Source organism: Gasterosteus aculeatus, chromosome 13 (genome assembly GCF_964276395.1).
Source record: "Gasterosteus aculeatus chromosome 13, fGasAcu3.hap1.1, whole genome shotgun sequence".
In the NCBI taxonomy this organism is placed as follows: domain Eukaryota; kingdom Metazoa; phylum Chordata; class Actinopteri; order Perciformes; family Gasterosteidae; genus Gasterosteus; species Gasterosteus aculeatus.
In genome coordinates, this window is record NC_135701.1 from 16,843,513 (window position 1) to 17,674,156 (window position 830,644).

The 830,644-nt window shown below is 44.4% G+C and overlaps 16 protein-coding genes and 2 long non-coding RNA genes across 119 annotated transcripts; 10 read left to right on the top strand and 8 right to left on the bottom strand.

Annotated features, from left to right (window-relative positions):
- Window positions 1-84,460: 84,460 nt before the first annotated feature.
- On the top strand, window positions 84,461-353,837 carry fbrsl1 (fibrosin-like 1). 36 transcript variants are annotated; one of them, XM_040194987.2, is made up of 21 exons: window positions 84,461-86,024; window positions 143,212-143,436; window positions 206,499-206,600; window positions 210,760-210,795; window positions 247,641-247,709; window positions 263,926-263,955; window positions 275,579-275,608; window positions 322,732-322,780; window positions 338,684-339,110; window positions 339,238-339,497; window positions 340,695-340,855; window positions 344,432-344,482; window positions 344,617-344,712; window positions 346,280-346,351; window positions 346,581-346,610; window positions 346,922-346,993; window positions 347,734-347,866; window positions 348,631-348,714; window positions 350,034-350,117; window positions 350,924-351,176; window positions 351,378-353,837. In XM_040194987.2, exons 1-21 carry the CDS (start codon window positions 85,719-85,721, stop codon window positions 352,675-352,677), a joined length of 3,870 nt encoding a protein of 1,289 aa, XP_040050921.2. In that variant the 5' UTR covers window positions 84,461-85,718; the 3' UTR covers window positions 352,678-353,837. The 36 variants fall into 36 exon arrangements, with proteins under 36 accessions (XP_040050921.2, XP_077943655.1, XP_040050928.2 ...); XM_078087529.1 differs by having other exon boundaries at window positions 348,631-348,708; XM_040194994.2 differs by lacking the exon at window positions 340,695-340,855 and adding an exon at window positions 341,020-341,270.
- On the bottom strand, window positions 230,919-232,748 carry LOC144386400 (uncharacterized). The gene is made up of 2 exons (XR_013452111.1): window positions 232,619-232,748; window positions 230,919-231,754 (listed from the first exon to the last, which is right to left on the bottom strand). It is a non-coding gene; the product is annotated as an uncharacterized LOC144386400 (long non-coding RNA).
- Window positions 353,838-362,924: 9,087 nt separating the features above from the next.
- chfr (checkpoint with forkhead and ring finger domains, E3 ubiquitin protein ligase) lies at window positions 362,925-373,255 on the top strand. Its single transcript, XM_040196593.2, has 18 exons — window positions 362,925-363,125; window positions 363,907-364,026; window positions 364,606-364,705; window positions 364,796-364,905; window positions 365,002-365,061; window positions 365,163-365,345; window positions 366,172-366,255; window positions 367,145-367,310; window positions 367,441-367,595; window positions 367,916-368,078; window positions 368,552-368,751; window positions 368,938-369,054; window positions 369,183-369,266; window positions 369,810-369,880; window positions 370,119-370,206; window positions 370,288-370,395; window positions 370,522-370,594; window positions 370,924-373,255. The coding sequence occupies exons 2-18, from the start codon at window positions 363,921-363,923 to the stop codon at window positions 370,964-370,966; spliced, it is 1,911 nt and encodes a 636-aa protein (XP_040052527.2). The 5' UTR covers window positions 362,925-363,125; window positions 363,907-363,920; the 3' UTR covers window positions 370,967-373,255.
- Window positions 373,256-374,253: 998 nt separating this feature from the next.
- Window positions 374,254-390,514, bottom strand: LOC120831254 (uncharacterized). 5 transcript variants are annotated; one of them, XM_040196583.2, is made up of 7 exons: window positions 390,096-390,514; window positions 382,685-383,637; window positions 380,197-380,248; window positions 379,444-379,567; window positions 378,316-378,458; window positions 375,895-376,134; window positions 374,254-375,680 (listed from the first exon to the last, which is right to left on the bottom strand). In XM_040196583.2, the coding sequence occupies exons 1-7, from the start codon at window positions 390,174-390,176 to the stop codon at window positions 375,072-375,074; spliced, it is 2,202 nt and encodes a 733-aa protein (XP_040052517.2). In that variant the 5' UTR covers window positions 390,177-390,514; the 3' UTR covers window positions 374,254-375,071. The 5 variants fall into 5 exon arrangements, with proteins under 5 accessions (XP_040052517.2, XP_040052516.2, XP_077943679.1 ...); XM_040196582.2 differs by having other exon boundaries at window positions 375,895-376,137; XM_078087553.1 differs by having other exon boundaries at window positions 390,253-390,410.
- A 1,061-nt stretch (window positions 390,515-391,575) lies between these two features.
- Window positions 391,576-405,031, top strand: golga3 (golgin A3). Of its 5 annotated transcripts, none has more exons than XM_040196562.2 (25): window positions 391,576-391,786; window positions 391,905-391,991; window positions 392,781-393,050; window positions 393,772-394,053; window positions 394,912-395,024; window positions 395,177-395,868; window positions 396,082-396,190; window positions 396,367-396,673; window positions 396,822-397,024; window positions 397,129-397,266; window positions 397,465-397,626; window positions 397,719-398,087; window positions 398,357-398,434; window positions 399,307-399,570; window positions 399,762-399,856; window positions 400,126-400,342; window positions 400,752-400,895; window positions 401,029-401,226; window positions 401,336-401,452; window positions 401,679-401,818; window positions 401,931-402,063; window positions 402,189-402,311; window positions 402,440-402,604; window positions 402,761-402,927; window positions 403,245-405,031. In XM_040196562.2, the coding sequence occupies exons 3-25, from the start codon at window positions 392,915-392,917 to the stop codon at window positions 403,423-403,425; spliced, it is 4,533 nt and encodes a 1,510-aa protein (XP_040052496.2). In that variant the 5' UTR covers window positions 391,576-391,786; window positions 391,905-391,991; window positions 392,781-392,914; the 3' UTR covers window positions 403,426-405,031. The 5 variants fall into 5 exon arrangements, with proteins under 5 accessions (XP_040052496.2, XP_040052498.2, XP_077943673.1 ...); XM_040196564.2 differs by having other exon boundaries at window positions 391,703-391,786; window positions 393,772-393,927; XM_078087547.1 differs by lacking the exon at window positions 391,576-391,786 and having other exon boundaries at window positions 391,888-391,991.
- A 62-nt stretch (window positions 405,032-405,093) lies between these two features.
- Window positions 405,094-413,779, top strand: ankle2 (ankyrin repeat and LEM domain containing 2). Of its 3 annotated transcripts, XM_078087549.1 has the most exons (14): window positions 405,179-405,211; window positions 405,685-406,296; window positions 407,227-407,718; window positions 408,462-408,656; window positions 408,987-409,171; window positions 409,450-409,638; window positions 409,749-409,871; window positions 410,245-410,308; window positions 410,640-410,819; window positions 410,920-411,022; window positions 411,322-411,512; window positions 411,637-412,492; window positions 412,618-412,749; window positions 412,965-413,779. In XM_078087549.1, exons 3-14 carry the CDS (start codon window positions 407,238-407,240, stop codon window positions 413,173-413,175), a joined length of 2,910 nt encoding a protein of 969 aa, XP_077943675.1. In that variant the 5' UTR covers window positions 405,179-405,211; window positions 405,685-406,296; window positions 407,227-407,237; the 3' UTR covers window positions 413,176-413,779. The 3 variants fall into 3 exon arrangements, with proteins under 3 accessions (XP_077943676.1, XP_077943675.1, XP_077943677.1); XM_078087550.1 differs by lacking the exon at window positions 405,685-406,296 and having other exon boundaries at window positions 405,094-405,211; XM_078087551.1 differs by lacking the exon at window positions 405,179-405,211 and having other exon boundaries at window positions 406,172-406,467.
- Window positions 413,780-414,446: 667 nt separating this feature from the next.
- pgam5 (PGAM family member 5, serine/threonine protein phosphatase, mitochondrial) lies at window positions 414,447-418,405 on the bottom strand. Of its 4 annotated transcripts, none has more exons than XM_040196607.2 (6): window positions 417,416-418,405; window positions 416,802-416,977; window positions 416,496-416,621; window positions 416,115-416,203; window positions 415,487-415,617; window positions 414,447-415,133 (listed from the first exon to the last, which is right to left on the bottom strand). In XM_040196607.2, the coding sequence occupies exons 1-6, from the start codon at window positions 417,646-417,648 to the stop codon at window positions 414,983-414,985; spliced, it is 906 nt and encodes a 301-aa protein (XP_040052541.1). In that variant the 5' UTR covers window positions 417,649-418,405; the 3' UTR covers window positions 414,447-414,982. The 4 variants fall into 4 exon arrangements, with proteins under 4 accessions (XP_040052541.1, XP_040052540.1, XP_077943685.1 ...); XM_040196606.2 differs by having other exon boundaries at window positions 415,487-415,620; XM_078087559.1 differs by having other exon boundaries at window positions 416,115-416,207; window positions 416,494-416,621.
- Window positions 418,406-418,741: 336 nt separating this feature from the next.
- zdhhc8b (zDHHC palmitoyltransferase 8b) lies at window positions 418,742-463,493 on the top strand. The gene is made up of 12 exons (XM_040196585.2): window positions 418,742-419,136; window positions 419,241-419,345; window positions 452,336-452,457; window positions 454,607-454,764; window positions 455,458-455,630; window positions 455,818-455,920; window positions 456,344-456,435; window positions 457,072-457,204; window positions 457,899-458,004; window positions 458,874-458,968; window positions 459,117-460,183; window positions 460,667-463,493. The coding sequence occupies exons 2-12, from the start codon at window positions 419,242-419,244 to the stop codon at window positions 460,797-460,799; spliced, it is 2,286 nt and encodes a 761-aa protein (XP_040052519.2). The 5' UTR covers window positions 418,742-419,136; window position 419,241; the 3' UTR covers window positions 460,800-463,493.
- Window positions 463,494-463,688: 195 nt separating this feature from the next.
- ranbp1 (RAN binding protein 1) lies at window positions 463,689-468,234 on the bottom strand. The gene is made up of 6 exons (XM_040196611.2): window positions 468,057-468,234; window positions 466,414-466,547; window positions 466,154-466,311; window positions 465,670-465,798; window positions 465,379-465,447; window positions 463,689-464,862 (listed from the first exon to the last, which is right to left on the bottom strand). Exons 1-6 carry the CDS (start codon window positions 468,069-468,071, stop codon window positions 464,717-464,719), a joined length of 651 nt encoding a protein of 216 aa, XP_040052545.1. The 5' UTR covers window positions 468,072-468,234; the 3' UTR covers window positions 463,689-464,716.
- trmt2a (tRNA methyltransferase 2A) lies at window positions 467,141-473,054 on the top strand. Of its 5 annotated transcripts, none has more exons than XM_078087557.1 (12): window positions 467,141-467,390; window positions 469,276-469,946; window positions 470,218-470,326; window positions 470,566-470,747; window positions 470,878-470,992; window positions 471,097-471,212; window positions 471,314-471,425; window positions 471,525-471,647; window positions 471,854-471,929; window positions 472,030-472,146; window positions 472,235-472,331; window positions 472,493-473,054. In XM_078087557.1, exons 2-12 carry the CDS (start codon window positions 469,282-469,284, stop codon window positions 472,647-472,649), a joined length of 1,869 nt encoding a protein of 622 aa, XP_077943683.1. In that variant the 5' UTR covers window positions 467,141-467,390; window positions 469,276-469,281; the 3' UTR covers window positions 472,650-473,054. The 5 variants fall into 5 exon arrangements, with proteins under 5 accessions (XP_077943683.1, XP_040052525.2, XP_040052523.2 ...); XM_040196591.2 differs by lacking the exon at window positions 467,141-467,390 and adding an exon at window positions 468,637-468,813; XM_078087556.1 differs by lacking the exon at window positions 467,141-467,390 and adding an exon at window positions 468,684-468,813 and having other exon boundaries at window positions 469,258-469,946.
- A 186-nt stretch (window positions 473,055-473,240) lies between these two features.
- dgcr8 (DGCR8 microprocessor complex subunit) lies at window positions 473,241-481,443 on the bottom strand. Its single transcript, XM_040196581.2, has 14 exons — window positions 481,274-481,443; window positions 479,935-480,874; window positions 478,986-479,151; window positions 478,509-478,651; window positions 477,918-478,305; window positions 477,618-477,815; window positions 477,365-477,466; window positions 477,072-477,170; window positions 476,774-476,856; window positions 476,587-476,687; window positions 476,388-476,494; window positions 476,121-476,248; window positions 475,485-475,598; window positions 473,241-475,025 (listed from the first exon to the last, which is right to left on the bottom strand). Exons 2-14 carry the CDS (start codon window positions 480,595-480,597, stop codon window positions 474,942-474,944), a joined length of 2,376 nt encoding a protein of 791 aa, XP_040052515.1. The 5' UTR covers window positions 480,598-480,874; window positions 481,274-481,443; the 3' UTR covers window positions 473,241-474,941.
- Window positions 481,444-482,386: 943 nt separating this feature from the next.
- tango2 (transport and golgi organization 2 homolog (Drosophila)) lies at window positions 482,387-495,341 on the bottom strand. Of its 4 annotated transcripts, none has more exons than XM_040196610.2 (10): window positions 495,036-495,341; window positions 494,611-494,670; window positions 494,232-494,350; window positions 490,817-490,905; window positions 489,236-489,355; window positions 488,962-489,079; window positions 484,661-484,728; window positions 484,389-484,539; window positions 483,550-483,654; window positions 482,387-483,208 (listed from the first exon to the last, which is right to left on the bottom strand). In XM_040196610.2, the coding sequence occupies exons 3-10, from the start codon at window positions 494,285-494,287 to the stop codon at window positions 483,088-483,090; spliced, it is 828 nt and encodes a 275-aa protein (XP_040052544.2). In that variant the 5' UTR covers window positions 494,288-494,350; window positions 494,611-494,670; window positions 495,036-495,341; the 3' UTR covers window positions 482,387-483,087. The 4 variants fall into 4 exon arrangements, with proteins under 4 accessions (XP_040052544.2, XP_040052542.2, XP_077943720.1 ...); XM_040196608.2 differs by having other exon boundaries at window positions 484,389-484,542; window positions 495,036-495,319; XM_078087594.1 differs by lacking the exon at window positions 494,611-494,670 and having other exon boundaries at window positions 495,036-495,168.
- arvcfb (ARVCF delta catenin family member b) lies at window positions 494,673-652,157 on the top strand. 41 transcript variants are annotated; one of them, XM_040196565.2, is made up of 22 exons: window positions 495,683-496,236; window positions 526,148-526,233; window positions 554,232-554,327; window positions 558,499-558,586; window positions 559,539-559,759; window positions 595,901-596,059; window positions 596,602-596,622; window positions 601,268-601,908; window positions 606,824-607,329; window positions 614,471-614,654; window positions 621,525-621,642; window positions 621,790-621,961; window positions 623,708-623,725; window positions 625,193-625,264; window positions 641,412-641,539; window positions 642,729-642,879; window positions 643,074-643,266; window positions 644,356-644,467; window positions 644,773-644,860; window positions 645,662-645,753; window positions 647,419-647,531; window positions 649,250-651,367. In XM_040196565.2, exons 5-21 carry the CDS (start codon window positions 559,568-559,570, stop codon window positions 647,518-647,520), a joined length of 2,949 nt encoding a protein of 982 aa, XP_040052499.1. In that variant the 5' UTR covers window positions 495,683-496,236; window positions 526,148-526,233; window positions 554,232-554,327; window positions 558,499-558,586; window positions 559,539-559,567; the 3' UTR covers window positions 647,521-647,531; window positions 649,250-651,367. The 41 variants fall into 41 exon arrangements, with proteins under 41 accessions (XP_077943710.1, XP_077943706.1, XP_077943688.1 ...); XM_078087561.1 differs by lacking the exon at window positions 495,683-496,236 and adding an exon at window positions 504,386-504,558; XM_078087562.1 differs by lacking the exons at window positions 495,683-496,236; window positions 558,499-558,586 and adding an exon at window positions 494,813-494,834.
- Window positions 652,158-652,720: 563 nt separating this feature from the next.
- txnrd2.2 (thioredoxin reductase 2, tandem duplicate 2) lies at window positions 652,721-670,389 on the top strand. Of its 2 annotated transcripts, XM_040196595.2 has the most exons (17): window positions 652,721-652,855; window positions 653,240-653,305; window positions 653,408-653,464; window positions 653,576-653,720; window positions 654,005-654,079; window positions 654,979-655,057; window positions 655,637-655,699; window positions 655,944-656,014; window positions 658,696-658,715; window positions 658,923-659,014; window positions 659,119-659,293; window positions 664,058-664,194; window positions 665,220-665,315; window positions 665,822-665,914; window positions 667,333-667,404; window positions 667,882-667,979; window positions 668,142-670,389. In XM_040196595.2, exons 1-17 carry the CDS (start codon window positions 652,780-652,782, stop codon window positions 668,263-668,265), a joined length of 1,539 nt encoding a protein of 512 aa, XP_040052529.2. In that variant the 5' UTR covers window positions 652,721-652,779; the 3' UTR covers window positions 668,266-670,389. The 2 variants fall into 2 exon arrangements, with proteins under 2 accessions (XP_040052529.2, XP_077943719.1); XM_078087593.1 differs by lacking the exons at window positions 652,721-652,855; window positions 653,240-653,305; window positions 653,408-653,464; window positions 653,576-653,720; window positions 654,005-654,079 and adding an exon at window positions 654,153-654,251 and having other exon boundaries at window positions 658,696-659,014.
- Window positions 670,390-676,139: 5,750 nt separating this feature from the next.
- On the top strand, window positions 676,140-696,550 carry gnb1l (guanine nucleotide binding protein (G protein), beta polypeptide 1-like). 5 transcript variants are annotated; one of them, XM_040196601.2, is made up of 8 exons: window positions 676,253-676,311; window positions 677,408-677,517; window positions 681,373-681,527; window positions 681,858-681,983; window positions 682,071-682,233; window positions 684,884-684,976; window positions 689,538-689,753; window positions 694,697-696,550. In XM_040196601.2, the coding sequence occupies exons 3-8, from the start codon at window positions 681,418-681,420 to the stop codon at window positions 694,973-694,975; spliced, it is 987 nt and encodes a 328-aa protein (XP_040052535.1). In that variant the 5' UTR covers window positions 676,253-676,311; window positions 677,408-677,517; window positions 681,373-681,417; the 3' UTR covers window positions 694,976-696,550. The 5 variants fall into 5 exon arrangements, with proteins under 5 accessions (XP_040052533.2, XP_040052535.1, XP_040052537.1 ...); XM_040196599.2 differs by lacking the exon at window positions 677,408-677,517 and having other exon boundaries at window positions 676,140-676,311; XM_040196603.2 differs by lacking the exon at window positions 677,408-677,517 and having other exon boundaries at window positions 676,292-676,327.
- Window positions 696,551-700,296: 3,746 nt separating this feature from the next.
- On the bottom strand, window positions 700,297-709,707 carry tbx1 (T-box transcription factor 1). Of its 2 annotated transcripts, none has more exons than XM_040196546.2 (8): window positions 708,890-709,707; window positions 707,302-707,641; window positions 705,301-705,402; window positions 704,805-704,976; window positions 703,720-703,875; window positions 702,632-702,699; window positions 702,004-702,104; window positions 700,297-701,370 (listed from the first exon to the last, which is right to left on the bottom strand). In XM_040196546.2, exons 1-8 carry the CDS (start codon window positions 709,230-709,232, stop codon window positions 700,988-700,990), a joined length of 1,665 nt encoding a protein of 554 aa, XP_040052480.1. In that variant the 5' UTR covers window positions 709,233-709,707; the 3' UTR covers window positions 700,297-700,987. The 2 variants fall into 2 exon arrangements, with proteins under 2 accessions (XP_040052480.1, XP_077943721.1); XM_078087595.1 differs by having other exon boundaries at window positions 704,753-704,976; window positions 708,890-709,691.
- Window positions 709,708-718,098: 8,391 nt separating this feature from the next.
- Window positions 718,099-719,718, bottom strand: LOC120831296 (uncharacterized). The gene is made up of 2 exons (XR_013452107.1): window positions 719,625-719,718; window positions 718,099-719,064 (listed from the first exon to the last, which is right to left on the bottom strand). It is a non-coding gene; the product is annotated as an uncharacterized LOC120831296 (long non-coding RNA).
- Window positions 719,719-720,705: 987 nt separating this feature from the next.
- On the top strand, window positions 720,706-723,646 carry LOC120831295 (E3 ubiquitin-protein ligase TRIM21). The gene is made up of 2 exons (XM_040196667.2): window positions 720,706-720,832; window positions 721,506-723,646. Exon 2 carries the CDS (start codon window positions 721,515-721,517, stop codon window positions 723,201-723,203), a length of 1,689 nt encoding a protein of 562 aa, XP_040052601.2. The 5' UTR covers window positions 720,706-720,832; window positions 721,506-721,514; the 3' UTR covers window positions 723,204-723,646.
- The last annotated feature ends 106,998 nt before the right edge of the window (window positions 723,647-830,644 follow it).

Here is an 830,644-nt window from a genome sequence, read left to right on the forward strand (position 1 = left end):
GCAGGAATACATTCAGACGCACAATGAGAGCTCAAAATACATTTTCATCAGCTCTTGTGTTTCGGTAGTGTATTTAACATACAGTATTTAACTAACCACATGCCAACTTGTGTGCCCTTGCTATTGTAATCAAATAAAGCTTATTTTTGTATGTGTAAATGAAATGGAATGAAAGTAAGACCTTGTGGTGTCTTTAAAAGTTACTTTCAGTGTAGTGTTAACTTAAAGTTGCGAGCACAAAGAAATATATGTTAGTTTCAAAAAATGTAATCATAAAAGTGTGTCCTTCCTTTGTACTGCGCATTTTCTGGAAAAATATGCGAGGTTTTCTTTTTTCCTCAGAGAATGAGTTGTTTCCACCATCTGTATTCACACATCTCATCTCATATGCATAACATTTGGATTTAAACGCAAACAACAGTATTCACTGCAAGCTGCATCAAGGTCACTGTGAGCATTGTAAAAAGAAAGAGAAAAAGGAAACTGACAGTTCGGTTTCATTAGGAACATTGGTGCTGACGTAGCTCAGCCAATTATTCATGTTTGTCCGCATCCGGCTGACATGCAAACTTGCTGTGTCGCTTTTAGAATAAGGGACCCAGTGCGAGACACTCTGTGGTCACTAATGTAGTGAGCTGTCTGCTCTACTGCCAGAGCTAAGTTCATCCATTATCACTTTGACCCGCAGGCTAACAGCTAAGCCCCAGTTCTGTCTGCCTTAACTTAGCTCATTCGCATTCCACCTACAGCCAATTCTCCCCACTGGGCTGCTGTGTGAACAGTTGATTTGCTTAATGCCTTAAATGAGTTTATATAATAACCCCGGATTGATCAAGCCACAGGCACATGTAAATATATTTTAGTTAAATATATATATAGTTGAAGCAATACTGCAAACAGCTGAATTTCTATCGTGGCGACGGCCTCTTCAACACACAATGCGCTCCTTGACCTTGGCAGACAACTGTGGCTATAAACACAATGCATCACTCAGTGGCAACCTAATAACAAATGTAAAGTGCTTTTCTCAAGTGGGGACAAGGAAAACCTTGGTGTTAATGAGACAAAGACAGAAGCAGCTTTGCTTCTGTAGACAACAACAAAACAAAGGCAGGATTTATCAGTGTATGAACTACCAAAACCCTAGAGATGTCCACATGGGACATTTAAGGAATATTTAGGATTTCATTTGTCAATATGGACATAAGTCTCCTTGCAATGTGTTTGTATAAATGGGGAAGGAGCTCTCCGGTTGCACTCAAATGTTTCTTGATTTATGGCAGAAGAAATTACATCTTGCCAGTGTACCGATGCTTGATGGGCGAATCAGTGCAGGTAATTACAAAAGACTAATGAAACAACGAGTCAAGGGAATGAATCCCTGCATCAAAAAATGTAATCAAAGATAAACGGACTATCCATATTAGTCATTATGCTGGGAAGATTATTGTCCTAAACCCCTGTGTACACCAGCAATGGACTTTTTTTTAATCAAAAGCCATTATTCTGCTGACACCTTCTACTCGTCTGCAGATTGATTGATATTCCATGCCTCATGAACTTTCCTCCAGTTTATATTTCATTTTCTTGATGAGACAACAGATTCGCTGGGGAAGAAAGGAGCTATTTAGGGTTTTAAAAAAATAATACAGAAATTAAAATGCACGCTAAAGAACAACACACACACACACACACATATCAGGAACAAATATATGGCGCTCCATACGTTAACTAAATGGTGCATTACAGTGCATTGATGGAACTGTTTGGATTTCTACACGGTCAATGCTAAACCATTTAAAGCAGAATGAGCTGTAATTAAAAGCAACAAAAGCTCATACCATATTTTGGGCTCTGGAGACAAAGAAGACCTTAATCTTCCTGGAATTATTCAACATGTTTGAGGTCCTGTCTGTAATTTCAAAAACAAATGCAAATGTAAAAATCATGCTGCTTCATTCTCAGTGAAAATACTGTTGCAACCAGTGCTGATTAGCACAGAAGGCCTGAAGACTGAACTAGCACGTCACATTTCTTTTAATACATACAATCATGCATAGAATACCTAAATTGAAAACCCAAATAGTGTAATGCCCGCTAAATAATTAGTCAAAATTCACTTTAATCCTAACAAAATAGGACATGTTTAAATGTTCACACACACACATTTTGTGTAAAATAAAAAATGAATTGCCATGAAATCACTTTGGAAATATTACTGAGAAGAATAACTTAGTAACAATATTTGCCATGGTGTGATATGTTATACAATGAGGACACGGCCACAATATTGCACAGCTATATGATAACAACAGACATTCTTAAGCTTTCATCATTAATGCTTTATTAACACAACTAACTTATGGTTAAGCTGAGGATATTTTGAAAGTTGCAGACAGAAAGCCACTAATTCATTACCATTTCTTGTCTATCTGTGGCAAAAAATAAGCAGCAGCCAACATCTAATCCAGTGCTCCAATCACAGACCTGCAGCAGTCACAGAGCTAGTGGCTAATCAGTAAAGAAAAACACACACGCACAAACAAGCCTACATGTGCATGCAAACCAGTGCTTGCATAAACAATGTGGCACACATTGATGATGGCGCTTCCTCAGTTAAAAAAAACAAAAAAACATTTGCCAATTGCTGACAGAAATTCATTCAAAGAAAAACATTGAATAATTTAATGAAACTGTTCAATGCTAAAGATATTGTAAATCATTCTGGCATATGATCTTAAGATATGCATCAAACCGAATATATTGCAATTTTGTACATAGAGTGTGCATACATTTCCTCACGTTGCTGTGATGGCTTCCATCACTGCAGCCGGTGCTCACTTCAAAAAGAACAAAATGGTTGTTGGGCGCTTGGATTAAAGGATAAAGATGGCCAGACTGGATCGGAGTGGAACAACACGCTGACCATTGTTAAGTAAACGTCACCGCCTGAAAACCTTACTCCTAAATCCGAGCATTTGCAAGCTGCCTTGGATGAAGACGCCATGTTGCAGTACATCCTCTTACTGCCACAGATAATATGCTGCTGTGAATGGGGCTGACAGAAAAGTATTTTGCCATTTACCAGGAATGAAAAAGAATAAAGTGTAGCAAACATGCATCAAAGCAGCATGTCCGGTCCCTCCCATTAAACCTTTTTTATGCTCAATTGTAATCAAAGGTAGAGGCGCATACAAGCAGCATGTCTCCCAGAGAAAATAAGCATGTGGGTCTGCTGTGGAAGAGTGCATGTGGGAGGGTGTAAAGAGGAGGGGAGGGTGGCAAATTACCGTACAGCCGCGCAATGGGTGAGGTGTGCGTGGAGAGAGGGTGAGCCACAGGGGGGTTGCTGAGGCTGGAGGTGGAGACGGGTGCAGAGGACTGCAGGTCATCGCTCGTCCTCGCGCTGCTCTCTATTCAAAATCCACTCACACACTCCGCACTCCCCGATGGCTGATTAAAGGGCAGAAAGAGAGCAGGAGACGGAGGGAAGGGGCGGCTAGGGGCCGGGTTTGTGGTGGGGCACCTGCCCCCCCCCCCCCCCGCCCCCCCTCCCCGAGGTGCCAGTCTGAATGTTATCTTTGAGCAAGAGTTGGGATGAAATAATGGTCCACAAAGTGTGTTTATGAACACATACTTGAGGCCTTGAGCCTGAAAAATACATGTTTATTTATTTATTTTTTTCTTAAGGCTATCAGTGAGTATGAATGTTTCTATTTGGCATTAACGTCATGTAGAATCACAACACACACTGAAACTAATTTTATGCGTTAGTGGCTTTGATTTGTTATTTGATGTCTTTGGAGCAGAACAAGATAGTGGTGCGTGACAGTACCCATAATGAGAATGCAGCCAGATAGTGATGCATGGTGGTAACCATGCAGCCAGTGGAGCACGGTGGAGATCCACTAGGCAGAAACCATCCCGCCTGATTCACGAGAGATTTGAGTTTGAGCATTTCACATTGCATAGAAGCAATACAAGTAGGACCTCGTAAACATACTGAAATTCTCACTCAAACAGGAGACAGAGTTGACACACACACACACACACATTTGTCATGCGCCAAGGCTGCTCATCTTCGGAGCAGGAATATATAGTTGGAAGAAAAGGTGAAACATAATGTTTAGTCAGTAAGTCCGTGCTTTTTCGCACAGAGGCACATTGTGTTCTCATCTTCTGCCCCACTCTTGTGGGGCAGAAGATGATTGTCTGCATGTGAGGTTGACTACCAGCACTCGTTCATTGCTCAAAGCCCGCCCCTCCCGTTTTAGCATGTTTATCTTCCAACTATACATTTCCGTGCCAAAGCCTGCTCAAAGGTCACGAAGACCTTTGAGGAGCTTCGACACGTGACATGTGTGTTAACTCAGTCTCACATTACTTATCCTGTTTAATGATTTTATACCGTGTTTGATTGAGAATCTTTCAAACACATACACAGACACACAAAACAATAGTTGCTATGACTACGTCCCACTGAATTTGTTGTGATTTGCAAAGACATTAGGGAATTGGGCCCTGTGTTGTCACTGAAGAATATACCAGGTATTTATGTCAGTTTATGAATTCCATGAGATTTAGAACACAGCAAACGGAGCCTTGACTAATTCTGGCCATTAATGGTAACTACATGCCAATAGGGTCATGGTGAGTCAAAAAGATGAATGGGAATGGACCCAAATGTAAGTAGACACAGGGAGCAGAAGGATGATGAATGGGGATTTTAATAAAGAAATATACAAAAAATTTAGCAAGTGATTTCTCCAATGCGTAGCTGAAAGATTCCAAACAACACAAAGTGGGACAAGGTAAAAGTATGTGTGCGGAAAGGATTTTACCAGGAACAAAGCAGACCAACCCACACTGGGTTTAAATAAGCTGGAGAGATGAAGGTGAATAGACACAGGAATAGACAGGAGAATTACAATGCATTAAATCATACAAAAAATGTGTAAAATGAAGTAAACACTGTACTGTACTGTACTGCACTGTAGAGTCAGGTAACCTTAAAATACCACTTAGCCAAAAACAAAATTGTCAAAATATAATTCATCTATACGAGAAGTGATCTACCTGCTATGACTGCAATCCTACGTCACCAGAGAAGCGACATATCTCATTTAGGCTGAAAGCGGCAGTGGTATCATATGTGAAGTGACAATTACATATATTACGTGCAGGTCGAACAGCAGGATACAGCTCGATTAAGTGACATTTTTACCTAAAATGTGCAACATTGAAAAAAAATGCCGCACACCATCCGCAGTGGTACAAAAAGTCAACTATATCAGCTCAAAACATTTGCGAGCGCAGGGTCTCAGGTGTCTCTGGTGGTAGTTTTGTCCAAAGCTGACTTCGGATGGAGAAGAACTAAACCAGCAAGGTGAGATAGAATGTCTTGATCCGAATTGCACAATGTTGTAATGTAGAAGGAGTCAATGGAACATGGGGAAAATAAAAACAGTTTTAACGTGAGTGATTTTGACGGGTAAAAAGCAAATCTATGGATATGAAGCTGTGCTCTGTGTGCAAATGTGTATCTTATGTTCACTTCGGTTCACATCCTCCAGGGCGTCCTGGCTCGGCTCTCCGACAGAGCCGTGTCTTTTTCACCCGTTTGCTAATCCTGTCTGCATCCTTGCCCTTGATGTTTCCACCCCAGCACTCTGTACTGCAAAGCAGAGAGTGCTGGCCAACTCTGATTGGTGGGGATTTTGAGTTGAGTGTTCGTGAGCCTCCTGGAGAAGAGTTAATGCGGAGCACTAAACCAGCCTGATGGTTGTGGAAGCGAGTGGCCCGAATTTCATTTCATTGATCATTTATTTTTGCGAATGTGATTTGATATGATAACGAAACACATTACCACTCATCTTTCTTCCATCCATACAAAGTGATATATTCGAAGGCCCCTGGTTATTGCACTTTGAAGTGTTTCCCTCTGGGGGAAGGATCAGGTCGGAGTGGCTTTGGCATTACTCACCAAACATCCTTCAAAAAATCTCTCGCCACTCGTGCCTTGTTCACTCCGCTAACCTTTGCGGCTCTTTCCATTAAGCTTCTATTGCACATAGCTTAACTGGCCGACTTGGTTTGGCCACTTCAGCATAGTGAAATAAGTACTGGGTGTCAGTATAAGTGATTTTATAAACATGTTGGAATAAGGCATCATATCATTTTGCCACAGACGATAAGAGGGTTAATTTACATTTAGCTAAAACCATGTAATGGAATGCAGTTACCATTACTAGTGAGCTGCAGCCCGGCCAAAAGGCGTGGCCGAGGCTGGCGCAGCAAAATGTGTGCTTTACAGCAATAGGACATACACTAAAACACTATTACACTATAATTATACTAGATGTCTGTTTTAGTTAAATAGTTTTAAAACAGCTGTTTTTTTATTTCAAGTTGCTTATGTTAGCAATTTATTTAAAAACCGCATAAATATGACTGATGTACATGCAGTTTATTCTTTCCAAAAACCAGTGCATTACATCAGAGTCTTAAAACACCAAATGAGGCCCCGTTCTTGAAAACTTTCTGTCGTGAAGTTGAACAGGATTATCCATCTTATAGGACAAACACAGACAAAACACTGCCAGGTGAGACAAAACACCAACCAATTTTTCTTTATTAAGAACCCCTCAGGCCGAAACAAAACCATTTGAGGAATTACTGCATTTTAAATGTTTACTATATTCAAGGAAATGTAATTATCTGCATTGATGGGGATTGTCTATCATTGTCCGTGATGTTGGGTGTTGCCTGGCATGTTAAATATTTTCTTTCTTTGGACCGCGAATGTTCTTGGACCTGAAAAATATGCTAACCAAAAGTGTTATCCTCACAAGCCAATTTGAGGTTGTAGATACTGTATTTGCCAGTGGTGATGCCGCACCTCCCTCACAAGGACACCAGTGTCTTCCTTGGGGGAGCTTTTGTGACAGATCTGCTCCGCCCTGTCTTCTCTATAAAGAAATAGTCAGAACATTGGGATGCAGGAACATTTTGATAGATATAGTATTTATTGCCAATCCTGTGCCCACACACACTCTGCAGCATCTATGAAATGAGTGGCCTACATTTTGGCATTAAGTGCTTGTTCTCTTTATGGATTAGGCTTGTGACATTGTACACCCCCCCTCCCCCTCCCCCCCAGTACTCTAAATCTTCTACTTTTTGCTCTTTTACATCCAACGCAAACTGCTGACACACTTGGGACACAAATAGGGGTGGATCCGGAACAAAAATCACCCTGAAGCTTCCCTGTCTTGCAAAATCGGCTTAAGCGATACGGAACTAATTATTGCTGAACCAACTCCTTTAAATTCTTAGTAAATGCAATTTTTTTTAGTGTGGCTTTTCTTTCAAAATGCCAATGTTAACATTAAAGTGTTGGAAAAATTGCAATGTGTGCAGAGAGTGTCTGTATCCTCCTACACGTGATAACCGTGCACGTCCCGTCAGCAGATAGACGATGTCTTTATGACCTCCTGGTGACCTGTAGGGCAAAACGATATGTCCCGCGGAAAAGAACATGATGGTTCTCATGTTTCAGCTATTTATTTGGTTGCTGGAGAAGAAGACCTTTAACAAGCCTTGAAGCACTGTGTTATCAATTCTGTCTCCTACTTGCAAGTATATTTAATAAATGTCCTGTTGAATGATTTTGCACCAGTGTGAAGTAAGAATTTCTCTAATGTAAAGAATTTCTGCATTATTCTGTGATAAATTCCCAGCCATGTTGGGGAGCATATTTGTGTGTTTTCTGTTGACGTGTGTTGAGCATCAACAAAACAATCCCCTGGAAGATTTGACAATCTGTGCTGAAGACAGACAGTTACTCAAATACACTTACGTTGTGTTTCTTAAGGAGATTATAATTAGTGCACCGTGGCAGGTCTCCACACACATCAGTAGTGTTGGGAGTAACACGTAACGCATTACTGTAATTCCACTACTTTTAGTGGTAACGAGCATGTAACGAAGTTTTTTTTTAAATAAATGAACGCAGTTACAATTACTGAAATTGAAATGAGTTCGTTACTCGCGTTACTCTCTTTTGTGACGCGAAGCGGAGGGCCGGCAAATAGTAAGTAAATAGCTGCCTGTCAGCACTAAATAGTTGTGGCCACCAAACGTTGTGTGTCACAGAATAGTCGCCGTACGTGCATGTAAACAGCATCGCGTCGCTCATGACAAAAGAGCGCAGGCCCGCGGATGCTGCAGGCATCAAACAACCACGGCTCCACTTTACACGGACTGCAGTGCAGCCGATAAACCGGGCGGAGCTGAATAGGTTGATTGCTCCGTATGTTGAAGATGAGATGCATCCTGTCAACTGTCGAGTCAGTTGCCATCAGGCAAATGCCTGAAACAGTTATTCTGTATTAAGTTAAGTATTAAAAAGGACTTTTGTACTCTTGCTTGATTTGAAGGCCTGTTGCGCTGTTGATTACAATAAATAGGTCTAAAAAATATGTTTATTGTGTTTGACTGTTCAGTACTATTTATATTCATTACATTTAAAAAGCAGACATAAAAGTAACTTAAAAGTTACTTTCCAGAGTAACTAATTACTTTTGATACACAGTAACTGGTAAGTAATTCAATTACCTTTAAAATAAGTAACTAGTAACTGTAACTAAATACTCATTTTCAGTAACTGGCCCACCACTGCACATCAGCTGCAACGACTGCGCTCTGCCTGCCTGTAATGTCCCCAAACAGACCCACCAACGTGACCAAGGTAGCGGATGAAACAGCTGTTGGACGCCCTCTCAAGCTGATTGAGTAAAGCTCATTATCTGCAACCGTCACAGTGAATCTATTTCATCAGTGCAACAGCTCTCTATATCAACTGTCGCAACTCATCTCACCCGATTGCGTTGCGACCAAGCTCTTTTTATCGCCTCCGCCTCTTTTAGCAGATTGACTCAACGCTCTTATGAAACCATTCTCTTCTCTGTTGTGGTCAGTGACGATTGATGGATGTAGATATAGATATAGAAAATAACACCTCAAGATTGTGACCTTTGAGGGAACAATATATACTATTCAAGGCATGAATTTAACTGAACTTATTTACGTCACAGATTCATTTTGTAATTTTGTGGAGCAGCTGCGGGAATGTTTAATTTTACCTTGAGCAATTTATTTTTTTACATATTCTATCATTTGTAATTGTATACCATTGTTTAGATAGTTAACACTGAAAGTGACATCCATTCATTGTCCATCTCCTTTTCTGGGTGTTCTGGGTTATTCCCATGATGCTTCCAAGCTACAGCTCATTAAGTCACCACTGAGATATGGGTATTCTCCTTTCATTTGGATGTGATGAAAACAACTCCACAGTAAGGCCTCAAGGACTTTATTAGATTGCTTAAACAACCAGAACTTGTTCTTCTTAATTAAAAAGAGCGGCAGATTTCCTGTGAACAATTGTCCTCTACTTGAATTCTTCCCACATGATGACAGAACATGACATTTAAAAAAGAAATTCATTAAGGCGGTTTGCATCCCTGATGTTTCCTTGCGGTCGCTTTGGGACCATATGGTGAAAGTGGGAGTGTTTGGTTAATCAACAGTTTCACTTCAAGTTGCGGCTGGTTCATCTATAGCACCTTCACACCTGCAGTGACTGCTCCCATCTGCCTGCCTGCCACTCCATCTTACTGTCATTCACAAAAAAATAAATGCTGAGGTACTTCAACTACACTCCCACGACTCCATGCAGTTCCACTGTCCACTATCTAGCCATACATTTGAAAGTGCTTACTGATTTTGCATTCATCAGTGAAAACCTCCTGCAAGAGCTCACCAAAGTGAGAAGGAGAAGCGCATATTAAAATGGTAGAGACAACAGTGCTAACAAGCTGTGATATCCGCATCTGTATGTTGAAGTTCACCCACAATTAAGTGGGCCTAATATCTGCGCGCAAATTCACCGATGTGCATTAAACCACTTTCATTAAAACACAAAGGACTATAGTAACATTCAGGAGACAGCACTCATGTCTTTTGATTTGTGTTGGTGAATGTAACTGTTTAAATGGATTAACGACCGCCTTAGCTACGAAAACTACTGAGCCGAAATGCTCCTTTAATAGCGTCATAAACAAATGATTATTGATCTGTGCACGAGAGTGCCGCCAAAACTAAAAACGGGCAGTCTTGCCCTTGATTGATTCCCTGAGTGTGAACGTTCATGTACTGCATACTTTCTCAGGACATTTGTCAATCCGAATCTGAGCTCAATGTTCACTTTTATATGGAAATTCCCCATTAGTGCTCAGAATGATGCAGAGAGGTGACTCTGATCTCCATATAGTTCACGCATCATCATTTAAAGCAGGAAAAAATATATGATAACAACACAATTAAATGATTTCCTACCTTGCATACATGTCTTTTTTGCTTGGTAGTTCAAAGCAGTGTGATGATGGATCTTATTATGAATACTAATCTACATACCTGCAACAAACTCCCAGAAAGCTGCAGAGCTGCTGAGATTCAGCTGCTTCCAATTAGGATGAAGACGTTTCGGCTTTCGGCAGTTCATAATTGTTTTTTGATGTACTTTTCTTTTCCTTTATTTGTTTTTTGCTTTTAGTTTTATGTGAAGCACATTGGATTGTTTGGTTGTTGAAATGTGCTGTAAAAAGTACCTTGTCTGGCCTTGCCTTTTTAAATTGACTCATATGTATCCGTTACTAGAAGAAGCTTAAGGATAAACAAAGGTAGCAGTATAAATAAAAGGTATTGTTGACATTCGATCACTTCTCTCAAGTTTTCAACACTCTCATCATAGCAAACAAATGGCTCATGTTTGGGACGTCATTTGAAAACATTAAGGCACTAATTACATATTTCAAAATAACCAAAATGACAACCAACAGATATTTGCAATTTTCTTTTGCAATTTCTGATCATTTCCCATAAATGTCTCCAGAAAACAAAGAACACGTTTATTTCCGGTTTACCAAATGCTTACTTTTGATGATTGGGGGCAGTCATTACTTCCTTCGCTCTCTCCTCTCTCCTTGTAGTTGAACCCTCTGTATCCCACAAAAATGAAGAGTGGAAGCATGAGGAGAGACGCAGAATAAAAAAGCAGTCAGAGTCAGATGTATTGATAGCTATAAAAAATTCCCCTGATGGGCATGCTAATGAGTTTGACTTGCCACTCAGCCGATTTCTTCCTCCATCTACATATTCATTCCATGCAAACGGTTATTCACCACGGAGGTCCCTGTGAATAAGAACACAACGCACTCTCTACGATTACGATTTGCTGTTAATGCAGGGGAACTTATGGCACGTGTTTAATGGACTCACATGTCACTTGGCATGCGGTGCTCTCTGATCAGGATGCATATCACAAAGAAGCTGGTTTGTCTTCACAGCTTCATAGCTGACAGTTCTGCCAAAACCTTGACCTGTGCAGACAACACGTTATTTCTGCTGTCCCAATCCAGATCGGTACGCCCACAGAGTTACGTAGCCCGCTGTTTGTTATTAATCACTGGTCAATCAATGTCATGTGTAAGATTTGTGACGGGTCTCTGTCTTTCTTGTAAAGCCCCCGAGCAGTAGGGAGGCCCACTGGTGGGCAGGATCAATAACCGAGGAAAGACATTGGATTTTAAGCTAAAACACCCAAGAACTAAAGAGAGAAAAGGGACAGACTTGAAATCATATCCACTGAAAGTCATGTTATTCATGGGCATGGAATAATTTTTCTACCACACGCATGGGTCTTGTCACAGTAGGCATAAAAATTTAAATTTAAATGTTAAGTGCAAGAAACAGGAAAAGGCGTAAAAAAGTGTTCTCCTCTGTAATATTACTATGCTTTCTTTTATACAAACGCATGTCTTTACAAATCCTCAAAGGCATAATATTAAGTATTTTACCTTCAATAAGTGACTTAAACTTCGAACTACAGTGCTGAATGCTCAACTCCGACTACAAAAAGATGAGTTATTGTTTATTCAATTTATCGCGGCTGCTCTCAAAGCCAGTTCACAGCTCCCAGCTTTAGCAGAGTGCAGCACTCCCCTCAGAGAGTCACGATAAGAGCTTCTTCTGTCTACCACGGTTTAGCCTTTTTTACCTTTTGGGTTACAGAGGAAGAAATTTGAGAAGGGCCAGGCATTCACTGAGTTACACACTCAGATTTAAAATCGCTACACATAAACAAATATTTGAAGGAATATTTATGCACTAAATTGTAGGAAGTTGGATTTATAATCTGATATTTTGAAACAGATACTTGGTAAACTCTGCATAGATTATGCTTTTAAAGTGACCTGATATGTCTCTTATTTTTCTCCTGCGTGATCTAGCTTGGATGTCCTTTATTGGTTAAGACACAGGTATATTCTTGCCCATCCAAGTCCCATGTTAAATAAAATACATATTTTTAATAACGTATATTAAGACCAAGCCATAACATTCATGAGACAAACACTGATTGTTTGTAGTTTAGTTTAGCATTTCTCTTCTGAAACCCTGCAGATGACAGACAGCAGACTATCCAAATGCCTCTACAGATATACTCTCAAAAGATCAATGTGCCGCCTCGGATTAGTGGTGGACTTTGGTGCGAAAATGCATTTTTTGCAGTTTAGCATCAGGATGTGTTGATCGATTTCAAATGCCAGTGTTGTCCAGGGCCGAGCTAAGGAGCAGCATGCCAAATCCAAATACCCGGATGTGTTTATTGACGAAATATTGAGCTTTAGAACAGTGGACAGAAGATTTGCAGGATGGGACATCACATATTGTTTATGTTACAAAAGCTCAGCCTCGGTCAATTTTGACTTTTGCACATCTTTTATTAATTCTAATTCTTCTCAGCAGAATGAGAGTTGAAGACAGAAAGTACTCAAACTAGCTGTTAAAAATGTCCATAAAACCATAGTTGGACGGAAAAACACTTCATGTAATCTTGGTGATAAAGGTGGATTTTGTCATTTTACCTTGTGCCATTTATGACATTTTGTTAAAAAAAATACATTGGATATGAGTGAGCTTGTGAACCAGACAAGGATTTGTATCAGTGTGAATTATGTATCAAGCTTATGAATACTATAACAAGGTGTCGGGAGAAAGACCCACTCAGAGTGAAATAAGTAACGTCAGACACTGTCCTTGTGTAAAACATCACTTTTGTAAGAAGGTTAAAATTAGAAAAATAAGATAAGCGTTCTAAATGGTCTACTTAGAGGTTACATTACATTACATGCAATTTAGCTGATGCTTTTATCCAAAGAAACTTACAATAAGTGCATTCAACCATATGGATACAAACTCAGAAGAACAAGAAACAAGAAAGTGCAATTTCCTCAAATAAGCCAATTTACAATTTGCTATTGATAAGTGGCATTATAAGTACAATTTAAGTGCTACAATTGGTTAGTCTTTTAGTCAAAGATGGGGAAATAACGCTGAAAGAATTAATAATAATCCAAACGTTGTTTGCGAGACTATGCTATTCATCCTGGAATGATTGGTGCTGTGCATCCCAATGGAAAACACCTGCCTACAGAATTGGGGGAACAACGTCCTGCATTTTCCCTGGAAATAGAGAGCGGACATAATTACAGAAATGTGGAACTTAGAATTTTGGACATTATCTTTGGATAGTCTTGCAGCTTCTTTTTGAATTATAATTGTTGGAATAAAACTCCTATGATGGTATTGGTTGTTATCCTAATTTAACGCATCATACTTTCTGTTTTATGAGGATGTCTCTCTCTCCTTCTTATTCTCTCTCTCTCTTTCTCTCTCTCTCTCTCTCTCTCCATGTGTGTGACCACCAAAGATCAGTTTTTCATTCTTCATGCAGGTGTTCCAGTCACTCAAATAAAATATACCAATGTGCTAAGATCCAATAAATCACTGGGGTAATCATAGAAAGTGATGGAATGGGGAAATCCAGGCACACATAATCAATAAAAACTGAAGAATGATTTTCTTGCTTTTGCTTTCAGGGGGAAACATTTCATTCTTGGTCCTGGGATCTATTTTGTATGTGACATGAAAAATAGATTGTTATTTCCCCTCTCATGGTGCACCATTCAGTCTTTGTGAATAAACCAGATGTGTGAAAATAAGGAACCAAAAACAGTGGCAGATAAAAGATAATGAACGTAGCTGTTCAATTCAAGTCCAATATCTTTTCTTTGTTTTAACTCTAACAGAAGTGTATTTGTCTGATGTTTGGAGACGACATGATATTAATAAGAGTGTGCAGTATGTTGGTGCATCCATCTTACTTTCATCCTGCTCCATCGTTCTCTTCCAAGTCATTTAAAAAAAGAATTGAAATAAAAAAAAAAACATGTTTATTAATCAGCCGGCTGTCAGATCTCCTCCTCAAACAAAATAAAAGACACCGCGGTATTTTTCCAAACAATTTCTCTTGGGCGGAAAAAGAAAAATGCAGCATTCAGACTTTTCCATAATGACAACTTGTACGATGACAGCTTTTAATACATACAAAAATAGCAATGCATACCTATTTTTCATGCTCTAGCAATGACTGTGATCTTCTTGGGATCGAACTTCTCATGATGCAGAATGACATGTGGATACATATTACTCTCTGGATACCCCCATGGAGATGGAACGCTTTCAGCAGCCACAGAGAGACCAGGAGTCTAGAACCCGCGGCTCCCTCAGACAGCAGCTGGGTTTGACAGGTCACTGCTACGGGGAACACGTGTCCGAGGGTGCAGGCACACATAAATAGAAAATCAATAGTATACATGTGGACACACAGAAGCGCACACATTCACACCTCTCATGTCGACAGACGTAGGTGCACACAGCTGAAGCTGAAAAACGACGTGGCCGACAGGTGTAGAGGCTGAACACTCACCTAGCCTGGTGATGTGTGGTTGTTTTTTATTTCTACCTGCCAATGGACAACATGGAACAGATGAGCTGCTAGCTAACTCTTGTGCAAATATATATGTCATCCTATTAGGAATGGAATTATGTGCTTTCTGGTTTGCGGTGATTAGTGTGCTGTGCTATTTTACTGTACTGCATGATCTTTGTGTATGCACCGTGTGAGTTAGAGGGACTGCTGTCCCCCCCTATACAGACTTCTTATTGGGCATAACAAATGACAAAGGACCTGCTGCATGCTGGGTGTGGCCGATTGGTGGATGCTAAAAAGCCAACGGCTGGCATCATACAGGAGAAAAACATGACAGGACGACAGACGGGAACGGCAGGGGCGACGTGACGTTAGCAGACCAAACGAACGGGCCTGCAACGGATACCGCAGACGCGAGCACACCTTGGCCGCACAGACTGTGAATGGACTCCTGCTGACAGACAGTTCGTAATTGGACTGCTCCTGAACTGATAGGAAGACTTGATTTTACAATATAAATTACAAGGGACCAGGGAGCCTTGTCAACAAGTCTTGGTACCACAATAGAGAGGACGGACCTTATGAGAAGAATACGATCGACAAGCTGGGCATGCCAACCTAGACAAGACCACCGCCCTCCTACATCAACGGTACTTTTGGCCTGGAATGGCTAAGGACGATGCAACCTGGGGCCAAGAGTGTTGTCAGTGCATCAGCAACATACCTGGACCTGCGGTAAAAGCACCCTGGGTGTCTATTCAGTCAACTTACCGGTTCCAGACTGTAAGGTAGATTATTTGTCACTTGGGCGATCTGATGATAGCCACACCTACATTCGGGTAAATGACTGATTTAATCTCGAAATATGCTGTAGCTGTCCCTACGAAAGCCAGATTAAGGGTCTTGTGTGAAATAACTATGCTATGTTTGTTTATGAAGTTGTTAGTTTGTAAAGTTATATATAAAGTTGTTTGTTAAGTTATTTGTCAAGTTAAATGTATTTGTAAATTTGTTTGTAAACCTTACAAACGTAACTTAATTTAACCTAACGTTAAACCATTGAATGTGCCATGAAAAGGTTTAGGTGTTTGTAAATTTGTTTGTTTGTAAAGTTGTATGTACAGTTGTTTGTATTTCTAAATTTAGAGTTGTTTGTAAATTAGTTTAAACATTTGTTTGTAAAGTTGTTTGTATTTCTACATTTAGAGTTGTTTGTAAATTTGTTTGAACATTTGTTTGTAAAGTGTGTTTGTAAAGTAGTTTGTAAAATTGTTTGTATATCTAAATTTTGAGTTGTTTGTAAAGTTTGTTTGTAAAGTTTGTAAATTTTATTGTTTGTAAGGTTGTTTGTAAATTTGTTTGTAAATTGTTTTACTGTAAAGTTGTTTATAATTTTTTTTGTAAAATTGTTTGTTTGTAAACTTTACAAACGTAACGTAAATTAACCTAACGTTAAACCATTGAATGTGCCATGAAAAAGTTGTTTGTAAAGTTGTATGTACAGTTGTTTGTAAAGTTGTTTGTATTTCTAAATTTAGAGTTGTTTGTAAATTAGTTTAAATATTTGTTTGTAAAGTTGTTTGTTTTTCAAAATATAGAGTTGTTTGTAAATTTGTTTGAACATTTGTTTGTAAAGTGTGTATGTAAAGTAGTTTGTAAATGTAATTGTTTGTAAGGTTGTTTGTAAAGTTGTTTGTAAATTGTTTTATTCTAAAGTTGTTTGTAAATGTGTTTGTAAATTTAATTTTTTGTAAGGTTGTTTGTAAAGTTGTTTGTAAAGTTGTTTGTAAAGTTGTTTGTAAAATTGTTTGTAAAATTGTTTTATTGTTTTATTGTATGTAAAGTTGTTTGTAAAAAAATTGTAAATGTGTTTGTAAACCTTACAAACGTAACTTAAATTAACGTTAAACCATTGAATGTGCCATAAAAAGGTTTAGGTGTTTGTAAATTTGTTTGTTTGTAAAGTTGTATGTACAGTTGTTTGTATTTCTAAATTTATAGTTGTTTGTAAATTTGTTTGAGCATTTGTTTGTAAAGTGTGTTTGTAAAGTAGTTTGTAAATTTGTTTGTATATTTAAATTTTGAGTTGTTTGTAAAGTTTGTTTGTAAAGTTGTTTGTAAATTTAATTGTTTGTATGGTTGTTTGTAAATGTGTTTGTAAAATCGTTTGTAAATTGTTTTATTGTAAAGTTGTTTGTAAAGTTGTTTGTTTGTAAACTTTACAAACGTAACTTAAATTAACCTAACGTTAAACCATTGAATGTGCCATGAAAAAGTTGTTTGTAAAGTTGTTTGTATTTCTAAATTTAGAGTTGTTTGTAAAGTTTGCTTGTAAAGTAATATTTATTTGTAAGTAAAGTTGTTTGTGAAGAAATTTAGTTGTTTGAAAATGTATTTCTAGATTTAGCTTTGTTTGTAAAGTTTGCTTGTAAAGTAATATTTATTTGTAAGTAAAGTTGTTTGTGAAGAAATTTAGTTGTTTGAAAATGTATTTCTAGATTTAGCTTTGTTTGTAAAAAAAATTGTAAATGTGTTTGTAAAGTTCTTTGTAAGTTTAGAGTTGTTTGTAAATGTGTTTGTAATTGTAGTTTTTTGTTTGTTAATCTGTTTGTAAAGTTTTGTGTTTGTAAAATTATTTGTTTGTGATGTTGTTTGTTTGTAAAGTTGTTTTAAAATGTATTTCTAAATGTAGTTGTTTGAACAGTTGTTTGAAAATGTATTTCTTAATTTAGTTGTTTGAAAATGTGTTTGCTTATGTGACGGAGCGTCTGTCACTGGCTGCATACGCAGCCCTCACACACAAACACACACACACACACCAAACAATTTAGAAAACGAGAAGCAGGTGTAGTGATTGCCTGCAATCACGAGCCAGAGGTTGCCAATTAGCCTGATGGGGGGGGCTTAGCATTTTTAAGAGAACCTCCTCATGGCAGGAAAGGCGGAGGATTTTTGTTTGAAGTGTGGCCTTGGCAGGTCATGGTAAAAAGCCATTGAGAGAGCGAGATGGGGACTTTTTGGTTTATTTCGTTTGTTGGTTTTCATTTTGGCCAAGTCTCCTTATTACTGTAATGTTGTTTTCACTGGTTTGCACTTTCAAAGAGGAATAATAAAAATGCACCAACTCTGCCTACGACTACGCTGTCGTTTTGTGGGATTCAGCAAGGACAGAGATTGAACCCCGTCACAGTTTATATATTTAGAGTTAAGACCTGACACCTTTTGGTATGACACTTTAGTCTGAGATCTGAAATTTCCTAAAATGAACACCATAGTGCTGAATCTATACTCAGGTACAGCTTAAACGTCAAAAACAAACAAACACACACACCTTTTAAAATGTTAAGATTTTTTTATTTTCTCCCACACCATCCCTTCTCCCCTAACCCATGAGCTCAATGTAAGCCCTTCTCCAGCATGGAGCCAAAGAGGTCATTGATGCCAAGCTGAGTCCCTTAATAACCCCACAGCTCTCTGGCCTGTTCCCAGTGCCAACCCTGCTGCAAATGACAACTAATTCCATGTTGGGTGCCGCCGAGTCATGGGGTCCATTTCCTGTTCGCCCGGACTGGTCAGATGATGGCTGTGGTGAGGAAAGTCACATAGAAAAGATCTGCGATCTCATTTATAAAATGGAGAGTGGGAAAGACACAAAAACGTGTCGGTGCACAAAAAAGCCATTTGTGCCGAAAAGAAGAAATTAAAATTTCCCAAGCAGTCCTCAGGGATACGAGCACAACGCGATCAGCAGCATATCGCACTTGCTACCTGACCACACTCAAACATAAATTATACATTTACATAACCACATGAATATTGATGGTTGCTCATCATCGATTCTAAGCAGCAGGGGTTGATAAAGCTTTTAGGTCGGGGGACCCCTGAAGTGGAAAACCTCTCAGATTGCATTTACCGCAATAAATCAATCATATTATTTTCCCTTTCTTATATTAACCGCCCTGCAGCCCCATCCATAACCTTAACTAATGATACAGGGCAGAGGTGTAGGCAGCAGGAATTCTGAGAATTAGATGTATTTTGAGATGCATTTTGAAGGACCCCATTTTAATCATAGAACTAAATAAACATTTGCCTACTGCCGTTTGTACTTCTGTATGCTGTTGGAAGTATTTGTATTCATTTTCATCTAAATACTTCATTTCAGACCCGTTTCTTAGGGAGGAACCAACACACATCATGATAGGATGAGGTAATCCATAAGGAGAACATGCAGAGATGCATGGTGTATAGATGAAATAAATGTTAAACTGTTCTGAATATGTTGCTGCTGATGCTGATTAATTGGGCTCACGGACCGACATCCAGCTCCACCAGAAACATCTCTAAAGGCACAGTAGGACACAAATGTTTCCATTTTTTTTCTATAACCTTGATTTGAACATGCAAAACCCAATCATCGATTATTTATTCATTCATCAATATATAATCCAATCACCAATGGGCCCAACATATCAGTTACTACTCAGTTCTCAGTTCAGTTCTGCGCTCCAGTGAGTGAAGATGTGATGATGAGTAGGTCCCAAAGGAGTTGGCTTACAGCTTTTCAAATTCAAAGGTTCTCCTGAATTATTTATATTTCACGACAAGCTCAAGTAAAAATAACCCTGTTGATTTGAGTGTTTATGCTAACATGCATCTATAATTAACGTTTGATATTTAAGTGAAATTAAATTATGAGAGGCATCATTTTATAATCCTACTTCGATTCACCACCTCACCACCTATTGCTATTGCAATATTATTTTTAGAATAAGAGGGAATGTGAATATGTCTGTAGAACGACGTAACAGAGAATGACGTATGTGACAATATTTCATTGAAAATGGTACTCCGACGCCCATTCATGTAAAAAGAAAATTGCAGTTTTGTTTCAAAACTGTTGAAGGTTTTGTTGATTAGGAAATGTTGCTGCCATGGGAGACGGTAGCACGTAGGTTTGTGTGTGGGTGGAACATAATTGCAGTCGACGTAAATGTAGCCTATTAGAAAAAGTTTTTTAGTAGTTATTCATTATATCGTTTATTTTATTATATATTTTCTCCAATCACCAACAAATAGGCTTCAAGAACCTAATGAATACAAATTTCACAGCCAATCAAATATTAAACCTTTTGATTAATTAATTAAGCACCACTGATATGACCATGGTCTCTCCCTTACCAAATCTAAAAAATAGTCTTTATATATAATAGTTTTATTGAGCAGTGTGCTGACTGTCTAGCTCGAGTGTGGGTGGATTTTACTCCTCCCCTTCATGGTCAGTCTGAGTCTGTAAAACCTGAAAAACAGCCTGCCTCAATTTGCTCAACACCTTTGAAATAATCCTATTAGAAGGCCTAGACATCCTGATGTCTATGTGTTCTGACAACACATGTGATATCAACAGTCGTTGCAAAATGTTGCCTCTGGGCAGCAACAACAGCTAAAAACGGGTCATTTCCCTCTCTCCACAACCCACGTGGTGATGGACAAGGCCGACATGCCTTACAGACTCTGCGGGGGCTGATGAATTCACTCTCCTCCTGCGTGTCTGCTCTGACCCCCGGCCCAGCGGGAACCACCGAGTGAAACTGTCCTTCACACATGGACACGTAGCACCGCAGCCACGACGAGTGCACCCCTGACAAGCGGAAACAAAGTTTAATTTTTAAAGGAGCAGATGTTTCTAACTTTTGCTTAACCTTCGAGAAGTTATTGTAAGATTTGTAGTTCTGGCCATGTTGAACTTGAGCACCTCTTTTCTGTTGTGTTAAGGCCGTGACTGATGAGAAGTCATGTACCTTCCTTTTGATTCCTAACGCTGAGCATTAGTCTTGAATATTTGGGTCTTTTTTGTATCTTTATTTTTCTCAATGTAGCAGCACATCAAACTTAAACTGGTAGTAAATGGTTCCCGTGTTGGGGGGATCACAGAGCAATCGTAATAGTATAATAAAATAAACTGATCAATACAATCAGGGCTTTTAAAGTGAGCAGAAGTAACACAGGACAACTACGTGCACACAGATGTGTTGGAAGCCAGTCAGCTGTCATATTCAGGTTCAAGGGCGTCTCTTCAGCTGCGACTGGCAGGTTAAACGATGCAAAGTACATCTAGTCTTTTGGGGAATCAGAACTAAAAAAGTGTTGTTTTTACCAACATGGCTTCCATGTTCACTACAACATAACTAGAATGTTTCAGCAAGTATGCTGTGTAGATTTTCATGTTTGTTTTTGTGATAGTTTGTGTCGTCAAATTGGTGAGAATTTTCAAAAGGCTATAATTTTTTGTCATTGGCTTGTGTTGTCTATTTGCATGTATCACTGGTGCAGATAACAGTGCAGTGGCAAATTACAGGTTTTCTATGATACACAGGACGAATAGATGCTGCCCCCTGCTGACCGTGCCTGACGCTTTTGTTTTATTGTTTTTTGCATTTTGCAATAGCATACTGACATAATAATGTAACCAACATGGTATCATGGGGGAACAAGTTGTGACCATACTTCAGTTCCAGTGATTTACAGATTGAGTGATTCTATAGCGGTGCACTTTTTTAATATGAGGAAGAATCATAACATTATTTCGCGCTCTGTAAAGAAATTAAGGCACATTGTGTAGAACACTGTGGTCCTGTAAAATTAAAAAGGGTGACTGTCCAATTTCAGCTGCTGCCGTTCAGACTAATTGCAAATATTTGGACAACCAAATAATTTATTTAGATTACTGTGTATTCCCTCATCTAATGATGCATCTGATGTGTATAATTGGCTAAGTACCGTTGCAGACTGACAGAATTAAGTTTGATTTGAACTTAGCACAAAGAAGGTGGATACAACAATACCTGTGTTAGGGATTGTAGATATTGGTTGATTTTCTGGTCCAAATCTGCCTCGCATACATACTCATACAGGTAGTGCATAACTGTAGTTCAGTTGATATTTAAACTAAAGCAACCTCAAACTGCAGTAATTCTGCCTTACATATGCATTGAATTAAATGAATGCACAGTATAGTGCCATAATGTCATGTGGTCTGGATGTGTGTTTTTTTCTTCATAGTTTTGTACAGATGGTACTAGTACAGAGGTGTGGGAGGGAATGAGACCATTTTTTATGTGGTCTCATTTGATGATATTGATTCATTTTTATTTGACTATTTCATTTAAAACGGGCTTGTCCTCGTTCTTGAAGCGTTAAATCGAGCTGTGGTTAGAGGGTTGTGTGGTTAAAGTACCACTAGAGGTCAGTATTTAGTAGAAAGCATTGGACTTGTCAACAACGAGTTCTAAGGTCTAAGGTTTTCTAAGGAAACGCTTTCAGTTAATCTCATACATAATGCATTTATAATAATTATATAATTAAATAATAATTTATATTAAGAGAACCCTATCTTCTCTAATGTAATTATTTTGTGATTCAGTGTGCTTCATATAATTGTGATTTATATTATTGAGTTCCAAAGAGCAACATCAATTTTATCATTTTATTGTGAACGAATCAAGCAACCAATATCAGTAATCAGGAAACATTTATTGCCAAAATATGTCAAACATACAAGGAATTTGTCTTGGCGGATGGTGCATGACAGTAGACAGTGTAACAATAGACAACAAGACAGCAGTGCACAAGTAATAAAATAAAGTAAGATGAAATGCTAATGCAATGGGTTAGTAGAATATGGATATGGGTTAGTATAAAACAAGGGAATAAAGTTAAACTAAACAATTTAAAATATTTAAAAAAGTTAAAAAATATTAAGCATAAAGTGCACTAGCGAACAAGTAACAAAGTGACGAGTGACGACAAAGTGATAAATGACAGTTAAAGTGACATGTGCAGTATGAAGGGGAGTGACCGGTGGAATGTTATACTCAGTCAGTGGGGGGCCGGGCTAGGTTGATGACCCCGACTGTCGACGGGAAGAAACTGGAGGTCTTAGTCCTGATGGACCTCAGCCTCCTGCCAGATGGAAGGGGCACAAACAGTTTATGTCCGGGGTGGGAGGGGTCGGCCGCGATCTTTTTAGCTCGCTTCAGAGACCTGGAAGCGAACAAGTCCTCCAGGGACGGCAGATTGAGACAATCACCCTCTCTGCAGAGCGGATGACACGCTGCAGCCTGCCCTTGTCCTTGGCTGTGGCTGCAGCGTACCAGACGTTGATGGAGGAGCAGAGGATGGACTCCATGATGGCCGTGTAGAAGTGGACCATCATAGTCTTTGGCAGGTTGAATTTCTTCAGCTGCCTCGGGAAGAACAACCTCTGCTGAGCCTTCTTTGTGATGGAGCTGATGTTCAGCTCCCACTTGAGGTCCTGGGTGATGATGGAGCCCAGGAAACGGAAGGAGTCCACAATAGTGACGGGGGAGTCACACAGGGTGATGGGGGAAGGTGGGGCTCTGTTCCGCCGGAAATCCACAACCATCTCCACTGTCTTTAGAGCGTTGATCTCCAGGTTGTTGTGGCTGCACCACGACACCAGATGGTCAGACTCCCACCTGTAGGCGGACTCGTCCCCACCAGAGCTCAGTCCAATGAGGGTGGTGTCATCCGCAAACTTCAGGAGCTTGACGGACTGGTGACTGGAGGTGCAGCTGTTGGTGTACAGGGAGAAGAGCAGAGGGGAAAGAACGCAGCCTTGAGGGGAACCGGTGCTGCTGGTCCGAGAGGCTGAGACATGTTTTTCCAGCTTCACGTGCTGTTTCCTGTCAGACAGGAAGTCAGTGATCCACATGCAGGTGGAGTCGGGCACGTGTAGCTGAGAGTTGGTCCCGCAGCAGAGACGGGATGATGGTGTTGAAGGCAGAGCTGAAGTCCACAAACAGGATCCTGGCGTAGGTTCCTGGGGAGTCCAGATGCTGGAGGATGTAGTGGAGGGCCATGTTGACAGCATCGTCCACAGACCTGTTGGCTCTGTAGGCGAACTATGTAGGTGGATGGTAGATGATCTCTCCTGCTCTGTTGGCCTGCCTGCATGAAAGTCTCCCAGGTGACAGCCAGCCAGAATGTGGATGGAACGTTTTCACTCCCAGCCTCATTAAACTGCTGTGGAAGTATCTGCTACATCCCCACACTCCCCTCGCACCATGTTCCTTCCACCAACCAAGCATTCATTCCAGAAATGCTTTATTCGGTTTCATACTGAACGTTGGCGAGATCTGCCTGCGCGTCTCATGTTGAATTTGAATATGTTTGACACTGCAACTGAATGATTTAGGTTTTAGATGAGATCCGGCATATGATACAGCCCATAACTCAATGTTACATTTAATAGCTGTTTGTTTTTCTCACTGGAATGTTTTTTTTTTTTTTTTGTTCTTTTTCCAAAATTGATTTAAATTCCAGTGAGGTGTGTGGATTTTGGATTTTCCCTTCGGAGAGTTCTAGTAGAGGCTCCCTCGCAATGCAAATGCCGCTGGGAACGTGGCTGGACACCAGCTGATGTGCTTCGGCTGTGTTCTGTCGCATGTGCCAACACCAACCCAAATTAACATTTTGGGATGGTGTCAATTCCCTCTCGTGCATTCTCTTCTCTGGCTGTACGTGCACGTCTGCCAGACAGGCCCACTTGCACAAAATCCCATCAGCGTCCAAAAACCGGAGAATCCAGGCAGCGATTCGATGCTACGGAGGGACCGTCTGGTGTTCAGAGTGCTTCCCTTGATATTTCAAATGAGAGTGGTTTAGTTACGTTACCGTGACACCGCAGTGCACCCTTGTGGCCTGTGACCGCGCAGTGTCCTCACATCCACGCTTCATGTTTCGCCCAAATTAGCCCCTGCAAACACACAGTGCCACATGCGGTATGTATTGCATTGGACACCACACAAACACAGAGAGAGGCTCACCCACAGCCACAGGATGTTGTTTTTTTTCCCAGTCAGTGATGATTCCCTAGAAGTTCAAAGGGCTGTGCAGCATCTGTGCAGTCAAACAGGACTTTCGAGGACATCGGGGGGGGGAAAGAACATGCCCGACTTCTTTCCGAAGCTACTTTTGCCACGCTTGAAACGCAATCATGACCACGGAGCTCGGAAGGACAAACAAGCAGCCACTCGTGAAGGCCTGGCGTGATGAGGTCGGCAGTACAATGCAGTCGGCAGCTGCGGCCCTCCTGGAGTCGAATGGTGTGCAGCAGCAGCAGCGGCAGTGGTCGAGCCAAGTCAGTGTTGTGTGTGCTGAATGGAGGGCCGAAGCATGAAACTCCAAACTGTTTCCAGCAAACACATTCACTGTTCGAATTTAAAGGTTTCGGACAAGGTCTTCATTCAACAAAAATTTCTGAATTACCCAGACTAAACACGTGACATGAAGTATGCCAATATATGTCAAATTAATTCATTTTGCCTGTCTGAAGAGACACAATTTTTCAGTAAGCATTATAATTTTATTTTATTAATATTATCATATCCATCATAGTCATGAAATGTGAAGCAAGAGGGGAAGTAGGTCAAACATACAGTAGAATATGATCAGAAACGTTTTCTTACTGCATAGGGACGAGACAAGCCACTGCTAAAACTATGTACAAGTATGTTTAAAGTGTTATTGGACTATAGTTGGGATAAAATATACTGATTCTAAAATAAGTAAAAGTTTAAGACTTTAGATGTCACTTGTCTCTCTATGAACAGTACTTTTGGTTAATAACAGGATGTGTCAGTCAGTGACTCAAGACTGAGTAAAACATTTTACAGCAACACTTAATACACTTCTTGCTAATGCTTACTTAAATTAATTGAACGTGGCGTATTTCAAACGATTTTGATTATGACGCTAATTAACGATGAATTAACAGGATCAGAACAACTCATGTTTTGTTCAAAGGGTTTCACTTTTTTTAATCTATTTGTTTCTCCCACAGTGCGTGAGCTATGACTCATCCTTTGAGCTTCCCCAAATTAACAGCAGTGGTTTACTTTAATAACATTCAATGGGAAAATTAAGTGAGGCTTATAAAAAATAATCAGCCTCATGATTATCATGTACTTTAGATTTCTTTGGCAGGAATCAGGATTCAGGAACATATTGCCAAAGTATGTTAGACATGCAACCGGTAAGTCATTGCGTCATAGTCTAATGCATCTAAAACTGAATTTGCTTACCTAAACCCACGAGATAATGTGTGCCTAATGTGTGAGAATTGTCTTGGAACACAACCTAAACCTGAAAATCTTTTAAAATATACAGCCTATGTCATTCTTTACTATTCTATCCCAGCATGTATTTCCCCTTGTATTACATTCATTCGATTCTGTTCCCCCGTATAGTGCATATTTGTCGTTGCACATTATTGCCCTTTATTCCTCTGCACATCTCTGTCACTGCAAAAAGAGAAACGAACAGCACCCATTTCAGTGTAAAGGGGCCCCAGCAAAGCAGAGCGTAAAGTCATCACAGCACCAATGACTCTGTGCCTCCCCGGCCCCCACAAGCGGGGATCGGCAGAGTGGAAAGGACAGCTCTTTTCCCAGCAACTGTAATACACCAGGGTGCGGTGAGACGCACGGCCTCCCGCAAAACACTACAGCTCCATCACTTATCCAAGAGTTCGCTGGGACGCGACGTCTCCACACGGCATGTAGACACTCTCATTCCAACCCTATAAACCCGTGGAGAGGAGTCACCGGCACACAGAGATTTACAATGGCCTGACCCAGGCCCCGGACAGTTATAGATGCCTTTACCTTTCAAGAGCAATTTCACCGCAAATGGGATTAAAACTAATAGCGTTTGACACCACCGGGTCCGGCACATTGAATCCATCAGGTTTTATCGTGCTGGCATTTCTAAAGGTTGGCCTGTGTTTCTGCAGCAAGGGGCCGAGGGATGCAGAGCTGGAAGACTGATGGAGCACCCTTGGGTCCGAGGCTTTTACAGCCAGCGGTGGAGAAGTTGCCCTTCTTCAGCTGTGGCACCTCCCAACCAGTTCCATTACAGCAATTTTTACGGACATTAAAAGGCAAACGACTACAAATCATAACACCCCAGTGAACATTCCCACTGTTTTACAGATGGGCTGTTTTTCCTCGTTGTTACACGGGTTCAGCCCCTTGGCGGACAAGGCGGTGAATATGTAAGCAGTCCTTTGAGTGGAATAATGCTCATTATCTCAGTTTGTGGGCAAAGTAACATTTTCCCTGTGTGATCTGTTTACTTCGTGAAGGTAAATTAAACCAGGGAATGATTTTCTTCCTCTTTGCCGTTTAATTTCAATTTGTATAAACAAGACTCTTCAAGGTCAGTAAATGAATCTGCCGTGTTTGGAATGTGAGTTGAGTATGTTGCCTCGGGGATCCTGCGCTATTAAAATGTGCTCATTCAGTAGCATAGTACATTACTTGACCTGAATAACAATTTCAGCGCTGCCCCACTCAATGTTGTGACTGAGTGTACTCTTCTGACTGCTCCCTTTGTTCTCTCGACAAGAAAACAAAACCATCTCCTGCTGTGATGTCGATGATAAATACTTTGTGTGCTATACAGGAGCCTGTAAAGGAAGGAATCGTTTCAGTTGAACGGGATACCGTACAAAGGATTTCCTTCATTTATGGCCATGTTTGCTGTGAAACCTAAAGTGCAATGGTCATTTTTATTAGGATGTCCCGGCTGTAAAAAGGAGCAGAAATCACCAGCTGAGATTGAAAGCCTAATGAAATTTGCATACAGCTTGAAGGCCTCCCTCGCTCTGCTTTCGGTGCTCCCATTCAAGCTTGTAAACACCACTTTTCAGAAATCATTACTTGGGCACACTAAACACTTTCCACCCCGAGAACAAAGCGCGTAGGAAAAAACGGGAATATATTAGCAGCTGAAATGAGATCATAAGCATGCATTGCGAGGCGGCTGTGAAATCACAGAGCAAGGATGAAATATCTCTGCCTGAGGAGTGTTCGGAGCAAGCAGTTAGCCACTGTGAATGATTGAACCAATATTTGGAGTCATTAGTTCTGCTGCTTTTTCTTTGAGAATGAGCAGCGTAGCAGGTCCAGGAACGACGTAAAGCACGCTGCTGCCGAAACCTCTCAACCAGTGCTTAAAAGAAATCTAAAAGTGATGAAAAACACTTTAAAACCCACTTTTGTGCATTCCAGACAGGGCTGTGGACTCAGTGAGTATAACATGTTACAGGCCACAGCAGATGCAGAGACACTTCATCACCCCAAATGCAGGACAGCAATTTCATTTATTCTAATTAGTGTAACCAAATTGTTTGCTATTTAATTGTCTGAGGTTTTGAAAGGCCTCTAAAAGCTGTACCTTTTGTGCATAGCACAGTTCAGAAACATGCATAAGAATGGTTATAGCTTCACTATTAATAGTTGTGCTTTATACTTACACAAAACACAACATCACCCATGGATCCAAGAAAAGGTGCTGGACCAGCTGGCAAATCAAATGGCCAAAATTGTTGGATGCCTTAAAATACGATCCTTTTCTTCAGTTTCTCAGCATCAGGAGTATAAACAAGGGCTTTTCTTTAAGATATGGAAATTATTAGCAGTGTGGGAGAAATAAGTCTGTGCTATAATAGTCCCCCTTGCAGACTCACACTGATCTAACAGTCACCCTTTTGTTATTTAATTGTAAGTGCCGTCAACAGGCTGTTTTGTGTTATTTCCTCTCAATTTGACTGCAAACAAACACGCTCCCAAACGTGCGAAAAACATGTTTCCATCTCGTCAGACAAGGCCTGATGGCTCCCTCATGGCTGCACACTGCACGCTCTTGGGGGATGTGTCTACTCCAACGCAGAGTTCTAACCCCGAAGCAATGACATGCGTTAAACGCAGCCCTCTGCGTCATCATGCTGCAGCTCTGCAAATACCACGCAGCTGTCTAATGGCATCTTGGCAACACTTCGGCCTAAAGATGCATAGTTGCAGTGTAAGCACCATTTACCCTGCTCTCATATGGAAAACTACGTCGGTGTTCCATCTAGCTCAGAGGAGCATTGCTGCTGGTAATTCATGCAGCACGTCTGGAACAAATGTTCTCATTCAGCTGCACCCACGGGGAGCTTTGTTTCAACACTGGTGGTATTTCACACCGGAGGATGTTGTAGGTGGTGAGGCGAACACCAGGTGGCAGTCCAAGTCTTCTTCTTCTCTTTCCCTCTCTCTCTCTCCACCTACCTCCCCAACAATGATGTAATCTTTTCAGACCATTATATCACATGGTAAAAACAGGCTTTTTGCTTCCCCGCATGAGGATACACTTTGATTTCCAGCGATTGCTGACACCATTGTTGCGGCTATCTCCTGCTCCTATGTAGTTATCTCGTATTTCTAAGAAGCCTCTATGTCTCTTTAATGAAGTCAAAGTCAAAAGAGAGCTTATATTCTGCAGAGACAAGCTTTCCCATCCGGCCACACATCCAGCGACGGTGCTCTCTGATGGATTTTAAATATGACTGTGACCTTAACAGTAATAAAAAGCAATTCTCACAGCACTAATCCTCTCCTCCGGTCTCACTGGCTCTTAACCTTTTCTGCCACCGAATAAGTGAACTGAGCTGTGAAGATGTGAGTATGCATCCCCCGCCGCCCTCCCTCCCCCCCGTCCCTGTAAAAATCAGAGCCTAATAATATTGGCTCAGTGGCGGACAGATTACGACAGGAGGAGAGCATCTGCTGGAGGGAGAAACAATATGACGGCTTCCTCCCCGGGGAGTAGTGGCTGTAAAAGACAATCAGAAAGAGACAGAGGGATGGAAACAACTAGGATTTTCTGTAGAAACGAGCATGCATTAAACCACATGTCCCAGCGGGAAGTATGTGAAGGGTGGGTTGGAGTATTTTTTCCACAGGATTGGCAGTATGTGCACTAATTTAATAATTATCCTCCCAATAAAGAGGGAATACTAATGTTTTAGTTGATGCGGCAGTGGGTCTGCAGGTAGAGCAGATCGTCCTTTAATCACAACGATACCACGAATCCTCCTTTCTGAGTACAGGAGTGTCCTTGAGCAAGGCACTGAACCCCAAATTTCTCCAAACGGGACCCAGAGTCTTGGAACACGATGAAATCAAGTAGGAACATTTACCATTTAAACTCGCTGTGCACCATAGAAAAGGTGAAAAAAAAGCTATGTTCTGCATCTTAGTTAGAGGTCAAAGGTCAGAAGGGAAATACGATTTTGTGTTTCTTGTGGCGGTAAGATGGTATGAGGCTCTAAAACCGGGTTTAATGCCACCTGGTAATGCAGAATGTGTCAGAGCCAAAGCTGTGCACTTCACACCCTAATACGATTGTCTCTGCACAGACGTAATCTGTTCAAACAGACACTTCCATTAAAAGGGACCTACGTATGAATTAAAATTAGCTAGAGAGCGTCATGTACAAGAGCATTTTGTCGTGTAACGAAATTGATGTATTGACCAGGTTAACAAATGCAGCTGCAGGTTGTTGTTTCTCATGTTACCTTTGATCAGGTGTACTGGGGTTTGTCACCTGTGAAGCTGTGAATAACGCTCCTCTTCTTTCACACTGTCGAATGAGAGATGAAGGCTGTCTGACAACTGAATGAGACCCACTTCAAATGTTTTTTTGACCAAAGACGAGGAAAAATCCAATACTGTGTAGCTCTGTGTGTGTGTGTGTGTGTGTGTGTGTGTGTGTGTGTGTGTGTGTGTGTGTGTGTGTGTGTGTGTGTGTGTGTGTGTGTGTGTGTGTGTGTGTGCGTAAGTTTATTATAATTTATCAACCATCATTTATTTTTGCTCAAAAATGCTCCTCTTTAGGTGCCAAATATGAAAAAATATGCATTATTCAACATGCAGCAGAGTATATTTTTGTTATTCAGGCTCGGGCAGAACCGAGGTTCAAATCACTGAACGACAGTTCCAATCACACACTGCCTCAAATAGAAACTTACAGTTCAGCAGCCATCAGGAGCGGCGTGCCTGTCAACAGCTCTTCATATGCACGTGGTGCATTGGGCTGCAGTAGAAGCACTACTTCTAACCTTTATAAAGGGATTAAAAAACAAAAAAAACAAAGTAGAAGAAATGAATTAAACATAGTGTTTGTCATCTTTAGTGTAAGGCTTGATTAAAAATATGAAAATCGATGTGAAGTGGCAGCTCAGAGGTGATTCCACGGTCAGGGAGCACACTAGATTATCTTTAAAGGCTTTCGCTTGTGTGAAAGAAAAAAGCCTCATTGGCAAACTGTACATGGAGTGAAATACTGTTTTATGTTAGTATCATACTACATTTTAAACCATAGTCAATATAAGGGGAATTCAGCTTTTTGTTTAAAGCTACACATAACTAAGCAAATAAAGATCTTAGTATATCTGAGTTACGGATTCAAGTCACACATTTCCCCAAAAATGTTTTAAATATGTTCAGCAGAATGTTAACAATCACAGCATTTTGGAATTGTGAAAAACCTCCCTCTTGGTACCTTTGCCTGTTCGTCGATGGCTTTCACTCTCAGCGGGACTCACCACCCACAAAGGTTAATGAGCTTAAACACAGCTCAGAGAGAGCTCATTAAACAGACCACAGAGACTGCAGAGGGGACACGAGAGGGAGGACGGCTGAGGAGGCACCAGGAATAAGTCTGCAGGTGGATTGTTTCACTCTGTTGGTGGCAGCGTTTCAGGTGGAATCGTAGATAAGTGGACAATCTCATTTTTATCTTTTATTGTTATAAAAAGCGCCAGAAAGTTGCTGACCCGTCTCATGTTAAACTTGTGGTGTGATTGGTAGTTTTAGTAGACGTCAACAAAGTACAAGCCCCATTGGCTAATTGTAGCTTGCAGATGGGATTCAACGGGATGGAACTGTTTCTTGGAAACCTTGTGCATTCGCTGAAGGCACAATTGACTTTTCTTCTTCAACCACCCCTGCTGCTGCCGCCTGCGCTCGACCACTTTCCATGCGAGGCGCATCTCATCCCCCACACGCCTAATGTGTCTATTCTGGTGTCCGTTCTGTTTTTTTCACAAGAAAAGAGGCTTTGGTGCCTAATCAATGCTGATAATCCAAAGGCATGACGGTACTCATTTTTAAACGTTACCTGCATTATTTACCTGGTCCTGCAATATTGGCTTTTTCCAGTCAAGTATTTTGCGTATTAAATTTCTTGTGCAGCAGCAGTAACAATGTTCCCACTGTAAGACAAAACTAAATCCACATCATCCTATGTCTTGAACGACTTGTTGTTTGATGTTAATCAAAAATGTTGCTTTTCTAATTCATTGATTTAAATTTAGTTGAAAACATGACGAATGAACTTAAAACTCACTACTATAAATAATACGGTATGTGTGAGAATTGTATTATCTGTTATTCTATGGCAACATGTCCAGGAAGATTACATCATGAACACCTGCGGTACTGAAAATGTGAAATATAAATGTCGAACTAGCTTTTGATTCAAATTTTGGTCTGTATCCTATTAGCAAACATGTATTTCCAGCAGTTCGCAATGACAGTGTCTGCAGCTTATGTTAGAAGCACACACTATCAACTCCCCCTGAAACATTTAAAGTGTTAGATATTGAAAAGAGTTGGGATCTAATTATTTTTTCACAGGATTTTCCGACAATCAAGAATTGCTGAGCAGACCAAACGAAAGAATGGTGAGCCTCATTTACAATAACTTGTCTCTAACCGGTTTGCTTTTGTGCTGCTGTAGAGTACATACAGAGTCCTCTGTGTAATTGCAAACGAGTGGATTCTGTTCAACTGCCTTACTGCTGGCTTCTTTTATGGATTGATGGCTCTAGTTTTATATCTTGCTCCTGCTGAAAATATCGGTGAAACTGACGTTGTGTGTGTTTGTGTTGAAGACATTAGGGACTATTGTCTATTTATTATTACTATTTCATTGTTTGCTAAATGAAAAACATGATGAGTGAAAGGACTCACTCCTAGTGATGAGTACCAAGCAACGCTCCACTTGACTTTATGGAGCTCTATGGTCACTTTTCTTTTAGTTCATTGTTTACACGCTGTCGACTATCTGCACAGCAGCAAACAAACCAATACCATTGGTTAGTTGGCGATCTAAGACGAGCATTTAACCGCTATTTTAAAAGGCATAAATATGAAACTTTTGTCCATCAGGTGGCCCCTAAGTCAAAGATGATGTTGCTCCGGACCTGCTCAATGTGTAAATGAATGCTTTGCTTAGAAGTGTGCAACGTTTTGTGACTTTTTCGCACGCCATCAAGCGACCAAGACAAATTAGTTGTTGCATTAGTTGCTGCATCCTCCACAGATCCCAAGCAATTCTTTTTTCAAATATCTCGCTGCAGTTACACCGCACTCACTGGATGCTGGATCTAAGTTGATGGATCTTTTCCGGAGCAAATGCTGTTTGAGACGTATACTGTGTGCTCCACAGGTGCTTTTTGTGGAAAGCTGTATGGATCCGAGCCCAGGATTAGCGGAAAAGAACATTGTTGGGTGATTCTCGCAAGTCTCCTAAAGGCCCTTAGCCCGATGACCCGTGTGAGGCGTCAATAAAGAATATACACCAGTTCTACCCTATGACTGACCCACATGTGCACCAGGCATGGCCATTCTTACATAGCAAATACACAGGGACACGCTGGGAACACGGACTGTGTTGGTAGAGTCAAATTTGACTGTCCTATAGGGAAAAATAGTCTCTCGTTGGGGGTTTTCTTCAGTTGCAAATGAGATATTTTCTCTCGCCGATGCTTTGACAGGAGGAAGTTCATTAATAGGATCGTTGCTGCACTCATTTGAATTCTACGAAAGTGTGAATTGATCTGAAAGAGTTCAAAGTAGCAGTTTAAAACAATGGTAAAGACGTACCATCGATCAGAGAATGTAATTCAATGTTGAATTTATGTATTTTATGGATCTTCAAATAGTCCTATTTTCCCAATATGGACTAAATGTGGGTCAAGTATTGTGTATACATACATTTTTGTTGTTGATGAGTATCTGAAATAGCTTCGCTACTCATACAAATACACCTAAAAGCTGTTAAAGGACTTTTTACCCAGCTGACCGAGACAAAATCCTTGGTGAAACAATGAACACAAACAGTTGTGTGCACACGATGACAGACAGTGACCTTCCAAGTGCAGCAGGTGAAGCTCGTCAAAGCGGGCGGCGGGGTCATGGTGTTAACTAGTCCAGGAGATAACCTGTGATGGGGTGGCTGCAGAAAGGACCTCGCCGACCCAACCAAAACAAAAGAAAGCCTTAATGGCATTCGTCAGGCACTTTCCACTTGTGTGAATGTTCACTGTGGTGAAGAGCTTCCTCGCTCAGAGATTAAAACACATTTACAAATCACAAGGAATAAAATTATCAGGCAAGTTTGATTTGGTTTTGAGTGATTAATAAAAAAAAACTGGGCGACGTGCGACTCTGTGTTACTAAGTGAATGTTGACTCTGGGGTTCTGGTACTCCCGTTGCTAACATACCGATGAAGAAATACTGATGTTAGAATTTAATTAATCTTATTTCCATATATTTGTCTCATAAATAGTGCAAGGTTACGTGACAGCTCCAGTGAAATGCAATGCCGCGGGTGGGAGACCTTTGCCAAGATCAGTGAAACTCTTGCAAGTAAAAAACTAAAAGCGTACACATGTATTAGCCATTCCTTCATCCTGAGCACAAAGAGATTTTCATGACTTCACATACCAGGCACGCTCCAAGGAGTGGAAAACAAGGAGGAGTCCAACCAGGAGGCAATCAATACCGCAGCTTTTATTTATTGGTGAGGGTTTTCTTTTTTTGGGGGGGGGGGGGTAAGGTCTTTATGGATTCATCGGCTGTTGCCACAAAGATGCGTCTCTTGTTGGTCTCCCTTAACGCACTGTGGCCAAATACAAAAAGAGGCTGATGGCAGTGAGGAAGGAGTGGGATGGAGATGAAGAGCAAGAGGACGGTGCTATGATTGAACTAAAAGCTGCAGCACTGCCCAACTCTCACACGAACATCAGCACTTATTCTGGGTTCAACTGCCAGGTGGTCCGAGAAGAGCCATATTTCAAGTTTGGACAGACTTACGATCACGACAGCCGAGGTATTTCACTCACGGGCTGAAGCTGGATGTTGACTTTGCAATAGAGGGGGCCGTTAACCATCGACATAAGGGCCACAGACTGCAAGGAATCGCTCCCTGGAAAGCCACACTTAGCTCCACTCGCCCCTTTTTTCAAGAGCAGGCTGAATTCTGTCATCTATAAATTGTCCAATAAAGGAGCTTTGTGTGTGTGTGTGTGTGTGTGTGTGTGTGTGTGTGTGTGTGTGTGTGTGTGTGCGCGTTGGAATTTACAGATACTACAAAACCATGCCTTTAACATGTAATGTAATATATTCAACTATTCATGTATTTTACTCTCATGCGTAGCAAAATACAGATGCTTTGGGCTTCCCTCAATTTAAACACACATTTCCACACATGAAGGTTGCATGTTCTTTAAACGAGAGCTCCACCTGCATTTGTCTGCCTATAGTCCGGAGAACCTGTCTGCTCTTGTTACTTACAGCACTGTCAAAGCTCCGGGGAGAGGAGAGCTGAAGGCTGGCGAGTCTCTGTGTGGATGAAAGAGCCTGTCATGAAAGCACCTAGAGAACCTCATCTATAATGAATGCAGCAAGGCGGTGAATCACCAATGCAAGTAATATTGCATCTGGTAGCACAACGTGCCTCGGCGTTCCTTTAACCGCCCTTTTCCATAATATGGATGTGGCTGAAATCTTGTTGAATGCAGTTAGTCCTTCATTCCAGGAGTATTGACTATATATTGATCATATTAATACTTACATAGATGTTAATATTTACTCAGCTGTGTATGCTGTATGTTATAAATGTCACCTATCCATGATCCTGTTGCACATGGTTTGGTCTGAAATTGAAACTGCAGCTGTGCACAGAAAACCTTTACCCTGCTACGCTGATGAGAAAGTCATGTCTCAGGGTAATTACAAAGCATGCACATTAAATATAACTCTTCTTTTAGGTATTAGCTCAATACCAATAGGCGTTTCCCCCAAGAGACACAAACTTTACTACAAGAATAACACACTAAGTGAGCAACACGCCGAATAGCAGCAGGAATTCATTCATTAGTCATGTCCCATGTCACATGTCAAAAAGCCTATTTTGTTCCTATATGCCAGAGTTTCCTGCAGTGTTTAGTCTTATAGACTCATTTGAAACAACCTAAACAGCTGTAGCTGTTTCTCTCTGTCTCTCCCCCGAGTTCATTTAATTGGTAAGATGCGTTAATGGGATCCAATCCAGTCTTTCCTTACCTGTGTTAACAATTATTTATTGATCTCCAGCGTCTACTAAACACCTTTTTTACAAACAGTTGGCGGAGAAAATAAAGACTGTGAGACTCTATTGGATTAATGTGGTACACAAAAGGAAGAAATCGGAAACTGAACCACAGACGTGACATTTGTTTCCTTCACAGGTTCTTTGGTGTGAGGGAAATCGGTACCAAAGCCATGGCTGACTAACTGTGACCTGTCCAGGCGCTTACTGGAGGTCTTACATGTCAATGTTTGTCGGCACGAGAAGACCTGAACTCATTTATGAAATGGTTGATGAAGAATTCTTAGAAAACCTTGTGTTTTGACAGTAATTCAAACCGCCATCTCAAAAAGTTTTTTTGGGGTAGGGAGTTATCTCTAATAAATCCTCTGGAAATGATATTAGTATTCATTCAGTTAAATGATAGCTAGTCTGTTTGATCAAAAACTGGTTCATATCAAAAACAGTTTGTCAAAAGATCCATTTTGAGAATAGGCTTAAGCTTTAAATAAAACGTCTTTCTCTTTAGACGTCTGTCATTTTGAATTGACAGATGTTTGACGGACGTTTTCAATCAAATGAGAAAAACTGTAGGACTTTTGTTGATTGTTCATATCTTAATCAGACACGTAATACCATCATGTCATTTAAATGTGTTGAATTAGGGCTCTTTGGATGCAGTTCTGTTTTACATTGCTAAAATGTCTTTCAGGCGTCTGTTTAACATTATTAATGCAATGTTCGGTCCGCCCACGGCTTCCGGCCTGTTTTTTATTCCAGTGTTTCTACTTAGAACTCCACCAACCTCTACCAACCAGTGTGTTTGAGGTGCATTATCTACCCTGATTTTTTTGCCACAATTCCCCCAAAAGGTTATTATTAGCCGCAAGAGGGATGATTATGAAAATATGTTATTGTAGGGCAGGAAAGCCCTGAGGACCTGTCAGTCAGGCCTGGTGCTGTGCTGGCTGGAGTGCAGCTTTGGGCCCACAGCTGTGTCATGTCTTTTGGCAGGATATGTGTGTATGTGCGCATGTTTTATTTTATCACGGTGACAGTTTCTCTTGATCGCACACATTCTTACCATTTTCTGAATTGTACACACGTGAACCCAAGTCAAAGCTCAGACGCATTCCCTGTGTCCGAGCTTCGATTGGGATTTTCGGTTGGAGTTGTTTCAGAAAGCCTAGCCAGCTGATTGGCTTCATCTGCTCTGACATCATCTCGGACTCTTAAAGAGCAACAAGCTTGCCAAGATTTTGATTGTGGCTCATGCTCAGTCTACAGTCTGCGATGTGCCAGTTTACAGCCCACAGTCAACAAACACTGGGCTTATAATGGAACAATGAGGCAGCAAAGGGCCATGTTGCCCATCTGCACACCGAGTTTAGCTTTTTGCACAGAGGCTTTAGAAGCAGAATTGATGTCATTGGTTGAGTTGAACTTCAGTGGGAGGAGTCCAAAAGTCTGGCAGCATCCTACAAATTCCATGAAAAGGCAAATGTCAACATTGTTCAGATTATCCGTCCATACTTTCAGACTTCCTTCCTCTGAGGCCCTCACTTCCAACTGAGGACGTACATCTTCGAAAACAGGCCACAGATAGTTTCCATATGTTGAATGCTGGTATTTCGAGTAGCAGGATGTTGTATGAGCGTCAACAAGTGTTCAATCCGAGTTGTTTGTATCTACACACATGCTTTGGGTGGATGCCTGTTAGCAGTGGGGTACCAGTGCAACCCACCGGCGATCTTATAGCGACAATTAAGCCATTTATTTGCTTAAAGTGAGTTTGTAAAGTCGCTACCTGTGAAACAATCCGGTCATTTATGTTGTTTTGCCTCTTTTCCCCCTTGAGGTTTATCTGTCAGCTGACGGATTGCCGATGGACTCCTAGATTGCAGTTAAATTTCACTAATTAGGTTGTTTCTGTATTAAAAATATCTTTATCTCTGAGAAATATTTGAAGAACAAGTCGGCTCTCCAAACTACGTTTGTGATTTGAAGTTATTTTTAGCTTTCCATGCTCTTAGGTTTATCTCTGAACATGTGTTTCTTTTTATAATATAACATCTTTTTTCAGTGTATCAGACATCCTCTCGTCTCCCTGCACAGAGAGATACGCTGACACATTTGTTTATATATATCAGAATAAAAGTGGCAAACTGGAAGAAACCAAATTGTGCGTAATAACTGAATGTTGGCTCGTGGCTAAAAGCTTTCACTCTTAATTGGGAAGTTGGATGATTGAGTGGATGTAATGATTTTGTTTACATCACAGTGAAGCGACAGCAGTAAAAACAATCAGTGACGCAGAGAGCAAATTTAGCTTCTTTGTGCTTCATCATTTAATTCTCCTCTGGTTTGTTGATGTTCATATTCATTATATGTCAACATGTCTGTTAGACTAACAAGACTGTTAGTCAAATCTGTCAGACAAATGAGTGGTTGATGGTGTCCCACTTGTCTTACCAGGAGAAATGTCCGTAGAAGTCATTGTTTTGCCAGACAATTGGCAAATTATACGTTTCTTTTTGCATATTTAGCTAATTACATTCGTACGAACATTCAAATCGTCTCTTTGTTTCACATTTATTCACCCGCAGTTGTAGTCTTTTAACAACGGCACCACTTACTGTATTAAAAACTTGGGGTGCTTGCAGAGGAGTTTGCGTGCGGGCCGCGTGGCTGTTGTTGTCCTTGCTGTGGCTGCTGCTTGATAATGAGCCTCTGGCAGCGAGCTGCTGTCAGTCACACAGACAAGCCTTCGCCTCATGCCATCTGGGTCCCTGCTCTGAGAGGGTAGGACAGGGACGTGCCAATGGGAGGACAGGGGATAAGGTCACACACACACACACACTGGCCCACTGACACGCTTGCTGTTTGACTGACTGCCTGTGTGACTGACTTGCCCTCGTGCTTTTCTGTTTACAGGTTGTATTTGATAGATTTAGTGAGGGTTTTTTTCCAAAAGGCCAAAGTGACTGTAAAATCAGACATTTGGTATTTTAGGGGTTTTGAGACATTCGAGATAAAGCCGTGCACGCTGTTGTATTCAAAAATGAAGAAACGCCGGACGGACAGAGGTCATGAAGGTCTGAAGAAAATCAATTGCTAGGCTCTTTGTTCAGATCAGCTGTCCGTCCATCCGTCCATTGATCTTCATCATGTCAGGGATCAACAAATTGTTGTATTCAAAAATGAAGAAACGCCGGACCATCCCTAGTGCCCGTGTGTCGCCTCCACCAGCGAAGTCCAGAACAATGGTTCCTACAGGTATTTATAACAATGTGAAAGTTGTGAAAGTTAGTGTCCACACCTCTGGGAGTGGTCTTCAGTTCAATGCAACTCGGATTTCGAATGGCCCTTATTCAATATCAGTTGTTGTATTGTAATAACATCAGTATTACATGCATGCATTCCAGTTGATTACATTACATTAAATACAATCAAAACTGTACATTGATGTTATTCTATTAAAGTTGCAGAATTACATTGTTTTTACAATATTGTCATTACTTTATTGATACACGGTTTCAGAATCATGGCTGTATTCTGGTGTACACTACATGTATTTTTATTAATTTTATGAACCGGGTCGTCAATTTGTTTCTAATATCCTACAACACGCACAATATTGCTTTCAGCTAAAAGCATGGCGGCACGCTCCTCGTGACGTGCTGATGCGCCAACAGTGGCGCATGGAGTGGGGTCGTCGTGGCGCAGGGGTAGAGCGGGTGCGCTGGGTTCAAGTCCCAGCTGCTCCATGTCCCATGACGAAGTGTCCCTGAACAAGACACCTAACTCCTAATTGCTCCCCGGGCAAAAATGTAAAAAGCCATGGGTTAAAAAAAATGTAATGTAAGTCGCTTTGGATAAAAAGCGTCAGCTAAATGACCTGTATTGTAATGAGTAGAGAGGGTGCACCTAACCGCCGGGAACCGCAAGGTTGGCGGTTTGAGCCCTGGCTTTTCCATGTCCCATGTTGACGTGTCCCTGAACAAGACACCTAACCCCTAATTGCTCCCTGGGCAAACATGTAAATACCATGGGTTAAAAAAAAAAAAGCAATGTAAGTCACTTTGGATAAAAGAGAGGAGTGTTCTATAACTAGCAGTAGTCATCATGGAGGGTAAGTAAATGTTCCATGTTTGAACATATCTGTGTTTCTTACCATCATTGTTGTGGAAATCTTTGATAATCAGACGCTATTATTACTATATTTATTAAAAGGCAATTTGTGCAAGTTTCTTAGAAGTTAGTGTCAAACAAGTATCCCTTCGCACTACTCAGTACCCTTAAAGTTATTACATTCATCACAAGAGAATGGGAATTAAGGAAATGCATCCAATAATTGTTTCACACAGGCTTCCCCAAACCCTCAAACCTAACTTTAACCCTCAGCAAGAAGAATCGATCTTACGTTATCCGCTGAATGTCAATGTGTGGTTTGGCCTGTGGGCTCCTTGAAGGTGGCACATTAAATTGCAGAGTGGGAGCAGTAGGGAACGATACAGCAAGCCGTGTCCTCTTGAATAATTAGGCTTTAAACCACTTCATCTGTGATTACCTGCTAAATGTCCTCTAATGCAAACCATATGGAGCAACAATTCCCGGAATATTTTGGGCTGCGTGTTCTCTGACAACATTCCAGAACATTGACAAAACACATTCCACGCTTCAGCCCCTTTACATTTATCAGATCATTATGCAGCCGGTCATGTGAACAGGCCTGTCCGTGTAAAAATACTGCACAGGGACCAACAAACTGACCTCAAATCTGTCAGTAAACAGGGCTCTCCCCCGAAAGCCAAACCCCCACCTCTGCTTAATTATGCATGAGGGCTGAGCAATCAGCCTCCCTGTACGCTGCTGTACAGTATATCCTACTGCTTCCATGAGCTAGCAAGCTGATTACAGAGCTTTGCAAGTCCAAGCACTTTGAATTATTTAAATCTCTGTTAAGCCTGTCGGACATATATCGATGGAAGAAATGGATTAACGGGTTGACATGTTTTTCCCCTGGCTTTGCCCCCTCCCTCCCCCCGCAAAAAAACATCACTCCCTCACCCCCCTCCCTTGCCTCTTCCTCCCAATATGACAGACACCACATGAATCATAACGCAGTGGCTTTCGAGGAAATCACAATTTTTCCAATTCCTTATTGGACCGTGTTTGACGGTGGATGTTTGCTTTTAGCCATATTGGGATTGAGATTACGCTGTAGGATTAGGGATTGTTTGTTTTTTTGTGCCTGCTTGTCAATCTGTAAAGGTCCAATGAGAGACATGAACAGGGCTTTTGTGCACCCAAAAGAGCCCACCCTGCAGAGCTGGGTCTGTCCAGGGAAATGCTTGGGTGGGCTGTGGAAAGGTGATTGATCCCCTTCTCAGACAAAAGCTTGAAGGAAATCACACAATCAATATCCTGCTGGCTGCCTCCAGTGACAATACATTAGAACAGTAGGTGTTAAGACATGAATATATAAAGGAGGGCACTCTTTTTCGGATAAGGGACGGGACGCAAAGCCCAGCGGACGCTGCATTTTGACAGACTTTAACCATCCCTCCGTCGGTCAGCACGACGTTTGCTTCAGATTTATGTCTGCAGCTGAAACATCCGTTCACAAGGGTAGAAAACACGCTGTATTTACTCCGTGGTGAATGCCGCCTCAGATTTGTATGAATGTTTCAATTAGGCTTTGTGAAAATCGATGGCGTAACACTGCCTCGTGGGTTTGCTGTGGTTGATAGCTGCAGCTTAGGTGTCACGATTGGGTGTAGAATTCGTAAATAGGTCTTTTTCCTGTCAACTGACATGAAATTAGAGTTGGTGTAATAGCACAGAGGAGCTGTCTGTCAGGTGTTAAAAAAAGAGGGAGGCAAAAAGGCCTAAAAGAGAGTGATGTGCCCATCAGGGTAGATGAGTGACAGGGGATGAGAGAAGCTCTTCAATCCACTCTTATGGTTGCCAGAGAAATACATTTATACCTCCTCAACTGCAGCAGTGCCGGAGAGAGAGCAAAGGGAAGGCTTTTTTGTGCTTTTTATGCAGTCGAGAGAAACCAGAAGTAGGGCTTGCTGTGCCGCACTTATCCTTAAGGAATTCATAATGACGATAATACCGCATGTCTGTTCAGCTGTACGACTACGCTAATCCTAAAAGTGAGATATCCCCGGTGGCAAAGGAAGTCTGGCAATCGCTGTATTCACACACACTTGCATTCAGATCTGAGACTCTACAGTTCCCTCAGTATTAGCACTCTAGTTTTTATACATATACTTATGTTCCCGTGAAATGCTGATAAAGTCAGAGCTGCAGCGGATAGACAGAGTCGTTTATGGGAAATGGGAACATACCATTTGTTGCCAGAGACACCCGCCCGCTGACATCCAGAAGCAAACACATACAGGGAACATACAGAAGTTATTTGGTCTTCCAAAATATTCCAGCATACAAATGAGGTCATTTGTCCGCCATTGTTGGCAGACTGCCCAACGCCTGTGACGGTTCTCTGTCCTTCTCTCTGCCACGGAGCGCTAACAAGTGGCAGGTGATCTGCGGCTGTTTGTAGTCGCACATCTAAATGTGAAACGAGCTAAGCCGCGGCTCGTGAAATGAGAATTGATAATAGAATGATGCTGAATGAGGGGGCCTGTCGGTACTTTGTAAGGGAGCTGACGGATTCAGTTAAGGGAGAAGGAAGGCACGGCGGATGAGTTTTGGCAGGATGAAGAATTGCTCGGCGCGGAGAGAGAGAAGCCGATGCCCCTGCAGCTACTTCTGAGTGTTGAGACGTTGGTCATGTTCTACATGGATAACTAAAGGGGTGTGAGCACATTATGGTCAGGTCTTCGTACAACAATAGGATAGGTTTATTTGTTTTGAGAATTTAATCCCGACGACCGCCTGTGTCTCAATTACTCACCGCTGTTAACTGTTTTTAAATTAAAACCAGAGAGAGACTTAATGTCACGATCCAAAGTCAAAGCCACACTGGTTTGAATTAATGCTTTGTTTTCTCCTCTTTAACGTGCAAAATGAATTCATTGATTCAAAGTCAGGGAAGAAACTACAACGGCATCATTTAGATGACCATACAAATACTTAAAATGAACTTTTAGGATAATTACACTTTACAAATGAACCCAAAAGTACACACAGGGTAAGAAACTATTACCATATGTATTGCAAACTACTATGTGAAATACTGAATCATAGCTTCAATGTACCCACCTATATGCATATGTATATTCTTCCTCCACCAGCAGCAGTTGGGAGAAACAGCTGACACAAACCACAACATGTAGAGACTATCGGCTTGTATTTAAAGGTAAGTGAACAAGATTTTGGGAGTCTTTTGGTAGGAATGATTGAGGGTATCATTATTCATTTACAAAAACTTGTCCCCCAAATGTCTCTGGAGTACCTGCTGAAATCGGGCAAACTCCAAACTAATGACGTGTACTTTATTGAGCAGAAAAGGGGAATACAGTTTTTGAAAACTTACCAAGCATGAAGTGACTAAATTATCACAGACGTTAAACATTTTCATTCGAAATCCAAAATGAACAACAATCCTGTGCCAAAACAAATAGAGCATTGAGACCACTATGATTGATTCCCTCATTATCTGCTGGTATCTTGGTTGAACTCACCAGGACAGATGACGACACTCACAACTTTCTCATGTTGCATGACGACAATGTGAAGACATCCGTGACTCATGACACGCTCTGGATATTACGACTTCCACGCTGATGTCATCTGACAGACATCGGTGGTCCAGATATTTTTGCTTTTCTTGGAGCACACCTCACAGAGCCTTTTAGTGTCAAATTAGCTGCTGTATCAAACGTTTGGAAGTGACCGGGGAATTAATTGGAAGCTTTGTGAAATCTCCCTAACTCCATTTGACAAGGGAAGAATTATTGCTCATGATAGTTGTGTGACAGGTTTTCTCCTCAATTTCAGTTTACGGGCTCCTCATCGTTTCCTTTGGCAGGAAACCCTTTGTTGAGGTCATAAAACCCACATGAATACATTGTTTGGACATTTACTGGGTATACAGGATCATAATGCAGTACTTGAGCTCATAGCAGATCAGAAATCATTTTCCTTCTTTTAGCTCTAAAACGTTTTGGAAGGGTTAGTGTGTGTGTGTGTGTGTGTGTGTGTGTGTGTGTGTGTGTGTGTGTGTGTGTGTGTGTGTGTGTGTGTGTGTGTGTGTGTTAAAAAAAACGTTATTATGAATTACATTTGTTCAGCTAAACTACTTAAAACCCAGCCCAAAGATAATGACGGAACTTCTGCCGTATTTTCACTTGTTTTAATACCGATCGAGTTATGAGCATGGAGTTTCCGTTTTAAACATTATTAAATATTTGAGTGCGTGAATATAACATACATCTCGAGTGTGAGTGTAGCAAATGATAAAAAAAAGAAAAACTAAATGATTAAGGAAGACTTTAATAATGCTTGTAAAGTGAGCCGATGGATTAATATTATAGATATAACCTATATATGAAGTGTTACCAAGATAGTTATAATGTCCGATGCGGTGACATTATCTTCCCCATCATCCATCCCTGAAGTACCTGCCCTTATCAGCCTGCTGGATACGGTGCGGCCCCCCTCTGCAGTGTCGTTACCAGCACCTTGTGAACACCCTATCAATCCACCGGGGCCACGAGGCTCTGCCTGCTAATGGCCAATGAAAGGTATAATTACAGCAGGTCAGCGGAGGCATTCATACACCGAGGAGAGAGACAGTGACAAGTTCATTTAGTTCATTAGAGCTGAAATGTGTCCGCCTCGTTAGATTGCAATTCGGCCGCGTTATCCTCGCGGTCTTCCTTTGTTTCCATCGGGCCCAGTGGGTGGCATTTGATGGCGCCACAGATTGTTGGATTATGACTGGAGAAAGGTGAGTTGACTTAATGAAAGGGAGTTTAGAGTGGACCCGAATGGAAAAGAGACTCATTTGAATCATTTTGGGAATCATGATGATACAGAGGTGATCCTTGTTTAATCTTCTACATCTCTATGAGTTTTGCCACAGCTGGATTAAGAGCATTCATATCCAGTTAATGTGTCTCACTGATGATCTCATGAAAGCTTTCAGATATGCATATAGGTCTGCGAGCACAATGTCTTCAAACAGGATTGCACATTTCCTGCAATCTCAGATGCTGTTATTGGCAGGAACACCTTGCCTCTGATGGCCCCTGCCAATAAACCTACAGCTGTATTTTTAGCTGGCTATTAATACCTCCAGCTAATTCATTTCAGCTCTCCAGGCACCTAGGATGGCCTCTCAATTATGAATGAGGGGAAAGTCATTGGATTCTCGGCGCTGAGAGGAAGCAGGCGGAAGCGACAGGATGCTCTCTGCAGACACATGACAAACAGTCAGGCCGCTGAAGGGCGGGCAGAAGAAGGAGGATAAGAGGATCTGTGGTCCTCTCATCAAAGCCTGAATTAGGTTTTTAATGACCATCACTGTAGAAAGTTAAATGGTCTCAATGCAACAGGTTGGCCTTTTAAACGTAGGACTATGGAGGGATGGTACAAGCACAGCAGGAGAGGGTAAAAACAACTTTAGGATTTTTATGGGTCTATTTAGCTTCATTGTCAACGTCAACTCTGAAGATCAGCTGTCAGCCTGTGCGAACGTACCAAAAATGTCTCGTGCTGGGAGCTAACGAAAGATTGTTCAGGCTCATAAAGGTGTTGGATTTAGATAATAGCAAATAAATGCAATCCTCGCTTACTTTTCAAATAACTAAATGTTGAAATGGAGCATAAATACATGCGGCTAAATTTACAGAAAGTCAAACTGCGAGATTAAAGGCCCTTTGCCTCGTGAACTGTAGCTGCTGTAGAGCTGCTGGTTGTCGTTACATTTAAACATCACATTGTCATATATCCAATTCATATTACGCATGCTGATGATTCTTTCCTGTCATTGTGAAACAACAAAGTAGCTTGTTGACTTCTGTCTGCTTGTGATGAATATTAAAGGCTCTAGACTTCAGAAAACACTTTTGCTTCTATATTTATTCCATAATTCACTCTCGTCTCCCCTGCTTTGTGAGGGATACAAAAGCAAGCGATTGGAGGATGGAAAGCAAACTACGGAACCACGCTGCCTCTCTCCCTCCTTGAAAACAGCGGGCTGCAGATGAACCGTGTTTCATTTTCAGAGAAGGTAAATTCCTTGGAGCAGTTTCTCAGCTGGGCTCCTCCTGGTTCACCACCAACACATTCATTACTCTTGTCAAGGGGAGCACGCGGCTAAATTGGGTTTAGCTCCTGACCTTTGGGGTTTGATTAATGGGCTCACGGTTCTGCAGCGCCATAGAAGAGGTCCAGTGAGCTTCTGGGCGCTGAAGGGTTGAAGGGACCCGGCACAAACCTATACATCCTTCTCCCACTTACTCATCCTGAACTGGAAGGGGCCGGACCGAGTCAAGGGCCACTGACCCGATCTGAAGCATCGCCTCTCCCTTTTCAATCCATCACACCGGCCAACAAGCCTTTTCTAGGATATCTATGCGTTGCTGTTTGTATTATCTGACGTGTTTCGGGATGATTATTTCCCTCAGTACATATGAGGGTTGCATCAATGGAGACATATTATTTTTACACATTGTTGGCTTGATGAACATCTGGAATAAGTTGTTAATGATGTTGTTGTTTTTTCTTGTGTTCAGTGACAAGCAAATCAGAGTTTGACTGGCTCACTAATGTGATTAGAGGAGGTCCAATTTCCAAATCAAATCCTCCTGACAGTATAAAACAGAAAAAGGCAGCGGGCCTCCTTAAATAACCTTGCTCGGCTTCAAATTGTATCTGCCACACGTGAAGGATCAGAAAACCGAGAGCCAGATAATCCGGTTTGCCTCCTCTGCCCTCCTATTATGACAAATTAAAGAGGTCTGGGAGCCGTATTTTTCCGAGCAGCAGGTTCTTAGCTCGTCATTAGCTAACAGACTGACAAACTGATTAGTATTGATCGCAGCCAAAGCCTTCTAGCAGCGTGCCGGGCCTGTGGTATTCTATAAGGACCTGCAGGAAATGTCATAACGTGTTCAGAGCAGACTAAAGGATTCCATGTGGCTTTGGGGCAAAGGTGGAAAGACAGAGGAGAGATGTCGTGGACTAACGTCTGCTTTAGCGGTATGCATGAGCGTATGAGGCTTATTGTACTAATGATATCCCTCTACGGTGAACAACAACTGCTTAGAGGTTGCTCCATTATCGGTATATTTATTTCATTTTGTCCACCATTAGTCTCTTCTTTTGACATTATGCACGGTGAAAAGAAACCATCCTTTAGAAGGCTGTGTTAGAGTGAATGGTCCAGTGAATAGCTCATTTCCACATGTATGAGAAAATGTGTGATCAGTTTACATTACATTACATCGGTTACATAGGTTACTGAGTTCTCGGACAGTAGATGCTTCCTGCAATTTCACGGAGAATTAAGCATCTCGTTTGAAAAAATGCAAAGACTCCAGGTTGTTTTTGTCTAGTCGGCGATTAGACTTGATTGAGACAAACACGCGTTCCAGTCAATAGCGAATAACAGCGGTGCTGGTTTTGTTGCAGGTGCAGCTTTCATCGAGCTGACGATGAGGTTCACTGGGCAGGTTAAAAAAATAAAAAATCGAGGGAGTCATTTTGATCCAGGTTGGGCTTTGTTTCTCTTTTTTCCCTCAGATGTTGTCATGGTAACAGCGGCAGCTGGGCATTTTAGGACGCAGTGTCTGGCCATAAAAAAACATCTCCAGGGCTTGTTTTCCATACGAGAGCCAACAATGGGAATTTGAGAAGCACACAGAAGAAAGCAAAGGACCCTGGAGTGTAGTGAGGCTAAACTAAACCATGGGTACATCCCAAGTCTCACAGTTGCGCCCACGTTTACCTCATTTGTTTTCTCTCTTCAGGCGGTTACCTGTTAACAGCGTTGAGTCTTTACACCATGTGTTATGTCTACTGGTAACAAGCACGGGACTCATTTCTATTCCCGCGGAGTAGAAATTCTTCATTATTTGCTTATTTATGTTTTGGCATTTCTGATCATGATGTCACTATTGTATAACAAAGGAAGTAATTCGGCGGTTTCTGACAGGCAGACGGACTCTCCAGCTCTCTGTGACCGTAACCATACTGATAATGTAAGTTATTGAAATAGTTATTGAATAGTTCATTAAGTTAATGAAATAACATATCAAGAAAAGATCATTCTTTATACTAAATTGAGAAAGTTGTCTGTGGTCCTTCCATTGTTCAGACCCATAATGAGTCTCATCAGCTGTGGCGTCCAATCAAATGTCCGATGAACAATGAGGGGGCGTCTCAGACGTTCAGATATGACGACGCACAACAAGCAAGCGTGTGAACTCTAAATGACAAATCATTGACTTGGGAGGAACCATATGTATGGAAAGCCATTTTCTGCCATCAGTGCAGTTTACGAGCAGCGATAATAGTGTGTGCTGCCCCGGTGGCGTATTTATGTGTGAGGGAGAGTCACACAGATAAGGGAGAAAATAATAAAAACAAGAAAGCCGACCAGTATTATAACCGATGTTAATTCTAGGCCAAGTAACGGTTTATTTTATCAAATTAACTGTCTGATTCCGAGCTCAGATATAGCAGCTGCATGTAGAAAGCACTCTTTAATTTTCATATAAATCAAAACAGTTTAGTATTATTGCCTTCTGGATCATTTTAAGGACTAATTAGCAATGCATCAAGGGAAGTCTAATTGGAATGCATATTGATTTAACATTCCCTTACATATTTTGTTTATTTGAACTAGGCTTCAAATAACTCAAATGACAATAATTCAAATGAGACACAAATGAGACTCCTTTAACAGAGTGCGGTGTTAAAATGATTTTTTGGGGTTTTATGCAGATACCCAAAGTGCGCAGAAGATGAATCATACTCACATCATGCCTAGCACCACCGTGAAGTTGACTCTTCACTCTTCTTTTACTAAAACGTCTCAACCCTTAGATGAATTGCCATGATATTTGGCACACAATCTGTACACTCATGTCTCCCTCAGGATGAATTGTAGTCACTTCGGAGAAATGTTAATGAACCAAACGTCAGGAAAAGACAAGGTTTATGACATTTTCGGATTTTTACCTCATAGCTCCTCAGTGCCTGATCATCATCTATTCCTCATCCATGAATGGAATAAGAAATATCACTTAGGTGTTACATGCAAGGCTCTTGTTAATGTTAAATTCACAATTAATTGCTTGTTTTGTGAATATTGCTCTAAATATAAATAAAAGGTGTTGCAAAAAGCAGATGGTTTTCAAGTAGGCCACTGCAGTGCAGTTTAGATGTCAAAGATTTGATTAAGAAGGGAGTAGGGCTGGCATAGTGCTATAAGGCAACCCTCCTACATCAATAATGTGTTTATCTTTGTTTTGAACTGCATTTTTGAAGAGTTTAGTCTTCCTGTCTGAACTTACGTTCAACCTTCATCAGTCTTTCAGTATGTTTTTAAAAAACTTTCAGTAACCAATCCAAAGTGCACACTCCATTGTGATTTGCATGTTGGATCTCTATAATTCCTCCTGCAGACTTGGGACAGACAGTGGGATAAGTAGATACGTCATTGTAGAAATGGTTGTTACACTCTTAGTGGAGATTATCCTTCATACATCTGACACACATAATATTATCAGTGAACTAGGCTTGGTGTAGAAGCCCCATCACCACAGCAAACACATGTAATCCTAAAACATAAAGGAAGAGTCTGGTAATCCTTATTGCAATATTTCAAATATAATGGTTATAATAATGACCTCTCTATGGCAATTAAAGAGACAATGTGGAGTTGGATGAATTGACCTAATGGGAGCATGCATATGGAATATGGGCTACTGTGTCAGAAATTAAAAGATTAAAAATGAAGCACACATTTAATAAATTCTGCGAATCAACAGACATTACTGCTATTTGTTATGTTACCTCTGACATGTGCTCATGGTGAACTAGTGCAGTTTGCTTAAGTACAAGAAAAACATCCATTAGCCCCCAACCCGCCCCACCACGCTACAGAGTTGTCAGTCAAGTGGATTGATGGAGGGACGTTGACTGTATGCACTTCACAGACAAGCTGGCATTCTGCAACAGGAAGGGAGTCAATCAAACCCGGCTTTAGTGCTCTACTCTGGCTGAAAGAGAGACTGAATGGGCAGCAGTGCAGAGTAGAAGTACCAACAGTCTGACAGAAATGAGCTCAACTGACATATAAAGAGTGCTTGCCACAGCTAGAGTGATGATCAGTATGCAAGTATTGGACATTAATTGAACATGTTATAACATGGATGGATTCTATGTTTGTGTCCTCAATTTCATAAGTGATAAATGTGTTTCTGGTTGTCTATGAAAAGCCCTTGATATCAATTTATTGAAGCAGTTTTATTTTAGTATTTTTAGTATTTTACCATTGTATTGCAGACCTGGCAGTATTAGTCATTATACCACACAGACACAATAATCCCACACATGTGTTTGATACAGTGACTGTGTTTGCCTCTGAATATTCCACTTGCAAGTCAAGCGTACTGTCCTGTATACCGATGACCAGGTAGACTATGTTCACACTTATGAATACACATAGAGCATCGGGCAATGACTGAGAGCCGGCCTTCCTGCCAGAAAAAAAAGCAGCTTCTCCGTGAATGAATGAGTGAAAATTCCCCAGAGACTTTCCAAGGTCATCCAGAGAACTCGGTCTGTCATAGCTTTAGACCCTGAGACCAGCTACTGCCTGGTGCAGATCTGTCTTCACTCCAAGCTGCTAGTAAGGCATCCTTTGTCATTTCCCCCCACCAAATAAACAAATCAAAGTTGATTCCCTCACTCATTACAACCACTGAGCCACATTTTCTCTTAGTCATGTTTCAATTCCTTTGAATACTGAGCCAGCGCTGCCCGCACCTCTTGTGTTTCCCGTAGTTGAATGTGTGTGAAGGACATACGGAGCTCCTTCCATCTGCTTCCACTTCTGACTTACTGAAAAGTACCAATCAGCGGTGAATGGGTTATTACAGTGTGGTTTGCTTTACTTCTTAAATTGTGGTTTTCAACTGAAGCCCCATAATCATGACCTGCATCCTTGTTCTTTAATCCAATCACAATAACCGTGCAGCCCCCCCCACCCCCCCCACCCCCATATTTGTCCCTCATTTCCATACACATGCCCGAAGCTCATCTCTCACTTAACAAAGGTCGTAAGAGACACTTAAGGAAGGAACGTATCGAGGAGAGAGGCGACACGGCCTCCGGCAATTAGCGAGGATCCTTCTGCTGCTCTGCGAGGGAATGTTATGACAGCGCTTGATGAGAGGTTGCCGCCGCACGCAGCTATTCGCCAGTGAGACACGTCCCTGTGGGCATGTACACCTCCAAGACGATCAACTGCGGCCTAATTCTCCTTATTCATCATCAGCACAGCAGTCGTGGGTGTGAGAGTGCGCCCTCGTCCTCGGGGGGATTAGCGGTTCGCAGCTGAAGTAATACCAAAAGCGTCCGCATCAATTAGTTCCCGCTCTCGTAGCATCGTCTCCAGCAGCTGGAATGGAGTAGTGGGTAGTTTGTGTGCATCCTTGTGTGTGTGTGTGTGTGTGTGTGTGTGCGCGTGCTTAAACACCCACCTGCCACCAGGCTCTCTCTCGGGCAAGGCCATGCTAAGGGGCGCACTGACACGCGGATACTGTGTCTGCTTTAATTCAAAACGGCAGATCGACCCAAATGGCCGTGTTTTTTTTTGGGGGGGGGAGTTTCCCCCGCGGCCTTCTTTGATGTTAATGTCCCCGTGAATTATTTATCCGTGTGTTCTCTTTGCTTTTTTTCCCCTCGCGCTCTACGAAGGAATAAATCAAAAGAGCGAAGCACACACAGAGAACAGACAGGAGGATTTATCACAGGGAGTATTGTTTACCGCGCTGACCTGCGGGCCCGGCTGTACACACATATCTGTGCTTTTCAATCAAACAACGGGCCGTTCCCACAGGGCTGCAACAGGCACATGCGGCCTTGTGCTGCTTTCTCCTTCTTATTTCTGCTTCTTTGTTTTTTGCATGTTTTATCTCATTTCCGCATTTTATTCTGAAAACACAATGTATCTATTTTGTAATGATTATGTTAAAGAGAGGCTGAGAACGATTGTGTGCAGATGTCACTTTATTTTAACAGCAGTACACCAATATACTGAAGTACGATCATAAACTGTTCTCTTTTCTTTGGTCCCTCTGGGCTTTGCAGTTAAGAGATTTACGATTTTATATTGTGAACAATGCACCTGCATAATCATCATTAACCGTCGGAGTAATGACGCTTGCGACCGAGATAAACGGCGTATTTCGTCAAAGCATTTACTCTCGGCGGTCCCAACAACGAAGCGATTGGTTTTTGTTGGCTCTACAACAATGTATCGCGACACAACATGCAGTTTTCTTGTGTAGATGGAAATCTTAAAATAAAGTACTGAATATGAGTGAATTTTCATTCAAATTCAATTTATTCAGGGAAAAAATGCAACCCAAAAAGGCCACACTTGTGTGGGTGTGTTTGCTCAAAAGCCACCCAGGACCTCCCTCAGAAGCACAGTGAGATCCACAATCCGACGATGCAACGTGGAGGACTTCAAGAGACAATCTCTGCAAAAGCTCTCTGTCCAAAACGAGTGCCAGAGTGCCAATGACCTTAAGAATAACATTACGAGTACGAGTGAACCAGTTAGATGAACAGTTCCACAGGACCACAGGAACTCTGACATTCTAGAGGTCAGCGATGGCAAGTAGGTAAAGAAAAATGTACAATCCAGGATCTCTCCAGGTCTCTCGGTTGCTCACAGAGACCACAAAGCAGCTGATGAGCCAAAGAGCTCCGCAGCATTGAGGCCTGGCAAGCTACAAGAAGCAGGCTGTCGTGGGGTCGTTCTTGTCTCATTTCCTATTTCCCGGCCCCCTGCCGTGTCAGTGGGTTAACTTCACTTCCCCCCATGTTGTGTTTTCTTCCCCCTTGCTTTGTTCCGACCTTTGTCCAATCTCCTGCACGTCCCCGGTGTCCTCAAACCATGCGTGGGGACATAGTCTTTGAGCATTAACTGTAAAATATGCACAAGTGAGATATCAGGCTGGTGGTTTCAGCGAATTTAGATTAGATGTGTATAAACAGTTCTAATGAACTGAGAAAGCTTTAAGTTTACTTTTTGAGATTATAGTAAAAAAGCTTCGGCATTGATCAGTCCCACTCTGCCGACATTCTCCAATCAGATAGTGTTGTGGAGAATATCTAAACAATCATTTCGCTACATGTTCCGCACTAAATGACGTATCTGGAACGGGGCTCCGAGGGGTGGAGAGACCCTTTTTCTGAGGCGAATTGGTTTCTGGCCGGGTTCTGCCAGCGCAGTGGAGGAGAATAGCTGCTCATCATCTCGTGTCCTGGCCTCCTTTCCACCGCTCAGGCTCAGACCGGCCGATCCCCACAGTCGAATTGGCCTACTTAAACACTTACCTTCCAGTGGTGGCCGCTGTGTGTGAGTGTGTGTGTGTGCGTGTGTGTGTGTGCGCATTGCAGCTCTAGTGGGGCGTTGCGCCATGATGGTTGATTGCTGAATGAGGCTTCTAGACATTCTGCCTTACTTCTTTATCTTCTGCAGTTTTTATGAATGTATTGAGTACATAGCATTAGTATTCTGCTTTTAATCTGTGTGTGCATGCGTTTGTGTTTCTGCCAGCTGCTGCTGAAGATCAGCCAGATCGCAGTAATTGGTTTGGCCCTTTTTGATTTTTGCTTCAGGTATTTTTAGTCACGTATCAAGCTTGTCTCCTGACATCATGGAAGTGGATCTTGAAGCTCTGCGGCAGTAAGAAAAGCTTGATGAATTCAGACGCGAGAGAATCACCACTGCTTCAGAGCTCCGTTTATTCTCCAATATCAAAGAATTCATGAGTCACCATGGAGTAATTTAAAAAAGTAAGCTTCTGGACAAAAAAAAATTTCAGATTACAGATTGAAATAAAGATGTAAATCAAACAAAATGCTCTTTATTTCAATAAAATCTTTTACAAAGTATCTGAGAAATATATTTTCTCCACTTCTCTCCCTGCATGTGTGTTTAGTGCTAATTAAACAATGTTAACCCGACAGACACGGTCTATGGAAATTGATGCAATATACACTTTACTGCATCATAATAAAAAAGGAATATTTCACATTATCAGTACTTTTTTAATAGCACAGGCTGGCAGACAGCAGAGGCAGCGGAGCAGCAATATGTTATCTGTGTTGACGTTACTTGCTGAGCTTGCATTTCTAATGCAGGCGTTATCCATAAACAAAATGACACAAAAATGAGGGCCAAACATTGGGCCTACGGCTGAAATTGGTTTTAAATAAAAGTGGATGCGGTTAACGAGAACATGCGGAGGCAGGTTTCACATTTTTCAAACACTTGTTAGGCCCCGGCTGGCGACCTTTGTCCTCGCTGGAGTCGAGGTCAAAGACCCGGCCTGGCGCCCGGGGGCCAAATTGAATTACTATGATTGCCTACTCGTTTATAATTAATTTGCAGAGGGCTTAAGGGCCTTTGTAGCTGTGAGGACTGCAGGCTTGAAGGACAAACACTAATTAAAAGTTGCCACGGATCAGGATTGTGCCACGTTGCAGGGTGACTTTTCTGTCAGAAAGAGCTGATTATGATTCTGCACCGGACCTCCACCGGGTGCAGACGGAGCTCATAATGTGTGATTACTTCCTACGGCAGGATGCTGGGAATGGGACATTTACCACTCGAGCTACTGCGTTTAACTTGAGACCATGTATTAAAGCCTTTGTGCTGCTGTAAGGAATCCAGAATGAAATAATAACGGAACTTTAAAGCGACGTCTGTCTGTCTGGCCTCATCGTGTGATATAGCGCTGGATAATGTTGCAGCCAAAGTCCCCGGAGTCAACGGTCATGGGCGGAAAGCCTTCGCGGGAGCAGCGGCGACCTGCCATCACAACTCAAATGGTGTTTGTTTCTCCATTACTAATTTATAAGTGTAACAGCGTCTGGCAAAGAGACTCTGCGGACCCGGTGAGGGTTCAAAATCACATTCTAACCGGCCCACTGTACTGAATAAACGCACATAGTGTTCTACCTAATGGAATTAAACTAGCTATTTAGACAACCACTTTTGATCACATAACTCAAAATGTATGAAGGTTAAACTATTGACAATGAGTCAAGCTATTAATACCACACAGTGAAAGTAATGACATTTTTCACTTTCAAGGGAGTGAAAAGAGAGGAAATACTAAAAAAATGCACTTCAATTTACTCTGTTAGAGAGAGCGCTTTCATTTATAATACTGGAAAGTTAACACGACTAATCATCAAGTTGGATAATGATTAGTCGTGTTTTTATCGTTATACTAGTAGAATCTGAATCGGCAATACAATCTGAAAACTAACTAACTAACTAAATGAAGTTCTACAATGTTTTCCAGTGCAGTAGAAGTACACAGTAGTAGTAGCAGGGTATCCTGTTGAGATGCATATTTCCTGAGTGCTTTCGGGACCTATTGAAAGTTATTTTGGGGTTGGAATAATAGGGTTAAAATAATAGCAACATAATGTAATAGATTTTGTCTTTGTCTCAGATTGCCTCCCGTTCCCAATGCTAAACGCTTTGAGAAGGCTGCATGATGCAGATACAGTAATGTACAGTACGTCATGGCCGGGGTATTGCTGAGGATTCAGGCGAGCACACGGTGGAGTGTGATTTTGCAGGAGCTGCTAGAAGCAATAACACAGTCCGGCCGTTGTTCAGAATAAGCGTCTTTTGAACAGGCACTGCAGCGGGGTGCCAGATTTGTCATATCCTGAATGACCGAGTGTGACAGAGATTGATGAAATGAAAGAACTCAGAATATGCGGGGGGGGGGGGGGGGGTTCTTGATGTTTGTTGTATTAATACAAAAAAACAGTGACGGATGACAAACTAAATGAAATCTCTGGGTCTCCGCTGTATATTTCCATGAATGCAGCGGAATGTCGAGGCTCGTACTGGCTGTTGATCCAGTGCAATGTTCCCATGTTTATTCTTTTTTGTGACTCAGCATCTTAGAGCTTATAAAATATAACTTAGCTTACATCCTCACCGCAGGAACAGATTGCCGAGCTAATGAAAAACTCCCACGGCAGTCTAGATTGACTTCTCCCAGGGTTTTGTGGAAGTGAAGTCCTCGATTGCTTTTCTGCCCCCGGCACTCTATCTCCTTCTTTTCTTCCACTCTGTATTTCCACCACCTCCCTCTGCTTTCACCTGTAGAGTGGTGGCTGCTGCCTCCGAGGGGGGGAAAACGCTTTATTGAACCATTTGAAGCAAAGAGGAAATTAACAACTACTGGCTGGCTGGTTTTTATTGTTTTGTTTGGAGACAAATGTGGCTATATTCTCGCTGGAGAAGGGAGGGACCGCTTCCCCTGGGCTGTGTCTCTCAATTGCTTTGAGTTTTTATACACATATTGCTTACCTTGTTCAGCTTTCTTTCAATTCCTAATTGTGGAAGTGGCTTTTTGTGAAAACCAGACATCTGGCCTTCCTTCTTGGACCATAAGAAGGTACAATTTGGTCTTGACGGGAGGTGGACGTTTCATGACATTCATGATATTGTGTTAGTAAAACATCAGTACAAGTTGTTTGTTCAGTCAGTTATCAAAACGTTGTGTTATCAGCAGGTCAGTATGGTTTACTATAGAAGTGTCCCCTTATTATTGCTATTATTATTAGTTCATTTTATTCATTGCTTTGTATTTCCTTATCCTTTTCCCTGACACACGACCCAACTTGTCTTCTGATTTTAACATTTATTCACTAAATGTGTGCACATAAGTTGTTACGCCGTTAAAATCATGTCAGCTGGTGTTATCTTGTAGTATTTTAGAATGAACCATTTTTGGCTCATAGGATACAACAGTATTGCTTGAATGTCCTTTTAATTCAAGGGCACAACATTTAAATTTGTTTGCATGAAATAAAATGTCATAACCCCCCCCCCCCCCCCCCCCCCCCACACACACACACACACACACACATGCACACACACACACACAGACACAAACAGACACACACAGCCTTGAAAACTGTTCAAAAAGGCAAATAAGAGGCAGATGGTGTAAAGAACATGGTTTCCCTTTTCGGTATTTGTATTGAGAGGCTCTAGTGGCATTGGATTAAGAAACCAGTAGCAAATAAACTAGCAATGGCTCATAAACTGCAAAAGCCCTGCAATAAATCTTATCTTCACAAGGATTAAAATGTTTCCCTTTTGTTGAAGCAGTTTAAAAGTTTTACTCTATCTTCAGTTTGGAGTCCCAGCATGACTTTTAAAAGAGACAACCAGACTTACGTTGTGTGTGATTGAATTAGCATGCATTTCTAACTTTATTTAAAAACGAAAAATGTAACAAAACAATTATAAGCTTTATTACAATAACTATACTAAATTCTTCTTCTTGTTTTATCTGAAACGTTACAGAATTGCATTGTTAAATGTATGTCTTTCAATGTGTCCACCTTCTGTTCCTGGTGAAGGAGATACCAGTGGTGCACCTGTTGTGATGTCCTTCACACATCCCTCAAAAAGGAATCCAGCAAGCCACTGGCGATTTGGTCATCCATCCTTTCCCTTCCAAATTTTCTAGGACCTCTGTGCTTATTGCCACCACAAATCCAATTCAGCCCTTCAGCTTTGACGTCTTTATGGGTCCCTCCAGTGAAAACAACATATCTTATATATATATATATATATATATCTATGTGTGTGATTTATTTTTTATTGGGTTCTTGTTTTGCTTTTTGCCATCCCTTATTTTTATACAGAACCATGCAACTCAAAGTTGCTGCCCCTTCAACCATCCTTGTTCAACCCTAGTGGTACTTTTGTTGTATTGTTTCATAATGCAAGATATTTCTATACCTCTAATATTTAGTACACCATCAGTCTGTTTCACGTAGTCCTGACAAGGAAGGTCATTTTGAATAAGATTGCAATATCTGTACTTGGACAGAAGGAGACTAGTCACACTGATGGAGGAAAACCGTTCTCTTAAATTCAATTAAATCTGGGTTGTTATTGCATGTCGCAGCTTTTGCTGTGCTGATCCAATTGTGGTGCTTCACATGCTCACAACGTACCGGCACCACAGTACCATCAGCAACACTGACAAGTTTAACAGTTGCCAGTCCGCTGTTAACATATTAATCAAAATGTTTTTCATCAGCATCCCTTATTGTCCCCAGTCATCACTGTCATCTCAACGAGAAGCGGCATCAGCCGCAGGAAGGCTTATTCGCAGCTTAATTGACTGAAACCAGTCAGATCATTTGAGTCTAACCACACGTTCTCACAATGGGGTTTTGATGGGCTCAAATCAATGGTGGGCAGGAGGAGAGTGTTGAATCTAGTCTTTATGCATCCCAGATGCTGGAGTCAGAATGAGGGGAACAGGAAGTCTATTGATCCTTCTTTGGCATTAGGCCAGACAACAGCGGGAGTCTGCATTATCAGTATACGAAAAACACATAATGACCTTCTCTAAAGGTTCCATTGAAACAGAATAATACGTTTGTATCGTCTGCAGGCTTGGTCGCCTCTAACTACCAGCTGTGAACTACATCTTGGGAACGGAAATGATTTGTGTAACTCTGGGGAAAGGAAACATTCACATTACTGTACAATGAGTGTAGACATTTATAAAGGCCATAAATTAGATCTTGTTTGTGCTCTCAAAATAGCAGGCAGATAAATGTGCGAGCACGGAGCCAAACCAGAAATGCTCTCCGGGGTGAACAATGGAGAAGACGTAAATCTGGAAATGCTTCAAAACAAAATGACTACATGGAAGTTTTCTCTCCTTTTTTGCCTTCAGACATGTGGTGTCCAGTCCGTAAAGGCAGCAGCGTCTATCTCAACAACCACCAGGGTGTATTTGCCTTTGGTCCACAGTGAGAGTATCATTCAGTTGTCCACCAATCGGGTTCCTCGAGGCTCTCCTTTCTGTCTCTTTACACATCAGCACACCGTATGTCAGCGAGGGGAACTGTTTCATTTACCAAGGGCCCTAAAACAATATTTACACAAGCAGTGTTGGAATGAAACCTTGCTAGCCCTGAGGTCATTAGTGGTAATTATCCTTTATAGACCAATGCCTTTCCCTTGCCAAACACACTTACGGGCACCGTGGCTCTTATTTGAAGTGTGCGAGCTTGATTTAAGAAAAGGGGGCCGTGTAGATACACGGATTAAGAGTCAGCGACATCCATCCAGTTACCGGCTTAGAAGGGGACAGTGTTGATGGGTGTATTCAGGCACATCAAAGCTCGGTTTTGCTAAGAATGGAGTGATACATTGTCTGAGCGATGGGATGTGACAGCCCAGATACTGGCTGTTGTCGACGTGCCTTCCATCCTGGATTACCAGTGAGTCAGGCTGCGAGGAATTTGAGTCACGGCTGCGTCTCTGGAAGCAAACCGAGCTAAAATAACTGGCACCCAGCGCCGATACAGCGTACTTCACAGTATGTTTATTTGCCTTGGGAGTAATGGGAGATGGCTCCGCTCACAGTTCATATTCTTGTAGTTTCTTGGAAAGCTTGAAAGTGAAAGTTATCTTTCCTCCTGGAATAAACCCAGAGAAAAGGACCTTTCCCTGGACACTAAACACGGATTCTTCTGGTATGGAAAAAAAAAAAGCTTTCAAACATCTGACGATATCTGAAAACAAAATCTATTTCACTCTCAAACCAGAATGTCTATCTCACAGTGGCGGTAGAGGAAAAGATCAGGGAGGTGGATGACGAGTAGCATTACTCCCATAACCATAGGTTATTCTACCAAATACCAAATATCAAATTTGTATGGCAATCCTGCTGTTAGCTGTTGACATATTCAAGTCTGGACAAAAGGGGGTGACTGACTGCCACATATGGAGCCCTTTTAGCACAGCTAGAAATACTCAACAGAAAAAATGTAACATTCAGTTTACACAGTGGGGGGCCAACAAGGCCTCCTCTGCTGGCCTACTCATAATCTGAATAAAAATGTTATTGTGGTATATATTTTCCATAAATATGTGTTTAATTTATTCCCCATAGTCCATTCCCTCCATTTACTAGGTTTTCCTTGATTCTGCTGCTTCCAGCACCAGGTTGAGATTTGGAAGACTTGACTTCATGTCAGAGCTGTCATCCAACCATATTACAGCCATTATGCGTTGGCAGGGGCCAAGAAATCGGCCCTTAGGCCTTCACAACGATACTGTGGCTTTGACCAATCGGATTTTCAGTTGTCGAACCCGGGGCCAGCTAGGAGGCACACGATAACGTCAGCACGTGCATGTCTTTCGATTGGATACGCACTAGTGAGAGGCGGAGCTATGGAGAGCGAGCAAATTGAACCCGAGAACTCTGGCGACCTGAACAAGCTCATAAATTAGAAAGATAAGGAATAACTGAAGGGCATTAACCAATTTATAAATACATGTGTATGCCTGACACTTTACACCTGCTTACATTCAGCTGTTGATCAACACCCCGCTAAAGAACATGCGGATATACCCTTTTCTTGATATCAATCCATGAGTCACTTACACTGCTTCTGTAAATCTTTATATGCAGCAAGTGTAAAGCCGTGAATTGAGAGCTGATGAATAGACAGGGAAGGCTCTTATCAGGGGCAGCTGTGAGAGTCATTTATCAGTGGAGAATAATGGAAGCAAGAGGAGATGATTGCAGCAGTCGGCCTATTGCACCATAGTATAATAAGCCTACGTATTCTCAGTGTCCTGGAATAACTCTGTATCTCCATCTTTGTCACTGCAGGCATTGTTCACGACTTGCAGAACAGGTGCCGAGAGCCAAGAATCTGCCTGAGGAAAGATGTTCTGCCAGTGTTGAGGCATTTGAAAAGGGTCATTTTACAATTGCACAATGCATTTGTTGTTGATGCCCATTGTCTCAACTCTTGGCAGGCAGTATCACAGTCAAATTCAAGTCATTTTAGTTGTGAATTACATTACTGTACGTACATGTCCTGACATTTATCTTGGTAAAACATTCTAAACTTAAAATGTCTTAATCTATTAAATGTTACCAGCAAACTACAACCACCAGGAAACTGAACATCTTGCTAGCCTGTCTATGATAGTTGCAGATATTTCGGATACGAAAATACATTTGTATAAAGTAAAAACATACACTTACTCTCATTCATGATCTACAGTAAATGTATATGTATGAACTATTGGGAAGGGGACAGAAAAGTGCTCTGAGGTGTTAGAAGGACACAATGTATAGCTGTCCCGGATGTGACTCCAAACTTTCTCCGTATTAGAGTCTGGGTGTGACAAGGCGCTTTGGAACCAAGCCCTTTATATTGATTCATGATAATTAAGGTGCATTGAGAACACTTAACATTGGTGACAGATAAAGCTTTAGAAACAGAAACATTTTGAAAGCAGGTGTGTGATTGATGAACCATGCAATAGGCTGGCTGCTTAATTCGTTCCAGTGCACCGATGTGTGCAGATGTGTCATAAGTATACAAATAGTTCAGAGACACCGTGATGATTCAATTAAACTTCCAAACAAGGTGTTTGTGTCTCTCGGACGTGCAGCACCATTGGATGCCACGCTACACTATGTACTCTATTCTATTATCCCTGCAGAGCAAAATAACTCAAGATCCCAAAGCCTCTTATCAGTGAACCAGCTGCCAGTCGAGAGTTATTGCCTAAGATGAGAATGGACACCCTCGCTGCAAAAATGACTGACACAGTTTGGTTCAAATTTGATGAATTATGGATTAGGATTTATGTGGATATACAAGTTGAATCATACCCTTATTGATAGCTATATACCCATGGGACTCATGCCCATGGGCGATCTGTGAATGAAAAGTGTGTACAAAATGCATAATCGTTATTATTATTATTAACTCAAGATGTATTGTTTCCAATGAAGCATTGATTAGATTGCAGGCTTCAAAAGACAACACAGACAAGACACTTTTGCAAAATTTTTGCAAATCATCTTTGAAGCCTTCGAGGGCATCAACACAGCCGTGTCGTATCAAGGTTGCTTACTCACAGGTCAAGAGGTCAGAGAACATTTCCAAAATAAAAAATTGTAAATATCCTTGTGTCAGGAAAGTTATAAACATGCATTTATATATATATATATAGACTTTTAGATGTGCCCATTAAAGTTTTGTATTTTCCATAATTGTTTTGTCCGCACAGCACTGTTAGATGTTTATTTTTCTCTAGTTTTAATAAACCCTCCTCTGCCATATGATTTAGTGGAGCAAACCCACCCAGACAGTCTATCTAAACACCATTAATCAAGTTGCTATGCACTAGTGAGGCAGCTATAAGTGCTCACTTAGGCGTTTTCTATAGGAGGCAAAGAGTGCCGGGAGCTGATCTTTTGTGAGGAGGAGACACAGCGGTCAGCTGTAGTCCGTCCCTATTTATGCTCACGTGCTGTTTGTGTTTTTCTGTGTTTTCATTTGCAGTCACGGACATGCACAATTATTTTTTTGCAATTAAACTGGCAAAATACACACCAAAACAACACTCATCCTCTCCTCCCTCCCCAGACATGATCACTCATGCATGGAGATAATGGCCGCTGGTTGCCGCTGTCAGGGGGGGGGGCTGCGTCTTCATTGTTGCAACCTCAGCGGCTCGTGCGCTGGGGGCCGCTTGGAGGAAGAGCCCGTCTGAAGGGTTCGGCTTTCGGGGAGAGGCGGCAGAGAACCGCTTGCCAGAGCGGCCATGTCTTCACTTTGTAATAAAACAAGAGTCATTTGTAGTGAACTGCTTGCATGGCAGGGAGACAAGGAACAGCTGTGTCCACCCACTGATATCTGGGGGCCTGTGTTCACTGTGATGCTTTTCAGTGCAAAGATCAACCAGTTGATCAATCAATTATGTGAACAGCGTTGTCAACACTGAATCATGGGCAGATGTTTAGGATTTACTCGTCCTGATGTTTCTAAGCGCAAATACCGCGGCTGCTGGCGCCCAGTTGATACGTTTTCTGTAAATATAGAAGGTGTGGTAACAAGCAATGTCACCCATTACTGTTCTGTACGAGTAATGAGCATCGATCGATCAGTAATTTTCTCAATAATTGGCAATGGTTACACCACACCCCTAAAATGTGTGTATCAGAAAGTCTGGTAAATCTGTATAGGCCAGAAACACGAATGTTGCCAGCCTGAGCTAAAACATGAAAGCCAGATCTGGACTTTCTGAAGAAGAACCCCTTTTTCAATGCAACATAACACAGTTTATTATCTAAGGATGTCAAAATAATTAGTGTGTGATCACAAGGAAGGAGCTTGTAATCGTGAGATAACAAGATAATTGAGTTGTGGGAAAAAATCTGTGAAGCAGTGACAGCTCTTTGCTTCCCACGTTTTGAAAGGTTTATTGTAGATGTAGAGACCAGAACTACGGTGAATCAAAGCTGATTTAAGGACTGTTCAGTCAACAAGTCATGTAAAACATGATGGATGTGTTTATGCCTGAATTATCAGGTATTCATTGAGAATAGACAAAGGCCCTTTTAAAAGCAAAAGCACTACTGCAGAAGTGCCCTTTGCATAAGTGTCCTTTTTAATGTAAAGTGCGATACAAATTCTAAAAGAGACCATCAATAAAACACAAAATACAGATAAAGGCCCAACTGAGAAGATTTAATGAGAAGAGAACGTGTCGCATAAATGGTATTCAAATGCATCAAGATGATAAACTGCAATGCAATGTAACTTCAGCATGTGTGAGGGGCCATGTTTTAGTTCAAAACAATACAAAAACTAGACAAAGATCTTCACACAGGCGATATTCAGCATTATCGTATACTGTTGATCATCTCATAGACCCTTCTGGGGGGGGGGGGTCAGAGGGAGAAGCGACAGGGCGAGCTGGGGCTCTGATGGAGTAGTAGATGTGCTACAGTATATTCCCCGCTATCCATCATCTCAATCCTCCTCATTATCGCTATCATCGCCACTCTGCTCTGACGGAGCCGAGGAAGATTCCTCATGTTTTTTTCCCTTAGTTGGGCTTTCAGAATGCCGCGACCGTTCTCCTACTGATCACTTGGCAGAGGAACAGAGGCCTGTGTTTTCACAGAGGTTTGGTGTCCAGCAACATCTGCCGTGGACTGAAAATCGCTCTGTGCTGTGTCCTCGGCAGCGGTGGGCTCAAATGACCTGAGGTTGATATTGAATAACTACGGCCCGAGTGTGTTCACCACTCGAGGGTCGGTAATGCCGCTGCTGATTAATTTTCTTGCCAATAAAGCCACCATCGTTTTTCCTCCGCATCAACCCAGAAGACATAGCGACTCTGTACTCGGACCATCAAACGGAGTTCTGTTTTTGTTGTTGTTTCAACGACTTCTACAGGAACTGCGTCTGGATGACTGCCGCTTCCAGCGGTACATGGTGCTAGCCGTTAGCACGTTTGATAGCTCGTATCGGGCACCGGACTTCATCGCCTTCACATCATACTTCCATGCCAAGTCTCTCAATGGGAACTCTCCCATTGAGAGACTACATATGCTTAAGCACACACACGTTATCATTGAGCAAACGTCCTTTATATTACTTAATATTTAGTAGCAGTGTGTCGTTAAACAACACAATGACCCTACACTATAATGTACTAAATTCAGTGCTGTGATGGGATGTTGTAAAAATGCACATATGGTTGTATCCTGTTTGTTAAAAGTGCGAGGTCGCGATTAAGGTACGAGGATGTATCAGCTCAGAATACCGGTGTATTGGAGGACTGAACAGGCCACCTTAATAAGAAAACACTGGCAAAGAGAAGTACTACTGACCTCCTCAGTCTCTCAAGTGGTGTCTCAATGTCACCCCCCCCCCCCCCCCACTTTTGCTCTGCAGTCTCATCTTGTCTCCTCTAAGGGCTGCGGACACACAGCACTGTATGAATAAAAGAGTGGGAGATACGGAAGAGTCTCTCTCAAACATTCCGAGGGCTTATCTTGAACCTACGAAAACTCCAGCCCACTCGGTCAATTCTTCTGTGACCAAAAAACACTCATTCATTTGCTTTAGGTCAAATATTCCTTCAGAGTTTCTACATTTCAGGCTTTTTTTTCTTATAAGACTTAATACAACACTCAAATGTGATTTGCGTGTCACAGTTCAATGTGAAAGATTAGATCTGCCGGAAGGACTTTGTCTCATTTAAATGTCTGTGTCTTGTTTGTTGCAATTCAAACACATAAGCTTAGTCACGGGAAGGACAAACCTTTAGCATTATATATATATATATATATATATATATATATATATATATATATATATATTTCTGTTTTATTTGTTTAGTTGTTGGAGGATGCCTTTACTACATATAAATATAGAATATAAAAGAAACCAGTATTAACGGCAACATCCCAAAAGACATTTACAAGACGATATATGCAAAGGGGATGCATGTGTAAGCACATTTATGTATTTAGTGGACATCCATGGCTGAGCACAAATGCATGCAGCGCATGTAGGAGATATTTACAAATGCACTTTTTTTATTATTAGCAGGGCTGCTCTTAAATAAAACAGAAGGTAAATGTTTATATTATTGTCCAGAATGCAATGAAAATGCACTGAAGTTAGGCAGCTAATAATTCATTGGGATATTAATTAAAAGATATACTGCAATACCCCGTTCAACGCCTCCACAAGTGAACGCCGTTACCAGACCTTTCCATGGGATGAACCGCGTGTGCGCTTAAGTCATCGTTTACTCTGATTAGCACCAGCTCTCGGCAGGAGCACTCTCTACATGATTTGCACTTAACAATCCGTCTCGCTCCTCGTTCCAGCCGGTTACACCGAGAGCGCGGGCGACAGGTCAGGGTGTCGTCGTGGTTTTTAATGGAGACCACGTGACCGTGACACCGCACGCACATAACACACAATTAGAGCGTCCAAAGGCATGAGTGACGACGGGCCAGTGAGTTGTTAATAAGCAGTTGAAATCCCATAGATTAAGAGTGAGGGAGCACGAGAAAAGCCTTGAGAGACACACGCATGTTTCCTCTTTGAGTGGAGGGGGCGCCGGCCGGCCAGCCAGTCAGGCTGCTTTTTAATGGATCTAACGTTTTGTACAGCTGGTACACAATGGGCCCAGTGTGGCTGTAATACGCCCACAGTGTACTATTTTTCAGCTCCAGCAGTGCTCGGTATGTGTGTACATTGGGACACTGTGTATTGCAGGATGAAAATAAGAGTATTTTTGCTCTGCGGTCATTCCTGATGCTTTTATAGATATTATGCCCACGATCCCGTTGTGGCTTAAAAAGAGCCCACACAGGGAAGTAACTCAAATGCAGCAGAAAACTGCAAGACGTGAAGTAGTTGGAGGACTTGCAATAAAAGCTCCTGCTGGATGATTCCACCGAGCGTTTTACTTGTATGTTGTTATATTTGAGGTGCTGGAACACGATCAAATGTATTTCGTACCGCAAAGGAATCGGACTGGGAGTAGGATTTTTCTTATGAAGCAAAGAGAGAAATTTGTCAAATTCGCACAGATCTTCCATAGATTTTTGCCTTGTAGGGGCACACAAGGGTTTCCTTTAGCCCTCCCTCGGTCCAGCTTAGTTCTCATTCACATTAATAATTAGTGCATTTACAAATTTTAGGACCTTATCATTTTGGTCATTCAAGAGTTGTAAATTGAAAATCTGCAGAAGGGAACAGTTATTTGGACCAATTAAAAACAAGCATTGGCATTAGGCAGTGACTAACCAATACTTTGTTGTACCACATTTTTCAACTTGGAGGGTAGATTTAAGATCTAATGAGGGATTAGAGTACATTATCAATGTGTGTATTCTATTTTGTGTGCTGTAGAGATGTCCTGATGCCTCCACACTGAGCTAATCTTATCTTTAGACATGTCAAAGTTTGGAGAGAGGATGGTGATAAAAAAATAAATGTTTCAATACGAGTCACCTTAAAGAAATACTGATGCCTACAGAGTACATTTAAAATGGATAGAATTGATAAGTCTCTCCTGAACTGCCATGACGGATATTTTTCTCTCCAGGACAAGCCATGCTCCTTCTACTTGTGTCTGTGCAGTGAAATCTGCAGTGCAGTGAAAGAACTGTCCATTCTTAAGTTTTATAAATGTTTGATGCTATGCCTTATCATGTGATTCATGCTCACAGCTTTACCTTCCTTCATTAGATGCAGGTATCTTTACCAGATGCCACAGGCATGCAGTGTGGCCGTACGCCGTTTCACTGTGACATACTGTGTGTTTAATCTTTCCCTTCAGTTATATGTGATTCAGTTACAGTTAAATGTGGCTTAGGAACAACGCCTGTCTCTTGCTTTTATTGTCGCTACTGTTCACATTTTATAATCTAAATATCTAAAACCAAAGCCTCTGATGCAGTCACAGCTTGTGTGTAAAGAGAGCAGGTTGTGAACTTTGCCCTGGGAATGACTTGGTTTCATACTTGTTTTTGCACCACAGAGCAGCTGAGTTGGCTTCACTGTAAATATTAGGAATTAATTGCCTCGGTAAAAGGCATCTGTAAACCATCTGCACTGCTGTTAATCCCTGCAAAATCGGGCCCAACAATCTCCACTTGCCTTATTCAAACTGCAGTGCACACGCTACAAATATTCATGGGTTTGCGAACGCATTTAGACACACACACACACAAAGTTTAAACTCACTGCCCAAAATCTTTGGCGGGCAACACCAGGCATTTCTGCGGTGCATTTTGGAGATATCTGCACACACAATCACAGAAGTCAGGCGTAGTGTATTTATAATGTGTGATTTAATTGACTAGATAATACAAGGGGTTGGATTTTGAGAGAGAGAGAGAGAGAGAGAGAGGGAGAGACTCAAGGTGCAAAAGTCCATTGTGTCAGCATTTTATCACAGCTGAGTAGCTGGAGGTTCAAAGGTCAATCCCATTCGGCTTTCAGCCACAGTCACCTTGCCTTACTGACAGTGCTATCTGGAGCAACATTGACTGTGTCAGCCATCAGCCAACATTGCAGAGCTCTTTATTGGTTGTTGCAGCCGCCAAACCAGCTGGGAATAAAAAGCAATGGGTTTATTGAATATGCAGCATGCTGCACTGCCAGCAATACATGTTACACAGACAAAAGCGTTTTTTATTAACTGCTTCTGCAATTTTGAGCATATATTAAACGATAATCTGTTGGTGTAAAGTAAGACTGTGAACATATTGTCACCCTCCAGATACACAAGTGAATACTTGTTTTAACAAAAACACATGTTACAAAGATGAATATACAAATGTAGCCTGTGCTTTAATCTATGAATGGTCAGCAACACACTGACAGAAATAAAGCCGTGTTAATGAAAAGCACTTTCATGAACAGTAATCCTAAACCCTGGGATTCTTAGTCTAGCTGTACTTTGAAGCCTGTAGAGAAAACAACGTGTATGTGCGCTCCACAGAACACTGCGCACGGCATGCACGCCATAATAGCCTCCGTGCACTGCCTTTTCCCTCGGGCTGAAGCGTTCGTGCTTGTCTTTTACAGGAAAGACCCTCAGAGCCACAGTCTTGCATGACGAGAAAACCCCGGAGTTGTCATGGCAGCTGAACTGAGGCGGGAAGGCACGTTATCATACGAGAGTGAGATACGCTGGGAGAGAGTGCGACGTCGTCTAATAATGTTGTTATGGTGCAACCCAAGCTGCGTCGAGTTTTTAAAGGCCTAGTATTAAATCAAATCAAGGAGCAAATTGACTTGAGACTTTTAACGGAAATTCCAAAGACACAGAGAAACACGACAGGAAGGTACCCTAGAATCTACTAAACGTTGAGGTAATTTGTTGATTTAATTGTTGTTTAGCATACCACTTTGTCCGATAATTTATTGCTTTGGCAGCACAAGCTCCTGCTTAAATATGCAGCATACTTAGATGGAATTGAAATGAACTGAACGGGGAGAGAAGCGAGAGGGAGCAGAGAGATGTGCCAGTACACTGAGACGTCTGTTATGCTGCAGGCTTGTGCAGGGGAGGGCCCGGGCTGTGAATGCAGCGGAATGACAGGCAGGGATTAGAGGGGAGGTGGTGCCATTGAAAAGCAAACTGATCCAGGGAGCCAAGCTGACACTTGAACACAGCCGGCTGACAAGACCAGCCAGCCCCGCTGCAGTCGCACAGAGGCAACTCCCCTCACACACCCCCTCCCTTCGGAGAGCACGGGGGGGGGGGGGGGGGAGGGGGGGGGGGTTGCGTTGGTTCACTAGTTGTCGCTGAGACGGATGACGCAATGAATGATTCCGAATCCAAATTAAAAAATGTAAATATTGTTGTATTACTCAGATCTCTGTAGGGACACATTTCATTTCAACAGAGTCATGTGGTTAGAAAGATCACTTGCTGATGTTGAAAACACCCAGAAATGCTGCCGTCTTTTGGAATCAGGCAAACATCTTTGTAATTATTAGATATATAGTACATGTAAAATTGTATAATAAATGCAATAGAGAGGAGGACAATGACTTCAGATTCATGTGAAAAAGTACTCACATTTGAGTTCAGTGCCCGTCTAAAATTAAATGACATACTCAACATGCTAATGTGGGTTAATGTGCTTCCTGCTGAGAGAGGATGCAGATTGCACAGTAGCCAACTGCATGAATTTGTTTGGTTTGGATTTTATCAACTAACCAATGAGGTGAATGCTAAACATACAATTTGAGAATTATTTTGAATTTAATTATGTCATTTGCATATATTGTCAAAGCGTTGATACTCATTTTGTCTTCTCTTTCTTGACCAAGCCTCGTTAACCAATCAATAACCTTTAACCCAGCAGATGAGTGCCTCGCATGCAGGGCTGCCGTGGTTTAAGAGCATAACAAGCCGCACAACTGCAACCATAACCTAATGCACTACCCGGTAAAAATCTATAATTTACCGACAGCTGCGGTGAATGCACGAAACAGGCAGGTGAGTCTCCCGTCCTCTTGAGCCAGGAGCCACGGTGTTGCATGCATTGTTTGGACTACATGCATACACTTGGGAGTCTCCAGAGCAATGAATGAGTTTAGCTGGGAGATGGTCGACCGGTTGTCGGCTGGAGGTTTGAGGAAGAGGGAGAGAGAGAGAGAGAGCTTGCTCCACGATGCGTTGGCAGTAACGTTATAAGTGCTGTGGAAGTGGTGGTGCAGTGTAGTTTGTAAGTTGCTAAATGTCCTTGAGAGCCAAGCCAAGTTCCCTCGGCTACCGGCCGGCTCAGGATCACTCGAGGTCGACTTACCTGGAAGTGGGACCAGCGATTCTCCTTCCAGTGAGTTTTTTTTTTATTAAACTGAGGCTTAAAATTTGGAATGACCTTTAACGGTTTTAGTGTTTGAACATACACATCCCTCCCAAAAGGTCATTCGGTGTGAAACGATAAGCCCATAAAGGGGGGAAAATATGTGACTATTCAAATTGGTTGACATTTATTCTTTCTTTAAAGTAAATAAAAAATTCTGCTTGAAAACAGACACAAGTCCCCCTTCAAACCGTGCAGCATATGGGTTGTAGTTGTGACAGCGCACTAGCATGTTTTCATACACATAACATTGCCTTGTCTCGGGCGTCTCTCGCTCCGATGCCGTTGCAGCTGACGGGGATCCTGCAGGCTTGTCCTCCAGCTCCAGTGTTTCATTTGTTCTTGCCTTCTACACAGATACTATGATGTGTTGGCTGCTTTTTGGCAGGTGTTTTAGGACTGCTGGCATTTTTATGCAACTCACCAAAAAAATTGAATGAAAAAGTGAATAAATCTGTCATGCTGCTGTTTTGAGTTGCCATAGACTTTGTAGAAACTTTACAATGGAGTGTGTGCGAGGTGTGCCTGAGATTAGAAATCCAAGAAAACTTTGCGTATATTATGGACAACGAGAGCTTTGGCGGGCAGTTTTGTACCATAATTACTCATGTTAAAGTAAGAAATTGATTTTTTCTATATCTGCTCCTTAAGCATCATTGCAAAGTCATAAATCACATAGATTTTTCACCTAGCAAAGGGATTTCGGAGTATTTTGTTGTGGGAGATCATCAAGAGAGGGTCTGTTGCCGTCAAAAAAAGCAATATTACACATGACAATCAATTGGACATTTTGTTATAATCTTATGCTATTATGCTACTGTGGAATTTGTAGGTTCTGCTCTACACATTTGCTGACTGAATTCTGCACCGTACCGTTCTCTCATGCGATCCATCTCTTTTCCAAAAGGGAGCTGCAGGTCGTCTGCATAGTATGTTGATAAATGGCTGCTGTGCAAGCTGTTTCAGATCTGCAAGGTCAAGGGCTGGCTGTGCCGACGCCTGTCACCCTCCGAGATAGAACAGCTGGAACATGCACCAATTCCTCCATTGCTTCTGAGTGTTCACACAGGCATAATTGCTCAGCGATATGAACTCGTGGGCCTCAGCTCTCAATTCTGACAGTATTTTAATCAGACGTAAGGCTGTTGCATTTGTGCAAATCCTCAGGAAGCTCAAAGAAGGCTCTGGTTTCAGGGACTCACGTTGATTAACAATCCTCAGACCATTATTATTAATTAATGCAAATGTAGCCAAATACAACATTCAAAAGGTGCGGAGATCTGACTTTTCGAGTCGTGGTAACAATTCTTTGACTTTGAGTATCAGCTGATAGCGACTACTGATCTGATGACAGTGTTTGGTTAATAACCTATATGCCTCAATGTGTGGCACAAGGATTGCTCTTTTACGTATAAGGTGTGAGGGATCAGGACTGAGAACAGAACAGAATAGACAAAAACTAAAAAGGTTTAGGATCTTTACTGGCAAAAAAAAACAAAAGCAGTACAGGCACAAGCGGACTTACATTACATTACAGGTCATTTAGCTGACGCTTTTATCCAAAGCGACTTACATTACAATTTAAACCCATGGCTTTTTTATATTTTTGCCCAGGGAGCAATTAGGGGTTAGGTGTCTTGCTCAGGGACACTTCGACTTGAGACATGGGGCAGCCGGGACCTGAACCACCAACCTTGCGGTTCCCAGTGCACCTGCTCTACCCCCTGTGCCACGACTTGACAGGTTGAGACGGAGAAAACAAAAAGGCCTGGCAACGAAATTAGGAGCAAAAAAAAAAAACACTATACTGGCTTGATACATGGAAAATCATGGTCGGACAGTGGATAACCTGACATGGATAGAGTGACTGATTGGGGCTTGAGTATTGGTGGAGTGATGGTTAACTGAATTCATGTGAGGGGGAACCAAGAAAAGAGGAAGTAAAGTGGTTCTTCAGGGGTAAGTGTGTGGTCACAAGAATAAAACAGGAAGTTACACATTGGCTCAATGTGGATATTGGTATATCTCTACAACATACAGTAAGAAAAGGACACCTCCAATGAGCCATCAAGTCCTGTTGGTTTAGGGAAAATGAATTTATTGACTTCAAGGCTTTCTCACTGTCAACAAAACCCAAGAGGCAGTCTGCTGGAAAATCTCGTATGTGGAGCCTGGTCGCTCCACATAATTCCCTTGTAGGGCTGCTGTCTGTGATGAGCTGTGCTCAGTGTGGTTGTGTGGCTGCAGGAAGACGTGTCATTACAGCGAGGCAGAATGATCCCCTCCGAATACTAGCCGCTCCACCTAAAACCCACTTATCAGGCTGCCGGGGGGTTTATTAATATCTATGAGTGGATTTAGTTCAAGTCTATAATATCCAAGTGGGCGTAACATGTTCTAAAGAAAAGAAAACTATGAGCTTCTACAATACTGCACATAAAGCTACTCTTGACCTTTTCATTAGATATCTGACCTCAACCAACCGCTCTGCCAATATGTAAAATGAAAAGTATGATTTGGCATCACATTTCTTTCTGAATGGAATCTCCTTATTGAGCCCTTACTTTGGCTTGGGTTCTCTACAATGGATGGACATCTGCAATTATCAGTAGTATGAGTCTTTGTCACTGGGACAATCCTCTACTATTGTTTGTGGCATCAACCAAAGTGAAAAAATGTTACGCTAACATGTGGCTTTTTATTTTGTGGCTTATACATCGGATTATGCGATGAAAGCGATTTGATAATGATTTACTGGTCTGATTTACTGGTCTAAGATGTTACGGCTTAAATAGCAATTCACTAAAAAAGAGTGAAGAGTTTGTTGACGTTTTCTGTACATACAATATATCTATAAGCATCTGTGGTTGGCTGCTAATGCTTTTTTCAATATGTATTTCATGAAGACAATCCTTCACTTTTTTTGCCTACGTTATAATTTTCATGCATACATCTTCACAATTTGTGTACCTATTCTCCATTCCATTTGCACATCACCTCTTGCCTGTTTCTGACTGACGGTCAACAGGTTTATGGTATCCATGTGATTATCGTAGGATGAAAATATGCCTGTTTAGCTGCCTCCCATCTGTTCGCACACTGTAGACTCACACATGGCGTGTTTGCGTGCAGCATTACATAACCCTGTTGCTCATGAGGCATTGCACAGACCTTGACTGGCTATTCATCCCATTTCACTGCTTTTGTGGTTTCTTTCTATTTCTATTCTTAAAATCTCCAGCGTGAAGTGCCCGAGGCTTCTTTTGGAGATGAAAATGCTGATAGATGATTGCATTGATATAAACTCTCTGTACTTTTTGGAAAGCTGACTAAGAATACTGAGGAGATTTCATTCATATAAATAAACCTGCCCACCCCCTCTCGTCTTTTTCTCTCACACGGTCCATTCCTCTTTGGAATCAATCAGTGATGTTCCCTCCACCCCCCGGCCGATGGATCTATTATTAATGAGGGCCCTCAGCACTAAACTAAATTTAGTGCATAAACTTCACTTGGAGAGCTAGATGGGGGGGGGGGGGGGATCAATAGGATGAGAGTCTCATTTAGCTCTCTAGAAATGCAGGATTTGAAAAGGCCGGCCCTGAGTGCAAATGTGCCTCCCGACGAAAAGAGAGTTCGAGAGCACGAGCAGTACAAAGAGCGAGAGGCTCTGACAATACACGGCAAATTTTACTGGGTCATTACTCTCCAATTGTTACCATGTAGCTAATCAATAAATGAGATAGGAGATCATTGATGGAGGGATGTTTTGTGTAATTAGGTTTATAGAAGCTCTGGGTTATTGCCTATTCAGCGTGCCACTTGTGCTGCATGAATCACATCTGATTCCTCAGTCACCGTGACATTGAAACCACTTGTCTTCTGTCAGACACGTCAGGGCTATGATTACTCTGTCAGAACCACCACACAGTTCAATATTTTACTGTAGACCCATTTGCATGGAAACAATCACGCATGCATACTTTTAGCGAAGATATTTGCTAATCAATGTGCACTATTACGGCACGCCAATTTTATTTGCATAGCACATTTCGGCAACAGGGCAATTCAAAGTGCTTTACATAAAACCATTAAAAACATCCAAACATTAAGCAACAGTTAAGAACGTTTGTGCAAAACTGCACACGAACACTTTCCTCAACAACCAAAGGGGATCTAAGGGTGACTGTGTTTGTGTTGGACATTACTGTGGGAGTTAAAGATTTATGCACATAATCGACTTAAAACCAATGCAATACATAATCAATACACCCTCAGAGTTTGAACAGGTTTATATAAAAGAAACAGCACAAACTAATGATTGCTATCAAAATATATGTTACCAAATACAAATAAAACAACTACTTAAAATTGGTTTTACAGATTAACCCTGAAAAAAAGCAATAAAGGAGAATGCTAAAGTCATAACATGATTGTTGGTCACATTATCCATTCATATTCTGCAATAAAAAATTTTACTAGTTGGTCAGGAAGAAAAGTCATAATCGGATAAGGATTTGAACACACTGCGAGCAGACAAGGTACACCTGCCCCAAAGGCCCTTCGCTGCTGGATTAGAACCTGGACTCTGGCTCTGCTCGGCCCGTTGAGGCCGCTGTGAGTTGAAAGCTCTCTGATGTAATCCAGCACCTGGCCTTGTGTGTAGGCGGTGAAAGGATCAAATGGATTCTAAGAGAAATTGGCCACAAGTCCAGAGAAGCCATAAAAAACTGGTGTGTTCCCTGAATTCCACCATGTTTCAACACTGTGTCGCCGATGATAATATGAGCTCCCAAATAAAACAGATGTGATGCCTGCGACCTACTACTGCCAGTCACATTCCCTCTTCTGTTGATCTTTAGACGTGACGATTCAAGCTTTAATAGTGAAATGATGCGGTGGGGGGAAAAAATCGACATGGTATTTATTTGCATTTTCCTTGATGTGACAGTGGAGATTAAATAGTCTGATCTCTTTTTGTTTTACCCAATGAATGAAACACATCTCCCACTGGGGCCCGACTCAACGGGGAGAGGGGGCCAGAAGGAGTCAGCGTTCAGTGACACGTCTCTACAGACGGGCTCACATTAAGTGACTGAAAGCCAATCTCAGCTCCTTCCTGAAGCGATGGCAGTAATTACAACGGCAAATGCATCCCTCAACCTCCTCACCGGAAGTCAATCTCAGGAAAGGGAAGTCTGGAACAAATTGTAGGACACTGAGGGAGGTAGATGAGGGGATCGAGGGATGAAGGTGGAGGAGGAAGAGGAGGACCAAAGGAATAGTTTAGTTTCCCCGGCAGTGAATAAAACAGTCACAACACAGGGGCTGATAGTGACTGAAATATCAAAGCCGGTCGTTTGCTCGGGAGGCCGGGAAGTGGCTGCCGCGCCTGTTTGATCCATCGCACAGCCGCTTGTTTTTTCTCACTAAAAGCCTCGGGGTGCCGGAGAGAAGTGAAGCGAGGTGGAGAACACATCCAATCCTCCTCTGCCTCTCTCTCTCTGTGTCAGTTTGTCTCTCTCCTCCTCGTGCCTCTCATCTCTGCAAATTGTGAAAACTCTTTTAGGCACAGCAGGAAGAGGAATCACGCATCGCTGGTACAGCATGCGCAAAATCGTTCGCTCCGTCTGTGTGTGTGTGTGTGTGTCTGTGTGTGTACCTGTTTTACGCTTGCGTTGGGATAAAAGTGTGATCCTCATCTTTCTCGCTGTATCAAAGACTCAGCAGAGCTCCTTTTTAAAGGAGGGATAAAAAGAAGAAGAAAGTGGAGTAGAAAGATTTCTCCGTCTTCTCCAGGGTTTATCTCTGGTGCTCGGAGTTGAACTGTATCTCGGGAGAGAAGAGATCAATGAGCAAAGGCCGCAGCAGGACAGCCCAGCGCTGGAAGCCCACCAAATGGAAGCATCAACAGGACAAAGCTGTGTCCTCAATCTGTTGGTCACTTCTTGTTGACTTGCTTGGAGGATTTCTTTGTCCACCAAGGAAAAGCAGCGGCTCTTTTCTGTATCCGATCAGCACGGAATGAACCAGCTTTCTAGGAAGCTCCCTCAGTAAAAGCTGTCGTTATTGATTTTCTGTCTCAGTCAGCTCATTGTACGGAAAAGAAAAGAGTCTCCCAACTTTAAGCTTTGATGAAAATAAGCCGTGTTTTTTTGGCAACGGGCTGCAATTGCTTACATGTTGTAAATTTAGCCGCTAATGCTTTAAATCAGTCAGATTTAATGAAACCCGTCCAGCTGTACGGGTTGTAAAACACAAGTAAAAACACTGAGCCTTGGGAGCTTTGGGGAGCGGGAAGTAACATTATTTCTTCATGTCTTTGTTTTCCTCTATTCATAACTGTAGAGATGAAGTAGCTGGGAGGCAACATTGCAGAGACAGAGTCTTCCTAAACAGCGACATGAAAATACACACTTTGGTGACATGCACTGAATGTGTGTTGCACATACGACGTGTCCCTTGATGTAGAAATGGAAACGGAATTACAGGACCGACAAAAGAGGTCTTGTTAGATTTAGGGCGATCGCACACACGCAATGTCTTGTTGGGTTGAAGGAACACACAATCACTTGTTGGGTTTAGGGAGCACACAGTGCCTCGTTGAACTTTGAGCACACAAGATTCCAGCTGGATTAAGAGAACATCACACGTGAGTCCCTGTTAGATGTAGGGAACACAGTTTCTTTATTTTTGCTGTTAATCATGACAATAAAATGATTGTGTGAACAGCTGAAACTAATACGCTGCCTATTGCTGAAAACTCACCATTTCAACAGCACAACAGCAGCATCCTGCAGTAACTGGAACAAGACGGAACGATTTGTTATGAAATATTTACAATACTGAGATTGTCGCGACATTATCAGCTGTTACACATTCAAGACATTCTGCGGAATGTACTTAAATGACCAAACTTTGCTTGTACATGCACCTACAGGGCTACGGTGGCCAAGCCTGGGCGGCATCAGGGTGAGATTGCGCCGATATATTGTGCACCTTGAATACTTTTCCCTCCGCAATACTGTACACGTGGAGAAGGGTTACGCAAGCCCTTTCTGAAGGGCTAGCGAGGTTGAGGTTTTTATTCACAGTAGCATCTGTCTTCCATTCACTGTTCAGCTAGAGGTGAGGCAAATTGCCACTTCAGCAGGTAGCCCACTGGTCGGCCGATACGTATTTAACAAGCCGTGTGCAGCAATCTTTAGCTTGGGCTCCTCATACTTGGTGTGGAAAATGGTTTTAGTGTGGCGTAGGAGAAGTTAAACATGCATAACAAATGGATGAAAGGTTTCGACCATCTACCTTTCCTGTATATGGTGCCGTTACTGAATGACTTTACTTTGCTCCGGGGATAAATCCAGGTTCTGTTAGAAAATGAGATTCAATCATTTGAAAAGAAGTGGCAGTTACTGCTAAAAAATGAGAGTAGAACAAAATCAGCTTAGCCTCTACAGACTGGATCCTCTATACTTTATAGGGATTAAATGACGGCCATGAAGTAATGATTTTAATCGGTGCATACAGTGCTGCAGAGGGAAATCCTTCTGTGTTGAACAATCAAGAAAGAGGCTAAACACATTTATTTGCCCAAATGTGTCTGTATCAATTTACAAAAGAAAGCGGCCTAACATAAACCCTGCTGAAACTCTCCATCTGTAACAATAAGGAATCTTCTGTCATATATAATCAGAGATATTACATTTTGGGCTACATAATTAATCAGCGAGTTGGTGAATAACTTACTATTCAAGGCATAAATTATATTTAACTAAGTCCTTACGAAGAGTGAACTCAAGTGACTGCTTATCTCACATTAAAGTAATAAGTTGGGTTCCCTCGGCATGTCTTTATTTAAGAAACCAAATGATCAAGACATTCACTCACAATGTCTCAAAGTTTATGCAAATCCCTTGGCAATACTTTTTAAATATATCTTCTGTTTTATCAGAAACATATTGTGTGAGCACAGCGAATGTGTCTCGTGTTGCATGTAAACATTGAGGAAATGCATAATGTATGTATGCAAATCCAGCTTGTGGAAATATTCCCTTACAAGCTTACAAAATACACTCCTAATTATGCAAACATTAACTTAAGACACACTTGTGTAACAAGCGTATTTATACTCCAGCATGACCTCATCTAGTGTTATTCTTGCACTACGTCTAAATGGGCGTGCAAAGGGAACCAGTTCTTCCCCATCACAACTTCACAAGTGCAAAAGGAACCTGCAAGGTCACAATATACAGACACAAAGTCTGTGTCGCTAACATGCATAAGTAAGGGCACAAAGGAAGGGAGGAAATCAGAAGCGCGTTCTCCCGTGAGCCCGGAGTAGATGCACGCATGACATGCTCCGAGTCTCTTAACATGCAAATCCAGTCCGTGTCTGTGAGTGTGTTTTATCTCGGGGGCTGCTGTTTGCTAATCAAGAGCCTTGTGAAAGCCAGGGGAGCGTTATGAGAAGCCGAGCATTATACGCCCGCTCACAGCCGCTCTATTTGAACACGCGCTCATTTTACAGCCTTTTAACTTTCAATCTGCTTATCGTTGATATTCTATTCTTCCCACTCGTACGTTGTTCAGCCAGCCTTTCAATTGCCGGTTTGATGTAAGCGCAATATCAACCCTTCAGATAATGTTTATCACTGGGGGTAAATACGAGGAGGCAAACGCAAGAAGCAATTCTTCCTCCACTGCAGACCAGCAGGACGGGCTCCTCTGTGCAGCACATCGTGCACACAGCCTTCACTGCATCCTGCCCGTCCGCCTGTTTGTTCCGCCTTCTATGTTTGCCCTCTCTGTTAACATTGTGGTCATCATGCGTAGCTGCAGATATGCGAGTAAAACGATCTCTCTCTCTCTCTCTCTCTCTCTCTCTCTCTCTCTCTCTCTCTCCGTTGCGGCCTCACTCGCTCACTTATTCACGCTTTCTCACAAGCGAGGTCCTGTGCAGGGAAGCCCTCCCCTGTGACAGTTTGTCACATCGTGTCAGCCTGTTGAGTGCCACTGAGAAAAATATCACCTCTGTTAATGTGTCTTTGTGCGACGCGGCCTTCGAGGTTGAAAAATCTGCCACTTGTGAACGGTTACAGGGTACATTACCACATGGCTGCATGTTGATGAAAGCCCGAGTGAGACCCGGGGAGGGAGGGAGAGTGGGCTTTGTGTGTGCGTGGGAGGTCTGCAGAAGTGTTTGTTTGGGGACTTGGCACAAGTGATCACCGCAGCTTCTGGGGATTTGTGGCTCGGGTGCTAATTACGGCGTGACCAGTGGCAATACTTTTGTGTCCGTCACAAGGCGCCAGAGAAAAGAGACACCTATATAATAAGAAACCCTCTAACCCTGTCATTCTTATATCATCAAAATGTTACTATGCATGAAAAGCGGGGTCGGACATTTCAACAGACCATCCACAACTGACTTTTTTTGCTTTCCTCCTCCATTGAGGCTAAACGCAGTAGAATCCCTGGCCTGCTCCGCAATGCAAATCATGCAAAACATTTTACAAGGTACCGTTTTAATAAACTTTTGTCATCCGTGTCTTTTGTGTTTACTGCACTGGTGTTTCAGGATGAAGGAACTGTGATACACGCTTACTCAATTCAGAGGGTTAGATCTTCTGTGAGCGTCTGTTAAATATGTAGCTGTAGCCACGAGACGAATAGTCTAGTTGATAGGTCTACGTCTAAACATTGCATAATCCCTAAAGGAAAAAGAAGTGCTAAAACCATAATATGTGGTTTTAAGGGTTGTCGTGTGTCCGATTGTTTCCCCCAAGTGGAGCAATATACTGGGGAAAGTAGGCTACAGCTTAACGACTGGTTTCTGAAGTGGTTGGAACATCAAACCCTTCTAAAAAGTGTGAGCGTCAAGTGGAATTATTTTTACAAATGTAATTGCATTGAAGAAATACGAGAAGGTTGGCTAGCATCAGCCAAAGTTAGAGGCCAACCCTCAACCTGGTTGTTTAACATAGCATCCCATTTAATAATGGTAAAGTAGAGCTCCATGAGTGGCCGTCCCTATCGAAGGTTGTGAGCAAAACACTAAATTACATTTGAAATCTCCAGATCAAAAAATAATCTCGTCATTATTAACAAAGATCCTGAAAAGCTCCGGCCCTTTCCTCCGTCAGGATAATCATGGTGCGAGAGAAGAGATTCATCTTGGATTAGATTTATTGTGATATGCTTTTCACCTTCCGGGGAATGAGTTAATTAAAATACGGGTTCACTCTTTCACAGGTCCATTTCAGGCTAGTCGTGGAATGACGGGGATGATGATGGTGATCGGGCATCTGTGTGTGAGTGACCTGGCTATATTGTCTACTGTAGATGCATTAGATTAAGTTGCATTGAGTGCGTTAAATGTGAATGCTCCTCCAATCCGTGGGTAAGATTGACCTTTTTTTTCTTTTCCAAGAAACATGTAAGCAGTGCATTGAAAGAGGAAGCTTCCATTATCTCTGCCACTAAATGAGTAAAGTCATCACCGGGATGAACTCAGAAAACGTCCTTCACTTTATTCTTCCACCAACCGACAAAAATCGAAGCGCAGTTCTGGAGGAATATCGACCGCCTTTGGGGTCTTTTTATGAAAAGCTGTGCTGTCACAACATCTGTTGATGTGATTTGGAGAGGCAGAGAGCGTTGTTACTTTAGCGTCTGAGAGAGGGTCCAGACACCACCACGGATCAATGAAAAGCATCATGACGTTTCGCTCAAAATGTTGAGCAATGCCCGGAACCGAAACAAGAAATTGAGAATTCTTGACCGAAGGATCTTCAGAGTAAAAACTAAATAATGGAAACAGAAAAGTGTCCCTTTATGGCTTACAATAACTTAAACGTTTTATGATGACATTTAAGTTGACATTAAACCGCATAAATTGTCGTTCCTCTGAAATAGCAGGTCACGCTGCTCATTTTTCCCTGAATGATGCATGTAATAAAAACCCTACTGCCTGTTCAAGGACTGCCGGCTTCCTCACCCACACAGCTGTGGGGCCAATCTCTCTGTTTGATTAAACTTTGCTCCACGGGGGTATGACGTATCCAAAGGCACTTAGGTTTACAACCTCCCGCATTGAATTATTGACACCTCGCTGCCCTTCCTATCAGTTTCTTGACTAATCCGCTGTTGTTGCCTCACTCATTTAAGCAGAGGACTTCTGTTTTACTTTCCGCAATAAAGCTGTGATTCATTCACGATTCAGTGGCACCTGCAGGCACAGGCCAGGGACATTTTTAGATTTCCCATGCAATATCTGCCGCGCTTATAAATAATCATCCATGTTCAACATGAAACAAACAGCTGTTGCCTTTGAAGCAAAGATGCGGCGCGCGGGCTCTGCATTAGATCGAAATAACACGGGCCGCGCAGATAGCACGCAGGAAGAGAGAGCGAGAGAGATGAAGAAAGCCTCGGCGGGGGAGGAGAGGACGAGATATGAGGGCGGCGTGCACGGAGGCTCTCAGTCAGGCAGGATGTGTAATCTCTCTGTCTCTGGAGCGAGCGGGTTAATTTTTCATGCGGTGGTTCGCGGGGCGATTCCTACAGCCCGGCCATGGTTTCCCCAGAGAGAGAAGGAGAGGAGCTTGTTGCTCCGGGGCCCCCGGCGAGTTTCTTGTTGAGTCTGCCTGTAAATTGCCACCAAACCAGTGAATTACCCCATGATGTGTCGCGGAGGAGGCCGGGAGGCCCCACAGGCAAAGGACTTACAGTATGTTTTCCCTCGCAGTGATTCTTCACTGACAGCTCGGGCAGCAAACTAAGATGTCTCATTTAGAATCCAACAACTCCATATTAAAAACAGCTGGCTGCCACCGCGGCTAGTTTCTCATGTGAGCTGCTGCTGCCTGTTTAAAAAATATTGGCACAAAATTAATGGAATAATTTGTCGGAAAAAGTGACAAATTGACAGAGTTAGCGATCATCAATCGTAATCTTGACGAATGTGTTAAAAAACACTTTAACTATGATTTTTTTGCCATATTGATGTTATTTCCATATATGTTTTAGTGAGCGAGGCTTTGGAAAAAGCTGGCATCTGACATAAAAAAAGAAAGAATAAAACATGCACGGGCACAATGATTTAATATTGATGTTCTTGTCTGGCAAAGGTTTGCAAAGCGGCACAAAATCTGCCAGTTGAGCCATGACGATACCTTAAGGCAGCTGAGAGATGGCTTCCACAATAGGCGAATGTAGTCTCGATACTGACTGTGCACAATTTATGATGTGAGACCAAGAGAATTTATTTCGTGGGGATTTGTGTCTTCCAGCTTTCTTGTGTTCTACTGTGAAATCTGGGCTTATTGATTGAGGACACACTGTGTACTTGAGGAGAATTCCTTTTTTCTTTTTTCATAAAAAAAAAAAAAGAAATGTATCGCTTAAATCAGATCCTTCACCTCTCAATCCCACGTACACGCAGCACACTCTTCGAATCGAAGGTGGAAAATCTCAACAGAAAAGAAACAAGAAGCACCCCCCCGACGCTGACGACACCGGATGATCCCTTATCGAGGTGGCAGAGGCAAAGAAAAACAATTCTGACGCGTTAAACATCATAAAAGCGTGACAGGCCGCCTCCCTTCGGCTCCCAGCGCAGCCGTGGCTCAGCGTCTCGAGGATTAATTCCCCCCCACCCGCAGCACACAGCGTTTGCATAAAAGTACTTTCGTTTTTGCATTTCGGTGCCCCGGCTCGCAGTTTCACAGAAGATTCTCCACAGGAAAGAACATTCCCACACCTGAGCCGCCTGAACACTGCCTGAACACTTCTGCCTGGCGCTCGCCGCTTTGCTTTCGCTGCTAGTAGTAGATGTTTTGTCTCCTTCTCGCACACCTTCCCGTGAGATAATTACCAGTAAGCCTGTGATATTAAGTGTTCATCATCAGTGCTTCTCTCAGTGATGAGAGGTGTTAACCGGCCGGATGTACGTAGCTCACAGGCGTCTTCTCTCATCAGACAGGACGAGCCGCTGACTCAACGGGATGAGGTTGTTTACCATGAGCGTGTCCTCGCCTCGTCCATGACTTGGATTCATCTCATCCTTGCATTGCATGTCACACTCGTCTTTTCGGTCGATTCCAATGGGTTGTCTAAATGCATGCGTTGAGGTTCTGCCACAGTACTGCAGCTTGATGATGTCAGGTGGCGTTTTAGATTCAGTGAAAGGCGTCTTGCCGGGAATTAAAATGTGGGATAAAAGATTCACACCTTGACCGAGGTGCATTTACTGCTCAGAGCGAGAGAGGAAGTTACCAAATAAACAAAGTATGATGCAAATACTCACCAGGCATTTACAAAGGAGGAACCTCTTCCCTGCCATCTGGAACTCGATTAGATGTTTTATAAATGTCCTTCGTAATTTAACGTAAAATGCAATGTTTAATTTCTTTAATCTTTCTAGGCTGAGTTTGATGTTGTGAATACGTTGTGTGTGTTACAGTGTGACAAAGAGGAAGGACGGTAGAAGAGTCATGTACAGATTGTTTCTTTCCAACTGTTTCATACATTACACTTTTATTTGCTGCCTATACAAGCTCGCATACTGTTGTTTGCAGCATGGATTGAATGTGGTGCAGTGATCCTTTGACTTTTGACCATCAACGCCAATATAATGCGTAATATAACCGTATGTTAACAAAGCATTTTAGACATTCATATGGGTTTGATTAAAAAAAGCGAAGGCGCGGCCAGAGTTGGTGTGTGTGATGTCCAACATGGACAGAATGGGGAAGATGTCAAAGCCTGATAGATGACGTCTGTGTGTGTGTGTGTGTGTGTGTGTGTGTGTGTGTGTGTGTGTGTGTGTGTGTGTGTGTGTGTGTGCCAGTGACAACAGTCCGTGGGACAATCGCGATGTGGCATCAGCTCTCGCAGACAGACAGACTCAAATAGTGCAAGAGAAGGATTTTTTCTTCTTTCTTTTTTTTTTTTTTTACACCAGTTTCCTTCCTACGCCGGAGTGCGAACCAGAGGCGGCGGAAGTACGTCATCGACGTGGGCTCTCGCCACCGCGTCTCTTAATTTCGGATTGAGGGGAGAAAGGAGAGGGATGGGGGGGGAGATTGTAATCACTCCTGTCGCTTTAAGGACACTTATCAAAGCCGTTTTATGCGAATAGAGAGAGAGAGCGAGAAAAGGAGAAAGTCCCACGAGCCCCCGGAGCAAAGTGAGCAGCGAAGTGACGGAGCGGATTTATAGGAAACTCTACGTGATCTAAACTGGAATAGACCGCTTCACCGCCTCACGGAGTTTGGGCTGCACGCACACACAACCGCGCGCGCACACACACACACACACACACACACTGGATGCTTGTCTCGTTTCGGAGGCTTTCGGAGTATTTAGCGAATATTGCGCTGAAGTAGCGTCCAGACCGCCGGAGCGGGGAGAGGAACGCGGGTGTTTCTTCGTTCTTTCCCGCGGGGAGAATTCGCTGCTTCTTCCCTCCTCGGGCGGCGAGCGGTCGATGAGGGGACCGTGCTAACGTTCGCTCTCGGGACGGATCGTATCCCGGAGCCGTTTATTTGACAGCCCCCCCCTGGATCATGGGTCGGGGGGGCGGCGGCGGTGGAAAACAACAACGGGCAGCGACATGATTTCCCTGCTTCGTCTGCGCCACGCAGCGAGGCCGGGCTCCGACCACCGCTCCTTGTTATTCCCACGCAAACAAAAAGTTACAGCGCGGCCGTGACGCCTCGCGGATTTCAACTATTTCGCCGTTTTTTCTTTTTTTTTTTTTTGCACCTGCTTCGGCGGACGCCGCGTCGACACGCCGCCGATTCGTGACGAGAATAGCGCGTGGATCCGCGTCGCGTCGCCCGAGCGGGGGGGGGCACCTGAACATTTGGGCTCATCGTAAATGGAGATCGGGGAGGTGTGTGCCCAAGGTCATTGAGTGCTACCCGGCCGTATTTTTGTGTTGTTATCGAAACGCGCACACACACACACACACACACGCAGCGCCGTCGTCTACGTTGCAGCGCAGCCTACAATTGTCAGTCCGGTGGTCGCGCGCCGTGGAGTTGTTGCGTTGCTATTTGTCTCCGGACACCGCGAGCTTCCGTCTCCCGACAGCATGGACGGCGCGTTGAAGCCGGGTCGGAGATGCCGGACCAAGCGGGAGCGGGTGCGCAGGCTGCGGGAGGCGGGAAGCAGAGACGCCCGCCGCAGCCCCGACCCCAACTCCTCCTGCTCCGACAGGGAGGGACACAGTCCGGGGAGGGACGCCGCCTCGCTGCCCGGCAAGAAGGCGCCGCGCCCCGCGGCCCCCGCCAGAGCCCCGCGTCCCCCCCGGCGGAAGAGACGCGAGTCGAGCTCGCAGGAGGAGGACATCATTGATGGATTTGCTATCGCCAGTTTCATCAGCCTGGACCGCCTGGAGGTAAGCAACGGGTTACCTGTGTGTGTGTGTGTGTGTGTGTGTGTGTGTGTGGGGGGGTCTGCAGCATTCTTCAACAGTGGAGTGGTTCTCAAAGAGGGGCTCCTTGAGCCCCCCCCCCCCCCCCCCCTAACCCCCCACTCCAGCAATGCGAGGACTAGTCCAATTCTTCTCTAATTGACTCAAGAGGATGTCAATTACACTGAATAAGGATGACTCCTAAACTTCTGATTTAGAGGAGCCCCCCCCCCCCTCCCAACACACACACACACAGATATTGGTTCAATATGTGAGCCATGTTGATTGGATTGGAATGTGTCTGTTGGGGGTCCCTGAGATGATGCTGTTGGACACGACTCTCTTTGAGCGATATTGCAAGTTGAAGGTTTTTGTGGGTGAGATGTTGGTGATGTTGAGGGAAGTTGTGATTCACTGCTCGCTGTCAGTGCACTCTTGACATTTTGCTCTTTTAATAAAGTGCCATTGATCTGTTACAGGCTGATACGGCGCGTGCTGGTAACGGCGTCTCTGTCATCACCGTTCTGTGTGTGTGTGTGTGTGTGTGTGAATGATTTTAGGAACAAAGGAGCTTCTCTTGTGATTTCCTCTTGTCTCTTTTACCTCCATTGTTTTCCAAATGACCGATAAACCATTGCTCCCAGTGGGACGTCAGGCTGACTGACAAAGCAGGCAGGTGTAGGCTGGTGCTTTTATTTCCATGGCTGGTTGTGGGAACTGTAGTACTACAGTGGTTGAAACATAAATCACTAGCTTTGATAAACGCAGCCAGCCCACTGAAGTCTGTATATTTTAAGATGATGACCTCATTTCAATGACAACCTCCCATGTGGGCTTAGCGGTATTAATCAGTCACGATTGACTCTTGCCGCCTACATAGTGCTTAGTCAGTATAATGCTCCAATACAGATTTGAAGCAAAATGACTGCATGAAACAGAAAGCAGCTGTCCCAGCCTCACACACACACACACACAGGTTCACACTTTATAGCTACTAAAGCATGTTCAACGTTACACATCAAACTCCGTACAGTAGGACGTCCCCACCCTTTATCAGCTTGGATCATCCCCCCCTGTTTAGTGTCCCGGTGAGGCTGCTCCCTTAAGATAAACTCCTAACTTTTGTTGTCAGATGTGCATCCAATTGGCGTGTCGCTTGGCGTTCGCATGGCTTTGTGCGAGTGCGCTGAGGAGATGCATTTGCGTGCGCGTCTGCCCTTTGCGCGCCGCCGCTGACACTTCTGACAGCTGCCGACCGTGAGGGGCTCCGAGGGTGTCATGGCAGCAAAGTGTCTCACTGCCAGCGTATCGTGCCGGTGTCTCCGCTTGAACGATTGTTCAATGCTGCCCCACCGACTTCGAGGAGCGCGCATTAGGGGCATTTAGAGGTACTTTATGTTGTTGCACATCTGGCCCGGCTACTGTCCCGTTGGCGGCTGCAGAGCGGGTTGCCTTTCCTAAAAGCGCTTCTCCTCTGGTGCTTTGAACGCGGTAAAACAAGCCGCCTCGTTGTGTTTGAGAGGGAAATTGAGTAAAAACAATCAACCAATTGTTGTTTTACAAATTCCAGAGCAGTCATAGTTTTCTTGCACAAATTGAACGAACACGGGGAGAACAGTGCTCAGCACAGGAGCTTATGATTCAGGGCTAAGCAAATGAGCCATGATACGGTTCTGTGTGCAACGATACTTATCCGCCAGCCAGCTACTCGTCAATAATTGGTCTGATTTGCATGCGAATGGACTGCGCTTATTAAATGATGTTGGTGGATTCTGTGCAATTACACGAGGGAACGCGCACAGGTTCCGTCACCTTTGCCCCCCTGACTTCCCTGTCGATGCAGAGTGAAACGACCATTCATGTTTCCTCTCGTTTACTGTACGCGACGGCCATAATCACATTTCTTGGCCGCCAACAAGTTGCATGGTTTTGTGTGAAATGGAGGGTTTGAACCCACTGGAAGCCTCTCATTACTGGCCGTGACTCACGCCGTCCCCTTTACCCGCCGTGTGCTTGAGCGGGGCTCATGACCTGCGCTACCTGTGCTAATTGCTCATCCATTATGAGGAGGACACAGCGGTGTTCTGACCCGCTCCGGTGAACAAGCTGGGCCTCGTCAGAACCAGGGTGTGCGCCCCCCCCCCCCGATCTCTTCCGATTGGCTGATGACCTGCATGACGGTGTTCCAGTAAACAACCAACCGGTGATTTGTTTTTTGGCGCTATGAAGAACTTGATCTTGTTTTTTTTAATCTCTATTCCACCCTTTTGCTTTCTAAATCACCTTTGGGGTTCTGTCAAACCTCATTTGATTGTCTATTTTAGTCCGTAACTGGTGCACAGCTGCTACCGTCTGTTCCGGAGAGCCGGAGGTTACGGGTTCCTCCAAGAGCACATGGACTCCAAACCAAATCCGTAGGTGGCTTGTTGTTGATTTTCCAGCTCTGCGCTGATAGGATCAAGATCCCCCGATGAAGGCTTTGGCAGTACGGTGGTCTCTCTCTGGCTCCCCCCCGAACCCGTTTCATTACAGCTCAAAGCAATTCTCCAGCCGTGGCCGCGTACGATTACGCCGGTTTTATTTCCCCCCCCCCGAAGCCCGACGTTTCTCATAGGAAAGCCGCTTACCTGCCTGTGCAAATCGACTGTACAAACACAGCCGTCACGGGCACCTTATCGTGATTGGAGAAATGTTCGGGATCATTCCGTGATGATTGAAAGGGTGTAAGCACACTTACTCAGCCAGTCGGCAAAGGAAAGCCTTGTTTGTCCAATATGAGCGTCCAGCATGCTTCTTTGTTTTGCTTTTTTTGCACAAGAATACATTTTTTCAAGTGTTAAAAAGTCGACCTGAAAATGTGAGCTTCCCACCTGACAGCAGTGCTATAAAACAATTACCCGCTGCGGCTTAAACCCCCTCCGGAGGTCTCCCCGTGGGTATCGAGCAAGTGAGCAGATAATAAAATGACACAATTATCCATCTGTCACAGTAATAATAAGATGTTTGATTTGCTCCGTTTGCACAGTGAGTGACGTCGGAGTGGCAAATCCCCACCCGATAATCCGCAATCCTTCTGTTCATCTGCTTTAACATGAATTTACAGATTTGTTTGGGGTTTTCGTTCCGCACCACGAGTTTCTAAATTCGCTCTAATGGGGATTTAGGTTTAGTTGATTTAGTGATATTACCACGGTGTCAAGGGCAGGGATCTGAGCGGCTGGGCATCCCGACAAAAAGGGTTTCATAAATAGAAGCTTTTGATGGGATCGAGAGTCGGTCTCCAGGGAAGTTTTGCAGTCATTTGAAGTCATGCTTGCTCTTTTTGTTTTTTTCATTCATGGCCCTTTTTGACTCTCATGCAATAATCATCGGCTGCCGTTAGCCACCGAGCCGCTCTGGCTAAGCAGTAAGGGGGAATTAAGAATCTATTGCCCCCCCCCCCCCTTTGATGATATAGGATCGCCGAAGGCCCCAAATGGGCCGTACCTCCTTTTATTTTGAATGAATTGCATTATAATCCTTTCAAATGTTTACAACATTAGTTTTTCTAAAATAAGTGTTACCTCACTTTTCCACTTCAGTTTATTTTTATTTCTTTCACTGAAAATAAAACCGCAATAAAATGACTTTCAGTCCCAACCTCATTGCTGATGTCTCTTGTTGGCCAGTAGTGCTTGTAAAGCCCAGGGGCAGATACGCCTCCTTATGTTTTAGTACTTTTAAACTTTTTGTGCCGTTGTCATGGCGTTTGCATCGCCTGTCACAGGCTGCAACAGACTATCATCTGATATGCGCTTTACACCAGTCACAGATGCGTCCATCCTGGCACATCCCGACCTCGTTTATCCCTCATCTTTCTCCCCTTCTTTTTCCGCCTCGCTCTGCGTCTCTCTCGCTGCCACCGCCCGAGGGAACATTTCACATTAGTTGTTAGAGAAGCTGCGAGTCGCTGCTGCTCCCCCCCTCTCCCCCCTCTCCCCCCTCTCTCCTCCGCCAGTATTTTCCCAGCTGGTACGTGGATCGGAGCCAGACACATTCCAGCTACGATTTTGTGTCTTTCTATTTCCCCAAGTGCGCGGATAAAGGCCCTCGGAAGGGTTTCTGTTATTTTCTAAAGCTTTCCCCTAAAACAGCTGTACTTGCACCACTACGCCTCAAGTACCGTCCCTTCCATCGACGGGCGTCTCACTGCCAGCAATCAGACAGCACCGTGTGTTCCTTCTTAGCACTCATCAGTACTGCTGACACGCTCTTTTGTCAAGTTGCGACACTTCCACCTACAGAGAGACGTGATGGCGTCTTCTGGCTTCAGCTAAAAATGATGCTGGGTTGAGGTGAACAGGCAAAACAAGATCCCGGGTAGTTTGTAAATCCAATCTTTTCCACGTCTTTCCCAGTGCTCCCAATTGCCGGTTGGGTAACGCTGAGCAAAGTGGTCCTGCAGCAAGACGTCCCGCTTCCGTGGCGAGGCTGCAGATTTGTTGCAGGAGCAGCAGCAGCAATCACGCTTGGTGTTTCCTCTCTACCCGCCCCGACGGTGATAGCACTGTGCATCATATGCCGCCACTGACGAACAACTCCAGCTTTAATTAACAAGGCAAAGCCCCCCCCCCCCCCCCCCCCACCTCCTCCCCCAGAGGCTCCCTGCTACTCATTGGTTGACGCATCCCACGGAGGGAGCTTTCTCAATGCCGGTGGGACGTCCCAACTCTCCCTCTGACTGTCACACACTGTAGGCGACAGCATGGCTGATAAATGCATGGTCACATTCACACGGCTTCTCTCTCCCACGCGCACACACACACACACACTGTAACAGGATTGAACCTCCACTGTGCATCTGTCCAAGCCATCAGCCAGTGACCTAAATATATCCACCCAGCGAAGGTTCCAGTGTGTTCATGCGGATTTGAAAGCATGGCAGTCACTTTGTCAGCCTCCTCTGTAACTACAAAACTACACACTTCCATTCTGCCCGGGAGGATTCGTGTGTCACAAAATGAAAGTGGAGAAAGTGCTTCGGTTCACAGATTTCTAACAAGTCAAACAAAAAAGGAGTTGGATGCCAGATTCGATGTAACGCGTGCGTACGTGTGTGTGTGTGTGTGTGTGATTGTGCGTGTGTGTGTGTGGGGCTTCAACAAACAGTTATTACTGATTCATTGACTGAAGGCTCGTTTCGTCAGACCATCAGTCACAGCAGAAGATATCCTGTTTACTGATTCATAGAACAAGTGGAAGGTTATGTTTGGTAAGGAGGAATGAGTTGCTGTTTGCTCGACAAAAAAATGACAAAGCTGTTTTAAAAAAATGATAGGAAATCCTCATACGTGAAGGGATTAGGTATCGTGTTGAACCGTTGCTGGTTACGATTGAATTCAGGAAAGACCTCACAAGTGAGTGAAAATAAAGAAGCTTCATTTATCAGAGATTCTGACCTTGCTGATTAGATCGTACGTCAGAGACAACGTCCGATAAATAACATTGGCTTTGACACTCGCGGCAGTGCGAGGACGGAGCAGATTCCAGTGACGCCATTGGTTTAAAGGTGCCCTTCACCAGCAGCAGCAGATGCTTTATCTGTGGGTCCTGGTTCTGTGTGCAGGACACGCTGCTGATACAACGCTTCCAACTGTGTTAGCGCTGTTCTGTTGACCGGTGGCTCTGACGGAGCACAGCAGTGCACATATAAAGGCGGCGAAGAAGACGTCAGCTAGCTGTTGACTATGTCGGATTTTGAATGTCAGAAAAGCACGCGTTGCAAATATTTGACGAGCAAAAAAACTACGTTGAACATGTTTGTCAGACTTCGAAGATAAATACTGTTTTAAAGCTGCAAAGTACCTTTTTAAACACCCCTGAGCTCAGATGATCCCAGTGAAATAATAGGTTTGCATAATACCTTAGAGTAGGCCTTTGAGTGACGATTAATTCAAGTAAAATAAAAGTCTTGAACTGCCTGAAGTTGGAGAAATCTGAAGTTTACGCGACGGCAGCTTTTGGTATTTGACAGTTTCCAAAGCGAACGATGCAGCGTCAGACACGCTTGAGTCCGTAACAACAATAAAATACTCAAATGCCACCAGCACCAGGCAGCAAAAAGAGACGTTTCCCTACTTCCTTCCGTTCCCGCCGGCCTTTCTGGTATCATTTTTGGAAAAGATAGCAGGATAAGTACACCGGCCCTGAAGGGTCCTTTCTGGAGCGCTTTCACTTGTCTGTTTCTGAGGTATCACTACCAGCGTCGGAATTTAGCGCCGCAACGAAACCTCAGGAGGACGAGCCTCTTTGTTTCCAGGTACAGTGACGCCCGGGGGGGCTTCCTGAAACGTGCAGACACGCACAACGCCGCTCACACGCACATTAAGTGGCACCCGAAAAGCACGCTGGCAGCTTGTCGCGGGCTCACGTGTCTGTTCCCTGGTGGCGTCCCGAGCCGACTTCCATCTTCCGGCCTCCGTGTGTTTTCCTCGCGGTGAACGACAGGATGTAATTACGCCGTGATTAAGATGCCGTCTCAGAGTTTGCTGTGGATTAGGAGCTGCGCTGCGAGAAGGTTCCCCGGTAATTATCCACATCTGATATGCCCACCCCCCCCTTCTCTTTCATAACCCTGCTCCCTTTTACTCCACTTTTAGCCTAATTTGTGTTACTTAACAATGCTAACAAAAGGTATTTCATTAAAGCATTGTGAGGAAAAAAGTTAAAAAAAGTAGTGTATTGTAAAGTATTGTTCTGTAAAGTTATTGAAAAAATGTATTTTGAGATAAGCCGTGTGGCTTTTGTTAATATATAATAGCGCACTTGGCCACTGTGTATAAATGACTAACAGAGGCAGGCTACGAAGGCTTTAGAGGAGAAATAATGAGAGCTAAATAGAGGCCACTCTTTAAGTGGCTCTTTGAGTAATCGCTGTTTTCCTTTTTCAGCCGCGTCCTTCGCTGACACAAAGCAGACGCAGAGCTCTGCTCAAACTTCACGTCGCTTCAATCCCTTTTCAACAATTTTCCTCGCACTAGAATTCGGGTTCGCAGACTTGGGAGTGTGTGTGTGTGTGTGTGTGTGTGTGTGGTAAATAGCAATTTGAACAGAGCTCTCAAGCAAAGTGAACAACTACTAACTAAACTAAGTGGTCTGCTCGGCCTTCTGATTTTTTTGTTTTGTTACGGGAAACAAATAGTTTCCAAACGCTCACCGTTCCTCTCGGGTCACTAGCAATCACTGTCTTTGACGTTGAAGAGCAAGCCAGCACACGATAAACCTCCTGTCACTACGCCCCCCCCTCCCTCCCTGCAACCAATTGTCCTCATAAAATCAAGGTTATCGCTCCTCATAGCAGGTTTCTCATTTCTAGATCCTATCTGCTGTGTGAACATTTCTTTTTCTGGAGTTAATCAACCTACAACTGTAGCTTTTTTAAAATCTTTTATCAAGTAAAAAGCCATTGTCACCCCAATCGTTTCGGAAATGCCGCTATGCATCATTCTGGTGTTTGAAAAGTGATCTCGCGTTGCTGCAACGCGGTGATCCGGCATCGGTTCGCGCTCTAGAAGGAGGGGCCTCGTGACCTGCGCGGCGTCCCGCTGCATGTTTTCTTAATGGATCGCCGTTGGTGTGAAAGCAATTAGCGTTAACGGTTGTTGACGTGCACTTCTACCACCAACACCGGCTCTGAGGGGAATAGTCTTTATGGGCCGAGTGACGCCGACAATAATTGCTCCGGCACTCGGCTCCCCGTCTGAAACGAGATACAGTGATGTGTTGGTGAGCAATTTATTACAGCTCAGTGTTTGTTGGCGGGCCGATTGTATTCACAGCGTTTAGCCTTTGTCCATGTGGCCGTGTTTTTTATATGTGGGTGCAGGAAAAGCTAAATAGGAGTTTATTTGTGATAGATTTGTGCAACAAGCTGTGGCTCCGATAACAGAGCTTAGATAAGAGGCTGCTTATGCAACGTGGAATTTCTCTCTTTACCTTTGCCGCCCGCTGTCTGGATAATATTTGGCTCCCAACTGGGATCTGAATGTCTTTGGAGCCGGTGGAGCACACGAGGATGAGGCTTACTGACTTGGCTTATTGCTCACTGACATACAGGACAAGAACCCAAGGAGAGAAAATGAAGTACGACTCCCGAAGCGCCTTCCGACCAACCGCTGAGCTTGAAATGTGTCGTAGTCATGGACTCTATGATCATGCCGTTATTATGTCCCATGTTTTCTCAGGTCAATTACAATAAGGATATTGTGAAAAAGAAACATTTCAAATGTGAACACGTCAGTGAAACATGCCTTTGACACTCTGGGTGGGATTATAGTAAGAAATCCTACTTGATCACGACTTTAACGCTTGCGGTGGGATTAGAAGTGGAGGCAGTCGGAGCAGTGATTCACCCGGGTTTCGTGGAGAGTGGGTAGTAGTTTTCATGCTGTTTTAGAGGCTTTTTCACTCTGCCAATATGAAATTATAGGGGAGACACCAAACGGTTCTGGAGTCTTAGCTGTAAACACACCGTTTTATTATTTAGGTCCCTATATCAATCACGCCTTTGCTTCAGGATGCACTTTTTGCACCTCAGTCTACTTACACTTGGTTCGCTTCTTTACAAGATAGTGTCAGTTTTTAACAGGATCCACTGTAGCCGACTCACACCCTCCTCGTTTTATGAATCCTCCCAAGCATCTATGAAAGTCAATGTTGCGTCTGTGTGCTCAGTAGAGTGAGCAGGGAGAGTGTGTTTGAAATATAATGGGATACATAATAAGGCACATGGAACGTAGCCGCTGCAGTAAAAACCAACCTGATATGGGCCCCGAAAAGCTCTGCAACCCGCAGTGAGATCCGCCAATGAAAAGCATCATGGGAGCACGTCTCCTCTGGACTCCACCGGGTTCCTTCTATTATCGGAGGTCCGCGGGTCGTTCACCCCAAGATCAACGCAGGTAAATGCATCTGCTGCCCTCCTGTAAACAGGCCACGCGGCTCCTTTCAGAAGGGGGGTCGGTGATTCTGAATCGAGGACCAGCACCTTGGAATCGGCAGGGCTTTACCCGAGGCGGGGGGGGGGGGGACCAGACCAAAATGACACGCGCACGTTTTTGCAGCCGGAGCACAAGGCCGGTTGTTGAGTCAATAAAGAAAACAGGCAGCGTGTGAGAGGGAGAGAACATAAACAGAACTACTGTTTGCATTCCCGGCCTGTCGGCTTCGTGGCACAGCAGCCGCGCGCCGTTCAAATAGCGCGCTATTCATAGCCACACGGAGGCTCCGCCGTGATCAAAAAGGGAGGGGGGGGGGTCACTGTCGAAAAAAAAAAAGCAGAAGAGGAAACCGCTTTAATGGCGTTCATTGTAATGAGGACGCAGGCGGCGGGGGGAATGTGGTTGTGTTAACAGGCGCAGTCGTGTCCGAGAATGTTCCACGCGTTTAATCGGTTAATCTCCAGATTAGCTTGGACATCTATCTGTTTTTTCACTTGGAAGAGTACTGCAGGGTAGCTCGCATACATCTTCGCTAAAGCCAATACAGATGAACATTTCTCATTCAAAATAAACACATTGTCTTTATTTGAAGACGTTTTGAAAGAGACACGGAGGGTGATAAGTGGTGAATTTTTGGTGTTTTATGGAACTACTCTTTGCTTTCACTTTATTTGATTAATGGACACCTGATGGTATTCCATAAACCACCCTGCACTGACTGCAACCAGATGCCAGTTACTCAGCCTCATGCATGTATAGTTTATAGTTTCCTTTTTACTACCTCTACCTTGTTAAGAGATGCTGATGTATTAAATTCTATGTAAAAGAGAAGCTTTCACTGAACAGTCTGGTCCTTAAAGGCCTTGGAAATTCTACCAATGTTCGTATTAAGCCCACAAGACTGAACCCCACGTCACTCTTCATGATCCCATTTAAAGAGTCCCTTTCTCCGGAGGTCGCAGCAGGTAGGCAGGACCTGCCGCTACGCCGCGAGGTGAGCATCCATCGCTTCCCCCGCCGACGCTTCTGCTATCAGCTCTAAATGAGACACTCTGTGGAAACGAATACCTTCCCTCCCTTCCAGTCAGCTTTCCCCATGGCGATCTATACGTTCTCCAAATGTGCCACTGGTGTGAAGCGTGCACTTAGTGCCGACACAAGGGGGGGGGGGGGTAGAGACTTGAAAAGCAACGGATAGAAAAGCGAGAACACGCGGTTGTTCCAGCTTCCTGCTTAATTGCTTCCTGGCACCAGTGGTGAGTTTTATCTCGCTACATAAATCCTCCTATTTTCATTTATCTGCTCCAGGTGTTGATGAAACAATTCCCCCCCGCTGGATAATCATATTTCCCCTTCCCGCCTGCCAAGATACCGAGAGGGAGATGGAAGTAACCCCCCCCCCCCACACACACACACACACACACACACACACCCCAGCCGCATATGACTCAAACTGGATGGGTGTGTGTGTGTAAATTGCTCTCCTCGCTGTTTCAATTTGCACAACAACGCACAAGAGATGGAAAACGGTCACACACACCGACAGGCCATTCTAAAGGGGGGGGGGGGTGGGTGTATAGGTGGTGCCACCCAGAAGAGAGAAACCAGTCAATTTGTCCGTCATACGTTTAACCAACCTGTCAATCACTGGCTCGGTTGGACACTATTCGGCCTGTCCGTCGAAAAAACGCTTCTTTGGTTTTTTGTTGGAGATAAATAAACCTGTTCAAAGGATCCCGATAAAATGGGCATTACTTCACTTCACTTTCTATCATTTTCTCCTCCTATGTGACGGATGTGGTGTGAAAGCTGTGGTTATGACTGGCAGGACGAGCCTTTATTTCATCTATCTGCCTGTGGTGCTGCAGTTATCAGGTCTGCAGCCTATAAACGTAACCGAGGGCCACAGACCTCCTGAGGCCTCTCCAAGCTTCTTTAGCTGCAGGCAGTAATGGTAAAAGCAACGGCAGCCTCTGTTGTGTCTGTGCTGTCGTTGGATAGAGATATACTGCTTTGGATCGATGTAAAGGTACGGCGTGCCTCCCTGAAGTGCTTTATTTATGACAAAGCGCCTCCCCGTACGATGCTTTGGAACATATTGCTGCAGCACATTGTGTTGGGATTCAACCGGCTTATTATTTTTCCTCCGCCTCAGATTGTTGACACGACGATCTAATGCCTGGAACTTTCATGGACTGGTCTAGTCTTTTAGTACCGGTTTTGTGACCAGATCCAGGACGTGAATCTCCAGCAGACAAAAAGGGGGGGGGGAGAAAGTGAGCTAATGTGTGTTTTTGGGGGTCCTTGGGCAAAACAGCCGGCATTGTTTGCAGAAGTAGAAGGCACAATGGTGTTTTTGTTCCAAACCAGCACAAGCGAGAGCTTGTCAGAGCTGAGGAAAGTGAGGGTGAAAACACGGAGGGGGAAAGAAAAGCACGTGCTCACAAAAGCGACCTGTTCGAGAGCTGCCTGTGGTTTTCTGACCGGCGAGGCACAGTGTGGGCAGTTTTGGATAACAGCGTTTTCTGTGACTTTCTAGTTTCCCTCTTTTTTTTGGTGTCTTGAACCTATCTGCAGTGCTCTCCGTAGGAAAAAGGCCCACTGATATCCATAGTTTGTGTTGATAACAACGTTGGACTTGGGTTGACCTCATGCTAAACACTGTGTTGCTGCGCTACTCAACACACCGGCTGGCTGTGAGAAGCACTTAAGCCTCGGGCAGCAGCCACGGTAAACACGTGGAGAGCACTGAAGGTTATATCTGCTCGTGAGCTGAGGCTCAGTGAAGCAATGTTTAAGTCCGGTCCGATGTTATCTCGTATAGAAGAATCATCCATGTGACCACGTCCACACAATTTAACAGCGGTATCAGTTGCCAGAAAATAAGGACATCCGAAGCCCGGATATGCATCTCTGCATTGGAACCGAAAGAAGTCTGACCGCTGCGTCCTCAACAATGAAATTGACAGGGTGGTGGTATGTGGCGCTGAATACCCCTGTGGTCGCTCCGCTCTTTCCGAGACCGTGGTAATGGGAGCCGCTGAGTACGTACGCCTGTTAATGACTTCAGCCTCGCCCGGGGTCCGTACCAGGGAAACTCTGCTTTAGGAGCAGCGTAAGTTGGTCGGCAGCTGGCGGCGCCACAGATTTCGACCGGATTGCCGGTTCTGAGATGCTGTAACAACATGGCGGTACAACACAGAGGCCGCCGCTCCCTTTTATGTTGATATGATAATAAAAGAATACACGGCGATTCTTAGTTCCAGGTGATAATGGCTTCGCTGTTGTTGGACGGATTGCATATAACCGCGTCACACTGTTTATTGAAGAGTCTCAATTTAGAAGTGATGAATTGAACATTTCTATATCGTCGTTGATAACGCTTGTCATCGACGCCGTTGGATTCAACGCCAAATTTCTGGACCTCCTTAAGGACTAGAAGAAGCTGGGCCGGCTGTCAGACGTCTGACCTTCTACAGTCAAATGAGTCTTTTTTTTTGCTCGGAGACACAACTTCTTCCACAGGGACACAAATCCAAAGCCTGCTACTCTTTGTTCTTTACCATCCACGCTGCTGATTACCGTGCACGTCTTCTGTCACCACTACCTACCTATTTGTCTCTCTAATATAAAGTCTGTCAGACAGACTGAGTCGGTAAACTTTGTTTTCAAGCTAAATTATTTCTGCTGTTACAGTTGTCACTTTCGCCCACACGTTACCCTGCAGAGCCGCCTCAGTCATGTTCCGTTCCATCTGGTATGCACAAACAGTTCACTGACTCACCGGGCAGGAATTTAGCATGGCATCCATCACCGCATCGCCTTTTCTGGGGCAATACGTAAAACACGAAACTCTGATTCAACCAAGAATCTAGTAGTACAACTGTTGTTGTCGTCAATATATGTATATATGTATTATTAATGGGACAATGGCCAAAGGTCTGGACAGGAATCCCTCCCATGGTGAAAATGCCTCCTGGTTTCTTCCCTCGCTTGTATTCGTGGTGGGTCTGAGCGGCAGCCTGTCAGAGTTAATCAGCCCACAACGACCGGCTAAAAACAGCCCTCCCGACAGCAGCGGGGTTCACACACACACACAGAAAGGAGGGCAGGCAAACGCGCCAATGTCGATGCTCATGAACTGCATGAATAAAGGAGAAAAGAAGGTCTGTAATAGAGGCTTGGTTAATGACACCTGCTAAATGTTAGCGTGCCGGCGTTGTGGTCGTGACCACGTTGCCATGGCAGTGCGGATATTTGGCTCCCAGCATCGCTGTGCAAACAGAGCTGCCGGTTTGAAGGGTAACTTCACCCTAAAGTTGTTCAGCGAAATTGTTTGTATATTACACCAGTGTCTATTTCCTCTCTGTTAGGGAGCGGCGAGAGCTTTGAAGCACATTCTATGTGATGTACTGTATGTGTACAGTGCAGAACAATAATGATCTACTGGGGAGTTACTTAGGATATTAACCTGTGCTATATTTAAAAATAAAACCTGAATAGAGGAAAAAAAAAGTGTGCATGCGTGCAGAACAAAGCCCCTCGTGGCCGTCATTAATCACACATTCACCAAAGCGGTGAGCTTTAAGTGGTTTTAAATCAGTTCTGGCCTCCGAGCGAGGAGCCACATTAGGTCCGCAGCATCTCCAGACTCACACACACACCGCGTCCTGAAGTGGCGGTCCACCGACAGTCGCTTGTACACACATAGCACAGGGAAATGGCTGAGGAGGACAAACGATAAATAACTCTATCCTGGGGCCTGTGTGTGTGTGTGTGTGTGTGTGTGTGTGTGTGTGTGTGTGTGTGTAATGGACCCTCTTGGTCAGGTCACCCTTAGCTTCAGAGAAACAACCATCCCCCACCTCCCTTCTGAAAACTCCCCGCGTTGCTGTTAATCAGCCTCTAATTGGTATGCAGGCGACTGCCCACACTCGTAGGGCCATAACGGTGGATTACAGCTACATAACAATAACAGCGGAGGAGACGCTACGAGCCAATGAAATATGCAGTCGTAGAGCCGGTAATAATGAAAACAATGATGTAAAGCATCATTACAGCACTGGTACTCCGTGGACTAAAGTGTGCACACCATAGGAATCACCGGTACCAGTATAGAAGGATGCCGTATCGGTGTAATTTGCCTTTCATCTATTTGGTCTGTAGGGTTTGATTGTGTTATGACTGTGGAATTGGTGGAAAGTGGAAACCGTTAATACAAATGGAATTACCATTGATTCTCCATATATACAGTCAGGGAGCTATTTACATCCTCTTTGAAACAAGTCATTGCTGTTTCAACAAGACAAGAATAATTGTAAATGAGCTCATTTAAAGATGATTTATAACATCAGGTTCAACCCAACAATAGCACTGCATGCATGGAGGAGTTGTTATTTCAGTTGATACCTAATAATCATAACAACTTGTGTAGCGCTTTCTTTAAAACTTTGGAGTAGTAATTTACAGAGAATGGAATGATAAAAATAAAAATCCATTAGATTCGATGAAATATTAATGATCCTTGTGGGAAAATTGGGTCATCACAGCGGCAGAGAACCGGATACGGGCGAGGACAAGGAAAATATGGAGCAATAAAGAAACGAGTAGAAATTGAATGAATCCCCCACGTTGAGATTAACGGCACGTCACAAAGTCAACAGGCACCGTGAAAAGAAAATATTGAAAAACTCAATTCATTTCAAGTCTGCCTGCATGTAAAGAATTGAAAAGCACTGAGGCGGCCCTAGTTGTTATTTAAGGGTTTCCGTGGACTGGAAGCTGCCGGGTGTGAAGTGGTAAAAAGGGTCATATTGCTTTTTGCTCTCACTGTGATTGCCTCCTCCGATATGTGGGAGATGAAGAGCTGCGCTGATAGCACGGAACAGCCCTGTGTAAATCTTTATTATCCCTGAAGGGCAATTTGCTTCACTGCAACTAGTCATTAACACACAGCGGAGACACTGCACCTCTGCAAATAAACCCAGGAGCCGGCGTGTGTTGCTTTTACGTGTGTCACAATCAGCATCTGTCATAGTTCTAGAAATGTCATATTCGTAAACTACACTTTACTCCACGCAGAACTAAGCACCTAATGTGATGACTTTGGTTAACACAAGGAAAAAGTGTTATTTTGAAACTTCCTTGTATTGGAAATATTTTGTAGATCCATTTCGAAAGGAATTGGATCCAGGTCATTCCAATGCAATGATTGGACCCCCATTGGGTCTATGTAGTTTTTCTTTAGCTTGTTCCAACTATTCAATAAAGCTTTAATATTTTCCCTGTTGAGTAAAAACATGGTTTCTACAGCAGCAGAATTCTATCAATTTGGGAAAAGATCTAAAATGCATTTAGCATCATTTTTTTTCTCATTCTCCAAACACGTTCCTAATCAATTTGTAACGTTTGAAAACCGCTTTGATACAGAATAAGGTTGTGGGATATTAGCATATCTGTCTGCGCGGCGGGAGTTGGTAGTGAACTCTGCCGCCTCTGAATGATCTCAAGCTGCTTCGTAGCAGCGGTGGTTGTCTGTGATTTAATGTTCACTCGTGGCTTTAGCGCAATTTATCATTTAAATGTCCTGTAATAGTTGCATCAGCTCATTATTTCACCTCCTTTGTGCTCTTGATGCTGTTATTGTTCTCGGGGCTGCTTTTGTTTCCCACGGTCTTGAAGCGCCGTCCGGAGTCTGCAGGGCTCGTTTGGGGAAAGAGCTCCTCTGGCCGGGGATCGGTTTCCAGACCCATGCTGGTAATGTGGCTCTGAGGTTTTAGTGGTTGGACTTGTGTCAGTCTGGTTGACTGGCAGCACTCTAGAAAGGGCTGCAAAAAGGATCCGAGGCAATACAGCAACTACAAAGCAATTATTTATAATCGGCATGCTTTGTTGAATTTTTAATCACAAAGTACCGGGCTAAAAGCCCTGTCATTTGGAATCATTCCATAACAGGGTAGAGCACATTCCCATCTAGTTTCTGCAATCTAGACTGCAGCTACTTGTTACTTTGATGCATATTTGTAATTTGGCTGCACAGATCGGCTATCTTGGTATATTTGACGCACAAATAGAAAGTAACAGAATGTTCTGGTAGGTTTCGATGAGCCAGCACATATTTTATACTGTACTTTTCCCAAATATTCGTCACATCTTTCATCACACTTGAAAGTGTAATCGCTCCCTGGTGTATTCATGTTTTTCCACCCCTGTTTTCATTTATTATTTTGCAGGTCGGGTACTAGTAGGAAGATGGATGGTTAAACAGGAACAGCAGCAGCTTGTGTTTAGACAACATTGAACATGCAAGAACTTCTGCCTCTTTTTTTTTAACGAGAATGCATTTTACATAAAAGCCTTAAAATGACAAAACCCAGTCTGGTTTTGGATGCCATTATTTTGTCAATAAAGATGCCTAAAAGATTTAGTAGATTTAACATGTAGGATGGACGCAGGTGAGTCCAATGTGTCTCTTATTAAAATGTCTGTTTCCTTCCAGGCAGTTTATTGTAGAGCGTTAAGAAATCTCCAATATCCCCCTAAAAAAGAAGGAAGAAGCACCGCCAAGGCCCGTAGATATCCTCCGGTTTTACGGCATAAATATTGTATCTGAAGGAGCCTCTGGTCGCAGCTAGAAACTCCAGTTAAAATCTTAACAAGATGTTTGATTTGACGTCTGCGTCTCTCTCTCCTTTTCCCACTTTCTCCCTCTTTCTCCTCTTACACGCACGTCTCTCGCCACCACTCTGCCGTCTTGCATTCTCGCCCCGGGCGTCCTTGTCAGTGTCAAAGTCAGCTGATGCTACGGCGAAAAGAGGCGAGGTCAATAGTTTGTCTCCCTGCCTTATAAATAACGTGACTCAGAGGCTGACAGGATGAGTTTGGACGGCATCAGCGGGGATAAAATGCCCGGAATATTTTCCTAACCACAACAACTCCGCCGCTTGACTTGTTCAATCTAGGTGACAAACGCTTGTCTGACCTTGCTGGTGTCTTTATTCTCTTCACTTTGCGTTTTTTTTCTCCTTTTCCTGAGTTTTCTTGTCTTAAGAGCCTTGTAATGGCTTTATTCTGCACATGGGTTTTGGTTTATAAAGTCAAAGTGTGTCTGTGCCTGAATGCGCTCTGTGGGCCGCTGTGGGAATTTCAACGCAGTAGGTTAACACGCACAGAGACACAGCTTTTTTGTGTGTGTGTGTGTGTGTGTGTGTTTGAAGCAGCTGCGTGTGGCCTCGTGCTGACGCGTTGACTTTTTGTGCACACACGCGTGAATGTGTCTGGAAGTGTTTGTGTTTACCGATGCCGTGGGGTGCACACGCTCCATTGGGGGCTCGAGCGTTACAATCCACTGCTAGCTGCTACGGCCGGGGCCCAGGAGAGCAGCTCAGGGGAGGGGCTGAGGCGGGAGGGGGGCGGAGGGGGGTGGAGGGAGGGTGGATTTCCTGTGTTGCCCATGCTCGGGGTGAACACCGGTGCCAAGCGTTGGGTTACAGCTCGGCGCGGCAGTGGTTGTGTGCAGCGCTGCACAATCCCAACAGCAGTAGTTCTTCTTAAACTTCATTACATCCGCTATGCGTGCACGAACGCGTGCACACAACGCGTGCACACAACGCGTGCACACAATGCGTGCACACAATGCGTGCACGAACGCGTGCACGAACGCGTGCACGAACGCGTGCACACAACGCGTGCACACAACGCGTGCACACATTATTATTAGCTGATTTGCGGAAAACAAACCATTGTAGCTCTAAAACGAAGCAAGGTGTCCCACGCTGGCCTTAATGATCTGTATTGGGGCCAATCAGGGTTTCCGATGCTTTCTCCACTGTTTTATTTTTCTTTTTTCTTTGTTTGTCCACCTCGTCCTCCTAGTTTTGCAGCAGTGCGCTTTTCTTTACCACAGCTTTTAAATCCAGGGGCAAATTCGAGTGTTTGAATGAGAAGAATACTTTTAACACACCGACTGAAGAAAAAGGATGAAATATGAGCTTTTTTCGTATCAGTTATCCTTCTAGTTTCTCTCACTAGCACAAAGCAGTGCACACGACAGTCAGTCAGGCTGCAGCTCTCTTTCAGAAGTTGTCGCCTTTCATCATGGCCGTGGCAGATCATATCAGCTGTTGCTCAGCACTAATCCTGTGAGTAACTTGATGTGTGCCGTCGGGTTTGTTTGCTCTCTGCAGAGTCTGTATTCTACCAGAGATGTTTTGTTTGGGAAGAACAGTGACACAGCAAGTGGACTAAGTCTTTCTGTTGTCCCTACAAATCCAACAGTGAGGCCCCCCCTCCCAAGCTGATGGTGCCATTTCCATTTCAGGATTCACATTCTTCCAGTTAAACTTGATAAAATATGACTAATTTGAGTTTAGAAAATTACTCATTTAGACACAGTGACCTGAACTATTTTAAATGAGAAATACTAAGAACAGTGTTATTTGAATTTAAATTTCCATCCTTATGTCAATAGAGGTAATGGAGCAGATACTCAATATCAAAGGATGGGATTATCATACTGGGGATAGGTTTCAAAAGGACTTCAAGAAGATGAAAAATCAGCAAATCCTCGAGACGAAACGAGACAATTAATAAATAAGTAATTCATTAATTCAGTAAAACAACTGGCTTGAGCTCTAAATGAATGCAATGCGGGTGGATTCAGTTGCCTAGTAGTACTATAAATGCAAATTCAAAGCACACACATGTGCAAGATCAATGCAAGAATGGGTTCCTGTTCAGAAATAAACCCATGAATACACAAACACGGGAGTTGTCACGCACACGGGAATGAACGAATAAATGTGCAAATGTGCATTTCCTCATGTGCGCACAAACTATTCAAATTCAATCATTGTCACCGGAGGGAAAAGGAGTCGGTGACAGTGGTGGTCTTATTCAGCAGCAGTTCTGTTAGGCGTATCATCACTTTCAGCCTCTGAACACCATCTCAGGGAAAGCCGCTTTGCTTGTTCTCAGGCCAGAGCTCCCAGAGCCGAGTTTGGCGACTGATTGAACATTCTCAGGCCCCCGTCCAGCCCCCGCAAATCCCCCCCCCCCCTCTCTCCCGCATTTTAGTGGCTGGGTTTAAAATGCCACTCCGGCTTCAAATTGACTCTTCAGGGTTCCTCTGCTTTTTCTCTCTTGTCATTCAGCATTAGGCCGGAGGGAGAAATGTGGGTTTCTCAGCTCGCTGCCTGGACCCTGGCAAATAGAAATGGCTTTAGAGGCGCAAAAAAAAAAAAAAAAAAGGGTGTCATCTTCACCTATTCATGCGTTGCTTAATGAAAAGCTTCACTTCTTCAGTGACGTGGCGGCAGCTCCGGCAGAGCCGGTGGCCTTTCAGCTGACAGGAGCAGCCTTCGGCTAATCACAATCCACGAATCGCTATGCAACCCCCCCCCCCCCCCCCCCCCCCCCCCCCCGATTATGGACATGGTTCTATATTTCTATGCTTGAGACTGCTGGCTCCTACTCCGGTTGCACGATTCACACAGAGCCTCATTTGATTACAGGCGCCAGAGGAGGCGGTCGGAGGCAGATCTGATGACGGTGCAGTTTAGAGGCCTGTATGGCGGTTTCCAGGACATCCGACGTAGCCTGTGTTTATGGCTCCCAGTATAATGACTGGTCCAAAGTGTGATTTAAATGGGCTAGCCCTGATCCATCTAATTGCTCCCCACTCAGTGTAATTACAACTTTGTTTTGCTTTGGACTTCAAACCGGCAGCTAACAGCAAGGCTGTTTGAACATTGTGCCATTTCTCTTTAGATGTTTCTCTGCTAGGATCCATTAAACAATATACAGTATATATACATGTATTTATTTAGTTTGCTTATTGTGTTGCCTGTTTATAACATGCAGGAAAGGGCTTAGTGTGTGAGGCTGGTGAGGCTTTATTCCTACCAAGGTTCAAAATTGTGAGAAACAGTCAACTGCTCTTTCAACTTGACAAATGCCACCTGTTGCAGAGTATTGATCACCAGCACGTGTCCTCCATCGTTGCAGAGGACTACATGTTCCGCTTCATCCGTGGGGAAGGTTCATAGTGGGAGCAGAACAAGTCCTGCATCATTCAACAGCAACTCCTTTAGCATGAGGGTCGCGTTGTGGGGCCTGAAACAATGAACATAGCTGCTAATGATGTGTCTCCAGAGCCCCGCTGTGCGCCGACGGGATTCAAGAGGGAACGGTTCAACAGGAAGTGAGACGCCGGCGCAAAGCGGTCCGTGGCTTAAATGGGAGGGGGGGGGGGGCAATGTGGAGGTGATGCTGCAAACCTCATGTTGTTATATGCAATTCCAAACAATGTATTTTTTTTAGATAGAGAAAAGCAACAAAACCTCTAATTAAGTCTGCAGATAATTTATTTTCCTGAATAACTACCGATCAAAATGCGTTGACAGGTACGTTCAACTATTTCACTGCTATTATTTCATCCTGATGTGACCTGTGAGTGACTTGTGTAGGCCTTTTGTGAGCACCCTACTCTTATCTTTTCTAAGCACATGTGCTTGTAAAAGCTCAGTGACTCTGCGTTGTGTGTGTGTGTGTGTGTGTGCGCGTGTTTACCCAGCTATGAAGGAACGCTGCGTGTGCATTGTCAGCGGCCTCCCAGGAGACCTGCTCCAGGCAGGCGGAGTGTTAGCAATAGACTGATTTACCTACATACTGCTGCCTAACTTCTCTGCTGCTCCAGTTGACTGTGTGCACACACACACACTCTCACACACATACACACCCACACACACACACACACACACACACACACACACACACACACAATCTCACACTCAACAAAACAGGTGCCAAATGCATGTAGCACCTTTTCCAGTCGCCGTCAGCCTCTGGAAACTCGGAGACACGAGGGCGAGCGTTTAGCATTTTCAAAGCACTTGAGGTGGTGTTAGTTTGCAAATAATAATTAAAAAAAGAAAAAGAAAACGGCACAATTAGAAATATTTATTTTACAGCACAACCTGTTTATACAGCAGCTCAGACAAATACCCGCCCGTTGGTCTTTTTCCATCAGTAAACATGCCGCGTATGTGTTCAGACTGGTCGTTGAGGCGCTCCCTCCCTCCCCTCTTCCTCCCCCCTTTCCCCTCTCTGGCAGAGCTGCTTTGCTACAATTGGAGTTCCTTCACTCGAGGGTGATGTTTGTTCTCAGATTAATTTAAGCCCGCTGGCTTTTGCGATGTCGTCAGATCGTTAGCGACGACTGTGTCATGTATTCACCGCCGGCTGGATAAAAACACGTCTCAATTTGTCATCGGGAGCCTGCAGCGGCTCGGAGAAAGCGGCCTTTCAAAGAGAGCGAATCAATCAGTCGGTCTTATCTTACGCTCCTTCGCTCGGAGAGTAAGAAAGAACGTGAGTGATTTGAAAGCTAGATTAAACTGATCTACCCCCAAAAAAACTTCTGCTGAACACACTCTCTATGCATGCAAAGCACGGAACCATTCAATATGAGTTTGTCATTCAGTAGTTTGCCTGAAACAACCCACATTCTGTCTAATTATAAATCGGCGGCGAAACAAGTGCAGCAGGCGCCTTCAGCCTTTGTGTTAAGCTTCACATTTGTTGAGACTTTAATGTTACATTGAACACCGGGTTCAGAATATATTAGGAGATGAAACCAGCTCACTGTCAGTAGGTCAACACAAAAGAACGGGGCCGTGGTTACGGCCTGGTGCCATTTATTCTGCATTTCTCCGGCTTATCTACAGACTGGCAGATGCTTCAGCAGTGAACTTCACAACCGGCCGTGTTTCAGCTTCCTTGGAGCGCCTGCAGCTATGTTCCTCCAGCTGAAACGGTTTTCTGTTTTGCCAAAGCACGCAGAGCACACGAGCTAAAGTGTGGATGTCAAGACCCCTTCATCTGCCAACTCCAGTATTAATAGGCTACTTGGCAGCTGACTTGTTTCAGATTATATGGGTGCACCTAGCAGGCGTCGGTTAGTTGCTAATGTTTGGAGGCGTCCCGCCAACACAGGCCTCATTTTCTGCAGTTTAAATGGAAATTTCGGTCTTTCAGAGAGAATATCGCGTTTCAGCCGTGGGAGATGGTTACAAGTGTTTTGCGATTCTGTTGCTAGAGGCGCCTAATATGGAAAAAGACGCAAAGCAACTTGTGGAAAAGGTCTGTCTCTTGGCCACCAGACCTTTTTATGTAGTCCATCTGGTACTAATTCCAATGTCCCCTTTCTGTCTCTGTGGTCCAACTCTCTGCATTTATTACACTTGATGTGTGAAGCAGTACGGCTCACGCTGGATACATCTGCTCTATATTCGTGGTCTGTTTCTTCCTCTCACCTTGTTCCCCCTCGACATCTTTACTGCGGATGCCGCTGTTATAAGACACGGCGAGCGTATTAGCCGAGAGGAGGCCGATTTGTGCTGAAGGCCAGCGGTGACTCAGGCGCTGAACGCAGCCCAACAAAGAGAGGTGAGGGCGGCAAGTTGGGCGATTTGAGTAACTAGAGAAAACAAAAAGGACGAAGGTAGAGGACGAAGCCGTGTCGAGGACAGAATTTGTCCCTTTTTTTGTAATCTGAAATCGCATATTCAGCGCTGTAAAAAGGCAAATTACGGTTGTTATTTTTCTGCAGCAGATTAAACGGTTCCCGTCCTAGTTTTAAATTGAACACCGCTGTAATTTTGTGATTTAAAAGACGACCCCCCCCCCCCCCCCCCTTCCCAAAAAAAACCAACACGTCATAAGCAATGAATCAACGTTGATGAGGATACGTTATTTAGATGCATAGAAACGTACACCATGAAATGCAGCGTACCACCCAGAGCAAGTGGTGATCTGTGAGTGCAGTGAAAGGGAGCCCTGCTGCTCGGCTGCCTGCCCCGCAGCCCAACATCTGCTGAGCGCAGGAAGCATTTGAAGGATAATTAAAAGGACTTGCTTCCAACTCATTTCCCGCCTCCCGTGGCTACGCAGCAACATGCCGCTCGTGAGCGAGAACTGCAATTATTTGTAGAATGAAGAAGAGGGCCGGAGCAATAGAGATATCAAAATGTGTGCCACAAGTGGATGTCTCCTTGTTCCAGTCATTAGCCCGTTCGATCTGTCTTTATTTTTTTGTTTTTTTGTATAAAGAGGTCAATGTCAAGGCTTTTTTTGTACGACAGCAGGAACGCTGCTCTTCTGTTTCGCTGCGTTTGACTCGGGGCTCGATTTGTGAACCCGGGCTCAGCGGTCTGTGAAGGCAGCTGAAGCTCTAGAAAGGCAGGAAGAGCACTTTAGCGGTCTTTTCAAGGCGATACTCAATAAAGCTCCCCCCTCACTTTAAAGGGTTTGTTACCAGGCGCTTCGAGACGGGGGGACAAATGACACGTCACACGTCACCTGTAATGGTCTCCGCGTTGTCCGAATGGCCGTGATGAGTGGATGTGAATACAGTGCCGGCTCGCGCTGAGATGTTAATATAGCGCGCTTCACCAAAAGCTCAGGGCCACGTCTTCCGAGTAAACCGTAATTGGAGGAGGAGGCATGAAAAACTCTGATTTCATTTTCAGCCGAAGGTTATGAAGGAGGGATACATATCACTTCCTGCAACACTTGAAAGACGAAACCCTTTATTGGAAGCTGCCCATTTTCTTGCAGTCATGCCTCTAAGAACATTTGCAGGGTCCGTCAGTTGAATATTTCCTTTCTTTCTCTTCATTTCAGCCCCTGGAGACTTGTTAACTGTTCTCTGGTCAGATTTAGGACCATCGAATTGCGCTATAATCCACCGTCCAGCCCCCGGTCCTTTTCCTGCCAAGTCATGTGCAAGCCCCAAAGAAGCAGCGCCACTTGAAAGAGAAAGCAATAATCAATTTAGCAGAGTTAGCCTCTGAAAGGCCGGTTTTGTTCTTCGGGCCTGACGATTTAGGACGGAGAGGACAGCCGCGGCGTTTGGCGTTTTAATGGTGTACACTGCGCTCTATTGTCCACCGCCTCCCGCTGCCGTTCACGAAAGACCTTTTTTTTTTTTGTGTGTTTCTGTATCAACCACAGCACGTTGGACAACTCTAAATGCACAGTCACACTAGGTCTTCAGCCTTTTTGGCTTCGCCAATGAAGTGGTTTCAAGCGCCGCTGCAGGTTAGGGCACTGAAGTGCATCGTTCAAGCGCCGCTGCTACTGGGCAGTGGGTAAGGCCTTAAGGGTGCAACGCAGCTTTTCAATTGACAGGGGACATTGTTTACCGGCTAAGGACAGTGTCTTGTGGTGTGCTGTACGAGGCTGCTTTCAAGCAAACAAAGGCGTTTCCAACCTCCGTTTGAAGCCGTTATGGCAAAAATATCATCACTTTTTTTTTCTTCTTTCTGCTGGATCACAATGTGATCTGGAAGACATTTTTTCACGGACGTTTTTAAGTTGCCTTACAGGGTAACAAAGAACCGCTGGATCTGCTGCACAGGATTTCTTAAGACTAAGAGATAAGCCACTTCTGGTTGGTTCTGTTATTTCTTCCTTCCAAAACAGTGGTCGAGGAACAGCGAGTAACGTGATATGTGGCTTCACAGAGGTGAGGGTCTGATCCGGCTCAGCTACCAACACAAATACACGCTAACGTAGTACGTTAGCATTATCCTCACTTCAGCCGCTCCATGTGTGGACAGCCCAACGGCTCAGTGTTATTTTAAATGAGCTAGCGCTTTAAGCTAACTTTCACACTGACAGGACGGACTATCAAAATGTAACTCATTAAGATTTAACTGTCTGACTGATTGTTATTGATGGAATACTGAGTTATAATTCAATTATTTGAATGTTGCACTATTTAAAATAATGTCAGTCAGTTTAGATATGAAAAAGAGTTGATAACATACTAGAAATAAATAATACAAGCTAGTTACTTTCAGTTATTTTCTTTATTTCACTCTTAATTATTCAAGGTAACGTATCATTTCTAAAATGTTATTTTACTTTTCAACCAAAATAAAATACATATTCAACCTAAAAGCTGTAACCAGCAGTTGTGCTTGATTAATGATCCAAAACATCCATTCATTAATTGTCTCCTGATTGACTGACTAATTGACTCACTGTTTCTATACTTTTGGGGGGCTGTTTTTCTAACCTTAGCACGTCCGTTGCCCATGTTGCTGTCTTCCCTCTCGCTGTGTCCACACGGGGCCGTGACGTGTTCGTCGAACCCCCGTGACCAATTGCCTCTATTTAATTACTGGGATCACACATGCTGTGTGCCTTTGGCTAGATGACACCGTCTTCCCCAGGGAGCGTGAACGGGGGGGGGGGGTCACGTAGGTCAGTGTCTCATTGAACGCCATCCACCCTCCTCCATTCCTCCAGACAATCAGCCCTGTCCCCGGGCCGCCCGGCCGAGTCTCACCCAACAAACCACCACCGCCGCCGCCTACATACCCCCCCCCTCCTTTACTCCCTTTGCCCCAGTAACACTTGCAAAGGGTTCAATTAACACGCGGCTCGATCTCCTCGCCCCGCTGCAGCCCCTGCGGGAGGTGGCTGGGATTGTGCTCCGCTGCCTCGGCGCTGAAGGTTTCCTCTTTATTGCGATGGCACGAGAATACACTCCGAAGCGAACAATGGCTCCGTTCCAGGACGTGCCGTGTACAATAAGGCTCTGCTCCGCTCGATGTGATTGGCTCGGAGGAAGCGTCTTCAGAATGCAATAATTGAGAGAGGGGGGGGGGGCGCAGTGGAAAATGTTGCAGTTCGCCAAGCATGTTTTTTTCCCCCGTAGTGCGTGTTCTTTTTTGCAAAAAATGGATTGGTTGGCCGGCCTTGCAGAAGTGATCGCTTGTTTTCAGCTGGGAGTCAAGTATTCGAATGCAATTTAATGAAAGGTTTGTCTCTTTCCCCACCTCAGCCTCGCTTCCTCTTTGCTATCTATTATTGGCAGGCTCTCTTGTTTCATTGAGCAGACTCTTCTGGAAAATCTCTTCTGACATGTAGGCGGACATGATTCCATTGAGTCATTCAGCGCAGTTCACGTCCAGGGATTTAAAAAAAAAAATATTTCCAGTTAGTTAAATGAACCCTACAAAAGCAGCTGAACCACTGCACTGCCTGCAAGTCTCTAAATGTTAAAATATAAGGCTCATTCCTTTTAACTCTAAGCCGACTGGTGATTTAGTGAAATGCATAATTAATGTTGTGTGTTGAATGGGTTAGTCGTCCCTCGTCAGGTTCAGAGGCTCAGCTGGTGCTGCTCAGTGATTCTGCTTATCCGCTACCTGCTGAGTTGACCTTTTAATAAAGCAAAGGCAGCTTTACTCCGACTGGAGGAAAATAATATCTTCTGCTCTCCCTCTTTTTATTATGACAAACCTCCTATTCGTTCTTTGGTGGGTAACAATTAAAGGGGGCATTCATTAAACCTTTCACAATTCACACCGTTTTTCACAACGTGGATTTGCAAAGAATCTGACTTGAATAAAGCTCTTTTAACTGAAAAAACAAAGAATAACAGGAAGAGACCCCCCCCACCCTCCACCCCGCTGTATAAAGCTATTGTTAGCTCAAGCTTCTCCAATAGACCTCTTCTTCATTTTAAGGTTTCATGGGTGTGGCGCTTTTTGACCAGTCCAATGTCAGCTTTTCAGTATTTTTAAAAGCATTATTCAATAGCAATACAAGTATTCTTTGTGGTGAAGAGCTGTCGGCCCATTTGGAGGTTCCAGAACTTCTCCACAGCTGGAATACGTGAGTCGTAATGGGAACTGTGGGGCTCTGCCTTTCTACTGAATGAGTCAACTGGCAACAGAAAATACTCCTATTCCGTCAGATAGAGCAGATTGTGTTTCACAGGAGCATTAACAACCCCCCCTTTCATCAATGTGAATATGTTTCTGTTATAGTGAAATGTGTTGTATCAGTTGAGTGGCACTGAAGTCGTCACATGTCATTTATCTGTTGAGCGCTTCAGCTGTGTGCAGCTCACTGTAATCTCTTGCGGTGACTAATGCTGCTGTGATGATGTACACAATCTGTTGCATTTTTCTCTTCGCTCAACTGAAATAAACAACTCTGCGGCTCGGGTTAAACGAAAGTGCTAAAAGATGTCAGCCTGAAGCAGTCATTTGTGTAATATGCTTTACTTACTCAGACATTGAGCAGACGCTTTTACCGTTTGCAATGATGGGCTCAGTGTATCGAAGGCAAACGGCCTCAGATAGAGAGCCCGAAAGCTCTTTGCTCCAGAGCTACATATATCTATAGGAATCTCTCTATCAGCCGCACGGAGCCTGATATGAGAAGTTAAAGAAAAAAAGAAAAAAGAAGACAGCTACTTGGTGGAAAGTGGGAAGTCATTTATCACGGTTGTAGCTGGTGGGGGGGAGGCGGAGAGGAGGGGGTAAGGAGTCCTCCCCGGGGACTCCTCCTGTGGCGACTCTGATCTTGTCTCGGAGCAGGCTGGGTCGGGATAATAAAACCTTTACAGCTTCAACCCAGTGAGTCACAGCGGGCCAGTCCTAATGCCTGGCGTGTCTGGGACTCGGATACTATGAGATGGAGCAGGCCGCCTCCTCCAGCCGAGCTCTAATGTCACTCACACAAATGACTGTTACCTCTTGACCCACCCATGCTGGGTTTTGTCTTCTGCACCATCAGCTAAGGGACATGTGTAAAAGAAATAGCAAGGTATATATATATATATATATATATATATATATAAGGTTTATATGTGCCTCGAGGCATTTGGCTTTGGTTGAAGGACGTGACACGTTTGCAAGGAAAAGAAGAAGTTGCAATAAAGCACCCATCTAAACTAGTACTCTAAGACAAAGAAATAGCTCCTCATCCCATAAACAATATTACAACATCGGCATAATGGCTGTTTGTTTGACTGTCTAATGACAGCTTATCACTGAGCTGGAAACGATAACAAACCCGTAATAAAGTTAAATGCAGTTTCAACCATATTCTGGCTCTTTATACCTCTTTGGCCCCGGGACAGTGAATCATCCTTTCCTACTCCCAAGGGTGCAGCCATGGAGCTGTTGTATGAACAAAACAATTGTTCTTTTATTGATTACCCAGAACTAAGTGGCTCTCGAGTGAGACTCCCGGAGCTGCAAATGCACTGAGGTCTTACTGTAGAACCTTTTCTGTACATTTCTGTGTTTTCTTCACCAATTGCTTTTCAGTGACAAATGCAATCGCTGTCTTTTTATTAAGCACAGAGGCATGTTTCCTAATTGCTGTTTTATGACCAAAGCCCAGATCGGACTTTGCATCCTCAACCTGCGTGGTTATAGCACGAGACAACCGAAAGGTTCCAGTGGATTAAAACTATGACTTTGACAATGAAAACTATGAATTGAGCTGTATGTCAACATTTTACTGACCAGTTTAGTACCAACATTTTTGCAATTTGCCAGTGAGCTGGGGATTTTAGACTATATTTATGTAATTTAACAGAAATCCTCAGTAAAACAAAAATATTTAATAAAGGTGATGTTTATTTTGAAAGACGCTTACAGGTAGATTTAGAGAACAGAATAACAAAGTGAAAAAAACATTTCACTATAACAAATAACTTGTTCACATTGATTATTTTTCTTGGTGCGACACCAAAACGTGAATGATACCTTTGTTGAAACCGCACTGGACGCTGTGTTTTTAAGGCACGTCGGTGCTGAAAGTGTTTTTGACAAGTGAGATTAATGAGCTGAGAGTTTACCCTCTCTGGCACGTTGCCATAAGAAATGCATGTACAGTATGTAGTATGAGATCTCATCTGGCTCAGTTTCCTATCGCTGTCTCTGCTGCTGATAGTCATCAGATGTGCCTGTCAGAGTCTGTCACTGTGCAGCTGTGGTGACACTAGAGAAGCTTGATGTTGCAGACTAGAGAGGATCTGAGAGTTATTTTACCTCCAGCCGTCAATACTGAAACGTTACTCAGATGAAGAAGGAAATAATGACTCATCTCAGCAAGTAAATACACAGCAAAAAGGTAAAATGTTTTCTTCCACTTGCTATGTACTGTAAGATTTTGAGCTAATATATATTCTCATGACATAAATTAGGTTTCTGTAAAATGCCCAGAAAAGACTCCAAATAACTGAATCTGTAACAGTCTGAGAGAATAGTAGCTGTGCTGCTTTGTGTGCTCTACGAGATGGCTTCCTCCCTGTACTATATTTAACGCTAACACATTAAAGTTTAACCGTGAGCCTTGATTACTTACACGGTGAAAGGCTCTCATCTCCGTTGGCAAAGATGCATCGGCCAGGATATCATGTCCCACCGTGTGAATAAGATATGATATTGCATTGGATTGTAGAAACTGACACAAAAAAAAGATGATGTGGGCAGTTTAGGGATTTGAGTCCAATTCACGAGATGACAAGAGCAACACTGCGGTGAAAGGACGGCTTAATGGAAGCATTTAGTGTATCTCAGTGTTAGGAGTATGAGCTTTGAATGCGTCGTCGCTGCTGTTTAACATCTTCTATCTCAGCACACATTGATGTATTCCACAGAGTATCACTGCATAAAAGTGAAAACATTTACGCAAATGTAAATACATTTTCCCCGCGGAGAATATAGCCGAACCCAACACGACCCCAGCGAGTATTTCTTCCTGCTGATATTTTGACTCAAAAGGTTGCAGCCTGATGTGTTCGCCTCTATCGGTGCAAATGTGTTCACACCAAACGCAGCCGTGGAAACCTGGACCTGAGCAGGATTCTGGCTGCTACCGCGACTGCTTCAGACAGAGAGAGTCTCCTCCGTCTCTGTCTGTTTGTCCCTCAGCGGCTGACGGAGAGCTACAGGAAGCCGCTGTCTGCTGCCTCGGGAGCAGCGTGAGCGATGCAGGAAGCGACCGTCGATCCCTCCTCATTTCCTCCGCTCTGTTCCTTTGGCTGCTGTTTTTTTTTTTTGGGACGCAGCTCTCCCCGAGCTGCACGCCATCAATATGCACTAATGATGGGAATTAGCTGTGAACAACTGGACACTGACATTAGGCAGATCAACAAGATGCTTGTTCCTCTTATTAATGGCACACGGCAGGCTGCCGTGGCACTGGGAGCTGCACCCTTCTCAGATTAGGACTAGATTGAATTAGCGGTGGTTTGACAAGAACGAGGAAGGCCTTCTTGCATGGTACGAGTGTACATGTGGTGAGGCAGAGATTTGAATGGCAAAGGAAACTGAACTGAACAGAGCTCAGTTTCCCATGATCCCCTTTTTGTCCTGTTAGTAACAAAGGCAGGAAACGCAAGATGTCGGTACTTTACAGCAGCAGAAAGTAGAAGCTACATCCGAAAACGTTTAAGGTCCACACATTATATATTTTTGTCTGTTGGTGTTTGACAAAACAAACCTGTCATGCACAGCTGGTTTAATGTCCCAACAGCTTTAAATAGAGTTGTCGTAAAAAATCGAAAAATGACTTGACTGATTATTCAGGCTTTTTGGGGCCAGAAGAATGAAGCTGTAAGCACAACACTGATGTATAAACTATATAAATGGATATTACAAACCTGTTAGCTTATAGTTGCTTTGCACATCCATCAGAAACAAGTCCTGTCTTTGGCTTCCTGACAAATTCAATTATATTGTACTTTTAGCTCTGTTTTGGGTCCCTACCAACTACTAGGTTTATCAGCTAAACGCACTCTGATGACTAGCTGCTGAAAATCTGTCTGGTGTTTCTCAATTTAGATATAAACAGTATTGATGTAGTATTGAGGTTGAATGACTTAATCAAGTAATACAGATGACAGGTTAACCTTTGTTTGAAAGCATAAATGACTGTATGCAAATCAGCCGGTTTTGCTTAAATCCAGAGTCAACTGAAAAGCGCGTTGTGGAGAAAGAGACGTTTCGGGTTGTGGGGATCATGTCAGCTGTCTGTCAGTCAGTAGCATCGACCCCCATGTTGACCTGTATCTGCAGAGGATGCAGCCCAAGGTATCAGTATTATTGTATCAGTTACTTCAGTAAGAGGGAAAAGGCAGACGGCCCCCAGGCAAAGCAGTACAGCAGCCTCCATGCGAGAGGTCGAACACGTACACACATTGGTGGGACCTGGTTTTCAACCTTTGACTGTTATCTCAGTTGTTTATGATAGTTTTTGTTTGTTTTCCTTTGTTCTTTCTCACGATTTTTGTTTTCTTTCTTGCTTTGCTCCATCCACACCGCCCAGATGTTGAAACTCCAGGATTGGCTTTAGCAGCTGGAAAGGATTTCATCCTCGCTAGCCACCTCCAGTATGTTCTCGAGCCGGGAAGTTACTCTCTCACAGGCACATTGAACAACTCCCTTCCACCCCACCCCCCCCTCCCCGTGATAAATATTGCAGGCTTTTGCCCGTCGAGGCCGGTACGTTGTGAGGATATTGCTCTGCTTTTAGTACCAGGAGGACTTCCGCTTCCCCGCTCTTTGAACCAGGCGGTGCAGGAGACGGGGGACCAGAGTGTAATTGCCAGGGTGGAAAGTGCTCTGTGCCAATTAGTGGCAGCCTCCCTTGAAAGAGGAGTATTGTAGGGGGGTGGGAATGACTTTCGGCAGCCATTGTTACCGCCGGCTCATCGCGCTGTCGTCGTTTTGACTTTCATTTTTAAAATTGGACACGATATCATTTCCCTCACATGCTTCAATTAAAATCTTTTGACGTCCTATTATTGATACCAGGAGGAGAACGCGTGATTTAAGAGGCAGTTTTTGTTGAACCTTTGTTGTTATCTCAGCCCTTCGTATCTATTACATCAGCACGTTGGGTTGAGTTAACATCTCAGACCCTCTTCAAAGGTGATGCAGTCCAATTTCCGGGCGTGCTCCTGTTCTGGAGAGGGCGTGTTGGTTCTCGGTGCTGCAGGAGCCTCGTGAAAGCTGCCTGAAACACATCAGTCAGATGGCCACAGAGAATAGGCACCGCAGGTCGCTCCGTAGCTCTGCCAGTTGCCGCAGAAAGGCATCGATTGCGTTGTTTCCCATGATCACATCTACACAGAGCGTGTAAAGCTTTCATGGTTGCAGGGAAATGATTCATAATTCATAATTCCAAAGCAGCGTTAGGATTTATGGGCAAAGATGGTGTGTTGTCTTTGATGTCTAAGAGATGATTGATCTGTGTATTGTGTGCATGTGTGTGTCTAGACGCTGTGGTGTTTCATGTAATTCAGACTGGCTTTGATAATTCAATGAATTATATCAAACACATCTCTACCAGAGAATCCCGTTTGTCATCCCCTGTTAAGCTCAGTGAACCCAGCAGCCGCTGACTGTGTATCAGCATCACTGGATGGAAAAAATACTTTCTCACCGCAAGGAGAACAGCATTTGTTTTTATTGTAGCACCAGGCCTTGAGATTTTGAAACCGAACATTCCTGTTGATGAATGTAGCCGCAGAGAGCGTGGGCCTTTTTTTCTTCTTCTTTTTTCTTTAAGAAGAAAAAAGGATCAAGCTCGTCGTGCTTTTCGCTGTGCGTGAATGGAGGCGGAGGAATGCACCACCTCTAGCCTGCCGCGGCCGTTGGTTACCCGGCTGGCTGAGAGAAAGGGGAATTGAAAGGTCTGTGCAGGAAGCCGACAGAAGGCAAAGGACATGGCAAGTAATTCACAGCTGTTCTGCAGGGCACTTGATCTGTTCGGGATTCGATCCGCCTCACGGCTGTGAGGATTACAACTGAATCGTCATTGTGAAAAACAATAATGCCATTCTTAGAATAGCATAACATATTGCTCTGAGTTGCACACGTCGTCATGGGGAAAGAAGAGCAGCGGCGGCGGCGGCGGCGGCATGGCCGCAGAGAGGTTTAGCGGGGTTGGGCTGACGGGGGTCCACCTGCCTTTAAAGGCTGTAGCCTCCGCTCACACTGTCGAGCTCAGGCAGGTACAGAGAGCTGATCAACCGCAGGCTGCAAAGGACGAGGGCGTGCACGCCAGCCGAGCCACGGCAAGTCTTCAAAGGGAGGATTCGTTTGAAGTCATCTGCTACAGATTTTAGGATGATTTGTTTGACTCTTTGCCTTCAGCGGGCTGCGTAGAGCCTCTGTGGGACACCAACTGCACTTCAGATTCAATTTGCCTCAATTGCATCAGTAGAGCTGTTTTCAGTGAAAAATATGTGTGGACAAAGCAGTGTCAAAATTGTTATGATTTTGTTACTTGAACATTGTATAATCATGTTTCAGAACAACAGGTGACATACGGCTTCTAAACAGACATATAATGTCATCATGGGAATTGTGAGGTTTTTTTAATGTACAATCTATAATTGTCTTATAGTTCCTCAATAATACTCAATAAACAATGCAATGAAACACCGTAGGGTTCAGGTTGTGTGTGTGTGTGTGTGTGTGTGGACCCATAGTGTGGGTCACCACCAGTCCGCCAGTCAGACGGGTCTGCGTGCAGGGACGAGGTGTGTAGCTACTCATTCAGGTCTTAGGAGCAGTGTCCAGGGCAGGATGTACATTATATAACAGGGTAAAGAGACGTATGTGCCAAAGAGGGAAATGTCCCTGCCGTCTATTGACGGATCGCTTTTGACACTGAAGAAAAGCGTGTTGGCGGTGATGTTTCAATGCTCACAGGCGATGGACAACTGTGAGAAGGAATGTCACTTATGAAGGAACATGCGGGGGAGATAATCCAGTCCCTGACGGTGTTTCTAAAGCCATGTAGACTAGATCAGTAACTGAGCTCTTTGAGAAATGCCACTTCACTATTTACTACATTCCCCAACTACGATTGCTGATTAACAATCTCGATTAAAAAAAGGAGAAAAAAACAAACCAATTAATTTGCTACTCGTTTTTTGCCAAGACGGAGGCGTTATGTGAGCTCTTAGCTGCCAGCACTGTAATTAAATCATATTAAAGCCTAAATACTGTGCTTTCTAAGTTTAATAAAGCAGCGTGTTCATGTTCTTGTCCAAGCAATGTTGACGCAACAGTGATTACAGCTCACTCTAAAAGAGCCGTGTTCCTTGTTGATTTCTCTACTTGTCGTTAAAAGCGGTGTTATTGCCTTGCTGTGGGAAGGATGTTCATTTCTCCGCGTCCTTTATGGACTAAAATGCCCGTGGCCTATTTTCAGCTAATGCACTCTCGGGTTCGGGATGCCTATTGTCTTTTTCCCGGAGACAATCTTTTTAGTTGTGCGGCCCTTTGCTCCGATTATACTGCTTCCACTCTGATCCGCCGTCATGGCAATCCGGTGTGCTTGATAACAACACAAAGGAAAGACCCACAATGCACCTCAACCTGAAAAGAGAAAACTGTTAAGGCTTGTCTACCGTGCCAGGCTCCTGAACCCATCAGTTAACACATTGGCTCCACTTCCCCTATTATGTGCCGTGATGTAAGCTGTCAGCCGTGTGCTGTTAACCGTTGGAACACGTAAGAGGCTGGCTGATGGAGGAGACGAGGATCCTAAACAGGCTGCATTATTAGGTGCACAGCTGGAAGCTCACAAGCCTACTCATTTGTAGTGCCGCAGTGGGAGCGTGAAAAACGCTGTAATCTTCTCAACTTCAATGATGTAATCAGCGGTAAAAAGCGCCGAGGGTCTGCGATGAATGAGCCGAACCGCAGCGGCGACGCAGTGCAGCCCCCCCCCCCCCCCCCCCCCGCCGAAAAAAAGAGCCGCTGATTTGGCGAAGCTGGCTTTCACCGCGGGGCACCTTGTGCTCTCTCTGCTGGTATTGTGGAGAGAATGTGAGATGTGCGTTCGGTGTTCTGCAGCCACCGGGGGACACTTAACTCGGATTAACGCTCGCATTCGGTTTAGTGTCGAGATGCAGTTCATCCGTCTCCACTTGGATATCGAACAATGTGTCCAATAGTCCGTGCGCCTTGTAAAGGCCAAAGTATATTATATGTCGGTTCATAGGCAGGCTACAGGTTTTCGAGCATTACGTGTCAGTACTCTTGACACAGTAGGTGGAGATCATTTTCTTGAGTGTGTGACACAGTACATCCTCCGCTGTCAGCGCGTTCTTTGGAGAAGCTTTTGTTGGCTGCTTGTCAGTGTTTAGACTACCTGTGATTGGCTGCTCAGGGGACCACTGAGCTGTGTGGACCAACAGCAGAGTCTCCGATTAGTAAGGGGGGGGGCGTCAGTCTGCAGGCCGATTACTGAGCTCATTAACCTGCCAGCTGCCCTGAACACACACACACACACACACGCACAAAGACATCAGGTATTCACTGTGCGCAGCATACTCTAATTCACATGAAAGTTCATTTAAGTTAAGCTACGTTATATGTTGCATGATCTAAATCAGAGGTCTTCAACAGGGGGTCCGCGTGGGTACTGCAGGGGGTCGCAAAATTTTTGGTTGATCAGACAATTTTTTTAAAACAATTTTTCCCCCACGAATGTAAATGTCTTCAGAATCAGAATTTTATTCATGTTCTTTAAATACACATAAAGATGAATCCAACATATTGAAGCGAACGGATAAATTGATGGAGAAGACGTTATCTGTCAGTGCGTAACACACACACTCCGCTCCCCTCAGCAGCCCTCAAGCTGGGCACCGGCTCACTCACTGCTCCTTTCATGCGAATACGACAGCGCAGGCACCAGCCAATCAGATCGCTTTTATGCTCACGTCTAAAGAGTGTGAAGCTCAAAAATAAAAGATGGCGGACCAAACTAAGTAGAATAGGGGGTCCCTGCTCCACCTCGCCATCAGTTTGGGGGACCTTGGCTTGAAAAACGTTGAAGACCTCTGATCTAAATCATTCTCTTTATTAGTCTTTTTATTGAATTTGCCTTTTGAAAATCATCTTTTATCCTTTATATAGCATCTAATTTTGTTTCATTCTATCCGGGGCATCTCCATAACACATTTATGTGAGAGAAGGCCACGTTCTAGAAGGCCCTGCTCCATTGGTTTAAGCTAAATGTTAACACTCTTGGTACTCAAGATACCATAAAGTCGCAAATAGAAACTTAATTAATGCAAACATAAACATTGACAAAGGTAAGGAAATAATACATGCAGGGACATCAGGTGATTCATGAGTGTAATTTAATGAGTGTAAAATACCAATAGTCACACATTTGTCAGGTGTTGCTTGCTTAGTGCCAGTGAGGATGGAAATTGACCGCTCATGTCTTCTAAAGCCACATGAAGGCGCACTGCACTGGAGCGCTTCACCGAGCCGCTGAGGCCTTTTCATGGGCTACAGTCCATTTGTGACGCTTGAGTAGTGAAGTCGAAGGCTCCCATGCTTGAAAATCAGGAATGTAAACAAAACCGCAGCAGTGGCCCGTGTAAACCCCCCCCCCCCCCCCCCCTCCCCAAAACCCCAGGCAGCACATATCTTGCATACCAGCGATGGCATATCGCTGGATTAATCTGCAGATATAATGTTACTGCTTCAATCTTCGCTTCACAGCCGCACATGTGAAAAGCATAACGTGCTCTTTGTGCCATTGTACTTACACGAGATTCTATTACAGGACGGGCCCACGTGCTTCTATTACCCACATCATTTAAATGAAATAATCCTTGACATCATCTGGTGCCAGAAAAAACATGTGCACTCATAACTGCAAAGCAAGTCATGTGTTTAATACAATCTGAGACACACGCTGAGGTTTCTGTGTAACCAGTGAGCATGACAGTAACGATGTTAACGCCGAGGCACTGTGGAGCAGTAAATACTTCCTCTCATCTAAGGTGCTTTGATGAAGGCTGACACGTACGTCTACCAAGCCACCGGGTGCTGAATTCACAAATACAAGCTCCTCTGTTGTGACTGAGGATCACTAGATTATACAGCAATTTCCATTTTGGCTCCGACTATTTCATAACTAAACACAAGCAGTGAACACATTTCCCCTCTAAGGCACCTCTTAGTAGCACAAATGCACGCCGCTCAGCGAGCTGACGTTATTATTACACCACTGTTTTGACTGCGGCGGCCCAAACTGCAGCTGCATCGCAGATGAAGAGCAGCGTCGCGATGGCCCATGCTTTCTCTCCATTAAGTCTCCGTGACAGTGGAATGCGCGGGCCGCCAAGGGTCGCAGGAGAGATAAGTGCTACTTACCATATTCGGCGTCGTTTGAACTAGGTAATTATATTCAGCCCGAGACGTTTTTTTAACTCCTCCGTCTCTCCCTCTCTCGGTTTTCTTCACAGCCGGTTAAAGCGCTGGTGTTGAGCTTTTAAACGAGGCCGCTTTTGTCCCTGGATAAAGCTTCCGGACAGCACTCATCGGCGCAGCGTAAGATCACAGCCTGCCGGAGCACCGAGCGTTGCCCCCCCCCCCCCCAATCACCGACGCCCACCGAGATGGATGGGGCCTCTCCCTTCTCTCTGCGGGGAGCCCTTCGGCTGAGGAGAGACGGCTTCTCTCTCTTTCTGCAAACCCTTCTGACTGGCAGCTTGGCAGACGGACGGAACACGGAAACACGGAGAGAAAGAGCTACTGACGGACAGATGCCTGCAACCCACACGGAGACGTGTCGGGGGCTCTTTCTGCACGCGCGCTGACGGACAGATTGGCACGCAAGGTGGAAACGGAGGCAGACAGAAAGCTGACATATGCATGCAGCACTCATGAAGACACGTTAAGGTGGTTGCGGGCGCTCGCTCGTACACACAAACACACACACTCACAGTGAAATGCTGCACTCCCACACAAAGGCGCCCGCATTCCTGACGTTTCTTTAGCACCACACGTGACTTTCATTACCTCAAGTCACCAAATTCCGAATTTGTGTCTTTGTATCTTGACTCACGTGTTTGACAGGACGGGCCCAGGAAAGCGAGAGATCGGGGATTTACAGCCAGAGAGCCATTGTTTTTTAAACATCCACAATGCGGCTCAACACTGAGACATTGATATTATTGGATATTGGATTCGGTGCTTGCTGTCAATCAACAGTTACATCCACTTATAGAGACATCACCATCTATTTCATTAGCTATTAAAACAATACGCATGTAATTTCATACACTCACTCTGTAGTATATGATGAATGTATAGCGCTTAGTGCTCCGGGGGACGGGCGCGGGCAGATGGCCTGTTATTATGCTGTCAATGATTCAGGCAGAGGCGACAAGCTATTTGTCTCCATGTTGTAATGACTCAATGTTTCGAAACAGTAATTACCTTCTTGACTCGTTGACAAATGACAAGAATAGTAGCAGACCAGCACACACACACACACACACACACACACACACACACACAGACACACACACACCCCACTGTATGCTCAAACCAAAACATGGACAGATAAATGCACACAGTTTTTTTTCGTGATAAGGTCGGGTCATGTTGACCTTTAACCCCTGCTGTCACATAACCATTGATTCTCTACTTGGACCTCATTATGCGCGGAGCAGCGTGCACCGGCCCCCCCTCCTGCCTCTCATTGATTATCTTCATCCTCGCCCATGATTGTGTTATCGCTCAGTTGGATCCCATTTAACAGCTGAGATAAACAGGCATCTACAGTATATTTACAGAGATTGCGTCACCCCTAAATATGTATTTTTGCATTTACACATATTATTTATTTTCAACATAACCTTGTTATGTGTGCACTTCTACAAATGCCTTTTATTTCTTCTTCAGGGTTGAGCTGAGACCAAATACCATTCAGTCATGCCGCTGTCTCTCAAAGTAAAGTTTAACAAGGCTCCCAGAGACTCCCAGCAATAAGCGTCTGTACACACACACGGACACTCAGAGGAAATGATAGAAAATTGTGTGTTTAACTCTCCCCCGGATGGTAACATTTAAAGGGAGTGAGTCCGGAGGACAGAGGAGGGTTTGCGTAAAGGACGGTCAGAAAGCTGCAGTGTTTTGACTGGAGGTAAATGTCACACTAATGTCAGCTGCTTCCGATCCATAAAAAGAGGAGAGGAAGGTTAAGTTGTTTTTGTCGGGCAGGTGGTTTGGCGATCGCGAATAAGCTATGTGGATACATGCGATTTATTATTTGCATTGTTCTTTGCAAACCCAGACAAATGACTTGTTGATTTGTCAACAGACTGTTGGTTTCATTTGCGGAGAATAAAGAATTTGCCTTCTTGCCGTTAGCTTTTAGGAAGTTCAGACACCCGTGCATCTTGAGTCAGAGGTGTCTAATCAATACTACATGTTTGCTCTTTTCACTGTTGGGATCTCGCCTTTCCTTCATAACATCTTCAGCTGTGTTGTTTAGTAAAAAGCCTCTGTGACACATCGTCAGTTGGACTGGATGGTGTTGTCGTTAAAAAAAGGAGCTGCCATGTTGCATTCCATTAAACGTAGGTTCTCTGTAGCCTTAATGTCGCCCTGCCAGTGAGATTATTGTGCGATTGACTTTGCTTTGCTGCCACAGTGACAAAAAGACTGCTGACGACTGAAAAGTGTTAAAAGCTTCTGGAGTTGTACAGTATTGGAGATGTTGTGACAACAGGTGTGAGCGAGTCCTCGAGCCTCCGCATCAATCCACCCTCACGCTATCGTATCATTTACCGGCTCATTTAACAGGAAAAGCAGAAAAAGAAAAGAAAACTGCCGTCTTTCTCTTAGAGTTGTACATGTGCTTTACTGATTGAGCAGGTGCTTATCGAGAGCGTATTGTAGGCATTTATTTTAGCCGTACGACAATGACAACAATCATATCACATCTGTACAGCGTTATTTGTTGTTATTTGTGTGACAGTTGTTAAAGAAAAAAATGAATACAATACTATGCATATTCATAAATCTTGTTTGATGGAAGTATTTAATGGTTCACTTTCATTTCTACGGGGGTCGTTGTGGCGCAGGGGTTAGAGAAGGTGTGCTGGGAAGCACAAGGTTGGTGGTTCGATTCCAGGCTGCCACTTGTTCCATGTCGAAGTGTCCCAAAAAGCCATGGGTTTAAAGTGTAATGTAAGTCGCTTTGGATAAAAGCGTCTGCTAAATGACATGTAATGTAATGTAATGTAATTTCTCTCAGAGAAAAGACAATTTTTATCCAGGAATCCAGCATTATCTCAAGAGTGGAAAAAGTGCTTCACATCTTCGAAAACTACAAACAACTTCTTAACTCGGTTCACTGCGCCAGGACCGGTTGGATACGGTTTGACGGATGATTTAATATACTTTTACGTTCTGTGTGGCGTAAACCCACCCGCCGTGTGTTCCCGAGCAGTCTGAAAACAAACACCGGAAGGCTCCGGTCTGCACGGAGAGCCGCAGCAGCCACATGCAGAAAAAATGACTTCTTCAAATGACGGCGCACGGGAGCCTTTCGTCTAATCTAGATCCGGCTCTGCAGCAATAGGTCTGGTCAGGGTCAGCTATACAGGTATTTATGGTACAAGCAGCAGATTGCAATGAATTGATGACTTCCTTGGCTGCGAGAGGCACTCGGGAGGGGGACAGGGGGAGAGGTGGAAGAGGAGGAGGGGGTGCGCCGAGTTGTATCGCTTCAGCAAAATGTAATAGCGATAAAATGAGGTGCTTGACGGCTGAGAAATGATCACAGGATTGGCAGCGCCGGTTTTCTAAAGGCAGTTTGAATATTAAGTCACCGGACATGAGGGGAATAGACCTTTTAAAAGCCCGTAGCCAGATGTCATTAACCAGGCCGAGGGAGGGAGACGGAGCGGACGGGGGTCGGAGCTGCTCCCCAGACAGCAAGACACACATGGTTCCCCTCATTGGCCCGTAAACATAACTACGTGCAGTATTGCTTTCTTTTTTTTATTGAGGCAGCGTAAAGTTTTGAGCAAAGAGACACAAAGCCGGGTCAGGCGAGGCCTGGGCTTGCATTGGCAGGCCCGGACGCTCTGCAGCTGCCAATTTTCCCTGTGAAAAACGTAAACAGGCAGTCAGGACCAGCGCACACTGCTGATCTACCGCTCGCTGCGCAACGCCCCTCGGAAAGACTGGGGCAGAAGGCGGCCGTGCGAGGGCTTCGGAAGGGCGAGGATGCATCTTAGACCAGCGTATTAGGTGATTGCGCCGGTATTGATGGAGAAAAGTGTATCAGCGAATGAGTGTCGGGAAGACGATTTTGGGCGGCGGGGACGTCTCACACGGGAGAAAAGACGTGGAGACGAGCTGCGCATGAGCTCTGGGGATTTGATCTCAGACTATTTTTGGGGATGCTGGAAATACCCGCATACTTGCTCTTGTGCCCAGTAAGCTTTTGATCTCAAGGATTTCTAACCCAAATCAGTCCTGAGTCCAGGTTCCTGTGTCTGTGCATACTTTATTCTCTTCTGTCCACTCGTCCCACACGCCGAGCCATCCAAACAACGATCCGTTCCATTCAGCAGATTGACCCCGGAGCGTCTCTCCCTCGGCTCCTCAAGGGTTGTGAGGCTCAATCAGCTGTCGATTCCACATCGCAGCGTGCCGCTGCTGCAGAGAGGAGCGCATCGTGTTTATCTGCAGTGACAGCTGGCTGGAGGCAGCGGGGAGGGGGGGGGGGGGGGGGGACACTGTCGCTGTGCCTAGTTTGTCTGTGATCTGGCATCTGCCCAGACACTCCACCTTTGGCTGGGCCCACTGTTGTACACCACCGCTCCGTCTTCACTCCCTCTCCCTTTCTTTTCCTTTCCTTTTAGTCCCCCCCTTTCTATCGCCGCAGTAGATTGGCGCCCTCGTACTCGGGGCAAGCCGCGCGAGTGAGCGGCTATTCATCGGCCTTGCCGCCACACGTGTTGTTAATTTCGCACGGACCCATCGAGAGCCGGCGCGTGTGATTCGAGGCGACCCGGCCTGTGCAGCCGGGCCGGCCAAATCTGTCTTTTCCCGCTCGCTGTTCGCCAAGCGCTGCTCCTTTGCCTCCAAGCAGGCAGATTTCAGGATGTCTGGCTGTGCAGGAGTGCCCATTCGCTGTGATTATTTCATCATGCTAGCAGTCGAGTTGCGATAGGAAAAAAAGAGAAAGGCGGCGAGATGAGTCACCGTTAGCCCTCTGCTCTGATTCCACTCTTCATTTTCACAGAGGGGGGGCTCCTGTAATGAAACGCTGCCCCCGCAAACAAACCTGCTCCTCTCACGCAGGGCTTCACGAGGGCTTCCTGATGAGTTGGCAGCTGTTTTGTATTTTATTTTGGTTACCATTGCCCGGGCACCGTTCCGCCGCCCCGTGTTAAAGTAGATCCTCTGCCTGCCGCGGCTGAGCAAGGGTCAACAAGGAGGAAATTTACTCTATTTGTAACCTCAAAGATTTGTTTGTCTTCAGCTGGTTTCGCTAAGCGCCAGCCGCCTGTTCACACTCCCGCCGCCGCTTTTGATGTGTGTCTTTTTGCTACTTATGCGGTGTTGTGTTGACATTTGACCAGAGTGCTTCTGTAATCTGTTTTTCTCCCCTCGCTGCCTGAGAGCAGGAGCTGTATAAACATGTCCTTCCTCCACGGGAGGCGGAGGGATCATTCCTCATTACCGGGAAGGCAGCGAGACCAGAGGCGCACAGCCACTGCTGCTGTAGGAGTGGCAGCGGCGCGGGCTCTCGTGCCGTGCATGCATGCACTTTATACGCACACAATAGGAACAAGGCGGATCACAACGGGATCCTGGGAAGAGAAACTCCACCAGCCAGATTTCATTTCTTGACGGTAAATTGTTAGTGGCACCGCAAACAATTCAGGTTTCCACCTCGGACGATTTAAGTTCATGGAGCTATTCCCATTGCAGCCTTTTGTTTCTGGTCTTGGGAGACATCTTGACTAAACCGCCTTCGCACCTCACCACACTTGCGTGGCGTAGCGGGCGAGCGGACGCGGCGGCCCATCAGCCTGGCCTCACATCGCCGCTCGTACACTGCAGCGGCTGATGAGACATCATTCAGACCCACTGGGACCCTCGCACCGGGCCCCCCGACGCTGTGCTCCCCACTAGATGACTGACAGGCTGCTTCCCACGCGGAGGCAGCTTGTGCAGGCGCCGGTTACGCAGTCAAGTGAAAGGTTTCTCCCATAGCGGAGGATAATAGGGGCCACTTCAACTAATAACTAAGTGATTCATTAAGAGTTGCTTTCATTTCCTCCGTCCACTAGCTTTTTATTCATTCCTCTGCCTCATTCATTAATTTAATTCCTCCAACATCGCTTCTCAAATGCTTTTCATTATTAGTCCACTTACATTAATACAGTTCTGCAGGGTTGTCCGTGTCTAAATGTGTCTAAACGTGTATGAGGTTTGCATTTGGAGAAATTTTGGTCTTCCAACTGTTTCAGATTCATACAAGAAGCACCCTGGAGAGCAGAATATTTTACCATTAAATACGTAGATATGTAGATTCAAGGTTCTGTGTGTGTGTGTGTGTGTGTGTGTGTGTGTGTGTGTGTGTAATAACAGCAAAACATACAGACCCTCTGGTCTCTATTAAAGATGTGCACAGATGGCACAGATCTGGGGGTATTTCCATGGTTAAACTGCGTGTGGTTTTATACTTAATGTGCCTTTATGAATATTATTAGTCAAATAATTACTCAATTCTCATCTACGTGTATGTACATGCATTACAAAATAGTCTGACACTGTATAAATAATGTAAATTGTCCCTTTTTTTGTTTATAAAATCAACACACATTATTTTATACCAATTACCTAACATTCACTCTTACAGCTTTGGTTGGGAGGCCTCATGTGAGAACTAGGTAAAAATGAAATGGAGAAAGAAAGAATTTAATAATTGAACAAAAACCTAAAATCCGAATAATACGACTATATGCAAATGTTCAGAAGTGTTAAATATATAGACTATAAGATAAGCTTGATACTGTATTATTCCAGTATTATTCCTGCCATGGGCAACATTTATATATTCAGGTAAAACAGGACCGGGTAAAATTGTTCTTTGCAAACCAAGAGAACTTGATAAACAATAAAAGAGTGAAGTGCTGTTCTGTTTATAACTTCAAAGGATACTTGTGGATCTGCTGCAGGATTAGCACCACTTTCCTGCCTTCAGTGTGACATGGCACTTTACCAAGAAAAACCATAGTGTAAGCTGTACTCCCATGTTACTGACCCCTGCAACGCCTCATCTAGCAGGACACACACATTTGAACCCCCGTTGAACCAGTGTCACGTCCTATTACAACTCGCAGCCCTTTTTCTCTCAAAGTGTGTTGGAGAGAAATAATGATGATGGTATCTATTCGGCCTTCAGTGGATGGTCATGAGAAACAGGGTGAAAGACTGCATGGGACATAGTGCTTAGCAGTTGCACTGTAGTGACCCTCCCTCCCTCCCCCGTTCCATCATCTCCAGTAATTAGTTACACGGCTCAGGAGTGAGTTGTCAGGCAGCGGATTGCCCAGTGTTCTCTTTTCTCCTGTCACCATTTTCATATCCTTCTCTTTATCTTCTTCCCGGTGAAGTGGATTGATGCCAAGACCTCAGCATAGAAATCTCTCTTATTTTCTTATTCTCTCTCTCTCTCTCTGTCTCTCTCTTCCCCTCAACATTACTCTACATGTTAAACACGGTATTAGAGTGTACTCGGCAGCGTGCAATTACACAGCAAGCACTGATACATCTAGAGTCAAACAGGCTTTTCTCTCTCCGCTCACTTGTCTGCTGCAGGGCAGTGCAGCCTGGGGGTAATTGTATTGCTGTCAGCCCTTGGTTGATGAGTTGCCAGTGTAATTGCTTTATGGTTTGACCTCATGGGCCCATGTTTTTCAAACATGGGCCCTGGTCAAGGATCTGCACTGGGCAGATGAGTGACGAGAAGGCGGCATGTGTTTGTGTGCATATGTAGTCGGTGGAAGCAGGACGGATACGTAAGTGCTCTAATGCTCTGCGTTGCCCCCTGTGTGCTGTGTTATTCTTTACTGGGTTTCAAAGTGCGGCGCTCTGCCTCCACCAGCATCTGAGCCAATTGAATTGTTAAGCATATAAAATGCACAATTTTGATCTCTTGACACTGTATTCTTTCGGTTCTCACCTTTTCTGCTGCTCTTCTGCCAAAATACACATTATATTTTACGACTAGTACATTGCCAGCTTCTAATTGTTAATGAAGAACCTTTGTACAGTCGTCAAAGCAATTTATTGTGTTGAAAACATCTTTAATCCACCACCAAATTGTTAATGGATTGCTAAATAATCTCTGCTGCTTGGCGATTTGACCAAAACCGAAATGTTTGTATCGGGTTATATATTCTCTACCGGCCAGTAGAATAAGCTTCTTACAGTTCCTTCGAGGGGTGTCCATAAACTAGCGTTAGATGATTGCATGATGTCATCCTTAGACAGGCCATTAACCGCCAGCTCGTTAGTGGTCATTAGTGAGCAAATTACCAGCAGCTGGTGGATAGGGAGAAGTCGTCATTGGTTTCCCAGTTAAACTATTACACATATCGCTTATGTTTTAAAGTTGCAAACACAGCATTGATAAATTGCTATAGAAAGTTGCCACACATTTAACATTAGCCAGCGGACGCGGGTCAACGTTAGCATACAAACTGGAGTCGTGTTTCTGGATCACCTGGTGAATGTAAGTCCAATACTTAACTTAAGTTACTTCTCTTCGCAGCTCTTTCGGTTTCCTGGGTCTTCTACACGCTCCACGTTGCTAGCCAGCTAGCCGCTAACTTTCTCTGTCAATTTTTCAGTGCTAGAGTGAAGGCGTAAATAATGCTTGTGTTTCGCTGCGCTAGTCTTTTCAACCATTAGTAATAAAAGCCTTTCGATTAGTGCAGTATCAAAAGCTCGGCATTTTGAGAATGAGGCATTGAAGCAGTTTGTCTCGTAAGCCTGCAATGCTAACATCAGCTCCCTCGGCTAATGTAACTGCATTCAGCATCACTGGGGTTTTTAGTCAGTTAAGTTAAAAAAAATAATTGAATATATAGTATTGCTTCAACTCAATCCAGTACAAACATTAGATAATACATGCACTTTATATTACAATTAACAACACAACTAACTATCCCAAGGACATAGAGCGCTTGGTTGTATTCAACCTGCTTTTCACATCGTGTATTGTTTTGGAGAGAATGAGGTCGCTGCTCCGTGTGTTTGTGTGTGTGCGGAGTGAGAGGGGGATTTGAGTGCAAGTGAAACAGGTTAACAGTGTGTTTCAAAGACAAAAAAAAAGACTTTTATGCAAGACAGCTAGGAGAAGCCAGATACTGAAGTTCTGAGATAATGGAGAAATCATTCAGCAGTGATTTGTCTGTATATGTGTGTTAAATGACAGAGAAGTATGAATAAAAATCGAGCTGGCTGTTCCTGACGCACACACAGAACAAGTTCAAATACAGCACATGCATGTGTGTGCTTGTGAGTATATGTGCAAACAGCACATCAGGCTCCTTCATTTAACAAACTGTTCAGGACTACTCAGTATTTGAGGAGCCCTCCGGGGGGGCTTCTAGCACCAACGCAAGAGCTTGTTTTTGTTGCCTCTGACACAATGGCTCATTCTCTCTGTGGCGGCTTGTTTTCCTACCTGTCAAACAAAATCACTACGATTACTGGATAGTCTGAATATTCAAACATTTGACTTCCATTCAGGTGCCGAGATGTGGGAGCGTCTTAGGAAAATGAGAATGAACTTGCAGGATATTTATTGTATCTCCAAGAGTTGACTACGTTGCCCATGTCTGCCTTCTTCTCACTAGGTTGGTGAATCTCTTGGCTGATTTTCAAGAGGACTTTGTGCAGACTCCTTTGAAAGTACTAGTGCAGTAGTAATCAGCATCTCACTGAATAGCTATGAGCAAGTGGAGCTTTCATATCGGTGATGCTCATCAACCTTCTCACTTATCTTTATAAGCAGAGACGGCTTACCCAGCTCACTGACCCAGGTTAATCAGTGAGCAAGTCAGCTTTATTTAATAGCAACCTCTATGTTAAATGACTGTATCCTATGTAGCTGAAGCTGTTTACTGCGGTTTCTTGGTATCAGATGTCTTAAGTTCACAGTCATTTTGGGGATAGTTGAATTCCATTTGTCTGCTTTGGTTTCAGGATCTTGCTATAGTCCATGCTGCATCTCTGTCACTCTATCTTGGCTAGCTGCAGCACTTAAATGGAACAGGCCGATGGTTATCTTATTTGAAACAGCTGTGGCTTCCCCACAATGGCAAACCACAATGTGTCATCTAAGAAAGGCCTACTGTTAAAATGGTTGGTATCATTTTTGTTAATGATTGAAACGGAAAATTACCTGTACAAAAAAATGTTGATTATCTCCCAACAGTTCAACAACTCAAACGTTTTATATCATGTCCAGTGTAAACGTTATGGGAAGTTCTAGTTAGCGTTTGGTCTTCTGAGGCTCTGGAGGGAGATTCTGGATTGAAAAACAATGGTGCTTTCAAGTTGCATCATAGGACAAGATCCTTTGTATTTGAACCTACAACAACTGGATTATTTTGTGAGGTAACATCTTCCCAAACAGTTGCTGTTCTGGCCACGCATTTAATGTTAAGCCAATATTAACTTTTCTATTCTGTTTATAGTTGTATGAGTAAAGGCTGGCGCATGCTTCTGCGTCTGCGTCGCTCTGAAAACGCAGAAGCATAAACTAGGCTTAAATCACAGAAATTCCTCATAAATATAATTGCTTTGAAAATACTTGCCATCGTTTGGTGGAACAATGAAGAAAGCATCTCATTGATTCTCCAACAAGAGTTGAATTCATGAGTCTCCAGGGGCCCCATTTATAAACGTTGCGTACGCACAAAAAAAGGCGTACGGCGCTCTCTACGCAATAATTGGTATTTATAAAAAGCAAACTTGACGGAAAAATGTGCGGTCCTTCACGCAAGCTCGGACCCATGCGTACGCACAAAAACGGGTGAAATGAGAACCGTCGGCAAATGCAAGAAACGCGCAAACGTGTGTGAAAGTGTGTAAAACTAGACTGTTGTGTAAAAGAAATGCCTATACTGCCTCTCATAAATAACACAAACACCCGTTTGATCGATCTGCAGCGTAAAGCAAACAGAAATACAAATTAACACATTTTCAAAAAGAAAAGTGAAATATGTTCTGCAATAATATAATATTGGCATGTTATGCAATTCATCCCCAAAACACAGCTGTTGCTTGTCAGATGCAATCAAATGGACGGTAATAAAATGCCATGATGCGTAATGACGCAAAATGGCTGATTTTGCGCTCTTAGAAGATGTGGCACATGGAAGGATTCGCGCTGTAGTGCAGCGCACCATCGGCCTGTTTAAGGGCAGATGGCGCTGCCTCGACTGCACTGGAGGGAGGTTATTGTTTACTCATGAAAGGTGTGCAAAATCGTGCTGGCATGTGCTGTGCTACACAATGTGGCACAGCTTCGAAACGTGCCTCGACCCCCTAACACCGATGGCTGTGTTGGCCCAGGACCTGTCCCCGATCCCCAATCATTGCCGCCAGTCTCTCATCAAAAGGGGACAGCTCTGGTGTCCCCTTTCCCCACCCGGGGCAGACACACCTTGGCGATGCCGCGCTAAACGCTTTTTCGCATCCACTTTGATGTCAGACCATTTTTTCTTTATTCCGGCCACGGTCCGAGGTTGTGAGGCTGCAGCGTTGCTGTGGTGCCTTTTTGGCATTAGTAATGCCCATACTGTGGCCTCCAAAAAGCATTTTACTTCTCCTTTCCACCTCGCCAATGATAATTTCGACTTCACACTGAGTGAAGTTACGTTTCTTCGTTTTCCTCTCAGTGTTTGTCATGATTTCGCAATCGATGAATATTCATTTGTGGGCATTCCACAGAATATATATGGGCAACTATGGGCGTGACATGAAGCCGCAAAGGCTGCGCTGCATTTAGAAGTGATTGTGATTTATTAAGGGAAAACTGCGTAGGACGTGCGTGCGCACGGTTTTATAAGTCTGAATATTTCTGTGCGTACGCACGTCCTACATTTCATCCGTACTCCACTTCTGGCGCAAATCCTACGCAAGGTTTTATAAATGAGGCCCCAGGTCACTGCCTATTCAACCTACAAACATGAACTTAGAAGTTTCAGAATTGCTCGGGTGGGAAAGCTAAAAAGTTTTGCATGGTGTTCATTGTATTATTTATACGAGTTTCAGATCTTTCAAGATGTTCACAATATTCCTTAAGGGGAAGACGTAGTTCATTGAGCAAGGGTTTACTCTGAGGTTGAAAACCAAATGTTGTATTTGTACTTGTAGTCTGCGCAGTTGGGAATAGGTCTTTAGAAAGATACGACTGTGAAAACAGTTTAAAGAGAATACATGAGGTTGTTGTGTTGAATGAAGGGTATAACTGTTTTGTGATTCCTCTGCTCTGTTGGCCTCCTGCTGTGTGAACAAAGCAGACTCCTGACAGCAGTTCAGCAAATTCAGCATACGTCCAAATACTTCTGCTATCTTCTCAGTTAGTCCAAAAAAAAAATTGTTTAAAAGAAAATTGTTTATGTAATCTGCGCTTTTGAAATGGCTTTGACTGTCCAACTGTGAGCGTGTTTTTTTTTGTCTTCAAATGCTGTTGAAGGAGCGTGCAATTCACGTCCCTGATGTGTTGTCGAGCGGTTTCCCCCATGAAAAACACACCCAAAGTTTGTACGGAAGTCTATTGAGCTGATTTGTTGACGGTTTGACACAGTCATTACACATTTATGGGAGTGCGTTAGTTATTGTGCACCACTAATGGGGGAACTGTTGCCGAGGCAACACTTCCTTTCTCTGGAGATTATGAGGAAAATAAAAACCTGTGGAATGACACGCGGCTGTATTTTGGGCTGCAGTGTGTGGGCTGAGCAGCAGAAAGCAGGGCGCTTCCTGTGACAAGAGGTGGGAGGTTCACAGGACATATTGGCCCCTTTAGAAAGCCTCTTTCCTGTCAGACAATCGACCTAATAGTCTCCTGAAGAGCTTGTTGGAGGCGAGACCTGTAGCATCTGGCGGAGGTTTACTTTAAACCTCAAGAATCTGACATTTTCTGTACTCCTCATATACTTACTAGTTTGTTGTTGTTTGCCCAGCAGGCGTTCAACATGTGTGCACCTTTTCAATTGGATCCGGCAGTTGCAAAGGCCCCGAAAACGTATTTGTCATTCAAAGTTTTATTCAAAATACATTTTTGGCATGACATACTGAGAAAGACAGGGCCTACAGGTGCATGCTGGGACGGCCGTGGGATTAGAGATGCATCAGCTGTGGAACGTAACACAAACACTTAAGTCTTGTCTTATGGGATGTTAAAACCACCGCCAGGCTGAGACAAGTCTCTCCTTGAGAGCAGCAGAAACAAGCTGTGAAAACTCCACTTATACATGATGACCTGCTGCGTTAATATGGCGAACTTCTTTATGCATTTATTATAAAGTATATTGACTTATAACACTACACTCTACACTGCAAGCCCACGGTGACACTTTTAAATCCCTTCAGCAAAGACGTGACCGACTGTAGAATCTGTAGCATTGTGAAGGAATCGTGAGCAAACTCCTTGTGTCTTCCATCACGTCGCCTCCTGTGTCCCGTATTCCTTTCATGTGGATAGTGTGTCCCTGCGCTTCAGTTTGTCAGAGCTGTTAAACACATTTAGAAGTTGTGCTTGTTGTTTTTGCTGCATCCCCCATGTTCTTTTCCCCCCCAGCCTCCGCTCGCCACACAGTGTCACTCTAAATCGTTGTCAAGAAAACACACTGAAAGCAACCTTCACTATTTAGGATTTACTTTACACGCGCTACACACTACTTAACCGCAGTATGCTATTTTGTTCTTGGGACGGCTGTGTGCACATAAAGAACTTTATCCTCAGCTCTACTTAGAATCATATTGCATTTGTTCAACAATTGTCTTTAGAAACCTGCATGTAAGTCGTGTTGGAAATGTCCATGGCAACAGCTTTTGAAACACTTCCCAAAACTATTTAAAAGATGCAAATGGGGGATCCCTCTCATTCCTGCCTGCTTTTTCCAATTTTGAGTGCAGCAGATATAGATTGATGTGAAAATTACGATTGCCATTTTCAGCTGCCACAGACTAATAAGCGCGACCCCTTTTCACCCGCGCCTGTCTGCAGAGAGGCCCGTTTGAGCAGTGAAGCACAACTTGCAGCCCTCATATCGCTACGGAGATGACTGAGTGATACAAAGTGTGCAGTTGAGTGCCTGATGGCAGAGGACAGCCATCAACATGTATTTCCTCACAGTATTATCCAACGTCTGAGTTGTATGATACTAGTGTAGCAGCAGGAATACTTTAAATTTAGCAGGTACATTTTTTAAATGAATGTGACCTATATAGGGGAGATATTAGACCCAATATTGCAACGATTTTACCGGCTCTGCTGTTTCCATCTGTGACCATGAAACACAAACTGTAGGAGTGGAAAAGAAAAAAGAAGTGGGAAATGCCATCCACAATTATTTTTATCATCCTTTGGGTCGGCATGTTCTAAAATTAGCCGACTGATCACTGCTCTTCAGGTGGATGGTCTTTTTATAGATGACAATGTTTAGAATAAAACATGAACTCAAAGGTCACTGAGCACAGAAGTGTTTAGCTCTTTTGAAATGAGAAGGATAATTCTTACAGACCAAAGTCTACGGAAAATATCATCAGTGTGATGGCCTTCAAGTTGATGCTTCTACCCACAAATTGTCTTGACGGTTATTCCCACACGATTCAAATTCGTTCGCGGCTGTGACACAGAAAAAGCGACGGGAACAACCGCGTGTGAAGCGGAAAGAGAAGGACGTGACAAAGCGAGGGAAGAGGTAGGTTGGCTCCCGTTAGCTGTACAAGTAAAGCAGCAAGCTGACCTGCCAGGGATTAACACCTCGTGTCTCCTGTTTACCCCCCTCCCGCTCTCCCACAACACTGCACACAGAAACACCGCCAGAAAACTAGCTTACACCACACAAAGGGATTCAGCCTGTTAACCGTAAAGCCAAGCGAACAGGAACAATACACCGCACAGATTAACAGAAGGCGAAAAGGGATGTGGTTGTTTTAATTTGCGTAGTAGCAAATGATGCAACATTGATCACTGTAGACATGTGTGCATCCTCTTGTTCACCGCCTGATAAAGCCTCCTGGCACACAATGCACGCGCTCTTCTTTCCTCGAGGCAATAACCTTCTGGTTTAAATGCTTTAGGAGTAGCACGGAAGGCGGGGAAACGAGTCCATGCTCCCAGTTAATCAAAGGCGCGTTTGATGTAGCTGACAGCAGCACCGGGTGGATGGTGTTTGCCTTTGCAGATCTTCAAATGCATGGGACTGAAAAAAAGCGCTGTGTGATTAAATCAATCCAGACTAAATCGTGACAAGACAGTGATTTATCCGACATGTCAACAGCTGCGGTGATGCGTTGAGAATTAGTCCAACAACCGAGCAATAGATTGACTCAACCCCACCTCAGCCAGAGGTGGTGTGACGGATAAGTAGCTCTCATATCGTACGGAAAATGAAAGTGGATGAACCTCCTCTTCGAATATTAACCTCCTTGACCACCTTTCACATCAGGGCCACAAGGGAATCGATTCATCACATTAACTGATACTAGACGCAGGAAGATGCCAATTAAGGTGCACGCTCACCTGAGGGGACATCAATGAATCGCTCACCATTGATTTCATCTTCCTTGAAGTGGGGTTTCTTTTAACCTTCCTCTTCTTCTAACTAACATCAGAAACATTCTATTCTGAAATCTATGTGGATGGATCCAGAACCTTCTTAATTCTTAAAAAAACAGATACCTAAGAGAGATGAAAGTGAGACTTCAGCAAGAAGAAAAGGGGAACTCGGTACGTCTAAATGTGCAAGAGGATGCATTTTGACAATATACAACTTTTTACAGAAAGCTGTAGTTTGTTAACTAACCACGGTAGGTTGCTATATTGTCCCATAATCCCTATAGTCATAAACTGATGGATAAATCTTACAGTAACTGTAGTGTTTCCATATTGGTCTAAATAGAACTAACATCGGAAACCTCAAACGTTCAATTTCCACCACATATTTTTAGTCAGATGACTGGATGACCATCAGATTTATTGTTAAAAATATCTTATTATTATAAGATTTAAATTCCCCATATAATTGAACGTGACGGTAGATTGAGTCCTTTTTTCAAATATATCCAGGCTTTGCTCGTTTTTCAACCCGTTACAGAAATATCCAGTGTAATTTTGTAGTATTCTTGAATTGAAAGTGTTGCAACATTTCCAGCCTCGTAGTTGTAGAAGTAAAGTGATGAGCGTTTAAGCGGCGCCTGTTATCTCTTTGTGGCTCTGTCGCGGTGTTCCCTGCAGGGCTCTTTGTGTTTAATGATTACTGGCCACAGAAGGAAGAGCGAGTGCTGTTGAGAAAGTGTGATGATGTGCGTCAGGCATCACCTCATCCTCTTATTTATTTATTTTTCCGCGGTCCGCACTCCCTTTTGTGAGATCTCTTTGCCTTCTGGTTCATGCGTGCCTCCCGGGGAGCCCCCGAGCCCTTTGCAAGCACTTTTAGGGTGGCTGACATTCTTCTGTGCGGAATGCGTAAACCGTCCTTTGGGAGCAGAATGTGCTTCCACGGTGGATCTCAAGGCCCCAGCATGAGCACGTAAAGCCGTGCACTTTATTGTCAGCGGGCAATGAGACCTGTGTTGGATTTGATGCACTCATACACACAGACACACACACACATGCCCCTGTCCCCATGCAGCCTGGAACAGCAACAAAGCTCTCCCATACTGTTGCCAGGGTAACGTGGTTGGGTCAAACCAGTCGAGCGTTCTCTTCTCTTCCAGGCTGTGCTCCGCACACGCACACACACTCACACCACTCACTTATCTCTGTCTGTTTTTCTCTCCATCTTTCTTTTACTCTCTCTCTCTCTCTCTCTCTGCCGTCGCTTACCCCCCGCAGCTCATCGGATCTTAAGCCACTTCCTCTCCGCTGTTTGGTCACTGTCACACATCTGCCCCCGGCTGAACAAGGTGGAATGAGGATGATTCACCGGTTTTTGGATACTTTGTCTGACTCTAGAACTATTTTGAACCAAACATCATAGGGAAAACCTGGGAGGACGAGTTTAAAGTCATGTATTTTCACCTTGTGGGTTGCAGTGACGTTGAGGGATAAGAGATAAGACCCCTCTTTGCCCGAGCATCACTATAGAGACTCCAGCCCCCCCCGCGACCCTGTATGAAGGATGAGCGGTTTGACGATGGATGGATTTCCCTCAGACAAACCTTATCAAAGCCAGAGAAGAATTGCCACCAAACATCTGAGCATTTGAATCCTAAATGCCTCTTACCGTTGACGTTTTAGATGAAATTATTCAGTTTTTTTGGAGCGAGATACGTGCATCGGCCATTGGGGGAGGGCTCTGCCCTTCTGAGTGGCTAAGGGAGCTGTTGCTCTTTTCTGAGTGATGAAAAGAGCCAGATGTCCCCCTCTGACGTTTCTCTGCCTGCACAAAAGCCTCTAGAGTAGTTTTAGTACTCTATCAACGTATCTCCTTGTTTTTACAGGACCTTTGAATAAAATTCAAAGGGTTTTTTTGCGTGTTATTTATTTCTTCACCAGTAAAATCTAAACTGATACACATCAGATCACTCTCAGGGGTTCCCCAGATACCCTGACAAAAAATAAATAGTCCATATAGACAAAAGTAGTTCCAGAGATTGTACACTTATCATTTGTAGAGCATTTTAAGAGAATAGGACAAAAAAGTTTTAACGAACTAAAAAAAAAATGCCAAGTATACATTTGCCATTCACACCGACCGCAAAGAATGTGCTTTGCGATTACGTGCATCAGTGCTTTTCTCTTTTCATATGCAAATGGTTAATGCACAGGATGATAACGCTGCTCTATTATGTGTAGAAATAATTTAATAACCATTTTATTAATGAAAAAAAAACACTTCAGGCCTTTTGCATATGGAAATGATATCGCGACTAAGACGTTTTTGGCAAGGACACTGGGATGGATTACCCTCCTTCTCGTGCAGCTATTATAGATCTATTGTTGAAGTCATGCACTGTGAATAAATGGGAATGACGCAGATAGACAATTGAAATCTGTTTATAACTAATAGAACACGCCCGACATGAGACAGCAGTGAGAGCAAATGCAAATGTGCTGAACAAAATGTAATTGCTTTGATGTGCTCCCAAATCTGGCAAACTTACACCTTTTAAAATAAATTGTTACGCATGACACACGTTTTTTACAGACTCTCATCCGTTTAACAAACCTCAACAGTCCGTTTTGGAAGTTGTTGTAAGGGATAAGGGCTGAAGGGTGCTTCTCATGTTGCTGTCTAAGATGAGATATTAAGACCACAGCTCGCACACTATCTGACAGTAAATGCAATTAAAGCCAAATCTGTCAAACTGTCAACCAATCAGTGAAGTCCTTGTGCCTCGCTGTTTCCTCTCTGTGTGAATGAAGTAGATGATTAGCACAAGGATTCCCTACAGGAGGCTAATGAAACCCCACATTTCTGCAAGTGGAGTCTTAATTGAACACACCACTCAAAAGCCGGTTTGTTCACCACGACATGTTTCTAATGCTGGCTGAGAAGACACGGACCTGAAATGTATTGATGGGCCGTCATACTGCAGCTTAAAACACCCGTATCCTCTGCGTATCCTTTCTTGTCAGTGCGTAGCCTCTTTGTCCTCTTTTAAGATGCCCCCCAGGTAACTGCTTTCATGACAGGAAATGACTGCGTTGGCCTGTGAGGGGAGAAGAGCTTTGAGCTGCTGTGTGATGTCAGTGTGACGACATTAAATCCTTCTGTCAAAGTGGTGTCAGCCTGGTGACCTTTTGTCACAGAGGAACTCTACTGCTTCCACAGCTCCTCAGAGCTAAACTGCTCAGTGTTGTCTTCATGGTCACTATTCTAAGCTTCATGCAGGGGGGTAGGTGAATAGAATTCTTCCAATTAAAACAGGTTTCATCTCAATTTTGAATTATGACCCACTCTTCAAAAGTGTCAGTCATTATTTTGCCTATTAGCTGAAAAGAAGAAAATCTAGAATAGAACAGCTTCTCCAAGCAGTACGAAAATAATAACTTCAGCTGCAAACCTGTTCAATTTAAGCTAAAATAAATAATGCAAAGACTCCCAGGAAATGAAACTTTCTATGGCCAATTTCTTGTTTTTCGCGGTGCCTGACACATGAACACCTTTTGTCACGGAAGGTGTCATTCATTAGCAGTTGTGGGTCTAATGCGCTTGCCATCTGCTACGCCCCACCCTTGGAGGCAATAATTTGATTATTCATATGGAGTGCTGAGCCGACTGCAGCGAGGCTGGGTGCTGCTGGGTGCTGCTGGCTGTGAACAGATGTTGCAACGTGAACTAGCAGCCTTCGGCCTTGAACTGCACGCAGCTTCATGGGGCAGCGTGTCGTCCTCTGCAGATCGGGTCCTCCGACCGACTTCTCCTAGGCAGCAGCAAGGCTCCAGCTCCACTCGGACCTAATGAGATCTGGAAATAATGGGCAGCAGAAGCCCGGGAGGAGGATACAATTCAATCATTAGCCGCACAAGCAGGCAGGCTGGTCGGCTGGCAGCCGTGTTTTCCACTGGCTGGCAGATGTGCATGTGCGTCAATTTGTGTACCTCTTCACCCTATCTGGTTAGCAATGTCTTTTAGCCTCTTCCCACACTGCCAGTACTGAGCTAAAGGCCTTGGCTGGCAGTAGTATTTTAAACATTAACAAAATACAAATCACCAATGTTTTTATTTCAACGCAGCGAAAGAAAAGTCAGACACAGATTCCGTCGGACTGACACTCTGCTCCGCTATAATTTTCCTGCCACGGCAGCGTAAAAATTCAATGTGAATTCAAGTCCCCTCTATGATTAACAATGGCTGAGACCGGCATTAGTCTTTAGCATACTTTAAACCTTGAATGAATAAATGCTGTTTACGTTATGGGTGTAAAAACACACTATGGGTGGTCTGAATAACGTCTCTGCTAAACTTAATTCATGTCAAGCTTGTCTTTGCAATTTACCCTTAAAACAACCATTTATTATTATTTTTATTATGGTTATGCGGCACACCTTACATTCTCTTCTTTGACACATTCATCTCCTGCCACCTATTCATCTAGATGTCTGCTCGGTTGTTGTTCAAAGAGAGCGCTGTGAAGTTATTGTCACCTGGTGTACCGTGATTTAAAGGATTTTACCGGGTCAAATTTGACCGATAATAACAAGATGCACAGCATTGTTTAGATCACATGTGATCTATGTGGGTCAACCACTCCATGCATATATATCGTGCACACATACTTTTTTAATACATTATATTCTAATTGGCTTCCATCTTCTCCTTGCAGAAGAAGACGGGACTTGTGAAGACACAAGAGAAGAAGGAGCGCTGGAAGGAGAAAAAAGTGACAAAGCGGCAGAAAAAGGAAGATGAGGAAGTGGAGGAGGAAGAAGAAAACGTCCAGCCGGTGGTGGATCCCTTGGAGAATGGCTTCCTTCATCACGCCCAGCGGGAGCAGGAGCGAATGACAGACAGGCTGCTGAAGAGGACTTACTCCAAGAAGAACAAAATGGTGAGTGTTTCCGACCCGGTAGCCTTTTCTGAGATGAAAAAAACCTTGTCACTTGACAGTATTTCAAAGGGTTTGTATGCTGAATGGACTGTTGGATGTGAATGTCTTGCTGAGAAATGAAAGAGCTGTTTCTTCTGGTACGACTTAACCTCCTTCAAAGGTGCACGGAGAAGCGGAAAAAGTCTGAGAAGGTCAAAACTGTTTGAAATATATGGGTCATCTGTATTGTATGACTTTGGCTTTTCCATGTGGGCTGTTGATCAAGGCAGCTGCTTCAGTAGCATCTTACTGCTCTGTTGTTGTGATTGGGCAGTGGTGTTATTTCCGTGGCTGTACAACACTTTCTATTCATCCAAATGGGCTTTTAAGCAGAAACAAGCTCTACGGGACATTTTCAGAAAGTGGTTGACAGCGTGAACCGAGCCGTGTGCTCGCGTCAGATGTTACTATACTTACTTTTTTTTGGAGCATGGACTTTGTACCAAAGTGCTGAGGTTGTCAGAGGAGCAACTATAATTTCGCATGAGACACTTGAGCCCCATCTATTACTTAACCGTTTTAGAAAATCGTTTTCTTCAAGTACTCACTCCCTCTGAGCATTGTCTAAAGGAGGGAATTCTAGCCCATTCACGGCTGTCAAACATGGACTTTTTTATTGGTACAGTCATTTTGCAAATGGTGTATGCAATTCATTTTTCGGGTTAAATTCTAACCCCTAACCCGTTTCCTTTGTTTTTTAAATGGAACCTTTTGACACTACTGACGTTGCCCTCCCTTAAGAAGTCCAGGTTATTTCCAGATTCTTTTTCATTTCTTTTTGTCTGCAGCAGTGTCTAGATATTGGTGATTCTCACACTGTGGTTCGTGGTGACTTTGAGCATTTCCTTCCACTTGCTGCTGTCTGAAGTGGCTTCATGTTGTGACTTTTTGAAGCTTACTCTATTGCACCTGTTCAGCTCTGCACCAGTGATGACCAATGCAGTGCCTGTTCAGAATACCTTGTATTTGACCCCTTGGCCCGTTGGGTTGATGCTGGCCGCTCTGTTGGGAACTGCTCAGACAAAACCACTTGACACTCAACATCTCGCTTCCTCTGGTGCTCTGCAGCAAATCCCAGTTCATTAAGGTGTTTGATGATATGAAAAATATAAAATTCTTACTACTTTTACTCACAGCATCCTGAAACAATGTCCCAAAACACTTAATTACAACTCAGCTGTGTAGCCTACTACTTACTGTGTACCTCTACCTCACAGGGAAACATTGACTTTATATTGAGCTTTTTCTTGTTACTTTGCAGATTATGAAGTTGTTGGGTAGAACATGGATTTAATTAGCTGGGTTTTTTTGCTGTAGGTTATGATATTCTTTTTTCAAGTTAGTATCAAGTCTTACAGCAGGGAAATTTACTTTTGGGTGAAAAGGAAACCCAAGTGGCGCAGTCAGAGACTACCAGCTGCAATATTGATGACATTCATTTCCAAATAGGCATATTACTTGCTCAGTTTGACACGGCAGCCGTGGTTAGAGTAGACAATGGATTTAATGACTGGAGATATTTTTCCGGCAATAAAGTTTTAGTTTGTCAACCTTACAAAATATGTCTGACTCCAGGGAAATACATAATAGCTTGGTGGTAACTTCATCCTGCATTCATGTAGCATTGGCCTGAACGGCATCACCAGTCAAAGGGAACTGCCAGCCGCAATCTGCCAGCAGCAGTCCTCCTTAAACTGGTATGCTTATTCATTTTATAGAATATGACACTGCTCCAAACACTCCATGGGGTCACCAGGCGACACGTACCAAGTGTGATGTAGTTCAGACGAAAGGTTCTCAAGAAATGTAACAAACAAGCAGAGATTTTCCTTACTGTGTTTTTACAGTGAAAATGTCAGTGTTTTCTCCCCAGGAACTACTATTTCTGAACTTTGGTAATGTAATCACTAGTGTAGACAAGGGGGTTGGCCAGTACTTTCACTCTTCCAGTCTATTTGCATATATATATATTTTTTCTTGCTAATGATAGCACCCGTGTTTGATGTTTGAAAAGCGTTGGTTTCATAAACAAATCGCCGGTATTCTGCTTTCAGGTGGATTTATCTTGCTATGCCATTGTTGTTTTCCTTCACGCCTGCAGAGGTGCTTTTCTGTCTGTTAATGCAGTGAGATGGCTGCCAATGTGCCAGGCTACAAGCACAGTGTCTGCCGGGCCCACAGACTCTGAGTCTGTCCCATGATAGCTCATCTATGTGTTAACAGCTTGCTTAAATGGGGCGGATGTTTTTTCTTTCATGTTCCCGTCTAAAGGCCGAGCTCCACCACAGTGCTGCTCAGGATAAGAGGAGAAATATAGTCAGGAAGCCAAACTAAATAATGAGGCTATGTAGCCCGGAGGCCTCCTCCACAGATAAAAATATCTCTCTTGGATAAGATTTCCTGAGGAAGTTAACATGGCTGAAAATGAGTTTGCCTGCGATATTTAGTTTGCTAAGAGACAATGAAAGATTATGTATTTAGCTGATGCTTTTATCCAGAGTTTAAGTGCAGTAGGCTGCAGTTATTTAACCAGATCTACATTGTAGTTCAGATAATAACCCCATAATATCTTTAAACAGCTGCTGTCATGTAAAAACCTTGTAACTTCAGCTGTGCTGACTGTCATATTGTATAGTACCTTAATCTAAAGATTTACTCCACTCCCTCCCAAGGAGATTAATATGGTAGAAAAACCCACAGGAAAACTAAAGCTAACACTTCTTCGTTTTTAAGATGTAAGATACATCTTTGTCTCAGGAATATATATTAGGGAAGTAATAAATCTGTGGGAAGAGAGTTTTATACTTATCGGTGTCGCTGTCAGTGTTTGATCTTTTGTCTTGAAATATGCTTTCTAAGTGCTGCATATTGAATAAGTAGCTACATTATACATTTATTTGTTGTTTGCTCTAAGAGCAATTTTAAGTAATGTATTACACATTAACAAATGCACTTACCTTAAGATTTTAGTTCATTTCACTGCCTTAACCTAAACCAAAGATATAATATTATAAATTGAGGAATGCAATACCAAATGTTTGTCTCAGCGGAAGTGACGAGGTAATGAAAAAACTCACTCAGCCAAGCAATCAGAATAAGATTTGATTTGATTTGATTCTAACCTTCCCCAGACTTTGTTTAATGCTACATTTCCACTGTTTTGATTACTAACAAGTATGCTTTGTGAGACAGCAACACACAAATTCAGTCACAATCACAGTGCAGATAAGCGCATTATCATGTTGCATAACTAATTCATTATGGATAAGATTATTAAAAATCAAACGGTTTATGACACCTTTGAATGAGCATTTTGAAAATAGAATAGATCCTTTCGCTTTCAGTTAAAAGTGTAATTTGTGTTTGATCAGGCCTGTCTCTTAAGACCATACCTTTCTGATATTATTTAGTATAGGATGTTATATTGTTTTAAATAAGAATCTGTTGGCCTGTGGGCCAACCTGCCCATCAAATTGTTCAACAATATTATGTAGTTATTAGCATTTTGTAATACCTTTTAATATTGTAAACGTTTAATATTTGTTGATGCCCATCAGTCCATTATTTGTTTTTTTTAATTATGCAAGGAAAAAAACCGCATTCAACTAAAACCTGTCATGGGAGTGAATGACGAATTAGCTTTTCATTGTCAATGTATGAATACAGACGAGACCTCTATTAGGTGTTTGATGGATTAATTGTAGCTCTCTCTCGTTCAGGTTTCGTATCAGAAATGGTTACCCAGTTTGCCAGAGCAGCAGATCACAGCAGCAGTCAAAATTTCAGTTTGAAGCTTCTTTTTTTTGTGACTCTCGAGTGGAGAATATAAGAGCAAGTGCTTGCACTATAACAGCTTAGGAGAGAATGATAGAGCGGGTAATATATAGTTATCTATTAATACTTTATCCTCAACGCCTGTTGTCGTGCTCTCTAAGTGTTTTTGATGGATGGAATCCTATATAAAACACACAAGGAGCCCTTTGTGGATTTTATCTGCCACAGAAAACATCCTTTGCAATAGCGGCGCCAGACTCTGACGTGTGAGTTAGTATTCACAGTTCTCTCTTTGCTGACAAGATAATTTAACAATCCCATGTAAACATTTACTCTTACTTACATCCAAGAGGACAGCCTGTAGATTATTGCATCCAACCAACACTAAACCGATGGATGTGCACGCATAGATAAACACTTTTGTTGTTGCTGTGGAAAAGCGTAGCAGAGCAGCCGCCTCGACTTCAGAACGGGCGTCTATGGCTGATGAAATGAACGGAACCCACTGGTGGGGACATATATCTTTCGGGTGCTCGCTCCTCCACAATGATCAGCTTCTCTGTCCTTCCGGCTGCCCGCTTAGTGTCCAACCTAGTTGTCCCCACCGATATATATCTTTTCTGTCTCCCGAGTCAAGGAGTCCCTTGTGTTCCACAGGCGTCCCCTGGTGTTTTTCCTCTCTTGTGATTGTCTCCCTTGTCCCTAATTGTCCCCACCTGTTAATAACCTGCGCCTTACCAATGTATTTAAGCCATGTTTGTCCCTTTTCTCGTCGTCGGTTCTTCTCAGATTGTTTGTGATCCTCCGTGTTCCTGCTACCCTGTGTGATCCTTCATGTACCTGTTTGTACCCTGGAATTTTTTTAAATAAATCTGTTTTCATTTAAATGATGGTTCTGCTTCCACTGGAAAACCTCGAAAATACATCATTGTGTTGCAAAAGACATCTACTGAAATGAGCAGGCTAACCGACTAGCCACGACCGGTCCTGTCAACTGGTACCACCGGAGGCAACGCAAAGTCACTGTAGCATCCAGACTGCCGTGTCAATAATAGATCCACATTTTGTTCATTTGATTAAATCCGAAGTGGCAGAAACAAGAAGACACCTGGTCCTCCTCGCCACCAGGGGACTATGTTGCCAGCAGAGTAGAGCAAGTCGTCTGCAAGACAGATGGACCTTTCGTTTGCGGTTATCTCAAATTCAGCCAGCGTTGATCCCTGGGGGACTGTCCTTAGTTTCCAACGGTGCAGCATACTTTGTTTTGCTTTGATACACATGTAAGCATGTGCCTGATAGGAAAAACACACAGTAACTATCTGCTCACTTCTCTTTCTACTGAAACTACTGAACGTTTATAGAACCACCAAAGACCGTTTGCAGGTCGTAATACTAGCTATAAACCAATATCCCTGTACAACCTGGACTGTCAGTACCTACTGTAAGAGATACTAAAACAGCTTGCAGGAGGCACCTACATGGTTTTGACCTTCAATATACTTCAAAAGGGAGTCATGAATAACACATAGTGCTGACTCGCTCTAACAACACACTGATGGCTTCACATCACCAGCCCTGCACATCAGTGCCTCACCCTCTGCCGTTCACACTCCCCAATAACAAGATCATATAGGAAAACATCCCCGCACACTATTCCCTTCCTATCATTCAAGCATCCTGCTGCAGCGTCCCGCTCGGCCCTGTCGTACCGCGCAAGATTACCTCCCCATCTTCATATCTATGTGTGTTTATAAGCAGCAAGCCAGCCGGAGACGGATCAGATTAGCTGGGGCATGAACAGTGCACTGGAGCATAGTTCAGGGGCAGCCTGGGAGCGGAGATAGAGGGTACCGCTACCCGTTGGCAGTGATCGGGATGACTGATAACAGCGGGGTGCTTGTTATCTGGGGAGCTGTGGCCCTGAGCCGCATCAGCTCTGCTGAGGAGACGAGAACTCCCCCGGCTCACGCTGCTACCGTCCCACTTAGCTGGAGGACAAGGTGAACCCTCTCACCCGAGTCCACACGAGCAAGTCGATTGAGCCGAGCTTTAGTATTTTTGTTTAAATGGAATAATATAGCTGGACACGTTGGAACAACTTCCTTCATCATCACAATTAAGTTGTTTAACTAGAAAAAGCATTTCCTGCTGAAAATGCGTTGGAATGCAAAAAGCTGAAAGCTGCACTGAATATTTAAAAATAGCTGAAAATACAGAAAGTTGAAGGGAATTTGAATACATTTGCTGAATATTTAAAAATAGCTGAAAATACAGAAAGTTGAAGGGAATTTGAGTACATTTGCTGAATATTTAAAAATAGCTGAAAATACAGAAAGTTGAAGGGAATTTGAATACATTTGCTGAAATAAACGATATTAGAAAAGCTGAAATTAATTTGAAATAGTTGAAAATACAGAAATGGGAGAAGCTGAAAGGAATTTCAATAGATTTGCTGAAAAAGCAGAAATGAAAACAGCTGAAATAAATGTGAAATATTGCAAAACAGAAGTTGCAGGAGCTTAAATGAATTTTAAAAAGTACAGAAATAACAAAAGCTGAGATGAATAAAAAGAGGTTTAAAATTGTTTGTAGTAATGTTAGTTGTAATTTGGGTATTAGTACTAGCAGTAGAAGTCGGTTTAGTATCAATAGCAGTAGAAACAGCTGGAATACTGATACTATTAGCCATAGTAGTATTTTTAATAACATTAGTAGTAGTTGTATTAATAGCAGTAGAAATACTAGTAGTATGGTAGTAGAAGTATCAGTTGTAGTTCTACTAGAAGTACTGGTAATATTCGTAGTGGTTATAGTAGTATTTGAAAGAGCAATGCGTATTTCAACAAAACCGCTTCATGGTTAAGGTACAGATAATCATTGAGGCTTTTAGTTTGTAATGATGGAATTGGGTGAGGGGGGGTTGGGAGACAGAATGTTTGTTATTCAAACTAAGAAGTTTTTAATTAATAGGCCTCATCACAAACATTACAGTAAAAATTCCCTCCATGGGGCTTTTATTTTGAAATTATTGGATTGGGTGGGGTGGGGGGGTGTAGATAGAGGGAGGGAGGGTGAGAGGGTGAGGAAGGGAGGGGTGGTGAGGAAGAGATAGAGGGAGAGAGAGAGAGAGGAGAAATAGACAGACATACTGACTGACTGAGTGATTAACAGTGAGAAGAGGTCAGGGTGGAGGGGGGAGGGGGGGCGAGTGTCTTTATCATATTGGTCTGTTGACAGAAAGCATAGCTGCGTCATGTGACTCCACTAATCAGGTCATAGGAGCAGCTGTGAGTCACAGACAGATCCTGCAGCGTGTGAGTGCTCGTAACCACGACAACGCCGCACCTGTGCGGCTGCAAAAGGGGAGACATGGCAGCAAGTTACACAGAATCCACACCTCAGACAAATGGGAACCAGCGAAAAACTATAACAGCTATCTAAAAAATACGGCGTTTGTATGAGACCCAAGACTCTACCGAACGCGTGGATGTGTTTTTATGTCTGTCCGGTAATAAATACGGCTCCTATGGCCGTTTACAAAACGTGTACCTTGTGGATTTTTGTGAGAAATATGTCGGCAGATTTGTATTGGAGCCTATGGGGCTTTTGGCAGAGGTTGTGTCACTCAAACACTCCTTGCGCCAAAACTAAAAAACTCTGGGATTCCATGAACACATTAATCCAATCAGCACAACCATACCCTCATTAATCTGAAGAAATGAAGCCTCTAGAGTGTATACTTTGGCTGCAAGGACAGAAGTTCCATATTTTTTTAACCAGATTCCTGCGATGCCCCACACTCTAGCCTGCGAGGTCCCGCCTCTAGCAGACGCAATACACACTCATGTAAAAGTCAGAAACGGAGCGAAGAACTAGTGAAACATAATCAGTGATTATAAAAAAAGTACAATAGATATGAAGAAGCAGTTTTTTTCATAAAATAGTTGAGACTTGTGTGAACATTTGAGAGTTGAAATGGTGTCTGTAGCTGAAAGATTTGCGAAGCTGAAAAATCTGAAAGTTGAAGAAGTTGAAGAGGATTTAAACACGATCTCCATAGGAAAACCATTAGACGAAATATTCATGATTACTGATTTATATAAATTCAAGCTTAAGAGGTAGAAAGCTGAACATACATAGCCCTCAAGCCAGAAAGGAGCTGAATATTTTAATATTTGAACGGTTTAAATAGCTGAAAATGGGAAGCAGTTGAAAGGTGGCACGGAAGAAATAGAATAAGAACTAGAAAAAGCATTTCCTGCTGAAAATGCGTTGGAATGCAAAAAGCTGAAAGCTGCACTGAATATTTAAAAATAGCTGAAAATACAGAAAGTTGAAGGGAATTTGAATACATTTGCTGAATATTTAAAAATAGCTGAAAATACAGAAAGTTGAAGGGAATTTGAGTACATTTGCTGAATATTTAAAAATAGCTGAAAATACAGAAAGTTGAAGGGAATTTGAATACATTTGCTGAAATAAACGATATTAGAAAAGCTGAAATTAATTTGAAATAGTTGAAAATACAGAAATGGGAGAAGCTGAAAGGAATTTCAATAGATTTGCTGAAAAAGCAGAAATGAAAACAGCTGAAATAAATGTGAAATATTGCAAAACAGAAGTTGCAGGAGCTTAAATGAATTTTAAAAAGTACAGAAATAACAAAAGCTGAGATGAATAAAAAGAGGTTTAAAATTGTTTGTAGTAATGTTAGTTGTAATTTGGGTATTAGTACTAGCAGTAGAAGTCGGTTTAGTATCAATAGCAGTAGAAACAGCTGGAATACTGATACTATTAGCCATAGTAGTATTTTTAATAACATTAGTAGTAGTTGTATTAATAGCAGTAGAAATACTAGTAGTATGGTAGTAGAAGTATCAGTTGTAGTTCTACTAGAAGTACTAGTAATATTCATAGTGGTTATAGTATTTGAAAGAGCAATGCGTATTTCAACGAAACCGCTTCATGGTTAAGGTACAGATAATCATTGAGGCTTTTAGTTTGTAATGATGGAATTGGGTGAGGGGGGGTTGGGAGACAGAATGTTTGTTATTCAAACTAAGAAGTTTTTAATTAATAGGCCTCATCACAAACATTACAGTAAAAATTCCCTCCATGGGGCTTTTATTTTGAAATTATTGGATTGGGTGGGGTGGGGGGGTGTAGATAGAGGGAGGGAGGGTGAGAGGGTGAGGAATGGAGGGGTGGTGAGGAAGAGATAGAGGGAGAGAGAGAGGAGGAGAAATAGACAGACATACTGACTGACTGAGTGATTAACAGTGAGAAGAGGTCAGGGTGGAGGGGGGAGGGGGGGCCAGTGTCTTTATCATATTGGTCTGTTGACAGAAAGCATAGCTGCGTCATGTGACTCCACTAATCAGGTCACAAGGAGCAGCTGTGAGTCACAGACAGATCCTGCAGCGTGTGAGTGCTCGTAACCACGACAACGCCGCACCTGTGCGGCTGCAAAAGGGGAGACATGGCAGCAAGTTACACAGAATCCACACCTCAGACAAATGGGAACCAGCGAAAAACTATAACAGCTATCTAAAAAATACGGCGTTTGTATGAGACCCAAGACTCTACCGAACGCGTGGATGTGTTTTTATGTCTGTCCGGTAATAAATACGGCTCCTATGGCCGTTTACAAAACGTGTACCTTGTGGATTTTTGTGAGAAATATGTCGGCAGATTTGTATTGGAGCCTATGGGGCTTTTGGCAGAGGTTGTGTCACTCAAACACTCCTTGCGCCAAAACTAAAAAACTCTGGGATTCCATGAACACATTAATCCAATCAGCACAACCATACCCTCATTAATCTGAAGAAATGAAGCCTCTAGAGTGTATACTTTGGCTGCAAGGACAGAAGTTCCATATTTTTTTAACCAGATTCCTGCGATGCCCCACACTCTAGCCTGCGAGGTCCCGCCTCTAGCAGACGCAATACACACTCATGTAAAAGTCAGAAACGGAGCGAAGAACTAGTGAAACATAATCAGTGATTATAAAAAAAGTACAATAGATATGAAGAAGCAGTTTTTTTCATAAAATAGTTGAGACTTGTGTGAACATTTGAGAGTTGAAATGGTGTCTGTAGCTGAAAGATTTGCGAAGCTGAAAAATCTGAAAGTTGAAGAAGTTGAAGAGGATTTAAACACGATCTCCATAGGAAAACCATTAGACGAAATATTCATGATTACTGATTTATATAAATTCAAGCTTAAGAGGTAGAAAGCTGAACATACATAGCCCTCAAGCCAGAAAGGAGCTGAATATTTTAATATTTGAACGGTTTAAATAGCTGAAAATGGGAAGCAGTTGAAAGGTGGCACGGAAGAAATAGAATAAGAATAAGTTGAAACTAGAAAATGCATTTCCTGCTGAAAATGCGTTGGAATGCAAAAAGCTGAAAGCTGAAATGAACTTTTTAAAATAGCTGAAAATACAGAAAGTTGAAGGGAATTTGAATACATTTGCTGAAATTATAGATATTAGAAAAGCTGAAATGAATTTGAAATTGCTGAAAATACAGAAATGGGAGAAGCTGAAAGGAATTTCAATAGATTTGCTGAAAAAGCAGAAATGAAAACAGCTGAAATAAATTTGAAATATTGCAAAAAAATACAGAAATGAATCGTGAAAAATTGCTGTTGATAGAGGCATAAGAATAGCTGAAATTATTTTAAAGAACTGCTGAAAATACAGGAAGTGGGGAAGCTGAATTTCAATAGATTTTCTAAAAACAGAAGTTGCAGGAGCTTAAATTTGTTTAAAATTGTTTGTAGTAATATTAGTAGTAGTATTAGTTATAATTGTGGTATTAGTAGTACTAGCAGTAATAGTAGGTTTAGTATCAATAGCAGTAGAAACAGCTGTAATACTATTAGCCATAGTCGTATTTGTAATAACATTAGTAGTAGTTGTAGTATTAATAGCAGTAGAAATACTAGTAGTATGGTAGTAGAAGTATCAGTTGTAGTACTAGAAGTACGAGTAATATTCGTAGTGGGAGACAGAATGTTTGTTATTCAAACTAAGAAGTTTTTAATTAATAGGCCTCATCACAAACATTACAGTAAAAATTCCCTCCATGTGGCTTTTATTTTGAAATTATTGGATTGGGTGGGTTGGGGGGGTGTAGATAGAGGGAGGGAGGGTGAGAGGGTGAGGAAGGGAGGGGTGGTGAGGAAGAGATAGAGGGAGAGAGAGAGGAGGAGAAATAGACAGACATACTGACTGACTGAGTGATTAACAGTAAGAAGAGGTCAGGGTGGAGGGGGGAGGGGGGGCGAGTGTCTTTATCATATTGGTCTGTTGACAGAAAGCATAGCTGCGTCATGTGACTCCACTAATCAGGTCATTGGAGCAGCTGTGAGTCACACACAGAGATACTGCAGCGTGTTTACGAGTAACCACGGCAACGGCGCACCTATTGCATTGGGTGGGGTGGGGGGGTGTAGATAGAGGGAGGGAGGGTGAGAGGGTGAGGAAGGGAATGGTGGTGAGGAAGAGAGGGAGAGGGGAGGAGAATTAGACTGACTGAGAGTGATTAACAGTAAGTAGAGGTCAGGGGGGAGGGGGGAGGGGGGGCTAGTGTCTTTATCATATTGGTCTGTTGACAGAAAGCATAGCTGCGTCATGTGACTCCACTAATCACGTCATTGGAGCAGCTGTGAGTCACACACAGAGATACTGCAGCGTGTTTACGAGTAACCACGGCAACGGCGCACCTATTGGATTGGGTGGGGTGGGGGGGTGTAGATAGAGGGAGGGAGGGTGAGAGGGTGAGGAAGGGAATGGTGGTGAGGAAGAGAGGGAGAGGGGAGGAGAATTAGACTGACTGACTGACTGAGAGTGATTAACAGTAAGTAGAGGTCAGGGTGGAGGGGGGAGGGGGGCTAGTGTCTTTATCATATTGATCTGTTGACAGAAAGCATAGCTGCGTCATGTGACTCCACTAATCAGGTCATAGGAGCGAGCAGCTGTGAGCCACAGACAGATCCTGCAGCATGTGAGTGCTCGTAACCACGACAACGCCGCACCTGTGCGGCTGCAAAAGTGCAGACACAGGACAGCGAGTTACACAGAATCCACACCTCAAACAAATGAGAACCAGCGCAAAACTATAACAGCTATCTAAAAAAATACGGCGTTTGTATGAGACCCAAGACTCTACCGAACGCGTGGATGTGTTTTTATGTCTGTCCGGTAATAAATACGGCTCCTATGGCCGTTGACAAAACGTGTACCTTGTGGATTTTTGTGAGAAATATGTCGGCAGATTTGTATTGGAGCCTATGGGGCTTTTGGCAGAGGTTGTGTCACTCAAACACTCCTTGCGCCAAAACTAAAGAACTCTGGGATTCCATGAACACATTAATCCAATCAGCACAACCATACCCTCATTAATCTGAAGAAATGAAGCCTCTAGAGTGTATACTTTGGCTGCAAGGACAGAAGTTCCATATTTTTTTTACCAGATTCCTGCGATGCCCCACACTCTAGCCCGCGAGGTCCCCCTCTAGCAGACGCAATACACACTCATGTAAAAGTCAGAAACGGAGCGAAGAACTAGTGAAACATAATCAGTGATTATGAAAAAAGTACAATAGATATCAAGAAGCAGTTTTTTTCATAAAATAGTTAAGACTTGTGTCAACATTTGAAAGTTGAAATGGTGTCTGTAGCTGAAAGATTTGCGAAGCTGAAAAATCTGAAAGTTGAAGAAGTTTAGGAGGATTTGAAGGCAAACTCCATTTGAAAACCATGTTAAAATATTAATGATTATTGATTTATATAAATTCAAGCATAAGATGTAGAAAGCTGAAAAGTCATAGCCCTCAAGCCAGAAAGGAGCTGAACATTTTAATATTTGAAGGATTTTAATAGCTGAAAATGTGAAGGAGTTGAAAGGGGGCGCGGAAGAAATAGAAGAAGTTGAAGAAACTAGAAAATGCATTTCCTGCTGAAAATGCGTTGAAATGCAAAAAGCTGAAAGCTGAAATGAATATTTAAAAATAGCTGAAAATACAGAAAGTTGAAGGGAATTTGAATACATCTGAAATGAATTTGAAATTGCTGAAAATACAGAAATGGGAGAAGCTGAAAGGAATTTCAACAGATTTGCTGAAAAATCAGAAATGAAAACAGCTGAAATAAATGTGAAATATTGCAAAAAAATAATATAGAAATGAATATTAAAACATTGCTGTTAATAGAGGCATAAGAAAAACTGAAATTATTTTAAAGAATTGCTGAAAATACAGGAAGTGGGGAAGCTGAATTCCATCAGATTTTATAAGAAGTTGCAGGAGCTTAATTGAATTTTAAACAGTACAGAAATAACAAAAGCTGAGATGAATAAAAAGAGGTTTAAAATTGTTTGTAGTAATATTAGTAGTAGTAGTTATAGTTGTAATTGTGGTATTAGTAGTACTAGCAGTAGAGCAGTAATAGTAGGTTTAGTATCAATTGCAGTAGAAACAGCTGTAATACTATTAGCCATAGTAGTATTTGTAATAACATTAGTAGTAGTTGTAGTATTAATAGCAGTAGAAATACTAGCAGTATGGTAGTAGAAGTAATCAGTTGTAGTACTAGAAGTACTAGTAATATTTGTAGTGGTTGTAGTAGTATTTGAAAGAGCAATACGTATTTCAACGAAACCGCTTCATGGTTAAGGTACAGATAATCATTGAGGCTTTAATTTTGTAATGAAGGAATTGGGTGAGGGGGGGTTGGGAGACAGAATGTTTGTTATTCAAACTAAGAAGTTTTTAATTAATAGGCCTCATCACAAACATTACAGTAAAAATTCCCTCCATGGGGCTTTTATTTTGAAATTATTGGATTGGGTGGGGTGGGTGGGTGTAGATAGAGGGAGGGAGGGTGAGAGGGTGAGGAAGGGAGGGGTGGTGAGGAAGAGATAGAGGGAGAGAGAGAGAGAGGAGAAATAGACAGACATACTGACTGACTGAGTGATTAACAGTGAGAAGAGGTCAGGGTGGAGGGGGGAGGGGGGGCGAGTGTCTTTATCATATTGGTCTGTTGACAGAAAGCATAGCTGCGTCATGTGACTCCACTAATCAGGTCACAAGGAGCAGCTGTGAGTCACACACAGATCCTGCAGCATGTGAGTGCTCGTAACCACGACAACGGCGCACCTGTGCTCATTAACGAGCTGCTGCAAAAGGCAGACCCATGGCAGCGAGTTACACAGAATCCACACCTCAAACAAATGGGAACCAGCGCAAAACTATAACAGCTATCTAAAAAATACTACGTTTGTATGAGACCCAAGACTCTACCGAACGCGTGGATGTGTTTTTATGTCTGTCCGGTAATAAATACGGCTCCTATGGCCGTTGACAAAACGTGTACCTTGTGGATTTTTGTGAGAAATATGTCGGCAGATTTGTATTGGAGCCTATGGGGCTTTTGGCAGAGGTTGTGTCACTCAAACACTCCTTGCGCCAAAACTAAAAAACTCTGGGATTCCATGAACGCATTAATCCAATCAGCACAACCATACCCTCATTAATCTGAAGAAATGAAGCCTCTAGAGTGTATACTTTGGCTGCAAGGACAGAAGTTCCATCTTTTTTAACCAGATTCCTGCGATGCCCCACACTCTAGCCCTGGAGCTCTCCACTCTAGCAGACGCAATACACACTCATGTAAAAGTCAGAAACGGAGCGAAGAACTAGTGAAACATAATCAGTGATTATGAAAAAAGTACAATAGATATCAAGAAGCAGTTTTTTTCATAAAATAGTTAAGACTTGTGTCAACATTTGAAAGTTTAAATGGTGTCTGTAGCTGAAAGATTTGCGAAGCTGAAAAATCTGAAAGTTGAAGAAGTTTAGGAGGATTTGAATACAAACTCCATTTGAAAACCATGTTAAAATATTAATGATTATTGATTAATATAAATTCAAGCATAAGAGGTAGAAAGCTGAAAAGTCATAGCCCTCAAGCCAGAAAGGAGCTGAACATTTTAATATTTGAACGGTTTTAATAGCTGAAAGTGTGAAGGAGTTGAAAGGTGCCGCGGAAGAAATAGAAGAAGTTGAAATAAAGATTCGAAGAACAATACTTGGAATGCATCGTTAATGCATTCCAACAATAAAGATTCGAAGAACAATACTTGGAATGCATCTCAATGCATTCCAACAATAAAGATTAGAAGAACAATACTTGGAATGCTTAAAGCATTCCAACTAATAAGTTGAAACTAGAAAAAGCATTTCCTGCTGAAAATGCGTTGGAATGCAAAAAGCTGAAAGCTGCACTGAATATTTAAAAATAGCTGAAAATACAGAAAGTTGAAGGGAATTTGAATACATTTGCTGAATATTTAAAAATAGCTGAAAATACAGAAAGTTGAAGGGAATTTGAGTACATTTGCTGAATATTTAAAAATAGCTGAAAATACAGAAAGTTGAAGGGAATTTGAATACATTTGCTGAAATAAACGATATTAGAAAAGCTGAAATTAATTTGAAATAGTTGAAAATACAGAAATGGGAGAAGCTGAAAGGAATTTCAATAGATTTGCTGAAAAAGCAGAAATGAAAACAGCTGAAATAAATGTGAAATATTGCAAAACAGAAGTTGCAGGAGCTTAAATGAATTTTAAAAAGTACAGAAATAACAAAAGCTGAGATGAATAAAAAGAGGTTTAAAATTGTTTGTAGTAATGTTAGTTGTAATTTGGGTATTAGTACTAGCAGTAGAAGTCGGTTTAGTATCAATAGCAGTAGAAACAGCTGGAATACTGATACTATTAGCCATAGTAGTATTTTTAATAACATTAGTAGTAGTTGTATTAATAGCAGTAGAAATACTAGTAGTATGGTAGTAGAAGTATCAGTTGTAGTTCTACTAGAAGTACTAGTAATATTCATAGTGGTTATAGTATTTGAAAGAGCAATGCGTATTTCAACGAAACCGCTTCATGGTTAAGGTACAGATAATCATTGAGGCTTTTAGTTTGTAATGATGGAATTGGGTGAGGGGGGGTTGGGAGACAGAATGTTTGTTATTCAAACTAAGAAGTTTTTAATTAATAGGCCTCATCACAAACATTACAGTAAAAATTCCCTCCATGGGGCTTTTATTTTGAAATTATTGGATTGGGTGGGGTGGGGGGGTGTAGATAGAGGGAGGGAGGGTGAGAGGGTGAGGAATGGAGGGGTGGTGAGGAAGAGATAGAGGGAGAGAGAGAGGAGGAGAAATAGACAGACATACTGACTGACTGAGTGATTAACAGTGAGAAGAGGTCAGGGTGGAGGGGGGAGGGGGGGCCAGTGTCTTTATCATATTGGTCTGTTGACAGAAAGCATAGCTGCGTCATGTGACTCCACTAATCAGGTCACAAGGAGCAGCTGTGAGTCACAGACAGATCCTGCAGCGTGTGAGTGCTCGTAACCACGACAACGCCGCACCTGTGCGGCTGCAAAAGGGGAGACATGGCAGCAAGTTACACAGAATCCACACCTCAGACAAATGGGAACCAGCGAAAAACTATAACAGCTATCTAAAAAATACGGCGTTTGTATGAGACCCAAGACTCTACCGAACGCGTGGATGTGTTTTTATGTCTGTCCGGTAATAAATACGGCTCCTATGGCCGTTTACAAAACGTGTACCTTGTGGATTTTTGTGAGAAATATGTCGGCAGATTTGTATTGGAGCCTATGGGGCTTTTGGCAGAGGTTGTGTCACTCAAACACTCCTTGCGCCAAAACTAAAAAACTCTGGGATTCCATGAACACATTAATCCAATCAGCACAACCATACCCTCATTAATCTGAAGAAATGAAGCCTCTAGAGTGTATACTTTGGCTGCAAGGACAGAAGTTCCATATTTTTTTAACCAGATTCCTGCGATGCCCCACACTCTAGCCTGCGAGGTCCCGCCTCTAGCAGACGCAATACACACTCATGTAAAAGTCAGAAACGGAGCGAAGAACTAGTGAAACATAATCAGTGATTATAAAAAAAGTACAATAGATATGAAGAAGCAGTTTTTTTCATAAAATAGTTGAGACTTGTGTGAACATTTGAGAGTTGAAATGGTGTCTGTAGCTGAAAGATTTGCGAAGCTGAAAAATCTGAAAGTTGAAGAAGTTGAAGAGGATTTAAACACGATCTCCATAGGAAAACCATTAGACGAAATATTCATGATTACTGATTTATATAAATTCAAGCTTAAGAGGTAGAAAGCTGAACATACATAGCCCTCAAGCCAGAAAGGAGCTGAATATTTTAATATTTGAACGGTTTAAATAGCTGAAAATGGGAAGCAGTTGAAAGGTGGCACGGAAGAAATAGAATAAGAACTAGAAAAGGCATTTCCTGCTGAAAATGCGTTGGAATGCAAAAAGCTGAAAGCTGCACTGAATATTTAAAAATAGCTGAAAATACAGAAAGTTGAAGGGAATTTGAATACATTTGCTGAATATTTAAAAATAGCTGAAAATACAGAAAGTTGAAGGGAATTTGAGTACATTTGCTGAATATTTGAAAATAGCTGAAAATACAGAAAGTTGAAGGGAATTTGAATACATTTGCTGAAATAAAAGATATTAGAAAAGCTGAAATTAATTTGAAATAGTTGAAAATACAGAAATGGGAGAAGCTGAAAGGAATTTCAATAGATTTGCTGAAAAAGCAGAAATGAAAACAGCTGAAATAAATGTGAAATATTGCAAAACAGAAGTTGCAGGAGCTTAAATGAATTTTAAAAAGTACAGAAATAACAAAAGCTGAGATGAATAAAAAGAGGTTTAAAATTGTTTGTAGTAATATTAGTAGTAGTATTAGTTATAATTGTGGTATTAGTAGTACTAGCAGTAATAGTAGGTTTAGTATCAATAGCAGTAGAAACAGCTGTAATACTATTAGCCATAGTCGTATTTGTAATAACATTAGTAGTAGTTGTAGTATTAATAGCAGTAGAAATACTAGTAGTATGGTAGTAGAAGTATCAGTTGTAGTACTAGAAGTACGAGTAATATTCGTAGTGGGAGACAGAATGTTTGTTATTCAAACTAAGAAGTTTTTAATTAATAGGCCTCATCACAAACATTACAGTAAAAATTCCCTCCATGTGGCTTTTATTTTGAAATTATTGGATTGGGTGGGTTGGGGGGGTGTAGATAGAGGGAGGGAGGGTGAGAGGGTGAGGAAGGGAGGGGTGGTGAGGAAGAGATAGAGGGAGAGAGAGAGGAGGAGAAATAGACAGACATACTGACTGACTGAGTGATTAACAGTAAGAAGAGGTCAGGGTGGAGGGGGGAGGGGGGGCGAGTGTCTTTATCATATTGGTCTGTTGACAGAAAGCATAGCTGCGTCATGTGACTCCACTAATCAGGTCATTGGAGCAGCTGTGAGTCACACACAGAGATACTGCAGCGTGTTTACGAGTAACCACGGCAACGGCGCACGTATTGCATTGGGTGGGGTGGGGGGGTGTAGATAGAGGGAGGGAGGGTGAGAGGGTGAGGAAGGGAATGGTGGTGAGGAAGAGAGGGAGAGGGGAGGAGAATTAGACTGACTGAGAGTGATTAACAGTAAGTAGAGGTCAGGGGGGAGGGGGGAGGGGGGAGGGGGGGCTAGTGTCTTTATCATATTGGTCTGTTGACAGAAAGCATAGCTGCGTCATGTGACTCCACTAATCACGTCATTGGAGCAGCTGTGAGTCACACACAGAGATACTGCAGCGTGTTTACGAGTAACCACGGCAACGGCGCACCTATTGGATTGGGTGGGGTGGGGGGGTGTAGATAGAGGGAGGGAGGGTGAGAGGGTGAGGAAGGGAATGGTGGTGAGGAAGAGAGGGAGAGGGGAGGAGAATTAGACTGACTGACTGACTGAGAGTGATTAACAGTAAGTAGAGGTCAGGGTGGAGGGGGGAGGGGGGAGGGGGGGCTAGTGTCTTTATCATATTGGTCTGTTGACAGAAAGCATAGCTGCGTCATGTGACTCCACTAATCAGGTCACAAGGAGCAGCTGTGAGTCACAGACAGATCCTGCAGCATGTGAGTGCTCGTAACCACGACAACGGCGCACCTGTGATCATTAACGATCTACTGCAAAAGACAGAGACATGGCAGCGAGTTACACAGAATCCACACCTCAAACAAATGGGAACCAGCGCAAAACTATAACAGCTATCTAAAAAATACGGCGTTTGTATGAGACCCAAGACTCTACCGAACGCGTGGATGTGTTTTTATGTCTGTCCGGTAATAAATACGGCTCCTATGGCCGTTTACAAAACGTGTACCTTGTGGATTTTTGTGAGAAATATGTCGGCAGATTTGTATTGGAGCCTATGGGGCTTTTGGCAGAGGTTGTGTCACTCAAACACACCTTGCGCCAAAACTAAAGAACTCTGGGATTCCATGAACACATTAATCCAATCAGCACAACCATACCCTCATTAATCTGAAGAAATGAAGCCTCTAGAGTGTATACTTTGGCTGCAAGGACAAAAGTTCCATACTTTTTTAACCAGATTTCTGCGCTGCCCCACACTCTAGCCTCGAGCTCTCCACTCTAGCAGACGCAATACACACTCATGTAAAAGTCAGAAACGGAGCGAAAAACTAGTGAAACATAATCAGTGATTATGAAAAAAGTACAATAGATATCAAGAAGCAGTTTTTTTCATAAAATAGTTGAGACTTGTGTGAACATTTGAGAGTTGAAATGGTGTCTGTAGCTGAAAGATTGGCGAAGCTGAAAAATCTGAAAGTTGAAGAAGTTGAAGAGGATTTGAAAAGCAAACTCCATTTGAAAACCATGTTAAAATATTAATGATTATTGATTTATATAAATTCAAGCTTAAGAGCTAGAAAGCTGAACATACATAGCCCTCAAGCCAGAAAGAAGCTGAATATTTTAAAATTTGAACGGTTTAAATAGCTGAAAATGGGAAGCAGTTGAAAGGGGGCGCGGAAGAAATATAATAATAATAATAATAATAAGTTGAACTAGAAAAGGCATTTCCTGCTGAAAATGCGTTGGAATGCAAAAAGCTGAAAGCTGCACTGAATATTTAAAAATAGCTGAAAATACAGAAAGTTGAAGGGAATTTGAATACATTTGCTGAATATTTAAAAATAGCTGAAAATACAGAAAGTTGAAGGGAATTTGAGTACATTTGCTGAATATTTGAAAATAGCTGAAAATACAGAAAGTTGAAGGGAATTTGAATACATTTGCTGAAATTATAGATATTAGAAAAGCTGAAATGAATTTGAAATTGCTGAAAATACAGAAATGGGAGAAGCTGAAAGGAATTTCAATAGATTTGCTGAAAAAGCAGAAATGAAAACAGCTGAAATAAATTTGAAATATTGCAAAAAAATACAGAAATGAATAGTGAAAAATTGCTGTTGATAGAGGCATAAGAATAGCTGAAATTATTTTAAAGAACTGCTGAAAATACAGGAAGTGGGGAAGCTGAATTTCAATAGATTTTCTAAAAACAGAAGTTGCAGGAGCTTAAATTTGTTTAAAATTGTTTGTAGTAATATTAGTAGTAGTATTAGTTATAATTGTGGTATTAGTAGTACTAGCAGTAATAGTAGGTTTAGTATCAATAGCAGTAGAAACAGCTGTAATACTATTAGCCATAGTCGTATTTGTAATAACATTAGTAGTAGTTGTAGTATTAATAGCAGTAGAAATACTAGTAGTATGGTAGTAGAAGTATCAGTTGTAGTACTAGAAGTACGAGTAATATTCGTAGTGGGAGACAGAATGTTTGTTATTCAAACTAAGAAGTTTTTAATTAATAGGCCTCATCACAAACATTACAGTAAAAATTCCCTCCATGTGGCTTTTATTTTGAAATTATTGGATTGGGTGGGTTGGGGGGGTGTAGATAGAGGGAGGGAGGGTGAGAGGGTGAGGAAGGGAGGGGTGGTGAGGAAGAGATAGAGGGAGAGAGAGAGGAGGAGAAATAGACAGACATACTGACTGACTGAGTGATTAACAGTGAGAAGAGGTCAGGGTGGAGGGGGGAGGGGGGGCGAGTGTCTTTATCATATTGGTCTGTTGACAGAAAGCATAGCTGCGTCATGTGACTCCACTAATCAGGTCATTGGAGCAGCTGTGAGTCACACACAGAGATACTGCAGCGTGTTTACGAGTAACCACGGCAACGGCGCACGTATTGCATTGGGTGGGGTGGGGGGGTGTAGATAGAGGGAGGGAGGGTGAGAGGGTGAGGAAGGGAATGGTGGTGAGGAAGAGAGGGAGAGGGGAGGAGAATTAGACTGACTGACTGACTGAGAGTGATTAACAGTAAGTAGAGGTCAGGGTGGAGGGGGGAGGGGGGGCTAGTGTCTTTATCATATTGGTCTGTTGACAGAAAGCATAGCTGCGTCATGTGACTCCACTAATCAGGTCACAAGGAGCAGCTGTGAGTCACAGACAGATCCTGCAGCGTGTGAGTGCTCGTAACCACGACAACGGCGCACCTGTGATCATTAACGATCTACTGCAAAAGACAGAGACATGGCAGCGAGTTACACAGAATCCACACCTCAAACAAATGGGAACCAGCGCAAAACTATAACAGCTATCTAAAAAATACGGCGTTTGTATGAGACCCAAGACTCTACCGAACGCGTGGATGTGTTTTTATGTCTGTCCGGTAATAAATACGGCTCCTATGGCCGTTTACAAAACGTGTACCTTGTGGATTTTTGTGAGAAATATGTCGGCAGATTTGTATTGGAGCCTATGGGGCTTTTGGCAGAGGTTGTGTCACTCAAACACACCTTGCGCCAAAACTAAAGAACTCTGGGATTCCATGAACACATTAATCCAATCAGCACAACCATACCCTCATTAATCTGAAGAAATGAAGCCTCTAGAGTGTATACTTTGGCTGCAAGGACAAAAGTTCCATACTTTTTTAACCAGATTTCTGCGCTGCCCCACACTCTAGCCTCGAGCTCTCCACTCTAGCAGACGCAATACACACTCATGTAAAAGTCAGAAACGGAGCGAAGAACTAGTGAAACATAATCAGTGATTATGAAAAAAGTACAATAGATATCAAGAAGCAGTTTTTTTCATAAAATAGTTGAGACTTGTGTGAACATTTGAGAGTTGAAATGGTGTCTGTAGCTGAAAGATTGGCGAAGCTGAAAAATCTGAAAGTTGAAGAAGTTGAAGAGGATTTGAAAAGCAAACTCCATTTGAAAACCATGTTAAAATATTAACGATTATTGATTTATATAAATTCAAGCTTAAGAGCTAGAAAGCTGAACATACATAGCCCTCAAGCCAGAAAGAAGCTGAATATTTTAAAATTTGAACGGTTTAAATAGCTGAAAATGGGAAGCAGTTGAAAGGGGGCGCGGAAGAAATATAATAATAATAATAATAATAAGTTGAATAAAGATTAGAAGAACAATACTTGGAATGCTTAAAGCATTCCAACTAACTAGAAAAGGCATTTCCTGCTGAAAATGCGTTGGAATGCAAAAAGCTGAAAGCTGCACTGAATATTTAAAAATAGCTGAAAATACAGAAAGTTGAAGGGAATTTGAATACATTTGCTGAAAAGCTGAAATGAATTTGAAATTGCTGAAAATACAGAAATGGGAGAAGCTGAAAGGAATTTCAATAGATTTGCTGAAAAAGCAGAAATGAAAACAGCTGAAATAAATTTGAAATATTGCAAAAAAAATACAGAAATGAATATTAAAAAATTGCTGTTGATAGAGGCATAAGAATAGCTGAAATTATTTTAAAGAACTGCTGAAAATACAGGAAGTGGGGAAGCTGAATTTCAATAGATTTTCTAAAAACAGAAGTTGCAGGAGCTTAAATTTGTTTAAAATTGTTTGTAGTAATATTAGTAGTAGTATTAGTTATAATTGTGGTATTAGTAGTACTAGCAGTATAAGCAGTAATAGTAGGTTTAGTATCAATAGCAGTAGAAACAGCTGTAATACTATTAGCCATAGTCGTATTTGTAATAACATTAGTAGTAGTTGTAGTATTAATAGCAGTAGAAATACTAGTAGTATGGTAGTAGAAGTATCAGTTGTAGTACTAGAAGTACGAGTAATATTCGTAGTGGGAGACAGAATGTTTGTTATCAAACTAAGAAGTTTTTAATTAATAGGCCTCATCACAAACATTACAGTAAAAATTCCCTCCATGTGGCTTTTATTTTGAAATTATTGGATTGGGTGGGTTGGGGGGGTGTAGATAGAGGGAGGGAGGGTGAGAGGGTGAGGAAGGGAGGGGTGGTGAGGAAGAGATAGAGGGAGAGAGAGAGGAGGAGAAATAGACAGACATACTGACTGACTGAGTGATTAACAGTAAGAAGAGGTCAGGGTGGAGGGGGGAGGGGGGGCGAGTGTCTTTATCATATTGGTCTGTTGACAGAAAGCATAGCTGCGTCATGTGACTCCACTAATCAGGTCATTGGAGCAGCTGTGAGTCACACACAGAGATACTGCAGCGTGTTTACGAGTAACCACGGCAACGGCGCACCTATTGCATTGGGTGGGGTGGGGGGGTGTAGATAGAGGGAGGGAGGGTGAGAGGGTGAGGAAGGGAATGGTGGTGAGGAAGAGAGGGAGAGGGGAGGAGAATTAGACTGACTGAGAGTGATTAACAGTAAGTAGAGGTCAGGGGGGAGGGGGGAGGGGGGGCTAGTGTCTTTATCATATTGGTCTGTTGACAGAAAGCATAGCTGCGTCATGTGACTCCACTAATCACGTCATTGGAGCAGCTGTGAGTCACACACAGAGATACTGCAGCGTGTTTACGAGTAACCACGGCAACGGCGCACCTATTGGATTGGGTGGGGTGGGGGGGTGTAGATAGAGGGAGGGAGGGTGAGAGGGTGAGGAAGGGAATGGTGGTGAGGAAGAGAGGGAGAGGGGAGGAGAATTAGACTGACTGACTGACTGAGAGTGATTAACAGTAAGTAGAGGTCAGGGTGGAGGGGGGAGGGGGGAGGGGGGGCTAGTGTCTTTATCATATTGGTCTGTTGACAGAAAGCATAGCTGCGTCATGTGACTCCACTAATCAGGTCACAAGGAGCAGCTGTGAGTCACAGACAGATCCTGCAGCATGTGAGTGCTCGTAACCACGACAACGGCGCACCTGTGATCATTAACGATCTACTGCAAAAGACAGAGACATGGCAGCAAGTTACACAGAATCCACACCTCAAACAAATGGGAACCAGCGCAAAACTATAACAGCTATCTAAAAAATACGGCGTTTGTATGAGACCCAAGACTCTACCGAACGCGTGGATGTGTTTTTATGTCTGTCCGGTAATAAATACGGCTCCTATGGCCGTTTACAAAACGTGTACCTTGTGGATTTTTGTGAGAAATATGTCGGCAGATTTGTATTGGAGCCTATGGGGCTTTTGGCAGAGGTTGTGTCACTCAAACACACCTTGCGCCAAAACTAAAGAACTCTGGGATTCCATGAACACATTAATCCAATCAGCACAACCATACCCTCATTAATCTGAAGAAATGAAGCCTCTAGAGTGTATACTTTGGCTGCAAGGACAAAAGTTCCATACTTTTTTAACCAGATTTCTGCGCTGCTTCAGCCTCTAGCCTCGAGCTCTCCACTCTAGCAGACGCAATACACACTCATGTAAAAGTCAGAAACGGAGCGAAAAACTAGTGAAACATAATCAGTGATTATGAAAAAAGTACAATAGATATCAAGAAGCAGTTTTTTTCATAAAATAGTTGAGACTTGTGTGAACATTTGAGAGTTGAAATGGTGTCTGTAGCTGAAAGATTGGCGAAGCTGAAAAATCTGAAAGTTGAAGAAGTTGAAGAGGATTTGAAAAGCAAACTCCATTTGAAAACCATGTTAAAATATTAATGATTATTGATTTATATAAATTCAAGCTTAAGAGCTAGAAAGCTGAACATACATAGCCCTCAAGCCAGAAAGAAGCTGAATATTTTAAAATTTGAACGGTTTAAATAGCTGAAAATGGGAAGCAGTTGAAAGGGGGCGCGGAAGAAATATAATAATAATAATAACTAGAAAAGGCATTTCCTGCTGAAAATGCGTTGGAATGCAAAAAGCTGAAAGCTGCACTGAATATTTAAAAATAGCTGAAAATACAGAAAGTTGAAGGGAATTTGAATACATTTGCTGAATATTTAAAAATAGCTGAAAATACAGAAAGTTGAAGGGAATTTGAATACATTTGCTGAAATAAAAGATATTAGAAAAGCTGAAATGCATTTGAAATAGTTGAAAATACAGAAATGGGAGAAGCTGAAAGGAATTTCAATAGATTTGCTGAAAAAGCAGAAATGAAAACAGCTGAAATAAATGTGAAATATTGCAAAACAGAAGTTGCAGGAGCTTAAATGAATTTTAAAAAGTACAGAAATAACAAAAGCTGAGATGAATAAAAAGAGGTTTAAAATTGTTTGTAGTAATGTTAGTTGTAATTTGGGTATTAGTACTAGCAGTAGAAGTCGGTTTAGTATCAATAGCAGTAGAAACAGCTGGAATACTGATACTATTAGCCATAGTAGTATTTTTAATAACATTAGTAGTAGTTGTATTAATAGCAGTAGAAATACTAGTAGTATGGTAGTAGAAGTATCAGTTGTAGTTCTACTAGAAGTACTAGTAATATTCGTAGTGGTTGTAGTAGTATTTGAAAGAGCAATACGTATTTCAACGAAACCGCTTCATGGTTAAGGTACAGATAATCATTGAGGCTTTTAGTTTGTAATGATGGAATTGGGTGAGGGGGGGTTGGGAGACAGAATGTTTGTTATTCAAACTAAGAAGTTTTTAATTAATAGGCCTCATCACAAACATTACAGTAAAAATTCCCTCCATGGGGCTTTTATTTTGAAATTATTGGATTGGGTGGGGTGGGGGGGTGTAGATAGAGGGAGGGAGGGTGAGAGGGTGAGGAAGGGAGGGGTGGTGAGGAAGAGATAGAGGGAGAGAGGAGGAGAAATAGACAGACATACTGACAGACTGTATGATTAACAGTGAGAAGAGGTCAGGGTGGAGGGGGGAGGGGGGGCGAGTGTCTTTATCATATTGGTCTGTTGACAGAAAGCATAGCTGCGTCATGTGACTCCACTAATCAGCTCATAGGAGCAGCTTTGAGCCACAGACAGAGATCCTGCAGCGTGTTTACGAGTAACCACGGCAACAGTGCACCTATTGGATTGGGTGGGGTGGGGGGGTGTAGATAGAGGGAGGGAGGGTGAGAGGGTGAGGAAGGGAGGGGTGGTGAGGAAGAGATAGAGGGAGAGAGGAGGAGAATTAGACAGACTGACTGACTGACTGAGTGATTAACAGTTAGTAGAGGTCAGGGTGGAGGGGGGAGGGGGGGGCGAGTGTCTTTATCATATTGGTCTGTTGACAGAAAGCATAGCTGCGTCATGTGACTCCACTAATCAGGTCACAAGGAGCAGCTGTGAGTCACAGACAGATCCTGCAGCGTGTGAGTGCTCGTAACCACGACAACGCCGCACCTGTGCTCATTAACGGCTGCAAAATGCAGAGACATGGCAGCGAGTTACACAGAATCCACACCTCACTCAAATGAGTACCAGCGCAAAACTATAACAGCTATCTAAAAAATACGGCGTTTGTATGAGACCCAAGACTCTACCGAACGCGTGGATGTGTTTTTATGTCTGTCCGGTAATAAATACGGCTCCTATGGCCGTTTACAAAACGTGTACCTTGTGGATTTTTGTGAGAAATATGTCGGCAGATTTGTATTGGAGCCTATGGGGCTTTTGGCAGAGGTTGTGTCACTCAAACACTCCTTGCGCCAAAACTAAAAAACTCTGGGATTCCATGAACACATTAATCCAATCAGCACAACCATACCCTCATTAATCTGAAGAAATGAAGCCTCTAGAGTGTATACTTTGGCTGCAAGGACAGAAGTTCCATACTTTTTTAACCAGATTTCTGCGCTGCTTCAGCCTCTAGCCCGCGAGCTCTCCACTCTAGCAGACGCAATACACACTCATGTAAAAGTCAGAAACGGAGCGAAAAACTAGTGAAACATAATCAGTGATTATGAAAAAAGTACAATAGATATCAAGAAGCAGTTTTTTTCATAAAATAGTTGAGACTTGTGTGAACATTTGAGAGTTGAAATGGTGTCTGTAGCTGAAAGATTCGCGAAGCTGAAAAATCTGAAAGTTGAAGAAGTTTAGGAGGATTTGAAAGCAAACTCCATTTGAAAACCATGTTAAAATATTAATGATTATTGATTTATATAAATTCAAGCATAAGAGGTAGAAAGCTGAAAAGTCATAGCCCTCAAGCCAGAAAGGAGCTGAACATTTTAATATTTGAACGGTTTAAATAGCTGAAAGTGTGAAGGAGTTGAAAGGTGCCGCGGAAGAAATAGAAGAAGCTGAAGAATAAAGATTCGAAGAACAATACTTGGAATGCATCGTTAATGCATTCCAACAATAAGTTGAATAAAGATTAGAAGAACAATACTTGGAATGCTTAAAGCATTCCAACTAATAAAGATTAGAAGAACAATACTTGGAATGCTTAAAGCATTCCAACTAATAAAGATTAGAAGAACAATACTTGGAATGCTTAAAGCATTCCAACTAACTAGAAAAAGCATTTCCTGCTGAAAATGCGTTGGAATGCAAAAAGCTGAAAGCTGCACTGAATATTTAAAAATAGCTGAAAATACAGAAAGTTGAAGGGAATTTGAATACATTTGCTGAATATTTAAAAATAGCTGAAAATACAGAAAGTTGAAGGGAATTTGAGTACATTTGCTGAATATTTAAAAATAGCTGAAAATACAGAAAGTTGAAGGGAATTTGAATACATTTGCTGAAATAAACGATATTAGAAAAGCTGAAATTAATTTGAAATAGTTGAAAATACAGAAATGGGAGAAGCTGAAAGGAATTTCAATAGATTTGCTGAAAAAGCAGAAATGAAAACAGCTGAAATAAATGTGAAATATTGCAAAACAGAAGTTGCAGGAGCTTAAATGAATTTTAAAAAGTACAGAAATAACAAAAGCTGAGATGAATAAAAAGAGGTTTAAAATTGTTTGTAGTAATGTTAGTTGTAATTTGGGTATTAGTACTAGCAGTAGAAGTCGGTTTAGTATCAATAGCAGTAGAAACAGCTGGAATACTGATACTATTAGCCATAGTAGTATTTTTAATAACATTAGTAGTAGTTGTATTAATAGCAGTAGAAATACTAGTAGTATGGTAGTAGAAGTATCAGTTGTAGTTCTACTAGAAGTACTGGTAATATTCGTAGTGGTTATAGTAGTATTTGAAAGAGCAATGCGTATTTCAACAAAACCGCTTCATGGTTAAGGTACAGATAATCATTGAGGCTTTTAGTTTGTAATGATGGAATTGGGTGAGGGGGGGTTGGGAGACAGAATGTTTGTTATTCAAACTAAGAAGTTTTTAATTAATAGGCCTCATCACAAACATTACAGTAAAAATTCCCTCCATGGGGCTTTTATTTTGAAATTATTGGATTGGGTGGGGTGGGGGGGTGTAGATAGAGGGAGGGAGGGTGAGAGGGTGAGGAAGGGAGGGGTGGTGAGGAAGAGATAGAGGGAGAGAGAGAGAGAGGAGAAATAGACAGACATACTGACTGACTGAGTGATTAACAGTGAGAAGAGGTCAGGGTGGAGGGGGGAGGGGGGGCGAGTGTCTTTATCATATTGGTCTGTTGACAGAAAGCATAGCTGCGTCATGTGACTCCACTAATCAGGTCATAGGAGCAGCTGTGAGTCACAGACAGATCCTGCAGCGTGTGAGTGCTCGTAACCACGACAACGCCGCACCTGTGCGGCTGCAAAAGGGGAGACATGGCAGCAAGTTACACAGAATCCACACCTCAGACAAATGGGAACCAGCGAAAAACTATAACAGCTATCTAAAAAATACGGCGTTTGTATGAGACCCAAGACTCTACCGAACGCGTGGATGTGTTTTTATGTCTGTCCGGTAATAAATACGGCTCCTATGGCCGTTTACAAAACGTGTACCTTGTGGATTTTTGTGAGAAATATGTCGGCAGATTTGTATTGGAGCCTATGGGGCTTTTGGCAGAGGTTGTGTCACTCAAACACTCCTTGCGCCAAAACTAAAAAACTCTGGGATTCCATGAACACATTAATCCAATCAGCACAACCATACCCTCATTAATCTGAAGAAATGAAGCCTCTAGAGTGTATACTTTGGCTGCAAGGACAGAAGTTCCATATTTTTTTAACCAGATTCCTGCGATGCCCCACACTCTAGCCTGCGAGGTCCCGCCTCTAGCAGACGCAATACACACTCATGTAAAAGTCAGAAACGGAGCGAAGAACTAGTGAAACATAATCAGTGATTATAAAAAAAGTACAATAGATATGAAGAAGCAGTTTTTTTCATAAAATAGTTGAGACTTGTGTGAACATTTGAGAGTTGAAATGGTGTCTGTAGCTGAAAGATTTGCGAAGCTGAAAAATCTGAAAGTTGAAGAAGTTGAAGAGGATTTAAACACGATCTCCATAGGAAAACCATTAGACGAAATATTCATGATTACTGATTTATATAAATTCAAGCTTAAGAGGTAGAAAGCTGAACATACATAGCCCTCAAGCCAGAAAGGAGCTGAATATTTTAATATTTGAACGGTTTAAATAGCTGAAAATGGGAAGCAGTTGAAAGGTGGCACGGAAGAAATAGAATAAGAATAAGTTGAAACTAGAAAAAGCATTTCCTGCTGAAAATGCGTTGGAATGCAAAAAGCTGAAAGCTGCACTGAATATTTAAAAATAGCTGAAAATACAGAAAGTTGAAGGGAATTTGAATACATTTGCTGAATATTTAAAAATAGCTGAAAATACAGAAAGTTGAAGGGAATTTGAATACATTTGCTGAAATAAAAGATATTAGAAAAGCTGAAATTAATTTGAAATAGTTGAAAATACAGAAATGGGAGAAGCTGAAAGGAATTTCAATAGATTTGCTGAAAAAGCAGAAATGAAAACAGCCGAAATAAATGTGAAATATTGCAAAACAGTATACAGAAATTAATATTAAAACATTGCTGTTAATAGAGGCATAAGAAAAGCAAATTGATTTAAAGAACTGCTGAAAATACAGGAAGTGGGGAAGCTGAAGTTCAAGGGATTTTCTAAAAACAAAACTTGCAGGAGCTTAAATTTGTTTAAAATTGTTTGTAGTAATATTAGTAGTAGTATTAGTTATAGTTGTAATTGTGGTATTAGTAGTACTGGCAGTATAAGCACTAATAGTAGGTTTAGTATCAACAGCAGTAGAAACAGCTGTAATACTATTAGCCATAGTAGTAGTTGTAGTATTAATAGCAATAGAAATCCTAGTAGTATGGTAGTAGAAGTATCAGTTTTAGTGTAGAAGTACTAGTAATATTCATAGTGGTTGTAGTAGTATTTGAAAGAGCAATACGTATTTCAACGAAACCGCTTCATGGTTAAGGTACAGATAATCATTGAGGCTTTTAGTTTGTAATGATGGAATCGGGTGAGGGGGGGTTGGGAGACAGAATGTTTGTTATTCAAACTAAGAAGTTTTTAATTAATAGGCCTCATCACAAACATTACAGTAAAAATTCCCTCCATGGGGCTTTTATTTTGAAATTATTGGATTGGGTGGGGTGGGGGGGTGTAGATAGAGGGTGAGAGGGTGAGAGGGTGAGGAAGGGAGGGGTGGTGAGGAAGAGATAGAGGGAGAGAGAGAGAGGAGGAGAAATAGACAGACATACTGACTGACTGAGTGATTAACAGTGAGAAGAGGTCAGGGTGGAGGGGGGAGGGGGGGCGAGTGTCTTTATCATATTGGTCTGTTGACAGAAAGCATAGCTGCGTCATGTGACTCCACTAATCAGGTCACAAGGAGCAGCTGTGAGCCACAGACAGATCCTGCAGCGTGTGAGTGCTCGTAACCACGACAACGCCGCACCTGTGCGGCTGCAAAAGGGGAGACATGGCAGCAAGTTACACAGAATCCACACCTCACACAAATGGGAACCAGCGCAAAACTATAACAGCTATCTAAAAAATACGGCGTTTGTATGAGACCCAAGACTCTACCGAACGCGTGGATGTGTTTTTATGTCTGTCCGGTAATAAATACGGCTCCTATGGCCGTTGACAAAACGTGTACCTTGTGGATTTTTGTGAGAAATATGTCGGCAGATTTGTATTGGAGCCTATGGGGCTTTTGGCAGAGGTTGTGTCACTCAAACACTCCTTGCGCCAAAACTAAAGAACTCTGGGATTCCATGAAAGCATTAATCCAATCAGCACAACCATGTCCTCATTAATCTGAAGAAATGAAGCCTCTAGGGTGTATACTTTGGCTGCAAGGACAGAAGTTCCATATTTTTTTAACCAGATTCCTGCGATGCCCCACACTCTAGCCTGCGAGGTCCCGCCTCTAGCAGACGCAATACACACTCATGTAAAAGTCAGAAACGGAGCGAAGAACTAGTGAAACATAATCAGTGATTATAAAAAAAGTACAATAGATATGAAGAAGCAGTTTTTTTCATAAAATAGTTGAGACTTGTGTGAACATTTGAGAGTTGAAATGGTGTCTGTAGCTGAAAGATTTGCGAAGCTGAAAAATCTGAAAGTTGAAGAAGTTGAAGAGGATTTAAACACGATCTCCATAGGAAAACCATTAGACGAAATATTCATGATTACTGATTTATATAAATTCAAGCTTAAGAGGTAGAAAGCTGAACATACATAGCCCTCAAGCCAGAAAGGAGCTGAATATTTTAATATTTGAACGGTTTAAATAGCTGAAAATGGGAAGCAGTTGAAAGGTGGCACGGAAGAAATAGAATAAGAATAAGTTGAAATAAAGATTAGAAGAACAATACTTGGAATGCTTAAAGCATTCCAACTAACTAGAAAAAGCATTTCCTGCTGAAAATGCGTTGGAATGCAAAAAGCTGAAAGCTGCACTGAATATTTAAAAATAGCTGAAAATACAGAAAGTTGAAGGGAATTTGAATACATTTGCTGAATATTTAAAAATAGCTGAAAATACAGAAAGTTGAAGGGAATTTGAATACATTTGCTGAAATAAAAGATATTAGAAAAGCTGAAATTAATTTGAAATAGTTGAAAATACAGAAATGGGAGAAGCTGAAAGGAATTTCAATAGATTTGCTGAAAAAGCAGAAATGAAAACAGCCGAAATAAATGTGAAATATTGCAAAACAGTATACAGAAATTAATATTAAAACATTGCTGTTAATAGAGGCATAAGAAAAGCAAATTGATTTAAAGAACTGCTGAAAATACAGGAAGTGGGGAAGCTGAAGTTCAAGGGATTTTCTAAAAACAAAACTTGCAGGAGCTTAAATTTGTTTAAAATTGTTTGTAGTAATATTAGTAGTAGTATTAGTTATAGTTGTAATTGTGGTATTAGTAGTACTGGCAGTATAAGCACTAATAGTAGGTTTAGTATCAACAGCAGTAGAAACAGCTGTAATACTATTAGCCATAGTAGTAGTTGTAGTATTAATAGCAATAGAAATCCTAGTAGTATGGTAGTAGAAGTATCAGTTTTAGTGTAGAAGTACTAGTAATATTCATAGTGGTTGTAGTAGTATTTGAAAGAGCAATACGTATTTCAACGAAACCGCTTCATGGTTAAGGTACAGATAATCATTGAGGCTTTTAGTTTGTAATGATGGAATCGGGTGAGGGGGGGTTGGGAGACAGAATGTTTGTTATTCAAACTAAGAAGTTTTTAATTAATAGGCCTCATCACAAACATTACAGTAAAAATTCCCTCCATGGGGCTTTTATTTTGAAATTATTGGATTGGGTGGGGTGGGGGGGTGTAGATAGAGGGTGAGAGGGTGAGAGGGTGAGGAAGGGAGGGGTGGTGAGGAAGAGATAGAGGGAGAGAGAGAGAGGAGGAGAAATAGACAGACATACTGACTGACTGAGTGATTAACAGTGAGAAGAGGTCAGGGTGGAGGGGGGAGGGGGGGCGAGTGTCTTTATCATATTGGTCTGTTGACAGAAAGCATAGCTGCGTCATGTGACTCCACTAATCAGGTCACAAGGAGCAGCTGTGAGCCACAGACAGATCCTGCAGCGTGTGAGTGCTCGTAACCACGACAACGCCGCACCTGTGCGGCTGCAAAAGGGGAGACATGGCAGCAAGTTACACAGAATCCACACCTCACACAAATGGGAACCAGCGCAAAACTATAACAGCTATCTAAAAAATACGGCGTTTGTATGAGACCCAAGACTCTACCGAACGCGTGGATGTGTTTTTATGTCTGTCCGGTAATAAATACGGCTCCTATGGCCGTTGACAAAACGTGTACCTTGTGGATTTTTGTGAGAAATATGTCGGCAGATTTGTATTGGAGCCTATGGGGCTTTTGGCAGAGGTTGTGTCACTCAAACACTCCTTGCGCCAAAACTAAAGAACTCTGGGATTCCATGAAAGCATTAATCCAATCAGCACAACCATGTCCTCATTAATCTGAAGAAATGAAGCCTCTAGGGTGTATACTTTGGCTGCAAGGACAGAAGTTCCATATTTTTTTAACCAGATTCCTGCGATGCCCCACACTCTAGCCTGCGAGGTCCCGCCTCTAGCAGACGCAATACACACTCATGTAAAAGTCAGAAACGGAGCGAAGAACTAGTGAAACATAATCAGTGATTATAAAAAAAGTACAATAGATATGAAGAAGCAGTTTTTTTCATAAAATAGTTGAGACTTGTGTGAACATTTGAGAGTTGAAATGGTGTCTGTAGCTGAAAGATTTGCGAAGCTGAAAAATCTGAAAGTTGAAGAAGTTGAAGAGGATTTAAACACGATCTCCATAGGAAAACCATTAGACGAAATATTCATGATTACTGATTTATATAAATTCAAGCTTAAGAGGTAGAAAGCTGAACATACATAGCCCTCAAGCCAGAAAGGAGCTGAATATTTTAATATTTGAACGGTTTAAATAGCTGAAAATGGGAAGCAGTTGAAAGGTGGCACGGAAGAAATAGAATAAGAATAAGTTGAAACTAGAAAAGGCATTTCCTGCTGAAAATGCGTTGGAATGCAAAAAGCTGAAAGCTGCACTGAATATTTAAAAATAGCTGAAAATACAGAAAGTTGAAGGGAATTTGAATACATTTGCTGAATATTTAAAAATAGCTGAAAATACAGAAAGTTGAAGGGAATTTGAGTACATTTGCTGAATATTTGAAAATAGCTGAAAATACAGAAAGTTGAAGGGAATTTGAATACATTTGCTGAAATAAAAGATATTAGAAAAGCTGAAATTAATTTGAAATAGTTGAAAATACAGAAATGTGAGAAGCTGAAAGGAATTTCAATAGATTTGCTGAAAAAGCAGAAATGAAAACAGCTGAAATAAATGTGAAATATTGCAAAACAGAAGTTGCAGGAGCTTAAATGAATTTTAAAAAGTACAGAAATAACAAAAGCTGAGATGAATAAAAAGAGGTTTAAAATTGTTTGTAGTAATGTTAGTTGTAATTTGGGTATTAGTACTAGCAGTAGAAGTCGGTTTAGTATCAATAGCAGTAGAAACAGCTGGAATACTGATACTATTAGCCATAGTAGTATTTTTAATAACATTAGTAGTAGTTGTATTAATAGCAGTAGAAATACTAGTAGTATGGTAGTAGAAGTATCAGTTGTAGTTCTACTAGAAGTACTAGTAATATTCGTAGTGGTTATAGTAGTATTTGAAAGAGCAATGCGTATTTCAACGAAACCACTTCATGGTTAAGGTACAGATAATCATTGAGGCTTTTAGTTTGTAATGATGGAATTGGGTGAGGGGGGGTTGGGAGACAGAATGTTTGTTATTCAAACTAAGAAGTTTTTAATTAATAGGCCTCATCACAAACATTACAGTAAAAATTCCCTCCATGGGGCTTTTATTTTGAAATTATTGGATTGGGTGGGGTGGGGGGGTGTAGATAGAGGGAGGGAGGGTGAGAGGGTGAGGAAGGGAGGGGTGGTGAGGAAGAGATAGAGGGAGAGAGAGAGGAGGAGAAATAGACAGACATACTGACTGACTGAGTGATTAACAGTGAGCAGAGGTCAGGGTGGAGGGGGAAGGGGGGGCGAGTGTCTTTATCATATTGGTCTGTTGACAGAAAGCATAGCTGCGTCATGTGACTCCACTAATCAGGTCATAGGAGCAGCTTTGAGCCACAGACAGAGATCCTGCAGCGTGTGAGCGAGTAACCACGACAACGGCGCACCTAATGGATTGGGTGGGGGGGTGTAGATAGAGGGAGGGAGGGTGAGAGGGTGAGGAAGGGAATGGTGGTGAGGAAGAGATAGAGAGGGAGAGGGGAGGAGAATTAGACAGACTGACTGACTGAGTGATTAACAGTGAGCAGAGGTCAGGGTGGAGGGGGGAGGGGGGGCCAGTGTCTTTATTATATTGGTCTGTTGACAGAAAGCATAGCTGCGTCATGTGACTCCACTAATCAGGTCACAAGGAGCAGCTGTGAGTCACAGACAGAGATCCTGCAGCATGTGAGTGCTCGTAACCACGACAACGGCGCACCTGTGATCATTAACGATCTACTGCAAAAGACAGAGACATGGCAGCAAGTTACACAGAATCCACACCTCAAACAAATGGGAACCAGCGCAAAACTATAACAGCTATCTAAAAAATACGGCGTTTGTATGAGACCCAAGACTCTACCGAACGCGTGGATGTGTTTTTATGTCTGTCCGGTAATAAATACGGCTCCTATGGCCGTTTACAAAACGTGTACCTTGTGGATTTTTGTGAGAAATATGTCGGCAGATTTGTATTGGAGCCTATGGGGCTTTTGGCAGAGGTTGTGTCACTCAAACACACCTTGCGCCAAAACTAAAGAACTCTGGGATTCCATGAACACATTAATCCAATCAGCACAACCATACCCTCATTAATCTGAAGAAATTAAGCCTCTAGAGTGTATACTTTGGCTGCAAGGACAAAAGTTCCATACTTTTTTAACCAGATTTCTGCGCTGCCCCACACTCTAGCCTCGAGCTCTCCACTCTAGCAGACGCAATACACACTCATGTAAAAGTCAGAAACGGAGCGAAAAACTAGTGAAACATAATCAGTGATTATGAAAAAAGTACAATAGATATCAAGAAGCAGTTTTTTTCATAAAATAGTTGAGACTTGTGTGAACATTTGAGAGTTGAAATGGTGTCTGTAGCTGAAAGATTGGCGAAGCTGAAAAATCTGAAAGTTGAAGAAGTTGAAGAGGATTTGAAAAGCAAACTCCATTTGAAAACCATGTTAAAATATTAATGATTATTGATTTATATAAATTCAAGCTTAAGAGCTAGAAAGCTGAACATACATAGCCCTCAAGCCAGAAAGAAGCTGAATATTTTAAAATTTGAACGGTTTAAATAGCTGAAAATGGGAAGCAGTTGAAAGGGGGCGCGGAAGAAATAGAATAATAATAATAAGTTTAATAAAGATTAGAAGAACAATACTTGGAATGCTTAAAGCATTCCAACTAATAAAGATTAGAAGAACAATACTTGGAATGCTTAAAGCATTCCAACTAATAAAGATTAGAAGAACAATACTTGGAATGCTTAAAGCATTCCAACTAATAAAGATTAGAAGAACAATACTTGGAATGCTTAAAGCATTCCAACTAATTAGTGAAACTCCAAAGTACTTCTTTCCTCCACCATTAAAGAAATATTTGTTCCCCTTATTCTTTTAGGACTAGCAACTTCCTTTCGAATCAACGATTATCTACCCATAATGTTGTCGTTTATAGAGGAACACTTGTTATGAGAGCAGCCTGAAGATGTGACATCCTTGACATAATTCTAGAGTTGAAAAGCTTGTTTGTGGTGACATCATAGTAAAGGCCTTTACTCCATTTCTCCGGTTAACACAGCAATTTAACAAAGAGCACTATTAGATGAGTAGATAATAAATACGCTGCTGTGTTGCACATTGCATGCAAGAGTTTGCGCATGTGAGAGTTGAAAGAAGGAGACGAGAGGAGGAGCATGACTCGTAAAAGACCATGACAGATCATTTAGCTAGCTGCATGTAACATCAACATGCAGCTTGTCTTTTCCACATCAAAGCATATGAACATGCTTGTGCCTGTGCAGGACAGAGATAAATGACAGAAGAGTTTTCAGAGTGATATACACACACGCAGTCTGATATTCTGATTCCTGACATTAGAAATTGATTCTGGGAATCCAAAGGAATATGAACATGGAATTTATCTGCCTTTTGAGCATATTGCACTCTTTTGTTTTATTTATATATTTATATATATATATATTATATTTGTGCATTATCATATGTCATGCAACTAACCTTTTGTCAAAGTCATATGTCTATGAAACCACTTACTACATCCCTGCTGTGCCAGGGATTTGAACCAGTAACCTGGATAGATTATCTTCACCTCTATCTTCATTATCTTCAGTTCTTTTATTTAACCTTTAAAATTGATTTAAATCTTAATGGGCAGATTAGAAAATATAAGAACATTTGATGACAAAACATATACCGTGGCAGCAAGGTCACAGATGAGAAACGGATAGAGAATAACAAAGACGGCTGATTAGATTAGAGATCAGACAGAGACTGTTGGTGCAGATGTAATGTCTCACTACAAATAATAATAATGATAATAATAATAATAAATAATGTTGGATGATAACACAGATTTTTTTTTCTTCCATTAAATGTATTAGTTGTATAGATTATTAAAAATGAGATTAGGATAATTATTTTGAAACAAATGATCAAATTGAAGTACATATCAGGTAAGAATGGTAAAATACTTTTGTCCTCCCTGAAATTAGTTTCCTACTTGTATAAATGTCGGGCTGCACGTGCCTTCCTCTCTGCGTGTTCTCAAGCCGCCTAAATGCTCCTATTTCTGCTCGGCAGACGACCTGAGCGCTGTGGATTTAGTGTGATGAGCCAAACTCGTCGCCATGGTTTTCCGCTGGGGCTGGTGGTGTTGACTTTACCCAGGATGCCCTGGGAAGGCTCGGAAAGAATGAGGGAACAGTCCCACCGGTGTTGAAACAGTGGGAGAGAGCGCAGGGTGAATATATCTGTGCTGAGGACGTTTTGGAGTTGAACTGGGTGCCAATCTGAACTGGCCCAAGATGGGGAGATTTGGAGAGTTGGTTAACGCAGAGGTAGCCGATATTAATATCAAGTTGTGACTGATTCGTCAAAATGAAAAAATGGATACATCATTGATAAGATTGACACACTTAAGATATAAATGTGTCCCACGGGAAGAAACATCAACAAACCAGAATACAATGGTAGTACTGGTCAAATTACTTCATCAGTCCGATTTATGCAACCTCCTGGAACTTTAAACTCTCTCCGGATTTCTACTGTAGATCCATCATTGTTCCAGTCCTAATAGCTACCGCCACCAGCCCCTTAAGACAAGGGGGGAGAGAGAGAGAGGCAGAAAGGCCGCGGAGGAGGAGACAGAAATAGATCTGGAAACAAAGGGAAGCGAATGACCAAGCCGGACACCCTCTGCTCCTGCTGTGCTCAGCCAGGTGAATATTGCATGGGACGGTGCGCAGTGATGAATGTCAGGCCATGTAAGGTTCTCGACCCAGTTGCTGCACTGCAGGTCTACACACTCGCAAAAAAACACACGTCCCATGACTTTTAACAAGCCACAGTCGTTGAGATACAGCCGGACTACTTCAGAGAAACCACTCCGGGGACAATTAAGTCTGGCAACATTAAATTAGCAGAGATCTAAAGTCACGCTCTGTTGGAGCCGGGGCTAGTGCATGCTGGGATTGGGCTTCACTCTTCCTGAATGTTTGCTTTCTGAAATTGCTCTAAGAGATAAAATAATTATTTTAGAGAAATTTTCAATTCAGCATTTGCATCGGGGTGCAGACTTCTTTTCAGTACAGTCCTCAGGTTTTAGACTCTGGGCAAATGTTTGTTATAATAAATTGGGCCTGGACCTGATTTTTTCGCAATTTGCTAGCTGTCTAGTGTGATCACTTTTTTAAATCTTATTTATTACATTGGGACCTCCTGGGCTACATCGTTTTCCGTCTTTGCATCTACTGGAGAATCTGCTGCTATAGCAACAGCTGCATTTCCCCTATTAGATGTTTAACTGGAACAGACAGAAGGGAGATACTTTATTACCCTTGCTTTATGATTTACAGGATCATTGTGCTTTATATGACCGTAATTGTCAGGCAGAGGTTCAGAAATGTGTGCTCCAGTGTCGGGTGTCTGGAGTTAAATTGTTCCTGCAAAAGCTTTCTGCAAAGTAGAGTATTATTGTTAAAGCTACGGTGAGGAAAATTATCACAAACAGCCGGTTATAAAGCCATGCTGAGCGTGTGTTTACTCCTGTATCATAATTGCATCCAACAAATGGTAGCACTTCTTTTTACCAGACAAACGTTCCCTGGAAACACCAAAGGGGCAGCAGGTGTCTGCAAATGTGAAAGCTTTCATAACGTGTGTTCACCATACTTTAATGGAAATAATTCTCAAAACAATTGACTATACTTTATCAAACCTCACAGGGCATTATGCCAGTTTAATGTGATATTGTTGTGTGGAAACACAACAGAGGCAATGCTGACAAGTTTGTGCGGTACAGGTAGGGCGCTACCTCCACTTGTGTTGTTCTCCACACTCGGCTCTTTACATCTTTGTCACAGTTGGGTCATTTTTTGTTAATGGTTTAATTACCACCTATGTGATTTTATTCAATTTGATTGACACATGGCTTAAAGAATATGTGCATCCTTGTGCGCTTTTGGTTTGCATGTGCAGATTATTGTGTCTGTAAGTGGTTGAAATGAAACACTTTCCTACCGAACGTTTAAGTGTCATCTTTGCTATGAGGGTCACTACATTAATGGGATCCACCCAGGCCCTTGTGAGGGGGGGGGGCTGGACATTAACTCAGACAGCTTAAATGGGATTAGCGGTGTCACTGAGACAGACGTGATCTTGGCAGCCACAGCTTTCCTTCTCTCTCTTCTCTCTCTCTGTGATACAACACTGACATCTGCTGTATTCAAGAGTTGTTGCACCCACATACGTGAGGGGGTGGTGGATGATGCTGCGTTAACCCTTTGCTAGATTGCATCACATTGTCCATTGGGGGTCACTGTTCCCATTTGGAAAAGATGGTAGGCGGCGTCGCCTCTCCTGCCATTTTGACTGCTGAATGTAAAGATCGTCAGTGTTTGTAATATTGAACCCGGGCTGGGGATCTTTTGCAGGTTTCATCAACATGTTTCCTGCAGCATCTTGTAATGGCTGCTTAATGTGGCTTTGAATATCTCAGTGAAGACATGGTCAGAGGTAATGAAATACCCAGAGCACCAAGGCTCATGTGTGGGTTATATATTCCACTGCCATCACTCATATTAGCTCATTAAAAGAGCGAGTAGCTCTGCTACACAAGGTCAAATGTATCCACGTCCACAAATCTCACTGCGTCAAATGTCCTACAATTAGCACATCACTCATATAAGGTTAACTGCTTAAAAAACATACGGTTAAAATGTTAAGAATCAACGTAACGCTTTGTACTTTTCGATAGATGTGTGATTTTAGGGATATTGTTCAGACTTTAATGCCTTTGAGCAGGCAGCATGTGTTTAGGTCCCGTTTTCCTATTTTTAAAGGCCATCCACACAGTAGCAATTGAACCAAGGGCTATAATTGTGTTTTCATGTACTATAGATCCTGTCATTAGGCCCCTGGGTCCAGAGGCAGTTATATGATGACAGCTGACAAGGGGGCGTGGCCCCTTTTGAGGAAGAGGGAGGGAGACCAGACGCACAAAAGCCACAATTACTTCCTGGACAGTCCCCAGAGCTCAGTGGTTGGAGTGTGTATGTAAAATGATGTGGGGTAGGCAATTTGCAAAACAAAGAGGAGGGGGGGGGGGGGGGATTTAAGAATGATTGCTCTTGCACAATAGCGCATGTACACCCCGAGGCGGGGGGTTGAAGTGGCAGACTGCGACACGCCTCCTAGAAGTCGCAAGGGAGCTTGATCGGGGTGTGGTGCCTGTGCTTGTGGCTGACCTCTCGTATCCCGAGCGCTAAGGGGAGGAGGTGTCCCGAAGGGAGAGGGGGGGGGACTGTCAGGACATATGGGTGTGCAACAATGTTTATATTCAGTCTGACGCCACATGTTCACAGTAGTATTATGCATCTTATTATCAGCTATCTCTAAGAAAAAAATAAAAATAAAAATCCAGGTTATATTATTCATTTTAAAATTGAACTGTTTGGTTGAGCTCCATTCAGAACCATTTTCCCTTAATTAGATAGCACACAGTGGGAAACATCATGGAGTAATTGGAAGGTGTGGCCTGTAATTGAAGTCAAAGGCTAGACTTGAGCTGTGACACTGAGCAACACACACAACAACATCCCCAATTAGCAGTGTGTCGTTGCAATACCGATTGGATAATATCTAAGCGGTGCAGTGAGCTGTGAGCACGTTCTGCATGGTCACAGGGGTGAATTACTCCGGTCGCTCTCAGTCTAATTAATGAGCCGGTAATGGTAGTATAATTGCTCTTTATAGTGGAGTCCCCTCTGACACTGACGTAGCGCAGGACTGTATTGCCAGACTCTCTTCAAAAGCCCAGGTCGGCTCCCACAGGTCTCGTCTCTGCCCAAACACCCCCCAGACCCCCTCCCCCCAAACCGCCAGACGCCGATTTCCGACACCGCTGTAGCCACAGAGGGATACATACAACTCGTACTCTCGCACATGAAATATTCAGGAGCAATTTTCCCCCACCTTTGAAATAATACCTTGAAATGTTAATGCGCTCCGACCGCTTATTTTGAGTGGACGGCATCCGGAGGTACCCGTGTTTGGACTGCAGCGGTGCACGGGGCTCCGGACGTAAACTGCTGTCGGAGTGAAAGTAATACGCTACACTGGAGAATTAACTGCAGCACTTGGGTCAAGAGGAGAATGGTATTTTTAGTACCTGGCCCCACAGCACATGCTCTAACATCATCATATGACTTGCACACACATTGATACACTCGCACTTAGACCTACATGACTTAAAAAATGCAGATCCACGTACAACGATGGGGTTGGACACACACAAATACACGTTGTGAATAGCTAACACACAGGAACACAAGACACGGCATGCACACACATGTCCCTTCTGACATTGATTTTCATTCGATTCACAATGGCTGACATGTTGACAGTTTCACCAGCGTCCTTGGTTCTAAATGTTATCAAAGGATCACACAAGCGCAGGTTTTTACAGTGACAGGCCATAATCTGATATCCGCTGCCATTAGCCTGGCCTCACCCACTAGGTGCCTCTTCAACCTGATCCTGCCAGAGACATTACGATGTTATCAGGTCCAGCGATGCCTCCATCACCTGATACACCCCGTGGATTAGTAGGGGACTTGCCCCCGGCGGTTCTGTGGTGAGGAAGTATTACAGTGTGTTTGCAGCTGACACGGATCAGTGCAAATACTAATGCTCTGAGCTAAAAAAAGTCAAAGCCAAATCAAGATAGTTTTTTTGTTTTGGGTGAGAGGCCGAGGTTTGACAGCTAGAAGAACACACAGAAAAACTGACCCCTTTTCAGATTTCCTTCCGCTTACAGATGCAGGGAGCCTTGCAGAGGGACACACACTTGGCTGCATAGTCCGTCCATGCGTGGTGCCCTTCAGACCTGACAGCCAGACATTAAATATTAGTGGCGTTTTACAGCGGGTTTGTAACATGGTTATTCGAGTCAGTTGGCCTACCTTTCTCTGTCTGTGCCCACTCAGAGTTCTGTTTTACAGCGCTAGCACAACAGGAAGGAGGCAGAGCGGCCTGTGATACAAGACCATACTACAGTATATATCAGCACATGTTGTGCATACACGTAGAAATGCACAACGGTTCCATGCAGTCCAATAATACAGTTTTGCAGTAAAAACTACATTTTAAATGGTTAACGGGTCATTTTCAGGTTACAGTTCAAAACATTGGGTCATGGTTAAATGCATAATTTTTGCTTTAGAAATATTTATTTTGCTGGTTAGCCTGGTGTTTATATTCTGCAAAATACAAAGCAGTCAGAACTTTATACGAAGAAAGTGTAAAAATGTATGTTCAGCAACCATCTTCATGAAGAGCGCGTGGTGAGCATTCAAAACACGTTGTAATTCAACCAAACAACTTGCCATAGTCTGCTAATTTATTCAAAATGCAACTGCTTGGTCTCCTTTGCAAGGTTATTTTGGTTATACAAGGACTGGAGAGCTCGTATCAACAACCCTGCTACCGCATCTACCTGTTGTACTCCCCACCAGGACTCCTCGCAGGACGCGGCTGTGAGCCTTTTCAAAGACCACAAAACACTCGTTGACTAAATTCCCCTCACGTCGTCAACAGCCCTATAAGGGGGGAGCTGGAGCACTCTTTCAGGACCAGGACGAAGTCCACGTTTGTCATCCTTATTGCTTTTCTTAATAACTCCCAGCTTATGTGTAGATTTAATGGACTTCTTTCAGTTATTCGGTGGTCAATTAATTAGGCGCTTAGAGGGCTTTGAAAGCCAAGTGATGTAAACTTGAGTCTATTTTGCAAGTTTTTCAATTAACACTAACAATGGAGCAAGAGGAAGCACCACGGGCAGGGCAAGGTGGGGGTTTTAGTTTGCTATTCAGCAAGGAACGCTTGCTTGCGTTGGCACACAACAACCTTGCCGACATGTCCGGCCTTTGGGTGGCGCAGAGGGGGTTGTTGCAGCAAGTGACAAGTGACCTCGCCAATGCCCCGCTCCCCCGCCACCTCCTGGTGGGATTGATTAAGCATAATTGGAAGGAGTCAAAAGCTGAGGCAAGTGGTGCTAAATAAATTTGGGTAGTGTTAATTGCAGATTTGACTCCGTCTGTGTGTGGCAGCGTGAGGGGTAGAGAAACACTTAGCCACCGGCTGACAATGGCGGATTAATTGGACTCCTCCAATGAATATAATTAGACTGATTGTTGAGAGAGATAAAGCAAAGGTTTTATGAGTACAGCAGCACAGTCACTGCTAAGAATATCCTCTCCCCACCCCCACCTCCTTTCCAATTCCCCGCCTGTGACAAAGTCCCCTGTACAAAGTTAATGCTCATTATTCCTCTTTTAGCTGCAAGGTAGTTAGAACTCCTGCTCCCAGGGTAGGAGTGTATCAGAGGTCCATGCTTATTGGGCCTTACAATGATTGCTTTCCTTCAGGTTCAACAGTCCAATCATCTGTTCCAGCTGCGGTGCAGTCCCTGTATCAATGGTCGTTGATGTCCTCATGCATGAACTTTTACTGGTCATAAACACAAAGATCAAGGCAATCCGGTGTCCGATGGGCAGCTCCTTTACAAATCGATGATGATGACAATTTTCGTCAGCCATCCAATTGTGGCAGAGGTTCTTTCCTGCTCCTGGTGGAAATGATCTGGGAACCCCAGAGTATTACTCTGCCCTGGTCAGGTCCATCATCATTATCAGAAGTCTTCATGAAGTCTGGAGCTAGACTGCACAGATCCCTGACAGAACCCTCTTGAATGGTGCCCGGGTCGCAAACAGAGAGGAGGCCTCCATAGACTGCTTCAGAGGTGAGGGCGAAGAGAGAAGGAAATCTGATTTTGACAAGATTCATCAGCAGAGGTTAACCACAAATGGCTGTTTGCTAGCTGCTTCTATAAATACGACATGCAGATAAGATAAAGAATATCAAATGGAGGAATCAAAGAACATGTCAGAGTCTATGCAACGCACTCCGTGGTATCACCGTTTGATAAGCCAGAAGTTGGTTTCCTGGAAGAATGAAAAGTGATGAAAGATGGTATTTAAAGTAAGTAATTCTGAAATTCTTTTGGCGGTTTAATTAATTATTACGTATTCAAAACATGTGTTCACTGTTTCAAGTGAAGTATGTGAGGTATGATTATTTTCCTTATTTATTTCCTATTGCCTTTGTTCTTTGACTTAAAATTTGCCTTGTATAATAATTTCAGCCACTTCCATTATTATCTATTAATCTATTATCTATTAAAATATATTTCATATTTGTCTTCCTGTTCAACATACACTAAATTATTGTCAATAAATGATAGCTCTGCTTAAGCTCAATCTGAAATCTGATAATTAGAAAGATATATTCCTTGAAATATCCATCCATCCATTTGTCATGTTCCGTCACCTTGTTATGAATCCGTGCTCTATCCTCCCCTTTCTGCCCAAGATGTATGACAGCACGGTTAAAACTGACCTTACGAAAAAACCTCAAGAAATCTTTAAAGAACGGCAAGCATCTGCACAAATGTTGTTTCTATGGACACCTGTCATGTGTCTGCCTAACTCTGAATGGAAAACAATGTCAGGTTTCTGACCTGAACCAAAGAATAAAAACGTCAGCGAGCTTTTTATGACTGACAAGCAGGCCGCCTGGGGGCGTTGTCTGAGTGGAGCGGGGCTGTTGTGGCCCGAGGTTTGAAGACCATGACTCCTGCACCCTGGGTGTGATGGAGAGACTTGGCCTTCCAGCAAAAAAGAGATGGAGGCCTCTCCTCAGAGCCGAGGTACCTCTGGGAGACATTTTGATGCATGATGGGTGGAATAAAATAAAGTGGGATCAACCCAACAGCAGCAGCAGTTATTGGTGTTGCAGAGTTTTTTCGCTGTAGCCCTCTGGCAACGCTCGACCTAAGGCTAGCTTTGCATTCTATCTTCTCTGCTTCACTGTGTGGATCTCCCACTGGTGCCCCGAGAGAAAACGACCCGGTTCAAGATGTTCTGACGAAATACTAGCACATTGACAGATCTGTTTAGTGTTTTCCCCTTACGACTCGTTTTAACATTGATTTTTGGTGTTTTTAATCATTGGTATTCACTTCACATCTCATAAAGCTATTATATCTGTAGGTTAATAATAGTTGCATATGTTATTATCTGCATTGCTAGTCTAGCGCCTCTGTAATCTCCTTTATGTTGACCCATCGTGTTATTGGCAGTTACTTGTGAACTCCAGGCTCTATGGTGTTGGGAGTGCACATAACTTGCGGGCTAATAGAGAGCTATTCCACCTGAGCCTTGTACCTTTCATGATAGATGCCTGTTCCCTCAGTGGCTACAGACAGGTGGGGAAATAAGGTAAAAGCAGCGGGCCAATGCCTCCTTCACTAGAGAAGGCCATCTTATCATTTTGTCCCACAAGTTGTTTTACCTTGGCCGCCAGTGGCTCCCACTTGGCCCAAGTGAGGTTGTGACTGCTAAGGGAGGGCCGAGAAGTCACGGCCACAGATTAAGTCTGCTATTTATGGCCCAACCCGCCTAACTGCAGCCCAAGAGATGGGAAATATTGCTCACTTAGCAGGATTACTGGGTGCCGTAATGCCCCAAAGGCCTGCTTTATGGCAGGCCATAAATGTTCCCAGGGAGAGGTAGCGAGAGTCGGATTGATTAGCGCTCCGGAGGAAAGTCGATCCGTTACCCACGCCCCACTGGGGCACGCTGTGATGGATGCTTCCGGAAGGTGGTGAGAGGCACTGAAAGGGAGGGGAGAGCACTTTGCTCTGCACCACGCCAGTCCTAGACATCCCCATACTGACACAAGATGGAGGGCTCTCGTTGTTTGCAGGGCCGCAGGAGGTTGTCACAGAGCTATAGTCCCACTGCGCAGCGGCCCTTTGCCCTCCCACTGGCAGACAAATGGCGAGGCGACCTTGCCACATGCTGCCATTTACCAAAGTCTCCCTTGACACTTTGCGTCCCTCAGACATCAGTCACTTCCAAAGATGGACCCCGTGTACACCCCACACCCCCTCTGGGGCCATCATTTGCTAGAGAACAGGGTCTGATATAAAAGCTACAACAGGCCCTTTTTCTACCTTTTATTGGATGCCATTACTATGTTGGATTAGGAATATGTTGCAATTTTGATTCTGATGCAGCCAGTAAAGAAATGCACTATTGGTTAAGCTTTATTCTGAAGCAGGAAAAGTTGCATGACGGTTATTATGACGTTTTTCAAGAAGCTATCTACCCTGAGATTGCGTAATACCTTTTTCGGTTTTGGATTGTCCAGTGAGAGGTAAACCTCTAAGCCTGACAATATGGGTGGGGAATATGTTTGTGCAGATTTATCTGTCTTCTGTGTATTGTTATATTTAAAACTGGATAAAAATGACCGGTTATGATACATTTTACTATTCTACTGTGTGTGTTAAGATCATTTCTGGAAGCCATCTATGCATTTTGAGAAACTCTGCACTTCAAGCTAAATGAGGACGTATTTAAGCACCATCATCCCTTCAGGTGCTGTCCCTCCTCCAGGTCTGAATTGCCATTGAAACTGCTTTGATTTATCTCTAGCGTTGCAAGAATCGCAAAGGTGACAATGTTCACAACCACTTTTCAGTTACATTTCTTTGATGTACATACATTCTGCAACTTTCCTTTTCAACCAGATTTATTTGCGGTCTTAATGGGGTAGATTATGAACCCTGGAGCCACCTTTATATTTTATTTGTCTCTTTCCTTTTTGTTAGTGTGTATGATCTTTGTTTTTCTTCTGTTCAAACTATTAAGTGGTTTGAACATAACGAATAAATTACTTTCTTATCTGGTAAAAAGCAAGATTATAATCTCAGCATGTAAAAGTGTAATATAGTGCTAAGCATCTAACAACTCAGTTAACACAGCATCCATTAAAACCCAATGCCAGATGCAATCCATTCTACAAAAAACAGCATGAAAGCTGAGTGGTGGGACATAATGTACCAGCTCTCTCCCCAGGTAGTACTGATTTCTTTCTTCATGACACTATGCTCGCCACACCACTCACCTCATCCTGCTGGCTCCCTGCTTTTCTTAAGACTCCGCGACATGCCTATTGTGTAATGTTTACATTGAAGATGGCACTTGATTCAAATAAAAGGTTAATACATTTGCCATCAATTGCTGTTTGCTTGTTTATCGATCGATAAACGATCGAATCGATTTCAAGTCACTGAATCGAATCGAATCGTTCTAAATTAACCCAGATCGTCCATGAATCGAATCGGCAACCATGAACCGCGATTCGAATCGAATCGTTGTTAAAATGAATCGTTACACCCCTTGTGTTATAATATTTCTGATGCAAAGTCCCCGTGACTTACATCTGCTATTGAATTACCACACAAGCAGGTGTTTTAGCTTTGTTTATCTCTACGCCCTTAATAGAGGGCTTTGTCTATACAAACGTTCCCTTCTACCATGGGTTGGCCCTAAACTTACATTCTTTCACATTCGTAATATAGACACATTAAATGGAAGTTCATTTAGACATATTAATTTCGCCATGTGTGGTATTCCTTTGTCTCTGAAACTCACCATGCAATACTTTGTTTGGGACTGTGCAGGGTAGGACTAGCTTTTGTATCTAAACGTGTCAAATCACAAGAGACAAGAAAAGATGCCTGTCACCCAGATAAAGCTGATTACAATGCGTATCAGATGCATGCTGATAATCATGGTCATAACACAAATGGAGCAGCAGTCAAGATAACACAAAGCTTTTCCACCATCAAACGCATACTAGGTGATGAAAAGATAGTATTTGATGGAACAAATTCCCATGGACAATTTTTTGCCTGTCATGAATTTACGAAGCTGCATGCTAGAAATATTTGGTCAACAAGCCCAGAAATCCTCTGAGTCGGCAGAGCCTGATCTTTAAAAAATCTAGGAGTAGAGTGAGTACATATTGCAAGTTTATGTTAAGAATGTCATACTAGTGTATGTGTATTTATATATTGTTGAAGATTCACTTCATCTTGTTGTTTTTTGCTTTTTGTTTTTGACTTAGTTGTGGTATTACTGTAAAAAACTAAAAGATGCCAGCTTCAGGCCTATAGAAGCCTCTTCACGCTTGCTTATGGTATAATGTATCCTTCCTCATGCACTTCACAGCTGTTGAACTACTTTTGGTGTTATGCAATGGAGTTGACATCGAGACAATTTATTTTGAGTGTCTTGATGCATATTCAATAATCCTAAACCATGAGTACTGGACCTAAGATGCCCTTGTTCATGGTCATCCGTGTGACTACTGCTGGTATTAAGCCACCAATCCAGGGTTGGTGGTGTCTGACACAGGTATTACTTGATTGTTGACAGGCTGGCCCCAAGCTGTCACTCATCAGAAAGTCAACCCAGATGAGAGGGAAGCAAGTTAGGCAAAAAAGAGACACTGGATAAAACTAGTTACAGACAAGAACTGATTGATGAATAGAGAACTTCAGTGACCATGGTGCTGTAGTTGTCCATCAAAGCTACTGTAATTATTTTGTTAATTCTAGACCAAATAGAAGCCGTTAAAATGATTTTACAATGGCACTAAATCTGATAGTTCTTGTGCAAGCACTGTACTGTATAAGACTTAAGATGCAACAATCTAACCTTTTCCGTCCTGATATGTACACCTGGGTTTTGGGTATATGCTGATACGACGACCTATCTGATACCATTGTTTAATTAATGAGCTTTATTCCTCACTGTGTGGAACTGACTTTGATCATCTACTTTGTTTGCTACCTGTTTGGAAGGCCTACAAGAGTAACTACTATCTCGCAAATCAGACAATATACACCAATTGGGGGATTTAAATGCACACGTATGTTACAATGTGTGTTTTCCAACCTGGGTACATACCAGATAGAAAGCTCTCTTGATCTTTTGCCTCTCACTGCAGTGTTGATGCTGGTAAGCAGGCGTAAGGTGCCATCGATCTGACCTAGACGACGAGTTGTTCACATCCCTGTAAAAATACACAGGGGACAGAGATGTAGAGCAATGCTCCATGTCATGTTTGCTTTTTTAACTCCCTAAGGCCTGTCCTCCCTACTCCATTTATCAGCAGTGTTTGCACAAGGGGATAATTTGTAATATTCGCTCAAGGCTTTGGAGATACAGCAGTGGGACAAAGGGTACGAAGGAGATCAACAGTTTGTTTTCTTTGCTCCAAACTGCGGTTGAAGTTTCTTTCTGCATTATTCAGTTTGGTTTATTTGGGCTGACCCTGTCAATTTCAAGAAAAATAATGCTTATGAATGAATGTCGCATGGACGCACAGCTGGTTCACTGGAAAGCAATTCATCCACAGAAGCTTCTCAAGTTGGGCATTCATAAATATTGTTACAATTCAATGCCTGTAACATTGGCTCCTCATAGCTCTAACGTTCTTCCAGAAATGACATGTTTATTACTTCCCATAAACATGTAATACAGGAAACAGCATCTAAAGTTTACATCACTGCAAACTATTATGATTTGGTCAAGATATCCAGCTCTCCATTCTTGGTTAGAGACTTTTGCCAAACTTTATAATAAGGCTTTGCTTTTACATTGAGCACTTTACGCTCTGGGGCATATGGTCACAGTGAATCCACATATTTGTCCTCTCAGTAAATGTACCCTGTTTCACAGCTCAATGCTGACTCTTTGCTTGGGCCATCCAGAATTTCGTAATGTGACTAAATGGAAAATGTGCCCTGAATTGATGTGTTCCATTACTTAGATTTGGTGTTTTATATAAATACACAGCCTAAGTATATTTTGTTTAATTAGAAATGTGGTATTTAGTTTTGGAAATACCCCCTTGTGTCTTTAATATAAATGATACGTTGTTTAAGTGAACACCGCAGGTAAAACTACATTTTAAACGATTGCACAGTCGTCCACACGTTGCCATTGTTTTTGCTAAACAGAACTGAACAGGTTGCAGAACTGTGCCCATGTGGTGTGCCAGATAACAGTCTTGTGCGTTCGGATTGCCCTGAAATGTCACAATCAAACCAACATTTTTATGCAAGGTCTCTTGCCTTGCAGCTGCTGCAGTATAAAAGGTTGGAGGAAGAATGACAAGAGATTGGAGAATGAAAAGCCTTTCCATCTATTTAAGGTCAAGTAGACGGGCGATTTGACTAAATCACCTATCTGCGTGATAATGGTTCCAGCAGAAATTCATTGAACAGCAGTGTGTGAGAGATCAGAGAGAGGTAATTCTTTAAGTGGAATCTTTTGAGAGGTGTCAACTCCACACTGCTGCTGGCCTATAGATGTATGACGTCTGGCCGCACCGTCTCCCTCCTTTTTAAAAAATGTAAAAATGCATATCATTGTGTTCTCAGCCTCAAGATCATTTCTGGGTTCTTCCAAGTGAACAAGTATCTAGAAACAAATTGGCAGCCAGTAGAATGAGTACATTTGTTTTGTATCTTGAGAAAAAATTCCAGTACAGTTTGTTTTTAAAAAGTTTTGTGTCTTTATGCATATTTAATAAACGTACATCATAAACCAGAAGTACTGGACTTAAGACACCCTTGTTCATGGTCATCCGTGTGACTACTGCTGGTATTAAGCCACCAATCCGGGGTTGGTGGCGTCTGACACAGGTATTACTTGATTGTTGACAGAGCACAGCCCCAGTAAATGTCAAGCAGAATGTCCTCGCTCCGCCCGATCCGTTCACCACTGCTTTGGTATTGATTTAAGACCAAATGTGGTCTCTTGGGGTAAGCCATAATCTGAATAAAAGATAACCGTAATTCAACAGCACCTGAACAGCCTTGGGGCAGTGCATTGGTACCTGCATCCAAGACACAATTGTCCAAAAATACTACAGTTGCAAAATGTGTATGATAAATGATAATATTGATAAAGGCTCATTTGTTTGATCCATTCTTATTTATATACATAGCTACCTTTGTTTTTACCTTGTGTAAGTCAGATCCAGCTATCAGCATGTGATTAACCTTTTAATACTCAAGGCTTGAATGTTCATCCAATTGAACAGCTGTATTCAGTTGTGTCATCGGCATAGCAGAACATGTTAACTCTGACAGGAGGTATTATGTACATTTTTACTATGAATTGGATTTTTGAACCAGGAAAAAAAACAAATAAAATTTAAAAAACAACCAAGCAAAACGGCTGTGCAGGAGGGGACAGGAAATCTCACAAATCATGAACAGAAAAGCAAAAAATGTTTTTTTATTTGAGAGTATTGAATAGTCAACCACATCAACAGTTCTGCCAGTGTAAGATACGGAAGCTCAATCAGACGCTGTATCAAGACACACATCCCAGATGTAGCTAGCAATGTTTTTCCTCTATAGTTGAAGTTTACAAAAAGGTAAAGTGTAATTCAGTTTTATGAATGAGCCCTAAAGTTTTTTTTTTTTTTTTGTCTTGTAAAAAAGAACACTCTCTCACACTTTTATTTACATGGGGAAATATCCTGCCTCTTACCTCCTTAATCATGTGTTTTGACCATTTGAGAGCTCGATTAGCAGTAGCACAACAAGAAGATCAGAACCTTTGTGGCCTTTTTGTTTGTTTGGGTTGTGGTTGGACCGTCTAGTGAACCAATCCTCCTCCAAACCTCCCTCCAGCTCTTGGGCCTTGGGCTCTTGGGCCTTTGAAGGCCAGCTGTTGAGATTCAGCAGACAGACACCTCCTCTCGGGAGCCAACATCATTAGAGCGTAGAGCAGATCCTAGCTCCTCTTCAGTTAGGAGAGAGGGAGTTAAAGAATGAGAGACAGATAGAGGGAGAAAGAATGAAGGGATGGTTTAAGCAATGCAAGGTCAAGATCGTGGCACAATTACCCTGCCAGCGCCGTGCCCTGTGAGGCCAGAGCCCCTGACTTCTCGCCTTGCCAAGGTCGCCCGGGCTGCACCTCAAGACAATTAGCTTCCCGATATCTTCCTCTCATTTCCCCGTTCACCTTCCTCGCTCTTAGAACACTCCTCCTCCTCTGCTAGGTAGTTAGTATGCTAACAGCCTGTGAATTTTTACTGATTCAACTCCACATGTATGTTTTTATCTGACCAATGCACACACACAAGCCCAAACAAAGTCCATTTTGCATTGTGTTGTTTTTGTTGCTGGAAGTGTGGGAGTGTCATTCCACATATTGTAGCGTGTGTGTGTCTGCTGCTGGAAGGGAGCCAAGCATGTACGGACAAATACACTAACGGTGAGATAGTGAGTTGGTTATATGGGTCAGGTTTGGTTTTCCTCATGTCTTTACTACTACTATGTATTTCCAGATAGTATGTGATTTGTTAAATAAAATTTGGATAGCAGTTAATGGTACTGGTTGTCAGTTTGGTTCGCAGAATGAATAAAAGATTTCAATTTCAATAAATTGAAATAACAAAACCCAAACAAACCCTTACATTTAAGAGGCCCAATGCAATCGCTTGATTAGAAATGGTTATTTGCATTTGCATCAATAGTCATTTAACACATATTTTAAGAGGAGACAAATTCTGAGGGGCCGTTGCAATTCGAATGCACATTGAATCCGCACGAAAGCTTATTAAATCACAGTTATCCCTATTAACACAATGAGCATAATCCTCTTCCACCAACGGCCTCCTCATTTTATGTAGTGTACATCGAGACAAGCGTCCCCTGTCAGATCATCTAATGTCGCGCACACCCACACACACTATATATGCAGGTACCAAGGCTCAAATCCCCGCACATAACAGGGTTTTTAGGGATCCTATAGATGCAAATGCTGCCATGTAATTGCACGAGCATCAGATCTGCGCTTTCAAGGATGGATGCTGTCATGTCAACAGCATTTCATTTCATCTGCTTTGCACCCTTTTTCCAAAACCTGATTTCCATACCAACCCAAAGCTTCAGCATCCTCTAATCTGCTCTCGTCCTTTCTTCTGCACCTCCCCCTCCTCCTCCTCCTTCTTCTTCCACCTCGATATCTTCTGGTCCAAGCAGTAGTGATGGAAATGAAAGCAGTGGCAGATTTCACAGCCAGACACTCAAAACGAGGCATCCTGCCTCGTTTCTCTCCCCTCCTCCTATCGCCTCTTCTCAACGTTTCAAATACGCTTGCCTCATAACTGACATGTGCAAACTCCTTTAAGTGTGCAGATTGCAGTCTTTTAAGTGCGACTGCATCTATCCGTCATCCGCCACCGTCATTCTTTCCTTGTCCTGTATTTTACACCTTCTGTCTTCTCACTGCTTTCCCTGACCTCCCATTACTCTCAGCCTATATATTTTTGCCTGTCAGGTGTGTGAGCTGAATGCTTTCTGGATCTGCGCTGAGATTAAAAACATTCCAAATGCAAGCCTGCATATGGAGATAGATGAAAGCCAGTGTGACGTCAGTGTGGTTCGCTACCGATCGACCAATTTGCTGCAAGTCAAAAGAGCAATGATCCTTTGCTATGGAAAAGGGACTTAGCTGTAAGGGACTGTGAGGAGGAGTACTGTGCCAAGACATTTTTGTCTGTGCTCGTTACGATGATTGGTACATTGTGCCTGCATATGTAGACCACAGGATTTTCCGTTTTAGTTCAGTAGCCCCTTCCACCTTTTAACATTGCATTTGACAATTTATGAATGTGTCTGAAAATCCCAAAGCTGCTTTTGGCTTCATCTAGAAAATAACCTTTGACATTATGGAGGAAGTGGAAAAATCTATTGTAAAAGGCTGTCAAACGTGTGTAGTTTTGTGTTAAAAATAAAAAATACACCATTGTCAAAAACACTTTTCAAAGCCAGCAAGCTCAGGTTCCTATAACTAAAACACACAAATGGAATTCAATTACACTTTACACTTTTCTTGCACATGTTGAACAGTGACAAGTGAAAGTTATTGATTGTCTCAGAGGGAAGAAACATGGCTGCCTTATTGTGTGATGGGTGATTGAGCAGATGTTGTAGCATCAAACCACATAGGAGTGAGGAGATAATGGCATTGTTCATTTATAGGTGAATTCCTGCTGATACTCTGCTGATGCAAACCAGGCCAATGGACTTTGCAGGTTGACAGCAGCAGCACCACCACACGGTCAGACTGCATGAGCTACACGGGCACGAACAGAAAGAGGTTTTAACGTGGTAACATCCAATCATATCTAACATAATATTTGACGTGCTAGTGTTTGCGCTAGTTAACATGCTAATAGCAGCTTGTAAACATAAAGCTGTTACAGCTGTACCCTGCATGGGGATACGCGTTTGGACGTTGATAGGCACGCTGTAATTACGCAAATACATTAAGCGCATGGATATTTAGACAAAATGGACAAGTTACGTCTTCAAGTATTGCAGCGCATGTATTTTCATACACCAACACAAACGCGCATATTTAAAAGCACACTGCCTGAGTACGCCAGTACACACACTTCCACTCGCCTTCCTTTCCTTCATCCAACACCTAACGCTTCCTCCAAAATTTGCTGGCGGTGTGTGCTGTGCAGGCATGAGATAACGTCCCAGAAGTTTTTCAAGGGCAGGACGGGTGCTCAGACATCAGAGGGAAGCGGCGGCGAGCCGAAGCTGATTCATTACATGTGTTGCATCTGCTTCCTATTAAAAAGCCCAGAGCGCTCTGGCTGTCTCCCCCGGACTGGCTTTCTCACTCTATGACTGCAAACTACCGGCTGACTGCTCGACTAGACCTCATCTAAAAAATAAAAAAAAATCACCTCCCTCTTTCTGTCTTTAAAGTCTGCACATCCTCTGTTGAACTGCCTCACCTCCTCACTAAGTCTTTCAGATTAGTTCTAGCAGACAGTACAGTGGGAAGTTCAACCAATCTAAGAGTCTCGTGAATCAGTTAACAATGGCCACGTATGCAATTTTTGTTCCTGTATAGAATAATATTTCAAATCTAACATTCTGTGCCAGAAAAGTCTCAAAGTGAGTTCAGTGTATAATTTAGATTTATTTTCTCGCCGGCATGGAAACCAACATAAAAACTATGACACCGTGAAAGTGGTTATTTCTGACTTGATTGTTTCATAGTAAGCTATGTTTGGGGGATGCATCCCGGATGGCAAATTGATTCGGCAGTGAAAACAGGTTGTAAAGATAGAAGCTAAGGCTGCACATCACAGTGTAAAGGTGACCCACCAAATCCACCTGGCAAAGGAGAACATCCCCCGGGCACAATATGTCACAATGACTGGATCAAAATCCACACTTCCAGTTGTTGGACCCTGGCTGCAGCTGGATTGTGTTACTACACAGTGGGACTTAGCAAAGGCCCAGTCGTCTCTATTCAGGCCTTTTCAGTTTAAGTGTCTGCAGTACATATCTAGATCAAAATTCTTCGTTGAGCCAATGAAAGGTTTCTCATTGAAAAAACATGGTTTTGTTTAGACAAACTAATGTAGGCCTTGATATGGTTTTAGTATTGGCTGTATAGGCCTGAAAACATTTGAAAAATATTGTTCAAAAAGCTTTTATGCTTGGAGCAAGGAAATCACAGCCAGTTTAAAGGCTTCGTCTTCTGCAAAAGGGAATAACTTAATAAGGAAAAGGTTACTTTCCTCAGACTCTTGTGCTGGAGCTGGTTGTTGGCCGGTCCCACATTGGTTCGTTCAAAGACAGTGCCATATTTATTAGAAAACACGGCACGATTTTACTCCGATTAAAGAGCCATTTGGTTTGAAATGAAATCGATTTGAAGAACAGTCTAATGGTAGACCGATAGGCAGATTCAGAAAGTTATTCATTGAGTTTTCTTTTTTAAATCACTTGCTCATTTCCTTTACGCCACAGTCTCATCTTCGGTATTTTAATTATGTTACGTGTTGAAGGATAGCTAGTTTTAAGGTGTGTGTGTGTTTGCACGACTTGTTAAAAGGGGCCTTTTGCAACTTGAACATCAGATTCAGCTGATAATTATTTCAGATTACATTAGAGGAAATTACAATTTTCTTAAAGTACGTGTGAGGGTGACAAAGTTATCGAGTGTAGAGAGTGCGAATGTTGCACTTGTATGTAATCCCTTTGACTGCTAATGAGATCATTTTCAGGTGTTAAAAAATTATGAAAGGTGTTACAGCAGTGGTCCCCAACCACCGGGCCGCGGACCAGTACCAGTCCACCGCCCATTTGCTACGAGGCCGCGGAGAGAGGAAAAAAAAAGTGTTTTTTTCATTTGACTTACTTTTTCTAAAAAAACTTTTTGGATGACCGGATTCTCTCCAATTACATGCTCCCAGTGTTGTTGGCAAAACCTTAAAATGGTTCCCAATAGTAGTTATTTCGTAATCGTCCCAATTTTAACTTTTTATAACCTACCTCTTAAGTTGCTCATTATTTAGTGAGCGCAGGACGCTCTTTGATATTCAACCAAAATGTGAGTTGAAGTTGGGATAATCTCTGTCAGACATTCGGTCGTTTCGCTGATCTGACCCACCAACAGACTCTTATCAGCCGATTAGAGTGTTTGCGCCAGCGTTATCTCTTCCCATTTAAGGGTTACTGAGTAAGAGTCATAACTGATAAATCCTTTCCTCACCACACTGACTCTGTGATCGTTGCTGCATACCTGCATGTTATTGTAGTTGCTGGTATGGTTGAGCACGGCATAATAAGGTCGCTGCTGTAATTTTTATTAATGGATAAAATAAATGTTTTAGTGCTTTATTTTTTTGGTGGTGGTGATTTACTTTGTAGTACATTGCATTGATTGTTCATTGCATTTTCTTCTATCCTGATTAAAGGGGACATTACCACATTACTATTGTCAAAGTGACATTGGGAGGACCACACTGAGACCACTCAACCAGTAAACTTATGATATTTAATGACATTTCAAATTCAACCACATTTATTACTATTTTTTTCTGTATTTCGTTGTTTGAATGATATGGAGCGCCAATGGTCTCCTGAAGGCTTGTGCTAATAGTATAACATTTTTTTGTTTTGGATCAATAAAAGATGCCATCATGCATAATCAAGTCTGTCATACATAAACAAGTCGATTAAAATCCAAATGGCCACAATACAACAAAGGAATTGTACTCCTCATATAGTTTTTTTTTCTTCTGTTTAGAGCTTAACACTGTAGCAGCACATTGGGGTTCATATACAGATCTATACTCCCTGTTACTTTAAAAATTCTCTTGGTGATTGAAAGGTCTGCGGAGATAATTATAGCACTGAGAGGTACAGAAGTGAACACTTGAAAATGAATGAATAAATTATTTTTCTCTCCTAATCTCCAAAAGCTTTTGCTGACCACAAAGTGCAAATGTTGCATTTCTAGTGGCACGTACCACAACGTGAAGTTGTTTTACTGCAACTTTGACTGTGCATTCTTTTATTAAAGCCAACGTGATATTTGACTTGCAAATAATCATGTTGTTGAAAAAAACCCAAGTGAATGCCGTTTGAATTTTTCTTGTTAGCATGCATAAATCTTTCACAAAATGCACACTGCTTTCAACGCTAATAGTGTACACAGAAATCAAAGCTGTGACTTTCTTGCGAAGCAGCAAGCGAGGAGGAAGATCTGCATAATGTTGGCTCTGGCAATGAAGAGCGAAACGCAGATCCACAGCAACGCTTCCTTGCTTTCCTTCCAATAACATCATTAGCATTTTGACATCATCGGCCTAATTGTTGTTGGTGGATCTGAGAGATACTTGTCTTGCAGTGGGAGCCGAAGGGGGCAGGGGGAGAGGAGGGTGGGAACCTGTGCTTATCAGTGCAGGGCAGATACTGTTCCTATGGACCCGGCTGACAGGTGTGGTTTGTGTGTGTGTGTGTGTGTGTGTGTGTGTGTTTCTATTGGTCGCGGTTGGCAGTGAACCCTCGGGACAGGTGCTGAGGGATGCCCCCCCCCTGCCTCCTCCCTTCCCTTGTTCCCTCACCCCCCCCCCCCCCCCCCCCTCCCCCAGGAGGCATATGGTGCGAGTGATTTGAGAGTCCTGGGCCCCACAGGGAGTGCTCCTCTCTCTAGTTCATCTGTTCCAGACGGGCCCCTGCGGGACGCTGCGGCTCTCCTGAGGTCCCCGTTGGCTGGGAATCAGGCCCAGTGAGCGGCGTTTTAGGTTGACTGCTTTGTTACAGCGCTGGGCGGTCGCGGTGGCCACCCCAGTCTTACACTGTGTATCATTGTACGCTTTCATTCTGTGGGCAGGACACGTGCCAAACGGCCAACAGGTCACGCCTCCTAATTTGTTTTCTCCGTAGCAAATTTATATGCAATTGTTGCGCTTAAAGTGCCGACTCGCATCGCAGTGTGATTGCCTACGATAGAAACGCCGTCTTGCTGTGATTCCGCAGTCTCATATTTGTGAACCAGCTCACAAATGTAATGTAGTTCTGAGTGCACTGGGAGAGAGAGTTATGGGGGCATTTTAGCCCTTGTATAATATGTGTACCTCTTTTATGTGGTCATTTATTATAAGGCGAGCTCCATGAATAATGTATGATTAAAAGGCTTAATGGATACACTGGGACTCGTCAAAATAAAAGCAAAAATCCATTTGCTCTCCCTGTAGTAAATCCAATAGCTTGTCCTTGGGCTAATTTCCAACTTGGGACTTAGTGGGGGAGTGAGTGCATGTCTTGATAGTGATTTCAGGGGAGGGAGGTGTTGGTTGTGCTGCAAAGTGAGAGAGCGACACAGAGAGAGAGAGAGAGCGAGAGAGAGAGAATTAAATGAGACACGGATGGGGAACAAAGCCCGGAACACCTCTTTCTCCGGATTCCTCCCCTCCTTCACGTCACTATCCCAGGACCCCTCTTTCTCTCCTTCCCTCTCTCCCGTCTCTGTCCCCCACCATCTTATGGCTCCTTCCCCGTGCCTCTGAGCAGCTGCCACTTCTGAGCCCGCAGAAAATGAAGGCAGATGAATCAATTTGGCCTGTGGCCCTAAAGTGCACTTGTCTGCACCCCAGGCTGGGCCGGGGGAGGGGGAGGGATAATGAGCCGATAGATTGAGCCGATGCTGGAACCCGGCACTGAGCGCTGAGGTGCCTTTCGCCCGCCGCACCACCGGCCCCTTTCTCTCTCTCTCTCTCTCTCTCACACTCACACACACACACACGTACATACACATAGTGTTGCTGCGTCCCAGAGCAGCGGTAGCAGCCCGTCACTGGGTTAATGGGGGTGAGGGTCCTTTGCGCCAGGCGCTTTTCAGAACAAATTAAAAGAAGGATCTGTATCTGTCGTTTTCATCCCTCCCTTTAAAGTATTGCCCCTCGTTTCCTCCTGCTCTGTGCATATCGGAGCCTGGTATCGCGAGGAGAAGAGCAGGAAGGAAGGGGGCAGGCAGGCAGGGGCCAGGGCTCCTGGGGTAATGATGATTGACACTGGGACAAGGCTAAGGCACAGCCTCCCTGAGTGCTGTTGACAGGTGACGGCAGGCTGCGGAGAGACGAGGCAGAGCGAGAGGAGCTGGAGCAAAGAGTGGAAAAGTGAGGTCAGAACTAACCGCTTCTCTTATTTAAGGAGGAGGAACGTAGGAGACCATGTCTGATTCAACCCCACCCCACCCTGTTACCCCCACAAAACCCCTGCAAGGTGAACGAGGTAGGATCAAGAGAGCAGGACAACAAATCATCCTCCGCAAGCCTCTAGCCAGCATGACGCCGGCAGGCTGCAGGTGATCATGAGTGAAAATACAAAGAAAAAGTTGGCCAGGCCGATGGCATGAACCGATGAGAGCCACGACCGTCTCCATCGATGCCCCGAGTAGCCCTTTCCAATACGCAGCCCGCCTCTCTGACTTCAACCAGGGTTAGAGTAGTATAAATGAGCAGACCCCAGTCGGCACTACTCAACTTAGGAGGAAATTAAGATGCTGGAGGGCCCTTTGAAGATAATTAAAGAGCACAGAGCGGCAGCCTCCAGAGAGGGACTGCAGACATGTTCGATACTGAGACTAATGGAGCTAATTTCCAGTACATTATTCATGTAAAACACAGGCCTTAACTTAGCCATGTTTTTCAACATCTCTGCTGTCTTTCGTCTTAAATCAAACTGCACCCCCCCCCTCCTCCTCCTCCTCCTCCCACTGACACACACACACACTCAACATGACTAGCCGCACCTCAATAACGCGCAGGTCAAACCTTTAAAGTAAACAACCTTTTTCCAACTATGATGCTTTGAAATGGTCAGGTGGCAAGTAACTGCGCTCTCAAGGCTTTCCAGAAAATCAACTCAAGCGTAGTGGAAAGGCTTTATGACTTTGAACTGTGTCACCCCTTGCAACCAATCACGTCTCAGTAGAGACTGTTAGCCCGACCCTAAAGATCACTAACTTGTCCTCTAACATTAATGAATACACAAAAAAGGAATTAAACAACACCACGTGAAAGCATTGCGGTTGGGACCCTAGGGCCAATTAAACACCTCCCCAGACAGGAAATTAGTCCCAGCCTTAATCACAGGCAGTCAGCGTTGCCAATCTTTTGTCAGAGTTGGTGAATTCCTGCCTCGATCAATTGCTCTCCTGTCCCGTTAAACAGCGGCTTGGGGAATGGTCCTTGCTCGCTTCATCATTAACCTAGGCGGCTAATTAGACACTTTGCTCTGATCAATAGCCAAGCTGATTACTGACTGGGTAATGTAGCCGTAGGAAGAGACGGAAACACTCAAGAACTTGTCAGCAACACTGATGCTGGGTAAACAAAGTAATCAACAGCTGCACTTGACGGCAACGTGACGCAGACTGTACCTTCACACTGCTGCTTCTGTGCCCGCCTGCCAAGGAGGATTGCTCTCTTTGTTCTCCCCTTGAGAGAAGGAAATCAGAAAGGCCACCATCTATTTTGAGATTCAAGGAGTGATTAGGCTGACAGGTAGTCGAGCGAGAAAGGGAGAGGCGGGTGGAGGTGGAAGTCAAACCTGATTAGGCCCACCTGCCGGGTCTCTTTCTTCCATCCCTGCACCCTGATTGCTTGGCGGCAGCGCCCGCCTACTATCCGCCACACTCACCCCACCGCACCCCCGTCCTGTCACTGTTGACCTCAGCGCGCCGCTAATGCCCCTTGGCCAATCAGCATGCTCGCCCTGGTGGAGGGAGGGTAATTAAAAGGGAATTGTGTCTACTTGGCGTGTGAGCTAGTGGGCACAAGGGTAGACAAACACACATTCTCTCTGCCACCTTGCCTCCCTCCCTCTTTCCCGGCCAGGTGGTAGCGTACAGGATCTGTCAGATTAGCTGATGACCCTTTTAATTCTAGCCCAGCCGGGGGCCATAATTGATATTTACCGGGAAAGGTTAATTGTAGCAGTGATCTGCTTAAATTACAGTGGAGATCAGGAGAAGGGGGCCAGCCTCCATGCACGGCACCAGGGGAGCTGCTACATGGAAACTGCTAGTCAAATGGATTATACCCCACGGCCATCACCCCTGTACTCCAAGGTGGGGAAGCTCCACGGAACATTGTGATTGGCTGGTGTTGTTGCAGCACATAGTCGTCATGCAGAGCTTGCCAACCTCCCACCTGGCTACGAATATGAATGATGCCAACTGTGGGTCTTGATGGCATTAAATCAACCAAGCCACCCAGGTTGATATCATGATGTGCAGAAACTGAAATACATTTATGATGCCGGTATTGAATCTTTATTTTTCTATTTTCTTTAACAGGAAACTGCACAAATCCAATGAAAACTAAATATTTAAAGAGTATTGTCCTTTCAGTTTATGCAAAATCTTAGTTTTTTTTATTGAAATCCCAGTGCAGATTTGTTACCAATACAAAGTTACCTAAGGAATGTGACTTAGCTGTGGTGGATGTCCATTTAGTATTTAGCAGTGAACCCCGATTCAACTGACTCTACCTGTTCGGGACCATTTTATTTTCTGTATTATTATATAAGCCAAGGCTAAACAGAGCTCAGTATATATTTTTATCGAGCTATGCAACACCTCTACCTGAGGGTTTTTTGCGTTGAGTACTGCTTTACATTTAGCCAAAGCACAAACTGACACCGAGCTGTGTGTCCTCACACCGTTGTGTTTTCCTCGGGTAAAGAATAGAACGTTTGGCCCATTGAACGTCAGATAAAGCCCTTGTAGTTTTGATGTATTGTTATGCATGCATGCTTCATTTAATACGTAAAATATGATTGCATCTTGACCTTTTTTTGGCTGATGTAATTATTAAATTATGAAGATTGCAAAAAAGGACGTTTGCATTTGCTTCTTGTCATACAAATCAAGAATCCGTGGAAAGGTGTGTTTGGTGGGGGTGCTTTGTTCTTGTCCCATACACGCTGCTACAGAAAAAAACGGTTAATAAAGTGAGCGGAGGATTTTTTACATGTCCCTTTTCCCGTCCTCTGCAGATCAAACCTTTTGCACTGTGTCCGGTCAAAGTCAGAGAGGACGAGATGGTGCAGGAGGTCAGCCGACCGCACAGAAGCAACTCCAAGGAGCAGCTCAGCGAGGTGAGTCCTCATACTAGACCTTTTGCCTTTTCACAGACCTCCTGAAGCTTGCCAGGCTATCCACTTTCATGGGGCGGGGCAGGAGAACCTCTGAAGTGGGATATAGAAAGCGTTCAGGCGACAACAACATTGAGGCAGAGATCACAGACAGCTCCTGCTGTTTCCCGCTATCACCTCATAAATCCCCTGTGCATTGGGGGAGAGACTGGCTGGCTGGCAGCACACAGACAGGAAATGATTAGGCCGGTCGCGCAGCATCACCTTGTTGGCCTGGCAGTATTTAAGCATGGCGCGGTTAAATGTAGACATGGCCTAACGCATTTCTGCCAGGTGTGGGCTGACCTTGCCGACCCCAGGGTGGAATGAGTTAAAGAAACCGTTCCAATTATGGCCGCGGCTGCATCCATATGCCAGCCCATTTAGAGGATGAGTAGGTGCCAAAGGAGAATGGAGGCCAGGCATTGGTTCAGCATAAGGGATGAAATAATGCAATTTAGATACAGGGAACGTAATGAGAATTTATGCAAAAATCCCAAGCGGCTCATTTTAAATGAACGTTGAAATATGCTTCCTAACTAATGCCTGTCAAGCAGACCTCCCAAACCTGAAACCAAATTCAATCAGACTGTTCATTTAGCTGACGAAAGCAGCAGGAGGAGAGTGAGTGGGAAGAGAAACGAGAGGAAAGAAAATCTGCAGCTATCTTTTCCAGCAGGGGTAAAATGAATAAAAGTAAAATATTTTAATGAACCACCGTTAATTAAATGCTTTGTTTTAAGCTATTTAGCATTCCAATTGAAAGAAAGAAAAATCACCCAGCCTATTTCTTCCCATTTGGTCCTGTTTTCTGCATGCCATGCTGCTTTATCGCGTGCACCCGCCACCCCTTCTCCCTTCTCCTGCAACTTCCCTCCTACTATTTTCTCTAGAATTTGTGTAAAAGGCTGTCTTTTAATGAAAAAGTCGGGGCGAAAAGGCGGGCTTGTCAGATAAAAGGCCGCTGCCAGTTGACAGCTCTGACAGGGATATACGACAAGCACAGAAAAGGGGAGGGGGGGGGGGGGAGGCGGAAGACGGGGGTGGAATTGGTGGTGGTGTCGGTGATGTAGGTGGGGGTGGCGCCCCTGTTGAAAATTGCACGCTGTAATCGCCGACGGTGTTAGTTGTGGCATGTCTCTCTAATCTGCTGCCAAATAAATGGTGCACAGGCGCTGATTGTTGTAACCACGGCATCCATATCTATCCATCTCTCTTCCTCTTTCCGTCTCTCTCTCTGCTGGCTGTACTCCACAGCAAAGGCCTGGACATAATACACACAGCGAGATTCCTCACCAACACCGTGCCGCTGTCACTATATTCTGTTTTAGCTCCATGAAGTCTCCGTCAACACACTGAGAGCACCGCTAATTTTTGCAAAAACGCTCCGGCGTATCAAAGCGGCTCCCCGGCTCTGAGAGCTCTTAACTAATGATGCCGCGTCTGTGCAACGAGTAAAATGGATTTCTCTTGTCTTACCGCCAAAGGAAATGGAGACAAATGCGCCATGTGGACGCGCCCGCCTGTAAAAACAGTCATGCATCAATTTGGGAGCAGGGGGTAAAAAAATAAAACGAAGGGAATGCTGTTTGTTCATTGCCATGGTTGGGTCTTTATCTGTTTATTTTGACTAGGTAATTGTGCCTGCGGTGCAGCGGGGCCCCGGCACTAAGCCACACAGGGATTAGTGAAATATGAGGTGGTGGAGGAGGTGCGTTTCACAGCATCTGCATCCTGTGAAGGAGAGGGCGGGAGCTGTGGCGCTGTCGGGGTCTCTAACACCCTCCTGTATCCACCCACTCCCACCCACATGCAGCCAAACCCATGAGCTACCTGATCCGCCACAGAAGGCCTACGTGTTCGCATCCCTTCTCTCATCATGCCCCATTGAGCTCTGATTGGTCCGCCTCCCTGGGTTTGGAGAAGATGGACTGGACCCTCCTCTCCTGTCGCCATGTTTTTCTTTTTCTATCCTTTTTTTTTGTAAGGAGAGTGGAGGAGGGGGCATGGAAATGGGGAGAGGATTAGGGGGAGGATTTAGCAACATTCTCTTTTCCAGGGCTGTTTAGTTAACCCTTAAATGCCGCCAGCATCCACCCCATCCCTCTCCCTACCATCCAACATAATCACCACACACACACACACACACACACACACACACACACGTCCTGCTCCTTCCCCCACACTCCCTCTCCAGGGCGGGTTCTTAAATCCTTTTGAAGTCCTAAGCGCGGCAGAAATCCATTGAGAGCCATGTATAATGGCTTTTAAGAGAGAGTGTTTAGCTGGATGCCGACCCTATGGCTTATGAACCGCTGGCGTTTTAATGGATCCCCCCCCCCCCTTCGCCCTTTTCCTCCCTTCACCGGCACTAAATCCAATGGATTGTCTCTCATTATCATTTAAATAAGCCTCTCTTTCTGCTCAGAACGCTCCAAGTTGAATGAACTCTACACAGTAAGGCTAATTCCAAATGGCCTTGGCCTCCCACCACCTATGCATATATGCCCTCACACACACAAACACATGATTTAAGTGCATAGGCGGAATACATTCTCACTGGAACACAAACCCTGGCCCTTTTTATATCCACCTATATTGCCTTCTTTGCAGTTTTCCTTGTCTCTGGCCTCGCTACTGAAGGGAGCATAGAGGTTGAGCAGAGCGGGAATAGCCTTTTGATTCCCGCAGAGCCTTCTTTCCGGTTCGCGGCGGGACTCCTCCCTAATCGTCACCGCAGGAGCCGTCCTGCGAATCAGAGGGGCATACAGGCGATGATGAGGGCTGAGGCCAGGAGCAGGTGTGGGAGAACGGGTGAGGGGTATTGGGATGGCGCAAAACAAGGGAGGCAGCGGCAGCGAAGGTGTGGGGGAGGTTGCTCGGATTGAAGGTGGACCTATGGGTAAAATTGGTCTAGCAGAAAAGTCCCCTCCAGAGACCGGGGGGGTGGGGAGAAATTGCCAATCTAGACAGAGGAATAAAAGAAGTGAAAAGTGGAAGTGGAGGGAGGGATTTAGAGATTGGTATTCGTGCTGGGCTCTTGACAGACAGAGCCAGAGAGAACAGAACAAAACCTAACTATTCCGTCTCCATCCTGCTCTCGGTCAGCTTTTAGAGGACTGCATTAGAAAACACAGCAGAGTTTAATGGGCCAAACCCCCTAAATGCAATGAAGAGATATTTGTCTTCAGTAAAAGGGGCTTTGGGGTAATTTGGCTTGGTTCCAGGATGTGGCAGATCTCACAAAATGAAGACAGAAACGAAAAATTGTGTGTGAGTGTGAGCTTATCGCAGTCACAATAACATGGTAGATGAATTTGTCATAAATGTTTAAGGATGATCATGACAATGTCCTTTTTTTATAAAGCATGTTAGGCATTCTGGTCATCTCTTGCCTGTTGATGCTACTCTCATTCAGTTTTGTTTGCACAACAAAAAATCATAAGCTGGAATGAGAAGAGAAGCTTCTGGTAGCAGGGTAGAGCTGCACAGCTGTTGCTCAATACATATATTTCTATTTCAAGGTGGGTTTGGGAATTTTGTCACACTAGCGCAAGTGGTGGATTGACTCTCATGTGACTATTAATGTCAGATGCCCCCCCTGCAGACACAGAAGCAAGGGGTGAAAGTTAATCCTCACCTGGGCTGCAACGCATTACCTCCTCTATCTAATAAAGCCACCGGAAGGAAGCCTGACTCATTTTGTCTACAGAAAGTCAACAGGCAAAGACTAGATTGTGACTTAAACCATAGAGTTGCTTCCCAAGGTACCCTGTGCATGCCAGAGTCTGATACACAAGTAAAGCCTGTACACTTCACCCACGGCTTAAACGGCATTTACACCCTCTTCGAATGACTTTTTCAGCATATTAATTATAAACTTACAAAATTCAACTCAAACTCATATGAAGATATTATAGTTTTTAGAGCGGGTGCTGCTCAGCTGCCCCAACTGTGGACGCCGGGAGCTACGGGAAGGATGTGTGCGGCGCGTGGTACATGGCAGGGCGGCTAAAAGGTTAACGTGAATATTGATATTAAAGCGGCGCTGCTTCATCATGTCTGTGTCAGCGAGTGAAACGCTCCTTAAAGGTCATCCCTGTTCTCCTCTCTCTCCCTACAGACTTCCATTCACTCGCTGTCAGGCCGCGGCTACTCGGTAAGTGGCATTTTCATGCTTCATAGCTTTACGGCAGAATTACAATCCCCAACGACCCGCTTTATGGCCCCGGCGCTCGACATTTTAATTATGTTAAATAGAGTAATGGAGAAATCATGATATTAGGAACATTAATTCTGGCTGACTGACTGATTAAATTGCGGTAAGGTGTCCCGCGCTACCTTGGCGAAAAGAGCCTTGTTTTATTGGCATCGATCAGCTTTCGCTGGTGCTGCAATTTGGCTGTCAGAGATTTGTGTCTTCTTCCAGTGTATGTCAACGGAGGATCCTTTTGCTCTTGTGTATGAAAATATGCCTAAAAGCATGGAAAGGCTCCCGCATCTATGCAACAAATGTAATGTCTCACCACCACAGAGATGCATGTGCACCTTCAGGAGGATGCAGAGCTGTTAAACTCGTTATTTGTTGGAAACGACTGACTGACACTGAAGTCAGTGAGATGTTTTTTCTGCAGTAGACCAAGTGTTGTTCAAGGTAAATAGGCCCAAGAGGAATACTTCGGAAAACGTCAACCCGATCCTTTCAAACATAGAAGTCCATAAATCAGAATACGACTATTTTTATCCCTGAAAGCATTTGTTGCCCCAGTGCCTTTTGGATTGGTTCATTTGTGCTCACCCCCACCCATTGTTTCAACGATGCGCTGAGTCTCAGAGTAATAGAGACAGCAGTCGTCCTTTATGTCCTTTGCTTAAAGGGGAACTAATAAGAGGAGCATTCTTTAAAGCGTGCTACTTTTAGCTGAGTGGCATATGGCAGTTGTTATTGCAGCTTGGAAGCAATCATCCCGACAAACAAAACAACTATAAATGGTTTGTCATCGTTAATCTGCCTCAAAGGACTGCAGTTAAAGCGCTGAACAAAGCTTAACTTCTAAAGACCTTGATCTCTGCGGAATCTTTTGTTTTATTTATTTTTTATTTTGTTTTAATAGAACATGTCACATTTCCTTTCCCCAGCGGCTGCATACTCACAGATGGATGAAAACAAATAGGACTTTCCAAAAAAGCTCACAGAGCCCTTTGGCTCTAGCTGTCAGTTTAAGTCGGCAGGGAACGTTATCTCGGAGAAAGATGGGAGCAGTGAGTGGGCAGAAATGGAGGGGGTGGCTTGGCGGTGGGGGTGTAAGGTCATTGGCATTTGGCATTGTGCAAGAAAAGGAAAGTCCAGTTACAAGGGCAGGAAGTTTTCACGTTGTCTGGCTCCGTTCTCTGGCTCTGCGATGGTGCAATCTGCAGCATTCTTTGCCCTCTGGGTACCTCCTGGGTGCTGAGCTCTGACTCGCAATCTGCTGTGCTGCAGGCCCCGCTTGATTTCTGGGGTCGCCTTATCTGTAAGTGCTTCGGGCTTTACAGTATGATGGTTTTCGAAGAGGGGGGGAGGGTTTGAATGGGTTGCAGGGTCAGGGGCCTCGAGGGATCTGCCACGCAGAGGCTGTTGGTATAGGCGAGGAGGAGGAGGAGGAGGAGGAGGAGGAGGAGGAGGAGGCGGCAAGTGTCTGCATGGAGCGTTATGGCTGGAGGAGGAGAGAGGCGTGGGTGGGGTGCTGTTAGTTGGGTGGGGAGGCTGTGTGAGGGTCAACGAGTCAGGGACACAGGCGTGGGCAGCGCCCCCGGCCACCCAGAGCATGGAAAGGGCTATCTCCTGGTTGGCCCCTGACACTGATCGCCGTCAACTCCTCCGCCTCGCCGCAAACTCTCACTGGTAGACGTGACGGTCGGCTGTCACGAGGCACTAGAAGGTAAAGAAAAGGCAATCTGTGTTGACAGGTTTTTGTTGCTTCTATTGGGGGGGCACCGCCTCTTGTGCGCGCCCATATGTCACCCTTCTTATGTTGCCTGCTAGGCAAGAATGTAAAGGAAAAACAGGAAAAAAAGCAATTTGAGGTCACTAGGGTGTTTTAAACAAAGAAAAGACACGTATACTATGTTAAAGTACTTATGCACACATAGTGCATTAACACGGCAGTCCGTTGGACTTTTTAGCTAGGAATGAAGTCGGTAATTGAATCCAAATGTCCAAGTATTGATCGAGGTTTCAGTTTGTATCTAGTGTCTCACAGACACTATAATGTAGTTGACACAATTCTGCAGGCTGGTGCCATTATGTGTTCAAATTAAACCGCTCACAGCTGATGATTTCAATGTCTTCATGTTTGAGGAAACTTAAATGGATGTTTTTTTTCTGCAATTTCTGCAAAAAACATAGTGGCCGTTTACACAGTATTCCTGCAATATATATATATATATATATATATATATATATATATATATATATATATATTTATTATTATTATTATTATTATTATTAATTTACTTGGCTAAGACTAACCTCCTTAATTTACTCATTCATACAAACAGGATGTTTTTATCGAGGGTGATGACATCACCCACCTCCATCTCCCAACCCCCCAACCTCCATCTCGTTTCAGGGGTGAGGGACCATTGAGTCCAGCAGCGATATGTAGCGGCAGGATTGAGACTCGCTATCTCGCTCTCTGCGGAAGACTGGATATGGAATTGTTTATCAGGGCGACTCTCCCCTGTCTGCTTTGTGCAAGCTTCATTATATCCCCGGCTATGTTTTGGAGACAATATCTGTGCCTTGCTTCCTGCGCCGCTACCTGTTTGTTGTTCCACTAGAGATTGGCCCGGGCTCTGGCGATTTATCATCCTCTCTCAGGGGCTCCTTGATAAAGAACCCAACATCCCTCTCTGCACCTGGGAGATAGAGGCTGCAAGAGACGGGGAAAATGTCAAAGGATCTCACCGCCGCTATCTGCCCGTCCTGTCGCTACCCATGGGCTGGATGTACTGTGTAGGGGAGGAGACGTTTTAGCTAAGCAAAAAAGGCGACACACATCCCTTTCCTTTTGATGAAGAGATTGAGCTTCAGTCTCCCAGCCCCCATCTTTTAAAACCACCCAAGGCCGAGCTGTGGCTCATGTTTTCACGCACGATAAAAGCACAGAGCTTTGTCTGACGGTATAATCTGACTCGTCTGTTTGGGGAGGGTTTATCTCTGAGATGTCAGGGAGTAAAACCTTAGCCGCAGTGTTTGGGTTGAGGCAGAGTGCTCGGAGCTCTCAGACACACCCATTCTTAATTTCCCCTGCTCGGGTTGTCATAATCATATTTAACGCTAAATGAGTCTGTACTCTAAACAGAGCAGTGTCAGAGTCATTTGTGCATTTTTAAATATCCTCGTTTTAATTGATTTGGCATTCACGACCTCCACATTGTGGCAAACACGCTTCCCTGTCTGAGTGACGAGGCTTTAACAAGATCTTTATCGAATACATGGATTATGTCACTTAATTATAATAGAAGCCATTAAAGCTTCACGCTTTATTAAACAAAACGACCCAGATTCTCTGGATTAAATGCTAAACACAGCAATTGAAAGGAAATTGAGTGTAAATGTTATCTTGGATTTTTTTCAGTGAGGTCGTTTTGGTCACTGCACCATTATCAGCATACAGCGCCATTGCTGCTAACCACACAGTTTATGAAATGTCTTTACAGCGTCTTTTTAATTCCCTTTGTATGTCGCTCTGTCTGCCTCTCTATCTCTCTCTCACTCTCTCGCTCTGCTTGCTTTTTGGTGGTGCGCAGGTGTCTCTACACCACCGGCTCTGCACATGGTGAAAATTAGTGAAAGAAACGGAGAAGCCAGCAGGAGTGGGTTGGGGCCCTGACATTGTCCTGGCCTCTGGGTGGGGCTCTGCCTGTCAGGGGCCTCTCTATGAGGGCTGTCCGCCTTCAAAAACCTATTTGTTTATCCCCGTGTGCGGTCCGTCTTCAGATCCCGGACACTGCAGCTCACTGCGCGCCGGGGATCAGGGCCGTTGCCGCTAGCAACAGATAAAAATTGCTGTTAACCACAGCAGGGCCCACAACACATCAATCAACAGTTCTGCAGATAAAGGCTTCGGGCTTCTGGGGCCCCGGCTGAATGGCACGGTTGAAAATCCTTTTCCAGTGGCTGAGCACACACAGCTCTGATGGCGGAGGCCTGCTATCATTCAGAGTTGAGGAGGGAAACTTCAATTTCAGCAAAGCGGCTCAGGTTTTGTTCTAATGGAGATGCATTAGAATGGCACTAGCACAAAGGGGACTCTGGGAGAGGTCATTTGAATAAAAAGGCGACACAGTGAATTAGTGTTGACCGGGCCTTCAGAAAAAAAAACAGCCCAAGCATAGTTCAGTTGTTCCAAATGAACCCTTAATTGCTTTTGCCACTTGGCTTTGCTCTTAAGGCTCTTTAAAAGCTGTGCCGTTGAGCTTCATCGTATTCCACATAGCCCGTTTGTTAGGACCGAATTGAGATCAACGATTGGAAATTGCTAGGAGCTATACTTCCGAGGGCCAAATTGGCACTAGTACAAAAAAATATTCACCAGAGGTGACTTCGATGGCTCATTCTAACCTTTTTTAATCCTGTTCCACCACACTTAAAGTCAATTTATGGTGATAACTTTAATAGCTGGTAATGAAAAAGAACAATGCTAATTTTTTCTCATATAAAATCCAGTTAATGTATTCCCAGACGATGCTCTATGCCATCACCCATGTTGGAGTTGGTCCAAATGAAACACGCGCTTGCATGAGTAAAAGCATTAGTCTTATCCCCCGAACACTAGCCTTGATTATCATCCCTCTTGCGTAGTTTGTCCTGGATACGTTCTCCCCTAACTCACATTTGCCCCACTTTAAACAAATAGTCCTATAATGTAACAATCAAACAATTCTATGAGGATTTGTTTACTGCAGGCTGTCTCCCCATTAAGTTTCACGGACACTGCAGACAGATAAAGTGCCCTTTATCATATGTTACATACACCACAATCAAGCAGCAATTACACGCTCCTTCCATTTGTAAGAGCTCCCAATGCCGACGTGGATGTTTTAATGAGGGCTGTAATGAACGCTCAGGGTGTTTGGCAAGTCTCCGAGATGTTGCCGGGGCTTTTATGGCTTCCCATTATAACGTACAATTTGCATCAGCAAATTACAATGCTCCATATCATTATCCCGCACCAAGGCCCGATCATAAATTAGAGCTCCAATTACAAACATCTATCCGCGAACGGGGAACGAACATGATGGCAGCCCACCACAAGCAGGCAGGAGGGACAGAAAGCCTCCTGTGGACTGTGGGATGAGACTTCCACAGAGGTGTGATATTCTCATAAAGCGCCCGTATGGGGAATTGATGCTTCCAAAAGGAAGAGAGTGTGGGGAAGGACGTCTGCTAGTTCTGTTTCGGCTGTTCCATATGTTTCAAATTTCACGGCGCTCCGCACATTGAACTTATTCACATTTCAATCGTCTTCCTTCTGCTAAGCACAACACCCTCTGACTTTGGTGGCTGACTGTTTAACTCTCCTCATTCGAAGCTATGTAAGCTTGTCCATTCAGCTGTGTCTCGATTCCAGCCCAGCCGTGTCTCTTTCTTTCTCCTTCTCTCTCCAATCTCCCTCTGTCTTACTCGCTCCCCCTTCTCATTCGACTTGATTATACACTGGAGGGAACATAATAACTCATAGAGATTTATCTTTCTGCAATGTATTAATTCACCGCCACAAGTGTAATATTAGTCTATGTAATTTAAAGAAGTGGGTATTGCACCATTCCCAATGTCCCCCAAGGAATATAGAGGAAGTCATTTGAGTTTGGGCAGAACCTAATGCGAAAAAAATACATATATTGCAAGAGTTTTCATATAGCAAGACTCGTCGGGGTGTTTTTTTCAGTCGTTCTCCTTCATAACACATTCCGTTTACTCTGACATGGAGAGTCGGTGGCCGCTCCTCTCCTGAGCGCGTTGAACGGTTGTTGTAAGCGAAACAAACTGCAGCGTGTACCTGTGACGGCTGCGTTGCCTGTAATCCGCGACCTGTGACCGAGTCTCGATTGGAGTGGTGGAACAAAAGGCGCACGTCGACGGGACGCTTCAGGCGCTCGGCAGAAAACCAGCTACTGATGAGACAAAAGGCCCGCGGGTCTCCCGCAAACCCACAAGAGCTCCCCAACGCCTGAAATTAAGAAGAGCCAGAGGCGGGCCCATTTCTAGAGCAAAGCTAAAGTGTTCCTTTTGCGAGGCCTCTGTGGAGTTCTAGTGTTGGATTGTAAGAGGGCAGGATACGAAACAACACGCCGCCTTTTTCAGTCACAGATTTTGAGGAAGCAGGTTTCTCATTCTTTTTTTTTCTTCTCCTTTTTCACGCCTCTCAACATTCTCTCTCTTGCTGCCACATCTTTTTAAGGGTCCCTGTAGCCTTTGTCAGATGATGTTTAATTCATATTTGGTTTTGCATTTTAACCTTGCTTATCTGTAGGATCAAACGCATCCGTCTGTGCTTTTTGGCTGCAAAGCCAGAGCATAGAGGAGGACTGCAAGCCCTTGTTGGGGGTTGAGAGGTCATGAGATGAAGAGACTTTCTTCTACATTCACAGACACCCCCTGGCAATTATTCCCGCTATCTTTAATGTTTCTATGAATCTTTTAGGGTTAAACCTCCCACCCGTCTCTTTAAATGTAATTCTACCTCAGCCGGAGTACCTTTTCTGAAACCTGTACAAAAAAGTTTTACTAAGTAGGTCATGTTCTGCCACTCGTCTTCTAATCACTCAACGAAAAGAGCACAATTTCCCTCCATCGGAGCCCATGAGCCTTGCTCCTGGGATTTCTGTGAGCAACATACACTCATTTGATTTTCTGGCATGCGTTCCCTCCGTCTCCGTTCTCTCTACCCCCTTTTTACTTACCGATTATCTGACAGTACACAAGCAACACCTACCCTGCCTCCGACTTCACTAGACACGCACATATACACACAACCCCTCCTCCTTCCCCCTAAGTCTCTCTCTCTCTCTGTCTCTGTGTCTCTCGGTGGAGAAGGTGTCTGACAGTAACAGCAGGTAAGGTATAAGATTACAGGAGAAGCAGGGGCAATTATACCTCCAGCTGATGCTGGTGTGTTTATGAGGAGAGTAACTGTTAATGACAATGTTGTGGTTTCTCCAGAGGCTGGCGTACAGCTTAGGGAAACCTGCTGTTTTTCTCTCAGCATAGCTTCCTGTTATGTTGTAGATGGGTGTTTTTTTTCTGTTTGTCTGTTTTGTTCTTTTACTTTCTCTCATGCCTCGCCGACGCTGAGAGCTTTCTGTTTGGTCTGCCGTGCCTTCGCGATGCCCCGGACATGCTGTGGTTTAACCTTTAGGGCAAGCATTGGCACCACGCTTGTACGGATTTTCTGCAATGTGCACAACCAACTCCTAGTGCTGACTGAATAGCACGGAAAAAATTGGCTTCTTAATTGTCATTTCAGCTCGGCCCGGTAACGCATACTGGTGAGTAGTATATAGCCTCTACTTTTGCGCGTGCATGTGACCTTTGACCTCAGTCACATGCCAGAGGGCGTGCAAGAGGGAACTTTTGGGGGGTAGGAGGGGTGGGGGGGTGGGCATGTGACCGCCGCCATTTTGACCGGAAAAATGCGTCATTGAACTTTTGGGGGGTAGGAGGGGTGTGGGGTGGGCATGTGACCGCCGCCATTTTGAAGTCATGCCCCGGAAATGCGTCATTTTACGAATGGATACGTAAACCATTTTTGACGATGATGTGCTTGGTTTTGATTGGAAATTTGCCATATCAGGGGGTGTTTTATGCGATGGGCGTTAGTTTTGACCGGAAACACGGGACTGTAGGAGGGGTTTCATCATATATATAGATGTGTTATTTGGCGCCTCGATCGAACTTTCCTTTTGGAATGGTTCACGCTCCAGGATTCTTAGTGAAACAGCAGAGGCCTATCCCAGTGTGGTCCCAGTGGCGTCTTCTTCTTCTTCTATTCAAAGGTATGAGAGGCCCCGCCACAAACCAGTGAGACATTGGTTCTTCTGTTCAGATTCACCAATATCAGCTTAATGCATGAACTAGGGGGCTATCTTCTTAGCCAATAGAACACAATTTGTAACCTAACAGAGGAAAGCCCTCAGCAAAACATACATCTTAAGGTTTAACGAGGAGCACATATGCCGACTTAGTGTAGCATTATGTGACACAGTACACAAGCCGGGGGCCAACCCCCAAACGTCTTCTTCTGCTTCTCTTCAATGGTATGAGAGGTCCCACCACAAACCAGTGAGACACTGGTGCTTCTGTTCAGATTCAAAAATAACAGCTTAATGCATGAATTAGGGGGCTATCTTCTTCTTAGCCAACAGGACACACATTGTAACCTAACAGAGGAAAAACCCTCAGGAAAACATACAGTTTTTAACGAGGAACAAGCGTGTCGACTTAGGGTCGCATAATGTCACTCAGCACCCAAACGGTGCTAAACCCTAAATAGCTTGAGAGCCCCACAGGGATGGAGAAAAACAGAGTCCTTATGTGGTAAACAGTGAGCAGTTTGTTTAGTTTTAATCAACATATGAACCCCCACCCCCACTGAGACCCTGGTGTGTGAAAAACAGGATCCTTACTATATAGATACAGCCACGGTTCACTTCTTGACACCCTGGCAGACTGGTGCATCCTCACATTTAAGCCATTTCCATATATATATATATATATATATATATATATACACACATACATTGGTATAAATTAAAAAATAAAAATAAAAAGCTTTAAAGATTGTACTATGTCGAGTGATTCATATTTGTTTTTATATATTTATATATATTTTTTTAATAGGTATTTATACCTTTTAGAAATAGATGACAGCGCGCATCCTATACATGGGAGTCTTGAAAAACTGGAAAAGGAGATTGCTGCACTCAGTTGTCTACCAACAACGACTACGTGCCCCAACCAGGGAGCTGGCACAGGTAGGGAAAATGACAGTATGATATAAGCTTTCTATATATTTATTATTTGACGAATCATTCAAATGATTTTATAATTCTATGCTCCCCCAGTGAAAAAAAAAAAAAAAGTACATACGGGTGTCCAGTCTGAGAGACCTTCTACAAGGTATGTGACATCATCCATATATATATATATATATATAGACATTTGTTTTATAACATGTTTTGACCATGTATGCTTGTACAGCAGGGTGCAGATTGACCGGTCTACACCAACAAAGGACACATGGTACTATCCAGAATGTTTGACTGACGAGGAAATGCTGCAGGCGGTCTGTGACTATGAAGAAGAGAGTACTACAATAGGAGCAACATCGGCAGAGTGTGTAACCCCATTTCAACAAAACAGAGCAGGTATACCCACAGAACCCACGGTGGTGATTGTGCACCCGAGGGACACAGCTAACCCCTTATATGTAGAGTTGATAAATGAAATCAGTGAACTGCGGCGTTCCAACACCGCATTAAAAGAGATAGTAACCGATCTATGTAAGAAACAAGAGGAGGCTAGACAAACACAGGACGCCAACGGCTGTTCCATAAAACAATACCTGATAGCTCAGAATGCATCCAGTGAAGCTATCATAGCTCTACTTACAAATAAATTTTATCCAAGGTGATCTACTAGGCATGGTGTCTATAAGGGGTGGTGTCTAAATAAACAATACAGACGTGTAGTATGCCTCCCCCCAGAAAATTTTTGAAGAGGGGCACGGGTGATATACATCGATCAGGGGATAACCATAATAATAATGATGATGGGTATAGGGTCCTGTTACAGAATACAGAGAAACAGCTTAAAAGCCTACGTGCACTGGTGGAGAGATCGCGCGTTGATGCTGCTGCTGCTGCTGCTGCTGCTGCTGCATACCCTGCCGAAGCTTTTCATGATGTTGACAGAATTCATTATACGGAACAACATTCATCGTATCTAGATAGCGGCTATGCAGACTTGGTCAGTGTCCTAGACCCAGGGTTTAATACCACAGGCGCAAATAGCCACGTGTTGGATCATGCAGACGGCCCACTTGTGTACACAGACAATGATGCAGGGGCTGGGGGGTGTGTGTTGGCAGAAATATGTGACGACCGGCTGAATCAGATGGGGGCAAATGGAGATGTGGAGCATGAACAGGGTGTTGGGGGTTCCGCTGAGGGTCATGAGGGAGGGTCATGGGAGCAGGCCCGAACAGAAGGGGGGCATGATGATACACTAACAGGAGGAGGGGAGATAATGAGGGGGGGTGAGACCTCCTCAGGCATAGAGGGAAGGACAGTCACCATGAGAGAGATGCCTTCATTCAATGCATTTGAGCTTAGACAAGGGGTTGATTTCAGAAACGTGGATCTTACTGACCTCGAGCAAATCCCCTACATGGTCAGAGAAATAGTGGCGGGTGTAATTGATAGAGCTGTAGAGGCCTCTCCGGCTGGTAGTGTGCTGAACGTTTTGTTACGGGGACCTTCATTGGCTAGTGACATACAAGCTGTTCTACGCGTAAACGAGTCGTACAACTCTGACTTGTTTATGGAGCAAATTGCACAAGTGATACAGAGCAATGATGAGACTATAACGGATGATGAATTGGAATTAGTGATCACCGTAGCTAAAAACAGAAACGGTGGGGGTTATCTAAAATTAGCAAATGTCCCATATGATGTGATATTATCAAAGAAGGGTCGGTTTCTGCACACCCCTGACAATACTGATAATAACCTGTGCTTTTCGCTCTGTTTAGCACATTTTAATCATCCAGACATGTCCCTGCAAGATAAAGTGAGATTTGCAACTCAACTACATAGATCGTTGGGTTTTGGACCAATGCACAAGGTCTCATTCTCCGATGTAGATGCTTTCGAAAGACATCTGGGTGTGAAAATCATAATCTTCCACCATGCAGCAGCAGGTCGTAAACGACTTCAGTGTTTCCAAACCCACGATGCGCCTCATCCCCGGACAGTCTGGTTATATCTACACAATGACCATTATCACCTGATTGAAAACCAGCAAGGCTTTTTTGGGGCAAAACAAGTATGTCAGTATTGCTACCAAGCCTATGAACATCGATTATACCACAGCTGTGAACAGCTGTGTAATGTGTGTTTTACATTAGAGTGTCGTACACAGCTGGGTAAAACACAGAAATGCGGTGATTGTAAACGCATATGTAAGTCGAAATATTGTTTTGATCAGCACAGGCGGCCAGAAAGCGTCCATGCCCTCATCCCCTGTGATGCTATGAAATACTGTGAGGCATGTGGAAAAACATACAAAGCAGGACAAAAAGCGCACAAATGCGCGCCAAAAGTCTGCGTCCACTGTGGTGAGCAACAGTTGGAGAGCAATGATAAACATGAGTGTTTTATTCAGCCTCTTGAAAAGAAAGAGCCGCAAACAACCTACATAGTATTTGACTTTGAGACAAGGTTTCATAACGGAAAACACGAGGCAAATTATGTATGTGCTATGGATTTAGAGGGAAAAAAGTTTTGTTTCAGTACTTTGAATTGTGTGGACACCTTTGTGAAGTATTACAGAAGACCTAGATACAAAGGCTACACGTTTATCGCCCACAACGCATCCGGCTTTGACAACTATATTCTGTTGGAATATTTTGTCAAACAAAAGATCACTCCGCAAGTCACCATGAGAGGGAGTCGGGTGATACTGATGTATGACAGGTCATACCGGCAGAGATGGATTGACTCATTCAGTTTCCTTCCCATGCGATTGTCAAAAACCCCCGCTGCCCTAGGGTTCAGTGATGTCGAGAAAGGCTATTTTCCCCACAAGTTCAACACCCGGGAGCATGAGTATTATGTCGGTAAATATCCTGATCCGTCCTACTACGGCTTTGACGATATGAGTGATAGCGATAAAGCGAGATTCATGGAATGGTATAATACCGTTTCAGGAGGAACATTTGACTTCCAAAAAGAAATCGGACGCTACTGTGTTAACGATGTAGAAGTGTTGCGAAAAGCCTGCAGCATCTATCGTGAGACATTCATAGAGTGCACGGAACTTGACCCCTTCTCATTTACCACCCTAGCATCGAGCTGCATGGGGGTGTTCAAAACCCTGTTTCTCCCAAAGGACACAGTTGCTCTAACGTTTGAGGGGGCATACACTGCTCAGAATAAGACGTATTCTGATGTATCGATGCAATGGCTTGAATATGTGGCCCTCACAGAGAATATTGAGATTAAACATGCTCTCAATCACGGTGAACAGATTTTTGAGCCGTTCTATGTGGATGGCTATAACTCTGTAACAAACACTTGCTATGAATTTGCGGGATGTTTTTTCCACGGATGTGTCAAATGCCACGTCCAGAGCGACATGAACCCTGTTACAAAAATCACCTACGGTAGACAATACAGGGTGTTCATGGACAAAATATATTCTCTACAAAAACAACACGGGCTGCGAGTTGTAGTGATGTGGGAGTGTGAGTGGTCGTCGTTAAAACGGACGAGCGGGGCTGTACAGGCTTTTATGGTTACTTACAAAAAGCGTGAGCGTCTAGAGCCTAGAAAGGCCCTCTTTGGGGGACGTACAAACGCTATGAAGCGGTACCACAAGATCGGTGCTGATGAAAAAATCAGGTACTACGACTTCACCAGTCTTTATCCGACGGTTCAGGCTAAAAAGCAGTATCCAGTTGGACATCCTCAGGTTATCCTGAAGGATTTTGAGTCTATTGACAAGTATTTTGGACTCATAAAGTGCACAGTGCTACCGCCCAGAGGGCTGTTTCACCCGGTCCTACCTTACAGATGTCATGACAAACTCATGTTCCCATTGTGTGGCAAATGTGCTGAGGATTTGAATCAGAGTGGCGAGTGCACTCACGGAGACAGAGACAGACTGCTGGCGGGGGTCTGGGTGTCAATTGAACTGCTGAAGGCTGTGGAAAAGGGATACAGGCTTGTGTCCATTGATGAAGTTTGGCATTTCCCCAACAAAACAGACACATTGTTCAGCGGGTATGTGAAGACATTCATGAAGTGTAAACAGGAAGCGTCAGGCTACCCTGGCCATGTTAAAACCCCCGACGACAAGGAGAAATATGTCAAAGACTATTTTGAAAAGGAAGGCATTCAATTAAACCCTGACAAAATCAGGGTCAACAAAGCCATGAGAAGCTGCAACAAACTCCTCCTAAACTCTTTGTGGGGCCGTTTTAGTATGCGCAATAATATGCCTGCATGCGAGCTGATCACAGATCCGGCTCGGTTCACACAATTGATGTTTAGTGACCACTTTGATGTGCGACAATTCTGTTTTATCTCAGATGACGTGGCTTTGGTACAGTGGCGACATGCAGACGCCCGCGGTTCCCGTATAAAAGACGTAAACGTCTTTATAGGAGCCCTGACAACTGCCCATGCCAGATTGATGCTCTACGACTTGTTAGACAAACTGCAGGAGAGGGTCTTGTACTGTGACACAGACAGCATTGTCTTTACATCGAGAGGGAGCGACTGGGTGCCGCCCCTGGGGGCATATCTTGGTGACCTGACTGATGAGTTAAACAGCGGAGACATATGCGGGCTGCCTAGTGAAGACTACATCACAGAGTTTGTATCAGGAGGACCCAAATGCTATGCCTATAACACGGTACAGGGTAAAACAGCTGTCAAATGTAAAGGCGTCACATTAAACGCTAGAAACGCCTCCGTCGTCACCCCCCAGTCACTGATTGGCCTCGTACAGGCTTATGTAACCAATCACAACACACACACTTTGACCACAGTGTCTGAAACTATCAGGCGTGATAAAAAGAAGTTCCATCTTAAAAACGAGACAGTTTTTAAGCAAGTCAGAGTGGTGTACAATAAGCGGAGGGTGTTGTCTGACTATACGACCCTTCCTTATGGATACTAACAGCGATCAGGGATTTGATGCACGACTACAACACCCCTTTAGTTTGGTAGTGAGTGGGCCTTCAAACTGTGGAAAGACTTTTTTTGTCAAGGATATTATTGCAAATGCTGAGAGGGTTATTTCACATCGTATTGACAATGTCGTCTACATTTATTCATGCTGGCAGCCTTTATATGATCAACTGCTTAAAACCAGAGACATTAACTTTGTAGAGGGCTTACCAGAGTCTCTGTGCGATGATGTTTTACTACCTCCTGCCAAAAACAATCTACTCATTATAGACGATTTAATGAATGATGCCGGGAATAATATAGAAGTTCAAAATGTTTTTACCAAATATGTACATCATAGAAATCTCAGCTGTATATATTTAGTACAAAATTTATTTATTCAGGGTAAATCTAGTCGCACTATTAGTTTAAACACCAACTATCTCATTCTGTTTAAAAACCCTAGGGATAAATATCAAATCACACTACTGGCCAGACAGATGTTTCCGGGTAATACTAAATATTTTTTAGAGGCCTTTAACGATGCGACCCAACAATCATATGGCTATCTTCTCATAGATTATAAAGCGTTGACCCCCGAACATTTAAGACTCAGAACGGCTTTGCTATCGGACCAACAGGTTGTGTATATCCCCAAAAAAACAAACAGGCGTTAATAACGCTAAAATGTCATCACGCATGCAGAGGAATTTGTCATTGTTGGAGTTGATATATAAATCTACGCCTCGTGTGCGACGTGTCATTGTTAATAACGCCAGCACGGATTTTATCGACTCTCTGTGTGAGATCGCACTCAATGTATTGAGAGGTAACATTCCTTTGACCGACAAACAATTCGCCCTCTTAAAGAAGAAGAAGAAGATTATCCGGCTGGTGGCGGATAAAAAAGTTAAACGGACCAAGAAGAAAAAGACCCTCAACCAGTCGGGGGGCTTTTTATTACCGTTATTAGGGGCTGCTATTCCATTTATAATTAGTCTTGTCAATAGGAGGGGCTAAAAATGGAGCACACCCAAAAAATGTTTCTGGTCCCCCAGCATCAGCTTGGCCTAGTAAAGCAGCAGCCTCATTATAAGCAGCAGGATCAACGAGAGTCTATAAGACAGGCGGTGCAAAATGAGCTTGATAGAGCTATGATTGACGTGTTGAATCAACCTGATACAGACATGTACGAAAAAGCCAAAAAATATTCCGTTATTTTACAAAGATACTTGGCTGTGGTGAGACAGGGAGAGCGTGAGAAGGGGGCGTTGCCTTTACCACTACCCTCCGGTGAAAGTGACACGGGCTCAAATCCTGTCGTTTCAGCAGATGACGTACCAGGAAAAGATGTGATTTTAGGCAATGTGATCAGGCACATACCTAAAAAAAGTAAAAAACATGCCGAATATATTTTGGATGCTTTGAACCACGCAAAAAACGACATATCCTGGACAGACCGAGGGGAGATCGTTGTCAACAATCAAACGATCAAAGGCACCCATCTGTATGATCTGGTGAAAAGTGTCACGTCCTCGTATAATGTTTTAGACGAATCTAGACCTATCGGTTGGAAGATATTTTTAAAAACGCTAGCTGATTTAAATATTCCCCTATCCGCTATCCCCAACACGCAGGTTAGGAGGTCTATTGCTGAATATAAGGGTGGTGATGCAGTTTATGACGGGGGTTTTAATGTTTCGGGGTCATTCAAAACAAAAACTAGGACCAGCCGATCTATAGACAGCACCCCCTTTAAGACACCTAAATCCCTAAAGACCAAATTTTTTAGGAGTGATGATTCGTGGGAAGATTTTTAAGATTTGTTTGGCTATTACTGTGTGACACATGTCTTTTTTATTTTTAAGCTTGTACTGGATGCATATTATTTTTATTTTATTTTGTATTATTATTATTTTGTTTTTAACTTTACACAAGTGTTTGTAATGCTTTTGTATTATCTGTTAGTCTGTTCTTTGTGGATGGAAAATAAAATTGGTGTTCACTGCTGAAAGTTGTCTTTATATATTTTATTCATAAAACGTCACAGGATAGTTTATCATTAGATCACACATTGTACACACGTAAAAGCATCCTCACAACACCCTGAGGGTTGGATTTTGTTAACAAAACGACAGACCATCGCATCATTATTGACTAGATTAGGTCCGTACAAAGTTAAAACTCGTGAATAAGACCAGCCTTTTTGTATATAACATAGAAAAAACACACAATGTTGGCCACAGGTTGTAGTAAAATTATTTTGAACCTGTTTCCTAGAATAAGACATAGTCGTACAGTTATAATTGAGAAAATTAACTATTTCTTTTGGAAACTGTTCATAATCAGGAGGGTTTCCAAAACTGTCAAAGAAAAAGCCATGCTTGTATTTTGTGATATAAATCGCCAACCAATGCTCTCCGGGGCTGCTGGACGGGTGCGTATTTACAATAGTCATCACCGGATACTTGCGCAAAGCCTTCATAGGCAGCTGGTCACACGCTAACACGCCCATAAAATCGACCCCCCTAACAACCCGTTTTCGAACAATACTCGTCAACTCTATGGTGTTCATGGTGTTTAAAAGTTATCCACCAAGACTTGTCGTTGGTTTGATATCTCGATAACGGAGTCAAAAACAGAATAACATATGATATTTATGGTACGAGGAAGGGCCGTTCTGAAGCGGACCTCCAGGCGCACATTCCCCGTCTTGATTAGTGACACGTTCCCCGACTGCCCGTCGTCAGGCTCCAGATTAAAACAGAACAGCGAGTAACCGTGACCAAAGTCACTCCGTGTTACAGCCAGCGATCTGTCTTTTAAATGTCGACCTGTTGTTTGAATCAGGTGGTAATATTCTCTCACGTACTGGCCGCTCTGGAAGAGTGGCTGTAGCGGTCTCGCTGGATATGCGTGGCCATCAGCGTAAATGCTTAAAAACTCGGTGTCATAGTGTTGGAAATTAAAGGGATTCCGTGTATAACTACCCGTGTATCCTTCGTTGTCAACAAACCCTAAAACAATAAACTTAGGGATCTGGCCCATGAATAGATTCTCCTGGTTGCAGACTCGGGTCCCCGCCGGAATGGAGAATGTTTTCAGCGCTACTCTGTCGATGGCATACTTGGCGTTTGTGTGTTGAAGAGCCCTGCTGTGCGCCAGTCGGACCGTCGGAGCTACGGAGACCTTTTTTACAAATACACTAGCGGCGACTATCTTGACCTTGTATTGAGCCGCTGCAGCCGCCATCAGAGAGAATTCGTCTTTTGACCGTATAAATTTCAAGGAAATATCAACGCCGTTAAGCAACAGCTTCTCTTGAAAAAACAAATCGGCATGTATTGGTACAATTAACTCCACTATACGGCTTTCAACGGTGTGTCCTCCTCGCGCGGCCAGCCCCTCGTTGTCCCCTTTAATAGACGTCTCGTCCATATGCTGCGCGGTGTCTTTACTAAACAGAGCTGTACTAAACTGCGTCTCCAGGGTGTCTTTCCCGTAATTAAGCAAACATTCGATTATGCCTCGGTATGGGTAGGTGTTTGAAGATTGTGAAATGAGCCTGTCCCCTAGCATGATATCAACCTGGGAGAATAAGGTACATCCAGGGTAATTTATGAAGCCGACATCAGCATCGGCTGCTAAATTGGACCCATCCGCATTAGTTATCTTTACACGCATATACAGAAAGGTATCGTTCAGATCCAGGTAATCTTCACCGCTGGCCGAAATATGAAACTCCAAAGGGCCTCTGTCTGTAATGGATGAGACTGGCGGGATCTCGATGAAGGAATATTTCTCTATGGACGTTTGTGTATAAGGAACAGTAAAGAGATCCAGTTCAGACTTTACACACTCCGCCGACTGATTATGGATGAGCGCCATAGTTTCTACCTCTAAAATATGTCTTTAGCCAAAATCCGGGCGCGTTTTATCTGAGAACCTCTTCGGGCTGTGCCAGATTTCTTTTTGACTCCCGCCTTGTTCCTACCATCCCTTTTACATTTTTTGGTCCCTGGCCCCGCACCGCCCCTGCCTGTGGGGGGTCTTTTCAAAGCCCTGCGGGTGTGTATTAGCATGCCGTGACCCTGCTGCTGCTCTGGTTGTTGTTGAGCCCCAGAGAACGGTCCTTTGGCTATATTTGATACAACGTCTCCGATGATGTTAGTAGCGGCTGTTTTCAAATGTGGTTTAGCCAGGCTGAACCCCCGTTTTAAAAGAGGAAGGGCCATCCTGAGCAGCCCCCGAAATATACCCCCCAAACCATTGCCATATTGTGTCTGAGATCCTATAAATCCCGGTAGTTCTCCGCCGGCTTGGTTCATATAATATGCCATATATCGGCCGTCGTCGTGTGTGTAGTGGCTATTCCTCATCTTCCACTTGTTTTCTTCTTTTCAGAAACGCTGTTTTATAGGTCTGAAATGTAGCTTCGCTATGACCTTTCCGTATAAAAAGGGTATGTATCCGTTCTGATCGTTTTTTATGGATATCTCAATATCATCAATAACGTTTTTGGAGAGAGATGTGTATTGCGGCCTGTCGTAAGTCAGAGTGGGTATGCGTCGTTGTTCGGCAGCCACATTTATACATCTTAGAAGAGGTACATGGCTGTCCCCCACTAATTGATAGTCGACAATATCGCTATATATGTAAAATGTGTAACAACCTGCATGTATATCGGCGGGATAGGGGGTGATGTGGGATCTGTCAGTAGTCGGTAGGGGAAAAGCCTCCCCATCTTTAAACCCCAATATTGTCGCGAGCCGTCCTACAAAGGTTATAGTTGAATCCTCTGTTGACCCCAGAAAGTATACGCGGTTTTTAACACTACTATAATGCATAGATACCCCCTCCAGCTGCGTGTTAGTGCTGATTCGAGCATTAAACGCTTTAACAATAGCCTGTATAGACTCATAAACCCCAATGTCCATAGTAAAGGCCGATTTAACCCTATTTTTACCATTGTACACTTTTACAACCGCATCTGTTTTCGGAAAACTGTACCACACTCTCGGATACTGGAATTCTACCAACCCCACCTCATGTGGTTCGCTCAGAACAATGGCCTTGGCTAATTTTGTCCTGTAGTTCCATATCTGATTTTTAGGATAAACCTGAGCAGACGCGTTACTAGGTAGTGTAACATAAAAACCATTCTGGGTCATCGTGCCGTGTCCTATGGTGGCCGGTTTAAGAGTGAACTCTCAAGATGCATGCATGTGTCTTTTATCAAGCATCCGTTATGTCTTTTTCTGAGACCCAGGAGTTAAACTTCTCGGGCCATCCCAACCATTTCACAAAGACCTGCTTCTTGCCTCTGGAGATTTTTCTATCCATAATTTTTTCTATTTTAAACATCTTGTTTTTACCTATAATTACTTTTTGTAACTCCGGTTCGTAAAACGTACCTTTCAACAATTCCCCTGCACAATCAGTTAGTTTATAAACCGGAGGATCTCGGGCTATACACCTTGATATTGTAAAATGCTCATCGGTGAATGTTTGTTTATAACCCTTCCTAAATCCCCCGCGGAGTTTTGATATTCTCACGGTGTCGCCCTTGTTCAATTTAAAGCATACTGGCTTCTGAGGGTACAACTTGTACAGTTGGATGAAGACCGTCTTCTCATTGTCTTTATTGACTGCTGATGGCTGCATCTTTATGGACCTGTGGTGTGAGTTATTATAGGCCTCGACAAGCTCCTGTACTACATCCACATATCTTCGTGAATTAACGGATGTTAAATATCTCCACATGCGGGTTTTAAAAGTCCTGTTAAAGCGCTCCACCACGCTGGCCTTGGTCTCGTTCGATGTTGAAAAATGCGTAATTTTATACTGTGACATTAACCGCTGAAAGTGTTTGTTATAAAACTCTGTACCTTCATCTGTTTGAAGTTTCACAGGTATGCGTCCGTCACTCAGAATGTCTTTAAAGGCTTTTGTGACTGTGAGGCCCGATTTGTTAGAAAGACATCTAACCCACGCATATTTGGAAAATACATCGATACACGTCAGTAAATACCGCACAGTATCATTTTCCTCAGCATATTCACCCATATCAACTAGATCAGCCTGAAACTGTTTGTCAATGCCGCGGACCAAAACCCTATTCCTCGGGAAATGTACGGCTGCCTTGGCGTGTAATGTGTACACGTCTTGCGCTAGTAGGTATTCGTTAACACTAGATAGTGACGGCGTCACCCCGGTACATTCTCCAACCGCATTGCGAAGTTTAGACACACTGCCTAACCCTCCCGGATGGGCTGGGTCTAGATAAATCTTCTGTAGAGTCCCTTCCATGATAATACCAAAGTATAAATGCCCGACAGTTCATTCGTTACAACATATTTTATTTCTCTTGTACAACATGTGACAAGCAGATTGATAGTATAGTAGTATTTCGCCCCACTGCAAAAGCAAAAATACATTTTCAGTTATAAAAACACTCAAGAACTTCATTCATTTTCGATTTCATTTTGTTTTTGTTTTTAGCATGTTAGATTGTTTTTACGCATCAATGTCTGTCGCATCATCATCATCATCATCATCATCATCATCATCATCGGGTACCTCCCATGCTTCATACGGGTTTGATACTTCTCCCCACAACCTGCCAAGCTTTTTCAGTTGGTTCATTTTGAGTTCATCTTCCCCGATCAGTGTATCATACATTTTCTGGATACTTTCAGCCGCATTGCCTCCAGATTTCAGCTCGTCAAGAAGTACTTCCGCACCCCCCTGGATGCGGTCTGCATCGACCTGAAGGTCATTCATATCCATAAACAGGAGGATGGCGGATATGAAGTTGTCATTCCAGAGCCTTTTCATCAGCGGATCAAAGTGTAGTTCGTAGAACCAGTCACATGGATATAAACACGGATGGTTTTTCTGACTGGGATTATTTGTTTGACAGCCGTAGCAGATCTCTATATTATATTTAACCCAGACCTTGTTCAACAGATGTAGCACCCCGATTCTAAGGTATTCTAGGAACCGTGCAGTATCCTTAAACACCTCGTGAGGTTCACAGAGCTTCTTTTCTTCTTCTTTTTCTTGTGTGGCCGTCGGTCCGGGAGGCGGAGTCTGAGGCGGGGTGTGAACCATCAGAGCTGGAGGTGAAGGAGAAGGGGGCGGGGTCCATCCCCCCTGGGTCCCTGAGATTTCAGAGACTAAACAAAAAATGTTTTTCTTTTTTTATGATTCTGCATGAATTAACATCAGTGACAGAAATATATATATACATATATATATATATATATATACACACAACATTAGCATAACCCACCTGTCATTCTTTTAGATGATTGAGGGGTGAATTATTTTCGGTCTACACATGGTAGTAGATATACCAGGTTGCACACCGCTCGGTGTATTGTCGTAAACAAGACGTTTTCTAACAGCCCCGTAAGCCTTACTGACGCTGTCTCTCTGGATAGATTTGTCAATCTGACTAAACACTTTTTGCAGAGCGGGCCAGTCACACCACTGAACAAAGAACACGAGGGGGAACCATATATTAAACTCTTCAATGGTAAGAGGGTACGGATGCTCTCTCCATCCTCGGCGGCCTCTTTGAGCTACCACATACTCTCTGTCTTCACAAACGTTTAAAAAAATGAAATCGTCAGGGCGTCTGTTGTACCGATCTGCCATGAGATGGTGTATTTTAGGCCCTGTTGTACTATACCACTGAACAGAGTATAGAGATTCTAGAAAACCTGATTGTTCAAGATCTATGCAGACAATTGATCGAAACTGCTGCCAATCTTTTACAGACATACACCCATGTCGACCCCCCACAGCAGCCTCATCATCAACTGTTTCACCAACACCCCCTCCTAGCTTGTCTTGGGCCTTGATTCTAGAAATCATAGTGACCGTGCCATCATAGTATTTAACATTATACACGTACCCATAAACACCCTCCAGCTCTAGCTCTACAGCCGGCTCTCTAGAAAGACATCCCTCACGCTTTTTCCGGCTCTGGGAAGCATCTACATCTGTATAGCATGGGCTATTTTCTGTAGACATACCTATGTCAGTCTCTGCGGCCTGCTCCATGCAATATGCAGCCTGCATTTTGCAAAGAATCCGTGTGCACAGCAATAGTAGCGGAACCAGCAACAGCAGCAACAGCAGCAGCAACAGCGGATGAGGCCAAAATGAGTGCGTTGGTGGTGGAGGTGAATAACACATCTATATATATGATGAAACCCCTCCTACAGTCCCGTGTTTCCGGTCAAAACTAACGCCCATCGCATAAAACACCCACTGATATGGCAAATTTCCAATCAAAACCAAGCACATCATCGTCAAAAATGGTTTACGTATCCATTCGTAAAATGACGCATTTCCGGGGCATGACTTCAAAATGGCGGCGGTCACATGCCCACCCCACACCCCTCCTACCCCCCAAAAGTTCAATGACGCATTTTTCCGGTCAAAATGGCGGCGGTCACATGCCCACCCCCCCACCCCTCCTACCCCCCAAAAGTTCCCTCTTGCACGCCCTCTGGCATGTGACTGAGGTCAAAGGTCACATGCACGCGCAAAAGTAGAGGCTATATACTACTCTGGTGAACACCAGTACGTGCACACAGTGATACTCTTGCACAGGATGCAACGGCGGGTCTCAGACTGGGGCTTTTGCTGCGGTTCCACTTCCCCCCTTTATGCCCTGACACACGGCAGGCAGATCTTAGCAATTTATATATAGAGGAAGAAGCTCAAGCATAGTTGCGTTGGGCTTCAAGTGTCTAGCAGTGGAGCAGTCAGAAGTCCTGCGATATACATTAGAATATTGTGTATTACATACAGTAGCATTTCTTTTCTCCCACTCTATTTTTCTGGCATTGAAAATTACATTTGCTGTGAAGTAAAAGCATGAGTCATATAAGGAAAATTAGTTTCTGAGCCAAACACGTTTATGAAAAAAATAACAGATCAGATTTGTAATCTAGAACACCTTAAAAGTTGTTATTCGCCCTCTTTGACAGTATGTAAATCCTAAAGCACTTCTGTCTGTGCCAGATGGTGCTAAGACACTATTTGTCTTTTGTTTCCTCTGAGGCTGCACCTGTTAGGACTGCGTCTACCTGTTTGACTATCCATATACACATGCTCAACAAAGTGTGTACGGTACACTACTTGTCAAGATCCTTTAGATTAAAGTACAACATCTATATAAATGCAATGCTATTTTTATTGTTTTATTGGATTTACTCCTGCATGTTACTTATTGATGCTGAATCAGTTCACACTGATAAATGAAAAACATCCGTCGTAGTCCTGGCTTAGCTGTGACCCTCGCTGATTGTTGGTTGTTAATAATTTGGGCGGGCTTTAACATGGAGGTTGTTTTACTGTTTTACTCATTGAAAGTCGCATTTCATGGAAGAGTGAGCTAAATGCCAGGAAATGTTAATGACTGCCAGACTCCCCCTCCAGTCTTCTGCCTGTGAACATCCACGCTGCAGACCCCGTGCACTGTGCCTTCAGTGTAGTTGGCCTTGGCCCGATCACGCTGGGGCACATGGGAGATTAACTGGGCTGGCTTACTCACCCAGCAGGTTCCCCGACTCCCCTCCACTCATCGCGGCCCAATCTGCCAGCTAGCCTCCTGCTCCATCGAGCCATGGCAGCAGGGCACCGCAAGCCCGGCCCGCCTTCATTACGCCTGCCAGATGGGCTGAGAATTAGATTCGAACTCCCACCATGGAGGGAGGGTGGAGAGAGATTGGGGAGGGAGGAAGGCAGAGAGGTGGCAGAGAAAAAGGGAGGCGGGAAGAAAGTTGCGGGGGGAAGAAATAATGTTTTTTGTTTTCATTTATATTGCATGTTATTACATTTTAATGTAACACCCCTGGGACCTGGCAGCATTAAATGCCTGTTCTTGAATAATCGACACTAACTGCAAGGAAATGCTAGGGAGAAATGAAATTAGTGAGCGCAGCAATTTGGCACAGTGGTTATCGGCTCCTTGGAGGCACTTCCTGATGATTTAAGAATGCTAACATTTAAGCAAGTCAGAACTCATTACTCTTCAAGGTTAAATCAAGCTGTGTCGGATGGGAGGCAGATTCTTGATTGGAAGTAGAACGTCCTCGTCTCTCTGTGTCTCTCTTTATTGCTCTTTGTTTATGCCAATGTTTCCCATGCAGAAAAGACAGGGCTGAAATCTCTCACACCCAATGACATCTTTTGCCAGCTATTTGATCAGCAATGCTCCGTCTCCAAGGTATGATTTCTGTCCATTGCAGAGGGTCATGACTTGGGCTAGGATCACTGCCATGCAGAGTGCCTCAGCATGTTTCCCCATCTCTCTGTTCCACACGGACGAATGGCCCCCCGCTGAACACACACCATTGGGACCTGTTTGAATCCAAACCAAAGGGAAAGTGTTCATTACTTTTCCGACTGCCAGACAAATGTTCTTTTATACTGTATAGTTCTCTGCTATTTCCCCTTGTTCTACGGCAGAAACGATTTTCCGAGCAATTTCAGCCCTGGCGTCTTCTGGTGCAGTGTTTACATCAGCCAGCCGTACACATCTGTTCTCTACACAAACTTGATCCAATTAGGTGACGCCAGACAATGGCTTACTCTTCCACAAACCCAGCACAGCGCCAGGGGTCTCCCAACAATGCGGAAGTGTTGTCTCTTCCATTGCGGGGTGTCAGATATTTTTAAAGGTGTTTACCCGCCGCCGATGTGTGAGCCCCCGTTTCCAAAAGGGGGCTCAGCTGGGGAAGTGAAAGGCGATGAGGATAATGATGCGAGTGGGAGCACTGTGGCGGATACAGGGGCACTTTACCGTGCCGCGTGTGATGAATCCCTTCCTCCACTGCACTGCACCCCGCAAAGGTGAGGGACGGATGTGTTGGACTTTTATTTCCACTTTCTAAATGCAGGAAAAATCAAAACATTTTCTCTGCACTGATGAGATTTATTTAAAGCGAGGCGAGAGCAACAAACCTACTTTGGGGAATTCGTCTATTAGTTTTCCAAGCTGTTGTTTTTTCATGCAGGGGGGAAAATCATTGCAAGTCAAATGTAATCACACCGCCGTTGGGTTATGCTCCGTCTCGAATAATAATAATATTAGGATGGTCCCTGGCACTGCCTACATCAGGCTTGTAATTTGAATTTCTGGGACCTGTGAGGAGGCTGATGTTAATCACAACCAATCACTGATGTTATCGTCGTTGTTTTTTTCCTTGTTTATAACAGCTTTATCTTTTTGCACATCTCGAAATGTAGCAGCCTAAATTCATTATCTGCAGTGTTTCATATAGTCAACAAACATGGTGTTTGTGATGTGGGGTTCGGCTTCCTGCGACTTATATGCTGTGTGTGCTGCACTGCATGTGATGTCTCTGCATCACGTTTCGTCTTTGTTGTGGCCTAAAGGATTTCTGGATTGTAACAGCGTTTGCCCCCGAAATGGGGACAAAGTCGCTTCGTTTTAACCAGGCATTTCCACACGAGGCGTTCATGCTTAAGTATGATTAGCAGAGATTAAGGTGGGTTTGTTTGGCATCTTGGAAGGCCCTGTGACAATCTGGAACTGGATTGGAAGCAGCTTTTGCAAACACAGCCGCAGCCAACAAACCCACCTTTGCTGAATTATTTACATTAAAGTTATTATGAAGGCTTTGGAGTCAAGGGCCTTGAGCTATCTGTTGAACTGCCTCGACCTTAAAGCATGGGGAGTGTGGACATTATTATGTTAACTATTCCAAGAGCGGTAATGGAACATCTTTTGCAAAGTGAGAGATTTGTCAGTGCCACTTGAAGAGCTATTTTCGGCAGTTATTAGTAGACAAAAATGAATGTGTTGCATTAAGTTCAGACCGTACCTTTTAGTAATGGGAGGGGTAGCCTGTACATTTTCTATTTCGGAGACTGACGGGGTAGACTGAGTGCTCAGATCAAATAGTGGTCCATTCTCTCAGCCATTGATGTGAATCCATCTCCCCATCCGAGCCATTCTGCTATCATGTATCCCATTTCCATATTGTCTTCCCTATCATGTATATGAGATGGAGCCCTCCCATGTGCTGGATGATGTGATCCCCAGATAGATTCATTCATACATAATGATAAAAGATGGGTTTGGACAGGGCTACTTATTTGACAATCATTGAAGTGCCACTGTGATGGATGGCGGGGAGGATCTCCACCCCTCTCCCCTCCCACCCTATAGCTATGGCTCCCTCTTCTGATCCCCCCCTATTCGTTTTCCTCAGCCGAGCTCAAGGTCTCGCCTCACTTTAAAAGAGAAATATCAAATTGAATTAAAATTGCTCGCTCACCCAAAACAGAGGCCTGCGCGCCTTAAAAACCACACATCTGTTCCCACAATTCATTGTTGCAAAGTCAATCCCTCTCTCGCTGTCTCTCTGGGTGCGTGGTAATGTGAATTATTCATGCCAGCGGGGCCGCGCCGTGCTTCATCATGTTAAAGTGCCCATGACATTACTGATGGAGCCACCGACGCCCCTGCACTGCTAGCTATGCTAATGCATTCGGTAGGAGTAAAGAAAAGAGATGGCAGCACCTCTAGGGATCAGAGGGACAAGAACATATCACCTATTAGAAATTGTGTACTTGAAAGTCTAACTCCGAGTCCAATCGCAAAAGATCCCTTGCTGCTGAGAGAAAATCCTGTGAACGAGGACACCAAACATTGTTGCCGTTCCAGGGCTTTAAATCAATCAGCCAACATTCACAATTAAAGTTATCAGGATTCGTGGCACCTCTGCAGCGACTGAGAGCCGTCGAAGCCGTGAATACGTTTAACTCCATCCTTTCCCCACCCACACCGTACTTGCTCATGCTGAGATTCAAAGGTTTAGATCACAACTCCACTGGATTAGCTTTCCGCTCACTGAGAGAGTGCATCTCAGTAGCGCCCGGGGGATTACTTTGCGTTAGCGTGCATCAGTGCTGGGAGCTCATGCTGTATTTATCGGAACCCTGAAACTCAATAAGCCAGCGCAATTGTAAGAGCAGAGAATTAACTTTGATGGGGATATTGAATGTAGAGCGGCAGTTTAGCCGGTTGGAAGAATATACTTGCACTGAATGCCGCTGTAGTGCACATAATGTGGGCCCGCGGGGAGAGGCCATCATTCAGCTCAATTTTTTGTCCCTCCAGGCGTTAAGAATGGTCTGATTGATAGGGGCTTTTAAGCCGGCAATCACAATCACATCCAGCACCCCTTCTCATCACTTTGCTCTGCAGATTCATGCAAAGGGAGGCCTCTCCCCAAAAGTTATTTATTGTTGCTGTAAATTGATCTCGCAATGAGCCGCTATAGTCTTGCAGAGGTTTTGAACAAAGAAAGCAAGCAGAGAATAGGACGGAAGCAAGAGACGAGCAGCCGAACATTGTATGAAATATTTCCACTGTCAGTTTGTGGTGAGCTGGCCTCCGCTATGCTCTTTTTCAAGCTTTTCTCGCCTCTTCAGAAACCGCCCGCGCGTCTGTAAAGGTGCCGGGCGAGATGAGCACGGCCGATACTGTGGTTCCCACGCGCTTTGCCTTCTGAAATTTCACAAGCGATAGTGGTTACTGGCGGAGGAGGCCTGATAAAATCTCACCTGGTTACAAAAAATGAGTACGAGCGCAGAGGGTTGAGGCGTGGTGAGTAAGAGCTAGCAGAGAAAGGGGCCACATCAGATCTCTGAGGTTGTGTCTAAGTTTCAGTTGACACATCTCTGGCTGGCCCCGAGTGCACCACGCTTTCCACAAATGAGCGTGTTGAGTCAGGACTGATGCATCACAAACCACACTGACATTGCTTTATCTTCCGATTGCAAATCTGAGGCTGAGGAAGTTTTATTACGACGATTACGACTTTTCGCTTTTGAATCTGCTCAGAGTAAACAGGTCAACTAACTATAACGTTTTTAAGCCTCTTAGAGCCAAACACAAATATACACAATCACAGTTTGTATTTCCCTGTTGTGTGACAGGTTATCTTTACAGTTGTGCCCCCGGCACTGGGCCCCTATGAGGGCCCCCGTATGGGACTTCAGAGATTAGACGGTACTTCAGGGTCTGAGAGATGAGTCTGGCCCGACGTATGCAGCAGTTCTGATCCCAAAATAGCCAAGTTGCCAAGCTACTAGCAGTTGCTATGCTGAAACTCAGAGAACCCGCCTTTCCTGTTGTTGAAAAGAGCAAGAAGGAAGGAAGGCAGAAGATGGCATTATCCGGTTGGTTCTTTATCCGACTCGTTATTATTCTCTATGTCCCTGATCATCCATGACTTACTATGCTCCATTCCGCTGCTGTCATTCAGGCTCAGGTGATGTGATGGAGGTTTACGTACTGTATGTGAGGTGCAAGTTGAAACCCAGATGCTTTGAATGAATATTCTTCTCCAAACACAGTACTCAATTCTTAAACGCATCCCTTTTAAAAATCCTAATAATGGGAGGAGCTTTTGTTTTCAGGACTTCTTACATTTCCGTGAACTGACACATGTTACAGAGGCAACGCCCAACTCCCCTCTGCTCCTCCGTTGGAGATGCTGCCACAGGCCCTCATGCCTGTGACGGCTGCGTCACAATGTATTAGACCGACCGAAGGCCTACACTGCCTCCAGATATTGGTTTTCCTGATAAATTTGCTAAAACTAAAAAAAAAAAAAGCATTAATGGGGAGAAAAATAAACAAGCGTCTTGTCTGCAGGATGTGGGTGGCTGCCTCATGGGGGAGGAATCTCCGGTATATAGAAACAGTTACAGCATCACCCAACAGGGGATCCGCAACCTCCCCCTCACAATCGTTCCTATACTCGCAGTGCCTTCGCCGCTATAGACACACTCGTATGGCTGTAGTGAGACACCAAAGTTTTCATTTACCATCTACACGGCTCCCACTCCGAAAGCAAGCCTTCAGGGTAATGTTGGGTCTTTTCATGAGTTACAAAGAGGTAATTAGACAAATTAGCTCAGCAGACACTCTGGGTTGCGTTTTTAATGGCTGCGTGTTGCCTGGGTTGGTAATTAGCAGTCAGCCGCTGCTCCAAAATCACACATGGAACCCGGGGCCTCGCATTTGTAACCTGACAACAAGTAGCAGTGCGGTGATGAAGGCTTATGCATCCCACAGGCTCGGTTTGTCTCACTTGCCAGCCAGGTTTGATGTTGGAATTCACGCTGAGCCACGGTGCGAATCTCTTGTTTGTTCCCGTGTATCGTCTCCTTCCAGGTTGAGCGCCGCCGTCCGCTCGGTGCGGTGGTGAAATCAAATCAAAAGGATGTGTTTTTGCCTCCGAGGCGCAGATTTTCATTCTAGCCAATCACCTTTATGGCTCAATTCATCAGAGCCTTGGTCTACGTGTCCAGGTCTCTTGTTGTGAGCAGCACCCGGGGAGCCTACGAGCCATTTCCACGCGCTCCGCTCCTCTCCTGCTTTTAATGACTTGCCGATGGTGATTTTCACCAAGCGCCGTTTTTTTTATTGGCTCGGAATAAATTCCCCCTTCTCCGTGACACTCTCCTTAAATTGGATCGAGGGTGCAGAATGCCAAATCGGAAATGACCTAGCAAAATGCAGATTAACTTGTGACAGAATTTATTTGTGTATTTACTGGATGTGTCCGTATTACATTTGTGACACCGTGTTTATCACAAACACGAGTTAGCTGCAAGCTATTCACTGCTGTTACAATGATGTTCAGTCTTCATATGCAGCGAGAAATGGATTTTCTTTCTGTTTTCCATTTATTTCTATACAACCTCAAGCGCTAAGGCATGTCTTTGTGCGTTGTCATTATATAAAAATATGTCACATTCAGGTGCTCTCAGGAATGCTCTGAATGTGTCTTCACTCCACATTGCAACTGTGGCTCTACACATGTGCTGATCGCTCCATACAGAGAAAGTGGACGTTTTGACATTTAAGTTCACTGTTATTTACATTTCAATGAAGCTGAATTATTGAAGCAAAGTAAAAGAACAAAAACACCATGCAGCGTGTATGGAACTCGCACTTGCCCTAACCCTCACAGTCTCAGGGATCTGCACCTCGTGCTGTGTCTTTGTTCTAATTGCGGGGGCGAGTGTGCACAATGTTCTACCTGCGCCACGTGGGAAGGAGGCGATAGGGAACAACGTGCTGCGAGTGGACAGCAGCACAGATCCACGGGAGCTTTGTGTATTGGAGAGATAAGGCTCGGGCCCCGAGCATGACAGGGAGTCAGGGACCGGGAAATGGAGGACAAGGGACTGCAGCCTTAAGGCCAAAAGACTCAGCAGAGAGTAATGAGGTCCAGCTCTCACCGAGGATACTTCCCAAACTGGCAGAGAGGGAGAGACTGGGAAGTAGAGGTTAGCGTGAAACACAACCTTGGAGTGCAAATTAGGTTCCTCGGCATAGTAGCTGACGTAATGGAATGTAAAGACAAAGGCGCAAATGACTTTTTTGAAGGTGCCTTTGATTCCAGGGGCGACGTAACACACAATCATTACGTGGCATCTTTGCTTTGCTACAAAGCGACCCTGTTAAGATTTTAAAAAAATGAATAATAGGAATGTTTTTCTTTTTTTGGTAGCAGGTTGCTGTTTCGAACAAAACATACCCACTGCACTCCTAGTTAGCAGCTAGCTGGTGAACATAGAGGAGCCTTTAGCAGCTAAAGAAGCTTGTAGCGACCAAGCCCGGCTGCATCTCCCACAACAATAACGTTTTCCAGACTGAAGTCTCTTTCGCCTCTCTGTGCCGCAAGCAGAGTACCAGACGTACTAATCAGTCACAAGGTCAGAATGAATCAGCCGGCATCTTAAAAGGAAGTGGCTGCCGTCTCACATAGGCTGTGTGAAAATCCCAAGGGCACAATATGAGTTGAAAAATACTTTTAATTTTGAGCACCGCAGTTTCTCAGGCGTGATTCGTGGCCCATCCATTATGCGTGATGCCTTTAGATTCCTCTAATGGAATTTTGCAGTTCTGTTTCTCCTGCTTCTGCTTTGTCCCTTTCGCTCTCTCTTTCATGTCGCACACAAACAGCGACGCACACACGCACGCACACACTGAGCTTCTCTGTGCTTGCCCCGCCGATGGCACGAGGCGCGTTGGCTCATTTGATTCCAGCTAATAAGCGCCGTTTGCCCAGAGAAATGCATAAATGAGTTGTGGCCTGCCTGAGCTTCTTCCGCTGCCCGTCTGTAGTGTTGGACAACTGGGCTCTCTGGGTGAAGGCTGATTGTGTCAAAAGGGTCCGGATATGTACATTATCCTACAGGATGATGCCGCAAGAAGGCAATTTATACTATTAGATTTGTATGTATATTTTGACATTTCATTCCGAGTCCAAACCATCTTGCTTTCCTTAAAGATCACATGTGTTTTTAACGTGCAGTAAAGCCCTATTTCAGAAAGGTGCACACACTGAGGCGCACACTGCCGGCTGCACACATGACCGCAAACACAGACCCGGAATCCGTTCGGTCTACACCCTCACGCTACATAGCCACACGTACTAACAAAACGCGGTCAAACCTACGCCTTTTCTTCAGCAGCACTCAAAAGCACACACTCATCTATATATTCTCAGTGAAAATGAAAACACTTCCTTGTTGACACGTTGTAGTGCTTTGCGTTTTGATTAGCGAGAGAAGGGAAGTGGTAATGAACTGTGAACGTTCCATTTCGAGACCAGGCATCGGCTCGTTTCCCCGCCTGACGCCGCATTACTATTCTGTCCGTACACCGCTGCCAATTAACTCCACCGACTCTCTCATCCGCCTTTGTTTATCTTCAATGTAAAAATGACTATTTGCTCCGTTCTCTCAGCAGATCCGTGTGATGATGACGCGCCTGGTTGTGTGCCGTGACACGGTGGCCGCTGCTGTTATTTCTCAAGTGTTTTTTTTTGTAACTAGTCGTTGTACACCATTAAGGCTGAATGTGCAACAAAAGTGGACAGACGCACAAACGGTATGCTAGGCACCCTTTATTTCTTCACATGTCAAGAAATAATTGTTTTCTTCAGTTCACCCGGTCATTTCTCAGGCAAAACATTTCTCCTTTGTTTTACGTGAAAGCTTGTTCTACCTCAGGAACACAAAAGAGTGTAATAACACACTTCCGTTCTACCTCGCCTGTAGAGTCTGCAATAACAGCCCCGCCCTCGCCTGCCTCCCGGTCGCAGGGAGATGCTGTGTGCGACGTGTGTGAAAGAGAGTGTGTATCAATCTTTTGTCGTTTTTAATACTGCAGTCTTATCGGCAGAAATGACAAAGCTCAAATGAGCCGGCGCGGCAATTACCACAGTGCGAATAAGTGTGTGTGTGTGTGTGTGTGTTGGGTGGGGGCCAGAGGGAGTTGGAGGTGCTGGGACCATTTACAGCTTGCTTATGGGAAACCCTGCTGTTCTCCTCATCGCTCCTTTCTCTTCGTCTGTGTCCTTCACTACACCCCAAACACACACTCACATTTACACACAAACACACACACACACACTAGGACACCTGCAATTAGGCAGTGAAGTGGCACACAAATACTCACCTAATGCTTACTACAATGTCAGGTAGATATCCCTCATCCCTCATGGCTCTGGAAGCACTTGCAACCACTAACAGATTGTTATTGGCGAGAGTTGTACTCTGCATAACCAGTTTGGATGGACAAATCCCTTCTATGCCACAACTAGTCAATAGATAAAATTGCTGAAACACATTTTCGCTGCTTACACACACCAACAGCTCTATCATGCGTACACACACTCGTATAGATCCCTCGTCCTCTAAAGAGTCCGAGGGACACGGCGAGGAAAGCCTGCGAAGGCCACGACACGCCGAGGGATGTGGAGGTGTCAAAGATGGCAGTGTCAAACAGTGCCCACTCACCACCCCAAACCTTTCGTCATCCTCAATATCTGTTTGTGTGTGTGTGTGTGTGTGTGTGTGTGTGTGTGTAGAGCTGTGTAGTGTGTACGGTGTGTGTCCGTAGGCGGCTGTCACCTCTAAACAGTAAAGTTTCCAAATTACGCGGCCAGGCGATGACAGTTCAGCCGGAGCCACCGGGCGGGTTAGAGACGGCGGCCTCCCTCCATCTAACGACCCCCACACCCTCCCTCCCCCTCTGTATCCCTCTCCCTCACTCAGCTAGGTGTTGTGACTGCCTGTGACAGGAGTCGCCGGCTTCTCGCTGTTTATTGCATGTGGTTTTCTTGCTACAACATGTCAGCGTTGTGCATTTCCCCCCAGCGTGTTATGTGAGAAATGCTGACATTCAGCTGTTTGTGTGGATGTAAAACAACAGCTTTGTCATTATATGTGCATATATGTTTATGTGCATATGTTTTTCAAATATTTACATTTACAAAATATGAATGCTAATGGAAAATTACTTCAAAAAACAAGTGCATGAATGTGTGTAATCCCTTAAATCATTTAGTACATGATAATAGCTACTGTGGTGGTGACAACGATCAGAAAAGATCTATATTTGTAAGTATCACCCTGCTGCAAAATATTTTTCAACTTATATGGTAAGATATTACCATAAGATATTACCATTTCATCTCAACTGCTTTTTTCCCCCATTGAAGGCCAAGTTGTTGTTTAGGGTTCGGTTGAATGCTACCTGGTGTGTGTTATCACAATAAAATCTCCTTTTCTGTTTTAGCCACATAGCCTTGAACTTTCACGTATGTTGATTGTGTTTTGAGATTTAACCTTTGTGGTCATTGTAATTCAAAGATGAGCCTTCTTGAACTGGACCTCAGATGTGTCATTTCACATTGGACGGGCAATCCTTCTCCGGTTGATGGGATTCAGTTTAATTTAACAGCCTGCAACTCCTCATCGATAGTTTGTCCCGCCACACAAAGAGATGAAATGGGCAACGAGCGTACGGAAGATCATCACAAACTGACCTCACACAAGAAGAGATGAAAATGGATTTCAACAATCTAGAGAAATGGTACAGGAGGCGCGGTCGGTGAATTTTAAAGTGCTCGATGACCTCCAAGTTGATTCTCAATTAGGCGTCCTGGTAGCTCAGGAGACTAAAGGACACAAGGTGGATCTGAGACTCAGCGGCACATATTTGAATCCGCTTCAAAACCGCCGTCATGTGTCACAGCCTCCACCTTTGCGTTTGATCTTATCTGTCTGCCTTATGTTGTGTGTCTGTCTAATGAAGCATTACCACATAATGAGTAAGTCTGTTCACATATGGATCGCCGGATTTAGGCTCAAAAAAGGATTTACCTCTTCATCCTATGATCAAACAACAGCAGCTTTATTAGCCAGGACATTCACAGGACACGGAACAGCCATATTAACAGTGTCCAGAGTATAGATTTAAATGCTTGTCAAACGTAATGTAATTTCCAGTGTTTTGAATATGCCGGGAGAATTCTCCAGAGAGCTCGTAAGATGGAAGCGTCGCAGTTTTCTTTGCGTGCACTGACACCATTGTCATTAAAGGCTGAAGCTTGATGAAACTATAGGTCGTTATTGTCACTAGCGATGCAAGTTACTAGATTTATTAGCTCTATATTCGTTCAATAAAAGAATTTAAAGGTAATGTAAATGCATTGGCTGTAGTGTGGCCGAATGTTACAATACTAAAACTATAATGTATTACTTTTAGTGTCTTTCAGAGAAATGAACGGCGTGATGATCTTATTTTCAGATGGACATTGGTGCATTTCTGACAGTTTTATCAAAAGTTATAGATAGATTTTATTGTGTCAAGATCCATTACGCTTGACAAATGTGAAGTAAATCATCAATTCAATTAAAAATGAAAATCATCTAATCACTAAAGTTGCCGTCAAGAGACTGAAGCAGCTACTAGCAATACGGGCATCTCTTTAGGAAAGTGTGTTTGTATACGCTTCAGAGGCGAATGAAAACATTACTCTATTATTAACTAAAAAGGAAATCATTTCAAATCACAAAACGCCTTCTTCCCCAGCACTGGCTTCCTGCGCACAAAACCTGATTTAGGTTTTAAACGAAGCTTGTGAGGGTAATAAATGTGGCAGTGGGGAGACGGCTCCGCAGTTGACCTCGCTGACACAGCATGCGAGGTGGCAGGGCCGATTCTAAAAGTGTGCTCCTTGGTTTTGGAGAAGGGCAGCCTGAGTGCACAGGATGCCATGTGTCCAACAAGGACCAGGGGCCGCAAGGAGGAGGAAGTGTCTCCTTTGAGGCACTTTGCAACATTACTGGCAATGCAATATTTGCCAGATGGCCTTTGATGTGCAGGGAAGCAATGCAATGCACGTCATGCTGCTCCTTGTCCAGGACTGGACACTCTATCATATTACCCTTCTGCAGCTTCAAGATAAAACTCTGTCTGAGAACCAAACTCTTTTATATATTTCCTTTATATCCGTTCCAACAGGAGTAACGTGTTGGTAAACTACCTTATCTTATTTAATCCTAGAGCTGTGGCAAATTTATAAAGAATTGCAATGCTCTATATTTGTTCCAGTTTTTGTCAGCTTACAAATATCAACCATCGATTTGGAAATAAAATAAGATAAAACATAATAAAAGATTGCATCGCTTTTAACTTTGATCCATGGCCTCAAGTATAACCTGTGTCAAATAGTACATGTCGAGGTACTACCTTTTAACATTTATTGAAGAACATTTATTTTGAACCTTGTTCCACTCTTCTCTCCTCTACTACATCTTCCACCTTTGGACCCAACACACAATTGAGGAAAATGCCAGTTTTGATAACCAGGGAGCGCCGGAACAACAGATGTCCTCGAGCTTTTTGTCTTTCTGCTACACATCTTCACCAGGCCCTGTGAGCCAACGCTTTCATTTTATCCTTCCCTTTAATCCACATCTCCTCCCATTGCAACGCTTCAAGACAGCTGGGTGTCTGTTTGTGGTCCATTTATAGTTGTGCCGGGGTAATTAAGAGCTTTCAGTAAAATGATAGCTTTGTCGGGCTTCTCAGATGTTACCTAGCAAGCCAGCCTAGAAAGGTGTTGGTGTAACGCATTTATCATCGTCATCTGGGGCTAATTACCAGCCTATAAATCACTGGTCTGACCCGGACCAGCTACAGCTGAAAGAAACTAGGCTCTGCTAATCCTTCCCCAATGGTTTCTCTTGTTTAATGTCTTTTTTCCCCCCATTAGCAACATTCATTTTCTTTGTTATCAACAATTTGAGAATTATCATGATTTTGTTAGCAATGAGCTGATAATCAAATGATATGTTTTCATTATAGGATCCCTTTATTCTCCACTTTATTATACCTCGAGCTCATTTAAAGCTGAAGGAGATAACATTTTCTGCAGCATGCAGGGCTTAAAGTGTCCTCGCCCTGACTTTTACAATGATAGGAAGGTTAAGTTATCACTGCGTTGCCGCCTTTCAAGCATCCTCCATTTCCACTTACTTACCAGATCCAGCAATCCCCGGCCAGTCTATAAAATCCCACAGCTTACTTTTCTTTAATTAAATGCCACTCGTAATGCTCCCTGTGCACCCCGTATGTCTGCGGCCGCAGCTGATGCTTTAAAAAGCAAAGAGCCACCTTTAATGCGGTGCGCCGTGTGCAGCTCAGCTGCACCAAGGGGCCAGAGCAACCAGGCATCCATCTTAACAAGGTCACACCGTTTGATTTTTAATATAACCGTCAGTGCTCAGGCCCGCCGTCCTGCTTTGAAATATTAGCGCTCATTAATGATGTGGAAGCCGGCCCCGCCTCTCCCCTCCTCGCAAAACCCCATCAGCAATCATTCTGGACATGAGGGTGTGCAGACGCACATCTGTGCTTAGACCGGCTCCCCCTCACTGCCCAGGGCTGCCCAAATGCCTGCTTTATGGGTCAGTTTTAGGGCATCCATTATGCACACTTAACAACCACTGTAATTCTCTCAGATGGGTTGGGGAAGTGAGGCGATTAGCTGTTAGGTCTAAACGTGGGTTGCCTTAGACTTTGACCTTTTGTTTTTGGCCGTTGAAGATGTTGTCTCTGCCTCATGCCGAGAAATGTATCATCTGCAGTGTGGTCTGTGTTTTATTGTGTTTTTCTCTTTTTAATTTGTGTCTGATCAGGAGGCTGAGATGAAGTGTCATCTTTCAGAAGATGATGCAAGGAATTGGGCCCGGAAAGATCTTATTGTTGTACGTATACATTTTTCCATTTTCTGAAAGGCTAGTTTAAGGGTTATTATTATTATTTTATATTGTGAATGTATTTAATTTTGCTTCGGCACAAGAGCTGTGAAAGTGAAAGTTACTGGAAGTTGTTTTCACGTCAAATTGCTGGATCCCAGAGCTGTAAAAACGAGGCATAAAGAGTCAGGGTCAAAAACAGCTCACTCCTACACAAACATCTTATTAATCAGCAGCTTTTGTAGCACGGTTGAACTTTTCTGTTCTTCTTGTTTTCTGCTGCCCACTCACTTAATGCTCCGCAGAAAAAAAGGGGGTGTACTTTAACAGCAGTGCTTTATAATATTCTACTACAAATGAACTTTATTGTTCTAATTCAGTGCTTCGAGTCCTTTCTTCCGAGAAAGCACTGAATCATGACCAACAACTCTGCTCAGTCTACTTGACGACGTGTTTTTGTGACTCCATCTCGATTGCTTTACTGCCCGACTGCAGAATATTCCATTTGAAGCAGCGCTTACGCAAGCAGTACACTCGTAACAAATTACACCAGCACCTCCTCTCAACGTGACTTATCCCACTGGGTCGATGGAGATGCAAGGCATTCCATACGTTATTGTGCTGTGTGCCCTTGGAGCCGACGGCGTGTTTACACAAGCCATATTCCTTTCTGCCTCTTCCTTGGCTCAGTTCCCTGAGCGAGATTTCCAGGTCACAGTCTGACCAAACTGCAAAAACACACTTTTTTCCGAGCCGCCCCATTTGAATGCACAATGTAACGGCCGCTGTGGTAGAACTTCTCAGTTGTAAATCTGAGGCCGGTGACCTCATAAAGCGCGCTTGACCTCCACGATGAGGAGGCTGAATGGGCCCCGCACCATTAAGTTCACAGATGCCATCAGTGTTCGATTTCAATGCTCCAACTGTTTGTAGTCAGGACCAGTGTCTCTCGGAAAAGTCACTAAATGGATGATCGACACTACTGAGGAAAAGTGATTTATTAGCTGAGCTCACGTTTTAGTATAATGACATTGTGTGCGTGTTTGCATGCATGAGTTTGCACCTCACTGTTTGTACGAAGCTGTTTGTAGTCCCACATTCCTAAAGAATATTTTGGGTGGCCAGTTATGGTTGCAGGCTCAAGGACTTCTCTTTGTTGAGGTTACCCCCATTTTCTAAATACACCTTTTATTGCAGTTTTTTTAGTTTGACTGAAGGTTTTACTAAGTGCACCTTTTTATTGGACATTTGAACAATAATTCCTTAGATTCAACCCCACTCACCCAGGAGATGTAAAAACCACAGGCAGTGCAGGTGAGAATGAAAAATGGGGTTAGCAAATGGAGGCAAATAACTAGCCAACAATTTGTATCAATAATGATTTTAATGGATACTCATAACACACTATCCGTCTCATGGGATGATTCCACCGTGCAGCGTGGAGTGCAGTAAATGTAAAGACGTGCACAACGGCCCGTGGACACTTTTTCATCACTAACAATCTGTTAGCATGTTAAAAGACAACTCAAGTAAAATATCTCTTATTAATCTCTTGGGTTGCACACACTAACTGTAAACAAGCCCTAGAAAGTCCTTTCCAGTGAAGGTGGGGGTCTCTGAAGTTAGGGTGGTCAAGGCTCGACAATCAGGGCTAAAAGCAGCACACAGTCGGCCCTGGCGGGTTTTTTTTCCAAGGGCCCCACTTAAGGTCTCTTTTGTGGCTCCAGATGTTTTGTGTAGCTATTGATTTAGCTGGGAAGCAGGCCTACAAAAAGCAGCAGGCATAATGATGGAGAGGCAGAACCACAGTGTCATTGTTGCCGGGCTTTACAAAAGATAGCTGCATGCTTAATGTGATTTAGAGATGGGTTTCAAAGCCGGGGACTTTAATGCCTTTGAGAGGGAGGTTACCAAATTGAAATGCAAATCTTAACATTTTGGAATTCATTAGGGTTGACGCAGCACCTCGGAACAGCAACAACAGATGAGCGTTGTTGAGGAGGGTTGGGGGAGTTCTCCAGTCTTTCAAATTCCATCAAAGTCCAAGTCTCTGACTTTGTTGTTTCGCTGCTTCGTGGTCAAATTCTTCTGGTTAAGGTTGATGTGAAGTCTGCCGTCATTGCCAATCTGCAAATAGCTGCAAAATTCCCACATGTAAAAGGTGTATGGCGCCCTGCTACACTCACTCTGCAACATGTTATAACATCTGTCAAGTAGTCGAGCAACGCACACGCCTTTCTAGGTATGTTATGTATGTAATACATTATGTATTATAATGATAATATGACCCATCATAATTATATAAATGATGTCTGCTGCAAACTTTGCTTCTGTGTTACACTCCTAACTAGAACACCAAGTTGCAGTAAAGCTAGAAGGAACTTTAGCTTTTGAGGAATTTAAAAGCTAAGGAATCTGATAGGGAATTGGAGATGAACGTTGTTATAAAAAGCTTTTATGCTTCCTCTTTCTTTGACAGTTTGAATCACTCGGTTATTCTGACATTCCCAGAAACAAGCCTTTGCACGTCCGACACACACACATACATACACACACATCTTTTACCAACGTATGGCACGTCCCGATCTGTATCTCCGACACACACTACCCCCAGAGAATTGATTAAAATCAGAGAGACAGGCCTTGAACATAGCTGCTTTTGTCTGAACAAACAAAGGCTGCTTCTAATTGGATTCACATTGAGAGAGGTATTTAAAGCAGTCGGGTAACTAACACCAGCTGATGGCTGATTTTACAGGGCATTTCGTGACCCAGTCACGCGTATTGGTCAAGCCCTGCTCCAGCAGAGCACAGGTATGTCAAGCAGCTCCTTTTAATCTTCAGGGAACATCACTATCAGAAATCTATCCGTCAAAATTGATTCAGAAGTCTCAGATTCCTGCTTTAGGTGCACTTAAATGCACCACCACCAATTTGGCAGCTGTACAATTTTGGCTAAAGTTCAAAAATCTTGATGTTTGATTAAATGCAACTTTAAGAAAAGAAGGCCTTGCACGAGGCTGACGTGACCTATGGGAGGGTAATTCAAGCAGCCCAAATAGCACAAGTTACAGATAATTAAACCAGCGAAAGGCTGATTAGAGGCAGCGAGACAAGAAATCAATGCAACATAGCCAGGCGAAGCGTGTCTGATTGTTTACGTACCTGGGACACACACACACACACACACACACACACTGAGAGGGAGAGATTTTGTATCTGGATTGGAGTCAAACATTATAAAGATGAACGCCAAATGGCTGCAGTCAGAGGCCGCTGCCTCGCTGCCCATCGCTCACCCAGACACAGACACTCCATTAACTTGGCTCTGAACCTGGATTAGATCCTACCGCAAACCTGATTGTCTGCCCGCCTCGCCCCCGTCCCGTTGACACTGGCTTTCCCGGGCCGAAGAGGCAGCCCGGCTTAATGGCTGGTGCTGAGCCACAGCCCGGCCCGCTGGGTCCCGCAGGATCAGCCCAAGAGAGACAAAAGTGGACTACGGGGTAGATGACTGCACGGAGCCCTGAGAGATCTCTGTGTGTTTGCACAGTCGTTCTGGCATATGAATAAAACTTCAACTGTTGCTTCACTCTGGGATTTTTGGCGATGAAACAATGACTAGTTACACATACGACACCTGCCAATTTAGTGGTGAACAAGACGACCGCAAGTGAATCTAAATGTAAATCTGAGCGTGTAGTGATAAGTTCTAGCGGGGTTTTACTGCTCCTATGCTAGACAGAAACACAACATGATAAATATTTATGCTTCTAATTATTCTATTTGCATTATTAATTCCCCCAAAATAGCTGAGCAGAAGATCTCATTAGGGTAGGAAATTTGTCAAAGCTAATAACGCTCTAGTTGAAAAAGCATATTTAGATCTCATCCACGTTTCCATAAGTTCATAAACTGCGCTGTGAATGCGTACATTAGAAGTATTTCCTCAACTGAGTTGACTGGAGAAATTAAATATTAGCTTGAATATAATTACCATTTATTAGCAAACTCTGCCATTGCAGATAATGAAAGTCTTAATGAAATGTTTTGTTGAATTTCTTTCAGAGGAAGATGGGAGGTGGGGGGGCTTGTTAGCTCTTTAGTCATCATGCCTGAAACCCAAATATATGTATAGATTTTTTTTTTTTTATTGACTGAGACAGCTGCTGTAATTTTAACATGGGACCACGGGCCCCATTGACTGAGGAAGCGGTTCAGTCTGCTCCAAAGCCTCCCGTGAGCGTAATAGGCTCCTCAGTCTGGCAGAGCTATTACCAAATTCAACACAGACCATTAGGCCGCGTGGGCTTAATTGCACATTAATTGGATAATTAGTCCTGCACTTTGTTTTCTCCCATTTCCCCCAAATCTTCTCCCTCATTGTGGCAAGTACACGGCCATTCTCTAGATTTCCCTTTTTTTTCATTATGTTTTTCAGCACAGTGAGGAAATACAGTAGGTGGTGCAGTCATCCTGTAGCTGGAGATCAGCAGTAGGGGGGTGGGGGGGTTTCTCCATGTGGGTGTGAGGCCAAGGCTGAGAGGATTGATGGAGCCTTAGGTTGTCCTCCTCCCTTGCTGTCATGTTGACCCACAATACATGCTGTTTGTGTCTCTGCCAGCAAAGAAACCAGACGAGAGGGGTGCATAGTTAAATAGGAGCAACTCTCTAGTGCGCTAGTTGCATTATTTATAAACTTTTTAAAGAGATTTTATTCATCCCATCTCCGTATATTTCTCCCCGCCGTTACTGTCGGTGCTTTAGACATGTGCCTCAACTCTCTGGGATTGCCACCATTAAACCTAGGGAGCCATCTGATAGAGTAATCAAAGTAAATGTTTGGCACATTTGATAGCGTTTGAAATATCTTCGTGTTACAAAGCTCTCCGGGGAGAAAGAGGGACAGGTTTCTCATGCAAATAGCCGGTTTTCTGATATGCCAGTGTCAAAAAATCCACATTTATCTCAGCGCTGTCAAGGAACACACAGAGCCCCCACTGATATGGAAGTGGATGTTGGGCTAGGTGGGAGGCAGAGGAAAAGTGTCAGCCACATGACAATGTGGCCCGGCAGTGCTTACTGAAAGCATTGTCTTACATTTACAAGTGAATCTGCTAAGCTGTACTTTGGGTTTTATGTGCATTTGGTGTACATATGGATGCCAAATGATTAGTAAAAGGAGAAGATGATAGAAACATAAAATCCTATGAATGTTAACTGCTCCGCCTTAATGAGCAAGCGTTGTCGTTCTCTACCGGAACATGAAAGGTTTTCTACTGATTAGACCAGTCAAATCGCAAACCTTCACTATTCACAGTTAGCAGAAGCCGCTTGTGTCTGTGTGCTAATAATAGACATAAAGTATGATCATTCCCGAAGTGTTAAAACGCTCCTTATAAACATTGGTGTGTTTTGGTTTTGTTTATTATTCAGCTTGTCCAATTACCATTGTAAGAGGGAGTGTTTCTCACCAGCCGCTGAGGGAGTTTGACATTAAAAGGCAATGAGGAAACATCTGTGTCTCCGCTTTGCCGCACATCTGCATCTCATTTCTACCACCGGCATCCAAATAGACAGCGCCTACGATACGTGGGGGGACGGGGGGGGGGCACCAAGGTGCATAGGGCTAGTGAAGAGAGAGAAGGGTTACCATGGAAACACATACCTCACATGGGTTTATGGGCTGCATCCTATCACATGCTATCAATTACCATAAGTCTTCTGGCAGGGAGGGCGGTGGTTAAGGTACCTCAGCAGTGAATGACAATGTGTTGATCCACACACATCTGCAGGAGTGCATCCATGCTCCTCAAATCCAGGAGAAAATGGCATCAGATTTAGTTTGCGACAATAGAAAGATTGAGAGCGCCTCTAATGTGTTTCCCGTCATGAGCCCGTTTGCAAACCGATATTGAAAATTTGAAAAACGATAATGCTGCCTGCGTTTCCTGTGTAGCCATGTCAAAGTGTAAATAAATTATTGCAAGATCAAAACTAAGTGAAAAGAATAACGCTTCACAGTCATACATTTATGCCGCATAATCTTTGACTGGGTGTCATCATGCTTCTCGCATTCACGCGTCGTACAGCCGCGGGGCACGAAAAGCCGGCAGTGAGAATTGTGTCATAGCACCGCGGTACATCAGTGCAATTTCCTCAAATGGCATCTTTTCCCAAGATCCCATCGTCTGACCTCTGGCGCATGGCGACGACGCTGAGAACATTATCAGATGTGTTTGAGCAGCTCCCATCATCGCGACCCTGGTGGGCGGGACACATATCGAGTGACCTTTTCCTGCACGGCTCCCTGATATTAACGCAATCTCTCTCTTATTACCATGGGAACATTTCACAGGGTATTAGACTTAATAAATTAGTTTTTTTTCCTCCTTTGGCGTCCGTGTCCCCTCTCCCTTGGCCATCTCTCTCCCCCGTCCCTTCCCACCCTGCTCCCATCTCCTTCCCTGCTCCTGAGCCGATAACCCGGCCTCCCCGGGGGCCCGGCCTCCATAATCGCGTCAGTTCACGGCCCTCTTATTCCAGCAGAATTGCTTAATTGGTATGTGTTCTACATAACTGTTGGAGTATTAGACTCACAAATGAAGGTTAGAACCTCGGTGCTTGTAATCGACTGAAAGAAATTGATTTGTGCTCAGCCGCCCTACTGGGACGAGACTTTATGGTTCTCTGAAGAAATGAAGCTTTTATAATTGTGTTTCCCCCCTGCCCCCCCACACACACACTCTCTTCTCCTCTCTCCTCTCTCTCTCTTTTTCTCATTTCCTCCCTGCTAACTGCTTTGTTGACATTCATGAAAAGGAAAGACCCCGGCGTTGTAAAGGTGAGGCGTCTGCAGGTCCACGTTACGGAGCGCGTAGGTTTCCCGGCTATGAAGCCGGTTTAGAGCGCTCAGCAGTGACTGTGTGTCGGGGTGCTCTGTCAATGGAAATCTGATTGCATTATATGCCATCATTTAGATGCAGTTAAGCACCATTATACAAACCAAACCTGACCAGCAAGCATAAATTGGCTTATGATTGATCTTCATGGATTGTGCAGCGCTTTATGGCTTTGCCTCAATAGCTGAATGTGTGTGATTAACGCAGGTTTTTTTAGAGCTCTGTGGCACATCCACTAAATTGGTCAGAAGGGGGGAATCTGAGAATGACCATTGTCGTTTAAAGAGAGACAGCAGGAGACATTTAGGTATATTAGTGTTGCACTCCTTTCCTTCGTACCGTTATCCAAAACAGAAAACTGTTGTTCTTATTACTGTCGTATGGCCTCGTGTTACGCCTCTATATGCAATATGTCACCAGCATATTAGCTGCCTTATTGTTTGTTATTGTGCCAAAAAGAGGTCACAATAGAATTGTAAGATGATACAAAACATGTTGTTGAAAGATAGAAGAGGTAAAAGTCACAAAATAACCAAACCTAATCAAACATAAAGAGAAACAAACATAACAAGTAATTGAAGTGTTGTGAAATAACAGACTTTACATGACACACTTATAGCCGTTACATCCGGCAGGATGAAATCAAACGAACGCTGTCTGCCCGGTGTCTTACGCATGACAACCCCCCCCCCCGACTTATGTGACCGTAGATTAGTCGCGCCTGCTTGCCAGGTGGGCAGACTCGGATGCGCTCGGCGCGGAGGTTTGCTTCGACGCAAAATCCCATTTCACGCTTGTGCTAATGTCACACAGAGAGTGAAGCAGAGTGAGAACTGGCAGGTGGTGTTTACCGGCGAGATCACCCCGAACCGCCAGCCACCCTGACACCAGATGCTGATCTGATTACGGGGTGGCATGTAAGAGACTCCATGAATGGATGGAGCCGGCCAAGTGGTACACTCAAAGTCGATTAAGTGAAACAGGTGATGAGTTGATTTGCGTTGCGTCGATTTATTTTCATTTTGTCACAACATGGGAGTGGATTCGGGTAAGAGATGAGGCGTGTTGGCTCACTGTGGAGGAGTTCTGTTTTGCGAGGTGAGATTCTTCTCGGGGCCACGCTCTACCCTGTGAAGTGGCTCTTTTGTGTGTTTTAAGGTGTGATTACACATTTGCTTCAGGTGCTTCCTGTTTGGGTGGAGATAGGTTCAGCGGAAAATGAGCACATTTACTCTTTCAGTACTTTGATCTCTCCTTTTGCCCCTCAGTGTGCAACGTTACAAACAAAGACACTTTCTTGGATGCCGACAGAAAAGTAAGCAGATCTCTTAAATCATTGAGAACTTTCCAAGAAAGTCTTGTTGTCCACAACAGATTATGTGTGGAGCAGCCTGTGGAACGTCGCGTTTGTAGTAGTCGTATCATTCCTACACCCACTTACCTGTTCATGTGTGTGGACACATTTATAGAATTCATATAAACTCTGACAATTTTCCTGTGTATATTTACCACATGCTGGAACTTTGCTTACAGGTGGCGTGAGCTTTGTAGTGTTTCCCCCCCTGTCACTCTCCTCGCCTGAAGGGGGCACTGGTTTCCCTGTCAAAGTCTGCTGCTTTTACTGTTCCTGCCTTTTGTGGCATTGATTGGACTGGAGCTGCTGGGGTGAAACTACCAGCTGTTTTAAACATGTAGAGAGGAAGGAATAAACCTGTAGAGACAAAGCTATTTGTCTTCTTCCCAAATAAAAAAAAATAAAAAACGCATTCTGAGCTCTGCAGTGGCTGAATGATGAACCCATTCAGAATGTGACTTAATGAAATGTTACTTATATCATGAGTCATTTCAATCATACACAAGGTGCTCTCTATACGTGGACGTTGTTTATTCTTCGGGCCTTGATATTATCCAGCAGATGCAAATTAGATTTCCACAGCCTGTAGCAGCAGTGCCACCTCTCCAACGCTTTACCGGAGCTTCCCCAGCATTAGTATTCCAGACCCGGCTCCCTCTTGGATCTAGGCTAGGATTATCCAAGCTCTTAACATCTTAGCTAAGCTGGTTAACACCTGTTTTTATTGACATGGGAACACCGTCCCAGGCGCCGCGTCTCCTGCGGTTTAAAAAGAGCTTCTCTTGCTCTCTTTGTGGAGGCTGCGGCCCACATAAGTGACTGTTTTCCCACCACAAGTATTGGGAGCAGGTCAGCAGCTTTGCGCGGGTAATTATGAGTCCATTTTCATCCCCACAAGCGTTCTTATCACAGCACAATTTGTAACACGGCTACATGAGAGGTAAGTCAAGATACTTACCGATATGAATCACTTGTTCAGAGCGAAGCACAGTGAAGTTGTTTTGCCAGGTCCTAGACATGAAGCCCATAGTTTATTTAACGTTCCTGCTCACATTTTTTAGAGTGATTTACAAGGGGAAAGGAGAACAGGCTCTCTCTATGTGTTTATTATGCCTAATATTTCCATTGGGGCCCACGTTTGCCCCAGTGTAACTGATGTAATATTCTATAAATCCCATTCAGGCTGTTGATACAGCCTGGGGGATTCTGGTTAGCAGAGGCTGTGTAGACTCAGAGAAATCCTCAGACTTGCCTGTGTGTCTGTTTCAAAAACTCTTCCCAGGGTCAGTGGGGAAAACTTTGAAGAATGTCCCAGGATTTGTCTAAATCATAGGGCATGGATCTTCTTAAGCGTCGCTGGCATTAGAGCTGAGCCCTATCAATGATTCCATTAACCTAAATTCCAAACCGGGCTTCGCGACATGACCATATTAACCCCTCGGATTTTACCAAGCTCTTGATCCCTCGCTATTTAGATAGACGGGAATTATTGGTCACTCACATTTGTATGGCTACTGGCTGTGTTCCCGCACCAGACAGGGAATTATCTGTAATTTGACCCCATGTTTATCTTTGGCACTTATGCCTCCACATATTTTCTGCTTCTTCTTTTTCTTCTTGCCTCTAGTTAGAGCGTATGGTGAATGCCATCATTGGCGTGGGACGATAAGGTGGACGAGGGTACAGTCCCAATAGGCTGATTTTTACCTTCCTTCCATAACCAATAATCATCGCAGGCTAACATCCTCGGAAACGAGAGAAGAACCAAGTGTCTGCCTTCATTAGGACAAAGGAACGTTGAGAAGGAGAGCGTCTGACAAGCCAGTAACGCCTCATTGTCCCTGATCTCAAGTTTCCTACATTTCCACAGCTCTCGTTAAAGGACGTGTCGCTGCTGTCACCAGGCGCTAACTCGTTATCTCCTCAACGCCGTCAAGCGCTGTAATTAACATTCAATAACTGTAACTGATCCAGCATTCTTCATCTCTCGCCACTAATTGCCACGCTACTGTGCTTGCTCATAAGTGCTTCTCGCGTGTGCGTGTCTGTGTGCGTGCATGCATGCATGCGTGCGTACATGTTTGTACACATTTCTGTGGTTCATTTTGACTCTAAATACAGGTCAGAAAGCAGTTGATCAGTTTTCCTTGCAGGAGTCACTGAGTTTATGCGCCATGTAAAAAGTCATTTTCAGAATACTTTTGCAGGAAATTTGGACATTTTAAATGTCCGCTATCCAAGAGCTGGTAAATTAAAGCGCTGCCGACAGATGCTTTCAGTGGACTCCTCATGAATAACGCAACCTGTGTTTTCACCGTTGAAGAGCGGAGTGGAGGCCCATTTGCCGAAATCACAATTACTGTAATTACAAATTTCAAGGGAGAGCCTGCCTATGGTTGTGAGGACAGAGGGTGTACTAATAGTTAAAGAGGTGCACCATTGGCCTGTCAGCCATGAATAAGCGCCCTTCTCTTAGCACATCCTCCATAGCATCAAACACAGCCTCCCGTTGGGAATGTGTAGCTGTCACGCTGCTATCGACTTACAATGGCCCAAGGGGAGAGCTAAAAAAAACATTCCTTTTGCGGCATCACATTTCCTTTCATAGTTCCCCGCTGATACCTTGTGGTGTCGTCTCCGTTTTAGTAGGAAATGTTTTTGTTTCCCCCTTAACTGCTCCTGCCTGACCTAACCCGAGCTGCAGCCATCAAAACAAGGCCTTACGCATAATTAGTCTGGGTCAACTGATACTCCCCGGCTCCACACGTCGCTGTCGTCTACTCCGCCAGCGCCAGCCAAAAGCCAATGAACTGTTTGCAATTTATTCTCAATTGAATCAGTTGAGGTTGATGCGGGTCTCGTTGTTCGGAGGTGAACTGCTAGATGCAAGCCGATACGAGGGCTACCCGCGAGGCCAAGTGCGTCACCGGGACCACGTCCGGGGAGTTCTACGGAGGTCTGAAACAGATACGCTATCACCTGGTAGCTCTATGCTACTGGCCCATCCTCAGGGGAGTGGGGCGAATGCCAGCGTAGGGTTACTGGGAGCCAAGACGGCCCCAGGAGAACAAACTAAACCCAATGGTTGCATAATGTTTCTTGTCTCGGTTTCATGTTTGGGCCAGACGTTTTATTGTCAGACACATCATGTACTTGTCCATTGTTTTACATCGCTTATGTTTAGCTGTTTTGCCCAAAGTAATTAAAAAGAGAGTGTCTTAGCAAGGTGTCACGTCGTCACAAGGCTCCAGACCAGAGCCAATGGTTCCTGACCAAGTGTACAGTTGGGTTGAGATGGGTGACTGTACAATGTGAAGGCCATAGCGTATGATTTACACATCATGCCCTCTATGGAAGCATTTGCCTTTAATATCGTTCTTCACTTGGTTCCATTAGTTTATTTGGTAGGGAAAGTTGCCAATTAAGATTATTAATTAAGGGGTTGAGCAGAGGCCATTTTTCATGCATGACTTATTCATCGAGTTTCATGAGTGCACGTCGTCAGAAGCTATAAACACCAAACTGATGTGTATATTTCCGTTTGTGTCGGGCTGTGGTTTAACCCGAAATATAGATAACCTGCTTTTTTAGCAAACTCACAGCACCCATTGTGGTTTTAACATGCTTGCACAATACGCACATAGGTTGTGGTTCTGCTCACATTTTCACAACGGCTCACCACCAACGGAACTGCTGTAGCTGCAGTTCGGATTGTCACAGCCTCTCCTCCTTCCTGTTACAGTTCTATGAAAATTGACACTAAGTTAAAATGTTGGTTGTGTTGTCTCTCCTTTTGCTGACGGAAGTACATTCTTTTTTTTTACTATAACAACTTTTTACTTTTTTTACCCAGCAATAAAAAGCTCTACGTTCATTCGACCTCAAACTCAGTTTGTGGAAGAACCGGCCTTGTTTTTAGATTATTAGTGTAATATCCTTCGGCTCAATATATAGTGTCATTGTCAGCTGATGTGTGATGAATACCCGGACACGGCCTTGAACTAAAGTGCTAAATTATGTGCTTAAATCATTTTCATGCTCATATCGCCTCTAATTAGAATTGCTGCATGAACACGGCTATGTGCAGTCTCCACACTTTCTTAATTGGACATAGATCTGGAAATCTGTGATTAATTTTTAAGTTATGAAAGATGCTGGGCTGCTTTCAAAAAGGTCCTTTTGCAAGCACCACGAACAAAGGAGAATTCATTCTCATCAGGGCTTTGCATGGAGAAGGTGGAAAGCTTAAATGAAGGAAAGTGTCGTCATATGGCTTTTTTTAAATGAGATAGTCAAAGATAGATCTAATTTTGATTTGGGCTAATGCGAGGAACACTATCATCCATTGACCGAGGGTGTCTTATGACTGACTTTAGCGGTCTTGTGCTTTTACTCTGCAGTTTCAGTTCAGAGACCAGCCCGAGTGTAGCGACGGGGGTAATTCTAAAAGCTCCGGCACTTACCGTTTAGTTCATGAACCTCAGCGCTCCACCTTCCTCCTTTCCTTCAGCTCCTGGAAGCACAACTACATCAGTGTCTCCCAGAGAACGTCGAGCAAGTCTGCTGCTTCTGTTTACAAGCTATTCAATCACTCTCAGTACTTGTGGCAGCCTGATGTTCTTGGAAACACATAACAATCTGGAACTATCTGACTTGCCTATTTTACTTGCCTTGTCCTAGAGCTGGGACTACTTGTTTTTAGCATACTTAGCATGTAGTTAAGTATGCAAGGCTATAAGGATCTTTGCTGAGCTGTGTGGTGGCTTGTAGCACCCTAAAATAGCATCCATGTACAAAACATGTGTCATCGTGTATTTAATAAGTTTGCCCTCCCCACATCTCTTTCAGGCTTCCTCTTCCATTTTGGTCAACTCTCCTCCGATCTGTATATTTGCTCACCATATTCCTTACCTCTGTAATGAAGAGGCCGTTAGTTCATCAGCCATGTTTAAACAGCTCTGTTTGCAGTTTCCCGGCCGCAGGTCAACAAGCAGCTCCCCTATCTTGCTTGTTCGGTCTCTCGGGGCTCCCGGGTCTCCTCCTCCACCTCCTCGCTCGTCCTCATTTCGCTTGAACTAATTGAGATTTCATTTTTGTGAGAAAGCTCACAGGAGGGCTGTGTGAGGGGAGAGAGGAGCTTACAGATTGAGATCAGTGGCGGAGGCCTCGGGGGCATAGCGCTCCCAGAGGTAGGACGCCACCAGTTTCTTGGGGGACGCTGAGGCCCTTCTGCAGAGACTAATATCTTCATGCTCTCAACAGTCACCTCTCACTCTTCAGGAATCCTGTCCACAAACCACATGCTAAGCTAAGCGCTAAATATGTCACCTGAGGTCAAGGTAGTGTCATTGCCGTGGAAACTGGTTACAAATACTGGAATTAGCAGGAATGATGTCCACCCACAGACTCTACCTTGGCCTCAACCATTATAGACCAATAGAACGTTTCCCAGTGCAAGATTAAAGCATGGTCAGGTCCCTCCTTCAGGCGTCCTAGGTTGTTGTAAGTTGAGATAAGCACGGTCCGAGTCGTAGCAGCCAATCGCACTGCTCAACGTCACTGCATTAGCACTCAATAATTCAAAGCTTGGCGGTAATGAGCTCCCTGTAGGCCCCGTCTCCAAGGAGCCTTCCCACTGAGCCTCCACTCTAATGTAGTTATATCTCATGTCAGCTTTCAAATCAATTACATTTCTATCTGATGGCTATGTAATTGCGCCTGATTGAGTTTTTGGCACGGCGGCAAAGTGTGTGGTTCCGACATTCAAGCCAGTCAAAACAGGAAGCTTTGTCAAATGAAACTATATTTTATCCTGATTGAGGCTGCTTGCACGATAAGCACAACTGTAATTATGCCAATAATAACCAAAGCAATCTGTGTTTTCTCAGCTTTGTTGTTTTTCCTGACCATGAACCATACTTGCTGTATTGCAGTTGATTGTCTGTAGCATGTGGAAATAGTTATTATATAGAAAGTTTTTTTCAGTTTCACGTTTGTAACTTGAACCATACCGATCTTTACCTGCGGTTAGATTTTGGGCCTCCGCCGACAGATGCCATAGTGTCTTTTGGCAAATGCCTAGAAATACCAAGCTAACCTCTTACCCACAGCAAGTTGCTGACAGCTGAGGCCAAAGCAATGTTGTTGCAGGTGTCAGATCTCAGAGCAGAATTCTATTGACCCAAGATTGGTTGAATTGATAGGTGGACGGACAGACGGATGGATTGAAAGATGAATGGAGAGACAAATGTCCACACGGCTGGGTAGATAGATGGATCAACTGAACGCATGCCTGGATGGACACAGGGAATGTCCTAATAGATTGGCATTGAGATGGATGAGGGGGAGGATGCTGTGGGTAGGTGCATCAGCAACTAAATAGTGATGATTTGTGGCTTCTGTCGGCAGCACTCAGTATAACAGACATAGGGAGGCAGCCTGGCTCACCCATTATCAGCAGATCGTCTTCATGCCTTCTTTGGAAATGGAGCACTGAGTGCATCTACCAATCTATCTTTCTATCCTGAATTCATCATCCCTTTCTTCTTTTATCCCGTTACTCTTGGTGTGGTTGCCCTTTAAATCTCTTCACTTGTACTATTCTCCCCTCATTTCTCTTCTTACTCCATCTCTCTCCCTCTCTCTCTCATCTCTCTCGCTCTCTCTCTCTCCGACGCTGCCTTTTGTGTTAACAGCATTCTATTTTTTCTTTTTGCAGTGAGAGCCACTGGGTGCACATCTACAATCTTGCTTTTCATTTCATGGCTTCTGGAAATGGATGTTTTACTGCCTTCATTAAGACATGCAGCAGTCAGCGCCATGTTTTCCCTCCGAAGTTTAGCTCTTTGAACCGCGCCATTAGCAGACATTATGGCCCCAGATTTCAGCGCACAGTGGAACACTGTATAATTTGATTAGTGTTATTAATCAAGTGGAATACCAATCCCTCCACCCCAATCTCCCTCCCCTCACCCTGCCGTTTGCCATTACAATACTGCTTTCAAACCCTTCAGATGTTTTCCCACCCGCCCCCACCCAGGCACCTCTCTATCTCGTGCACTACAAAACACGTGCAGTGAAAATGACAACTGGCCTAACGCCTTCCCTTTTAAAAACAGTGATTTACCACTTGTTTTGTTTCTCTCCCTTCACACACCCCATTCACCCCGCCTCACCCCTCCCCTCTCAGCCCAGGACATAAATCAATTGAGATGAAAGTTCCATAATTGTGCTTGCTGGGAGGGATTTGAGCAAAATTGCGCTATGAATTTTTTAAAGGGAATTTTTACTAGCAGTTCAGCGAGACTTGTGCGGCAAAGGAAGGTGAGGCCGTGAGGATTTATGGGCCTAGATTCTTCATTACTGAAGTAATTTTCCTGCAAATGATAGTGCAGCACACTGGAGGGGGAAGCCGTGGAGACTACTAACCTGCTTAATCTCCATGAGGCCACCTCAGAGCTCTAATACCGGGTGTAAGGGACCGGGTCTTCACAACCGAACTGCAGTGTATTTGTGATTAATAGCCATTGCCTAGATTATTTTCAACTGTGGCTTTTCAAGTTGATTTCATTACAAAGACTTTTTTTGTGAGAAGTACTCAGAAACATGCTCCGGGGTTCTCAAAAATGTTATGTTTTGGAAGGTTTGGAAAGTGACCTGCGGTAGGTGTAGCCGTGGACTGCAGTAATTGAGGGATTATCTGTGCAAGACATTGTATTGTATCATAATAAAGTTAAGATGGTGATAAAGAAGAACAAGGCATTTCAGAAGAGTGACACAGTCTGTTTAATTTACTGTGATTACCACCCTCATCTATTGTCATCTATTGTGCACGGTGTATGTCCATATGGCTTTGCTTTGTTTGTTCAGCAAAGGTTTCCACCTTTCTCTCTACCTTTGGTCTTTCCCCCTTCCTCATTTTAACCTTCTTCAGTCCAATATGGCTGACGCTCTGTCTCCATCTCTTTAGGTGCAGCCAGCAGCAGTGGCCCTCCTCAAGGTTAGTGCGTCCACGATGCCCGGTCTCATTCTTCATCCTGCCTGCCGTCCTCTCAATTTTACAGCTCAGTAGCTTGAGAAGCAGAAGGGGTAAATCTGCTTCAAAAAAAAAGGAGAAGAGTGGAGGGGGGAGGAGGAAAGGAGAAACAAAATTATTGAGCACCCTGTCGCAGCCTGTAAGAGATCTCATTCAAGCCACACCAACAACCCAAGACAATTAGTCACTTCTCACCAGACCAGACCTGAGACCCACTTGAGGGCCAAAATGAGAGGACGCACAAGCATGGCTAAGCACTGCGGTCACAGGAGCCACTCAGTGGATGGGAAGGAACCTTCTGTGCAAAATACTTATCTCAGAAAAGGGTGATTCATATTTTCATTAGATTGATGTTACAACATTTCAAGAATCTCTTTTCTCAAAAATGATAAAATGACAGAGTAGATGTCTATATTAATCTTAATCTATTAGTAAATAATGTAATGTTTCTATTTAACATTCTTCTATATAAACAAAGACAGCAAAGAGCCCAAAGAGGAGGCCCAAAACGTCAGCTACCACATGCTACTGAACAACAGCAAAGCATGACTATGGTGGGTGGTGGGTGGAAGATTGGCGAGTGGAGTGAGAGAAAAGTTTGTCCTGGGTTCTCTGTGGAGTCCCAGCATGACCAATTGAGGTGAAGGGGATGAATGAGGCCATTCACTGGGTCTAATGAAAGAGTTCCTGCTGGGCCCTGAATGAGGGTGGGCCCATCTGCACCACATAGGCGTGCACAAACCAGTGACCTCGAAAATTACCCAGGAAGCACTTTGGGACAGTCACCCCAGCAACAGGCTGGGGTTCACACAGCAACCGGGCGCTTCAATCAGTGCCTGGCAGCTTCTTCAACAGAGCAAAGTTTTTTCTTTGCATTCAAAGAACTCTGTGTGAAATCAACTCCCAGGGACACCTCCCACGGGGTTTTAAAAGGGTGGAGCTGCCAATGATTGTCCCATGTGAAAACGTCCAGAAGCTCTCACCATCTTTGAGAGGTGTGGGACGATGCCCTCAGGACTTTACCTCTCAACACAAGATCTGTTTGTCTTAGCTACCTATGAACATGCACTGCCTTCCTGCACATGGGTGTGGGTTAATTAGGTTCAGGGCATGGATAGTGACAGGTTTGGGAGGCTGTGCAATAGATCCAATTACAAAGAGTCCAGATAAGGATTTAGATTCCCTCGACACCTCTGGGGACTGGACCAAGTTTACAAGGAACTCAAAGGATCTGGTTCATTGGATTTTATCTATGCTATTTGGTATAATATATTCAGTCTTGACGAGGCAGAGGCACGCAGGTCATTGAAGTTCCATTCCCGTCTCCGCTCCCTCACGGAACTTTTGACAGCGTGAAATGACAATCCGCCCCTGCACGCATCCCCCACGTCAAAAAGTAATGAGATTGTGCTGCTGGAAATATCACTACAAAGCATCAGGCCTGCGCACGGGTCTGACTGCACCTTCAAACGGCGCTGCCTGCCAGCTCGCCTGCCTCGCCTGCGCGCTGAAAAAGAAACGAACAAAAACAATCAGAATCAGAGGGAGAGAAACGACAAGGGAAGCTCCCCACGCTGAGACAAACGAACACGCCAGGGCCTTTCATCCTGAGAGTGATTAGCCATCCGGAACGTTTTAAAACCCAGCTTTGAGTGTGTTCCTCAAACGAAAGAGTTCCATTGAGGAGTGGTGGTGGGACGTGTCTCGCTGGGAAGCGCCAGTGATCTAGTCTCTAATTGTGGCGCCGCTGACAAGACTGGTGTGGCTTGGAGCTTTTTAAGCACGGCTTTTTGCTGCGCTCTTGTTCCCTTCCTGTCAGATCCACCACCAAAGGGAACAAAAAGGCCCCTCAGATTCTCTTCTTACATCCATCTGCCTTTTGCTTTGTGCATAAATACAGGCCTAATTTAACACGCTAATAGACCCTGATAGTGCCTTAATGTGACTAAATCTACAATTGTTGCTGTAAATGGCGTGTTCGGTTGTAGATATCACCTACTGCTGTTTTAACTCTGGATAATTGCTTTCTTTATCCCTCTCCTATTCTTTCATATATCATCGATTGAAGTCTCAAGATGCAAAGTTGCCGACTCATCGGTATAGAAACATTGCCCTTCTTCGCGCAGCATAGTGGGAACAAAGTAATGTTCACGGTCTCTGAGCGACGCTCAGTACAACCGGTAGCAGCTTTCAAAATGTGCCACGTAAAGCAGCTTGGAACCTCGGCTCTTCAGAAGCCAGGTTGTTGTAGGCTTGAGGAGGCGGAGAGAGACGCAGTTTGAAGAACAAGAGAATCGGCCTAGATGGGTGAAAAGACGGGAGGGTTGGGAGGGGGAGAGAAGACAGGAAGGGAGTGAAACCCTAGCTCATAAAAATCCGTATTATAACAACATTAATTGATGCTGCTGAGTGCCATATGTGATGCCATATGGAAAGGCTGCCCCAGAGGCCTGCTATAATAGACAGCCCGCAGCGGTGCACACAACTTGGCACGTTTACCAACAAGGGACGTCCCATTAATATCAACCACGCGGTCCGAGCAGGCGACAGTGAGGGGTGAAGGGAGCGGGCCAGAAAACCAAGTGAGGGAAACAAAGTACCTCCCGTCTGGTTTTCCATCCACAGTTTTACTGTCTTTCCACTTGCCTCATGCTGTAATCCTTACCTAATTAAAATATGTACCCTGTATGCATCCGAACATCTCTTTAAATACATTAATACATGTCGCCCCCTCCCCTCTGGGTTGATCAGACCGCCCTCTGTCCACCCAACTGTCACTCCCACCACATACCCAGAGGTCCTTTCATTGCTCTCACACACACACACACACTTCAGCAGGTTAGATGATTCATTGCAGCTTGACAAAGGTGGCGTGAATGAGCTCTGTTTAACCTCTGTTGGGCCTAATCGCAGGGCAGCTGTTATTTACTACTGCTGTCCACACTCCCCACTGCCTGGTGGCTCGCACTCAGGGCTGCCCCGCCCTCACACGGCATCATATCTCATAAGACAGACTGGGTTCCACTGGGCATTCTGCAAGAATAAATTGACTGAAAATATCAGTTTGTGGCGAGTAAATCATACCATCATTTTCTAATCATTTAGAACCGGTTTAAAGGAATGAATCATTTTAATCTTGTACTTTTGTGTCACAGCTCCTAAAATGAAATGGACTGCTTGGGTCATAAATCCTCTTCAGACTGTATTATTTGCCAAGTACATGGAAGTAATCATTTTTTTCATGATACTGTAAAATGTATTTATTCTGTGTACATTGCCAGACAAACACCTATCCTGTATATAGTCCAAAACCCAAAGTTATATTGTAAAAGTCTAGTGTTGGTTATGGCAGCAGAAATGGCATCAAGTTTAAATTCTTTGAAGTCCAGGAGTTCATCCTGTGCATATATTCTTTCTCCCACAATGTGAATCGTGTGTGTGTGTGTGTGTGTGTGTGTGTGTGTGTGTGTGTGTGTGTGTGTGTGTGTGTGTGTGTCACTGACACATATTGGCCCCCACTGCCCCATGAAGCCTGGACACATCAGTTTAGCGCGGCACTTTCTGACTCTCATGACGTGCCCGCAGCGAGCAGAACCACAGATCCTTGTGAAACGAAGTTGTCAGCCGTTCTGTAGAGTTTCATACAATGTGAGGCGAAACAAGAATAGTGTACAGCTGTTTCCTCCCTGACACAGAGGGAGGCAGATGAAGAGCAAAAGAGAGAAAGAGGTGGGGGGGGTGGGGGTGGGGGGAGGCATCTCTCCGCTCTGTGATGTGCACTGATGTAGCTGCAGCTCCAGGTCAAACGCTGCCAGTGTTTTGTGTTCATCTTCGTCTCGTCTCCCCAGTGCTCCTCTAAATTATTCACAGCCTGAAGATGTGCAATGTGGCTGCCTCCTCCTTCGCCTCTCTCCTCCTTCCCCCTGCACTGCTCTCCGTCTGTGTTCCTCTGTTTCCCATCCCCTCCTCTGTCTCTCATGTGACTGCTTGTGTCAGAGGCAATGAACAGAAGTTTCTCCTTGCGAGCTGGTTAATCCCCCCCCCCCCCCCCCCCCCCGGCCCACCCCTCCATCCCATTCCGTATCCACTCATCTACCATCAACCACCCACCTTTCATCACCGACTCCATCTCTCACACTCCTCCTTTCATCCCTGCTCTCCCCTCGCTTGCCTCTCCTGGCAGCCAGACTAGAGCCAGACGCTTCTTTTTCTTTTTTTCTAAAGGGGGGGGGGCTGCCAGCTGTTAGTATCAACTGCTTGGTATCGCTCCTACTCTCTCCAGTATCTCAGCAGCTCCCTCGCGCTCACTTCATAGGACCCACGATGTAGGGGTCGGGTTGACAAGCTGTTTTTATCCTCTGTTTCGGTTTTTCTCTCTCGTGTCAAGTCTTTAAAGACTTTGCACTCATCTTTTCCAGCCAAGTCGATGGTGCTGATTAAAGATTGGCCCCTCGTCATTTCCCCTTCGACAGACTGCCGGCCCTCTGAAGATGGAGGGAGCTCCTAGAAACCAAGGACATGGATGGACTAGACATTATTATTGTATACAGTGTAAGGCGATCACTGTTGGTCAGCCATAAAAGATTGAATCATACTGTTACTGAGGTATATATCCCTCTATTGTTTTTGGTTTTATCAGACTACCTTAATTTGTCAGGTATTTTTATTTGCTGGGCTTTCCTTCTTGGTTATTTTACTCATAAATATGTATTATTTATTAACAGTATACATGTGTATTGAAAATTTGAGAAGACAAGAGCGATAAAAAGAGGCCCAAGAGTCTTGCATCTGCATGTCGGGGGTAATAAACTGCCTGCTTTGGTACCAAATTACTATTGTCTTGTTAACTAGAAAGATGCAAGTATTAAATCCTGTCTGGACAGCGGGGTTTGGAGGACGAGGTGTGCCCCTCGTGACCACCTGAGTAGAGAGCAGGGCTGAAAGAGCAGTTAAATCCAGTTCCAACCGTTGCCACAGGACACTCATTTGTAATTCTGCACCCTTCCTACAATAACGTTTGATCATTGCAGAGGGAGGGGGGGGCAGGAGGTACAAGGCGGGGGAAAAGGAGCTGAAGCTTTCTCCCTCTCCCTTTGCGCCCCCCACCCCCCCACCATGCCCGCCCTCTCGCAATTGCTGTCAACCAGTATGAATGCCCCCTCTGGCCTGATGACAAGTCGAGCGTGAAACGCTCGGCTGCCCCCTGAAATTAGCAGTAGAGCCCCCCGGCGGCACATGCTTCTCATGACCAGCACACAGTGGGCTGCCGCCAGATTCTTTTCATTATGGTGGCCCGCCAGCCCCCCGACTTCAGCTCCTTCTGCCTCCTGCTCCGTCCCACCCTCCTTCTTCTCCTCCTCCCCCCTGTGCGTTGGCCAGAGCTCAGTAAACAGCATCTGTAGTGCTCATCACATTACTGTCGTTGGGGGGAGAAGGAAGGAAGGAGGGAGAGAGAGAGAGGGAGGGAGGGAGGGAGGGAGGGAGCCAAGATCTCTGTGGCTGTTATTTCACTGTATCTACGTGTCTTATGTGTGCATACGGTATTTGATTTTGTGTTGTTGTATATGTGTCTATATGTTTCTGTGTGTTGGCTTGACAGGATTAGAGAGAGAGAGGGGGGAGAGAGAGAGAGAGAGAGAGAGAAGCAGCACGGAGAGGGAGAAAGCGCAGGAGAGGCCCCCGCCTACCAGTACAGAGCGATGCCTGGAGGCTCAATCTGTTCCTCACTGAGCTACATCAGTGTTAGAAACGGCGGCTCGGGCCGCGGGGAAGCCTCCACTCGCTCCATCAAACTGTCAGGCAGCCAGCGGAGCTGCACAGGGAGACTCTCAGCTGCCCCCGAGGCCAGTTCAAGTCAACATCCCATTTCCTTGCCTCCTCGCCTAATTTCGCCTACGCCCCGACTTAAATTTCCAATGCCCGGTGTCTGCAGCACGGCACCAGCGGGCTCGGGGCCACGTCAGAGCCCTGCGAGGTGCTGAGGGTTGTTAATGCGTGTGTGTGTCTGTGGAATCTGTGAAGGCAAGATAGGGAGCTTGTTACAGTCACACGGTCAGCGGACAAGAAGAAGCCGAAGGGAGCCCTGTGAAAGACGACGGCAGAAATAAAAACATAAATCTTTGTTGTTTTTTTCCCCCCTCGTTCTCTCTTACCTATATCCCCATTTTTCTCCCGTGACCATATTCATAACAGTTGTGTATTCCCTGTCCCTTTAGGTTTCTGGCAGTTTTCTTCTTTCTCTCAGAGCTGAATAAATGCTCCCTTTTCCCTCATACATCAGCCATTACTGTCTGGTTTTCCCTCTCCGAACTCCAAGGATCACAGCAGCTGCCCAGTCGGCTCGGCTGCTCCCCCAGCGAGTGCTGAAAGCAAGCGTTGAGGTATTTCTTCTTGGAGAGGACAAGGCGGTCCTTTAGTGGAGAAGGGGAACGGCTCTTCAGGTTCGCCCCCACCAGTATCCCCATCAATCTGTCCACGCAGCCCCTCCCCCCCTTTCCCTTGCAACCTCACCACATACTTTGCATGGAAGTGAAACAGAGAGCTGCCAGGTCTCGGTGCTGTTTACATGGACTCTGGGTAATGTTAAAATCTGCTTAGTTTGGCCCCAGGTCAGGACTATATCTTTCCTCACCCTGTCTAGATTTACATGGCCCCCGCTGACTCGTCCCTTAAGTGTGTCAGCCCTGAACCAGAAGCCTCTGTGTGTCTGGCTAATGCAAAGAGCATTTCTCTGAGCCTGTCTTCTTCAGTCCTCCTCCGCTCTCGTTCTCCCGCCGTCCTCTTTCAATGGGCCTCTGTGAAAGGAGCTTTTGCTGAGGCCGTCTTGATGTTTGCACAGCCAACTGCGAGGTCCCGAGCTCAAATATGGTTTTCACACGAGAGCCTGTCTAGGCCTCCTCTGCCGCTCGATACTATTTCTGCCCAGCAGAGTTTTTTCCTCCCAATCTCATTCCCCCCTGGAGCCTACATCTTCTCTGGGATCAATACTTCCCTAATCCAGAGCTCCGAGGCTGACCCGGGGTAATCAGCTGACTTCCCATGCTGCCTGCTGGGGAGGTCAAGGTTCAAATGGCTGTATAGATTTTATCCTGTGATCAAATCACTTTGCTGGGTGGTGATTTTAGATGCAGTTACCGGTGTCAGCAGTGATCACTTGATCTTTTTTTTCTCTCTGTTGTTAGAAGATAAATGCAGCGGTGATATGCGACCCTGCAACCCTAATAGTAATACATCAGCTCTGCCAAAGTTGTTTTAAGTTAAGGTGCGCAGTAGCCATGTACGCCTGTGTAAATCATCCAATAATATTCCTTTTGCTGTATGACTTTTTGAAATTATTCCAACCCGTAGATATGCTGATACACACACACACACACGCACACACACAAATGCACGCACAAACTATTCTCTACTGGGTGGTGACGACGTGGCGTGGTCAGACCGTACACGCATCCTGCTGATAATCATAAAAGCTGAGTTCAAGTAAGGACGCGAGCCTCTGAGCGGCCTCTGTGCCGACGCCCCAACACCTCATCCCGGCATCTGCAGGAGGGAAATTGCGGGAGGAAATTGGTGTTGTTTCGAAGAAGTATCTGACATCGACTACCTAAATGGAGCTTTTCTCCCTCTGTGTGATCTCACTCTAGGAGATCTGGATTTTTCAGTTCATGCTCCCTTACATTCAGGAGGATCTCAGATGCCTTCTGAGTTGAAGCCATTTCTCTCTGTATTCGGATTTCTACCTTTTTAGTGGGGATCGAGTGCTGTGGCTGTCTCACCTTCTTACATTTTACATTTTGCATCACCTTTTCTCTGCCAATTTTTAGTTTTTAATTAGCAAGATATTGAGTCACCAGTACCACGCAAACACCAAGGACTTCAAAAGGCACAAATTACACTTTGAGAGCACAATTTATACAAATAGTATATATAAAGAGAGAGCCTGCAGTGTATTGATTACTTTACTAGGAACCAACAGCTAAAATTGACTGCCGGCAGCGAGTGAAAAGCCTGTTTTGCCAATGCCCTTCTATATTTCTTTCAGCAAGTAGAAGGTTGGGCTCGGTATTCAGACAAACAGGTATTTGAAGGCCCTGCAGCATTTGTGTCGCCGGGCAGGTTGCTCCTCTTCGCTCTGCCTCTGAGGCAGAAATCGTGGCGAACTGTCCCCGTAGTGTGACAAGGGGAACCGTGTGATTCATTTGGCCATTCTTTTTAATGTGCTCCGGGAACGCTTATTGTCTTCTCCTTGCACGTCTTTCCAAATCTGCTAGAGAAAATGTGCGGGACATTCGAGACATCCGTCCGTCCTTCCTTTCCCCCTGTCTGTTTTTATTTAGTTTTCCTTTTCGCGGGCTCATCGAGGGGGCTGAGCAACAGGGTCATCGTGGGGGCGAGCCCAGGTCGAGGCGCGGCTCCAGCCAAGGCCTCTGGCGGGATAAATCTCCTGCTCCTGACGTGTTGAAAGCTGTGTAAATGTCAAACGCATCATTCGGAAGTGCCGGCTGAGAGGAGTGGGGGAGTTGGGGCGGTGAGAGAGGAGGTGGGATGCTGGGAGGGAGGGTTGAGCATGAGCCATCCGCTGAAGCTGGTCCCCTGCTGCCCTTGGTAGCTGGCGGTTGCCAGGTGCAGATGTTGCTGCTTGCTCCCTGCCTCTGAAGCGCCAGCCAGTTTTTTTTTTTTCCCCCCGTTTGGTGAGTTTTTTCGAACATCCATGAGAGACACAAACCACTAGTGGCTTGGCTCCTGTCAGGAGCTCAGAGGGCCGCATATCTCTCCGACTCTAACCGTGTCCCCTCTGACCAGCAGACATGCTGCTTAGGGAGTTTCTCTGTCAGGGCTTGTGGCTTTGCTTTTCTTATATGGCCCTCTGAAATTATCTTAAATAAATATATAAATAAGAAAATATTCATAGACTCATAAGGTGCTAAATAACGTGGTCCTTTTCTTACACCCGTGAATGACAAATGGGATTGTTTACTTTCATAGGTTCACTGTATTATTTTCTTTGACTCGGCCGAGTGTAATAGCCCAACAGGGCAATCACATACAAACACTGAGCATACACTGCTCAAACACCTCCTCCACCCGTCCATCCGTCCATCTCTATAGCTTCCCCCCTGCCCGGTTGTTTTGTTCCCCCCTTCCACCTGCCTCTCTCTCCCCCGCTGTGCTGTGTGTCTCTCTGCCTGAGCCCCAGCCAGTATTCCTCTTAACGCTCTGCTGCGGTGCAGGCTTCTTGTAAAAGGATAAGCACCCCGCTGTGATCTTTTGATATTATTTTTCCTCCTCGCCAGCTCCAGCCGTGTGAGGCCTCATCTCTAGTGTCACGGCTACTGCTGCAGAGACGAGGCCGAGCATGCACCCAGGGAATAGGCCCAGCCAGTTGTTTGTCTCCATCACCCAGGGTTTAAACTCACCCCCATAGAAGAACACACAACTGCTGGGAGCTGGGAGACATCTGTTCAGCTGCATGCTAAGAACACTGTTACACACTGGGGAGTTGAAGATTGGATCAATCTTCCATTATTGTCATTTGTAGGTGGATCGAAATGGACGGAAACGTTGTTTTGAATGTAATTCACCATCGGAATGATGAACAGATGATTGTTGTTTTTGAGGATTCCTCAACAAGCAGTAAAGCAAACGGCCGACAATTAATTTGTCTGGAATCCAAAGTCTGAATGGGGAATTGATTGACAAGAAGCCGAAGCTACTTTCTCCTGTCAACGCCCTGCATTCTGCAATGAAAGCCTTTTCACAAACAGAAGCACTGGAAAATTGGGCCTGTAAACATTCCCCAAGAGAAAAGAGGACGCGTTGAGTTGAAATGTCACACAAATATTTTAAAATGGCAGTTATCAAAATAGTTTTATGAATGAGAAAAATATAAGAGAACACAACAGCCTATTTTTGTTTTGAATTTTGTTTTCCCCATATTTACACAAGCACACTACAATTGTCAGGCCATTTTTTGCATTTTCTCAGAGATATTTTCTGCAGTATTCTGAAGCCCCTTTCCTTTGCCTCGCCACTTATTTTCTTTATACGTGCTGATAGAATCTGGGTAAACAACAATCACTTCACAAGGAGACACATATTGAACATCGTTTTATGGTATAATCCCGCAAAGCGTGTTTGTTCTTACTTTACTTGCTTCAGTATGTACTTCTTGGCGTTGTGTTACTCTGCAGATAGATAGATGCAAACCAAAAAATTAACCCTCCTACAAGGACTGGGGTCGCAATGTCCTTCTGTCACTTCTGCAGCAAAGACTCCGCTTGTATGCCTTGTCTTTGCTGAGAAGGATGAATCACGGGCAAAAGGAAGCAGCCCTGCCACAACCACTTTCCTCTCCTGAGAGATCTCAAGGCCACTGAGCCCTCGCGCTGATTACTCTCGTTACTTAATTATATATTTGGACCCACCGCACTCGCGACAAAGGGCCGCTGTGCCTCCATTGACCCAGCTCCTTCCTCATTGTGCCCGGCTCTGAAAGGGAGTCAAACAAAACAAAGAGGGTCCACTTAAATATGTTGCCGCAGGGACTTAATTGACAGGTTGAAGGCAGTTTTTCACAGGGGGCCCTTTCGCTCTCAATGTGGCTCTCCGCTTGGATTGCTCTGCTCGTCATGCATCCTGCTGTGAGGTCCAGTGGGACTGGTCTGCTGCTCGGACACTCCTGTTTCCACAACTTTCCATTGTGCCGTGGGAGTTATCAGCCAGCAGCATTAATCGTTTACCCTCAATTGATCGTGAGAAAAAGAAGCAAGTTTAGTGTGTGTTTTATGTACTTAATAGAAAACCATACATAGTATAGCATGAAATTTCCAGCATAAGTAAAATAATATAAAAGTATTCTGCTTGTGTCAAGGCCATGACACTTAATATCTGGGGTATTCTCCACTGTTTGTCAAGGACTTGTTTCTCTTTTCCTTAATTGAAAGGATTCACCTCTCAAGAATTTCAACTTAATCACTTTCTAATCGAATGGTGAAATTTGAAGAGAGACAAGACGGTGATTTGGCCTTTGGCTGTGCTAGACAAGGCATACAGTTTGACCTTTAACCTTAAGTTATTTAGTGGTTTTATCCCTGTAATAGTCTGAAATCGAAATCAAAGACTGGTTGGAGACAGGCAGATTTGAAATACCACACATAATAGGCACTGCGTTTGAGTATTCAGAGAGTCTGAGCTCTGTGTCCTTGAGGTGCTATCGTCTAATTTTAAAGCACTCTTAAGAGACTAAATGACATGCTGCAGCTGAATACAAAGTCATTGAACAGACTCTTCTCCATAGAATCCAGTGTAAAGTAGTATTCGTTTTTCATCTTTTGTAAATCCACAGCATTGAAATTGTAACAGAAACACCAGAATGACGTTAAATGCATTCGCTGTGTCGCTTTGGAAACATGACAAACTCTGACTCTCAGACTAGCACAGTCCTCTCCTTCCCTCTTTATCCTCCACCATTTGAAATGCAAGCTGTCAGTGAATGAGAGGTTGCACACAAAAATAACATCTGCACTGATTATGGGCTACTGGGGGGGAGCCAAATGAATAATTCCTAATATTTCCTTTTTTCTTACAGTGTGACAGTGAGAGTGACATTGACGACAAGGTAGGACTGCTTTTCCTCTGTTTATTCACTCCCCACATGAAGTGAGAGTTGTGAATAACAAATCTGAGCTCCCAACTAAAGAAGGGAAACAGTCAAAGTGTGAAAGTGTCCCAACACTGTTGATCATTTGCGTCTCACACAACCAGAAAGTGACAAAGAAAATGGAGTTCACAAAGAAGCTGTTTCTCGTGTTAGTTGTCATTTTTGCAATATAAAAATACATAACATCTTATGCCTGAATACTGGGTGATAAATGTGCACTCTTGCCTGGATTGTAGTGTATGCGAAACACTTTCAACTTTAGTATTTTAAATGGCGTGGTACCTCCTGATCTGCTGGCTCCTCCTCCCGATAGACAAATTTGATTAATTCTAATAATTTAATATGGCAAAAGGTGCTCATTTAAATCAATTTATGGGACTTTATTTTTTAAAAGTTAGATTTCATTTTCCTTCCAAAGACTTAAATTTGAAAATGGGATGCTTATTATTTTAGCAGTGATGTCACCAGGTTTAAACCATTTGACAAGTTGACAGATGTAGCCGATCAGTTTCACTGGTGTGTATTTGTTTATCACAGACTTGGAGGTGGCTGTCTGATGGCAGCCACCTGGTTACAAGATGAAACGCCTTTGGGGAACCTTGCGCATTCTAATTCCTCCACAGTTTAGCAATTACTCCCTGGTAAATGAATGAGATAGCATGCCTAATCTCCTGTAAGCCTAGCTCCCAGTTCTGTGGAAATGTCTGCCGCTCTCCTTATAAATAATACATTGATAGTCGGCCCAATTTGCATTAACTGTAGCCTGGCAAGTCAATAGGCTTTTATCTCTTTATTGAAGCGAGAAGGAACCGAAGGCGCTAGCTAGTTGACACGACGGAGACACGTAGCAGACCTGTCAGTCTCCATGCGCCTCCCTGGCATCACTGAGAGGGGGGGGGCAGAGAGAAGGACGTAATGTAGGAGGGAAGCTCTCAGCGTGTTTCTTTTTCAGGGTTTTGTTTTCCTTCCTCCTCTACTAGTTCCTTGAGTCTTGTAGTTATAGTGTCAAAGATTTTGACATTTAGTATGTGGAAGTTTGATGCTACGATGTTGAACAACTCTACTAAAAGAAAGGAGGGGAAAAAAAACAGAAGGTTTTATAGAAATAGCTGTGTTGCTGTTGTTGAGGTGTCAGTATCCGTCTGTGCAGAAAACGCCTCCATATTTGTAATTTGGCACCAGTCGGCCAGTTTAGGTGGGCCTGGATGCAGTTCAAGGCCCACTGGACTCTTAGACAGCGCTGCCAAGCTTTCAGCTGTCTGATGGTTGAATTCTGCACCAATTACTACACGGTCCACTGTCGAGAGCCAGGCTGCAGCGCCGCTAGCTCAGGCTTTTCTCTTCTCCTACACCATAATCAGCATGGCACCAAGCTGTATTTTACCTCACCAACCGTTCATAAGAAAAATACTTTTGTTATTTCACTAATGCCACTTTTTCTCAAATGAATTCTCCAAATGAAACAATTTAATGGGAAAAACTGTTTATCTCCCAAATGGCACACTTCTGTCACTAAGATTTTGCTGTTTTCCATCAGCAAGCACCACATGATGGAAAAGCAACGTTGAAAGACAAGAAAAAGGGCTCAGTGGCCAAAACAAAGAAAAGACTTTTAGAAATGTTAAATAACTGTAAAATCAGTCAACTTCAGAATATAAAGGCACACGTTCTATTTGGATGCTTACGAACACAATAAGAGGCCCAAAGGTAAGTAGGTGATGTTCTATTCTGAGGACCATCGGTACTTAACAAAGAAAAATGTGTTTTCCCGGCCAACAGGAAATGTAAATGAACGATAATTCATAATTCCAAAACTGGTTTCATTATGATGAAATGTTTGAAATAATTTAATTTTAACTAGAGTGTGAGACAAAAAGATGTAGTAGATGAAGTAGATGAAGGCCGAAGCACCTTTTCATTCAGCCAATTGCTGAGTAAAGAAGTTTGTGAAAAAAAAACACTTTGACAGGCCGTCACCAAAAGCAGAAAGAAGCGACGGTGTAGACATTGGGCACCACGAGGAGAAAGACAAACACTGTCATTTGTAATTGCCCGCACTCAGGATAACTCGACAGCGATCATTTTCTGTAACGTTTGGCGGGAACAGGTGCCAGCTCCTCCCGTAGCTTTCCAATGAGACTCCTTTCACATCAGATTACCAGCCACCTGAACACCCACATTGTGAGGATTTCACAGATTAACTCAATTAGAATATGGCTTCCAGGTGTGCCCCCCTCGATGCAATCAGCTGCACTGTATTTTGAATGAAGCCGACTCCCACAGGAAAGTGTGTTCAGAGGGCTGCACCTCGTGAAGCCGGCGTTTATCAAAGCGACGAACGCGCTCTGCTCGATTTGAGGTTTATCCGGTCACCTCCGGATCATTCTGGTAGATTCTGAGTTTTGTTTTCTCGTGACCGGCAGTTATTGTCGGGAGGCCTGCGATCTGATGTCCAACACGACGTTGGACAATCAGAAGTATTCAGTGTTGGAAGAAGAGAAATTACAGCGTTGACCTTAAATTGCCGCACCCTGCGGGGAAAAAGCCACATAAGTAAGTATCTGGTATGGATAATCAAAAGACGTTACAGTTTTTCAGATGCCCGTGAAGGAACTGACCACATGTTGGTTAGAACGCTTGGCAATAAAGGGACCAAGTGTATTCAAGTCTGTGTGGCAACATCATTCGTTCTCTGCTCTCGGTCCAAATATGTTTAGCCACTTGTTCACCCTGTCTGCCCTTGAACATGTGTTCCCTGTTTAGTATTTCGCCAAAAATATATTGAATGAAAGGCTGCGCTTGTGTAACGGGGACATCTGTGATAACAAGACGTCACAAGACAGGGTTGGATGTTAAAGTGGATGAGATGTGTTATTTAACATACTTCCGAGTTACATGTTTTTAATTGGCTCGAGGGGCCGATTTAATGTTTCAATAGTTTCATCTTATTTGGTTAATTACACATTTATTGCACTAACATACTTACTACATGGCAAACTAAGTTAGATCGACCAATTTGGTGGCAAACGAGCGAGCGCTTGTTTGGTGTCCTGACACTTTTGTTCAAAGTGTTCATCTGAACCGCTGCCTGCGCCACCTGCAATCCATCCACCTCTGACATGCGCGAGATACTCCACGTCAGGAGGGTCATTTTCTGTCGTTTGAGAGGCAGGGACAGACACAGACCAGGGGGGCTTCTCCCTTCTCAGTTTGTTCTACGCGTTCTACTCAAGTGTCATCCTATCTCCAGAAGGCCCCACTTTTTCATCCTCGCCGGCTCCTCCAATTTCCTCCGTATTCTCTCTGCTGTGCAAATAACAGCGCGGCTGTCTGCCGCCGCGCGGAACATTAGCATGAAGCGCTTACGCTCTCCGCTGCCTTTTGACACACCAGCCTCGGTGTCAGGTGCTCCAGCGCCGCCACCGCCGCATCACCCACAGCCCCAGCAGAGGACACCCAGGTCGCCTAATTCTATTTGGTCCTATTTGCCGAGCAGTCACTCAGCAGACAGTGTATCCGTCTCGGGGGGAGTCTCCAAGGACCATTACCACATCCTGCCCATGAGCTCTTTTATGGCTCCGGTGTACTCATCTGCCGGGGCAGCGCACAGGCTCTGATTGACACATTAATTCCTGCTCTACCCCCTTATCGTCCTTACGCGTGCAGAACGAACGGCATATCATCGTCAGAGCGTCTCCACCAGCTTATCCGTAATGGCTCGTCAGCTAGTGGTATCCTCCCGGCTGATGGATTTGGGGGGGCAAACATGATAGGGGGGGGGGGATTTTTAACGTATCCCTTTGCACCACCCTCGCCTTCTCTTAAAATTCTAATCCCCCTGGTATATGATCTTCATGTCATTTCCAGTCTAATTGTACATTCTCCCGTCCGTTGCCATCTTGGAGAAGGCAATGGTGAAATATATTCATGTATGTATGCCCCCCCCCACCTATGCACCCCCTCAACCCCGCTGCTTTGTAATATCTAGATTAGCCTCCAAGAGTCATCATATTCAATAACAAACAGGCCACCCACCAGTCCGCTGACACCTTAACGTTTGTTTATGGACGGGGAAAAATGGACCGGCTTAATGTTTCGACACAAGTGATCATCCGTCCTCATCTCTTTAATGAAATTAGATTAAGTGCACCTGGGAAAGAGCTGAGAAAGCAGAAAGCCCCGCCACCTCCTTTAATCTAAAACCAATTTGCCAGTTATATTCTTCTTCCCCCAGCTTGGGATTCGCCGGCCTCGATTCAAAATGGAGGAGGAACGAGATGAGACAAGAACTGACTGGTTGCATTCAGCTCCCCACAGGCACTGTGAAATTAGAACTGACACTGGCAACACAGGCCTTAATATGGAGATGTCATTTTTCTCCTCTTGCTTTTGTCTTTGTCTTTCTCTCTCCCTCCCTCTTCTCTCTCTCCCTCATTTTCTTCCTCTATTCACTACGGTTTTCACTTTGGGATTGAGGGTGAATGTTCTTATAGGAGTTGCAATAAATCAACTTTTTAGATTAGTACATTGGCCAGAAATAAACAGACCATGATGTTCCCCGGATCTTCCTTCCTCAATGAACCTGGAAACATTCATCCGTCTAATTTATATCAAGCTGTTTGCAACATGCTCTCATTCTTAGGCAGCTCCAAATCATATGTGCTCTGCAGGCAAATGTTTCTTTTTTCCCTTTTGTGGTTGTCAGGAGATACATCTGTTGTGCATTTAGAGCGCAAGTATGCGATGATCAGGGAGGACGTTTGAATTTTTTTCTGAAGTGAAGAAGGACGCCTTAAGTCTCGGGCTATGTGTGCTTGTCTGCGAGCCCGGCGTGAAGTGAGTGTAAGGGCAAGCTCAGCGGTGAAAAAAAGCCCCAGTGCATCTTGGGAAGAAGAGGCGTGATGACAGAGTAGTAACTCGGAGCTTCTGCGGGGCCAGCCAACGGACACAGCTAACTGACATCAGCAAAGACTGCTTGTCACTAGCAATGCATGTCACACGGCAATGCAGGGGCCGTCAACGCGGCCGTGGAGCCATTGATGTGGCACCCAAGGGCCTCGCCCAGATTCCTTCTTAAAGGTTAGCACCGAGGTTGGCCTTGCAGATGAAAATAGACGGGTTGTGGGAAGCAAAACCACGCCAGCCACTCAGCGCATGGGGAGGTGTGAAAACATAACATGGCATCAAGACTGTAATCTTCTTTCACTTACTGCCTCCTCTCACTGAAGGTGTTTGTGTTGGCAGAGAGTGTTAATAGAACAAATAGCCGCGTTGTGCTGTTAAAATCACAACGCACACCCTAACCCCGCGTCTTTGAAAAACCTTTGAGAAAACCCTGTCTCCACTCGGCGATGTTCAACAGCTTGTGATCATTGTTATTGAGGGGCCTGTTTCTGCCCGATGAACACAAGGTTTTGGTATGAGCTTTCCCCTCTACCTCTTCCACGTCTGTTTTTAGAGGTGCTTTTCCTGAATCACTGTTTTTCCCACCTGAGAGCCCCGGCTCTGTAATAGGAGAGTTTTCAGCAGCGGTCAGGTGAAATACTCAATTGCACAATTTTCTGCTGGAGATCTTGTCAGTTCAATGATACTCAGATGGAGAAAGCATGGCCGGCCACATCAACCTAGACAAGCTGTGAAGTGTTACTCTGGCTGTGGTGTCACAATTCAGCTAACGGATACTTGATAATTGATGAAGACAATTGCCCGATGCATTTTTGGATGGTTCCATTGTGAAAACAATATTTTTTCATACTAATATTTATCGTTTTAATATAAATAAGTTTTAAAGAATGTCCTATGAATCGCCACTCATTGGAATTTCAAACATTACCATAAAATAAGATCACTGTGTGATGTTAAGAGGCCCCGAGCTTTTATTGGTTGCATTACCTCATGCCTTCCTTTCAAAATAATTAGATTGCGAAACATAATATCAAACATAAAACGTGCTTAACCTAATAAAACTGAAAACACTCCACGCAAAATGTGTTTTGAGTTATGCCCTTTTACAGCAGTTAATGAGCAGCCACTTAATAGGAGGTAAAGCTTAACACTTACAACGTGGAGTAATTTCATTGCAGGTAGAGAAACCTTCTTACCTTTTGCTCAGTGTGTCCAAAGCAGCATGGCACAGCATCCATTGTGGCCTGTGTTTGAATAACAATCCAAGCACTACATACATTTTTCCACATGAGTAATAAAAGTAAAATTGACTCCATATTGGGTGCAGCAGTACTGTGGATGGAGCAAAAAAAAAAAGAGACAAATGTTTTTGTGTATGTGGATGTATGATTTGAGTGTTTCTGATCGTGCATAAACATTACGTCTAAGTGGGTTTTTATTCAATAAACATGGTCGGACTGTAATTACTTACACATTTCTTCTGGCTGGAAATGCAAGAAAGACTTGATGTGCGTTTCAAGCTGGCGCACGAAGAATCACGTCTGTCCCAGCCTTGGCTTGTCTGCCCAGGACTTCGTAATGCGAGAGGACTTGCTTTTCCTCCACAATAAAGGGCATATGCGATCATGGATAAATATAAAATTCCCTGTTGTTATTAGTACTCAGTGCCATCGGAGATAAAGTTTCCCGAAAGACGCCTTGCTTCCTCTCAGGCTAGGAATACATCAGTAATTGGAGCTTAGGTCCACTGTGACTGCAAAAAGAATGCTTGGTGAGCCTCAATTCCCTCCTCAAAAAAAGAGGCCAGGCGAGTAAGTAGTATACTAGTCGTTTGTACACATTTTGTAAGAGGAAGGAGGAAGGAAAATCAACACACAACAATGACAAAGTCACTGGTTGTTATTTCTTCGCGCTCTGTATCACGTTTCCCTGCAAAAGCGGATTTCACAGTATCACGTCTCAAGGAGAAGGATCATCTGCAGCCCGTATAACGCCGGTGATGGACAGTAAAGGAAGTGAGCACTGAGCACCAGTCTGTCTCCCACCCACCGAGAGGAACATATTCCATCGTTCTCCGGCTAACCACTTGAGCATCTCCGAGTCAATCTAAACACTGGGATGCCTGTGGACGGGCTGCCGACTGCCAGACCCCAAGCTCTGCAGACCCTCACGTCGCCTGGGCTCTGTAGGGAACTTTCCGTGGGCAAATGGGTATGTATGTGGTGTGGAAAACGGAGAACCCGGGAGAGCGCTCTGAGATCAGGCCCAAACACACACACACACAGGAGCCAGCTGCCTCCAATTAAGCCAGAAACCCCAGCCTCTGCAGTTCCTTATGCACAAGACCAGTCTGCTTTGATCTGAGCCAGCCAGGGGAAAAGGTACAGGGCTTGAAAGATTACAGGGGGAAAAAAAATAATTATTGTATCAAAGGGTGTTCCATAAAAGTTAACAGGGGGATTTTTAGGCTTAGGGGGCAGCGGGAAGCAGGTATTAACGACGGCTGTCATTCGTGTTCATTTGCCAGTTATTTTCCCTTCGCCTTTCCAGTGAGCTTTAATTAGTGGACACACCTGGTCTCTATCCAAAATGAACTGTGGAAGTCTCCCTGCCACTTCAGTTTTTATGGGCACGGACGATGAACTCTGAGACTCGCAGGGCGAGGCGGCAACACTGAAACTGATCGTCAGTTTCGCCTTGTCACAGAAGACATTACAGCAGCTTTGGATATGTATGAGGCCAGCATTGAAACTGTCCCCCTGCCAGGCGGCACAGACGCAGACAGTATGGGCATCCATAAAATTAATTTGACTTCATTAGTGCAGACCTGCTAGCCCTGGGGTGCCCCACAGAGATGCCATGGGGGGACAGGGAGGGGTGTTTGAGTGGCGTCAGCCGCTGTGCTCTGAGGAGAGCGAACACATGGCGGTGACAGGCGGAATATGGCCCCAGTTCTTACACCGGGACGGCTGCCAAACAAAGGCAACATGCGTCACTGGCTTCGGGGGAGCTCAATCAACACCCGGTCGGGGCATTAACGCCGTGCGCGCCGCGCCACATCAGTGGGGAGGCCGCAGGTCGCTGGGCAGTCTGCAAGTCATGCGTGTGCACACAGTCGATGTGGCGGTGTGATATGATACGGAGACGCTGCCAACGGTTGACCTACTGCCGTCACCTTTGTGTCTGCGGCCGTATAAACAATTACTTTTAACACATGTGGGTGACTTTTAGCAATGAAATCTGCTGCTGGTAAAATGTTATATATAATATATAATTTATTGTTGTCTCGAGGGCAAGTTGATCGCTGCATGCTTTAATCAGAAATTGTCCTCTGGTGTTTCACTGTATAACTTTCTTGGTATTCTTTTTGTTTAGCCATCTATATTCAGCTAACGAGATTCCTTTCTAACCTGCAACCTTCGAGTCGCGAGCCCGCCTCTAGGCCCCCGTTGCCGGCTCTGTGTGCTGACCATAGCTCTGCAGGGAGTGTTGCACCTAGACGAAGTTGAAAATAAATAAATAAATAATGGGAGGGATTAAGTCCGGACAGGACTAGAAGGTAGTCTGATGGTGGTGAGTTTTCAGTCTGACAGCAGCGGACACTTTGATCAGAGGGCCCCGTCTGAAGATCGCTTCCACATCTGCACAGGGGGAACAAGCTGTAAACTGCCAAGAAGCATTTTAATGACAGTTGGATTATAAAATGAAAGAGAGCTCCAGATGGCAGGCAGTGCAGCGGCTGCGGTTCAGGGAGAGACTGTTTAAACTGCTTTTTTTATTGATAAAATATGGGGTGAAAAATTGCGCCGTGCTTATTAGACGTCCCGCTGTGATGTTGCTCAGCAGGCCAAGCTGTTCACGTGGCCCCCGTCCAAATACATTTTGCATTTTACCTTTTATATGTTTAAGATCCCTGCTTGTTAAGTTCACCCTGCCCCCCCCCCCCCCCCCCCCCCACCCACACACAGACACACACACACTCCATATTCGTCCTTTGAAAGACTTGCTTGTGTACTTTTATTTTTTGAACGGCTGCATTAAAGCGATGTTGTAGCTCGACATGGACCGAGGAGGTTAGAGGGGGTTCCCGCATAGCATGCTCATTATTGTCTGCCAAGAACCACAGTTTAGTCCTAAACAACTTAATTCCTTCATGATTTCATTAGCTTTACTCACGTAGAGATACACTGAGACCAGCCTTATTAATTCAAGACGCGGTGGTTGTTCTTTTCTAACTAGATCCACAGAGCACTCATCTGGCCATTGACATTTGGTCAATAGTGGCCAGAGGGGAGAAACCGTTGGACTTGGCGTAAATCGACTACCAAGTTGCATGATTATTAATGCGCATTAGAATAAGAGGGTTCCTTTTAAGAGAAGGGTTTGTTCAGTAATGAATTGTATTTCAGATGGGCCACCTCAAGGCTTTGTGAGGCGGCTGATGGATAGAAAGCGTGCTGACTAATAAGGGCAGAAGGCACAACGTGATGTTAGCTAAATATGATCATCAAGGGCCTCCCTGTCGTTTACTTTACACTAGATTGTTTTAATGCACATCTTTGATCCAAAGCTCAAATTGAATTTGCTTGAGATGTGAATAGACCTGATTTAAGAGCTGGGAGAATATAATGGTCTCAATAAAAGGGATCAGTGAAAGCCATCTTCGCTTCATCAGAATCCATACATGTCAGACGTATGCTCGTCTCTCCGCAGAGTGGGCAGCTTTTCACACGCGACATGTTGTTAGCCATGCTCTCCCTGCTAATTTAAAATCCATTAGAGCTGATGGGGCGGTTGACTTAAACGCTGTTATGATGGCCTCGCAAAAGGTGGGAGCCTGGATTTTTTTTTTCATACCTTCAGAAAACAGGCAGCCCCAATTTATATTCCATAACTACCACTTCGAGGCCAACGCGCCACGCCCCCATTCCACGCTCACGCCTACCCGCGGCATCAAAGACAATTACTGTCGACATCACATCAAATTACAACTGTTGGTTTGCTTGTTTGTCTCGTTATGTGGCTTAAAGCTGCCATCTCCCAGCCAGTAAAGGTCCCCTCCCATCTGCCCACCCTTATGGATTCACACACACACACACACACACACACACACGCACACATACATCCATCCCCTTCCAGCAAAGAAGAGAAAAGACAGGCAGCCGACAGCCTAATGGACTAATTTGTAATTGCGAATGAGAAAAGCTAGTTGTCGGGCGTGTTATAATTTGACAGAGTGGCAGCTCTGAGTCGGACAATGACGCTTCAACCACAACCCCCTTCCCCCCCCTCCCACCCCTCCTCCTCTCCCCCTCCTTTGAAATGCTTTCTTTCTTCCCCTCCGTGGAGAATAGTCAGATAGGACGGTGATGGGGGAGAGATGCTTTCGGCACATTCTTCTGCTCAAAGCTCCTGGCTCTGTCATATTCCTTTTCTTTCCACCCACCCACCCCCCTCTCATTCCTAACCCCCTCCCCTTCTCTACTTTCACATGGATCCCATAGGATAGAATAGGGAAAGTATCTCAGAGCATTCAGATGCGTTTGAAGTGCTGGACAGATGGGGGGCTCGGGGGACTGTAAAAAATGAATCGAGGCTAGTAATAGGAGAGATGTTTTGAATCCTCTCCCCCATAAGTTATTTATCAGGGGCCCCTTAGTGGTGGAAGGAAGACTTCAGAGTGCTCTGTTAATGTAGCTTCAGATGACTAGGAGGGCTGTTCCAGGAAGTACTGCTGTAAAACAGGAGGGGAACATTAGCAGGGAAGTCTCTCAAGGCCCGGTAAAGGAGAGGAACAACATGCAGGGCGGCTCTTTCCCAGCATGCAACACAGGACGGTGAAGAGAAGATATCCCAGAGCGCCCGAACAGCCAGTGACATCACACAATGTACCTCCATTCTAACCATGCTAGGCATGTCTGCGTAGACAAGGTTCTCCAAAAAGCAGAAGATGATGAACCGAAGGATGTGACAGCTGGTTAACATTCATTCCCTACCATTGCCTATTTTCTATTTACAAAGACGTTCTTTATTATATCAGGTCAGAGCCTGTGGAGGAGGCCAGTTAACTCAGCAGATAACTAAAAAACACCCCCCTGCACCAAAGTCATTTAACTCGTTAGACACGGACATCGCCCTTGATCCTCTTTGGGCCATGTGCTTAGGAAAAAAGCCAAATCCTTTTAATGCTACTGCCTGAAAAAGTGTTAATAGATTAAAGCTACTGCTTGGGGAAAAAAAGAGTGCCTCATATTTGACAATTTTCATGTCCTAATTAATTTGGCCGTGTTTGCCACAAAATTATGTTTTTTTTATAAAGCTTCTAGAATCCTCCATCAAAACACAGTATAATATAAATTAATCAAAGGGGATGAAAGTTTCTACAACGGTAGTAATTATTCTAATACAGTATGCCGTGTCTTTTTCATGCCAGGAACATCAAACCGCAGCAAGTACATACGATGCAAACACTGAAATGATTTCCATTTGTCCCAATATGAATTATTTATTAAAAAAAGTAATCACCAAACAACATCACTAATAAAATCTAAAATCACCATCAGATTTGACCGGAAAACAATACATGGGTCTCCCCAGCTTGACACAGTGTAAATGTGGAATAACAAATGCCATTAATGGGCCGAGCCAACCGGGGAAGTCTCTGATCACATGAGACTAATGGCCTCTGAACTGATCACTGAGGCTAATAAAGACCAGCTAACGACATAGCCGCTTCGTTTGTGCTAATTGCTCTCCCCGGACCTCCGACGTGGCCCCGCGTCTCCCGAGCATCTGTCACCGGCCATATTCCCCGACACAGCTCAGACCCCGGCCTCGGCCTCACGGCCGGGCACACCGCCAGAATCAAGTGTCCTCTGGTGTCCTTTTACTACGGTGAGGTGTGAAAAACATTGTCTAGGTATATTGTTTGTTTGTTTGGACGTTGATAAACTGTTCTTAAATACGCGCTCGTCTTTAGCACAACATCGCCCTGTCTACAGCCGAATCAATGTATAAAAATAGGGAGTTATTGGGTGATGATAATTGTGAGAACATGGAGTTGCAAAGAAGAATACCAATAGTTATTTTTCACTGTGTAATTCTTTGGTATTGATTGATTAAAAGGACTACTACATTAACGATGTAGTAGTGAAAGTAAAAATGATTTTGACGATTGGACTTTGTGCTGTATGCTGTAGACATACAGGATGGCTCCCAGTGTGACTCCAAAAGTGAGGAAACCTCTTTGGAGCAGACTGTGTCTGGAATTGAGGTTGTTGCTAGTGTCACAAACACTGGTTCCATCCTGCTTATGTGGTATAATGAATAAAATAGGAAATTCACACGCTCATTAGAAAATCGCATGAGTGATACCAATGTGTCGACATGTTTAATCATTGCTGTCCATCTGATAATTTCTATAATTTGGCAAAATTATATATTTTACTATTTTGGCACATTGGTTTCTGTGCTGTCATGCCAGTTCATCTCATTTGACTGAGTGAAACAAAGAGGGAGAGAGAGAGATGATGATTGTGATTAGTGAGAGGATGCTCTGTCCTACTGCACCCAGGTGCTGCGATTCGCTCAGGTACCAGGGTTGTGGAGCAGGTGTGTGTGATTGACATGTGGTCCAGTTTCATCTGAAATGGTTCCATTGTTCTGTTTCTGTTCATTAAGCGAGTTTAACAACATTAAGCCCTCTTTGTAAACCAGCCACGGAAAATAACACTTTCCAGCTGACCGTTTCTCCAGAACTATTTTTTTCTCTAAATGGCCATTTCTAATCGACATGCATTATGCTTTACACAATAAAAGTATGGTGCAATCAACACATTAAACCAGACATTGCTTACATCTTTTTAAAAGCAAGAACAGCAATAAGCTTTATATAATGGCAACCTATGGTGTTTCGAAGTTAAGCAAACGTGTAACCTTGAGAAATTGCTGTTTTGCTGACTTGAGGGCTGCAAAAGAGTCAGTTGGGAGACGATGCAAGGCACCTATATATTTTTCATTGTGCATAACTTGTAATGCAGATGCAGCAGTGGCCATTTCGAAGCACTGGCGCGTGGTGCAGCATCACAATGGGCATCAATTTGCATATCATTTCATGTTAGGGATATTAGATTAATGGCTTGTGACTGGTGTGATGAATACTAATTTAGCCTTAAATCATGTCACCATTCAGACGTCAACAGTCTGCCCAACGTGCAGCAGAGCAGCTTAGCACCCAGACATTTTATAAGGTCAGCTAGCTTCCCTAGCCAAACTCTTCCTGTTCCTGCTAGCCGAACTGTTGGCCTCACTTTTATATGCCCCCCCCCCCCCCAGAGGGGTTAATGCCATCTCCATTTACCCCAGCAGACAACCAAATCTACTCAAAGAGTCAGGGCACCTGTGATGGGTGAGCGGCGTCCGATGAAAATCATAAATGTTGCGGTCTCCCAACATCCCCTCACCCCCCATTGCCCCCAGTTTGACTCCCAGCGTGTTGGTCCCCGGTGGAGGCAGCTTTTGTGGCCGCAAGGCGTGATGATGTTAATGTTGTGTGAAAAGGCTACAGAGATATGTAGGAGAGCGGAGGATCATGCAGTGTTTTAATGTCATCAGAGACCTCTTTGACTCCCCATCAGGTTGTGGAGGATGTGGACCCACAATAAAGGAACCTAAACACTGCTGATTGTCCACCAGTTTCCTAAAACCTGCACGTCCCCTAAAACCATTTAGCCTGACTTTAGCATCTCTTTTGTTTTGAATCTGATATAAAAAAAAGACATTGTGTTTTGACATCCATGTTGATTTGGTATTGGTATATGATCTCGGGTTTGCAATATAAATATTTTTTAAAGTGCTGTCTTTAGTGAGCCAGTGTGGAATGGTTAAAATAGAGAATTACCATTATAAGAAAGTTGTTGTGTGGTATCCAAATCTGCAAATCAATACAACAATATAACCTTTTTTTTCCGTAAACATTTTGTTTTGTGTTGTCACCTTTTACTTATAGTAAATTTGTCTATATGTGACATTTACAACATTAATACTATTTCTAGGCTCTTTTAAATATTAACAACGGTCTCCGAATTAACTTATTCTGTTAACAGACAATGCACGCTAAAATGTAAGGAATAAAAACAAAGTGATGGATGCAGCTTACTTCAAAGCCAGGCAACTGAGGGTTCAGCAGCTCACCAGTACCGCCTCATTAAAAATTACTGAGCAGTACGCCGATAATCACAGGACATATTTTGAACCAAGCACTTCTTTTTACCGATTAGCCTTAATGAGCACAAACTGATGAATATTCAACATTTGTGTCAATAAAAAGGTCATCATCAAGTAGAAGATGCTTCTATTAAGCTATAAGCGTACTGTATTGGTTGTCATTGCGTGGGATAATATCTTTATTTTATTCCACTGCAATAAAAATGCATATCTGTTTTGCATGATTTTCCAAATGTTACTCGAAACCACTTATTTCATCGCCATGTGGAGATTTGTTTTTGTCATACACAGTGTGCATGTGCATGTGTCACTTCATACATTCTCCTGAGAGTAGGTGGCTAGCCAGGAGTACGAAGGGAGGAGGTGGGAGGGAGTCCTGAGGGAGCTCTGTGATTGATGTGTTTTGGGGGTAGAGGAAGGTTGGGATGCAGTCTTGAGGATGAGGAGGGAATGGGAGCCCGATAGGACTCCATACCAAGGGGAAGGCAGGGCTCTTAAGTGGGGGAGGAGGGGAGGGGAGCTTTAACAAGCCCTAGATTGTTAGTGACAGGCAGATACTTCAACACTTAAAGTAGAAGGTTTGATTTAATCACAGAGCTGTCATTTGTTATTTGTCTGGCTTGCTCCACCAGGGCCACGGCTGATCAACTGCCTGGTCCCAAGAGAGCCCTTTTTCCCCCTGTAATGTCTAAATCCCCTTCACAAATTACAGGCCTGCGCCCCCTACCACCCTCCCCTCCACTCCCCTCCCTGCTTCAGCCCTGCCATGTTAAGAGATGAAGGCCGAAATGGCGGGTCCGCAAAGAGGGGAAGGCGGGTGGGCAAAACATGAGCAGGGGCGGGAGACAGGTAGAGGGAAAGAGAGAGGGAGATGGAATGGCCTGAGGGCCACTAAAGATCATTAATAGGACTATCAGGGAGGCTGCGAGTTGGTTAGCATCTCATTAATAAGAAATGAGCTCCTCCCTCCTTGTTCATTCTTGTTCACTTCATTAATAATGCCTGGGTGGCTATTTTGTTGCATTGTTTGTTGAAAGGGGGAGAGACACACCGATGCAGCGCGACGGAGAATTCGTGGGTGCAGGGCCTCGCTTCCTTCAACATTTGCATTCAGTTCCTGGTACCACACACTAGAGTCAATTAATTTCACGACCTGTGAGCGAGATCATAGAGCGACAGGACTGATGGCAAGAGAAGGATGAGATGAATCCACCCTCTATCTGCTCTGCTTCCCTCTGACTGTCAAGCATGTTCTGTGCTAGTGGGCCACTTTGTTATTTATGTTTTGTTAGGGGAATATAAATGTTGCCGTTTCCAGCCCACCATTTGCTTGGGATGTGGGTCGAGATGGACAGTTTGAAAGTAAGGAGACAGGGGGGTTGGGTGTTAAACAGACAGGTTCAGTGGGGTCACCCTCTAGGTAAAAGCATTGCCTTTTAATTAGGGTGAAAGGATATGATTTCTTTATAAAGGGCAGGGGCCTGGGCACTGTTGAGGCTGATAGGTGTCAATGCTGCTCATTAACCCTCTGTCCTGATCTCCACTCTCGACATGACTCCAAATGAGAAGGCGTTGATAAAAGGCTCCGCCAGGCCCCAAAGGACGGGAGGGCTTCTTGGTTTGTGCTGCACATACTCCGTACTTCGCTCCTTGGTTCTACTCCTCTCACTATCTCATTTCCTCCCCCTTTTCCTTTCTTCTTTTAGTAATCAACATTTTAAGTCCCTGTTGTCATGGATTATACTCCACCTCTCCAAGGTGAGCTACCTTAGGGAAACTGGGCCCGCCGTGAAAGCTATTTTATTTTTAATAGCTTCTTTCATTTATTGGGCATTTCATTATAAGAAGAGATGCAGATCATTGTTTTCTCATCTTACCTATGAAACTGGGATATATACAACTGCATTTAAGTATCCCAAAATGTAAATTGGTTCTATCCAAAGACAGCACTACAGTAGGTCAAAAGAAGGTGACATATTCGTTGTCTCATGGAAGTGTCTGCATCATCTTTTTGAAAAGCATTTGTACATTTTCTTTTCATCTTTTCTTTCTTGCTTTTTATCTTGTGCTTTGTTTTTTTTCTGGAGGATCCTGCACTTGGTTTTTGACCCGCCTAATCTCTACTCTGTAAATGCGAAAAAATCGCTTCTGGTTGATTCTAGACATCAAACACAGTCATGAGAGTGACAAAGGAAAGATGGAGACAGCACAGCAGAGAGAATCGCAGCAGGCCAGCAGCCAGACGGCAATGATGTATGATTTTGTTCGGCCCTCCTTCCTGTTCCTGATTAGGGGCCTTTAAGTTATGATCGATTGTGCCTCAGACCAGCCTCAAATCAAAGGCAGACACTGTATGTGCTGAGTGAGAGGGAAATTCATGGTTGCATTAGAGGCCTGTGGCTCTGGGCTGCACAGCAAGAGGTTGATTCACTTTGTGCAGGCCAGCTAGGAAACAGGACGACGAGGAGGCGGTTGTGAAGTGATGAAAGACCAAGGCACACACCAACATGCTGACGGGTAGAAACACATGTATGTGCTCGCCGTCAGTAGATACACAGCTACAGACACAGATTAGCCCGCCCCCCCTTCGGTTTACCCTTTTCGGTGTGTGTGCTGCCGGAGAGGTCATGGACACGTGGGGGCTGCCACGCCTTGGTAGCGCAGGCCATGGCTGCAAACATGAAGAAGGAGGCTGGAACAAGCAGTGAATCTGACGGCCAAAACCCGGATGCTTATACTCGCCGTCCTTCAGTTTCCTGTATTTTCCTTCACCTCACTCAATTCCTTCTGCCTTTTCTCAACCCCTCCCATCCTCTCAGTCTCCATCCACTTGAGATTAGCGCTAGTCTTCAAGAGATAAACACTGCAAACAATTTATGATGCCTTTCTAAGGAAGTCAGATCTGGGGACCTGCAGGCCTCAGGGACATTTTTTTCTCCCGCTTTCTCTTCAGCGGCGCTGCCAAAAGAACATTCTGATATGCAATCTCTGGCGGGAGCAACGGCCGACAGACAGACACATGTGCACGCTGCACATTTGTTTTCCTGCTCTTGACCTAAGATCAACTGTAGAGCTGCGAAGGAAAGGCTGCTTTACAACAGATGGTTCTCCTTAAGGAGCTGAGATGAAACTCTTTGTGTTACAAGTGCTCTTTGGTCTTTTTTGAGACTCCAATCAGTTCAGGCTCCACTGCTGGGCTTCGTTCCAATGCGCTGAGGCCAAATGAGTGCATAGGCATGCATACAAATACACACACACACTTTCGCCTCAATAGCCTCACCTGTCCTTTTGCTCCGAGGTATTGAACAAGTCAACTCTAATAGCTCGCCCTTGGAATTGTCGGGGTAATTGTTTGTCGTACTGTTTTATTTCACTATATAGGGAGTGTAAATGTCTCTTAAAGATTCAATATGGATTAGAGTGTTATAAACTCTCAAAATGCATAAAACCATTGATAGTAAGGAGAAATGTTTTGCTTTAATGTATATAATAGAATATATAGTTACCTAATTATGAGCATCCAGATTTTCCCAAGGCAATATAAGTAACCTGCTCTGCCTATTGAAAGCAAAATGTTAAAATATTTTTGAAAAAGGGGTCTGGACAAACTCAGTGTTGTTATTATTGTGCCTGTAATGAGCGATCACTGCACACGTCTCACTGTGCAGCTTGTTAAGACTGATATCTGCAGCCTCCAAGAGATAGATGTTGAATCTGAATAGGAAACGTAGTGCGTCTGGCAGCCAAGGCCTGTCTCAGAAGAGGGGAGGGGAAAGGAAAGCGGAGCGATTGCGTCCCCGGCAGAGTGATGGCATCACTTCTCAAAAGCACGCACGCGTGTGACAAGTAAACTGAAATCATCATTGATGTTATTTATTTTCAAATGTTCCCCTCTTGACAGGCGACATCTTGTTTGGCACGCATCCCAAGGGAGGCCGCGGTGCTCAGCGCTTCTCGGCTCCGTCACGCGCAGACAGCCGCTCTGTGCTGACACCAAAGCAGTGGGACTCACTAGAGACCTGCTCTGGAATTTGTCACAATCCTGCACCGCATGAAGAAAACACAAATGCACTCAGCTCCTTGTTTATACACATCCAGATCTGTCGCGAGGCTTGTCTCCCACCTCAGCCTCTGCCACCACACTAGAAAACAAGAGATTGTCTGCCCAGAAAAAAAAACAGAAAGTCCATTAAAGATCAGATTTTTTTAATGCTGGATAAATGTCAACAAAAAGTTTATCCGTGGAAAGCGTGTCTGCCTCAAATGCCAAAGCATTGACTTCCCATCTGATTTAAATATGAAATATGGAATTCGGTGTAGTAAATTAAGTGTCAAACTAACTTCTAAAAAATCCTTTTATAAATCAAACATTTATCCAAATGTCGACTGCTGACCAATGCCAATCGCTCCACATTACAACAACTCATTTTGTAATTTAGATGGATCAAAGCTTTCTCTGCCAGTTTCCCCCTCTTATCCACTACAGACATCGTAATAGCAGTCCCATCACGATTCCTCTAACATAACAAATGCCCGACAGCCCTGCCTATCTCAGCACAGCGCATTTGTACGCTCGCTGGCACGGCCGCGTGTCTTCGGAAGCCTGGCCCATCCATTCGCGTGTGCATGGCCTCATTATCAGTCAGTGGCTGTCTGAGCTCAGGGGAGGCAGATGAAGAAGCAAGCATGGCGGTGGGCAGGTAAACCAGCCATGAGCCAGCACCAGAGCTCACATCCCCCCGGCGCAGCTCTGCTAAAAGGAGTCCATTTGTCAAACGTGCCTCTGCCGAGCACCGCCAGGGAGTACATTACTGGCTGGGGCGCTTGCAGGGATCGGTCCTCCGACTCCCAGCCACACTCACTCACCGGGCCGGCCGCCCAAGGTGCTTCCTACAGTCAGCAGTGACCAGCCTCTAGCATGCACTCATTCGATTGGCTCATCAATAAAACAGCCCCCACCCGAGAGCAGGGGACATGCTCCAATGCTCTGGACATCGCTCTCTCCAGCTAATGGGCCGGCCGGGAGAGGCCTTTGTATGCACCCGACTCCCTCACATCCTTCAACATGTCAGACAAGACAATGCCAGGAAGGATGGAGCGCTTTGACTGTGTAAAGCCCAGATCATGTTGTATGTGAGCCCAGGTCGGAGCTCAGTATTCACCGTAGACCTCAATGTGTCTTCGACTGGGCCTGAGCTTCGCTCCATCAATCCCACTTAGACTCACTTGGCTGAATCTCAGCCATTGTGTCTCCTTCTCAAAACGATTATGGACTGGCTAGCATGTGTCACCACCATAAACCTTACTATGCATTTTGCAGTGGTCCCCACCTCCATCCACCAACTCTGGTTGCTCCTCCTACTTCGTTAAGCCCACAGAGTGGGAATTTATCTAGCTTTTGTCTTTCAGACTTTCCGTTTTGCGTGTTGAGCACAGATAGAAGCTGCTCTGGCTCACAGCTGGGCCCCTGGGGGAGAAACAAGAGTTTTGTTTGTGTTGTTGTACGACGTAAATCGAACAAGAGAGGTGGGGATGGAGCACTAAGCCTTATGGATCCCTCAGGGGTCCTACTGAGCCCCTCACTAAATAAATCTGAATTGAAAATACATATGGAGCTGTAAACCGTTCACATAAAGGAATACTTGTTCTCCTCAGATTTACTGGCGCTACGCTCTGTCTACTGGATCCCAACCTTACTGCATTAAAATAGCAAAGCAGCGTGCACGAGAGACAGAAACACAGTTAGTGCACATAAAGTCCATTGACTGAAATGTTTTTGTGATATATCAGGTAGAGGTCCGAGGGATGTAGCTTTGCTTTGACATCCATCTTGAACCTTTGCCGTGAGGTGTTGGTCTACTTTCACTGGAACTCAATGGTTAGATTTCCCCTGCAGCAAAAAAAATGTAAAAATCTGTTGGTGTTTAGAGCGCAATTGTGTAACCGCTATCACCGCTAATATCTGCTTCCTGTTTAGCAGGTAATAGAGAGTCAACTAGTGGAAAGGGCAACATTGGTGCCATAATTTTACCAGACACAACTTGCGGGAAAAAGTGGCCCTCCTCAATTATTGGTTTAAGGAAACCGGCCAGAGATTTATGAATATCCCCCGATGACTTGGAAAAGCTCTAGTCACTTCCATATGTGACCCTGAGGCTGAGTGGCTGACAGGGCCTTTCCAGGCCGATTAGGCTCCTAGGCTCTAGCTGAGAGGGCTGCCTTGTTGGCAGCTGGCGGCCAGGGGAGCACAGCCTTTTGAGCTCAATTGGTAAAGATCACAGATGTAGAGGCCCGACGAGGGCAGCCACAGCCAGTGGGGCCCTCGTCTTTGACACTGGGTTTACTGTTACCCTCGGCCCCTTGAAGAGGAAATAACAGAGGCACCAATTAAAGCTTTAAGACCTTTAATAAAAACCCTCTGTTGTTCACTTTAAAACATCCCAGTTAATGCTTGTTTGTCTTTACGATGGAACTCCAGTCCGCTGCCATCGTTCTGCTTTCTATTAAAGAGGGATCGAGTGGTTTTGTGGGTTTTTTTTTCTCACCCCTCTTCTGCAATCTTTTCCCGCTTTCCAGCTTGTGGCTTGATTGCTATATAAACAACCTTTTTTATTGCTGAAATACATACTGTTTGTCGGAAGGAAGTCCAGATTTTGTAGACTTTTTTTAGGTAGTAAACAGGTCTCCCTAGTAAACATCTGCAGGCTATATTAAGTTCACTGTCTGTTCTGGTTAAGTGATTTTACCAATTAGAATTCTTTTCCAAACCAAACGGCTTCTTTAAAGAAAGTTTCACGATGAGCCATAAGACATCCTGGTATACAAATGTTTTATTGATGAATCAAACCATTAGTCTCTATGAGTTTACAGCATTTCTCAAATTTAACAGGCTTTCAGGCAGATAATAGTAAAGACCTTTAATGTGCAAGAAATTGCCTCCCAACGGCCCTCATTATGGGAACAGCAAGCCGGCGGATCACCGCTAACGCTGCTAGTTTTTACCTAGCGGGGAACCGGGGGGGGGTTGGGTCCGCTTCAGCAAGGATTCTGCCGTTGGTCGGCGCCGTCATCAGCTGTTACGGCCACATGACAACTCAGCAGGGCAGTGGCCATGAGCTGACCGGGGGGCCGCTCACACTGAATATGCACCGAAAGCCTTGTGGTCAGAATAAGGAAAAGCTTATACAAAAATCCCAAAGAGGGAGAGAGACTTTCTCAGGCTTTGTTCTCTGCTGTGGACCATACCCACCTTTTCTAACATGGCAAACGAGTTGTTTTCTGCTGTATTAAGTCCTTCATTACTAAACAGAGCTCTTTGAGTTGGAGGAAAAAGCAAGCAAACCGCAGCTGCAACTCGTTAATAGTCCCACATAAAGCCCAACCAAAGATTCCATCATTTTAATACAGTTACAGTAATGCTTAGAAAGGTTAGATGTCTTTTTAGTATTTTAATAATGTATTTAGGGATGTATTTTATGGGCCAAATATTTTTGTCATTAGCTACACAGTATAATATCTGCTTTTGTATTTTTTTCCCTTTCTGTGTGCGTCACCTCTCTAATGAAGCACAGCATGCATGCACTTAGTTTGGGAATTTCTGTGTTATTGAATTTAGAACCTATTAAGTGGAAACCCTTACTGGACGGAGCTATGCTGCAGTTTTCTGCCTATGTGTGAGGGAAATTAAATATCAAGTTCAAATAAATTACTTCAATGTCATTTTGGAACACCAAACAGTGTCCAGTCACTTTTCGGTGCATGGAATGAAGTTCAGGCAAGCTGTAAGTCATAATCAACACCCCTGCAGCCATTCTACAAAGGCACAATGGAACAAAGGATCCAAAGACCAATATGAAACTGTTGTAAAAGGCTCTCAGCTTCTCTATGGAGCTGTTCTGGTGTAATTAGTGAGGAAGGCACTTGCCCCTGCAGTCCTCTATCAACCCTCCCATCCCTGCTGGAGTCTAGGATGAGGGCGAGGCCAGCTCACTTGGGGAAATGGAAGGAGTGGTCGCGCGGGGTTATGTCCCGAGGGAAGCCAGGGTTAGAAGTCACAGCAGGCCTTTGGCTGCGATGACGAGGAACGAAGGAGCTTGTGGTGAAAAGAGGCTTTTCTGCCAATCGTGACTGAGCTCCCCGAGCTAAAGTGCCTAACCCATATCGCATACACAAAGGCCCCGCAGATTAGCAGACATCTTCATCAAAATGAATTTAATTTATCAATTTTGAGTGGGGGGCATAAGAGTCTAGAAAGAAAATGGGTTTTTACAAAGAACAGCTGAGCAGACATTTTCTTCTAAGGTTCTTTATAGGTTAAGATATTCAGGTTGAGAACTTTAACCTCGGATGTGGAAGCCATTAGTTTGGAGGGCAAGGGTCTTCTTGCTAAGAATATAGGATTTAGTACTGACACGCACAATTATGGGCTAAAATGGAAGCCATCTGACTGGTGTTAATGTCTTAACTCATCTGCGGTGACTCACTTCCACACTGGTGAAGATATTTTAACTAGGCAGGCAGTAAAATGGGTATCTTGTTGCATTGTTTCTTCCCAGCCCTTGCAAAAAATCTTGTATATCGTAAAAGTATTAAGTAAAATGGGCCCTATAGCATGGCCTTGGTTTTACTGTCCTTTATATAATAATGAGATGTGATTGAATAAACACAATTGATGTGCAGTAAACGGTTGAAATCTAATTTCAGTCATTTTCTTGGTTGTTCATTGTTAATTTGTCATTAGCTAGTAATGATACGGTGGAGACTCCTCCTGCTCCCAGTAAAAGAGGCTATTCTTCAGTTAAATGGCAAACGAGAGGAAAACAAATGCAGTGTATGAAGAGTGGCATAATGAAAAGAAGGATTTACAAGCGTGATTTGTTGGTTGATCAAAGTGTAAAGTTCAGTTTATTGCCTGTGACATTGCAATAAGAGCTTCCAATTTTAGTGCAGCAAGGCTTCAAGTTTTACATTAGTTCCGCTCATGGCCATTGGTTTGGTGGTATTTAGATCATCAGATCACTTGACTGCAATTAGGTGAGCTATGGTGAATTTACCTAGAATCCTCCGAGTAAACGTGAGTTTTGAGCCCTTATGAAGTTCACCAGCAGTACAGTTGAGGGATTAATGTAAACAGCTGGCGTCTTGGTCCATAATGAAATTATTCTAATGCGATATTGCTAACCAAATTTGATTTTAACTCATTACTCTTGATTTGTGTTTTGCAACGGGGATTTCTTTTGACCATTTTCCTATTTGACGGAGGCTTGTTTTTCCCGCTGGCTTGAGTTAGTAATAGATTACCTTCCCTCTAGGCTGTCTATACAGAAACTAACTGTAATAGTATTAATGGGCAACATTCCATATACACTCAAATGTATTGAAAACAACAATGACCAATCCCTTTATAAGATGCTAACTAACCAACCATCCGTTTGTATTAGAAACGTCTGAAAATTGGCCAAGGTCACTGCTATTCAGAGAAAGCTAAGTATGCGCTAGACACAGAACGCAGAGCACAATGTTCCTGTTCCACATCCCCTTTGAGACATAACTGCGAATCAATAATCTAAACCGGGCATACTTAATCTACCCTCCACCATTTTAGCCTCTATTTTGAGCATGAGGGAAGCCGGCAGCCATTTTGTTGTACTGTTTTCCTGAGTGGCTCCAGTGAAAAGCAGCCGCCTGTGCATGGAGCTAATTAAGCCATAGTTTTAGAACCATAATTGATTAAATCATAGGGACAAAATAGAAATTGCGGTGCCCCAGCAGCTGTGTCTTACTGAATTAAAACCAGTGGCATCCTCTGCTGGTGAAAGGATATGTTAATAAGGTCTTGAATGCAATCAGATTTAGTTGTTTTTGTCCTTTTTTAAACCTAACACTTTTCCTCAAGGGGTCTTATTATACACTTCTGTAACACTAGAGAGTTAGTGTGCAACGCTCTGGGAAGCCAAAAGACCCTCCCCCAGCTCCCTTAAATCTGTCAAAGCATCTGCCTCATCCACCCTGGCAAATCCTTTGACATGTGGGGCTAAAGAGCAGGCCTCGTATCATTCATGAATGCTGGTGGATTTCCATATCTGACACTGCGCTGATTTACTGCTGGGAGCACTTGTGCCCACATTCAATCCTCCACCGAAATATGCGGCAACATATGGTGACCGTGAAGAAGTTGTGGGTGCACAACTGTGCTTCATCATGCGCAATCATGCGTTCATGCAAACACACAAACAGACACACACACTCACCCTATAGGGGTTTTGTATTTGGTTACATGAGGACATTCATAATGTTGCAACTAAGACCAAAAACAATTGGAAATTGAAGTTTTCACAAATGTATGGATTATATATATATTATACATACAAGATTTTAGCTGATAGGTACTTTATATGGTGAGCGGCTTACATCAACTCTTGTTGTTCCCACTATCAATGGTCTTCTCCCCGGCTGACCCTATATCTGCACTGTTAAAGTACAGGGAGGCATGGATAAGAAATGGAGTTATAATGCCAGCTGTTAAACCTCTGGTCGCACAACAAATGGGCTTCAGAGGCCCTGCATTTGTCTCTGTATGGATTAGGTCTTTTCCTGGGTAACCCTATATTTAATCTGACTCCATCCTCTACCGGCAACTGTTTCTGTTACAAATATTCTGTCATTTTCTCCTGCTCATGCCTTTAGCCCCCGTTGGCTTTGTTTTAGTTGGCTTTCCATTATCTGCTGTTTTCTGATACAAAATGAATGGAGGGTTACACATACTTATCTTTCTGCCTGTTATCTTTGCAACTCGGCCGTGAATGCAGGCCTGATATTATAAACAGCTTGTCCGGCTGTGTGAGTTGTTCCTCCACCATTGCTCCCTTATTGCCTTTTAAGAATCCACTTTTGCCACAAACATGATTATTTTCCCCAACTGCTCAGTGTGGCCTTTTTTTCTACACATGAGTCATGAGGTCAACAGCTTGTTGATCTTCTGCAACGGAAGGTCAGACAATATGATCTTGCTTTTTGGGAGAATTTTGTTGCCTTTCCAATAGTTATCTCATGCAATCAGATTCACCTACAGCCCACGCGTTGCCTTCCAACTTATTTTTATTGGACAGCAACAACCTTTGCACACCTTATCAGGGCGTTAATGGCAGATCCCTCCAAAGGGTCATAGACCACTTGGTTGTTATTCTTAGAGAGCAAGATAAGTCATAGAATGTTAATAAACTGGTGCAAGTCTGTATTGAATTATCCATGTGCATGAAAAATTCATCTCAAAACGTCTTTCACACTTTCTGAGTAGGAGCACAATTCACTTTTATCTTGTTAAAGGAATGAAAATTTGATTACAAGGGAAAATGGCACCGCTTGTTCTTCATTTTGCGTTTCACATCCCAAGCAGTGAGATGGCTCTGATTATTGCGAACAATTTTAGTGTTCACGCATAATTTGGTAGGTTGGTTGGTTGTCCTGCATGTGGGCCCTCCAGCGCAAACGGCACGGCTGTCCTCTCAGAGTGGAACGCTGCAGTGAGGCATATCAGAGGTTGTTATGGCAGGCGCCCCACTAAGTGCCCATAAATTACTTCCTAATCTCACTTCTCCTATTTCCATTGTCTTTTTTGTGTAAATTATACCATGGTGGAGAACAAACCACACAAGGCTGTGTGTTCTGTTTTCATGTTTTCAAGACACAAACAGAAAAAGTCTAGTTTTTGCTTCAGTCAGTCTGCTGAAAAAGCTCAGGAGGATGGAAAATGAAGGCTGTGGGTCCATAAACAATCGCGTATCAAATGCAGGATCTAGTTTGCACATCTTCGTCTGCCGGCGTTTCCAAGAAGATAAAGGACGCCAAGGTGACATGCGCATGCTTTTGGAGGAAGAATAAAGACAGCAATGTCCTTGCTGATTCTATCAGCGGGAGTCATTCTTTACCTTGTTCATTGAAAGAGGAGGGAGGGAGGAAGGAAGGCTGTGAGCGGGGAGGGGGTGTAGGAGAATAAAAGCCAGCGAGAGCATAACATCCCTCCTAGAAACACTAGCCTAACCGACACTGTTATCAGCTCCCAACTGCTTTTCCCCCCTGATCGATCTGCGGAGTTGGGCAATGCAAATGGCTGCGGCTAGCCCCAGGTCTTCCACCATCAATGGAGAGTAATTATCTTCGGCAACAACCAATATTGGATTGTTAAGCCTCGGGATAAGGTAGCCGGCAGAGCCTTCAAACAGTCACTCACCTCTGTGGGCTTGAAGGCTGATGGATGGATCAACTGGGACTATCTGCTGGAGGGGCTCCCGAGGCAAACTAGCAGAGTTACCAGCTCTCATCTCCCTCTGCCCTAACAGCGCAGCCCTTTGAATCCCAGAGAAAATTCATTTTTAATGTGCCTGGCGGAGGGCGCTTTTTGTTCTACATCGCCTCGATCAATCAGGACAACTTTTCATGTCGAACAGGAACCTCCAGAAACATTTTGCCACGAGGGCTTTGATGAGCACAAGACGGTTGAAAAAACGGGCTGCCTGACAAGCACTACAGATGGAATAGATTTAGGAATACGACGTCAGAGCGTTGCAGACTAAAAATAAGTGAAAACCCTTCACTGGTACTGGAATATACGAATTCCTATGGAGTATTTTTATTTTTTTAAACTATATTAGGTCCTTTTTACATTTCGAGAGCTCCTCTATTACTGTAAAGTCCTTCACTTTTATTTGGGTCTCCAGAGAGTCCTTTAAAGTGTCCAACTCTGGCCTCTGTTCTCACTGGCAGTACTTGTACTCTGCAGTACTCTGGTTCTTCGAATGGATGACCTAGAAATGTTGTCCATATTGAAAGATGGGAGTCATTGAATAAGGTGCTCATTCATACATCGTTGGTCTGTCCTACTTGAGCCCTCGTAATGAATAAATCATGGCTTCTGCAAAGCACTCTGCAGATAGAAATGACAATGTACAGCTGCAGAAGAAGAAAATGGAATAAAACACGACTGTGTTCCGTTTTGGTGGTGACCATCATTAATCGCAAGGATTCAAAGTAGAGATGGGATCTACACTGCATGCCTGTTTCTCCATTCCTTCAAAAACAGTATCATGAAATATGAATGAGTCTAGTTTTATTAAAGTATACACTCAACCCTCTAATCCTGAAATCAGATGTTGGGCTAATTTGTAGATGTCTGCCCTCCGGCTTGATAAAGTATCTTCAGCCAAAACAGGGTCATGAGCTGTTAGCAGTAAAATACTGCCCTCGAATAAATATTTTGCATATATATATATGAAATCATTTTTGCTCACTGTGGTCGATACTGACACTTCCCCAGCAGAAATCAACATGTTTAGACCCTCAGTACTTTCCCTAACAGCTTTTACTACATGCGCTCTTTTAGATAGCTGTTGAGGAGGAGGCTATATGACAGATGCTGTTTCCACAAGGCGGATATTTGGACCACGCCTCTTGATCCACTCAGTCAGCGCTGGCTTACCTGAGATCAACTGTTACCCACCAATGAATGGTCCTGATGCCGAAAGCTGGCTGTTACGGTGTTGAAGTGCAGAACCTCCACCCAACCTTTTCCCAGAGGTGATGTACTTTAGTGGTTAGACCCCTATCTTGGAAGCTATATGTGGACTCAATAGCTTACGACTGCATCCTACTTGAGCTTCTCTCATATGGGGAAAAGCCCCGTTTTGTCTTTTGATTGCCACAAAAATGATTCTTTCAAAGTACTGTCTTTACAAGCCATCATCGCTTTGTTGTCCACAGTCCCAGTCAGTGGCCTCTTACTCCTCCCTGCCATGCTCAAAATGCTCTTGCACCTTTTCCTCTGACGTGCGTGTGTGTGTGTGTGAGAGAGAAATTCCTTATTTCGTAGTCTGTAGGCTTGGGGATGGCCCTTAATCACAGGCAGCTGGGAAATAATTACAAGGCTTGCTTTGCCAACACAAGCCCGCATACTTGGCCATAACTCTTATTGTTGTTGCATGCCAGACAGCGGCCGACCTAGAGGCATAATGTATAGATGACTAGTTTGGGGTGGGCATCCCAGTGTGTTATTTATCCATCCACAACACTGTATTTATCATTCTTTATGAAAAAAAAAGTTTGTTTTATAACGGAGCTGGTATTCTCTTGGGGGTATCTGTGGAGTATAACACAGCACGGCAGAAAATAAACACCAATCTTCTACTTGTCTCCAGAAAGCTCCACGGGGAGGTGGAGTTGTAAAGGAGCCCCTTGCTCCGCCTTGGCATTTTGCAAGCACAAGCCTCTCTCAACCTGACTTCAATCATGGCTAAGTTAGGCAGACCAGGAGTGTGAACGGGATGACCACAGGGCTAACTTTGTAGGAGACGTCAAAGCTCCATCCTCCTCCTCCTCTTTAGCCTCTGTGAGTTCTCCTCCAAAGTACATTTTTAGAATGACATCTTCACTGTGGAAAAGGAGCAGATGGATGGCCTCGCTGTGTCAGGACCGATGCCAAGCCGTACTCCCCAGGCTACTGAGGGTCTCGGGGAATCGTTGCAGACTGCAGGGGTCAATTGGGGGATTTCTGGATTGTTGCCCACTTTCAATTGCTGTTGTTGCAGCGTAACAATGACTAGATCAGGACGACCACATTCATGAATTAGGCTACAATTTAAAACCATGCTTTTAAATAATATTCCATGTAACATTGTCGTCTCCTTGAGAAGCCCTGTGCTGATGCAATGGGTTTGATGGTGACTTAATGTGATGTATTATGAATTTGGCTCATAACTAAGAGCACTGAAGAAGTATGGGAACTATTTTACCACATGCTTAATGGGACTTCTTAAATCACCTTATGTCTGCGTCTGCAGCTCAATTATTAATCATACACATTATGGATCAATTGTTATATATGCCTAACGCACATCTAAACCAAATAAAATGATGATGTATGAATATCGTCTCGGCCATCCGGTTTGACCTTGCTAAATAAAGAAAATAATACAGATTAAAGACTACAAAGGGGTTAAAAACAAATCCTGGGAACAGCGTTAACAAATCAGATCAAGCCCTCGTACATTGATTGCTCTGGTCTCGTCCTGTCCTCGTTTTTCAACAGCTGCTGCCACACACACAGATTCTCTCACACACACACAGACGCACACACACCCCCTGGCTGACGCGCAGCTCAGTCTCTCTCTCTGTTGCGCACGGAGAGCAGGTCGGAGCGGAGCGCAGCGCACTGCGTTTTTCGGAGACTTCTCGCCGCACTAAACGCGCCGGGATCTTGTGGATAGCCGTCAGATGATCCCTCCAATTTGCCCGAAAGCAGCCGCGCGGCCCGTGGATACGTGCTCCGTCTCCTTTTCTGCTCGAGGTTGAAAAACATTACTTGGGGAATCTATTGTGAACGATCTGTCATCGGCGCTCTCTCTCCGTCCGACTTGGAATCCGGCGAGAGGCGCTCCGGCTTGACGGAGATTCAACTGTTTCCCACCGAGGAAACCGAATATTTACCCAAAGAACTTAAGCGAAGATGATTTTTCTTACTGTTTCCTGAAGGTCTCGCCGCTCTTTTCTTTCGAGAGACTGAGGGGGAGAAAAAATCCCCTCGGCGGAGATTTATTGTTCCGGACGGTTATTTAGTGGCAATCGTTGAACAATGCCTTTTTCCCCCAAATTGGATTTAACCTTTAATGCGGCTCGCATGCAGGTCCGTGTGCCTGCGGGCTCCTCGTTGCTCCGGTCCGGCTGATTTGGATATCCTCCGCGACCGATCGCTGCGCATTTGGACTCGGTAAGGATTTTTTTTTTTTTTTTGCTGAAATTTCCCACCGGTGCTTCTTGGTTGCTTTCGTCGCCTTTCGGTTTGGAAACACTGGATAACGATGACTTGAGGGTGAACAATGTGCACAGTTTCCCGTCGAAATGAAACCGCTGGCAGCTCGTGTCTGAACGCGCTGTTCATTGTTCGGGGGGTTTTCTCCGCATTTGCCTCACCGACGAGGCGCCGCGCACGTTCTGCAAGCAAAGAGGGGGCTCGAATAACACCCGAACAATACTTTAACACAGTGTGTTTACTTTCCAAATGGGTTTCACGTTTTAGGAAAGCTTGCTTTAATTCCGGATGGACTTCCCCACTCTTGAAACTAAAAAAAAAAAAAAAAAAAAACGACTGGCGGGTGTTTCTGGCGAAAAATAGATGAGTTTTGAAAATTGAAAAAAAGAAAATGTTGCAGTTATTATGCATCGTATCAGCATATGAATACATTTGACAAATATCTCCATATTTAATCACGTCATTTAGCACGACACCGCCGCACGCGAGCGCAGTCCGCCGCGCGCCTGTTGTTCCGCGGCTCGTGGTGGCGCTTTGCTGGAGGTCGTTCTCACGCACGCTCCGATCCGCGCCACGTTACCACGGTACGAGTCCGTCCCGTGTCCGACCCGGTTTAATTAGGTTACACCCCCCCCCCCCCCCCCCCCCCGCCCCCGCACCCAGCAGCCACCAAGGTCAGACTGTGGATCACCTGTCGCCTGTGAATGTTACTTAAACACTTACGTCTCTCGCCTATACAGTAACTTTGTTGTCGCTTTATGTTTAAAAATATATATAAAACCTGCGTTGTGTTACTGCTTACGAGCGCCTGCCTTTGGAAAATAATTCGCTTTAACATTCCCATAATAATCCTATAGGGGCTTAGACGCTCGTCGCAACTGTGGGCTTACTGTGATTTGCCCTACTTCTCGCTCTCCCAGGGTATTACTTTAATATTTCCATAGGGAGCGAAAAGTGTTGTGTTACATAGCAACCGTTAATCTGTACTAGATTTGTTGTCGCTTTCAGGTTAACTTTAATATTCTTACAGTTGTAAATAGCAAGCCTATAAATATCACGAGCTATGGCCTTTTCTCTCTTGTCTCTTCAGATGTCCCTTTCACTGGCACCTTTCTGTTAAACTCATCTAAATGACCTTTTAAAGCAAACTGTCTGCCTAAAGGTGTCGTCAAAATATATCAGCACTGGAATAAAAGACCGGGGCGGGCGAGAATATATATTGTTGAAGAAATATTGTATTTTTATTATAGGCTCTACATTCCCATTTTCTATTATCTTATTACTGCTGCCATATTGCTACAATGATTCAATACAAATTGCATTGAATACGTTTAGTTAAATTTTTAAATTGTTGCGTAAGTATGAAATTAAGGCTTGAAGGAAGCTTTTCTCCAAAATGATATCACAATTGGGTGAAACAAATGTTGAATGATCTAAAAAAGAGAAAAAGAAAAAATGCCCAATACTAAAAAAACAAGCCTTCATACTTCTTCTGCAGGCTCCAGATAGATCGGCTAAGTTTATTTAATTTAGCAAAACCAGGTGACGTGGTCGATGATAAAATATTTTCAGTCCATTATCTCTACTTCCACCACCTACATAATAATATATGTATCTTTCACTGCTCCCCAGCACCTATCTATAATCTACTGCAGATGGGGCTCTGGAATTAGCTTGCAAAAACCTCTCTTATTCCTATCTTCAAAAGCCCATTTATCTCTAGCGGAAAGCTGATAAGAGACAGGCCTGCTTGGCATATGTGATAAGAGGGTGAAAAATCCTCTAGCTATTTGTAATGTAAGAGTTCAGGCAGATCAGAACTGGGGAAGACACGACAAACCCACCATCACGAGACTAATGCCTTGTGCCCCCTGAAGCCCGAATATGAGATAGAAGAAGAAGAAATGGAGACTTATTCTGGATCCGTGCATGAACTCAGAAGTGCAAAAACGAGCTTAGGAGACGTTAAAGAAAATAACCCAACAATTTGGATGCAACACCGTGTTCTCCGCAGTGACGAGAGTGCTTAAAACCTTAAAATGATTGGTATTATAGAGTAATGCTTGAGCCTTCTAAATTATTTGGAGCGGGATGAGTTCCAGCTTTGATATGCAACAATCTGGGAATTAACAGGAGAAAAGAAGATGTCAGATAAATATGTTGTTGATGCATTTAGGTTTAAAGCTAAGCTTAGGGAGGAACTTGTTCTAAAAGTATTGTAAATCCCAACTGGAACCTGTCTAAAATGTGGAGCTAATCCAAATTGGCTTATACTCAGACTTAATCTGCACTCTGCGAGAAACCGCAAGAAATATGCAAGTGGGTTGTGCTGTAGAATTAAAACCACGTACCCCTCATTCTGCAGACAGTTGAAACCAGCAGTCAGACCAGCGCTTTCCCTCATGTTCCTGGGGTTCTCTTCTGATATGCTGCGCAGAGAGCAGGTCCATCCCGGGGCCCTTGACTCGAGCCGCTCCGTTGCAATAACACCGTTGAATGTTTCCATGGGGCTGAATCTGGTTTGTGTAGATTCTCTGACACAGCCTCCGGCCATTGTGCGCACCATTCGTTTGTTGGTGCAAATGCAGTATTCTTTTAAAAAAACAAACGCAAATGTAAACTGTATTTGTGTTTAAAGTGCAAGGCCTTTTGCAAATTGTCGTCCTTCTCTGAGCCTCTCATTCACAGACTCGTGGGCCACACCGGCTGTACATAGTTCCTATGAAACAGATGACACGTAGCGTGCGATGTTATTCGTTCTTCAAGGACACTTCCCTGAGCTGCACCACTTGTGATTCCACAGTGGGAGATGCAGAATTTATGCCCGTCCCTGTGGCACTTGGATCTACATCTTAATCCTGACAAGGGACTTGCCATAAAACACTCTCTCTACAGCGAAAGCAGAGGGGGGACTTAACAAAAGAGGAAGCCACAGTGGAGCGAAGCGTTTGGCAGGCTTCTCTGTTAATGCACGCTGCAGAGAGTCTCCGGTTTTTTTAACATTCACGTTATAAATAACGCAAAGGGACGCGCAAGGCCTGCGGCTATAAAGGGACAGCGAGGTGTTGTCAAAACAGAATGCATTTTTCTCCCCTTTTTCTTTTTTTTTTTTATCGCATGGTAGATCCTTCAGAGCTCGCTGTGTTATTAACTGCGCCAGACAGCGGGGGATTTATGCGCAGGTCCAAATGGAAGTGACCAGTGACCTTTCTCGTGGCGTTAGCCGGCTCTCAAACTGCCAGACAATGGACTGCTTCGACAATGAGCTGCGGCTCTTCGTCCCTCGTCTCTTCCTATGTGTTATTTCCTAAATGTGGGCGTCTGCTGACTTACAAACCTGCGGTTTGTGTCTCTGCTCTTTTTTTTCCCCATTCTTGTCTTCCTTTTTTTTTTTTTTTTTTCTTCTGTCCTCTCAGCTTGAAATGTCAACTGTGAGCTGCACAAAGCAAGGTCTTTTGAATACCTGCAGGTACTACTGAAGGCATAGGTCAGCCAGTCACTCAGTCAGTGGCTAATGTGTGTTTCATGCACTTAGCTGAACGTTGTGAACTCTCTGCAGGAGCTGCTGAGCTACACCGCGCCCCACAGGCAGGGTGAGCGGGTCACAGCACTATTCCCCCGCGCTGTTCCCGCCCCACTATGATGTTGTTATTGTTGTTTTCTACGCCCCCCCCCCCCTATCTCCTGACAAAGAAGTCCCTCTTCACTTCAAACAGCTGCTAAATCCCATACATATTTCAAAAGCAGTCTCCCTTTAATCCCCCCCAGTCCTTCTGCAATTAGCCGTTGACAGCAGCGCCCAGTGCAATTCATGACCTAATAGAAGAATGGGAGACAAACTGGAAGGTCCTTTGATTCTCAGCTACCGAGCGTCTTCTGCTCTCAGCCTGCTCATTGGGGCCGATCTCAAGGAGAGGTTGAGACCCTTGAGTGAATTCCCCCTCTTTTGAAGCAGCCGACCCGGGTCAACCTGTAATTCTGGCAGCTGGCCAGCTCCTCGCCTTCACTCATTTCTCTTTCTCTCTTCTTCGCCCACCCCCCTCCACTCCCCAACCCCCCCTACCCTCACGTTTTCCAAACGGTGCCTCCCTGAGAGCAGGTCGTGTCTTTTGTTACCTTTATGAGGCGTAATTAAATGTGCACGGCGTGGCACAGTGTTTGAGCAGGAACCCCAGGCGTGCCATTAGCCAGATGTGGCTGCTCAATCCTTAATGATAGAGGAACAGAGGCGGAGGAGACGAGCCCAGGAGTCCTTCATCACGCCATCCCGAGGTGTCGTGTGGGCCTAATTGCCCCATCGTTTTGTGCACCATACGAGCCCCCATGACACCTAGCTTTATGCATTCATTATGTATTCTCCCAGTGCAACTTCAGGCTGTGCTGTTCATGTACAACCGGAGGTGGGTGGCACGCTGCAGCTAGGCTTCTAGCCAGCAAGTATGATTCATGAGGGGAGTTCTTGTCACCTTTGTTTTGAACAGTGCAATGCAGTGCATTAACAGTTTATAGTGTCGGACTTGAGAGGGTTTCTTTGTCATGTACGGAGTGTGTGACGGGGAAGAAAGGCACATTTCTGCATGCCGCAAGTTGAACATTGTATTTGTTTGTATCAGTTTTTGTCAGATCATTAAAGGTTTTTGCCCTCCAGGAGATGCTGTTTGGTTCTGTCACACCGTGGACTGAATCGTTGGGGGTTGATGTACTGTACATGTCCTTGAAAAGCGAGGCCAACCAGAAGTGTTAAGAAGCCACTTTCCCGGGAAACAACCTGCTTGTCTGTCTCTGCCTAGGGGCTTTCAAAGTGCCAGGGGATCAGAATGACACACGCTGACTGATCGGCTCACATTCACATGGCGTTTCCTTCCAGCCTTTCCTGGGATCTAACAATTGAGAGTTCTCATATTTGCTCCTAAGCCCTTTCACTCGGAGTGTATTAAAGCCCCCATCCTATCACATTCCACCCCTCTCCCCGTCTTTTAATCCGGCCCGCGTGTTTTTACCCCTTAGTAAGCAGAGCCGAGTCGGGAGCTTTAATTAGATGCATCTTCCCCGGGACGTGGATGTGTCGGGTGGTCCGTGCACAGCCTGGGGAGCGCCGGGTGGAAACGGGCCTACATGCCAAACATACGGCACCCTCGCTGGAAAGCAAGCCCCTTCGTTAGTGAGGAACTGACGAGCTGCCGCTCACATTTGGGTAATTAACACCGCCACAGATTGTGGAACAGCTGTGCAATTTAGCACTGTGGCAACACCAGCGAGTCAAGAGAGACTCTGCAAACAGAGGACGGCTATGAAGTAGATTCATAGAGCACCTCACTCGGGCGTCGTCCAAGCTCTCTCCAGTCGCCAAGCATAACGCATATCCTCAGCCACTTGGCAGAATTGAGCGACAAATTATTAAAAACACATTTTACATGATGGATACTCAGGCAAAACAACAGAAAACTATCACCGTAGAATGGAGGCTGTGTTGCACCAATACCTTGAAGAAAACAAACAGTTCAGACTTGTTTTGCCAATCTGCAGTAAGTATATTTCTTAAAGTCATGTCCTTGCGGAACAAGATCTAGCAGGTCTGCATCCCAAGTCTGTATCCATGGACATTTCGCAGCCATGGTTTTGGGGCTAGTCATCAGCCTTGTCTGCGTTTCTGGAGAATAGATGGGCCTCTGTACTTTCTCCTCATGTAATTTAAGTTGCTTTTCATCTTTCTTTTCTTGGCATTGCCATGCTTGCTCCCACAAAACCAAATTATATGTGAGAAGTAATTAAAGCATCCTGGTCTCCTTTATGTTTCTTTTTGATTATAGTTAATGCGTACCATTCAGTTATTTGCCTTGTTTTTTTATCCCCACTGATCCGCAACATCTGGTTTTGGGTTTAACAGTCGGGGAGCGGTGAGAGTGTGCGGGAAAAGTGCTGGTGTACATGCTTGAGTATTTCTCTTTCGGCTTCCACCTGATCATTAGCCCCCCCTCCCCAAAAAATAGAAGCATCCCAGGATATTTGGCGTTCTGTCAAGCTGGAATCATTTCACAGTGGCAGCCCAAGATAGTCATTTACAGAGCAAGGACGGCAACTTGACCGCCAGCGATTCATGCTAGTCTACATTTGAGTTCCATTAGATCAAATCTGCTTTCTGAAACCATAAGAACAATCAGCTGTGCAACTGTGTAGTTAAGTGTGAGTCTTGTAGGATTGAGTCCCGTTGCCTCTCCTCCTGCTCCGGCCTACCGAGTGTCAGTGACAGTGACGTGCTCGGGGCTGTCAGCAGGCCACGTCCTGACTCTGCTCCGTCACAGAGTGAATGGACAGAGCCCAGGGAACTTGTTAAATTTCTGCTAAGCTAGGCTATGCTGACTTTGACAGGAGACATTTCCTTCAAATCTCTCCAGGTCGTCTGCCGCTATCATCCACCACAACCCGGCGAGTGAACAGGGCCTGGGGGACGATGCAACCGTAATAATGTGAAAAGTGTCTATCGGCAGTAATGCCAGGTGAAGGCAAACGGACAGGCAGGCAGTCAGACCCTGCAATGTATTCTGGGAGGCTGGGCCAAGCCCCAGTGGGTCTGTCATTTATTTATCTATCTGCAGTGTCTTGAGAGGTGAGGAGAGGAGAGATGGCAGAGGCTTCGCTCTACCGGAGGGGGGCGGCCGGCTCTTGAGGGACAGGAAATATAATTGGGCTGCGCTCACTCTCGGCTATGGCAGCAATCAGACTCTTCTCCCTCCCCCATGTTGCTTGCAGACACAGGAGACGAGGCGGTGCTGGCCTTCCCGGCCCTGAACAGGGCCGACCCCAAACAAGACTTGTCACTTGTGCTTACAGTGGCATTTATTTGATCGGAGGAGGATTTTCTTCCTCGCTGCCCCCCTCCCACTCTCCAGCTCTCACCTCTGCATTCTGCCACCGCATCTCTATTTGTTTTAATCTGTAACGCCGGAAACCTAAATGCCGCTTGGCTGTGGCTGCCCATAACTACTGCTGTGCAAGGGAAATGACTTTGCTGTGAGGGACAGGCCACCTGTTAGTGCTCTGGGGAGGGGGGCTGAATAAAAGAACGCTGGGAGACAGGAGTGTTTCCACCAGCCCATCACCCCCACGGTGCCCCATACTTGCCCCCTGTATTCTCCTACTCAGGCCCTTCGCCCTGGAGGCGTTGCTACGGCAGTAGGAGTATAATTTGAAAGCAGAATTTGTCCATTTTGGGAGCACTGAAAGTATCGCGGCCTGCCTGTTTTGTGTGTGTGTGTGTGTGTGTACTATAATTGTTTTTGGAGGTATCGATCTGTGGTGGGTGTGGGGGCACTGCACCAGAAGTATTTAGAGAACACTAACTAACTAATGGTTTGAGCTTAAAACCCAACATCCATCCTTCTGTGTCCAGACTTCCAGCTTTCAACACTTCATTGAATCCTTTTCTTTCTACTAAATCATTGATTGTAGTCACAGAAAAAGTGTAAAAGAAGAATGCTTTCAGGGTTTCTCTGGCAGAGCCCTGCACGAAGGGCCGTCTTTCTTAGTCTCGCTATAATGTTCACCTTTTTCATTTGGGAGTGTTTACGTTGGCTTCTGCTATCCAACCACACACATCTTTACCACTGAGAGACATGAAAAGCAAACACCCCCCCGTTCTCTGCTGGATGAATAGCATGCAGTATAAAGGCCCTGGAGCCTGGACCAACTAAGCCAAGGATTCTCTCAAATGTGAGAAAAGGCTCCTTGAGCACACAAGCTGCTGCCTCGACTTCATCTGTTTGCATATCTCTTATTCAAATACAGACAGGAGCCACCTGAGCCAGGCCAAGTGTTTCTGGAACGTGCAGATGTTGAAATGACTTAAAAGGAAAGAAGGATTCAGAATAAAAAAACAAGTTTCAAGTTGTTATGAAAGAATGTCATGGATTTGGCGTATAATCAATGTAATCCTTTTTTTATTATTATTATTATTATTATTATTATTATTATTATATCGGACAGCTAATGTGACCACTTATCAAAAATCAATAGAGCAAGCGTCCTTTTAAAATGCAAAGAATTCAGAACTAAGATGCTATTTAAGAGTGAAATTGACGGGTCTGTTTTATTGACAGGCAAATTATGCGTTATGGTGATGCTGTGTTAATGAGTTGTTTAACCTTGCCACACTGAAAAAAAGTCCATCTTGAATTATGTACTCCCACTCCAAAAGCATCCCAGGAGCCACCATACTGGAGGTGAAAAGAATGGCCCCTGTATGTGACTTGGCGTGCTTTTTTTCCGCTCATTTAGTCCATTCATAGGCAGAGACTCCCAAAGAAAACAAAGCTTTTAACAAGCTCTAAGATATTCATTGCTGCCATCATGAACAAGCCCAGAAAAGGGTTTTAGTGCTCCAGGGAATATTCTTTCCCTGTTGTTTTTTCTTATCGCTTACATAATTTAAAGAGTTGCATGTAAGACAAAGTTGCACTCACTTGCTTCATTATATTTTAATCCGGGGCAAATGATGCTCTGCGTACACTACACATGACCAGCATCATTTAATAGTCCTTTCTGCAGTGATTGCTTCTAAATATGCTCTAGCAATAAAAACACACCAAATAGATCCTCCTCGCCTTGCCCTCTTCTGTCCAGGGATTTGTGTTTGGATAGCTGCCAGATTAAATTCCTCCAAAGGTGTTAAGGTATCACGGATAACAGACGGCGGGTTTATACAAAGTTCACTAGAGCTCACGAAACGAGCAAAAAGATCCCACAATTGTCAACTACAGATTAGTCTGGTATTATTCTGTAATTAGTAAAAGTGTTGTTTGCTGAGTGCTCAATAATGAGCTGAATTCTAATACAACTGACCCCCATTAAACAATTGACTTCCCGTCATCCCTCTATACGGCTATCGTAAGACCATGATCACAGAAAACTACTTCCCGCACGGTTGCAGTCGTGACTGACCATTGTAATTGGAAACCACCGCTAACATGGCCGTTGTCAAGGTCAGGTCACAGTGCGGTGTGTGAGAATGATGTTACACAGTAAGTGTGAAGTCTAAAGCCGTAAGCTCCCTCCCAAGGTCTCTGCAGTTGTCGCGTTGGCGTTAAACTGGCTTGGGCTGGACTCCCTGGAGGTACGCGGTTAACTCCGCAACCCCCCCCCCTGCATCACCCTCTCCCTTTACAGAGCAAAGCTCCCGGCATGTCCCCCTGATATGTCATCATGGTTATTTATACACTCCCACCCAACATTAAGTCACAGATCTGAAGCGTCACACAGTGACAGATGACAGAAGGGCTGAAGCGCTACGTCATGAAAAGGAAGGTGTGTGTCTGTTGCGTGTGGGGTTATAGATCCGATTAGGGTGGAAACCTTGTCGCTAAGGGAAATAAAGCTGTGGATGAAAAGACACTGTGGGGCGCCGGGGACCTTTGTTACCAGAACAGACTTCAGCAGCAGCTCTTAAATAGTGAAAAGCAAATACTAAACTTTTTCTTTACTTTTCTTCCAGTAGCAATTTCACCTCTGTGTTTGGTATAAAAATGAAAGCTGGTACATTGTGCCAGCCCCCCGACCCAACAACCACCACTGTCACCCCCCCCCCCCCCCCCCCCCCTTCCTCGTATTTCTTATGGTGGCTGCCTGGGTGTAAGGTGTCCCATCCAACCCTGCAGGGAGGCTTCGGGGGGGGTAGCTTGTGTTAAAGCATCCAGAAACCCGAGTCCTGATCATGGTCTGCATCAAAAGTAAATTCCACTTAACGTGCCACATCCCCTTCTAATGTGGCCTGAGGCCTTTGGAGGTCTGAGACTCCTTTATATAGTGCATACCGTGTTTGTTTGTGCTAGCCGGGTGGATAGTGTGGCCTAAAGTGGCAGAGGAACGGTAATGTAAGACCGATGGGACGTTTCCCTGCCCCATTTCCAGTTTTCAACTCCCCCACTTGCCAAGACGAATTCCTAAATTCCAATCAACTCATTTCAGCTGCGGTTTCAGCAGAGGAGAGGTACTGTTACAAAACCAGCATCGACAGCTTCACACTTCACATCGCACAGTTAAACTGAGCTCAGCAGAGAGCGAGGCTGGAAGGTCGGGGGTCAGATGCTTCAAGTGTGTGCACGGGGAGGCGTTTAGGATGCAGAATCACCGTGTGGAGGCTGGTGTGAGGATGCCCAATAGTTTTGTTCGCCCACTGGGATTAGAACAATATTTATCTGTGTTAGAGGGAAGGTGATTCATATTTCTCCAAATCACTGGCACAGTACGGGTGAGATCTGCGCCTTGCTGCGCATTTCTTCCTCTCATTAAAGGTGTCCGTGCCCCGAGGACCAAACCAATGCCAACCACACATTTCCACCACACATTGCCAGCTCTGCCTTCTCTTCTCTTTGTGTGCTGTCTTTTCCCACTGCAAAAGACATTCACTGCATGTGGGTTGAGGCAAGGGAAAGGGTCGCAGCTTTTTTATCACCGTATTTTCACCATTCTCCCCCCTTAGCAAATTCATCCAGCTCAAAAGCGCAGTGCGATCTTTAGAGAGAGGAAGAAAGCAGGAATGTAACTTGTGTAGCCTGAGGTGGGGTATGACTCACCTAGGCATTGTTCAGATGCAGTGAAAAGGAACAACAAGTTCAATAGGAGTTTCTATTGAGCTGTGCTTAAATCCACCTTTCGCTTAACAAGCTGCAGTGAGAGGTGGTTTGCCTACCAAGCTTGCCTGCAGCTCTCCGCAGGGCGATTATGTCACAACGAGCCAGTCAGAATGATGTGTATCTCTCTGTTAGAAGGCAGCCCTGCTGCAGCAACGGCTCCGACTAGGAATATTATTATTATCTCCAGGATCCTCTCCACAGCAACAACGGTGCCGCATTGTGAGGGCTCTGGAGAAAGCTGTTTTTTGAAATAATCTGCCTGCCTGTTATCCTGCCTCCCAGACAATAACATCCAGAAAGGCTTTCTTACTCTCCACCACACACGCTGACGACGGGGGTGAAAAGGCTTTACAACAAAAGGCCGTCGTGGACACGAGGACGGTTGAGCTTCCGTGACCCGTCCTATCACACCTCTTCACAGCGGCCCGGGGGGAGCTGGGGTTTGGATGTGGCTGTTGACCAGCCAATCGGGGAGCAGCGAGCCGTGTCTTAAGGGGCTATCTGCCATCTCGGCTGCGAAGAAGCCTGGAGAGCCCGGAGAAGCCACCGGGGGCCCTGATCCATATCAGGGCCAGAGAGTAATGACAAGCAGCCCCCTGATTCCACCGGGAGATTAAATGTCGTTCTTATCACTGCCGGCACGTACTCCGACATTAAAGAGGAAAGGGGGCCACGCCCCTTCCCTGGTCGGCTTCGCTGTGCCAGAGCTACTGCTATCTCCTGCTTTTGTTTTCCCATCTGCCATTGCCTTTATCTTGCTGTCTTTCTCGCTCCTTTCCCATTTCCATGCCCTCGAACGGGACTTAATCGGAGTACAATGGCTGTGCCACATCAGCCCTTATCTCCCCCTAAAATGTATATATACTCCCTCTCCCGGTGCCCCCCTTATTCACCCAAAGCCTGTCAAGGGAGGGCAGCTGCGCATGCTATTAACCACAGAGTTTGGATCTGGTGTTACATTAATTGAGTCAAATGGATTGCGATGGTTGAGATGATTTGTCTGTCGGCTTTTTATTGCCGCAATTTAGACTGTGCCTCATTGCATTATGCCACTTAATGAGAGCTCTTTGCAGGCATTTTGTCTCTGCTGTTTCCAACATGCCAGGTTCACGTCACAGGAGAAAGTGGGCTACCCCTAATTTTCTGCAAATTTTAGTCGATAATAAGCTGAAAGCAGTTCCCCAGACTCTGTTATAATTCCATACCTTCCTCATGTCCTTCTTTTCTTACTCTGTGTTCCCCCCTGGCTCAAGGTTGGCAACAAAAAGCATAGGCCACACGCACACATTTCTCAAAAAAACTGTTTAATTCAGCTACACAGGTTCAGCCCAGTTTATGTTGGGGCGAGGCTGGTCTGCCGAGAGAGAGAGACCGACACTCCCAGGAGTGCTGTCTTTTATTGTCTTCTATCAAACAGGCTGGCAAGGGAGGCGAGCTGCTGTCCCAGCTCCTCCCACCGGGAAACCATGGCAGCAGCACAGCCAGCTGAGTGGGAGGGTGGTCACACTGTAATCTGTGGGTTTGGAATCGTGATTTGTGACCTAAACCGTCTTTTTATCCCCCCTCACCACGCCTGCTCAATGTTTCATTCCGGGGCCTTTGCCGGGAGTTCGAGCAGGTCTGGATTCTCTCGGTTTGAAATATGCCTTGTCCCTTTTCCTTCATTTCTCCTTATCTGGTTAGTGCTGGCTGTGGGCCTGCTGAGGCGTTGATTTGTGGCCCTCTCTGTCTGCGGCGGCGGAGGCTTTAATGCAATGCATGCCTCTGCCCTTCTCCCTGCTGATGAAACGGGCCCCTGCATTCCCCTGATAGACTGCTAATTTGTATACTAAACTGACAGGCAGCCGTGATAAGGGCTAGCAACTGCTGCACGGCCACAGGGGGGAAGGGCGGGTGGTGTGGGTTGCGGTAAGCGAGACGATGGGTAATATTTTACACAAAGCTCAAGCCCCCCTCCCCCCTGCTCCTCTCCCGGCATTCATATCCCTACGTATGTTGCTAGGGGGAGAGGGAGCAAGAGTGTGCTGCACGCATACACTCACATGCTATCTGTTGCCTATGGAAATGGCTCTTGAGTTAATTGAGGTTTGTGTGTTTTTTTTGTGCGAGACCACTCCATCCTACACGGCCACTGTGCAATTCATTATCACCTTAACGATGCTGAGGCGAGTTCCCGTTGACTGACAGTTGCGTGGGAGGCTTCTACTCTCTTTTTATTTATTTTTTCCGTTCACGCCGCACATCTCATCCTGCTCGCTGGGGGTTTGCAGGGTAACTGGCACCACACCTGTTCTGACGAGCGGGCGGCAGGGTGGCGGCGGGGAATTGGATACATACCGCTGCTGCGGCTCATAAAAAAAAAAACGCTCGGGAGGTTGTTAAGTTTTTTTTACAACGTCGCGCGAGGACAAATGCAGAGGGGATCATTAATTTTGTGTCTCCTGTTGCAGCCCCAGAAGCCGTAGGTCCGCTGCGCGACGTCTGTATCTATTGTTAAAGCAGCATTAGCGGACGTCTGGGGTGAAAGGGCGACAGCGGCCTAAGTGGGTGCTGATAGAAGTGTTTATCAAAGCACCGACCTACTCCCACGCGAACAGTGAAAACCAGGCCGCTGCCGCGGTTTGACTGACGGGTGTTTTTTTAACGATATCAGTGCTGATAAGCTCCTTTTCATCAGTGTTCAAGATCATTGTTTGCCCCTTTTTTCTACACAGAAAGCAAAACCTACTCAATCGCGTAGAATCGGAACATCTTTTGTACTGCCGGTTGAATGTGTTGATGTTGAAGATGTTGTTGCCTCGTATTTGGTTTGTGGTGTCTAAGTGTTAAGATTGCCACATTACTGCTTGTCCTACGATAATCTGTCAAAAACATAGCATGCGCCGAGTGACTCACAACTAAATTGTAATTATAGTCTTTGCAGACATCAGCCACAACAAAGCCTACTTACAGGTTTCTTTGTTTTTACACTACAGCTATTATGATAACGCTGCCACTCCGTAAAAGTTCAATCCCTACCGAGGAAGTGAAGGGCTTTACGTGCTCTGCGGGGAAAGTGAGGGAACGGATGAGGTCTTTGGTTTTATTTAGTCTGGGTATACCTAACCTCTGGCTCCAAGATTTCTTCCTGCTTGGAAATAATTCACTCGGGTCCAAGGAATGCAAGGCATGCAACGGGAGCTCTCAGATCAAAGGTGGATGGACGGCCCGGGGATCGTTTGATATAAAGCAGGGAGTTCGGTTGGTGGGGGGGGGAGGTTCTGGGCAGAGAAACTGGTGTCTCAGCGGTCCTAAATGAGGTTAATTGAATCTGGGTAATTGCTGACCTTCCTGTCTTAGTGAAATCACAGCCTTAGCTGATCAACGTCTTTCATGAATTTATGCCTGAAGGTCATTCTGTTGATTATAAAGACCTCCCTCGCTGCATGCATCCTCCTTCTCCGTCGCCCCGTTGTACTTGCATTAAGCACGGAAGCGTTTTAACAAAAGCGTGTCTCAGATGTTCTAAATTAATTAGCTTGCCGTGTTGTTAAGTAAAAGCGATGTGTACATGGTAAATGTTCTCCCTCCCTCCAACCCCCGCTTCTCTGCTGTGACAGCAAATGCATTTTGCCTCGCAGTAAATGTCTCACTTATTGCTAGCGAAGGTTTCTGCCTCTCTGCTTTCGCTCCGCGGCTCTGCTATTATCAAGGGATTCAGGCAGCCAATAAGTCACTGGTGTTCAGGGAAGTTGGGGACTTTTTAAAACAAACAGCAGTGTAATTTGTAATTTGGCATTTGCTAAATCTGAGAATTATGCTTCTGCATGTTGCTCTTTAGGGAGTTCGCACTCTCCCATTGATGCAGGGTTTACTGGCCCAGCTCCCTCTTTGGCCTCTTTTTTCTTTCACCCTCTTATTCTTTTAACGCCTGCCGAGGAAACGGAAGGATTTCACAGCTGCTGAGAGCTGGGCCCCGGCTGGGCCCTATGACCTCCTTCTTGCTTTCCCCCCCCCTCCCTCTGTCTCACTCCTTTTTCTCCCTCTCTCCAGCAGTCTCTTTCCTAAGGGAGCTCTTGTGTGGCTCAGAGGAAGCTGAATCATAAAGCATGGCTAATGAATAGAATAGGGAAGGAAAGCTGAGGGCTGCTGACGGCCCTCCAGAGGGGAGGCTGGGCCCCCTGAAGCCCCAGGCTCAGATAGCAGACGGCCCCCCTCAAAGGTCAGCCTTCCTGCGGCCCGCTCCAAGCGCTTTTGGCTCCCAGGCAATGTGGCTTGAATTTACCCCATTATTTCTTTTTTTATGTTTAAATTTCCCTGTTTCCTTTGGAAAAGGCGGCCTTTGTTCCTCTTTTTTTCTTGGTCCGTCTTTTTTCCTCTTAATATATTTTTCCTGTCTCGTCTTTCCCTGTCTGTTTTTTATGGCAGTCAGGGTTGCCTCAACAAAGAGAGTGTGAAGAATTTGTTGTACATGACCTCTGTACACCGCAACCGCAGGCAGCTCGCGCTGCCAGCAGCACAGCCCCTTGAAAAAATGTCAACTTGACCAGTGAAACCCACAAGTTCTACAAAAACAGCTCACCAAATCAGGGCTCTGCTTTGACATGCCTCTTTAAGAAGTGCTTTTGTAAGGCGGCCTTGTAATTGTGGATCATAGGACTGAGTCATGCAGACTTGGCAGGTGCAAGCCACCGCTTTAAAACTTAGATATTGTTTGTTTAAGTTACTTGGAATATGCTTGGAAAATATACGGGTCACTGCACACTCAAAGAAAAGGAATAAGGAGAACTAGCTCCTCTTGGCACGGGGCAAACACAGCATTTTCTGTTCTCTTTCTCTGGAACGTTGTGTCTGCATTGCCCTCTGGATAACCACCCAGGTCATAACAGTTGTTTTAACTGCCGTACTGAGTCATGGCATGACCTACCCTGTCTCTTTTTTTTTGCTTCTGTGACCCCGTGCCGCACTAAGCAAGTCCCTGAGCCAGCTCCCGTGTCCATTTGACAAGCTTCATTTCATTCTGAGCCCGCATTTTCTTCCAGGGCCTCCGGGGCCGTGATTCAGGGCTGAGGTTGCGCTGCTGAGGCTTGGTACTGGAGCGTTTAATGTCGTCCAAAGCTAACAAAGAGCCTGTGTTGTAGCCTGGCGCCCGGTTCTGGGAGACTGAAAGCGGGCAATGCGCTGCACTCGCCTCGTCTACTGTAAGAGGAAACAGGAAATATCTCCTTTCAGCCGAGTCCAGCTTTGCCCTACATTAAAGGTTGTACTAAAGAGGTGTTATTGACCTCTTCCGAGGTTCGCATCAAGCAATTGACCTTCCTTAAACACAATGCTTGACATTACATGTTGGCATGATTCATATTTAAATGATCCAGCTGTGAGGCCATCGATGTTATCATTGTTGTATTTACCTTATGGGTTGTGTCCATAGTTATCAACGGATCATTTTACGGCGATCTTTCATGTTCCCTGCCGAGACAAAACGTTGCATCATGCTTTAGTTGTCTTCCTTTGTGGCTTTTATCAGTATTTTATATGGTCGCTCTGTGAATTAAGCAAATTGTTGAGAGGATCAGACAATCAGACAAACACGGTGGAAAAGAGTAACGCAGTGGCAGGGAACAAGAAATTGGGAGGTCCTGGAAAGAAGAGGACGTCCTCAAAACACTTGTGGAGAGCTAACACGGATGCCAAGGACAGCCATCTGTGTTTACAAAATGATTTGCTTTCTCTTTTTGTCTCTGTCGCTCTTGCACTCGCTCTGATTCACTGCTCATTCTTTACATATGCTTCTTTTGTGCAGCATAAAACACATGCAAGGCAGTTAAGGACTCTCGGGCCCTTTGGGCAGAACATATGTTCAGCTCTAGCTTATTTTAAGTGTGCAGAACCCAGATGAGAGGCGAGCAAAGCAGAGGGAAATCTTGTCTTTAAAGGCAGAAACCGATAAAACAGGCCGAGGCGGATTTTCTTTGTTAATATTAAATTCGGAGCACACCAGTTTTTCTCTCCAGTACACGCCCATACGAGTAACCACTGTTTTTCACCCAACAAACAATCATGCTGTTCAGCTGGCATCTGCTTACTTCCAGTATGGGCCGGTTTTACAGTATAACCGCATCCTCTGCATGTGATTGGTTATTGTGTTCAAAGATATCGCGGAACAGAATGTGGCTTCTGAGCGGCAGGAGCCTTAGACAGCATTTCTTCTGAGGATTTTCAGGTGGCACAACAGTGCCACCTAATGTTGCCTTGACAGGAGAAAGCCCAACAGGGACCTTCAGGTAGAGAAGGAGCTCTTCTCCGTGGATGATTTAGTATTTTGAAATAGCAGATGGACTTTTCCTCCAGGCCCAAGCGGCCACATTTGTGGTTGAATTGGACTTTTAGCAGAGAGACAAAACGCATGTCGGTTCTTGCAGTACTTTGATGAATTTTGATGATGAGAATATTGATATTTTTTATTATTGGATTGACCAAACTTGTTTACTGATTCAGCTAATCTGACAAATCCACTCAAGGTCTCCCTTTTTATTGTTTTCCAGGTGTCTGATGTAGGATCGGAGAAGCTCTTTTCCCCCACCGCACCCAAAGGTAAGAGCCTGCACTGTTCTCGCTCGCCATTAGGTCTCCCCTGTTCTTCCTCAGTCACACTAATAACAACAAATTGTGTTTTCGAATGAGTCTAAATCTCCTCCACTCTAATCCTGCAGCTGCCATTTAAATTTAAATGTCAGTACATATAAACACGGTCTGGTGACTACATATGCATACATTTTTGCATAAGCACAGAGTGGCGTTTGCTGGACGACCCCGCCAAAGGCTTAGCCCTCCTACATATTGGTTCATTAGAGGGGATTTACAGCCTCCCTGCCACATGCTCCCACAAATGGGAACTTCCCTCAGGCAATACAAGCTCTCTGACAGCAGGCCTGGACCATAATATATGCCAAAGGAAAAAGGGAGAAAGAGCTTTGTCAGCCACCCAGACACCATAGACTCAGTGTGGTGTGTTAATATATGCACATATACGGATTATAAAGATTTTGCATTTTTACGTTCATGCATCATCTCACGTGATTGTGTGCGTTTGTGTGTCCATGTGCGTCCAACCACCTACACGTGTTGTGGTGTACGCTATCTTGGTGTAGAATGTCTGCACCTGTATATTCTCCAAATGATGCTAGCCAGGTCACAGCGAGGGGGTTGTGTGGGGGGGGGGTAAAATGTGTCAAGCGGATGCAGGGAGGCAGGGAAGGGAGAGGCGCGATCAGCCGACTAGTGACAGATAGCAGCATGCAGACCACGTCCCCCCCGGGCAGGAACCAGGAAGCCGGGGCATTAACACAGGCTGAGGGCGAAGGAGATGGAAGGGCAGAGCAGTGTTTACTGAGGTTATATGAGGAGAGTTTGGGAGGGAGGGATTTCTGCTGGACAGACTGGACAAAAAAAATCTTTAAAAAATCTGTTGAACATCTTCAGAGAGTATGGTAGCACTTTTTATATATTATTAGCACCGGAATAAAGGTACTTGTTAGCAGCAAAGGAGGGGCATCAGTCTAAATGTACCTCCTGCCTTTTGGTAACAACAATTGAATCCACCATCACATGACAACATCCACTGTGAAAGCGACATTTTCTCTAAATGGAATATGACGGGGTTGCTTGGTTTAGCACAACGGTTCAGACTGCTAAGTGGAACAGCATGGCGGACAAGGAGGAGGAAACCAGGCTTGGCGGCTGTGTGATGGAGATGACCTGTGACCAGCGTCAGCCTCGTGAAACCGGTGTTCACAATGACTTCCAGACTCGCATGGTTTAGAAGATAACTAGGCCGTATCCAAACCCCCTTTCTATTCTCCATCAAGCAGGTGGGCTGCTGCTGCTGTCAGGATGCCTATTTTCCCTGCATGTCCATACAGAACATGGCTGCATGTGAACTCTGCTGTGAAGAACTGCTAGTACATACACACTCAAATACCCCGTCCATGTCAGCTGGCAGACCAAGGGCTCTGAGGATCTTGCTAATGTGCACACAAGGCTGAGGATTAGGACTTTGGAATTACATCCAGACAATCCAATCAGTCTCTCAGGAGTCTCTCCTGATTGTCACACAGATCATCCAGATCCTGTTTGGGTAATGTGTAAGAAGGGCACCAGCTTAGAATTAGGGGTGAGAAAGGGTGAGGCAGAAGAGAAATAAACAGTTTGATGAAGTGATTTGGTGACTATGTTATCACGCTACAATGGCGGAGCTGCCCCGAGCCGGCTCTTTTCTTCCATTCCAATGTTGTTTTGAGCTGTAATGGATTTGAGGACAGTGTTTGTTTTTGGCCTAAACTGTTTCGTGTGTGTGTGTGTGTGTGTGTGTGTGTGTGTGTATAATACAAAGCAGCCCACAGGCTGTTTTCCTCTGGTTTAGAATGCAGCGTATGTGTCCCATTACCGGTCTCGCTCACGGTCCTGTGGGACCAATGAAAAGCCAGCTTTCCTCTGATCACCAGGCCTGTCGTGCTGTTGGCTTGGAGACACTCACAGATGCACACACACACACACAAACATCATGGCGCACATAAATATATAATGCTGTGATGATGTTTGGCTTGTACATTTCTCTAGGTAATGAGTGTTATTTCAGCTAACTCCTCCTTGCCTTTCAACACAGTGGCCCTTTCTGAACTTTATTTCTGTGAGCAGTTACGACTACAAACGCTTGATGTTAGGCCCAAATTGCCCACAGTCTGTCATGTTAATGAAACGGTCCAGGGTTAATAGAGGAGAGGAAAGACCAACATAGTAATCAGCGACGGCAGAGTGCTGTAATTATTCACACAGAACATGGTTTTGGCCAAAACCCAGACACCGTTGCCGTCTCTCTCTCATATTTGCGCTTGGTCGACTCCACATCGCAAGCTTACAGGACTGATAAAACAAGCTAATCGTATCTGTAATAACACACTGCACTGTGCGGCTCTCGTTGGCTCTTGTTACCCAAGAGCGACGACTAGTTCTGCTGAAGGTCTGTCTGTGCTGGTGAGGGAGGAAGGTACAGCAAAGGGCGAGTATTACGCAACAGTTATTTGTTATTGTTTGTTTGTTTCCAGTCTTAAACCTCCTGCAGGTTATTGATTTCCTGGAGGATGGCATGTTTAAGTAAAGCGCTCTGAAGACCTATGCTCCACTCAGATGCAGCTCAGAGTGGAGCGTTTTCACTTGCTTGAAGGCGACTGAGAAGCTAAATGTAGCTGCTGAGGATGCATAGGGCACCTCCACAGAGCCCAGATAAACACCTCGCTGGAAGGCCGTATATATAACATCTCACAATGCAAAGCTTATGGAAGTGGTGGGGAGTTATCACCCAGCTGTCAGCAGCTAGAAATATCTGAGAAGGACACTTTGCCATCTTCAGTGACCATGTTGAATGCTGTGTCTGCGGGTTTCCTGCCCCCTCGAGCCCTCGTGCTGCTCTCCTAGCGAGCTGCTACCTGCTGTAGTGAGCGGGTGAGCCTGTGCGGTCCATCAGACAAACCTGGGGCATCTTGGGATAGCAAGAGCAAGATTGGTAGAAAACCCATTTCTGAAGTGGATTTGTGCCCTTGTAATCCTGATTAATTTTGACCCGTTGTGCTCATTTTAAACAGAGCATTACAGTAAGCGTGAACACAGCAAGCTCCGGGGCGAAACCAGGAGCTTAGCGGCTTTGCGAGGCTTAGCTGCAGATGGCATTTTAAGCCGGACTTAATAAATTGTTTCCATTAAACTTACCGGCCCACACATACTGGATTAGACCAGAGGAACAAAAGAAGGAGAGCGTGCAGACGAAGAAGAGGGGGGGAAGAAAGGGCACACACACAACTAACAGCATCCACATCTGACTCTGTTAACATCTCTCTGAGGCCACATGAAAGGTGAAGACGAAGTTAGTGTGGTGTTCAGGGAGATAGAAGCTTTTGGACATGAATAAAAATCCACTCACTTTAGATCTCTCGCTCGTCAGGGATGTTGGACCAATTTGCCTAATTGACGCAGGAGTAAACAAACAAAAAAGATGCATAAACCATTTAGCTTGCCAGTGGATTTAGGGCTTATCCTCTAACTGTTTATATATAAACACATTAGCAATGCTGTAGCTTAAGGATTTAGGTTCTGGCCATACCCTTGTCTTTTTTCTTCTTTTGAGCCCTTTTTCTCATATATCAATCTTCTATTGTAGGAAATCAATTCCTTATGGTTGAAGCCCGCCTCTCCCCTCTCCCCTCTCCCCTCTCCCCTCTCCCCTCTCCCCTCTCCCCTCTCCCCTCTTCCCTCTTCAATCCGAGACCCACCTCTGTCATTCCTCCCTCCCCCATCAGCTCATGGCATGCTCCCTAAGCTCTCATTATGTGCTACACAGTCCAGTGTCCCCGTGTCGAATCACTAATCAACCACTGTGGGTGCAGGCTGCTCTCTCAATAGGTGCTGAGTGGCCTTTGTTCCACCACTGCTGTTTGCTGCACGTCAATAAAATAGCAATGGCCTCCTCCTCCTCGTCCTCCTCCTCTCAGTTACCTGGGCCAGCCATGGCTACGGGCCTGCCCCTACTGTACATGCTTCCAGTAAAATGAAACACAGTCCCACCTGCTGGACTCTGAATGCCGGAGAAGGGGAGGGAGGCTGGTGATTTTGAAAAGGAGCGGCAAGGTCAGGCGCAGAGGGGATTGGGGGGCATATCAGCCACAGTGAAGTCGTTGATAGAGCATGTTTGTATTCGACTGGGCAGCTCTCCTCTGGCCAGGTCACTGTAATGTATCACTAACCTCGGCAGGCGGCCCGACTGTGTGCAGCCTGTCACCCATTAAATAATGAATGGGGGGTTGACCCTCTGACCAACTAATCAGCTTTTCGCCACTGTTGAATCAGGATTGAGTGGAGGTGGATGAAGAGTGTTGCTGGCTGGCTGGATGACTGCATTGCAGACATGTTGTTGTAAAAACACAAGGACAGGAAGGACTTCCCAAAGCCAGATTAGCAAACGCTCCCATTGAAAGTAGGCAGTGGAATTTCTTTGACAAAAATCCAGGCAGCTTGCAAGACATCAAATAAACCATCCCTTTTGCCTGCAGCGCCATTTCACTTGTTACTGAGCTTCAACGGTAGTTTGTGTGTTCTCCTCATTTCATTTAAATATTCGGTAACGGTACAAACTCCAAGCAGAATAAATAGAGCGGATAACACTCTCAGGTTGGATAGAAAATACTGGAGGGAAAAAAGAAGAAGAAGAAAGAATATGGCTTGTTTCTTTATTAATCTCTGCGTTATTACTTCTCACAGACAGTTTATGAGCTGGCTGATTCGTTTTTTGAAGAAAAGGGGCCGATATCAATGTCCCCTTTATAGATAGTGCTCAAGCTGTTTGTGAAGCCATCCCTGTCAGAAAGATGAAAATAAATAGGGGAAGCCTGGCGGAGAGACAACAGGTGTTTAATTATTAATTGAGCCATTACTGACAGAGATTGCCTTTTTTGATTTAAAGCAGGAAGACCTGCTTCAGGGACAGAAAAAGCAATTACAGAATTCCCAGCTTGCACCGCCGCTGCCCAGCGTTTCACTATACCCTGCAAGAGAGGAGTGAAAGGAGACAAAACACTCCCACACACACATGCACTCACACACATCCATTTGCACCGCAGTGTTCCATAAATTATTTTAATTCTTCAATATTTATAGCGTTTTAAATTACGATTACAACGTCATGTACTATTTATGTAGCTCAAAGTGGCAGGCAGTCAGGGAGCGAGCCACATTACCCACAATCCCTCTATGGCCTGGCACCTTGAAAGGCTGAAGGGAATTGTTTGGTTTTTATATGCTTCAGGATGTGATGTCAAACTGCACGGGCTCTTACAAGCCTTGCTTGTTTTCGAAGACACTCCTGATTTTCTATGCATGGCAATTAGCAAGCTTGTAAAATCAGTGCGGATATGTCATGCTATCCCAGGGCGCTCTCATTGGCCCCTGTAGAGCACTATTATATCCATTAGGAAAGCAACTGCTCTGTGCGGAGACCCTGGTGTGCATGAAATAATAACTTAGCCCCTGTTTAGAATATTGGTTCATTGCTGATCGAGCTTCAATCATGAAATCAGCTCTGAAAGATAGTTAATGTATTACATGTCAGAACGCTTGACACCTGCCAGTCACTCCTATCGGCGCCTGTCATTTGTGTCAGCGAGCCCTTGGGTGGTAGTCAGCTATTGTGACAGGAAACGGGGGTCCCACTGAGAGCTCTGTGATTAGGCTTCATTGTGTGACTGTGTTCATTGACTGGATATGGATTCAGCTTTAGCTGTGCAGAGGGAGCAGTTACAGAATCGCTACAGGCCACAAGGGAGTTTTCGGATAAGTTGTCAGGGGCACGACCAGCACTTTGGCCTCGGCTTCACTATACAGCTCCAGTGTATATTGACTCTTTGAGTTGTGCATGTTATCTTACTGTTAAGAACAGGTTGGTGTTTATACAGAGAGCTTTACGGGGTACACGATCCAAGTGAACTTCAATACCGAGCAGTACTCAAAGCCATCTACATCCAACAGAGTCCAATGTCTCCTTTTGGGTTCTCAGTGCTGTCTCTTCAGTTCGGGTTAAATGGTGAAATACCAGGTTACCGCCATCCTGACACCATCAGCAGCCTTGTACAACGGGATTTAAAAAAGCACAAGTGAGGTTATGTGGCTTTTACCCAGAGGTATAACTTCGTTGACATTTTTATTTGTGCAGCCATGAACTGCTAAAAAAACAGCCGCTACGAGAGATTCTCAATATTCTCAACAGTTCACACCATCACCGTCATTGAGATCTTTCGGGCTGTGCACAGTGAGCAAAGCGTCACAGAGAAATCCTGATTTGACAAATCAATGTTTCCCATTGACAGCGAAGCTGTGTGATGAATCCAACCCTTCTTAGTTGCTACTGTGGTCTAGTTCACCAACTGCTTCACTATAAACCTCGTCTTAGCTGATGCTTCCCCGGCGAGTGAGGAAGTCCGATGCTGCCTGACTATAAAAAGCTTTTTAGCAGATAAGCTGCAGCCTCCCAGTTAACCCACTTGTAAAACCCCGGTTGACTCGCATCTTATTTGGGGATCACCATTGGCTTTTTTTTTTTCTTCTCATTTAGAGAGGATAAAGGGAAGAATTTAGAAAGGGTAACTCTGGAGAGCTGTAGCTCTCATCACATCTTCTGTCTAATCTTAATCTTCCTCCAATGCAGCCGGCTGCAGTGTGGAAGACATCCTTATTGTTTACTTGGAATAATACACGACCAGCGTCTTATCACTACTGTCAGGCCTGAAATGTAAATTGTGTCGCCTGTGATCACTTGAAGGTTTTCTTGTTTTTAATCCTTTATTCCAAGCTCCAGCCTCTCTGCCAGAGAGAGTGGGCTTTCCCCCCACCCTGCATTTGTTTGAAGATCCCAGTTCCCCGCTATGCGCGTTTTAAGCTCATCTGTGTTGAGCGGTACAGAGCCAATGTTGTCTGCAGATGACGCGGTAGCGCTCATTGACGAGGCCAGATGGTAGGCGATTGTGGCCAAACACGAAGCTTGGATAATGTACAATCGCTGGCAAGGGGACAGTTGTCAGCCGAGATGGATATTATAAACATGCTTGTAATGGATTGGACATTTTGGGAAGCCCTTCACACAGGCTTGTAAAGATGGGAAAACCATTGCCAGGAACAGAAAGGCTGTGAAACGCTTTTGATTGGACAAGGACATCCACCTATTACAAGAATGCCTCAGATCCTACGAGATCCTACATTAAACTCAAATATCATCTGGCCATATGAAGTCCTGTACTATGTGTTGAGTATTTCAGAGCTTACGTGCCTTTACAGTTGCAGCATATTAGCATCCATGTTTCTGTCTTGTCATGAAGCAGTGTTGCAGGCTCCGACTTGTAGACTACGTCTGACCGAGAGCTGGCTTTGTGGCCCTGAACTCAACACGTGTCGAAAGCAGCGACCCAACACCCACTGCTGAGAAAGGGACTGTGTTTTGTTGTATCACTGGAGAAAAGTGCCTTTAATGGTTCCAGTGTTTGTTAACATACAGGCGGTAATTCACTGACACACAGCGGGGCAGAATTTTGGCCATTTTAGGGAAGTAAAAAAAAAAGAGAATATGCACAGTGGTCCACTCCAATATTCAAGCGGTCATCTGTTTGGCTGTTGTTTTTGGCTAACGGTGAATTCCCTGCGCTGGGGCCCGGTGGCGGGGCCCCTAATGGCCTCTGAATGGCTGTAAAACCCCACTAAACAGAGAATGGGCTCCAACCTCCCTGGCTGCTGGCGTGGTGCTGCGGTGTTGACGGGCAAAGAGCAGAACTGGAAATTCACTGATGTTTGCTTTGGAACGCAACGAAAGAAATATCTCCAGTTTCACATGACCAATGGGAAGGTGTATACAGAGCAATATTGGCAGTATTGGCAGGAGCCAGACAGATAGTTTTTCTAATATTCCCCTTTTGTGCAAAATTGTGTTTTCCACCTCTATAAAATACAGTTTGATTATATGCAAATATATTGTGGAGGTCTGAGCTATTTGTTCACAATAATCAAATAACCTGAATCAAGGCTTTTGTTTTTTGGTATCAATCATTATTGCTACAAGGGATGGGGTCTGATTTTAGTGGACACAATTTAAGCTTTATTGGCACAAGAACCTGATATTTATATTTATTGTAAACTTATTGACCAGCAAACTAAAGCCAGTCATCTTCCAGTTCAGTTCAGAACTATCAGCGCTGATATTTTCAAAAGGACACATATGTTGAACCCTAACACTGACAAATGACATCGAAATCATGGCTCCCTGTGTGTATGGAAAGGATCTATATAGGGCTATCACAGGTGATCCAGGTATTGACCGATCAGCTGTTAAGTGCATGGCGAGTGCTGAAGTGTCCCGGGTTCCTTATCAGCTGAGGAACATTGTATTAGTGTGCTGGGTTGGCCCGGCACTAAACTAATCCGGGTAGCAGCTGCCTGCGGAGCCAAGGTAGAGTGGACATGTATTTCAGGGAAGATGAGCCATCTGGGTTTTGGTACTTTATGGTGCTTAAAACACCCTCTCAAGTGTGACACCCCCAGCACTTACCTTTTAGCCGCACACAGTAATCTAAGCGCTGGCCTCTGAAGGGAGGCCTTTCAGGAGATTTTACGGGGAGTTTTGATGTGACGCGGAGCCCCCGCTTCGACGCGGCTTCATGAAACGGTCAGACACACTTGGCAGATTGATTTGGATTCCTCTAACTCTTTCAGTGTTGTTTTGTCATCTGCTGTCTGAAATATGTCGAGCAGAAAGAAAAGTGTGTTTCTGTTTTTTTGGGCTTGCGTGCCAGCCTGCCTTGCTCGACACTTTGCTGGGGCCTTGTGGTGCCTTCTCTTTTTTTTCTTTTCGGTTTTCTCTTCTTTTTTTCTGCTGTAGTCTGTTTCATCTCGCCAGCGATTACGCTCGTTGCTGAGTCCAATTTCGTTCCTGTTTCACCATGCAGCCCACTCTGCTCACAGACACACTCACATTTCCCCAAACTGACACGCCACCTTCACACACAAAACAAATCAATTCTTCAGTTGCCGCTTTTGGAGCGCCGCAGTGAAATGCAGGAAGCTCAAAGCAGCCTTGAAAGCGTGCAGGCGGTTGTTAATGTTCCTTGTCCTTACGGATTGAGGGAGCCCGAGTCTCCTACCTCTTTCTGTATGTGTGGCTAAGGCTTAGACACGTTGGGTTTAAGTTAGCAGCAGCCCAAAAGGTCAGAGTACAGGTCTTATTATCTATTATATATATATCTGCTCCCACTTCCCTCTCTCCTGCCTTATTAACTAACCTCTTTCTCCCTCAGCCGGGGTCAATTTAGCCCTTATTTCTCTAGCATGCTCTCACTCTATACAAGAATGATCAATGGGCTGTAAGGAAGGACGGCAAAGGAGAAACTTGATACACCCTCCTTTCTTGAATGGTGGTGGACATGTTAGTGAAGAGCGGCGAGAGGGAGGATTTTATGTGTGTGTGTGTGTGTGTGTGCGTTTTGTTTAACTGAGCTCTGAATGAGAGCTATTTCAAACATCTGCACCTCGGTCCTCGAAGTGTGTCATCAGCCATGTAATAAAACAACTGAATCTGCTAGAAGTCTACGTTCACATAGCATCAAGCTCGGATTGTTGCAGAGAAAAGGCAGCTCAAGAAAAGCAGTTCTTTTGGCGTGTAGCCATTAGCGGGGGGGAAATGGCAGCTTTAGTCTAGTCTGGAACAGCTGCTGGGTCTCCATCTGTAGGCCTAATTACCCGACAGCACCCCAGGAGCAGCTCAGCAGCAGGGTCCTCCTATAGAAGAGGCATTCATTTCATCAGCGTGTCTATAGCGGACTGTGTGTTTCCACGAGGGCCCGGAGATATGCGAAACCTAATCCAAAGCACTTTAATGCACACTGGGGTGCTATCTTTGGACAAATAGTCCCCTAACATCTTAACCCACATTTTACCTACACTCGAGAGCATTATAAGATACACTGTGCTACTCTTTTATTATTATTTTTATATATAGTTTTGGTAGTCAAACAATATTTTCTTTGTGGTCATATTTGTACACCAACACAATGAAAAAGAGTGGTGGTTGATTGACGGTTCTCTGGCAGTTGTTGAGACACAGATATTTGTTTTTAGCCATTGACACTTAGGATGCCACCTCTTTGAAAAGACAGGTGCTTCCGCATACTTGGACATCATTTGATATTTTTAAAATGGCTGCTGTTTTCGCATGAAGCAGGTGAATAGCTCAGGCAACATTTTAGTCTGAACCGCAGCTTGTAATTCAAATACCGACCAACCCCTGTATCTGTAAAACACTTGAAGTATGATATGTTGGCAAAGATGTTTGTTCTACCACCTTCATGGCATTAAGTTGCAATGGCTGCAGATGTCAAAACAGTGAATGAGGAATGGCGAAGGGTTGGGAGCTGTCAACTTCCTATTGTTGCCTTACTTTCTGAGCGGGTAGTGAAAATGGAGACGCAGGAAGAAAAGAAAAAACATGCAGGCTCTTTCAGCCCACTGTCATGCCACTTAGGATTTGTTGAAGGATTTTCACTCAGCCATTTCCCTTCCGTTAAAGAGTAATCAGTGTGGCACTGAAAGCGAATATTACATCCACTTAGAGGCATGTGGGCTCCATGCATGTTCATACATGAAATGAGGATGGAAAGCCTCGCTCCTGTTTACATTGCTAAGCACTTACTCCTTTCTGCTTGAACTTGGCGCTCGCCGGCAAGCTCTTTCTGTCATTGTGCCTTAAATATCATTCTTTTTCTGTGTCTCACCTCCTTACCAACCAGTTGGTGGGCTAATAGAGAAATCTCTCCTGTGGGGCACCAAAGTGATCGTTTTCAGGCCTTATGCAAGCCTGAGTAAAGCTGACGCGCTCCAGCCCACACTGCGATGCACATCGTCCCGCCGAGAGAGATTCTGAAAAGGTCTTAAAGGTCCGGGAGACGCAGGGAGGCCTCCGTTGTCCTCCCACCGCTGTGCCGTGATGTGGGAAGCAGGAGTTACGTCTCTTAATAGAAGTGGCAGGCGTTGTCTCCAGTCGCCTCGATAATTGCAGCACCACGTCCACTGTCGTAATCAATCGGGACAGCTGCCGCCGGGGCGTTCAAGTCCATCAGGCAGGCGTGTCGCGCTAATTAATGAAATGATAAGGCGAACGCTTTGCAGCGTTTCACAAATAACTCCTGAAGGCGGCTCCTCTTTTCTACATGAAATGAATTTTTAAAGTTCAGTTCTCCCCTCTCCCTGCCTGTCTGTTCCCAGCGGCCTCGTGGTAAGAACAGTCACCGGGGTCAGTGATGGGTCAGTGACAGCGACAGGGGTCAAATTCCTGACTGGCAGGGTGGGCTGTGTCAGAGGAGCCATTAGACTTGAGCTGTTCTGTCCAAAGATCCAAGATGTCCACCCTTTTATTCAGGAGCGCCCAGTGGCACAGACCGTAGATGAGCCAGCTGTGCTCATGAGAGGCCGATGGCCGTCACAGTGCACATGAGCTCTGTTAGAACGAGGGGGCAGCCAGAGGTTAATGATGGTTCAACATTGCTTTTAGAGGAGCGCAGGACCTCAGATGACACAGTCAACATTTAGAGCTCTGTCTCGCTGTCTGTCTCTCTCTTTATATTTAAGGATGTGCTTGTCGTAATTTTCCTCCCTTTCACAACACTGGCATGGATGCCGTGAGAGGTGAATTTGTGCATATGTGTCCCGCGCCATATGGCTGGTGTTTGAGTTGGGATCCAATATGCGCAGGAAAAACCGATTCCTCCCGCAGCTCGAGCTGCCAGCTCTATGAAATGAACATTAGGTTCTCAATTTATGCCTTGGCTTTGACTGTAAACGTGTTACAGCTTAACACCCATCCCCATTCTGCTGCCATCTACTCCTTTTGTCAGCTGCGGCAAAGAGACAGAGAGAAATAATTGAAACGTGCCAGCTGTCCCCACTCTTTAGCTATCTTGGCCAGCTTTCTCCTCGTCCACTCTCCCATTAACATCTCTGAGTGATTTGCAAAAACGTCGCCTTGGCTCCCCTCGTTACCAGCTTGGAGATGCTCGAGGCAGATTAAATAGTGTGAGGGAAAGCAAGCCATTGCAAATTTCTCCTATGATTTTATTATTAGCACATTGATTCAACGCTGCTCAGCCCTTCTGTTCCTCTCATACAAAATAATTTTTGTTGAAATCACCCCACCCTTTTTTTTTAATGAAAGAATACCTCACAGCAACAAAGTGTTGATTGCCAAGACTGCTGTTTCCTGCCTCCTGCCAGTATCTGTTATAGCCATCTTCCACAGTCACTCACTGGTGAGCTAAGCCTCGGCTCTGTGCAGATTGCTTGTCTAGAGAGGAACAAAAACCAAATCATTGTGAGCTCAACCGTCAAGAGCAGCGAAAATATTCTGTCAACCAGAGCCAGTGGGAGACGAGTCAGCGTGCATTCTCACATACCTTCTGCACCCTCCAACGTCTTTCAGCAGATATGCAGCTTTATTTAAATATCGGTCTGCGCATGTCCTTATTTTATCAGTGCCGTGGCTGTTTATGCCTTAGCAAAGCCATGGAGGGAGTGAACCGCAGTGTTTGCCTACTATACGAGAGCAACCAGTGGCCTAAATCTTCCCCTACCCCCCGACCCCTCTTGCTATGGGGAGAATTTGCATACCCTTGTGTTTATTCTGAAAATGCTTTTTGCATGCAGGTTCTATTTCCCTAGCTGTTGTATGTACTGGCTTTGTGGCATGGTGAGCAGGTCATCTATGTAACTCACTTATTTGCATTCACAGCCAAACTTTGTAAAGGGTTTTAGTCAGAGGGCGAATGAGTCTCCTCTATGGTTCTTGTTGCATTTGTTGGGGCCATTTGCAGGTAGCCAGGTGTGTATTTGAAGTGGTTGAACCAAATGTTCTCGAGTGAATGTTTTTAAGGGCTGTAGCAACTCGAAGCGTTTGAGAGTCGAATAATGTTGTGCTGCCCTTCAGGGCTTCTGCATTGTGTTCTAGAAATGGTATGTGTCGACAGACTAGGCCAAGAGGCATATCCCTGTTATCCTTCACTGAAGTCTCTTTGGTGATGACACCCAGCCCATCCTGGTCCAGCTCAACGCCAAGCCATTCAAAGCTATGCCATCTGGCTACATAGAGACCACATAGGACCAGATCTTCGCCAGCTCCCTAGATGTTCCACTGGGACAAACTGGGTCACTGGATATTGTAAGCAGGAACAGCTGTGTGGCGACACCGTTCACCCCAGAGTCCCCGCTGGACAAATCAGTCATGACCAGCCATTCCCAGTGGCCTGCTGTCCGTCTGCTCCCGCAGCCCCTGCGTCCTACGCTGCCACGGCAGCCCCTCACCCCAAACCCCTGCAAACCCAGACACGCGTGCAAAGGGCACGGCCCAATTCCCCTGAGTAAACAGTGCCACAGGAGCAACTATAAAAAGATCAATACTGGGATGAGATGTCATCTGGTGAGCAGACCAGCCAACACCCCCCTGGGAATGTCCCCCGTCCCCCTGGTGCACTAACCCAGCTAACGGCAGAGTCTGAGAGGGGGTGGGCACCCCCCACCGCCGGGCTGCCCTCCAACCTGCCTGAGTCACTCACACCATCTGCTCAGGTTCGCGGGGGCCGGGCTCCAGGACAGCACGTTTTTTGTACAAACACTCGCCTGCCATTTGTTTCACATGACTGCCTGTGGCTTTCCTACTGTTTCCCCCAGTGTGTGATGGCAGGGATCGCTATGTGTGTTTCATCGCCCGAGGAAAAGAAGATCAAAACAAATGCAGAACTTGGCAGTTTGCTTAAATGCTTGAGACTCCAATTGACAGTTGTGCGGCTCTGCGGCGAGGGGAGAGTGTCTGTGGCTACGTTTAGCCCTTAGGTGACACGTGTCAGAGAGACATTCCTGTCATCTTGTTAACACTGCGCATTAAGTTACACACAAAATGGCTGCCGCCGACGCTAAGCGACGTGAAGGCAAATCTGTAAGTGTTCACAGTGGCAGTGTCTTATACCAGCCATTGTTCAATTGGGTTGCTGCTAAAGAGGCCAGACGTGCATTTTAAGGTCTATCACACTAACTGCATTTGACTATCACAGGAAGATATCCTAGAATGTTAAAAAATAAAATAATTGTGCTGCCCCTCTAAGACATGAAGATGTTGGGGCTGTAATGGTGGTGTGTGTCTAATATTAACACACTGAAAACGTATAATTCTGTCTGTATATTTGTGGGATGTTTGTGTCTCTGCTTGCAGAGTGATTTTAATGAGGCATGTGTTGGTCCGGGCTGACTTTCCTTCCTCCATTAGGGCCCATTAGAATCATCGTTAAGATAACACGGCTCTGGCTCTGGCTTGCCGGCATTAGTATTAGAAACCCTTCTCCTTGTGGTCGTGGTGAGACTTCCTTCAGTATCACTCGCTTTGCATTGTGTCTGAGAGAAGAGGTTGCCACGGCAACATCACCCAACGGCGACATTTAGACTGGATATTTGCGTCACCGCCCGTTTTTCTGCCTGTGCCGCGTCTCTCCGTCTCTGCCTTCACTCTTCACTCGTTCTCTCTCGCTTGCAGGGACGAGAGTCTGACAGTTTAATCCAAATCTCTGCCCCCCTATAAATCTGGAGGTCTATATACGCCTGGACCCCGGATTTCATTTGAAAATCGTGACACCTTAGCCAGCCCCAGTTCTCCTATAAAAGGCAGAGAGCAAAGGTGGGGGTACTCAACATATAAAAAAATAAAAGCTCTGCCCTGCCTTTTTATGGGCCTTTTTATGGGTGATCCTTGAAAGATTAAGCAGGCTGTTAATAGGGGCTGGATATTCCATTAGTGGGCTGCATGTAGAGCTCTCGCTGGCTCGACGGCAGCCCATGGCTCCTCTGATTTTGTGTAGCTGTCGAGAGTGCCCGCAGAGTTTTATTAATCGAGGCGCTGGTGAGCCTCCTGACTGAAGTAGTGCTGCTTCTTGGCTGTAGATTAGAGCTGTTTAGAGAGCCTCATCTCCGCCAGGCTGTCTTCTCTCTTCCTCTGAATCTTTCAGCGTGTGAACACCTTCTCTGATTTTCTATGTGATGTTTCACTGGCGTCTTTGATGAGAAGATTTGGTAGTATTTTAGCTAATGTAGTTGTAGCACTAGTTACCATCCCCTCAAACTTAATTTCTTTGTGGCCGATTCTGCTTTTTTGTAGAGGATAATGCATTTTCGTTTTCATTCTGAATCATAAGTGCTTTGAGATTTTTTTTTTGTACGTAAAAGGTGTCGAAATGCTGTATTTTGTGCCACTTTAATTTTCCTTCTACAATAGCGTATAATTACAACCATTAAATTGCAACAGTCTAAAGTATGAAAAGTCGTTGTTCAGTGGAATGCTGATTATAAAAGCTCGCCTGGCGAAAAGCCCCCTGATGAATGGTAAGGACAAAGTGGTTGAGTTCAGAGTGCTTTGCTGTGGTTTCCTAAATCCCCCTGAAAGATCAGGGAGAGGGGGGTAGAAAGGCCAAGATAAAGGGCCACGATCTCTCCTCACAGCACAATTGAAACATAATTATTTCATGCCAGATTGTGTGCTCAGCAAAGCCTTGAATAGGGGCCGACATTTAACTTTAATTAGCTGTGATTTATTCATACTGACTCGATCGCGGGAAGAAATTGGATCATCTGATTATCGTCAAGCATGAAAATGACCTGATTAAACACTTAATAGAACCTAGGGAGGAGAGAACAAGAGGAACTTTTGTAGAAGACATTTGGACAGCTTATGGAAGGAAAGACTTTTACTCACCATTGATCCTCTGTATAGACACAGTACATGCACATGTTTTTGAATAAACATTCACATTGGACCAGTCAATACATGATTGACCCAGTCAGATTGGAGTTCATTTTACATTTTTCCTCTTCATGTCTTCCCAGGTGTGCCAACGAATGACAGTCCAGAGGTCAAGACTTGTAGCTCAGCCAAAGTGTCGGGGCTCCAGCGCAGCCAGGAGCAAAGCAACAGCGAGGTGCCCTTCACGCCTTCCGTGCCCAGTCCCACCCCAGCTTCGGCGCCCACGGGCTCCCCCGCCCCCGCTGCAGCGGCGGCCCCCCCAGAGCCCCCTAGATTGTACCTCCCCACGCCGCCTCCTCTCAGTGTCAAGAGGGAGCAGCACCCCGTGCCCCTTGTCCCTACCCCTCCCTTGTTGAGGGCTCCATCCCACCCCCACCACCAGCCCCACCCTCCTCACCCCCACTCGCACCAGGAGGCCCGTGTTCTTCCGCCCCCTCAGCACCACGCACGGCCAGTTATCAGCCACCAGGTGCATCACCCTCTGCAGTACAACAGCCTCCACGACATCAGGTGAGTTGTTGTCCGTGTCGCTTGGGCTTGATTCAAAATGTCAAATTGTTGTTACTTTGCATTGGTACTGGATCGTTCTTTAAATGGAGAATTGTATTTCTGCCTTTGTCTCCCATTAAATCTTTAGCCACAGCAGCAGTCCCCTGGGTCTACCCAAACAGCACTTGCACCCCTCCCCTCACCACCACATCAGCGGGCTCCCATCCTCCGCCCCCTCCTTGCCTCTGTCCATAGCTAATCTCTCTACCTCGCACTATTCCTCCCTACGGAGCCCGGCCCATCGCCATCCGGCCATGTTTGCAACCCCAGCCACACTGCCGCCACCACCGACCTTACCGACCAACAGTTTAGTGGTGCCCGGGCACCCTGCCGGCAACCCCTACCCAGGTAAAGCCGCGCATCTCACACGGTTGGTAGAAATGATTAGCTTCACGGCACACACAAACTCCTAGGATACATGTTTTAGTTCAATTAGCTTACATATGTTGACAAAATAACAAAGCGCTGCTGACATAGTGGTATTTATTGCACTAATTTACTTCATCAGGAGTGTGAAAGCAGATTTTTGTAAACAAAAGAGATTAAATACACACTGCCTTCACACTACACAATGCAGGCTATGTAACCGTTTCTATAGTGGCGCTTTTATATTCTAGGTTGTGTTTAGTTTAGTCGTACTTGACTTCACTGCACAGCTCTACATATCTATCTATACTTGTGTCAACATTACAGTTCTAAGAAAGAAGGTCCTACATTGTGCATAGTGCAATACTACCAATGTATATTAACTACACTTAAACCCACATTAATGAGTTGATTTAAAAAAAATAACTATTCAAGTGTTCATATATGATTGGGTGATCTGGTAAGTGTTCATTTATTACATCACTTATTTATCTTTTGATTCTGTAAAACCGTCCATCCAAACATATATATTTATTTATATTTATATCCGTTACAATAAAATAGGTTTATTTCCTCCTGATTTTATGAAAAATGTCACTTAACTGAACTTAACTAGAGTATGTCAGTTAAGTTACATTTTTCATCTGCGTTTTAGTTTCAATAGTCTCATCTTCAATCTCATCTTCTCATCTTCTATGCACAGTGAACAAGTGATGATAACATTACAACATTACATCAATCTCTAAAACATTGTGTGTAAGTACAGCAGGTCATTCCGAATAAGTCAGTATATTCCTTTATTGTTCTGAAAGCAGTAAAGTTAGCGCAGCGGCTACAGATGCCTCAAATAACCTCATCACTTAAAAATATTTTGAAAGGGCACAAGTAAATCAAAGCAGTGAGTCACATGCTTTAATGTGCAGCCTTATTTTGTTGGAAAATGTCATAGTTTAAAAATGGTCAGTAATCTGATCCAATCTCATCAACAAGAATTTGGTTTACAAAATGTGACAACAAATTTGATGGAAACTACTTTCCCAAAACAAGCTTTTTCATGCTGCATACAAAGTATAAATATACAAGCTGTGCATTGCAACTTTCTGAAAGAGGGCGAGCGCGCGTGTTTGTGTGTGTGTGTGTTTTCTGCTGGGATGACTCTTGGTTCTCTCTTGTCTTTAGATACCAGCCTGTTGATATCATTCAACCAACCAATCATGTATTGCCAGCCTCATTCGGGGATTCTGATTGGCACATTGTCACAGGCAACTCTCTTACCACCACCAATGAGTCCCCACGTAGAAAACCCTCACAGCATGAGCTGGAGAAACAGAGAATGCCAGGTGACTATTTTCTTTCTCTTCTACCCTTGTTGTGAAGACTCACTGGGCGCCCGTGCCTCTTTTTTTTTTTTCTTGTGTTCCCCCCCTTCCCTCCCCCACCCCCACTCCCACCCCTATTTTATTTATTTTTTGGGGGGGGGTTTCCTCGCTCTCCTTTCTTACAGAGCATGGCCTCCTGAGGCAGGAGCTGAACAACCGCTTCCTGGTTCAGAGTTCAGAGCGGGGCCGGGGGCCGTCCGCCTCACCACTGGCCCCCGCTTCGCTCCTGAGGGCTGAGTTTCACCAACACCAGCACATGCACCAGCACCAACACACCCACCAGCACACCTTTACGCCCTTCCCCGCCAGTCTTCCCCCGGCCGCCATCCTCACCCCGCCCACCGCACCCACCATGGTGCGTAACCAAGCCAGAAATGTGAGGATAAGTAAAAAAATTTAAAAGAAAACAAAAAGCCCGTAATTTCCCTCCCACCCACCTGTCACCCCTCCCAATCTCGTCTTCAATCAATTCCTCCCTTTACAGAATGTCCCGTAGCTGTAGAAACCCCTCTCTTCCAAAGATATGATATTGATTTATTTGGCATTTTCTTTTGGATATCTGCATTCTGCTAATGCCTGAGGGCGGATGACAAGCTGGGAGCATCACGTCTTTTTTTTTTTTAGTCTAAAAAGGACAAATTCCTGGGCAGATGAAGCCCGCTAGCTGCCAGACTACACACACTAGCACATTTTCTAGCTAGTTAGTTGCTGTTCAGGTTGGTCAAAGTACATCAATTCATAGAATGCTTCCCTTTTCATGGTGGCCATGTCTGCTAAAGCACCAAATGTAATATCAGTGAATCACCTTCATTTGAATGTTGACGTAGACTTTGCAATGCAGTGTTTGCCAAGGATCAAAAAGGGCTATTACATGGCAGGCAGGCTGGCTTTTCAAATGTTTGCATATGGACATGTTTTAAATCGTTTTGAATATTTTCATTTGCCTTCTCCCACAAGGAGCAACAAAGGCGCCGCCAACCCGATGTGTGTGTGTGTGTGAATGCATTCCTGCAGAGTTGTATATTTGTGAGGAAAGTTCTTCGCCACACGTTGTCCGTGTGCACGACTTTGACAAATTTCAAGCCTTGGCAGTTGATCAAATTATCTCACTGTAGATGAATGAGGGGGGTAACATCATTGCAAAACTATTTTGATCATGTTTGTAATTGCTTCCATGCTCTCACGGCCATCACGTCTGGAAGGAAGGGGGCACGGGGTCAGATACTGGCAGATTAGTACACGGGGGGAAAAAGGTTATAACTATTCATCCATCATTTTAAATTCTCACCAATCTCTGACAGTCGATTCAGACGGGGCATCCATTTGTAGCTTTTTGGCATTAGTCTAATAGATCTAATCCATCATGTCACGACCTCTGATTAAGAGCCTGTGGTCCCATTAAGGCCCCGCTGCAAGATTACCCCCATCCTGTTCATTAGAAATCAAAGCTCTGGTATTTATGGCACAGTCTCAGATAAGTATAAAAAACGTTTAGGCCGTTCTTCAGCCGACACACATGCACGTTATCGGGTCTGCTGTTCATTCCTTACTTGGTAGGATTTATGTACAGGATAGAGTTCTCTCTTTGAAGATCAAAGAGGCGATTTACCTCATTGCACTAATGCTGGTATTATCAAGCACATAACCCCCCCCCCCATCTCTCGTTGTGCCATTACGATGGGATTGGAGCCATTAATGTATTTTTTTTCCTTTTAGTTGAAACTGTGTTGTTACTTAACCCATGTCTTCCCCCCTCCATTCCTCTCCTCAGTAATAATGCTGTTTTTCTTCTTTGCTATTTTCTTAGAGGGGCAGTAGTGATGATGATGATGATGTGGTTGTTTCTTTTTTTAATGTATTTACATGAAAAAGGCAAACCAAGTCTGGCCCAGTTTGGCATATTTTCTCTCTCTCTCTCTCTCTCTCTCTCTCTGTACCTTTATTTCCTCCCGCTATTTAGAAACTGTATGTCACTTAAGCCACGGATCGGTGCTTGGCTAATGGCTGTAATTAATGAAATTATGAAGCCTCTATTTTTGTTTATTGTTTAACACCCTCAAGCAGCTGGCGTGCCAAATGGCAGCAGTCAGTGTATTTCCTCCGCTGTCTCCTTGCCACTGCCATGTCTTAGGACAAGCCATATCCTTAATTGTTATAGAATGAAATATTAAACCTTAATTAGCCAAAGCTGTATACTATAAAACTGTGACAAGCAACATAAATCACCAGGGCAAGACTTTTTTTTTTTTCACAAGATCGTAAAGCGGCCCAAATCCCTCTGACCGTGTCAGACATTAAACAGGCCGCGCCTTCGGAGCTGCAGAGGAGCTGTTTAATGAGCTCGGAAGCTGGCTCTGCGTTTCCTCTCAGTAGGACGTCTGTCTTTGATTTGGGCCCATTATCGCCCCGCGAACAGGGCCGCCAACACCATTGCCGTCGCTGCAGCCATTTTGTGTGCAGATGTGAAACGGCCCCTGCTTCACCAGAGGGCCCCTTTTCTCCTCCAGCCGCTGAGCCGACCCGGCAGCCGCTTTCCTCTTAACCACCCACACACACACTCACAGAAACACTGATTCATACGCACTCATTCTCCTGGTTAATGTAAACCCAAAACATATGCGCCTGCCAAGAGAGCCTTATGAAAACACTCCAAAAAGTACCTGCAAATGGTTTGTGTATTTGCGGAAAAGGAATAAGTTACTGTCAGTTGTAATTAGGCTGTTTCGAAATAGAGAGCCAGTATTGGCTTACGAACAGACATATAAAGTCCCCCATTCATACATTGGGCAACGTTCTCCGTTCTCCCCCTCCCTCCCTCCCTCATGCCCCGCTTCTCAGCTTACTCACTGGATTCCCGTGGGTTCAGTACATGATCAGAATTTTTTTTTTCTTTAAATACTACAACATTCCAACTGAGATCATGCTGTTGACCTCAGGTCAATGCAGCGCGTCGAGGCGGTATCACTTTCAGGCTGATCTCTCCTAATATGTTTCCCATCGCAAAAGTCATCATCTCGGTTCAGTTTGAATCATAGCAAGTCAAACAACAGGCGTTCCATGATTTTAGGCTTAGGTCTGTTTTTTGTTTTGTTTTTTGATGTCTGTTTTTTTTAGTCCCCCGAACAAGCTGTATGTCTCTAAACACTCCTCCCCCATCCATATCGGCTGCAATAACAAAAAAGAAATCCTACAAATTTTCCAATAAATGGAAACCACTAGTCTGGTTTTAAAATGCTCTGATTCTCCGAGCGGGGCCTCAGCACCAAACCTCTTTATGCTCAATTGGAAAATCATGCAGAATGCCTTCTTGTTGGCTCTCTGCTAAAGTGGTCATATTGTTAGTAATTGAACTGCCTATCTGACCGTTTAGTAAACCCATGAACAGGGCAAGCCAGCTGCTTTACTCCAGGGCTTATTATTCTGAATTGGTTTGGTTTTTGTTGTGCAAAATAATATGTTGTTATCAAGGCTTTTATGTGATGGATTTTGGTAAAATATATCATTGTCTGTCCTAATTCTTTTCTCTTTCATTTTCAGTTCGACAAATACGCCCCCAAACTGGACAATCCCTTCATCAGACATTCAAACGTGAGTTTTATATTGCCGTTCAATGGAGCCATAGAGCATGGGTTGTTGCTGTGGTCTTGTGCTTGAGTCCCATACGATTGTATGATTTTGTTTTGTGTCTTTTTGTATCTCCGACCCTCCTCCTTTCTCCCTAGTTCTTCCCATCCTACCCCCCCGCCATGCCAGGCATGCCCCCGCTGCTCCCACACTCAGGACCCTTCAGCTCGCTGCAAGGAGCCTTCCAGCCCAAGGTCAGCCCCACACCCCAAACGATCTAACAAACAGATCATTTAAGGAATCGTATAAGGAAGCTTGTACACAATTGTAACACTTGTTTGAAATGATAAGCATGCTCTGTTGACATGCATAAAATGAGATGCGGGTTTAGTCACCTTTTGTCAGATTCAAAAAACAAAATGTCCTATATGTAAATGGTAACTAACGTGGGTCAGAAAGGTTAGAACCACTCAGAATCACTTAAGCAACTCATTTAATAAGTGGAAACACGGTGCTGTAGTTTGTGCTTGGATGACAAAACTGAATATGTGAATACGTCATAAATGAGATATCGTTGAAGGGTATATCCATAGATGAAATATCAAGTAAAGAAGTCTGGGCTGTCTTCTGAGAAAAGCCGGAAACCTTTTTACACTGAAGATATTTAGTAACCCTCACCCCATCCTATTCAAATCCATCCATAATACTGTCTTTACTGGACCTGAACTGGTGTCAGAACTGTGCAAACTGTGGCAGGCCGTGCTGAAGAGGAGAAAGGCATTACGTGTGTCTGTTTAGGAGAGCAAAGGGAGGAAGACTCATGGGTGGTGGGGATGGGAGGGAGAGGAGTAAGTGGGAGGGTGTGAGCTTGTCTTGCAGATGCCCAGCGGCTGTGACCCGGTGTAAGCCACCAATCAAAGCTGGCCCTTATCCGCTGGCCGTGTTCCCAGGGGGTTCTTTCATGGGGGCCCTTTTGTTGAAGGCCCCTCCAGATGGGTCAAGAAAACAGTCCAAATCCCCTGCTAAGTATTCTTGGAGAGGAGCCTTTTTTTTTGGGGGGGGGGGGGGTATGCTTGTCTGTGGGATTTGGTGACCCAGGTCACCCTGCAGGATCTTCCTCTCCCTGATGTAGGAATGGATTAATGAAGCTGATCTGGGCACTTAGAGAGGAGATTGGAGAGATCAGGGATGTGTGACTCTGGCATGGCTCCGTGTCGGCAGCTTCATCAAAGTTTTATCTGCTGACGTCAGCAGTAGCAGTCATCGAGGATTAGTGGGCCATCATGACATTTCCGAGCCTCACTGCTGGAGGACGACATAATGTGAGGAGGGATGCTATTATCAATGACTAGAGGAACCTCCGCTGGTTTTAAAACGGAGCTTTCCACGTTTCCATGGCCAGGACGTCAGGCAATTGTCATCTCTGTCTAGATTCAAGAGAGGAACTTTAGATAGTGGAAGTGAACCCTATGATTTAAATAGTTACTCTTATTTATTATGCCAAATTTAGTTTTCATTTCAATGCTGAAGATTCTCCTAATAAAAGTATTATAACCTCATATAGTAATTTTGAGAATAATTTTGTGAGGCTAAAAATACAGTACAGTAAAACAGTTTTTCATGCCCTGATCTATAAATGTTTCAAATGAAGTTGATCTGGTTCAATCAATCCATCAAACTTTATTTCTGAATCAAGGTCCAGATGAGACAGGACAATAATTAGATGAAAAGATGACATACAAAAAACACAATACATAGGCTTGCAATGAATGACAGTTGATCACCATGTTCCCCCTGTGTCTCTCTCTCTCACACCGTCAGGCATCTAATTCCATTGACGTTGCGGGACGTCCTGGAGGAGTACCTCACACACTCCTACAGAAGGATCCACGGGTAAGCATCAGGCCCGTAGCATCCTGAACCAGTCTGCTCCTCCTCTGTGTCCCGTGATGAAAGCCACACATAGAGAAATGTGAATGCATTCGTTCAGGGTGCTTGAAAGAGTGAATGAAAAGTGTGAATCGAGTGTCTAAACGCAGCAATTTGTCCGGCAGCTGAATTACACATTTTGGTTATTCATCCATGTTGTTTGATGATATTGATAGTTGGTTTGTCCATACAGATAACAGATCCATACAGGACATCTGTTAGGGTAAGTGGTCGCCCTGTCCATGTTTTTTGTAAAATGTTTCATCTCTCTGGCCAGGCCACAAAGTCTAAAACTGCAAATTATTCAACAACCCCTGATCGAGATAAATCGGGGTATTGGCTTCATTTAAGGATAGCTTTACGGTCTCAATTGAGCTAAAGTCAGGGTTCGAGTTTCTTAATCCATTGCCTGGTTGAACATTCCGAGGAGTTCCCACTTTGTAGTTTGGCCAGAAAATCTCAATGCCAGAATCGATTTTTAGCTCCCTGTAGCAAAGCCAGCAGGCTAACCTCAGTTTCTCTCAAAATTTTTAGAAACCTGGCAAGTGGTGTGCAGTGCATGTCCAGATCGCATGGCAGATCTACCACCACCAGCAGAAAATGAAGGTGCGTGAGATGGATAACGATGTCTTTCAGGAATCTTGCTGTCATGTAAAACCAGATATATTAGTATATTGGGAATGGAATGAATAGGAGTGCTCATGTCATAGTTGGATCTTTAATTGTACAGTTGTGTTACTGGATTCAGAACAACCATCTGGGTGGAACGGGCAGATTACAAACACAATGCTGTAAAAGCTAATAACCAATTACAATTGAAATGGCGTCTCCTCTGTTTCTTAATGCAGTTAAAACATTAAACGTTCAAAGCCGCCATAAAGGCTCTGTGCATGGCTCACTCCACCTTAACAGAAAGACCATCAACCGCCACGTTTAAATCACTCTGAATTAGTAGTTGATGTAGTTGGTGTTTTGACGATTTGAGCACAAAAAAAAGCTGACGTGGAAATACTCCTCTGGCTGACAGAGGATGATGTGGCCTTGCCATGGAGGTCCTCTGCTAATGCCTCACGCCCAGTGGTCTCACTTTTTGTCGGGCTTTGAACCCCCGTTTCCAGGATTTAGTGTCCCTAATCAGCTTAAGTATATTTGTTGTAACACAGTGGGCCAGAAATGGAGACATGGAGCCATTGTTGATATATCTGTCTTCCCCTGATCTCCTTCCCCAATGCAGCCGAGGCTAAATCCCACTCACTCTGCAGTTGGAAATGTTTGCTACTGTAGTCTACCAACCTCGTTTATTTTGTCTGTCTGCCTCTTCTTCCCTCTGCCTCTCTCGATTACAGCAAATGCAGCTGGATCCTCACAAACTAGACATGAACGGGAAGCTGGACCTGTTCAGTCGACCCCAAGCTCCAGGAGTCTTCCCGGGGTTTCCGTACACTCATGACCTAGCAAGACCCATGTTCTCCTCCACAGGTTAGTAGCGTGTCCGATTGACCATAGCAAATGGCTGCAGTCCATCTTAAAAGACAAATTTGTCAAAACACTGTTATTATCCTATTTTCAACATTTTTGTATTTATCTAGAATTTATAACCGCACTTATCAATTATTCCCTTCTTGTTCCACCACTGTAATGAAAAGGCATTGTTTATTTTTGCGGATCTCGTGTAATGCTCTTAATTAAAGGTCCTTTGTTGCAAATGTTTTGCCAGTGAAGGGAGTCAGAAATGAGCATGAATATGGATGACTCTCAGTTAGGTAATTGACTGATTTTCTCTGCGTTGGAGGGCAACAGAGAGGCGAACGGCCTTTGACTGGTAATTATGCAGCGGTGTGTCAGAGGCACTGCTGTAATTGGTTCTTTCATTAACAATTCATAGAATATGAGTGGTGGTAACCGTGTTTAGTGAAAGAGGCCAGCTTGTCAGAAACTGACTTCAATAAGCAACCAGAGACTCACACGCGCAACAGCTGCCATAAAAGTGTAATGTCGAGGGCTAATTTGCTCAGTGGCATTACTCAGCCACCCAACCGACGATCTAGCTTACGTGTATGTTCAACAACTCAGTGATGCTGTTGCAGCCATTTTTAATGTTGATTCACATTTACATTTTTAATCTTGGCTAAATAGGGGTCTGAATTGTGTTCACTGCTGGATTATAATTTTGGTTTGCCTCTGCGTGGCGATTTGTTTGATTGGATGATGATGACACTGTGGTATTCCCTGCGCTCCGATAGGCTCCGGTCACCCTGCTCCGTCTCCGTATGGCCACGTCCCCCATCCCAGCGGCTTCCTGCCTCCTAGCCATTTGGCAGGTAAGTGTAAGTAAACCCATGTTATACTCTTTTTATACACTTAGTTCCCACTTCTCTCTGTCCCTCGCCCACTCTCCCTGTCCTTTTTTTCCACACATATTTTAAACACATTACAAGCCATCAGGTTGCCATTTGATGACTAGATATTTGTAATGTAATCTTAAATTCATATTAGGGTTGATATGGTGCCTGATTGGCATCAGGAGTCAGTCAGTTGCGGCAGTTCTTGAGCCAACTCGAGTTTCATGGTAATTGGAAGAGAAGCTGTCAAATAACCAGACAGGTTTCATTAAAAAGTCTTAACCAGCCTCATATTAAATTCCATTATCCAAAATATATGAGGAGCAATCAGCATATACACTATTTTCTAGATGCTGGATTAGTGAATCTGAATCATGCGTGCTTACGCATACACAGCATTTGACTCCAGTTTATGCATTACTGCACATACTGAACATTTTAGAAGAAAAATATAGAAAAGATTAATAACAAAAGTAATGGAAGGTAGTTATGTTATGTTTTAGATTTATTTGTGTATCGAAAGATTTTTCTTGCATCATTTATTTTCCACCATTCTAACTGGTTGTGGTTCAGAGTGGCAAGTGGCTGTCATGGAATAAGCCCTCCAGTTGTTCCATTTTGTGCTTATGAATACATGGTGCTCTGAAGAGGAAGATTTAGAAAACAGCATTTTCCTGACCAGGGAATTCATTTGTGAAGCCGAGGAGATTTCTTCATTGTTTTCTTTTCTAATATATTAACAAGCCCCAGAGCTGAAAATCCTTAAACCCTAATCTTTGGATAAGTCCTGCATTTCCTGATGGATTTTTGGTGAATTAAAATGGGGCCTGCAAATCATCAGTTGATGAATGTTGTCCACTAACTTGTCAGGGTAACTGTTTGTCTTGTTCCGATAAAAGTGTGAGGCTCTAGTCTGCGTGGGCTGAGCCCATCACACGCCGATCCCCCATTTAAATCAGTGTGGTCTGTCTAGCCGATTTCCTCACAGCTTCTAATTCCCCTTTTCCGAGCGCTACTGTCTATTTTCAGCGCAGCTCCAACAACTCCAAATGAATTTCCCCATCCAGCAATGCTCTTGCAATAGCCCGAGCGGGGCCAGGGCCACTCCACTCCGGTTAGTGGCAGTGAATCCAGCATCCAGGCGACCTGGCTACTGCAGGATTACCAGGCAGAGAGCTAGGGTGGCAGCGCTAACAAAAACAGAGCTCGCTTGTAAGAGAAAAGCCGAGTGGAACGGGTGGGTGTTGGGGGTGAGCACCGCCAGCCAACCCCCCTTTTGCTAATCCCTGTTTGGCATTTTACAGATCCTTTCAGTCGCTCCAGTTCCTATGGCGGCCTCGGCAACCTTTCAAGCAGTGCCTTCGGAGGATTAGGCAACCCTTCGCTTGGTAAGCGCTGGCCCCCTCGCCTCCTCCACCGACTCCCCCTTTCAACCTGGCCCCCATGGCCAGTAAGAGAACAGAGCAGGACAGCGTTAGACCACAGGGAGAGCCAGGAGGGGAGGGAAACAAAACAAATCAAAACTCTCAGCCGTAGTTTTTGTGTCAAAAGAGGTCTAGCACAGGGAGGCCCGACGAGGCAGCGCAACACGCCGCTGCCATCCTCCTCCACTTCATCAACCAACCATGTCGCCAACAGTCTGGCTTTAATCTGGCTGTGCTGCAGCCAACAGGCCCTCCCAGCTCCGCTGTTTGGTGGCAATTCATCTATTAATTATTTGACAAGCCCCTTCTGCGCCACCATGGGGGGCTTTCTCTTTTCCCTTGCATCATTCTCTCCGTGCCTTTCTCTCTTTCTCTTTATCTCTCCTACTTTTGTGTGCCAAATTGGTCACCCTGTTGTGAAAATGGATGTGATTGGAATAGACACGCTGTGGAATGCTGAGGTCTCCCTCGGCTTTTCACAGCCCTCAACTCCAGAGGGCAAGTGAGTCTCCCCTGTTCATCCAGTTCAAGGAAGGAGGGGGCGAGAAGCCCTTTAGTCCGAAAGCAAATGAGTAGAGTTTTCTTTTCTTTGTCGGGGGGAGCCATTAACCTCTACCTTTTTCAAACAGCTGCAGTGAGAGAACCTTCAGAGACAAAGACAAAAGCAGCTTTTGTTGTCGAGTCTTTCTCGTCGTATGTGTCCTCAAGAAGCTTTTTTGTGCCCAATTAACTTACAGTGAGTCCCACGTCTGTCTCCCCCTTCTCTCCAGGGTCCAACAACATGTTTGGCACCAAGGAGGGACCAGGAGGACTGCCCACGTTTGGCAGCCCCCACCACGACACCTGGAACAGACTTCGACGCACCCCGCCATCTTTCCCCACCCCGCCGCAGTGGCCCAAAACCGCCGACACCGAGCGAAGCAGCTCGGCCAACAGCCACGAGAGAGAGCGAGAGAGAGAAAGGGAGCGAGAGAAAGAGAAAAGAGACTCATCCATCGGGAAGGAGGAGAAGGATAAAGACAGGTGAGGGCGGGGGGAGGTGCTGGTTGTGGTTTCGTTATGTACTTTTTAGGTATTTATAAAATTAAAAAAAGGATAATAAGAAATATATATTCTGCAATAAATCCTATAATTCTGTGATCAAATTGTAACCTTTGACCTTAGACCTCACTTTGCTTGTTTTCAAAAAGGAACTAACCAAACCGTTATGTTATGTCATTGCAGGGATTCTGTGGATCGCAATCGTCACTCCAACCGCTCATCGCCGGCATCGGCGCCAGTCAGCTACCAGATCAGCAGCCTGATTCGCTCAAACAGCCAGAACTCCTGCGATTCGGGGCGACATCACAGTGGCAGTGTAGATCGGGTCCGCGAGGCGGAGAAGGAGCTGCTGGAGCGCCACAGGGAGTCCTCCACGCTGGGCGACGTGAAGGTGAAGGAGAGCCGCTCGCCTGCCAAGGAGATGCTCGAGAGGAGATCCTCAGAAGACTCCATCAAACCCTCTCAACGTTCTCCCTCCCCATACTCCAAGGCGGTGATCAATGAGCAGGGTATGAAAATGGCGAGCGGGCCCCCGCCCACCCTCAAGGACAGCGAGAGGAAAGAGCCCCCACCCGCGGAGCTCCTCCATAAGGTGAAAAACGACATGAAGATTAAGGAGGAGAGGAAGGAGGAGCAGGAGGTCATGGTGGTGAGTTCAGAGCCCGCGCCCCCCCCACCGTCCCAAGTCCTCTCTGCTCAAATCAGCCAGCCTATCAACCCGCACCACCACCACCCGCCTTTGTCCCACCAGCACCCTCTTCACTCGCCGCGTGGCAATGACATCCCAGCACCCGGCATGCACGGCGTCCCCATGGCACATTCTCTGCCCCTCTCAATGAGTGCCATGCCCCAGATGGGAAGCCTCAACGTGCTGGACCGGGCGCGCATGGCTCCCTTCATGGGAGTGAGCCCTCTGGCGGGGAGGGAGCGCCTGCCCCACCAGGCCTTCCCTTGGGACCCGCTCAGAGAGGCCTACCGCAGCCTGGACCTGCAGCGGCGCATGGACTTCCAGCTCCGGGCCGAGCAGGGACACCGCTTCCCCAGCGTGTACGAACAGGAACGGGCCTACCGCGAGAGGGAGGCGCACGACTACTCTCACCACGAGCACCTGTTGGAGGTGCGCAGGGAACACGAGAGGATGAGGCAGCAGGCGGAGGAGCGGGAGCGCCTCCACCTGAGGGAGGAGCTGGACCGAGCACGCCTCCATCAGCTGCACCAGTCCCCCATGGAGGGCCATCTACCCCACATGCCCCCCTTTATGCCCCACTTGGGCGGCATGCACTACCCTAGACTGAGCCCCTCCACGGGACACAACGGCCCTCTGAACAGAACCCCCCCGACGGCTGCACTCAGCGCCCCCCCGCCCCTTGTGCCAGCCGGCAGTGCCAGGCCAGCCTCCCCAAGGAGGACTACCCCCCTCACCACCCAGGACCCACGGGACTACTCCCCGTCTCGCAACCCCAAAGAGGTTGAGGCCCGGTAGCTTCTTACCGGATGCACTCGGTCCCCCACTCTCCAGATCCGAAACCTTTTTGTGAACAAAATGCACTGCTCTTATAACCAGATGAGAGCAAAACTTCCTAAGGGAAAGGGTATGATTGTACAAATTAAAGGTATGTAAGGCTGATTAAGCACATGCCATGACTTTATTTTTAGTGGAGTGGAGGTTGAATAATCGTCGGTCAGGAGAACATAAATACGTGTATGTTTATATCCGACTTAAATATTTGATAATTATTAATATATTAATCAAATACCTTTTTTTCAGCTCCGTGTAAAAGAAAGGTCCTGAAATGAGTTTGTACATTTCTTATCCTTGTTCCATGTATAGATATCATTTCTATGAATTTTATGTATTTTGTGGATTAGTCATGCCTTTTACAATATTTATCCCAGTTGATTGTGAGACATATCCATTATGACCCACCGTTAAGACTGGATTTGGTTTCCTCCTTCAGTAATTTAACCTCATGGTACCAGGATATCCTCAATGGTGACAATGTACAATGTTACATTACAGATTTGTTTTGCCTTTGAGATATGCAGATAAATATATATTATGAGGTCTTTGTTCAGTCTCTGTAAAGAAAACTCATGTAAATAACCTGTTGATATTTCTTTGCTGCGAAATTACTGTGTAAATTTATTAGTCTTTTTAACCATTTCTAGAAAAACAAAATCAAATGAAACTTGGGGAAAAACCTCCCTGTTGAATATCATGGCAACAGACATGCCTGGCCAATGGATGAGAAGTACGATGAGAGGGTGTTGTAGGGGGGCCTAGAAGGATCATCTGCAATCTATGCAAAGCAGCACACAGCACCCTAATGAAGAAATCATCCGGAGGGAGCAGACAGTACTGGTGATACTGAAAGATACTTGGATTAACACTTGTTTATAAAAAAAAAAAAAATGATGGAATTATTGAGACTTCCAAGTCAAAAACTGGACCAGCCCCAGACAGAAAAGAAGGACACTTTTTAGTGGGCGGCAAAAGGACATTCTCTGTCAACCTTGTGGTGTTGTGCAGTTGTTTTTCTTAGACTCTTGTATACAAAACAAGTAGAGTTTTAGGCGTGCAAAAAAATGAAAATGAACATTCTTGGTTTAAAATGTACGGAATAAAGTTTGGACCTAATGTCATACATTTGTAGCTCGTCTTTCATCGTGGCACCCATTGTCGGTGCTGACTTAAAGTACTGAATCTGTCTGTAAGCCAAACCTACTGAGTGGAATGTTTATGTTAGGTTGATAGTTTTGCCAATAAATGCTTGTGCCTCCTGTTTTCAGCATTTAGAGTATTCGCTCATCTGATTTCAAGCTATCAATGCGTAATCATAAAGGCAACAGTCTCTGCCGGCGGAGTAGCCGACGCCATGAGATCATTTGACCGTAATCTGTCACACATGGGCTGCTGTGCTCCTCGGAGGGGATCGATGAGATTGGGCCAAGGCAATACATGGAGGGACTAATAGGACATTGATTTTGTATAAAAGCAGGTTTTGAGTGTTTGTGTTGCAGGTAACCGGCATCGACTGGCAGCCCGGCCGCATATTGACGCGCGGTCCGGACTCATTAAGAGGAGCAATGCCTGGGAGGCCGGCTATCAGATGGTGGGGGGGGGGGCGGAGTGGGGTCCTCGTACGCCCCCTCCTCCTCATGCACACCACTCATCTGCTTTTCCAATGAGGCCGGAAGGCGCTCCGCAGCGTGTCGCGCGGGGGGCCGCGAGGCGCCCCGTCCCGTTATTGACGAGGCCTCGGCCGCGCTCGCTCGCCTGTCCAGAGACGGACAATTCATCCTGATAATGCCTCGACTACTCATCTCGTCGCTGTGTGCCGTGAGACACGCCGGTCCTGTCCCATGGCATCAGCCCATAATGACAGCGTGGATCAGACCGTGGCCGGGTCATTAGGGGATGTTATTGAAAATCAATGGCGCTCCTGTGTCTCACACACTCCGGCGGTTTGTCCTCTTCTATTTTTTTTTTAAAGGCCTCCTTGAAAAGACTGTTTGCCAGAATGAGGCTGGCGTATTGGGAAGACTTGAATCACTATCACTTTCAATTTAGGCTCCTGGTAATTGAGCCACATATTCCTGTGACGGCTAGCATCCGTCCGCGGCCGGCTTCACTTTAGCGCTATGTGCTCTTTGTCCTAATCATCTAGTCAACAGCAGGTACTTAACCCCTGTACTTGTTACAGCATAGTGATTTTTCCTGTAACTATTATTTACCAAGCAAGCTTTGGAAGAACAAAAACACACACCTTACATTTTCCCTCGACTCGATCACTCCGTCCTGGGCTCCATCCATTTTACGGCTGAGTGTGGAACGGCGCCCCGGAGATGAAAAGCTCCATCAATTTCACTCATCGTCTGGCAAGGTCAATTTATTTCAACACACAGTCCATCATCGGATGGGAATCAATTGACACATTACCTAGCATATCTAACCCAAGGTAGGTTATTACCGTTTCTGCAATTGTCAGCTCTTTTCCAAAGCCATTCTTCACATGTCCAGTCTTTTTTTCTTCTTTTCTTGCAAGCCTTGTATATGATTTTCTATTTTTACTGGGGTAAACTTTTGAACATGTTTCCCTGTTAAATGGCACATTGTTACTACGGCAGGGCTTCACATAGCCGCATGTCAATGTCATACTGTGATTTTCTACACATTTCTCCACTATAATCCCAATTAATAGGATACGGTGGTATCTGAGGTAAGACATTTTATTGTTCCACTAATCCTCTTCATTTATCTGTAAAAAACCTCAATGCTGACGGTTTAGGATTGAATTTTCATGGTTTCAAATACCTCCAGAAAGTGCTTGGCACAGAGCTCACCCCAGATTCAGCGAACAGTGGAACAGGCCTTGAGGGGCTTTTATAGAGCACAATGGCAGCTAATAACACAGTGCCAAGCTAATAAGATGGGCAACAAATGAATGGTTTAGCCCAAGCCCCATTTCTCCCTTCGCTCTGATAAAACATCTTTGAAAGCGTTTTTGAGCCACTATGTAGTGGCTCCCTAGACTTTCCCCCCAGCGAGCGCTAATGCATTAGTTCCCATTTGAAGGCTGTTTTGAAATGGAGATTGGTAATGAGACGGGAGGCCCCCGCCACGATCACATTTGGATTGCTCCGGCCTCCTCTGGGCCTGGTGATTTGGGAGACAGAGGCTCTGCTCAGAGTTCAAGCCCATCACTCTGCGGGGGTTAGAAAACCCTGACGAGAGCCATTCTAAACCACTAAACTGAGTCTGAACCGTGGACTGGGGGGGGGAGTAAGCACCGAGTCAAGGGCTTTGGCTGTGGGTCCCTGTCGCAACTCTCTTTGTGGACTCCATGTTGTTTTGAGCACCTAAAAAGGCCAGTGGCGTGCATCATTCCACGTTGCACGTCTTTTTTTAGCCCTCAATGTCAACAGAGCGACAGCTGACAGAAACCAGGCCGGTCAGCGGTTAAGGAGCTGACTTGGAAACAGCCAAATGGTGTGAATTCCAAACCCTGGTGACAAAGTGCTGTCTAATGTCCTTGCACCTCTGGTCAGATGACAAATATTCCGTCTGTCTCACGCCACCGCCGGCAATATGCCTGTAGGAGGAAAGGAGCCAATGGAGAGATGCACGTACTGTAAATTACGAACACTGGAGCCTCAGAGAGCATGTCGAGCGGGGAGGAGTGGAGGAGAATTAAGGGAGAGATGGAAAATAATGAAGTTCCCAACAGTCACCACCAGCCAAAATAAGTTTTCCACTTTAACTCAAGTTTGAGGATTTTCCCAGCCTTTAGTGGAACCTCACAATCTCCCACACTGGCCATATTATGTACACAAACCATAAAATACGAATAACATTTATGCAGCCGGGTGCGTCTGGCAGAGATAGTCCTCTCATTCAGGGACCTGCAGGATGGCACCGCACCGCCACACTACCCTCTCTGTTCTGTGCTAGGGCACCAGACAAGGGAAGACTTAAGGGAGGGTTGGGTGGTGTAAAAGGAAGCTCTGAGACTTCAAATGAGTTTTAAAAAAAAGAAGAGATTTCAAGGCAAATGGAGGCCATACGTGGCTCGTCCAATTTGGCACGGCCGACGCACATGATTAGCTGCAGAGACGTTAATCAAAAGTGGCTCAGTATTTGAAGGGGGGGCGGTGAGAGGCGCTGCCAGCTGGTGACAACATGGCTTGTGTGTGCGGGCCAAGAGTGAAGTTTATTTGAATATGGATCTTCTCCGTGACCGTATTTCTCCAGAGCTCAGTTAGCAGAGCGTTCCTTGGCTCGTCGCTGGGATCGCCTCGGAGCCGCTTTGGCATCCAGGAAGGCGGAAGTTCTTCCAAGCCGCGGAATGAGAATTACGGTTTAGTCCATCCCCTCTGGTGGTGTGGGCATGTTCAGAAGCGTTTATTCAGTTTGACGCTGGCACAGACGCAACACCTAGTTATTGGCGTCCGTGTGTGAGGATTTCCTTTCCAATATGAAATTATCAAATTGACAAAAATAATGTTTTTACAGCCTATGAATTAATAACACATTTCAAAATAAAACATCCTTCCACATAACATAAGTACTGAAAACACAGAGCTTGAATATTAAACTGTTGGTGTTTGTCGGAATAAGACCACCGCCGCACTAAATTTGCTACAGGACAGCATCTGTATCCAGCTTAACCTTTTGGTATCAAAACTCTTTAATCTAAATGTACTGGATACGCTCCTGTTACTACAGATGCTAAAGTTCTCTGAAGTCAGATCATATTCCACCACAAAAATCCAAAACAGGAAGAGCTCCTGAACAAGAGAAGCATGCTTGTGACAGTGATCTGTGGACCAACTGCGAGTGGAAAGTGAAGGATAATAATACTAATTACAGCAAAAGTGATTACTTAAACAAATCTTTAAAAGCAAGCAACTCAATATGACTATTTTACAGCTAATTTCTGATTTTTATAGCTTACTTTTGTAAGCATTCATTGTGATATGGGCCTGAAAAGGTCTCAAAATACTAGCTTAGTCATTTATAATGATACAGTGATGTGTGACTTTCTTTCAATTATTTCTCTCACTGAAGTAAGCATCCAAATTGTAATCTCGGCGGCAAGATTTCTTTTATTGAGTTAAGTTGTTGTTTCAGATTGCATAATACTCAAACCTGTTCATTGAAAGGGGAAATGCAGCTTAGATGCACGAGCCAGGTTATGTCAATGTTGTATTTATGACTTTCATTTTCATACAATGTTAATCTTTTACAGAATCTCAGTCAGTGTGGCAACACTTCCAGAGGAAGTTCCCCTCCTCAACAATATATAAAACAATCAAAATAGTTGCTATTTAATGATATTTCTCTCAGTTTGATACATTATCACAGCCCCGAGCATCCTTGTGTGCAGGTGTTCTCCTGATTCATATTGGATTATTATTGCTTCTTTAAACAGAGGAGGGTACACAATGCTATGCCTTGCATCAACAAGTCATAACTCTCTCTCAACACAAAAACAAAAACAAAGGAGGTGAGAAAATAGGTTGGAGAAGAGCAGGGAGATCTTATTCTTCATGAGACTTGCTTTGACGGGGCTTCTCAGCATTCCGGGCCTCGTTCTGCCCGCCCTCCTTTTGCTTCTTCGGAGATTTGTCTGGCAGCAAACGTGCTTTGAAAGGGGCTTATCTCCAATCTAGGCAGGAGCTTCATGCACCAAGATAACAAACCCCATCTTATCTCACTGTGTTCGTTAATGTCACAGCTTAAGGGGCTTGTTCTTCTACTTGCAATGGGGCTTGCAGTGCGAATTGTTTGCAGATTAGTCTGCACAGGCCTCTGGAGGTCTTGGAGCCCGTTCAAAGCGTTCTCTTGCAGCACACAGACGTTCTTGTATGCGCACATCGGCGCGTTGGCCGCCTCCCGCTTCCGGTGTCAAATGGCAGGAGTGGCGCGCCCACAATGGTCGGTAGGCGTCACTACTCACAGTGAGATCTACAGCGCTGCACATCACATCTGACGAACCAGTCGTGCAAGACAAAACAAAGATGTGCACGGCAGCCTCCCAAGGCCAACGATGTCCTTAGATCCTTTGTTAGTAATTCTGCTGCTGATCGCCGCGCAGCCTCAATCAGTGATATCTGCTGAGCCAACATCTTCTTGAGCTTAACAATCGAGGAAAACATTCAGTCTGCAAAATGCCACGTTTTTTTTTTTTTACTCCAGCTTTTGTGGCCAGATTCATGATCATCCCTTTGTGACACAGGAGACGAGGCAGAGCTCCATTGACTTCAGCCATCTGGCTATCACACACAACCCTTGGCTACACAGTGGCTCACTCAGCGATTGATTGGGGTGTTGAAGGCCAGCTATTTAACACATCAGAACAACAAGTACTGCTATCAAGCTGGCCCTTCTCATGCCTCGTTTCTGCGCCGCCCAAGAATGTCTCTTATCTCTTCCCTTGTGCTTGTTGGATTAAGCCAGACAGCATATGCCCACATTCCCCCTGCAACACACCGTTGTGCATTTGGTGCATCCCTGACAGTCAGACAGGTTGCCGCTGAGTTCTGGTGGGTAATAAAACGCATGTCTTGGTCGGTAAGAAGTGAGCCCTTAAAACCATATTGCAGCCTAAGGCATTTCCTTTCTTTCTTTCCCGACATGCTTTCCTGGCGTTGCACCAAAAGACTGACAGCTGAAAACAAAGCCCTGAGTTCCATATCATTATTCTTTCACCTGATTAAATTCTTATTAGCGCCTCTATTCTTCTCACATTATTGTTACTTGTAGTGAAACAGGCCTGATAATGTGCACTCGCTCACTCGACGCGCAACCTGCTCCTTCCCATCTCTGATTCTTTGTTGTCGGCGAATAGTTTTTAAATGAAAAGTCTGAGCGTGGTGTAATTATTATTATGAAATCAAATATCACAATGAATGTAATTTTATTTGCTTGTAATCTCTCTCACCCAGGCTAACAGGCGTTTTCAAAGGACGCGCTCGGAGGGGGGGGGTTTAAACAGCCGACCATCTCCACATAGAACGGCTGCTCTGCTCTCTTGCTCCCCGGCTCTGTTCTTTTGTCTTTGATACGCAGGGTAAGAGCCTGACGGTCGGGGAGACGTGGGAGATTTGTCGGCCTGTGATCTCCATGCCTCTCTGACAAATGAACGCCTTTGGCAGAGCTGCTGGAGGTACGGTTTCTCTGCCCTGCTGGAATCCTGATGAGACTGCTCCGGAGCCGCTGGTGATGAAGTCGGTGCACAGGACCAAACTGCTGCCAGAAAATGACCTTTAATCTACACACATGAAGGTCATTTGGCATGCGATGGTTCACGATTGCGCATACACTTCTCATTTCATCTAGTCTATTTTTGTTGATACGTTACAAAAACAGGCTGAAACCAAAGTACATTTGGTCAATGCACAATTGAATACATGTGCTTCTTGTGACGGATGTGGCAAATAGGTTGCATTTATTGACAATCAGTGATTGTTAATGTTTTATCTGTACCGTGGTTTAAATTAGGATGCAACCGCTATCCAGTCAGTCTTCATTTGATTTGGACTTAACAGCTCCACCAAGCACACAATTGCTTGACATTGATTTAGCAAATTAATTCAGTCCATGTAATTCCTCCTAGTGCCTAGTAAAGATCTCTCATCTGGTGTGTCCGCGCAAAGTAAGATGTGGACAAATTATGGGCAAACATTTTGAATCCCCCGAGGATAAATGTTCTTTTCAAGCGCCACAATTAGCAGGAAATAGCCGATATTGATTGGGGACATTACAAATCAGCACTGAGGAATCTCCAAACCTCAACGCCCCCACATTGCGATCCAACATGGTCGCCTTTGGTTTCCGCTCTGGGCTTCCAGGGGGCTGAGTGATGATTCACTGGAAGAACAAGCACTACCCCTTGTGGCTCAGTTGGCCCAGTGCAGCATGGGTAAATTGCATCTCCAGCTGCTTCTGGGCCCCTCCTGATAAGTTAACCTTGTGATAACATGCTAATGCCTGATTAATGTTGCCGTAATTAGACACAGCTTTTCACACTCAGTTAAGAGGACATCCTCCAGCAATTAGCCCGAGCCGGAGAGAGATAATTTCCGAGAGCACAGCGAAATCACATTCCTCAGCTCGCCTGCGTTCCCATTTGGCAACATTAAGGTTTATTTTCTCATTATTTCATTTAATTACTCGTTTGATGTTTTATACAGCTGCCACAAGTAATCTTTGATCCAATTAGGAAAGGCTGATTGACAGCGTGGGTGTGCGACTCAATAGCCTGCATTCAATTTACGGTTGTGACCTTATCAGAGGATGTGCAGAGGATTCTAACTTCAACATTGAATAGCAAACAGATACTAATTTCCCGCAAGAGTATATTCTGCAGGGATGGAACACCTTTGTTTTGCAGGCAAATGTGTTTGCATGTGCATCTGTCGGTATGATGCTTTAAGAAGGCAGCATGTGTTTGTGTTCTCCTCACCAGACATCTAACAATGAGGAATGAACGCATTAGTGTGGAGAGGCCCCTGTATTCACCCGGCACCACACTGCCCATTAATAATGCACTGCCAGGGAATAGATGGGGGGTTGCAGGGATTAGTCCTGCACTAAGAACTCACTGGCTATGTCTGTTAGAGATGTTGGTCTGTGACCAAATCAAGAAACATCAGCCCACTTGCGACTAGACTTTAAAATACAGCAAGATTTTTTTATTATTAAATTAAAGTGTTTGTTGTTTCAGATTGCATAATCCTCGAACCTGAAAAAAAAAGAAAAGAAAAGTGTCAGTCGTCTCTTAAGCGAGCTCTACACGACAAGTGGGATCCACAACATTGTGAAAGCAGCCAACATGAAATAGAAAGAGGTTTTGTATTAATACTACAACTCTTATCACATTGATGACAATTTAACCCACCACCCAGTTATGGGGAATCCAATCATCACTTTCTTTTGTTCTGTTCTTGATTTTAACCAAATCCTGAAGGAAATATTTGAACAAACCACATTTGCATTTATAATGACAAAAAATGTAAAACAACAATACACACTTTTACAAAGTTTATTTATTTTTAACACTGTAAAATGGAGTTGGCCCTTTTGTCTGCAATTTGAGCTTCTCCGGCTTCAAACTGTTTGAATAAAACTGTCTGAGAAGTTTAGAATGGAAATAAGTCTTTGGCCAAAGTGCTTACAACTCATAATTAACTGAAATGCCGCAAGGGAGCCAAACAATACTTTTTTTGTAATAGTTTGAAGCATAAAAAGGTGGAATTTTTAACAATTCATTGTACTTCACAGTATTTTGTCAAATCTGTCATTGATGTCAGATGTCTTGATAAATCCAGTGGCACAAAAACGTTTAGTTAAGTAGAAGTAACCTAAAAGTGAAATAATGTCGAAGGATTTTAAAACTCTACTTGCTTTGGATATTGACCCACGATTGACTTGCGCTGTTACGTCCGGATTGCGCACATGATTTAAATAGATTGTGAATACCAGTAATCTAATACAGATTAATTTTCTGCATATGACCTAATAAATGGCTACAAATGGACTTGAATGACTTCGAGGCACATTGACAAAAGCCTGCAGTCTGCCTGGCTGTCTATGGCCGAGAACATTTGGCCAGTGTTTTGTTTTCCGTAATTATGTAAAGTAAATTGTGTTTCTTTTGTCAGACACTGATGTAAGGAATATAAGAACGTATTCATAATTATTTTCTTTGAAATCCATAATTAGGCAGATTGTGGTGGTGATCATTTTAATGCAAATGTGGTGGGCCATTTAATTAATTCATCCAGCAGTGAGGTGAAGCGCAAGATGGTGTTTCTTTATTAATTTATTCAATGTGTAGACCCGAGGGACTCTGTAGTTTCTGAGGGGCCACCGGCTGCAAGAAGGGGTTGGAAAAAAGATTTATTTTTTTGTCTTTTCCAAAACTTTGTTTGACACTAGGAATACTAAAGATGCCCAAAGACAAATATACAGTAGCTTAAAATAGATAAATCAAAGACTACATCAACTTGATATTGCAATTTGGGTTACATAATAAAAAATGCAACAACGGCAACAACTTTATGTTTTAGTAGGAGGAAGAACAAATACTATGTCTTAATTGACAATAGCCTAATTTTCTCACTGTTCTAACATAGCAATAAAGAGATGTCTGTTTTCATTTGAATGGTTCTGCATTTGACTGATTACCATTCGCCCTTATGGACGCGTTCATTCTTCATCTTCAGGTGGAAAGAAATCCCAGGTGAGTTTGTACCTTTTATCAAAGCGCGTGTTTGGGGCCCAGCGGCCCCTCCTCCATCAGCTGATGACGCCGTGACGTCACGCCCGAGCCTGGCAGGAAGCGCCTCTTGCGTTCAGCCGGAATACGAGGAGAAGAAACGGCGTCGCACCGAACTACCGGGGACGGCGAAACCGAGCGTTTGACGGTAAAGTACCCGTTGTGGACGCGCGACCAGCGTGACGTGACGGGCGACTCGTGGTCCTCTTGTCGCATCCGCACGGCGGGTCGACTGCTAATTTGTTAGCAAGCGCGTTAGCTTGGTGTTGTTGTGTTGACCGAAGTTGTGTTCGTTCACTTTACGGGTGATGAAATCCTTAATTCCTTCGACTCGATAGTGGGCGATGGGACGTTTAGCCAGCTTGTCAGGCGGTAAAGACGGCAAATAACGTTTTGTGGACCACTGAGCCGGCTGCGGGACGTGTAGCGTTAGCTTAGCTTCGTTAGCGGTTGTGCTGAAGAACGCTTTCAGTTTTAAGTTAAGCCTCGTTTTATTTGACAAGTCACAGACTTGCTTAAACGTTGCTTACACACTTCTATGCTAACTACTTACTTTACTTTGGCAAACATACAATAAGAATCATAAATCCACAGCAATGGATTCATAATCAAGTTCAAACCTTTGGGACTAAACGGCTCATTTATCATGATTTTGTCTAATTGGAAACGTGTATTTTAGATATTATATTAGCCGATATGGAGAAGGGAAAGGTGGATTCCCCTTTAAAAGTCATTTATGTTTTTTTTTTAAACATATTTTATTCATAATTTCAATGAGAAACTCCACCTGGCTGGAAAGAAAATACTTTGTTTAACATTTATATTTCTTTAGTTTTACCAGCACAGCCTTCACTAAATGTCCCACAGTCTGTTTTTACAGTGTCATAGAAGTGAACCCGTAACTTGTTTTTGCTCATCGTTTCTCGTAGAGGATCATTGGAGGATGGACGGTTATCAGAGAGGACGTCCGTGGGGAAAGCTCATCAAAGTGGACTCCAGTGAAACTATCCTGCTCTTTAACCGGGAATGCACAGTTGGCCGAAAAAAAGGTGGGTTCATATTCTGTGTGTGTGTCACACATTTTTGGAATAGGCACATAAAGATGATCTCTTCACCTGTCGGACATCTTTTAAAAACGTCTAACCTGCTGCCAAAGCTCCAGGAGCGGTGATGTCTGTTAACAGAAGGCCGTCCCTGTCTGTCTGTCTGTCTGTCTGTCCCCGTAGACGTCGCTGTCAGTGTCTGGAGCCCTTAAAAACCTCCCCCTTGAAAGCACAAAGCCTTCTTTAGTGCACCCAACTTAGACAGCCCCTTGTGATGATAACAAAAGGCATCCATTGACAACATGTGTGCAGAATATTAAGTAGTTTTTTCGTGTATGGGCTTTTGCCTAAGAAAAGGTTAGGCCTATATTTCCCCCTGTGTCTGCTTTGTTGTCGAGGGCTTTTGAGTGTCTAGCCTTAATTGGTGTCTGGGCAATAAAATGTTTTAAAGCGATGTCCATGGACTCAATAGTTCATTTGTTTATTTTAACGAATAGGCTCAATATTTCAAACTGTATTGCCATTTAAAAAAAAAAAGTAGCCCAAGTAATCAGTCTACTGTGTGTTTTTCTATTTTGCTGCTAGGATGTTATCTGTCCTTCCCGGCCAACAAACTGGTCTCAGGGGAGCACTGCAAGATTGTGCAAGACGAAAGCTCGGGGCTGGTGTGGCTTGAAGACACCAGGTACCAAACATTATATTAAACAAGCCATATTTTGGAAACGCTTTAAAACCTCTGTACAGTGACTTGTGTTTTTGTCTGTATGTACTTTAGCACTAATGGTACAGTGATCAACATGTCCAAACTGGTGAAGAAGCAAACCCACATGCTACAGAGCGGCGACATCATCTACTTTGTATACAGGAAAAGTGAGCCAGAACAAAGTGAGTTGTTCAGTTTTTTTTCCATTGCGCAATACTTTTATATGAAATATAAGAGAAAAAGAAAGAAAAACAATATCCTCTCTTGTCACACTGTAGACATTGCCTACGTTTACCACTCCATCCAAATGGAGCATGCCACGTCAGGACATACTTATGGTAAGCAGCCAGGTGATTCCCCGCAAGTCTTTTGTCAAATGTAACCTCTTTTGTTCCACAGCTGTCAGTTACTAACCCCCCACCCTGTATCTAAACCTCAGAGATGGAGAGGGCGGCCCACAGTCCTGGCCCTTTCCCACTCTCGGTGGAGCCCGTAATGCTCCCCAAGGCTTCTCGTGATCAAACGCTGGAGGATCCTCAGCCCTCCACCTCCTCGTCCCTCTTCTGTATCGGGAGCCCCAACACTTCTGGTCCCGCAGCAACCACCGCCTGTCCCGCTTCAGGTGGGTTATCTGCTAACGCGCTGCCGAAGAGTTGTGATAATCAGCTTTCCGTCTGGAATTTAATTACGCATCCCATTTTTTAAATAAACCGTTGTGAATACGTATAATTGTTTGGGATTACAGTTTAAGCTCCTTACGTGGAATGAGAGTTCTGTGGTTATGTTCTCAGCTGGTTGCCTGGTAATGCCATGGCGATGCTCCAGGAAGTGACTTCTATCAGCCAAGAAAGAGTTTGGTGCACAAGTCCTCGTAAAATCCTATCATGTCGCCTTTGCACTTTGGTATTTGTACCTTTTTCAGACAGGACCAAGCTAGCCTCTGCTAAGCTAACCGTATATAGGCTGCAGCCTCATATTTAACGGCAGATCGGTTATTGGTCTTCTGTAAAGAAGGCTCACAGGCAGATTTCCTTGAATGACAAACTGATGCTTAATAGGCACAGGTACTAACAATATAGGCTACATCATTATACTGTACAGTATTTGATATGATAAGAGTATAACTATAACGGTATAACTTACATGCATCCACTCTTCTAAATGAACCCTCAGATCAGTCATTGATGTAAACAGACTTGCTGATGTAAATCAATCAATTCTGAACTTGTACGATATACTTGCCAGATGATGGAGTAAGTGTCCCTGGTTGTGTGTTGTAGCGGTAATGTCATCACACGCCGTCCACACTACCAAAGGGGCTTCTTATTGAACCCCTTTGCTCCACAGTGGAGCTGGTATATGTGACTAAATCTTTTTGACTCTCAACGTCTAAAGTATTGACAAAATGAATTGACCCAAGTCTCCTTTTTTTCCCTCCATTTTATCAGGCCAGGCTGAAGTTGCTGCCTCAGCGCAGGAAAAAGTCCTAGATGACATGGGGCCAGCAAGCAAGAAGAGGAAAACTGATTGCAGTAGGTTTTCATCTTTTTTTTTTTATGTTGTGATTTCCTGACTTTGTAATTTCCTTGGCTATTTTACACAACTGCTTTATTCTAATTGAGGAGCTTCTCCTTGAGTTTATTAAATCCCAGCGGCCATATGCAGCTTCTGATTAGAGTGCAATGCTACTGCGCAATGCCATTACGCATGGTCGTCCACTGTGTTTACCAGCATTAAATCTTAAAGCTTCTAATAACAGTAAACTGCTTCTGGATACTTGGTATTCTGCCTGCTTATCCGCCAAACAGCGTATTACAGGAGCTCATTAATCCTCTGCTTCATAACTTCCTTTTAAACGGGCTCATACTAGTTCATGCCTTGAATATGTAATATGACTGTTAGTGATATAAATATAGGATAAGATTAAGACTGATATTTTTGTTTTAAATTTCCTCCTCCTATTATCACTTAACTGTCAAAAACCTCCAGCTGTAGTTGTAGATTAGTGTTGTTGTTCCCTTATGCTCTCCTGCACCATACAGATAATGGTGTGGTTTCTTGCAGAAGGCAGTTTTTTGTTTTTTTGTGTGTCGATGTCGTCAGGCTTCACTGTGATTGGCACATTTGATTCATAGCCTTGAGACTAGTGGTGTGACTGCCTGAGGCTGTACCTTTTAATCAGCACCCTCTTTCATTTCTTTAAGCCGGCCCTTTGGCCCTTTGCGCTGCTGCACATACATTAACCAAAACAGCAGGTGCACTCGAGATGTCCGCACACCGCGTCCCCGAGATCCGCCACTTTGCCGTTTACGTCTCACCACTTTGCCCTTTGTCTTACCAGTCGTACCACTTATTCTTTTCAAGTCACACCACACCGCTCTGTCTAAATGCGGAACTGATACACCACCGCTGTGTTTGCAGTGAACGATTGTGATTTGGACTTGCCGCACACCTCGAGCACAGAAAGGGTCTGTTCGAGTAAGGGAGGTCTTCTGTCCAAGCCTCCTGTGGACGTGACGAAGACCGACAAGATGGAGGAAAGCCTGACGTGTGTCATTTGTCAAGACCTGCTGCATGACTGCGTCAGGTAGGATCGTCACAGATATCAAAGGGCGGGGGCTTGTACCCTACTTTGTGGACTTGTACGGTACTTTGCATGCATGCCGCATGTTGCCGATTGGCAGTTTAACTCTTAAGTCTCTGGTTTTTCCTTTTAGCTTGCAGCCCTGCATGCATGTCTTCTGTGCTGCCTGCTACTCGGGCTGGATGGAGCGCTCCTCTCTTTGCCCCACCTGCCGCTGCCCTGTGGAAAGGATTCGGAAGAACCATATCCTCAATAACCTGGTGGAGGCCTACCTCATCCAGCACCCAGGTATGCACAGAAAAATAACCATTTTGTAATCATCGCTTATTATTTCATTCATAATGCCAGCACCTTTTTTTATTTCCTTTTTAACAAATAAAATGTGTAACTGTATTTAAAAATAGCCGTACATAATACATCTGTCTGCTAAGTGCAGCTTTGGCTGAGGTTTTTGTTTCCCACCTAAGCTGACTTGATTGATACACAAACATGAGAGAAGGATTGGCATGTAAGCAAGACCTGCTTACTTTGTCTGATTTTCCAAAATGGTTTAAATTAAGAAAAAGACGCTCTCTCTCTGACTCTGCATCTGTGTGTCTGTACGACAGAAAAGTGCCGCAGTGATGAGGACCTAAAGAGCATGGACAACCGTAACAAGATAACTCAGGACATGTTGCAGCCAAAAGTTGAGCGCTCGTTCTCGGATGAGGAGGGCAGCTCAGATTACCTCTTTGAGCTCTCCGACAATGACAGTGACTCCTCAGACATCGGGTACGAGCTGAACTGACTTTGAATCTGTTTTATATCTACGTCTGAAATTGTCTAAATTAACAAAAATCGATATCTTTTGCCAAATTTGATTTTGGTCGATTGAGACAAAAACGAAAAACTTTTTTATTTTGGTTCTTGTCTGACCTTTTTTTTTTTTTTGCTTCATTTCTGTCCTTTTAAGGGGTCAAAAGCTAGTGTCAGCTAATCTAGGCATGAAGGTTGATGAAGTTAACACTGTAGGAAACATGGTTGGATAATAAATAAATTATATATAATATGTATGTATATATATATATTATACCCTATTTTACATCATTAAATTTATTATTTTTGGTGGGTTTTTTTTTATTTAAAACATCAAATGAAAATTTTCAATATCTAGAAAATAAACATGGTTTGAAAATCCTATCATATTTATGACAATCCTTGTCATAAACATGTGCTCATCTGTGTTTTGTGGCCTTGCCCCCCAGTCAGCCGTTGGTGGTGTGCCGACAGTGTCCCGGCTACCGGAGGGAGGTCGGCCAGGTGCTGTTTGCTACAGGTTCCAACTACTGGCTCCCTTCTCTGCCAGACCCACCGCCTGCACCTCCTCCACCCAAACCGGTGACTGAGGAGGGGCCCGCACAGCCTACAGGGGAGCAACCCTCAACATCCTCTGCCATCCCCTCAGGTGACTATGCGTGTGTATTGGATGAGACGGTCGGTTGCTGTGCTTAGGGTGAAGCAAACGAGGTACAGCATTCCCTTACAATCCCAATGGCGAAAACTATGAGGAAGACTCGATGAAAGCATCTGAAGATCGATCTTCCTGCCTCCCATTGACATCACCGCCTCTCTGCTCCCATCCCGTCTGCAGCCTCTCAGGAGTACCGCTGCCCCCCTCAGGGCTGCCATCTCATCTGCACCTGCTGCCTCCAGCCGATGCCGGACAGACGGGCCGAGCCAAACGGCGAGCCGGTCGTCGCTCAACGATGTGGGTGGTTGTTGTTGTTACTCCCTCTGCACAGTTGTGATGTAACGTCGTTGCGGTGATAGATTGTGTCTATAGATTGTCGTGCAAACCCCATTACGCACCTCATGCTGTATGCATCATGTTGGCAGGTGTGCTGTGCCAGCGGCCCTTCTGTCACATGTACTGGGGCTGCCAGAGGACTGGCTGTCAAGGCTGTCTGGCTCGATTCAGCGGTATGTATCGGTTTCATCGAACCGCCTATTAGGCCCGTTGCCGGGTAGGAAGCCTCCACCTGTATGGGATGTATTTGTGCAAATGCAATACCTGTAATTGTGATGGTTTGTAGCCTCAGGATATATAAACAGGGTGAAAATGTTTCACTTCATATTTGTGTGAAGAAATGACAGAAGAATGAACATTGTTTATTGGCCCTTGTAGAATACGCGCCGTTTAGCATGTAGACAACTCAGTGGTTAGATTAAATATCTTAAAACAGGGATTTGTTATGTTCAGCTTTGAGTTTCTTTCAGCAGTGGCTTGTAGCTTCATCTATTCCTTTTTACGCCACCGGTCAATGTGGTTGAACCTTTTGTACATCATTTATTTTCTCCAACATTTTTGTAAACACTATTCAGACTGTCGTGAATCAAGCAGGCAAATCCAAACTTTTTAAAAAGGTGCCAAGCTTCTCGGATGTTTTTGTTCTGCTATTTTAAGTGTTGTAGTTTTCTGGATTTGACCTGTTAGACATTTAGCAATCTTCCTATTTCTTTCAGAGCTCAATCTGACAGATAAATGCCTGGAGGGGGTGCTGAACAACAATAACTATGAATCAGAGATCCTCCAAGTAAGACGTTGATTGTATTAATTTGTATATTAGAATCTGTTATGTTTAAGTCATTGGCAGAGCTTTCTGTTCAGGACATTCATGATTCTTTAAAACACTACTCGTTGGATATTTGTAATGTTAATTGTGTTCTCCAGATTACAAAAATATCAACGTTTATCAGCTAAAGCAAACCATGGACTTGAAAGTGTTGAGATGTGTCTTTGTTGTTCTGAGTGTGTTTCTATCCTTCCACCAGAACTACTTGTCCTCCAGAGGGAAGTCATGGAGAGATCTGCTCCACGAGTCTCTGCAGGCCTTCCAGCAGGGTAACTACTATCTGTCAGGTGAGCCTTCTGTTAATAACCCACGGCAGACTTTGAAGTCAGGAGAAAGAGTGGTAATATCCCCGGCTCTTTCTCGGTCAGATTGGCGTATCTCTCCAAATGCCATCCTGTGCTTCTGCTGCGGGCTCCGAGCATTCAAAGAGTTGGCCTACAAGTACAGACAGAACATCCCCACGCCTGAACTGCCAGGTCAGAAGGACCGTTTTTAATGCCATTACAAACTTTTAGACCACGACGCAGACATTTTTCATAAGATTGGCCCCAAATGTTCACGTTACATCCGTGTAATGAATTAATTAAATGTTCTTTCCTCAGCCGCTGTTACTTCTCGTCCCAACTGTTACTGGGGACGCAACTGCCGTACACAGGTGAAGGCACATCATGCAATGTAAGTCTTTTTACACATAAAGAACCCCTTAAACATACTAAGAATCTAGAGTCTATCTGCCCTCTAGCGGTTATGTGGGAGAATTCTGGTTTCTCTGCGACATCATATAAATAAGCCATCATTACAGAGAGACACAGGGTGTTGGTCCTTTGCATGTAGTTCACTCAGCTCACCACAAGAGGGCGGCCTTGTCTAAACTGGGTGCTGTAGGCCCTCATGTGGTCTGCTGTTTGAAGACCTGTATGATAAGCTTCATCTCATGTCTTTTTTTATGTTTTTACATGCAGCTCTTCATTCATGTGGTTTCTTTTCTTCATTTTAAATTTCAGGAAATTCAACCACATATGTGAGCAGACACGTTTCAAGAGCTGAAGGAGCAGAGCGGAGTGTCAAACGAAGACGGCCGAGCATCTCGTAGACACAATCTTGTTGCGTTTTGTTGTGTCCGTTGTAGTTAAATGCCTTCCAGATGTTATGCAATAATTAATGCAGAAATTACAATCATTACCCATTTACAATAGAGGCCATTGTCTTACTCAATACAGGGGCTTTGTGAAATAATGCTATGCAAACATTTAAAGAGATCTTTAAAGTAAAGAACTGTCAGAGTGTTTAAAACCAGCCACCATTTTAAATTCAGATGCATTGGCCTACGGTAATTTTAGGCAAGACACCATATTTGGGTCATTGGAGAGTTGTTTGTTGAAGATACTTCCTGACATGTGTGGTAAAATGTTTTCTCTGATTAAGAGCGAGTGAGGCAATCTATGGATCAAAGCCAGTAATGTACGCTTGCACATATTGTTTCAGACCTGTTTGTATTTTGTCTCCTCTAGCCTGTTATTGAGGTTTTAAACATCTTGTGTCCATTAACCTTCTTCAGTTTTGATAGATTTTAACAATCCTATGGCATGTTGAGTTAATAATGCAGGTCTCCCCACATCATGTTGAATTACAGGAACAGTGATTCAAGTGCTACAGTTTTGAGCCAAACCCAAATTGGTTTCCATGATCCAACCGTTGGTTGACATTTGAAAGGGAAAAAGTCTCTCACCTCCGAGGGACTTTTCTTGTGCCAGTGCATTTCTGTGTTCCTGGACCAGGGCAAGAAGCCACAACAAAACCCTGCATACATACTGGGGTAGATTTATACTCCCATGTGATGTTTGTACAGGATTGCTGAAGGGGATCAATGTGTCGGGAGGCCGTCAGAGGGCATTGAGGCCTCTGTTGTATGCTTTTCTCCGGATAATCATCTCCACGGTGATTAAGTTGTCGAAGGGACGCTTTCTGTGAACCTTACAGTAAAGGCTCAGCTGGGGTGACGTGCACAGTAACTCCGTGTGGAGACTGTGGAGAGGAATAAAAAGGTCGCACTCCAGGCAACCAGTAATGGTTAATGTGGCTTTTACTGACCCGTATAGTTTTCATATGCAAATCTTTACAGAACACGTAGAATAGCAAAAGCAACAGGTCAGCGAATTGTGGCGATACAACTACAACACTATGTTCTGTAATAATTTGTGTTGCCGGTTGTGTGGATATTCTCTGGTGGGCAAAGCTGCTGTTTTGTCACTCAACATTCATGTTGAATCTGATGGCCTCTCCTTAATTGACCTTCATCACCAGAGTGTTAGTGAGTCCCCTCATGCAAACATGCACTGCTAGTTTTGATGTCCACTGTTAAAATCCGGCTTTTGTTCAGTCCATCAGTACGTTTAGGAGAATACCCACCAAATGTTTGGTACCTCACACGAATCTCGAAGCGCTTTTGTCCAGCGTATGGGATGTCGATACTCTGCATATGATTTCCACATCATATCAAAAGAGCCAGAGTTTGATTCCAACATGAAATGTTGCTCATCAGGAAGAGAAATAAATATATATATATATTTTTAAAGGACACCCTTGACAGCCAAGTGGAATTGCGCATTTTCTATTATTGTATAGTAATGTTAACATTAGCCATACAAAATAAGGATAGAACTTGTGGGTTTATTTTTAGAATGTAGTTATGATTCATATTTTCATTTAAAATGTCTGTGGAAAAATCTTGAATGGGAATTCTTGCCGTAGCACGTTGGTGAACAGCAGTTTATTTGTTGTGCCCGCGAGGTGCTTTGAGTTTGTCTTATTTTTCCACCCCGTCTGTCATGTAGGGTCCACACTGGCATTCCTCAGCGGCTCAGGGCCTCGGCCCAAGCCCGTCGGTCCCCCGACAGAGTGGCTGGCTTTTAATTATTCCCCACTGGGACAACTAGGCGCCCTAAGCCAACTGTCCCGAGCCGCTCCAATCAGGAATCGGTAATAAAGAGGCTTTGGAGGAGTGCTTTGCAGTCTACTAATATTTACTCACTTATTCTGCTAAAGTCTGGACCACGCTGCTCGGCAGTATGAAAGAAGCGGGTTTCATTCTACCTCATCACAACTCCAGGAATTATGGGACACTGAAAACGGGCGTCGATCACGTTCAATAGAGATGCATTAGGCACATTTGAAGATGTTGTGAGGACTTTTGTTTGAGGAAATCCAAGAGTTTTATAAATGCCTCTTTACTCTTTGTTGTATTAGCTATGCTAAAATATTTTTGAAATGCATAGATTGGATTTAGTGATTTAGATTAAAATACATTGGTATGTAGAAACCAATACCCCCCCTTAATCATGTGTCTTATTGATTTTCTTTAGCTTCTTGTGTATTTGTCTTTGACATCAGGCGGCTGCTTTTATTTTCATCTGCGGATGGTGGAAAGTTTTTCTATTCATCCAGTTTATTACCAAGTCTGTTTTAACACACAATGAATTTACTTTTCTTTCAACTCTGTTCTCTTGAGACTAATGATGACGGTATTTTTTAAATTGGTCCGGTGTTGAGCGAGACTGCTGCAAAAAGAACTACGTAATGCCCCCAGAGCACCGTTAATGTGCGCCTACAAAAAGTGCTAGTTTTTGCCACTCAGTAGCTCAAATTGTTACTGTAAGTGTCAAAATTGTGGAAATGAGCCTACAGAGAAGTAAAGGTTTTTCTTTGTGTTGTCACGAGAGGGTTAAGCCTCATCCAAGCTATAAAAATCAGTTAAATATCCAGCCATGACATTTTTATAACACTAAGCCAGGCTTTCTGTAGTACCACCGATTGCAATTCACAATCATAAAAATCAGCACAAAGTGCAATGGTTGGTGTATCATTCACTGAAACACCTTTTCTCGATGCGAACAATATTTTTTTTAAATGCAGTTCCTTAGCAGCAAGCAGCCTTATTTTCAATCTGTCTACACATTACATTCAGACTTCTAAAAACAATAAAGCAACAATATAACATCGCAGGTAAAAAAAAAAAGTAGTATGTTCATAAAAGTCATGTAGCAGTATAGATTACAAGCCGTAAGAAGTCAAGTTGTAGTGTAGCATATGGGAAAACTTACTACTTAAACTAGAATAGTTATAATTTAGTATACAATAAAAAGGACATTAAAACAGTCCTGTTTCTTTTAAAAATGTATTTCTCAAAGTCCCAGTAGTAAGTCATTGCAAATATTACAATATGGCATGAATGCAGTAATAGTATAGAATGTTTTATTAAAATGTGCTTTCTTTGACTTTCCTGCTGTAATACAGCAAGCGAGTGCAATAACTGATCAGATTAAGGACACAGCGTGTGAATGACATAACTTTTATTAAAATTTGATATTAATTCAGAACTCTAAATACTCGTGATTGCTAATTCTCTTTATACTGAATACTAGTGAATATTAGTATAGTAATTAAAGTATAAGCATATAGTATACTATCACTTTAGATTTCCCTTTGATAATCCAGTATCAGCCTTAGGAGTACATGTGGTATGAAGAAACTGTTGCAATATTAATATCAACGTACATTTCTATGCTCTGTAGTACAATTTGGGGTAAATAAGTATAAGCATTTGTTAGCTTGTACTAAAAAAAAATAACCATATGAAGAACCACATTAGGGGGAAAAGCAGTTAGCTGACACATGGCAACTGTTGAAAGCAAAGTGCAATGTTTAGAGTATTATAACTTACCGAAGAGCATCAAAGTGGTAAATAAATCTAGTTATAAAGTGCTACTAACAGTCGAGGGTTCTGGAGTACTCGCTCACAAAATACTTTTTTGCTCATCTGCAATCTCACCTTTTTCTTTTTCAAACAAATAATACCGCAGCAATCATGGCCATGACAAGGTAAGCAACACAAAATTTCATCTTTGTCCAAACAACTTTAAAAAAGAAAGGAAAACAACTAGAGTGAGACCGCGGGACAGAATACGCTGGGTGATCAGCTTGTAACAGTTGATTTCACAAGTGGAAGGCGTACAGGTTACATGTTACACAAAGTGGCCCACTGGAGTCCCTGCTCTGTCGGCAGCGTGAAGCCCGTCCGCTCACACCTGGTTGGTCATGCTGAACAGCGACTGACCAAGAGACGAACCGCTCTCGTAGACTGCGCTCGACCCAGTCATGGCGGCGAGAGTGTCGGAAGAGAGGGGGCCGACGCCTGGCTCCCCCACGGCCTCCGCTCCGGTCTGGCCCGCTGCCTCTGTGGGCTGAAGCTAGTCTGTCCGCCGCCGGGCTCCGCCCCCTCGCGTTTCCCCTTGAGCGATCCGTTCGACGCGGGCGCCTGGTCCAGCTGCTCGGCCGGGACGAGGGGCTGCCGGTCCTCCTCCTCGCAGATGGCAAACACGGGCACGCTGATGTGGTCGCTCTCGCTCGGGAAGTCGCGCCTCTTCCCCGCCTGGCCGCCCTCAATCTGACTCTGGCTGGAGGGAGGTGGGACAGAGCCGGGTTCTGACGGGGCGGCCTCGGCGTGAGGAGCCCCGGGGGCTTTAGTGGGCTCCGTGGCCCCGGTGAGGAGGCCGAAGCAGGGCCCCGTGAAGCGGGAGCGGCGCAGGTTGCTGGTGGAGTTGAGGCGCCGTTGCCTCTGGGCGGGCTGCGAAAGAGGGTAGGAGGCATTGCTGATCGACGAGTCGGAGTTGCCGCTCTTGTCCCCCTTGGTGTCCAGGTGAACGTCCGAGAGGACTCTCCTTCTGTCCTCCCCTCCGCAGTCAGCCACCAAACTGGACGGAACCTGGAACATGACATGAGATTAAGAAATTGAAGTATCTCAACCCTTCTGCATCCCCAATACGACAAGAAAATAGTACTGTTTGAATACAATTCGAAAAGACAAGCTTCAGTCATGTCAAATCAAAAAAAAATAATCTGCATAATTTGTCCTCATCAACCCTCACATGCCATACACGGCTCTGTGTGTGGAAACATCAAAAGGTTCCGTTACTGACGCTGTCCACCAGCTTGGTGAAGGGACTGTTGGAGTTCCAGCTGCACCACTTCTTGTGCAGCTGTGGCAGAGGAGGGAGGAAGTCCTGGAAGGTGCGCACGCTCCACGCTCTGGGCCTGGCACAGCCGCCGCCGCCGTCCTTGGGAGACCTGGCGCCAGCGGGCGAGGTGGCAGAGTCTGGCGAGGGCCAATCGCCCGCAGAGCTGGGGCCGGTGTCGCTGTGACGGAGAAACCGCTCCCTCTGCTAAGAAGGATCACATAGATTAGACCAAGTAGTCTGGGCCTGTCGAGCTCTTGAGCACGATACAGTGTCTCCTGGAAGACGCATCGTCTTCAGCTCCTGAAAGATGATATAATACGCCATTTTAAAAAAAGGACAGGCTGCTGCTATAGCTTATTTTCTTTACAGACAAACATACTAATAATGAGACTTTTTATAATATAAATGATTTTAATTGATATTTTTAGGACATGTTAAACCATTTTTATGACATGAACAAGTTTATTGGCACACTATGCTACAGTTTTAATAATAGTATGAATTTTTATGGCAAACTAGTGGAAGTTTTCACCGCAATTTCATCACTAGGCGTCATTTCATTGACTGACTATTTTCAATTAAGGAACTGCTTTAAAAAAAATCATGTTCATCAATATAAATGAAGACGAAAAGAAGGATGTGGGACCTGAAACGTTGGCGCAGCACATTGGCCCTGCATTTGGCAGGGGACTGGTGCCATTTTCCTTCTCTGCTCTCAAACATTAAGAAAATGACTCTGTATTGCAATAACACACAATCACATAGTAGCATCACATGACCCTCATGGTGGGGTATTAGGAATTGAGTGGCAGCCAGTCTGCTTATTGCACCGTCTACATTTCCTCCCAACCCCTGAATTTCTCCCTGCATGTTGTCTTGTGTTCCATATTAATGGATTAGCCACAAGGAACTGTACTGATTAGCTTAGCGCTCAGTCACACAACCAGCCAGCTAAGCATTTGTGCCTCACAAACCAATCTCAAATCATTCTTTTTTAAGTAGAGCTTTTAAGAAAACAGCAGGGGGGTGGGATTGATTTCAGTGCATTACAGCTCCATGCAAGTCACTTTTTGAGAGAATACTTTCCAGGATAATTAACTGGTGAGATGTGCAAAGGCGATGTTATCCTCCCTGATTGGTCAGCTGCTGTTGCTTGGGGGAGGGCGAAGGTTTTAGGGGTTGCAACCATCAGACAGAGAAGGAGTCCAGATAATCCTTTACACAGTCACTAGCAGCTAGCTTTGTCTAGACAAGAATTAGCTGGGGGTTTAAATGACGTTCTTTTAAAGCGCTACAAAACAAAAGATAACTTTTAGATTTGACAGACAAGGGGAGAAATCAGCAATCTAAAAGTTGCTTATAAGCCATGGCTTGATAAGGTGGGGTCTAAGACCCCAGAGGGGCGACTGCAAAGGCCTGACACTCCCCAATAAAACAGAAACAGTTGACTTAAGTCTGTTGAATTTAGGACAGCGACGAATGTACGAGACCGTTTTGATCCAGACTTCTCTTGATTCGGGTTTTAGCATTTTCCCGTCGCTTTATTGCATCTGTCAGAGGTCTTTAGCAACAAAATAAACTAAAATGTTGGTTCATGGCTGGATGCACGGCTACATATTCGGTGGTGTGTGGCATGGAAATATCACGCCGACCCGAAAGTCCACCTGGCAATGACATTGAGAAGATAAATGTGGTATTTTTATGGTGACCGTGGCTGCTGTTAACCAGCGCAGCCTTTCTTAAACATTGTTTACATGGACATCAGCATTGAGGAGACACACAGGCAGACCACACACTGCGTGCCAAAGTGTTCATGACGCACGCACGCACACACGCACGCACACAATTGGAGCTGGGAATCTGGCTCTCTAGATAATACTCCATTAGCCTTGGCTGCAGGAAAGCTTGCCAGTCCTTCATAAAGCTGCCAGAGCGGGGTTTTTTTCTTCACCGACTCTTATTCCAGGAAAATACAAAAGAAAGCAGAGAAAAACATGCTTGGTTGAACAGTTTTTTAACCCTTCTCCCATTTTATCATTATACAAATTTTCATCCTCGTACTTTTCATAATTCCAGACTGTACCACGTGTGAGCCTGTGGAATTGTTACGTTTAGGAACACTGGGTCATTTCAAAGCTATTAGAGCCCCGTATCCTCTGATGCTCATGGGTTCAGGGTTCATTTGTTCAAAGCAAAGAGATCACCCACTGCCAGTTTGGGCTTGAGATCAAAAAGGCAGTTTCAGTCTCCACTGTATAGTATCACGACTACTTTCAGATAGCGGTGGACAAAGCAACTGCCAGAGATTGCCATCCACCGAGCCGCCCAACTAGCATGTAGATTGTCTCATGAATGTCCAGCCTGCATGAAACGGTGCCTTACCGTGTGAGGCGAGAAGGGCAGCCTGCTTGGGCTGGTGGCTGAAGATACAATAAAAACCTCATCTGCACCAAGGTCGAGTTCAGTCAACCCGCTGCAGGAAAGGTCCACCTCTGCACTTTGGGAAATGTCACCGCCTGCACTGACTGCATAAACAGACAGAATAAAAACTCAAGACACAAACTATATCAAGATATGTGATATTTATGATGTTGTATTCGAATGGGTGGGCTAATCTCCTGTTTGTAAGCAATGTGTTCTGGTGTAACCTTCTTACACCGTGACGGGAGCACACACAGAGAGGGACTTTACTCCCCCGTTGTTCCAACTACTCCCAGACTGCTTTGTGGGTTAAATGCCACAACCCACAAATCTCTGGGCCTGGGTTCAGTCCCACCGAGAGAGAAAGAAGCCTTTGGATAGTTCCAGGATCAAGTCTGTGTGCTGGTATTAAACTAATGCAACTTCCCCTTTCATTGAACACTCTAATGACCCACCCAGAGTCCTAAGAGGGTTCCTCGGTTTGTTTTAATAATGCAATACTGATTGAACGCAATACTGCTTGTAACAATCGAAGAAAACTTCTGAAAAGTCGGTGGCAATTTGCCTGTATTAGAAGAAGCACTGGACAGTAAACACGCGCAGAAATAACCACAATTGATCAACATATAAAGAAAGCGCGCCAACAGATACACACCAGCAGAAAATGGTAAGTAGGTCCAGGTACATTCCTCAAACTCCGGGCCTCCACTTTTAAACGACAGCACCAAAACATTAACAGATTGTTGCTTTGCCAGAAAATTAACTAACGATAAGATTTACATTGTGTTTGTTATTATAATTCCTAAAATTATTTTAGTCAAAAGAAATAGAAATCAAAATCTTTGGGAAATCAATTGGCCTTTGGGTTTGCTGCAAATCCTTTAGCATATAGTCATATAGTTTATCTTTTTAAACACAATACATATTTGTATAGCGCTTAAAAAAACAAAAATAAAAAAAAACACTCAATGCACGTCACATGGTAAAAGATAAATAACACATATGTTCATCATCGATACAGTATAATTCATTTGAGTGCAATTGATCGATTGTGCGTGCACGTCGAGTGAGAGATGATTTAGTCCTAACCTGTGTGTGGCGGGCTGTCGTTGTTGTTGTCATGCTCCGTGGTTCCTTCCAGGTTGCTCTGATTCTCAGCCATCAGCTGCAGCTCGCTGACCTCAGCCGCCGTGTTCTGGACTCCCTCCGGCACCTACAACACCAGATTACAGCGCAACGCACTCCAGTTAACCGCCCTCGTGCATCGTCAAGTTCATACCAGAGGTGTCAGGTACAGGTGTTCTGAGAGGGAATCGAGCGCAACAAAACCAGGGTCTTGCAAGGACTTGTATCACGGCGTGCGTTTCATTATTTACAATTCCCTTAAAGCCTCAAACAACCTCTCTCAAGCTGCATGACCCGATGACACACGCAGCACTCTGTGGAGCCACAAAAGGCTTCATACAGCTGTTTTCACAAAAGCAGTCATACTCCTGAAAACAGATGTGGAATTCCACTGATATTAAAATGAATGAATCTGAATGACAGTAACAATATCAACAGTTTACAACATTATTGCATGATGTAAATCACTATAATCCGGTTCATCATTATTTGTTGCCACACTGTATTGGTAGTGCTGCTCTGTGGGAGAGGGGAGTGCCAGAGCAATAGACTTCAGGGGCAAAGAATATTAAACGAAATGTCCAGTGATCCCAGATAATGCTCGAGTTTCAGAGGAATGTCAGACTAACAAATAAGGCGATAGTCAGTAGGGGAGGAGAGAGAGTGACACGGAGACAAAGGGAGAAGATACGAGCGAGTACACAGTGTTTTCCGTACCTCAGAGGTGCTGGATGCACAGGAGCTTGCTCTCTTTGGACACAGGTTGGGTCTGAAAAACATACAATTTAGTTTAAAATATAAGCCATACCCTCTGGTGTTCACAATTTGATCACAAATTCTAAAATGGGCACTATACCATACAACTGTATACAATTTTAGCTTATTTACAAAGCAACCACCTAACTTAAAATGTAATAACTTCAACATTAGTCTCACTTTCCCCTACATAGTTGCTCTATTGCAGTGTTGGATGATGGGAGTCAAATGCACCATAATCTCATATTCACACACGCCAGACCTCTGGCAGTTCAGTTCTGTTGCAAAGATGTTTTTGTTGTACTTTCTTCTTCCTGTTGTCGGGATCTCCGATCCCCCCGAGTTGGTTGATGAGAAGGATCGCAACACGTTGATCAATTAGTCAAAAAGTTAACATTTATTTAGAAGAGAAAAAGATTACATGAGCAATTCTCCGCAGATATCTGGCTCTAACTATTGCTTGCAAGCAGGAGGTCAAACACACAAGCACGTATCTCAGCGTTCGGTGTAATGGCGTCCCCGAGCAGTAAAAACGCTGAGTTTTTATACACATGAAGACCATCCTCAGTGCCAGTTACGAGAAGCTACAAATCAGGTTGAGATAAGAACCCAGGTGAAGCTGAGGGTAGCACACACTGCTCCTTTGTTCGAGCGTCTATGAGAGCAAGTTAACTCCCTTCTTTAGACACAGCTGCAAACCTTAAATCTGTCTTTGCCCATCACGGTCAAATACAGACACTTGAGGCCCGGCTTTAGCACAAAACACTGTTATAATATATTTTACCATTACATGCATCTCACACTGTATAGATGCACAGCCCTTTTATCACTGCCGCTGACTATGTCAAGTATTTCCTTCCCCAGGTGCACAGGTGGCTTTATACAAAACGATCTTATGAACCGGGAAACCAATATCAATTGTCTACTATTATCACGCTTTCCTGTTCTGTTCTGTTCTTTCGTCCACGTGAACCAATGAAACATGCAGAAATGCAAGTACTCTCTTACAACAAATTACCACCTGAATGAGTTATTTTCCGGCCGCCGGGCCAGAGCAGCAACGCCTGCTGTGTTATTGCTGCTTTAAAAACTTGCAACATCTTGCCTTGCACGCCACGCTAATTCTTTTCCAGGTTTTTTTTATAAACTGGAGAAAAAACAAACAGCTGACGGTCAGTTTGTATGTGATGCATTTCCTAGCTTCTGAATGACTGGTGTTGCTAATTGCACTTTGTTTTTATTGGACATGTGTAAACAACGTCATTAATAGTGAGAACCCGTGGAGTTATTGGGCCTAATGGATGAGTCACTCAGCTGGATGAGCACAAATCACATTAAACAGAGGAGGTTTCTCACAACACTGCATACTAAGGCCAGTGCTTAACCCAAATCTAGACCTTTGTAGACATTTAATCTACCTGGACTAGCAGGGTAAAACGGTGTACTATTACAAACCTCAAAACGTCTGTGTCCATTGTCCCCTGGGATGGACAAGAGAGAACAGCTTGTAAATTACACCTTTTGATTGTTTCACAACGCTATTGGTACCAAACTCACATGAGTTTTCTTTCCCCTTGTTGTCCCCGTTTCCCCGCCCATTCACTTTCATGCAGCCTGTGCTGGAATTGATGCCAGGTGCTTTACCTCGAATGCCCCGCTGTCCATGATGAGAATACTCCACATCAAGGAAGCCGCAGTTGCAGCCAAACCCAACTAATCACCAAGGGTCACCACATAAGGGACCAACGCTTCCAGCTGAGTCAACAAAACAAGGTGGTGATTGTGTATGTGCAAGTAAGTACATCTGTGTGTGTGTGTGTGTGTGTGTGTGTGTGTGTGTGTGTGTGTGTGTGTGTGTGTGTGTGTGTGTGTGTGTGTGTGTGTGTGTGTGTTCATTTACTGTTAGACCAGCCCATTTCCATTCATGGGAGAAATCCCAGATAAGACTAAAAAGAAAAAAGGCATTTGAATGGATTAAAATGGGCCAAACAACTAAAGAAATAGTTAGACTTCCTCCTCCGGATAACAGAAATATCTGCACTGGAGTTTAAGGCTGTCAATCTCAGATATTTTAATCTAAAACTAAAATGTCAAACTGTTGATGACAGCAGGGGAATCATCAGAATCACTCAAACTGATACAAAACATTTGCAAGTTTTAACCAGCAAATGCAAAAATTACTCAATTATATCTCCATGGCTTTCATTTGTATGGATCATAACTCAACAAAAGCCAGAACTTACTGGCTGATGCCGGTTTATATCAACTTCTCAGATTGTACTTAGTTAGTTTATCTCTTACTGAAAAGCAGTTTTTAAAAGAAATAATTTAAATGCCATGCGTTTGGTCTGAAAAATGCAGCTCATCAGTGGCAAATAGTAAAACCATCTATTATCCGTGCGATTTTATTTTTAGCGTCCTATGAATAAAAATAATATACTGCTGTTACCTGAATATGATGCAGAGGGCACTCGTAAGGATCATCGCGAAGAAGGCCGCTCCGCTCACGGCAGCCAGGAAAGAGTCCACCTTGCTGGCTGTGGCAGCAGAGGCACGGCGGTCCCCCCCAGGCTCGGTCAGGTTGTGGTAGTGGAAGAGAAGGGCGAAGCCGCGGCCCCAGTGAGTGGTGGTGATGAGCTCCATGATGACCTCCACCATCTCCCGGCTGGAGCCGAAAACCAGCTGGCTGTTGGGAGGCCGGTTGGACCCACAGAACCTGGAGGAGAAGGTGATGAGGTCCGAGATGTAGAGGACGTCGTGGGGGCAGGCGTCGAGCTCCGAGTGCAGGGTGCCTGGGCTCGCGGCTGGAGTGTCGGTGGAGTGCGGCGAGGCGACGGTGGCCTCTTGCACTGTGATCGGGTTAGAGCCGGGAATGAGGTCTGCCCTGAGGTGAGACGAGGAGACGGAGTTGACGGTCTTGTCTTCTGGAGACACAGCACCGGGTAGGAGAAGGGGAGAGGGGGGAGATGGCGAAGAAAGGCCACCGGAGGTCTCCGCTGATCTTTTGGCAGAATTTGAGACTTTGGCGACCTCCATCTTTGTGGACCGTTCTTGGACCACCACTTGGTTGACCCGGCCATTTTGGGAGGACTGCTTAGTCTTTGCAACAGCCCGTACGCGCTGCAGCATGGGCTCTTCTGCTACCTCTAAGCTGCCAGGAGTGAAAGTCCCCTCTTGGTCTGGCTCTTCCTTTGCAAAATTGGAGAAAGCGGAGTACTGGGCAAGGTCATGTTTTTCAAACACATCAAAGTCAAATATCTCCAGAACAAGCTGGTAATCGACAGGCACAAAGAACTGCCAAACACAGTGTGTCCCAGATGAGTAGTTGTAGGGGAAGCCGGGGGACAGAATGAGGCCTTGGACGTCCACCACATCCACCCTGGCACCACAGTCAAAGTATACCTGCAATGTGAATCATCAAGTGAGTGAATCTTCATTTTAAAGCCGCATTCATGGTATATAAGAAGAGTTTGGCAGTATTATATTACATTCTGCCTAGATTCTAAAATGAGTAATGTTGTCGGATAATGGAGGCTAAGTGATTAAACTCTCTATGTCAAAGGACATAGAGTTTTAGTTTTAGATTGCTCACTAACACAAACCAGCTTGAAACTGAACTATTCAACTCCGCAGCACTGCCTTTATTTCAAAGCCAGTGTGTTGCCTGCTTGGGTAACCCTGGGGAGGGTATTTCTTCAAACATGTTGGCCGTAATTCATCCCAGGTGTGTGCGGGACCTGGAATCTAAGCAGAGGCAGATGTGTGGCCGGGCCAGGGAGCTGGGGATCTGACCTTAGTAGGGGGCCTGCATGTTTATGAGCTTTCCTTTTGGCCTCGGCTCTGGACTGTGGGAATGACCCGACGGGCAGACACCCCATGCCAGACAGGTAACGAACCAACGGCCCGCGGGCGCCACTTGTGCTCTGGACTGGGCTGAAGGTTTAAAGGATGTGGAAGGGGAGAAAGAGGGCAACGGGGACACACAGAAAACCTTAAGGCCAATGGAGCCAGACAGGCCCTCTGATTGCTCCATGGACAATTTATTCCCATCTGAATGAGTTAATCAAAAGGCATTCCTGAGTTAGTAGATTTTACATGCAATTTGAAATCATAACTGGAAGAGAAGACCTCTCGGTCCGCCCTTCAGACACCACGATTGGACCAAAAGCCTTGTCCTTAGTTTATGCAGCCGACAGCCTCATGGCCAGGCAGCAGCATATAGCACACATTGGAGGTAAGCGAGGGCACGGAGGTCACCGTTTAGTCACGTTTCCACTAAATTGAATCGGCCAAATTGACAAATTTTTTTCCCCCCACAATTCCGGGAATGGGAATTTGGATCTTCGGTTTTCCTCTGACATCGTTAAGCAATCACTTTGGCACATGGCATGCCTACACGCTTTCTATAAATGAATGAACTACAGGGACGAATTATGGATGACATTTGAACGGGCCGAATGCCATTCCTGCTGCGGCTGAAGGGAGTAAGCCGATTTGGGGTTCACGGTGTTTGCGCAAGGAGGGGGAACACTTCACAATATGGGGGCATAACAGGGGGGGAAGAGAAGGACAGCGTGTCCTCTTTTAGGGCAAGAATGTCCAGCGGTGAATGAATGTACGTTTGTTCACACTGTTGCGCTGCTGGTCCTCACCCTGTTTTTAGAAAAGTAAACAATCGCAGGTTGCAAATTAACGCTCATTTATGAATTAACGGCCTCACAGAGACTGCGTCGTCAGGCCGAGGCTGCCGGGAGGTCCCCGGCACCATGGGATGTGCATGCTAGACTACACATGAAAGGGCCCCAAAGGGCCACAGTGTCAGACGGAAATGGGACATGCGTATAATGGCAAACATCGGCGTTGTGTTACATCACAGGCCGCTCCACTGGCAGGTTGGTGATAATTCAGGGATGCTTTTTCTCTTTGAGAAACCGTTTAGGTGAGCCCCCACCCACAAACGGGGGAGTGCGGATCATATTTTAATGAAGTGACGCTAATAAGTACAAGGCAGGCTGAAAGTTTATATAAGGGACGGCTGGTCATTATGGCCCAGTTGTGCCACTGACGGGGGAGTAGATCAACTGAGCTCATAATTGTCTGAAATGACTTGTTCAGTGAAACATCAGACCAGCTGCTTTCATTACTTAGAGGCCCCTGACAAATCGTATTGTTCTACCGTTTTCACTCTACGGCAGTATATCTTTAAAAAAAAAAAAATTATTCTCAATCACGCCTGTCTAATTACGACAAAGGAGAATAAAGTATAAAAATATATTTTTTTAATATGATTTTTATTTATAAAAATTATATTTAAAACAATTCCAACCAGAATATGTATTAATAGGGGACGGGGTTTTTATATTTTGGACGAGGCAGGAGGTCAGAAAAAAAGATGAGAAATAAAACAAAAATAGTAATAGCAATAGTTCTTTGCTAGATAAAATGTAAACAAAAAAAAAGATTAACCACTGTAAAGGTGAACAGGCCCAAAAACAACAACAGCGCTTGTTAGTACACCTTCGTTTGACAAAACAGAAGTCTGACCTAAACTGTTGGCTGTAACACGGCTTTCTTAAACCACCCAGGCTGTGAAAACTCTGCAACACGAGCTGCTGAAGTACTGTTAGTACACACACACACACACACACACACACACACACACACACACACACACACACACACACACACACACACACACACACACACACACACACACACACACACACACACACACACACACACACACACACACACACACACTTTGCCTCTCACGCACAAACAGCCTCGGACTGGCTCATAAACAGGCAGGCGGGCCCCTGAAAAGGGGGCAGGAATCCTCACCAGCCCTGTTTACTGGAGAAGCAAGCGACACTGCTTCACAGGGTTGGTGCTTGAGCAGCAGCAGCAGTTCAGGGCGCTTTCCGATCACAGCCAATTCCTCAGGTCTGGACCGATACCAACATCCCAGCTTTGTGCACCGATAGTTTGTAGTCTGCACCGAATCGAGGGCCATTATCCTTAATTTAGTCAAGTAGACAGACAGGGTTGGAGATCTGACTGATACGTACCTGAGGTGACACAATATCAAGACGAATAGTCAAAGTTGTGTACTCATTCATATTCATATTAGAAGGGACATAAAATAGAAAACTTTCCGGACAACAATAGAGAACATGGCGACACGCGCCGTTACTGCTTAAAAGGGCAAAACGTGAGAAATCGTATCTTTAAAATTTTTTTATTTTTCTCTCATAAATTTTCTCATTTACCGACAACACGCTGCAACATACAGCTAATCAGAAGTTTGGATAAGTTCTTAAAAAAGAGCATTAAACAACGGAGTCAGCAGCTGCAATCCAATTTCAGCAAGATTTTTTCAAATGTTGTCCAGCTGCCTCCAAAAGAAAAGAAAAAAAGAAAGCTGCTTGAGGTCATTTTCCACAGCTGTAAAAAGCGCTAATACTGGAGGCCGGGATGTATCACATAACTCCCCTGTGATGTCAGTGCATCTCCCGATGGGCTCATGTCAGCGGCTGCAGGTCAGGCCCGAGTAAGTTTACAAACAACGGGCGGATTAGGCCCAGGCAGTTCTAGGGTGGCCCTTTTTTTTATGCCGCCGTAGAGCTGGCTCAGCACATTTACACCACCGCCTCGCGCATCCTCGGTGACTTATGAAACGCCTCTTTGAGCGATTGCGTGTTTGGTCAACATTTTATTTGCAGAGCCGTCACAGACACGGAGAAGTGGAAAGCCATAAAAAATAAAAAAAACCTGTTTGCGCTGTGGTCCTCGAACTCGCACAGATGTGCGACTGGGTGGGCAACAGCACAGGGGAATGCACGCTCTCTCCTCCATGTTGGGGGTGTACAAACATAATAACATATTTCCTGCAGAATAAAGTGCTGCTGAGGCTGCGGTGGCTGTTAAAAGGAGTCCGTGGAACCCCGTCGCGAATCATGACCCCCATCTTTACGGTGGTTTTTAAAGAGCTTTGGAGAAACCATTTCCAGATTTAGGAATGCGATCCAGCGAACGCCTCCATGATCATCACTCGTTGGGCAGCACCTCAGTGGGAAGCCCAGTGGTGTGGCGAACTCTGTGACACAGTTAAACTGCAATCAATCAGAGTCCACATGGAGACAACAACCGTTCAAAGTGAAAGCACGCCACGCGAAATGATCAGTTAAGCTCATTTTTTTCCCCCCATTCGACCTTTGCTGTTTGGATCCATTTGCAAAACATTCCAGTAAACAAGCTCAGCATCCCGTTTCTCCTCCTGAAGTTATTTCAACAATCACTTAAGACTTCCAAATCCACCTGGATGAAAAGGAAAATGACTCTGCATTGCAAAAACAATTTTGTACCTTTTCATAAAGTCGCGACTCAATTGGCTATGGAGGAAGCCGGATATTACATGTATTACTTTGGTGTTTTGTTTTACAAGAGAAATGGGGATTTGGTGTTTTGTTGCGAAAATCATAGTGATAGAAAGAAAAATCAATAGAAAAACATAGGTGTTTTTTTATTTTTATTTTGGTAAATTACTATAATCTTTGTTTGGTTTACAAAACTAAAACTTCATGGTGGCACCATAAAAAAATACCAGCATAAATACCCAAGCTTGGGCATGTATGTTTATATTTATAGCTTTATACCATAGAAAGTATTGAGAATTAAGTTACAACCTTACGGTACCTCCTGCATCTGCCCGGGTAGGATGGCTTTCCATCCAATCTCTCCGATCTCTAAAATCCAACCGCCGTGCACTGATCCACAGTGACATGTTTAGCTGTTGACAAAATGTGTGCATCAGATTGTCGGATAATTCATGGGAGGAGTAAGCAAATTCGCCGGGGGCCCACAAATCACCACAATTACAGATGAATGTCCCCTCTTTCCTTCGTGAATAAAACCTCCCGGAAAACAAAGCGCAGCAACAAAACAAAAGAACAAATTCACCCTCCCTGAACCACAGCGCTGAATTGTCGACCGACACACTAGGATGCCTCCCGTTTGTTTCCTGAGGGGGATAGAATAAATTCCAAGCTTGTTTATGCGGTTCCAAAAATCAACTTAATACAAAAGGGGAGCAGAGGACAAAGACATCATTTACCGTGCCCCCTCAGGCAGATAATTGCAAAGATAGTGAGCACCCTATGCACACAGGAACTAAAGCTGGAGACGCTGACAATTCAATATACCAAGGGCTTTTGTTGTCTAGTTCCAAGAGTTGCACCGCTGAGCCGCCATTCTCCATCCGCGGAAGGGGATGACTCTTGACAGGGGGAAGCTTCTCCTAGCTGACAATGTTCTATAGGGGATCCGCCCGTGTCAAGGGCAATCCTTCTGTGCAACGGCATCAGGCGCCGTCGCTAACGGGGGACGTGCGTAAATCAAAATCTGAAGGACATGGAATGAGAAAAGTGGCTGGTCGATGAGGTGTAAAGGATGGCCGCTTCAGTTCAATGACCACAATAAAATCTGGCAGGAAATCAGCTACGATATAAACAAAATTCCTGACATTTTAAGGGAGTTCTGTTGCTTATTTCCATGACCACAGGGAGCACAAAGGGATATTTTAGTGTGAGAATTATCCGCCCACTATTACAATACAGCTGTTACGGCATCAAAGCTATTTTAGAGATCAAACCAGTCAAGCACAGAATACACAAATACGCCTCAGTAACCTGGCAGAAGTTTTAACTATTTAACTTTAACTCACCAGAAGTTAATACGTCAAACATGAATCACAGTGTGATTGAAGGAGAATGTTCGGAGTCTCGCCTGTTTGATCAGGGACAAACTCCTTGCATATCAGGGACACAGCGTGAGAATTTGCCTCAATGAGTGTGAAAAGTAAAACACAGAGTTTCCAGCTCTCAATGTGATTCTCGTTTGAGCAGTTTGGAGTCTGCATGCCACTCTCCAAGTCTGAGGAGCAGTAACATCAGCAACACGCCTGAGTCATCAAAACATCCCTTTGAAAGCCCTTGAGAATATAAAGTTGGGATATTTTAAAATATATCCCAATAAGGCAATATATGCGGCAAAGGCACACAAGAGTAAGTTAGTAAATTCAATACACGTTCGAGTTTTTGATTGACAAATATTACTTTAATTGAAATAGAGCAAGACTGAAGGTGAACCTCGCCGTGCACGTTAAACTGCATGAGGCGGAATGTCGGGGAGAGACGCCGTTTCAAATCACTAACTAACAACAGAAATTGATTTACATGTTATGAGGGGGGGGGGGGGGGGGGAGGTTCTGACACAAGTTTCGCAAGTTCCACTCGGAAAGGAAAGGAAAATGTTGGTCTGCGTCCTTCTCTGCTGTCAGACGGAACGCACGCAGAACCCCATGGCAAAAATTGTCAATCTAAAAGTCTGTCGCCACACTACTATACACCGTAAGACTTGATACAGACGACGTACATTTTAGCAAACAAAATGCATCTTCAGCAGCCTATTAAAGTTTAAAGTGTTAAAGGTTGGCTGGATATTGTTACCTACCCCTTCTCGCACGCGCGTACAGCCGTGATTCGTACGTTAAGTTATTTAGCTAGTAAGCAGAACTGTTGACACTACGGAGGAACTACGTTTTTAATTTAAAATATAGTTGACCAAAGTGTTTCTTTGTGTATCAGATACGCGCCGAAATGATTGGTAGCATCTAACTTTCCTTAAGACAACTTGCTCGAAATCCTCCGGGGTCAGAATGTTTTGCCGTGGAGCAAACATTGTTGAATATCGCGATTTACAAACGCAGTTCGTGGCTTGATTCTCCATACATGTGCGCGCGGTCCTCAGCAGGAATGTAGGTAAAAAGCCTGTGAATAAGTGTCAGCGTATTGTCAACTTACTTTCTGTGCAACGCATCCCATCACGAAGAGCAGGTATGTTGTCATGAAAGCATGGGCCCCGAGCGACGTAACACAACTCATTTTCCTCTAATTGTTCCTCTTTTCAGTGCGACGCACAGTGAACCGTGTCCCGCTCCTCCGCTTCCCTCTCATTCACCTGAAGTATCGGGAGCGCGCTTCCATCGCTCATGGGCGAACGCGAACACGGGTCCGGATCCTTTGCTAAAAGCTGCGCTGTTGTTTACCTTCACCTTTATGTGTGTGGCATCTATCATGAACATGCTCCACGCGTAAATAACGTACTGTGTTTTAGCCAATGACTAGAGCTCTAGGCAGTGCAATAAATGACGACCACACAATACATCATTGGGTCTAGCTATTGTGTGTCTGTAGCCTCCGGTCCTTCTCCCGATGTAGGCAAACAAAGGAAAGTCAAATGTTTTATTGTTGTGCTTGCATCGTGGATTTGGTAATGTGCGATTGAATTATTTGTGGTATACTATATTATTCTCTATAATAGTAACGGCAATTCAATAAATTAATGTGTGTATGAATTTACAATTCATTTGTAAATATTGTACATCTAAATCGATAAACAAATTAAATATAGTCCCTGTTACACAATTATTCATAAAGGCTCATTTCTATATATACATACAAAAAAGGAGGGCCATTGGAAAAAAACAAACTGGAAACGTTCACTCCTATAAATGTTTAGGTCTTCTATATTATGCTCATGTTTTGGGTGGAAGAAAAAACAACAATTGATGTCTGAATGTATGAGGTTGTATGTTTTTTATACCATTGATCAGTCTTTTGTCTACGAAAATGTAATTCACGGCACAGTCGCTAGATGGCACCAAAGTAAAGAAGTTGAGATCTTGCGCCTTTTCATTTTAAAATTATTTTGCTTATTTTTTTCTTGGTTTTATATATCTACTTTTACTTGCATTAAAATTGAATAGGTGGGTCGAAATAGTTTATTAATGACATTTGACTCAAAACTATGATAAAATAAGAATATAGAATACACCTAATTGTTGTTTGTTGTCTGCACGTGTTTATTTTTTGGCAGCATGCGGGTCCCTGTATAAGAGGGAGTTAGTGTATATTGAATTCAGTTCAGACTACTTGCTTGCTTATCACAGAGATGAATATAAACAATAATTTATGCATGGACAAAAAACAGTGAAGAGCATTGTGGTTTCCCCCAAACAGTCCATTATGTGTAGGCCCATGTGCACAATGTCTATCAAAATAACCCTGCAAAACGTAAAAAATTATGTAAAATTATTTTACAGGTTGTAGTGCATCACTTGACCCATTCTTGTCCACAGCTGTTGTGGAGTAATGCTGACAAAGTACCTTTACATTCAATAAATTGCGCCCATGATCGACAGGGACAGGATTGTGTTGGGACATATTCATATGCCATTTGAACTAAAATAATTATAAAATACAGTATAATATCATATTATTGCGGGAGTGATAATATACAGCCTAATGATTTGTTTATTAATCCATTCTTTACATTCCGTTCAACGAATTGTTACTTGCATAGCTTAAACCGGCACTGACAGCCGGTGGCAAAGAGGTGGCACCATAGACAGCAGGACCACTGCTGACAAGTGGGGCGCAGCTCTGTGAACAGCCAAGCACCGCATGCGCACATCCCCGTTCCATTATCATTGGTATGTATCATTACATTTCCATATACATTTTGAATTTAATTATCTCAATGATGAGTATTCCTTTTTTGCATTGTATTAAAACCCAAACATTGTGAGCAGGAGCTATTTCTTCTTCCAGATGTGTTGTGTCCTTCTTGTTTCCCGTCGGACGGATGAGGGACGGACACCAAACAGCCACGTAGTAAACGGCGAAGCTCTCAAACGGGTGAGCATTTATTATGTTTTGATGCACTTAGCGAAAATGTCATTTTCTAATTTACTCTTGGGATTTTATAACACACTTACGCGGCAGAAAATAATATGTTTACTGATTTAAAAACTACTGGAGCAATCCATCCTCTCCACTGGCGATACTAGCGAACGTTAGCAAATGTAGCACGGCAGGTTCCTTCGTAAACACACGAAGCTGGCTAGCTGCAGTCAAGCTAGCTAACGCTAGTCCAGCCTCAAGTTTTTTCATCCTTGTCATCAGCCGGTACCGTTTTGCTAAACCCAGTCAACACAAGGGCATAGTATCACCCGTCTCACGTGACGTACCCTACGCGTATCAACCGCTGTGTCATTATGTTTGCTTCTGCCTTGTGACTGACCGCGTGAACCTGTGCTGAAGTAAGTCCGCCGCCGTATGCTAACAGCTAGCTAACTTAGCAACACCGCCTCGGAGTCGAAGGTTATCGTCGGTAGCCGAAGCGGACGATGCTTGTGAGACTTCAAACGTGCAGACGTGTTGGATATTACGGCTGTCAGCGCACTTTCAGTCGCCAGCTGCGTACATCGTCAACGGAGTCTACGGTATCTGTGACTGGATCGAAGTAAAGGATTTCCATAATACGAGTGCTACGCAATCCACTTAACCAAGCCGGCTTGTGAGCTCATGTCTCCAGCTTGTGTTTGAATTGTGTTGTTACCTAACATCCTCAGTGTCTAAAAACAGATGGAGCTACAACCTCTTCTGTATATTGTGCCATATTTGTTTCTTTACTTATTTCTTTAGTGCCGTCTGTGTTCAGAAGTGTTCCTGGACACTGACGTGCTCCTCCTGCATCCGAGGAACAAGATGGTTCTGTGAGCGTCTCTTATGCCGAGAGGAAACCACCAACATAGTGACCGTTCAGTTTCTTAAGGGAAATGGATAGTAACCAATCAGGAACCGCTCAGATGGAGACTCATCAAGAAGACCATCCAATGAAAGTGGAAGGTGAAACGCAATTATTGCAACAAGGGCTGGACAACACACAACATGCTAAAGGATGTATTCACAACGGTGAGTACTGATAATACTCCCTCCCCCCTAATCTAAATTGCAACGATTTTAAAGGCTAGAATTCATTTTGTGTTGGGGGTCTGTTTACAATATATTTCTTCCAAAATGACTTGTCTTTCTACTGGGATTAGCTGCTTTCCAGCTCCTTGATCCGTGAAGATCTTGATGCTTCCTGTAGTGGAAACACTTTCTGCAGTGCATGACCTGTTTTTGTGGTTACTACACGGCCCGAGGCCTTTTACTGCTGCGTGTTACGTGGCTCTACTAGTCGCATTTGGGAATTTCTTTTTTTCAGTAATTGTTTCATAGTAGTATGAATTCTTTCAAAGACACCATGACTATTTAGCTGTGCACTATATAGGTGTGGTTTGATCAGATTAGTGTCACTGGCCTGGATACATATGCAAACAATCCCACAACTAAGCCTAAGCAAAGCCCTTTCCATTTCAAACCAGTGACAAGAGCACAGACAAAACCGCACAGACAGAAGGTGGCATTTAAAATAACTAAAACTGCCTTTCCATTTGTTTGTCTTGTAAGATCAGCGTGAACAGCGCCACATGCCACATTCATTTCTCAGCCACCTCTTTGACTAAAGCTATTGTAGTTTAACAGAGTTGCTCAGCCTGCTTGCCAGGTGGAATAACTTCCCCCTTGCACTATGGCGGACTAGCACTTACCCTGACTAGTTGTCAAATACCACCTCTCACTTCTCTTTCAGGTCTTTTCAGTTCTGCTGTAATGCCGAATGGAAACGCACTGGCAGAAGACTTGACTCCTGCTCGGAACACTCATGTAAATGGGTCTATGCCTCTGGCAGCCCCTCCCCAGGCCACCAGCTCCCCAGTTAACGCCCAGACCCAAGATCCCTCCCAAGGTTTGGCTGCTTTTCCACCCATGATGATAGAGAAGTCTGAGGGGGCTAGTGCTGAGATCACGGTTCACAAGGGTGACTCATTGCAGTCGCTCAGACTCAGTATGCCTTTGCAGGAGACTGAATTGTGTAAGCATAAACTTATGTGGAGTGAATGCCCCCTCTAAACCCCCCCTCCCCCACCCCCTGTATTTTAACCTCATCTTGCTGTGGGATGTTTTGCTTTTCTTGGTTTATTTTCACATCCGTTTTAACTTCCTTTTCTGTGTATTACCTGAATCGAATGATCCAATGAGACTTTCTGTTCGCACTTTTGATTCCACTCCCTTTCTGCATAAAGCAAAGATTGCATTTGATTGTTTGATTAGAATTTGGTGTGGGTGCTTTCTTTGGAACCCTATTTTGACTAATGGCTGCGTTTTGGAACTAATCCATCTTGTATGTCATCTTTTGGGGGGATTGTCGCTATGAAATGTAATCATTTAAGTATTGGCACAAACTTGTGATTTAGATTTGATTCGCATTCATTGCAATATTTTTGTATATCTTTGCGACAGCTGATGCAGTCATGATTGAATTAAAAGGTTTTTTTTCAAATCGGCATACAGTAACCACGCAAATGGAGACCGTGATAAAGCACTGTTTAAATATATGGTTGTAACATGTATTCACGTTCTTAACAGAACGTTGCTCTGCAGTCTGCAACTTACTAGATGTGCTGGTTTGTGGCTCCCAAGGGTTAACAAAGGGAACTACAATTTGAATAATTTGTTTACCATTGCTGTGTGAGCAGTGAGGACCGGATTCCTGACCTTAAACAAACAACATTACACAGGTTTTTACTTGGAATCAACGTGACCAACAATCACCTCATTAGGAAACCTTTACAGTCAGAACACCAGGTCTCGTGTAAATAAAGCGCTGTAGTGGGGTTGTGCAGTACGCAATGAAACTGATTCTTTTGGGACAAACACACTTTGTTTTCAGCTCACCAGAAGCCATCATTAGAGATGGAGAATGAGGAGAAGATTCGCCTGGAGGCTCGTCGGCGTCTGGAAGAGCAACTCAAACAGTACAGAGTGCAGAGACATAAGGAGAGGGTGAGTTAATGGCGTCCACCTCGTGGACCACACCAGCTGTCCTCCTATTTCCCCTCGAGGTCCTAGTGCTTCCAAAAACACTTGACAGCTCGAGCATCGTGTTAACGTGAACATTTTATATTAACATGGTTGTTACATGTTTTTATTTCTAGTCTCACCGCACCACCACCAAGAGCACGGCATTCAGCACCCTGGATCCAGAGCTCATGCTGCATCCTGAGGATCTGCCCAGGGCCAACACTACTTCCATGACCAAGGAGTATTCCTTCCTGAGGACCAGTGTCCCCCGTGGCCCCAAACTGGGTAGCTTGGGAATTCCCCCCTCCAAGGAAAGAAAGTCCAGATCACCCCGCCCAAGCAGGATCCACTCCTTGGCTGACTACCAGTCTCCCGAGACTGATGGTGCAGGTGGAGGCGGAGGTGGAGTCCGAGCAGCAGACAACACTATGAGCTCCCTCCAGTCGTCCGCCATTAGCTCAGTGTCCACTTTGTCTGAGATGGACGGACAGCCCGCCGCTTCACTCCAGTTTGGGGACAATGTGTCAGAAATAGACTGGAGCGAATCGGGAACGATGCCAGGGAACGACGGCAACGACAGCGACAGCTCGTTAATCAGCAGCGTGTCTACCAGGGCGACGTACGGGATGCTCACCGCAGCCGTGGAAGTGCAGCGGGGGCCCTACACGGTGGAAGGGAGGGAGATTGCCGCTGAGGCCATGGGTCAGTTCCCCTCCCTGCAGGAGGTGCTGCAGGCAGCCAGTGACGAGCAGCACCTGCTGGAGCTGGAGCAGGAGAGAGGAGGCGCTGGGGAGCCTCAAAGCCGCAGAGACAGTTTCTCTAGCAGGTATATGTCAACGTCAGATAGGGAAGAAATACAATTTCTTGGCATTGATGTTTAATTGACGGGCACATTTGAGCAAATTCCACACAGTTCTGACATTGAATGCTGGAACATAAACCTTTTGGCATTTAGAACTATGAATTGATCAGGTGTTTTTTAATTATTCTACTGTTTGTCTCGTCATTTATGCACCCATATTGTTCACATTTCTTGCAGTGTTTCTTTGGAGAGTTCAGTGATGGGCCATGATGATATGCTGCAGGTTTTGAAAGAGAAAATGAGACTGGAGGGTCAGCTCGAATCTTTGTCATCTGAGGCCAATCAGGTATAATAATATATATATATATATATATATATTTGTACTCTTGTTTCAATTCCTTTACCCATCATGTACAGCAGTCGACAAAATGACATGGAAACTATGAAAGTGTGTTATCTGTTATTTAATTCAAATGCTAGATAATGGGGCTGAAGAGCTAACCTCACTGTGCTTTTCTCCAGGCTCTCAAAGAGAAGACGGAGCTTCAGGCGCAGCTCGCCACAGTGAACGCTCAACTGCATGCAAAGAAGGAGGAGGCGGAGGTCAGCCAGGAGAAGCAGAGGGTCCTCACCACGGAGGTCGGCTCACTGCGGAAAAACTGCAACCAGCTAGAGAAGGCCATGGTGGAGCTCCAGGGCAGTCTGGAGGGCAAGAATGCCAATCTGACTTCTCTAAGCAACGACCTGAAGGTGGCCGAAGATCAGTACCAAAGGCTGATGGGGAAGGTGGAGGAGATGCAAAACACAGTAACCTCCAGAGACAATACAGGTGTGTGACTCAGACCCAGAAAACGGAGCCTAGCAATAAATGGACAACGTATCTTATTGATCTCGACTTAACAACCCCCCACTCCCATTCTGCTTTGCATATCCAAACTCCTAAATTGACATACAATTTGGTGTCTTAACTTTTGCAGTGCAGGAGTTGCGACAGCAGTTGGGTGGTCTTCAGAGCCAGCTTCAACAGGTCCAGCTGGAGCGAAGCACCCTTCAGAGCCGAATGAAGACTTCCCAGGCGGAAATAGTTTCACTTCAGCAGCTCAGGCAGTGGTACCAGCAGCAGCTAGCTCTGGCCCAGGAGGCCCGAGTGCGACTGCAGAGCGAAATGGCCAACATGCAGGTAAGTTTGATGCTAATACAGTTGGCTTTTCATCACGGTTTGACATTCGACTGACGTGAATCGACATGACACTTTTCACCGTTTTTTTTCCCTCTCTCTCCCAGGCTGGACAGATGACTCAGATTGGTGTTCTGGAACATTTGAAGCTGGAAAATGTGTCTCTGTCCCACACACTCACAGAGACCCAACACCGCTCTATCAAAGATAAAGAGCGCATAGCTGTCCAGCTGCAGAGCATTGAGGTATTCTCTTTGTGAATCCGCTATCAGCCGGTTTGTCTGGTCTATATTTCCACTGAGGAAATAACCCATACCGTAAGCTCATTAAGGGCCGTAGATAAAATCAGGCTTTTCTAAATGACCCCAACAAATGTTATTTTATCTTTCTTTTTTTAATCAGCTATGGATGTTGTTTAAAACATTTTACTGTCTGTGACTTAGGCTGACATGCTGACCCAGGAATCGGCTTACAAGCAGATCCAGGATGCTAAAAACATGGTGGAAGATGATCTGCAGCACAAACTGGAGGAGTTTGAGGATGAGCGGGAACGCTTAATTAAATTGGCTAACACAGCCAGCACCATGGAAAGGGAACTGGAGCAGGTAGTCAAGTGTTTTGTTTTCCAACTCTTGTGTTCTGTAAAACGTGTTTTGTAATGTTCTCTAAACTGCCTTTTGAACTCAATCTTTCTTAGGCAAAGTTGATCCTTTCCCAGAAGGACGTGCAGCTGCAGTCCCTCCAGAAGGAGCATCTGGAGCTGATGCGCCAGCTGACCGTCACTCAGGACAACCTGCAAACCAAAGAGCTGTTCATCAACCACCTAGAAGCCCGATACCAAGAGCTGGAGGCCCAGCTGGCTGAGCTGCAGACAGACGGCAGCGCCAAGGACGACAGCATCCAGTTCCTCCAGAACGAGAAGATTGTCCTGGAGGTAGCGCTGCAGGCAGCCCGGGCCGAAAAGAACCAACTGGACGAGGGCGCCGAGCAGCTCGGAGAGGACGTTCTGGCGGCTTCAGATATCTTGGATCAGCTCAGACAGGAAGTCCAGATCAAAGCCAATCAGGTATGAATACAGGCAGGAAGGGAAAATATGAAAAATGTCATTTAAAATAATTCCATTGAAATACAAATGCAAGCATGACTGAACCATTACCAGTGACTTAAAATCAAATATGGGTATTCCCTTGTGTGTGCCTTTTGGCATCAATATATTCCCATCTACTTGTGTTGTGACACCTTGAATACGTTATGGTCAAATAGTCTCTTTGCATGGTGAGCAGCAGTTATTTTGGCATTTCTCCAAACAATAAAAGGCCTTTTTCTTTGTTACAGATTGAAACACTTCAACGGGAAAATGGTTCCCTAAAGAAACAAGCTCAGAAACTGAGGGAACAGTTCCAACAACAAAAGGTAATGCCTCCTCCTCCTCGCTCTCACAGTATGAGATCCAATGTAAAGCTCTGGGTGAAGTTTTTAGAAGCCAGTGGAAAATGTGGACTTGACATACATTTATTATTTTCATTACATTTATTCATGAAAGAAAGAAGCGGACTATGGTTGACGTTGTCGTGGGAGACTGCTGTCATCTTGGCAGAGTACTGCTTGACACGCGTCAGCCGAGGGGTGGATGTTGCTTATTTTGCATTCACAGGCTGTCAAAAAAGGGTGGAGTTCATTGACAGAATGACAGAAAAAGGAATTCTATTAGATTTCCATCAAGCCTCGAGCTTTTGTGGCCCTTTTCAGACTCAAAGAATTAACACGCATCTTGGTCCACCAAAATGTATTCGGGTCGGCTAAAAATTCCATGGAAACCACAAAAGTGTAACCCTAGTGCTAAAATAGAGAAATCCGGCTCTTAAGTGCATCTGAAGTAACTATGTTATTGAAAATCTGCGATATGTGAGCTACTCAGATGTCTGATTAACTAATGGTTTATGGTGTACATGATCACATCCTGAAATAGTCAATACAATGTCTTACCGTCTTTAGTTTTTGTGCTTTCGTGAGAGGAACCAGCACAAAGCTAATTAGGCTAAAGAAGTAAAGCCTGAAAGAATAAGTGATAACCTTTTTGTTTGCTGTAACCATGGGGAAAGCATCTCTCGAGCTTAGAAGTGAGGCAGTGAGGAATTCAAATACTGCAGCCCTCTCTCTCGCACTACTGCATCTACTGGATGTTGAAGTATTTTGCCTCACAGTCAAGACATATCCGAGGAGCACTACTGGAAAGCAGAGAATGCTCAGTCCGTTATTCAGACCCATGGATATCAACTCAACAGGTGATGGTGGAGGCCTACCGTCGGGATGCCAGCTCCAAAGACCAGTTGATCAGTGAGCTCAAGTCCACCAAAAAGCGCCTGTTGACGGAGGTGAAGGACCTGAAGCAGGAGCTGATGAGCGTTCAAGGGGAGAAGCAGAATGCAGAGCTGGAGCAGGCCCGGCTTGCAAAGGAGGTGACGAGGGTCCAGGAGCAGATGAACAACATGGAGGTCCATCTGCAAGCCATTCAGACAGAAAGGGATCAGCTGGAAACCCAGATCCAGGTCACTATGAATATCTGTATTACTTGTTCAATTTTACTGATCAAATTTACTTTAAGAACTTTGACAATAAAATGCTATTTTTTGGGGGGTGAAGTAGAAGCATTAGAAGAATTAGTTAATAAACCGCCTGTCAGCGGATATAGTGTGAATCCCATTGTAATGTGAAGCATGCTCTCTTTCTCCCAATCTAGTCTTTACAGTTCGATCAGAGCCAACTAGCTGCAGTCACAGAAGAGAACGAAGGTCTGAGGAAACAGGTGGAGCAATTGGAGGGAGAAGCCAAAAAGTGAGTCATCCGCTGCATATAGATATGGAACGCTTGAATGACTCCCACAGTAATTATTTGGACCATGCTGCATATCTCTTATCATGTGATATTTATAAATATTGGCTTTTTTATAGAATGCTTATTCAATTCCTGACTCTGTCATCCATATCTGTAAAGAAAATGTGATTTTTAAAGCACACCACTTGCATTATAATGCATGGACTGTCAGAACAACTTGATTTCCCCCATGGCCATTTTTAACGTTATTGCTCATCTGCATCTAATAGGGCCATCACGGAGCAGAAGGTGCGTGTGAAGCGGCTGGGGACAGATTTGACCAGTGCTCAGAAGGAGATGAAGGCCAAACACAAGGCCTACGAGAACGCCGTGGGCATCCTGAGTAGGAGGCTCCAAGAGGCTCTGACTGACAAGGAGTCCGCCGAGGCAGAGCTGGTCAAGCTCAAGGCCCAGGTGTCGGACGGGGGAAACAGCCAGGCCTTACAGGTACTGTATAAATCCGCCAGACCTTCGACAGCTACTTGAAAACTACTTTGGAATTTAGATTAGGTTGGGGTATCTGTGTGATTCTTCTTACCATTTCACAAACATTAGCAAGCTGGAGAAAGTTGGCATACAAGATCTGGATAACCTGTTTTTCTTGCTATGATTAAAATCAAGATATGTTGCCACTGTCGAGCACAATGGAAGAATGAGAGATATTCTGCATTCCTATTTGGAGTTAAGGAGGTCTATTATACAGTTTGAAAGATTGAAGGAAATGAAAAAGAATAGCATTTATTCTATGCTTATCCTCAACTCACATGTTGTGAACCTAAAGATATTTGTAATTTCATTGGGATTAATCAGGGATAACTACGTGTTGAAGTGCAATGTGGTTTTATTTTCCCTCCAGGAGAAGATCAAGGCTCTCCAGGCTGAGCTTCAGACTGTGGCCAAAAGCAAGACTATGCTTGAGAGAGAGCTGCAGGAAGTGATCACCCTCACCTCCACAGAGCTGGAGGAGTACCAGGAGAAGGTCATGGAGCTTGAGGATGAGGTGAACATCGTTCATTGCGTGTTTTCCTTGAATGATGTTGATTGCAACCCTGTATGAGCAGTATGCCTACACTGGTCTAATCACTCAATTCCTGTATTTTACTTTGTATAAATGAGGTGAATTAATTCCACAGCTTCAAGAGTCCCGATGCTTCAAGAAGCGGATTCGAAAGTTAGAAGATGCCAACAAGAAGCTGGCACTGGAGCTTGAACATGAAAAGGGGAAATTGGCTGGTTTGGCACAGTCCCATAATACACTGCGGGAGCATTCCAACATTTTGGAGTCTGCCTTAGCTAAGAGAGAGGCCGATCTTGTTCAGCTCAACTTACAGGTGAAAAATGACATCTTTATATGACATTTTTTTATTAATACAAATAAACTATGTACACTTTTTAAAATTGTCTGAATAAAACCCATTCATTACATTCATGGTTTTACAGGTTCAAGCTGTTCTGAAGCGTAAAGAGGAGGAGGACCAGCAAATGAGGCAGGTGGTTCAAACGCTCCAGCTTGCCCTGGAAAAAGAGAAAACCAAAGTCAATGACCTGAAAGAACAGGTGGGAGCTCTAGGGACACAGTGCACGTTGTTTTCATTCAAATGTCTGAATGTTTGTCTGAATATATACTTTGACAGTAATTTTCCTGGCACACGGTGCACAGTAAGAAGCTGTTTAAGAAATATACAAGTTGTGACATGTATTCATAGTAAGTCAAGTAGCTTTTCTGGAGCATTGTGCTCTTTTGGCTTTTTTCGTATTGTACTAATGTCACGTGACCTTTCAGGTGGCAACAGCAAAGGCTGAAGCAGCGCACAATAGACGGCACTACAGGGCAGCTATGCTGGAGCTGTCGGAAATCAAAAAGGACCTGCAGGCTAAAGTGGACCTGGTCATAGCTCTGCAGAGTGAATCCCACAAACTACAGTATGTGCATCTGCCTGATTTAAAGAATGCAGTGACTTTGGGCTAATTGCTTTAGTATCTAATGTATCATATCTTACTACTCATTTGTCGTTGAACATGTCTTACTCTGCAGAGCTCAGGATGAGCAGCATGCTCAGGAGGTTTCCAGGTTCCAAGAGGAGCTTGCTGAGGCCCATTCACAGCTCCAGATCCTCCAGAAACAACTGGACGAGGAACTGGCCAAGCAGCCCCTCACTAACCAGGAGGTAAGAGACTGGACTGAAATATTTAGCTGAACTTGATGCTTTTGTTTAGTTTTTGGCCATATACTTGAATGTTTTTTCTGGGAGAACACCATTTTGTGTCACTGAACAATGACCCACTGGTTCAGGTTGAGGACCTGAAGTGGGAGGTGGAGCAAAGGCAGAGGGAGATAGAGGCTCAGAAGCAGCAGCTGGAGATGATGGAGCAGTGTCAGCACAGGGAGCTAGACAACCTACAGAGAGCTCTGCAGGTAAGGGTTCACTTTCCACTTTCAACAAAGCTTCTTACTTCACTGAAAGTGTTTAAAAGAAATTCATTGTTTTGATATTTACAAATGCAAAGAATGACTTTTACTAAAGCTAACTCTCTATTTCTTAGAACATCAAAGTGGAGCTGGAATCTGTGCAGGATGAGCTTAGTGGCACCAGGAAGGACAAGTTTATGCTTCAGGCCAAAGTGGGTGAGCTGAGGAACAGCATGAAGACGGTCCTTTTGCAGAACCAGCAGCTAAAACAGGACCTCAAGCAGAGTCGTCTGAGGAAGGTAAAATCGTAGCTCGTACTCATAAACTAGTCGGGCTCTAGTGTTCAGTCACTTTTTGTCTTGGCATGAAGGCTCTCACGTACTATTACAGTGTTGCAAGTATAATTTCATGTGAGAAATACATTCCTGAAATTTAGTTTTTCATTATTTGAGCAGCAGCGCATGGATCTGATGAGCGAGGGGAACCCATCCAGCCCAGTGACACCAGTTAAGATTCCAGACTGCCCAGTGCCTGCCTCCCTGTTGGATGAGTTGCTGAAACCATCAACATCTGTCAACAAAGAGCCCCTCAACAACTTGCACAATTGTCTACGGCAACTCAAGTAAGCCTCTCGCACTAACCAAATGATTAGGTTAAAGGAGTTGCATTTAACATGGTGGACATTAATATTGCAGCAAAGAATTCATTGTTTTTTAAATATATCGGTTTTGTTTCTACCTAAGCGGACAAGGAAGTCCCTCTTGCTCTTACTGTCGAAGCTTCAGCTTCCTTTGTCAACATATACAGGCCAGCCTTGCGTGTTTTTAGTGCATGTGAGTGCGCCACACTGTCTAGCTCAGCCCTCATGAAGTGTTTTGTTAGGTAATGCTCAGCGGCTATTTGAATGCCAGAATACATGTAATGTGTTTGTATTCTCAGGGAGGAGATGGACAGCCTCCAAAAGCAGATGGAGGAACACACAGTAACAGTACATGAGTCAATGAGCTCATGGACAAGCGCAGAAGAGGCTCAACTGGAGCTTGAAAACAACATCTCTGAATCTTCAACGGCTCTAAACAATATGGTTGGGAAGAATAACAATGAAGCTGAGCAACAGTAGTCATAATAAAAGTGTCTCAGGCCATAAGAGAGAGAGTGGAGTTTTATCCACAAAGGCACTATTCAGCCCGTTATTCCCTTTCTCTTTTCTTAAGAATTGCTGCCAACATTTGGCATTGTCCCATCAGCGCAGATGGGCTTATTCAGAGTTATACTTAATATGCCATAGCTTTATTCTCTCTTCTTTCTTTGACGGTTGTTCATCTTTTTGTTATGTTATTGTCACATTTATTTATTTAGAGTCAAGTTATCTGACAGCCTCTCCAAGAGGATCCCCCATCTTGAGTTTAGTTATCATAGATACAGACATGGTCAAGTATGGGCTATTTTGATAATCTCAACAGCCGGTTTTCCCCCTTTTAAGTTTTTCTCTCTAAAATGTATTTAGTCATCATCCTCCTCGCAATATAAAACCAGTGGCTGCGTATGCTGCTTAATGATGGTTGACATTATTTCAAAAAGTGTTATTGTGACAGAAAACAAACATTAGTCTGTCACCAGACTGGCTATGAAACTGTTCTTCCATTTCTTTGTGCCTGTGTGCGAAAGAGCGGTTGCTCCACTATGATTTAACTGACATGGTTACACATCCACATCATTTCTAAGCGGTTGACACCTCATCAATCATTTTTGATAATGTTGAAAGTCGTGTGCAAATGTGGTCAGTTCTTTTTGTATTGCCTCTCGTTAAAATGGAGTCTTTCTTACATTTGATGTAACCATCTCACATTCAGTTCCTAAACTAAAAACAATAATCTCAGTTGTAAATGGAGGTGTTTTGTCTAGCATGGACTGCAGTTATTTGTACGCAAAAAAGCCTTAAGCAATCTTTAATATGCTGTAAGGGACTAAGTTGATTTAAATGAGCACATTCTGCTGAGGGTGTGCAATCTGTTATATTTATGTGTGTGTGCAAATCTTAACTGAATGGTTTTATTGTAAAATAAGTGAGTCATATAAACTGAGAAAGAAGAGTTGTACAATGAAGCAGAAATGTTACTAACAGCAGGTTTAAGCAGATATGTTCATTTTCTGTTGCATTTGGTACATATTTACAAAGGATATATGAAATTGTTATTGTTTTATGGCTGTTTCATGGATATGGGGATAGGTTAATTGTTTCTACAGGTTAATATATAAATTCCCTTTTTTGTAAGATTGTAGAGTCATTAATGTGTAATAGTGTAAAAGCTGACAGTACCTCTAACCCAGCTGCACGAGGACGTCAGTGCAGAGAGGCATTTGGATGGTTACAGAGTAGCTTTCTGCAATCAACCTTACTGCAGCTGCTGTGTCAGTGTTCATTCCCACACTAAACATATGTTTAATAACAGTTCTATGCTTAGGACTTTCCAAAGGGACATAGTACTTACTGAGGCAAGTAATAACAAATGTTCAGATTGTTCAGATTTGTTTGTGGGCACGGTATCTTCCTAACTGTTCACTGTAACGTTAGGTATCAATAACATTTGATCTTCGGCACTTGCGCTCATGTTGCTGTATCTGCTTTTTTTTTTTCAAAGATTGGAATTGAGTCATTCCTATGTTTTACCATTTGTGTTGGGAGATGCGATTGTATTTATCATAAAATTGCACTATTCATCTGTCGTTATAGTTTGTTCTCATTCATTTTTTTGGCTGTCTACAACAATATTCTGTCATTTCACCACGTTGAAGTCGCTGTTTTGATCAGGCACTTTGTTGGACGGAACTGGGTCCTCGGTGTCTGCATTTTGAAACCATCGCGGTGAAGACACCTAGCAACGGTAGCCGGGAGAGAGGAGGAGGTGGGCATGGCACTGAAACGCGATCTATTTAAATAGCTTTGCAGTTGATAATTTCTTAATGTTGTGTGTTTGGTAAGAATGCAATCATGGTGTTTTTACTGTATGGCATCATGTATGCTATTGCTAACCAGTGGCTTGGGTGGTTAGCTTATTGCCTTGCTAAGGAGCTAATGACTGTTAGCATGTCAAACTCCGCTTCCTTGAACGGATGACATAAGTTAGCTAACGTACGTCAGGCTCATTTTCTTTGCGTCCCACTTTAACTGACGACTATATATTGGTGAAATAGGTTTATTTCAATACTTTTATAAATATCTATAGAATCGGCATGTTGCAGTTGGCTTGCCTCATACATCCCTGACCAAGTTTGCCCGCATGGGATTGTGCTCACGACTCTTTTCTATTGCATTTATACCGTCTCTACCTTTCCGACAATTTGTTTATTTCGTCTTTTTTCATTTGTTTTTGACCAGAATAAGCTGTCCCCGAGTTGGGTACATGATCGTTTCCTTGGATTAGTCACGTCTGCAAGTGCCGAGTATGATGCTACATTCAAGCCTTCGGGGAAAAATACGTGAATCTAAGACGTCCTGGAAATACACTTAATTGCAGCTTTCTGATGTCCCTATATTGTTGCCCAGCGGAAATCCATGTCCTTCACAAAGCTTTCAGGAGTTATACTATTGCATTATATTGTAGTTACGTTGGGATTTAACGTTTTGTGAGAATAGAAGTCGCTAGCGTGGCACGGCACTGCGTTCGTTGTGATAAATCGACTCAACCGTGTCAATGGGCGGTTGTAATCCATTTTGATGATCTAGGTTTGTTTTTGTTTTTTAGAAAGGAACACGACAATTATTCTTATGTCCGCTTCTTGACGCCATCAGGTGGCCCAGATTAAAGTCTTCCCACAGGTCTGGAATGCAGCGTGCGCCCTCCCTCGGAACTGCGCATGCGCACAACATGTTGTAAACAATGAGTCTATTCCAGACCGTCTCCAGCTTTGTGTCTATCCCACAGTATATCGGTGCAAATTTAACAACGGGTTCCCCCTGCTCCGTGTATATAAATAACAATGTTCATTGGTAAGTACAGGGATACATTTGTTACTTAATGTCATCCCGTACACTTTGATTTTTATCGACGTCTTCACCACTAAGACGTTTGAAATCGGTCGCGTTACACACCGAAACCCACCTCGAATGACACACTCGGGCGTGACAGCATGCGAATGAACCGACTATTGTCCCAGCGAGGTATCCAGCTTTCTATGTATTTGTGATCGTTAATATTTTACCGGGAAGTTGTGTACTTTACTCTCATCAGTCTGGATTTTCATCTGAGTGGTTTTGCGTATGCTCCCCGGCGGGGGAAAGCTCCTTGGCTAGCATGCAAGCTAGCGGATGCTAGTCCCACTTCAGTGTGGTTGTTTCTGATAAGATACAAAGTGTTGGATTGATAATGTTGGCATCTGGAACTGCAGTAGCACTTGCCTTATTACAAGATCTAGAAGATCTAATATGTTAGTACAGCGTACCTGCAAATACTTGACTCCCTAGAACAGAAATTTACTTGTTAGTAAAATGTATTAGGTATTAAAGCTCACACGTGTGACATGTTGCATGGACGGCATTTCATATTAAAATGCAAGCTAATGGCTTTCTAAACAAGGAACACTTATGTACAAGCCAAAGGGTACACAAAATAATACCAGACCTTTTAAACGCCATTCAATATTTTTATTTGATTGTTTTTGTTTTAGCTACTGCTGTTTGTCTCCCTGGAACAAATACAAATAATTATTCTACCAACTACCAAAAATGTTGGTAGTATAATAGCTTAGTGTGGTGAAGTATGGATTGAAACATTCAAATTATGATTCTTAATATTCGGTTGGGGAGATACGGGTAAAAAAAAGGAGAGACTGGTATCACATTTCTTATGTTCTTTGAGTATTTAGTTTCATGTCAAATGTGGGTGGTAATTGCTGAGGTGTATTGTGTTTTGCGTTGTAGGGAGTTGAAGCATGGAGGTGGTTCTGAGCAGGCTAAGGGGGCTGAGTGACGATGAACTGCGCACAGAGTTTGCCCGAGCAGACCTCAAGTGTGGTCCCATTACCACCACCACTCGAGCCACCTTTGAGAGGAAGCTAGCTCGAGTCCTGGCCGGGCCAGAGGGCAGCGTCGCTGAAACGGACAACAGCTCGTCAGCGGGGGCCTCCAACGCAGACTATGCCAAACCTGTGTCATATGCCACGTCAGCAGCGGCCCCCACCACCACCACTGCTGGTGCAACGTGCAGCAACCTCGCTGAGGGACCCGGCGAAGAGTTGGACTTTGGTTACGGTGTGGGTCTCAACCCTCCAGAGGAAGAGGAGATCTCCGTAAACACGTCCCCAAATAGCGCTGCAGAAGGCAAAACGGAAACCCCTTCCAAGTCCACGCAAGTGTCCCCAGCCTCTTATTTTGGAGTGTGTCCACTTTGGGAAGATGTTTTGGCTAGAAATGGTAAGACACGCTCCTCTTGTTACTCGTCCAACACATTTCGGTGTTGCAAATCGGGGGCTTGAATCACGGGTCAGGATCACTGGCAAAGTGGTCTTCAAGTTTGGAATCAAAGAGTTTAGATGAACACTAGAAAAAATAACTGTAAATTATGATTACACTTGAAAAGAAATTGTATATTCTGTACAATTTCACAGTCAGTATTGTATTATTCAGTAAAGAAAGAGCTCCATTTTCTTTGATACGTTAAACTTTTGTTTTTATACTGACTTGAGGCCAAAGTGTAGCTTACACAATTATTGTTTATTCATGATGTCTACTGTTTGTCCAGTTTCGTTAATGGTTTTGAACACTCGCTGCAGTTGTAGTCCAAAATCCACATTTTGTTTAGTGGTTGAAAACATTTGTTGTTATTTCTTTAGTGGTAAGAAGGAAGGCAGTAGGACTGCCTGAACTCCAAATAGAGTATCGATCAAAACAGACCTTTAGCGAGCAAAAAAATCAATGCTGGTAATGTTAACCCGGCTTGTATTGCAAAAGCAGCAGCAGCAGCACTTTGTACATCCCCATGAAAATATGATGTTACAGGCTGACTGAAGAGAAGTGAAAATAACAATTAAAAAAATCCCTCAACCAGCAGAAAGTCGCTGCAATACACGGTTCTAAATAAAACAAGACCGTCAGATGGTGGAGAAAGAGTGGAAATGTATGAAGGCTGATTCTTTGTGGGCTTTATTTGTCTCTAGAGAGAGCCCACGTGTACACAGATAAGAAAGATGCCCTTCAAGCGGTCAAGACCATGAAGGGAGCCCGCTTCAAAGCCTTCCCCAACCGCGAGGATGCTGAGAGGTTTGCGAAAGGGATCTGTGACTATTTTCCCTCCCCCAACAAATCTACACCATGTGTATCTCCTGTCAAACCAGGCCTGGTCATTAGTAAAGGTTAGTAGATACAATTCTCTGTATAAAGAAATATTCTGTTATTTTTTTGTTTAGCTGCTAAATCTGGGTTTTCATCCAAGTTATGGCACACTCATCTTTTTGGTCACGCTGAAGGATATCACTCCTACAAAGGTGCACATTGTGTTGGCTAATTAAAGGAATCATTCTATATTGCAACCCATGCAATATAGAACGGTTGTGTCGGCCTGGTTGTGGTCAATAGTAGCTGACCCTAAATGATGCATTGGGCACACCATCCTTGAACAGTATTTGGAGCACTTTTTCACAGCAGCATCTGTTCTTTCGCTCTCTTCTCCCTTTCCACACCAGACAACATGGAGGTTGATGCCATCAACCGGGAGCGGGCAAACAGTTTCAAGAGCCCACGCACCCAAGACCTGACGGCCAAACTGAGGAAAGCTGTGGAGAAAGGTGACGAGGTGACCTTCAAAGACCTGGTCTGGAACAACCCTCGCTATCTCATTGGCTCTGGGGATAATCCCACTATTGTGCAGGTGAACATTGAATTTCTTTTTGCTCATCTCAGATTGAACTCTGAATCCATTTTTTTTTTTTACATAGAATTGATAGAACTTTAATTGTCCTTGTCGGAGTAGTCCTGTGGTCCTTCAGGAATACACTAAATGCGGTGTGTTTAATCCCTTACTTCAGCAGGTGATGTCAAGGTCGGTTGCTGCTTTTAGGCAAAATCAAGCATTCTTTCCTGTTGACAGGAGATTTAAGAGGATTATCTCCTGATCCACACAGTTGTTCCGCTGTTTTTTCTGGTCAGGAGGGCTGCCGGTATAACGTAATGCACGTGGCATCAAAGGAGAACCAGGCAGGAATTGCTCAGCTGCTGCTGGACACGTTGGAGAACCCAGAGTTCATGCGCCTCATGTATCCAGACGACAAGGAAGTCATGCTGCAGAAACGAATCCGCTACATTGTAGATCTTTACCTCAACACTCCAGATAAGGCTGTAAGCTCTTTTTTTTAACCATTCCAGCAAAACCAGATTCAATTATATTATTTCATATTTCAAACGGTCCTGTTTGTCGGGTTGTGTTCATGTCGGTCCGTATGTTCCAGGGCTTTGAAACGCCGCTCCACTTTGCCTGTAAGTTCGGCTGCCCGGACGTGGTCAACGTCCTGTGCTCGCATCCCGACAGCGATAAGACCTGTAAGAACAAGAACGGCCAGAAGCCCTGTGATGTAAGTTTTAATTTCAACTCTCATTGAACTCTGTTTCATGCCCAACGAGCGAGGGAACCTTCGGCATGGCCGGGCTTGTAGTTGCTTGCATTCCCGACTGTGTACACATGGAAGCTGTCTAGCAGCCTCGCACAGTACTGCTGAACTCTGGCCGTCATGGCCGAGGGTGGCTACAGTTTCGCCTACTCAGGTCTTGCTGCTGTGACCTTTTTTTAGCTTGTTTTAAAAAAAAAATCTTTTGGCAACAATCCCTTACTGCATATTGAAGGCTAAAATTAGATGAACATGAGCAAGTTCTGGCCCCAGCTAATCCCGCAGCAACTGTTGTATGTCGTCAGCTGCACAGACTAACTGTTTTTGTTCTTTGTCACAGCTCATTTGTAGCAGAAAAAATAAAACCCAAGAAGTGAAGCAGAAAATAAGTGAATATTTGGAGGGTAAGGAATTATTCTAAAAACCTCATTAGCTGGTTGATGTGAAATATAACTCTTTACTTAATTAACTGGCTCTGTGTACTATTGAATACATTGCTTACCATTCAGTTTTTTAATTAAATGTAAATGTTACTAATGTTATCTGGTTATGTGTTTCTGTTCAATCACTGAGTGTCAGCCTGGGATGTGAACAAGTGTTGTACTGCTACTGTACGGACGCTGGACAGAGGGCAATGCGTTTGCCGTGACTTTCTGTTTGAATGAGCTTTGATCTTCTAGATCTACCCTCGATGAAAATACAAGTGTAATATGTAATATTTATTTGGTCTCACAGACCGATGCTATATCCCTTTGCTGAGGGCCACCGACAACACCTCTCAGCCCGTCATTGGCGTCTTGTGGTCTCCGGAGTCCTCAGAAAGTCTCTCGCTGACGCAGCGGCAGGCGAGAAGCCCAATGGATCCTGTGATGACTGTCGCAGCCTTCGCTGGCCCACTGAGTCCTTCCAAAGCAAGTCCCTTACCCGATGACCCGTCTATACGTACTTAAGATTTGCATAAAGTATGCATGGTAACATCTATTGACCGTCACGTATTCTTTTCTCCTGCAGGCAGATGATTTCCGGCGGTCCTGGAAGACGCCACCCAGAGACCGGGCGGAGCGTTTTCGCCAGATCCTGAAGTCTGATCCCGACCGAGGAGTAGAGCGAGTGGGCAGGTACGTCCTCCACCTCATTCTGCTCATGAAGTCTTTCTATGTATTCTCAGATACATTGTGAGCGCACTGAAGCCACTGGGCGTATTGCTGCAATTTCTAATGCATTAAAAGGCAATAGTCACAAGGCCTTATTTTTATTATTGGGTGAAAGAAATAGTAGAAACAACCGTCAGTGTAGCACAATAAAACGGCTCCCTCTAGAGTGAGCCCTCAGTCAATCCTACTGTACGACTGACGTCACATCACATTCGTCCTGGAAAAAGCACAATGTAAAGTCTGTTTTATCCTTTCCCCTACAGAGACCTGGCACATGAGATGGGACACCCATGGGCCGAGTACTGGGACTTTCTCGACAGTTTTGTGGATCTCTCGTCAACCGAGGGGCTCCGCAAGCTGGACGAGTACCTCAGCAGAAAGGATTTCAGCCCCCGGACTCACGGAGAGGCCGGAGAGAATGAGACCAGCAACCGCTTCAGAACGCCCTCTCCAGGTACCGTCCCAGAGAATTGGATCGCAGCTCACGTGTGGTACAATATCGTACGGAAGAAAGACTTTACTGTAATAATGACGACAAGTCTTTCCTGTTTTGGTTGTTCGCCATCCCTGACTTTCAGGCAAGCTCAAAAAGTTCTGCAACTCCATCTCCGTTGGTGCCTTTCTTGACGAGGGCGACGACATCAGCCTGGAGGAGATGAAGAACCGGCAGAACGCAGCGCTCACCAGCATCACGTCCTGCGCTGCGTCCAAGGACTGCCTGAAGGGAGCGGCGGGCGGCCACGAGTTCCACATCCTGCCCATGGCGCTGCACCACCGCGGGGCCGACCTGATCGAGACGGCGGCGGAGCAGGACCCGCTGAGCTGCTGCGACGCCGGCCTGCTGACACACGGCATCGTCTGCAAGAACGGGCTTTGCTCCTCTTCCAGAGACGGGAGCCACAACGGAGACAAGGCGACTTCTCGCACCTCTCCGTCCTCCTCCTGCCTGCTGTCGCCCATCTCCAATCTCATGGCGGAGTTCGAGCGCATGTCTCTGCAGGAGCCGCTGGGCGACTGCAGGGAGCGGCGCAGCAGCGGCGGGAGCTCCCGCTGCTCCTCCTCCTCCTCTGCCCCCTCGGCAGCGGAGCTCAGCGGCGGGCTGAACCGCCTGTCTCTCAGTCACAGCGGTCAGGATGAGGAGAGCGCGGAGGGGCCGGGCCGGAGAACCGAGGGAGGCGGGACGGAGGAGAGGCGCATCAGCGGCAGCTCAGAGGAGTACTTTGAAGCAGAGGAGAGCCTGGAGGTGTTGGGCAGGACTAGGGGTTCGCCGTCAGGGGGGCGCAACTTCTGCGCTCGGTCCAAGTCGTGGGACCATGGGGGGAGGGACCTCAGCAGCTCGGGGTCCTCCGGGTCCTCCTACAAGTCCTTGGAGAACTCCAATGAGTTCCTCCCCAGGACCCCGCCGCATCATTGGAGAGGACTTTTCATCGAGGGGTGAGTCCGCCGCATCCAGTTACCAATGGGTTCCATGATCCGAGACCTCGGAGTTACATCATACATCATAATTTTAATAATAATAATAATTCACTCTTTAATCTTGTTAATTGATGTTTTTACAGGGATTCACCCTCCAGGTTGGACAGAGAGGTCATGTTGGCAATAGACGGTTCAGACCTCGATCCCCTGAAGTATCCCAGCATTCACAAGTGGAAGAGCACAATGAAGTCCTACTCTGCGTCCGACATGCTGAGGTTAGTGGGTGTGGCCTATTGTAGGTGTACTGATTTTACCGTGTGGTCATGATGCTCTGGCCTGGAAAAGTATAAATGTTCTCAGCGGCTGATTAAAATCTGAGTAACTCATTAAAAAAAAGAAAGAAAAAAAAAAAAGGTACCTTTTCAGTATTAACCGCAAGGTAACAATACTGTCAGAGCAACGACTGACCGCGTTGATGTGTGTCGTCTAGCTGGCCCAGCCCTGCGATGGCAAAACCGCGCCTCAGGACGCCGCAGCAGACTCTCGGGTCCCCGGTCGCTGGTCAGATGTCTCCCACCGGTCGCTTCAGTCCCGCCCGGCACGCCGCCTCGCCGGACTTCAGCCCCAGCCGTTACAGCCCCGCCAACGCCAGCTACATCCAGCGCATCCGCCTCAAGCACTTGAACGGGCCGGCGGTCTGACCGACCACTTTGCCCCACCGCCGGCCTCTCCGTCCCACTGAACATCCAGCTGCACCGAGGTGGCTACAACCCCTATACCCAACAGAAATATGCACAAGCTCTGGAAGATTTGTATTGGTGATGTACGGTACTGTTCTTATGTAATACAGGAATTCTCATCACGTTGTGATGTACACCCAAAAAAAGAACGTGATAATTTATGTACTGTACGAATGTGGGCCACGTTGAATTGACGGTAATGTTATTTGTGGGAAGTGTGAAGCACCTGTAACATAGTATGAACACAAGCCGCTCTCCCCACAGTTCGCTCATCCTCAACAGAATTCTGTCACTGAGGATGTTCTTTTAAAAAAAAAAAAAAAGGTAAATTGTCAATATTTTAAAAAGTTATTTTTTTGTATGTTGGTCAGTAGCACAAAAAATGTAATGTTTTTATTAATGGTGTTAAAACCGACTGCCGTTTCCTATGTTTTCCTCAGTTCAGGAATTGCCTTAATTTTCTGACGGGAGTTTGGACGCTCTCTCTAGCTCATTGGTGAAATATCTGGAAATGGTCAATCAGATGATTAGGGAAAAACATGGTAATAAACTGATTAGGCTGAAACCTTCCATGTTTTTATTTTTCTTCAATAAATACATACATTTTCCATCTTTTCTCGGTGGTTCCTGGACATATCTTGACTTTTTTTTTTCCCTTTCTGCCACAACCAGCGGCCTTAGACTACCTGCTGTAATCACGAGAGGGCCGAAAATATGTGTTGGCTTATTATAGAAAAACTGCCTTACGCTTAGAGACCAACAGATTAGAAGAGCGCTGCATTGGCTGTCGATTCCCAGGGAGATCGGTAGAATTCAAAACCTTTTCACTCTATAAACCATAGTTTGATAGTGTTCATTTCAGAAGTTTTAATGGCTAAGATGTGTCATGAATCTCTTTAGTTCAATGTTTCAAATTGGCTCCAGTAATGTATACATGACAGGTACTAATGGTGGAATTTGAATGTACAAAAACGTGTATTCAAACTTAAGCCCTCATACAGTAGTGAATTTATCCTTATCTGATAATTTGGGACAAAGAATGGCCAATTATTTGAAATATTCAGATTGACAAGTGTTCTGAATGTACCTTTCTTCGTAAACTAAACGTTTTATCCAGCACAAATTACTTCCCTGAGAAGATTGTATTGTTATTCTTGTGCTCTCAGGTGGTGAATGTTTGTAAATGTTGAACTTTGCTAAAAGTGCACCTAAAAAAAACATGAAGATGCCACTTGTTTTTCGCATTCTGTGCTTTATTAAAAGTTCATTTTCATGGTAAATTCTCTTTCTGAATGTCTAGACCTCATTTGCTTTCAACTAATCAATAAAACACTCACAATTGCTAACGTGTACTTGATTTCTTTGAGATATTTCAACTTCATAAAATAATTGACAATTAATCATTTTATTAACTACAGCCTGCACCATTCAACATAGTTATCTTCACAAATCAACATGTGATGAGAGATGTAATGCTAAGAGCAGGATTTGCAATTACAACTATACAAACACTTTTGGTTTAAAAAACTGCCACATATGAAAAAATCCTCAGTTTACATTCAGGAGCAGCTGTTGATCTTCTGCTGGCGTTTTATGGCACAGAAGAAATCCCAGCCACCGTCTCATCAGATGGGGACAGTTCAATTACAAAATAAGAACATTAAAAGTAATTTTCAAGACACTTAAGGAGAAAACTGAGCTTTGACCCTGCAACCAACGGACTGGGCATGGCAGTAACCTGCCGGGGGGGGGGGGGGGGGGGGGGGCGTCAGGTCCGCGTTAGTTTGTCCGGGGGCATAAATCCTGCGTCTCCCAGAGTTCTGAGGGCCACCCTGCCGCTGGGTCGGATGGTGAGCCATGTGATGCTGCCGTTGTTCAGGCCCATTCGTAACCAGCCCTCTGGAGGAAACTGTAGAGCCCTGAGAGAGCAAAGGAACGGTATCAACAAGAAACAGCACTCACTTGACTACAGAAAAATGTGCTATTTTGTGTTCTCGGCCCTTTAAGCGTTTTTGGAAAGTTTAACTCTTGGTCAGGACTAACTAGACGTACCACGTGCCCCTTTTTGAACAGCTGCACGGTCAACAAAAAAAAGCTGAAAAATCAACATTAAACTGGAATTTTATTTACAGGAAATTCCTTGAAGCACAATGACAAGAAAAAACAATCTTAAATGAAAAATAAGGCTGCATAGTTTATACACGATGGTTAGCAGAGCAAGAAGACTGCACTGTGGCCTCGGCTGAGCCGGGACCAACAGGTCCACACAAACCTGCAGACGAAATAACGGATGACATTGGCATGACACACGATGATCTCGTAGCTGTCCTCCTTCTGCTTGGGGTCGGCCCGGTGAATGTAGCGGCGGAAGGCTGCTTCAATGCGCGCCCCGTCTTCGTGGTACTGCTGGAGGACGGCACAAAGGTTGAGGGCCACCTTTGTCAAATGAGCGGGTTCTGTTTGAACCCCTCAGTCAAAAGGCGTACAACGCAGGGAATCCACAGAGAGTTCGGCTCCAAAATGAGGCCTATGAGGATCTCTATTTGGAAGATATTACTTCTACGGTACTGAATCACTGAAGGCAGTAATGTCTTTTTAGAAAAGGGGTCCTCATCACTACGGATAATCCAGCAGAGTAACCAGGACAATGTTTTTGGAGAGGCACATTGTCCAGCTGTTGAATATTTGGAAGAAAACTATAATCCTCCTACCCAGCTGGAGACCATTTGGGCGGGGGTTCACCAAAACTAAACTCAAATGAATGAAATATAGATCACCGTCTACTAGTCCTTTCAACATGGCATTTTGGAGATGAACTCTTCCTGTGACATTCCCGGGGCAGTGCACTGGCAAATGACAAGCATATGCAAATATAGAAAACCAGGTGCATTTTCTCTCACCACAGCGTCAGGCTTCCAGTGAGTGACCGGTGGAACGGGCTCGATAGGGGCCCCCTCCCTCAGAAGATCACAGCTAACAAGCTCCACTCCTGGACCCGTATGACATTCAGGGCAGGGGGAGCATGTTAATATACGTTTGCATTTCACCTGCTATGAATTTTATTAATATTATGACAAAATGAAGTATATGGTATACAGTTCAGCTATCACCGGTTCAAGTAGCTATAAATGGCTAGAGATATCGCTAGCACATTACACCTGTACCACGAAACTTCGTTTTGGATTACAGTTAATGTTCATGACCAAAGTATCCAAGAGAATCATGTAGACAGAAACTATGCTCCACCTCCACCTGTCAAAAAGAAATGAGGCATCCACTACCTGCGAGGTGTTTGCTGATAATATTGGCCGTCTCCGTAGCCCTGGCCATGCTGGAGTGGATCATGATGTCGTACTTGAGGCCCAACGCCGCCAGCCGCTTGCCCGTGAAGTCGGCCTGCTCGCGGCCTGTGAACGGAGACACAGCGTTTTGTCAGGAAGAAATTGTGGTCGAGACGACGGGAAAGCAAAAGGCACCGTTCTGCCGTCAGGCGGGTAATGCGCACGCACGTGTGCATACACTCAACACTCATTGAACGTAGTTCCGAGCGTGGGTGTGTACCCGTGACCCCGTGTGGAAACTCGTACCCAACGGCGTGAGGATCCTCTCTTTGTCGACGGTGCCGCTCAGGTTGTACTGGGAGTGTCTGATGAGGAGGATGTTGCGCGTGGCTTTGGGTTTACTGGTGTCCGGCTCCGAGCTCGGGTCTTCTGTCGCCGGCGTGCTGGTCTTCTTCCCGTTAGTCAGCGTATGTGGGTCTCTCCTGAGCAACGCAGGTCAGATGAGCTCATTTTGAGTTTAGAGAGGCTTTGTCTGTCTTAATTAACTTGAGGGATGGAAAACAGGTTTAACACAATGATTTAAGATGACGATCACTACAAGACAAAAACCTAGTTTAAAGAAACCCTAAGATTACTTTTTTTTTTTTTTAAAGGTGCCATTTATAGCAGATTGGCTTGTGTATAACTTTGTCCAGAAATAAGTATTGCAACCAAAACCACCACAGCTCAACCTTTACATTTGAAAATCAACATAAATGTCCCAGTTATAGTTAACCTGCCATTAACTTGATTGCTTCTTTTTTTTTTTTTTTTTTACAGATTTGGCGTTAAATCCAAACTTAATGGACGAGAACAAAAAGGAGGAGGGGGGGGGGGGGGGGTAACGCTAATGTTAAATCAATCAGCAAAGAGGCACGTACTTATCCCAGTTAAAGTCCCACGCGTGTCCCGTGGGTGCCGGTGTGTGGCTGGCGGGCGTCCACGCCGGCTGCGCCGCCTGGAGCACCCCGAATATCGCCCGTCGACCGGCCGCCTCTCCCGGCGGCTCGCCGATTGATCCGCGGTACTCGGCGGCCGCACCGGCGGCTAACACCAGGACGGCCGAGCCTCCGGCGACCCCGCAAATGAGTTTCAAAGTTTTCCTGTACGACATCCCGTCGACCCCGTTAGGAGGAATCAAACTAGTAGCTACTAGCTAATTAACGTTAGCCGGGCTTAACCGGTTTACCTTTAACGGAGGTGCTAACGCTGTTTCGCTTTTCAAATGCGTGGCTTTCTATTAACTCAACGGGGGTTTAATGGTTTACTTCCAACTCCATCAAAGGATGCGGGACACGCTTTCTGAGACCCGACGTGTCGTTAGCTGGAAACTCAAATTAATAAGCTAATAAACGCAGCGGTTCCCGACAAACACTACGGTGGCTCGCTTTCTTCTTCTTCTTCTTCTTCTTCTTCTTCTTCTTCGATGTGTAACGGCAGCTGACATCCGTGAAGTGTTGTACTGCCGCCCTCTCCTGGAGGCGCTTAACTCCTACAGTGTCCGGTTTGTCACTTTACATCGTTAAATCCGCTCTCCTGCACTGGCGAGTGGGAATTAAATATTCTTTTGTTGGGCAATACATTACTCTAATAGAAAATGAAGATACAACTTTTCGAATTATAACCAACTTCTTCCTGGAGCGAGGAACCTACTCTAAAGTTTTTCACTTAGCGGGGACACACGGGGTAAAACAATTAGGACAGCATATGGGTGCCTGGCAAATTACATTTAAACAGAAACGTAAAGGATGGAAGCTAGAAAATAAAACCATATTACACAAGAGAAACAGTTGTGTTATTCCAGCTGTTTTACCAACAAACAGCTAAAATAAATACCCACAGTTGACCAGCATATTGTGTGACTTTATCATGGCACGTGATACGTTGCAGCCCATCCAGTCTCTCATTGAACCATTTAACAGGTTCTATGTCGTCACCGATCGCTTCGTTTTCCGATGACGACTTTGCGCGTTCTTCAGCTTTTGCGCAGGTCCCAACTTGAGCCGCTTGAGAGCGCTGTGATCCATACATCCACAGTGGGAACTAGAGCTGGAGTTACAAGTCATTTCAGCAACTTAAATCTCAATCTCAAATAGGCGCCTATTGATATATCAGAAGAACAAAAAAATAGCGACGTGAACTTTGTGTAAAGGTGTGTGCACGCGCATTAGACGAGGCGACATTTAATGTCCAAGTGGACGTTTAGTGTCTCTCCCTCCACCCAAAAGACACCATTGCATGGTCCTCTTCCACTCTGAGAGACATTTTGATTTCCCATTCATTAAACGCACAGCAATATGAACGCAGTCGGTTGAGAGGGTTTTTTTTGGGGGGAGTGGGGGGCGATTATAATTATCCCGCATTTGCGCGATCCCCGCAGTGCAAACGCAACCTTCGCGCGGCGTGCAGACACTTCTTCTGCACACGGAGGCTCCACCTTTTCAAGCGGTCCAGTGACCTCAGCAGTGGGCCGGACTGGGCGGGTGGTGTCTGCAGGCTTCCAGTGAGTGAGTGAGCGAGCGCGCGCCGTGGACTCCGCGCCTCTCTGCGTCTGCGGGATCTATGCGGCTGCGGCGGTAGCGAAGGCGCACCTTTTAGAAGGGTCTGTATACAAAACGAAAAAAAAAACGGGATCTTTTTTTTTTTTCTTCTCTTCTACATGCGACTCCAATCGGAATAAATAATTGAGGAATGTGGAAATTACAGAATGCCCAACAGCGCTGGAAAGAGATTTAAACCCACCAAATACATCCCAGTGTCCACTGCAGCCACGCTCCTGGTGGGATCGACCACTTTATTTTTCGTCTTCACGTAAGTTTTTATGCATCGACCTCTTCTCATTCGAATGCATTCCGAGATTTGCCCCCCCCCCCCCCCCACACAGATTGCACGCACACGAGAGTAGATTCTCAGCTCGGAAGTTTTTTTGTGTTGCATGGCTGGGACTCTTTTGAGAAGTGCTTCGGCATGATTACATCGGTATCGCTCCCGAAAGGGTGTTTTGCAAATCGCAGCGCTGCCTCCCGGGAGCGCGTTCGGGCTTAATACCTGCGAGGCGAACTTCCCACAAGCCACGCAAGTTCACCGCGGCTGTTACCGCAGCTTACAGGCCGCAGTTACTCACGTCCCAGGGAAGAAGAAATGCCGCAGGCAGTTGTTGGTACAATTAAAATGGTTGCATTGGCTCAGCGGGCGGTTGCTGTGTGATTCATGCTCACTCGGTCACCCAACCTGCAGCAGGAGCCCTTCACCCATAGGTGTTCTCTACCAACAGCCGTGTGCAGCAGCCCCCCCCCCCCCCCAATGACTGATTACACAGGTCCTTTCTCTGTCTAATATAAACGTGAATTCCCCTTTTTGTGAATTCCTATTCTATTGTGATCACAAGTCCCATCAGCTTCTCAGCCCCCCCGCGTCTTGTAGGTGTTCCGTTTTTAGTGCAGAGCTTTGCCCTGTAGGGTGGGAGATGAGAGCAGGTACGGCGGTGTGGTCTAAATCCCTAAGTGCCGACCCCCAGGGGGGGGGGTGGATTCCTTATCAGTGGAAGTATGAACCGGATCGAAGGAACCCCGGAGGAGGTGTTTACAAATCGTGTTGGATTCCACTAATCAACACTTGGAACTGACCTTTTTAGTTAAGCTGTCATGTTGTCTGGCAAAGCATAACACTGCAGAATGGGGGAACTCTTTATTTCTATCGTTGATAACTCCTATCCCCCCATAACGTGTCTCCATTTGTATCATAAATAATGTGTTGTTTTTTGGAAACCGATCTGCTCGGTGTAAAAGTGCAACACCAAATATGTTCATCACTTGTACAAAGAGGAGAAAAGAGGAAGGAAGAAACCGAAAATGCTTGAGCTGCACCTTCTAGTGGTTTTGCATGCTCGGTCTCAGGTCAACGACATACGGTGTTTGTGGGGGTCAGGTCTGATTTTAGCTCTTAAAAACCTTGGCGCTCCTTAAGGTGTAGTCTCTACGGGGCTTTGACATAAACAAGTCCACTGGGGAAAGACTGTTGTGATTTAATTAGAGATCAGCATTTTGTTTGCAAACAGCAGGAGCCAGATTATTCTGCCTTTTTAGAGTAGCCCTTACTTTGCTGGGGTCAATCTGCACGTCGAGGTCCACCTCCCCCGGCAGATGGTTCAAAGGGGTGAGGATTAAGACTTCACTCGGTTGCTCTTTCGTTCCTCGGTAAAAGGTCCGGGGGATTGAGTCTTAATAATGGAGCCCCCTGGGGAGCGGTGCACATCCAAACTAGGCCACGTCGCCTCGTCCTCAAACACACACACACACGCACAGTCCATCGCGTTTAAGCCAGTCTAGCCGTGTCTTTGACAACGCCACGCGTACAAACCGTACAACGGTGGTGTGCAATAGATGCATCAGAAAAACAGGTAAGAAAAGTAGGAACATTTTACATTTCTATGTTGCCAACTGTGTTTGGCAACCTCAAGCTTCACCCTGCAGGGGGTTAAAGAACCACGCTAAGTCCATCGTAGTCACGTACAGCACAGATCTATTCTTTTGTAATGTCTTGGCTGTGTTAGAGGTCCCACTGTTGCCAGCAGGCCACTCATATGAGCGACGTGGGACGAGACCCGGGGCCAGTTCTCACACACACACACACACACACACACACACACACACACACACACAGGCACGTGGTCCAACGTGTGTTACCCTGCTCGGCTTACTGATGCATGACAGCTTGTGTTTTCTCACACAGATTGAATTAGAAAACATCAGTAGAGAATTATTTATGCCTCCATGACCACGACTCATCACAAAATAGGCTGATGATAAATGAATCTCTTAGTCACGGTTAAATCACGATATTATCCCGGCCCGGTTCTAACCAGATTCTGTTATATAGTTGCTCAGACCTCTCGCTGTGTCTAATGTTTTCCCCGTGCTGTACGGCTGCACTGAAGAAGCTTTCTTTTACCTTTTTTTTTTTAATTAATCCCTCAGGATGGCTTCATCGGCCATCACATGAACTGCCGGGGCAGGCCATTATTCTTTGTTGTCAAGCAAAATAGTCCAAACGTAAGGCCCTGCGTGGATAGAAGTGTAAATACTGTCCAATGTTTGTCTGGACGAGGCCTTGATTCAGCAGCCTGTGCCGCGTGAAGCTGAATTATGAGCGGGGTGGTCAGTGGTGCAGCCATAATCACCAGGCTGAGAGCTGCACACGAGAATAAGCCTGTCAGGAATCTAATCTTCAGCTTCCACATCTGTTTCCTCCTTTTCACTGCACGTTGGTTGAGTCGTTCTCCACTCAGGTCCTCCCCGATGCATTGTTTTGGAACTCCGTTCTTAAGGAGATTTTTAAAGGTATTTCCGACGTTAGTTTGAGAGAGTGCAGAGTCGTCGAAACATAGAAAAATGGGGAATTATACGCTGTTAAAACAAGTGCTCATGTATTTAACCCTTCAGGTTATTATGCATACGGTTTAATAAAGAGCCATTTACACGGTTGATTATGTATCTAACTCATTTAGTTCGGGAACTTGCCACCACGTCCTCTTTCTCTGGATTGTAGCTATCGTAAGTAAAATATCCTTAATAAAAATTTACCTTCATGTAAAGTCATTTTACATTAACTACCACGCGATGCTGTTTTTGCGAGCCGGCAACTTAATTTTACTTTACAGGGGGCTCGAGGTTTCAAGTTGGGGTCATCCGTATATTCTTTTGGTCCTTATTTTAAGAAGGGGGCTCTCTTCTCCGTTCAAATTGCAAAAGGACAAAGGGAGATGGATGTCAAATGCAGTTGTCAAATACAAATCAATTCTGTTGCTGTTTTAGAGATATCCAAGTCAAGGAACCTGTCTTGCTGGTACATTTGAGGGCATAGTTCATGACATCAGCAGGTTGATTTCAACACACCCGGCCCCCTTTTGTGACAAATATTTCTTTCTATTCCAGTTGAAATGCTTTTGTAGGCTTAACATTGTTTATTTTTTAAGAGAAAGTAACTTATTTTCCATTCAACAGATGGCTCGTTGTGTTCACCCGTCCCCTTCTCAGTGTGCTCTGTGTAACATTGGGGCTTTCCATGTTTTATTAATTAAAAGTCCAAAGGCATAATTGAACGGTGGTTCTTCGACCCGTGTGTCATTACACACACAGAGCTGCTATCCTTTTTTTCTTTTTTTTGCTCAAGGGTTTCTGTAAACAAGCTTGTAACCATTAATGCCTCGCTGCTCGGTATCAGTTTCCATTAGAGCGCGTTTTCCTTCCTCCTTGTTGGTTTAACCCGTGCTGTCTATGCTCTGTGGCAGCCCGGCCGTCTTCGTTGCTTTCGGCTTTTGTTTATTTATTTACATACGTTTGAGAAGGAAAGCGCATGTCTCAGGAGGAGGAAATGACCCGTCGGCATGTCGTGAATATGCTCCCGTAGCTCGTTCTCTGTCTGCTCACCGACTAACGCGTGTCAACGCAAGAAACCAGAGAATTTCAGCCTCCCTGGTTGCATTTATTTGCAGCTTCATGAGAAATGTACAAGACTTTTGGGTGATTCTTTCCCAACTTTGACCTCTGAAAGAGCTTCACAAAATCCATCTTCCAAGACACCCATGAGAGAGGGACGTTTTTACTCTTAAGGCGAGCTCATCGATATTCCTCTTCTTTCCTCACACACCGTCACAGCTTTAGGCTCCTCGGCTGAGATGGATAAGAAACCATCCCGTCCTCGTGTCGCGCAGAGGATAAAACTCGCTTATCTCGGCAGGGCCAAAAGTAACCCACAGACTCACAGGCTCACCAGGACCGAATATTCCCTCAGCCTAAAATCCGTGTGGAGCGGAGTCCTGCTTTGTTGAGATAACCGGGGATGAAAACAGTAGCAGGTCGCGGTTAACTTTGTCGGATTAGATAAAGATGTAATTTCCTCTGTAGGTCCTCATCCATCCGCACCGAGAGTGAGAGGTTTGGAGTTATTTCAATTCTGCTCTCAGTAGTCACTTAAGGGGACAGCCAACGGGTGTTATTTCTCTTTGAGCTAATGTTTGGCCACATTTATGAAGGGAACATTCTTTTTTTAACATAAGTCTTTGTGCTTTAGACACCATATTTGAGCATGTGTGCTGCTTTAATTTGTGGTTTGTGCTTTTCCACAAGGCCAGTTTCCGATCTGAAGGATCCTCGCGCAGCCTTAAAGGATAACAACGGGTTATTTCTCATACACGGGGCTCTTTGAGCTCTATGGGCTTCACTTTAGACTCTCCACCTCTTACCAGTGGCTTGGAGCAATAATGTCTCTCAACCTTTTTTTTTGAAGCATCAGTCATTTAAAATGCTTGTTCTGGATAAACACAGAAAGAAGCCTCCTGGAACATCCATTTTACATGTACGATGCTGCATTTATCTTTCTATTGTGTGTTTGTTCCTAAAAAGGCACAATGGCCAATATTATGTGAAATGCGCTCGTTGGAAATAGCGAATTTGCTTTTAAAGCTTTTACAGCAGCTACATGGTGCTTACGTCTAAGTGGAAGACCCATCCCCCAAAGTCCGGATCACTCAGAAGCAAAAACCCCTTTGAAGCTCCGTTGCTTTGATATCATGTAACGCCAATCTGACCAACGTTCTATTTAATTCCATCAGCACTGTTTGGATATCCAGACAGTGATTTATAGTTGTGATGAAAGAAGAGACCAATGGCTCCCGAGTAGTCTTTGTGGGCCTCAGAGAGTCTCTAAGTGAGAAATTGTTCAGTGCTAGAATGTATTTGATCGTGATTGATCAGTTAGTTTGTACCTAATCACAGCCCTGTAGAGCGATCGTACGCGTCCCGTGGTGGAATTAAACCGAAAGGAACTTTTTGTGTTTTGTAGCAACGATTTGGAGTTGTGTCATTGTGGTTTACGTGACCAAAATAGAAACCGAGATGTTGTTGGAAGGATTCTGTTGGACCTTTATTCCAATGTCATACATCCGGAAGTCATTTCAATGGTGGACACAGCAGGGAAACTCATCATTTTACTCTAGCAGGAGCTTGTTACTGTGTCTGAATCACTCATATGCACGTTCAGCCACTCACTGTTTGACAGCGTTGTGATCAAACATAAGCTTTGATCAACTGTGTCAATGTAGCAGAGTATGTTTCTGAGTGGGACTCAAAGGGCTTTGAGTTGAGCATTTACCAAACGGCTACATACATGAAACACACGCACATGAACCAGGCCCGTCTGCCCGGTCAGGGAGCCTCCATATATCTATCTGTCGAGCAAAGGTATGTCCAGCTGTTATGTCTCCTCAGAGTGGAGCTTCTCGTTTGGATCAGGGGTCCAACAGAAGCCATTTTTAAAGGCACCTACAGGGGTCTTATACTGTAATCTCAATGACAGAATAACTCCTGTGTTCTCCGTCCCTTCTCTTGCTCACAGTCCTAATCAAACCCGAGCTGCTCATACCGTGGAAAGGCAAACTTACTCTGAAGAGACAGGTCATCGTGAACCACCCACCACCGGGCCTTTAATGGTTCATGCCGGCCTGAACAGCGCGCTGCTTGCAGAGCTTTCATGCGGTCAGTGCAAAACCGCCTCCATAGGTATTGATGAGTAAAAAATGTCAAGTCTTCTAATCTCATTCCATCACGGCCCTCTTGTCACCGCTTGACACCTAGGTTAAGATAATGCGGACAGATCCTCTCCCCTGGCTCCCAATCATGCATCCCAGAGCAGGGCAACCGCCTGCTTAACATGCCACACAAACCATTGACAACTTTGAATCACCTCAAGCTTCAGGTCCGGGCTGGTTTCCCTTGATTTGGTTCCTCGGCCATTTTCATTAAAATCTGCGTTGCTGTATCCTACTTGACACAAAAAAATAATATTTTAAAGCTCAATTTTAATGTTCAACTTTGTACCAAAAAGCAGTTTCCTTTGTTATTGTACATTTATGATAAAGTTTATTATTGGATGTCAAAAATGAAAAGTAGCCTACTGTTTCGGTGCAGCCACTGAAACAAATGCATTGCATAATCCTTCACCCTATATACAATGTGTACAATGTGTTTTGTGGAAGGATTTAAAACGGGTGCTAATTTCAAAAGAACAAGCCATCTGCATAAGACCATATGTCTTGAACGGGGGCAGATCATTGTGTGCAGATTTGCATGTTTTATCATAAATGTATAAAAGCACAGACATCCTAATCTGTAACAGCAGGTGATAAAATAATCAAAATGATAGCGTGGTCCTTTGCATGGTTTTCAAGCAAATATCAAGTTAAGCAACGGCTTGAATTTGTCTGAAATTAATGGAGTTGGATGAATATTTAGATGCATATTTGTCTCACTGTAGTTTGAGGCTGTTCCTTTCCGTCTATTTAAAGTCCTTTTGGTCTCTCTGAAGCACTGACTTTGTGGCGCTCTGGTGCTTGCCAAAAAGTTAATTGTGCCTTGTGATGCCATGGCGGAGCTAAATGGATCCATGTGGAATTCAGAAATCACCGTGTGGGCGAAAAGTGCGGGAAAAGTGCAGCGAGGTGCTCTCAGAGCCTCGAATAAACCGAGGCCTCCTGGAAAGTCTCCTCCTGGGCAACATGTGGGATTAATTTTAGACCTCCAGCCTCTCCCTCCGAGGGCGTCTCCACCCTGTTCCCCTCATGTTGTTTTGCCAGAGCGAGGCCACGACGTGGTAATAAGTAGAACCAGATCACACCCGGCTTGCTGAGAGCTCAGGTAGTCTGTGGCAAGCCGAGGCTCCGGTGGTTTTATTCTGATGACAGTTTCTTAAACTCTGAAACATAAAACCTCAAGCTAATATTGTTTTTATATTGCCGCCTGATGGGTTTTTATTACATACGGTGACATTCTATTAATATAGTTGATCTTTGGAGCCCCGGATCCAGATCCCTTGTTGGACTTTCAGCCGGTCACTGTATCATAAACTGTTTTATACTTTTAGAGGTTCATTGTTTCTTCATTTGAGCTTTTCAGCTCTCACTCCATCATCCACTTGCATACCTAAAAGTGTAATGGACTCCTCCTGGCAACAAAGGCTCACACAGCAGAAATACAGCCCGTCCTTTATTGTGGATTTATTTTAATGCCGGACTTACCGGTTTGTTTGCTGCCAAAGTGAATGTGAAAGTGAAAGTGAGCCCCAGCGAATCGGTTTAATGAAGAGCCAGTTGCTGTGTTATCCGTTTGTCAAATGTCTATTTAAAACATAAAGGCATTGTGTGTGACAGCGAGGGTTTTTTAGAATGAGGTTTAATTCACAATGCAGGAATGTGGTCAGGCTCCGTTCTCTGTGGACTCCAGATGCACTTCCACCGTAGTGTGTAGTGTGTCTGACGGTGATCTGGAGAGAAATACCTGCCACACTTTGAATCATGGAGGTAGTTTTGAAAGGGCAGAACGCAAACTCTTCTTGAGGTTCCACGTCATCCAATTTCAATACTTGAAGTATTATGAATTGGTTTGTTTTCTCTCCTCTTGTGCAGCTGTGCTATTCATATTACCCAATTTGGCAGACGAGAAAAAAAAAGATAATGATGAATAATCATTAGAATGAAAATGAAGTGAATGATATCAAGACTCAATTGTCTGAGCGGTTTCCCGCCACGTTCATTGTAAACTGTGCAGAGATCGAAAAGCTTAACACACGTGGCCACTCTAACTAAAAGGCCGTTCACTAAGAACACCCCCTGTCGGCTGGTGTGGACGTGAGGCGGTACGTCGTTGTGCAGCCTCACGTGCTTAAGTCCTCTAACTAACGTCCCAGCTAAGGCGCTTCATCCAAGCTTATCTCTTACAGGCTGAGGAGAGTGTTTTCTGTTTGTTTTGCCTCGTGGCTCGGGAGAATTGACTGAAATCATTTATTTGAGTTGAGCTGTAACCCGAAGCCTGACTTTTTGTTTTTTTTAGCAAAGCAGTTAATGCAAAATAGCAACCGACCTGCAGCCAAATAAGGGATCAACTACAACAGGGCCCTTGGGTGTCCGTGCTCAGAGCACCATGGATTCAGTGCCACATTACAGTGCCACTCCAGATTTGGATCTGAGTCTGTCTTAATCTGACCTGCACACGGCGTTGATGTAATTGAGTGACCTGGCTGCAGGCTCCAGCTAAAACCATTTGATCAGAACTGACACCAACAGCAGACTGTTACTGCTAATTCCCACGATACGTTGCCTTAAAGTCACATGAAGTAAGGACTCAAAATAACAAAGGTGTGACTGGAAAAGGACGTCTTTAGGTACCGTCTGTATCTCAGCCCCCCCCCCCCCCCCCCCTCTCTCTCCAACAGAAACTCTTCCTACCACGTGATTTGTAAAGATGTGCCTGCCTGGGAGTTTCAATCTGCCATCGTTTAAATGAAGAGCCCTCCCGATGTGCGATTAACGTTCCAAAGAATATTAGTGTCGCCACTATTGCGCGGTGCAAATTCAGAATAAGGGAGCTTAAGGTCTACCTCGGAGACCCTCTGTCAAATTCAGTTTCCATGATTTGGTTCCTGATTTCCGGAGAACCAGGCAATTCGGTCTTTTGCTTTGGTGACTGACAGATGTAATTATTGTTTGGAGAGACCTAACGAAGCCGAGTGCAGGAACTGCTCTGTCAGTGATGACCATCCGGGGAGCCACAACTCCCACAAACAACCTTGTGATTGATTCGACGGAAAGCTCAAATAAACAGTTTCCCAGAAGATGGAGGAGGTGGTGGAGGAATCACAAAGAAAGCGCTGAGCAGTCAGAAACAACACTTGGCTCTGGGAACACACCGACGACACAAACAGTTGTCCAGGACCCTGCAGGATGGCAGCAGTACAGCTGTCCCAACCTCTTGAGTGCGGGCTCCTTGAGGTCTTAAGACCTCACGCAATTGTGGCTCGCATGTCAAGTTTCAGGCGAAACCCTTTGGAGAACATCACCTCAGCTGTGGCAGCGATGGGCAACGAGTAAATGTTGTTGTGTCTGAGGTGGCCGAGAAAAGGTCGACCCTCAGCGGGGGGGGGGGCGACAGGGAATGTGACGACAGCTGCCCGACGGAGCCGGCTTTCCCGTCACGCGGGTCGAGGTGTGGTAGCCGGTGGAACGGGGGAGCACTGATATGCAGCGCCGAGGCTAAAGAGAAGGAAAGTGAAAAAGAGCAGCACAAGAGACTTTTCAGACGGGTGAAGAATACAGCAGCCAAGTTTAACATGCCAGAAGGGCAATAAATGCATCTGAATAACAACATGAACAACCGCGCCCTCTCTCCCACTGGCTGGTTACATTTTGGTAGGATTTTAGATTGAGCTAAATTGTTTTATGTTAAATTAGTTATGTGGAAATGTAACGCATTATCATGACATACCTTCTTGGCAGAGAAGGTTCAATATCCGATTTCTAACCAAGTGCTGATATCAGCTCTGAATAGTTACCCATCGGAGGGACATCAGCTCAGCCTGCGGCGCACCATGTGAGACGGGCCGATTGAGGCTAAATGGCAGCAGAGAAGCAGGTCGAGGCTGCTAATAGACTCTCTGGGTCAAGTCCTCCCATCAGCCCCCATAGCTCCCCGTATACACATGCAGTACATCTGCGATGGCAGAAACCCAGCTTTGTAACGGACTTTGACGCTTCAGCCACTAAGGGCCTAATCGGACATTTTTTGCTGCATCAAAAAAAAAACTTGAATTCTTTTGAAATCGCTATGATTAGCAAGGACATTAAGCGCGGCCACAGGGAAAGTGCTATATGGTGTGACCCTCTGCGCCGCTCCACCTTTCATTAGAGTGATCCCTGTATAATCACTTCTCCTTGGCTCGGGGGCGCGACACTCCGTGTGACCCAGTCTGTGGGTCAGCGGGAGCAGCCAGACACGTGACCGCGTCTCCTCCTGAAGAAAAGTTGTGTTTTGAGTGTTTTCAGACATGTTGCTCTCCCCCGAGAGGCGAGGCTGCCACTACAGCCCGACACATTTTTTTTTTTTTTTTAGCCATGTCAAGGGGTGAGGGCTTGTGGTGTGACTTAATGAAGCGCAGGCAGAGTGAGCACGGCTATTGATCTTCCCTCTAATGATTTATGCATGAAGTAGGAGCTAATTACATTCTAATATATATGCTGCGGTTATACAATGGAGAAAGTCCATGAAGGCACAGAAATATAAATATTCTCTGACTCGAGTGAAGAGAAGTAATCACTGAAGCTGCAGAAAAGAGAAATAAGACATCATAAAAATGTTAACAGTGTGATATGCACAGTTTCCTAAAGAAAGTGTTTCGACTAATACAAAAAGTTTTGGTGGAGACATTTAACAATGATTTCAGGTCCAGGCCGTGACGTAGAGATCTAAACATAAAACTAATCAGGACGTCTGCTCACACTCTTTCAGAGGAACAGGGCTGCTGTTGTCCTTATCTTCCCTACATAGAGCCCCTAATTGCATGATAAGTGTGCTTACTGCACTAACGTTACTGCTTTACATTCAGTGTGTGTGTGTGTGTGTGTGTGTGTGTGTGTGTGTGTGTTAGAGCTAGCTTCAATGGCTGCCATTCAAGCACTTCACTATGCTCATTTGCAATCTGCTCTCCATATTGCCAGGCTAAGTGGTGACTAAGTGAGTGAGACCTATTTTTAACCCCCCCCCCCCCACCCCTGTAACTCTGGCAAAGCCTCTCTCATTGAAATGCTAACACGGCTAAAGGCAGTTACTTTTTCAATCAGCAATGGGGGGATGCATGGTTGTACCTTTTTCCATTTCATTTAAAACAACGGTGTGGCTTATCTGGGCTCACTGAGCTGGACGCCAAAGGACATTTTTATTATGCTTCCATATGTGCAAATCCAAAAGCCTGACAAGGCCCGGCCAGTTTACTTCATCAGCCATAAGATAAGGAAATAAGTATATTGATAAATCCCTGGACGCGCCAACGTCTATGAAGACATTTGCTCCACGGCAATGTCCCTAACTGATGATACATTTCATAGTCCTTGCTTGCAGAGGGTTTAAGCACTTGTTGATCATCCTTTGACTCATAATACCTGGCTATAAATGTGAACCCTCTCTACTGTGACAACGCAACAGATGGGCCTGGGGCTTAGGTGGAGAAGGGATTCTGCTGATGACACCTGCGCACCAGAAGTGCTCTTCATGCTCTTGAGACGTTGTGTGCACAGGTACAGACACTGATCTCAGATTGTAAGCTGCGATCGGATCAGTCTCAATCGCCAAATGCAAGTCTCAAGTCAAATTAATTAGCGTGCAAGTGTGTGTCCCAGGTTGGTACTTGACCTCAAAAATACTAATTGGTTTGATGGTGGGAAAACCAAATCCACGCAAACGATGCCTGCAGAGCATTTTCATTTGGTTAAAAATGTTGCAGAAGCGTTTCCTCCAGAGCACACAGGATGGTACTCTTCTACTTTTCCCAACAACAAATATTCACCGGGGAGGTCAGGACTTTTAGGAACCCCAGTCCAGGCTGTACGGTGTCGCATGGAGTAGGGAGGGTGCGCCGCGGGCCGCGGTTGGCGGTTTGAACTCCGGCTGCTCCATATCCCATGTCGAAGTGTCCCTGAGCAAGACACCTAACCCCTAACTTCTCCCCGGTCAAAGTGTAAAAACCATTAAAAATGCAATGTAAGTCGCTTTGGATAAAAGCGTCAGCTAACTGACCTGTAATGTCTCTAACACACACACACACCTGTTCCTGTAAGTGGACTTATTTGGCATCTTCGCCACATATTCATAACAAAATATCTTTAATAGAAGTACTGTTTTTGTGGTTTGACCATACACACACACACACACACACACACACACACACACACACTAGTCATGCTAATACATTTACATAAAGAAACACACACACCGTTGGCTGTGGCTGGTTATTATGTATAAACTGGAAAAACAGTGGCAGCTGGTGTAACTGGACGCTTTACCAATAAGGAAGGGTTCAACACCAAAATGCAGCCGTATCCCCCCCCCAGGTATAAGGTAATTGTGCTCCAACGCTTCACTGCTTTAAGGTACAAAAGGTTAATATAATGACATTGTCTCAAAAAAATAATAAAATGCTCTCAGTGCACTTGTAGTTAGTCTTTTCCTGTGTAGAGAAATAAACCTCCCAGCAGGCAATGAGGTGTGAAATGAGGGCGGTTGTTACATAACATATATTTATTCAGCAAAACACCTCACTAAGCCCATTTAAAGTGAATATACTTAATGGAATATATTCCTATTAAAACTGCTAATTGACTGTCACTAGAATCACTTTTTGCAAATTGAAAGACGGTTTCAACTGGAGGTGGCACTAACCTCTTTGTAATCCGCTGCTTTTCGTTTAATAATGCAGAGAGATGTCATGTGTATGAGATGGACCAATGTTGTGTGTTCGGTGCTTCAGCGCATGTTATCTCGCAACTGGTTGATCATCACCTCTTCATATTTTTCCACTCTTGGACATTAGCTTTAATGCCTTTTCTCAATTATTTTGACCGCTTGGTGTGGGTTTGTGTGTGTGTTTTTATAAAATTGTCGGGGGTGAGCTTTGAGGCAAAGGAGAAGCAGAGTCAGCGTTGTAAGAAGAAATGCAGCGCGCCGTTTGCCTTGTGCTGAACTCCAAATATAGGCATTCAAACACAAAGACGCACTGACATTTCTCCCACTGTGTGACCCGACAGCATGAATAGACCGAAAGAACACACAGGAGTTTACAAAACAAGCAGTTTGCACACAATGTGGAGGCTGAGGGCAAGGTGCCTAACTAAGGCTTTAGCTTGTCATGTTTTCTTTGGGCAATGCAGCTGTGAGTGTGTTTGAACTGTGACCTTTGACAGCTCTGAAAAGGTGTGAAGTCATGGCAAGGTGAAAGTAAACACAGGGCCTGGTTTTCCCTGACTAATCCCTTCAGGATGGGTCATCTGGTTTCACATCATCATGTTACTACTATTGCTCATTGCATCTGCCGCTTTAAATAATATTATCTGCTATTTAATGGATGGGCGGCACGGTGGCGTGGTGGTTAGCACTGTTGCCTCACAGCAAGAAGGTCCTGGGTTCGATTCCGCCCAGTGGCCTTTCTGTGTGGAGTCTGCATGTTCTCCCCGTGTCTGCGTGGGTTCTCTCCGGGTTCTCCGGCTTCCTCCCACAGTCCAAAGACATGCTCTGGGGATCAGGTTAATTGGGGACTTTAAATTGCCCGTAGATGTGTGAATGGGAGTGTGAATGGTTGTATGTCTCTGTGTAGCCCTGCGATTGGCTGGCGACCAATCCAGGATGTACCCTGTCTATCGCCCGAAGTTGGCTGGGATGGACTCCAGCCCCCCCGCGACCCTGTGTGCAGGATAAGCGGTTTGACGATGGATGGATGGATGGCTATTTAATGGCCGCTTTTTCCAAATGTGTATGCACTCTCCCTGTAATGTACTGCTGTTTTCCAAAGTGCATTCATTAGAGGTTGTACATATTTAGTTCGGGCGGATTCCGAAATAATGGAAGCATTGAAGCAGTGTAAGACAAACTTATCTCAAGTTAGTTTGCAGCCTTTCAACCGGAGAGGCATCAGTCCAATATTACCTTGTTGCCAAGCAATGGGGGCATAGCTCATCGACCTGGCTGCCTCGAGCCACTGCAAGTGCAACCTGGTTAAATTCTTATTTAAGTGTCTTCCTACCAAGAAATTTACACTTAAAAGATTTTATTACATTAGTTTTAATTGTGCAATCACTTTTAGCACATGATCAAAATACAGCTGTTTACCAATAGCTAGTGCAACCCAATCTTAGACCCTCAATCTTGTGGTTGCTCCAATCATTGAATGAAAATTGTTTTTCAAGGTTTGCAAAGGTGTATCACCCCAATAGACCAAAGATTAAATGTGCTGGGATGTGTTTCCTGAAACCAATTAATATCACTATAATTGCACTGCTACGTGAGTCACAACACTGACATCGATCAATGATTCCGCTGTAGCTGCTTGTGAAGGGTGAATCTGATATCAGACGGAGCCATGAGCTCCGACACTGTATGCAATTAAACACATGATTGGTAGTAGGAGACAGAGGGTGGGGGGATCCAACGCCCGTCATGCCGTTTCCTCCGCCACTGAAAAAGTAATTTGCTTTACTTGGCGAGAACGGCTTTTTACTGATGGGGGAGATCAGTAGCCATAGAAGATGGAGCCCAATAGAAATATTTTAGTGTTTGAGGACGCTAGTTAAATGCAGTGTAGTGTCGTCAGCTACGCCTGAATGAGTAATCCTGTTAAGGTTCAATTAATATGTGCTTTAGAGGCGAAAAAGGGCACATTTGAAATGAACCTATATAGTTTTCTATACTGTTTTCTTAGTGTAAATATGTCTACTTTTATTTTTGCAGTGTGGAAAATTCTTGAAACGGTACCAAAATGGGACACTGCTCCCGTTTTTTAATGACTCCCTTGTGGACATTTAGGGTTGTTGCATTTGAGGACAATGTGTCAGATTATTGTCGTGCTGCTGCTCTCTTACCAAAGAGCTATTCCAGTGTGGAGGAGTGACACATTGGAGGCGAATCCTCTTTGCCTGGCAAATGCAAGGTAATGCAAAGAAGTGGAGGAAGGCGAGACTTGTGCGACTTAATGAAGCACAGGCAGAGCTTGTGCCAGAGCCCTGCACTGCGACTGTTCATTACCTGCACCGATGGTTAGAGGGGGAATATGGCTGGTGCTGAGCGTTTGACAGCAGGTTTGGGGGTGGAATGTAACTGTTTCACAGTTTTACTTTCTCAAAATATTTTTGAAGCATTATTTTTTAACATGAAAATGAAAGAAAAAAGTGTGATGATGTGAATGGAGTTGCTGGTGTTGATGAGTACACAGAGAATTATCAACTGCATGTGCAAGGTTTAGCGAGTTTGAGCTCATTCTCTAGCTGTCAGGCCCACGGCGTCGCTTGTTCTGGTTTACTTTTGCACACGTTTGATTGTCCTCTAAAGCACATTAGCCTTGCCTGAAGTTTTTTGTCGGACAGATCTATGGAGTTGTTTTCGATGTACCGCTACACTGGTTTTGTCTAGCTGGACTGAGTTCTGTGGATCTGGCTTTTTGGCTAAAGGTACAACACCAGAACTAGGCTCCTCTGGTCCAAATGGGGTTTGAGTTCTCAACTTGTGACCTAATAAGCACACGTGTGCACATCAGTCAACTCAAGACTAACCTTTAACCTTGAGGTCACAGAAAATAACCGTTGGTTAAACACCTACAAAGACATACAAGGGTCTGTGCCTCCAGTTGTATTGATGGTGGGTCCTCCGAGCCATTCCACAAGCCTCGTCCTCCTACCTGCTGCTGGTTTGTCATATTTTCCAGTGTGGGTTGAAGCAACGGACCATCCAGCCGCAATAGAGCCTCCATTCATTCATTGGACCGTGAGAGGGGGTTGGAGGCTGCACCTAGTAACGGCTGTTGCTCTCTTCTTCTTGTGAATAGGTGTGGATGTAAAAGGTTCTGAGTCATGAACTGTTCGTTTCATGGCTCAGGAGAGACCAGCGCTGGTCATAATCCAGACTTGAGGGAGTTTTTGTGGGATGAAAAAAGAGAGGGAGCATTGTTGGGTGGAGAGGGACAAGCTTTGCTCTGTCTGTGATAGTTTTTTTATTTTTTTTTATGAGGTCCCGCGTTCACATGCAGGTTTACTGCGACCCCTTCCAGGCAGTTGCTCTTAAATACATTGACGGGGAAAGGTTTTGATTGGCCGAGAAGCTCAAAGAAACCAAAAGAGAGGAAATTACTCTGCGGATTCAATGTATGTACCACCATGGGAATCCAAATGGGCCACGCCTGATGCGATTTCTGGTGTCAGAAATGACCGTTGTGCATATGTGATTTGGTCCATAACCCCTTTTTAGCCGCTGATTTTATGATTAATGGTTGGGGGAGGAGATGAGGGCCTGTTGCTGACAGTGGAACAATTAATTCCTCCACTCGGCTGCCTTTCTCTGCAGACAGAATGAGACAACCACAACCGAACCCCCCCCCCCCCCCCAGCGTCTGTCAGAAAACTGCTGAACACTGCAATACATAGCCGGTAAACAAGATAAATAATGCTCTAATTCATTTTTTGATAGAAAGTGGGCTGTTTAATATGTGGTAGGTGGCAGAAACAGCGAAGAGTTTCCATGGCTTGCAGTAAGCTCTCTTACAGTGTGTCTGTGAACGATAATCTAATCTCGTTGTCATTTTTATACACCCTGAAAAGCTGCATTACTTCAGCGAAAGCTATTTGTACTTATTTATTTATTTTTGCATTGCTAAAAAATTATTTTAACACACCATCTGTATTCCACAGCCTCGGCATGACTTCACTCTCACTTCACTCTCTTTCACTGTAAGGAATCCCTGAGCTGACTCGATCTTTCTCAAGGAAAATGAATTGCATTCTTGCATGTTAAAAGAAGGGAGGTGTTTCGAGACAGATCAACGGTTTGGCTTTTGAGGCGAAGAGCTGATGCTTTAACCATGAGGAAACCACAGTGAGAACCCAGCACTTATAAGTCAGGAGTGCCAGACTTTAACAACTAGAGACATCAGTGCAAGATGGAGAGGAGGGATGTGGTTTCACATGACTGATGGCGCCATAAAGCGTAGACTGACAAGATAAGGGGCTTTAAAAGAGGCGATATCGAGACACTGTTTTCTCTATGAAGTCATGACCGGGTCACTGCGGAGAAGAGTTGCATCAAACTGGGTCGTGTGAAACGCTTCGGTGTGTTACAGCTCCGCTCCGTTCACAGGGAGGGGAGTCCCAGCTCTACTAATCGTGGCTAACCTCCTGGCTATAAATCCGTCCTGGTTGCTCTAATGGCGTCACATCAGAGATTCGGCCTGGCTGTGTAACATCGTGGGGCATACGGATGGCATCAGGCCCGTTGGTGGTTGTCACAACAAGTGTGCTGTTCGGACGCCTGACGGGCAGAGCGGCATGGATCTGGCTCGTCATTCACTAATAACGTCTCAAAAGGGCCGTGCAGGCCACGCAGTGTCAGATGTTAGAAACTTGGTCATGGTTGAACTCAGCTCCTTTCATTTCTTTTTTTTAATTGCCAGAATGTTGATCACGCAAACCCTCCTGGGTTGAATGACCACTTGACAGTGTCTGAAACTGAAATACATTCTCTTAAATAGAATATTACGCAAAATAAAACTTTCTCCCGTCAGCAGGCTGCCTGACTTGTGTGGTCGTTACACCACGGAAGCGGTGTGGGTGAAGGAGGCGATATAAAAGAGTTACTTAGTGTGTCCCGTTGACAATATGTCCACTCTTTCATGTACCACCAAGAGCGTCACACCAGCTGTTTCCTCTCCGCCTGCCTTTCTCTCCCTTTGTCATCTCTGGACGTTTTCAGGGCCTCTGTGTCTCCAGCAGAAAGAGCAGAGGCACAAAGCGCCGAGTGTATCTCTGCCAAGCCGAGAAAGGTGGGGCGCCACACTGTTTTTTGGGACCTCAGATTGAATATCTGGCTCTGAGAATTTTGGCTTCAATAGGTCCCAATTTTTCCTTCCCAGATGGTTCTTTTAATGATTTTATCAACCACACTTGCCATATAATTTCAGTCCTCCTAGTGCATGCGTTCCATAAGTGCATGTATTGCTTACATATAATGTGTATTTATTCATACAGAAATGTCTCTATATCTATTGCTAACAGCCGAACTAGAAGGGTAAACTTGTAACATAATTCTTCCTAAATATCTGCATGTTGGTGTCAATTTGTTAGCATGATGACGTCAGCCTTTCGCTCAAACCCTTCTACAAGTGTAGCCTCTTAGTTTTGTTGGATTTAGGTCGTCTGGGTTTCATTGAAAAGGTCAATGACCCATAATGTGTTTTTTTTTAATAGATTTTTGTTCCGGTCTGAATATACGTCTCTGAGAGACACTAGACACATCTAAGAAATGTAATCTTATTTGATATAAGACTATCAAGTTATAACAGATATTAGTTGCCGCATTACAAATAAAACATGTTGTCTGGCTAAAAACAATCCCACATTATTCAAACCCAAGTTATCAATACGGCTCGTTTTTTCGTGGTGAATATGTCAAGGGCTTTTAAGAAAACCGGGGACACTGTCCCACACTCGGATGCCCCCGGCCTTTCCCTTCTTTTTGCACGTCTCATTGTGTCCGCAACAAAAGCCAACATCGCACAGGCCGCACGAAATTCATATTTCGAAAGGTTGTGATTGTGCTGTCGTGAATAGCTGGCTCCAGCGACTCGCCCTGCGGGCCTGTCTACCATATTCCCCTTTACAACAACATAACATATTTAGACTGCTAGAAAAGAATTTGATGTAACCTTGCTCCCTGCCTCTTTCACAAACTTAAAGTGATGGGAGAATAGAGGGATTACTCGTTACCTTTTTCAAGTCTGAATCTAAACCCCAGTGGTTGTTGCTAGAAAAAAACCTTTTCATTACAGCCTTTCAAGCGGTACCTCGAGCCACTCTGTCACCATTGATAGGGGCAACTTGGTGGTAATGAAAAGGAGACAAATTGTGTTCGGCCCCAGAGGGAAAATTCCAATTAGCATAGCTCAAACTCTGCTGCTTTCATGCGAGTTTGCCGTACGGTGCTTTGGCCACGATCGCAGGGTGCAATCAATCTGTCTTGTGGCTGCTGTCAAAGTCCGACTTGCACCATATTGTCTCGTCACTCTGTGGCCGCCTGGTGCCGGGCAGCTGGACAAGCCTCTCGTTTTTTTCAAGAGGCTTTAAGTTCAGAGGAAAACAAAGGAGAGTCTAAGTTAGATGATGTAACCCCCCCCCTCCCCCCATCTTTGTTTCCACTTATTCTTCCTACTCTTCTGATTCTACCTCGCTTCTGTCAGCCTCGTTGCCTTAACTTTCCTAAGACGTTCCCTTAGTCTGCGATCAAGGAAATATCCGTTTTTTGTGCAGATGGTGCAGAATCATAGCCGAGACTAAATCAGCTCCTTCATTACATGCTTGGCTCAGGAAACCCTCCAGATAATTATATTCCTGATGTAGAGAAGGACACTGCCACTGAGCGGCTTGGTAACAAAGTCCAGCTTTGAACAAGGACTAAAACGGGCTCCTATGCTCTTGCTCGGCCCTTAGTATGAGTTTCAGATCTTGATCTATATATATGCCATGCTATAACTATTCTCCTTTTACATACGTATGGTCAAGTTTCTTGTACCACTTGTGTTAGATTGCTTCTTTAAAGCATAATAATATTAATATTGACAATCAACCAAAACGTTACTGACTTGACACACGTAAATTGAAGTGCCAATTCGCCATTGTATTTGAAAATATCATGCTCAGTCAAATCTTTTGGCCCCCAGATTCCATTGGGCGGATTGGAGATTTGGTCCTTGAAATAGAAACACCTGTTCAAGTTGGATTAGTAGGGAGCAGAGCTCTATTTTGGTTCAGCGTGGATACTTGCCCATCCCGCCCTGGGTCCTAATGGCTGACTGGGTGTGAAACGGATTCCTGGTGTACTCATTTATAGTTCGTGGTGTGTGAGAACTCACTATCTGGGTTTAATTTGGACAGTTTTTGTGCTATCATAAGCTTTTACTACATCTTCTCACTTGCTAAATAATAGCTAACAGGAGATGTCAACATAATTGTTGATATAAGTGCAACAGAGCTGCACACATAATCAGGTAAATCTGCGGTAAATAATGCCATGTAACTGGCCTCTATGGGACTGTTCAGGGTACGTGTTGTGATAATGAGGCTGGTTAAAGGGTTGGAAAGGTGTGAAGGATTAGTGAACACCACACAAATCACAACAGGTGATGATGAGGTCAAATGCTGCATGAAGACTGGCATGAGTAAAAATGTGCCAAAAATAACAATGCTTATTAAAAAAAACATGACGATTAGATCCAATTGTGAGAGTTGCAGTTAACATTTGCCACACGTATGCATTTCAAATTCCCTCTTGTGATCAAATTAAGCTTTTACAGTTGATTTTTATCTGATGGACACAATTGCAACGCAAAGTTTAAAGCAACAGTTTGACATTTGGGCAAATAGACCTATTGCTGTCTCAGAGTTCGTTAAAGGCTGATACCCCTCACGTCACAAGAGTAAATATGAAGCTACAGATAGCAGCAAGTTATCTTAGCGTAGCAACCAAATGTCCAAAGGTAACAAAATCCTCTTACCGTCAGCTGGTTTAGTTTGCACAAAAATGTAAGTCTAAAAATGTAAGTCTTTCTTGACTCTGTACTAGTTGTCAAGTGACCTTATCAAACGCTTTTCCTTTTATATACTATTCGTTTATGGCAATGAGGAAGTGAGCTTTTTTTTTCTTTCTATTGTTTGGCGCGGTGATGATTTTGAGCTTTCACCTTTCACCCATTCTGGCGACCTTACATCAGCTCATCAACGCCTTCTTCCTTCAGGCCAAATAGGGTTTGTCTCCTTTCCAACGTATTAGGAAGGATGACAACATGTGGAAAAACCCCAAATCCACAAGCTTTAAAAAAAACTCCTTTAGAGACCTGATAAAAGGATGCACATGTGCACTCTGCCGTACAGCTCAGCAGTAGTTCATCGTGGCCATTTGGATTCCCAACATGCAGTACATGTGTGCACATACGGCTTGCATGAATGTGTTCTTAATGTAGTTTGCTTGCACTCAATTTTGTGTTTAGAGGTGTATTTTGTTACGGTATTTCATCTCCGAAAGTAATTTCCACCATGTAGGTTTTCACCTGCTAGACCATGCAAGATGGGGTTTAACACCATTGGTAAGAAATGCTTCTGCTCCACATAAAAAATGGGTTTTTGTTTCTTTAAATATCCAGCTCTAATTGTTTTCAGAATATTGGCGTGCCGCACCCAGCCTACTCCAGAGGATTCTTTTTGGCTGGCTTCAAACAGACTGTGTTCACAGAATTTGCGGATGAATCTACCTACAATTGGGTCAGAATGTGTATTTATAGACACAAATCTGTCTTTTAAAAACTCATTGAACACAAAACAGCGCTAGTTACACTAAATAATGTGATGTAATAATGCAAGGTAAACACCAGCTATGATCAGGTTCTCTCATATGTGAAACAACCACTTTCTTAGAGCATCAAAACACTGGGCTAAAACTGCAAGAAAAGAAGAACAGGAGATGCAGAGGACCAGCAAATAAATTCTTATCCATCCCATCTTCTCCCAGGCTGTACTTTTAGTAACAAGTTAATAAGGTGAAAAATACATTTATCTTAAAGGCCATCAGTCTTCATTCCAGCATGTCGCCAACTCGCCACTCCTCATTACTCTGCTGAGCCTCACAGCGAATGATATGTCCAGGAATCGCTTAACGATTCGGTAATGAAATCCTCCTCCCTTGATGTGTTGTTATTAGGAAAGGCTAGAGCAGAAGCCCTGTAGATTCCCACTTATTGAATCAACTGTGACCTGACATCAACGTTCATCCCTGCAACGTGGCTCCAGCCAGGCGCCGACACTTCTGCTCTTGCCTGCCGCGGCTGCAGGGAGAAAGTCCTCGACAGCCCCGATAAGCGGATCAGACCTTACATATTGCTCCACAATTTCATTAAGAGTCACAATTCTCCACGATAAACTCCCCGGTGCAGTCGGAGCAGATGGCGCGACCTGAGCGTCGGGGGGGGGGAGAGGCCTCCGATGGAATCCCCTTAATAAGGGAAGTAGGCCAGCAGCAGGCGCTTTAGAAGATAACTCCTTCCTTTTCACGCAGCCGTTTGGCGTTTATATGTCCATCCAGACGAAACGCTACTTCCTGGTTTTCAAGGAGTCAGCGGTTCGTTTTTAATGGTGTTCGTTTAAATGGCTCTACATCGGTTCCATCTGCAATTACATTGCGCTTGCATTGAAGCATTTGTGTCCACGATTGAATATTTTCTCGTTGCAAAATAAAAATCTGAAATAGTGATTGAAAAATATAATCTCTCTGCGTCGTTCCTGCTGTGAGTAAACAGTCATTAGTTGATTCAAATGCTGTTGAATTGACTGTTCACTGAGCTGTGGTGTTTCCCCGTCAAGCTTTCCATTTACCACTGAATAAAAACAATTAGACACAGTTAGACAACAAAAATCTTCCTTTTGACTGACAATTATAAATGTTATTAGCTTCAGCTAATTAGGGTCATTTTATCTCCCTGAGTGCCATGTGAAAGGATAAATAAGCACGAGAAAATGTGCAGCTTACAGCAGATGAATACACACTTAATCCATTCCTAACTCTTTTACCCTCGGGTTTACTCTTATTTATTTAAGTATTTCTTAAGTCTAAATCCATTAAGGTTCTAATACAGCATCCTACAAACTTTCTGCATATTGAGTATGTCCCCATGGACTCTCCCTGTGTGGATCAATCCAAAGCTCGTCAGGCCTGACATGCCTAGTTATGATAAGCTGTGATTGTCAGTGTTTAACAGACATTTTGTCGTTTCTGATCTGTGGCAGACATTTTGGCTCCACAACCCTTGAATTCCATCCTCCTAAAAGCAGCTCACAAATGAAATAGTCTGCAATGAAACGGTTCCTCCTGTTCCTTTACTGCCACGGGGCACTTTTTCTTTTCTTTTCTTTTCTTTCTTCCACCCCTCTTGTTGTTTCAGTCAGCTGATTTACACAGAACTGAATTGAGTTTGCATCACAAGAGAAACTCTGGGTGTTGGGGCCAAGACACTGTAACTGTCCCTCTGAGCGTTTGGCGTCAGCAACCCACATTTACATCTGTCCGCCCGCGACGAGTTTGTCAACTACGCAAGGTTCACTGGCCAGCGGCGTGTGAAATCGCACTTGATGTTGCGAAAGAACATTTTGTTGCTCTACGGAAATCGCTAATGCTGCTGTAACACCAATTACACAACCGTTGGGTTTCAGCGGGAATGTGCCGGGTCACGAACGGGCCGTCCTGCCGCTCTGCGATGTGACCTGCTTTACGTTGGACCTCTTGAGCTTGCAATGAAGACAGTTCAACGTAGTTTATTGACCCCCCCCTCCCCTCCCCTCTGCCTGTCCTTGTCTTTGTTCCCAGAGAACACTGGTGGGATTCTGCCCAGTGCTGCCAGTCTCGGTTGCTAAAAGGAATCATTGTCTTGTCTTGCTGCAGCTTGGTGAATCAATGGGACTCATTGTTCCCTCTGCAGCATGTGGGCACGTGGAGACCCGGCCCTTACTGACGTGTCGTGATTGCAGCCTGCTGGCTGTGCACTCAGCACTATTTGTGTGTCTTCTGTGCCTCGAGAGAGGTTGCAGAGGATCAGCAGATTGTCACATTTCATTCCAAACCCCATAGCTATCAAAACGGGGAGCTCCCCTATCACAAGCAGAGCTGCCATGTCCCATCTCGTTTCTCACCATGCTTTTTTGGTGTGAGTATCTACAAGCATGCTCCTCCTGTTTATGCATGTTGTGTTTTTTTTTTTTTTTGCACATTCTTCTCTGAGCAAGTGAACACAAATGTGTGTGGTTGTTCATTTAAGTGTGTCAGTGAGTGAGTGGCAGTGTGCTTTTTCAGGAGCCCAGCGGATCCAGATCTCCTCTTTTGAAAAAAAACAAACCTGCGGAAATCCTCGTTTGACAATACACAATTAAGATTTGTGTAGATTTGAACAAGCCACTGATGAGTAGGAGGGCGAAGGGATGGAGACGGATAGGAGGGAGGAGAAAGAGAGGGTTCGGGGAAGAGGGGGAGGATGAGGGCGAGCTCTTCAGGGAGGTTTAGTGAAACCACCTGCTTCAGCTCTGGGACTCATGACGGATGAAGAGAAACAACTGAGGAATTGAAGGAGGGAGGAGAAAGGATCAGGTTGGATTGTGAATTGAAGGACACTTTCTCCTCCTGCAAGCTCTCTCGGCTATTAAACACATAAATTAACGCAGTACGGACGTGATGACACTAGGGAAGGGGTTAATTCATGTTAAATCCATGCAAATTCTGGATGATCAGATGGAGCAGTTTTTTTTCCCAAAAATATGTTCTAATTTGATTCAACCCTACCATAATTTGGGCCCGAACAGAGGAAATTTAAAGTTGTTAGTTTTCTTTTTTGTTTTTAATAAGCACTACATTCATTTTTAGACATTGTATACTTACTGCAAATAAATAGCCTGATTGGCAGCTTCAGCTGAGTCCTAAGTAGATTTAAGATTGCATGCTTGCTCGGTTGGTTTGGACAATTTGCTGTACAGCCTAAATGTTTATTATTTATGCAAAACGGTTAGATAGTGTTTGCTGGAATAGTTTCCATTTTTCCCTGCAAGAAAGTGAATAATGTCCCTAAAAGTATTTCCGTTGATAACGTGAGCTTACAGGTCGTTTGCGAAATATACTGATATTAACAGGGTTTGATTCGCACCTTCACATCTAACTCGCGTATGCCCGCCTCTGCTGACTTTGGCTATTTCCACCTACAATGGTGTAGTCAGATCAAGGCCCACTGGAAAGCACATCTGGACACCTGTGGTGTGAGAGCGGCTCTCGTCCCAGGCCTCGCCTGTCATGATGGTGTGTGGGCTGCGGCGAAGCCGAAGCTAACAGCCCACCACCACACCGCAGAAACCTGCCTTCAGAGTCCCAGGCCATGCACTGTACACGGAACACACACACACACACACACACACAAACAAAGTCCCATGAGGCTTTTACTGTCCAACGGCTCATTGTGGCGCATACAACGTTTTGGTTTCTTACTTATTAGGAGCACCTTGCTGACTTAGACATTTTAATATTGATATTTGATTTAATACAATTCAGCAAACTTGATGCAGCAACATTAGCCCGGCCTCCCTTACAGTGGACCCCCGCATTTCGTGCTGAATACATATTCAATCTTCACCCACATTGTTTAGTGTCCATACTAAATTGGTAAGAACAGCACATGGAAAGTCGTTTAGGATTAAGACGTTCATGTTACAACTCTTGAGTGAAAGTAAAATAACAGCTTGTTACTATGATGTCAAATCTGTTGAAGGTGAGCGGAAAGCCAAATCCCTCCAAATGAAACCGCCCGAGGTGTCACGCCTGGATTGGGACCGGCTGAGCACATGTTGGAACTAAAAGACGGGTATTTCAGTTCTGGTGAGCGCAGGATTCTGTGTGTGAGGAACGTTTTTAGTTGACTCTGGATGTGTTTCATGTCTGCTGCAAGGGATCCAAAGAGCATGTTAATTAAATACGTTTACTGTAGGCTGGACTTACTCGGCCTGATATGACTGGTAGCTTATGGTGGTGGATGTTGCTGTCTTTCTAACATGCCTCTGCTTGTACTACTGTTTTTATTCCATTGTTGACGTTGAGGCCACAGTGACTGTTGTTGTTTTCAACAACTCTAGTGCGAGAATTACAAGGCAAAGTGTGTCTTTCCTTCGATGAGCTTACCAAAAAAGAGAACGGAAGCTTTTACAGCAAAAATTCCACTCCTCACTGTTCCCATGATGATGATTTTGCTCTTTCTGGCACTAAAGCTTTTGAGAAGTTGCCAGTTTATATGATTCATACATAAAGGATCCATTAGAATGAAATTGTATGTGTCTAATTAAATAATTCGCATAAATAAACTAATATTCCAAGCTGAAAGGGGACTTTACATAAGCAGAAAAACAGCATGCAGTAAAGGCTTGTTTCTTTTCTAACTCTGTTGGGTAACTGTCAACTTCTGCCAGTTGTTGCCTCCCAAGTTGCATCTACACGAGCCTCTGCGGGATTAAACTGAAGACCCTTCTGTCTTCTGGTATCCGAATCAAAGCTTTGACTCTAAAGGAGGCGGAATATGCGTCGACATCTCCCTTTTGTTTTATTACCAGTCGAGTGTTGTGCCATCCATCTCTGCCAACCTCTACACCGGCCGGGGCCTGTGTGTCTGTGTGTACATTAAACTGATTGATGAGCAGTTCATCTGGTTGATGGGCTCTGCGGGGGGGCAGACAAAGCATCCGGCAACGAGAAGTGGATTTGATTTACAACCAGAATTTGCTGGGGCTTGACTCCTTCTGCATTTGCGTCTTAGTGTGACTCTGCAGCCTTTATGACATATTTTGTGCTGTGAGGAAAATCTTCTCTTTGTGAAAATACATTAATATTGCCTTTTAAACATAGCTGAGGTTTCTTTGCACAGTGACTGCTATTGTGCTTCACATTGCATGCAAAATTGATTAAATTAAATGGGTATACACGAGTATAGCAGGAAGGGCAAGAGTTGTTAAAAAACACTGGTCGTCCCATTCAATCAGTGTTTTTTGGAAAGGTAAGTGAATGTTGTACTGTTAATATCACCATGACCAGAAGGCTGATCCAACATTGCCAAGAAAGAAGAAAGTTATCAGCCCAACTGTCAATTTGTGTTTTTCAAGGTCCAATCTAAAACACAGGCAGCTCTTCCATGCACCCAGGTTGAAATCTGGCTCCGTTCAACGGAGGGCAGCTTGTGTTTGTGTCTTTGTGTGTTTGTGCACTCTTTGGCTTCCTGCAGGAAGTGCGAAGAGAATTGGACTGACCTCACTGGTGTGGATGGAGGCAGCTTTCAGATGGCGCTTACAGATAAAAAGGCAGAACGGTCATAATTGTGCCATATAAATAGGGTTTGGGAGGGCGAGATGGCTAAAGCAGACCCAGATCTGGTGTTTTGCTGTGCCCCTCTCTGTTTATACTGCCGCGTTGATTAAATGCAGCTTATTGTCATTGTGGCATTTACTGTACAACCCTTTTGAGTCACAGTTCTTAAAGCTCCTGACAGTGGCCGAGGTGCTCGGGGCTGAGAAGAAGCAACTAAGCGAGCGGGTTGTGAATGAATGTTTTTCGCTGAAGCAAGGGGCATCCGTGTTTACTGAATCCACCCACTCGTCCCCCGACAAAAGCCAAAATCAAGATCGGGTTCCATTGCACACGGATATTGCCAACTAGCAGAGCTCATTGTGCGCACAAAGGCGACCGTTGCCTTTCTATACTGTATTTTACAGATATTTACTGTATCGAGTTAAGCCTCTGTGTCTTTGGCTGCTAAAACCTGATTTAATCCGACTGACCCACGGCGCCGTGCTGCTCAGAAGTCCCATGGGGAGCTTGAAGGACTGGCAGCACACATGTCACCATCACTGATCATCCCGATAAGCGATTGTCATTTGTTTGATTGGATTCTGAGCACGGAGGTTGTTTTGTTGGAGGTTTACTAAAGTATGTGAGGACATGTTGGGAGAGTGTGTGTGTGTATAAAATGTCTGTTATTTTGTGGATTCAGTGGATTAGACGGATAGCGTGAGTGTATTTTTTTTTTCAAATATTAAAGACAGTGAGTGGGAGGATGGGGTGAAGAACACTAACCAAGTGAAACTAACACCCTCCCCTTGGCACACACACTAGCACATTCCTCTCCCATATGGAAACATTATTTTTTATCACCAAGTGAGATCCGCGTTTGCAAAATGTGACATCTGCTTCCACAATATGTTAACCCACATTAAAAGGAGCCTCTGCACGGGATGTGAGTGAAATATTGTTTGACAAAATCATTTTAAGTTATCAGTGAAAGATGACATTGAAATACTGCCAGTGTTACAAGAAACATTGAGAATCGATTTTAGTTGGATTTTTTAATTTGATTTTTTAATTTTCTTATCTGAAACATCCATATCATTGGCGGGACTTCTTTATAATGAAACATTTAAAAATACCCTTCATATATACAGAGCCTGTCAGTGTTTGGGGCTTTTTTATATTATGATTTATTTTACCATGGGCAGCTGGTACAAAACTACATTTTGTAGCTGAGGGAAATAGAAAAGTTCTCCTTTGTCGGATAGATTTCCTGCTTTAACTTAGAATGGATTGCTGCATCTTGCTGTTCTGCAGCACACCTCCAGCAAATATCCCCCCTCCCCATCACCTGCCCTGACAACAGGACTGGTTGTGTGTCTGTGTTTGGAATGTGAAATGCCACATATGTGAATGCAGAGCTTCGGGGATCCGTCTGCATCTGTGAGATAGGCAGGTTCCCGGGGAGCTGGCGAGCGGTGCTGCCGTTCATGAATACCACGAGGGGTGAAATAGATTTGAATGAACTTTCAGGAGCGGGCATGCATTGGGGGTTTATGCAGGTGCCGTGTTTGCGCTTCCTCGTGGAATACGATTGCCACTTTTCCCCATGATAGCGATTCCCTTCCTGAAAAGGGGAAATGACGAGATCCTGTCAGCTGATTCCGGATCAGTGGGTCTCAGTCTGCAGGGGAACGGTCCTTCCACGTGGATCCGGCCTTAGAAAACCAATCAATTGGACAGAGTTCTCACAGTGTTCTGAACACATTCCTACAAGTGCTCCCTGTGGTCCTGCGATGTCGTTGAGTGAATCAGACACTCACTATCGTGTCCATTAGTCCATCTTCCTTCATTCACAAAGACGTCCATCGTCCTGTATGTTAGAACAGGGCCGCCGTCAAAGTTCGCTTGATTTACTCAGTTTTCTCTTTGATGGATCTCCAGACTCTGCCCTCCTCATACACCCCCAGCGCCACTCAGAGCCACTAAAAGAGGAACTTCAAAGGCTGGACCTTCCCCAAAGCAGGCAGATAAAGGACGCACAGATTTGAGTAGTCAAATAGCTTTGGGGTGTATAGAAGGCTGTTCATGGTAGACGCGCTGGTGAATGAAGCTGAAAGATTTACTGGAAAAAAAAAAAACATTATATGAAGATTATACGAGTAAATGTCCTTCAGTTGAGATGTTAGTAAAGTTATTTCAGCATTATCAGGAAAATGTTATTCAATTAGTAAAAGTGCTCGATGCACTGCTATATGATTAAGTATATAATCCGATCAGTTCTACTTAACAAATCACAATGCTCACAACACTTACATTTCCCCAAAAATGTTACTTACTACTAAAAATAGTAAATATGTAAAAAGTATTTACATATTTGTAATGAATTAGTTGACTAAAGTTTGGTTATTTAATTTATAACACAACGCCATAATTTTTAAGCCCTTTTGTAGGATCTGCACGCTCAAGTTAAAATAAATGAAATAGAAATAAAAAGTGTCCTGATAGGAAAAAAACTTCAAGTACCCTCAAATGCGTACTCAAGACCAATATTGACTGTATAGGACTGTCCAATCCGACTACCTCAAACAGCCTCTTCGGCTATCACCTAATTACTTTACAAAGGCCGCTGAGTGGTTTATCCCTCCGTAAGGCTGGCAGTGGCATTGGTGAGCTCATTTCAAAGTGTTCCACACAGATTTTGTTCAATCAACAGACTCAAGACTGTGTTTTTAAGGGTTGCGGCCGAGGATTTGTGTCCAGGATTTTTTTTTCTTCTTTTTTTTTTTTTTTTGGAAAGACAGCTGGGTTGTCATCTACCAAAAGCCTGGTGCCTTCTCTAATCTTTAGCCACCCAGGGCCACCCCTGCTGCTGCTGCACTTCACTGAGATGGTTATCGGATACCAAAGGCGAAGATTCTGTCTGTCTGTCCATAAGCTGCCGCTGGGTGTGTGTATCATGTGATTTCACGTCTCAGGGGTTGATGTCGGATGCAGCATCTTTGTAATCCACGAATGTGATGACGCCCGTGAGGGTAGGAAGATACAGAAGGGGAGACTAGTGTTTTATGGGTGAGTTAAAGCTGTAGTTTAGATTAAACTAATCTCAGTCCGTGGTGGTTGCAGCTGAACACAGAATTACACTTTCCAGTCAGTACGTAACTGGACTGGAAAAGGAATGAAAGGATAAACATTGGAGTTGAATAAATTTCGTTTACTTTTACATTATTCATTATTTTTTATCTGTATGTGCCCTTCGGCCGAGTAGACTTTTCACCGTCTAAAATTATGGTTTTATGTGACTGGAGACATGACGGAGGTTAGCCCTTTCTGGTCTCCTCCGACTCCTGATGGAAACATCTGGCTCTTCAGCTGCTTAATGCTGCAGGGTGATGACTCCCTGTCGATTCATCTCTATAAGCAACTCCTCACATGATGCGTTGCCATTTGATACACTGTTAATAAAACAATGTTGTTAAGTGCATCTTTGTAAATATTATATCTGAATTAATGTGACTGTATCTATGATATTGGTGATGTCTTCTTTCACACTGATAATGACAAATGAATTGACTCTTCATTAATTACAATTTCACAAATTATCAGTAAATTGTTTTTTTTAAAACACTGGATTACTCATATTTATATTACAGCAGTATTTTTTGCCTGGACTAAAACTATTTAGAGTCATACTCTGCTGCTATTATTTTAATTGACTTTTTATTGCATTTACATTCACTTATAAACCTCGCTTGACACATTCAATCATTCGCATTTGCCAATACAAAGCTTTTGGAGAAAAATGTCCACCACAACAGTAATTTAAGAGTCCAAACTCCTTTCCGCTTCAATGACTCTAATTTAGGCAACGGCTGCCGTGTGGAAAAGGAGTGTCCTCTGCCAGCAGTCTGCGGCCTCGTATTGATCGCGCTGAGATTAGTGAGGAGACGGCGGGTTGCTCTGCCAGCCTGAGGCGAGCGAGCTGTGGATTATTCCTCTTTAAGCCTTTGTTTTGTTTTATCTTATCCTCATTTCAGCGAGGAGATGAAATTGCATTGTCATTTCCGTTTCCCTCTGCATAGATAGTATCTACACCTCTGTCCCAGCACTGTGCTATGCGTGTTCAGCTGTTTTTATGCCGGGTGTCACCTCTCCAGCTCCTGATTATGGCCGTTTGAACTACCACAGAGATTTCAGGCCTTTCCTCCAGTTTGGCCGGCAAGGACTCACCGTCCAAACTCATTACGTTATTGGAATTTTGGCAGCGAAAGCCCTGTCGACTTCATGGCTACACAAGCGGTTAAAGTGGTGACTAAACAGTCTTGATACACGCTCTGTGGTTGTTTGTTACTCCTACACAATTAACCAATGTCTGTGGCCCTAATCGGGCTTTCTCTGTCACATTTGTCTCCCACGCTGTCTGCTCCAGGGCTCCTAAAATGTTCGCTGTCAGCTTCACTTTTTTTTTTTTTTCTTCCTTCTGGCTCGACTGTATCACACCTTGGGCAAAAATACGTGATCCTTTGACAGATGAGTACATCTGGGATTTTGTCAAACGGTTGGAGCTGCATTGCTTTTTCTTTGATACTTTCCTTAAACGTTTGTTCCGTGTCTACTTACAGCCCAGGCTGCGATCAAACGGCCCCGTACTGCTCGCTGTGGCCCTCTGCGTGGATGGCAATTCCACTGAAATGTACTTTGAGGTGGGATCGTGCAAGAGTAATTATGTGGCATTCAAAAACAAAAAAATGGTATTCAGTAAATAACCAATAAAAGTTAAAATTAGCATATTTTAATTTTTAATTTGATATGTAGTGCTGCCAAAGAGCTAAAGAAAATGACAGAGAGATAATTGTGATTCATTATAGTCTGCATCCACCTAACAGCATGACTTATGATTTCACAGTTGGCGTCTCATTATAGGATTAACATTTCTTACTCAAATGAGTTTATATTATTCGCTTGTAACACACAGCTACATTTCCATGTAAACTATCATCGCCCCCAGAGTTGGCTGGAAATGGCGCAGTGATGTCTTGGAAGAGTGAGTCAAGCCCACCCCGCACTAGCCCTCGCAAAGCTTCAGACCAGTGCAGACTGGTTATGCGAGAGCCCACCTCATCACCGTTGGCGTCTCTCTATTCTCTGTCAGCGGCTCCCTACAGCTACGGCTCTGAATAATTCAACAAAGCAAAAGAGGACTGGCGGAGCGGGAGAGAGGCGATATGGATTGGGGATGATCTCCAGGGCCAAGGATGCACTAGGTAGCAGGAAATTGATTTTTGTTCACGTCAGAATAACCTGGAGAAAGTGTGCTTGAAAGGGAAAGTGCGTTGTGTTATGCGTGCAATGGGGCGTAGGGGTGTTGATCATTGCATGTTAGGGTAGAGAGCTGCAACCACAAGTGAACGAGAGCGTCTCTCTTCTCCCTTTCTTGAAATACTTTATTAATTCATAAAAGCCTCTCTGAGTCCCTGACCTGCAAGATCTCTGCAGTAATGCATACGCATTCACACATCTGGGTGTTTCATCTCTGCAGAGACCTCACAAACAGTTTGCTTGAACGATATCACCCCAGGACACACACGGTGTCTTGACATTTGAGTCCACGTGATTGAGCGGGTTTGCGGGTGGGATTCAGACGTCTCCACAGTTTAATATTTCACAGCAATGACTGAGCAATGCCCTGCAGGCAATAAAGAACGTCAGTCCCGGGGGATTTTAAAGGGATGTTTTCTCCTGATAGCCTTGGTCACTGACCAAATAGGACCCTAAATAACAAATCCTAGTAAGGGGATCCCTGACGGTGCAGCTTATGCCCAACATGAGGACAAAACTCCTGGGTTTTGATGAAAACCCAGGAGTTAGTCGGAATTGGACTTATCTTAAATCCTGTTAATCAGAATTATCGGATGGTTTGGCACTAACATTCATTTCCTACTCAGGAGTAATCATGGTTAATTTCTGTATGACCACATACCTGCAAAAATTCCTTTTTAGGAAAAGAATCAACCATTTTCTTAATTAATCCCACAGTAACTCACCCATTTGGCAAAAGGGGATGTTTTCTGCTGATAGCCTTGGTCACTGACCAAATTCAGTCAAGCTGACTACCTTTGTGTTTTATTTTCGGTCAGTCACAACGTCTGGCGTCCACCGCTTATCTTCGCTTTAATTACCTCTGTAACCAGGTCTGTAATTATGAGTATTGCTTCCGTGTCACCACTGAATATGCCGCGGTGAGGGAACCGCTGTGACCGCACCGCGGCGGTGGTTGGACGCGTGTGACTGAGCTAACCCCTGTCCCTTCGTTTGTGTCTCTAGGTGCCCCTGGTTGACGAAGGTAGTGTCCCCCGCCGTGCCGCTCTACAATGGCCTGGTCTTCCTCTTCGTGTTGGCCAACTTCAGCATGGCAACCTTCATGGACCCCGGCGTTTACCCCAGAGGTTCGTACGCGTGTCCGACGAATGCTGTTTGCATCTTCAAAGAAGTCTGGGGGGGGGAGACACATTGTTGCCTGCAGTATTTATCTGACATTTAAAATATTAGCGTAACGTATTATGCATAAGTTATGTTTCCTTCCCGATGAGCTCTCGTGCATAGGGCGCAGCTTTTTAAAAGCACCGCATTCATCGACCTACTCAATCTCACCTCATTACTCTGCTACCCGCCTTGCCGCCGTCCCCGGGGGACGTTTGTAATGTGCTTGTAAATGATAAGCACTCGTCTTGTGCTTTCTCTGCTCATAAAGGGGTAATAATCATCACGTTGTTTAAAGCTCAGGTTATCTGCCTCCCCCAGAGGTGACCGTGGCCTTCTGCTGCCGCTGCCCCGCTGGGTTTAATAGACTACCGAGGAGCTTTATGAGCTCTTGGTGGGATCTCACAGGGAGTGGACCCACCAATAAAGTTTTAATAAAGAATGAAGGAAAGACGTCTGTTTTGAAAATCACTCCGTCATCCAGATTGTAAAAGTGAGAATGAAGGGTTGGTTTTCATCGGAGGTTTTTCCATTCAGGTCAACGATGAGTGGCAGCCATTTATTGTTGGGATCTGCCAAATGAGGTCACATGGTGGCTTTTTTGTTTGTTTATGTTGTCGAAATAAACAACATTCATTCGGGCACTAGTCAATATATGTTCATGTACAATAGGAAGTCAAGCCAATCGAGATAAAGCCGCACAAAATCCTGATTACGTCAACAGCAGTCGCTGTTGTACGTGTCAATCTTCTCAAAAGAGGGTACTGAGCTCTACTGTTTGTGAGCAGAAGCAGCAGCTCATTACTGTCAATGTACCTGTGAAGAGATGTGCAAATGTGAGGGTTTCTCACTAAAAGGTCAGCGATTCGATCCCTGTTAATAAGGAGCCGTGTTAAACTCAATCTTTTGCACCTTCACTCGGAGTGAGTTGACTTCTTTTGTATGAATACACAGTTAATCGGTTCACAAGAGATGATCAATGGCAATTAGCAGGCACACTCGGTATCGATGCTGCGGTGGGTGTCATTGTGATCTTGGAGATAATGTTCTCCGAATGCTTCTCGTTCAATAGTATAATTAAGAGAAACATTCCAGGATTGAGGGCATCAGTTATTTGGTTGAAGAGTGTGTATACATATAGATAGAGTAGTATAATATTAGAATATGTACGTGCTAAAAATAATTCCAGGCGAATTATTATAAACCGATTTGGGAAAAACTGATTTAGAATCTAACTGAAAGCTGCTTTTGAAATGTAAATGTACATTTAAATGAAACAGGCCACTGCTTTTTCTGTTGAAAACTTTCATCGAGCATTTCGAGCATTTGGAAAAGAAGCTGTTGTTGGGGGAGAAGCAAGCGTAACTGCTGTTTGGCAGGCGGTTCACTTCCAAGAATCTATTTGAAGAGCCTTTCGAGGCCATAATAACAGAGCCATAACTGTTTATTTCTGTACTCTACCTTTTGCGTCCCTCTTGTTTTCTCATTGCAGTCTCCTGCTCTCTGCGTGCTCACTACCTGGATATCCCTGCAGTTATCACTGTGCTGTGAAATTATTTTCTCCGGTTGGAGCTCCGCTTAGATGGTTTGAAAGTGCCCTTTGAGCGGATGAAAGACACATTATTTTCCGCCGCGGCTCCACAGCGAAAAGCTCTCTCAAACAGACAAACAAACAGTTTGAGTGCAGTGAAAATGTCACTTGTCCTCTCATACTGTAGAATACAAGCCATGTTTTCATTTACATGTCAGGTCACATCAAAGCACCATCTGTGCCAGAGTTACGTGTTTCATTCTCCTATTAAAACATTCCACTCTGATGATGTCTGAACTTTTGGCGAAATTAAACTAAACATTTTCTGTTATAAATGAATTACAGTCTGCTTGTTAATCCTCTAAATGTTAAGAGCAGAAAGGATTATAAAAACCTGTTTATGTCTCTGTTTGCTGTCCCCACAGACAGCTTACAGCAGGGAGGGGGGGGGGGGACAAATGTTATCTTAAATCCAAACAGTGTTTGTCACATGTTTTCTCACACTCAACCAAGTGCCTGTGTGCTGTTAATGTGTGCGTGCGTGTTTGTGTTCATCGGTATGTTTCCCCCCCCCCCCCCTTCAGCCGACGAGGACGAGGACAAGGACGATGATTTCCGGGCCCCGCTCTACAAGAATGTGGAGATCAAGGGCATCCAGGTGCGGATGAAGTGGTGCGCCACCTGTCACTTCTACAGGCCGCCTCGCTGCTCGCACTGCAGCGTCTGCGACAACTGTGTGGAGGTGCGTGTGTGCGTGCGTGCGTGAATACAAATGTGCAGAGAAACCGAGTATGCTAATTATACACGCAGGCAATGAAATCTAAATATACATCGAGGTCAGAGTGATTTATCAGCTTCCCATCAACAGTCTGATGTTTTTTTGTTGACGCTGTGCTTGTTTGATGTGACATAAGAAGCAATCCGATGGTAAAAATTACAGATTTTACTGGAGATTTCTTTCCTCCAGAATTAATATCTCATGGTAGATGAATAGTTTCTAAATATCTGTGTTTTATTTAATTGTCAAAAAAAACAAAAAGGTAATTACCAGCATGAATTGCAGCTCTTGGCAGTTAATTGCGGTTGGTCTTACAAACACACACATTGGGACAAAAAACACACACCTACACACGCGATGCATAATTACTCCTTTGAAACGGCTGATGTATTTTTGTGTGTGTAAAAGCCTAGTAAACGATTTTTGTATTGGTCTTCTACTTTTTTTGCCTCAACAGACGTAAACTAGGCCCCTCCCAAATAGATGATGCAATAAGCCAAAATGAACTAATCTAAATTGAGAATCCAATTTAAGGCACAAACCCAGACAAGCTGTCATATAATTGTGTTACGTTACATTACGTTACATTACAAAATGACGTTACAAATGAATTACAGAGATTTCACAGGTGTAATTTCTCTCCCTCTCCGTCCTCAGGACTTTGACCACCACTGTCCGTGGGTGAACAACTGCATTGGGCGGCGGAACTACCGCTACTTCTTCCTCTTCCTGCTGTCGTTGAGCATCCACATGGTGGGAATTTTCTCCTTCGGCCTCATCTTCGTTCTCCACCACCGCGAGAGGCTGGCGGCGTTGCACACCACTGTCACGTATCCTTTCACCGCTGCGTGGATCGACGAGCCAAATGTGCTTGTTTAGTAGATGCAGCTTTTAGAAATAGTGTTTTCTACCAGCTTTCCTCTGCTTGCAGGACGCAACGGAGTTCTTTTTGCAGTGCATGCGGTTGTGTTTTTGTAATCCTACACTGTTGTTGTTGAGCTTGACCTTCGTGTCCAGTCTGGTGGTGATGTGCATATCAGGGCTTTTCTTTATTCCAGTCATGGGACTCACTGGTTTCCACATGGTCCTTGTTGCTCGAGGTCGAACGACCAACGAACAGGTGGGTGCAGGAGCAGCCGCCGTGCTCGTTCTCAACGTACAAATACGCACACGCACACACGCACACACTCACACACACACACACACACACACACACCACCTATTTAGGCTGTCATTTATCCAGTGAAAGTCAACAGAACCGTGCCGCTCTGCTTCACACAGACTCAAACATTCACACCCGCAGCTGTCTGACTTTTGGCTACCGTGCTTGCATTAGGGAACCTTTGAAATAGCTGGGGGGGATCTAACAAACAAACCCGTGTCCAGGCGGAAAATACGGTCCTCCGCCTGTGGACAGAATTCATTCCCATGCATCACATAGTAGATGCATCCGCTTTGTATTCGAGCACTGGACCTTTGTGGGTTTATACGTGTGCGGACTGTGGCCTTCATTCACCTCTAAACAAGGCGTTGTTTTCCTCAGGTGACGGGCAAGTTTCGCGGAGGAGTAAATCCCTTCACCAAGGGTTGCTGTGGCAACGTGGAGTATGTCTTGTGTAGTCCCCTCGCGCCGAGGTAAGATGCTTTATTATATTGTATGTGCATGAGTGTGTGTGTGTGTTTGTGTGTGTATACACTGTAGGTACTTTTCAGGGTTTTCTTTCTGTCCGCATACATTTAACTAATTTTTTAAAGAAATATGCTGTCTTTTTGTACTTAAAAGGAAATGTGCGTGTGTGTATGTGGTTACGCAAAGACAAGGGTGGCCGATTAAAGCCTGTGACACCCATCCATTAGGAACCTGTGCAGAACCATGTAACTGCAAGAAATGACACGGGCGAATGAGTGCACGCACACATTGACACACACTCTGAAGGTGGTTGCCGAGGTGTGTAACCAGTTCTGCCTGAAAGCAGCAAGCAACCCAGGGGGAAGGCAGATGGCCGAGAGAATTGAATCACTCTGTTGAACAGTTATTAGAAAACAGAGCGCAGAAATACACACACACACAAACACACACAGACAAATCCTGAAGACATTTCACAAAAAGATGAAATATGATGTTCAGTTAGTTTTTTCATGTACCTAAAATGTTTAAAGACAAACCAAAGCCTCCATGCCATGAAATATTAAAACAATAACACATGACAATCAGAAAAACAGTTGTGATGTTGGTTCTGAGCGAAAGCCTGTCGCTCTTTTCCTGTGCAGGTACATGTTTGATCCCAGGAAAAAGCCCCACGTCAAAATCCAGCCCCCGTTCATCAGACCTGACCTGTCAGAGAGGCAAATCACCATCAAGCTCAGCGACAACGGCATCCACAGCTCCATCATCAGCTCCAAGGTGAGTTCTTCTCCACCACACAAGTGGCCTACATTTATATACTGAGGGCTCCGCACACACGGGCACAACAGCTCACTTAAATTGAAATTAGGGAAAACAACTGGAATATTGCCAGAAACCTCACAGATTGCTGAAAAATGACTTTGCCTACTTTTGACACACTGTGTCTCTTCGGAGGAGAAAAACCTCCTATTCCCTTTTAGAGTAAGACTACAGATTCAATTCATTTGTCATGTTCACGTTTGGTCATTTTCTGCAAACTTTTGCTAAATAGAAAATCTCCAATTTAAAGGAGACAAACCAAAGTGCGTTGACACGTCTCTGAGAGAACTAGTGCGTATGTGGAAACACTTGTGGTTCCAGAGGGAGAGGGAGTCCAATTTATTGCCTGAATTAATGTCCCTGGAGATCGGTTGTGAATTAAGACCAATCTGAGGTTAGCGGTTGAGGCTAGCGGCTCGGGGGTTACATTAGTCACTAATAGCACAACACACCGGAATAACTGGATCAGCTGTTGGCCAAAACTAAAAAAACGACTTAGCCCAAGCCGAGCAGCTGCCTAGTGCACCTTTGCTACCCTAAAACCGCCTGTGAGAGTATGTTGATCCATCCCTTCTGCTGACATAAGCTCTTCTCTGTTTCATCTGCTGTCCCCCCCCCCACACCTGCCCCGTTACGTTATCCCACCATGAAGTCCAAAAGCAGCCTGGACGGCTTTGAAGGGAAGGAAACCCAGCCGCCGCTGCCTCCAAAAGCTGACCGGTACAACCAGCTGAAGAAACAACTGACCTCCGGCGAAGGTAAGAAATGGGGAGAAAAAGCGTCTCACTGTCTCCTGTCAGTCACCACCAATAAAAACCATTTCTCTTTCTTGCCAGGCGGCAATTCCCCAATCTGCCTGTGTGCATCACCGGTATCCCAGCTTCTAGCTGCTAGTTTAGGGTGATAAACGTCTGTCTTAGTGGCAGGTCGATGGCCTTATTAAGGCCCTCGCAAAGGGCTGGAGAGTCTGTGTGATTTTTGTAATGTGCAGGAAGGTCCTGCTCACTGAAGCATCACCATATTTGTGTTACAATGGAGAGATTTCAGAGTTGTGCGATCACAACATGAGTCACCACCTCCTTTTATCATGGTGGCGTGCGTGGCAATGATGCCTCATGGGTGGATAAGAGGCCGGGAATTATGAACTAAAAATTGTCTCCGTGTGAATTAGGGAATTTGACATATCCCGCTGTGGTGGTGGGTCTGAAGCTGAGTGTATTAAACAGTAGAAACGTCTTCTCTGTACTGTTGCATTCAATAGTCAATGAAAAAATAATGTCAACCTGAGGATCTCCAGTGCCATGGTGCATTCTGTCAGGGAGTGAACGCTTTCTGCTCTTCAGTGGAGCTCTACCACCTCCTGTCGCTATTTCAAAGGACTGCAGCCTGTCTAAATGCATCGCCTCCATTTTTCAAAGGCAACCGAACTGGCTCCCATCGACTACCAAGCAGCTCCAATTTGTGTAGATTCTTTAGGAATGTTGATGATATGTGGTTCGATAACTCCCTACAGCTCAGGGCCTCGTCTTTTCTCTCAGAAACAGACTTTCAATCAATGCTGGTAGAATGTTGCATTTCTATCGAATATACAGCGTTAACTGGTCGCCTTTCTTTGTGTGTGTTGTAGATGGCAAGACCCACCCTTCCACTCCAGCCATGTACAAATTCAGGCCGACCTTTGGCACCATGCCTAAAGTCCACTACCACACTGCCGGAGAAAAGGTACGGCATCCTTTGTTTGGCACTTATGTAAGAAATATATTCATTGTGATTGTTTTACTAAGATTAGTAGCGTTACCATATAGCCAGGGGCAATAAGGACAAATCCTATTTCCACATTTGATGTGTCGTTCTGCTGTCGGCTGCTCAGATCGTCATGCCAGACGAGCGGAAGAGCTCGGCCATCTTGGAAGAGGGCGTGCGCGGTCACGACTACCGATCTGAGCCCAACCTTGACCTGCCCGAGTACACCAACACTCCTCTCCACCGCACCTTCCAGTCCTCTCCCCTGCAGCTGGACGCTGACCCCATCAACTCGCACTCCCTCAGCCTGAAGCCGGGCCCCCGTCGGCTGGAGAAGGGCCAGCTCTCCGCCCTGCAGCCGCAGACCGTCACCTCCACCCCGTACAAGAACGTCTTTTCGCCCAACACGCTCTCCAACCGCAACGGCAGCTTGTCTTATGACAGCTTGCTCAACCCCAGCATCTCGCCGGCCTCGGCCAGTGAGTGCATGGCCCATCGTGGCATGCCCACCGTCGGGTTCCACTCGCCCTACCTGCCCACCAAAATGTGCCACATCCGGGAACCTGACATGCAGAGGCACCAGGTCACCCCCGCCTACAGCCCAGTGATGCCGCCCAGGGGGGTGGGCCGGCAATCCCCCCACCTGAGGGACAGGGACCCATCCCCGGTGCGCTACGACAACCTCTCCCAGACCATCATGGCCTCCATCCAGGAACGAAAGGAGATGGAGGAGAGGGAGAAACGCCAGATGCTGCACGGGCGCTCCCAGACCCACATCTACGCCCAGGACTCTGGCGTGTTCGATGGGGGCTACGGCCTGCCCTCCAGCGCTTGCTACCCGGACGGGCCTCGTGGCCCTGGCTCCAGAGGCCCAACACCCCCAGCTTACGGAGGTTCCAGGGACAACCTGATGGGGGTCGGCCTGGTGAGCTACGGGCAGCGAACCCCGGTTTTGCGGCACGCCGGCTCCACGCTGGGTCGCGCCCCTCGGACTTCGTCCACCTCCCTGCACACAGATCACAGTAGCAGCAACAGCAGCCAGAGCAGGGCCACTGGCCCCGAGGGCCTCTACCGCTCCCCGGCCCACCAGTCCCACTCCCCCGCTATGCCCCGATCCCCCTCCTACTCCCACCAGAAACTCTCCTACATCAGCGCCCACGAGAGGATGGACTCCCCTCGTCTGGGGGGCCCAAGGTATGAACCCTAACGTTACACCCGGGGGACGGCATGCATTGTTTGGAGCCAAAGGAGGACTGGTGGGCATTGAATGTATTCCCACTGGAAATCCCGCTCCCTCTGTTGGACGCAGCCAGCAGCCCACGGCCACTAGAATACTCGCCCTTACTTACGAATAGCAACTGTAAAAAGTATTTGTAATGTCCATTTATTCATGTTAAGTAACAGTCTGGTGTGAATTCCCATGTTCTGTTCTTTATTTAAGTTTATGTTCGCCTTTCTAGTGAAATGTCCTTTTTTTTGTATTATTTTACAAATGAATAAAGATGTGTAACACCTCCATTTTCTTTTTCTTTTGCATGCTTTTCACCCGCCCTAACATTTGCCAGCCTTCCGCCTCACCAACAAGTACAGTCCAAACTAATCCTCCGTGTTCCCCTGCATGACCCCGGTCGCTCGCTGTGTGGAATAATGACCCCTGTTCTTCTCTCTTCCCTTCAGAGAGGCCATGAAAGTTAACGGGCAGATGGAATGCCACCCCGGTGCCCAGGGCTCCGGCGTCAGTCCCAGTCGCCACGGTAACGTCAAAAAGGTGACTGGTGTTGGAGGCACCACATACGAGATATCGGTGTGAGGCCACCTCCGATGACAACGACACCCCCCGCCGCCCCCCTTCCTCCTCCTCCCCCACCCCGCGAAGAGACTCTCTCCTACCATTTTAGTCGAGATGACGGCGTGTTTAAGATCTCTTGTCCCACCAGAGGGTCTCTGCCCTGGTGTGTCTACCCAGACGCCTGTGTGTGTGTGTGTGTGTGTGTGTGTGTGTGTGTGTGTGTGTGTGTGTGTGTGTGTGTGTGTGTGTGTGTGTGTGTGTGTGTGTGTGTGTGTGTGTGTGTGTGTGTGTGTGTGTGTGTGTGTGCTCGTACCAGAGTGGTGGTTTGTCAGGTCAACAGTACACTGTGCAGTACGTGTGAGGCGTGTCTGGTCCTCTTAGCCGTAAGAGAGGAGCGTTAACGGTATTACTTCTGTCTCTCTGTTGCGGTTATGAAGCCTTAGTTGTTTCCCGAATGTCGCGCAAACGCGTCTCTAGCTAGCGCAGGAGGAAACGCTGACGTCCTCTCGCTGTGGACTCCTTCGCCGGAGACTAGCGTCCTTCCCGAGTCATTTGACCTCAAGGAGTCAAGGTGCTGCACGTGAACCCTTCATGCATCTCCAGCGTAGCTCTGAGGAGTGAGGCCGATCCGTTAGATCAGCAATGGCAGGACAGACAGGACCATTGAGGTGATAAGCCGGGAGAAAGGGGTTATTTATAGTGGGGGGGGGGGCGGGGGCATCGTATCATGTCTGGTGGTTGCGTTCCAAATTCATTGGGAAACACGTGTTGTTGTTTAAACACAAAAATAAAAAAATGTAATTCCTCCTTTTTCAAACTAATTTCTCAGGAATGAATGCAACCAGCAGAGATGCTAGTTGATGTAAATGAAGGGGCTTTGAATGGCTCCGTCTTTGCTGTATTCGTAGGGCTCGGGTATAGCTGAGCCCCCTGTATTCACTTCCCGAGGGGGCAGCGCATCATCAGAGGACTCTGTCGGTCTTGGTGGAGTTCCATTTTTTCAACATGGCGCCCTGAAAGGTTTGAATACCTCATCCCAAGGAGTTCAGAACGAGTCCAGCCTCGCACAACCAAAACAACCTTCTGTTTACGTTTTGTCATCAACAACGACTTTCGTGTGTAAGTTGTTAGTGTTATATCAATAGGAATAGAAAGGTGTAGAGAAACAAGCCATTGTCCCATGTAGTAAATTGAACCCATTTATTATTTTGTAGGTTTGTTTCCTTTTTAAAGCCAGCCATTTAAAATCTTTGATACATTTTTTATAGTTAATTGATCCTGGAATGGATGTTTTTTTTTGAGTGCTATATTGAGTCTTTGGTTGATAAATTTATAAATTGAGTTTATAAATTAGGTCATTATAATGGGAAATCCATGAAGTAAATATAGCTTATTCTACCTTCATAGTGTAAAGAAAAAAGGGTATGGTGATAATTACCAGTTCTGTGGTTTGAGAAAGGGAAATACTATTCCGTCGTTGCCTCGGTCTTTGAATAGCCAATGGGTGCGGTAGTCGAGGTTTGGGCTTTGAAAAGGTGTCACCTTGAGATTTCGGAGCCCAAAGTGGCTCTGACACAGTAAATGGGGAACATTGCTACTATGTCAGTGACGTCACAAGGACTGAAGATGTCCAACCAAGCAAGTCGCAGCAGCTGTCTGGTACAGCTTCAGTAATACCCGATACCCACAGATGGAAAACTTTTTTTTTTTGTGTTTGTTTTGCTGTTAAACAAAAAATAAAAATGTGTTACTTTTGACCATAAAAATGAACTGATAATATCCAAGGAGATGGTTTTATTTATATCTGGCACCAACTGAGTGAAGTAATGAAAGCATGCAGAACTGTACGTGGATATAAATTGGTAGATGTGTTCCAGCTGCATTGGCACGAAGAATGAACCATTGTTGCCTTTTAAGAAAAGCTACATTTCACACGAGGACGGACGTATGGCTCGATGAAACCCGGCTGTACGCTAAGGGACAATGTGGTAACATTAGTCCTTTGTATGGAGCAGAAAATGACAGACTGGGTAAGAAAGGCCAACTTACAAGGTGATAGATGATCTCGCTTTATTATGAATTGACATTACTTTTTACAGGATCTTTATTCTTCCCATTTCTGCTGCATTCATAAATTCCTTTCTCCTGAGTGAGCGGTAGATTCTGTCCCTGTCAAGGTCGGCGGTTATCAAAAGTCACTAGTTTCTACCGTCTCTCCAAGGTCTCACTCAGCTGCCTTACCATGAACACAGTAATGTGAAGTAACAGGATACTTTATTAAAGTCGTGCATTTTGGAATTGTTAATGGTTTCTGTGGGAAGGCTGCAGCGTACTGGTATACTTTGATGGTGGTAAATGTGATGTGATCAGTTCAACAGCTAAACTGGAAGATCTTAAATACATGAAAAAGAGCGTCAGCTGCTAAGTTTTCTGAAAATACGCCATTTCGTCTTGACCACATAAAAACACTATCGATGTCATTCCTCCTAAAGATGACTGCCATTAGTCCAATGCTCTTTTTTTGGGATGGACATCACTGCCAGTCAGGGATCCATTCCTGACGGTCTAGTGGATCCGTTTTGTTTTAAACTTTAAAATAGAAATTTCAACATGTATCAAAATATAGAATATACTATAAAATGTATGAGCTATTTTTGTGAAGAGGAAATATTTCCCAATGATTTGAACAGAGTAAATAAAGTTTTCCAACTCTGACTCGATTCTTGTGAATTCTAATGTAACAACTGCACAACATTAATATCCCGGTCTTTTATATTGTATAGATGTTTTAGTGTAATGGGAAGAGTCACAATCCAGTAGTTAATTGTCTGCATGATCTTCTAGATTCCTCACTCATTACATGTGGATATTTCAGTGTTGGCCAATATTCATTTTCACATGACTGCAAACATGGTCTTTAACAGCTTTTATTCGAAGGTGGAGGAAACATTTCCAATCATTTGAGTGCAAATGAAAAGCCACATTTCATCCATAGACACATATTTACAGATGCACTGGCACTTTAGAGGCAAGGTTGAGAAAAGGAGGGTGGTGAGCACACACATCAGATAGGGCACACTCTGTTACATATACTCTACATGCTTTAAGGGGAATGTTATGATCCAAAGAATACAAACTCAATTTCCAGGTGAGGAAGTTGGAGCGTAGCTGCACCAAACTGATGAACCGTTTACTTTGGACTTTATTGTTTTCAGGTAATCAAAAAAAAAAAAAAAAAGGAAATGCTTCTCTAAGTGCATCTGATCTCCTATCAGTTGGCCATCAGTGGACCTGCCATCTGCAGCACACATCTGATGCCCCTCAACTGTCCGGAGTGGATTCCTCTACCATCCAGTTCCCAACGGGACTAATGAAATAGAACTACTTCTATAAAATGCATCAACCGGGCCGTCTCCACTGTACTTGTTGTTTCCAACAGTGGAAGCGTGGACAGTGGACAAGGTACGAAGGAAGGCCCACTGAGATGCACCGTGGTGTTTTACACACGTAATGCACCTCCATGACGCCTGGTCCCTGACTCTGTGCTGCTAACAAGCAGGCTACATCATTCTCTCCCCCTACAAACTCCGCTTTAGAATAACAAAACAAAAACGAAAAATACCCCAATGTGGGAATTCTCACTAAGCACAAGCCCCTTTTCAGTTTGTTAGATGTAACATTGAATTGCTGATGACAAGGATGGAAAGCATTGCATTCCATGGTGTGGTGGAAAGGGGGAGGCTTCTTTTTTCCACCTCATTAATACGCTATCTTGCATTTTCTCCCCAGTGGCATCAAGGACTTGTGGTCTCGAGGCAAAACAGACAATAAAAATAAAAAAACTAATATGCAAGAGTCCAAATTCAGTTCGTTTAGAGTCTATTGTAGAAAAAGGAAAAACTGATAAATTGAAGATCAGCAAAGCAAGTTCTTGGTTCTCAATTCTCCTCAGCAGTGTTCTCCTTTTTCTCATCCTCTTTCTTCTCAGTCACCTTTTGGACCTCTTTCTTATCGTCCGACGCCTTGTCTTTTACGGTGAGTTCCTCCAGCTTCTCTGCCACTTTGTTTGCGCTATCAGGGTCGCCTGCGGCAAAACAGTCAAAAGTAAAGCGGTGAACATTTGAGCACAATTTGCTTGGCAGGTACATTCGTCCTCAGTCTACTTTGCATCTGCACTCATTGTCTTAAGAACATTCTACACCTTCATACTGCCACTATAAGCAATTTAGGATTCAAGATTTGGCCATTTTACCTTTCGTTCATACAGGAACCAGAGGTTTGGAAGTATCTAAATTCTAAGAACACAGATTCTGCAACCATGCAGTGAAGGAACCCGTTTCAGTTCAGTTTATTTCATCATGTTAACCGCTTAAAAAACGCCAATCTTTTAGGCCTCTGCTCAGAATTTGCATACCCATTTTTTAAAAAGAATATCTCTGCAACCTTAAGGTCTATACAGTGGGATCACTAACCCAACTAGAGTAGGCTAACTAATAACAGATTTTATTTTAAAAAACAGAATAACTAACTTAATTGAACAGGCTTCTCACTTTTAAAATCCCCAGAAATATGATGTAGGGAACGTTGTGGTTTCACGTACCTGTTCCCTCTAGAGATTTTCTGACCTCCTCCTTGCACTCGTCAAACTTCCCCTTGAACTTCAGAGCATCTGTGACAGAGCAGAGTTAATGAACACACAAAGTAATGCTGTGTCATTGCAAACAAGCAGCCCCATTTTGCTGTTAGCCGTCCAAAGTTTGGATGCACAAACAAAACTGGCTTCTTCGGGGTGTTTGTCAAGTCAGTGGGATGCGCACTAAATCATCCCAAATAAACTGCTGGTTTGGGCCCTTTTCAAGTGTAACATTCAACTAAATAAAAGAATACTCACTTTCTGCATTTAAAAAGCGTATTGCCAAGAGTTCAGCTTTGGGGCTTTCATCAGCATAATCTGCTAGTGTGTTCCACACCCATGCTCGGTCACTGCCAGCATTGGGCTTCAGCTCCATGGTCGGTACAACTGGAATTCACAAGGGAAACAAAGGCACTTTGAGAGAAGCGATAAAAGCATTTAGAATATATGAGATCATCATCTTTAGTGGTTGCACAGGTTTTGGCTGGAAATTGTTGGGACTGTATTTGTGTCCCAACAGTGTCAGGAACATTTCAGTGGTTACCAAAAACTGTGCATGTCGACCTGTACTTGGGGAACGACTAATCATGCAGGCTTATTAAATTTAGATTTAGGTCAGCACATATTTGCTTTGACATGAAATTGCAAGTGGTTGAAATGCAAATTTCTGTTAGAATTATGTAATATTTTTTCCGCCCACAAATCGTAAAATAACCAAATGATATTTATCGAGTTGACTAACTGTGATGATTGGCACAGATCTTCAAGGTTCTGTCTCTCCTCATCAGGAGGCGGATTGTGCCTCTCTCTTTGTGTTTCAGCAGCTTGACATCACCGGTTCCTCTCTCCTTCCACTCTGGTGGGTCGTTCTCAGAGGCAAAACGGTACAGTTTAGCCCGCCTGAGGGAAAGACAAACATACAATGTAGAAAATATACAACATTACCGGACTTGACAAAATGGGTGAGAACAAAGAAGTCAAGAGTGTATCATAACAACTTACATTTTAAAGAGTTCCTCCTCGTCCTCTTCCAATGTTTTCACATCCTGCTCAGGAAGGGACACGATGGGCTCAAAGTGGGGATCATGATTAGATTCTTCGGCATTTTCTGCAGTAGTTTCATGGTCTTCCTGGTCCTAGAGGGAAATGCAATGAATGTTTTACATTGAATTAAAAAAAACTCCATCTATGACAGTCACTCAGAGTACGTCACAGCGATTGGGTCAGTGTGATTCTTTACACGTTCACTTGAGCAAAATGACTTGTGACAATCGACCGACGGGCCTGCATGCATGCTTCAATGGAGGGGTTTAAGAGCTCATTGGTTAAGTATAGCTTTTGTATGGGAACTGGCAGAGCCTTTAGTAAATCACTATTGCTGAGCTCAGCATCTTTGATTCAATTTGGCGTTACATTTCCTCGCGTTGATGTTAAAAGCCCACTGCAACTGTAACACATGTGGTTCATACAACAAACGAAAAAAACGAAAAAGAACGGATGAAGTCAGATAGCGAACTATAAAAGTTATAAAAATGCGTTGCACAACGTGAGTAACCATGTAATGCAAGTTGCAAGAAACTGAGCGAGCGCGGGACTTTCCTTTGTCGGGGCGGCAGCATTATTTCAACACCGGGATGCTAAACTAGTTACTGGTTAGCTGGTAGCTAGTTAGCTACGATCTCTGAAGTCGTCGTGATGTTGGCTATAAAAAAGCCAGTGACAAATGTTTAAAGCAACGACGTTATAAATGCATTTCATTTCGCCACAGGGCCGAATGATATGGTGGTTAAAATACAACGTTTGGTTGTCACTTGTTACATTTTACTTGAATACTTTGAGTAAATAGTTGTTCAACTTTGTTTTTCCGAGACAACTCATTGTGTAGCTAGTTGATAGCTAACGATAAGTTAAGTCAACGGGGCCTTTCATCAGCTGGCTAGTCGAGAGCTAACGGTAATCGCGTAACTTCCCACACTACGGTGAGTTTAGTTATCCAATAACTGGGGTCATTTGATGGAAATCAGGGCGACCCGATTGTTCGACTGACCAATATAAACATGGTTACATGCTACTGCCCGGTAATACGCAGTCACTGGCTCCGGCTACAGAAGCTAACATTAGCCAACAAATGCTAGCCGCTGGCGTGCTTCGCAGACAAAGAAAAGCTGGAAACGTCGTCTTTGGCCAGCTGGCTACATGTTAAGATCGTTAAACACTCTAATCAAATGGTGAACGACTGCAACAGTTCCCCTGAACAGTCGTGTGCACATCGCCTCCACCGGCGGATAAGTTAGCTAACGATCGCTACAGGATGCTAATCCCAACATGCTGGCAGGTTGCACACTTCGGGGCGCTTTAGAGCTTGTCAACATTAACACCGAAAGAAATGCGCAGTGCGAGTAGAGCATCTAGAACGGGGCATTTCTAGTTGACAGAATTTGCTTAAACTTTCGTCAATTCAAACGGCCTCAAAAACATTCCCATCAACGTCAGCTCGTCTTGCGTCGCGAAATACATCATCCTGCGATTCATTTTCTTTACCAACTTTGACGCATTTCGACACGCGCAGCAGCGGCCCGTGCACACAAAATTCCGATTCAAACGCAAACATCGCGCTTTGGGTGACACAAAACGCGTGACCTCACCTTCGGGTCTGCCATATTAATTTAGATGTTTGTAGATTATGGAAGTGCTGAGATCGATTCAAATCCCAGACTGGCCGCCGCTTCCCCACTCAGCTGCTCTCACTTCCTGCTTCGACTTTTGCGCGCCGAATTTTCTACGCATGTGCGCGCACTCCTCGCGAGCGCTGGTCTATGCGCCTGCACCGCAGGTTATAGGTTCTATCATAAATGCATGCACGACGCAAAGACGATATTAATATATTACAATGTATGGTGCAACTGCCGAAATATTAGGATGATCAATGAATGGAGTGAAAAGGATCAGCATAATTAATTAACGCAACACAATACCGCGATACCAGTGAAATATTGATATGCAACAAAGTACTCGGATGTTTCTGAGTTATTAACGGGCTAGTTCAGTTTTAATGGAAGGTGCACAGTTGTAATAAATAAATAAAAATATCGATTGGAGACAATAAAAAAAAAAGTTAAAATAAGTTTAAACCACTATTGTTTGATGGGAAATAAAACTATTCTTTCAGCGCATTTAAATAATGTTGAATAATATACAATAATATCTACATAATTATATCGATAAATATATATATATATATATACAGTACATCGATCATTTCCCACCGGCGATGGGCCTTTTCAAATAGACTACTACCACTTTAAATGGGTTCAGAGTTCTCCGCTGCACGTGGTCGAATCAACATGGCAGCGCCCTGTGCGTCTCTGTGAGAGTGCAATTGAGCAAGTTGAGTATAAGAAGGTAGGTACATTAAAAAAAACATGTCTGCAATCGATTGGGAACACTGCTGATACTTGACAGGAATCCTTAATATGTTAGTTATCAAAATAGATAATGGCGAATGGTTTTCTCTAAACAAGAACACTGCTTAAACGTGCACGTTTGTTGCCACTTCTGCCACCTCTGCGTGCCAGTGACGAAAGCGCGACATAAAAGTCCTTAGAAGCAGTTGATGCATTCACTTAAAAGAGACTTGAAGTAGTGAACGTAATTACCTGTGCTATTTTTTTATAGGTACATTAAGATTGTACAGTTAACTGGGACCGTTGCCTAAACCAAGTTTCATGTTTAAGCACAATGTGCCCAGCTGTTGCAAAAACAAATGTTAAAAAGAGCAAATAAAAAAAATAATCGTGACGTTGACAATACTGTAAAAATTTTCCCCCGTATATTTATATTTATTAGTCTACTCCTCTGATTTAGTGAGTGATGGCGGATGTTGGTGGCAGCCCAGTGGCTGATGCTCCACCTTTAAACGAGGAGAATCCCGAGGACCTCCCTCAGGGCAACGACAAAGACGCAAAGGCTGACGACAATGCTGACGACAATGCTGACGACAAAGCCGATGACAAAGCCGATGACAAAGCTGACGGGGGCACCGAGGCGTCCTCTGACATGTACCGCTACATCAAAGCGGACCTCTTCACCTCGGAGATCTACAAAGTGGAGATCAGGAACCTACCAAAGTTCATCGGCTTCAACGATCTGAAGAAGTTCCTGGCCAAACACGGCGTCGACCCGCACAAAATCAAGCTGTTCGGCAAGCAGACGTTCGCTTTCGTCACCTTCAAGAACGAAGAGGAGCGCGACAAGGCCATGAAGCTGGTCCACGGCATGCAGTGGAAGGGCCAGGTGCTGAGCGTCCGGCATGCCAAACCCAAGGTGGACCCCATCCTGAGGAAGAGGAAGCAGGAGGAAGGAGACGTCTCGGGGGGACAGCCGCCCTCCAAGCGGGCCGAGGGGGAGCAGGGGGAGGAGGAGCCGCTCAGCGTCCAGATAGCCAACGTGGTGACTCCTCTGTGGAACGTGCCTTATGAGGAGCAGCTGAGGAGGAAGGAGCAGGAGGTGGTGGGCGTTCTGCAGCGGCTGGCCAAGTGAGCGACGTGTGGTACCATGTGTGTCCGCGGCACATCTGCTGCAGGGGTTGTACAGGATCAGCCTCATCATTTGAACAAAATGTTTCTCTGTTGGAGGGGGATACAATATTCGTGGAGGCCTCCCTTCAGCCGTAGTACCTTCTTACATCCTCATTATTGTAGCATTTAAAAAGCGTACTAAATAGTATTTAGAACATGACATTCAAACCCCTCCGTGGGCATTTTGCATGTCAAAGTATAAATCAATGCTAAGCTGTTTCTTTTCCAGAGAGATCGGGAGCACCAACAAAGCCATGTTGCCGTGGCTGTTTGCGCAGAAAGGAAAGTACAACAGGATGTGTTGTTCTCTGACGGCTATCCGACCGTCTCCCACGCAGGTATGTCGGCTCCAACTCATTTCCCATTTCACTCTTACTCAAACTATTTTCAACACATAAAACCGTGTCTGTCCGGAGTCGACAGACAAAATGCAATGTTAGTGGCTTTGGATAAAAGCGTCAGCTAAATGACCTGTAATGTGAATGTAATGATACTTCACAGCACTTGGTTTTTACACCTTTTGTACTGCAGTAGTGTCCAACATCTCCCTCATCGTGTTGCATATTTCCCGCGGCAGACGGCGTACAGAAACAAGTGCGAGTTCCTCATTTCGGTGGGTGCCGACGGAGAGGACAAGACCATCGGTTTCCGCCTGGGGAAGTACAAAGGCGGCTCCTGTGCCGTGGTGGGGCCCGCCGAGACGCGCCACGTCTCGGCCGAGGCCAAGCGAGTGGTCGCCGCGTTTCAGAAGTTCATCAGGTAGCGTTACAAGGCCACGACGGTCCTCAGCAAGGAATGAACATGACAAACCAAACTACTCTCACGTGCATTAGTTTGTTGAAAGAAGTTCTCAGATGTTGGGTACTTTTTTTTGTGGTTTTGCACATAGGACGACGTCATACCCTGTGTACAGTCCCGAAACATACGAAGGACACTGGAAGCAGCTGACTGTGAGGACCACGAGGAGCGGACAAGCCATGGCCGTAGCCTTCTTCAACACGCAGGTAAGGGGGGGGGGGGGGATAAGTGTGACCCCCACAGCTGATAACAGTCCCACAGTAATGTTTCTTTATTTGGTGTCCCTGAATGGTTTTAATCACTCACCTAGAAACTCCAAGAAGCGGAAGTGGGCGCATTGAAGAGCTCCATGAAGACGTACTTCACAGAAGGAGAGGGGAAAGACAGCGGAGTAACCTCTCTCTACTTTGTCAGAGAAGGTCAAAGGTAACACCACGAGATCCTGATGGTCAGTGAGTCCACAGTGAAGCGCAGACTGTTAAAAATGTCTTAAGTGCTGCACCAAAAGAGTGTTGTTGGCTTCCCAGGACTTTTCCAAACCCAGAGGACCTGCCCTGTGAGCTGGTGGCTGGAGAGAGCAGCATTCATGAGGAACTCCTGGGTCTGAAGTTCAGAATATCTCCTCATTCCTTCTTCCAAGTAAGAGACTTTGAGTCCTTTTTCCCAGCGGCAGGTTTGTATCACTGCGGCGCGTGTCTTCGTGGTGCCTCTGTGAAACGTGTGTGTGTGACCTGGCAGGTGAATACAGGAGCTGCAGAGGTGCTGTACTCTGCTGTGGGGGAATGGGCCCAGCTGGACCAGGACAGCACAGTGCTGGACGTGTGCTGTGGGACGGGAACCATCGGCATCTCTCTGGCCAAGGTGACTCAGTCGTCTGTAACGGAAACTTAGTTCACGACTTTAGTTTGTTGTTTTCATTTTTTTTTTAAATGCTGTAAAGCTCAATACCACTACCGCGATGCATTCAAGTGCCAAGGCAGACCGCTGTGCATTGAAACGGGCGGTTCTGTCAGTGGAAACTGTGGTTCTGGCATGTTTTCGACAACTCTGTTCACTTTTGTCTCTAGAGGGTAAAGAAGGTGATTGGAATCGAAATGTGCCATGAAGCCGTGGAGGACGCCAAAGTTAATGCGAAGGTCAACGGTAAGCGATGGCATCAAATTACTTTCGGCGGTTTTGTGAAGGAAGTTTGACTATGACGGATTCTAGTTCTCACAAGCTTCTCATTCTTTTGCGTCCGAAGGTCTGACGAATGTAGAGTTTCACTGCGGAAAAGCCGAGGACCTGTTCCCCAACATCGTCAACGCCGTCGTGTCCGCCAACGTCACGGCCATCGTGGATCCGCCGAGGGCGGGCCTACGTGAGTCGACGGCCCGAACCGCCAAGCATGAACGAGACTCGCCTCAAAATAAGTCCCGTGTTCAGTTTAGTTTCTTTTCCTAAAATAGATTCCAAGGTCATACTTGCCATCAGGAGGGCGGAGCACCTGAAGAGGCTGGTTTACGTAGCGTGCAATGCTAAGGCGGCCATGAACAACTTCATAGAGTGAGTCTGTGGGTTTTTAAGAGGCAGAAACAATAGATTGTTTGTGGTTTTTATTAAGACCGGTTAACACTAATGCCTGAATTAATTTCCACATTCATATCACATATATTTTTGAGAAGTATCCCATTCTCTGAAATGTTTTTTTTTTTCCTTTTTACCAGTCTGTGCAGAGCGCCATCCAACAGAGTGCACGGAGCGCCATTTCGTCCGGTGCGAGCCATGGCTGTGGATCTGTTCCCTCAGACCATGCACGTGGAGATGATGCTGCTGCTGGAGAGAGTGGACTACGACTCCCAGCAGCAGGCCAGCCAGCAATGAGGAAGAGACATTCTGTGCACGCCCATACCAGCACAATCCATAAGGTTTAACATGGCAGAAAAATATCACAACGTTCTATTGCATCAGGTTGTAATTTAGTCAAAATCATCCTACCGTCGCATGTAATTTGTCATACTATTGTCCGTGGGGCTTGCTGACTGCAAAATGCGACCGGATGCAGCAGGACATCGCTGGTATATTTGGCACGCTGATCGTGTGGAGTTCCAGATTCGAATTTAACCGGAAATTATTTGAAATTTGTTTTTGTTAAAATAATCTGCAAAGCCTTATATAGTCTTTATTGTTAAAGGGACAGTTCATTTAAGTAACAATGTACCGCTTACCTTGTCATTTTATAATGAAATGTTAATTCATGCTTCCAATAAAGTTGCAATAAGTACGGTATTGTTTGCTCTGTATTTGGGCCAGTTGTGCTTTCTTAGGGTTCCTTTGAGCCGCTCAAAAAGCTGTTCAGGTCTTGATAATGTTAAGAGGGTGCAGAAGTAGGTACTAGGGAATAAATAGCCAAACCTCAGTTTGTTAAATTCTCTTCTCATGGCTGGCTTTCTGGGACAGAATACAACCAAATCCTTTCTAATCATGAGGACGTTTTATTTGCATAACAAATATCGTGGAGCTCAGGTTGCAATACATACTTCATTTTCTAGGCAGCAACTTCTCAAACAATTCATTGGTACAACTCAACAGAAAGATGTAAAAAGATTTTTTTTTCTCCTCACACGGACACACAAACACAAGGGAAAGCACATTCTTATAGCGATCTACAATATCACAACAGCCGCCATGAACAGTTTGTAGAAAAAAACAACTAAATTGGCTAAACACTTGTTGCACAGCAGTTTCCATTTTGTTCCAGCAAGTATTGGGTCTAATCAGTTTCTACTGTGCAGTTTGTAGTAACATTAATCCTATAAAATGCATAAGACTGTATGTAAGCTTTGGTACACACTTTCATCAGCTTCTGTTGCACTAAATGACTTAATCGCATTTTGTTCGAGTGTACCAAGTCCATTTGAAAAAAGGCTGCCTTTTGTTAAAAAAAAAAAAAAAAAAAAAGCGTTCTACCTGGAGTCAGAAAATACTGTGACAACGATGGAAAACAAACTAATTACACAATCCATTAAGACGAGTCTTAATCTGCACAGGCTGGAGGCATTTGTCCTTCAAGTATCTGATGTTTTAGAGGCGGTCTTCAGTAAAGTTCTAATTTGCTAAACGATAAATGCTTTATCTGGTAAAGGGGGCTTGGTCTCTCCACCTCGCGTTGAAGGGTGTTAGGTCCAGCGTATTCTACTTCGAGCCCTTCATGAAATGGATCAACTAAGGCAACATGATTTCTTAAGTGCACCACAACTAAGTAAGCTACTGAAATGTACTGGATGGTTACGTCTGTGGGCGTGGCATTAGTACTTCAATAAACAGCTGACATAAACTAAGAGCAAAAAGGAAGCGGAACACAATACGGTGCTCTGGTTCACTGCGATGTTCCTGGTACTGCCAAAGCAAATGAGGGAGAGAAATAAAAAAAAAAGCAAGTGCCTTTATATGCAAGTCACCTCAAATACTCAAGACGCAGTTTTTGTTTTGTACAAACAGCATGAGCAGTCATTGAAAACATGACAGGACAAGTGCATAACAATAGATCTCAAGAGTCATCACCTCACTACGTAGGTTTTTTTAAATCGTGCAAACCAGGACAGCAGCGCTTCCTTCTGAGGAAAAGAAAACGGCGTATTTTTGTATTCGTTACCCAAAACACCAACTATTAAAATACCCAATAAACAAGTAACTTTGTTTTCCAATAAAATGAATGGTATAAATACACAAGTACTAGTAGTCCCTTTCAAATACTCAAGCACAAAAGAAAAAAGGTGCTGGTACTCTGACACTGCCAAACTAAACAAAAAGGTGTGTAGTGGTTTTTCGGTCAAACGAGCATGCATTTTTATTTTGATGTAGTTCATGTATTATCAGGTCATGTTACCTTCTCTGCAGCCCGGGAGATTAGTCCCCCGCCCCCGGTGTGCCATAGCCAAGCTGCATCCTGAGAGGTGGACGGTACTTGCTTTGTTGGTGCATTGAGAGCCTCCATTTACCAGCCGAACCAAATCAAACACGGGCCAGAGATGCGAGTAGTCGAAGGGACCTGGTCCAAGTGGAACTACGCTGTCGTTCGATGTCAGTGATGCATAATTAAGGGATGGATGGTCGGCTGCGATGTCTTGACAGTGACCTGGTTTCAGTGCCGAGGTTCTTCAGTGAGTTTGAGACTTAAACGTCAACAGTGCAGAGGGGTTCGCTCCCTGGCTGGGCGGACTCCATTATGGTCATCTTGGGTTTCTTCCTCGTTTCCTCCTGGAGTGCACATTGGGAAAGTTGGTAAAAGTTAACGCAATCCTTTCCCAATTCTAAAGTAAACAATTCTTGGCAGTGGCAACGTCATTCTGACCACACTACCCCGACAGTTGTGCTCGTAACGCCTGCAGTAAAGAGGACTAATTGGGACCCTGCAGATTTACTGTTTACTCCAAACTACGGCCCTGTGTTTCGCTTCAACGAGCTCTCTGGTGACAAAATGTCTGTACAAGTAAACTCCTTTGCTTTGAGGGGAACAAGAGGGAAAACAGTACAAATTTAAACGAGAGGGAGATTTCCTGCAGTAGACTAATAAAGGCCCAGGAGGCATTTTGACACGTCACCGTGGGAAAAGCACCAGTGTAAATAATTTAATTGATGGTGGCGAAATGCATTTCTGGGTGGAAATAAAATGATATGATTTCCGTTCTCATTTCTCGCTACAGGAACCTTTCTTACCCTCTGCTTGGCTAGTTTCCTCATTTCCTCCTGCAGTTTGTTCAAGATATGAAGGTTTGGCTTGTTCTTTTTGGCATACTGCTGGAGCTCGATCACACTCTTGTCAGAGCTCTCCTGCAAAAGATTGGTTGTTTTAAAAGTCATTGAGATGTGCCATCCTCAATACAGAGATCCCACCATTCATATCTCAAGTTAACAAGGTCATGTGTTAATATGCCAAATGCGGATTTAACTAATGAAAAAAAAAAAAAAAAAAAGAACAATACATTCCATTTCTATGACTTCAACAATCTGGACGATTTTCAAGTTTTTAGAATTGTGTGCATAGTTCCATTAGTGCATTTCCCCAGTCTTCAACACTGCAACTTAAAAAGCTGCAAGTAACAACTGTGAGAGGGTTTCATGCTTCAAGGCAATGCAATTGCTGTTACGGGTTGGAATGTTGGCCTCGACGTGCGATTACAAGCGGCGCTATGTGAGCTGAGAAACCAATCCAATCCAATCCTCATATGCAAAGCTCGTATCCAGTTAAGATACTTAAAAATATTTACTGCAAATAGAAATCCAGCTCGAACAGAAAGAACGAGAAAATTATTTTCCGTGACAACCGCGTTTGTTTTTAAAGAGAGTACTTACCTTCTTGACCATCTTATTGCTGTCTCTGCCGTACATGCGCAGCAGTGAGCCCCAGTTCTTCACATGGGGGTGAAGCATCTGCAGGATCTTCTGAGACGCCAGTTGTTTGCCAACCCTTTTGTTCTTGCCTGGTTGGCACATGCACAAAGGAAACGTCAGCAAAAGCTACACGCATGGTCGCTCCACAGGGTCAAAATCAAAACGGACGCGCCTCTTCAGATGAACTCATGTCGTGGCGTTGGTGCATGAGGAAGAGAATCTACTCACACCAGCCACGCACGGTGTGCTTCCCACAGGTCATCACATATTCACTCTTCTGGTTTTTCCCCGGAATCACCTCAAACTTAATGCTCGTGTCTCCCATTCCATGGTTTCTAAATGAAAAAGACACAACCACACATTTGAATTACATCATTTCGCCGGCAGGTCTGTCACAATGGTGACATTGAAAAAGGATTACGCTTACCGTTTAAGGCACTCATGAAGAATCTGATATGGTGAAAGTAGTCCTGCTTTGTTGGTCAGCTCATACACCCTTGAGTCTTCTATATTGATATGATTAAAATACTGTGGAGAAGAGAGAACAGGGTCACTAAGGATGCATCAACAGTTGACAATACTTGGAGGGGGGGCGAGGGGGGTCAGGCGTTTACCTCCAGTTCATCGCCCTCAACAGGCTTCTCCTCAGAGGTCTGCTTCACAAAGTCAGGGATGAGGATTTCCAGTGTGGCTCGAGCTGAAGTTTACCATAAATTACCAGTGAGAACAAACGTTACAATGTGTGGATTAAACAATAAAACCATCTATTGCATCCAATAAGAATACAGCCTATATTGTAGCCTTGGTCTCAGAAGGTGCCCCGAGGTCTGTTGGGAACAGGTTATTTTTAATGTACGCTGCATTGTGAAATACATAATCACAAAGCTCTGTACTGTAAATCAAAGAGCTTACCAGCTTTATTCTTGGCAAGTTTTTTACTGCTTGCGGTTCCGGTGCCGTACGTAACTCCGTCAATAATGACCGACGCTCCAAAAGGCTCACTTGGGTTCTCTGTGAGACACACAAATCCAGTTGGATTTTTCAGAACCTTTTTGGTTTTGTAGTGCAAATTCACCCATTATGTATAAGGAGCGAACAGATATTTACAGTGGATTTACAAATGATGAAGAAATACCGGTTCAAGGATGAACCGGTATCTTCACATTGGACGTTAAATAGTCAATTCCAAAAGAGAACAAACTTACCACATTCAAAAAAGTTGTAAACAGGTCGAACCTTCAGGACACGTTGCATATATTCATGCAAGATGCAGACTTCAGACTTCCCATTAGGGTTGATGACAAATTCTGTTACAATAGAAAAGGTGAAATAGATCAGCAATACTTTTTAACGATGGTTATTTTTGACTGATTCCCACACATTTTGCCAAAGATCTGAAGTTAACAATTAGCAGGTAGGTTTATGTTTTCAACAACTCTGAATCGATGTAGCCGCTACCTTTCTTAGTGGGGGCATCTTGGACTGACAGTGTGATGAGTTTCTGGTTGGCGGGCAGGATGGGTCTCTCCGATTCGGCCTGCTTCCTCTTCATGTCTCTGTTGAACTGCCTTCGCTCAGCCCAGGTGCGGAACTTCTTCACCGTGACTTGTTCAAAGTCAAAGCATTTTTCCAGGTAAAGGCGAAACTCTTCAAGTTCTGTAAGGAGGAGTTATGTCACTCAGTGGATCATTGACGACATCCAGCAACAAAAGCACAATGTTTACCTTTCAGAGGTCGGCCCCTCCGAGAAGCACTTACCTATCGACTCGTCCTTGCACACCTCCACCTTGGCCTTGACTTGCCCCAAGGCGCCGTGGGCAATTTCACAGAGGTGGGCATCTTTAAGCTTCTGGTTCCTTTTGGCTGTGGCGGCGGCAGCGGCGTCCTCATCCTCGTCCTCCTCTACATTTGGCGTAACATCGGCCACAATGGGAGGAGGGAAGCCGTCTAGTTCCTCACCCGTAGCGTCCGACTTGTCCGCCAGCTCGTCCCCGTTTGCTTCGTAGCTGGGCTTGACGGGAGTCTCCGCTGCGTTGGGAACCTCCTCGGACATGGCCGTCACCTCTCCGTTCAGCTCCCTTTCCTCATTGTCCTTCATTTTCCTGTAGTGGAGGCAGGGGATGCTGCTGGTAGGAGGGTCGTGTTTCTGTTTGGAGAAAGAAATCCAAGGTTCGTACAGTCATTTCAAGAGCTGAGCGGGAAAACTGAACATTTTCATGGCCTTAAAATTTGAAGAAAAAAAAAAAGACAGGAACTGAGAGGAGCTCATGTGATACTGAGCAGGACCACAAACTGGTGGCGGAGCAGAATGTTTATGTAAGGTGGGATTAAATGAATTAGACATCTTACCCGAATGCTGCCAGTCCCAAGGAAGTAGGGTCGAGACCAAGTCACGACCCTGGTCTCTCTGTGCAGGTAGACAGGAATACCCGAGTTATGGAATGTCATGATCCATCCGTCAGGTAGAGGCTCGGTGGGTGGACGCCCACGACCTGGCATGGGGGGTGGGAGAGGGGGGATGTAAATGCAGCAAATAGTTACTACAAAATCCCCTTTTGAGGAAACTTTTCTAATAATGATGATACTTCGAGGCATACTTGTGTGACAAAACGTCAGGAGATTTTAATTTGGAATTCATGTTAAGAACTATTTTAATCCATCGTTGGGTTTATGGTTTGAATTTTCGGTACGGAGTCAAGTCAAACAAATGATTTTAATCCGGGATGAAACCAGTGTTAATATTAACAATATTAAATTGCATCTCTTAGTGCTAAAACCACGTTTCACAATTCCCAGCTCGAATACACAATTGGATCCACCACTCACTCTTCAAGACAGTCTTAATTTTGGTCATCATGGGCTGAACGCCTCCCTCCTCCCCATCTGACGGATGGTCGCTGTCCCCGCCGTATTTGTCCTCGGATGGACGCATCTTTTTGGGGACTGGCATGCCCTCCTCGAGCAGAGCATCAACATCATTGTCAAACTCCTCCTGGAAGAGTGGATGGTTAAGGCCGGGAGAAAAGGATGGGTCACCAGTGTAAGAGCTTAGTCGGATGTGACGCCAGAAGATGAACCATTGGAGAAAATAAAAACAGGCAGTACGACCGAACTGAAGAAAAACCTCATCATTGGCACTTTGGGGCTTAACAGTTGAGGACTGAATTTAGAAACGGATTATATTGAACCTACATATAAAACCTTTATTAGAAATGAAATTACAAATGGGAGCAGCTTTAATCTATCCTTTTTATTACAATTTCATCAGAAAAAACAGCATTTAATGTGAGACTTAAAAAAATGGCACTAACCTCTTTCAGCACCTCACTTGAAATTTTCAGTAATACAAAGCAAAGAACACAAATCAACATTTCTATAAAGGTCCCCTGCTTGATTTGATCCAGAGTACTTCACTAACGCCTCCTGGGGCAGGAAAGGTCGTGTTGCAATATTAAACCAAGAAACTCAACATTCATTATTCCCCGTTCCAGCTGCCCACTATAGTAGAGATAGTGGCTCCGAACAATCCCAGCACCAGTAAAGAAATGCCACCAACTATTCTTATTCTAGGCCTCCTTGTTTTTGTTTTCTCCATATCAGGTATGCCATCTCATCAGTATCATTAACACAATGAAACAGAATAATGCTTTTCTCTTGTTAGGACTGTTACGGGCCGTAGTAGTAGGCTGGCATCATTCCTATTGGACAGTTAGGGACAAAATGGGCGTGTTCCTGAAACTGAAAAAGGTTACTGCGGACACAAGAACGGACTCACCTCATAGGAGAAAGCCACGGCCTCCTCGTCTGCTTGCTCCTGCTGAACTATGACCTCAGACTTAAAGCCACCCAGCTCTGCGTCGTCATTATCCAGGAAGTTGTCGTAGAGGTCATCCAACTCATCCAGGACAGCAAATTCTACCTTATTCTCCAGGTCTACCTCTGCCTCTTCAGCTCTTCTGCCCGCTATGTCGTTTCCCTCGGGTGCCTCCAGCTCGCTAGCGGAGTCATGCAACTCACCATTCACGCTCTCTAAGCCATCGCCACTTCCTCCCTCCTGCCCCTCGCCCGTGTACAAAACCTTCCGGTCTTTGCTATTGCTGCTATCAGTGAAGCTTACACGGATCTTAACATCTCTGAGCAGCTTGAGGTCTGGTAGGAACCCGGCGAGTTGGGGAGCGTGGCGGGCCGTCCTGGGGCACGGCGGGATGGGATTAGCCTCATCCGAGAGGTCGCTATGGAAGGTTATAGAGGGCTGCTGTGGGTGGGCTTCCCCGTCCCCTGGGGTGTATGTGTATCCATCACCACCAGAGCTAACGTCCATTACCTCTGCGTCACTGGACGTTTGCAGGGGAGGTGGTGGAGGTGCTATGCCCTCATCACGGCCAAAATCAACAGGTGGCTCCAAGGGGAGAGGGGGTAGCACATCATCTACTTCCATTTCCTCTGTATAGCGAACTATAATTTATACAAACTGATAACTTATTCTAGATTCAGACCTGTTTGGAGACTCTGCCTATCTGAAGCCAGAATGCATGCAGAAGCACATCCCTTAATAGACCACGTACCAGAGGTGAAAATGCTAAGCTGACTACATTGTTCTTTTCATTAATGTAGACAGCTTTCAGAATCACTGTCTCAATTATTGGAAATCACAATGCATTCAGCTTAATATGGGATCTAGGCACTGATCATCCTCCAATGGTGTCTTCTGGAAGCTAGAAAAAAAAAATACCAGAGATGTCAGCTTTAGGAATAACGTCATCAGCGTAATTAGCGCTGTATAATATTAAGCATAGTCTACTAACGGGTGTTACTACAGTGGAGCTTGAATAATACAATAATAACGTGGAATGGTGGTTAGATATTTGGCTGATATTTACATAAATATATGACCTTAGATAATCTTCAAATGACAAGCAAATTAACCTCAAAATAAAAAGGTGAGGGACCTCGTTCTAGCGCATCTGCAACGGCACATTGGGCCCCTGGTAACGTTAACGTCTAACGTTATGCTAATGTTAGCAAGCGATCATAAGGCTGTACCGTTACAGACATGGACGGCTGCAAAAACCGGCGAGCAATTCTGACAGCGGCTTTAATGCATAAATACTCACCGATAAATATGACACAAAGGTATTCGTGCACCAAGCTACCTTTCTAAAGTATTACACACTCAACGCGGCGCCACACTGACTCAACTGCCACACCGCCATCTTGAAGAAAAACACAGCGGCAAACCAACTCAAGTCCCGCCTCCCGGTACCGGCCTTTTTATGAATGATCGATAAGCCGGCCAATCACAACGGCCTTCATCGACATGTTCTTGTGTCATTCAGCCAGAGCCGTAAAAAGTAAGAGTCGCGTAAGCGGAAGTTCATACCGCTCGACTTCCGAGATTGCTGTAGACTTTCTCTGTGAAGGGGATTGTGAATACATCTTGGTTTTTCTTTTATGTTGTCACCGTCAGTGTTTGTGGTTGTATAGTAATGTTTTAATAAACCAATAAGGTACAAGAGGCTGTACTTTATTGTCAGTAATGTTACAGTTCCAGGGTGTTGTTAGGTCCAGTGCATAGCGTAGCAATATTAACTGTTTTGGGGCAGACTACATAAGCATTATGTGCATTGCAATATCTAACCATGCCAGTTGGGGTCACTGTTTACCAACAGTTGTAGACCAGTGTGCTAGCTATTGAGGTTAAAACCTTTTATTTAAAAAACAATAATTGAATAGTGGGCATGTTGTGTTCGTTGATTTTCATCAATTTATATTAAGTTAATCAACATTGATTGACTTTTCATAGAAATGAAAAATATATTATAACAGCATTGCTGTGGACCAGTCCCATGGCTAAACAAGGGCTCAAAATGTGACAGTAGATCGTAACAAAAGTCAAGTCATATAAACTATAATTACTGTTTTGGTGGGAATATTCCTCTTCAAATCACTTGGTCCAGGAAGAATGGAGTGATACTGTCACTACTGGTTATGTTTCTCTGTCACTTAGTAAGTGAATATTTTCCCCTTTGAATCAGCATCCTAACATCACTATGAGCAACGTGTAAATAAATGGCAGAAAGAAAGCATGTACGATACAAACGGTAGGAGTAAGAACCAGTGATCTTATTTGATATAAATAAAAAGCAGTAAATTGGGTGTTAAATCACAAAAGGGCTCCTTACAGGGCAATCGTTTCAACAATTAACAAATAGAAGACCAAGGGGGAGTGCTTTGTACATTTTTTATCAAACAGCTGTAAAATTTTATTTATTTCGTTATCTTTTCTTACCCGGGAAGTGATCAGCGATCCATTGCCTTTTAACGGTTTGCATTGAACTATGGGAAAATGTGTTGCAACCAACACTGACGCCATTCTTGTGCAGTGTTGGGGCAGAACAAATTACCTGCATGATGGTACTCCAACATTTAAAAAGCACCGATTAATCTATAATTCTTAGTCGATTTAAATTATATCATACGTTCTCTGAATATACTGATACGGTTTCGTATATTGTAAAAATGAAAAAAAATTCAAATTGTAGTCCTGAAACTATTTAATAATAAATAATCTTGTGCACGACTGCAGTGATTACATATCAAAGCAGGTCACCAGCAGTCTGCTATGCATTAGTCTTTAGAAGCCACCCAATCCTGCGGTTTCGTTAAAATATTTTCATTTACAACATTTTAACTGTTCTTTGGCAATCTTAAATTAGCAAACATTTTCATAAGATGCATTTCAGATCAAAAGTAAGAAACACATATCACTGATGTCAATGAGGCAGCAAGTATCAACTAGCTCAAGAAAAGTGCATACGGATCTTCATCTTCACATGATTGCTACGGTGCAGCTTGAGGAGGAAGGTGGTGGCCGGCGGAAGCAAAGGTGGCGTAGAAAGGCACCGAGTGGGTTTCCTCCATCATGTCTTCACACCTGCAGTTTGAACTGGAAAGAACTGGTGCTCCACTTGCCCGGGTCCCCATCGAGCATGGTGCGCTCTGTGAAGGTCACATTACCTTCTGCGTCTATCAGGATGATTGTGTTGGTCCTGAATGGGAGAGGGGCACGGGGACATAAGCAAACAAACAAAAGACATTTAAAAAATGAGAAGAAAACCCCCAGAGAAAGACGCGCAAAGGGCAGGAGTAACACTGTGGACCACTACGAGGAATAAACAGTCACAACACCGGTGTACAAAGTTAGCCGGCGGTAGAAGGCAGAGACCGTCCGACCTTCTGGCCACAGGACAGCTCTCGACATCCCAGTGCAAGCAATCCCCCCCCCACCCCCCCTTCTTTACACTGGGGATTTATGTGGACCCGTGTTCTCTCAGGTGAAGACAAGCAGGGGAGAGAGCAGAGAGATTTAGCCGGAGAGGACGACACTGACCTTGTGCCATAATGAGGGCTGCGAACAAACACCGCCGACTGAGCCTGGAGCTGCGGCTTGCTGTAAGCGTTACCTTGGCTCTCCTGAATGGGATCAGGTGTGTTCCTGTTAAACAAACCCACAATACACCTCCTTGAGAAGCCTTACAGATTAAGCATCCATGCAGTTTCACGGCGGCAATCAAACGTCTTTATTGATCTGCTTTTTTTTTTGTCTGTATAGAACATGTTGGTTTGAAAACGTTGTCCACACTCACAGCTCTTCTGAAAATATCTCTGGCAAAATCAGGTCATGCAGTTCAGTCACGAAAACCTTTTAAACACTTTCTCCCTCATCACAACAGCTAAAAGACAGTTTGGGAGTTGAAGTAATAAATGTTAAGCATCTTAAATATGACCTTATCTTTTTTGACAAAAGCTACAATTAGATATTTGAAACTCAAACAACTTTTGTAGCACTTGAAAATGACTTTACTACTATTACAACTTCCTGGTGTCTTGGTTGGTTTCCTGAAAATCTCATGGTGATAAAACCTCAGCTTTTCCCACAATATTGTCATTCAGGATCACTATGAAGATGTTCTCATGTAACTTTTAGCCAGAGCGTCCAATTAAAATGTTTCCCTCCGTCTGTACACGATGAATGAATCATTCTACGCCACATCACCTTGCTTGCTAATATTTTGCAACGTTCACTATAAACATCATCAGCCAAAGCCTTTATATCGATAGAAAGCCGATGTATGCCTACAGGATGGTATCCAGACTAAAATAAAAGAAACCTTCCATGGTGTGTGACGCGACAGCGAGGGAACATCCAGGTAGGGGGTCACCACTCACAGCTCTTCGTTATTGAGGACGTTGAGCAGCTCTTGCACCAGGCCATCGCAGGACAGGGACTGGTCGCTGACCACGCTGCTGAAGTGACTCTTGCCTTGCAGCACTTTACGCCACGGAGAGTCCAGCAGCGAGTTACTCAAGCCATAGATTCCTGCTGGAGATGTACAATAATTAGCTTTGGAGACCTTGAGGCAGAAACCGAATGAACAGAGATGAATAGGCCATAGGGCGAGGGGAACAGTTTCTACAGCAACCAGAGTAAAAACACAGACCTGGTTTCAGATGGATGGGTTCGGGTCTGCCTCTGTTTCCATAGTAACACATAAAGTCTTGTTTGGCTCTACATGGGACACAGTAAGATGGAAAATCACAGGTTGCATTTGGTGATGAATAAAGTTTCCATGTGTAATTATGAGGGCTGTGTCAGAGTAACCAGGCTTCTCTGCTCTTTAAATAACACAATTATAGAAAATGTATCTACTTTGGAGTATGTGTTACAAAATAGATACTCCACATACATGCATACTATCTTATTGATATATTTATGTAATCAAGTTGTACGATGGAGATATAATTACCATTGATATAATGATATTATTCTATTAGGGATTGTGAACGTGTCTGATTCTCCACTAAATAGAACCTGGTTATTAAAAAACAAGGCACGCAGCTGATGGAAACCAAGCACAGAGCAAATCTGATGAAGCATCATGCGAAATGCGTGGTTTGCTCCATCCTTTTAATGTAATCACTTCATGAAATAGTGCCTTTCATGGTGCATGAGGAACACTGGAACTTTAACTCTTTTTTTTGTTAACAGTGACAATGATGTACTCTCAAGGGAAGCCTGTAAACAGAGTGCTCAGGGTGAAAGAGATATAAACAGAGCACCTCCAATTGTTTATAGTCCAGGAATAAAAAGGAATTTTGGAGACGGATTAATTTGTAGAGGCAATAAAAATGGGGAAATACCTAATGGCATAGAAAATCGTAAATTCATCCTGGAAGGAACAACTGGTTAATATGAGTGCTGCAAGAATACAAATCAGTGCTACAAACAACTATGAGTACCACAAAACCATTTAGTTATGGTGTTAGATCTCTTAGCAAAGTCCTCAGAGGGAAACCTTTTCAGTCTGGAAAATCTGTCTGGCGCAAATCAGTGTGGCGAAACACCACTTCAACATCGGACATAAAAAGTTTCCCCAGTCGAGAGGAAAAGAATTTGCAGCTCGGGTCGTAGCTCTGCCGCAAACTTTTTAAAAACGCAGATCGGCCTTGGGTGTCTACTGTAGGTCAACACGGGAAGAACATTTTTACCTGTAAACCCATTAGCGAGGACTTTGCGATACACATGCCTGCGTTTAACATGTAGGCAGTGACTGTAGAAATTAAAAGAAGATACATCATCTGACTGGTCAGTGCATTATAATTCATTCCTCAAAAAGCTGCCATGGAATGAAGAATGCACGTGAGAAAACGACACACACACACAGACACACACAGACACACACACACACACACACACACACAGACACACACACACCAAATGATAAGAGCTAAAGATGCTCGTCTACAAACAGTTACCCCGAGCAGAGGTTGTCCTCTGGTGTTTGCACAGGCACCATTTTGTCTTGTGTAAACTTCATGGAGCAGAAAGTCTTATAAAAAAAAAGGGCCAAACAGTGTGTGTCCAGGCAGCTCAGAGAGAATCCCCCAAGCTGTCGGTTGACATTATATTGTTTCGGAGTTTTACCCGGTCTAAATAAACAACGGCTTTTCCTGTGTTTCTATGGTTACAACACTGACCACGGTTGACTCGGGTGACGAGTAGTTAGTAGTTTGGTTGCTGCCCAGTAGGAAGCAGGTGGCCTTGTAACCTGAAGGAAAACGGAAGAATCTGTTTTAACTCATTTCCATTTTTGCAGACAAAAAAAATAAAAATGTCTGCAATGCTAGTTTGACCCTGGTGAAATCGGAGGATATGCAGGGCGATGACTCCATTTCTGCTCTGTGCTCCTGGCTAGAATAGAGAAACATCAGGTGTGCTGTGGGTTGATTTGGACTGAGATGAGGGAACAGCAGGAGGTCAAGGCCACTGGGCAGAGAGAACGAGCAGGGTGGGGTGGGGGGAGGGGGGCTCTTTCAGATCTTGGTAAGAGAGGTAATCAGTATGCTGGCTGGGAGACGATCTAATGAAGAGTCCTCTATGCCAACGCTTCGGAGCAGTGTCCCCATCGCCAGCTGTGGCGGAGTTGCCTGGAGATGCTTGGACGAGCTTTTCGACTTCGTCGGTTCAGAATGTAGATGGGCCTGTTGGTGGGGGCTCTCGGGCAACGGCAGCATGTGCTCCCACAGCAGAACGCGCACACCTGCATCTGTTTGTGTGCACCCACCGGCGCTCAGGGATTAAAAGCCATGGAAATGGCGTTTGGTGCATTGTGAGTGACATGTCTCAAAAGCTGTTTGATGGATTAACGTCAAATCCATGTTGCCCAGAAGATGGATGCCTCAAGATTCTGAGACTTCTCCACAATAAAATGATAATATGTAGTTAAAGTAATCAAACATGATTTTGTTCTGAATACTTTTTAAGTAATTTAGTAGTGGTCTGAAAAACAAATCTGCATAGTGTTTTTTCTTTAAAACGTTGCTGATACTTGCTGTTGCTGTGCAGATCTGAGGTGCCATTCAGTTCAAAAAAAGTTTCTAGCCAGGAATCATTAGAGATATGGAATAAAATGAATAATATCTGGATGTTGACTTCAAAGTGAGAGTGACGTGAAATGGAAAGGAATTCAGAAGTAATGAAGTAAGTCAGAATCAATGTTGGATATGCTGCCCGGAGAGCTTCTTCAAGCAGAGAAGATCCTAATAATAAATTTGAATGTATATGGTATCAGCTTCCATCAAGGTACAGTTTGGGCCAAATCAAATAGTCTGCACATCTCAACCCCACAATGTTATAGATTATTATCACGGCTTTACTGGTTTAAAGAGCATCACAATTTTTTTTTTAAAAAGAGGAGAAATGCATAATTCATGGGCAGGCTGAAAGATGTAAATGCCTGTCTGGATTGTGTATTAAGAGAACACCCTTTTTCCACCGTGCATTTCAATGAGTGTGATCACACAAAAGACAAAAGCGGAGTGAACACAGACCATGCTTTAAAAAAAATATATATATATATATATATTTATATTAAAAATGTTGGGCACATCGTGTCCCCCACGACCACACCATCATAAATCATGAGCTGGATCCAGATGAACAAAAAATACCCATAATTGTAATATAGTGCCGCTCTCCATCCACCAGATGTTGTCATCGATTTGGAAAGAAACCAGATGCCTTGTTTTCCTCAGAGCTGCTGTGCACACGACGGTGGAAAACAAGCAGGCCGGTAATGAGGGTGTTTAAAGAAGATGCGAGTGTCATCTCTGTCTGCAGTGAAAGCAGCTCCCATCGGGCAGGGAGTTTGAGGACAGAAACGTAGCCGGTATACACCTACGGCACCAGGTGATTGATCCAGTCCTCGGGGGCCGACCTTCAAAAGGGACAGTTGAATATCTCGATGGCATCAGCTCATCGAACGAACCACAGCTAAGCGGTCTATTTTCTGTTCATTTTCTCTGTTTTATCAGACTTTTAAAATAGTCCACATGTAACAGCTGCACGGTTCTCATCTTGCAACAAGTCAGTAGACAGAAGAGAGAGAGAGACAACATTAGCTCATCCATTTACTTACTAGTGAAAACTGATTCAATCTATCACTTCTGTTCTGTCAGTTGGAAATTCAAGGACCAATTGTTTCAATATATTGCATCACATTGGAGGTTGGCAGCAACGACTAGCTGACATCATAGTTCTGCCCAACTTAAATCAAAAACTAACACAAATGTAGAAGAAAGGCAGAACAAACAAAGGAAGATCCACCTTGAGAGCAGATGCTCCTTGAGGCCATGCTACCAGGATACACAGATCATGAGACCAAACCCCTCTGTGGAAACCTTGATTTATTTTCTATTTTTTTTTCTCCCTCACCAGGGACACAGCTGGATAGGGCAATGTGTTGGAACTGAACCATCAACCACTTGCTGGCAGACACTGAGACCCGTTTCCATGCTGATTGCCTACAGGGGCCTTCACCATGACAACTATCTTGGTGTGCACTAATCTTTGTTTTTCTCCCCTCTGCCAGAACACAACATCCAGGCAAGTGAGGCCGGTGACACAAAGGAAAAGAGAAAAGAGAATTCTAGATTTTCTTCACTTGAAACCCTGGAATATGAAAACATTTTCCTTTAGAAATTCAAGGAAAGGTTTCTTTTCAGTTATACCTGCACACAAGAAATGAGAAGCAGCCTTTGTGGTTTATGCCAAGGTTAAGTCACAAGTGAGTGACAACCCAAATATCTCAGTTAGATTTCATCGCTGATACTCTGGAATAAATTTGAACTTGAACCAAATGAATTGAAATTAATTAAGTTGTGAGTATGGCCGATTTCTTGAGACCATCGTGTGGTTTTGCAAACACATCTCCGCCCTAAAGAGTCTCGGGATTTCACTCACTTGAACTCCGCCGTGAGGAGGTTGAAGCCATTGTACAGGTGGCTTTCTGCAGACACCTTCTTGAGGTACGAGTAGCTGTCCAGATCCTTCTCCATAAGGTAGTTAGGAACTAGAAATCCTACAGATCAAAAGACATTCGTCAAAAACTTGTAGCACAGCCTCCAAACAGTAGCCAAAACTGCAATGACACGAGGTCGCGGATACAGAGTTCCCCTCCCGTGTGGCTCAGCCTTAGAGAGCTTGGGACATCCGGGTGGTTGCATGGTTGGCTCACCTCTCCCTTGTGCATCGGGGTTGAGACCCCCTTCCATGTAGTTGGTGATTGCAGCCAGCTTGCCCCGCTTGCTGATGCCCAGCCATGATCCTCCTTCCTTTCCACATTCAAGGTCCAGGCCTGAAACACAGAGTAGAGTTTATTAACCACAGCTGCAGTATCCATCACACTTCATCTGGATGTAAAACGAATGCACACATTCAGTATCAATAAGCAATTAGAAGTATAAGTAACTCAAGGAATAACTATCATCGATCAATTCTCACATTCAATACCCTGAGCATCCTTTAAGTTTTTTTTTGCCAATTTTATACAGTGGTTCAGCCTGGTGTTCAACACAAGCAACTCGCTCTCAAGAAGTACATCACTGGAAACCAACAATATAGAAATCGAGACGGTGTTCCATCTATAGTGCTTGGTTAACCAATTAATTAATAGCGCATAAAAATGAAATAAGAATTAATAAAAAACAATTGAATGCAACGGTTGTCTTGCAACAATTGGGAACGTTAATGCAAAGCCAGAACCCTCAAACATTGCAGCAAAAGGTCTTTTCAGCATAAAACTGAACTTGACCCGGCCTGAGTGCAGGTGCCCCTTATGAAACACTCTTAATGTGAAGAAAAGGAAGTAAGTCCTTTGATTGGACCACCATCACGTGTGGCCATGGCAGTAATTAAATAAACTCAGTCCATCAATAAATCTGTTCTTCCTCTTCTTCTTCAAAACGACATGGACCAGGCGGACGGCGCGCACGCACGGCACTTCCTGTTGATCAATGAAGACAGGTCCACTTACCCCGACAGCGGCCGAGGGAGCCAAATGGCCTCGCTCCTGTGGGAGGAAATGGAAGGCTCGCCTGACCCCACAGGGAGCTGTAGCTCACTTCCCTTCTCGTCATGCTATGTCTCCTTCAGGGCCCCTCCCCCCGAGCCCCCGCAGCCCCCGAGCCCCGCGGATGAGGCAGAGACATTTATTCCTGTCATGCCGCATAAAGGCAGCCATCGATTAGGAGCCCGCTACTGGAGCCCTGACCCCTCGTGGGAGAAGGGGCGGTGGGGGTTAAGAGAGACTGATGAACGACGAGGCGATCACCGCATTTCCTGCTTCCAAAAAAACCCAACCAGATGATTGATTTCCTCTGCTGAGCTATAACATGTATAGAATATCAGTCAATTAAAAATGGTTTTGTTTGGGTGAGGATATCCCGGGACGGGGGGGAGGGGAGGGATCGGATTCTGGGGTGGAGCAGACAAACCTTTCCTCGATTGTTGAAAGCCTTTCAACTTTAAATAAATCTATAGTCAAACAGCCAACATCTGCTGCATGTTCAAAGAGTGGCGGTGCCAAGAGACACATGTTCAACCGCTCTGGATTTACGACAAAGATTTTGTGGTTGTTTAAATGCGTTATCCATGGCCTGATTTATGTTTTTTTTATTGTTTTGTTGCAACCTTCTCCCAGAAAGAGCCTTCCAACCGTAGCGACTGACCTGGTGACGTGAAGGCCAGATAAAAGACTCAGCCTGCACTTCAGAACCCAACTAACCTCGAAATAGACCAGCGAAGGAAGTGAACTTACCGCTGAGGATCTCCGTGTTGCTCCCCCAGAAGTCTGCAGCTTTGGACGGCCGGCTGTAGAACTCATCTCTGTTTGCAGCCAAAATCAGCCTGGGGAACAGGGAGCGAGAGGGATTTATCTGTTTTTGTCGTTCATTTGGTGAGTCTGGTTCTTTCGAGGTGGTTTTATTGTCAACCGTTAAACTCATAGTTAACTTGCAAAACAGTATGAAGAAAAGTAATATTTGTTCAGTGTCATGCTTTGGTGTTTGGTGGAGTCCTGCGCCCTTGGCCCAGGGTTAAGAGAAGTCAGAGGAAGTTATTATTACATGGGACATAATGTATGACGCTGAACACAATGCTGAACACGGTAATGTCCTTAGCATTTTTAAACCTTGTTATACTTAACTCATCTGAAGCTTGCTTGCAATGAGTTATAAATGAGAGAGGGGGGAACTTACCATTAGAAACCAAATAAAAGCGTTTTAGGGGAAATGCATATGAAAGCATTGCGTCTGGAACACATTTTCATAGCAAGCCAATTCTTTAGATGAAATAGTAGAATCAGAAGTGTCTGCACAACAAGGAGTCAACGCTTCATCTGACATGACAGATCTAACTAAACTATCTCATCTCGCCAAGCTGCTTGTCCGGGTGTTTCTATCGGTTTTTACTGCCGAAACGAGGCTACAAAACGTTTACTGCTGCCATCCCGACCGAACAGCTCGAGCGCTGTCAGACAGACAGCGGCTGCACCTCGACGTGCGTTATTAAATCAGGGCGTCGGTGTGTGTACCGGTGCCGTCGCTTCCACTGACATTAACATCTACATTTATCATTTAGCTGACGCTTTTATCCAGAGCGTCTTACAATAGCAACAAGAATCAAGAAAGTAAAAAGCCGAACTAAAAAGTGCTATAAGTGAGTGTCATCGTAACCATGGGATACGCGCCACATCAGGAGTTTTGTCTGATGGGACGGCAGTAATTTGTTTCTACATGCCGTTACTAGCCGGTCACTATCAGGTTTCTGTAAACACAAAATAGCAGTTTAGCAGAGACTCAGCATGCAAATCAAACATATGCGCAGCTTTGTCAATGATACCAATTGTTGTACATATGTGTGTGTGTGTATATATAATTTGAGTTGAGAGAAAGGAACAAAAAAGCCAATGAAATGTATTGACCTCTGTATTAGCTGCATGTTCTTTCTGAGATGACAATGCCCCCCCCCCGCCCTCTTAATCTTATTCGGGGACTCAGATCTTGTTAAGAGCAAACAGATAAATCAAATCGGCCTAATCGGGGTCAACCTTGGTGCCTGTTCCCATGGCACCGGTGTGAGCCGCAAAACAAGGCTCACACTAACGATGCTACACCGGAGAGAGCATCTGCTATCCGATCCTGCAGGATGAGGAGGGGGTGAGGAGCGAGCCACTCTGATCACAGTCAGCCAGCTGCATCGTGTTGGAGGGAGGCAGAGAGGCATCAACGCTCTTCACGAATACCGAACTCGGACCCTCAGTCCATTCAGTGAACATGGGGCTTCGTAGGCTTTGCAGCCGACCCATTAGGTTCATGTGGAATGATGTACTTTAGGATATTCGTGGTTCCTACAGGACCATGTGGGTTTTTTTAAGACCTTGTACGTTGATGGTGCATGAAAGTCATGTTAAATCTCCACATTAAAAATCTCAACATTCTACCTGCTATTTTTGGAAATTATTCGCAAGATACGTCATGTCTCCAGAAGAAGATTGTGTGACTTTTCCTCGAGAGCAATCATAGTGTAGATGTGTGAAAACTACAGTCTGCTGGGGGAAGGTTAGAGGGTCCAATCCTCGTCAGGATGCGCCAGTGCAAAACCACACGTCAAGCTCCTTTGCAGTAGAGGAAAGGAAAAGTCTTCCTCTGGGGACAAAATGTCCATACAAAAAAAAAAAAAAAGACAGCAAGTTATCGAACACCTGTCCAGTCTGGACCAAAGTGGTGGAATGACTCGTTAGTTAAAGTTCTACTGACGAGCTGCCACAATATACAATGAGCATAATCATGTTGCCACAAGCGTTCCTCTGAAGGCAGCTTTGGGGTCAAAATGTCAACTCCCTTACAGCACACATCATTAATTTAATTGGCAGAATTTTCCATCAGTAAAATCATACTCTTACTCTTGTTTTTTTATTCTGCCACTTCTAAAAGAGAGTTAAAAAATGATAAGCTTAAATCATATTACAAAGTTGATTGCAGTACTGCCTGATAAATAATGATAATAAAAACAGCACAGTCTGGATATGGACTTTTGAAATATCTCAGCATTTGGGTAATCACGGAGTCATTCAAGCTGAACATGAATCCATTTAACCATCGCCAAGTATTTTCCCAACCATTGACCGTTTCACAATGTAGCTGAGATCTTGCATTTAACCCAATCGCGCCCAAGTATTCTGAACATTCTTTTTGATGAGCACATTGCTGCAACAAAAGACGACGACCGCTGCAACTAGTAGTCTAAATATGGCACTGATGTCACCACATTAGGACACAGCACGTTTCACCTTTCCCCAGGTGGGGGAGGCCTGACTCAGCACTCATACCACACGCCTCGGCAGTGATCTCCTGACTCTGACCCCCCCAGAGGGAAGGACACAGATGGACTATGGTCAGGCAGAGGGTTCACTCTTGAACGAGCAAGATTATGATGTGCTGGATTGGACATCAGCCCCTAAATAACCTTGACTGCAAATAGTGCCTCCCTTTGAAAGAAGTTGGCAGTGCACAATTTGAGAGCGGTTTGTGTCCTCCAGTAAGAAAACTCAGTCAAAATTGACATTTCTATAAAACAGATAATACAACAGAAAAGAAAATGTATCTTTCCTTAACTTTTTTTGTCACTATATGGTTTGTGTGAGCAACTGTCAAAGCTCCGAGTGGCAAAGTAGACAAAAATTGCAGCATAGCAAGAGTATGACGGCAGTGATGTCAAGGCTTGACACCTGAAAAGGTTTTTTATCATATATCCTTTTTAAAATAAATGTATTTATACATTCAGTTGCTGCCCGGGTTCTAACACTTTCCCGAAGCCATATGAGAAAAGCAGAGCAAAACATTGCAAACCCAGCGCTTTTTTATAGATTTCTTTATAGTTGCATAAAAATAAAAAAATCCAGCAAATATCCAGCAGTTTTTATACACACACTTCTCAAAAAAACCTTTTAAAACAGACAATTGTTTATCAATTAGTCCGTACTTCGGGTTCTTACGATGTTTGATCCTAAACTTGCCGTATCCCCACTGGCTGCCGGACGCTTAAGATTTATGAAACTGGACATGAAAGACACATTTATCAGCTGCTCTGCAAGACAAACCTCTTTTGCCCATGAACCTCTCATTAGGATACGCGAGGGGCTTGCAACTTAGCTGCTTGGATTAACTGCTCACCTGTAGGCATTTTTGGATGCGGGCCGGGGGTCAAACTTGAAGAAGATTATACACATGGATGGATGTGGCGTTGACCAAGTTTCAGTCAATCCTCGCCTGCCTTCAGATCGGAGTCATGTCTGACAAAGAGAAAAATGACACAAACCAAAGTGCTTAGCGGTGTTGTAATAGAATTGGATGTGTGCTGAGAATAGAAATGAGACAACAGGAAACAAAACAGGGTTAGGGTGTGTTCCAGTTATTTCTGCAATAACACACAAACCTTGGGGAATATATCCGGATGACAAAGAACTTGCAAATGTTCATGTCCAGATATTTGTCCATGACAAAAAATACCTTATACTACCGTATTTTTACTATGGATTAATTGAATACTTACACAGTGTACCTAGCTGTAGAACAACAAATGGAGCATCCAGAGTGCATGCTGTGTGTCCTCCTGTACACATGACAAATGTTCAGAACAACAAGTGGCAGCCATTGTGTAACAAAGGGATCGCTCTTTGTTCATCTTATAAATGAACTGCAGAGACAGCAAAGGATCCAATCAACACATAGTCCCGTCCAATGCTCCACAATGACGATACTACCGAGCTAATTCAGGTAATTAACGTTGTCTCCGTGAAACTATTTGACGTTCGAGCAACACTCGTTAACCTAAGCAATAACTAGCTAACGTTAGCATCTAGGCAGCCAATTACGTAAAGATAAACCGAGTAAACTTTAGCGACCGCTATCCGCCTGACCTCAGTTATGTACATACGACTGCGAATAATTACGTTAACTTCTAAGCTAATTGTTTACCTGCTGTGTTCAACAAAGTTTACTGTTGTGTGGTGTCGGCGAGGTATCGTTTAAACTAAAAGGAAGTGTACATCCAGAGTCCTCTCGATTTTTCTCTCGGGTTGTCTCATTAGTCTCTCTAGCGGTGGGGGGGTGGGGGGTGAGTATTTAGTCTTTATGCGTTGGTTTGAGTCCCGCCCACCTTGACGCTGCGAGTGTGTAAAACGAGTGCTCTTCCAACAAGGCTCTGAAGTACGCTACGATTGGTCAGTTTACAAGATATAAACAAACCACAAGCTAACAGTAAACCGTAGCAGCTACATTTCCGGCTATTTCAAAATAAAACCACATTATTAACATTGTTCAAAATATTAGGCTTTTCTTGTTGAAACCAGAGCTCAGATGGACGGCCTAAAAAGTCTATCCACGAGCTTGAAATGTAAAACCTTAATACCTGTTATTTATGATTTATGATTTATTCTGCACAAAAACTACATTTTACAGTACAGGATTTACTCTGGAATTTTCATGTAGTTGAAAACGTATACTTCGAAAAGCTTTTCAGTTGTCTTTGTACTTTTGCTTACTTGCCAATGTCACAGAATCATTAAACATAACAATGGGAGCACCGAATCTATAGAAATAGAAGTGGGAACCGATGAGAAAATGAGACAAACTCGAACTGATTCGTATGAGTGACCAGCTGATATTTTGTAGCATTGAAACAAACGATTAAACAAAAAATGATTTTTCTTACGAATCAAGTATAGTATTGCATGTTTACCAAATGAGAACATTTAAGTAATAACACGAGTAAAGGATTTAATAGTCCTTCAGACCAGTCATCAAAAAGTAAATCACAAATCTCTGCTGGGCAAATGGGGATGGGGCGGAGACACCTTGTGACCGACGGCATCCAGCTCTGTTGTGGATGAGAGGGATCGAGGCTGCGTCTCACAACAGCGCACCGTCGCATTTACTCATTAGTGACAATCGACGACATAACGTTACAAGAAGTAACTTTTGAATCAGTTCGGATAGGCCGATCTTCTGTTATTGGTGGCTGGGGGGGACGTTCCGGGCAGCAGCCTGCCAGCTGATATCAGGTTGTGAACGGACTCCCTGCAAGCGGGCACGTTGCACGCAGAACAGCGTTATTCCGCCGCGGCTCGGACTACTGCACAACCCCGCTGGATGACGCGGATTAACTGAAGAAACGGAGGTAGGTAGTAAATAGATACAGCTATTTACTTTTTTTTGGTTCCCCGCAAATTCGCGCGGATGACGGTCGTGCAAAGCTTTAGTTTTCCCCTCTGCCGTTAAATCCAAATGTGTAAAAAACAAGGCATATCGACCAGGACCCGGTGTGTTGGAACAGATGTATTTGTTTAAATAGTCGGTGTTTTTTTTAACGTGACACGGTGGGGTAAATACCTTTCTAGCGTATTACATCAAACGCATTAATTAAGGAGTAAAACACAATGCTCCATGTATTGTTGGAAGCTCTTATCACCAATGAATGCAGGCGAAGGCAGCGAGCTCCGACGAGCTGTCAATCATCTCATCCTTGGCTGGTCCATTGTTTTGCCTCTCCTGTTTGTCGGTGGGTTACCATGGAGAGACTTCCGGTTGTCTCCTCTAAATCACCGTATTTGGAGAAGGGGCGTGGCGTCAGTGGCTGAGCTGATGGTGTTGTTCGGTTAATGCTTCTGTATTCACGTCCCATGTGAGTATCCAGCATGACTGAACGCTTCAAAACAACAACCTGAGCTGAAATGGAAGCTGTCAGTAGGCTTTTATGTTGGTTCGGCCTGGTCAGCTTTTTCACACCGAGCTGGCAGCAAACAGGCCTCAGCATGTGGTTGGATGCAATAGAAGCAATTTACTGAGCGCATTTGCAATTAGCTTTTCGGGAATTTGAATGTGCAACATAGAAAACCCTTGCGATACTGGAGTCCCGCCCTGCTGTGAGAAGCTTCTGAAATCAGGTTTAATGTAGCAAGGATATTATGGCAAATGTAAGCTACGTAACGTGGAGAAGTCCTGCAGCCAAGCAATCATTTATCATTTACATGACCAATTTTTCTGGGAGACTTAAAGTAGATAATTTCGTAAACTTAATGAAATCGTTGGTCTAAATATTAGTGTTTACGCTGTTCCCTGCATACAGCAGCTGTGGACCCCAATTACTATAAAGCTCTTTGTATTGAAGATGGTGAATCCATTTTCATATTGGTACTCTGCCAATCTTTGAGGTACAAGGTGTGTTAGTAGGTTGTGTAACTCTTTGTGTGTCTGGATGGTGTGGTGTGGGGGTGTACTGAGGTATGCAACTAAAAGTGAAGCGAAACCAGAAAAGCATTTGGAGGTGCTGGGAAGAGACAGATTCCAATTACTATGGACCTCTGAGCATTGAGGCCAGCCATTCAAAATGTCCTGATACATATTCACTCATACATGTATGCATGTATGTGTGCATGTGTGTGTGTGTAAGCACTAGCTGTGTTTCACAAAGGGAAACCATTGCTGCAAAAGCCTATTTTGGATCAGTTGTATCTCAAAGATGTCTTTCTTAAGGTGTTGGCGGATCACATGTGGACCTGAGAATTTAGGTCGTTCAGGCTCTTCAGATAATGTCAGACTGAATGAGAATCAAAGTGAAACAGGTGGAGCTCACTGCCCCGGATGGCCAATTTACACCAAATGTCTGTAGAATGCTGATATCCTTTTTTACGCTTGTTGCTACACTTGAGTGTCAGCATGGATCAGTACATTCAAAATTCACTTAAATACTGGTACCTGCAGCCAACACTATAGTGGGAATATGGTGTTGGATCCTTTTCCTCCTGAAATAATTCAGCATTTACATACCATAGGCCTTACGGTGTAAATAGGTCAATAACAGTAATATTCAAGGCATCCTCACATGCTTCTATATCGGCACATCGCCACGCTCACAGAATACATTTCAGGCTCATTGGCAACCAGGAAGTGGCTTATTTGGAACACGACATATTTGCAACTCAAACAGAGAGCAGTCTCTGGACAGAGTGAATTTCCACACCACCTGTTACTGGGCTGGAAACTGAAAAATGCTGCGTTACTGGGGAAAAAACTCAAAGACTTTCCCTGAATGCTAATTTGAAAAAAATTTAATTTGTTTGTGTCTGAAGTTAACACTTGTATGCCCACAAAACATAATGGCATTGTCTTCTCCTGGATTTCCTTTCTTCAGTTTATCCAGAACTAAAATTCTCAACTATAATCACCAGTTAACGAGCCAATTAACGGCCGACCAAACATTGCTGCATATTGTGGCATGCACACAACGGTTGTTGCTGCTGAATTTAAAAGATAATTGTTTTTTTTACCCAGTGTATCTAAATCCAGATGTGGCCTGTCTCTCTGTGTCTATGCGACTAATTCTTGTGTCATCATTTGATTACGTTAAAGGTTGCGATTCCATTTATCTAATGGACTTGACAACACTGAGGTCAGCTTTAATCTCAAGAGCACGTTATGCTCGGATAAACTAATTTATTAGGAAGTACGACGCCTGAAGAAGAATTTGGATAAAAACAGAGAAGCCGGTTAGTGTCAGATCCGGCTTTTATCTCAGGTCCGTAGGGATAGACTTACCGCGGCACAAAATGAATGTGATTTCCTGCTCTTTCATTGCATCTATCCATCCATTTGACATGTTTTCATAGTGTGAAGCTTATACGTTCATGCAATAAGTGGAATCCCAGGCCAATAGTCGCGTTTTAGTGCTCCTGCAGAAGATAAACTAATAGTCAAAGAGAAAGCTTATGGCTGGAATGCAACTAAACAAGCTATTTAAACGTACCTCTTTCAGAAATGTGTCAGTAAGAAATGAGAATAATGCAGAGCTTCCCTGCTGACAGATGGAGGTGTCACGCGCCGCCATAGCTGTTTTTGGTTTTGTGTAAGGGCCTCATGGTACCGTGAAAAAGAAGGTAGTGTGTCTGTTTCACAAAGGGGCACCGACACACCTGAGCTCTTACACCTGTGTGAAATACAACCGCTGTATGTGAAGCAAGTTGGCAAGAAAATCCTCGCAGCATGAATATATCTCAGTCCTCATTGTACCTGAAAATGGGGAGCAGTAAACGGTACACGAAATGCTTTTGCAAGACACTGTAATAACAGGTGCAATGCATTGCAACAGACATTGGTATATTAAGGACTAAACATGAGATTTAGTCTATTCTCCATGATATAGTGATCCTATCCTTTGTTTACATTAAGTATTAATCCAGTAGAATATTTTAATTAAATGAGGAAAAAAAGTGAATCATTTCTTTCAAATGACCTCTCATTTTCTTTGGTTTGAATTTATTGGATAATTCTTGTCTACGGTAATTACATATTGTTTGGACACCAAGGCTGACGCTTTACGTCTCGATGATGTTGAATAACTATGATCAAACATGGTCAATATGTGTAACTGTGAAATATCCTTCCAACTCGTCCTTCTTTCTTGTACTCTTCTTCTTTCAGCTAGCCGGCTATTTGAACTGTATCACAACAGGAACGTTCTCACGCCTCCAATTGTCAAGAGCCTTATTAACTGCAGTTGTATATTCTGAATTTTGTTTTTAATTGGATGGAAAACCGTTGTCAATAAATCAATGTTTTTAAAGCCTTAATCATATCAAAGTGAAGTTCATGCATATAAAGTGAATCAATTGTGGGGCAACCGTTGCTTATATTATTGATTAACAGCTGTCCCTTTTATTGTTGTGACATGACAAAATGCATGGCTGTTTTCTTGGAAGTCTTAATAAAATGTCACTATTGAGAAAGTGTGGATGGATGGCTTAGTGGAGGAAAAGGGAATTTTTATGCGACACATTCTCTTTTGGGTTAAACACGCGTGTGCACCCTAACAGGGAGCTGTCAGTCATGTACAGTCGTTTCTCGGCCCCACACAGAGTGAGCTGGGTAAGCTCTTGGTCTTGACCGTGTGCCTTCCAGTACGAACAATAGAGAAGAAATGACCTATTGAAATTGCCCTTTCCTGTTCATACATAAACATACTACCGCTTTCGCTCTACACGGAGAGCCGGTCTTTTATTATTAATCATATTAGCGTTATACCTACCTCATTATTATTTCCTCCTCAGTGTGGCATTTCATTACTTGGTGTGGATGGGAATTATTAAGCAGCAGTAGTATTTCAAAGAAATGGTACAGATGAAATGATATGCCTAATGCATTAAAGCGGAAATTGTGTTCGAAATGTATGCAGTTTTCTTTGACTGAGTGGTAATTATCAGCAATGCTATCACAGTGCACATGAATTATTCAAGTGACACTGACGGTCTTATTCCTGTGCATTTATGGAGGCCGCACCATTTGGGATCCGGAGCGCCTCCGCTGTGTCGTATCATGCAGGAGCTGCGTCTTGTGAGGTGAATGAAGCGGCCCGATAGCAAGTAGCCAGGGGAGAGCCGCCCCCCCCCCCCGTCACACAGTGAATGGTCCTTTGTGGGACTGACACCTGCAGAGCTCTGGCTGCTGCTCCTGAAGTGATTAACATGCACCTCCAACCTCGCGGGCCTTCCCACTCGCCCACCCCCTCGGACATGGGCCATGCTGCAAAGAGCCTATAACTTGTGGCTTTGTCTGGGCCGGGCTAATTCTGCATGACTCCAGCGCTGTTTGAAAAGTTAACGGAGTTATTCATACTTTATAGATAGTGTAAAAATGAGAATGGCTCTATGCTGTGTCTAGCTACATTGTGCAAAATGACTAATATAGAGTGCAGTTCAGTTCCATGGCAGTTGTGGCAGACATGGTCTGCTGTTAATGTGTGCTTGTTGCATTCTGCAGTATAACCTGGATTATTGATTCACAGTCAGTATGTTTTCCTTAAAAGGGTTTTTTTTCCTACGCGTGTACCGTGTTTATTTCTGCTTTTAAACTCAAATATTATTTTGTCCAGAGAATGAGTTCTCGTGCAGATTCATTGAATACTGATATCAAAGTGCAACCAGGGTTTGAGGTGCGATTTCTGCCTACATATATTTTCCTCCAGTTGCAGTATAGTTACATCCAATGTAATAATAACTAATGAAAAGTGAATGGCCACCTCCTCAGCCTGTATAACACAACCCCTGATGTTATTTATTCTCACCATGTCATTGATTTGATATTGTGATGGCATTAAGAATCCTCAAAATGTCACAATTGTCGGTTGGACTTAATCAATAAAAACCACTTCATCATCCAACAAGCATGTTTATCAAAGTCTGTTCATAGCAACAGCTTTTCAGTTGTTTTCAAGAGTTGTTTGCTATTATCACGACTCATATTCTCAGGCGGTTTCATTTTGTCACGCTGTGCCCGTGTCCTTAAATGACGGGGTCAGCGCGGCCAGCGCGTCCTCCGTCAGACGCACCATGACGCTTGTGTCAAAATTGGTTTTAAATCAGATTTCCACGTCATCATCTCCCTAACCAATTGTCGGGACCTCGAGCCGCGGTGTTATTAGAACATCAGCTGGCCTGAGCTTTGCAACATGCTGAGTCGCTGATAATCCACCCTCCTACTTTGTACCCTGTCTGTGTCACAGGCTTTGCATCGACACAGAGCGCTGATTGAATTCCTCGTCTGAATATTCCCGTCCCCCACCCTCATCGGTGGATTGATGTTAGCTGTGTAGCTTCTTTATTTCCCCTCCGTATATACAACACACACTCACACACACACCTGTACTGAATATTGTTGCTGGGTTTATGGTGTTAATCTGACGGCTTCCACTTGAGACAGTGATCTGTCTGCGTGTCCATACTCTAAGCCTAATAACTCTACTGAATTGACAGCATCCACGTGGGTGACCTCAGGATTGCATCTTTTCTTCCTTCCGCTGGCTTCTTTGGACTCACGGGTAGACGGTCTGCAGTGTGGGAAAACCCCGTCCTCTTGAACTCGCCGCTGAGGGAAGGCCTCGGCCCTCTGGAGAGTGCAGCTTCAAAGTCTGTTCCAGTGAAAAGGACATCTTTATGCCAGAAAACCATCTGATGAAGATGGCTTAACAAGTAACCTGAGAGGACCCTCGTGTTGAAGGCAGTCCAGCGGAAGGGTCGGCCATCTGGCCGAGCGGAAGTCAAATCTCAGGCGCCGTGTCCTCGGTACACTCGACCATCAGAGCCAATTACTGCTCTCTCACAATCCCCCTTGAATGCACTTTTTCAGTTTTTTTCTTTTCTTACCACAGTTTTTAGGATCCTAATACTAGGCTTTAAGTTGCATTGAGTGAAATAGGCAATTCCGTGTCATATCCTAACAGATATGAGGGCAATATTTTAGTAAATCTTTCTTCCTCAGTGCTAGATGATGCGAATGATCATTGTCTACTACTCTCAGCTTTAAAGATGAACATTTTGAATGTTGTCGTTTGCTAAATTTACAGGCAGCTGACGGCGTGTGATTCCTGCAGTTTGATACGAAAGAACGCACAGAGAAGCAGCCATTAACGGTTTTGGTCTAGAGAGAAAGAAAATAATCCTCATGGGTAAATCTATGCAGATGTATGTGAAGCTCATTAGAGAAATAGATACTAGAGTTTTTTCCCTTGCAGGCATCCATGTTTGCTGTACAATTAGCTGAATGGTTTAGTTTTCTAAAGCATTCACAACTTAAGTAGAACTTTATGGGCATAGTGAGTTCTTTTAAATAAGTATTTAATGCCTTTCTTTTGAACAACCTAGAATGAGAGCAATTAAAAAAGACCATTTCTTCCTTTGTGCTAACTTAAAAGTTCAGCACAACGGTAAAATATATCTTACATATTCTCATAATTGTACACTTGCTTCTTGAGAGTTGAGAGGAATCTAACAGTATCTTACTTAAAATAATGGTTTGACATTAAAGAAAAGGACCCCATCCATATTGGCTTGTTTTGTTTATTTAATCTGTAAAAGGGAAACAAATACAATTTGGGGATCACAACGGGTTACGTGCTGGACTATTCCTTGGCCGGGAGCAGAGATATTTTTGGTTGCCAGGCAACCTCTAAGTGACTCCAATATGTCAGGAAACCTTTTCCCTCGATTCCAGTCTATGATGAGACTAACCATCTCTCGTCTGTAACATTTAATTAACGGAAAATATGACATCTTTTGTTCTAACTCTGCAGGCAAAAAGGCTCGGTGTATTTCTCAAAATGTCAAACTTTTCCTTTAGAAGTCATCATCATCATCAACAGAAAGGTTAAATTAGACGACCTGAGGTGGCCTTTCCCCTTACTTTATTCCCATCGCCACTTTTACGTCAAATCAGCAATCAGTTGAGTTTGACCGCTTACGCAATATGTAGAAAGAAAAAAGACGCCTTCCTCCTATGTGTCCACCTCCACGTTCGTCGCTCTTCCCAAACAGCCGTGTGTCTTCGACGCGAGATGCCTCACTAAGAGGCTGTCAAATAAAGACAGGAAAATGTTTTTCTCCCCTACTTAAGAGCTGGCAGCAAATATAAAGGGACACTGTCAGAACATGAATGTGCCGGAGAAGAGGCCAGCGTATTCATCAACGGCGGGCTTTATGTGGGGGGGAGTTTTTGATGTGCAGGGCTCGAGCTGCGGCGGTCTGAAAGCCGCGAGCTTTGCTCAGCTGGGACGGAGCGATTGTAGATGCAAGCTGTCTCTCCTGCCTCCTGCAGCAGACAATTCTCCTCCGACTCAAAGAGATGTGTGTTCAGCGTGGAGAGAAACAGTCGACCATCCCATTACAAGGGATTTGGGTGATTAGAAGTGACTTGTTCTCAGTTTATGACAGCTTAATTGGGAACCTCTCATAAATGCTTTTTTTCCCGGCGCTGGTCTGGCTCATTAATAAAGCATTTTTTCCCCTCTTTCCATCTCCCTTGCTATTTGAAGTGTAGATTTCTCCAATGCAGAGATCTGGGTATCGTGGAGGAGAACTGCAAATGAGGGTCTCTATGCCAACCAGCGTTGTGGCACTGCTGAAATCAATTCTGGCTGCTGTAGAGCGTTGCAGCACAGAGGGCAGTGGTGCAGTGTGTACGAGGCTCCTTCAGCCTTTGAACCACATACATATCTATCTATCTATCTATATCTATATATATATATATCTATATCTATATATATATATATATATATATATATATATATATATATATATATATATATATATATATATATATATATATATATATAGATATGTATGCCACTAACGTACACGCTGCATACGCATGTAAAAACTGCATGCAGACAGTTCACATATATAAAAACAGAAAGCCATGCCGAGTCTGCACTGACTTGTCATCATCACATGGGGTAAACACTGTAATCCTCTTATTCTGCTAGTATCCCCACTACAAACTACGATTCAGACAAGGCCCGCTGCTGCGTGTAGCAGTGTGAGGCTTTCCTTGCTTGGACTCTCCAGCAACTGAATTCGTCCCTCGGCAGCACTACCACGGAGCATCACGGGATCCACCACGGCATGAGATGATCTGCATCGATCCATGGGACCAAATGTGCATCTCCTTCGAGCCCGTGAGGAAATGAGAGACTCAGCGATTGAGCTGTCTCCCTTCTTCCATTTCAGCCGGGCTCTTTGATAGTGCCGCGGGCCTCGCGGGTGGCTGCTGTTGGTTGCTGGGTGCTCACTGTGAAGCTCCGAGCCAGCCACGAGAGAGCGGGCCGGAGGTCCGTAGGGAAGGAGGAGAGAAGGAAAGAGGGAGGGAGCATTAAGGGGGGGGGCGGGGGGGAGAAAGGGAAAGAACACTTAGCATTAGCGGAACTCGGATTGATTTAAACATTCAGAGCATTTGTTGTGTGTGTGTGTGTGTGTGCGTGTGTTGGAGAAGCGTAGTTAAGCTATTGAAACGCAATGCAGCGGATGTAAGCTTTTAACTATGAATGAACGCCAGTGTACATTGGTGTGGTATCTTGATTAGTAGCACTTCTTTTTTTTTGTTCAATCTGAGCAGGAAATCCATTTAAATGTTCTTCTGTCATCCATTATTAAAGTCCAGTGAGCGGAAGGAATAGTTTATGGTTCAGTTCCCATTTAGGCACTTAAAATAGCCCACATGTACAATCATAGCTGGTGTTATTATCTAGGACATCCATTCTGTGGCTTATCAAAAAGAAACATATGGAGAATATTTTCAGAAAACATGTATTTCTGCCTCTTTTGTTTGTCTAACATTGCCTCACGGTACCAGTTTGTCATTTACAACCTGCTTGGTGACTTGACTGCTCGGGATCTTTGCTTTGTTGGACCTTGTTGTAGGAATGTTTCTCTGTTCCCAGATGTCAGCAGTTACTCTGGTGATTTAGAACATCATCATAAATCATTTTTCCAAATTACTTCTACTATAATTTGAACTTTGCGTCTGGTGAAGGACTGAATGTGAACATGAAAAAAACATTTAGCTGCCGAACAGATAAACCGCATGGAGAGGTGTTACACAGTGGGCCGACCATCAGTAGGCTTGTCTCAACGTTTGTTAGTTTGTTATATGTGCACAAAAATATGAATTATTGGAGCGTTTAAGAAGATGGTTTTCCCTCCACCGCGCTGCGCGTTATAGAACGGCGCCTCAGGGATGAAAGTAAACCCTTGGAGAGACTAAGAACAACCATTACAGTAAATGGTGTTATCTTTCAAGACAACTGCACTCAATTACTTTTTGCCTGTATGGACAGAAATCAAAGCTCAACATTGAAATTGATTCGACAGCATTGCTTTCCTAATCCTCTATACTCCAGTGTCATAACATTGTCTCACAACCCCCCCTTTTTTTCATCACAGCATCTCTTTAAAACACAAGGAATGACCGTGAGCCAACGAAGGGCTTTAGAGGGAGGGAAAGGCGAACGCTGCAGTGGCTGATGGGATTGAAGGGTAACCGATCCCTTGGAGGACGAAGCCTTGATGTCCCACAGGGACCCTGTTAGCTCGACACATTGGTCGCGGTGAATGATGACTGGCTTTGTTAAAGGATTGTGTGTGTGTGTGTGTGTGTGATGATTTGTTGTTGATTTGTTGTTTGTGTGCACATATGTGGGACACAAGCCCAAGAACCCTTTCTCAGGGTACGTGATCACATCGCTGCATGAATTCATTTCAGTTTGCATCAGCCTTTTCTACTCGCTCCGCTCATCTCTTAATGGTCTTATCACAGTTAAAGCCTGATATCGTGGCCCCATTTCCATGCGCATAAATGCATGAGAAAGAGATGTGTGTAACCTTAGACTTTACACTCCTCAAGTTTCCTTTCTCTTATCCAGTGGCTTAAATTAGATCTCTGTGTTGGTGTGTTGTTACGATGGACAAAGTAAGACAGATCCGTGGTGTGAGACAGAAACTTGAGTTTTATAAAAAATAAGTGTGAGGATTAAGCTGGTGGGCTGGAGATATTAAACCGAGAAATACAAGTAATTATTAGTAAGTTTTGTTGTGCTGTTCCTAAACACACTAATGTCTGTATTTTTACCTCAGTCCAATTGCCCCAAGTTGTCTTGTCTGTCTTATTGTACTTGTCATCCTACGTCTACAGACACCCAACTTCATAACAACTTAGCAGCAGACTTTGTCGAACAGGAGAGGTGATTTAATCGGAGAAGCTGATTGGAGTTGAAGCTACTTTGGCCACTTCTTCAATCTTTTCAATCACACAACTGAGAACAAATCAAACAACCTTTTTATATAATTTTGAAGCTGCCGTATTTTCCACCAGTAGGATTCAAAAGAAGCATTTTTCCTCTATGAATACGAAGGGATTCACTTTTTCTCTGTGCGAGTGACTGGATATTAAAGGAGATTGTGTCACTTGTAGAACCCATTCTTTTCAGTGTGCTTTTAGTTTAGCACGATGCTTTCAAGTCCAGGTTTCTAGCTAAATAATCATTTTTTTTGTCTTTTTACAAAAAGGATGAATTGGACCTTTTCTAACTTTCTTTATTTAAAACTATTCTGAATTGAGATATTTATTTCTCTGCTAAGTGAAGAGATTAAACTAAAGAGAAGGAGAAACTATTAATTTTGTGCAACTCCCCTCTTGTTTGACCTCAGGGAAAGCATTTATTTAAGTTCAAGTGCCAGAAAAATCCCTGATAGGCTGTAATCCAGTCTACTTCTATCGCAAATGTACATTTCACATTTTTTATGCAAAAATTAATTTGAAATTGAAAGTAATCAAACTCTATGACAAGTGATATGACCCCAATTACCTCATTGTAGCTTTGGTAGCAGTGTGGACAAATGATGTATCATATCTGTGAGGTTTGGGTACTGCAAGTATCAGGATCTTTGCAGAATCACAGCACGTTTTCTCTAAAAAGGATTATAAATTGCACTTTGGCTGCGCTGCTAAATCATTTTTGTCTGTCTTTTATTGCCCTGCAGAGCTTACAGCTGCAGTACAAGATGCTGGATAGATTGAGTTAGCTCTGAAATTACAGTGCAGCCGACTGTTTAAACAAGTTTGTAAATACAGAGCAATCCTTTACACCGTGCCTGTGTAAATAGTTTCAGGCCAGAATTGCCACAGCTTTAAATGGCCGCAAATAATCTCCTGTCTCAATATAATGGCGTTTGAGAATCTGTCGCTCCCCGTCTGTATACACTACCCACAAACAGGCAACACCAGTTGCATCAGGGGGGATTTGGAACGTATTTTAGAGCGCTGCAAATCAATTGGTTGACTGCAGGCCTCACCGTTATCTGGGTGCAGCTTCACACCGATTTTTTTCAAATGCCACCCCGTCTTCTTGCTCGTCTCTTCCCCCCTTTTGGTAACCGCTCCCGCTGGGTCTGCTATATCTGCAGTCAGCTGTTGGGTACAGGATATGAATATTCTGAGCCGTTGATTTTGCACACGCAAAGCCCAAGCCGCTCTGAAAAGATTCTCGTTAGTCGTGACATTTTCTGAAAAATGCCGAGAGGCAACCGATTGGCAGTTAGCTCGCTGCGCAGAGAGATAGCCCACATTGCAAAAACCCATCTGGCGTCTCCACCCAGGGACCCGTGTCCCGTGTGCGAGTAATTGACAGGGCTACGGCACTGTAACATGCGAGGCCTTTACCATGTACCATATTTGTGATGGAAAAAAAAAACGCCAGCGTCGTCGTCCTGCTCCTCCGCCTCCGTCTTGTTCCTTCCTAATCTGCTCTTATGGGTCTCAGCCCAACAGCTGCTGAGGCCCGGGAGGTATCCAGAGCTTACATGAGTCTTTGCAGCCACCTGAAGGATTCCCACATGCCCCTCTGCCTCTAGCCTCCGCTGGTGTCTTTGATCCGATGCGTTTTCCAACCCAGTGAAGTCCCACTGGGGGGCCCAGAGGTTCCTACACATGGCAACCTACATACAGCCCTCTGCAGACTTCATGGTGGCTGTTGAGCTTATGAGTTGTCAGTTAGGCAGATGAAAGGCTGAAATGCTTTCAAACTCTCATTGAAGCACATGGTGTGTCTCGCTTGTGCTCCACGCTTGGAGTTATATATCATATTTTTCCACTCTGACACATTTCTACGATACGTTGACGTATGATGCAGCCTGGCTTGCAGGTGATTTACAATATTGCATTCTGTCTTTGTTGTCAGAGGAGATTATGTTTAAGTCCCTATGAAACACATTTCTCCGACATAGACAAAGAGCAAAGCAACACTCGCTGGCGCATGATGGAAATTGAAGCAGTGCATGTGAAATGAAGAGGGATGCTGTAACCCTGGTAACGTTCAGAGGGAATTTGGAGGATGGGTGATAGATTATTCTCAGTGAGCATCCACTAAGCTAATACAGTGTGTCCCTCAAGTGTGTTTTTAATTTTCACATTTTGTCCCTGTTCAAGCCTTCCATTGCTTTTAATTTTAGTTTAACCGTGAAATAATATCCGGCAATTCAGTAGTCGGTGCGCTGCAGTGTGCCAATAAAGCCTCCGATATGTTTTATGTATATTGTCAAACCTTTCTTCTTTCCCTTCCTGACTACATTTGATGTGATGAATTTCAAATCTTTCCATCTCTGAATATCGCTTGTTGTGGGAGCTATAGTGTTGATAGATTTGATTATGCTTCAGTAGGCTGCAGATACAGCAGCCCTGGATGAGCCTGTGTGCTGGAAACGGTGCTCGGCCACATGTTGCGTGGGTTTACATGTGTAACCGTAGACACCACATGCTTATGCCGGGGGTATCAGTAAGGAAGCTGCCAATGTCACTGCTTTGGCTTCACACCAGGTTTAGGACGTTTTATTGCGGTACATTTTCTAAACTTTCGAAAGAAAGTCTGAAGTGGAGCAAGCTGTCTTAAAAATGAAAGCTTAGACATTTACACGCTAGCAGGACTGAGACAGCTTTTCATCTGCCTGCCACTATCGTGAATGTAAGTGACATCTACTGCAGGATCTCAGCATAGTTTAATCAAAATATTGTCTCATGCAACAACATCAATCCAAGCATACACATTTTATTTGGAAAAATATATGTCAGCCCAATTTTGAACCAGATCATTACAATAAACCTAAATAGTGATGGTTGCGTGGTATTTGTTGTATAGGACACACAGCTTTGTAGTCCTGAGGATTTCCCTGTGTAGCGGTTTACATCGCTCTGCACTCGCCTTGACCCTGTATCCTCTGAGCTAGCGGGTCACAGCAACGTTCTAACCTGCTTTCCATTTTTCTATTTTTTACCAGATCTCCCTTTGTTAGATCTCCAAGAGCTCCATTTGGCCGAGCTGTCCTGACCATCGTTACATTGAGTGCAAAAATACATTAGCTCTTACTAGGAGCCACTAAGCTCCCGCCCATCTGCTGCTGGCAGGGGATTAATTCAATAACTCTGCATGGCCTGTTACCTCTTTTAAAGACTTTTGTCATCTATTTGGTGAGGATTGGGCCCAAACTTTCATTGTATGTGTTACATGTGTTGATTGTTTGCAGTCCATTTAACTCGGGGCTGTGTAGTCAAACGGAAACGGGGGGGTCATTCATGTGATTCATAACGGGCATTATTATTATCCATTATAGTTTGCCGTTATGACGGAGACATTATGGAAGTCAGTAACATTTCTGATGTTCTGATTAGATGGGATAATATGCCATGTGTACACATAGTTAGGTAAGTAGACGTAGTGGTAGTTTGCATTGGCTGCTTCAAAAGTACAGTGCGCCATCCGGCTAAAGGAAGAAGGGCTGACAGCGATGCAAACAGGAGAGGGGATTCTGGAGGATTCAATCTTTAAGCGCCTCGGGGGCACGGGCATTATTCAAATGACCTTTACAGGCTAGTGATAAGAGAACTTCAAGGGTTTCCAATTAGCACAGAGCTTTTCTTTTTTAAATCTTGTGATCGGATAATGTTGCTCTTTTGGACTGCAGTCATTTGGTCAAAATGAAGAGACGCGGCCCATTTCATTTTTGTTCCGCTGTCTGTCGTTGTGGGTCGTATCGGGTGCAGTTCTGTACAAAAAGTAGTAGTTTTTTTGCATTTAAATGATTGAGAAAAAGACAGCAGGGAGAGAGAAGTATGCTTACGGAGCGATGTACAGAAACCCAACGTTAGAGTGATGGAGCTCGATATTTAGATCTATGGCATCAGAATGCAAGTGTGCAATTCTAGTTTAGGCCTAATTTGATTTGGAAGTCCTGCTGCTCCCCAGTGACCGTGTTACTCAGCTGCCATACAGGCAGAGGATGCTCCCAACCTGCTCCTGTGGACCTCAGCAGAGCCCTCATCCTCTCAAGGAAATTAATTGAATATTGAATAGATGATTGGTTGAGTGATTTTCTAAATCTAAATAGATGATGAAACGCGAGAGCATTTTCTTCATTGTTTTTTCACCGGTTTCTTTTATAATGGCTTTAGTGTCCTAGGAAGTGAGTGCATAATCATATGCATCTCATGATTTACGGATCATGAGATGGAAGCAATGTGGTTTAGATTCAACCTTTTGTTGATCTGAAAACAAATTTTCTTTGAGACAAATTTGTATTAAATAATTTTGTCATATGTCTTTTTAAATACATGTAGTACTCAGGTTGGTCATTCATGTGCTTACAAATACAGCAGGATGTGTGTGTGTGCGTGCGTGTGAGAAAGGGGGAGCTGCGGTCTAAGTGTTAGAGATTAATCGGTTTAGTGAAAAGAGGGCTAATTATAGCAGACTGGGACCTGCACTCAATGCCCAGATCACACACACACACACTCTCTCTCCGTCTCATACAAACACACACTGTACATATGCAGACTAGTGTACAGAAATAACTAATTGAGACCTCTGCTTTCTTCCATGTACAAGGGTCAGAACATCGTACATCAGCATTATTGTGCAATTCACATCAAAAACAATGATGCCTTCCACCTGTGGGGCCCCTCTTTGTTTGTTTTACAGAATTGCAATATGCCGCGAGCACGTGAGCCATGTTTGATTTGATTCAATATAGACTGAAGACGCCTATTCAAACTCCAATTGAAAAGAGAGGCATCATGACCAGATGAATAGAAGAAATTAATGAAAACCCAAGCAAGGGGCTGGACATCTTCAGCTTTTACATGTTGTGATTAAAGGATTTTATTCCTGCTGGACCGCCTCAGAGTATTGTTTTCTCCATGTGCTTGTTTGGTCTGTAATGACGGGAGAGTCTGGCCTTTGTGTCACGCTGTTTGTGTTCCTCACTTCCACGGCGTGTCCTCTTTTACTGGCAAACACACGTTTCCAAATTACAGCGAGCTCTTCAAAAACAACACTGCTACTTTTACCCGTCCCCCTCGGGAAACAATCATCAACTAAAGTTGATATTCTTGTCAATCCGGGGCCTCATGTCTAAAAAAGTTCGTTATGCTGTGAATATAAGAAGAAAAATAAGCACTCAGGGAGCCAGATTCAGTGTGAGTTCTTTATTATTGCCCTTTCTCAAAGCCCGCTCCTTCGTCCCCCGGTGACGAGCCGTTTAACAACGCTGATTCGGACTTGTGTTCCCCTGATTGCCCTGCGGCCGTCGATGTGGCCTTGTCTGGAAATATCGAGGTCAGTTCTAAGCCACTCGGCAGCGGTTTCTAGGCCACGGCACACATCAGAACTGCTGCAGTTGAGTTTAAATCTAGTTCAAACAGCTGCTGTGGGAGGTACGTGACGTAACCTGAGCCCCCTCCCCTCCCCCCCCTCCCAAATACAAACGCCGCCACAACCCGGCCTCCTTAGAACCAGTGTGTCAGCGCAAACGGCTCGTCCCCCCCCCCCCCCCTCGTGGGGTTTGTTTTCTGTAACATGCCGATCAATTGGCGCTTGAGGCTCCGTGCCGTTCACGCGGGTAAGTGGTTAAGTTGCACGGTGGGATTGAGCCCTTTACGGTGCTCTGTGACAGCCCCCCTAGAAGGGCAGAGAGGTTAAAGCCACTTGTGTCTCTGCACACAATTGATCGTTCATTACGGCTGCAGTTCAGAAATGCAAACAGAATCTGCTTTTTTTTTCTTCTTTTTTTACACTGTCAGCTTTTATTAATGGTAACATAAAGTGTTATGTAAGGAACCGAAGCACAAAGCAATATGGTCTTCTCCCCTTGCTGCTGTTGCCATTTGTACGAGAAAATGAAATGGCTTGACACTTGTAAAATGCCAAAATGTTGCTTTGAGCCGCAGGTGAAAATAGAGAACACACTGTGGTGTCATCCCTCCCTTTTCTTTTCTGTCGGGCCTTCGGGGACGGCGGCTCACAGGTTATTATCACCCTGTGAAAAGGTTAAGAATCAATACTTGTCATGACAGCAAAGTCCTCTTTTTTTCCCCCAAGTACTGCCCAACTATAAAATGATAATCTCTAATCTCTTCTTTCTCCCCTCCTCCTTTAAAGCTTTGGACATTATAATCTGACAGGCCTGTGTGATAGTCCCAGCCCCCCCCCCCTCCTCCCCTTGATACAGTGTGTGGATTTTTGGATTTGTGATATAACCACAGTCTTGGTACAATATTACCAGGACACTGACAAAGCAGACCTGCCTGTCGGCTGTAGTGATTATGTGAGAGTATTTAGGACCGTGTCGGATGTATTGACATACAGGACTAGATGTACTAGATATAATTATACTAGATACAACCAGAGTTATAAATATACTTTTTTTTTTCCTTCGCATCTTTCTGTCACACTCCACATGTTTCCATTCTGTGTCGAGCTCCACCACGTTGCATTAAGGCTGCATACCAACAACCACATCATCATCAACTTGCCTGGTCTGTAAAATTTTAGCAAAAATGGTGAACAATTTTCATCATCTTCTGTATGACACTTTTTTATTTGTCCCTGCCGACCTGACACATTTCTGTCAGACTACGCATTTTCTGGAAAATGAATAATTACACGACAACAACGGCTGCCTTTCCAGCCAAAGAGCAGCTTCCTCTCTCCTGTGAGGGCTGTGAAACATAATAAAATCAGCACAGCAGCTTCACATGACTGGGTCTCTCACCTCTCCTCAGCGGGGCCTGCAGCCGACTGACCTTATGGCTTTGTGCGGCGTTTACAACATCCCTTCATTAAAAAATGACAACTAACAAAATGAATATGAACAGAAACAAGTATATTTCTCTGTTTGCTTTACCGAATTGCAAACAGAGTGCTGTAAAAATGACTTTTACGTTTTCCGTGTCTGTCATCTCCTTCCTCTCTCCGCCTCCATCGTTGCCATGGCCACACTGTAATCTCTCGGGGAGCCTCGGACATATGGGAGGTGATTACGTTTAAATGACTTATCACACTCGGATTGAAATCTTGCTGCACAAAGATTTTCTTCTTGACGCACCGCAAGGATTTGCTTGCCCGTATGGTCGAGCCTCCATTTTCTCCATCTTATATCTCAGCTCTCTCGCAGCCAAGGAGGTGGTGTTCCTGATGGTGTTCCATCCCGGCTCGTCGAGGTTAGGGGGATGTGTTGAGCTTGGCTGGCTGCAAAATGTAGGGTTGGCCTGAACAAGGAAGGAATATCTCAATGTTTTTAAAATGTGGTTGGGATGTTTTGTACATCATATTTTTTTGGCTACATCCTTCCAGATTTCTTCCATAGTAATTTCCTCTCAAGTGGAGGTGTGATGATTATAGCGTTGGCGCTTTGTTGAGAGCCAGGCCAAGCTTGCAGCTGTAGGAGTGTTAAGGAGCGTTAATTTAGATTAACCTCCTTGGCGCGGAGTTGGAGGCATTTTCTTCAACATAGTTCTTCACGCAGGATTCAGCCTTTGACAACAGCAGTCATTGATGGGGCGCTGACTGAAATAATCTTAACCGTACTTTCACATTTATTTTGTAAATATATAACCTTGCATGCAAGACGTAATCAATTGTACTTTTTGCTGGTGAGGGACCAAAACCCCACCAGCTACTTGTTCCTGTTCGTCCAGCCATCCATCCATGGCTAATGAGGCGGCCTGAGGCCTGCAGCAGCCCCCTGACTCACCTCGTCGGTGTGCTCTATGAAATGCCCACAGTTACTTTCACCTGCCTCCCTTTTGGCTGCGTGCCTGCTCGAATTGGATGGTGCGTGGAACTATTTTAAGAGGTGCCTTCCCAAAAGTTCATTGTTATTTGGTTTTGAGTGGTACATCAGTTACTGACTGTGCAAAGACAATAGCATGCAATCTAGAATAACTCTCTTGGCCAACATAATAGGCTTAAAAAAGTCATGTTTTTGCACGATCCAGGAGCAGATTGGGGTTAATAAAACTAGAATTTCTTCATCCGGCCCCTAAGAGTAGGCTGATCTCTCTGGGTTTATCACCCCCACCAATGTCTTTAGAGAAAACATTGCAACTCTTAGGCGGGTGGTCCCCGGACACCAGTTTGCCGGTGATCAATTACAAATGAAGTGTGAAGAATCAGAGGTGGCTCACTAACTTTTTTTTTTCAAGCTCATTAATAAAAACGGTTACGATAATGGGTTTGCGTTACATTTAACATTCATACCAAATAATCCTGTCCCATTCACTACTTAATTCCAGTTGTCACATGGTTTGCCAGCAATGAAAAGTTGAATCTAAAACGAGTGATTCATACATCTGTGACTCAGCCAAAGTTGAACGTGAATTAGTTTTGTTTTAATTCCTTAATTTTTCTCCTCCGAAGTGCCCTTCCCACCTGTACGCTGATAAACGTCTCTACATGCTCAAGACATCTGGCAGCACAACAGATTCAAACCCGTATCCCCTCTATGCTATTATTGTAGAGATGAAACGCGCTGACATAAATTACCCCTCCATGCTTTCGGCATCTGTTTCTCCCAAGCTCAATTTGTTCTGGTGTTACGTCAGGGCAAGATGTGCCTTAACAGGCTGCAAATCATTCAACCAGCATTAGTGTTGGGAAAACATCTCCAACAAGATCTCCACCATCTGGAGGACCTCCGTCACAAGCGGAGTTCATCAGTTGCAAACATGTGACTGAACATTTGGGGGGGGGGGGGGGTTCAAAGTCAGGTAGATAACAGGTGTTCATTGGATGTTCTGTCGTAGAGAGACCAGAAGTAAACGGTCATACGGCAACTTAAGGGCACAGAAAGGAAAAGGTGTGTGTGATGTGTAATGTCAGCGTGGTGAAATAGACGATATTCAAGAGCTGAGAAGTACAAATCATCATCTTCAGTAATCTTTATGTAAAATTATTCAGGCCTCCGTCATGAATAGAATTGGCATATTTGGGTAAACATTCTGTAATATCTTGTCTTCAAATGTCATTTGTAGCAGAGTTTGGGGTTTATTAAAATATTCTACAAATGGAGTGAAAGTGCTGTGTGAATGGATTACGCTGGCGATAAAGCCCTGGTGCCTTTAGTTAGATACTTGAATGGTTGACTAAAATTTCCTGAAATATGAAAACATAACAAACTGGAGGTTTTAGATGTGGTGGACGACTGTTTTGACCCCTAAAAACTGGATATTTTAACTGTTGTCTTAGCCACACTTCTCTCAGCGGATATATTTTCCCTGTTGAACTTGGAACAGGCCTCCGCATACATTTGGAAGAAAAATAAATTAGATATATGTTTTTGTAGAAGTAATGTAGTGGAGGTCGTTACATCTGTCGTGCCGATGTTGTTTTTGCATTTTAAGATACTGACTGTAACATTAGGTATGTTTTCATTCAGATGATATCGCAGTGATTTAAAAAGCAAATTTGCTTCGGTTCGTGGTTCCAATCTTTCTACATGTGGAGGGAAAAAAAAATATTGTTTTCACTGTATTTCATTTTGGATGATGGAAATGAAGACAAGGCGGCAGTAAACATGTCGTCTACCACCAGCGATGCGTTTACCCCTTGGGCTGTCAAGGGACAGCGTTTTTTTCAAGGATTTGAAAATAATGCTGCATGGTGATAGACCTGCATGCGCTTTACAATGTAAATACCACGGAATCTCTCCCTGCCGCGGTATTTGACCTTTAAATAGGATGCCCCCTCGAGTCCAAGAGGTGGGTTTGTTTTTGAAAAGCACTGGTAGTGAGTTTCATCAGTCGTCCCAGGTCGCATTTCCTACTTGGTCAGAGATGTCTGAGCCTGAGTGACCTACGGATGACCCCGCAAACCAGTGATGACGGGACGCCTGTACATCGTCCCACCCAACGGTGGTAACGCAACGTCAACACACGTCAGGAAAATGGCCGCTGCTGCGTTCCAATGTATAATACAATTCATACGATTTCTGATAACAGAAATAAAACGGGACATTCCAACAAAATAAATAACATGATGCAACAGAAAAACGAGTGTAAATATATTGCATTTAAATACTGCAGGGATTTTATGCTCTCTAGTTTTCTTCTGATTGGCCTACTTGAAGTAAAGTGTGCTGGTAGTCCCTCTGCCTTAGTGGCTCACGTTCCCATCCATGCACCTGTCACTCATGCTGACGAGAAAAAAAAATAAACACACGAACAAATCAATCATCAATCATTTTTTATGAATAAGTTTTCTTCTTTTTTAACTTTCAACACTGTTGTGTTTGCTCCACTTTAACCAGCATATCTAGTTCTGGTGTGTTTTTCTCAGTTTGAAGACCAAATCCACGTCCGTAGCCAATGCTTGATGTGTTAGACAGCCTCATTGTTATTGTTGTTGTTGTCCAAAAACAATTAACGCATCAGGGAGCCACACAGCTGGACTGTTGTTCCTTCATTACAATGAATATAGACATTGTAGTCGCTTTAAATTGATCCTATGGGTACCTAATGTACCTGTTAAGTCCATGGATGTTGCAAATAGAACAACTTAACAATAATTTAATAAAACATGTCCATTTACCAGGAAATTAAATGCTTTTTCAGAATATTGTGCGACAATAAATCAATATCAACAAATTGAAATGACGTTTATGTAACAAGAAAAGTTTAACATAGTAAACCCTGGAAGTTTAATTGGGATATCTATTAGCTTTCTACCAAAAATATGGAATTTTACAATGCATATATTTAGAGGTTTTTTAAAGTTACTTTGTTTCTCATACGCTGAGCCACACATCTCAACTTCAGTAGCAGAAGTTAAAAAGTTTTTCGATTTCATTTATCTTATTTAAAAAAACATTACAAAAATCGCTTTTGTTTAAGGGTTGTTTATATGGAGCGACTCAACCAGAAGCTAAAGTCCCCCTGGGCACCTTATCTCTAATAAATAGACACAATTAAAAATATATTTTGAAGCTTCTTGGCTTTTTACAGCGTTAAGATTTATGATCTGCAAATGTATGGAAATTTAAAATGAGCTAATTAGATTTAATGAGACAACGGATAATTTGCACATTTCATCACAACGTTCCCAGAACACTAAAACTTTAGAATAATTGTTTTAATAAGGACATGTCATGCTGATGTATCTTAGTTAAATGTTTATCCCTTAATCGGAAAATAGTCTTCAACAAGAGTTTAGAGCTCATTCGTGACCTGTTTTTTTAAGATTCACATAATCGGTGGGGGGTGACTTCACTGTTTATATGTACAGTGTCACCTCGTTTACAAGGCAATAACTACCATTCAGCCACGCTTCTCTGTGTGTTGTTGCAGTTGTCAAACATCCTGCGATGCTCTCTCTGGCTGGTTTTTGTCACTCTACTCCTACAGAAATATTGTGTGTGTGTGTGTGTGTGTGTGTATGTGAGTGTGCGTTTGCGGATGAGTGAATGCTGAGCGAGCTATTGGATGGGAAAACGAGCGAAAAAAAGCAAGTGCCCGAGCAGGGGACTCGGTTGAGTGTGTGCGTGAGCATCTAAAGCGAGCGAGATGAGTGTTTGAACGAGTGTGCGAGTGAGTGATTCATTATTATTGATGCCGTGTGTTTCCCCTCAGCGTTACTGTAAGTGTTGCTGCAATGTGGTCAGTGTTTGCACTGGCAGCCAAAGGTCCCCCATCCGGCATAATGGAGCGTGTTTCCGCGGTAACTGGTGCAACAGTCTGAGAAGCTGCTTGCTCGCGGCCTCTGCTCACACTCCCGCCCTCCGTCTGAGAAATGCTCCTCTTTTTTGGGGCCTCTGGGAGTTCGTGGCCACGGATGAAAAGGCGGGAGGTGCACCGGGTGGAGCAGACCATTGTTCTATTACCTGACTTACCGCAACTCTAATGTGGGGGATTCATGCATCCCAGCTGACACTGGTAGAGGGAGAATATGTTGCATGCTGGATATGCAGAGTGGTTTGGAAAAGTGGGCCAAACTGCGTTTCAGCATTGTTTGGGTGAACACAGCACAACTTATTTTCCGCGTCATTTAGCTTTTTATGTTCTCATCTTTTAGTGTGGATAGTTTTAAAATATTTTTTGTTGGCATTTTTGCATTTAACAGTGTTGTTTCCATTACAACCACATCGTGACCAGCTTTGGCATGGTAATGAACGTTTGAGGATGGGGGGTGGGGGAGGGGGGTCTCAAATATTCCTTTCATTCCCCCCTGGTCTTAGTCGGATCACACATCACCGCGTGTTGGGTGTGATCAGGGGGAAGAGCTCTGAGTCGCGGGGAGGATTAATGTCCAGCCTCCCTCCTGAGCTACAATGCTCTCTAGAGGCCACTGTGGTGCAGAGGAGAAGCCAGTCGTCTTTGAGATACCAGCTGCGGCCTCCTGCGGCCCTTTTTTTAAGAGCCCCGTCGTTGCAGACAAAGGGGCGCTTATTTGACCCCCGCTCTATGAAAAATGCATCACCGGTGCAGTGTTGTGTTTTCATGTTGTTTTTTAGTTGTTTTTTCTCGACACGGCAGCGCGGGGAGGACCAAGCGTAGAGAAGCACGGCCTCACCTTGTGATGTATCGAACTCGGCATAAAGAAGTACAGCGTTTGAAGCGGGAGGTAGCCGAGTGTGGAGGGTTTTCAGAGTGTATTCCACAAATATAAAATGCCTCATTCCAAGCGGGGAAAATATGTTATACTTCACTGACGGAGAAAAGCTCCTCATTTTCTGTGCCTCAGGAGCCCCGTTTGATGGCTATGCGACACTACCAAGATAAGCTGACTGATTAGTATTTAACACCTGAGCTCCAACAATTATCATTCTCTTTCTTCCAGCTACGATGCAGCAGCAGCAGGAGAAGGACAAATCTGAGCTGCCTCTCAGCCAGTGTTGTGTTTTCACACCCATAGAGGGCAGCTGCGCTCTCCACATTCACCCCGCTCGGGCAACCAGAGTAACAAGCTCAGGCAGACGTTAGTGTGTTTTTCTGTGCGACTGACCTGGCAAGCTCAGAAATGTTCATTTATACTATGTTGTTTGTTTGTGTGTGTGTGTGTGTGTGTGTTTCGAGTCCCTACTAAAGTCAAAGACAATACACAAGCTTGTTGCAATGCAGAACTCTCTTTGACACACTTTGGGTCACCCCTGACTCCCTCCTAAAACCTGTCAACGCGGGCTTGCGATGCAGAAGAGCGTATCATTGATGAACTACTGCCCTAAATGTCCTGGAGTAATGAATTATGGGAGCAGCAAATGTTCCCTACCACGAGGCATGAAATGCAAGCTGGAAAGAAAGAAAAAAAGAAGACCTCTTTTTGCAGAGAGGGGCTACAGTTGTTCTCTGGCAACACAGTGGCTTCAGGAAAAAGATATGTTCTGGTTCGAGGAGCATAAGCTGGCATGAAAACGGGTTTGTGGAGCCGGTCTTTTGCTCACACTGGACTGTAATAAACCACACGATTTCACATTAACACTCGAGGTTTGCAATTAATGGGCGCAGCTTTGGCAATAGTGCATCCATACACACACACTCTCGGAGCCAAGTGTTTCTCCGTTGACTGTTTAATACCGCGACTGATAATTATAACCGTTATCTCTTGCCTCTGAAAAATTATCGAGCTTGTCAGCACCTATTAATTTACTCTGTCCTAAATTAGGTGTTTATTGGCGTTCTGTTTTATCTTCGTCTTGCTTGAGTAAAGGGAGGCGGTTTTGTTCAGAGGCTAAGTCTGCTTTACTGTACGTCACACACGACAGACTTTAGTTCTGCTTCCCCGTTGTTTAAAAGCCCGGAGAAAATGAGAGGTAGATAAATTATCCACAGTGTGTGCATCTCCAAACTGGAATGAGGACGTACCAGACTTATAACCGTCTCTTTTATGACCCATGCCCCGGAAAAACGTTAACTATGAAGGCATCCTTTCTGCCGTGTGCTGTTGTACGAAACGTATAAGCTGCAGGAAGCATTCATCAGCGACCAATCTCCTTCCGAAGGACGTGGCTCTAAGTCCGGGCCCGTTGCTGCGGCAGGATTTGAACTCGAGCTCAAATGAATCGTGTGCCTCAAATCAGCCACTGAAGAGCGGGTGAAACATGTGGCTACCAGCAGCGGGGAAACAATCCAAAAAACATGATTCATAGGGCGCTGCTGTGGATTGAACTAGTGACATCAGGTCCGCTTCCTTGCTGGGCCACTTCCAACATGGATGTCAGGCAGCCATAGACACCCATTGAGTTAATGGCAATGCAGAGACATGCCCATTATTAGCATAGAGGAGGAAGTCGTGTACGAGTATGAACAGGGACTCCAAGTAGCGAAAGACACTCTGTTTGTAAGGACACGCTGTGCCCGCCGCGTTGTACTGGGGTCCAAGTGTTGGTATTTGGCGAGTTGGCAGTTTTAAATGTCCACCAACAAATAACAAAAACTACTACATGACAATTATGTTGGATTGAATTGTTGTTTTAAATGCTGGTTTGACCTTCTCTTACGTACTTTCCGTTCTTTATTCCAACATATTCTAAATAATTCTTGTCCTTCTCTCCTTTTCGGACGACATGGTTGTGTTTTCTACCTTTTCCCCTCCGTCCCTGTACTCTCTCTTCCCACCTTCTCTAACTTGCTGCATCCTGGTTGTTGTGAGGAGATGCTTGGCTGCTAGTGGCTCAGGTACGGGAATAAACAGGAATAAACAGGAATTAACGGGTCTAAACGTGCGTATGCTGGTGTGATCCTCATTATTGGAGCGACGAGCTGTGATTTCAGGGGAAAGAGGGTTTGACACTTACTGCGAGACGTCATGTGCCAAACATTGCTCTACAAAAAAGACAAAAGAACTTCACTCTTACTGACTTCTCTTTTCTGTTTCCATCTCAACAACGTATTTGCCGGTTCTCTACCACAAACTAAACGCATGATATTATATCAGTGTCCCTTGTCGGTTTACCCACCTGCTGCAGTACAGAGCTCGTATGGTTTGGCACAATGTGGTTTGTTTACTGTTATGTAATAGTTTGGGCTATTTATGCAGCTTCAACTTTGGAAAATGCCACTATGAATACCAACTGTGTTGCTTTGCATCCCCACTGCCTCTTCATGGGTATTTACCACTTCTGGACGGGTCCCAGGCTCAGATTTATGGCTCAAGGCTGAAATAGATGTCAGAAAGGTCGGCACTTGCACTTCTATTGGGAAAATTCAATATGGTGTTACTTTGGTGGGTGTGAAAAGAGAGGTGAGGTGAGGTGATGATATAAATGGACTGAAATGCTTTGAATGTGCAAAATATTTGGGACCTGACACAGAGTTGCAGACCGCATTTTGTGCAATTCAAAAATCTCGCCTGCTTCTCTTATGTGACGGTGTAGATTATGCAAGTCAAGTCAATAAGGAATAATGGTTTGAGTCCAACTCACCTTTGAACCAATATTTTGTAGATATGTAAAACGCAGAGACAATACAGTCGATTTTTGTTTGTGTTTGGTGCTGAAAATAGGCAGTCAGGGTGGGAAGAAGATTCTACGGAGCATTATATCCAACTTAATGGGTTTGCATTCTGTAAACGTTAAAGTGCTGCAGTTTTCCCCATCGAATGGATCATCGTTTCTCTCATCTTTTCCATCTTTTGTCACGGGCAGCAGCAACTATTGTCTGATGCATTGCTTCTGTCAGAGACAGCTGTGCGTGTGTGAGAGAGAGCGAATTCATAAACTATAATAGAAGACTGCGGCTTTTAATGCCACATCAAGTGCAAGTGACATATTTCATTGCCTGCATGCATTTTTTATTGAATTGGACGTTGAATGAAAAACATAGCAGGACTTTTCATTTAGTGACTGTTGGGTTGATTCGAAACGAATGAAGGCATTCATTTGCACAATCGTGCATTTATGTCTATATCATGTGTGATTCATGAGGACTTCGAGTCAGGAAATTATGCTTAAAGAACTATGTTGAGAACAGAAAATGAAATGAGCGTTTCAGGGATTTTCTGCGCTGTCAGCAATAAGCTTTTTATTAATCTGTGCACTGAGGATAAATTAATATTTTATGTCTGAGAAAGGAGCAGGAGACAATAGGTCAAACGTTGACGTACCTGTATTAAATCTGTTCTATAGTTAAAAGATTGGATCCAGTCTCCAGAGAGTCATTTTTACACCGTGGAGAATCACGCCAGAACATCTTAAACTTCAAACCCATGGGGTTCGGCCTTTGAGGCATTTTCACAAGTTTCTACTATGCCACAGCTGAATTATTCTTTAGGAAAATCAATTCCATCCAGGCGAGCTTTGGAGGAGGTTCTTTAGTATTAAAATCCTCAAGAATATCAATCAGCCAGCCAGCCTTTGAGCAGGTGAGAAGAACAAAAATTCTGATGTTTTTTCTGTTTTTCCACAGGGGCTTTAATTCTGGTCAGCTAATTTTGTTACACTTGGGCAACTTTTGTTACAATGCTAGCTTCATTTTTGCTCTGATATCGTCATATCATACAAAGTAAAACAGATGTTAAGCCTTAAATTTAACCTTGAAGTGTAAAGGCGATAATGACCACATTTGTGTCACGGAGAATTAAACAAAGTCATTGATATCGCTTACAAATTGTAGCGTGAATTTAGTCGTTAGCCCTGTGACACATCACATGTGCATGTGGGAACAAGAGCCTTCTGGACAGAATCACATCTGTTGACTCCGTCCGTGTGTGTGTGACGAGTGCTGTCGTGGATAAAGAAGCCAGATCTCCCGGCGAGCGACTTCCAACGTTACGTCATCTGTCGGTATCAATTAACCTCCAGCCGCTAAGTCTGGAGAGGTCTGAGGCCAAGCGCCCCCGAAGCCAAGAGCTGCAGACAGAGGAGATAATCGGGGAAAGTGTCGCTGAAAGGCCGGAGACGTGCTGCAGGTTTGAATGTCGTACGCCAACATCGGCCTGTGAATGCGGCACAGAAAATGCGCTTTGTCTCTGTCTCGCCATAAGTTTACGTTAGGCCTTTAATGCTGGGTGTTAATTCACACCCTTTTTAAAATGACTGTGTGTTATTTGCTTTACACAGTCACCACCACTTGTGTTCCTATGGTAACGAAGAATGTACCCCCCCCCCCCCCCCCCCTCTTCTTCCGGCACTTGTGTGCTCATGGTTTTAGCTTTGCAGTGGAATGATAAAGGGGACGTAGTATTTGTGAGTGGGAGGGCAAATTATATTTACAATACATTTTGATGGAACATTAGCCATTTCGCTTTTTAATACATAATTAATAATTAATCCGGGTTGCAGTCTGCCATCGATGACGGGAGGATCGCGCCTTGAACGGTGCCCCAACGCAGACAGACAAATAATGCGCCGGCCTTCTCTCTGCCGTCTATTTGAACTTTCTCAGAGACACAAAGTTTAAGTTCCCACTCAGACTAGCAGGTGCTGCCTGCAGGTTTCTGCCCAGTTGCTTTCAAAAGTGCCCACCAGACTGTAACCGAGGCTGGAGACAGTTTGCGTGTGTGTGTGTGTGTGTGTGTGTGTGTGTGTCTGTGTGTGTGTGTGTGCGGTGGAGAGGCAGGCTCCTCCGACCCCTCAGATCTCCATCTGGACTGTTGGGGGCTGTGACTTAGGAGTGCAGGACCTGAGCGGGGGAGTAAATTGCCTTTTAATCGATCATATTCCCAGTGAAAGCCACTCCCAGCAGCCACTTGCCTGCTTTCCATTCTATTTAAGGATAGTGTGTGTGTGCGACAGAAATAGAGGGACAGTCAGGGGAAATTTTGTGTTGACCACGCCGCGTTAGTAAGAACTAAATCATGTTTTCCACTCTTCAGCCTTGTGAAACAATATACTTTTTACTCACTTAAAAACGTCGTAATGGCTTCGGCTGACATGAAGGCTGACAGTGTGCTGCTCCTCTGCATCTGCACAAGGCATTGATTTGGGTGCAATGAAACGTGAGCATCAGACGCTGCTCTATTAACAAAAAGAACCCTGGCCACCATTAGACACCGCGGAGCGACAGTCAAACATGTTGTGCGCTTTTATGGAAGCCCAACAATGCTGTAATGTGATAATGTTTTCCCAACTCCACTTACATCTTGGATCTATTTTCAGTCTGATGCCCAGTCTGTGACACTAACAAGCGCTACTGTGAAGCGTGCGCGGCTAGTAAATTATGACTCAGCCCACTGGTGCGGCTGATTGTTGGATCCATTTTCTAAGGTGCCGTTGTAATCTGGGCCCCGGGGCTCTTGAAAAGGAAGTTTAAGTCTGTATTTGCTTGCTGTGTAAAACAATTTGTTTGTTCTTTTCATGAAGAATGGAATCACCCCCTTAAAAGAACAACACCTTTGACACAGATGGTGTCATATAAAATATATATAACGCCAATGAATAAGGCCATCGCTTGCAAGCTCTCCTGTCAGATTTCATTCACTCCCAGGAAATGTAAGACAGCTTTTTACGATCCACTGATATTTTAGAATTTAGGCGTGCCTTTCTTTCTAATCAGTGCACCAGAAAATGCATGACTATTAATCTTACTATGTAGAAGAGGACCTGAATTAGAGGATACAACATTTATGAAAGATCCTCCAATTATCTTGCATCTCATCTCCTTTTTCTTTTTTTACAGAGCAGATTACTGAGAAAAAAAAGAAAAGAAAAAGACTGCAGTTAAACAATTGCTTCATATGGTCCCAAAGTGTTCTTTCGTTTTATTTATTTGCAAATTTCTTCAGGAGGTTCGTGTTGAGCTCTCAGGGTTATTATTCACTTTTTTGTTAAGGATGTCTGCAACATCTGCGGCGTCTGCATTTAATCCAATTGTGCTCGTAGTTAAAGCAGTTCATTCATATTTCAAGTGCCCACTTGAAATAATAATTAAGTAAAAAGATCAAGTTAAAACGGGCAATAATTGCCATTTATTAGATTGTATTTCTATTCTATTCCTATAAGTGCTATCTTAAAACAATATGATCCAGATGTCTTTGCCAACAGGTCACGGCAGAGATTATTTTTGCCAGCCGGCATCTAGTGTTCAACCGAGGATAAAGTGTATATACGTGATATATAAGGAACATTCAAAAGCCATTTTCTAGTTTATTTTCTTTAAATCCCCGTGGGCCACTGAAATGGGCAGCGAGCCGCAGTTGCTCGGCAGCTTTAGAATGTTGGTAAATTATGAAGTGAAAACTAACTCACGCTGTCCGAAGCCAAGAGTAATAAAATGAACCCGCTTAACTAAATAAATGTGATCGTTTTCATTCACTGCTTGGATTCAAGATGGAGGAGGCAAAGCATCCCGAAGCTCATGGAAAGGTGCAAGCCAGACATGCAGCATAATTCTTATAGCTCTTATAAACATGTTATACCTTGTTTGTTTAGTCCTTATGTCTGAGTTAATTGACTTCTTGGCTGCCTGCAGGGAGGGCACCGTTTTTCTAAAGATGAATTCCCTCTCTGTTTTTGCAGGTGTCGCATCTTAAGTGTTGTGCCTCTGCGGTGATAAATGTCAGCCAGTCCTGATATTTGCATGGGTCTTTCTCCTCAACCGAAAGGTGAGTACTTCCTCTCCTCAAACGGACGTGCTGTGGTTCACTGTCACCACTAAACTCTTCTTACTAAGCTGTTGAAAACAGCACATCTGGAGTCGTGATGACGGATTACACACGTGCAACATGTGGTTTAGTAACTGGGGAACGCACAACTTTGGTGTCACATTTTATAGCGTGGCACATTCAAAGATAACGCAACACACTTTTAGAGCAAAATACACAATCTCTATTGCACATTTGTATTTTATACAAAGGAAGGTAATGCTGTGTAAGGCCAAGATGCTTTTAACAACTTTGCCGGGTTGCCGTTGCTTTCACTGTCTTCCAAAGAACTGATGTTCTTTTCTCAAAGAGGAAAAGTCTGGTTGCCACCTGACAAACAATTCACGCCTCGATGACGGTTGCCTGGGAGCTGCAAACTGAAGTTGAACCCATTCGCGGAAGCTCTGTTTCCAAAGAGAAAGAAGAGAAAAAAGTTCGGCAGAACAGGCGGTCTTTTCTTTGGTCGCTTTGACACGAGGACTCTCTTTAGCCGTTGATTTACAAGAACGCTGAATTGCTACATTATGCCGTTCCTTTTTGCCCCTGCGGTTAATCTTTGTGTCTGGCAGATGAAGCTGGGCATTCGCATGGTTTGACTGAGAAAAGTGGATTCCCAACTACAGGTCGTGTTTTGTTCCTGCCTCGGTTTTGGAGCTTTTTTTAGTGGGTCTGAGCCACCGGCGCTGGCGGATCCGGAGAGGGAGCAGTACATCACCAGAGCCGCGTCCACGCCCCTCCCAACCGGGAGTTATGGCCTGGCCTCGGATGAGATATCTGCTTTAAAATGTGACACGAGAGGAAGATTTAAATACCTGCAAAAAAAAAAAAAAATGTCCTGCACCACGGTGAAGACAGCATGCCCTTGTTGAAAGCGGTGCTACGGGAGATTAACTCGGCTCCAGCACCTCCCCTCGGGCCAGGCTTCAGCCCCGGATGGTGCCTTCTCCCATATTCCTCATGGGAACAACGTGGCCTCACTGCCTGCTGGCATTTTTAAGTGTTCAGCACAATGGTTGTTAGTTTGCTTATGATTGACGATTAGTTTTTCTACCTATCCAAAGCCGTAAAAAAAAAAAAAAAAAACGCCTCCTTTTTATGATTTACTAAGTTGGGAATAAGTGGCCATCTGTGGCTTGCTATGAAAAAGGGGCCAAATCACTGACACATGTGCAATTACTGAAGCATCCTACTGCACAACCGGGAGTCATTCTGCGGATACTTTTTGAATTATAGCCAGTGCAAATAATGTATCCACGCATTTCTTATGCCTTTCTGGAGACCTGCAGAAAGTTCTCCTTAGATCACTTACCTGGCAAAGATTGTGGTTGCAGAATGCAATTTTTTGAATGTCTCCATTTTACACGGTAAGTAATGTTTAGTAATCATCTTGCTTAGTAATTCACTTTCTTCCATTCATATTATATTGACTTTTTCATAATAATAAAGTAAATAATATGATGTTTAACGTCTTGTTAAGAGCCGGCAACACACAGCTGCAGTTTGTATCGTATGTATAATCTCAGTTGTGTGGCATCTTACCGGGGCAGATTTCTCTCTTCAAATACAATGTTCAGTGGGCCCTTTGTCAGGAAAACGTCTGCAGCGGCCTTTCGGATACGCTGTATACAATGTTGACATGAGGGATTAAGAGGTTCTGCTTGTAACCCTTACCAAGTAAATGCTTGTCAGAAAAGGTTAAGTGCATCAGCACAGGCACAGTGCACTTATTCATCCACATTCCCCACTTCTCAACGCAGTTTTGCACCCTAATGGCATCTGTTTAATTAACTCTCTGGAGCTTCAATAAGAAAGGAACACTTTTAAATAATGGAAATACATATTAATGGGCTGGTAAGGGCCCGTTTATAGTTGACCGTCACTGTGAATGCATGCGTTGTTTGGATATAGACTCTGTGATTAAACTCTCATCCTTTCAGGTTTAAGAGCAACTTCTTAAGTATCTTTGATGAGTATAATGCCAATTCAACGTGCATCATTTATCCATGTACTTTAACATGGTTATAGTCCTTACTAACAACAGGGTGAGAATTCGCAAATTTCGACCAAACATCTCAGACAGAGTGGCCTTCTCAATGATGCTTGACTTTATTTTCTGTTTCTCTCTCTTTCAATGACACGTTTTGATAATCTGGTGTTTTCTTCTGCATTTTGAACAGGTACCAGAGATCTGTATGTTCCTGGTTTCAAAATAATGAAGATAGATGAGAATTTATTAAAGGGAATTATACTTTTATTTTGATCCCCGTCCTTTCACATTACATTTTTCTTTTAACTTCACAAATAAGAACCCTTTCACAAAAGAATTGCTCCCAAGTGACAATCAGGTTCTCCTTATCCAGCCTGGTGACCTGAGGAAGTCTTCCGATTGTCTTTATTGCTCATTTTGCCGCAGTAAGCCGCTGTTTTCCATTGTATCCACTGAGAGCATATTAATGAGCTTTAACTTTAATAAGTTAAAGCGCACCGAGTGAGAGGAGCTCTTCTTATGACCGGATCTGGCACCGCAAATTGGTTGAGACAGCGGGTGAAATGAGTTTGCAGCCGGCAATTTAACTCAAGTCCACATTGGAATTTGCAATCTTTCTAGGAAATTACAGGTTGTAATGATGAAGCCTTCAAGTTCGTCCTTGTTATATTTAGCACAGTAGTGATTCTAACCTGTAACTTGTAACACGCCATTTTCCATGCATCTCATTCGGGGCAAAGCACCTACATTGCGGAAAAAAAAGGATTTACGCCTTCATAGACGATTGCACGTTTGGCCTGAGTAGAAAACGAAAGAGGCGATGTAGGCGTAGCTGCTGTTGAGCTGACATTTGCAGAGGCTCCAGACATGTTTGTGGTTCGAGGATTCGACTTGCAACTCTCAACCAAAATTCCTGTTTATTTGCATCGCGGTCACCCTGCTACTAGGAATATACTCCTCCTCCGTCACTGCTACCACATTAGTTAGACTATGGAAATGCTTTCCAGAGCAGTGCAGGCGGACTGTGCACTGAGCTCTAGGGGGCTTTTTGCTTTGTGGGGGACAATGATGGGTGTAAAGTCTGATGATGCGACCCCCAGGAGGACCGCTGCCTTTAGTTTGGGCCGTGCCACGCTGTTATTTAAGAAAGCAGAAACAGAAAACCAATAGTTCCTTTTTTTGGCTCCATACGATTATGTGACGGCAGGCCGTGCAGCGTTGCACTCGCCGTGGTGTTTTGAGACAGTATTCGGATGTGTGACGGTGATGCAGCGGAGGGTGGCGAGCTGCGAGCGTGACTGATCTGGGATCCTCCTGTGTGATGCTGGCCGTCCTTCATGCCTCACGCGGCAGTAGAGGGAGGGTACGGGACAAGTCGGAGGCATAGTAGCATTGTAGATCGCTGTGTGGCCTGTGCTTTCATTAAGGAGTCAGGCAGGTGGCCTAGAAGGTTTGAGGTGATTTTAGTGACATTTCACATAACATATTTATCTCCACTCTTTGTTCCTCCTTCACAAAGTAATGCAAATGCATCCGATATTCCGCTCTGGGTAAATCCGTCTTTGTATCCTCGCATTGGCCTTTCGGTGGTTTTTAGCTGGCTGTTGCTGGGGGGGCGGCGAGCGGTGAGCAGGGTTGACCCTCACACAGCAGGTTGAGCGAACACATTTTCCTGACATTGTATAGCAGCAATTCTTGGGTGCACTTTTTCTGGCATGCCCACATGCTTCATATGACACATATATGCGCTTTGAGGGAGCATCTGTTTGTGTGCTCTGCCCTCTGGGTGAGCCCATTGTCAACGTCAAATTAGAATGATTCATTTTTAAAATGTATGTTCAATTTATTACACAAAGTCTTTGACCTCTTTTGACTGCACCGCCTCCACTTCACACAAATTCATTATTATAGAACGGCCCTACAGAGACCTGCTAATTCTGTTTTAATGTCACAGTTTTCATTGTGAATGTCATTACAATAATGACAAAACTGAATGAATGAGCTCTCTGAACACAAATCCTCGCCTTATGTGCGAAAGGAGTAAAATTGGGAACGTACAGCGCCTCTGTATTAATAGGATTGCTTTGTTCTTATTCAGCCTCAATGAGAGAAATTCAAGTTGTCCTCTTCTGATTGCTTCCCAACTGGCTTGAGCTCCTCCGTGTTGTACTCCTTTGTGGGACTGCTAATATAATTGTAAAGTGAACAGGAAAAGAGAACCAATTCAATCCAACTAAATCAAAACTTTTTGCACAAAGGGTCATGGTCAAGACAAAAAAAAAAACCTCGTATGTGCAACATACTCGGCAAAAGATTTGTTGTGATTCTCATTCTTTTACCAGAGACTCAAAAGCTCAGTTTGAATCCAGAATGCCAGTTAACCCTGAGTTTCTAAAACTGTCTTTTGTTACATTTAGGTTATAATAAACAATATTAACAATAATAAGCCCTATGTGCAAGCATCAGCAGCTATAGATTATATATAGTATAGTATTAAGCCGACTTTAAGGATAATCTCTCTATAGGCCTATATATAATATATAAAATGTATACATTTATGTAACATAGTTAAATATACACACAACAACTCATTCATTTTAATTGTGTTTTTGCCCACCTGATACATGAAAATGCTTTTTTTTATGCCTTTTTACTTTGCTACTGTAACAGTAACGGCAATATTGCAGATCTTTCTTTAGTATCGATAAGCTAAAGCTAAAACTAAGCTAAAATGCACCGTTAAACTGATGATTTCATCTGCAGAGATGATGATGATGATGATCGTCACTACGATCGACATCCATCCATCCATCCATCGTCAAACCACTTATCCTGCACACAGGGTCGCGGGGGGGCTGGAGTCTATCCCAGCCAACTTCGGGCGATAGACAGGGTACACCTTGGATTGGTCGCCAGCCAATCACAGGGCTAACAGAGACATACAACCATTCACACATCTACGGGCAATTTAAAGTCCCCAATTAACCTGATCCCCAGAGCATGTCTTTGGACTGTGGGAGGAAGCCGGAGAACCCGGAGAGAACCCACGCAGACACGGGGAGAACATGCAGACTCCACACAGAAAGGCCACTGGGCGGAATCAAACCCAGGACCTTCTTGCTGTGAGGCAACAGTGCTAACCACCACGCCACGGTGCCGCCCCTACTACGATTGACAGCCTTAGTTGATTTAATCCTTGATAATTGAAAAAACATACAGACTTTGACTTGTTTGGATTAAAAACTCTACATCGATCATATTAGGTGGATCAAACTGAGACTGCCGCCTTCATGCTTCCTCTTACTCTTAAACTGTTAACTTACATGTGAAACCCAACAGCTGAACATTGTGTCCTTTCATGTGTGTTCATCCATAGTGCGCGCGTGTGGATCTGTGTGTAACAAATGCACTTGTAACGTGGGGGATGATTAGCTATAGCACAGAATGTTTTGCTATTTGAATGTGTGAATGCGCAGTATGTGGTTTTAAATGTGTGTGTGTGTGTGTGTGTGTTTCGTGACGAGGAGCGATAAGGGAAGGAAGGGAGGTCTGCCTCCTGTTCTCTCTGGCTGCAGAAACACTGTACTGGAATGTTAATTGGTACGACTGGACTGCCTCACAGATAGAACACAAGGCCGCCTTTTAATAAACCAACAATCAGGACGCCCCCCAGGGACGAGAGAGGAAGAGGAGGGACGCGAAGTCCCTCCTCTTCCTCTCCTGCCTCTCAACCGCGTCTTGTTTGCCTAATGACAAAAAAACACAACTGTGTGAGTGTGAGGTGATGCACGGGGAGACTCTAAGCGCATGTATTATTAAGACCGGAGCATCGCTGTTTTTGAAGCCATGCTAATAAGTCTTTTGGTGCAACAAATCCAACAGTCACTCGAGCCGTTTCTCCGGCCGTCCCTTCCTCTTCTCCCCCTTCTCATCCCTTCTTTTTACTTCTCCGTCTCATACGAGTTCAAGGGCGCAGGATTGGCACGAACCGCTGCACACGCCGTTTGAGGGAGGTGACGGTAGATTAGACTGCAGCTACACAACGCTCAACGACCGGAGGCTTCTCCTCCCACATGCAGCCGGTAATAAAGAGCTCCTTTTCATTTTCACCTCCTCCTGTTTGACAGATATATGCATTTCTCAAAGCGAGAGCATTCAAAATATCTGTTTGGATGGAGTTATGAAAAATAAATAAAGTGGTATGAATTGTGATTCAAGCACACTGACAATTGCAACACATTATAAATATTCAGTCTATTTGCACCAGACTTTTTATTACACTTAAATGCTTCAACATGACGCAACTGCATCTACTAAATTATTCATACTGAATGACATGGTACTGCATCATGTCCATTTCATCAGGAAAGGTTGATGATGATGGCCTGAAAATGTATATTTATAAAAAATAAGAGATAAATCTGCAAAACAGTTAGCCGGTGCAGGGATGCCAGGATCTGTGTACTACTGTATAGTCTCATCTCTGTGTTGTGGTTAAAACACTGGAGACAGAGAACGGGTCTTTTTTTTTGTCGCTGGCAGAGAGAACGGAGTCGCAGGAATCGCTAATAGGTGAGCCGGTTTCAGGTTTTTTATAGAGGGAAAAGATCGAATCTTCTAAGAAAAATGTTCCAATATGGAGAAAACAGCACGGTACGTTGGATTTGATGTTTTTGTTCCGTCTAAAGCTGCAGTCAGTGATTATGCACTGACTCGTCGGATGCGTGGTTGCAGATGCGGCGGCTTGCATCCAAACGTACCACAAATTCTGACCACGTTTTCTGAAAATCTGCAAAGAAAACCTGAATTTGTGCATCTCCTGCTGCTGTGTTACTATTTGAGGTTGTTCTCAACGATCCTATGTGTAATGTGTAAGGCACATGAACGCCTCCAACCAACATGCAGTCAGATTCAATAGTAAGTCTGTAGTGTAGTGATGGCGGTTCTTTTATCATTACACCTCACACGTTGTAATTGTCTCCACACCTACAGGCAGAATGCAATAAGTTGAAACAACAGCAACATAAATTGTGTTTGGACTCTGCAACCTTCCAGTGCTCCCAGTGTCAATAAGCTTCAACATTAGATTTGGTGAAGTTGTTCAGGAGCCCCGGCAGTGACTGCTGTTATTGATTCATGTGAAAGGGTGCCGGGGATTATACTGTTGTAGACGCACTGCAAACTTCAGGCATGGATGAGGCGTGTTTTGATTGCAGGTAATAAAAATAGCTGGAGCTGGTTTACAGATGATGAGGTTTTTGTTATTTCGATGATATATAATCTCACTTTATCTTTGTGAGACCAATATGCAATGATAACTGTAATTTACTTCAGCTTGTCTTAACTTGCTGTAAATCTCAATCAGAGATTTCTCCTGTCCAATGATGTGACCGCTAAATGCATTCTCAGATGCTTTCCCACAAAGCTGATCATAATATTCTTTGTATAGCCATTCAGGTCAAAGTGTGTCATTTTAGTCCATAAGTATCTTATTTTAGTCAATCTGCAGGTAAATGTACAGGGCTGTGTTTTGTGCACCATCGCTGTAATTGCAGAGAATAGAGACCCCCCCTCAAGAAGATGATTTGATTTTAACTAGATCAACACGTAGGTGACCTGCAGAAATATCTTCAATGATGTAGTGGGAACAAAAGAGCAATACAAATGAAGTGCACTTTATGAGGGGCACACGTACCAGTAAAGAATGGCTTTCACACCGCTGTCATGGTGATGTATCATGTGACTCACTGCGATCTGGCTACACACCTGGAAATATCAGATGTGGATGTATTCATTTTTTTTGTATGAACGCATTTACACCAATAGATCTGAACAAGCATGGCTTTTACAGTCAGTTGTTTAAGAGCATCAACGAAGACACACAAAGGAACGTGAGGGTGTTAAGGGCCTTTTGCTTCCCCCTTATAAATTCTATGGTTATTTTCTAATGTCTGCCTTTTTTTTAACAGGCAATGGAGGATCAGAATGTTTCCAGGCAGGAGCTGATTTTGTTTGATTGCTGACGGGTGACAATTTCTCCCTTCAGTGATTCCCAGTATGGTCCCAAAGCGAGACCTCCGGGCTCCAGAGGGACCACACATGGAGTCTCTGCCTCAAAGTCATTGATCCCTGTCTTCCTATAGAGGACGAGTGTGTGCTGTTGGCTTCATCCCCCACGGCCAGATTCATGCCAGAGCACCAATTAGAGACTCGTAGTCAAGCTGTGACTCAAGATCCGACCCAACCAAATTCACAGACCAACCAACTACACGAAATGATATAATCCAAAAGACATGCAACTTTGTTTAAGGCTGTTTTTTAATAAAGAGCAGCGGAGAATGCAGAACTCGACGAGGCTTTTTTTCCTCCTACGTAAATGGTGACCTCCACAGTGCACATACGCACAACCCGACTGTCCATCAGAGGCTGCAACAAAGATTCTGACCCGCCCGCCTTACCCAGTTTTCAGTGCTGATGCACAGAACCTTAGCGATGTGCTGCTGTGGACGAAGGCAATATGGAACACTTCAAAGGAAGCACTTTCAGTTGTAGTGTTGTCTATATTTAGAACACCACCTGCACTTTATCTCGCCGTCAGACCGGCCTTTTCCGACGGGAAGCTGAAGCGGTTTTCTGTGCTTTGATTGAAGGCCGCAAGACTCCTGTTACAAAATGTGTCATTTGACTGCAGAACGTGGTTGGTTTGCTGGTCTGCCGCTCCTCGGGTTGGTTTGTCTGTCTGTGTTGTCGCGTGACCTTGTGAATTGAACTATCGTGGCGTCCGCACACGGCAGTACTTTGCTCAGCCTCCGTGCCGGCGCTTCAGTGTGCCCGTCTGCGTATGAGCGCTGTGTGAAGTTGCGTTGGGACTCTGGTCCGACTATTTAAACAAAGCACAGAGAAGGTTTTTGTTTTCAGAGCAAAACTAGACATAAAACAAAAAAAAATGTATTCTCAGTTTATATATTTTTCATGCAAACGTGATTTTTGAGAAATTTCCTCTCAAAACATATTTTTTGCATGGGTAATAAAGGCACACATATACCTCTGTTGATTGGCTGCTGTGAGTTAGTTAGAGGCACACAGACTCCCTCTCTCTCCCTCTCTCCCTCGCTCTCCTTCTTATTTTCCCTGAGTAAGGGAACAGAGCCGCCCCGGGGTTGAGCGCTCCTTCTATTCCTCCTCACCTTCATTGTCCTCCCTTTTATTCTCTCGTTAAACACCACTATCAGCATCACCGCTCACATAGATCCCCCCCCCCAACCACCTCTGTTCTCCTTGTCCCCGAAGACCAGGACCGGCCCCTGAACAACCGGCTCGTCAAAATAAGAGGAAAACAAAGTTCGAAAGAGTTTTTGTTACGTCCCAGGGATACCATGGGAGAAATGAGTTTTTCATTAACCTATCTTGGTCCCTCGGGTAGCCTCGGGTGCCACAGTTAATGCTCATAGTTCTGCGGGGTGGATGATATTGTTCTTTGTCAGACGCTCACACAGATTGAGAACACACCTGTCCAAACATTCATGTTTTTCTCTAGCAAGTTCAACTCTTAGAACCCGCACTTTTGGAAGATCGTTTAGCTTTTATGAAAGTTGTAGTGAGGTACGAATGTCCACCGACTGTGAATCTCTGCCTATCGTCGACAATACTTTAAAGAAACGATGGTGATACAAACCATTAAACCTCGATGGGAGGGAGCAGCGTCTGCATCAAGCCCCCCCCTTCCCGACAGATGTACAGTATCTCACATCTCGGTGTCCAAACACAATGAGGCCTGTGTTTGGGAATGACCTTGCTCCTTGTGCGGTGCCTACCGCCGCTCTGTGATGGATTAATCTCTCTTCTCCCACGCGCGGTGGACACACTGTGTCCCATGTGTTGCAAACACAAGGTGAGGCTGCGCTGCTTTGTTTTGTATATTTTCTGTTGATGTTTTTGGCCCGGCTCACGGCAACACTGACGAGAAGCCAAACGTGGAAGTGACGCAAAGGCCAAGTCATTTCTCTCAGAACCAGTGGTGAAATAATGATCTTGGATCATCCGTGATGGAGAACGGATTCATAGGAGGTGATTGTCCCGGCTAATGAAGGCTGAAATTGAGCAAATGATTAGGAGTGAATGCATTATTTGTGATTATACACGTGTGTGTGAGTGTGTGTGCGCAATGCAGGGAGTTATGCCGCTTGTACAAAGCCTCAACAACAAGGGATCAGGAGACCTTATTTGACACGCAGCCCACAAGTCAACGGAGATGAGGAAGCCACACAGTCTCGTCCGGCCTTCTAAATCCAACTGCATGTCTTGAATGCTTTTTCCAGTCAACTATGTTTTGAATAAAACACAACCTGTGGACGAGATTGGTGACCTGCCACAGTGGCTGCTAGAAAGATTTACTGGCCGCTTCCAAAAATTTGTCAGCATTTGGCTGGTGGTAATTTGCTGCCCCGAAGGGGAGATGAAGGCGGGATGACTGCCTCGGCATCGCCTGCATCCAGATGGCTCAAGACAGAAGGGGATGGATGCACTTTATCAGCAGCCTATGTTCCATGAGCCACTCAAAGGCTCAAGCACAAACAAAGGAAAGTTTTGGTTTGCCAAAGTTACACCATTCTTTTTATTTAATGCCCTACTGCTTGTTTGACAATAGAAAAGTGTTGAATGGTTGTGCAGTGTTACTTTGTCTGCTGTCATATTGCCATGGGGAATAAATTAACTTTCACAAGCGCATTGTGCACGGTTCATCCCAGTGTAAGGCTATTTTGGGAGACCTTTTATTGAACTATAAATTGCACATTGTCTAAAAACTAATTTGCTCTGCTGATTTTTACCAATTTGTTTAATGTCAGTCATGGCAAGCTTCTCTTACTTCTCAGTGGTGTAAACGGGTAAAAGTGTCTTCAAGAGGAATTTGTAGTTGCTTTCCCACCGCATTGACAGAGCTCTTCCTACAATACCAGTCAATGTTTATATTCATGCAGTTTTCAAGTTACATGATAAGAAATGAATATTTTACATAGTAGTTTCACTAATTTTACAAGCAGTTTAGGACTTGCCATGGCAAGAAATGTTCATTTATGCAGCACATTTCATACAAAAACTTTGCTTACTTATATCACAAGACATTGCAACATATTGTATCATGGACCTATAACGATATATGTTTTGTTGCACCGGATTCTTGTCAATAGACAGCCCTGCTATACACTACTCCTCCATTGCACAATATGCGATGAGTTGTTGTCTTCGTCAATATTATCTCTAGCTGGAATCACCCTGTATGTGTACAGTGCTTGCTGGTTACAGTGACTCATGTTTCTATTTTAAATGTGGGATTTCATGCATCGTGGAGACCCAAGGACTGTCCTCGTTTAAAGGTATTTTTGGCTAAAAGAGGGACGCCGCGGCTTTACTGGGATGATGCATCTCCGAGGGGTTAACGTGCAGCATGAACTCACCTCACAGCTCCCAGAGAGAGCTCGTGCAAAACTAGACTGCACATCGGTATGAGTAATCTCACTTCTCCAGTCATGCACCATACGGCTCTGCGCTCTGCCCTGGAGGGTGCCCCGAAATAAGACGCCCGAGTGTGGAAAGCCGGCCAGGGCGTCTGCGTCACTGCCGATGATCCAAGCCACATTCCACCATGATGCTGCTGAAATGAAGCCTTGCAACTTCCGTTGTGTTTCACACACCCTCTGTGATCCTTCCACTAATTAGGAGTTCTTTGTTTGTATCAACATACTTTTGGGATTTACGAAGTCTGTTGCGGATTTAACTGTCAGCACTTTGATCAAAGTTTGATTCGAACGAGGCCTCCTGTCTAAGCAAGCGTGCTCTCACTCCTCTAAGACATTGAGACCTGAGCTTGATTGTAGTTTTTTTGGTGAACCCTGTAGCTGCCGTCTCTCGACCAGCTGAAGAGCATCACGCACTCGCTGCGTAGCGTACGCTGTGATCAGGACGCTGTGCATAGATCACTTTGTAATTGGATGTCTGTGTCCTTACTTTGCCTTTATTTCCCACAGACACCTCTATAGTTGCCATTTACAAAAAGCTCTTGGATTACTGCTTCCGTGTCCGGCTTTCAACTCCAAGTCAGGAATCATTTGGCTCATCTGCCAAATTCTAGAGCATGTTGTCAGCCCGTTGTGACTGTAGTTTTATGACAAAAACTGATATCTATTTCAAGTGTGTGTTTGAACTTTATCCTTATTAGGGGCGAGATCCGGCTCCTGTGATTGGTCCGCTGTGGGACTTGAATGACATCTCAGCTCTGCTCTGTTGGACTCATACTGTCGTTTGATGCCCTGATCAACACAGCGCACTGTGTGTGTGTGTGTGTGTGTGTGTGTTTTCACCTTTCTTGTAAAACATAACCATAAACATAAAAAGCTTTCAAAATCCAAATGTGGCAAATTACCTCCTTAAGATTCTGTCAAGACTTACTGTGCACCTCGGAGGTGGAAATCTTTGATTTCTAGCTTTGGTTTCTGTTATTGTGTGATTGCAGCCTCATTGGAGGTTTTTTTACAGATGTTGCTGGGAGGCATGCCAGCTCTCTTCATCGTCATGGAGACACATCTTTGACAAGCGCGACGCAGGTTTCCCTTGTTTATGAATGAGCGCGGACATGCAGTGGTTCAATCAATGGCACTGACGTCTGAGGCTAATTTCTTTCTCCTCCTCCTCTTCCTCCTCCTCCTCTTCCACCTCCTGGGGGGTTTCTCCTCTTCCTCCCCCTGCCTGTGCAGGATAACAGGGACCTTGCTGATACACACAGAGTAACCCAGCTGTTGGCCAGACGTGATGAAGGTCATTTATGGCTTATGCTGTTCTTTTCATCTTTAACCTATGAAAAATAGATAGATAATTACACTGTGATCTGTCTTTTCATCACAGTTAATTTAACAAAATGTCAGATTTTCCAAATTGTCACTAAAGGCAAGAGATAAAAAGACAAGACTCCAACTTTCTTAATTAGCTACACGTGATCAAAACGACCTTGATTAAGGTCGATTTGAAGCTTCAGATTGAACTCTGAAGGCAAACTTTGGCAAGTTACACACGCTAAGTATGTTTGAGGCAGCAATTACCGTGTCTCCCAGAAATCATGTTCACGGTACTAATGCAGCTTTCTTGTGATCTCGCTAACCTCAGATTGCATATGAGTTAATTTATTCTCTGTGCGTGAGCGCCTGCACAGGCGTGTTTAGAATTGCTGCCCGCGCGCCAGTCCCTTCGGAAAGGGCAGTGAAGCATTTCAACTCCAGCAGGGGGGCCAATGCTCTGACCCCAGAGGGGAGCCGAGGCAGCAGCGCGGGGTCAATCGAGACGTACCACCTCAGCTGCACAATCTGACAGACATAATGAAGCCATTTGTAATGGTATTCTCTCCCTTCAGCCACGGCCTTGTTATCAGTGGCCAAGCGGGCTCACGGCGGCGGCGCTGAGGCCGGCTCATCAGAACGCCGCTCTCTGTGTCTTCAGGGCGCCGAACAAATGATCACATTAGGCTGACTGGATTGTGGCTGTGAAGACGATTTGTTAGAATATGGGGATAGATTACTATTATTTTAAAGAACACTGCTTTCAATGTTACAATCAAAACATATATTTACCCAGATTGGGTGATGTATTTTATTAAAGGAACACTTTTGCATTCTTGCTTGGAGTTAAAGGTGCAGTGTGTTGGATTAGTTGTCATCTTGCAGGGAGGTTGTAGATTGCAACAAAATGAAATGTTGCACGTGTCCCAAGCATGTAAAGGGACTAAAGACGCACTTAAATGCAAATAGTTCCATCAAGAGCCAGTGATCTGTATGTGTTCGTTCTAGATAGAAACCTGCAAGCACCATAAAAGTTCTCTGTATACAAATGGCTCATTCTAAGGCAAAGAAAATGCAACGATTCTTGTTTTTTAGGTGATTATACATTTAACATTTGAAGCCAAATGAGTTAAATTTGATTAATCATCTCTTCATTATTGTTAGTACTGAAACAGGCTATGAGATGCTTCTGTTTTCATGACTAATGACAAAAATGTCAACATTAAGTGCGTCAGTGATTTCTAGAAAGGTACACCTCGTTTTATCATGCTGATAATCTTCTTTAAGTAAGAAATATCTAGCAAAGTCATCTCCACCGCAAGCCATCAGCCCTCTGTCAGTAAATAAAATGACTTAAACACGGCGCTTGCATCTCACTAGTCTCCTATTCAATAGCCAGAAAGCTTATGATATGGAAATAATCAATTTCGTAGACAAGCACTTTAAAAGTTCTATCTCTCAAGAATGCAATTCAATATCTAACAGCTCAAATAAATAACTTTAAATTCACATCACATCAATATATCAACAACCCTCCAACCCTTTACAGGTTGTTTAAGATTCTAATATTCTGATGTCATATTGTTTTTCTGTGAAGTCCACCTTCACGAGGCTCCACATCTTTGAGATAAATTGCAGTTCCTAAATCGCCAGCTTACTCAACCGTCATTGTAGCCGAGGAACCACGGTTTAATCACCCAGAGAGCCCCCAGAGATTCTCCCCTTGCTTTCCACAAGATTAAGAAGTTATTACCTCGAGACGGGGGAGAGGAAATGGTCTATAGGTTTTTAATTATTCACCGGAAAGAGCCTCAGTTTTATGATCTTTTATTGTGTCTTTTGCCTATATTTTCCTGGTATTCAGGCCTTGCTGCTCCAGTAAAGATGCACTTGTGTGTCAGAGGTTACGTGCCTTGCTCAAAGGGGTTTGAGACACATATCATGTGCTTATTAACTCGCAATAAGTACTGTCAGATGTTTTTATTTCCTACACTAACACATTTTCATCGATTTGTTTTTAGGATGGATTTATGTCATCCACTGGTGAGGTTTTTTATTTTTTCAAAGTGCTCGAGGTAGCTTCAGGTCTTTCCCATCAATGTCAGCGGGTATTGGCAGCAGAAATGATCTCCTTTACGGTCTGTTGTTTGTCAGTGTTGATGCCTTTTCTTTCATTTGATGCAGTCGGCCCGTTTTCCATCCGGCCCGATAAAGCTGCACACACCAGCTAGAGAGAACAACAAAGGGGTGATGCAAATCTTTACAAAGGACACTTTGAGAACGGGGGTGAGGGGGGTGAGAGGGGGTATTCATCCCTCTGAATCTACTCAACACAATCAAACAACGGCCTTTTTGTAAACAAATCGGCTTTTCAACAGAACATAGTGGTGTTTTCTTTCCACAACAGTTAATGATCCACTTCGGTAGAGATTTAATCGTCTCTCAGTGTGCAAAGCCCTGACGTTTGATGTTAAATTATAGCCATAAAACTCTGGGCAACACCGAGGTGCATCTCAGTGCCAAGCTGGCACAGAGGGTGAGACCTCCTCGATTCCAATCTAGACGGGATAGAGGTAAGGCAAGGTCACAAGATCTTCAAAGTTTGAGAATGATTGATTTTGGGACTGAGCAAAGTCAAAACGGGGGGTATGCACGGTTCTGGGCTTAGACTTTTCTTTTTCATCATTGGGATGATGCTGAAGAGCGAGGAGTGAGAGATTGTGGTTCCCTGTGTGACGGCTGAGAGACGCCGCGTGTCTCATTACCTTGTCTACCTACCATTCCTTCTTCACGGTTTTAATCATACATATAACGACAACCACACGGCCTGAAGTCACTGGTCGCCACAAATATGTTATAATGCTCATTCCAACGAGCCTTTAGACACCAATTTGTAGTAGCATTTACAACGGTAGACGTTAAGGAGCTTATACGTATTTTACTCTGAAAGTTATAATTATTTTATTCCCTTTTGTTCTAGATAAACTAAACTGTTTTGAGTAGCAGGCTTAATCCCTCTTTTGCCTGGAGTTAGATGAGCAGATCTATCTCTCTAAAGTGAAGCTAATTTGTAAATGTCACCAGGTGGTATCTTATGTTGTTTTGTGGCCATTTTCACTCCAGTTGAGCCACGTTTCCGTTCCAAATCTCAGGAAACCGGGTTTTACACTGAAAACAACGCTTCTTTGTTAGATGTAGACGTTATATTTTGAGATGCAATTACCGCTTCCTTTTTTGGAACAGAAGTTAATTATTGAGGCTGACCTGACGACGGGAGACTTAACTATCAGTGTCGGCGTCAGTGATGACCTTCACGCTAGTGAAGCTCCACACACACACACACACACACACTCCGCATGCATTGCTGTGTTGTTGTTGTTGTTGTGTCTTTACACCAGTTAACTGCAATTAGATTTTGTATTGTCAACAATTAATTAGTTGTTCTCCCCTGGAGTTTTTATCTGCTCGCTGCTGGTCACAATATGTCCTTCTTAATTACACAGTAACTGCCATAAACAAAGTGTTTTACTGTTGTGTAATGAACTGTGGCTCATAGCGCTAAAAAAGAAGAAGAAAGGGAAGCAAAGTGAAGAAGCATCTCAAGTCACTTTTAGTTCACCCTCGCTTTGTGTGACAGAGGCTTTTTCCTCATCTCCACTGTAAATAGGGGATGCTTGTAAACTCCCACATCTCCTCAAGCCTTTGACATCTCCTGGACGCACACACACACACACACACACACACACTAACCTGCCTCCCTCTCTTCCCACCTCACAGTTCCTCTCTCCCACTTCTCACTCTCTGATACCCCGGGTAAAGTCGTCCACTGTCCTTGTGGATGCCGACGAGCGGCGAGGCTTTCGTCCCGTTACGTTATCGACGCTTGCAGGGAGGAGTCTGCCCTTCGTTCGCAAATCCCAGCCTGGATCTTTTATTCAAAACAGCAGCGTTTAAAAACCTCAGCCACTCTCTGTTGTTCCTTCATGAAGGCTGGGGGGGGGGGGGGGGGGGGGGGTAGATTTGAATGTACAATCGCCAGGCCTGAGCTGGACCTGTTTATACACACACACACACACGCACTGAAATCTATACCGTCAGCTCTAATCAATCATCACCTGAATCTTATCGTTCAATCCCTCCAAAACCGAGATTATCTGATATGTCAAAGTGTTATCATTTAAGGGCTTTACGCTAGCTACCATTCATCAAACTGTGACAGGATTTGTTTTGGGATAGTGCTATTAATCATGTTGAACGAAAAGGTGTCGGCTTTTTCCACCGCGATCGGACGACTTCCTTTATAATCTACTTTCGACAGCAGAACATCATGTTCTTCGTGCGTGAGCTGATGATGACTGATTTCCTGTCTTGGCAGACCATAATCAGCAGAGAGGCAGAGACTCGCAGGGCCGCCACATTTTTACAACCGCTGATACTGTCGCCGCATTCAACTTCCTTTTTGGTCAATGATCAATGTAAAGCTGCAGCGGCTACGCCACAAGTCACCCGGCATCTTTTCATCCCTCAGAGTTACATGTTCACACAAGTGACCTCGTGTCCCGTGAGCGACCTCGAGCAGCAGACTGAGACGGCTCAGGTGCGACGGATTCCTCCCTGTGCCAGAGGTCTTATTAGCCCCTTTGCTCTGATCGAGGCTCCAGCTGAGATGAGAGGCAGAGCAGCATCTCTGGGTGGGTTACTGGTTATTACTTCTGTCTTAGGTGACAACCCGACTGAACGAACATGGGCTGGGAGTGAACTGCTTGTCTCTACGTCGGCGTTATTGGTTATTATTTCTGTCTTGGGTGAAATCCTGACAAACAAAGTGTCAGCCCGGGAGGAAGATAGGAAGCAGGCGCAGGGTTCTCAGGTAGGAAAGGAGATCTTTATTAATGCAGCGAAGGTCCTCCAGACAGAGTCTAAAGCGGGCTATGAAATTATCCTAGGTCACACTTCTTCCGATAAAATAAACCAGGAAGAAGTGTGGCTATAAAACTATCAAAAAACAAAATCACTCCGCTCTAGGAGGAAAACAAAAGGCTTTTAAATTTATCAAAGTAACCAACGCACTCTATTGACGGAGGCAACGTCTCAAAACAAAATCACTCCTTATAGGAGGAAAAACAAAGAACTATGAAAGATTAATGTTGCATCTAACCTAGGAATACAAAACTTAAGCAAAACCAAAAAAAACAACCTGCGTGGAGGTAAAGGCACTGGGCCGATCGAAGATCCTGAATAACAACAAAAAGGAACCTGTGACGTGGCAGAACGAGGTAGAACACATGGGTAATGACGAACACACTGGCACAGGACAAAGGGAGACGCAGACTATTAATACACATGGAGGGGAATGGGGAACAGGTGGACACAATCAGGAATCAGGGAAGACAATCAGACTGGTGACACATGAGGAAGGGTAAGTGACCTGAAACGAGAGGAGTTATTATTTCAAAATAAAACCGTAAATGACAAGACAAAATGCCCCACAGAGTAAAACAACAGACAATTTCACCGCGGTGTGACAGAACCCCCCCCTCTAGGACCGACACCTGACGGTCCAGGTAGCTCAGGGTGGTCCCTGTAAAAGTCCTGAATAAGTGAAGGGTCATCTATGTGGCGCCGCGGGACCCACTGTCTGTGCTCAGGACCGTATCCCTCCCAGTCCACTAAATACTGTTTACCCCTGCCTCTATTGCGTACGGCCAATAGTCTCTTGACTTTATAGAGTAAGCCTCCGTCGGCTGCTTCCAGTGGCGGCGGGGGCTCAGCGATAGGAACCATGGGGCTTTCCTTGGTGGGTTTGACCTGACTGACGTGGAATGTGGGGTACGCCCGAATTGACCTGGGCAAACGGAGACGGACGGCAGCGGGGCCAATTACTTTGGAAATGGGGAAGGGCCCAACGAACCGCGGTGCTAGTTTTTTGGAAGGGACTTTGAGGTGCAGATCCTTGGCTGATAACCAAACCCGTTGTCCCGGTTTGTATTCTGGTGCGGGACGGCGTCTTCGGTCGGCTGCCTTCTTTACTCTGTCCCCCTGTCTGATGAGCACTTGACGGGCGGCGGCCCAGATGCGATGACAGCGACGAACCAGGGCATGGGCGGAGGGAACTACAACTTCCTGCTCAGAGTAAAAAAATACAGGAGCCTCGTAACCGTATACACACTTGAAGGGTGAGAGACCTGTGGCAGAGGTGGGCAGCGTGTTGTGGGCATATTCCGCCCAGGCCAGATAGGAGCTCCACGCCGTCGGTCTTTGTGACACCAGGCATCGGAGGCTTGTCTCCAGCTGTTGGTTGAGACGTTCGGTCTGGCCGTTGGCCTCCGGGTGGTAACCTGAAGTCAGGCTGGCTGTGGCACCGATGAGCTGACAGAACTCCCTCCAGAACCGTGAGATGAACTGGGGCCCCCGGTCTGACACGATGTCCTTGGGAAATCCGTGAATTCTAAAGATGTGTTGCATCATGATTTGGGCAGTCTCTTTAGCTGAAGGTAGCTTAGGCAAGGCAATGTAATGTGTCATCTTGGAAAAGCGATCCACCACGGTTAAAATCGTGGTGTTACCTTTTGAAGCCGGGAGCCCCGTGATGAAGTCCATCGAAATGTTCGACCACGGCCTGGATGGGATGGGTAGGGGTTGCAGCAGTCCCATGCGTGCCCCGGTGGCCGTTTTGTTCCGAGCACAGACCGGACATGCGTCGACGTATTCCCGGACCCCTGATTCCATGGATGGCCACCAGAACCGCTGAGATATGGCGAACATTGTTCTCCGGACTCCTGGATGACAGGTGAGCAGCGAGGTGTGGGCCCACCGAATCACGTTTGGGCGCAATTCCACTGGAACAAACAAACAATGCTCTGGGCACCCACGAGGTGGAGGCGCCCCCCCATTCGCACGCTTCACCTCTTGTTCTATCGGCCAGGAAACTGTTCCAACCACACAGTTCTGTGGAAGGATGGGTTCTGGTTTTTTGGCCACTGGTTCCGGGTCGTAGATGCGTGACAGGGCATCTGGTTTAACATTCCGGGACCCCGGCCTGTAAGACAAGGTGAAGCAAAAGCGGTTGAAAAACAATGCCCACCTGGCCTGGCGTGAATTTAGTCTCTTCGCTTGTTTGATGTACTCGAGGTTCCTATGGTCTGTCCACACGATAAACGGATGTTGTGCCCCCTCCAGCCAATGTCTCCACTCCTCCAAGGCCACCTTGACCGCTAGCAGCTCCCGGTTGCCCACGTCATAATTCCGCTGTGCAGAGTTTAGTCGCCGGGACAAGAAGGCGCAGGGGTGCATCTTGCCATCGGCCGCTGACCGTTGCGATAAGACGGCCCCGATCCCCTCATTGGAAGCGTCAACCTCTACCACGAACTGGCGCTGTGGGTCTGGCAGAGTAAGGATGGGCGCCGAGGTGAAGCGACACTTGAGGTTCTGAAACGCCTCCTCTGCATCTGGGGACCAGTTGAACCGCACCTGGGGGGGATGTCAGGGCGTGAAGGGGACCAGCTATCGCGCTGAAGCCTCTGATAAACCGCCTGTAAAAGTTAGCAAACCCCAGGAATTGCTGAACCTTCTTGCGGCTATCAGGCGTAGGCCACTCAGCCACCGCGCTTACTTTAGCCGGATCCATCTGGACTCTTCCAGGGGCTACAATAAAACCCAGGAAGGAGATGGTGTCGGCATGAAACTCACTCTTCTCTGCTTTCACATACAGGTGATTGCAGAGAAGACGTTCAAGGACTTGGTGTACATGGTGTTTGTGTGTGTCTAGATCTGGTGAGTAGATTAAAATGTCGTCGAGGTAAACATAAACAAAGTGGTCAAGAAAATCTCTGAGGACATCGTTAATCATGGCTTGGAATACGGCAGGAGCATTGGTGAGGCCGAAAGGCATGACTAAGTATTCGTAATGACCGCTCGGTGTATTGAACCCAGTCTTCCACTCGTCTCCCTCTCTTATTCGGACCAGATGGTACGCGTTGCGCAAGTCCAGTTTTGTGAAGACTGTGGCCTGCTGGAGCTGATCAAAAACAGAGGTCATCAAGGGAAGTGGGTAGCGATTCTTTATCGTGATGTTGTTAAGTGGACTATAGTCTATACATGGTCTCAAAGACCCATCCTTTTTTTTAACAAAAAAGAACCCGGCACCCGCAGGTGACGATGACGGCCGGATGAGCCCCGATTTCAGAGATGCATCAATGTACTCAGTCATCGCCTGACGTTCGGGTCCCGACACAGAATACAAGCGACCCTTAGGAATGGTGGAGCCGGGGATGAGCTCGATGACGCAGTCATACGGTCGATGTGGAGGGAGAGACGTGGCCTTTGTTTTATTAAAGACCTCCTTGAGATGATGGTAGCAGGGGGGAACGGAGGTCAGATCTGGGTACTGGGGCTCTGTGACGGGGTGAGCAGAAACAGTGTTTATTAAAGTGGTGATGGGTCGGTGAGGCTTCTCCCGCAAACAATTCCCTTCACAGTCTTTTCCCCATCCCATGATCTTGCCCGTAGGCCAGTCTAAGTGGGGGTTGTGGCGAACAAGCCATGGGAATCCCAGTACTAGGGTGCTTGTCGGTGAGTGAAACAAAAAAAAATTCATCAGTTCTGTGTGATTGTCTATGAAAAGTACAGCAGGCTCAGTGACATGTGTGATGGTGAATAATGCTTCCCCACTTAAAGCACTAGCCCTGATGGGACGTGCGAGAGTCTTTGTCTTTAACCCCAGTCTGTTTGCTAGTCCCCAGTCCATTAAGCTCTCGTCAGCCCCTGAGTCAATTAAAACATCCAACGTCATGACTGTGGTGTTGTGTTGTACCTTAATGGAGGTCAAAACCCGTGTCGATGAGCCTGGAGCCGTGGGTCGGTTGCCTAACCACGGCGTCTTGGCCGTACATGCGGCTACCAGGTGACCGAGCTCCCCGCAGTAGAAACACCGACCTTCCCTCAATCGGCGCTGCCGTTCTTCCGGGGTGAGCCGAGCACCACCCAGCTGCATAGGTTCGTCTCTGCCAACCGGGGAAGAAGACCGGCGCTGATCTGGTGGCGCCCGGCCGGGAGCCCACCCGGAGGGGGCGGGGTAGTGCTGTGAGCGATGTGGAGCGTCCAGGCGTTGTCCCTGGAGAGCCCTAAATTCCAGGAGCCGATTATCCGTTCGGATAGCGAGGGCGATGAGGGAGTCCAGGTCTGGAGGAAGGTCCAGAGGCAGCAATCGCTCTTGGATGGGCGCAGCCAATCCTTTAAGAAAGACGTCATAAAGCGCTGTGGTATTCCAGCCGCTCTGCACCGCCAAAGTCCTGAAGCGAATGGCGTAGTCACAGACGGATTCTCTTGTCTGCTTCAGCCCACTGAGCTCTCTTGCCCGTTCTCGCTCTGTTGTGACCGGATCAAAAGTTTTTCGGAGCCCTTCTTTAAAATCCTGAATGGAGTCGCAGATTGAGGATCCGCTTTCCCATTCTGCGACGGCCCACGCCTTCGCCCTTCCCGACAGGTGGGAGATTACGTAAGCCACCTTGGCTCGATCTGTGGGGAAGTGTTGAGGCGAGAGTTCAAAATGCATGTCGCAGTCTATGAGAAATGCCTTACATTGTCCATGGTCTCCCGTATATCGCTCGGGAGGTGCCAGCCGAACCCCAGTTCCTGCGTAGGGGAAGGTGGGAGGGGGCGAAGGTTCAGGTGCAGGAGGTGCCGGGTCCCTCCTCTCAGAACCTCTGAGAAGCTGCTGAAGCTGACCCGCGAGACCCCCTATCTGGTCAAAAACAGCAGCCTTGAAGTCCTCCTGACTACGAGCCAGGCCTCTGAGTCCCTGGCTCAGTGAAGTCATCTGCTCTTCCTGCTGGAAGAGACGCTCCCCCTGAGAGGCTAGGGCCTGCGCGAGAAGGTCCTCCCCTGCTGCTTCCATACTGGCCAGTGTGTACTGTCAGCCCGGGAGGAAGATAGGAAGCAGGCGCAGGGTTCTCAGGTAGGAAAGGAGATCTTTATTAATGCAGCGAAGGTCCTCCAGACAGAGTCTAAAGCGGGCTATGAAATTATCCTAGGTCACACTTCTTCCGATAAAATAAACCAGGAAGAAGTGTGGCTATAAAACTATCAAAAAACAAAATCACTCCGCTCTAGGAGGAAAACAAAAGGCTTTTAAATTTATCAAAGTAACCAACGCACTCTATTGACGGAGGCAACGTCTCAAAACAAAATCACTCCTTATAGGAGGAAAAACAAAGAACTATGAAAGATTAATGTTGCATCTAACCTAGGAATACAAAACTTAAGCAAAACCAAAAAAAACAACCTGCGTGGAGGTAAAGGCACTGGGCCGATCGAAGATCCTGAATAACAACAAAAAGGAACCTGTGACGTGGCAGAACGAGGTAGAACACATGGGTAATGACGAACACACTGGCACAGGACAAAGGGAGACGCAGACTATTAATACACATGGAGGGGAATGGGGAACAGGTGGACACAATCAGGAATCAGGGAAGACAATCAGACTGGTGACACATGAGGAAGGGTAAGTGACCTGAAACGAGAGGAGTTATTATTTCAAAATAAAACCGTAAATGACAAGACAAAATGCCCCACAGAGTAAAACAACAGACAATTTCACCGCGGTGTGACACAAAGATGCGCTGGAATGAATCGCTTCTGTCTTTTGCCATCATGTCAGTGATGATGAAATACCTTGTGGCTTCTAGTGAAAATAAATGAATATTGATGCTCTACCTTCCTGAACCCCCCCCCCCCCTCCCCAACCAATGTTTATAACAGGCATAAAATATGTATGAACTACGCCGTAATAAAAGACTAAATTATAAAATGATGAATCCCATCAAACCCTTTGTGCTTATCCAGTAGAGAGGCTGAAGAGCCAGAAAGCAATACTGTCTAAATAAGTGGTACATGAAAAACCAAATACCAAGCACAAATAATCTCGATATCAAGCACTTGCAGGTATTTGGTTCACAGAGACATTAGTTTGGTTGTGCGCTTTTTTTGGTCTCTTAAGGCCTCAACGTCTTTGTGGATTGTATTTCTTAGTCTCATTGGTACTTGTAGCAGCATTGTAAATGAGATTGCGTTCTTGACCAAAAGAATTCGAACATTTTTCACACTTCATCATTCTGAATTAATCAACGGTTCGTGTGGCCTAAGAAGCACCACCATAAAAATATGTCTTTGTTTTGTTTAAACGAGTTAACAAGCGGGTGGGTTTCTACGGGCCTTTTCAGAGCATTAAGGTCACCTTCATCGATGCTGCAGTGCTGGATGTGAGGGTGGCTTTTGTTTTCTCTGCAACTCTTAAGACTCAGGTATGAATAATATCAATATTTTCTTCTCTCCGGTGAATCTATTATCAACCACCAGTCAAGGACCGCAAGGTCAAGGACCGCTGTGGTTCCCCACGTTGGCTCTTTAATACGTGAGTTATAGTTAGGTGATGACACCAAGGTCGCAGATTGCATTACTAATCACAGTCAGTCTGTGATGCATCTGTGACAAATTCAACCGTAAAAAAAAACAGCTGTTTGAACGTGTAAGAAAACCCCTAAACTGACCAGAGGACAAACAAACTCATCTTTCCCCGTCCACCCGTCAAGCTCCTCTGTGATCTCATGTTACTTTTGCCGTCTTCCTGCCTAGAATGCGAGGAGACGAGGTCAGCTCTCAACGCCGGCCTCATTTTCTCGTTTGACGCAAGCCTGCCTGTTTGTCTGCACTAAGGGTAATGCACTGTAATTTTTCTCGTGGAATATAAGATTACCCGCCTGCTCTCTGAAAACACAAGCCTGCACACACAGTGGGAACGTTTTGCAGCACAATGTGTCTTACCTCTGCTTTGTGCAATTACCTGGAAACACAGAGCCGTCGGGGATTCTGCCGGAGCACACGGTGCTCCAAACGAGCTGCAATAGGTTGCAACTCTTTCAGTTTTTATTAGACTGTACAGTGGAAAAGGCTATAGGTGAGAAGAGCAAAGCCAAAGAAGAGATTAAATGGATGACATGCAATAAGAGGCGCAACAATACAGTACAGTGTCCTCAGTGGGGCTTCCTTACGGCGCAGTAAGCTGGAGAGTGTGAGTTGCTTTTTGTGCACAGCTCTTAGTTTCGACCAACAGTTTTATGAGATATACTTCTTGATAGATACATGGTGGTTTTCTTGCAGAGAGTCAGGTGAGAACTCTTTCTAACTCTCTAACTAAGATATTTTTGGAAACTTTTGGGAGATTTGTACTCATAGAGGGGGCAGATCATGAACTGCTCCTCAATAAATAAAATGAATCACATGTGTTTCCCAAGTCACTGGCATCCACTGACATTCAATCAGAAAATACTGTATGGGTCAGTTTGGGAAGTCAAACAACCGGCTTTCTGCTGATTGATCCTCATGCTCAGTATGTTATTGCGTCAACTTAGATTTCATTTTTCCACTAATAAAAGCTTTGAAACAAAATAAAAACTTCTTTTTTGTTTATGTAACAAAACTACTTGTTCAGTTTGGGTAAAAATCATGTTTTGGCTTCAAATAAATGAAACTCACAGACACAAACTCTCACACACACAGACACACACACTTACATGTGTAATCATCCTACTGGACCTTCGCTCCCCACTTTGATACTCTTCAGTCTAAGCCAATTATGCTCCTCGGGTTGCTTTTCATCCCTTGAAATTTGGAATTATTTTTATATGATTTTGTATGATTTACTGGGTCGTATTTGTAGTTACGTACTTGTCTGCACTTGTTTTGTACTCACTTTTCTGAACAAAAACAAAGATGATACTTCAAAAACAATCATAAACTGGGAGAAAGTGTGTTTCTCTTGGAACTTAATCGACAAAGCAAGACGAGAACGGCTGCCTGTATACACAGAGGATGAACGAAATGTTACCTTCATGCACGCAGGGACGCTCGTGAGAAATCTCTTTTTAGCCAATTGGGTCATTAATACGTGAGTGCAGTTCTTCCTTGTGTGCGTGCAGAAACACTGACGTCTGAAGAAAGTCCTTCATGCCCAGACAGTCAGCCAGCGAGTAAACCCTCGCTCTGCATTCATTATAAATCACACAATTACTCTTGGGGGGGGCTTTCCAAACAATGTGGGTCGAAGGGGGACAAGTCTTTGTTGAATATGCAATTGTCTGCATAATGCGCAGCCGGTGAGGCATCAGGCGCTGATACGAAGTGCAAATATTGAATGAGGGCTCTGAAGTTATTACTGTTAAGTGGTGGAAATAGTTAACAAAGAAGCAAAAAACTGAAGAAAAAAAAAGAATCTGACTGCTATGCAAATAAATCAGATTGGATGTGGGTATCGGGAGTTTGACGTTCTCATCAGCTTGAGGGTGGCACGAGCACCTTTCGTCCATTTCACCATCAACGTAAAGAACGGCCCGTTGTCCTGATGTCCTGTCAAACTAAAGGAGAAACCACAAGAGCACATTCAGAGAGCACATGAATGAAGAACATTCAGCTAAACGGAATAGAATTTTAATAGTTTAATGGTCGAGCCGCTGCCAGTGAGGCGCGAATGTGTCTCGAGATAATCCCCATTCAGGAGCAAATTTGAAGTCTCGTCCAAAAGCAGAGACGGAGAGAGACGAGGTGATAACTAATGCAGCCGGGCTTAGCTTCACCTTTGATGTTTGTAACCAAAACCCTCGGTGCTCAGAGCCTATCTGTCCTTGAAGTAAACACTGACAGGAATCCCTGGAGAGGGAGAAATATTCTAATCCCACAGCCAGCATAAACCTAGAGAGGAGCGAGGACTTTGTACTGGTTTCTTTTCTTTCTTTTTTTTTTTACAAAACTCACTCTGGGTCTTCTGATCATAGTTAATGAAACATTACATGGTTTCAGTCCACCTCTGCTTTAAAGTTGGCCTGAAGTCAGAGCGGCATCTGGAGATACTTATCATGTGGAGAGCTGACTTTACATTTAAACTTAAGTCAGTGGTTCATGTTTCTGATCGTCAATCTGATGAATTCATCCAGTTTAAACTCAGTGGCCATTTTCTTCTTCGGGATTCGCAAGGATGATGTCCTAGTTTCAGTGAAGGAAAAACTGTAATATGAATGGAAAAAAGTCAATCACTTTGGTTCTTTTTTACATTTCATCTACTCTATGCAGTAACTTTCTCTGCTGAACATCACTGTCACGAATCAGAATGACCACAGTTATGTCAAAGCCTTACTAATAATTTTAAATGAACTGCTGTTGACCTCATTTTGGGAATTGTTTTTTTTAAAGCAAATTTTCAACCAGAGCGTGGAAGTGTTGCTTGAAGTATGAGGTAACGTTTAAGGAGCAATTACCTCTTGTAAAACCCATATTCGTTAAATTAAAATTGGCTTGTGAGGAAGCGTGTGTAGGGGAGCGTTTGATTTCATCATCAGTGACACCTTCAAGGGTGCAGTCGATCCAGCAGTTTCGCTGCCAGCCTTTTGTTTCTGCAGGAATCAAAGGCAGAGCCACTGGACGGGTTGGTGTGTACGGCACAGTGATTCACCCCATGGTATGAAGCATCAAAACCAATTTCCGCTCCAGTATTGTACACTGGTGTCTATTTTTGGTGTGTGCGTGTGATGTTTCTGAGGTGGTAGAGTGTTAACACTAAGGTCAGGTTGACATATCGCTTTGTTGAAGGCTTTGAGTAACTTTTATAATCCGGTATTGGACAGAAAATAACTTCATCCGAAGCTGCTGGATTTTGTTGCAGAAATAACTATCCTCTCAGAATGTTAGAATCTGGAGAAGTATTGACTGTGTTTTGATTTTGGACATCAGCCAACTCCAAATGAAAATACTTATTTCTGAAGAAATACGTGTTAAGAAAATAAAAAAATGATGCCTCTTTAGCACTGCCGATACTAGACGGTGGAGTAAAATCAACGCAAACCACCAATTGCAGTGTTAGCAACGGAAAACACAACCTAGAAATTCACCTGCTACCGAAAGGGAGTCGAGTAGAGATTATTTATTAGTGGAAATGAGGAAGTAGCTATAACGGAGCCTTGTGGTATACCACAAGTGATCGGCAGGAGAGGATGAAACGGTAGCTCTTGTGTAGCTTATACTATATACGTGTCTTTGCTTCAGAGCCCTTAAATTTGGCTGAACAATTTTGTCCTTGTTTTTTTTTTAATCCACAGATCTCCCCTGGCGGACTGAACAAACGAGTCGACTGTAACGAAGCTACGCCTGTCCTCGGTGTGCTTGTGGTCTGACGGAACTCACAGACATCAAAGGTACACTTTGTCTCTCTCCACCTCTTGCCTCCTTTAATGACTTTGTTCAGCTCATTATTGCAGTAATTACATTCCCTGACTGTTTTTTTTTTTAAGACTTCACTCGCTCTGTCATATCTTCTCACTTTACTTCACTTCACTTTGATGCTCGAGACTCTTGTGAGATTTTTCTTTCAATAAGTTCAGGTGCTTTTCCTCCAGGAAATGTGCTCTGATTTCAATAATTCCCGCTGTTGAATCAGCTCAGGTAAACGTCAGTTGAAAGGCGGCCTTGGTTCTCTTCACAGTGGATTTTAGAGCTGAACAGGAGAGGTTGTTTCTTCTGGTCCAGTTTCTAAAGGAAGACTCAACTATGTAATTGCGTGTTTGACGTCTGTCACCATCCAGAAAATACAAACTGTCTCCTCCTGTTGCTTCTTTTATCGTCTACCCACAGTCAAGTGCCAACTTATTATCTCATGAATACTCAAAGGCTACTTTACTCTGAACCTTAGCCTTTCTATTGTTGGATGCTTATAACATAAGAACTCATGTCATAGTCCCCGATGAAGGATTGGGATAAAATTTCAGAACTTTGTGGTGGAGTATATGAGCATCTATGAATCCTACTGAAATCTCTCTTTAAAGACAACAAGAGTACTGCATGTGCTTGCATATCATTTGTGTGTGTTTGTGTTTGTCGGTGTTCCCCCACATTCGATTCAAAAGTGAAATGCTGAAATAAAATATGGATGGTAAACAACATCTACATTTCTATTCTTCTGGCAGTGAATGTGATCCGCTGTGGGCTCCACACGTCCCTCGCTAAGCTTTGCTTATCCTGGCATCACTACGCAAGACCCAAATTAACACTCTGTAACACACTATAACGCTCTGCAAAGCAACAACGGCTGGAATACTTGATTAGTGGAAGATTCATTCCTGGTGACTGCGTTTGTTTTTTATGTGACGTCGCTTATGATAAATAACTTAAATATATAAGTTTATGCCATTTTTTGTTGGGACTGTTGAAGGCTTGGCTACAATTACCAAAATCCTTTTAAAAAATCACAACACGTATGCTCAGCTGTCAAGTCATCCAGGGATGGGGGTTTTATTCATACATGGGACTAATTTCAACTGACTTTCACGTTCATGAGAAGCACTTTCAAAGAGTTGCAAAGCTCATAAAAATGTGTGAGAACATACTCCTTAAACAGCAGATTGTTATGATGAATCACGTAACTGTAAGAGCGTTGACACATTCTCTTCACAGCATGCAATGAAAGGCTTTGGAATTAAGTTAAAAGAGCAATACTGCTACAGTTGCCAATTTGCCTCCTGACTGCAGATTGCGGGTAGATTCAAGTCCACCTTTTCCACAGGCGTGCAGCTGGAAAAGGAGCAGGTGTTTTAAAGTACCCATTTGTGCCACTGAGAGCTGCGTCCTCAGATGGCCATATGATGGGTTTACACAAGGAATTAATTTGAGCCGCAATTACAGCCTCTGGGTAGTGGCAAATTTGTGGTGAGTGGGGAAGGAAGGAGCCCACCACCCGGCTATAGTCCCCAATAAGGTGAAGGCTTCTAACTCAGTAATGACTGACGTTCACGCTCAATTATCTTCATCCCAAAGCTCCCAATCTGTTGCTCCGACCCCCCAATAACCTAATCTCAAACTCCTCGCAAGACAGGCGCCACACGCCACGTCTGCTGTGGCCGGCCTGCTCCGTCTCTATGGTCCTGTTCTGTCTCCGCTCTCATGGAACAAGATTAAAGTCAAAGCATTAGTTTGTATTTGGTGAATTTGGGAATTAGCTTTCCTTGTTGAGTAGGATGACACCCTTCTCATTTCGTCCTTTAAATATGAATATATTGTATATTAGCATAAAGAGTGGAAGATGCTGACCTAGCGCCATGTTTAACCATGTTAAATCCGTAAGCTGAATTTGGTTGTAGGCAAATTTAATTATCTTCACTGCTTACATGCTGCTCAAGACAGCAAAGTTTCCCTATCCATGGAAAACACCACTACAATCTTGGTGGTGGAATTACCAAAGTTTCAGTTCAGGGAGACAGGACATAGTCTCCCTTGAAGCCCTATTTGATGATTTAATTGTAGTGTCATATAGTGAGAAAAACCGACCCGTAGCTGCTGGCTCCTTCAAAGCTGTTCTTGATAATAGCAGCACTTACATGCTTGCCAGTTTATAACAGAGAGGGTATTATGGTGAGGGGGTCTCGTCGCTGATCGATTTGTTTTAGGGGAGTCCAATGGATTTAATGAATAAGGAGCCGAAGGATTTATTACTGGATTTTCCAGCAAGCCTTTGTGTAATGCGAATGCTGCATCTCATCTGCGGATCCACGTTCAAAACTGTGGCCGTGTGTGGATATATTTACTACTGGGCTATTTTTAGAAATAGCAGTTTGTGCTGAAGTGCTTAAACGCCGTGCGATAGTGCAAGTCAAGCAGCCAGTTATGCGCCGTGGCTTCTGCACATGGACCATGAGACAGTTTCCCTTAGATTAATTAATTATTTAATTCTGAAGAGTAGCGCGATTTAAGACCAATCCTTTCTTTTAAAAGAAATATCCTCTGTTTGATCAGTGATCACCCCCCCCCCCCCCTCTTCACTCATTAGGAGTCATCCACCAAGGACTTTCCTGCCCCTTAAGTTGTACTTTAAGTGTCTGTTACATAACGTTCCGACTAAGTATGCCGTTCCGGTATGTAATTGAGGATGGGGTTAAACGTGCGGACCGTGGCTGTGTTCTTATCCCACGTGAAGCAGCCCATTAGCAAACATCTGCTGAAATGGACCTTAGAAAAACAGGGCTGTCATGGCGTCAGAGGGGAATTCTTCTGAGGCCCCTCCCTGTGCTATTTTAAGAAGGGCCAGAAGTCGACGTTTAATGATAAGCTGGGCGCGTAGCTCACATGCCTTCCATTTTATTCCATCTGCGACTCAGGAAGCCATGGCTACGTTGCCCCCTAATTCTCCCGGGGTGGGAATAATTAGACTCTGTCATCAGGTACGGCCAATCAACATGGCATGGAACCCTGTTGCTTTCGGTTATCTCAAGTAGCGGACAGCTTTGGAAATAGACAATGATTCTATTTTTGCAACTAGTCATTGCCCAGCAGTGTTGCCATTTAAAGACTAAGCTACCAGCGGATGACTAATATCCGTCTGAGACATATTCAGGCGTATTTCATGCAGAGCAATGTTTCAAAATACATTCCTGATTTGATACTGAAAAAAACTGGTAATGAGTAATAAAGTAATGAGAGAGACGATGTTCCTTTGCAGAGGTAAACTATACTCTTTACCTTACGGCGATAAAAAGGAACCTTTTCTTTCATTTACATGGACGTGGAGTTTAACTTTTAAAACACCGGCTTTTCAGCACGTAGTCCTTTGTGAGGAAGAGGGAAGGAAGAGTCGTGTCAGACGAGACTCCTCTCCAGATAAATAAATGATCAGCGCTCAACAAACATCAAAGAGAGATTGTGTGCTTCAAAGGGAATAAAGGCCTCAGCCAGGTCCTATATTGAAGAATGAATTCTGTCCATGAGCGCGCGCGCACACACACACACACACACACACACACACACACTCTGTTTCTGTAATCCGACCTGTTTAAGATTCTAATGGTTGAATCTGCATTAATCATCCCCCGCTGTGGTGTGGTGGCGAGATCAGCTGGACAATCCCCACTATGCTTTGATGTAATGTGTCTCCTGACTTATTTGCCATCTCTTGATGACCTTCTCTCTTTAACCTTTTCTTGCACATTTGTTGTACAGCCTCTAAATATTGGGCATAAGGACTCAACTCACCAGTGTTTTTAAAATGATGCCAACTGGCGTAAGTTCAACCCGGCCTGTGAAGCCCTCTAATTTTGGTCAATGTTGTAATTTGGTGTTGAGTCTTCTTAACCAATATTTGATTGATTAAATTATAACTGACGCACCTTGAACTTTGGGATAAAACCATGTCATGTACTTTGAGTAAAGTTTATAAAAAAGATAACATGCTAATTTTGAAATACTTTTTGCACAAGTTTCATCCAACTCGGGGTCATAAACCACAAAAGAAGCATATGTTGCTTGTAACTTTTGTATTTCTGTTTTAACCTTTCGGCTTCTTCTCTCTTGTCATTTGCTTACTTTTCTCCTCTCTCCCAGCTCCCTCTTCTTGCTGTCTCCTCCTTCTGCTTCTGTTAGAGTGGGGGATGTCTTTTTTCTAACACCTCTCAGCCTACTAATCTACTAGGTCTGTATTTCTGTGGTATTTCCAACTCCATTTGTTATTCTGCTGTCAACCCCCTTGATATCACGCCACCATCAGCTATGGATATCATGGTGTGAGTGACACACATTGTAGCTTGCAACTGTTAATCTAGAATTCATGATTGTTTATGAGTGTATGTGTGCGTGTGTGTGTGTGTGTGTGTGTGTGTGTGTGTGTGTGTGTGTGTGTGGCACCAAGCCGGGTGTCCGTATGGGTGGCATGTGTTGAATTCATGCCTGCAACAGTGCTTGTGTGTCAGATCGCGTTGTGGCTTCGTGCATGACCATATCCAATGACAGTGCCATTCCTCCACGCTGGCTATACATGTTCATTTGTAAGGGTGACATCATGCACCTTCTGCCTTCTGGGTGCCCCAAAAACAAGACTCTTTGTTTTTGTGATTGTGCACTGTGCTGTTTCACTCCCCTTTGTTGTAATTGGTGAATCACGTTTCCATTTTGCTGCACTTGTTCTACAGCAGAACGGTTTCGAATTGCAATTGTGGTGCCAGGATTGTCTTAATCACAAGAAAGGCCTGAACCTAAGCAAATACATCAAATACATCATTTGCATCCAGCCGAGCATCCTCTTTAATGTTTTTGCAATGACGAGCTTGGAGTATCAGAGACTTCCCCATGTACTTGTCCTTTGTGGGGAGAATTTGAGCTTGTCTCTTCTGCGTATTGGCCCAAGAAAGCAAGAAATCAGCCAACTTAATTGCTTCATTTCACTCATCACGATCATTATATAAAGCTTGGGCTGTGTGTCAAACCATCAATGTCCCAACTGGACCCATAAGTAAGTTTTGTATTTGACTTTGAACTTGTATATAAGTTGATCCTCCCCCCCATGTTGGGTCATGGTGTCAATAATGACCTGGTGCCCCCTCCAACCTCCAACCTCCCCCTCCTCTTCTCCCTTCCCTACACGGAAGATTTGTACAACTGCGTCTCAACACTGGACATGGAGGACTATGACGTTCGCTCGGCCGCCAGCATCCTGGCCTCGGTGAAAGAGCAGGAGGAGCGTTTCGAGCAGCTGACCCGAGCCCTCGAGGAGGAGCGTCGCAACGTCACGCTGCAGCTGGAGCGCTCCGCCGCTCCTCCCAACCCGCCTACCATCCAGCCGCCGGCGTGGCAGCAGGTGGTGATGCAGGTAAATGATGCCAGCATATTTGGCCGACTCCCCGTCTCCCGTCATTTTTCAACCGACTTGTGTCGGCCATCGCTGGCAACCGCTGTAAAGCGACAACCCTCCCGCCTTCCCCCCCGTCCCTCCATCCGTTCCAAGATCATCACGCCGTCCTGTCTGCTCACAGTCATCGCCTTTTTACCATCGGTGGGGCTCAACGGTCTCTCTGTTCCACTTTTCTGTGAGTTGGTAAACGTGTTCCCTTTGTCTGAACCCACTGTCGTGGATTGTGAATTAATAATTTCTGCGGTGACTCATCTCTTAAAGCGAGTTGATGAGATTCAACCTCTCGTTCTGTTTTTCTTTCGTCTCATCCTTTTATGGCACAGTTTACCATTCAATCCTCCTCCTTCTGCCCACTGGTCTTTGATATTGCCATTTGGTGCTGCTGATGGGATGTGGCATGTTGCTCAGCTCTGGCCAGTGTCTGTTAGAATCTCTGCCAAGGCTCCTGCCAATGCCGGCTTCTTCTGCAGGAGAAGGAAGATGTAGAAATGAGACTAAGAATGTCAGCAATCACAGCAACCGATTCACACGAGAAAGAAGGAAACTCTCCAAGGCTTTGCACATGTTTTACTAACCTGAATTTGAAAGCACAGTTTGGCGATGCTGCACCTGTAGGACCAGGCTACATCACCTTTAATCACAGCGAAGAAGGCAGTCTCATGTATTATTGATATAGCAAGACCAGCAGAGATTAAACTTTACCTGCGGTTGTATTTGCCTGCATTCAAATTTTGTCCCCCGTTGTGTCAGCGTACTTATGTAAAGTGCTTGCTGCCAATCTGGCCTCATGAAGGGATAATGAGGATGCAGGGAAGGTATGCCAGGTTAAAGTAAACTCCTCATCCCCTCGCCCACCACAAGGGGTAATCTGCCACTTTTCTACACAACTCTGGAGAAAAAAAGGAAAGTAGACAAGCCGCCGTGGCCTCCCTACAATCAAGCTCCCAGAAAAAGGAGGTGAAGGATACAAAAGCGGATTTGAAGTAGTATAACCGTGGAATTACAACTCTGTCACATGATGCCATTGGGCCCCAGAGAATAGAAATCGGAAAGAGACGTATATACATGTATATGTTTTTAAAGAAAATTGAATTCCCATAGCGAACACTTGACTATCCCTTGACAATGTCAAGTAGTTTGAGAAGAAATTAAATTGACTCAATTAACTAACCAAACATCATTCTGTCAGTCTCACAAACAGAACGTGTGGTATTAAGTCTCTCTTGTGACTCACTCACGGATCACATAACATAACCCACACACTCCTTTCAGGCTGCACGATAGACTCAAATGGATTGTGGATCAGCATCACAGGGCTTGGATTCACGACCCAAGGGTCAGACTCAATGAGGCCTGCCATTATTTAAAGTCAGAAAAGGAAAAGTGGACCATGATTGATTGAATGATAAACCACTAATCTAAAGAGTGCTTTGCTCCAAGGTGCTCATTTTTTCAACAGATTGGGTCCTTACACTTTAATCTATTGTCATTTATATTTCTCAACTCGGGCGCCCCGGAGAGTCAGAGCAGACCGAGTGGGCAGCAAATAAACAAGCTGTCTTTAGTTCAGATTGACGCAGACTTTACTTTACACGTATCAGCGCATCACTTTATGATTGGTCTCTCTGAAACTCTAAACTACTCGTTTCTTTCATCCAGCCTCCAGACACAGTTTCTTGAGTTTAACAATTCAGGCCCTTCTGTCCAGACCAGCCTGGACGCGGGGTGATGCATGGGCCTGGCACGCAGCCCAATGACGCAAATAAATCATTTATTGATGGTGTGACATTATTATATGGGAATATAGCAGTCATTTCCGCCTCAAATACAAAGTCAGAAGATTTGTAGCTTTCCGAGTTGAGTTTGGTGATAAATCTTCTGGCTAATGTTCATGTGAACGTTCAATTTGTTGCATAACAGGAAGTTTTCTGCCAATCAAACTGCGCGGCACCAAGAATGGCAAATGGGGGTCGGTCTTCCACTTTGGTCCAAACTGAAAGATGAAATATGGGGAAATCTCAGCAAATACTGGATGCTGTCATGCTATATTGAATTTGTTCTATGGCATGGTTATTCAAAAAATCATGAAGATTATATTTGCATCAGTCTTTAAGCTTTACGTTGTGTTTAGTGACAAGTTATTGTACGGTAGTATGCTAAAACACTAAAACTATGAAAGGGGAATTCATGGGCACATTGCCATGCTGGAATTAGCGGCCAATTTAAAGCATCACTGGGCCTCATAAAATGCCACAGTAGTGTTCCTGGAGACTGTGAACCGTTATGGTTGAAGCTTTTCAAGAGTTCCATGTGGTCTTTGGCTTAAAAAGCCACCTATTCACTGTTGTATGATGTATAATTGTGTTTACGGTCCCAAATCCAGATAAATCACTTTGTGACATGAACATGTGTCACCTTGTTTAAGTTCACACTACTAAATAATATTGTGGCTCAACGTATTTCAAACATAATTTCATGATTTTTGATATGATGTTAACACAAGGTACATAAAGGTAAATAACCACAAACCGCTTTGTATTGGAACAGTAAGTGCAGGAGAGGTTCATGTAAACAGCACTGCCCTACTTTCTAAAACCTTATTAACTCAATTCTGACCCTCATTCGCTCAGATATTACACTATATGAATTGCGGCCATGGCCGAGAATCAGAGTGGTTGTATTGCGCCGTCCTGTGACAAACAACACTGTCAGACACTGCATTAGCTTTTCTGATGAAATTATCTGTAGAGATTCAGTGACACGGACTGAGGCTCCTTTCAATCTGCATCTCCGACAGCCCCAACATGCTCACGTGCTAAGATCATTCCCTTTCTCAATTCGATATTGTGTTTTCCTGTTTTTTGCCTGAAGGAACCATCTCAAAGAGTTTCTGAAAGGTCAAATGGTGACATGGAGGCAGACAGCACTTTGAGGGAGAAAGTGACCTGGTTTCGTACAAACCAGACACCTAATCTGTCTACCAGCGGCCCGGCACGTGCGCAGATTCCATCTTTTGGTGCCTAAAATCATCCGGCCGTGATCACAAGCCAACCCTGGGTAATCTATCTTACTCTGGGTATTATTATATGTTGCTGTTTGGTATTCAGATGCTATTCAGCGGGCTCCTAGCATTTCGGAGGCACATTATACCCCGGTGCAAATGTTGTGGGAAGTTTTTCAAAGGCTTGTGAGGTTTAGAGAGAGGGAACAGTGCAGCCTTTGATCTGTGCTGCTGTCTGTGGTGCAGAGGCACAGGCAACGGCCCTGCGATGGCACCACAGCCCTCTACCAACAATCGCTCCAACCGCCCTCCACCCGCTTTCATCCCCACAGACCCCCCCACCACCCACCACCCACCCCTCCAGCCCTTTCACGGCACAATGGAAACAAAGGGCCCGAGGGCGCTATAGCGACAGAAGATCTATCCCTCCAGTTCGGGGGGCCCTGTACCCTCGTAAATCACCTGCTTAACAATGAGGCTTAGTTAACCCCATTCCCTCCTCGATCTTCGCCTGTCTCCATCCCTCGCCGTGCCATCAGGAAGCTCCTCTCCTCCCGTGAACACCCTAATTACCTCGGTGAGAAAATGTCGCCTTTGTTTGTTTTTGTATGCAACATAATTCCCGTACCCTCCCACAGCACTTTCCTCGATGTAGATCAGCCTGCAAAAAAAACGTCCCCTTTACAAGCTCATTTGTTGGTGCTCGTTTTCCCTGTTTCCCTATGGAGGACCTAATCATGCTGCATCAGTTTAAAGGTTACTTGGTCCTATTAGGAGTGTTGTGCTATAAAACATTTTAAATAATGCAATTTATCAAAGATTTTATGGCTGGTTGTTTGTCACAATACTGACTTTTTTTCCAACTGACTTGAGGCACTTTCACAGCTTTCTTCCATGATGTTTAGTGGGACTTTATTTCAATGCTTTACATCTTTGGCTGAAGTATCATTTTTACTTCTTTGTCCTCGTCCTTGTCCTGTGCCTGGTTACGCGTCTGAATTGATGTTGAACTAATATTACACAACTGGCAACAACGTGACACTACTTTTCAGTGTCATCACTAGTAGAACTCGTCTTTATGTAATTATTATTTTATTACTTTTCCTTCACTATGAAAATAAAAACCTGCCAATATTTCTGCTCTCATTTGTGGGGGTGGTGGTGATTTCCAGTCTTTTCTTTCCTGTGTGACCCCCTGATTACTTATAATCATAACCAATAATTTGTGTTATTATTTTATGACCGTAAAAGCCCTGTGCAGATGCAGACGCCCCGGGGTTTTGTTGGAGAAATGGATTCTTTAACAATCGTGGGCATGTCAAGGTCTCTAAAGGCAATGCAATCCATTTACAAATCTAATAAATGTTTTAAACATTTAAAGGGCTAACCCAACTTGCTTATTCCCGCCACGTTGGTTAAATTTGAACAGAGCTGCCATTTATGTTCTAAGTTATCTTTTATTCACTCCACTTCAACATTAGGAGTGAAGATTGAGGCGATGGCCCATGAATCACACGGCTAAGGTGGGAGTGAGTCTCAGCCTGGTACAGGGTCTAACGTGGCAGGACAGGAATTTTTACTCAAGGTTGGGGTTGTGCAGACAAACAGAGTAATAGGGTTATGGTGACATGAGGGGGGGGGGTTAGCAGCAAAGCCTTTTGTACTGTGAGCTATTTATATTCCTTTGGGGTTGCTCGAACCTCCATCCTTCAAATCAGACCCAACGCTATTGGACTTAATGCCCGTCCTGGTGCACCTCCCTGCCATTTGATCACAATCCATTAAACCATTATGCGCACTAAAAGCACTAAGAGGGGTATCACAACACTGCTCTCGTTTCCTTTACCAGACACTCTCTCTATGTACTCGCATAGGTGAACAGGGAGCCTCCTTACCATCGAAGGGCACATCCCCGGTTTAGAAGTTTCAAGAAAACTGACCGAGGTAGTTTGAATAGACCGCTTACTTGCTAAGTTGGGAGACTGAATTACAGCCCATGTGTTTAAAATACAGACCCTCACCTTCACAGAGCCACCAAAGGAATGTGACCTCACCCTCCCCAGTGTCCAGCAGGATAACCAAACAGGGCTTGGTGCCCTTTCAACTGACAACAAAACTAGATTGAGAACAGATTGTGGAGGATGGCTGGAGGTGCTCTTCAAAGCCTTGATTTAATTATCCGCATAAGTTTAACATGCCGGTGCGACAATTTTACGACTTGACGTACAAGCACGTAAATGCTCATCAAATGAGGCAACAGCGTCAACGCTGAGCCTTGTTTTGGGAGGTGTGCAGGAGTAAATTCAGACTTTGTCGGACACAACATTGCTTGAGACTACAAATGGCAAAAGGTGCTGAATGCTTCTTTTTCGATTCCCCCACCCAGTGTGTTCCTAAATAAAGGTTACTGCAACGTGGTGCTCTCTGCAGCATAAACTGCACAACCGTGTTCCCAGATTGTTTGATTTAAAAATAGGAGCAAGTAGACGTAAGTAAAGTGTTTGGATGATAGAGCACAGTTCCTTCCAAAGCTCAAACTCTGCATCTTAAAAAAAAAAAAACACCGCTATGGCAGGCAGATCAGGTTGTAATAGTCCCCTCAAGACCCACACTGACCCCACTGTAGATACTAAGTTGACGGAATCATCATGACGTCACCCCTTGGTTTGTGGAGGACGTTTTGAAGAATCGAGTTGGCCGACATTACGCTTTGTGGTGTATTTTAAAACGGACCATGATTTACCAAATGAACGTTGAAACTAGCGGTTGAGACCATAACATTTTGAACAATGCAGTGTTTACTGAGATGATAAATCAAGTAAGCTGTAGGGTGATTTTTATCTTGGACGTCCATAAAATCAGATTTACTTTAACAGCCGGAGGAGTCGCCCTCTGCCGGTGAGTAGAGAGAATGCGAGTTCTAAGACCGGAAACACCCACACATCTACTGGCTTTGCACTGTGGGTGAGTGCTGATTTCACGCTTCCCTGTCGGGCAGACTGTAAAAATTCGCACACCGTTGCAGTTTTGTATCACTAAGTTGCCCACACACTCTGTCAAAAGATCATGTAAATTGGTGTAAAAAACGGTGATTGAACTGGAGTGTCTCGGAGTAGTTCTCTCAGAGAGTGTTTGTAATGGCAGGGATGTGCGAAAGGGAGGACTCTGTCCTCTCAAGCTAAAAAATGTGAATATATACCCGGCACATATATGTGTGTGTATATGTATAAAAAAACTTTTTTAGGTTGAATCTCAATTAAAAACTCATCCTTTTGGTCTTCAGATGTTTTGATTGACAAACCGGCTGTAATAACTCAATGTAATGTAATGTAATGTAATTTCTTGCATGCCAGGCTTAGACTGAATACGATGCAGTTGTTTGTCACTCATTCAGTGTCCCAATTACGCATGAGAAGATGAAAACGGAGAAAGGCCTAATCCAGTCATAGTTGAATTAAACCTTGCTGTGCAATCACAGCATGGCATCGTGAAAACAGAAAATAGAACCTTTTGATCAGAAGTAATGTTATTTAAACAGCTGTATGCCCCTTAATGAAGGGGAAATTGCATTTTGCAGGACAAAAGCCCCCCAATACAATTGGACTCCAAGCCTTTGCATTTTGGAAGGGGAAAATAAAATAAAACATGACAGTAAGAGTCATTAGATGATGACTTTTTCTGCAAGCCGGTCCATTGTGACAATGAACAGTAGATCATCCTGATGCTGGAGATTTTCACACATTTATTTATTGTTTTTTTTAAGGCCCACGTCCCGCTCAGGCTGTGATCGACTTACAGAATTTAGAGCTGCAAAGTCAAATGCCCTTTTTTTATGCATTCTTAGTGGACCTGCTTTATAATATTTCTCAGAACTCACTGTCTTCTCGTTTGAAGCACTTTTCCATTGAGATTCCATTAAAGTCTCTTTTTAAAACTGCAGATTAAAAAAACACTATTTTGTTTTAATACTGAAATACCACACATACACCGCAGACTTTCTTCTGCCTAGGCTTTTGCTCCTCTGTCTTTCTCTGTTTCTTCTACACATCTGGCATCTTGAGTGGAAGTGAAAAACACGATTTTAGCAGATGCAGCTTCATTGAGGTTTCTGGCTGTCAAAGCACACCTTGCTGCTAAAAATTAACCTTGCTACCATCTGTTTAACCCGGTACGTCGTGACAGAGTTGAGCAGACTTCAGGAGCTTTGATTACGACTCCTGGATTATTCATACACGTTGTACATTTATGTTACAAGGCCCGTCTATCCTCAAGAGAATAAAGCTTTTTCATCTGACAGGAACTGGGATTCACAGACCTGGGATTTCAAACTCATTTTGAAAGGAAATATTGATGATACTTTGTGGGGTATTTAGTTTAACAGTCCTGTCTATTTTGACTTTATATTATAACTACTGTCAAACGGAATCACAGGAAATGTTCCGTCCCGCTCTGGGTGAGTTGTAAACACTTTGGTGATGCTTCAACCTGCAGTCCAGCAGGATCATACCATGGAAACCAAACCATTGTCATTCCCGCCAGCCTCTGCTATACTTTGTTTTTAATGGTAAATTGTAATATATTAACATGCTAAACCAGAAAGGTATCAAGGGAAACCGTGCAGTCACAAAATAGTTTTATTATTGCATTGTAATTAAGTAATAAAGCATTAAATAATGCAAACGCTCAGTACAGCCTCAGTGTTATGTGACTGAAATTTGGCAGATGTACCATCAAACAATAAACACGACATAAAACTATGAATTGGTCCCAGACAAAAACACGCATAGACTGAGGAAATTACGACTACTGCTTCTAATCTGCTCCCATGAGAATACCAAAGCACTTAATGGATTTGTAAACAGGGCCATCAAACTCACTCAATGGTTTAGTGTCTTAAATGGAAAGTGATATTGCAAATAACATTAGAGAAAGTAATGCTCCGCACATTGAGTTGTAAACCTTTTTGGACGAAATGTTTGTTGCATGAATTGTTAATGGTATTGTTGAAAAGTAAATAGTAGATCTAATGGTGCAGGGTGGGCAAGTTCTTTCATTAAGAACAAATGGAGCAGTGACATTCAGGGGGACGAAATACCAGGCTTGTGGAATGCGAAACCTCAGCCGTTTGGGATTTCTCCTTTTTCTGTTTTTTCTTTCTTTTAAGTCGAGTCATTCGTGCCTCTTTTTCTTTTTCTGTCAGTCCGAACGTCTCTCGAAGTCGTCCATAGTTAGGCCTCCATCTGCGTTAGTGGATTAGCATTCCTTGACAGTCTCGGTCACAGTCATAGATATTTGAATGTGAATTCTTCCACGTACGTCCCACCTCCCCCTTATATCGAGTGCAGAGGGAGCCACGGGACAAAGGGGCGGATAAAAGGGGCTGTGTGTGTGTAGGGTGTAAAAATGTGCAGAGTATTGGGTGCCTTTCCCTCAAAAGGGCCAACTTTTGTTTGTGTGTGAACCCGTCCCCCCCCACGTCCCCCCTACCTCCCACCTCCCTTTCTTTTTCCTCGTCTCTCTCTATCTGTCTATGCCAACAAGGGGGAGGGGTCGGTGGATTGACGGACGCAGCTGGAGTGCATAGAGGGAGCTGGTCCCACCCCAACTGAAGATGCCAGACATAGACCCAATGAGAGAGAGAGAGAGAGAGAGAGAGAGAGAGAGAGAGAGAGAGAGAGAGAGAGAGAGAGAGAGAGGAGAAGAGGTTTGAGGTATAGAGAGATAGAGGAGAGAGCTTCTACACTTCCATCTCCTGCTGCCTGTCTGGGAACCCTTCTTTCTATACCCCTCCTCCCCGCCTCCCCCCCATCCTGCCCTCAGCCCCAGAGGTTTTTGTTCCCTCTGGCTAACTCTTTTTGTTGAGTTAGTGTGTGTGCGTGCAAACGTGAACACATTTTGGGTGAACTCCAGTCCCATTCTCGGATCTCTGCTTTCGTTAGCGAGGGGTCATTCTGCTGGGAGCAACGGCCGCCTTTGCCCCCCATCCCCTCCTCCCCATCTCTTTCCATTCCCTACATATGTACAGCATTTCTGGAAAAGAGAAAGCTGGGTTTCTTTTTTCAGCTGTGTAAAACCAGTCTAAGAAAAAGGCACTGGATTACACTGGATGTAAGGTGATTTTACCTTCAAAATAAAAGCATGACTGCTTCTAAAAAAAAAAAAACATTCGGCGTTCATGCTCACGTTCGTCGACCATTCTGTTTTCATATGCTTTCAATATGTTTCACTCAAGATACTTAGTGCCCTTTAGACTATTTAAACTGTACATGGTATAGGACTATGTGTTACCCGTAGACCTCCATTATGGCCAATACCATTATGCAACTGTTTTGGGAAAATTACCTGGCTTCATGCTTGAAGTGATGAAAATAAGTTATTAATTAATCTTTATTTTTGACCTGAAAACACAACTTGCACGAGAGGCAACAGCAATTGTGTACTAAATCAAGTTCTGTAAGCCAAAACAGACCCTTTTTATATATGTGGACACGGGATGCGCCGGGCTACACCACAGTATTAACATCAGCTATAATATGATTTCCAAATCGCTGCTAGCGTATAGTGCGAAATATCGTATGCGACGTAACAACAAAAAGCCACGTGTAACGGGTGCGCCTTTGTTGTAAAAGGTGCACAGCGCCCCACTTCCGGCGTTCCCGTCGCTAACTGCGCGAGGCTCGACGCGGCTGAGCAGAGGATGGCTGCCTGCGTCTGAGCTGCTGCCTCCGCGCTCACAGGGGGGAGAACTCAACGTAAATACACCGGGAGGGAAGGGACTGTGTCCAAACACCAGGAAATAGTTGTCGCACATTTGTTTTTAATTTTTTTTTGCCTGGAACGAAAGGGGGGGATTTGTCGACCATGCCTGCTGAAGTGAAACAGGTTAGTGCGGCTCCTCTCATCGTATCTCCAGCCGCTTTGACTCTTCTGCTCTTCCTCTGAATTGTTTCTTCGTTGTTTTACGGATTTTGTTGCATTCCTCACATTTCTGTCCCTGGATCATCGCTCTTTATGTCTTTTTATTCTTTTTTTTTTTTTTTTTAACACACCAGAGCAGCTACGTTCAGACGGATCGATGTCCTTCACAACGACATGTACGCGTGAGAGTGTAACGTGCGTGTGCACGTATGGCTGTGTGCACGCGTGTATGCAATATGCATGAATGGAGGCGGCTGGAGGACATCAGAAAGGACCAGTACTTCAACCACTTAGCGACCATTGCATGCTGTAAATAGTCATGACCGTGCGATACGTGTAGTGGTGGTCCTGTGTGTGTGTGTGTGTGTGTGTGTGTGTGTGTGTGTGTGTGTGTTGGGGGTGGGGGGGGGGCTTGTCTTGCAGGGTGGCAGTGCTTTGACTTATGAGTTCCCTGACACACTGATTGGGATCAGACGTGTAAGTTCCACCTATAGAGTGTCTGCTGTGATCACTGGACAAGCGGTGGACTATTGAAAGTTCGTCGCCACGATTTATAGCCTCTGGGCTGTCGGTGGTGGACGTGTGAGAGACATGGCATTAAAGTCCTGTTTTTCTCTTTCACTCGCACACAGATTCTGCAGGAATGTGCTTTTGTTAGCTCCTGTGAGTGTGCCACTGTGTCGGTGTGGGTAAGTGTGTGTGTGCGTACCAGACCATGATGTGCATATATTATTGGAAGTGTTTCCTGTGTTTGAAGCGCATCCACCAGGCAGCCCACACCATCACAGCGCTGTTTTCCCCGCCGAGCTTGGCAGCGCTCAGAAGTTTTAAAAAAAAAGGGAAAAAGACACACATCCCAAACCTCCTCTCCCCCCCCCTCCTACCTCCCTGATTGAATAAGGTCAGCTTCCCGTCAGCGTCGCTCTCCTCCGGGCCCGGGGTGGGGGGGTGGAGTTCCACATTCCCTGTTTGGCAGACAAAAACATTCTGTCAGCTTTCCACGTTGCTCTGATAACAATACATTAACAGTCGCCCCCCCATGGATGAGTGCCACCAGATAACTGAAGGAGCCTCCGCCAAAAAGGGAAGCAGGTTTTTTTTTCCTTCTCCCTCACACGCACTTCTTTTTGATAAGTTTGAAGGCCGCGCATGAAGTGGGTGTTGAGGGATGAAAAGCTGGGCAAATGTTTGCCCATCCTCTGTTTGGATTCCCTGAAGGGGATGAAATGGTCCCATAGACACCCCCCCCCCCCCTCCAGACCGAGATAGCCGGCGTGCTCGGGGGGGTTGGGGGCGGACAGCATCGCGGCGTGACCTTTTTCAACTCGGCCGGACATTCCTCAGCTATGGAGCACCTGCTCGGGCAGCGCAGTGTGGGGAACGGGGCTCGTCGTGTATCAAAGTCACCCACCTTTTTTTTATTTATTCTGGTTTTCATTCTTCTTACTTTAGCTCAGTTATCGCTGTTGGGACGAGAGGGGAATAGTTCAGCTACTGTCGGTCGGTTTGGTTCCATGCTGCGCTCTATACGTCCTTCAGGGCGTCCAATGGCTTAATACCAGTTTTTATACTCAAGAAATGTGATATCCAGGGGAGAGATGCTGATCTGTGACCTCATCTTAATGCCGCAGAAGAGCTTAGGGTAAATGAGTTTTAGCCCACTGAAGATTACTGCATAGCCGTCAATTAGTGGGGGAGCCTCCACCAGACCACGTCTGAGTTAAATATAAATGGTTCATTTTAGACCAGTAGGCTAATACCCAAATCCTCCAAATATAGTCGCTGCATCTTCTGCTCATACAAAATAGAAGCGCACATTTTTTTGTGTGAAGGAGAAAGGAAAACATTATGAATAATCCGCCGGTCATCACTTTGTCAAGGTCTATCGAAAAGCAACTACGGTCTTCCTCCGCACACCCAACGGACCCGTCTGAACAACAACACAATAAATCAGTGATTCACAAAACCACTAAAGGAGGTCTTGTCTTCAGACAGCACGTCACTACTGGGGCTGTAAGCCGCAGCAACCGAGCGCTCAGTTGATGCCGTCGGATTTCTTACCAAAATTCACAAAAAACCCATCAAGCTGTTTTTATTCGACAGCGCGGCCGTCGCCACACGCCCCCCCCCCCCCTTTCCGTTCCTCGGGCTCCCTCCTTTTCGTGGCTGCAGAAGATGTGGTGCAGATCAATATTTGCAGACATGTAGAGCATGAGGAGGGGCATTGTTTGGGGGAGTGGGAGGCCATACGAGACTAACGCCAATGACCGGAAACGGAGACAATGCAAAGGGGCATATTACTGCCGGGGGTGGAGGGGGGTTGTGAGTGTGTTTTGGAGGCGAGAAGTGATGGTGCGGTGCTAGGTGGCTGGTGACACCAGATGGCCCGCCCACCGCACAGCCCGGCCTGCGCTCCCCGTGTTTCGCATGCCGTTCCCATGACTGCCCTTATAGCGTGACCCGTGACACAACGGGGCTTCACGTGTCACAGTATCTGCCACTCTGCCCACCATCCGCCTGCCTCCGCCCGTCGGCTTCTCTCACCCGCTGCCTGTTTTTGGTCCTAAAGTAACCTGAACTGTTTTTACATGTGAACAGCTGACGCCACATACGCACCTTCACATGAGCGCCGCCCCTCCAGCCTGTTAGATTTCGGTCAAATACTTTACTAATACTTGGGATTTGTTTATATCTGGTCAGGGTTTTGTAACTTGTCGTTCTCAATATGAAGATTTTCATTACCTCAGCGTGCTTACCATCATTTTTGCTACTTAGGCTGCTCCCACTTAGAGATGATTAGAAACCTTTTAGGACATCTCTGTTAAACCCAGGGACTTGTAGTGGTTCAGTTGTGTAATTATTTGTGGAGAAACTTAGTTTTACTTTAATTTTTATCATTGTCGACTAATTGGAAGATTATTTTCTTGTTTATACATTCATTGTTTTATCAATAGAATGTGGAAAAACCTCATTACAATTTCCCAGAACACATATTTATACGGCTTGTTTTATTCGACCAACAATTGAATTAATGACAAGAATCAAAAAATGTATAATGAAAATATCCTCCACACACCTACTCCATATATTGATGGTCATCCACCATAAAGCACACGATACCAGACAGCTGGTCCACCAAGTGGCTTAAAACAAACCCTCAGAAATATGCAAAATATTTGACCCCAGCAAGTATTACACTTTACTATACATAGTACACTGTGCATTCTTTGCTCTGCACCACACAAACACACCCTCAGGTATTTGGTGTTTACTCTGTGGTTGTGTCCTGTGTGTAGTGAGCATTAGGGGTCCTTGCCACTACCCCCCCCCCCCCCCCCCCCTTCCTCCCCCCTCTGTTTTGGCTTCCCCTCTGTCTCTCCTAACCCATTTGGCAGGCTGACAGCGTGACCGATGCAGGCCCATGCCTTCGCTCACTCACTGTCTGACCACTGGCGAGGACCATCATGCCCTCTCAGCTTTCATCATCACGCTGATGGAATTAAAAAAGGGATGTGAGAGGAGGATGCTTTCATGCTGCTACGCTTGGAAGCAGGCAGGGGGATAAGAAGCGGCGCATTAATGAGATGGCGGCTCATTATGTTGCTGGAGCTGTTGTTTGTTTCTTTTACCTATTCAGCGTTACACTGTGCCGCTTATCAAAAATGTGTGCAGGGCGCACAGAGAGTGAATCGTGTCAAGGATGCATACGTTCATGCACATCCTTGAAAACGTAACATGCATTTTGTATAATATCCGATCACTGGTTAATGACTTCTTGGCTGATAGAGTTTGTGCTTTTCCTGCTGCTAAATACGTTAAATTCTCCAGAGGTGAGGTGTGAGGAAGGCGTCAGCCCGCTCTATCGTCAACACACGAGCGCGCACACACACACACACACACACACACATATGCGCACGCACACACTTTAGGCTACAAAGGACCATCAATTGGATCCCCGACTTCTTTATTCACTGTTTGTCTGCAGGCTACAGATAGGGAAGCCTGGTTTATAAGGGGGTGGGATTCATGGTTTCCTCAGCTGTGTCCAATAAACACCTTCCTATCTGTGCTGCTGCGAGCCGGCACCAAGATCCGTGTTTTTTCGATCCGGTAGACAACAAAACCACTTGACTCGGAGGAGGCTCGGTCACACAGGCTGACCAGAGGGCTCGATGCACCTTAAATGAAGCCGTGGTCGCGACTACATCGGGGCTGTAATCGGCGTAGTGACAATATTTACATGATGCTCTCTTATCGTAATAATGGTGTGATTACACAATGGAAACAATTCGGTAGTTACACAACAGAATTATCATATTCAAGAGATATGAACAGCACTCTCTTGTTAGGATGAATCTATCTGTCAGGTCTGATTATCCCCAATCAAGAATTGACTGAGGAAGGATGCTGATTTTTTTGCTTTTTTTGAAATGGTCAGGCTCATTAAAATGTATAGTTGGTAAAGGATTTGACTCGCATATAATAGTTTCTCCCCGGGGTAAGATACTATATACAAACAACATACAATCAACAATATGCAGTCAATGCATGGGAACTGCAGGGAGAGCATCCAGAGACTGAAACATGAGGCGGTATGGCTACAAACCTATTTTTCAAACTTCCACTGCAGTCCAAAATAATTCCTGGACTCTTCTTCCGTATGAACCAATACGCTGTCAAGTTGACCTGTGTGGCCTTGGTCGCCTGTAAGTGTGTGTGTGTGTGTGTGTGTGTGCGCATGCGCACATTTTCCGGTGCATAAACCTGTGTTCCTGAATATGTGTCTGCATGTGTCATTACTGCAATTGGCTTTTCTTCAGGGTTTGTGGTTGAAGCTGCAGATGTGACAGTTTTTTTGCCAGCATGGAGGACAAATAACCAGCCCAGTGATCCTGTAAGTTAGTGATTGACGACACCATGGGCAGCAAATTCTATATTTCCCAGCATTGTTGAAAAACAGCTGGTGAAGTTATGTTGACATTCTGAAGTGCTGTAGCTGGACCTGATCCCAATGATACCTGATACTAACAGCTGGACTGGACCTTTTACTGAGCTGTGTTCACAGGAAATATTTAAGTTCATTAGCTTGATTGCAGGAACATAGATATGTCTCAAGATAGGTGCAATTTATCTTGACACGTTGAACATGAGACCATAAAGTGTCTATGAAGAGCTCAGATGGGGAAGATCTTTCTTCTTTGTCCTTCCTACTTATTTCCTCACAGGCTGGGGACAGTGGTGCCACCAAGAACCTCAGTGAGAGCAAGCTCTGGTTCTGGATCCTTAACAAAAAAACTGAAGCTTCTTTTACAGTTCATATAGGCTCCACCCCCTCTGTCCTGCAGCTGGGGACCTCTTTGAGGGCCCCTGAGGGGGAAGGTCAAAGTCCTCCATAGAGCTTCCCTCAACCAGAAACACAAGAAACAAACGCCTCCCTACTTTTCCCTTTCTCTTTATAATTCCCTCCGGTACCATCCAGATTGTGCTACGTGGTGCCGCGGGGGCTGGGGGGGGGGGGGGGGGGGGGGGGGGAGGTGCGGGACACGGCCCAGGCTCCGTTTGCATGTTTAGTCTGCAACTTTCTTTTGACGGATTAGCCCACTTCCTGTCTCTGGACCGGCCACAACAAGCAAGTCGGGATGCCGGGGAGGGCATCGATCCTCCCATCATCATACCATCTGTCTCGTGCTGCCTTTTTGGATTAATGATTCCCTGTGATAGCTCTTTAGTCGGGCTCTATCAGCTCCAGCTGACCACTCAGATTAGGCTGACATGTGGCAGTGCGAGGAGCTTTCTATGAGGCATCTCCGGTTTATTTAGTTCAACTGCTGTACGGAGTCATCATCACTTGTCTGGGGGTTTTGACAAATAAAAGCCACAAAATATATTTTTCAATGAGAGCTAACAGCATTACCAACAAAGCGGAGAGATGTCTCCCAATCTGCAGTGTATATGAGGTTAAAGGTCAAGGTCTCTGTAGCCTCACTAAATAGTTTTTTTTATCCATGAATATCCACCCAAATATTGAATAAAATCCAATGATAAAGATAGAAGAAAAATATGTTGAACAGACATGGATGTAATTGTGTACTTGATGTACTGGCTGACAGACGCCCCCAAAACCACAATGTAACTCTTTTTTGAGATTCTGTTCACTGGATTAACCTTAAAACCTTTTTAAAAAAATGCTTGTATTGTACCCATTGTATGTGCTGGAAAATTATATTTATCAAACCATTGCAGGTCGATGTTTTGCTTACTCAGAGCTCAGTCACAAAGCCTGTAGGGAGTTTGAATTGAGGACTGTCTGTTAGCGACCCACTGGCGGTTGAAGTGCACTGATGAGGTCTGGCACTTCATTAGAATGCTGCTCTGAGCCTCCCAATGTCCAATAGTGGCCGTTGCTGCTGATGGCTGGCATCCAGGGAGAAAAATAAAAGAAGGATCGAGGTGGAGGGAGCGAGAGGGGAAAGTCCAAACCACTGTAAGCTGACCGGCCTTGGGGCCACACAACCAGACGGACTCCGTCGTAGCCGCCTCGGCTCCGGGCCCCAACGCACACACCAACATTATGCTAACCAGTGGCAAGAGTTCAGCCAAACCAGGCACAGAACCTCCTAAAATGGGAAAGATGAACGAGTCCCTGGAATTTCTCGACGCCACCAATTCTCCACGCAGACAACGGTTTGCACAGTCCAAGGGTTTTTTACTATGAAGGGCATCCAGACACGGGGCCGGCCTGTCATATGCCATTACATGTGATGCCACGGCATTGTTACTCATCACCTCATCGTCTCTTGATATGTGCTCAACCATTTCCCCGAGGAGCCTCTGGTGAACAATGGAGTGATGCGCCTCCTCGCACATTCCACAGGGCCCTGTTGAGCTGTCCAACGAACCTCTACGGCATACGTGGCCCACGCTGGCCACCACGGCTCCACGGAAAGGTTATCTCGCCCCATCAAACCCTCATGCATTTCATTTGTTTTGGAATGTGTAATAGGCTGTGAAGTGGAGCGGGGCGCAGTGTCGATTTGTGCCAACCAGGTCCGCGGATAGAGAGGGGCAGGTGTCAGCCATCCGTGGAAGGTGCTGAACTTAACACTCTGTGGTGGAGGCTTTCAGAGGTGCCTGCCAGTGTCCTTTGGCTCCAGCCAAGCAATCTTTTGTTCGACTAACAAGACATCATAGCTGTGGGTTGTTGTTGTTTTAGCGCTAAGGGTTTTTGTTGGGATTCAATTGCCTGCCAGGAGAGCCACAGTCGACATGAAGCTCGGTGCGGGTCACTTTCTTTGTGCTCAGTACGACTGGAGGGGAATCCCACACGGTGGAGACATGGCATGAAGGGCAAACAAAATAAACTTCTCTATGGTGGTCCCATTTTTATATGCAGCCGTTATTTTCTTTGCAATATTCTACAGATAGCAACCGAAAGCTAGGGTTGGTAATCTCAAGATACCAGGTAGAGTACGCTACTTTTTTACAAGTGTCGCCAACTCTTTCCCAATGAAAATATTAACGAGTGCAGGAGGGGAAAATAGCGTGCAGGCAGAAATACATCAGACAAGCAGATCGTAATGGCGGGATCGGAAGAGTTTATGAAAGGCGTAGATACCCAGTTTATTGACTGCTTTTGAAATGGGGTTTGGAAGAAGATGATCAGCCCTAGCTGTAAATAACATATTTGGTTTATTAGATAATAATATACGGGGAGCGTGTCTGGGAGCGAGCACAGTCTTGACCTGAACATGTAGGAGGTACATTAGCTGCCGAGCCACATGAACGCCCCATTTTCCATCATTGTTCGTGCTTTAACAAGTCAGAAAAAGGCAGACTGTGACATAAATAGCTCCAACCTCTCTGCGTCTGCCAGAGTCTGGTGTTTTATCTGTGCTCCTAGACTTTATGGAAGAAAAATACAGCTCTGAAGATTGATACCACGAGGCTCTTAAAACATACCGGGTGCTGTGATGTTTTCTGTAACTGGACGTTCGCCTGCCATCACCAGTACATTACAGGTCATTTAGCTGACGCTTTTCTCCAAAGCGACTTACATTGCATTTCTAACCCGTGGTTTTACCTTTTTGCACGGGCAGCAGTTAGGGGTCAGGTGTGTGCAGCCAGTGTTCGAACGGCAGACCTTGCGGTTCCCGGTGGACCGGAACCTCTCTACTCCCTGCGCCCCCGTCACCCCCATTGGAACCAAAATGGCTATTTTCTTTACCCCTATGGCTGTTTTTGCGTCGTCGTTGGTTACCACTCTGCTTACCTCGATCCTTGGAGATTCAAGGAGGGTCTGAATTTAACAATGTGGTTGGTCGGCAGCTGCAGCGAGGCATGTTTTGTTTATTTTTCCTCTTTTACCTCCTCAGATTCAGGACGTGTGGAAAAGAGCGCAAAGTTCTCAAAGTTAAGCAAACAGGACCTGTTGACACAGACCTCCTCGAGTTCCCAAATTCTTTCCATCATATCCCGGGACAGTTAAGAGAGGCCTAATCCAAAAAAACCCACTCTCTGCCTGTTTTGTGCCCCATCCCGCTCGAACCCAGTGTAAGGTGAAGGAGTGGCCAGCTGCAGCCTCTGTTCTTTGGGCCACAAGGGAACACAGGGAGAGTATTTGGGAGTCAGGGAGCTGCTACATTCCAGTCTCAAATCCACCGCCACTATTTCGCCTATGTCACTTCAATCCGCAGTCCTTCAAGCCCAATGCCCCTGAAACACTGGTGCTAATTAAAGCTGCTGGTGTCTGTGACCGGGCAGAGAAACATTCATCAATGCCCTCCTTGCACAGTGCTGAGGCATCACTTACCGCTGAGGCAGAAGTCACGGGGGACCAGGCTGAGTGCACCCTTTCCTTATTTCCTTCATGTTCTCACGCCGCTCATGTTTTGAGTTTAACAAGGCCTTGTTATGGTCTTGTACTGCTAATGGTGATGAAAGTGAAGTGAAGTGCTTTACTAGCCTATGTAATTACTTGCAGAAATGAACTCGGATGGTAATTTCTACAGTCGGAGAAAAATCTTCTGGGGAAAAGGAAAATTGACTTATGTTCTACGGCGCTAACGGCAAGGCACCCCGGCAGTTTAATGTTGCGTGACACATCGGCAGTAAAGCCGGGTAAAGTAGGGAAGGTGTTGTAGTTGGAATGTGCCGATCTGATCCAGGAAGCGACTGCAGTTAAATTGCTGCTTTTCTGGAGGGTTGATTGTAAGTAGGACGGTAGTACTGACTACAGACATCCTGAGACCTACCTACTTACCTACCTATCTACCCATCCATCTACCCATCCATCTATCTATAACGGTAATGCAAAATCTTGTCATTGAGTTGCACATTGATTGGATCAGGAATACTAAAGGTTCAACAGAAATACTAAATATTAAAATATACTACAGTTGAAAAGTCTCTATTATCTCAACATTTAGCCAAGTTAAAACAGCCTTGGTATTGTCAACCAACTTGATGTGACCAAGAATATTAACTTTCTCAGCGCTGTAGAATATGATTAGTGTCAGTTTAACTGCCGAATGATTTAATCCTGATTTATTTATTAAAAACACAGTAGGTTTTATACTTAAATAACTTTGATTGATTGGGTTCTACAGTTTTAACAAACAATGAATATGCAAAAATCATGTTCTGCTTTATTAGCAAGGACAAATTGACTGCATTCTCCAAAGAGCAGAATTATTCCAACCAGTCTGACTGAAATATGGTGTCGCAGCAGGCGACAGAGAGTTGGATACTAAATCTGCGGGATGGCCTTCAAAGGGAAAGCTATTGTGTCCCCCGCCACATTGTGGTGTGAAAATCACAGCGGGCACGTGCACAGAGACCAATCTGAAATGAAAGGCCTCCATCCACGCTCTGCAATCTGAGGCTTGCAGGCAGCAGGACTGGCGCGGCGTCCCCGGACCTCCGACCCCAGAGCCCCACAGCCTCGAGCTGCCGCTGCGCTCTACTCCGGTCTCTGTGGCAAACGAGCCCCTTGTCTTCTCTATCCGACACACACCAACAGACCTAATTAACTTTACCCCTCGGCTCAACGCTCCTGCCTCTCTGCGCCGTCCCTCCTGCTGCGTGTTTTCGATTCCCAAACCGTGGCAAAACTATTCTGATCTCTCACAGGTTTGTTTCAAAGACAAAACTATACGTTTACTAGGAACTTTTGTGTTGTGTGCAGCTCGCCCCGTTTTGGGACTTCGGAAGGGTGCAGATGTGTGGAGCGTCTGAGGAAGGTGCTCCAGAAGAAGAAGAATGATTTCTGCCTTTCTCACTGCAGTGAACGTCTCCAGGGAGAGATTCAAAGTCTGCATGATGGAGTTTAAAAACTTGGTTTACGCTGTGTGTTTTCTAACCAGAGGTGTTTCTCTGTTTATGCCCATTGTGGAAGCCGGGTGAACGTTGCAGATGGAAATCCTGTGGGCTGTGCGTATTTGCCAGAGAACGTTGCTGGCGGCGGCACTGCAGTGTTGTGCGGTTGGGTTCCAAAGTGGGTCAACGTACCGCTGGAGCGCCCGCTCGCTCAGAGGAAGTATGTAAGAAAAAAAAAAAAACAGATCCCAATCGCTGTGACTAAACACAACGCTGTCCGCTGTGAACCTGGACAAGCTTATAAAAAGTGACGTAAGACACCTGCACGCTGGATTAATTAATTAGTCTTTGCAATGCGTCGTCCACAGCTGATTGTGGTTATGCTGCTTTTCACTTCTCGCTGGCGTCTCATTACATCCAATTGGGTCAAGTGAGGCTTTCTTTTTATTGGCTATACGATATGAGTTTCCCATGAGCATGTTTCATAATAAAGCAATTATAAATGTGCAGCAGAATCACTGTAGTCTTTATGATTTGTTTGTCTGGATTATTTCTCCCTCTTGAAGCTACATTATGTGGCTTTGGGGTTTTCAGCTTGGCTGCTTTTGAGTGATGAGCATTTGGCTGCTCATGGATCCTTCAGTCCTCCCTGGCAGGCAGAGGTGCTTTAATTGTCACATTTTTTTGCTAATGGGCAGGCTGGAGTCCCAATCAGTCAGTGCAACGTCCCCCCCCCCGCCTGCCTTGATGATGCAAGAAGCGTCCGTGGTTTGGGGACGCCGCTCCCGGACAAGTGATCTCGCTTTCATGCGTCTTTCAGGCCTCTCTCGATGATGAGGATAATGATAATGTCCGCCGGGTCTGATTTTTCGTTTTGTCGCCTGGGTGGTCTTGTGAAGCGACTGATGTGATGAAATATGACAATCATTCACTCAGAAAGATACAGAAACAAATTTCTCAGACTGCGACAACCTGTCAGGCCGGGGCGGGGGGGTGATGCCACTACTGATGCCACTGTAAACACTAGATCATAGCTACTAGATCATCAATCCTCTTTGACAGCACTGAGCACTCACACAGGTAACAGATGCTCTATAGATTCAGAGTAGTGGTTTTCCATGCAAAACTCTCAAGATTTGCATAATAGCAGCTTATTGCTCATACCCAGGATTCATTGTGGATTTAATCGGAATGCCGCCATCTTTTTGTTGAAATAAGTGTAAAGAGGAGATTTGGGCAACTGGCACAATAGTGGTGTATTACCACAAATGAGTCATGATCCATGTGACGGTCCTCGGTCCTGCTCTACCTGCTCTACAGTCCAGGGCCTATTGTTGGAGTAGCCAATATGATGAGGTCCAACCATTCAGACTATGGAGAGAATTGTTTCACCACACTGATCTTCTCTTTGCCCCCCTCTTTTCCTTAATCTTTATTTTGGCTGAATCTCCTGGCAAGGAAAAGGACCCTCTAATAGGCGAGAGATATGAGCACCTTGTCACCATATGGGGCTCGGAATTCCACGGAATTGCTCTCTAATCCCCACAGTATGTTAGGAATTTGAAGCGCTTGTTTTTCAGGGGAAAACAGCAGTCCGCTCACCATGTCTTTTTTTCGTTTGGTGCTGTGTGTGCGACCATTGCTCACACCAACGTCCAAGTTGTTGGTTGTAGGACGCTGCTCTCTAGGTTTGTAGTTTCAACTGCTTTCAGCCCCCTTTCATCTAGCGTATGTGTTGCATTTTTCTGCCAGATAATGTTCATAAACTGGCAAGATAACAATGCAGAGGTTGTTCTCTTGCACAGGTCCTGCTTCTAGCAGGGGAGAATTGGAAGGGCTGCTTTTATTTCTGATTTTTGGCTTTGGCAGATTTGTCCCCTCATGAGAAGATCGTGCACAATGTCTTTCTTTCAAAAAGGCATTAAAAAGAAGAACAAAATAATCTTTGCTTTGCTTTTTCCTCAAGTTAGAGACTGGAGAGGTTTGACTTTGGGTGGAATGCATCAGAACAATGTTTAGTGTTATTAGGAATCATTTTCAAGTTCACATGTTACACAATGTTTTGTTTGAGGAGTTTTAGTTTCAATTGACATGTACTCTGTTTTATATTTCAAGTTTCCTTACAATTTCAATCATTTAAACATAAAACAAAAGTAAACGTTATGGTGGTCGAGATAGATTATGTTGTGTCTGGATGAAATATGACAATATTGCTTTACCAATGGTCCAAGCAATATCAGATATGACTTCTATTCGGGGGAACTGAAGACAACACAGATCACTGCAGTTCATGTGACTCGGCGTCACTCTTATTGTGAGATGTTATTCTTGTGGGAAACAAATCTGGAAAAGATATTTCTCAATGTGGTGTTTTTTTGTGGCTTTTGGGGTGGGGGTCTGTTGGCTTCATATTACACGACAGAGTAAGTTTATGTATAAACAGTGAGAGTCATCTGTGTTTTCCCCGGTGCGCAGAGAATCATATGTGGTGGTGGGTTTCTCTACGCATCCTTTGAGTCATAATCTGGAACAGGCTGTTCCCTGTTTGATACATTCCTCGGGTTTATCAGACGCCTTCAGATATCATCCCTCTTCCATTTTTGTCCACCGCTTCACTGGTCCCAAAAAAGTAGTTTTTAGGATTTTTAGATATTGCCTGGTTCTTTCCTGAGGCCAGTGGACTAATGGGCTTTGGACTGTGGAATTCACTCCAGTGTTTTCTCCCTCATTGGGCCAATTGCTGAGGCCCCCCGATGGGGCAGACAACAATAGGCTTCGTATGAAATATGTACCATGACCGGGGCATTCCAGCGAGCAGTCCATCTGTTCACAGCAGTTTAGGCGTTGGATAAAAAAACCTGCTTTGATTGAAGGAAAATACAGAACTCCAATGCTTCCAGGGATCCAAAATAAGAGTGTGTTTTGCTACTGGATGGTTGCCAGCCTGCTAGATATCTAACCACTATCTGCAACGGCTATGGCCCAGTCTTGTCTTAGTCCTTACTGTTTATCAGCCTGATGAAATGATGGTGCATTAGAAATGAAAAAAGTGTTACATATCTGATTTACTTTCTGAAATTGCCATGGCAGAAAGACCGGGCCTGCAGCTCTGCCAGCCCCCTTGCTGACGGGTCGATGCTCCACTGTGCTCAGGTGGTTGCAACCGGCGCAGTGCGCAGCTTCTCCGAGTAATTGCAGTGAAATCTGGGGACGTCTCAGGTCGGGAAGATGGTGCAAGTCCCTTCGCAGACTCAGCTGTCACAAGGCAACGCGTTCTGATTAAGGAGCTGCCTGCATGGTTAAGCTGATGCAGAGCAGAGAAGTCAGGTGTTGAGCCAGCGCTCGTAAATGCTGTGAAATCACTGCCTGTCGGCTTTGATCCCAAAACCCTCTGACTCATGTGGCTCCGACGGGTTTAGGGGTAACTGACTTTTAAAGAAATCAGCGCTGTGTCATATGAGAATGGGTATTTGAAGAAGTAAAAGGTTGAGCGATAACCCAAAAGTTTAATAAGGGGATCATAGTGGTCACAGTAGTAGAGTACGTCTGTGCAAATTGAAGCAGGCATGGGTAGAACATGTTCGGCATCCCAGGAAGGAAACTTCCCACACTGCAAAATTAGCAGTTAGCTGGTTAGAACCCAGAATTTATTTTGTTATGCGTCTCAACTGGTGTATCAGTGAATATTGCTAACATAATGAATCATATCCAGCATCAGGGGGTATTTCTCGCGAAGGTATGATGCTCTCAAAGTGTGATGTAGTAAAGAGTTTTTGCGACTTCCACATACAAATTGACCTGTTAAACAGAAATGTCACTGGTTTGCAGCACATTGCATCATTTCAAACCACTGAAAATGTCCATATTCGAGCCATCGGGGTAACGCAGCAGTGAGTATTCTTCTCTACCGCTGGATGCACATCCCCAATCCTTTTCACAGGGTAAAAACCGTCTATTAACAGTCTAAATGGGCAAAGATGTATCTTTTGTAACTTCGCTCAAAGACAGCTCTCCGCACAAACCATGTATTGATACACGTCACCTCAAGAATACAATACGTCAGTGTGTGCTGTTGTTTCCCAGACGGTTTGCAGTGTGTCACACTTGTGTATGAACTTCACAAACCTGCCGGGGCACAAGGGAGGAGGACAATGCCGAGTCCACAAAAGCACAGGATGTTTGTCTAAATCGAAGTTAAGGCCGTCTATGTCCGTCCAGCCCTCCAACAGAGTTCCTACCCGTTGCTTTTGTAACCTCTGCAGAACTGTGTGAAAAGCTGACTGGGGCTTTTTTAGAAACTCGCATATCTGCCTCTTTTCTCCAGCAGTGTGAAGCTGACAAAAAGCCCTGTGGTTATGTTCCGTTTTCCCAGAGACAGATTTCGATTGTGTGCCTTCTCTTCTTTTGCCAAAGCTTGGCTTCTTAAAGCTCTTCCTCTAGGAGGATTATTGCAAAAGGCTGTCACTGTCCAGTCATTTCTTTTTGACCTGCATATAAAAGTACTTTGACAGTGTATGTGTGTGTGTTAAATGCTTGTAGGCACGCCTGTTTGTGTCTGAGAGAAAACAGCATTGCTCTCCTGTTTGGCTGCGGTTGACAAGAATATCCGCGAGAGAGGACAACAGTGTGTTCGCCAATATGTTGACTTTGATTTGAAATGAGATACCGGCCGGTCAGCCTCGTCCACCTCTGATGTGACTCCTCTCTGACCACACTGGCAGTACAACAGTTTGTACGGCTTTTGTAAAGATCATAACAGCAGTTTGTGTTACAGGGCAAAATATTTTTCAGTGTGGTGTGATTTTACTCGGCAGCTCGAGGAGTGAAAGTTTCGATCCCCCCCGCCGAAGAGCCTGTAACACCTATTCAGCATAATTCTTACTTTATCAGAACAGTTCATTGTCTTATTTTGTAAACCATTTTCGTGAAGATTTTTCAGCCAGAGACGCTTTGACTATGAAACGCTGAGTCTGAGAATCAGGCCTATGTGCCATTGTAGTGAGTTATTTTTGGGCTCCACTTGCATGCTGCAGAACTCATTGCACAGATTTGTTGAATGCATCCCCCCCCCCCCCCTCTCCACCCTCCCCAACCCTTTCCTCCTCTTCGTCACACCCAAACCCCACTTCTGACCAAAGCTCTCCACACAGTCAGTCTGGCTGCAGTCATCTCACACCCTCCACTCTATTTTAAGCCTGCAGACAGAGGCCCACTCCCCCCTTGAGTGGACCCCAGTCTCTCTGTGTGGGCCAGAGCATGAGCCTCTATGAGCCTATACTCAAGACATTCTCTCACGCAGCAGCTCACACCAGCTGGTACCATGGTAATAGCAGAGGTAAACCTCTGGATGGTGCGGCCTCCCCTGGCTATATGCTGAAAGTTGGAGGAGGATGCTTATTAAAGTTGACTTGTATGAGAGTTGACATGTTGGTAAGGGCTGTATGAGTGTTTCGGGTTACGGGGGAACAGTTTTGGAACTTTACCATTACAAAGAGACCAAGGATTAAGGACGTCGTCTAACTGGGTTTTCACAGTCTATGGACAATTTGGTATAATAACAGTTTCCACCTCACAAGAGTTGTTTAAGGTGGTGTTCTTAACCATGTTGGTTGTATGTGTCATTAAAGTGAATAAATTCAATGTCTCCTACTACAAATACACGTACTGCGTCCTGGTTTTAGATGGCATCAAGTTTGCTTTGGTCATCGAGCCCTGAAAGTACCTCTATATCAGTCAATTAGGAGAGGGAGACAAGTCCAACCTGATTTGGAGTGGCTGCACGGCATTAGAATCGTGGCTAATAGGATTGGGCGGCGCACACCGGACATCCTCGGCCCGACAGAGACAAAAAAAATAACAACAAGCTCCTCAGTATTATCACGGATGTAGACTGGGAGGCGCAATGGTTCTATCGGCTGCCGTCGCAGTTGTGGACCAGCTTTAAGCAACACTCACTGATGTCTGCGAAGATGACCGTTGTTATGTTACATAATTACTTTTAGATTACCCAGCTTCCCCTGGTAATCGTGTTGTGCATCTATTACAAATGGGAATCTGGAGATCCCAAGAGGTCCCTGAGGAGGTTCCAGGGGGTCCAAGTATCCACAGTACAGTAAATGTGAGTATTTTAGACATGCATTTCCTGTTACAGCTGCCATCCCCTAAACCGTTAGGGCTGTCATCTATAATGTTTGCTGAGCTCTAACGTGACACAGGATAGACAAGTCTAAAATGACGTGTTACGTCACACATGATCAAAATGTCCTTTCTGCCACTTCATCGACTGTAGATTCCATTGAGGATGTTAATTCACAGGAAAAACGTTCAGAAAACCTTCTTTATCTCTTCGGTACACCGGTACACCGGTACACCATGATAGATTTTAGATGATTCTAATTGCTCTAATTGCTGGAACGTCCTGCCCTGCCCAACGTCTCCAAGCAATACTGATGCCTCCCCATATCTCAGCTGATGGCTTTGATAAGTACAATGCTATTACAAACAATATCACTGCTGATGGAAATTGCCCTAAATAACCCCTACGTAAACACTGAATCATCCTTTAATATAAGTATGTGATATTTAGGAGCCAAACACCAGACTCTGCACAGCTGTGTGCTTTCAGGTTGAGGGCATCCTTGGCTGATGATGTCCCAGCGGGCTGTGAAGGGTTGGGCTGAGCTTTCCTTCCTGTTGGGAGTCATGTCTTCACCAGGATTTGGATGATATCTGTCATCCAAACAACTTTTAATATGGCAGTTTACAGTCTGTGGGCTGTCAACACTGCCAACAGCTATTTTGGGTCAAGATCCTGTTTACTGGATACCTAACTCTTAAGCAGTCAGCATTTCCTGCACAGAGCGGTAGCTGAGGGAGGGGGGAGGTGTTTCATCATGGTGCTGGATGGATAAAGATGTTTGTGAGTGGCTGTGGGGGGGGGGGGGGGGGGTAGGGGTGTGGTGGTAGTGGAAAGGGGGGGTACAGCAGCCAGATGCTTGGCCTGCAGCTGGCTGAGTGGGAGGGGTTACATTGAAAAGCAGTGGTGCCAGCAAAGTGGGGCTTAGCCAGACACTGAGAGGAGATATGGAGATAATCCATATTTCATCTGCATCCTCCTCTTCCTCCCAACCACCTGCAGAGCAACACAACACGGACCCAGAGCATGAATAGTGCACGGCACACCAAAACAATTCGAGAAGTGCTATCGCTTCAGTGAAGGCAAGAGATGCCCTTATTACATCCAAAACGTCGGGGAGCTCTTCAGAGCCCCCCAATCCCCCACCCAGCCACTTGCCCATCCTTGTTATGCATTAGTGCAGCAGGCACTTCTTCCTTTTGATCCAGACCAAAGGTTATTACACCGCATTGCAAAATATATATAAATGCAGTTTCTCAGATATTTGTTTCTTCATCCACTCCGGGTAAAAAACCCCACTCCATAAGCCACGGCTTCAAAGGCGCTATTTATTTCCATGCCGTGGCCCTCGCTTAAAATGTACTCTGTGCTAATTTGCACACAAAAAAAACACATTCGAAAACTGTGTTTCAGATATGGGCATACTCTTAAATATTCATGATCAGCTTACATTTTTGAAAGTAAGCTTAAAAGATTCCCTCCCTCACTTGGCCTTCCGCACAGAAACACACACACACACACACACACACACACACACACCCACACACACAGTCAAACCGCACCAGAACGAAGGCCTCGTCTGTTGTCTCTCTGCATTTTCATCACCTACTCAATATTCAGGAGAAATCAGTTAGAGTTGTTCCATCAGCTTGTAAATGAGCTGTGGTTTTTGTGGGGCTTTTAATCTCTGATTAAAAATCTTAAATACAACACAATGTTGGCTGTAGCAAACCAATAGAGATTCTGTTCGAATCCAATTTGGCCCTGTTTACCTCTTCCAGATGCTCTGGAATACATTATATGCAGATATGGCAGCTTTGCCGCAATTATGAGCCGTGTCATGAAAAATGCTCTTTGTTCACACTCCGACGTAGAAGCGTTTCGCTTTCCCGACACTGCGAGAGCAGCGGCAGCGCTGCCTTTGTTTTGCAGGCGCGGGGAGCACGTGGTGCGCGTGTACTCTGGTTGACCCAACCGGTGTTGTCATGGTTGTACAACAGGTTAATAACAATCGGAACAATTTTGAACATTCTCTCTGTCCAGCTGTCTGAGTTACAGGGCCGATGTATGCTCCTGTATCCACGCCTACCAACTGCTCAGCCGCCCACTCGCACGCTACACGAGGCCCTTTCAGCAGAGCAGCACCGAGCAGACGCACACATCACATTTCTTTTCATCGGACAGAGAAAGGAATAATAAATAGTAACCGGGGCCGGTAGATCAAGCCTCCCAGTGGATTTATCCAGCTGAGCGATGGCTCCTCCATGGGCCACATATACATCCGGCTTCACCTTATCTGGCGACCCGTTGAAGGTTAGCAGTAAATTGGCCAGGATTTCTCTATTGCCCGGTTCTCGCCGCTTGTCCTCCGCCTCTGGCTTTGACGCCACGACATTGCCCGCACAATGAGCCCAATCCTTTACCGGGCGGTCGGCACAAGGCCGTAAAAATGTCCCCCGAGGGGGCTTAATCACGTTTGACTGAGTGCATATTTGAAAAGCAGTCGCAGTTATTGTGATGGACCGCGTTAGCTGTGCGCGGCGGTATCTATGTGAGCTTTTCAAAGCGGCGTTCTGGATCCCGGGGCACTTTTAGAAGGTTATGGTGGTTTCCTGTCAAGTTGAGGAATAGTTTAATTTGCTGGAAAATGTCCCAACTAAAGGATGCATTTGCGTGAATGCAGTGCCAGGTTTTTAGTTTTACCTCTCTTCCCCCCCTTGGGGCCGTGCCATTTAGCAGTTTAGAAGTAAATTAGTTTGGAAGTAAATAAATAAAAGCCCACCTTTTTTTGTTGAATAGTTTCATGTTTCATCATAAAGCCTTTCGAGAACTATTAACTCGCCCTAAGAAAAATGACATCCTGTCCTCTTCCCGTTGAGTCCCCCTACTCACCCCATCAGTCCCAGAAGAGGACATTTAGTGGTCTTCCGGAAACAGTTTGTACTCCTTCTTTATAACTGCCTCAGGCTTTACTGTTCTCCTCAGAAGACATACAAAGACAGCTAGACATGTAAGGGAGGGGGGGGGGGGGGGGGTATTTCTGTCAAATGGGAACCCCTGCGGCGGCACATTCAGACAGATTTTGGAGAAAGGGTTTCAGGGGGACAATAAGTGTTGGTAGCCTGACAGGAAGTGGAAGCATATGTCCCCTTTCCAACTCCCTAAATCGCCGGTAGACCTCACATGAACTGATCTTCTGGCAAAGCCTGTCTCATAGCCTCCTCCTCACACTACCCTCCCCCCTCCCCCATCCCCTAACCCTCCTCCCATCACTCCCCATCACCCGTCCTTTAACCGAGTCAGGCCGACAGTGATCCAGAGGCTGACGGGAGGGGCGTGGCAAACAACCCGCTCCCCCCCAAGGAGACTCTGTTATGCCATGAGGACTAACCTAGCACCTCCCTTGCACTCTGCACTCCCCCCCCGGCCCCCCAGTCCAGCTACTGCTGGATTCCTCTATCTCTCTCATGGACGCACCCGCTTGTCCAAACAAACAAACGCGGCCACGAGCGCTGACCCCTTTCCGAGGCTCATTGTTTTAGTTTATTTCCAGAGGCCCCTTGTGGTTTTCCTCCTTTTGTTTTTTTTATTCATGATGCCCCTCCCCCCCTTTCTGCTGTTTACTGAAAATCTGCGCTACTTATTTATCCCCTTGCTGCGGGAGTGGTTGAGTGCTAGCATATATTCCTCGTTGGAAGCGACATTCGGCATGCTTCCTTTCCAATTTGACTCCACTTGAATTTTGAGGAAAACATCTGTGGTATGTGGCTCCATGTGTGCAAGTGCGTTTGTATGTTCAGTGTGTAATCGATTGCATATGGAAGACATTACCGACGGTTTCAAAACATCTCTCGGCCAATTTAAATAGGAATATCTGCAATTCCAGAGATTAAGATGGTGTCGAATTTTGCAGAGGGTTGAGCTGGGATTTCCGTCTGACGGTTGGTTTCCAGTGGGAGTGGGACGCACCCTCGGGAGACAATCTAGCTTTAGCTGAAGCTTTGTCCTCCAAAGGACTCTTTAAAAAAAAAAAAAAAAATGTATAGGCTTCGGTCGGGGGCTTGAGCCTGTCAAGCGGTCTGGACGACTCCAGTGTTTTCTAGGCATTGGTGCAAAGGAATAAAAGGGCGCGCTGATGGAGGGTGGTGCGGGTGGGGGCCGGTAGGCGGGGCTTTCGGGGAAGAGGTAGGAAAAAACGGTGGAGGGGAATGGGGGAATGATGGAGGCTTCTGAAACGAGGAGGCCAAGCGTGAACGACTTGAGGGAGGGAGACAAGCCCAGATTTGGCTCAGGATCAGTCATCAGAGAAGGAGAGATTAAGGTCCCATCATTCCCAGCGGCATCATCGGGACTTTGGCCCTCTCCCCTCTCCCCTACAGTTATTTGTCTGCGCTTCAGCCCTTGAAAGAGTGGAGCTTAAGGATTTCTAAAGCACGCATATTAAGTGGACAATGCTCCCCACACACACACACCCCAGCACGGGGTCAGCTGGCCCTCCAGTCTTTCAGGGAGTTGGGACCTCTGCCCCCGGCTGTAACAGAGATGAGGCCTGGCTGGCCCGTTCTCCATTTCACCCTGGGAGAGCATGCTGTTTTGGACCGGTGCCACGCATTGTCAGCCACTTGAGTTCCCCTTCCTATCCTTGACTTCCCCTCAGCCTCTGCTTTATCCATCAAACGAATATGGCTTTGGCTGGATGTTTGGATCCCTGTCTGTGCAGGAGCAGTTTTTCTTGTTTTTACGGGTCAGGCTAGTCAACTGCGCCCTCGAATGCTCCCGCTTTCTTTCTCATACTCTCTTGAACTGGATCATGTGATCCTTCTTCACGCCGCCCCGACGAGGGGGCAGGTGGCGGTAACAGAAGGGGATGTTGGGAAATTGGACGACCCAAGGTTAGCCAGGCGATCTTTGCTGGAGGATTAATTGTGTAAGAGCCATGTAATGATTGCTGGCATGTCTCTGGAGTGGAATCCTGTTAGTCACTGCACATGGGTCAGGGTAAGCCTGAGATTGTCGTGCATGTGTCTTTTTGTGTGTGTGTGTGTGTGTGTGTGTGCGCGCATCAGGAAAGAAGGTGACTCTGATGCATGACCAGCTGGCGATCTGACAAGTTCTGCAGTCTCAACCTGAAAGTAACCGCAAGCTCCTTCTCAATGTGTTCAGAATGAGCAGCGTCTAAATTCTACGCACGGAGGTTGTGTAGGGGAAAGTTCTCCTTTAACTGACGGGAACATGTGGTGCTGTTCATAGGACTCATTTCTCTGCTCTCAATGTCTCTTCTGAGCCTTCTGCCAATTTTTAAAGTTTAAACTTTTGCAAAAAAATGGGATTGAAATGGCTTCACAGTTTGATCTCGATACATTTTTTGTATTGTCAAAAATTGCGTGTGCAGAAGTTTGTGCTCATGCTGTCCCCTTCCAAAACAATATTTTGTATGATATGCATCTTAACCATTAGGACCCCGATACTGTTGTTCTGCCCTCGGGGGAAGAAAAGCACCCTTATCTGCAAACACTCTCTCCCTATCCAACATTTTATTCTATCTTACCATCCATCGACAGCCCCGGGCAGCTTATTGAACACAGATGATGAATGGGTGTGGATTGATGGCAGATAGCAGGCCCCCACTAATTGACACCCTTGTATCACTTCATCTTCCGCCTTTGTATTCTTCCTTCTCGCAGCACAGCAATCCATTACGGTTCAGATTAGTCGCTCCTAAGAAGGCTCATGTCTCTGCGTGATCTATTGTAATGAAATATACTCCACGAGAGACGGATCAAGGGCTTTTTTCAAGGGTATTGTTTTTCTGGAGGTATTGATCGTGTTGTACATTGTTAAGTTATGGAAGAGCAGATTCTCTTCTCATTCTAGGTCAGATGTGCATAACGCTTTCATGTACTTTGATGTAACGTAGCAAATGTAGCTATGGAATATTTTTTTATTATAGTACCAAGCTTCATCCCTTTAGGGGTTAGCCAGTGTCCGACCAGAGAGGGACGAGGTTTCATCATCATCATCATCCACCAATCGAGTCCTCCTCCTTATACCGCCAGTCAAAGCCGACCACACCAGATTGGAAAAAAGTCCAGGTTGTACAAATCCTCTGGCCTTCTTAAGACCCAAATCCCTGTCTGTTTGAGACCTCAATCTCTCCTCTACTGCTGCCTGAACCGAAGGGATCCAACTGGCAAAGCTCTTGCAAGCTCTTTTCTCCTCATCAGAAGTGGGGTCCAGCTCTTGGCGGGACCCTTTAGGCTCGGCAAGGAGACAACCGTGTTGCTGTGTTATTTACTTGGGCTCAGGAACCTTACAATGTGTTTTGTCTGGTTAAACCTGAAGGATAAAGGGTTTATAAAAGCCTGTGTGTTGTATTCGCTCCTTGGTCCTCTTAATGTGTTTTTATCCTCTCTATCTAGCTTTGACTCTTGCTGACTTTCACATTTTCATGGCAGGCTGTGGCAGTAGTTCCAGATGAGCACGTGACGTGAGACGCTTTGCTCCGTGCGCTCACTCACTTTTCAGCTGCGAGGCTTTTCCCTTGTTTTCCCGATGCAGCTGATTGGGAAGTTTTAGTCTGCGACCGTCAGATTATAAGATCGTCCGACCAACCTTGAGAGTACCACTTTTTCCACTGGCTCATTCAAACCATATCCACCAAATTTGAAATTTGATGGAACTCTCTCTCGTACCCTCCTTCTACTTCATCATTCATCTGACTGAGGTCGGCCATTAACTCACTGTGCTGCTTTCCTCCCGCTCTCGGCTCAAGGGTGTGCTTTACTGATTCCGCTCCACTCAGAAACAGCCTGCCATTCCCTCAGGACACGGCAGAGAGGCGCGCTTGCCAACAGCCAGACGGCTTTTAATCATTTATTTAGGGGCTGTAATGTTGAGTTCAACTCCAGTCTCTCACTTAGTGCGGAACGAAAGACACCGAATGAAGCTTCGATCAAAAAGCCGGTTTGTCGGTGGGCCTGGAAGGATCCACCCTTCCGTTTGGTCAACTGTGCGTTTTGAAATGGTGCGTGATGGGGCTCCCTGTTCTTTTTTGTTTTTTTTTACATGAGGCTGTTTTGTAAAAATGTCTCCTCTGCGTAACCCGATCAAAGGAATAAAACTTCACACTAATAGAGATATATCGTCCATATATATCATTAGCAAGGCGCCAAGAAGTTCACAGTGGTTGTGCTCAATTAGTAAGGAAGAGTCAACGTACACAGTCTCTGCCTAATTATGTGCGGAGGATGAAAAGACAAATCCTGCCACACGGGCAAGTTGGTTCACATGGATATGGCTTATTTATCTTAATTAAATGGCCTAGAGACTATTGTCCTTTTAACAATATTCAGTTGTTTGTTCACAGTTTGCACAAGGAGACCTGACGTTAAGAAGAATGCTTTTATGTATTTCAAAGGACGTATGCGACTAGCGATCTTCAAAGTCAAAAATATAAAAAACACTTTGACTTCATAAGCCGGTTAGAATCCTGGTCAAATTGCAAACGTGCAGCCAATGAGTATCAAAGCGACGCCGTGGGTTTTCGTTGAGCCTTGTGTTCCTGTGCTTGAACAAAGCTGTATTTTCATGTGTTAAAGGAGGTAAATTGAAATGTATTTATTTTTTTACTGCCGTGTCCAGCTACCCGCTTTCCCCGGCGTTAATGCTGTTGACCTTTTCACAACTCTGGCAGTTGTTTGCACTTTTCAATGCGGTTGGCTCCAATAGCCGAAAGCTCAGCCGCCACCGGGATGGTTGGTGTGGAACAAGAACAAGGCCCGTTGATTGGAGGCCTCTCGTTAGCGCTCACCATTTGGGAACGCCATTAGGAGGCCCTTCCCAGCCGAGCTGGGCTGCTTAGCCCGGGGTCAGTGGGAAAGAATGTCTTTTCCTCAGCTCGGGTGAAAGTAAACGTGTCTCTTTCTAGCCTTCTCAGTCATTAACCCCAATCATGGGAACCTTTTCTCCCCGGGGGGGAGAAATGACCCAACTCGACTCGGTTCATTGTGGTAATTGACTCTGAGGTTACTGAGTTGAGTGGTGCGGGTAAATAGAGACGTTTTTTTCAGCAGCCAGTCAGAGCACAGAAAAATCAGCCCCCTGTGAGATGCGACTTTGGCCGAAAAACGAGAGACGCGAATGCTGATCCAAACAATAAAGAGGTCAGCGTAGAACTGGAGAGGAGAGTAAAGACCGGCACTGAAGGCTTCTCTTGATATCTTCTACAGCTTTACCCTGGACTGTCTTTGGCAATTAAGTTTGATTGACGCATGGTTCATCCAAACCCGTGCCAAGTATTTTTGGAAGTGGCAGTCCTCTTTCAAACCGTTTCCGATGACGACAGGACGCTGAAGGGTTGTTGGATTGGTCGGAAAAAGATCCTCAACATCTGGTGTTTCCTAGCTTTGATCCTGCAGGTTTTAAAGTAATAAAAGCACTACCTTTTGGTGTCCTTTCCCTCTGTTGGCTCTGTGCTGTTTTGGTCATCAACGATGGCCTTTGATGCTTTTCGCGGCTCTCTCCATCACTTCTCCGATGACTGATCCTGAGGCGTAATGTTGTCAAACGCATGCTCAGCAGCGGCCCAGCACCTCCGACCACGGACTTCATATCGTCTTCCATCAGAAGGAAGTTCAGCAGAAGTCCACAATTCTCACGCCTTCCCGCCGGGTCAGGCAGGGTGTGAAGGAGTCACTTTCATCCTTAGCCCATGGACACCTCTTCTCTAAACCCATGGTCTCCCAATGAAATATGAATCAAAAGCAGGGCTCTAGGCTTTTGCTCGCCATGAAAGAAGCTTTAACTCAATTTAAAGTCTCAAGAGGTGAGGAGTTCTCTGCCCGCATTGCAGTGTTTGGATGTAACATCAGGGCTCAGTAAATTATGGATTATCGGTACAAGAAACAAACTAGGACGTCATTGTTGTTCTTTATATAGGCATCGTCGAGAGTGTGTTATTTAGAGTGCTGTATCAAACTGTTCTGTGGAAACGTCTTTTTACGTAGCAAGGTTACTTAAGGGTGTGGAGTGAGTAGTGGAAGGTTTTTTACTATAGTTTATTTGCCATAGACACCATCTTTCCAAGACCTAGTTGCCTCACCTTCCTCCAGCCGTAGGTTATACTGTATTTAAATGCTGCAGAACCATTTCTTATTTATTTTTGGGATTTCATAAGTATCTTTCAATAGTGTACATGTAAATCTGCATGATGGGTCCATATATGGGTTTTTATTACTTAGATGGAATGTTTATTACTAAACATGATTTATAAATTCAATTTTTTTTCTCATATAATATTAGAATCAATATAATCTTTGTGATTTTCATTCTGCTCCTGTCATATTTGCTCATTGTTGTATTACAATAATTTTTTATTAATTCCTGCGTCTCTATATACATTTTTGTGCTGCTTTCTACATGTTATTTTCTACATACTTTGTTTCACACTTTGGATTCCTCTATTTGCTTGAAAGTTGCATTGCAACATGTGTAACGGCATTATATTTAATACCCTTCATTTGCCTTATTTGTCCTTTTATTTATATATTTTATTTATGCTCTATTTCTTCCTACTGCATTATTATACAATGTGTTGCTGCAATGGCCCAATTACAGTTCTATCAACCCTTATGTCTAATAGAAGATTACCTGGATGTTTTTTTTTTGCCGTCCAAAAACTAAATATGAAGATTCCTCTTTTAACTCCTACTTCTCAACCCTGTCTGTGCAGGAGCAGAGCCCCAGCAACGCCACATCCCTGGCTATGATGCAGGAGCCACAGGAGGTGGTGGAGGAGACGGTCACCATAGAGGAGGACCCCGGCACCCCCACCTCCCACGTCTCCGTGGTCACATCTGATGACGGCACCACGCGGCGCACCGAAACAAAGGTATGACACAAAGTTGAACAGTTCAAAAAAAAGTATTTTCATATCATAAATCCGCTGAGATGCTGTGAAAACAGTTTGGAGTGATGCAAAGCAAAAGGGTAAAGTTGTTAGCTGACGACCCTTCAACAATCACAGACTGCAGACGGCTGTACAGAGCTGATAATCGGCCCGGTACTGACTCACCTGAGCGGGACACGACAGAGAAGGTGCATTGTTGTGGCAAAGGGATCCCTCTGTGCTCAAAGCAGCAAACCTCCCAAAAGTCCCTTTGATCCATTTCAATAATGCTTCGAATTATGTTTATGGATTAGCGCTTCCAAACAGCCCAGTGCTGCAGATCCTCTCCCAGACTTCCACCCTAAAGAACTCCAAATCCCATAATCCTACTCCCCAAAGTGCTTTCATCTCCCTCTCAGGACTTCAATTATTTGATAATTGTGTTATTGTGAGCCGACGTCCCTGGTGTTCTCCTAGTTGTGTGGTTGTTAAAAGCTCTTTTGTTGATTCGTCCTCTACTGTGTTCTGTTATTTCTTTCTGTAAGGGTATCTCATCTAACCTGAAGGTGAGTGGACTTTTATACCAGTATGGCTTTCCCACCACGCCACCATTTTGATGTGTGCCCATACAGGCTACAGCAGCAGTATGCAACACAAAATGCTTCATCACAAATAATTCTGCGGTCTATACTCTACAATATGTCGCAGTTCACTGCTTGTTGCTTCCACCTTCTGGGATAGGACCCATTCTCTCTCTCTTTCATTTCAGGTCTTTTGCATGGTCTCTCTCTCTCTCTCTCTTTCCTTGTTTCTCTCCTTCAAATTCTGTCTGACAACATCCCTCATTGACAGTGTAGATGGTACCGAAAACCACTTCTCAGCAGCAATAACATACAACATCATACAATCCCATACGTGGTGATGGTGATATGTGATAGGCCAAGGGTTGCCTCCATTGAGAATTTCGTTTTCTCTCGCTCTACGCAAATGGAAGATCCAAAATATCTGTTAAGTGTTCATTTTGTGACAGTATTTTCTTATTCGCGATGATGTAATTAAATGTAAACAATACAATAATGGGACAAAAATATGGAACTGCCATTATCAAGCGTTGAGAGATCTTTTTCATTCTGGTATTCGATACTTTGAATACTCTATTCACCTGTAGATTTGTCCCCTTAATTCTTAACTGTAATCTTGCGCTTATCCTGAGGACACTCTTTGAATCAATATGTCAGGAATTCAAATTTCAATTACTTTTCACTTGTTTTTTCGGCACATATAGACCTGTGACAGTTTTTATTTTTCAATGAGATGAATTACAAAAGTATCTCGCTACCACTTTGACTACTGCGGTACTGAAAAGTGGCATCTGTAGTCTGCAATTGCCCGTATCTACACTGTCAGGTTGGGTTTTTGAAGAAGTGTGATGCTCATCCCTCCCTCTGTGTGCATGGAGACAGCGTCCCATCGGAATCCACGGCACAGTTCCACTCCAAAGATGTGCGAAGGATTCCCCTTCCCTTTTTTGCTTTCACATTTTCAGACTTGAAATGAAGCCAATTTTGCGACATTTTGCTCGGGATTCGGTTCTAAACATAGCTGGTGTCAGCTGCTGCTGCTGCTGCTGCTGTCGGCTTCCAGCGGAGTGGCGAGCGCTGAGTTGAGCCCACACTGTGGGGACTGTGAAACTGTAATTAAAAAGCCCGGTCTAATCCCTCATCAGGGAGGGCCCATTGCCCTCCAGCCTATTTACTGCGAGGGGATTGGCCACACACACTCACTCAACCCCCCCCATGACTTTATGCATTCACACACACACAGACCTTCTCTGCGATAGCACACAGGCATGTGCGGTAAAAACATCCCGCTAATCAAGGGCTTTGCTGATGAGCAAGGGAAGAGGAAGGACACTCCTTTTTAAAGAGGCCGTCGCGCTGCCTCACTTTGAGGAGAAAAGTAGATTAATATTCGGGGTGAATGTCTGGAAGCCTACGTTTTTGTGGTTTACCCCACAAAAGAAAAAAAAAAACTTTGCTCGTCTTCCTCAATTTCCTCTCTCTAATCTGCTTTCATGTGTTGTTTTTCTATCCCTCCTCTCATCTCCTAGCAACTCAAACTTTTATTTATGTGCTTATCTGTTCTTTTGAACCAAAGTCTCGCCCTGCCGTCTAATGCTAACATGTTCCTTTCCCTTGATGGTTATCCCCGTCTAACAGAAGCACAGAAGCCTTTTCCTCATTTTTCCTCATGTCTCTAGCTGTTCAGTCATATTACTAGTTAGAATACTGAGAGAACGTGGCGTTAAGATGGAGTTGCGGTATTTCAGAGAAGTATTCTGTCAGCATCAGCAGCAAGACCCAGAAGACTGATTCAGATGATGTAGTGTTTAATATGTTTAAAAAAAAATATGTGGACAGCCGTTCAATGGAAGATCAACCACCGGTTCTATTTACATTTTCAATCAAAGTAAACTGGCCAAGTCCCTGAATGAGTTTGAGTTCAATAACATCCACTTTCATCATCCATTCACATCGTGCAATGCTTTACTGTTGTTTTACTGCAGTCACGTTGGAGGAAAAGCTCAGTTGGGGCCATAAAATCAGCATTCCTCCTTTCCTCTGGATGTGAGCTAATGAGACTTGAGACAGACCACATAAACAAATAAAATCACTTTCACTACTCTGCACACTCGGGGGAGTCAACAGCGAGGAGGTAGGAGTGAAAAATGAGGTGCAACTGTTGAATAGAACCGAATAAAGACGCGTTGGTGCATAACTTTCTTTTATTCTAGTAACTAGTCTTAATTGCAGTCACCGGAGCCCGACACCAGGACTCTAACCCGGGTATCCACCCCGAGCCCCGGAGACAGAAGCTGTAAAGGATGCTGAACCCTGTGTGATGTTTGCTGTTGTCTCCCGCCCGTCTCCCTGTTCCTCTCCCACCGTGTTTTAAACAAAGGCCCAAATTTAGTTACTTTTGACCTTCTAGCATTTGCAGAAAAGCAAAACCTTTTGTTGCATCGCAAATGCTGAAAACGTTACCACCTCATCTTCTCCCAGTATCCCCCGGGGCCACCGTGTCACGTTAAACTCTCAATAAAGTGAATGCCGCAGAGGCTGTGAAACCGCTTGTGGAAGCTGTCAAGTGGACAGTTCAACGCTGGCGGCCTTTCCCTCCATTTTGAACACTTTGCTAAACAGTTGTCCAACTACGTGTGGCTGTTTCAGACCCTGTTTTAGCACAGCATAACCTTTCCAGACACACAAACATACAAATCTGCAGTATTTATACATGTAAACATGCTCAAAAATACTCTCACTCTCCAGCATTTTACTAAGTCTCTTTTAGCCCTGTTTACCCCACTTGAGCATGTTTCCGAGGCCCCCTTTAGAAACGCAGGTCCCTCGCCTCCCCTCACTTCACCCAAACGCCTTGTGAACTCCAGCATATATCAAAGGGTGTTAGAAAACGGCGTGATGGCTCCCTTTGGAGCACTTGCAAATCACCTAAAGAGCTGCGTTGGTTACAGGGCTGTTGGGCATGTGGAGGCCGGGGAGGGGGAGCGTTCACCGTGCTCTCCTCTCAGCTTTGACAGAACAGGGTGGAAGGAAATGTGTTGATAAATATGGTGTGAAGAAAAGCATTCTCGCATTATTCTACAAGGCCCGGGTTCTCTTGTGAAGCTGTATCCCTCAGCAAAATCAATAAAGCGTATCAAAATGTATGTTATTTAAAAAATTGCATATGATGGCTTCGTGCACGGTATGGCAAACAGTTCACAGCGTAACGACCCGTGCTGTAAACAACTGTACAGACAGTGTCGGTTCTCAACACTTTGTGTCATTCGTGTTTTTCCGAGGTCAGATGGGCCGTAGCTAAGCTGAATCAAGCAAATTAGCTCTTGCAACTGGCACAAAGCCGAGGCGGAATGGCATCATGGAACAAACGTGGTAATTACTCCGAAGATGGAAACGAACCACGGCGTTCCTGAAATAGGCTTTTGTTATGTAGCTTATGAGTGTTATCAGTGTGGCCACTGAAGATTCTGGTTTACTGGTTTCAAGCAAGTAAACGAGGACGGCGTGTTTGACCACAGATGTGCTGTTTGTGCATCGGCACCTCCGCAGCGAGGGTTAATGCGTCGCTGTGGTTTCTCAATATTGTCACGTTACTGTTTATTCACTCTTGATTCAAAACCAAATCATAGCGTTGATGGGAAAATCAAGACAGCATGTTACAATTAGGAGGGCTGTTGTCGAAAATTAAACCCATCAGATTTCCCTTTCTTCATTTCCCTCCCGAAAATGGGAACGGCGGCCTACGCTCGTGAAGTTGGATCGAACTTCTCTGCTACAAACACCTTGTCAGGCACCAATTGCATCAGACCGGCACGCCCAGCGGATGACGATTCATTTTCATCAACCTCATTAATTTTGAAGATGAATTTATAGCCGTGGACAAAATAGCCAATTATCAGCCACAGTAGAATTCACTGGGCAGCAAATTGGTTTCTGTATGGGCGGAAAGCCCGGGTAGCGGAGTAGCTGTTCTGCAATTCTCCAGTCAGACGGCCTCGGGGACGGCAGAAGAAGCAGAGTTACTCAGCTATAGGATGAAGGGAGCAGTAGATGCACGCAGGTCTTGTTGTTGTCACAGAGTGTGATGCTGCCTTGCACCCTTGGGGACACAAAGGATTCAAGGACTTGTGGAGCCGTAGCACTTCAGGATGGTTCTCTTACGGCACGATGCAGGACCGCCTGCTGTTTGTTCACCATATTTGGGGTTTTGATCTCCTGTTTAATGTCGATGGATTTACTCATTTCAATGCATCATTCGAGGCAACACACATTGATCACAGTGTTACAGGAATTTTCAGGACTCCTTTTCTATCAGTCAATTTCAGCATAACCCCTCCCACCCCCCCATAGTGGGACAAGATCTAACGCCGCCAGAGTGAATAATTGAGTAACACAAACTCTGTTCGATTCAATTAACACAAATTGAGTTTTCCTCTGCATTCTTTTTGACATGCATGTTTTAATGTGGAAAATAAGAATTTACTAAGTTAATTTCTTTCTAACAGTGTCCTAATTGAACAGCTGGAGAGGCCAGAGAGGCCTGCACATGTTTTTAACATCATCCAGTCATGCGGATCACACTGTCTGACAGGCCTTCCTGCCCCCCCCCCCCTTCTCTCCCCCTTTGCAGGTGACAAAGATGGTGAAGACGGTGACCACGCGGACGGTGCGCCAGGTGCCCCTGGGGCCCGACGGCTTGCCCCTGCCCGAAGGCTCCTCCCCACTGGGCAGCTACACCGACTCCATCGACCGGCGCTACATGAAGAATGGAGGCGACCGCTTCATCACCCCTCAAGCCACCTCCACCCTGACGCGCTCCTACAACAACTCTTACAACGACTCGTATGGAGAGGCGCCCGAGAGCCAGTACGTCCGCCACTACGGCCTGCACGACGGCTACGTCGATCTGACCGACAACTACGGCAGCCTGTCCCGCGGCGTCAACTTCCGGCCGCCGCGCTACCCCTACCTGCCCAACAGCTACCGGCCGGAGAACAGCTACACGCTGCCCATTCGCAAGGACGACTACGGCCACGTGGCCCAGCCGCAGGTGCCTGTGGGCAGCAGCGCCGTGGACCTGAACCGCTCGCAGCCGGAGCGCTTCCAGGCGGAGCCGTACGGCCTGGAGGACGACCGGCGCAGCTTGGGCCCCGAAGAGGAGGAGCCGTACGAGCTGGAGCCCGACTATTCCACCGCCAACCGCCGCACCCTGCAGGGCGCCAACCGGGGTCGCACCCACCGGGAGCCTCTTCGGGACATGCCCCGGGTCAGGTGAGGGTGCTGCTAACTTACAGGAGATAATGGCTTTGTGAAGATGTGCAAGTTCGTTCAGTGTGCATGTTATTTTCTCTGTGTTGGAGACGGAGTTCTCACGCGGCAGATTAGAGGGAATAAAGAATACTTGTCTTGCTCTCGCCATGAAAAAAGACGGCACTACACGGAGCGCAAGTAAACAGATGTCTCTTCTCCTTGAGCAACTTGCTCAAGAAAGGAAGCGATGAAAAACAAGCCTTTGATTGCCATTTTCCCGCAAAAAGGATTGTGAACAAGTGTTTGTGTCAGAGGTAAAGAGACAAATGACTCGAGACGTGAGGACGATGGAGGGAGAGTGGGAGGGGAGGAGGCTTTTTGTCTTTCATCTCTCTCTCTGACTCTTTTTCTGCAACCTTTTCCTGCAGGAAATGTCAAAAAACCCGTTGGCTTCCAGTAATAAGATCCCAAAATGGACTCTTGTCATTATCCATTTGCTTTATGTCATGATAAAGCAAATTCTTGTGTTAACGTTTAGAATGTTAAATTGCAAATTGTAATAGCTCCTAAGTGTTCCGAGCACATTTCTGTCAATCGCGGGGCAAAACGTTTAGGCGTGAAGCCAAATCTAAAGGAATGGAAAAGAGAGAGTCGAGATGCACAAACAAGCAAGCCAGGAAAGATTGTCCATCTGTGTGTGTCTGTGTGTGTGCGGGGGGGGGGGGGTTTGTTCTTGTTGAAGGTGACCATCCAGGTCAAGTTTCCCTTTCCAGCCTCCTTAATTAAGGTTATGGGCCTCATCACTCCTTTCCTTGAGCTGGGTTTAAAGGCACCTGGATTGATGTGCGTGTGGAGAAAATCTAATTGTTTTTTACACATTTTGACTCTGCTCTGACACACACACACACACACACACACACACACACAAATCCACATTTTCAGAAAATGAGTCACTCCCCCTTCCGCCTAGTGAGAGGCGCTTGCAGTGACAGGCAATTTGTAGATGGTCTTACATGTGTCACAACACAGCCATATACACCACTTCAGACACACACACACACACACACACATGCACACATTGACAGCCGCTAACATGAATGCATCAACACAGACACAAACACATATGTTTGAAACCACTCGTGACTGGCTGCCCGGCTGCCTTTCTAATTACAGCAGGAAATGCATCCCAAATATTTCCTTCCTTCTTCTCTCCTCCTGCACTCGAATCAGGAGACATCAAAAACAACATGACGTGAGCATTTGGCGCCGCCGACAATCAGCCCTCACAGACTTCCCGGGCTCTCCGGTCCACTCGCACTGCGTTCACTACGCTGCTAAGAAGGGAGAGGCAACTCCAACGTGCTGTAATGCAAGTGGGATTTAAAGCACTTTAATTACAGATTATCATTGCATTGCAAGCCCTCAATTAAGCTCTAACAAAGAACGAAGACTCATCCTGTCACCGCCACCGAGTCCATCGCGCGTCGGCCATGACGATGACGAAGTTCTCCAGATGCTCGAGCGCGCCTCGTTCTTGAATTTAGTGTCAACACAGCTAACGTAAACTAATGTTTGGGCCAATGCAGAGGCTTCCACGTAGGTCAGCGTGCCGTAGTCACTCCATGTAGCATTCGTTTTTTGGAATGTGGTCTGAATGCCGGTTATAGCCTCTTCTTGTGCCGGCATTTATTCAGGTGTCTCAGGTTTTTCCTTTGTCCCTGTCTGTGATAGTGTAGTGCGAATAATTTGATACCTATACTTCTACTGTACATTAGTGCTTGCAGAGGGAGGGAAGGGGCTTTATTTTTCCTTCATACCTGCTCAGGCTTTGCAGATAATGAACATGTCTCCTCCCCCCTCATCTCTCCGGTCCCTCCCACTGTTGGGAAGTGAGTTCATCGTACCGCCTTACCCCCATTCCCAAGCCGTCCTTTATCTGTGTGTGTGTGTGTGTGTGTGTGTGTGTGTGTGTTCCCCCATGCCAGCTTGATTAATAGCTGCTTTTGAACTTTGCCAGACTACAGGGGCGTCTTTAAGCCAATCTCTAATGGCTCATCTCTCCTTGGGCGACCTGCTCCGCTGCACCTTCCCACCTTCAATCTTGGATCACTACACACGCACACGCACACCCACACGGAGATATAAACACACTAGTAGGTAATCACATTTGCTTCTACCTTAAATAGGTTTCATTCTACCTCAGCGCTGTCATGTGGAAGTGATCCGGCCCCCACTCTTCATACCTAATCCCATCAAGAGACAGTCCGTTTATTATAATACTTTGCCTGTGTGCCGTTCGAGGTTTCTCCGAAGCATCCCCCTAAATGACTAAAGTATAGAATAAACTTCTCCTGTAACTGTGCAAAAACAAACAACAACGACAGAACATAAATATAAACTCTCCAGCTTTGCTCTTAATATCCTCCCTTATTTTGTCTCTGCATTGAAAAGAAATCTCTCTGCCTCCTTTAAAAGAATATTACCAGTAACCATTTGGCAGGAGCAGTCCGCTATGAAACGCCACACTGCCGTACACGTGACAAACGTCTTGTAGCAAGCGCCCTCCTTTCATGTGGCTGCACTAGAGGAAGGTCAGGCTCAGGCGTGATTGAAGGATGATGAAAATAACAAGAAGATGAAGAGAAGGAAGAATCGTCCGGGTGAATAAAACGAGTGCTGAAGTTTGCAGACGTGCACACATCTCGTCTTCTGTCTTTTGTTCTACTTTGTGTCTTTCAGCAACAACAGCCGCTCACACGCGTCAGGAGACACGCTGGCACACAGATGCACAAAAATATCCCGGACGTTTAGCAGCTCCATTAACACGGGGGAGAGCGATCTTCTGTAATCGCGCACAAGGGCCAGGCACCTGCCGACCGAGAGCCCCTTTGCATCCTGTGAATACACCCCTCCCTGTACACACAATGGCGCCAATTTAAATGCAAATCCTGACATTCCCGTCAATCAGCTGCGCGACAAAATGCTTTACCAAAAAGCCCCCCCTCTCCTCCCCGTCCGTCGCACCGTTCCAGATCGAAATGAGCCACGATCTGCACAACTGTTCATCTCGTCTGAGAACGTAGATAATGAGGGCGACACTGTGCACGAGGGAGACGGCGGTTATGTATTCAGCTCCATGCCAAGGCGCCGATGCTGAGATTGTGTACCGCCCTTTCTTCAGGAGGGTTATTCCCGCCTGCATGCCTTGTCGTGCAGGATATCTCGCTGTTCGATGGGCCGCGAGTCTGGGAGTGTGTGTGTTTGCGTCTCGTGTGCAAAAGGGAAGCATTGAGGAACCAACCAGCACGTGCAAACATATTCACAGATTCCCATATTTTCCCCGTGCAGCTCAGTGTCAGTCGTCAGACCTCAAGAGCTGCAGTCTTCCTCCAAATGATGTGCCGTAATGGGGCTCGTTTGGCTCCTCCTCCCACGCTGTGGTTACATGCCGCATGCCGGTTTGTGGCTCTCCGACATGTTCCACAAAGCTGGGGAAAAAAAGCCTTTTAGAAAGTTAAATGATCCACCGGATCAGGTTCAATGTTTCTAGTGTCTCGTCACGTTGCTCAGGCAGGACCTTTTCTGCCGGCCATTAGAGCCAATAACATACTGCGGGGGGGAAGAAGGAATACACCAGAGCCGAGGCGAACCACCACCACCGCCCACCCCTTCCACAGCATGCCTAGGAAGAACTGTAAAAACACGTAATTAACATAAAACTCATTAAAATTACAGCTTGGCTCGGTATTCCGTTCCAACCGTCGGCGTTTGCCACCATTTTGTTGCAACCACCAACCACCATACATCAAAGACGGGGAGCGGAGACTGGCCGAGTGATGTAACGGCGGTAAACAAGTCTCAAGCTGTGGAGTGGGTGAGGGCGATGGAGGCTGTGCAGAAGTACACAACCCTAATTAAATCCCTCTCCCCATGTCATAACCCCCCCCCCTCCATCAAATGTTCCACCCTCTTTTTACACAAGTCAGTGGTATGTGTTCAAAAGGATAAATATTATTTGCAACTTTTCCGCCTGGGCAAAATGTGACTCTCTTGACTGCCTCCTTAACGGGGGCTTTAAAGTGAAAGCTGGTTGCTGTGATTAAACAGCCGTAAGGAAAATAAGTGTCCCGCACCGTCGCAAGTGTTATCTGTCATTGAAAGTATGCGTTCATTTTTTAAACATCAGAACAAGATATCGTTAGGGCAAAGAAATAAAGGAATGAGTGTAGATCACAGACTTCGAAGTCTGTGAACTAAGATCTGGGTTTTTGGAAATGGAGAGTATTGAAAGGCACCGATATGAACCCACAAAAAGCAGCTCACAGCGATAATGAGTCTACCTCTAGCAGACAGGTCCTAGGGAGACAATTCAGTAACTGCGGTGTGAACGGAGGCAGGCCTGGGGGGGCATCACAAGTCCTCGTAGCGCTCCCCGGGGGGGGCAGCGCAGCTCCTTTCTGTGTTCCCTGTGGGAAGAGACATCGAAATCCCTTCTCTACGATACACAGCGGCTTCCTAAAGAAATAAATAAATAAAACTTCACAGCACTTTCTTTGCTTTTGCCTTCATCTCTGCTTCTTTGTGAAATCTTCTCCTGTCTCTCCATCACTCCCTCTAAGACTTTATATTTGTGGATGACATGTTTGCTGCTACAGGGAGGAATAAGAAGCGGAATGTTTCTCACCTTATCGCTGCTATTGCAGGTGAATTGCGCAGTCACCATACACCCCCCCCCACCCCCCCATCTCAGTCCTGTCCTCTGCTTTCCCCTTTATTCCTCCTCATCAGTCTCCGGCTCTCACCTCCAGTCGGCTGCCCTCAAAGTCTTTTACCTCGGCTGTCCAATTCCTCTCCCGGACAAATGTGTCTGAGTTGCCTTGGCTTTGCCTCGTCCATCACCCTTGTGCTGACCGTCCTCTCCTATTTGGTCTTCCAGAGGGTACCCAGACGAGGCCATTGAGGCAGAGCTGATCGACGAGCGCCACCCCTACATCCACGGCATGTATTCGGCGCCGCTGGCCCAGCCGGAGAGGGGGAGCATGGCCAGTCTGGACCGCATGGGCGGCCGGCGCTCGCCGTCCATCGACAGCATCCGCAAGGACCCGCGCTGGCGTGACCCGGACCTCCCCGAGGTCATCGCCATGCTGGGCCACCCCATCGACCCGGTCAAGTCCAACGCCGCCGCTTACCTGCAGCACCTGTGCTACGAAAATGACAAGATCAAGAAGGACGTGCGTCAGCTGAAGGGGATTCCGGTCCTGGTGGGGCTTTTGGACCACCCCAAATCCGAGGTCCACCGCAAGGCCTGCGGGGCCCTGCGCAACATCTCCTACGGCAAGGACAATGACAACAAGGTGGCCATCAAGGTCTGCGACGGCATCCCGGCCCTCGTCCGCCTGCTGAGGAAGACCAACGACATGGAAGTTCGGGAGCTCATCACCGGTAAGCACAAACACTTTCCACGAGAAACCAATGCGACGAGGCTCATTTGAAATGACGCAACAACACTGTCCTTCGTAAACTGTGCAGATGAATGTTTTTTTATTCGTAACTTGTCATTAGGCAGCAAAAACATAAATTGGGCCAATGTCTGGAAACTGTCTTTTATTTGCAATTAAGTGCTATGGAAATGTTTGATTGCATTTCACGATACATCATTTACTGTTTTCATGAGGATTCTTTTAGCGTGCAGAGAAACCGCCTGCTTGGCACTGTTGCAGCCGTCTTCTCCGCTAACCGTAGGATTCTTCTTTCTGTCCGCCTAATTAGTCCTGACTCTCTTTCTGTTGGAGTAAGTAAGTATAAAGTGCTGCTTTGAAGCCTTTTAAGCTGATATGATAGCACCATAGTATGCCGGTCCTTTCCAATCACTGGCTGCATTCTTCCCATTACTTAGCCCCGTACTCTGCATAGTAATGCTGGGTTGAGTCATGCTATTTTATGAAGAAGAGTTTGTTTGTGTCTGGGCACACATCATTATTTTTTTGCAAAGGTTCACAGGGAACTATTTTCTCATCTCACACGAGTTACATTATATGATTCGTTGGTGCCCAATGCAGAAAGATTCAATTCTCGGCAAATTAACATTGGATTGCAACATTCCCCACATACCAGGGAGAAGAGATAGACACACTGTGATTTAAAGCTGCCGTTAGACGGCGTTTTCATCCCAGTGAGGACTCATTTTTACTAAATTGTGTCTCGGAGTTTGGCTCTTTTACCACTTGTACCAAATGTTAATGAGCTAATTAGTCGTCTTATTTCATTTCAACAAAGGATCACGGTTATACAGAATACAGACCTCACATTGTTTGGTCTAATTACTTTACCATTATTATACTGTCCTGATAGCATAAAGAAATAGTTATAAAGTGGAAAGCAGATGACATATGGGCATTGATTAAGGAAATTGAATATGGTTTAATGCCTTTTGGAGGAGCTATTGATTCAAACTGCTTCATTGGATTTCTTCTCCTTGACCTGGTAAATGTCAGCGCGGAACTATAGTTTTGTGTGTCTTCTCAAGTGCTCGGCTAATCCCCAACATGATTGGTTTGACCCCGACTTTGGCTGGGGAAGAGGCTTTTGTTTTCACACACACATTTGAAAATGCGAACTGCTTCCAAGTGAGGTGCTTTGACCTTTTCCAACACGGTGCATCGACCAAGATTTTAGAAAAGGTCGTATTCTTTAAGTCATTTTACAGCTTCATAAAGGGGAAGTTTGGGTTGCTGTCAATGGTTTCTGCCTGGATGCTGTTTTGTGAAGATTTGCACGCCTGCGGCCCCAAAGAGTGTATTTCGATGTTGACAGCCTCAATCCAGGGGTATGGATAGCGATACCACTCATTTAAGAATCACGCTTGTTGAGTGTGCATGCGTGCATAAGTGTGTGTGTGTGTGTGTGTGTGTGAAGCCTTCCTTTGCTGTGACAGAGATGTCGCGTTGAGCGATGACTGTGCCGCAGTAGAAATGATTGCCTTCACAGCACCGTGTTGCTCCCCGTCGTAGCTAAAAATAACGCTGCGCCACGAGAGAAGGGGGGGCAGAGCTGGGGGAGACTTCTTTCCCTCCCCCGCTCATTATGCCCACCTCCTTTGCTCAATCAATTATTTTTTTTTTTAAACTTCTTCATTCATTACGCTGCCTCTGGGTTTCCGTTGCCAGTGCTCTGGCCCCGGTAGAAAGAGGCCAGTCACAATGCCAGCTCAGCTTACAGCCTCAGCCCATGTGGATATAATTGGTTGTGTTTTTCTACAATTAATTATGGGTTTTAAATATAGGTCGGGTTTTTTTGGGGGGGTCTACGTCTTCAGTCGGAGTTTGTGCGGCCCCTGTAAAACCACACAGAGCTCTATTTTCTGCACGGGGGAAACGGGTAAACGTGGAAGGAAAAGAGTGGTTTTATTCTCCAACACACAAGACAGACAGACCAGTCGTTTGTATTTGTAGAGCTTTTTACTTTGTTCAGAGTAATTCTATTTTTCCTCCCAGTAGGCTCTGGGCTGTTTGCGCCCTCCAGCATTTCCCTCTATGGAAATGTTGATTATTAAGCGGATTTGTCTCCTGTTTTTCCTGCAGGTGATGTCTGAGTTTCGTGGACTGACACTGAGGTACTTGCTTAGTCAATGAAAAATGCATTGAAAGCAAGTTGGTAGAACGCTGCACACGCATACATATCCATCTACATTTCTAGGCCAGGATTTTGACATTATATATACAGCACTATTTATTCAGAAGATGTTTTGGTCCAAAGATCCTAAATGTCGTCCAAGCACTTTTACGTTTTACTCCCAAAGGCTTCAGACAACTGAAGCTGTATCCACAGGACATCAATAGTCAGTGAGATCAAATAAAGCAGCATACAATATTTTGCACAGACATTTATTGTAATATGACCATGTCCGTATATAATTAATTATTGTAAAATGAAGTCGTTTTGGTCGACGCCAAACAAACTTCATCGCAGCGATGAGGCTCCGTCTGTCCGAAACTAAATGGAGCTTATGTGATTTCTTACAACCGGGTTCAGTGCGTCGGCCTCAACCGCCAACATTCACACGCTGCTTTTACTTGATGGGCTGTTACATAAGATGCACCAGTGTTCACATAACAAACACAATCATTCCTGAGAAAGACAACCAACCCGAACATGATCCATGAGACAACCTGCTTAGGTAATTGCTGTTTGTACGTGCTTGTGTCAGTGTGCATAGCTGTGTGCATATTGCACATAATGCCCAGCTCTTTGTTTTAATTAAATTCTTCGCTTGGGATCGTCCTCAGCCTGATGGTTCATCCCAGGTACACATACGCGTTCCTTTTCTCTTGTTTATTTACTTACTTATTTTAGTGGACGTTTGCCAGAATAGACAACAGCGACCTCACTTGCTGAGGCCTCCTCCCCTTCCTCCTTTTTTAGCGCTAAGAGCGTGATGGATGGCATAAGGCGCGAGGAGGCGAAGGAGGAGAACTGTAATAGGCAGAACTAAATGAATAGTCCCGCTGGGAGAGCAACATGTCTGCCAGTGGTCACTGGAAAATTGAATCGGCCTCAGGCTCATCTCCAGACCCACTCCCAGTCCAGATCCCAGTTTCTCCAGCCCTCACATCAGTATGCCACAGGGGTCAAATGGATAAAAAAGAGAAAACAGGAGGAAACATCTGGTTTAAAAACGCAACCCACAGCGTGTCCCTTTTGCTCCCCATCTTTGTCGGTTACGTTTTAATCTAAGCGTTGTTCGGATTTGTCAGGCTCTTACAAATCAAAACTGTCTCCTTGTGAATGATTGAAGAGGCAGTTAATGATATTCAGCTCACCCTTCAAGCTAGATTGGATTTAAGACAAAGGACACAGAGGGGGAAAGCGAGAGTGTTGTACATACATATCAGGCTCTTCACAAGCCTTTTGTGTGTTCCTCTTAAGAATAAAACCATATAGTTGGCGTAAAACCCCCTTTTTCTCTTTGTAGATGTTTTTGTATCTGAATGATGTGTTTACAGGAATATATGACAATTTATTAATAACTTATTTGAGATGATTACTTTCATGGCCAGTTAGATCTTTATATTCTTTATAAACAAAATGCATAAACCAGGTGGGATTAACACTCTGATGTTAAGCAGTTGCACTTAGTTAATATGAGTCCAGGACTGGACTGTTATTTTATGGACTTTATTGGATAACTAATCATGTTTTCTAACTGTAACCATCTGGAAGCATTAAGATATTATGGCCAAAGCCTCCGTGCAGACGGACGCTTTTCTAAGTTCGCTAAAACCAGGACAACGTCACATTTGTTTTCCAAAGTAAGCAGCCGGTGTTGGGTTGTTCAAATTGCCTCGGGTTGCTTTTGTCTTGGTTTCCTTCTACTCAGCAAAGTGTATCACCTTCAGCTGTAGCCATCTTTACAGATTTATCTTTCAACGGTAGAAAGATGTAACACAACGCCATTTAAAACTGAAGTCTCACCAAAAAACAGCACACTGCTTAATTGAACACATCCACGGTGAAATAGGTCGTCCGGGGGGGCATAAAGGAGCCGTTTTCCTCACGACTGCCCGAAATGTGCCTAAGTGAGGCGAGACAGCGGGACCTCCCGAGAGGGCAGATAGACTCGACCTGACATGGAGTCGCCGGCCTGAAACAGCGGCAGGATGGAGATCGTCACTTCCGCAGCTCTCTGTCACCTTGACTAACGTCGTGTCTGTGGGCGGGAGGCCCGTCGCCCCTGATGGATCGCTGACGCCCACCAAGACGGGCCGAGCGTAGAGCCGGCTGAATCCACGGCATGAGCAATGTTTCAGGTGTAGTTCCGGAGGTGATTTGGTGGGGGGGGGGTGCAGAGAAAGTTTGTTGTGGCTTTTGTTTTCTGTCTGAATGTGCTACTGTGCAATTCAGCCAATACGACAGAAGTTGCCAACTGTTACTTTACTGCACTGTTCCTGCAGTAGGTGCGTAGCATTCCCCATTGCAGATGACACTTAAGTCACAAGTGTTCTGAGTTCACTGGAGAAAATTTGCTGCAGGGAAGGCGTGGGTGGTTTACTAAAACAAATACTTTCGCAGGGCCAAATGTCAATTGAAATATTAAAAGGGCAATTACCACTGTGCAAATAATATATAACAAAAAAGTTCATTCATTTCAGTGGTTTTAAATATGACTTGCCTGCTGACATAAGTAAGGAATCTATTGTTTTAAACCTTTTCTCATTTGCAACTAACTCATAATTGTCGACGATGAAACAATGGCTCGCTCACTCCGGCTTGTATGCACATATGTCTAAATGCATGGGATAATCATGTGCACGAAGAAAGTTTAGTTATTGCTTTGACTGCTGCAAAAACAGAAATAACTTTAACGAGTGAAGCGCATGCTGTCGTCTGTTCGCGAGATGAGAGTTTCTGTGATTCCTGATGTCTTTGATAACAAGTGAAAACTGTGAGTAGGGTTGAAGTACAAATAACTTTTGACGAGAACTACATCATGTGTACGTTTGTGATTTCTCAAGCAATGCTTACGGGGTTTGCTTTATTATTCTCAACCAAAAGCAATGTGCAATATACGGATAGGTCTGTGTAGTTAACAATGTGCAATACAGGCAGAATGTACTGGTGTCATTTCTTCAGTGCCTTCATTATGCTGATGGGAGACCACACATATATTTAAATAACATCTCAGCTTGTGTCCGTCTCACTTTAACACACCGTGAAAGTGGTTTGGGGACAACAACAAAAAAATCCATTTTAAATTTGTAGAGGTATGAAATTTAAAGTAAATGCACGACGGACCAAATCAAGCCAGCTTTCGTTCGTAATTACCTTTTATTTATTCTTCAAGCACAGGGGACACTTAGCTCTGGGATTAGTCTCTTGGGCTTTTTTTCCAGCAAGCTCTGTAAAACAAGTTTATATATTTTTTTTTTCATGAAATGAATTTGCAACCTGCCATAAAATCCATCAATCTCAAAAAAGAAAATATGTGCTTTGTACCAGTTTAGCTATGGACAACGGAACAATAAGTGGACAGTTTTTTACACGGCTTGTATGGATAAATAAGGACTAAAATCTCTTATTTAATTTTTCCAGTCCCCGAAACATAAACCGTTAACCACAGAGGATTATATTAAACGGGCTTTGTATCCGATATACCGCATCTCAATAAGCTGTTTGTGTGTGAAAGTGGCCCACGGAGCCACACTCCGTGCCCGGGGGGGGGGGGGGGGCTGGTCTCTGATGCACAGGAAGCAACTGCAACCACAGAGGGAATGGAGGCTACAATAGACGTGACCCTGTGATGGTTTTGAGTAGCAACTGTAACGAGCCGCATACAGACCTAAAGACATCACAAGAACACAGTATGCGGATTAGTCGAGTAGTCCATGTCTTCTCAGAGGCCCGACCACACCAGAAAAAAATGGATTTATTTTTAGCCCACTCTGGGGGTTTTTGTCCGGACAGCACGATTTAAAAGGGGAAATACAGAACATCTGGAAAACATACGGAAAGTAATTTAAAGAGCGGGCAGAGACATTTTCATTGCTCTGCTAATGGTCTGTTATCGCGGGGCGAGAGGGAATCTCACTGTGGCCTTTGCACAGTGGCCTCAGGTCCTTTATGTCGGGCAAACTGCATTTGAGCTCTTCTTGCGTTTGTTTAATCTTGCTGTGACTCCCAGTTGTTGTGCTCTTTGGACTGGGGGGGGGTGAAGTTAAAGGGGTGGGTGTGCAGGGAGTGACCGCGTTAGGCTAAAAGGAGCACGGTGGGGTTGGAGTCGCAACGCAAAAGTTGTTTGTTGAGGTGCGGACGGCTGATTTGGGCCGTTCACCGACACAGCCAGCTGTCACGGGCAGCAGCAGTGGTGTGACACACAGCTCATGGAGCCAATTAAAGCTCAGGGACGGCAGTGGGGGGGGGCAAACAGCTGCTGGTTTCATCATGAAAACAGGAAAGAGGTTGGAGGGAACGGCTGGAGGATCTTTCTGTTTATGCCCTTTCTTTCCCACTTCTTTTGTTCGATATCTCCAGCCAACCAGCCCGATGTCCTTATTGTTTCATTTTATTTAACATTTCCATCTCAAGGTTAGCTAAGATTTTCTTTGTATTACAGGAGACAATTCATGTAAAAATGATTACCTTACATCTCCTTTTTGAAAATCACTTTTTCGTCACGTTTTAAGTAATCCGCTGATGGATTAGTTTGGTATATTCAAAAATAGACACTCGTGCCAGTTTTTATTTTGTCATTTTTGTTCCCCTCGGTCCAGAGTGAAAACCTCACACTGCCAACAGCGTTCTCCTCTCTCCGCAGGCCTCATGTCCAGCTCATTTATTTGACCTCTTTTGCAGAAGTATATAACAGTCTGCCTTTGGAGGGATGTTCTTTGATTGTTTGGACAAGTAAATAGAGGAGCGGATGGATACTATAATTACTGTTTTTTTCTTTTTATCGCTTCCACTCCAACTCGTTTCCACCTTCCTCGTTTTCTTTATTCCTCTTCTGTCCTCGTTATTTCTCCATATAAACCTCTTCATCACAATCATCTTACCATGTTTTTTTCATTTCTATTTAATTCCCCGACAGGGACCTTGTGGAATCTGTCGTCCTATGAACCCCTGAAGATGGTGATCATCAACCACGGTTTGCAGACCCTCACCAACGAGGTTATTATTCCGCATTCGGGCTGGGAGCACGAGCCCAACGAGGATTCCAAGCCCCGCGATGCCGAGTGGACCACCGTCTTCAAGAACACCTCTGGCTGCCTCAGGTAGGCGTAGTCCAACAGTTATTTACTCATGAATCAAGGTGATTTTTATTAAATTAAATTGAATTGATTAATTTAGATGCACATTTTGAATGGATAGATGTAGTTATATGTCCAAAATATCTCCATGATGAGGAAACAGCTGAAACAAATCTAGATTAGGAGTAAAGAACAATTCTTTATTTTTATTTTGGGATGATAGTTCTTTCTGCACAAGTCGGGCACTGAGAAGTGAAGTATTTTCAAGCTGAGGCCCTTTGTCTTCTGGCAGACAAAATATTGGACGGCTGAGTAAGAGATGAGCGCGGTGAATTACAGTGTGCAGAATAGTGTTCATATGTGGAGCTCACTCAAAGAACAAAAACAGATACGTTCCTTGCGGTTGGCTCATCAATACTGAAGTGTTTAAGTTGTTGCAACAGCCTGTCTGAGTCTGAGGATTTATTAGGTCATGTGTGAAATTTATACCTTTGTGTTTTTGGAATCGGATACATTGGAAACATTTCACAGCAAATGTGCTTCGGACAGGACATCTGGATGTGAACATTGTGTGAATGCAGGTTGCTGTCTTTCAAAGTCTGAGCAGATTGAAGTGGTTTAGTCAAAACCAGCTCTAAATCAGGAAGATTACATAGAAATTAGGAAAATGTGTTGAGACAGATGGCAGATGTGTTCGGGTTAAAGACTTTTTGGGTATGCTAGACATCACGGATTTCACATGAGGGATCCTTAACACGCAGCGACCTTGTCTATACCCTGATACCAGTTGCTGCTGGGGACAGGTGTGACCGAAGTCAGACTACATTCCGTCGGACCAGGGTCAGGTTCTAGTTCTTAGGTACTAAAATACCTTCGGGTTTGGCAGATGCTGTGTGTGCGTGTTTAATGATGCTGGATGTCTGTCTGCAGCAGATGGGTAACAAACTATTAACGACGCGCCCCACTCTTCATCACATTCACATAAGGTACGTTGTTCCTTCACTTAAGAAGACGTTGCCTAGTGAGGAATTGCTTTGTAAATGTTCCTCTGATCCGTGTCTTGCCGTTCCCACACGTGTTAACTTTGTAACCACTCCACCTTGACTCTAATGAGGAGCATTAGAAGCCACCCGAACAAGCTGCAATTAAATAAGCACACAAGTTAAGTTAGACTCCAGCTTATTAAGGCTGAGAGAAGATAAATTAAGCACGCGGTGCAAATCGATGCCTCGTGACAACAAGTCGATGCGCCTCTCTCTTCTGTTTCTGAATGGGACTCTTTTTGATGGTAAGAAAAAAAATCAACATGCGTGCATTGGTGTTAATTGGGAAGATTGATATGGATTCTTGGATGTCATTAACCCGTATGTGTGAGCGACAGTGCGTTCCCATGGCTGGACCCAGCATGCTAACGCCCGGTATCCACATTAAGCGGTTAGAAGCTACAGTGAACCTGTCACCATGCATCGAGAAGGCTAAATGCAGGTTGAGCTCACGATTAGGAGTCAGCTTTTCTTCCACATACTGTACTAGATCACGTGTCTTCTGATGCAGGTATCCGTGTGGGGCGCATGTCAGTTGTCACGTTGGGTTTTAGGAAATTGCAAAGATCATTTTTCATTTTAATAAAGATAAAGATTATGAATACGCAAACATATTCGGCAGTCTGGCATTCTGAACTGTGAAAGACAGAGAGTGCGTACGCGACGTCGTCTCGCCGGCCGAGCCCGTCCACGCTGACGTGCGGGGACGAGCGTCTCCTGGAGTGGACGTGATGTAGGACACATTACGACATCCAAATCCAGCGCGGACAGAAAGTACTAGAATGTGTTTTCACACGTTATTGCTCTGCATCAGATGCTTTCCAGCCAGTTTTCTCTGGCCGCAGAGAGCACGGAAACCCGGGTGTCATTTTACAACATTTTCTGCTTAGTTGAAGTGCAGCAATAACGAATCAAGAGGGAATAAATGAAAGCGCTCTGATGTAGCCGAGGAAAGTCACAGAGAAGCTGTGGAATTTTCCATCAAGGCCACAGTCACTTGCTCTGACTGCTTCGCTTTCTTTCATTATCTGTCGTGCGCTCTCTTTCTTGTACGTATTTTTTTTACGTTTTTCATCGTCTTCGATGCTACGCTACGTTCAAACCGCGTCACCCCACGATGCCGAGTGTCTCTCCAACGTCTCATATCGCAGTATCTCTCCTGTGCTCACCCTTCCTCGACCCTCGACTCGGCCACTGCTGACGAGAATACGTCTCCGTGGTAACTGACCAAGCCCACCGTTGCCTAGACGCCGGGTTTTCGTGTGCTTTGCAGAAAGTGCTGAGGGGGGAGAATCCGTTTGCTTACGCCAACAGAGACGCTGCTTGCACCTCAATAAAGCCGGGGGATAGTTTTATTATAATGGGCTCCTGTCTCGGTCGGAGCCAGCTTATTTACAGTGTTTACACTCTGGGCTCAGCGAAGGGGAAACTCTTTGTGTGTGGCGTTTTGGCTAGTTGTTGTTGTTGTTGTTGTGATACATTTGCTTTTCAATTCTACACTTGGCTGCTGGCCAATGGACATCTGCCTGATGGATTGGAACATACATGGGCACAGACATCCATGGTTTCCTAATAACTAATCCCAATGATTTATCTTCTTAATTTAAAAAAGTCCAATACTTACGCATTAGCATTAGCAAAACTAATGCGTTTCTCATCCGCCTATATTTCATGAACATTGCTAATCATCAAGTGTTGGCATGCTGACTTTCTCATTTATGATGGTGAAGATTGGGATAATATAACCGTTGGACTTATTAAAGTTAGCATCATCACCGTGGAACATGTTAGCATGCGGGCATTAGCATTTAGCTAAAGTCACCACTGTTCCTCAGTATAGCCTCACACAGCTCTTAGCATGTGGGCGTTTGGACCAAACAAAATGTCAACAAGCAGATAGAGGCGTCGACATGAGAACGTGTCCGCTCAACTGCTGCAGCTTCTCCAACAAGTGAAAACTACTTTTCTTATTCGTCAGATAATGTAATAATAAACATGCCTCAGACTGAATAATGAATCCTTTTAATTGCAAGCATTTTGACTTGACGAAGTAAAGCTACAGATGTTACTGTCGCGACGGTGACTCTGTTCTGTTTTAGTAAGCCATGACCGTGAACCAGCATGCACAACACCCGAGTGCCCTGAAACAGAAGCAGATGGAATCCAGCCCTCATTTTATTGTGTACGCCTGTGCAACCGTGACATGCTACAAAGTCTATGATTTGACTTTCTTGCAGTGGAATCTAGCTTTCAACATTTTTATTACACTATTTACTCGCTCAGATAATATAAGAGATTTGGAACAAGGATTAGATGAGAGGCAGAATCAGGCCCGGCATTATGAGAGGGCCCCCGGGGGGCCCCGGGCCGCCCACTGAGATGCTGTGCCCCCCAATAGAGCCACGAGCTTGTGATGTGTAATCCCATGCTCTGTACACTGTAAACTCAAACAGAGCTCACTGAGAGTGAGTCCTTTTAATATTTATGAATGAGCCTAGCTGACAAAACCAGCAGTAGAAGGTGCAGAGAAACAGCTGTTTCTGTTCTGTTGCTCTCTCTCTTTCTCTCTCTGCTGTTTTCTGTCGACTGCTCCTTCATTTGTCCCTTCTAATATTAGAAAAAAAGCTTATCAAAACCACGTTAAGCAAGAAGAAACTCACGTCTGTCTTCCCACCGTCTCATCTTCCACGCCGTTGTCCAGTCTGTCAATGTCTTCAAATTGATTAAACCAGATAAAACTCCATCCCAGGAATGTTGCATTCTTAAATGAATGAATAAACTACCGCAAGAGATTGATTTAATTTTTTATCCATCTAGCGTTGCTGTAACATAAGTGCCCCCTAAACCATCAGCACTGTCCGTGGTCCTGACACAGTCACATGATGTACCTGCCACCTATTTAGTTGATTTTTAAATTATTGATTTTTAAATTATAAAAAAAAATATATATATATATATATATTTAAAGTATATGTGTGTGTGTATATATATATATATATATATATATATATAGCATATGCTACGTATAGATTGTACGGACGTGTTTATAGTTGTATGAAAAAAAAACGGATCAATACACTCTAGTGCGCCACCTATTATCTTTACATCCCGCTCAAGTCAAATATCGCCCGACAGATTTATATGTGCCGCCGTGTCTGAGCAGAACCATAAAGTGAATCAGGAGTGAAATGAAGATCGATAGGACGTGAAAGATATGCCATACGCATGCTGGCCTGCAGCGTTGGCTGCTTGACCTTGTAGCACGTTAGAGGAGGTCGACTCCATCCGTCTCCATCAGTCTCTATAAGTCCGGCTACAGTCTATTTGTCTCAGCTGCTCTTTTGTCCGCCGATGGCCATATGGCTCCGAGCGACCTTCACCCCCGCGCTTCATCTGATGACGCTCAAACACTAAAAGCACATCCGGATCAGGATGTCCGTGTGAAAGCTGTGTTTCTGTGTCGTTCTGTGTCCCTGCATTCTCTCTCTGACCTTCAAACAATAAGTGTCAACATATTTATTCTCAGTAGAAATCGGCATATTTAGGTGTTTGGTCATAAACCAATGTATTGGACAAATCAACCATTTGACCAAATGACTATTGCAGGGGATCACCAGAGTTGTTACCATTCATCCTGAGGGGGACAAGGACATGTGTACTTGTCATTTTACACAAAACCACAAATCTTGCAGGAGTTGTTGGATCACCAAATTCAGCAGGATTTATCCTCGAATGTTCACGACAAATCATTGAATCGCTCTGTAATCACAACAAACAAAAAGGCCTGGACTCAAACAGCGGAACGGCATCTCTACTACATAACTTAATGAATGTCACTGAAAGGTTTTTTGCTTGAGGCTTTTTGTGTAATGAGGTAGCTAATTGTGCCAGAATACCCCACATGCAAGGAAAAAGCTATTCAATAAGGACAAAATCCATCTTGAAAAGCTGAAACCATAGCTCATTTACTTTTAAACCCAATTAAAGATACAGATTTTACCACTTGAAATTTGTATATTCACGCTAATTACATCTAATATGCTTACTTTTACCTCCTATATGCTACTGCTTTCACTACACTGTTATTTGTTGGCTTATTTAATTTAATACAGATATAGCGTCTTATTTGAGATTGAGAATGTCTGGCAGGTGGAAAGCATCATTGTGAAAGGAGAGTTACTCACAGAGAATGTGCAGTAACAACAAACAGATCAATAATCCCCAGCACCCATAGACCTTCACCCCTACGAAATATCCCTCCACCAGGTCCACCGACAGATGCACGCGTCCATAAACCTCGACCGAGACAACTGCTCCTCGAAAGACTCCTAAAAACCAAACAGCTGACCGCCCCGAAAAACACTCCTGTCAAATAAATCCAAGGTGGGGGGGTGTGGGGGGGATCCGGATCCTTTTACAGGGGAGCTGGTTTTCTGGAGACAGATGGTTTTAGTTTATGAGCCGGTCCAGATGACTGGCGGCCATCTAGCAAAGGGTTTGCGTGAATTCGCTCAAACTGCTGCATGGTTCTGCGCACGTTGACTCCAAAGAAGAATGGCAGAGATGCTGGACGCTAGCGAGGAGGAAGAGAAGGTGTAAGGCTGGTTATATATTTGCTTATCGTACAGGTCAAAGGGTGCAGTGGAAAAGAGTGATTCAAAACCAACATGGAATGAGATGCCGGCTCTCTCTATCTGTGTGTTTGAGCGTGTCCTTCTATTTTCTCGACGGACATTGAGCCGATCGTCTTCAACCGTAGCAGGTGTGCTGCTGAGGCCCCGAGGAGGCGCAGCGTTGAATGTGAAGTTGTTTGGATGAACGGTTCTCAAAAATGCAAGCAGCAACACTGGAGGCCGAGCAACGGGCGCTCTACTTGTTCTAATACAAACGCAGCGCATTATGACCTTACAGTGCTGCTACACGTCGCCTGTCCACAGAGACCTATAAAGCCCACCAGGCTGCCACTCTTCCCCAGTACTAACTGGGGGTTGGCTAATGGGATTAGGTGGGCTGGAAGCCCCTCATAAATGAAGTCCCCGGCGAGGAGCAGGCGGCTCCAGCTTTCTCTTAACCCTCTCTTAAGCTTCGCCTTTCCCAATCGGTCAGAGAGCCGCAGTAAGACTGCAGCAGCCCGGCTGCCGGCGTGCTTCGAGGAGCCGTCCTCAGGGCGCCGGCCTGTGCAACGCGGAGGGACATTCCCTTTGTATCAAAAACGGGATTCATATTTCATCATTCTCTTTAGATTATTCCTAAAGAAGTTGGATTCATAACGTTGTCTGATTAAGGCAGAGGATGAAGGCCACGGGCCTCACGCCAACCCAGATAATCACAAGGTTGACTCAGACGGGGTGGGACTTTGTAATATTTTATCTTTTTTTTTTGTTTTATCTGCCAATGTCTTCAAAGAGAATCGTTAAACTTTCTATCGCTCCCCTTTTATGGTCCCTGGACAGCGCTGATGTGACATAAGCACCCCCTAAAACCATCAGCACCGTCTGTGGTGCCGACACAACGGCTGAGCGATAGAGTCACGTGTGCCTTTGTCACTTGAGATATTTCACATTACATGATTGCATTGAGTCAGATCGTTGCATTAACAATTATACCCCTAGCCGTCGTAGATAATGCTGACTAAGTGGTTTGCCATATTTGGGTGCCTCTATTTCATGGATGTGTTTGAATGTAAGACAATCAAATCTTGACTCAATCAGACCTCGCAATGATTCATATTTACCCTCACATTCTGAATCATGTGCTGACAGCTGCTGATGTCCAGTTCCTGCAGGTTGTGTTAGCGCTGTAGTTGTATCTGGTTGATTAACAGTGTGTATTTTGTCCCCCCCCCCTGAAGGAACGTGAGCTCAGATGGGGCAGAGGCTCGGCGCAGACTGAGGGAATGCGAGGGATTGGTGGACGCCTTGCTGCACGCTCTCCAATCAGCTGTAGGGAAGAAAGACATGGACAACAAGGTAGTGTTCACCGACTAAAACCAATATACGTTAAGGCAAATGGTGCAAACAGCTGTACGTTAGTGTTCGTCTCGTACTCATTGAGATGGTATTGAAGTGCCGCGTAGATGTACTTGCACATGAGAAGGCTTCTTTTCCCTCCCGTAGTCTGTGGAGAACTGTGTTTGCATCATGCGGAACTTGTCCTACCACGTCCACAAAGAGGTGCCGGGGGCCGAAAGGTTCACGGACCCCTCGGCGCTGCACGCTCCTGGCTCTACAGGGCCGCAGAGGAAGAAAAAGGATGACGCCGGCTGCTTCGGAGGCAAGAAGGCCAAAGGTGAGAAGGAGGAAAGAAAGAGACAGACATAAATGTGATAATTACTCATCTGCGTCTTGAACTCCTAAAGGAGATGAATGACACACACGCATGCTTTTGTTAAATACATGAATAATAGAAGAAAGTCAGAATAGATTATTGGAGTTTTCTATTATTTAGGATTAATTAGCTTATTTAAAGTGAAGAATGCTTTTTTAATGATTGGTAGCAGCTTCCCTCCTTTATTAAATTAGAGTTTGTTTGTGGGTTTCAATGCTGGGCTCATAAATTCCCTCCGATAATGAATTGGTTATTTGGTTAAAGACCAAATGAAGAGAGATGATTAAACCTTATTAATCTCTTCAATTTATTAAAAACGTTATCAATTCCATTGAACCTGCTGAAGAACAATACTGTCCCACCATTTGTTTTGTATACAAGATTTGAAATGCTCATGAAATGCATGAAAAGATTCACCCTAAACCAGTAAAACCTCAAAAATGTTGGTGCATCTAAATAAATGTAATATTTAATACAATTGTAAAGAATAGTTCACTACAATGAAGGATCCAGGTAGCACACTGTAAACATTAACCGCCCCAGTCACCACTTGCATTGTGTTACCGCTTCACAGGGTTTCCTTCTCCCTTATTGATTCTGCTCAACAGATGTGCCGTGCGCGCACGCGCCCTAATCAGCGTTCTCCCGGGCAGTTAGCTCAACGACGCCGTTAGCTCTCCGCCGTACCGCGTTAATGACCGCCATTAATCCGTCAGCCAATGAGGTGCAACTGCCAGCCGGTGACCCGTGACGCCTAACGACTCACTGGAGAGTCCCATGATTCAGGGGGGGGGGGGGGAGAACACAGTAGCTAACATGTAGACGCAGTTATGAAGACTCCCAATTACCCACATAAATGCTTTCACGCACGCACACTCACTTAGAATAATGAGGGGTGTTCAGCTGCTGCAGACCCCGAAGGTGTTCCTCGAAGAAAAAAGAAAAGGAGGCTCAGGTACGGAAACATAAAGCGTGGCTGTAAAGGAGCACGCCGCACTGTGGGCCATGTGCTTGGTGATTCGTTACCTTAAGTAGGCCTTCGTTTGGTTTAACGTCACATTTAGTATCAAATGCACCATTATGCTCAACGCGCACTCAGCTGCTCAGGCTTTGTTTACGCTCCTAAACAGGTTGATTCGCGGCGGTTGTTTCCATCACTTTGAGTACATGTTTGTTCCTCCCAGGAAATCCTTTTAATGATGCTTTACAGTTGGTGCTGTTGATGTGTATCACTCAGCTCCAACTCTCCGATCTGACAAAGGAAGCTGATTCCTTTCTTTCTAAGTCCTTGCTACCTTTTCTTCATGTCTTTTCCTATTTTTCCAGTTATTTGACGGCTTCCTTCTACCCTCTATCGCTCTCTCTGTACATGAAAAGCCGTCCCACTGATGCCGACTGCTTTCAGAGAACAGCTACGGACTGCTAATAGTTTCCCATCTGGTCTCTTTTCTCTGTTTGCGCTCTCCATCTTTCTTTTCTAGCTTTTCCCCATTCCCCTGAACTCTTTCACCTTCGCTGTCGGGATAAAGACGCCTTCTTTTTGTGAAATTGTTCATCTATTGCACTGGCTCTTGCACACTCACACACACACACACACACACACACACACACACACACACACACACACTCACACACGTCGTTTTCACCATGCCTCTTCTCTCTTCTCCCTGCTTTTTGCATTGCCGCTGCTTCCTTGGCTAACAATAGAGGAATGGTTTAATCAAGGTGAGTCTCTCCCCCCACCACCTCGACCCTTCTGGTTTCAGCCCTCCTCACCCTCCTCCTGATCCTCCCCATCCTCACCCCTCAATGTAGAATGTAGTTAGAAGTAGTTTTGGTTGACCTGAAGGGCGGAGGTGAACAAACTTGATGAAACAGGTAAGTCAATTGGTATGTGAAGTAGAGTCTGACTAATCAAATGATTGGAAATCTAAAATTTTAAACCAAATTCGTACAATCTATGATTGGAAAAATATTAACTGAAATATAACTGAAATAACGTATCTTGGGTAGCCAGACTGCTACTTCCTGTATCAAACCTTGTGTTGTTTTTAAGAATAAAGGTCCTTCTCCACTACAGATCCCATTAGGGATTGTGTTTGTTTGCGTGTGGGGTAAAAAGGATTTGAATTATACGGATTATCGATATTGAAAGAGATTTGATTTGAAGCTGCTATTGTTCAAGGTATTAATTGTTTGATTTATTTTCAACTAAACAAACTATACCAGATTAAAAAATGAACAGAAATCCTTCTTTTAAGAATATACATGCAAACAGTTATTTGGGCTATTGATCAATACTTCTATCATTTGTTTGTGATCTCTCTTCTTCTTGCGTTCTGTTCTTTTGGTCAGCAATGATAAAAACATGGGCTCCATTGTTCTCTTCCATCAAATAGTTTACCTCTTCCAAGAATGTCTTATATAAAGAACTACATTCCCAACCGCAGTGGAACCATATTCCCATTGGATTGTCCACATCTTCAACACTAATCCGGCATATTACTATGACATTTATTTTGCAATAAAGTAATATATCACCCAACGGGCCTAAAGAAATGATTTGACATATTGGGAAATGCTCCTAATTGCTTTCTTGGGTGAAAAGACCGCTAACACTTTAATGTCTGTGCATTAACTATGAAGCTGGATGCAGAAGTCGATTTGCTTTGAATGTGGAATCAAGATTTAAAGTGGTGGAAACAGCTGGCGTGTCGGCGTCTAAATGTTTTAGCCTTGATACAGAGTCCTGCTGATTCCCCCTGCTTCCTGTCTTCATGCTAACCCGAGCTAATTACTCGCTGGCTGTAGCTTCACGTTTAGTGCACAGGGACACGAGAGTCCTATTGATCAAACCATCTGGCAAGGATGTGCTAAGTGTAAGCGAGCAAGTGGATTTTCCCCAAATTCTTTTCAGGTGCAAAATTGAAATGCATATTTTAGTTTTCTTTAGTCTCTGGATCTCTGTCCACGTGTCCATCCCCTCCCGCTCCATTTCCCCTCTTCCACTACGTCACAGTCGCAGTAGAAAAGTGCATGCACGTGATTGTGGGAGGAGGGGCGCGTGCTGTTTCATGTGCGTGTGTGGCCTTGTGCTCATCTGCGTGCGTTTTTCAGTAAATGCCCGAAATCGTCGGATCCCGTGTGGCACTGACTCGTTCTTCCCCTCCTCTCTCTCTCTCCTCTAACCAGGTCGGAAGAACGGTGAGAACGACAAAAACTACGACACGCTGGACCTTCCCAAGCGCTCAGAGCCGTCAAAAGGTGGGCATTTCATTTCTCTCGAGGGGGGGGGGGGGGCATTTGACCGAGGGGAGCCGGTCAGGTGTGGAGGGCAACAAAGGCGTGTGGGGGGCCTTTCGGCGTGAGAGAGGCGGTCTAGTGATTTAGCTTTGTTTGATGGTTTTGTGCGTTCACTGTGACAGCTGATTGTGGGCCGCTTGTGAGAGCATTAACTCTGTAAGCCATCATTTTTTTGGAAAACGCAACAATGCACTGGGACACAAAAGGCAATAAAAGGCTTATTGTGTCCTGAGCTCCATCAAGTTTGGTCGCTAAATGGCACCCATTGTGTAATCTGTTGCATTGTACCGTGCTGCAACTCACCGGTGAATGCTGCCTCTAGGAGCTGGCCATGTGGACGGGATGTTCTCTCACTGTATTTGTCATTTTGGAGCCAGATAGGAGCTGAAATGATTAGGTAAATGAATTGAGTTGTTGTCGGTCATTGTTGCTTGCAGCATGAGTGTGAATCATTTTCTGGTTATAGATTTGTTGATTCTGTTTCACATGATTGAAAATGTAACAGCTTTGTGATTTAGACTTTTGGTTCAGACAAATAAAGACATTTTAAGTTTCTCACATTTCAAATCAAATGAAGATCTGGTGAGGATTTTAGAGGGGCTGGTAGGTGGATACACATATATATATATATATACATACATATATAATAATTATCCTGTGACAGTCGTAAAAGTAAAAATTAGTATGCACACATCAGTGTTTTCGGACCGTGATACATTGCGTATCTGCTTGTGTGTGAGTCTGTGTAATGACCTCCTCCGTGGGTGGGTGTATGATTGTGTGTGTGTGTGTGTGTGTGTGTGTGGGGGGGGGGCTGTATGATTGTGTGTGTGTGTGTGTGTGTGTGTGTGTGTGTGTGTGTGTGTGCGTGTGTCTGTGCAGGTGTCCTTATGTCTAGTGGTGTCCGTGGAATTGGTCTGAACGTATTTGGTATTTACAACACCTTGTTAAATGTCTAGTGGCAGGCAGTTCCACTTCCTGTTTGGCTGTTAATTAGCAACATTATTAAACCTCATTAAACCAGATCACCACTAATCGCTCCGCTTTTCCAAGCTAAGCCGATTTTAGTAATTTTCTCTTCTTTTTATCACTGAAGTAAAGGAACGCAGATGTGCTCCACGGATGATAATTAATATTTCCACTCAGTGTGTTTTTCATGGGTGGAAGCCGGGCTGGCTCGGTGAGGTCGTGGATCTTTAGAGGTCAACATTGTGGTGTGATTACACTACACAATGTGCTCACAAATTCCTTTTGGAGTTTTGAATCCAGAGAAAGCAATTACCGTCATGGGCCTGAATGTCAAACACGGTGGAAATGTGCGTTCGTGGGTTCACGTTGGCGAGAGCACTCGTCATTTTCTCGCTCACAGAAATACAAATCATATTTGACGTTTAATAACTGCACACACGGAGGGGAATAACATCAATGAGGTGCACGGGTAATAATACAAAATATCACTGGAGCAAAACATTTATCACCTGAACGTTTAAGGGACTGCAAGTCCATAAAAGTCATCGAGATGCCTTGTTTGTTTGTGTATGAAAACGTATGTTTGCGTGTGTCAGGCGCTTGCTCCCCCTGATCATCTGTGGTGAGAGAGATGGAGAGTATCTCCGGTTCCACGGTGATTGGTAAGAGAGATATGGCAGATTACATATGTATCCCGGTTTGAGGTCGGGCTGGAGGCCGGTGGGCAGCGATTCATCTCTCTTTGTTTGCGTGTGGAAGCGTGTGTGTGAAAATAATGAGAAATAAGAGCAAAGAGAAAGCTTGAGGTCTGGGAACTACAAAGTTTAATGACTCATTGGGGAAATTCACTTCTTTACTTTCTGCCGATTAGAAAATGTCATGTCTGTAACAACGAATGTGAAGCTACGGCGAGCTTAGCTTAGCATGAAGAATAGTCAGTGTTTCATTAATAATCATACCGCTGAAATTCCTCTTCTGACACCCTTGCTAGGAAATAGAAACATTCTTTTCAAAGTGAATATCATCACGACTGAAGGTTTGAAGGCGCACGAGTATTGACCTGAACACTTCTGTTAATTATTAGTCAAACATCAATATCCAGTCCTCAGCGTTCTGTGGACTGTCTCCCAAAAATCAATGCCGTGTTTTCAGTAAACTTCTCAGCTGATGTGATTTGCCTTTGTAGTTGATTATGTGGCCGCTTTGTCCAACTCAATAGATCCAGTGAGTTATTTTGTCCATGCGGTTGCACCAGAAATGAGACATCAGACGTCCGTTGTTCATGTCTCCTGGAACTGAGGCAGAGGAATACAGACGTGTGGCTCGAACAAAAGTAATTAAGAAGTGTGAAAAGAGGCGGCTCCTGACACGATGAAACATTTTCCCAACAGTTAATTGAAAGCACAGCCTTTCAATTGGAGGGAGGTCAGGTGGCGGGGGAGGAGTCACACTTCTCGCCTTCTTTTCTCTGAGGGTGGAGGGTTGTTGGCTCTCCTGAGAGAGACGGCGCTTCAAATGAATTAGCCTTTGCCTTTTTCTTCCCGACAACATTAAGTTCATACATCAGCCTACAGTCATTACAGTGATCTTAATCAGTATGCATATTTAACTCCTGACCCACCGTCATGAACAATCCCAGCTGCATTAAGTCGTAGCGCTAAAGTCATTTCGAACAACTAGGGAATTCCGACGAAGAAATAAAGGCGGGTTGTTTTTGCTTAGGAAGTGACCCGGAATGGCCGCCATGACAAGAGCTTCTTGAATTCTTTAATGCTAGGAAGGTAGGAAGCTTCAATGCTTCCTCACCTAGCTCCTTTAGCATAGGAACCACTGGACCATCCTTTACAAAAGGAAAGGAGATAATTTCGTCCGACGGTTCGTTTCAACGGCAATACTTAAATCCCCTAAACGCCGCTCTTTTCTTTTCCTAAATCCTCATGAATCCTCCCATCTTTCCTTGACCCCACGACGTTTTTCACAGACGTCAAGGAACAGCGGTTGGGAATCGACGTTAGGAGGTCACTTTTTTTAACAATTCGAATCCAGATCTTTCCATGACTTTGCCGTCTTCACCACGTCACCACCGTCTCTCTGCCCCGGCCACCACTTTTAGTTTTGCCGTGTTCCCCACGCGCCTTGCGCGCTTTGAGCAATTGATAAAACAGCGGCATTTACTAAGACGACGGGTCTTGCTGCTTTGTCTTGCTAGCTGAGCATTTCAGTTTGCGGAGAGGTCTTGGCGCTGACAAACAACACCAGCGGCAGCATTGTGGGACCCTTTTTGATATCGTCCCACTGGAGTTCTCTATCTGTAGTATAACGAACAACGACCGCTGTGAGATTGGAGTCCCCTACGTCTCTGATGCATCACAGCGCTTGAAGTCTGAAATAAGGAATACAGAGTTCCTGTCGCTGCTGTTTATGGCTCCTAATCTGCAGCAAGAAAAACGTTTTACCCCAAAGGCGTGACCAACGTCCTCCCGCAGCGAGCAAATGTCTTCAAGCAGATCCACTTTTTAAGATGGAGGCTCTTTGCATCATTAAATTCTGCCAAATTTGCTTCAGAGTTACAGAGGAGGGAGGGGACGTTTTCTGTCTACGTTAAAGCAAAATATCACTAATACCTTGTCACCCTAGTATCCCAAGCAGCAGTCCCATGTGGACGCCCTTTGTTTACAGGCTTGAGGAATCCCACGCCCTGATAGTGAAACGCTGACTCTTGATGGAAGCTCGTTGACCACGTTGGTGAATAACTTCTCCCTCTTGCTCAGAATAATCACACCGCCCGTCACCTCCCGATTCTTTCTTTGTGCCGCCACATTTCGCGGCGGAGTGAGACGCCAAAGGGACACAGCTACCCCTCCCACCCCGTAAACGTGCGTACCCGGAATGTCCTAAATAAAGAGCGTGCTCACAGAACCTGTATCGGTGTGTCGGGCGCGTGCTTCACAGGTACTTCCTCACTCTCGGCTGCTATCTCGACACACACAGCGTGACTGTCCGGAGCCTCGTATCTCTCTCTCTGTGTCTTTGTTGCCTCAGTCGGTCCCTTCAGCCTTCCTGTGTGCCCAATATAAAGCACTGCATGGCGTCACCTCTCCATTTCCTTTTTTTCCGTGCCGGATGCCGTCACGTCTGGAGGCAACGTGATCCTCGTCCAAGAAGAGCAGGCCGGTGTGTCGGTGTGATGGGCGACTGATTGGTTTCATATTTCTGTTTCGCATTTTCGCCGCAGCCTTCGAACGTCGAGGCAAAGCTAAATGGGATACAAACAAAGAGACCAAAAAGAGTTATTGTATCCCAAGAGACTTTGCAGTTATATAAAGGAAGAGTAAATATAAACAAAAACCCCAAACCAACCCAATTTTCAGACTGTTTTATTACAGGTTCTTGCACTGAAGAACATTGCGTAGGGGGGCCCAGAGGGCAGATAATAGATACCTCTGAGTCAAGGCACAGCTGTTATATTACCCCCATTCACACTCACTTCATGGGACTTGGGCAGATTGGATATGTATCTGATATTGCAGTCAAGAAGCATTGGAGGCGGATTGAAATGAGATTGTTGAGATGCATTCCAGCCAAATGAAATGGTCTAAATTCAATCATTGTTTCAGGTCGTTTAAGTCGATTTAACTCTGAACTCCACCAGTAAACAGCCTGTAAAATGGCCCCAGTGTTCCGTCAAATCTCCATACTGCTTTGAAGCAACAGTAAGAAAGCGGCTCTAGCGCTTGCATTCGGTGGAAGTTTAACGTTTATTAAATCCCCAATGCAACCATCGAGTAAGGTGTCACATTGACCTGCATGGCTGAGCAAACGTTTGAGCCAGCGCCTTCTCCACGTTAGCGGATGGCTCATTAAAAAAATCATCCTCGTTTCACGTAGTTCTTTTCACCCTGATGAATGTTCAAGTTTTCATTTTTCCAATACAACCAATTGAAATCAGCTATTTAATACCGTGAGAGACATTGAGATGGACGACAGGTCGGAGTAAAGTCAAAAGTTGGAGCAGGATCTTCAATTGTGTGGTACACATCGTGATAGTAAAAATAGGACTAATTATGTGGACACCTTTGGGCCCTCCTCCCCTCAACTCGCCACCATCTTCTCATTAGTTGTTTCGCATGATGAAAAGGAGTGATAATAAGGCTACGAGGGGTAAACAAAACAAAAAAAGCAAAGGGAGCAAGAGGTTTGTTTAAGTGAGACCACGTTGTGCTTTGTTGAAAATACAAAGCGGTTTGCATAATGCTATTCCTCGGAGGTCTCATTTTGTCTCCTCTACACATCATTAGCGGGACGAAGTCCTTGCAGATTAGAATGTGTTGATGCACAGCAGCATTTATACACCTGCGCTTAGTAAAAGAGGCAACAGATCATTCCCAGCACCGGCGCATAAACCCAGCAGCACTTCCACCCACATCAGTGATCAACTGTTTCCCCCAGTTGTTTTTAACTTTCCAACCCCCCCCCCCACACACACACAAGAATCTCAGTGCCCGGATCAGCGCTTCTCCGCCTACGAGGCTCTTTCGGGGTTCAAAAAAATGTGGGAAATCCACGGCCGCCAGCAACTTCTGACTCTCTCGGATAATTAACCACATCATTCTCCTCCCCCGACTCCCCAAAACCTGAGCAGTTGGAGCAAAGGGACAATTATGGGACGAGAAGGATTCCAGGGAATATAGGACGAAGCGAGGGGAGATTTACTCGCCAATCGGAGGCTTTGTTTGGCCCCCGTTCGCGGCACGAGAGCGCTGCTTCCCGTTTCTACTGGAGACACTTTAATCGAATTAAAAGCAGATTAATGGCGGGCGTCGACTACCATCACTGGAGCAACAGCAGAAGCTCAGTGAGGGGGAAAGAAACGCCCCCTTCCCCCCCTTACAGAATCTGCCCCCGTCCCGTTACTGTTAAACAGTAGATGAAATGTTGGTGGTCTCGCCTGTTGTAAACGAGAGGGCCCAAATGCACCCTGAGGACAGCTGCCCTTGTTCACAGTCAAAGGGAAGGGGGGGCAGAGTAGTTTAGTCCTGTCCCTCCACCGAGGTTTTACCCGCGCCATAAAGTCAGCCACTTACGTCTAACTGACGTTTCTATCACCACCCAACGTCGAATGTGTGCGCTCGTCGGAGTGAGCGAGCGGAGCGGCCGAGGTCCCGCCGCTCTGACCACGCGTGGCCGATGTCTTTCGGTGAGCGAGTGGGAACGTGAAGCGATTCATGGCTGGTGAGTTTTCTGTTTGACTGGTTTGTAACCACGACTGTCTGGGATTTTAATGTGCGTTTGATTTCGAAGTTCATTTAAACCGGCGGCGGGGGAGGGGGGGCGGGGCTACTCATCTCATCCTTTCATTTGCCTTTCATTTGACTCTTATGAACACACACACACACACACACACACATCTAAATCCTAATTCACACCGCTGTGCAAAAAAACACACACACTCATTAACGCACACAAATACTCTCTGGCATACACACATGCAGACACTAAGTGCCCTGTGCCCTTTTACCGGGAGGGTGTTATTATGTGCTTATTAGAGCTGCTGATGTTGGTGAGGGCGTTGCACAGAGAGATTATATTACCTGAGAAAATTGACCACAGTATCTGGTGTGTGTGTGTGTGTGTGTGTGTGTGTGTGTGTGTGTGTGTGTGTGTGTGTGTGTGTGTGTGTGTGTGTGTGTGTGTGTGTGTGTGTGTGTGTGTGTGTGTGTGTGTGTGTGTGTGGGGGAGAGAAAAGCATTGAATGTCATCCTCCAAGGCTAGAGTTAATCCAGAGTATCCATCACACTCTAGTGTGCCATTTCACAGAGAGGGAGTGAGGGGGGAATGAGGGGGGGGGTGTTAAATGAGAGATGGGTGCTGACACCGACCCAGACACAGGAAATACCTCCACCGCCAGACACCATTACAGCCGCCATCGCGCATTCGACGCAGACTGTAGCCAGAGACAGAGGTTGCGTTTGTTTAGGGGCCTCTCCGGCTGTGGTGCACAGAGACGTCGGAATAGTCTGAATTTGAGGTGGAACACAGCCGGTACCAAAACGCCAAGTGAACTTCCTCAGATTTCGTCTTCTGTTCTAATGGGAAGCACAGCGTGCACGTGAACAGCATCGGCGTCTCCACAAGTCTTCCTCCAATGGAGGAAATGTTTGCCATCATTGTTGAATTACAGATAAATGAAATAATAAAAACACCCGGGCAAAAGCGGTCAGAACAACTCCTGCACATCCACATGGGTCACATGGACTTGTGACGACCCTGTTGTTTCTACCAAAAACAAATTCCGACATGAAATTGTTTGCACTTACTCAAAACAGTCCTGAGGAGAGGTCCAGTTAGAAAAATAAGTGACCCGCGTGTGGGTGCGTGTGCAGAACATTGGCTGAACAAAGTGAGACAAAATAACAAATGAACTCCGGTGAAAGCGTTCACGCGGGCTTTCAAAGAGGGAGACCGAACCTCCGGAATCCTTCATCCACGTTTACAGGAGAAGAGTGCACTGGTTAATCGCATTGTTTCACGTTTCACAGCACATCCTAAACCTCGTAAATGCGTCGTCTGTTTTTTCGCCATCTCATGCACATGTTGCAGGAACTCAAAGTAAAAATGTTCCTTTTTTCAGGTTATTTATTGACACCCAAATGTTGACGGCTGTAATCAGAAGCTTTGAAGCACCTCCACCCCGGCAAGTGAAATCATGTTTCTGTAATGACACATACATTCAACACTCTTTTCTTTTAAGAATATAAGAACAATGCCTCCTCGTCATGATGGAGGTTGGCTTATGGCTTTTTGCTGGTTACGTTACAGTCTATTAGCATATGCACGTGGCACCCTCGTTGTCCTTCTGATTCTCCTCAGATGATTTTGTTGGTAACGCCCTTTGGCCTTTGGGAGAATAGAGCCCAAACACCTCTGGTCCTGCCAGAGCTTGCTTTCCCTCCGGAGGCCCCAGACCCTCTGGCCTCTATCTTTAGTCCTCATTCCAGTCAGCGCCATATCTTTATTAACCCACCCCACCCCCTCCCAACTCCCCAACCTCCAAAACCCCAATCCCAAACTGTCGAGCACATCGTTTAGCTTGTGGTGCAATGCATCCGTTTTTCTTCTGGGAGATTGTAGATGGCGTTTTTTTTATTTTTTATTACTGTCTTGCCCCGACCTGATCTATGCTTCTCTGTGGAGATGCATAGATCAGAGAGCTGTCCCATCTGCCATGCAAAATGCACAGCTCAAATCCTCTCCGTCCCGTTGTGACGTTATCCATCATCCTCCCTTCACCCTACACTCTTTTTTTCCTTTCCTCTCCCTAACCCACATATTATTTATTCCTTTCACCCCCGCGCCCCCCCCCCCCCCCCCCCGTTCTCATCTCCTTCCTTCCTCCCATCACGGTGTGCTGACACTTTCTCCTTGTCAGATGGAGGTAAATGCAGCATGCTGGGAATCAACTGTCATCAGAGTTTTTGTTTAAAGAACAACACCGCCTGGACAACTTCAGCTTGTTTTCCAGACTCCACAACTAGAACTGTCAACCAGGAGAATCAGAAATTGTCGTCACCTCATCTCCCCCCCCCCCCAGCCAGCTTTTCTTTTTAGGGCTCCCCCTCTCTTCTCTCTCTACATCCTTTTTTTAATATATACCTGCTTCTCTCTGGCTGTTGCCTGAGTTTCTGGGTTCGGTCTGTGTCTGGGCGAGGACGTGACTTGCATGTGCGAAGAGAGCCGACCCTCAAGCCGATGCTGAAACACGCCCCACTGTTAATAAATTCACACAGTCATGCACACTGATGCGCTCAGAAGCCGACACATCCGCCTCTCCACTCTGAAGCACTCGGGTGTCTGAGGGAGCCACTGCTGCTTAATGCAAACTTACACCGAGCATAAGCAGTGCTCGGCCTGTAATTGCAGCCCTCGGGCAGGCGTTTGGGCCAGTTTGTTTGGAATCGCCGAAATGGTAGGCAAGCTTTCGGGGAGGTCTAAATTCTAAGCTACTTTGGGTGCCAATTTGGCTCGCCGGTCGGCCAGTCTTCAACTCATTACCTCTGAATGAGTTGCATCGCCTAAATGAGCAGGTGGCTGTGTGTAATGTGCAGACTGAAAAGCCTTTTCTTGTTTTGCTGTTTCTCGTCCAACTGTCTGACATGGAATTCGAAAGGGACGGATTGTCATCGGTTATGGAGATGGGGTTTCCATAGCAACCCTTGTTCTCCAATTGCCTGCATCCCCAGGTAAAGGCAGCTGAGGCATTGCTTTTTGTTTTGGTGTATCGCACGATACACCGGTCAAGGTCCCAATCCACGTGCGTGAAAAACATACGTACATGCACTCCACATACACACGTGCACTAAGGCACAGACATGCTTAAATACATCTTCATACGTAGGAATAATAAATCCTGTTGTGGTTAACGCACACGACACATAATCGAGCCACAATATATTAGTTCCAAATACAATCATATCATATAATAATACTCATATTTTGATGGAGGATGAAATTAATGAATTTTTGAAGCGATGTCGCCTGCAGAGTTCTTGTGCATCAGCTGAGCACCGCTTTCTCTTACAAGTGCTGAAGATACTGATGATCTCTTTTTCACATGGTCTTCATGGCTGTTTGATTGAGACATGCAAGCTCAGACTTAAACTGTACCGACGGGTAAGCATACCATACCTGGATGCATGGTTAGGATTTGCCAGTGTCTTTGGAATTCTTTTCTCTCACTTTCCCTCCGTCTTGTTCGTAGTGTTATTATCATGATTATTGCCAGAAAAGATGAGCAGCATACAATCCCGGCTTACGCCACGCACTGGCCCGTGCAGATGGACTGCAGAGTGGGACATTATCAATAGCGAGGTACCAGTTGAAATGATTACCATATTTCAATTATTCAGTGATGAACACAGTGAGTTGAAAAATTACTAGAAGGATACGTAATTATCTTGTCATGTTGAGTATCGGCTATACTTTCTATAACTCGCCCGGATTCTAAAATTGGGGACCATGTTGTTTTTCCACTGCTGTCGCACATTTCATGAGTCAGATTGGGCTGCACGTGACCGGCATCTGTAAACACAAATCGGAAAGTGGAATCAATTTTATCCCCCCAACTAAAAATCACCCAGATCTATGACAATCAAAGCTTTCACCTGTGCCAAACGCAGAGGCGGCAACTGGAAAAAGCGACTTCTCTTGTCACCATGTCTTTCCTCCGGAGGGAAATTATATCTTTACCTGACAGACATTCTCATACAAACCATCACCTGCACCGCAGGCCCTTTAACCCTGAAACCCTGAAACCCCATTACATGAGCAGGCACCAGAGCAGTTATCGTTGATCCCAGAAGAAGCCTGCGTAGCTGCGAGGCACATTCTTAAAGCCACAGAAAAACATAACACAACTGTGGCCCGAGACCCCTTGGCTCCGTTTTTGGGTTCAGGGGCCGTAGCGGGAGGGATGGAGCTTTTCCAATGGACTTTGTGAAAGAAGTGCTTGCACGCCTCAGACCATTTCACGTCAGATACTCAGCGTGTTTTTTGCTACCAGTGTTGATGGGTCCTCTGCGGAATAAAAGCCCGGACTTTGCATGCCCATTAGCACGGGGAAGAGGAAGTACTCCCTTGACACTGCAAAGGCAGCCTGCTGAAAGGGTCCCATTGTGCTAAATGGTAGGAAATGAGCTGCACCAGACTTTTGGTACTGCTGTAGCAGGACCCCCCCCTGTTGTGAAGTAGGAAAGATGGACAGTTGGAGGAAGAAAGGGAAGGACATATTCGCCTTCCGTGACATCCCTCCCCCCTCCCCCCCCCTGCTCTTCGGCGGCTCTGTGCCTCTCACCCACCTCCCTTTCTCCTCTCTTAAAACACCAGGACACATTTGTGGCCCAGAGCTGATGGGCGGCTGTCCAAGAGATGGCCGAGTGGCCACCTGCTGCCTCTCTTTGTCGACACCCAACAAACTAAGGCCAAAGCGCCATGCGGTCACGCTAATGTTTGGTGCCCCGCGGTTGTCCATAGAGATGCCAATCTGCAGCAGGGGCCCGACTGGGTGTGAGTGAAGAAAATTCAACTTTGACTCCTGGACCCTGTCATCCCGAGAGGGGGAACAGCCTCTGCAGCCTGCCGGGGGGGGGGGGGGGGGGGGGGGGGGGTTTGGCTTCACTACAATCCAATGCTATTGGGAAGGCCGTGGAGAGAAAAAGAATGTAAGGTCTCAATCACGTGTCATCCCTCAGGCTGTAAACGAGGAGGACCCAGTCTGGGTCGAGTAGCATTTTGCAGACAAATAAATCAGTGTACTTTCTGTGTTATATACCCATTAGTTTAATTAAACATTAAAATGCATTTCCACAATATCACATGCATATCACTTCCTGTAGTAATGCTTGTTACCAGGCAGAAGGGTTTTCATGCCTCTGCCAACCCTCTTTTCTGTTGTTTATCCGTCTCCACCGCTCACCTTTGGGCTGTTAATGAAGCGCAGAGATTCTATCGTTATGCCGGAAAGCTTTATACTTTTAACGATGTGCTGATTTATCCATCTCACCTCTGTGTCCTGCCCCGGGAGACTCTTCATTAGGACTAAAGCACTTTCCCACAGGCCTGCCTCTACTTTCATGAAGACACTCTAACGTTGGAACAGTTCGAGAGAGGTTGAGTGTGGATGAGTTTCAGATGTGAAATGTGACCACCGGAGAGTCGACGACTCGACGATTTCCCGCTGGCTCGGGCCGGATTTATTTATGCATGGGAAGAATGTAACCCTGCGGTCACCATGGGCTCTACGGTATTTCTCCTCTCTTTTTCTCAGCACGTCCTCCACGTTGCCGGGGTTGAACAATGAGCATCACCGCAGAATGCCCATCCAGTACTGGACATCGCAAGCATTTCTACCAACCAAGTAGTCCGGAGTCAGGGGCTGTGTGTTAATCACAATGTCACAAGTAACACGTAAGAGCGAAAACCTGATACAGAAAGGAGGCTGAGAATGACAGATTGGAGGGATTTAGATATTTGCCGTTTGTTATCTTTTATTTTCCCCCATCTGCCAGCCTCTCTATCTTCCTCCATCTCTCTCCGGTCCATCCACTGCGCTTGTAAAAGCCCTCAGCCCTCCGATTTGATGAAAAGAGTGATGTGTGCTGGAGACGGAGTGGTAAATAAATGGTGCTAGTTCAGTGCTTGTACCGAAGCGGGAGCAGATCCTGTACACGTTGCGGGCAGACGGGATGGATGAGCATCACTTTTTGACGTGCCCGAGCAAGGCTTTGGTGCGTTTCTGGATTTGTGTGTGCGCGCGACCGTGTCTGCAGAGGTGCGTATCCTGTTCTGCACGAAAGCCAGAGGAAGCTGCTAGAGGAAGGCAGATGGCTCAGAGACCACAGTCATTAGGTGTTTGTCTGAGTGTGAAAGAGAAGAGTCTTCAGCATGTTCACATAGACCACGGATGAGTGTGTGTGTGTGTGTGTGTGTGTGTGTGTGTGTCCTGTCCTACTAGCCCTTCAGCTAATCTATTTTAATTTACCAGCCTGTTACTTTGGCTTTTTTTGGAGCCAACGGTGAAGCTACTTGAACCAAATGAGTGCCTGCACTGTGCCACTCAATCACTCCAACTTAACTTTGCTTCTTACAAAGTTTTCACACACAGCAGACGCACAAAGCCCCCCCCCCGCCCCCCCCCCCCCTCTTTTCCCAGACGCTAATTGAGCCTTCGTCTCGATGGCAGGAGTTGACACAGTCTTCCTCTGCTTTGAAAAGCAACCTGCTTCTCCTCCCCTCTCGCCTCATTTAGGGATGATCTTACGTCTCCCGAGCATTTCGTGCATGTGCTTGTGGGTTCGTACGGCCTACGCTGGGTGTGTGCGCGTGGTCGTCCCTCCAGAAGACGTTTTGTGAGCCACAGTTTGTGTGTGATGTGCAAAGCGGGACTTACCAAGTTACCGGTAACGTTATTATGTCTTTATTTACTGATTTTTGTGACATTAATGCCGTCCTTAAGTAACTACTACTAATTAGGTACTAGTTGTATTATGGTAATCTTGCATTCTATATTCCATTGGCTGGTAAACTGGTAAAGATTTTGTTTTCTTTGCTGGAACTGAGAATATCTTTGCTAGTTAAAGTTTCCTTACATATTTGATTTATTATGCACTAACACGTCAGGTTGCTGATGTTGAGATGTTGTGGAGGTCGCTGTTTACCGACCCGTCAGTGGGTGCGCCGGTTCCTGCAGCCTCCACCCATGTTGTTATGTTGTTGAGCTTTTTCGGCGCCGATGCTTGACGAGCTCCGTGGTTCTGTATGACGAGCTGCCTTGAACCGGCGAACTCGACGTGTCACTTTTTTGAAGCCTCGTACATGCTTTGCAGTATAATTTTTCATCCGGCTCAAAGATACTTTTACATTCAAAGACGCCACAATTTTTTATTTTTTTTGTCTCCCGTTCAAATTCATGTGGTTCTTGGTCAGCTTGCACATTTGTTTGTGATGTTGATTCAAACCCCATCGTCAAGCAACTTTCCTGCACGATTGGCCTCATTAGAACAACATCAGGAAACAGAAACACATTTCCATTATGCAGGCGGTGGTGCAGGTGATTATTCAGTGAAGGTTTGTCACTATTAACTACCTCTTTCCATGTGATTTAAAACTTGTAAGGGCAATTTACTTGTTATGAAGTATGTCGTCACTATTTACCTTACTTAAGTGATCAGAACCCTTGACGTTCGCTTACATACACTCGTACACACACGTATTTCAATAATCGCATCACGTTTGCAGTCTGTAATAGATCATGTGGGCTGTCCTTAGCCAAGCCAAGGTCACAAGCACACCGACAGCTCATCTCCCCTATGAATTGTAATTCTGCCTAACAAACTGACAGCTAACAGGCCAAAAGGTGAACATGAAATTACTACGACAGCAACTTGCCAACAGTGCTCGACCTGGCAAGTGCTTTCAGGAAAGACTTTGGGTGCTGAGTTTAAGCTCCTCGGCTCAACAGCGAGAAATTTCACTACGGATAAAGGAATTAGTTTAAAGGCCCAGTGAATTTCCCTCCATTCTCATCCCCCTTTATTGTACAGTACACTTTTTTGTCCTGAATCTTTCATTTAAAAAATGAAATTTTCTTAAGTCGCTTCAGTCGACTCCCAGACTAAGACTCCAGGCAGTACGAGTTGAAGCAAATGTGGATTTGCAGATTACTGTATATTACAAAAATATGGTCATGAAAGGCGCAGTCTTAAGAGTGCGAGCACACTTGACAACAAAGGTTGAACATGGCTGACATGAGAGAATGTGCCTTTGGAGATGAAGTGTGTGTGTGTGTGTGTGTCAACAAGGCTGTCTGCAAGGGTCTCCAACTGGTCTCCAGTTTGCTGAGTGTGCACCCAGTAGGCCCAGAAATATGAGGAGCATGCAGAATGTTACTGCATTTCTAGCTCCCCCTCCGAGGAGAACCTATTGATGGGATTCATGTTTCAGCACATGGTTACAACCAGTGTCTTGTGCTCTTGCTGTTGCTGCCTCTTTGAAAATAAGTTCAAGATCTTTCAAGCGGCAGCTACAGCGGCATCCTCCCCACCTGCCAGTTCCACCCACACATATTTTGGAGGAGCAGGCTTGGCATGATCTCCAACGGGAAATGCCACAGGGTTTGAAAACCCTGCTTTTTTAATGTCAACAATCTGGCAATCTCGCAGTGTGTTCGGGCATCCAAATTACCGGTTTGAGATGTGGATATAGAGGCACAAACGTCAGCCTGTGCGTTTCTGTTGTACCTCTCAGGCACAGAAATGACTCTCCTTTCTTCTAGGGGAAGTCAAAGAAAACAAGACATCCTCTTAAGGAGCACTCTCGAGGCTTTTCAGTCATGCTTTTATACCAGGACACAGGTTGTACTCGTATTACAAAGAATATCTCAGATATGGCGCCATACGTCTCGGCCCACATAATACAGGAGTTTTCAAATAGAACCTTGTAACTTCTGACCTCAGAAGAACACGGAAGGAGAAACGGAGCGTCGTTCTGTCTTTAATTTGAGCCTAGAGGGGATAAAAGAAGGATTTTGAAATTGCTTCTGTGCTATTGTAGAGGATTGGAAGGAAGCTTCTGGTCAAATGGTATTTCTGTAAAAAAAGAAATCCTGGCCATGAGTTTTAAACTCGCTCGGGCAGAAGTCTGTTGAGCCTCCAGGAGCAGCGGCAGCAGATCGAGCCCGCTGTTGAAGCACAATGTCTCACCTCAGGTTTTGTTTCCATACAAAATATGAATGTTTCAAGATGTGTCGTTCAGTTAGTAAAAAAATCGGTGGTGCTGAAGCCGTAAACTGTGCCGAGGTGTCTCCCTTACTTGTGGTGTGATGGTTCCCGCAATAAAGAATGCATGACTCCCACCGGAGATGGTAATAGCTCCAAATGACCTTGACAGAAGAAACATCCTGGTTGTGAAATCTCTACCTCTTAATTAAATCATCCAGTGTCTTGTTGGTTCCATGTAAAACACTTAGTGACAGACCTGTCTGTGCCAAGTAAGAAAGAACCCTGGGTGAATATATTGGGCGTGATATGATTGGACGCCTCACTCTCTCTCTCTCTCCATGGGCGTGCTCTGTCTAATAGCTGGTGATCTTATTATGTTTCCATCAGTGAGCGGCCTAATGATTGATTCACTGAGGCGGAAGGCGTTATGTGCTAGTCAGATAAACCTCCCTGTCAAACACCAGGGTTTGGTTAGATTGGAAATGTATCCAACTAGTTTTCTCCTTGTTTAAAATGACGTTTATCCCGTAGTACTTTTCTTCTTCTAAAGATGTTGCAGCCTTTTGTGAAACCATGTGAACAGGCGTTTATTCCCATCAGGTGTGTGCTTAATCTTATGAGTAAATTTATAAGATATATAAATAATTTGTAATCCAATTTTTGTGGCATTTCTCAAGTTTGTGTGCCGTTACCAGAGGCGTTGTGCATTGATGCTTTTTCCCTGTTTCCCTGCCAAAGAAGTCTCTCTATTGTCTGCAATAAACCTCAGCACTTCTGCCAGTACCTTCACACGTCCTAATGGGCCCGCCTGTCTTGCCAGGGAGTCATACAGTGTGTGTGTGTGTTTTCTCTGTATTTCCCTGCAGGCTTTGAGCTGCTGTATCAGCCCGAAGTTGTGAGGCTCTACCTATCTCTGCTGACGGAGAGCCAGAACTACAACACCCTGGAGGCCGCCGCCGGGGCTCTGCAGAACCTCAGCGCTGGACAGTGGACCGTGAGTCCAGGGTTTGGGAGGCTGAGACACGTAGACACTTAAGTCCTCGTCCTCGCCATTGACCTTTTCAGTGGCGGTAAACCTTCGGATTTGTGATTTGGAGGACAAATAGAGAGCCCGATGGGCTTGAGAGGGAGCAGAGGCGCTTTCACAAGGTGCAGATGCTCTGTCTCCACAAAAAAAAAAAAACTATTTAGACTTTTAAATGTAGCTCAACATTTTGAACCATCCGTCAAAGTGGGATTACTTAGACCGGCCTTTCCTCTCCGAAAGATGTTTGCCTCTGTTGATGGATGATGTGAGAACCTATACTGCCAGGATCAGCCATTCATACCAATTAGGTACGGCTCCAATCAGAGCCAATTAGAGCCAGCGGGTGGCTGCTGTGAGGCCATCCGGCTTGCAGGCAGCAGTGAGTCATAAACAGGGAAGGATAGTTGTCAGTCGCCAGTTTACAAGCAGTCACGCACGTTTTTTTCAGTTCAGGTGAGCTTTTTGAGGAGAAACCCTTCTATCTTTTTGCCGTACTTCTTTTTTTTTTTTCCCGTCGGAGCTGTGCAAGTGAACCTGTGGAGCAGCTAACCCATCACAGTGTCTCATCTGGACCAAGCCTCCCCCTGCTCCCCGGGAGGATACCGGAGCCGCTTCTTTAAATCCTCCCCACTCTTTGCTACTGTCCTGTCCTGACCTGCTCCTTAAAGCGTACTACTGCCACCTGGTGGTGCGGGTGTGCCCGTCCTCCCCTTAATTACGTCTCTCGGGGTATCAGTGCTTACAAGATGAACCCTTTTATGTCAAACTCAATGTTTTATGTTACACAAAAAAAATGAGACGTCAAATCTACTGATGTTTGAATTAGAACAAATTATAACACACGTCCATCCAGAGACCCACCGAGGAGCAGTGCTGAGCTGTCTGAACGATTGGGCGTCTTTGCATGTATGAGTTGTGCGTGAGCATGAAGGCATGCATCAAATATGTCCTAAGGGAGGGTGGCCTAGTGGAGCTGCGTCAAAATAAAAAAGAAGATCGTACTGGGGGGCGGCTTCCGTGGGCGGGACCCTGCACGACTGCAGTCTACAGACTACAGGCGGTGTGTGTGCGCTCACCCAGTCCCTTCCCTGCCGGTTGAAATGGTAATGAGCAGTCACTCAGCGCTCTCTGTCTGTCCCCCGTCCCCCCTCTCCAGTGGTCCAACTACATTCGAGCCACGGTGCGTAAAGAGAAGGGTCTTCCCATCCTGGTGGAGTTGCTGCGCTCTGACTCCGACAAGGTGGTCCGAGCCGTGTCCATCGCCCTGCGCAATCTGTCCATCGACCGCCGCAACAAGGACCTGATCGGTACAAACCATCGGCCACGCTACACACACGGCTTTAACGTCCAAATGAACTCAAATACACATTTTAGTGGAGCATTGTTCTTTGTGCCACAATGAAAACTAACCAGGTTTTGAAAGGTTTTCTGTTTTTGTGCCTTTAAACGTGAACACCAGCGTTTTCACCTGTTGACCTTAAAAAAACAACTTACCTCACAGGGAGTTATGCCATGCGGGACTTGGTGAGCAACCTGCCAAGCGGCCAGCAGCGGCCCGCCAAGAACCTGGAGGAGGACACCGTGGTCGCCATCCTCAACACGATCCACGAGATCGTAACGGACAGCTCTGAGAACGCGCGCTCCCTCGCCCAGGCTCAGGCCATTGAGAAGCTGGTCGCCATCAACAGGACTAGGTAAGACTTTACATCACATAATAATGCCACTTAGCAGCTTGTAAACTAGCAGAGCGCATTATTCAGACTGATTTATGGATGGGCTACTTTTACACATAGGCAGTCCAGAAAGGAATATGCACAATTATAGCCTCAACACTCCTTTTTATCACTAAATAGTCTGCTTAAAAAATGCATAGTTCACCCAAAGATACTCATCTTATCAGTCTTATGTTGTAGGTCAGATTCTTTTTATTGCAGACAGGGAACAAAACACTAGCGGTACATTCGTAGATATGGGAACCACGGCAGAACGGTGTATATACATATAAATAAATATGTGATGCGAAACATACATGTCATAATTAAACAATGACCTTGAATGAATTTTGCTTCTTGATCCTTTATATTAGCATAAATGGAGGATAACATGATATGTCTCTAATGGCCCGAGCTTAGCTGACAAGCCACATCCTACACACACACACACACACACACACACACACATGAACTAACAGGCTTTCAGAAGTGGAGGCCTTTATTATGTGGGAGCATCTGAAGCGTCTGCTCATACAGGTACGAGTGTAGCGGTCTCTCTACATAATGGCCGAGCTCGCCGCAGCAAGCGGGTAATGAAGACTAAAAGGTATTTTAAAGACGTGTCACATATTTCCACAGTGTTAATGATTTCAAACTGAAGAGCTTCAGCGCCCCCACTTTTCATTTAAGACCAAGGGCACTTCTCAAAGGCTCGCCCGTGCGCGGCATCGATCACACCAAGAGTCGCTGCAACTAGCCCCCCCAATGTGCATTGTTAACTCACAGGCCGACACACTTGAGAATAGCTTTCCTTGAAGTGAGGCCCCGACCCACGTGTAATTAATACTGGTAGCTGAGAGGTAGCTAATGAAGGGAAATGTGCACTCATCTGGCTGTGAATTAAAAACTAGAGACCCCGGAGCCGCTCAGGCAATACGCCGCCTTTTTAATGAAGAGATTGATTCGCATGCTCGCACACACAGCCGTCACCGTTTGGGGCTTAGATTGTGTTTCTGACTTTAGCCGCTGTATTACCTCTTCTTATATTTCTCCCTTCCTGAACCCCCTCAGCCAATCGGCTCGCGAAACCAAGGCGGCGTCCCACGTGCTGCAGACGGTCTGGAGTTACAAGGAGCTGAGGAACGCTTTGACCAAGGACGGCTGGAACAAAAGCCACTTCCAGGTACCGAGCGGTGCCTTCTACATTTGTCACTTAGCTGACGCTTTTATCCAAAGCGACTCGCAGTAAGTGCATTCAAACAAGGGTACAGAAACAAGACAAGTTCAATTTCTTTCTGGGTTGCTTGGGTGGGTGCTATACTTTATATATAATCTGGATCCTACTGTGGGTTTAATATCAGGTGTTTAAAAAATATTACATAATCAATTGCAGATTATAATTATTATAACTTAAATAGCATCATTAGCCACTTTTTGTTGAATGAAATAATTAGAGATGAAGCCAGTGAGTCCCCCTTCTTCTCTCAGACCACGATGGCTACCACCCCGAAAGCAACCAAGAACGGCAAGCCAGGCTACGACGACACCACCCTGCCCCTGATGGAGAAGAACCAAGGTCAGTCACAGTGTGTGTGTGTGTGTGTGTGTGTGTGTGTGTGTGTGTGTGTGTGTGTGTGTGTGTGTGTGTGTGTGTGTGTGTGTGTGTGTGTGTGTGTGTGTGTGTGTGTGTGTGTGATTCATGCCTTTATTTGCCTGTTCAGAGGAGCAAGTAGGTTGAATAAAGATCTCAGGTCTCCTCAGCAGAACCACCGTATCGCTGTATTCACAATGAACTAATCGAAAGGAAGCCAGCCATATTCTAGATTTACAAATCCTGTGAAAAGACAGAATAGATTATTCTTGGGTCCGGCTCTCAATGATTTGTGGCATCCATCACGAAGCCCATCTGTTCCGGTTTAAGAAAAACACCATTTAAAACAATTTTGGATCCCTCCTAAATGTTTGCTATGACAGCAGTGCTCTAAGAATTGGACCAACTGAATGTGTGACTCTGAGAAGTTTTTGCCAGGTGGCCTGTTTTTTCTTTTTTTTTGCTGCTCACATGCTCAGTAAATCTCAGCTGGAATACGTGAGGCTGCGTTTTGAAAGACAGTTAAGTGGACCCGGGTCTTATTGCACTTGTGAATACTTCACCTGGTTTATTTGAAACATGACACGAGTGCTAGAAAGTTTAGAGAAGCACGAGCAAAGAATGTGCTGTTTAGTCTACACGCTTCCTGTGTCCCGGTGCACGAAACCGCTGACTCGGTCCCTCCGCACAAGGTTAAAACAACCGCGCAACGGATCTGTCTCCTTCTATTTTTGGTCGATGGATGGAGAAGAATTAACCGACCGTTGTTCTCCCACCCCCTGTCAGATGGTTACTCCACCATTGACCAGAGGGACAAGGACTGCAAATACAAGACAGTGGACGGCTCGGTGGACCAGACGGAACGGGAGCCATTAAAGGTACAGGCTCATCTCCTCCCGGGGGGGGGGGCACAGGATGAAATAACGGTGTCGCGTTGAAACGTCCTCTAGTTCCGTGTCCCTGCCTTTGCCTTTCGCTACACGTTTCCTGAAGGTGGTCCTCATTAAAGGCTCTTAATCCCATCGATTCTTTAAAGAGGCCGGGAGTTGTGGTCCTCTGTTGGCGGCTCGACGCCGCGGACGGCTTCTGATCTGACGAGCCGGCAGTTAATTTGAGTGTAAGCTTTCGGCGCCTGTAAAGTAATTAATCTGAGAGTGATTAAAAGAACCGCCAACAAACGGTCCTCTGGGAGACGACCCATCGCCGCGGCAACGACAGAGCGGCAACACTATCGAGTGGGCGTCTGCAGTCGCCTCACGCTGCTGCGGCTGAAGTGAGTTTCTTGTTGCACTGATTGGCCGCCCGGCTTCAAAGAGGAGTCACAGGATAATGGGTACACGTCGGATGACTCTCTAGTACGTTTTGTAGTTCATTTTGCATCTCATTTACTGCTGGATGAAAAGGTTTTCCCCCCCGTGGGATTGTAAGATGAACGCAATACAGAGTCCAGTGAAGCAAGTTTAGCATAAGTCTTTTATATAGCTTCTTATATCTGCTTCCCTCGCAGGTTAAAGTCTGGAGGGACATTTTTTCTGAAGCACAGTTAATAGTCCAGTGGATAATTTGGGAGTTTGGCTTTTTATCTGAATTATAGCAATTCACATTTTATCTGTCACTGAGGCGGGGTCGACTGAATCCACCAATGCTGAGCTTTATAACTTTATGACGTTTCATCTTTTTTTCAAGAGTTATATGGTGTTGTTTAAATTCTAAAAATGGTTCTTCATCTCTCTTGTCGTTCTTTCTGTTGCAGCTCAAATATCAGTGCAGCATTTGACATCTGAGAAGCATCTAAGAGACTGTTTCATGTCATTTATTTTTCTCTAACAGTTAAACCACTGATTTGTTGTGTTTAAAGGGGAACAGCAACGTTCCACTGCACTCAGTGGTCAAAGTTTCCATTTTGTTGCGCCACCGCACCCAACAGTGATGTCAGAGCTCACTGACCTATAGTGCTGCATCACTGCACAAAATTGACAAGTGAAATTGGAGGAAACTATGACTACGGTGTCTGGTGGCTCTTGGTTTTTCCGTTTCAGTGTTTTTTAAATTAAATTTTAAGTGGGGTTTTTTACATTGACATTTTGTCAGCGGAGCTTTTTCCGTCGCTCTCAAATTGTACCCAGTTTAAAAATAAAAAAACTAAATATGGCACCACAAAATACAAACAATGGGTGGCATCAGCAGTCGAAGCGACAGAGAAGCCACAGACAGGAGGAATCAGGGCAAACACACCTTTTAGCATCACTCCAAAGCTGTCTTCTATGTCTGCCTACTGTACTTCTGCCCGCTCGCATTGCAACCTGGCTGTTTAAACTGCTCTCTGCCCCTCTTTCGTTTGCATGTTGCGGTTCACTGTTTTGAATCACTCTGAAATCTTTCCAAGCTCTCCTGAAGGCAGGGGATTATCACTGCCTTCTCTAATCCTGGAGTATCTGTATGCGTGTGTGTATGTGTGTGTTTGAGAGAATTTGTGAAATGTATTGAACTCATGTTGTTTTGCTTTGTTTTTTGTTTTTTAACTCGTCCTCCTGTGGCCACAGAATGACACAAATAGGAAACACTATATCAGGACTAACAGGCCTGCAGTCAGTCTGGTGGACGCTTGTGACGTTAAGCCGCAGCCTGTTGACTCCTGGGTCTAAATGCATGCATGGTAGGTGTGAAACAAAAACAAAAGCACAATAACAATAACCACCTTCCCCTTTTCGTTGGGATTGTAGCATCCTTTTCATTGCCTGTTTGTTCAACCTGTCTGCTTGTGGTGCTTTTAACCTCACGCCGTATGCTGCATGTATGCACCCTGCACCCAGAGCAGCCAGCTGCAGAAGGTACCTTGTTCTTTCCAGGGAAATGAATGAAATGCCCTCGCAGTCATATTGGAAATTAAAAAGTATTTCATTCATTTAAACATTCTGTACGACTTCTTCATATTTCAACACACTTCCATATGTAAATTGAATTTGAATCTTTTCAAACTTCTCTAAAACCAGAAGAAAGATTAAAAGAGTTTTAAAAAGGGCTAATTTCACAAACAAAGTGTGCATCCACTATACATTATTTGCGTGGAAGCTGGTCAGTCACAGTATTTATGATCATGGAGGCGGTTACAAAATGAAAAACTAAATTTTTGTTGTTGACAGATGATGATCCTCAGCTGTGGGGCAACAGTTTGTTACACAAGTAACAATGAAATACATCTAAATCACAGTATTAAACCTGGACATATTTAATTTGAGGTTTGACTGGATACAACCAACACGACCCGGTGACTTTTACAAAGCAGCGGGCTGATCTGGGTGAGCTTCGGCGGTTTTCATCCTTCCTCTACCAGCACTCTTCATCTCTTCTCCCTCCTCCTCCTCCTCCTCCTACACCGGAGGCCTCTCATCAGATCTCACTGTCTTGCTCATCGACATCTTCCAATCTCAGCCGGCGGCCATCGGTTCAATGCTTTCTTATCCATCCATTGCATTATCATGGGAAACCGGTTACTGTGATTTGTGGTGTTCATTGCAATTTCATCGCTTAAGTTGTATAAAAAACTGGTTTATAGGTAATATTGAGATTTAACCATCAGGTAAGTCATCATCACCTCATTGATTTGTTTTGCTGTGTTGCCGCCATTTGATGCTGACACGACTCGGGTGGTTTCTGACTGTGATGCAATTTGTCAAGTACTGTGATGTTGCCAGCTCACTGTCTCACTGTCTGTCATTAAAGCCCTATTGGAGAGTTTCATATCAAATTTGCATCCATTGATGGTAAGATGTGGTTCCTGCTCCAAAAAAAGACGATATTTCAGATTAATTGTTTCAGGAAAAGACCAGGACCAACAATGACTTGATCTTAAGAGTCGTCTGTGTAGCCATCTCTCGTTCCTCTGTGCCATCGAGCATTAGGAATGTGTGGTAACAACTGCAACAAATGAACTACTTATGTTTGAGAAACATTTTAAATATATTGTGGATGATTTGAGATTCAGATTTAGATGTTACAAGGTAACAATGTCACCAATCCAAATACAGCGTACACCCCACCTCAGCCCAAATGTAATCTGCATCACCCTCGTCACTGCACTGTAAAGCTGGGTTTCAAACTCCATTCATTTATTTTGGCCATTTGGAGCTCGCTGAGAAACAAGTGGTAAAAAAAAACCTTGTGACGTCACAGTACGTCCTATTGATTTGAAGTCATGTTCCTGAAACTGTCAAATGTAAATCCAATGATAATAAAAATCATTAATAAAAAAGCATGGAATGGACATAATTTGTCACGATGGATGTCTTTATTGTTTCAAAACTCTCCATAAGTTGTAATTCAAGCTGCACGTGTGGTTGATCTAACAGTTTCTCTCTTGTTGTCGTGCTCCAGGCTTAAAGTAAAGACGCCCCAGCTAGAGAAGGATCTCTCATATCATCACTGCCATTTGAAGTGGAGCTCATCTTTGGAGTTGGACTTTGTACAGAAAAGAGGATTTAAAGAGAAACCTATGACGAGGACAGCAACTACCCAGCAGCAGTCAAGATTTTCATGCTTTTCAGAAAAAGTAAAAAAAAAAAAAAAAGTGACTATTCCTAATACTTTCTCAAATCTACATTCCCACTGGACTTCATGTGAATTTTACCGTGTTGAGCTCTGCCGGTGACCAGGAGCAGATGAAGGGCCGGTGCAGGTGAAGGACTGGACAGGGGAAGGGCGAAAAACGTGAGGCGGAGGAAATCAATAGAAAAGGAATGTGTGTTAGAAGGAAATTTGGGGGAAGCTTGAATGGATGGTTTCTGCATTTCAGTTTTCACATCTGGATGTGAAACACACCTCTGGATTTTGTACGTTTTGCAGGACTTTTCTGCTAGTTTGTTGTCAGGCTTTGTTAGTTTGATATGAACAGGTGATGTTTGAAGGTCACAGAATGTTGTTTGCACATTGGTGGGATGGACACGAGAAAGTAAAATAAGAGGAGAAGAACTGTACTATAGCGGATAAACACACACACGCAGCCGTCTGCTCTTGTAGACTCACAATGCTTTTGGTCTTTGTTTTTTTTTAAGTGCATTGAGATGCTTAAAAAAAAGAAGAAAAAAAAGTTGATTGACAGGTGATGTTCATTTATGAAGTGAGGATTCTTCATGTTGTGGCTCGAAAAGAAAGCAAAGTGACATAGTGTGAACATCACAACGAGTGACCGTTCACAGTGCATCGGTTTAAGCTACAATGGAAATCAAGCGTTTCTGTTCCATCGTGGTCGTCATGGTGACCCTCACTCACTGAGCTGTGGTTACTTACGACCACTCGTATTGTGTAGCGATGCAGTTTCATGAGTTTCCTGGGTGGTTGCTCTTTGTCAATGATGTGTATTAAAGAGGATATAAGGCATTTTGTGGATAAATGATTCTTGTTTCGGAATAGAGAGGTGGACGTTTTTCGTAGATCTAAAAGCAGTTTTTATTTTTGTTGGATTTTATAAAAATGTATATTGGGTTCAAAAGGCAGAAAAAAAAGAAAAAAAAAATGGAGGAGAAAAAAACCCAACAAAAATGACAGACGTCTTAGTTGTATATTAATATCACATTGTTTGCAAAGCACATCTCATTTGATAAAGGCTCACCGTGTTTGTAAACAAGAAATAACCACGTAACTTAAATGTGTGTCAAATATTGTTGAGTCACGCCGAAGATCACCTATTTATATTTTGTATTTGTCCAAAAGAATTCACAGAAAAAAGTTTATTTGCAGTGTTCTTTCAAGAGGCCATGAGTTACACGTTGTCAGACAGCCCCTGAATCTTTGAACAAGGAACTCTGGAGAGGTCAGAGGTCACACTAATGACATAATAAGGAGACTGCAGTGTTAATAAAAGTTATTCCTTAAAAGTTATTTTTTCTTTTCAATGCATTTATGCCAAGTTACCGGCAACCCCGAACTCTCCTTCACCGGCGCATCTTTAAAAATATTACGTCGTAAGCATGAAGAACTGTACAGATGTTTATATTCTATTGTTTCCAAGTGCCAGTTTTTTGTGGTGTCATTTGGATATTAACTAATTCAATTAATGTGCAAGAAGAGCGTACGGGAGGGCGAGTGGATCTGGATGTTTAAGGCAAAACAAACGAGTTACATCGCCACTGTACAAAAAACAGAACATCATGTTTGGTCACATAGAATATATTTTTACAACGCGTCGGGGTCGGCAGATGAGATGGCAGAGAAATACAAAATCGTAATGACGTTTTTCTCTTTCTCGGTGAGACTTCGCACTAAGTCCAGTGAACCTAATCTCCTTTCCGCCTCTGTCTTTCGGAGCAACGGAAATAGAATCCAATTCAAGTTGGCGTCACTCATGCGTCATCAAGGCGAATGGCATGTGCCTGCATTGAAGTCTGATTTTTTTTTTCTTTGTGACGTATGTGACTTTATGAAGCTTGCATATTTTACACAGTGTTTACAAAGATGTATGTTGTGGTAAAAATCAATAAACTACAAAAAAACTTAGTGTATAGATTTTAATTTCAAAGGTTTAAAAAAAAAAAAAAAAGTGATGACACCCGACATCCCCTTTGTGTGTCCTCAGAAGTGTGTGCTTTCATTTGGACAGCCCTGAACCCCGGCGACTCTTCACTGCACCTCACAGTTCCACAACCAAAGGATTTCCAGTAGTATTTACATGCATTCATAAAGGGGGGGTCGGGGGGTGGTCGGTTTTTGCGGGAAATGCGGGACACGGACAGACATCGAGTCACACAGACGTACCTGTGTAGATAGAACTGATTCCAGAAGGTCAAAGTAAAGTAACTGTACTACTCGGTAGCAGATGTGTTTGTACCTTTCATGTGCCTTAATCTTTTCCATGATAGATAAAGATAAGTGTGTTTTATATAACTTCATTCCTCCCTTTCATCTGTCCATTCTGTCTGTTCACACCCCCCCCCGCCCCCCTCCTCCCTTTTGCTTTCACTCAAGTCACTCATTCGGTCATCCTGCACCCCCTTTGTCTCCCCCCTCGCCACCCACAACCCCTGGTAGGATAGACTGTTGGTGGGTTTCTGCATTGTATTACATTTATTATAAACTTTTAAACAGACAGTCATTCAAACAATGATTTTAATTTCCTAGAGGAGTGAAGTTCTTAATGCTTTGGTAGCGAGCAGAAGCGATGCCACAGTGAGAATGTATTGTGTTAATTTTACTAATACCCAAATCACACTTGTTAAACATAACGGAAAATACCAGCTTGTAGAGTATACATTTGGTGTGTTTTCAATAAATCATGCCTGGAATGATATTTTTTTAATGGCTCTGCGTCTGTTTATTTTGTATTTTGTTTTTATTTCAGTATAGTTGTAACAGCAGCCTCTGCAGGCAGCAATGCTCATATCAACCATTACAGGATAGTTAGGGTCAGTTGATCCAAATAACAATATTTATATTTGCATTTATATGCAAGTACTTTTTCAAAAGAGTGCTGATGAAAATTGTTGGAAAAGTGGATTTTCCAAATGTAATGTAGTAGTAGTGTGGAACAACGAATGAAATGAACAAACGAAAAACCTGTAGAAAGTAAGTGAGGAACCAATGATCTTATATTAAAGTATTTTGGCCATTGACCTTTGTACATTTTCTATAAATTATTCAAATTGGAAATATGATGATAAGGTTAGGCTACTTGCAGACTGCACTAACATTGTGTAAGCACACATCAGTAAATTGCATACAACCGTGAAATTATTCCATTAAATTGAATGAGATTCAAACTTTTTATCTAACGTGATCACCGTTCACCGTTAATATTTTACAGAATAACAGTTATAATGGCTTTAAGTTTAATTCCCCCGTTGACTGATGGACCCATATCTTATCAGGCAATATACCAGCCAGCACAAACGGGGTCCTTTCATAACAACAACATGGCCGCTCTCTGCAGGGGCAGACACCGGTGGAAAAGGACTAACTGTTTGCATGTTCTGACCAGAAACCTGAGCGGTAACAATGTTTTGTTTAAAACTGTATTTTGTATAGATATGGAGGAAACGAATCGGGTGCGTGTTAATAATTACATTTGTCTCTGTCGTCACACAACTAAGTTACAAACCTGCAGAGCTGATGTAACTGAGGTAACTCTGTTTAACCACCCTGCGGATCTGCCGGTTATTTTATCCCCGTTAACTTAACAGTTAATTATTATCACCCGGTGTCCTCCACCTATCTCTACTCCAATAAGTCGGCTACATTTAAACACTCCGAACTCCCTTTTTCACAACCGTAGAGCTCACAGGTCAGCCGGAGGAGCATGACGTCGCCCTGTAGTGAATGCACGTTAATATGACGTCACATGCCGTTAATTATTTCTCCAATATGCTCGTGCAGGGATCTACGACTACGACCTGGTTGTTATTGGTGGCGGTTCAGGAGGCCTAGCTTGTTCAAAAGAAGGTGAGTTTTTGAGTATCTATGCTTTGCACGCAGATGTGTAATATTAATCAATTGAAAATATATATTTTCAACAACATACTAACAATATATCTGTATGTACAGCAGCACGGTTGGGACAGAAAGTGGCTGTCCTGGATTATGTGGAGCCATCCGTTAAAGGTGAAGTATTTTTTTCTTAAACTGCTGTGCCAGATAATTACACACATGACAGTTGTTTGATTTAAAGACCGTATTTGCCACTTAACACTTTAACTGTTTTTTTTCAAACAGGTACCAAGTGGGGTCTTGGTGGTACGTGTGTGAATGTTGGCTGCATTCCCAAGAAGCTCATGCACCAGGCTGCTCTCCTTGGCACCGCAGTCAAAGATGCCAGGAAGTATGGATGGCAGATCTCAGGGCCCATCTGCCACGACTGGTGGGTCAATCCACTTTTTTTAATTATAAATTTAAAGGGAAAGTTACCCTGATCAATTGGATAGATTGCTAAATATTAAGACTAGCTAAACAGCACCATCTGGCGACGTTTTTGCAGTAGGACAGCGATTCAATAGGTGAACGTGAGTCAAGATGAATGCTTAAAACGCGAGGACCTGTAAAGATTTTTTCTAATTAACCCAAGATAACTACATGTGACCACCGGCACCGAATGAAGCATCTTTTCAGGTCAGTTTATAGCGTAAGCTGGGATGTGTTTTGCAGGGCCACCATGGCCGAGGCCATTCAAAACCACGTCAGGTCTCTGAACTGGGGTCACAGAGTTCAGCTGCAGGACAAGTAAGTGACACCAGCTCTGCTCGCTCACTCATTCTCCAGGATAAACCAATTTATTATTTGTGTTTTTCTTTATTTTCGATCCCTTGTATGGCGCGAGCTCTTTTGGCACACGGATGAAGGATGATCGTCAGCCAGTAGATGGTGATTGAGTGACTGGCTCGAGGGCAAACAGGTGTTAACCTCTGTGTTTAGCCCACAATGTTTTCATTCCAGTGAGACAATTAGCTTCAACTCCACAAATTTAGTAATGCTCCTAATAATGTTTTCCTTTACTTTTAATAAACAATATCCCTTGGGAGAACAGCAGAGATGCGTTGTTAACCACAATGCATAGCAGTAATCGTATATGTGTATTCATTGCAAATGTAACAATAAATGAGCACATATGTTAACAAAATGTCCCATTTTTAATTGTTAATGACTGTTAGATTTTTCTTGCAATCAGTAAAGTTATATTGTTGATGATACTTTTAAATTAAAATGCTTTTTAAAGGAGAACTAAAGCTGAATTGGTGATGCTAGAATGGATTTTCTAGCGGAAAAAATGGCCATAGAAACTTCTGAAACCACGTCCGCATCATAATCCACCTCTGTGCTCTTCAAGTGTATGCTGAATTATATATCAATACACGGCATCCCCTGTTCTCATTTTGCTAAAACATACACAACATACGCAGCAACAATTGTTATAAGATCTCTTCTCACTATGCCGCCGGGCCGCTTCTCTAGGCAACAAAGTAATGTTTTTGTTCTCCTGAGTTAACTGCCTTTTGGTGTTGACGACATATATTGGGAATTTGAAGAAAATAAGAGAAATGGTGGTGGGGGATTTTGCGCAAATTCACAACAGTTCCTGTATTTGATGTAAAGCAACCAGCTGTTCAATCTGTGTTTTGCAGGAAGGTGAAGTATCTGAATGTCAAAGGAAGTCTGGTGGACGAACACACTGTCAGAGGATTAACTAAAGCAGGGAAAGAGGTGGGTTGCTTGCCTACTTATTTATACATTCATTCTCTTTATTCTGTCAGTTCCGGTGATAATTGAATTTCCATTAGTAAGACCAAAATCAAAAATGTAGGTACTTTTAAGAAATGTTGCTTGTTTTTATGTGCATTTTCTTCAAGAATTCTTTTTGGAAATGTTTGTAATTCTCATTTTGTTCACAAGAGGCTGCAGTAACCACCACTTGCTAACTTTTATTTGCACGCTAAATAAAACTAACGGCTAGCAGAAGGAGAGATGTAGGTAATGCAACACAATGGCCAATCAGAAAGAGAAATCAAAAGTAAAGTTGAATAAGGAAAATTTTTTGTTTCTCACCTATCTCTTGTCTCTACTACTTAATTAAAATAAGTTCTATGTTCCTTTCTGCTTCTTTTCCTAAACCATTAAACTGTAAAATCTAGACTCGACCCCTGTCTAGCTACTGAGTGTGCTGTTACTTGTTTCGGTGGTCACAGAGAGTTTCCATTATAACTGGAATTCAGAGTACTGTAGAGACCACAATTGTTTGAAAGATATGAACAAAATATATTACTTCCCGTGTCTCTCAAACAGATGATCCTGACAGCCAAGAACATCGTGATCGCCACAGGCGGGCGGCCAAATTACCCCATCGGGGTACGTAATGTTCCCCCCAGGACCAGGCTTTCCTCTGCCAGCACGCGTTGTTCGCTTGACTGGTTTCCAGAGTTATAACCTCTGAAGGGATGTAAAATGTTGTTTGTGCGCTGTGCCACATGAACCGTACATTTGTTAACACACATTAGGTAGCAAGTAAAAGAGTGCTGACTGTTTTTTGTTTTGTTTATAGTGGGTGGATGGTTTGATACTCCTGCTCACACCTTTTTAACTCTTCTTAAAGATCCCAGGAGCAAAGGAGCACGGCATCACCAGTGACGACATCTTCTGGCTGAAAAAGTCGCCCGGGAAAACGTGAGGACGCCCTCCACCTACCGATACGCATTGTAATATTAAATCACACCATTAGTAGGATAATGGATCTGAGAAAACAACCTGCGTGCAGTCTCATTCAAACCACATTGCTGAAGTTAAAAAAGGTCCTGGTTATTTCTTGTGATTTTTATTTTTTACATTCCTTTTGTAAAGGGCCAAAACTGAAGGTCAGCGCAAACATTTAGCTCTCGCCCTTCAACGCGTCCACTGTAAAGTGTGTAGAGTTGTTGGTGCTGTTGGTACACAACGTGCTCCGAGGGGAAACGGAACCTCCAACCTCTGCAGGGTTGCTGCCTTGCTCTAACCCGCCGCGCTGACACGACACGTCCCACGGTCACGCACTGCAATCATTCGTCGGTGACATGCAGCTTGTTTTTCCTCCCTTCCTGTCAGCCTGTCCTCGCCTCGTGATTCCGATTAGCGGCGTGCATCCTGACCCTTTTACAGAACAAGCCCTTTAATCCAACCATTTAGCCCCTGTCATCGCCCGGCTAATTGGTCCTTCCCTGATGCTTCCTCTTGGCACAACGTGCAGACGGTGACTAGCGGTTGCGGGATACCTGGGTTGTGGTTGTTGTTTGCTCCGCGGTGACAGATGAGCGGAGATAATTATTCGGATATGTAAGATTCAGATGTATCCAGGCAGCCGGCTCCCAGGGCAGTTTTTAATTGTTTTGTTTCTATATGCCAATTTTGACTGCTTTGGCTTATGATCCATCATTTGTTTTGGGAATTGGGCCAAAATGAAAGACACTGTATTAAAGTTATCAACTTGATAAGAACATCAGTTCATTCTAATGTGTCGATGCTAAAATGTGTGGTGTTCCTCTGTCGCACACGTCTTGTAATATGTGTGCTGTTCAGCTCTCTGCCCACTTGGTGGCAACGCAAAATCATTTATAGAAAACCAACTAACAGCACGCTTTGAAGCCATCCTTAAAACAAGTATCAGTGTAACGTTCCCCCGTTCCAACAAAACGCCGCTGTGCATGAAGCAGAATTACCCACTTGAGCTCAGGAAGTCCTTTTGATGTAGCGGTGTGGTGGTTAGTGAAGTCCTCCGCCTCCCCGCTCTGTGAGCGCAAACCGCACATTGGGGCTGGAGGTGCTGTTGTGCCGCCGAGCCGCCAGCTGTGCAGGTGGGGGCGAAAAGGCCTTCTCTGCCGGCAGGGCCGGTTGTTGGAGGGCGTCCAGCGGAGTGATGGGTGTCTAATGGGTCTTGGAACACAAACACACCTGAATGACAGATCTGGCCCCGGGGTCCGAAGCCCAGAGCTGGCTGCCTTCATCATGCGCGTACCAGAAGGACTGTGATGCTGTGCTAGGGAGAAGAGATGAATGAGGTTTTTTTATTGTTATTGTTATCACCTTAGTTAGTACCGTGTCGAGAAAATTAGGAACTTGGAAGAAGTGAAAAGAAGTGAAGTGACGTTTGTAAATAGAAAAGAGGATGTTCCAATTTTTTTATGACTTAAGTCTTTAAGACTAAAAACCACAGCAGCAACCGTGTGGGACTGTGAGTAAGTCTCAAGTTGGACTGACACCAGGCCTTTGCAACAAAACCCCACATTGATACTCTGACACACAGGAGAAGCATCTGAATGCAGTGTTATCCGTGATGGGGCTTCAGACTTCCCAAGGTCAACCGGCTTTTTTTTTTGGCAATAGCTCCCCTTTTAATTAAACGGCGATAGCTTTCCCAGCTGGGAGGCTTCCTTTTGATCTTGCGTGTCAGTTTAAATGAAAACTGACAAGATATTTAAGCAGGGAACCAAAAATGGACATTTTTGTGCAGCCAATATGATGAGAATGTTACAGCTACAACAGTGTATGCATTATAATATATTTATGTGTGGTACAATATTATTTTGAAACTATATGGACAAAACAGATACTCACCAAAAGAAACAAAAAAACACAAGGTAACAAGTTGGTCATGTGATTTGACGTGCACAAAGCGCCCCCATGTTTTGGTGGGAATATCTACGGCTTTAAAATCAGACCCACGTCCAATGAGAAAGAACACGAAAATGAGGCAGTTTCTCAGTGATCAAAAGTTTGGATCTGAAGCTCTTCGCTTAATCTTCTCTAAGCCATTTCACAATATGCACTTAAGTGCAGCTGTGCATTACACCGACACGGAGAACAAGGCCAAAAGGCTTTTAGTGCTTTGTGTTAGCGTGGACGAGGGCAGGATGTGCCTCGGGCTGCCCGTGCTGTCACATGGAGGAGGGCCAGGTTAGAGAGGTGAAAACAGGGTTGAGAAGGGCCTCGTCGACGTGAGTGACGGGCATCACTTGGCTGGCTGGCGTGTGGACGTGAGCTCTGTACATGGCACGCTCCATGTGCAGGGATTAGCCTTAACGCCGCAATTAGACACTACAGATCGCAGGGCTGGATTAGAAGTGGGATTCCCCTGGACCCCACACGCACACACACACTCACACACACAAACGCACACTCACAGCACCAACCTTTTAAATGTCTCAGTTTTTTACCTCCTTCTGAAGTTTTGTAATTCACAGCCACTCTAAATCTAGTATTTTTAATTAAACATTTTTGACTTGTTTTATTTGGAAAAACACATTCTGCACAATTGATGACTCTTGTTTTTTTGCATTGTTTACTTTGCTAATAGTCACTTAATTTGTGTTTTGCAGGCTTGTGGTTGGAGCCAGCTGTATCCTTTTGTCATTGCTGGATATAGAACCACTATTAATAAAAACATTGGAACCAGTTTCCAAAAAGAGACAAACGTCAAGGCAAGTTTTCATGCCTGTTAACTTGCACTTTCTTTTGTTGATGAAGAGTGTGCTGACATACATCAAGTGCTACTGTACATGTGAATCAAGAGAAATGGTGTTGTCCTCAACCCGTCGTGGCTCAGATGTGGCTCTGGAGTGTGCAGGCTTCCTCACCGGCATCGGCTTGGACACCACCGTGATGGTCCGCAGCATCGCCCTCCGGGGCTTTGATCAGGTATTGCTCCCCGAACAACAGTATGAATATTCTGCACAATATATATATATATAAAATCTTTTTTGTCACATCTGAAAGTGGGTGTTCTCTTTGGACTCCTGCAGCAAATGGCGGGTCTAATCACAGACTACATGGCGACATATGGGACAAAGTTTTTATGGAAGAGTGTCCCAAAGAGTGTGGACAAACTTTCCTCAGGAGCCCTCCAGGTGACCTGGACCGACACCCGCACAGGGGACGAACACAAGGACACTTACGACTCGGTGTTATGGGCAGTCGGTGAGTCACGTGTTCACCAACAAGCTTGTACATACATGTGATAATGTATAATGGAACATTTAAGGAATATGCTGACGAAATCATCATCACTCCACCCTGCAGGTCACAAGGTCACGTTTAAATAGAGAGCAACATCTCGAGGTGGTAGAGGCTCATTGTGTGGCTTCTGGACACTTGAGCAGAGGACATAGGGAAGCTTGAGACTTGATATTTTGACAAACATTAGACATGGAACCTTACAAAAGTGACTGCTTAAGACTTGACTTGTACTGTGCATGATAGTAGACCAAGACAAATAGATACGACTGTGACAGGCATATCTTCCATGAAGTCACTAAGTTAAATATTTCACTTATTTCAAAAGCAAAGGTTTGACTTCACTCAATTGACTTGAGGCTTGAATTGGACCAAATAAATCTAACTGATCGAGCCTTGATCCGGTAAGTCCTTATTATGAAAGTTTACCAGAGTCTCTTAGAATCCAGACTCTAAAGTGAATAAACGGACTTTGCAGGCCTGTTAAATTCATAGTGAATATAGCTCAAAATACTGTGATGAACCCATCGTCCCCTGTTTTTTACAACCTCTCTAGGTACAATGCGTAAATACACCCGTCGTATTCTTCCCCGTGTCTGAACGAAAACATCGGCATGAGGATCCTCCCTGCTACCAAACAATTGGATTGCCGTCCCCCGATAGAGAGCCGTGTCAGCAGGTAGCCCAGGAATCAAGGCAGCAAACAAAGTAATAAAGCCTGAGTGATGGCAACGGGGGGGGGCGTTAATCACCCACCGCCGGCGAGAGAGGTAGGACTGGGCAGGATGCACCCCGGCACAGGGTCACAGCGTTCCCCTCTTTGTTCTCCCACTCTGGGCCTTCCTGCCCGTGCCAGCCTCTGCGGAAACCAACCCCGCATCTGTCACTGCCGTCCCTGCCCGTGTGGCCCTGCGCCCGCCGGCGTGCCCATCTATCCACGCAGCGCTCTACCCTTTTCACTTCTCCTGTTGCACCAGCAGTGAGGGCAACAATTTGGGTGGGGAGGTGGGGTGGAAAGAGAGACTCCTATCGGGATCACCATGCAAATGCTTTTCATAAAAGGTTTTCCAGTGTTGCTTTGTGAGAGGGTCCCCTCATGCGTGTGACAGCGGCGAGGATGTGCGTGACCCTGCTGCTGAGATGACGTTTGTTCTTCCCTCCCGGGGGGCTGCATTCCCACATCATCCCAGCGTTAGTTACTCACTGCTGGTGAGTGATGTATGTACAGTATATATGTCATTCCGACTCACGTGAGATCCGGATTTTACCTATAAATTTGTTCGAGAGTTCCCACAAAGACTCAGGAAAGCGCAGGACATTTTGGGACGTGGCAATTACTACTTAAATTCTAATCCACATTGTATTTAAACCAATTTTTAGCTGCTCTCATAGTGCATTTTACACTTAATGAGCGATAAACGTGCTGCATTAAGTCCATGTCATTTGTTGGTCATCGGCACAACATTAACACTGTATATTAGCACCAGCATTAATGTTGTTGTGGGAGAGCTACTGGCTCAGACCTTGGGTGGAACCCGGCTACGTCCATGGCAGCTTGTGTTCCCATACAGTTCACTGAGAACCAGCGACAGCGTGGCCCCCCGCTCTTTGATGTGTGCATGCAGGAGTTATGAGTACAAGGCCACTTCCCTTTACGGTGACCTTACACTAGGGGCCGGGCAGGGTTGCGGGTCTCGGCGGAGTTATTAAAGGCCAGAGGGGACCGGGGGACAGTATCACCACTGTGTGCCACATCCTCCTCCACGGCCCTGCCTCCCTCCACCTTTCCCCTGCTCCTTCCTGGCCTCCCCTGTCCAGGTGTGCCAGCAGAAACGCGGCAGGAAACAGAACATTTCCACCTTTCCTGTCTACATGTGGACAGTGGGCACATTACTCCCCCCTCTCTGTGGGCGCTACAGTACTGAAGGATGTCATTCGAAAACATTTCCTAGTTCCTTTTTGAAGGACTTTTGACTTTGCCTCAGTTTTATGGGTTACTGATGACATCCCGGAATGTAGCTCTCCCTGTCTGTACGATTGCAGTGCAATTGGGAAATGTATTTAAAAAGTGGTAGAGAACAGGGTTCTATATTTCTCCTATTATTGAGATTATATTGCAGGGCCCTGGCTTCGCAGCATGGCGCTATGCTGGCCGGACAGTAGTATGTAAAACATAGCGTAGCTATTTGTGCACGATGGCAAACACGTTGCGTGTTGCATACAAGCCTAAAGGATGTTGTTGCTTTGAATGCATTGCACCCTTTTGAGATATGAGGGGACGGTCAAATACTCTGACCGTGTATGTAACTGTACATGTGGTTTAATTTAATACTAATCTTCAAATAAGCAACAATCATTTAGTTTTTTTTATGGGGATTGATTCATTAATTTGTTGTGAGGTCTGCAGGCAAAAAGCTTATAAACTGTAATGCGCTGCGGGTGCTGTGTGGGCAGGATGTGATCCGACTTGATGAACAGCGCTGGTCTTGTTCGCTTCAAGGACCCTGAAGTGAGCTAAAAAGATCGTGGCCGACCCCTCCCACCCCGGACAAAACCTGTTTGTGCCCCTTCCATCTGGCAGGAGGCTGAGGTCCATCGGGACTTCACTCGTCACTTTTGTCACTTTCTGTTCGTGGTGCACTTTATTTTTTAATTTTTAATATTTAAATATTTTTAACTAACTTTTATTCCTTTATTTTAAACTAACCCATAGCCTTATACCGTTTAACCCATAGCATTTATTTTATTACTCGTGCACTGTTGTATGTCGTCCATTGTCGTACTGAGTGCTTTTACGCACCAACCGCCAAGTCAAATTCCTTGTATGTCTGACATATTATGGCAATAAATGTTCTGATTCCTGAACAAAAACAAACACTCGGTAGTTGTCGCTGCATTTTGATTCAAATGTAGCTTCATTCTGATTTGTGGACAGAATATTTGATATCATCTGTTTCCTACTGAGCTTCAAACAGTGTGAAGAGGTAACACAACGAGTCTTCTTCGAAAAAGCACATTTTAGGCGCTTCAAAGTAATGTATAGTAAATTGAGACACACTACACATCTTGTTGAACTAAAGCCATTTAGAAGTGATGATGGTGTTTTAGTTACACAAATAGCAACTGCGCCACACTGTCGATAGAATAAACGCAATGCGTTTCCACTTCCTGTGACATTTGTTCTAAAGATTGCTGGCTCTTTATCAACGTACATCTTAAAATCTTTTTTAGCCTGAAGTGGCGAACACAATCAAGTTTTGGCATCCCATACGATCTATTCGCTAAAAAGAAAACACTCCCCCGCTCTCACTTTGCTCTCCCTTTTGTCTTTGTTCATTTGATTGATCAGATAAGCGTCCAGCTCTCATTTCAACCTGTGGCGGGTTGTTGTGGCTAATTAGCCTAGCCGTCTAGAGGCTTCCTCCTAATGTCACAACAGGCTTTGTTCACAGTCAGATCGGCTTATATGCAGTGCCACAGTGTGTGTGTGTGTGTGTGTGTGTGTGTGTGTGTGTGTGTGTCTGCCTGCTTCAACCAAGTCCCTTATCAGCTGGCCCACTGTTGTTGTGTCCTCGCCGTACAATGGAGTCGTGGTCATTGCCACAGTACAGCAGCGACTGGAGCGACAGACAGGAAGGCCAGATATGTAGAGTCTATACTTACCAGTCCGATTGAACCGATAGTTTTCTTTTTAGGCCATTACTGATGTTTTGGTAGTCATTTATATGGACATTAATATTTTCAAAGCAGAAAATTACAACTTATTAATTTCCTCCGGGAGCTTCTATATCATGATCTGGCATTTGTTATAAATACATCAAGTGATGGTATTTTGACCTTGGAAGTGAATCACCTACCACTCTTTTACCATCTATGGGGATATTCTACATGTATTCTTGCTTTAAAAATAAAAAAAGCAAAATTGAGAGAAGAAAAGAAAAAGAAAAAAACAGAAGTACAGATATTTCTTTTTAATTAAAAACAGAAATGTAGCTGAATTCCACAAAAAATGTCCTTGAAATTAGGCCAATGAGAGAATGAGGTCTTGCTGCAGGGAATTGGCTAACTTCCCCTCATTCTCCCTTTTCTGTTCACCCCATCGCTTTAAACCCCCCCATGCTGTGGAACACTAAACTGGAGCCCCCCCCCCCTCCCGGTCTGAGAAGAGGGGGAGGTCGTTGTTCTTCGGCTCCAGCCAGGAAAAAGGGTCTCGGGGGTTTGTTATTCCTGCTGTCCGATAGCATCTACATGGGCGGCTGTTTATTATGCTACCCGGGCAGGTTGTGTGGAGCAATGGAGAGGCGGCCGGGGGGGGGGGGGGGGGGGGGGAGTGGTCCTCCTTGCCCCGTCACCATAGAGACTTTGTGTCGACAGCATTAGTCAGCCGTCCCCCAGGAAGTGTCAGAAATCACACCTTTGGGTGTCCCGGGGGGGCCGTGGGATCCCGATTCCCAGCTGCTCATCCGTTTCTCTCTCCCTCTCTCCGCTGGCCACATGTTGCTGTGGTTTCACTGTTGTGTTCATTCTGAATAATGTTTACCCTGATATAACTACACAAACGCAACAAGTCCTCACATTCCACAAGCCGATGGTCTACTTTCTCTTTAGGAATGGCGATGTCATGGCTGTTGCCAATTCTTCGGCCCGGTTTATTTTTCTATTAACGTGTTGTCTCCGGAGTGGTGACGTCGTCTTTTCCCTGCGTTGTTTCCTTCTATCGGACTTAAGGCAGAGCCCCTGAAACCAAAGCGCTGGGCCTGGACCAGCTTGGCGTGCGCCTCAAAAAGGAGACGGGCAAAATCCTTCTGGGCTCTGACGAATCCACCTCGGTGCCAAACATCTTTGCTTTTGGTGACATCGGCGAGGTAGGCGTTGTCAGCACACACCACACCTATGTTATGTTGAGGTGCCGCAAACCCCACCGCCATGTGCGCAAAGAGCTTAACGAAAATGTGAAATCCTTTTATTCTCTTTATTTTTGACCTTACTCAAAATGTAGAAGAGAAACAACAAACAACCCCGGTTATGAAACCCAGCCGTAAGCATTCTTTTGAAGGTTGTTTTTAAATGCATTTTACACTCCAGCAAGTACTGGTTGTTAAGTGAAGCCTTCATGTAATCATTGGCATCGCCACTGTGTGTTTTTAGGCTGAACCAGCCGTGTCAATACTAGTTGCACCTGCAGTGTTGTTTTTCACCACGACCAGCTGTGTGCTTCCTTCCTGCCTCCCAGGCTTCATGACACCCACGCTCACTGTCTTTGATTGACAGTTGGCTTTGATGAGTAGTTCTTCACACCAATGTCTGTCAACTTTTCACAGCAACGTTGATTATTATTATTTTTTTTTTTTTAAGCCGGAGGATTGATATCCCAATTTGTTCGGTGCTTTGTTGTGTTCTTTTTCTCTCTCTGAGTGCCAAACATTGCACTACGATGACGCATGTGAGTTGCTGCACCGCGTACATGCGGAGGTGCAGGAATTGTTTTGGACAACAGGATGTGCACTGGTAATTTCACACGTTTAAGTCATGCCTTTAGAATTGCCCCGCAGCCCTACCGTTTCCTGCACCATTCAGGTGTGTGTGTCAAAGACTTACTGTACTTTGGCAGACTTTCGGGACAATAAAGGCAGAGTATTTTTTAATGTTTTTTTTAGACTGTTTACATGTTTTGCACTTCCTGGATATTTAAGTCACTGACTCACGGTCCATCTTTGCATTTCTCTACAGTGTAGTCAGAACTGTTGGAAATAGTAAGGATATGTACGTTTTTAAACTTCAGCCCTGTTTTTTATAGTAAAGTGAACACGTTTTTATGAAACAGTCTTATAGAGCAAACGTCTTTGAAGTCCACATATTTTAAAGTCATTTAAATTGTGTCTTGTTTTAGGGTCGTCCTGAATTGACCCCAACGGCCGTTAAAGCGGGAAAGCTTCTCGCCCGTCGATTGGCCGGGCTCAGCGCTGAACTCATGAACTACGACAACGTAAGACGCACGCACACACACTCGGATCCTGGTCATTTCCAACCATTTAATGGGCTCTGCTTAGAGACTCATCTCGCACACCCACACATCTTACTTTGCCATTCTTAGTGATGAGTCGTGAAATAAATGTAGCAGAATTTCCCCAAAATGTCATCATTCTTCATCCTGCCATGTTTACTCATATTTATCTCTTCTGCCAGTTTTATTGCAGTTGTTCATTTTGTTATAGATTAACTGTGTATGCACATTGTCAAGAGTGGATTTCTAAGTGACACTAAATATGTATTTACTAAAATATAAATTCATGTGACACATTCAATGCCTCCTGCGCCGTATTAAAATACAAAGAAAATGTAATCGGTACGCTATAATGCATGAAGTATTTCAACATTATAATACAGAATCTTCTGTGAAACAACTAATTGATGGATTGTGTAATTGTTTCAGCTGAAGCTTGAAGTGTTGTGTGTGTCTCTTTGTTGTGTGTGTGTGTGTGTATGTGTCAGGTGCCCACCACTGTGTTCACCCCCCTTGAGTACGCCTGTGTGGGTCTGTCTGAGGAGGACGCTGAGGAGCGGCACGGGAAAGACGGCATAGAGGTATTCACTGTAGGCCGAGTGTAAGCATTTAGTACTTGAAATATAAGCAATATAAGTAGTAATAAGACTCTACAGTATATAGAAGATATTGTGGTGTGAGTATGTTTATAGTGTATTAACTACACACCAGGAAAGCCAGACTACATTAGAGGATATATATATTATTCAGGTAATAGATTAAAGTAAGCAGCAGGGGATCAAATTAAACGTTACATCATATTTTTTGTGTACACGGGTACTTTGCAGGTGGTCTGAAAATGAACTGAACGTATAACATCTCTCTCTGTATTTTTTAATATATATAAATAAATATATAGTGTATTAACTACACACCAGGAAAGCCAAAATACATTAGATGTATTATATATATATAATATACATATAATACATACATCTATGTATTTTGGCTTTCCTGGTGTGTAGTTAATACACTATGTTCATACTCTCACATAATAGGGAATTGTGTCATCAGAAATAGTACTCTTTCAAATATAACAGTACAACTATACCTGTAACTGGTATTGCGCTCCAGTCGTGACCGTGACTTTGTTGTAATATGTGCTTAGTTTATTTACCCAGAAATGACATGCCTCGCGTGCACAAAGCCGGTCACAAAGCCAGTGTTTATGGCTTTGGTGCTGCCGTCGAACGACAAAAAAAAGAAGTACCGCTGAACAAACATTGACACGCACGTACAGTGCAAACAGCAAGCAGCTCTGTATTTCTTCGCGCTGGCGGACGTGAGCGCCGTGCCAGATGCCGGCCAACACCTGCACAAGGCCGCCGATGAACACTTTGAGCGACGAGCTGGGACTCCTTGCTGTGACTGACAGGCGAGCAGGAGGTCTGATTGAGGCGTGTACGAGGTGATGACAGGCCCGCTGAGATCTGAGGAGGAGCCGGAGCTGAAGCACCCGGCAGCTGCGCGGCCCTCGCAACTTGTGTCGGCACGTTGGCCGCAGAACACGAAACACCGCGCGGCCTTTAGTGAGGAGTTGGACATCAATCCCCATCAGGAGCGGCGCAGGCATCGCTGCTTTTATCGAGATTCCATGTTGCGTGTTTTGAGTTGTGGCTCATAACTCGGTAATTGGAAGAACGCTTGAGCCGTGACCGGCTCCTGTAGAATGAGATTAAAAAACGAAAATGAAAGACACATTGAGGTTACCATTTTATTACACTATTTGCAATAGTGGATTAAAGTTAAATCCGCCCCAGATTTTAGATGAGGCCTCCGTTCAGAAAGCTCGGAATGCAAAAAGAAAATGATCACATTGTAAGTAGTCAGCAGGGGAAGTCTACAACAGCTTGTTTTGTCATCCCTGTGAATACTGCAGAATGCAAAATCAACTGCTTGGACTTGAGGGCCAGAATTATATATAGTTTGTCCAGTGAAAGTGATTTTATTTCTGTTTTAGGTCTACCATGCTTTCTACAAGCCTCTGGAATTCATCGTTGCAGAGCGCGATGCCAGCCAGTGTTACTTAAAGGTAAGTTCAAACTGTAGAGGGACTTTTATGATGTGTTTAACATTGTTTCAATTTGACAACATCATATGAGATGTATTTCTTCTGTATACATATTCATTCATGTTGTCAATTTGGCTCTAACCAAATTGGTGGTTCTTTATTTGATCTTTACCGCATAGTCCACCCCTGCTGGCAGTAAGTAACTACAGAAACGCACCTGGCAGCTCCTTATAGCTGCAGATTCTAAAAACATGTCTTTCGGATGGACTGATAGGAGGGCGACTGTGCCTCAATGGAAAGCAGAACAGAAAAGCGCAATAGAAATTCAATCCATGTCTCATTTACCACAAAATGGAAATCTGAATCTTTACTTTCTTGCCTGGAAAAACAAATAAAACTGCTTTTAGCAATAAAAGGATAATAAAGCTAGTGATACAATGTAATAACGCTTCCACCTGTTGCCTGTATATTTATCTTTGGAATCACTGTGGTCCTCAGGTGGTGTGTGCGCGGGGCGGAGAGCAGAAGATCCTGGGTTTGCACTTCACCGGCCCAAACGCTGGAGAAGTCGCACAGGGCTTTGCCATGGGCTTCCAGTAAGTTTAATAACTCCTGCATTTAACTTAAGATACGTCTGGTGTTTTTACTGCATCTATGCCCTATGAAACGGTTATCGTGATAATTCTAAACTCATTAGTGACCAAAAGGAAATGTCTACAGTTGCCCATCATGTGAATCCCAACGTGTTTGTGTCTCAGGTGTGGCGCAACATATTCCCACCTGCTGCAGACGGTGGGCATCCACCCAACCTGTGCCGAGGAGGTGGTCAAGGTCAACATCACAAAGCGGTCCGGCTTGGACCCCGCGGTGACCGGCTGTTGAGGTTAAGCACCTCGGTTTCTGAACACTAGTGAGCAGACGGGGTTCCTCCGGGGAAGTTGAACTAAGTTAGCCTGTCTCTCTCCTTCTCCATCTCCTTTTTAATATGGCTCCCAAATGGTTCTCGGCTTCACACTCCTCTCCCCGGGAACACGGTGTCTTCATGGGGTCAGTCGCTAAGGTTCTAACTGGCTGCCCAGGATAGCGTCACTTACGCCTCATGCAATAACCCGAGCTCTGAGCATAGCAATGCTCACGCTGTGAGGGCATCATGTAAAAGCACAAGGTTTGAGGATCAGGTTAGTGAGAGTTGTGCGTCTTTAAATAAATGTGCTCATTGATCAGAGGTAAGGCCTGAGCTCAGGCTTTTGTTGAACTCATACGAGAACTGGGGACCAAACCCCTTACTTTTCTCTGAATGTATAATATATATATATATATTATATTCTGCAAATATTGTTGTTTCTCTGGCTGTACTTCCTGTCCATTAGTCTTGGAAGTGACACATACCACACACCCCCACAAACCCCTCCTCCCACCCCCCGTGACACTGATGGATGGCCCCAGGGCCGTCGCCGCAACACCGCTCCATTTCCCATGGACACACACAAACAGTCGGTGGGCCGCTTGTCAGTCAGCCGACCGAGACCTGGCCAGGGATCTCCGGCTTGTTTAGGCCCCAGCAGACCCCGGACCCCTTCCTTTTCCTCCACGTCCTTCTCCCTCCAAATGCATGAAAGAACAGAGTGGGACTCGCAAAATAATTTGCTGCCTGGATGCAACGGGGAAACTCTACCTGTTAATAACAGAGCTTTGAGCTTTTACTATGACTGTAATATTCAGCTTCACCCAAAGGTGGCACTATCGCCCCTTCGATTCACCCGTTCTTTCTGAGCCGAGAATGGAAGGTGGGATAAAGTAGTCACCGGATAGAGAATAGGGCTGAATACGTTCGGGTGGCACATTTAATCCCTTTAATCCCTATAAAAGATATGTGCTCTTGGAAGCCGTTTGAATGCAGACTGTCTTTATTGGTGCCAAACTGATACGGGTTATCTGTTGTGTATTTACATTGATGGCAGTTTAGGCCTAAAGAGCCATCACACTTGAAGATAAGGCAAGTTGTTTATGTCAATAGAGCAGTAAAAGACCCCTCAGAGTTCTCCAAAGTGCTCCAAGCGTTGAACCCACGGACTGAACTTGGGTTTATTATGTAGAGGAGGAGGAGGAGGAGAAGGAGGATATACTGGGTTGCGCTAGAAATCAGGGGACCTAAGAGGAGGCTGCTGGCTACAGTTTATTTTTATTTGAAGTCTAATCTGCCCGTTCTGATTAATTATTTCGATGAGGGGAGTGACAGTGCGCCAGGAGATGGGGAGAGCAAAAAGAGCGAGAGAGCGGGAGGTACCAGGTTTATTTGGACCGGGGCCAGAGGAGAGGGAGAAGGAGAGAGCTGAGTTTCAAGCCCGGTCAGGGGGGATTCCTGTGTGCTCTGTTCAGGGCCGAGGTGGTGACTGAAGGACCCTGACCTCCGCTCAGCAGGAACAGCTTGACTCTATCACTCGGGAGCACAGAGGGCTCACATGCCGCAGTGCTGCCCGGCTCGGGGGGGTTGGGAGGGGGTAGGATGGCACAAGGAGACTGTCGGTACCAACTCGCCAACACGCCACAGAGCGGTAGCACTGTGTTGGCCCAGGGTAATTGAGTCTCTTTTCCTGAGCTTAACGAGCCGCTTCGGAGACCCCGGGGGGGGGGGCAACATGAGGGAAGTTATTGAGGCCATCAGTGTAACTGTAATGTCTGTTTGCTTTTTACCCTCCGCTTCCCCTCCGGGTTTTCTCATCTGCTGTGGCGGCTCACACACACAAAACGGCTTTCTTTTTAAACGACATGTCCGTCTAGTGTTAATATCTGGGGGGCGGGAGGGGGTCAGGGTTCAACTTTTAGGTCGGCCAGCTAATGATGGCTTGCACTAAAACCCAAAACTGGGGAGTGCAGGCCTGATGTCGCCTGGCCGCCAACTTACGCACTTGTAAATAGAGAAATGTAATTTTCCATTAAAGCTTCCATGTACATAATTTATATGTACACTTGGGAATGCAAGATTAAAGTAATGATGCCCACCGATTGAGTTTCCTGTGTTTGTACCGTCGCCAGCATTTGTATTGTGTGTTCTGTATGAACAGCCGAGCATTTCACGTCGATAAATATGCTTTTTCTATTTTGATGGCAAGAATTAGAAGATCAATTACTACTGTCGTATCTGTACTGTTCGTTTTAAACTACAGCTGAGCTTAGCATTAAGACAAACCTTAAAGTGTCATATCGATCTTTTCCAGGAAAACAAATTGTCTTTCTTAAAACAAAAGCATTTCAAATAGTTCAGGGGGAGATTGTTTGTTTGTCACAGTATTCCTGGACATCTAGTATCACAGTAGCTTTAGGTTAGCATACGCTGCGTGGCTCGGCCTCATATTAAGAGGTGGTCACACTTTGACCCGGAGTCGTCTTTGCTGACAGGCCGCTCTGCTATGCAGCCCTGTCACTCAACCCGCTGCACCAACAATGGCAGAAATTCCACTGTGTTTGTTTGGTTAAGGACGGAGCTCTCTGAAACCCCTGAACCTCCTCAGGACCCACTGCAGCCTCGCACACCCTCCGAATGAAGCCGGTGTCAGTCCCACAACCCAGACAGCGGGAGTGGAGTTCACCTGCCATCTCAAGAATAGCCGGTCCCATTAAGCAGTTGTGTCTCCTCTGTCCCACCACAATGGAGCCAACGGGCTAAATCCACATTGAAACGCACTTAGTAGAACATGTCAACATGTCAGGGTGCGCTCGACTCTGTGCTCCGTCCTAATCCGGCCCATTGAGCGCTGACAGTCGTCTGTGAATCAGACATTCACGGGGCCTTTGTCACTTCGGCAACCGCGCTGTGGAGGAGCAGAACCGCTCAGACGCACGCTATGCAGAACCTGCAGCCAGGCCAGATGCCTCGGGAGGAGAAACCGATACATAACTTGTGTAAACATTTCTCCCCCCCTCCAAAAAAAATGATGCTAGCAAAAGAAAAAGGCTCAGCCCTGGTGAGGATTATCCCCGAGAGATGAATAGGGGCCAATTACGACGGCTCTGTTGTACTGCCAGTACCTGGCTCAACAGCTGTCAGCCTGATGTGCCCGTAGGGCCTGGATGGGTGCGGTGGCTGGGGAGGGTCCTCGGGAGGCTCTCTGCAGAAACAGGGCCCTCAGACTGGTAAGCCAAGGTGAGTCAAACTACATTTTGGTGTCCCCCCCCCTACTCCCCTCATCTGGCCCTCCCAAGTTCAAGACAATTAGCTCAGAGAACCAGCTGAAGCCAAAACGCTGATCCCAATGGTTTAGGCTCCCAAATGCAGTCATGGGAACAAGGGTGTTGAGATGAGATTGTGAGGTTTCTCTTGCCGTACACACATTTCCTCTGTCAAGTCTCTTGGGCCCAAATACACATTTTAATCTCAACGCTGGGTTGCGTCTTTACACTCCCCACCAGGAATGTCAAGGCTGTCTAGGTTGTTTCAAAGAATACATATTACATTTTGTTGTACTGTAGCTATAGTACAAAGATTCCTCCCTTCCTGACCTCTATTTCAACCAAAAACACGCACAAAAGCCAGATGAGGACAGCTCGTGTCAGAGTGGCGTCCTGTTGGTAGCCCAGCAGAGGCGAGGGCCTGTGAAATGAGCTTATCTGCCGGCTGATAAGAACAGGATACCCTCATGATCAGTGTAGATTGAATACACATGGCCGCCACAGGAACTTGTATCTGAGGAGAAGTGGGTGCTTGGGGGGAGCTAGATTCAGCGCTGCGGTCCAGCCAACCACAGCCTCGGGCAGAACACCAGAGCACGTTGGCCACAGTAAAAAGGAGGTGCTACTATGTAATAGTTTGCTGTTCTGATCCCAAAATTACACTAATAGAGTCGTCGTGATCAGCGACCTCAACTGCTCAATCATGAAGTGGTTTCATTTCCTCTCGAAACAGAACTGCAATATATTGAGCTGATGTTTGATAATTGCATACGAGTCTGCATGCTAAAACACACACACACCCCGATGTTTGGATCTGAAGAAGACGTGTCCGGCACACAATTAGGGCATAATTCATGATTATGTTGTGGCACCTCTAACAAACCCTGAACCTGTGTGCGTTTGATCAGCTTTGCTTTTTTTCATCAAAACACTTTAATGAGCCCAAGAACATTATTGACCGTTTTTCACCAGAGGGATACATTTCCATTTGGTCAGCTTTATTGAAAATAATTATGCCTGGCTTATCTTCATTTATGGAGCTAAAAATATGAGTACATGATTTATGCTTGATCGGTCTAACATTCAAAACCTCACAATAATTGAACCGGTATTGTTGGTGATAATGAATTTATCAAGGATCTGCACCAAATGTTTTATCACACAACACTATAGACTCTCCAAACACCAGCTGAGCAGAGACGGTTTCCTTGTGACTGTGTCTGCGCTGGTGTTGTCAGTGTGAGTCACATCACATAAATCAAAGAACCTTCCAGTGCCATCGTGTCTTCCCACTGTGCACCCAAAACATCTGGCAGAAGATTTACTATATAGGGACCTGCCTGAGCCTGATCGGCGTGTACCGCTGGCACAGATGGCAGTTTCAGACGATCCACAAACCTGCACTGCAGGAAGAATGCACACACGCACAAACACACACACACAGAGTTTGAGCTGCAGAGACGATCCTGTCCTGTGATGCAGATGAACTGCATGCAGTCTTCGCCCCCCGGCTGCTGTCGATGCCTCTCTGATGGATTCTGTCTTTCCTGTTTAGCCATTAAAAGCTGTGTGTGTGTGTGTTGGGACGAGCCACGTGAATTAATCACAGACACACACACACACACACACGCACACACATTCTGCGTGCACTGTGTCTGCTAGCGGTGCTTCTGGCGCTCCCAGTCGTGCCTGCTTGTGTTTATTTGTTGGTCACTGATCTGATGAGCGATGGCTTGCGCGGCCTCCTGTCTGTGTGTGAGTGGGATTGAGGTGGTAGTGCGTGTGATAATTATTTAAATCAAAGGACAAGAAGCAACTGTTAAAGCGTATTTAATAGAAAGCATTCAACCAGACGTCATGCCTTTCACCGAAGCTTATGAAATGCTACAATCTACATTTATATATAAAAAATATAATGACTTGCATGTGACATTAAGACAAATTGTTTATCACATGCACCTTTACGTGCATTTGTGTATAAGATGGAGGGTAATTTGTGATTACGCTCTGAAAAACTTGTTTTAGGGTCAGAGATGTTCTTTTATCCTTGCAACAACAGCCTCATTATTAAAGAGGCGTTTAAAAACCAAACTGATAAGTTTATTAACTTTTGACACTGGATGCCTCCCCTTCTCACTGTTCCGAGGGAGGGTGGTTTAGTGGTGCTGATAGCGCCTGTGTGTCCTGCCCGCTACATACTGATTCATTTAAGCTTTGTTTGGCCTAAGCCTCAAAGTGACAGGCCGTTCACTCCTCGCCCTCCCTGAGATCTCTCCATTCACACCTGCAAAGATGCCCAAGGAAAACACGAGGCCTCGCCGGGCCCATGTTATGATACCTGCACCAGTGGGTTCTCCCTCCGTTCCCATAACTCAATGCTCACTCGTCCGCTGACACCTAAACAATTCGGGGAGACATGAGGTTGCCCATGCACGTGCATTATTTATTTATTATATACATAAATATGTCTATCAAAAACTGTATTCCAATTAAGATGTTGTGTTCGGATGACGGAATAGGTCTATTGCGTCTACTTGTTGTAAGTAGAAGCAAGTGTGAGATAAAAAATAACAGACACATCAAATGGAAAACAGACTTAATATCACTTGCCTTTGTTACTGCTGCATTGTGGCTACTGAAACAAAATGACCAGGTCCTTCTGATGAAGGATTCGTCTCCTTATCTAAAGTGGCATTGGCCTCATCCAGACTCCATAGACGTAGAGGTTTAGTCAATATATCTCATTCTATTGAAAACTTTTGACTGGTACTGTATACAAAAATATCTCAAATTGGGTTTGCTATTCCTTTATGTAGACATTTTGGGGAATGCAATTTTTAGAATTAGAGTTGAGAGTTAAACAGGATTAATACCACTCTCGTGTCTGAAGTAAGTGAGTCCGCACTTTACCACAAGTGTCCAATTATACTTTTGAAGAATTTTTTTGGGAGTTCTGTTTGAATGAAAGACGATTTAAAAAAATACTCTATCAGTCAGTTTTTTTCAGTAAAGAACATTTTACATGCTGGTCACTTGGTACAGTAGCGCTCGGCGACTTTGCATTTATTACTCTATGGTCCATCTCGGAGGACTCATAGTATATATAAGCACTGCCCTGCGTTCCTGCCTGGCCTTTTGCCCTCCACGGCATAGAGTGAAATCCTCTACGCTGCACGATGACAGAGGACACTGCATCATATCACTCCCGTCTATTTCTACCTCTCTGCGGTCTGGCTGTTATTCGGGCTGACCCGCGTTTTTTCTAATTTGGTGATGATCTGTAAAGTGACCCGCCTGCCCCCACGGTGGGGGGGCGGGGAGGGAGAGGGAGCAAGAGTGGGAAACCAGGGATTTCCTTACCACGCAGTCTCTCGGGTTGGATGGATGATACTGTATACACACCCCAGCCCTATCAACCCACCCTCTCCTCCTGTTCCTCCTCCTCCTCGGACCCACAGCGAGACCAAGGCTCCAGCTCTCAAGTGCACCCTGGCATTGTCCGACATACCCTCCCTGCCCCTGGGTAAACTGAGATGCCAGGAATAATTAATGATGGTGCCGGCCATGGTATCGGTCCAGGCAGGGCAGAAGACTCTTTCTCCCACCTCCTGCTGAGAGGTTGCTGTGCTGCCATCTCCATTTGCACTAATTGGTTTGAACCCATTGCCGCTCTACAACGCAGACTCACCCTTTTGATGCATGTCAGTACGTGCTCGTGTATTTCACTAAGCTCATTAGTTAATTAGGTACACTGGTAATCATGCTCCACTCCAAATCCAAAATATGTTTCATTTAGTATAATCGTAGTCTGTCTAGGAAGGTGTCCCTGATGGAGGTTGCTTGGGCCAAAATGTCAACTTTCCCAAAATAAACCACATATATACAGGAGATATTCCAGTTAAATGAGGGCTATCATTTTCTGTTGCAAGGAGATCATTTAGGTTTCTAACCCAGAGTACTCCAAATGTTGTTCACCTTCTCGCATTGAGCTACCTGCATATACCCCTTATTGTTTCATTTCAGAGTGCAGGGGGACTGGCTGACTCTAATCCACGGCCACAAAAGAGGTTTAAAACACTCTGGTTTCATCTAATCTTCCAGCTCAGACCTAGCCGAGCTTGAAACTCGCTTTCTCCATGATAGGAATGGACAAATAAAGGTCTCTCCCAGTACTCTCATGAAAGGGGTATGTGTGCTCTGTGGATTAGGCCCTGTGTTTTCTCTGTCTCTCTTTCTCCATTAGACTGAAAAGGATGAAGAAATAAAGACTCCCCTGTTCTTGCGGTATTGTATGGCTTTGTGAGTTTTATCATTCAGTTCTGATGTTTTTTTTAGGTAGTCTGGGTGTCTAGAATCCCGTAACAGAAGAGCAGGACTATAAAAGAGCATGTATCTGAGCGGTTAGTATTCTCAACGTTTTGGTAGTTTGAATTTTCCAATTCTCTTGTTAAGTGACAATGTAAGTCACCATAATTAAATTTAGTTACATGTTAGACGGTTGTTCAGCTATTTTGTATATATTTGTTAATGTATATCAATTCTATAATGACCTAATATGTTACCTTTGACTCACTTTCTACCACATACCGTACATTTGAGATATTGGCGATGAACACGCTGTTTAGTGAGAGAGATTGCGTGTTCTATACAGGCACTTCCACGGGCAGCTCGTCTCCTCTAAACGGAGGGTCCTTCAGCTCCGGCGCATGTTTTCAATCGTCTCCTCTCACAGCTTCTGACAACTACCCCAAACAAACGGTGTGTCACTGAACTGGTATTTTGTGAAGTTTTGTTAAAGCATTATGTTTTTACTGTACTGTCACAACTTTACCCAGCGATAACGCCAATAGCGTCAAAACGAGGTGTAACATGTAAATGCGTCTGTTGGCGTTTGTTGTCGTGAGTTGCTAGCTTGTTGCTAACTTTTATCTTCTGGCAATTTAAATTAAGCTAGCGTGAAGTGCTTACAACTTATTTAACTGTGGATGATGTATTCTAACGTTGACCAATGAACCCTGTTGGTAATAATAAGATGTCCCGATGACTCAAAAGAGTCGCGTGCTGTATTTCACAATTGAGAATAGTAAAATAAGAAAAAACGAGAGCCATCAAATAATTCTAATAAAATGCAGAGTACTTGATTTATAACCTTTGTAATTGGGAAGTTAAAATCATCTATTATAATCATCTTACGAAGGGGGCTGCACTGCAGGCTTAGTTTAGTTATAACGTTAGATTAAAATGTCTGTTTCTTCCTGAATTTCTCCCCTCACTGTTAATGAACAAGGGTGGAATTGGAATCTATTTCTACACCTGTTTATTTATATGTATTCATATTATCTATCGTATTCAAAAAGCCAATTTAGAGGAAATGATCTCCTTTATCCAGCTTCCACTCACAGAAAAATGGACAAATTCCCAACTTGGTTGTGCGAGTAATATTTTCTCCACCGCTTTGTTCAGTTAAAGGTGCGTTTTTAAGTTCCTGCTGAACTCCGGAAACGAAACAGAGACAGTTGTACGATGTACAAACAGCACTCGGTCAAACATCTCACCATGCATTACTTAGTCTGCAGTCACTCATCACATCCCTGAAGTTGACTAACAGTTGTAACACTGGGGGCGACGTGCTGCTTGACGAAGTGTAACATCTTGTTGTTTTCCGTGTGTTCTTTGTCCTCTCGAGGTGTTTTTCGAGATTGTGACACACTGAACATTTACTCGTGTTCATATTTTAGCCGTATGGACAAACTCCCTATTGGTCCAAAAGCCCATTACTCCTTTATAATGTTTGGAGATGCATAATGAAGACACTGGCGCTGTCAACTCTCTTGTGTCTCTTTTTTTCCTCTAGTGTCCAGGTAAATGACCTCATGGAGGAAATGGGTGATAATGCAAACAGATAAGGCTCCGGGTACCTGTTGAACACAGCCAGGACCTCCTAAATCTGGACCCTCTGACACGGTGCTCAATCAGTTCCTGCTTCAATGACAACCACAAGGCATTGAGCTCTTATCTGCAATGGCCCCTGCTTAGCATTCACGCCATTCACGCAAACAATGCCACCTCTTTCCACTCAGTGGATCTGTGACTGACAGTGGGTGTTGGTGCACTTGTGTCTTACTTCAACCGCAATGTGACGCTGGTCTGTTTATCCAGTCCAGATAACCCCACCAAGACACAATAAAGGGCGTGTGTCTTCCCCGCCACTTCCCATGTTGTTTGTCTAACTGGACTTTTATAATGGAGCTCGCTCTCTATTTGGCACTTTGGTTTCCTCCGCAGGAGGATCTGTATTATACGGGGGGGGAGCGGAAAGGCTGACTGATGATCGTATAGCCGGCTCACCACCCACTGACCAGCCAGCGAGGTGGAAGTGGCCCCTTGGCAAAAAAAAAAGGTCAAAAGCAGGAAAACCGCAGATAAGAACTAATAGCTGAGGAATTAAGATGTAGCAGCAATGGACACATTGAGGCCATTTTTTTCCTCCTTTTTTAAAAGCTTGTTGGCAAAGAATAGAAAAAAGAAATACTACTGGTGCGACGAGTTGGCTTTTTGTTCTATCTAGAATGCAGCTTTTGAGTTATGTCCATTCTTCTGCAGTTTTCATCATGCAGCTCAGATCTCATATTTGATGAGGCACATACCAGCAGGGGATCTTGGGCTCCCATGCCTCCATAATGGCCTCTGTGAAGCGGGGAGGGGGGGGGGGGCATTATAAAGCTTCTATAATAAACCCCTGTGATCAGTACACCCCTCCCTCCGTGCTCTTATTTATGAATGGCAGAATTTGACAAGAGGGCAGCTTAGGTGGGTAGCCGCCGATCACATGATACCAGCACTAAAGAGCCGAGCGAGGAATGTGGACAGGCCTCTCCCTTCACCTCTCCTAAAAAACTTTGATGCCCCATATCGTAACGAATACCCTCTATTCCTTCCCTCGTATGTCCAGCAATGTCGAAGGAGGAGAACGGGTGCTGCAGTCGGGGCGGCGGGGGGGCATAGATAGTGGCTGCGTTTGATCTGAAGGTCGCCAGCCCCTTGCTGGTGTTGAGAGATCCTTGGCATACGAGGCTGGCTCTTATTTAATAACATGAAGGGGAAGCGGACCTTTCTCTCATAATTAGGCCTAATTACCCAGTAGGTGTGGACAGACGGCCCAAGAAGAGACAAACTGCCTTTATCCGCGGACTTAGAGTCAGATTACCCCCGAGCTGTCTTATCTGTTATAGAGCCAGCAGGAGCCTCAATCCTCCTCTCCCGAATCTTCCCACTGGCTCCCACATCCAGCTCAGGTATATTAATCAGTCAGTCTGATTTATTACGCCCTGTCCAACACAAGTGTGATGAGGCCTTGCTGGTGCCTGGGGCTTTTCCCTTGGACACGTTTAATAAGACAGTTCACTGACCTATTGGGTACTTGTCATCTATAACTCCATCACTTTATAAAAACCTTTGTTATGTTCATTGAAGTGCTGGTCCGGGAGTGTTTCGGAGACCTTAATAGAGCAAGATCCTTGAGGATCTGCGACCAGAGGATCCCACCAACCTCAGCTCCCTACGGCCGCTGCCCCAGACAGTGTCCCTGCATTCACCACTGCCACTCTCTGTTGGAGGGGAACAGTTTAAGGGTCCTTGCAAGTAGATTAGAAAGACATCCTGCCACCGTCTTGTTTGTTTACAGTACCTGTCTCCCCCTTCCTGAGTTGCTTGCATGTTTGTATTTGGGTTTGTGGGTGACTCACTTGCAGCCACCACAACAGACCCATTGTTGTGAGCAACTCGGATTCCCCGCAAAATGCTGACGCCTGGAAAACCGAAGGGAAAGTCCACAGAGGAAGTATTGGCAGGGGAAAGTGGCCATTTTACTCCTCTTTTAGTTATACGGTCCCCGAGCCACCAATCCCCCCCCCCCAACGGCGGTCGGTGATTGACATCGGAAAGTCTTCCTGCCACTAGTCCTGAGACAATGAAACCAGACGGTTTCAGGCTGCCGGGTCCATGACTCACGGCTTCACGCAGGCCTGCTGCAAGAGGACAAGGGGCGCTTAATCCACCTGTTATCAGAGGGAGCCTCACCTTGTCACACACTCCTAGTCGCAGGGCTCTGGCTCAGGAATGCGGTATTACCCACCCATTCACAGCTTAACTAGTAGACCCTCGCAAAAACACTGTGGACATTTTTTTGATATATTATTACAATCACACAAAAACACGTTTGGACAGTTGTGGGCTGAAGGGTTTCCTGCTGGTTTAGTTCAGAGAATTGAGCAATATCTAATGGGGTATGTCTTGTACAAAGAGCCATATGCTGGGAGCCTCTCCAAATAGATACCAAATGTCTTTTTCTTGATAATGTTCCATATTTTGGATGGACATTTTCTACAGTAAGCATGAGAGTCAGCGTGTGTCTCCTGGAGTGGTAAACCGATAGGAAAGTTGATGGGACGACCGTCCTCTTGAGTGCGTCAGACTGCAACGGCGTGTCCTTAATTAGGCAGGCCGGTCAGGGGTCTCCGTCTCTCCGCTTCGGAGGTTCACACGGACAATTTAACCACTAACCTCCTGAAGTGAGTTGCTCCTGAATGCCTCGGGGCTCCGGTTTCAGCGCCGGCTGATTGCAGGCAGGGAGGGTTATGATAAGTAAAAGTGGAGGAGTGTGTTGTCTGCCTGAGCGCCGGGAATCTGCAATGTTCATTCTATATGAACCTTTAGTCATTCACACTGAAAACACGGCTGCTTCCTGGCGCGGAGTAGAGTTCCTGTACTCCGCTAGTTGCCTAGCAACGTCACAGGCCCGGCAAGGCCCAAGTCTCCCAACTTCTTTTTTTGTTTTTTTTATACAGATTGATTTAAGATGTAGTTTAGTTGGTGATACTTGGGAGGTGGACATTTATGCTGAGCTAATTATCTCCCCTCTCCAGCTTTCTACTAAATATCATTCTCATTCATTCATAAACCCCTGAAACGACTTGAGCTTTTGTAGAGTTGGTGGATTCCGAAATTATTTTTAGTCAAGCGTGAAAGCCAGTGAAACCTGCAACACTGTTTCAGTTTATTGTCAGCTTGATTGTTTAATTGCATAAAGGGTTTATTGTTTATCCATTGTTTCCCTGAGACGGTGTGATTGCGTCATCTTTATATAACCATTGTAGAATTTACATAAACAGTTAAAAGACATTTAAACACGATAAGCAGAATTTGGATGGATATACGGGTGTCTGCTGTCTAATGCGTCCCTCACATGTGAATGTACTGCAATTTAGTGTTGACGCATCATTTCCTCGCAGCATACCTGCGGTCGGTTGGGTTTCCTCGGCAGCCCGGCCTACAAACGACATAAAAGCCTGAGCTGTAACTTCTGCCTCTGGGACGACGGCTGTTGATCACAAAAAGAGTGAGAGGCCCGAGTCTCCCGTCTGTTTACAGTAATTTAGCTGTCAGGCGCTGTGATTTATGACGTATTGAGTAAGAGAGGTGTTATCAGGTAGGAGGAAGACGGAGAGGGAGAGAGAGAGCCAGAGGGTTTGTAGCTACTGACAAAAGCAGATACAGAGGGTGCATTAAACACAAGTGTCTGCTCAGTGAAAGGCCTCAAGCAAAGATGGCGCTGCTTTGTGACTGTTTCTGCTCCGTGATTGTGCTTTGACATCTTTCGTCTTATTGTATTCCTCTGAAAGAGTCAAGCTAATGGAACATTTAGTCATTCGTGTTGACAAAGGCCCAGTACGGTTAAATATTCTCGTTGGAGACAAACTGTCTGAAGTTTACAGAAAACTCATTTCACTGCCGTCTGTTTCTGTTGGTATCCTGACGTAGGCTTTCGGCCTCCTGGCGGCGACACGTGGTCCGAATGACCGAGGGATGTTGCGTCCTGCTCCGTCCCCCATCTACACCCTCAGGGGGGCCGGTGGGCCCCTCAACACCCTCCACTTCAGCTGCAAGGGAGGGAACACTCCCCTCCTGTTTTCTGGGTGAGTCATTTATCTCAACATTCATATTCTGTTTCTGCCCCTTCCTCAAACAGTGAAGATTGTTTGTCCACCTGTATAGTATATTGGTAGACACCAAACCAGCTAATCACGATTCACTCGTATTAAAACAGGCACCGGGTTTGGCTGTTTAGCTACAAAAGCACCACGCAACAAAGGTTTCAATGTTCTTTTGATGTTTGTTAGATTGACTAGAACAAAAATGGCTGTTTTGTAGGTGAGTTGTAGGTGAGAGCAGAGCAATGTTCACTCATATTTCTATATGCACGCGCACAAACAACCTAATACAAAGCCTGCTGTTTGTTTTCCTAGGTCAGGGAAGGGTGCCATCCATGTGTGGAACCTCAACACCAGGAGAGCCGAGAAGACGGTAGAAGGTCATTCTGGTCACTCGGTGGTCTGGGTCGGAACCCTGCGCGAGACGGATGCCCTCATCAGGTGAGGACGGTTCGCTTGGTTTCTCCACACACTCTGCGAAATGCTGCAGCTTCTGTCTGTCTGTCGTTGTGTCCGTCGGCGGAGCAGTCAGGGACGGGACATGCAGGTGTGTCTGTGGGATCTGAGCGAAGGTCGCAGCGAGGTGACGGACTCCGTGTGGACCGGCAGCGTGGGGTTCTGCCAGTGCTCCGTGCTGGAGACGAGCTCCTCGGCGCGCCTGCTGGCTTTCGCTGGACATCAGACGGAAGAGGTCAGACAGCAGGAATACTGTTTGGAATACTGGCATAATGTTTCCCGGGTTTCTATGTGTTTTAGTCCATTTACACATCTCCACCAGTGCATGCTGGGATGTGCTATAGCTCTAATATGACCATTTTCTGATGTAATATAATTACATTACATATCCATGGTTATTTGTCAAACGTATACCAGCCCTACTTTTGTCAATATTTTTCAGTTTTACATTCAGGGTCAGGAGAGACCGTATGAAACGTACACTTTATGATCTGCATAAATGACTTTTCATGCTTTTACGGTTTCTTTATCTCTAGAAGATTCACAATTTAGTTTAGAAAACATTACCAGAGACCCTTAAGGTCATTTTTCCAATGACACATGTTGTTGTATATTCAGCGACGTGCTTGGATTTATTGGCAGCAGGTGGGAGGTCTGATGGTTAATTGGTTACAGTCTGATGAGAATAAAAAATGCCGACCTGTATGAACCCGACCAGACTCGCTGTGGCCTGTTTGACTTGAAGTTTTAGTAGGTTAGTGGAAACATGGATGTTCCAAAGCAATGGTTTATCCCTCACATCAAACCCCTGTCATCTTTTCCTTTTACCACACCGGGGTCATTTGCAATCGCTGTGACCCGTGAACATGAAATGCGACATTCTGCTTTCAGTCAATGAACGTGTCCAGAATTAACGGGACGTGAGCAAGGACTTGTAGATTTGTAACCTAAACAGCATCCAAAACAAACCGGCCTTCTTGTCATGAGTCGGCATGCACAGGGTAAGAATAAGAACCTAATACCTCCACCAGCTAAATGTCAGTTAATTTGGGCCGCGGCTATCCATGCCAGTTGTTGAATCTGTTTGTCTAAAACACCAGCTAGCCTTTTGAAGACAAGAAAACAAGTTCCTTTTTTGAAGGTAACTGCTTCTTCAAGTGAGGATATCATGAAAGTTGGAATGACTAATGGATTAAAAAGAAACTTCCTGAAGCATAAAAAGATGAACCCTGGAATGAAATCTCGGCGGTATGTCACGTAGCAAATACTCCCCACAAGCCTGAAGGGTTTTGTGTGGATTGAGGCAGGATGAGCCAGCGATTCAGCCATCTTTTATTGCCTCTAGATTCATGTTACTTGCTCTGCTGTGGAGGATCCACACTTGAAAGGCACGGAGCTGTCACCTGATCCAGCCAAACGTGCCTCTGCTAACCCCGGTCCAGCAGGCCAGGCATCAGGGCGCCTGTGACTCCCAGCACCTCAATAATGCTATTGTCCCAACAGACGCAGACAGACAGAGGCGCACACACGCGAGTTAGGCTAAAACACGCCGCAGACGACTTTGTCTTTTGGTCTCGCCGCCCCATTCCACGGGCATAACTGACCACGACAGATGCTTATCATTTATCCGCAAATAAAACGCCCACGTAGATGCATTGCCTCATACACACACATTTTAGTGCCTTGTGCAAAATGCGGGTAATATTTAGGTTTCCAACTAAGAAAAAACGAATAATAGTTTCAGGTGGTTTTAATGTCTCCTGCTCACCCTGAGATTCCTTGCTTCAACCTTGCCGCCGTGGCAGGAACATGAATTAATAATGTGGGTGTTTTATTTATGGGCAGTGGGATGCCACACAGGAACAGTGGACACCTGAGGCAAAGGGAAGTCCTTAAAGGCCCTCTTTGTCAGGCACGCAAAGGTAAACACACAGGACAGATGAGGCCGAGCGCTAAAATACAGATCGCCCCCCCCCTCCCCTTAAAGGGATGTTTAATCTGAGGCCTAATGAGGATGAATATGCGGATCATCAGCGCGGAGGGAAGTCGAAGGAATGAGCTCTGGTGGGGATGTGGACACACACACGCAAAGGCACACACTTTATCACTGGCTTCATTAGGCTGTGTATTTTATCAGAATCAGTGCCAATGTGTGCAGGAAAACACCATTCATGTCACGGGGTCGGGCTTTAGCGGGATTTATTATAGACAGGGGGGGGCGGCTGCTCTGCTCTGATCAATGGTACTGTACTGCTGGCTGGATGCACTCTGCCCTCCAGTACAAATGCACATTTCTGCCTTATTTGAATTTAGAAGGCTAACAAATATATTGATTTGGCAGACAGCTTGTAGATGTTTAAATGTGTGTCTGTGTACATACAAACATACATACATGTATACATTATTATATTTGTACCTGCAGTCTTTTTCACGTGTCTCCTCATTTAGCCAACCAAGCACAGCTGTCTAGGGTTGCAAAAAGCTTGATATTAATGTAGAAACCTCCCCTCCGGGTTAAAAGCGTCTGCTCTTTTCCCACCGTTGCTGTTGTTTGCACTGGTAGCGATTGTAGCGCCGTTAGCCGCGAGCCACCGGCTCAGCTGTCAACATGCTAGGAGCCGTGTGTAAGTGAAACAATCTGTTGATTTTTACACATATTCACTTGTACTCCCCAAGATGAAACGCGTTTGATAGGTGAAATTGATTCTTCTGTAAAGTTGCTAAACTACGATGACAGCATAATATCTGTTACTCATCAGCGTGTTAGCATTGTCATTGTGAGCATGCATTTAGCATCGAGGGCCTTGCATGGCTGTGGAACGCCGATGTCAACAGGTCCGCTATATAGTCCGTATTAACTTGTAATCATCTTGTGTTCCCTTCAGATCAAGATTATTGAGCTACCCGGCAAGACCCCAGTCTGCACTCTGGTACCAGACGCCAAGCTGGGGATGGTCATGTGCATCAAATTGTGGCAGGTAAGCAACAGGCACTGAAATATGATTTGTGTTTTTGAAATTGGCTACAAAAAAGTACAGTTTTTCTGTGACTTAAGTTCAACTTGCGAGCTTGGCAGCCAATATCAATAGCAGTAGATCATCTTGCATAAAAAAGAGAAGGTAAACTTTGCATACCTGCTTTATTCTGATTGGCCGTTGGCTCATAACGAGACACAATAATAGAAAAGTCAACAAAAAGGCACACGAGAGACGCGGCCCATGATTTACAGCCCAACAACTTGTCCCGGACCATTTTTTCCCAAGCGTTTCTCCTCAGCTGGCACCGAGTCCCAACACTGTAATTAGAGCGCGTTTGGAAGGGCTGTGGGGTTCACAGCCATATATCAGCCTGCAGCTGCACATCCAATCTGATCCCAGCAAAAAAAGGGTGGTTTTGTGTTTTGTAAATTCTGTCCAAAAAGGTTTTATTTTCCAGCCATTAAGGAAAGCTTGTGATTATTTCCGTGGTTAATTATTGACGCTTTGGGAGGCGCAGTGGGGTTTCAGATTTATGCAAGATGTTTTGAATACATATTTTGTGGCTGCTACACAAACAAGCAGCAGAAATCCAAACGCAGCTTATCATTTTGAAGACGGGTGGTGGGGGGGTTGCTGGCCCGTGCACAGTCAGTATTCCTGTAATACAAATTAATGAAATTATTGTGGAGACGAGATAGTCTCACAATGCATGCTGACATATATATGTATGTTCCTTTTCCCCTTTTTATTTCCCCGTTACACCCACCTTTCATCATCTGATTTATGAACCACGGTTCAGCGTTGAGTGCCAGGAAACATAATAATCAATTATATCATTATAAATTATATAATATCATTGTAATACAGCACAGGCAGCTGTCTGGCTTCAAAGCCTAAGGGCCCAGTCTCATTCCTTTCATGGCAGAGGCGTGTTGATCAGTTACAGTGACTGAGAGACTTGAGAAGTCCACGTAGTGGGACGTTACTGAGAAACCAGTGCGTACGTGAGTGTCTAAAACCCACGCACACACAGTCTGGATCTCCACCCACACATTTAGTCTGTCATAAGAAAAATACATCAAATGCTCGTGTGCCACCCACTGTTTCCTGAACCTCACACAGCAGGAGGCGACAGCTGAAACCGTCATCCTCTCTCTCCATCACACACACACACACACACACACACACACACACACACACACACACACACACACACACACACACGCTCTCCAGGATGAAGACCCTGGCAATTATCTCCTCTCACAGTCCCTCCCTCTTTTTTTCCCACCATTGAGATGAGAAGTGATTATCCTCCATTATTTCCTAGACTGACTCACCAACAGATTGATTGTGGCCCTTTAAGCCCTCTCTGCTGGAGTTTGTGGAAAAAGTTTTAAAGGCAGCGTTGAACTGCACTTTCTCCTCAGATCAGCTTCCCTTTTGCAAAAATCCCACCCAGCCCTTTTGCTTCGTGTGCTGGGCTCTGTCCAGGAGGTGTCCAGAAGCTTCCACTCCGATCTCTCTGAATCTGATTGGCTGTGAGGCGCTTGGTGTGGAGGGAGAACATACCTCCACATGTGGGTCTGCCGTGTCCGGGGCTCCGGCCAGGGGCACGGTATTGATGTACGACGTGAGAGGCTTTTAATGTGAACGGAGGCTGGCGGGGAAAGGAAATGTTCCTATACAGATATCCATCACTCTCAGCTCATCACCTTGCTGCCTCGTGGCCATGACATCATGGTGGAGCGGGTCTAAAACCAGAAGGAACGATTGGTTCCTGATGTTGAAGCAGCGCCGGGCCTCGGGCGCGCCGGCAAACAAGTTTAAGTCCTCAAAAAGGAAATGACACACTACTGTTTGTGGAGCATACATTCAGGATATCAGACACATACGTCTCTCTAATCACATTTAGATTTGACTTTGTTTTTGTATTATTAGGTCATTTGGCTTATTGATTTGCTGTGAAGTAAACTGTAAACGAGACAGAATTAGCCTGAAAGCCTCATAATCAGCTGTTTTCCTGGCCAGGTGTTACACATTCGTGCTAGGAACAGAATAAAATGACACATCCTTTTCAAATATATTCAATATAATAAAAAGATGCATAATAGAAAAACATATATAGACTAATATTTAATCACAGATTATGACCAGGATATTTCTGTCAAAGCCTCATTCTGTCACTTTTATCTGTCACTTCATGGAGCGAATCATTCATTTTATTATTGAAAATAATCCTTGATAGAAAACAAGATTTTCCGATTTATTTCTGTGTGTGCAGTAAATTTATCTTGAGCTGCAAATCAGAGGAACCTGGATTGAATTGGTCAGCAACCAAAGCCATTTGATCTTATTTGGCACAGCGTGTCTTGGTGCCTCCCTTTGGTTACATGGGTGCTTTGCGTTGCCTCAACATCACAAGAGATGTTGCACCGTTTTACCGAATGCGATTGTTCTAGAAAAAGGCCGAATGTTGAAAAGCCGTAACTGAACCCTGGTGGTCTGAACCAACTGCTTGGGCGACCAGTCCCGTCTCATTGAGAAATAAGGCTTTGAGCCGACCCGCTATAATGGTTGCATTTTAGAAAATGCCGGCAATTGTACAAAATACACGGATGCATCACCTTTTAATGCGCTTCACAAATACCGTAAAGTGCACCGCATCACACAAAGGATCACACGACTGCCGACCGGTCGGAGCCCAACTGGTGTCCGTCCTTTCTGCTGCGGCTCCTCAGCCGGCCGTCCCCCTCGCTGCCCCGCGGTGATGAATCTCCTCCCAGAGCCCCGGCAGAGAGCCCTCTTGCAGAAAGGCCTGTGGAGGATATAATGAATTAGGTGTCTACCCAGGGTTCCCCGACCTCCGACCCGTGACATCATCAATCAAGGCGGTCCTACGTTTAGGTGAAACGATGGGCCCCAAACCTGGAACGTTTGGCCCGGGCCCTGCCGGCAGGCGGGGGCCACTGATTTTCACTTGTTTTTATTTGTTTTCATAATGCCTCGGTGTTCGTCCCCGCTGATGTGTTTGGAAGGAATACACGACTCTGTCTATAATTTGTTTAAATCTGGAAGAGGAGAAATATAGAGCGTTAAGTGAGAAGAGGACTCGAAGATGGATGAAAAAATGGCACACATGGCCCCCTCGCACATATGGAAAACATTTCTTCCTCTCCTCACTTCTACAGGGCAGGGTGCTCTTGCTGGGGTCCTGATGGTGTTTTAAGGCAGGCATGAGTCGGGACCAAGTGTGTATCGGTGCTGCGGATCACAAGTCTTCTGAAATGTACTGTGTGGTTCCACGGGTCAGCTGGTGAAAGGGTTGTTTGGACAATACTCCAGACATACTATACATGGCTCCCCTCCATACTCGTGCACAGAAGAGTTTTGGTCATTTGTTCAGAGAGTCCCCCTTTCCGTCTATTTATCCATTCCGCCTCCTCCTCCTCCTCCTCCAGTCCTTCCTCTCGCCTCTGCAGCAATGCAAAGATAAATGAAGCCCCCGGGTTTTTATCAGTTAACCTTTATGTTCGTTCACAGAGGTGATTTACAGTCTGACGCTTCCAACGGTTGGAAGGATCCACTTTATTACTCTCTTAGAATTTGAATGACTTTTCTCTAAAAATAAACCTCTAACTGCTGTACATTTAGTGTTTTGGTAAAGGTTACTCAATGTATCCGACTGAGGTTTATGTTTGGTTCCTCGTCTAGCTTGTAAAACAGCATAATATGTTTAGAGTTAGTTATTTAGTTTAGATTCATCAAACAATCAGCAGAAAAATGCATTCTTACACATCTTCTGACTCCGGCTTCTCCGATGTTTCTGTCTTTGATTGCGTCTTGTGTCCCAGAAATCTATTTAAAAAATGTATTCAATAATCAAATCTTGAAATATTCATTATTTTCCCCTCTAATGCATTATTTAGTTTATTAAGGTTTGTATTATGAAGTGAACAATAATCTTTTTTTTCTAATTTGGATTAATTGTACTTAAAGTTTACATACCAAGTATACTAGACCAGTCAAAAAGAAGAAAAGATATAGATAAAATATACTAAAATAACACACATATATATTTAGATTCACTGTGTCTGTGTTTGTGTATATAGACATATGTTTAAGAAATAAACTACACATCCATTAGCCGTTTTTTCTGTGGGGATTTCATATTATAACTCGGAAGACCTCACTAAATGTCACGTTTTGAGAATGATTCGCAGTTCGTTCCTGCAGTATGAGCATTGGTGCGGGCAGAGAGTCCTCAGACTCGGAAATATAGATGAGGAGCAAAGTGAGGAGTTGTGTAATGGAGTGTTGGAAAGAGAGCAGCAGCAGCAGCAGCAGCAGCAGCCTGACAAATGGAGCCCGCAGCGTCTTTCCGAGTGTCAACAGGAGCTTCCAACGTGATAACCTCTGCTCCGCGCTGCTTCCAGCGCCTCACCGCGGCTTCTCCGCTTCGTCTTTTTGTTGTTGTTGTTGTTTTTTTTGACTGCAGAACCCTCGCCTCACATCGTACCGTTGTTCCCTCTCTCCTCATCTCGCTGTCCCTCCTCTCTCGCAGCCCGACTCGGGGCACGGGCCGCTCCTGCTGGCCGGATACGAGGACGGTTCGCTGCTGCTGTGGGACGTAACCCAGAGGTCCGCGCTGAGCCGAGTCAAAGCCCACCCTGAGCCCGTCATGTGCCTGACCTTTGACCTCCGGTGTCTGAGGGGCGTGTCCGGCTCCTCCGAGAAGCAACTCTCCGCCTGGATGCTGGACGGACAGAACAACCTGCAGGTCAGCAGAGGACACACTGAGGGGGGGAAGTGTAGTGTTTTCTAGTCGGGAGTTTCCGAAGCTTTTCTCTGACTCGTCGCACCGCCCCTCTGACTTTGAAACTGGCGTTCAACTCTATGAAGTATGATGTTTGTCAGTAGAAGTATCCGGTGGATATTCTTCCAGTAAATTATGCAGGTTAAAGTTGGCATTTGAACCACTTCCATGCAGCTCCACTTTAAACCCTTCGTGACTTTTGGCTTCTTTTTCAACAGCTTATCCATCTCTTTAAGCTACATTTTTAACTGTTCATCCAATGCTTTTAGCTTATTAATTTAACCATTTATCTATTACTTTAAGGTAACTATTTTAATTGTTCTATGGGTTTATGTTCATAATTGATTCTATTTGTCTGTTCCTTTTAGCAATAAATGTCATCCATTTATCCAACCAATTTACCAAATGAGTTCTTCGCAACATGTTGTGTTTAGCCGTTTAATATCAGTCAGATAACCCATTTTCAAATTAGTGGTACTTACTTTTTTATTTTTTTCAACTTTACTTTCAGGAGTTTAAGTGTCAGCGTCCTGCTGTAGTAACCATTCTAATGCTCATTTGCCCTCCTGAAGTCTCCCTGGTTAAGCTCCTGAAGTGTCTCCTAAATACCACAAAATATAATAGAAAAGGTAATGACGGGGACGGGGGTGGGGGAGGGGGAGGGGGGAGTAGCATTTCGCGAGGCTCTTTTGGAAAACATCAGGGGCCAAAGAGGAAGAGGCTCAGTAGGGCTCCGGGGGGCCATAAATCAGCTGCTGGTTACACAGCGTTGGCAGGGCCAGGGGCCAAGGGCCGAGCTGAGGCTGTCACTCCAGACCCAAACCACCCACCGACATACACACCAACACCATCACACATTAGGGTCGGTTTAAACCGTTCTGGATTACGCATACAGATTTTTAGTGAAACCAATTTCACTACCACCAATCATTTTCGCTTGATTGCATGAGCAAAAGGGAATGCTTCCATTTTGCAGCCAACCCCCATGAATCAGAGCGGGTTGGGGGACCTGAAGCACACACATAGTAAACTCCTAAACAGGGAGGGGGTTCATTCTTTCCAAAGCTTTTTTTTCTCACTACAACTATACTTCTAGAAAAACACTACAAAGAATTTGATTCAATATACCAAAACAGGAGGAGAGTAGTTATTTGGTTTATTTTTGCTCAAACAGCAAAATATTGATTCAGCGTGTAATCCAGGATGAGGATAGCAGGAAAAAAGCACAAGGAGAGGGGAAAGATCCAACAGGGGCTTTTAAATTATCCTGAAGTGCAGCTCAGTGTGACGTCCAGACAGCCGTCCTCAGTTCTTCCCACAAACGTATTTTTGTGTGGCAGCGGCGTGGGGGTGGGGTGGGGGGCGGCCTGCCTGCCGGGTGGCGGACCCGGGCCCTCGGCCCTGGCGGACGACCCGCGAGAGGCAATAAAAATATCAAAACCTCGGAGGCCCCCTTAACCAAACAAAAAACACATCTGCAGTAAAAGGAACAGTAGTTCACAGTGGGAGGCTGCAATAAAGGCTGAGGGGGCCATAAGTGCCACAGCATCCCACTTCCCACAAACTACCTCCGCGATTCCGTGGAATACGGCGGAAACCCGGCCGGCCGGGAAGATGGATGCTTTTTTTTTTGTGAAAGGGAGGAGAAGCTGGATGTGACACAACGCAGTGCCGTTATGATTTAGTGAAGCGGAGGGGCTGTGAAGTGAGCTTATCAAGCCCAGATAAAGGCAGACAGCCTGAGGAATGGAGGTTGATGCATTACACATGGCTCCCAGAGGCCTTTATCTCCTGCTTGACCTTGCTAGCCTTGAATCTTTTCATAGTAGTAAGGCATCATCTTCATCATCAGTGGTTTGTTTTTTTTCCTCCTCTACTTCTCGCGCACATTTTCGGGAATGTGTCACGGTGGGATTACGAGGCCGCGGGCGTTTACAGGGTTTACAAGCTGTTAAGCCAGCGGGACACACATTTAGGCGTCCACTCAAACGCATCAACACGTGCGGTGACGTGATCCTCGGGACACGGGCCGCGGACTGTAGAAAGGGAGAGCAGGCATAGACAAAGGAAGACTAGAGGTGTCAATCAAGCGTGGGGACACGCTGAGACTGATGACAGCTCTCTACGGGTGGAACTACCATGCAATAAATCCCCACATTACCCCCCCTGCAGTCGCTTTAGTGGATTCTTCAGTCAGCAAATCCTGGCGCGTCCTGACTTTCAGGTCCAACCTCAGTGTGATGTTGAGCTGACGTGTGTGTGTGGCCGCGTTCTCCACCACCTCTCTCTCTTTTTTTTTTTCTGAATGAGACCGCCTTGCCTGTTTGACACATCCATCTCCTGTCAGCCAACGCCGAGCTCTCTGACGGGCGGGGTGACAAAAGGCTGTAATCTCCCCGCTGCGCAGTGTGACCCAGGGACAGGGTGTGTCAGAAATACCTGCGAAACCCACCCGCTCGGCGCCAGTGAGTGAGCGATGACGGGACGTTTCACGCCAACATCCGTGCCAAGGCCGAGGAGGGAAGACGGGTGGGGGGGGGGGGGGGGGGTGGAGCGCGGCTCGAGTGAGATCCGCCAAGCGCTCGCTCCTTTTGGACGCCTCCTCCGCCGTCGAGACGACACTTGAGAGAAGTGTGAGTTAGCGTCGTGTCTGCCGGGCGCAGCTGCTCAGCAGAGCTGGTAGGCTCCTGACAGCTGAGGGGAAGCTGGCGTTAAGACGCCAAGACGTGTGTGCGTTCAGACAAAAACGACAAAGCCCAAAGACGGATTGCGGGGTGTGAAAGGAAACCGGCCGTGCTCCCCGGTTCGAGCCACCGGGTTTCATTCCAGATTCAGACCCGGTTAATGCGACGCCTAAGTCAGCAGCGTGTTCTGGTTATTCAGCAATTGTGTGACCCGAGAGCAGGAACAACGTTACATTTCATAAACTAGACTCTCCTTTTAAAGAATAAAGAAGTAATCCAGACAAGTATGATGGTCTGGAACTAATCATTTCCATTATCTCGTATTATTTTGGTTGTTTTCTAAAGGTATCAATTAGTCATTCAGCCTATAAAATCATAGCTGATGTTTTATTTCCTTGGTCTTGTCAAGTCTCGTTAGTACAAAATGGGAATTAGGCGTCTTTGCTTCATGCTTCAACTTTTGCTTCAACTAATCCTAGTCTCACTCTAACTGTTTATGACTAAACTAATATTACTAGTAGATTTCAATAATTTCCTAAAAATGTCAGAAAGTCAAGATGATCCTGTGTCCAACTAACAACAGATATTCTATTTATTTAACCCTTTTTACCAAATAAAACATTTAAATAAAATTGAAAATGTTGGTGCTTATTTTTCTGTTCACCAACTAATTCATTAATCATAAAATCTGAGTAAACTCTCACACTTGCAGCTTAGGAACCGACATGATTGATTGTTAATCACAAAACTTTTGCACTAGTTTCACTTTTTTTCGACAGTAGAAAGTACAAATAACTAACCAGCCCGCGCCGCTGACTGACCATTACTTCATCATTAGCCATTCACTGCTTACGATTGACCCTCTAAATGAAACAAATGCCGTTTCCTGACACAAACTATGGGAAGCAAAACAAACAAAAACAGACACTTAAAGCCATCATTATCAGGCCTGTAATGCAGACCAGATGCAGAGAGGTAGCAGCATACCAACTTCTTGAGGTAATAACAAAGCTGCAAACGGTCTTTTGCCCCGCGGCTTTCTGTTGCATCCGTGTATCTGACTTGTTTGGTGTAACCGGGCGACCTCGCTTTTCGCACTGGTGTTCCGAGCGACGGTGATTTTCTAAACGAAATAAAAGAAAGCCGTCCCGTCTCTGCCCGGTCTGAACTTTCTCGCCGTGTTTTGATCAATGACATTCCTCCTTCTCCCTCTCTCTCTCTCTCTCTCTCCTGTGCATTCCACTTCATCCGCTTGGGCTACGGGTACCTGGCTTATATCTTCCACATGCAGCTCGTAGATGGTTCCTGCCCGGAACAGGAGCACGCAGATAAATTCTCCACCGTCTCCTGCTCTACAAGGCCATTAGTCTCCCTAGACACCGCTTATGAAGTCAATTATACGCTGTCCAGTTTGATTTCGGCTCCCACATCCAGATGTTCGTGTCCCGTCCACGGGTCCAGCAGAGGTCCGTAATCTGCAGGAAGAGCACGTTCCCCCCCCAGGAACGCCCACCTCAGCGGGCCCTTTTTAGATGGTGATCTCCGCAGTCGTTCATTATAATATGTCCGAATGTTGCCCCTTTTGAGAGATTGATAGAGTCCTATGACACAGTAACTCACAGGGAGGGGGGAGCTGTGGCTAATCTCTAGCAGGCAGACGTTACAACGGCGTATTTATCGGGGTCTCTTCTCCCGCTGACCGGACCTTTCAGTGGGAATGTAATTCATCAGAGGCTCCTAAAGCAACACGGCATCTGCAAACAAGCGCTTCAGCGAGAGGGTCTTTGTCTCTCTCTCTCTCTCTTTTCTTGCAAACTGTGACAAAGGTAATTTAAGCCCCGCTTCCAGAACAGGCCCCTCTAGCTCCAAACCCAGCAGCGGGACGCAGAGAGATCTGCTCGCGGCCCTCGTGCCGTAATGTTTTATGGCCGTTGATTGAGTCCCAGGAGTCTCCAGCCAGGTTCAACAAGACATCCAGCCTCACACTTGGGCCTCAGTCAACAGATCAGCTGATGAGTCTCTCCCTTTCGGCGTTGGTGTTGGCCCCGGTTTCCCAGACAGCAGTGATGAATCGACTTACTGGCCTAATTATTGTTTTTTGTCTCCTTGTTTGCATGAGCAATAGGTTCATTTGTTTTTAGGTTTCACTGGCAATAAAGAATTTAAAAAACGGGTGCGTATTTGATACACGCTAAGATCCTTTTCCTCTGTGTGGTTTTTTAGCTCCAGGACAACGTCGCCCTGGTCAACCCCGGGGTCTCCCAGCTTTGTGTCAGGGCCGACGGTAAACTCCTGGCGTCGGCGGGCTGGGACCATCGGGTGCGGATATTTGGGTGGAAGAAGCTCCGACCACTGGCGGTGCTTCAGTACCACACCGACATGGTGCTCAGCGTGGCCTTCTCCGACCACCAGGACCCCGGGCACAGACTGCTGGCCGCTGGATCCAAGGACCATCGCATCAGCCTGTGGTCAATATACAACGAGGGAGCGGACACTGGCTGAGCACGCCAGCTCTGGGAGGACTGTTGGATTTTTAATCAATACTTTCTGCAATTCTTGATGCAACCCAAAATAATGTTAGACGCCGACTATTCAGTGATTGCCAATAGACAAGTGGACTGTTAATTTATTCAGCTGCGTGCATCTGGATATTGCCAAGTGATGACGTGTGGAAGTAACGACCATAAATAACAGACCAACTTTCTCATCAAGCTCTTAAGAGCAGGAAAAAAAGTTAAAGTTAAACAAGGGAACCATTTGTCCACATCGGTATGATTTGAAATTCATCACACACATCAAGGAGTTGGGTTCCTAATTAGCTAATGTTACTTAATACGGTTAATACTGCATCCTGCTACGGGATTCATGGAGAGACGCTGGGTTAAAAATATTACCCTTAAACTCATTTGATGTAGTTCTCAAATGAACTAAAATTTAAGTAATTCCATCGGTGCTTTATGTTTACAGGGTCATTGTACTATTTCTTCTTCTCTGAAACAATTGGTACAGCTACAAAAACAAATATTGAGGTCTGCATTTGTAACACAAGAGCTGCCCTTGTTAACTCTTTGTTACGTAGATATTTTACATAATGTCTGGTTTAGTTTTCTTACACAGAATTTCCTTTAAATGAGAGCTAGGTTGAAATGAAACAGTTGAACAGGCATTTGCCGACTTTTTAGTCAGCCGAAGCCTTTTTGTGACGCGCTGTGCAGCTTTGTGATTGTGTTGACCTGTCTGATGGGAGATTTGCTCCAGTGGATGTGAATTTGAGCAACACAACGCACCTGATCGGCTGTGTAATCTCGTGTTGTTTTCCTAGCAGGTCTTAGCTTAACACGCTGGCCCCTCCAGCCGGACCTGAGCTGTTTGTCAAACAAGGTTAATCACAGCGGTGGCCCAAAGAACAGAGATCTGTTGGTTTAGTGCTGGTTCTGATCTGCAGATACTCTCCTTCAGCATAATCTCTTCTGTGCTGAGTTTCTTTTCCAAATGTACTTTGTTAATCTTAAAGGTTAGAACCTGAAGAAATGACATGGCTGTGAACAAAAAGCTGAACAATTTTAAATCAGCGAAAAACAACGTTTAATGACCTCTGAAACATTTTAAAACAAGACAATGGGTTATGGGGTTAAAACAAGACAATGACAACTTCCACATTTACTTTTATTGTAATGCCAAATACTGATCTTTTTCCATTTTCCGTCAACAAGGCCACGGTTCTTGTTGTGAAGGTTTCAGAGAAAATAGAGACGTGTTGTTTTTCTCTCCGCCGTCTAATAATACATCTGTGAGTCACGAGCAGCATGGGACCTGGTGTGCTGCAGCTTCAAACGCTCCACACTCTGCCCCACGAAGGCCTCGTCTCATGGGATGACCCCAAGTTGGGAAGCTCATCACTCTGTACAGGAAAGGCCTGAGAAATCAAAGAGCCAGAATAGCATAAAAGCTACAAATCATTAGTGACCAGAGGAAAGTGAAGGTCGCAAGCTGCCTCGCGGTGACATCACCGTCATTGGGAGAAAAAAAGGTGCATTTCTCTTGGTTTTGTTGCTTGTATTTAAACTGGTGATCGTGCAATTGTGACTGTGTTTTTTTTTTTTTTATATAAAAAACTTGGACCCCGTTAAAAAAAGAAAAGAAAAAATGCCTCTTTTTCCGAGTGCCTGGTTTTAATGGCGTGTTTTCCTTGTTCCCCCTGCAGAGCTCCGGCTCTACCTTTTGTGTCTGACCCCGCTGGTGACATCTTGCATTCATAACAGCTTCCTCACTCTCCTGTTGGCTTTGAACAAACACTAGAGGTGGCGTGGGCCAGCTTCCGTCCATTCTCTGATAAATCAAATGCTCTGTTCATTGGGGCAGATGTTTTCTGAATGGAGCCGACAGCGACGCACGGGCCTTAAGAGTGCTTGCTGAGGTGGTGGTGGAACTCATAAATCACTTCATAATGGTTCATTTAGGAAGTCAATAAACGGACGGGGAGACCGTCTGCACAATAGCCCCCACCCCCCCGTGCTTCACTTATCACCTAACGTGTGTCTCCCTTGGCCTTCAAGGTCAGAGGTCAGCCTGGCTTTGGGACGGGACACAATCCTTTTTGTTGCATCGGTGTGCGAGTGCCCGATGCTCGTAACACCGACTTATTATTATTTAGGGAACATAATTGATTAAAAAGAATCAATTGAGGGAAATTTCTGAATGAATGGGTTTAATCTATTAAGTGTGCAAACGCAAAAAGCCTCTTGCCCGTTGGAGTCGATTTGTTTTGATGTTCTGCATAAAATGTCTGTCAGCAACCTCGTGCGCGCCATAAACTGTAGTACCTTTTTGTATCAGGCCAAAATATGAAACACATGCTCTGTTGTTTCGGGGCCGGACTCCGATTGGTTAACCCGGCTTTTTTACATAACTGTCCCCACATACTGCAGGCGGGGAGGCGGGGCTCGGCGGCTTTAATGTACACACACACACACACACACGGAGCGAAGGAATCAGAACCCCAATAGGCCTGTCACAGCAGATGTTCCAGATGCGGCTGAGTGTCAAATGATGCCTCAGGTTGCATTATCATCCATCCGCTGTCTCCTCATACTTCACTCCAGAGTCCGTGGCATCATTTCTCTCGGAGCCTGAGACATTTGGGCACATCAATGTAACCGGCCTTTAACAAGCGTCTCTTTTCCTTGGTGTTAAATGAAGGATACGTTGAAATACTCAAACACGGCCCAGGCCTGTTGAAAGCATGCCATGGCCTATTAAGGTGCATGTGGAGAAATGTAATGTTGGAAGTATTTGCCCCAACAGGCATCATACTGACAATAAATGGTATTGAGGTGCAATTCATTGTACATCCTCCAGCGGGTGCAGTTTCTCTGATCACCATTTTGAAAGAAATCACTTCGCTTGTGTTTGTAAGGATCAAAGTATTTGTAATCTCTATATAACTATATCTTTAAAAAGATCTAAAGTCAGTAAAACAAAGCGTTATTGAGGCGCAGAATATCCCCGTTGTTACTTATGTCTAAAGGCCGTTACTTTCACGTCCCTTCCATCTGCACAGGGCAGTTACTCGTCCCCCCCGGACTGATGCATACAACACCAGGGACGCCATTTATTAAGAGAGCGCCATATGAAGAACATTTTCATTGCTGGATAGGGGTTTTATGGGACAACCGTTAATGGTGCAGGTGATGAGAGGAAATGAAAAGGCTGTGTCTTCATTGCAGTGGGGATTTTTCTAAAGTACTGTACGTAAATCTACTTGTTGCGTTAAATATACTCAATCATAGTACTTCACACTTCATTTCAGAGGCATATTTTGTCATTTATTTTGCTTATGTTATAGTACACAGTAGATTCATATTTCACTTGGAAAATGAGTGTATAAAATCTACAACAAAAAAATCTACGTATCTTGTCTTACAACAAGATATATAAGCCATTAGAATTAGGTGCACCAAAAAAATCAACACTGAAAAACAGCTTAATGACTCCCTGTTTATGATGTTATGATATAACATTATATCACATATTTACATTATCATCAGTGACATGCTTTTTTTTAAATACTGACTTCTTCCTTTTGGTACATTAAGTTTATTTTTCTTGTGCTGAGTATTACTAGTTGCACGGGCATCTTAATGTTACCTCACTGCAAAATACTTTGTTTTTTTATTCTTTTGCACCAGAAGTCACATGACTGGTTTTATGCCCGGCATAGAGAGCGTAACACAGCGTTTTTTTTTTTTAAGCAACATACCTTTTGACCGAATTCTACGTGTGGAAACGATGGGGTTCATAACAATGAGCTGGTCGGGAGCAGCAGAATGAAATGATTCATAAATACAACCGATGGTCCACTTGGCCTCGTGTAGCCACAGGCGCGCGCGCGCGCGCTGTTTTACCTCGACTAAACCAGCACGCGCATTAGCGGCTTCATCAATGTTTCCGCTTGTATTGCGACGCCTATAATTAGTCCGCACGTCCGCCTTTTTGACCCTGTCCTCCATGCGTGATGCCGCCCCCCCCCCCCCCCCCCCCGTACCCCCCACTGAGCCCGCCCGTGCACGCAGAAGCCCGGTGTCTTCTCGGGCTGTTTCTGGGCTCCGGCACCTGCAGGCCGGCGTCGGTGCCCGCCAGGCGGCTTCCTGAGCAGACTGGACAGGGAGAGGAAACGGGGCACGTGCGTGCGGACATATTGGAAATGCGCACTGTTTGGAACCCCGCTGGAAAGGTTGAGGCAAAACGGCGACACACTTGTCAGCTGACGTCGTTAATATTTTTATGTTGCGTATGTATTTTTCCCTTTAGTTCTCGCCGGAACAAACATACAGAAACAAAAATGCCAATTAGTCCGCGTTTAAATGAGTGGAAACATTATTTAACCTTTGACACGTTTACAAGCCATTAAAGAGTCAGAGGTCAGCCGCCCCGAGGCTTCCTTTTCCCGACTCTCCACTCACAGGCAGCTGAGTTCAAGGAGAAAAAATACATTATTGAAATGAATCACTGGGGTATGTTTCCCTTTGCATAGTGACAGGCACAAATCCCAAAACAGACCCCCCGCCCCCCCTGACCCCCCCCCACCATTGACAACAAAGCATTCCTCATAGGACTTCAAACAGGAGATGGAAATGGCTGCACAGATAGGAGACGGTGACGTTCTTAAAATATCACCGAACTGTCCCATTAAATGTGACCAATGATGTCCTTTTGCGGTGAGAGGAAATGTAAGAAGTGCTTACTTTTCAGCTTGTATGAAAACAATGACCTGGGTTTATTTTCATTTCAGTGGTTTAACACACAAATTCCTGAAATATGTATTTTTCAACAAAATCGTTTGTACAATACCTATGACATGTTTATTTCAAGTTTTCTTTCTTTTTTTTTTACTGAATTATTTTCCAAGTCCTTCAGTTTAACAGTTTAAGTGACCCCGTGCTGCAGATTCTATTAATTGATCAGTGAAAGACGTGAACAATTTTGCACTCTGTAATTGGAGCTACTTTGAACGGTTTATTAAAACCAGGCAAATCTAGAAGTAGGAAGTAGGTCAATGAGTGAATTCATACGTGTGTATTCTTTCTTCAGAGAACCAGTTGCAGACCGACATTTGAACCAGTCAGTTGTTTACTGTCTCCGGGTCCTGACTTCTGATGCTGCAACAGCAACAGACACCTAAACCCAATTCAACAGCGTAAATCTAGTTGCAGAATCCAGAACAATCCTATCAGTGAGGTAAGCTTTTTTTTTTTTGTAGCCCTCCCCCCTTCAACAGTGCGACACCAGCCAGAGCTTTGAATGGAAGTTCTCCTCAAAGACGGTTTTCTTTATGAATTACAAGAATTTAATGTTTTTGTTACAGATACAGAACATTCTGCTTCATTTATTTACTTTGAATTGCTGCAAGTCAGTGCCGTGGTACAAGCTTCTCAGAGCGGCTCAAGATTTTCCGACCGTTTCAAAGTCTTGTTTTTTCTTTTTTTTTCTTCCTCAAACAAAAACATTTGGGTGTGTTCGACACCCCCTCTGATGAGCTCAACATGCAAACATCTCGTCTACCTAGAAGGTAGATGAACTATATAACATATGGCTTTTTTTAAAGCAATAAAAACAAGGCAAATCAAAAAGTGCATCCAACACAAAACAAAAAAAAAAAGAATTCACTTCCAGTCTGTGATCAAAAGTATTGTCTTGGTTAACGAGAGGTCCCTCCTGTCTCCTCTGTCGGCTCAATATCTACACCGCTCAGGTAAGCGGGGGAAACTATTGCCATTTGGGTTCGAAAGTCACAGAAGACCTCTTCAGGGACTCGGAGCAGGTTGCCCGTGCTTCACGGCAAAAAAAAAAAAAAAAAATCCTTTAAATAAATACGGCAGGGTTTATCCAGCAGAGTTTCAGCCCGTGAACGCAGCCGGCAGGTTGCGTAAGCCGTCAGCTGACAGGACTATGTTGCCTTTCCTGCCTGTTTCCATTCCAACAGTGAGCGCCGTTAGCCCTGACGGACGCCAGTCATTATCTGGGCCCGTAGTCATAGTTAGAGGGGCCGCTGGTGGCTGAGTACATGTTGGCTGTGGCTGGGTTCATGTGGTGGTGGTACGTGTGTCCTCTGATGCCGGGTAAAGGATAGGGTGACGGCCGGGTCTTGGCTCCCAGGTAGTGTTCGTAGGTGGTGGGGTACTTATAAGGGTGGTGGTGCAGGGTATCCGGAGGCAGGCCGTGGGGGTCAGGGCGGAGGTCGTGGGGGGGGCTCGGTCGGCCGCTCGTGAGGGAGACGCCGTGGAGGCCTCCTGGGACGGGCAAGGCGGGGCTGAGGACCCGGGACATCAGTTGGTGAGCCGGGTCGGCGTGCATGGGCGTGCCGCCGGGGTCCCGCTCGTACTCCCGCCGGCTGTCCTCTGTGCAGGAAGAGACATGAGAACAGTGAGGACTCGTCAATATGTACCCAGTCGTGTATATTTTCAGTGTGTGTGTGTGTGTGTGTGTGTTTAGTTCTGCACTGACTGCTCACACTGATGCACGGGTTTTGGGGTTGGAGCCGGTAAATTTGCACCGTGTCATATATATATATATAATCTTTTCACAACTGCCGCCTCTTTGTGAAATGAAATTAGCATTATTTATTGTATTATGTGCCGGGCTTAAGCAGTGTTTAGATCACAGATAGAAGTTGGCAGTATTAAGATCTGAAATTATAATGAAATAAAATGATGCCTGTAACTAAAATTACTGCAGAATACATTCCAAATGGGAGCTTAAAATATAACTTGGTCATTCAATTCCTTCTCATGCATTCGTGGAACAAATCGCTTTAAACATCATGTTAAGAAAATCAAGCTGCTGTCAGTGACATGCTACATTTCCACGTGGGAGGACACGTATTTTATGTATTTTCCTAATGGCCAATCTAACAGAAAATGGTTGGACGTTAAACATTTCCTCTAAAGGCTGAATAAGTGAATGTGATTATGTTGTTTCATGTTTGATAGCAGGCATCAGTTGTGAAATGGAACAGAGAGTGAGCTGCGGACCTTTTTCTGTGCCGTTCTGCTGAGGAGGAGATGACATTGGGTTTCTTGTTCTGGCAAAGGCACTCATTATTGGCAGAGAGCCTGGTCTGTGATTCCTGGGCCTGGAGCAGGGAGAATGGATTCAGTTACATGCTCATTTAATGGATGTCAAACGCACATTTTCTATTAAAATGATACATGCTCATATTAACAGTTCACACCGTTGCATGTAAAAAGCATTTGCACTTTGTCGGGCGCCCAAGTTAATCAGAACCTCCCATATACCTCAGTGTGATGGCTTCAGTTAATGCGCTTAAGAAGAAGGACAAAGACGTTCACACAGCTGGATTATCTGCATTTTAATGCACCCGCACGGAGTCTGCATACCAGATAGTTGTGGTTCATTCTATTGTTACTGTTCCGAGTGTTTTGTCATTTGTCAGTGACAGGAAAGCGTGAGTCGATTCACGACCAAACAGCAACCAGCAATTCCAGAACTTCATGGAACTCGTGTTTTTCATGAGGCAATCTCTACTCATTACGGCACCTATGTGACACGCATCGTAAAAGCTCTCTGGGCCTGTTGAGCATTTTTTTATGTCGTGTGGAAACATGCCAGCGACCGCATTGTTTGAGTGTAAACGCTCACCAGTCCTCTGGATCGCAGTCCCTGAAGCCCTTTGCGAAGGGATTGCTGGCTATCTTCAGCTGCGTGATCTGAAACCCAGAGCACATCATCAAATGCCATTTCCATTTCCACAGGTCGTTATATCTGAGTTCCATTACAAATTACAGCAGGGATTGAGTGGCCTGACGGGCTGACAATGTAGATGGAAAATCCACTCCGTCGTAAAAAATGTCACGCAAAAATGTCCAGTAAATGGTTCAAATCTGCCGTTAAGGGGGAGATTATCACGTTATTATTACTCCTTTTACTGTCAGATAATATTGTGGGCTGCATGTCTGACCTCATATGTAACATTTAGAAGCTGCATCGTGTCCAGGATAGATTCCTATACAGGCACAGCCGCACTAAGTGTTCACAATTTAGAGGCTCCATTTATCATCGTCATCATTTAACAACTTTTTTAAATGAACTTCATACTAATTGATATAACGTCTCTCCATTGAGTCACGTTGTGTAGTCCATAAATAACCCACCAACGGTAACACAGTATCAGGGCTTCAAATGTAACAATGCTTTCCGGAACATCCAACTACAGTATAACTGTTCTAGCAGTAATCACTTCATTCACTAAACTGGCCATCGTGCATAATAACGACGCAACGACGCACCGACTATTGCGCACATTCTGAATTGGAAAGATGAACCGCATTGTAATATTTCTAACGTTTCTCTCGAATAACGGCGGAATTCAACCACATGTGTCAGTTTAAAGGGGCGCCGAGTCTGGAAGGAGAAGCAGCGGCCGCGCGCTCTGCGCCAAGAGCAACGGCGACATTTACGCACAAAACGCGACCAACACGACATAACTGTCAATGAATTCCTCATCTGTTTGCACAGTTTTAATAATAATAACAATTGAGTTGAAGTAACCTTGTTATAAACTCATATTGGAAATATCACAGTTTTATCATGGAATCACTGTACCAATAATACTTGAACAAAAATGTCTCATTTATGTCACAATCTATGGAATCAGGCTGCATCCCACATACGGTACATACGGTACATACACACCCACGGCCCGCCGCGAGGCTCGTGCGCGTTCTCACCCGGTGGTTCTGGTACGCCGTGACCGCCGTGAAGCGCGTTTCCTCGAACACAAATGTTTTGTAGTTCTCCTCGGCATACTTCTCGCTGTCCTTGCGGGGGTCCACGTACACCACGTGGAACCTGGGCTGGTAGCGGTGCATGGAGTTTAGGATGATCTGTACAAAGCAGAGGGTTTATCAGCACATGTATGATGCCAGGATGAGCTGGAGGCCTCCGCTCCAATAGTCGGACATGTTCCACCGGAATAGTTTTATTTCGGGGTTACAAATCAGATAGAGTAAAATATGTATTATGGTTTTAACAACAACCGAGCCACTCTAAACCTAACGATGAGCTCATTTGCTAAATATTAGAATGTTATCCATGAATTTGGTAATTCGGCATTACGCGCAGAGTTCACTTACTTGGTGTATTGTGCAGACAATTGGGAATATTAATCCACAAGGTTTACATGTAAAAACCATGCACCTGCAGCACAATACTCATTTAAAAGCATAAAATCTCAAATTTACCCCCATTTCCACCCAGCAGACATCGCTTCAAACGTTTCAATATTTTCTAGAAATACAGCCCAGAACTCAAAGATCTCTCGTTTTCTTTATCGTTACTATGCAATGACATAAACACCCTGACAGAGGCGTAAAGGGCTTAAACGTTTCTCCAGTGGTGAAATGTTCCACTTCCCCGCCGTTATTCTTGGAGTAAACCCTGATGTGCGGTGCCATCTTTGTGGGTAGAAAATAGGCTACCGGCTAAATCCGACGAGTGGTGAAAAGAAAAATCAAAAGTTTTTAACACTCAAAGTGCTTGAATGTGTCAAATGAGGGCGAACACTATATGCCGTTAATCCAATGATAATGTTGCATTTGGACTGTGAATTATGAGTTTAATGCAGTCCCAGCTGTGTGTTTTGAGGTGTCGTTAAAAGTAATGCGGCTCTCATCTATGCTAAATTTAAAAAAAACTCAGTTATTCAGTGTTTTTTAAGCCTTTGGTCTATACGGTAAAATTAGGTTATACTATTACACACACCGTGATACGTGTTTTGTAGTTTCTGTTTCATGCAGTCCAGTTGTGCACTCACATGTCCGTTGTCATCCAGCAGGTTGTTGGTGAGTTTCAGTTTATCAAAAGAGACGATCTGCTTCATCCACTGCGCGCCTTTGGCCGGAGAGTCCGGGTGGTAGTGGACCCTGCCCGGCGTGGCGGGGTCCGCCTTACCGGCGACCAGCCACGACGAGCTGTGGAAGGCATACCTGACCGGAAAGAAGGGTCGTTAGGAGAAGAAAAAAAAAAGATTCGAACTCTCCGATTTTATTTTCAACAACAAAAGTCACCTCACGCATCGACGCGCGAAGCGACGTAAAGACGCTACAATAACATATGACCGTGTCCAACGTCAGCGTAATAGTTATCCACGCATTTCAGCCGTGGATATGCCAACTGTGAACTATTGATATTGATTGATCTGAGGCTATTTATGCGTTTGTAATTTCTTCTTATTTAATTTGAAATTCAAAAAAATATGAGTTGCCTCCACGTTATTTTTACGAAGCGACAGACTTGTGTGAGAAAGTCACCTGTAACGTTTGTCGTCTACTGGCAGGAAGTCCATCAGGAGCATGTAGTCAGCCATGGGATCCATCCCAAATATCTTCACTTGAAAAGTTGGAAACATTCTCCTGGTTAAGACAAAAAAAAACGAGAAACAAAAAAACGTTAAATAAATAGGCTTTAAATGGCTGATATTGCTATTTGAATTTCGCCAGGGGAGCCAACAAATGATGTTGCCAAAGTATTATTCATAAAATGTTTCCAAGCGTGTTTGCGGAGAGACGAGCTGCTCCAGGCCTTTGCGGAGCTTAAATCTGTCCCGAGCTGAAGCGATCCAGGCCGTGCTAAAACTCTGCCCGCATCCGAATGGACAATCGGGTTTGTTTCCTTTTTCTACTCGAATTGTAGGACTTCTCACAAGACGCTTTAACTTCTCTTCTGCTGTTTTGACGACTTCCAGACACACGGAGGCCAATACACACATCCCAGACGTAGTGGAAACACTTACGCGCGCGTATGGGCGTTATTTGGACAAATACGAGGTGTGGCAATAAAGTCGAGGCGAGTTTCGAAACTTATATTTTTTTTTATCAGGGAGGGAAATGAAAATATCCTGCAAACACACACACACACAAGCACACACACACACAGACACACACATATATATATAAAATACAAGATCAAATTAGAGGCAATTACCTCTATTCATTATTGGTCTCTTGGATTCTACCTGCAGGTCCCTTAGGGGGGCACATCCAAGACCACCGGTGGTAAATTGAGTAATACGCAAAGTCAGTGAGAGGGATCTTAAAACCGACGCTCAATTAGCGTCAGTGTCGTGGCTAGGTGAGGCTGAAGGAGCTCCTAAAGTGCCCCGCTGCAGATCCCCTTTCTCTTGTTAGACAGCGCTGAGGCGGGAGGGGGGGTCGGTTATGGGGGGACGCGGCCCTCACCAGTGGGATTAAAACAATTGTCTCATAGATTATAGGGGAAAACTCAGGACGACATTTGGAGACGTGACTGTTTGAAAATGACACGATTCTAATAGGGTGACGTTTGATGGGCTTTCCCCAGGTGTCAGAGGTCAAATCGTTGCTGTTGATTATAAGCACGCAATATAACCAACTATACGTTCGGATTTAACCTCTTTCTAAAGTAAAATTAGGCCAAAATTGAACATCAGATATCTTTACGTGCTCATAATCTGTTGTTTTTTTCTAATGCATCTGTGTGTATCTGTGCAATCTATTAATGCATATATATGTGTGTGTTTTGTTATAAGGAGGGAAGCACACAGATGCTCCTATAATGAGGGAATGGTAAACAGGTAACCGCACTGTGCATGCACGGGAGCGGATCTCTGCTCAAACACACGCAAACACTTCCATAGATAAAAGGCCACAATGTTCCATTTAACGAGCGGCGCGTAAAATTGAGCCTGACGGGGTGAAGGAAACCAGCTGAGAGCCGCAGTTATTCTCATTGGGTGGATAAAACGCTGCACACCAGCACGCTGTTTACAGCTGATTCTATAGCAGCACACATGCAAGCCTCCATGTGCTTGACCTCGTCTTTAAAGATCACCAGCAGCGCATTATACGTATTGAAGCCGAACGCGTTCATTCCTTGAATTAATCCGACATATTTAGTATAGTGTGCAAAACGTGGATTTCTGTTTACTTGTATAATGTTATACAGTTTGGGCAGTCTGGGCCTTAAATATGGAGCTTAAATTAAGAAAAACAACATTTGAACTGCAAATAGTGAGAAAAATGGGACAGTGTGAACTCCGAAAGAAGAATAAATTTGCTATATTTTTATCAAACTCCTTTATCCTCATTTGGACGTATTGGTAATTTTCCGTTGCGTTAAAAGAATTCACAACTAAATCCAATATATGATTATTGCATATCTGATTTAAGTCAGCAGCATGCACACATCTATATTGTTTGGCACTATAAAGATTCTCTACTCTTTAGTATTTAACCATAAATCCACTCGTTTTGCAGTGTGTTATCAGTGCTCACCTGCCGGCCTTGGTGACGATCATCTCCGTGCCCAGCTGATTGAACTCGTCCCATAAAGCCTTCATCTCCAGCTGCACGTTAATGTTGGCCACTTTGGGGTTCTTCTTCACTATAGTTTTGCCGTTCGGCGTGGAGTTGGCGGACGACGACGAGCAGTTGGGAGTCCCGCCGTCGCTCGACGGGGCCTGGCCCGGGTTAGATCCCGGGTAGCTGTAGTTGTGCTGGGCCGCCGGGCAGGGCTCGAAGTGGGGCTCATGTTGGCTGTAGGGGTCCCCGGGGGACGGAGAGAGGTGGTAGCCCCCCGGCGTGTTCAGGCTGTTCAGGCTGCTCGTCGTGAAGGCTGCAACATCGCAAAAATGGGACAGCTGCGTCAGCCACGGACTGGATATGGCTGAAATCATCCCCAAAAACACTGGATTTACTCAGTACGCCGCGCGCTTTTGAGTCGATCAGAACGCGGGCAGGCAAACGCGCCGGCGGGATTCGGCGATCTCCAGGTGGAGGTGTCGGTCTGAAGGTTTCCGTCCGGGCTGCTCGATAATCCCTGCGTGCGGATCCGCTGCCCGCGCGCGCTACATAGTCTGCCTGATCTAAAACGGCGACCGTGCGAAAACGTTACTAAATGTCTCCAGCCCAAGCTGCAGTGCTCGCGTAGAATCGCTCAACTAGCCGCAAACAAGCCTCGCGTGCGTGCGTGCGTGCGTGCGCGCCAGTGAGTGAGTGCGTTCTCGCTTTGGATCGGGTGCGCTCGGAGCGGCCTCTGCTGTGCGCTGCTGCAGTGTGTCACACTGCAACCCAGTCTCCTCTCTTATCTGACACAGGGGGAGGGGGGGGGGGGGCGGCCTCCCCTTTGCGATAAAACCGGTTCTTATTTCTATTTAGATAAGGAACTGCAGGTAATGCGCCTTTTCCTCGCCCTGGGACGAGACGTGAGTGACAGAGAAGTGCGCCCCTTTTTAATAGGCTTTCCGGCACCCATTTAACTTTTTGGATGGGGGGGTATCGCCCACATCACCCCCGTTTGCAAACAATAGAGGATCTGGCCGGCCGAGTGGAGCGTAAACGAGTCGCACTGTAAACACAACTTGATTTTGCATGAACAAACAAGCAGCAGGTTGACTTGTTGCTTCCTCGTCGTTGGACACATCGATCAATCGAATGGATTGTACAGCTCATCGCCGACCTGGATATTATCATTATGGTCTGTTTCTACCATGACGCACAGGGTGCCCTCGCAAACCCTCCTTCTCTTGGGTTTGTTTTTAATAAATATAATCCTCTACACAACTTTTCCTATCTGTTTTTTTAAAATAGTAAACTTTGTTTCCATTCCGACTTCTCACCAGACTTCTCCTTGATAGTAATTATACTATGATTTAATTTGCCTCCATTTTTTTATAGTTGGCCAACTGTGTCGGATTTTTTAATTTTTTTTAAAATTTATTTTGCAATCATTTCATTCACAAATGTAAAGCAGCGCTAATATATATATGTGTGTGTGTGTGTGTGTGTGTTTTATTTGTATTAAACCGAGCAGATTCCAGAGACGTGTACACTGCGTGCTATAGTGCAACGCCATAGGGTTTACCTTCCATTTCCCGGGTGACAGTGCTGTAGTGCATGTTGGAGGAACTGTGGTTGCGCAGGTCTGGCTCGTCCAGGCCGGTGCTGTGTTTGTCAAACGCCGCGTTTCCTGCTCGCTCCGCTACCGAAACCAGAGAGGCGATACGGAACGCGTTTGCCTTCGGAGAGAGAGGACCGCCGTCGTCCATAAGCATAAGGGACCGACTCGCGAAAAAGTCCCTTCCCAACGCCTCCGCTTTCCGACCGCCACAGAAAAGCAAGGTGGAGGCTCCGCACAACAACGGAGAGGAACATGCGCCCAAAGCGGCGCTTTCACGATCCGCCACCGGCGCTCCGTCTGGGGGCATAAAACACTTTTCAGAGCGTTTCCGCGGCTTATAGTCAAAGTGCGAACTTCTCTCCGGACTCAGATCCAAACACGTCCCGGCGCCAAATCATCGCCAGTTCATCCTCGAGGAATTGCGCGACAGAGCTTCTTCACCCCCCCCCCCTACCCCCCTTTTGCCTCTGGTCGGCGGCGGGGTGGTGCCATCCTGGGTCTTGCATCGAGGAGAAGCGACTACTGCTACGAGAATGCCCAAAAGTGAGCGAGATCCACGCCCTCCCCGCCGCACTAGCAGAGGGGGGGGGCGTCAGTGCTGGATGTTTTATTTCAATAAGACATCGTGTCAGTCGTTTGAATCCAATTCCATCGTCGTTGCAACGTCCGGATTCAAAGTGCGCTCCTCTCGCAGTAACTTATGGGCCCGTACGCGTTTGCATATTTCAGCTGTCGGAAGCCCACGCAGAGCTGCTCCCGGCCCGAGTCACACCGGGGACTGCAGTGCGAGTCTTTTACGCAAGAGTTCACTCTGGAAATGTAGATTTCCTTCAAACGTTGCTGGTAAAAACAAAGAGGAAGGGGAAGTAAATGCCTGCAGTTCATTCGGTATCAATGCGGCGGGCTTTCCCCCAGTTGCTCATCACGCATGAATATTCTTCCAATTCAAGCAGATAAGAACATATGGATGAAATGCAGTCAAGCAAAAAAAAATGGTTTAGTACTTTACTAAATAGATATTCAAGGGGTAGGGTATATACAGCTTTCTAGACTCAGAAAGACGCAGGCATACCGCCTTCGGTGCACTCAGTAAACACAGGTCATTCTAACACACGTGGCACTTCAGACCCAAGCTGGACTTGACCTCTGCGCCGTGCGCATCCACTATCGCCTTGTTGCCTCTCAGCTTATCGAGGTCCAGCTTTTAATGTGCGCCAACCAAAGCTGCGTTTTGTGGGAGCTGCACTGCGCAGGGCGACCGGATAGTCTAATTTACACCGGGGTCATTGAATTACGCGCGAAGGCATCAACGGGATGAAGCAGTTAGTGGATTAACCCAAGGCTATTTGTTTTGAATGTTTCTCCATGGGAGGCCGACAGCGTAAATAAACTACTGCAATGGTTTACTGCTGCAATGTTGTTGAGGGCAAATGGATGGATGTATATGGGTGGTTAGACAGATTGTTACATATGGTATGATATGGATACGTGGATACAGGCGATGGAGTTGGATATGTATTCGGATATGTGGATAAATAAATAAAGACAGAGGTACATCTGTCAATATAGATATGTTCTGTGGGTGAACCGATAGTGGCATGAGAGATGGCTGGATAGATTAAGCCTCTGCGCAGTATACATATATATATTATACTTTGTATAGGAAATCCTGGCCCAGTCAAAGTCAGCGTAAACCTGACGCCCTCTGACTGCAGGTCTTCTTTTAAATCAGATATGATGCCATCGATACCGACTCACTTCATCATTGCCAAGTCGGAAGCGTCCTTTGTAAATACTCAGGTGCTAACAGACAAAATACAGGAGCGGATCAGAATGGGAAGAGACCGTGTTGGGATTCGCTCGAAGGCCTCAGCAGCGGAGCCATTCAACACTGTTATGGACACAATCCCACTGACTTCTATAGGCGCAAAATTAAACGAAAAAAAAAGAAATCCTAACAAACAACCAGCCGATTTTTAACTCCATTTAATAAGTGTGTTACTTCATCTTAACGATAAATTGTATAGAATACAAGCAGCTTTACAATAGTTGTATTATTTATGCTTCTAAAGGACATGATTTATCTTATTTGTAATCTCTTTACAAGATCCTATCCTGGAGAATTTATAGTCACATTTGACGTGACACCAAAATGAGCAAACTAGCCCTCAGTGATCCGAGGACACATGCGGGGGGACAGAACACCGTCCGCGAATCCACACAGAAGGACGTTGCCATGCGTTTTGTAATATTGCAGTCATGTTGCTGACTTACTTTTACAGTTGATTGCATTGGAAAGTTGGATATGAATTTCTAGTAGAACATTCTTATAAAAAAAAAATAATTCAAAGGGGAAAGCAATTAAGGGAAAGATGGCTCCTCGTGCCACTATAGCCGCGGGCTTTTACGCACTTAAATCCATAAACGCATATTGATAGAAATAGAAAACCAATCGGTCTGACTCTATTTGTTTATTTGTGTGTCAGTGACACATTTTGACACCCATTCTGCGACACAAGGACCCCGTGGATGCACTTGGTCTTCCGAGGCTTCTTTCCATCAGGCCCGTGTGGTCCTGTTGCTGCACGATGGCAAATCACCAAATCAAAACAGAAAAACATAAATAAACCTCCCACTCACGTCTCAGAAATGCCACAGATCTCGTGGATGTCGAGGCTGGTTCGCCTGTTATTTATGTATTATTCAAATTGTCAGTGGCCCATATTCGTGAGGCCTCGTTGACGCGGGGTCTTACTTATTCTCTCCCTCTTGCTCCTCCGACGCACAGCATCCGGATCTCCTTTTGACATTTTCATGCTCGTGTTGTGGAGGTATTTATTTCACCAATCTTTAATTTAATGAGCTTGACTTATAACATTATTCACCCACGTAACTTAACAGATAATAAATCACGGGTCATTCTACACAAAGCGGAAGATTTCCACATCCATGTCGCGTGAATGGAGCAGCGGGGACCGAGGCCTATAAAACCCCATGCTCTGTAAATATTGGTGTAAATCCCCGAATAAGAGGGAGAGGAAGCGATCAGTTGACCGCTGACAGCGGAGGGCTCGGCGCGGGGCGTCCCCCTCTCCCCCCGCTCTCCCCCGCTCTCCCCCTCTCTCCCCCCTGTCTCCGCGGGGCTTTCGGAAATGTACGCAGAGAAGCAGGTATGCAGAAGGGCCTCGGGCTGTTGGTCGTCATGAGGCAAAAAAATGCAAATACAAACTTTCCACATTTGGAAGAAAATTAAATTCAGCAATGAGTTTGATTCGTTGTCAACATTGAATTTACACCTTATGATGAACGGAAATAAGAAAAGTAGAAAAGAAGAGAAAAAGATTGAGTGATCTTATTGCTAATATTTCTTTTAAGACAAATACATAGATTTTATATTCTAAAATATATCAAAGCATCAGTTAAAAACCATTGGACGCTATTGTATTTATTTATTATTTAATTATATGATCCCTCATAAAATTGCAGAGAACTGCGTTGAATATTAACCCTTAAAATGTCCTTTAAATAACATAATTAATTAATAAATTAATATTAATCACTATATTCCACTATAGTAAAAATAAAATATCATTTTTTTTCACTTTATTTCCAGAGTTGAGTTTTACCTCAAAGCGGTCTAATTTAATCGGTTGATTTAATTTGTGAACACCTTAATTATCTCCTTCGCTAGAAGGAGGTATCAATATATTTTCCCGAAATGAAATATCCACACAAAACGTCCAAACATTTTACCACAGTGATGAATACGTGTCCGATGTCTATTTGTTATTAAATATTGTTTACGCTATTTGCAATTTAATTCCTCTCATCTGTCGTTCAGTGGTTTGTTGATGTTTAGAATTTTTAACGCGGTGTTGGTTGGTCGCCATCGTGAATAAATAAAAGATCGCTATAACGGTGATTAGGGTCGCTGTAATGTGCCGATGAGCACACGGACATACGACGTGATTTATTTGCATTTAGAACGTGCCAGATCGCACAAACGGATCGGACGTGGTGCTCTCATTGTACAGATGGTTGCAGATCCACATCTTCCTTCGACAGCCGCGTGCAAAGGCGACAGTAATCCTACATTTCATTTCAACAGATACAGTGATAATACAAACATCACGGCGATGTAAGATACTCAAATACCATCAAATCAAAATGAAATCATTTACAGATCTATCATTGTCTTTGCATGTGATTTTGAATGACCTACCTTTAGGGTAGCAATGTTTTCAATAACGTTTTATAGGGGATTTATTTGACTTATTAGAATGTTTGCTTCTGGTAAAACGTTACATGGGACTTTCTCTATTTTTTCTTTTTTTTAATACAAGAAAAATTGGACCCAAACACATTTCCTTGTTGGCATATAAATGTGGTTTTCCTGTTCAGCCCTGCTGTCTTTGTATTTCGGGGTCTTCATAAAAAGGACATGTGCATAAAAACACAATGGAAATGAACACAATGGATGGCCAAAGGTTAAAATCATGATTCCCTTGTGTCTCTCTGAGCAAAATTCCACCATTTATTCCCACACATTGTTAAAACATGGGAAACAGGCGGCAGGCTCCATCTCTTAATATTATTCACTGAAAAAAATCAAACGAGTTACCGCAGGGAATAGCATGCTTTTTACATGAAAACAATTTCATTAAATGTTTTTCCTTTGACATTTGGTTCCTCTCAGTTAATCTATTCATTACAACACCCAATGTGAAATGTTATACTGTATGTTTTCCTCTTTCTCCTCATTTATTCTGAGGTTTGTCGACTCCACCTTTTGTCCCAGCCGACGTGCAGAAATCAGAAATAAAAAATAAAGAAAAGAACAATTTGACACCCCCATCCCACGCCCCTCTCTGCAGTTGTCTGGGAAGATGTGTGCCAATGCTATTTGTTTATTTTGGGAAGGAAGGTCCTCTCTCTCCGCATGTCTTGAGTTAACGAATATAGGCCTGACAGCTGCCAACTGTGCCCTTCAACAGCCTCCGTGCAGCCTGGCCGATGAAGCCTTGACACACGGCTTCCCTCCGCCCCACAACACCTGAAGCAACACTGTTGTTATCATTAAGTTATCATCCAACTAGCTGAGCACTTTCTGTTATTAAGACTCTCGTAATAGCGCATGCAAATTGAAAGTGATTTCTTTATTCCATCTGGACGGGCCACGTGTGTTTTTCTTTATTTACAGTCAGTTGCAGTTCAAAATATTCTTTTCTTATCAGTACTCATCAAGTTGAATTTCTCATGGAAAAAACTGAGAGAGAGCAAAACTGTTTGGAATGTGTGTGTGAGACATTGGAAAGGTGGGGGGGTTAAAGTCAGATCCCTTTTCAAAATCACTTCTTCTCTTTCCCTCCCGTCTTTGTCTTAAAACTGGGATGCTTTTAGCTTTTGAAAGGTATCCTTTCCCTATCTGTTGCGCGGCGGCCCCAGTCGTCATCACCTCGCCTCTCCTCGCGGCCCTATTGGACCGCCGCTAAATAGCTAGCATTCCTGCCACAAAGAACCGATGATGTGGGCTCGGGGCCTCCGTGATCTACCGAAATTAATTAAGGCCTTTCTCCTCCCCCCCGAGCAGGATCCGCAGCCTTTGTCTCCCTAATACATCTTAAGCCCGGTATTAAATACAAGGGTAGAGTCTATGCTCATTATAAATCTGTCAGTGCCTGCCACACTTGGCTCTTCTCGGGCCGGGCCCGCGAGCCTAAAGAGGCTTCGGGGTAGCAGAGAAGCCACCCTCCGGTCTGGCCCTCGCCCATTGCCTCCTCCTTATCTACCGCCCCTCCATGCTCCCCACTGGCTTGGTATTTATTTGAATATGAGAAGGTCTGCTTGTTGTTTCTGGCAAAGAAGGGGGGTGGTTGGGGGGGCTTGAGGCTGAGACCCCCCCCCCTCCTCACTGCCCCATGCCCGTCAACCCCCACTACCCCCATTTCTCTCGTCCCTGCAGCCCTCGTTCCATCTGTCCCTCTTCAGCCACCATGGCCGTTTCACTCTGCAGCCTTTGTGAACTTGAACCACAGACCTCTATAGTCAAAGGCCATTACAAACGGCCCCACTGCGCATGTGTGTGTTTAAGTGCATGAGTGCATATCCCATTAACAACTTTCACTAGCAGAAATTAATAACTGGGAGCAGAGGTAAAGGGCATGCCAGCGGACGGCCAAGGTTTATGTTTTCTCCTCCAAAAAACTCGGCTGGGTGAATATTTCCTTTCGAGCCACTCATTAAAAGCACCTTTCTGCGGCTGATCGTGTTTCTTCCGATCGTCCTTTTCCCCCCTTTAGTCTTCTCAAAGAAAGGCCCCCGACTGAAAGCGTCTCCAATTTGAAACGCTGAGGGTGTTTAGTGGAGTTTTAACGTGGCGATTCGTTCTGTGACAGCAGGCTCAGGATCGCCTCTTACCAGCAGCAGGAAGCGGATAACATGTCCATTAGCGAAACCCCCACACCGACCCTATAAACAGTGAAATTAGGGGATCAGAGGCGTGCAGAGATTTGACCTTGAGGAATGCCGATACCCCACCCCTGGCTCCGAATGTGCAGCAGAGGAGACAGGAAAATGAGCCACAATGTGGCATATTGTTTGGCCGTACCGCCGATTTGGGTTGATGGGAACTATCGGGCCTTCCTGTGCTCCTCTTCCAAGATGAAGAAGCAGGAAGTCACGCTGGAGGTAAACAATGTGCAGAATGCAGCTGATACCAAAGACTGGAACCCAGTCTTTGGCACCCCCATCATTCCTGTTGGCATGGCTCTCTAGATAGTTGATAATGGACACAGCGCCCACCAAACACCCGGCGTCCATGTTGGAAATATTTCCCCGCCTTAGAAGATGTTTACATTCGCAGCGTGGCTTAGTGAGAAATGACCTACAGACTTCCTCTGGCGGAGGGTTTGCTTGCATCAACCGTTCCTCGGATCGTAGGCCGGGCTTCAGGTCACAGATCTGGCTCTGTGCGTCCTGTCGCTGAGTCACTTGAAGAATCTGGGGGAAAGCAGCCTCCACCAATCGGAGCGAGCGCTGGGGCGGCCTGATACTGATTGCAGCGATTCATCATGTCAGGCTCTCCCTGCCACCACTTGTTTATTTTGATCTCTTCCTCTCCGGCACGGTGACAGTGAAAGATGAGGGACCATGTGGCAGGTCCGGCACTGAGCCGCACCGGCGCACAAGAAGCACCTCGCGGTCCCGGCGCCGGGCTCTGTGCACCGGCACGCCGCGCCATTTTGGGACGCGTAAACAGCGAGCTCAGGGAGCGGGGGAGATTTAACCGGCTGGCTAATTGTCGACCCCAAAATGTAACTTTAGGTGGTGGGGGGATTAAGCCTTGTTGACTTGTGTTCACTGGGGGGCTAAACCGACACTCCGTTCCCCCAAAGCGGACAGTTCCTGAAACCCCCTGGAGTTGGCCGGGGGGGGGTCTGGGTCACATTAAGGGGTACTGTGTGGCCTGCTAAGGCATGGCCACATGACCAGCTACTCTAAAACAAGCACTGCTGTGTCCATAATGTCAAACACTTCCTCCATCTGCATCCATTAGCCGGCATCGGAGGTGGCTATAGGAACGTTTGAGAGCCGAAGGAAAACAAAGGGCCCAGAGATTACAGGGTCCTCGTATAATGAAAGAGTTCCCTCGGCTATTGTACTGGAGCAGTTTAAAAAAAACAACCCAAGGAAATATTGATGAGCCTTTCTGTTGGCATTAAGTAGCATTTTTTCAGTCAAACATTTTTTTGCATAAATAGTATTATGGAATAAATGTCAAACAATATTTCTGGCTCATTTAAAATAAACTCTAAATATACATCATATCTAGAAGTTGATGTATAGTACGGATTTTATTTTTAGCTTTGACTTTAGCTTTTCATAGATGCATGCAACCTTATTATTACATCTGAAAAGCTTCTTTGTTGCCATTCCAGGTTTCTGATTCAAATAATCTAATATGTACAATCATTTCAGAATTGTTGTTGTTGCACTAAACAAAGGCTGCATTCTGAGATTTATAAAACTTAATTGGTTCTTCAGAAAATAATATCACACGTCTTCCAGAATATTTCCAACTACTTAATTTTATTCAAGAAATCATGGAGAAGACATGAAAATAAAACGGTAAATTACTCGTAAAAGTTGTCTAAATTAACCTTGCATTTACGCTACAGTCTACAATGTGACATCTACATTCTTAAATAATGTATTTCTTTGATATTTTTAAATGGACAAAATTCCAAATTCCCCTTATTTTAATTAAAAAGAAATCAGCATGTCATTAAAAAGAAAAGTTTTTAGCAATGAAAAGGTACCATAGAAATAATGAGCAAAAAGCTGTTACCATCATGAAACTTGTTTCATGGTGTTTTGTGAGTCCTGATGACACAACTCCCTCTAACCAGAGAGAGACTTAAAATGTCCAGTGCTCTTCGGGTCCAGTTGTGTCTGGCGCAGTTTTTAAACGTCTTTATTTACATTCGCGGGTATTCCGCGGGCCCCTATCGTGCTCCCCCACGCTGTAAAACACGGAAGGACCCTCTGACAGATGAAGCAAGCAGCACGGACGGGCAGGAATCCTTCTCGTCATGCGTGTTAGAGCAACCCCTCATGTGGCCTATACTTGGAGAGGGCCTGAACGTTGGAGCGAACTGGAAGTGGAAAAAAAAATAAAAAATAGCCCCAGTGTTTGGGTCTGATTTCTCAGCTCATTAATCTTGACTGCAGCCGCACGGTGCGTCTTGCAGGCCGGCATATTTTTCAGCCAGCTTGAATGTAATGATATTTATTAGAACATGTCTTCGCTTGCAGTCCGTCTCTTACCGTATCTGACGTCATTGTCCTAGATTCCGTGTCGTGTTTACATAGACTGAGGCGGAGACTCATCTACATTGTTGTCTTTCTTTTCTTTTGCGTAAAAGGTTTTTTTTTTTTTTCTTTAACCCTTTTGTCTGATTGAAAGTTGAAACAGTTTTGCTTACCTGGCCATGAATCATCATGATTTGGAACGTTATTGAACACCTGTGAGCCTTTGTTCATACGGGGGAATCAAAGAGACTAGTTTTAACACGCTTATTTGTAGGAATAATAAAAAAAAGGAGCTCTTCTGTATTGCTGACCTATCAGCATAACAATAATAATAATCAAAACTTTTCAATAATAATTTAGGATTTTCTTGTCACAAAGTAATTTATTTAAATCAGTGAACCACATTTTAAAACAACTGCCATACTATTTATCAAAGGGTTTCTCCGTCCATCTGCAAAGAATAATGACTGCTTCTCCTGCTTAGTAGCACATTAAACCATGTTTGACTGCAGAGGCGGTAGAGTAAGTGTGTGTCTCTGTGTGTCTCTTTCCTACTGGCCTTGGAAAAAGCAGTAGCTCCACTGTGTGGTTTGCTAGTGTAAGAACACCTGGCACTGCAGGGGGAGACGTGGGCATTTGGGCGAGAAGACATGAGCCGGACAGCAGGAGGTGGGACTTTTAATACCGTGATGAGGCGCCGACATTAATACATCAATACGTGCCAAGTCAAATGTAGCTTCCACTTAATTGGATCTGACACACCCGGATTCTTGTTGCATTTCCTCCCCCAGGTTTAACCCTTAGTCTGCGCTGTTGTTGTTGAAAACACACCTAGAAAAGAGTCCGTCATCGCCTGTGACTCGTCATGTGACTTATGACAACAACGTCCCCAAGACACACACGCAGACACACACACACGGCAGCATACAGGAATTACTATACGGCCGAAAACAATTACTCAACTTGTGGTTTTCCACTTTCCATTTCAAGTTTCTGTGATTTTTAACCAACCTGACGCACACGTACAAACATTAATGCCCACATGCAATTGAAGACCCTTGCTCACACACACACACACACCCACACACACACACACACACACGCGCGCACAGTTATCTGGTTGGAGGCCGTTCGGTTCAAGTTGATGTTTAGGGTGAGGCGTGATTCTGCGTAGCTTCACAGGCGGCCTAATGCAGGATCAGGTGTCTCCGACCGTATCGGATGGCTGCGTGGAGTGGATGGATAGCTTCAGCTACATCTGTCCTCTCTGGACACTAGACCCCTCCGTCTTCCAAATATTTACCTGACACATCTCTGTGGGTGGTGGCCTATGCAAAGAAACATGTATACACACATTCACATTGATGGATTTTTTTGTATACAGATAAACACACAGCTTTTTTTTGTGTGTTTTGAAAGCCAATGTGGATGCTATTCATTCCAGTATTTCCCTGTAAACAAAAATGTGTGGAAAATACTTTGCACATTTGAGGAATGAACTATTGGGAATGTTATAAATCCACTAAAATAGCATGCAGGTCATCACGGGAGTCCAAAACGGCCAACTACAAATTCACATAAGTTTCCAATTGAACCTCCACTACTATTAATTGCTAAACACACTTGCTGATAGATGCTTTTACCTGCACACATGGTTAAACACAGCTCCATTCCCTTTTCAGGCCTCATTGGTGTTGACACTTTGAAGTTGTCGGCTGCCCTGTTTACTGATGCAAATTAGCAGGTACGGGACCTTCAGAGGAGCAGAGAGCGTGGCAGCTTCGTGGGTGGTGGGTCCTCCTTTTGACGACGGACCCCTACCATCCATTCCCCTCTCAATCTCTAACCCCCCCTCCCCCTGTGAAGGAATGCTTTCAGCTGGGCTCACCTGGTTGAAGTGAGGCCCGTGGATGCTGAGGGGAGTGGAGCTCCGTCGGGGTCTTCTCATACCAGCTGGCCTGCAGCAGCTTGGCACCCCGGCGCTAGAATGGAGGGTTGTTCATCGGTATGTTCTTGCTTACATTTGCTCTCTGCTCTCTGAAAAGCATCCAATCTCGAAATCGTTGATTTAAACGCTGCCTTTTTTGTGACTAATAGAAAATCTTCCATTGGTCGGGAAAAAATCTATGCACTGCATCAAATTAAGCATTTCAAAGTCAGGCTGAAGCTGAAGACAGGGTTGCTCATAAAAAGTTATGTTTCTCAAAAGTAGACAATTTATTTTGAATAAATTATTCCAAAATATTTCCCTAAAAAATACTAAATAACAATGGACCTACATACATCATGGTCATGAATACAGATGGTTGGAATATATTCATGGGGTAAATTCCCTGTCCGGATCATTTTCACTCCCTTGAATCAAATATTTGTATGCCTTTAATTCAAGGAAATAAGATGTATTCTGTATTCTGCCAGAGATCCTGTAAATTTCCCCACTGTGGACTAATGAAGAAATATCTTATGTTATCTTATTTCGATTAATACATTCGTATCATAGTGCGGCAGTTGTTTGGTTGAGGATCAATTCTGCAGCGTAGTTAGTAGCTCACACCATCATTAGTAGCTTCTTTCGTTGATATGTTAAGCAAGGAATTATCACAAACAATGAAAAGAAATATAAATCCCAACTGTCCATTCTTTTAGATAGATAGGTAATAAACTGTATTAATCCCCAAGGGGAAATTTGTGTAAATTTCAATTACATTTGAGTTATCACATCATCAGTTTTCAAAAAACCTTTCACCATTTCCTTCTATTTTCAGTTATTGAGGTTGTGCGGGACACAAACAAAGAGAAAACGGCGTCAATATGAATATATATATACAAACAAACACATTAATGCAGCAGGAATATTAATCCAGAAACATCAGGTATAAAAGCATGTTTTCAATGCATGACTTTTATTTTATTTTTTAGTGATACAACTACTTCTGTGAATGATGTGAGTACTTTCTCCACACTCCCTTCCTGAGGGGAGGAGAATGTGAAAGTAAACTTAGTGTGAGTGACGCAGAGCTGCAGTCCAGATGAGTTTCTCTCTAAAGAAACAACTAAATCCACTAGCTTTTCATCAACGATCTGCGACAAACTCTGGTGAGTACGCTGCTCTACAAAGACTAGATACATGAACTAAACTTGTGCTCCGAGTTTAGTTCAGACCACAATCTGACTGTTGGACGTCTGCTTTTATCAAATTAAGAACATTAAGTTGTAGAAATGTGTAATTTGAGATAAAACATCAGAGGTAGAAACCAAACCACAAAGACGTAACTTAGTTAAAGAGAGACAGAACCCAGTCACAGATAGCATTAGCTTAAGCTAACTAACACACACCTACTTCCTGGTTGGACTTCAGACTTCAGCTCCGTCCAGACAGGAAGTTCCACTCAGGGTAAAAGTTTGGTTCAGCGCCACCGTCGGTCATAGTGGTTGTAAATATAAAAACCAGTGCTGGGCACTGGCACACTTTACATATGGTGCTTTTTAGCAGCAGTATTCCCTTTACACTGTTAAACTATTTACTGTAAATCTCAACTTAGAAATGTATACATATATTATTATGTTTATATTATTTTTTTCTGTTCAGGTTCCAGCAGAAACAAGTTTCTTTTATCAGGGAGCAGCATAAACGTTCTCTGCTCAGTAGTTGTGTTATTTGTTATTATTAATTAATTAGTTAAGGTTCTACTAATCATAGTTTGAATTTGTAAAACAAATAATCAAAAGATATGTAATAACAGTCTTGTTTCTCCACACTTGTCCTCAGAGTGTCGATATGTCTGCTGCCAGCTGTCTGCTGACTGAAGATCAGTTCCTGTGCTCCATCTGTCTGGACGTGTTCACTCATCCAGTCACCATTCCATGTGGACACAACTTCTGTAAAGCCTGCATCACCGGCCACTGGAACGTTAATGCCCCGCCTAACTGTCCCAACTGTAAAAAGCTTTTCTGCACCAGACCTGAGCTGCAGGTCAACACGTTCATCTCTGAGATGGCTGCTCAGTTCAGACTGTCAGCTCAGCAGAAAGCCAGCAGCAGCAGCTCAGAGCAACGAGCTGCCCAACCAGGAGAAGTTCCCTGTGACGTCTGCACTGGAACCAAAGTGAAGGCCCTCAAGTCCTGCCTGGTGTGTCTGGTCTCCTACTGTGAGGCTCACCTGGAGCCTCATCTGACTACGTCAGGTCTGAAGAAACATCAGTTGATGGACCCTGTGGAGAACCTGGAAGGCAGGATGTGTACGAAGCACGATAAACTGCTGGAGGTGTACTGTAAGACCGACCAGATGTGTGTCTGCATGCTCTGCACTGTTGCAGACCACAAGAACCATGATGTTGTTCCTCTGAGAGAAGAATATGAAGGGAAGAAGGAAGAGCTTGGAAGGACTGAGGCTGAAGTCCAGCAGATGATCCAGAAGAGACTACTGAAGATTCAGGAGATCAAACACTCAGTGGAGCTCAGTGAGGAAGCAGCAAACAGACAGGTAGCAGAAGGTGTCCTGGTCTTCAGCACTCTGAAGGAGTCTGTTGAGAGAAGCCAGGCGGAGCTCATCAACAGTATCGACGAGAAGCAGAGAAAGACAGCGAAACAGGCTGAAGGCTTCATCAAAGATCTGGAACAGGAGATCTCTGAGCTGAAGAAGAGAAGCACTGAGGTGGAGCAGCTCTCACACTCTGAAGACCACCTCCACCTCCTCCAGAGCTTCAAGACCCTGAAAACTGCTCTACCCACCAAGGACTGGACAGGAGTCAGAGTCAGTGCACCTTCACATGAGGGGACTGTTGTGAGAGCTGTGAATCAGCTGCAGGAGATGCTCAGTAAACAGATGAAGCTGCTGGAGCTGAAGAGAGTCCAGCAGTCTGCAGTGGATGTGACACTCGATCCCGATACAGCACATCCTAACCTCCTCCTGTCTCATGATGGAAAACAAGTTAAACATGGAGATGTAAAGAAGAATCTCCCCGACAACCCAGAGAGATTTAATCAGTGTGTTATTGTCTTAGGAAAGCAGCGTTTCTCTTCAGGTAGATTTTACTACGAGGTTCAGGTTAAAGGGAAGACTGAGTGGTGGTTAGGAGTGGCGAGAGAGTCCATCAACAGGAAGGGACACGTCTCACGGACTCCCCAGGACGGCTACTGGACCATTCGCTTGGTGAATGAACTGAACGGGTACTTGGCTTGTGATGACCCTCCAGTCGATCTCTCTCTGGAGTCCCGGCCCGGGAAGGTGGGGGTGTTTGTGGATTACGAGGAGGGTCTGGTCTCCTTTTATGACGTTGATGCTGCAGCTCTGATCTACTCCTTTACTGGCTGCTGCTTCACTGAGAAACTCTACCCATACTTCAATCCATGTCTTAATAATTATGGTACAAACTCTGCTCCTCTGATCATCTCTGCTGTCAATCGCAGTAGCTTGTCCTCTCTCTCTGCTTGGACACCTTTCCACAAGTGTTTCGCCTCCAATTGAAGCTCCTGCAAAATGGCGAATTTAAAGAGTGGAGCCCCGGAACACAAACTATAGTAAAAGATTATAGTATAGTATAAATTGTTACATTGATAAAATATGATATATGAAAAAGAAATCTAAATGTTTACAGTTTTTTTCGGATTCAATAATGAAAAGATGGAATGACCGTTCATTATTAATTATTTGGATTAGCCGAGGGTGCAGGTGTGATATATAGCGAAGTGAGTCAGTTGGCAACAGGACGGTAAATGTGTAGGCATATTATATTAATGCATATTGTGTGATTATTATGTAATTAAAGCGTGGAATGTAATGGGAAAAATATATGTAACCCTTCAATGTTGTCTTGTTGTCTATTGTCGTACTGTCTGCTGTCACGCACCAACCGCCACCATCCTTGTATGTCTGACATATTATGGTAATAAATGTTTCCTGATTCCTGATCCTGAAATGTTTCATTGTACAAACAGTTTATAGATTGTAGGTGCAGGAGTTGTGTGGGAAAGCATTGAGCTGAAGTGTCTCACACTGATGAGATGTCTCCAGATGTGTCCAGATGTGTCCAGTCTCCTTTAGGGTAACAACAAGTGGGTTCACATGTGTTGGATGTAAGCGCGTTTCTTTTGGTGCCACCAGTCTGGACTGAGGTATAAGAACTGCTCTGCCCTGTATGTAGAAAAAAGACATATTCTTTTCAGTCTGCTGAGCACGTAGCTGTTGGGACATTTTTTTCCCTTGCAGGCAAATAAACAGAAAGACATATTTGATTCAGAGGTTTTACCTTTCACTCCCTGTTTGGTCTTTGTTCAAGCAGCCAGAGTGGCACAGTCTAATACTTCTCAATACCGACCAAAGACCTCTTCTAGTTTGGTTTTGTTAAAACCTGATTGAGGTTTTCATCTCGGAACTGAGACAAGTGATCTAGCTCGGCTTGTCTGGTCTGCTGTTTGACATGAACAGATAGGAGCCTATAAGCTTAAGCTTGATGGTGTAAAATAAAGGGGCTCCCTCTTAGTCTCTTTTTTCCTTTTGGATCTTTTTTTTTCCACACTTACTGACCCGAACACACGGCTCACTACATTGTGTGTGTGCGTGTGTGTGCGAATGAAGAAGGCGGCTATGAGTTATATGTGTATTTGCTTCATGTGTCCAGAAAAAAAAATCTGTTGAATTAAATTTCCAAAATGGTTGTAGTCCCCCTGCCCAAACCGGTGAGTATTGAAATGCATCCTTGCATCACGTTTTGTTTTCCGATTGTGAACTCTTGAACAGTTATTGATGTACACAGACATCAGATCCAGGACGAGATCTGTGTGAATGTGTGTGTGTGTGTGTGTGTGTGTGTGTGTGTGTGGGCAAGTAGAGGAGAATTTCTTTTACAGGCAGGTCATTACTGTGGATAGAGATTATCTGCCCCCCTCCCACCACCAACCACTTCCAGCCTCTATCACCCCAGTGGTTTGTGACAGCCGGCGGTGTCAGTCACTTAGTCCCGTGTGTGTGTGTGTGTGTGTGTGTGTGTGTGTGTGGGAGTGGGATTGTTTGCATTGAGACTGGCTGAGTAAACAGGGCTCAGGTTACCTCTGAAGGCTTTTCCATATCATTCATTCCAAAGTAAATGTCAAAAAATATCACATGGGTGACTGGGGAGTACATTACCTGGTAGCACCAGATCACGTTTGTTTACACGTATAATGAGGGCTCACATTACATGTTGGCATGTGATGAAACGCTGTCCGGCTCCTTTAATGTGTTTGATATGCACTTGAATCATTCCTGTATTTCATATCCAGATCGACAACGACCCATTTGTCCTTCAGTCTTGGAACGAGGGTCAAACCTGCTAACAAACGATCCAGTGAGAAGAAAGTGAACACGAGCTTTGGTGAGACCTGATACGGACAAATCCTTCACTGTATAATCTTTTTCATCTTTTTCCACTGTCTCTATTGACCTGGATTTAACCGCGGTTATTTTAAAAATGTAAAACTTATGGGCCCTATTTTCTGATATTAACTCTACATTCCCTCCATGTTTCTTTGTATAAGTGAAGTTGAACAGCTAAATGAAAAAATAATATGATATGAATGACTATCGGACAACAGTACGAGTCTCTATTACCCCAGCGTGGACGCAGCAGACACCCTGGTGCCCCCGGGCTTATGAGTGTCCCTGGTTTTGGCCCGACGGCATATTTTCCCTCGGGGAGCCTGTGTATGGTTCAAATGCAGCTCCAAAGGTCATCGTTGCACAACCGTACCGACGCTCTGCTGTTCTTATTTCCACTTCTTTTTCTCACGTGCTTCAGGCTGTCCTTCTTATAGACGTTCTTTCCCCGTCTCTCTAGCTGCCCCCCCCCCCGCCCACCACCAGTCCGTTGATTTATTCCCTTTCTCTGTTTTCCCTGGACCACATGGCCCGGCGGTTTGCCCCAGCTCCACTCATCCAGAACCGATGTCATTCAGATCCAGTTAAATGAATGGCCCCATAAATGTCCTCCGATAATAAGCGCTGTGCTGCTGGAATGTGTGGCAGCTCGATGGGGACGAGGCGGGTGGAGGGTGAGAAATCCCGTCCAAGCAACCCGAAGAACTAGAGTGGGCACGGATGTTGTGTGGATGAGGAGAACTCGGGGTTGTGTGTGTGGATGGAGTGTGTGTGGGGAGACAGAGACACCAATCGTGTCTGTGTGTGTGTGTCTGCACTTTTCAAGCTTGCATTCCTCAGACTAAAATCTAAATTTGTCTTCTTTCTTTCTTTGCTTGTATGTTCATTTTAAATATGTGAAAAAGTAAAAAGAGACACCTCGTTCAGTTGTAGGCAGACATTGGTGCATTTCTCTGACGAAGGACTATTGGCCGAATACGCACGCTTGCAGGGACTAAATAAAGCAGGCGACGGCCCGCATCATCACTTGAACTTTGACCTTTACAATCTAATCCACAAAGCACTTTACGGAGGGTGAGCTGTGCTGTCATTTGTTGATCTTTTTCACTCAGTCACAGTCTGTGTGTTTACCCTCAGCTGATTTATTGGCCATTCATTCCACCACAGTAGCTGGCTGGCAGTGCATGAGAAAAATATCTGACCCCCCACGCCGTTCCGCCTCTATGAGTCTCTGTGGGAAATGGGGAAACTCAATATTATTTCTGCGCTTCACACAACGGGGTCGGATGGTGGCGGTCACAGCAGCACAGCAGCACTGACGCTGCGCGAGAGACAGACGCATCCCATCAAAGAGCTCCTCCAGTGTCCATCCATCACACATTACCTGTGCAACAAACACACCAGGGACTTTAATCTAAGGAGGGCTGAGTCATCATTTGACCCGGTGGTCCTGCGGGGTGGATGAAGGTGAAGGGTGAGTAGCTACCGCCCTCCCTCACCGCCCCACTACTGACTCCATCCCTCTGCCTGGTCCGGTTATAGGAGCTGTGACTGGCCCACTGTGCAATGCCAGTGACCCGAAACCCATTTACTGCCTTAAATCGTTGGCCCCTGTCTGCCTCCTCCACCTCTCTGCAACGTCACACTGCCACCCTCCTGTCTGTCGCCTCCAGAAGATGACAAATCACCCCTCGGCCCCTCGAATGGGTCTGGGACCATTCGTGGGCCCTTCCCCACAGCCGGCCCAGTCTGCTCACAGAGGGGATTCCTCATGCTTCAATCAGACATGGATCTGAAGTGTTCAGCCATGGATCTGAAAAAATACAGATGAAGCGCGATGTTGCTGGATGTTCAGATATATGAACGTCAGCCCCGGTGGGAAGAAGTGTCCATTTGCGTTTTGTACCTGTGTGTGCGTAAGTCACATCCCTGTTGCGTGCAGCGATCCGTCTGAGTTTGTGTGTTTTCCTGTTTCTCTATATGTTTGTGTACCTGTTGCATGGATGTCTGTGTATGTGTTTGATTACTATATAAGCGTCTGGCTCCCATGTGAAGCGGTAAATCCATCATTCCGGCTGCGTTTACCTACCACTTCACAGAGCTGTATGTCCAGTGTAAACAACGTTTATCACTGCATGCAAATGAGCCCGTAAGCCGCAAGCCTCCACAAAGACTCCATTCACTCCGGGCCTGCCGCTTCACCGGCACGTTGAATCCGATACCCCAGATTACAAGCTTACTCCCGGGCATTGTGCGCTGCTTCGCTGTCACTCACGCTCCACGACGGTGACCTCTGAACGTCATTTTACAAATACCCCAATACCAGTCTGACGAAATGTCATGTTTCAACTTTGACAGGGCCTGCTGCGAACATGAGAGACAAGATTTATGTCCTGTGCCTCCTCTTCTCCTCCCTTTCCACCTTCTATTTCCTGCTCTCGTAACTCCCGTCTCTCTCCCTCGACCCTCCTTTCTTTTTCTCTCTCGCCCCTCCCTGCATCCCTCTCAAGGCGGTGGTGCTATGTGTTGATTGTAGTGATTTCACTGATACATGCATTGTGCTTTCCTGCCCTCGGGGGAAATAAATATCACTGGTTTGATTCACAACACGTTCAGTGTAATGTTTGTGACCCCTGCGGCATTCACGTGTGCGACGCCACATGGAGATGTGAGGATTTTCGGTTTTAAGCCCGTGAAAAAAGCACCGTGGCTGTAGTCTGAACAGCGGCACGTGTTGCTGTAAATTATGACTTCGAGTCGCAGTGGGAGGTATAAAAGATTTATAGGCCACTAATAAGCACTATCTCGTCAGCAGATCACACTGCACAACACTTTGAATGGGTTTGTGTTTGGGCGTGTGGAGGCGTGTTTAACCCACCTTGTGGGGACATAAATTTGGACACAGTCCCCTTGTGGGGACTCGCTTTCCTTTTGGGGAAAACATGTGGACAACGTGCCAGTCCCCTCCACGTGAATCACTTTACTTTAGTCTTCGGGAAATAAATGGGAACGTGTGTGTGAGAGAGGGAAAAGGAATTAACCTGGAATTTCACTGTGGAGTGAAGCTTCACACGCAGTAGAGGATGATTTGACATCATTACTAAAATATGTCAACATCACATGACAAATGCGACTAAGACTAGACTATTAATTAGTATGTCTGTACTCAGTAGGCAGCTTCTTACGCACAGTTTTGCCGTGTGTCTTGCTAAGCCTTCTTCTGTGTGTGTGTGTGTGGGGTGGGGGGGTCCGACAGAGGATGGGGTGAGTGTATTTGCTTGCAGCCGCCTTCGGGTCCGCCGAGGTTGATCCAGGTCTTTCCCACTGGAGGGTCTAGTTAACAGTGAGTGTGGTGGGCTGGTGGGTGTCAGCGAGTAGGATTTGGATCGTTCATATGCAAGTATTTGAAAGTATGAATGTAGAAACATTCTAATAACAACATCAATCCAGTCACCTGAGTATTATTTCAGTGTAAAAAGATGTCTAAATATTCCGTGACAACAAAACAAGTTCTGTTTAGCAATAGCACTTTAATTAACCACAGTTACTGTGAAGAAGAAGATGTGGGACTCAATGTGACAATGGTTGTAACAAAACACTATTTCATGCTTGAGATACTTGAGAATTCAGAATCCATTATCTAAATGACAACCGATTAAATGTTTTTAATGTATATGTTTTTTACAAATTATATGTTATGTCAGCTATTATTTGTTATTGTTGACTTCTTTGCTTGAACTTGCATTACCTGTTCTTTGGCCACGTGAAGGAAGCCTGAAGACGTGCTGGGAGGCTCCAGTGTCATCACAGGCAATGTGCAGCTCAAGTGCAGTGTAAACATTTTTTTTCAAGCACATCGAAGACATTTTACATGACATCTTTGCAAAGTAATAATGGGGCTTTACTATTGCAACTCTGTGGGTATACTGTACAACGGGGGATGCAGAGATAAGAGAGAGGGACGGTGGTCACTGCGAAGTGCGTCCGTTCCCTTAACATCTGACCGTCCCTCACCACCAGTGCCGGACCAGTCACAGGCTGTATGAACACATCGTACACGCTCCCTCCCTCAGGATTCATACGTGCTTCTCAGCAGCAGCTGCAGCCCTTTGTGTTGTGGGTCTAGTGGCGTTTCTGTGGGCGTGTGTGTCCGTTCATGATTCACGGCGAGCTCACGCTGGCGTGGGGTCCACATGGGATTTAGATGGGGGAGAGAAAGTAGCGATGTTTTTGTCTTGGTTGCCCCACGCGCTCTGTGCCTTTTAATGTGGTTGTCAATCCTTTTACTGTTCTCAGACGTCGTGTGCACACACCAACAAAAAAGGTGAAAATCCATTGCGAATGATGAAATCCATCCTTCGAGGTTTACTTTCCTGCTTCCCAGGAACTCTATTTCTCTCGCCTGCCTGATGGATCGTTTCGCCTTCTTTTAGTCAACAGAGAATTCCACAGGAAACCATGATAATTAAGAAATATTGATGCTGGATACATCTATTTGCTTTTCCAAAATGATCATTAACCCAGTTCGGTTGCAGTCGTTTATCACTGTACAGCAGCTCTTGGCATCGGATCGGGACGTTTGCTTCGCTCGCAGCTGGCCTGTCAGTATTTCTCTTGGCAATGAACTCATTGGGGCTCGATTCGCTGTCCTGTAAACGCGTGTCTCTCTGCGAGATGTGATTCAACGGCTGCAGTAACTGTCTATCTGTCTTCCAAACACACGGTAAAGCACAACACCGCTGAGCCATTCAGCAGGCTGGACAAAACCGTGCAAAGAGCATGACGCAGACGTTGCATGCTCATAAGTATGTGCAGGCTTTGAAATCTGCCCGATGACACGTGTTAAGAAAAATATGAGGCAATTAGGGAAAACTTAGTCAAGTGGGAAATTGTTTCACACAATGAAATTTTCCATTTGAGTAACCAGAATACTCACCGACCACCAGATAAGATTTTAACTGAATTAGAATTTTGTCGTACCCCACTTTTTGTATAAGAACATAAAACTGTAAAAATAAAGCAGTTATTGTACCGTTTTTTTACTGTTTCTGTGGATTTCTTAAAAATGCTCAGCCCTGTGGGTGGACCGTCGTCATGGCAGCGGTTGACTGACTGATTACCAGGAGATCTGTCACTGTGGTGCATTCGTCATAGCAATGCAGCCGGTCTCTTGTAGACACAAAACACACGCACGCGCACACGCACACACACACACATGTCTGTGTATGTGCTACTTAGCTTCGCCCGCTGACCTGACAGCTCAGCAAGACCTCAGCATGAATTTCTTTCTTTTGTCCTGGGTATGATTGTGTGTTTCGTGCGTGTGTGCGAGCACGAATGCGTGCGATCAAACCCTGTGCACAAAGAAAAGGGCTCAGCGTTTGTGCACGATTAAGACCCCTCGTTTGTAGTGTAAGTGTGAAAAGGACAAAGAAAAGGGAACGGGTTATCAGGCGGGGACGGATTACGTCACAGTCCGTCTGCATGAAGTGTTTCGAAGACATCGAGGCCCAACGTGCCTCCGGGCTTTAGTTTCCTGCCTGAGCCTGACCTTTGACCTCCCTGGAGACCTGAAAAAACGGAAAGAGAATTTCACCTCAAGATATCATGATTACCAAAACTCACCAGACACCTTCTTAAAATAGTCTTTTTCTGTCGTGGTTTATCAAGAATGATGCTTGTAACAATTACCTGAGCACAGCAGGCAGTATTCTTCCTGCTCTTATGCTCATGTTTAAAACGAACTCACATAACCTGAAGAGCCGCCACTGTGACAGTTAATATAATTAATTATGTTGTAAAGCGTCTAAACGGTAACAAGTAAAAGCATTATTACTATCATTGTGTAAGTGTAGTAACGTTGTGGTTCAACATGATGTTTTTCAGAGATACAGTCGGGCTGCATGAAAATATTGGTTTCTATGCGTCCGGAGAAGTGTAAGTTCTAGTTTCAGATTCTACAGCATGTTCTCTCCATATTGCTGTATCATTTGCACTGTTAAGTAACAGGGAAGAAGAGAAAAAAAACAACAATCTGAGATCTGGCACATGTTGCGACTTGCAGCATCCTGTAAAAGGAAAGAGTTTAAGAAGAAGTCTTTCCTAACTTCTAAACACCAGGTTGACTTTGACAAAAGGCAAAGTCTTATAATAGCATACACGTGAACATTCTGCATGGTTAGACTGTGGAGGATGCACATCTTACAGTCTCTGGGGTCCAATCCAAGTTTCCAGAAGTTAACATAATTCCCTTTGCGACTCTGAAGGATTCAGGGGAAGGCCGTTGGAAATGGTTCCTCTGTGTTTAGGATCCTGCTCCCCCCACCTCCACCATCTCAAGAGGTCCGGCCGGGCCTGGCATCCCCTCAGAGACGCGCCTCTTGAGCCCTGCGCCCCCCCTTGGGAAGGAAGCCCCCGACATTTATGCAAAGTCAACAAGCCCTAATTGTAGGATCAGCTTACAAGCTAAATTCCTCATGAGCCCATTAACAACTGCAGTTAATTATAAGTCCAGTGAAGAGGTGTGAGTGACAGTTGGAAGAGGCAATACTGAAACACAACGGAAGGGAGGGGGGGTGCTTGGGAACCTTCCAAGTTACATCCAGGATAAAATACACACCCACCAACCTCCCAGACGCCAGTAAATCTCTCCTTCATTGGTCTTAGTAGGAGGGATTTGATCTAATGAAGGAGAGGATCAGAGAAGTGTCTCATGCATTCACAAATTCGCTAATTGTCCTCCAGCCTCAACGTGTCAGCTTGACACATTGAGGCTCTGCCCTCTAATTAAACTTTAGGACAGCTGAGTGCACATTCATTTAAAAATACAACAGCGATATGAGGAAGTGAGCCATTAAACTGTGGCAAAAATAGTTTCAATGGGCCAAAGCTGGCCCATTGAAACTAGTTTGAAACTGGTTTGTGTTGGATACTAGTGGCTCGGCACGGCATGAGGTTTTGAAAAATGTAAAATAAAAATGAATTCCTATAATGTCGTGGAAATATACATATTTATATAAATTAAACGCTCAGACAGTGAATCTGAAGAAGTTCATATCAACATTGAAAAGCAAGTGGATCAACTTTTTAATGATTGGTGGAAGTGAGGAAGGGGAAGGACGTGTGGTGCACGGCGGCACGTCAGGCCTCGTGGCTATGATCTTGCTTTATTGAATTCCGTGTTGTTTTTCTGAAGGCCGGGGCTAAGATGGGGCCAACAGGTGCCAGTCTCAAGTGGGATGAGCATTAGGATGTTCCCTTTGACCCTGGAGGGAGATTGGACAGCTGCGTTGTCTGAGTATGGTTGGGTTTAGCGGGAGGCGTGCGGAATGAATGGATTGAGTTCACCAGGTCACAGACGGGGTGTTTCCAGGTCGAGGCCATTACCGATTCCAGAAAGGTAAGAACGCAAGAACTTTCTGTGTGGTTGAGTTGAACAGTTGAACAGAACTTCTGAACTCATCTTAAAGACACAATTGTAAAATGCACCCGTATCTCCGCAGGCAGAAATAGTATTGGTGGGCCGGCACTGTTATGCATAACATCTACAACATTAAGTCTTGTTCTATCCAAATGAGTCAGTTTTTCATAAACAATTAACTTTACAGAGATCTGCCACACACAGTTGCAGTTAAATGATACACATCTTCAGAGGTGGTGACAATCCGGTAGATCATCTTTCACCACCCTTTAAATGTTCTCTCTGTCATTGTTCCTCCTAACGTGTTATACACTTTGCACCATGGATGATTGCAATCATGGCAAAGTACAATCAATCTCATGTGATGTTGTTATTAGACAAACTTCACACTTACAAAGCACTTAGTTAAATATTATAGATGCATGTAGCATATGTGTGTCTGGACTGTCTCATTAATGGCTCTGCTGTCATGTAGCGTTTTTTTCCCACAGGTTTTGAGTTTTGATACCCGTGGTCAGCTGATGGTAGATGTGTGTGTGTTGACTTGGTCAGTCTTGCAGGAGGAGAAGAAAGCTCAAGGACGTGGCAAGTGCATGGATGGGTCCAGGATCCCAAAGGCAACACCGGCGCGAATTGCGGGCAGCACGCCGAGTCCCTGTCGCCTCCCCGCTCAGTTTCCCTCATGTCCCTCTCTCATGTTCAGCTGCAGTCGAGGAAAACCCCAAACCAGTTGGCCAGTGAGCGCGACAGCCAGAGGGTCCCGCCAATCATCATACGGTTCTTCTCGTGCTGTTTTGTGAGTCTTGTGCTGTGAAGTACCTGCAGGCGTTAAAACAATACACGTTTCACAATTATTCTCATAGAGATACTTCTTACTGATAAAAAGTAGAAAAAAGGCAGGGATTTAAACCGCCTCCTCTTGTCCCACCGGAGGCGTGCGCTCTGTTCCTGCGGTCCGCCCGTCGAGTGCAGCTTAATCTGGGATGAACAATGGAGGCAGATCTCTGTGAAGATGTGGGCGCAACGGTCACTCGCCCCGATGCTGTCAGCCCTTATCTTCCCACCACATCCAACCGGCAGCTGTAGGTTGGGAAATGGAGTAGATATTAGGTCCTAGCTGGATTATCTTAGCTTCCATCCTCCCTCCTAGAACACATTAAACAATTAAAAATATATATCCGACAAGATCTGACATGAGTGCTCTCAACTACACAAAAGTAACAAACACACATTTGAGATGTAATACAAAAACGTAGGAGGGATACACTAATCAGAGAAATAACACCAGTGTAAGGTTGCGTTTTACAAAAGCGTCCAGCCTTTGTAGACGACATGGGAGAGCACAAGCAAAGCAGTTTGGGAAAGCTAAACTAATGAAAAGATGCCTTCAGGGAAGGATCCATTGGTTGAGGTATTTGACCACCTAATAGCCTTATGCTCCATGCATGTGCATGTTCTGTGAATGATGTGTAAGGTACTCAGAGAGATGAATGACAACACGTGTAATCTCACTCACAGTGACAGAATGGTAACGGATCCAAAAGTGCAAAGCGGTGGAGAGTAATGACAGAAAAGGTCAGGGGGAAAAAAAAGTAGTTAATTTCAACAGATTTTGCCAGCTCATAATTATGTCAGCACGTGCCGTTAATCACTGCATATGCAGCAGCTCTGGCATTAATTCCTTCATGCAAGTGTACAGTGTAATTTTAAGTCATTTTTATTCATTATTTACCTTTGTTTAGAAATGTAAACAGTGCAGCTGATTGTTCATTGGTCATTGATATTCAACAGTCTTTGCATAATAATGAATTAATGTATTAATGTATTTAATAGTATTGAAAATCTATTATTTATTGCAGAGACTATATTGATTATTGATAAGACTATTTTACTTTTCAATGTAAATCCACCTTTTGTCTATATGTGATTGCAGTATATACAATACATTGCATGTGCTGCCTTGATATAAAGTAGGAAACATTGTAAACATTAATATAATATAAAAGCACCACAGTAGCACAGAGAATCAAGTCCGATTACATATTATCACTACGGCCTTAACTGACAAAAATACCTGCATTTGTAAATGGAAAAGGGTGAGATTTCAAGACCTTTATTCATTCATCAATCTTTCCATCTGTCTCTCCGTCTCCTAAGCCTGAGGTGTGCTGTGACATGCATGGTGTGAGAAATCAGGCACTGGCGATCTGCCAAGCCTGTCGTTAAACAAAGAATTGATGCGCCGGCCTCTGGGCTTTTCCTGCCCGCCTCTACACTGACTCGTACGAAAGCAATGCAGAAAGATCTTCCTGTGTCTCTGCCAACTGCTATAAAAACACAGCTACGCAGGGATGGGTTGAATGCGGGATTGCAGATGATACAAGGCTTTGTAAGAAATACAGATAGGGTGTCTGTCCCTGTGGGATCCACAAGCGCTTCTGCTTCTAAATGACAATTTAAATGGAGAATGTTATTTTGTTTTTTTTAATATGTGGGACAAATTGCAGGTATCCCTTGTGGCTTTGGACGGGCGTCTCAGGGCGTCTCGCCAACTATCTGAGGCGGAGCCAAGGTTCTGATTGACAGCTGCACCCAATGGTGCACAATTAGCTGCCGTCACCAGCGGCCGCAGGAGCCCGCCAATTAAGATGATGTCTTCTCAGTGTGTCCCACACACTTAAATGTGGATGCCTCTTTGGAGAATAGGTCACACCGGTTCTTTTCTGTGAGCCTCTTTAATTAAATGATGATAAATGATGTAGTATTTCCCAGCCGAGTGGCCACACACAGAAACAGTATTGAGTCATTTCATTTCACATGAGGTGTCCCTTTTACGATTTTATGTGAAAAGAATGAGACCTTATTTTGGATTTCATTTTCCTTATTGAGAAGGTAAATTAATTAACATTGTGCAATAGCTGGACATGAGTTGCAGACTCTAGTGCTGTTTTTACATTCTTTGCAACAACACTTTTGTTCACCAACTTGGTTTGGACCAAAATATGTCACAACTACTGGTCTGACTGCTGAATAACTTCATCATCTAGTGTCACCATTGAGCCAAGATGAAATGTCCCAATACTGTCTCAGCTGTATTTTATATCCCAAGCCAACGAGTAAATGTTAGCATGCTTATATGCTCAACTAAGATAGTGAATAAGATAAGAAATTATATCTTAGCATTAGGATATGAGCACAGTCATTGTCAACTTTGGCATGATAAAATAAAGATGGAATCCCAGCTTCAATGAGCTGGTAGCATGTCCTCTTAGTTTGAATTAGTCTCTGTCCCCAAACTTTTTGTGGAAGAAAAAAACAACAACTTTGAGTGCCCCATCAAGTGTTAAACTGATAAAATAAATAAGTTCCAAAATGGCACGAGCTCAGACTGACAATAACTAACTTAAAGAAAAGGGTGAGCTATGTATGACTTCCTGTGGGCAATCCTAGCTACCTGCACATGAAGGGTTGTCTTTGAGTCTGGGCCAACCCACGAGGTTTCCTGAATCTGCTGGTTGAGACTCGCTGCTGTAAACAGAGAAGATTCTTCTTTTCCCGCCACCATCCATCCACTTGCATGCATACGTACAGCATGTGCCCTCACAAACAAATGCTGTTGATGCTGTTGTTGTTGATTCAATGACACGCGGACACTTCGTACCATCTTGTACACGAGCGGTGTCCTGAGCCCAGCTGTGTGTACTGCAATGCATAAACCAGAGATGTTCCAGTCTGGCCTGCATGCTAATCGCCTGTGGGGCTCTTCTCCATGCAACGCTCCTGACTGGACCACCCACAGTGCATTCATCTCCATTTCAATAAAGCGTGTCATTATCTGCTCGCCTGCGATGTGCCACTGCCCCACTAAAAGATAGACGCTGTAATAACATCCACGACGTCTCTGTGGAAACATGATTGATGTCCCTAACTTCGCCGGGTACACAGGCAAGCATTTGGAGAGGTGTGATAACGCATCGTTAGGAGTTTGTTGCTTTGTTTTTCTCGGCTATCTTTAGAATATATTTAGACCAGGCATCTCTCCTGCTAGGTCTGGCCCTGCCGGTTTAGCAGGGAGGATTCGGATTGCAACGCTTGGTTGAGAGTCGGCGGTGCTTGAGGCTGGAAAAGCTGCTGCAGAGCGTGAGCAGACTTTCCCTCCTCTCTTCTGACCAAATCCTCTTTGGCCAGTTGTCTTGTGCCAATTCCTGCTGAGTTAAACCAACAACTGGCCCACTTGATGAAAGGGAAGAGCAGCGGGAGGGGGTGAGGGGTGGGGGGGGGGGCGTCATGAACCCAGGGTCACCCCCACAATCATGATGACTCTATCCATGGTTCCACTTTCACTGGCTCATAGAAAACATGGGCACAGCGTATACGCTTCGCCGCAGGCTGCTGGTGTTGTTTTAACATTGTCGAGCTAAACTGAGCAGAACGGTTCTGAACCGGACTGCGCTTCGCTGCCGTGGCACAGAGACACTACACCGTCCGCACTGTACACAGTCTAACTGGTTGTGTGATGGTGGAATCAGAACAATCTGACGCAGACTAAGTGCTGGGGAAGACTGTGGAAAATATAGCAAAATGAAAGCCTCACAAAAGCTTTTTGTTGTGTGAGCTGAATGCCTGAATGCGTCTGTTTGAACCAAAGCCACTTCAGAAAATGAAGATGAGCTCTCCAACTCTTTCTGTGGAAATCTTGTCCGTCTCGTTTTTTTCTTTTGTTGCGTGTGAGCAAGAAGGATCTCAGCTCCACTGACCCAGAACTTGACTGGCAACTGCAAAAATTAGGGTGAGGTTACAGGACAATGGGAGGCTTTTTTTAATCTTACAGATACAGTATAACATTAATTTGTTTGTCTTCCATGTTTGTGAGTGTGATAGAGAGAGTGTGTGTATGTGTCTGTGGGGGTGCAGTCAAACAGATGAAACCGCCTCCAATCATTGCCACCGTGTTTAATTCTTCCAAACTTTGAGGTGGCAAATGAGGAAGAAATGTCAAGTGACCACCCATGGTTAAGAATATAGCTGCAGGGCACAACACATTCTGCAAGCAAGTGAATCCCTGGTTCCGTGTGCCTGCGGCAGGCTGGAAGACTTCCTGAAGATAAGACAAAGTATTACTGCAATCCACCATGAAGGACAGCAATCACAAATTTTGCCATTTTTAGCTGCACATTCATTTTCAAGGCTCGCTTTTGCGAATTAGATTCCACCGAAAGCGGCAGGAACAAACACAGCCTTGTACCGGGACATGCTATTTGTTTTCCTTCGAGCGCTCCACATTTTGCAGCTCTGCACAGGATGTGAGGCGTGACAGAATATACATATGATTTTATTTCTCTGATCACAGGCTCCAGCCACCCCTCCTGTCTTTTTGCACATGGAGCTCATCAAAGACCAACGAGTTGTTAATGCCAGGATTGCTCAGCTGGAAAGTTGTTTTCAAGCGCGAGGGCCATTGAAGAAACACAATGTAATAAAACACCGAGCCAGTGCTGCTTCTTTGAGCTTCAGAGCTTTTCCCCACCACAAAGAAGTCAATCTTTAAAAAGCTTTTGCTTGTGGAGCGGAGCACAGTAAAGCTCCTTAGAGCAGGTCAGCATCCCCATTGCTCGGATAAGGATCAGGAGGTATGATTGTATTCCCAGCTTTGTAGCATTTGCATGCAGACGACCTGCTGGCCCTCGAGTCAATCTGAGCGCACACAGACTCAAGTTTCTCAGTGTGCTTCCAGACATGTTTTTAACGCTGGAAACTCTCTGGGGCTGCATCACGGTGGTCTACATTTAGCCTTTGGAGCCCACTGTGCTTATACGCAAAGGCTAACTGAGACACATTGTCCTTGGACTGAGGTGCTCACGTCCCATTCCGCAAGCAGCTGCCTCATTGAAACCCTGATACTTGATTTGGGAAGCCACGACACATTAACTGTGTGAAGTGTGTTGGCATGAAAATAAAGTCATGTGGGAATGCTGGTTTTGCAGACAGTGCAGTGCAGGGTAAGACGTTGAGCATGTTTGTATGTGCACCTGGTCCAAGCTATACTTGCACTGTATGACAGGCCGCTGTGTCCTTCGGTTCTCTCTTGGGATGTTGTGGAAACCAACAGTGTACACCTGAAACACACTCACACACACACACACACACCCTTAACAGGTGCGATTATCCTTCCGACCACTTGTTGATTTACGTGCAACGTGTGTTATGGATTCACACGGAGCCCTTCGTACCGCGGGTACGGATCCACTGGTCATGTTACAGTGTCATAGGTCGTCATGCGGAGACGCACTTAGCGGGGGGCTTGAGCTAATAAGGAAGGAGACAAACATGGGAGACTGGCTTTTCTCCGCTTCGGTCAACCGCTACGACTCACGCTGTCTGGCGCGGACTCATGTACGGGCCACCATGAGATAATAATAGAAGTTAATACATGCCCAATATTAGTCACTCTCATGGATTAATTTATCCACAGATTTGATTTGAGGGATTTTCACCCCCCCGCCCCATGAGATGGATTGAAATTTCTTTAACAAGCAATTTCCTGGCCTACGGATACCGACACATTCACACTGTGTGCACACGCTACTTGATCCGCTAAGAGTAGACGTCTACAGTGGTAACGTGTCCTACTTGCTACAATCCAACATGATCTGCTGGAGAGACGCATGTGAAATGTTTAGTTTTTTCTCAGCGAAGTTCGCGGTTGGAACTTGTGTTCTGCCGGTTTAAAACACACTACTGTAACCCTGCTGCATGCTGGACTTCTCATGCGGTCCCCTGTAGTTTTTTTTAAACACATTATCTGTAGAGAAAGAGGCTGACGTCATCGTGACGCAATCTCTCTGTGGGGAAATTGCATTCACTCGTCACTCTAACGCAGCAGCTCTGATCCTCTGACACTAGTAGCACTTCTTCCACTTTCCTGGACAGCGACGACTGGATAGCTTCGCCTCAGGGCAGCCAAATGGTTTCCTAGTCCTGTTTCCGTCTGTCTGTCTCCCTCCCTGAATCTCACCCTCTCCCTCCCGTAATGTTCATTTCAACATTTTGCCGCTGAGTCAAGACACAAAAACTCATCCACGTCTCTTTCACAACATCTCGCATAGTGCGTATGCATCGTCTGTTTAGATGACTGACAGCTCCTGCCAGCGAGGGTGTAATTAATGAGCACAAAGCCACGCTGTGCCTCTGACAGTTGTGATAGATTGAGGAAGTTGCTCAAGCCGACTGGGTTTGTCAGGTCGGAGTTGCGTGTGTCATCGGGAATGCATGAAAAGACGCCCGTGACAGCGCACTGTACCTGTGGTTGAGAAATGGGCTGGTAATGGCTGTTCTTCATCCGTTCTGCAATGCGTCGGCCCGAGGGAAAATAGTTGTTTACCCATAAAGTACTTGTTGTGTCTCAAGACGTTTCGGAAATGTCACGTGAGGAGGAAGCTTTAAATGAACAGGCGGTCACAGCGTGGTCCTGCTGCCGCTTGGTGCTCGTCTTCGTCGTCTTATGCAATGGCAGAGTGAGCTCGGCACTGCGCGCCAGACTCATTCGTCAATCTTCTCTTGATTGTACAGAGATTATATTGAACTGTACAACAATAACAGTTTAAGATGCAAACACGTAAGCCGCGTACACGTGCTATGAAAAGATAATCTTCTCCACCTGTGATCACTTTCTTCCCCTTCTTCCTTTCCCTCCAGTTTGAGTCCAAAAATAACATTCCTTCTCACACTGTTTTCACATTGTTTTCTTTTAAACTATTTAGGCTACTTGGGATTTATGAGGCTGTTTTCGTAGTGTTCTTTTTGGGCGTTCAGCCATCCGGTTGCTGTCGGCTACCTGTCGGCCTGCCTGACTGACAATTGTTGTACTCTCAAGAATTCCTCTTATCGCGGTGCGACGTGCTGCTGTTCTCATGTGGTCCCCTGTAGGCTCATTTTGATTTAGCATTTAATTCAAAGAGAAGCAGCTGATATTGTGTGTACATATTTTATGTCTAATGTGACAGGTGGTTGAATATTTGCAGTAAAATGAGGAGGATACTCCACAGTGCAGTTGCTGATAATTCATTATTAGTGTATTTTATACACGAGTGCTGGTTAGGGCTCCATGGATGCTGATAAGCATCTGTTGTTCTGTGCTCTCCAGAATCCATACATCTCTCAACACAATTGGACCGATTTCCAGTGAGGGATTCAAGAAATGAACACACCAAATTGTAATATAATCGTAATAATAGTGACTACATTGCACATGATGTTTAAAAAAACCCAACCTAATCTGGATAATGCTATCAAAAAAAGAGACCCACAAGGACTTACAAGTGCTCAGTTACTTTATATAAACATTCACAGAGCTTACAACGGTGTGGCCAATAACTGTTGTATCGATGCAGAGCAACGATGAGGCTGTCAAATCCAGTTTGATGGTGATTCAGAAAAACGTGCACCCGTCAGTTTGAGAAGATTTCTCACAGTTGAACTAGAAGATTTCAAGTGAGCAGCATGGATATTACGGTTTGAGCTGCATACAAAGGATTGAATGAATCATCAGCTGACTCCATCCTGCTATTAAATTAAACTTCCAGTATGAGTTTATGAGTTTCCTGATGGAAACTCATAAATCCAATATTTAGAACATGAGTATTAATTAGCTTTGGTCTGGTCAGGTTTAGCAGCAGCCCATAGCTGATGTGAGCCAGATGTCCTCATCACAAAGGTTGAAGCAGAGGTTAAAAATGACAAAATATAATACTACACAATTTGGATTTAAAATACAGGGTTTTAAAAAAAGAAAAAATCCCACTTTTTCTGACTGCTGTTTTTGCTGTAGCCAAAGCACTGCACTAACATGTTTATCCAGTGAACAAGTTCAACACGGCGTAACATTTTGCCACACTTGGTCCACCATATAATACAATACAACATTCCTGCAGTTTACGCTACGTAGAGTAGTAAGACTCCAATAGCCGTGAAAAGATAAAATCATTGTCAGGTGAAACACTTCCAAAGAATTCTTTCTCATAATATTTGTCTTGGCATCTAAAGACCTTTTTAAATTGATGTTCTTCTCACCCTCACTCATTTATTCCGATGAATTTCATCACGCCGATGGTACCTGAAACAACACGTCCATGTCGTTCTTTAAGGTCTGGACACTGACGTGCCCGTCGTTCTCCTCATCACGATGGTTCTGCACAGTAGTCATTTCGACAGTTCAGCTCTCGTGCCTTTACATTCTCTTCTATAATCACTTATGAGTCGTTTTGGCCCCCAAGACCCTTTTCCCATGGAGAAAGAGGCCCATGGCCAATGTGAAGGCCAAGGTTTAGATGACAGCACATATGCTGCTGCCATGTCTGCTTTGTTCTGCCTTCTCCACCTCCAATCCTTCAGACCATTGGCTGTCAATGGCCGGGTCAGTGCATGACCCCGCTGCTAAGCCACCAGCTTTATAAATGGACACGCTGGCTGAAGAGACTCAGTCGGAATGGAAACGCACGCTTCAGAGATAAACAGCGAACGATCAAGGGTGGCGGTGTACATAATTAATGATTTCTCTTTTTTTTTTTTCCTCCCCGCGCTGGGAAAAAAAAAAAAGCTCCCCCGCCCCTCGTCGTTACAGCTGACCAACATTAGTAATAAATTCCTCGTGGCTTGACAACATGTTGTGGGTGGACCTTCTGGCCGAGCTGAGGCCCGGCACTGTACAGCCCCTCTTTGTCCCGTTGGTTTCCTATTACAGTTGGGACTGAGTAAGTCCCAGTGAGATCAGGATCCCACGTTCTCTCTCTTTTTCTCTGAATTTCTCTTGCCCTCACGCACATCCTCTCCCCCCACCTTTCGGGCTTCGCTCCCACACACAGCAGCCGATCTACAAATGCGGCCTGGTTAAGGGAAGGAACACAAGCTGGAATTGAATTAGCGCTGCAGTTGTGTTCGTATCAGGACGACATGTCAGTGCACGTTTTCCTCCGCTGAGTAGAACCGTCTCAGTGTGTTCAGCTGCCAAGAACCCGAGCGCGGATCTGCAAATGTCACTGTGACAAACAGCAACAAACATTAAGTTAACATATCTATGTTCTGTTTTTTTATGGTTTTTAAGGTGACAACATTAATTTTGCTTGTCACATGTCAATTCTTCTCAAACTGCAGTCCAGGAGCAGATGTTATTGGAGACAAAGGGATATTTGCAGAATAATACAAAGTTGTCGTTAGAATCTGTTTTTTTTGGCCTCATCCTCCACATGGCTCCCGGTGCCTACGTTTCACTACCCGTCACTCTCCGAAGCCTTGTCCCGAGCAAAGACAAGCTTAAGAGCACAATGATCACATTCACACCAACGAGCCTCCTCTCAGCACCTGCTCAGGGCAGGACAGGAAGAACGGAGCGTCGCGCTGCCCGCTCTCGGCCACGTGCCATGTCATGCAAGCACAGTTGTCATAAGCAACCACTTTATTATTAATTAAATATAGATAATAAAAACTACACAGTGAAAAAAAAAGGTGTACACATCCTTAATCTGGCTAAGTCGCTCAGGATACCGTTGAGAATTCTTAAGGTTGGATCATTATTCTAATCAATGGTATCCTGGCAGCTGACAAACTGCACTAATCATGATTGAATTATGATAATCAATTATAATAATAGTAGTTATCTTCTAAATGATGCGTCTCTTTTCCTTATTCAGTGGCAAGAGAGTTCCCTTTTGTAATAGGGTGCCAGTATCTAAAAGTAGAAATACTCCTCTTTTTCAAAATATACTTCTGACCTCACAGGAAATTTAGGTTTAGTCAACAAACCTACTTCGTTAAGTTCAGGAATATATAGGAATATAGGAATATAGCTAATCCAATAAATGTTAGTTTACACAGAGAAGAAAGAAGATCAACTTTTTCTGTTCCAGGTTCAAGAGTCAAGTCAACGCTCCCTTGGTGGATTTCCAGCTGAGGCATTGGGTTTGCATCAGCTTTATTATTATTTTCAAAACTAACAACCCTCATATCAAAAACAAATTTTTGCATTGCATAAGACATTTAATATATTTCTTCTCTCCTGCACTTCAGACTAAAACGTTACATTGTGATGATACTTTGAACGGCTCATATTCTCCCTGCAACACCTACACTATCTATATTACTAACAATAGTCATGAATCAGGTACAAAGTACTGTAATCTACTCTCTGAGATGAACTGTGCCTTAAGTGTGATTATGTAATGCTTGATAGAAATATCAACCATTCTAAGTGAAAAACATGTCAATCTCAGCGTAAATGTTTTAGGTAGTTTATAATTACATGTATTTACACCACGAATGATGGAGAAGAAAATTGTTGTACCTTAACTGTCTGCACGATGTACATTTTGTACATGCGTGTGCGATGTACACGTACGAGCTCTGCATCGCTGAAGCTGCACCGTCCGTCCACCTGGAGCCCATCACTGCTGCCTCTGCAGGCCTGGCAGCTGCGGCGCTGCACTCGGGGTTACCGGACACCCTGAGATGACGACTCTGATGAATCTGTCTGCTCCTTGCCCTGTGGCCCTCAACAGATCCATCCTACTGGGAAACAAGTGTGTCTGACCCAGACCAAACATGCTACCTCACTCCCACCCGCACACAAACACACACTTCTCGAGGCCTCTACTGCACGCCGCACCATTAATACCAATTGGCCTTTCTGTATGGTTACAAATATCTTTCACATGTTGCTTTCATCCAGGGGGGGGATCATCTTGAATTTCCGCGGCCACAACAAAAGCACACGGCTCCTTGTAGTCAGGAGTGGAAAACCACAAGATTCAGCTGGGGATATTCGTTAACATGATTTGTGAAACATTTTAGACCGCAGGATTTGTGTGTGTGTGTGGAGGGGGGGGTGGGGGGGGGGGTCACATCCCCCTTTGCCATGTTTGATGGTTTATTGTGTCTACAACTACAAGCCAGCAGGGGAGTCTGTAAACCCGCCTGCCTGCTACACACACACACACACACACACGCACGCACGCACGCACACACACACACACACACACACACACACACACACAGGCTCATCGTCAAAACAACACAGCAGCCGCAGTGAGATCTTTGCTCTTGACACATCAACAAACAGGAAAACAAGATGCTCTTTGCTGCACAAGTGAAGAACCAGGGCTCCCAGTACATCTCAAGCCCTTTGATGGGGTACAATGGAGCCAATGAAGATCATGTGACATGGTCAAAAGCTCCAGGAGTAGAGCGGCAGCTACGTTTGGGGAAATGTCCGTTGTTTTATCCATTGCAAGAATTTGCAGAACCCCTAAAACAAACGAACGACGTACTGAAGGACATCTATGTGCAAACAAGCACATGGCTAATTATTATGCAGAATGACGCCATCTGACCTTTTGTTTGCCACTGACAAAGTCATGACCCGCCACTCTTGTTACTTGTTGCCTGCTGCGGTCGGGTGGGTTCGGTTTTGGTGTGAGGACTGATGTCGGTTAGATAACCAGCTCATGCCTTCACCGTGGAAGAATAAGAGATATTCCAGCTGCAACGTCATTTTGCATGCTACTTACTTATATGTGCTTTCATTTGTTGCATGGAGAGTTTGTAAATGTATGACAATGGGCTTTTTGGGGGGCATACCAGGCATTTTTACGGATAAGGGTCTTGGAATAAACAGTCTGAACAATGCGTCTGTGTCTTCATAGGTTGCGTTAAAGTGAAGGTTGCCTGGGTTTGGCAGCACTTCGAACACAACATCCAATCACGCTAGTTGTGGACATGAAAAAGAAGAAAATAAACTCTGGAGATAATTTGCAATTTTGATCTGTTTAGGTAAAAATGACCAACATCTCAAAGAATGCAAATTGTCTCTAGAGTTTTAAAGCAATCGCTGCTTCACTTTAAAAGGTGGCAGCAAGCGCCAACGTGCAGCCTTTTCCGATTCTCCGTTTGCCTTCGGTAAATCAATTTGCCGTACTTCTACCCTAACTGCTGTTGACAGTACAACAAAGCAATCATATCTAGTCGACTCTTGTTACCGTGGTGTGTGTCTATGACTGTGCACACTTGGATTTTATGGCTCATCCTGTGTCCCGGGCCCCGCCCTGCACTCCACAAATTCTTTTTGGCCGCGGGCTTGTTTTGAGTCACATGGTTTGCCAGTAAGCGGAAAGCCCTGATGCCACAGCGCCGTGTTTACTTTGTACTCCGCGTATTAGACACGGCCTGGCTTTACCCTGATGCTGGTATCAGCTGGGCATGTGTGTGCCTTTTGTCCACCCCTTTGCGCATACATGTGCCGTTTCCCATGCCCTCCCACTGACAAGACTCACGCATCACAAGCTCTATACTTTGATGAGCTTATCAGATGGAAATTCCATGGCAACCCTCCTGAATCCCCCTCCCGTCTTCCACACACTTCCATACAGTGTCAACAGCACGCTCGTATTTATGCTGGTGTCTGGCACTGATATGGATCCAAGACTGTCGCTGGAGATTTATCACTTTCACTACAGTGTGCACAGTGCAAACAAAAATACACACAACCATCAGTAATATTGGGTGAAAACAGAGCTGGTCTCAAGCTGAGGTCACAAACCCGCGTCACATGTAAACGAGATGAACTTCAGGGAATGATGTCATCCAGTGCAAAGATTAATCAAACAAATGCGGAGTATTGCAGAGATGTGTGTACAAGCTGAAGGCAAGGACGGCGTGTTGATATTAAAACAAGTGATTGGGACATGAAATGAATAATGTGTGATGCAGATTATTAGTACAGCTGCAGGTTTGAAGATTAAGGCAGGTTACAGGGGTTGAGTCCAGACCAAGGTTAGCAGCAGGAGGGTCTGATGGGTGAGTATGAGATGCGGTCAGGGGATGAAACGAGTCCAAGGGGCAAGCAGAGGGTGTTCTGGGATTTTTTTTTTTTCTTCCTGTAATGACAGGGTGGTGGGCAGCTGGATCCTGTTTTCCAGTGCGATCCAGGAGCGTAGCAAGGCATGGACAGCTCCGTCTGTGGGCCCTGTGTTCATTAGTGGAGCAGCACTGCAGCACTGGGGGTGATTCACAAGCATATCAAGTTAAAACGAAATGCCTCGCCACAGAGGGATTTTCCTGCTGGCCTGGAGAGTGTGTGTGTGTGTGTGTGTGTGTGAAGTGGGATGGGATTAAGGGGATGGAGTTAGTAAACTTCAATCGGAAAACTCCGAGACACTTGAAGTCATCCTGGATCTGACTTTCACAAACATCCACAGCGCTCCTGTTCTCCGTCCCGTCCAGAAAGCTATGAGGCATTTGTTGGGTTTGTCTTCATTTACTTGTGTTTGGGGCATTTGTTATCTGACCTGCTCATCTTCTGATTATTTGGAGTCCCGGGCCCCGTGCTTGTATATGTTTGTCAGTGTTTTTCCCCTGACGCTGCGCCGCGCGCCGCCGGTCCAGGCACAGTGCCAGTCGATCAGGTTTCACTCTGCTTGTGTTTGCTTCTCTGACTGGCTTGGCAGAAACCAATAAACACCACACTCCCACCCTTATACCTCCTTCCCCGTCTCACACGCTAAAAAAGGGAGACCATTCTTGTTTTGCCAAAGCACACAACGAACTATAGATTCATTGTTTTCTTTTTTTTCTTTGCTTGAGTTTTTCTTGGTGGAAATTCCATGCATACTTGGGAGAAGGCAGTGTGCAACTCAACCATTATTGAAGCTGAAACACAGAGCAAGACCGAGCTGTTATGTATATCACCGTAACTAGATCTATTATTCCGCGTTGCCTTCATACTTCGGGGGTCCATTTGTCTTCAGGGAGACCGCAGGGTGACTTTGGGGTGGTCGTTTGGTGTTTCAGCCCAGGCCACCTTCCGCTGAATGTTTGAATCTGGACATATCTGGATTGAATTGGTGCCCCCACCTCTTTTCTTTTCATGTGGTTTGTAGCTTCAGCAAAGGCACATGTGGCATTTATTGTTCTGCTCGCAGTTCGACCCCCATCAAACAGATTATTAAAATCAAAATTGCTTCAATCGCTAAAGGGAAATAGATCAGGGGAAAATGGTCCTGATGGGGCAGATGTCATACCAACATATTACCGAGGAACCTGATGCAACATTTCAATTACCAACAAGATGAAATTCAAATCTTACAAACATTCTGTGTTCCCTACAGCTTGAATCCAAATGGGTCCAACTGGTAATGTTGGTCCTGTGCATTGATAACAAAGGTAACGCATATGGAGAACACATGAATGTTGTAACATCCCAGTCAAATATACCTACGTATATCGTTACTGCCAGCTATAAAACTTGAACTGGAATGCAAAAAAACACTTTTGTTGTGTCACCTTGAAAGCTAAACATAACCTATTTTCGTCGAGCTTTAAGCCTTAATGGATGCATCAAAAAAAGATCACCATTGTACAAACTATTAATGCTGTTGTAACTATTTATTTAGCCTGAGTTTGATTGTCAAAAGGCTTAGGCCTAATATATGACATGTGAAAAGAGACTCGCCTTTGTATTTGTTAAGGTAAGCCGTGTTATTGCCGTATTTGCCATAAGATGTCCCTGTTGTCAGAGTACACTGTGACGTGTCCATGTGTTCACTAAATTAAACAGAACCTTTCCAGTTGGACTTGTTGCTCACGTGAAGTCCAACAGGAAGAGCCCGTCATACGAAGATGGCAAAAAGGAAAATTGATCTTTACTTATTTGACAACATTTTTATTTAAAACTATTTATTTTTTCCTGCAGTTAAGCCTGGCATTTGCACAAGCATTACGCTCAGCTTAAACATTCAACAAACCACAAGCCAAAAAAACTGTCTAGACTCTGATGGTTCTTTGATGTCATTATATGTCATGATTTACATGAAATACTATATATTCTCTTTTTCTCCCCGATAAACAATCCTCAATGTATTTTCTGGTAATATTGAATGGCCACAGTAGCTTGACCTCCTCTTCGCTTCTCTCTGAAACTCATTCCAACCGTATCACACTTCCTTCTTCTCCCCAAAAAGCCTCATAAATCACTTTGCTGTAAACATTAGTGACACATAGCCTGATGTGTACTTCGATATATATTTTGGAGACCACAAGGCCTGAAATCTGAGCCTGCTTCGGTTCGAGAGACAAACTGTAGTGTTTGCATGAGCTGTGGGTGCAGGTTTGTTTGTGTGTGTGTGTGTGTGTGTGTGTGTGTGTGAGTGTGCGTGTCTGCAGCACCACCGGAGAGGAGGTGATCAACAGAAGGGCTCTGGAGGGCCGGCAGGCCGGTCGGGGCCGAGAGGAGATCCCGTGGGCCGACTTACGGTTAATGTTACTTCTGTTTACTTTTCCATAGTTTGAAGAAGCTATTTAGTTTTCAATAGTTGTGTGCAAAGTTAGTTTCATGTAATATGAAGAAGCACCTTTCATAACATGAAATACAACTCAAAGTGCTTCAACAGACAAACGAATCAATGTATTTAAAACAATAAAAAAGACATGAAATGGGATGTTATTGGTAAAATTATCTTTCTTTATATCTTTATAAAATAAAAAGGTGAATAAATACAAATAATAATAAAAAAAATAAGTTTAGCTATCTCCTAAAAACTGTAAGAAGAAAATGGTGTGGTATTCTTCCCTTGCTGAAGCGACGACAACCTTTATGATATTATAGAAAAACACCCTTCATCGGACAACACACTGAGATAAAAGTAAAATGTCTTGTCTGGGTCAGCTTTTTAAAAAATGTAATATTTACATATTCAAATCTCATTTTTTGCGGTTTCAAATCAGGGCTTTTAAAAAAATTTCAGATTGTATTTTTTCTTTTTGCCGTGATCTGTTATTAGGGGGTATCATTAGCTGAGGGGGGCGTCCTCATCATCGGCATCATGAGTGACAGCATGGAAGAAGACTGACAACCTTCCTCAACTGTGTTGCCTTCAGGAGCCATAGGCACCAAGAGAACCAACACTTTGCATGCAACATATTCACTTGATTGGCAGTTAAAACGTTCTCAATAAAACCTGTGGCTGGAGCAGCTGTGTGATGCCACAGCTGGCTCAGCTGCCTGTACAGACCTAAGCAGTGAGAATGGTTCTTGGTGTAAACACACTTTTGGCAGGACTTATGGAATTGGCCTGGGGACAAACTTGCAGGAATGGTAGTTATAAAACATTCACCCAATTGCCCAAATAACAAATCCACACCTCGGAAACAATGAAATTTCAGATGTCGCAGATGCTTTTATCCTAACAACAGATTGTAACTCTCACTTCACAGCAAAAAATGTATAAGTAGGTTGGTGAGTGGCCCTTTGCATCAAACAATGATTTTCCACATACAATGTCGGCGCCAGTTTTGTACATGTGAGGCTGCCTCTAGTGGCCATAAAGAGTCTGTGGATGGAGTCGGTTGGAGAAGCAAACACAGGACTTTCCCCCTGTGAAGCGCTGTTTGGGTCCCGTGTGAAACGAAGAACGTTGAGTATGTACCTCCGTAAATCACATAATTATTATTGTCTCGCCCAAGGAAACTTTGACATGCAGACAGCAGGAGCTTGGGATCAAATCACCTTTTTATTAGAAGGCAACATGCCACAGTTACTGCAAATGCAACTGAAGGTGGAGTTTCGGGCAGCTACGCTTTAATGCTTACTTTCCAGTTTTGTATTGTTTTCCTGCACAAGCAGGTGTGATACACATTCTTGCAGTTTTAATGATTAACAGTCGGTAAACCAGCAAAGTCAGAAAAGAAGACTTACCTAAATGTTGAATCCCGGAAAAATCTAATAAACGATCCAACTTTATATGCCCTTAATGGTCCTGTCCAAATAACACCCAAAAAATGTTTGAAATCTACATTAGAATGATGAAAGCCATATTTAACATGCTTGAATGAACCCACGGGTTAAAAGGCTTCGGGATTAGCTTGTCTTTCCCGCTGGTGAGTCTATAATCATGTACGTGTGTATGTGTATGTTTGTGTGTAAAATAAGCACCCACTGAGGCTTTTATCAGGTGCTAGCTGGGTCCGGACAGGTTTCACCCCGATGACCCTGTATGACAACTGGCAGCCGGCATCCTGAAACCGAGGAACGGCGTTGAAAATATCCCCGATTGCAACCCATTATTAATTGTGAGAGCAACCGGACCGATCAGATGTCTGAGTTTCTATTTTTTTTCTCTCGCCGGAAACCAAACCTAACTCTGGCCTTCCGTTATCTCCCTAATCCCATCCCATCCCATTTCTTTCGGCATTCGCTTAATATTGTGCCCCTGAGCTTGACCCAAAATGGCAGAAAGGGTCGCAAAAAGGGAGGAAGGAGGAGGATAAGTGAGGAGTGAACAAGGGGCTGGGGACAGATTTAGGGGCCAGACTGGCGATGGCCATGAGGGGGTTTCCCATGGATCAGACTCGGGCCCAGGTGCAGGGTTTTAATGAAGAAGGTGGAGTTAGAGAGACGGGAATACTTTTTCTAAATACCCACGTCCTCATGTGAGGTTTCACTCAACACCACAGCCCTCTTTGACCCCGGATTAGTTTCCTCTTCCAGGTTTAGAAGCAGGATGCTGATCCCCGGCATCCCCCTCATCTCCCCCCTTTAGCTACCTGCACACCAACAGATAGCCCTGTTTCTCTGGGGACCGTGTTGCCTGGACTGAAGCCAGCTTGGACATCTCACGACAGTGACGGTGCCCGTCCGGCAGCGCAGACAGGAAGCTTTGTTCTCTGTCGGGACCTTTCCATCCTGCCCTTTGAAACACAGTATTTCTCCTTCAACGTCAAATTCAAGGGTCCATTCTTTTTAAAAATGCACAAATCTCAAACAATCAAACTACATCATGAAAAAAAGTCTAATCAGCACGCAATGAAATTCCATATATAGAGTTTGTCACGGGGGAGAAGTGTGCGAGGAGCCTCCGATAAGAGGCAGGCTGTGGCTCAGGGCATTCTCCCTGTTTGTCTTAGTTCGCTGCTTGTTTGTTTTAGAACCGAACGTGCGTAAGTGAGCTTGGGCAACGGCTGGCTGCAGGTCTTCTACTAATTATGCTCCAGCTGGCAACGTGTGGATCCTCAGAGCATCCGCCTCCTTCAGATTCGGGCTAGATAAGTGTGTGTGTGTGTGTGTGTGTGTGGGAGGTGACACTGGAAGTGGTGAAAGGGTGTTTGCAGGCTGAGAATGTGGCTGTGGTGTCTGCGGTTTTCGCTCCATCCTTTTCTCGCTCTCTTCCTGGATCATTTGTGCTGCTTGCCTGCGTTATCTTGACTCGTATCTTCGCCGGCTTCCCAACACCTGTTGATAAAAGACATCCTCACCTGTCAGCAGCCACCCAGCCACTCGTGAGCGGAGGACCTTAGAGGAGCTGAAAACACTCGGAACCCGCCCTCTGCAGTTCTTCTTCGCTTCTCCGCGATTCCCCATTTCAATTGCATCCGTTCTAATTGTGTCTGCTAAATGAGTGAATATGTGAAGCCTCCGTTAATCGTTTTGAGGGAAATGTGGCTGAGCGTAACACCCTGACAAATCTAGGTGTAGTTCTCCTGTCAGTGAGGAAAATGTGAAAACAGTTATCTGTTCTGTGGCCCTGAAAGAGCTTGTCAAGTCCTAGGAACTAACCCTGATGATGATGTCATCTCCGTTTGGCTTTAGAGGCGTCATTTGTTGAACATAAAAGCTCTAACACACACAGCGAGCCGGGTGGGAGATGGGATTGAGCTGCATTATGGGAACATAAGGAGCCAGCCCTTTTGGAGCTTTTGGTAATTATTAGGATTAAATTGTCTAGATTTTGACTTTTTAAAAAGTCAAAAGCAATTTAGTTCTCAATACACCTCAGGCAAGAGCATATTATGCAAATGTATATTCCCACATAGCAGTATCTCGCTGCATGTTACCTCTAAAGAAAAGAGGATGTAAAATGCTGTTATAAATCCCTGTGAGGCAAATACATTATTTTCATCCAAATTGAAAAGCAACAATTTATCCTGCCTCACCTTGGATCAGTGTAAACACGTAAATCTGACTACCTTTGACTTGTGCTACGGGTGTTGCTGAAGTACCACTGCAAGAGTAGGAGCGATATCACGCACATTGTACACCTTTGTAACTCTGAACTGTTAGCTTTAGGTTTGGGGCACTAAATTGCTATACTTTCACTTTAATGATGTAGCCTGGTTTTCAGATTCAGAAAGAATTACAGAGACTACAAACAATGTCAAAGAGGCAATGTATCATGTATGGTGGAAAAGATGCTTTTGCACTCTTTGTAATAGGTCTCTGTTTTCCGTTTCTTTCCACCCTCTCTTTACTTTTTATTCATATGGCATTGTGCTCTCTTGCTCTGCTACTTCCTTTTAAAGACATTATCTCCAACGTGCTTAACAAATAGTCTTTTGTTGAGCGGTGTCACAGAGGGTGTGCGTCCACGTGCGTTCTCGACAACGGTGTGTTAAAGACGCGTGTGTCACTAAGGTGAATGGAGGTGTCAGGGTGCTAACAGCTGGAGCAGGTTCCAAGGCAGTGTGGTTACAATTGGTGTTAATAGATTCCTTCCTAAAGAGCAGATCACAATACATTAACACACCACTAGTCTGTGTTGCTTCAGCTTCTTTCAGCCCGTTCTAACTCTCTTTTAGCTTCAACCACAATTCGTATGGGCTCAGTTTTTAGGCAGCGTTAGACGGCACTTTTAGTTTGTTTGGTAAAATATTCATTTTGTTCTATTCCTGTTTTTTAAAGGTCAACTTTACCCAATGAAAGGTCTGATCAAACTTTTAATTAGTCCATTTATGAAAAAACCCTCAAAACTGAGGACATTCTTATAAACCTTAACTGTACTAAACGTCACCCCGTTAGCATTGCCATTGTGAGCATGTTAGCATACTGATGTTGTAGTAGTTTTTCTTGCGTGTTTAAAGTAAAGCTAAATAAATAAATAGTAAAACAGACCGAACCAAAGTTTTAAAAGTGATAAAAACAAGTAATCAGCAAAAAAATCACATGAATTAGTCAATTCCAATGGCATTAAATATCGTATGTAGAAATTGCAGATTTCCCATGTGCTAGTTATTTACATTATGCTACATTAGCACAGCCCTCCTTTAGCGTGATGTGTTTTGCGTCAGCAATGTGTACTATCTGTAAAATTTACTAAAAATATGTGCACTTGTTCAGACAGATGCACCAACAGAACCGCCAGTAGATCACAATTGCGGCCTTGTGCAGTTTCCCTCTGCTGCGTTGTGATTCACTGTTTCCTTCACGCCTCCTGTCCTGCACCTCTGGCTCGGCGCAGTCAGACTAACAGCACAGACCTGCCCAGCTGACACCCGGCAGCCTCTGGGAGTTGACAAATGGAAAAAGGCCTGAAGATGAATGAAGCACAATTACCCGAGGTAACAAATGTTCCCAATGATTTATGCCTGGCTCGGGTTGCTTTATTTTCGCTCGGCTACAAGGACAGTGGTGGCGTTGCGAACCTCGGGGCGATTCCGTGCTGATGCTCCGACAACGAGCCGCAGACCTTGACTAATGGGTTTCTTTGAGACCACCGCCATTGATATTTACGTCATTTCTACTGGCCCGAGCACTGTCTCAACGAAGTCAAGGCTAGCCATCATTCTTTTGGGGCTTTTTTTTGTTTCTTTTTCAAGCCCGAGGTACGGGTGATGCCAGGGGCCCCTGCCGAAGACCCACCCGCCGGTGCCCCGGGGCAGAAGAGGGAGAGGGAGAAGGTGAGAGGGAGATGGCGGGAGGGGAGAAGGTCAGACTAAAAGCTCCAGGCGTTGGGAGGAAACACACACTTCTCTGTGTTTTCACTTGTCTGCTTGATGAACTATCATACTCAGGACATGCCCACGGAGGAAGAAAAGGTGGACTTTTCTGCATTGTGATCATAAACACCCTCAAATATGGGTCAGCTGACTTTTTTTTAATACAATCTAGGTTGATTTGAGGGGAATCTACAGTTTTATTTATCTATTAAGATCTTGAACACCCTTTTTTTCTCTTATTACCCGTGTGCACTTCTACTCTGTAACATACTAGAATAGTGAGTACATGAGTGCAAGTACTACAACTATTATGACATATTTAATAACATATTAATAGTATTAAATGCTACATCAGAGAGAGCAGTTTCTGATGTTGTTATAGACAATTTTCATCATTACAATCATTACAAGATTCACCTTTGCTGATAAGACGGCGAGTTGCTGACATAGACAACCCTAAGAGTACAGCTGAAGATAAGATTGAATATTAACAACTTCCGTCTGTTATCTGCATGCCAATTAACTCCTTTTTGATTTATATACTAAATCATATTACATAACATTATTTCACACATACAGTATGAATGGTTGATTGGCAATGAAATAGGGAACAACTACTTGGAGCGCTTTAGGTCATGTGGAAGTTTTTACTGCACTTTTTATATTTGTTATTACCACTTTGCGAGAGTGAGAGTCATGATATTTGAAACACTTGTGGACGGAGTGTAAATCTATTCTCGGATTACAAAACTCTAAACTGGACGGTGTTTTCAAACTCAAGACACACATCATGAAAAAATGTATTTACAAGGGAACAGTCTTTTTCTTTCACTCTCTCACTTGATGGATGAAAAACAATTGGGTTATTATGACCTTCTTTTTTTGTCTTATTGCCAAAATCAAAGTAAAAGCCTGTCAAGATATTCAAATAATTCCAAAAACACTAAACCAATCACTTAATGGCCAATAATAGGAAAGAAAATGTGATTTGCTGCCTTATATCCTCCTCCAGCATGATGCTTTGTGTTATTAGTTAGCCCTTGTGTCTCTTTGACCTTTTTAGCGGCAACACCCCTCCAATGTTATGACAGTCTTTTATTTCTTAAATTGTATTCACCCTCTGAGATACATTACTTCCTTCCCAGACAAGCCTGGCCGACAAAGCAAATAAGCGTTACCAAACTGTAGTCATAATATGATAAACATACCTTTCAATCCATCCAAGTACCATAAACTAGTTTTTGAGGCCAAGCAATGACATAACCAGGAGATTTTCTCTTTGATAATTCTTTTTACAAGCGCACACACACACACACACACACATAGTATACAAAACCTAGAGCCATATTCTCGTATGCATGTACAGACACAGATGCTTCCTATAGAAACCCACTGTTCCACACTGCCTATGAGGGCCCTTTCATCTGCAGCCCTGTTCATCTTCACTCCCATGTTCATCACCCCCCCCCCCCTCCCCCCCCTCCCATGCTCGTCTGGGGAGATGCCTGTCACAAATTCATGCTTCTCTTGTCAGAGACACCCGTTGGCCCGTGCGGCGCTGCGTTGGCATTACAGACACAACGCAATGGTGCACTGACTTTGTAGGAGGCCGAGTGGACATGTGGCCCACAGAGAAAAAGGTAAAACATGGGAGTGCAGGTCTTGAAACAGGTTTGGAAACCTGTTCTCCGCTGTCAAAGAAGATATCGGATTACACTACAGTCAAGTCGTCAGCCGCAAAAGCGACGTCTCAGCTTTACTTTTATTGCTACACATGTTTTCATTGTTGTTTCTGACATATCAACATCTGTTCCAAATGCTCGTTGGGATACATGGGAGACTTGGCTTTTTTCCAACAAGCCTTCCTGCTACTTTATCCTCATTCCTCACTCATCTCTTCCCTCAGCCACCTCATTTCTCCTCATTGTCTCCTAACAGTCTTCCAATTTACCGGGGAAACGAGCATAGTGAAAGTTTGATGTGACCTCTCCTACCACATGAGTCGCTTCAAGTGCCTGCCGGGCTGTGGTTTACGTCTGCAGGCTGCTTTGCTTTCAAAATGCCAGACCTCAGAGCCGAGAAGCAGCCATTGTGTGGCTGCTTGGATAAATATTGACTATGCAGCTTTGAGGAAAGTTTGTTGTAGCGCGGAGACGGAGCTACCTGTCCTGTCTATGTTGTTTGGGAGGTGCTGCGCAGTCAAACGAGAGTTTAATCCTATGAACTAATCTACCAAACCCCACCGTGGTGAAATCAACCAATGTCGTTGCTACTATTGATATTATATCATCAAATGTGTACAATTTAGCATTTGACGGGTTGAAAATGGCTGAGTAGTGTCCGCGGTCGGGAAAGGAGGGACTGCCAAAGGTGTGCTTTAGGTAAATACGTCTCAAAAGGCTCAATGCTTTCATCATATCTCATTTGGCCTGGTCTCGGACCTCTTTTAAGCTTTCTTCAAAATGTACTCTGGGGCTCGTTGGCTGTGCTGGGGGTTAAAGTCACATTTGAAATATTTCATGCAATAGACGTGAGGTAATCCCATGGTGCAGCTTTGAACAGTGTGAATTACTTTTTTTTTGTGGGCTGTCATAATCATCATTTTTTTGTACGGCACCAGGAACAAAAAAAAAAGAAACCTCTCACCCCGAGGGAAGTGCGGTCAATACAAAATAGCAATCATCCAGGTGCGACAGAGAGAGAAAATTAAATACACACTAATGTTTTCATGTTCACTTCTGTTCTGTCTTTACATGTTTTTTGCTCCCGTTATTATGGAACAGTTGGTGGTTCGCTGTTGCCAATTAATCTGCATGGATTTGCGCTGTAAACTTTATGCAGTTTGTTGTGTTTGCATGAATACAGTTTAACACTTTGATGATCATACGTTTCTTTATGAACTGATCCCTCGGCAAGAAACCGCTATTATCCCAAAAGATAACAAGAGTTCAGTGTGAGTTCTGTTGACACTGGAGTCTGAGCTGAAAATCATGTCTTGTGGCTGTTCCAGGCATGTTGTTCCAGGGCGCAAATGCAGGCATGTTTCTCTGCAAATATGAGTCTGTGTATAAGTCTTCAACCAAGCTGACAGCTAAATTCAATTTTACAATGCCTCGCACGAAAGCCTCTCCACCCTGTTTTAAGTAATACGAGATTACAGGTAATCTCCTGGTAATAGCATGTTGGCATTCCTCTACAACAGAAGTCAGTCTCAGGTACTGTGGAACATGTTGTTTTTGACCTAAAAGCCTCTTAATCTCTTCTCAACATATCAATTGGATCATTGATCAGTGCAGAAAGGACCTCCGCTAAGTCGCAAGACCGGGGAGGAAAGTGTTTTGTTGTTCTGTGCCATCTGTTTCTATATTTGTAGATGTGTGTGGGCGAGTGTGTGGGTGTCCATTATGTTTGCACAGATGTGTGTGTGTGTGTGTGTCTGCTTGTGGACACATACTGTATGAACATGCATCCATGTACATGCCACTAGCGCCCTGTAGTCTTTGATGGCAAACTGACATTCTAAACAATACAGCAGGGTGAGCGCTGGCTCTCTCCCATAGTCAGCTGGGATGGATGACACGACATAAAGCAGCGGGGGCTGATATTGGCATCGTACCAGCGTATCACACTTATTTTAAGTACTGCACTTTGAAATAACATAAGCACAATGTGTCTGTCAGCAGCCATTCCCGAGAAAACAACCAATTACTCTCTTTTGTTTTGCTCATGGCCACGTAATTCCTGCAACAGGCGGGCGACACGTTATCAACGTCAAATGTAGGGATTGAATTTAAAAGACATATTGCTGCAAAGACTAGTAACAACCTCTGTCATCTGTTTTGGTAATTCGAATAGAGCCTTATGATGATATGGAAGGCAGTGGGTGCTAGTGAATAATATCTGTGATTGTGTGTGTGTGTGTGTGTGTTGTGTAGGAAGAAGGCAGTTTCTTTTCCACCTCATTTCTTCTCTGCCATCTCGCAGGCCGGCCTGTTGGCCACCTTTCACAATAAAGGCTTCAGTGGCGACCTTGGAGGGGAATAAATCTAATGGTAGCAGCAGGGTGATTCATCTTTATTGGTGGAAAAACGTAGTTTTTCCTTGAGCGTCCGCTGAGTGAGCGTTTGCCAGTCCGGGCCAATGGGAAGGATGGGTTTGCTTGTGCCACTCCAGAAATATAATACTACCTCCATCAATTGTTACTCCATTTGATTTGGTTAAGGTGCGTGATTAGCACGTGTGCTCTGAAAATAAACCTGTTTACCAATGATGTTGTGCATTTCACCCAGATTGACATGTAAACTACAGAAAAATATGGACCCTGCCAGATGTCGTTTTGGAGGCTATAGCATTTTTTCAGATGGATTTTTAATTTGATCCCAGTTCAAATCAGCGTGTTTAAGGTTCCCATATTTTTTTCCACCTTCTCCAAACAATACCTGCACCAAGCCATTATAAACATGGAATATGGATTTTTTTGCAGTGGTTTATTTTAACATTCCCACTGTTAGCATAGGCCGACTCAAATGGTCCTTGATAAACCACACCTGTTTGTGTGGCCTTCGCACCAGCAACCTGCTTCTTCGACGTTTGCTTCTCAGCAGAGGCAGGAACGGAGGGGGTTTCCATTCTTAACAATAAGTAAATGTTCAGGAGTCTTTGTGTAATTCACCTGAAAGGTCATAAAGCAGCATGTCTAACCATGGCCCAGCCCTGCGCTGTGCTAATTGGCTGGCTGCCTGCCGGTCCTCCATTGTTGGGCGCTATTACTATGCAGTGTGTTGTATTGATTTTCTGTTTGGAGAAGATTTAGACTTGTCACACACATGCACACTCACAGACATGCACGCCATGGTTTTAAGGCACTGAGGGTTATGGGATTATGGAGAGAAGAAGTGAAAATTCCTGTTTGGGAGATCTGCTGAGGCTTAAGTTTCCCCACTGCACATGTCACGGTGGAAAAAACTCCCAGGAGGAGGTGGGGATCGAAGCGTCAATCCCACAAAAGGCTCAGGGTAAACACAGAGGAATCCAATGACCCAAAGAGCGCTCTCTGGTTTTCTTTTAGCCCAGCTTGTGTTTCTCTCTTGTGTTGCTATGAATTGTAACGTTGCCTCGCAACTATTTATCCAATGGGTGAGCAACATACCGTGAGGATTTTTTGTTTTAAATAAAAGCCAGTAGATCAAACACACACAACCATTTCATATCAATAGTTGAGTGTGACTAAGCTGCAAACCCCTCAAAGTATTGTAAATTCCTCTAAAAAGCAAACATTATTCCTTCTGTTAATCTGAGTAAATAGAAACATACTATAGGATGAACAACTGAATCCAACAGCAGCTTATAACAATGAACATTTTAAAAAATATATCATTAAATGCCACAATGCATTGTTGGAGGTCTTTATGCAATAGAATACTTCAGAATCAAAACGTGGAACATGGCAAAGACCACATTTTTGTCTTCCTCCCTTCTTCCATGTCGGTGAGATAAAGTACTACAACTGTCTCAGTCTCACTCCTCCGAGAAAAGCTCCCAGTTGGTTTGGAGAGCGCTGCAGCTACAAGGGAACATGGACTACAAAGCAGGAACACTTTACTGACTAAGCTGGATGTCATCGAAAGAGAGAGAGAGAGAGCAGGGGCCTGCAACAACACTCGACTCACCACCGACTGTCATCTAAAAATGGCGGCGTGTGTCAACACCTCCAAGAATCACTCGTGTGTGTGTGTGTGTGTGTGAAAAATAAGTGTCGTCACCTGAGCGTACAGCACTTGCAGCGGTGAGGAATCTGACGCGTATTAATCTGTGTATTTTGCCGAGTTGTACGTGTGCGTGCATGCATGCATGTCATCATCTATGATTGTTTTACATTTGTGTGTGAAAAACAGATGTGAGTGTGTGTTGCATGTCTTTACCATAAATGAACTGCAGCATCTAAGATGTGTACTGTATTTTTATGTATACTGCTTACAATACAACAAGTCTAGAAATTATGCTGTACTATTACTAGTAACATAATTCACTATTACTGTAACGTAGCTTTAATCTGGCTTTGTCAGATATATAAAAAGTTTGTTTATTAACATCTTCACATCACATTTTTACACCGCGGGACCTTTTTGTGCATCACTTGTTCAGCCCGACACATGTCCTCTCATACAATTCAGTTGCAGCCATTACAATAGTGATTTGGCGGTTCACCAAAGTCTGACTGCATTTATGAAACGACTAAACCACCAGCAGGCTGATGCCATCAATGGAATTATTCAATATTTAGGAGAATGAAAAGAACTTTTGCACATTAAATACAAAGCTACAGTCAGAAGACCTTAGCCTAGCGTAGCATAAATCCTGGAGCCGGGGGTAACAGCTGGTTCTGTCCAAATGGGTGACAAAATAATGAATAAATCACATTTAGGCACCTTTAATCACAGAAAGTCCAAGAAGCAAGTCAATGTTTGTGTATTTCTTAAAAGGTCCTTTTAAGGGTCTATAAAGAGAGACGGCGCTAAGTTGCTCTTATCGTTTCCCCCACTCACTGCACAAATCAGTTTCCCACGTTTCCGGCGTTTCTTTTGGACAAAATATCAATAAGTGAAAGCTAAACTAATGACACCAACTTGACCTCGTGGTACACAGGGAATTTGAAAAGTACTCTACACCTCATTTAACGCTACACATGCTAAAAAAAAAAAAAAAAAAAGAAAAAAAAAAGCCCCACCCGTGAGAACATTTGAATGTGCCGTTGGTGCTGGCCAGCGGAGGTGAAGTTAACGTTTTGCATGACGGGCCCCACCAGGTCGAACAGAGTTTAGCCAAGCAGCCACGGGAACAGCCAGAGGGGTTTGCTCAGGTGAGTTGAGGGCACGGATGATCTTTGTGCACTGGCGGCTTGTGGCGCTCACACTGGTTGTGGGAGTGAGGTCATGGCACGGGGACTTCAACGCCCCCCCTCGGCCCGGTCCGGCCCCGAGGCTCCCTCACATCTGCGTGCTGTCGGACTCGGCAGCAGGCAGCTGCTCTCTCTCATTATACCCCCTAATGGATGGATCCATTTCCCTCTGACCTCATCTTGCCTCCACAACAACATCCCTCCGTCGCTCCGTCCTGAAAACCTCTTCATCCAGGCGCAGACCCCCTTTTTTCTGCCACGTCTCAAGCACTCAGAAGGCGAGGCATGAGATCACGGTCCGCAAAATCATTCGATTTTGTTTATGATCTATCAATATGTGGCCGGCCCTTATTTACCCAGGTGGAATTAGTTAAATTTGATAAAAGACCCGCAGCTTTTAAAGCAGCAGCACCAATTTGCGAACACTCCACAGTTATCTTTAGCTTTAGTGGAATGTCACCTGCAGTGGCTGGTTGTGCCCGCGTGAGCATCAGCATTTATCTTGTGTCCAGACAATTGAAAGGCAAAACAAAAGGCTGCAATGGAGAAAAAAAAGGAGCTATGTTCCCTTCAGAGCCGTCCACCTGGTGTTTGCCACTGAGCAAACACCAGCTTTTGTCACGACTGGAAGATGGCTGGCGGGTTCGCTCTTTGGAATTGAATTTCAAGTTCTCTCGGCTTCTTTTGATTTTGCCACGAAAAGCAGGGCGAGCTATCAACACGCCCTCCCATTGAGGCTTCCCTCCAGGCGCGATGGATAGAATCAGTAATGCGTCGGTTTACCAGAGAGATTTGTCTCCCTCACTGACACGGGCTCGCTGCGTTTGAAGAACTGGGTGAGAAGCGGCCTCTGACCGTTTATAGTCGGGGAGGATTTTTTTTTTTTTTAAGCGAGCTCATCTCCTCTCATCCCGTCTCCTTTCAACTAATCTCGCCGCTCGCTTAAAAGCAGATAGAGGAATCGCTCTTTTATCGCACAGCTTCTGTGTTTATTACTGAGCGGCGCCATTCATCACTCCCATCGCGGAGCCGTTGCACAGCGGACCTGTCGAATCGGCAAATGTGGCTCGCCTGGTGATCGATTGGTCGAGGTTCAGACCAAACGAGAGGGAGACGCAAAAAGAAGACCGAGAAAGCAACAAAAGAGTCAATCCGAATCTCCTCTGCAGGACGAAGATGGAGAAATGTCTCCACCTGTCCGGGTTTGTCAGGGCCAGTGAACAATGACACTGGCGGCTGAAGACCTTGTCTCGAATGTTCTGAGGTCTCTTGTTAGTTTGGTCTGTGTGAGTTTGGGGTCGGGCTGAAGACGTGAGGGAAGAGAAGACGGGCGAAGTGGTGGAAGATATCAGGTTACTTTAGTCAAATAAAAGTACCAAAACCACTATTGCCACACAGTGACCAGCAAAAACAACACAAAATCACACTTCCTTGTTACGTTATAAATATAACCAAGTAGTTTACTTTCAATTCACAACGCTAACCAGGTGTGAGGAACTACAACTGTGCTACTTTGCTATTTCACTGGCAAACCACCTGTTCTGACGTTTAGGGATAAAGTTGCGTTGTATATTATTTTTTATGATATTAGATTGTTAATACTGATGCGTCAATACGTAAGCAGCACTTGGAAATCCAGTGGTTCCCTCCACAGAGGGGTAGCAACATGATTACAGGGACAAAACAAGAAAAAGTCAAATCCGCTACACAATTTGTTTTCTCTATAGTTTTTTTTTTTCATTGAAACATTTCATAATTTGACCTCAAATAATTGGGCCTAAAACTGTTAAATGGCACCATCTAAGTTTACAATATGTTGCTTGCTACAGTGTCATTTTGTTGAACCCGTCAGCTGTGCGTCACGCAGGCAGAGAGCAGACAAGGCCAATATGGTGTCTTATAAATAAATATCTTACTTCATTGTTCTTTTTGACACTTTGACAGTTCATCACCTCCAACCTTGTTTCACTGAGAGCACCGTCCTCGTCCTCCCTTCAACCCCGGCCCGATCCCGCCACTTGCACATCATTTTGTGTAAAAATACCATCACATTGAGTCTAAGCTACATCGTCAGCCACTGTACAGTGCTCACGCTCAACACGCCTTCACTGTGGCTGCTGTGGTTCAAGCCTCAGGCCGTCCGGTTTAAACCAGGCAGCAGCACAAAGCGAGCAGAGGATCCCTCGGATGTCCAGCTGAAGAACACTTCCTCAGATAGCTGTCCAAACAAGAGGTTGAGGCCTCAAAACAAAGCGTGCGCTCGTGTGCTAATGACAGCGAGAACCGCATGCCAGATGGGAAGTAAACATATACTGGTTCATTCTAACAAGTAGAATTCAGCTTTTGGAGTAAGACTGAGAAAAGAGTTTCCTTCTTGTTGGTATGTTACTCAACAATAATTATTAGGTCTGAAATCCACCTGTGTCTGCTATGTCTCTGTGTGTGTTGCTTGAACATGTGTGTTTAGTCATGCACATTGGGAACAGGATGTCATCCCAAAAAGGGTCAGTTAGTAAGTGAAATGCATGTATTTGTAGTGGAACTTTACTGGCTGTCCTACTGAAGGGCTTGGAATTGGGGGGGATCAGGATTTTCTAGATTTACTGACCGTGACAAAAAAATCAAAAACAAAGATGTGTGGTGGATTTTATAATTGAATAATGAACTCTCTAACAATATCCTAAGTAATTGCTACACAATCTTAGGGTTTATGCTTTGTTTGCTTTTGTGGGGATTTTCTTTCGTCTTTTCTTTTTAAGTCAAGTCCTATTTTGTTAACAGTGAAATACTGTTTCTGTAGTTTACAGTTTCTTTCGCTCTTTTGCATGTGACATTCAATCACGCGAGCTCTCAGGCGGTCGTTAAACAGGAAGGAGTTAGACAACAATCGCTCCCTTCTTTATTTCCGTCTGCGGGTGTCTGGACGACGTCGGTGTGATGCGGCAGACTTAACACTCCCTGCGCTGACAGCGCAGGGCCTCGTCTGATAAGACAAGCCTGCTGCTTGCCTGTGTGGCTCCCCTGACACCTGCTGCAGCTCTTACTCCGGTAAAGTGTCAAATGGCTCACACAGATGTTATCTGAGCAACATTTGAGGCTGTAAATAAAGACAGTGGGCTGCCCCCCCCACCTGAGCTTAAAAGCTATTTCATGGCTGTCAATGCAGCTTGAAACTGGCTTTTTCAAGAATAAAATGAATTGTGAAATAAAAGGTGGAACGCAATCCAATTTACAAACTAGCATTCCTAACACATTCCCTTTGTTATGCTCACCTACATGAAAATAGCAATGTCAGGCTGACTCTGTGATTTGTTTGCAGTCATTTCAAGGTTCCCACCTCAGGTTTTTGCTATCAGGGCTTCATCTTGAAAGACTACTTGTCAAAACCCTCGATTTCATCCATGACTGACTTTGTCAGCTCGCAGCAAGAAGACAGATTAATCTCCCGTTTATTTAGCCTGCCCGGACAATCTGTCTCTTGCTCAGCAGAGAGTGATATTGGATCCTTGCTGCCGTACACATACCAGTAATGTCACACTGAAACTTACTCGTCAGGTGCCTTTGTGTCCTGTTCCATTCATCTAAAGTGACGGGTAGAGGAACCTTCAACGCCTTGTTTAGCAACATTACAAACAGCCAAACAGGTCAAGGGGTCAAAGGCACAGGTTACTGTGAATCAGGAAACATTGACTGACTGACGACTGGAAGAAACGCTGAAAACGTCCATGAGCACAATCGAAAAGGATCGCAAATAATAATTCACAGCTTCTCCTTCCCTTTTGCTTTTAAGTAGCCATATTTTTGGAAGACACTTTCAAAATGTTATTATGACCCTTCGTCTGCTTCAAAACGTTTTTAGCAGGTTAGCCTGCTTGGCTATTAAGTGAGGGGTTGATATTTTATTCACGCCTTAACACAATATGTACAGTTTTACTGACAAATTTTATCAAGATGTATTGATTAGCAATTTGTTTCATAACAAATCTAAGAGCAATGTTGCTAATGAATAATTTAATTTGGTATTATTTCTTTTGTGATGTAAACGCCCACCAAAAGCTAATGCTACAAACTGGAGGTTTAGCGGCGTACTTGATGCAGGTGCAATATGGTAACTACTCGGTTTGTTTGACAATAAATACAAGCTCAACTAGCAGGAATGTGATACAGCATTCGTGCACGTCACAGCTTTTAACCAGGACAGGCCTGTGCTCCGTTTACGGAAGCTGCAGTTAACGGTTGCCGTGAGTCACATTGGCACAGAAGCGTCCAATGCTGGACGGTTTGTTGGTTCTGTCTCAAAGGACTTTGTGTACAGTTTGATGTCAACCAACAGCATTTTTGGCAAAAAGAAAGATTGCCCACGTGACCGCAGCAATTATCCCTTCCCGCTCTTAGTTTAACCCTTTGTTGGCGGATAGACGATGTGGCAAGTGGCTGGTTCCTCCAAGGCCAGTGACTCAGCTCAGATGTAAACAGGTTCAATGAAACAATGAGCTTGGTCGGTACCTGTCCCACTTCATGCACGTGCGCGCTCCCCGCAGGCTGCTGCTGACCTTTTCTCTTGAAAGGGAAACCCGGGCCTCGGCTTCCAACATTAACAAAGAGCGATGCCGCGCTCGCTGACATTAGCCGAGCACCAGCCCTCCCCTTCTCCGTCGCACGGGGTTTGTCGGAGAGCAGTGGGCTCACGGGGCTGTCACTTTGAATGACTCCATGAATGGGCCCAGGCCTTTTAGAAGCACGCTGCTTGGCTGTAAGCTGTTTTGACATGGGCCCTAATGCCTCTCTTGCACTTGGCCAAAGGGTTTAGGTTCAGAGCCCCGCGCACGGGGAGGAGAACCACGGCGTTCGGCGGCTCACGGCGTGCAGAGACACGCGCGAGGCTTTTTCTGCCTGGCTGAGAGGGAATGACGGGGACATGTGGCTCAAACGGGGCTGGATGGATGTCAGTCGCTGCTCTCCCATCTCGCCCTCTGACCACGTGGCCGTCCGTCCGTCACTCACTGTCTGTCTGGTTGCCGGGCAGTTGAGGAGAATATGGATGAGAAATAAACATGAATTTACGTCATAAACTGCTCGGCAGATTGAGAACAGATTGCTTTTGCGGTAAGCAGATTTAGTGGAGGTTAAAACACAAGTTATTGTTTTTGGAGCTGGATTTTTATTAGAAATATTGTTTAGTCCGACATGTAATTTCATAATTTTAATTCAGAGTACAAATCACCAGTACAACAGTACCCACGTTGAAAAAAGAAAGTTGCTGTGCAGTTTTCGTTAGTGGGCGCCCTTTTAATATGTTAAAGGTAAATGCAGGTGCATTTAAAAAAATACCTGGGCCTTTTAGAGCCACTGGGGCAAGAAAACAGATCATGCAGGTAAATGTAATACTCATCCACCTTTTAGCTCTTTTAGTTTTCAGAGTCTACCCACTAAATGAAAGTATATGTCTCTGTGGCTGCTACATGCTCCACTATCTCGTTGCTAACCTTGTTTGTTTGCTGTTTGGTGCTTTGTTGGTAACGCGTTTATCACAGATAATTCCTTGAGAACACCGGTCTGCAGCAGCTGAAGCAAAACATTGAAGTTGCAGGCCATACATCCCAAATAATGCAATGCAAAAATCCCCTGTAGAGCTCAGGGGAGTGAAAAACGTCCATTAGAGCATTTGTAACAAGATGAAATGATAATGTCGTTCGAGCAAAACAAGTACTTATTTGCAACAAGAGAATTCTGTGCTGCAGTTATACGTGCACGGACCTATTTCAGGCAGTTTAACAACATGAAAAAAGGCGGTTAATACAAAGTGCGCTCGTATTATATAGTCTCTAAGAGCATTTTTGATTATTTGGTTATATGGTTATTAAGACGGAGGCGGCTCCTGCTTAGAACCCTCGGAGAGCCCCATTGGAGCACAGGGATGTCCATCCCTCTAGGCTCTCGGATCAACACGCCTCCGTTGTTCATGAGTTCTATATATCAGGATGTTTGCCAGATGATTTGCATATAGGCGATTGGCATAGTTCTAGGTCTGGACATGCTATTCTTAAAACACGTGGTTCCTGTTGAACTGCATTTGACCCAGATAGTGGTGCATCTTTCTGCAACATGTTCGTGTGCTGGTGGTGTGACTTGAAATACGCGTTGATCGTGCAATCCGGCCTTTAAACGGTCTTCACCCATTATTACTATGCATTTATAGTTCAAGTGTAATTTAATTCTAGCGTAAGCGTGCATTTTTATACTTTAATACTCAACAATAACAATTTTTTATATTCAGTTTATATGCTATATTTCTTAATTTCATTGGTTCAATTTTACACAAAATGTAGAATCAACAAGTTTGTGTGGATGTTATTTTTTTAACATCCTAATATTTTTACTACAATAAGAAGTTACAATCTGCTGAGAACTATCTACTTTCCCCCAGCAAGACCCTAAAGGTCACCTCAAGAGCTCGCTGGAGAAATGGCTGTGTGGTTATGTGCATTTGTTGAAAACAAATTTCAGAGCCCTGTGAGTGAGTCAAACTGTAGACTCTTATTTAAACATCCAAATAATCCTAATCTTGAATAAATAGGGGCACCTGGCCTCACTGTTCGCAGCAATAAAGCCCCCTGGAAGCTTAGATAACACAAACACAGCAAGTAATACCTGCAGATAACACTGGTTTGATCCACGTGTGCACTGCAGACCAAAGGCCCCTGCTGATCTGTGTTGATAAAAGCCAGACCACAGGCCGTGCAATTGGCTACGGCAGTTATTCTCTCCGTCAAATGTGTTTCCGATGACTTGTTTGTTTGTTTATTGGCGGCTTCGGAATGTGCGATCTGATCCTACGCTTACAGTAACCCTGCCTGAAGTCCTCTGTTTCATCCTCCGTGTCGAAAATCACAGGTGAGGATCAAAAGAGGACACATGCGCTGTGATTATCAGGTGAGACTTCAAAAGCTTTTTATGAATATTAGGAGCAGGCAGAGAGATTGACATATATTTAGAATAGTGCTGACTCACTGGTTCAAACACACCAATGATTAGGCAAACATTTTATCTGCCTTTTTAGGCAGAAATGAGCAGATCTCCTTCCAGGAGATCAAAGGGCTGTGCTATGCATCACTGCCATCTAATGGTGAGGGAACAACACTTAAATCTCTGAAAAATAGAATTGGATTTTTGAATTCATGTTTTACATGCACGAGTGGCATTTGTCACTTTTTATGAATTTAAATGACTCGAATGATGTCCCCTTTAAAGAAACGATAAGCCAAATCCCAAAGTTCAGCTAGAACCGGAGCAACCAAGGTGGTCCCTCTTTTGTGATTATCCTTCGCATGTACGCGTGTTCTCCTAATTCCTTCCTGCTGAGACACCTGCCCAGTTATTGTTTTGTAACAATTAAAATCACCAAGCGATTCAACCGTATCTGATCAAACCAGCCCACCACCTTTTGTATCCGCAACCTCATGCTCTCATGTGCTTTTGTGTTTTAATTACATGTATCAAGCATCTAGCAATGGCTGCAGCTGGCCTGTGGCCGTGTGTGCACTGCACTAACTCATAAACATTACATCGTCACGACAGCAAAAGCACAATAGGGGATGGCAAAAGACAATCGCTGTCACGAGCGCTGGTTAAATACAGGTCCGAATGTAAGAAAACACTGACTGAGTGGCAGCGGGGGGGATAAACGCACACTTAACAGCAGCACGTTGATACACTGTATCCGCTGTCGGAACAATTCACCTGCCGCCATCTCTCAGCGCCGCCATTCATGGCCTCACCGCGTCTGCAAATTGACGTGTCATCACTTGACTTTATTGATCAAACCTCAGGTGCAAAGTGGAGCCCCCCCCCCCCCCCCCCCCACACTGAACACCTATTTCTTTTTTGTTGTTTTTCAAGCATTTTAAAACCCCAGCGTTTCATCAACGTGCCGCTCTCTCCGTCCCTTTGGAGTGCAGTGCGGGTAAACAAGGCGCTGAAAGCCGTCTTTACAAAGCACTACAAAACTTGGTTTAACTGTAGCCGTCTGGCTTTCAGTGCCATACAAACACGGGGCTAATGCAATCCCGGCTAACCCCCCGGTGCCCACGGTGGTCACACTAGTGTTGCACGCTGACAGCTCCTGTTAAGCCTCTATTGTGTGGACACAGCCGGGGAAGACAAGAGAGGAGGTGGTTAGAAGCACAAAGGGGACATGGGTCCGCTCTCCTCTCTCTCTCATCACAGCTGCCTTTTCTTCTAGGTACCGCTGTGTCGATCATCCTCCATGAATGGGGATCCCCGGGCCTCAGTCCTCACGAGATGAGGGGAGTCTGGAGAGGAGGGAGGGGAGTTAAGGTGAGTGGGGGGGGGGGGGGGGGGGGGGGGCGCTAACCAAACTCCTGGACCTTCAAAGACAGGTGCAGGCCAAGATATGAGAGACTAATAAAGGCGGCGAAAGATAAGTCGCTCTGACGGACTCTGGTTGGAGCTCGGTGGCTTCCTCGGCCGCCCTCCCCCGTCCCCCCCCCGCCTCTCTTTCACTGCTCCTTTGTCTTAGGTCAACTACTCGAGCAGAGGCGTCGTTGTGCGCTGTTGTGCCTTGATGATTCGCACACGTTCAAAGCAAAGGGGGAAAAAAAGATACAAGCTAAAGGATGTGGCTGTTTCCTTCACACTGTGATTCAAGACAAGCTTTAGTCTTTACAAGACCATTTTGAACTTATTTATCTTACTTATCTGAACAATCTGGAACTTGATGAAAACACAATAGAAGTTCAGCTTACAGCTGTGCCTCATAATATAGAACTAGACAATTCTGTAATTGATTCCATTTCTGCAGATGTTATATACTATAAAATCAAAATGAAATTTGTATAACATTAACCTATTTTTAAACAATTCAATTCAGGCAATCGTCCATGATTTTTGAAGTTTACGTTAGTTTTAATTTATTATATTCATTCAGTTCAGTTTTGGAGAAATTCTTTTCAACTTTGATATATGATCAATAAAAAGGTGCCAAGTAATGCTCCAGGTACCAATTGTGACACACGAGATGACCTTATTTCTTATGTATTTAAACTACTGACAGTATAAAGCTACAGATCACTAAACATTTGTGGTTTTTACACTGAATTGAAACTTAAAATGTTATATTGTTGCTGTAGCAGTTTGAGTTGTTTCAACTTCTTTCTCTATTTAAAGTGCATGTGATCCTTTGTAACAAGTTATGTGCACCAACATGTTTCATGTCCTATCTTTGGGAGAGTTAATCAGGCTTTCCATATTAAAAAAATGCTAAAGGTCACTAAGGTCACAGAAACAAAGGCCTTTATGAGGGGAGTGGAAGCCCTGTGTGCCGGGGATGACAGATGCCGAGACGTGATTGGCTTGTTCCTGCACGGATGGGATTCGCTGTCAACAGGTCCCAATTAGTCCAATCAGAGTGGAAGGAAATGGCACAGAAAGGATACTTTGTTAATGCTACTGTTTGTGAAGCTGGAGGCAAAAACAAAACACAATTGCTAGTTCTTTCTTCCCACCCCACTGGGCCACACCAGATTCTATGGGGACAAATTAACTTTGGATTTAGAGTTGTTGTAGCATCGCTTTGTTGACATTTGCTGGAGCACTGGGACGACATTTTCACGGTTTTTAATGTTGCTGTTGATGTGAATATCGACCTTCTGCGTCGCTTTTGTGTTTCTGAATAGCATTCAATGACAAGAAGCACTTCCTGACACAAATGCGTCATCAAGGGACTTTCAGATGGTGCGCAAACACAGCAACAATCTAAACAGTAGGAGGGGAAAAATGGGATCGGGTAGATTAGGACCACAAAAAACGGATGCTTGAATCATATATTGTCTGAAATTGTGAGAAAATGTTTGGAAGCACTGCAGGAAGCAGGCAACTCGTGTGGGCATGCCTTGAAAAGAACTAACATGTCAAATCATTTTAAAAAACAGATGAAGAGTCAATCAATTCATCTGTTGGATGATTTTCTTTTTTCTTCTGAGCAACATCACTCCAAAATGATCACTTGAGGTGAAATCAGCAGTATTTTATTAGGTGGCTACTCAATGTATTTACATAAATGAATGCACTAAAACAAATAGGAAATCTAATATCACATGAGGATTCATTTGAGCAAATACCCATCCTCGAACCTTGACCTAACCAACTAATCAGCCAGCGTTTAGTGAGTGATGGGATTTTGACCTTTGACCTGAGGAAGTCATTTAGATGGAGAGGCACTGAAGATCTGATTCATGGTCAGAATTTGGGTGGAGGCTTGATACCGGGGATTGCAGAGGTGAGGATAGACAGGTAATTGGGGAGGTGGAGAGGGGATGTCTTCTTTCTCTGGGCCTGTCACTCCATCCCTTGTATCTTATAGATGTGGATGAAGCGGTCTGTGGATACGTGCAATTCAAGAGTTACATTACATACAAAAAGCCTAAACACATATTCAGAGAAAAGGTTTTTAAGGAAGTTTCACATTCACAGCACATCTGCCTTCGGACATTAACCTCAGCAAACATGTTATATAGAGATTTGCTTAAACAAACATCTAAAATGCTTGAATGACTCATTCAAAAAAGTAATATAATTGTGAAAATGTATCTTCTACGCACAATCCCATCTAACGTACATTTTCACATTCATTGATGTGATCACTGGCTTCTTACAAACATTCAATGCGTTCTTGTCCGAAGACGTCTCCACCGGGTTTCGGTATGTAACTGTTGGTCTAGAGACACAGGGATTGATGTGGACTACTCTTCGAGGTCCTATTAATATTATTACAGACATCCTATCGGAGCGTATTGTTGTGAATGGCCAGAGGAGCAGACAGATGCCAGCCTCCCATGGCCGGATCCTGGATTCCTCAGATACGGTTTTTCCACCCTACAACTCTACCATGACACATACTAATGTGTTTTCAAGGCTTATGGTAACATTCTATTGCCAGATTTTGCTTTTTTACTTTGCGTTTGGCCGACCAGTCCTGAAAAATATTCCAAGAAAATTATAGATTTTATGTTTAACGATATATAGCATGAATAACAATATACTTCCTGGGGCAGGAAATGAAACGCTTTCACCATGCTGCTCGCAGGGACCATGATCCATGCAAGTCTGTGTCTGAAATATATTTTGTGACATGGTACCTATAAAAGCAATGCAAGTGTTTTTTTGAAGGGAGAAGAAGTAGATTTTTCATATATCTTAATCATGTCTTAAGGGGATCTTTAAGAATATCAGTAATATAACATATTACATTGTTAAATACCATGATGTCGTATCGACAGTCATCAAATTGTCATGAACATTTCCAAATTATTATTAATATTATTAAATAGATTACAATCCTCTGAGATGTTTCACCCTTCTCTTCCAAACATTGTAAAGCAAACAAAGAACTATCAACCAAATTAAAAAATGTGATCAACCACAACATGTTAAGTCTCAGGAGCTCAGGAATGTCTGAAAAACAAAGTAGACATTGATATGAAGTGCCAGTAACTGGTCTCAGTCCTAGTGCGATGTAACTGTAAGGGGATCCACTGAGCTTGGAGGTTACTTTAGGGTTCACAGTCACTTCTAAGGACCTCAAGGACCTCTGCTTTTTTTCTCTCCCTTTTTGTACGTCTGAAGGACGACACTGAAGAATCTCTTTGAGATCAAAGCCCGGGGATCAAACACACCGCCTCCGTAGGTAGAAGGAACAGTCACATGGATCGCAATCACTGTCCGTCCCAAGAAACAGTCGTCCGGGAGAAGCAGCTGAGTGCCAAAATAACAAGACCTACAGGTGTCTAGACGCTGGTACAGGACCGCAAGGTGGGTCCATGAGGCCCTGTTCTTTATGTTTTCATGGCTGTTAATCAACAGCCCTGCGGGGGCGAGTCGTGGACTAGTGATCAACGCCATGAAACAAGTAAAAGTTAGTTTCTTTTCACGTGGGATATGAACAGTGGTGTCCTGATATTGTTTTAGTCATCCACCAACCCTCCCATTGGCCCTCAGCAGACATGCTATTAATGTCCAATAATGCCAAATCCAAAATCTACAACAGGACATATAAGACCAGGACCAGGACTAGGACTGGGGTGTCCCCTGATACAGCCAGAGGATAAAAAGGAATTTGGATTAGGTCGATTAAATATCAATGGCCTTCTTTTCTCAAGCCGCCAAGGGTCAGCTCCATAAACATTGGTTCTCCCCCTTTCCAAAACATTTAGCCCGAGGCATCTATTGCTGTGGGCCGAACACACAGTCCTACGTAACCAGGCAGAAATGTTTAAGGGCCCTCTGAGATTTCCCCTTAAAAGAAGCCTGAGAAAACACAGGGATATGTCATTTTATGTGGAGCATTGAGTGGCTGGTCTATCATTTGGGTTGGTAAAAAATGACTTGTGACCAATAGTAAAGGATAGTTAAAAAACATACTCCCTAGATCCCTAAAATCCAAGACTGTCCCCACCAGAAAACACGACTGTGATTGAGTTCAAACTCAGCTGCCTTCAGTCTCTATTATTCCCATATGGATATGATAGACTTACAAAAACAAAGGAAAAGAAAAAAACAACAATGCTACAACATTTTCTGTTTCCCTCAAGGAAAAGCTAGAGAGTTATTGGAACAAAAGGTAGTCATAAAGAATTTACTGTGCATTGTTTCGATAAAGCTTCCTGCAAAGACTTTCTCCTCAGCTGCTTTACTTTTAGTTTTTGGCACCACTAACATAAATTAGGCGCATCAACAACAACCACAACAACAATAACACCTCATCCCAGCATAAAAGGTTTTTGCTCGTTTGAGGAAGTTTTGCCATTACTTATGCCCAGTCCCGCACTTCTCTGACCTCTGGGCTCTTTCCACCACTGAAGGCGTGTTTACAGGTGGAGGAAGTCAAGATATCTCTATCCTGAAGCTACATTCCTCCTGTTGGTCCGACTGACTGATCTGTTGCAAAGAGACCTTTGATGCTTGAGGTGATGCACAAACTGGCTTCCTCCATTTGAACAGTGGGGATGGGAGCGAACACAACCACCTGCCAGTCAAACATAATTTAGTGGAAGAGCCTGAATCTGGCCTGAAGCAGGGGGAGCACCCGGCCCGCGGCGTACCTGTCCAGCACTGATTGAAATAAAGTGAATGTCGGAGGGCTGAATGGCTCTGACAGATCTATGAAACAGCAGGGAGGTAAAGACACATATACGCAGCCCGTGTTTATGCAAGTCTCTCTGAGAGGGTTTGATGTGGGCTGTTAAGTGTCCGCTGCAGTGCACGACACACCTTCCCGGGCTTAATAAGTCCCAGCATGCATCTAAAGCAGAAACACCTCTGTTTTTCTTCCAGCAGCGTTGAGTCCACGCTGACAGGGCTTCCCTTAACCAGCCAGCCGGCCACAGCAGACACAAATACACCTGGATATACCGGAGGCTGGTGAGTTATTGGATGGTGATCATTGATGCAGAAAGAAAATACATTTTTTTTTCCTTTTATAAGGCGAATGTAGCTTCTCTGCACGGATATAACTATTGGATTTTCTCAAACGGTTTTGTTGTTACGTCTCTTCTATATTTCTGGTTAAATGTCCCTTGGGTGCTCTAGCATATAATTTATGGTCAAACAAAAACCGTTGAGACAAGGAATTGTTTGTGTGAGCTGCCCCATAAAAGGCATCACCATGTCCGTGTAAATATGTGTGTGTGTGTGTGTGTGTGGTAATTGGAAATTCAGCTGCAGTCCACATGGGCAGCATTTTTTAAGCAACTGTGGCTACATCTCTGACCTCTGTGCACTGGACTCCGACAATCGTTTAACATGGCAAGCTTCATCATGAAAGAGAAAAATAAGAAGTGTAAAGGGTATAAAATACATACTTTTAGCTTTTGGAGAAATCCCAAAAATATACAATGTGTTATCTATGAATTTTAGAATTTATTTATGAGGGAAAATATATTCTCAAAAGGGCTCTGAAGCTTAAGATCATAGACATGGTGCAAAAGTTACTGTTACTACAGTTTGACAAAAAGATTTAGTTAGAAAGATAAAATAAAACATAACGTTAGCATTGATTGATTTTGCCAAAATGTTTAACATTTTTTTAAAGTCTTGTATGTAAAGTCCTCAAAAGTAGGAGTCATAGACAAGGCGACAGACACACGGCTGAAACAAGTAGGAAACTCTAGTTCAGGACCAATTGAAATAATGGAATAGAGCTAAAAGGTGGACCTTGACCAAAGATAGTTTTATTAAACTAATATTTAAAAAAAAAAGAGCAGTTTCTAAGATGATACGGCTTCATGTTCTTTGAAAGAACCTATTCTAAAAGCATGTCCTCGAAAGTCTCCAAGTATTAATATGTGGTGTAGTTTAATAGGCAGAATATGGAGCCAAAAATGACCGTAGCCAAACGGAGGGCCCCTTTCCCACAGTGGCCACCCACACTGTGTGCGTGTATATATATATATATAAAGAGAGAGTGAGAGTTAAAGCTCTGGATAGAAGCATGCATGGAATGGCATTATGAGCAAGGCGCCTTCTCTTGTGTCATTATTAACCCAATTAACACGCAAAACTCTCCTTCTCTATCTGTCATTCTCATAAATGATCTAATGGAAAATTAACCACCAGTGTCCAATTTGCAAATGTACTGCAAAATCTGTAATCACCGCTAACTGTGAGGTAATTTAACTCCTCCCTTGAAATATGGATGATGACTTAACACCACATGAGACGACAGCGTGTTTTAGCTTGTTTCCCAGGCTGTTTATAGATGTGTTATGCTTGTGCGCATCCGTCATAATGCCAAGGTCATGGCTTCTAGATGGCTTTTCCACTATTAGACCTCATTATAGCTTGTTAGGCTTCAGCTGCCCGTCTATTCACCCCTCAGAACACACACACACATTTATACAAATATAATCCCTGATCCGGATGGACAGATGGACCTTCACACCACCGCACACATAACAATGTACAAACACAAACACAGCAGCCGCTGTCAAACACACCCCTACTACGCCAAATGGCAAATAGCGGTGGCTGAGTGTTCGTAGAAACTGATGTTTGGTAAATGGAGACGGCTGGAAGACAAAGATCACAGCGGGCGAGTGCAGCAGGTGGCTCGCTTTCAGGTCCCCATGGATGCATTCCCTCAATCTAAAGCACAGGCCAAGGTGCCGTGGCCGTCTGGAAAACAAGATCATCACCAGCTCCTGTCACGGGGCTGCTGGGCTGTGAGCAGGGGGTCAGCGGGGTGGGGCCTGAAGGGGGAGGGGCCGCCCGTCACGGACCGATTGGCTTTTTTCTGAGTGCCACAGTCCAGTATCCAGGCTGATGCACCTCTGCACGGGGCGTCTGGCTTCTTCCATTGAAAACACCAATTTACTTTGAAGGGATTTAGGGAAGATCAATATGAAAAGGTGTCTGTGAATGTCCTTTTACCTCAGTTTTGGTTAATTATTAGTCGCATTTGCATTGGAGACGAAAAAATGTGAATCCATGTCCGAAGAAGAGTCCAATAGGACGAGAAACACCAGCAGGCAGGTCATCATACAGATTTTAAACCCACTCCGAGGCTACGTTATACCAGTAATATTGTTTTTAACACTAACAATCATGCTAAACAAACATGGGGCCTTGAATGTTAATATAGTATCGAAGGTGTGTGCGTTTACATTTAATTCATCCGTATTCATTTTTAAAATGATTAATCTTACACCAGGTGGGGGGGCTGGTCGGGATTAGACAACGCTAAGACCAAACGTGAACATTGAACATTACTGACCTACGTGGTGTACACACAGACAGGCTAAATGCCACATCCCGCCCCTGTTTGCGCCTGTGACAGGGGGGGGGGGGGGGGCGTGTGCAGCTCCTCAGGCAGGGAGGGGTTGCTTTTTTTGACAGGTTCACGGGTCAGTGGTGTGGATGTGCTCCCCCCCTGGCAGCCATGTGCTGAGGAGCAGCGGCCAGGAACGGGATGCTGAGAAGATGGAGAGAACACAGTGGGGGAGGGAGGGGGGTTTAGTAGAGGGAAGGCTTTTAACAACAGCGTACCAGCGGGAGATAAAGCAACATTAGCAACAGCGGCTGTCTTCAGGAGAAACAAAGCTTAGAATGATTCACGTCTGCATCAGGCAAACAAGCTGAACATTGAAACACACCTTTTTAATTCCCCGAGTGAAATATGACACAAAAACTTCCTACATAGTGAACATAACACACGCGCTGGTTACAGAGGCCAGCGAGATCATCCTAAAGAGCTACATGCTGCTTTAACGTCGAGCCTTAATAACTATGCCGATAATAAGAGTGGAATGTAGAGGCGGGAATCACTGTGTTGCTGTTGACAGCAGACCTAATGTTGTGTTTTCTAATGCAACGGAACATGTGCCCCAGGTTTAACTTCAATAACTGTAATCTCATCTTTTTGTGCTCTGAACTTTGTTGCAAGAGGCAAGAGATATGAAAGCTCTGGGATGTTACTCTGCATGTGTGTGTGTGTGTGTGTGTGTGTGTGTGTGCACTTACATAGTTGTTTAGATCGATATCTCCTACATAGAACCCAAAAATTGTAAATCTCCCTCCCCTCGCTGCGGAGTATCAGATATGGGCCCCGACCTATTTATGGAGCTACAACGGTGCTGTCAGGGGGGGCTGAGATAAATGAAGCTTCACTCTGTGGCTGGGGGGCTTTGATGGTTCGCCTCTCCTGCTGCACATGTTCCCCCGGCCTGATGCTGGTGACCCCGGGCTACGGCTCTCCCATGCTCCGGTTGGCCATCACTCAGCCTGCTAAGAGGCTGCGAGAGGTCCTGGAGGAGTTCACAAAAAGTTGATAACATAATAACACAAAGTTTGCAATCACTGCAGCGATTGCTCCTTTTTGCTACATATAAGAGGCGATCACTGCTCATCGACTAATTCATGTTTGGAGGAGCCGAGCTGATGTCGATAGCAGATAAACAAAAAACTATGATGCATCTGTTAACTCCATATTAAGGGGATTGTTCAAAAGGTGAGTGGATGGAATGTTCTCTTCACGCGTTGGGTTTAGTCACCTCTGTCCCCGACACACTGCGTGTAGCTTACATTAGGAAGTTACCGGTTATACGACACCAGGACAGTATCCTACCATAAATCATGGGCGCTTGTGCCGAGGGGACGACCGCACAATGCCCGACATGCCGTGAGCCCCCCCCTCGCTGCGAACACGCCCCCGGGTAGCTGTATCAGATGTTGCTGGTACCACGGGAACACACAATGGGCCATATTCGCTGTCAGAGTCAGCGTGTAAGCTCATCAGGTGAAGGATGGAGACTTTAGAAAAGAAAGGCCTTGTCACCTCGCACTGTGGGGGGAGACCTTGAGTACGCTCACACTGGCAGTGATGTAAAGTCAAGTACCAATGACTTTGCACACCAGGCGAGGCGACGCCGGTCTCGAGATCATTGTAGTGATCCCTGAACACAAAAACAATACGATAAGTCATATTTTAGAAGGCTGTGCTGTTGGATAGTGGAGACGAGGAGATCTCAACAGCTGATATGATTGAATGAGCATGCCTGAGGAGTGAATGGCAGATTTATGAGAAATAAACCACAGGCCTGATTATGCAAGAGTATATTCTCCCTGACTTAAATCATTATACAGCTTCATTTTTTTTTACAAATCTCTTATTATTGTTACTATGTGTAATCTTTCAGTACCCACTATTGTAATCTAACCAAAATCTTGCTGCGAAAATTAAAGACAAATAACATTTTTTTCTAACAGTGGGCTTTAGAAAAAGTTCAAAAGGAGGGAGCAGACTTGTGTAACCAATAGCCTAATATTTGCCTGGGCGGTATTTGTTGGGACAAGGCTCTGAACAGGCTGTTGAGTGTATATCTTCAGCATGCGGCATGTTTGGTGACAAGAAAAGATAGGACAGCAACATCTCTCTGTCACGCTAGGTGTGATATTTCTTATCTTGTTAAAGTCCATGTTGAAAGATCATCATACATGCAGGTCAATTCAACACTATTATTTTCCCCGTTTGCACTTTTCCTGATAAATCTCATATACTTAGCAAGCCGCCGATGCATTTTCCAGATCTACGAAAGGAACGATGTGCCATCTCACTGGTTATGTGTGTATGTGCTCATTCAACTCACGTGTTAAGTGCAAGTGTTTGAGTGTGCGTATGTGTGGCAGTGTGTGCAGCTTAGCGGGTGTGAGATGGCTATCTGGGGCCATACATCAGGCCTGGTGTAGCAGTGGGCCCGTGTAATTATCTGCTCTCAATGGGACGCTGTGTTATTTTTGCCCAGGGTGAGATGCTTATCTTGGCCCTGTCAGCAGGCACCTGGATGGATGAGCCTCGCTCCTCGGAGCACCGAGCTCACCTTCCCTCTGCGCCCAAGACAAAGTGGCCGACTCCTCCCGTGCAGGCCGCCGCCAAACGCACAAGACCAACCAGCTCTACCGAAAGAGTGACACAGACATGGCTGAGATCAACTAATAGTATAGACTGATTTACCGATCAAGCGCATTCACATATGAACTAATGACCCTTCTCTGATTAGAAGAACTTTCTTTTATTTTAAGTGTTCAATAATAGAATGATTTGCATCTCAGGGACTGAATCACTAAAGGACTAAATGGAGTTTAAATCTATTCTTTACTCATTAGAAGGTTTTTGTTGGACAGTAACTGTTGGACCAACTGTTCAACAGACCAAACCACTAAAGTGGAACCAAAAAAGCATTAAATAACGTTTTCAATACACAATTTATGCAGACATGCAATGGTAAAAGACTGACTGCATCTGGGAGTATGATACTGATGATCATCTGATCAAAGCTGCAGGTGTTCTTTTTTACTGCTATTTGCTTGTAATAATTTATTACACCGTTATATTGGATCATTTCATTTCTGTGTGGATTTTATGGGATTTCCTTTGAAATACAAAAAAGCATAAATCTGTTCTCATCGTCCTCAAACTACAGTTTTGCTGCTGTGGGTGATCTCTTTTGTTCAGTAGTATTGAGTCTTCTGCGGCTGGCCAGTAATCATCTTCAATGCTGAGGGGTTTTGTTGTGGTTAAAAACACACACTGGAAGGAATTTAAGAAGTTTGCTGAAATGAATCCGCCTCAAAACTCTGTAAAATATATTTTACTTAATCATACAAAAGCACAAGCAAATATAATTTAATAGAGTTAGACAAATATTCAGACACGCACAGCACTGTGTCAGTGTGCACTGGGTTTCTTATTATTTCTCCCCCCTCAGTCTACAGGTGAACGTGAATTTAATTGGTCCACTGATGAAAGGATGAAGCGTAGCGCCTGGTTTGGGTCGCCGTGAGCACAATACAAGGCCAGGAAAAGCTCCACGAAACAAAAAGAAGCAAAGGCATTGTTTGATAGTCATCTTGCTGGTGGCACAATGGTTTGATATGTCTCTCAGCACTAAAACAGTAGCCTTTATAATTGTCCTCATCCGCCTACGAAGCCTTTTCCCACAAATCCTCTCAAGCTGTGTGCCGCAGCGTCGGAAAGGTTCCTTCTGCAATTCAGGAGATCTGACTAAAACACAGATGTTTTGTTGACAGTGTTTAATGTTGGACAATGGAGAACGCTTATGGCTTTAAAGACAATGAACAAGAAAATGTAAGAAAACCCCAGATTCTATTTTTATAAAATGAGAATGCTTAATTTGAACTGCTTTCAGACGCAACAAGAGGAAAATTAGCGAGGCTGAATGATTGCGTACAAAGCCAATGGAAACACGTGTTCAGCATTGAAGATTATGCCGATGACGCGAGGCTTTCTGTCTGTGCACGTGATGGTGAGTGTGGAACCACACAGCAGTGATGTCGTGGTTCCCACATTCACCTTTATTAATCACATAATAACACGATTGGCTGAAATCAAAGGCAGGATAACAAGATTACATGAGCCAGCGTTAAATAATCAGTTTATTTACAACAGTGCAGTTCATAGTTTGAGATGGTATCAGCTAATTGCTTAATCTTTTACTGTGATTCTTTGTCAGAAATTGATCCTCCTTCTTATACTTCAGACTAAATAGATATTTAGATGGATAGAAAGATAGTGACTTTATTAATCCGCAGCACATTGACTTGAATGACAAATGACATCTGCTGCTAAATTAACATTTTAAAGTGAGAGATGAAAAAAAGATAATCAAAGCTAAAATAAATCACCTAATAGAGTTTGTATACGTGCACACGCTGCAAAATGTGCTGCTCTTTTTTGTTGTGTATAGCAAGTGCTACAGTGACACTTACTATTGTTGCATTTCTTAGCTTTTAACCACTCCATTAGGCCCAGATAACCTCTGCCTGGTGGACCCTAGCATCTTAAAACCCTGTGACCCCGCCCTTGACCTTTGACCCGACCCCCCCTCCTCCCAGGGTCCGAGAAGAGACTGCTGAGAAGAAGTGGTGATATCCCAGCGCCTCGGAGGGAGCTAGAGTTACTGGAGCATGTGGATTCATTAACAAATATCTGTCTGTTTGCTGCAGTAATGAGTAAGGCAGCAATTTAAAGTTGAGTGAACAGCCGCCCGGAATCCAAACCGGCGGAACGGGCTGCTGGTGTCGATCAAAAGTGGAGGTTCACCGACAGGCCATCTCCGCTCTACCTGCTCCCATCAGAAGCGTTAGCATTGTCGTGGGCAACGCTGCAGTGCTCAAGTCTGGTTTCTAGACCACTTTTTAAAGTACTTTTTAGACAGACAGATAAAATCAAAATCTGTGATCTGTGATTCAGGGCCATGCAAAATAAATTCAATGGAATTGAAATGTCTGGAAGATGCAAGAAGAGGAAGAAAAGAGATGTGACTACAGTGTGGAAATGAAACCTTTGATGTATCATTTACTTATTTTCATCATGTCTACACTTCTGCTCTCTCTCAAAGTTGACATGCATTGTGCAGCACACATAAAAATTCTTAATTCCCATTAGAAATGGCCCAGTAGATAAATAACTAAAATGTCCTTACTTGTGGCCACATTGGGGGTGATTATCGGATAAAAATGTCTGTGGCAAATACCAGTATAAATGAAAGATAAATAGAGAATGCAACATGAGTACAATGGTCCTCAAACCTCAATTCTATGTATTTATTACTTTGATGTTAGACGATTATTATTGACATTAAAATCATTGATTATGTCCATCTAACTCAACAGCATATTAACACGTATTTCCTCTTATAGTCTGGATTCTTCTCTGGCCTTGGTCTCGACTGCCTTTGGTCTTGGTCTTGACTTTTGGACTCCAGCCACTTGGTCTTGACTACAGTCCTGCTCATGGGTTTGAGGATTCCAGGAAAAGAAAAAAAAAAACATTGACATAGTGGAGTGATAAGCCTTCGCCGATGAAGAAGAGGTCAGCAGAGAGAGAGAAAGGTGACAAATGGGGCTCTTATACCCCCTTCTGGTCATGGACAGTAACAGCAGGACTTCCGTTACAGTTCCATAAACTTCGGTATTAAAGCGGACCAAAATTAAACTCTGATAAAAGAGAACACATCTGGAACATTTTATTTTTGGTAGGATTTTTCATTCCACAAACATCCTGCACAGCAGTTTGGACCCAGTTGCCTTTTGAAACCATCCGTTTACATTGTGGCCTGTTGTGCATAAATGAACTCACATTTTGCAGCACTACACAGCGCCGCACTGCCTTCTGTCATCATATTGAGATCATTTAGAGAGCGGCCACAGCTTTGAACAAAGAGTATTTTTTCAACAGTGTTGGCTTTCATGTCTAATGTAAATGTTTTTCTGAGGCCCTGAAGTCATTAATTAAGTGAACAGTAGAGCTGAAGTAAATAAAGAGTTGGGACAATTTGTTAGAAGTTCTTCTGGCTCCACATATCAAAACCAATTAATGCCACTTGAAAATTAAATAAACAACCCACGATTTTTTTCTCATTCTACCTTCTTCTTACTTCGCTCACATACATTTTCTCGCAGAAACAGATTAAATAGGACTCAAGACATTAAGTGTGACCCTGAATAGAAACAACTGTATTACGAGTAGTGACTCTCTAGGTTCCACAGTGCCGTGAGGCCTGTTCAGTCTGTCAGCTGAGCTCAGGATGTGAACCCAGAGTATTTCAACTCGGCACTGACAGACGGACGAGCAGGCAGATGGACAGAGTGACGGAGGGGCTGATGAAGCGCGGCGGCCGATGAACCATCGAGTCAAACTGGCCTGGCTTTACAAATCCACCGATGCGTGCTGGTGCTGATCGTGCCCCCCTGCTCGCTCGTGTCTAATTCCGTTGACATTTTAGATATGTGTCAAAGCACATCGTCCCTGCAATTCTGTTCAATTTTAATCCTGCACATGCATCACTATGTGTGCGCATGTTGCTAGATTGCTTAAGTGGGCTTTAGATTAATGGGTGCGTATTTGCAGTTCAGCCTCTACATGCAAACACATCTCTCAACACACTTCACTGTTTGTGTACTCGCTGGTTCTGGGTCTGTGTTCAGATGTGCCGGTGTACTATCTGATCAAAGCCCCGTTAAGCCCGGGGGAGCCGAGCATCCCCACACAGCCTTGGAGCTGCAGCAGGAGGAGTGTAAACAGCTATGGGCAACAAGTGTTTCGATCAGACAAACAGATAGCAGCTGCGAACAAGGACTTTGGCCCATGGCTTCGTATCTGATAAACCGGACATGTGTTGCTAGCAGGAGGGGGGGGGTGAGTGTTGTTGTTATTCCCATATTCTCATGCAATAGACATTAAAGCAATTTGTTTGAGGCTCACCTAGTGTGAAATTAGTTAATTTTGCAGAACATTACCTCAGTTAAACCTGATTTAGTTATGTAAATGTTGTTTTTTTTAGGCTGTGTTTTAAAAGTTTTGAAAGACAATTTTCCATGCACACGGCACGGTGAAGTCTTCAAAAATGCATGCAAATACTTCCAAAGTAGAATATGTGGACGGTGTCTTTGAAGTTGGTTTAGTTGTGCTCTGACTCAGTTTCATCCTATTTAGACACTTAGAAACACTCCCAGGGAGACAGACATTGAACACCCCCATGGGGAATTTTGATTCCTATCCTACTTGCATGTTACTTGCAATTTGCATGTTTTGGAAAGTGGAAAAATATAAGACAGGGAGAAACACACTGTATACAGGGCCAGGAATTGATTTTCGGATAGTTTTTGATATAAGTTGGATTTATATTTGACAGTAACTGCAGTGTTAGATTTATAGTTTAGTTTAGGATTTTACAAACAAGTTGTATCCCTATAAAAATGAATTATCAGTATAAATCCTTAAGGTGCTTTAACTATATTCCCCTCAGTAATTCTTATTTCCGTTTTACAATGATAGCATCCTATGTAAGTATAACCGCACTCTATGACGCTATAACATTTCGCATGGACTAATGAATCAACTTTATTATGTTGTCTTCTCTCTCAGACATCTCTATTGTCATCATAAATCCCGACCAGCCAAAGCAAATAAAAGTCACAGTTTTTGCAATCGCTACCTGGTATTTCCACAGTTACCATGGCGAACAAAGGCTTTGCCTTGAGCGTATATCTGTGTTAAAATAACTGATGATGACTTAGCCATGATTTTAATCATTTCTTCAAGGATACCATTTATTGCCTAAAACAAAACTATGAACAATGTTTTAATTGCTGATAGCTGCACTATGGCAATACTATTCTGAGACATTAGTATATTACATTGTCAATTATGTTGCATTGTCCCACACTTTCAAATGTTGTGCGCCCATCAAATCGGCGCAATCGTTTGTCATCGGGACCATGGACTGAAGGTGACAAGGCTCCTCCATGTCCCATGTCGAAGTGTCCCTGAGCAAGACACCTAACCCCTAATTGCTCCCCGGGCAAAAATGTAAAAAGTCATGTGTTAAAAATACAATGTAAGTCGCTTTGGATAAAAGCGTCTGCTAAATGACCTGTAGTGTAATGGCAGGTGAGAGCAATGGCGACATGGCACATCATAGAGATCATCTCATAATGCTCAAAGGAAAGCCTGTCGCTTGTGTTGCAGTGTCGTTGGCTCGGAGACGAATGGTTAATGTCACAATAGGATACACAAATCTGCATCCTTGTGCAACGTGATTTACCGGCCGCAGCCCGGCCAAAATAAACCAAATATCTCATCTGCAATGTAAAACACGCACAGAGCCATAAACACACTTCAAAACGCAGCGGGTCATGGCCTGAAAAATGATTTTAACCATAACTGTAAGCGCTTTCTCTCTCTCACCCGAGCGTTTATTTATCTAGATTGGATAGAGTGGCGTATAATTATTCCAGCACTGCCAATGTCTTCTTTTATTTATTCTTCATTTCCTTTCCTCTGCAGGGCCGAATATTGTCTTGGTATAGATGGGGAAAAACAAGAAGATCTATCTTTAGGCTCACACTGGCCGCTTGTGCATGTATCTGATTACATGTTTTAATTATTTGAAAGTTCCTTCACAGTTCAATGGCCTGGGGGCGACATTAATAGCTTGAGTGTGTTTTCCAATTATTAATTATAGCTCTCAGATCTTGATGGAACATAATGACGAGTGTGTATTTACGTGTGTGTGTGTGCGCAGGCGCCTGCAAGTGCTTTTGCTGCTTAATGTTGATTTTTGCTGTGTCGTTTTAAATGTACAAAGTGTCAAATGCGCTGGCTGTATAAGTGTTTCGGTACGTGTGTGTGCATGTGTATTTTTCCATTTCTCCTCTTGCCTATAAGAACAGGGCCACTGAGCTGTTTATTGGCTCAAGGTCTCTGCAGCGGTAATGATGCATGGAGAATGATGTGGGCTAAACTGGAGACGGGGAGGCCTGCACACCGTGGCCTTTCTGGAGTTACAATCGAGGTAGGAAAAGTCCGCCATGGAAACCGAGCGTCTGTGTGTGTGTGAGAGTGTGCTTCAAATAGAGCTTTTTCAACCTTATATTTGTGTAGTTCTGGTTGACTTTATTCAGCATGAAGCCAGTTTGGTTTAATTCAGCGGGATGAATTGAGTGGTGTGTTCAGTCTTGCATCATCACAATTAAACTAATGTTGTGACATTTATAGAGTAGCAACATAAGAGTTATTCTATATTCTGTATATACAGAGCAAGGACTTGGTATCAAATATGCATCATGTGGTTTTCAGCCCTCATTGTGAAGCGACGCACACCTTTCATTGCCGCTTTATTATGGGTCTTACTTCTGAGCAGTTTGGCAGTAATTTTTTACTCTAAGAATTTTGTGATGTCCGGAAAACAATCTTGTATTTAACAATTTGTGTAACATTTGTCTTTTTCTTATACTGTCAACCCTCTGGTGTTCACCGAGCTCCTATGTGGGACCCGTTGGTGAACCCAAACTATGAGCTAGGATTGACTTGTAAAAGTCTCCATCTAAAAGTTTTCTTCTAGATATTAATGTGCCTTTTAAATGAATAACCAATGAGATTTAAAGGCTGACCCCAACATGCTGAACAAATAAAAAATAAAATAAAAATATTTTGTCCTTCGCTGTTATCGTCCTCCAAACTCTATTAATGCAGTTGATGGATTTCCCGAGATCTGTAATGACACCCGAAACAGCGTTCAGACCTCTCAAGACCTGAGAGTGAAAAAGTAAAGCAATGTATCCTTTGATGAGACGTGCTCTGTCCGTCATCGGCACCGTCACCCCCCCCGAAAGAAAAAAAGAAATCCTCGTCTGTCTCAAAGAAGGTGTGTGTGTGTGTGTGTGCTTGTTTGTCAGAGGACGGGGGAAATGGTCTGCGATGTTGTGGGACACACAGGTGTGTCGGAGTTGAAAAACACTGGGCATCGCAGTCAGCGGCGTGGGGCCCCCGATGCGGCGGTGAAACGTAGCCTTGTTTAGCACGGCGAAGGGCCCTGACATTAGAGAGGGTGATGACAGTAGCAGTTAGGAGGGTCAGCTGCACTTCAGCTGAAACAGGACGGGGAAGAGAGACCGAGACTCAGCTCAGACTCAGCTGAAATGTCCTAACTGCTGCTTACATGCTTACATGTAAAGGTACGTCTTCGTTTACAGAACAGATAGTGTTGGTTCGATGTCATGAGCCCAATATACATTAGTTCAAATATTCTTTTGGGGAATTGAACCACTGTTGCATGTGGTTAGCATCTCGCATGTCCTCATTCCAAAAGACGAAATACGGTTTGGGCCGCTGCCTTCTGACCAAACCCATGAGAGTGTTTTAGTGAGCAGCGCCTTAAAGTTAATCTCAGAGTTATGATTCCGACCAGCGTTCCTCGAGGGGAAGGAAACAATTCAGTGTGAGGAGAAATCAGTCGGACATATTGATTTACTGACTCGTGGGGAACTGAGAGGTTTTGAAGTTCATTTGGCAGAATAAATAAAAAATAAGAAGTAGCTGAATATTAAAGTAATTTTAAAAAGGCAGTCTGGAAGCTTTTTCTCTTTGCTAGTTTATTATTTGTATGAAAGAGAAATCGTATGAATACCGTCTCTAAAATAAAACCAAAAGCTAAGATAAGTCAAAACATTTCAAAACTAAAAGTTGTGACTGCAATATACTATCCAAGTGGTGGTTTCTGTGATATGAGGAGACGTTTCTGACAGTCGTGATGAGGAGCCATGAATGAAAGCTGAAAGAGTTTGAAATCATCAGCATTTCTTAAATTACAGGCTTCCAGAGGAAGTTCTGTCAAATATTGGATTTGAATGGTGATTTCTGTCACATCCTGGTTTTAATCTTGGCTTTTTGTTATACCTTTCTCTTCAATCATAGACTGTCACATAACTGCAACGAATATATACAATTTTGTCAATCAATGAAAGTCAAATGTCCTGTATATCCTCTACACTGTGGAAAAAAAAAATCATCTTTCAGATTTCATATCCACAGGAATCTTTTCGCAGCCATCCCAGTGCACATTTGGGTATCAATAATGCTGCCGAGGCCTTTCTAATAATCTTTGGATTTTCAGTACATCTTAAACCTTCACTTTATGTGTTTTTTTCCGTCTCCACACACCCAGGGTGCATGTTAATGCGAGTGGAACAGAGCTGTGCGGTTTCTCTCTCAACCAGATCCAGACGGATGCTCCAGTAGCACCGTCAGCAAATTCCCCAACAGTCACTGGAGGGTGGCAAGGTCATTCTTACCGCTTGGTTGGACACGTGCACGCGCTCGCACACTCACACACACAGGCGCTCATTGTCCGGCCGGGCTGCTATCAGCCTTCACGCCCGGGGCTACGAATCCATCGGAGGGAGAGAGAGAGAGAGAGAGAGAGAGAGAGAGACCGAAAGTCAGAAAGGCCTCTTTAGGGGGGAACAGGGGTGAGTAGGTCTCCTTTTTCTGGTCAGATGTATCGGACTGGCAGACGACCCCGACTGTCCCACGCATGAGTGGGCCGGGTGATGAGCCAGGGTGGTGGTGGTGGTGGAGCTGTGTGCGGGTCGGTGACACCAGTGACTCATGAAAATGTTAATTGCCTGGTAGCGGTCAGCAACAGGTCAGCTGGAGGTCACTGGGAGGGACAGTGGGTCCCTATTTGGAGGCCATAGTGTCTGATTGCAGGACATTAAATGATAACCTGTAAAGGTTTAAAATAGTATCCTTCCTTTAAGAAGACGACGCCAATAGACAATATTAATGTGGATAAAATGTTAGAGGGATTATCAGCGTTATGAGTAGAACTGTCATGAAGAGATGAGTTCCGTTCTACATGAGTCAATTTAATGTGCTTTATTGATGTGGCAGATCAAAAAACGTTATTGTCATTATTGAGTCGTCAGACACATTGACAAATGATTAGCAATAAATACAGAAGAATATTAGTATTACCAATAAATAGAGAATTAATTGCGTTGCCAACTGTGATACTTTTTGGATGTAATTGATCCAAACAATAGTGCTTTCATTTAGAATAAAATGTACATTGTAATTTTGTGGGTTCAACATTAAAATAAAAGGTCTTATGGTTTGGAGATGATTTGGAGCTGAAGCTCTGGTGGGAGGGCGGAGCTTCATCACTACAGCTGGCAGAGAAGGCTGTTTTCTTCTTTGTTTTCTACATCTCTTGGCACCGTGGGGCTTTCTGATAAGTACGTGAATCTACAGTTATTTTTATCGACTGTAAGGCTGTAGCAAGAGCCGTGAGGAAATAAATTCTCATGGCATCATGCTACAGTAACATCCTCATATTAACACCGGTGAAATACTGAGGTGTAGCAGGTGCAACACTTGCTTTGTTAATCTCGCTAGCATGCTGACATGTTCTGATTGGTCAGTACAGCTGATGCTTTCATCAGTTCTAACATGGACTAACACAACGGCATAGCTATCCCTAGAAAAACCCAAAAGTCAAATCTAATCCAAGAAGGCCTGGCATACAGGTCGACACTTGTGTCTTTGTCTCTCTTATGCACCAGATGTGATTTCTCCTCTGAAACATAATTGGATACCAGTTACCTGCATCAAAGAGCTTCCCCTCCACACAGCCAAGGCTTGGGCCATGTTTCAGTGACAGGCAAATTGATTCCGCGATAGGAGGGGATAATCTGCGTGAGGGAGGGGGCTGAGGCTGTGATTAAGTCGAGACATTGTGAGGGCGCCACAATCAAACCTGGTCACGCAGATTCCTATCAGATAATGAGCTGCATACTTAGAGAGGCGCACAGTGTCTGTCTTTTTGCATCTCTATTTCTCTCTCCGTGTTTACGGCATTGTGGGTTGGAATTGATTTGATAAATCTGACATTGCTTATTGTCATGTGTTTAAAATCAAAGCCTGTCTTTATTATTGAACTCTGCAAGATCAAACTTAAGCTTAAAAACAGAGATGGACAGATTTGATGTGAATACCCATAAATACAGACAGAAGCTCAGTCTGCGGGTATATGCTGGGGCTAAAAGGGATTTTTCTGATATATGAATACAATCGTACTTGGTATTAAGCCCACAAATGCACACCCATCCAAATGCTCCCATAGACACACTCGGTTGTGCTTACTGTTATTTGGTGCAGCCCAGTGACGGCCTGTTTGCCTAACAACTAGACCTTTTTTTTTTACATCATGTTGCTTTTTCTTGCTCGGGCTCAACTAAGCATTGACTTCCACTATGGCGCGGACCAGGCGACTGTGGGTGAGTGGGGAGCACGGTCGTCCTCCAATCAGAGGGTTGTGGGTTCGATCCCAGGCCCGGCTAACCCGCATGTCGTTGTGTCCTTGGGCAAGACACTTAACCCAACATTGCTCCTGTAGCTGCGACTACAGTGTGCGAATGGTAGTTACTGATGGCAGGTGTCACTGTGTATGGTTCTCCTGTCATCAGTGTATGAATGGGTGTGAATGGGTGAATGACGTCATGTAGTGTTAAAGCGCTTTGAGTGGTCAGAAGACTAGAAAAGCGCTATACAAGTACAGGCCATTTACCATTTACCAGAGACTCTCAAGTTCTTTTCCTCTCAATCTCCCAACTTTAAATTCACAGTGAGCCATTCTGCACCGCTAAATCATGTATGATGTATTTAAGGTCTCAAGGAAGCAATGCCAGCAGAGCTGGTTTGTCTGCAGGTGCAAAACGAGAAATTGAGTGAAAAAACACCCTCATACTAAATAAATAGTCCAAAGAGTCAACAGAATTTTGATTCCGTTATCCCTCACTATTATGTGCTTTTTACATGAATTTAAGTTATTTCAAATGAAAGTTTCTGCTGTCTAAACATCATATAGAAGCTGCATTCCAAGATATTATCTTGATCTAATTCTGTCTGAGCTCTCAGGTTTAGATTACCACCAAGGACATGCAATACCAGACGCTTTACAAATGGATTAAGAGTAAAAGCAGAGGAGAAAGAAAGTTGTATTACAAGGCAACTGTTGTAAAGTTCACCAGAGTAAAGTTCGATTTCAGTTTTTCATTTTTCTTTTCTGCCATATGAAGCTATTATTCATCTGCTACTTTACTATTGCACTGGTTGTGTATTGAGCTTGATATTCATTTTTAAAATTGATATGCATGAATGTTATTGATTTGCAGTGGCGGCTGGTCCATACGGGCAATGGGGTGTGGCCCCAGCATCGCAATTCCCTGTAAACTTGAAATCAATAATTTGGCCTCTCCTTTGTTTACACTTATTGATTATTTGTTTATAGATTAAATTGTTACCGGTTTAATACTTTCTCTATAAAAAGTACTGCTTTTGGTAACGTAACTAAAGGATAATTTCAACATTTCGTTATTAAATCACAGAAAACATTAAGTCTAATGTGACTCTTACAAGTGTCTGATTCAGTTGTGATGATATTAACCAGATTATGGCTGAATCATTTAGTCACCAATGAATTGGTTCATTCATCACATAACTGGCTATATTAGTCCACCAGAGCACCTGAAACATAAGTTTCATCAAACTAACCACTATGGGGCGCTAGAAATACAAAAAAACTAATAAGAAATCAATAATTATCTGGCTAATGTTACATTTTGTCCAATCAATACAAAACTCCAATGCATCTGTAGAACCGTGTCCCCAGATGTCGAGAAATATGACTGGCGGTAGTTTGAGTGTGCAGTTACTGACAGGCTGCCACAATTGTGTGAATGTTCTCGGTGTTTCTTTAGACATAATAAAACAGCTGAAGTGACTGCACAGCTTAGTAAAGCCTGGCCTTCAAAAGCTGATTTGATTTGAGAGCGTCTACGTGATGCCGTCTAGGTGAGGCATCTACGTGATGCAGTCTACGTGATGCAGTCTACGTGAGGCCTTCTACGTGAGAACACGGTGAAACGTTCTATCCAGAAGTCATGTCTATGAAGTCACAGTGAAGTGTTCCATGCAAATAAGCATTTATATATTTGTATGTCAAATTGTTTCTCGTGACTACTGATCATATTACTTTCAACAGGTTGCTTTAGTGTTTCAGGTTGCAACTTGGTCGATTCTCTAAACAGGCAACTCTTTGCCAACTTTTTCACCATATCAGCTTGATGAAAATAAGTGTGTGCAAGAGTTTCAGTTACCCTCGAGTGGCAAACAAATCTTTTTTTCAATGAATGGCTTTTAAGTCCAAAGTTATCAATTTTAAAAAAGGTCGACACACTTTTGTCATTTCTTGTCAATAAAATGGTCTAATTTGAGCTTTGTGCAGCACACAATGTCAGTTATATACAACTTCAATCCCAAAATATCTGTACGGGCCTTCAAACTGTCAAATTGGGTTATGAAACGCACAGCGGACTTGTCCTTCGGATTGAATTCAGCGCACACAACGTGGAACAGTATAAACTCTCAGTGTGTGGTTATTGATAGCTCAGGGAGATATAAGTCAGGGGTGGGAAGGTAGTCAGGCAAGGCAGAAACTACAAGATGAATTCCCCCGACAAGCCAACGCAGCAGTGTTTTTCAGGTTTCTGTTACCTGTAGATAAGCGTGTGTTGCCCTCTCCTTCACCGCCAGCTTTGCCCGTGATGCTGATCAATTTCCCAACACCAGAGGACCTGTTTTACCCAGCCGCCCTGTGGTGTTAATGAGCATGCCTGTATTATGTTAATGTTGGTTGGAATATTACGTTGAGTAAATCTTTCCCTGGGGAGATGGAAGCTAAAGAGCAGAAGAAAAATAGGGACCAGTGCTTCACCCTTCAGGCCCGCCGTCCCCCAGACCAGTAGACATGTGATTTACCGCCGTGTGGTTGCATCGGGTGGAACGGGACAGTCGAGATACCTCGTGTCAAGACACCCTCTCAACCATTGCCTGTGTCTTATTTACGAGGCCGGTGGCGTTCAGCTCCGTGGCTGATCATTTTTCCATGCGGGATGAGCCTGTCTGTGGACGCTGGCGACGGACCTGCTGGGGGGAGGAGATAGGGGAGGCTTCAGCTTTCAGGCTTAAAGCCAGGCTCAACGAAAGTGGTGGGTGTGTAGACAGCGTTATTTGAGCAGGATTCACTATTTAATTATACGCAGATTGTCATTCAGCGTTTTTTCATTTGCTTTTCATCTGCCTCCCTATCGCTGTCTCAAGTAGGATTAGAATACTTACCTGGCTCTGTCATGCCTTTTTCTCAAAAAACCCAAATCTCAAAACTTTTGCCAGTAACTGTCTAATACTTCTCTACTTAATGGAGCATATTTCTTCCTCTGCAGCACATTCTTATATGCCTCTCTCTGCTGATCCAGCCAAGTCCATTCGACTTTACTCCACCTCATTCTACCACAGGCAGCTTGTGCTTTCTGAGTGAGTGCTGGAGGTCACCCGGGCCTGGTGTCATTACTCAGTGACTGACAGACTGACAAGCCCTCTTGTCTTAGCCCAGGAGGCTGCAGGTGAACCCAAATATCTGGACCGTGATGGATGGCAGCTGACAGGGGACTGACAGCGACTGGTGGGGGGGGGGTGGCCGAGCCGACCCGAGCGCTAAGCCACTACCACCGCCGGCAAATCATTTTGGAGGTCACTGCAGGAGTTCGGATTCGTGTAAGCGTGCCCCTCTGTCCGCTGGGCGAGTTTTATCAACACGGCGGCTAGGGATGATAAATGGAAGAGAAGTGTGAGGAGAAGTGGAAGCAGTTTGAATCTCCGTGGTAGCCCGGGAAGCTGTCGACGGGGGAAAAGTGAAGGCACAGCACTCTACACTCCGTCAGCAGCTTCTGACAAAGTGCCCTTGAGCAAGTAACTTTACCTCCAACCGCACTGGACGAGACAGCGTGGTCAACTCCCAGTTCTGAATGTATGAAGTGTGTTAATGTGTAGTGTCACTAAAAAGGACTCATGGGTGAGTAGGTAAAATAAATACCCCTCTGTTTGTCTCGCCGACCACCAGACAGGACTTCTTACCTGCCTGCGGTGGATCAGGTTACGAGCCTTCATAACCGGCATTCAGTGGCACTTGTATGAGTGACTTCAAGATAAGATCAAGAGCTCCCTGTGTGTGTGTGTGTGTGTGTGCAAGTTTGTCCACTCTGAAACTCGGGCCACGAATCCATCAATCAGTTGGAAGGACAAAGACTCGTGTCAGGGTGCAGTGTGCACTCCTTCGGTCATGTCACTGCACCTCTCACTCGCATTAACACACAAACGATGCCCCCCTGGTCAATTCTAGCCAGCCAGTCAACCAGGCGATAGGCCATGTTGGGGCTTCCTTCATCATCAAACAGGGTACTTTATCTCTCCATCTTCTTAATAACCTGCTGCTTTCGCCTCCAATATCACCAGTAAAGGATTATCAATCTACAAATTACAATTCTACCCCATGTTTTAATGCAGATATGACTCGCCCTTTACGGTCCAAGCAAAGTGAGTCGATTTACCTCTGCTAACCTCGACTTCTCTTCCCAACTTCTAAAAACTCCAAAGCCTGTCAATCGCTACCAGTTAATGGGGTGGAGTTAAGTAAACGGTTCGGTGGCTTGTCATGTTCTCGCGAAAGTATAGAGCTAGAATGGCAAACACCTGCACCGAAGTGGAAATGTGTCCTCCACACATCCTACAGAAATAACAAAATTGATGAACCATGGAATCACACAGCTAAGAAATGCCAGTAAGAACATATTCTCTGGACCCTTATAAGCCTCTGTGACAGTGAGATTACGTCTCAGTGATTTGGAACTTCTTGGAGTGTTGACAACAAGCTCATGATAAAACCTCCTGGTCAGTGGGAGGTTCACCAGGCTCCTCGGACCATTTGGAAATCCCATTGATAACCGTGATTACAGCCTTGCTGGCTGCTTGGATTTGTCTGTGATGCAGTGAGTGGATGCTAAGAGAGCGTCGATCCGCCGCTCGTTCTCCACAGAGCTATCCCAATGTGGCAGGTTTGGGAATAAACCCCAAAAATAAACTCCTTTTTAGCTCTTCGGCTGAACCCGTGAACTCAGCTGTCTGATTCATTTCTGCACAACGAATTTTTCAACAATAATAGCTAAAGCAGCTGTGGCAATATTCACATTAATGCATTTAACACAATGTATTTCATCCATGTCCATCGTTCCAGTGTGTTTATACTATGTCACTATAAATGATGAAAAAAACCCACAAATGTGAGGCTTGTCATGCTTTTTTGTATGGATCTGACTGGGTGTCCATCAATAGTCTTTGTGCTTAAGATATACATCTTGGTGTCTTCAGCCATGCAAGCGGGGTTCTTTAGTAATTGTTAGACCAGACTTGAATATTTGGCACAGGCATTAATGTCTCCTTCGGGATGGATCGCAATATACTTTCTTGATCCCTTAACTAATGACTTTCTAATCACCCTCGGCTGTTCTCTTCGTCTGTCCCTAATTACCAAATTATTATATGCTAATATGCTACACTAAGAAGGTAAATGTAGTAAACAGCATGATGCCACGTTTAATCAGTATTTTTTTACTGGCTGCGGATGAATAGCGCTGGAGAACGGATCACTAATGAAGTTTACCCACTTTTGCACGTCCGTTGCCTCCAAGTACACAGATGCAAAGTCACTTGAGTTGTTGAACAAGAACAATCAAAGGTTACTTTTTTAGACAATATTGGCGAATGGGTGCGATACTTGCAGCGAAGTGAGAGGATGCAGAGGAGTGACAGGATTTGTGACAGAAGTTTTTCTAATTTGTGCATTCAGCCAAAGAAATTGAGAATTGAAAGAAACTGAATCTTTTTTCATTAGTCCGATTCAGCTGGACGATATTATATCACTAAAGCGGTTTAAAAAAAAGTGAGATTGAGAAGGTTCCTGGCTCCGAGGCTTTGCAGTGAACCCGGAAGATTGCATGCGTTACAATGCTCGCACTGTACAGGACCGGGGAATTTTTCTTGTCAGTGTCATGTAAGCTGACTGCTTGCTTATTGTTATAGCTTCAGCGCAGAGATAGTATGAGGTGGAGAGTGGGAGGCACATAACCCCTATTAATCATAGCTAAGACTGGGCTTCCCCAAGCACAGATACAGGATTTCTGTGTGTGTGTGTGTGTGTGTGTGTGTGTGTGTATTTATACATTTCTGCCTGCAAACATATAACTATAGCACATGTACGATACCTTGTTTATATATCTGTCCTTGTCAGTTTATATGTGTGCGTGCGCGTGTGTGTGTGTTGCTCCCCAGTGCTCCATTTCTGCAACTACCTAAAAGGATACAATATCCAAAATCCATTCATCAAAACAAGCTGTTATTACAACAGCCAGAGTGTGTGTTAGTGTCTACATGAATGCATCTGCATTTATATATGCATTATGTATTTGGACAAAGTCGGTTTCTTGTTTATGTTCTTTCGGGAGAATGCAGGCGGATTTAATGTTTGTCCATGTGATTTGTAACAGAATATTGCTGGTGTGCGCCCATGTAGAAGAATGTATACTATGTGAATGTGTGTGCTTTCTCTGCTGTTTCAGTATGAACATGAATGCATGTTAAACTATATGTGGATGTGTGTATGAAATGCTTATTGAAGGCATCAGGTGCAGGCTGTCGTCAGCGGCGTGTGTTGGTGCGTATGTTTGAGCAGAAGACTGATGTGTGCACATGTTTGTGTTTGTCCACCTGTCTGGGTGGGTTTGCGCATTTGGGAGGGATGCAAGCGGAATGTATTTATGGTTTTGCGGGTATGTCTTGCGTGGGTGTGTGCGTGTGTTTGCGATACTACTACGCCACATGCTCCAATCGTCTGCAACAGATGGCCGGATGAAATGCCAGAAAAGCAGTAATTACCACCAATAAACCTTTGTCAGCTGTTCACTCGGACACCGCCAGGTTTGAACATGTACTGAAAAAACAATCATCGTCTCACCAGGTCATCTCCGACTTTACTTCTGGGAATGCTTTCCGTCCCCAATGCAAAGAACAAGTAACAAAGTGTATAATATATTATTAACTAAATGGCATCTTTTTTTATGGAACCAAGAGCACTGGCTGTACCTTGCTGAGTATGCTATGCTACTATTCACAGCATTGCAAGGTTTATTATGAGCACAGATTCTTTCATTGTTCAGTGTAAATCATTTTTTTTATTCAATGCTAGACTACATATACACCGCAGACTTTTCTCAGTGTGTAAGAAGAAGTCTATTGCAGTGCCTCCTTCCTATAGAACCGCCGTACCCATTGCAGATTGTCTTGAAAGTTCAGGCTTATATAAATGCAGACACAAAATATTCCTTTGCGGCATTGACAGTTTTGATACACTCAGTTTGAAGAGTCTCACATCGTTTATACGTGCAGACAAGTGGAATCACTATTCAAAAAGGAGGAACGTCCCCTGTGGAGCAATAACAACCTCTCATGAGATAACAATCACAGGGAGGGAAGTGTGGAAAGCTAACTGGAGACACACCTGCAGAGACACACCAATATTACCATAACATTAGAGGAACAGCGAGTCAGTGCCGGTTTGGTGCTGCTCTGCATGCAGCGGCTTTAGTCAGAGCCGTGTCAGGCAGTGCAGGAAGCTCTGAGAGAAACATTAGTCAGGCCCTCCGTCAGCGGGCCCCCCGAATGAGAGCGTTGGCCATTCACTCCAACTGTCCTGCCACTTAAAACAAGAGAAAACATTCTGGGATCAGTTACAGCCAAACACATTTAACTCGGATTTAGGATGCGTAAGGAAGTGATTGCATTTGCCAGTTTCTTCTATTTGTTAAACTTGTATAAGCACTTACATTCTCAGGCACTGGCAGTTCCAACACCCCTTGAAACCGGAGACAGTTGAGGCATGTTGTTAGCTTTTTTCTAATGACAAAGAGGATTTTATTTAATGTCTCAAAGTTTGAGCTCCCTGGGTAAAAACATTTCAATCTCCACATTAGATTTATTTTTGCATAAAATTGATTGCCTCTCGTATAAATCTAATGCATCAAATATGCTGCTAAGGCAGATTTAACGCTTGGGGATATATTTTAAATGTTAATGAGTGATGGGTTGATATGAGCACAGGAGCAAAGTGTTCCACAAACCTCCTTTTCAATATGTTCCATGTTTCATATTCCTCAAAGATTCACAGTCATTTAGATCATTTCCACGCGGCCTTCCGGCCCCGTAATTATTAAACTAGATGCGACCCCCAAAAAGGCTCTTGATCATCACTTTACCAGCGTGAGTACCCTCGGCCCTCAGCTGCTAATGAGCCTCATCAATTCACAGTCTACCATCATCTAAAAGATTTACATTTAGCATATCGCCCTGACCCAGGATCTGTCAGCGGATGACAGTTAAAAACATTCATCCCATCCACTTGCCACCATACGAAGCGATGCCAACGTAATAAACGACAATAGGCAGCCATGTGCTCTGCTCGTTGGCCCGACAGATGTAATATTGGAGGGAGGAACTGGGTTCGTAATGAACATCTGTCCCTTTTGGCTGCCGAGGATGAGGGAGGAGTGGCGCTCGCCTACCCAGGGACGAGTTGGGGTAATGACTCCAGCTGGTAGTGACAGATTTCGGGGGTGGGGGGGGGGGGAATTGGGCGTATTGGCTGGATCCCATGACAACGCCGATGATACGACGCCGGCGATCGCACTGAGAACGGAGTGCTTTCACTTCGAAACGGAATTGAGGCAGATTAAAGTTTGGAGAATGGCTTCATTGCTGTTTTCCATGAAATTGAAATGAAATTCATTCTTGTGAGGAAGTTGAGAAACTCCTTCAGCTCAGACTCCCGTGGGGCCTCTGGCAGCGACCGGGTGTAAAGAATAAGCAGCACGAGAAAAGTAAGATGAACAAAAAGTTGTCAAACTCACCTCCGTTGAATTCAGTAGTCGAAGGTGTGCGCTTGTATGTATATTTATATTTAGATGCGAAAAATATTCAGGAAGAGATTAAACTTGTCCGACATATGTTTGCGTCAGAAAATGATACATAAAGGGTCGTTGTAGTGTTTGACCACAGCAGGCTGGAGTATTCAATAAGCACCCTGATTTTTATTGAGTGTTATTAATAAAAAGGCTTTATATTAACAGGTTAATACCCGAAACATGTCATCTCTTAGTTAGAAGAACATCTCCACAATCACAAGAAAAAGGTTTCTTTAATGTACTTTCTTCATTCTTCTTTTCAGCTTTGTCGTGATTAAATAAATGACACTTAAGAAGAGCAGCGGGTCTGAAATTAACTAGTGTTTCTGCAGGAGGTGACAACCCAGAGAGCACATGTTCTGGAGCTGTCAGTCTGACAGAACAGATGTTTGGTATCTATGCTGGGAAGAATTAGCATAAAACAGTGTTTTGGGAGACATTTGACAGCGTGGGTGGAACAATGAGCAAAGAACAGCCTAAGTCATTGTCAAACAAACAAAAAAAACACGTAATTTTCCATCAACTGCATGGAAATGTTTAATTAATCTCGCCTCCATCTGCTGTCAATTGTCACTGAACACCATGGACCGCTTTCAAAGATAGCAAAAGCGCACTTATTAGGTTGTTTTCTAGCGAAATTGAAATCATCTCATTTTAAATAGAGATGCAAAACGTGTTTCGAACATGGCGAGCAGTTGAAACAAACACTTAATCCATTTTTGCCAGGTGAAAGGGCCCTGCGCACCAAACAAAAGCTTTCCTGCATAATTGCACCCAAATATGCAGTTTGGTTTCTTTGCCGATTCCCAATGCTGTTCTTCCAATATTAAAAAGCACTATGTCCCCCCTCAGATAGCAACGCCTCTACACGATTACGGGATTCAAATGTGGTGATCCCATTTGTACAAGGCGACAACATTTCAGCTGACAAAAGATTCTCAATAATGTTGCACACTCACAGGGAGAATGACATCTTTAGCACTGTTGGTTCGATCAGGGAAATGGTGACTTGTTTGGTCACATGTGGGCAGAGCAATGAGCTACAACCACTGATGACAACAACAACAACAAGACTAATTCCTTCATTCCGTTAACCTGTTAGCAAAAAGTCCATCATCTACAAATCAAGCAGAGACAGAGTAATGCTTTTCAGCCCTGGTTGGATTATGAGAAAGATGTATGAATCTTCTAAACTCTTTTAGCAAGATAAACATGCAAAGAACATTGCAGTAGTGTGGTGTGAAGGAACTGAGGGAATAATATAATATTGCATAATGCACATCTAAAGTAATGAGTTAAAAGAAGCTTGAACTCTACCCAGAGCTGAGATGAGATGCAAAGTTGGATGTTAATCATGTTGCTGTCAGGGTGTAATGATAAAAATAAAAAATGTTCATCAAGAAGATTACCAACCGTCCCTTTAAGGGAACGTAATAATTCAAAAGTTCAATGACTTCCATTAAACTCTAATAAGCCTCCCTTCCTGCGGTCGAAAAAAACAACTGCAATCAAATTGGATTTGTCTTTAAGAAAGAGCCCACTGTTGTTCTCAACTGCAACCAGCTCACATTCAGCAAAACATGGACACAACACTGCCTGCAATGGAGTACAATACAGCTTTTGTTATGAATATGAATTTTCTATCCAGCATTCCACCAGCAAATGTCCGTCTTACAAAATATCACATTTTGGTGAGATAAGACAGGAGCAGAAATAATGCCCATATGATATTATTACATCATCGTTCAGGGTTTTGTCTGTCTATCAAATATCAAATCTCTCTCAAGACTTCCTTCCCTTCTCGTGGGAGGTGGTGGGGGGGGGCGAAGGTGTAGAAGGTTCTGATGGCATTTTTTTAAAAGACAACCCCTGCTGTGAGGCTCTCGTGGCTCCTGCCTCAGACGTCTGTCGCCATCTACTGCTAGGGCTGATGTTAGCGCTGGGGGGCGGAGGGGGGGGGAGGCTCTCAGCAAGCGCACACCTCCAAAATATTAATGTCAGGAGCACTGACGCAGAGCGTGAACTCATTGCAAAGCGTGTGAACTCTCTTTCCACTTTTCTAATTAGAAGTGTCACAAAAAGATTTAGAAGACACGTGAAAATGTTTAACAGTGACCATCATCATTCATCCCGTGCTTCCTGAGGAGGGCTTACGGGGTCGCTGCCCTCCCATCACCCCGCTGCACTTCGTTTGCTCTCCACAGGATGGCGTTGCCGTGCTGCAGCAGACCCCAGCTGACCAACCAGAGGCCACGTAGCCCTGCAGTCACTCAGCCGGCCGGCCAATTGAATCACAGGGACCACATCGGCACTCAGGAAGCAGCTCACTAAACGCGGCCGGATGATAGACATCTCCTGCTCTGCTCCCCACCCCCTCCAAGCACACACACACACATGCTCACGCATATTGCTGTTTACAGCTCTGCCCGTGACTACTTCTTCGGGTCCACCTTCATGTGTTGAGCTTTAAGGTTTGCATTTAGGTGTCAAGGGACGGGACGTACACAAAACCATTTGTATGACTACCAATGCATGAGCTTACACACTTCTAAGGACTTCAAGGTGTTGGATCTGAGGCACAAAGGGTCCACCAGACACACACACACACACACACACACACACACACACACACACACACACTCGGCGCTCTCCTTCTCCCTGCCCCTTGCCCCTTAGAGAAGAAGATGTGCTGATACCAGGAGGCTGGCTGCAACAACAAAGCGTCCCACTGTTTTATTGCTGCAGCAAATGCACACCGATGATTCTTGTTGTCCGTGTGACTACGTGAGAGGGGGGGGAGGGAGGGGGGTGGATGTTTGTACTTTGCATTTAAATAACACCCCATATTATGCATCGGATTCACAGTAAGCTGCCGAATTCGAAATGCGGAATAACAACCGTGATTATTTGATTAATTTCCTGGTCTTTGGAAATTTGCTGCTCCTTTCAATTCCTGGGGCGGTAAAAAGAAAAAAGGAGAAAAAAAGTGTCTGAACCAAAATCTGGTGCAGTTTTAATCAAGGTTAGCACAATTGTGAAATATGACTAAATGCTAAATCATTCGCTGTATTAAATGTATGCGTAATGTATGTAAAGTCAAATATTGATATAAATGAATAGCTGCGTTTTAACTCGGAATAGTAAATGTTGACGGACAACAGGCACCTGGGAAAAGACCCCCACCCTTCCTACGTAGGAGCAAGACCCCCCCGGATCGTAAGACCCCGCTGCTTTTCACCTCACCGGCCCTCTTCACCTGGACGTGCCCCGCGGCACAGACACGTGCACCCACACTGTAGCACACTGGCTTAAAAACCAACACTATCTTACCGCCAGTGCCCCCACCCTTTGATGCCCCCCCCCCCCCCACACCTCGACGTGAGAGGAGCCGCAAATTCATTTAAGCAAACATTGATCGTTTGAAATGCAATGCCATTTCTTCCCTCTCCCCACGTCTCCTGAAACGCAATTCAAGGAAAGAAATAGCCGCGAGACATTCGGTTGCCGCCGAGCTCCTGAACCCCCTTCGGTTGTGCGTTGCTGTGTACAACGGGCCTTTATATATGAGAAGAGGGTTGATAAATGACCGAGAGGCACAATCTAATTCGAGACAAACGCATCACATCTTTTGTGTGAACACACAATGTTTATGAGGGGAAGGTGATTGATGATCACATCCAAGCGCAAGTGACAGTGGAATAACATTATTCACCTTAGCTTCGCCCTGGTGAGGCAGCGCAGAGTGGCGGAGTTATCTCCACTATCATTAGTCAGGTACGAAATGGTGGGGAATTCTTAACATGAAACATCTACTCCCAGAGATTGCAGATGAGTAATGGGAAACGTGGGAGGAGCTGGCTAGGAAGAATATTCTCTGGCCTAGTTAAGGTGTGATTTTCCTCCTTCTATTAGTCTGCACCTCAAGTCAAATTAAACTTTTTTTTAACATTTTCCGTTGAAATTATGTGGAAAACGACGAGCACGAATCTACCTGAATGGTACACGGGGGGGAGGGCGTTAAGGGCTGCAGGTAAAGGAGGGTTTGCGAACCTCTTTCTATGTCTCAGGCTTTACTCTAATTATAGCTTTGTTAATTATCTCAATACAGGCTTGCTTGGGAGGATGCCACTTAGCTCAGCTTTTTCTCCCCTCTCCCCCTCGTATCGCCCTCCCAAATCACGGCTGAGCTCCTCCCATCCCATTCCTGTGCATATGTCTTGAAAGCTCTAAAGGAAAAGCGGGATATCAAAGCAGACTTGTAGCCTTTAACCAGGCATCGTTTGCCTCAAATTGCTTCCTGGGGAGAGGGAGAAATAAGAGATGAAGGCAGGAGGAGAGCAGGAAACACAGGGTGATACTGAGCGGTGCTCTCCATTAGACAGAAAGGAGGGAACGGAGTGTAAAAGGTGAAATATATAACAAAGGCAGCCGCCATTATTTCTTTGGGTTTGTCGGTTAAAGCCCCCCTCCGCCCCCAGAAATTAAGTCCCATCTCAGCGACGGGATCAGGGAATAGACACATGTCACAGCGCCACAAATTAGAGTCCTCGGTCCGTATTTACTGGAGCAGAACCCCTCTGCACACACACACACACACACACACACGCACGCACAGGCACACAACCACGCACACCATGACTTCTTACGCTGAAAAATAACCCACAACTGACAAATGTCTAATTTGTGCCGCGGGCGCTAGTCAAGCACGGTGGTAATGCAAGATGCATGAATTAAGTCGCGAAAGGGAGCGAAGACGAGGGAACGAGCCCTGTCTGCCTCTGACGGATCAGACTGGCCCCCTGGGGCCTTGATGGCGGAGAGGAAACCACCGGCAGGGGCCAGAGCCACACCTTCCGCTCTGAACCCCCCGCCCTTGACCCCCCCGGCCCCTCCTTCCTCCTTCCTCCCCTGTGCTAGAAAACTACATCCATAACAAGGCAGCTGCAATGAGTTTATTGTTCGTCTTTTGCTCGAAAATGAGGCGGGCAAAGCAAATCAGTGATCCTGCTCCTTCGCCCTCTGACCCGCTCGCAAAGACAAACATTGTGAAACGCTCTGCTTTTTGCTTCTCAAAACTGTTATTTCTGAAAGTTAAAAAAGTCAGAAGAAGGAAATTTAATTTTTCTTTGGAGGGGGCGGGAGACGACAGGATGTGTGCTATTTCAGAAACGGTGCTTTTCAGGCCAACTGTGCACTCATTGTTCCATCGGCGGCGGTAATGACTTCACTGTGACTTCCTGTGACACGAGGAGGACTCTGGTGACCCCGTGTGTGATGCAGCAAACGACCCCGCAGTGGATGGATGACTTCACTAAGAAGATTGCTTTCATTGAGACTGTGCGAACGCCTTTTTTCTGTTACCGATCGAGTGTCTTGAAAGGCACTGCTGGAGAACATTGTACAGGAAACACAGGCCTGATCAAACGTTCTGCACGTTATTCAAAGGGTGAAATACAACAAACTGAACAATATGTGTTTGAGAACCACAGTAGCCAAAATAATGTAGACATATTTTCTTATCTGTGTCCAACTATCAAATAGGTGTTTGGACCCCATTGAACATATTTTCACAATATGGTTGAGAAAACAAATCTTTTACATTACATTACATTACATGTCATTTAGCTTCTGTAACGCAGTACAGTTACAGAAAGAAAGACTCACTCTGAAGAAAACTTTTAATTTCCTGTCCAGTTTTGCTCGGTTGGATATCAGTCCAGACACCGGCTTGGGGGTTAAGACGTGCTAACTTAACCATACCATATCCATCTCCATCTCATGTAATATCATACCTAAAACCTCATTCTTTAACATAAAACAGCACAATAAGGACTCATTTCCAACAGCACAGCACATTCTCATGGTTGTGAGAGCATTTAGTCTTCATACTGGAAAAGGTCCAACATTTCACCTCCTCACACACACACACACACACACACACACACACACACACACACACACACACACACACACACACACACACACACACACACACACACACACACACACACACACACACAGAAATACGAATATGCATACAAGCAACCCTTTTTCATGTAATTGTCTTACAATGGCCAGGCGCAGACTGCAGCTTTTGTTCTTAATGGGAGGATCGCATCACATCTTGTCATTAGGCTTTGTTACCAGGACAACAGCATCGCTCCAGCAACGTCTAAGCCAAAGCGTCTCAGGGCCGCGGCAACGGAAACCAAAGATACTTAAGGATTGAAATAAAATAAACAAAAAAGGTACAGAATTCATGACAGAAACCCTCTTGCTACAGATGACCTGCTGGTTTGCAGCGACCTGACCCCCCCCGGCACTGTCGGCTGCAGTGTGTGATGAGCCCGTCGAGTGGAAAGCGCGTTTGTGTTCTCGCTGCAGCCAGAAGTCCACTCGTTTTGTTTTGCCGCTGATGCTCTGTGAATAAGTCGAGGCTGTGAGGGATCACAGCTCAGATGAAGACCGCAATAGGCGTGTGGTTATGTAAAGCGAGTTGAATGAGTCCATACAGCAGTGTTGTATAATTCATTGCACTAGTGAAATATGTAAAGGCACTGCCCCAATCCCCGTTAGGTCTAATTAAAAGACTATCAGCCTTTTACAAAGAAAACTCCAGGGGATGCAGTGTAATCATGTATTAATAGAATGATTACTAAAGAAATAAAGCTCCTTAGCCAGATAAGAGCTCATGAATTTATAGCACAAAGCCGCTGTTAAAAGGAGTATAATTTTTTTCTGTGATTTTAGTTTAAATTTGTGAATATGAACCAGCATATTTCACAGCCCCTAAAGTAGTGGGATGCCGCTTGTGAAAGTGTGGATTGGAGGCTGTGATCTTGGATGCAGATGAGCACTAAGGGTGCATTTACTCACGAGGAGTTTTCTTGATTACCATAACAGTCACAACAATAATGGCTCATTTGGGCGTTGGGGCAAAATTATCCTCAAGTTCAAATTCACTTTCGGTGCAACTTCCAGGTTTTTATCTCTGCCTCAAATTGTCTACGACTCATCCAGTCTCAATAAAAATCCCAAACCCTACCCACACCAAGGCCTCATTTCCAAATTGGCGTGACTAAATTTAACTCACTTTTGGTAGCAGCGCCGTTTCATCATATTGTTTTTTTCCAGCTGATTGAAGCCCCTCAGTAGGATTGTTATCCGTTCGCAGCGACATCATCTTCAGTACGGCGCAGGACGAATCCTTCCGTTAGGAGAAGAACTTGTAACTTGAATTGTAAGGGGTAGCATGTGAAGGGAACGGCGTGGAGTAAGACAAAGCTCTGTGGGCTGTGAAGCGCTAGTTATTATGGTAGAGACGCTTCACTCCCACCAATCAGCGGTCGGGCGTATTTCAGGTGTAAAATGCTTTAAAAAAACTTACAAACTTTAGCTTCGGGATGTATTTGATGAGTTGGGATTGGGAACAGCCTCACAGGTGAACAATATCCCACGATATCAGTATAAGAACATGAAGAAGGGAAGGATCCTGATCCCAAACTTAATCCAGTTTAATTTCTGAAATAAATGCAGTTAACGGGGCCTATTCATTCAAATAAAATACATTTGTGTAGCACCAATTCATTAAAAATGTAGGTAAAATTGTATTTTTCTCACGGTAATTTAATTATAATATCGTAACTGATCGAAACAGTAAGAAAAGGTGAGAAGGGCACATGCACTAAATACAGCAAAGTATGAATAGATATAAAAAGAGAAACCAAATCCAAGACAGAAATACAAAAGGTAATGAAGATGTAAAAGCTGATAAAAAAAAGGTACTGAGGCTGCTTTTCAATGAAGATGGACGCCTTCAGTTGCATTCAGGTGCGTACATGCCGAAGACAATCCAACCAGATATGGAGCAGCTCAAGAAACATGACAGGTGGACAGTTGGGACCTTGAATCCTGGGGGATCAACATGTCTTGAAAGAGAGGATTGTTAAGTGATGATACAGCCCAACTCGTGGCTTATCACGTATGGGCAAAGAGTCAGATTGTCAGTGCAGAAGGGACGGGCCTGGTTAACGCAGTCCCCCGGGGGAGAACTGGGACGCCACCATCCAGTCAGTCACACGCCCTGGATCCTACCAAACTTCATTTAAATTGATGCGTTACACAAAAGGTCCCTCCCCGGTACACTTGTAATAAAGAGAAATATTACCTACGGAGGCGGAATCTGTTGTACCAAGCTTCATAAAACCTCTTTTCCCCACAGGGACCACCAACATCGACATAAAATAAAAGTTTCTCGGAGTAGTTTTACTGCATGTCGCCATAAGTAGAAACTAATTGAATGAAGGATTCATTTGGGAATGGATTTTTTTTTCAATCATTGGGAAAGCGTGTATGAATGCTGGTTGGAGTCTGAATGCTTGCACTTGCTGGGAGGTTGTACTCATCATGTCACAGCTGCAGCCATCTGGGCCTATAATGAGCATGTTCCCCAGTGAGACATAAAGAGAAGTCATTTTAGGCTTTAATAACAGCTGTAAACCAAGAAAGAGTTGCCACTTGAACTTTGAATATAAGAGAGAGAGAGAGAGAGAGAGAGTCCTGCCTCAGAGGAGCCGAGGACCAAATGCATTCTTCCTGACAATAACCTTTTCTGGAGAACATTTTTAAAACTAATAGCGAGTGAATGTAGTTCTGTCTTCAAGTGCAAAAAGGATGAACGTAGTATTTGAAATTAGAATTAGTGCTTGAGTGACACGATACTGGACGTGGCGTCACGTCTTCCCTGGATGTTCATCAGTGAACGCAGCAACGAGCGATATGACGGGACACTCTCTTTTTTTCTTGCAACTGCAGGCAATGACACAGTGAGTGGGATAAACGTTGTGGAAAACGCGAAGTGACTCAATTATTTTCCTGAACCGTTGTGTACCTGTGTGTGTCACTCCCGATGTTAGCAGGACGCTGTAGTTGTGCGAGTTGGTTGCCATAGTTGCAGTAATTGATCTTGGATAGTGATAATATTCCTGCATACGCAAATCACAACACAAGCTCATTTGTTTTCTCTCTTTGAATATCTCAAGGACACTCACACAGACCAACACACTCGCCCCTCTCGCCTCCACACGCGTTTGGCCCTCCAGATTGTCCACCGGCGTTTTCGGCAGTCTTCTCACACCCTGGAAATCGTAAAATTAAACTCCCAAACCACGTGGACTAAATAGGTCTCACAGGTCTCATAATTGGAAAGAATGCGACGCAATCACGATCGGATAAGAGTGAGACCTTAATTAGACTTGTTCCTATCAATAGAAGACTTTCCTTCAAGCTCCTCTCCTGGCCTGTAAACCTGCAGCATCGACGCATTCTAATTAGAGGGCTCTTGATGAGCGCACTCGCTCACGCTGGTCCTGGACGGGCCCGGCTTCATTGGTATGAGAGCCCACGCTCTGGTGCGGCTGGTCCCCACGCTGGGGCTATCAAACGAAGGTGGTGGAATGGTGCTGGAAAAGGAGGCGGAGGAGGAGGAGGTAGAAGACGGCATGGAGACATAACGAGACTGGGCACAGGGCAGGGGGAGGGGGGCATGGGCGGGGGAACGGGGGGCGTCCAGTTGTGAGAGTCACGTCAGTGAGGCTCTGTGTGTGTTTGTGAGAAGGTGATGTTTGTTGCAGGGTGTGTACGGAGTTGGGAGCTCGTCAGCATGTCTCCTGCGGTGTGATGGCTGGTCTGAACAGCGACGCTCCGCCAGTCTCACAGCCAGCGGCTGACGCTCGCTCCCCGAACCCCTTCACTTTAGTCGGATGCTGAGGGCAACATTTGATTGCTGCCCCTCCCTCACTGGGACTTAAGTTTAACTTCTCCAACAAAGAAATGAATCCTGGTTCAACTTTTGCAGAGTCGCAATGCCACATTTGATACATTCCAGGTAGTGTGTTCAGAGGTTTACAGTTCAGTTACTCTTTCATTGTGAAAAAAGATAAACGGCAACACTGAGAGAGTTTATTAATACAGCTTCAAAGTCATACCATATTTCATCATTTCAACCCAAACCTCTTTTAATGTAAAACAGTTCTTTTCAAAAAATGTCCCCAAATTAGATTGATCTAAAATATTTTTTTTCTAAGATCACATTTCCATGTGCTTTTCTTTAGTGTATCTTAATGTCACTGAAAAGGTCAAATATAAATTCAATAATGATGGAGAAAAGGTTTTGTGAATATCATTTGACTGAGACGTTTGTTGTGTCAAAGATATCACAGATGATTTTTTGATGAATATGCAGAGGAGCATCTGAAGTGAATTTCAGAGCGGATTTGTGGGAAGAGCGCCGAGCAGAAAAGCGCACTCATTCACATCCGCCAGGTGAGTCTTCAAGCACCGCTCATGTCATGTTTGATTGAATGTATACAAAACAACAACTGCTCTGCGCCTGGATCTGCAGCAGAGGACGCTCTACGCTGTCGGCTGCCTCAATTAGCAGAAGGACACTTCTTAGTTATTGAGGAGTGGCCGAGTTTCCTCATGGACAAACATCTACCTCCGCGACAGACAACTTCACTGCTAACGTCTCCTTCTGCTGATGTTGGTTCCCTGCAATCCGCCTCATGCAGGAGAATGCGGGTTGATGAAGTGAAGCCAGATCGGATTCAAATCAAATCAAAACGAATTACAGTTAATTATGACGTGTTACTCTATCAAAAGGATTCAGGGCTGGACAAGAACATCCCTCAGGCCTGATGCACACAGAGCCACTGGATTAAAAATGGAAGCTTCTACTCCTTCACAGAAATGATTGGAGAAAAAAATCCAGCACTAGGGTATTTTTCAATCCAAACCCTATCTACTCCTTTTCTTTTGTTTCAAATTGACTAATGGAGATAACATTTTTCAAATTGTATTGCCTTGTATTGAACGAGTATACGCCGCACACCTCAGACCTCAGACACTAAATGCAATTTAATCGCTCCAGGCAATTCTCAGGATCAATGTAAGTCCACCAAAAATGCTTTGTTTTTCAACTGACAGGCCAAGATGGTTATTGTAAGGGTCTGACAACGTTCAAAAACAACTCAAACTTTTTTGTTGTTGCTGTTTATTACTGTGTCATGTGACTTTTTTCCAGAAGACAATAGCGACTGAGTGTTGGAAAATAGCTGCTGCTGTCAGAGTTGTTTTGAGTAGCACTACAAAAGTGCAGACGAACGTTAGATAACGGGTTTTCAATGTCATGGATGCATTTGCTGAGTTCGACTGTGGGGACACGGCGTGAGATTGCAGAGACACACAAAAAACAAAGAGCGTGCATCAAGTGAAAGATGAATACCGTAACTGAGGGTGCCAACCCAAGTAGAACAAAGATGAGTTTTTGCACTTTAAAAACTATTTAGGCTGCAGAAACTAAAACCTTTAGCCCGACCATCTAAAATACACAATCTGTGTTCTCACACTTAACGTGGAAATAGTCTGAGAAGCGACCTAAAGTGGAGGTGAGGAGTCAGGGGAGGTCATAGCAGGAAATGTTCTCACCCTGCGTTAGGTCGTTTAGCAGCAGAGGCTACAAGCTATTATTGCCTGAGCTTCAGCCGTGACAATAATAATAATAATTACAAGAAGGCTGGAGCTGAAGAATCCAAGTACCCATTTCGCAGATGAGCGTCCAAACGACCTCCCGAAAGAAAAGTAAATGGCATGGGGCCAACTTATGCGTCAGCAACTCTTTGCTTCTGTCACCCTCTACCTCTTCCCGTCATGCCGTTCGGTTTCTCTCACCCTCTCCGTCTCCGTCTCACATTCAGCGTCAAGCGTTCTCAATTTCACCGATGAGTCACATGCACGCAAACACCATATATTGTTCAAACTAAAAAAAGTCACAAGAATTGCTTTCAGTCCCAGTGAAGCAGCAGTTCGACCATATTAGCTTCTGTGCTGTGACGTGGTTTGCAGTCAAACGAAATATTTGCACGGTTACAATCCTGTCCATTTGATAGCACTGCTAAGGAAGAAGGTCAACTTATAGTCTACTGTGATGCAAAGCCACAGAGAACTGTTTATTTCCACACCCATTACCCACATGTTGCTCGATCAAGACATAAATAATAAATTTGACCTCAGCCACATTGCTTGATGACGACTCTTTGCTGTCCTGGCTCCTAAGTGGTGGAATGGAAGACATCAGGACCGCAGAGAGCCTTCACATCTAAAGACACACCTCTTCAGCACTTAAATTGTACTTATAATGGATCTTATCTATAGCAAGTTTTAAATTGGCTTATTTAATGTAATTGCAGTCTTGTTCTTTTGAGTTTGTATCCTTATGGTTGAAATGCACTTACTGTAAGTCGCTTTGGATTAAAGCGTCAGCTCAATGTAGTTTGTGTATAATGCAAATTTGGCAACTTCTTTCCCAACAGACAACCCCCTCCCCCCTGTCCCCTCATAATGCTCCGTTAGCACACAAGCTAACACAACAGGTGATTTAGTTCATTAGTAATTGACTAATGTTTCAAACCGCATGTTAACAGAATCTCAACACGCTCTAATATCTGTTTCACTCTGACGTTCACTGGATATGGATGAACATGGAAAGAGAAACTTCTTCTCCATTCCCACTTCTGAGGACGCGTCGACCCTCTGATGTGACCGACAAGAAAAGAAACTTCTCACATGCCCCCTCACACACACACACACACACACACACACACACACACACACTCTCCCTGATGTGTGTTGCTTCATCTTGTGATGCGACTGCAATGGAGCTGCATCACACTAACTACCTCCTGCAGAGACGGACAGAGCAGGGAGAAGAAGAATGCGGGGTAAATTAGGGAGAGGACACAGACGCATTGAGCGAAAAAAAAAAGATGAGGGATGTTTGTGTGGCCTACATAGATTCCTCACAGAAAAAGACGAGGAGACGAGGAGTGGTGTGAACCGAGGCAGGAGCTCTAATGGGAAAAGACACACACCACTAACCAGAATATCCTTTGTATTATTTGTAGAAATGTAATTGCAATCTTTTCCACGCGACACAACCCCTCACAAACAGCACACTGGAAGCAGCATCGGATGTGCTGTGGCAGATTGAGCTGATGAAACAACTGGTTAAAGCTGAGCTAATCCGTCCTCCATTCATCCCGGATCAAAGAGCTGTGGTTGACGTTGAAATCTATTCCTCACATTGATGTAGCCACCGAGATTTGCTGTATTGAAAGTTTCACTGTTTTTTTTCTTCTGACCCTGCTACTTTACTCTTTTAGTTTATTTCTCAGTTATCATCAACTTTTAAAAAACACAGTAGGCTGCTGCATTGGCAAAAAAAAATCTCTTATAAACACGCTCTACAATAATTACCCCGTACCAGAGAGTACTTAACAGTGACCGTTGGTTGGCTAAGTTAGAAATAATTGGTACAGGTTTCCTGGAATAGTGTTTGATTTTATTGATCTTCAAAACTGTTGAAAGACGTGTCGAAGCACTACGCTTCCACTTTAATCATTGAAACTGGCTAAACTAAGCGTGTGCCAATGAGATCCACTCTACAAACATACAAAAGTAAGCCAGTCTGTGTGAATAATTGCCAGTTTCTGTCTGCAATTATTTAGCCAGTAGGCATACTGGGTTGTTATCCCTTACATTGCAAATTTCAATTTATAGATGTCGACTATTCCATATTTCAAACTCTGGGCGCAAAATCAGAAAAAACAATCCCACCACCTCAGCTTCCCCATTCTTATTTTGACTCACAAATCTTTGCTGTACGTGCACCACAGGCAGCGCCAGCATATAAACACATTTTGCGGCACGTCCCCTCGTTCCGTTTCCGTCTTCAATATGGAGGACGTGAACTCTCTTGGTATACGTGAAGCGTAAACAGTCCAGAACAAGCCCCCCAAAAATGTGAAAATGTGAGAGAAATGATGAGTTTAAGCAGAAAGACAAACCAAACTAAGAAGAATATCCATTGTATTATTTGTAGAAATGTAATGGGTACAGGATTGCCGTAATTGAAAGTATAGGTGCAAAACAGCATGTCGGCCGTGCTTGAACGCGAGGAAGCGGAGTGATAAATGATTCGAGTACTGCACGGGACGCTCCCGCCCTCTTCATCTTGCGCGGCTGACCTTGGGCTTATGAGCTGTAATAAAACGGTGGCCGAGCACTCCTGAAATTGGTCCACTCGCTGCGATGCTGCGCGGCACGCTACGGCATTAGCATAGAGCATTTACAGAGTCGAGTACATCCTACACATACAAATGCTTTACGCCTCTGGGGCTGTGTGGGGGGAGATGATGAGGTTGATGACGAGGGCGACGGAAACGAGGAATGCAGCCAGGGGTCGATGGCGGTGACGGGAGACGAGGAGGACGAAATGCAAGAGGAACGGTTTAATAGTGTGTGAGAAAAGCGTAGGATGCCTGCGATGCAGAGGGGGGGGGGGGGGGGCGGATGAAGGGCTGCGATTGTGGAAGAGGAGATGATAAGGCGAGACGAGGGGCATTGGTGGATTAATGACGACAGAGGGAAGATGAGGAAATGTAAAGGATCGGTGGAGTTGAAAATGATAAATGGTGGTGACGACGTTTTGAGGGGAGGAGGAAGATGTAAAGTGTGTGTCGTTTGCATGCAGGTAATGATGATAATTCGGCCTGAGACATTTCCAAAGTTGTCTTTGCGGTCGTGAAGCCAACTGTGCCTCGCTGCTGTCAAGATGAAATTTGAAATGTCACTTGAGAGCACAACATGTTCTGTTCCTGCGGTGGAGGCAGTTTTGAGTGGGTAGATGAGGACGACGACCAAGAGTAAGATTATTCAATCGCTTTAACAAAAGTTTCTCTTCTGTGGCCTCTTTTCACCCTCTCCATCATAATAACCCTCTTCTTCTCTCTAAAAAAAACCAACAACCCAGTCTTATCTTGGGGGGCTAATAACCACAGAATGAAACCCGCCCGTCTCTCTCAGGGCCGGCTTGCTGGTGTTATCTCCAGCCATTATTGCATTTCTGTGAGGTCTCAGTGATCCTCTCATGAGGCTCTTGGAGATGTAATAGAGCTGTCGAGCACCAACGCTGAACAAATTCAGATCAATGGGTGTGTTTGTTTGTTTGGCCAAATACTCAATTAATTGCATTGTAAGAAAAATTCAAGAAATAAAATGAAAATCCTGAGACAATAGCAAATGTTAATCGGGTTGAAGAAAGATGTATACGCTGTATGACCAATGGGATGGACTGACCTAAAAGTCTTCACACCTGTGTGGTTTGACCGCTCAACAACAGCACGGATAGCCGATGGGTTCTGGGTTTGATCTATACCCTCCGTTATTTCAAAAGAAATCCTCAAAACACATATTAAACTAGTAAATAGAAAGAGCTGTGCAGGCTGCAATTTCAGAAGATTCTTTGAGGCTGAAATATGTTCTCCAAGGAAACACAGATGTGTTTTTCTCTGTGTGGAACCTTATTATGGATTTTACGGGAGAAGACTAATCATACAAAGAGCCTTTGCAACTTCCTGGTTTGACTTGTCTGGCTGTTATGGTTTGAGGTATTGGTCCCTGTGATTGTGATTGAGTTGCTTTCCCTGACGTTCTTGTTCTTTTACGTTCTTTTTCGTTTTTTTATTTTTTATGAATTTTATGTTTGCGGCTGTTTGTGCGTCGGGCTGCCAGATCTGTGGCGTTCTTTCTGAGAAAGACATCTAGCGTGCAGCCTTTGTAAAATGAAAAATGAAAATGATTGAGAAAGAATATCCTTCAACAAGGAGAGATTTTAAGCCTAGCGGCTGCTTCAAGGTCTTGGGTGATTTATCAATGCTGTCTGGATGTATATGGGAATCTCTCAAGTGACTCCACAGCTCATGAGTGGGCTCACATCGTTCATATCTTCATCATCATTAATATACAAGTGTTCTCGGTCTTTCATTTCCCAAGGCTACTTACTGTATGTTGTTGAGAAGCTGTTCCCTTCTGGCAAAAATATGTTTTGAGAGAAAAAAAACAACTTTTTTTTTAAACGTTTACTGTGTAAATAATGAAATGTTAAGGCATCAGCAGAGTCAACCCAAAATCACTGTATTTGCATCTCGCTTTGTAAGCTGCTGTCTATATGATCGCACATTTCTAGTGTATGGACTATTGGCCGAATATTCTTACCTGTACGGCAGGCCAACTGCCCGTGTTTGCGTGACAGATGGGTGTTTTGGTGAGTGGACACAATAAAAGACACGCATGATATGTCAGAGATGTCAAAACAAATCAATTGTGACTCAGCAAATTAAAAATACATCAACACAGGAATTAGAAAATGTAGGATAAATAAGTACAAGATCATCGCCAGAGTAATAACGGACTTCTAATAATTATGTTTATATTGAAAGAGACCGTGAAAATGTTGAAAAACCATTTGTTTGTATATATCAAATTAAGAAAGTGTAAGTTAAAGGAGTGTTAAAAAAAATATTCTAAATTCAAAAGGACAACCAATGCAGGAAGCTGAAAATACCACCACAAAAATGTGTTTGACAGTAGAAAGACACTTGACATCAGCAATTTATTTCTTAGCTAAAAAATAGGATTTGAACCAAGGCGATAAATAAGGCTTAACGATAATAGTACTGTTTTAACAAGATCATTAAAAATACACTCACGGTGCTTTAAAAATCAGCAAATGAATGCAAATCACTTTAGGCGGAAAAAAAACACCCAACATTTTCAGGCAGTAAAAAAAAATGTAGGTCGTTGGTGGCTCACGGTGCTTCCAGGCACCTGCCCGAAGGAGGCATTCACACTGTTTTTGTTGCTATATCTGACATTTGTATTAGTGGTCCTCTAATAAACATGTTGCCTATAACACATTTCCTGCCAATTGGTTTGTTCTTGGTTGCCTTGGTCCTCATTTACCAAAGTGGCCGTGTTCGAGGTGAAAACATTCCGACCCCTGAACAAAATCATTCTACAAGTGCAAGTTCTGGACATCTTATTTGAATATGACCTATGGAATTCCGAGTTAAGTTACCCCACTTTATGTTTTCATGCATAGAGAGTGATGAGGAATGGAGGGATGATTCAGGGTGATTTGTCCAAACATAAACCTGTGTTTTTGTTCCATATCCCTCTCGCTTTTAGCCTTTCACACTGTAGATTTAAAAATTGAACATGTGATTTGTCTTCTCGCCCATTGTCTCAGTGTCTTACTGTCCAATGTCATGCACCAACATATAACATACTTTGGCAATAAATGATTCCTGATTCCTAGCGAAGCAGAGCACGTATAAACCCAAGACACACGAGAGGGGACGGAACGAACAAGGACCGGACGAAACGGGGCGATTACTTTGACCGTCTGTAAAAGTTGTGCACTTTTTTTTGTTTCGCGGCTTTGCATTCATCGGTTTTCTTGTTGTGTTTGCAAACCAAGTGCCTCCTTACTCCGTATATCCTTTTGAGCAGAAGATATGCAGATTGGATGTTTCAGTTTGCACATTGGTTCGTGAGTAAGTGTTGTTTGTCCACCTAAACGGGCCGGAGGCGCCGAGTCACACATGGCAGCCCGCCTTCCAGAAGAAGTGCATGTTAGTCACGCTTTTTTTTTTTTTTTCTCTGGCATCTGTCGCCGAAAAGCACAGAAATTCTCACTTGCAAGTACTTTCCAGTCAGTGACACAGCAAACAGGGAACGATTTAGGAAGCATCTCTTATGCATTGTGCTAAGGGCTGAAGGGCAGAATACGCTTCCACCCACTCTCCTAGTCCTATTCTACCCAGGTGTGCCAGGAGACACACCTGGGTAGAATAGGACCAGCAGGTAAGACGACAGGGGAGAGACATGGGGGGGGCTCCCTTAGAGCGCCAGGGTGGAGAAGTAAGTTGGACAGTGGCCCGGTCTGATTCTGTAGCTTTGATCTAGTTTGGCAAACGCGCTCTGGAAATGAGGTTGATTATCCGTTGTTTTTGGTTTCTTCAACATTGATTTATTAAAATCTCTTACTAGATGCCAAGTCCGCTGTGCAATCCTGTTACAACTGAAGGATTGGAAAAGTAACAGAATTTGCAATAATTGAATAAAAATTCTCTAAGACGGATTTGTTTTCGGAGCTTTTTTGTACACTTAAAAAAAAGATACATAACATTATAACATCCAGAAAAAGTTACAAAAGGATTATACAGGAAGACAAAAGTTTGCAGCGGAATAAAGAGGATCCTTCTATCGAATTTCCAACCCCTTTTCTCGCGCTGAGCCATTTAACTGGACACACTCTGTACTTGTTTCTGAAAAATTGCCATAAGCCTGCAGTCGAGCTGATGCTTACCTGGGCTGAATTGCATGTTTGGTCTGTGGGGCTTTTGTCCTTGAAGCTGATTTCCTCAGTTCTCTTTTTTTTCCCTTCCCTCGGTTTTGTAAAAGTATTACTTTCAAATGCCACATGTTATGAGCCCTTTCACAAAGCACAAATGATTACTTTCATTCAAACCTTCCTGAGGCCTGCCAAATGATTCCTTAGAACAAAGTCATACAAGCCCAGTGGCAGTTTGAAAAAGGATAAATTATTCATTGTGTGCTATTATATTTATTAAGTTGAAAAATGTGAAAAAACATTTGCTTAATTGATTAAAGTTGGGTGATATTATTTTAGTTTGCGGAAAACTATGAAAGGACTGTAATTTCTGGTAGGTGGTGTTGGATACTAAAGCAAGACATACCAAATAAAGTATAAGTACAGTAATGAATGATCTAAATGAAGTGGATTGGATCGTGTATGTTGTGTCAGCAGGTATATACACACAATAGAAATTAAGTTCAAAGCAAGGACGATGATTTATTTGATTGTTCTTACAAACACACTAGATTTCGAGTAGCAAGTACTGTGCATGAACGCTTTTCCTCTAATGGATGTTTGTATTTGTCTTTTTTTGCGACTTGCAACTAATTGTGATTCATATATTGCACACTGCAATTAAATAAGTGAGAGGCTGAGGGTTGAAGGTAATGGAAATGTATTCCACCCACTAAATTGCTGTGCTCAAACGTGATGAAATAAAAACGGACATCTGCATTTTAGAGGCGACCGCACAATCACTGAAAGATTTGGGTCCCTTTTAGTAATAAAGTATTAACTCTGACTTTCAACTTGGCCCTCTGTGTTTTGAGATTAATGGAATAAGAGGACACAAATAGCAAACTCTTTTTCCATCACCTTCAACGGTGCACACAATTTTATATTTTCCTAAATCAATGTAGCCAATTAAAAAACTGCCTATATCCATCCACCATATTCAGCATATAACCTGCAGTAACGTGGCTGCAGATATCACGCTCACACACAAAATCATCCGTATATATATTTAAGCAAAACGGCTCATGCACTCAGACGCATGGATTTCTCCTACTAACTCTTGGAGAATATAATACACATGCATTCCTCTGATCACCTGGGGATGATGTCACAGGTGTCAGCAGGGACTGTGAAGCCCAAGGGGATTGTGGGAAACTAGAGAGACAAAGGGGGAAAAAAAAGGGAGCCTGTCAAAGAGTCGAAGGTGGAGATGAAGGCGAGGGAGGAACAATCAATTCTCTGACATCTCTAAATGTGCACTTGATGATGCATAACTAAACAGGCCTGGAATGGTCTGCAGGGAGAGGAGAGGAGAGGAAGGGGAGCAGGGGGTCGGGCGGGGCTGGGGTAAAAGAGCTGAGCGAGAAAGAAAATGGTGAGACTGAATTTAATGAAGAAAAATTGCGAGGGAAGAGGATAAAGACAAAGCTAAGTTGGAGAGGCCGTTGTGTTCATGCAACTGACGAAGCGGTCAGTTTTGCGGGTCTGCAGAGGATGCAAGGAGGGAAGGAGAGAGGGAGGATGGGGTGAATGCCGATGAGGTGGAGGGGATTGTTCGTGGGACCCGTGAGCGCTCTCACCTACAACACTTCCTTAACCGCATGGTCAGTTTCTCTCCATGGCAAGTGACTTAAGATCTAGATCTATATCTTTCAGTACTATTTAGAGGATGTTATTATAAAACAATTGGGGAGGGGGAGTTGGAAGTAATGGGGGTTTACTATTCGTCAACATTGATGAAAATTACACCCATAAAAGAGACTAATCGAGCCCATACCAATATACAAATAAACAGTCTGGATTCGTCAGACCTTGTCTGAACAACATAAGTCTCAATGCCACAGTCCGCTGTCCAATTAAATAAAACAGGCAGATTGATTTACAGCACACTCTATTGCAAAGTCACTTGGTGCATTTACATTTGGTACATTTACAGCTATATTTCATTCATATGGACAACATTCTTACAGTCATAAGTACGATGGCGACGTGTTGACTGCAGCGTAATTTGGACACAAGATTTTCTGCATTAATACACTTTGGACAACACTGCGCTCTGTGCAGCAGCGGAAGCAGAACGTCCAAGCTTGTTCATCACAGCTGACTTAAAAATCATTGCACTTTGCCGAGGATGCTGGGCGGAGCCTGTTTAGGTCACATGGGCGCTGGATGAACTGAGCTCAAAACCTGACTCTCTTTTTTTTTCCCCCTGGGAGGGAACACGAGCAGATAATCAACTGGAAGGAAATTTGAACCAGAGTTCACCAGTATTTTTACTGAGTGCAAGACTATATATCCTCAGTAAATGACAATAATCAACTCAAAAGACCAATACAGTTTCCGTGGGGATGGTGAGGATGTCGGGAAGAGGGCAGTGAAACTGAGACCTGTGAGCAGAGAAGTACACGAGGTGCGGTAGTGGGCAAGGTGTTAAGGGATTTACGCACAAGTCATTGCATTGTGACAAATGGGATGACTTGTGAAACGTAAAATAAAAGGTAAACAAAGAGGACGGGGCATGTGTGTGCAGACTGTCAGTGTTAAAATATGTGTGTGTATATATATATATATATATATATATATATATATCGATATAAAGAGAGAGAAATTAAGGATTAAAATGATTTATTCTATTATTTTTCTGAAATGAGCTGATCCAGTTTTTTTTTTATACAGGTTTCAAAGTAAAGCCCGACTGCATGTGTGTACCAGGTAAGAAATACAGTAAAAGAACTACGCAAAAGAAAACAACCCTACACCGAAAGCCGCAGCACTCTGCTGCATCGCTGCGCCCCAGCTGGAGGACAGAGTCCTGCAAAGCCGTCCTCCCCTGCGCCTGTCTGAACAGACCTCGAGGCTTTTCCTCACCTCGGTGCCAAGCCGCATTAGTCAGTCAGCGGTGAGCGATCCATCACATTGCTGTGTGTGTGTGTGTGTGTACTTGGCCCTTTCTCATTGGACTTTGTGCCGTGGAAGTTGCCCGTGCAAAGCAGCGCGCGTCACGCTTATGTCTTGAGCCACGTCGATACAACACTGGGGCCTCTCCAGAGCACCGGCCGCCTGGCAGTCATTGTGAAATGTCAAAGGTGTTTTGGACAACTTGTGTGAAAGTTTTTTTTTTTTTTAACCGACTTCACAGACCCGGAGCCTCAAGGACGACACCTTCAGCTTAATGACCCGTCACGCATGCTGAAGCAAGTATTTGCTGACATTTTCAGACGTTAAGAAAATGGCGAACACAGGGAATACATTACCAGGTTGGCGTGAACTGACGGTAAGTTAAATCTTCCGGTGTACTAATATACAGTTTGTCAACTGTCTCATCATGCAGTCTGATCGGTTCAGACAATTTCTTCAAAATAATTCTGTAAAGCTCAAAAGGTCAGCCAGTTTCCTGCCTCTAGAGATGTTCAAAGAAAATAAAGGGGGACATAAGGCAGCGGAAGGCTGAAGAAGCCTTGTGCCAGTGGAGATTGGCAGATCAACACCTGGATGACCTGCAAGCCTTGGAGGACACGACGGTGTGCTTCCTGCTGCCCGGCAGCCTCCAGGACGGGGCAGTGAAGGGTGAGAGTGGAAGCCAAAGCCTTGGTCAGGAAAAAGAGCCATTATCAATGCAAAGGAAAGCTTTGACCTCTGTTTAGGAGTTCAAGCACCAGCGACCCTTCAAGTGTGAGAAGCCAACATATCTGTCACACCTCTGAATTGAAGTTAATTCGTTCTTGTGTCTGTGTTTGTATCCACTCCATTAATACGTCTTATTGGATCAACATTTTTATTCTGCTTCTAATTAAAACGTTATTTATAAAGCCAAACATCACAAGTCAAAAATGTGGCCTTGATCAAGATTGTACTTGGAAACCTTCCGGATTTGATGCCTCTTGTTTGTCAATGGATTCATGCATCTTGAGTAACGGCAGCTTTTTCACCGGTCACATTCAACATACACAGTGCTTGCAGGCATAAACAACGCAAACACTACTGGCTGACTTAACATTATGCTGTTTAACGCCCTCCCCCTCCCTTTTTTACGCCAGCCATAGCATTGTGACACTGAAATAGTTTCACTCAGACGAGATATTTCTTCACTTATTCATACTCAACGTTAAAATAATAAAGTGTGATGAAGGACCTCAATGCTTTTCCTCTGGCCGTCTGGGTGGAAAGGAACGGCTGCAAATCTTGTCTCCCCTGCAGAAAGGCTGCGTCTGGGCTTGTGCTGGGGACTCTGAAATATTCATGGTATAAATATTGCAAAGCTCTGCGTCTAATAAAAGCGCTGGTCTTTATTAACGAGGTAACTGAAGGATCCATTGATCAAGCTTTCTGTTTTATGTCATGAAGATTTTCTCAATGCCACGTCTCTCTTTGTCTCACATTCTCCCCCTTTGTCTATCGCCAGCTTTCTCTACACTGAGTCTTTAATAGGTAGTGGCTCTGAGCGAGACGTACTTGCTGCTTTGCAGGTCGCCTATGTATTAGTGAATGACCCTTTCACTCTGTCTTTTCATGCATGTCTCTGAATCTGCTCCACTTCTTTTTTTTATATCTTTGCCTTGGTTTTAGGAGGACCCTCATTAGCCACCCTGTCTGGGCGAAGAAAGTTTTTTGAGAGCCCTTAGCATCAGAGTCCAGTGACAGAGAGCTAACGATAGGCGCTGGGTGAGGACGGGTGTCCGCGAGCTCATTTTACTGCTGTAGTGGTCTGAAGGAGGGTGAAGCACGACCTCCACTCTGTGAACATCACAGGCAAGACGTGTCCTTCAAAGTGTGATAAAGCACCCGGAGAAAAGAAATCTCTGCTATTTCTGGCTCACGCATGTTTCACTTGCAATCCTAAAGTGGCTTTTTTGCTTTAAAAGATGACTTATAGACATCATTAAAGACCATAGCAGACCATTTAATTATATTATCTCATGCTTGAATTGTGTTGTTTGTTTTACTTGTGCAAGGTAAGATGAATGATTAAAGCACAAAAAAAGTCACAATTTAAATACTTGAAGCTCTAGTAAAGCGCGTTGTGGTTTCATTTAGTTGTTGTTTGTTGTTATTGATTGTGCTCTTCAATTATTTATTCATTCATTCCCTTTGTCATGTTTAATTTGGTAGTTTTATTAGTTATTCTAAAGATAGAGCATTTGTGGATTATTTGATTTCGATTTGAAACTACAAAGATAACAAGCGATCTTTCTTTGCGAAAAAGTCTTTTCAAATTGACATTCTAAAAAAAATATTCAAATTGGAGACGTGGCAGAGCTTTAAGACTTTAAAAAAAGAAAGTTGAGTCACGGAACTAACTAACTTGTGATTAAAAAGATGGCCAAAAAAATACACTGACAATTGCAGGGATGAAACATCATGAATACATCATCTAAAGAGGCTTTAATACGATCACAAAGAAGCAACGGTTTCAAGCCTCCATCAGCAACAACAATGGAGCCAAATATGAATTAAAGCTGCAAGAAGCATTGATCGGGCCCTCGCACCATTGCACAATAGATAAACATTGCAGTACTTGGTTATACAGTACATGTTCATAGGCCAAAGGACAAAATAAATGCAGTTTTTACCTAAAAGCCCCTGGATTTGTTGGACAAAATAAAACAGATTTGTGCAGAAATATGTTAATTTTGATTTGCATCGCGGTTTAGGGGGTTACAACCCGATCCAAAAAGGAATGGAAGAACAGTAGCAAAATGAGAAAATGGACAGGAAAACCAGAGCCTTTAACGGAGAATTGGATTATTTCCACAGGCAGTTCAATACAACGTACATCGTATGTTCAGAGGCCTTGAAGATTATTAAAGCGGCAATGCAAAGCGCCACGAGACAAAGCACAACTCTCCCCTGCAAACCCACCCACTCAAACTCAGAAAGGCACAGAAAATAAACCATGTAAGAGTCCAATTTGATGGGAATCCAAAACATAAATTCAACAACAATGATGTCAACAACAGAGAAATGGAACAACCACTTATAAAGTCTCTGCACATACGTGTCTCTCATTGGTAGATGAGAATTATTAATTTCATGGCTGCTCTGGTGACATCAATTAACACCAGAATAACCTTAATTTTGAGCCACTAGGAACAGACTTTAGTTAATTCCTGTAAAATTAGATATATTTCAAGATGGACATTTTTCCCGATGTAAATTAATTGATTCAATTAAGGCAACTTTGGGGCAGAGTTGAGAGAATCCAGCCTGTTGTCTAATGTGGAAGGAGCCATGTCAACAAGCTGTTGTTGATTCTGATGAAATTGATCCAACAATGCAACACAGAAAAATAAAACTGGACATCATGTGTGTTAAATTTCAAGTGAATCGGACATACGCGTTGAGGGGGTTCGGTCTTCTAAGGTTAAAATCAGCTCTGGGGGGGGCGCCCTTCATACCCGAGACCTTTAAAATATCCAATTATTCACAACTCCTGATTTGTTGAGGTTCTTTTTAGTTTTTCAAAGCCCCCAGAAAGCTAATTAACGGCAGAAGAAGAGACGCTACGGTTTCAAAAGGGGCCTCGCTGGTGCAACGTTGTCGGTGCTCTTGTCCTAATTAAGACGGAAATGGCAGAGGACGTCTGCTCACCTGTGAAGCGTGTGGGAGGCAGCGTCGATGATTGCGACACGCGTGGCTGCCTCCGGACCATGCTGCTCACCGGCTTCCACTGATGTTGCTGATAACGGCATTCAAATGAAGCATAAGAAAGATCTCGTCTGCTCCGTCACATTCAATACATAAATCCATTGGGAAGAAAAACGAGGAAACGTGGGTGAAATTTGATAATGTTGCTACGGACACCCAGCGTTACGGAATGCAAAAATATCATTAACTTGCTCACAGGTTTGTCAGCCATTGCTTTTTTGAGGAATGTTTACTCCTTATAGTGGAGCTAAAATGAAAGTGGCTGCTACAACACAGCTAAGCTTTAAATGGCGTCCTCTAGTTTGGACTCTGATGTCTGTTCCCTCCACCGTCACGAGGGCTTGCAATACGGTAACGTGATGGCCTGCGTTGGGTGATGTTGCGAGGATTCTCATGGTGAGAGAATTATGACAAGTAGGTGTTGTGAGGTAAACTGCACATATCTCAATTGGTGTTTGTAAAATGTTCTATATCCCGAGAGGGAATCCTCCTGTCCGGCACAGCACATAATTACAAGCACGGAGTTATTTATGAGTGTGCAGGCTCTGTTTAGTACACACACAGATCTATAACTATACCGTGTTAGACAGAGCCCGGCCAGTTGGAGCATCTCGTAGCGATTCCAAAGCATGCGTACATTTCACATAGGCAAAGCTGAATGCACAGGCGGCATGAGGCCCCTCCACCGTCTGTGAAATACGCACCAACTAAGCAACGAGGTCGGGTCATAAAATCTGTCTCCGTGTTGGTACAAAGAATCCATAGAACTGATCAATAAGCATATTAAAGAGACCCGCCCGGCGATGCTGGAAGCAGCAACACTGGGAGACAAGCAGCCGTGCCGCATTGTGAGCTGTCAAATAGTAAATGAGCCAGCTCACTTATCAGATTCCTTTATTTTGTTAATATGTATTGTTATTAGTGTTATTTATTGATTAGGACTGTGTGTCTCTAATAATACTATTTTGTGGACAAATATATATGGACTAATGGTAGTATTAATAGTAAACCAAACATGGTTGGCGGCTCATACCGTCCTTGTGTCAACGTGTCCTTGGACAAGACACAAACTCGGTTGCTCTAAATGCACCTTGAACGACAGCTCAGTTGCTATTGTTAAGTGTGGGTTTTTGTGTGCGTGTGTGGATGAGAGCTCTTTGTTAAGGTAGTGGCAGAAAAGTATATAAGTACAGTCAATTTACCATTAATCTATTTTTTGAGCAATAGAACAAACTCAAGGCCTGACGTGACAGACTCTTCAGGTTGTTAAAGCGAATCCGCTACAGCAGAGGGATACACCATCATCCCTGTTTCTGTTTTTCTAAAAGATGACTGTATCACACACTAGATATCTGTATTTCAGCATTTCTCATCAATCAATGACTAATCTACACCTACGGATTCCCGTGGAAGCGGAATTGCTGGTTTAATACATTTCATAATGGAAAACCGATGCATATGTCATTTGTGTGTGTGTGTTTGTCACGGTGTGGTTTCACTTCCTGTTGTATTTTGTAGTTTTCTGCCACTCGTGTCCCCGGGTAACTTCACTTCCTGCCTTGTCCCGTCATCCCCTGTGATCGTCTAATAGTTTCCACCTGTGTCCAATCACCTGCACCTCCCTTGTGTATTTAAGCCATGTGTCTCCTGTGTCACTTGTCGCGTCATTGTCTTTCGCCACGCATGTCCTTGTCTTTCGTCACACATGTTGCCTGCTGTTTTTCCTCCCGGTTCCTGTGTTTTTGGCCTTTTGACTATTAAAGTCTTTGTGTTTCCTGACAACTCTGCGTTTGAGTCCTGCCTCCCACCCACGTCCCTGACAGTGTTACATTCCCTGCTCAAGGTCTAGAGTTGGAGGAGGGTACCAAAGTAAATAAGTCAGGGGAACCGAATTAATAGGCTACAAATGATTAAACTAAAATGATTTATTAAAGATGCTCACAAATGCAGCAAGGGAAGACTACTTTTACAGCTTAGTAAAGCGACACCAACCAACAGCAGTAATAATGGAACCCAAAACACCACACTGGGAATCCCACTAGTGGGTCAGACTATTAACACCAGCTCACACGCTTGAACGGCGGCGACTTCACACCGGAAACACACAGCTTCTTTGTGTCTTTGTCGGTCGAGATCAGCCCAGACTCTTATCCACTAATCTGTGATCCCGCACACCTGTGTTCACTTACACGTCGCAGCTGGTAGGGCGGGAACCAGGGGGGCCCCTGAGCGGACACCCCCTGTCTGTTCCCCAGGAGAGACCACGGAGAAGACACGGCACGTGACGGAGTGAATCAACGCGGCAATGAGTCGATGCACAAACGTTCTCTGCGCGATATCCTGAGCCTTAAAAACAGTAGCAAATCTGTTATAAAAAACTAGAGTACAGACCAGGCATATGTAGCCCCCTCCACCCCCCTGTAATATAATATTAATCTGTCCCCAGTAAATTTATTGTATATTTGGTAATTGGATTTTTCTTCTACGAACTATGAATGGGGAGATGGAAGGGAGAGAGGGACTGACTGACAGCCAGAGACAGAACAATAAAGGTATTAGTGAGGCCCATCGCATTTCCCCAAACCCCGATAAAGTGTGAGGCTCGGCGTTTCGATGCGGCCGTTAATTAGCTCTCTCTCCCTCGTGGCGTCCGCCTGATTGGGCGACTAATGGTTTGCTTTAAAGTGCTGAATGAACAAATGTGTGCGTGCGTCTATCAAACGAGTGTTTGGATGTGCTTAAAAGTGCTTTGTTTGTTTTTTACGGGGCTTATTTCCTGATGTGTGTGTGTGTGTGTATGTGCTGATGAGAGGATGCGCTTTTTGCTGTTTGTGTGAGTCTATATTGTTCCTCTCTCAGCGTTTCCAGACACATGACTAGGGTTGTTTCTTTGGGGTTGGCACTGCACACCTTGAGTGGTGTTATCCCATATTTTCAATTAATTGCTTGGAATTGGATTACTCAGGGATTCCAGTCGTGAGCACTTTTCAGCAGCTACGGTCGTTTACTGTAGAGTGGGACTGGGAATCTGTGACAGGTAGTGTTTAGCATAGCTGCATATTTTTTATATTAATCCTTCGTACTGGTACAGTGATGTCACTTTGGTCAACCCCCTAGACACAATCAACTACTTTCGTTCATCGTTCAAAAAAAAATGTTAAAGGGATTAGGATTTCCCTCATCACATTAATAACCAGAATATTGCTTTCGATATGGTGTGTTTACCAGAAGATTTGTATATATGAGTTAATGATCAAATTGTTTAATCACTCTCTAGAATTAAAATGAATAATCCAGTTGAAGATGTATATTTTTTCAGGATACGTTGTTTAACTCCCAAATATAATATACGTCAAGGGTTGCCTTTCTTCACATACGTATACAATGCAGCGTGTGCATTTGTTACTTCTAGAATAGATCATTGCATTTCCTTATCAGGCTGCTCTAATTAGTCCCTTGAGTCTCCAGTTAATCCAGAATGCTGCACCAAATGTAGTCACGAAAGAAAACTACGGTCATTTTACTCCTGTTTTGGCTTCACTTCCCTTTTGAAATGAAAAACATAACCTCCTCAACTATACGAAGGCCTAATTGAGCAGGCTCGTTCATATCTTAAGGGGCTTATAGTACCTTATACACCCACTAGAGAGCTGTGCTCTGAATGTGGGGCTACTTGTGGCTGCTATAGAGTCTCAAAATGTGCGATGGGAGCTTATCAAGCTTTTCTAAAGTAAAGGCTTAAAGCTTTGCCCCTTGAGAAAGCCTATAGTGTAGGGCTGGCTCAGGTTTGCTGTGGACCAGCCCCTAGTTTCGCTGCCGCGGGGACGTCTTTAGGTGCACAGAGCTCCTCTCTCCTCTGCTCTCCTTCTGTATGACTTCATGACCCATTAATTCACGTCACTATCTTTGCTTCTTCCCCCGAGTCTTTGTGCTTTCTCCCCTCAGAGGATAAAACGGTCATTGTTCAATCTGGAGCCTGGTCGTGCCGTTTGGCCACGGCACGGCACGACACCCACTGCTACTTTCGTTGTTATTATTATACATTTTATAGCATTTAGAGGTACCATTACTGCCTTTATTATCATTTGTCTAATATATGCATTGATGCTATTGTAGTTTTTCGATCATTAATCTGCTCACCACGATTATGAGGCATTTATGAGTCATATGCATTGAACGTGTTGCCTCTCTGTTATGTGGTTCATTCTGTAAATGTAATTTTTTTCCCTCCTTAATAAAATCATTTTTGGAGAAAGTATGTGTGCAGATTGTTAAGCCCTTTGGGGAAAATTTGGGATTTTGGACAATACAAAATAAATAATTTAGACAACTTCCCAAAAATGGACCAAAAAGACAGATTCTCCAAATAATTAATGAAAGGAAACCTGATTCTATCAAGAACATCAAGCAATGCATTTAAAATGAACTTCTCAATTTGAAGACACATTATGGCCTCTTTGTCCCCTTGGGAATAACAATGAAGGCAGGCAGCCGCCCAATTGAGGATTAATTGTTGATGTAACAGTATTCAGTTTGAATGTTGAAGTTTGAAAGATGAAATAAAGAGCCGGAAATTCAGTTTAAGTACACAAACCGACTCAAGTTTTAAGCTTATTCGACACCCAAACACTAAAAATAGTTTTATAAAAGTATATAAATAAAAGTATATGTGGAGTTGACACTGATTCCATCAGCCTCATTGTTTTATATATTTTTTTACACACAGGAATTTCAAGCCCTATATGGCTGTGACCTCCTCAACGCAGAAGGAAGCACATTCCCAAGAGACCAAACAGAACCACAAACTCTTCCCACTCCTCGAGACTACCTTCATCTGTCATACAGAGTCCATTGCTCTTTTCAATTATTCATATTGTGCAGGTTGTATGTGCATTTTTGTCTAGTGAGTTGTTATTTGCAAGTAGTCGTTATCTTTTTTAATGGCATTTTTTAATGTATGGACGAAGCTGACTATCCACAATATTTCCAATGTTCTAATTGCAGTAAATGTAGTCTATTCTATATCAATCTATTTTAACACAGGGGGTTTCTCTACATTATATTATACTTCTGCTTGGACGTCTTTAGTTTTCTCCTAACTTAATCCAGCCTGGTCTCACTATGTTCTGCTTTTAAAGGGGATGAGAGGAGTCGACACTTGGGCATCATTGAAGCCTGCTCTGAACTAACAGTGTGTGTTTGCAGACACTCTTTTTTTCACCATGGCCCTGAAAACCAAATCAAAGTTTTTAATAACCTGTTATGAATATTGGTAGTTTTAGGCAGCATAATAACATAATGACCTTTGGTGGAAATTAAAAACTAAATGTATTTTGCTAATGTAATTTGCTAAGCTGATGTTTTAAATGTAGTTTAATTTAAAAAAATTGCATATCAGTTAGTTTTTTTATTTTTTATGTTTAAATTACGGTACAGTGAGATTGGGCTTATGGTTCCAGTAGTGTGCCACACACCCACGCACGTCCAATACCATGATTACCTTCAGGCTGGGAAATGTACAATGTATTTATCCACTTCTCTGCATTGCTGCTCCAGGATTGAGCCTTTTTGCTTTACAAAATTGAGTTGGTCACACTCCTGTGCGCCGGCAATTGCTGTTATTTGGAATTTGAGAAAGCTAGATGCCTCCGAGTCTTTTTGTGCATGGACGCTCCTCTCCAGCTTTAATAGGAACAAAGAGCTCCTCTGTGTTGGAGAGAGAAGGAATTAACACTTAAGTTCTCTCCACGTCTCTTTATCAATGGCTTTTAACCGGCCTTACACTCATCCAACTCCCTCACTTAACCTCTCTCCGTTCTCTCTCACAGTCTCTATTAGCCTTCTTCGCACTGGGGGAAACATGCTGTCTTTGTCCTTCTAGCTTCCATACTTGGTTCTCTCTTTCCTTCCTTCCTACTCATAATGTAATTGTTGTAACAGGTCGACTGTGTATTTGGTTTCAGTCTTCTGGGTCTTTCTGTTAATCTCATTTTATTTATTCATGTCTCTTTCAAAAATCAGATTTATGACTCTTCAGCCATTAGAATCCCTTTGCATAACGACTGGAAACAACTGGCGTTTGTTTGAATTTAAGCTTTTTAATTAATTCGCTATTCTCTGCCCTTGATTGTGCTTTGACAGTCAGCAGCATATTGGCTTCCTGCAGGTGTCCTCAATCATACTGATGGAGGTCCCTTTTCTTCTGGATGTTAAATGTGTTCTTTGGCGCCAAACTTTTTTTTATATTCCTTTTTTTGTCTTATGTTTTATTCCCTTATGAAATATGAGTTGTCAAACAGTGATTATCGGTCATATACTCAAGCACCGTGTTGTACTCTGGAACTTTAATTTTTTCTGCTAAAATGAAATCATTTCATTTCCTGTTTCCACAACCAATCATTTTGTCCCCGTCACTCATTTTCCAAATGGTGGACATCTTATTATCGTTCATTTCTCTTCCTCCTCTTCTGCTCTGTCCACTTAGGGCCCCGGGACCGGCCCATCGGCCTGTCTGACAGCCGGGATCCAACTTGTCTGTCAGGGCTGAGTCAGCCTGCCACTCACTCGGCCACTCAGTCATTCATTCAGTCAGTCTTTCCTCCGCTCCCAACTCTGTTGAGGTAAACATTAGCGGGCTGCATGGAAAAAACATTTCCCTTTTACCCACTGCTCACAAATGAGCATATTAGTATTCCACACGGCGAGGCACTTTCCAGCACTTTCTAATCGCTCGGCATCGTGCAGCTCCCGACCAGTGCAGAAAATCG

Bases quoted from the DNA above. Each gene is read 5' to 3' on its own strand.
- chfr (XM_040196593.2), top strand. From the start codon at position 363,921: ATGGACGGTTATCAGAGAGGACGTCCGTGGGGAAAGCTCATCAAAGTG. The intron at 367,311-367,440 runs GTAGGATCGTCA...TTTTCCTTTTAG, and splicing joins CTGCTGCATGACTGCGTCAG to CTTGCAGCCCTGCATGCATG. The intron at 369,055-369,182 runs GTGGGTGGTTGT...TCATGTTGGCAG, and splicing joins GCCGGTCGTCGCTCAACGAT to GTGTGCTGTGCCAGCGGCCC.
- LOC120831295 (XM_040196667.2), top strand. From the start codon at position 721,515: ATGTCTGCTGCCAGCTGTCTGCTGACTGAAGATCAGTTCCTGTGCTCC.
- fbrsl1 (XM_040194994.2), top strand. From the start codon at position 85,719: ATGGACGGCGCGTTGAAGCCGGGTCGGAGATGCCGGACCAAGCGGGAG. The intron at 341,271-344,431 runs GTGAGGATAAGT...TTTCATTTTCAG, and splicing joins TGCGTAACCAAGCCAGAAAT to TTCGACAAATACGCCCCCAA. The intron at 346,994-347,733 runs GTGCGTGAGATG...TCTCGATTACAG, and splicing joins ACCACCAGCAGAAAATGAAG to CAAATGCAGCTGGATCCTCA.
- tbx1 (XM_040196546.2), bottom strand. From the start codon at position 709,232: ATGCCCCCAGACGGAGCGCCGGTGGCGGATCGTGAAAGCGCCGCTTTG. The intron at 705,403-707,301 runs GTGAGCACTGAT...TGTCTTAACCAG, and splicing joins ATCGTCACCAAGGCCGGCAG to GAGAATGTTTCCAACTTTTC. The intron at 702,700-703,719 runs GTGAGAACGCGC...TCTGGGTTTCAG, and splicing joins CGGCGTACCAGAACCACCGG to ATCACGCAGCTGAAGATAGC.
- arvcfb (XM_078087562.1), top strand. From the start codon at position 559,568: ATGGAGGACTATGACGTTCGCTCGGCCGCCAGCATCCTGGCCTCGGTG. The intron at 621,643-621,789 runs GTAGTGTTCACC...TCCCTCCCGTAG, and splicing joins AGAAAGACATGGACAACAAG to TCTGTGGAGAACTGTGTTTG. The intron at 641,540-642,728 runs GTGAGTCCAGGG...CCCCCTCTCCAG, and splicing joins TCAGCGCTGGACAGTGGACC to TGGTCCAACTACATTCGAGC.
- tango2 (XM_040196608.2), bottom strand. From the start codon at position 494,287: ATGTGTATAATCTTCTTCAAGTTTGACCCCCGGCCCGCATCCAAAAAT. The intron at 490,906-494,231 runs GTGAGCAGTTAA...CCTGTTCCCCAG, and splicing joins GCATCCAAAAATGCCTACAG to GCTGATTTTGGCTGCAAACA. The intron at 484,729-488,961 runs GTGAGTGAAATC...TGTCCCATGTAG, and splicing joins CTCCTCACGGCGGAGTTCAA to AGCCAAACAAGACTTTATGT.
- gnb1l (XM_040196599.2), top strand. From the start codon at position 676,162: ATGAACACGCTGTTTAGTGAGAGAGATTGCGTGTTCTATACAGGCACT. The intron at 676,312-681,372 runs GTGTGTCACTGA...ATCCTGACGTAG, and splicing joins ACAACTACCCCAAACAAACG to GCTTTCGGCCTCCTGGCGGC. The intron at 682,234-684,883 runs GTCAGACAGCAG...TGTTCCCTTCAG, and splicing joins CTGGACATCAGACGGAAGAG to ATCAAGATTATTGAGCTACC.
- LOC120831254 (XM_040196582.2), bottom strand. From the start codon at position 390,176: ATGAGTTGTGTTACGTCGCTCGGGGCCCATGCTTTCATGACAACATAC. The intron at 383,638-390,095 runs GTAAGTTGACAA...TTCACATTGCAG, and splicing joins TGGGATGCGTTGCACAGAAA to GTATACTTTGACTGTGGTGC. The intron at 380,249-382,684 runs GTAACAGCAGTA...TATGTTTTTCAG, and splicing joins GCCCTCTGCATCATATTCAG to ACCCAACCTGTGTCCAAAGA.
- golga3 (XM_040196562.2), top strand. From the start codon at position 392,915: ATGGATAGTAACCAATCAGGAACCGCTCAGATGGAGACTCATCAAGAA. The intron at 399,571-399,761 runs GTCACTATGAAT...CTCCCAATCTAG, and splicing joins AGCTGGAAACCCAGATCCAG to TCTTTACAGTTCGATCAGAG. The intron at 402,064-402,188 runs GTAAGAGACTGG...CCACTGGTTCAG, and splicing joins AGCCCCTCACTAACCAGGAG to GTTGAGGACCTGAAGTGGGA.
- trmt2a (XM_040196589.2), top strand. From the start codon at position 469,282: ATGGCGGATGTTGGTGGCAGCCCAGTGGCTGATGCTCCACCTTTAAAC. The intron at 470,748-470,877 runs GTAGCGTTACAA...TTTTGCACATAG, and splicing joins GCGTTTCAGAAGTTCATCAG to GACGACGTCATACCCTGTGT. The intron at 471,213-471,313 runs GTAACACCACGA...TTGGCTTCCCAG, and splicing joins TTTGTCAGAGAAGGTCAAAG to GACTTTTCCAAACCCAGAGG.
- ankle2 (XM_078087550.1), top strand. From the start codon at position 407,238: ATGGAGGTGGTTCTGAGCAGGCTAAGGGGGCTGAGTGACGATGAACTG. The intron at 410,309-410,639 runs GTAAGGAATTAT...TTGGTCTCACAG, and splicing joins AATAAGTGAATATTTGGAGG to ACCGATGCTATATCCCTTTG. The intron at 411,513-411,636 runs GTACCGTCCCAG...CCTGACTTTCAG, and splicing joins CTTCAGAACGCCCTCTCCAG to GCAAGCTCAAAAAGTTCTGC.
- txnrd2.2 (XM_040196595.2), top strand. From the start codon at position 652,780: ATGGCCGCTCTCTGCAGGGGCAGACACCGGTGGAAAAGGACTAACTGT. The intron at 654,080-654,978 runs GTAAGTGACACC...TGTGTTTTGCAG, and splicing joins AGAGTTCAGCTGCAGGACAA to GAAGGTGAAGTATCTGAATG. The intron at 659,294-664,057 runs GTGAGTCACGTG...ATCGGACTTAAG, and splicing joins CTCGGTGTTATGGGCAGTCG to GCAGAGCCCCTGAAACCAAA.
- zdhhc8b (XM_040196585.2), top strand. From the start codon at position 419,242: ATGCCCAACAGCGCTGGAAAGAGATTTAAACCCACCAAATACATCCCA. The intron at 419,346-452,335 runs GTAAGTTTTTAT...TTGTGTCTCTAG, and splicing joins ACTTTATTTTTCGTCTTCAC to GTGCCCCTGGTTGACGAAGG. The intron at 456,436-457,071 runs GTAAGATGCTTT...TTTCCTGTGCAG, and splicing joins TGTAGTCCCCTCGCGCCGAG to GTACATGTTTGATCCCAGGA.
- pgam5 (XM_078087558.1), bottom strand. From the start codon at position 417,648: ATGTCGTACAGGAAAACTTTGAAACTCATTTGCGGGGTCGCCGGAGGC. The intron at 416,978-417,415 runs GTACGTGCCTCT...TGCGTTGCTCAG, and splicing joins TGGGACTTTAACTGGGATAA to GAGAGACCCACATACGCTGA. The intron at 415,621-416,114 runs GTGAGAGAAAAT...GCCGTCCTCCAG, and splicing joins ACTGGAAGCCTGACGCTGTG to CAGTACCACGAAGACGGGGC.
- ranbp1 (XM_040196611.2), bottom strand. The intron at 466,312-466,413 runs GTAAGTTGTTAT...TCTTTCCCTCAG, and splicing joins GAGGAGGAACTCTTTAAAAT to GCGGGCTAAACTGTACCGTT. The intron at 464,863-465,378 runs GTACGTGAAACC...GTTTTGCCGCAG, and splicing joins AAAATCTCTAGAGGGAACAG to GCGACCCTGATAGCGCAAAC.
- dgcr8 (XM_040196581.2), bottom strand. From the start codon at position 480,597: ATGGAAGTAGATGATGTGCTACCCCCTCTCCCCTTGGAGCCACCTGTT. The intron at 476,495-476,586 runs GTAAGCGTAATC...TTTTTCATTTAG, and splicing joins CTTCATGAGTGCCTTAAACG to AAACCATGGAATGGGAGACA. The intron at 475,599-476,120 runs GTAAGTACTCTC...AATCTTTTGCAG, and splicing joins GCAATAAGATGGTCAAGAAG to GAGAGCTCTGACAAGAGTGT.